The sequence below is a fragment of the Aspergillus fumigatus genome, chromosome 4 (assembly GCF_000002655.1).
Source record: "Aspergillus fumigatus Af293 chromosome 4, whole genome shotgun sequence".
NCBI classification, from domain to species: domain Eukaryota; kingdom Fungi; phylum Ascomycota; class Eurotiomycetes; order Eurotiales; family Aspergillaceae; genus Aspergillus; species Aspergillus fumigatus.
This window is the reverse complement of record NC_007197.1, coordinates 3,010,052-3,923,705: the sequence shown is the minus strand read 5'-3', so window position 1 is coordinate 3,923,705 and position 913,654 is coordinate 3,010,052. Positions and strand designations below refer to the sequence as shown.

The following is a 913,654-nucleotide window of genomic DNA, read 5'->3' as shown; positions in this document are numbered from 1 at the left end:
GAACCTAACCCTAACCCTAACCCTAACCCTAACCCTAACCCTAACCCTAACCCTAACCCTAACCCTAACCCTAACCCTAACCCTAACCCTAACCCTAACCCTAACCCTAACCCTATTCCTAGATAAAGATAACCACCACCACCACCACCAGTAGAGGTTAATAGCCTAGAAGAATGGATTATTAAGGATATCCTAGATTCCTACTGGGAATACTAGGGCTGATAGGGCCCCTATCTGAAGTATACTATTAAATAGCTAGGTTATAACAACCCCACTAAGGAACCTACCTATTACCTAAGGAATGTATAAGAGATTATGGCTAACTTCCACTGCTACTACCTAAGTAAATCTAAACTAGTAGATAGTCTTAACAGAGCTTGACCTTAAGGAGGGGAGTACTGTTATAGTACTGCTATAGATAGGAGTTAGTATTACTAAGAAGAAATTATATAACTCTAGGAATATCTTTACTACATAATCCTATAACCTATTTAGAAGTCTTTAAGCTATATCTATGCTTTCCATCAGATCGCTGTACTTTTATGCACGTCAGATCTGGTCCATGCCTGGATAGCGCTGAGTAATATACATATAATATGTACATGGGGGTATTTCTGGATTGAGTGCGCAAGTCTCCTTTGCGTAAAGTGATAAACGCCTCTATAAAGAGCTTCAAGATTTGAACAGGAGGATCAGGTTCGTCCTTTGCAAAATATCAATCACCAGGTTCATTCAGAGAAAGCATCCATCTATATATATGACATGTCATCAGCAACTAGACACAAAGGTGTGGCATTTATTAGAGTGGTCGTGGGTTGGGTTTGGGTCAACCCACACAGGTTCAAACTTAAGAGTTGCATAACCGAACCACTAAAATCAAATCTCACTGAACCCGCAGCAGTTTGATTTCAGTCACTAGCCTAGGGAATTATAGTTTTCCGGATTTATTAGATTTAATTAACCAACCCACACTATTTAAGATGAAAATCACTTAATTTTAGGATTTGCCTAATAATTTTGATATTGTGATATCGACCGGATGCCTATATGGTCGACGAGGCTTATAGGAACGTGCAGAGATATTTTGTAGTCGTCATCGTTATGTCTGTGTTATTTAGGGCCTTGCGTTCTTTATAAGATTAAGGCTAATTATAAAAGGGGGCTGGAATCCCTCGCACAATTCGGGGGGGACTCCACATCACTGCGATGCACGAATATCCCAATATTACTACATAGCCCTAAATCTAGGCTATCTAAATATATTGATATTAATTTAGAATACCTAGTAATTGCTAAGATATGATGGAATAATTATTTCTATTATAGGTTAGTATAAAAGTAGTAGTAGTGTAATATATATAATTTCTGTCAAGGTATGGGGTCACAGGTAAACAGAAACAGGTTGATAAGGTAGTTAATACTTAGGCTGGCTATAGGAATCTATATCTATCTATTCTAGTTACAGGGTAAACTAGTATAGGCAGGCTCTATAGACAGGATATAGCTTAGAGACTTCTAAATAGGTTATAGGATTATATAGTAAAGATATTTCTAGAGTTATATAATTCCTTCTTAGTAATACTAACTCCTATCTATAGCAGCACTATAATAGTACTCCCCTTCTTAAGGTTAAGCTCTATTAAGACTATCTACTAGTTTAGGTTTACTTAGGTAGTGGTAGTAGAAATTAGCTATAATTATCACGGTGCTGCCGCAGATAGGAGTTAGCATTGCTAAGAAGGAATCATGTGACCTTAGGAATATCTTCACCGCATAATCCCATAACTTACTTAGAAGCCTCTGAGCTACGAGAGCTACGTGACGGACGCACAGCCTTCTCACCCAGGAAGGCCATACTCTATTGAATTCTCAGATCAGGCTCTCAATCCAGGCGCCCTGCCTAGGATAAGGGACAGCTCCCCCTCCGCTCACTGCCTGACACCCGCCCAGCAACCACCACGCGTCTCGACGCGTCAATAACATGGCACGACATAACAACCAACCTGGTGGCCCTCTACAGGCTGCACTACAGGAAACAACCACCTCAGCCACTGCTAGAGCTCTCGAGGGACAGAAAATCTTTAGTCCCATAGCAGCCTTCCTTGATGATCACCGACGCCAGAATGCTGGCCTCACGCCCCGCCAGCTAGGAGCGCTCACGGCCCTTAGCAATGACCTGGCTAATATAGCCCAACAACACTTCAATGCCTACATCAGCGGCGTGCCCTTGACCAATGCCCCCCTCCCCCTCACCCCTGCCCCTGCCCCTGCCCATGGCCCTGCTTCCTTCCCCCCCTCACCTCCCCCTTCTCGTCCCCCCTCCGGTCTTGCCCAGTCCACATACGCGACTGTCACCAGAAGTCCCCCAGCTAGGAACAATGCTGCCACAAAGAAAACATACAGTAATACTAAGACTGATAGGTTAGCTACAAAGCTGCCACCTCCTGACAACCGACTCTTTGTGCGCCTTCCGGAGAACCATCTTGCCAAGAGCATGGATGCATTTGCTATACATACTAGCCTGCGATCCCATCTGGGCACTAATGGAAAGCTTCTCAAGGGCGTCCAATCTATCAAAACTGGACTCGCTCTTCTGCCAGTCTCTACTGAAGCCCTCCCAGCCCTAGAGGCCCAAAAGGAAGCCATAGCCGCCTTCTTTAAAGACTGCCAGATCGAACGGAGTTCCCGCTGGATCTCTTATCGAGTGACCAATGTACCCAGGAAGGTTGGCCGACTTACTGGCAGCCAATACTCCATGATCCCCGTTAACCCTGAAATCTTGTCTTCAGAGATCACTGAAGCTATAGGCCTTAACCCAGTCTCTATTACTGAGACTGCTACAAGTGCCGCTAACCCCAACACTATCTCGTCCAGCTGGTTTATCAACTTCCCGGAGGACAGCAAGGCCAACCTTCCAGTACGACTCTCCTTGTTTGGCATGATCACCAATGCTCAGCTGCTAGTAAGAAAGACAAAGATTGTACAGTGCAACCGCTGCTGGAAGTGGCATAACGCTAGATCCTGCGCTCGCCAGCCCCGGTGTCGACTTTGCGGCTCTACCCAGCATACTGAGGAGGGCCATAGCAATAGATGCAGTACCCAACCTCCCCACACCTGCCCTCCAAGGTGCCTACACTGCCATGGCCCCCACCCGGCTGACTATGAGCAATGCCTCCTGCGACCTAGCAAGGCAGGCACTCGATGCACAAAGGCCCAGCAAGCCGAGATTCGCAAGACTAGCTCCCTAGAGCTTGCCAAGGCACGCCTAGAGAGACAGTGCTGCATGCAAGTCCCAGAGCCTTCCCAGGACCAAATCATGGCTATGAACAGCCGCCCTTCACCCTTCCCCTTCCGCACGGCTACCCCCCCGCCACAGGAGCCTTTAGACTCTCCCCCGGTCACAGCCAGAGCAGTCCGCTTCGTATCTCCTAAGCCACAAAACAGCTTTGAAGTTCTGATGAACGAACAAATATGAAGTACCAAAATCACCCAAGGAAGGAGTCTATCGCTATACTCCAGCTGAACGTTGGCCGTATACCAGAAGCCCATGAAATTGCCCTCTCCCAGGCATACTCCAACCACATCGACATTATCCTTATACAGGAGCCCTACATTTACAGAGACCTGACTCGAAAGATCACAAAAAGGCACCCATCTTACGAGTGCTTCTCCCCAACTGATTCTTGGGAGATAAGTGGCATCCCTCGAGTTCTTACCTACATTCGTCGGAAAAATGGCATCCGAGCCTCCCAACTCCGCCCTGACTCAATAAGCCAAGAGACCCTCTCAGACCTTCTTCTACTCCAGATCTCCTCGTGCTCAGGACAATCTGCCTTGATATTTAATATATATAATGCTCCTGCTGGCGCAAAACGGGCGGGTGAAGCAGCGAGAACTCTTACTTCCTTGCTGGAGTCCTACTTCTCTCTGCCTACCCTGCTTGCTGGTGACTTCAACCTACACCACCACAGATGGCAGCCCTCACTCCAGCACGCACCCACTACCTTCGCAGAATCATTCACAGAATGGCTTGACAGGCTTGGACTACTGCTTACCTCTGAGATTGATATCCCTACACATGACAAAGGCAACGTCCTGGACCTTGCCTTTGTCTCTAGCTCCCCAACCCTCATAGGAGCCAGTACCAGGGTTGCACATCATCTAGACGCCACCTCGGATCATCGCCCACTTCTTACGAACCTGCCGTGGGAACAGGGACCTGTGGAAACTCCGCAAAGACTAAGATTTGACACACTAGACCACACCCGCTTCCTCACACTTCTCGCCTCTAATATAGCCAACGTCAGGAGCTCAGCAGAGAATGAAGATGAACTAGACTATCTTGCAAATGGAATTACTGCAGCCATCCACAGCTCATACACAGCCTCTGCAAACAAGTCAATACCCCAAGGGGGAGGCCAACGATGGTGGAATACCACGTGCAAGGAGGCATTACAAGACTACCGGGCAGGACTCTGCACACAGAAAGACTTCCGGCGGGTAACGCGGCGAGCCCGAGAACAGTATTGGAGAGACAAGATCAGCGCGGTAACCGAGAGCAAGGAGGTGTTTGATATATCAAGATGGCATAAGTCAACAGGCTCCTACCGCAGCCCCCCACTTAAGGACCCTTTGAGACCGGACAGCCCCCCAGCGGTAGCCTTACAAGAGAAGCGGGATATCATATCCCGGAACCTTCTTCAAAATACCGCTGAAGCAGGAGACATCCCGCTGGATACGCCAGCAGTCCCATCTAGCTCACTGCCATTCCCTGATGTAACCATGGCCCAAGTCGAGAAGTCAGTCCTACAAGCAGGGAATACAACCCCTGGGGCTGACGAGCTACCCACTGGTATAATCAAGGTGGCATGGCCCCTGATCAAAGACAGAGTCCTTGCACTCTATCAGGGTTGCCTTCGAACTGGCTATCATCCAAAGTGCTTTCGACACGCAGTTCTAGCAATAATCCAAAAACCAAATAAGTCTAACTGGTCTAGCCCTAGGTCATATAGGCCTATTGCCCTCCTGTCAGTACTGGGCAAAGGCCTCGAGAGACTAATTGCCCGGAACATGGCATGGATTGCTATCCAGTACAGAGTCCTGGCTAGTCAACAGTTTGGGGCCCTGCCTCTCCGCTCAGCAACTGATCTGACTACATCCTTGCTCCATGATGCAGAACAGGCCCTTAACCAAAGGCTAACAGCCTCACTCCTCACCTTTGATGTAAAGGGAGCCTTTGATGGAGTCCTTCCTGGGAGACTTATCCATCGACTGCGCTCACAGGGCTGGCCTGATAACCTAGCTCGCTGGGTAGCCTCCTTTGTCACAGGGCGAGTGGTACAAATCCGCATTGACGGTGAAATAGGACCAGCAACAGAAATACTCTGCGGCCTGCCACAAGGTTCACCAGTATCCCCTATTCTATTTATGCTCTATCTAGCCCCCTTATTCTGGCTTGGAGTTCCAAAGTCCAGGTTTGGATACGCGGACGATGGAGCTATCCTGGCAATCTCACCGTCTATTGAGGCGAACTGCCAAAGCCTATCCAACTCCCTACAAGAAGCCCTTGACTGGGCCGCTACGGAGGGGATCACCTTCGCGCCAGATAAATATGAACTGATCCATTTCTCACGCCGCAAGGCTGACCAGGATCCAAGCCACACACCAAGCATCGTAGCAGGCCCGGTCACAGTCTCCGAGAATACAACTCGCCCTTACCTGCGTTGGCTGGGGGTCCTCTTTGACAAGAAGCTCAGCTTCAAGTACCATGTCAGGGAGACAACCTCAAAGGCTCTGACAGTTGCAAATGCCCTCCGTGGCCTCGGGAACACAGTCCGGGGAATCAAGCCCTATCTCATGCGACAGGCGGTGATAGCCTGTGTGCTCCGGAAAGCCTACTTTGGCGCAGAAACCTGGTGGCCAGGTCGCTCGCGCCCCTGCCCCCGTGCAGGCTCTATCTCAAACCAGGTCCAGGGGCAACTTGATAAGATAGCTAAGGTTATACAGACAGGTGCTAGAGCAATTCTCCCTATCTACCGCACAACTCCCTTGCCTGCTTTATACCGGGAATCAGGGCTCCTACCAGCAGAAATTGAGCTTGATCATATAGCTACATCGGCCGCGATCCGTGTTCGTCGCCTAGACCCTTACCATCCCCTGCGCAGGAGGGCAGCAAAAATTGCACAGACTGGCTGGGCAACTAGCCGTTTTGCACGCCGAGTACTAGCCCTACCAGAATCAGAGCAGATAAACCCGCTGCAATATCCCCCTTGGCTCCCAAGGGAGGCACGGGCGGATGCTCAACTGCGAATAAAGGCACCTAACGGACTATCCAAGGAGCAGGCAGCTACCAACTTCCAAGACTTTTACTCCTCTCTCCCAAACACTGATATGAAAGTCTTTACAGACGGGTCTAAATTGCCTAACGGAATGGCAGGTGCTGGCTTTGCTCTATACCAGACAGGAAGACTATGTCTCCAATCATCGTTTTCTCTCGGGCTAAATAAAGAGCTTTTTGATGCCGAAGCAGAAGCAGCTCTCGCTGGTATAAAAGCAGCCATGCAGTATCATACTGCACGCTTTGCTACTAACCTCTGGGTCTGCCTAGATAACCTGGAAGTGGCCACTCGCCTGCTCTCGCCCTTTGCAGGCTCATCCCAAGAAATTTTCGAGACCGTCCGAACCCTGGCCTCGACCTGGCTTGAGCGGGAGAGGTTCCCCTACACTGACGGGGGCTCCGTACGTATCTGCTGGGTCCCTGGGCATGCGAAAGTCCCTGGGAATGAAGCAGCTGATCAAGCCGCGAAAGAGGGAGCTGCCTTAGAACCCCCTATCTCCCAAAAACATTCTTTTGCCTCGCTTAAGCGTCAAACAAAGGCTGCCATGATCTCTGGCCTACAGAAGCACTGGCAAGCCGTGGCCCCGCAGCCCTACCAAGATCTTTGCATCACCTCCTCCCCCAGGTGCCCTGATGAGCTACGCCTCCCGCGCCACCTTCTCGGGCGGATCCTAGCAGCTCGTACAGGGCATGGTGATTTTGCAGACTATCATGAGCGGTTCAACCATGAAGACGCCCATCTTCATTGCCGGTGCGGAGCCAGGAAGTCTCCAGTGCACTTCTTCTTCTGCCGAATAGTTAAGAGACGCCTACCCCAACCCCTAGGGCCCCCCTCCGAGATGATTCCCTTCCTTCTGGGAACTGCAAAAGGTGCAGCAAAGCTGGCTGCCTGGCTATCACAGACTCGGTTCTTTGATGATATCTGTCCAAGACGGCCCCTGCCTGAGCACGCCTGAGACAATACAATCCTTCTTTAAAAAAAAAAAAAAAAAAAAAAAAAAGAGGAGGGGGGAAAGCAGAGACGCGGAGAATTGGCGGATCATAGTGCGGAGATGGATCCATGCAGCTGGCATCGCAATTTAACCTACTATAGCAGACCTTCCCCATGACTGAGGCAGCTATGCGAACGCGCCAAAGTCTCTTGTTTGTACATAGAACTAGCAATAGTTAGAGACACCCAGGGCTCACCCCCTGGCGGCCTTTGCCCCGATTGGGGATAGTGGAAAACGTGCAAGTCACGAGCCACGGCCGTAAAATACATACACACACACACACACACACACACGCCTCTGAGCTACGTCCTGTCTATAGAGCCTACCTGTACCAGTTTGCCCTGCAACCAGAACAGATAGATATAGATTCCTGTAGCCAGCCTGAGTGTCAACTACCTCATCAACCTGTTTCTGTTTACCTGTGACCCCGTACCTGTCAAGGCCTCCAAGTAAGTTGCGGGATTGTGCGGTGAAGATATTCCCAAGGTCACATGATTCCTTCCTAGTGATGCTAACTCCTATCTGCAGCAGCACTGTGACAGTACTCCCCTCCTCAAGGTCAAGCTCTATCAAGACCATCCACTGGTTTAGGTTTGCTTGGGTAGCAGCGGTGGAAGTTAGCCATAATCTCTTATACATTCCTCAGGTAATAGGCGGGTTCCTTAGTGGGGTTGTCATAGCCCAACTATTTAAAAGTATACTTCAGATAAGGGCCCTATCGGCCTTAGTATTCCCAGCAGGAATCTAAGATATCCTTAATAATCCATTCTTCTAGACCATCAACCTCTACTAGTGGTAGTGGCGGCTATCTTTATCTAGGAACAGGGTCTTTAGTAATAGGACATAGCAAGCTAATATTAAACACAGGGTAAATCTTCATAGAAGCTGGTAGATCTAGCTTATAGGTGTATAGGCTAATAATCTTCTTAATATAGAACAGCCCTAAGTTTTTCTAGTTAAGTTTCTTCTAGGGGCGCAGGGTCCTGATATTCTAGGCATCTAACTAAACTAGTTATCCTACATAGTAACAGCAGGCAGGTCTCTAGTAATAATTTATCTATTCCTTATAACAGTCCTAGGCAACATAGATCTAGGCGTGGATATAGTTAATAATATCTTATATTTTCTTTATAAAGGCCTTAGTATCTCTAGCAGCAGGGTGATTTACAGGCTAGATAGGTTTTAACCCCATGCATAGGTGAAATCTATAATTTATAAAGAAGGGTGAGATTCTAGTGGCCTTAGATCAGACAGAGTTTGAGGTAAACTCAGCTAATAGTAACTAGTCAGCCTAATTATCTTATAGATAGGTAATATAAGCATGCAGGTATTATTCTAAAACAGTATTTATTCTTTTAGTCTAGCTATTAGTCTTAGGGTAATAAGCAGTAGATAATAGGTTCTTAATATCTAGGTATTAGGTTAGGTGCTTCCAGAACACGGCAATAAACTAAGGGCTATGGTCTAATACTATTATTCTTAGTAGGCTATGTAGCTTCTATATATAATAGATATATAATTAGGCTATACCCTCAGCATTACAGGTAGTCTGATAGGGGATAAAGTACCTCATCTTTATAAGTTAATTAATAACAACTAATATAGCATCATAGCCTCAACTAGGTACTAGACTGGTGATAAAGTCTATTAAGATATCTTACCATAATTATTCAGGTACTAGGAGTGGGTGTAACACTCCTTAGTAGGCTTTATAAGATAGGGTAGATTAGTAGCAGGTATAGTAGTTTTAGGTCTAGCAGTTAATATATCAGTACATACCCAGCTAGTAATATTCTCATGCTATTAATTTATATAACTTATACTTTCTAGGGTGTCTAGCAGCAGGCTTGTTATAGTATTCTTATAATAACTAGGCTCTTAGCTTATTGTGGTCAGGGATGTATAAGTATCTATAGTAGTATAGATAGCTTCCTTATTGTCTATAATCAGCTAGGGTGATCTTCAGATATTAACTGGCATTCCTATCCAGTGCCTATAGGATGGACTATATAGTATTATCTAACTAGTAGGCAGTGTCTAGTAGTTCCTTAATACTAGGAGGGGGCTCTGGTTGGTCTAGTCAGTCTGGTTAGTCTAGTTAGTCTGTCCACACTAGTCAAGCAGGCACTCTAGTAGGTTCCTTAGGTATTCTAGTAACTCAGGCTACTAGGTCTGCAAAGCAAACTCTTCTTATAGCTAACTAGCTTCTTGTAATAGCTCCTAGTTTTATTAAGTTCTAAATTTCAGGGTTAAGGTTCTCTTTCTTTAGAATTATCTAGCTCTGGTGTTGTAGCTATTTATCCCTCTCTTTAGGGAGATCTTCTAACCTCCTAGTCAGAGCATCAGGCTTAACTCCTTGCTTCCTAGGTTAATATATAATTCTAAAGTTAAAGTAGGATAGAAATTTAGACTAGTAGGCTTGTTATCTGTTGAGTAGCTTAGTAGATATAAAATATTCTAGGTTATAGTGATTAGTTATAACTTTGATTAGTGATAGTGTACCCTTTAGTTTAGGGCACCATTCCTTAAAGTAGCAAATGATGGTAAGTAACTCTTTATTATAGATCTTATAGTTACACTTAGTGACTGAGAGCTTCTTAGAGAAGAATGTAACAGGGTGCAGGACTTTTTTATTATTATACTAGGACATTACACTAGCAGACATGTAATTAGAAGAGTCAGTCTTAACTATAATATCTTTTGTCTAGTTAAATAGTTTTAAGATTAGGGTGTTTATAAACGCCTTCTTCAGGGCTTTAAAGCTTAATTTATAGGCTGTAGTCTACATAAATAGGATATCCTTTTTAGTTAGGTTTACCAAGGGAGTAATAATTCTTAAGAAATCCTTGATAAATCACTAGTAAAAGTTACTAAAGCTAATAAAGGCCTAAACATCAGTAATGCAGGTTAGAACTTACTAGTTAATAATTATTTTCACCTTATCAGGGTCCATGCGGATGCTATCCTAGCTAATGATAATGCTAAGGAACTTAGTTTTAGGGATAATGAATTCATACTTTTAGATTTTTGTGTATAGGCTAGCTTCTTATAGTTTCTATAGGACAGAGCAGACATAGGTTATATGCTTAATGCAGGTCTTACTATAAATAAGGATATTATTAAGGTAGGCAGTGCAGAAGACATTAAGGTAATCTTATAAAGTATTATTAATAAATTACTAAAAGGTTACAGGTGCTCCTGTCAGCCTAAAGGGTATTACTAGGAATTTAAATAGGCCTAATCAGGTACAGAAAGCTGTCAGGTATTCTTATCCTTTCTTAATACAGATATTATTAAATACTAAAATAATATTAATCTTTGTGAAATATTTTATCCCTTTTAGGTTATTCAGGGTTTCCTTTATTAGAGGCAGTAGGTATTAATCTTTAATAGTTATAGTATTTAGGGCTCGGTAATTAATGCAGATTTATATACCTCTACCTGGCTTTTTAATAAATAGGATAGGCAACACAGCGGGTGATAAACTAGGGTAAATAAAGCCCTTCCTTAGGTTCTCTTTAATCTATTCCTTTAGAACTCTTAATTCCTCTTGGGACATGGCGTATAGAGGGCTAAATAGGGGGGTCTTTCCTTCTAACAGCTTAATATTATAGTTATAAGGGCAGTGTGGCAGCAGGCGCTCAGCCTCCTTAGGGGAGAAAATATTAGCATAGTCTTTGAATTCATTAGGTAACAGGTTAGTGAAGTCTTCTTTTTAAGCTTTCTTAATCTTTAGGGCGGCTTTAAGATCTTCTAGGGTAATTATAAACATCTGGGTGTTTCTCTAGGCGTAAGCTAAGCAGGCAGCTAAGGAGATGAAAGCTATATCTCTGTTCTCTAGTCCCTTTAGTCTCAGGGGCAGGTATCTAGGCTGGGTCTTTAGGGGGACATTATATAAGGCTTATATCTTAGTTAGCCTCTGGGGTGTATTGTAATATTTCTAGCAGTAGTTACTATCAAATATAATACTATAGGCTGCGAATTATATCAGGGGGTTATATACCTTCATCTAAGGTATTCCTAGTATAATAGGGTAATGTGCTAACTAGATAATGTAAAACCTCATATCTTTCTTAAAGTAGTCCTTAATTCTTATATCTATCTGAACATAATAAGTTATCTTCCTATTCTCTGGTTCTCTCCCATTAAATGTGTGCAGGGTTATTGGGTCTGCTAGGGGGATGGGCTCTAGCATCTAGTCTTCAGCCCATCCTTTATTAATAAATCCTCATCCTTCAGCTCTGGTATCTAACAGGGTGTAAATAGGTAGCTTTATTCCCTTCTCTTCCCTCTCTAGGGTCACGGGTAGTATTATAGCTTTTAATTATTATATTTATTCCTTAAGGTTAAGTCTATAAACAGTGGCAGCAGAGATTCAAATAATATATAGTTCCTGAGCCTAGTCGCGGCTTACTCCAGGCTCACTCCTTTTACTGAGGAGGTCTGGCTAGGTGATGGGCTTCTAGGTGCTGGGATCCATCCCCTCTGGGGGCTCTCTGGGCGTGGTTTATAAGATATTATAATTTAAACTCTCTAATAGGTATCAGGGTGGGGGCAGTCCCTGATCTAGTATTCTAAGGAGCCACATCAGAAGCAGGCGCCTGTCTCGTGGTGGGAGGGGCTATACCCCTTTCTCATTAGGCGTTGGGTAGTACCTAGGTCCATGGGGTCATATTGTTGCGCTGGCGTATACTTATTCCTCTAAATAATAGGGCGCCAGGGTTGTTTGGTAGACTTAGTAGTAATAGGGCTAGAGCTTTAGGGTGACTGGGAATGCTTAATAGGTTTAGTAGTGGTAGTATAGGTCTTAATAACAGGGGGTTAGTTTATAGTGTATTGCTAGTAGTAGTTCTCAAGCTCCTGTAGGAATCTAGCAAACTAGTAGTACTCCTAGCTTAGAGGCTGGTTATGCATAAGCATGCTCTGGAGTTCGTAACTAATAGCTTATTTAAGCAGGGTGGGTAGGGTTTCTTCAGGCATCTCGCCTTCTAGGGCTAGGCATTAGAATTCTGCAAAGAAGGTGCTAAACTCCTTATTAGTCTAGCGCAGGCTGAATAGCTTATTTCAGGTGTTATTTATGTAGTTAGGATCACTAAAGGCGCGTTCCAGGATATCTAGGATGTCTTAGTAGTCGTTAAGGGTGCAAATCCCCTTCTTAATATAGGGGAGAATCTGGGTGTATGGCGCACCCTTCAGGCAGTTATTCATATAAGCCATCTAGCTCTGCGGCGTCGGGAAGCGGTTAAGGTTAATATTTATTTTCTCTTAAATCTGCGCTATGAAATGCTGAAGGTTCTTTTAGTCACCCTTAAACTTATTAGGGTCAGGGAGTCGTTCTGATAATCCAGTGGCTTTGAAAGATAGGGTAGTAGTTAATATAGGTGTTCCTACTAAAGTAACTACAGGCTTCTTAGTAATGGGTTTATATATAGGTGCAGGCATAGGTGTATTTATAGTAGGGGTAGCTAAGTAATAGGCTTAGTCCCTTTCCACAGCAGCTTTTACATACTACTACTCTTTCTCTTATAGCTATTCCTTCTAGTACTATAAGACAGCCCTTAGCTTAGTAGTCTCTTATTTATGCCTCTGCTCTAAGGCAGTAAATTTATGCTGGAGTTCTAGGAGTCAGGCCTTGGATTACTTAGCTTGTTAGTTTACTTTATTAATAGTTAATTTAGCCTTCTGGATGTACTTATATACTAGGTGGCAGTATTCATACTATTTAGTATCATATTTAGCAATGTGCTCAGAGAACTCTTCAGGGTTGCTAGGCAGGAAAGAGGGCAGAGGGGCAGGTATTCTGATAGTGTTAACTCCAAGGGAGGAGCTATATAATATTAAGGTACGGGGTCACAGGTAAACAGAAACAGGTTGATAAGGTAGTTAACACTTAGGCTAGCTATAGGAATCTATATCTATCTGTTCTAGTTGCAGGGCAAACTAGTATAGGTAGGCTCTATAGACAGGATATAGCTCAGAGGCTTCTAAGTAAGTTATGGGATTATGCGGTGAAGATATTCCTAAGGTCACATGATTCCTTCTTAGCAATGCTAACTCCTATCTGCGGCAGCACCGTGATAATTATAGCTAATTTCTACTACCACTACCTAAGTAAATCTAAACTAGTAGATAGTCTTAACAGAGCTTGACCTTAAGGAGGGGAGTACTGTTATAGTACTGCTATAGATAGGAGTTAGTATTACTAAGAAGAAATTATATAACTCTAGGAATATCTTTACTACATAATCCTATAACCTATTTAGAAGTCTTTAAGCTATATCCTGTCTATAGAGCCTGCCTGTACCAGTTTGCCCTGTAACTAGAATAGATAGATATAGATTCCTATAGCCAGCCTGAGTGTCAACTACCTCATCAACCTGTTTCTGTTTACCTGTGACCCCGTACCTTGACAGTTAGTATGCTTTATGATGCTAACTACTTTTAAATTTCTATTATATATCTTTATCTATAAATATCTCCACCACTCCTGGATATTTTTTAATAATAATACTATTATTAGATTCCTCTCTTTAAGCTCTATTAAATAGTGTATGTTTTCTTAAGATTAGTTATAGTTATGTTATTGACCTAAACCCAGAACTCCCTATATAGACTATGTTTTTTGCGCAACACTGGGAATTGTGGTGGACAAGCTGGATTCCATATGAGGAAAGACTGGATGGTGCATCCATGACAACTCGAAATCCAGAACTATCAAGTATTTGATATTGGTGGGTATTTTATGCAGCACATGATCAAATGGTCTGATAAGGAGAGCAGGATAGCAAACTGCAGAAAACATGTGGAAGAGAAGAGATACTTCTGTGAGAAGTACGTCATCCAGTGGATCGATGTAACAAATAACCAAATACCGAGGGCCAGATGTTCCTAGAACCTGAATATGGATATATATTGGCCATTAGTTTTGACGTCCACGATATGCTGCGCTTTGTGAGTGAGAATGAGGATAGTCCTCTGGATCTTCTTTTGTTTAATAAGCTTTTTGATGAGTTTATGGATCAGTATGCCAAAGTAAGGTTGGAGGATCCATAATATAATTACATTTACAAACGCATGCAAGTCGAGGAGATACATTGTTCTGGCAGGATTGAAGCCCCTTGCAGGAGTATAATAATGCCGACGTCTCACTCATAATTGGCTCCAAAGAGAATGGTCAGACCTATAAACTTGACTTGGATACTGATGGTCCCCTTTTTAGAAAGGTTTGTACTGCTTGTTAAGATGACCTTTTCATACTGGTTATTTCTGGGGCTCTACTAAATTATCGCAAGACTTCACACTATGGTCAGTATCCTGTGCCTTTGAGGATAGCATGGCAAGAGCTGGCCGCTGCCTATCGACCCCGAACACAACATCTTGAGCGAAATGGAGGTGTCGTATACAAAATATATGTATGATTCCAGTGGCCTTTGTCACATTGCCTCGATATCGCCAACTACAAAGAAGATTATATAATATCATCGTGAAATAATCTGGGCTGATCTATGATGCTACCTTGCTACTAGGGATTTACCTTATGGATTTATATACTCCATAGCCTTCAACATTTTACCAATAACTGCTGTCACAGTAAGGCAGCCATCAGCCCATGCGAAAATGTCTCACGATCTTCCTGGTCGAACTCTAGGAGTTGGAAGTCTTCCAAGCCCTGTCAGATAACACTTCATCTGTTCATATAATCTGTTTTACACAAGGAGACATCCAGTGTTACGAGTAGCCTGTTACACATCAATCGAAGCGCCTAGGATAAGCGCCTTTATTCATGTTGTCACCGCAACGCCTCAAAACAGAAGCGGGGGGTATTATTCAGTGGATTGAATTTCATATCCATACAAGTAGGTATGCAAGCCACTGTAATTTTCATTCATACGCTGGACGCATGAGTATTTCTCAACTGCCGAGAAAGGTGATCAAAACATAGATCGAAGATGCGATATTAATTATAAGTAAATGGCCTGATATGAGTCTTGGGAATGATAATTAGATATTTTATTGGCATGATACTGCAGCATAATGGCCGCAAGACAGCTCCGCAGACTTAGCCTACCAACCCACCTCCCCCTTCCCATCCGGCCTCACGTTCGCCATCTAGGTACAGCACAGACAAACTGCCATCGATTTGACCATGAAACCGACATCCTAATCGTCGGCAGCGGGGCGGCTGGCCTCACCGCCGCTCTACGCTCCCACTTCCACGGGCTCTCCTCCCTAGTCATCGAGAAAGATGCCCAAATAGGTGGCACCTCTGCCTACTCCGGAGGCGGCCTCTGGATCCCTAATAACCCGCTCGCTGTGGAGGCTGGTATCATCGACACCCCAGAGCAGGCAATGACGTACCTGATATCTGTCATCGACGCCGACACCGCCGAAGACACCGACGTACGCCGCGCCTCATCCCCCCCGCGCAAGCGCGCTTTTCTCACCCACGGCCCTCACATGGTCTCCTTCCTCCGGGACCGCGGATTCGCCTTTCGCCTCAGCCCAGGCTGTCCAGATTATTATCCGCAGGCGCACGGTGCGCTGCCGACCGGCGGGCGCTCCATCGAGCCGGACGTGTTCGACGCGCGGCTACTCGGGCTCGGCGAGAAATGGACGGAGGCTATCCGGCAGCGGCCTGGTCGGTCGCTCCCTCTATTTACGTACGAAGCTAGCAGCGTGACACGCATGGGAGCATCGTGGCGTGATGTCGGGACCGTGTTGCGCGTGCTCCTCCGGGGCATATATCTTTCCCGTGTACGGGGACAGATTCCTGTCACAATGGGCAAGTCGCTGGTTGCGCAGCTGTTGTGGTTGCATATGCAGCTTGACCAAGGTCCGGTACTCACGGATACGGCGCTGCGCCAGCTTATCGCTACCCCTGAAGGGGTGATTCTGGGCGCGCGCGTTGCGACGCCAGATGGGGAAAGGAGCATTCGCGCTCGTTGCGGGGTGCTGCTCTGCGCTGGGGGGTTCGCGCATAACCAGGGGCTCCGTGAGCGGTATGGCCCGGTGCCTGCAAACGCCGAGTGGACCAGTGCTGCGCGGGGCGACAACGGGGATGCCATTGTCGCGGGTGTTCGGGTCGGGGCAGCGACAGCCCTGATGGACGAGGCATGGTGGGGACCGACTCTGCGCGACCCCGTCCGGGGAATGTATTACTTTGCGCTTCAGGAGCGAGCGCGGCCGTTTGGCGTTATTGTTGACTCATCTGGCAAGAGATTCATGAACGAGGCTGAGCCGTACACGGATGCCGGCCACCACCAGTATGCGCAGAAGGCTGTCCCGGCGTGGTTCGTCTTTGACTGGAACCATCGTAAGCGGTACGCGGTGGGCTCGCTGATGCCACGGCAGCAGCCCCCGGCGCAGGCGCTGGACGCAGGGTATATCCACCGAGCCGATACGATCGCGGAGTTGGCGCGGCAAATCGGGGTCAATGAGAAGGGGTTGGAGGGTACCCTGGCGAGGTTCAACGAGATGGCCGACTGCGGTGTTGATAGCGACTTTGCGCGCGGAGAGAGTGCCTTTGACAATTACTTTGGGGATCCGACTGTGCGGCCAAACCCGAATCTTGGGGCTGTACGGACGCCGCCTTTTTACGCGATCCCGCTTGTGCCGGGCGATCTGGGCACCAAGGGAGGTCTGCTCACGGATGAACATGCCCGGGTGATCCGAGAGGATGGAACGCCTGTGCAGGGATTGTATGCCGCCGGCAACACAACTGCCAGCGTGATGGGACGGACATACCCAGGGGCAGGGGCTACATTAGGACCGGCGATGACGTTTGCTTTTATAGCAATAGACCATATTGCTTCTGAGCATGTATAGGAATGCAATATCTTAGCATAGTGATAATCTAATATATCATATCTGTGAATTCGTCCAAAAACCCCTTCGCCAACAACATTCGCATCACTTCTGGCCTCAACGTCAAAAACACCCTGACACCAACACCATCACCTCCAGGCCCAGGCGCAGGACAAATCACCGCCACCGTATTCGAATATGCCATTGGGGCAACCATCACCGGCCCCCCAGCTCCAAAATCCACCTCGTAAAACCCCAGTCTCGACTGATTCGAAAACGCCTGTGACACCATCGTCGCATACAGCACGTTTACCTTGTCACCCACAAAAGCGATAGCCCGCAGCGCTCGTCGGATGAAGGTCTGAATCGTGACTTTATCGGCTGTATCCACGACTGCGCGCGACAGGAGGGCTGCTCGCGCGACAGATTCCGCGGTGAGCGGGGTTTGGAGGAGGGAACCTGGGATGGAGACGTACAGGCCGATTGCGCAACTGCCTGTGAAGTTGCTCGGTACACCAATGCGGTGGCGAAAGTCGCAGGGGACGATGGCGGTGACGGTCTGCGTCCGGCAAGTGAGCAGGTGCTTGGTGTGTGCGAAGGCGAGAGTGAAGAGCGCGGTGATGATATCATGATCTGACACGCGAGAGGACGGGTCGATGCAGGTAGCTGTATAGCGCAGACGGTCCAAAGTGTGTGGGGGGACGGAGAAGAGATGGCTCTCGATCTCGTCCGGGGGAGTTTTGTCGCCGAGGAGGCGTTTATAGAGTCCAAGGAAGAGGACAACTAGCGTTGATAACAGCCCTAGAAGCCATGATGCAGGATGCCACATCGAGCGAGGAGCAGCTGGCTGTACATCCGGAGGAAGGTACTCGTACATCACCCGACGGTCCGCCAGCAGACGAGGCCAACTGTCGCCCTCGGGGTGACTGTGGTTCCTGGCAAACCATCCCCAAGACTGCATAAAGTCTACAAACCCCTTGGCGTCCACCGCGCAATGGGCTATACGCACCACCATCACCACGCCGCTCTCCTCAGCCAGCCGATGGACATGCACTTGGAGCAATTCTCCATTGGGAGACGCTCGCGGATCAATTATATTGGCGTCTTTGGGCCACACATCACGATGGAACTGGTGGTCCTTCAGATGCCGGAAGTGAAGCTGCGGGTGTGTCTGCTCTTCGTAGAGCGGGAGGTTTAGATTATCGCAGTCAACAACAATCTGCATTGCATTGCGGCGGTGACGGCGCACATGGCCAAGAAGAATTGGGAAGTTCTGCAAGGCACGATACAACGATTCCTTGAGGAGAGAGGATTGCATGAATGGCCTGGGGCCAGGGGTCTTGTTCTCGTAGAAAAAGGCATTGGTGATGTAGAGGTGACTAGGGATAATGTCAAGAGGAGAGAGATCAAAGACCTGGTTTGATATGTTGAGGCCTTCCATCTTGTTTTCTGCTGCACTTTTGCTATTGCTCTGGGTGGGAGAATGATATAATACAGCTGAAATTCCAAATACAAAACCAATCCTTTCACTATTGTATTCATCTGTATTCTTAGCGGCTATCTTGTATTCATTAGGGTATGCTTCGTATTCCCCCTCATCTAGACTGACGCGCAGATTAGTCTCCTTGCTTCTTAGCCTGCTTGATCTACACAAGCTGCTGCTGCGTAATGGCTTGTGTAAATTACTGTTTGAAGATCTTCAGAAAGACAATCGTTAATGGATCCATTAGGTCTTGGCCCTGGGGCCAAGGTTACATCGCATCGCACGTTGCATACTTGGCTTCAACTTATACGAGGAATGATAAGGAACAACTAACCAAGACTCAGCACGTCTGGCGTCAATTACTGCCTGCGAGACACGACCAACCGACAATCCCGCTCTGGATACTTGGGCGTTGTGAACAACGCACTGCGCGTGGGCATGATCCTTGGCCTGCCCAGGGCATCCACATTCCACGGCCCATGCACGCTATCCTCAGGTAGTGCAATGTCATACTCCTTGAGGATATTCGCAATGATGATCATAATCTCCATCATTGCAAGATTACGCCCAATGCAGTTGCGGTGACCGTAGGAAAAAGCAAATACATTCCGCTTGGCTTGGTCATCGCCTAGAAACCGCGTGGGGTCATAGAGATGCGGATTCGTCCATACGTCTTTGTTGATGTGCGCCCCATGGAGGTTGATAGCAATCTCCACCCCGGGGGGGATGTAGTGTCCCTGGATGGTGAGGCCCTTTGTGTAGGAGATGCGAGGCAAAAAGCCTGAGGTGATCGGGGAGTATCGCAAGGTTTCATAGACGCATGCCTCCAGGTAGGGGAGTTTGTCGCGGCACTCGGCGAATGTGATCAGGTGAGAGGGAGAGAACTGGCTGCGAATCTCCTCGGTGACTTTGGCCAGGTGCTGAGGATACAGCGTGAGGAGATGGATTACCCATGAGGTCACAAAGGAGGTAGACTCGCTGCCAGCGAGCTGCATCGCAATGCTCTCTGTCATCACCTCATCTGCCGTCATCTTCACGTGGGGATTCTCTGGATCTTCCGCATCAATGAATGCCTGCAGGAGATCCATCGGTCTTTCCCCCACAGTGGATAACAGGTTCTTTCGCCTCGTCACTGATTCCTTGCTATAAGCAATAAATCGCTCGTACCGCTCGCGATACTGGCGCAACACCCTGGAAAATGGCCACAGCTTGAGGAGAGGAAAATTCTTCCGAATCCCCAGGTACAACCCGGTAGCCTCAATCCACCGGATAACCGTTCGATCATCATTCGTCAGCGCATTGAACTCCCTTCCGAATGCCAGGGCCCCGATCGTATCAAACGTTGCATACTGCTTATGATCGCGGTAGTTGACCGTAACCTGCTGTCCGCCACTCTCCTCCAATAGTCGATCCCACTTTCTCTTAATGGCAAGCACGCTGTACTTCATAATCAACCCCTCCATGCGCCCTAGATACCCATGGTTCAGATATGGGCCGATCTGGCGCCGTCGACGACTCGCCTGCGCGGGGTCCCGCGTTGTGAAGATGCTTGCGTGCCCTTCAATGTCGAGCATCTCGTAGACCTTTGTCTTGCGGAATTCCGGCGACAGCAGCACGGTGCGGATGTCATCGGGGTGGCTAATGCTGACGCCATTCGGGCGATGGACGTAGATGTTCCCGTAGTACTGGTAGTCTGCCTGTACGGATTGGGGCCCGTCGGAGAGGACTCGTTTGAGGATGGAGTATTTACTGGAGAGGCGTGCTAGGAGAGAGCCGGGGATATGGCGAAGAGGGGAGAAGAAGAGTTCGTAGGTAATTCTCCAAGTGAGGGTAAGGAGTAAAACGAGGGGGATGAAACGGAGGATTTCTACCATTTTGTAGTGTGATAGGTCGGATGCGGTCTGTGGGAGAAATAAGAAGGTGAGGGGAGGAGAAAGATATTAATAAGGAGACGGATTTAGGGCAAGTTGGTTAAAATGTTTTGTCATTGCATCGTTGACCCATACTAGATTATATATAGCTTCCAAATGAATATTCGAGTCAAACTGCCTGCTATTGCAGCACTACCAAATTATCTCTACCAGCCCATTCCAGTATTGATTCTTCTTGATCCCCTGCATAGCCTCTACATTACTCGTCAGAAGTACATACACCCCTCCCTCCCTCCCCTCTGGCGTCGGCAAAATCGCCGCCATGGTATAGCTCCCCGCAAACACCGGCGTCAAACACACAAAGCACGGCTTCCCACTGCCAAAATCCGCCTCGTACATTGGGAACCGCACCTGGCTTGTCGTCACAAGCGAGGTTGTTGTGCGCGTCGCTGTGAACGCCAGCGGTCGCATATGGCTCGTGGGATTCGCCTGAATCAGGTCATGGTACGCGGCCACCAGACCCGGCTGCACGCGTTCGATCGACTGCCGGACATTCAATGCCGCCGCCGCAAGAGTCTCTGAAGAGGTCGGACGAGCGAGCTCAGCGAGCGGTGTCCGTACCATCATCCCCAGGAGGAGATTCCCGGTGTATCTCTCCCGCACTTTCAGATGGCGACGGACATCGCAGGGGATGCGCACTGTGCAGTGGCTTTCGGGCTGTCCCTGGCCAGGGCGGAGCCAGCTTAGAAAGCCTGTGGGAGGTTTCGGCTGGGGCTGGCTTTGGATGTAGGTTTTGCTGATGAGCGCAACGAGCAGATCGTTATCGGAGAGACGGGCGCTGGCGGGGATATATGGCTGCACGTCTTTGTGAACCTGGTCGAGAGAGGCTCGAGGAATCCGAAATAGATGAGCCTCACCCCGTGCCATGGCGGCGGTCTTGGAGAGTAGACCTCCCAGCGTCGTCGGGGAGAGCCATGCAAGCCAATCGACGAGCAGGTTCCGCTGACCGTAGATCGACGCCGTGAGGGGATCCAACGGAGCTCGCTCCGTAGGTAAGTACCTCTGGATGATGCCACGATCAAAGCTGAATCTACTTCTAGCCTCATTCTCCTGCTCCTGCTGCTGCTGCTGCATCCGCATGGTCTCCGCCCAGTGATTGATAAAAGCAAAATACCCCACCCCGTCCACCACGTAATGGGGGATGTTGATAAAAAGAATGACCCCACTGTTCTGTGCCAGTCGCATTACATGGATATTCAGCAGTTTGATCTCCCCATCCGCCGCAGCAGTGGCTACAGGTCCCACGGTCGCGACACCCGCCGGCCACGCATCCCAGGCAAAACTAGACTCCTTGAGCTGCGACCAGTGGACAGAGTCGCAGAGCGTCTCCCGGATATCGGGCTGGTTAGGATTACCTGCGTCGACCTCGACGACAATGTGCCCGGTGCTCCTGGCTCGCAGGCGGCCTGTCAGAATGGGGAATCGCTGAAGACTAGCCCACAACGAGCCCTTGAGGAAGTCAAAGGGCATAAAGTCATTTTCAGACTGCGTGTTCTCGTAGAAGAAGGCGTAGGGGATGTTGGAGAAGGAACCTTGTAGGTCGAACGGGGAGAGGGGGATTGACTCCATGGTGACAGGGCACTCTACATTCACTAAGAGAGACAAGCTGACATAGGCAACAATGTTCGCAACATCCCGCAGTCAGGTCTCTGGACCTAACCTTGGTAAATTGATGAAAGCAACCAAGATGGCCCACCTTTGTGAAGCATTGTCTGGCTGCTGCATGAATACGAATATCATCAAGACCGTTCTTTTACCCGATATGTACTTGTGTATTTATTACTCTTCAATTGCTAGCTCCGAACCCGTATATGCAGCCAAGCCAGGCTAGAGCTCGATTAGGGCCTGTGCTCGTATCCGCCAGTATTTTACAGGTTATACTCCACAGACAAGATTTGCAGATTGAGGTTAAGGTAGTATTCCATTGAGATAGCCACATTTCTTGTTTGTCGATCCCTAACCTAAAACTGCAGGTTGCAAATACATGTATCACTCACTCTGTAATTCTCACCGACAATACCATTCGACAATCTCTCTCAGGATCTGCAGGCATGGTGGCCACCCCCATCTTCGTGGGCATTATCTTCGGCCTCCCCGCTGCATCGACGATGGTGGGCCCAAAGCGACTATCCTCAGGCAACTCCACCTCGTAATCCTTGAAAAGATTGGCTAGCGTCACCATCATTACCGCCCAAGCCAGGTTGCGGCCAATGCAGAACCGCGTCCCGTAGGCAAACGAGAGCATATTCCGCCGGGTTTCGTGGTATGTCTCCTGGTTGAGAAAACGCGGAGGGTAAAACCGGTCTGGATCCTGCCAGGAGGGCTGGTGTAGATGGGCCGCGCACTTGTTAGTGGCGATTTCTGTACCGGCAGGTATGTAGTAGCCCTTCAGGATGATGGCCTGGTCTGAGACACGGGGAAAGGAGGTGCTCGCCGTCGGGATACAACGCAGAGTCTCGTAGATGCAGGCCTCGAGATAGGGGAGGTTGGCCTTGCTCTCGTTGAATGTGATGGTGTGATCGGCGGGGAAGTTGGCGCGAGTCTCGGCCACAACCGCCTGAAGATGCTCTGGGTAGAGCAAAAGAAAGTGAATCACCCAGGAGATGACAGAGGAGGTCGACTCGCTGCCTCCAACCAGCATGGCAATGCTCTCCGCCTGCACCTCGCGCGCGGTCATAGGGGCCTTGGAATCTGGATCTTCCGCGTCGAGGAGCGCCTGCAGCAGGTCTGCAGGCTTCGGACGCCCCGCCTGCAGGTCTGCCTGGCGGATGGCAATCGACTCCTGGCTAAAGGCCACTAGGTCATCGTAGGACTGTTTGAGGCCCCTCACCAACCAGGATAATGGGACCCGCTTTACCCATGGGAAGTAGTGGCTCACTAGCATGTACGACAGCGTATTGTTGACCCATTTTGTATACACGAGATTGCTCGTCTCCAGGGCGTGGAACTCGCGACCGAACACTAGCGCGCCAGTGATGTCAAACATGGCCAGTTGGGTATCGAACCGGTAATTCACCTCCACCTTCTTGTGTCTGGCCAGCTGGGCATCCCAGCGCGCTTTGAGAGCCTGGATCCCGTATTTCAGCATGACTGGCTCCATTTGTGTTAGATACGCATTGTTGAAGAATGGGTGCAGTTGTCGCCGACGGCGCTGTGCCTGTGCGGGATCAGTAAAGGTGGAGACGTTCGGGATGCCCTCGTATTCAAACACCCGGTACATATCCGTTTTACGGAATGCGTGCGAGCTGAGCACCGTACAGGCATCGTGGGGGTCACAGAGGTACACTGTGTTGGGTTTGCAGAGGTAGATGTCCCCGAAGGTGGAATAGTCCTGGCGCGCTGCGATTTCCGCCTTGCCAGTGAGAAGATGCCAGAGCGGGCGTTTCGATGTCACACGGGCCATGAACGGGGCGGGGATATGGCGAAGGGGGGAGAGGAACAGAGCATGGATGAGCAGGTAGCAAAGCCGGAGGGCCAAAACAGCGAAGAGAATAGAGATCAGGGTGGCGACGGCCATTGTGTCATGAAGTGACTGAGTCTCTGGACCGACTAGCGATGAGCAGAGCGTTGTAAAAGGGAACAGAGAAATCAAAATGCGAAAGATGCTAGGTAAAGAAGTAGGTAGGAACAATCTGATAGCAGACGACTCTTAAGACGCCGTACGGTGTCCTCGGCAAGCTTTTTGCATGAGGCAGTGTGAAACAAAGCCGTACTGTCTGTAATTATTCCAGTTCGTTCTTTCAACTCTCTTCCATCACATCCCACTTCCTGTTCAAAGCAACCTCCGCAGACAGACCATGAACACGGCCATCATCACTGGCGCCGCCCAAGGCGTGGGCCTCTGCATTGCTGAAGCCCTTGCCCAACGCAACTATCGCATCGTGCTCAGCGACATCGACACTGAAAAGGGCCCCGCCGCTGCCTCCAAGCTCAACCTCACTCACGGCGAGGGCACTGCCGCCTTCTTCCATTGCGATCTCTCCAATCTACGAGAAATTGATGCCCTCCTCTCCTTCACCATCGAGACCATGGGCGGATTTTCGGTGCTGATAAACAACGCGGGGTACCTTCGCGCGCCGTTCCTCGCGCTCTCCGCGCAGGACATCCAGGATATGATCACCGTCAATCTGACGGCGCCCATTTACGCCACCCAACAGGCTATCAAGTACTGGGATGGGCTTCACCAGGGCCAAGCCGGATGCGTGGTCAGCGTGACCTCCTCCTCGTCGTTCAAGACGTATGCGAGCATCGCACCGTACGGGGCGGCCAAGGCAGGCGCCGCCATGTTTACCTTTGCGGCTGGGGCGTTTCATCCACGCGTGAGGGTGAATGCGGTGGCGCCGACCGCAATTGCAACGGGCTTTGACAAGAATCGCATGCGGGTAGAGACGGACCGCACGGGCCCAGGGTATACACCCGAGGAAGAGATGCGGGCAATGGGGTTGAAGAGGTTGCAGCCGCAAGAAGTGGCGGAAGCGGTGGTGCGATGTGTGGAAGACAAGGGGCTGTATGGGAAGGTCCTGTACTTGGATGCGGTGGAGGGGATCAAAATACATGATGGATATACGTAGAGTAACTTAGTGATCTTTGTTATATTCAGGCTACTCTAGGTCTTTGGCCGGCTTATCACCAATTGACAGTCTCTGTCCGGATGCGTCGGCGCAAACACAATATGGCACTTGGACGGCATGCGAATGGGAATCCCCTTCTCATCTACATGATGTGGTCCATACAGACTGTCTTCTGGTAAACTCCAATCGTAGTCCTTTAGCAGATTCGCCAGAATGGTCATCATCTCCATCCATGCCAGATGGCGCCCTATACAGCTGCGCGTCCCATACGAAAAGGCAAAGACACTTCGCTTCAAATCGGGATCCTTCAGGAACCGGTCCGGCAGAAACCTCTCTGGTTCCTCCCAGACGTCCTCGCGGTTATTCATGGCGATGAGGTTGAATGCTATCTCGGTGCCCGGCGGGATATAGTGCCCTTGCAAGGTGGTCCCCTTGGTGAAGGAAACCCGAGGCATGAAACTTGATGTGATGGGCGTGTACCGCAGCATCTCGTAGACAAAAGCCTCGAGAAAGACTAGCCGACTACAGTCTGCATAGGTGATCAAATGATTAGGACCAAACTGCCCACGCACCTCATCCACAGCTATGCGATAATATTCAGGATACAAGGTAAACAAATGCACCGCCCAGGTCAGCGAGGCAGCCGTCGTCTCACTCCCAGCCAGTTGCATGCCCACACTCTCGGCCTGCACCTCCACGGTCGTCATCTTGACCTTGGAGTCGGGATCTTCTGCATCAATAAAGGCCTGGAGCAGATCAACGGGCTTCTGGCATCCTTGTGCCAACAGCTCCTTTCGACTGGCCACTGCGTGCTTGCTAAATTGAACAAACTCCGCATATGCCCTGGTCCAGCGCCGCACCAGCCGCGAGAAGGGAAACACCATGAGCAACCGGAAATTGATCCGCACGCCGATATAGACGGCTGTCGCCATGATCCACTCCACGATCGCCACACTCTCCCCTTCTTCCTTCAGTGAGTCCAGCCACCGACCAAATGCCAGCGCACTCATAATATCAAAGGTGGCCAGCTGCAGGTCGTGGCGGTAGTTGACCTTGACTGACTTCTGTGGGCCATGGCCCTGTTGAGCAATCAGTCGACCCCACTTGTCCGCCACAGCCCGGCAGCCGCACCGCAGAATCAGCTCCTCCATTTTTGCCAGATAGCTGGGATTGAAGTACGGACCAATCTGCCGGCGCCGTCGACTAGCCAGCTTGGGGTCACTGAAGGTGACGATATTCGCCATGACTGGGTCATTAAGGCCATGATAGACGTCAATTTTTTGAAACTCGGAAGATGCGAGGATGGCTCGCACATCCCGAGGATGGCTGATTGTTATGGTCCGCGGCTTGGAGAGGTAAATGTCCCCATAGCTATGGAAGTCGGCCAGAGCTGCGGGAATGACCCGGCTGGGGAGGCGGGCATAGATTGCTCGGAGAGGGGTGAGGCGTGCAAGAACCGGTCCCGGAACCCGGTGAAGGGGAGATAGGAACAAGGCGTCCAGCAGGCGCCAGGAAGTCCACAAGATGACAGCGAGGCAGAGAATAATGGGGAGGGCCATGGTGTCTCAGCGCGTGTCAGGGAAGAGGCAAGGGTGATTCACCCTCAAAAGAGATAAGAGTGCTAGTGCTGTGCAAAGGTCCTCGTCGCTTCATTTACCCTTTTTTGGTATATCCTGGATTACCCCTCTTGTCTATCAGTGGGATTGGGATGGTTCACCTCCCTTGCATAACTGCGCGGCTTCGTGCGCCTATCACGTATGATTCTGCCTCTCTGTCCTCGTATTTCCTGATACAGAGGCTTGCATCTGCATGTTCCACCAAAGGTGACATCGCTTCTGATAAGGAACTGAAGAAAAAATGGAGGTGATTTGCCTCTATCTAGAAAATAGAACATGGAATAACCACGGGTTCTCCTCTCCAGCTGAAATACGATGTCGATCCTGCAATTGACCAATAGCCTTTCTATTTAAGATGATGACCCTGAATGATCTCCGCCATGGCCCAGGGGTCAGAAATACTAGGTCGAAATACGTGATTGAAATTTTCAATATGTCTGTCGTATGTGTTTGTGCACAATCTAGATGCCTGCCACCAATCCCAACTCGACACGGGATTGTTGACCCGAGCATGTATCTGTATGCGAACATACGCTATCAGGCCAGTTTCTAACCGCTTGCCCGGTCCCATTGAACCGAAGAAGCACAGGCGAGATAGAGACAATTCTACGACAGGTTCCCTCTACAATGCTTTGATTCATCCTGTTCAGGGGGAGAAGACTATTACTTCCACGATGATTAGAGTCGCTGAGTTTCAGCCCTTTCTGAACACAATCAGTGTACTCCAAGTGCTCGCGGCAATCTTCATTGGAGCCCTCACCTATCGACTGATTGACGCCTTTTTTCTCTCTCCCCTCCGTTCCATTCCTGGGCCCCTTCTGGCCCGACTGACAACCAAACGCGCCAATGTCGACACCTTCTCCGGGAAGGTGACCCAGACTGTCGACAAAGACGTAGCCAGGTACGGCGATGTATATGTCTACAAACCCCGTGCGGTCTGCATCAATCATCCAGACGACATCCGCGCTGTGCTAGGCTCCCAGGAGTTTCGCAAGGCTGCCTTCTTTGACATCTTTAATGACGGCAACACACCCAATATCGTCTCGCTCAGGGAGCCAGAGCTGGCCAACCGTCGCCGGAGGCAGCTAGGCCCCTTCTTCAACTACGCTTATCTGGGACGCGCAGAGCCTCTGATCCTCCAGCATGGATACCAGGCCATCCGAACGAAATGGGATGCGTTAATACAAGCGAACAGCGGGCGCCCAACTGAGGTTAACTACCGTACCGACACCCAGCTCGTGACGTTTGACATCATGAGTGCGCTGGCGTTCGGGCGCAACTTCAACGCCATCTCCCGCGGTAGCTCGTCAATCATGAAATGGGCCGGGCTGATCATGGAGATGTTGGAGTCGCCCGCCGTCCTGGCCCTACTGTCGCTCCTGCCATTCTCGCTTATCATGCGGCCGTGGAAAATTATGTATCGCGAGCTGGCGGCGTTCAGCAGCGACGCTGTCGACATGCGCAAGCAGTTGCTGGCTGAGGACTCCACAGAGAAGCCCTTGGACATGCTGCAGGCGTTTATCGATGCGGAGGACCCGGAGTCCAAAATCAAGATGAGCCCACATGAGGTGCAGGCTGAGAGTATTATGATGATGCTGGCAGGGAGTGAGACCACCTCATCTGCCATCATGTGGACATTCCACCTGCTGCTGCTCTACCCAGAGACTCTCAGGCGCGCTGTCCATGAGGTGCGCAGCGCCTTTTCCTTAAACCATTTGGTGACGTACAAGGACGTGCGCAGCAGCTTGCCGTATGTCGAAGCCTGCGTGTACGAAGCTCTTCGGCACTCGCCCACCACGGCTGGACTGACTCCGCGAATCTCCCATTCTACGGGCATCACCCTGCAGGGATATTACATTCCGCCAGGGACAGAAATCTACGTCAATCTACGCTCGCCAAGCATGCATCCTAGTCTTTGGGATGATCCAGCGCGGTTCAACCCGGATCGGTTTCTCGATAGCGACAACAACAAGCGGTTGCTCTTCACCTTCTCCTATGGTCCGCGGAACTGCCTTGGGCGTAATCTCGCCTGGGTGGAAATGCTCACCATTGTCGCCAATGTCCTCAAGGACTACGACATTGCGCTAACCGAAGATAGCCTATTTGGGCCGCATTGTACAGATGAGAATGGGCTGCCGGTTCTCATGCCCGCCAAGTGCTTCATTGCGTCCTTCCCGGCCAAGCCGGAAAGGGACTGTCGAATGGTGATTACCAGAAGGATGGCGGGCGTAAAAGCATGCGCAAGAGAGTATTCACCTTGCTAGTGTTGTTTAATGTAACGAGGTTAGAGAAGTGGAGCGATGGCTGGTCAAATGGCCTGGTTGACAAGTTAGAAACCTGAAGTGGGAAAGGCGCAAACCAAGCCTTGCCTCTAAAGTCCGTAAGCATCTGGACGACTTAGAGGTTACAATCAGTTGACTGCGAAGCAGGCAGTGATGTTCCTCATGCATTAGGGCGAGCATACAGAAGGCTCGGCTTTTAGGCAACGGTCAACCCCCTCATTCTTGACGTACTGCCTGTTTCGGAGATTTCTATTTTTATTTTTGAAAACGATGTAAGAAATAAAATTAAAGTAAACTAAAAAGACGAGTTTGGTAATACAGAGTATTTGCAGTCTTGCCATGGTACAGATTGTTCAGTGTATAAAGTCCTGCTCATAAGGCCCACATTGGTAGTCACAGAGCTCTTGCCTTTAACTATGGCGACAGACAGCAGCATGCCTGGGACAGTCATTGGCAAGGCCGAATTCTCTGACACCAAAGCCGCCAGCGAATTTGGTACCGATCTATCGCGATGGCGGCTCAACGTCGACAACGGCCGGCACATGTGGGAATATCTAGAGTCCGAGGACGAAGCCAGAAAACGACCGCAAAGTTTCCTGGAAAAGTACTGGCTCGGTCTACCGTATGAGCTCCCCGCGCGGCCTCGCGCTACCTGCGCCCTAGAGGCTGTGGAAAACGGATGGGAATTCTTCAAACGCCTGCAGACAGCCGATGGACACTGGGGATGCAACGATGACGGCCCCCTGTTCGTCACCAGCGGGATGGTCATTGCGAGGTACATCGTGGGAATCCCGATAGACTCCCACATGAAACAGGAGATGTGCCGGTACTTACTCAATGTGGTCAACGAGGACGGCGGATGGGGTCTCTTCATCCAGTCCCCGTCGACCGTCTTTGGGACGGTGATGAACTATTGCATGTTGAGGATCCTGGGCTTGGGGCCGGAGCATCCAGCGATGGCAAAGGCGCGCAATACCCTGCACCGACTGGGAAGCGCGAGGGCCACCCCGACCTGGGGCAAATTCTGGCTGTGCGTTCTCGGCGTGTACGAGTGGGAAGGGATGGTTCCCCTGCCACCGGAGCCGTTGCTCGTGCCTGCAAGCTTACCCTTTAATCCGGGGAAATGGTGGGTACACACTCGGAATGTCTACATCAGCATGAGCTATCTATATGGCCATCGATTCTCGATGCCGCCCAACAAACTCGTGCAGGCTCTGCGCGACGAGCTCTACGACATCCCCTATCAGCAGATCAACTGGCCAGCGCAGCGCACCAACGTTAGCGCTGCGGACCGTCTCACAGATCCAACCTGGATCCAACGCAGTTTTACCTCTGCTCTGACGATGTACGAGACCTTCAAGATTCCCTTCCTGCGGCGTCGCGCGCTCAACGAAGCTCTGTTCCAGATCGAAACGGAAACTCGCAACACCCACTACCTGTGCATCGCGCCCGTGAGCTTCGCCTCAAACATGCTGGCGCTGTATCACGCCCACGGCCGAGATAGCCACTGGATCCGGGGCATGCGCGACCGGTTCATCGACCCTATGTGGCTGTGCCGCGAGGGTCTGGCCGCCTCCGGCACCAATGGGACCTCGCTATGGGATACGGCGTTGACAGTGCAGGCCACCATCGACGCCGGACTGGCCGCGCGGCCCGAAAACCAGGCTATCCTACGCAAAGCCCTCGAATTCATTGACAACTCTCAAATCCGCGAAGATCCCCTCGGTGTGCACCACGTTTACCGGCAGCCGACTCGCGGCGCTTGGCCTTTCAGCACCCGCGACCAATCCTACGCCGTGTCGGACACCACCGCGGAGGCCGTCAAGGTCATCGTGCTCCTGCAGCGGATTGAGGGCTTCCCTTCTCGCATCTCCGATGAGCGGCTCCAGCAGGCCATCGATCTAATACTGGGAATGGAGAATGCCGGTGGTGGGTTCTCGGCGTATGAGCCCGTGCGGGGGCCAAAGTTCCTGGAACTGCTCAACATCACCGAACTGTACGAGAACGTCATGACGGATAACCTGTATCCGGAATGTACCAGCTCCGTGATCATGTGTCTGACGACGTTCGCTCGGGAGTATCCTACCTACCGACCACGGGATATCCAGGCCTGCCTTTCCCGGAGTATCGACTACCTGCTGCGGTCTCAGTACCCGAATGGCGGCTGGTTCGCCAGTTGGGGAGTCTGTTTCACGTATGCGACCATGTTTGCGCTTCAGGGACTGGCCTGCATGGGTTGGAACGAGTCCAACTGCGCCGCATGCCAGCGGGCTTGCAGTTTCTTGCTGCAGCACCAGAATCCAGATGGCGGGTGGGGTGAAAGCTTGGATACCGTTCGGTTCAAGCAGTACCTCCCCCATCCAGACGGGAGCCAGGTGACTAATACCGCCTATGCGGTGATAGGATTGCTAGCGGCACGATGTGGGAACCATGAGGCCATTCGTCGTGGTGTGGCATATCTTGTGAAGGAGCAGCAAGATACCGGGGAGTGGTTGCCGGGGCCGCTGGAAGGAGTGTTTGCTCCTCCTGGGGGGATGCGGTATCCAAATTACAAGTTTCACTTCACATTAATGGCGCTGGGAAGGTATGTTGCGATCCATGGAAATGAATGTCTAGCTATATAAATAGTCTGGTACTGAGTGACACCAATTATTGCCTTTTTGAATATATACCACGCATGCTTCAAGTCACCACAGCTGTGATAAACAGCTTGAGCAATTAGATACTAGTATGGCTATTCTCATCAGTTCATAGTTTTAGACAGAGATATAAAGGCCCTCCTGGCAGTCCATGTGACGATGATTAGCTCATTTGTGTTCCTGGTCTATACTTAGCAAATGCATCTGGTATACTCTATTCCATGACTAAATGCGTCGCGTTTTGGATGTAGAATCCAACAGTTGAAAAGTATGATAAGGGGTAGTTAGTCTTCTAGCAGCACAATAGCAGTAGAGCATTAGTATCAATAAATATCAACCGAACTGTTAGATGTGATTGTGAGTAAATATAGCATATCTTTTGTGGTAAGTGACTATACCTAAAATTATTGCCTTATAATATAAGCTCTAGCATGTCTAGAGATGTAGTGGTTTTAAAAAAGATCAACATCTATAATTTTTAAATAAGGATGGGGATACACCTGCTTTGTCTTATTGGTAAATCAAAGTGAATGGAGAAATGACTACTGTCGACAAATTATTTTTTAAAATTCATTTATATCTAAAAAGAGAAAAAAAAAACAAGGCTACAAACAAAATCACAGGTCAAGATCGCCTCATCATATAATACAAGATAAGTACACATTAAAACCTGAACCATCTTCAGATATTACGTACTGGAGCCCACAGTAGGGACCCAACCCATGGTGCTCTTGTCGAGGCTCTGAGCGTCGCACATCTGCTTGTACCATGCTAATCTGCTTAACAAACTCGTCATACATTCCACCCTCGACGATTCTACCCTCGCAGAAGACGCAGATTATGTCAGCATCTCTAATGGTGGAAAGTCGATGGGCAACGGCTATAGTGATGCGATCTTCCACCGGCGGCAGCGTTCATCAAGGCTTTCCGCACGACTCACTGAGACTCGGTACCAAGGGCAGAAGTCGCTTTATTGAACAAGATGATACTAGGCTTACGGATGAGCGCACGCGCGATGGTGATCCTCTGTCTTTGTCCTCCAGAAAGCTGGCTACCTCTCTGGCCACAATGAGGCTGAGACCTTCAGGAGGAGAGCTCACAAAATCCCAAACATTGGCTGCACAGCAAGCTGCTTTTAGCGCATCATCCCTGACAAGGGCTTGTTCCTCAGGACCGACATCAAGTGCTGCAGCAATGTTCTCACAGAAACTACTAGGGAAGAGAGTGGCCTCTTGCTGAACGAGAGCGATTCTGTTATGATAAAGACGGTGACTGATCTTAGTGAGAGGAGCTGAGCCGTTGATGTTGATGGTGCTACTTGTGGGATCAGAGAAGCGATCAAAGAGGAACACCATGGTACTCCTTCGACTACCAGAAATGCTGATAAAGGCAACAAATTATCCACAGTCGGTCTGCTCGAAGTTAGCTTGGTCTTCTTCATGGATAGACGTACACTGACCGTGATATCAAGGCCCTTGATGACTCTTTTCAGGAGTAAGGGCGTAAATGAGCGGAACCATCTTGGAATTTAATATAACTTCCATCATCTACAGAACCCTTTGCTTTGTTGGCATCTGTTTCCTGAAACATTGGCTGCAGACTGTTGAGCCAGAAATAGCAGATAGCAGCAGAATTTGCCTTGGTTGAAACTTAGAATTATCATGTTAAAGGTGCTGGTTGAAACAGAGATGATGTACTAATTGCTTGCAAAGTTGAAGATGACTGCAATGTCCTAACCAGAGAAAAAGACACCTAAGGAAGATATGATAGACTGTGGAAATGTGATTTCTTGTGAAATAAGTTTCGATCTGAACCTATAACACTGAGTCAGTAGTCTACAGTAGGAATCTAACTATATACTCACCAGAATCCTACAGCAAAAACAAAAAGTTCAATTAATTAGGTCAGAGGTGAATTGTTTCTATATCAGCCTTCCAATTATGGTCTGGCTGCATTTGTCATCTTGCTCACTTTTAACACCCCTAAAGCTGCTGAAGGAGAAGCTTCTACACATTGACCTAATAGCGACGGTGCTTACAATGGGTGCACTGATCTGCTTACTTCTAGCTTTTTAATATAGTGGTATAACCTATGTGTGGGATTCTAGCATCATTAGCAGTTTACTCGTCAGCTCTGTTGCTGTAGCTACTGTACTTATAATTGCAGAAACTTTGCAAGGTGAATGCGCCATGCTCACACCACGCATTATGTGCGAAAGAACAATTCTGTTAGCAGTGTATGGGGTTTCTTCTTCGCTGGCGCGTATTTCGTCACATTCTATTACCTGCCTAGAGTATGAGCTATTAGCACCCCATCACTTCACATTGGGAAGGCGGTGCTTTAGGCAGTGATTTGAATATACTTTGTATTGAATCAGGCTTGCATAAATTCAACAGGTACCCTGCTGTCTTACTGATTCTGCAGCTTAATGAAATCACCTAGTCTGAAAGTGTTGCGGGAGAGCAGCCGCCTGCACGTGGAGCAAGTCTGACCAATTCCCTACTCAACGATGGAAACTTGAAGGAAAATCATTAGCGCCTGACGTCCGGAGACAAAAATAAGCTGCTTATGAGCCCTGGGGGGTCAAAATACTCCAAAGGCACACTGTAGTACCTATAACCAAGGGAAAGTGTACAGCAATGGAACATTGCTATCCGATCATCTCGTGAGAACAACCCTGGCAATGCGCTTATTTTATGATATCGTCCAAAGGACAGGCCGCTAGCATGCCCATATTATTCTCCAAAATATCCAAATGCGCTACATTGGAGAGTGCTAAACCTCGATAACCACCATCACCACCAACTTTGCCAAGAATGACGTTGAATTTTGAATAGCGGCCACCATATGAAAAATCTCCCCAAGCAAGAATCTCAAGGTTGGGAAGGCCGTCAACGCTAAATGCCCACTCTGCAAATCTGAGAATATCGCCGGATCCATACGGCGGGTCTGGCTAGTTAGATTCTTTGGCGCTGTAACAATCAGTCTTCCACGAGATGAACTGAGCTTACCATCACCATATTTAAAATTATAAACGGGTGCGGACGACCAGTTGGACTGATTTGCCAGTCTTTCCAAAACCACCCCGCTCGCCCGGATATGTAAGAGTCTGCATGATGGTCTGCGCTGCGCTTTGCGCAACTGGGTGGCCTTGTCCCTCTGGTTAGCTGCTGCAGTACAAGATGCACTAGCACGTACTAATTCATCAGGTGGTGTGGATGATCCAAAGCAAGTCAGTTCCTTTGCTTGCAGTACATCTCCTAAGTAGCTAGGCCAAGGTATGCCTCCGTCGATCAGATTTTGGCCGCCTCTGTCGATGAGATGATGCATGACCAATGACTTCAAGCAAGTGCAAGTGGAGATCGTGAATGCAAGAGAATCCCAGTCGAAGGGCTCTGGGAGCATGAGGTGGAGCACCTCTAAGTGGTTTACATGCTGAATGAATTCGCAAATGATCTGCGTTGAGCGCACATGTGCAGGCCTTTGGAGACTGTTGATGTCTAGGGAAAGTTCAAGCTCCCTTAACTTCAATGTTTTCCTGGGGGTGAGTGCCTGTTGTAATAAGTCAAGCGACCCCGGACAGTTCCTCAGTTCTAAAGACTTGATGCTTTCTATATTGAAGGAATGCAGCATTTGGGCTTCTACATGGCAAAGTGAGACGCCCGACAAATGAAGGTATTTAAGTGACTGGAAATGAACGCCATTATCTCTGGGTGAGATGTTCAGCACATTCTGGGCGAAGAAATTGTCAGGTATGTCCTGGGTGCTCTGTCGGCGGAACCCATCAGCCCAGATCTTCATCGCACGGTCCCAGTTCACAAGGTCAAGCGTGAGTGAAGATAGCTGATGGCCAAGGGTACTGAAACAGTCCTTGATAGACTCAAAATCGCTATACCGGTTCAGCCCTCTCCACGCTAGCGCTTTCAGATCTTTGAACTGAACAAGGTCAACACGATACTGCGTGTTCATGCTTGAACCGCACTCGCCATCAGTGATGAGGGAATTGATTCCAGTTTTTTCTGGTTTCTGAGGAAAGAAAGCTCATCGCCAGAAAGTAGGTCTTTGGGGATACACGTGCCAAGTTCCCACCTAAGGTCGGGTAAGCGGTTGGTCAAAGAAAAGAAACACAGCTCTAACCTGAAACTTCGTAGCTGGTCGTCATGTAATAGCAGTGAATCAAGAGACTCCACCAATCTGAGAAAAGGGTCCGCATCGCCGCTCTGTGCAGGTTGCTTGATAAGAGTACAGGTTGGACATGGGAAAGCATTAACCCTTTACTCACCTCGGGCGACTCCTCACCAGGATGCTCGTCGTTTGTATCTTCATGGTCCGTCCACTCGTAGAATATATCATCCTCCTCTGTAGGAACCTCACTAATGTCTCGGTCATCGCCGTTGAGATGTACACAGAGCGAAACTACTCGCTTGTGGATTGGAATGCTTAAGCCCAGCTCTTGCGTATAGATGCTGTATTTCCTTGGTATTGCCTCCACTGTAGTAGCTAGCTCCCCTAGCGATATCTCCGTCGTAGATAGAACAACCGACTGATAGAGACGAGGGATTGCGCAACTGTGGAGACGAGAGCAAACTTCAGTCAGATGTTTCAAGTCCCTATGGTTTTTAACCTTCAGTGGTAAGCATGTGAGGCACAGTCTCGAGGTATCATGGCTTACTTGGCCGAATATCATATCCAAGATTTCGACCGGAAGCTTGTCCAGCATTTCAATGGTGATGTTTCGCGCTGACCCTCTTGAAAATCAGACTGCGGGGTTTAGGAACAACAATAAATGCACAAATACTAGGTAATTTTTTGAAGAATAGGGATGGGGTTTCGTAGTAGAACTTGGAGAAGATGGTGTCGGCAGATTAAGCTGTTGCATCAACGGATTGTAGGAGTTGTTGGCTGGCTGTTAGTTGGACCTGGTCGGGGTGAAACACTTCGGGGGGGGGGGAAGTTTCAGCGCGAAAAAAGCCGCTGTCGGTGAACCTAACTACAGTCTGTTTGCTAAGGTGAAGAACACGACAATGCCACCGCATAGATACTTCTCTTTCATTGTCGTTTAAGTGCCTGCCTGGTAATTAGTCATTCCTCACTCAGTTATCAGGGGTTGTGCCGGCCTTTTAGTTCGAAGTCTGGCTTTAGTTGATGCTTGTCACAACTTGATTATATATGATCATGTTAGAGGATTACCCTCATCAAAAGCATCACTACCTCGAGCTAAGGGACACAAGGTCTCCATAGGCTTCATCCTTCTCTGCGTTGCAGTTGAGAAGATGTATTATAGTACTATCTATTACACTGAAAATTATTCCTTACACAGAATCAGAATATGCCGATAACTTCCTGCGTCACCATCACACCCGCTCATCGTTTGTCTTGCCTATCCCTTCTTTGGAGCAGTGCTTGACAATCTAGGGGTGATGCATGACTTCCTGCAAGGAAATTCTCTGGTCTGGATCGGTGACAAGAAGCCCAAATATTCTTAGCAGTCGTTTTGGTTATTAAAGAGAAGTCGGTGACTTACCTTTTTGATAAGATCCTTTGCCTCAGGGCTGACAAATGAAGGAACCGTCATGTCACCCTTTGCTATCCTCCTTTGCGTCATGACGGGCGTATCCTCGAATGGTGCTCTCCCGACCAGGAACTCATACAGCAGGACACCTAGGGACCATATGTCCACCTTCTGATCATAAGGTTTGTCACACTTCCGCGGGTCAACCATCTCCGGGGGCAGGTAGTCCAATGTCCCGCATTGTGTATGCCTGCGACCACTGGGCGCGTGGACACTCCAGCCAAAGTCTGACATCTTTAGCTCCCCGTGGATCCCAACGAGGATATTTTCAGGCTTAATATCCCGGTGAATGACATGCTTGCGATGCAGATATAACAGAGCATTCGCCATTTGTGCAATGTACTGCGCAGATTTCCACTCTGGGAAACGGTCCTCTCTCTGCAAATGTTTATATAATTCCCCTTTGCCGGCATACTCCAGTATTAAGATTATTCGTTTGCTGTCGTCAAAGTGACTGAAAAGCCGAAGGACATTCGGATGCCGTAAGTTGCTCTGAATTTCGATCTTGTGAGCTACCTGCTTTTCAACCCTGCCTTGCTGAATTTTACTTTTGTGGAGAACCTTCAATGCGCACACAAAGCCAGTGCTTTGCTTATGAGCAAGATATACTCGTCCAAACTTTCCCTTACCCAACGCCTTCCTGACTTCAAACATGCCCAAGTGGAATATCCTTGGCGCGGGTTGTTTGATAAGCTTCCCGGTGTGCTGTTCCCCTTTAACCGCAGCGTTCGACGCTTGTGATAGAACGGTGAGAGGTTGCCGCGGTTGTAATGCGCATTGTCTGTTCTTTAGTTGGGCCGGCTGTGAGCTAACTAGGCTTTGGATTGCATGCTGTGCTTTAACAACAGGAGCAGAAAGCTGCTTCTGTTCGTTAGCGGTCGAATCCGGTTCTTGCAACACTGTAATAGAGAGAGGGTGGTGGGTTCGTAAGGGAGACCGTGTGTCTCTAGCTGGAGTCGTTGGCAAAGGCTTTGGGGTGTACTCACGATGAGCAGACTCGGACATCTTGGGTGGCTGGGTTTCGTTCGATAGACGTTGACGGGAGGTTGCACCCTGGTTTTTCTCGGTTACTATGGCGCTAATGCTGGCCGTAGGGGCATTTGACATGTACACACTTTCGCACTTTGGTGTGCCTTATCACTATGTCGCACATCGCTCAAATCAGTAATGGCCAAATGCCTGAAGCGAGCCTCGAGCGCCATAGGGGCCATAGTGAAATCTTCGTCGTGTACTGATATTAGGACTGAGGATGATAGATGGTAGCCGATGATAACAAGGCTCGAGGTGTTGTGGGCGCTTCTTCGGGAAATGTAGAAAAGCTAGAAGAGACCAGCTGGAAATGTAAGGCGAAGGGAGAGTTGAGTGAGATGAATCTTTCTGATGCACCACCCAGGAGAGTGTTGATGTTACTATGGTAACCGACCGGGTGCAGTAATGGTTGGCATATCTGTAGATTGGTATGCTGCCCATATGTTTTACAAGGCGGTTCGAGCACTAAACAGTTGAAGAGACTTGGACGCAGCAGAAAATCGACTGATGCGCAAGCATCCAGTGTGACCATGACTTTTTTTCATAGACCACCATCAGCTGGTGGCTGGTGTCCTTCAGCTCGTCCTGGCGATGACGCCCTATCAACGACCTCAACTGTTGATTGGTTACAATGGAATTTTGTTAGCCAACCAACTCCATTTTGATATGAGTCAACGCATGAATGTCATACATTCGGACCCGGCCAGCAATTGCCAATTTTTTTTCTTTCCACATCGTGGCCTGTTGTATGATAACCTTATGCCTAGAGGCCGGCGGCAAGTGGTTTCTTATGTGGTCTGTTCTTTTTTAAACGTTCATTGATATGTTTTTGAGTCTCTTCATCACCGAACGTCTTCTGTTATGTTTATTATACTTGCTGTCTGAGAGTACGCCGGCCATCGCGCCTTGGTCCAAGAATGAGAACTTGTCAGTCATATCTGGCCACTATCGAACCCGGCGATTATTCGGAAATCCTCACCTAGGTAAATTCTGGCTGGGCTAATCAGGCACTTACTTCTCATAGGGATTTAACTTACCTAATTAGAAAGATTTTACAGAGTTTTTATCTAGGAATTATAAATAGTTAGTAGCCTGGTTGTGGGTTGGGTTATGGGTACCCACTTTATCTATATTAAAAACCCATTAGGTTGGGTTGGAACCTGTGTGGGTTGACCCAAACCCAATCCACAACTAGCGTAGATACAGTTGAGCTCCCCACACATCTCAGTTGGGGGCTCGGGACGCTTCGGCCCGAGACCTCCCACTACGGGGCTCGACCCGCTCTGGGGCAAGGCTAAGATCTGGCATTGTTTGATTAACATCCGATCTATTGGTATAGCAGCTATCCTTGAACTAAGGCGATATACTGAGGGATGTGACTCTACAAAGGTACGGTAGCTGAACACTGCACCACGGAGTCTTGGGCTGACAATTCCAAAGACATGCCGCTGTCATCCGTTGCTGGCGATGTCTCTGAGCTTCCCATGGAGGCTATCAAGAAAATAGTTGCAATGCCGGGTCAGATCACCGGCATCATACAGTTGACCGACCCCTACAACAGATACCAATCATTCTTCGTCACCAACCCGTTATCGAATGAGCTGACGGACTCTTTGATAATGAATCGCGAGAAAATTGTCGGATGATATCCTATGTTCGCTCTTTGCGCAGAACATATCCGACCTCAATCGACCCAGAGCCTCTCAAACGCCAGTCATATCTCCACGGCACGACAACAAAATAACCAGCAAACTCGGTCCCAACCATGTCGATGTACGTTCCGTCGTCGTTCGTAATATGGATAGCACCTTGTTTATTTGTGACATCGACAATAACAGCAACAACTGTTGATGGTGGCTTCATTCAAGAGGCTTTTGGTGGTGTAATCCACTCTATACTCTCGCACCTATCGTCATTTATCTATCAATGATCAAAGAAATTTAGTATATCTGAATTCCATTGTTAGTCAAAAGAGATGATGCGCAAACCTTCTCAGAAACAACTTCTAAGAGTGATTCCCGCGGGACGGACCCAAGTTTGTATTTTTCTATCTCATCTGACATGGTTGGAGGGATCACTAAAACACTGTTCTGAACCTCGTTAGAGCTAAGAAGAATACAGATCATATGTTTGACGGACAAATCCCAGTATGTGGATATTAGGGGACGCGGCTCGTTCCAGTGTCGATTAATATTGTTAATGTTCAGTTGTTAATGTTCAGTTCACCACGTATCCTGTCGCTCCCAATCCCCTTCCGTCTTGTTCCAACAACAGGTGGGCGCGATGGAGATTTTTTCTGAAGAATGGACGATTCTGGTAACCATGAGAACAAAGGAAGACGACCGTGCCATTCGAGGCTGACGTAATTATGGAATATAGGGAGAAACAAGACCAAACCTGATCGGGCGCCCACGCATGCGACCCTTGGGAGAATGACCGGTGGGGCCCCAGCCTTTTTTATCATATGACTGGTGACAGGATGGTGTCCCGGAAATGGACTTACTACCCTTCCATGCAGAAGCCTGAATGTGAAATTTCAGCGCCGGATTTGCTCTGAAGGACTACTTTTCAGCCGCGAGAACATTTAAAAAGGACATCTTATAGACGAGAGACCATGCAGTGACTGCCATGCATACAAGAATATATATTAAGGAGTAATTGTCAGACAAGATAGAGGTATCCTCTATCCCTTGGAGTATGTTGTTCGGTGAAATATCTACCTTTCTTTTAGCATGAACATTTGCGCCTTGTGCTATATACTTGCCAGTATGAATAACATTATTCTCATATAGGAAGGCCAATGCTATCAAAGTGAGCTGAGTACTCCTTTGAATGAGGTCCTTCGGAAACATGTTGTCAGGGAGAAAATCTTGGAACTCAGAAAAGCTCATGCCAAGTGGCTGGTAAACCAGGCAGACATGTTTCCCATACGGACCAACAATCTCAAAGGATTCAAGGATGAGGCGGACTAATCTTTTCCTCTGAATGTCGCTGGATTGCTTCAAATGTTCCGAGATCGCAACTTCCTGGTCAGGTCTTTGCCCCCTAACACATATTTTGAGCGTCTTGTAGCATTTTTCTCTGTAAAATATCATTTATCTGCATCCAAGGTCCTTTGAACACATACTTGAGATCTCTCCAAAGCCAGACCGTGGAAGAAGTGCCATATCCGAGCTTCGAAACTACCTGGTATCTGGAGACAAACACTTCGCCTATATCAACAGGATAGTAATTCTCTGGCTTATATAGAGGAAGTTCCTCTTCTTCAATGCTTTGCAAGGGATCCATTTTCATGTTTCACGAAGGAGACTGTTGTGGAGGAGCCCCTTGAGAGAAAACCATTGTTCTTGCTTGAGGATAACGCAAGCAAGATATAAAGCATCCTTCAGCCGAATGCTTGAACCATGACTTGGATCTTCGAAGATTCAAACGGAACATCGCTATAGCTAGGAGGCGGAAGCTGTAAATTGAGATTCCCCTGTTTTAAAGAACAAGGGCAATGATGTTACCAGGAACCTAGCAACTCAGCTTGAAGATAATTGGCAGAGAATCCTCTAAGAGCTGGATTAATATTAATCCAACTCAAAGATTATTGAGGGTTTCTAATCTAAAATCCCTCTATTGGAACTTATTGGATAACTTTGGACCCAACTGCACTTAAAAGGTTGAATATAGTGCTAACTAGAAAGTTGTGAACCACGCCTTGCACATAGCCCAGAAGAGTCCTACTTATCAGTTCTCGCTGTATTGTGATTTTCTTGGAATGTTGCGTACAGTAGATTGAGAACTGTATATATAACCCACCTTCCCATTCACCTTTTTTCGAATGTGGTATCAAGGCTCTTGATTCGGATCCTATTAGTTCCCGGTTAAGATTATATTTTCTCGATACTCTGCAATTGATCCTCCCCTGCGCCATGTCAATGCTACTAGAGCTTTGGGAGTTACATACAAGGGGATTTCCCTGGAGACATTGGCTAAGCAAGCCGGGACCGGACATAGCAACATAGTCGAGGTAGCGGGTAAGGCTATTGAAAAAAAAAAGTAAGAATCAATGAGCATATCTATCTTTCCTTTCTTCCACCTCGCTTTGTGAGCGCATTGTATTTACATTATTATTTGTAGTATCCGGCGGTCGTGTGAAGCAAAAATCCAGTACGTGTTCATTCCATTGGCTGCCCCTCCTCATACCCAAACCCCCTTCCCACTCGCCGAACTCTGAAAAGTACGCTTTTTCAACTGGAGTGTTGAAACTGAATTGCGAAGGGGTATAAGCCTCATCCCTTGAGCAGAGATAAAAGCGATACAAAAGACATTGTGGCTGTTGGATATCATAACCAAAAGGGAACAAGGTACTTGTCAATTCACGCGCATGAAGATGGCACTTGGAAGGAGTTTTTATTGTGAGTGAGTAGATATAGTTCTGACTCGCAGCAGATGGGGAATCAAGATGATTCTACATTGAATGAGAGAGTGTGATTTGACTGTGGTATCCTTAACAAGATGTTGAAGTAGCAAACTACATCCATGGGACTGTGGTCTAGAGGAGGAAATAGCATAGGCTAGCTGTGGTATTATACACCCTGTATCTCACATCCTGCAGAAACCATGAGAATGAATATCAATTATTGTCATAGTATAACCAGTACTGGTGTAGGGTTATTTTCAACCATGCTTAGTGCTTTGTAATCCCTTCTATTCTGTGGCCGCGCTTTCTTAGACAAGAGTTAAAACCTTCCTTAATGTTGCAGACAGCACCATTATTGCCCAAATACCTCACAGAACCATGCACACAACAGGAGGCATTGTGTATGCCGATAAGGGCAGCGAATTCATAGGTACTTAAGCAGCCGGGATATCTAATTTTGATAGACATATTCACTAGTTAGTCATAGTAGAAGTCTGGTAACAAGCACTTCTACTGCCTTGGCTGGTGAAGCCTCTCTAAGTAGACACTAACTAGTCAATAGACAGAGAATTGGTTTTATTCTACTAGAGTGGTTATTCTTAGACTAGTCATGGGTTGGCTTTGAGTCAACCTATAATATAGAAAACCCGCCTCAAAACCCAGGCAGGTTGGGTCAGGGGTGGCTAACTGTATTAGTTGCGCTGAGGGTGTACCAAGTTCTTATGCAGTGCACATCAGTGGATATATGAAGTTTGTGAGATTGGTGAGTGTGATCTAGTTCTAGGTCACTGAGATACTATTCTCTCTAAACATAGCTAGTAAGTGCAGGAGCATCTTTATAACTTAGAACTGGCTCCTATTGGACTAGATCTCACTCTCTCAGGCCATGACATTGTTCTAAGTACTATCTAGGTTGATGGTGGATGGACTGTTGTTCACTGCGATTTTACAGTTCTAATTAGCCACCTAAGCTTATTTAGGGAGCCATGGGCAAGTTAGACCCAGCGTCAGTGAATGTATAGACAGTGCGCAAACAGCTGTGGACGACCTTGATAAAGAGGGAGAGGACAGAAGTTGAGACAGGGATACAGAGCGTGGTGCGCGTCTCATTTGCGTGGCAAATGAAGGTATTTGTGTTGACATGGCTGACGATCTTGACGAACAGATAAATGCGTCGCACTCGATGCCCCAAGAGTAGCCGTAGCCGGGCGTGTCAACGATGAGCAGCATATTTCCTCGAAGAACGAGATAGGGGTCGGATGCGGAAGCAGGTAACACTCTGTGTCGCTGAACTGGCCTGGTTGGCTCTGCGGTTGTTGATTGTTAGGGTGCGCGCAGGGTCGTCAACCTCGCCACCGAGTAAATACGAGATGAAGATGTTAATTTCAGTGATCTTGCCGTGGCCGCTGATGCCTACAACCACGATTACGACGCTCCTCCCTTGATCTTCAGGGCTGCAGCCTTGATTCCTGGATGAACTCGACTGCGATGTTCACCATGGAACGGCATCTTCCCCTCGGAACTGTTGATCTGGTCGTCTAGCACGATCCGTTTGTATTATATGACTGTTATGATCGTGGATTACGCAAAAATTCTGTCAAGGCTCTCACCATCTCATCTATCAGATATCTCCAATATCCGATTCAGCAAACAGCATATCAAGAGCCAGCAGCCTTCTTCGCCTCCCACTCATGCGCCAAAATGCCCATAAATAGTAAATCCCACCACCTTCCAGCTTTCCAGAGACACTGCCTCTTCCGTCCCTCGGATGCAAACCCAAGCCTTCGGTACACCTTTTGTGCCCTCTCGTTCCACTCAGCGACCACCAGCTCAACGCGGTGTAGACCCGCCGTCAGAAAAGCCCAGTCTAACATCCATGAGATTGCCTCAGACCCATATCCCTTGTCTTGGTTCTGGCGCGCAATACTGATCCCTAACTCGTACGTGCGATTATGAGCGAAGTCAGAGGCTTCCTTTTTTAATGAGACCACACCAATTGTCTCAGGCTCCTTATCAGAGCCCTCGTCCGGGATAATACATATCATGACTGACATGAATACATCAGAAAGCTTTGCTCGCAATTCCTTCCGCTCCTTTGTGCTGAGCGGGCGTAAGAGGGCAGTAGTTGCCATAGACCCGACCACGGGGTCGGCGTAGAGAGCGTGGAAGAATGCATCATCTGCTGGGTTATCCTCTGGCGCACGATAAAGGAGACGTGCGGATCGGTAGGGTTCCGGTGGGAAGGGATCCATGGTAACCGTCTGGAGGAGCCGGTTGAACGCTGTTGGGCAAGGAGTGGAGGCGCGATATCTCAAACGACATTCAACAGAGCAAGCGGAGATATATATATGGAGACATTTCTCATCGGTGAGCTCTCGCGCTCAGCTCTCTGGGGGCCTAAATAATAATGAGTCATCAATCAATAAGAATACGGCCGCTAAGCCTGTGCGGAGTCTGAATTGAGACGACATCTGCGGGCGTGATTCCGCCTCTCATGCAATACTGACCCAATTCGTTGCCCGCTGGTTGAGACAAGTGCGGAATGCCGAATTATGAGACAAATATACAGGCACTAGGGAACTAGTCAGCCATATTGATTGAGAGCTAAAATCTTACTGCTCACTCGCTAGCTGTTTTCTATTCCTTATTTTAGGCCAGTAAGAAGGCCACCTCAACTTGTGAGAGCGTGGTTCGACTTAGTCATTTAGCAGCTGATAGAAATGATCATTTCTATTAGAGGTTGGTATGAATGGTGATTTTGACATATTCTAACCTTTATCAATGATTATATGTCCAAGCGGACACCAAATCAGACTATATCTGATTGGTTCTGATCTCTGATTTCCGATCGCAGTGTGCTGATGCCAGCTCTTCTAACTCGCCTAAACTCAGACTGGATGTAACACTAGCATGATGAACGACAGCAAATTCTTCCTGAGCCTGCCTGGCAAGTTCATCAATCGAAAGGAGTACTTACAGCCGTAGGCTTGAGCTTCATCTAAGCTACAGAGCTCTACGGTGCCAAGTATCTGGTTATTGTAGACGATGGTGCGAACCCAGTAGAAGCTAGTGATAAATTAGAGGTTGTTTAAATGCTGACTAGTTCTGATCCTAGAGTTATCTGAATTTCCTTAATTTAGACGAGTGAGTACTCATCAGAAGGTTGCTAGTGGTCTAGCATGTATCTCTAATTCCCTAGAGCTACACCTGATTTTCCCAGTGCGCTTCAATCTAGAGACTACACCTCACCACTATGGATTAGCGAGGATTCGGTTCGACATTAGCTGTTCGATCATGCAACCCCACCAAAAAGGTAAGAAGTTATTAGGTATTTAGAGAACTGGGATCTCAAGGGAGTGAGGAAATACCAGAATGTAAAGATCTAGTCTTGCCCATACGATGCATGATTAGTAGGAGAATAGTTATATTCCTATAGGAACAGCTAGGCCGTTGAAACCCTGGCCTTAAACTAGTCCACAGCGCCATTTGAACCTTGGGGTCAATTGCAATCATTCCCCCAGCTGATGGCACCTTTCACCCACCACCTGCCGCCAACAAACACTACTTCTGAGTATACTCAACTCAATATCCCGAGCAGCGTAGACACTCCCTAGAATAAAATCAGCCGCACCCACACCTCAGATGTGTCCAACGATCAGAGTAGTCGAGTTGTGGCCCGCACCACTTAGGGCGGAGGACGCTTCGAAGACCAGGATACTCCTTAGGAGGGTCCATTTGACCGAGAAGAGTGTATATATCTTTCCATTAATCAACTGCAGCGCACAGCAGGTCAACATATATGCGCTCCCGTATCAGCCAACGCTTCTGATCGAATGGAATTCGTCTGTAATTCGGGGGATGGTTTCGAAGTAGTTAGCAGACGGCTGTAACGATGGTCTGATCCTTGTGCAAGTTCATACCGTGGCAAGGATGGTTCTGTCCAAAGCGACGCGAAACATACTCAGGAGCACCGAGATGATCATGACGACTATTGTCGTCGTTGTTGGTGTCGTAGCCAGTGTTGCAGATTTTTCGGGTTCGGGACTTTACGCTGAGTCGGTACATCTGGTGAGGTTTCGGCAACTTGAGCCGAGTTTTGAGTTTCTGGAGGCATACTGATTGACTTTTGCTGGACTAACCCTCCGGTGCAGTGCATGAGAGGCAAATGGAGGCTGAGGCAATATAAGTAATATATTATCGGACGTCGAACAACAAGTGCGGGAGGTGGCAAGCGACCCCTTTTCCGGTCATTCGTGGACCTAAGGAGACACATAGTCTGGAAGTCTGGAATGTTCGTTCAGCATAATAACATATGATCATATCAAATGTGTTATTTAATATTCACTGACTCCGTCCATGCAAGATGCCATGGAGGATAGTTCGGGAGATAGAATACTCCAAATACTCAGCCGCGGTCCATTCAAAAGGCCGAAGTAACCTCCAGTCTCCAGAACCCCCCCCTGGGTTCCATCTCCGTTCATCATCCTCGCTCCATCGCATCGCAACGCATTCAAAATGTCGACAGATCATTCGGCAAGGTCGCCCCGCCCCCGGGCTTGTGTGAGATGCCAGCAGCGAAAAGTCAGGTGCGATCACAAATCCCCTGTGGGAATTGTGTCGCATCTGAAACGCAGTGTGTTACTGCAACGCTCACTCCGCGACGTCGTCGATTTCAAGAGAAAGTTTTATTAGACCGTCTGCGCCATTACGAAGGCCTTCTTCGCCAACATAACATTGATTTCGAACCTCTGCATCCCCAGGCCAAGCCGGACCCTGTCGGCGCGGCTGTCTCTCGGGCGTGTGGACGGTCAGAACCGGCGAGGGCACAGACCCCTGTCCAGTCGCAGGCAGTGTTTGACACCTGATTAGCCCAACTTTACTACAGGAGGTAACTAACGAGTTCTTTTGTAGCGACCTCTGGCAGGCCATTAGCCGAGTAGTATGTTTGCTTCCTAGCCATTGTCGTTACGGCAGCCGTTAACCATAGGGAAGACACTTGAACCCGAAGAAGACGACGGTGATAGTCCAGATGCGCAGGCCGACAAAAAAAAAACACCTGGGACCATCACGTCGAACAGCCGGAAGCAAACGACCAGACCGATGATAATTTTCTGTTTGGTCAGCCACAGGTTAATGTGAATGTCCTCGTCTTGCATCCCGAACAAGTCCAGATCTTTAGGCTCTGGCAGATATATCTGGAGAATGTCAATCCCCTGCTAAAAGTCACCCATACGCCGACGCTCCAGCCACGGATTGTCGATGCGGTCTGTGACCTTGGAAATATTCATCCTACCTTGGAGGCACTCATGTTTAGCATATACTGCATCGCGGTCATGAGTCTGACTGATAACGAATGTCATCGGCTGCTCAGATCGTCCAAGGAAGACCTGCTTGCGCGCTACCGGTTGGGGTGTCGACAATTGCTGATCAAGTGTCGGCCCTGGCAGTTTACCAATGTCGATGGCTTGACCGCAGTGTACCTCTATTTGGTATGCAGTCCGTCCGTGTCCTGATGAGCTGAGTAATAGGCAATAGCACCTGTAGTAATGGTTTTAGGTCTCCGTTTCGCCGCAGACAGACCCTCGCTCGCTCTCCTCTATGCTGGCCGCGGCCCTCCGAATTGCACAACGGATGGGGCTTCACAATGAGTCGACGTACACTCCATACACTGCCGTAGAGGCTGAGATGCGCCGAAGACTCTGGTGGTCATTGGTGATTTTTGATCATCGCATGTGCGAGATGTCCGACTACAAGGTCACCACGTTGACACCCACTTGGGACTGCCAGATTCCGTTAAACGTCAACGACGTTGAGATTCGACCCGACACCAATTCCTGGGCCCCCAACAACGAGAAGCCGACTGAGGCGCTGTTCGCAGTTGTTTGTAGCGAGCTCGCCGACCGGATTCGCCATACCACCTTCCACATTAACTTTGTCAACCCGGTACTGGCGGCGGTGGCTAAGGCAAAGAATCCTGGCCGCATGTTCATTCCTGCAGACGATGAGATGTTGACTATCCAGAAGACAATCGAGGAAAAATACCTCGCTTTTTGCGACCCCACCGACCCGCTCCGTTATATGGCAATCTGGACGACGCGCGGCTACCTGGCCAGAAACCGCCTGCTGGAGCACTATGCGCGGCACCTGACGTCGCCAGCAATGCAGCAGACAGACGCTCAGCGCAACGCTGCCCTGTTCTACGCTCTACAGATGTTGGAGTGCGATACGAACTGAGAGTCTTTCCTCTGACCAGTCGGTACCGATGGCTCGTAGATTTCCATGTCCCCGCCCTGGCATACATCCACGTCCTGAACGACCTAAAGAAGAGACCCACAGAAAGCCACGTGGAGAAGGCCTGGCAGGCCATGAGCAAGAATTACGAAGCGCGAGTCATGCATCCAAAGCCCAGCGGGCAGGGTATCTTCACCGTCTTTGCAAGGGCGGTTCTCCAAACTTGGGGAGCGAGGGAGGTATTCCTCCGACAACAGGGCATGCCGGTGGAGACACCCCAGATTGTGTTGGATATTCGCAACAAGGTAGGGCAGAGGAGTTCGGATTCTTCGATGGTACCGAGCTGCGGCACTGGAGAACCGCCTCACAGCAGCATCGCGATCGGTACCAGTTCAGAGACCGTTCCCACGCAGATGAGCTTCTCTGGGCACAGTGCCGATGGACAAGGCTTCCCAGATCCGGACCTAGGACCCAGCAGCTTCCCCGAGGTTGCTGGATCGCCCGGAATGGATATTAATTTAGATTAATTCTGGACTGCAATGGATTGGAGGTTGATGCATATACAGGCATGGTAATATACGCATTTCTAAGGCGGACGCTAGGTACTCCCAGCCCTAGGACTCTCCTCTCGGAGCGCTTGCTCAATGATATCCCAATTCTGCATTGTCCTTGTTCCACTAAGCCAGTGATCGCCCTTCTGATCTCCCCCGAAAATAGAGAACATCTCACTGAACTGTAAGGTGTCTGGACATTCTGGATGTACTTCTGCCTCACCGGACCAACACCCTTCAAGGCTGCGGCCAAGAAGTCCAACCCGAAGAAGTCAATCTTGGCCCAGTTTGGGAAGCTCAGCGCGTGCACTGCCACGCATTAGCACACATTCTCATGAAGCACCATGAAATGATTGCATACTGGAAATATCACCAAAGAATGGAGGAGGCTTACTTTGATCTGACGAACGAAGCAGCGCGCAGTATGCTTCTGTCTGCTCGGCCGTTATTGCTTCTCAATTGGGCGTCGGGTCTGCCATGCTGTATAACTCAGCGGTTACCCGAGCACGACTTTGACCGAGAGCAGGATGCTGAAAAAGAAAAAAGAAGGCACACTTCTATGTACGGCTGGTCAGCGGGAAGATACTGCCGTGGGACCTCTCCAACGGAGAAGGCGTTATAATGGCGACCTAGATGCGTCAACACTGCTTGGAAATGGATAGTATCAGTTTGGCGTCTCACTGTTCGGTCTGAATATTGGAGAAGATGGGACACTGTCAAACGTGCCACCCACATGGTCAGACACAAATAGCCTCTCCTCACCAGGTCCAGACGGGGAAGCAAGCAGCACCTTCATTGCTACCGCGTGCAGTTTCTCCACGAATTCAGCAGGCAAACAAATGAGGCATGTTTCCAGGCTGCGAAAGAACAAGTCTGTGACATTGCTCAGCGCCCAGCGGATCATCCCCAGCGTTGGAGTCTTTCGGTCCGCCAGCGCCTGTGGCCATAGGGAGTTTGTTCCAAGGTCCTTGAGCACGTCCTCCCTGTAACTTACCGGGGTAGGGATCTGATTATTCTCTTCCCTTCATAACCAGATTCCACGCATCAAGGACGGATTTCTGGTGTAGGTTCCAGTGTTTCGCTCGGAGCTATATCGCTCTGAAATGGAGAGTCTGTGAGTGGGGAATGTGACAACAGCGTTGAATTCGATGCCCTGAATGATGCCGATGACCATAGATCCATACGCGCCCCCGACAGTGGTAGAAAGCTGATACGGCGAGACTCAGGAGCTGAGGACATAATTTCCGAGCATTCTCTATGCGCCTTATAAGATGGTGATATAGAAACTGCCCCAGCTTCGTCTCATCTCAATGACCCGTTGCCCAACCTCAACTTGTACATATTTTTTTCTTGCCTTAATGATAGCAGATACTCAATACAGCCGATTTTGTGTGGAAATACAGACCATGAAAGTACCAATTCAACGGTTCCTGTCCATATGCACTTCTGCTTTGAACTCACAGAATGCCCTCAGATCTTTGGTGCTAATGATAGAGAGATCTACAACCTTACGCAAATGGCGAGCAGCATCTCCGTTAGAGCCTTCTTGAAAATTCCGTATCATTGAGCATAGGTTAAACTTGGGTCTGAATTTCAGGGATGCATCACCAGAAAGCCCCTGCTAGTTGCCAAAGGGTACCGGTGCAGCGGACTTGTCATAGTTCTCTACCAGAACATTGCACTGTCACGGTTGCTGCACACTGTTATCTTGTCCGGATCAATTCCACCCTGCCTTTCCCAATCCGCAAGACACGACCGACCGACAGAGAGAGTGGAATGCTAAACAAGATCAACTTGGAGAGGAGCTCTTTCGGCTGTAATGATGCCGAGGGTTAAATTGACAATGAGGGGTACATGCAGCAATTCCAGAATGACCCCGCAACTCAGTTGAGTGGCTAGAATGCATGATCAACAGCCATATGGACCTGAAGTTTAGCATAGCCTTTATATTACGTGCGGGCTAATACTCCACCAACCATGAACCCCTTGTGCTTGGATGTTTACAGTATGGCTGCGACTGGGGCGGCTTCTAATTCCTCCAACCACACTGGACGGTCCTAGTTGTTGGCCTATATATGGTCGTCCTAGACCACATGAGAAGTCTGGGATTGTGATCCTACCCAATTCAATAAACAGCGACAATGAAGTTGGCTTTTGCCCTGCTTGAGCTCGCTTTAACGCTCGGTGTGGCATTCAGCGCGCCACTTCCGCAGCCCTCCCGAGCATTACTGAAGAAGTTCACTTCCCTCGTGGTATTCGGTGATAGCTATACCGATAATGGAGTCCGATCATACAAACCGCCAGTTCCAGCTGAGGTATAGTCACTGACAGCTTTATTGAATCGGGGTGCTCACAATCTCTCAACAGTCAACGAAGAGAAGCACCGGCGGTCGTGTATGGCCCAGTTATATACGCCAATACACCGGCGCGAACATATACGACTACGCTTGGTCAGGTGCGGTCTGCGATGCTGTTGTCGCAAACACTGTCCGCAACGGCATCAAGCAGAATCAAATCCCTACGTTTCTGGAGGATAACATCTATGTCAGTGACATAACCGGACAGCCCACCCTAATCAATCCACCAGATGAAACAGTCTACGCCATCTGGATCGGCACCAACGACATCGGCTACGGAGGCTTTCTCACCGAAGTACAACCAGCAGGAATGTCTCTGACGTACATGACCGATTGTGTCTACGCACAACTTGATCGACTGTACGCGATAGGCGCGCGAGCCTTTGTGCTTATGAACATGGCGCCATTAGACTTGACTCCCTTGTATGCTCTTCCGCAGAATGGCGGCTCCTTGGACGCGCAGTATTGGACCGATAAAGCGGCTTATGACTCCAATATCACTCGGTCCAGCGAGAAAATGCGCCAGTATGTGACAATGGTCAATGCCATATATGACTACCAAACGCCATATGATGTCGTCGTCGCGAATCGATACCCGCATAGCAGATTTGCTGTTTACGATGTGCATGCCTTGGTGGGATTGCGATTTTCCAGTACCCCACCCCTAGGCTGTGGCACCTTCGACTGATCTTTTCTTAGATGACTGATATTTGGGAAAACCCCTCGCAGTATTTGAATGGCACTGTACCGTACAACGTCACGAGTTCAGTCTACCGCTGTGGAAGCCCGTGTACATCTAATGCAGTCCGAGACAGTTACCTGTGGTATGATGATTTGCATCCATCTGAGCAGACTGACCGCATCATTGCGCGTGAGTTTGTCAACATCGTCAGGGGCAAGAGTAAGTGGGCAAGATACTGGAGAAGTTAGACCTGTCATTAGAGTTATGAGGTATTCTCTATGGCAGTAAGTCGGTCCTTTTCAACCTGGGTCGCCTGACTATGTTGACTGTCCTTCTACTAAGTAAATGTAGATTTGGTCGCATTTAAGATTCTAAGGCTGAATTCGCCGCAGGCCTCGTAGTAGGCTTTTCCTCTTTATCAAGCATAGAGCAACGCTTTCATCCCTCGGCGATTCGATCAGGTTTAGTGATATACCGGCATATGAGGCACACCCAGACTGACCTTGCATTAAGCCATAAGCAAATCTTTCCTTTTTCTGGGGTATCTCTTTGCCATCGTCCTAGCCAGGTTCGTACTGCTGGCAGGGAAAGATGAACCAAGTCCTTGTCCAGTATTTGTCATTTCTGTTCAGCTGGCATCAATTCATCAGACAGGTCACAAAGCCTAAATAACCCGGCATCCTCTGCCTGAACAGAAGAAGCCACCCTCGCGTATAAACACTCATGCAGACAGTCACCTGACCTCCAGTGCAAGGGGTTGACGGAGTCCATCTAATTGGTCACGCGCTATATTCAGCTGTTAAACGACTATTGTGTTATTCCAGAGTCTTTTAGCAGTAATTCAGTTCGAAAATTCGCGTCTCAAATAGGGTGCATCCCCGGTTTTCGGAAGGAAGTTTCGGTTTCTACAGTATGGTTGGCATATTGATTTCAAAATAGACCCGTCTCTACTTATTTATTGTTTCTTCTCACTATATCGATGATTCACTCGTTTGAAAAAGGGCTCTCCTCTCTTCTAGTAGCATGGATATTGATCCATGCCATCCTCAGCAGATCGGCACCCTCACCATCGCTTCCCTGGCTGCGATATGACTTGCACAAGGTCACGAGCCTTGGAGATAATGTGACAGTACTTCCCACGGAAACCGCTATCCTGCCTCAGGAAGATGTTTTCAGAGCATCATATAACAGAATCGAATTCCTAAAAGCGTACTTCAGTCACATACAAAGTCCACACATTCAACAGCGGTTCAAGGCGGAGCTCCTGCACCCGATCGAAGAGTTCCAGGCTCTTGTAACAACTGAATACACCTTGTTATTCAAAGACGCGTTTCCTCATCGGGTCAACGAGGCTGCTGGGCTTCCGGAGCCACAGCGCGCACAAGCACGCGAAGGTGTAAACCGGCTCCTTCGGAAGCTGGACATGTTGAATGGGAATATCACCGCGTGGGCCTACCAAAATGCCAAGGTTGACCTCCGGCAGGTAGATGCTCGCGAGAACATATTGACGCAAGGCGAGGCGATCTGGGCGCGTCGGTTCAGGAGCATTAAGGAGGATATCGACGCTCTGCTGGAGCAATTCTCATACTATGGACAACCTCTCCAGTACGTGGGGAGCCTGTGTCACGGCACTCGAGGACGTCATAAGGGCAAATCTGCCATCAACATGGACGATTTCGATGTCGACCTCTTTGTGGTACATGCTGAGGAGTGGCGCAGGCACCTGCCAGTGATACGAGACCGATTCCCGGAGAATTTCAGCAATGGAAAAATATACCCATTAGGAACGCATATGCATGAGTTGCAGAACCTCAGCCACGCGGTAGGCCATGCATTGGCTGCGAATCTTACAGGTAGGGTAGGAAAGTCTTGGAGATTCATTGAGAATACCGAAATCGTGTTACGCGAAATAGACGCGTACTAGTCACGTGGAATGTGGCTTGTAAGTTACCATAACAAGTATAGCACGCCTAGCCACAAATTGGACGCCACAAATATTCATTCTTCGCCTATCTCAAATTTGTGACGACAACTTAGATTTCCTCCCAATAGCCCTCTCCTATTCCCACGAAGAGGAAAGTTTGGTACTCTAAGTCAACCTTGATCAAAGAACTAAGAGACAGAAACAACTTATGTCTGGGTGTTGCAAGGTTCTCGGTTATGAAATGGAATTTACCTGAAGCCAGGCCTATGCAAATCGTGCACGGTCGGCTGCCTAGAGAGATACTGACCTCCGCACGAATGGATATTCATCAGCTACTTTCTACAAGGAAGAATGAGTAACCTTGTTGGTCCGGGCAGAAGGCCGGCAGAAACTGCAACTCCCCATCTCGAGGAAGAAACGATCCTCTCGCCAGGGACGATCTCCAGCTCAGATGAGTACGCAGCAAACCCGCGATTCCTGCAGCTCCAGGAAGAACTGCGCGATGTACTTTTCACAGCGGTGGCCAGTCATGTTCCCACGAGGCATGAATCACTGAGACCATCGGATCCGATCGAGGACTCTGCGTCAGGGCTGTTGAGGAACAGTCTGGACTTCGCACAAGTCTCGATCCCCAAGGTCAGACTGATCCATTATCTGAAAAACTGGATCATCGAGTGCGCTCCTCATCTGGACAAGTTCGATGAACAAAGCCATTTCGGTGTGCATATTCCCGTCCTCGCTCAGAGCTCCCCTGCTTTGTTTTACGCCATCTTGGCATTTTCGGCTCGGCAGATGGAGCGCAAGGCTTGCCTGGACAAGTCGTATGATAGTCTGGAGCTCTACCAACAGTCTATTCGGCTGCTGACACCGTATCTTCAAGCAAAAGACCCTAATGTCCTCGTAACTGTCTGTATCCTGGGATGTCTGGAGTTGATGTCAGTCAGCCCTAGAGACTGGAGGCGACATGTCGAGGGCTGCGCGGCTCTCTTCGACGCATATAATGTCAACGGTTTCTCCGGTGGGCATCTGCAGGCCGTCTTCTGGTGCTACGCGCGGATGGAATTGTGCGGGGCGATTATTTCAGAAGGGACCGAAGGCACTATTCTTCCACTCCACAAATGGGTCCCTCCACAGGCGGCCGATTCCGAAGAAGAGCGAGATATCATGATCAAGAATCTGTTTTGCCAAGACAGCTGTTCGAATCCTGACCGGCATGCGAACTGGGCAGTGTATCTCTGCGCCAAGACGTGCAATCTGGCATGCCGGCGATCACGGTTTCTGGAGCTGGGCGAGTTGGATCAGAATGACACGAGGCCGTTCTCCGAACAATGGACACGGCTCTGGGAAGAGCTGCAGTTCTGGAACGACCACCGGTGTCCGGCCATGCTTCCGATCAGGACCACGACGACTGGCGGCGATCAGATCTTCCCCGAGATCCTCTTTGCGCACTGGGCGGCAATATCTGGCAACCAGCTCTATCACACAGCTTGCATCATGATGCTGCAGATGAAACCGGCAAACATCCCGCTTGCTGCTCCAACCCCGCACTCTTCCCCTGTATGGCATGCTCGGAGGGTTTGTGGAATCTCATTGACGAACCCGCACAGTGGCAATCTCATCAACGCGATCCAGCCACTCTATATCGCAGGGAAGCTCTTGAGCCATCGAAGCGAGCATCTCGAGGTCGCCAGATTATTCAAGAAGATTGAAACCAGCACCGGATGGGGTGCCCTGTGGAGACTGAGGGATCTTGAGCGAGCATGGGGATACGAGACGGGTGAAATTCTATCAGCTATATGAGTCTGTTCTTCTATGCAATAGATGCTGCGGATAGACACTAAATTGTAGTCAATGAATCAGCGTAAAACTACACCATTCTCAGGCCAGGTATGATGTGAGGAACATGTGTCATGTAGTTATATAGTCTACAATATTGAGTGTGATTATTGCCTCTTCCGAGTCCCAGGCATTCCATCAATAGAGGTGCTTCGCTACGAGTCCTCTTATACAGGACTCACTTCCCCGGATTCTCCTAACTCTCGGATCAAAAAATACCTGTCAATAGAACGGGGAGAACCGCGTCGGTAATCCTGTATCCAAATGGCGCGGGAAACTGCATGATGCCTCTCATCCTGCAAGTTACTGACAAATAGTGTGGGGCCAATGGGTCTTCAAAGTCACCAGATGACTTGACGCAAGAATGGGTGGAGCTGTCTGCTAAGCTTTTACATTGAGGATAGGCTCCCATATCCGTTTATGGATAGGGCTTACTGTCGGCGGTCTCCAATAAACCCGAATAGGAATTCATAGCCTACGTGTCTAACCCATGGCACCACGTTTGTGCGGGATCCCCACATTTCCCGTCCCCCAACTGGGCCAAAGCAAGAGATTTCTCTGGGGAATTCCTGGAGTGAGCCGATCTTCAAGTGGCCAGGCCGTTTCGAAACTGTTCCTTGTGTTTATTCTGCAGAAATCCTCGCAAAATTTAATATCAATTGGAGAAGGAAAAATGGTTATAAAGCCATGTTCCCCTCAGCCGGTCGATCATCACCTGTGTTCAAGGCAACTTCAACTCTTTGCACGCAATAATCCCCTCTGAATTTTGGGCTTATTGACCAGACCTCAACATGAGTCGTCGTTCATCTTCTGATCTGGAGGCCCCTGTCTCCCAGCAAGCAGGCTATGCGGAACATCGCCAAATGGAGAAGAAATCCATGTGGCAGTCGCTGCGGGAGAACCCCAAGGTTCTGTTCATCGCCTTCTTTGCCTCGTAAGTGTCGAGCGGCCATATCGCGGAATTTTCATTCACTGACAATGGGTAGGTTTGGTGGATTCGAGTATGGATACCAACAAGGAGTGCTCGGGCAATCGTTGGTGATGACGCGGTTTACCGAAAACTTCCCATCGGTCGTTCACTCCTCTGCGGCTACCGGATGGCTTACCTCCGTTCTTCAGCTGGGTGGTATTGTGGGATCGCTATCTGCGGGCATCTTCGGCGAGATCTTTTCGAGAAAGTACACCATGTTTGCGGCATGCTGCTGGGTCATCCTTGGAAGTTATCTGTACGTCGGTGCTTCGGCAGGAATGGCCTCGCTCCTGTACGCTGGACGATTCTTTACCGGTCTGGGAGTCGGTCTTTTCAGCGGTGTTGGCCCCTTGTACAATGCCGAACTGGCTGCTCCGGAGATGCGCGGTCTCCTGGTATCCTTCTATCAATTCGCAACCATCCTGGGGATCATGATTTCCTTCTGGGTGGGCTATGGCAGTAATTACATTGGTGGCACTGGTGAAACGCAATCCGATCTGGCATGGCGTCTGCCCTCCATCATTCAGGGAATCCCGGCTTTTGCACTGGCCTGCGGGATCTGGTTTATGCCCTTCTCGCCTCGGTGGCTGGTCAAAGTCGGACGAGACCAGGAGGCTCAGTCCACGCTCGCCTGGATGAGGAAATTGCCGATCGAACATGATCTTGTCCAGATGGAATATCTCGAGATCAAAGCCGAAGCCTTGTTTGAGAAGAGAGCCTTCCCCAACACGGCGGAAAAGGGAATCCTGAAGAACCAATGGGCGCAGTATGCCAACTGCTTCTCCACCATGGACAACTTCAAGCGGGTTTGCACCGCCTGGCTGGTGATGTTCTTCCAGCAGTGGAGTGGAATTGATGCCAGTATGTCGGTCAACTCTGTGTTCCTTGCTCTGAGCTGACATCCCGTAGTCATCTATTATGCGTCCAACGTCTTTGTCAGTCTCGGTCTGACTGGCGGCACAATTGCTCTCCTGGCGACTGGTGTCACTGGAGTTGTGTTCCTCGTGAGCACCGTACCAGCTATGGTAAGTCATCATTCTTTGTACCGACCTCCCAAACCTTTGACTAATCGTCAATAGTTGATCATTGACCGGGTTGGTCGGAAGCCCATGTTGCTGGTCGGCTCAGTGGTAATGTTCCTAAGTATGGTGATTGTCGGCGTGATTGTTGCCAAGTTCCAACACGACTGGCCGTCCCATGTAGCAGCCGGATGGACCGCAGTTGGTAAGAGTTCCTCCCTTTGCCCTTGATCCTTGCAACACAAGCTAACATGCTCCAGCACTGATCTGGCTCTACATCGCCGGCTTTGGCGCTACCTGGGGCCCAGTGTCCTGGACGCTCATTTCTGAAATCTTCCCTCTCTCGATTCGAGCAAAGGGAGCTTCCATCGGAGCCTCCAGCAACTGGATCAACAACTTTGCCATTGCCTTTTTCGTCCCCCCGATGCTGAAGTCATGGCAATGGGGTACCTACATCTTCTTTGCCGTCTTCCTTCTGGTTGGCATTTTCTGGGTCCAATTCTACCTCCCGGAGACCAAGAACGCGTCCTTGGAGGAAATGGACCGGGTGTTCAACAGTCATACTGGCGAGCGCGACGCTCAGCTCCTTCGTGAAGCCCAACGCGATGTGGGGTTGACGGCACTGCTGGCCAGGGTAGAGGGAGGCAACGATATGTCCAAAGAGCCGATTCCGGAAGAGAAATTTGTGGAGACTGTCTAGATGATGCTCTTTATTGTATGAGGAATGAGATTAATGCTTGTTTGTAATTAGTTATTGCTGGCCGCATGGAAGTTGCGGAGATATATATCCAGATGGTCTCGACACAAGATTTAATCAAAAGATACCAAATTCATCTTTAGTTATCCTGTATACTCTGTACATCTGTAGCATTTATTGTATACCTACATATAGACAACCACATTACTCTCTTTGATATCCTGAATACTTAACCTATCACCATACTACGATTTTACCCATGGGCATCAGCAAAGTTAGGACGTAGACGCATGGCGACCAGAGCAGTTAACGGAGTATATGTGAACTATAGAGTCATTCATATGTTATCAAAGCCGACTACTTAGTTTCTTTCCTTGTAAGCAAAAGAGAGTGAGCCGTTGACCTGTACAAAGTATGCATCTATAATATAAATCCGTGGTCAGGAAACAAAGCAAAAAAAGTGAACAGAAGTATTACGTAAAAGAAGCACAGAATTCGGAGTGAAACGGCATTCTGATTGGCCAATATCCAGCTGCCCTTTATGCCCTAGTAAAATTCCGCTTTCTCTCCAGTCCCACAATCCGTCCGAGATGGAAGGGAACCGAACGAGAACCGGTCATCCCTCCAGCCGCTTTTCATCGGTCAGCCGAGGAGGTCCAAGCCTGCTAGTTCCGGGGTGCGGAGGCTCGAAGCCCCCTTTTCGACCGGTCACTGCAACTGCTCGGAAGCATCTGGGGAAGAACCGACGACCACAATGCCGACGAAGAGAACTACCCCAGCGGGCAAACAGCGTGTGCGCACTGGCTGCTGGACGTGTCGCAGACGCAGAAGGAAATGTAAGCCTCCTGCAACTTACTAAGTGTGGTCTCAATCTGATTTATGCCGGCTCAGGCGATGAGGCCAAGCCTCAGTGTCAAAATTGCACTGCAAAGGGCTTTGCCTGTAAATATCCCAGCAAAGTCACGTTTGTCTCGATTGTGCATGCATCCAATCAGCAATCAGATGGGACAGGAGCAACCTACAGCACGATTAGAGTGAGACGAAATCGCCAAAGAAGTGCCTGTTGCGTCCGGCAACTGACAGTCGATAGTTTGTGGATGAGACCCCCGCAACTCCTTCATTGCAGGAGAGTGGGACGGTAGCGCACGAGCAAACTCCAGCCGAAAATCATGTAGAGTCGCTAGAACTCCTTCCAGGCCTTAGTCGCCCTACGGCGCATCTTCCCTCGAACAGCGCTCTTCCTGCTGTTCGGGCTCGGCGCCAGGTTGCTTTTACCGCTCTGTCGGATTCCGGCCATGATCCGGAGACAGGGTTACTTCGACATTACTGCTATGCACTAGCCCCTTGGATTGATGTTGGCGATCCAGGCCGTGCTTTCGGCCTCGAGTTCTTGATCCTTGGTAGGCGAGTTCGACCACTTCTCGCGGCAATCCTCGCGCTTGCTGCTGGCCAAAGGTCGCTTGTGGTGCCGACATATGCAGCCGACGACCTCGCCAGGAGCCTTAGGTTCCGTGAAGAAGCCGAGAACGGCCTTCCTTTGCAAAGTACTGCTGTCCAGCGAGTAGGAAACGTGTTTTTTATGCTACATGACTTCTTTTCTTCGCGTCCATCGCAGTGGAAGGCCTTGGTGACTGGTTATACCAATGCGCCAGGAGGCCTCGGATGCCTGTCGGCTGCTGATGGAGAGCTCAATGAACCGTCTTTGTGGGTGACACTTAGAATCGGTGTGTGGATATAACTCACGGAGCTTGATTGTCGGAAGCTAACACTGGCTAGATCTGGCTGCGTCTATTATAAGCTCCGAGCCTCCACAGATGCTGATTCCCGCGCTAGTATCCGCCCTAGACCCAAGTTCGACCAAACAGGTCTATCAGCATATCCTCCTCCTTCTCGCGCATACCTTGAGCTTCATCTTCGGAAGTTCAACGGCATATCTCGAGGGTCTGGGCCAAGTAGGCACCGTCCCCGCTTTGAATCCCGTGTCGCAGTGGAACTATCTGTGGACGGAATGTCGGAGATGGTATCTAAATCGTCCTCTGCAAGTGCAGCCCGTCTTGGATGTTCGAGCTGCGCACGCAGATGAAATCGACCCACAGAATGCATCCTCCTTCCCAATCCTGGTCTACACCACACCCCTTGCACTAGTCGCCAATGCTGTCTACCATGTCGCCTCTTTTCTCCTCCTGGCTCGCAAGCCACGCTTTGTGAAGACGCTGACTGGCCCGAAATGTCTGTCCTCCTCTATCTGGCATGCTCAATCCATTGCTGGTATTGCAACTAGCAACGACACAGTCGAACAGTGGGACCCGATTCTCATCGCGGGACTGCTTCTCATAGCCAAAGACATGACTCACCATTTACAGCAGTCAGCGGTGTTGAACCAGCTACAGCGGATTACAGAGTTGACAGGGATCCACCTGGACGACGAGATCGAGTCTCTCCAATCCCAGTGGCGCGTGTCACGATACGAAGAATCAATTGCTTGATGGCAGATTACATCAGAAGTTTTGTTCTATTTACCGACTGTCTAGACCATCGACTTCTGACGCCGTGGGAATACTCTGCATCGCACCCGGCCGCTGCACACATAACGCCGCAGCACAATTTGCCCGTCGGACAGCCTGCTCAATCGTCTTGTCGAATTCTTCCAGGGGTGCCGATGTTGCGATAAATTCGGCAAATGCCGCCGCGAAATACCCAACAAAGGTGTCGCCAGCAGCCGTCGTGTCAACCACTTTCTGTACGCGGACTCCAGCGACGAAGCCCTTTCTGCCGGTGCGAGTCGAGAAGAACACGCCCTTCGCCCCAAGAGTAATGAGGACAATCCTGACGTTGGCGAGAGCATGGAACTGACTCGCCAAGTCTTCCGGCTTCAATTCGTCTGTCGTCTGCGTGCTGATTGCTGACTCGGGTGAGATGGATGCCTGCATCTGGACCGCTTCGGTCTCGTTCATGACCAGAACAGAGGTGTTGGAGAGCGCGTCAACCGGGACGCCATCTGCGAAGACCGGGGCGGGATTAAACAGCATATGTGTCTGGTTCCCTGGCTGGTTGAAATGCCTCATCAAGTCCAGAGTCGTGTGTCTGGGGATCTCCCCTTGTAGAACAATCAAAGCCGGGGCCTGAGGGTAGGATTGGATCGTGGCGAGGATCTTGGACACATCATCCATCCCGGCATGATTGGCCCCCGGCACCACCAGGATCCTGTTTTCGCCGTGCGCTGAATCCTCGACGATGATTGTCGCTGATCCAGTGCGGCTGTCTGTCTTCTCTTCAACATACTTTGTATCTACACCGGAATCCTCTAGCGTCGGTCGGATCAGCGTTGCGTAGTAAACGTCGTCGGCGCCCACCGCGCCAATCATGCTCACAGTGACTTTTGAGGCGTCACTGGAGGTGTGTGACGCTCGACCGCATGCAACGGCCTGGTTCGCACCCTTCCCGCCGGCCGTCACGGAGAGGGAATTGGCCGTCAAGGTCTCCCCTGGCCCGGGACACCGGGATGTTGATACCGCAAAGTCGATATTCAGCGAACCGACAACGCAAATGTGGGCCGTGTTGGAAGACATGTTGTGAGATTCGATTGTGTTTAGAATACGCAGAAATCAATACTTGAGGCAGGTGGATGAGCACTCGCAACTTGGATATTTATGTTGTGTCTTCACTCAGCCCGGTGGAGCCGTCCAAATGCGGGAACCGTAGGCTATGTCCCTGGAATCGTCCCACTGCATGTAAGCAAGCAACTGTTCAAATTCTTGTTACCTTCTAGGAAGCTTTATTCCCTTGTACTATTTTGATTGGCTCTAGCAAATGTGGCCATAATAAGATTTACGCTCACCTAATTACACAAGTATGGGGAAGCTGAGTTGTAAGAGCAAGACTAAATGTCCTCAATGTTGTCATGATTTACAACACTCTCCTTTGTATACACATCATCTATTACCAACCAATGGAGTGTCCAGACATAAAGCCATGATTTTGTTTCACGATATTTCATTCATCCTTTAATCCGGAAGAGCTAGGTATCATGCGCATCAATAACATCGGAAGTCAAGTTCTATGTCCATGGATAAAGTCTCCTATGTCATATGCGCGAACTAGTAAGAAGGACTACTGTAAACCAAGTCTCTATACTGATTAGTGGCAGGACTATGAAGCTCAAGGCTTGCTGCCAAGGAGAATGCCATAGTGGTGACGGATTAAGGTAGCCAATTATGATCTCAAATAATCGGCATTTAATCGGGCATGTCATGGATCTTTTAGACATATTTAGACACATGAAAGATCATTTTAAGGTCAGTAGGGTGTTACACAAGCCACAAGATTTCTAGAGGGGATGCCCTGCTTTGCTCTGCCCATGTAGGACTCATCAAGGAAATAAGATTGAAAGTAGATATATGAACTATCCCCTGAATTCAAACCTTGCCTTGTAAAGTATATCCATTCTGATAACTATCAATGCATCAAATAGGACTAGAAGAGTTCTGCCAGTGCAACACCAACACCAGCCCCAGTACCATCGCCGACTTGCCTTTACTGCTAGCCTCAACCACTTGGGCACTTGATTAGTTAGAAGAGGTTCCCAGTTGGAAAAGAGACGCCTCTATTGTGGCGTTGGGAGTTGAATAAGGTACAGCATCTCTCTCCCCGACCCTTCTTCCTACTTTGTTGGTTAATCCTGACGATGACTTCCCTCTACATTGCACGTTAACAGCATAGACAATATCCAGATAGACCGTGAGTAATCGGAGTATAGCTATTTTATAGCAGGCAACTAGGCTACTCTAGAGAAAAAATTTTCTGCAGGCCCATTTTAGGCATCTATGTTTCGTGAGACATGAGAGGCATTTTTGGGAGCCAATGGATATGCAAACTCTAATTAGAGGAAGCCACTCTGTCAAGCATCTAGCGGCCCTGAATGACAGCAGAAGGTGATGGAAATCAAAATAAGGCTACTGTGATGTTATCAAAAGTTCAGAAGGAAACAAGACGAACAGAAAATTGTAGGTACTGATACTGGTCCTGATGGCCATCAAAATGAACGAAATCATTTGCCTGCCGCAAACCATAAGAGAGCAGTATGTATTATGTTCATTGTTGGTAGAGGAGTGACACATCATAGTAGCCTAGCAAGCCTGTGAGGGAATAAATGATCAAACCAAGCTTTCTCTTGGGCGACTACGAGGGACTGTCAACAATTTCGACGAACCTGAATGGCTGAATCCACGGGAATTGTTGTCCAGAAGTCTCCATTTCCGAAGCTAAGATAAGAAATATTTGTATAGAACATTTTGTCCGGCGCATATAAGTCTTTTCTGCTGTCCTTCCACTTCTCTCTGCTCGCCTACTCGCTGGTCATATCTTCATATCAATTACTGATACCTCAACTTCATCATACGGCCAATTTGATATTTAGGTTGAGTCATACATCGATGAATAACACATGTGCTACAATCTTGTGTCGCTGTATCACTGCAGTGGAATGCCATAGCCCCAGACCGAACGGTGTCTGCTCGGAGCTCCTAGAAGAACGTCACCCACCATAGAATAAAGGTTATTGAGGACTATTGCTTCGTGGAGTGCCATATAGCGCTCAGAAGATGGAAAAGATTGCGTTCTGTTTGTATATCCTCATTCTCGCGAATGCCTTGGGACCAGGCGCTGATGTGTAACAGTGTAGCCCAGTGTCTTTAGATCCATCCATTCGCTATCTACATTCTGTTTCACAATATACAACCAAAAAAAAAGAAGGAAAAAAAAATATTACCCATGCACAAAATGAATCGGCTCATGAAGGTCCTGAGCAAGCCCGGAACCAAGGCCGATATCCACGGCGTGGCTCCTACTCAGTTCATTGAGAAAGACGGCCTTGCAATCGACAAGCCGAACGCCACTGGCTACACACCGAAAAGCAAACCCAGATTGCTCGATCGGTGGCTGGATTTCGTCGTTCGGGTGTCGGGATCGGAGCCCGTTTTCTTCTTCATCCTTGCCGGCCTCCTCACCTGGGCCTTGCTTGGGATCAAGTACGGGACCTCTGACCTCTGGCAAGTCCTGATCTCCGATATTCAAGCAATTGTCAGCTATGTGTTTGACTCCTTCTTGGTCAGGCAGCAGCTCAACGCATATGATGAGGAAATGACGGTGGCCGCCGAGCTGCAGTCGCGCATTCTCAGCCACCGCAGGATGCTGGCGAAATTGGGCCTGGAAACAGACCAGAAAGATCCAGAGAAGCAAGCTCGTCTGCAGTCGATCGTGGCTCGGCACCAGGACGCTCCTGGATTCAGTGCAGAGCTACCCACAGAGAAGCGATTCGGACGCACCATCACTTGGTTCTCTCATCTGTTGGGTCATCTTGGCACCGTCGCTCTATACTGGGTTGGCGTCTTCGTCTGGATTGGCCTCGGACATCGGGAAGGATACAGCAACGAGTGGCAGCTGTACATGAACTCGGCTTCTTCTGCATTGATGGTGTTTGTTTTTGCATTCTTGGCTAACGTCCGCGAGCGACACTCGGCCTACGCCCGCAGCTGCCTGAATGCAATCTTCCAGGTTGATGCAACGCTCGAATTTCGCCTTCGGCTCCTCACTGGCGATAACATTGACAACGACGTGGTCATCATCCCCGCGCCCAAGGTTAGCGGAGTCCAACGTGCCATCTTCTACTACGCGGATCTCGTCGGGACTCTCGTCGGGATTACCATTCTGCTGATCATGATGACCATATGGGTGGCGATAGGACCTCTACTGCACTTTGACGCAAACTGGTGGCTGATCATTGGCACTTACGCCGGTCTCGTTGGCATGAATGATGGCTTTGTCCTCCGAAACTTGCAAGCTCGGCTGCGAGGCTTTGCCGACCTCGAGTTTGAAAAGGTTGCAGTGGAAGACGACAAACTCTTCGAGAGTGTCGGTCAGGCCATGCCGATCAAAGAGGCCGCTGAAAAGCCAGGTCTGACGCAGCGTGTATCCGATGCGATGAACCGGGTTTGCGCACATGAGATCACTGTCGTGGCTGGCTTTCTCACCATTGTGGGCCTCATTGCAGGAGCCAGCGCAATGAAATGGACAATGACAGGCCAATTGCTGTGCAATGTCCCACCGAGTTTGATTGAGTCATTCTTCATGATCATCTTGATCACAGGTCATAACTCGGCTGACGATCGCAAGAGAATGGATCTGCGGAATCTCTACGAGAGGCGTCTGCATCTTCTGGCTCTCGTGAACAGTGTACAGACACTCCGAGAGGAGAACCGCTCACAGAGGGACTAATCGTTAAAGTATTCTGTCTCCGGAGACCATATCGTTGTTCAAAATTGTGGGTTGAGAGTAGTATCTGATTCGCTTTTACTCCTTTTCTGTATCTCTTTATCGGCATTGTTGAACTTCCTGTGGTGTGGGAATTGGTGGTAGACGAAAAAGTCCATGTATCTCAGCTTGATTTCACCTTGATTTGAAGTTTTGCTAACTCAGTTACTGTTAAAATGTCACTGAACAGTCTCATCTTGAGCATATGTACATGCACTAGAGAATCATGGGTTATAGATTACCAATAAAATACTGCCCTGCCAGTCTTAATCACCTTTACACGGGTCGATTGCAAGCTGTAGACGAGGACCTCATGTAGTTATCACTCTTGCTTGGTGACACAGACACCAACTATGAGTACTCATTGTGCAGGGCCCGGTAAGAGTACCACCAAGTCTCAAAGGGAGGGAAATTGTTCTAAATATACTGCCCAATTCAACCATATTCATGGTTGCCTCTCTGTATGAGAGACGAGATCATGCCACTTGGAGAAGACATTATGTGGATCATATTTCTTCTTCAGAGCCTGCAATCGGGGAAGATTATCCCTGAAGAGGTAAGTTGCTCCAATTTCATGACCTACATGATTGTCAGCATGTAACCAGGATAGAACAAGTTCAAGTGCTCCCACCTGCAAAATTAGCATTGGCCTGCACGACAGGCTCCTTCTTGCCAGCATAACAATCTGATCGCTTGATCTGCGTGAGCAGGGCTCGCATATACGTATGCATCGCCGCGTCGTGCTCAGGGTCATACCAGCAGAGCAGCAATGCGACGTTGTAGTATCGTCCTCGATCTGCACAGGCTGTGGCGTCGATGGGGACACTTATGGTCTTCTCGTAAGGTATGAGCTCAAACATTAGCACGCTGTTATTCGATCGCGGGTATTTATCCATGATCGCGTCGAAATGCTCCCATAAATCACAGAGCAGATGCTGGTCAAGTGGCATGGATACTTTAGTCCCACTGAAACATTTTCGACCCTCCGGGACTGGATCGACATTTGCAATTCCATTGAGTTCTTTGTAGGACATCATAGAGGTCTTGTTTATTGAAGGGCCCAGAGACATCAACGGCGCGAAGAATTCCTCAGCTTTCTCTTGACTGCCGTTATAGAATGGCAACACCAAGATACCGGTACGATCAGCCGCTGATGGCGCTGCAAGCCCAAAGAAAAAGCCACTGTTTTCGTCTTGCAGTTTGTCGAAGCGACTGGCGAATTCAAGAATTCCCGGTAGTCGATCTACGGTGAAAACGAGCGTCCCACCATACACCGGCCCAGCAAGCTCGTGAGCCCGGAAAACCAGTTCTGTCACAATCCCAAAGGCCTGTCCTGCGCCACGAACTGCCCAGAATAGATCCTGGTGATCCTCGTCAGATGCCTCCACAATGGTACCGTCTGCTAAGACCATTCTGACACTGAGGAGATTGTCGCTGATCAGACCGTACCGCCCAGTTAACCACCCGAAGCCGCCTCCGAGTGTCGTTCCGGCAACTCCTGTGTGACTTGCAGTTGATCCGACAACGGCCAGGCCATAAGCAGCAGTAGACTCGTTAACGTCGTCCCAGATAGCGCCACCCTGGACACACACAGTTTTAGAGGCAGGGTCGGTTAGAACCCGACGCATTTTCGCCAGGCTGATGACGAGTCCACCGTGGGTAGCAGACGAGCCAGTGGTGGAATGTCCACCGGCCTCCGTGACGAAGTTGATGTGGTGCTTTCGAGCAAATTGCACTGTCTCGGATACTTCTGATGTAGAAGTCACTTCGACGATAGCGCCCTGGCAAAAGTCAGTCATTTCCCGTTGTATGTACAATGAGAACGCGGGGGAACGCACTGCGTCGCGTTCGCAAGTATCGCTCCATCTTTTGATCTTTTCCGCATAGTCCTCGGATCCGTAACAGATGACATTCGCTCGAGTCCCTTCCAACCACCGTCTCAGCTCGAGTACATGCGAATATGACATGAACGGCATAGTGTATTTTGTCCAGAAATGCAAGAATGGGATGAGGCACTAAGTGAACTGCAAATCCACGTTAGGACAAAGACCTGCCACAGGGAGATGCCCTGCTTTAAACCAGGAGTAGTAAGGATTTCCAGTCATGTTATTGGATATGATTGATGAGCTTCGTCATGATTATTCTACTCAAAAGTATCACTCAGTTAGACTGCTGAAAGAGGCGGGGTCAGCCCCCAAGTACCCTGGATAAAGAAAGTAAGATCTTAAACCTAGACCAACCGTGTTTATAAGACCTGATGCTGACAGAACTGAGCTACGACCAGTTTCTCTACGAATGCTGAAGAAGGATAGTCGGAGGGCTCTAATTTAGGGCTAGGATTGTAAAAATGCCAGATGAGAACCTGAGCTATTTAACTTGAAACGTTGCAGCACCTTGGAAATATTCACACCGTCCAGTGCTGGCATATGTCACAGACCTCTACTAAAGCCTTCTGGGACAGTGGGCAGCTATTATGACCCCGTAAAAACCATCTTTCAAGGCAAAGATCATGGAACACATGACGACACCGCAGAGTATGAACTGGATGATGATTGAGGACCGGATCTAAACAGATGGAGCTGTCACTCAAGTTAGCAACCTATGCCCGTACTTTTGGATGCTCGACACTGAGGATCAGGACCCTACCATGTGATGCTGTTGTACTGGACATACGGCACTTCAGCAGACTGCGTCGACATCAGCCAGGCACCCAGGAGCTCTATAGGGGCTGCCTCTTGAAGCTCGTTTATTTTGTCTGCGATAGTCTCGCGAATTGATCGTTCATAAGAATGATCTAGGTCTTCATTCTCATTCTGTGGGGTGCAATACGATGTGTAGAATATCCTTTTCAGTGAGTCAGTGTTCAGATGTGGACATAGGGACAGGCAGTATAGTCCAGGGAACTTTTACCAGAGTGCCAGGATTAGATGAAAACTGCCACATGCGAAAATGGCCAAGTACAATTCTGTTGGATCATTTACATCTTTTTCCAGGTCATTGTCAGAAGTCAAGGCTGGCGTAGGTGTTTGCCTCTGTGACCTGCGGTGCAGATCCATCATCACGCATCATGTCTTAATCATATTTGTGGAGTAGACAGCAGCCTTTGATGTATTATCAGCAAGTCTGAAGCATCCAGGTAGTGAGCTAGCTGGGTGGCATGATATCATTATTCTAAAGCTAGCTAGAAAGTTTCCATATTAGCTTAATGTTTGTTCACCCACATGAGACGTTAGAAATAGCTATGATCCAGATCCACAGATCACATTAAAGACATTCGAGGGTGGCGAAATACCTCATATGACATTTCAACTCAAAATTACCTCCTATTCAACTTGTCTGAATTGACAAGACTGTTCCTAGTTTGCCACCCGCCCCTCTGCAGTGGCATGATATTAAACTTTGGAGTGGACAAGTTCAGTGTCCCACTTTAAAGAGTATTGGACGGCTATCAACGATGACAAAATATGGTAGATCCGTCCGTAGGTAATCTAGTCATGTTGTAATTGACTAGTTGTGGGGCAACCCTTATCATATTGTACCTGTCTGTATACATTTTTTCTGTCAGCTACATGAGAGTTCTTGATATGTTTCATTGTGATGAAGTTTAATTCTTCACAGTGACAGTTTAAGCAGAGGAAATTCTCTATAATCGGATATAGTTGTTTATAGATCATTTATCTGAAGCAGATGTATCTAAAGTAATCCAAGAATATGAGGTGAGTCTTGTCAGTCAAGATGGCCTATATGAGAGACGATAGTAGAAGAGATTCATGAACCAGGTAGACGGCGACATCGTCACCCTTTGCTTCAATAAATAGGACAGAGATGATAAACCTAAATCCGCTTCCATGTGCGAGTGCGGCAGCAGCCTCTATGACATTCTCGGGTCAAAGTGCCAGGACATCTCTCTGCAGTGAGACCCTACCTCCTTTGCGTTTCAATTAACATTGATATACTAGCCAGCTTCAGGCACAGAAAAGTCTATTGAACTACGACCATAGGAATGGCAGTCACATACTCCTGAAGCTCGAGGAGTCACTGTCTTCATAGCAGCCAGCACAGCCGTAATAGCCACCGCCGCTGTGCATTGCGAGAGTCCTGCTAGAAGCAGTACACTAGGTGGCTGCACAGCCTATACCTAAGGCCCATCTCAGTCCGTGTATTTATCTACTAACGATGGAAAAGAACACTGTTAATGATAACAGGGCTCTATCTCTAAGACTGGTAGTCTCGAACTTTCCATATGAAGACTAAAGCATGCGGAAACGGGAAACGGAGTACTAAGATGGAGATACAATATTCATAATAGCTCATCGATGCGCGTATAATGCCTACCAATAATGTGCAGCAGGGATGTAGGTTTCTGCTCTACACGCAAGCCCAGTGCTTCGACAATTGACATCTCGGTACCCTACGTTACTAACTAATGTTGGCTAACAAGCCATTTCAATGTAGATATGATCAGAGCACTCCCTATTACAGATTAGGAGTTGACCAGTAGCTGCCGGTCTATTCGGATCAGAACATATAAGATTGACTTGAGAGTAGGTAGAATACAGAGAGCGCTATATTGTGACTATATAGCTCATACATCATACACCTACGGTGGTTGCACCGTGGAATTCCTCGTGGGCTGATTCGTGACCATCGGCTTTTGTCGCATCCTCGTCAGTGAGCTTCCGCGCTGCTCTCTCCGCGAGCACATCACTATGAAGCTTGTATGCTCGCTCCATGTCCCAGTAGAACGGGCTGGGCGTGGAGAACAAGGCGTCGATCGACTCCAGGGACCGATTGCACGTTTCCGGGTATAGCAGGTAGACAATGGGGATCCAGAGAAGGTTGAGCCCGGAGAGGAGGAAGTAACTGCGGCTCTTCAAACTGCCAAACATGATGGGATTGACTAAGGTAGTCATGCCGACTCCGATAGCCCAACCCGTGATACCGAACCCGTTGCCTTGGGCTCTCAGATCCGATGGGAAAATTTCGGTGGGCACCAAGAAGGCCACCGTTCCCCAGGTTGCAGCATACCCCAGGTTAAAGAGGAAGAGCATTGCCACGGCGGCTGGTGCATACTGTGCAGCTTTGCTCGGATTCTGAAGGGAGCCTTCATACACGCCACCGGCCTGCAACGATGATTTGATTAATCCTGCTCTCAAAAGGTTGGACGGCCATGGCGGAGACTTACCACAAGCTCGACAGCAAACAGGACCATGGACCCTAGCATCAGACACTTTCTCCGGCCGAGTCGATCGACAATCTGCGCACTGATGATCGTGCCGACAATACCGATTGTATTCAGTCCTCCGGCGAGACCGTTTTGAGTCACCTCGCTGTACCCGGCTTGGCTGAGAAGCACGGGAGAATACGCGGTAACAGCCTGTGATCATTGTAAGCTTTTACCCCAAGACTTCTTGCGGAACGCATAGACTTACGGTAATACCCGTCCACGAAGCCATGATCTGAAGCCACACACAAAGCCAGGCCCGTCGACCCAGATTCGAGCCGGGTCGGCCGCCCTTGCCGATCAGGATCTTGACAAACTCAATGGGAGAACTGGGCTTGCTCTCCTGAGAGGATGCAACGATCTCCATGTATTCGTGGTCAATGTCCGCGGGGGTGGCTTTATGGGCGCGGATCCTGGTCAACAGGTCTCGAGCTTCCTCGTTACGACCGACTGATGCGAGATAACGGGGGCTATCCGGTAGCATTTTGATGAACAGGACCAGTATCAGGCCTGGAACACATTGGAAGGCGAGCAGGAACCGCCAGCGGACATCAGAGTAACCGTTATTGATAAAGGCGAGCCCAAACGACAGCCAGTATGCAACCGAAATTCCCAGGTCTAGAAGGTGGATCAGTCAATATTCCTACAAAAGGGCATCCCGCAGATGGGACTTACAGTTTGCAATGAAGACATAGCCCAAGAAGCCTCCACGGTGCTCTGCTGCAGACGTCTCGGACACCAGAACGGGCGTGATCCCGGTCAGAGCTAGGAGGCATGAAGTTAGGCAGTTGCAAAATCTATGCGTCAGATGCACTCGGACATACCTCCGGTACCGATACCTGTGATGACTCTGGCGACCAACATGAAGTCAGAGCTCTGGATTGCAGCTTGGAGAGCACCTCCAACCAATGCGAATATAGAGCCGATCAGTAGACCGTTGATACGGCCAATACGATCAGCCAGCCAGCCCCCGGCAAAGCAGCCGAAGATACATCCCAGGTAGTAGATACTGACAATACCTCCCTGATGGGTAGTATCGGTCACTGTGCCATCTGGCTCACCAATGCCGACCTCAGTCACATAAGTAGGCGCGCTGTTGACGCCTCCCATGACCCCTTGGTCATAGCCCTCGAAGAAGATGCAAACAAGGGAGAAGACTTGAATTGCCAGATTGAGCTGCGACGACGAAAGCCGCTTCCATAAAGTGGTATACCCCATGATGGATGGACCTGTGCACGAGATATCAAACCGGTGAAAGATTCAGACGCCCGAGTCCATTCAAAGGCCGTTGGAGCTTGCAGTAGACACGAGACTAATGCGGAGGAAAATCCGGGGGGAAGAGATCGATTTAAATAATAGTCTCAGCCCTAATCCTGCACTCCATCCCAAACCGATCCAGAAAACCAAATTGGGCGTTTTGGAGCAGTTTCGGGCGACACCGTGTCCCAACGTACTCCATCTGTCCGCGCAATGGCGAAAACTCGGGGAGAGCCACAGTGCGGAGAGCATCCCCAGAGATTTTTTTGGACCGTTTAAGCGTTTAACCGTTCACCCGTCAAGCATTTAACAGCTCTTCCGTTTACCAATTTACGCGTCTAGCCAATGGAAAGCCAGAGCCTCTTGAAGTCCAGACCAATGATGTCCGTGGCTTGCCTTTCAGGGCTGGTAGGTAACTAACATGAAGGCAATTAAGACGGACGCTGGCCCAGATCACAAGGGCGACCTGACATGTAGTGACAAGCCGAGCTGCCTAATCTATTTAATCCCTCGTCCGTCCACTGCCGAAGAAACGCAGGGTTGAGTCGTTATCGGTGCATATTCTCCAGCAACGAAGGTACAACGATGACTGTCACCGGCGCTACCAACGGTGCTTCCAGCCACCCAGCCCTGGACTTGACCGTCCTGGGCTTGAACAGCGGCACATCAATGGTGAGTTCGGAGGGAGTGATTGCAAGAAACGGGAGACTCACAAACCTTGCAGGATGGAATCGACTGCGCTCTGTGCCACTTCCGCCAGGAGACTCCCGAGTCTCCCATGCATTTCGAGCTTCTCAAGGTATGTCGGACAATATTCTGAGCTACGACAGTGGGTGTGAGTGACGAGTCGGAGACACTGACGGATCATGGCTTGTAGTATGGCGAAATTCCTCTCGAGCAGACCATCAAGAAGCGGGTCATGAACATGATCCTTCACAATAAGACCTCCCCCTCGGAGCTATCGGAAGTCAACGTCATTCTGGGAGAGACATTTGCGGCTGCCGTCAAGGAGTTTTGCCAGGAGCACCACGTCGACATTGAGACCATCGATGTGATCGGATCGCATGGGCAGACCATCTGGCTCCTCTCCATGCCAGAGCCAGGCGAAGTGCGCAGCGCGCTCACCATGGCCGAGGGCACGTTCTTGGCTTCTCGCACCGGAATCACCACCGTCACCGACTTCCGAGTCAGCGACCAGGCTGCCGGTCGTCAGGGCGCGCCGCTGATCGCCTTCTTCGATGCCTTGCTGCTCCACCACCCCACCAAGCTGCGCGCCTGTCAGAACATTGGCGGAATTGCCAACGTCTGTTTCATCCCCCCCGACTCGCACGGCGGAATCGATGCCTGCTACGATTTCGATACCGGCCCGGGCAACGTTTTCATCGATGCCGTGGTGCGCCACTACACCAATGGCGCGCAGGAGTATGACAAGGACGGCGAGATGGGGGCGCGCGGCACCGTCGACCAGGAACTCGTCGACGAATTCCTCCAGAACCATCCCTACTTCCGCCTCGACCCGCCCAAGACCACCGGCCGCGAAGTCTTCCGGGACACCCTTGCCTTCGAGCTCATCCGCAAGGCGGAAAGCAAGGGACTCAGCCCCGACGACGTGGTCGCCACCATCACACGCATCACCGCCCAGGCCATTGTGGACCACTACCGTCGGTATGCGCCCAAAGACCTCCCGATCGACGAGATCTTCATGTGCGGCGGCGGAGCCCACCAAACCCCAACATCGTCCAGTATATCCAGAAACACTACCCGAATACACGCATCCTGATGCTGGACGCTGCCGGGATCCCCGGCGGCGCCAAGGAGGCCATCACCTTCGCCTGGCAGGGCATGGAGGCGATTGTGGGCCGTTCGATCCCCGTGCCGACTCGTGTCGAGACCCGGCAGGAGTATGTTCTGGGCAAGGTATCGCCTGGCAAGAACTATCGCAAGGTGATGCGACACGGGATGCTGTTTGGCCAAGGGCGGGACCACCTCTCGCCCGTGAGTGAGATGGTCAATTATGTCAATGGGAAAGTGTTTGACAACAAATGGTGATCCTGCGGATGGGTATGAATCGATGTATTATAGAGTTACAATGATTTACGAATATTTATTGATTTGGCTTGACTGGGAAAGGATTTGGATAACCATCACAAGATACGATTAACTTTCCGTATTATACTCCCTTTGTTGCGATAGAGCAGATTGAGTAGAGAAGGTCTTCTATGACCTTTCACGCTATCCACCATAGTATATATACATACTATACATAGGAAGAAAACTATACAGATATATATAAGATACACCGACATACATAAACGGGATCACACACGAGGCGGTTTTCTATTATTCCAAGCAAGAAGGAAACTCTACCATCCCGTATCACTTGATATAATATTACACCATCAGTGCCTGTTTATGCTTATTGCTAGAGTTAGGGCTTACAGTAGAGTACATGAGCACGCCCAGTGGCGCAGACCAACTGTCTCAGCACCGAGTTTTGACCGAGTCAGGCCGAGCCCTGGATCCTTAGGCCCTAGGGACTTCTGACTCGCTTGTATGTAATTTATTGGTCAGCAACCGCCACGGCAACGGATGCAACGGATCATCGAGTCGACGCGTTTAACCGTTGAACAGAACAGCTTCCTTCGATGCTATACTAGCGTGCTTCCTAGTCAGATCATCGTGGGAATGTCGCAACGTCCGCGGAAATTTCAACGTGCTTCGAAGGCTTGTTCGTGTCCTATGAATAACGTGTCCTATGAAGAATTTTTATTCCCCCCTAACAATCCATAGGTGACTTCTGCCACAGACGTAGCATAAAATGCAGTAAGATCAACGGCCCTCTGGCGCCCTGCCAGAACTGTGCGGATTTTGATATTCAATGTACCTATGATCGCCCGGCCAGGCGGCGAGGAGTTCCAAGAAATGCCAGTTTGGCAGAGAGCAAGTCGGCTCCGCCACTCAGCGCGGATGCTGCAGGATCATCCTCGTCGCATTCAGCCCGTCTAGATGCCATCAGACACCCTGGCGCTGCTGACTCCCCGTGGGACATTCTGAATGGCACCTGGACGACTGCGCCAACGTCCAATGATGGGGCGCTGGTGAACTCATGGAAGGCATTTGCTATTGGCTGCGAGAGCACTATCCACAATCTCGCTCACGTCTATTTCGAGATTGTATATCCCATGTGCGTATCGCCTTGTCCACGAACGCTGGGACGACTGGCTGATGTCTGAGTTTAATAGATTTCCCTTGTTTCACCGGTCATCATTCCTGACGCAGCTGGAAAAGAGAGAATACTTGAAGCATCGGGGATTGTTCGCGTCGACAATGGCCATGTGTGCCTTGGCCTCCGCGCGGGCTCGTGACGGAGCCCTGTATTCAAAGCGCTGGTCCCCCTCGCAACTGGCAAATCCTCCCTCCGAGGTCTTTTGCGCTGCGGCAAAGGAATCCATCCCGCGCGACCTGGCCGCCGCAAAGGGCACGGAATACCTGAGGACATGTGCCATTTTGAGCATTGCCGGCATCCAGAATGGACAAATTCAGGACATGCAACAGTATGCGGGGATCTACCATACACTGAGCGCAATGGAAGGGCTACATGACGAGAAGCTCTGGCCCAAAGACCTGAGTCCTGTTGAGGTTGAGGTCCGGCGAAGGATGGTACGCAGGCGCTTCCCGTCGCATGATTTTGCATTCCACTGCCCAATGTCTAACAGTCGTGCTAGTTCTGGTCCATATACACCTTAGACGTCTATTCCTCCATTGTCTGGGGCGGAGTCATCCGCTACCGAGAAGCGCAGTCTAATGTCCAGTATCCGAGCGGGGAGGACGATGATTTCATCCCCAGCATGCTGTCCGTTCAGAGGGATCTTAACGATGGTTACGGCGGAAAAGGACAGCCAAGTCAGTGGATACGTGGCTGGAACTTCACCACCGACCTTTATCGAATTCTGGAGCATGCCGTCGATTGCCAACGGTGGCGGTCGTCTTCCAACACTGATGGGAGGACGGGAGTCTGGTCATTATTCCGTCCAGCCCCAATGGCCGCTGCCTCTGTTATGGACCACGTCCTTTCCATGTACTCTTCGCTGCCTGCGCAGTTTCGCGAGACTCCGCCAGTCACTGGTGACCCCGCTCAGGATATCGTAGGCTTCCAGTCCGCTAACATCCAAGCCACTCTGCAACTGCTGCGTATGGTCCTATTCGCAAACGAAGACCCAGGGGCGGATGGCAAATGTGACGTCGCAGGGCAAGTCTTAAGCGTTTTCTCTAAAGTGCCTGTCGAATATCTGAAAGCTATCAGTTCTCCCTTGGTATGCTATTCCTGCCACTGTTCGTGGACGGTATGTACTGATGTTTAAAGCTGTATCATCTGGGCGGGATTGGCTATATCCTTGGATCCGCCATGGAAGGAAGTCTGTCCGAGAGATCTTATAGGCGAGTCCGTACGCTGCTGTAGGTCACATCCCCTGCAACTTCCACGGACAAACTGAGACTCACCGTGATAGATTGGAAATGGCCCAGCTTTTGCATCGGTTGGAGTCAGGCCTGCGACGGTCCACTGGTGCCAGTGAACGCCTCAAAGCGCAGGTAGGTCGCATAGACGAGTACATGCGCATGCAAGCATCGTCGACTATGTCTACCCGAAGGTCATCCTTCAATCCCGACCATATGCCGTCGGAAGATCATCAAGACAGCATCGCGTCCATGCATGCGCCTCTAACCGGGTTTGAGGACCCGCTCACTCAGTTCCAGCTGCCGCCAGAATTACTGGATGACTGGCCGTGGTCATTCGATACAAGTCCGCCTGAGGGAGTATTTCCAATGCCGTTCATTAAGTGATGCTCTCTGGGCAGGATCGGACCTTGTCCCGAATTGCTCTGTTTAGTGATAAGAAACGGACGATTGATCGCCATTAAAGATGCAAAGACTTTATTCATTCCTTGCAGACCAATCCCAAAAGGTGGCTGGTTTACAAGATGGCTACGCGTCTACCTCCCTCATTCGGGTCAAGGTTACTATGCTTTTCCTCAATCGAAGGGCTATTAATGTTCCACAAATTCCACAGACGGATAGAAAAATACTATCTGAACCCGTTCATCTCCGGCAAGACTGCTTCAATCAACGACACCTGGCTCCTGCAGTCCCAAATCTTCTTCAGCTTCAACCCGGCGGCCTGGAGAAGACCCTTGAACTCCGCTGGCGTCCGTTCAATCCCGTTAATACACGACATCATGGTGATATCCCGGCTATGGCTGAACCGCGTGTGGTAGCCGTAGTTGGCCGGCAACGGGCTCGGGGCTGAGTCCAAGTCAGGATCTCCGATGGTCGTATTCATGACCTGATCGCAGATCAACAAGCGAGAGTGTGCCGCCATACTCGAGCGAATGGCGGCCAGAATGCGCACGCAATAGTCGTCCGACCAGTCATGACTGTGTAGGGTGCCAAGGTCAGCAACCGTCGACAATGGGAAAGGACAGCCTTACAGGACATATCGCAGAAAGTAAATGTCGGCGCCCTCAGTGGGGTTTGTATCGAAGAAGCTATGCTCGACGAACTGCACTCGTCCCTGATGCAAGGCCTCAGGGTTCTCCCGGGGCCAGACCTTCTCCAGCCCCTGCTTGACGACCGGACCACGGTCCTGCACAATGAACCGCAGCTGGGGGTATACCTTGCTCAGTTGCAGGGGGAATCCGCCAACGCCTCCCCCGACATCAACTACCAGGGCATCCCCCAGGGACGCCCATGGGAAATCTGCGTGACGTTAGCGAGAACAGCCGATCCGATGATGTCAAGGGCGAGAGCTACCGTAAACATGGGCGGTCCCAAATACTCGTCCGCCGCCAACCATGGACAAACCCATGATCTCCAGCTCCGGTCTCGCGACCAGTCCATCATCCTCCCTTGGCGGGAGTCCCATAACCAGACTTGGAATCCCCGGATAATGGCCTCCAGACTCCAACAACTGCTCTGGAGCCACGCGTTCCTCGAGCCACTCCCATCGGGTCTTTTTGGTGCAGACGGCATTTTGCCAAGCTGTCTTTGCAACGTCGTACGAGGGCCCAGTGTCTGGATGCAGGAGGGTGTGTGGCAGACGATCGGAGGCCGTGAAGCCCTCACTATTCACCAGCTGAACGTAGGCGCGCAAGGGCTCATTCGACACCAGTGCCGCCGAAATCCTATTGTTTGCAAAGGTATCCGGCCCGGTTTGCTTGAAAATACCGATCGAACACAGGTATCTCAAAATGCGAGCTGCAGATCACCGTCAGTTGCCTGTTATCGCCAGGAGAGAGAGACCTTGCTCGTAACCCTCATCTCAGGTGCAGACTCACCCAGCTTTCGGGGTTCGATTTTGGCCTTCTGGCTGATCTGGTCGATGTGCACGCCGCCCTCATCCCCGGCGGCAAGGAGGTCCGGAATGCGCCGCTCAGCAGCGATATACAACGATCGGGATTCCTGAAACTGCGTTGCTACTTCCAGGATCCGTGCGCTCGGATCCGACACCAACTCGGTCAGCTTGCCAACCGCGGCTAGGATGGTCCGCTGAGCATCAAACAGTTCCCGACTAGGAAGCATTGGAGCATTTTGCTTGCCAGAGCCTTGTGGTGCCTTCGCCTCCGCCGACCATTCCGCAATGATGGTCTGGACGGTGTCAGAGATAATGTTGGCAGTCTCAAGAAGTTGCGTCGCGTCGCAGAGAGACTTTGGTTGCCGTTCCATCTTGTGGTGTTTTATTCGTGTCCGCTACGAGGGTTGGTCAAGGGACACTTGCTCAAATACAGCAGTGTCGAGATACTTATCCAGATGGGAGCACAGGCATTGTAACACAAGCATTCCACTGATGCCGCATTCGGGGTGACATCTGGTGGATATGGAGCACGCCCGAGAAAACGACCCGAGGAAAACCACCGAGCTTAAAGCACCAAAAGTCTGGTCAAACAGGGCTGGGCATTCGCCAGGAGCCGGAGTTGTAAATACGCTGATGTTCATTGCAATTGAAGGCCCGTGTCTACAAGGAGAAGCAATGGTTACGGAGTGGAATGCTTTCCTCGTTGTCTTTAGCTGGGATTACAGAGCCCCATAGAAGTCAGAAATAGTGCAGTACCACAGATATATGGACTTAGGTGTATTCGATTGCAAACCACTTTTTCTGGCCTCCTCTAACCTCAAACGCCACCCGGTCATCCTGCGCCAGCTTCCGCAGAACCTCGTCCACAAACGGCTCCAAGGCCATTGTCCGCACCTGCTCATCCAAATCATGTCCATGCATGGCCGTCACCAGTTGCTGGACGGTGACGCTGCCTTTCCCCCGTGCTCCGTTCCGTTGGGTCTCTGTCTTCATCTGCTTCAACGTCTCGACGACCCTGTCCTCCCGACGGGCCTTCTGCGTGAGCTCTAGGTCCAGCTTGCTTGGCAGGTCGCGTATCACTGCGCCGTGGGCCGGATACCCCACCGCACAGCGAAGCGACTGCATCATCCGTAATGAAGACATCCAGGTACTAAGCACCTCGACCGCGCTGCTCCCATGGCCCAGGACGTTGTCCCCGGTGAACATGGCATTTTCCTCCTCGAGGATGAAACACATATGGTCATGCGAGTGGCCGGGGGTGTGTACGGCACGGACAGTAGCGCCTTCCACACGGAAGGTCTGTCCGTCTGAGATAGGCTTCTGGCCCTTGCCAGGGGTATGCTTGTAGATCGAATCGGACAAGTCGGGATACATCCGGAGAAGGTCCGGAACGCCCCCAGTATGATCACCATGCCAGTGAGTGAGCAGAACATGAGACAGCTCGATCGAGGAGCCTGCCAAGGTAGACGAGATCAGGCTGGCCCACTCGGGAATCCCCTGTCCCGTGTCGATGAGCAGACGGTGACGGCCGGTGCCCACGATATAAGTGTTTGTTCCTTGGAGCGTGAACTGAGGTCCTTCGATCAGCCGGGAACTACATGTATAGTAGCCGTCGGCTCTGCGTACCTTGCCTTCATTCTGACCCAGGACACGCAGCACGCGGGGGCTGATTTGTTCGACATCCTCAAGAGTGGGCAGCCGTGCGTGCTGCTCATTCAAATAGCCCTCCCAGGCACATATATTCAGCGCTTGGTTGATTTGTCGATATCCTCCTCGTTTCTCATTGGCCATGATTACTGTTCTCTGGACTGGGAGGACATATGCGCAAAGAAATACCGAGGGAAATTCTAATAGGAAGCGAATGTCAGAGTAAATGATCACTGTTACAGTGGGCATCGGCCTCGGCCTAATTGGATCTGAGAGAATTGACCGACCAGTCGGACGTCCAAAGTATATCGACCGAGCTCCCTGTAGCCCGAGAGCATCATGGACTTCCGAACACGGCACGTCCCGTTGGGTTTGATGGAGGGCCAGCATATAGACATGTCCGTACGCAAAAACCTACACTGACTACACAACAGCCTCTTTGCTCTACGAAATTAGTATCTGGGGTTAGCAAAGATCCCTCTCCGACTTCCCGTATCTGTTGAGAGACTGAGGTCTATAGCAGCGACGATGAGGCCAGTAGACTTTACCCCCTCGTCTGAATCTCCCACAGCAGAGAAAGGAATGAAGGTCGTCTACTTTGGTAACGAGCTTCCTCAAGATGGCATCCAAGGCATCTGTCGACGACTACACACCTACACCAAAGACCGGCGATACCCGCTCCTCGCCCGATTCATCGAGGAGAGCACCTGGGCAGTGCACGATGAAGTTCGACAACTACATGCCGCGCAAAAAGCCTTGGTGAGTCCGTTCGAGAGCGTTCTACATCTTGCCGAGCAGCCCGAGCTGTGCAGAGGACCTCTCTGCGGGTCGATCGAGGGCGTTCTTCTTTGTGTTATCCAGTTGGGAACGTTTATCGGGTACGTGGAACCGGCTCAGAACAGTAGCTAGTACTCACGGCATCAGTTACTACGAAGACTCACCGAATGAGTACACCTTCGACTCCGCAAACACCTATCTCACAGGCCTGGGACTTGGCCTGTTGGCGTCGACGGCTGTCTCTCTCTCCCCGACGCTGGCGGACCTTCCCTTGGCCGGGGCAGAGGTCGTGCGCGTGGCTTTCCGTCTTGGAGTGCTGGTTGCCGATGTCTCTCAGAATCTTCAACCCGCTGATGCGACAGGCGAACGAGACTCATGGGCCTATGTGATTCCCAATGTCGCTCCTAAGGAAGCCGAAGAGGAGCTGGCTGTTATCCACACGCGCGAAGTGAGTTCCACTGGAGTGTTACCGTATACCAGCTAATAGCCGTAGAATACTCCCGAGGCGAGCCGGATCTTCATCAGCGCAATTAGTCGGACGTCAGTGACCATCAGTGGGCCACCGGCTCGACTCCGGCGCCTCTTCCGAATGTCTGATTTCTTCCGTGACCGCACCTTCGTTGCGCTTCCCGTGTATGGGGGGCTGTGTCATGCAAAACACATCTACAATTCGCAGCATGCCCGGTCAGTGGTTCAAGGCCCGTCAATAGCGGCGTTGGATACGCGCTTTATCGCCCGATACCCGATCCTCTCGACTGGCAGCGGCGAGCCCTTCCCGACAGCCACGACGGCGACGGAGCTGTTCGAACATGTCATGACTGAAATCCTCACCCAAGCCATTGAGTGGGAAAATGTCATCCAGGGAGTAGTAGAACGGGCCAAGCTGCTCTCCGTGTCCGAGGTCCAGGTCCAGGTCTTCCGCAACTCACATCCGGTTCACGACCTCCTGTCCGCCTTGGAAACCTCCCTAAGGGAAGGAGTCGAGGTGGCTATCAAGGACCTCGGCCCATGGATCACAAGGACGCGAGACGAGGAGCGGCCTCCACCGCGCGGTACGGCTCAATCTAAAATCGCCATCGTCGGCATGTCCTGTCGCATGCCCAGTGGAGCGACCGATACGGAGAAATTCTGGGACATTCTGGAACAGGGGCTGGATGTCCATCGCAAGATCCCTCCGGACCGATTCGACGTGGACAGTCACTATGATCCCGCGGGGAAACGGGTCAACGCGAGCCACACACCGTATGGTTGCTTCATTGACGAACCAGGCCTGTTCGATGCCCCCTTCTTCAACATGTCCCCCCGGGAAGCTCAACAGACCGATCCAATGCAGCGTCTCGCCATTGTGACGGCCTACGAAGCCCTGGAGCGGGCAGGATACGTGGCGAACCGCACCCGATCGTCCAACAAACACCGCATGGGCACGTTCTACGGCCAAGCCAGTGACGATTACCGCGAGGTCAACTCGGCACAGGAGATTAGCACCTACTTCATCCCCGGCGGCTGTCGTGCATTCGGGCCGGGACGGATCAACTACTTTTTCAAACTCTGGGGGCCGAGCTTCAGTATCGATACAGCCTGCTCCTCCAGTCTGGCCACCATCCAGGTATGTCGGACGTCTTGATCATCGCCCCCTGACTAACCTTTCCTAGGCAGCCTGTACGGCTCTCTGGAACGGCGACACGGACACGGTGGTGGCCGGAGGAATGAATGTTCTGACAAACTCGGATGCCTTCGCCGGCCTCAGCCACGGGCATTTCCTGACCAAGACTCCCAATGCGTGCAAAACCTGGGACTGTGAGGCAGATGGCTATTGCCGTGCGGACGGAGTGGCCTCCATTGTAATGAAGCGTCTGGAAGACGCGGAAGCAGACAATGACAACATCTTGGGAGTGATTCTTGGGGCCGCGACAAACCACTCTGCGGAGGCCATCTCCATCACTCATCCACATGCCGGCGCCCAGTCCTGTCTCAGCCGACAGGTCCTCCGCAGCGCCGGCATCGATCCAATGGACGTCAGTTACGTCGAGATGCATGGAACTGGGACCCAGGCCGGGGACGCGGAAGAAATCAAGTCAGTCAGTGATGTCTTTGCCCCTGCTGTTAAGCGGCGCAGTTCCCAGCAGCCCGTGTTCATTGGTGCGGTCAAGGCAAACGTCGGCCACGGGGAAGCTGTCGCGGGTGTCACTGCGCTGGTGAAGGTGCTTCTCATGTTCCAGAAGGAGGCCATCCCCCCGCATGTCGGCATCAAGAATAGCATCAATCCGGGGTTCCCGAAAGACCTGGATCAGCGAAATTTGCGTATTCCCTATGAAAAGAAGCCCTGGCCCCGACGCCCCGGCAGGAAGCGCATCGCGATGGTCAACAACTTCAGTGCCGCCGGGGGCAATTCGACCTTGGCTATAGAAGAAGGGCCGCTTCGACCAAAGCCGGCTGGCGCGATCGACCCCCGTTCTTCTCACCTGGTCACCGTCTCGGCAAAGAGCAAGATCTCCCTCAAAGGGAACCTCGAACGGCTGCTGAGCTTCCTGGACGCCCATCCGGACGTCGCGTTGTCTGACCTGGCGTACACGACCACGGCACGGCGTCATCACCATAATCATCGAGTCGCCGTGGCCACTTCGGATATTGCGGATCTCAAGGCTCAGCTGTGCAAAACCCTCGAATCCGACTCGGTCAATACCCTTCAACCGATTTCTGCCACGGGCCCGCCCCCCATTGCCTTTGCCTTTACCGGTCAGGGATCCTCATATAAATCATGGGACCTCCAGCTCTTCCAGCACTCGCCGTACTTTCGCTCGCAGATCCTGCATTTAGACACCCTGGCGCAGGGGCAAGGGTTCCCTTCCTTTGTCCCTGCCATTGACGGCTCCTATCCCCGGGACCATGCCCATTGTCCCGTCATCACACAGCTAGCACTGGTCTGCACCGAGATAGCTCTTGCAAAGTACTGGGTCTCGCTAGGCGTGACGCCGGATGTGGTGGTGGGCCATAGTCTGGGTGAGTATGCGGCCCTGCACATCGCTGGCGTTCTGTCTGCTAGCGATGCCATCTTTCTTGTCGGACAGCGTGCGTGCCTGCTTCAAGAGCGGTGCCAGCCCAGTAGCCATCAGATGATGGCGGTCCGGGCGTCTCTCGAGCAAATTGAGCAGTTCGCAGGGAGCCTGCCCTATGAAATTGCTTGTGTCAATGGACCCAGGGAAATGGTCCTCAGCGGCACCCGCGAGGAGATGGCGGCGGTGGCCAGGCTCCTGGAAGCCGAGGGATTCAAGTGTATTGTGTTAGAGGTAGCCTTTGCCTTTCACTCGGCGCAGATGGATCCCATCCTGGACGAGTTTGAGGCGCTGGCGGCATCGGGCGTCGTCTTCCAGGCGCCGAACTTGCCGGTGATCTCACCATTACTGAGTAAAGTGGTCTTCGATGAGCATACGATAGATTCGGTATACATGCGGCGGGCGACGCGCGAGACCGTCCACTTCCTCTCTGCGATGAAGATGGCGCACAAGATTTCCACCATTGACGATGCCACCGTGTGGGTTGAAATCGGCCCACACCCTGTCTGTGTCAACTTCGTCCGATCCTCCCTCCCCTCGACCAGCGTGACCGTGCCGTCGTTCCGCCGCGGGGAGGATAACTGGGTAACGCTCACGAGCAGTTTAGGGATCCTCCACTGCGCCGGGGTGCCTGTGGACTGGAATGAGTTCCATCAGCCGTTCGAACGGGCCCTCCGGCTATTGGATCTGCCGACATACAGCTGGAATGAAAAGACATACTGGATCCAGTACCAGGGAAATTGGGCCCTCACCAAGGGAAACACGTTCTACGATGACGAGGCCCCGCAAACCAAGGCCCTTGCGGGGCTGGCATCGGAGCTGAGGACGTCCACCGTCCAGCAGATCATCCACGAGCAGTACGACGGTGCAGCTGGGTCGGTCGTCATGCAGTCGGATCTCATGCAGCCGGATTTCCTAGCGGCAGCGTATGGCCACAAGATGAATGGACGGGGAGTTGTCACCTCGGTAAGCGCCCTCTCCCTTTGTATCCCGCATGACTAACCTCAGTAGTCGATCCATGCCGATATTGCGTTCACGCTGGGTGAATATCTCTATAAGAAGCTCAATCCCAATCAGGAACCACACATGAATATCGCCAACCTGGAAGTCGTCAAGGCTCTGGTGGCGCAGGAGAACACCAAGTCACCACAGCTCATCCAAGTGTCTGCGAGCACTGACAATATCCGATCCAGACAGGCACATCTGAAATGGCACAACGTGATCAACGGATCTATTGAGGAACCTTTTGCCAGTGCGACTGTCTACTACGAGGAAGCGAGCGACTGGCTGGCGTCCTGGCGTCCTGCGACCCATCTCGTGCAGGGCCGGATCCATGCGCTTGAGCAGCTCGCAGAAGACGGCGTGGCCAACCGCTTCACCCGGCGCATGGCCTACGGACTGTTTGCCAGCAGCCTGGTCGACTATGCTGATAAGTACCGCGGCATGCAGTCAGTGGTGCTGCACGAGCTCGAGGCATTTGCAGATGTCGTCCTCACCACCGAGAAAGGCGGCACCTGGACCGTTCCCCCGTACTTCATTGACAGTGTGGCCCATCTGGCCGGCTTCATAATGAATGTCTCCGATGCGAACGATACGAATGCCAATTTCTGCGTCACTCCCGGCTGGAGCTCGATGCGGTTTGCGGCGCCCCTCCTTCCGGGGAGCAAATACCGCTCTTATGTCAAGATGATCCCGACGGTTGAAGACAACAATATCTATCTGGGTGACGTCTACATCCTCCAGGACGAGACGATTGTCGGCATGGTCGGGGGAATCAAATTCCGCAGGTATCCTCGTATCCTGCTCAATCGATTCTTCTCCGCCCCGGATGCGGATGCCAGAAAGTCTACGCCTGCTACCTCCGCGCCTGCACCTGCACCTCCTGCTGGATCAGAGGCCCTGCAGCCCAAAGCGGCACCGGCCAGTACTCCGGCCGCTCCAGCATCAGCCGATGCGCCGACCACCAACGGAGTGAAGGCAGCCGCTGAGCCCGACGCCAACAGTACCGCCGCCAAAGCGATCGCTCTGGTGGCTACGGAGGCCGGACTCGGGCTGAGTGACCTCAAGGACAGTGCCAGTTTCTCTAGCCTAGGGATCGACAGTCTGATGAGTCTGGTGATTTCCGAGAAGTTCCGGGAGACGCTGGGGGTGACAGTGACGGGCAGCCTGTTCTTGGAGTATCCGACTGTAGGGGATTTGAAGAGCTGGCTACTGGAGTATTACAGCTGATTACAGGCTGCTGTCTTCGATTTTGTCGGCTTCTCTTACTTTTCTGTTTTTCTTCTTAATTTTATCCATAGATCGCGCTCATCACGAACGATAAGCGGCATTCGCCGGATATAGCTTTCACGCCAGCGATTACACGTAGGGCGATCCATGGTTGTATTCCCAGCGTGTGAGATCAGACACTCACGGAGTAAATATGGTTGGCACGGTGAAACTCTGCGTACGCCGCTGTGGTGGACTTTATAAGAAAGGTCCATCGTACGAATTCCACTGAGCGTCTTGCGAAGAGAGACGGTCTGGACAACCAGATGGATAGTATCACCCAGCTGGAAGCCCGGGCCAACGAGGTCGCCGCTGCGGCCAGAAGGCTAGCCGAATACTGCCGCAATGCCAGAGTGGATGGGGCATGTCTACCAGCCGTCGTCCCGTCAGAGGCGCCTCGGGCCATCCGCGAGATCCAACGGTTGCTGCTGAGCAATGTCGATCACCTGCAGATACTTCTTACGGAGCCGGCAGACCTGGTGCAGCGACTGGCGGTGCAGTCGCAACTTCTCTCGTGTCTTCAATGGCTAGGGGAGTTTCAGGTGCTGGCCTGTCTGCCTCTCACCGACACCGTCAGCATCGCAGACCTCGCACGCCTCTCCGGCGTCCCCGAGGCGCAGCTAGCCCGGATCATCCGCTTCACAATCACCATCGGGTTCCTTCAGGAGCCCCAGCGAGGGCATGTTGCGCACAGCCCGCTGTCAAGCTTGTTCGTCAGCCGACCATCCCTACGAGACGCGGTGATGTTTCTGGCAGATTCGGCTGCCCCCACGGCGCTGCAGATGGCCTCTGCGACCGGTCGATTTGGCGATACGGTGGCCAGCGAGACTGACACCGCCTACAACATTGCCTTTGACCATCGAGACCCCTTTTACTTTGCATGCGAGCAGCGGCCGAAGTTGCAACGGCGCTGGTCGGCGTACCTGCAACATACAGGAGGCGATGCCCGCGACCTCACCCAGCAGGTGCTCAGCCGCGTGGACTGGTTCAATCTGAACAATGCTTGCGTCGTTGAGGTGAATACAGCCGGGATGTGGTCGCAGTGGGTATAAACTGACCGACTCGCAGGTACTTGGACCGCAATCCCAGAGTGTCACCATGATGCTCGACCAGCTGCACCCGATGCTTCACTTTATCGTCCAGGAAGCGAGAATCCCGAACGGGAGTACCCATGCTGCGCTGCACCAGGACGTCCGCAGCGTGCAAATCCGAGAGCTGGGCGGCCCACAGCGCGTCCGTGACGCGGCCATTTACATCCTGAACCTGGGCCCTCTACCGCATGCTATCCTTTCTACGTCCGTCCTGACGGAGCTGCGAGCGCACTTTAGTGTTCTGGCTGCCAACAGTTGTGCGATGCTGATCCTTACTGCGGGGCTCCTGCTCCCCAAACCGGGAGCTGTAGATGCCCGGGTGGAGACCAGCGTGCGGCTGCATGATCTCTCGTTATTGCAATTGGCCAATGACCGATTAATGGAGGAGGACGAGCTGGTAGAGATGGTCCATGGGGTCAAAGACAGTGTCGGGCGACTGGCTGTGGTGAATCGACTCCACCTGCCCTGTACCACCACCGTGGCTTTGGGTGTGAGGTATCAAGCTTTCGGTCATGGCGATAGTTCGGCTAAGAGTCTATAGCTATCAAGAGAAGAATGTATAACCCTATACGGAGATCACTACGCTCTTCTGTTGAAGATCCCCCTTGTAGCGGTCAGTGTCCATGGGTGGTGTTTCACAGACATTCCTACCCGCAGGAACCTGTAGACCTGTGTGCGGCTTCGTTGGCCGGAAACAGTGTGAGCCTGCCCAAGTCCGTCGCCCACGGGAATGGCTGATTGCCTTAATGTCTTGCTTACATTGTCTGAGGTGGATGTAACCGCCCAAGTGATGGAACTGTGTAGGGCTGGCAGCGAGGAAGATCCGGTCCTGCCTGCTCGGTATCAGGCTCATAGACTCGGTGAGACTCCCTTGCATGAGAAGCACCTTGGACTACGTTTGCCACATGCTGACTGAGTTGTCAACATTGACCTGATGTGGAAGCAGTACGGCTACCAACTAAGCTTGATACTCAACGGTCACCACAGTCCTTCAAACCTAAGATAGTGAACTCAGGTCTGGATAGGCTGAACTAGCGTAGGTCCACTCGACCTTGGTAGTGGACGTCTTCGAGACTCCTTGACTGTGGTGTCTAGTTTGATCCACCCTATCCTCCCCCAATGCAGCTCTAGTGAAAAGCTCGAGTTATCTTTATGTCTTTGTACCCGCATGTAACGTTGTCTCTGCATTTAGACGGCTGGACCGGACGTATGACCAGCACTGTTCAACAGGAAAATGAATCCGGAATCATGATAATTGGTGAAAAGACTCTAGGGCTGTTTCCATTATCATGACAAACAGGTGTGGTTCATGGCAATTGGCCAGGGTAATTGCGCCTTGGGTCAAGAAGTGGTGCCGTGGTTCAGAAATGCTTCGCTGGACGAGAAAAATGTGTGCGGTCCACAAGGGATACCCTCGACAGCCATTAGCAATCCGGAGACTGGGTAGCCAGTCCCTTGATATGTGTCATCCCTTGCAGGACGTACGCTCAGATATCCGCCGAGTCCCGTCAATGCCCTTAGTCTGGATATGTTAAGCCACTGAAGCCGACATTCTAGACGCGTTAGGCCCGGCCCGTCCTGGTTCCCGTAGGTTCTGAGATGTAGCAATTGTGGTGATTCACCACTAGATTATTGAGTTTGCATGACTCGTAAATGAAGGAAGCAATTCCTTCTACCAGTGACTGGCGTCAATCTGGCCTCATCCTGTGTAACATCGCACCAGACACGGTAGATTGCGTCAGCCTCAGCTCTCCAATCGTCAGTCCTCAGGAGTATATCCAACGCACAATCGCAGGGGTTATCACAGTCGAATATGGTACTCCACCATACGAACTTGCCTGCAATGATCAACTACTCTGTCGTCTAGATCCTCTCTGATGCGGCCAGCCATCTTGTTCTCGAACGGAATTGGATGCGGTCCCCAGCGTCTTCCCGTCGGGCAAGTGCTCTCCACAGACTGTGTGACAGCTGTCGTGCCTGCGGGCTGTCCAAGGTCAGATGCTCCAAAGAGAAACCGACCTGCTCCCGATGCCGCCGACGGGGCACGGTCTGTGAGTATGTTGTGACCAAACGTCCCGGCCGCAAACCAGACAGTCGATCCGAGGTGGAGCCAGAGCCCGGCCACTTGTCGCACCCCTTGCCCTCGCCGGAGTCCTCGACCGCGATCTCGCAAGGCAATCTTCCGGATCCGGACGCCTTCGATCCCCTCTTCGCCTTGCCGGAGCCGTTCGACAGCACGCCCGAACTGCATTCGGGCCCCTTGTCCACGGTTGACTCGAGCTTGTCCTCTGCACTGACCACCTGGTGCCCCGACTTTGACGACTTTTTCTCCTTTCCAGTCTCCACCGAGGACACCTTGTCTGGAGACCGTGGTGCGGTCTATGACGGGACGATCAAACACCCGCCAAACCTGCGTCGCCACAGCGAGAGCCCTCCGGCTGTTCCAGACGACACGATCTATCTGTTTGGCAAGCCGGTGGATCCCGCCCCTCCAGACCAGTCGCTGCCTGCGACAACGACAATTGGCAGGAGAGCTTCTCCCCCTTCGGGTAGAGAATCGGAGGCCGGTTCCCGTCGTTTGTCCTGCCGGTGCCTAATCCGCGCCCTTGACCTCCTCAAGCATTTTGAGGTCATTCGAAGGGAGGCGGAGATCGAATCCTCGTTACCCTCGATCGACGCCGTCGTGGAAGTGAACAAGCAGACCACGGAGGCTATTACGGGAATGTTACAATGTCCATGCTCGCAAAAAGACGGCTACCTCCTCGTCCTGCTGGCCTTGATTGTCTGCAAGATCTTGGACCGGTACGCCGCTGCCGCGATACCCGGGACCGAGCAGGGCCACGATCCCACCCGCCGGCTCGACGAGGGCCCGATGGCGGGGCAGCGGGTGCTCGGCGAGCTGCACTGTATCCAGCGGGTGATGAATCAGCTTGGACCGCGCCTCCGAATGCATGGAGCCCAGGGTGCCTCGCCGGGGCAGGCATTTCACGGCACGCCCGCGCCCCTGTCGGTTGGTCTGGGGGATCAGTTGGAGCCGGAATTGCATCAGCGGTTGAGTCGACTGTCGTCGGAGATTATCAGACTTTTACGCGAAGCCCAATAGAACAGAACAATCTTCTATTACATCCTGCAAAATCGACGCCCATATAATCCTGTAGCTAGTTCCTAAACATTAGGCTATAACATGACATATCAGGTCGAGGGGAAGATGTCCGCCATCCCCTTCTGAACTCCCGGCCGTGCCATCATACGGTCCAACCAGTTCTTCACATGCGGATAGTCCTCCACGGTGTATCCATCCTCCGGCTGAATAATCGCCGTGACGATGACCTGCCAGGGAATCCAGGCCAGATCGGCAAAGGAGCACTTGCCGCCGACGAGCCACGGACCGTCCCCGTCTGCGGCCACCTTTTGGCGGGACAGATGGCCTTCCAGCACGCCGGTCACGCGATTGATCTCTTTGACGTAGCGCTCGATCGCGCTGGGGACCTTTTCATGGTGGAATTTCTTGAACCAGGACGCCTGGCCGTAGTACGGGCCCTGGCCGCTGGCCTGGAAAAACAGCCACTGCGTCGCGAGGGCGGCGAGGTTGGAGCCCGCCGGGAAGCTGATCCGGTGGTCGGGATCGTAGTGGCTCACGAGGTACTCGACGATGGCGCCGGATTCCCACAGCGTGAGGTCGGTGTTGGGATCGTAGATGGCGGGGATGCGCCCGTTGGGATTGATGGCGACATAGTCGGGCTCCTTGACCTTGGAGAGAGGCACCTCGATGACCTTGTGCGGAAGATCCAGTTCGGCGAGGATGATGGCCACGCGCGGGGGATTGGGGCCACCCTTGCCGTAGACTGTGATGGGTTGGATGTCCGGCATGTCTGTCTCGGTGTCTGTCTCGGTCTGGTGGGGACAAAGATGAGAAATGTGTCACGTACAGGATGACACCAAGAACTGGGTGGGGTGACAGTAGTATATATATATATATATAGATAGATAGATATATAGTTCGACAGTGCGGATGTAACCCTCCTGCGGATTAGTTAACCATTAATAATATCATTTGGGGCGTCTTTGGCGTCACCATCGACGACGCTGACCAAGCAAGGGGAGTAAGCAAGGGGTGCCCAACGCGTTCCGGCATGGGAGACATGCTCAGACTGGTTTACCACCCGAGAGCGAGTACATAGATAGTTTACGACGACCGGGAGATGTTGTTGGCATGCTACATACATTGGATTTGTCTACTCTAGTCAACCTCACCAATGATTCTCCCAAGTCCCTTGCGGCACACGGTCAGCACAGAAATCCCTGGTTCGGTCCGGTGGCCGGGAGGTAGGGATGAAGAAAAGGCAAGAAGTGTCGCACCAGTCCCATGAAGATGCACATCGGCGCTCCCCGGGGAAACCTGGCTGGCCCATCTGTGTATGCGACGCCCACGTTTCGCAGGTCATAGCGTCCATCCGGGTCATCCGCCGCTTCGATCATGGCGGCTGCCAGGTCCAGATAGGACAGCGGACTCTTCTCTTCGGTCAAACTCAGCCTGTGGCCCCGCTGCACGTCCACCGAGAGCCCGCCGGGCTTGATGAAGATGGTTGAGATCCAGTCTTGCTGCTGGCGCAGAAACGCCTCGGCTTGGCTCAGATCCTGGTAGACTTGCGAGGCAGATTTGAGGAGGATCCATCTGACCCAGGGAGCAGTATTCTGGGAGAGCTGGTCGTCCAGGGTCGCTGAGGAGAGAAGGACCAGTTTGGGCATGGAGGCCCCTTCGCCGTGGAGGATCCGCAGGGCCTGGATGACTGCAGTGGCTGTATCCAAGGCCATGCGACACTGGGGCACGTTGTCGTTGGTCGAGATCACCAGGAAGACGGCATGGCAGTTGCGGACGCACTCCGTAATGAGTGGCAGGTCGTGGATGCTGCCGTCAAAGATGTCGACTTGCTTGTTGTCGGCGAGATGGGGCAGCAAGTACAGCAGCTTGCGCCTGTCGCGGCAGTACGCGTGGACCTTGCTGGTGCTGGACTGGAGGAGGTTCTGGATCAAGGCAGTGCCGCAGTTTCCTGTCGCCCCCAGAACCGCATAGGGCATGTCTGATGAATGGAGAAAGATATGAACTAGGATCTTGGGTTCAATTGATATCCTGCCACAAGTAGGTAGGCCGTAAGTAGTAAATTTAAGCCAGCCACCTCTAGGAAACCATCTGCTGTTGTCTATGATGTGAGACTTGCTACGTCGCAATGGGTACGGCTTGAGGTTTTGCATAGCTTGGATCCAGCGAGGACTATGCGCCCGCCGCTTAATGGCACACGTCCCTGCAAGATGTTCTTAGGCTCGATCTAGTGGCATTCCAAATTCAAGGAGGCTAGTCTCCCTCTTGCCAACTCCGGAGCAGCCGGGTCTGTCGGGGCTCGGTCTCGGGGCTCTGCCTGTGCCGCATTCAGTGCATGAATATCGCCCGAGCAATTCGCCCGACCTGGGATCGGCGGACTCAATTTTCTCGCAGAGTAGCGATTCGGGGTATCCTTGTAGCCTAGGAGAAGAATGACGGACATGTCCGTAAAACCTTTGACGTATGAAGGAGAATTACTACCGTCCTTGCTGCCCAGCATACACGAATTTCGGTGATCTCCAAACTGTCTTGCAAACTGCAGAAGTAGTCAGACTCACCGACACCATGCTTGAGAAGGTATTCCACGAAAAGAGCTTCGCCGATCAGTACACATATGGCGCCAAAATCAGTGAGCTCTATGCGGAGACACTAATAACTGAGTCTGGCATCGCCAAATCCCATCAGAGACCGTTGATTATCTTGGACAATGCCTGTGGGACGGGTTCCATCTCCAGTACCCTTCAGCGTACCCTGGACGAGAGAAATAAAAGGAGCTTGAAGTTGACCTGTGGTGATCTATCGGAGGGTATGGTGGACTACACCAAGCAGCGGATGCAGGCCGAAGGGTGGAACAATGCGGAAGCAAAGATCGTGAATGCGCAGGATACTGGTCTGCCCAGTGATCATTACACCCATGTGTATACAGCATTTGGTGAGCACAGAAGCAAGGAGAGTCCATCCAGTACTTCGCATTCTGACTCCACTGCTTCCGATAGCTTTCAACATGTTCCCTGACTACAAAGCAGCATTGAGAGGTGATTGCCCTTTCTATGTGCATCACGCGGAAGACTCTAACGACCATTTGCACCAGAATGCCTCAGAATACTTCAACCAGGCGGGACATTAGCGACCTCAACCTGGAAGACTGGTACTTCCCTCCTACAGGCCCTAGGTACATGCACACATACTGATCTTTTTCATAGCCAACTGGTGCACTATCATGAAGCCTGTCATTGCAACTATGCCGGGACAGCTGTCATATCCCACAATGGATGAAATCAATACGATGCTCAATAAAGGCTGGGACCGCGAGTCCGACGTACGCGCCGAATTTGAGCAGGCAGGGTTCGATCATGTCAACATCACCACCGTGGAGAAACAATGCTTACTCCCGGTGCAAGAGTTTGGCGAGGCGTGCAAGATTCTCCTGCCCTACATCCTCAGCAAGTTCTGGACCCAGGAGCAGCGGGACCAGTATGAGGCCGACGTGCCAAGCTATCTCATGCGGTATCTGGAGAGAGAATATGGCAAGGATGGGCTGGCTCCGATGAAAGGCGTTGCGATCATTGCAAGCGGGCGTAAGCCTTGAATGTTGGTTCAGAAACTGTGCAACCAGGTGGACAGCAAGTTATACTGGGAATGTATGTAGGAGTGTTCTTCAATATGCTTATTAGGAAGTCACAATTGTACCGAATGATTGATTCTATTGAAAACCGTACTTGTCAAACCCTACCCGACGTCAATCAGTTTCACACTGCTGGCACTGTGGCCCAGTTCGGCTCAAATCCCGCTCCCCAGATCCATTTTTCTTCGATTGGACGACCAGCACTCGAATCATATGCCATTTGTGCGATTCGGAGCCACATAGAGCCCTTGATCGGGAATGCCTCGGCCCTTTTCCCCTGCTCAAACGGCCTTGAGATCTGCTCTCCGGCCTTCAAAGCCCGGATAAACTTGGCCAAGTGTCCATCGTCATGCACACGCCGGACTGCCTGGTAAAGGCTGTCCCAGGTCAACCCGTGACGAGGCCTGTAATCCACGATGTCCTTGCGACGAAGCTCCACAGCACCACTGGCCGCATACCACACCAGATCGACGCGGGCCTTCCACTCGATCAGACGCGCTTTCTGCTCGGGTGTGACCCAGGGCTGCTGGAGCAACACAATCAGTCCCAGCGAGGCAGTAACGGCGTGCAGGTGGAAGAAGTCAATCTTGCGCGCCTTGCCCGGCCGCTGCGCCGACCCAGCTAGGTAGGCCGCACAGCTGATCATCTCGGCCGCTCGGTGATCCAATTCATCAACATCGACTCGAAATCTCGCGGCAATTAAGCTGATCTCCTCTCGGGCCCTGCCCAAGATGCCATCTCGCACTCGGGCCACACCGTCACCGTGGTCCCTGTGGGCTGCGGCCCGGAGGACCTCGTTATCTCGCACAGCATGAAACAGACTTAGCAACGGTGTATTCAAGTCGATTGGGGCATCCTGGGTCTTGGCCAGCTTGTCGGTGCCAAATAAGAATGGTTCAATGTTCATGGAGTCATGGCAGGCAGCCTGAGCGAGGCCTTCTGCCACGATACTGGGCTGATCGAATTCGATTCCCAGCGCCAGGTGGATCAGCGGATGATATAGACCTTCGAAGAGGTTCGCGAACATGCTCTCCGCGATGGATGTACCGCTGAAACAGTACTCGATCACGACAGCTGGATACCCTCTGGTTTCTATCTCTTTGGTGAAGAAGACCAGGAAGTTCGGATACTGTTCCAAGGAGCCCATCCGCGCCCGAAACTGATCCGGGGTGCTCAAGCTGGCCGCTGCGTCACGATCCATTGGCGGAATAGGCACCTGAATCTCGGCCCCATCGTCGAATGCGCGCTGGAGATCTCCGGGCCCGCCACCAAGGGCCAGAGTGTTTAGCACCGAGTGGGCGACGTGATTGTGGCCGGCAACACTCCGCCAAAACATGTGATGTTCATTGTGGTTCTTTTGGAGCAGTCGATTCGCGGCCTCCAGCGCACCGTCCGGATTGGTGTCGGTGGCGCGGGCGACGCCCAAGCGAGGACGAAGCCGGATTTGTGAAGCTGTTGCCATTTAGAAAACGTTACTGCAGCGGTCTAGGGAAAGTTCAGTAGTAAGAGAACCATTTAAGGGGTCTTTGTTGGAGTTCATGCGGGCCCCGATCTGCCCGACGTCACCTTGAATTGTCCCGAGAATCACCATGGAGGATGGCACAGAGGCACTTGTAGCCACAATACCACGACAGAGTATAGAATCGAGTATAAAATCGACAGAGTGAACAGGCATCTTTGAGTTCTTAACTACATTGCAACTGAGGGCATGCATACGCAGCAATATTCCAGACTGGCAAATGGATAGATTGGGCCACAGACTAGAACCTGTCTGAATTCTTATGGCATGGAACTATACAGCTGACTACTCTCTTCCAAGTCCAACTCACTCAGTCACCTAGATATAATCAGTAAGCTAAACATATCTTCACCCAAGCTCATTAGGACGTTGCGGTAAAGTTATGGTGAGCTTCCAGCTCACTCAATCCCTCTAGATAGGCCCTGGACTTTCCTAGATGCCCGAGTCGTCGATGGTATGGTTATCAGGGATGTTCACGCTGTCGTAATATTCTGTCCATTTCGCGCATCGATCGTGAAACTCCCCCAACACACCGGCCGCCTCCATGAGCGGCTTGACCTTCTTGGGCTGCTCGATGAACTGCAAGGAGAGCCCACTACTGACATGGAAGGCGATGTGGCAATGCAGCAGCCATGCCCCCGGGTTGTTGACCTGGAAGGCAATCCAGACATAGCTGCCAGTATCGACGTTCACCACGTCGCGGCGGGGAGGATTATCCAGCTTCGGGACTATGCTCGGGTCAAACTCGCCTCTGCCCTGAGCGAGAATGGCAAAGTCATGCCCGTGCAAGTGCATCGGATGCATGACCGGGGTCAGATTGCGCGGGAAATGCACCTTTTCGAAGGTATAGTTGTTGGTAATGACGAAGTGAACCCAGTCGCCTGTATCGAAGTCCAGCAGGATGGGAACGGTCTCCGGTGGAAAGTCCGGATGCTCATCTACGGCCAATTTCTTGAGGCTGGGATTCTTCCAATCCACAAACATCGGGACATCCCCCAGGACCCATTTGTGGAGGTCACCGTCGAAGTTCATCGGGTCGGGGTAGCCCTCTTGGCCCATTCTCAGGTAGTCCTTCATCTCCATGCGGTTCACTCGCCTGCCGACCGACTGCTGGACGACAGGAACGAGGTTGTCTAGATCGGGGTCCTCGCAGCCAAAGTCTCGATGCTGGTCGCTGAGAGGTGGCGTCCGGGGGTCCTGACGGTCCTGTTCGTCGTAGCGCACAATTCCCACTGCCTTGTGGGGCAGCAGATCGACCTCGTCACAGTATTGGGCGTAAATCCAGAAGTTAGAACCGTGCGTGAAGTCGGCGTTTGCCTCGACGATGATTTCATACCGCTGGCCCATCGCCACATTGACCACGTCGGTGACATAGGGTTCGATGGGGACGAAGTCGGCCGCAATGACGGTCAGGTTATGCCCATCAATCCAGAACATATATTCTAGCAGGGTCCCCGTATTGGCGATGGTGAACTTGTACCTGACGCCCTTTCGGAAGTTGACCTCAAAATACTCTCCACCCGTTCCGGTGCAGCGCGTGTCGTTGTGGTGATTACAGTCGAACTTCCCCTTGCCATTGAGGATGGTGGACTCGGGAATAGCTCCTCGATTTTTCGTCTCGCCTACCCAAAGCAAGGAAAACACATCGTCGTGGTACCAGTCGTGCAGGAGCCAGGGCCCCAGGTCCTCATCCCAGTCCATGCTTGACGGGCCATGAATGACGATCGGTCCTGGCGACGTCTTCAGTATAGCCACATTGTCGTAGGATGATTACGTACCAAAGAGTCCATTGCTGTCTGAGATCCATTACTAGCCATACTTTGAACTGAACAGAGGACACTCACACTGCAAGCTGAAATGCGAATGATACCAGGACGTTCCATATTGCGTCGCCCGAAACTCGTATACCTGCGTTTCTCCAGGCTATAATGACAGGTCAGTCGCTTCTCCGATACTCCGCTGGGCTAATTGTTACCTTGCTCGGACACTGTGTGACTCCGGGGACTCCGTCCTGGACATTGTTCTCGAACTGACGAAGCCCATGCCAGTGGATAGCGCTACCGTTGTTGTTGTCGGTGAAATTGTTGTATACGCTAATGCCTGTACCTGTCAGTAGTTTACATGTGTATGCAAGTAGAGTCGTACGGATTGTGTCCCCCCAATCTGCTTCGATCGTAGGACCGGGAAACTGCCCTGTAGAGTCTCATTATTCCCACGTCCTCCCACGTATGCGACCATACGAACCATTGGCCACCATTCCTAGTTTCTCGTATCCATCGGGAGCGATGACTTGTTGACTGACGGTAAGATTGTACTATTATCACGTTGGTATCTGATCCATTCAACCAGGACGAGCACAACACGGAAGACCACTGACCTCGACCAGCTTTCCAGGCGGGGCGCGTTTGGGATCGGTGTAGTCTGTCAGAATATCAAACCCGTCTTTCCAGCAGCCTCGACTGTTTGGAGTATTCCGGCAATCTTTTGGCAAAGGGGCTCTGGTTGTCACGGCTGCGAGAGCACAGCAGCCAGAGACGAGCCACTTGATGACAGTGATCATTGTGTGACTGCAAGATCTGAAGATAATTACGCCTGACAGTCTATTAGCCAGTGCATGATCATTAGGGCACTTATGAACAGGACTCTTATTAATCGAGCCCGACCTATTCTAGTTACATCGGTAGAAAGAAATGCCAGCAGGACACTCGGACCAAAGGCTCGGAGGGTTTGACAAGACAACAGAGCGGTTGAACATGGATCTACCATTCTACCCTATTTATGAACAGAACAGAACAAGAGCGGTTAGTTATCCATCCCATCCACAGCGACTCCCTGCCGAACAAACTCCTCGATCCACCCAATCGTCATCCTGAGGGCAACCAGCGTGAGTCTTCCCTCTACACATGAACGAGTGACTTACATGCTTTTCTTGGTATCCGCGAAATTCTCATGATCGTGGAACAAATGCTCCTTGTACCAAGGATCCTGCTTCATGCGCTTGTAGTCCTCCAGGCTCTCGAAGACGACCTGACTGAAACAGTCAAAGTCCACGACGTTGGTCATTTGCGAGTCGCACAACTCGGCCATGAGCGCGCGGGTGGCGGTCGTGTTATGCACCTGTTCTGTTAGTAACCGAGTATACAATGGGAGTAGTGCAAATCCACCATCGTCCATCGCTTGACGCCATATTTTACCATCAGGTCCTTGGTCATCGGGGCGGAAACCTCGGTCATATAGCGGCGGTAGTCTTCTTCACTCATGCCCGGCTTGCGGTAGCCGCAGATGGTGAGGCAGAGATATCTGCTCGGCTTCCTGGAGGATTCGCCCATCTTTTCATGCAGATTAGAGGAGTCGAGATATGAAAGGGGTCTGGATAGTAATCTGCATGCTGGCGGTTTCCACGACGCAGAGATCCTTAAATCGGCCAGCGGGATGATTTGTTCTGACCAGATCCACCAGACCGAGCTCTTTGATGTAACCGAACTGACTATCGGGGCAATTCTCGTCTTTGCACCTGGGCTCCTCTATAACTGCGATCGTTTCGCTACAGCTATTGGCATTTGTCTCTATTCTCTAGCACCTTCGAACTGCACTTCTATCAATATGCCGCAGAATGCTTCCGTGATTATTACGCAGGCGACTGCAGTCATTACAGGCTCCTTTCTCTCGGGTATGTCATCCTATGTCGAATCCACGTAGAGAGACTTAACGCCGACGCAGGCCTCATGATGGGACTTTCGGTCGTTGACATCCCTGTGGTGCTCGACACTGCTACTCAAGCCTCGCAACTATTGCAACATTTCACACGCCTTTATGATATTGGACATAAGATGATGCCCAGTCTGGCTGTCACAACCTGTCTGCTCTACGGCTATACTGCGAGCAGCACGCGCACTACGGGCGGGTCGGGACTCCCCCATATCATTGCGGCGGTGACAACGATCTCGATGGTGCCTTTTACGTGGCTGGTCATGGCCCCGACCAACAATGCTCTCTTTCGAATGCATGCCAATCCCGCTGCAGCGAACCTCGGTGAGGTGCGGCGACTACTTGTCCGATGGGCACAGCTGCATGCGGTGCGCTCGCTATTCCCGCTGATGGGGTCAGTCCTGGGTTTGAGGCAGATTCTCAGGGAGTAGGCATTAGACAAGAGGATTAAGCGAGGGTCTGAGAGCATAGCTGTTATGGGACACGAGGCCGGATAATCAAGATAATTGACAGAATGATCGGTGGAGAGGAGTACAGGACCAAGTGACAGTGTCCGGTAGTATTCAGTGGAGGTGACTTCATAGACTCTCGGACCATTTCCTCATAACCCAAGATCCCCGAGCCCGATTCTGACGGTCAGTGAGGGCACCGCTGGGCTTAGGTAAGGTGATGAGACTATGCAGATTACATACTGCGGTGTTGTATGTATTCTTGTCCACCGTACTAACAGAGTAGATATAATACTATTGACAGCAGCCAACAACACAGTAGATCAAACGTCAGCATGGCTGTCCCCCAGAGCATTCCCCCTCCAACGGCAGCCCCTATCGAGTCCAAAGACCAGGTTTTCGCCCGCAGCAAGGCGTTCTGGGACAACTATCTCCGAGGCCGCCCTCAGGTGCCACCGAGCTTCTTCCAACGCATCTATCGCTACCATCGAGAGCACGGCGGGCGGTTTGGGACAGTCCACGATGTGGGCGCAGGAATCGGGCCCTACGCAGGGGAGCTACGGTCCCAGTTCCCCCACGTCATTGTCTCCGACATCGTGCCGAAAAACGTCCAGCTGGCCGAGGCGCACCTCGGACGAGACGGCTTCCGCTATCGCGCCGCGCCAGTCGAAGTCGCCGACGACCTGCCGCCCGGGAGCGTGGATCTGGCCTTTGCAACCAACGTGATGCACTTTGCGGACCAGCACGCGGCCATGCAGGCGATTGCGACGCAGCTCCGGCCGGGAGGCACCTTTGCGTGCGCGGGGTTTGGCCCCGCGCGCTTTGATGACCCTGATATCCAAGATGTCTGGGAGCGGATCAGCCAGCAGGGCGGCCGGATCCTCCTGGGCATGGCGGAGCATCCGCCGGACACCATTAACGTCATGAGTCGCAGTTCGAAGGAGTACAACGTGGCTCCGCTGGAGCCGCAGTGGTTTCGACCAGGGGCATTGCGCATCCGGCTGAACATGGCCCAGGGCGGCATCACGGGCCTTCTGCCGCCGGAGCGACAGCAGGAAGTGACGGATCCTGACTTCGCGGGACCGAGGGATGTGGTCGTGTACGAGACGAATGAGGAATGGCGCTTTGAAACCGACTGGGAGGGTTTCCTGCAGCATTTCCGCTCGTTTCCTCACGCAGGGGCTGATCCCGCGGCCTTTACGGGATTGTTGCAGGAGCTCAAGGACCTCTTGGACGAGGGGCGATGTTTGCGTGGCTGTTGGCCGGCGACTTTGATCCTCGCGACGCGGCGTTAGGAATCTACCTAGGTACCCTCCTGCAGTGTATTGCAGTCAATTATACAGTGTCAAGGACCAACACCCAAGTTTGATCACCATCTGTAAGATAGAGGCCGTGTGTAGGATGATTGTGATCAATATTATGTGTAAACTCCTATGTACTGCAACCGTGTATAAATGCCCAGAGCCAAATCCAAATCCGTCCCAATCCATCCAAATCCATCACAAGCATATTCGGCCCAGTTCTCCCGCAGGTCTGAATGACGGATGCGCAAAAAGCGAGAATTAGGGGACGTAGTCTATCATCTCTATTCTCTATGGGGTGCTTTTGTCCAAATCACTCATGAAATATGCAAAATTTAAAAATCTCGCTCGCAAACGCAGGGGTGTACCATCCAACAAGTCTCGCCGGGCGATTAGTTAATGTACTTGGGGAGCGTCTTCATGATGCCGTCCCGGGCAATGTCATTCATAGCGGTGGTGATCTCCCTGAGGAACCGCTCGTCGTTGCGCAGGTCATCCCCGAACAGGCTCTTGATGCTGAGCAGCTCGGACGGGTCGTTGCCTCCGGCGCGAGCCTTGGCCTGGAGCTCCTCGCGCATGGGGTCGACCACCTCGAACGGCTTGCCACGGTCGTCGACCCCCTTGATGTAGTGGAACCAGGCGGCGGCGACGAAGCACAGGCGGCGGAACGGACCCGTCTCCCAGATCGCCTCGGCAATCGAGGGCATGATGAACTGAGGAATCTTGCCGGACGCGTTGAGACAGATACGGGGCAGCTGGTCCATAATGGTGGGGTTGGTAAAGCGCTCGATGAGGGTGTTGCAATACTCGTCGATGTCGACGCCCGGGATCTCCGGCAGGAGCGGCTTGACCTCCTCCTGCATCATCTGCCACACGAACTTGCGGAACAGCGGGTTCGCCATGACCTCGTGCACGTACTGGAAGCCCGCCAGCTGACCGGGGTAGCCCAGGGCCGAGTGGCTGCCGTTGAGCAAGCGCAGCTTGTGCTTCTCGAACTGCTCGACAGCGTGCACATCCTTGACCACCTGGACCCCAACCTTCTCGAAGGGCGGACGGCCGTCGGAGAACTGATCCTCGATGACCCACTGCGTGAAGGGCTCCGTGACGACGGGCCACGAGTCCACAATGCCAAACTTCTCTGCCAGTGCCGTTTTGTCGGTCTCCGACGTCTGAGGGGTGATGCGATCGACCATGGCGTTCGGGAAGGCGCCTTCCTCGGCAATCCACTCCGCGACCTCCGGGTTGCGCAGGCGGGCAAACGACTCGAGCATGTGGCGGGTGATGGATCCGTTCTTCTGCATGTTGTCGCAGGACATGACGGTGAAGGGCTTGAGGCCCTGCTGGTAGCGGCGGGTCAGGCCCGCGTAGAGGAAACCGAAGGTCGTGCGCGGGGCCTTCTCGTTGGCCGGGTCCAGGTCGAACTGGATGTCCGGGTGCTCACTCTGCAGCTCGTGGGTGTTCTCATTGTAGTAGTAACCGCTCTCGGTGATGGTGAGGGACACAATCTTCGTGTCCGGGTGAGCCATCTTGGCGATGACCGCCTCGCGGTTATCGGGGGCAAAGAGGTAGGAGTTGATGCTGCCGATGACGTGGGCAAAGCTGCCCTTGGCCGAACGCTCAATGAGGGTGTAGAGGTGGTCCTGCGAGGCCAACGCGTCGCGCATGGCCGAGTCGAAGGGCTGCAAGCCCACTCCGCAAATGGCGTAGTCGTTTACCCCATGCTTCTGCATCAACTGGTCGATGTAGACAGCCAGGTGCGCCCGGTGGAAACCGCCGACACCAATGTGGACGATTCCCTCCTTGACGGCGCGACCGCGCTGGTAGGTAGGGATCTTCACCAGCGCGCCACCTGCCGCTGCGATTTGCGACAGGTTCCTGCTATTGAGCTTGAGAGGTGCCATTGTGTGCAAATTGGGGGGGGAGGGAAATGAACGACAAGGGTGAGATCGAGAAGGGGGAAGAGAAAGCAGCAGGGCCACTGCTGCTTTGGACTGCTGGATCGCAGGAAGGAATGCAGGAATGCAGGAATGCAGGAACACAGGAACACAGGAACACAGAAAGCTGAGGGAGGATTTGATTCTCTCTTATCTGTACGTACATCATGGGCTGGCCTTCAAATAGGGGCCAGTGGCGGGGGAGAACTTACTCATCCTCGCCATTGCTGCCCGGACAAGGTGAGCGGTGTACCACCAGTACTTGATAGGGAAACTGGAGAAGACCAGAGAGATTTTAAAGTACCTTGCATCAGGAACCAAGGAGTGGCGTCACTGTAAGAGTTTTCTGCCGCTTCCAGAATCCATTAGCTAAGCTTTTGCTATCAGCTGCGATTGGGCGTCGCCTTCGTGTCGGCAGCGCTAAGAGCACCGGGATTGACCAAGCGGGTCTGCAAATTCTGAATATACTCTGGACGTACGGAGTCCGGGTCAGCACTAACTCCCAGCTATTTTCCACGGAATGAACCATCCCCCCGGGTCTTTAACGCGTCTGGAGTTGCTCTGGAGTGTTTGGGCCAGGATGACCACCACTCAGTCCCCCTCCACGGGCAGTCCAGTGTCCGAGAGGACTGGTATCGCCCCTGCGAGCATGCTCCAGACTGTGTCCTCTGTATGGATGAACCCATCTACGAAGTACGAAGTAGTTTGACCAGTCTCTCGCAACTCGACGGGTCCAGAAAAAGAAAACATGTCCGCTTCCAGACCTCGCCGCAGGCCCACCCCACGCGGCCATGTCCATCCCCCCCATCCCGACGTTGAGATTGGTCCATGGCAGAGCTTGGGGTAGCTAATCCTGCAACTAATTGGAGCTAGCAAAACCAATTATATCATGTGAGCACTCCACGGCCCCTTAATCTACGCGGCATCCTCCCGACTGTGCCGGGGTGACTAGGACCCCAAGGGACCTCACATGACCCTTTGGTTTTTTCGACCCGGTCTCAGCCATGCACTATTCCTGGATCGCCGGGTTCTGTGGATGACAGATGACAAGTACTCGGCTTTTCTCCTGAGTCGGAGTCTGAGTGAGTCTGAGTCCTACTTGGCGACCTAGTAGTGTCAGACTTTCTCCAGTTCCGTTCAAATAGCAAAATCCGTAGATGAGCGGACCAAGAAGCAGTCGATTTGTCGTCGATGGTAATAAATCACCAGTTCTCCACCAGTTATTGTGCACTAAGCCTGAAGCTAGTAGTTGAAATAGCTTCAATCTACGGTCGGGAACTCGTGACCCGCCTGGGGTGGAATCCTGAAGGAAGTGGAACAAACACTACAAGGGGTACGCCGTACGGAGTAATCGAGACTGCTCTGGGCCACGGTGCCTGAGAGGCTGGGATCGGGCAGAATGGGGCTGGAAGGACCGAGGCCTCATGCCGATGCGGAGGATGGAATGTCGACGGAGTCAGCAAGGGATTGAGGTCCCGTGATACTTTCGAACTGGATCCAAGCTGGATTGTCTACGGCGTACTTCGTAAAGTCAGGGGAAACGGACAGAAAATTGACAGAGACGTGAAGATTAGAAATGAGCCAGAGCTGGTGGAGCTGCGGCTCTGGATCCAGAACGCTGCATGGGGCTGACTGAACTGCCGGATATTATCAGGTCATGCGCCGGACTATCCTTATTTCTAAAAATGGAAAAAGAAGCGAATCCAAGGTGGGAGAAGCAAGGGACTCGGAGCAGGTATGTTGCAACTCATGCGTCCGACTAGCTGTTATGATCTACAGAGTACGTGGCATGCGCCTCTAAACCAGCTTGAATGTGCCCTCAGTCCGGTTTGTATTCCTATGACATGAAGCAACATACGGAGTAGTATGCCTTGTGCAAAGAGTGACCCATCGTATATTCCTGATCCTGTCCACCATCTTTCAAATAGAGATTGCTTGGTGTTAGGCCAACATTGTTTGCAGGTACCACAATTAGCTGCACATGAATACACACTATAACTTCTATCATGGCGCCCCTGTTGACCCCGTATACGGGATGGTGGGTGGACTTCGGCTGATGTCCCTGGAGTCAAGGACCAGAATGCATCAGTTACCCTACGGGAGCCGGTGCATCTCTCGCTCTCTTATCCTCCAGAGAAGCTTCGCAATGCCTTTATCGCGGAATATCAGTCCTGTCTCGGCAATCAACCGAGCATCGTAACGCTCCTCAATGCCAGTTGGCTGGTCTCCGTACGCTGTTTCTGCCCGGTCCAGGACATCCACCTGGTTCGGCATTCACCCGACCTCTACGTCACCAGGTTGGCACACGGGGTAGCCTGCGATGTCGCTATCGAGCTGAACTGCGAGGCCCCAGTCAGAACTCGTGTTGGAAATGTCTCGCGTGTGGAGTCGGAGGCGACGTCACCCATGTCACTGGGCGACCATCCTTCTAACGAAGCGTCGGAGAGATTTCTGCCGACTACGATTTGCTATGCAGAAGAAATATCTGCCATGGCAAGGGGATCAAGCAATGGAAATCTGAATACAGAAGTATACATGTCCGTTCCTCAACCATTGCTACGCACTGTGACATCTGCGTCCGCTAACAGGTCCAAACTCTGACAGCACATCCACCCCAAGCTCTTCCTGGACATCTCGCAAGCGAATGGAGAGCTCCACGCCAAAAACACTTTCTCCGTCAATGAGATTTCTAAAGAACTTGCACTTGGTATGTTGCATACATTCAACAAGGCCATCGCGGCTGTGGTTTCTTCTCCGTTTCAATCCCTAGGAATGTTAGACTTGTGTTCCGAACATGACCGCCAGTTGCTGCAAAAGTATACCGAGAGCGTATCTGAATCATATGAAGTGCTGCTGCACGCTTTAGCGTTGCAGCATGCACACCTAACTCCAGATGCGCCGGCCATCCATTCCTGGGATGATAACCTGACCTATGCACAGGGGGATGATGCGACATCCCGACTTGGACAGTCCTGGCCAGGATGGGCGTAGGCCTGGGCACCTTTGTCATCAGCTGTTTTGAGAAGTCTACATGGGCCATTGTCGCCCCGACTGGCCATCTGGAGAGCTGGCGCTGCATATATCTCTGTCGACGCGACTGATCCGCCGATGTACCTGGAGAATGTGATTCGCCGCGTGAATGCAAGAATCATCCTCACCTCCGAGGCCTATCGTTCCAGATACGCTTCTTTTGTCCCGTCCGTCATTGCCGTGACACCAGACATGGTACGTGCTCTTCCGGTCAGCACGGGGATCATTTGCCCCTGGGTCAAACCCAGTGATGTCTGTCTCGTCCTGTTCACTTCGGGGAGCACTGGAGAGCCAAAAGGGATTATTCAAGAGCATCGAGCGTATGCTACAGCCGTCCGAGATTACAACAAATTGCTCGGCTTAGGCCGCCACAGCCGCGTGCTGCAATTTGATGACTACGCGTTCGATATTAGCAATAATGACTATTTGACCACCGTCGCTGCGGGTGGATGCTGCTGTGTTCACACCCCGACCAAGTCGGTCCCGACTCTTGTGGAGAACATCAACACCCTTCAAGTCGACACGACCTTTCTGACCCCGACTATCGCCGCTCAAATATCCCCGCAGGATGTGCCGACGTTGGAGTTGCTCTGCCTTGGTGGGGAGCCGGTGCCAAACGAGCTCCTGATCAGATTGGTCGCCGCATGTGAGACTGGTGAATCAGTATGGGATGGGGGAGGCGGCCACCTTGTGCGCGTACAACGACCAACTCCAACCGGGCCAGAATGCGATCGTCGGACGGGCTGGGAGCGGAGCCATTTGGATCACAAGTCCGGAATCCCCAGAGTTCCTGATGCCGGTCGGAGCTGTCGGTGAGATTCTCATTGAAGGCCCGCACCTGGCCCGGGGATATCTGGACAGTGTCTGCCAGAAGCCGGGCGTTGGATTCCTACCGAATGCGCCCACCTGGCTCAAAGATCTCCACCCGTCTCGGACCGGCCCATCAAGGTTCTATCAGCTCCGGAGACCTGGGGAGATACACACATGCCGGGACTGTGGAACATCTGGGCCGCAAAGACACCCTCCTCAAGATAAACGGATATCGAGTCGAAGCCACCGAGGTCGAGCACATCCTCCGACAAGTCGTTAACCCCCAGGGACGTAGTCATCGTGGACCTGCTTGGCGAGATCGGTGATCCGCGTGAGCCGTTTCTAGTTGCTTTCCTATGGTTGGCCAACAGCGAGGACCATTTCCACGCCGCTGCCTCTGACAACTCTGTGGCAGTTTCTCCCCGTCACCAGCCAGCATTCGGCCCATCAAGTGGTGCAAAGAATGAAGGCGGAAGTCATGGCTACGCTCCCTGTTCACAAGATACCGGAATACTTTATTCTCCTCAGTCAGATCCCCAGGACCAGGTCAAATGAGGCTGATCGCCGCAAATTGCACCATCTTGCGCAGGAATCGTACGTGTCGGGGGCTTTAAGTAAGATTTGCAACAAATAGGGATCTCCTTCCTTGTCGACAGTATGAATTGTTGGTTATCAGTGTATTTGGAGCCATGAGTTATGTATGATGCCTAGTTCCAGTCCGACTCATAGTCCCGCCGGTGTAAGCTGGGGTGTATGCTCAAGTGCTGAAATATATACAGGCCGAATCGCTATGTTGGCTGTCTCTATGTCTGCTATTGCTCCGTCCTTTCATCTCGGTGCCGTATGTGGCCCAGAGACTTCAGAGTCCGCATTTGCGCTCTGGAACAGCACACTTTTCACATAAATCATAAGATTGACTCCGGTCTCTCCAAAGTGCAGCTTCTGCTCTTTTTGATGGATGCATCGTGCCAAGAACTGCCGTCTGCTAAATCTAAATTAGTCCACTAGCCCGCTGCTAGCATTTTTTTTAGTGCACGTCTCCACTTTGTACTCCGTAAATCGCAACTCAATCAGGACATTGAAATCCCAAAAGGGGTCGTCCGCCTCTGATCATCACTTCGTGCTGTGATCCAAGTGTGGACGTTACACAAATTCTCCGACAATCATGCAATTCTGTATACCGTGGGGGGTGCTCCTCGGCCTCTTGTCTCTCGCTTCTGCGGCTGCGACCCAGAATGGAACCGAAGGAATCGATCTGTTTGAGGTCCATCTGCCGGTCAACTGGAAGGGCGCAGTGGCCAATGGGGTAAAGTTTGCCTTCGTCAAGGTGGGTGAGAACTGATCGCAATGATCGACGTGTGCATTCCCTGTTTCTCTCCAGTGTATTCGTATGGTCTGACCCCGGACTTATATGTTGACCGACGCTCGCGACAGGCCACGGAAGGCATCAACTACCGAAACCTACGCTTCCCTTTCCAGAATGCCGGCGCACGCGCAGCCGGGATCACCCATGGCGCAGTGCACTTCGCCGCTGCGGCAGAGAGCAGCGGAGCCGACCAAGCAGACTTCTTCATCGAACACGGGGGGAACTGGACCGCGGATGGACAGACGCTGCCTGGGGTGCTGGAGATGGAGGGCAATCTTGCGGGGAAGCTGTGCCATGGGATGACGCCGACCGAAATCACCGACTGGATGCTTGATTTCTCTCACCGGTACAAGTTCCGGACGGGTCGCACGCCGATCCTGTTCCTATCGGCCGGTTGGTGGGCAAAGTGCGCTGGGAACAATGCCACGTTTGGCGCGGAACATGCATTATGGTTGGCCAACTGGGCGGAGGAAATGGGTCCGCTGCCGGTAGGCTGGCAGGCTGCGAAGTTCTGGCAATATGCCGGTTGGAGTGAGAATGGAGGAGAGGCGAATGTGTTTTTGGGTAGTTCCAAGGACTTGGTGAAGTTGGCAATGGGAGCTGATGAATGAGGTGTATGTCACTCCTACTTGAAACTCTGTATATATACTTGAAAATATGAAAGCAGGTGTTGATGACTATACACCCGACTGAATGCCTCGTGCAGGGATATCTTGGTGTAAACTTCCGAGTACTGAAGCTCAAACCTTTATGCTCTCAGTTAATAAGATCCATTCCCGTACGTTGCTCCATGTTCAGCTCTGGCGGGCTAGCGTCGCGCAATCACCTCCACGGATGCATTCTCAAAGCAGCGAGGAGAATCCGATCTTTGACCGAGTCCTATTTTAATGTCGAACTGCTAGATCACCCAGGAATCGAGCGCCGGCAAAGCATGCAAGGTTTACTTGAAGCTGTCTATAATCCCAGCCAAGTTGGATGACGCCACCAAAGATTCCCTCAAGGAGAAGTTAGCCTCTCGCTGAACGTAAGTGCTCTGCCCCATCACTCACAGATGTTGCTTTATACTGACTGCCGTACATAGAAATTGGGTTTGACATCAGTCGACGTCAACAAACTGACGAGCTCCTACAATCACAGGAATTTCCAAGCTCTTGCTGGCGAGAACCCCACGTAAGATCTGTTCCTCACGAACAGGACTCTACCAAACTGATGCAAACTATAACCAGCTATCCAGCGCATGGGTGTGAGAGAGTGGTACATCGTCCTTTCAAAACAACACACTTCTCTAAAGCAACTATGTGAGGGAGTTACCGAACAGCCAGAGAAAGGTCAAACAAGCGATGCACCCTGGCATGCAAATTCATAACCATACAAGGTTGATAGACTTGTGACTAAGGGAAGTAGCTTTGCATTGAAGCCACGAAAGTTTCATGCTTTTCAAATTGTCTTTAACAGTGGTGGCAAGAATAGTGCTACCCCTTCACCTGGCGACATGAACCTGTGGTATGTGTCCCCTGCATTGGGTCGCCCTTTGCTACTTTCAATCCATCACCAGGTACATCACCTGAGGATCCTAGATTTCTTGTGCAAGATGACTCTTACATCAATGTCTCTAAGAATCAGGCATCAGTGGCAGACAATTTCCAACAGCTCGCTTTCTGAACGTTCAGCCGAGGTCTTTGTGGAAGTTTCCTAAGAAAACAGAGATCTAATACATTGAGCTCTTGCTGATAAGTGTAGAGGGGGAGGACACTTGCAGCATTTGTGGAACCAACCTAATTCAGTCGACGATATGGAAGATGCTCGTCGCAAGTATCTCCATAATAAGATATTCAAAGCCATTGTACCTCATTTCGTTGACAGCAAGTATGACCATGGTCCGTTCAAGTTAATTGCGACGATTTCCGGCTTGGAAATATACTTGTGAACAACGCTCAGGATCTGAAGATGGTCGCGGTCCTTGACTGAGAACGGGCTTACACAGCGCCGTTTCAGATGCTTTACTTCCCCCCCCTCCCACCCGGGGGCCTACTTCTGAAGAAGCCGTTTGATTGGACGATGCGGATATATCCAAGTACAATTCGCTCCTTCAGAGATTCCTTAACGTCCTGGAGGAGGAAGAGCAGAAAAGAGCAGGAGGTCTCCCAATGCCCAGTATGGCGACTCTCATGCACGAATCCATGAAGGACGGGAAATTCTGGTTTCATGAGTTGATATACTCTTGCTTCGAATCGCCCGACAGCCGGGCTTGGACCGCTATTCGACAGCTTCTACCGTCCACTGACGAGCTCGCGACAGTTCCCAGCCCTGAAGTTGACCTGTTCGCGTGAACAGAAAGATGGAGCAGCTAAACCAGTATAATGTGGAATGGGCGTCAATGAAGAAGAGATCGATCGAAAGGAGGCGGAATTCCTAGCGCTGAAGAAGAGGGTAGAAGAGGACATGTTTAAAAGCCCAAATCAATAGTACACCTCTACAAGAGGCATCAACAACATTTTCCCTCGGTCTCTCATTCCAAAACACTCTTTCCTATGGGTAGAGTTCATAAAGTTCATATTACGGAAGAAAGAAGGCCGAGATGTGAAGCTGGTTTGTTTGTATTACCGTGTGCGGGTGCAAGTGTTAGCATGGCTGGTTCATGAAGGGGTAGCAGTTGTTGCAAGCCCAAAGGTCCAGCATACTAACAATCCAGGAGTCTGCCAGTCTGCCAGCTCATGGAAGGAGTAGAGGGATAGGCATGGCAGGACCATACTGTTATCAGGATAATTCAGCTTAAGCAAGATGCAATGAAAGACAGCATTGACTAGGCTTTGAAGTCTCTTGAAGAGAAGCTCTAGTTTATCAAAGGTTAGCATTCCTTGTCGACACCTTGAAATACCACTATCTGCCAATATCAGCCTATAGTATTTGTGTTTAACATCATACAGCATGCCTTCTGTTAATGTCGGTTTTCATTGTGCTGGAAACAAAGATTAAGGAATGGCAGGATATTCAATGTGAAAGAAATAATAAATAGGATTCTTTATACCGACCTAGCTGCTGAATTTCACTCTTCATTAGGAATTATAAATCTTCACTCCTTTAAATGAGAACATTGTTCAGAAGGAATCTCAAACTTCTAGCCTTTCGCGATGTAGTACAGTAGTAGTAGACAATGGGACTTGGGATTTCGGGAATATTATATTCCAGAGGTCTCACAACATCTACCCCAGAAGCCTGAAGACTGACTGCGCTTGTTGGCTTATAGAAATCATCTTTATAATATATTAATCCCCTGTCATTCCAGTTAAAAAGGGGTCGAAAATCTAAGAACAGAAGAATCTCTCTATAAAATGCAGGTCCAAAACTTCTTCTGCTCTCTCTGTTCTTGCCTTTTACCCTTATATAGATACTAAACAAGGCAGACCAGGAAGATGTCCGAAACTACTCACCTATTGCTTATAAATTCTAAAGATAAACTTTGCAGATATACCTCTAACAGATGGATGTATGTCTTTATTTAACTAAATACTGCACTTTCAGCTAATATACTATAGCTATAATGAATATCTATGTCTAGCTGAATGGTACCTCTAGTTTGATATACCCACTCTTATGAAGGTTATTACTGCTGTGTCTGGCCATATAACCTCTAATATTATTTCCTTTTCTAAGTTAGCTGAAGGTGGATTTAACTATTTATTTTAAGTGACCTTTAGAGGTGGGAAGCATGTCATTACTAGACTACTATATCCTTCTATAGTGCCTGAGCACTACACAGTCGCTAGCAAGGTTACAACTTTAGACTATCTCTGGCTCATGGATTTCCCACCCCTAAGGTGTATGCTTGGTACTTAATAAAAGTAAATCTAGTTAGTGCTAAGTATATAATTATAGAGATATTAGACAGCACCCCTCTAGGCAATCTATGGTACTTAATAACACTAAAAGAACAACACAAGACCATAAAACAGATTGTTGAGTGGGAGACATGATTAATGTTAATTAAATTTCCTGCATTTGGGAGTATATATTATAAGAGGGATCTCCTAATAGGAAGAATAGTTCTACTATCTAGGCATCCTGCAGGTGAGTTCCGTATAGGACTAATAGCATATTATAGTTAGTGGCATAGAGAAAGAAGCAGGCTTGATATTGACAGAGGCCCCTGTAAGTTAATTATATAAGGAAGGCACTTAGTACAACCTATTAACTATAAATAGGGACTTTATTAAGCAATATATTTCATGCAGCTGGCGAATGGGAGATGACTTAGGTTAAAGCCTTTGTGAAACCTTATCTTCCTTATAAGCACTTATATAGGGAGATATATAGGTTTCACCAAGTTTCTCCTGAGCGTCACATTGAGAATCTATCTAAGTTTCTAATGTTGGCGCCTTGTCTTGGGTGCCGGACAGGTCTACTACTAGATTAGCCCATCCTCCAACATCCTAATCTTCAACTAAATAATATTCTTATATTAGTAAAGTTGACTCCACGCCTGGCCGCGGATCAAGAAATCCTCCGGCAACTGCCTGGACGATCCAGTCTCGTCGCTCGGGAACTGCTCGTCCTCAACCTTGGACATGTCCATATCAGGCTGCACCAATGTATTAAGAAACGAAGCAATCTGCACCCAGGGAACATCCGCTTCAATGTAGGTCATGCTTGTCGGGACCAACGCCATACTCCAAAGAAAAGCAAATGACAGATGCACACTTGGGAGAACATTCTCATCACCAATGCGTCCAAGGATGATTCGTAATGTAGAGAATGCCAGATGTGAGGCAAAGGAGAGCACCTGGATAGAGCTGCTGAACCGGTCATCTTCTGACCTTGGCCCATCCTGCTGAGAGTGCACATCCTGCTCGAGAGACAAATGGCTTTCCCAAAATCTCCGGGAAGACTCAAATCGCGCTTGGGATGGAGTCTCTTGAAGAACCTCTGGTTCAAACATGCGTGGGATAATGGCGTCAGACTGGCCAAAGTCGAAGATTGCCGCATAATTTGACGAGGCGATGTAAACTCCTGTTCGCGGAAGACAGCGCCTATCCGGCCCATGTATTTATCTATCTAAAATAGACAGAAACTGATCCGCGGAGAGCAGAAACGAGTTGATTTCGCCTCTTGTGAAAAGAAAACCATGGGCGCAGACAAATGCGGTCAGAAGAGGGGGGTAGCGACCGCTCACCGGCCTCGCAGGATCCAAAAGCGGGTTGAAAAGGAGAAGAATGCTCTCCCGAACAAGATTCGCAGTGCCAACAAGCAGCATCAAGCCGAAGAAGATAAAGATGTCGTTCCATTTGACCTTATCGTACCAAGTATTCAATCTCATAGGCCGACGCTGGCCCCAGAGATCCAACATGTGTTGAAGGGTAGAGGATGGGTTCAATAGCCGCTAATGCACCGCTATACTCTAGTAGCAGGTTGAAAGTCCTCAGGTCTGGTCATAGATCACTTCTATTATGATTATATCGTTGTCTTGACAGCTTACTTCGATCTATGAATCAGCGCTCAGTTGCTCATTCGATTTGAAAGTCTGCTGATATCAAAACAGATCAGCAGAATCTAATAAAATATAACAAATAATTTGATACCGATCAATTATAACTGTGGTGATGAATGAGGATTGACAACCCTCTACTATTTTGAGGGATATGACAACATGGACTTCGCCTTCATAATTTTCCGATCCGAGTAATCAAGCGCCATAATGGGTGGGGGCGTTAAGGCTGCAACAATGAGGCTGCACGCAACTAATCAGAGGCAAATACTTACCTATTTGAGGAGCAGGCAACAACTGCCAATGGGGAACTATGGTGTGGAGAATGTGAGACTAGTGCTTTAGCTGAAGCACGGAAAGGTGAGCCGATGCAGCACTAATCACCCTAATCGCGCGAACTCAAGGCGGCGTTGCTCACCTACTAAAACAGGAAGGGCAGTCGACCGGGTGCTCGTAGATTTTTGCTCGGTAGGTCTAGTGAAGTCATGGCAAATTTGCAAATAAATACGAATGATGAACTGCAGAAAAATGTCGAATACGAATAAGCAAAATCCTTATTCGTGTGCAGCCCTAACAACCTATAAGCGGTCTAGAGTGTTTAAAACTACACAGTGTTCAAAGCTACAACCAGTCTAGAGTGTTCAACCTATAACTGGTCTAGTGTATTCAAAACCACAACCGGTCTAGTGTGTTTAAACGGTCTTTGGCGAATCGAATCAGTTGCCAAGGACGTGGGACTCTACCGTAGCCCTCTTGTAAATGTTGCGTGCACCGTTCCGTAGCTATACTACAGTAAATGTCCCCTGGCTAACTGGAGAAGGACTCTGTGGCGCATCTCCCCCTTCCTATCCTTCTATTTTCCTTCCAGCGTCGAATTAATGTAGCTGATCGCGCTACGCTATTGAGACTGTTATGAACCTTTCTGTACGACACTAATGCAAGCGGTCAAAACAGGCAAAACAGTGACAAGAGAATCATGCCTGATGACATGATGGACGTTCAGCCCTGCTTAGTCATCACATTTAGATGTCACGTGGCCATAGTGACCATTGGAGTGACCATAGCGATGGACACTCAGATGGTCGAGGAAGTAAGGGGATATAAGGACACTATTTTCCCGCGTGTATTTAGTTTACCTTTTAGTTCTTCGCGATCAATCCCAATATCGTTACTGGAGATACCTTTCACGGTTCAATCTACAAGACAATCTTCATAGATATTCGGATTACCTTTTGGTATTGCTTCTATCTAGCCTTACTTCTGATTCTAGTATGCTGTACGGATAACTCTGGGTACAACTTGGGTGGTATATCATTTTGCTGTGTCTCGCGTCCGGAGATAGGTTTGTATCGTGGGTTGGATTACCCATTTCTGTTGAGCTCTATCCGCTACCCTTACCAGGAGCAGATCCTAGGGTGTGACAGAGACCTTCTCCTCTGTAATGCAAAATTGATCCCAGTCGATTGCTCCTCCAGGCGATCATGTGATGCAGGTCATATAAATTGAAGATTTTGAGGCTAGATCAGAGCAGAACCGGAAAAACCAGTAGACAAACTATCAGATATCGTGATCCATACTAAAGTGATCTCTTCCTCAAATAGAACATAAGACATCTTCTCCCATATAATGATGGTAATTATTAGAAAGTCTCCGATTGAATGACATCTAAGGGCTTCGCGATCTGCTTGATGCAAGAGAGTATGGGTCGTTTACGCTTGGGAGCCCCTTGATAGAAAGACACTCATAAAACAATGCCAAGAGATCAGGGTTTCACTTTTCTGTAGGCCATAGAACAACACTCGGGGAACCCTTCTAGGGGTGTCTCTTTTCCCTTAATGGAACATGTGCCTTGGGCATATCTGAAAGTCAGTAACGAGAAACCATGGCGTAGGTTCCACCGGGGCTGAGCGTTTGTGATACATTGGCTCAAACTTAGAATTGAGACACGAGTTGGGGGCCAAAAGACTGCTCCGTTGTGACTGCAAGCTTGGCAGCCCACATTTTATTCGGGTTAACGAGCACCTCGGGTGCTCAGTGAGTCCTCAGTGAGCAGCTCTGAGAGCTCCGAGGTTGCTCAGGGCATGCTCAGAGCGTGCTCAGAGCGTGCTCAGATCTGCTCAGTGAGCAAAAAGCGACGCTCCCTGAGCACTAAAACGGAAAGGGAAAGCCCCGAATGGTTCGCAGAAAAATACTGAGAAAGCGTCTATATCAGAAAAATAAAAATACAGAAATTGTAGAATTTTAAGACCATCTACTGCTTGTCAAAAGGTACCTAGGAAATCGGGTATTTTTGTTCACTGAATCAACTATCTGGAATCTCAATAGATCTGCTTGACTCAGTTGTTGTTATACAACCCGCTTTGTATGTATATTATTGATTGACTTTATCCTTCCCTGCAGCCATACAGCCCTCTCTGCGCCAGACTTGAAGACCAACCCTGGCCTGACACGACTGACGCTCCTGCTGTTGCTGTTAGTATAGGATATCACCGAACACACGATGGAGAGAAGACGACATCCGAGCAAAGACTTTCGGAGCATTTGATGACGCCCTATCAGCCTTCAAATAGATATCAGTCAGAGCCACCACACCGCAGACCGTTGACACATCTCTCTGTGCGGAAAATATGCAGCAGCAGATGGCGGATTCCTAGCAGATATCAAATTCTCTGTCAATGCTTCCATCTCTGCAGACTGTTGACACGTCTGTCTGCTCCGAAAATATGTAGCAATCCTCTTTTGTTCCGTCTCAGACCTCCAATGTGACCCAGCCGGGTGCCACTCTATTTACGGACAATGATACGTTGCTGTGCTCTGAAACATGCCGGGGCCGAATCCAAGTATACATTCGTCGATGCTGCCATGGATGCAAACTGTTGACACAACTCTGTGCTCCGAAAACATGTAGCATTTGATGCAGGTATTGCAACCGGAACTCCAAAATATGCAATCCATAGCCCACACTGTGAATACACCTGCCCGCTCCCATCGTATGCAATATTCAATGTCGTCCTATGCGCCCACGACCGGGATGCAAGTCCTTGACTGATTCATCACTGTGCAGGCTTGATTTTCCTCCTTGCGTTCAAAATGTACACAACTCATTGGTGGGCTCACATAGTCATCATTGGTGATCATGTTGATTGATCCAGGATGAACTGCAGGTCCTGACCCAATCATTGGAGTTCCCGAGAGAACAATAAGCTTCCAATAACCGGCCTTACTGCTAACTTCTCCCACCAAGCGATCGGTGGTGGACTGTTGACGACTATCTTGATTGACTTCCCACGTGTCTTTTTCCTGTCAGAGCTGACACTTTCTTCGACCCAGATATCAGCAAAGAGCTGCGGACTGCGCTCGTTGAAGAATATTCCAACGAAAGCCGAGCGATGGCGAGGTGTACCGTAAGATCCGTCAATATCAACATGAAGACAATATCCGCTTTCAAAAACGGTGGTGGTCTCGACTCTCGGATAACAAAGCCAAGCGTCTCCGGCAGCTCTTTCGCCATATCGATCTCAGCGCCGCATTCGATGCGCTGCTGCCCATCCCGGCCTCTGGGGAGGGATGAGAATCGGGCTGATTGCCAAGGTGATGGCACTGAATTGCGATGAGGTTGTGTCTTCCTGTCGTGTTGCGGTCCGTTACTGACACACGTAGGAAATTACGAACTACCTGGCATAAACTCCTACACCCATTACCATAGAGCACTGGACCTACAACCTCATCAGACCTCGGACAACAAACCCGGGTTCAACAAATACCCAAGACTGATAACCTTTCTCTACTAGTCTCTTCTGGGAACGCTCTAGCTTTGATCTGCTGGTCGTAGTCATGTTGTGTTGCATAATTCAAAAATCCAGCAAATGGCAGGTCACGACAGGTCAAGTAGACGTTCATGAGATGATGACGGAGAATCCTTTGTTTTGGTGGAAACTTGTAAGGCGGAGGGCTGGAGAATGATGGCCACTGGAAGTACCGTAGCAGCAGCAAGCGTAAGAGCTTAGAGCAGGCTGGCATTACGGCAATGCAGGGGCAAGCATTCAGAAACAGCATAGATGCTGCAAAAGGTAATATCTATTGTTCGAAATCTAAGAATGTATGCAGAGTATGATACGACAAAGGTGCCGAATGTATTCACCAAAGACAAGCGATGCAATTACTACAGACAAAACAAAATAGGGTTACAAGAACATGCAATCAAGTACGAAGGTGGTGGACTGCCGCTGCATGGTTCTGCAGGTGCATCTGATGCAGAAGCTCCATATCGCAGAAGTTGCACTTGCAATCGCCGAGATGCGCGGTCCGGAAGTGCCTCTGGACGCCCTGATGTTGAGAGGACGTTTTGTAACATTGAAAGCATGCCAACGGCTTCTGCGCCGTCTGGATGTGCTCCTTGGTTTCCTGGAACTTTGCCTCCCATGCAGATATACTTGGGTGTTCCTCTTGTTCGATCTCACGTTCTGGTTGGATGCTCTCGTTATTTCTCCATCGCGCGGCACCGATCGCTTCGGCCGTCCCCGGAGCGGCCCGCCTTCCAGGAAATCACAATACTCCTTTATGGCCTCCACAGCCTCGTGACGTCGTTGCCACTCAGCTTCCAGTGACCATGAGGTTGGCACAACCAGGAGCTTCTCTACGAGACGGATCTGCGCCGGAGGCATCTCATACTCTGCCTGTGAGAACTCACGGTCATCCTCATCATGGACGGCGGACCCGGACAGCTGCCGCTCGATGTCGATGACCGCTTGCTTTCGACTGAACTCCTGACGCACTTCTTTCCGCCGTTTGTACTGTAACCGCCGGCGGGTGTTGGTAACGTCCTGCTGCCGCTCTCGTAACAGTGGAATCAGCGTAGGGTCTTGACTGTGTTCGTACTCATCGGCCAAGTCCTCCCGCCGTTGGATCGCCGCTTGCAACTCAGGATCACGCTCCACAGACGCTTTTTCCATATCGTTCAGATACCGCGGACGCCACTTATCAATCCACCGACTGATGCTCGTCACTGCCCGCTCAAATTCCTTGTCCGGCGGAAGCCCAAGCATGTGTTCTTGCATGAAAACATGGCGCCTTGGGCGGTAATGGTTAAGAAAGGTAGTGCTACTCGCATGCTTCATGATCAGATTCCGCTGAGCATCGCTCACCCATCCTAGTCAACTCTATGGGTCAGATACTCCCGGAGGTGCCACTATGCTCCAAAAAAAAAAAAAAAAAAAAAGAACAGCCACTAACAACTTTCATCGAGCATCTTCCCGCTGCCATAACGGAATTGATGCGAGAGCAGGGCATTGAGAGATCCGTGGATCTCAGAAAAAGACCGGAGTTGTGCATTGAGGGTGCCAGCACTCATGGGTTGATCTCGCAGAATTCGAACCTGACCCTTTACCACCTCTACTTTACAGAACACATAATAATCATCCATTTCTCTTTTTAATGGCAACGGCATCTCCTGCCGATTACCCGCAACAAAGAGTTTCCGCAGTTATTCCATCGATGTCAGACTGGGGGCCTCAAACGCGTTGGCATGGAACAGCATGGCGAAGAGGAAGACGCGCGGACTGAAGACGAGAGACACTCCATAGATAATTTCCGGGAGAGAGAACGTGTTGCTGTTCCACTGTCAGGACCATCGCAAAGGACTAACAAGGGGAAAATGTGGAAGACGGCTTCCCTGGTTAAGGTCCATGTATAGTCACATACAGCTCTTTCATTCCCAGAAAACCCTTGATGAACTCGGCCCGGAAATCAACCATGGGTACTGGGGGTCCTCCGTGCGGGTTCTTCTGCAGAGTTACCACCAAATGCTTGTACTGAAGGTGCAGCATAGCACCTTTCCGACTGACTGTGAATAAGCCCATCATGACATAGAAGCACAGCAGGATGCGTTGGAAACCAAGATGGAATCGCTTTTCCCGTGTCTGGAGGATGGTCTCATTAAAAGGGACCATGTCCTCAATGTAGACAGGAGTGTTATCCCGAACTTGCGTATCGAGGCCATACTTGTCGATCAGGCGTCGAATGCCCTACCAGCAAATGTCAGACCACGCCTCAATTTAGAAGAGACCAGGAGAGAAAGCATGAGCATACCTTGCGAACGGCCGCGCCCATTTCTTTGCTCATCGGGTTCTTGGTCACTTTTGTATAGTAACCTCGAAAATACTTCCAGTCTTCTTTCAGAGCACTGGCTTTGTTGTATCCTTTCAGCCTTCGGCCGTCTTTCCCGCGCTCGAGCTTGAAACACCAGTTCAAGAACCGATGCATGTCCTTTGGAGAAGCCTGGCGAAGGGCTTCCTCAGCATCGCTCCATTTAAGGTCTGCAAATGGCTCGGCCGCTTTTGTCCGGCAGAAACTGTCTGGTGTTAGGTGGGGGTTCCATGTTGTTCTGAATAACATAGAGATAGGCTTCTGGAGACTCACCGACCCCAACGATCCACCAGTCGGAAGCGTAGTTTCTTGGTATTATCGGACTGGCCGTAATCTTCGGGAACGTCCGACAAGTCCTCATCAGTATCATCTGCAGGGTCCTTGTAAAGACCCCTACGGGTACCCTGATTAACACACTCTTCGCGACTCGGACGGTGCCTTTGGATACTGCGTATGTGAGGCTGAAAGTCGCTCTCGCCTTTCCTTGGAAGATGATCAGGTTCCATCAAATCCGTCTCGGAACCACTGCCACCCCTATCATGAAGATCGGTGAGGTGAGATGAACAGGAGGCTTCACTCTGCGTGGCATCGGTATGGATCAAGAAGTCGGCGACAGGGCATTGATCCCAAGCCTACTTGGCAGGTAACAAGGTCACAGGGAAGAGCTGAGCGTTGCCAATGAGGGGCGCCGCAGTCGCAGGCTTCTTCAAGGAAGAGATGGACACGGAGTAGTGGAGAGGAAATGACAGCCAGCTATCCTGGTGCTGTCTTTGGGTAGGATGGGGGTTGACTGATCGTGGGAGGGAAGGAGACTGGGACCGGCTTTATAGCCATGACTGCCGGTCGCTGGCTGGACAGGTGGGTGATTGCAAAAGGAGGCCATTTTTGGATCCCTCACGAAACGGACGGATTGCACGGTCGTGGTGGGCGAGGTGAGCAAGGTAAAGCTTGCTGCTGGCGGGTTCAAGGACTAAACGCAGCATGGAGCCGCCGCGCTAGCCCACGTGATGACGACCTGGGGGTGCGTGGCCGAAACGCCGAGGGACGTGGGACGAAGGCCGTGCATGAAGGACGCCTGTTTCGGCGTCATGTGCGGCCGAAAGAGGCAGCGGGTTTGCAAATCGAAATTCTTAATCGGCACAAATCTCTACCCTCTCCTGACTCTACTAAAAGCTATTGCCTTGGGCTTTCACCTCCATTGTATGTATTGCCTCACGTTATTGTAATATTTTTCAGGACGATGACTAACAACACTGTTGGGCTTCCTGTTAAACTCAGGGAGATGACATCAGTATTATTATGTAACGTAATTCCCGGCCGCTCCGATCACCCGGTCGCTCCGATCACCCACCCGCACCTTCAAATACTATACAACTCTACCAATTTCAACGCGCCACTATGCCACCAAAAGCGCGTCAAAATTCAAAAAATTTGGCCCATCAAGAAGGTCGAATCCTATTGGCTATTTCCGCCATAAAAAATCGCGAGAATCCGTTGACTATTCGCAAAGCAGCGCGTCTTTATGATGTCCCTTTTACTACCCTTCAAAACCGACTTCGTGGTACAATTGCACAGATCGAGAGACGTCCAAGCGGACATAAATTGACAATTACTGAGGAGGAGACGCTTTTACAATGGATATTATCTCGGGATAGGCGTGGAATGCCTCCTCGGCCAGCTGCTGTACAAGATATGGCCAATATTTTGCTTTCTGAGCGCAGTCCGGCAGGTACTCAACTCCATGTGGGCAAGAACTGGGTTTCTACCTTTATCAACCGCCATGAGGAGCTTAAAACACGGTATTCGCGGAGATATAACTATCAGCGTGCTAAATGCGAGGATCAAAAGGTTATCAGCGAATGGTTCAACCGCGTACAAAGCACTATTCAACAATACGGCATTCTTGAAGACGATATCTACAATTTTGATGAAACAGGCTTTGCAATGGGCCTGATTGCTACTGCAAAAGTAGTTACTGGAGCAGAAACATCTGGTCGTCCACCTCTTCTACAGCCTGGGAATAAGGAATGGGTCACAGTCATTGAATCAGTCAATTCAGCAGGATGGGTACTACCACCATGTATTATTTTCAAAGGGAAGACTCATATCCAGGCTTGGTATGAGGATTCAGCCTTACCATGCAACTGGAGAATCGAGAAAAGTCCTAATGGGTGGACTACAGACGAGATTGGCATATCATGGCTTCAAAATCACTTCATCCCACATACAAATGCTCGGACAAAGGGCAAGCATCGACTATTGGTCCTTGATGGGCATGGCAGCCATCTGACACCTCAATTTGATCGTATCTGCGCCCAGAATAATATTATACCAATCTGCATGCCTCCTCATTCATCTTATCTCCTACAGCCTCTCGATGTTAGCTGTTTTGCAGTTCTAAAGCGTGCATATGGTCGCCTTATGGAAAGCAATATGCAGCTTGGAATCAATCACATCGATAAGCTGGATTTCCTTGAAGCATACCCAAAAGCTCATACAGAAGCCTTTAAATCAGAGAATATTAAAAATGGCTTTGCAGCAACTGGATTAGTGCCATTTCAACCAGATCGGGTCCTTCTACAACTCAATATACAGCTTAAGACCCCTACACCACCTGGGAGCCGTGCCGGTACTATACCAACCAATTGGGTGCCAGAGACGCCTTATAATATTGTCGAATTACAGCATCAGGCAGCTATGATCAAGGCCTTACTAAAACGGCGTACACAGAGCCCTCCAAGCCCTACAAATGCAGCTTTGAATCAGCTTATCAAGGGCTGTCAATTAGCCATGAATAGTGCTGTCATTCTTGCAAAGGAAAATCACGATCTACGGGCTGCAAATGAGAAGCAGAAGCAAAAGCGTAAGCGATCGACTAATTAAATATCTCATGAAGGAGGTCTTTCAATTCAGGAAGCGCAGGCTCTTATTCAAAGTCAGATTTCAGATGAAAATCAGGTGCCGCAGGTTATGGCTACTACGGCCGCGGAGGCGGCTTCTGCACCTCGTACGCGCGCGCCGCCAAAGTGTACTAACTGTGGAACTATTAGGCATATACGGACTCGATGCCCTAATCGCTCTAATTCATAATTTTTGTAAATAACTGCTGTTTTGGGTAGTAATAAAACTTCAAATTCTGTATAGTATTTGAAGGTGCGGGTGGGTGATCGGAGCGACCGGGTGATCGGAGCGGCCGGGAATTACGTTACCTAACCAACCAACCAAGTACGTAAACCCATGGTCGGCGTTCCCTCGCACATCGGCGTTCCAAAAGCGCGAGGCTTACTCCGCCGCAATCCTTATCGCCGACGCTAGAGCGAGCTTGCATAGAACGTCGGTATTAAGTTCACGTACTAACGGGGCTTACGACAAGCCGACAGACGCGAGGGTGGAACCAACAAACCAACAAACACCGCATTGGAGCTGGCCAGAACGAAAACAAAAAAAAAACGAAATGGTGGAATTGACTGTATATATAGTGCAGTACTGTACGGTTGGAAGAGAGGGAGGGATTGAGAGTTGTCGTCGTTAATTAATTTATTAATCAGTTAATCTTATAAATAATTTCTGGATCATCCAGTATACGACGGAGTATACAGCTGCAAAATGCCTTCTCCATCTCCATCATCCAAAATAACCCTCTACCGCGGCTTCCCCGACCAAGGCCAATTCATCTGGTCGCCCTTTGTCACCAAACTCGAAGCCCGGCTACGCTTTGCTGGCTTATCGTACGAGAACCGAGCAGGCTCTATCCGTGAGGCGCCGAGGGGGAAGATTCCCTATTTGGCGATACGGAAGAAACCATCACCATCACCCCTGGGGGTTTCGTCAGATGATAATGACAATGACGATGATGTGCACGTCCTGGCCGATTCGACACTCATCATCAAACGCCTGATCGAGTGGGGTGTTCTGCCGGATCTGAATGCGAGGTTGGCGCCGACAGAGCGAGCGCAAGACCTAGGTCTCAGGGCTTTGCTGGAGGAGAAGTTTTATTTTTATTCTGTTCGTCTAACAACAAATAACCCAGAATTAGATTTGGAATAGTTAAGTTATTAACTGATACGTTCATGGCGAAGAGCCGCGAACGCTGGACGCAAAACTACTACACCATGCGCGACCACGTCCTGGCGTCCGTCCCCTATCCACTCCGCGTCGTCGTCGGACTGCTCGTCTACCGGAACATAGCGCACACGCTTCACGGCCAGGGGACCGGGCGGTACACGGATGATGAGATCGCGTCGTTTCAGCGCGAGATCTGGGATTGTATCAGTCAGGTTTTGAGTGCAGCAAAAGCAAAAGCAGCAAAAAATACAACCAGTGACAAAAATGATGAACTATTCTGGCTCCTTGCAGGAGACGAACCCACAGAGGCAGACGCTACGCTGTTTGGCTTCATCATCTCCACGCTCGTTTGCACTGCGTACGTCAGACTGTCCTATCCCCCTACTTGCCTAAAAATTGCAAGATTCTTTGTGTGATGGCGTTACTGATTTTGCTTGGTGTATACATACAGAGGCCCCCAATCCCAACGCCTCTTAAAAGAATACCCCGTCATCCTCGAGTATGCGTCGAGGATTCAGGAGCGGTATTTTCCAGATTATGTGAAGTTGGGGTGAACATAGACCAATGAAAAAAAAAAGATGAAGGAGTACGTGGTCAGGTTATGTATGTGTGTAATATTAGGTGGACGACTTTCCTTAAGATGAACTGAAGTGTGGATTTACTTTACTCGTTTGATTTCTTGTCATTTTTCTTATTTTCTTTTCATTTCTTTTCTGCATATCGTACTCATTTCTGAATTCCACTCCATTCCATCTCATTTCATTCCATGTATATCACTCGTACATTACCCTCGTATTCCCTCCGTTGTCATTGCCACTGTTGCGCAGATTCGAATAACAAACTGTTCTCTTCTCGTCCATCCGTCATAACTGATAAATTAGAGACTGGCCACCCCTGATCAGTTGACCTGCTGGTCATTTAACTCTCTCCAGTCCTCAGCCACATTATTATTACCACAGTAAACTACAAGACGGCAAGCGGGCCGCCGAAAATGGCTCCCATTGCACCGCCCGGCTGCCGCGCTCCACTGCCTGCCATCGACGGTCATGTCATTGCCCGTCACGGTAAAGGGACCACCCCATTGAGATTAGCGCCTGGCCCCACCCATCTCATGCGGCTTTTGCCCGTCCACATGGCCGCCTTAACTCCTCTATACTTCTATATAAGCCGGACGTCCTCCCTCCATGTGCGACACACTTTCTCTTCTCTATTTCTCCTTCCCGTCCTGCTGACCGCCATGCACTGCCCCCTCCCAGCGATGCCATGTTATCCGAGCATTACCTTATTACAGCAAAGCGCCATCACCTGTTGGCCCCCTCTCGCTGACAGAGTCGCTGATTATGGGTCATTCGCTGTCATGCGAGCTCATTTTGGTTTGCTTTACGTGTCTCAGCTTATGTGCCCTCGTGCGCCCTCTGCACTTTTTTTGGGGCTCTCTTAATTACAGTAGCCTCTGCCATTTCCACTTGCTCCTTCTACCTTTTTCTTTGGAGTTTTTAAGGAAGATTCAACTACATGCTCCACCACGCTTGGGACTGTTCATGCAGTCATTCTGAATAGATTTTGAGGCCCTACCATCCGTATTCTCGTGCGCTTGGTTGAGTACCTGAGCATCCTGTGTGGTGCAAATGCCTCACATCTGATTCTCGACTGACTTGGCCCCGGAGATGCCGTCCATTCGCCATGTAGGACTAGGCCACTCTGTCTATCGCCCGGGTTGTCTGCTTGGCCATCCTGTGACCTTTTCGGCCCCTTTATTCTGACTTGTTGTCATCTTTATCAGCTAATAGCAAAAATACTGCATTGCAATCAATTCTGCTTCAGCGCTGTCATATTAGCTTCTATGTGGGTCCCAGAGCGCCCTCGCATGCTACATTATTGGTTTTGTGGAGGTTTGTAGATGTTCGTGGAAGCTGCGCACAGGGGTTTGGCTCAGACCATCCATGGTCCGTAGCAGCCTTGGAGACAGCTATTGGTCCGTCTCTTTTCTCTTTGAGGAGGACACGTCAGCGTGCGGCTGGGAGAATGGGACGGAAACCTTCTTGTGGATCAGTTTCTTGCCTCGTGTTGAGAGCTGAAATCAGGAAGCTACGGTGGAGTGAGCAGATCTCGAAGAATAAAAGGAGGCCCGCGGACGTGCGAATGGAAACCATTATCGTCGTGGTTTTCGCAAACCCACGAATTACTATCCCTTCTCCACTCCTTCCTTCCCTTTCACCACAAACAAACCCATTGCATACCTATATGACCAAAATGTCCAATGCTTCTTTCCATGTCGATACCTTTAGACCATGGATGCCCCCTTGCCCCAAGCCCCTCCCACCTCGCCCTTTCCTGAGTTTGCCTCATCCCGCTACTGCCATTTTTGGGACTAACCGTCCCTGTCCCATGGAGAACCCTTGGGATGCTGCCTTATCAAAATCCCCTCTTTTACCCCTACTGCAAGCCCAGCTGCAGCATCCCTTACTAGTGAGGCCACTCCCTGAGATGTGTTTAACAAAAAAAGACCAACCTTGTACTCCAGCAAGCTCAGGCTGCCAGACAAGGGAAGGATCAGTACTATCGGCCTGCCTAGCCAATGTGAATCATCCCAGCGACATTATAGGGCATCCTCAGAAGTCCTGTGCCCCTTTGTCTCCAAATATTGTTCCAGATTTCTTGATCGACTTAGGTACAGCAGCCGTCACAGTTTCTTACAAGTTCTTTTTAGCGTCAGGCTAACATGCCAACTTTAGGAACGGCGGGTACCTTGGAAGAAGATTCTTACAGAGCTACCGTCGAAGAGAGCACTATCCCCATTAATCCTCTTATTTTGGATGATGAAGGACCTTTCGAAGCTACTGAGCAACAACCGACTGTTGACTAGACTAGTAACTACAGCCTTGATAGCCACGGCATGACTTATCTATTTCCTGAACCCCTGGTTGTCATACAAAACTGTCCTGATTGTCATTTGGAATCTGTTGAATGTCCTGCCTTCTGGGAAGCAAAAGTCTATTCCTATGATCATGCCCATAGCTGTGAACGCAGCCAGGAAGTGCGTCCCACCTGCCAGTCTTGCCAGCCCGATGTGCCGTCCTGTGACGGTCGCGCACAGAGTCCCCACAATGGACGGCCAAGCTACTCTAAAGCACGCAAGCGAAAATATGGCAGGACATTGCGTCCAAATTGCCGCCTATCTAAACACCTTCGAGCTACCGCTGTTGTTTATGAAAAGGAAGGCTCCTTTAGCACCCTCTCCTCTTACTTCTCTGTCTTACTAGTCGCGGAACATTTATAATTCCTTTCTTGGTTATTTGAGGGTGCACTGCTACGGTGTATGTCCGATCTCAAGAGAACTACTGATATTGCGCCACCTACGGTTGAGAAGGAAGGCAGCGGCTTGCGGTCATCTCGTCGTTTGACAAGGTCTTGTGAGTGCGTACTGGCACTAGATAACAGCAACATACCCCGGCTGAGCTCTAGGAAAGGCATGCCATGGTTACCTGAGGAGGAGGACCTCCTGGTTAAGCTAAGAAGGGAACAGGGGCTGCCTTGGTCAGATGTAGTGAGACTATTCTCGGAGCAATATTCGGGGAGGACTTGGGGTTCTATCCAAGTGTACTGGAGCACTCATCTCAAGCATAATTAGAATTGATATTCCTGTTTACTATGAGAACTTGAATGTATATTGGAATAGTCATTATATTATTATATATTACTGCTGTAATGATTTAAGTATATATTTACAACAGACCTCTAGTGACATCTTTGTTTCCTGTCTGAAAGTCACAATCTGGCACTGTGCCTTTTCATTGTACTTTCTAACCCTCAATTTCTCTTCTTTACTTCCATTTGGCCCCTTGAACAAGGGTGAGGGTTAGAGCTAAAGCATCTGAAGCATCCAATTCATTGCCCGTTCCCCGCAGTGCTCGACCTTACTCAGCGGCCCAAGCCAAAGCCCTACGGAAATTAGTGGTTAGAGGACTGGCGTGGGAGGAGATCGAGGAGTTCGACCTGCTCTTTGCTAAGAGGACTTTGCGGTCGCTGCTTCGGTGCCGGGCTTATAATATCCCGTATTATCCAATCACAATCCACAAATGGACTGGTATTGTGCTGCCGTGATAGCAGTCAAGACACTTGCTGCCTAACATGTTATGGCCCCATGTTGACTAACCCCACATGAATCTCCCTACTGGGAAAGAGGAGAATAAAGAATCATTCCTCTCCTTAAAACAACTTATATTATCCTATAATATCTTCCAAGGAAACAAAGTTCTACTCAACTCTTACTGTAGTGATAAAACCTTTAGAGTAATTTAAGTAATATGCAGAAGCTGTGTTGAATAATATTAATAAGAAAAGTAGTATCAAGGTCTTAACTCTGTCTAGATCCAGGCTGAGGTTTCTAAATAGCTGGAAAAGAGTTTATAGCTACTATAAGACTAAGTATCTTCTAAAGGTATAGCTCCTAGTCAGGCTTAAGATATCTCTAGGAAGATCAACTAACTGTGAGTAGATATTTAGTAATTCTTTTTAATCACTATTTAACAAGGATGAAATTACAAAGGCTACTAAACCATAATTCTATAGTTGCTGAAATGGATACTTCACTTTTTATAAAGTAACTATTTTAAGTATCTTTATTATATTTAGAGTATAGTCGCGTATAAGTATCTAAGTTAAAAAGAGGGATGATGTAATAGAGAGTATACTAATAGATAAATACAACTCTAGGGTAGTCCTTATAATATAAGGTAGATATAATCTGAGATTTAGTAGTAGAGGTGAAATACTACTAGCAAGTATGACTTATTAGAAGGAATTATGTAATAATGCTGAATAGGGTAATTTTATATCTAGTTATAAGAGGGAAAGCATATTATTAGGTTAGTCCTCATATACATCTGCTCTTCGGTGAATCACTGGCTAAGTAGGATGTCTATATAATTTACTTCTCACTCGTGTATTCAGATATGTGATATAGAGCCTAAGTGTTACGACACCAACACAGCCGCGCTAGCGCAAGGTGGATATGACAGGCAGAAACCTAAGGATTAATGATCACCATTCAATCCCAGAGTGAATAGGGCATAATCTAGAGAAATACTTAATCTAGATGGGGTTTTGCAGAAAAATAGTTCAATAATTACTTACTAAATATATTTTTCTATAAACTATTATCATATAACATAGTAGGTGGGTATACAGGATCTATAATAGGAGGGTGTTGTAATTATCTACCATTCTACTAGTATACTAACTATCACCATGTTACGGCACTGACACAGCCGCGCTAGTACAAGGCGGATGTGACAGGCAGAAACCCAAAGATTAATGATTACTAGTCAATCCCGGAGTGATCAGGGCATAATCCAGAGAAATGCTTAATCTGGACAGGTTCCCACAGAAATGTAGTTTAGTAGTTGCTTACTGAATATTAATGCTTACATAATAAAGCACACTAACAAGGAGCACCTCACGTGATAAATGATATATGGATGGTATGCCAAGACAACATTATTGAGGTATGTGATATACCACCACCATACCCAGGATATACCACTGGATATACTAACTGGAGGAACTATGGGATATAAGGACATTTATTCACGCTGTATCTAGAACTCTTAGTTTTAGTTCCTTGTGTTTAATATCAATTATTTACTTAAGTATAAGATTACTAGTCTGATTTGTCAGCTACTCTATACTATTAAGTATATATACTTAATAGGCCTTGCTTCTATCTCTACTGTTATTGTTCTTGTGTTACCTTTAGTTATCTTTGACCCTTAGTTAGGTCATTGTATCACTGTGTTATCAGGCTATCTGGTCGATAGGCCTTAGGTAAGTATTAGATATAGTCCAGGGACTATATCGCCCCGTTCCCAAAGTAGTAGACTAGCAGAGAACAGCAGAGACGGATCCCAGGGTGTGACACACCACTACCACCCGGAGGAACTATAGGATATAAGGGTGCTTATTCACAATGTGTCTAGCACTCTTAGTTTTAGTTCCTTATATTTAATATAAATTATTTACTTAAGTATAAGTTCACTAGTCTAATTCATTAGTTACTCTCTACTATTAAGTATATATACTTAATAGGCCTTGCTTCTATCTCTTGTCATGGTGCTGCCGTGGATAGGAGTTAGCATCGCCAGGAAGGAATCACGTGACTCTGGGAATATCTTCACCGCATAACTTAGTAACCTATTTAAAGGTCCTTGAGCTACATCCTGTCTATAGAGCCTGCCTGTACTAGTCTACCCTATAACTAGAATAGATAAGATATAGATTGCTATAGCTAGTCTGAGTGTTAACTTCCTTATTAACTGACTTCTGTTTACCTGTGATCCAGCACCTTAATATTATATAGCTCCTCCCTTGGAGTTAATACTGTCAGAATGCCTATCCCTCTGCCCTTATTTCTACCTAGTAACCCTAAAGAGTTCTCTGAGCATGTTACTAGCTATAGTACTAAATAATATAAATACTACCACCTGGTATATAAGTATATCTAGAAGGCTAAATTAACTATTAATAAAGCAAACTAATAAGCTAAATAATCTAAGGCCTAACTTCTAGAACTCTAGCATAAACTTACTATCTTAGAGCAGAGATATAAATAAGAGATTACTAAACTAAGGGCTATCCTATAATACTAGAAGGAATAGCTATAAGAGAAGGAATAGCAGTATATACAGGCTGCTATAGAAAGGGATTAAGCCTATTACTTAGCTACCCCTACTGTAAATATACCTATACCAACACCTATACATAACCCTATTACTAAGAAGCCTATAGTTGCTCTAGTAGGAATACCTATATTAACTACTACCCTATCTTCCAAAGCTACTAAATTATCAGAATGACTCCCTGACCCTAATAAGTTTAAAGGTAACTAAAAGGATCTTTAGTATTTCATAGCGCAGATTCAAGAGAAAATAAATATTAACCTTAACCGCTTCCTGATGCCGCAGAGCTAGATAGCTTATATAAATAACTGCCTGAAGGGTGCGCTGTATACCTAGATTCTCCCCTATATTAAGAAGGGAATTTATACCCTTAATAACTACTAAGACATCCTAGACATCCTAGAGCGCGCCTTTAGTGACCCTAACTATATAAATAATACCTAAAATGAGCTATTCAGCCTGCGCTAGACTAATAAGGAGTTTAGCACCTTCTTTACAGAATTTCAACGCCTAGCCCTGGAGGGTAAGATGCCTAAAGAAACCCTATCTATCCTACTTAAATAAGCTATTAGTTATAAACTCTAGGGCATGCTTATGCATAACTAGCCTCTAAGCCAGGAGTACTATTAGTTTGCTAGATTCCTATAGGAGCTTAAGAACCACTACTAGTAATACACCACTAACTAGCCCCCTATTATTAAGACCTATGCTATTACTACTAAACCTACCCTATATTCTAGTTACCCTAAAGCTCTAGCCCTATTGCTACTAAGTCTACTAAGCAACCCTAGCACCCTATTATTCAAAGGAATAAGCATACGCCAGCGTAATAATATAACCCTATAGACCTAGGTACTACCTAATGCCTAATGAGAAAGGGGTATAGCCCCTCCTGCCGCGAGATAGGTGCCTACTTCTGATATAGCTCCCTGAAACACTAGATCAGGGACTGCCCCCACCCTGATACCTATTAGAGAGTATAAATTATAGTGTCTTATAAACCACGCCTAGAGAGCCCCCAGAGGGGATAGATTCCAGAATCTAGAAGCCTATCGCCTAGCTAGACCTCCTTAGTAAAAGGAGTGAGCCTAGAGTAAGCCATAACTAGGCTTAGAAACTATATATTATTTAAATTTCTGCTGCTGCTGTTTACGGACTTAACCTTAAGGAATAAATATAATAATTAAAAGCTATAATATTACCTGTGACCCTAGAGAGGGAAGAGAAGGGAATAAAATTACCTATTTATGCCCTGTTAGATACCAGAGCCAAAGGATGAGGATTTATTAATAAAGGATGGGCTAAAGACTAGAAGCTAGAGCCTATCCCCCTAGCAGACCCAATAACCTTGCATATATTTAATAGGAGAGAACCAGAGAATAAGAAGATAACCTATTATATTTAGATGGATATGAGAATTGAGGACTACTTTGAGAAAGATATGAGGTTTTATATTGTCTAGTTAGCATACTACCCTATTATACTAGGAATACCTTAGATGAAGGTATATAACCCCCTAATATAATTTATAGCCTATAGCATTATATTTAATAGTAACTACTGCTAGAAATACTGTAATGCTCTCTAGAGGCTAACTAAAATACAAGCCCTGCATAACATCCCCCTAAAGACCTAATCTAGATACCTACCCCTGAGACTAAAGGGACTAGAGAATAGAGATATAGCTTTTATTTTCTTAGCTGCCTGCTTAGCTTACGCCTAGAGAAACACCTAGATATTTATAATCACCCTGGAAGATCTTAAAGCCGCCCTAAGGATTAGGAAAGCTTAGAAGGAAGATCCCACTAACCTGTTACCTAATAAATTTAAAGACTATACTAATATTTTCTCCCCTAAGGAGGCTAAGCGCCTGCCACTACACTGCCTCTATAACCATAATATTAAGCTGTTAGAGGGAAAGACCCCCCTATTTAGCCCTCTATATGCTATATCCTAAGAAGAATTAAAAGTCCTGAAGGAATGGATTAAAGAGAACCTGAGGAAAGGCTTCATCCACCCTAGTTCATCACCCGCCGCGTTGCCTATCCTATTTGTTAAAAAGCTAGGTAGAGGCATATAAATCTATATTAATTACCAAGCCCTAAATGCTATAGTTATTAAAGACTAATACCTACTACCCCTAACAAAGGAAACCCTGAATAACCTAAAAGGGATGAAATATTTTATAAAGATTAATATTATTTTAGTATTTAATAATATATATATTAAGAAAGGATAAGAATACCTAACAGCTTTCCATACCTGACTAGGCCTATTTAAGTTCCTAGTAATACCCTTTAGGCTGACAGGAGCACCTATAACCTTTTAGTAATTTATTAATAATACCTTATAAGATTACTTTAATATCTTCTATACTACCTACCTTAATAATATCCTTATTTACAGCAAGACCTATACTAAATATATAACATATGTCTACTCCATCCTATAGAAACTAAGGGAAGCTAGCCTGTATGCAAAAATCTAAAAGTATAAGTTTATTATCCCTAAAACTAAGTTCCTAGGTATTATTATTAGCTAGGATAGTATTTGCATAGATCCTGATAAGATAAAAATAATTATTAACTAGCAAGTTCTAACCTACATTACTGATATTCAGGTCTTTATTAGCTTTAGTAACTTTTACTAGTGATTTATCAAGGATTTCTCTAAAATTATTGCTCCCTTAGTGAACCTGACTAGGAAGAATATCCTATTTATATAGACTACAGCCTGTAAATTAGGCTTTAAAGCCCTAAAGAAGGCATTTGTAAATACCCTAATCTTAAAACTATTTAACTAGACAAAAGATATTATAGTTAAGACTAACTCTTCTAATTATATATCTGCTAGTATAATGTCCTAGTATAATAATAAAAGAGTCCTACACCCTATTACATTCTTCTCTAAGAAGCTCTTAGTTACTGAGTGTAACTATAAGATCTATAATAAAGAGTTACTTGCTATTATTTACTGTTTTAAAGAATAACACCCTAAACTAGAGGGTACACTATCACTAATTAAAGTTATAACTAATCATTATAACCTAGAATATTTTATATCTACTAAGCTGCTTAATAAATAACAAGCTTACTAGTTTAAATTCCTGTCCTGCTTTAACTTTAAAATTATATATTAACCCAGGAAGCAGGGAGTTAAGCCTAATACTCTAACCAGGAGGTTAGAAGATCTCCCTAAAGAGGGGGATGAATAGCTACAATACCAGAGCTAGATAATTCTAAAGAAAGAGAACCTTAACCCTGAGATTCAGAACTCAGTGAAACTAGAAGCTATTATAAGGAGCTAGTTAGCTATAAGAAGAGTTTACTTTACAGACCCAGTGGCCCAAGTTGCTAGAATATCTAAGGAACCTACTAGGGTGCCTGCTTGACTAGCGTGGATAGACCAGCCAGACTAACCAGACTAGCCAGACCAACCAGACTAACCAGACCAACTAGACCAACTAGACCAACTAGACCAACTAGACCAACTAGACCAACTAGACCAACTAGACCAACTAGACCAACTAGACCAACTAGACCAACTAGACCAACCAGACTAACTAGACAAATCAGACCAACTGGACTAACTAGACTAACTAGACTAACTAGACTAACTAGACTAACTAGACCAACCAGACTAATTAGACTAACCAGACCAACCAGACTAACCAGACCAACCAGACCAACCAGAGCCCCCTCCTAGTATTAAAGAACTACTAGATACTGCCTACTAGTTAGACAATACTGTATAGTCTATCCTACAAGCACTGGATAGGAATGCTAGTTAATACCTAAAGATCACCCTAGCTAATTACAGATGATAAGTGTCACGGTGCTGCCGCAGATAGGAGTTAGCATCACTAGGAAGGAATCATGTGACCTTGGGAATATCTTCACCGCATAATCCCGCAACTTACTTGGAGGCCTCTGAGCTATGGTGGCCACTCGCCTGCTCTCGCCCTTTGCAGGCTCATCCCAAGAAATTTTCGAGACCGTCCGAACCCTGGCCTCGACCTGGCTTGAGCGGGAGAGGTTCCCCTACACTGACGGGGGCTCCGTACGTATCTGCTGGGTCCCTGGGCATGCGAAAGTCCCTGGGAATGAAGCAGCTGATCAAGCCGCGAAAGAGGGAGCTGCCTTAGAACCCCCTATCTCCCAAAAACATTCTTTTGCCTCGCTTAAGCGTCAAACAAAGGCTGCCATGATCTCTGGCCTACAGAAGCACTGGCAAGCCGTGGCCCCGCAGCCCTACCAAGATCTTTGCATCACCTCCTCCCCCAGGTGCCCTGATGAGCTACGCCTCCCGCGCCACCTTCTCGGGCGGATCCTAGCAGCTCGTACAGGGCATGGTGATTTTGCAGACTATCATGAGCGGTTCAACCATGAAGACGCCCATCTTCATTGCCGGTGCGGAGCCAGGAAGTCTCCAGTGCACTTCTTCTTCTGCCGAATAGTTAAGAGACGCCTACCCCAACCCCTAGGGCCCCCCTCCGAGATGATTCCCTTCCTTCTGGGAACTGCAAAAGGTGCAGCAAAGCTGGCTGCCTGGCTATCACAGACTCGGTTCTTTGATGATATCTGTCCAAGACGGCCCCTGCCTGAGCACGCCTGAGACAATACAATCCTTCTTTAAAAAAAAAAAAAAAAAAAAAAAAAAAGAGGAGGGGGGAAAGCAGAGACGCGGAGAATTGGCGGATCATAGTGCGGAGATGGATCCATGCAGCTGGCATCGCAATTTAACCTACTATAGCAGACCTTCCCCATGACTGAGGCAGCTATGCGAACGCGCCAAAGTCTCTTGTTTGTACATAGAACTAGCAATAGTTAGAGACACCCAGGGCTCACCCCCTGGCGGCCTTTGCCCCGATTGGGGATAGTGGAAAACGTGCAAGTCACGAGCCACGGCCGTAAAATACATACACACACACACACGCCTCTGAGCTATGTCAAGCTACACAGCCTTCTCACCCAGGAAGGCCATACTCTATTGAATTCTCAGATCAGGCTCTCAATCCAGGCGCCCTGCCTAGGATAAGGGACAGCTCCCCCTCTGCTCACTGCCTGACACCCACCCAGTAACTACCACGCGTTTTAATATGTCAATAACATGATATAATATAATAACTAACCTAGTGGCCCTCTACAGGCTACACTACAGGAGATAACTACCTTAGCTACTACTAGAGCTCTCAAGGGATAGAAAATCTTTAGTCCCATAGCAGCCTTCCTTGATGATCACTAATACCAGAATGCTAGCCTTACACCCCACTAGCTAGGAGCACTCACAGCCCTTAGCAATAACCTGGCTAATATAGCCCAATAACACTTCAATACCTACATTAGCGGCGTGCCCTTGACTAATGCCCCCCTCCCCCTTACCCCTGCCCCTGCCCCTGCTCATAGCCCTGCTTCCTTCCCCCCCTTACCTCCCCCTTCTTATCCCCCCTCCAGTCTTGCCCAGTCCATATATATAACTATCACTAGAAGTCCCCTAGCTAGGAATAATACTACTATAAAGAAAATATATAGTAATACTAAGACTAATAGGTTAGCTACAAAGCTACCACCTCCTAAAATAACTAACTCTTTATGCGCCTTCTAGAGAACTATCTTGCTAAGAGCATAGATGCATTTACTATATATACTAGCCTATAATCCTATCTAGACACTAATAGAAAGCTTCTTAAGGGCATCTAATCTATTAAAACTAGACTTTCTCTTCTACCAGGCTCTACTAAAGCCCTCCCAGCCCTAAAGACCAGAAGAAAGCTATAGCTGCCTTCTTTAAAGACTGCCAGATTAAACAGAGTTCCTACTAGATCTCTTATTAAGTAATTAATATACCTAGGAAGGTTAGCTGACTTACTAGCAGCTAATACTCTATAATCCCTATTAACCCTAAAATCTTATCTTCAGAGATTACTAAAGCTATAGGCCTTAACCTAGTCTTTATTACTAAGACTACTATAAGTGCTGCTAACCCTAATACTATCTTATCTAGCTAGTTTATTAACTTTCTAGAGGACAGCAAGGCCAACCTTCTAGTATGACTCTCCTTATTTAGTATGATCACCAATGCTTAGCTGCTAGTAAGAAAGATAAAGATTATATAGTATAACTACTGCTGGAAGTGGCATAACACTAGATCCTATACTTACTAGCCCTAGTGTTAACTTTGCGGCTCTACCTAGCATACTAAGAAGGGCTATAGTAATAGATATAATACCTAACCTCTCTATACCTACCCTCTAAGGTGCCTACACTGCCATGGCCCCTACCTAGCTAACTATAAGTAATACCTCCTGTGACCTAGTAAGGCAGGCACTTAATACACAAAGACCCAGCAAGCTAAGATTCACAAGACTAGCTCCCTAGAGCTTACTAAGGTATGTCTAAAGAGACAGTGCTGCATACAAGTCCCAGAGCCTTCCTAGGACTAAAATATAGCTATAAATAACTGCCTATTACCCTTCCCCTTCTATACAGCTACCCCCCCACCTTAGAAGCCTTTAGACTCTCCCCTAGTCATGGCTAGAGCAGTCTACTTTGTATCTCCTAAGCCATAGAATAGTTTTAACACTCTAATAAATGAATAAATATAAAGTATAAAAATCACTTAAGGAAGGAGTCCATCTCTATACTCCAGCTAAATATTAGCTATATACCAGAAGCCTATAAAATTGCCCTCTCCTAGGCATACTCTAACTATCTTAATATTATCCTTATACAGGAGCCCTATATTTACAGAGACCTGACTTAAAAGATTATAAAAAGGCACCTATCTTATAAGTGCTTCTCCCTAACTAATTCCTAGGAGATAAGTAGCATCCCTTAAGTTCTTACCTATATTTATTAGAAAAATGGCATCTAAGCCTCCCAACTCTGCCCTGACTTAATAAGCTAAGAGATCCTCTCAGACCTTCTTCTACTCTAGGTCTCCTTATACTCAGGATAATCTACCTTGATATTTAATATATATAATACTCTAGTTGGCATAAAATAGGCAGGTAAAGTAGTAAGAACTCTTACTTCCTTACTAGAGTCCTACTTCTTACTGCCCACCCTACTTACTGGTAATTTTAACCTATACTACTATAGATAGCAGCCCTTACTCTAGTATACACCTACTACCTTTATAGAAATATTTATAGAATAGCTTAACAGGCTTAGACTACTGCTTACCTCTGAGATTAATATCCCTATATATAATAAAGGCAATATCCTAAACCTTGCCTTTGTCTTAAGCTCCCTAACCCTCTTAGGAGCCAGTACTAGGGTTGCATATTATCTAGACACTACCTTAGATTATTACCTACTTCTTACCAACCTACTGTGGGAACAGGGACCTATAGAAACTCTATAAAGACTAAGATTTAATATACTAGACCACACCTACTTTCTCACACTTCTTATCTCTAATATAGCTAACATCAGGAGCTTAGCAGGGAATGAAGATAAACTAGACTATTTTATAAATAGAATTACTATAGCTATCTATAGCTTATACACAGCCTCTGCAAACAAGTCAATACCCTAAGGAGGAGGCTAATAATAGTAGAATACTATATATAAGAAGGTATTACAAGACTACCAGATAGGACTCTGCATATAGAAAGACTTCTAGTAGGTAATATAGTAAGCCTAAGCACAGTACTGGAGAGTTAAGATTAGCATAGTAACTAAGAGCAAGGAGGTGTTTAATATATTAAGATAGCATAAGTCAACAGGCTCCTACCACAGCCCCCTACTTAAGGACCCCTTAAGGCCAGACAGCCCCCTAGTAGTAGCCTTATAAGAGAAGCAGGATATCCTATCCTAGAACCTTCTTTAAAATACTACTAAAGCAGGAGACATCCTACTAGATATATCAGCAGTCCTATCTTACTTACTGCTATTCCCTAATATAACTATGGCCTAAGTTAAGAAATTAATCCTACAAGCAGGGAATATAACCCCTAGGGCTGATGAGCTACCTACTTATATAATTAAGGTAGTATAGCCCCTAATTAAAGACAGAGTTCTTATACTCTATTAGGGTTGCCTTTAAACTAGCTATTATCCAAAGTGCTTTTAATATATAGTTCTAGCAATAATCCAAAAACCAAATAAGTCTGACTAGTCTAGCCCTAGGTTATATAGGCTAATTACCCTTCTGTTAGTACTAGGCAAGGGCCTTAAGAGACTAATTACCTAGAATATAGCATGGATTGCTATCTAGTATAAAGTCCTGGCTAGTTAATAGTTTAGGGCCCTGCCTCTTTGCTCAGCAACTAATCTAACTATATACTTACTCTATAATATAGAACAGGCCCTTAACTAAAGGCTAACAGCCTCACTCCTCACCCTTAATATAAAGGGAGCCTTTAATAGAGTCCTCCCTGGGAGACTTGTCCATAGACTGTGCTTATAGGGCTAGCCTAATAACCTAGCTTACTAGGTAGCCTTCTTTATCATAGGGCGCATAGTATAAATCTAGATTAATAGTGAAATAGGACTAGTAATAGAAATACTCTGTGGCCTACTATAAGATTCACTAGTATCCCTCATTCTATTTATGCTCTATCTAGCCCCCTTATTCTAGCTTAGAGGTCTAAAGACCAGGTTTAGATACACAGATAATGCAGCTATCCTAGTAATCTTGCTATCCCTTAAACTATTAAAGCCTATCAAACTCCCTACAAGAAGCCCTTAACTAGGGTGCTACAGAGGGGATTATCTTCACGCCTGATAAATATAAACTAATCTATTTCTCACGCTGCAAGGCTGACCAGGATCTAAGCTATATACTAAGTATTATAGCAGGCCCAGTCACAGTCTCTGAGAATATAACTTGCCCTTACCTGTGTTAGCTAGGGGTCCTCTTTAATAAGAAGCTCAGCTTTAAGTACTATATTAGAGAGGCAACCTCAAAGGCCCTAATAGTTATAAATACTCTCTATGGCCTTAGGAACATAGTCTAGGGAATTAAGTCCTATCTTATATGGCAGGCTGTAATAGCCTATGTGCTCTAGAAAGCCTACTTTAGTATAGAAACCTAGTGGCTAGGTTACTTGCACCCCTGCCCCTGTGTAGGCTCTATCTCAAACTAGGTCCAGGGGCAACTTGATAAGATAGCTAAGGTTATATAGACAGGTGCTAGGGTAATTCTCCCTATCTACTACATAACTCCCTTGCCTGCTTTATATTAGGAATTAGGGCTCCTACTAGCTAAAGTTAAGCTTGACCACATAGCTATATCAGCCACTATCTATGTTTATTACCTAGACCTTTACCACCCCCTGCGCAGGAGGGCAGTAAAAATTATATAGACTAGCTGGGTAACTAGCTGTTTTGCATGCTGAGTACTAGCCCTGCTAAAATCAGAGTAGATAAACCTACTGTAATATCCCCCGTGGCTCCTAAGGGAGTTATAGGTGGATGCTTAACTATGAATAAAGGCACCTAATAGACTATCTAAGGAGCAGGCGGCTACTAACTTCTAAGACTTTTACTCCTCTCTCCTAAGCACTAATATAAAAGTCTTTACAGACAGGTCTAAACTGCCTAATAGAATAGCAGGTGCTAGTTTTGCTCTATACTAGATAGGAAGACTATATCTCTAATCATCCTTCTCTCTTAGGCTAAATAAAGAGGTTTTTGATGCTAAAGCAGAAGCAGCTCTTACTAGTATTAAAGCAGCCATGCAGTACTATAGTGCATGCTTTACTACTAACCTCTAGGTCTGCCTAGATAACCTAGAAGTAGCTACTTACCTACTCTCACCCTTTGCAGGCTTATCCTAGGAAGTTTTTAAGACCTTCTAAACCCTAGCTTCGACCTAACTCAAGTAGGAGAGGTTCCCCTATACTAATAGGGGCTCTGTATGTATCTGCTGGGTCCCTAGATATATAAAAGTCCCTAGGAATGAAGCAGCTAATTAAGCCGCGAAAGAGGGAGCTGCCTTAGAACCCCCTATCTCCCAGAAACATTCTTTTGCCTCGCTTAAGCGTTAAATAAAGGCTGCTATGATCTCTAGCCTACAGAAGCACTGGCAAGTCGTGGCCCTGCAGCCCTACTAAGATCTTTGTATTACCTCCTCCCCCAGGTGCCCTGATGAGCTACGCCTCCCGCGCCACCTTCTCGGGCGGATCCTAGCAGCTTGTACAGGGCATGGTGATTTTGCAGACTATTATAAGTAGTTTAACTATAAAGACACCCATCTTTATTACTAGTGTAGAGCCAGGAAGTCTCCAGTACACTTCTTCTTCTGCTAAATAGTTAAGAGACGCCTACCTTAACCCCTAGGGCCCCCCTCAGAGATGATTCCCTTCCTTCTAGGAACTCTAAAAGGTGTAGTAAAGCTGGCTGCCTGGCTATTACAGACTTAATTCTTTAATAATATCTATCCAAGGCAGCCCTTGCCTAAGCACGCCTAAGATAATACATCCTTCTTTAAAAAAAAAAAAAAAAAAAAAAAAAAGGGAAAGCAGAGATGCAGAGAATTAGTGGATTATGGTGTAGAGATAAATCTATGTAGCTGGCATTGTAATTTAACCTGCTATAACAGACCTCCCCAATGACTAAGGCAGCTATGTGAACGCGCCAGAGTCTCTTATTTGTATATAGAACTAGCAATAGTTAGAGACACCCAGGGCTCACCCCCTGGCGGCCTTTGCCCTGACTGGGGATAGTGGAAAACATGTAAGTCACGAGCCACGGCCGTAAAATACACACACACACACACACACAGCAGTCCTTCTGACTGGGGGTATAGGCAAAATATTAATCTAAGTAGCATGCTTCCTCTAAAATAGTAATATTCCCTATATACTAGCTTCCTATTATGGCTAGTCTGCTGCTTCTCTAGATATGCTAGTAGTTAAGTTTAATTAGCTAGATAAGGATATCTAGCGCATTCCATTCAACTATAAGTTTGTTATTAGATAGGTAATCTCTGCTATATATCTAATAGAACTATAGGCACTAGAGCTATAGAAGCCCTTAAATAAGTTTATTAACTATATACTAGAGAAGCATAATGTCTATTACTTTATCCTTATGGCTAGTAGCTCTGCTAAATATAGGAAGCTAGGTATAAGAATAGTTTAGTAATATTTTCTCAATAGGCAGGTAGATTATTGTGTGCTCCGGCCGAGTTGGTTTATAGGTTAGTAGCCAAAGACTCTTATTAGAAATTCTCTCTCATGGAAGGCATAGTGCTAATATTTGCTGGCTGGTTAGAAAATCTAACTAAGAATAGTCTGTGCTAACTCATCTGTGATTAAGGTAAGATCTATACTACCTGTAGGCGGGGTAAAATCCTATTTATTAGTGCTATGGATATTATAGCTATTGCCTATCACACTCTGATAGATCCTGTCTTATATAACTATAACTACTAGGTGCTGGGACCTGAGCTCTTAATATATAATAATATTACTAATAAGCTAAGCCATATCCTAGGATAAACTATTAAGCATGTTAAGCTTTCAGAGGAGGAGTAGTACTAGGGGCTAGTAAATACAGGTGTCTCTAAGTACTATATAGGCTTCCTAACAAAGCTAGAGGTTGCGGCCTTGACTAGGTTTAAGACATGGGAAAATAATAAAGTTAAGAAGGTCACTAGGTAATCTCTAAGATATTTTAATCTCTTTATGCAGGAGAATTAGTTAGTATAGGTTCTAGAGGATAAATAATCACCTTTACTTATAGTCTGTAATTATATAGTATAAATACTTTTAGTAAAGCTAGCCCTGCTAAAACCTGAGAATCTACATCTTTTCACTTAATAGATAAAAGAACTCTCTATTATAAAGTCGAACCTTAAGCATATAGAGTATGTGATGCCTGGCTGATATCTGTCTCTGTCTTTCTCAATCATTAAGAAGAGACATAAGAGAGGTGACCTTGAGACTCTCTCTAATTTGTGTTAATTCTGACTCTGATTGTAACTCTGCCCCTGACTCTGTTGACAGGTCATCAAGTTTGCTGAGTATCTACTTCACAGGACAGATTAGGTCTTTTTCGATGTGGCTACTGTTTGTGAGAGTCTGGGAAGTTAAATAAAGGATAATGCTGCTGTACGATGTCTAAACAGCTTGCTTCTTAACCCTGTTAGTACTCCTAAGGAGAATATAGAAGTGTCCTAATCAGAAAGCGCGTGCCTCATTAGCACGGAGTGTTCCCTTATCCATATGCGCAGGGCGCAATTATAACTACACTTAACTCTTCTCAGCTCCCTATCTATTATTTCAAGGAGAGTAGACTCTGCGACAGCCTTGACCAAATCTACCTTAGATTTCGCGCCCCCTTGCTCTAGTCCTTTTATGCTCTAGAGAGGTGGGTTAAGGATACCTTCCTGTTCTCCTCCTCCTCTTTCTGCGTACGGCGTCTTCGACTGTAAGCTGGGGAGCCGGGGCTCCTTTTCCTCTCGTTAGGCTCGGGTATTCCCTCCTCTATACCGCGTTTGTCAACTGTCTTGGGCTTGTTGACTAGAGCTCTTTTAGCCGGCCAGGTACAGGCTACCTCGGTCCACTGGTAATAAATAATGGCCCCCTGTCCTTGATCAGGGCTATTCCCTCTGATCCAAGCTTCTGATTTTTGTGAATAGTAGTGGCGCGCTCCCGAGTCTGTAAAGAGGTGAGCTTGACGTAGGCCCCAATCCATACACAACTCCCTGACGCTAGGGAGATTGCGCTGGCTGCAACTGTCATTAAAGTCTCTATTAATCTAGCCGTACCCCCTGTCATTATGGAAAACGCCTCTGGTGTCGAAGTGTATGCCGATCAGCTCAAGCCAGGAAGCTCTGGTTGCCTGGATCGAGTCGCAGTCTATGTGGGGCTGTGAACTCCGGGTATTTCTTTTGTGGTTAGAAGTAAGTGGTGCCCTATATCTTGATTCTAGTATGAATCCTTGGGGGCTCATGGGGATATATTGCTTGCAATTGGATGTTGGGGCGCGAGCAACTAGTTTATCTATTAATTGCTTGATATCTAAGTTTTAGATGGGGCCTCGGCCGCAGGCAAAGAATTTGTCTAGACGGGTATGAACAATCCGGCTTGCCATTGACCTAAAGGCAAATAAACATGTCGTGGAATAGGTCTTCCAACGTGATTTTCATCTGCTTGAGCTTTGCGACTAGACGTTGATAGTTATACAGCATGCTGACATAATCCCCTTGTGGGTGGAGGTCTAGCAATGCTTTCACGGTCATCAGGCGCTCTTCGGCCGTAGAAATGCCATTTATATTACTAAGTTCACGCCAAAAATGTGCTGCACTCATGCTTTCATGCCAATTAACAGTGGATTAAATTCTCTTATTAAGAGAGAGGAGAGTGCGTGAGTGCAATATTTCATTTTGCTTCTGCCATCGGGCAACTTCTATGGGCTTATATAAAGGAGGTGATATTTCGACATTGACTAATATAGATTTAGCTTCGATCCACTGGGCTTTAAGAAGAAGGTTATCTCGCCAGGTAGCGTAATTCTCACGACCTTTGAGACGAACTGGTTGGCGATCAGCGAATCACCCTTTGGCAGGTTTCTGAATACGCTCTTGTTCCTGTTACACATGGTCTGATTGGGATGTCAGTGCAGGTAGATGCTGGGGTGCAGTTAAACACCCTTGAAGTCTGTTGATCTGGTCCTGTAGTTGCTGTATTAAATTATTCGTTGTCTGTAGATCTAAGACGTGCTCTTTATTATCATCTTGAGGATTAGAGGTAGTTTCTGGTTTGAATGACTCTGAGCGTTCGGTGAGATCTAACTGCTCGTCTGCGGATTGTGGTGTTTGTAGATTATAATATAACTAGTTTTGAGTTGACATCTTAAAAGGCACTGCGGATTGTCTGCTTTTAGTTTGTTTGTTTGGCATACTGTTTGCCTGTTGTTCAGGCCAAAATTCAGGGGCTTGATATATATTCTTTCCCCCCCTTAAATCCGGGACAGGGGACATTGGTGCACATTAGCAAAGGAATGACAGGTCGCCGTCCATCTAGCCATACGGAATGGAAGGCTTCCCTCTTCGAGTCTAGGGGTCATAACCTGTGAAGCGATGGATGCTTGTCGATTGGATGGGGGACTAGAAATCTATCTAACTTTGACTAAGCGAGGGAGCTAAGCCACAAGGGGACGTAGTCACGTTCCAACATCACAGTACTTGATGTCTTATTATGATAAGAGTCCCACCGGTCAGCTGTCAAGTCAGGATCGTTCTAGAGCTGAGCGATTTCTATCTTCGGCTCCTATGTCACGTGGAAGCTGCTCTACTGTATGATTAGGTAACGCAGCTAGCTACTCCGCCCAATTTCTGATCTCTTGCTGAAGTCGAAAGCTATCTCATCAAGGCACTATACTCCTCTATTTCTTCAAAAGGATATTTCTCTTCGGTACATTCCGCCCTATCGTCATCATATCTATTCTCGATGTGACTATGTTTCGACATTATGTCTAGTAGCATGATGGACACCAAGGAGACCCCAAAGCAGTTCCATATGCTTTGGAGGTCTCGGGGGGCTCGACGAATGTTTACCACTAAGCCGTGTTCTTGAAGACATCTGGCTAGCATGACGATGAATAGTGCAAACCTAACTGGGACGGATGGCAAGGCAGAGGACTTGAGGTGGCCTTAGTCGCTCAAGAAGCAGAGCGCTACAAGTATGCACTTTTCGGATTACTAGTGGATATCTAGTCTGGAAGCGAAGACTAACTCTATAATATCCTAGCTACTGTCTAGAAGGAACAAACCCTCTCAGAAGCTATTCACAGTGTATTAGACAGGTATTGCCTCTGATTATATTATAAGTTATAATGACAAGCAATACTCCAGAGCAGACCAAAGTTTCCGAGACAGGTGAGGCTAAGTCTACTCCCTCTCATCAACCTTATTAGCTGAACGCACGCCCTAGCCCAGAATGCTCTGTTATCCCGGCCACACCGAGTGTCAATAGACCGGAATCATACCTATTAATTACTGTGGTTGTACCGGCTCCTCTATGGATATAAGAAGGAGTTACAAGGTTAACTATAAGTGCCGCGGCGGCGAGGTGCAAGAAGCGGCTCCGATCCAGTTGTGATGCCGATGACCCCTAGGATCCTAAACTATTAATTCCTGGCGCAACTCGACAGCGCCCGAGGAAGAATCAAAACCAATAGCTAAGCCTCTTTATCATTCACTGGGCGGCTCAGACCCAGTCCTATGTAATTATTCCCTTGCTATCTAAGAGGTCCGTGGGAGAGCCATCCTCACTGTTAAATCCAGCGGACTGAAACCAGCATATTATCTCACATATGTTCCTGACGCTATCCTGATGCTGCCTTAAACACCTCCTACCGATACTTCAGGGAAACAAAGGCCATATACCTCGGATGAAAACGCACTGTTGGTGCGACTGAAGGAAAGAGAGGGCATGCTGTGGGCGGAGATTACTGCCTACATCCCCAAAACAAAGTGCATCATCCCTCTAAGTCCACTACTCAACCAAGTTACGCCACAAGGCAACCACTCGGGCCGAAAAGCTACGGATACGCCGGTGAGAGGCACTTAAATTAAGAGCACCAGGCCAAAGCCAGTCCAGCTAAAAGAGGCCAACAAGTGTATCCGGCTAATTTGCCTTCCAACCATCGACCCTCCCTCCCTCGTCTAGCATTGGACACTAATTGGAATCTAGTTCATGCTATTGTTTGATGCCTGCTGCAGGTTATCCCCGGTTCTGGCTGTTTTGACTGGCTGGCTCTTGTCACGTTCTCCTGACATAGTATCTATGTCTTATCTACTACACGGAATGACCAAGTTTGAACCAGGCAAGGCACGAGTTATCCCGCTCTCGTCGTTATATGATGCTCTCGTTTTCTCAAAATCGCCAGGTCTCTCGGGAAACCGATTTCGTATCATCGAGGGAGGTGTGGTAGAGTTCTCTGCTGTCGTCAAACATTGGCGGCTCTGGGGCGGAGTTGTTTCCGTCGCAATCGAGACATTTTGGAGAGCTTGGGGTATTATATCGGTTTCCGTCAGATCTATCTTATAAGGACCGAGCATCCGCTGCTTGACTGAAGATTCGTCATTTGTCAATGAATAACTGAGGTTTTCATCAACATTCTTAACCGTGCTACGATCGTTCGACCTGATTTCCGGGTTCGTCTCGCCAATGGTCTGCTTAGTTACCCATCGCTACTTAAAGTGACAAGATGATCATGATAATGGCAGCAGCATACTCTTAAGATGGCAAGAAGTGTGTTCGTATTAAGGGATACCGATAGACGTGCCTAGAATATCAGCAACGTCACTGGCCAGAGTCTCAAGTTGAACAGATAGAAAGCTTTGCGCATCTTGGATGCCTTGGGAGAACATTCAACACAAGGTTCTATAGTTGAAAACGTTATATACATTATATACAAGAGGTGGTCATAAGCCTAACATTAGAAAGGTATATACCTTCGGACGGTCTACCCACGTCTGACCCATAACATATCCTCGGTATAACCCAAATTATCACGTCTATCATCACAGATCCTTGCGTATTCAAGCAACAATCGATACATATAGATCTGCATATCTTCCGGGCGAAGCACCTTCTCCGCCCACTTTTTGCCATTCAGGGCAATCTTTCGCGCGGCGTGGTCATGCCCCGACCCGCGGTATCCAATAAAATACTCCATTATGCCGTAGATATCTAGAAACGTCGAGTCCATAGGGACGAAATGGGCCCAGGGAATGAGCCGCGAGTCATGCCATTCATCGTAGATGGTAGCTTTGATGGGAAGCGAGGTTGATAGTAAGAATCCGCGGTACCGTCCGCTAAAGGAATTGCCATCCACGTCAGGCAGGTATTTGTAATCGTACTGCTTATTCATTGGCATTTCGGGAACGAGGGAAAAATAAGGTTCCGTGTAGGCGCAGTGCGGATCCGTCAAATCGTACTCGCAGGGTTGTCCTGGCGCACAGGGGAAGCACACGAGATGGACGAAGCCCGCATCGACATGGTCCTCCACGAACTCGGGGAGGTGGCCAGCATGACCCGAGGCCAGATTGTAGTAGTCGTAGCTGGGAAGAATGAAATTCACAAAGCGAGAACCGTCCTTTTCGGCGGCGGCGACGGATGTCCCGTTCAACATGGCTATTAGACGATGGCGATGGAATCCAGTCCAGTTGTTGACTCGGTTCCGACCTCCCGATGCGATGCCGCGCCAGATCAAGGAATCTTTCTTGGTTTCCCATGGACCACCATGGTGATTGCCGCCAGAGTATCGCGTGTTCTTGGCCCAGTACATAGCGGGAGGTATCAGGATCTCATTATTGACCGACAGCTTGGAACCTCCGAAAAAAGGGTATAGTTCGTGCGCGGTGGATATGGACACGGGCTCGATAAAGGTTCCATGGAGAGCTTGCATCTCCGGACGCCAGCAAATATCCTTGGACTGGGTCCAGTTGCGCACATAGCCATTCTGCGAGTGTGGCAGAAAGTTCTCCATTGCCACATGCAGGACTGTAGCTGGGTTGAGGGAGAGACTTTTGCGCGACGGACTGTCTGGCGGGCAGCCGACACGAGCCATATCCCAGAACTGACCATCGTCGGGACCCAGGAAGCGAGGTTCGAATTTCCCAGATTCGGATTCATTCTTAACAGCTGTGTATTCTGTGATAAAGTCCGCAGGACTTTTATCTCGCATCCACTGTCGGCTTACACGTTCCTTGACCATGTATTCGGCAATGGTTTCCGAAGGCACAACGATTCGAGATTCATCCATGGGGTTAAACGGCATGTCGAGGTCAGGAAGGTACTGCTCGATGCTTCCCACAAGACTGAGCCATGAGTCTAACCAGAGTGCTCCGTGGTCCGTGATAGCGGTCGCTTTGTGGTTGCGAACAGCGATGCGGGGTTTGAGGCTTTGCGCTTGCCGTCGGATCTCCTTCGGTTGGAGGCCCCAAAATGGATTTAGGTCATCATAGATTTGGTCAAAAAAGTCCTCAATAATGAGCGCGTCCTTGGATCGAGCGAATTCGAACCACTCTTTGAAGCCTGGGGGCGGATGTCGATCCCGACGGCGACGATATTGCTCTGTTGCGGCATCGAAAGTTTTTACCTCCTTTCCAAGTAGCGATCGCCATTCTGCATCCGCATTTATGATGAGTTGATGGATAGGATGGTCTCCTGACAGTGATGGTGAATCTGCGTGGTTGTACGGTATATTAAATCCCACCGGTTCGTTGCCCCGTCTGCCAAATAACCAAAACCCCAAAGTAAACGACACCGCCGAAAATATAAGAGCGGCAGATCGAGCCTTGAACGGCGACAATTTCACCATGTTGAAGGGGGAAATGCGATGATAATAATCACACACAGAAAGAGAGAGTTTTGGGGAAAATGATCGCAACCGGAGTGACCCGTCAGCGCCTTATCAAACACGGAGCTGCTCGTGACAGTCGGCGAACGCCATGTCCTGGACTACCAGGGCCTGAAACTCTGCCAGTGTCGAAGATTTTTGGAGCAAACCGATTTAAGCGGCGGAGACGGAAGCAGTTTGGCCACTTTAATTTAAGTACGGTACTAACCTTTGATAGTTAACGTCCGTAGTCCCGGGCAAGACAAGACAGACGCATGTTGACTGCGCCGCAAAATGCCCAAACTCCATGCCGCCTTGGCCCTGGTATGGAGTCCCACGGAATTCAAATTGGTTTGAATTCAATTGCACGAGCAAGCTTGCCTGAGTGGAGGATGTCGATTACTAAAAGACTTGATTTTCAGGATCAGATTAGGTTAAGGTTCTTCCAGTCGTCTACTCTGGCATGTGCCGTGAGACACATGAGGGATAGAATTTCTCCCCCTTCTTTGGCCCAAAAACAGTCACATCCCGCTTACGAGGATATCCTGCATTCATGTGAAGCAAGCCAACGCGCTCCAAATTTGATTAATTAATTGACTGGAAGTGTACGGATCGGCCCCGCGCTAAACAAGGATTAAGGTACTACCTGTACGCTGTCGGATTTGGCCGCCAACCTTGGAAAGGGGGCACCGACATATTTTCCAAATCATCGCTTGCCATATATTCTGCCTTGCAATGGAAATGTTGAACTTGTAAAAACTACGAAGTGACCCCAGCTACGGAAAGGAAAAAGAAGAATGATGTCTCACCCGATCCCTGTTTTCCCTGTTTGCCGCAGAGACCGGATGGGGAAATGGCAGCGATAATGACGCTAAAAGCCCTTCCGCGAACATTAGCGACGACTCCATGAGCAGTTCCGCACTTGCACAGCAACTCACGACTCGAGTGGATTAAACTTTCGAGAATGAGCCAGTAAGATCATCTATCCACGAGCTATCTGCCTTGTGTATCCGCCGCCTTAGGGGTCTTTGTGGAGTCCAGGAGCTCCAATCTGGCCCAATCATAGCACGGCAGTATTTAGGACATGCTTACAGATAGTAGTTCATCCTACGTGTCAGCACCTAGGAAGCCTTAATATACACTTAATATAGCAAATTGAGATTGTGCTCACAGTTGGTACCTTTCGTGTCAGGCTGAATAAGAGGGGAACAGTCTCCCCATTCTCCGTCGAACTCGTCATAGAGTGTAGAGAGCACGATCGGCAACATGTCCTGTAGTGATTTGAACTCAGTACTCACATCATCGCTGATGTTGATGCTGCTGATCCTTGACCATGATCAACCATAAGTCACGGAGATTGTGCATTTGGGCTTCATGTAGTCTAAGCGCCGCGTTCGGTCCAAACACTGAATATAATATAACATCTATGCCTGATAAGCTAAAGGGCCTTGTCTGTCACGTATCTGGTTCTTACTAGCCCCCTAATATCCCAGGCAACTGATATCTGTCGGTCTTGCTCTCTCTCGTTTCAGGTTGGAATCGACGTTCCATTGTTTTCCTATCCTTGGGGATCTACTTTCCTGCCATTTAGCACATGGTCAAATTCCAATATGACACGATACGCTTCAATCTTCATTTTCCTACATGTGCTCTTCCAGCTTAGCCTTGCTCAATCCAATTGCACTCGACTCTTTCATTCAGGTGCGAGTCAAAATTCTACGGATATCGACTATTATTGACTCTGTCAGCCGTTGTCAACAACCAAACACTATTCATTGATGGCGGGGAAATGCACACCCTCTTGCCAAATGGCACCATAATCACCTTTGCAAGTCCGTTTCACTCCTTTGGTCTGTCGTCCTCCGCTAATTTTGCAGTCACCGATCTTGAGACAATCGACCTGTCAAAGTCGTGGCAGAATTCCGACCCCGGTCTCTTCAACTACATCGCAAAGCCGTGGAACGCATCCGACCCGGCTGATTATCCCCCGTACCTGAACGAAGGCGCTTCTTTCTCTAATGGCGAAAGCCTCTTTTTCTACGGAGGCTATTCCAGCGGGTGGGGAGGGCCTCCAATCCCTCCTCTCGCGACATGGAAGTACGACATCGCAAATAACAACTGGACTAGAGATGGCTTCTGGGGCGTTCCCCTCGTGAGACTCACTCAGGGAGGCGCGGTCCAGTCGTCCGTCGATAAAAAGGCCTACTATCTAAGCGGCACTTTGAACCCTGCTGGAAACCCGGTCTTCTATGGCACCCCCGGGGCTGATACGTACATGACTCCGGGACTGATCACCCTAGATATGAACACCCTTGAGTGGACCAACGCATCCACTACCGATATGGACACTTTTGGTACCATTGGCGATGGCTACATGAGTCTTATCAAATCCGTGGGTGACCAGGGCCTTATCGTGGCATTCGGAGGATATACGTATCCAGTCGGGGAGAAGATTTCCTTTTTGGCTGCGAGACAGAATGAAACTACTCATCGGGTATAGGTCTTTTCTCTTTTCTATTCTCAGTCCCTGGCTGACGGCTCAGAATTCAATGGAGTTTGTTCGTGTCTATGATATTGCGAACAGGAAATGGTACACGCAACAAACAACGGGCGACATTCCCCGCTGGCGAATGGCCGGCTGCACCGTGGTAGTTGCATCAGACGATCTGTCATCCTATTCAATGTAAGTTGTCCGGATCCTATTATCAATTACATGCTCAAGAACTAGCTATGTTTTCGGAGGTATGGGACAAACGACCGCGGAATCCGACGGGGACGTCTACGTCCTCTCCCTACCCTCTTTCCAATGGATCCGAGTCTACCGAGACAACACTATCCGGTACAAGCACAAATGCCAGCTGGTGCAAAAGCATACCATGCTGGTTATTGGCGGAATTATTCCCATCGACGGGATGGAGTACTATCCCCAGTCACGAAACTGCGACACTGCGACCTTCGCCAACGGCATAGGCATATTCGACCTGCAAACTCTGTCCTGGAGAACAAACTATAATGCAACTGACGTTGTTGGATATGCGGTTCCATCCCAGATTTCAGACGTGATTGGCGGCGGGTAGGTTCTCCGTCGTCCAGCCCTACACTTATAGGATACACAAGTGTCTAACCACTAGTAGTCCAACCGGCGACGCAACCCTTACCGAACCGAAAAACGGCTTCAACAGCACACAGCTCGCTAGCCTATTCACAAAGCGCAGTGTACGGGCCACTTCTACTGCGGTCTCCCCCAGCACTTCAGCAACTTCCACGTCAACGGCAACGTCAACGCGACCCCGCGCAGCAGCACCCTTATTATCAGGCGGCACCATAGCTGGAGTAATTATTGGCTCTGTTGCTGGTGCAGCCGCCATTGGCGCACTAGCCTTCTATCTGCTTGTCCTTCGACGACGCCATAAAGCCAAGCTCATGAAGCAGAGTATTCCCTCGTGGGCGGATCTCCCGGCAGGGAAACCTAAGAAGCCTCCTCAAGTTGACCCGACAGAGTTGCAGGGGGAGCACCATCCCGCGGCATTTGAGTTAATGGGCGATGGGGAGTTTCCAAGGGCTGAGTTGCCGGCTGAGGCAAATTGTTTATGACTGGGGACTTCCTCTGTTGCGCCTGATAGTGATTGTTTAAAGTAGAGGTCCCTGGGCCACTTTCTTGCACTATAGTTGCCTCCTTCACAGCATCTGTAAGATTCGTTGTTAAGTGTATTTTTCAAATCTGGGCACCAAGGCGTTTGGTGATAATTTTGTTAAGCTGATCTTCAATGACTGCGGCTAGGTCAGGCCGTGTATCCACAATAGTGAGGCTTTCCGGAGAATGAAGGTGGGCTAGATGAAGAGCTGCCAGGGATATTCCTATAGTACCAGCACTAATCAGGGTGACGCTGTGTTTTGGAGAAGAAGACATGATTCTTATGGACCATGCAAACAAGAAGAACTTTGGGGAACTGGTTTTATCTTCATGGAAACTCCTTATGTATCATCTGATGAAATATTCTTGGCAGGTAACAATCTAATGGATAATAATGGTAACTCTAGGCCGCAGCAGACTGCAGCATCTTAGAATGGAAGGGAGTTGCGAACATAATCATGAATAACTTAGTACCAGAGTGGTATATTTTTCACAGTAGATTTGCAGGAGAGTGTCTAACTTTTGCAGTCCCTACCACGCCAGCGGCGGCCATTATCTGGAGCACAGTAGCAGCATGTGGTAAAAAGCCAGGAGACGCAGGCAGCGATAGCGAAAACAGAGCTAATTGGGAGTGCCAGAAACCACCTGCTAGGGATAACCCCGAAATCTATAGAGAACGTAGAAACAACAAGGATGAGTGTCGTAGCGAATGCTGTAATGCAGACAGCAACAGTGGTGATGCATGCCACAAGGAATATGGCACAGGAGACAACAAGGCTGCGAGTTGCAAAGATGCCAAAAAATAATGCGGCACTAAGTGCCATAACAGAAATAACTGAGAAAACCTCGGCCAAGAGGGTCCAGAGGCTGAATGTTTGAATCATGTCCATAAAGCGCTCCGGTAGGGCTATGTGACGGTCCTTTGCGTTGATCTAATCTTTAACGTTGCGTTTGGCCACATTCAGTGACGCCTCTGCCCAGTTGAGTCTAGGTTCTAAGCACACCCAGGGACCATTTTGAGGAGTTTGACAATAGCCCCATAGGCTCACATTGTACACGGCACGGATATTAATATCAGCCGCATTAAATCTGATTGTTCTCTTATTGCGACGAGGGCAGATATTGTTAATTTCGTTGAACAAGCTGTGTGTTTTGAGGCCGGTTAGTTTTAGTTTGCAAAAGCCAGCTGGATTTATATAGCTAGAGGAAGAAAAGAAGTAGTTGCCAGTTGCCTGGACCTGGAATAAGTACGTGTCTTAACGTGCCACACCAGCTACAGTGGCACTAAATATAGCGATAAGGGCGCCTAGAGTTAGGACCAATGATATAGCCACGCAAACGACGCGTCTAGAATCTGCCATAGGGGAAATAGGCTCTCCGGCTATTCGAGAAAGTTTCTGATATAAGGAACGAGATCGGTCGCACCCACGAAGGGATTGCCTATTGGAAAGGTGCCCCTCTGGTAGTGGGCCGATGGCAGGCAATGGTATGGTGGTAGTAACCAGCAAAATAGCATACAAACGGCTTTGTCGCGGCAATTATGCCTCTTCTGGTACCGGCCCATACCGGTTCTCCCCCGGAAAAAAGGCTGACCTACGTTCCTCTTTGAAAAATCCTGATTGGCCAGCTGAATACAAAAGCAGCTTCCTCATTGGCAGCGAGAGTGATGCGGGGCAAGTCAAAAAGAGCCAATAAGGGCGGTGGCGGGAACGGTCCAAAATGATGTGACCAGGTACCGGTACGATTCGCCCAGTCCAATGCAGGAAGGGTTGCGATGCAATCAATGAGCTTGCTCAGCGCTGAACAAACCCAAAAATGTAACTAGCCCAACTAACCGACCCCTTCGACGTAGCAGCTTAGTAAGACTAAGCCTTAGTCTACGGGGTCGCGCTACGCGCGACCCTGCCATCTCAATGAAAAATATCATCTCAACGATAAAAGCTTCAAATGTCATATCCTTTCTAGAATTTCTATTATTTCTCAACCACAACCATGCCGAATGACTATTATGAGATAGAAGATCAAATTGAGAGGGCTCTGCGCGTATTACGGCGTCAAGAAAAGCCAAATATCTCAAAAACTGTGTGAGAGTTTAAAGTCCCAATGCAGAGGCTTCGACGCCACTTCCTTGGGACTCCTTCACGGTGTGACAGGGCCCTAATAAATACAAAGCTTTCCACAGAGCAAGAGGCGGCTCTCATAAAGTATATTAATATACTTATCAAGCTAGATATTCCCCTGTGGCCGAAGGCAATCAGCAATGCAGCAAATTCAATACTCTTTCATGGACATACTGATCCGATAACCCCCCCCCCCCTTCAATTGGCGTGCATTGGATGAAATACTTCCTTGAACGCTATCCAGAATATCGAGTACGAAGGCAGAGAGCTATTGAATTAGAGTGGAAGCGGGCACACAACCCTATGGTGATTGAGATGTGGTTCCATAACCTGAAGGTGTTGATGGAATAGAATTATATCCATCTACGAGACCTCTACTACTTTGATGAGACAGGCTTCCAGATTGGAATCAGTAAAGATTAATGGATAGTTACTAGAGAGTTCAAGAAGCCTTCTTTCTCTCCTAGTAACACTAATTAAGAGTATACAACTGTTGTGGAAGCAATCAGCGCAGATGGCCACTTTATTCCACCCTTTATTATCTTCCCAGGGAAGTGCATCTTAGCGGGATGGTTTGATGTCTGTGATGAGCCAGATTATATAATTGGACTGTCAGATTCTAGCTATATAAATGATATCCTTGCCTTCCAATAGATTCAGCATTTTGAGCATCATACACGGCGTCGAATGCTAGGGGTAAAACGCCTACTTCTCTGCGATGGATATGGATCCTATATGACCTACGAATTCATTGATTTCTGTGAGAAAAACAACATTCTCTTATACTTCCTCCCTCCTTATATAAGCCATATTCTTCAGCCGCTGGATGTTGGTGTATTCCATGCCTATAAGCACTGGCATAGTGAAGCTATTGAGGATGCTACCCAGACAGGCTGTGGGAAGTTTACAAAGGTGGAATTTCTATCCACCCTCTTTGAGATACGACGCAGGACTTTCAAACAGCGTACTTTAAAGCATGCTTTTAGGCTGACTAGCCTAAATCCATGGAACCTATCAGTTGCTCTTGAAAGATTATAGGATTCCAAGCTCTTTACCGATGAGTCGTCAAGCAATTCCTCCTTCTCAATCACTAATACCCCCTAAACAGCGCGTCAAATTGATTGATTTAATCGTTATCTTCTTGATCTATCCCCCACTGAAGAAGATTTATTCCATACCACTCTTTCTAAGCTGGTAAAGGCTGCCAAAACACAGGCGATTCTAGTCGAACATCTTATGGAGTGGGTGAGGGAATCAGACGCTGCAAAACTAGCCTGTCAACGCTGTGTGCAGGCTTCTAGAGCTCATCTACAGATAGGTGGAATCATGCGGAAGGAAGAGGTCACATGTATAAAGTGAATTAGGCAAGATTATGATGAGCTGGTAGAGAAGAATCGCTTACGGCCTCAGTGGAGGAAGGTAATGGCGGAACTTCAAGAGTACTGTCTTGCCAAAGGAATAATTATTTAAAAGTGGAGAAAAGTGCGAAAGGTAGTTTAAACCTAGTAGTCATTATTTCTATGTATTTTACTAGTAAATTCAGACAGGAAGGTTGCCTATTTCTTCATGATATTTGAATGTTGATAAACTTTATTGTTGAGATGATATTTTTCATTGAGATGGCAGGGTCGCGCTACGCGCGACCCCGTAGACTAAGGCTTAGTCTTACTAAGCCGCTACGTCGAAGGGGTCGGTTACATTCATGCTGGTGCACATTTCCTATCATTGTGAGGCGCTGGGGTCACAATAAATAGAAGGAAGCTTCTTGAATTACATTTCGCATAGCCGCGCGCCAGGCAGGTCGACGGCTGATTTGCCGGTGTGATGAAACCTTCTGATACGTCATGCACTTTATGGTGGGCTTGCATGGACAGATATGCGGCTACGAGTCGTTATTTGTCTTTTTGACATCATCTAACACATCAAGAGGGACACAGCTTTCGGACTGGTAACGGGCATTTGATCCCGGCTTCGAACCCACAAATTTTCCCGTCCCTTCTGATAGATCAGATGGACGACACCTACAAGACAGTTCTTCACACCGCGATCTTTTGGCAACCATCTCGTCAAACTTAACAGTAACTTTGTGAAACGAGTGAAAATTGTGATCGGACTCGTGAAAGTTGCAATAGCCCTTGAATTAGTCACTTTTGTTATCAGCAGTTAGCATCGCCACGCTGATTAGAGGCAAGACTGCGCACCTATCGCAGTGTGACCAATTGAGGGACTCGCCTAAGGATCACTAGATAAATTAGACTTACGTCTGAGTTCTCCCTCAGACTTAGAGTGAAAGTGGTTCCTTGATGCTTGGAGGCGACTTAGGTGCGAACCCTTGCGCTGCGTCGTGTGCAGTCGCTCAGTCTAAGAATGACTCGGCGGTTCTCTTTGACGCGCCAGATATCACAGAGCTGTGAGCTTGTCCAATGACTAACCGCCGTAGTATCCGATGTCCAGAACTGGCATGATGGCATGTTTGAAGTTACTTACACATGGTTTCATGTGGGGGCCGGACGGTCTGGCGCTTCGCTCCCAGCTTTGGCAAATCTCCATGCCCAATATGTATATTAACCTTATACTCGTCCAGAGTTACAATTGTATAACAGCCAGCATTGTCAGCAGTCGCTAGATTGAAGCGAATTACGCAGCGCAATACACTACCTGATTCGCCCTATCATCATGTCTGCCACCTCTCCAACGCCATCTACCAACCAGCCCATTAAGACTGGCACTGCTCCTCCACCTCTGCCACCTCCACCGAGTGCTGATAGGGCTTCCACTCTCGCGACAGTACCCCATCCGCCGACCGTCGCCTCTCGCGGTCCCCCCGGAGCTTTCCTGGTTGAGCTGTTGATCTATAATGGTCACCCATAAAGACCACTGGGCATATTGGGTGCGTTCGCGCGTGAGTCCTGACCTCGGAGTCATGATTCACGCTACTGGAGACGTGAGGAACGGATTCAAATTTGAAATTAAGCGCAGCCATGACTTCCGCACTACGCAAAATCCTCCCACGAAAAGAATCCCGCTGCAATGGGTGGATGGCTAGTACTTTGATGAAAAGGCGATGTTCAATAATGGACAGTACAAAGTGGATGATGTCCCCATATGCCGATTCGAGAGCAGTGTGCACAAGATTAAGGCCCCTGGGAAGAGCCTGAATGCAACTAGTAATACTGCAAGTTTCCCCACATTTCTACTAAGTGTCTTGCCTTGGAATCCGTGGCTCCTGTTGGTTTGCTTCAGGAACCATATTTTCCCCGTCCTCTGATACCGCTCCGTGGCACATTGTTGGAATAAAGCTGACCCAGAGATCATCTCCAGGTCGCATCGGCCGGAAACGTCGGCAGGAAAATCACACAAAGAAACTGCCAGACATGGATTGTAGAGTCTGCGGAGCAACTTGTTAGGGACTGTATCTTTAGTAGGGAAATTGCCAGTTTCCTTTCCGCAATTCAGCAGTGACCAGGTGCACGACTAGGAGAAAGGGTATCTAGGCTTGTACTGGAATTTAGACGTTTCGGTCTTTTATCAGAATACTGGCTTACAGCCACGGACAAATGATGTAATATGCTGGTTCATTTTTAGCAGATCTACTTTCTTATATGATCGCTTGTTCTTGCGCCTCTACTATCAGCTTTGACAGGTTACGGAATCATGTAGATATCAATTTTGAATGTGAGGATACGATCTGATTAAATACCTTTCGACAAGACGAAATAAAGCCAAGGATGATAGTATGTCTCGTCATCCATCGGATCTAAAATCATTGGCAGATATTTCACGCGCCAATCTTCTTGGAAGGCATCATTAAAGTGAGTCGGATTCACTCTTACCCACCAGGCCTTGCAATATTCCCAGTATGCAGGATACCACCCAGCCTGGGCCCAGTCGACGATCGCGGCCACTTTCGGGCTCTGCCCTGGGGATATGATGATATTGGGCGGAAGAAGATCGTTATGCGTAAAAACAACGTGTGTCTTGCAGCTTATTTCAATACCGCAGGAACTGTGAAACTGTTTGACAGCGTTCTTGCCTAGGAAGGGACCAACAAGGTCTGGATGGTTTTTGAGAAATATGTCGTTTAGCGGCCGATTACCTAAACTGCCTATAGATGTCGGCGGTCAGATTTTCTTAAAGCCCCAAGGATTACAACTCACCTATATAGAGGTCTTGTTCCAAAGACCTTATCATTTTCAAGTAACCACGAAGTTCCTCGCAAATGGCTCGTCTCTCATCCTCATCCAAGCTGCCCCACCTCGCTATTAGTGTTTCACCCTCAATGAACTGCATGTAGAGAAAAATCTGATTCGCATCCTCTGCCCAGCCAAAGACTTCGGGAACAGGCACTCGATTTTGTAACTACTCACGTACCATCATTTGAGTCTGAGCTTTGATAATTGTCACATCCGCGCTGTACTTCACGACCAAGCCAAGCCATGGTATCATGACCAGTGGTGGACAGTTAAAGCTCGTGACAGAGGCATTACCGGACCCTTCGTTGATAGCGCGAATATCTGCTGGCGATGGAAGTGCATGCGCTCGTCTTTCCTTGAAGAAGCTGGATTCCGGGAAGATCTTCATTTGGATAGAGCAGAAAATGGTTAAACTAGCGCATAGGCTTCAAAAAGACAATATGGATTAGGGTGTGCGCGACTTGAGGGAGGATACTCTAAATCGATGTTCGGAGGTGAGACGCGGACACGTTGCGTGGAATTATTTGTCTTTGATCATGAAGTATACTCCACGTGACACTCGCTGGGCACCATTATGGCCAATCTCTCGTACTCATCGTCTCAGCTGTTAAGGGCGTCCAATGTTTATCCTGCACATTCGCACTTGAAGCAGATAAGCAGAAAGATATTTTCCTAATGCTTATTGGCGTCTTGTAGCTCTAAATCAAATAAGTGATGGGTGGTACTAATACAGTGGAGGCACATACCATCGTAACTGCCTCCAGACCCACATGACAGTTATTGAGACCGTTGAGAGTAGAAGTGAGCATATTGGCCTTGAGTACACTACCCTACCACAAGCGGATAAATACCTCAGTGTTCACGGTGATCTCTAGGATATAGTGAGAGCATTCGTTGTGTGCCTTGTGCTATAGCTGCCGCTCTTTTACTAAAAAGGCCTCTGGTAACCTCAATAATCTTGGTTTTTCTGCCACGTGATATATAAGGCTTGGCTCCTCGCTCCACACCTTGCTTCATAAAAAGGGATAATGATATCCTAAGGGATGGGTCCCCGTTTCATTTACTCAAATTATGCTTGGTGCTCTTTTGTACATCATACTTAATGCTATCAACCACTGGGTCAAGCAGTCTTAGAAGACGTTGTCTATTAAGAGGGGAGATCACATATTCTGCTGCAAAGGAATGTGAATTTAATGTTGTACTCGCTAGGTTACTATCCGGGATTAATTACTAGAAGCTCAGCTAGTACCCGTTGTCTTAAATGGAATGATTCTGGGAGGCTCGGCGTGCTAAATGGGTGACACGCGAATTGTGGGATATGATCTTCTAACGCAACCACGCAGTGTGAATAACCATCGTGCGTCCTTTTCTGTCGGTTTAAATTAGCAGCAAACGGGTTCTAAATTTCCTGTTATCTAGCTTCACAGGCTGGAGGCAGTTGTACAGGGCAGTATTTCCTGGTAGGAGGGGAGTTCTTGCCTATCATGGAGCGATCAGGCGCTTCAGCTCATAATGGCCTCCAAAGGAGGTTGTGATAATGTTAGATAAACTCTCCAAAAGTCATCAGTCACTTGTGCTCCCTCTTCTATCGCACTCTTTCCTCTGCCTGCTTCCTTCCCTTCTCCGCCTTGAGAAAAAGGGCGTTAGTCTGGGGAGCTGCCTCCACTTAGCGGTTACCATGAGAAAGGGGTAGCAAACCCATGGCGACTTTGTTCGTCAAACTGCGCCTGTTATTAAAATTATTATCCAGAGCAGCATCTCAGTGAAAGTATTATCCGCCCAATTCTATTTGCTGGTGCTCCCTTCCCCTAAATACTGGGGACAGAGCATCCCATGGCTGGAGACATCCTGTTGTGTTTAATGACTTCTGTGTATGCTTATCTGTCTTCTTGTTAATTATACATCTCTACTAAAATCAGTACAGTAAGCAGAAGCACATTTAATCTACAAATACAACATTACTAATTCATAGGATATGTAGATCCATTAATATTTGCTTGCTGATTTATAACACCTCCTTATTCAGATTCCGGCTTCTGCCGCCCTTGGGACCGTTCTTGAAATCCTTCCGCTCTCGAAACTAAAGTTTGCATACTAACAGAGTGGTGGCATTACACCCGTTCAAAAGATCTGTCGCTCCCTGAAGCTGCAAAGGTTGTGATAAAATAAAGGGTCCACGATGTCAAGTCACCATTAATTCTTCACTGGCACATAAATCTTCTGGAAGTTGAGTGAGTGACTCACAACGACAGCTGCGCCACGTACTAACCTCTTAAAATTAATGCAATCTCGCGATCTCTCTTTCCTTAGAAAGCTGGTTCTCCGCTCTGGTGCTCTTGGGGCATGAAATGGGGCCACTTTAAGAGTCAGTGGCTTATCTCTGCGCTGTGGCCCTTGTTATTTAATAATTTATATAAACTCCATCATTATCCACAGTACAACACCTAGTTTTCCTAAGAGCTTTCTCCCTAGGTGTAGTAGTCACGGCAGGGGAAGCTTCTAAGTTAGCACTAATAGATGATATGGTTATATCTGTGTTTAGTATGGCTTCTCTGTGGCATGGTCTTGCATCCTTTAACTTAGGAGAAGTAGGAGATATATTAGGATTTAGGCTGTATAGGGCATATAAAGAGTTACTCTGCTCTCTGCCCTTAGAAGTCACTAGCTTATACACACTAAAAGTTAATAAGTTAAAATCTTATATTAACTACAGGTCAACTAGTAGAATTTTAGGGCTTGTATTAGTAGTAAAGGACTTAAGTTTATTACTTATATAGGGCATAGGGATATTAGAAGTATCTAATATGTCTACAAAAGAGTTAGGCTATAGGGATAGTAAGTGGGTTAAGCATTCAATACCATCTGTATTATATCTCAGCCCATCTTTATATAATTAGTCTAGTCTTTTATCTACTAATAAGAACAGCATCTCACTAACCTAAGGGAAAGGCATTGCTAAGTAGTTTAAAGGTGAAGAAATAGGATAGTGATATTTAGCTACCTAAATAGGGGTTAGTCCTCTCTAGTTACCTTTAAGCAGTGTAAAGATATTAGGCTTTCTCTTAACCTCAGAGGAATAGTAACTAGCAGATATAGTAGTAACATTTACTACTAGAGGAGCCCACTAGATAACACTAAACATCCTAGCTCCGCTGGGATTAAGCCTTTACTATTTATTATCCCCTTTCTGTCATGGTGCTGCCGCAGATAGGAGTTAGCATTGCTAAGAAGGAATCATGTGACCTTGGGAATATCTTCACCACATAATCCTGTAATCTACTTGGAAGCCTCTGAGCTATATCCTGTCTATAGAGCCTGCCTATACTAGTTTACCCTATAATTAGAATAGATAGATATAGATTCCTGTAGTCAGCCTGAGTGTTAATTACCTTATTAACCTATTTCTACTTACCTGTGACCCTATACCTTAATATTATATAGCTCCTCTCTTAGAGTTGATACTATTAGAATACCCACCCCTCTGCCCCCTTTCCTGTCTAGTAACCCTAAAGAGTTCTCTAAGCATATTACTAAATATAGTACTAAATAATATAAATACTACTATCTAGTATATAAGTATATCTAGAAGGCTAAATTAACTATTAATAAAGCAAACTAATAAGCTAAGTAATCTAAGACCTAACTCCTAGAACTCTAGTATAAATTTACTGCCTTAGAGCAGAGGTATAAATAAGAGACTACTAAGCTAAGGGCTGTCCTATAGTACTAGAAGAAATAGCTATAAGAGAAAGAGTAGTAGTATATAAAAGCTGCTATAGAAAGGGACTAAGTCTATTACTTAGCTACCCCTACTATAAATACACCTATGCCTACACCTATATATAAACTTATTACTAAGAAGCCTGTAGTTACTCTAGTAGGAATACCTATATTAACTACTATCTTATCTTCTAAAGCTACTAGATTATTAGAATAACTTCCTAACCCTAATAAGTTTAAGAGTAACTAAAAGGACCTTTAGTGTTTTATAGCATAGATTTAAGAGAAAATAAATATTAATCTTAACTACTTCCTGACGCCGCAGAGCTAGATAGCTTATATAAATAACTACCTAAAGGGTGCGCTGTATACCTAGATTCTCCTCTATATTAAGAAGGGGATTTGCACCCTTAATAACTACTAAGATATCCTAGATATCCTAGAATGCGCCTTTAGTGACCCTAACTATGTGAATAATACCTAAAATAAGCTATTTAGCCTGTGCTAGACTAATAAGGAGTTTAGTACCTTCTTTATAGAATTCTAACACCTAGCCCTAGAAGGTAAGATGCCTAAAGAAACCCTATCTATCCTACTTAAATAAGCTATTAGTTATAAACTTTAGAGCATGCTTATGTATAACTAGCCTCTAAGCTAGGAGTACTACTAGTTTACTAGATTCCTGTAGGAGCTTAAGAACTACTGCTAGTAATATACTATAAACTAACCCCCTATTATTAAGATCTATACTATTACTACTAAATCTGCCTAGTATTCCTAGTCACTCTAAAGCTCTAGCCCTATTACTACTAAGTCTACTAAGTAATCTTAGTGCCTTATTATTTAGAGGAATAAGTATATACTAGCATAATAATATAACCCTATAGACCTAGGTACTACCTGATGCCTAATAAGAAAGGGGTATAGCCCCTTCTACTATAAGACAGGCGCCTGCTTTTAATATAGCTCCCTAGAATACTAGATTAGGGACTGCCCCTACCCTAATACCTATTAGAGAGTTTAAATTATAATATCTTATAAACTATACCTAGAGAGCCCCTAGAGGGGACAGATCCTAGCACCTAGAAGCCTATCACCTAGCTAGACCTCCTTAGTAAAAGGAGTAAGCCTAAAGTAAGCTGTGACTAGGCTTAGGAACTATATATTATTTAAATCTCTGCTGCTGCTGTTTACGGACTTAACCTTAAGGAATAAATATAATAATTAAAAGCTATAATACTACCTGTGACCCTAGAGAGGGAAGAGAAGGGAATAAAGCTACCTACTTATACCCTATTAGATACTAGAGCTAAAGGATAAGGATTTATTAATAAAGGATAGGCTGAAGACTAGATACTAAAGCCTATCCCTCTAGTAGATCTAATAACCCTGCATATATTTAATAGGAGAGAACTAGAGAATAGGAAGATAACTTATTATATTTAGATGGATATAAGAATTAAGGACTACTTTAAGAAAGATGTAAGGTTTTACATTATCTAGTTAGCATATTATCCTATTATACTAGGAATACCTTAGATAAAGGTATATAACCCCCTAATATAATTTATAGCCTATAGTATTATATTTAATAGTAACTACTGCTAGAAATATTATAATATACCCTAGAGGCTAACTAAGATATAAGCCTTGCATAATATGTCCCTAAAGACCTAGCCTAGATACCTATTCCTAAGACCAAAGGGACTAGAGAATAGAGATATAACTTTTATCTCCTTAGCTGCCTGCTTAGCTTACACCTAGAGAAATACCTAGATGTTTATAATCACCCTAGAAGATCTTAAAGCTACCCTAAGGATTAAGAAAGCTTAGAAAGAAGACTTTACTAACCTATTACCTAATAAATTCAAAGACTATACTAATATTTTCTCCCCTAAGAAGGCTAAGCGCCTGCTGCTATACTACCTCTATAACTATAATATTAAGCTATTAGAAGGAAAGACCCCTCTATTTAGCCCTCTATACACCATGTCCTAAGAGGAATTAAAAGTTCTAAAGGAATAGATTAAAGAGAACCTAAGGAAGGGCTCTATCTGCACTAGTTCATCACTTACTATATTACCTATCCTATTTATTAAAAAGCTAGATAGAGATATATAAATCTACATTGATTACTAAGCCCTAAATACTATAATTATTAAAGATTAATACCTACTACCTCTAATAAAGGAAACCCTGAATAATCTGAAAGGGATGAAATATTTTATAAAGATTAATATTATTTTAGTATTTAATAATATCTATATTAAGAAAGGACAAGAATACCTGATAGCTTTCTATACCTAATTAGGCCTGTTTAAATCCCTAGTAATGCCCTTTTAGTCTAAATTCCTATCCTGCTTTAACTTTAAAATTATATATTAACCTAGGAAGCAAGGAGTCAAGCCTAATACTCTAACTAGGAGGTTAGAAGATCTCCCTAAAGAGGGGGATGAATAGCTACAACACCAGAGCTAGATAATTTTAAAAAAAGAGAATCTTGACCCTGAAATTCAGAACTTAATAAAACTAGGAGCTATTCCAAGGAGCTAGTCAGCTATAAGAAGAGTTTGCTTTATAAACCTAGTAGCCTATGTTACTAGAATACCTAAGGAACCTACTAGAGTGCCTGCTTAACTAGCATAGACAGACTAACCAGACTAACCAGACTAACCAGACTAACCAGACTAACCAGACTAACCAGACTAACCAGACTAACCAGACTAACCAGACTAACCAGACTAACCAGACTAACCAGACTAACCAGACTAACCAGACTAACCAGACTAACCAGACTAACCAGACTAACCAGACTAACCAGACTAACCAGACTAACCAGACTAACCAGACTAACCAGACTAACCAGACTAACCAGACTAACCAGACTAACCAGACTAACCAGACTAACCAGACTAACTAGACTAACTAGACCAACTAGAGCCCCCTCCTAGTATTAAGGAACTACTAGACACTGCCTACTAGTTAGATAATACTATACAGTCCATCCTACAGGCGCTAGATAGGAATACTAGTTAATACCTAAAGATCACCCTAGCTAATTACAGATGATAAGGAAGCTATCTATACTACTGTGAATACTTATATATCCCTAACTATAATAAGCTAAGAGCCTAGTTATTATAAGAATGCTATGACAAGCCTGCTGCTAGACACCCTAGAAAGTATAAGTTATATAAGTTAATAGCACAAGAATATTACTAGCCAGGCATGTACTAATATATTAATTACTAGACCTAAAACTGCCATACCTGCTGCTGATCTACCCTATCTTATAAAACTTACTAAGGAGTATTATACCTACTCCTAGTACCTGAATATTTATAGTAAGATATCTTAATAGACTTTATCACCAGTCTAGTACCTAGTTAAGGCTATAATGCCATATTAGTTGTTATTAATTAACTTATAAAGATAAGGCACTTTATCCCTTATTAGACTATCTATAATGCTAAGGGTGTAGCCTAATTATACATCTGTTTTATATAGAAGCTATATAGCCTACTAAGAATAATAGTATCAGACTGTGGTCCTTAGTTTATCACTATATTCTAGAAGCACCTGACCTAATACCTAGATATTAAGAACCTATTATCTACTACTTATTACCCTAAGACTAATAGCTAGACTAAAAGAATAAATACTATTTTAGAATAATACCTATGTACTTATATTACCTATCTATAAGATAATTAGGCTGACTGGTTACTATTAGCTGAGTTTATCTTAAACTCTATCTAATTTAAGGCTACTAGAATCTCACTCTTCTTTATAAATTATAGATTTTACCTATATATAGGGTTTGAACCTATTTAGCCCATGAATTACCCTGCTGCTAGAGATACTAAGGCCTTTATAAAGAAAATATAAGATATTATTAACTATATCCGCGCCCAGATCTATATTGCCTAGGCCTATTATAAGGAATAGATAAATTATCACTAGAGACCTGCCTGCCATTATTATATAGGATAACTAGTTTAGTTAGATACCTGGAATATCAGGACCCTGCGCCCCTAGAAGAAACTTAACTAGAAATACTTAGGGCTATTCTGTATTAAGAAGATTATTAGCCTACATGCCTATAAGCTAGATCTACTAGCTTCTATAAAGATTCACCCTGTATTTAATATTAGCTTGCTACATCCTGTTACTAAAGACCCTGTTCCTAAACAAAGATAGCCACCACTACCACTAGTAGAGGTTGATGGTCTAGAAGAATGGATTATTAAGGATATCTTAGATTCCCACTGGGAACACTAAGGCCAATGGGGCCCCCATCTAAAGTATACTATTAAATAGTTAGGCTATAATAACCCTACTAAGGAACCTGCCTATTACCTAAGGAATATATAAGAGATTATAGCTAACTTCCACTGCTACTACCTAAGCAAACCTAAACTAGCAGATAGTCTTGATAGAGCTTAACCTTAAGGAGGGGAGTACTATTATAGTATTACCACAGATAGGAGTTAGCATTACTAAGAAGGAATTATATAATCTTAGGAATATCTTCACTACATAATCCTACAACCTATTTAGAAGCCTCTAAGCTACATCCTGTCTATAGAGCCTCCCTGTACTAGTTTACCCTGCAACTAGAATAGATAGATATAGATTCCTATAGCCAGCCTGAGTGTCAACTACCTCATCAACCTGTTTCTGTTTACCTGTGACCCCGTACCTTGACACTTTCCTATCCCCTTTCTACTCCTAGGATCTCTTCTTACCTCTAGAGACAGCATCAGCTCCAGTGCCTAATTTAACCTTACTATCTAACTCATTACTAGATACAACCCAGATCGCTTTCTGCACTCCATATATATTACTTAAGTAATAATATAGCTGAGTATCAGAATCAAATTCTACTTAGCACATTAGGTAAGAACATATATATTTCCTGTATATTATCTTTATATTATTAATAATATAGCTTCTTAATTCATTACTCCTCTTCTAGGATCTTATATAATTAGATAGGGAGAGACTTTTATTACCAAGATAAAAAGGACAGTACCCTAGCCAGATAAGAGTATAGTAATAAGTGATTATTTCACACCACCGCGACATGCTGTTCTTGATATGCATATAGTAATAATCTTCCCACTCTTTCACAGTATAGAAAGTTGTTGGTGAAAACCATGCTATAGTTGATCGTTGATCATACCCATGGGTTGATCCGCTACGGTTCTAACCTTATGGTTATAGATCATCATCAATCATCATCGATTTCAACCATTAGCAAATGGTGATCTAATTGATGAGATCACCCAGCTATGAGATCATTTAATATTCGAATGGCCTATGCTAGAAGGAATTATCTATAAATACACCCTTGAAATCACCCTATAGCTAGAACATAAAAAAAAATTAATAAAGGAATTAAGACATCCTTATATTTTTCTCCTACTATTATTCTTCCTATTCTTCCTCTATACCTAGGCAAGCCATCTATTCCCCTCTATATTCGTGAAATTTCCTTTGTCATTCATATACTATTTAGTATATACTATTTATTTTCTTTCACAACTGAGTTTCTTTATAGCTTGTATTTGTTTTATTCCTTACTGCTTACCCTTTCCTGGGTTCTTTCTATAGTCTTTAGATATATGCCCCAGCTTCCTACACTAGAAATATAGTTTCTCTTTCTATCACTATTCTCTCTCCTTATTAGAGAGTACTGTTTGCTAAGTTGTGTCTAGCTCTATTAGTTATAGCCTATAAGGATCTATATATCCTTAGCTCCATGGCTAAGCTAGCCTCTAATTATTTAGTTAATAATTTATAGTATGCCTATTACTAAAGCTATTCTAGTTACTTTACTCTTATCTATATATATAGAAGTCTTATAGTTTATTATTAATTTCAACTGCTTATGTAATTATTTTATTAAGTTTATCTAGTTATTCTATCTAGATTAACTTTTCCTAGATTTCTGGCTTTAAGCCCTCTTTAAACTATACAATGTTTATATCTTTATCCTAATTCAGGTAGGATATAATCTGTTGGAATTTTAATATATTCCCCTATAGATCCTATTTACTTAAGTTACTATAACTATTATTTAGTATTTCTTTCCTTATTAATATCACCAAAGGTGCTTTCTAATTATTTCTTAAAAGCATCATAGCTGGTGAATATTTCATTAGTCTTATTTACTTAGTTATCCTCTTTATATTCTTAGTAGTCCCTGATAAATAGTTTAAACTAATTAAACACTAGTCTAGTTAGGTAGGTTGCTGTGAGTAAGACCCTTTCTGCCTTAGTAGTAAGTTGTCACACCCTGGGATCCGTCTCTGCTGTTCTCTGCTAGTCTACTACTTTGGGAACGGGGCGATATAGTTCCTAGACTATATCCAATACTTGCCTGAGGCCTATTGACCAGATAGCCTGATAACATAGTGATATAATGACCTAACTAAGGGTTAAAGACAACTAAAGGTAATATAAGAATAATAATAGTAGAGATAGAAGCAAGGCCTATCAAGTATGTATACTCAATAGTATAGAGTAGCTGATGAATCGGACTAGTGATCTTGTACTTAAGTAAATAATTAATATTAAATGCGAGGAACTAAACCAAGAGTTCTAGATACAGCGTGAACAAATGTCCTTATATCCCATAGTTCCTCCAGTTGGTATATCCGGTGGTATATCCTAGGTATGGTGGTGGTATATTGTATACCTCAATAATGTTGTCTTGGCATACTATCCATATATCATTTATCACGTGAGGTGCTCCTTGTTAGTGCGCTTTGTCATGTAACTAAGCATTAATATTTAGTAAGCAACTACTAAACTGCATTTCTGCGGGAGCCTATCTAGATTAAGCATTTCTCTGGATTGTGCCCTGATCACTCCGGGATTGACTGGTAATTATTAATCTTTGGGTTTTTGCCTGTCACACCCGCCTTGTGCTAGTGTGGCTGTGTTAGTGCTGTAACATCACCTCCCCCTCTCTTAGTGTTTTGTCCTTAAAACTTGATTTAAAAGGACAGTGCTTCCCAGGTAAGTGTGCTCCTGAGTTTTTCTCTTTTCCTTATATTCGCCCATCATGCCTAAGCATCGCGCTGATATATTGTCAGATATTCCCTAGAAATCTTCCTGTAACTATCCTGCTGTCTGTGCTAAGTAAGAAGGGTATATTTATTATAATAGTTTTATTTTGTCTTTCTTGTGTGAGCACTGTTTATTTACTGGTTAAGAGTGTGTGATGGATTAAACTCATTATTATTCTAAATATGCTACTTACACTCATTAAGGTTGCTTATGCAAGAAGGAGTTCTATACTGTAAAAGAGTAGAGTATTTTAAAATAAGCAGAAGACAAGGTCGCTAATGATATTATTAAGGCTAATAATAAACTTAAGTTATTATAACCTAAACTAGAGCAGCTTCAAGCTCGCCTAGCTAAGGTCTAGTTAAAGATTATCACTACCTTGGCTCGTCATTCTCGTCTTCACAAATAATAATAGTTTCTTAAAGAATGTGGTTTTAAAATGTCAGAACATGATGCTAAGTTGTTGCAGATCTTAGATAAGAAGAAGTTGTCTAATCAGCCTAATCCTACTGCTGAGGCCTAATAGTTAGCTGTAACTTTTGATAATCCTAATTTTAATCAGATAATGGCGGAGATTGATTAGATGCCCCCCTCCTTCTGGGAGAACTTTGATTTCCCTTTAAACAGTACTGTTAAATAAGTTGGTGGCAGCCTGTCAGATTCTTGATAGGCTCTCATGTGTTTTCTGAGGTATCATAACCTTTCTATTTTATAAGGTAGTATGGTTTTCTACTGACTTGCTTGTGATCTAGAATTTATTTAACTTTATATTCCTGTTCTGTGTTGTCCTTAATTTCTATATTTTTAGTAATCTTTGTGTTTTCTGGTGCTAGTTTTAATAATGAGATATGAAATACTGGATGAATCTTTGACATGCTTTTTAGTAGTTATAGTTTGTAGTTAACTAGTCCTAATTTTTCTGTAATAATAAATAGTCTAATTTTCTAATAGTCTAGTTTCTGACTTAGTCTTTCTATTTTAATATGTCTGCAGAGTAGGTAAACTTTCTCTCTCTTTTTTAAGTCTAGAGCACTCCTGTGCTTTTAATTATAGTAAATTACTATGCAGAGATTCATGAATTTAATGTCCCTTAAAAGTTGAGTCCTTAAATAGTTAATAGTATCTACTATTTCTGCGGCTTCTTCTGCTGTGGGTACTTTGTTTTATAGTTCTCTAATTAATGTAGGGTTATATCTATAATTAGCAAAGAAAGGTGTTTCCCCTGTAGTTGAATGAATAGTATTATTGTATGTGAATTATGCTATTAGTAAGTAAACTACCTAATTATCTTACTGGTAATTCACATAGTGTCATAAATATTATTTAATTATTTAGTTTGTTTGTTTAGTTTGTCTATTAGCTTGTGGATGATATATAGTTATAAGTCTTTGCTTAATTCCTATTAAATCTATTAATAATTACTAAAACTTTAACATAAATAACTTATCTCTATCTGATGTAATGTATTGTGGTATTCTATAATTCATAATCACATGCCCTATAAGTAGGCTTGTGAGTTGTGATGCCGTCATCCTTGTTATTATTAGAATTAAATAGATAAATTTTGTAAGTCTGTTGGTGACTGTTATTAGGTAATTATACCCTTTTAACTCTAGTAGTGGTCTGATAAAGTTAATAGTGATCTATTCCTATAATTATTTTAGTGCTTCTGGTGATTGTATTTTACTATAAGGCTAGTATCTAGTAGGTTTGTCTCTAATGCAAGTTTTATACTAGTAAATGTATCCTTGTACCTTCCTTCTCATATTTAGGAAATAATAATTTCTTAAGATGGCTTTGGCTGTTTTTTTAGTTCCTATATATCTATGCATTGGGTTGTTATGGTGCTTTATGATAATCTTAGTTCTCATACACTCAGGTATATAGATAAGTCCTTAGAAATATATTATTCCTCTGTTGTCTGTAGTGAGGTGTTTATTATCTACTAAGTTTTTAAGTATTTCTTAAATAATTTTGTCCTTTTTAGTTACTTTAATAATTCTTTAGATAAGTGGGTCTTCCTGCAACTTAATTGTGGCTGTAAGAGTTTAGTGATTATATATTAGTAACCTATCCTCCTGTTATTTTAATATGGCTAGTTTAATTATTTTCTCTTAAAGCTTATAATCTAGTTATTAACTAAGTACATTAGCTTGCCTATTTTCTATTCCTTTATAGTAAATAATCCTAAAATTATACTGTGAGAGTATCTCAGCCTATCTAGCTTGTCTCCTTGTTAGTTCTTTTATAGTTATAAAGAATGTAAGGTTCTTATGATCTGTTTTTATAATAACTATTTACTATGCTCCTTCTAGGTAGACTCTCTAGACTTTAAATACTACCACTATAGCTAGTAGTTCTTTGTTGTGGATGTTGTAGTTAAGTTCTACTTAAATTAGCTTTCTTAAATAGAATATAACTAGTTGTGGTCTTCTATCAGATCCTAGTTAAGTTATTCTTATTCTAATTATATAGTCAGATGTGTTGGTTTTGATAGTTATTTCTTTATCTAGGTTGTGTTGTACTAGGATTAGTGCTATTATAATTTTCTCTTTAATCCTAGTAAATACTATTTTATATTCTTTAGTCTACTTAAACTCTTTCCTCTTCTTAAGTAGTTTAAAAAGTAGTGTCATAATTTTTACGTATCCTTTAATGAATTATTAATAATAGTTTATAAGCCTAATGAACTGTTAGGTTTCTTTAACTGTCTTTAGTTAAGGCCATTCTCTTATAGTTATAACTTTGTTCTAGTCTATATAGATGCCTTTAGTAGATATCTAGTATCCTAAGAACTTAGTCTCTTAGACATAGAATTCACACTTCTTGAGTTTTAGTCTGATATTTACTTTCTGGAGTTCTTGTAAAACCTCCTTGACATATTCTATATATTTATTTTTATTTTCTAAAAAGATTAAGATGTTATCTAAGTAGACTACTATAAAGTAGTGCAGAACCTTATATAGTACTTCCTTAATAAACCTTTTAAATGATGCTGGTGTGTTAGTTAATCTAAATAGTATAACTAGGTATTTAAAATACCTAAACTTTATTCTAAAAGCTGTCTTCTATTCTTCGCCTTCTATAATTCAAATATGATTATATACATTCATAATGTCTAACTTTATAAATTATTTTACTCCTCGAATTTAATCTTAGATGTTGTGGATTAATGGAAGTAGATAATAATCCTTAATTATAATTATATTTAATAGTCTGTAGTCTATACAGAGTTATAGACTTCTATCCTTTTTTAGTATAAATAGTATACTATGTCCTGCTAGTGAGTTCAATAGTTATATCTTCCTAAGTTATAGTTGTTTATTAATATATTCCTTAAGTGCTTGTAGCTCTTTTCCAAATATTTAGTATATCTTCTTGTATACTAGTGACTTTCCTTCCTATAAAGGAATCTAGTAGTTATGTTTACTATGTTCTGGTAGAACATATTATTTAGGTTATTTAAATAATTTCTTGAAATTACTATATTCCTAAGGAAGAATTAGTTCTGACCCTGATTTATTCCTAGATTTAGTGTTCCTAGGACTGATTACTCTAGGATCATCCTAGTCCTAATTTATTGTTGCTTAGAATAAGTAGGGTTCTAGGTCAAGGATATTCCTGGGACTGCCTGTCCTGGGATTAATTATTTCTCTATATTTTATTTCCCAGATACCTTTATCGTCACTTTCTGGTGTTATGATATTAGTGTAATTGCTATCTTACTCTAGTGCCTATCCTAGTAGCTTTATTATTATGATCCTTTATAATAGTTTTGTTGCTACTAATACTACTATTATCCTCTAGCTAGTTATTGCTTCTTTCTTCAGTCCACCCTTTGACTACTTAGTGTTATTATTGCTATCCTTTAATTATATATACTGTAAGGTCCTGATTTCCCCTTTATTTTAGTCCTGTTGTGGGCATTTGCAGTTAAACTGGATTTAATTTATATTCTAGTTAATTACTAGGTTATGATTCCTGAGCTATAGAATCCCTAATACTATATTATACTATCCTGTTAGCACAATATTAAAGTTTAGATATTTAATATATCTTAATATAACTATTAGGACTGGTCCTGATTCAGTCATAATTAAGAGAGTTCCTAAATTCTCTCTATTTAGACCTGTGATTAGTTTAGGTACTGCCTTTATTTTTCCTAGAATCCCTAGCTTCCTTATAAATACTGGGTTTATAAAGTTGCCTATTACTCCTGAGTTAATTATTACTTTAGTTAATTAATTAAGAATGTTTATAACTATCTTTAAGTGCTTTTTATGTTGCACTATTGCTATGAGGTACTCTGTTTCCTATTTTAGTGCCCTAGTTATCAGTGGTGGCACGGGGAAATATCCTCTAACTAATTTACCTTGGTAATGTACTATATATTAGTCCTTAAAGCATGCTGTCTAATGCATTGTATTATATTCTGAGTATTACCTATATCCTCTATAAGAGTATTTAAGCTTCTAGCATAGATAAGTGTTATTCTCCTTCATAATTACCAGTACCTCTGGCCAAAATTTTGCTATATATTTATTATTATAGTAGATGCTGCAATTGTTACTGTAATAAGTAATCTATAGTACTTGTTTATATTGCGGGTGTCCTTAGAAATATTTGCATAGATACTAGTTATAATTATATTTCCTATAAAATAGTCCTGGTAGTCTCTTTTCTAATACCTTATTAAGTTTATAGTAATACTCTTTATTCTATTACCTATAGTATTAGTAATATACTACATACTTTCTATAGTGTGTTATATACTGTTCCTAAGATTTAACTTAGGTCTAATATTCTAAGTTCTGATATATGCATCCTTTCACCCCTTATTTAACCTTTTTAAGGGTTTACTTATTTAGTTAGTGCGCTTCTAGTTCTGCTAACTATTTTTTATCTAGCTGTCATAGCCATGCAGCATATTAGTCTACTTTATTATTATCTTATAGGGATTTATTTCTGGGTGTCTTAGGAACCTTATAGGACTGCTCCTTATTAGGATCAAGGCCTACCTACTGAGTTCTATACTCTTTATTAAGTAGATTAATAGGTTAGTTAATAGTGGTCTAATCTATTGCAGGAAAGTCCTCTTAAGCTAGCTTATTATAGTTAGTATTTTCTAAGTCAGGGCTAATAACCTGATGTATCTTATAGATTAATATTATCTATTAGTAAATAAGCCCTCTAGGTATAATATTCTCCTAATTAATAAGGCTGTCTGCATTACTATTAGGTAACTTCTAATTAGTAGCTGCAAGGATATTTAAGTCTTTAGTAGACTAGTTATCCTTTATGCTTTCATAGTTAGTAGAGTCTTCTTTCTTAAGCTCTATTTTAATTTCTTTATTACTTAAGTTTGTACATTCCTTATACAACTTTCTAAGTTATTCATTACTCTTCTTTGTCTTAATAATGCTAGTGATATTATATCTATTTCTTCTAATTATAGCACTGAGCTCCTTTATAGCTTATATCTATTTCTTCTCTTACTGCTTACCCTTCCCTAGGTTTTTCTTGCAGTCCTTAGACATATGTCCTAGCTTCCCACACTAAAAATATAGTTTCTCTTTATATCACCATTCTCTTTCCTTATTAGAAAGTGCTGTGTATATTACATCTAACTCTATTAGTTATAGTCTATAAGGATCTAAGTATCCTTAGTTCCACAGTTGAGTGGGTCTCCTATTATTTACTTAATAGTTTATGGTTTATTAATTACTAAAGCTATTCCAGCTGCTTTATTCACATCTTTATATATAGAAGTCTTATAACTTATTATTAATCTTAACTACTTATTTAATTATCTTGCTAAGTTTATCCAGTTATTCTATCTAGATTAACTTCTTCTAGATCTCTAGCTTTAAACCTTCCTTAAATCTTACAATGTTCATGTCTTTGTCCTAATTCAGATAGGATATAATCTGTTAGAATTTTAATATGTATTCCCCTACAGATCCTATTTGCTTGAGTCGCCATAGTTATTACTTAGCATTCCTTTCTTTATTAATATTACTAAAAGTGCTTTCTAATTATTTTTTAAAAGTATTATAGCTAGTGAATATATTGTTAGTTTTATTAGCTTAGTTATCCTCTTCATGCTCTTAATAGTCTCTAATAAAGGGTTTAAACTAATTAAATACTAGTCTAGTTAGATAGGTTGCTATAAGCAAGACCCTTTCTGCCTTAGTGATAAGTTTTTCCCTATTTATATGGATATACATGTCTAATTATATAAGAAATGCTTGTAACTTAGACCTGTTTCTATTAAATAGTTTAGATAGTCTAACTTTAATAGACTTAGCTGCAAGTTAACCTTCTAGTTATTAGATGTATTCCTAAAGCTGCTTAACTATGCCTCTTAGCTCTTCTATTAAAGACTATAGCTGTTATTACTGCGCAGTAGGTACCTAACTAATATTAGAGCTGGTAGGGATCTGTGGCGCATTTCCTGCTATAATATTTGATATTAAGAGTTAATCAAACTTCCTAAAGCAATTCATACTGTATAGTATTTAATTTATTACACCCTAGGATCTATCTCTACTATTCTCTGCTAGTCTACTACTTTAGGAACAGGGTAATATAGTTCCTGGACTATATCTAATACTTACCTAAGGCCTATTAACTAGATAGCCTGATAACATAGTGATATAATGACCTAACTAAGGGTTAAAGACAACTAAAGGTAATATAAGAATAATAATAGTAGAGATAAAAGCAAGGCCTATTAAGTATATATACTTAATAGTATAGAGTAGCTGATGAATTAGACTAGTGATCTTGTACTTAAGTGAATAATTAATATTAAATATAAGGAACTAAACCAAGAGTTCTAGATACAGCATGAATGAATGTCCTTATATCCCATAGTTCCTCCAGTTGGTATATCCGGTGGTATATCCTGGGTATGGTGGTGGTATATTGTATACCTTAATAATATTGTCTTGGCATACCATCCATATATTATTTGTCATATGAGGTGCTCCTTATTAGTATGCTTTGTTATGTAAGCATTAATATTCAGTAAGTAATTACTGAACTACATTTCTGCGGGAGCCCATCTAGATTAAGTATTTCTCCAGATCATGCCCTGATCACTCTGGGATTGACTGGTAATCATTGATCTTTGGGTTTTTGCCTGTCACACCCGCCTTGTGCTAGCGCGGCTGTGTCAGTGCCGTAACATCAGTCTTTCCCTGTTTATATAGATACATATATCTAGCTATATAAGAAATGCTTGTAGCTTAGACTAATTTCTATTAAATAGTTTAGATAGTCTAACTTTAACAGACTTAGCTGCAAGTCAACCTTCTAGTTATTAGATATATGTTACGACACCAACACAGCCGCGCTAGTGTTAGGCGGATATGGCAGGCAGAAACCTAAGGATCAATGATCACCAGTCAATCCTGGAGTGATTAGGGTATGATCTGGAGAAATGCTTAATCCAGACAGGTTTCTATAGAAATATAGTTCAGTAGTTGCTTACTGAATATATTTTCTATAAACTATTATTATATAATGTAGTAGAAAGGTATACAAGGTCAACAATAGGAGGGTATTGTAATTATCTACTATTCTACTAGTATACCATCTATCACTACTACTTCCTGGAGGAACTATGGGTATATAAGGACGCTCATTTGCTTTGTATCTAAGGCTCTTAGTTTAGTTCCTTATATTTAATATTAATTATTTACTTAAGTACAAGATCACTAGTCTGATTTGTTAGTTACTCTCTACTATTAAGTATATATACTTAATAGGCCTTACTTCTGTCTCTACTGTTATTATTCTTATATTATCTTAAACTATCCTTAATCCTGTTTGGATAATTATATTAATCTATTATTAGGCTACCTAGTTAGTAGGCCTTAGGTAAGTATTAGGTATAGTCCAGGGACTATACCACCCTATTCCTAAAGTAGTGATTAGCAGGAATAGTAGAGACAGATCTCAGGGTGTGATAAATTAAATGCTATATAGTATAAATTACTTTAGGAGGTTTAATTAACTCTTAATATCAAATATTATAGCAGGGAATGTGCTATAGATCTCTACTAGCTCTAATATTAGCTAGGCATCTATTATGCAGTAGTAATAGCTACAGTCTTTAATAGAGGAGCTAAGAGGCATGGTTGAGTAGCTTTAGGAATATATCTAATAACTAGAAGGTTGACTTACAGCTAAGTCTATTAAGGTTAGACTACCTAAACTATTTAATAGAAATAGGTCCAAGCTATGAGCGTTCCTTATATAATTAGATATGTATATCTATATAAATAGGGAAAGACTTATTACTAAGGTAGAGAGAGTCTTACTCACAGTAACCTATCTAACTAGACTAGTATTTAATTAGTTTAAACCCTTTATCAGAGACTATTAAGAGTATAAAGAGGATAACTAAGCTAATAAAACTAACAAGATATTCGCTAGCTATAATGCTTTTAAGAAATAATTAGAAAGTACTTTTGGTGATATTAATAAAGAAAGAAATACTAAGTAATAACTATGGTGACTTAAGCAAACAGGATCTGTAGGGGAATATATATTAAAATTCTAATAGATCATATCCTATCTAAATTAGGATGAAGACATAAATATTATAAGATTTAAGGAAGGTTTAAAGCTGGAGATCTAGGAGAAGTTAATCTAGATAGAATGACTAGATAAACTTAGTAAGATAATTAAATAAGTAGTTAAGATTAATAACAAGTTATAAGACTTCTATATATAAAGATGTAAATAAAGTAGCTGGAATAGCTTTAGTAACTAATATACTATAAACTATTAAGTAAATAATAGGAGACCTGCTTAACTGTATAACTAAGGATACTTAGATCCTTATGGGCTATAACTAATAGAGTTAGATGCAATATACATAGCACTTTCTAATAAGGAAAGAGAATAGTAATGTAAAGAGAAACTATATTTCTGGTGTAGGAAACTGGGATATATATCTAAGGACTATAAGAAAAATCTAGGGAAGGGTAAGCAGCAAGAGAAAAAATAGATATAAGCTATAAAGGAGCTTAGTGCTATGATTAGAAGAAATAGATATAATACTACTAGCACTATTAAAACAAAGAAGAGTAATAAACAACTTAGGAAGTTGTATAAGGAATATATAAACTTAAGTAATAAAGAAATTAAAATAGAGCTTAAGAAGGAAGACTCTTCTAATTATAAAAATATAAGGGATGATTAGTCTGCTAAAGACTTAAATATCCTTATAGCTACTAATTAGAAGCCACCTAATAGTAATACAGATAGTCTTATTAATTAGGAGAATATTATGCCTGGAGGGCTTATTTACTAATAAATAACATTTATCTATAAGATACATTAGGTTATTAGCCCTGACTTGGAAAATACTAACTATAATAAGCTAGCTTAAGAGGATTTTCCTGTAATAGATTAGACCACTATTAACTAACCTATTAATCCACTTAATAAAGAGTATAGAACTTAGTAGGTAGGCCTTGATCCTAATAAGGAGCAGCCCTATAAGATTCCTGAGACACCCAGAAACAAATCCCTATAAGATGATAATAAAGTAGACTAGTATACTATATAGCTATAATAGCTAGATAGGAAATAGTTAGCAGAACTAGAAGTACACTAACTAAATAAGTAAACCCTTGAAAAGGTTAAATAAGGGGTAAAAGGATATATATATTAGAACTTGGAATATTAGACCTAAGTTAAATCTTAGGAATAGCATATAATATACTATAAAAAGTATATAGTATATTACTAATACTGCAGGTAATAAATTAAGAAATATTACTATAAACTTAAGAGGGTATTAGAAAGGAGACTACCAGGACTATTTTAAAGAAAATATAACTATGACTAGTATCTATACAAACATTTCTAAGGACACCCATGATATAAATAAATACTATGGATTACTTATTATAGTAATAATTACAGCATCTACTATAATAATAAGTATATAGTAAAATTTTAGCCAGAGGTACTGGTAATTATAAAGGAGAATAATACTTATCCCTGCTAGAAGCTTAAATACTCTTACAGAGAATATAGGTAATACTTAGAATATAATATAATATATTAGACAGTATGCTTTAAAGACTAATGCATAGTATATTACTAAGGTAAATTAGCTAGAGGATATTTCCCTATGCTACTATTAATAACTAGGGTACTAAAATAGGAAATAGAGTACCTCATAGTAACAGTGCAGCATGGGAAGTACTTAAAGATAATTATAAATATTCTTAATTAATTAGCTAAAGTAATGATTAACTTAGGAGTAATAGGTAACTTTATAAACCCAGCCTTTATAAGAAAGCTAGGGATTCTAGGAAAAATAAAGGCAGTACCTGAACTAATTATAGGTCTAAATAAAGAGAATTTAGGAACTCTCTTAATTATAACTAAATTAGGACCAGTCTTAATAGTTATATTAGGACATATTAAATATCTAAACTTTAATATTATGCTGATGGGATGGTATGATATAGTATTAGGGATTCTATAGCTCAGGAATCATAACCTAGTGATTAACTAGAATATAAATTAAATCTAGTTTAACTGCTAATGCCTATGACAGGACTAGGTTTAAAGGGAAACTAGGGCCTTATAGTGTATCTAATTAGAGAATAGTAATAACAACACTAAGTAGTCAAAGGGTGGACTGAAGAAAGAAGTAATAACTAGCTAAAGGATAAAGGTAGTATTAGCAGCAACTAAACTATTATAAAGGATTATAATAATAGAGCTGCTGGGATAGGCACTGGAGTAAGATAGTAATTATACTAATATTATAATGCTAGAAAGTAATAATAAAGATATCTAGGAAACAGAATATGGAGAAATAATTAATCCTAGGATAGATAGTTCTAGGAATATTCTTAACCTAGAACCCTACTTATTCTTAGTAATAATAAATTAGGACTAGGGTGATCCTAGAGTAATCAGTCCTAGGAATACTAAATCTAGGAATAAATTAGGGTTAGGATTAATTCTTCCTCAGGAATACAGTGATTTTAAGAAATTGTTTAAACAACCTAAATAATATATTCTACTAGAATATAGTAAATATAACTACTAGATTCTTTTACAGGAAGAAAAGTCACTAGTATATAGGAAAATATATTAAATATTAGAAAAAAAGCTATAAATACTTAAGGAGTATATTAATGAATAACTATAACTTAGGAAGATATGACTATTAAACTCACTAGCAGGGCATAGTGTACTATTTATACTAAAAAAGGATAGGAGTCTATAACTTTATATAGACTACAGACTATTAAATATAATTATAATTAAAGATTATTACTTACTTCTGTTAATCTATAATATCTAAGATTAAATTTAAGGAGTAAAATAGTTCATAAAGTTAGACATTACAGATGTGTATAATTATATTTAAATTATAGAAAGCAAAGAATAGAAGACAGCTTTTAGAATAAAGTTTAGATATTTTAAATACCTAGTTATACTATTTAGATTAACTAATGCACCAGCATTGTTTGAAAGGTTTATTAAAGAAGTACTATATAAAGTTCTACACTGCTTTGTGGTAGTCTACCTAGATAATATCTTAATCTTTTTAGAAGATAGAAATAAATATGTAGAATATATTAAGGAGGTTCTATAAGAACTTTAGAAAGCAAATATTAGACTAAAACTTAAGAAGTGTGAATTCTATGTCTAAGAGACTAAGTTCTTAGGACACTAGATATCTACTAAAGGCATCTATATAGACTAAAATAAAGTTATAGTAATAAAGGAATAGCCTTAACTAAAGATAGTAAAAGAAACCCAACAGTTTATTAGGCTTGTGAATTATTATTAATAATTTATTAAAGGATATATAAAAGTCATGACACCACTTTTCAAACTACTTAAGAAAGGGAAGGAGTTTAAGTAGACTAAAGAATATAAGATAGTATTTACTAGGATTAAAGAAAAAATTATAACTGCACTAATCCTAGTGTAATATAACCTAAATAAAAAATAATCATTAAGACTAACACGTCTGACTATGTAATTAGGTTAAGAATAACTTAACCAGGACCTAATAGAAGACTGTGATTAGTTATATTCTATTTAAGAAAGTTAATTTAAGCAGAACTTAACTATAATATCTATAATAAAGAACTGCTAGCTATAGTAGTAGTATTTAAAGTCTAGAGGGTCTACCTAGAAGGAGCATAATAAATAGTTATTATAAAGATAGATTATAAGAATCTCATGTTCTTTATAACTATAAAAGAACTAATAAGGAGACAAGCTAGATAGGCTGAAATACTCTTGTAGTTTAATTTTAAAATTATTTACTATAAGGGAATAGAAAATAGGTAAGCTAATATGCTTAGTTAATAACTAGATTATAAGCTTTAAGGGAAAATAATTAAACTAGCTATATTAAAGTAACAGGAGGATGGGTTACTAATATATAACTACTAGACTCTTACAGCTATAATTAAGTTACAGAAGGACCCACTTATCTAAAAAATTATTAAAGTAACTAAAAAGAATAAAATTATTTAAGAAATACTTAAAAACTTAGTAGATAATAAACACCTCACTACAGACAACAGAGGAGTAATATATTTCTAAGGACTTATCTATATACCTAAGTATATAAGAACTAAGATTATTACAAAACACTATAATAACCTAATATATAGATATATAGGAACTGAAAAAACAGCCAAAGCTATCTTAAGAAATTATTATTTCCTAAATATAAGAAGGAAGGTACAAGGATATATTTACTAGTGTGAAACTTATATTAAAGATAAACCTACTAGGCACTAGCCTTATAGTAAAATATAATCACTAGAAGTACTAAAATAACTATAGGAATAGATTATCATTAACTTTGTTAGACCACTACTAGAGTTAAAAGGGTATAATTACCTAATAATAGTTACTAACAGACTCACGAAATTTATCTATTTAATTCTAATAATAATAAAGATAAGAGCATCATAACTTATAAGCCTACTTATAGGGCATATGATTATAAATCACAGAATGCTATAATACATTATATTAGACAGAGATAAATTATTTATATTAAAGTTTTAGTAATTATTAATAGACTTAATAGGAATTAAGTAAAGACTTATAACTATATACTATCTATAAGCTAATAGACAAACTAAATAAATAAACTAAATAATTAAATAATATTTATAATACTATATAAATTACTAGCAAGATAATTAGGTAGTTTACTTACTAATAGTATAGTTTATATATAATAATACTATTTATTTAACTACAAGGGAAATACCTTTCTTTACTAATTATAGATATAACCCTATATTAATTAGAGAACTATAAAATAAAGTACCTATAGCAGAAGAAGCCGCGGAAATAGTGGATACTATTAATTATTTAAGGACTTAACTTTTAAAAGATATTAAATTTATGAATCTCTGTATAGTAATTTACTATAATTAAAAGTATAGAAGTACTCTAAACTTAAAAAAGGGAGAGAAAGTTTACCTGCTCTGTAGAAATATTAAAATAAAAAGACTAAGTCAGAAACTAGACTATCAGAAAATTAGACTATTTATTATTAATAAAAAATTAGGACTAGTTAACTATTAACTATAACTACTAAAGAGCATGACAAAAATTTATCTAGTATTTCACATCTTATTATTAGAATCAGCACCAAAAAATGCAAAAATTGCTAAAAATATAGAAATTAATAATAATACTAAATAAGAGTATAAAGTTAAGGAAATTCTAAATCATAAGTAAGTTAGCAGAAAACTATATTACCTTATAAAGTAGAAAGGCTATAATACCTCAGAAAATATATAAGAGCCTATTAAGAACCTAATGGGCTGCTACCAACTTATTTAATAATACTATTTAAAGAGAAATTAAAGTTCTCCCAGAAGGAGGGGGGTATCTAATTAATCTCTGCTATTATCTAATTAAAATTAGGATTATTAAAAGTTACAGCTAACTGCTGGGCCTTAGTAGTAGGATTAGGCTAATTAGATAACTTCTTCTTATCTAAGATCCGCAGCAACTCAGCATCATATTTAGATATTTTAAAACTATGTTCTTTAAGAAATTTCTATTATTTATAAAGATAGGAATATTAGGCTAGTGACTTAGTAACTTTCTATTATTTTTCTATTAACTCTTTCTAAATCTTCTCTAAATACTCTTGCAGCTGTCGAAGCTCAGGGTATAAAAGTTCTAATTTATTATTAGTTATAGAAAGTTTAGAAGCAATCTTCTTTTCAGCTCTTTTAAGTAAATCCCACTCCTTTTTATATAAATAACCCTGATAGGTACATAACATATATTTTAAATATTAATAAGTTTAATCTATTATATAGGTCTCGCCAGAAGAAGCACAATAATTATAAGGAAATAAGGTGGTAAAGCTATTCTTAATAATATACTCTGACTAACAGACATAACCAGCCACTTAGTTATAATTATAAGGAAGCTTTAGAACACCTTTAAGGACAGTATCAGCATGATGCTTAGGTATGATAGATAAATATAGTTAGAAGAAAAGATATCACTCACCTAGGGGAGCACTGCCTTTTGAATTAAGTTTTAAGGATAAAATACTAGGAGAGGGGGAGGTAATGTTATGACACCAACATAGCCATGCTAGTATTAGGCAGATATAGCAGGCAGAAACCCAAGGATCAATAATCACCAGTCAATCCTAGAGTGATTAGGGCATGATCTAGAGAAATGCTTAATCTAGACAGGTTTCTACAGAAATATAGTTTAGTAGTTACTTACTAAATATATTTTCTATAAACTATTATCACATAACGTAGTAGAAAGGTATATAAGGTTAATGATAGGAGGGTATCATAATTATCTACCATTCTATCAGTATACCATCTATCGCCACTACTACCTGGAGGAACTATGGGTATATAAGGATGCTCATTTACTTTATATCTAAGGCTCTTAGTTTAGTTCCTCACGTTTAATATTAATTATTTACTTAAGATATAAATGAGGTTATTATTTGAATTAACTAGCAGCATTACACTATCCTTCCCCTTAGGCTGGCAGCTAGTATACCACTACATTTCCAATTATTATAATCCTGACTTAGAAAAGCTGATAGAGCCCTAAATCAATCTCCTATTAAACTTTAAGTCTTTACCTAAGTCTGACTAGTTCACAATACAGAAGGCTATCTGAAAGAAGCTGGTCTATTTCTTTTATACCACTCTCACAAAGCAGCTGAATAAACAACATTACAATGTAATATTTAATAAGTCAGCTATCTTGCATCAGCGTTTTTCAAAAGTGTGGGTAGTCCTTAGGAAGGTGACTCCATAACTCTAAAAGCAGACATGATCCGCGCTATGCAAATCTAGACAAGTCTAATCTTAAAAGACTCTGTCAGGTATGAATAGTAAACATGTAGTACACTAATAGTTATATACCTAGACAGGGTTGTCTATGATATTCTGGCTCTGGATGCGCGATAGAGAGAAGCTGACATCGCAATGGATTAAATACGGGATGTCTTGGGTATTGACATTCTGGGCTGGGTACCAAATGACTAATATGAAGCTGCGAAAGAAAAAAGCGCTTAAGATAAAAGCCAGGATGCTTGACGCCGCCGAGACCGACGAAGAGAGAATAGGGATTTAATATCACTTTCCCTTTGACGATTTTGATGAGGACTCCTGAAGCTTGCTTCATTGAGTGACAAGTGGTCAGACTCAGAATGCCCCCACTGACGCTGTGCAGCTCCAGGGCAGCTGGCTGCATTCTTCGCTTTGTGCGCAAGGTACATTATTGAGAAATGTCGACGTCATGAGATCCGACTGGTCGCACAATATTTGGGATGCAATGCACACGCCAGGGCTAGCCCGTCGGATCTATCAGATCGAGGAGTGAAACTCTACCTATACCCGAACTTTCTGGAAACAGGTCTCCCGCCAGAATTCAAGCGGTCGTTGAAGAATTAGGATTCTTAGAGTGATAGATACCATCGATAAGCCGATTAGGACCTGTCTCGCAAGTCTTCCTCTTGGACCTGGGAACATATCTGCGCTCTTCTCTTTGAATGTTCCTCCAGACTAGGATATAAGCCCAAGCCTGTATTTGTGGTCAAAACCAATCATCTTCCAGAGAGCAGAGATTCCTGAGAGCCATCTGAAAGATCCGTGGCTTTTCAGCTGACTGGTTCTCATCCTTTCTCGACTTTGTAGCACTCTCTGATAACGGCATATTCACGAATGGTGTTGACAGCCTATTCAAGCATAACCTGCAGCCGTGCAAACGCCATCAGAGTAGATATCACCAGCCTTTGCGTAGGTATCCAAGTCCATTCTATGTGTCTATGCTGACTGAAACAGACTCGGTACAGTGGATTTCATGAAATTCATGGGTGCTACAGCTTCAACTGCATTGACACTGCAAGAGCATCAGCCATATCCACATTGATAAGCCGATGAAGCTGTCAATGACATTTGCTTGTACAGTGCGTCTTTAGTTAATTGGCGCAAAATCAGTGTCTGAAGGGAAAATGGACTGGTGTTTTCATTTGCTTGTTCATTTGTTGATTGCTAGGTTCTACCATTAGTCTCTTGGCACACTTTTTGGTCGTTCAACACTTCAGACCGTCAATGTATGGGTTATTGAGTTTTCACTAACCGATGTTCTTGTTCCTACATGACTGAACCCAGCCAGACGCAAGTGAAACTGAGAGTGGAACTTGAGAACCATTTTAATGAGACGATTGATCATATTCGTGGCTCTGTGGATACATGGCATCAGGGGTTGAAGTCCACAATCATTGATCGTTGTGGCTCAGGCCGGACGCCACGAGCTTGACAACAAATAGAGGGTTCTCATGCATACAGGGATCCAAGTTTAGTGACTTTTAGTGCACCTACTAATGCATCGTGATTGCGACGACGATGGAGCTGAGAATAGCGGCGGCAGACAAAGCTCCGAATAGCCGCGTACGGCATGGACTTAAATTCAAGGGGTTCCCCTTGGCCGAGAGCCGAGACAAGGGAACAAGGGCAGAGGCATAATCCGTAACAGCGCTGCAATCGTGCGGATCCTATCGAAGCCGTCACCATGGGAAAACGAGTGCGCCACTTTGTCGGAGTCGAAAGCTCAGAGCAGCTGGCTTTCATTGATGAGCTCCAAGAGCTGGGGCTAAGCAGCACAATTGATCTGCCCGAGGTACGCTACGTAGCCGCAGCTCAATTGTGACATAGCCGTAGCAAACGATAGCAGCTGGTGGTTGTGGGAGACCAGAGCACCGGCAAGAGCTCGGTGCTCCAGGCCATAACCGAGGTATCCTTTCCGGTCAAGGACACCATGTGCACTCGTTTTCCAATCCAGATCTCCTTCAGACAGACGTCCGTTTCAAATCAATACCCAGTCAAGGCCACTATTGTTCCGGGGCGACTGTCCGAGAATGACGAGGCGCTTGTGCTTCGCGCACAAGACTTTATCATCGAAAGGGAAGAGCTGACTTCGGAAGTGATGGAAGAGATCATCGAGCAGGTATGTGAGATTGAAGAAATATAAGCTGATTAGCGTCATCGCTGATGCCAGTTAGGCCACGGAATGCATTATCGGCGCGCGGCAGCCGGGGAAGCAGCTGAGTCTGAGCGACGCCACTCTCCGAATTGAGCGGTCCGGCCCGGACGAGATGCACTGGACGATTGTCGATCTCCCCGGCCTTATCCGGAAAGGGCAGAAAAGCAAGAAGCGAAATGGTGTATCAGAGGAAGAAGCACTTGCGCAGCCTAATGCGGCAGTTGCCTGGGAACTAGCTCGGAGCTACCTGGCGAACGAGCGGAATATCGTTTTGTACTGAGCCAGACGAGATCCGGGGTCAATTACCAAGCTAACAACTGAGGTCCAGGGTGGTCATCGACAATGTGGACGTGGAGCGGCACAAGACTTTCGAATTGATTGAAGACATACCGGGCCTGGAAAGCCGGTGCATTGGCGTGCTCACAAAATGCGATCGCAAGCAGGAAGGCTCCGACGATTGGGTATGCATAACCGCTCGGGCATTTCTAGGTCCGTTATGGTGCTAACTACTCCCTTATCCTAGATGGTCAAGCTCCTGCAGAATGATTTGCCTACTGTCCCTCATCTCGACCACGGCTGGTTCGGATTGCGGAATAGAATCCCCGCCGAAGCCCACATCACAGACGCCGAACGCGACGAACGAGAGATAAAGGAGTTCGCCCAGCCGGCTTGGGAGGGAGTGGGGAAAGACAGGACAGGCATACACTCGTTGATCAAGTACGTCGACAAGGAGCGGCGGGCCCAAATTCAGTCAGGCCTGCCCCAGATCATCGCGGAAATTCGTCGGAAACTTCACGATTGCGAGTCCGACCTGGGCAGAATGGGAGAGGCCCGTGATAGCCCCAAAGCCCAGCGATACTTCATCTTCCAATTCTGCAATGAAATGCAGAAGATGGCCAATGCGAGTTTGATAGGCCAATACCATGACATACCCTCCGAGGATCCGCGGATCATGCTCCGATACCGAGTGCAACGTCGTCTTGATCGGTTCTATGAAGAGATGGTGGATTTAGATAACATGCCCATTCTCTTTTCGAGCTACCAGCACGACCTGGAAATACTCAGCTCGATGAATCCGGAAGAGTGGGAAGACAAGGTCATGAACGCCCCCGGTATATATTCCGAGATATACAAGGAAGCCAAGATCAGCGAGGGGCGCAGCCTCCCCGGGAGCATTCACCCCGATGTGGAGGAGAGGATGTTCCGCAAGCTGACCACCCATTGGGAGAGGATCGCTCGAAGCTTTGTGGAAGACGTGAAGGACCTCGTAAAGGACTGCCACGATGTCCTTGCGAGGATAGCCATACCCAATAGCAAAGTGCGGCTTGAAGTGAGTCGCGTTGTTGCGAAGACGCTGGAAGAGTGGAACCGAGATGCAGATGCGGCTCTCTTGGAACTCATCAAGGATAACCAAGCCCGGCCGCTCGTCACTCGCCATCCCCTGCTGATCTCGGAGACGATAGCGGCAGATAAACAACGCGGCGAAATCTTGCTCGGGAAGAAGTCGACAATGGCACCGAATGGGGAGAGTGAGGGGACCCCCAACACCATCCGCGGGGGCCATCAACAACGGTTTATCTCGACTTTGCTGAGCCAGGTGCTTTTTGTCCGTGCAAGGCTGGAGTCGTACTACAAAATTGCGCTGTACCGATTCATTGACAATGTCGCGATGCAAGTTGTCGAGCGGCATGTGCTGGGACCGAAATGCCCCATGCTCACTGTCTCTGTCAAGACCTTTGCAAACTTGAATGACGAGGAACTGAATAGCGTGGCCGGGGAAGACGAAACAGATATTCGTATTCGCGCCAGGCTGGAAAGGCAGCGGTCTCGCTATGTGCAGGCGTTGGAAAAGTGGGAGAGATTGAGAGCACTTTAGCATGGATCAAGCAGCAACAGTCTGGTTAACGAGCAGCAGAACGACTATGTGTAACATCGAGTATGTAGTGAGCAAACGCATGATTGGGATATTGAAACTTCTGTTCAGATAGTCATCCCTAACACTGACCCCGGAACTACAGACCACGTCTCGGTCACAAACACCAGCGCGCCTCTCGCCTGCATTTGCCCTGGATTAACATATACCTTCATCCCGACTGCATCCCGGCCCAGGTTATACACCCTAAATATCACATACACAGATGCCTGATTATTAGGGTGAGCGCCAACATCCTGCATGGTTTGCATCTACTCCGACCCGAGTCAGCTGGCAAGCTTTATTAGACAGTTCAGACTAACACACCCTTTCATATTGATACTTGCTCATGTAGAACGGGGTCTCCCAAGAGGACGTCGTAGTCTTGACTTCTAGAAAATAATCCGGTCTCGCTCCGGCCCATGTGGCATCTAAATACCCCTTATTGATGAGTAAGGCAGTGAGAATCCCTTGCCTGTCGGAGTAGGTGATGTCAGCCGTCTCTCGACCATTCCAAGGCTCAAGGTCGGTGTAATCGTCGTGGAGTTTGACATGGTTCCGAATGGTGCTTTGCCAGTTATCACGGCCGAAATGAGGAAGGGACGGGTTGAGACAACACAGTGTTTCGAAGACCTATATCGACTTGTTATGCCGTTTTGTTGGTGATATGAGGTGAACTCAGCTACTTACGAATAGTTCTCCAGCTGCGCCGATGAGCTTATCTCGGGAAAGCTTATCGATGGCGCGCAGCTGGAAGGGTTCGTTGCCAGGGCCTAGAGAGTCGCTTAGGGCTGTCATGTTAAAAGCCCCTTTACTTGGGAATGTAGTTGTTCTAGCGGCAGTAACAACACGGCGAAGAATGGCAGCATAGGCCACGTCAATTGGTTGAGCAGATCCCCGGGATAAGTAGCTTGCGTCACTAGGCACACCACGTGGAGTAAGTGGTGTCCAGCTCAATCCTCGTGAAGGACTGGAGGGTCTGGCATAGGGGGCAGAGGCGAATTCGTCAGTTAGGGTGACAGATGATTCGCTGCGAGCCGATCTAATAAAGACCCCGGTCGAGGGAGCATCGTCGATCCAGTCATGTCCTTCGGTATGCCGTTCAGTAAGCTCATCCTCGGTATTTTCGGCGACCTGGCCAGCTGCCATTTCTTCTGGCGTCTCGACCGACATAATACCAGCTCGGTCAAGGGTCATGCTCGTGTACTTTGGCTCTGCCTGTAGCACCTTTGATAGAACGTCTAGAGCCTTATCGGTGGATGGCTCGCAGATACCGGTCGATGGCTCAGTCATAATCCATTCCATCAGAGCTTGGGGAATCCTGTCCAAAAAGCACAGATACTGCGCTTGTTCGTCACGCGGTACGTAGATTGTAAGCCCTGATTCACATTCGTGGAAATGGAGCTCACTCTGGCTGATTTCCACCATGATATCCTTTCCGTCTTGGTTGAGATGCAACTCGGAACTAAGTCCATCTGTTTCGCAGATGCGGATGTTCCTCAACATCGCATAGAGAGGTTGCTCGCCAGCTTTGAGCCGCGGACTCCTAAAATGAACGGCAATCCTTCGGATTGATTAGCTTCTTTGTGCAGTTACTATCTCTTACGAGCGACGTACCGGAGCAACCCGTAAGCCTTTCGAGCAATGTTGCGGCACGATGAAGTCAAAAACGTGTGGGAATCGCCCCACACCGTGGAGATCTCCTTTATCGAAGTCGATAGATACCGCCTGTCGAGCCCGGTCCACTGGAGAAATGGCTCTAGGCGTGCTATATCATTGACGTTGAAGTCAAGCAGTTTGGCTTTTTGGGAAAACGAATCGAACAGGTGCCGGCGGTCTGCTACAGAGAAGTCGACGGCGGAGCTGCACAATTCAACACTTCCAGTTGGATATCTGACTGGGAATACCTTGGCCGTTAGAACCTCCCTCGGGGCTGGAAGATCGCTCTCCTTCTGCATATACGAATTGAATAGCCAAATTGTTTGTTTGACTTCTGCCGCCGGCAATCCTCCGCTTCCTTGTTCCACGAGTTTATCGTGAACCATCTGGAGAGTTAACGTCCGGACACCGATGAGCTCAGTGAAGAAATCAACAAGGTCTTCATATGCGTCATTCAGTGCGATCATTCCCTTGATGTCTGTCACAGGTGACCATAGACACTCGGATGGTCTGTACCACATCCTCTCATCATCCGACTTGTAATATATGAGTTGGTCCTTTTCGAATCGTTTCCTTGGTGTCACGCATTAGACAGATCAATACGATTCAGGCATGCAATTAGCTTACCGGATCTTTTTCACGGTCTTGTCATCCATCCCCGGCCGTCTCGCATTAAGCTCCTGATATAAGTCATAAACCAGGTCATATTCCACATCAGTGGAATCCTTCCTCCACTCCAGCTCAAGTAGGAAGTCGTCAACTCCAGCATCTGGTATTCCTAGAATATCGTGAAATAGGCCCCCCAAATCTTTTCCCTGCGCGATATCGTGATACCGCGACCTTAAAGGGTAGGAGGATAGCATATATCCAGGGGCCTCCCACAAGCATTCATGAGGGGACGCCCAGCTAGCATACTCACGCGCGGGTTCGGGAACATAAATCAGGGGCTTCGCCTGAAATGCTGATCTGTGGCGCATCTTAGAAAGTGGCATGGGTTAACAACGTGCAGTAGACATACACAATCATTTCACGGGAGATTTCCAGAGTCACAGACTCATGGTACCTGGTCTCGATTCGTCTGTAGAGATCAAAAATGCGGGAAGCGCCCAGCACTTCCTTCCCTCCCCTGTTCGCATCGGAAATAAACTGCAAAATAGTAAGATAGAACTCAAGCTCGGACTTGGGGCTCCCGAATCCTAGTGCTGATGTCAGGACTCGTATGTTGGAGAATCCTGCCACCTCGGCGGAAGGGTCAAGCTTCAGCCATGGGAAGAATTCGCCCTCCCGTAAGAACTGATCAACTGAGTCGACCTGAGGAGCACGCACGTACGTTATACCGAGTGGATAGGCCCTGCCGCTCTCGCACAGAACCTCAATCCTCAGCAACGCCTTGACAAGGTCTGGATTGTTCGCAATGGTTGCCCCGTCAAACTGCCAGTACTTCAAGAGAAACGGTAGGAATTTCTCTTGACAAGATCTGGCTACGTAGAGGCATTCCTCACTCAACTGTCCGTTGCAAGTCAGCGGGACCACGTTACGGATACCAAACATTTCGCTGAGCCACGCCCTCCATGACCGGGTTTCCTCTTCCGGCTTCTCTGGACAATCACGCATATAGTGCGGATGAAGGATTGATGGTGTTGGATCGAATCGAGCAAGCAGCTTTTGGGGGCTATATGGTTCCTTGTCAGGAAAGTACCATACCCCCTGTTTGCACGACTTGATCCTATAGGCGTTGTCCATGAGCTTTAATAGAGAATAGGTACTTGGCTGGTCGTGCTCTCGATCCAGATGAGCAGTAAGATAAAGAAACTGCAAATAAGACTGGGAGGTTTCAAGTCCATGAGCCCATGACGCGCCTCGATGTATGATTTCCCGGCGAATGTCGCGCACCGAAGCCTCCTGAACGCCCAGCAGAACAAACAGCTGTTTTCGATCTGGATTGATTTCTGCACTGGGCGCAATCAAGTCGAATATCCCATCAGTCGGAATAGCATGCCCTTGCGCCCGGGTAAAATATACCGGAAATCTATCAAGGGCCGAAGAGCTTCTCCAATGCCCTCCCATTAACGGGATGAGCTTAATCTTCTTTATCTTCTCGGCCGTTTTGGGGTTCTTAGGCCCCAACACCCCCATAAGATATTTCGCCACAGCGGAATGCCAGTCTTCGTTGGTGTTGGGATTTCGCATCAATGAAGAGTCACTCTTGATATCTTGCTGCAGCCTGTCAACAAATTCGTGCCTGTTCATCAGCTGGAGGCCGTAGTCTCTTAAAGAGTTCAAGTCTTTGAGTGCATAGTGAGGCGACAGATACTGTTCCGTGTCTAGGTCTGGAAGCAATGGCTTTCCATACTTATCGCACATGCTACTGGGCAGCAATCGCACGTCTGCAATGCAACGCATGTTGAGGTGGCTCCTTGTCCACATCGTGTCAGTTAGTTGGAGCTGGCGGCGAATCTCGCCAGGCAATGCTTTCCAATATCGGTCTTGAGAGCCCCATTCAAAATCCGGCAGATATCTCATCCACTGGTAAGCCAGGCTGGTGTGGGTGCAAAACTGTTTGACCGCCTGAATAAATGCCTGGGCAATGGCTGTAAGAAGTTTTAGATTGCGAGCGGACGACCTGACAATATCTTGCCTGCTTGCATCGGTCACAAAGTCGGCTTGAATTAGGAACTAGGAACGAGGTTAGAAAACATGCCGGTGCAAGACGGGCTACTCACTGGCAGGCCCATGTTTCGTATTGGCAGAAACGCAAAGACTTCGTGTTTTTCGATGATAGGCACGGAATCGCGTGTCAAGGGAAATGCCAGAATGATGTTCGTTTCCGAATAGGCTTTCGTCGCCAGCTCTACATCCGTATATTCTCGGTTCTCGCTCCTCGGTATGTTCGACGCCGTGAGTTTTGTCGTGTGGTAGTATTGGGTGCATTCCTGCAGGTCCCCATCCTGCACGATCTCCTGCTTCAGTGCGACTCGACCTTCGTCCTCGCACCGCATTGAGAAGGTTGTCCGTGAGATCTCCTTATCAAGGCTGCCACAGAGTTTGACCTCAATTCTTCGTAGGTTCTTCATGAACAGCAAGAACGCAGCCTTCAGCTCCCGAAACTGTTGAAGGGTGGTTTCCCGCTGGGTAGCCAGGTCTGCGGCCGACCCAGTCTCATGAAGATACAAAGTAATCCGTGTCAGAGGACGGGGTAACACTTCTTCACTTTCCTCCCAGATGGGAGAGATCATACCCATCCCGGAGTCTCCCACGTTATGTCGAAACGAGAAGGATAGATCGCGCGACTGGATATGAACTTTCCAAGCCACCATGAATACAGACTTGAACCCGATCCCCTTCTCCCCGATATACCCCTGAGCACCCGTCTTGGAGCTTTTTCCAACGTTGCAAATAGCCACCAAGTTCTCGTGGGTAAACCCGTCTTCATTGCACTCAACAATTATCCGTCGGTTGTCGACGCAAAAAGAAACAAATGGGTCGGCGGACCTAGACCTCGCCACGTTGTATGAGTTGTCGTCAACATTCTGAAGGAGTTCGAAGACGAAGCGAGCGGTGCTGTTGTATAAGTTCTTCGCAAGACTGTGGGATCGACAAACCCGTTAGAAAGCTGCTGGCATTCATGAGGAGCGGATCATACGTTATCACCGAAGACCCTATCATCGCATCCTTTTTCAGCAATGCTTCTTCGACTTCCCGCCGAATATCTGGGTCCATCCGGCTAAGAACGTCTTCCCCCAGGTAGCCATGTTGTTTCGAAATTTGTCTGACGAGATCACGGGCGGCTGAAGACTCCAACTGGTTTTTTTGCCCTGACATTGCACAAGAGGGATGGAAGTTAATTTGTCGATTCAGATCTTATGGGAGTAGAGTACGCCGTGGCCAAGGTAAAGTCTGGTGGTAGGACTGGGCGCCCCCTGATGATAAGGCAGACTCCCAAGATGCTCACATGTCTTTCTTGTTTTTAGTACCAAGCGCCATTGCCCTTCGTTTGCTTTAGTAGGTCAACAGTGCCCCCCTGAGGTCGGGGAGCGGGTGCGTGATTGGACTGAGCGAGGTGAGCTTGCACGGGATACGTACCTACTCGCCCGTTATTGGCGAGCATCCAAAACGACATGCATCCTTCGCGCTGGAACTAATCTTAGATTCCCAGCAAGCTGCCAACGGGGATTCCAGCCGTGCAAGTCCCAATAATAGCATAATCAAAAGTCATTGATTGAAGATGGTGAGAGCTGTTAGCTGGTGGTCCGAAAGACGGAGCCAACTAGCCTAGAGGAGGCATAAGGCATGCATGAAACGAGAATGACAAAGGCGCTAACGTTGCCTTCATGAATGCGGTAGCCCTGCGGTTCTATCTATGAGTCGAGGGCATCCCTTAGGGCACCCATGACTCCCTTCTGCTAACAGCGCCGCGACGCCGAATATAAATTGAAGATAACTATTGCTACACAGGTTGGGACGCTAAGGAGCGTTGAGATCCTTGTCTTCGATCTAGACTCGGCACCTCGATCCCGCAGCATCTGGATCACCCTTTTGTTGCCGTGCAGTAAGTACACCCTGCTCCGGCCTCCCTGGCATGCATGCAGCCAAAGAGGAGCCGAATCGGGGAGCAAGGGATATGTTCCTTTCCTTGATATCCATATATTTAGTCTTAAATTTTATCTGGACTGTGGGCCTGTGGCTATCATGACGGCCAAGTGGAATGAAAGAATTTTCTATCACATGAAGATAAATATTTGACCAGAAGTGACCAAGCATAAATCTAGAATATTATATATAACGATCATACTGTCCATCATTGCTTACCCTGATAAAAGCTGGCCTATGAACGCCGCTACCTGGCGTGCATATTTCCCCTCTTGCTATGCCAGTGTTAGTAAAAGATGTCATCAGTTACATGGTCAACCGCAAATCAAAGTACTGATGCCCTCACCATCATGGAGAAATGATTTGCCCCGTCGGCCTTATCCACAACCACCTCAGCTCCAGGGAACAAGGACCCCCAAATCCCCGCCGAGAAATCAGTCCGTGCCTCAGTGAGGAACTTCATATCCTCCGTGTCCTCAGGGCGCGGCGCCGGTCGAGCACATCCTTTACTATCAAAGACGCTCTGACTTGCCCAGATGATTCCTGTCCTGTCGGGGCCCTGGCCAGCCACAAAGGGCGTCGCATAGTATCCACTGAGAATGGCATTGGTCTTCTTGAAATGTGGTATAAGCCATTCCGGAGCCTTGCCCTCCTGGCCGAAGATGCCCATTGCGTCGCAATGATCGAAGAAATGCTGTGGAAGCGTCCCCAGTCCCATCGGTGGAGGCGCATCGAGCAAGACTAAGCAGGGAACCTGTTCCCCACGGGCAAGAAGAATCTGAGCGGCTCGGTACGCCAGAATCCCGCCCGCAGACCAGCCGGCGAGGTGGTAGGGCCCGGTGGGCTGGCGGGTGCGGATCTCTTTCAGATAGCTTCCGACAAGCTCGTCGACGGTGCAGTGCACGTCGACATCGTTCTTAAGGAACGGCGAGTTGAGAGCAATGACGGCGACTTTGGCCGCAATACGCGGCAGTGATGCATATGAGGTGGCTGACCCTGAGCCGTCGGGCAGGAGGAACAGGATCTTCTCCGCACTCCGAGAGGAGCCTTGCAGGACAATAGATGAGGCGTCTGGAATGCCAGCTTATGCCCGCGATCGATGGGTCAGTATCAACTGGATTGGAGGCTCGACGTTCAAAACCCTGCAGCCCACGATCGACGAGCACGAGATGTGGATCTATGAGGTTGATGGCCATTATATCGAACCACGCCGGGCAGAGACGTTCCTCATTTGGGCCGGGGAGCGATACTCAGCCCTAGTCCAGCTCGATCCCATGGACTATTCCATCCGCGTGCCTGACGGTGGCTATTTGTAAATGATATCAGCTTTTGGGATCTTACAATACAAAAACAGCAACCTAGACGCTCATCGGCCTCCTGATTGGTTTAGCGTCACCACAATCTCACAGCCTTTTTTCGACTACAATGCCTGGCCGACCTGGGACGGGATCGTCTTTCTGGACAAACTTGATCTTCCTCCCTGGCCTCCCAAGGCTCCCTTCACTGGCGACGGCGACACAATGCATGTCCTCTACCTAGGCAAAGCCAACTCGACCTGGGAATTTACTTTGAGTGGGAAGAAAAAATACCCTTCGGACCGCTCGGCGTACCACCCTCTATTGTATAACGTAAATTCTCCCGAGGCCTCGCGATGACGACCTGATCATCCGCACCCAGAACGGCACCTGGCAGGATATCGTCCTCCAGGTGGGTCACTCGCCTCTTTGGCCAGTTGACTTCCCGCACGCCGTGCACAAGCATGGCAATGAGTTCTGGCGACTAGGTTCTGGTCAGGGATTGTGGAAGTACTCCTCGGTGTCCGAGGCCTTCGCCGATCATCCCGAGAATTTCAATATGGTCAACCCACCCTACCGTGATACCTTTCTGACAGAGTTCACAGGAACGATGTGGGTGGTGCTACGGTACCAGGTGACATCTCCGGGGGCGTGGTTGCTGCACTGTCACTTTGAGATGCATCTCGACAACGGCATGGCCATGGCCATTCTAGATGGAGTTGATAAGTGGCCCAAAGTGCCGGATGAGTATGCCCTGGGTTCCCATGGATTTCGTGTGGATGGCAAGAATGGACTGCAGCATTATTTCTTCCAGCAGGTCATGGACCAGCTAGTCAGCCTAGTGTCTGCATTGCTGTTGGGAGCTGCAGTCATAGCATCCTCTGTTGTGATATGGGCTGTGGTCTGACTCTTGAGATAGAGAAAGGAGAAGCAACCGATCACGATCTACTATAGTTCATTAGCATCTGGACCCATGGGGAGTCAAGACGATAAGGGAGGCCTGTTGCCGTCTATCAGCTATCCTTGGTCTTGAAGTTGCATAAACATGGGAATAGTGTTACGGCTGCCATCTTGTTGGGATCAATGACAGTTCATACACTAAATCATGCTTGTGTCTGGATTGTGACCACATAACAGATGGTGAGAACCAACCCACTATTATCAGTATATACTCATGGTCGTGCCATGCTTATCCGTAGCGCTCTGGATACTTACCAGATCGGCTCTCCCAAAGGCAGCTACCAGTGAGAAACTGGCGTAGTGGTCTTTTCATTGGTATTCATTCTGCTCTATCCAATAGTAGAATATATTAACACCGCTCGAGGGAAGGACGAATATGCTGTGTGGAACAGGTGCGCCCAGGTACTAATGGTAGGTAGCCAAAGACCACCGGCTACACGGGGTATTTATGCACCAAGACTACATATGGTAGCGAGAGGCAGAGCCCACGTGAAGTTACTCAGATGTGGCCTTCACGAGATTGAAATTTATTGCGTCTGAGGATCTCCTTTGCGTTATTAATGACGAATAATATATCCGTTACGCTTGCAGCGAGAGGAAATGATAAAGGGGCCACATTCGTCGAAAACCATATCGTAGGCATCGTTAATCTTGTCAGGTTGACTTCTCTATGGCCACTACCGGAGGTGGAGGCCGGGAGTCCAATGCGCTACTCAAGCAGAATCTAATTCATCTTCAAACTCATATCAATCCTGGAACGAGTGGAAACCCCCGAAACCAACATCGCATCCTGCAGTCAAACACACAGCCTGCTCTAGCGACTCACACAGCGCACGCTGGAGCTGATATAACCCCACATCGAGCTCCAAGCTCCCAACGCTGCCGTGATACCAGTGAAGAGAATCAGAGTCCCATATTGAGTGCTAAAGCCAGTCCCAGCGTTGCTGGTTTGCGAGCCACCCAGCGATCCCTGCTTGATCAGTGCCGTGCTCAGCGGACCACTGATGACATTGCCAATTCCCCGCCCTCCGGCCAGCAAACCAAAGACTAACCCTGTCTCCAAAGAGGTGGAAGAATCACGCTTGATTTGTTTGATGACACCCGACCAAGTGGAACTGAAACCACCGGCGAAGAATCCGTAAAAGATGGAGAACAGGGTGAGCAAAGCAATGCCCGTCCGAGGTGAGTCGGACCCCGGAGATGATGCCATGCCCCACAAAAGAAACACAGATAGCGCTGAGCCCATCGAGGAGAGAAGCAGGATATTCGATACTGCGAAACGATCACAGAGCATTCCCATGCAGATACCGCCGACGATAGAAGTCGCGTTGAAGAGCGAGACTAGCATTGTGCCCATTGTTCTTGAGAGACCAACTGTTGCGGTCGAATAAGATGGCAGATATGTGGACGGCAAGAAGTATCCAAAGCTTTGGATGATATTGCCTGCCTGGAGCGTCCAGAAGGCGGCGAGGCGGAGGAACCCCAGGTCCAGACGCCGGGCTGATGCGGACGGCGAGACAGGGATTCGAGGCTTCATGAACGGCAGAGATCCTAGAGTAGTAAGCAACTGTGATTCAGTGTTAGTACTGGATGCATTCGGACAGCGACAAACGCCACCCAAGTTGGTTCCCCTCCATAGATTCGCAACAAATCGCAGCAATGAACCCGGGCTCCATACCGTAGTGACAGTCCAAAATCTGAAGGTCGTACTAGAACCGAAGTGGTGCAAACAAAAATTTGCCGCAAAGGGCAATACAACACCGGTTACGCTCTTGGCTGCCCACATGATCCCGAGGGCAAGGCCCTTTTTGTGGATGAACCACTGGTCCATATACAGAGATGACGGGCTGAACATGAGCGCATTGCCGATGGCGCACATAATACCCTGAGTTGCAATGAGATGCCATACGTGCGTCGAGAAAGACGATAGAAGCGAGTCGATCACGGTGATACAGAGCCCTGTCGGAATGCACCAGCCTTGGAGGCGTGGGTACCGCGTCAAAAGTGTGAATGTCACAGGTGATAAGAGGTACAGGAGACCCTATCCGATTGCGTTAGACTATATTGATCTAATGACATGTGTGTGGTGCCTTTATGATACAGTTGATGTAGTTCCCACGGTAGCAAGGTCGCCTTTATTGCCCTGTAAGGCATCATGCGTGCTGTAGTATTCTTGGAAAATCCCGAAAACAGTGGAGAACCCTGGCGTGCCAAATTAGTCGCCAATAAACTCCGATCATTCGCGCTTAGTGCAAACCCCAGACTGGTAGCTGAATGAGACAGCATGACGCGAGTAGTTGCCAGGCAGCTTTGCCTCCGTCGGCGGGAGGCAGCGAGGGTTGTTCTATCTCTGACGAAGTCACGTCATGGGCAGAATGACGGGTCGGTATCTCGCTCAAAGAGATGATCTCGTGGTCGGTAGAGCTCATGATTGCCAGACATCCGCATGGCTGATCAAATAGGTCGAATCGAGAGAATGTCTGAATCGGAAAGATGAAGATTGAAGCATGATGTAAGATGATGCCACGTGGGCAGTTGCCCCTCTCGGGTTGATCCTGGACGCCCAGCAGCAGATCTGTCGAGGTATGTAATATGTTCAGCAACTTCTTGCTTCTACCATGTCTCCAAAATCGGACTTGAAAAATATCTTGTTCAATCGCTTGCCAGCTTCACAGGTACCTAAACCCCAGTCAGCGCTCTAGCAGACCTCACAGGTGAACGTCGCAGGCCACATTTCCGTACGGAGAACAACAGTTCGGACACTCTGGCCCTCTCACACAGTTTACTGTCACCTGGAGCTAGCAGAGCAGAATGCACTATAGTTTTAACTTATCATTGTGCTAGAGGATGTTGGTTATTAGAGTAGTCATTGCCTGTTAAGCAGTGAGCAAGTTCAGAGAGTCATGAAGTCTTGCCATTGAAGACTGAGTCAATCATATGAATGCTGTCCAAGCAGGACGCCTTAAGCTCGGCAGAGGATTTGATTAGACGGCGGACTCAGTTCTGTTATTTATCGAAATACGCCAGATGAAGCGGAAGCTGGTCCATCAGACGATCATGTTCCAGAGTGGACCCAATATCCGGACTGTCTGGGGGTATTGCCTGTGATGATCAATTTTCGACGATCTTATGCATCAACCTTCAATCCAAACCAGTAAAGTGATTGCATATCAACCAGTGCAATATAGCTATACTTCTACCTATGCTAGTTGTCTACCTAGTATTCTGGAAATCCCTAAGAGATCTAGCCATTCTAGGAAGCTGGAGTAATGTGATGAGGAGTATATGCAGGTTGGAGCCATAGTATCATGAATAAGGCCGAGGAACAACCCAAAGTGGGATAATGCACTTCAGCTTTTGAGAGTACTGACTGGCCCATGTGCATACAATATATGTGGGTAAACCTCGTCTTTCTAGGAACGGTCATTTAGCTTTGCGCACGACGAGGCGGGGCAGATCTGAAACAATGTAGATCTGCAAGCCTGTTTGAACCCACAGATGACGTGTTGCATGGCTGTATCTACAGTAGGTAGGACAATTTTGTTGTGACGGAGATTTTGCAGCATCTTTCTCTGCATGCGCGTATCGGAAGGACATGGGATGATTTATCATTTGCGCGAGTATAGTGGGATTATAAGACAAGGTGCAGAACTGATATGATTGACTGGGTCTCATGCCGCAGAATGAACCATTCCCAAGCCAGCTATGCTTAAAAAAAATATGTAGATCTAGACTCCTAACTGTCTGTTCCATCGTTCTGCTACATGAAGATGACTTCTTGGAAACTTCGCGTGGATTATTGTTTTTTTCAGTCAGCTTTGATCCTTGACATAGTATCCAAGGACCAACTGAGAAGCTTTGAGCTGGGCTACTCCCCGGTCACTAGACTATTGAACCAGGTACGACTCCTGGAGCTTGGTGCCGCAAAATGTGCGTCTGCGAAGGGAACAGATTTATGAGGAGGATGAAAATAGTCCAGAGGGTCGTACAGTGTATCGGCAAAGGCTTCCAACCACTCGTCTCCCATAGGAAAGAGCAGTAATAAAGAATCATTCACCCTCTGCTGATAGGGTGAATGCCTGGAGCAAACTGATAATCATACGACAAGTCTCTCTGTCGAAGCTTCATCCGAAGACACTCGGACGACAATATCCGTTCGAACAGTCACTTTATTAGAGCCATCCTGCACGTCACTGTTGCGACGTCCATGGTGGGTTCTACTGCCGGCTCTTTGCCACTCCTCACCCGTATACTGGACGATCTTCTCGTCCGCGAAGACGGCCATGAGGACCGCTCTCCTTTCTTGCGTATGTGGTTGAGAATTCAGTTCCAGGCCGGGGTGGCTATTCTTGGACCGACTGTTGGACCAGTATGGGCCACATTGTCCTTTGTCTGTTGACACCATTGACACGAAGAGACGGATCATCGGTGCCAGTGATGCGAGGAGGATGCTGTAGTTCTCTATCCTGTGGATTATTAGACCATGCTGCACTAGGAAATTTCGGGAGTATACCTACTTGACCCACAGGATAAAGGGGACAGTGTTATCTGTGGATTGTTAGTATCGCCTTCAATAATATGTCAGCAACAACTCACGTGTAATATCATTCCTCTCACCAAGAGTCTTGAGCAACTACTCCATCCGTCAGCAAGGGAATAATTCCTGTCAACGGCTACTTACATATGTCTTCACAATAGAGGCAATTCCCGATATCAACAACGGCCCACTGAGGCTAATAGTCTGCCAGATCCGACGAAAGAGGGCCTGTCGTGGCATTCGCCGAATCCGACTGAATGGCAGCTTGTGCTTTGCTGGCGCCGCGTCTGTGGCCCTTAATGTATAACGCCAGAGTTGGACAGCTGAGAGTGCCGTCAAAAAGAAATCGATAGTCGTGTTGAAGCCTAGCTATCCATCAGTCGATGTATGCTGGAGAAGGCAAGTAGCGTCATACCACCCTGGACGAATCCTATCGTCGTTTGTACTGTCGGTGACTGACAGACCACGGAGCCATCTGCTGGTGGGTTATCCCACATATAGTGGAAGTAGCTTACTCGATTGGCCTATTCATGCCAACCAGGGAGTTGCACCGGTCAGCAATTGCCAGGAACGAGGAGAGGGCGTCACGTACGGCATGGTAGGGATGGGGGCCGCACTGCACAACAATCTGAATGATAGTCACCGAGTTCACCACGACCTGTATTGCCATGCATACGATAATGGATAGGCGGATCTGCTTATCAATGCTACTAAAGCACGTGTAGAGGAAACACATCATGCCGGAGCGGCTCAGCATGGAGGCAGTAACAGCTAGAAGACAGCCGTGAGTTGCTACATCACCTGATGTGAAAGTCCACTCACCTAGAGGCTGGGAAATAAACTCGTTCTTCAACGCCAGAGTTCTTTCGGCATCTGACAAAAACCACATGTGCCTCCCGAGACCGTTTTCAAAGCTTGTCAATGCGTCAGAAGGATCCGGTGACGTTTCTAGTTTGAACACCAACCTGCGCTGAATCAGGACCATATGCGCGATATCAAACGCATACCCAGCGGCGTACAGAATATCCTCCAAGCCCCATATTCTTCTGGGGGAACTAACCCGAGGCAGCATCCATCGAATCCATGCCTTGGTCGTATACTGAACGGCCAAGGCTAGTCCTGCCACGCCTGTCAAAGCCTGAGCAGGATTCTGTCAGTTGTCTCTCCCGAGCACAGGGAAGGAGAGTAGCAACTAACCCACGCTGCATAGATATACGGACCCCCTGTTTGAAGAATTGGCTCAAGTATCAGTAGCACATCTACACATCGCTCTGTGCTTCCGCAACCACACGTCCGAGAACAGACACTCACCGCAGTTGGTATCGTTCCCTAATGCAGGAGACATTTTACGGTCACGGCTGAGCAGTGCTTTGTGCGGTGATACTCACAGGGCAACGGAGGAAATGCATGTTTGCAGGAATAGATAAGTTTTTTTCGTGGGTAGCCAAATTGTCAGCGAACTCCGGAACTAGGAGATTCGAGCAGATTTTGAACAGGGACGAAGGCTAATAGAGATCTAGCATAGTGAACCCAGATCTTGGCTTCAACAATTATCACGCAATGGAGACATCTGAGAGATGACTTTGAGACATTGTCTGCAGGTACTGTAGCCATCATTCCTCTCGTCAAGTTTTACCTGAATAGCATTGGTGATTATCCTCAGTCCCCACCATGACCGGATGCAACAGCTGTTCAGAAACGTGTTAGAAACAACATCGTGACTATAAAGCAGGTATCATTGAAGCAAAAATAGCAAGAACCGGGTAAAGTAGGCAGATCATGGACGAGAAAATGGTTCGGTGGAGTAGCCCGTCGAGGCGACTCGGGATGGTCCGATAGAATCGACTGATGCCCGGAAGCTAGCTAGTGCCTCGGATGGAAAATTTCAATAGAGTAAGCTTCTAGGAAGATATGTGAAAGCCTCCTTAGCAGGGAGCACTTGTCGAATCAGTATACTCCGTACACCCGACACCCTCATTGGCGCATGGCATCCACTGTGTGCCTGGGTCAACGAACCTATGCAAGCGGTGGAATTAAACTACAGGGATGATGACCCACTAAGTAGTAGCACGGTATTCTTAGTGGTCCTAGCGGTGTTCCGACCTATCTGTTCTAGAGACACGAAGGACAAGGACAGGATCATGCCACAAGCAAAGCCCGATAGTGGGCCCGCTTTAGTTACATAAGAGTTTAGTAGCCCTAAAATTATGCTCCCACAAATACGGACAGATGGAACCAATCGCAGAAATATACACAATTCGTTCCCTAATTTCAAAAGGTCCACTCGTTATGGTATTTTGCGGGAGTTGGTTATAGCTGACAACATGCTATGACAAATGAGAATTATCTGCATCAGACTTGACCCAGGGAGATATCCACCAAGTAGACCGGGAGGAGACGAGAATCACAGACACAAGTGGTTCCATCGATTTTCCGTTTGCCGCAGTTGGCAAGGAATATCTCTCTAAGCAGAGCTTTCCACTTTCCTCATTTCAATCAAGCCCTCTCCGAAATCCGGATACGCCTCGAATGTCACCCGAAGCCCAGCCAGGCCCGCCATTTGATGCCATTCGGTCGAACTTCTCTCTCGACCGCCGAACAAAGCAATCATGGCGGCGTGCATCTTGGCGTAAGTGGTATTCTTCGCAAACCCATGAATCAGCAATCGCGAGTGAGGAGCCATAGCCTCCGATATCTTCTTCAGCAAGCGCAAAGCTTCCAAGTCTGGGAGATTGTGAAGGATGTGCGCCAGATGGTAGATTAGCGCGCCCTTGATCGGTTGGGGACTTTCGTCCTTGTAGTTCCACACAGCTAGGGTGATGCCGGGGATATCAGTGATGTCATGATTGAACTCTTGGACGATCAGGTCCGAAGTCTGGAGTTGGGGAAATGCAGCCTTGAAATCGAGAATCATCTCCCCGCGACCTCCGCCGATGTCCACCATGGTCGGAGGTGTAGAAGCTTGTGCGTCGTTGAGGACCGATTCCAGATCGTACCCTAGGGCCCGGAGACGGTCAGGAGCAGCGTTTGTTTTCATAAACTTGCCAACCATGAAGTGATTGAAACTGTCCATGCGGCCTTCTGTGGCCATGATGGAATACGTATGTTCCTTCGCGAGCTCCTCTTGGCCCATTGATTTGTAGGCAAATTGAAATGGCGTCTCCCGCTCTTTGAAGGGATACTGAAAGTTTTCGGCCTCGAGCTTTCGCATCAGGAATGCACCGGCAAGAAGATTTTCCGTCGTACTACCAACTGTTAGCAACGGTACACCCAGTTGTTAGAAACCGAAATGGGGATCAAGCTTACAAGTGCACAGCTCCATGTTGGGCGGACGGAGTGGCCGCCAAATGCTTGGTTATGGCATTGGCACGGTACAAATTCTCTGCGACAAAATCAACAAAGTCTAACCCGGACATGGCATACAGTGTGTCCTCTAGAGGAAGAAGTTAACGTTGATCCGACTCGTCTTGCCTATGTGCGGCCGTCTCACGAATTAGAAGTAAACCTGGTTGCCGATGTAGTCGGTCAGAGGGACGCCGTTCATCAGGACAAGGCATGGTACATACATGGTACATCCTGTCTTGTTCTCTCGATGGACCGTTCTTGGAGGGCTGACAAGACATCTTGGCCGCTCACCGGCTTGTCGAGATCTGCCAAGACATCAAACAGCTGAAAGCGAACCGCAATAGGAACAAAGCCGATGGCCGCAGCCTACATAGTCAAGCATGAGTATCGCATACCGGCTTCCAGGGATCTTGGACCGACCGAGGTCACTGTGCTCGCAAGAGCAGCGGCGGCAGCAGGCGAAGACATGATGCCTGACGGAGGAGAACCAGTGGGTGCTGCTGCAGATGGCTGCGGCGGGGAATAGATATCTTTATGACGTTCTCGCAGCTTCTGTGGAATTATCCCATTGGTTTTGGCCCTTCGTGATCCGAATTATGGCTGCACTAGAGGCACAATAAAAGTGCTAGCTGCGCACTAGCTTAGACCAGTTTCAACATAATTAAACCAGTGAGGTTGGGTCTACCCGATCCCTGCTGTCACTTTCACGCTATCTAGCACTAGCATTCACTATCGATTTAGTGGGCTGTGCCGTAGATTGCCTGCCCCTCCTCGCCATGACCATTTGCCATGATTGCCCCTCTGGTGATAATTACGTCTGCGGTCAGTTCTAGATCCCACGGAAGGCAATCCGGCCGGGACTATTCCTTGCCAAGACGATTTATATGTTTGAGTCGTGTAGGTGGTTGCTTGCCCGAGGCTTTTATCCTCACGGTGGATGTTATTGGGCAATTCGAACAGCACATTCCTCCGGCCGCGTGGTGTCTCTTGTTAACTGCCTCTTCGGAATTTTCTCGCCTTCTCGTCATGTAAGTCCTTGTCAGACTTATATCCTATCCTTGTTCTGATTCTAGAGTACAGTTGAGTCCCTTGAACATTTGATCTTGCGGAGCGTCTCGTCTGCTGTGTCGGTCATCATGAGTGGGTCTGGACTCGAGGACTCGGTCGATGCAGGCGAAAAACCCCATATGAGTAAGGATATCACTCAGGCAAAGTTAGACACCCACGTCACCGAGATTGACGACGAGGATGGCCGAGATCCTCGGAATTGGAGCTCAAGAAAGAAGCTTTTTGTGTTTGTCGCACTCATGTCAAGCTCCATCTTGGCTGATGGGTACGTTGCATCCTGGCCACACGTTTATCATGTGCTGATCGATCCCATAACAGAGGAATGACTTGGGGTGCGACATTAATCGTGCCGCAAGCGTTGGAGTGGGGAGTCAGCGTTGATCATTCCGCGACCAGTATGAACTACGGCATACTGTTACAGGGTGTTGGCGGTCTGACTGCCATACCTTTGATCGAGGCATATGGACGGTATGTCCTCACTTCAGTCCATCGGCAGCGGTAATGACGTGTAACAACCCGACGAATAGTCTCCCTGTATGGTTGTGGTCGCAATTCATCACCACGTTTATGGTCCTCCGAGCGACGTTATCCAACAACTATAGCACCTTCACTGCCTTTCGCTCTCTCCAGGGTCTCTTTGGCACGATCCCACAAGTGGTCGGTTTGCCAATTATTCATGATATGTACGAGCCGAAAGGTATGCGAAATTCGACGTCATCCAACCCATTTCAACATGGCCGTCGCTAACAATTGCTTCAAGACTGGCCGCAAATGATCAACATCTGGTATGATCAAACATTAGCGAAATTACATTCGAAATCTGCTAACTGACTTCAGGGGCACTACCTTCCTGATCGGGCCCTTTCTAGGCCCTGCACTGGCCGGATATATCGGTGCTGGCAGCAATTGGAAGGCCTCGTTTGGCGTTCTGACGGCCTTCTACGCGCTGTCGACAATACTGATCTTTCTCTTCGGATACGAGACTTACTATGCTAGAGGACATCAATGTCAGCGTAATTCGCGCCTGCAGTCAATGTTTGGAATCAAAAATCACAGCCTACCTGTCGGGCGCACTCTGGCCCACTGGACCAAGATCCTTGCCATATACATCTTCAAGTTCCCGCTCCTCCTGACTGGAATTGCAACAATGGTCAACTTTTGCTGGCCGATCGGTGGGTGGTCTGATCCTGCAACATGAAGGTGTATCTGACAGCTGCAAGGTATAACTGTGACCGTTTCCACGTTTGTTGCGCAGCCTCCCTACCTTTTCGACACAGTCCAGTCGGCATCACTGCGGTGGGCCCCCATTATCGGAGGCTTACTTGGTAAGCAGCATCCCCGGATCCCTGATAGAGGTCCTGACTCTGTAAGGTTATGCATTTGGCTACTGGTTTAATGGTTGGATTGAGAAATCCCGCCAGCAGGGGTGGCGGCCCGAGTATCGACTGCACGGTGTCTGGGTCGCCATTGGAGTCATGGCTTGTGGACTGCTCACATACGGCATGACCCTGAACTACCATAAGCATTGGATTGGTCTCGCATTTGGCTGGCTAATGGTCGTATTTGGCATGATCTCCAGTACAGTGTGAGTTTGCATTTACCCACGGGATGACTTGATGAGCTAATTACTGTATTCCATAGCTCGATCACGGCATACAACCTGGAGAAATATCCCGACCAGTCAACAGTAGTCTCAGCCATCATCAATGCCTGGCGTACAGCCAGTGGCTTCTCTGTCGGATACTTCCAGCCCTCCTGGATCGCGAAAGACGGGACTGCGGCAGTTTTTGGAACACAGGTGGCGGTAGTCGTTGCGGTTCTGATCCTCACAATAACCCCTGTCATAGTCATCGAAGGACGGAAAGTTAAACCCACCATTGGTGAGGCATGACTGAGGGTAGAGATTCTTCTTCTGTTCCGACCGTGTTGAGTTGACTGGTTGGCTGATCCGAAGTTTAAAATGGGACATCGTTATCCTTCGTTTTTATGTGGAGTCGTAGCGCCCAGTAGTCGTGGAGGTCTACTTCTCACAATATATTGAACGTATTCCACGTGGAAAGTGAATTATTAGATGTATTATACCACAAAGCGGCCTGTCCCATACTGTCGCCCATGAAAGCATCATTGAACAGGCTCTGATGGGTATCTTCGATAGACCAGGAGAAGTCGTTCCATCCCCATCCATTTTGGACAACAGTCGCGCCGTCCATTACGGTGGGCAGTTGACAGCCGACCGGGCCCTGTAGGAAAGAAGCAGATACATTGCCTTGACTCAGAGCATGAGAAGAGGGAGCTAATGTGGATGATGCTTTCGCGTTGATCGCAGTCGACTGTGGAGGCTTCACGTTGCGACGGATGTGCAGCCTCCCGAGCAGAGGGACTTGCAAGGTCATTGTCTGCTCAGAGGCAGTGTTTTCCTCCTGTCGTAGAAGCTGATTAAGGGCACATAGCGTATTAAAGGCTTGCTCGACAGATTCAAAGCCCGTGGGGTCCTTGGATCTTTGCCCCATGATCTCGATTACTTCGGCAATCACGCCCTGAATTTGACTGGTGTCGACATGGAAGCTACGCCGTTCCGTCGGGAAGGTGTTGCGGGACAAGAGCAGAAGAACCGCTGCAGCTGTAAAAGCCTGCAAGTCCATTACTCGTCCGACAAACACACCTGGAGGCAGTTTGCGTCTGAGGAAGATATAGCGCCTTGCCACGGCAACGCAAGCGTCCATGCATGGTAGCCGACTGTATAAATACTCCTCCCGCGAATCTTGACGCAATGCCATGGGAAGATATACTCGCATCAAGACGGTATAGTGAAAGAACTGTACTATGTGGTTGGCGGTGATCGGTTCTGTCTCGTTGACAAGCCACCACGTGCTGGGCGTCTGAGCAGCAAGGCTGCCTAGATCCCGCACTATCTCCAGAGCAGTCATGTGGAGTTCGGGGGCGGGTCCCTGACTGGCACTAGATTCATCTATTTCGTGTATTCGGACGGCGATATGCAGCAACTTCGTGGCATATACATCAGGCTGAACAACGCCGTCGACGATAAGTTGTAGACTGGGTGAGGGTTGGTAGCGCCGAGTGTCAGGTGGGAGGTTCAAGATCATTCCCGACATTCTTTCGATGTTGCAAAGCAATTCCCAAAGTTGGGCCATGCGGTAAGAATGCTGGTCATCGGTTCCGCTGATCTTGTCGAGCCGAACTGCCTGATGTATTCGAGGCAACCCCATCAGTTCTGCAATCGCGACGAGCCGCCGTATTGTCAGCCACGCCTTCTGTAAGTTTCCTAGTCCGATATGACTACAGAATCAGCATGTGTTCATCCCGCTTGATCAAATCAGAGATGCGAATCTCACAGTCGCGCAAAATGTACGGCCATTGCAAGACCTTCTCCCGTTGCAAGCAATCGATCATGGCACAAGACAGTACTCTCCATGGTATTTATGATTTGGCGACAAAGGTCAGCCCGCTTCTGGCATTTTCTGAGCTGATCTTCACTGTTTTCGCTCTGTTGCGGAAGCTGTTGGGCCATGATCGCTAGTGCTAAGAGCCACAACGCCAGAGTAAGAATGTTCACATCAGGACTACACATCTCCTCGTACCTGACGACGAGATCTTGCTGTGAGACAACTGTGCATGGTTGCGGTAAAAGGGTATGTAGCAAGGTCAGCCAATCAAATGAGGATCCTGCAATCTCGATCACCTCATCTTTTGGGGGGATTAGGCTCTGCAGACGAGGCCTGACGACCCGTGAGAACTGTGTAGAGATTTTTCCCTGCGCTTTATTCGCATTTTGCGAGCTGTCAAAACTGAGCCAGTCATTTTGGAAGAGTGAGCGTAGATGGGATGGACGATCTGTCATGGGAAAATCCGACCCGCTACTTTCGGCATCGGACTCTTGCGCATCAGGAGCTTGAACAGTGTCAGAGCAAACTACTCGGGACGGTTTGCTACCAAGCTTGACTTCAAGATTGTTGACAATCTTTGTGAGCTGGGTGACTTGGAATTCCAGCTGTTTAATCCTTTGTCGAGACGAGAACCGTGCTCGAGAGGACTTCAGTCTGGTCGGAAGCTGGGCAACACAGGTTGAACCTCGTTCTTCACATTGCCGACACGACTTAGCATCTTCGGAGATTCGGACGCATCGAACTTTACGCCGTCTGCCTGCCTTGTTTATTAAAACAGATGAAACCGGGATGATGTTTCATGCTCGCTTACACTCTGTGCAGCTTTTCGTTCCTTTCCGCAGCGCGGTGAGATCGCTTTGGGGACTCGACATTGCCGACATGACTGACTTCTATTCCTGTCTGTGATAAATCATCGGGAAATACTGAGACAGAACTTCCTCGGAGCGTTATTTCCGAAATGATGGGGTGGGATCAAGGGAGATAGGGAGCTGAAGAGGCAACTCTTATTCGGTTACGGACGAAGTTTTGAGCCGCGGACGAAAAGTGCCAGCCGATGGCGCCGTCCCTGTCACCTGATTGGCACCTCTTTCGTCATCCCCAAAGAAACTCTCCACGCAGAGTCCAACTAGAATGTTTGGCAATCGGGTTTAATACGGGTTGCCTTAAAATGTAAACAATAGATAATGAGCATCGTCCCGTTGTCGGCGCCGAGCTCACCGACTACCGAGCCCGGTCCTCGATAGGCTTCTCGAGCCATGGATATATTATGGGTGGATAGGGACACTGCCTGAGCATAAGGACTCAACATCAAATCTTACTCAAGTCAAGGCACCACATAGACGAGACAGTATCCACGATGCTTGACAAACGAGGAGGGCCATATCCGCCTCATAACGCTGCACTGGGGGGTTTACCCAGTGTCATCCCCGACATCCCCATCTGTGCCGTCTTCCTCGCCCTCTACATCGGATTTGCTGCTACAAACATGGCCACCCTGCAAATAAATCGTCGCAGAAGCCACAAGTTCCTTATGTCGGGAATGCTATTTGGCTTTTGTATGGCACGGATCACTACACTAGTCTTGCGCATCGCCTGGGCCAATCGACAGCACAACGTCCGACTCGCCGTTGCCGCCAATATCTTTGTCAATGCCGGTGTGCTCCTGGTATACATCATCAACTTGCTTCTTGCACAGCGCATCCTCCGAGCGAAGCAGCCCCGAATCGGTTGGAATCCCGTGTTGCGAGTTGCATATAAGGTCCTTTACGCCCTCGTCGCTGCAGCCTTGATCATGGTCATCACGGCTACTGTTGTCAGCGTTTATACCCTCGACAGGCATACGCAGGCGCAATGCCGCGATGTCCAGCTGGCAGCCATAACCCTTCTGCTCGTCATCACCTGTCTTCCTATCCTGCATCTCCTCGTTGCATTCCTGTTCCCACGATCCGAGCAGGAGGAAACATTCGGGGAAGGAAGCATGGCCAGCAAAGCTATCACCGTGATCCTATCGTCTGCGCTGTGCATTCTCATCGGGGGTTTCAAGGCTGGCGCAAACTGGAGTACTCCTCGACCAGTCACCAACCCCGCCTGGTTCCATTCCAAGACCGCCTTTTACGTGTTCAACTTTGTCCTCGAGATCCTTATCCTTTGTGTCCTGGCCCTCGGTCGGATCGACAAGCGATTCCATATCCCCAATGGATCTACAAAGCCTGGTGACTACACTCGTCTCGGACTGCAGTTGGATAAAGGAGAGGGAATGGAAGGGGCTCCCGCTTCTGTTGAGATGAAGAATAGCGCATAGCTGCTGCGGAACAGATGTCGGCAATGGTTACATGAATAGAGGGAAGAGTACTAAAAGCTGGAATATTAGAGCCTTAACAACATCTCATATTAATAGTGATGAAACCAAGCATGTAATGGCAATTCAATTTACCACATATTAGACTTTCTTCAAACAAATTTAATGGATCAAAGACTCTGCTTGAACTGCATAACACTAAGCAATAAGGACCGTCCGATTTAATGTCTCCATGAATGGAAAAGGGCCAGCCTGCGGGATCTAGTCAGCACCACGTCTCACATCGATCAAAAAACTGAGGCACTTACACCAACCAAGGAAACATGGGCGATATTGAGTTGCGCCGTCCCTGTTGCAAAAGCCTCAGGAACATTGACGCTGAAGTTCTGATAAGGCGGCAAACCGGATTCATGATGCTCTGGCCTGAAGGGACCGTTATATACAATAGTACCCATGACGTCTTCTGGGGAATGACAAGTGGAGTCCGCGCAAGAAGATAGGCCGATCGCGACGGCTATTTCCTGAGACCCGGTGAGGGAACCCTAGAAACCATCTACTCAGCTCTATCTCTTTATTTGCGGCTGTCAGAAGCATACCGGTCTCTGAATCTGTACCACAGTCGAACTCCCAGGAGCTAATTTCTCTCCTTCGGCGGGCAAACCGACGGCAACACGTTGGGCAGACACAGTCGCCGCAAGGAATAGAAGGAAGCAAGGGACCTTCATGGCGAAAGATAGCAATTCCACGAAATCTCGGGTGTTGACTTCAAAGCGACAATGATCTGTTGTTCCTGCTAGATCAGTCTGAAGAGGCTGGATTGTTGCTGTTCTTATAGTCCGTACAGCATCATGTCGCCAAACTTGCGTATACATCCAAGCATCGAAGATGCAAAAATAAAAGTGCGATCATTCGATGAGTCTCAGCAGGTCTCACAAATTGAGGCCTCCTGCAAAGTTACCTTGCACAGCAGGTGTGCCAATTGGGCAACCGACGCTGGCGATCCGACAACATGGGATCACTCCCATTCATCGACAGGGTCACGTGGTCTATGATGTTTTGATCACCAAATGGTGTCGCTGTCTTTCATTGATCAGCTCAGCTATAATAATCATAGGTTCAGGTGGCCTATTGTCAGCGGGAAGATGGCCGCTATAAATAGAGCCCAATTTAGAGATTCGCTCAGAGACTTGCACAGGCAGATGACAGAAAGCGTATCGCAGATCTGATCCGATCAGCTGCCGAATAATCAAGCGTTCGAATCCCGCCAGGCTACGGTTTCTTTCGCATTTTCGCCTGCTACATGCAGCTGACCAACTCGCTTCTATTATGAACTGACCAAGACACTTCACTAAAATGACCCTTTTTACCCGCAGGGCTAAAGGTTTCCTCGTCTGTTGGCACATGCTGATGCGAACAAATATATTTATCCAGTGTCTCATCTACTGTTTCATCTGCAGAAGAGAGCAGTTGAGAATTCTTGACATGTTGAAAATCACCAAGAAGTCCACTGATTCCGAATTCAAGCCATGCAGAACAGGATGAGCATTGAGATAGAAGGTAGTTCGTATGCTGGGGCATCGTCGCGTCATCATATTGATATGACCTCCACACAAGACTTAGAGGTGTCAAGCACGAGATATGCAGATGAGCTCTTTTCTTACAACTGTATACTGCTCGCTGCTCGCACAGTCTGGCTTTTATTTGTTTCTTCTACAAGCATTTTACGGCATCTAGGCTCGGTTAGTAAGTATGTCAGCTTGTAGAGACAACTCTGAGCCTATGAAGGGCGCCGCTGTACAGGTATGAATGCTATGTATGAATGCTACTCCTGCTCCTACAATTACCATACATTCAATATTGGAATGTTCATCTAAGCACAAAAGACATGCCATGCTGCCTCGGCAATCACATTATCTCCTAAGTCCTTCTCACCTTATGCTAGAATGAAACACAAGAGACCTGGTTTGGACTTCGAAGTGCAGAGTGATGAACCTTGTTAAGGTATGGTACCAAGTCGCACGCATGATTAAGTGGACTTGATTTGATTTTTGATTTTGGTGACTATATGTAGCAACTACGCCAAGAATGAATAGCCATAAGCTTACCAGTCTCTCATACGAGACTCCATGTAGCATCCTGAACTGACTCTGCCGTAGCATGGCTGAATGAGACGGTACACCAATTCTCCCTATGTCCAGAAGGCGGAAAAGGAACGATCGATTGATTTTCTCATCAAAGCTCGCTCGGAAAATGCTTCATCTGGGGCCAGTGCTTCGCCGACCATCGCTTGGAAGGTTGGGTAGCACACAGTCTTGGATCCTGGAAGAACTTGCCAACACGTTCGCTCATTGTAGATAGAAAAGCCAAGTTGCTGCAGAACAGTGTCTAGTAGTCGTACTTATTATCTGCGATGTGGATAGGATTTCCTGACTGGTGAAGCTGCCGTCTCACTCGCATCTGAATTTCATGGTGGGATGCTCATCAAGGAAGATGTTGAGGGCGACATCAGCCTCAATATTCTAGATGAAGCTGCACAATTGTGTTGACAATAAGGGGAAACTTTTCAAGGGCCTAATATTGAAAAGCGTGTTTGTCGACCTGCTGTTGTCGTTATTCATAGAGCCATAATGACTGCATGACCATTTTCTGTATTCATTTGTTAAATTGCTTACAATTAGTGAGGTATATGTCCGTAGCACAGAAGGAAATAATTCTGTAGCGCACTGACTGTGCTCTTACTTCCAATTGTGCAATTCTGTGTACTGGGTTAGAGCAAACCCAAGCAACGTCGAGGCAGAGTTGCCAAACAGAGGAGAGAGATCTATGTACGACTATTTCCATGTCGATCTTCATGTCTGCCTTGTCGATCCTGCGTTTCAAAGTTGTTGGTTTCATCAACTGTAGCCGCGGTCACCAACAGGTCAAAATGGACCCTGATATTTTGGCCCCATGGGATGTTTATTGAGGCTGAGTCGCATCCATGCAATCCCCCAACTGTCGAAAAACCAACATGTTGGTTAATCTTATCAGGATAATGTATGTTGTTGCGAATCGTTAGACTGGTTTGTGTCAGCCTTGGGAATCGTGGATGATTGAGGCACCTACATAATGCTTCGGCAATGGTCTCCATATGTTGTCTATTTATTACTTCTACGAAGCAGGGGGACTGGTAAATAGTTGTTTACACACTGAAGGCTCCATTACATTACGCGAATCAAATCATGACTGGCCTCCCTTTATTCTCGCGTCTCTCCTTGCGGCGCTCAGATTCGCTCAGTGACACAACCCTAACAGAACGACGGCTTTCTGATCTTTCCAACAAGTCTCTACACACTTACCATGAGCCAAACCAGAAACCTCCTCGCCGGTGGGTTACAAGCTTCAAATGCAGACTCGACCCTTTAGCCGTGGGGAAGAAGAAAGCCAGGAGAAATCGTATCCTTGTTATCGTTGCGATTATCCTCGTACTGGGTGGTATAGCTGTACTGTAAGCATTATCCTCGAGTGAAGCTTTTCCTGCTGACATTTCCAGCGTGTGGTTCTCGCTTGTGCTTACTCTGATCGATCGACTTACACACACTGTCCCATCGAACGGCCTCCAGAGGATCGTCAAAACATGGAAAGGCCCGGCAGACTCACTTGCGGCACTATCTCCCTGGCCGAAAGACTTCAGCCAAGGCATAGTACCGGTCCAATGCCACTCTCACAACGACTATTGGCGCTCAGTGCCACTATACGAGGCCCTCGCGGCAGGCTGCACAGGCGTCGAGGCAGACGTCTGGCTTGAGGGCAGCGATCTGCTCGTTGGTCACGGCAAGCGCTCGCTGACTCCGGATCGTACGTTAAGGAGCCTCTATATCGAGCCACTGACAACTATCCTCTCGAACCTAAACGCAGATTCCTCCGCCAACAGCTCAGCAGGCGTATTCGAGACCGATCCCACAACCAGCCTTACCCTCCTGATCGATATCAAATCGGACGGAAATGCAACTTGGCCGGTCCTCCTCGACCAACTGGCTCCTCTACGCTCTGGTGGATGGCTATCCCACTGGAACGGGACGAGCAAAACCCTTGTCAATGGGCCTGTCACGGTCGTGGGAACCGGGAATACGCTGTTTGATTTGGTACTGGCAGAGGAAGATCGCTACGTCTTCTTCGACGCCCCGCTGGATGAGCTTGCGCAGAACTCCACCTACACCGCAGAAAACAGTTACTACGCCAGCGTCTCTCTGCAAAAATCCGTCGGCGTTGTATGGCCCTGGGGCCCAACGGACAACCAGAAACAGGCCATGCAGAAGATGATCAGCGCTGCCTCGGAAAGGGGGCTACTCGCTCGGTTCTGGAGTATCCCCTCCTGGCCTGTCAGCCTGCGCATGAGATTATGGCGGTTTTTGGTGGATAGTGGGGTCGGCATGTTGAATGTAGATGATGTAGTTGAGGCGACGAGGTGGAACTGGGACTGGTGTATCGTGGCGGGGTTAGTGTTGTGTTGATCTTTGGGGCCGTTTTATCTTGTCCTGATGCAATACCCTAGTACTTTGATGCCAAGATGTTGGTTTTTTAGTCATGTTAGTTACTTAGCCGAAGAGGCTCTAAGCCACGTTTGTCTATGACGGATAGGGAAGATACCCATGACCATAAACAACTGGATTAGATTTTGGACGTTGAATGCAATCCTATGAATGACTTTCGAGCGTGGTAGGCAGGAGAAGCTATGTTCCTAAGGGCCAAGAGACACCGAGGGCTAGCTCATGAAAACGGGGGTCGCCCAGGATGAAGTAAGCGCGTTTGTGCATGCAACGTTCTACTGAGATGCGCTGCTTGGGACTCGTCCTCGACTCAAAGACGCACTTCCATACAGCCTACTTTCGAATGGCAGGACAGCTCAAGCCTGGAAGGCAAACTGAATGTAAAAATATCACATACGTAGGTAACTACCGCAGGGGTTGTAGGTGCCCGGCTTTGCTGGTATACTTGTATGCATATAACTTTCACAGGTACTCATATCCCATCTGTCAAGGATGCATTACGAAGGCCTGTCGCGGAAGAACATATGTAAGACAAACCTAATTGAAAGTATCAACACGGACAAACTCCCCCTCATAACTGAAAACCTCCACCGCGTTAACGTCAAATGTCAGACTGATGTCCCCTTGTTCACGTGCTGTAAGGGCGCCTGTCGAGTCCGACTGCAACGCCAAAGTAATAAAGCCCAGAACATCATCTTTCACCGAAACTTCCAATCGACTGTCTGTTGTAGAGCAGTTCGGGTTGATCTGCGACGTCTCCTCAGAGCTATAGAAGACTCTGGGAACTGGCGTAAGCTGGAAAATGAGGTTTGACTTGGCAACCCCGCTGAGTGAGGAGCCCTTGGGAAAGTATGCGCCAAAGATAACAGATTCCGATGCTCCGTTGCCTGACACAAGCATAACTTTTGCTGTGCTGACCAGGGACACGCAAGTGTGTATCTGCTGAATATCTATATCCCCAGAAGAATAGAGTCTCTTTTGCGCTTCGACGGGAAAGTCTTGGGGCAAGGCGATCGAGAGCAGACTTAGGAGGGGGAGATTCGTGATCAACCCCTCTGGAGGAGGCTGTGTCTTGGTTGAAGGAGCAAACAGTTTCCTCAGTAGCATTTGCGCGTCGCCAACTGATGATGGGAGCTTCTCAGACGGCAAGGGTTTGACCGAGTATAACGGCCCGAACACTCGGGGCAGTCCCAAGAAAAGGTTTTGCTAATCCGGGTTAGCATATACTCCTTTTGTCAAAAGGAGCATCTTGATACCCACCAGTGACCTGCCAAGTACATGGTTGAAAGTCGCGAATGATATACCAGTAGAATCTGCGGCGTTTTGCTCTTGAAATGCGGCCAGCAGGCAGTCGGTCACCGTTTCAACCTGCGCTAGGCAGGAGGTGAACTCATCCGGGTCAATACCGGCCACATGCAGCTGCGTTAGAAGCATCAGCCGTAGCAAGGGTCTAAAGTCCTTCACGGGGATATATCCGTTTGTCAACGTTGAGTTGGACGACGGAAAATGTTCAGCGGGAGGATACTCAGGCCCTTTGGTCACAGCGGTCGGAAACAATGGATTGCGGCTGAAATTACCGTAAGTAATCAGATCAAGCGCTCGCTGAAGATGAAAGTCATCTTCCGCATTGCGAGGTGTATTGGTGTTAGCTGCTTGCATGTCTGCCATGCTCTGAAACAATAAGGTGCGTTGTGCAGCATTGAGACGATCGGGGTAGATGAGTGACGCTTTGCCGTCGTCTTGTTCAAGAAGCTTCCCTCCATTCAATCTTAGCAGGATAATCATTCCTGTACGCAGGACGTCCTGCAACAGAGTACGTTGTGGATCGTTGTGGTAAGGAAACGATCCAAGTCGCACGAGACAACGATGTAAGATCGGAGCAGCTTCACGGACACACGATGCCAACTCTGGAGGAAAGGTGCTAATCATGAATTCCTGCAGGTCGGACACCGTCCAGACTATACAAGGTTACTCCCATGAAGTCAACAATGCTCTCAGACGTACATTTCTCTGATTCTGACTCGGTACAGAAAATCTGGAAAATGGCTCGAAACCATTCATGCTTAACATCACCCAGACAATCCTTCCAGAGACGCCATTTAAGTCTCTCATAAAGTTCCTCTGGGGACGGTCAGTATTCGCTGCCGCAATGGATAGAGATCTCCCTACCCCGGGTTTGAACAGGCGGGAGAAACTCGTCAGGAGATTCTTTGGTCGCAGTCTGACCCATGGCTCAGATTCGACAGGAATCAAAGAAGAGTTTTTGAGATTTCTAATTTGGAGTTTGATGGAAACGAAATGGAAGTCAATGGAGAAGTCGGGGATATCGAGAGAAGAGAGGGGAATGATGGTTGATGGCATTAGCAAGGATGACCACCAGATCAGGTGACCGGACAATGATGAAGCGAAGTTAGTCGAGTCTGCCTTGTCTTAACACCTGCACCCACACTCTGGAAGGCTTTTCTTTGCTCTTGGTGGGGGGGAAACCAACATCTGAAGATCCCTGATGCCGAGCAATTCTGGCCCCGTCGACCAACAGAGGCGGTGTTGCCCGTCAGTATCCCTGCGCATCCAACATCTGCAACCTGGGTCAATCTGCCCGTGGAAAACGATCGCCAGAAGATAACCAACATGTTGAAATCTCCGATGCCTGGGTGATGCGGCTGTGGTGTTTCATGTATTGGGGCCGTGTTTTCACGAAGGTGAATATGCCAGGACATCAATCCGTACGACATCCAATTTAAGCCTCTCTCTTCGCCTCTGTCACTGAGCATTATCCATCACCATTGTGGGAATTCACAAGATTCTCCTTCATCACTGCTATACAGGATGCGTCTCCCCTTGTTCTCATTCATCTACGTGGCCATCTTTGCCTCTATCGTCAGTGCAACCGGTTGCAGCAAATGCCTCAATCAGAACGCGGACAATATCCGTCTCGGCTGCTTCAATAAATGTGGAGAAGCCTTCAATCCCAGCAGCAGCGAGTACCACGCCTGTCGCGACCAGTGCACCGAATTTGTCTTTCAGGATCACTGCTGCACCTCTTCCTGCAGCAGCAAATCCAAGGTCTGTCTGAATGACTACTTCCACCGCGTGGGCCTGACCAAGCGTGACTCGGTCGACGAGGAAGCACATTATCTAGCCCAGCTGGATGCGATTCGAGCAAATCCCGATCTACTGGACAAACGAGCGCTGCTGGTCGGTGACGCTCCGTACCATCTCATCCGAAGTACCGAGGACTTGCGCTCGCTGAATCATCCGGACTTCACGAATACGATTGTGTACGATGTGTTCGGGCATACTGGCGCCGGGGCTTTGGATCGTCGGATTGACTACGGTAAAACCTGCTGTTTGGCCGCGGGGGCGGTGCTGCAAAAGGGGATGGCTGAGATAGGGCTGGGGTGGACAAGCAATGAATGGACCGACGACCAGCGCCAGGGACTGGTGCTTGTCAGTTTTGGTGTTGCGGCAGCTTATGCTTGCAATCTTGTTTACAATGTGCAATGTCTCATGTTCAATGCCCGGCCTGCGTAAGTTTGAAGGGAAGGCAGTTCAGGTGATCTGGGGATCTTGTTGGTTTTGTACTGCAGTTTTGTTTGACAGGGTGTATTCTCTTAGTTTATTATTGTGGCTGTACTTGTGTCATGATCATCATGACTGATGTGTGGGAAATTCACACCTGGCCTTGCTAAGCATCTATATATTAAGCCCCCCCCCCAACCCCATCCGAGCGCTTTTGCTTCATTCTTTTTTTTATCCTTATTTCTTCCCCAGTCCAGAGGAGTCGAGCTAATTTCATCCACCGCTTTACTGTCAAAGCATTTGGCCTTCACCATGGAGCAAGAATCGTCGACACCACTCTATCTTCGACGGGCTCTAGCAATCGGCCTTGCGCTCACTGCACTCCGTCAACTCAAATCTCTCCGTCTGTCCTATCTGTTTCCATTCTCGAATCCCGTCACCGATGAAGTCGATAAAATGTTCGCTTTCGCGGTGAATACAAGCACCCTGTTCTTTACGTGGTGTATCGCCGAGCCTTCTATCGCCCAGCCTCTTCCGATAACGAATCTGAACGCATTGCGCTCTGCCCTGGCCGGTATAATTCTTACTCTCACCGTATGCGGCGATAGCCCCCTCAAGCGCCTTCTTGCCGGACTCGCGATCGGAGCCTGTTGGATGCTCGGATGGGCGATCACGTCTGCCGACCAGCGGGCGGCCTATTGGCGGTTTATGAGAGACGGACTAGGTTTCACGCTAATTAATTTGTGGCGGAGGGCCGCTTTTTAGAGGCTCATTCTGTTTGACCGTCTTCTTGGCGACTGCATGTCAAGGCGGCTGTGTCACGTCTGTTGGCTGTCTGTGAGTGGGCAGAGGGTTAGTTATTTTTGGCCAAAATGGTGATAGTCCCAGGTATTTGTTTGTAGGCGGTTGCGCCAATCAGATGGCCCAATCCCTATTCCAGTCAGGATAGTTCCAATGTTACTCTTTCTCTCTGTCTCTATCTCTGAGAGGGAGATCGTGTCTCCAGATAGTATACTGTATCACCGTAGCTGTTCTTGAACTTTTGATTCTCCTTAGGTGCAACTGACCGCGGAAACCAGACCAATCCACCCATTTTGCGCTGGGTGGATTGGATATAGTTTGGCGGATTGGGTCGGTCTGAATATATATTCCCATCATAGGGTCCATGTTAACATGTCATCGTAATCATACTTCTAATCCACCCCAGATTCCATGACATGTACTATATATTTTGTCAAACATCCTTGTCGGTGCTCCCTCCAATCGTCCCAAACTATAATGTAACTTTAATGCAGGGCTTGTCAATAGACTGACTGAAACAAGGTGCTAGCTATATATCATCGCAAGAAAGAATGGAGAGTTTACTAGCCATTTCTGATTCCATGATTCCAGACGAAACTCGTACGGCTCTACTCATGCGGCTGGATCAATAGCCCCGGGTTCCTCGGGGGAAGCTTCTCCATCGGAACGTAGTCGATACATCCCCCCGGGAAGTCATCAGCCTTGGTTTTCTAATGAAGCCAGAACATGGGTGTTTTGCAATGAATAAGGTATATACTGCATGCAAATGTCAACAACAGCTTCTTGACTTGAGACAGGACCCTATCCACTTATCCTCATCGAACCAAGTGATTTCTGAGCGAGTGTTGCCCATCAAGAGATGGATATTATAGAGACGATAGACCTGATATGCTCAACTCCTAAAACCATGATTTACGACTTCTGTGGTTTTGCACGCATCAATTACAAAAGCGGCTTAGAATGTTTTGCCTGGGGCTTAGGAATCCAAGTATAACTATGTCGAATAGATGAAATCAACTAGTATGTTTAGAGAAGGTAGGTAGAGGTAAGGAGCAAAGCGAGCAGCATATCAGATTCTTAATTGGTACGCATGATGAAGATTCAGTAGCAAAAGAGACAGCAAGACGTAACATTCCACATGTACTCGATTCTATAATCACGAACCCAACACTATCCGTCAATCAACTGGCCCTTCCGTGCTCCTTACGAGGACTGCAAGTCTCAGTGAATTTCCTTCCACACCTCGTTGGTGTAAACCATGCAGTTGTTCCAGGCGAGATTGTAAGTAGGGTGTTCGCGAGCGTACTTCAGGCCTGCAAAGGTCAGATACTTCCAGAAAGCCATGCCAGGATTCAGTCAAACCACATACCTTGGTTCTCGATATACGCATCCGTCGCCGTCGTTTCTCCGAGAAACTCGTACTTGCTGTCCTTGCTGACGCGCACCCACTCTTTCTTCTTGTAGTTGTAATAGTGGTTCGCCCACCAATTCTCGGTCACCTGAGACTCAACCTTCCCACCGACGGGTGTCTGCCCGAGCTTTGTCTCGGCCTCGTCGCTGATCATTTCAAAGGCTTTGGCGGAGAAAGCCTGCCGTCCAGAGCGCGTGTTAGAGTTGAAGAACTGGCCGACGATGAGCCGCACGTGCGAGTAGTCAGGCAGACACATGTATTCGCCGTAGGCGGGGGCCCATTTCTCGCGGAAGGCGTAGCGTTTGCCGTGCTCGAGCTGGACACCCTTTTGCGCTGCGGCTAGGGTCACGGCCTCGTAGTTGTCTTTGTCGACCTGTTTCTGGTCGGGGAACCGGTCTGGGTGGTCTTCTGCGAGGCAGAGGTGGAAGATCGCAAACAGGAGAACAAGGATGGAGCTGAAGACTTTCATTGTAAGGTTTGCTACTGTGGTCTTGAATGAGATGTGGCTTGTGAGAGTTCGAGGAGTATGGGGCTTGATGTTGTTGGGTTCGTGGTGTCTCAATTACAACTGAATTCGATCCCTTTATATAACGTTCGAGACTGCAAATCTTCTACTACTCTACCCATCTACATTATTCTCGCCCCCATGATGTTGGATCGAAGGAATAGAGGCCTTTGCAAGGCGCTCTTTTGCTCCCAACAGCAGCTGATTCAAGGGTTGCAGAACTGCCACCAGCGGGTCATTGACTGCAGAGTAAACCAACCTTAGCTCTCGAAAGCCTTAGGGTTAAGGGGCCGCCAAGAGCAAACGATGCAGTTCTAAAGGTGAACAGAGTCTATCTCCATGCCAAGACCAACCAACATGTTGGGGTCTTCTAGAGGGTCCTGGTCAAAAAGCCGGTGAGGCTTAGGGCTTGGCTGTTGGATGGGGCCGCAACGACCCGCGTCTCATCCCGACGGTTGTTTCATATTAACGCTGCATGTGCTTGGCATCTTCGGAGAGGCCATGCTACCGAAGGTCATACAGAACACTTGCACTTGACATTCTGACATCCCGCAGGGTCAATAACATGAAACCCGCCGCCCCCAACAAAGGATTCCTTGTTGGTTCCTGCGTCTGGTGATGGTGCTGACCAGCTCTTCTCAGAGAGCCTTGCTGTCTCTAATCCGCTGTGAGTTGACGTAATGTCTGTTAATCTCACGATTAGATCATCTATAGGAGATGTGAGTATGCCTCGCTGTAGCCCCCAACACCAACAACAGGAGACTGAAGATCGACTTCGCCCTCAGTTGAGGCATTTTTTCCATTGCATTGAAGGAATCTCCTGAGGAAATAGATGGCGCCGCGATGAAGACGTGGAGACGAAACGACCAAGTTGGTTGGAAAATGGCTGTGCTCCATAGAGACAGTTCAAGGCATCATCTCAAGCCTTCATAAAGGAGATCAATGAAATCGAAAGATATAAAGCCATGGCATCTCCCAGCCCTCTGGCATCATCATCAACAACAGCAACAGTCACAGATCCAGAACAGCAAGTCAAAAACTCATCTTTGATCTTTTCCAAGATACTCATCACTACAATGCATTTCTCCAAGATTGCCATCTCCATTGGCCTCCTGGCCACCGCCGCGACTGCCGCTCCCAGATCCTTCGAGGAGCGCTCTCCCCTCCTTGTCGGAGAGATCGTCGATCTCGGCGTGACTCCTCTGAGCGCCGGAGACCTCGAAAAGCGTGATATTATTGACCTCGGTGTGACCAACGACTCGGATGACCTCGAAAAGCGCGGAAAGAGCAACTACATTTCCAGCTGTGGCGACAACTGGATGCCCATCGCGGACGACAAGCGCAAGAGCCACTCCGGCTACAAGTCTGCTGTCGAGCAGTACTGCTACCATGTCACCCACAGCCAGGACGGGCTGCCAACTGTCATCGGAGCGGGACAGAAGCACGCGGCGATTGTCAAGAACGGATACTATCTCAAGGGGGATGTTCCTGCCGCTGTGGACTGTGAGACTCCTTGATCCAAGTCCTAGTGATACTGGCTGACTGAGTATACAGTTGAAATTCACAACAAGATGAAGGATGGAGATCACACTCCCAACCAGGCTGACTGCGAGACATACCTTATGAAGATGGCTGATCCCTCTTCCAAATGCTACGGCAGCAAGAACAAGGACACCAAGGGCGGAACCTGGCAGATTGGTGACAACGATGTCAGCTACCACGCTCTTCCCAAGCCCAACGCTACTTAGATGAATCCATCGTGAGACGGAAAGGACTTGAACCAATGTCTGTTAGATTGCTTGGTTGTTGTTTCTGCTTTATTGCTTTTCTGTTACATCGCTTGACTGCCTTGTTTTAGATTCTGTTTGATTTTAGTTTGCAAATCAAAATTCTTCTAAGCATTCGGTGTTAACATCAGTACACTCACCCTGTAGCTGTAGGTCATTTCAGGAGGCAACAATGAGCTGCTTCATTGAGGTGGTTGTACAAGCTGGGTTTTGTGCAATGGTAGACAGTTTCCTTCTAAAGATGCTAGCCGGTAGTGATTATATTGCAAAGCCACGGCTGATACTACCTCTCAATATACCCATAGAAGCTGCAAAGGCATCAAATGAATCATTCAACAACCTCAAACCTTACAGACCGGTCTACACCAAATGTATCCCTCCAATCATCCCACAACTTCTCCAGTGCCTTGATATACTGCCCATGCAACTGGTCAATATACGCCTGATCGGGATCCCACCGCTGCTGCGTCACAGGAATCGGCTCCCCAACAACAACATTCACCGGCCGCCGATACGGACAGAAGATGTTGAACCGACCAGTCGAAAACGCCACCTTGTGGCCAACAGCCCACTCCCATACCCTGGCCACAACCCCCAGCACAGTCGACGAGGACACATTCACACAATCAAAGAGCTCATTCTCCCCGAAGGCAATAACAGGAACGAGATCCGCCCCCGTCTCAACCGCCACCCGCACAAAGCCCTTGCGGATGCGGACGACCACACACATCGTCCCCGGCCGCGCAATGTTATACTCGCGACTTCCGCCAACGGTGATGGTAATCGCCCGGCCCATACCCTGCCCATCATGTCCTGCGCGGGTCAGGTGTCGGATACACGACGAGTGGGACACGCCGCTCACCCCCGTAGAGAGAAGGTACTCCCTATATATAGGCTGGTAGAACGCCTCGTCTTTCATCAGGAGCGTGTTCGTAACGCCGGGGAAGAGATCGGAGAATGCGGCAGCGTCGGCGGCTAGGGTCCCGAGTGCTCCTCGGAGGGCGATGCCGTGGGGATGGTAGCCGAAGATGTACTTTTTGCGGGGGGAGAGGGGCACCGAGCGGTAGAGGCGGAGGGGGAAGTAGGAGGCGTAGGCTTTCCAGATCCAGGACGTGCGGAGGCGATCGTTGCGGAGAGATAAAGTGCCGGTTTTGTGTGCTTTGGCGAGATATTTGACGTAGAGGATGTAGAGGAGGACAAAGAGACGCAGTCGGGGGACGAGTAGAAGGGAGTATCCGAGTAGTGGGAAGAGAAACCAGGCATTGCATAGTGTAGTCACGACGAGGGTTTCTTTGATGTCTCGAAGAATTGGCACACGGGCAGATTTGCTCTTTGTTTCAGAAGGTTGCGCGGTTTCGAGGACCATCCCAGCACGATTTCTGATCTTGTAGAAGGGGCGCTTGGTGTCTTCGAGCTTCACCTCTGGCATGTGCATGGCCATTCTGTCTGGGTTGAGCGCCAGCTCGACGATCTTCTCAGCCGCCGCTACACGGCCTTCCTTCTTGCGGCAGAGCTTGGCCAGCTCGAGTGCCTTGGTTTTGTACGACCTGTGACCCATGACCTTGAGCAACGCCTTGCTCAGCTCTTTGGCGTCGATGTTAGGCGCGCGGCTCTTGTTGCCATAGACACCAATTCCGAGCCATTCTGCTCGAGCTGCATTCTCGTAACAGTCTTGCCACGCAGGCAGTACCACATGAGGCACACCATTTCTATCCCGTTAGCCCCGAGCAATGCAATGTGACAGAAGAGGGGACTTACAGGATTGCTTCATACCACGAGTTGGCTCCGCCATGGTGCACAGAGCAGATGATCTGCCCCGTCTGCAGCATAGCCATCGGCTCAACCTCGAACCACGGTTGGATGCGCGCGCTGTCCGCCTCGACCTCGGCCTGGAGGGGCTTGATCGACTGAGCATAGACATTCTCCTCGTCATGTGGATGTTTAGGCAACTTCCACAGAATCTGCACCTTCTCTCCCTTCCAGGAGGTGAGGAACATTTTCAATCCACTTGCAATATGCTCTGCCACCTTTGGGTCTGGCGCGTACAGCGTTCCCAGATTAACCAGGACAGTCGGCGCCTTGTGCAGCCAGCTTGCGAGTTCCGGGTCCTGCTTTGCTACCGATGCGGTGGGAAGGAGAATTGGTCCGCACGGGAGGATATTATCCGGCACATCCATGGGCCAGTCCAGCTCTTTCAGCGCTGGTGACAGGTGGAATCGGTCCGGTCGCCAGGCGTCCGCAAAGGGGAACCGACCATGGATTTTGTGCCGGATGCGCCATTCGCGGATTTCGCGACGGCGACCGCTGCCGTGGTACATTTTGGCCGTTTTGAGCACGGCCAGAGTGTTGAGCGGGATGAGGTACGGAGGAAGCGGGTAGGGGAATCCCGTTCCAGGCCTATGGCCGTCAGAACAGATCCAGCTATGCTGGGCGAGGGACTTACAATGGATACTTCCATAGAGCAGCGGAATGTGGCTGCAGGCCCAGCACGATATGAGTGAGCGATGTGGTATTGATCAAGATGGCCGTGTAGCCAGCGTTGAAAGCGGCATCGCGGCCCTGCAGGAAGAAAAAGTCGGCTGCAATCACCGAAGGCTGCACCGACTTGATGATTTCCATACAGCACTGATAGATATCAACGTATTCGTCTTCGGTCCAGCCCCAGATGTCTTCGCAGAGTGACTGGAAGCCGAGCACGGCGCCGCTGTAGCCAGGAGGATGGAACGCTCCTCGCTTGCCCGTGCGAATGAACACGTCTGTATTGGAGGGTCCGCGAATGGGGTGGAAATGGATGCGGGATCGAAACGAGTCATCGTAGGAAGGGGCATTGTCATTCAAGAGTTTGTTCACCCGTCTTTCCAATGCAGGGAACGAGGCAATATGTACGTCGACGTCTCCTCGGACAAGCAGCTCATGGGTGATGGCCAGGATGATATTCGTCTGGCCGTGCTCGCTATTAGCGAGGAACAATACCCGGGTCGGAGTAGCCATTGAAGTGCTTGAGGCAAGATGTTGGGATGGAGACAAGGTGGTACGTAGTGGGACAGGTTTTTATATGCCAATCAATCGACGAAATCAACCCGTGTGATTCAGGTAAGTGACCGCAAATGTAACACCAGTGTTCAGCAGAACCTCCTGACCTTAACTCGGTGACCAAAATTGGGGATCTGATTTTCGCGACTTTGCATCCAAGGTTCGTTTCATATGTCCATCGTCGACGGATCCACCACTGCCAGACGAAGCGCAGATCGGCATCGAGTCTTTACCAACCATCACACCATAGAGAGTGATAGATGAGAGAATACGACAAGAGCCGAGGCAGTGTATCACATTCTGACCAATTTCATCTGAAACTCAAGTGAGCAAGTCTTCGCACTGCTTAACTCAATCTAGCCCTCGCTGATTTGGTACGGAGGCATGGGATTGTAGAAAAGATAAATAGTAGAGGATGTTCTGGACGCTGGATAGGATCACCATTCCCAACCCTCGTCCACTGCATTCTCAGTATGGTCCTCGTTGCCATGTCGCTGCCCTCGGGGCCATTCCCCGAACTCGCCTATCCGGTCATTCCCTTTCCAGTTCTTGCGGTCTTTCTAGTGCCGTGCCTTGTACTACTGGCAATCCGCCTGGCGCCAAAGGGACCGGTCATCAAAGGCGTACCTGGATCGTTCGTTGACCTATATCTCTGCGGTGTAAGTCCGTCCTCCGACAGGTAGAACCGCATCTCATATCCGCAGATTGGCACCAAGCTTGCCTTCCTCTCCGGCCGAAGTACATACCGCTTTCATTCCCTTCATCAGTCCTACGGTATGTACTACATCACTTGTCCGTCACTGAGGGACTGAGTCTAACAGACCAGGCAACATCGTCCGATTTGCCCCCGGTCAAGCCACCACCAACACCGTCAAAGCCCTGCGTCAGATCTACAGCACCGGCACGGGCAAAGGCGCTGCATTCCTGAAAACTAGCTTCTACCGAAACATCTCCCGGCGCAATATCTTCACGGCTGCAGATCCCGTCTACCATGCCTCGGTTCGCAAGCTGTTCGGGCCCTCGTTCACCCCTGGCTCTATGCATGCCCACGCCGGGGTCATCCGCGAGTGCATCCTGCGCTTGCACGAAGTCATCCGAGACAAACTTGAGACGCACAACACTATTTCGCTGAACGAGCTCCTCTACTGCCACTCGGTAGACACCGTCTCCGAGGTCCTACTGGGCAAGCCACTGGGCTGCCTGAAACGCGGCAAGCCATACTTCTGGACCGAGCAGCTGCCGCGCATCTTCTACTGGGCAACCATCCGAGACCAATTCGAGGGCTCCGGCATCCCAACCGCAATCAAGTGGCTGCTGCGGCGGTTTCTGCGCAAGGGGATCCGACTTCGCGCGGAGCAAGCCCGCATGCGACTCATCAACGAGTAGGTTCGGTTGCCGGCAATTGGTGCGAAACAAGCTAACGTATCAGACAACTGCATGCACCACACACCCGCCGCGACATCATGGTCGAGGTGATGGAGCGATCGGGGGGCAGCGAGCTCCCTGAAGACGAGATCGCCGAAAACTTCTCAGCGATCATGCTGGCGGGGTTCCACACGACGCAGAACGCCCTCTGCGCGGTCATTTACTTGGTGCTGACCCACCCGGAGGCGCATGTGAAGCTGGTGCAGGAGTTACAGACGGCGTTTGCGTCCGCGGACGATATCTCGGGGGATGTTGCGGCGCAGCTGCCCTATCTCAATGCCGTGATTACGGAGGCGCTGCGCTTGTATCCGCCGGTGCCGTTGGGGGGCCCGCGTGTTTCGCCTGGGGCGTATGTGGATGGGGTGTATATCCCTGCTGGGGTGAGTACAATGCTTCAGTTTCAGACTCTAGTCCCTCTGCTAACGTGATGTAGACGGAGATCTGCACGTCCTTGTTTGCGCTGCATCACAATCCGGAGTACTTCAGCTCTCCCTACGAGTTTCTCCCGGAGCGATGGACGGAGCCAGGATCGACAGACCGGAAAGAGGCGGTCCAGCCATTCCTGATCGGAAGTCGGGCCTGTATTGCCAAGTACTTTGCCAAACAGATGCTCCAATTGACTCTAGCCGGCTTCTTCTTAGAGTTTGAGGCCGAGCATGTGGGCAAAGTCAGGGACTGGCAGCGGCAATCTCGGTGTTACGCCTTTTGGGACGTGCCGGACCTCCAGGTGAAACTGCGCAAGAGATTGATTGACTGATACATTGTCCTGTTTTGTGGGTTGTGTTGTGTTTTGTCTTGATTCATGTGATGCATCTCATACCCATCGGTAGTTCGTCCGGGTAGTTCTCTGTCCTTCTCAAAGCCAAGACCCCTTCGTATCTACTGAGGATGCACAGATCCCGGAACTACTGTAAGTCTAACGGCGTGATCCCCAGGCCCACTGTCCAGTTGTTTCGCACGAACCTTGCGAGCAACCCTATTGATGGGCTCATTTAAGTCTAGAGCGGCCGACTTTAGGCTGGTTATTGAGTGTTCGCGTTGGACCCAAATTTCAGACCAGTTTCATCGCTCGCTGCTATAAACACCGGATGTTTGAACCATGGACCGTCGACACCCCGGAATCGAGGTATCAGCGTGCCCTATCAGTTCATCTATTCCAAACACGCGTCTGTCAGATGTACATACGTTCTGGTACCCGGAAGGCTGGAACTCGAGTAGTCTCCAATCATAACATAAGATTGAGACCAGCGGACGAGAAGGTCCCGGGGTTTTAGCCAAGTGAGACGCTAGTTGCTTCAACTGTCGATCTCCGAGACTAGCAAGTCAAGCAACCGTTTGACTTGATGATGCGACTCAGCACGGTCTCATAAGTTGGTCATTGCAATCACCGAGGCCACGGCACCTGGGCTTCGGCAGTTGGAGTCCGAGGGCTGTCAGTGTCAGTTCGTGGGTCGTCTGATTTTTGAAACTGGTCGACACCCCCAGCTGGTGAAACGTTCCACATTGATGCTTTGAGTAACGACTGCGAGAGAGTATCACATGGTCTCAGCCATGCCCCGTCTCAGAATCCTGTGGACCGCCACATTGCTACAGGCCAGATATCTCGTAGCGAAGATGTCCCGTCCAGAACGAAGAGAACATACACGATGAAGTCGAAGGACATAGAGCTAGAGGGCATTCCTGAAGTAAGTACACTGCATCCGTTGACAGCTTCAGCTAATGGAGTAGTCTCCCGGGGGAAGTTCAGCAACCCTTGGTCTGTCTGCAGCAGAGAAAGCCGTCCTGCAGAGACAGATCGATGCACCAGAGTCGCAGGTAGGCTTCTTTGGGATCTATCGATATGGCTCGCGATGGGACATTGCGATCCTGGTCGTCAGCTCGGCCTGCGCCATCATAGGCGGCGCTGTACTGCCTCTATTTACTGTAAGTATCCTATTATGCCGTCGTCTATGATTATAACTGACGAGATAGGTCCTCTTTGGCAACTTGACCTCCACCTTTCAAGACATCGTCAGCGGACAAATCGCCTACGCGCACTTCCACCATGAGCTCACCAAGTACGTCGTCTACTTTGTCTACCTGGCTATCGGAGAGTTCGCAACCATCTACCTGGCCACGGTCGGTTTCATCTACACCGGCGACCATATCGTGCAGCAGATCCGCGTCGAGTACCTGCGTGCCATTCTACGACAGAACATCGCCTTCTTCGATACGCTGGGCGCGGGAGAGATAACGACCAGGATCACGGCCGACACGAACCTCATCCAAGACGGCATCTCCGAAAAGGTCGGTCTAGCCTTGACCGGACTATCAACGTTCGTCACGGCGTTCATCATCGCATACATCAAGAGCTGGAAGCTGGCACTGATCTGTAGCGCCACCCTGGTCGCCTTGCTGCTAATCATGGGTGGCTGCTCCACAGCCATGCTCGGCTTCAACAAGCGCGGGCTGGCTTGCCAAGGCCAAGGCGCAAGTCTAGCAGAGGATATTCTCGACTCGATCCGAACAGTGGTCGCATTCGACGCACAGGAGACGCTAGCCACTAAGTATGAGAAACACCTCAAGGATGCAGAGAGACCAGGGATGCGGGCGCAGATGATCTTCGCGCTGATGGTTGGAGCTCTGCTGTGTGTCATGTATCTCAACTACGGGCTGGGATTCTGGATGGGATCGCGGTTCCTGGTCGACGACGGGAGCCATGTCAAGGCCGGTGATGTGCTGACGATCCTGATGGCGATCATTCTCGGATCGTACAACCTGGGCAATATTGCGCCCAACACTCAGGCGCTGTCCACTGCGGTTGCGGCCGCGACCAAGCTGTATAGCACGATCGATCGGCAATCTCCCCTAGACGCGTCATTCGACACGGGCATCACCCTGGACCATGTCCGTGGAAACATCGTTTTGCAAAATATCCGCCACGTCTACCCGTCTCGGCCCGAGGTCATCGTCGCGCACGACCTGAGCGTCTATATCCCAGCCGGCAAAACCACAGCCTTTGTCGGACCATCGGGATCCGGCAAAAGCACCATCATCGGACTCCTCGAACGCTTCTACAGCCCGGTCGCGGGGAATATCCTGCTCGACGGACATGATATCCAGCAGTTGAATCTTCGCTGGCTGCGCCAGCAAATGGCACTTGTTTCGCAAGAACCACGGCTCTTCGCCGCCACGATCGCGGAGAACATCCGGGTCGGACTCATCGGCTCGAAGCATGAACACGAACCCCCTCAGCAGATACAGAAACGGATCGAGGATGCAGCCCGCATGGCAAATGCGCACGACTTCATCATGGCCCTGCCGGATGGCTACGAAACCAACATCGGGGGTTTCTCGCTCTCCGGGGGCCAGAAGCAGCGCATCGCGATTGCCAGGGCCATCGTCAAAGACCCGAAAATCCTGTTGCTGGACGAGGCGACTTCCGCTCTTGACACAAAATCCGAGGGGCTGGTGCAGGCGGCGCTGGAGAAGGCGTCGCAGGGCCGGACGACCGTGGTGATTGCGCACCGGCTGTCCACCATCAAAGAAGCGCATGATATCGTCGTCCTAAACAATGGATGCATTGTCGAGCAGGGCTCGCATGACCGTCTCATGGACAGAAGGGGCGTCTACTACGGCATGGTCAAGGCGCAGCAGATCAAGAAACGGCTCACGCGGATGAGCCAGATGGCTCGGAGCCCGATGCGGACGTTTTTCTTTGACCTGGACTATCCGACAGACGATGACGTCTCGGAGTATGATGCTCAGGACGACGCGTCTGACATTGGGCTGAAGACGGGAGAGCGGCTGAAGCAGCGGATGTCTCGCCTGTCGATATCGGCGCTACCGGTGCACCTGCACAAAGCCAAAGAGATGTCCTACTCACTCTGGACGCTGTTCAAATTCCTCGCCTCGTTCAACCGCCCCGAATGGCCGCTTCTGGCGCTGGGGCTGGCTGCATCCGTCCTCGCCGGAGGCATCCAGCCCTCGCAGGCCGTCCTTTTCGCCAAAGCCGTCAGCACGCTGAGTCTCCCGCCCTGGGAATACCCCAAGCTCCGGCACGACGCGAGCTTCTGGTCGCTCATGTTCCTCATGCTCGGGCTTGTCACGTTTCTTCTGTATGCCTTCCAAGGGAGCTTATTCGCCTACTGCGCCGAGAAAATGGTCTACCGGGCCCGCAGCCAGGCCTTCCGCGTAATGCTCCACCAGGACATATCCTTTTTCGACGAGCCGGAGAACACCACGGGCGCGTTGACCGCGACGCTGAGCGCAGAGACAAAGCAACTGGCCGGCATCAGCGGCGTCACGCTCGGCACCCTGCTCATCGTCTCGGTGAACCTGGTCGCCTCGCTGGGTATCGCAATCGTCATGGGCTGGAAGCTCGCGCTGGTGTGCATCTCCGCCGTGCCTGTCCTCCTGCTCTGCGGCTTTATCCGCGTCTGGATGCTGGACAAGTTCCAGCGGCGCGCCAAGGCAGCGTACCAGCAGTCGGCCAGCTCCGCCTGCGAAGCGGCCTCGGCGATTCGCACGGTCGCTTCGTTGACGATGGAGGGGGAGGTTTTAGAGTCGTATCAAACGCAGCTGCAGGACCAGCTCAAGCGGGATCTCCTCCCCATCGTCAAATCGTCGCTCCTGTATGCCAGCTCGCAGGCCCTGCCGTTCTTGTGCATGGCTCTGGGATTCTGGTACGGTGGGACGCTTCTCGGGCATGGAGAGTACTCCCTCTTCCAGTTTTACGTCTGCTTCAGCGAGGTGATCTTCGGCGCGCAGGCGGCGGGAACCGTCTTCTCGCACGCACCAGATTTGGGAAAGGCGAAGCACGCCGCCGGGGAATTCAAGCGGCTCTTCAGCGGCGAGACCATGCAGTCGAAGTGCAGGGCTGCGGCACGCCACAAATCCCAGCCAGAGATGCGCGGGCTGATTGAATTCCGCGACGTCTCCTTCCGGTACCCGAGCCGGATGGACCAACCGGTGCTACGCAGACTGAATCTAACCGTCAAACCCGGCCAGTTCGTCGCCCTGGTCGGCGCCAGCGGCAGCGGGAAGAGCACGATCATCTCCCTGCTGGAAAGATTCTACAACCCTCTGACGGGGGGAATCTACGTCGACGGCAGTAATATTGCTGCCTGGGACCTCACCTCGTACCGAAGCCACCTGGCGCTGGTCAGCCAGGAACCGGCGTTATTCCAGGGGACGATCCGCGAGAATATTCTCCTGGGGAGTACCCGGCCGTACACGTCGGAAGACGAGCTGATCAAGGCGTGCAAGGACGCAAATATCTACGATTTTATCATTTCTCTCCCGTAGGCCACCCTCTCCCCGCACAAAAAATCCTTTTGTAGTTCTGGGTCGCTAATGAGGAACAGACAAGGCTTCGAAACGATTGTCGGCACAAAAGGGGGCATGCTCTCCGGCGGCCAGAAACAGCGCATCGCCATTGCGCGCGCCCTCATCCGTGATCCGCGGATCTTACTGCTAGATGAGGCAACCTCTGCGCTAGACTCGGAGTCGGAGAAGGTGGTGCAGGCTGCGCTAGACGCGGCGGCCCAGGGCCGGACGACGATTGCCGTGGCGCATCGGTTAAGTACCATCCAGCGGGCAGATGTGATCTACGTGCTGGATCAGGGGGCGGTGGTGGAGTCAGGGACGCATGAGGCCCTGCTTCGCAAGCGAGGGCGGTATTTTGAGTTGGTCAATCTGCAGGATCTGGCCTGAATGATTCGTTGGGCGCGTTCGATGATCAGCGTTTGACTTTCTCCAGCGGATCCTCCCCTGAGTCATGTAGTGTATCGGAGTAGGGCTGGATGATCGATTATTGTTTCAGGTCTGTGAAAATCAAGTAGTCTCGAGTCCAAAGTTTAGGACTTTGGGAGAGTTCAAACCGCATTGGGCAATTCGTCCGGGATTCCCCATATTTCGGGCGAACCACGGAGTATCATTAACACTATTCTGAGGAGACATGGCCCACATCTCACAGGTTATCGGGCACCTTCAGGGACGGTACTCAGGCCTTGGCAGGGGACTCAGGGTCTCAATCGGTACGGAGTATCAGATCTAAAACGAACTATTCAAGACATTCTGAAACTGAGGGAATCGACTCCAACGGGACCCGGCATTAGACCCTGACTGTTCTGCCTGGCAGTGCCATCAAATTCTCATTCCGGGTCAAGTGCCGAGGATGAGTCTCTATCAATCCAAGAACCGTAGATATAAATAAGACCCCTGCCAGGGCAAGGATTGTGTGATTAGCAACTCTCCCCAGACAGACGCCCCAGACAAACGCCCAAACAAAGATGAACCTGCGCCTATTGACCCTTGCCCTCGCCGGCCTCGCTGCCGCCAGCCCCGTGGCCATCGAGGAGAGACAATGTACGTACATACGCTCCGTGTCTGCATCGTGGTCGTGGTCGTGGTCGTGTCTAACAGACTTTAGTGTCCTCCGGGAACGAACTCCGCAATGGAGCCTGCAAACCCATCACCTTCATCTTCGCGCGCGCATCCACGGAGCCAGGGCTCATGGTAAGGAACTCCCCGCAGGCTCTCCCAATAACAACAGAACTAAACGTCAACAGGGGTTATCCACCGGCCCCGCAGTCTGCAACAGCCTCAAAGCCGCCAAACCCGGCCAGGTAGCCTGCCAAGGCGTCGGACCCGCCTACACAGCCGATCTGGCGTCCAATGCTCTCCCCGAGAACACCTCCCAGGCGGCGATCAACGAGGCAATGGAGCTCTTCAAGCAAGCTGCGTCCAAATGCCCCGACACGCAGATTGTCGCGGGGGGGTACAGCCAAGGCACGGCGGTGATGGACGGGTCGATCAAGCGGCTTCCGGAGGAGGTCAAGGAGAGGATCAAGGGGGTTGTGCTGTTTGGGTATACGCGCAATGCGCAGGAGCGGGGTCAGATTGCCAATTTCCCCAAGGACAAGGTCAAGATCTACTGTGCCATGGGGGATTTGGTGTGTGATGGCACGTTGATTGTGACGGCGGCGCATTTCACGTACGGGGCGAATACGGGGGATGCGGCGCGGTTCTTGCTGGGGAAGTTGACTGCTTGAGGTTAGGTCCTCTGACGGTGTCTGTCACTATTTGGAGTTCCAGTCCTTGGATCAGGTGAGATGTGACTAGACTTGGAGGTTGGGTGTCCTCCATAGTTTTACCTGGTTTGAGTCTAGAACTGTCGTCTTATATCGGTAGATGTAATGCTTGGTCAAAGACCTATAACACTATGAACCTAGTCTACGCGTATATACAGACTACTATTCAACAGGCTGAATGACATCGACTGACTCAAAGAAATCTGATTCAAGATTGCGGAACGGTGAAGAGTCACCGAGTCACCCACCGTAAGGCGATGTTTGAGCAGTCCAGAAGGGAACGACATTTCCATACTGAGCCACAGCATGGCGGTAACTCTCCTGGTTAGATCGATGTCTGAGCATCCTTGAGTATCCCAAATGGTCATTTCTGTGCATGCATCCATGGGCTCAGGCGCTGTCAGGCAATGCAGAAGTCGAGACTACGGACGATCAGCTCTTGGCGCCGCATGGGGATGCACGTTAATTACCCTTTTGGGACTAGCCTCGAATCGACCATTGCCAAAAAGGGCATCCCATCAGATCATAGCCACGGCAGCATCAGGAGCATGGTCTGGAGAAATCCGCCTCCATGATGTATAAGTAGAGGTTCCAGCACTTCAGCGGCCATCCCAACCGACTGAAGATTTGATTCAGCCAACAGCTCCAATATCATAACCAAACCAGTCATGGACAGACTATTCTCCAAAAGCACTTCCCCCCAGCCCGTCTACACCTTTGCCCTCGACAGCTCGGGGGAAACAATCACCTGCGCAGGCCGACCAGCCTTCCAGCTCGCGACGCAGAAATCCAAACCGCATCTCACCGTCTCGCGTCTCCCGCCGCCAGGACCATGGTCCCCCGCGCCTGTCCCCGTCGGAACCTGCACCGTCCACAAATTCCCCTCTAGCAAGGTGGACATCACACTTCACGGGCAGGAATTCATGCTCAAGCGCGATCTCCTCAAAAGCGATAACCACCACTTCGATTACCCGCCGCTAGGGCACTTCAAGTGGAAGCCCGATGCATGGGGCGGGAGTAAGCTGGAGTTGTTTGACAGTGGCCGGCGGTTGTTAGCACGCTACGACAAGAAGCTCTCGTTGACCGGGAAGGGGCAGCAGATCGAAGTGTTTGTGCCGGGGGACGAGCGGTTCGTGGAGATGGTGATTGTGACGGCGTTGGCGATGAGGCATTATATCGAGGTGGAGAATAAGGATATCCAGAAAGTGACGGACATTCTTGAGGCTGTGGCGGGGGGGTAAATTGGCTTTACAACCATTATGTACAAATTCACACATGTATCGCATCTACGCCATGATTCCACCAGACTACGCCTCCAAATATACATCCTTCATGCCCTTGGCCACATGAGGATTGCGGACCAGTCGATCATGCCAGGTCGTCAACTCGGGGAAGCGCTCGAGATCCAAGTTGGCCTGGCTCGCACTGGCTACATATGGGAAAACAACCAAATCCGCCAGTGTACTGCATGTGTTAGCACGCCTCCCAGTTGCCGGCCGGCCGCAGACATACCACTTCTTGCCAACCAGATACGGACTCTGCGCCTTCTGCAGATGCTCCTCAAGATGCAGATACAGCCGCAGGGCCTTCCGCGTAAAGGTTTCCCCCGGATTATCGCCGTGGATGGTCTTGTCCAGAAACGCAATCCAGTTAGTCACCTCCTCGGCTTCCTTGGACCCGTCCTTGTACGAAAAGTGGTGCTCGGCGTCATATGTGGTGAGAAGGTAGCGGGTGATGTCCGACAAGCCGGATGCACTGGTCTTTTTCCCTTCGCTGGTTACATCGAAGAGGACCGGGAGGCTGGTGTGTGCGCTTGCATCGTCGTGTTTGATCTCGTTGATGCTGTGGACGAGGTGCACGCAATGGAGTTGTCTATGCCATCAGTACTCGCACCGCTGCAGGAAGCGCTGGAGAGCATACCCGACGAGCTCGATCAGCATGGCGATGGTGGCACCGTCCTTGGTCCGTGGAGCGGTGTAGAGCGCGATGCGCCCTCGCTGTTCCTTGAAGACGTTCATCTCGATAGCTTGGGGGATTGGGGGATCGGTGACTGAAATGCAGTTGACGACGGACAAGAACGGGGCCGACCGCAACAGATCGATCAGCTTCAGCCTCAGGGGACACGTGCGCATGCAACAAGTCAGCGCGACATTCTTCCCCTGTCAATGGCGGCCCAATCAGGCAACCCCCTCAGGCCATGTGCAGTCCAACCAATCAGAGTGGAGATGTGAAAACGTGCTCAGCCCAACCCCGGATCCGTGGCGATTCATTGAATCATTGGCCAATCAACTGCGGCAATCAGGCCATGTTGAGACTGGATCTACTCCGTCCTGGTCCATTCTCTGTACAGAGTCTCCGTACTAGAAGACAGGAAATGCTGTGGAGAGGCACTCACGTGCATGACGTCGTCATAGCCATGACCTCGGTTGATGTCCAGACAAACAGTAGTCATTCGTCAAGTTCGGATAGATATATCTACAATATCTTCTATAGGTGCTGGGTATGGTAGATCATCACGCGGTACTGTCACATGATTGGCAGTAATATATATGAGAGAACACTGGCCTACCAGGGTTAGAGATAGATGCACACTATATGTATATGTCTACCTACCACTGAGAACGCAAATCACAAATCCACGTTAGCTGTGAGATTGGTGATTGATGTAGATTATACGCCTGTTACTCCTGCAGATAGCCCCACAAATCCTCACAGGCATTGGTCAACGACTTCGCCGTCGTCCACCCCAACTCTGCCGCCGCCCGCTCCGCACTGGCCACACACGACCCAATATCCCCCGCTCGCCTCCCCACCACCCGTCTCGGAATCGTGCGCCCGGACACCGTTTCCAGCGTCTGCACCAGCTCCAGCACCGAATGCCCCCGCCCCGTCCCGAGATTGAAGGTGCGAAACCCATCCCGCACGCGGCCGTCCCGCGCCGCAGCCAACGCCGCCGTATGGCCCCGCGCGACATCCGTGACGTGGATGAAATCCCGGACCGGGGTGCCGTCCGGCGTCTCCCAGTCACTGCCGTAGATGAGGAGCTCGGTTCGTCGACCAGTGAGGATCTCCACGAGGGCGGGGACGAGGTTCGAGGGGTGGACCTTGGGGTCTTCGCCGAGGAGGCCCGACGCGTCGCAGCCGATGGGGTTGAAGTAGCGTAGGGCGACAATGGTCCAGGCGGGGTTCGCGCGCGCCAGGTCCGCGAGGATGGCTTCGCCGAAGAGTTTGGTGCGGCCGTAGGGGTTGGTGATCTGGGAGTTGTGGATCTCCGCGGGGTGAAACGCACCGAATCGCTGGCCGGGGTCTGGCTGGTGGGTGCATGCGTCTTCGTGGAGGAGGGGCCGGTGCTCGGCGAGTGTGCCGTAGACGTTGGCGGACGAGGAGAAGATGAAGGTGGTGATGCGGTACTGGTCGAGCAGGACGAGGAGGTCGACGAGCCCGTTGATGTTGTTGCGGTAGTACTTCAGAGGGGTGTGGATGCTCTCTTCGACCTGCTTGAAGGCGGCGAAGTGGATGACTCCGATGATCCTCGATTGCCGTGTCGATGGGTCCCGCTGATAGGCGTCGAGGAGCTTCCGCATGGCGGACGTGTCGCGGTAGTCGACGTCGTACAGCGTCGCCTTGGGACAGTGGCCGTCCGTCCGGTCACAGTGCAGTTTTGCGGCCAGCAGGATCCGGGAGAAGACATGACGGTAGCTGTTGCTCAGGTCGTCGACGATGAGCACATTGTATCCCGCTTTCAGCAGCTCCAGACAGGTGTGGCTGCCGATGAATCCGAGGCCGCCAGTGACCAGGACATACTCCTCGCCGTCCCGGACGGGCGTCAATGTATCCAAGCCATCCGCCTCGCTGTCGGGCGTCGGGACCTCAGAAAAGATGCGAGGCGAAGCAGATGGGCTTCTTGCAGAACGTGAACTGGAAGTCATGCTGGGATAGAGACTAGATCACAGGCAGCGACGAGCGACTGAGTACAGTCTCCAGAGTACCGCCCGACGCTCATCGCAGACAATAAGTCAAGGGTTCGCAGTCATCCTCGTCATGACCATGGCATCCACGTTTCCGTGACTTCAAGTCGATGATACTATTTTCATCGCCCGCCATCCAGCGGGATATGATAGCCGAGCCACCGCTGGATCTGACTCCTGATATGTCCGGCCCATGACCCCAAACGCCATAAAATACGTCCCGGCAGTACGGACTCGGTACTGTACATCGTGAAAGACTGACTCCGTTGATACGAGGATTATACTTTCCTTATCGCATCGCCATGATTTGCCTCATGGTCGACTCGCCGTCATGGACTTTGCAGCCGCAGTCAGCTCAAGCCAGTGTGCTGGCGTGCGGATGCCAAGTAGGCAACCACTGATACACAATGTCAGATTGACGAGGCGTCTGTGCGTCTGTGCTTTTGTCTCACCGTTATCGGCCAATTGCACCATCTGGTTCTCATCACCGAGCCCAAAGTGAGACCCGGCGACTCATGGTGGCGCCCAGCTCACGGTGGCTTCCCACTAGTGAGCACTAACTTTGGCACCAGTGGCAGCTAAACAAACACACCAGAATGACAGATCGACCCGGTCCATCCGCAGCCTTACACAGTTGGCTCTCGACCAGCATCGACAGAGAACTGTACTGTACTGGATAGCTTCTAGCCTCTAGTCTACACGGTCTCCGAATCTGAATCCCGTTTCAGCGCATGCATCAACTGCTTCCAGCTGGTTGGTCCAAATCGCTCGTAGAAATCCCCCTCCACCTCCGTGGCAAAGACATACGTCGCGCGATCGCGCAATTCGCGCACCAGGCCCGTCAGCTCGCCCACAGGCACCGCATTGATCATGTACCCGCATCGGACCCGATCATAGGGCAGTTCGGCCAGGCGATGCTGCACCTCGTCGGATCTGTACCTCTCGTACGGCTCTTCGCAGGTCAGAATCAGATCCGGACAGGTGTTGGCCAACCCTGCGTCGGGGGGGGTGCCTGGGTTATGGACGACCTAACCAGCATCAGCATCAGCATCAGCATCAGCATCAGCATCAGCATCAGCCGCGGTTCGCAGCCATCCCATGGAAAGAAAAACCCAAATAAAAAGAAAGAAAGAATGATAATTGTAAAAAGAGAAAATTAGAAAACTAGAAAAATAAAAAAAAAAACAGAAGACTACTTACCATCCGATCGCGTAAAATTCCTTGATTCCCCTTGATAAACCCTGTACAAGCACGCAGGTACTCCTCCCTCGCCTCCGAATAATGGTTTGGCGTTTCATCCAGCAGAATCCCCCCTAACCCTAACCCATCGCAGGCGGACCAACTCGCATACCGGTCGATCTCCTGGTAGACCTTCTCCAAAGGCTTATCGCAGTAGTGGATACGAATGTAGCCGACGGTGTAGACATTGGGGAACGCATTGAGCTTAGGGACCTCGCGGGCGTAATCCTTGTTCGGGGAAGGGAGGTCGCCCGGCCCGCTGTTGGGATTGACGACCACCAGGAAGTCTAGATCGGGGTGGGCAGTGATCCTAACCAAAAGTCAATACCAATGCAAGTGGAACTTTGGTAAGATCGATTACAGAGAAATCAAGATTGGTGGACTCACGCGTCGTAGAGTGGAGCCCATGTCGTCGTGGACAGAGGGTAGATGTACAACGGGACGAGAACTCCTGATTTTGGGGCCATCGTGCCGATGGGGATGAAGTCGTAAGATTCAGTCCGATGGCGAAACAATTACAGATGGTAAAAGCAATACTCGATAACGCGAGGAAAGAAAGCTAAATAGAGGTCCTGATGGACAGGGGCGACCTGCGACCACCCATGTCTATCTATGTATCTATCTATCGACTCGTTCCTCAGGCTCGGACGAGGAGATAGCCTAGCCTAGTGCTGACGATATGCAGAGATCAAGCCATGTGGTGCCGTTGATGGCCAGTCGTGATATCACATTTTCCGTCTATCGAGCCTGGCACTGCCTATCAAAGCTTGGCCAATCCGATGGCCTAGCCTACGAGTCGTTTGATAGATCCAGTATTTCTGGATTCTCGGCAAAGCTAATGGATTAGTTACCGAAGCTAATGCAAAATTCATTACCTGTGATTACCTGGATGTGCTATCAACAGTCCAAAATCAAATCATGTCTCCTGTCTCTCCGCCTCCAAGACCCATGGGTTCACCCACGTCAGCGGGGCATGACAGCACAGAAAGTGGGCAACTGTGGGTCGAAACTCTCGTAGAAATTCTGGCTCAGCGTGGTGAGAAACAGATATTCCGCGCGCTCGCTCAGATCCTGCACCAAGCTGCGGAGGGTCCCATTATTCATCGACGGCACCGAGTGCACCATGTAGCTGTAAGCCGTCCGGTTCGCAGGAAGCGCCATCAGGCTCGCATGCTTGATCTGGTACTCCTGATACGATTGTTCAAAGACAACTGTCACATCCGTCCCGTCAATGTTCCTATATCGGGAGTCCGGGATCGCGCCAGGGTTATGGATCACCTAATGATGAATCATTCGTTGAGCCTCCAAAGCATGTATGCATGTATGTCTCAGACACCAGAACACTTTCGAGGCTCTGGACAGCGTACTGAAACACAAGTACGAAAAAACAGAGACAGGTTGCTCACCGTTCGGTCTGTCCTCAGCCCAGAGGCGTTCTTGGCCGCTGCATTGATCGTAGCCAGGTATTCAGCCGCGGATGTCGTGTACTCGCTGGGCACCTCGTCGAAAAAGATCCCGTGCATGGCAAGACTGGGCGATACCGCGGCCCAGCCGGAGTAGATGCCCACCTCTTGCAGCACGGTGGTCAGATTCCGGCTGGCATACCCTGTGCGCACGTATCCGACCGTCCGCACATTTGGGTACGCATTCAGCCGCTGGATCTGGTGTGCATACTGCGGGCTCGGCTGCGAGCCGTTTCCTGGACCACTGCTGGGATTGATGATGATGGTAAAGTTGAGATTGGGGTAGTTGGTCACTCTGACGACATCAATCCACCCAGCTCGTTCTGGCTCGGACAAGAGCAAACTTACTCCTCATACAGCGGGTCCCACGTACTGTCGGTCTCTGGCCAGATATAGAGGGGGAACAGAATCGTAGCCTTCTTGCCATGATGCTTTCGAGGCAGGAGAACTGCCAATGGCACCACAATGACAATAATAACCACAATGGCAATGGCGACACCAATCCCAATCCACAAATTGCGTCGTCCCTGAAGTTTGGAAGATGCCATTGTAGGTATGGGCGTGGGGGAATGATTGGAGTGCACCGCACGTAAGCCTCTCTCTCGACAAGTGATGGAGATTAACACGCGAACGCGGAGCTCCAGTAACACTTGCAAGCGATATCGATTCTCTACAAATACCTGAGAACGAACCCTCCTCGTCTCCCCAGCCTGACCTCACCAGAACGGCCAAGAGTGATGGCAACTGTTGGCGAGAATTAGCGGCTAAAGACCAAGACACATGCAGACCCTTGACTCGCTAGACGTATGCCACTCAAACCCAGACACTAGTCACAGAGTCATAGACTTGTGCCTGATAAAGGACTATTTTTGGATCGAGCCACTGCAGCACTAGCGCCGGTGCAATTTGGCCTGTTTCCTATCGTAAATTTGGGCGCCAGAGCCCGAGCTGAAATAAAAACTGAACTCTCTCTCGCTTCTGAAGCCCAGGTAGTCACGCTGTAGCTCAGCCACCACCCAGCGGGAGTGTATCTATCATAGAGATGTATCATTGAGTTCCATCAGGCTCTACCTAGGATAGTCAGCTGGCAGGGTGGTGGCTTCTGCCTTATATCATCGTCATATAGACCCGCACGCCCATGCACCTGTAGTCTTCTGCATATCACTCGTTATCGCGGCGCTGATCCCCCAGTTCATTTGCCATGGGGACAGAATATCTGGGTCTCCATGCCATTGGATGGCATGGAATGCTCAAGACCTGGTGGGACAAAGTACTCGCCGTGCTGTTGTTGACCACCATCGTCCTGGGCTGTCTATACATCCTGTTCATTATTGGCAAAAAGCTTCATGCTCGCTGGAAGGTATGTTCCCCATTTCTCTCCCTCATCCTAAATACTGACCATCCGCATAGGGGAGACGCCAATTATCAACCGCCCCCGCGGCCGTCACTCGTTATCTTGACCGCTTGAAGAGGGAAACGAAACCTCTCCGCTCGCGGAGCTCTGCAAAGTTAGAACTGAAGACATTCGGCGTCTACCTTGGGTCGATACCCAGCCCTCCCAGCTCCGAGCAACTGTCCATCCTGTCGCAATGGGACGTTGTCGTGGTCGACCCTCTTCAACATGGCGTGCTGAGCGGCATATACAATTATTGTTCCGCCGCCCACGTCCTTGGTCGGCTGCATGTTCCAAGTTTGGTAAACATCGAGACAAGCATCACAATTGATGAAGTGATTCAAGGCTTGTGTGTCGTTGCCCAAACAGTCATCTCGAACTTCACCCATCCGCAAGCAAGGGAGTCGCCATTTCACGGAGTCCTCCTCGCAGACTGGCGGAAGCATTTCCAACCAGTTGTCCTCAACCAATTGGTCCAATACCTCAATGGCATTGGCCTGGACGTATGGCTGGAGATGTCCCCGCCTGACTATCTCAGCGAACGTGAATGCCGCGACATCGATGGAAGCCGCATTCTCGGCATTGTCTACCGCAACGGCACAATATTCCCCAACGGCAACCAGCGCGACTACTTTCAGATGGAAAAGATGCGGACGGTCATGCGAGTTGTCGCTGCCCAAAAGACCATGGGAGGCTGCACTCACGCCATGTGGGAGACAGTCGAGGATGACGTGGACGTCTCTCACCATGTCCTCGGACGGACCTTCAAGTGGTGCGCTTACAACAGCGCCATGACCTGGATCGGTCCCTGGTCCGCTCTGACAGACGCCAACGTTGCCGCTCGTCGGACAGTAAAGAATGAGCCCCTAGGGGCGTTGATGTGGTTGAAGGAGGATGTTGTACTCAAGACTCACGACAACTGGCGCTTCAATGACAGGGTCAGTATCCACTCCACTGTAGCAGATACGAAGGCTGACCGACGTGCAGGTTACCGCAGTCTCAGCTGAACATGCTGCCCGCTTCGAAGGCCTAAGGACCTTCGTACCGGACATCCTTGAGAAAATGGCAGTCGTGCCTCCCGCACATCGATCACTGGTTGACACGCGCGCGATTCACATCGATGCCGTTGACTGGCCATCGAAAATGGACTACGCGCACATGAATCCCTTCTCCGTCTCCCCCGACGGTGTCGACTACACTGGTCTAGGCTGTTTTCAAATGGGTCATGACTGCTCTGAGAAAGACATCAGTGACCTCCTCGAGGCGCAACGCAGCATTCGAGACCTAGATCTTCTCGACCGGATCCAGGTAGAGGAGCTGCGCCGTATGGCGGCGGACCTGCGTGCTCTCCTGAGACCGCAGAAGGCTTCCATCCGTGCAGGTGCCATGTCGGCCACGATCCAAGAATTGATTGATCTGCTTTCTTCTGGCAACGGTGCGGAAAATGACAGACTTCGGATCTGGGTCGGTTTACACTCTGGATTCCGCACGCGCAGGGAGACCCAGGTCTGGGGCATGTACGAGGCTGATGCCCTCACGGGCTCGTTGGATATCTTCATATCCGGAAAGACGGTCGATCGGACAGGCACCATCTTGCACACGTTCCTATCGCGTCGCAATTTCAGCCGGTATGAGTGCTTCAAGGCGGAAATTGCCCTCGCTGATGCCAGGAACACTCTGTCTCCCAAATGGGACCTCCCTCCGCGGCTGGTGAACGACATCGAAGACCTCAGTCCCGCAGAGGCCTTGCTTTGGATGCAGCGGCTGACATTGTCGACCTGCAAAGAATCGTCCGCTTTAGTAGCCAAAGTCCGCACCTGCTGTGAATATCAGCTGCTGGAGGTCCCAACTCTAAGCCAGTTGCGATCTATGGCATCGACGGGTTATCTCAGCGGGGAAGTGTCGGCCAAGCAGCTTGTTGAAGGACGTCTGGCCTGGTATCAGAGCCAGGGTTGCGCATCCCTCGAACCCCGAAGTGCTCTGGCGCTGTTTCAAGAGATTGACGCTCGTCTTCCTGGGGTCCTCATCAAGGCAGACAGCACGAGTCTGGCAAAGATAACCGAGGTTATGGAGGCCATTCTGCGACCCGGCCAGATTGATATCAGGGCAGACTTTCTGGCCCTGTCCGTCTTCTGCGCTTTTCGTAAGCTGGCCATGAATGAGATATACCTCGAGGTTCTTGATCGTAACCCTCGTCCGAACCTTCACCACGTGCAAACATCTTGCTTTGCTGAAAATTACGCAGTCGGGGCCAGATGCGATGCTTACATTGACATGACGCCCAAGGCCATTGGCAGAATCCTGTCCGATCGTATCCGCGCATACTATCACCAGCACCAACCACCTAGACGAGAGGAAGCCTTCACCGAGCTTCCCACTGCTTATGCGTCTATGGACATCGATCTTGATCCCAATGGAGGACAGGAGGACCTTCCATTATCTTACCGCTTTACGTTCCTTGGTATCTTTGCGGTTCCCGCGCTGATCGATATCACTCTCCTCACCACCATCGGACGAGGCCTGTATCTCACAACGTTCATGAGCAACGATGAAAAAACCTTGGCGACCACTGCACTGATGGTTGCGTTGCTACTCTGTGGTGGCTTCGGCGGCTGGATCAGCTCGGGAGGCAGCTACTACCTATATGCGATGGCCTTTCCCGCGATGAGCATGTTCGTCTTAACCCGGTTCATTGCTGGTGTAGCAGTTGTCTCTGTCGGCGGTCTCTTTGCATTTATTGGGATAGGAATTGCCAAAGGCTTTGTGTCTGGTGTTGTCTTTTCCGCATACCTGGTGATGCTGACGATATATTTGATGACGCTGTCTGCATTGTCAATCTATCAGCTCCCGGGATTCCAGTTCCAGTCGGTAGGTTTTTGCATGCACAGAATAACAGTGATAGATGCTGATGTGATCAGGGCCGCACGGTGATTATGAGCTGCATTCCGATCCTTTTCGTCTCCCCCGTCCTGACGATTTGGCTTCAACATGACATAATCATCTATCCCTGCGTACTCGCCGTCTTTTTGACAGTACTATTGCTCGGTGCGAGACGTGTAATTGCCAAGTGGAACAATTGGTATCTCCATATTCCCTGCATCACTGATGGGGAGGTAGTCGACTGGTACCAGAGGACGTATCTCGCCAGTGCGTCTACTGATGATGCCGATAAGGAACTGGCATCCACTGCCCTGGCCCGACAGACATTGTTGGCCTGCGTGCAGAAGGAACGAAAGCGTTGGTTCTGGACCAGATCCACAGCCGACCCGTTCGTCAAGCGTCTTGCTGAGGGATATTCCGCGACTATGTTCCTGCTCGTCTGGTACTGCAAATTCTCAAGGACCAAGCTTCCTCTTGCGTACAGTCCGACGTGGAACCTGCAACTTAAAGCCGCCCTTGATACCATGGGAGACATGCAAAAGGGACTCAAGTTGCATAATGCTTTCCTTCACTGGCGGCACACAGGGAAAGACGTCTGGGGAGGAATTCTTTACTTCATCATCGCCCTCATGGACAAGTGGACCGCCTTGTTCACCGGCGAAGGACTAGTCGGACTATCCTCCGCGTCAAGTGAGACCTATCGCTTAGCCGTCGGCTTCGGTCTCTGTTACTATCTGATAGGTGCTGTTATCCTCGATGGCGTCTCACAGCCGCTGTGGACGCTGGCACACCAGAGGACCCCTCAGCCAATTCCTTCTCTCGAGTTTCTGCGAGAGGCCACACGTAACGACGCACGCGCTCGACGGGCGCTGTACTGGCGGAATCTGCTCAAGTTCTCTTTCCTCCATATCTGGGCTGTTGCCGTCACTTGCGCTTTGGTCTGGTCATTTGAAGGCTCCCGCAGTGCCACCATCATGTACCTCGCGTATGTCGGTGCATATACAGGTCTGCTATGGTATCAGTATAACCGAATTTACACTGGATCCCGATCGGATCGGGCGCTCACGGCTGGTGCGATTGGTGGTTTCGTGGCCTGCATCCTGCTGCGAGTCCTCCCGCGGGAGTTTGCTTACAGCGGCGTGATCGGACTGGCAGTTGGCACCTGGACGACGGCGATTGTGTCTTTCTTCAGGGCTGACGTTGCATGGACCCGTGGACAGAAATTGACCAGTCTTGATAAGGACACGCATGCGGTAACGTACACCTGCAGCACCTTGGAACCAGACCCTGATTTCTCACAATCCACACTATCAAATACTTTTGAAGCGATCCGTGCTCTTCCGTCCGAGCTGCGATACAAGTTGGATCCTTCTCAACACCCTGGCGCGGAGGTGATGCAGATCCTCCTCCGTTCGAAGAGCGAGGCCACGACACCCCCCAGCTTGCAACAAGCCTTTCCCCAATCCGAGACAATATTGCACCGTACAGCCGAGCTATGGCAGTCAGGAGAAACAGTCGTCGAGCTTGTGTCAGCACGTCATCTCATGCTGCCGCCACAGGACCCTACCATGCGCGCGATCACACAAAGAGCAGGGGATCGGCTCCACATTTTCATTCTGATCAGCCTCGACCTTGTGGGGGACGAGTGGGTTGTGAACATCCGGCGCAATTGCCAAGCTATCGCTGAGACTCTCGTTTACGTCACGGCTGAAAGTCGACTAGGGCTTTCGCGTGATCATGCAATGCTAGCACAACTTCTGGCAGCCCAGCATCACGACAGCGGGACGCTTGCCGTTCCCGAGGGCATCAAGCGCCAGCTCAAAAGCTCTCCTCCTGAAAGAAAACGGGTGATCGCCCACGCTCAGAAGACAATGTTGCGCCATCTGCTCCTTGGAATGGACCCTGACAGGGAATGGGATCTTATGCCTCGGCATGTCCACGCCTTCTTGATAGAGAGAGCATGCGGCCAACCAACTCGTCTTTCTGCCCCCGATGTGGAGTGGATCCGTTGTCACCCTGGCACAGCCGACGCAGTTGAGCTGCATTGTCTCCTTGCAAGATCTAGCTTGAGTACTTCCCTGGCGGTACTTGTAGGCCAGTACGCCGGAGCGATCGCTGCCCATGACGAGGATTTTGGACCCAGGTCCGATTTCCGCGACTCAAGCTACGATCAACTAATTATCACGGTGTCATCCGAGATCGAGCTCAAGAACAAGGGGTTTGCGGAGTTTATGCGAGTCGCAGTCATCAGGTTCCTTCAGAAGATTCGAACCTGTATCAAGTTCACTGTGCTCTCGTTGGTCGCAGATCCCGAGTATCAGCGAGAATTGAACTATATCCTTCGTGGGCAGTCGCTGGTGATCTCTTGGCCTATCACTTGGATTCTGACTGCGGTTTGGGCTTTCTGCAAGGCCTTGCAGGATCTTATCCTCCCCCTTGTTTTGGTAGGTCATCCTTTCTCCATTCAGGATTTGAGCTAATATTCTGCAGTTACATGGTCGAGACAAGGTTTCCACCCTGTACAAGAACATGAAAGGACAGAAGACGGTGCTGGAAAAGAACCGTATCGTCCTTGAGAGTTTGAACGGTCTCACGACTTGTTTCATGCATGTCGAGCCAGACGGCTGTTCTCGACTCTACCAGTACTCTGGTCGCCATGAGCAAGAACCGAGTCAACGGCAGAACCTGGTGGCCATCAACACCTACACGGACAAGCTCACCCTTCGCAGTCGGGAAGAGTATGACGGCAAGGGAGCGCTGCGGAACGAGTTTGTATATGACTATCCTGAGGCGTCCAAGACCAAGCTCCCCATGCAACGGCAATGCCTGGCTGGCGAGCTAGAGGGACAAGTCGTCCAGTACGACCAGCGTGGATACATCACCACCGGGTCCGCCATGAGAGGCGTCAATCCCGTTCAGTTCCAGTACTGGTACCGCAAGAACGCCAAGTTCGACGACGAGTTGCTCCGTGCCGAGTATGTGTTTCCGCATATCAAAATCAAGGTCGCATGGAGTATGCCTCCCCGGACGCGTCCGGAGCGCCTGGACAAATGGATCCCCTATCCACGGGTCACCGAGGCTGTCTTCATCCAAGACGGCGATGTCTATAATGCTCAGTGGACGTATGATCACAAGTTCCATCCCATCATTGCGACTACCCTGAACGGCGAACACATTCCCACGCCGCCCATGATCTGTGACGACTGGTTCCATGTCCTCGACAAGCCGACAGGATGCACCTTATTGCACGACAATCCGCTGGTCTCGTTCTCTTCCACCAAAACAAACATTATTGCCCGCCTGATGCGACTGAATGTCAAGCAATATCCGATTCCCACGTCACGTGCGCGGACGCATCTCTGGAAATCCTGGAAGGCCTCCAAGGAGTTTGATGCGGTTACTACCCGGTGGCTAGACGAGATCTTACTTCGATCTGACCGTATTCTGCGTCCGTACTGGAGGCGGCGTGACTGGGGCCGTCTCGAGTCCGCCGCAGACTATCTCGACGCCCAGGTCGACACCATTCTCGCTCGGGTGGATATCGATCCCGAAATCAGTTCGTGGACCCAACTGGCCTTTAAAATCAGCGACCTCTACAGTTTCGGCCAAGGAGGTGACGCAAGGATCAATACGCGCACACTGTCAACGCAGCTGCAGGATACCGATAGCGAACTGCACGTTTTGGCGATGGACACGGGCACCTGGCCCAATGAGCCAGGAGGGGTCTCTGCATGCCGAAGGGACATGGTCAACGATCTGAAGCATATCCGGTGGCATATCCTCGCGGAGGCGGCCAACGACTTTGGCGTCCCTCGATTCCAGATCGAACGGAATGTGCAGTCGCTGACGGTCTTGCCGCAATGGGGGCTGGACTTCCTCAATCCAACACACGGTGTGTTCCAAAATTGTTTAGATTCCGCGGTGGTCGAGAAGTCGTACGACACCACGGTAGCAGATATCCGACGCAATTTCCTCCCCATTCTGTCTAGCATAGTTCGGTGCTCACGAACCGACCAGCTCACCCGCTCGCATATCGAGGAAGCGACGCGGGCCCTGGTGGACTTGAACACGTACTTTGAGTCATCTCGCAGTTGGAACGACGTCTGGATGAGTGATACTGTCAAGCAGGCGTGGAGAGAAATGTGGCTCAGCGAAGACACGCCTGGCGCGGTTCCCGTTTCACAATGGTTGGAATCCGAGAAGCCCACGCTACTACAGCTTGACACGGCCTTGGACATGTGGCATCGCTGTAAGTTGTTGTTGATTCCCTTGCCGGTTTGTATTCATGATCGCTGACTGCCACAGATCTCTTCATCTTCTCGATCCCCGTTCCTGAAAAAATCCCGGATGTGTTCCAGGTTTCCCACCATTTCACGGGCGCTACATACGGCGTCCTTTGCAAAGTCAAGCGTCAATGCGCCTTGCATGTCTGGGACCATTGTGTCTCGTTCCGGGAGATGACCACATTCCTGTCATCGGCGGTGTCCTTCGATTCCACCTTTGTCAATACCACTCTGATTGGTCTGGGACATCTGTCGTGCGTTCTGATCCAGCATCACGCAGATGTTGTCCTTCCATGTGCCGAATACTTTAATCCGGGATGGGAAATCGAACTAGGAACCTGCGAAGGTGCCCTCCAGCATCGCCGGACCTTCCGTCGAAAGATCGACCCCGTTGTGAACGGGATCACGAACATGGACAAATATAAGCCAATCGAGACGATCAAGACGGCTACCCCGACGGTGGTCATGTTGTCACATATCCGGTATGTTCTTCGAGATTTGAATCGCAGAATTAAGTTGGCTGACGTCCAGCAGATATGTCAAAGACATCAAGACGGCGATCATGGCAACTGACCTCATTGTCAATATCTGGGGCTTCAGGGACTATCGGCTGCACATCTACGGAGACATGGAACGTGCGCCTGCCTACGCCTCAGAGTGTCAGGAGATCATCGCATCGAAGGGCCTGCGGGAGCATGTTGTCCTGAAAGGATTGGGCAATCCATCTGTGGTCCTCCAAGACGCTGTAAGTTGTAATCCGCCTTTCCTCTCTGTGACTATGTGGCTGATCCAGTACAGTGGTTGTTCATGAACTCGTCCATTTCCGAAGGTCTTCCATTAGCCATGGGCGAGGCCGCCTTGACTGGTGTCCCCGTGGTGTGCACCGACGTCGGCGCATCGTTCTGTGTGGTCACCGACCGTGCGACTGGGAAGAAGTTCAGCGAAGTGGTTGCGCCCAATGACGCCATATCCCTTGCCAGCGCTCAGATCAGGGTTCTGGCATTACTGGGCCAATGGAGCGCGTTTGCCGAGGACGAGGAGGGCTATGTGCCCCCGACTTTATCACTGCACCCTTCGCGCGAGGAGGTAGAACAGATCAAGCGGCGGATGTACGACAAGGCCGAGCAGCGTCGCAAACTCGGCATGCTGGGTCGCTCGAACGTGTACAACAATTTCTCGAGTGATCGGTACCTCCGGGAACATGAACAGATGCTCTGGCTGGGCAAGTACCAGAGCCGCAGCTACGTTGCTCGAGGGCCGGGATCGTCGAGCAACTCCAGCAGGTTTTTCAAGGAGAAATGGAAGTCCTCGATTCTGATTGAGCAAGACGAAATGCTTCTAACTCCAAACTCGGACACGTGGTGGGCTCCTTTCCGCCCGAAGTTGATGCGAGGAAGTCGTTTGGGGGGCACTTTGGAAGGAAGTTCAGGAACCCAGACACCTGTTTGATCTGATATAATTCTAATGTATAATTGTCTGTTGGCGTCTCACCAATGTACCGATGTACATATGCATCTAACGCATTCATTTTGTTCGTGGAAATTGAGCATGCACCAGAGCTTCCACGTCGTCAAAGCGACGTATATAATTCCAGCAATCCTACCTTCACGTGCAACTGTTCCAATGGATTCCTGTCACTACTCACCTGCAACATGAACATTTTATTACTTGGATACTGTAGATTGCTTGGAAACATCAGAGGCACATATCCATGCTGCCTTCGAAATCGTCAAGATATCAAGGCATATGCGGGGCTAATAACCACATATGACTACGCTGCTGCACTCGTATATAGCTGCGATGACATCCATATCATTCATTCCAGAAGACCAGAATCTGTCTCACTGGGTACTCGAATAGTGCCCGTACGCAAAGGCCACATAGCCAGCTATGCTAGGCCTCGATATTAGTTGAACGTGTTGACGGGTCGCTATGTCAGAAGGAACACACGTAGTTGAGCTACTCATCCCAGATGCCAGGTTGGTCGCAACTATGCGACCAGACTGGGATAAACACTGTAGGACTCCGGCGAGAAAATTAATCTCTCCTCTTGCCGTAGCCTTTCCGGATCAACATAAACCTTCAGCCCCATGTTCTCCTTACCCAAGTAGTAGACTCTGAAAACGACGTAGATTTCTGGCTCTTCCAGTTCGACGTTACGATCGGTCCACATTGCCTGCATCTGTGGGTGATTGTCTTAGTCAAATGCCTACTGCAATAGGGCACGATGGAGGGTCGGGGTCCTGAGTCTTACTCGTCTGTACTGGCTCTTGCTCATGAAAAATGCACTGCCGCACTCCCCTGTCGTCGTCTTCACTTCGATATAGTACGTTGGATTGGAACCATGCCACCGTGCGTGAGACAGACATCCAGCGTCAATCAAAGTGGTGGTTAACGCTGAGCTGATGTCGCGATAGACTACGTCTGCAGTCTCGACACCAGACCAGGGGGTAAGATCGTAGTAGTCGGGATGGACGGAGATATGTCTGCGAATGGTGCTGCGCCAGTTGTCACGGCTGAACCCGGGAAGGTCTGATGATAGGAGCTCAAATACCTGGATTATTACGAATTCATTAGTTCAAGGACAGCAGAAGGGATGTAGAGGGCTGAGTCTACAAATAACTCTCCTGCAGCGCCGATCTTGATATCATGGGCAAGTTGATTCTCAGACCGAATTCCGAAGGCCCCGTCATGTGAAGTGTCTATACTACTTCTCACAGTGGTCATTGGGCGTTGTAGAGCTTCAGCAAGTGTAAGTGGACGGGCAAGTCTGATGATTTTGTCGAGCAGTTGAATGTACGAATGACGCTCAGAGAAAGGCCTGGGTGCTTCGTCCGGGGATGGCCAGTCAGGAGATGGCACAGTGAGAAGCCTTGGTGGTGGAGCTGAAATCCTGTTATGGGCAACAATTGTCCTCGGTACGTCTATGGAGTCTCCAGGGCTTGAGCGGGATGAGTCTCGTGGTGTGTACAGAAAATCATCCCCACTCTCCCGGCCCTCGTCCGACGCAGAGACAACGTCTTGTTCTTCAATACGACTGGGTGAGATTGTCATATCTGTAGCTTCAGATTCTGGTAGGATAGCGATGTCGGGAGGAACACGAACGATTCCATGGCGGTCTAGACATTCATCGATGAAGTCCTCCGGAGTGAGGAAAACCACTGCGAAACTCATTGGAACTGCGGGGTCCCTTTGAAGTCCATAATAATGTCCCAGAGCCTGGGGAAGGTCGTAGCTGTAGCAGCATTGACGGGCATTCTGATCTCTAGGTATGTAAATGTGCAGCACATCATTAACATCCGTGATATGCACCGACCCCGTATCACTCTGTACTCTCGCCGTTGCTTCGTTTAATTGAAGTACAAGTGTTTTTCTGAAACCAGCGCTTTCATAAACAAACGCGTTTTGCAGTTGTCGCAGCGTCTGACCAACAGTTTCTCGGCCGTCCTCCCTGTAATGTAAGATGCAACTATAGTCTCCTTAGCAACGTCTCAGGTAACTACGGCTACTAACCATACCGGTAAAAGTGTTTCGCCTTTCTGCGGAACAGCCGTGTCTCCCTGGACAAGTGCTCGTGGGATGGCTGATCGACATCAGTCTGCTCCATGATTGCCATTGACATATATCTATTCTGAAGACTGATCCGTCCCAGGAGGGGGCTCAAGTGCCGGGCTTCATCAAGAGAGAAGTCCAGAATGGGAACTCTGCCCCGGAAAGCGGAAAGATATTCAACTCGGTCTGCAATGAAAAATGTATCGGTAGGCTTTAACATCTCCACAGTGCCATCGGGCATTTCTACTGGCAGGAATCGAAGACGTGAAAGAGCTCTAAGCTCATCAGACCCTGGTCGCAACGCATTGAGGTTATGGATGGCAGTTTTGACCGCACCAATATCCACAACCTCATTAGATGCTAACCCCCTGAGTTGCTCCACGTAAGTGGCTGCTGTCTGAGCTTGCACATTCAGAGCACCGCGGAAGAAGCTCTCCAGCTCCCGGTACATAGCGCTGATGCCATATCGTACTCCAATTCTCGGAGTGTCTGTCCATACACAGGATTCAGGCGCAACCCAGGATCGTTCTGCTGGAAGATAGACCAGTTTCTGTTCCGTGAATTTGCTTCTAGGATTTGATTAGCCTCGCATCAACCTTCATGCCACATGCATAACTCGTACAGTATCATAGCGCCATCTTCGGGATTCTGTATATTCTGCAAGATACAGTTATAAATCGCCTTCAGGTCGTCCAAACCAACATCCGCGTTGTCTTTGCGCCACTGAAGCTCCTCGACGTACGTGCTAACGTCGGCATCACGAACAGAGAGTATATCTCTGAACAAACATGCCACATGTGGATCGTTCGAGTATTCCGGGTGAGTAGCAAGAGGGTGCTTCGTCCGAAGAGAGGGGTGTCCATTCCAGACACACTTTCGGAGAGATACTAAATCTAGTATTCCTCCTGAACATTCGGGGATGCAGACACTTTCCCAAACCGTGAAAATGCTGCATGAAGCTGGTTAGTATTCGTAATCTAAGCGTTCGAGCAAAGTTCATACTCCTTCAATTCGATGGGATCATGGGAAAACAGAATGAAGAGCTCCTTATACATCCTGAAGAAGGCAGCCTGTGTCAGGATGGTGCGGTTGGCTTTTGTCTCTAGGGCGTCGAAGATTTCCCAAAAAAAGGTGATTTCTGTCTCCAGTTTGACCCCAAATGTGGCTAAGAACTCCCATCCATCAGTACCATCAGTTGCTATATCAGCAGGAATGTCTATGAATTTATCGAAAATCTCCTGCAGAGTTGCGTCTGCGCATAACCGCTGCATTTCCTTAGATGGATAATAGGTGCATTGTAGATAGGTTTGGGACTGATTCCGACAAGGGACTTTCATATCTTTCAGGGTGCCAATCACGCGCGGTGTCAGATCTGATTGGAGGCTGCTCCAATATGTTTTCAATAGTCCTATCAGAGTCATGGGTTGATATATCGATAAGTGCGCACACAGCGTGGATAATCCGTCTGTCCGGGGACTTTTCAGCCTTGGGATGCGGCGAACCGATGCCACTTCTTCCAGCCACTGCTCCCAGGTGCGCCCGTGACTGACCGTCCCAGGTGGTACAGCCTCAATATATGCGTGGTGGATAATGTGCATTTCAAAAGGAGGACAATTCTGCTTGTTGACACCACACTGCAATTCCTGGGCGAGGTGTTTTGTGCCATATTCTCCCAGGGTCTCGAAGTATAAGTCGTCCGTGATGATTTCGGCACCGAAGTGACAAACGCGCGGTAGACCTGTTTTTCAGACTTGTCCATGATGAAGATGCGATTGTCTAGCGGTTGGTCTTTTTCCAGGGTCCTGAAGAGATACCTCAAATGGCTGACTGATTTCTCTAGCGTGACCCCATGAAGTACATTGTACTGCTTCAGAATAGCCTTCACTACTTTGCGTGTCTCGCAACGGGCTACCCCCAATGTTTCAAGGAGTTCCAGTCTCGCTTTATCTTCTAGCACGCTCCGTTGAACGATTCGTATGTCTTTTAGGCCCTCTGGGATAGGAATCCCTCGCTCATCATCTGGGAAATAGACTGCAGAAGAACAAGCCGGTAGCAGGGACCCGTCTGAAGTGGGTATCAGGGCCATTTCTTTTATTCGTTTGGTCAGAGACGAGCCTGGCGGCTGCCGTTTTAGAGCGCGCAAAAGCAGTTTTGCAATTCTGGCATGCCAATCATCATCTAAACTCGAATCGAGAAACCTTGGCGCTGAGCCCTCAAGATAAGGTTCCAAACGATCCAAGATGGATTGGTACGACAGGTTCTTCACACCAAGTTCCATCAAATTCTCAGCATGTCTGTTCCAGTCGTAGGACTGCGCCAGGTAAACCTCGGGCTCGATATCGTCCATTAGAGGGTGGCCATGGCGATCGCAGTGCTGTGATGACAGGTGTTCAAGCTGGGTTGGGGATTTCAAGATTCCTCTGCGGGAATATAGAATCTTGGATCCCTTTAGGCAGTCGAAGATCATCTCTCGAAGATCGGCCCAGAAGGGATCGCGAATGTGCGTCCCCGGAAGATACTGTAGCCATTCGTATCTAAGCGACGTATGCTTACAGAAATAGGCGACAGCTTGGAGAAACAAATGGCTAATACCCTCGCGAATAGCATAGTTTCTATCGCAACGATGGACTCCTTGTCGACTGGCTTGTGTGATAAAGTCCGATTGGATGAGAAACTACACAGATATTAGCGGAGTGTATTCGATCAAAGTCCTCAACAAGAGAAAATTACTCACATTGAACCCCTCATCACGCATCGGGAGGAAGGAATACACATACTGGGCCTGGATGAGAGGACTGTAGTCTTCCTGCACTGGGAACGCCAGGATTAGGTCAACCTCGGGTTGCCCAGGGCGACTGAGATGTTGTGGGAGATTGGACAGGGTGGTCTTTTCGAGATGGTAGAATTTTGTCACCTGTTCTCCATTCGTCTCTTTGGTGAGTGTGATTAAGTGCTTTGATTTGTCCTCAAAGCGTGTGAAAGATATCTGCGACTGCAGGGAGGGGATATTCACAGTGAGCCTCTGCAGCTTACGGAGAAAGAGCAGCATGGTGTCCGGGATCTCCCTCAGCTCTGAAGCACGAGCCTCGAAGTCGCTTATGCTTATAAAAAAGAGGGTTATTCGAGTGTTCACACTAGGGGGTAGCTCCTGAGGCTCCTCGTTGAACGGAGTGATCATGCCTAACCCACTATCCCCCTGGTGGTGCTCAAAGTAGAAGGAAAAGGGTCCTGACTGGATAGATACTTTGTATGCAACCTTGAATACAGATTTGAACCCAATCCCTTTGTGGCCGATATAGCCGCCAGTCTGTTTCTTTGAACTCTGGTGAATGCTGCATATAGCCCGCACATCATTCTCAGTAAATCCGTCCTCGTTTGAGTCCACAGTTAGATGATCTTCATGTAGAGTGAGATCGAGAAATGGCTCCTCCGCTTGGCTAACAGCATGGCCATAGCAATTATCTTCCGCGTTCTGAATGAGCTCGAAGAGGAACCGCGTGTCCGTGTCGTACAGGTCTTCGGCCACATGTACAATCGATCTGCCAGCAATAGTCTGCAGATTCTTGTAGGCTCGCAATGACCTCTGCGACAGCGCTTGCTTTTCCTCGGGAGGCAAGCCGCCGTTTGTCGCCTGGATATCGTCCACAATCGCCTGCGCCTGCTCAAGAGATAGTGGTGCCATTGGGGAGTCGAGGATGCAAGATGAAAACAATAACAGCCTATCAAGTACCGATTGCCCCCTTTTGTAAGATTATTGCGAGGATGCAGGCTTGTGATCGGAACGCAGGGCGAGAGCGAGCTAGAACATTGGGATACAAAGGGGCCATCCAGTGACCGTGTGAGCCTCTGGGTCTCGTCCACCCGCCCTGGTAAGTAGTGTTGCTCCTCTCCCACAGAATCTGCCTTGGCGGCTAGGAAGTTGGTATGCGGCGCAGGCAACTTGCATTTCCTCCACAGCTACATCTTACATACCAGACTAAATCGACCGGGGCCATCTCCGAGAGGTATTCTTAGAATACAGGATTGGATGAGAAAGCCGGTATATTCCGTTGCTGACGGAACCGCTAAAAAGTAGCCCAATCATATTACTTGAGCGGCGTCGCTCCAAGCTAATAATGCATACCAAGGCATACGACCAGTGAGGGACGCGTCAAAAGTTCGAATTCTGTGATCCCAGTGTGTTTACCGCTAGGCCCGATTGGCAACTATGATACTTTATAGGCAGATTTGATCTAAGGACTCCATCTAATACTTCTCTGTATGGCGATCATGGGCACGTGAACGTATCTGTGGAGATAATTCTTTGTGAGGTGCTATAATACTGATTATATTTGAGAGAGGCATCGAGATTCGAATCTGCGGATAGAATATTAGGTTGCGTAATCAGGATTCAGGCCTAGTAGTGAATTCGCTGGATCCAGACTTCTGACATGCCACTGTAAGGAGTCGAACTACTTCTCACGCACCACCACAACTGCTGGAGACCATATCTTGTGCTGGTTGTAGTGCTCCGCATTCTCAGAACCAAAGGCTAGGACGGCTGGCTGAACACAAAGGAGTATCCGTTTCCCGTCTAGCCTCGTATCATCTTCGTCGAGATGATGGAGCCGATGGGCACGCATCACTGGGTTTGAAACTGTAAACGGTGGTAGCTCTTCCAGACTTCGACAGGTCATGAAAGCCCGTTGAGTCCACAGGGAGAGTGCCAGCTGCGCGGCCCCATCATACAGTGACTGTAGCTCCTGAGCTCGTCGGTCGCCGGCCTCGGGATTTTCAACCTTGCGAAGAAGGGTGCGAGCGGAACTGGTCAAGAATCTGGTCACAAGCCCTCTCACTAGCTGTTTGGTCATGTTCTGTAGAAAGGTCTCTGTGTTGGGATGCCTCGTGACGGAAAGGCTTTGCAATGTTAGCGAACGCCAAGTATGCGCTTTTTGCTCATCGGCTGCTTAGCCAGTTCCCATTAGCACCCATCAGCGTCCAGGAATGGATATATCCTCCGTACCTTGGATCATGATGCGGTATATTCTTTGAAAGCACCCTTCTGTAGAGGTTGTATGATCACCATCAATCTTTGGGAACGCAAAAAAGGGATCTGTAAAGATTTGTTCAAACAAATCTTTCGCCAACAAGGCGTGTAACAGAACCATTGGGACTTTATTCTGCGGGATGGAGATCTCTCTCATCGTTGAGTTCCAATCTGGTTGGGAGCAGTATCCGGTTAATTGATGGATGACCATATCCTTCTCGGGTTTAGGGACTTCCTCCAAGTCTGCAAAGGAAATGAAACAGTTTTTTTTGGCCCACGACCGTATACTCTCTGTCAAATTGGACAGCTCATCCCTAATTGACTGGTCCTCCTTTGGAATGTATCCATTGTTTGCTACCATCGACTGGAGAGCATATTTTTGCCGTGCAACAAATATGGCCTCCAACTTTTGGTGCTTATCTTGTATCTGAGCTAGATTGCTTTGGAGTTCCCGAATAACTGCATCCCGGTCGCTCAATTGAATCTCTTGCTGCTTAATATGTGTCTTATATTTGGTTAACTCATCCTCTAGGCGTCGGACCGCAGCCTTGCTTTCCTGAGACGATTGGCTTTGTTCCGCATCCATCCGGTCAATTTGAGCACTCGGCTGGCGTGTTTCAGGGTAATATTTGGCATCTCTTCGACGGATGTCATCTTCCAAGTCGTCACCATCCTCATTGATTGTGGCTGGAGGCAACGGAGCCTCGTGAGCAGGCTGTGGCAAGGCGTTGTGTTCTGGACTCAGTTGCTCCGTAGAAGTTGGTAATGGTTCTTTCGGTGAACCTGATCCCCATGGTGACAAAACCTGCCCTATAGTCAGCAACATTCCTGTACCGAGTGCCTAGTTGCTAGCACACCTTTCTGATAACACGTGTCGGTGTCCAGTGACTTTCCGTTTTTCGATCAGTAGACCTTGAATGGTGATCCTTGCCAACGTCGCGTTCTTTCGGAGTGCGGGCTTTATCATGTACTCGTCGCGGGCTTTGTGCCTGTACCATGAGCGAGTGAGACTGTGAAAGTTGAGCAAGTGACAAGTATTGTATCTCACACTTCGGTGGGTCCGTCTATCTGCGGCAACCCTCTTGCTCTCCGTCGTGTTATCGGCCACATCCATACTCTCACATGTGTCCCTTTAAAGAATGGCTTGGTCGTGGAGTCTGGCTGTGATTCGTCTCTAGACCTTTGCAGAATGTATCTTGTGCGGGATCTGGGGGGGCTATGGCTATAACTAGGGGATACAGTGAGTTGTCTAGAAGATTGGTCTCATAGTGGGCTAAGAATGTACGGACTACGGAGTACGGCCATCCGCTCAGCCACTGGGCTCGTTCTAGGCAATTGGCGCGCATTGTCTAATCCCTGTCTCCCACCCAAAATAGTAAAGGCTTACCTGCAGCTATATGTGGACCGCGAAACTAGATTTCAGTAATACGCGAGGGATTGTAAGAGACCTAGTAAGAGGGATTCCCCCATTTCCCACTTTGCTTAAGAAGCAGCTTCTTTTCATCGCCTATTCTAATCTTCACTCCGAGCTAAAACATTAAGATGTCCTATGATAGAGCAATCGTTAGCCAACTTAGCTCGCTTGCCCTTCACTCCAAGAACAAGATAATCGTGGGGGTCGACTATGGCACCACGTTCACAGGTACTGTTATCATCACAATCTGCCTCTACTGAAGAATAACTAACAGAGGGGCACAAAGGAGCGAGCTACGTGAGCTCCAAGGGAAGTGGCTTAAGCGATATCATACTTATCAGCACCTGGCCCGGACCCTCGAGGGATACTGAGACCGTCTTCAAGGCGCCGTCCCGGATTGCATATGCCAGTGAAAATAATTCACGGGTTACAACAAATCGCTGGGGTTACCAGGTCGAACCGGGGATGCTATCGTACTCATGGACAAAACTGCTGTTAGACCAGGGCACCCCGCTTACTCAATATGATGATAGGACTCTTGAAACTGCTTCCCAGACTGGCATTCTGAAACTGCCCGAAGGGAAAACAGCGGTTGATGTCGTTGCTGACTATTTATCCGAAGTCTATCAGCATATACTTAAAACTATCTCCAAGAATATCACAGAGGATGACCTGCGTATTACTCCACTCGAGTTTTGGCTCACTGTCCCTGCCATTTGGTCTGATCGAGCACTGGATGCTACAAGGACTGCGGCTCAACGGGCTGGATTTGGGAAAAGTCCCTCACGGCCAATGGACCAGATATTTCTGATCAGCGAGCCAGAAGCAGCGGCGGTCACAGCGCTGAAGAAGTACACCACCAGCAGTATAGGAGGATCGGTCAAGGTCAGCGCCTGTCCTGTTACTTGTTCACGATCCATGTCTCATTACCGTTTTCAGGCAGGAGATGGAGTTCTTGTCTGCGACTGTGGCGGTGGCACCGTGGTAAGAGCTGTGGATGATGGCGCTGAACTACTCAGATGCTCACTTGTCAGGACATTACCACCTATTTGATCCTGGAGGTCTATCCAAGACTAAAGTTTGAGGAACTGTGTACAGGAACTGGTATACTTCCCTCAGTAGTATTTTCTTGGTCACTGTAGGCCTATCTCTAAATGAACTTCAGGAGGCAAGTGCGGATCGACTGCGGTCGACCGCAATTTCTACAAGCTGATGTCAGACCGTTTCGGCGATGCGTTCGACCGTTTACCTCGAAAACGGAAAAGTCCTGGCAGTGAATTTATGAGGAAGTTTGAGATCATCAAGAGAGACTTTGGAAATTCTGACGAAGATACCACTTTCGAGTTGCCTCTGAATATGACCGTGGATAATCCAGATCCAGAGTTCTTCGATGAAGAGGAGCGATTAGTCCTTATTTCCAGGTTAGGAACCCTTACTGACGTCGATCAATGTGCTGCTGACTCGTGTTAGTGCCGACCTGCGCTCCATCTTTGATCCTGTCATAGAGCGAATTGTTAGTCTGGTGCGACAGCAAATCGCCGATGCTAGACAAGAGACTGGCAAAGATGTCATTAATGTATGCTTGAGTGAGCGATCGCTTCACTCTGCCCTTCCGCAACTACGCAGCCACTCCTCGGCTTTTATCCATTAATATCCCCCGTTCATCTTTCGATTGATCCGATAATACAGGTACTAACGTAGAACAGAGAATCGTTTTGGTTGGCGGATTTGGCGACTCCGAGTATCTTCGCAAAGCTTTCAGATCCTCGTTTGAGTCTACAGGCAAGATCACTATCACCGTCCCTGATAGTCCGTAAGCATTGTCCTCTTGCGACAAAGATATACTTTCGTGATATCTAAGGTGTTAAATAATCTAGACAAGCTGCCATTGTCCAAGGAGCAGCACTGCGTGGTTTGGAGGGTCTCCAATCAACAACGAAGCGATGCCGTCGACACTACGGCTTCAGTTGGAATATCCCCTTCCGTGATGGAATCGACAGTGAACTTGATGCCATTTATGATGAATATGATGACATGAAAAGGGTGTCTGGCATCATGGAGTGGATGATTGCTAAGGTGGGCGCTCCTGAACCGGACCTGTTGGATCTCAGTCTGTGGAACATGCTGATATAGCTAGTGAATAGGGAACAACGTACACGGATAATTACAGTCTCACTGTGTCGGTTTGTCGGGCACACTATGAAAATTCCAGCCTGAGGAAAGTCACAACATTATACGCATGCGATCAGTCGGAAGCCCCGGAGCGCCAAGAACACAAAGGTTGGTCTCATATACTTCCAAAACGTATCCTCGAATCTAACAAAGGCACAGCTGTGTATGAGGTTGGCAACATTGCTGTGGACTTTTCCAATGTTGATTTGGAATTGTTTCCCTCCAAAGTGATCAAGAACAAGCGAGTATATAAACTCAACTATAAGCTCAGAGTCACCTTTGGCGCGCGTGAGGGTGTGCTCAAGTTCGAAGCCGTTAGCCAGGGCCAGACTGTTGGTCAGACAAGCATCAATTTTAGTGCAGCCAAGTACTATTGATTGCACATCCGTCATTTATGGTGTTTGTTTTTCAGGAGTCAGGAAATGATCAACTAGCCTCTCATGCTCGTTTCAGTCAGCTATCCTGGAATACAGCTTGATATTCTTCTCAGAACTCGACACTTTGCTGAAAACAGTTCTAGTGCATTTGATTTGCCGTTTATCTGACATGGTGGCATTGAGTCTACATGCTTAGGTTGGTGTCGGTAAAGGTGTCTCTAATCAACTAGGTGATGCAATGCAGTGCTGATTCAGGATCTGGTTTAGAATATCTAGCTTACCTCAGAGTCCAGGTGGATGAGCTGATGAACTATCTGTAGGCCTTCATGGGTGATTGCAGGTTGGCTGTAGACTCTCCATTAACTAACGAACAGGCTGTCTATTCTCACAGCACTTCTTATCCCTGACCTGATACAGGTCGAGGCGGCAGCGCCGTACACGCGACCATTACGGCTCATGGAGTTGGCAGAGTAAGATAGTGGAGAGAGCGAACTAAAGTCAGAGTGGTTGCTGTAATGCTGGTCTTCAATCAGAAATACATGACATAAAGCATGCAAGATAGGTTGGCTAGCGCGGTCGATTAAATACAAATACATATTATATTTAGTTGGGTAACCTCCATCACGCGCTCCTTGGCGAGTGAAACAGGACTGGCTGCGAGTTTTCAACTTTTGAACTTCACATCTGATGCTTTCCATCCTGGGAATTTGTCCTTGACAATGGCCCGCCAACGATGATTTGAGCGCATCTATGATGATGTAGAACCAGTGGAGGAATATAGACCTGGAGGTTACCACCCCGTGCTTCTTAGAGATATTCTCGATAGCTGGTATAATATCATCTGAAAGCTTGCCTACAGTTAATTTTCTACTATCTAGCTCGCAAGGGATCTTGAGTAAGACCCCTGGAAATGTCCCAAAGGGCCCGCACATTGATACACTTCCTAGAAATTCTTCTTATGTTGCTGTGAAGATTCTAAAGGCTGAAGCTTCTATTTCAGAGGGCCCTATAGAACTGAGTATCTTGAATGCCATCTGAGCAAATGCCCTCTATCATCTAGGTGCCCAACATGTGGTGCAAATTCTTGACTTATTTACTTACGAAGGTCTAAATGGGACTCACCTTTGCCTTATGTTTCTGGTTATGGGGGGGGATGCACAAGCCCATATATAGCTATTTCTAGAGAGGCGTTACCTATTATAGGTGTCTAAAATTCTGTTAAAATAAGTCACTGAAGGTCTACAACTTCTCTATAGCTGTAATATTATTTATAGTGGTAAGTGCTGGATTAGCTACATAGTAAATGTACTTTTAGAAAATCCCTTCTTTAACTGGCTTAGATCTCTAACTAGGAAATATTATTTTTGCAGTGTCAGCTGCTGATATTGATAATGCATTAAGCCAGCCTGGCACTACTCTTTGTGATGTGAAGTAGATGAATAGAGTTAAACATAACCAGAGTGCCCTAAGACATCTCTACGTTCCTGAGCCGATAATTGATTGTTCATTGATCGATGGCCAACCTGGGCATGAAGTTATGGTAGTAATCACTGATCTTGGAGGAGGTTTGTGGAGCCCTAGATGTTATACTAGAAATAACTAACTGACCTTTACTCAAAGCAGTATGGCATGACAAGGCAACCTTACAACTCCCTAGAGTCCCTTGAGCACTGCGTGCGCTGGAACTTATCTCTGGGAGATCTAACATTTCAGATGTAAGAACAGATTTTTAGAATCTAGCTTATCTAGTAGGTGTCTATTTGTATTCTTGGAACTTAGTAACATGCTGATGATGTTTAGATTTTTAAGCTTATCTGTGGGGAGCTACTCTTCTACTTAAGCATATTCGGACTATTATCTAAGCAAATCAACAAGGAGCACTGGCAAATGGTAGAAGATATTGTTAAACCTACACTTGACTAAGAGACTACAATATCTGAATTTGCAGTATACTTAGACATGCGCACACAGGGTCGACTCAGTGACGACGTTCTGCCATTAGCTAGGCTACTCCGCCAGTCTATGCTGGTCGAGCCAGAGCATTGGAAAAATGCGTTCCAGTTGCTCACTGACCCGTGGTTTAAAGCTATTTAAACCAGATGGGGCTCATTTGTGACTCACAGCAGCCTGTAAATAATTAGTATTAAGAGGACAGTAAATAAAATATGATGTGAGATGCCTGAGGGACTGAGGCGCTGATGAGACGTACTAAAAGGACCCTTGGAGCACCATGGGAGCCAACCGTGCAATGCTGATGTGAAACCTTTGAAATCTATTGAGTGATTGCATTGGAGGGAATGAAGAGAATTCTTTCCACAAGTTATGTGCGTTGCTGAATACACCTTTCATCTAATATTGTTCAATCATCAGCCCAAGCGCCCAAGCCAGAGACCCTCAGTACTGGGAAGATCCTCTCTCCATGGCCAGGGACTGTTACCAAACTCTATGTCAAATTCACATTTCTCTCTAACCAGCACCTTATGCATCACAGCTCCAACTGCCCAATATCTGTAATGTATAGAAACCCAATCAGCCGTCTCTATATATCTTCACAGACTCCGTAGAATCACATATTTTATTTACAAATTGGCATCGAGAAGGAAGTTCCAGGTGGCAAAGTCTCCACAATAATTCGCTGGTCACTAATTGATATTTTCATATAAAATATACAATATAAATCTATATCTAAATATTAATTGAAAATCTATAAGGCTAAGTGGGTAGTTGTTAAAAATTATTTCTAAACCATAATAGGTTATGTCAGATTAAGCTCTGAGTGATTAGCTTAGTAGAATATATATAATATTAGAGGTACGGAGTATGGTCTCACAAGATTTCAGGGTAGTCAGGTAGGCTGTGTACATGTTTCGTGGTGCATTTTCCAAGCCTCTATGATCACTAATAAACAGGCAACAACCAGTTTAGTCAGGTAATATAGGCAGCAGCGCCTTACTATCCCTATATTACTTCTAATTCGTCCACCCAATACTTCCATCCTCTTCCAATTCCGGTGATAATAGACATCACAAGCTGCAAATCACTCACCATGAGCCTTATTCCCATCATTTGCACCCACGAGGTGTCGCCTACTGTACGGAATCCCTCCCAGATCCTAGGTCCTAGGACCTGGGTCGGATTCAGAAGCACATCTTAAATGACAGTGATAGGTTATCACGTCCATCCTTTCAACTGCATACAAGGCTTCAAGTATGATTGATTCACCTCCAAACCTTATTGTCATTATGACAGCCGATGCAGCCGAACTCCAGGATTACACAGACGACTCGGTCACCAAGCTACCAGTGGAGTCTCTCCAGTATCCTTTCCTAGGCTGGGACATAGGCAAGATTGCCCAGTTTCTACAGGAGAATACATCAGACACGATAGTGGATTATACTACATTCCTTGTTGCGGATGAGAAGACGGCCTTAGATGAGGATACCCTGCTCCTTGTTTATGATGTTGAGGGTTTGCAGGAGAGTATACGGCTCTCGGCCTGCTTTGCCAACAGTGAGGCGGTGTCTGTCTCAGTCGCGACCAAGGATGTGGGTGAGCTGTGGACCCTCGCGGATGAGGATGGGGTGTACAGAGGGGGTCCGCAGCACCCGCCGCCAAAAAAGGGCGGGAAGGCGCCCAGGAAGCGGCTGTAATATGAGAAGACAATTATGCCATCAATGTACACTATGGCTGTTCCCTGGGGATGTGCGATAAAAGGAGGGTTTCGTCCGATATATGAGGTTCTGACCTAGACACCTTTGATAACGAAGCTATAAACTCAAGGTAGAGATGCAGAATCTTGTGTTGGATTGTTGAAGAGCTTGCAGACAAACCCTTCAATCTCCGCAAATCGCAATGAGTAGTCACAAACGTGGTCTTGAGTCAGTCTGCTCGAAGATATCAAAACTGTGCTGCCACGTAGAACCCTAGCATACCATTCTGTCATGGAATCATCGGTTGTCTCTGCATCTGCCTCAGATGTACTTCCTTTCTCAACCAATACCAAGCCCATACCAAGCCCCTTCAAAGATTGAAGGGGGATATTATACCCCAGCCAGCTAACTTAAACGTCGCATCCTCTAGCAGCTGAAAGCGGGTTAGGGTTAAGAGAAGGTATGGCTGCTGCTCGCGCAAGAGAAAAACTGACAGGGTTCCTGATCGCTCCCATTGCACTGAATTTTGCCCATGTTGTCTCGCTACAAATGGGACCTCACCGTCAGACCACGTCCCGGATATGACCTAGAGGTCCAAGAGGATGCAGTCAAATTTGATGTCCTCCACGGGCAGGATCTATACAGCCGTCGAGTATACCGCGCGCATATCTGAGGGGTAGATACCATCAACGATATCGATGATTGACGGTGGAACGTGAACTCATTGCTCTTGAGGTCTTGCGAATTGATTTGACCTGTGCTTGCTAGGTGATTTAGAACGAAATGATGTTTTGTAATACTTAGTCTGACAGTTACTACAATCAATCGGTATACTATTGCGCTTCATGAATTGTTTCCGTTCTTCACTATGCAGTCGTATCCTTGTGAGTCAACTAGGCACATGTATAGTGCACAAATACTCAACAAGTTTAAGGAAGGATCATCATCTAAGAGACACTGCCATGCAGCTTTGTTATTACAGCTGGCAGCTTCAAGCAGAGGGGAACCGGAAGATGCTTGGCAGATTGACTGCAATGTCACATTAGAGCATCTGCTTAAATAAAACATAAGTTACCCAGTGCAAGATCTCACTTTCATTATTTCCACAGGTTAGAAAAGCTCATCGATATCCTCCCAAAGGCACCTACTCCATCCCCCAAGTATGAATAGGGCCGTCCTCCCACCCGAAATTCTCCACAATATCCTCGGCCTCACCACCCCCAGTTGGCAATGGAGCTGGCACTGGAAAAAGTGGAGGAAGACAATGGTCGCTCGTGCCGATCTCCTTTGGTTTCTGAACTTACGACTCGTCAACAGTACGTTCCTACATCCTATAAAATTACTCAGAATGCAGCTTCTAACCGTACAGAACAATTCGACGACATCGTGATTGACCACTTCTACACAGCAATTAGAGCTGGGCTCGTCGATCGCAAACTTCCCATTTGCGATGGGGCGCCGACCCCCTCAACGATGGCAATGGTAAGACGTTTACTATGCTCGCCTGTGGAGCGTAGTCGCCGTCAAGGGGGAGCAGCGAGGAGTGGTTATTCCGCTTGTCGACACGATCAATGCAGGGGTGGACGGGGTTGTTGAGTTTTTCTCGCAGAGGAGCGAAGTAGACATCGAGGAGCTCCGAACGACGTATCTAAGCGGCATGATGTCCATGTTTGTCGGCCTATCAGGAACTCATTCTATCGATCGTGTTCTGGGATCGGCAGGGGCTGGAAAGACTATGGATGACGGCCTCGACTGGGGCAGAGAGGGATGGAGTGGTACCGCATTGATGGCAGCTGCGTATTTGGGCAGAATTGACGAGCTGGAGGCGCTCCTTGCGTGGCGTATAGAAAACACTGCTGATCTGGATAAGTCGCTCTATCTGCCTCTGATGGCGGCGGCGTTCGGAGGACAAGGAGACAGCGTACGGTTCCTGGTCGACAGGGGTGTCAATATAAATACACGTATCGTCCGACACGGGGATACTGCGGTGCATTTTGCTGCCTTGGGAGGGCATGCATCTCTTGTGGAGTATCTTGTGGAGGCTGGAGCGGACCCTGATGTGGTAAATGCCGCTGGTGATACGCCGCTTCTTTGGGCCGCTAGGGGAGGACACGCAGATGTCGTGAGAGAGCTCTTGAGGACTGGAAAGGTGGACGTGAATTTTCGGGACCGTTCGAAGAGAGCACCGCTGATCTGGGCCGCGGCAAGAGGGTTTGACAATGTGGTGAAGGAGCTATTACTGAGAGAAGAAATCGACGTCAATATCATGGACGGGGTCGTGGATCTTTTGGCTGGACCAATATACCAAGCAGGGTGAGCAGGCGTTCCTGGGGGGAGTCCATTAGAAGTGGCTGCGATGATGGGCAGGGAAGACATCTTTCACCGACTTTATCGTCACCCGAAGGTTTACAGGGAGTTGTCCACTGTCTTTCCACGCGCGCTGACTGGCGGCAATGCCAGTATTGTGAGGACAATAATCGAGACATTTCCCAACACGCTGGAAGACTACGAGTCGCACTATGAGGAGACGGGTTTCCTCCGTGCCGCCGAGGATTCAAGTGAAGAAGTGGTTCGATATCTGCTTGCTCTCAATAAGACCCCCATCAATTACCAGGATCGGGACGGTAAGACTGCTTTATACTTTGCTGTCGAGTCCAGGGGATCTCGGCAAAGTTACAGCTCTTCTAGAGCATCCTGATGTAGACGTCAATCTGCGAACGGACGAACTTGGTGACGGCCAATCACTGCTCCACTGCGCAGTTAATCAACAGTGCGTGGATCCAGAGATTATGAAGGCTTTACTAGCTCGCCCAGACATCAATGTCAACGCTAGAGATTATAGTGGCCGGACTCCCCTCGCTTTCGCGGCTTTCAATGGGGAAGCTGAACTAGTGAAGCTCCTCCTGCAGCGCCATGATGTGGATGTATTCCCGCAGGATAGATTTGGAGACACACCGTTGCTTCTCGCCGCCAAAGAAGGAGAAATTCACATTGTGAATATGCTATCGAAGGTACCAGGTACGGACACTTGGCACAGAAATAACTGGGACAAAACAGCGCTGGGGTTGGCGGGGGAGTCGGGTCACACAGAGGTTATGAGACGATTGCTCGATCCAGACCTCAAGGCAACACGGGAAATCATATGCGATGCCATGGAAAACACAAAAGAGGCTTTGGATGCTATTCGAAGGACACCGAGAAGTGTTCTTGGTTCCGAAAATGAAAGTCTTGCGCAGGAAAGAAGGATAGAGGAGGCATACAAGCTGCTTTCGGCCGGTCTAGATAGAACAGGTTCATGATGCTTTAAACAGATAATATCAACGCAAATGCACACAAAATGAGTATTCTGATGTTGTGCGCTCAGTTAACTCCTAGCTCTGTAAAATGTCGGAGTCTTGTCTAGCTAGGTGCCTATCCTTCTATAGCGCACACATTTCCATTCTCTCCATTCTTTCCTCACGTTACTAAGAATTAGTCTCTCCACGTTAGGCGATATCGAATTGCAGTCAACGATGACAAAACCGGCTTGTCCGGTTGTCTTGGGTACCCGTTCTCCCCGAGGTATCCTGGCCATAGCATTGCATAGATGAGAGGGGCCAAATCTACCCCGCATCAGTCTCAGTCTCAGCATTTGGCTGTCATCGACTGTCGCCTCACTTCAACCATCGGCCACCTCTGATTGCAACCCAACAACAATGCCATATAGCCTCAAAGGGAAAAAGGTGCTCGTCACGGCAGGCTCAAGGTAGCATCTCATGTGCCTTTTTCCCTCCAATGTTAACATCGATCCAGGGGCTTGGGCGCCGCCATATGCCAGAAATTCGCAGCTGAGGGGTGCAATGTAGCCATTAACTACCACTCCAGCCGTGAGGTTGCGGAGGACCTCGCCAGTCAATTGGCGAAAGAGTACTCTATCAAGTCCATTGTTCTCCAGGGCGTCAGTTGAATTCGAAAAGGCACCTTAGAAGAGAATTAACGGTATACAGGACTCTGAACTCCCTGAGGACAATCAGCGAATTGTTCGGGAGGCAAATGAGCAGTTATCTGGCCTGGATATTGTCATTGCAAATGCTGGGTGGACTCGGTTCGCTGATAGACGAGATATTTATGACTTGTCTTTTGAGGAATGGGACAAGGCAAGACGTGCACGGCCCGGCTGTCCGTAGTCGACACGCTAACGTACACAGTGTTGGAAAGTGAACGTCATGTCGCATTTGCAACTCATGCAAGCGGCTAAGCCGATACTCGAGAAGAATGCGGACGGGGGTGTCTATATAATGACCTCGTCTATCGCGGTACGTCGCCTTTCTCGAAGGCCCTATAAGCCCACTCTCATATGAACAATTAGGGAATCACGCCGGACGGAAGCAGTATGGGCTACTCGGTGACCAAAGCCGCCGCTTTGCACCTGATGAAGCATCTTGCGTTATCCGTCGGACCAAAAATTCGTGTCAATGCTGTTCTACCGGGGCTGTTGTTGACGGATTGGGTGAGCTTGGCCCCCCGCTGCTGGTCAGCAGTTTCATATTAAGTATAATTTCAGGGCAAAAAGTACGGCGACGCGGCGATTGAGTGGCTCAACCAAAAGGCCATCTTAAAGCATGAGGTGATGCTCTTGTTCTCAGTATCTTGGTCCGTTTGCTGACTTCTACTAGACCGACCTGGAGGATTGCGCGAATATGTTTGTCACTTTGGCGAAGAATACATCCATGACTGGCCAACAGATTGTCGTTGGTAGGTTCTCTGACGTCCTGTCCTACGCTGACTAATTGTACTTATCGATGCAGATTCGGGACTCTCCATGGGAACTCCTCCCAGAAAATAGCGGCACGAAGTATGTAAATCGACAAGCCTGACGATGAGAACGACACGACAGGGTGACGAAATGAACGTAGTTCATGCAGCACAGCAGGCTCGTACTTAGGTATTACATAAGCGTTAGGAGAGTGCCAGTCAACATGATCAGTGTGCTCAGATTTGGTGGCTGGACAGGAAATACATTGCTAGTCATGTAGATTGAAATCATTTACCATCGTCATTATTTGTAAAGTACTCCGTACAGTGACTCTGCATCCAACAAGGCAAGAACAGGAAGGCAATTGGAAGGCAGTTAGAGAAAGAAAAAAGGAGATACACTCAGTGCTATGGCCAATTTGTTGATTAAGGAAAAAGATATGCATCAACAATGAATGCATCATCCGTGAATCGAACACGGGCCTCGTCGATGGCAACGACGAATTCTACCACTAGACCAATGATGCCATTGCTTGACAAGCAAGCCAAGTTATTGCTATACAAACAAGCATGAAACTAACACTGACAAAATGAATACCACTTGTTCAATTGTTTGGTTCGCCAATGTCGATCTTAACGGCCTAATTGAGATAGCAAAGCTCGTAATCCTAGCATTTTTTTACCGATTGAAACCCCAACAAAACAACATGGTCATCCTTGTTCGTGATATCAATTAATCACGCAGGCAGTCGCCTTCCTAAACGGCTTAGTGAGAGATTCCACGAGTCGTCCTAAAGTGGATCATTGAAAACATGGCCTACGTCAAGCATCAACAAGGACAACAACGTAGAGGTGTCCCTAATATAAAGAAGACAAAGGCCCTGGCTGTAGACATGTCTTCATTATGCTCCTTGCCGGGGAGATTGCTCATTTAATCAATAATCACTGGATACTCTATGCACTTTGGACGCGTTTCTTGGGCTTTCCACCCAAATACCCTTGGCTGATCAGTTTTTCGATCATGCAAATGGTTAGAACTCTGCTAGCAGATGTAACCTTTCCAGTCCCAGACTCCAATAACAACCAATCCTCGGCTCAGTCGGCTGTGCCTGGGGAGAGGTCCTGAAAAGGCTTGGAATGATTGGCAGCGGTGGAGCCAAAATGCTTGTGTTGGCTTGACCAAGATAAGCACTCTCGCCCCCTCGAATAGGCAACTAGAAAGCTGCCTTTAGTCTGTGGAGTAATTCAAAGACAAGTCTCGCGCCACTCCTGCGGTCTTCCGGTGGACTTTAATTAATCAGTTTGCACTAACTTCTTTATGGTATCTGCAGGGAAAATCGCGCAAAGCCATGCTGGACTCCGCGCGTGTCCTGGCTCTGTCCTCGCTCCCTAGCATCATGCCGGTTGCCGTCACATGGAATGATAATCATGCCTTGTCGAGCCAGCTGACATGCGGATATAAATATCGATCGGCGGGCCAATTCAGATTGATGTCTTTGTCTTTTATCTCTTTATCCGACCCTCTGCATTCGCAGTCCGTCCCGTAATGCTGTCCTCGACTCTCTACGCAGGGTGGCTCCTCTCCCTCGCAGCCCCAGCCCTTTGTGTGGTGCAGGAGAAGCTCTCAGCTGTTCCTAGTGGCTGGACACTCATCGAGGATGCATCGGAGAGCGACACGATCACTCTCTCAATTGCCCTTGCTCGGCAGAACCTCGACCAGCTTGAGTCCAAGCTGACCACGCTGGCGACCCCAGGGAACCCGGAGTACGGCAAGTGGCTGGACCAGTCCGACATTGAGTCCCTATTTCCTACTGCAAGCGATGATGCTGTTCTCCAATGGCTCAAGGCGGCCGGGATTACCCAAGTGTCTCGTCAGGGCAGCTTGGTGAACTTCGCCACCACTGTGGGAACAGCGAACAAGCTCTTTGACACCAAGTTCTCTTACTACCGCAATGGTGCTTCCCAGAAACTGCGTACCACGCAGTACTCCATCCCCGATCACCTGACAGAGTCGATCGATCTGATTGCCCCCACTGTCTTCTTTGGCAAGGAGCAGAACAGCGCACTGTCATCTCACGCAGTGAAGCTTCCAGCTCTTCCTAGGAGGGCAGCCACCAACAGTTCTTGCGCCAACCTGATCACCCCCGACTGCCTAGTGGAGATGTACAACCTCGGCGACTACAAACCTGATGCATCTTCGGGAAGTCGAGTCGGCTTCGGTAGCTTCTTGAATGAGTCGGCCAACTATGCAGATTTGGCTGCGTATGAGCAACTCTTCAACATCCCACCCCAGAATTTCTCAGTCGAATTGATCAACAGAGGCGTCAATGATCAGAATTGGGCCACTGCTTCCCTCGGCGAGGCCAATCTGGACGTGGAGTTGATTGTAGCCGTCAGCCACCCCCTGCCAGTAGTGGAGTTTATCACTGGCGGTTCACCGTAAGCCGGACCCTCTGAGTGACGAAAAGCAGCTAAATTGAATTAGTCCGTTTGTTCCCAATGCCGACGAGCCAACCGCTGCGGACAACCAGAATGAGCCCTACCTCCAGTACTACGAGTACTTGCTCTCCAAACCCAACTCCCATCTTCCTCAGGTGATTTCCAACTCGTATGGTGACGATGAACAGGTGAGCATCCTCATGATTCTGTTGTATAATAGACACTAAACCATTAGACTGTTCCCGAGTACTACGCCAGGAGAGTTTGCAACTTGATCGGCTTGATGGGTCTTCGTGGCATCACGGTGCTCGAGTCCTCTGGTGATACCGGTAGGTACAGATTCCCTGGTAGTCTTTTTCCGGTCTAACATGATCAGGAATCGGCTCGGCATGCATGTCCAATGACGGCACCAACAAGCCCCAATTCACTCCTACATTCCCTGGCACCTGCCCCTTCATCACCGCAGTTGGTGGTACTCAGTCCTATGCTCCTGAAGTTGCTTGGGACGGCAGTTCCGGCGGATTCAGCAACTACTTCAGCCGTCCCTGGTACCAGTCTTTCGCGGTGGACAACTACCTCAACAACCACATTACCAAGGATACCAAGAAGTACTATTCGCAGTACACCAACTTCAAGGGCCGTGGATTCCCTGATGTTTCCGCCCATAGTTTGACCCCTTAGTACGTGACCTTGCTGTTATTGGCGTCCGATTCTAACCGCATGTAGCTACGAGGTCGTCTTGACTGGCAAACACTACAAGTCTGGCGGCACATCCGCCGCCAGCCCCGTCTTTGCCGGTATTGTCGGTCTGCTGAACGACGCCCGTCTGCGCGCCGGCAAGTCCACTCTTGGCTTCCTGAACCCATTGCTGTATAGCATCCTGGCCGAAGGATTCACCGATATCACTGCCGGAAGTTCAATCGGTTGTAATGGTATCAACCCACAGACCGGAAAGCCAGTTCCTGGTGGTGGTATTATCCCCTACGCTCACTGGAACGCTACTGCCGGCTGGGATCCTGTTACTGGCCTTGGGGTTCCTGATTTCATGAAATTGAAGGAGTTGGTTCTGTCGTTGTAAAGCGAGACCTGTGAAACCCCTCTTATGGTTCTTCTGCCGCTTGGATATGATCTCCTGATACGCCGGCTTGTAAATACTGCCTGTATTATAGCCTCCAGTATATAAGAATCGTGCCTTTGCTGATCTAATATCCTCTCTGCTAACATCCTTTTCCCCTGGATCCCCTGTAAATATTCTACATTCCTTCTTGTCGCAAGTCGTCATTTCATCTGCGCCCATGCGACTACCAGTCCCCCTCTAATTTTTCCCCATCAAAATTATGGCTGTGCCTCCTTCCTTTATCCTTGTCTTCACTTCTCAGCTGTTAGCCTTGAATCTGTCATTACGCTAGCTGAGATGATAGTATCTCCTCTATATTTCCCTTCTGGGGATACCATCCGGTCTATAGAGGGAGTATGGTAAAACCTGTTAACTTAGGAGCTGTATTCCACAGACAGTCCTCTACACTATCTTGCTATACATTCAAAGGAGGGAAACATAGATACTATGACTTCCAAAATATGTAAAAGATAATCTAGGTAGGTACCTGCTTAGCCAGGTATGTTAGGATAGCGGCGCTCTGAAAGATAGTGACGTTGTTGTTTCATGGTCGATCAGGTTGGGGACCTGGCTGTTAGGTTGACCTTTGTGCACTAGGGTTTATGGGTGGTGCCTTTACTCTTGTTGATTCTGTGAGGGATATAGTAGTTGTCTACTCTGAGGTGCTTTAGAGCCATAGACACCTTGACTGGATTAGGGCCAGGCCTACAGACATGGACTGTGAGCTCCAGCTCAATTAGGAACGCATATTACTGGTGAGAGTAGAGAAGGTGACTAGCGATTGCAAAGATAGACAAAGAGAAAATGTGCTATTAGACTTGTTTAAAAGGAATAAGACTATGATCGGTATGATCGGTGTACATGTCCGAGAGAGGAGTTCTATCTATAGATGATTGCTGCTGTGAAGCAACATATCCATGCTAGCTGGTTTCGCTATGAGTAGGCCTTCCAATCTTACGGCAATATTGAAAAGCTTGTCCAAGGTGAACTGAGGATTTCTGCTTTTAATAGTATACCTTCGACGTAGAGGACGTCGCTTTACTGCATCTTGCTGCTATCCTAGATCCGGACATCAACAACGGTCTCCAGGCCTGGTCAGAAACTGCAACAGGAACGATATTCTCGCCATCATGCGCAAGATTTACCAACAGCGTCAGGTTGTAGATGATCTCCCAGGCATGGCAAGCTTAGCATCACGGCAGACTTCACGTTGCCGTTGGCTTTGTTAAAGAAGTGGGAGAAAGCTTGGAACAGACTGTTAAAAACATGTAAAGTCAATCCAGGAACTAGAGTCGACAATCTAGATTTGCATCGCCCTTCTGTTTTGCGTTACGGATGTCTAAAATCTTTAGCTCATGTCAACATTGATAATTGGATCACTGACATGGACTTTAAATGCAGAATTAAGAGGCTGTCTCTTCTGTCCTGCAAGGACAGTGGCATTGATCCTGTCAGCCCACATGGAACTTTAACAGAATGACTTTCCTTCATGCCACAATGTGATATAGATGCATAAGTGGTCCAAGCATTCTGCAGCTCTGGCTAAAATAAGCATCATAAGCTCCACCTGTAAGATTTAAGTGCGTTTGCCCAGATTCCAATGAGAAAGATCGGAAGCCTAAGGACTAAGTAAGAAGATCTCCATAATAGAAATCGGCATGTCTTGTACCAATAGTTCCAGTCAATTTGAGACATGTCTTAAGTAGTGTCTAGAATATCTACCGCTGATTGGTAATTCAAGCCCCCGTGGCCCCAGAGCTGCAGATGCGACGAAGAAGCGACGAAGAAGCGAGTCAGGTTCATCGTGAAGCCCGATCCAGGGTCAAAATCAGGTCATTGCCGACTCAGATCGTCTGCTATGTCCCAGGCTTTATTTCCCAGCTTCCACTGTATATAAAGATCAACCCTCCTCCCGCCTCTTCCCCTCAATCCGGAACATATGTAACCATACCTTCAAAATGACCATACTCAACCTCGTCACCGGCCTTCTGGCCTTTACCTCCACCGCCTTTACGCAGTCCATCACACCCCCCGATGGCTGCCCCATCCCCACCTGGACGGTAAACAACTTCCATTGGTACAACGGCTCCCACAGCCTCGACTGCGTGCACAACCAAGCCGACATCGACGCCTACGGCTGCCTCTGCCCCGGCACCGGCGGCTGGTGCGAGCCCAACCAGGCCACCTGCAACGGCTCCTGGGTGCACCTCTGCTGGACCGGCATGCCCAACTACCACCCCTGGGGCTACGGCCCGCCCGAGACTCTCGATATCGACTTCACGGATGGCCTGCAGTGCCACGACGAGTACATCGGGTACCGGGTGCACGATATCGGCAACGGGGCGAGTAACTGCGGGTATGCGGACCGCGGGCTCGGGCGCATTGTCTCGTTCTACGGGAGCTCGAACTATGAGACGTCTGTGGGAAAGATGGACTACGTCCTCGGGGCGGGGCATGCGCTGACCTGCAACAATGGGAGCAAGATTACGTATTCTGGGAGCACGGAGTTTGAGCTGCACTGTGTGCATGATGCGTTTTTCAATGCGACGTGTACGGCGGACGAGTTTACCATTCCTGTGTTGGCTTATGAGTGGGTTTCCTGATGACCAGTAGTGGTGGATTGATGTATCTATGAATCAGACAGTAGACAGCAAACATCTATGGAGAGTCACATTCCATGCGGGCAATTCTACCCGCACGCTCGAAAATACAGTGATCATATAGGCCAGTCTTGGGCTGTAGTGAGCTGTATGTCATGAGAATTCGAGAAGTGAGACTTGCAAGTCTAGAGATTATATGGAAAGGAGGATATGTGTGACTTGAATGAGACTCTTCTCTACTGCTTTGTACTTGGGGGTTTGCGTCCAAAGAATCACTGATATACAAGATAGAATGGCGACTAGCATGTTTTTGACAATGAATGCACTAATAATGGTATCCACGTCTTACACAGAATAGCTCAGAATAACCTACATGAGTCCACTGTATGTGTCTCCTCCCTGCAGTAGCTTTCGCTCTTCGTCCACGTAGTCCTCGACGCTTTTCCCTTCGCGTTCCTGGACCGGTGGAATAGGTTGGGTGCCCTGCTGAGGCTGAACCTCGGGCGGCTGGTCATGTTGCTCATTTTGCTCTTGTTTGTTGTCATCTTGTCTGTCATGGAACATCCGGTCCATGAATCCGGTGTGGTGAGAGGTATGTGTGTCTTCAACATCAGCGGGGCATACTATGAGCCGTGCGGAGATGCTTACTTTCAGACATTGTCACTAAATCCAGAACAATCTGCTAGATGATGCTTCTACGGTGAGAATATCGATTATGGGTGTTTCCAAGGCGGCTGGAGGAGGGAGGCGTTGGTAAGAGTATAGACGTACGTCATCGACAGACACATGATAAACTTGAGTTCAATCACCCGCAAAAATGGATATCCACAGGACAGTCAATTATTAATTCCACTGGCTCGGCTTGGATAGTCATCAATCCATTATCTCACTCTCCGCACAATGACAATACCCAACAAAGTCAGGAAGATAATGGCCACAATAAACACCAGCGCAACCATCCGACAGCACTCCCGCTCTGTGTCCCTTTTCTGTCGGCGCTCAAGCTGGCGGTCGCATGTCTCGCAGTGGAAATGTGGCTTTGTAGGGTCTAACTGCGAAAGCTGATTTGAGGAGTTTTGAGGGTGCGACTCCACATCGTGGTGGTCTGCGGTGTATGAATTTCCGTCCAGGTCATTGTCCGGGACAGCAGCGTACTGATGCTGAGACAGTCAGTTCGGCGCTCTTAACTCTATCAAGTGCAGAGTAAACATACTGTCCTTGATGATGTGGCTGTTGGCTGATTCATAAGTTCTGTGTCGAATAGTTCATGGTAGGCAGGTGCTGCCTCTTCGGAAGCTTTTGGTCGATCCATATTAATTAGTTGTCTGGAACAAGATTGACTGGATGGCAGATCACGATGTATATATCCGAGAGTCGGTCGATTATTGATATGATGGTGTCGATGCAGGAATGTCGTAGCCTGGATGGCCCAGGTTTATAGCACAGCCACCACGAGGCTGAGCATCAATGCTGTCTCCAGAGTCCACCTATGGGATGAGATTGTGAGAAGTCATCAAAGGCTTAAATACGAGGGGGGGATTGGAGGGAAAGCAATGGAATTCATCATTCGCGAGCACTCAGGCCTGCATCAGCCGTTGATGAGCCACCGACCAGATACTGACCCATTCAGTCTGTGTGACATGAGTAGTAGTAAGCTGCTGCCAACTAAGAGTGACTCTCTAGACAAAAATCTTGGCGAACTATTATCCTAAGAAGATACAGCATCAATCAATTCTGAGACGTTCTGAGCCAACCTCCAGGATATGTATGCGTCGTGAAGAATTAATGGTGACTGGGAATCTTGAACCTGTTGTTTTATCACAACTTTGCCAGCGCGAGAATCAACAGATACTTGAATGGGCCTACTAATGTCACCACTTTGTTCAGTATGTGACCTCGGTCGGTAACGCTTCAAGGGTCTCGAGGGCGACAGTGCGTAAACTTTTGAATGAGGAGAAGGCCTCAAATCAAGTAGCCAGGTATCAAGCCTTATGAGAGCAATTTCACACCGATCAGCTCATGTCGAACGATATTGTTGTTGCAAGGAAAAGGTGAAGTACAGATCATGCGTAACAGAGTTGAAAACTTGAAAAGCTGCTCCGACTCGGTCAAGTACAAACTGAAACAGATGAAATTCGAACGAACCGCTCGCACCAGTCAAGAAGCCACCATATGTATCGTTCGATCGAATTCGCCTGCTGGTCTTTCGAGCGCCCACTGCCGAATGGCCTCAAAGTCCCGACAAGTGTGCATATTATCCGCCCTCACAGTGACCATTTGTTTTTGTTCATTCCACGCCCACACATCGACGGTGATATCGGCCGAACACGTCAGGCTTTGACGAATCATCTCGATACAGTGGTCAAGGTGATGCATGGCTTCCTCTTCATTGGGGTCATGCATATCAACTCCCCAGAGTACTTTGCGGAGCATATCCTGCGCACGTCGGATCCAATTCACCAGCGGACCAAGGAAGAATACCAAACAGTGTAACTGATGAAAAACATCGAGACCAATCAAATAGTATCCCGAGTTGTACCCAGACGCATTGGGAATTGGGATGGTCTTATTAACCAATTTTGCTGCATCGCTCGCAGGAATCTTGACCATCGCCGGCGCTGAAGATTCAGCCTAAGCTCGCAGTGCATCAGGGGGGATGACATACCAACATGAAGATCATCCCACGCCTGATTGTTCTCTTCCGATGGCGGACCCATGTAGATAGACTTCTGGTCTCCCCAGCCGGAGTTGAAGACGACGTTCTTGTATCTAATGGCGTCTTGAGCAGGAGCTAGGCCCATTAGCAGTGAACTTGAAAGAGATAAGCTCCCTACAGTAAACCATATCAGGTATTTCTAATCCTGGATCCGACCAGCCTGCGATACCAGCTCCTATGGCGAAGACAAAAAGCGAGACTATAAGGACATACTGGATGGCGATGATTTTCCGCAGCCGGTGGAAGTCTCTGGCGCTGAATGGGACTGTTTCATGTAGGTATTCGGGTTGCTTTTCATTTATGAGTGCCTCCCTACCACTAGCATCGCTATTGATGGAGTCTCGATACTTCTTTAGAAACATTTGACGGATCGAATAATCACGATGAAGCACTTAGGTTGAAACGATGGAGTGGTAGTGCGACAGCCGTAGCGTCCAGCAAATATAGACATATCCCAGCAGTCTAGTCACAACACCAGATGAGGAGCGTCAGAGGAGCGTCAGGGAAATATAGAAATCGCAAGACCTCAAACTAGCCATGAACGGTCATCAATAGGGATCTGATATGATTGGCCTTGTGGTGTGTCTTGGCAAAGAGCTGTTGAGGGCATTTCTTTGTTCTCGGTGGCGGAGTGTCTCTTATACTTGGTATGCCGTGAGGCGGACATACCTTTCTAGTGATGAGTTACAATATACCGAGGTAAACTGCTGATATTGAAGTATTTGATGCAGACGGAATTTGCCAAGTAAATGAGGCCCATTGGCAGAGAAGTCTCCGGTATTGATTACATAGGAACACCTACTCCAGGATCTATGTGGCGAGTTACCACGCATTGTCTTGATGACATTTCCCCCTGTCCTGGCGCAGTCTTCTGAATTAACAGAGGTCTTTTATCTGTTCCACAGTGCCAATTTACATCCTCAAGCAAGATGGTCTAAGCATTCTCAAATGAATGGACCTTTGACGTTTAAGAACACTAAAGAGATATTAATCAGACCATCCATGCGCCAAATATCTTCCCACATACTCCGCAGCATGAATGAATGCAAACGCAGTTTACACTCGGGTCAGTACTGATGCAATGCTTAAAGCAGGCAAGGAGGGGACTATTCGTCATGCAGATGATGAAGATTTTCCAGGGCAGGTAATCTTTGGATCAACACCGCGACCTTTTTCCAGCATTCAAAGTTACTGTGTTCGTCGCGATAGCATACGTCCCATCCCGTGCCGTTGGGCCCCTTTTTCAAACTCGTACGCATCTCACAGATCGCGACTCAACGGTGACAATTGCGAGACTTCTGCTGGAAACCACTCGTCATCGTGCTCCTCTTCAGGGGGTTCTCCTGAGAGAAGGCACTCGATGGTCAACCCGTCTGACACAAGGAAGGCTTTAGCCTTTTGCAACTTGTGGCAGACCGTTGCTACCTAATTGTCAATGCGTCCACAGTGACAAAATTCCAAGCGGACCATATAAGAGACAAGTGACTTGGCTACCGACGACTAAGACGAAGCATGTTTGCTGACTCGGAGCAAGTGAACGACACTGGGCGGATAGGCGTCAGCAAGAAAAGGAACAACTAAGGAAATAATCTCTGGCGGAAGGGCCTGAAAAGACATCGAGACATCGTGTCATTTTAGAGAGAAAGGAGAACGAGAAAGAAGCTCGTAAGCCCGTTCGTGTTGAGCCGAGAGGGCCCGAGATAAATAATCAACCCCACCAAGAACGGGAATGATATTGACTCACCAACTTTGCAACTTCACCCGCTGATCGTCATCCGAGAATAACGGCGCCCAATTTCTCATCGCCACCTTGGCCATGGCATCAAAACCTCATATTTTGCTGTTTGGGGTCGGTAGTGTTGGCGCCATTCATTTACTCCAACTGCAACGCGCTGGATGCACCGTCACAGCCGTGTGTCGGTCCAACTACGACGTCGTCAAGGAAAAGGGATTTGCTCTGAGAAGCGTCCGATTCGGCAATGTCACGTATCGGCCAGATCACATCGTTCGGAGTATTGCTGAATGTCCCAAAGACACAGTATATGATTATGTCCTGGTGACCACAAAGTGCTTCCCCGGCAGTAAGCCGTCAGTAGCAGATCTGATCAGACCGGCCATTATTGGCCGTCCAGAGACGGCCATCGTCCTAGCACAGAATGGCATAGAAATTGAGAAGGAGGTTGCAGACGAATTCCCCGAGAACCCCATCCTCAGCGGTGTCGTCTACCTCCCAACCACCCAGACCAGTCCCGGCGTCATCGACTACCCAGAAATGCTGAACCTGATTGAACTGGGAACTTATCCCGCCAATGCACCTCCTACGCACAAAGCAGCGGCCAGCAAGCTTGTCGACCTTATGAATCAAGGCGGTGGTGAGGCCAAACTTCACGACGATATCCAAATCGCGCGGTGGACCAAGCTGCTCATAAACGCGTCATGGAATCCTATCTGCGCGCTGAGCATGTGCTCGGACGGTGACTTTCTCCTGTCATCCGAGCCCTTTGCATTGGAGCTTGTCTGGGGCATCATGATGGAAATCGTGGCATTGGCGAAGAAGCTGGGGATCCCCCAGGTGGACGAGGAAGCGGCCAGGGTGCGGTTTCAGATAGCAACACGTCGCGCTAAAGAAGGGACTGGCCGCGATCCCAGTATGCTACAGGACGTCAAACAGGGTCGGTTATTTGAAGTCGAAGCAATTGTTGGAAACACAGTGAGACTGGCTCGGGAACATGGCGTGAGCATGCCCCGGTTGGAAACTGTGTACGCATTGGCAAAGGGAAGATATGAAGCCCTTTCTCGGAAGTAACCTAGCGAGATTAGAGTCCAGTCAGTGATACATTCCTTGGACAGACACAAGGTACTGCGCAGATTGATTCCAACGGATGAGAAGTTAGCTTTCCGGCTGTTTGTATAGACATTCACGCCTACATGCTGCAGACAGAAGAGAAGTGAAATAGAAAAGTATGCATTATCCCAGGCCCTCCATAATATCTAACCTATTATACTTGCGCTATGCTCAGCCTACACAATCAGCTTACAGGCTGTTAACCAGACTATGCCTACACTAGAAATGGTCGTCTAGACACCTTTTGGCACAGTCGTGTGATGGCTAATAAATATCTACCTTCTCCCTTCACTGTCACTCTTTACAAGTAAACTTTTCTTTTGCTCTCTGTGCCTAGCTTGGTTACCTTCTGGTAGTATCTTCTACCTTGCTTTGCGGCCTCCCAAACTGGTTCCACTTTACAGAAATGTGAGCACTTGCTATTGATCTTGCATTATGGCTGGCTTACATAAATTGATGACACTTCTGGTGATTCCCATCCGCTCTTTCGTACACGACTGGACCAGTCTGTTCAAGTCCAAACTTGTGCTCAGAATGCCATTTATCCAAACCGTGATGCAGTGTTCGTCATTCCATCTGCTAATCCTCTTATTTTGGTTGCTACATATCTTGATTTCTACACCATAGCCAATCCATAGGCTACACTACACTCTCTTCCGCATCACACACCTCCTATCCCTCGCATGTCCACCCCTTGCCTGCTCCTCCAACTCCCGTGCATGTCCCTCCCCAGCGACATCCACGTCCACCTCCTCAAACCCCATCCTCGCATAGAACCGTCCGTTAAATTCCAGATCCCGATACGTCGTAAGAGAAACATACTCATACCCCCTATCTCTCGCCTGCCCTTCCACCTCCTCAAGCATCATCCGCGCTATCCCCCTCCTCTGCCAGTCGGCGTGGACGTCCATCTCGGCAATGTACAGCATCCCGTCTAGATCTTGCACGGCGATGAAGCCTACGGCTGTGTTGTTTGAGGTCACGGCGGCCCATACGTTCTTCTGCGCGATCATGGAGCGCAGGGTGGCCGGATCGAGGGGCGGGGAGTCGGCGATCCAGGCGAGATGGACTCTGCGGAAGAGCTGGGCTGCGGAGGTTTCGATAATGTTGAGCTGTGGGATGTCGTCTTGATGGGCGAGGCGGATTGAGATCTCGTCTGTTATTGGGGGAGTGGACATTGTGATTCGTGGTGGTTCCGTGAGTATAGGTCCTCAGAGATGTTGTTGCGGGTTGTATTGTTTAGGGAGTGATTGTTTTGGTATTGTCAGTCGCATTGCAGGGTTGTAACGGCCGTTATATATGTTGAAGTACCCACTGTTAGCTGGTACTAGGCAACGCTACAATAATCGCCAATCAAATACGAGTACGAGGGTGGCCCAGTTCTAGAGAGTTTTGAGTCATAGTAGATCCTTGGACTATAAAAGCGAGCATAGCTAGGAATCCTGATCAGTACGGTCGTCGAGTACAACAATGGATTTTTGTGTGTCCACATTATTCAATAGCTCATTATCCCATAAATCGTAAACAAATTAAGCCCACGAAAGCCGCTGGATATCCTCCGGGATCTGCCAGCCATGCGCCAGGCATGCTCTTTTGTACGCTTCAACCGCCTCGACAACAGAATAGTCCGAGCGAGACCGGTTCAGCGCCAGACGCGCAGGACGAGGTTCAGGGTTGGTGATTGCCATTCGGACCTGCAGCAGCACGCTCTCGATGGATGCCGTCGGAAGCCAACCTGAATTGGTCAAGAGTTCCATACACAGGGCCCCGCCGGCGGTGACGTGCCCACCACCGCCATTGGCAAACTCCAGAAATCGCGGCCGGATCACGCGCACAAATGGAGGGGACATGGGGAAGCCCAGGGGGAAGCGCAGTTCCAGCACGACGCTTTTCATATTCGCTTGCTTGAGATCTTTGGCGAGCGGGAGCTTGGGGTCGAAGCTGTGTAGTTCCACGATCCACTGGTATACTGTGGTTATGAAGTCTGGGTCAATGTACCAACCGAGGTCATGAAGGGACTCTCGAGCTTGGACTTTGAGGGTCGCTTGCAGATGTTGCTGTAGAACTTTGGTCGCTGGTGCGGTTGCGTATTGGGGAGGGGCGAGCAAGGGAAGGGAGTCCTTTTTGAGAGTTCCGGGCTCAAAGTCACTTGCTTCACCGTTCTTGAGCGGCTTGGTTGTCGGGGCCTCCTCTACCTCGCATTCGTCCTCTGACAGGAGGACCTGAAGGTCGTCAAATGCTGTGGCCACACTAGCAACGTCATCTTCCTCTAAGATCATGCTGTTTGTCGAGACGTCGGGAGTAGGCAGCTTATCAGCTTCCCGCTTTCGCTTCTTTCTTTCAGGAGATGCGGATATGGCGAGGTCAGAATCAGTTCGGTTGGCAACGCCCAAGCTATGTCTCCGCTGACTGTTCAGAGCAGAGATTGGAATGCAGATGGGAGTTCCACTTGGCCCCTGGGCCGGATACTTCGGATCCTGATTATAAATTGCTGATGGTTTTGCATTTGCTGTTCCATCGCCGAGCCCTGCACCTTGGCATTTGACGAAGAGATATCTTGGCTGTATCCAGTCCAGTTGGGTGACTACATAATGTGGATTGGTATGTTTAAACTGAGCTGGCGCATTGACGAGTTCGTTTAGAGAAACCAGCATCCTGATCTTCAAATTGCTCTGCGGCCAGGAGTAGTCGAGTCCTTCGCGGGTGTAACCTACGGATGTGTGGAAGTCATTTGATAGATAAACACCGTCCCCATAAGCGCGTCCGTTTGTAACCTCTTTGAAGTGCAGACCTTCTCTGAGAATACTGTGCCAGTTCCACACTGGACTTCCGTGCCAGGCAAAGATGGTCGGGTAATCTGTCTTGGTCATGGCGACGTTAGCGGCGACGGCGGCTCTGAAGCGCTGCTCTTTGTCTGGGGCTCCTTGAACAAGCCTAAACTGCTTGTATGACCCCATTCCACTCACTCGATGATCGGAATGCGTGGTATCGTCCTCCAGGATGAACGAGCGGTTTGACGCAACGACCCAGCGCAACACATCAAGTGCTGCCGGGGAAATGACGTCCCTCCAACCAGCCAGCTTTTTGTTATCAGAATCCGCAAAATAGGTTTTCATCTTATCAACATTTGGGAGGGTGTCGAGGAGCAGTCTGACCGCAGCTCTTTTCTCATTGACGTCAAGGTCATCGAAATTCCTCTCATAAACCATGATTTTGACCTGTGATGGGCCAGGCAGAAGTTCAGTTGCTGAGAGCTGCTGTCCCTTCACAGTGGGAGAGGAGAGTTGCACCTCGCGAGTACCTACATCAATCGCCTCTACTCGACAATGCCAGGGCCCGTCCTTCAGATCTGTTCCAGTCTGAAAAATGACCACCCAGTCTCCGGGTTTCAGATGTGCACGCTTATCCAGACGACAGACCATTGTTGCAGCGACCAAGTTGCCACTGTAACAGGTCGGAACCGGAGAAGAATTTCCGTCATTTGGCTTTGCCAGATGATATTCGATCTCGTCAAGCCTATTCATGTTTAGGACCCCAGGGACCTTGAGACCCAGGCCCATGGGAAAATCCATGAGTTTACCGGATACTGCCCGAGCATATGTCAAACTGATGAGTAAATCAACAACACTAGGTTGGAATTGAATCTCATGTTCCAAGCTCGGGCCCATGCCGAGCGCCATGTACTGGAACAAGCACAAACTGCTGGAGCAAACGTACGGCTTGATTGCTTCAAAACGGTCGAGGATTTTGCAATGGCAGACTAAGCAGAATTCTGTGCACTTCACGAAGTGGCGGAGAGTGAACTGCATTGCTATCAACGGTAGGGACAATTTGTCCACCCCAAGGCCTTGACCTATATGGTCATTTTGAAATAGGGCCGGTGCGGAGGCACTCCAGGTGTCTGGCTCAAAATAGTTGTCGGTTATAGCGCCATAGTCCGGCCTCCTGCCTTGATTTTGTTGAATGTAAAGCTCAGCACCTGTCCATGACAGGCCTAGATGATATCGCAATTCCATAATCCGGAGGAATCGTTCGTTCAGGAGTGAATCCAGTGGTTGCTCGATAAACAGTGATCTCAATCGGGCGGTCCCTGTGAGGCCTTCTTCGGACAGTGAAAGATTCCCTTGAAAGGCTCGGATGGCGTCTTCGGTAGTAGGCTTGTAAGAGTCACATAACCCGACGTGGAACTGAATTGCAGGATACTTTGCTTTTCCGAGCGCCAGCAGTTCCTGAAAATCCACATAGGTCCCTGGATAACGCATGAGTAGAACCAGGTATTCCGAAGCGCGAACATTCCAGGCTTCCATGGCCTCCTCAGATATCCCTAGTCTACCGATGCGACAGGAGACTGACACGATTACAGCGCCTGTCAGTGTTCCCAGACAACCTACTTTAAGACCCGCGTTTTTCACGGCGCGAAGATCGCGGCGCAGAGTTTTCAATAGATGCTTTTCGTCTGCCCGCGAAATGCCAAATACCGGTTCATTTTCCATATCCCAGTCAACGTCGTCGTCGTTATCGTCGTCGTCGTCGACAAAGTCAGTGTCGTCAACCCCATAGCCAACCTTCTCGTCGTCATCGGCTTCGGACGCCGGTAGCCTTAGCGCGTTTTGGACGATCTCATCGATATATGTCAGGAAATCCTCCAGTGCAACACCTAAAAACCTGGACTGAGCATTTTCCATAACTGTAACGACCCTTGAGGGAGGATCTTCGGACGTGGTGAAGACAAAGTACGTGTGGTTTTCGGGGTAGTCTTGTGCATCTACCGAGATGTCAGTTGGTTGCGGTCATAAGGTCGTGAAGAAGCCTTACCTGACACTATGGCTTGGAAATCAATCCTGGTGCTGGTTGAGGTATCAGCGAACGTAAAAGTGATAGAGCCATCATGATCCCCTGCTCCGACACTGTGCAGATGAGGGAATCTGCCTGATACTTTTGCACCAATCAGGTCTCTCTGAAAGTCTTTGCGAGGCATGATGCCTCATCAGAAGGGGAGCCCGCAATTTGCAAAATATGAGCTTCTGTATCTCTGGATATGTCAATGATATAATAAAGGTGATGGTAATATGGGGTTGACGTTAGATGTTTGATGATGTGCAGTGAGAGAAATGTCAGTCAAAGAACTAGGGGCGAGGTTGGCATCCCTCAGATGCCTGGCCAGGCTGCAGCGGTCATGGATACCTAGTTTTCTCTTCGTGCACAACCATGGTATTGCTATTCTATCCCTGAGCGTGTTTAACGCCTGCGCAGTAAAAGACCCTGGTAACATCTCTGGGAATTGCGTCATTCTTTTTAGTTCTGTATCTCAATCTACTTCATTGAGTTGGGTCCTCTCTGTTTGTTCAACAGCTTATAACCTATTTTCATATCATTCTGAATCTTTCATAGGAACAGTCCTGCTGCATACTTGGACACAAAGAGTTTTGGAATATGTCTCTTGATGGTATACAAAGAAATTGTCGCGATATCGCCAGCTCCAACAATCCATCCTCATCTGGGGTAGTGCTGCCTCAGGCAAGCCTGCCCCTGAGTCAGCTATTCTGATTGGCCAGCCCCTGACCAATTGCTTCTGTTGTCACATGACTGGCTCACTGAAAGCTGCCCAAATAGGAAATAGGGCACAATGTCAGGGCTCTGAGGATCATGCACATTTGCAAAGTTGCCGTAGTAGACTACGGCTTCTAAATCCAAAGATTCTGTCATTCATTTACTAAGTCGTCTATTCTCTATGGCTTATCATCTGTTCAGTATAAGACCTCTTTCTTGGGCTCTTTATTTGCCATGCATTATGTCTAGATATCCTGCTGCTGTAAGTACCAAGGATGACCCCGCCATCAAAACACGGGAGTGCCTTCTTACATTAAGGTAGCCGGGGTTGGCCCATGTGCTAATGCAGCAGTTACGTCGACATCGATCCCGCGACCGTGATAGTTTTTCCTCTGCGTTGATCTGATCGAATAATGGGAGTAGTCACTTCCAACAAAATGTTATACGCCTGACGGAAAAAGACGTACGAGGATACGTTGATACTTGGATTATTTGGATCAATTAGAGAACACTTCCTCTTTTGATATGGCGCGTGCAGTGTGGATGGTCGGTCTGCCTCTATACAAGATATTCGATACAGTGAATCTCGTCGAGCGTCGATCGATGCCACCCTTTCTCAAAGCGGGAGAGATACATTCCACGGTCTGAGGGCAATGTTGAAGAATTTGTGCCATGAGACGGCTATTTGGAGGCGAGAACGGTCGCTTGCTTCAATGGACTGGTTCCAACGTGTCAGGTTACTGCGCCATTTTGCACGACATGGAAAGCTCCCATGTGGATTCCGTCACACTTCTTGTCGACTTCAATTATATAAGTGTTCCATCTTCAGGTTTGAAGAATGCCATTTTATTTATAGCTTAAGAGGTAAAGAATCCTCGAGAGACTTAGCCGTATCTCACAACTAACTATCATGAAAAGCGAGCAGCCAGGCAACTAATATGATGCAAAGGAACCTGGTGTGTGCCTATAAGAGACAAAGGGTCATGTTCTAAAGCAAAGTACACTGCAGACATAATTCGTTCAGAGAGAACCGAATCAGACATTAACAACCTGCACCTGAGTCTGTTCCACGTGCTCAACCTCCACGACCTTGGCCACCTCAACATCCGACTGGGGTTGGCTCTTTGGGTAGAAGTCGATCTTGCCCCCAACCTTGATCACCCCCGTTCGGTCCAGATAGTTCCGACTACGCACGTACGGATCTAGTTGCCAGTAATTCAACCGCAACTGCTCAATCAATGCATCCCGATGAGCCTTGGCAGCTGCTGCCTCCTCCTCATCCTTGTTCTTGATGGCTGTAATCCACTTGGACGTGGTGTTGAGTAACTCGTCGCCGATGCTGGCGCGTTGGGCCAGCAGCGCATCACGCGCCGTTGTGTCTTCCATGCGGTCGTTCTCGTTCTCGTCAGGCTCCACGTACTCGTACGTCCAGTCCTCGGTCCCGCCGAGTTCCTTGATGATCTGTTCACGGGGGATGAACTTCTCCAAATCAGCGATGGTCTTGGTGAATTGAATCTTAGAGACAATGACGGGATCCATCCAGCCTTTGATGAGGCGCCAGATACCTGGTCTCGTCAGTTGATACTCCACCTGCAATAGGAACAAACGGACCTGAGAACACCCATGGGGCGTTGTGAATGAGTAGCACACCCAGTGACTCGGGGTAATTTGCTTCAAAGCATTTAATGATGAACTTGACGGGAGGATATTCCATGTTTGAGAGACCGAAGCCGGTCATATCGAAGACAACAGCCTGCAATCGTCAGTTCTGTCCATCCACCAGAAAGCGATTGCTTACAGCAGTTTCCACAGGCGGCACTAGTAACAGCCGCACAGACTCGATAACATGGATGATAAATTGATTTAGTGTCTCTTCGCTCTGCGCACCGGGCTTATGCAGCTGCACCCGGATCACGACGATGGGCCGGCCCAGCCGATCGACACCGTGCACGTACGCCTTTCCCATCCGCATCTGCGCCAGAAAATCCTTTCCGTTCTTTGCGGCAACAGCGTTGGATGTATCTCGCGACGCCTTGAGCGCATGCAGCTCACCCTTGGCGATGACCTCCTCGTCGACGTGGAAGTCCTTCATTCGCCACAGGATTGCATCTAGCATCATGACAAATGCCTTGGTGACATCCCATTTGCGCGCGCGCAGGAAGCGCAGGAGCAGTGCATCTGGGTGATCGTGTTTTGCGGTGCTTAGGAGACCGTCTCGAATTTCCTCCGGTGTAATCTGGGTGAGGATGTGTTGGACTTGTTTGATCTCGGGCGCGTGCAGCCCGAGTCTCTGGAGGTGCTGAGAGACCTGAGCAGCGCAAGTAGGGGTAGTGGCGGTGCTACCCTTTGAGGCCGTCGTGTTGGTCCGAGCGAGGGAGGAGTTGCGTCTGTGCTGAGGCTCATTTGTGTCTATCGTGGTGGTAGATGTCAGAGCGTCTGACAGAGTCAGAATGATTGTCCATAATTGCTCCAGTTTCTTCTGTTGATCTGCGGTGAGGTTTCCGAGGAATCCTTCGGGGACGTTCGAGTGCGCCATTGTCAGAGTCAAGTTCTCAGTCGAAGAATGTCTGGAGGGAGGTCCGGCCGGTCAAGCTGGGTCGGCCCTATATATTAATCCAGACCAGCCTTATTGCGCACAGGGCATATGAAAGTCCCCCGCATGATCGGCATACCTCGGTTTCGACACGCCCATTATTGTGGGAGACATAATGTCATGATAAGCGCTACGAGGGATCAGGGGCCGTTGATCCATCCCTGCGATTGTGGATCAACGCCATGGCTTATCAAGTTTATCTCACCAAGTCCCAACGCATGTACCGAACCTAGGCTTAGTACATTCCTAGTCTCTTTGGAGCCTACATCTGCTAACGGGGATCTTCGTTATGACGCCCGCATGTTCCGGCAATTCTACGCGCCTATCTTGGAACCCTTGGCTCCAGCATATGCATGATATTTCTGCTCCGTGTACACTGAATGGCGCTTGCCTACAAACAACAGCTGTCCTTGAAAATGAGATCTGATTTCAACTTCAAATTTGAATGGATACCCCATTAATATTGTTTCTTAGTCTACCCCGGAGTCGACGGCCCCCGCGTTCGCGATGGTTCCCCAATTGTCGATCGCCCGACATCAACGAACCATGTTGTGGATTAGACAGGGGCGACCAATTACGTTCTGATATGAATAACCAGGCCCATCGGCAATCAGATACAAATGACCACAAATTGGAGCGATCCAGATGATCCACGTTTGGAGGACTCCGCAGATACTTGCTAGATTATTGGAAAGTGGACGCAGCTAGGCTGCTTCCGGAATGCACCGCGAGGCTGCCAGAGCAACTGATTGGCCCTCAGATAGACAGTTTGAGATTCATCATTTCTCGGTTTTGTAAACGCATCCAGGATTCGGAAGAAAACCCGTTTAGGAAAGGAGTGCGATGGAGTTCCGAGCATGACTACGATGCATGTACTCCGTATGTTCTTGCCACCACAGTTCTCGGGGTAATTCAGTCTCAGGGGTGCATCATTTGCTTCCAACTTCGGAGGAGAAGTGGGCTCGCCCTACTCCGTACCCCGTGATGGATGGTTGTATCAATTCCTCGGCTTCATTTGTTTGGATCACTGGCTAAAAATATCATTTCCATCTGTGGTTACCCCGTACCTACAGCGATATGTCCAAGTTCGAGACTTTCTCAAAAGCTTAGCTACCAAGTTTTTCAGCAATGAATGCGTCAGGCTTCCCTTTCAAGCCAAGAGATGCATGATATTGCACAGAATTTTGGATATTAGGTTATCTCAATGTTGCATCAACAGGGTAGTGCTGCTCCCATCCGATAAGGCTCCTAGCAAGAAGCACCTGAGGGAACATTCTCGCACTTGGAGCTCTTCTCCCCGCCAGTGATATCCACGCCCTCCCAGGTCCAGTCACTGCAGCTACCGTCTCCGCAAAGAATGTACACCTCGACGGCGTCGGACTCGACGGTACCAGTCACACCGTCGATAGTCAGGTCGGTGATCGGAACGCCAGTGGTAGGGGTACCGGTCGGGCTGCCGTTCTCGTAGTCCTGCTCGATGACGATACCATAGTCCGTGATACCTGACAGCTTGATGTTGGAGTAGGTGACTTGGCTAACAGAGCCGGTGGCGTCGTAGACCGTCTTGATACGCACGCCGTTGGCCGAATCGGTCACGGTGGAGTCGGTGATGGTGACGTTCTTGACGGTGTTGTCGTCGCGACCGCCAACCGAGCCAATGGAGAGACCGTGGCCGCCAGAGCAGGTACCACCGGAGAATTCGATGTTCTGGAGTCAATTAACTTCAATGCCAACCTGCGGGAAAAAAAAAAAAAAGACAGGGGAGCATACCTCGCCGGAGTTGATGGCAATGCAGTCATCCTGGTTCTTGACGGTAGCGCCGCGGATATACACCCCGGTACTCTCGCTGATGTCAAACCCGTCAGTGTTGTGCCCGCCGTTGTCATCCCCGTCGGAGTTATCGATGGTGATGTCGATCAGGTAGAGGTTGGTCGCCTGAACACTAATGGCCTGCACAGGTGTGTTCTTGATGGATAGCCCGGTGATGGTCGAGTCCTCGAGGCTGTGCGCGTACATGAACTTGGGCTTGGTCTTGCCGCCATTGGTGCCCTCGCCGTCCCACCAGCGGGAGCCTTCTCCGTCAATCACAGCGCCGGAGTTCTGCTTGATGGTGATGTCCTTGCCGCCGAAGCGGATCAAGGGGCCGCTCCACTCTTTATAGCCAAAGGTGGTGGTGCCTTCGAAGACGATCTTCGGGGATTAGCTCGGGAGCAATGGCAGAGAGATAGACAGGGAGATAATCAATGGTATTAACGTACGGTGGTTCCATCATCAACATCCGAGAGATCCAGTGTCTCACCGGCAGGAACCTCGATGTTGTCCAGGACAATCTCGGAGCAACCAGAAGCGCTCTCGGTAGCCTGGGAGGCTGCGGTGAAGGTACAAGTTGAAGACCTCTTGGTCAGATCCGACACGCGAGACGGAGCAGGGGCAGCAGCGCCGAGGGAGCCCAGCGCAGCCAGGCCAAAAAGCTTAACAGAACGCATGATGAATGAGGGAATGAAGGAATGAAAGTTCCGATCAACAGAACAGTTTTGGTCAGTGAGGATAAATCTCTCAACAGGTAAGAAAGAAAGGAAGGACAGGTTGGATATTACAGCTTGCTAAGTGATTCCATGATTCCATGGCACCACTCCTTATATACCATTGACTTTCACCACTGCTCAGTGAAACAAAGCTTCCATCAACTTGGCTCCAACTTGGCTCCGGCAAAGCTGGTGCATGAATCTCTGCACTGAATAGTTATTGGTGGAAATTACAAAGCTCATCAACCTGGAACGGCTATCGGAGGTTAGCCGGGCCAGGAGGATGCTTGTTCTGGAGATTGTCGTCATCTAGGAGCTAGGGCGCAGTGCGGGATATCGGAATGCTCCAGTGCGAGTCATGATTAGCGCGCTGGATGGGGCGTAGGAACTTCGACAGGAGGTTCGGTGTCGCACTAGTTTGTTGGAATTTTTCCTTCCGTATTCTCCTTCAGCGTACAATTAAATCATTGCAGTGATGCTCGGGCATCTTTGCCTTGTTCTCGGTCTGTATAGCACACATGCCTCAGCAGTTCTACAGGGAGCTTGAAAGTAACAACATCTTTTCAGGGATCTAGTAGACAGTTTCACACCAAATTCAATATGAAATCTATTTCTGTCTCCAGTATCGATGGAAACAAAACTGTCTACTCAGTCCCTTCCTGAATGGTGGAACAATGCCCATTCAAAAGATTATGCGACGATCGGCAGTCATAATAAGCATTCGCCAGGTATATAGCCCGGAGCCACTGCAATATAATAGATTGATTGCTGCGCAATACCCTAAAGCAGAGTATTCATCCATCACTCAGCAATCCCGAGTCGGCTATTTTTCGGTATGATCCAGAGGGCTGAAGAATCAATGTTGATCTCCGCATAAATTACATGCACCAATAAGATGAGGAAACTTGCGCAAGGGATATAAGGCAAAAACTGTCTAGACCTTCTGTGCTCATCTGGACGAGAGGCTAGACTCGCGCCATGACAGGAGTGCCCACGTTGCCGATGACGCGGCCATCTATAATGTCCCAGGAAGAGTAATTTAGGGGCCGGAGTGTCCGCCGTCAGTGCTATTACTGGCATCGGGCTTGACTGAATGTGCCATCGTCTCCAGTCCGATTTAAAGTCGCCCCAATGACGTCTGATGTTGTTGAATCTTTGACTTGATCAGCTACTACTTTGTTGCTGGCTGTGCTCTGAACACTATGTTAAGCCTTCTTATAAGCATACGACTCCCTGCGCAACTATCATAGGAAATCCAGGAATGTATCACTACATAGGAACATGACAGGGAGAGTATTCCGCTTCGTATAAACACACAAGCAGACCCTTTGTGTTGATTTGGCTAGCGACTACTGCATCATGAATCCTAAGGAAAAGGATCAAGGGAGTAGAATCAGATTTGTAGCCACGGTTATTGTCCCACTACCACAAAAGAACAACCACCGGGACCTAAGACATTTGGCCCAAAAGGACCCATCCAGGTGGGCCTTAAACTTCCCCCTTCGATCTTACTATGGATAAAGTTTACCATGTCCTTAACACGCTTGAAGAACAGCATGCCATCTGTGTCGGTGGTATTATACCCACCAACTTTCTGAAATCCGAAGACTACGTGGCTTTGGTATCAAAGCATATCAAGCCAGTCACTGCTGTGTGGGAAAGAAACATACGATACAGCTGATCGCCATTGACGTTTACCCGCCACATACATTTTTCGTCTTTGACATCAATCACTGGGATATGACTATAACACGGCGCACAAGCAACTTCTCGCAGTCCCCGTGATCATCCTCCGTCCATCCAACGGCGGCAAGAAATGGAAGTTCTTCAGGTGCGCGGCAGATGACATGCAGAGTGTCTGGTCGCTGGTTCACGGTGGTGCAATGATCGACACCGCTCTGTTCTCCAAGGACTGTATCAAAGGACCTGTGCATCAATCACATCGAATAGTCTATGTGACTACGAGGGAGCAAGAATCACCGGGTTCCCGATGTTGAAATGACGAGCTATCTGTCAATCATCTGAGATTGAAAAACCTAATCGCTAGTTATCGATCTGTGTTGCAGATCAGGATTCAGAGCTTGCAACTTGACTGGTGTCGGAGGTCGTCAGAACCAATGGAAGATAGGTCGGCAGGTGTCCAACCATCAATAGTCTATGACAGAATACGATCTACGTCTGCTAAGGTTGAGCAGGTGTTGACGTTGAGCCAGGTCGAACCGAGCCCAGCACCCTTTCTGGCAAACACTGAGCCGTACGTGCGGGGATATATATCACGTAGCTTACTTGGTAAAGACTGAAAGGATGACTTGCAGCTATTAATAGAAGCATGGGGAAGAGCGACAAAAAACTGATATATCGGTCCTTTTAGAGTCTCCAAGTCAGACATTGGCCAGCACAGTCGTCTGCTTTCAAGTCTTAAAGGGGTTTAATGTTGTTAGGCCCAAAGCACCACCTGATTGGACACTGTGCGGCGCAGTGGCACCACTTATGCACCTCGGGTCACCTGATTCATTACTGGACTGGGGAATTCCTTCACAAATGAAAAAAAGGGCAGCTCCACGGGCTATTCACAGCTCAACAAAGGAACCCATTCACTCCTTTGTTTATCAGGCTGAGCAGATAAATCACACTCAGTCATCAACAAAAGTCTAAGAATTTTGTCCTTTCAGCCCTCAGATATCGGTTCTAGATACAATAACATCGCCATGGGTAGTCGTTTTGACCTGGCGTCGATGGACGATCTAAGCAATCGTTTTAATCATTTTCTTAAGCAGGACGCGGAAAGGGCCGAGCTTATCGAGGTGAGACGCCTCACCGCCCCTGCCTCACGCGTCGAAAATGCTGATTCGGGTCAGGCCGTGTTAAGAAAAATCAATGAAGATAAAGGACGACTGGATACGCTTACTATCGAGCTGGAGCATGAGCGAGAGTCCCGCCATAGGTACCAGCTAGAGCTCCGCGATCTGCGAGAACAGCGGCAAAGATGGGAACAGCTCTATGTCAGTTGAACTCGTACACAGTATGAAATGCCTTCCCGCCTAACGCCGTCTAGAACAAAGACCCATATGTGGCAGTCCTGGTTGATGGTGACGGCGCCATCTTCAATAAGGAGTTGTTGCTGGACCCTCGTCAGGGGGCCTCTGAAGCTGCCCTGCGACTCACCCAGGCCGTGAGAAACTACCTTAAAGATACACCTCTTGGGTCCGAGGATGTTCCTATTGTCGTCCGGATCTTTGCCAATCTGACCGGGCTGGCCAAATCGCTTGTCACTTACAATGACATCGACCATGAGGATAAGATGCGAGAATTCGCCGAGAATTTTACTAATAGTCGTGCCGAGTTCGATTTTGTCAATGTCGGTCGCGGCAAGGAGAACGCGGACTCTAAAATGAGAAGTAAGTTTCCGACGGGTGGACAGTTTCAACTCGCTGACTTGATTTCTCGCAGAGATGTTCAATCATTTCTATAAAAACTTCCAGTGCAAGAAAATCTTCTTTGCTGGTTGCCATGATAACGGCTATCTTCATGATCTTCGCGAATACGCTGGCGAGTCGGGCCGACAGCGCATCGTTCTATTAGAGACTACTCCCGCTCAGTCAGGCTTCACTCAGATGGGCTTTCAGATGGCCCGATTTGAAACTGTTTTTCGCAATGACTTTCTCGGATCACCGCCCGTCCCCCCGGCGTCTTTGAGTGCTCCCAGAATCCCATCAGGGACTACAGCCGCTGCCGACAATGGAGTTGCTACACGGCCACCGATCGCTCCTCCGTCTACTGTTACAAAGGAAAGTCCTGACACACGACCAGCAATAACCAATACTGTCCCTGTCCGCACCAACTCTCCCGCGGTAGCTCCGCCCGAGCGCCAAGCATCCCCCGCAGTTGGAACTGTGGTTAGCTCCGGCAACGGTGGGGTCTCGATCAAATATCCAACATACGCCAGCGCCGGCGGTGCAAACTGTCACCATAACGTCATCATCGCAACCAGCGCCAAACCCAAAGAGCCACGAGTCAGATACTACAACAGCAACGGGCATCGTGTCGATCCTCCCAACAACCGGCCCCCGAACCCGAACGATCATCGAACCTACAATGAAAAGTGCCTGAGAATCCGACCAAAAGCCTTTTGTAACGAACTGTACCTGGCGGATGGCTGCTCCAAGGGACCGAACTGTCCGCAGGAACACGAACTTAAATTAACGCCGGGCGAGCGCGCGGTCCACCGATGGAAAGCCCGCGGCAGTCTATGTACTAACGGTCCTTACTGCGAAAACTATCGCTGCTATTTGAGTCATCACTGTCCATTTGGAGACGGCTGTAATCGCGGCGCGACCTGCAAATTCAAGACTGTGCGCTGGGGAGATTTGCATTATGCCAAAGCTGATTTGAAACCCGAGTAGGTCATTCCCACCTGGTCGATTCACCTACTGACACGTTCCTAGGACCAAATGGGTTGAAGGCAACGATTTTCCAGAGAGAGTTGGATAGCCGCATGCAGACGACATACTAGGATGCGAATATCTCTACTTCCTAGATCAGTTCCCAGGAGCTCACAACCTCTCTTTGTCTCTAAACACGCTCACTCTTCTGCTGATCGGCATGGCAGAATTTTTTGTCTCGAGTCATCTTCATCTTGGCCTACTCGCAGAGTCTTATATCAAGCATCATCTAACTATTATCCCATAGTGCTATGGTCATTGTTGGACCCAAATACAAGTGATTTCTCCGTAGCTGTGTATCTGACTAGAAGTCTGAGTACCTTAGTTTAGCCACCGAATGTAAATCAACTCGTACAGATTTCCAGAGAGCCTTCTAGGCCCTAATTTAAGAATGACCGCATGACGACACCCAGCATCATGCCATCAAGACAAAGAAACCAGACTATAGCCAGCTATACAAGTCCCAAACAAACTAATACGACCACCGAAAATCAGGACTATCCGGTCCCTCATGTAACCTCTCCGTCGAGACATCCTGCGCGCGGATCTTTCGCCCCTGCGCTCTATCCCTCCGCGTATTATCCACCATCATCCACCCACCCAGCAACAAGGTCAACAGAATCCCCGTGCCCCCGAACGACGCCGTGGTGATCAGCGCAGGCATATACCGCGGCGCGTCCTGACTCCGGAAGATGTTCGAGCTGACGACGCCCATGAGGTTCGCGACGGGGACCGCAATGCTGGTTAGCACGACGCGGCGGCCCTCGTTTGCGATGTTGTTGTTGTACCAGACGTCCAGGAGGACCGATGGCGCGGAGGTGCCCCTGCGCACAACTTAGCGCTAGCTTTATGACATGTGGGTTTGAGAGAGAGAGAGAGATGAGGACATACCAGGTCATCATGAAGGAAGCAAAATACGCGACATTGATATCCGCCTCGACGTCAATTGCGGCGTAGATGACGAACCCGATGAACGTGAACAAGAACCCCAGCGCCACGAACGGGAACCGCCAGCGGGTCCAGTCGCTGCAGAAGGCAAGGATGAGGAGCATAGCGGCGCCGGAGACATTGGGGGCGACGGTGTACAGGTTCGTCTTGACGGTGTCGTAGCCGAGGCGTTTGATGATGGAGGGGAGGAAGAGCTGGACCGATTGCAGAGGCACACCGAGGCAGATCTGGATAGCGAGGATCAGCCATGAGGTGCCGTGGCGGAAGATCTTGAATGCGTCGCGGAGGTTGAGTTTCTCGTTGACGATGGCGGAGCTGTCGCGTTGGAGGCGGAGGTATGCGAGTTGTTTTTCATCGGGGGTGAGGAAGGATGCGTGCGCGGCCGAGCGAGGGAGATACCATAGTGTGAAGAGTGCCACGAGGATGGTGCCTCCCCCTTCGATGAGGAAAAGGTAGCGCCAGGATGCTAGGGGGCCGGATTGGATCCGGAAGACGCCGAATGCGAGCAGGCCGGAGAAGGCGGAGGCGATGCTCTGCGCTGCGTAGAAGATGGCGAGACGGCGGGCTAGTTCGCCCCGGCGGTAGAATCTGCTTCGGTCAGTTTACTTGCCTGGAGGCTGGGCAGACGGACATACGTGGTGAGATAGTAGATAACCAGCGGAAAGAATGCACTCTCCGCCATTCCCAGGAACCAACGAATCGCCAGCAAACCACTGAAATTAAACACCGCGACGACGAGGATGGTACACAGCCCAAAGGCAAACATCATGCACGGCAGCGCGGTTAGGGCCGTACTTCTTGCCCAGGATACCGAGAAACGGCGCCGTCAGGACATACGGAATGAAAAAGATGCTGAGGATCAAGTTGTACTCGTTGCCTTTGAGGTTGAGCGTCTTCTCCAGTCCGGCAGTCTTGGCATTCCCCACGTTGGACTTGTCGAGACTATTGAAAAGGTACATGACGGCCAATACGGGAAGAACACGCAAATCGAACTTCCAAACTAGGGCACGCTCTGCGCGAGGATCGATGTCTGCGCCGGCAGGGGAGTCATCTTTGGCGAGGGCCGGCTCGGTGGTCTCCACAGGGTATTTGGTGTCAAGGGAAGCCATTGTGTGTTTGCGGATGCTGCCATGTTGGTATGGGCTGTCGCTTCGTTCACGTCTATATACTGGGCCATCCTTCTTATCTCTCAATGTCTCAATTGATCCGGAGATGTACCGATATCGGGAACACGTCCCCCACATTTTCCCCCATATCTTTAAGCCTAGATAAGCATCGACCAATCAAGACATTCGGTGGCGCAAACCTTAGATATGATCAATGCGATTTTTCATCCAAGCTGATAAACACAGATAAACACAGATAGAAGATGATTCAAAGATTCAAATGCGGGAAATGATTCCGATAGAAAGATCGAGGATAAATATCCGATTGTCTACCACCCGGTTGTTCTCGTCCAGACATCCACAATCCTCGACCCTTGACCATCGTCGCTCGAGTCAACAACTAAATACCACCCATACAACGCGCCAGTCACACACGCATGGTTCGGATACAGTCTCAGAGCCTGGCCAACTCGCAGGGGGATTGCGGGCCCACCACCGCCCTCCCATGCGATAATCCCATGCTCCTGACTGATCCGCTCAACAATCATGCGACCCGCCATGTTGACTTTGGCGCCTCCAGTTCCCAACGACTGCCCAGCCGGGATATGACTTGCACGGCTCCCTGCCGAGAGCCAGAGTCCCCGCCGCCACCAACGCCTCGGGCTTTTCCCGCTCCCCTTCGTTATAAACGCTGCATACTTCAGCAATCACAGAGATGGCGATTTCCTCCTCGAAACTTCCCCCGCGCTGCGCATTCGTTGCTAGCTGCTGCATATCGAGGAGAGTGTAAACTCCGGCGTGCAACTCTACCTTAACCGACCCCCGATCAGCGCACTAGGATCGCGCAGAAGGCCCTTCAACACTTTTGCATCAGGAGCTAGGGACCCATCTTCGTGCAAACATCTCTGTGCGGAGACAACCTGCGGCGTTGCGCCCACGCTGATAGCCAACTCCCTATCTAGCGGGAGGGACGCATGCTGGCGCAGCGCCCGTCCGCACCCTTCAATTTCGGTTTTCAGGTATGAGATAGCTTCTTCGGCGCTTGTGCCTGCGTAGCTCAGACTGCTGTGCGAGTATACCCCGATCAGGCGCGCGTGGCCTAGTCTCTCTTCTTCTAGGACTTTCTCAAGTAATCCGCTTTTGTTGAGCATGTCTGGCGGGAGACCGGCGCGGTGGTATCCCGTGTCGATCTTGAGGAAGACTCCGGCTGGGAGACCGGCGACCTCGTGGAATGGGCCTAAATAGGCGAGTTGATCTGGATGGTCGACCAGGACGGAGACGGGAAGATCATGATCAAGATCGGTGGTGTGTAGTTGACGAGCTACTGCCGCTAGCCGGGGGACGTGAGACGGCACGAGCGGGATCCCGTAGAGGACGCTGACACGGCGGTGTTGCCCTTGCAGTTCCTGGAATAGTGGAAGTAGAGTCTCCAGCTCGGCGACCGTCGAGACGACGAAGTTTGCTTCGCTGGATTCTGTGCCGACTTGGAGACGGGCAATTTGCGGTGTCTAGGTGTCGTCAGTTGGATGTAGGGAGTTGCCTTAGAGCACGTACCTTGTGCGTTTTGACATGGGCTCGGAAACCTACGCCCAGCTGCTCTACTGTCTGCAGCATGGTTTGACAGTGGCGTTTGATGATTGCGACATCGAGGACAACTGCGGGTTTGGGAATGTCGCCGATGTCTTTTCCAACGTAGAATTGCTTCAATTCATCATTGCAGGGAGGAACCCTGGAAAGGGGTCTTGATGCAGTTGTTGACATGATACAGTTTGTCTGCTCAATGTACCGCCTCGGTGCTGATGGGATGAATTCTCAAACAGTTGCGCCAGCTGGGTCAACAAAGAGGGACAGATCACAGCGGGGATATTCTCCACTCTGCTCGCAATATTCCGAACGTGGGCATATTTCAGACCGGTAAAACCATCAGGCTGAACTGCTTATCACTACAAACCGAGATTGAATGAGTCAATCAGACTCAGATTTCTGTGGAAACGACGCTTCACTGCAAGAGTTAAATCTCTCGCGGTGGCCAGCCAAAATCCAGCATTATATCGCCCAATATCAATGACTCAGACCAGCTGAAGTGGCCGCTCGCTACACGTTCCAGCTTCAGGACTCAGATGACACTTGATTACCTAGTAATTTGCGATTTGCCTCAATCGTACGACCAACGCGCAACCAAGTCCTAACTTCCCTGTGGCGTACTCTTCCGTGGCGCCGATCCTATGAGCCTAATACCACGCTAATCAAATAACTCGATTCCACAAGAAGCACAGGGCAGCACAGCAGCCGCCATCGTGTTCTAATACTTGCAAGCCCGACACTGCCAACAGAGATCCGATGAACCGATTCCCATGGATTTACGCATGTGCGATAGGAGGATCTCAACAGTACCACGATGTTGCCTCCGCACTGCCCATTCCAGGCTGCACATCTCCGCTGCATCCTGGATGATAGGGTCTGCCCCTGCTTCTAACAATCGCTGCACGGTAGCTTCCTGTCCCCTGAAACAGGCGACGATGAGGGGCGTTGCGTCGTTACGCCCGCCGGCTGCGTTGACGTTCGCTCCGGACTGGATGAGACGGTCAACAAGGGGTATGATGCCGTACGAGGCAGCGTAGTATAGTGGCTCCGTGCGACGGGCTTGTTCGGCGGGCGCCTCGGACAGCAGCATCTGGGTCCAGGATGTATAGTTTCCCCCGCCAGGGAGATGCCGGGTATCGAAGAAGGATAAAATCCCGTCGATTTCGGCATCAACGAGAGGATAGCCAGGTGGCCAGGACGGACTGCAGTGGCTCGCCCAGTTCTCGGCGGCGTACTTGAGCAGCGGGTACGTTTTCCGACGCTTTGTAAGAGAGCGCAAGTCCGAGCAAGGCTGTTTGAAGTCGTCAAACATCAGGTACGTCAGGCACTTTTGCCAGATGCGCCGTGAACCCCTCGGTCTCGTCCAAGCTGTAGTACGCTGCTGGCCCGTGTTTGATTGCGTCCGATGTGAGGAACGCTTTGACTGACGAATGCGCTAGAGCAACGAATGTAGTCCGCTCATCGTAGACAATCAGCCCTTGGCAGATGGAGAGAATGACCTGTGGATCAAAAAGTCTGCAGTCGTCATCAATGCTCTTGTCACCTTTCGTCAGAATAACTGCCTCGCTGAGCTCGGCCAATGTAATCTCCTGGTAGCCTGAACTCAGCCAGAGGAGTGTTTCTCTTGCAATTTCGCGGTCGTACGAAGGGATTCGACAGAGGATAGTTTCGTACGTGCCGTGCAGGCTTTCCGGCATCCTGTCTAAAGCGAGAATGACGTCCCGGCCTGTTTTCTGGGCGGCTAAAGGCTCTATTTGACATTGCACGTATCGAAACCTGCCGCAATGTGTTAGTTTGATCTTTCAAGCTTGCGATGAAGCATACGTACATTCCACCTGCTTTCTCAAGCAAGACAAGTCTTAATGCGACACTTGATGTGTTCCGGTAGCCGTTGAAGAGCTGGGACTGACGTTAGCTGGGTATCGAGAATTGCCTCGATGTCAGTTCTATTAGTTGAAGGTTTCATTTGCACCCTGAGGATATTAATGGTGGGATTCGACACTGGTGGTAAGGTCGTGCTCGTAACCATAATCCGAATGTTGTGTGATGATTCCAGAAGGGTGAGCAGTGCGTCCAGAATCTGTGCACTTTTACGGCTCTCGTTGATCGCATCCACGACGATGAACAGCTCCGACAGTGGTTTCGTGAATTTCAGAAGCAGGCTAACCAGTTCATCTGGCTGAGGGATAGCACGTCTCTTGAAGCTCTCTTGCAATTCGTCGAGGATTTCTGGGTAGCTTTCTGATAGTTGCACCAGCAATGCTCCCAGCAGGTAGACCAGCTCCTGCGAGGTAGTCAAGTGGAATGAGCAGTAGTAGTATATCACCTGGCTGGAGGTGCGCGTGGCGATAGCATCTTTGACAGCCTCAATTGCCGTCGAGCTGATGAAGATTAGTCACTGGGATGGTGAAGGTTCCCATTATATGCCTACCATAGGACAGTCTTTCCTGATCCCGCTGATCCTGGTCAGCATATCTCTACACTCGACATCAGAGGACTCACATTTCCCCTCTAGGGACAGCATTCGGCACTTGCCCTCCGGTGCAATCCACGACCGGAGAGGTCCTTGAATAAACCAAGCTCCAGTCCCCGGCTGACAGAGCGATCGAGCCTTGCGATGCATCGATCCAAAGTCAACGGCACATATCCAAGTCTTGGTCTTCTCGTTCGTTTTCTCTTCAATCATGAGACATGGGCAATATATCAGAGATGTTAGGACCTATCTTTCCGTAATTGTTTCATTTCCCTGCTCCAGTCAACCACAGCATCAATAGAATGCGCCGTCTCCTTCTCGGCAACCCTAGAAACCGTCAGTTCGTCCATGATCCTCAGCTGGAAAAGCGCACGCACGATCGATCATTCAAAATCACCAAGATAAAATACGTCTTCAACCTCTCCAACTGGGCAATACTCCCCTCCAGATCCCCCTTCTTACTCGGCCACCCTAACTTCGCCAACCGCGACTGCCTCGTCGTCCTTCTCTGCAGATCATCCAGAATCTCCTCCAGGACGGTATTCGCCTTGAGCAATGCATCTTGAAACGACGATGACGACGCCCCCGCTTGAACTCCCTTTTCATCGCTATGGTCTGCTTGCATCTGCTCGAGAATAGCCTTCAGCGCGAACAGCTCCCCCGAATAACTGGCGGATCTCGCTGTCGGCATCCTTGACTTGTCTTGCAAACTCATAGACTCTTTTCGTCGTATGTACTACCTGTAGTATCAGGCCGAGAATGGAGATCGGGTCTGCCATAGCCGTCGTTGTTGTTACAGATACTCAGTGCAGTGGTGAGGCTGAACCCGTTTGCATCCTAATATTATATTAGCTTGCAGCAAGCGACGAATCACTTGGCGTTAATGGATGATCGCGTGGGGTATCGATTTCTGCCCCTCGTTTTGTTTATTCAGAATATTTGTTCTCTTGGTACTTGGGCAGGCTGCCATCCTGTCTACTATGGCAGTCTTCGGAGAGTTGCAATATGCCAAAGTAAATGCAGATGAACCAGAAAATGCCATGGACGCTACAATGCTTGTCGGGAATAGTATGGTTACGGACTAGATTATATAATATTATTCATTCCGTACTCGTACCGGATTAAATCGAATAGTATTAGTTAAGTAGAGAATACAATGAGTCGAGAGTCGTGCCATCGATACCAGGAGTGTGCAATCGTCCTTGCAGCGACAGAGAACAGAGAACGGAGAAAAGAGCTCTCTTTCAGTACGAGGAAACTGGCATTTGGCCTCGATCCCAAAGCGAAGAATCCAATCAATGCCTGGATGCATCCATCTCGGCAATCACTTGGTCCACATGCTCGGCAACATTATATGAAAAGACCTGCTGCGCGAAACTGTTCATCACGCTCGGAAAGAAGCCTGTAACTCCATGTTAGCGAGACCCCCAAATCCCACGGCATACATACCCATAATCCACATGATTGAATACATCAAGTACTCCTCGATCACCCCCATATCCCGCTTTTTGCTTTGTCTCTTTCTCGCGTCGTCGAGGATGGCCTGAACCCGCGGTCGGCGTAGATCCATGTACTGCTTGGCAGCTAACTTGACTGCCTCCTTGCACTCGCGGACACTACTGTCACTGTCGTCCGCCTTGCCAAGGAAGTAACTCAAAAGCTTCGCAAACGACTCTACATCTTCCAGTGCCTGGGACGATCCCTGCCCCGAGCTTGACGGCAGCGCATGTGCCGCGTCCCCCACCAAGACTACGCCGTCCCGCTCCCACGTCGGTAGCTGTGGCGATGTCCAGGTCGGATAGATACTCTTCACGCGTGCTGACTTGAGAACCTTTTGCACGACGGGATCTCCCCAGTGTTCATGTCGCTTTTGCAGCTGCTGAAGGACATCATCCATGTCCAGGTTGGGGTCGGGGCACTCATCGACAGAATACGTCGACCACCAGGCAAGAAGATCACCCGGCTCAGAGACATGGTGCGGCGAGTCCCGGTGCGCAGCGATCGACGAACTGGTGCTGAAGAAGTAGCCAAAGAAGCCATTTCCGCCGAAGATGAAGTTCATGGATCCTTTCTCAACAAGATCTTTGACCTCGCTGGACGGCAGGAAGCCACCAATTCCGCAGACACCCCTACGCTGGTCAGTTTCTGAAACTCAAGAGGAGAAAGTATCGCTTACTCATAATGAGGAGGAAACGGGTCCTCCTCCGCCTCTGGGAACAGAGCCCGTTTAGCTACGCTTTTGATTCCATCGGCTCCAATCACCAGATCCGCTTCGACAGACGGGCTTTCGTCTTTGAAGTAGATGGTATTCCGGTGATCAGGACTGGCGACGACCCGTTCCACACGCTTCGTCACTATATCCCCGTCCGGGATCCGCGCGCGCAGACACCGCCATAGCCATTCGCGACTACAACCGACCATGTGCATCGGCGGCTCATCTCCCACGCCTGGAGCAGAATTGTCCATACGTATAAGGAGACGGCCGTGCTTGCTTTTGAGATTTCCGTGCGGAACTACATAGCCACCCCGGACAATGTCGCGGAGGAGATCCTCGTCGAGACGCTTGAGAACATGCAAACCATTCGGCCCAATACCTAGACCGCCGCCGACAATCAGAGTAGATGAATGCGTAGCATCCTCTTCTTGGCTACCCTTGGACGCGTCGAATTTGCGATCCTTGCTGGTATCGTGAGATTCGTAGATGGTGATTGTGTGGGATCCGGGGAGGTGTTTCTGGAGCTGCAGATAGGCGGCGCATCCGGAGATGCCTGCTCCAATGATAGCAATCTTCATTTTGATGGATCATGGATTATGCGAGATATTATTGCCTCTGACGAGAGGAGGTCTGAAGTGTTGAAATGTCAAACTGTCTGCCTGGTGGCGATGCTGACTCACCGCTCGGATTCCTTAGGCGAAACTTTATACAATTGCAAACGCGAGACATCTTGATGCCTCTTCCTGCTCCAACGGTTGATGGGCCTCAACAGAGCCCGGCATCGTCCCAAGACTGTTGAATTATCCCCTCCTGCTGACTACTACATGCATGCGAGGCTGGTCCAGTCTTTTCCATGCCTCCACGACTGCTTTGGAGTCGGGAGCTGGTACATGCGTCGAAGAGCTTCTGCACAGCAGGTTTCATTTCAATTTGTGTACCCTGAACATGCTTGGAATCCCCCCAAATAGCCTGAAATAGTCTGATTGTCATTATCAATCATCTGCACAGGCGTATCTCCCAACAGCCCCAACTGGCCAGACCTCAGAGTGATTTCCTGGTGCTACGCAGAGACAGCGATGCTATGGCTATATCTAGCCTGCTTTGACGCTCCACATAGTACGCATGTTGACCACGTCGTTATTTCTTGTGCCATAATAAACAACCCATGGGCTGTCTGACGCATCTTCCGCCATCTAACCGCGCCTTCATGCTCATAGGTTGAATAATCTCCACCAAGACAGAGGGCTGCATCCCCAGCTCCTCACATGCCACAGGAACATAGCATTTAGACGTGGGGTTGTCTGCACTCCCCTAGACACATAGCGCCGTCGCGTCCAGTTAAGATGCAGCATCTTGACGCGGCTGCAACCTGTCAAGTCTAGGCTAGTCTCTTCCAGATCCGATTCATATCCCTGTTCCAGGCGATTCGCTGAGCCTCGCAATTGACAGATGCGATGGCCGACGGTTGAGCGTTTGCTGGTTACGCGGTCAGCTCAGCTCAGCAGGCTGAACGGCATTCGTTGCCGTTGAGAAGGAAGTTGGAGTGTCTTAGTCTGCCATACGATGGACTAGGCAGTGCTTCCACATGAGGCGGCGAAGTCTACAGGCAGTTGGAGAAGGTAGCGGAAGACGCTCATTTGCTTGGCTACTGTCATAATTCATAGGAAGGAATAGAGAACACAAGATCGTGTCGATTTGTCGTACATTTGTTGCCCTAAACCCCTCAATAGTCGGACCGGGGCTAGCCCGACCCCCGGAGTTTCTGCCCTCCAGAGGTGATATATGAGTCCAGTTATTTTCTGATGGCATGGCGGGGATTTGACAGGATGCCTTGATTAGAGAGGGGCCATACTAATGGATGGAAGTCTAGTGTAGTACATGTGATGGTGCAATACTTCGCTATACAGGCATCCGATGATGTGATGCCTGCGGGGACTTATATACCATGCCAGTTACCACCCACCTTGCAGTGGGCTGCCAAAAATATTCATAGAATCAAGATAGCAAGATGGGGGAAATTCAGACACTTCGTCAGCCTGATATCCAGTATCATCCAGACTACGAAAAGTATCTCGCGCGCGTGCAGCGTCGCAAGGCAACCGAGGATCTGCCCACGTCTCTTCCTCCGGGCTTCCCCGAGAAGCTTTCTTCTCCTCTTGTCTGGGAGGGCAAGGAGATAGAAAAACAGAATGACTGGATCTATAAGCTTGATGACGCGCAGCGAGAGGAGATCCACGCTGCGTTGTCTCACTTCAAGGGTAAGTTGCCGAACCGGTGACAGGGCATGACTAACGTCCACAGCCCTGAACCTCGAACCCGGCTACATCAGTCAAGAGACATTCCCCCTCCCAACTCTCCATCCTATACTGCGGGAACTATCGCACGAGATTCACAACGGGCGAGGCTTCTTCGTCCTCCGCGGCCTCGACGTCGATCGGTACTCCCGCGCAGACAACATCCTCATCTACGCCGGCGTATCCTCGCATATTGGAAGCCTCCGCGGCCGGCAGCAGGACCAACGACAAGCAGACGGGACGTCAGTCGTGCTCGCACATATCAAGGACCTGACTCGCACCGATCAAGCAGGCAACATCGGCGGGCCCGGCAGCACAGCCGACAAGCAAGTCTTCCACACCGACGCCGGCGACATCGTCTCGCTGTTCTGTCTCGAGACAGCGGCCGAGGGCGGCGAAAGCCAGATCTCCAGTAGCTGGCTGGTGTACAACATCCTCGCCAAGGAACGACCGGATTTGATCTGGACGTTGGCAACGGACTGGCCGGTGGATGGGTGAGTGTGCGTCTTCTCCCCCAGTTACTCTCCTGCTTACCGCGTAGCTTCAATAACCCCGAGCGCCCGTATACATTGCGTCCCTTGCTCTACCACCAGGACGCAACGGCATCAACACCCGAGCGCGTCCTCATCCAATACGCCCGCCGTTACTTCACTGGCTTCCTCGCCCAGCCTCGCTCGGCGAATATCCCGCCCATCACCGAGGCGCAGGCCGAAGCGCTCGACGCGCTGCACTTCCTGGCGGAGGAGCACAGCGCCGCGCTGGATTTCCAGAAGGGAGACGTGCAGTATATCAATAACCTGAGTATTTTCCATGCTCGCAAGGGGTTCCGGGATGGGCCGGGAAAAGAGTAAGCTTTTCCCTGTCAATTTTCTATCCGATAAAATTATGGTAGACTAACGGTTGCAGGCGGCATTTGCTACGGCTCTGGCTGCGGGACCCGGAGAATGCTTGGGAGACGCCTGAACCTCTGCGGGAGCGGTGGGATATTGTGTATGGAAATGTGACGCCGGAAGAGCAGGTGTTTCCTTTGGAGCCACAGGTGCAGAAGAAGAATATAAGTGCTTGATTCAGGACGAGCCGGCAGTCGAGTGTCTGAGCAGACGATCTATTGTTAGTCAGTGGTATGCGCCAAATCTCAACCGACAAGCTCTGTGGCGGCCAGGAACCGACTTTGATTGACTTGGCGAACTCTATAGACCTCGAATCATACGTTGTCATTTTAGTGATTTTAGGCCCTGCTAAGCTTCCGGGTCCTTGGCTGTAACTTTGTGATATCAAAGTTAGAATAGCAATCATACTTTTGGGCTTGATAATAGATGCCACCATGCTGACCAGACATCCACCTGTACTATGGATCCATCGGAATCCAGGTCGGCAATTGACCCGGCCTCGGCAAGGAGTGACAGCTGTCTTCCGAGATCAGAGAATCCCTGGCTCCGTGGGGGGATCAGCGTGTCAGCCAGTGGAGAGTCCTCCCCGGACTCCCCCACGGCAAGCGAGCAGCAACAACTACCGGGCACTAGACTGAATAGCTTCATTAGGAACCAATAGTCATCTCGACAGTGTCCATCACGACAGTCCCTGCTTCTCAATTCGCGATAAGGGGGCGTCTCCCTGGTTCAGTCCCAGGACCTTTATATAACGGTGTTTCGAACATTCTGAGCATCATCCTGCCATCTATCGACCTGCCGGAAAACACCTTGACCATGGACGACACATCCAGAAAGACAAAATTGCAGTCTGACTTTCTCGAAAAAGCAGAAGCAGAAGCAGACGTCGACATCGTACCAGACCCAGCTAGCGAACTATCCGAGCCTCATCGTGCATATCTCCTCCAGCGACATGGCACCCTGGACCTCGAGCCCCTCCCAAGCATGGACCCGGCTGATCCGTACAACTGGCCTCTATGGAAGGTACTTTGCCCCTACTGTGTGGAGTGGCCGTGACAGCAGCTAAAGAAAACAGAGAATAGCCAACCTCGTCCTGGTGGCATTCCACGCCTTCATGGGCACCTTCATTGCAGCCGGCATCATCGCCGCGTACGAAGACATCGCGGTCGACCTGGATGTGTCCATCCAAAAAGTCAGCTACCTCACCTCCTTGCAGATCGCTATACTGGGCGGCGGCCCGCTGGTCTGGAAACCGCTCTCGCAGCGCTTCGGACGGCGGCCGATCTTCCTTGTCTCGCTGGTGCTCAGCTGCGTGTGTAATATCGGGTGCGCCACGAGTCCGGGTTATGCGTCGATGGCGGCGTGTCGGGCGCTCGCTGCGTTCTTCATCTGCCCTGCGATGGCGATTGGGAGTGCGGTCGTTGCGGAAACGTTCTTCAAGCGCGAGAGAGCAAGGTATATGGGTGTCTGGACGGTCATGGTCACGCTGGGGGTGCCGACTGGGCCGTTCATTTTTGGGTTTGTTGCGCAGCGCGTGGGATATCGGTGGATATACTGGATTTTGGCAATTGTACATACATTCTCTACTAACCCTACGTATGAGCCACCACTGACAGAAGCGTATAGACCAACGCCGTCCAGTTCATCCTCTACCTCTTCCTCGGCCCTGAGACCCGCTACATCGGCACCGACATGACCTCCCAAACCACCTCGGCCTTCCAACGGGAATACCTGTCTCTCCGGCGCATCGATCCCACCCCCTTTACGCTCCACGAATTCTACCACCCGCTCACGCTCTTCACCAACATCCCCGTCCTCACCGCCGCGTGCGCCTACGCCATGGTCTTCCTCTTCGGCAGCGTCCTCAACTCCGTCGAAGTGCCCCAGCTGCTCCAATCCAAGTTCTCCCTCAACGCGCAGCAGCTCGGCCTGCAGTTCCTCGGGCTCATCGTCGGCTCCCTCCTGGGCGAGCAGCTCGGCGGCCACGCCTCCGACTCCTGGATGGCCTTCCGCGCGCGCCGCATCTCCCGCCGCCCGCCGCCGGAATTCCGCCTCTGGCTGAGCTATCTCGGGTTCCTGCTGACCATTGCCGGGATGGTCGTCTTCCTGGTGTGCACGGCGCACGCGACGCAAGGGGTGTGGACCGTGGCGCCGGTGGTGGGGACGGGGGTCGCGGCGTTTGGGAACCAGGTGGTCACGACGGTGCTGACGACGTATGCGGTTGATGCGGACCCGGCTGATGCGGGGAGTATCGGGGTGTTTATCAATTTCGTGAGGTCTGAATGGGGGTTTATCGGGCCCTTTTGGTTCCCGGCGATGTTTGAGAGGGTGGGTGTTGCGCCGAGTGCGGGCGTGGTGACGGCGTTGATTCTGGGGGTGAGTTTTGTGCCGACGGCGCTGCTGCAGTGGAGGGGGGAGAGGCTTCGTCTTTGTCAGAGAAAGAGGGAGTAGATTGCATTGTTTTTTTTTTTTTTTTAAGTAATAAAGTGTACCTGCTATAGATTACTCTCTAAAGCCCTCCTCTCGTCAACGGTCAGGTCGCTCTTCGCCCGACTAATCCGCACAAATATCGCGTTCACCACTAGCCCCAGCCCGGACAGCGCAACTTGGAACCAGAAAACCGCTTGGTAGCTCTTCCGCAGCCCTTGATCGTCGGTGTTGACCTGTACGATGTCGGCAAACCCCAGATGCAGCGCAATCCCCAGGTGCAACGTGCAGTTGATCAGCGCCCCCGCCAGCCCTTGCTTCTCCAGCGGCATGTTGCTTGTGATGAAGATGTTGGTAACGTTGAAACTGATGTCGATTCCGATGGTCCCGCAGATCATGGCCGGGAAGACAAAGGCCCAGTACCCTCCGTTCTCCGGGATGAGGGCAAAGAAGAGGCCGGACCCGAGGTACCCCAGGCAGGAGATGAGCATGAGGATGGTGCCGGGAATGCGGTGCATGATGAAGCCGCCTACTGTCGAGATAAGCAAGCCTCCAAACGCCATGGGGACGGTCCACGCGACGATTTGCAGCGGACTGGCGTTCATGATGCCTTGCATGCTGCCTTTGCATTAGCGTGTGGCCACCAAGCGCAGGTGAAACAGGATACGCACTATAAGGCTCCATAGAGCAAGAAGATCCCCAAGCTTCCATACAAGCAAACAAGCGAGAAAAGCAATGGCTTCAGATACTTGACCGCAAACACATCCGCCGTCACCAGCGGATCCCCCACCACCCAACCCTCCACATACACAAACGCCGCGAGAAGCACCACCCCCAGCGCAAGACACACATCGATATACGCCGTCGCCCACTGCCTCGGCGCATGCGCACTCCCCGCAATGGCAAACACCAGCAACACCAGCCCCGGCACCAGCAGCCCACCCCCCAGCCAGTCCATCCCGACTTTCCTCGTTTTCCTGCGCTCCGCAAAATCACTCGGGATCGAGAAAAACGAGGTCACGGCCGTCACCGCGGCCAGAATCCCCCCGATGAAGAAATACCAGCGCCAGGTGAGAAACCTCCCGCTCAACCCCGAGAAGAAAATCCCCACGAAGAACCCCAGCGCCGCGCAGGCGCCGTACACGCTGAAGACGAGGTTCTTCCGCGGCCCGGGGCGGTACACACTACCTAGAATCATCATGCCTGAAGGCAGAAACGCAGCGAGCGCGAGGCCTTGCAGTGCGCGGCAGATGACGAGCATTAGCCAGGTTTGCGAGAAGCCCGCGAGAATGGAGGAGATGGCGAGCCAGGTGGCGCCGAAGAGGTAGCATGCGAAGCCGCCGTACATGTCCGCCACGCGGCCATAGATGAGGAGGGTGGAGGTTACTGCGAGAGACAGCGCTGTGGAGGGCCAGATGGAGGAGGCGAGGGGGATGTCCAGGGCGGAGATGAGCGTTGGGAGGAGGATGTTGGAGCCGGAGATGAAGTATTCCTAGGCTTGTCAGCCTACTGCATGCGGTCGAGCTGAGAGCAAAGCAGGAAGGGGCATACCGCGAGGATCTGGGACATGACGATGGAGAAGCAAAAGGTGAGTTCCGACCACAAGCTGGAGAAGCAGGGTGGTCGCTCGCGGCCGAGTCTTTCGATGCGTGCTTCGCAGTCTTCTTCTATCTCATGGGTTGCCATCTTGGCTGGCATCTTTCCAGCTGAGTTATCCTCCAGAGTCATTTCATCGTGGTGAAATCAACTGGCGACGATGTCAGTTTATATCTACAGGCCCATTCTGATTTCTAAGCATGGAGGAATCGGCTCGCCTGTCAGCCAAGACCCTTGGTGAGGCCAACCTTCCAGAACAAGTTTCTACTCGGAGAATTCAATCCACGTTCGTCCAGGCATCTTACCATATAGGATAGTGTCCGGGTATATAGAAGCTTGGCCTCTTGGCGTTGAGTCTGGGCTTCCGTTCTAGGAAGTTGTGAGGAGTGGGCCTCTGTCCGAGATCCGCCCAAGTCCCGCAATGGTTTGCTTCAACACATCGAATCGTCAATATCTGCTGAGATCTGGTCGTAGAACGGGAGTTGCGTTCGGAGCGAAAGGTTCTCAATGTAATCGAGCTCGAGCTTTGAATTGTTGTGTCTTGCCGGAATTTGTTGACGCTGCATGAAACTCGGGCTCATGGGCCTGCAAATGGCGCTGGCAGACTATAAGACTGACTGTGTTCAAGAGTAGCTAGAAGCACCTGTCAAAGTCATTCAAATAGGACCTGCCCTGGTTCCAAAGTGCTGCGTCATGTAGCCTATCGTCTATAGAGACGATGGTCTACTCATTCACTGTTCATGTCAGAGGACGGGTTCTTGATCCATAAGTGACCATCAATGCGAAGTATAGTGTTTACAATCTGTCTGTCTTCCCTCTCTCTGTTTTCTCATCTCCAGCTTGCCAGTTCTCATCCTCCAGACGCTAAGGTGTAGGTTACTTCTCTATCACTTCTTCCATTCTGTAATCCAATCTGAGTCCAAAGCCAGACCATCATGGCATGCACAACTACCTTTCTCGATCTCCCGGCAGAGATTCACCTCCTGATCTGCGAGTACCTTGACCCTGCCTCGGCAGTGGCTTTGAAAAGCGCAAGTAAGTACCTCCGGTCCATCATCACCGTTGACATGGACGAGCTTGAGCTTGAATACTGGGAAGTGTTCTACATCACCCTCGAAATGTGGCCAGAGCGAGTGCCCCTAAACCACAATGAATGTTTGAGTGACATAGATGGTATGATCCTTACACTTACATACCTGCAGATACGGCAATCACTTCTTCTGCACTGGATGCTGTAAACTTGTGACTGTGGACTGACTGTGGACAAGCTCCCCGACGATCAAATGACTGGAAAGTATCGCAAGAATTGCCATCGAGCTCCTTGGAGATACTGCATCTCCTGTGGGATAAAGAACGGGGTCCTTGCCCTATTGTCGACCCATCATGATCAGTCAGATGGCCCACTATTACTGTGAAGAGTGTGGAAGGCTGCAAGGAAGAGGTATACACTGTAAAAGCTGTGAACGATGCAATGATGCATAGAGGTCGACTCATGATAGTCGGGTGCCTGAGGGGTCTCGTCCCACTTTCACCGTGTTCCAGATGCGGCGACGGGGACGATCTTATGTACAGTATTGGTATGTGTCAGGCTCTCAGGCTCTCTGGTTCTGAAACCTGAATTCACCACTTGCAGATACTGATGGAAAACATCAGGGGACGGCGTACGGGGGAGATTGCAGGGTCCGGCAATAGGTGGCCTGCCACTTCGCCTCTCATGCCAGACTCACGCTGCTTTGAGAATTGGAGGCTGTTTTCTTCGAGACATCACCTCGAAATTGTGATTAGAGCTTGTAATGGCAGTAAGACAATAGTCAGGAAGGTCCGAAGCTTAAGTCTCCTGAAGACATGGGAACCGTCACCTTACTGCACGGTGGCAGCATAATTCTATCAATCCGATTCCTTCTTCAGCTATCTTACAACCTGAAACTACTATGCAGGCTCTGTTATCACTGAGCTTGTCTCCCTTTTCAAGAATGACAGTCTTTCCACATTTCTCCTAGAGCTTCTGTAGTCACTTGGTCTGGCCAGAGAGACAACTACAAGGTCCAATGCATATACATATCACATCGATAGCAATACCAGTCGCCGGCGAGTCCATTGAAAAGGTTGACAAGTCAATTCGTCAATCGTTTTGCCGTTGAGTCGATGCATCCCTGTAATTGTCCAACAAAATGATTTTCACCCATGCCAGCTTAAAACCTGGATGAAGAGCTCTTCATCCAGTCCTTTACACTTCGAAAAGGTCACCCTCGAGCCACACAAGCTGACATATTACCTGCTTGTTTTACTTTCAGGTTTGAGTCCATAGTGCAAGGGAAGCTCCGTGACTCCGACAATATTCCACTCTAATAGAATGCAGATATCTTACAACTCCCTCAAAAGAAAAGCCAGCGCACATGCTCCTGGAGCTAAGCTAGTGAGCAGACTGGCTATAGCAGCCTCAGGCGCTTTGCTAGCTTCTGTGTCCCAGATGTACTGTTGCTCAGTGCACTCCGAGCCTGAGGCTCTGCCATAGCCATGTGGAATTCTCTCGCCTCTCATGCAATTGTAGAACCTAATAATGGATCATTTAATGTAGTTAAAGGCTGATTCTGTAATCGAGGAAACCTGTGGCCTGATGTATACATTTCCACTCACCGTCGGTGAACACTGAATGACAACTGGGGGTATCTGATGTAAAATAAAATGAGAAGAGCTCTGAACTTCTATAAATTTCATCACTGCGCTCTCCATATCTCCATATGGTGTAAAACCCTATGTCCGATTTGGTACTTTGAAGCGTCTTTATGGTTCATCTGGTTACATGTCATTGGAGTAGAATCGCAAAGCTTCTGAGTGGCTCAATGAGTTGATCTTCCTGAAATCACTTTACACTTGAACGTTGGTCAGTACAAGAAGGTTACAGGTAATGACAGTGTCCTGGCTTACCCAGTACACTTTGTCTGCTATTGACTGGAGAGACTCTGCTTTCCGATCATACATGGACAAATCAGTGCATAAGGTCACTCCAAGGATATGACAACCAAAGCGAGAAGGCATGCAGGTAGTAAGACTGCCTTCTGGCGAGGAATCTTGTGCTTCATGTCATGCCTAGCTCAAGAAGTCCCCCAGAACTGCCCTTTCCCTCTACTTCTCGTCTGAGTCTCTACGTACACTCAAGAGTTTGAGTCCTGATTTGCTGGTACAACTGGAAATCAATGCTACGGGAACACTTGGGATGATTGGCACTCGTGCCTAGACAGAGATTAGCCAAGGGGAACCTGACCACGCAATATGTCGTGACGATGTCCCTGGTTGCTCGACTCGCATTTTGTGGCCAATCTTGGAAGACTTATGTGCTTGGCAAGGGATTCTCGGAATGCTCAGGTGAATGACTTCAGGGGGTTTCTTCATCAGTCATCACCAGCAATGCTGTAAGTCGAGGCACTGGGCTATCCTGACCAAGAGCAGATGTGCTTGAACCACCGACAACGGGAGTGCTTCAAGTCGGGGCTGTATAGCAGACGACAGTTGCAGTGTTCGTGACCTTCGTGACCTTCGTGACTGATTCAATGTATATCCTTGGCAGACTCGCAGCACCCGTCCGGCTCCACCTGTAAGTGACCTTCCTGCAGTATTGTCTCCTGCAGTAGACATGTCGGACATCCTTACTACCCCTGGCTGCAAGGAGCTACCATAAGCCCGTTCGTGCATTTTGAAGGCAAGGATTATGCACACGAGCGGGATGGGTAGTCAGCGATGCATACTTCATTATCGTACTGCCAGAAGGCAGGCTGATCAGCTTACAAGACGGTCGGTCTAATTTCCGAGTCGTATTCGCTAGTCTGTGCTTGTCTTCGGTAAATACTGGCGTGCATGTTGATCGTATACGAGGTCTGTCGGATCAACACGAGGTTATATTAAGTAGCTGCAACACAAGCCCACGTGCGTCCATATTCAACAATGTCTGGATAACTCAATCAGGATGTGATTTCACACGATGGCTATAAATCTCCTCGACCGTCTCCCACCATAATGCTGTCCAGCAACGAGCAAGATGCAGTCGATGCGCTTCATGATCCTGGCACTGCTGGTGCAGTTCCTCCCGGCATGGGCCATCAACGACCCGGCCAAGTCGGCCGCCCCCTACCACGATGAATTCCCTCTCTTCCGCAGCGCCAACATGGCCTCGCCAGACAAACTGTCCACCGGAATCGGCTTCCACTCGTTCCGCATCCCCGCTGTGGTCCGCACCACCACCGGACGCATCCTCGCCTTCGCCGAGGGCCGCCGACACACCAACCAAGACTTTGGCGACATCAACCTTGTCTACAAGCGCACCAAGACAACCGCCAACAACGGCGCCAGTCCGTCCGACTGGGAGCCTCTCCGGGAAGTCGTCGGCTCCGGCGCCGGCACCTGGGGCAATCCGACCCCGGTCGTCGACGACGACAACACCATCTACCTGTTTCTCTCGTGGAACGGCGCCACCTACAGCCAGAACGGCAAGGACGTCCTCCCCGACGGCACGGTCACCAAGAAAATCGACTCCACCTGGGAAGGCCGCCGACACCTGTACCTCACCGAGTCCCGAGACGACGGCAACACCTGGTCCAAGCCCGTCGATCTCACCAAGGAACTGACCCCGGACGGCTGGGCCTGGGACGCGGTCGGCCCCGGCAACGGCATCCGCCTCACGACCGGCGAGCTGGTCATCCCCGCCATGGGCCGCAACATCATCGGGCGCGGCGCGCCGGGCAACCGCACGTGGAGCGTGCAGCGGCTGTCCGGGGCCGGGGCGGAGGGGACGATCGTGCAGACGCCCGACGGGAAGCTGTACCGCAATGACCGGCCCAGCCAGAAGGGGTACCGGATGGTGGCGCGCGGGACGCTCGAGGGCTTCGGGGCGTTTGCCCCGGACGCTGGGCTGCCGGACCCGGCGTGCCAGGGATCGGTGCTGCGGTATAACAGCGATGCGCCGGCGCGGACGATCTTTCTGAATTCCGCGTCGGGGACGAGTCGGCGGGCGATGCGCGTGCGGATCAGCTACGATGCGGACGCGAAGAAGTTCAACTACGGGCGCAAGCTGGAGGATGCCAAGGTCAGCGGGGCGGGTCATGAAGGGGGTTATTCGAGTATGACCAAGACGGGGGATTACAAGATTGGGGCGTTGGTGGAGAGCGATTTCTTCAATGATGGCACTGGCAAGAATTCGTATCGGGCGATCATCTGGAGGAGATTCAATCTGTCGTGGATCCTGAATGGTCCTAACAATTAGGTTGTCGTCATTTGCATCGCGATAGTGGGAATGTTTACATGGATACAGTAGATAGATCCGCCAGGGAGGGTCTCATCCCTTGCCATCCCTAGTTTTGGACGCAAATAAATACTTCTTCCCGATTCCGTATCGCGTTCTCGCCATCCTCCCACTCGTAGAATCCGCAATCACGACAAAATGCATCTCTCCTGGGCCATGCTCTTGGCCGTCGCGGCCGCAGCCAAAAACACCACAGTCAGTAATGCACTCTCACTCCAAATGCAGCATTAACCGGGATGATGCAGATCGGGCTGGAGACGATCGAAGAGGGCAGCAAAACAGTCAGCGTGCCCATGGGCGATTGTCATACCATCGATTCCTAGTATGTTGGACAGTTGGACATGCAGGTAGCGCATGCAAGTGTAGTTTGCTGACCGAATGCTACAGTGAGGTGACCACAGTCTCGGTCAAAAAGCCATGTCGGTTCTTCACGTCCGTGTGCCAATTCGATTGAGTCCCTTCAACTGATTCAGCACGCTGACCAAAGCAGAGGCCCCATGTGTATCGGACGACAGACGCTGCTGAGGCCCGGCGTGCACGAGAGCGACGAACCGGTACCGATCTGGAGTGTGTTCTGCGAGGACGAACCGGAGCATAAACTGGAGCTGTAGCAGTGACTGCCAGCATGACTGCTAGCATGTACGTACAGGGGAAACAAGAAAGCAATAATAGCATGCATTCATCGTATGATTTGCGGATTCGCCTCGACGGGTCAGGGATTAGCCCAGTGATCTTCGTGCAAACAGAGCCTCGCTACACAGCAGGTCGGTCTAGCTGTCGGGCAGGCTTAAATACTGGATATGTCTCTATCGTTGGTCTTCAGCAATCATGTAGGCGTGGTTGCGTCTCCGGCCCTGCCCTGTACGCTTCGCAATCTGCGAGTTCGGCGAGAATGGTATGTGATGCTGTCAACAGAGGAGCAGGACTGACTGGATAGGAGCGCTTTGACACAAGTCGAACGACGGGAACTACATCGACGCGCTGTTCTGTCTACGGTCCCTCCCTGCAGTCCTCCCGAAGGAGCAATACCCCGGAGTGCAGGATCGCTTCGATGACTTCGTCGCGTACGTCCCATCCTCTCGCCTCCAATGGGCCCGCTGAACGTCCACGACCTGGACGAGCTGTACCGCCCGCTCGATCCGTCGGCCTTTCGATACAACCCGCGCTGTCTCGAGCGCAGCTTTAACGCTCGTCCGCTGCACCGGTTCGCCGGCGCCGCCGCCGTGCAGCGGATCCTGGCGGCGCAGACGATCCAGGAGTTTCTCGCGGTGCTGGACCCGACGATGGGCGATGTGTTTTCGTCGGTGCAGGATCCAGCGTTCTTCCTGCACCATGCGATGGTGGATCGGCTGTGGGGGATGTGGCAGGAGGCAGGTCCGGGGCGACGGGATGCGCTGAATGGGACGGCGTGGATGTTTGATCCGCCGTGGGCGACGAATGTGAGTGTCGATACGGTCGTGGAGTTTGGCGTGCTCGGGGGCCCGCGGAAGATTGCAGACTTGATGGATCCATTGGCAGGGCAGCATTGCTACATCTACTCGTGATCTTGATCTAGTTCCGATCTATGTCTATACATGTAACGTCCGTCTCAATGCCATGATTCGCGCCGTCGCGGCCGCAAACTCCTCCGTATCCAGCTCGCCGTGCTCCAGCGCCGCGGTCAGTGCATCCACGATCGCCTCGCCCTGCGTGACATTCCTCGCCGACGCAAGAAGCAGATCCATCCCCGCCTGCGCCGCGCGCACGCCTCTCGCCGCATCGTCGCCGTACGCGCGCAACGCCCCGGCCTCAATCGCATCCGTGATGGTCACCCCCTGGAACCCATGCCGTTGTCGCAGCTCGCCGCGAATCCATTTCTCACTCAGCCCCGCCGGCTTCGCATCCAACGCAGGATACACCGCCCACGACGCCATCACCATCTCCACCCCGGCGGCAATCGCCGCGCGATACGGCGCTTCATCCACCCGCCGCAACTCCTCCAGCCCCAGGTCGATCTGCACGGGGACCAGATCCGTATTCGCATCGGCCCCCGCAGCCCCCAGCCCGGGGAAATGCTTCGCCGTCGCAATCACTTTCCGGGCCTGCTGGTTGCGAATGAAGGCTTCCGCGCACGAAGCGACCAGCTCGGAGCTATTCCCGTACGACCGGCCGTACTCGTCTAGAAAGTCCCCCGCCGAGCGATAGACGCCCAGCACGGGCGCCAGATTCGCATTCACGCCGTACTGGGCCAGGGTCGTCGCTGCTTCGGTCCCGGTCTCGCCGGCAGTCGCCGCCGGGTCAGAGGACAGACCGACCTGCTTTGCCGAGAGGGTCGGACCGCCGGGCAGACGCCGTACCTTGCCGCCTTCCTGGTCGGTCATGATCAGCAGCGGGGTGCCATTGTAGTCCGGGGACGAGGCGTAGGTTTTCTGGATGGTGGCGATGGTGGCGGGCAAGTTGTCATCGATGTTTTCGCCGAAGAGGATGAGGCCGCCTACTTTGCCTGCGGCGATGAGGGAGAGGAGGCTGGCTGGGGGGGAGACGCCGGGGTAGGAGTAGATTACGTGGGTTGCGGCTGTAGCAGTTGTAGTTGTAGCGGCAGTACCTGTTGCAGTGTAGACTGCGCTGAGGAGGAGTAGGAGTGAGAGTTTCATCTTGATGTGTGCGTGGTTCTTGGTGACGCTGACGGGGAGGAGGCGCTGGACGGTGGAAGATGATATATATGGTGAGATTCGCTAAATGAAGCCATTCGGGGTTAGATTAGCGTACCCGACGTTGCATGATCGGCGGTTTAGATGCTTTAGTCTGGCCATTGGGGGTACTAATTGGCTGATATACAATGACACGAGCTCTGCGATGCTTGTGTAGCAATGCTACTCGGATGACTGAGTACTGACAGCGCCGTCGATATCAGATGTGACTTTGTTCCAGCTGATGCAACCCTAGCTACACCGGCAACAAGAACAACAACAACAAGAAGAAGAAGAAGAAGAAGAAGACTAATACCTCATCAGACACTCGGGTCCGGCCAGTTCAACCCAGCAAACCTCTTCACCACATCATGAATCGCCTCATAACACGCCCCAACCCTCACCACCCGCATCGCCTCGAAATCCACCATGGTCGAACTCGCCCGCGGCCAACCATCTCTCACCCGCCCATAATCCACCACGATATCCGCCGCCTCGCGAATCTCCTCCTCAATCGCCTCCACCACGGTCTTTGTCCCTTGCCCGGTGAGATTGGCGCTCGACCCCAGCACCGCCCGCCCAGCCGCAGCAGCCACCCGGACCAACTCCTCCTGGAACGGACCCCCGTTGACAAGCATGGCCATCGTGCCGTCCATTGAACTCGCCGCTCGGGTTTCTTCGTCTAGTCTGGCGAGGAGCGGGTGATCCCGTCGGTACCGGGCGATCACCCCCAGCGGGAGGTTGAGATCGACCGTCAGCCAGCGCACGAGAGCCATCTTGTCCGGCGGGAGGACGTGGATCTCGCGGTGCAGCGCGTAGCTGCCTATGATGGCGTGGCGCTTGTGCGGCTGGCGACGCTTGACGGTATAGATGCGCTGCAGAGCGGGAGGCTCAGTCGCTATGATTCCGTAGCCGACGCTCGAGGGGACGATGCCTATTCCGCCTTGAGCGAGGATGGAGAACACGCGCGCTGCGTCAGTCGGGATATCAATCGTTGTCTGCATTGTTGCCTTACCGCACGATGATGGACTGATGGACTGATTGACTTGAGATAGAAGGCATAAGTTACTACAGGCTACAGCGCCGTGGAGAGGTTATATACCGGGAGCAGTCATACATGTACCACACATCACATCAACACATCCAATTGACTTCTGTACTCCAAACAAGCACAAGCACAGATGCTGGGCTACTGCGTAACCTTGAACAGCGCACGCTCCGACTCAAACTCCCCCCTCTGGTCGAGCTCCTGCAGCTGCGCATCCGTCACCTGGTTGCGCGCACACTCCCAGATTCCATGCCAGATGCCCTTGGCCTGCACGGCGTACTCGTGGCCTTCTTCCAGCGGCACATGTGGGATGGTAATGGTCCGCTCCATGGAGCTCTCGGCGGGGATCTCGACGAGATCCTCCCGCGACGGAGGCAGCCGGCGCTGGAACTTGATGGTGTCGAGGGTGATTGGATGATCGGTGGCGGTGTCGTTGATCTGGAAGACGCCCAGGAGGTTGGCTTTTGGGTCGAACGGGGTGCCCCAGTTGACGAAGGTGACTGGGGTGGCTGCTGGGTTGTGGATGGCGACGTTGATGGGGAGGCTGATGGGGGGAGTGGCGGAGGGAGGGACGGGCGAGAGGATAACCTGGAGGTTGGTCATGTCGTGTCTGTCGTCGGTCGTGCAGTATGTTCAGTTGTCACTTTGTCAGTTGAGATGTGAATGAACGACGTCTGTCTGAGGTGGAAGTTCAGTTCAGTGCTCGAAGACGTTGTGGAGGAGCACTATGGGCAGGAGAGACGAAACATGAAACACCAAGCTTTATATGGAGGCCACAATCCACCAATTAGAGACCCAGTGGAAACTGCCAAGCTTTAAAGCAGGAAGATAACTGGAAATGAAAGAGGGGGAGGTGAAACAGGAAGTCTTGGGTTGCATTCTGTCAGTATCAGCCGGATATTAAGGATTAATAAAGTGGCCATGATCGGCACTTTAGTCTATGGCTTTGGTCGGGTTCCGTCGAGGGTTACGAGTCAGTCCCCAGCTTTCTCTGACAATCTGGAGTCGATCAAACCACTCGTTTTCCCCTAATCTCAGGGACTGCTCAGGGTCTGCGTCGGATCCAGCAGGTCATGTCTCAACACGTCGTCCCTGGCAATCGGTGTCAATCCGTACACTGTCACCAGGATGCGGATATCACCATACCCAACGAGCCATGGGAGAAGCATACTGAGATATCACACAGGACGCTTGCCGAAAGACAAGACGGAATAAATGAAGACACCCTCTGCAGATAGGCTATCTCGACACGCACATTCCTCTTCAGGCATGCGGACCGCCGGTTAGACGTCGTCATCATTTAAGTGCCAGACCGACCCTCTTGGCGCTCCAATCCAAAGTCCCGACGATGTTATACCTCAAGCAGAAGCCGTCTGAAGAAACGGTCCTCCGGCGGGCCAAGCTTCTTCCTTGGCCTTTGCGCCTGGCCGCGATGGTGATGCTTCAAGACGCCTCGCGCAGTGGCTATGTCGGATGCAGAACGCCATGGCAGTTTTCAGTCAATCGGATCTTATCATCCTGTCCAGTCGAGACTCAAGACTGTCAGACGGGATAGATGTAACCTCCTGTTCTGGTCATATCTCCGTTCGTTCCAGGACTCGTTCGTGATATCTATACTGCAATCATTAGCATTGGGGGGGTGGTCTATAAATATGGGGTTGATCCCAGGTCTGCCAGACGCATCAGCAAGAGCACAGCATCAGTAAAGCAGCTCAGTCCAATTCAATTCATTATGAAGGTCACTATTCTCGCTTCTGCCATTCTGGCCCTCATCAATGGTGCTCTGGCTCTTCCTGCCAACACCCCGACCCTGGATGTCACCCTGACCCAGGTCGACAACACTCGCATCAAGGCTACCGTCAAGAACACTGGCAACGAGAAGGTCACCTTTGTGCATCTTAACTTCTTCCAGGATGCTGCTCCTGTCAAGAAGGTGTCGCTCTTCCGCAATGGTATCTCCTCCGAAGTCCCCCCAACCCCAACCCCCAGACCAAACATACTGACGAGTCAGCCACCGAGGTCGAGTTCACCGGAATCAAGCGTCGTCTCCTCACTGAAGGCCTCTCTGACGATGCCTTGACCACGCTCGCCCCCGGCGCCACCTTTGAGGACGAGTTCGACGTCGCCAGCACGGCTGACCTCACCGAGGGTGGCACGGTGACCATTCGCACCGATGGGTTTGTCCCCATAACCACAGACCGCAAAGTCTCCGGCTACATCCCCTACCAGTCAAACGAGCTCGAGATCGAGGTCGACGCCGCAAAGGCCGCCGCCGTGCCCCAGGCCATCAAGCTCCTCGACCGCCGCACAAAGGTCGCCTCCTGCTCCGGCAGCCGTGCCTCGGCCCTCTCCACGGCTCTGCGCAACGCGGCTTCCCTCGCCAACGCCGCTGCCAGCGCTGCCTCCTCCGGCTCGTCTACTCGCTTCCAGGAGTACTTCAAGACCACCTCCAGCAGCACCCGCAACACCGTCGCCGCACGCTTCCGCGCCGTCGCCAGCGAGGCCTCCTCCCAGTCTTCCGGCAAGACGACCTACTACTGCACCGACCCCTACGGCTACTGCGACTCCAACACCCTCGCCTACACTCTCCCCTCCAGCAACCTCATCGCCAACTGCGACATCTACTACTCGTATCTCCCGGCGTTGACCAGCTCCTGCCACGCCCAGGACCAGGCCACCACCACCCTGCACGAGTTCACCCACGCCCCGGCTGTCTACTCGCCCGGTACTGACGACTATGCCTACGGATATCGGGCCTCCACTGCCTTGAGTGCTAGCCAGGCGCTGCTCAACGCGGATACCTATGCCCTGTTCGCTAACGGTACCCCCCCCCCCCCTCCTTCCCCTCTCCACATCCACTTCCAAATGCTCGACACTAACAATGGTTATAGCCGTGAACCTTAACTGCTAGCCAGTACGAGATCTACGAGAAACGAGAGAACGAAATAGTAACAAGCTTAGTTTTGCACAACCCAATCAATTCATTATACTTCCTTGCATACTATAGCCATCCTTTCAACCAGAGTCATAACCGTAACTATAAGCATACCCGTACGCTGAGGCGAGGCACTGCTGTTAACCCCTCCGGCAAATCCCTTCGAGACATTTATTTCCACTATAGCAACAGTCCGCGTCACTCTCACACAGCTGGAAATCCTCGGCGCAGCCCGGCCACTTCGGACTCGTGGGCCGGCATTTCGTCGCGGCGCAGTAGCCCGAGCAGCAGGTGAGGCCGGTACCGAAGGAGCAAGATTCTGCACCCATCAGTCTTTTGCGTATGCTATAGAAGTTTTTTCTAAAGGAAGAAATTACAAAAAAAAAAAAAAAAAAAAAGAAAGAAAGAAAGAAAGAAAAAGAAAAAGGGGGAAAGAAAGGACTTACGGTATACTCCGAGACAGGTTGGGGCGGGGATACAAGTGGTTAGGGTTGAGGAGGGTGAGGTGCGGGTGTAGGTTGTGCAGACGCTCGGGGAGGGACAGGGTTTGTCGCCGCAAAGGTCGTTGGGGCAGCCGGGGGATGCTACTTTCGTTAGTCCAGAGTACCTTTTGCTAGGTTGATAGTGTAGAGAGTTACCTGCTGCGAGGGTGAGGAAGAGGATGGGTGCCAGGTTGGTGAGATGCATCGTGCCGTGTTTACTTGGTTGTACCTGTAGATGTGGTGGCGAGGAGAGATGTGCGGATAGATGTGAACATATATATGTATTTACATAGGCACATAGGCACATATCATATTACACATCTATATGGGTATGTTCATGCCTGACATCACGATGTTGACATGAACAGCTGACCGACATCTCGGCCACGGACGGTCCGAATCAATGCTGTTGGTCGCGTTTCAGAGTCTTTGAGACCTGTCGAATTGGAAGTTGTCCACCTCGTATACAGAGGTTTCTTCCAAGTCATGACGCCAATCTTTCCGAGCAATACGGAGTAGTCTGAGCTGATCTTTATTTGCAGATCCTTGGAGAAACACCGTTGGGGAGAGTACGTATTTATTTACTCAGTAGAATAGGAGATTGGAGGTCCAGTTGTAGCACAGCGTTGGTTGGGCTGTTCGAGATGCAAGTCGAAGTGTTTGAATAGACATAGAACATAACCTGTAGGATGCAAGGTGCACCATGCAACATGCTAACTCAGTCCAAGTTGAGTATTCTATCAAGATGTTGAGAAGCCTGTTACATCCGACAAGTCTCGTGGCCATCAACTATATACTTCGAGTGGTATGAATACCTTCTGAGCACAATCCGATAGCTCCATTCAGCGCTCAGCATTCAGAATAATAGTACAATGTCAACAGCTATAGTATACATACATATATCATACACCACCCAACTTTTGATCACGTAAATCTAAACAACCCCCGAAGTCTCTTCCCCATCCTCCCCCAGAAATCCCGCCCCGGCGCCTCTTCGAACTCCTTCACGACATTGTCGTAGTGGTCCGGATTCGACGCCGGCCGCCGCAGCTTCGGCGGTAACGGGTATCGTCTCGCGTAGCGATCTTCCAGTAACGATGAAAGCGCATTGAGCGACGCCTCTGAGATTTCTACCTTGGATGGCTGTGCTTGTTGGGGCTGCGCTTGTTGCGATTGTGTGGGTTGGAGGCGGGATTGGAGGTAGGTTTGGACGGAGACAGAGGCCGGACGGACGGGGTCGGTAGGCCAGTGTTTAAGGAGGTGAGAGATGCGGTTTTGTATTGACTGGGGGTTCAGAGTCTGTAGCTGTGAGTATGGTCGTTACATCGTGGTGTAGTGTGGACTATCAACTCACTGGTTTGCTCATGGTGAGAAACTGATGTTGTCTTTAGTAATACAAGAACAGACTGTATATCTCGCCCGAAAGACCCGGAGAATCAGATTAAGGACCAAGGCCAAAGAGGATAGAGATGTGGTTCAGCGAGCTCTGATAAAGCAGTCTAGCAGATGATGAATTGATGATATCGGAAAATCGGCGATGCCCCAGATTCCAGGCCACAACGTCAGCCACAATGAACCACACCAGCCACAGTGATGTGTCCAGTCACCGCCACCGCTTGTCTGCCTGATTAGTGAGGGAGGTTACGGAGATGGGCGGTCGATCCCCTTCCATCCAACATCCTGAAGTCAACGCCTCCCCGGTCTTATATCGATTGTTTCCTGCATCTCCTGCACATTCTTTCATCTGCTTCTTTCTGTCTTCTTTCTCTCGTCTCCACAGTTGTCGTTTCTTTTGTCGCAGGCCCGAGTGTCTCTTCGTGCCGCCCGCTCAGCTCGTCATGAGCTCGCAGCGTTATCAAAGGGTAGGCAGCACTCATCTATATAAGACGTATTTATATCGATCCCTTATGGATACTGACTACCTTCAGGTGAATGCCCATGATGAAGACGACGAGGTTAACTCCCATTCGTCGATTCCGTTGCAAACCGCCCCTACGCCCTCGTCGCCGCCGCCCTCGTTCCACTCTCGTTCCTCTTCCTTCTCATCGAGAAGACTTCTCCAGAACGACCCCCATCGAAGCGATGCAGACCAGACCCTTGCCGACGCCTTTGGTGATGCCAGTGATTTCGAGGGTGATGACGAACCTGATGACCGGCAGCGACTGATGCGGGCCCATCCGGAGCCGTCAGCGGGCAGTAGCAGAGAGGGTGCCCCTTCATCTGCTGGCAGCAACGAACAAACGTCACAGAGCCACCAGTCGAGCTCAACATTGCAGAGACGACCAACAATACTGCCCAGTTTCAGCACACCCTCGTCAGGCGCAGGTCGCGTGATCAGTTCGTCAAATGACGGAGTCTTTGCCAACCTGGCGGCCAAGCCAGAACGGGGAGAGAAGAATGAGGATCTACCTCCGGTAAGCAATCCTGTCTGGCATCAGCGAACGCAAAAGCTGACCGTCTATAGTCCTATGAAGAAGCAGCTGCAGACGCCACCCCCCCGTACTGGGAGACCACCATCTTGGCGCCCGGCATCTCGTCCGATGAGGTTTATGTGGATGGATTGCCGGTCGGCTCGATCTTCTCCTTCGTTTGGAACGCCATGATCTCGATGTCCTTCCAGCTAGTCGGCTTCCTCCTGACCTACCTTCTTCACACCACGCACGCCGCGAAAAATGGCAGCAGAGCGGGTCTCGGCCTTACGTTAGTGCAGTATGGTTTCTACATGAAAGGGGGGAGTGATGGAGGCTCTGACGGCGGTGCGGACTATGTTCCTCCACCCGATCCCAACAGCCACAACTTTGATCCAACTTCGGTTTCTGAGAATTCCGGTGGCAACAGCGGAAGCGGCGCGATATCCGACATCACAACGAGCGAGTGGATTTCCTATGTCTTGATGATTGTCGGTTGGTTCATTCTCATCCGCGCCATCAGCGACTTTTTACGGGCCCGGCGGCATGAGCAATTAGTACTACAGAGCCCCGAGCGCGGTCTCAGCGTTCCGGTCATCGCGGAAGGCGAACGGTCCGAAACGGTTGTATAGGACAGCATCCAATCGAGACAGGTCATTCCCTCTCGAATAGGTACAGAAACAGCAGATCATTCAGCGGACGGATGGAGTTCATATCTGATATCCTTGGTTTATCTGGTCGGACAATGGGACTCGGACTTTCTCTCCTTCATTATTATTTCACGTCTCATTTAGTAATTACGGATTCAGCAACGGGCATAGTTTCTTTGTAGCTATTTTCGTTTCGAGATACCAATTCGATGGAACTTGGCGTGTGCCATTGGGTCCATAGACCTGCCGTCGTACTCTAGGCAGCGATTTTAGTACATTCGCCGCACTTACGTGTCTCGTCCTCGTAGACCAAAGTTGGTCTTTACGACACTTGTTATTTCTAGACCCATTCTACTGGGCAGGTCATCATCTCTCGCGGTTTACTGCAGTCCATGCAGATCGTCGCTGATATATAGTCTCTTGGCGGCTCCTCCGCAACGGCCCAATCCTCCCGGCTTCTCCGCGATTGTTTGTTTTTTTTACCCAGGAACAGCCCTCCCAAAACCCTTTCAGGCGTCCAGTACAGCTCATTCCGTGCGCCCCATCACCTGCCTGCCACCGCGACTGTCGATAGTCAATCAAATGGCCATGGTCGACGGTGCGGCGGACGCAACTTCTACACCCTCCCCCGCCTCCGTCCATCCCAGTATCCCCCAGCCTCCAGTCGAGGCTCGCTCGCTCTCGTCCATCACTACCATTGCCTCAAACCCTCCTGCCTACCCTCGGAATCCGGCACAAAAGAAGCTAGATCCTCTCGTGCTCTATATTGTGCGCGTACCCGGAAGCAAAGGTATTTCCTAGGAACTGGCCCCCCGCCAGTCATTCAAGCCTACTGCGTCGGAGGATGACGGAACCGTTCTGACTCGTACAGATGTATTCCTCTCGCCATTGAAGCCTCCGACCAAATCAAGCATCTCCGCAGAAGCCATCAACGCCTCCCTTTACTACCTTCATGTTGCGACCCCGGAGGACGAACTCCTGTTGCAGGAGGCTGAGGAGGAGCGTGAACAACAGGCGAAACTACGCAAGGAACAATGGGGCGATGGAGCACCGCCAGAGTTTGCGCGATTGAACAATGTCCGGCGGAAGCCTGTCCCTGGCAGCCCTCTTCCAGAGACACCGTTGCAGCAGGAGAATTACTCGCCGTGCTCTACTGCAGTCGACCCTCTGCCTCCGCCGACCCCGCCTCGTCCGACGCTTCGTCAAGACTTTCCCAGTTCGGAGTCAGCTACCGCTGTTTCGGATATCTCAGACCACCTGGGCGACTCGCGTGGAAATACAGGAGAGACTAGAGCACCGCCGTTACCGCCCAGGCCTCTGCCGTTTGTGCCAACAGAGGGAGCTCCTTCAGATCCGATCAACAACAGTTCGGCGAAGAAGAGTAATCGATGGAGCGCCCTGTCGGGGTATCTCAACAGTAAAGGACTCGATAGCTGGAAGGAAAAGTACGAAGCCTTGTCTGCAGGACGTCTTAGCCTGGACAGCAGGGGGTCCGAACTACGGCCGCATACGTCCGACGGGGCAGGGTCGAACGCTCGCCGAGCATCGCCGTCACGGAGCCCAGGGCAGTCTCCTCACAGAAGGCCGCGCGACCACGGCCAGGCCTCAGATCGACAGGGATTCCATATCACTCTCATCCGCCGCGATCCCACTCATGGCATTCAATGGAATGTCGCGACGATCTCCGCATCCAAGGCGGACAGCACCGCCGTCGACATCGAGGTGTCGACACCGGGGTATAACCGGTTCCTAGCCCAGGACGAGCCATTTTCCCTGCAGAGCCTGGGCATCAATCTCCCGTCAGATGCACAGGCTCTGCCCTCCTCCACACTCAAATTTCCTACACAGTCGCATCCTGAAACACGGACCCCGGATTCGTCACTGCCACGCAAATTCCGCCGCCAACTCTGCGTATCGCGGCCATATAATCACTGGGACGACTCGCGAGGCTCCCTAGATTTACCTACCAGCAGATCCTCACTGGACACCTTTACTGGCAGTCCGACCCGGCCACATACACAAGCCCACTCCAAGCTCAAAAGCGGCTACTACACATTCACCTCCCCCTGGAACGGCATCTGCACTTTCTCCACTAGCGTCAACGGCCGCAGTCTCAAATGCAAGCACATGATCCCCACGCCCTCATACCCAGGCCATGGAACGAACGCTTCCACCCCTGCAGCGCCAGCCGTGACTGTCGCAGAAATCCGCTTCAACACCCCTTTCCAAGCGGGCCATCACCACCATCCGTCCAACTCCGCCCACATCTCCCCCTTCACCCTCAGCCAGACCTCCTCCGACACCCCAGGCCACTCTTCCTCCCCGAGCCAAACATCCCACCCACACGGACACGGTCAGGGTCACCCCGCCCCCAAACGCAACTCTTTCGCCCACCTCCTCAACCCAACCACCTACACCAGACCTCGCTCCCACTCCGGCACCAGCGGGAGCACCTCGTCCGTCTCAGGCATACCCGGCCACACCCCCCGGCAAAAACAAATCCACACCCGCAAACCCTCCTCAAGCAGCACCAGCAGCGGCGCTGCAGATGACCCCGACCGTCTCGACTTTTCGCTCGCGCGCGAACCAGCAGGCGGAGGCATGCGTGGTAAAAGCGCTAAACTAGGCAAACTGATCGTCGAAGACGAGGGGATCAAGATGTTGGATTTGGTGGTTGCGGCCTGCATGGCTGTTTGGTGGAGGGGGTATTATCATTAGATTTCTTAAAGTTCTGCTTACGGGGTACGTTTGGGAATATAGTTTTGGTCTATAAGCTGTCGCCCTATATTGAAGATATCATGAGGTAGGGTAGGATGAGAATGGATGGTTATTATGAAGAAGGTACATGGTTGGTTACGATTGGATGATAACGATTGATGCATGTTTTCTTTTAAAGAGTCTCGGTTGAATTGGATGGATCATGTATGTACTTTATTGTGTGCTGAGCTTGAGATTTTGACTTTGAGGTAATGTCTGGTCATGTATCTGCATTACATTGGGCACAGGGTATGGACATAATTCAGCTTCATCGACATCAGGGATGGCTACTATTTTGCTAGATACATGTTCTGCTAGGTGATGTCAACCGGTAGTGCCTAAACATGAGGTATAGATGAAGTGGTGATGATATACTACGTTTATGAACAGTGGGCAATGGACATGATACCGAGACATCCTCCAAGCTTCATACGAAAGTCAACGTCTATTGGACATCCATCCCCCGCTGCAATGACGATTCCAGATCGTTCACATGGCCGCCCGCGGCGTGCACCTCCTGAGGCTTGGGCTCCTCCTGCTTCCAGCCTCCCTGCTGGTGGTCAGGGATGGGAACGTTGGTCTGCTGAGCAATCTGCTGTTGCTGTTGCTGCGCGGCAGCGGCGGCCTGCGCCTGGGACTGCTGCCGGACGAGGTTGCGGAAGCGCACCACTTCGTCGTAAATCATCTTGCGCATCTCCTGCACGTCGTCGACGACCTCGAAGTGGAAGTCGAATGTCGTCGGGCAGGTGGGCTCGTCGGAGGCGTCGTGCCAGATGTGCAGGTACGGGTGCTCCAGCGCTTCCTCGACCGATATACGCGACGCCGGGTCGAAGGCCAGCATGCGGTCGAGCAGATCGAGTGCGTCGGGGTTGGCGTTGGGGAACAAACGCTGGAAGGGGATCTTGGGCATGAACGGCAGGTTGCGGACATATTCCTGCGCACGAGGAGATCCAATGCGGCTCAGGGTCTCCTCATTGGGGGTACCCAGGTAGTGCAGGATCTGGTTGAGCTGGTCGACGTAGTCCCGGCCTTTGAAGAAAGGACGGCCGCCGAGCAGCTCGGCCAGGATGCATCCTACAGACCACACGTCGACTATAGTCGTCAGCATATCGGCGCTCTAATTGCAACCAAAATCAGGTATGACATACTAGCTTTGGTGTAGCTCTGGAAGCTCAGCATTATCTCGGGAGCACGATACCACCGGGTCGCAACATATTCGGTCATGTAGCCGGCGTTCTCCTCGGGGTCGATCGAAAAACCACGGGCCAAACCGAAATCGCAGATCTTGAGCTCGCAGTCCGCGTTGACCAGCAAGTTACCAGGCTTCAGATCTCGGTGCAGGACATTGGCGGAATGGATATACTTGAGTCCACACAAAATCTGGTAGATGAAAGATTGAAAATGTGCGTCGGTCAGGGGCTGTCCCGAGCGGATGATAGCGGCCAGATCGCATTCCATCAACTCTGCATAAAATCAATCAGCAGTTCCTATGCACCATAGCAATTGTGGCACACACCTTCGTAGAGATAGGTTTCGTTGAAATTGTCTGGTCGTGGAATATCCATATCGTACAGACAGGTGATCTGCAGTTCCGATCAGCCCTACCGATTTTTAATAGCAAACAAGCATTGGACGTACATTGCGGTGGCCGCGGAAGTGCTGAAGAAGCTTAATCTCTCTCAATGCCCGCTTAGCGAGAATTTTCTTGCTGAAGACATTGGTAACCTTCTTGATGGCCACTCCCTCGCCAGTATGAACATTCGTGGCAGCACTACAGTCAAATGATCGTGATCAGTACTCAGTTCAATGGTCGATCCACGACGCTTCACCACTCCTTCTGAGGTGGTTCTGCCATACAGCCCTCTCCACGGATACAGACGAAAACAGACACCCCATCGCAGCCTTGAGAATGCAGATAACCTACCAAACGATACCGTATGCACCCTGGCCCAGCTCCTTGGTCACATTGTACCGTTCATCCACGATAAAGTCTTGGTTGAAGACCTTGAAGACCTTCCGACCCTGTAGATCAGACATGATCAAAACCGACAGCTTTGTCTTGTAATGGAGCGACCGGCTTATGATCGACGATAAAGGCCGAGGCGAGGAATCGACAGACGAGTGTCGTGTGTAGCCGGGGTGGAAATTCGAATCGCAATGCTTCAGTGCCAACGAGAGTGAAGACGAAGCGGGTATCTCAATGGAGCAAAAGGCGCAGCTGAAAATGCCGAACAAATCTCAGGAGGAAAGAGATCTGGTGCAACTGAGACAACTGAGACAGGCTCGGTGGAAAGGGAGCTGTCAGTAGTTCGAGCCCCGCAGTACAATGTGCAGCCGCAGTAACAGATCGAAACCTCGGGGGAGTGACAGAAAGAGGGCAAAACAGCAAATGGAAAGTGCTCAAAAGGAGACTGAGGGGGAGGAAAGGACAAAAAGGAAGAGAGCAGGGAGGGGTTAAAAGGAGAAATAGAATGTGTTTCTGATGTGAAGCTGCACAGTTGGGGATGTGACGGGGGGAGTTAATTAAGGAATGATTGGGGCCTGCAGCTGCTGGAGCGCCGGGGCATGCATCAATAGTAATCACAGTGCTCCGCCGCGGTTTAGTGAAAGAAAAGGACACTCCATCGATGATCCTAAATCAGGATAAAAATATATACAAAGGCAAATGAAGAGAACCTGCATATACTTGCGAGTCCATGCTACAAAACGGACTCGATGTCAAAGAGAAGAGGTGGCATCGAGAACAAAGGAAGATAGATGCCTGAGGCCCTCCTGACGCCTGTCTGAGACAGGAGAGGGGCTGGAGTGGGGATTCCCAAGGCTCCATATCCCATCTTCCACAATGGATGGCTCTTTTGTCGCGAAGCTTAGCCAGCCAGAAATCACAGTGCTGAATAGATTGATCATACGGCTTGAAGTCTAGAACAAACAAAAGGCCAAACTCGATTCGACAGTTCATTATTCGCTACATGGCTAGAGACATAAAGTATTCAACCACTCCGCAATTGCTAAGTCGCATCAGAACAAGGAATGAGTATGCTTCGACTTGATGGCCAGAAGTCCCTGAGAGTATTCTGTACCGGCAGAAGATTCAACGATTTTCGTAAAAAGAACTCGGACAGAAGGCGGCATCACCCAGATGTAGGTTTCCAGACTACTTCCAGTACTTCAGGAGGCTCGTCTGGCCCCGAGTCATGAATGTAGACCTGTCGAACAGACCCTGCCTGTTGAGTTGCGTTCCGCAAGCGAAAGGACACCTTGCCTTCATCCTTTGGGCGAAATGGACCCAGACTGAACGCGAAGCCATCCCCGCCTCTGTATTTACTATCCTCCCAGGTCTTCTCCATCAGATCAACATTTCTGGCTGAAGTATACTTGATCATGGAGAACCCGTTCACGAGGAACCAGTTGTCCTTCAAGCGCCAACGATGCAGTTGACAATCGTCACCGCAGACGGCCGCAACCTGACCGAGCCCAACCATATCTGCCTGGAACCATGATTTCCAATGATGGACCGACAGCGGTAGCGGGCGACCGGACTCGTAGAAGCCAGACGCATCCCCTCGGAGATCCAACTGATATAGGTCGCGGTCCCAGGTGAGTTTCGTGTGTGTGTGGGAGTAGATGCACCTGGCGACTCTTCGGTCGCCAGTGGTTTTGAAGCTGTTGCAATCATCATACACCTTGTCGAGTTGCTCAAGGAGTGGTATTGAGAGGAAGATCCCAGCACCTCCAAAGGCCATATAACTCCAACTGAACACCTGTGCGAGATCCTCCGTCACAGCCCCAACATATTGTGGCTTCGTCGCGTCGTAGGTTGCGAGTCTGTCGACCAGATTCCGCATAGAAGGGAAGAAAGTGTCGTCGTCGATCAAAACAGCCCACTGCGTCGATGCATCACGGTGCTTGAGCAGAACCCGGAGTAGAGAGAAGTACTGATCCAGTCGCTCCTCATCAGATTGAATTATAGTCAAACGGACATCCAATTCCTTGGCTCGTTGCTCCACCCTCCTTATTGGCGAGCCTGTGTCGGAGTCCACCGAAGCATATATGCGAGCGTTCGTTCCCGCCGCCCAATGTGCAAATGCAGGCAGGGAATCATCTAGTCTTCTCAGTGTTGTCGCGACGCCGAACAGAATGTGGGACGCGTTGGGTGGTGCGACAGGTAACGGAGCTTGAATAGTCACTGCGGGAGAGCATGTCTCTGGTGACAACGGTGCTTCGTGGTCAGCTGTGTCCAAACGAATCTTCTGATAAGCGGGGAATCGAGTGGGCAAGGTGTCAGAGAATCCCGTGAAGTTCGCTGTTCGCCTGACGGCTATCTCGAGCCGTGCGTATTTCGCAGTTTCATTGTATCCCTGAGATCTCAAGAAATCGAGGTCGACATAGCAAGTGCCTTTGTTTTCTATTTCGTTGCCGGTAGAAGGTTGTGAGGGGAGGAGGTCAACATCAGAGGGACTAGCAGGTCTGGAGTAAAACACGAGGGAGGCGGACACCAAGATGAAGGCGGCAGCGAGGGCAAAAAGTTTGAGTGGGGATGCATGTCGCAATTGGCTAAACGAATGAAGGCGCTGCATGATGATTCAAGCATGACTGTTGATGTTAGATGTCGCCTGCTTGCAGTGAAGTCAGGGCTCGCTGGAAAGGGAGCGCAAAATTGTGACCTACATCTCCCCCACAACCTTGCCAATGCCGACCCCAGAGATGACCTTGGCAAATAGGACCTGTTGTCACTGACGGGGAAAACATGGCCAGGAACTGACCAGTCACTATCACCACTTGGATTTAAGGGGCGATCGAAATCTCATAGGCCCACAATTACTCATGGTGGGACCGCCAGTTGCTATGTAGCGAGTCATGCAGATTCCTTCGATGTACTCCATATCTATTATCCATAATACAGACTCCAAGAACCCCATGATTTCTAGATCAAACTCTCTTCATGACTTCATCGCTAAATACTCCAGGTCTAATTTTCTGTGAGAGAGGCAAATCAATGCCTACCATCAGTCATACACTTCTACGCGAGATCGCTAGTCGAAAAATAGCGGCCCTCGAAGTACACCGCCCAATAAACGCTGGATACCAGTGTCGAATCTTCTACAGAGCATTCACCAGTCTGCGCTCCTTTCTTAGAGCCCGGAGCTTCTGGCGAGCCTCTTCAAGAGGAACCATGACGCCCTTGTGCTGTGTAGCAGGGTCGTCACGGTTACGGATGTTGACAGAGCGAGACTCCTTTTCTTGAGCGCCGACGACTACGCAAAGTCAATACCATCCAGAAAAAAGATGAGAATTCGCGATCAGACTTACCAAAAATGAAGTTGTACTGCGCTAGCTGACCAGTGCGGATCTTCTTCTGCATGGTGTTACCACTGATATCAATGTCCACATTCAATTTATCACCACGCAGGATTTGCTGCAGCTCCTCAACATAGTCGTTCACAGCAGGCATGACGGGGACAATCAGAATCTGACGAGGGCTGATCCAGAATGGCCACTTGCCACCAAAGTGCTCAATCAGGATACCCAAGAAACGCTCAAAGCTACCAATGATAGCTCTGTGAATGACGACGGGGCGCGCCCGACCTGGACCAGGCTCGTTGGACTTGGTCTCGCCTTCGTTCTTGGAGTCTTCCATAACGGCCTGGCCCTTCTCGTTGGTCATGTACTCGAGCTTGAAGTTGATTGGTGCCTGGTAGTCCAGCTGGATAGTAGCACATTGGAACTCTCTCTTAAGAGCATCAGCAATGGTGATGTCAATCTTCGGGCCATAGAATGCACCATCGCCCTCGTCAATCGTCCAGTCTTTACCCTTGAACTTGGTCATCGCAGACTTGAGTTGCTCCTCAGCATAGTTCCAGGTCTCGAGGTCGCCGAGATACTTCTCTGGGCGAGTGGAAAGCTTCAGCTTGAAAGTAAAGCCGAACAATCCGTAGATGGACTGGAGGAAATCAAAGAGACCCTCGATCTCGGAGGCGATCTGCGAGGAGTTAGTTGACAATAAGATGTAAAAGATAGTGTAAGATCCCCTCTCACCTGATCCTGGGTGCAGAAGATGTGGGTATCGTCTTGCTGGAACTTCCGCACACGGGTCAATCCGCTCAATGCGCCGGACGCTTCATTACGGTGCAGAACACCAAAGTCCGCAATTCTCAGCGGGAGCTCTCTGTAGCTCCTCTCGCGGTGGCCGAAGAGCACGAAATGGCCCGGGCAGTTCATGGGCTTGAGAGCCCATTCTCTCTTCTCCACGTCGAGTTTGAACATATCATCCTTGTAATGCGCCCAGTGACCAGATCTTTTCCAGATGCCGACGTCGTACATGTTGGGAGTCTGAACTTCTTGGTAGCCGCGCTTGCGGTACTCAGCCCGTAGAAGAGCTTGGAGCGCGTTGAAAATCTTAGTTCCGTTGGGAAGGAGGAACGGACAGCCTGGAGAAACTTCATCGAAGAAGAAGAGCTCCTGGTCCTTGCCAATTCTCAAGTGATTGCGCTTTTCCGCCTCCTCCAAGAACTTCAGATGTTCCTGCATCTGCTTCTTATCGGGGAAAGCAACACCACGAATACGTTGTAGAGAGTCGTTATTCTGGTCACCAAGGAAATATGCGGAAGAGTTCTAGATATAGCAATCAGCAATAGACTCGGCAAAACAGCTCCCGCAGGATCGTGTTCATACCTGCATGATCTTGAAGGTCTTGATCTTTCCAGTGTTCTGGATATGGGGGCCTCTGCAAAGGTCGACCAGGGTACCGCATCTATAAACCGTACTCTTTTCTCCTGTGACAAGCTTATCAATGTAGTGCAATTTGTATTTGCTGTAGGCAAACATTTTCTTGAGGTTTTCCTTCGTGACCTCCAATCGATCGAAGCTTTGCTTTTCCTTGAAGATCCGCGACGCCCTGCTATCCAGGGCCGGCCAGTCACTCTCTCGTACAACACGACTATTCTCTAGAGTCAGACTCTTATTCCATCACAAGGCACACGTAGGGAAAAAGTAGGAGTGGCAAACTGACTTGTCCGGCATGGCCATATCGTAGAAGAAACCTTGAGGAGTGGGAGGCCCGTGGGAGAGAAGGCATCCATATTCGCATTCGCATGCCTCACCGAGGCAGTGCGCACTCGAATGCCAGAAAACCTCCCGACCTTCGGGGCTGTCGAACGGAACATAAGAGACAGTGCAGTCGCGCTCTAGAGGACGGTTCAAATCCCAGAGTTCCTTGCCATCGATTTTCGCGAGTACGACATTGGCGCTGATATCCTTGGGGACGTCTCTCAAAAACGATCCTGGGGTGGTCTCCCAGGCTTTAGCGGGGACAGGAGAGGGGTTCCCGTCGCCGAGATCAAGAAGGACATTGATTTCCGGGTGAGGCTTATTCTTGAGCTCTTCAAGATACTGTTGCCACAACTCTTCAAAGAGCTTGTTCCGTTCAATTATGAAATCGGGGAGAGAGTCATTATTCGAGGCTGCAGTTGCTTTTGCAGCCTTTGGCGGGGCGGTGGCATTGGCGTCCTGGCCCTCTGCAGGCCGCACTGGCAATTCTTTCGATTCTTCAGAAGCCATGGCTGTATCCGCAAGTTCAGACCAGCGGTTCGGGAGACGCGCACAATAAGTAGGGGGCAGGCTCAGAACGATGACTCTTCTTCGGCCAATGCGAAAGAGTCGTAATAATTCAGAACGGTGAGGGGAAGGAAGGCGGTGAAGCACGTGACATTAAACTGCCCTGGCGGCTAGCGACACTTTACCGTTTCGAGGCTCCCACCATTTGAAAACTTCTCCGGACTCCGAACTCCAGACATCTCCATCAATTCCAACACCACAATCAAGATGTCGTTTCGTGGAGGTGGCCGTGGCGGTTTCGCCTCAGGCGCCAACCGTGGTGGAAACTTTGGTGGACGTGGTGGTGAGTTCGAGTAGTTGCCAAAGTTGGAAATCGATGGTTGCTAACGAAATTTTCGTTGGGCAGGCCGCGGAGGATTCCAAGCACAAACTGGGCCTCCAGCACAGGTTCTGGGTAATTATACGTTTGACACTGCATCGGGGGAGATGACGGATGACTAATTTCTGGTCAGAGATGGGAACTTTCATGCACGCTTGCGAGGGCGAGATGGTTTGCGAATCAGTGAATCCCAAGATTCCTTACTTCAACGCCCCTATCTACCTCGAGAACAAAGTACGGCATAGACTTACCCTTCACCTCTTGTCGCAAACCGAGTGACTGACCCTCTTCATCAGACCCCTATTGGCAAGGTCGACGAAGTTCTCGGGCCCATCAACCAGGTCTACTTCACCATCAAGCCTCAAGAGGGCATTGTCGCGACATCCTTCAAGCCTGGCGACAAGGTCTACATCGGAGGAGATAAGCTTCTTCCGCTTGAGAAGTACGTTCTGCAACACCTTTGATTTGCATGTTTACATGACTAACTGTACGACAATAGGTTCCTTCCCAAGCCTAAGCCCCCTCCGGGTATGCCTTTAGTTCCGCCCAATAATCGTACACTTATTCTAACTTTGTCTAGGCCCGAAACCGAAGAAGGCCGCCGGTGGCCGAGGTGGTCGCGGAGGCGCCAGAGGTGGACGTGGTGCACCTCGTGGTGGCCGAGGCGGCGCCCCCCGAGGACGTGGAGGACCTAGGGGAGGTGGTTTTGGTGGAGGCGGCTTCCGTGGTGGGAGCAGAGGTGGTGGCAGAGGAGGACCCCGTGGTGGTAGTGGAGGTTTCCGACGATAGACAGTTTGTCTTGACCAGTACTGTCTTATTATGGCGTTATGGGAAAACGGGAGCTCTTGCAGGAACTTTTTTTTTCGAGATATTTTATTATGCATATCAAAGTTTGCTGCTTCAATTGCTACGATGTTGTAAAAATATACAGCGCGCGTCCAAGTTCGTCTGCTTGCAACAATACTATGCCATTATCCTTGAAAGTAGAGCTTAACCATGCTGTCTCCATCGAAAATTAAAAGGCTGGAAATTTTCCTTAGCATCATGTGGCTTGATCCTGTGGCGCAGCTCTGCACCGCCTTTCCAATGACGTCTGGACCACCCTGGAACTGGAGAATCTGTGCGTTTGTCAACACTGGAATCCTCAACCTCATTCAACCTGGCACTAACCTATAAGAGCCGTCAGATCTCTTTGAACCTACATTTTAGTAGATTTTCCTGTCATATATCGTCTACTCTTGTTCATACAGATTGAGCATGTCTCGTCGGACAGCAGCCATGTCGTCAAGTGAGTCTTCGAATAGCGGTGTCGCTGCTTCGGGCGATGGAGGTAAGTTTGGATCACCAGCGGGTGCAATTGTCCTGCAACATGCTCACCCATTGTTTGCAGGTCAGGAAAAGCAGAAGATGCTCCTTTCGTCGGAGACGGGTCACTTTAGCTTGGTCAGGTTAGTATTTGAGTGCCCTGTGCGAATCAAGATACGTTGCTCATTCAAATTTCGTGCAGGGCGTTGCATCTTGCTGATTTGGTGACCGAGCTTAATGGTAAGATCTGTAAGAACAACATTATCCGTCCTTTAATGCTGACAGCGTTTGATAGGATTCTGTGGAGGCAAGACCGCAATGTCATTATAAGCAAAATTTGATCCGACGCTGACTAGATCTCAAACAGTCATGTCCGTATTCTCATCAATGCGTTACTGTCTAGGAGACCCACATGATCATGGTGCTCTTTGGGCCGCTCTTGGTTTCATGCCCTTTGGGTTATTCTTTGATTTTATGGATGGCAAGATCGCGAGATGGAGGAAGAAGTCGTCCCTCATGGGACAGGAGCTGGACTCTCTGGCGGACTTGGTATGGCAACTTCGCACTCCTGAGGGCAGCAGACGCAGCTGACCCCTGTCTTTCCGTTCTAGATCTCCTTCGGTCTCGCACCGGCCGCATGCGCATTCGCTCTAGGAGCCCGCACCCTCGTCGACCATCTTCTGTTAGCGTTCTTCGTCCTTTGCGGTCTGACGCGGTTGGCCCGATTCAACGTTACCGTCGCTGTCCTTCCCAAGGATAAGACCGGCAAGTCCAAGTACTTTGAAGGCACACCGATTCCAACGACATTGGGCATCGCTTCGCTCATGGCCTACTGGGTATCTCAGGGCTGGATTCTCAAGGATCTTCCTCTTGGACTAGCCGCCCAGGGCACGCCATTTGAATTTCACCCCGTTGTCCTGCTGTTTGTCCTGCACGGCTGCATGATGGTCAGCAAGTCGATAAAGATTCCCAAGCCATAGAGGAATTGATTATCTGTACAGACGAGTCCAGGCTTGACTGCTCAAGATTTTATTACCGTGATAGAGAGATTTTTCTACGAACATATATACCGGAGAGGACGTGGAGAATTGTTGAATACAATTTTGAAAAGTTTGCATTTGATTTGTATGCCTCCAGCTGCATTCCTTTGTACCAGTTAAGCTGTTGTGGAGCTTCGCCGAAACATCTGGTAGAACCCCGACTTCTGTGCATCAAGTGAATCTTGACCGAGCAGTTCCTTAGCCTAGCCATATACATCCATTGACAATCCATATTGAGCGTTTGTCAAATACTGGTATACATAACGGGGGGTTAAAGCAGATACCATATCCATGCACTTCTTGAGAAACTGAGATGGATGACAGATGAGGCTGTAGTTTCAATACGCACTTCCGTACTGCGACACATATATATACTGCCGGCTGCACTACGGCTCAGATCTTCCAGCAGCATGATGAATGTCTGCAGCTTATTGCAGAGCGTGCAGCTAGATCCTCCAAATCTACTTCTCGGTGCATCAGACTATTAATCCAGGAGACCTAGCCAACCCTCAAGCCTCAAGGCTATTGATAGACGATAAAATGCATCACTGCAATAATCCCCGTCAGTTGTCGCAAACTTCCAGCCAAACCTACAGATAAAAGACAAGGTTGACGACTTGTACGCAGGGAACACCACAAACCTGACCCAGAGGTCCAGATGGGCGCGAGGTTGCATGGACGTCAGGTATGGGATGCCGAAGCCGGTTCTCTGGTTGTCAAGCAGTACAGTGAGGCAACAGCAGCTTACTTTTTCCCAATCTTAGCTACAGTGTAACTCGAAGAGTTCTAGACAGTCACAGTGGGCTCGATAGGTCGACAGATCATCGGCTTAAGACCAAATTGGACTGGATGCAAGCCGGACTGTTGTGTTGTGGGTCATTGACAGGTCTAGGCCTGACTGATGGCTTCACACAACAACTCCGTCGGGACAAATCTACATATTTGCACTCCATACAGCTTCCGGTTGTTCCGTCTAGGTATTCTATCGTACAATAGTTTTCACGAGTTGAGGTGAGCGTGGATTGCTGGTGTATTCGGATGTTTGTGGTTTTGAAACTTGTTTTGAAAGGATGATAGCGGTCTCAGAATTTCGTGGTTGGTCATAAGAAGAACATCACACAACTAGGGTCTAACTGGATTTGATTCTCGAGAAGTGCGCATTGATCTATTAATATTCCGAATTAGTGCCACTGTGCGAGCCGGAGTTCTGGAGAACCATACTTTTAGGATCTGGTGATCTGAGGCTCCGACAGAAGTACAGTTGAATCCATTGCTGTCCCTTGACCATGAACGCTGACGGAACTGTCCAGTTGCTCTCATCATGTCAAGTTCTTGGGCCAGTCTGATTGAACGAGGAAACTCTGCGATCGGAAGGGGTGTGAGCCTTTCTCCTTTGCTAAGGCACTTCGTCTCAACGTATTAAGGGAACAATTCCTCTTGTTTCTTAGAATGGCTGGTTCTTCCATGAGGTCCATACAAAGGTGTCCCTCGGCATATACCTCATTTGCCACGTTATTGCATTGCAAAAATGGTCATTGTCATTTAAGTCATTTGGCCGACTTCTAGGGCTCATAGGAATATCGGCTGTCCGCAATAAGGATGATGGGCTTGAAGAAATCGCAAATGGAGCGGCACAATCACGACCACACATATTTTCAAGCGCCATATCTCAGATGAATATAAGCTGACGGACTTCGTACTGGGCTACGGATAGTCAGGAGTCAGGGGCATCCTGCTCTCATCACAATATTAATATCGAGGAGTTCGCACTGGTGATATACGCGGGCTACTTTTCTCGGCCTACGTCGTTCTCCCCCTTTCAGCAATAATGTATGGAAAACTTTGTTCGATCGTCATCGACATGTGTGTCCGTCGGACAATGTAAGTGGCGAAGCCAAGAACTATTATCTTCGATCTACGGAGTAAAAGACAATGAAACGAGTTCATCATCATCGCCCACATGAGAATCAGTTTTGTCATTGGCCGAGCCTCGTCGATCTGAGGATGAGCGATCGAGGCACGGAGTATTATCGTTGTGTGTTCGCTGTGCATTACATCAGTAAGGTACCCCAAAGACGGTGAACCTTAACGGAGTACAGTTTCTTTACAGGTTCCAACGATCCGCGTTAACCTGCAGAAGTCACGAAGGGGTTCAGACCCACACAGTCCGGGAGTGGCCGCTTGGAGCCCTGGAACTCATGGAAGCGTGGTGAGTTTGGTGACTACCAGGAGGGAGTCTTGCACGAGTTTCAAGGTCCGAGAGTAACCTACTCTTTGTTGGAACCATATTGTTGTGATCGTTATATTCCTTGAAATGTGACACATGTTGATCTGTGTTATCGGAGGGTAGGGTAGTCAACGGAATCGGGCTCGCATCACGGGTCTGTGTGTGTGTGATCCATCGGGGCGCTTGGGCGAAACAGGGATCGACGACGCCACGTCCTTGTCTTTGAGAAGAAGGCTGACAATGGCTTGTCCTAAATAATAGAGTGAGATACGGAGCATCTATCTATGGCAATAAATAACCTGAGAGACCAGACGACGGTGCGCACATAGATAGTTTGTTAATAAATGGTGGGGTTGACCTCGAATTCCGACTCAGGGACAAGTTGGTCACAAGGGCAGTAGGATACTCTCGAGGCAGGCAGTGAATCAACAAGTTATCTGTTTGCTTTGTTTCATAAGGATAGTCTAAGCATGCAACGATGAAAGCCTATCCTGTTTTGAGGCCAATAAAGAGAAAGTATATGACTTGTGTCTAATAGTTGATGGCTGATCATCTCACAAGATGGACATACATAAACTTTGCCAGTGTACCCCATACTTCGTTATCTGAAGACTTTTGTATCCTCACCTCAACTGTATCTATTCCCTCTCGGCCCTGAACCTTGATTCCTTTCTGGTAAGACTAGCACTTCCAGGTACCTCCATAAGTACCACATTGTCCCTTTGCCATGCCTGTGTACCTTACAGTTTGCATCCCGTACCTTACTCAGCATTTCAGGCAATTCATAACTCTACTCCGATAAGTGTTCTGTACCTTACCTGTCTACCTTACTCCGTACGGCAGCAGCCCCTCTTTCAATTGATGAAACAGAAAAGCAGAGCACCATAATTCAACAAGTTAATGCACACCTTTACCATCTCAGGCCTAGTCTGTACCACAATGGCTCCCTTTTTCCAGCTGGGTAGCCAAATACGGAAACGACTTACTGTACCCCTGGTCATGGGCACGGCAGATGCGCTTATATAAACATAGATAGTTCATTTCATTGGGCAGAGTTTTGAGTGGAGTTTTTACGCGGGATGTAAAATTACCGTCGGAGGCGAACCAAGGTCAGGGCCCGTTTGGACACTGTTCTTCCTTGGACAGAGAAAATGGCGTACCGTGTATGCTTTCAAATCCCTAAGGCACCTACCTACCTTTCCTGTCAGGTGCGGGAGATGTCGCATTGTTTACTTACCCTGTACGGAGCACAGAGTGTATTCCGTACCTTCGGCTAGTGCCCCCTTAAGAATACCTAATAATCTGAACCTGGAGATTACCGCTTAAACCAATAATCCCTCAACTGTCTCCATTCAATAATCAGTCCCTCTCACACGAGGTACGATCAGTCACAGTCAGTCAGTCTCTCTGTCTGACTGCCTTCCGTCTTTCTCCAGATCCTTCTTCCTAATGCTTTCTCCTTGTCACCCCTTTCATTATAATACTTTCCCTCCACTAAAAATTCACTCGTTTCTACTGTATGTTCGAAGGTTTCGACTCCAGTAACCACCCTTATTGCATTCTTTGTCAACGTCCTTGTCGTTTCTAGATTTCATCTTCAACAGCTCACTTTCTCTGTTCTACCTCCGGCACAATTTTCTCTTATTGATGTGAAGGAGGTGGTTGCCTGACTGATCACCCAGTGGTGCGAGCAATTAGCTCCGTTCAGATTGCTCATCTCAGCTTCCCGACAAAAGGGGTTTGTGAAACAGCCGGTCTTCAACTTCTTCCCCGCCAAGGGACCGTCTTCTCCAGAACGATCAACGCCGGCTTTTCATCGGTATAACCCTCTTCGCTTCAACTTTGCTTCGCTTCAACTTTGCCTCAACTAAACCTCTTTCGTCGCTCTCCTCTGGCATCTAACGACAGTCGACTCTCCATATCAATCGTCTAAGCTGGGTCCGACCGTCGATAAATCGCAACGACTACTTCTCGTTACTGTTCCTGCCGCTCGCTACCCAGGAAGGATAAACGGGGAATAGATTGAAGAAAACAATTGCAGAATAATATCCAAGGGCTACGCTGGTCGTCCCTTATCTCTCGTTTCTCACCAAACCTCACCAACCGCTTCACACCTCGACTCTCACTTTTCGATATTACAGTCACAATACACCAACCACAGAATGAAGCCTTTCACAGCCCGATCCGCTTTTACAGCCTCAGTGCTGCTCCTCACCACCAACCTTCCAGCAGTCTTCGCCGCCGAAATGGTAAGCCAGGGCTGTTTCAGTGACTCAACACCCTTGGTAGACCAAGGCCCCTATACGTATCAGAGTAACGGTTACTGTCAACAACTCTGCATGAAGACCAGCAACAATCTTGTCTTTGCCTTGACGAAGGGATCGAACTGTCTCTGTGGAAATCAGCTGCCCGCAAAGTCGGCAAAGACGGCTGATTCCGATTGTAATGTCAAATGCGCTGGTTGGCCTGATGTCATGTGTATGGTCTTCTCTATAACTTTTCGCGGTTCTGTTGCCGTGCTGACTTGATGGTTTAACAGGCGGTGGTCAAAATACATTCTCCGTCTACCTGACTGGCCTAAGTTCCAACGTTGCGTACTACCACGATGATGATGCGTCTACCAGCGCCAACGCCAACTCCAGCTCAACATCAACGACCAACGGCGGGTCGACTGTGACTACTGGCAGTCAGGGTCAAGTCGTCACGCAAGGGGAGCAGACAGTCGTCGTCACAGCACCAGCAGGCAATGGGGTGGGCGCAACAAACGGACTCAACGAGGAAAAGAATAAGGATGGCCCGAACACTGCTGCCATTGCTGCTGGTGTTGTTGTCGGTGTGGTCGGATTCTGTTCCCTTGTCGGAGCTGGATTCTTCCTCTGGCGTTTCAGGAAGCGCACAAACGTGCGACCGCAATACTCGAATAACGCTGGCGCCACCGAGCACTTTGGCAAGCCCATGTCGCAAGATTCTATGTCCGATTCGAGATTCGATGGCGACTTCATGGCACAAAGGCGACAAAGCAATGGTAGCATTGATGATGATCAAGACTTTTCCCGTCGTATATTACAGGTGAGGCTCTTCAGTTCCGCGCTTGGTATATCCTGACCAGGTGCACTGACTCGAAATCCTAGGTAACAAACCCTGACAACCGACGTTAATTCGACATGTATCGAAGCAAACCCTAGCCGCATTACTTCAAGCGCAGTGTCCAAGTTTACCAAAGCAATCTGAGTCGTCGCATTTGCTATGAATTCAACATACTGTTACGAATTCCTCACCGTTTTCCTCTCCGATTACTGGAAGATATTACTCCCAGCAATTTATCGGGTTTGTTGTCCGCTCTTTAGAGAAGCTTATCCTTGGAGTCACCGACTTTCCGATGTGTTCGCTATTGGCATGACTCGGAAATCCTCAAATCACAACGGCCTCTTTTGCATGAAAGATGCAAACCCAAGAAGCTCCCCGAGCAGGACACGCCATTTTGACAGGATATTCGGACAATATCACATCATCCCAAATCAATCATATAAACCTTGGATGTTACTTCCGGCAGGGTCATTGGTAGGATCATGGGCCCAATACTGTACTCGGACGTGTGTCAAGGAACTTGTATCTTTCCAAAGGCGTTCCACAGTTGGCGTGTCAATTCACATTTTCTTCTGTAATCAGTTCATATTTTTTCTGTTTGCCCTTTACCTGAGCTGGACTATCTCTTCCATTTTGATTTCTTTCTGTGATGTCAAAGTCCGCTTTTCCGACTCATCACTCAACTTCGTCGTCTCGCATTCCATCCCTAGGGTGGACTGAAAGACCGGCTGAGTCATGGACAGGTCTTGCAGTTAATGTTTGAAATGAATATGGATACCGCCTCTAAGCACTCACCTGCAATTAATAATCAACCTGTTCATGTTATAATATGGTAGCATTTCAACCCAGTGGCTGCATTTCTAAGGACTGTCAGGAATCCATTCAGAGCGAATCCGCGTTGCAGCTGTGTGTCTGTTGTAGAGATTGTAGACTAATTTACACGCCCATTAATAAGTACATCACTCGAGCCCCGCGACTTTCGAAGTCTCTGGAGGCAACCTAGCTTAGCTTTCGGTTGAAGTATTGACTCCACCAAATGAGCCAACTCCGTATTCCCTAGATTCTCTCGACCCTGCTGCCCTTCGCGAATTTGAAGCTATCGCTGGCTGCTGCACGGTCTACACCACTCCTCCATATGCTGTCCAGTAACCAAGGAGTCTATTGTGGTGGTAGAACCAGAGATCAAAAGCGTTGCGCGGTTGACATACTGTTCTCAGGAACGACAAGTAAGGTTTGTTATTTGTTGTTGTTATAATTGTACTTTGTGTTCGGGGGCTTACGGTGACCTACGTATACTCGGAAAATACGCCATCCATAATGACTGACAACGTTGATACTTCTTCTATCCATAGGAAATCCCCACGACGCAAGGTCTGATCATCGGTTGGTTCGCCATCGAGAGCTACCTAAGTTCCTTTTGCAGATTTATGAGGCGCCAGTATAACCAAGATAGTGGGCCAATTCTTTTCGCAGAATCTTGGTTCGTGCTCCATGGTGTTTCATATATGCACAGGTTCATACACAAAGCAAGGACTTCCTTGGTCATTTCGTAAGTCGCCGACGGCAAAGCATCCGATTGTCTCGCATACGGATCGCCTTTGAAGGATTTATATCATGCTGGCTGACACTTATTTCTGCAAGTCTTTACTTGCCTGCAGCGGCTTCCGCTGTTCACTGATAAGGCATCGACTCATCTCCCTGGGATGACCCCTAAGAGGCTGTTTCCGCACGTTATGATCTTAAACTAAACTGAATGATGTGTTTCTTATTATCAGAAGAGCTCCGTGGTGGAGGATCTTATCGCTCAGGGTTCAGATGGATAGCAGTTTCCTGCGTTGAGAAGCTCGACTGCCCTCTCGCAGCCGAGGAAATTGGTGACCCATGGACGAAGACAAACTAGGGTCGCTGGTCAGGCCATATTGCTTCGAGTGATATTTAATGTCGCTGTATTAAGAAGCTTAGGCCGACGCTTATTGAGCCTTAACCAGGCCACAAGTATCCTTGCTTTGTTGCATACCTGACTCGCATACCAGGACAGGACTCTCGGCTAGACTACATACTCCGTAAGGCTTGACCTCGGGTAACTGGGGGTGGGAGAGCCAAGGGCGGGAACCCCCGCCATCGCCAAATGCGCCACGCTCTCCGACTGGTCACTACGGATCGAACGGCACACTATCTCGGTTCTTTGATTCATCCTTTTGATTGATGTGGAGACTGAGAAGTCTTCGAATCAGTTGGACGGTAGATGTTGAAGTCACTATGAACGGTATCTGGCAGATTCATGAGAATAATGGGTACCGCATGCGGAAAAGACTGAGAAGAGACTGCTCACCCACTAAGAGCAGTATCCAAGACAAAAAGCGCGTAGAAGAAATCCGACTCACTAACAGAAGATGTATCCCAGCTACCATATTGAAAGCTCGATTCAACATTGAAGAGGAGATTGTTGTCCGGCAGCCAGTGGGGAATCAGTCCTCGAGTAGAGCTACACCTGCCTCAAACAGCGCCAACAGGGAACGCCCACTTCTTTCTGTTTTCACCTAATCGGGATTTCCTTTTCACTTCCTTCCTTCTATGATAATTCATTACGCTCGAAAGGACGCCTTTGATATATCTAGGTATCCTCTTAAAGTGGATTTCCCTCCTCCTTTCTGAAGAACATGGGGAAGAATCGCTGCTCTCTTATATATCCACCAGTCAGTCTTATTAACCGACATTGCTACAGTTGCAGGACTTGCACACTATCTTCATTGACTGCTCTATAATTCTCTAATCTTTTCTCTCCGCTTTTCTCTCTTCATCTTCGGACGAACTACCTGTTGGATTTCTCGGACACCCCAAGGTCTCAAGGTTGATGCTACCTTAGATGTGGTTGCATCGTGCGTCATCCATCTTATACTCCCATCAGTTTCCAGAGGAACAAACAATAGAAATTTTATTTTCACGACGAACAAATCTCCCATATAGAAAAAATGACTTCCGGGGATTTGGATGAAGGTGTTCATGAAATTACGTCGGCGGAAACTGCATATACCGATGCTCCAACAGTCAAAAGGCCCGGAGATGAAGACTTATATGCCGAAAAAGATGCCCATTCATCGCTCGCGGGATCACCCGCACAGTCGGCCATGGATGTGAAGGGCACAGCGATCGACATTCCGTATGCAGAGCATGAAAGCTTGCCGATAGCGGTGCCGAGGCTGAAGCACCGAGGGCTTTTCGGACAACTTACACTGCTGGCAGAGGTTGAGAATCCGAAGACGTATCTTCGAAAAACGAAGTGGTTTATCACATTCATTGTCGCGCTGGCAGGATCTACAGCTCCCATGGGTAGCTCCATACTGTTTCGTAAGTCGCTCCCAGCTCAAATGGCCAACCCACTTGTTGATGCGCTCTCCTTGTCGGCGAACTGAACAACTCTCGTTGGTGGCGTCGCTACCTTCACACTTCGAGAATTCCTCACTGACCAAAACGGTCGATATACCCATTCATGAGCACGTGCTAACAAGTTCACACAATAGCCTCTCTTTCTCAAATATCCAAGGAAATGGACGCACCAACCACTGTCGTCAACCTGAATATCTCGCTGTACATGCTGAGTATGTCTATCTTTCCACTTTGGTGGTCGTCTTTCAGTGAGAGGCTTGGTCGGCGAACGATATACCTCGTATCCTTCAGTCTTTTTGTGTTGTTCAACGTTCTGAGTGCCGTAGCCCATTCCATATCAATGCTAATTGTCATGCGCATGTTGAGCGGTGGGGCATCGGCATCAGTTCAAGCAGTTGGGGCAGGGACGATAGCAGATCTGTGGGATCCGCATGAAAGAGGACGCGCAATGAGCATTTTCTACCTGGGTCCGCTGTGTGGTCCTTTGCTAGCTCCCATCGTGGGGGGCGCTCTGGCAGAGCGTTGGCGATGGAGAAGTACGATGTGGTTCTTGGCCGTTTATGGTGGAATCCTCGTGATATTCATCTTTTTTGCACTTCCTGAAACATTGGCCAATCGAAAGCAGCCTCATGGCGATGAACAAGCACCCGTTGAACAACAACTCAGTCGGATGTCTTCACGCCAGGTCGTTCACTTCACTGCCAAATGGTTGAAGGCCCTTAAGATGGTTTTCCTTGACCCTCTTAAGATTGTTCTTTACTTGCGCTATCCCGCAGTGCTTTTGACTGTATACTACGCGAGTATCACCTTCGGCTCTTTGTATGTGTTGAACGTTAGTGTTGAGCATACGTTTTCAACAAACCCCTACAACTTTAGCACCATTATTGTTGGATGCCTCTATATCCCGAACTCGCTGGGTTACATAGCTGCGAGTGTTTTCGGCGGGCGCTGGATGGACCAAATCATGCAACGTGAGGCGAGGAAGGCCGGCAGATATGACGAGCACGGCGAGCTGATCTATCGCCCAGAGGATCGCATGCGTGAGAATGCCTGGCTGGGTGCATTTCTGTATCCTGCGGCATTGATCTGGTACGGCTGGACTGCTGACAAGGGGGTCTTCTGGTTTGCTCCGGTAAGTGGTCTAGGGTTTTGTTCTACCGGATGGGGGAAAACTAACCTTGTCTTCCAGATGGCCGCCAACTTCTTTTTTGGTATCGGATCTATGCTCATATTCAGCATGTCAACGACGATGTTGACCGAATTCATGCCTAACAAATCATCAACTGGTGTCGCGTTGAACAACTTTATGAGAAATATCTTCTCATGCATCGGATCGCTCGTGACAGCCCCCATTATTGATGCTATCGGTAATGGATGGCTCTTTACGATCCTCGGACTGGTCGCTTTCGCCAGCAGCTCGGTGATCCTCGCTATGAAAGTATTTGGACCTCGTTGGAGGAAGTCGATGGATGCCGTGAGTCACTAGCCTGGTCTTCTTTTGGACAGCAGTGCCGAAAAAAAAAAAAAAAAAAGATACCCCAATAATGTTATTTTTACGAGTCATCTTAGCATAGCATAAAGCGATGATCGACTTGTCTGCTCTTTTGGTGCCTGCTGTAGGTGATCTGTAAGCGCGCAATTACATTTTGATACAGAGATAATAGGTCCAGCACAGCGGATTGACCGTAAGGTAGGGAGTGACAGATCCTCCGTCTTACTCTATTCTATCCTTCGCTCTCTTGACCATGGAGGATGGATGGTGATTCTGAGCGTAGGGAAAATGAAGGCATGATGAGAGGAGGCTATTTTGGATGGCCTGGTGGATTTTAGTAGCAATTGCTGGATGGTCAAAAGCATCGGCACATAATTTTTCCTTGCATTGCCATGTCGGGAATCAATCGTCCAAGAAGCAGAGAATATTCTGGGGAAAGCAGTCGTCGGTGATGGATCAGGGATCATCTGCGATCATGCAGGTAACCACCACAGACAACTCTCTGGATAACCTACCTACGATCTATCTTGTACATATCCAGTCGCATCTGGCTCTATGATTCGTCGCCCTACTTAGGGCTAGGCTTCTCAGTGTTTATCCATTTCTTTCAGATCAAATCTGTTTTTCTGCTCGCATTGAATGGGCGGAGATACTCGTTCAGGCTGCTGCTCAGCGTGGCATGCCTAGGATAACTCACTATATCATTATCATTGTTCTGCTCTTCTTTGCTTTCGGAGAGGTGTGATGGAAGAGCCTTTTCAGTTTCAAATGGGCCCAAACCACTCTGGCTAGTTAGTGCTCCATAGTTAGGTGTCAATTGACCACTCATCGACCGCCAAAGCAGCAATCTTCGCCTCATTTTTTTAGGTGCAGCAATAGTAAACAAACTGCCTGATTACTGAGACATCTTGTGGCGTTTCACAATCAGGACTTCTGGGTTATTCTGTGGCTTCTAGATTTGTCAGACTTCCTTGTTGGCAGGATCATGATCATATTCATGCGTCTGATAATATCTGGCATTAGATGTCGTTTCTACCGAGTACAAAGGACACTAGTAGATGGAAATTGTTGGGCTTGGGGTTGATTTGGGCATTGCCTAAAGCAGTCTAGACTAATCCTCAAGTGCTGAAGTGTCTCGGTGGAGCTGGAACGCCTGCTCTTTCTCCCCTCAAAGACCTTGGTTTCATCAAGAGTTGTTTAATCTATGTCCCAACCATCATCGTTGATGTTGTAGTCGCAGAAATGAAACAAGCTGGCGATCCTGGTTGACATTCAGCTGCAGAGAACAGGCCAGAAGTCGATCATGCACTCCAGCCTGATCCCAGTCGCTCTGGCCGGTGCTTCGACGCACCACACATGATGCACCTTCTTCCGGCCGCCGCCCGCAATCTACGTTGGGCAGGAATTGGTGATTGAGGAGTGTTCCTGAGAGGTTGGACATGCTTGTCATTCTCGTTGTCTGGCCTCTGAAGGCTTGCTGTCTATCTTCCTTCTAAGTATAGGAAACGACCCGAGTCCTGCATTCTGCATGACTGTTCGATCTCTTTGGCATCTATGATGCCATTATGAGGATGTTTATTGTCTAGCATAGGAGCTACCCGACGAAAGCCCTCTGGTTGCGGGTCGTTTCAACTCCTACTAATTTACTCTTTTCGGCCACGCGCGTTGGCTTAACCGCGCGAGGCTATTGCGGGTTATGCCCGAAAACAGAGAAAGCAACACAGACAATCATGACTTATCTATCAGTGGCACCACCCCCACCAACACTGCGGTACCCAGTTATCTACCACCCACGCAACTCCATAACTGGACGGCTTCCTTTCTCGCCCCGCTGCCTCTAGCTGGCTACTGCATGATCGTCCTGCTTTTTCCCGGCCCTAACGATGCTTTCGGGAGGGGCCTCCCAAACTCTTTTCCTAAATTCGTCAAGGGCTATTGGATCTGTGAGACGTGGCCCAATCAAAAATCATGTCGTTGGGTAGTTCGCCAGTGACGTCCATCCGGCCTCAAGACTCAAACTGTAGTTTGACAGTATTCCATCGCAATGGGTACAAGCAGACGGCGATACGTCGCCTCGCCTTGGGACTTGGGCGGAACCACCATGCTGTTGGCGGAGGGACAAGACGTGTGCTGCTTGTTCGATCCAGATCTGACTCCCTAACACATGAGCGCCTGCCTCTATTCACCCTGCCTATGCCTGTTCATGTCTGACTCTTTCATTCCGTTCTCTTGCATCATCCTTGTCTTTTTTTTTATCCGATTGATCCCTTCCTACCCCTGAAGAGCGTGTGACAGGAAAGACGTACCTTGTCTATATAAATCGATACATCAACTGGGCCGATCCGAAGGGCTCATAGCTAGACGTACTGTGACTGATCCGATGCCATGGGCAAAAAAGGAGCAAAGAACAAAAAGAAGAACAACAACAACAATAATAAGCAACGCCTACCGGTGAACGATAATAAGTTTTCCCTCTCTGAAGACAACCCTACAGCCGAGCCTGGCCTTGCAGTGGCCGCCGAGGCTGGGGACCATGGCCAACCTACAGTATGCACAGCTTCCCAAGTTTGAATATCAGACATTCGAGCGTCAATATCAGACCTTCGACCGTCAAACTTTGCAATTTTCGTTTTATCCCGTCACTGCTGCTGCTTCTTCGGATGGTCTGACATCGGATAAGGATCAGGATACCACCAATAACGCGACCCATTCAGAGGAAGGCCCATCCCTAGAGAGTGCTCCCGTAGAAGAATCAGGTTCTCCCGTTGACGCTGCGCCTGCACCCGAATCTGAAGGTACGCATGATTGTCAATCGCCACTTTCTCGCTTTGATCGGGGTTCACCTTCCTCACATTCATTTAGAGTCACCTGAAGCGGCAGCTGCTCCGCCTGAGCCTGACCCGTCAGATGAGCCGGCACCTGAAGCCAAGGAAGAAGCAGAATCTGCGCCAGAGGCAGACGGTACCAAGCAGAAAGCCGAAGACGCCGCCAACCCCGCTGAGCCCGAGACGCCAGCGGCTACTGAAGATGCCGCGCAAGACTCACCGCCCGAGGACGGTGATGGTGCCACAGCGGCGGTAGATGAAAGTCCTGCACCGGAAAGCAAAGAAGGAGACAGCAACGGTATGCTTTGGGATACCGAAATGCATAAAAAGCCAGCTAACCTCATTCCCAGAGGATGATTTCCCAGAATGTGACCCATCCGCGGAGCTCGATAAGGTCGAGGCCGAAAAAGCGGAAGCGGCACGGCAAGCGGAGGAAGATGCAAAAGCAGAAGAGGAGGCAGAAGCAGCAGCTGCAGCAGCTGCTGCAGCAGGGGTTCCTGATGACGTTGATATTGACATTGGAAATGAGAACTCACCTACAGATACTCCAGACAACGAGGAAGCTGCCCCCGCACAGGGTGACCCACCAACGAACGAGTCAGCAGAAGAAGATGTGACGAAGCCCGACACTGAAAATAGTCCAGCCCCGGACGGACCCGCTGAAGAGCAGAGCGACTCACCACCCGAAGCAGAGCAGCCCGTCGCTGAAGTACAAGTTCCTACCGAGGAGCAGCCCGCTCCTAAAAAGCCCGCACCTGAACCTTCTTCTGAGGAACCTGCCGCGCCGACTGAGACGGCGGAGAACAACACTTCAGAAGAAGCAGTAGCTCCCGAAGGCGCAACAGCCGATATCGCTGCAGACGAAACGACGAAGGAAGAATCCACTGACGAGAAAGCCCCGGAAGAGCCTGCTGCAGCAGAAAGCCCAGTCGAGGACAAGCAAGATGAGGCAACAAAAGCTCTTGCAGCGGAAGAAGGAGGAACCAAGACACCGGCCGCGGACGAAGCCGTAGCTGAAGATGCTGCCGCCGAACCGGCTCCAGAAGCCTCGTCAACTGATGAGGTGGCTCAACCGGAGGCAACTCCTGCGGAAGCTCCAACTGAAGAGAAGAAAGAGGACGCTCCTCAAGAACCACCGGAGCAACCTCTGACTGAAGAAGTCGTCGAAGAATCTGCTTCCCCCGAGTCTGTGGCCGAAGAGCCAGCATCTGCCGAGCAGCCCCCTCCTGCAGATGAGCCTGCGCCTGAAGAACCTCCTGCTGCTGAGGAGTCGGCCCCTGCTGTGCCTGAAGTGGAGGAGCCTGCGCCGCAGGACGAGACCCCTGTTCAAAAAGCTCCTGCTGCAGAACAGTCTACTGCTGAGGATGTGACCCCTGAGGAACCTGCCCCCGTTGAAGAGGCATCGGCAAAAGAACCCGTTGCTGAAGAACCTACTCCAGGTGATAAATCCTCTCCAGTTGAAGAGGCTGCTGTCGAGGAAGCGCCTCCAGCCGAGGAATCTGCTGCGTCTGAAGAATCCACTCCTGTTGAGGAGGCTGCCCCAACAGAAGAATCCGCGGCTGAGGAGTCAGCTCCAGCCGAGGAGGCTACCGAGTCTATTTCAGTGGGAGAGCCTGCTGCTGCTGATGCCGAGGAGGGCCTTCGTGAAGAGTCGGCTCATGAGGAACCTGCTCCTGTGGAAGATGCTCCTGCTGAGGAACCTGCTCCCGTTGAAGAGCCTGCTGCTGAGGAATCTCCATCAGTTGAAGATCCTGCCCCCGTTGAAGAACCGGCTCCGGCTGAAGACCCTGCCGCTGCTGCCGAGGAGATTCCTACTGAGGAACCTGCCCCCGCTGAGGAGGTTCCTGCTGAGGAACCAGCACCTGTGCAGGAACCTGCAGAGGAACCCACGCCAGTTGAAAAGTCCGTCCCTGAAGAGTCTGCTCCAGCGGAGGAACGTATTCCCGTGGAAGAGGCTCCTGCTGAGGAATCTACTCCCGCTGAACCTGCTCCCGTGGAAGAGGTTCCTGCTGAGATATCTGCTCCTGTTGAACCTGCTCCCGTTGAAGAGCCTGCTGCTGAGGAAGCCTCTCCTACAGAGTCGGCTCGTGAGGAACCTGCTCCCATGGAAGAGGCTCCTACTGAGGAATCTGCTTCCGTTGAACCTGCTTCCGTTGAACCTGCTCCCGTTGAACCTGGCCCCGTTGAAGAGCCTGCTGCTGCCGCCGAGGAGATACCTGCCGAGGAACCTGCCGTTGTCGAGGAAGGCGCTCCTGTTGAAGAGTCTGTCCCAGTCAAAGAAGCTGCTCCTGTGGACGCGGAATTCTCCGAAGAGACTCCAGACCCAACACCTGTTGAGGAAATCTCAAGAGATATTGATGCCTTGGAGCCATTGGAAGCAGCCTTGCCAGCTGTTGTTCCAGTCGCCATAGCAGCCGAACATGCACGCAGGAGAAAGAGGCGATCCCCGGATGAGGGACAGAGACGACATTCGAAGAGTTCCTCTGAGGAAGTACGAAGATCATTGCCACGCAAGAAACCTGAGCGAAGTGGTAGTCTCCTTGATCGGTGGAACAAAGCCCTTGAGGAAGCCAAGCGACAGCATGAAGAAAAGCTTAGGCAGGAGGAGTTACGGAGTAAGGACAAATTCCGGACCCCAGAGAAGGCAGAGAGGGACAGGCATTCCTCAGAGCGAGAGCGCCATAAACGAAGCGAGCGTTCGTCAAAAGAAGAAGCTGCCGTGGATGTCAAACACAGTCGACGAAGACCCGAGCGCTCAGCCACCTATGAAGTTGAGCGTTCTTCGGGGGAAAAGGCTGCCGTGCCTATCGAACCCAGCCGACGGACCAGAGAGCATTCGAGTAGTCAGGGAGGAGAACGTAGAAGTACCTCCTCAAGGGATGGCCATTCATCAGTCTCGAAGCCGCGAGCCTTCCTGAAATACATGACAGCCGAATCAGAAACGAATGGTCCCCTTCTTAAGATCAATGGGGACAAAGCTGCTGCAAATGTGCTTGGGCGTCGGTCTTCCCCAAGCCATTCCCATAGCCACCGTCACTCGCACGAAGGAAGAGGGTCCGACCGTTCCACGAGCTCCCATCATGCGGCGGAGGAGGAGCAGGCTCGACGCGAGAGACGGGCGCGGCGAAGGGCTGCAGAAGAAGTGGAGCAGGCAAAGGAAAGAGAAGCGACCGACCATCATCGCCACCGTCATAGCGGAGAAACCCGCCATCACCATCACCGACGCCGGAGAGATGAGCCTCCAAAGGAAGAGTCGAAGCTCAAAAATATCCTCAAAGCAGTTGTTGCTCATTAACTCAGATGTCATTTCACATGTTATCACGCCCTACCCACCTTGACTTCTGCTCCCATATTACTGTTCGGGTTATTGCCAACTGATGTTTCGCAACCATCTCGCATCGCATTGAATGTACTCTCGGCATATTATCATAAGCATATGTGGTGTTTTCCGCTTCTACTTCGTCTTTTCTGACATGTATTTCATATATGTTTTCATGAATGCATCTAGAGGAGTTTTGTACAGCAATCTTGTCGAGCGAGCTTTTTGACATTGGTTCTGTAGATAAAACGTGGACTCCTCCAGCGGGATACTGTTTCGGAATTCAACGTGAACATTTGCAATGCAAATACTTTTCTTTTCTTCCTTTGATTTGAGCCAGAGCATACAGAGATGCATCCCACACGTCAGTTTGATCTTCCGTTGCCATCAATAACGTTCAGTACAGTTGTCAGAGATCACGAGACCGAGTTTCAACGTCTCTGCGTCATTCGTTCTCTCGCCTATGCACCTGCTAAGAGGAGCCACGCAGACCAGCATAAGAACTATACTTCTGCACACTCCGCTACCGCGCCCGCCTCTACTGGAGCCTACTCATTGCTGTGCTGGCGTATACCCCCGTTGTACCGAAGCGAGTCCGAGCCAGGAGGGGGAAAAATACCGTGCCTAGGTCCTCAAGGTATCCAGCTCAGCTGAATCAATACATGCCCTACTACCTCTCAGTCGAACACACGTTCAAGTCAGGTCTGTCTCGTCCCCATGACCGTGAGGAACATCGGTGCTCGTATGAGGCCGTGCGTAATCAGCAAAAAGAATGCCACTCATATCATCTTAATCCTTCTCGTGTCTTTGGTACGAACAACTCCCGGGAAAGCTGTGACCGAGACAGAATACGTGGCGAGGAGATACGGTCATTCTCGACCGGCGCTGGTAAGGGGCAGATAGGGGACCAGTGGAGAAGAAGAAAACGGGGCGTTGGGGGGGGGGAGAGACTATCTGTCCGTCCACGCCGAGTAATCCGACGTCCTGTGGCGACGGGGGGGTAATCCAGTCTCAGCTCTCAGAGTCCAGCCAAAGGGTTGACCATGCAGTCAGTCGCAGAAAGTAGGAAGAAGACGACGACGATCGTAGCTGGAATTGTCAGCTAACCTACCAGAAACGCATTCGCAGCTACTCCGTGGACGTCTGACCATATCCTCATGGCCAAGTGCATGATATCATGATAGCTCACACCTAGCAAGGCAAACACTCATCATCATAACGAGTAACTAGGTAGATATCACTGTCTCACTACCACCACCCCGTGTATGAAACAAAACGGTAAAAAGCAAGGATGATAGAGAAGATGATGTCAGCTCAGCTCCCTTGTCGAGTGTCATGTAGCCACAGGGGTTTGTCTACCCGGTGCATGACGACCCGGGGACACGAGCAAATCACCGTTGTCCGTTCTGCAGGAGGTGTTGGTTCGCAAGGGTTGGCCGGATACGATTGGTGGTGGACAATCGTCAATGTTGGCGATCGACTTTCCTTGCGGATATCCTATAAAAATCCGGACTTTGTGTGGCATGTGGCGTCCGCACAGGGAATATGCGAGGTGAAGATTGAGACGAAACCAATGGTGTGAAGAATGTACTTTCGGAGTTAGGTGGTAAGCACTATCGAGTGCGGGTGCCTTCATGAGAGCATGATTGACCAATTTGTCAGTTGTTTTTCTGAAAGGTAATAATAAACTCAGATATGATCAAGAAAACCTCAGGCTGGCCATTAATCGCACTAAGGCCCATGTATGTTCGTTAGTGGTTACCCATTACTAGTTACCAGTTTCTCATGCCGGGAAATGAACGTAGATACGGAGTTACTACGGAGAGAATCCTGGTCGATAGCTGGCCATGGCTTCGGTTGAGCAATGGATCTTAATTTGTCGTTCATATATTGTCAAGCTACGCTGTACTATATGTAAACAAATACAGCAGCCAATTATTAAATTAATCTCTGTTGGTTTGTACTTGATACTGCCTGGGTATTGGCCAGGTTGTGTTATAGACGGTGTTTGCATCCAGCGAGGAATTGAATTCGATCCAATCGTGAAGAAGTAGTTACTTGGGGGTCTTCTTGCCTCTTCTTCATAGTCTGTTTAGGTTAACCACCTCCTTTTTTTCGTCCAGTGAGAGGAGAACCATCTTTATCAAAATACAGGCCGTTGAAGCGGGGCCATGCCGGATCGGGTTCCGGCTAGTATATTTTAGTACAGGCGACGCAGTTCAGGATGTTACCAAAGCTTCAAGATCTACCAGGGTGACACCAGTGGTTGTGAATATCAGGGTAGGCTAGACACCAGATGCCGTTCCCGAAAAGCGCCTCTGAACGGGAGTTAGGCCATCTCCTTGAGGAAATGCTTCCACATCTGATGGCAGGAACGTAACTCGCTTTTGGCTGGCTGAAAGGGGCATTTGCATCCAGGGAGTTTTCGGAGCACCCAAGCTCCAGGTAGGTAATGTCATTGTTTTTCGACCCGTAGAGATCTATCGAAAAAGCAATGCAATATGGAGATTGCCAAGGCTGTAGGAGGTCTTTGCATGTGCTTGGGTATAGAGCTGATTAGTATGGCGCCGATTGCCTAGTCAAGCGAGACGGAACGGTGCTAGGCAGGATCAAGTAGTCACGACGACGACGGGAGACTGCCGAGCCAGTAAGCCACTTTCCAGGGACAGCAAGCTAAGAGTGTTAGGTAGGTAAAAAGTGCAATAGTACGGAGTATTACTGAATCATGTAGACGGCGTTTGATGGGCTAGATTGACTTGGAAGCTCTGACAGTTCGAGGTTCCTCGCAGACTCCTACTCGATCAGGTATATACCCTGAGATTAAAGGAGCCGACCTCGAACGCTTTCTCCAATACTCCCTCCAATTCATTGCTAAATTCGGTCGCCGCACTTGGCGATGACGGGCCGCTATTCCACTACTGGTAGGAGCATAGACGGTTCGTGCCGTCTGGTCTCCGAGGAGAGTCCAAATTCTCGAGATCGATACTTTTGCAGACAGGAGACATCGATGGGAAACTATCCCCAGCAAACACACACGAGATGGCGTTTGGTCTACCAGTAGGTTCAGTAACCACAGTCCGGTTCAGTAGAATCCGCGCAGATTCAGAAGATTGTCTCAGCCTTGGGATCGACTACGGAGTAATCTAACTGTTGGTGAAGCATTGGCTGCAAGCCGTAAGCCACATGAGTTAGTGGTTATTAAACCTCAGATGATGATATCTCGATGATTGATTTTTACTTGGTGGCAGAGTTCTTGTTGATCATGACCCTTGTGATTGGTGAGATTCTGCCCATTTCAGGGGTCGTCACCTCCTCAGGGTCCATGATTCTAGAGATACCTGACGACCAGGAAGTCAAAATAGGCAATTGGTATGAGCCCGTTAACTTGGTCGAGCCGGAGAGTCGACACCTGCACCAATTGGAAACCCGACAAGGTACGCCGGAGTCCTCTCCGCCATCCGACAGGAAAGGTTTTCGCTGGCTTTTCTCCACTGAGGCTTGTACCTTCCAGCTTCGGGTTCAGGATCAACAGTCAATTCAGGCTTGTAATTTTCTCTGCACCCTTAGCCTCAGTGTAACAAATACAGTACCACGTCTTGGTGATTTGCATGGCCCGACCGACAGCCTGAGGCAATCAGGCAAGGCTAAATCTCCTTGGATCGGATAACCCTTTGAACAAGGCGCAGTACCAGCACCAACCTTTCTCATCCTTCCCGTTTCAGATTCCGATGCTTTCGTCGAGGTCTCCATGAGGACGGGAGATTTGCCTATATTATGTTTGAGATAGATGAATGACAGGAGTCGGTCGCATGGCAGTGCAAGATCCCTACAAAACAGTGCACCCATGCAGGGCTTGGCTGTGAACTGCACTAAGAGTCGAAATTGGATAATAATCATACCGCCATGATGCCATCAATATCTCGTTCGACACTAACAAAAGCCTCATCGAGAATAGACCGTGTCAGGCCCGAGCCCGGAAGATTGGCGAATTAGGTGACCTTGGTAAATTATCTATCTACTATCAACTATCTATTATCTAACCTTCAGACTAGGAAGCATAATCGAATGACCTGACCCTTTTTACCGGGGCGAGATTGGGCTCCACCTGTGGGATCCCTGTCACGGATTTCTTTGTCTACCGATTCTCCGACAACTAATGAAGCTAACCAATCAGGTACAAAGTCGAGGCTGCGACTTGATCAAAATGGGAGGCTATACGACGGAATCAGGTGAAGGGCAATGCTTATACAGGCCAAGATCCTCACCTCAGTCCTCAGTTGCCCTCTGCTTCACTGACCAACGTCTATGAAGCTCTACCTTTTTAACCCCAACTGTTTTACAGCAATCATGGTAACCGGTCTGGGTACATTGTCAGTATTGAATTCTTCAAATCACAATTGAACTGTTGTACCTTACCGATTACTCGACCAGGCAAGGTGCGGTTGGTAGTGAAACCCACTCCACCAACTTTGGCTATACCATAGAAAGGCTAGTGGTTTCTAGGTTCCATACAGCTTCTATGATGGTTGCACAGCGGTGACACCAGTAACATAATATTCGATTTTATTTTATTTTTTTTTTTTTATTTTTCATTTATTATTTATTTATTTATTTCATCTTACACCCTAACAGAGGCCTTTCCCCACAAACCACGTTGCTAGTCTCACTCTCATATAAGACACACGTGCTACTCCATACTAGCATCGTACTTCAGTTCTGAAATCTCAAGGGTCGCACATCTCGCAACTATATGCTTGCCTTGTGTAACACTGGATCTGGACTCGAGTCGCCTGCATCCTCGTAACTGTCTAACCTTTTAGGGAACAGCCTGATTCTCAAGGCAAGAAGCATATTGGCCGATCGCTCTCCAGTTGCCCCCTCCATCAACACAGTAGACAACAATTCATGGCGACTACCGAAATACAAATCTACAGAGAAGTAGTCCGTTTATCAGTCAACAGTCCCAACGCACACTCCTCTCGCCTGTTTCTTGATCCACCGGCCCGTCTCGAAGGATGAGGAACCTTGCATGCCGACCCCGCCACGTAATGGCTCCGCCAAAACCCACACGACAGACTGCAGCCTGGGCTGCCGTGTGTCAGCGTCGAAGGTTTCTACCCATGCATGCGCTTGCACACCTTGCTTGCACACGCCCATGACGGCATGGCTTCTGGGAGTACAAGTGGAATGTAGGTAGTGCAAACGAAAACCGTATGGAATGCGGATTGTTGCTTGGTACCTCCGTACAGAGTACGGAGTAAAGTGAACGAGTGCAAGGGATAAAAGGTAAGGTAAGGTTTCTTAGACCTGAGGGACTTAAGCAGCCAATAAGCTTCGGGAGCATCTCCAAGGTCAATTCACGGCGATACTAAAAGGTACCACTGAATAGCTACGGAGTACGGAGTAGCAACATACTGCTTCAAATGTTTGACGGCCACGCTTCCGTATGTAGTAAACAAGAACAATTATGCAGAAATCCATGCTCGAATGATGTCCGTGTCTGCGTCCGTGTCCATGTCCGACGCTCGAGGCCACATGGCCAACTGGCAAGAATGCGTTATGGATGGTGGGCCACGTCTTACCCTACCCTCCATCAACCCATGTTGCCATGCTCACTGCGGCATTTCCACTAATGCACTCTAACGCGGATCATGTGACGATGTCCATGTGGAAGTGACGATCATTCCCGAGTAGGAGGGTTAAATACAGAGTATTGAGTACGAGATGGACTGCATACAGGTCGTGAGCTCGCTCTCGTACGCTGACCTGAACAGAAAAATTACGGAGACTGGTTTCCGGAGTGGTCGGCTAGACTTTGCAGGAGTGGGTGGCTTGCAGAATGAGCTGATAGGACTGTTTGTCTGCAAGTCAGGATGATGATGAGTGAGATGCACTTTTTTTTTGTCTGATGCATACAGATGCAAGCATCAGGATTCCCTGACATTGGATTGACCAAGGCTGTAGATAACAAGTAAACAAATGTCTTGGCGGTTGAGTCCGAAGCCAATCAATGCCCTGATAAGACAGTCGCTGATTGTGCCGACGATCAAGCGTGGTTGTTGATTTTTCAAGTTATGCAGAAACCCTGGGAGATATTTCCAGAAGCCAGAGTAGGGTGCCTTACAGAATGGGACAAGCTTCAGGAACAACAGTAAAACCCAAGGTACCTTTTTTTTCCCACTTTTGCATGTCATAGACTAGAGACAGTCATCCATGTGTATTCAAGATCACCCAGATGAAACAAGCCAAGCCTATGCTTGGATTCTCATGACAAGAAAAGAATGGCCCACATGCCCTTAGTCATTGTCACTTTCTCCAACAGTCCAGGGATACTGAGAATGCATTATTACAGGATCCAGGATCTGGAGGCCTTGACAGGGAAGCGAAGTCTGGAAACGTACGGAGGTGAGGTGGTACAAAATCGACCGGACATTTGGGCAGATTGCCGGATCTTCCCCCGGAAGGCTGCATCCTTATCAGTCGATGGTCAAGTGTTCATATCGACCAGTCCGGAGGTCGGAGGATAGTGCAAGCGAAGGATGCAAGGTGCTTATAGCATTATCCACACGTGGATGTGCATGTCCATGTTTACGGGGGCACCTTACTGCACCTTACTCCTTACGTCAAGCGATGATCCATGCCTCTGACGCAGGAATGTTACTCAGGATATCTACAGAGAGGAGTAGATCTTGAATAAAAGCTAAGTAAGCGGACAAATTGTAAATACGAGACGGGTCCCGAGTCCTCCATACATTGACCGTATACGGAGCTATATTTAACTACAGATACGGATGCCACAGCCTTGGGAGGCAGACTTGACACGGGACGAACCTTTTCCAGTACCTAAAAAAAGGAAGGTTGCGACTAATGTTGGACGTTATGGCTATACGACAGAATTGATCTATCAGCGAGATGACATCAGGAGTTTCCTGAGACGGTGTATGTTGGTGTTGGTTGCGGGGCAGTGTCATGACCACGAGGGCGAGGGAGATGAACTGATGGTTGGCTCATTGTAACTTCCAACAAAAGTGACAATAACAAGGGTTGCAATTTGAAACGATCATTTGGAATAACTTCTGAAACGACATAGGTAGATATTTGGGGACAACCAATGGCAGAACTTTTTTGTTTTTGGCTGGTTGTCAGAAGCCAAATGAGCTGCCTGAGCTGATCCAACCTTGGAGGATGTTTACGAGCCCATAAGAGTTCAATCAGCACACTAATTGTGTCAATAATAGCTAAATTTTGTTCAGCTGTGATAGACTGGAGTCTAGCGCTGACCTGAGCGAAGCCTGAATGCTTGGTATCAATGGTGCCAGACCAGTCTGAGCGAACAGCAAATATCCCTGCGCAGAAGCGAAGTAAACTCAAAATGGACCGATGAAAAGTGGTATAATTAGCACACATTCCGTCGGAAAAATGCAGCTAAGATGGGAGTATTTACGAACCAGCCAATCAGTGGTGCTGTTGAACGAACACTTCGACCTCGTCCTATGGACTGCTATTATTATATTACCCTCTCGTGATTATTTGTTTTCTGTTGGTTTTCATCATGCTGCTGTGGTCCAGGATAGCCTCTTCGCCCTTGACCGTTAGAAAATCATCTCGTCATTGTAACTTTGAACTACCTATACCGTACTCCGTAGTTCGTCCAGAATCCTCCATAGTGAAGGCCCCATTTCAAATGGAAAGATAACGCTTGGGGTGAAATGTGAAAGTGCAACTCTTATCTACTACTGTTGCCATACCTTAGTATTTAGACATGCTACAATCCTTTTGTTCCCTCAGGCATTCTGCCCTCTAAAAGTTGTGGCTTGGAATCTAAGATCCGGTCTAGCTTTCTTCCCTGTGCATAAGAATCAGCCTAACCAAAAACCGTTGTTGAAGTATATTTGGGACTTGGGTAATCCTGGCTGTACACGTTGTTTGCTCAAGGGTAAAAATAAAAATAATAAGAATAAGATTAATTTATAAGATTCCAAATGTTTACAGGTCCATGTTTCTCAAATGCGCCTCAGCCGCATGAGCTAATCCGAGCCCGTTTTGGTCCAGAGTGGATGTTGGTAGTCGGCTTATGGCTGGAAATGGGGGGACGCATTATTTTCTGTTCTATCCAATACTTTTTCCTCCTCCAAGTTTCAGGGGAAATTTTGACTTTCCGGTAAGGTATTGTGTGTGTAATAATGTAACCTCCGCAATCTGCCCTCGTTCTACTGGGGACCCACCATGGTTTATGCTAATCTATTAGACTTTGAACTTTTGATGCTTCACTCACTTCCACTTTCGAGGTCCAGAGTCGACGTGGATTTTCAGCGTAACTAAGTCCAACAGACTTAGTTAGTGTCGCCCTGTAGTATTTTTACTCTAGTTTCACACTAATTCTGCAGCCAGGAAAACACATCGCTAACAAACAGTATGTACACCGATTTTACCGAGTCATCCAATGTATACCTTGCGTGTAGGCACATAGCCTTGCTTGTATGATCACCCTGCAGATTGATCATCAAACCTGCACCTCTCGCTTACTTACATGATTTGTTTCTATGTTTGACCAAAAATAATCATCATCAATAATTTCATTGTTTCAGGTTTTCCCCCCTAAATTCTTAACTGACATCTTCATATCAAACCATCCAATATTGTGGGCCTGGGGGTGAGGAAGATCTTCTGGAGCAGGCTGACTTGGTACCTCGCATATCCACTCTGACGGTTCAACAATCTATATCAACTTCCTCATTCTCACCTCCATTCTCCCCCAGTCTCTCGAAGTCGTTTGCCACCATATCGTGAGTTTCATCTTGACTCGTTCCTTTTTCTTTCTTTCATTGCATATCGGTCACTTTGCATGCGAGGCTTCTTCTCTCCAACGTCTCATCTAACCCTCCTCGCTATCAACCAATCTTATCGCTGATAGCTGTGAGGACTCCAACAATAACATTGTCACAGCCTACCTCCCCCATACATTGTCCCAGCGTACCTGCGATATGCTTAGAAGTGCTTATTCAAACTCTGAAGCTATATCTTGCTCTCAGTCGCCAGTCCATCTATCCACGTTCACCCACACCTCACGCACATCTTCCGCAGCAACTGCTTATCAACCACGAGGTTCTGCCTCTAAAAAATCATTGTCCTCCGCAGCCAAGAAAAAAACCACTGTGACCATGCGTCGGAGCAATGCAGCATCAGAGATTCCTCTTCCTATCACTTACACACCTACCACTCATCGTATCAGCAAAGCCAAGAAGGGCAAGCGTGTACATGCTTGCGAATTCCCCGGATGCAACAAGGTTGGTCCTGGACACCATCTGTGTCAGGGACATCTACTAACATGGCTTAGGTGTTTACAAGAGCGGAACATAGAAGGTAGCATAGCTTCTCAATTGTATCACGGAAGACTTACTTACCATCTTATAGACGGCATGAATTAAACCACAAACCTGAAGCTTTATACCGCTGCCCTCATCAGAACTGCAAAAAGGAGTTTCACCGGTCAGACTTATTAACCCGGCACATGGCAAGACAGTAAGTCTCATCCCGGAATGGGGCTCTTCTGGAGGCACAACTAACACTCGATCTCACAGTGAGCTTGAGGCACAGATGGAGAGCTCATCACAATGGGAACGAGACACACAAATTCCCACTATTTCAGAACCCCCTCAAGTGTCCAAGTCCATGCCGATAGATCCAGCCATAAATACATACCTCGCTGCCACACAGTCACCAAGCACAATGTCCGTCGGAGCCCTGGTGAGCTCGTCCATGCACCCGAGCCTCACGAGCAACTGCAGTCTCATGTGGAACTCGATGGACATTCATCCCGCTCCCCAGGTACCCATGTATGGCAGTCACCAGATTTTCGAGTCCGTTGAGGACACACGTTTCTACGCAACCCCGGAAACATGCCCGTCGCCCGCCTCGGATGGCACTTCGCTCTCTCTCCCACCTCATAGCCGTTCCTCGCTCTCATCTACTCCAGCTACAATAGTTGATTCGTATCCAAGTAGCATCATCGATTCTGATCTGACGTCCTCGCCGGTTCCTATGCACTCCACGTTACGTGGTTGGGATCCTGCCGAGGCCAACCTCTCCTCAATGGTTCCCATGTCGTTGAATGGAAGCCTGCTCTCTCCAGTACGTCGCCATGATTCTCTGTATTACTGAGTCTTTCAACTAACGGTTTGTGTAGCCTATTACCTGCCAGTATCCTTCTCCTTCATGGCCATCCTCACACCACATCGCCTATGATGACCTCCACCATCCCCAAACAGTGCCCTTTCAAACTGTACCCTGGAAGTCCTGGACGCTATAACCGGTCTACCCCTCCTAATCAATCCCGCCATCCCTCACGATCTATATCACCAAATGGCTGGTTGCAAGGACTACCAGCCCTATCATTCTCCACGAACCCACTCCTTGTCATCAGAAACGCCTCCATCCTATCCTCACCAATATACTTCGATAAAAGCCTCATGGCCAGGCACATTCTTGTATAGCTCACCACAATCACATATCCAACTTCAGGTGCTCATCCAGTTGGTTTATGCGATGTTTTTTTTAACTTTTTACTCCATTTATGTCCTTCTTTATGTTGCTTAACGAGCATATACCCACGATTCGCTTTACAGAACCCGCAACAATACGATCGTTTCCAAGTATTGTACAATTACATTACAGCTTCCCTTCGTTTTCACCTGTCTCTGGACAGAACGCCCTTATGATAGAACTTGTTCGGATTCATCCATCTGCAACATTGGATTTGGTTTCATGCTTCATTGACCGATAGAGCTTTCTCTTCGTTTGACATTTTATCAGTCGATACTGGCGTTGATAATCACTTAGACTCGTACGTCCTACTTGTTAGTTGACTAAGTCATCCTCGACCTCAATAATATTTCCAGACCTCGTTACAACTGCAACATATGCCTACCAGCGTAATTTGCCAATCATTGTCTTTCCACTCTCTTCGCTTTCAACCTGCTACTCCATCCAGGTCCTCGTTCGGAGCGCATTCCTGCCGTGATAAACAAACTACGACTCCAACTGGGCAGAAATTCAAGACCGGAAGGATGCTAAATCGGGAGAGCGTGATGCAATACAGTGTACGGGGGCTGTTACTGTACTGGTCCAAATAGGCTTTCTCGGAGATAGCAGGATGCCATCGAGTACTGCGCGGATTCGTCGTGCATGATGAGCAAATCTGTTGGTCAATGGGTACACTAGTATTTGCGTGCATTTAGGGTTTGGTATTATCTGTGCGGCTGAGGCTCGATCATGGGATCCTGACATGTTTTCTTTTTCTCGGTAATGTCTACCGAGTTTTCTTGTGCCATTGTTGATCCTCATTAGTTCTATATCATCATATCGGCGTGCGACGAAACCTTCACCCTTCCATTTTGAAAGTATAAACTATGTTTCAATGCCGTTCCCTATATACCCAGGCTGGTATGCCTTAAGGACCAGCTATGTTTCAATGCATAGACAATGGATAAGCCAGGTCATCCTTGGACGGGATAACCCTGCAGCACCAGCCGCACCAGCTCCGATTCAATCCCTGCTCTTCTCGAGTCAAATATTGACCAGTATCACGCTCATCCTCGTATTCTACAACACAAGCTCCGACAGTGACGCGCTTCTTCGCTTTTTGCTTGACTCGTCCGCCGATCCCGATGATTTCCTGTCTGAAGTACCCCGGCTTTTCTTCATCACGACTGTTAGTTCTTTCTAAGGACTGATCCCCGAGAAGTTCATCCTGGAAACTAAGGTGACCGTCTATGCGCGCATCGTCGTGATGATGGTTGTGCGAACTTCGTGAGGGTGACCACTCGTCGGCCTCACACTCCACTTCCAGCTCAATCTCCTGAGCAGCTAAACAATCCTCTTCTCTCCCACATTTCACCCCTTGACATCCCTCGCCAATCCCAGTGCCTAGCCCTCCAAGATATGTGCTATACCGAGTGCGCCAGGTCCACCCCCGGCGGTAAGTAGTGTCGCTACTGCGTAGAGTCTTTCCGCATGGGTAACAAAGCCATACCATATCTTCGCACGAACATGGTGAATGGATAAAAGCTGATGCCGTGAAACTGGAAAGGTCTGGCGGAACCTGGGTTTCAGACGAAGTTGTACTAGACCGGCTCCGGGTAAGATGGGCGGCCAAGGGTGCTGTACGGCAGGTAGTACATAGGCGACGAACGCGATCTTTGAGGATATTTCTTGGAGGGGTTTTGATGGTGCAATTCTGTGGACGACATTAGTCCAGCGTATCAATTGGCACGTGCTTCACTCGGTCATACCCTGCATATGATCCTGGAGCATCTCCGACACTCCGCTACCATGTCCCGAGCACATCTACCAACCTTGCCCCTGACCAGTCTACCGGCAGTCAGGGTTCCCTGACTCACAAGTCGGAGCACAGATCTCACGCTGTCAGGAATGGCCGCCCTGCCATCCAAGAGATCCGACAAAGTCTCAACATACTCGTTCTCGCAACGAAGGGTCTGCTTCACCAGCTGATGGCGATATGGTGCTAGATTTGCATGAAACTGACGGCAAGTTCGGGAGAGGGCATAGAGTGTATTGAGATCGACTTGTCGGGCGATTTCCTTGACAATCCTAGAGTTTCAGTCAGCGCCACCGAGAGATTGTCAGAAACTGTCAATCAGCAAGGCATACGGATAGCAATTCAAAGCAGCTGAAAATCCATTACGATTCACTATCTTATGAGAGCCGTCATTCTTTGCATGATCGTGCATCGAATGATCATTTTCATGATGAGTTGGCAGATCAGAGTCAACAGCCTTCAACTTCGACAACGCAGGCTTATCCGGCTGAAGATACGCCTGATAGGTGCCCTCATGGGCTCTGGGGAACGCATCATGGTCATAATCGACAAACACCACCATTATGTCATCAAAGAGAAGGGAGGAGGACGCGCTCGGCTCGAGGGAGCCCTATCGATGATAAATTCAGTCTGGAGGAGAACCATTGAAATCAAATCCAATATATACAGCTATCACACCATCAACAGGGAAGGGCTGTCACTCTTGTATAGCAGCCATCCGTGCAGAGTATACAGTGGAATGACGCGGATGAGGACGATCGCTCCGTTGTCGGCGCGGGGCAACGGGGCACCAAATTCGTGGTTCGTTTCAGGAATGGAGAAGCCGACGGCGTACGGAAACCTTTTAAGCGTGACACAGGTCCCTTTGAGGGTTTGTATACACAGTCTCTATGACAATACTGCTTGTTAACCTGAGCATCAGCGTCCCAACGCGAGAGGTGATATATGACGCCAGTGGTCCTCCGTCTTATCAGAAAGTCACACGTATCGCTCCCGCACTAAACCCAAAGCAGTACAGCTGCCCCTCAATCCCTAAGAGGAAGGTGACTCCAATTTCTCCATCTTCTCTGTTTTCCTCGGCAAGATGTCCAGCGCTCCGTCGAAAACAAACAAAATCGAGGAGTTTGATGCAGGCAATGGCGGATATTGATGATGGCAGGAAGATACTTCAAGCATGGCATAACTTAACAAACGTTGCGTATGTCGGGTTTCTACTGCCAGGGTCGAAAAGCTGTCCCAGAATTCAACCTACCCCAATAAAGGATAAGGTTACTGCTGTATTGGAATGCACGGCATAAAGGAGCGGAGCATCCCGATAGTAGTTCTTAGTACGTAGGAGGTGTCTTCATGTGTTGTCCATTTAAGAATCACCTTCCCCTCATCGTTTAGTCACGTCTCCTTGCTCAATCTTACTGTCTACTGCTCGTCGTTTGCCCTTGTCATTTCTCTTCAAAATGCCTCTCAACTCTCACGCTGTTTATTCCAGACTAAACCCGGACTTTGTTCCATTCGCCAGTAGAAGAAGTACTGTCCACAGTACCAAAGGCATTGTAACATGTACTCAGCCACTGGCAGCCGCTGCGGGCCATAGAATCTTGAAGGAAGGAGGAAATGCTGCGGTATGTGTGCATGGGACATTTCTCCGGCCATCAGTTTCACTGACTATTACGTTTCACCAGGACGCTGCTGTAGCAGTGGGTAAGTACTGATTGCAACAAGCGATAATAAGCAGGTTTGACCCGCTTCAATAATAGCCGCCGCATTGAATGTCACCGAGCCTTCATCGACCGGGATTGGTGGTGACATGTTCTGTCTCTTCTACGATGCAAAATCAAAGAAGGTCCACTCACTCAACGGTTCTGGTCGATATCCCGCCAACGCGACGCTTGAGAAGATTAGGAAGGATCTGAACCTCGGTGCCAATGAGAAGGGGAGCATTCCAATGACCAGTGTCCTATCGGTAACTACCCCCGGCGCAGCTGCTGGATGGGTAGACACAGTGGAGAGATTCGGCAGTGGCAAGCTGTCTTTGGAACAGATTCTTACGCCAGCAATTGAACTGGGAGAGCAAGGGTTCGCGGTGTCAGAATTATCTTCCTACTTTGTAAGTTTATCCTTTTTCGTTCGTCCAGCATTTGCAGCATATTGTGCCATTCTAACAGCTTTTCAAGTGGCGTGAAAGTGAAGACCTGCTACGGAATGCATCTCCAAATTTCCGGGAGATGCTCAAGCTTGATCCGAAAGCCAGAGACGGTGTTAGAAGCCCACGTCCTGGTGAAATCATGAAGAATCCGACATTGGCGAAGACCTTCCGAAGACTTGCTGCAGAGGGTAAGAAGGGGTTTTATGAAGGGGAAGTTGCACAGGAGCTAGTCAAGGTCATCCAGGACCTGGGTGGCTACATGACCCTGGACGATCTCAAGTATCATGCTGAGACCGGAACACAGAACACTGAAGCTATCTCACTCAAATTCACTGGCCAAGATATTGTTAAAAAACAGACCGCTGGAACAGACGGTGAAGAAAACCAAGGCGTGGAAATATGGGAGCATCCGCCCAACGGCCAGGGCATTGTTGCTCTCATGGCCCTGGGGATTCTTGAGGAACTCGAGCGGACAGGAAAGATTCCTGTCTTTACTGAGGATCAGCACAACTCGACAGAGTACCTTCACGCTGTTATCGAAAGTCTTCGGATTGCTTTCGCCGATGCCTCATGGTGGGTCACGGATCCAGATGTGGAAAAGGTACCGTCGAAAGAGCTGATCTCCAGGGAGTATCTGGCCGAACGGGCGAAGCTGTTCAACCCGGAGAAAGCGGCAGACATCATCGATCATGGTAGTCCAGCTCACAATCACTGCGATACAGTCTACTTCGCTGTGACTGATGAGGAGGGCAACGGTATTTCCTTTATTAACAGTAACTATGCTGGATTCGGTAGTGGGATCATTCCGAAAGGGTGTGGCTTTACGCTCCAGAACCGCGGTGCCAATTTCTCTCTGGACCCAGGTCATCCTAATGCGTTGGCTTCACGAAAGCGGCCGTACCACACCATCATTCCTGCGCTGATTACCAACTGCTCCGATGGCTCTCTTCACTCTGTTTACGGAGTCATGGGTGGTTTCATGCAGCCGCAGGGCCATGTCCAGGTTCTTCTCAACATGCTTGCGTTCAACTATCATCCTCAAGCAGCGCTGGATGCTCCACGAATCTGTATCGCGGCTGACTCTGAGCCTGGCAATCAGACAGTCTATATCGAGGAGGGAATCAGTGATGATGTCATTGAGGGCCTCAAGCGGCTTGGACATCAAGTTAAGGTTCTGTCCGGGTGGCAGAGGGGAATGTTTGGTCGAGGGCAGATCATTCGTTGTCATTACGACGATGACCAATTGGTCTACAGTGCTGGAAGTGACCCCAGAGGCGATGGAATGGCGATTCCTGCAGTATAAACTGATTTGCTCACATTTCTGATACAGAATGGTCAATGAATCTGAAGTTATCGCAGATCTCTTCTGTGAAGAAAAGACTTGCAAAGTGATTATATCTCAAGCTTGGAAATATTGCTAGCTTCCGCATGTTCCGGGGCATAATTCCTGTGATGTACCCTATGCATGTTACATGACCTGCTTTTTAACGTCGATCGGCTTCTTGCATATGCTGATATAGCGAAGTATTTAGCATTGCCCGAGACTATTTCCCGATCACCCTCTGGCCTTCATTTGCTGGCGAAGGTAACATGCCACGTCCAAAATATACAGCCAATTTCATAATACAATTGTGCATACATGAGGATGTCCTTCGATAGAAGCAATATGATTGATTCGTCGCCTAGCTTATAAATCATTAGTCATTAACTTACGAGAGAATTTGAGACATCGCCGATTGAAACCCTGGAGGAGGAGTGGTCGGCTTTCACGGAACCATAACTTACCCCGGCCCCCCCTATGAAAAGGTTCTATATAAGGCTTCGTATTTGATCCGCAGACGAGGTGCATCTGAGCAACGTGGAGGACAAACCACAATAGGTTCCATCTTATCTCACTAAATCAATAATGTCGAACGATCCCAGACTGGTTTCGAGTATCCCGGAGTTCATAGCGCGATACAAGGAAAATTACGTTGAAGGATGGGCTGAGCTCTGGGATAAGAGCGAGGGTAAACCTCTCCCCTTTGACAGAGGATTCCCCAACCCAGCATTGGAGGATACGCTGATTGAGAAGCGCGATATCATCGGGGACCCCATTGGCCGAGATGCGCAGGGCAACACGTACCGAAAGAAGGCATTAGTCCCGGGGTGCGGCAGAGGCGTCGATGTACTTCTCCTGGCCAGTTTCGGGTATGATGCCTATGGCCTGGAATATAGCGCCACTGCCGTTAAGGTGTGTAAGGAGGAACAGGCAAAGAATGGGGATAAGTATCCCGTACGAGATGCGGAGATTGGTCAAGGCAAAATCACCTACGTGCAGGGTGACTTCTTCAAGGATACTTGGTGGGAGAAACTACAATTGCCTCGAAATTCTTTTGATTTGATCTATGACTACACGGTATGTGGATCTCAGAAGTCCTTTGTACAAAGCACTCGGCCTGGTTTCTGTCTTCTTTCTCAGGAGAAGAGTCCAGTTAGCCCCCATCGCAGTACTGTGCGTCTCTCGCTAAACAGCTGTGGTTGATAGTTCTTTTGCGCCTTGGACCCGTCAATGCGTCCGCAATGGGCGCTCAGGCACACCCAACTTCTGGCGGATTCGCCGCGTGGGCATCTCATTTGCCTTGAATTTCCAAGGCACAAGGATACGTCACTACAGGGCCCTCCGTGGGCCTCTACGTCCGAGGCTTATATGGCACATCTGAACCACCCTGGCGAAGAGATCCCATATGATGCAAACCGTCAATGTAGCATTGACCCATCAAAAGCGCCAAGCCCACAAGGGCTTGAGCGAGTGGCATATTGGCAACCAGCTCGGACGCATGAAGTTGGGATCGTCGAGGGAGAGGTCCAAGACCGAGTGTCTATTTGGCGCCGCCCGAACTAGGTCATCACTTCTTTCTTTTGTTCTTTTGTGCCGCAATCCGGGACCTTTGACAACGACCCTGAGGCGCTTAGAAGCAATTAGCAGATTCGAGAACAGATATCAAATCGCATGTTTCTCCCTTGTTGATTGGCTGCTCTATGATTGCTTCGTAAGTGCATTGTAATGCTCTCCCAGCCCGTACGTATGCCGGTAGTATGCCAACCAAATGACCCGCCTGTTTCTTTCCTCCTCATCAATCCCATCCATATCGCCGGCTTCGATCTTCTCTATCCTGCCATCGCCTTGGATGACATTAATATTAACTCCATACGCCCGAGCGATCGCCTGCAGCTCCAGCTGTCCTCCCCACTCGGCGGTAAGCTTGATCTTCCGGGTATACGAATCAAACGGCTCCTCCATAAAGGGCTCGAAGTCATCCTTGTGCTCGACGATGAAATCCGCTGCCACTGCTCGAACCGCTCTGTAGCCATCATGTTTGGGCGAAGCAACCGTATCAAGCCGAGACTGCGTCTGGGGCTGAATGACTACCCTTTGTGGATCAGGCCTAAGCCCAAGCCCTGATTCTTCCAGCTGATGGGCAATAGCTGAATATAAACAGTGCCCATCTGGGTTGATTTCCACCTCCTTCAAGCCCAGGCGTTTGAAAACAGCCTCCATCACCCCCTTTTCGTTACCACGATGGTCAACCTGTTTCGCGGCCTCTTCTGCAGCAAACGCAGACTGCGCCGCCTGTTCCGCTGCCCGACGTGCTAGACGAGCCTTTTGTCGATTCGGTTTCTTCGTACGCGGGGCGGAGGCAGGTGGAGAGGTTGGTGTCGAGTCGGTCTTTGAAGGCTCCGGGAGGCTGTCTGTGCCTTGCATATCATCTGATGTGGATTTCTCTCCTGTATCTGCATCTCCAACATCGGGATCACGAAGACTGAGTTCTTCGAAGCCATCAACTGGCTGAATAGGTTCGCCGCTGAGCGCTGCAATTTCGGCTTGGTGACGATCGGAGAGCTCTCGCTGCAGCCTCTCGCATTCCTCGTTGACTCCTCGACGTGTCTTCTTTGTAGCTGCTTTCTTCTTCTGCGTGATGCGGGCCTGAAGATCTTTCTGCTCCTTGCGATGTTTCGCTAATAGTTCTTCCATTTTTAGATAAACGCAAGCAAAATGCAAGGTAAAGCAAAAAAAAAAAAAAAATCTATGATCTTTGGGTATGAAGCAAGTCTAAACTGAGTAAATATGCGACAAATAAATGTTATCAATTAAGAGATGCTGAGATCGGTAATGCCATCTATGGGACCAACGCCATACAACTGTAGAACAATTGCAGCGCTCGAAGAATAATCATCAAACAGCATTCGCCCCTCCCCGCACAAACGCTCAGACGGCCCTGGATTGTGCTAAATTAGGCATAGTGTCTATGTGTCGGTGCTTCTGTTGTTCCCGCTCCGAACAGCCTCGGTATTCTTCGCCAAGCCGTGCAAGAGTCTCTCGGTCGTCGGATAAGCATCATAGCTAGACTATATGAGGAGGGCTTCCCTCGCCTCGATCATGGTGAAGACAGGTCTTCCTTGAAACATTTTTTCGAAATTCATTATCCTCGTTCTTTTTCTATTTTCCCACCAGCATCTCGTTTTGCACTATTGTAATGGATACCCAGAGTCTCTTCAATGTGGAGGTTAGTAGTGGTTCTCTTCGCCTACGCACCAACATTCTGCATATTGCTAACATTTATGTAGGGCAAAGTGGTGCTGGTCACCGGCGGAGCCAAAGGCATTGGGCGTATGATCTCCGAAGGTTACGTCACCAACGGCGCAACAGTTTACATCTCGTCTCGGGATGCCAAGGCTTGCGAGAAGGCTGTGCAGGAGCTGAATGCTATTGGCCGGGGAAAGGCGTATGCTATTCCCGCGAACTTCTACAAGGAGGAGGAATGCCAGAAGCTAGCTGAGGAGATTGCGAAGCGCGAAAGCAGTAAGTTGGTTTTGGGGGGCCCCTGCTCAGGCGGAAGGCTAATCTCATGCTCTATCAGAGCTTCATGTCCTCGTGAACAACTCCGGGTCAAACTGGGGTGCTCCTTACGATGAGTATCCCTCGTCTGCATGGACCAGAGTTCTCACTCTGAACCTGCACCGAGTCTTTGATCTCACCAAGCTCCTTACGCCACTTCTCGAGAAGGCCGGTGCGCCGAATGATCCAGCCCGTATCATTAACATTGGTAGCATTGATGGATTGAGGGTTCCGGCTCTGGAGACGTTCGCATACAGCGCGAGCAAGGCTGGCTTACATCATCTGAGCCGTGTCCTCGCGCATCACCTTGGCAAGAGGAATATCACGTCCGTACACCTTATGCTAGTTACTTGCGTCGAAAAAGGAAACTAACATGGCTTTTTGACAGATCCAACACCCTTGCTTGCGGTCCCTTCGAGAGCAAGATGATGGCCGCCACCTTGGAGAAATTTCGGGATGCTATTGAAGGCGCTAACCCACTGGGCCGTATTGGCACGCCTCAGGATGTCGCCGGTGCTTGCCTTTTCCTCAGCAGTCGGGCTGGTGCATACATCAATGGCGCGACAATCACGGTGGACGGTGGTAGCGCGATTGCTGCGAAGATGTAGACAAGATACGCAACCAGCTTAGCGCAGGCTAAAAAAGCAAAAACGTTCGAATGGACATGCTTATCATAACCTATTCAAGAAGGTCTTGCCGAGTTTATATCAGACCATTCCCTTGGTTGTGGCTGCCGTCCACTGTTATGAGAAGTTGAGCGGGAATTGCATACAGTAACCTTGATCCGCTGGGAATAATAATAGCTGAACATGGTCAACAATATCCACGTGTCTAAGCCAACTTTTGCGCTTCAACCGATCTCTAGGAGCTTGCACGGCACTTCCGCGAGATAAGACATCCATCGTAGCCCCGTTCCCAGAGAGCGTAATATTGCCTTGGCGTGAATAGACCAACCCAACTCCCCAGTATCAAGGAGTCAACTAAGCACATTTTCTGCACCGTGCCGTAAAAGTTATGGTAGGTACATGCAAGTCTCGCCATGATCAAATTGAAGGTTTTGGGCTGACAGATCGTCCTCCGCGACTCTCAGGTCTCATCATTTCCGGTCTGATGCAGTAAAAATAATCTTGAGAGCTCGTATTCCCACATCTTTTAACCAGTGGATAAGATAAATGCCTCTTATATCTGAAGCTTTATAGACGCAGGGGAGCTTCATAGTTGCGTGGGGTTGCTGTTTGGTGAGCTTCGGATTGGTCTCACAAATCCCTCAGCTAATGCGCCCTATACTATAAAGCTGTAGATGGGCAAATTCGGCGTGAGTCGAACATATTAACATTCTACCTCAAGGGCACTTATTAAACGAAGAAAAAAGTTTCAAGAGTATTGAGCTTATCATTGGTTCCTGGACCCTTAAAATATCGGGGTTCTGACTGCGAGGGTAATATCCCAGTTGCAGTCGAGATCCATCATATTGAGAGCTAGGAATGTGGAAGCCACCACTTAATTTCATAACCTTGCATTGTGCGTTAACCTTATCTTATTTACGTCAATTTATTTAAGCTCATCAGAAATAAGATGCATACATCATTACCTTGGGCATCTTAGGGATTGTTATCCTTTACCCATATGGGAACCTCAGTGCAGTCGATGCCTACCTTTTCGGAGTAAGCTCCTCGACAGAATCAGGACTGAATCCGTTTGTTGACCTTACTCCGGGGGTCAAGGAGACACTTACTGATAGAAAATTTATCAAAAATAGTGTTGACGTGAAGGAGCTGAAGACCTATCAGCAGCTATTTCTGTACTTTGTCCCGATTGTGGCCAACGCTGGGTTCATCAATCTTATAGTGGTCGTTGTGCGACTGCACTGGTTCGAGAAGCATCTGAAAAAACTGGGTATGTGTTACGGCTTTTCAGTTACAATCAAATCTAGGTTTTCTTGTTGCTAACTTCGTGAAGCACCTACTCTTCTGCAATCAGAATCATTGCGCTCGAAAGATGCAGAAGCGCAGACATCCAAGATCAATGCCGATCGTCCCCCAGAAGCCAAAACAGCGCATATGCACTCAAGTGCTCTATATGATAATCTCTCGAAGCTCAATAAGTGAGTACCTCCACTAAATTGCTTACTCCGGCTTGGTTGTCTAAGCATCAAGGGAGGATTTTCAGGGAAGATGATCGCAGCGTCTCGGGCAATGACAATAATGGTGGTGAGAACCCGACCAAACACAAGCAGATTCCCTTTACAGACAACTCAAAAGCTCTACACATACCCTCGCCGCGCGAACGCGACAGAGGTAATTCCTGGTTCTAGGCTGAGTAACTCAGTTCTGAGCTGACAGGGTCAAGGTCATGCTATCACGGAGATAAACGACCATGGTATGATCTCTATATCTTCATAGAGACGTAAACACTAATACTCTGTCAACATCAGACCATTTTGCACACGTCGATGATGATCATCAGACCGATATAGCTCGCCACCGAACTTTGGTCAGTGGCATCCCGCTGGAGCGTGTTGCTTCGTCGATGTTTGTGCTTGGATCTTATCCCTCTAGATCTCAAGAGCGACAGACTAGAAGGATCACCTCGCTTGCTAGAGACCCGGAGCTACCGCAACTGTCCTCACAGGCCAGTCTCGGCAGAAACTCAAAGTTCTATAACCTAACCCCTGAAGATAGGGAGGCTCTGGGAGGAATAGAGTACCGCAGCCTTCGGCTACTTCTCAAAATAACGCTGGGTGAGAGTAAACTTGAGATAAATTCCGTACAGAGAACCTGACATATGTGCATAGGCTATTTTGTTGGCCTCCATGTATTTGGTGTCATTTGCCTCGTGCCTTGGATTCAATATGCGGATCCCAAATACAGGGACTATTTGAAGGAATGCGGACAAGGAAACGTCTGGTGGTAGGCTTGCTGCTGCATGAGCATCTGACAGTCCAAAATCAGCAAGGCTTACTATGTTCGCCGCCGGCAGGGCCCTGTACACATCCCAGACGATGGTTGACAACCTAGGATTCACGCTCACTCCTGACTCGATGATATCGTTTCGAGATGCAGCATTTCCGATGTTCATCATGAGCTTTCTCGCCTACGCAGGACATACTATGTACCCCTGCTTTCTACGCCTCGTCATCTGGATCATGTTCAAATGCTCCCCGAAACACTCGTCCAACAGGGAGCCGCTAAGCTTCTTATTAAATTATCCACGCCGTTGCTACACGCTGCTCTTCCGTAGTCGACCGACATGGGTGCTCTTTGGGATCCTTTTTGTGTTAAACTTTGTGGATGTCTTGCTCATTGTGCTGCTTGATCTCCATAATCCGGCTGTCAACACTCTATCCGGTAAGCATCGCATCCTCGCGGCCATTTTTCAGGCTGCTTCGGCACGCCATACGGGAACTTCGTCCTTCAACCTCGCAGAAGTGAACCCTGCAGTCCAATTCAGCTTACTAGTCATGATGTACATTTCAATCTTTCCGATTGCTATCAGCATCCGTGCTTCGAATACATATGAGGAACGTGCTCTTGGGCTATATCCCTCTAATGAGGATGAGCTGGATGAGAATAATGGAATTAACTACGTGACGACGCATATGCGCAATCAACTCAGCTTTGATCTTTGGTATATATTTATTGGGATTTTCTGTATCTGTGCCACCGAGGCACGGAGGATCATGGACCCTTCGGAACCTGTCGGTTTCCAGCCTTGTTTCGGTTTTAGGGCTCGCACCACTGACTTCTTGCAGGGCTTCAGCGTGTTTGCAATATTCTTTGAGGTTGTCTCTGCATAGTGAGTACAGTATCTAGTCCTTTCCTTCCGAGGATGTCTGACGCGTTGCAGTGGAAATGTTGGTCTCAGTCTAGGATACCCCAATGTGACCACCTCATTTTGTGGACAATTTAGCGTCTTTAGCAAAATCGTCATCTGTGCCATGATGATACGAGGACGCCATCGTGGACTGCCTGTTCAACTCGACCGCGCGATACTGCTTCCTGGTGAACGCATTGCGGGAGATGACGGACTTGATGAGTCTTTTGCTGCACGTCAATCTCAAACACTGAACAGTTTTAGACGCTACCATACAAAATAGTGAGCGTTATGGAAGTATAATCGAGGAATGGCATCTCCAAGCGAGTAGTCTGAATTAATATTGGATTGATGTTGGTGATATCTCTGGTATAGGCCTTCGATCTATCATATGCACCGGCGGTCGACACTGGTAGAGTTATATACAAGCGTTCGTGTTCGAAACCAACCGATTTCGACGCATTTCCCTCCTATTCTTCGCTCCGATCTGTAGTTTATGATTTGTTGACTCGATAATATTTATTTCATTCAGCCCCTCCCTCTCCATTTGCACGTTCTCGATTCGAGCATATCCTTGTCAAGACTACTATTGATAACATTCTTTGACACTGCGGCCACCCTACAGGCTACGAAACACAGAAGTGATGAGCGGCAATGATGTAGATGATGGAGCCCTGTGGAGTGGGCGACATCATCCGTTCACTTATGCCGTCATACCAGCACAATGAACTTCTTTATCATTACCAAAGTTGGATTGCTCAGGTAATACTCAAGAAAGGCCAGCTTCGGAAGTCATTTGGATAGGGAAGGGAAAGAAAGCCAAATCTAGCGGAATCCGAAGAAAAATAAAAAAAGAAAATAACAGTGCTTCCCCCCACGGAGCACATTGTCATTCCTCCGTCCGTCGTCTGTGGTAACTAATAATCAATCGGTGTGGCCAATTCGTGTGGGAACACCCCTTTGTCTATCTTTCTCCCTTTGTCACTTATCACTGAGAACTTTCACTCTGTGCTGCAAGCTGGAATTCAGACACTAAGCATCATAGCAATTTTTTCAGGGACACAGCAAGAACGCCACGGACGACTTTCGGCGCGGGTTATTGATCTCGTTGCACCTCGTTCAGCCAACAATCCTTGCTCTGATCATTATTTTAGCCTTTTTGACTCCGAGATCGCTTCCATTTATTTTTCCACGACCAACAGACGATGAGCTCGTCCAATACACAGCATCAACGAACGAATTCCCTCGATCCGTTTTCTGATCCTGACATCTATTATGGGGACGAGGACTCACTTGCGCGGATTCGAGACCGCAGGCGTGCATTTTCTTCGGTGAGTTACAATATGCTTACGACATATTGGAGACCGGGGCGTTTTGCTAATTATTTCGGTATCATACATATAGACTTTGAAAGCATTCAACCGCGAAGATATTCAGGATCTTCTGGGCAGAATACCTGCCAGGAGAGGTAGCCATGGTATGTATCTGAAGCCCCTGCGAAGAACAAACTGAGAGCAAAGTTGCGGTGACTGACCTGCACGTGCCTAACAGATGAACCCTCCGCACAACCACGAAAGTTCCTTATCGACGTCGACGCAACCCTGCAGAGCTTGTTAGAAAGGGAGGATACGGACAGGAACATGCAGATAACGATTGAGGATGCTGGACCGAAGGTATGTGGCTTGGTCTGGCTATTGGCCCGGAACGGTGCAAGTCATATTTCGAGCGACGGCTGATTGGTGCTATCCAGGTGTTATCAGTAGGAACCGCTGCGTCATCCGGGTACAACCGATTCGATGTGCGAGGAACGTACATGCTCTCCAATCTTCTCCAGGAGCTCACCATCGCCAAAGACTATGGGAGGAAGCACATCATTCTCGACGAAGCTCGTTTGAGCGAGAACCCTGTTGCACGTCTATCTCGCCTTATCAAGAATTCATTTTGGGACGCTCTCACTCGTCGCATTGATGGTTCGAATATTGAAGTCGCCGGTAGGGATCCCAAAGATTGGACTGAGGACCCGCGGCCTCGAATCTATGTCCCCCACGGTGCCCCCGAGCAGTTCGAGTACTACAAGGGGATTGCCAAGGAGCACCCCGAGTTGCGACTTGATGTGCAGATGCTCGAGGAGAACATTACACCGGACTATGTGAGGGATCTTAACTCCAAACCTGGATTGCTCGCGTTGGCAATGCAGAAGAAATACAATGAATCCACCCAAAAGACTGAATGCGTCGGCGTGCCGTTTGTTGTCCCAGGAGGAAGATTCAACGAACTGTATGGGTGGGACAGTTATATGGAGTCTCTCGGCTTGTTGGTCAGCAACCGAGTGGACTTGGCCAAGGCCATGGTCATCAACTTTTGCTTCTGCATCAAGCACTACGGCAAGATATTGAATGCCAACCGCTCATACTACCTCACCCGTTCGCAGCCACCGTTCTTGACCGACATGGCCCTGCGTGTCTATGAGCGTATCAAGAATGAGCCGGACGCAATGGATTTCCTTCGCAACGCAACACTTGCTGCGATTAAGGAATATTACAGCGTCTGGACAGCTGCACCGCGGTATGACGAGCTGTCGGGTCTGTCGAGGTACCGTCCAGAAGGAAGAGGTGTCCCTCCCGAAACTGAACCGACTCATTTCACGCATATCCTCACTCCATATGCTGAAAAGCATGGTATGACTTTCAAGGAGTTTGTCCAGGCTTACAACGAGGGCAGAGTGCAGGAACCTGAGCTCGACGAATATTTCTTGCACGATAGGGCCGTCCGTGAATCGGGCCATGATACCAGCTACCGTCTCGAGAGAGTCTGCGCCAATTTGGCCACGGTAGACTTGAACTCTCTTTTGTACAAGTACGAGGTCGATATCGCCAGGATTATTCGGACCTATTTCAAAGACAGGCTAGAGATCCCTCCGGAATTCCGCACTGAGTCGACCAAGGATATCGAAAGTGAGTCATCCTCTGTGTGGGATCGTCGTGCAAGACGACGCAAGGTGCGGATGGATACCTACCTCTGGGATGAAGAGAAGGGCATGTATTTCGACTATGACACGGTTCTGCAGAAGCGGACGACCTATGAGAGCGCCACAACATTCTGGGCCATGTGGGCCGGACTTGCGACACCGCACCAGGCGGCAGAATTGGTGAGGAAGGCTTTGCCCAGATTTGAGGTTTACGGTGGCTTGGTATCCGGAACCGAGGAGTCCCGCGGTGCTGTAGGCCTGGACAGACCCAACCGGCAATGGGACTACCCGTACGGTTGGGCTCCGCAGCAGATGTTGGCATGGACGGGCCTACTGAGATACGGCTACCAGGAGGAAGCTGAGCGTCTGGCCTACAAGTGGTTGTTCATGATCACCAAGGCCTTTGTCGACTTCAACGGTGTTGTCGTCGAGAAATACGACGTCACCCGGCCCATCGATCCACACCGGGTCGATGCCGAATATGGCAACCAGGGTGTAGATTTCAAGGGTGCGCCTCGCGAAGGGTAAGTTTGCATGTCGTCCGCCACCCGCATCAGATGGCTGACGATTGAATACAGGTTTGGCTGGGTCAATGCCAGTTATGTGTACGGCCTGGAGTTCCTAAACGCTCATCAACGGCGCGCGCTGGGAGCCATTACCCCTTGGGAGACGTACAGCAAAGCTATAGCCGTGCAGGACGCTTATTAGAATCGGTGACTCGACGCTTACTATTTCCAGTTTTCAGGCTTCCCCTTTCTTCGGAGAATGCTTTACTACTGGTTAGAGAAGCATTCGCCATGATTTGCGGCAGGTTGATTTCTCGTTTCGTCGGTATTATCATTTTAATCGTCATATTGCGGCTCATTTCTCAATATTCAATCGAGTGAATTGGATGCAGAAGACCCTTTGAGGCACCATGGAGTTTGGTGTGTTCCTGGATTTTGCAGATGCTATCCTCTTGTCATCCCAGTCGGCATGCTTCTCCCAGCCATGTCAGCGTAAACAGAAAGGAACGGAAAACTGATTTCCATTTGAACGTCTCTCTTTCCAAGTCCAGTCATTTACTCAAATTGCCATCTGTTTTCGGAGTCAAGATAGTTTGTCTCTGGCGGGAACATCCACATAGAGTACTTCTATAGGTATAATCGACTCGTTCTCAATAGCATCGTCATCTCATTCATAAACTCTTTGAATTTTGATGAATCTAGTCCCGCATAAAGACACCATCACGTTGCAAGAATCTACGTTGGAGATAAACAAGCTATTCCCGCAGTCAGCAGGATGCATCTGCGCATACCCCAAGAGTGGCATCTTGCATCTGCCAGATTGCCACGCAGCATGGCCCTACGTATATAAACAAACCACATGGTCTCGAGATGTACAGCCACAAGCTCAATGAAGAAATCCTTCGCACCTACACCCATGTCGCCCATTGACAAGGGCATGCCCACTTACTAGTCCAGAACTATGCCGGCGACATCAAAGGCAAAGTCATTTTCACCACCGGCGTCTCCCCGGGCTCACTAGGCAGCCACTTCGCACAGTCCATCGCAGCCGCCGGACCGAGATGCCTCAACCTCGCCGGTCGCAACAGGAGCAAAATCCAGCAGGCAGCTGACGAGATCAAGGCTTCTCACCCAAGCGTCGAGACCCACCTCGAGATCGATCTAGCCGCCTTGGATAGCTTCCGGCGAGCAGCGTCGCAAATCCACTCGTAAGATGATATCCCTGCAATCGATGTAGTGGTTAACAACGCCACGGTCTATGGCGACGGAGCATGCGCTTTCTGCGGAGGGCATTGAGCCGCAGTCCGCGACGAACCATCTCAGGCCATTCCTTCTGGCGTACTTGATTATGGGGAAGGTGCTAAGTGCTGGCGGCGAAGAGTCCGAGGATTGTTATCATTGCTAGTGATGAGCATCGGCTGAGTGGGATTAGGTTTCTGGATTGTAACTTTGATGTGGATGGCGCTTGGATCTTTTGTTCTGCTGTGATGTGGTCAGAATGGTTAGGTATACAATAGATACCTTTCACAGGGGCAAACCAATACGGTGAATATGCCCAAGACCGTCTCTCTGGCTGAGAAGGCTTGCGGCCCGGAACCTTCTTGAGTTCAGTCTGCACCATGGGGTGACCTTCACGAATCTTGCCAACCACCTTACCTTCTCGAAGATCTGGACGGGAGCTTCGAGGAGCTCGGAATGTGCCTTTCACTTTCTGGGGTTTCTCGATCTTTATGTCTGACTGACAGGACAGCTGCTCACGACCGCGCGAGGGGTGACCCAGAAGGCTGGAAGGGGCTGGACCCGAAACCATTGGAGACAGGCGTCTCGGCCCATGTCTATGCAGCTCTTGATCTTGATCTTGCTGGTAAGAGTCTTGTCCGGCACGATTGAGTGCTCCGCTCAACGGCAAGTACCTGACTGACTGCCATGTTACAGGCCCGTGGGTCGACCCTGTCAAGCCATGGGCTACGAGTGCGCTTGAAGCAGAGCGATTATGGAAGCTGAGCGAGGAATTAGTTGGCGAGAAGTTCACATACTAGTAGTCTAGTCCAGTGCCTGTTGCAGCAATATGCCTCGTGACTGTTTTTTAGATTAGATGTAAATGTAAATGCGACCTGATATACGACTTGCATGTGAAGATTCCACACAGCAGTCTACTCAGAGCATCCCCGTCTCCAGGCGGAAATATGCCCAAAATAGCTACTATATCAAGTATCTATCCAGTCGTCGATCAGAAAGACGATGATGGCATTTTCGTCGACAATTAAACGGGAACAGATCGCATTCCACCTCCTTGTTTTCCCGAGGCTGATTTTCGTGATCCTTTGGACAGATGCGAGTCATTCCTGGACGAAGCATTCCGGGCCTGTGATTGGTGCTCGCTGGGCCGAGGTTGATGCCTACAGCCTACCTAGGTACCTTAGGTACTTTTCGAATATGTTGCTGTTTTATTTCACTGTAGATACGGAGAACATATCCAAGTATTCGAACTTCTTGTACATTTGTAGTGTTCTTGTATCTACTTGTTCTGATTAAAGCTGTGACGTTGTACACTGCCTGAGGCATACACACTTGAGGTTGTGTAAGATTTAAGCTCCATGATGGTAACCGTATGTATGTGGGGTCCAATTACCGGGGTCTGACATCGATACTTGAGATGACTCAGGTTCTGATATCGGCACCGAGTTCACCGGATTGTACGGAGCAGAAGGACAGGAACATTCGGGGGATATTCCTCTTAAGCATAGTATGATTTGATAATGCCTGACAATGTTGCTAAAGCTCCGAGAATCGGTATTAGGGAATGTGCTCCTGGACTGTCTGGTGTTTGAGAACCGATCTACATGAGGTACATTGTTTGATACTGTCATGTACTGTCATACATCTGGCACATGTTTTTACGTCATCCTGTCGCAGTTGATATTCTGGCTTTCCAGCTCCATAGCATTTCATTGAAATTCGAATTGAACTTGATATTGCCTCGAGAGATGCTCGACTAGTAAAAGCGTTCAGATATGAATACCGATTCGGCATTATATCAGTCAGTCGCATGCAAAATGGTTGTGTGGCAAATGAGTGTTGAAACAGACACTCCTGTTTTACTGCGTCCATTAGACCGAGGATCACCAGCAAGTCTCGATCCTCTCTCCCGAGCCACCACCAGTGAGCTTGGCCGATTCTCGGGGCTAGCTTGTGAATTTGGAACATGATTAACTCAAATTTCCTGATGAGCAAGTCAACGAATGAATCCCCGTGGTTTGCGAAACTTTTCTGGTACTCAATTCACTAATAGTGCAATGGCTCATATGGCTGGCCCGCATTGGATTCCTCGTTGTCCCGCTGAGCCGAGCGATTACCGACCATAGACCTTCTGACGCATTCGCGATGGCGCATGCTTCAAAATGTAATAAGTACCCTGGTTTCTGGCTTGTGATTCTGGATTGAGACTGCAATTCTCTTCTCTACCTGTTTCTCCTCCAGCCTGACCTACTCTCCTCTCTCCTCTCTGGGGTTCGGTTCTTCTTTAATACCTTGTCTTGCATGTTCCTCCTAGTGTAGGGTTAGCTACTGTTTATATTACTGCTATCAATCAACCTTTCTGTGGTGAATTTGTTCCAACTCCCACTCCTTGAAACCTCTTCATACCTGTCACAATGGGTTTCCTTGAAGACGAAGACCAGAAATACTGGGACGACGTCCAAGCCGTCAAGGCCTGGTGGAAAGACTCGAGATGGAGGTACACAAAACGCCCGTACACTGCAGAGCAGATCGTGGCGAAGCGTGGAAACCTGAAGATCCATTACCCCTCCAATGACCAGAGCAAGAAGCTTTGGAAGATCCTGGAAAGCAACTTTGAGGTACGCAGGTTTGAACGCAGTGACAGAGCAACATCACTGACCTTTATCCTCTCCAGAAAAAAGTTGCCAGTTTCACCTATGGCTGTCTGGAACCAACAATGCTCACCCAGATGGCCAAGTACCTCGACACCGTCTACGTTTCCGGCTGGCAGAGCTCTTCCACCGCCTCGTCTACCGATGAACCCTCCCCCGATCTCGCTGATTACCCCATGGTAAGCTCGTATTTAGCCTCGATCCTATGCTCTGTTGGGCTCGTGCTAATTCCGTATTGCGCAGAACACTGTCCCCAACAAGGTAAACCAGCTGTTCATGGCACAGCTGTTCCATGACCGGAAACAACGCGAGGAACGCATCACAACCCCCAAGGACCAGCGGAGCAAGCTGCCTAACATCGACTACCTGCGTCCCATCATCGCCGATGCTGATACCGGCCATGGTGGTCTCACTGCTGTTATGAAACTGACCAAGCTGTTCATCGAGAGAGGCGCTGCCGGAATCCACATTGAAGATCAGGCCCCTGGTACGAAGAAGTGTGGTCACATGGCCGGAAAGGTTCTCGTCCCTATTAGCGAGCACATCAACCGTCTGGTTGCCATCCGCGCGCAGGCAGATATCATGGGTGAGTAGACACATGCAGATTGCCCATTCCACCAGAATCTCAGCTGACAAGACCGCAGGAACCGACCTGCTTGCCATCGCCCGTACCGACTCTGAAGCCGCAACACTCATCACCTCTACCATCGACCACCGCGATCACGCCTTCATCGTTGGCTCTACCAATCCCAACCTGCAGCCACTGAACGACCTCATGCTGGCTGGTGAGCAGGCTGGCAAGACTGGCGAAGAGCTCCAGGCCATCGAGGATCAATGGATTGCCCAAGCTGGTCTGAAACTGTTCGACGATGCTGTCGTTGACACAATCAAGGCGGGCGTGCACGTCAACAAGGATGCCCTCATCAAGGAGTACCTGACTGCCGCTAAGGGCAAGAGCAACAGTGAGGCGCGTGCGATCGCCAAGGGCATCACGGGCGTTGACATCTACTGGGACTGGGATGCTCCCCGCACTCGGGAGGGCTACTACCGGTACCAGGGAGGAACGCAGTGCGCTATCAACCGTGCTGTTGCCTATGCTCCGTTCGCGGACCTGATCTGGATGGAGAGTAAGCTCCCTGATTACGCTCAGGCGAAGGAGTTTGCCGACGGTGTCCACGCCGTCTGGCCCGAACAGAAGCTGGCGTACAACTTGTCGCCATCCTTCAACTGGAAGAAGGCTATGCCGCGTGAGGAGCAGGAGACTTACATCAAGAGACTCGGCGCTCTGGGCTATGCCTGGCAGTTCATCACCCTGGCTGGTCTACACACTACCGCGCTCATCTCCGACCAGTTCGCCAGGGCCTACGCGAAACAGGGAATGCGCGCGTACGGTGAACTGGTGCAGGAACCCGAGATGGAGCAGGGTGTGGACGTGGTGACCCACCAGAAATGGAGTGGTGCCAACTATGTGGATAACATGTTGAAGATGCTCACCGGCGGTGTCAGCAGCACCGCCGCCATGGGTAAGGGTGTGACAGAGGATCAGTTCAAGCACTGAGATGGTGGATAGTCAAGAGCCGCCTGAAAATTTCTCATGACACTGACGTTTAATATTTTTTTTTGTTCTATCTGACACCTTGCTCTTGACGCTGTCAAGTCTTGTCAGTGTACAGTAGACTGTACGCATTGGGATCTTGGGAGTTTTTGTTTGGAAGATGTCTTCTCATACAGAGAAAGCCAATACCTGGATAGTCGCATCAAAATCGTTTCATTCTTAAAAGTCCGTTGAGTATTCCATAACACATTCTCTCGAGATTTCTGGTTCATTGTAAACAAAACAGCAAAGATCCGGGATTATGGCACTCCTGAGATTCCGAATTTGCATGGGAGACTACTTTGTACTCCAAACGGACTACTGCGGTCTTAGCAGGATTTGCTTCTGGCTAGTTATTGGCCACACAAGGTGAGAGGATCCATGTGTCTGATGATAAACGGCGACTTTTGGACAAAACCCACAGCGCCTCGGCCGAACTATTGCTCCGGTCAAGTTGACAGATTGAGAGACCGTTGCGAGGGCGCTGCAGATCATGTGGAGTCACTCCGAATCCAAGGAAGCATAACAATGAAGATCCCATGGTTGGGGATGATGCTGCAGAATGAAGCCAGCACCTCTTCTATGAAAATCTTCTAGGAGCTGAGATTATTGGAACTCGAGTGATCAACTGTATGAAGGGTATTGCCCTTTTAGTGGATAGATCGATGTCATTATAGTGATGGTGACGGTGCAACCCATGGATGAAGGGAAGAGAGAATGGAGTTGCCGCGGTTCAAAGATGGACAAAGCGAGGGGAAGAGCGTTGAGCTTCTAGCGGCTTGATGCATGTGGTGACGACGGACATGATCAGTCTAGCCCTCCTGAAGAACAGATGAAGGAACATTTGGATAGATAGATAGATGGATGGATGAATTAAGTTAGGTAGTATCCAGTCATATAATCTTAAACGTTTTGACCCTCTTCTCCTTAAAACAATCATCCGCTTGTACTAAGCTCCCATCTATATAGCTCAGCTCCTGTCCCGCCCATCCCCGCCCTGAAATTCCTCTTCTCAGTTGTAACTTGTCACCCTTCAACTTTTACCCCTTTTCCATCATGGTTGCGTCGGACATTCCCCCTCTTCAATTTACTCCTATTGAAGATATCCAGGAGCGCACCTCAAGACTGCGCAAGTCGTTTCTAGAGCACAAGACGCGCGATGTCGAATTTCGTTTGAAGCAGCTTCGCAAGCTCTACTGGGCGTGAGTGAACCATCCACCCACTCATTTGTTTTTGGGGCTTCTTTCTAATAAATCATGCCTTTCTTTTCAGTATCAAGGACCATGAGGAGCAGATCGTCGAGGCCTTGGCCCAGGATCTGGGCAGGCCACGTTTCGAGTCCGAAGTCGCCGAGAGTTTATGGATGGAGAATGACATCGTGTTTGTGAGCCGGAATCTTCACAAATGGGTTAAGGATGAGAAGGCCGAGGACATCGACTTCAACTACAAATTTATGAACCCTAAGATCCGTAAAGACCCGCTGGGTTGTGTTCTGGTCATTGGGTATGAGCTAGCGATTTGCGACTTGCCAGACTATATACTAACGCTCGGCGGTTCTAATAAAGTGCATTCAACTTCCCCTTTCAATTGACTCTTGGACCGGTCATTGGCGCTATTGCTGCTGGTAATACTGTGGTAATCAAGCCTAGCGAGAATTCCCCCAAGTGCGCCGCCGTCATGCAGCAGATTGTGGAGGCTTCTCTCGACCCGTCATGCTACACGCTGGTTCAAGGTGGACCCACGGAGGTCCAGGCCTTGCTTGCTGAACGATGGGACAAGATCTTCTTTACCGGAGGCGCCAACGTCGGCCGTATCATCGCCAAAGCAGCCGCTCCTCATCTGACTCCCGTTGTGCTGGAACTGGGCGGCATCAACCCCGCCATCATCACCAAGAATGCCAACCCTAGACTGGTTGCGCGCCGTATGCTGTGGGGTAAAACGTTGAATGCCGGCCAGATTTGCACATCGCAGAACTACCTCTTGGTGGACAGAGCCATCTTGCCCGCTGTGGTTGAGGAGTTCAAGAAGGCCTACAAGGAATTCTACCCCCAGGGCGCTAAAGCATCGCCGGATTACTCTCGCATCATCAACGAGGGTGCCTTCCGTAAGCTGAAGTCCATGATCGATAACTCTAAGGGAAAGATCCTCATGGGAGGAACCATGGACGAGAACGAAAGGTTCATCGAACCGACCCTTGTCCAGGTCGATTCGCCCGACGACTCGCTCATCGTCCAGGAGAGCTTTGGCCCATTGATTCCCATCCTTCCCGTCGACAACCTCGAGGAGGCCGTCAATATCGCCAACAGCATCCAGAGCACTCCTCTGGGTGTATACCCCTTCGGTAACAAGGCCGATACCGACAAGAGTAGGTCCACCACACTTTCCCCTAGGCAAAACCCTGCAACCATACTTGACACAGGACCAACCCATCTGACGTGATCTACAGTCCTTTCCATGACTCGCTCCGGCGGCGCTGCCGTCAACGATGCCGCCCTGCACATCCCCACGCTTCCCTTCGGTGGTGTCGGGGAGAGTGGCCACGGCGCCTACAGAGGAAAGGCCAGTTTCGACGTCTTCGTGCACCGTCGCCCCATCACCACCAGCCCCGGCTGGCTCGAGGCGATCCTCTCGATCCGGTACCCTCCGTATGCCGGAAAACTTAGCAAGTTCAAAGTCGCCAGTACCTTGGTGCCCGATTTCGATCGCGACGGCAATAAGCTTCGGTTCGGCTGGCTGCGCACAATCCTTACTCTCGGCGGGGGAACCGCGAAGGCTGGTGCCGGCAGGGCAGCAGTTGTTGCAGCTGGTGAGTAAATCTATCTTTATTTCTGTCTACCCACAACCCTCTCTGCCGCCTGTGATGTATATCGTTGTTCCCGACTTCTCACTTCTCCGCGTTACTCGGCAGACCGAGAGTGAACTCTTCCCCGCTCCGCCCTTCACACCTGCAAACGCTCTCGAGGAGTCTTACTCTCTCGGTCACTCGCTCTACTACATTTCCTCGCTCTCTCTTTCAATTTTGCTTTTTGTTCAGTTCTTGGCCTCTTGAATGATGTTCTGGATACCCGGCGGCTTGGAGATACCCTTACATTCGACATCTACCGATAATGATCTAATCATCTAATTCTTATAATAAATCTTGATTTAATGCATCTACTTACGTTTTTATGAATATCTAGTGGCCTATATTGTGTTACAAATCCTCGAACGTCGAGCATCGAAACTCTAAAGGTAGTGTGTGATGGATGTATCTTTCTTTTCTGAGTTGGCAGATCGCTACTTGATACGGCATTTTTATCACTTTCCGTTATGTGTACTGTTATACAAAATTGGTCCATGATATAGCCTGAATCTGACACCGGCATCTTGAATTTGCGCATGTCATAATGTCAGTACCATTGTCATCGCGGGTCGCAAACCCCGATTTTATCTTCGTAGCTAGATCCTGCGAACACTGTATATTGCAAAGTAATGATGTATCATGACTCATCTCATGCATGTCTAGATGGCGATAGCTTCTGTCCAGGTAGCACGATGAAGCTGTGCTTAGCACCTAGCTTCCACGCCCTTCCTGCTGACGCACAGATACTTCACCCCCTTGTATGGCTTCACGCCTTCTCCGAGGCCTCGACTGCGCCGTGGGTCGATGTTCAGACTGTCGACTCGGAGCCCCGACGGTAGCCAACCTTTAACAGAAAATGAGACAGAGGCGGAGTTCGGCATAAGGCTGGCGTTTATTTGTGCCTTGGTTTTACGAGGTGGTGTATAGAATAAGGACGACGATTGAGAGGAGGATTGTGCAGGGGCGGGTGCGGCTGGCGATGACGACGATTCAGGTGCAGGGCTTTGAGGTTTAGAAGGATTGGGGGAGGTTTGCGGTACACTGTCTTGATCGGAGGCGACGAGCGCGCTGGCAGCGGCGGATTTGGATGACTTCTTGGTCTTTGTTGTCTTTGTTGTCTTTGTTGTCTTCTTCTTTTTCTTTGTTTTCCGTTTCGTGGTACCTGTTGCAGCTTCCTCGGCGACCTGGTAAGACGCTGCTGTTGAGGCGTCGTAGTATCCTTGCAAAAAATTTGCGTCTGCGTCTGCCCCGTCATTGTCTTCTTCAATCTCATCTTCTACATTCTGGTGTCCGACGACCGTGCAGCGAAGAGTCGCTGTGCCCGAAACAGTTCCGGAGTCTTTGGTAGGTATCCGCCACTCCAAAGTGTCGTTGCCGGGCGCGAATATCGCTTCTCCGCGACTCGCCTGCATATCGGTGATGTTCCGAACCGTCTTCGGTATTGGCACTGTGACCACGACCTCTTCAAGGACAGGTGCTGAGGAGTTCCCGCCTCCTCCGAGGAACGATGGAGTGGAAGTACCCAATCCGCCCCGCCCTGCTCCGGGGCGGTTGAAAGACGAGTATCCTGGAAAGCTTGTATTTAATATCAATCGGACCTCAAATTCCGATCCCGTCGGTCCTAGTGATTTGCGTACTTCGACAACGGCAGGTAAGAACACCTTCTCCATATGCGTAGGAGGTTGGTCAATATTAGGATCAATAGGAAGCAGATCCACCTCATAACCTGCAAGAATAAATCGGCCATCAGGAGGCACAAAGCTGAGTTCGCCAGGTCGCTCTCTCCATCGAGCTAGTCGAACACAGGGATGGAATACCGGCAGGTCTATCTTTTTCCCCACAGCCTGGGGACCGCTGGGAGTGGTTAATGTGAGGAGCAAGTCGGGTACCCCCGATAATTTAGCTGTGAACGCAATGGTCCCTGATACCAGCGCTGACAGTAGTCGTCCAGATGGAGCAATCGTGACTGAGAGTGATTCAATAATGTCGACGTATAACTCATTCGACGTGTGCCGCACACCGGCCTTTCTCCACGGGATCGCAGGGCCCTGTGGGATATTTGAGGATGATAATGGGGTTTTCAGAGGGTTGGAAGGCCCTAGTATAGGTGTAGACGACCTGTACGCAGTATAAGCCGGTCAGTAAGAGACATCGTATTTTTAGAGAGCCGTATCAATAGACTGGCTGGCAAGAGCAACAACCCCAAACTCACCCCGGTAGTCCAACGCCTCCCAACAACTTCCCCATCCATCCCGGCATCTCCACAACTTCCTGCAGCGCATTTGGTTCCGTATTGCATACGATGCCGGCGTCACACATTTCGTGGAGCAATTGTGCGACCACATCGTAGTTCGCCTGAAGCTTGGAAGAGAGTAATGGAGCCCCAACAAAGTCCTCAAGCACATCAACTACTCGGTGCAAGAACTCCAGTGCAAGAAGTGGCTCGGTATCAACTTCGGAAAGGGCCAAAAACAGCAGGTTTGACTGTACGATAGAAAAGACCGTCACCGGGGGCGTGATATTTGGAATGTAGAGGAGTGACGGACGAGGGGGTGAGTGGGCGAGATAGAGGGGAAGGATAGCTGATGCGGAGGGTGGACGGGAGCGATAAACATGCTCCACGAGCGGGTTGCTTGAAAGCTCAGGCAGTCAGCACTCATGAAATTCAACCTCGGGGAAGTCATTAAAGGCAGCGCATACTTATGCTCATCATAGATGTAGAGCGCATCGACCTCGCTCATCATGCCGGTCTGTCGTGTGTCTCAATCGGTGGGGAAGCATTGGTGGAGATCAGATACCATCCGCTGGTTGATGACATCCGAAAAGTCACACTGTTTCTGCCGCCGAATCCCGCCTCCAGTTATTTTTACAATGCGTTAGGAGGAAGCGCCTCGAGGCATGCAAAGTTTATGTCCTCCCAGGTTGCTGATTAACTTCAGGGGTGCTTTTTGAAGAAATCCCGTATCAGAATTTGATCCTGTTCTGAAACTGTTTCACTACTTCGCACACCAATAAGGACTAAGTTACAAATGGCGCCGTCAGAAAGCCAGAGCGCTTGGGATGCTCAATCAAAAGACGCAAAGCGTATTTTAGCAGAAGACAAGTATGATGATTGCCTCTCTTGCCGAATAACAGGTACATCCCTCTCGTCCTTTCGTTACTCCCGTGCATAAAGGGCAGCTTGCTCATTTGAAAACACATAGGTTCGGCCGCGTTCATTGGCCTTGGAGTATACAGCTACTACACGGGAATGAATAATCTACGGAAGCAGGAACAAACAATCATGTGGAGCGCGACAAAATACAAGATGGGATCTCGGAGATTGGGCATTGCAACTATATCTGCAACATTAGTAGGCATGGGAATATGGAGGGCTTTGAATTAATCACTGGCAGCAAAGCATTGGGTATTGTGCGAGCTCAAAATGTACATTATTGAACATCGATGGTATACTCTATATCCTGGGAAGGAGAACAAAGGATTCCTTGGTGCGCATGCAGACCAAAATTCAAAATATATACGATTGAAGGTCCACAACAACTGCCTTCACTGGGTATCGCCATATCTGATATCCTCTATAGGTTGAAATGCATGAAACAAACAAAAGCACGAAAAAGTTTTTGGAAAGTGTGATGATGTGAAAGAATGTAAGAATAAAAAGACGGCAATGAAATGCACAGAAGAAAAGTGCTCCAGAAATCACAGGTATTACTCCCACAAATGCTCCGAAAATCCAAAGTATCAATCAACCGCTGCGTGACTATAAGAATAAAATTCGTCCCATCGTCGACAATTATATTCTCTAGGCGAAGCGGCCACGTTTGCCACCTCCAAACATGTCTTTGTTGTTTCCCATACCGGACAGGTCAAAAAAGTCGGGAAAAGTGAGTTTCCGCTTCGATCCTATTCCAAGAGATGAGTCGCGGGGAGAGTTTCGAGGACTCGGTCGCGATAGGTTTGTTTGGCGGTTTTGCTGTCGCGAGTTTCGGGGCAAGACGGAGACGCTGACAGGGGAACCATCCTGAGAAGATGCTGTAGAGCTATCTGAGGCTTGCATGTCGACGTCGAGTTCCTGGTATTGAGGGAAAGATGGTCCTGCCGTAAAGGTGAAGATAGCATGCCTATCAAAACCGTTGGTATCGTTGGCTGAGGGGGTAGAAAGCGCTGGTGGCTGCTGCTCCCGGGCGGCGGGCTCGTCCCGCTGAGACATTCCCGGTTTCTGTGGCGAGTCCAACTTCGTTGACTGCCGGACAGCTTCTGTCTCAGGCTGCTCCTTACGGACTGTGGCCTGTGGAGTATTTCTGCTCTTCTCAAGATCTCCACGTTCGTCATCATCGCTAGGTGCACCAAGTCCGTCACTTCGCTCCGTCGCCCACTGTCTTACTCTCCACCCTTCCCCATCACCGAGGCCAAGGTTTTCCTTGTCTAGAAACTGGAGAAGATCTTCAATCGCCTCTTGGTAACCTGCTTGTCTCGCATGGGCTTGTTCCAGTACAGCATTCTTGTAAAGGTTGGTAACGGACAGTGCAGCGGCTTTGAACGATTGTAGGAGTTGTTCGGGAGGCTGTTGGCGAGGCGTCGAGCTCGGTAAAGATGTGTTCAAAGATCTCATGGAGTCCATGATTGTTATAACTGCGACAGAAGCTGCTCTGATAGAAGATTGAAGAGGGTAGTCGCTTCGGTGCCACAAGGAGGGGTGGGGTGAGACCGTGCTCCGTGAACAAAGGCCAATCGAGTCACGATGAGGTAGCCAGTAAAAAGAGTAAAAAGGATTTTGCCAGGCACTACAACCGATGACTGACAAGGAGATAGACAGGAAAAAGAAAAGGGAAAGGAGAAAGAAAGGCGACGTAGAAGCGCGGATGCCAGCAGGTGCTTGAGGACAGTAACGATGCTCTTGTGCAGGTGATCTTTTCTTTGCTTTGTCCCGGTAACGTGATCCACCGCGGGGAAACTGCTATTCCGCTCGAAACAGCTCAGTGCTGAGTCATCAACCGCTGCTGCACTTCATCCAATCAGCGCGTCTCGTCGCCGCGCTGCTCCGATGAAATGCAAGTCCATTTGCCATCCCAGCGCGACTGGCGACGTTCTATCGTTCTCCAGTATTCAACTTCCTCTCCTGTCCTGAGGCGTAACGATTCGGCCGCCATAACCATCGTACAAAGTTGCAGGACAGATCGGCTATCATCGGCTCTATCTTTTCAAGTTCTTCTCTGGTCTTTTGTCGTTCTCTTGAAGCACTCTCGAGTCGTGTTTCGCGTCGTAAGAGACAGTTGCGCTCAGTGCGCGGAGAACCAAAATGGCTCCTTCGCAAGTCCTCCACTCCGATACACCCTCGCAGGCGGACACTCCAATGACGGATGCAAACGAAGACGCTGTAACGTCAGTTGCCGTTGATCATGTAGACGCGCAAATGACCGTAAGTTGGATTCCGAGTTTCCTGTGCCTTTGACACTTAATGCTAAATTCCTCTACAGGGCTATCAAGATATGCCAGACTACACGGTAACTGCGCCTAAACCCATTGATACCGGTAATACGGACTCTCTAACGACTGGAAATCAGGACTCCGACACGAACCCTAACACAACGGCAAGCAGCGTTGCTGGCGATACCGCTCCCATTGATGGCCGGAGAAGGAGATCTGAAGCTTTCCAAATGAGGAAGAGCATATTTGGCAAGAAGCATGGGCGATTGGACGAGTCAAAGGTCGGTTTTGTTTGTTCAGCCTCATTGTGTCGGTACAGGAACTTACGTTTGGCTTTGCGCATTATAGGAAGACGACTCTATCCGAAGATTTCGTTATCTCCTTGGCCTCACCGATTTGTTCCGCCACTTCATCGAAACCAACCCCAACCCCCGAATCAAGGAGATCATGGCGGAGATTGACCGACAGAACGCTGAAGAAGACGCTAAGGCTAAGAAGAAAGGGTCTTCACGAACAGGAGGCGCAGGAAATGATAGACGTCGCCGAACCGAACAAGAGGAAGATGCCGAGCTGCTGAAAGACGAGAAAACTGGTGCCGGTACTGCTACGGTCTTCCGGGAATCCCCTCCCTTCATCCAGGGCGAAATGCGCGATTACCAGATTGCAGGATTGAATTGGCTGGTCTCTCTACACGAGAACGGCATTTCTGGTATACTTGCTGATGAAATGGGTCTGGGTAAGACACTACAGACCATCTCCTTCCTTGGGTATTTGCGACATGTCTGTGGTATCACTGGACCTCATCTTGTCGCGGTTCCCAAGTCCACCCTCGATAACTGGAAGCGTGAATTTCACAAATGGACACCAGATGTCAATGTCCTTGTGCTCCAGGGTGACAAGGAGGAACGCCATAAACTCATCAATGAGCGACTCCTTGACGAAGATTTCGATGTTTGCGTCACCAGCTACGAGATGGTTCTCAGAGAGAAGGCGCACCTTAAGAAATTCGCATGGGAGTATATTATCATCGACGAGGCGCATCGCATCAAGAATGAAGAATCCTCACTAGCCCAGATTATTCGTGTATTCAATTCGCGCAATCGGCTGTTGATCACCGGTACACCGCTTCAGAACAATCTCCATGAGCTTTGGGCTCTTCTGAACTTCCTATTACCGGATGTGTTCGGCGACTCGGAAGCTTTCGATCAATGGTTCTCCAGTCAAGACGCCGACCAAGATACCGTTGTACAGCAGTTGCACCGCGTTCTGCGGCCCTTCCTTCTCCGTCGTGTGAAAAGTGACGTTGAAAAAAGCTTGCTGCCAAAGAAAGAAGTCAACCTCTATGTGCCTATGTCGGAAATGCAGGTCAAGTGGTACCAAAAAATCCTTGAGAAAGATATTGATGCGGTCAATGGCGCTGCCGGGAAACGCGAATCAAAAACGCGCTTGTTGAATATCGTCATGCAACTGCGCAAATGTTGCAATCATCCGTATCTTTTTGAAGGCGCCGAACCCGGTCCTCCTTATACGACTGACGAGCATCTCGTGTATAATTCCGGCAAAATGGTCATTTTGGACAAGCTCCTTGCACGCATGCAGAAGCAAGGAAGTCGAGTTCTCATCTTCTCGCAGATGAGTCGCGTGCTCGATATTCTGGAAGATTACTGTGTTTTTAGAGACTACAAATACTGCCGGATAGACGGTACAACGGCGCATGAAGACCGAATCGCCGCCATCGACGAGTACAATAAACCGGGTTCAGATAAATTCATCTTCCTGCTTACAACAAGAGCAGGAGGGCTGGGTATCAACCTGACAACTGCAGATATTGTCGTTCTTTACGATAGTGATTGGAATCCTCAGGCTGATCTGCAAGCGATGGACCGTGCCCATCGTATCGGTCAGACTAAGCAAGTCGTGGTGTTTAGATTTGTTACAGAAAATGCTATTGAGGAAAAGGTCCTGGAGCGAGCCGCGCAGAAACTGCGCTTGGATCAACTTGTCATTCAACAAGGCCGTGCTCAGCAACAAGTCAAGAACGCAGCTTCCAAGGATGAGCTGCTTGGCATGATCCAGCACGGAGCCGCAAACGTTTTCAACACAAAAGGTGCAACTGGTGCATTGTCTAATGACAAGCAGTTGTCTGATGATGATATCGATGCTATCTTGCGCAAGGGTGAAGAGCGGACTGCTGAACTCAACAAGAAGTACGAGAAGTTGGGTATCGATGATCTGCAGAAATTCAGCTCTGAGAGCGCATATGAATGGAACGGCCAGGATTTCACAGAAAAGAAGAAAGATATTGGTATTAACTGGATCAACCCAGCAAAGCGGGAGCGAAAGGAGCAGTTTTACTCCATCGACAAGTACTACCGTCAGGCGCTAGCCACCGGCGGAAGGACGGCGGAAACAAAGCCTAAGGTTCCACGCGCGCCGAAGCAGATATCCATCCATGATTGGCAATTCTTCCCACCGGGGCTTCAAGAACTTCAAGAGAAGGAAACAGCTTACTTCCATAAAGAAATTGGGTACAAAGCACAGCTTCCTGAGGGCCCTGAAGAAGAGCTCAGTGAGCGAGAAGCGGAACGTGACCTGGAGCAGCAAGAAATTGACAATGCTGTGCCCTTGACAGAGGAAGAACAGGCGGAAAAGGCCCGGATGTCCGAAGAAGGTTTCGCGACATGGAATCGCCGGGACTTCCAGCAGTTCATCAACGGGTCTGCCAAGTTCGGCCGTACTGATTATGAAGGGATTGCTACTGAAGTGGACAGCAAAGATGCAGCTGAAGTGGAAGAATACGCTAAAGTCTTCTGGAAGCGCTACACCGAAATCCAAGACTACCCCAAGTATATCCGTATTATCGAGCAGGGTGAAGAGAAGCTCCGAAAAATGAGCCATCAACGCAAGATGCTTCGCAAAAAAATGGAAATGTACCGCGTTCCTCTGCAGCAGCTCAAGATCAACTACACAGTGTCTACCACCAACAAGAAGGTTTACACAGAAGAAGAAGACAGATTTCTGCTTGTGATGCTGGACAAATATGGAGTCGATGGCGAGGGCCTTTACGAGAAGATTCGCGATGAGATTCGCGAGTCGCCCCTTTTCCGTTTCGATTGGTTCTTTCTCAGCCGCACACCAGTGGAGATTGGCCGTCGCTGCACTACGCTATTGAACACTGTCGCTAAAGAGTTTGAGGTTGGAGCGAATGGCGAAGCCGGCAAGGGACGGGGGCGTGATCGTGAGGAAGAGGATGAAGAGAACGAGGAAGTCGGCGCACCAGCCAAGAAGAAGAGCAAAAATGGCGCAGTGGTAAGTTAACCTGCTGTCCTACAAGTGGGCATGACCATCAACTAACACCGTGAGTAGAACAAACAGGTCAAAGCCGTCAAAAGTGGCAAAGTTAATTCCGCGTCGACCTCACGAGCAGCCAGTGTTTCATCGACCACTGCACCCAAGTCCAAGAGCAAGAAAAAGTAAATCATTTCTTTTCCTCCATTCTCGCTCCGATTGACAAAATCTTTATGACTATCCTGTACCTTATATTGAAGATTATTTGACCATGGGATGGGTTGGTATTTTTGAGTGTTTCGTATGGCGTTTGCAATAGAAGTCACCGATGAGTCGTGGTTCATGAGATTTCCTTTCACTCGCAAATGAACTGTACAACTAGTACCTTTTCGGATCAGTACTACTAGTTATTCAAAATGCATCTAGTATTTTATTGGCAAGACCCTCATTCAAGCCATTAGGAGTCAGTCTACATTCTACGGCATCATATCCGAGTTGTCCCACATGATAGAAGTGCACTTGGAGAATGAAGATGTTCATACTCTAGGGGTATTGTACAAGCTATGTACTTAATGTGATCATTTATTCACAGCCTTCCTTGGCGGCGCCTCTGTGATCAAGATCGGGATTCGCAGAAATTGTTCCATCAGAATCGCCGCAGCAACACTTACGTTGAGGCTGTCAACTCTGGCGGGGTCCTTCTCATATCCCCACTCAGTCGCGTTTCTCGCCCCGGGAATGCTGACAATCGAATCTGCGTGGGACTTGATATGGCCACTCAACCCTGACCCTTCACTGCCCAGCATGATGACACTAGGTGCCTGCGTGACCGCGTTCCTAGTGAGGTCGATATCGCCGGTTGTGTCAGGGTACCTAGTACCTGGTAACGGTGCATCGGCTGCGAAAAAGCGCCATCCGTTGGCTTTGGATTGCTGGATGAAATCCACTTCGTTGCTGACTTTAATAAGAGGCATATTTTCCGCGGCTCCGGCGGATGCTTTGATCGTTATCGGGGAGAGGGGCGCACAGTTTCGGCCAGCGAAGACGATGGCGTCAATTCCCAGATAATAGGCAGAGCGGATGATGCCGCCAAGATTGCCAGTATCGGTGATCCCGTCGAGGAGAAGGACCACTGGATATCTGCTTTGGCCTGGAAGGTGGCGGACGGGGACGCGATTGTTCGTGCTGTTCACCATCGCTTCCTCCTTTGACTGAGGCGCTAGTACCACGCGGAACTCATCCGCGCCCAAGGTCGGAGTGGCGCAGAGACTCTTCACAGGCAGTTGTGGCAGAGGGGATGCATCAAGTATACAGCCATTGTGGGGACGGCCAGAACTCATCTGATCAAACAGTCGGTCCCATCCTGCATATGCCATTTTCACCTTGATGTTTTTGGAGAGGGCGAGCTTGCGTAGCATAGATCGTGTGGGGCCAAGTTCCTCGTTGTCTCCCTGATATATGTACAACTTGTACAGCTGGCGTCTGCCGCTGCGTAGCGCCGCCTCCACAGCGCTGGTTCCGTAGATGAATTCAGACGCAGGAGTTGTGTACGGAACAGAGTCAGGAACCAACACATGTTTCTTCTGCTGCTCGGGTTCCCCTTCTGTGAAACGTATCTCGCCCCTCTTCAACCTGGATCGATCTTGAAGATCCCTCTCCTTCCTGTGTTCTTTGATGGTCTTGGCCCTTTCGTGGGTTTGTATCCTAGGTCGCTTTGGCTCCGGTAAGTCTGCACCTTGTTCCGATCTGAGCTCACGTAATCGACCTGTCTTAATGAACTCTTCCTCGTCGAAAGCTTTTATGCCGACATCTCTGCGACTATCCGATCGACCAAAATGCCTCCCGCCACGGCTTTGGTCTGAGTCACCTGTGGAGCTCTTCTGCGGTTCGTTCCTTCCTTCCACCGATCTAGTCTTGCGGATGCCGCGACCAATGGCCGAAGTCAAGGAGGCATTGCGAATAGAACGCAGTGGGTTCGAAGGAGCTCTCGACAAGCAGGTCCCGAGGGTTCTCAGGGGTACATTCAACAACATTTCAAGTGCAAGGTAGATCTAGGCAACAGACTGCCTTTCAAGACTAAGAAGTTTTAGTAACACATATTCAGCAACGAAGAAGATGAGGAATATTTATTCACAGAAATTGAGTACTTCTCAATCTTCCTGTCTTGAATTCTTTTTTCCCCAGCAATCAGAAACTGATAAGATAAGCGCATCATCAATGTTCCGGAACTATTTCGCGTTGTCATCCATCGCGTTAATGGAGACCAACGGGCGTCCTGATAATACGCTTTTAAGGATGTAAGAGAGATTATCTACAGTCAATATGTCACTGACCTTTGCATAGCCCTGTTCATTTGTATATGTGGTTGCCCACTTCTTTTGGGGTCTGATCATCTCTTTTCCCTACTCTTTACTTGACTCGTCGCTGAGGACTGGACTCTGTGCTTCGCGTGTTGTGGAGCATCCCCCATTGAGTGAGTATAATGGAGCTATATCGCGGAACAGTGTTTCCCTCTAATGGAGACGATGACAACGAGAATCTTGTCTCGGGTCTGCTAGCTAAATTCAATGGCTCGCATACGGCGCACACTCAACGGGAAAGACCTCAATCTACGCTTCAACGAACACCCCAGCCAGGGCCTCAGCAAGCATCTCAACAAGAGCAACCCCTCTCGCCGGATGCGATGCCTCGTGAAATGCGACTTGCTGCAGTTGAAGTACCTCCGATCGCCAACCCAGAAGAGTATGAATTTCTTCCTGGCCATTTCGGGGTCCGCTATGTGATCAGCAAAATCTCACATCCTTTGAATGAGCCCTCGTACCGCGTGCGGTTACGAAGTGGTGAATCGGATATAGTGAGACTCACTCGACATATTTCCCACTCTGCTTAAGCTAATCATTGAATCTACATCTATATAGGTCACCTTCTCTCACCTTCAGACACTTGAGAACGGTCCGGAGGCCCTACTCCACTTCCAGAGCACTGATTACCGATCGTCATCTCCCACAACTTCTCACATAACGCTTCACTCGTCAGACAAGGAAGATGTTGAATCTGAAACCCGAGGTCGACGATCTCGACGCACAAAGAATGCTACCTTCACGGATTTCTTTGGGCCCCTCAGCAGCGACGACGAGCCTATGGGGGATGCTTCGAGTGATGATATTATTTCCTCCTCTGCTATCACCGCAAGGACTCGCCGCCTCAAGAGAGATGTCCGCAACCAGGTGCCGCGCCGATCAAGACAGCAGTCAAGTTCAGAGAGCGAGTACGCTGAACCTAGAGGCAAGCGCTTCTCAACTCGGCAGCGGAAGACCTTGCGGCGGAATCTGCGTGAAAGGATGGAAGATGATATCTCTGAGAAGGAAGACTCTTCAAGTGAAAAGAGATTTGTCGGTGCCAAGGAGACTTTTCAAAAGATTCCTTCAGACGATGCGTTCCGCCTTCGCCATAATGGCATCTGCGAGGTTTGTGGAATCGAAGGTGATGATGGCCTTAGAGGTCCTCTTGTTTTCTGTCAGGGCTGTACTAGTGCCTATCACCAAGCTTGCTTAGGCCCCAGATCGAATCGTGATCATCTAGTCACCAAAGTCGCTGATGAACAGTTTGTCCTCCAATGCCGGCGCTGCATAGGAGTCTCCCATGCGAAGGACCCCATATCACCCCATCAAGGCTGTTGTATGAAATGTAACAATCAAGGCAAGATGTCGAAGCCTCTCCGCGAGCGCTTGACACCGAAGCAAGAACAGCAAATTCGCCAGGACAATGGTGGGAAAGACCCGATTACCCCTGTGGGCATGACTACTGTCAACAATGTGGACAATGTGCTATTCCGATGTACGGCCTGCCACAGAGCCTTTCACTTCGAACACTTACCTCCAATTTCCGATATGACTGATGATCCTGCAACGGCTCGCTTTGAAGAATACTCCTATACTTGGAAGTGCCACGATTGCTCATCAGTCCCCGCCGAGATCGGTGCGGTAGTTGCGTGGCGACCGGCAGACCCCCAAAATCATGTTGCTGGGTACACTGCGGACGGGGTGAATGAAGCGGATAAGGAATATCTCATCAAATGGAAGGGGCATTCCTACCACCATACGTCATGGATGCCTGGCAGCTGGGTCTGGGGTATAGTTAGTCCTTCTATGCGAAGAGCTTTCTTCCGGTCAGAGAAAAATTTCCAGCCCCATATGACTATAGAGGAAGCGATCCCTGAAGATTTCCTACGTGTTGACATTGTCTTCCAAGTGTGCTATTCAGAAGAAGTGGAAGAGCGAAGCCTCGAGTCAGATCTTCAGAGGATTCACAAGGTGACCAGGGCGTACATGAAATTCAAAGGCCTGCCGTATGAGGAAGCGGAGTGGGACTCTCCTCCTGATCCTAGCCAAACTGAACGATGGAATGATTTCAAGGCTGCCTATGATGACTGGGTTAAACGTGATTACATTTATATGCCAGAGCCAAAGGCACTTCAGAAGCATCTTGCTCACATTCGGGAGCAAAATTTCGAGTCTCAGATTGTCCGAGACACTCAGCCTGAGACAATGACCGGGGGCCAGCTAATGGACTACCAGAAAGATGGGGTGAATTGGCTATACTACATGTGGTTTAAGCAACAAAATGCCATCCTTGCAGACGAAATGGGACTAGGAAAGACTATTCAAGTTATTGGCTTTTTCGCGACTCTCATTCAGTACCACAAGTGCTGGCCCTTCCTTGTTGTTGTGCCGAACTCAACCTGTCCAAATTGGCGCAAGGAAATCAAGTCATGGGTTCCCTCCATCCGCGTCGTCACATATTACGGTTCAGCACTCGCCCGCAAGTTGGCCCAGGAGCACGAGCTGTTCTCACAGGGCGAACCAGATCTTCGATGTCATGTTGTAGTTACATCCTATGAGACTATTATTGATGACGCGTCTCGACGAGTTCTCATGAAGATACCGTGGGCAGGTCTGGTAGTCGACGAAGGGCAGCGCTTGAAGAACGACAAGAGCCAGTTATATGAATCTCTGTCGCGATTCAAGTTCCCTTTCAAGCTACTCCTCACAGGTACACCACTCCAGAACAACACGCGGGAGCTCTTCAATTTACTTCAGTTCTGTGATCCAACCAAGGACGCTGCAAGATTAGATGAAAAGTACGGCACACTCTCAAAAGAGAACATTCCTGAACTACACAACATGATTCGACCATTCTTCCTACGACGTACAAAAGCACAAGTGCTCACCTTTCTTCCTCCCATAGCTCAAATTATCGTGCCTGTGTCCATGTCTGTTGTTCAGAAGAAGCTGTACAAGTCTATTTTGGCGAAGAATCCGCAGCTGATAAAGGCGATTTTTCAGAGGAACAATAACTCTGAAGGCGTTAAGCAGGCAGATCGCCATAATCTGAATAATATCCTTATGCAGCTTCGAAAATGTCTATGCCATCCCTTTGTCTACAGTGAAGCAATCGAGGAGCGCACTGCTAATTCTGCTGCATCGCATAAGCACCTGGTTGAGGCATCAGGAAAGCTCAAGCTGCTTGAGATTATGCTTCCTAAGCTTAAGCAGCGAGGCCACAGAGTTTTGATCTTCAGCCAGTTCCTCGATAATCTAGATATTGTTGAAGATTTTCTGGACGGCCTCGGCCTGTTGCATCGCCGTCTGGACGGACGAATGACTTCATTGGAGAAGCAGAAACGTATTGATGAATACAATGCTGACAACTCACCATATTTTGCATTCCTTCTTTCCACCAGGTCCGGTGGTGTGGGAATTAATCTCGCCACGGCAGATACTGTTATCATCATGGATCCAGACTTCAATCCTCATCAAGATATGCAGGCACTTTCTCGCGCTCACCGCATCGGTCAGAAGAATAAAGTACTTGTTTTCCAGCTTATGACTCGCGGAAGTGTCGAAGAGAAAATTATGCAGATTGGAAAGAAGAAGATGGTCCTTGATCATGTTCTCATCGACAGAATGGTTGCGGAGGAGGGTGATGGGCGGGATTTGGAATCTATATTGCGTCACGGAGCTCAAACACTGTTTAACGATGACGACTCAGGAGACATTCAGTACGATTCGGAGTCTGTTGACAAGCTCCTTGATCGGAGTCAGGAAGAGCAAGCGAAGATGCCTGACGAAAGTGCGCCTGAGTCTCAATTCAGCTTTGCCAGGGTCTGGGCGAATGACAACCAAAATCTGGAAGGCCAACTGCAGGACACTGAAGATAAAGATGAAGATCCCGCAATCAGTAATACGCTATGGGAGAAGATTTTACAGGAGCGTGAGCAAGCGGCGGCAGAAGAAGCAAGGAGAAAGGCAGAGACGCTTGGCCGCGGCAAACGAAAGCGAGCAGCAGTAGACTACGGAATAGATACGATGGACGTCTCGCCTGTGAATGTTCGCCACAAGGCCGACAATCACGACGAATACAAGGCGGACGAGGTCATTGACTCTGAATCAGACAATGACCCTGGGATGGATTCTGACGGGGTGGACCGGTCCTCCAAGAAATCCAAAGGTAACGCAGCTCCCTGCCTAAGCACTGGTTTCTCGGTACTAACCACGCGTACAGTCCGTCCCTTCAAACGTATCGCTGCCGAAGAGGACGGAGTCCCTGCATACGGTGCAACAGGTATGGACGGCAATGCGGAGGCGCGTCACGCACCCTGCTTTGTCTGTACCAAGCATCATCCGGTGGGTTCTTGCCCCTTGAAGCATGCCGGCGTTGAACATTGCGGTCTATGCGGGCTTGCTCATTACGGGATTGCACGTACTTGTCCCCACCTTCGGTCTGAGACACAAGTGGCAAGGATGTTAGATGCCCTGAGGCACAGCACTGAGGATGGCGAGCTTATTGAGAAAGCCAAGAAATACCTGCAAGGAATACGCGGCTCCCTTGCACAGCGTCGAAGAATTTTGGCCAGTAGGGCTGCAGCAAGCCAGATCAGTAATGGAGTTCCTGGTACAACCAACACCGGTTCTACTGGTTCACCCGTTATCGATCTGACCAGTTACCCGGCTCGCAATGGGACAACGTCATTCGGCCCGAGTCAGCCGGGACAAAAGTTCCCAACATCGGGATGATAGTCTGCGCTGTTTCCCTATTTTTCTATTGTTTCGGTGCGCTTTGACTTTCTATGGCGGAGGAATGAACAGGAGTATGGTTCTTACATATGCATCAATGGCGTACATGGCGATTGGAATGTAATATTTTCTATGACATTGATATCATTATGTACTTTAGTTTATACACGTAGATCATCGTGAGAACGTCTAGTCGAACACTATCGTGCAAGTCTTGAGCCTGGTATAGCTGGCCAGCTCCACAGTTCCAACAGAAGACGTCCTCAGTAGTCAAAGCTGCAAACAGCCTCATGATCTCGCCCATAGGGTGCGCCATTCAGGACAATCAAGATGCTGAAATAAGGCAATGGAAAATACTTAGGCCTTCTTTACTCTTCCAGTACTCTTCCAGAAAACCGTTGGCCTGTTTAAAGGAGGCTCAGAGAAGGGAAAGAAAAAAAAGAAGAAGACGAATGGAAAGCAAACTGCAGCCATCCGTTGAGCTGTTGTACCGATGCCAAAACCATATGGGTTTATGGAGGCAAACAGGCCTTGCTTTTTAAATGGACCAAGCTTGAAGTCTTTTCCTTCTGTTCTTTTGAATCTTTGAAGATGGTTCCCTTTCTTCCTCTCGTTCTTTTATTGTTTCTTCGTTGTCTTTGCTAGAAGCTTGGTCGATATAGTCTTTCCGGTCTTGTATCCAGACTTTGGGATAGCTTCATTTCATCTGTCTATATACTCTATTTTTTTCTTTCTCCCTGGCGGCGGATTATTCCTTCTCTTAGATGCTGTTCTTGAAGCCGCTAAGTACACTGCCTGTCATTGATTTAGTAGATTCCTCCATAGTGTGATCACAACACATAGAAGGTAGTGTGCTCTTCAGCCTCTGTGCTATTCAGCAGTGAATGTCCAGCTCGCTTCACCTCGCACACAAAACATCAAAATACCTCGCGACTGTTCACTCATCGATAGACGCGAGACCCTGTTTGACCTCTTCTTGCCTCCCTCTTTCTCTCTCTTAACACCCACCAGCTACAAAGCTTTTTCATCATTCAACTCAAAAGCATCACTTACCCTGTTATATCCTCTTAAGCGATCTTAAGACCACCTCTTTGATAATCTCTCAGCTCTTCTGAGTTACAGGATTTCTGAGTGTCAAAGTCAAACTCAGGAGAGCGAATGTCAACGTCATGTCCTCCCCTCTGCGTCCTCAGTTTTTCTGTGCCAGACCTAATGGAACCCTTGTTCCTCTCATTGCTGTTGACGAGCTTCCTATCCACGTCAATATTCGATCGGCCCCACGCGCTCTTGCTCCAGGCGATACCCAGGGCATGACCAGCCTTGGTACCGTGGGCCCTCGTTGCTCGTTCTATGTCGTGGAGAGTACTCTTCCTTTCTCTCGTTTCCAGTTTCCAGTTGATATCCCCAACGTCCCCAGTCCGCGTGCTAGGGAGTATGGCAGCCAAGGTCAAGGTCCTGCGCCCAGATACGTGCCGGATGAAAACGGTGTTGCTCCCCAGCAGCGTCTGGCTGTTCAGCCTATGTATCCGCAGGCCAATGGTCAGAACTGGTTGATGCCTACTCCACCTCCTAATCATGGCTGGATTGTGCCTGCTAATGTGGGTACTGCTCATAATGCTGGTGGTATTGCGGGTCACACTGCAGCAAACGGCGGTGGAACCCCCAGACAGGTGAGTCGTCCTCAGTTTTAGACATAGAGCAAGACGGGACTGACCATGGCATAGGGCAGCCATCAGAAAAAGGAATACTGCTCTTACTGGATCCGTCATGGCGAGTGCGACTATCAGCAGCAAGGTATGGTCCAATCCATGACCACAGGCAATCGACAAATGAGGCCTAATAATCATGCAGGCTGCCTGTTTAAGCATGAGATGCCCACCGATCGCTCCATGCTCGAGAAGCTTGGTCTGCGCGATATTCCCCGTTGGTACCGTGACAAGTACAACGTCCCGAGCCTTTTGTCAGGCGGAGCTAACCAGACCCGTGAGTCGCGTGCTCTGGCCGGCTTGCTCGAGGATGCTGCTTCTAACCGCGGTGCTGCGAGGCGATCTCGTCTGGCAATCGATGCAACTGCTGAGCATTCCGATACTGAAAGAAGCACTAAGGGCAGGTGCGCTGTCTCCATGCATCAGCCGACTCCTCTTGCGCTTCCAGGACGCCCCAACTTCAGCAATGTCAGCTCGCCAAGAGGTTCTGCTCACCATCACGGTTCCAAGCAGGCACAGGGTGCGCAACTTCAGACTTCGAGCTCACATGTGCGCGACAAGGGTGGCCCAGTTCATGCTTCCACCCCCCAGAATCGTGGTACCAGTGTGTACAATAAGAAGATCGACCTGCTCTCCTTCGATCCCCTTCTTGACTACACGTCCAGCGATCTGAGCCGTTCTGGTCAACAGATTATCTCCGATCCCAAAGAGCGTGCCAAGCGTGACGAGTTCTTGCGTGGTCTACATGACATGTTTGCAGCTACTACTGCGCCGGGAAAGACCAACACGGTGCCCGCCGATACGGACGTCTTCGCCAGTCAGCCTCGCACCAAACGCGTGCAACCCAAGTCTCGTCGCCTGTTCCAGGACCGTCCTGCCGCTCTTAAATCTGCTCCTGATGGTGGTACGGAGACCAACGCTTTGGATGCCGATCAGATTCGCCAGCAGAGTGTCCGTATCTACAACCTTGCTGCTGACGCCGTCAAGGACTTCGACGATGACGATGACAATGACTTTTTTGTGGCCCCCAAGACTAGCGTCGGCATCGTGCAGGGAACTCCCAGGTCCTCCGAGTCACCGCGCCACCACCGCTCATCCTCGACCGAGTCTTGCCTCTCGTGCTCTGAGCCCAGCCCTACTGCCTACCTCAACAGCCGCGCCAGAAACGACGACGACGATGGTCGTTTAAAGCCGCTTCTTCCACCTATTGGCGTGTTCACTCATAAGAACGATACAGTCCTCGAAGGTCCCTCCGTCTCCTCTACGGACGACATTTTCGGCAGGAGCGGAGGACGTGCCAATTAACCCCTTATAAGAGAGAATCCTTGCCCGGTTTGTGTCAGTCACGAATATCTCTTGCAGTCGGTTGTCAGACTCGCGTGATAGCAAGCGGACTTTGGCCATCTTCTTCTCTTTTTAGTCAGTTTCCTTTCACGATGACACGACGCCAAGCTGGTCTGGGTGGCTCGTACAGTATTCATTCACTTGCCCATGGTTAAATATACCCACCACTCAATGGCGGAGGGCAACATGGAGATGGAGGTCATTCAGGTTGATATTGTCTGCATGGATACTGATTGTGGACATTCATTCGTCGACGGTTTGACATCTTTTCCAACTCAAATTTCCGATTCCTGATCTTTTGCTTGTTGTCACTCTCTCTTGAGTTCGTTGGGTGGCTTTGAGTCTTCGGCCGAATATTGTAATTACGAATAGAGGAAGGATATGAGATTGAACTGCTAGTTTGGAGGTTGTGAACAAAACCAATGGCGAGGTTGATGAGTTGAATTTGGCTTCGACTTTGACCTCGCCAGGTTTTTGTTCTCGTGACTTTTGAACTTGGGCGGATCTCTCGTCGTCCTTCTGCGTCTGTCGTCTGTTATAACGACGGTTGATGGGTATGGATTTATATCTTTAAATAAAAATCCCAAAAAAAAAAAAAAAAAAAAAAAAAAAAAAAAAAAAAGAGGATGGCCTTAATGACATTTAATGGATGATTGCATTTGACTTGCTGGAAGCTTTCCTCCGATTCCTTTTTCGTGGTACAGGCATGAAGCAGAAACATAGTATACTTACATCCCAGTGATAAAAGATGGGGAAAGCTCATGAAGTAGAATATTGTACAATAGTGTAAGTGATAGTCTATACGACCGTTTGACATGTGCGCCCGCCCTTGATATTTTCGAACTCAAAATCACGCAAAAGAAGACATCCATCGAATACATGAACTAATGAAGTTCAATACACCACCGCGATGAGGCTCTAACGTACTCTCTTCTTCAGACCCTTGGCTCCAACCTTGACAGCAACCTTCTCCCGCTCCTCGGTGGCTCTGGCGCTCAAGGCAGGGTTCAACGAAGGCAGTGACAGAGTGGCCTGTGCAACGATGGCGTTCCCATCCACGACTGCCCGCCGTGTTTGCTCGTTGAGCTGTCTCTCTCTCCGTGTGGCCTCTAGTTGCTTCCGCCGCTGTTCTGTCATCGCCCACTCCTCTGGGAAGCGCAGCTGAGTCTTGGGCTTGTGGTGGCGGAGGTCGAGAGGGATGTCTTCGAAGGAGTCGCCTTCCTTCGCCTCTTTGATCAGGGTGTTGACAATATCACCCAGGTATCGCTTGTTCTGGGCGCGAGTTGTGAATTTCTCGCAGGACATGCGTACAATGTCCGTATCGGGGTTGTAGCGGGTTCCCACGAGTTTCAGGAAGGTCTGGCGCTGTTTCTCGGAGAGATATTTGGGGACAAGATCCTTGCTGGCCAATTCGACGACCACCTTGCTCTCGGCTGGATGCTGTTCACCCATATATGTGGTGTAGCGGAAGCGCAGGATGTGAGTTTCGGGAGGAAGAGTAAAAGGTTTGGCGAGTTCTAGGGATTGGGGACCAGATTAGCATTGAACCATAGTCGCCTAAAAATGTTGTAACTTACTGCTCAGTAAAGGCATATCCCAAGCCGCGATGCGAGCATATTCACGAATCTCGCGGTGCAATTCGACCTCCGCGTGCGCCATGGAGGTGATTTCGTCGTCATGGAAATCGTCATCTGCGTCCTCGACAAGACCGAATTCATCGTCTTCTTCCTCAGCCCAGAAGCCCCGGGATCTGTCCGGCACATCCTCAAATCGCAGCCCTACTTCCTTCTCTATGTCTCTCACACTCTTCTCGATCTCCGCAAATTTGGCCGCTCGCACTTGCGGGTCATTGAATTCTTCGATCATGCGACGTTGCTCCGCATCAAAGGCCTCCCGTTCCTCCGGGGATAGCATTTCATACATTGACCGCTCCTCCTTGCTAAGGAGATCTGGCGAGTATTCCGGCACGTCAGGCAATTCATCCTCCGGCGAAGGTCCTTTGGCAATTGGCGGATCTTCCGGCACGAATTTAAAGGGTGTGACAGAGAACGGGCGAGATTGAAGAGCAGTCGGACCTCTCCGAGCGACTGAGAAGGCCGTACGGCCCAGATATCTTGCGACAAAGGCCATTGCAGGCGAAGATTGGCCGTGGGGGGTTGTCGAATTCCTCCTTGGATTTGCATGTCGGAGATGTTTTCTGCGGATGAACTTCGCATGGCAACGCTAAACCCAAACAGGATAAGCGGATCAATACATCACTCCCAAGTACTGCAACAACCATTCATCATCTCCTTTGTCTGACCTTGATGTTGGTTGATAAGGGACTTGCGTATCTATTCAAAGGGCCCTAACTAGCTTAGGAGCTGAAATGATTCTGCGGCCCTGTCAAGGCATCGATCAAAATCCCTGTCAAACGGAGTTCCTGGGGACTTAGTTTGCGGTCATGCTCGCGACTAAAGTATGCTTTGTGACAGTCGGCGCAACTGCCTCTTTTGAAGAGCTTGTACGCGCTGCGCTAGATCCCTCATTTGTGACGGCCCTGGAGGAAAATGGCTACTCTCATTTACTGGTACAATACGGCAAGAATGCAGTGATTTATGAGAATTTCCTCAAGCAGTACCCACCGGAACGCAGGCCATGGCGCAGAATAAATATCAGTGGTTTCTCCTTCCATGAGCATGGGCTGGGAGGAGATTTTGCATTGGCTCAAGCAGACATAAGTAAAGGACGAAGTGGTGGGTTGGTTATCAGTCACGCAGGTATGGAACATCTTTCTTGGCCGCTAAATAGCACTGGCGTCTTCCTGATATCTGACATGGAATGCTTGTTAGGTTCTGGCACTATTCTCGAGGTGTTACGGATGGGCATTCCCCTCATCGTTGTGCCCAATCCTTCTCTTCAGGACAACCATCAAGAGGAACTAGCGCGCCAGTTACAGAAACAAGGATACGTGGTTGCTAGTCACTATCAGTAGGTTTTAGGTTCTGCGATATGTGCTTCGGACTTTTGCTAATTACCCTGCAGAAATCTTTGCCAAGCACTGCATCAGGCTGAACAACTGCGAGCTCGCATGTTGAGGTGGCCGCCTGTTCGTGGCCCTGACCAGAAAAATCAGCCGACACTGGAGCAAGTAATGTCTGATGAGATGGGATTTGTGGATTGAAAAACACCGCCAGCTCCCTTATGAATGATGATTCATGCTACCTCTTGGCTACTTTCACATGAACTGCGATCGATAACGCCGCCACTACTTCTTCATCCTCGGTGCTTCCAACTTTTGGAATTGCTCTAAGCTTGGCCTCCGAATATCTGGTCCAAGGTTTTGCGCCTCCTGCACGGGCCCTTGAGGAAGAGTTGTTGGTTGATCGAACCTTGTGGTTAAATAGAAGAAAGGCCGATGCCTTGTTTGTTTACTGAACGGCCGTTCATGAACATTGGAATTTGCCTGCTTAGGTATTTATATTGTTTTCAAGCCTTCAAGGTCCGCCATTGTGGTATTTTATGATAAATTTTGGTGTTGCGACAAATAGATGTAGAAGTACACTTGTAGCAGCGATAGTTGGCTGGCCCAAGCTCCTTGTTGATAGGAAACTTGAGCGGACGCGAAGTGTTGGGGAATACAACATCAACATCCCCTCTGAAAACGACAAATTTGCATACAATTGCCAGTGTCCCCGCGAATGAACTAAAGTTCACTTCACAGTCTACCAGTTAGAATCTTTCTCAGCCACCGGTCTTACGAGTCACAACCAGCAAGAATCGGCCGGAGGGCCATTGTCACCACAATTCGTGCCGCGTTTCCCCTACCGACTTCCTCCCCAAACACAACCCTTCTCCTCACAGAATGGCCGAGGCAACGCTTCACAACGCCCCCATTGTCATCGACAATGGCAGCGGCACAATCCGCGCCGGTTTCGCCGGAGAAGAGATCCCCTCATGTTTCTTCCCCTCGTTCGTCGGGCGACCAAAACACCCCCGGGTGATGGCCGGCGGTCTAGAGGGCGACGTGTTTATCGGGCAACGAGCACAGGAATTGCGCGGGCTGCTCAAGATCCGATACCCCCTGGAACACGGAATTGTGACGGACTGGGATGACATGGAGAAAATCTGGCACTACGTGTACGAGAACGAGCTGAAGACGCTACCGGAGGAACATCCCGTGCTCCTGACGGAGCCCCCGCTCAACCCGCGCAAGAACCGCGATATCGCTGCCCAGATCATGTTCGAGACGTTTAATGTGCCGGCGCTGTATACGTCTATCCAGGCGGTGCTGTCGCTGTACGCGTCCGGGCGCACGACGGGCGTGGTGCTGGACTCAGGGGACGGGGTGTCCCACGCGGTACCTGTGTTTGAGGGTTTCGCGATTCCCAATAGTATACGGCGGATTGATGTTGCGGGGCGAGATGTTACGGAGCAATTGCAGCTGCTACTACGGAAGAACGGGCATGTGCTGCATACGAGCGCGGAGAAGGAGGTGGTGCGGATGATCAAGGAGAAGGTCTGCTACGTGTCTTTGGATCCGAAGCGGGAAGAGAAGGACTGGATGAACAGTTATCACAAGTCGGAGACCAAAGCTGTCGACTACGTATTGCCTGATGGGCACAAGATCAAGGTCAGCCCTTCTACTTTCATGGGGAGACCAAGCTAATCGACCAGGATAGATCGGACAAGAGCGCTACAGAGCCCCCGAGATCCTATTCGAGCCCGAGCTCATCGGCTTGGAATACCCTGGTGTTCATCAGATTGTCCAAGACGCGATTACCCGCACAGATCTCGATCTTCGCAAGTCTCTATATCTCAACATCGTCCTCTCAGGGGGCTCAACGCTGTGCAAGAACTTCCCAGATAGACTAATGCGCGAGATCAAGAGATTGGCCGTGGAGGACATGAAGATTCGCATCTCTGCTCCGGCAGAACGGAAATACACCACCTGGATCGGCGGTGGTATCCTCGCTGGGCTCAGCACATTCCGAAAAGTACGTCTTTAAGTCACTCCCCAGCCCCTACCCCAAAGCGAACCAGCTAACACCTCCCTCAGATGTGGGTAAGCGCAGACGAATGGCACGAAGACCCGGAGATCATCCACAGGAAATTCGCCTAAACATTCATCTTACATCAACAAACGCAGTGATCATGAAGGGATGAGTCTTGCTCGTCCGTTTCTATATCCTGCCTTCTGGCCCATAGACACCAGACCAGCTGCCACAAGTCCGGCGTGCTCAATTGAGTCAAACCACTACCCGTAGCGGCTAGGCTTGGGCTTTTGATACCCTTCTTCTTCCCTCTTCGTGAGCCATTGATGTATCGTTCATCGCATCACGCACTATACCTTTCTTTTCTCTTGCAGGACGCAATGCAACATACCACATGATAGCGCCTCAATCATTGCATGAAATCCATGTCCCGCTGCCGAACTGTATTAAACAGCAAGTAATTTACCTCATGCTTTAGTGGGGCTGGTTGCGTTCAGGTAGTGTTTGGCCTGTATGTATCAGCGGGAGCCGTCTGTAAGGCAGATGTTGTACATAATAGACATTGGAATATAGACGGAATGAGTGACATGTCGTACGATGATCAAATGTAAACCATATTGTCAGTGCGAGTACATAAATCTGGTCTACGGATGAATGACTACGGACAGGTCACTATAAAGGTAGAGCAGAGATCCAATAGCAGAAATCTGTTTCGTGTTTCCAATTGGTGGCTAACGCCAGTGGTACGCTAAGATACATGAGGGATGCAGATGCAAATGCATGCAGATGGCCTCCCCGATGCCACTCCAAAGATCTGGCATGCCACAAATGTTCACGCTGAAGAAACAGAATGGTATGAATGATGGGAGATAGGCGCAATGGACGTTGAAGAATCCTTGGGGAATCACAAACAATGAAAGCAAATTTCAGATGTATTGTAGCAGGGGTATCAGATCGATACAATCATGTTGAAGCAGAAATGGATTTAGTCGCGGATAGTCGGCCAGGACGCTCCACAGTAATCACATCGCACGAAGGATGTTGGAAGTTGGATTAGGAAAAGCGTAAGTGATGGTTGACTTCCCCAAGGAGATGATAATCGAAAGAAAAAGAAAACTTTTTTTGTTGTTGGTCGTAAATCGTCATGTCGTTAAGGCGCAGAGAAGCGCATTATGCAGAAGGGAATGGCAACCCCTTAAGCCATACCTCTGATCTTCCCCCAGCCCTTCTCCAGGCCACGAAGGGCCTTTTCACGAGTAGAGCCGGTGCTGCTCGCTGATGCCGTGCTGCTGGAAGAAAACTTGCGAGTGAGGATGCTGCTGCCGCTACTGCAGCTATCATCGTAGATCATGTTTCCAGCACCTCCTCGGCCGACATGGTAGACAGGGGCGGCGCGGCGCAATTCCCGTTCCAGTTCCTCGTCAAAGCTGAAGATTGCTCGTTCGCTGCTGCTGTGGACATTCCCTGCGCCGCCGCGGCCGGACTTGAAGGTACTTGGGACATTGGAATCCAGGCGTGTCAGAGAGGCGGGGCCGGTAGCTGTTTGCGAATCGGTAGTCTTGGTGTTCTTCAGGCTGATAACGTTGCCAGCGCCTCCGCGAGCTGTATGTAGGGCTGGACGGCTGTTGTGAGGAACGGACGGGTGAGGTTCAATTACGCGATAGTTCATCTTCGCGGGCATTATGGTAGTGGTGATAGATGTCCTTTGACCGGATAATACTCGAATCAAGCTTGTGGTATGCGGATTGTGCGATTGACTCAAGAGCCAACTCTCAGCAAAGAACCATCTAACGGATGAAGCTCAACGTCTAGTCTATAGCTGACGTGACCACGCTGAATTGTAGGCGACTTCAAGTACGTAGAAGCAGAATGCTCGAATGTCAAGTAAATGAGTTTGTAAAGATCGAAGACGTGTGAGAGAGTAGTTTAGCGATGAGTATGAGGACGCGAAGTAACAAGGAGAAGAGATTTCTTTGTGTGCTGGATGGAGACTGTATAGTATGGGACCCAAACATTCTGGCGGGGAAGGTTTTATATAGTTATGCTCCCTTGTGCCGTCATGGTCTACCATCATTGCACCAAATCGCACCATTAGTGCCTCAGCTGGGGCGCTCCTTGCCAGGCACAAGGGTCACGGACAGAACCAGAGGGTCACACGCGGTGCTGTTTGTGGACACTGGGTAACCAAGTGGAGTTGGCGGTTAGTCTTGTCGTAGAAACCAAAAAAAAAATTTCCCCAGCGAAAATTCTCTCACAGTCGACGTATCATGTAAGCCTCCGAGTGTATGCGCGCGGTTCTTCGGTAAGCTGTAAGGCGGCAACAACAATAATTCGCTGATTCAGCGGCACAACAGCCAATCAGAATTGGATATGTCAAAATTGTGTCAGCAGGTCAGTCTGCTATTGGGCAAAAACTCCAGTGGGCAGCCAACAGTCCTTGCTGCTTTAAGAAAATTTTAGGGATCATCTGACGAGCACACCGTCCCTGCGCGGCGTGGCAAACGTAACAGAAACGGCCTTTGAAGCCAATCATATGATCCCTAGAATTTTCTGGGGGTAATGGAAATTGCTGGATGGTCAGTCACGAGTCGCTTTGAGCAATCGCCTCTTTCCCAAATGCCACCAAAGCAATCCAGGTGGTGGTCACGATGAGGAGAGCAGATGGTTCTAGACATGGTATGTATCCATAGAACGATGTATCCAATTCCCATTCCTCACCGTCTCCGTCCGTCAATGCTTCAGATCTTTCTCCGTTAGCGATTTGCTTCGCAGTTCCTGGGGGCTGGATCATGCGGCGAAATCCTAATTAAGGTAGTCTCGTGGCATCTTTATTTGGTGAATACTGCATGGCTGGAGCCTCAGACTATCGTTCCTCACCATCTACAACAATCTCTACGTAGTATAGTCAGTGTAACATGGCCTATTGTTATTGGACTATTGGATGGTTGCTCGTCGAGGCGTAAAGAAAGCGGACAAAGCAAAAAAAAAAGGAAACAAAATTAAAAAAAACCCCGCATGTACTCCGTACCGAAATACATGTACAATTGCATCATTCCTGTCGTAGAAACTGCCATCTCTTAGGACATTCCATGCCATTGACCCTGTACCTACCCCTTTCTGAGGCTCGGCGTTCGGTGATCGATCTACCTTTAGAGCACTATTTTCCTGGTAGACAATAATGCATCCCATGACTGAGTCTCAGGAGAAGTGTCTTCAATGGTGGTCCATGTCTTGGAGAAGGATGCAAAGTGAATGGCTTGGCACTCGTAGATCCGACTAGCCTTGCTGGAGTCTAGCGCCATGTCAAGTCAGGGGCGATCAGTCAAGGATGAAGGATCTTAGAATCTTCTCAATTTTGGATTCTACCCAGTGTCTAGTTCATTCTGGGTAATCCTCATTGCTAATTCGTAATTGAATTTATTATAATTGCTACCTCGATCATCTCAAACTTCATACTGTGTACTGTGGCAGAGACTTTTGACTGGCCTGACTGCAAATTGACAGGAGAACAGACACTAGGCTCAAAGAGGACAGCTTTCCCCAGACCGGAAGAGCCTGGATTGATTGCAGACTAATCCGTACAGAGAAAGACGGATCTCGGAAATGACGCACAGAAAGAGGGAAAAAAAAAAAAAATAAATTTTTTCTCTCACCTTCTATTCTTCTCCTGTGTACGGAGTATCCCACTTGCTCTCGACTAGTCAATGTCCACTGAGGGTACCAAGTTTCTCTGTGACTCCAACCAGCGAAACTGACTGGCCTTACGACTCTGCCTTTGCTAGTCATCATTCCAACTTGTCAAAATGGATAGTCACTGGTGGTTCTCGCCGAGTGCCACTGACCAGTACCAGCAACCGGATCACCTTACCGGCAAATCGCCGGCCCATTCAATCCAAATGTTCTCCGAGGCTTCTCCAGCCTGACTGTGCCAGGATGAAACAGGAAGATTGCCTTCCCCGGATTTTCCTGCCCCAGCACAACGCGGCTTACCACCATCTCCGTACTCTGTACCTAACTGTCATTTCTGGCACCGCCAGCAGTCAGCATCCCATGATATCCCCCCGTGATCTCACCGGCAGAATAGGGGTTATTATGTATTGCGTTCTAAAGGGTTCTATACCCCTCGTGGCAGATCCCTTCCCCCCGAAATTTGAATTCTCCTGCTTTGTTGAGGTAGTCTACTCCGTACTGCTCAACTGTTTGGGAACTTGGGTGCGGTGAGCCCCTCTTCCCAAACTCCAACGGACTCCCGTAGAACGACTATACTTTCTCAGGTAGTGTCTGCAGTCGGAAATCACCTTCCAAATGAAACTGTCCCATTACTCTCCACTGCGCCATTTGCGACGAGTGTAGCAGCAGCATGCACATCAGCATCCAGTGTCACAGTTGTACAAAACTGCATACTCGGTGCACATCCCCAATATGCGGCATTTCTTTCCCCCTGCATCATATTGCGGAGTTGGATTCGTCAAGCCATTATTAATATTAGCTAAAGCCTGAAGATCAGAGAAACTAGAACCGTCCGGCCGGCATAATCTTAAGTAACAGAATGCCGCTGGTCTGGGGCCGGCTGGGGTTTTGACCGCTCCGGTTCGAGGCGACTACTGGTTAATCTCCCGCTGGATCCTGGACAGGTCTAAGACCTCAGCGTCAGTTTGTCACTGGTCTCAATAGGAGGCCTCAGTACTCCGTATCTCATCCTACATCACGTCATGGCGAGTTGCCGTCAGGTTGCGTGATTTATGGAAGGTCTCTTGTCGTGAGGGTTCAGGTAGCCTGCAATTTTCTTATTCTGTGCTAGGCTTTCTCACTAGCACTTGCACTAGTAGTACTACACTCACCTCAATCAAGCAGAGGAAAGATCAATATGGGGTATCAATTGCGTTAGACATGAGCCAGGAAGAGCGGCAATCAGCAATATGAACCCGCAAGTCCATGTATAAAGCAAGATCCCGCGAGCCAGTCGCAGGTCTTCCAATAAAAACAAAAATCAACCTCCCACGGAAGAATAGCGAGTCAAATTAGAACCCCCCTTCACATCGTCTGATAGATCCGAAAACTGCGAAACTCCCAATAAGCCTGCGATAAATTTTGCGCGTTACGAGCGACAAACTCCTGACATGTTGCCGGACAACCGTACAAATCATTGTACTCCTCCCGTTGGGCGCCCATCTCGCCGCACAGATCAATGTTGACAATGATGCTCTGGTTGCTAAAGTGAGACGGGATGTCGCAGTGTGTGCTGGGGAAGTCAGCCAGAGCTGGACCCCAAGAGGACGGGTCAGGTCTGCGCTCCATACTCGAGATGTCATCTGGGATGGAGCCGCGCGGGAAACCCCAGACTCGGATTCCTGCTTCTCGCAGTTCGACCGCGTATATCTGGAACGGGTCAGTATTTTTGACCTAAAAAGGCAGAGGACGGAAGCCATACAGCACCGCCATCTTCATTGAGCTCCTGCCCGTATGTGGCCGGGCGAGCTTGAACAGCACAGCCCGCGTTCCCGTGCTTATCATCGCACGTCGAGTACTGCGCGCTGCCCAGCTGCTTCCGTCTTCCCTTGACGCTGCAGCCCTTATCGGTGTGCAGGGTGACCACGTTGCCTTCTGTAGCTCTGTTTGTGGTTTCGAGGACGTCGATTTCCCCGTTGAGCGGCCAGTTGTATGTGTCAGCGAGCCACAGGGCGGGCCAGGTTCCGCAGCCGTAGGGTGTGTGGATAATGTCGAAGATGAATAGGCCCATGTCGTAGCCTTTCTTGGACTCGAGTCGGACGGACTTTCTGCCTCGGGGCGCGTAGCCTACGCGGGTTTTGTTGTCGACTCTGATGCTTACAGATGAGCCTGTAGAATGTATCAAATTGAGGGACTCTGCTTGTTTACGGTCGACATACCTGTACATCATAAGCGCGAGCTCAATGCAGGCCGAAAATCGTTTACTCACTCGACGAATCCATTGGTAGGGTGCCAGAAGTGATCAAAGAAGGAGGATGGGTGGTACTCATCCACCAGGAAATAGTCGAGTGGTAAATAATCGGGATATTGAGTACCCCTCGTTCCTAGAACAGTGGCTGCTATGACACCAGCTAGAACCGCAGCAGCCACTGCAACAGGAACGAGGATCTTGACTGCACGGGGCCATCCCCTGGGGTTGCAGCAAGAACACTGAGCTGAGCTATCGTCCTTGCAGGGCTTATTTGACTGGATCTCATGGGCCGTGGGGTTTCTCTCAACCTTGTACAATGCCTCTCCATGGTAAAAATTGCTCGTGTCGGCCATTTCTGCTAATTTCTGACATTGATGTTTCGAGACTTGCAAGTGTGAAGCAGTTGCAGCACATTACAGTCCGTCGATGAAGAACATCATGACACATCAACGCCATCATGAATCACAGCTGAGATGCTTCAGAATAAGTTCCTCGGATCTCTCACGTTGTTCAACCACAGGTCGACTTAGCTATGAAGAATGGTCCAGGCAGGTATCCATTCTGAGAACCATCAGATAACGCTACTGATCTACTAAACATGACCAAAAAGCTTCAACAACTCTTGTCATTTCGTACGACCAGATTGGGATATCCCCCTATAGTGAGAAAGCAATGCGAATGTAGGAGGACGCCTCTTCGCTCGGCTCGTGTATTCCGTCCCATTTGAGCTCTATCAAGACGTGCAGTGCATGGTAATAGTTAACAATGATAAAATTTAGCTCGCAATTCCTCTAATTTGCCATGGTCTTGGCGCACTGCTGTGAATAGCATTTGCTATGACTGAGATAGTCGACTGAATATCGTCATCATTGCAACCTCACAGAACGGAGTTGCTTCCAGGCAGCGTTGCTAGCCTTGACACCTTCGAGCCTGAGGACATCATTGGATTTTGCCACTTTTCACCGCTCTGATAGCCTCCATTGGATGGAATCTCTCCGCTCCGTAGCTAAATTTACTTGCGCGCAATGCTTTAATTAACCAAGTTGACTCCATGCAACCGAACTATTGACAGACAAGACAAGTTTTGTACTGCAATCTGAGAGTTGCTTATTTGATCAGCGCAGATCCGTTCTGACTCAGAGCGCAATCTTTCCCCGACACGCAACGCGCTCTTTGAGCGCCACCCATTCAAACTTCTCCCATACGATTGCAGGAAGCGATCGCTTCTACATTTGAAAATGCCAAAATATAAGTATCTCTTCCCTATAATATGAGCATCCAAGCTGACATCCGCTGTACTCTTCTGTAGGTCCTTCCCTGTCGAAAACATATCAGTGGTTCGGCTGCGATTGCCCATCCGAAATCAATCATCTTATCAATACAACCTCAGTCTCAGCTGCAGTGATTCTAACTGTGGATTCTGTGCACAGGTGACTACTGTGATGTATATCTCACGCACGACTCGATGAGCGTGCGTAAGGCACACAATGCGGGTCGGAATCACTTGAGGAACGTGGTGGAATACTATCAACGTACGCAGCCCCTACCCTTCCGCAGCCACAGTCTGTCGCTGACGGTGCTGACAATTGGTACAGAGATTGGGCAGGAAAAGGCACAATCCGTCATTGACTCGATAACGTCTTCATATGCCGCCGAGGGCCAAGCTGTTCCCAATCCTGCAATGGCTCCCCCGGGTGCCTTTCCCCCACCGTTCGGATTCCCTGGTATGTAACATCACCTTTACATGTGAACAATTTTCTTCTCTTTGTGTCAGGAAAAGCACTTACCAATATCCCTGGCTCAGGTCGCCCCGGTCAGCTCCCACCTCCTCCATTCGGCATTCCTCCCCCCGGAGGGCCCAATGGAGCTCCCCCCGGCATGCCCATTCGTACGTCCTCACCCTCTATCATCCTATTTCTATTTTTCCGCTCTAACACTGACACTCCAACAGCACCACCTGGCGGTAGAGGCCTCCCCTTTCCACCTCCTTTCCCCCCAGCACCAGGCGGCGCCCCTGGAGGCCTTCCCCCTCCGCCCCTCGGCAACATGCCCCCTGGTCAAGGATTTCCTCCTGTCCCGCCACCTGGCGGATTCCCGCCTAATTTTCAGATTCCTCCTCCCGGCGCTGGGGGATTCCCTCCTGTCCCTCCTCCCGGCCAGCCTGGTTTCAGCCCGAGCCCTGGGCCCGGTATGTCGGGTCCCCCGGCGCCACCGGGGACGGGCTCCTCGAGTTTGCCGGGGCCTCCTCCGGGACTAAGTGAAAAGCGATGATTGAGTTCGGGCTGGTCATTGTGTCGTATTACTTGTGATGTTATTCGGGCTTTCATATCGGTAGATCTCTACGAACTTTTATTATTTGTTCTACTTCAGCGTGGTTTAACAGGACGTTCTACGAATGCATTTAGTGACAATGATTAATTTGACTGCAATATAACCATTGCCATAGGCATCTGTCCAAACCTCGGATGGGGGATCATTCGGTTTTTATAAAATTCCATCACGAGTCCACACTAACATCCAGTTGTGGCAACCACAGGCGTTTTCTAGAATGATGAGCATGATGGGATACCAAGCGTGACTCACGCAGGCTCTAGCAATATAGTTCCTGTCAATACATGGAACCGCGATATGATACACCACCGGACAATGTAGAGCACAAATGACTCTAGGTCCCTAAAACACTTGAGAAAAGTCCGTAAACCCAGGTCCCGATATCCAAATCCAATGCTTCAGAACGCCAGCTTTAATCGCAAGGGAAAAAGAGAACATCCAGTAAGGATATAGTAAGATCAATAGCGAAGTTGGGAGAAAAAGAGAAAAAGGATTTTGGAGTATATCACAAAGAAGAAAAAGGAAAGGAAGTAGAAAGGGTGGGTGAACAACAAAAGGGTAAAAGGAAAATATCAGTGTTCAGAGGACAAGACGATTGGTCAGTCCACTCCCGCGCTTACGCCATAACTTCATTTCCAGAAAGGCTCCGAAAAAACATAGTCAGTGGGATCCTCTAATGATCGTATCCGGCCCCTCTCTGCCATGGACTGGCATTGTGCTGGGCGCGGTAGGGAATTGGCGATGGTGAACGTCCATAATGAGGCGGCCCCCGTCCGTCGCTGGGAAATAGAGGTACCGAAGGATCAACTGGAGAGACTGGGGCTTGGCGGTGCGGAGTCGTATCATGAGACGCTTGCAGGTTCTGACGTCCAATGCTGGCTCCATTGCCGCTTGAGAAAGAGCCATTGTCGTCGTCGAAGGGACTCGACTTGTACGACGTGTCCTTGACATCGCCGCGTGCAGTGGCACCCAGGGCGTCCAATTCCGTAGTCAATTGGCTCTGCGATTTGATAAACGAGCCACGGTCGTCTCTCATGGGCTGGTAACGGGTATCGGGGTTTTTCGATACAATGGCGTAGATGGATGCGATAAGCACCAGAATCAATAGAACCAGCGAGAAAACCGCGTTATAAACGAAGAATACAACGCCCATGACGCCGGTAACAATTCCTGGTTGGTTGAAGACCTCTGAGAAAAACAGCAAGAAGACGGCATTGACGAAGTTGATGGCGGCAATAGTAATGTTGTAGATGTTCGTCTTTTTGTCCATCCAAGGCCGCAGAACGCTGACGGCAACGAGCATGGCGGCCTCGATGATGACCAGGGCGACGGTCTGCACAACAGGAGAGGGTTGCCCAAGGCCAATGAACATGGCCTTGATAAGAAGGTACAAAAGGACCGGCACCACAAAGTAGTAGGCAGTCGCACGGTATTGCACGTACAAAAATCCCCACTTGTTCAGGCATGTGGGATCAGAATAGAGGATGTATGCTGGGTTCTTGTGCATGACAACCGAGCGCTTGGCTAGGAGGATTACTTTGAAAGCAGCCCAACCCAGAGCGCCGAGCACTGACAAAAACATGATAACCGCCAGTACCATCTCAGCGGCCGAGTTATGCTGGGTAAACTCCCAGAGACACAGCACGCACATCTGGGGGAAACCAATCAGGGTCAGTCGGAACAAAATGCCTCGTGCCACGACTTTCCAGCCATTCCGGAAATCAGAAAACTTGTCACTCTTCATCCTTCCATTCTTGGCGAGGATCTCACACCCGGCTTTGAAGAGAGCGACAATGACCATGACCATGAAGACGAAGAATACAAAGAAAATGAGACCCGTAAGGAATATATTGGTCTCTTCAATACCTGCCGTGAAACCGACACGATCAATGCCACGTACAACGACGGTTGCGTGAGTTGCCGCGTCATTGGCCGCACTACTTCTTTTCATGATATTGCTGACGCCTCTCTTCATCAGGTTCGTTGCAGTTTCAATGGAACGTTTTCGGCGTTTCAGGACTTCGACGGACGTGGTAGACAACTCGGACAGAAGGGTTGAAGGCGTTCCACCGGTCGATCGTAGATACCACGTACAAAGGGTCTCCAGGAACCCAATGTGGATGATACCCATACTCCACTGGAAATTCTGCGTCCATGCTTCGACGATCGGCGGCATTGCAACGGATATCATGCCGAACATCGCCTGCGACTGCATGAAGCCGAAAAGAGAGAGCGCATTGGCTGCAACATGAGCAGCGGTATTTGAGTGACCGAGACCAGAAGTGATTGCGGAAGCAGCAAGACCCAAACCCGAGATGATAGCTGTTGTCCAACCAACGCCTTTCTGGTAAACCGTCTTGCCATTTGACAGACTAGCTTCAATGCAAGTAATACTCTTGCGGGTTTCTGTCGAGTTGATATAAATCCGGACCTTGGCATCAAGATCTGGAACCGTATATGCGATCCCTAATGGTATGGTTAGCAACATTATACCCTTTCCAAACAGCAGTCAGTATAGGCATCCTCACCAGGAATCTGTTTGGCCACATCCTCTGACACAATGATATTGGCGCTGGGGACATCGATGGGACCGGCGTTCATTGGGCAAAGCCCCGCCAGATTCATTTGGCAAGGATCCAGCTCTTTCCTCAGTGCTTCATAACCATAAGCAGTGAGAACAAGCTCGGCGGTAACCTTACCGGAGATCGCAGCGACTCCATCAAAAGCAAAGGCTAATGATCGATTGTTGGGCGTGAAAGTGACACTGAAGAAGGTTGCTGTGAAGTTCGAACTGTCTTGGCACAGGTTCAGGGCATTGGACTCGATGAGCCTAATCGCAGACACAAGCGGTGTTGCGAGAAAAGCGACGAACAAGTTGATGATCAGCGACATTAACCGCATGGTGGCAGGGCTCTGTCGAGCTGTGTTCTTGCACTTGACAGCGGGGAAGAAGTTTGTGGATGGAGGCGAGAATAGAGCTCAGTCAAAAGGCTGAAATGATCACTGTCGAATGGGAGGTGGTACTCCAGAGTACCAAGTGTGGGCCGGCCGGATGCGGAAATGTGGTATCGACCAAAAGGTTGTATTGTAATGATATGGAAGCGAGGGTAACGAGCGATTCAGATAGAGTGCCGATTCAAGATTGTTCGAGTAAAATCGGGTTGTATTGCCGCTCAAGAAGTCATTGAAGGGCCATAGACGGATATCCAGCGCGAGTCTTCTAGGCAAGGTAAACGAGGGGAAGGGGCGCACGGATCGATACGGCGACAAAGCGATTGACAACAAAATTTGGGAAAGAGTGACAAGTGTCGCAGTGTATATAAAAGAGTGTCGAGAACGATCGAAGTCGTTGGAGGATGTGTGAAGTGAGCGGGACGGCGAACACCCAGTGTATAGCCTAAGAGGGTAAGACAACCAAGGGGACGGGGGTTTCCCTGAGATATGATGGCCGTCGTTCTCTATTTGTCTCTTTTAGTTTCCCTCAAGACGCTTCGATTTGGACCAGTAGTCAAGAAGCGGCAAAGAGAGATATCGAAAGAAAGGAAATAAAAGAACGAGGGTAGGCAGGAGAGGTAGAAATGGCACCCTTTCGCTCTTGATCTCTCCAGAAACACAAGAAAACGGGGGGGAGGCGTTGGATGGGACAGAAGGTCTGGTCGCAGGAGAGACCACAGGAATGCCGATGAAACACTCTACAGCTGAGTCAGCACGGGGGGTTGTGTTGCGAGGTGGGCCAATGACAGGTGATCAATGTGTTCATTAATTAATGTCCCAGAGGGTCGTAGAGTGAGTTCAGGCAGCTGTCCTTGGGTCGAGTGGATTTACTGCAGTTTCAATTCAAGACGGATTTTAGGGGTAGGGTAGGTAACCAGGTCAAAGGAAATACTGGAGGATTAGGTCTACATAGTACAGTGTTACTTATACAAGGAAGGAACTAGTTTTACCTTATGCCGAAAATTCTTCAGCATGACCAAGTATGGATGACCGTATCAGCCATCAAATTTCCTTGATGAAATTGTCGTAATGCTCGGATCATGCTCTGTAGGTACTCCGTACCGCATCCACTATCTCAAAGGTAAGGTGTCTCGCAAAAGTTCCCTTGGCGGACAACCACCCACAGCATCCACTACCAGAGCAGATCAACCCAGCCCGTGCTGAGCCTGTGTGTGTCCCAATAGTGCACGCGCGTCTCTCAGGGGCGGCATATTTGCTGGACCAGAGAACCAGATCATTGGTTATAATTTCAATCCAACTCACATTTGCCTTTGCGCCGGCGGCAACAGGAACACAATATTCTCTGTGTTACGGAGTACTTAAAACTTTTCATCATGGTGAGGTTTTCGATTCGTTCCTTTCCAGGAATACTTTTCAACCACCGAAAAGGACAAAGGGACCAGTATTGTCATTCATGAAGATTGAAGGCTGGGTTATCCTAGATGGTACCAAGGACCCCACGGATTGCGAGATTACATCCTTCGAGCTTTCCAAAGGCACCAGTGGATCAAGTCCCATTGTTCCGTTGAAAGTGATATATGCTCATCATTACTCGCCTTGGCGATCTCGCGTCGGTCTATTAGGTACCTTAACTCTATGTTCTTAGCAATCACCCAACCACGTCCAGAGTCTATCATTAGAGACTGGTTTAGAACTTCAGGCCAAGTGTCACCATGACGGAGATTGTGAACTTCCTCAATTTGGATGGGGATACTGGTCTTTCTGCTGGTCATCTTTCGACCTTGGATCATGATCTAAACCGGATGGATGCTATTAATAACTCCGCCACCCACTCAAACTTAAATACGATTATGCAAACTTGATCTAAGCTCAAGGCTGAGGTTATATCAGTGATCGATCAACATCATGATGAAATCCATATTTCTTTGGATGTTAATATTACAGTTGAATGCCCTCTCAAACAAGAACACTACTAGGCCATTGAAGTAAAGTCTAGGCAGTACTGTGTATCCTCCATATGAACCTGTATTAGCGCCAAAGTCGGCGATCTGCACAGCCTCCAAAAGATTCCTTGGCGTATTGGACAATGATTTCGGTGGCAGACGTTTGGATGTCCGCTTTAGTCTACAATAGACATAGATGATTCCCAATTTCATTTGACGGCATGATCTGGAGGACAATGCACATGATACTACTTGAACTCAAGCATTATGGCCCGATGACAGTCGCACATTGCCGTCCCTGATCTACATCAGAGGCTGGAGGTTTGAGCCGATCCTCGCACTGGAATGTGCGCCGTGACGTTCAACCTCACCGATCTTCGCGGATCGCACTTGTACTTGTCATGCGCTGACGACATCCACAATGAATCAATAATATTAGAAGGAAATCAAGGATTAGTACTTAGTACTTCGTACTTTGTACTTCGACCCTTGGGGGCTCAAGTGTCAGGACAAAGAATCTCAGATGTTTCAGTTCATTTGAAACTCCAAGCTTGGACACACATCAGGTCATAGGCAGCAGGAATTGCTATTTTTAGCATTCATGCTCAATCCAGCAGAAACTTCGTAATAGAAATCGCATAGACTTCTTCCTTTATTATGGCCCTGGAACACCATGCACAGTTCATCATTCTTCTTGCATCTAGTCGAGACTGAGATCAATACATAATGCGCCGCCAAGTAGTCGACTCCAAGTGAAAGCCCAGCACTCCTGACCTTGGCTTCAAGGCAGCAAAATTAATCAGTTGATTGTATCTTGGCTCTGAAGGTCTCATCGCTCCTATATTGCACAGCCCCGCTGAATGACAAAGTTAGCAGGAGTTGGCATGCGCTCTTATGCCTTCATTGGGAAGTGTTGATGGGGTCTCGGCCATAAAAGGAGACACTGCAGCTTGAGACATACAGCTCTTCCTGTGATCCTTAGAGAACCTCTTGGTAACAGAATAGTCCTCCCTCAGACCGCATGCGATCTCAAGGACAGACCGCCATATTTCGGCTTCGGAATCAGCGCCAGATCTACTGAGGCCAATGGAGAACTTCTACCCGAGAGAAACGAGCCAGTTCGGAAGATAGATAGGAGTGTTATGGCCTCAGCCAAATTATTACTCATCGCTCTGGATGGTTCTTCATGTTGCGGGGACAGTGACAGCACGACGAACTAAAATCCATCCATTGGGCTTGACTCTGACTCGCGTGGGACTCACGAAAGAGATTAACTCTCCTCTCAGCCTGGCCCCAGATCAGAAATTACCTATAATAGCAAGGTCAGATGCGTCTGGATCTGTGGAAACAACCTTGACGCTAAAGGAGGATGGGAGCATGGCAAAGCGGGCAAGGTGCTCCCTATGAGGTCTTTGGCTCATTTGCTTAGTCCAAGCATGGGCAAGCTCAGGTCTTTATCCTGATCAGATCATGTTCTGCCAATATCAGTTTGCTTCGCTGGGACAAGCGTAATACTCTATAAGCATCAATTGATATGTCATTATTTGAGGCCTTAATATTAGTAGGTGAACTTTGAAAATGAGAAACGTGCAATATCAAATACAGTGTTATCTCAGCAGGTAGGACCGATCTCATCGAAGATACGAGTATTGCCTCAGAATAAAGTACATAGGACTATCTGAACCGAGGTCCGACATACCTTGAGAAGTGAAAATTGATGCCTTACAAAAGTGGTTTTGAGGCTGCGGACTTATTTAAGTTTTACTATCAGCTCCTATCAGCACGTGACGTGGAGTTTTGTAGTGGGTCGACCCCAAGAAAAAAAAAAGACAGACGAAAAATAGAGGCTTTTCTCAACCAGACCACTTTCGGACTCCAGACACCACTCGTCTCTTTTACGATACAAAGCAGTCGAGATGTCGGGCCCTGTGGATACAGCAAAATCGATCACGAAAAAGCGCAAGAGAAAGCACGGGGGAGGTGCTCGTGCAGCAACTGAGACAGATGATGCGATCACTCGGCCTGCCATTGAAAATGGAGCTGTGAACGATTCCCCTGAGAAGGAGGAGGATACTAAGAAGAGTGAGAAGAATGGAAAGGATAAATCCGCTAAGAAGCGCAAGGTCAGCCACGCATCTAGCGACGAAGGGGATGAGAGCCAGGAAGAACAGGGCGCTCCTGCTCAAGCCGACGGAGACAGCGACGACAACAAAGACGATGGCAACGACCAGTCAGAAGCAGAGAATGGAGACAACGGGGATAAGAAGGATACTGAGTCCACAGACCTCCCCTCGGCGGGTACTCTCAGTCTCCCAACGGTAGAGGGCGAGCCTCAAAAGTTCACGGAGCTGGGTTTATCGGAGAAGACATTGAAGGCCATCAATGATATGGGCTTTGAGACTATGACTGAGATTCAAAGGCGAACTATTCCTCCGCTTCTCGCCGGTCGGGATGTCCTGGGTGCCGCAAAGACCGGTTCAGGGAAAACTTTGTCTTTTTTGATTCCGGCTGTCGAGATGCTGAGCGCATTACGGTTCAAGCCTAGAAACGGTAAGGATATTCTTCCTCTTTGCGTGAGAGCGGCTTGCTGATATATGTTGATGTCGTTCCGTACAGGTACTGGTGTCATCGTCGTCTCCCCAACACGTGAGCTTGCCCTTCAGATTTTTGGTGTGGCTAGAGAATTATGTCAATACCAGTAAGTGATCTACAGCAACCGGCTTCGGTATCCGGCAGTTGCTGACTTGTACTCATAGCTCTCAAACATACGGTATAGTCATCGGAGGTGCGAATCGGAGAGCCGAGGCGGAGAAGCTCATGAAGGGTGTCAACCTTCTCATCGCAACCCCCGGACGTCTGCTGGATCACCTGCAGAACACTCAAGGTTTCGTCTTCAAGAATCTGAAGACACTCGTCATTGATGAGGCGGACCGGATTCTAGAAGTGGGTTTCGAAGATGAAATGCGCCAGATTGTCAAGATCCTGCCCTCCGAAGAGAGACAGACGATGCTGTTCTCTGCCACGCAGACTACAAAGGTCGAGGACCTGGCACGTATCTCCCTTCGGCCCGGTCCTCTCTATATCAACGTCGACCATCGAAAGGAACACAGTACGGTCGAAGGTTTGGAACAAGGCTACGTCATTTGTGAGGCGGATAAGCGTTTCCTGCTTCTCTTTTCTTTCCTGAAGCGCAACCTCAAGAAAAAGATTATTGTCTTCTTCTCAAGTTGCAACTGCGTCAAGTATCACGCCGAGCTTCTGAACTACATTGATCTGCCGGTGCTCGAGCTGCACGGCAAGCAGAAACAGCAGAAGCGCACCAACACCTTCTTCGAATTTTGCAACGCCAAGCAGGGTACCCTGATTTGCACTGACGTGGCTGCTAGAGGCTTGGATGTGAGCCACTCCTCCACAACGCATCGTCTGTCTGCTTTATGCTAACCATCGTTTCAGATCCCCGCTGTGGACTGGATTATTCAGTTTGACCCTCCCGATGACCCGAGGGACTACATTCACCGTGTCGGTCGTACCGCTCGTGGTACCAATGCCAAGGGCCGCAGTTTGATGTTCCTGCAGCCGTCCGAAGTCGGATTCTTGAAGCATCTGAAGGAAGCACGCGTGCCCGTGGTTGAGTTCGAGTTCCCAGCGAACAAGATCGTCAACGTTCAATCTCAACTCGAGAAGCTCATCGGCCAAAACTACTATCTGAACAAGGTGAGTTGCGCTTTTGGCCTTCAACTCCAGTTAAGTAGACGAACGACATGCTGACATGACTCCAATTTAGTCCGCCAAAGAAGGTTACCGCTCCTACCTTCAGGCGTATGCCTCTCATTCCCTTCGCTCTGTCTTCGACGTCCACAAGCTCGATCTCGTCAAGGTTGCCAAGGGCTTCGGCTTCTCCACCCCACCACGCATCGACATCCAGCTGGGGGCTAGTCTCAGTCGCGACAAAAAGCAGCAGCAGCAGGGGCGGCGCAGCTACGGCAGCCAGCCTCACAGCAAAGGATTGAAATTCAAGCGAAAGCATGATGACTAGTAGACTATGATCTGTTCATAGAGCGTGTCTGGACAGCCTAAAAGCAACCATGTTTGATCTTTGTGGATATTGGCGTCATGTCTCTTAGGAGTGCAGGAGTTTATACATAATTTGTGGATATATAATCCGTCTACATTCTAGTCGTTTTACGTTCTTCCCCTGAAGATGTTCCCAACCAGATGTATCCGAGGTATCGAGTGGACTACTGGCTCGTAATCGTCCGACTTGACTAGCTGTAACCCTTCGAGGATTACAGACATTAGATCATGGTCTTCATGCCCAAGGTGCCCATGTCAAACACTCACGACGCTTCTAGGTCCTAAGCATACACCAAGGACATGACATGCAATCCGACAGATGAAGCATATGTCCGAAGGTCGGGCGAATATTTCGGGACGATGCCGATACTAGATAACTATATCTCTATAAGTGGCATCGGCTGTTCCCTTAATGCAAGGTAATTCATGCAAGGTACAATCTTGCACCAGGGATTTGCCCCTATGCAAGTAACCCATTCGGCCTTCACTTTTCCTGTTCCTCCCATTGGAAGTGTAGAGAGAGTACAGGACACAGGGTACACAAGATCGCTGTATAGAGTACCACATTAGTTCCATGCACAAGAGGTAAACATCCTTGCAAACGACTCCGAAGCAATCGGATATGACTGGTAAGTTCCCCTGGTCATCCGATTAAATTTGCTTATTCCCTAAACTTTCCTTTCGGTTTGAAAAATGAAAAGAAAATATGGTAATCTCCGAAGCCGCAAACAAGGATCCGGTGGCTGGTGATGTCAGCCGCGGTGGCTGGGGAAACCGCATTGAATGAACCAACCAAATTACGGGCGTTAAAGGTGGGATGTGATGAGTTGGCGGACATTATGGAGCCATCACGCCCAACGATGCAGAGGACACGAGGGTTGTCCTGGAGATGGCTGATCGGCCTTTGGTAGGCGTCAGATTTTCCATCGAATTGGGGATTGATTCAGCATGAAGGAGGAAATGAGTTTCTGAGGGTCAAACTAACCTTCGAAAGCACTTCCTGTTTGAGTGTTGTTGCCATGAGCCAGTGCTGGCGGTTCCTGGGAGAGCGGGTCCTGATCCCGCGCCGACGGTGGATACTTAGAGTTTGTGTTCTTGTTTTGGACGTAGGTAAACCTCAACATCTAATCTGATGTTGAACGGCTCCGAAAGAGTTTGAATCATCCGTGGTAAGATGGACATTATTGCAGATTTCTCGTCAAACTGACGACTCGAGAAACTCTGGTCGCAGTTCCGATTAGGGGTTCTGCACCACCAGCACAGTATCTTCAGAGCACAGGCCTGAGAGGCAATGAATGATACTGATCGGCCCCTATCTGCCTCTTTCGAGAATTGCCCGAGTCGTTTTCTCCTTTCGGAAAGTAATTATTGATAGCAGTTTCAAAATTTCTTAGGAACGATAGGGTGATGTGCGCCGCAGACCGGGACACAGCTCTATATAATAATGCAATTTTGTGGAAGGATAGCAACTACAGTACAACGTACATGTGATCTTAAACGACATCAGGACACACAGACTGAGATGAGTTTTTACAAGAAACGCTGTACAATGTCCATGGAGCGTTCAATGAGACAGTAACAATTCCCTCACGCTAAGTCTGTGTCCTGTACAATTGTCCCAGCCACCTTGCAGGGTGACGAGATTGGGCGTCACCTATAGTCTTGCCAATCAGAACTGTAACGATAGCTCCGCCTATTACAGCGAGAGCTACGAATCAGACAAGGTACGGAGGATATACCTTGCATTATTACACCAAGGGACATGGACTCATTCGAGAAAGGGCCTCATATATACAATTGTGGGATGGGAAAGGGGCAGAAACATTTGAAAAGGAAAGCAGAAGTTTAAGGGTAGGGGAAAAAAAGGACAAGATTCGCTTTCGAGGGATTCCTTCCCATTCAAATTAATTGCCGTTCAAAATTCAACACGATTCAAGAACAACCATCGCTGCTTGTGTGTTGCCGCTAGATAAATAATCTGGGTTGCTGGTCCTCCGCCAGCTGGCCAGCTATCATCATCCCATCAACACTAGGTTAACTAGCTAGCTAGTTAGATAGATCTGCCTTTTGTCTGCTCCAGCCTTCTTTTTTTCCCTTGTCTTTCTTGTTTTCTCTCATCTTCCTCGTTTGCTTGCTTTCTGTCTGGTTGACCGCTGTTACTTTTTTGCCTTCTGAAAGACCGTGATCGCAGCTTCAATCTTAGAAACAGTGAGCCTGTGACTTTTTCGTCTCCACCAACTGCCAGATCTCCCTGTTAGATACAGTCTGGGGATTGGGCTCTCTTATCGGTCAAGCTCTATCTATTTCCTCCTACTGTACTCCGTACACTCCGCCCATACCTACAAGCTGCAACTGCTGCTTCTGTCAAGTGAGGGATCGCCGTAGTCTAGCGGCGACATTCAAAAGTCCGAGTTAACGTCTGTCGTCTCGTTCGCTTGTCCGTTAGACTTTCTGGTCCTATTGCTGTCTGCTTGAATTCATTTTCAATTTGCTCTGCATTGGTACGTTTTGACTCCATATTCATTTTCTCTCTGCTTCTTGTGGTACTAGACCACTCATCTTCCCTGCAACAATTCACTTGCCTGCCTCACTCTTTCCCGACCCCACCACCACATCACCGTCCATACTGCATGTCTACAATCTGTAGTGACAGACCATTGTTCAGCTCTCTGGATCTCGGTGTCAGCCCCTCGTCATCCTTCCCGATTGCCTCCATTGCCTCATCCATCCTCTTCAATCTTCCCTTACCCTCAGAAGTATCACGACAACACAGACACAGGCTACTATGATCTTGTTTGGCTGAGGACCTCACACACTGGTTCCTACCGAGATGGGTGTCGACACCCGCAGGCCGATCTTGCCCGCCCCCACTGAATCTATCGTCGATACCACTGGCGGCAGTGCTACAGGGACCGATTTAGCCACTGACATCTCTCGACGTACAGACAAGACGTCGTACTCAATCCCTGACGACGGAAGCCCCGTAATCATCTCCACCCGGCGGAGACACCGTGACCGGGGCGACGATTCCAAACTGCCTCGCTCATCGCATCACTCCCAGACCTCCCTTCTTATCGAGTACTTCGAAGGAGGGAAGGGTTCTGGTTCTTTGACTTCGCGGCCCAGCGTCCGTGTTCGAGTGACTCCGTCGTCAGCTCGGAAGGGGAAAGAGCACAAAGATCATATCCAGATCAGCGAGTCGAGCGGGAACCGAAAGCCGGTTTACTCGCGCCGCATTTCATTCAGCTCCCCTTCGAAGCACAAGTCCCTGATAGAACCAGATGATAACAGTATCACTTCCTCCAACTCTGCTATTGACGAGAACCACCACTCGTCTCGGCATCCCCCAGTGGAAATCGAATTCGTGAATCGGGACCAGGGCAGTGAACTGTCCAGTCTCTCGCGGGACAGGTATATCCAACCGACTTCGGATATCTCGTCGATGCCCGCGGATAGCATGCTCGAAGCCTCCTCTGTTGGCCCACGACGCAAACGAAGCTCGAGTCTCGATAGGAAACACGATCACGAAACCAAGGACTATCTCAAAACGCCGACCCGCCAGAGAAGCCGCAGTCTGAGTACGGAGAGGATCGCTCATCGAGTAGCTGAGAAATTGAGCAACGATCCACGCGACCGCGCCACCAGCAAGAAAAGCGGAGCCTACCGAGAAGACGACATGGCAAGTCCTGAGTCCAGTCTGTTGAGCGCTTCAGCTGTTTCTCACCGCAAGTCTGGCGACCAATACTCTTTCCGGTCGGGAACTTCCAAGTCATCCCTCAACAATCCAAAACTGCTGGAGACGGTTGAGGATGCGATCAGAAGATTGATTTTGCCCGAGTTGAAGGAACTCAAAAAGGATCAAAAGGTCATCTCAAACACCTCCAAATTTGAACGTGATCTCAATGCTTCCCATACCTCCTCTGCCAGCTCTCGGTCTCGGGATGAGCTGGGTCGGCGTCTGTCCAAGCATGCCAGTGCGCCAGATGTCATGAAACCAAAAGTTGTCCTGAACAAGAATAGCAAGGACGAAGGAGTCATACTCTCAGGAGAGCCGGTGCCGGCAACGAAGGAGCGCCGCACAAGCAAGGATAGCGAGAAGAAACTCGAACCGACCTATGCAATCTGGGGCAATCGCCCCGAGCTGACCGAACAAGAAAAGTTGCGGAGACAGAGAAGCAAAGGATTGCGCCATGCGGAAAAGGCCGCAATTGTAGGCACTGCATTGACCGCGGCCGCTCTGAGACGTCATGAATCGCAGACCAGCATCGATAAGGATGAAAGCAGAAGAGGTGACGACAGAGACCGCGCCGAGGGGATCAATGAGACGGAGCTCGTTTTCCAGAGACATAACGTGGCGCCCATGCCGTTGCGCAGTGCCGTCGAGACGGAATTGACCCGCGACTCCCTGTTGTCACATCGAAGCGCAGAGACTGAAACTCCACGCAAAGAAAGCAAAGTCCAGGGAGTATCTCGCAGCTCACCCTTGAAAGTTAATTCTCCTGTCTCTCGCACTCCCAATCGGACACCCTTGGGCTCACAGCACGAATTGGCGCTGAAACACAGCAATCTCTCACACCACGACCTCTCATTGCACAGCACTTCTAATCCTTCCCTTCATGATCGGGATCACTCGCCCGTCAGCGAGGCCGCTGCTGGGGCTATTGCTGCTGCGGCAGCGGCTAACCTCTTAGACGTCCATTCCGAGCGTCGAGACTCTGGCTTCAACAACGACTCGCGCCGACGCACGCTCAGTCCTATCCAGAGCGTAGCCAGCTATCGAAGCGACTCTCAATCCCAGCAGTATGAGCATGAGCAGCATGAATATTCCGAGGGCGAGAGGGAGCTGGAGCCGCGACTGTCGATTGAATCACTCTCCTCAGCGCCAAGTACGAGTCTCGCGAGGTCAACACGACCAGACGGCTTGACAAGTCATAGTGAGATTCTAAAACATCGGGACGTCATCGATCATGAGCTGGGATATGAGGAAACGCCAAGGCCAACACCCCAGAACGAGAGCTGGCATGAAGGCTCGGAATTAGACGGACCCAATAACCGACACTCTACGGCAGACACCATTGACAGCGAGGGCAAACGGTTGACCAACTACACTGATGAAAGCGAAGTCAGCTATATGAAGAAAATTGGCCAGGGCCAGCGTGTTGCTCAGGGGATCGGTGCAAATCCTCAATACGTCCAACCTATTGCCGTTGAATCAGCGGTTGCTTCGCTCCTTGATCCTTCAATCCTGGATACCAAGTCTAATCAGTCAGGCGGGAACCTTTCACAGCAGAACCTGCCTCGCATACAAGACGACCGCAGTCCTGAGTCGCACCAGCAGACAGCCAATACGTCTCGCCAGGGTAGCCCTCTCAAGCAACGCCAAGATGCATCCAGTCCGGATGAGACGTCTTTCCCGAGAAGAATGGGCGCCACATCGCCTCCCCAAAGTGTGGCTCAGTCCCTCGAGGATCCCACCCAATCGCCTCAAATATATGCTGATGAACATCGCAATACAGGAAGTCCCATAGGCGATGATCGGGACGTGAGCCCCGACTCTGAATCGGAAATCAATACAAATCCTTCCATCATCCAAGGCCCGATAGGGGGTGTTGCTCAGGATAGCAACTGGACGTATCACCAGACACCACCAAAGGGTGATCAGTCGCCGCATTACCACGAGCATGCTGACGCGGGTGCCGGTAGAGCGGGCCTAGGAGTAGAGTCTATGGATCACCATGGTTACAACAAGGATTACTACGCTGCGGACGACTATGGACCTGACAGCTACTTTGATCAACCGTATGCTGGTGGTCACATGTTCGGTTCGCCTTTGGGTGCCAAAGACGAGGGCTATGTGTCGGCCGCCAATCCTCTGTCACCAGGTGCCGATACTCCCGAGCCGCTCAGTAAAGGATTTGGTGGAATCGATGCCAATGGCATGAGTCTTTTCGACACTCCCCTAGAGGCCGACGACCCAACCGGGCCTTCTCACCAGAGGAACCTAAGTGGCTATTCACACGGCATTGGTTCTCCTCTATACGATAGCGCTACAGGGAGAGGGATCGACAGGATCCAGTCAAAAGATATCATTGCCCTTATGGATCATGTAAGTATTCCTTTTCCCTGTCTTTTCAATCTCAGAACACTCACTAACCTCTCCACTAACTAGCTCACTGTTCGTGACGCTCAGCGTAATGCCAGGGATACTGAAATCCTGGTAACTCTGGTCAGAAGTGCAGCGGAGATGCGCAATTCATTCGAGGAAATGAAGAAGTTCATCGCTCAACAGGACGGCATGATCATGGAAGCAAGCGACAAGCAGCATGAACGTGTATACAAAGCTATCGGTGGACCGCGCCCACTACCTGCTAGCGGTTCAAGAAACTTTCGCCAGGCTGCGGAAGATATGGAGGACATGCGTTCGAAGAGAAAGAGCATATTCAAACGGGCACTCAAGGGGCTGAGTCTCAAGTCTTCGAATGATTTGACCAAGATCGAGGAGATGCTGGAACAGCTTCTCGAGGAGGTTGAAGCCCTGCGCGCAGGTCAGGACGACAGATTCGCCCGCAGTGTAAATCGAACAGCGAGTGTTGATCCGGAAGGGTATGAGCCTGAGGGTCTCGCTGGTTCTGGCTCTCCAGGAACAGGGTACCTCTCAACATCTTCTCGACCTCTCCAGGAATCTCGTAACAATGAACAAAAAAGAGAGCTCGAAAATCGCGTTAGCACCGTCCCGGAAGGTGATGAGGATGACGATTACGATGATCGCGGACAGTTTTTGAGCCCGAACGTGCCGTCCCAGGAGAACGCGGATGGACATCGTGAGAGGGCTGAGTCTGCGCCTCTTTCAACTCCACCTCGAGTGCCGGTGGCTTCGGGCGCTCTCAGCAACGAGACTAGCCCGAAGACGGAAAAGGCACGCAAACACAAGTCGAGCAGCTCTTCCTTCTTTCCCAAGATCTCCCGGTGGTCGAAAACTACCGCATCTTCCATGGGAGATAATATCCGCAACAGTCTCCAACCCGGACGCAAGGAACGCCCTTACCTCGATGCGTCACGTTCTGGATCCGATATCAACGGACCATACAAGTCGGCAGACTGGTACGATCCGGAAGGCGATGACCGGCTGCGTTCCAACTACACCCTGAACGACCAGCAGCAGGAGAATCGACCTCCGTCGCCTCTCGTCCCATCACAGGTTTCTGAGGCTCCGAAGTACCGCGCTCATCGCGACAGTCTCGATCTGCAGCATCCCCAACCGCGCCAAGGCCCTACTGGGCGCTACCAATCTCAGCTAGAGACGCAGGCGCAGATTTACGGAATGCCAATGACAGGGGCGACTTCGGATCAATGGGGTTCCAATCCCAGCGTGTCTGCTACTAATCCGAATCAGAATCGGTACAGTGGCGGCGCCAGTCGACTTTCACCAATCTCGGATGCTGGCTACTCACAAACAAGTTCGAGAGCTGGGCGACAGGGGCCCCCGAGACCTCCCAAGATCATGGACGAGGGTCCACTCGTCCCTGAGAGGCCTCCCAAAATTAAGGAGGAGCGATCATACGCGGAGCGTGTTGCCTCCCAGGTGAGCCCCCTTTGTTCCTTACATTAGGAATGAGAATAATATTGATTATCCTACCTGCAGAGTTCTGCTATGCGTTCTCCACGTGGCACGCCTCCTCCGCGCAAACCTACCGGGCCTCGCCCTCTCAACTCCGGCTCCCAATACAGCCCGAACCGCAGGAAGAGGAGTCAGTATCGAGCAAGTCCCGACCAGGTTGACGTTGAACACGACCATTGATCGGTTGTCACGCAACATCACTCAGACAGAGGCTTCGAGTGACGCTTCAAAGACGCTCCCCAATCTCAGCTAGAGATTGTGATCCTTGTGCTGATCAATGTTTAATGACCTTAATGACCTTTGCAGTTGACCATTCACCTGATAATTTGACGATCCCAGCGTTCCTGCATATCACATTTGCAGCCTGATGACTTACTTTTGGTGGAACAGATGGAGGTTGTAAACGTTGATATTCATGGCATTACTTGTACTTTTGTGTCCTATTTGCGCACGAATGATTCCCTACTCTCTTCGCGTTCCTGCATATGTTGTTTTTTCTTTAGCAGACTAGTCTTGTCAGTCGCTTGGGACCATGCTGGTGATGAATGTACTTCGTGTCACATGCATAGCCTGGACATAAAAGCATGGTTGAACCCCGACTCTTCACACCAGACACTCTTCCACTTCACTTTAAGAGAGATCCAGCACTCGAATACATGGTTTTGACATGATTAACGAAGACTATGGCCATCATAGATGCAGTGCGCAATGGAAATGCGGGGTACGGGGTAAGTCATCAAGAACGACATCATCCCCTCACCTGATCTCCCTTATGTCTAGAACCTCTGAACTTTCTCTCAACCACAGCGACAACAACATCACATCTTCAGGATAAGCGACAACCTTTTGGACCGCAAACATGCCTGCCTCTCTGGACCTCATTATGTGTTCCACCTGCGGAATACAGTATGATACCACCTCCGAGTCCTCCTGTAAGATCTGCGACGATCCACGCCAATATCTCCCTCCAACAGGGTAGGCATCGCACCCAGCCTCACTTACAAGTAAGGTATCTACTAACATTGCCAGTGAAGCCAATCCTGGACAACCCTCCGCACTCTACAATCAGCAAACCAATACCACAACGACTTCGCCCCCGATCCGGATTACCCAGACTCGCTGATCACCATCCACACCAGCCCCAAAGTCGGCATCGGCCAGCGCGCCTTTCTCTGCCGCACAGCCTACGGCAACGTCCTCTGGGACTGCCTTTCCTACATCGACGAGGACACAATTCGCCAGATCAACGAGCTAGGCGGCCTCGCCGCGATCGTCATCTCGCATCCGCACTTCTTCGGCGCGAATGTGCACTGGGCGGAGGTGTTCGGATGTCCTGTTTACATCGCTGCGGAGGATGAGGAGTGGGTGATGCGCAAGTCCGAGAGGCAGGTGTTCTGGGAGGGGAGGGAGTTACGGATCCCCTTGCCGGGTAAAGGTGATGGCGATGCGGACCTAGTTGCTGTGAAGACGGGGGGTCATTTCCCCGGTAGCTCGGTGCTGTGGTTCAAACCATTGAGGAAGTTGCTGGTTGCGGATTCGATCGCGGTCGTGCCAAGTGGCGTTTATCATAAGGATCGACTGCCGGGTACGGCGTCGTATACGTTCATGTGGTCGTATCCCAATATGGTTTGTGGTTCTTGCTTGGCTACTGGCATAGGCTGAACTGAATGGACAGATTCCCCTGCCGCCGGATGCGGTGCTCAATATCTGGAAGGCTATCAAACACACAGAGTTCGATGATGCTCACGGTGCCTTTGTCGGTTGGGACACGCATGGCGACAGCAAGAAGCGGGTTCTGGAGAGTGCGAAGATCTACGTTCGGGCAATGGGTTATCTGGACCACGCCATACACCAAGAACAGTAGCCTTGCTACTCTGTTGTTTTTGGATGAATTCTTGCTGATCTGAATTATGGAATCGGGTATTAACCTGGATGCTAACCCTGGTTCTGACACATGAGACTCTTAAGTAATGATGAAAAAACGCCTAATCCACCCTTAATCCCAGCCTGGAAAAGATAAACGAAGAGCAGGACAAACAATCCAAGGTCCCATCAAACATCCGAAAACGGCCTGACAGATGTTGTTCCTCGGCCTCTTATATGATGTGGTGCTGTTGCAAGCGAACTAAACTCCAGTCCATCACTGATGGGGAATTTTCCAGGAAAACTTTCCACCGAGTGAGTTGCTCGCAAATTCTCCATTTCAAGCAGAGTCTGGTCGTCCACAGAGTCACCGGTCACTCGAGGCTGCTGTCCACCCGTGGACTCCATTGACATTGGCCGACTGGTAGTGCTGAACTGTGACCTGCCAGACACAAGCTTGGCATACTGTACCGCCGAACCTGCCATATGCTGCTGCATACTCGAGGAACGAGAGTACATTCTGCACACAGAAGTGCTTCTTTTTACCGTCGTGTTGGAGTAAAGCGAATCGCTTCCGGCCGCTGGAATCATTGAGTCCATACCGCTTTCCGAATTGTTTTTGGCGAAATCTGCCTCGCGATCCACGAGTCCCTGAGACATGCGGACTGCAGGCTCAATACTAGAGGACACTTGCATCAGCAGGCTATTCTGGTTGGACGATGTCCTCTCGGTAGACTGTGCTTCCACCGCATTTGTCGGTCTGTGGGACTGCTGAATCGAGATCGAATTCGTTGCGATGGAGGTTAAGGGAAGGTCGTTGGAGAAGAAATCCCCGATAACAGGCACGTAGTAGCTTTCCGGTATCGAAGATAGAAAGATCCGTACGATTTGTTGCTCTCTGCGATTAATGGCGCCCCGAACCGGGTGCCGTGCTGCTGCTTGCTCTATGCGAAAGACCAGCGCCACAGCATGCAGCATCTTCAGCGTCAGCAATGCTCCGATTAGCTTGAGAGCCTGCGCCAGACTGATAGCTATAGGTTCATGTTTCTGAGACAGGTCCTTAGGTGCTGAGGTCGCCATGAATGCGGTCGGCGGTCCTTGGGATGAAGCGGCGTGCTGCGACAGGATATGTCACAAAAATGAATATTGAGCAGAGAAGCCGTAAAAGAACCGAGAAACGATTCATAATGCAAAGAAGTAAGAGTTCATGTTTCAGGGAATTCGAGAAAAGTAGCAAGCTGTATTCGGAGGAAGGAGCAACCAGCAATGACATTCATATTCAGCATTATCGGGATAGTGTCCCAAGGAGATCAGTAACGTAGGTCAACTTGTGAGATATCACCTGGCCTCAATAGTATCATCTGCACCTTAAGCGTCATGGACATCGATCTATCACTCCAGAATGCTCCTCTTCTTGGGAAGTGCCGCTAGTCCTGTGTGCTGCCACTGCCCATTTCCTCACATCTCCCCTATCACGTCACTTGATTCGATCCTCACCACTATACTCCGTACCTTAGAATCTCCCCGCACCCAAACAACAACTTTTCCAATCTATGCTTGCATCTCGTACTTTCTACCGATCGTCATCTTCAGTCGTCTCAATGACGCTCTTACTTGAGAATTATGCCGTCCGACAACGACGCTTCGCTCCCCTCAATCCAGCCCTCGCAGAATCTTCTGATGCGCCTCGGTTGAAAGGAATCGTGTTCGATGTTGACGGGACACTATGGTGAGACTTCAACTATATAGATAGAGATCAATCTGGCGTATTCTTCTATATTGTGATCCGAGAGATTCACTTCGCTTTCGTTCGGGTTCCAATAGAATAACATAGACTTAACTAACCGCAACAGCCTACCACAGAATTACATGTTTTCCGAGATGCGGTAAGGACTCATCAGGCAACACCCAATTCATAAGATATGCCGCCCTAACAGCTCCTAGTAAAGCTCTAGGTATCGACAAGAAAGTCGACATCCTGCATCATATTCGGGCGCTTGCCACCGCTGCCGAGCGCACCGCGGCAGCTGAAAAGATCAAAGCCATCGAGCGAGAGGCGATGAGGCATCAGCAGCCTCAGCCAGGTCTGGTGGACCTGATGGACTACCTCCAGTCTCGGGGTTTGCATAGGGCCCTCTGCACACGCAACTTCGAGTGCGTCGAAGCCTTGCCTCTGCCTTGTAGTCACCCCTGAAGAGTAGCTGATCGCGCTATGTATGACAGGGCGCCAGTGATGCATCTCTTACAGAATCATCTTCCTTCTCACGTCTTTCTACCCATCATTACGCGAGAAACACCTGGTCTACTTCCCAAGCCTGATCCTGCTGGGATCCTACATATTGCCCGAGAATGGGGGCTTGAAAATCGGGCTGAGAATTTGATCATGGTAAGTTCTTGATTCGCGTGTATCCATTGAATCCAGAACCTAACTCTGTTTTCCTTGGTAACGACATAGGTTGGCGACAGCATTGATGATATGACTGCCGGTCATACGGCAGGCGCAGCGACTGTGCTGCTTGTCAACGAGCACAATACTCATCTCAAGGACCACGCTCATACGGACCTCTGTATCGAGCGTTTAGACGAGCTGATTGACATACTAGAAAACGGTTTCGTTGGTCACCGGCGAGATAAGCCACCCACAAGTGACAGGGATGAATAGAGCATACAGCAGAGCCCTCGAGCCCACGATCATCACATAGTCTGATTTTGTTTAAAGAGTAAACTGGTGTACTATACATATGCGGGGAGTATATACAGTCCGCGAATGGGATAGGCAAAGGCGTGTTCTCAATGCCTTCATGGATATAGACTCACGATAACATGGTCACGGTCATGGTGCCCGAATTGGGACATGATGGAGATAAATACTATCTAACAAAGGCCCCCAAGTTAAGACTCGGATGAAAAGTAGTAAACTCATATAACGCCATTGTCCTTAATACACCAACAGTAGCCGCATACAATATACAACGTCATCTGACAAGGTTGGGTCACTCACAGACATTGGTAAGGTAACCAGGCCCCTGCAGTTTCATGGGTATCACTTCACTGTCCATTTCATCATAGTCTGTACCTGTCCCAGTTCTTTTTCGCAGCACTCGGCATCGGGCGATAGCCATCTCCGTTGGAAGTTCCGCTGGCACCACCTCTTTTGTTCCCACCACCCCGTCCGCCACGACCGTCTCGACTCCCACCATTTCCTCCGCCTCTTGTCCGACGGGACGGCTCCAGTCGATTCCGAGGAGGCGAGCGAGGCGGCGGCTGCCGGCGATCATTAGCTCTACCCTGGCTCGAGCGCGCGTTGGGAGACAGGGAGCGCTGGCGGGAATTGTGGACCCCATAGTCCTGACGGTCTCGATACGTCTGGCGGGTCTCCCGGTCCGAGGCGCGAGGGCCAGCGGGAGCAAGGTTCTTGCCTCTCCCTATCCCGCTGCCGATTCGGATGTTGGGCCGGCTGGCGTTCGCGTTCACGTTCCGACCGCCGGTTTGGCGGCCTGCCCTGGGCATCATGTCCTCGCTGTCTGAGGATGCCGAGGGCCGGTCAGCGCGGCCCCGGATTTGCATGCCGCTCTGGCCTCTTCGGGGGGCTGGTCCGCCTTGCCTGCCGCTGATTACGGAGTTAATGTTTGTCACCATGTGGGGGTCAATGCCTCGGAGGGTGAATGATGATGAGACCATCGGCCGTGAGAGGGACGGGCAGTCGCCGACAAGGTGACGGTTGCTGGTGCAGTGGGAGCATGAAATTGAGACTAGTACGGGCCCCGAGGGCAGCTCCTGCCGTGGGATCTTCCACATCATATCGCACTGGAGTTCCAGGTGGCTAGATGATCCACAGAGATCACAAGGTATCTCGGATGCGGAGCCTTGGAGAAGCGAGGTGCATTGTTCTTCATCATGACCGCGTTCTCGACATCGTTGACATCTCCGCCAGGACGGGCAGAATATGCTTTGGTGCTGGTTCCAGGCGCCACAATGTACGCACTATAGGTAGTCAGTAATCGCATTTTATAGATTCCAGAAGACCGTGTGTGTCATGGGGGGTATATATCTGACACTCAGTCGAATGTTTCGAGAACATACCTCTTTGGAAGGACACACTGCTGCAAGATGTCCCTCTTTTAAGCACTCGGTGCACGATACCGGCAATTGAAGGTTGATATCATTGATATCGCGGTCATAAAACAAGCACCTAGCCTGTATCTCCATATCATTTCGATCAAGATCCGCAAGTATTGTCGGAGTGACGGAGTACTTCTGGGAAAAGAGACGATGTGATTCTTCCTTCGAAATTGTGGATCGGTCGCTTGCGGCAAGACCATTCACCGACACAGGTTTTACTTCAGCAGACAAGCCATCTGTTTGGTCATTCTGATCGCCAATATTCAGCAGTATTGAGTCATCAGCCTCGGAATCCAGAGATACGGAGTCATCCGAATCTCCAGATTGATCCATGTCACTCGACTCTGCTGATGTCTCCTCGTCAAGCTCCCCTTCCTCCATGTCACCCTCGTTTTCAACCAACGTAACATCCTGATCGCCACCGTCACTAGACACAGAAGCACTGCGACTGCGCCAGAATTTGTCGTTGACGGCCTTGAACTGAAAAGAAGCCTGTTTGTTCTCGCCCGTGCTGTCCGCTCGCCTGGATAGCGACGTTCTGATGCCACTCTTGCTCGTCTTGTTCCAGTTAATGGCAGGTGCCTGAGGATTCGTCCGTGCAGTATTCTGTTTCTCTGCATCGGACGTGGTGGATTTGCTGTCGCTATCGTCGTCGTCGGACGAATCAGAACCAGAGCTGGACGCGCTGTCCGGATCTACCTCTAGGGATGCCGCTGTGAAAGTAGCGCCTTGAGGGACAAAGTCTCGCACATCTGGCACCGCAGATTTGCCATTTCTCCGTTGTCTTTTTCGAGGATTCGGGTTTGGATCCGACGAGTTGGGGCGCGACGAGTCAGCCAAGTCGTTCAAGCGGCTGCGCTGAACACCAACAGAGGCGGTTCGCGAGTCATTTTCATTATCGGAAGATCCCGTCATAATGCCTCATCGAGGGTTGGGGCGCCTGCGAGGGTTCAGGAAGTCGCCCTGGTAGTAAAGGTAATTACAAGGTGGGTGGACTTTGTTGCATTCTGAGGGTGTTTCCGATCGAGAAATTTTACGGTTGCCGATAGAGACCAGGAATGTCATTTGTCACATCTTGATGGTCTACGGTGAACATGAGGATGACAGTCAGGGACTGGAATCTATGTTGGAAACCATTGTCGACCTGTTGTTGTGATGTTGTTCACTGTGCATGACTTGTTTATTGATATGGAGCTGTACTTGAATATAGCAAACAGTTTGGAGATAACGGCTTCGAATACCATACAGAGGACTACCTAGGATATAGCGTGGCCTCAATTCCCATGTGTATAGCCAAGGGGGAGCCAAAAATAACAATCCAAATCGACGGACATTTTCTATTTTGTAGTAAATCTACAGAGCAGTCTAGAACACATCCAATATAGACGCAATTGATGAGTTCATGAGGTCTAGCCTCAGCACTAGTTGATTGATTTTGTTCTATCTCTTCTCACCATCTTCTGCTTCTTGTGAATCTCCAATCTTTCTTCCTTCCGCCGACCTTCGCTTCCTTTTGCCCCTCGACTTCCAGCTACACGTCGACCCTCTACTAAGGTTTTCTTGTCACTCACTGCTCGAATATCCTTTCACTTCTTTAGTCTATCATAGTATCGCCATTCATTGTATCCTTTTCTTTGCTTTTGACCAGTCTCCAAGTCTTGTATTTGCCAACGGTGCAGTTGTTGTCTGCTGACTCCTGTGACCCATCATACTGCCGGTTCTCTAAGATCCGGTCGGAAGTTCTGTGAGAGTCTACATTCTCATTGCAAAAGAGTGGGATTCTTTAGGGGAAATAGAGAAGGCCTGCGTTCATTGGTGGCTCCTGGTCTTGCTTTTTCTGCACCTCCCGGGTTAACTCTGGCAACCTCTTCGACCTCGCTCCGTGCGTCCTGACGAAACACCGCCAAAGTGTCTTCCCTACTCGTTCCCCGTGCCATCTCCTTCCCTCCGGAAGTTGACACTGGTTCGCGCCGGTTGTCTCCGGACTCCAACATGTCTCAATCCAAGGCTGGTCGGAGGAGGAGATCGAGCAGCATCATCTACCAGGAGCCGCCGGAATCCATCGAGCATACCAGTGATCAGGCTGCCCTGCCGAACCTCAATGCTAACTGGGTCAATGCCAAGGGTATGTGAGCTACGTGTTGTGACACAAGCGAGCCTCTCTGACTTGGAGGGACGCGGCGTGGTACAGGGAAACGGCTGACTCGAGCTTGTCAATTGCAGGTGCCTGGACAATCCATTTCGTTCTCATTATCGCCTTGAAGATCTTCTACGACATCATTCCTGGCGTCTCGCAGGAGACATCATGGACTCTCACAAATATCAGCTATATGTTCGGCTCCTTCATCATGTTTCACTGGGTGCGGGGTATTCCATTCGAGTTCAACGCTGGAGCGTACGACAATCTCAACATGTGGGAGCAGATTGACAACGGGGACCAGTACACGCCAACAAAGAAGTTCCTCCTTTGTGTCCCGATTTGTCTCTTCCTACTTAGCACACACTACACACACTACGACTTGACATATTTCACTATCAATTTCCTGGCCACTCTGGGTGTTGTCATTCCAAAATTACCATTTGTATGTCCCCTTCGACTTGATCGCGTGGTCATTGCTAATCTGGTCCATAGTCGCACCGCCTGCGGATAGGTCTCTTTTCCGACTTACCGGATGAGTCGACGTAGTATCTCCTTTCTTACACTACCACTTGGCGTCTCAGTGTTTCCTTTTCCTTGTCTTTTACGAGCACCCATTGCTTGCTATATTAGTCTATTGGACAGCACCGTCTACGGGATTGACTTTTCTCTCCAGCTTCCCAACTGCGCTTACAACAGTCTCCTTATCTGCTGCATGTTCGTGGTGTGTCTGGGGTTTGGGGGTAATACAATAAAGAATACTTGATATATGAATCGGTGTGAGCAGAATTAGAGTGTGGCAAGGAGCAGTTGTTCCTTGTCCTGCAATTAAGCCGTGTTTTACATACCTATGAGTCCATTATTAGCCTCCTCTCGTGCTTAGCCAACACTTGACTGGTGAACCACCATTGCTTGTTGAGTTCCATCAGTCCAGGCCTCCTCCGGTATATCTACGGGTGTTAGAATGCGTCGGTTTGACTACCTGGGCTTATCGCAGCACTGCTTGCACATCCAGGCGTCTTCGACCCTGTACCATAGTCGTCCTTCTATCTGGCTGCGCGTGTTGCTGCAAGTGATGGCCGGCGCCATTAAGCTCGATGCTGGTTTCTAGGCATGGAAAACGACAAACCAGCCAAGCCTCGATCAGCTGGACGTTGTTGGTGATCCGATCCCGGAGATGCCTCATCCGGGACAGCAATTCAGATGTCTAAAACGCCGGCGACGTATGGTCTCTGTACGCGGCTTATTGTGATGTGATACCTGTCCCATGACATAGTACTCTGGGTGATATATTGTTATGCAATTCACAATGTATCGCGTTGGTATGTGTGGAGCACCACATCTAAGAGCTTTCGTATCGAGTAAATATATATTTCCCGGTACGGACAGAAAATCAAAGGTTCGGCCACCCATGCCACTATGTTAGTGAGGTAATTTATACCCGTCAGCCATAGAGAATGAACCAAGGAACAGAAAAGAGTAGAAAACAAAAAATAAATAGGACGAGGAAGGTGATGCAAAAGAAGAGGGCAAAAAATTGAACAAATCAAGCCAGACGCCAGTGGTTGGCGCTGCTGGGAATCGAACCCAGGTCGAGACGGAGCTGTGGGGAGCCACAACGTCGCATGATAACCACTACACTACAGCACCTTGATTTGATGACGGGCCGGAGGATTCTTTGTTTGATATCGCACCAAAAACTTCCAGTACAAAAGAACTTGACGATTCGCATTCTCTTACTTCAAGGTAATCGCTGGTATATGGTCGCATTGGCAAATCACGATGTTGACGTACATCAAGATATAGAAAATCGGCCGCCACCTTCATATTAGACCGTATATGGAACGCCTCCGATCAGCGTCCCCGGTTCGCGTTCACGCGCCTAATCGATAACCAAGTTATGCGTTCACTGCCACCACGTAGAAACTCACCTGGTCAGCAAAGATCAACACACCGATGACGATTGCTATGGCTACAGAAGAAGGGGCGTCTCTGCCCCTGTATCGTCCGACCAAGGCGATCCCTTACGAACTGGTCCAACATTGTGGCATATTCCTTGAAGAAAAGCTATGTTGGTTTGCCCGCTCACATACCTTCTATGCCACCCACTGACAACGAGCCGTACCAGACACACAGGCGCTCAACCTGCTACTGAACATACTGTCGCCTGGTGCTATCGCCTCAGGGCCGGTCTACATTCCCTCCCCACAGTACCTTGCAGTCGCAGCCACGTTTCTCGTCCACCCATCCACCACAAGCCGAGCCAAGACAGCAGAGGAGGAAGAGGCACCGAGCGCAGCGCTGCGGCTGCTCCGGCTCACCAACACGCTTGTCGGACCAATTTCTGCTAGGTTTGCGGCGGCGTTTGCGTTCAATCACTTCGAGTCCTCGCGGCAGGGAAGGCGGCGGCGCGTACAGGACGACGAGAACGCGAATGGCGATATCTCGAACGACGACGCGAGGACACTGCACATCGATTTGTGCCACTCGGCATCTCTCTGGTCTCGCGCTGAAGACTTCTGGCATGCCGTGGGGTGGGCATTCAACTGCTCTGTTCTACATCCGGAACGGTGGGCACGATGGCAGATCTGGCTACAGTTCATGTGCGAGGTGCTCGAGGACGACTGGAACGAGCGAAAGAGGCAGTCCACGGGTGTTGCGGATGACGAAGCCCGTCGCGAAGTGCTCGAGAAAAGCTTGATTTTCCGGTACATCGCCGGCGGGAGCACGCCGTATGGGCGGAATCGAAGAATCCTACGAGCCATCTTCGCAGATGGCGGCTCGGCCTCCGTCAGTGAATTCCGCCAGGTGTTCCACGACGAACTGAAAACGCTCAAGCGCGAGGACAACAATATCAAGAAGCGCGAAGGCGAAGTCAACATCGACAAGGACCAGTTCGGCGACTACCTATCCGAGGACGAGGACGGGTCCGAAGCAACAGACTCCGCAGCGCCACCCCCGGCCAGACGTCCAACCCGTCAATCCAAACGCATCAGACGAGGCGCCCCCCCCAAAGACACCCCAACCGCCGACGCAGTCTCCGCCGACTCACCCAGCACCGCCCAGGTGCACGGCGGTGTCTCCCTCCTCGGCGGCTTTCCATCCCTCGCCCTCCGCCAACGCCTCCTGCACCTCCTCTCCTCCGTCGCCGAGGACCTCCCCGCCTCCTTCACTACTCTTGAGGAACTCTACCACCTCTTCGTCGAAAATATCCGCCACCTGCCCCTCCCCATCTACCAAGCGTTCGTGAGCCCCTTCGTCCTCCCGCATTTCTCCGCCGCCGCGCAGACCACCCTCTGCGAGTTCCTGCTGTTTCGGATGCGCGAGAACGCAGCCCCGGACACAGACGAGGAGTATCTGAACCAGGCGAAGCTGGAGGAATGTTTCCTGCCCTATGCGGCTAACACGCCCAGCATCGTCGATAATGCCAAGATGTCCATCGCGCTGGAGTCGCTTCTGGTGCTCCTGGCGGATAGTGATATGCTGACTGTCACGCCGGAGCTGAAGGCTGCGGTGCAGGATGGGATCATGGCCCGGGCGGAGAAGGTCCAGGTGGAAACAAGGAAGAGCCAGAGTAGTCGCACGACGGAGGATATCGAGTGGTGTTGGCTGTTGGAGAGTGGTGACCGGTTGATGTTTCTGGTAGATGAGGTTCTTTCGCGGAAGGGTGCTTCCACAAAGTAGTTCCCATGATCGGCACGCTGTTTCTAGATCTTTTTATGTCTCTATTTTCATGATACCCCCTGCGTCGCATCGGCAGTGTTCTAGTTTTGATGTCAATTGGTCCACCTAAACATGGTATCTAATGTGAAATTGCCTATGTACAAAATGATCGGAGCAAAAGTAAGGTTGAAAATAACAGCAACGTCAAGTAGCGCAGTATAACAAAACAAGGTAAAGCCATCTATGGCGGCGGGCGAGGCCCAATGATCTGTCGCCTTGCTCCCCCTACACCCAGACCGGGTCCGCCTCGGTTCTGGTTATCGCCGCCCATGAAACCGTACTGGTGCACATCCCAAGCGCCCTGGCCCGGCCCGATGCCAATGGTAGGATCTTTCAGACCCTTTGCGGCTGCCTCACGTGTCTGCTTCTGACTCTCTTCCCACTCGCGCTGGCGCTCACGCTCGCGCTCCATTTCCCTCTCCAGTAGGGACTTGGATGCCCACCCGCCTGCTTTTGTCTTCTGCTGCGCAGCTACTCGGCGGTTATTCTCTTCGTCTACCTCTGCGGTGGTGGTGTAGTCCTGTGGGCGATGAGTCGCGGGCTTAGGGGCGACAGGTGGCCGGTTAGACGCGAGGAAGCGGTCGACGCGGCTCTCCTGGCCCTGGGACTTGTTGGCATAAGCGGCTGGGTCGGGGAGCGGCCGAGGCGATGCGGCCACTGATTGCGGTGTAGCCGGTTCCGGAAGGGGTCGGGGCGGCATCGGAGGCGGCGCATCGCTGGGCTCGGACTCGGCAGTGCCATCGTGAGCCTGATGCTTCTGCCATTCCGTACGCAGCAGCCGTCGTTCTTGCTCGAGAGACGAGAGGCTGTAGCTGGGCTTCGGAGGAACAGGCACAGGGCGCGGACTCTGCGATTGCGGCTGGCCCGTTTCTTTCTCCTTCAACTCCTGACGCTCACGCTGATACTGGCGCTCCCGTTCCTGGGCGAGTTCCAGCTCCCGCTCCAATTCCTTGATGCGCTGACTTTCCCTAGACTCGCCAGTAAGGCCGGCTTGATATTGACTGAGAAATTGTCCTCTCAGGCGGACATCACCTGCCTCCCGCTGACGCTGTCTTGCTTTGTTTAGTCTCTCCTCTGCCTCCTGCTCCTCCTGTTGGCGCTTCCGTTCCTCTTCTTCCCACTTCCGCTGTTCCTCATCCCACTGTCGACGCTCCTCCTCCAGCCGACGCCGCTCCACCTCCTTCAGACGAGCGGTCTCTTCTGCCCACCTGCGTTCCTCTTCCGCCTTGGCGCGCTCTTCCTCCGCCTCCCGCTCTTGACGGCGGATGCGTTCAGCCTCTTCTCTCTCGATACGCTGGCGCTCCTCTTCTTCCCGCCTGCGCTTCTCCTTCTCTTCCAAGCTTGGAACAAACGGTGAAGGGGTCGTGATCTGTCGACGAGCGCCAAAGGCCACTCCTTGGTTGCCTTGACTGGCACCGCCCATATACCCATATTGATGGATATTCCAGGCCGGTATTGTCACCTGTTCGTCTGACTTCTTGCTCCAGCTACTCACAGCCGGCGACTTGGCGGGGCTAGATGCCCCAGAATTGTTGCTGACGTTGCTATGTCCCCGAGATCGTAAAGGAGTATTGGCTGATTGGCTCGAGCCGGTCAAATGAGGACTCACGGCACCCCCTTTGCTCTGAACACCGATTGCCCGAGGAAATTTGCTGGGTTGAAGAGCATTGGCCCTTCTACTGAAAGCCATCAGACACTGCAAGACCTGCGCCGGGTCCTTTGATTCGTAGAGATCGACGGTCAAAAAGACATCGTGTGGTGGTAGGCTCAGAGGAGGTATTTGACATGCGCGTAGGAAATGCGAGATGTTCTCCATCTGTACGAAGGGCATAGATGACTGCTTATACTTGACGCCGGGCGAAACGGCGAGGTTGATGAGTCTGAAATGTCCATCCAATCAGTACTCATTTGCAGTGTTCCTGCTTGGAGGTACTTACTTGCAAAGCGCGACGCCATCTTTAAGCGCATCCAGGAGATCCCCCGCTGGGAGTTTCTCTTGAAGTGTCTCCTCAATCCATGTGCGGACCTCTGCGGCAGCCTGCGGGGTATAGCGGGACAAGCGCAAATTGCGCAGGTCCTTATCTAATGATGTAACTGATGCCATACCAGGCCGAATAGAAACCGATGGGACTTTGCGTTCATGCAGAATTTCCACTGAAAGACTCCCGAGGAATCAATCGGACAGATCGAGGGATGTCAACCCCTGTTTATACTGGCCGACCGGAAGCGTTGGGAAGAACGGCGGATCTATGTGGGCTTCAAGGGGTAGCGTAATAGGGGGAGAGAGGTTCTAGAAGATGCTTGAGTAAGGGGGGTTATTGGGAAACGATGAACGGAGAACTTGTGTATAAGGAGTTAGAGACGGAAAGAGACTCTATAAGGACAGAGACGATGGTGAAAGAAGAACCGGCGAGAAGACGAAGATAGTTGACGCTGATCTATGGAATGGAATGTGGTTGTCGGCCAAACAAATTACGCCTGTCGTAAGAGTAATAGGTACCTTAGTATTAATCCCGATACGATTACGAGCACTGCCCGATGACGTTTCTTTGCGCCCTCAATAATATTATTATCGATAGCCTCTACATCCACGTCGCAACACAGCAAGCCACGTTTTCATCGCGCCTAATCGGTCTTTGTTCTAGGCTGCCATCAATAGTTCCCTCTCACCTGGGTCCGAATGAGTCCAGTGAACAGCTTGTGGTTCAAGTGGAAAAGCCTTCGATTGCCGTGGCGAAGATCCTTCCTTGTCGGTAGGCATCCCCAGCACTAACTGTCTATTACTACGTTGCCTCCAGGTCCTCTGACATCTGGTTGTAGGCACCGACTTGTCTGGGAACACATACTGGGAATTCAAAGACTCACTGAATGCCGGGCGATACCGGCGGATCGTCAAGTACAACTCCAAAACCCACTATGCGGACGTGCAAGTGACTCGTGAGTGTCCTGAAACATCTAAAACAATGGCAGTGAAGTTTGTGAACTTGTCTAGGTAAGCTAACGGAAAGACTTTACAGCCCAGTGGCACCAATGGCTTCGATACGTCCGTGCCGACCCTCCCTCGCTTGAAGAACAGCAGCAGGATGTCATCCGGCAAATCCAGATCAAGAAACTCGCCCAATTTGCCGATATGCGGTGGGCAAGCAAGCCCTCCTACCTCGACAAGCCGCAGACACAGCAGCCGGGGCCCGCGACCAGAACGAGCGATGCGACTTTGCATCCACCGATGGGAGCGGTCGGCGAGGGTCCCAAGTCGCATAACGCGATTTCTGGCGCTGAGGCTACAAAAACAACAGGAACGACGACGTCAGCACCAACACCAACCCCTGATGTGACATCGAGGGCGAAAGAGGATCCGTGGGCTAAAGCACGAACGAGTGATGGCGAGAACTGGCAGCCCGAGTCCTGGACACCGTCTTCTTCGCGGAGGTGACTAGGCAAATACTAGTCGATTTCATTATACACTTTCAGATCCCTTCCCCCTGAAAAGCTGTTCGAAGCAAATTCTCTGCTTCTGTTTATATTCAGTTGGCAATCTGGCGTTCTACTGCACATTGTTTAGGACATTTGTGGGATCTTTGCATACCTGTTATCCCGTCACAAATCTTTGTAGAGTACACCTGCGCTGTACAATATACAACTTCTCTTCAACATCATCTTCTTCTATATACACTATATGATTGTATCGAAGGCAACATCCTCTTGAAGAGAGCCAGGGACAAGGCCAGTCGCACATCTGACAGGCAGAACCCTGACGGGAATCTTCACACCGGTAGCATGTGTGAATGGAAGCTGTTCATAAGCTGAGCAAGTGATCCTTAGGTAAACCGGACAGCTAGTCATAATCTTCAAGATCAAAGTAGGAGAATCTTGAGGAACATTAGTATACTGTATTCGATGATTAGGTATGTGTGTATCCAAAAGCCCGTGGTGATCTAAGCACCTTTTTGTAAGCTACCGCCTGAAACCCAATGAGTAATCAAACGCCCAAACGACCATTGCAATAAAATCAAACAGGTATAGAGCGGAAAAAAAAAATAAATAAAAATAAATAAATAAATAAAGACACACACAATGTGAAACAGGTATTAGTTATACATGAGCAGGATTTAGCAGAGGACAGCCTCCAGTGCTTCCACATCTCCACCAGCTTTCCGTACTGCATTGATGGCAGCCTCGCTGAGCTTGCGGCGTCGATCGCGGGCCTCTTGCTCGCGTCTTGCTTTAGTCTTGGAACTCCCACTCGGAGCGACTCCAGTGAGAATTTTCTTGCTGTCGTTTGGAGTGAAATTGACAAACGACACTGTCAGCGACTTGTTGGATCCCGATCCGGGACTCGACGAGTTTGGCCCTTTGACGGGCTTAGGTGTGTTCATTGACTGAGAAGACAACTTCCTGCCGTGGTAGCCGCGGCGGTGAGGGCTAGTCTTTGTGCTGGCTTCGTTGCGCAAGGGTGATCCTTGTGTTGGCGAGCCGCGGCCTCTTGGAGACAAAGATGGTGATCGTGATGTATGTTGAACGGGAGGAGTCGCATAGGCGGACAAGTTCATATACTTTTGAGGAGTGACGGGAATGTGGCTGTACATATTTTGATTCTCCTGGGGCATAGGGGCTGAAGTCACGACAGATGAAAATGATGGGTCCGCCGAGGTAGACCCATCGAACGAGGAATCAAATTGGATCATCAATCCCCCCTGCATTAGATCATGCTGGTTGTTACTTTGAATTGACCTTTGTGGGGCCGGAGAGGACACCACGTGCTGGTATGAAGGTTGTCGCGGTACTCGAGAGGGCATGGATGGCCACCACGCTTGACCATCGTGGGCTTGCAGCTCAGGTGTGAAAGGGAGTGCAGAACCCCCAAGGGAGTCGGAATGCCAAGAGGACAGGGACTGAGGATCGGAGGAATGTGGAGAGGAAAATATGTCGTCGCCTGAAGGGGGGCTCGATGTGGCCATTGTGGAATTGTTCGATTGACTCAAATAGTTGTGCTGCTGCTGCTGCGCTAGCAACTTGGCTGACGGTGATGGCATAGAGATTGCTGGTGACTGGTTAAAGATGCCAGTCTCGTAATGCGAAGGCATCTCTGCAGGATTTCTCGACAAGCCCTCAGTCGAATGGTTCATATGGGTGACAACATTGTCCGCAGGGGTGTTCTCATGCTGCACAAGGATATCAGATGGAGGGGGTGACAGCGGCAAGTGCTCGCCCGAGCTATGAAGACTGAAGTTCTGAAACCGCTGAGCCCATGCTTCGGGATACATCATTCTGCCTGCCTGCAGCTGGGAAGGGCGCATCAAGCTCGGGGAGAAGCTCTGTTTGCGCAGCAGTTTACGCTCATGGGAATCTCGGTGACGACGGATAGATTTCGGAGTGACCAGAGCACTTTTGGTGGATTTGTGGTGGGGAGTTGCGGGAGGAGTGGACGGTGATCGGGAGGATGCTTTGCAGGTAACTGCAGGGACAGGATGTGAAGTAGGAGGAGCTTCAAGGTGGAAGCTTAGGTCCGAGACAGCTGAGGGATGCACAGTGTCCTGAAAAGTAAAACTGCATTGGCTGGCAGATGAGGCTGCATCTTGCGGCAGAGACCATAAGTCTGTGGCCCACGGTTGCGGTGACTGATGGGTGGGTTTGGTGGGGACTGGGGGTGAATGATCGCCACAATCACTTGACAGCGAGTCAAGAGAGAAGATTTGGTCAAAGTCGCTTGGAATTGAAACGTCTTTGTTGCCATCAACCATCGATGAGTCCATGTCGACGTACTGGCTGAACAAATCATTGAAGGCATGATCGAATGGTTGAGCGAACATCCTGGGCTGCTCTGTCTTTCCGTTTGCGGCAAAAGAGCTGAGAAAGTGTCAGAGACCGGCTAACGGGTGCCAGGCGGATCAGATATGATTGGCAAGGAGACTGCGGAACAAAGTATGGCTCGAAGAGAGTTCGGGTGTCGATCCGGTGTTCCGTTGATACAATGCAGAGCAGTTAGGCTATGGTGGAATGCAATGTAGGAATAGTTTGATCGATTGACAATCAAAGAAAACACTGCAGAAGATGCAAAGAAGACAAAGCAAACAAACAACAGGCAGACGGCCCTATTTGAATTGTCGCGATGGCTGCCAGCCTCGAGGATTCTGCGTACATTCCTTCTGCTCTAAAGATGGGAAAGGAATGTACATGGAGGAGTCGGAGAGGGCCTCGATATGGCCCACCTGATCCCCGGTGGGTTGATGCGAATGATTCAAGAGAGTGCCCCAGATGCCCGTACCAATCAGAAGGTGTGGGAAAAGCAAGTGGCTAATGCGCATATCCTACCCTAATCCACTCTCTGGGCAAAAAGTGGATTGGGTTGTCGTTGGCCACCCACTGGAATGCAACCCTCCCTATACCAAAACCAGAAAAAGGAAGAATCAGCAGAAGAGGAATGTGTGGTCCTCAGCAGCCAGGTAAAGCTCAACACTTTGGGAAGAGCTTATGACAGCTGCTCGATAGCGGTCCATGGGACGGGAGACGATCATGGGAAATCCGTTAGCTTGAGCGGTATGATCCGTAGGGAACCAGAGAAGAGTATTCAGGAAGGGGAAAGGCGATTATCGGCGTCAACTTGGTCAATCCCCAGCGTTCAAAGTGTAAGCGTCATACGGACTTCCTACACCGTCAGCACGCATCACAAACACCACACTAGCCAGCACAGGGCCACAATGCCCTGGTCTTCTCCTTTGACTCCTCTGGATCCTGCTTGATGGCTGACGTTTCAGTGGAGCTGTTGGTTGGCAATGATTTGCTCCCATCAACGGCACAGCCGTCAATAAGCTTGTTGTGAATGTGCGTCTGGAATGCGAGGGCTGGGAAGAATGCCCCCGCCCACAACAACAATGTGAGAAACACCCTGGCTCTTGAGTTTTCAGGCACACACAGTTCTAGCTGAAGTCAGTATGAAGGAATGACCTAAGAGAAAGGTCTGGGCGATTGCCCTCACGCCAAGTTTTCTAGAATTATCCTGCTCAATACACGTAAGGGATCTCCACCAGGAGAGGAAAGAGATAATTCTCGCTTTAGGTCGTCATGGCTTGCAGACTTTGCCCTGTACGAAGCGATTTGGAATTATTTAGAAAGGTACTCAATGAGAACCAACCTTTAGGAGTCACGAACCAACTGTGCCATGGTGTGATCCGTTCTTTGTTCTCTGCGCAAAAAGCAACTCATGTGGTTGGCAAGCCCAGTAAATATGATCCGTAAAAGGAATCTCGTACCCAGATTTAGGGCGTTCATCCCAGCCAGATTCTTTGTTCTCCAAGGTCATCTTTGTGTCCCATAGCCATGTGGTAACTGGAAGCTCCCTGCTACAGGGACGCACATGATGTTCAGGCCTCGGGGAGTCAGTCTTGCGCCCAGGGATTCTCCAGTCCATCAAGCTCAAAGGAGTGAGGGCTAAAGATAGAACAAAGGTTCAGAAACCAAGAATAGCAAGTGTGGGCTGTGATTTCGCCTTGTCAAGATTAGACAACATCTGTCTGAACGCATCGCTGAATGTCATGCCAGTGCTTAGAAAAATTAGGTTCTGACAAAGGGGGGTTATCTTCGTGGGTTAAGAGGGAGTAACAAACAGCAAGCCACAAGAAAGAATGCCATGGCTGGTGGTAGTAATAGGTGTTAAGAAGATGTAAACCACTATTTGGATTGTGTTAGAGCCTAAGCGCTCAAGCTCTTACACAGAGTGTAATAGAGCACAGATCTATAATCACAAAGAAACACATTTTGATAAATGGGCTGGCTTAGTAGAGGGAAATAGTTTGAACGCATTATGACAATCTGCTGTGGGAAGCGGTGTAGATGGGCCAGTCACAGATATTACAGTAGAAATTTTGGGTCGTTGGTTGTAGTATCATTCAGTCACTATAAGCATTTCAAGTCTCGTCAGCGGCAGAAATTAGTATGTGTTCAATGATGAGTCTCGAGTCTGTCACAATTTCAGAAAGGCGCCATCATCATCCCCAAGTAACAATACCAGACGAGCTGAGTGGCTTCGAAGAGAATCAGAGAACTCATCCCTTAACACCGGAGGAAATTTACTCCGGTTCTGGTCCGTACAGGCAGCCGCTAAGCCAATTCTGGCAAGCCTCCGGCTGATTGCATTGGGAGGCAACAGAGGTCAGGTGCCGATGACGGAAATCTGACTCCTCGCACCCGCCTCGCAGTTGACCTCTTTCTTCCCCTTCACCAAAGCACTGTCTATTGTGCTCAACTTCCTTGGGTTACCCATCGTTTTCTATGACTCGACGTGAAACGTCGATGTCAGTCTGTGTCTGAGATTTATTCGTACTAAAGCCGTCACCAATCTTTGACTGTTACCCCTCGAACCCCCGCTGTTGCCACAACATCCCACGCAAAGTGGGTATGACTCTACAAAGACGACTTGATATCATTTAGGACTCGAACTGATCGCAAGTGCTGGCCGATCCAAGTCGTTATTATCGCGATTGAGATACACGGATCCCAAGTTCTAGCAGTACGCAACGCGTTGTGCTCCCAAACATCACATAACTGCAATTTCGCGCCTTACAAATAATCTCTCTTCATCAGTCGACAGCCTATATGTCTAACACCAACGAGACTATCAGAACCAGATTTCTTTTGCAAGACAGACAAGGGAACAAAGTGAAGCTTTTGATTAAACCGAAATCAGTCGATCACAATTGCATGCTTTGATACCCATATTGCTCGACTGGTCAAACAAAACTATATCAATATCATCAAGTGCTTCTGCAATGAATCTCAAGTTTATTCCAGCTGAGGGGGTCCTCGTCTGCCTCCCTTAGGTGAATAACTACATTCACACCCAAGCTTCACCATGGACTCCCACCGATTTCTCGGAGGCCCTCGAAGCCACACCTTGAGATCACTATACTTTGAAGTCCTCTCCTTGCACCCATATTCAATCTGCCAAATCCTGTCTCATTGAGACAAAGGAACGCAATATTTCAGTCATACTGTGATTTTATCTCCGAGAGATCAAAGGCTATTAAGCTCATCAAGATGAGCGCGCACACTTTGAAAAAGAAGTCCTGGGAGTCCCTCTCGTCGACTTTCTCCAACCTCGAAATATCTGTCTCCCAGGACAGTTGCTACGCCTCGGACGAGCTCTCCATCAGTCCAACCAATCCTGTCACTGCTGGCACGTCGCTAGCCTCCTTTACGCCAGCCCGCCAGAATTCATTACACTCGCTATTGAAGCCTATTTTGAAGAGGCCGTACTCTGATATTGAGGAAGATGAGGAACCTGAGTCTGGCTACGGAACAGACGATTCTGAATACGATTACGCTTCTGTGTCTGATGAGCATGACGACGAAATGTATGCGGTTTCCACCTGGGACGAGGCCTCGGATGCCTCTGATGCCATCTTGGAAAACTGCAATGATGATGTTGAATCAGTGGACGGTTCATTCATTTCGTTCGAATCAATGGTGCGTTTCGACACCAATGTGCGTTATATCGAGGCGCCAGAGCCTCAGGAAGAAGAGACCGAGACGCCGAGAACCGAATTAACCTGCCATGAATTAATGGAAATGGCGAGGGCGTCTGGCACTCTTCGCCTGCAGGGCGAACAAGTCGCTGAGTCTGATTCGAGTGACAAAATGCCCGAACATGATGAACTCGATGATTCAATCAAACAATGGCCAGAGGAGCACCCGAGTGACATTGTGGACTTGGATAAGAGACTATTCATTGCCTACATCAACGGCATCAACGGAATTGCCGATCCTGGATACAAAGTGCGTCTCCGCGAAAGAATTGATGATATTAGAAAGGGACATGCGCAATCTCCATACCTGGAGTCTGATAATGCGCAAGGAGTGTACCTCGATCATGTACTGAACCACGTCCTGGGTACATTCCGCAACATTATTGTTCAGGAGGAGCTTGATGAACTGGCCACTCTCACTGAGCGAAGGGAAGCTCGGCAACAGACCGAGGCGCCTGAAGGACTTGATAAAAAGCTACTGGATAAGATTGAACACCTTCTTTCCGAGAGACTGGCAGGAAATGATGTCAAAATCGGCCAGGATGAGCTAAGCTTTTTTGCTGGCGGCGTTGCTTATGCTCTTCAGAATTGGGCCTCCTATACATCACACTGAACAGGAGTTCGTGGACCAGAAGCTTTCTACGATGTTTGATGAATAAAAGACAATGGCTACATGCATTCAAAAACGTTATGAAGTTATGTACATAAAAGTTCACATCATTTCGGGTACTCGAATATGATTGGCCCTGCTTTCTTTCATTTCTGACTCCCTGTAGCTTGATTGTCGTGTATGCTTAGGGTTGATTTCAAATTCTGGAGAGGCCTGCTTCTGACACCGTGCAATGCAGCCTCGAAGACCGTCTCTCTTGTCAGACAGGCCGTTAACTAGGGATCATACACCTAGTCTCATAGCTCTACTGTCTACCATCTTTAAAGCCGGGATGTTCCATGGCACAACTTACATGGATCATCCCAGGCACATTGATAGTGGCTGCTGACCGCATGTGACCAAACACAGTGAAACACTCCGAGTTTTGTGACTCAAACCTGATTTTAATTCAGTCCAAGGAGGATTGAGGGGCGCTTGCGTGGTTCAGTCTCCAGTAACGTTGAAATGAGAAGTGTGTTGCGTCTCAAGCATTCGCTCATATATGAGTAGTGATATCTAGGAAGTTAACTCGCTGGTCGTACACCTATAATCAACAGCGGGCACATTGATATCCATACTTTCAGTTACCCTGCGGCGAGCCCCAGATGATGCTGACTAGTATCATTGTAAGTTAGCAGGATGCCATGTTCCTGGTAGGAATGAAAGACTTAGGCCACTCAATATGCAAATTGAAATCAAAGGAAAAAAAAAAAAAAATAAAAATAAAAAATAAAGAATGACAAAAATACAATATGGTAAGACTGGGAGTCGAACCCAGGCCTCTTGCGAGAGTGCATGACAAATCTAGTTTTCTAGAGAAAGCTAACCAGCTTGAGTGCACCACCTTAACCACTCGGTCATCTTACCATTACTGTGTTCAAAAATATTACATCTTGTTATGTATCTTAACATCCAACCTACAGTGAAAAAGTTTTCCGTACCCGAGAGCATTCAGCAAACTTAGTGCTACGTCCAGACAATCATTGTCTCAACATACCTAAACATCAATTACCAGCAACGATAGAGTACCTTTTTATCAAAACTTCTAAGGGTTCTCTCGATTTTCCATCAAAATCGTACTTACCTTTCTCTTCTTTTCCTGATGAGTTTGGAAATTGCGCAAACCTCCACCCAAAATGGTAAGATGACCGAGTGGTTAAGGTGGTGCACTCAAGCTGGTTAGCTTTCTCTAGAAAACTAGATTTGTCATGCACTCTCGCAAGAGGCCTGGGTTCGACTCCCAGTCTTACCATGCTTTCTTTTTTGGGCGTCTTTTAGTCAGACTCTCAAGTGCCTACTTCCAGTCTATGCCTTCCCAAGACCTATTTCATGGGACATAAAGTGTAACCTTAGTAAGTTGCATGGATGGCTGCTATAGCAGTAATCAGTCCACAAATACACGTAAGGTCAAATGTGATCCAAGTCACTGTGCATGCTAGATCTCGTAGGCTGTCGGTCCAGTTATCTACGCTGGTACCAAAGGTTTAACAGAGCGAGGACCGAACTCTAATGGCTTGGTTTGCTGAATCCATAAGCAGTTGCTCAGCCGGTCAGCCCTAACACATACTTGGCAGTTGGAGACCCCCAAATGATTACGTATCCCTCCTTGGTTGATAAAGTCAAGAGTCTCTAATAAGCGAGTAGATTTATGATTAGCAGTTATACAGTCCCACTACCAAATGCCACCTCGCCCAGGATAACAACTGTATCGGAGGAAAGCGTGCCAATAAATGGGCCGAATCCAGCTCTATGATCTCGATGAGCCATTTACAAGGAGTGTATGAGCTGAACTATCTTTTAACACTCGGCTGCAACCATGGTTCATAAGCTTTCTGGCTCAGTCGCAAGTCGAGTACAATTCCATCTGGGCAAACCGATAGGCCATTATTCACACTGTGTCTGACTCGTGGATAGATCCATTGGTTAAGAGGTGACATCGCTGACCCACAGTGTGTATTTCTCCAGAGTAAGGCTCGGAGGCAATCTGAGAACCACGTGTGGCTTACGCTGAATGATTTTTTGCTGTACTCTGTACTGTGACAAAAGTGAAGCATGCTTACGGCTGTTCTGTCATCCCAGATGTGAGTTGGTGATACAATGATGCAAAGATAAGAGAATGGCAAGTTACTGGCCCATCGCTGTGTAACTGCTTGCCTTGTTGGAGTCAGGACTCAAGTGTAGAAGTTGATCTTTAGAGGGCAAGAGACTAAGAGGATCTTCGACTTGACATGCGATCTATGGAAAATGCACAGAGTCAGGAACTTGATGGATTGCTATTTGCTGCAACTGGTGGACCATCCCCATCGCCGTTGTCTAATAGTCTGAAAAAAGAGTTTTCAGCGGAAGATATTACGGAGTGTCTATGGAGCCGACTACCTACCATTCAGACTAGACTGTTACTTTGATTTGATTTTATTTTTGCCCTGGTGGAAATGCCGTCACAGCGAGTCTGGAAGGAAAAAGCAAATAAGATCCGTTTGAGCCTGATCCGGTGGAGTGCTTCTTTCTGATCGTAGCAAATGATATGGAGTTCAGAAATAAATTGCAGGGGTGTCGGTATATCTGCTTCTTGTTCTTCTTCTTTTTCTCCTTTACCAGCCAAATTCGGCTTCTTCCCCTGACCCTGGAATCGGGACGCTTAGATGGTGGGGCTGTTTCTGATCCACTGCGCTTTCGTCTTTTGAATTTTGCCCCCATTTTAGCCTTCCTCTCCAGGGGACTGACAGTAGGACTGACTGCTGTTACCTTAGAGCCATCCACCCGGATATTTCATATCAAACCTGGTTGCTTCTCAATTTCCAGTACTGCTCCGGAGTATAGTGCTACCATGACTGCGAATTTATAATTTGCTATGTATCTCTGGAGGTCCTACTCTAGAATGGACTGATAGACAATGTACAAAGTGGCAACAGCCAGTGCCGATCTCATGATCAGTCCCTCGTGTTGAGTAAAACTGGATGCAACTAGTGGGCATGTTGGTCGTGCTGCAGATGTAGGAGGACTACAGAGTAATCTACACTGACTAGTTCATAGAAATGTAACCTCACAAAAACTACTTTACAAGCGATTGCCATATTGTGAGACTTCTGACGTTAAAGAGCCACGAACTTTGTTGTAGTCTAGGCATTTGCGGCCCAGCATGCATCGCTAATATTGTCCCTGAATGCCTATTATTATTATTATTATTATAAGGATAAACATTGTTATTTCCTTCCCGCCGCCTTTCTACTACTGCTGTTCTCCACTCCCACTCTTGATGCAAATGCTCAAACCTCAATGGTAGAAGACCAGTCTCCACCTCTCCTGATTTGCATCTTTACCTCCGTGTCCTGAATACATGCGAAAGTATCGGGCAATTAGCACATCTCAGAACCATGTACCTCACGATAGTCCGGGCCAGCCGTACCCGTTTGAACTAGTATCCTGTAGTGCCCAAGCTCGGTAAAGGCCTCCTGAATTCAAAGTTTCGCCAGTCCCTGGTGCAACTCCGGATTCTTATTCCCTCTTCCTTCTAGCTCTCATTTCCGTTCCCTCTTCTGAACTAAGCCAGTCCATTCCTTCGCATACTCTCTTTATCAGGTCTCCCACGGTTTCCTTCCTTTCGTTTCTAAATATCCGACCACTGTCAACTCGCTGGAATGAATTAATGAAGAGCTACTCATTGGAACAGCTGACGGGTAGGTTTTCTGGTCCATTGTCCCATCTCCACCACTTCTGTTCGCAGTACTATTTGCGTACCCATCATGTGTTCGCAACCACAAGAATACGAAGCCCCCTAACAAGCAGGCAGTGCACAAAGCAACATTTTCTGTCTACAAGGCTGGCGAGATACTAATACTATCTGGCTCTTCCAGAATGATCTAGCGACTCGTTCTGTATAATTTCCTATATCTCTTCAAAGAGAACACCCCTGCCTACACCTCGAATCGCGGAAGGCCGCCATTAACTGCATGCGATCAATATAAAGCATCATGCAGCACAGCAAAGGGCCCGAATTCCCCGAGCTGGCAAGGACACTGTCGCGCTCGCGCAGCACCAGCATGTCCAGCGACTCCCAGCTCTCACGCATCCACCTTCTCTCTCCACCACCAGTGAACCCTCCGCCCTCATTCATCGCATCATCTGCAGCGGCTCAAATAATCACCACAGACCAGGAGTTTAACACTGCAGACTTTGTGACTAGCGAAGAAGACAACGGTGCGAATGCCAGCGCTCTTGTCACCCCAGAGGCTCTTTCGGCTCTGAACGGGTTTCTCGACCACCTTCTCTACAACATCTTGGCAACCGCCAAGTCGACCCAGTTGGCATGCATTCGACCGGCAATAGCTGACGTCCTCAAACCTCGACTCGCGAAAGAAGTCGTCTCTGCTGCGGATGATGAACTGCATGAGTACATGGGCGGGGAGGAAGATGAACAGTCTGAATTTCGCGGCGGGCAGACTTCGGCCAATGATTTTGACCTGGTCCGGTCCTGGAAGTTGACTCGGCTTCGATGCATGGTATACACGAGGTTGGGCGACATGGAGGAAGACGATGAAGATGAGTACATCGCGCAAGACCGGCTGATCGATTCCGACGATGGGGTTCCGCCGAGATTCGACAGCCACGTGGGCAACATCACTCCGGCCGCCGCGATCTTTCTAACGTCTATCATCGAGCACATTGGGGAACAGGCCCTTATCATTGCAGGTGAAACTGCACGGTCCCGGTTATCTTTGAAACTTAGCGACAATCATGACGAGGTGACCGAATCTGGCGCAGAGCGGGGCAGGATGGATAGGCTGGTCGTGGAGGAACTCGACATGGAGAAACTAGCTTTGAATCCGACCCTAGGAAGGCTGTGGCGGACCTGGCGAAGACGTGTTCGAACAGGTAGTTTATCTCGGACGGTTTCAAGGGAGTCATTCCAGCGTCGCAGGTTGACTGCACCCTCTGCAGGCAGCAGAAAAAGCAGCATCGTTACTGTCGATGAATGTCCACCCTGTCTGCGAGTGTCACCGGATGTGGAGCACAGCAAGGAGCTTGATCCAGCATCTGTCGCTCTGCCAATGAGCGAGCACGATGTCGAAGAGATTGAGATCCCGGGATATGTGGCTGAGGATGGCAGCGAAGTGCATGAAATACATGAGATTCGGACCATGCAAGCTGTCGTAGCTCACAAAGTGCGACCTCATAGCCTCATGGTACTCACCCTGGCATCTCCAAAATCTCCTTCCACAGGGAACTCCCCCGTTACTCCTCTCAGCGCCCAGGGTCCCAGAGTTGTCCGTCACGCTCGGTCGCGGTCACTACCCAGCAGCCCGTACCCCGAAGATGATACTCCAAATGATGCTCCGGCTCCGCAGGCAAACCCCCCTACCACCGCTGAAGAACAGAAGCGCTTAGAGACGATGTATGAGCACGACGAGGATGACGAACCAGCGGCGCCAAACGGATCGGTTTCACAGAAGATTACGGTGACCTCACAAGTCAAGCAGGTAGAAACAGGCCGTTCACCCGGTGAACAGACCTGCTCTGCTGTTGTGCAGGATGCGGCCACGGCGTCCTCACCGTCGGCGGCATCAGTCGATGCCGGCACAAGTCAAATCAGTAGTACTGACACCTCCACGGCATCCTTGAGCGATGAGCAAGAGTTGGCTTCCGAGGTTATCGAAGGACATGGGTTATGCGAAAAGCCAGAGCTGGCCGCATTGCAGCGACCCAGACGTAATACCGATAAGGGAGCTTCCGAGGATACCCCTGCACCACCAGTGGAAGGAAAAGCGCCTCTGGCTGTGACTCTTGGCCATGAACCGCAGACGCAAGGAGGAAGCCCCAAGTTAACCCGCCCCGCCGGCACTTCTGACGTCTCTAAGACCCCTGATGATGACTTATCAGCCGCGACACCTCCTTCCGCCAGGGCGTCTGATTCTACCGCGGACGGCAAACCCTCAAGATCGGCACCGGTGACAGCCCAATCCTCTAGAAAAGTGGCCACCGGACTGGTTTCCCCAGCCAGAGAACCAAGTCTTCCTGAACGTGCGCGGACTCGACCCGTGCCCGTTCCCTTGTCCTTGAACACCGCAGGCCAGCAGTCTTTCGGGGCAACGAGTCCGGGATCAGCTACGCCTGGCAGTTCTGGGACTGAGCGTGCAGCCGTTCAACGGATATCACGCCCATCAACCTCGGTCGCCTCGTCTACTTACACCAAATCACGCCGGTCCGACAGTTTCGGCAGCCATCGGGAGAAGCGTCCAGTCACTGCCGGATCAACTACGTCGCAGGTTTCGAGCAAGCTCAAGGGCCTTATTAGTCGCCAAACCGACTCCGCTACGTTCCTTGTTCGCAGCTCTTCAGAAACCAGTAGAGCATCCGCTGTCACCCATGACTCAGTATATGATGATAAATCGGGGTTGGATGAATTGATCCAGAGCGAGGAGACAATCCATTATACCCTGACACCCAAGACCGTGAGAGATATGGAGGTTTGTTCAGCCTGAGAATCCTCTTTTGCAGAACCCTATAGCTGACACTTGAAAAGAACTTGGACTCCCCCAGATGGCAGCCTCGGCGATCACCAACCGCGGATTTGGCCGATTTTCTTAAAAATACCGGCCCTCCTGGAAGCGAAACACCTAGGCCAAGGACATCCAAATCATCCTCTAGGGAAGCGACCGACTTTCCAAAAGTATCGAAGTCTATATCGTCCGAGAGGGCGAAACATATACCCATTCAGCTACCTAGCGTGGCTCCCGAGCAGAGAGACAGGAAGTCTCCTCGCAGCGGCGCTCCACGTTTGGAAGCCCGTTCAGCTGTGGCGCCACGGGGACATGAGACAGCCGAGTTGATTGAATTTCTTCGGGAAGGACCGTCGAATATCGGAGCTCACCAGGTCCTGCGCACAGTTGCCTCGCCCAAGGACATGGACGAACTGAGACAAGGCGCTCCTTCTGTTGCTAGCACAATAGGAGGCTCAATGGCTACTCGATCTCTTACTTCCGTCGGTTCTCGCACGGCCCTACTCGAATCCGCCAACCGTTCAACTGCACAAGGGGGCTCAGTCAATGCGGCCAATCCGGCCAGCAGTAGGGACCCGACCGATCCTCAACCAGCACGGAAGCAACGTCGGGTGCGGGATCCTTATGCCATTGACGATTCGGACGACGACGAGTATCTTGAAGAGCTTCTAGAACCCTCGAAGCCTAAACGGGAGGAAGAAAGCCTGATAGATTTCCTGCGTAATGTTCCTCCGCCAGAGGCTGAAACGCAGCCTCCGGCCTTGACTATGTCTACATCCAAAAGTACTTCCACAGGACTTGGAAGTGCTTCAGCCATGAAGGCACGGCTTCTCCGAAATACTTCCTTTGACAAATCCCTTTCCGGGAAGTCTTCAAAATCTTCGCTACGTCAACAACAGGAAGGTTACTTGAAAGGACAGTCGAATTATACTGTCAAGGTCGGCATGGAGCGCAACGGAGGGGCAACCCATGCTGGGTACGGGCTGTCTACTGTGCCTGAGAAGCAAACCGAAACCAGTGCATTAGCCAGCTTTCTGAGAAGCACCGGTCCGCCGGAGCCTCCTGCTGGTCGCCGACCCTCCTTGTCTGGCAGCAGAGGCAAAGATCCGAGTGGCTTCTCCCGTCTCTTTGTTCGTCGCAAGAAAGTTGAGGTTTGAAGCATGAGATTATATATACCCTTTCTTCTTGTCTCTTTTGTTTCTCGCCCGTCTTGGTCTTGACAATCTTCCGATTCCTTGCGACTATGAAATTGTTATATGGTTGGCAGATGACATGGGTCTTTGAGCGTTCTGAGCCAGTGATGAAACGTTCCTTGCTTCTTATCTTTTCTTTGTGATACTCCTTGCGGTGACATGCCTTCGATTTTTTTGTGCATGCAAACTTATGTCGGATTTTCTCGTGTCGCACTCCCTTGGCTACCTCACGTGTTCCCTTTCTTGTCTCATTGTCCGCATCTAGACTCTCTAGACTTCTAGTGGGAAAGTCCTGCACTGGAGTACGATTGTATATATTAAGCTTTGGGTGGCCAGTATTCTGGCGGCTGCCTGAGCCAGTACATTCTTTCTATCTCGGCAAAATATTTCATATCATCCGTGATTATATCTACCGTCAGCCATCAACAGTAGAGACTCGTAGAGCGTTGAGTGCGTCGTCAACGTTCCAGTCGGGCTTTCGACCTCAAACAAGGTCATAAGAGATGGCCTGATAAAATTAACTTTAATGTCTTCGAATCCAACATATTAATACATAGTTTCTCAGCGTCAATTTAATATAGAGCGGAAGACGGGAAATCTTTAACCCGACCACTCTCAGTAGACGCGGCGTGGCATCAATAATGTTGTAGAGCCCCCATCGCTGATCAAATATACCGACAGAACAAGCCACAACCTCCTTTGTCGGCCAATTTACTCATCGACAATGGGCAGCTCCCCACAATCAAGCACGAGGACACTCCTCGGTCTTTTGTTCCTGCTCCTTGTCCAGCTCTCCTCCGCCTTGAAATTTGACCTGCACGCCAGCAGCGGGCACAACGAGCGATGTATACGGAATTTTGTCTTTAAGGACCAATTGGTCGTTGTGACAGCTATTGTGAGCGGGCAGAGAGGTGATGGGCAGGTTGTGAATATGCACGTATGTTGATTCTTACCACTGCCCTGCGAGATTTTTGAGGGTCGGGTCATGGGAGGCTACTTTCCGGCTTCATATATTCCTTTTTATCGGGGTTTACTGCAGCGATGCTTACTATTTCACTTGATATAGATTAAGGATGCGCTTGGGAATGACCATGGTCGGCCTAAGGATATCGCGGGCGAGACTCGCCAGGCATTCACCTCTGTTGCGGATACGGCGTTTGATGTTTGCTTTGAAAATAAGCTGGTTTCTCATCGTGAGTTTTCCTCTTACATCTCAAATTAACTAGCTGCGCATGATATTCGGTTAGACTTTTTGTGACTCGGAACTGATCTGAACGTATCCAGATGGAGTTGCGAACCCCTACAAGTCTGTCGAGCTCGATGTCGAGATCGGCGCCGATGCCCGTGACTGGTCCAGCGTTCAGGCTGCGGAGAAGCTCAAGCCGGTGGAAACTGATCTCCGTCGTATTGAGGAGATGGTGGCGGAGATCGTCAACGAGATGGAATACCTGCGGGCCCGCGAACAGAAGCTACGGGATACCAACGAGAGCACCAACGAGCGCGTGAAGTGGTTTGCCTTCGGCACTATGGGAATGCTGGTTGGTCTCGGTGTTTGGCAGGTCGTATACCTCAGGGCTTACTTTAGGTATGTTGACTTCCCCGTGTCGTGGAGGGTTGATGGTGTTGTGGCTAACTGCTGCTCTTGTTGCGAACAGGTCGAAGCATCTTATCTAAGATCTAGTCGTGTTGTGTTTTGGTCCCCACTTGTCATGTGGACAAGGCTCTCATGGTTGATTCTCCGTTGAATTGCGTGACAGGCGCGGAGTTGTCAGTCGCATTTGAGGGATTCCGCCTCGTGTACTTTCAAGCATATTTATGGTGCATTGCTTCGATTTCCGTACTTATGAAATGACACCTGTAATGATTAGAAGAGCTCCTGGTATGTCCTCCTGCTTCGTAGTACTGTATTACCTAGAAATGAGCGTCTCACACCTTCACCTTGACTGTTCCTGGCCTTAATAACATGAGATGCCGCTGCTCGTACGGAGTAGTTGTGAAAGGCTTTCTGGCAATGGGGCAAAGCTACTGCGCCGGACAGTCACCTCTGCTTTTTTTTCCCGATTCCATTCAGTTGACATATTGTATTCTTGCTGTCCGTATCAAACTCAATCAATATCGACTTATACTCTGGACTATACCATGTCTCATCGGCATGTTTAATTGATGCAAACGCTGCAAACAGCACGCAGCATTGCCGCGGATGATGTCAATTCCGTGTCATTATTTAATGTGCCTACCTTGGACATTGGGCTTCATTCAGGTCCTTTAGTTAGAGACAATCCCTGTTGAGCTTCTATATTCAAATTCACCCTGATCAGGAGCTTAACAATGTCTGCCCAACGGCTGTTCCAACGCCTTTCGCGGCCGTCAAGGTCGTCTTTCTCTTTCACAACAGCAATTTCCCGCCGCTCTTTCGGGAGCTCGGCTGTTCGCCTGAATGATGGCGATGGGAAGGATCGCGCGCCCTCTACAGCTCCGGAGCACCGCAAATACCAGACTTCGAGGCCTCCAAACCCAGCTGTGCCTCACTCGACTTCAACTATGACCAATGACTTCCCCAGCGTTGGCGAGCGGACCCCGCCTCCGGAGGTCTTGAGCTCGGTCGATCCGAACTATAAGCCGGTAGATCCTTATCCAGGCCGTGTCGAGCATTACACTGGTGGTAGGCAGCAGCCCGGTGCGCAGAAACCGGAGCTTGGTGTTGGGGAGATGGAAGGAATTACGTTCAAGGTTGAGCCGCTGAGACGAACTGGAGAGGACCCGGCGACCATGAGGGCTCGTTTGTTGTGTATGTTTGGTTCTTGCCGTTCGCTCCCCATAGTCCTTGGTCCTGAAACTAATAGAGTGACCAAATGCAGATCAGAGTAGAAAGCGAGGTATTCTCGAGTCGGATCTGCTGCTATCCACCTTCGCCGATGTCTATCTGAAAGATATGACGCCAGAACAGCTCCAGGAGTACGACCGTTTCCTGGACGAGAATGACTGGGACATCTACTACTGGGCTACGCAGGACCCTCCGTCTGCTACGGACAGCCCAGCCGAGGATACCGTCACCGAGACGTGGAAACGCACCGGAGCCAAGAGTGGTGAGTGGAAGCAGACCGTTGGTGCTTACAAGGCTGCGTATAGGCCAGTCCCCTCGCGGTGGGCCGATTCCGAGGTCCTCAGGCTTCTGAGACAACATGTACGCGATAAGAGCGCTGTTGGATTCCATGCTGCGAAGAACAAGAAGACTGGCGGCTGTGGGCTGGGAAGAATGCCCGACATCCAAGTCTTTGATAAATAGACCTTGACTGTTACTACTGATGGGCGAATCAAGGTATGACGCAGAGGAACGGATATCTGTTTACTGTAAATTTCAACTTGTACTATAGTATGCCTTGAATTTTGATGCACTCTGCTTCAGATAATAATGCTTTCACAGCATTGCCTCTACTGGTATATCATGGTACATAGATATATGTCCTTGGGGTTGCCGGTCGCTGTATGCTCAGATCGGTCAACTCAGGGAATGTCATACGACCATCAAGAAAATCTGGGGGAATGAGCTCGCCTCATGTTTTCTTTTTCTTTTTTTTGATTGCAGTTATGTATCACGATGTTTACCATTGCTCCATACTTCCGGTCACGTGACTCGCTTAGGCTTAGGGCTTGTGGGCCACACAACCAGCGGCAGAACGGGCTAGTTTAGGGCTTAGGCGGGCAACGTTGGTTCTGCTCCTCCATCCTCGAGTGCTGCGATTTTATCTCAGGCCCAGAGTCAACGACAATTGCTCCGCCCGCGTTCATCCTCCTCCCTCCTCTCGCGGCCCCTTCATCGTCAATATGGCTGAGCAGATGGTTCTTCGTGGTACCCTTGAGGGCCACAATGGCTGGGTTACTTCCCTGGCTACCTCTCTGGAGAAGTAAGGGAATACCGAAGATTCGAAAAAGTTGCGAGAAAATCATATGCCGAAAGGATGAAGAAACGTTTGTTTTGGAAGACTTTGGGCATTGATTGAGCACGTGGACAAATTGATTCTGACTTGGATGTTTCTTTCGAATAGCCCCAACATGCTGCTCTCTGGCAGTCGCGACAAGACCCTGATCATCTGGAACCTTACCCGCGACGAGCAGGCCTACGGTTACCCCAAGCGCAGCCTCGAGGGTCACTCCCACATCGTCTCTGACTGTGTATGCTACCCGAAATCCCACTGAGTTTAGAGAGAGTGCAAGGACTGGGAATCTCCCGTGGAGAAAAACCGCAAAAGAGTATGACGAGATTGGCTGACCGCGTGTGTGTTTTGTTCCGTGCAGGTCATCTCCTCCGACGGTGCCTACGCTCTGTCTGCCTCTTGGGACAAGTCCCTCCGCCTGTGGGAGCTCGCTACCGGCGAGACCACTCGTACCTTCGTTGGCCACACCAGCGACGTCCTCTCCGTCTCCTTCTCCGCCGACAACCGCCAGATCGTCTCCGGTTCTCGTGACCGCACCATCAAGCTGTGGAACACCCTCGGCGACTGCAAGTTTACCATCACCGACAAGGGCCACACCGACTGGGTTTCCTGCGTTCGCTTCAGCCCCAACCCCCAGAACCCCGTCATCGTTTCCGCTGGCTGGGACAAGCTCGTCAAGGTACGTTTATCCCGATCTTTCCCTGACGCGATGTATACCCAATTCGAAACCGTCTGCCCAAATGATGTTTTGCATAATACGTATTTGCTACTTCAGAGCCTTCTATGGCCATGAGACAAACAATCACCAATGCCCTGATGGACACTTCGCAATCTTGGTTTTGCACCTTTATGCATGGGACCAACTCATCTATTCCCCTGGGGGATTGAAGCTAACCCAAGGATACCCTTTAGGTTTGGGAGCTCGCTTCCTGCCGCCTCCAGACCGACCACATCGGTCACACCGGTTACATCAACACCGTCACCATCTCCCCCGATGGATCCCTCTGCGCCTCCGGTGGCAAGGACGGCACCACCATGCTCTGGGATCTCAACGAGTCCAAGCACCTCTACTCCCTCCACGCTGGCGACGAGATCCACGCCCTCGTCTTCTCCCCCAACCGCTACTGGCTCTGCGCCGCCACCGCCAGCTCCATCACCATCTTCGATCTCGAGAAGAAGAGCAAGGTTGATGAGCTCAAGCCCGAGTTCATCGAGAAGAGCTCCAAGGCCCGTGAGCCCGAGTGTATCTCTCTCGCCTGGAGCGCTGATGGCCAGACTCTGTTCGCTGGTTACACTGACAACAAGATCCGTGCCTGGGGTGTCATGTCGAGGGCATAGAGGGTTGACGAGCGTTTAGGTGGAGGAGAGGAAATCCATGTTTTTTCTTTGTTATAAAAAAGAAAGCGCTGGCATTGGTTGGGATGTATGAGCCATGAGCAATGAAGCACTCCGGGCCTGGGCCCAGGGTTTTTCTCCGACATGTCTAGCTTGATTCGTCATAAACTTCGTACGTCTGGAATCTTGTCAAGGTCGGCATGCCGAATGTTCTAATACCAATTTAAAAAAACATACTATAAAAATCTATTTATATTCCTACTTCTTCAATCGTATCACTGCCTTGGGGGCAACGCACACGGTGGGACTCTGCCTATATGTTGCACTGCCCTCAAGTCATCTCAATGTGAAGCACATGGTAATCACGCCTCTTGACAGTCGAGAGGTAGCAATCTCCAACTGTTCTCATTTTTTCATACTAATGTACAGTCATAACACGACCTCGTATACACGGACTGTCACTCATTTCGTCAATTGCGCCAGAGCTTCCTCCACATGGGCGGCATTCTCTTCGAGTCCCAGCCCGCGAGCCAAAGACTTGGCCTCCTTCCAATACTGTTCGGCTTCCTTCCGCTTGCCCTGAAGATGGGCAATTTCTCCCAGGTTATACATTGCCGCGATACAGGACACATCGCATTCCTCGTCGCGGATAGGAGGCTGCAGATTAGCAGCAACGTCTAGGGCCTTTTGCGCCCACTGGTTGCCTGAGTCGATGAGTTGTTGAGGTGCGGCAGTAGACCCACGAGAAGGAGTCTTCTTATGCAGTTCACCCGTGATGGCGGTGGACACATTCGCGAGGAGCGTCACCTGCTTGCAGGAGGGTGTGCTGCCTTCGTCTGTGCGTAGGAGGTCCAGCGCGCGCAGCAAGAGTGGCATGGCGAGCTCGTTCTTCTCCTGCTTTAGATATGTCTGTCCCAGATCTGTGAGTGCAGTGGCAATCTCGGATAGGTTCAGCCAGGCTGTGGAGTCTTGTGAGGCGCTCCCGACAGGGAGTCCGAGCTCCTGGCGGCGGCGAAGCTCTTTCAGACACAGTTCCACCGCGGCTTCCTGGTAGCCTTCGGCCTTCTTCTCATCCTGGATGTAGTCGCTTGCGTACAGCTCTGCGAGCTTCATGTGGATGCCGACAACTTTCTTTAGGACCTTGTCCCGCTGGCGGTCTTCGTACTCGTCCAGCTCCTTCATCTTCTGATGCATTACTAGCGCGTCAGGGTCGTCGATCTGAATGGACTCCGTCACCGCTTCGGCTTCCGGCCTCTGTGCATCCTTCTTCTTTCTACCTTCTTCCACCCACTTTAGGCACTCGGTCTTTGTGCGTTCGAGAACCTGGATGGCGGGTTTCGCCAGCCCGGCCTTCTCTAGCATCATCGATACCTGGAGATGGATTCCTACCACCTCATCTGAGAAGGGATGCATGCCAAGCTCGACTGCCTTCCTCAGAGCCTCCTTGTATGCCTTCAGCGCCTTGGCCGGGTTGAGATCAACTTCAGTGTAGTATACAGCCGTCCGGAGCGACTCGGCGACTGGAGGTGGGAACTTGTGATACTGTGGGCCGACACGTGTCAACTCGATGTAGGATATATATGCGAATATAGCCGTGGCTCCGGCGACTGAGATGATGGCGAGTGGGAGGAGGATAGGATTCTTGCGCCAGATTCCTTTTGAAGCTTCCTGCAAGCCGCGTTTCATCCGCTGTCCATAGCTAAGATGTCGGAATTGAGGACGGATATTTTGTAATAAGGAGGATGGTGGTTGCGATTGTCTCTGAAGTGATGATCTGGTACTTTTTCCAGGTTGACATCTGGGTGACACTGTGTGTGTAGAGAGAGCTTTGTTGCATTGTAGGGTTCTTGGCCTCGAAATGAAGGCGCAGGCGCGCCGTGATGCTGCATTGAACATTGTGTGATTTTCTGTGTGTCGTCAATTCATGAACGGGCACCGATTAAGACTTAATTGTGGAAAGCGATCCAGAAACTGCGGCGAGATGGACTGAAAATCAAATCATCTATCAGATTCAAGGGTTCTAGTGGTCCGAGCTTCTCCGCCTGCTGATATGATATGACGTCGAAGTCATTGCTCAGCCCCAGCACTACAGCTCTTTCAATATCTATTTCATCTTCAGAAATAGAGGGGTACTATTTCTATGAACGCGCACAATAATTTCCCGGTGTAGGGGCATTGCGTATCCAAGATGTGTGGACGGTATGCCCTTGGAGTGGTGCGTAGCCCGACCATCCCCATGCTTCTATGTCTAGTGCTGATCTCATCGTTAGCGGATGGCATTTGTCCGACGCCGTCTGCAGGAGCAAGGGATGCAGATTGACGAGGTCCCCGAGGATGACGAAGTGAGAGAAACATACAATTTCGCACCAGGGTATAATGGTGCTGTCTACCGGGCGGATGTCTCTGACCGCGGGTTCGTTGACGACGCGCAAGAGCAAGGTACAACAGACGACCCACAGGAGCCATCTCCAGAAGCTGTCAACAGTGTAGAAAAATACCATGATAGGAAATGGAGGTACAAGATTCAGAGCATGAGGTGGGGGCTCATACCATTTTGGACGAAGCGGAATCCCGATTACGGATCTCTGATGCGAACGATCAATTGTCGCGATGACTCTTTGATCGAGGATCGCGGAATGTGGACGTCCATGAAGCGGAAGAAGCGATGCATTGTGATATGCCAAGGCTTTTACGAATGGTTGAAGAAAGGACCTGGAGGCAAAGAGAAGATCCCGCACTTCATCAAGCGCAAGGACGGGGATTTGCTGTGCTTTGCCGGACTGTGGGATTGCGTATCGTATGAAGGTATTCAATTCTAACTGCTGTCTTTGCGATGTTCATCGTTCGCTGATGTTCAGGTACAGGCTCGGACGAGAAGCTTTACACATATACCATCATCACGACTTCTTCAAACTCGTACTTGAAATTCCTCCACGATCGAATGCCAGTGATACTCGAGCCCAACAGCGAAGCAATGAAGATGTGGTTGGATCCTGAGCGGACAACTTGGTCCAGTGAATTGCAGTCCATTTTGAAACCGTATGAAGGAGAATTGGAATGCTATCCAGTCACCAAGGAGGTCGGCAAGGTGGGAAACAACTCGCCTGACTTCATCATTCCGATCAACAGCAAGGATAATAAGAGTAATATCGCCAATTTCTTCGCCAATGCGAAGAAGCAGAAAGGTGGAGCAGACTCCTTCGCTAGGGACGAAGACGCCAAGGAAGCCTTGCCCTCTGCCGAACAAAAGGTGGTGAAAGATTCGGATGAGCCGCGCAAGACTCAAGACAGTCAATGGAGTGAAAGTAATGCTCCGTTGCCAGAACCAGGCGTCAAAAGAGAGTACCCTCTGGACGGCAATGACATTAGCAATGAAACCCCGAAGAGACAGAAAACCGAGCCAGCACCATCACTATCACCAAGAGGAAAAGCACATGAGCCGAAGGCTAAGTCTGACCGGAAGACAACGACATCGACTAGGAAAACACGAAGTGCGACGCACAACGACAAGTCCTTAAAGAAGCCAAATAGGAAGACGACTGATGGTTCTCAGCGAATCACAAATTTTTTTCAGAAGTAACAGCCACAAATGCACGGCCATCATGATAGTATACCTAGTGTTTCAGCACCGTCGAAACCAGGGAGGGCATCATGGTTAGCAATATGATCAATCTCAAGACGCGCAGACACTGCCACTCAAGGGCGGCATAGCGGTTGAATCACCAGATGAGAAATGAATGTAACGAGCCAACTGTCCAGCAGTGTCCATATTTAATGTGTCCATACATGTGGTATTATAGTACAAGTATCATGGTGTTACATAGCTCGGTATAAACCCCGACTTGAACCTGAGGTCGCCTATTGTAGCTCACGTAGTCTTTGAACCAGCTTCTCTCTTAAAAAAGGACTCAGTCCAAGTCTGCAGTGCAACATGTCAGCTTCCAAACTAGTCAAACGGCGAGGGGACTTACATTCCGTCCCTAGTGACGATTCTGTAGGTGCCTGCTTCTAGGTTAGCTTGAAATAGGGCCATTTTCGTCTGATAAGTATATAACCGTACCGCTTGGCTGATAATTCCCATTGACTCCGACAAAATTCCCGTTCGCGTCAACTTCTAGACTGCCAAAAATATCCTCGGGCCTGCCAGTTTGTTAGCGGTTCAATTGGGCAAGTAGACGAAAAGGGTTGCTACCATGCAATACGACCATACTCCGGGGGTCTCCTGCTGTCGGAAAGGTGTATCCAGCCGCCTCTACCAGCAGAGCCGACACCACCCTGGCCACTGGCTCCTCCACTAGAGTCCTTGCTTTCTCGCCGTCTTCGGCTACTCTGTCCTGTCATTAGGACACCTCCCGAGCTTATATTAGCCCCAGATGTGGAAACCATAACCTGAGCTTGAGAGATAGCGTCCGGATCTTTGTGGCCGTACTCAGAAATGACCTCTTGTAGGATCTTCAGGAAGTTCGGATTCTCCCTGAAAGAGTCCGTCGAAGGAGGTAGCTTGGATGTGACACCAATGGCTGTTTTGGGGTTGACAGGCTCCGAAGACAAGAGCGACAAAGTATGACTTCCGCCTTGGGGTTTATTCGAGAAAACATACTGTGATTGTGAGCTCGAGAAATGGCTGACACTCCGATTGCCGAACTTACAATATGAGGATTGCCTTCTAGGGTAGACACTGTGCGAATCTGAGACCATCTCGCTAGCCTGAGCGGCCGTCGCGTAAATGACATAGACAAGATCATACTGTAAATATACCGCTAGGATCGAGAACCAATCGATCGGTCTGCGCAGGATTATTTGGAGCTTCAATCGCTGCTTTGCCTATGACACTGATGAGACAAACAAGACAAAATCATGTGATCTCGCGGAGTCGATATCGGCAGCAATTTATTGTACCTCTTGCGATGTTGTTCCATGTGTTTCCTCCCATTGACGATCTTGCTGATGGCTTCCTTTCATTCTTTATTTAAATAATTGAAAATGCTTCTTTCAGGAATTTCCCCGTAGGATGCCGCTACTTTAGTGATACGTGACGTTTGGACCGTTTCGTGCATCCCTTTGGAGCGTGGGAAGTAAGCATCGCAACCTTAGTTGGTTGTTGATGGTGTCTCATACTTTGCATGATACCCCAATTGATTATAAAGCAGTCATCTCGAGTGGCTGCTAGTTGTTCCTTCTAATGTGATTTATTTAACTATCAAATAACGGACAAATATGGCGACCCCCTCTACCAAACAAAATCCGGGAGCAACCCCAACCCACCTGACCTCTTCTCCTCGACCTACTGGCGCACATATGGCAAGACCCATAGCGCATAAGTCACCCTCAACAAGGACACCATCAGCATCGGGTCATGGTCATGGTCATCAGCCAAGTGTATCCTCTCACCAATATGCTACTCCTCTTGCTGCAACAACAGGCATTGAGGACACTGTCACCTTTAGTTCACCATCTGCTTTGCTAGCGCTGGGTGGTTACGGTGGGATCAGCCCATCTCCTGCCGGTCATGACGCCTTAGTTGTCCCAAGTATGAATGAGCATGATATCCAGGCACTGGGAATGCAAGGTATCAAGCTAGGGTCCGCTCGAGATAATGACGAAGAGCGGAAGAGACACATTGAGGATGTTGTCCAACTTCTACAGACTCGCATATCCGGCAGATCAGTCTGCAGAGAAGGAATTGAGCGTCTAGTTCAGCTCGAAGGATTTGAATCTATCTGGCAGGAGGACAATATCAACATTGCCGGAAACTTTGTTGACCTTGAGATTGAATTTCACCGCGGCCAGAACGTTGTGAAAGACGTCAGCCTTAGCTATGCAACACCGGACGCCACAGATGGCGAACGACGGGAAGAAGCTACTGCTGTGCTGAAGCGGGATCTTGTGCAGAACCCAGGCGATGGAGAACGGGGCTCATGGAAATCTCTGGCCGGATTTCATGGAAATCTGCAGTGGCTGTCTAAGCATGACAGACTAAGTCAAGAGGTCAATTGCTTTGAAGCCATTGAAGGCCTCTACCAAAGTCTGAAGCGGGTATGGGATGAAGAGCAGAAGCTTCCTCAATTTTCAGGTGTTTACGAACATCTATGCGCTGGGTCCATTGGCCGACCAAGCCTTCACAAGGGAAGTCGACTTGGGCTAAGCTTAGACTATTGGATCCACCAAGCGAAGGTCTTGGACGCGAAGCATGCGAATTCACCTCCTGACGCCATGGACATTGATACACCAGCTAATCGAACGCTTGATGAAGTTGCAGAGCCACAAAATGGAAAATGGTTTTTAATGATTGAATGTGAAGAAGGCTATCCGTCACTTCGTGTGTCGAAGGAATGGGTGGACTCTGATGTCCTTACAGTGGTTAACAATGCTGCAAATGACTCCTCCTCGAATGAGGCCGCCGCTTCAGATCTTGCAGTCGTCAACTGGGCTGACCCGCCTCCTACCCTAAACTCCGGTGGCTCAGACGCAATGGCACTTGATTCGAATATGCTTGGCTCCTCTGCACTGAACCGCCGTTTCGTCGCAAGAATGGAGCCCCCCCTTGATGTTCCAATCCTGGCAGCGTCAGACATTTACAGGCATCTAGGCATTCAGCTTCCACACGAATTCCGAATGGTCACATATGACGGTCTGCTAGTTCCTGGATCTTCACCTCTATCAGCAACAGGTGCAGTGGGACTTGGCGCTGAGGACATAACTCAGCCCGGCCGCAAAAGGCGCAGGATGTCTGTTCAAGGCTTCGACCAAGAAGGAAATCCCTGCACGAAGCATCATAGTTACACATTTCAGGCGTTTGAGTCGGTTGCAGGGCGGACGATGCGTGACATCCCCTTTTCACATCCGCGGCAACTTGCAGACGTTTTCCCAGTAAGTACAAGCTGTGTTTGCGCCGCACTAATATGCTAACACTTGTGCGTTTTCTAGATTTTGCGTCAGTATGCATTGCTTGCGAATCTGATTTACAAGATATTTAATTCGCCGCAGAATGACGATGGGTCAAAAAAGGACGCTGAGTCAGTCACAGAGGGGACTTTTAGGCAAGCGAATATTTCAAAAGCGATAATGCCAACAAAGAAAAACAAAGTTATCGTTCTGAGCAATAAAAATCCGAATGAGGAAAAGCTCGACTTCTTGTTGAACGGAACCAACACATCAAATGCTACTGCTACAGGCTTAGGGAAAGACATTACAATGTCACCATCGATAAGTTTGCGTGATCCTGCTACCCATCAGGAAGACGTCAAGGTAGATGTGACCTTACGGACCCAACTTGGACAATCACCAGTCATAATGTTACTTTTCACCGTGGAAGATCCTCGTTTGGCGAGTTCTCCTGCAGAAAATGTCCTGAGCAAAGTCTCTATCAGTTTGGAAATTGGGCTTAATGGCCGCATTTCAGTCGTGGACATGACTGGACTGCTGGATGATGAAACGACAGCGGACAGTGAAAAGGGTGCACAGAGTAGTGAGTCATTCAAGCTGCAACAGAGAATAGCCAAGGTGCTGGAAATCTCCCAAGATATCGGGGTTTTGGTAGAATGGGTCGCGCGGTGGGTACGGCAGCAGAAGGGAAGCGGGTGAGACCTGAGACGGGATGGCGGAGGCTTTTAAGTGGAGAGCAGTGTCTAACCAACCTGTCGGTCGGCTTGCCGTTAAATGCAGGACCTTTGACTTCCACGTTGCAATATACTACTGCGTGTCGGGTGATGGGGCTGCATGCATAACACTAGCCTTAGTGGTGTCATAGGGAATCTTGACAACAGGTGCTGCTTGACTGCTCCAAGGCTACCAAAGATCAACTCCGGGTCTACTCAGCAACCACAGCTTATCTGTTTGAGCAGGAGGTACATGAGCCACACTTGAAGGTGAGATCACAGGGGTTGGGCCAACAACCAGTCTCCATGAAGCTCACAAAAGAAGAACAGAGGCACGCAGTGGAAAGTGCCCTATTTGAATAGCCTCGCAACTATAGCGGGGCAGATCTCATTGCATAAGTGGTAATTGAATGGACTCATAACCATAATCATCCTTTCCTTGGAGAAAGCCTTCATTAAGAGCATCAAATGGCAACCTAAAGATATGCTCATCTACAAGCCAACCCTGCCATGCCACACGTGGTATCCCCTGGACTTGTACGTACAGTTGCTTACCAGTAAAAGCAATATATACCACTGTGAGGTAAGACGATATAGCAGCTCGAGGGAATCAAGTGCACTACGTGCCTGAACGACCAATATGCGCGATTTGTTAACAATATTTGATATGTCAGTATTATGCAAGGGGCTCTACACAAGCATCATTTCCATTACGTATCAATAGAATGTCCTGAAGATATCTTCATGAGCTGCCACGCGAAATGTTTGACTCTTTTCTTGATACGTGGCAAGGGGGTATGACATTGTTGATCAACTGCGCGAATTACTGTACCTGACCATCTACTCCGTACTGACTGCCTGCAGTGCTACATTGATACACTGAAAATTGAGGTTTATGTGGGATGCATCTGAAGCTGATCTTTCAAATGGTCACCTGGATGGTAGGACAGATGTAAAAATGTATCTAGATTCATGATGCTAGTGACCTCAAGTCGAATATTCTACCTTACTTGCAAATTTGGATGTGGAAATGGTGCCTGAGATGTGATACTATCACACAGAGTAGCCGGATCCAGTCAGCACGGTTTGTCATGGCTCGACAGAATTATCCAATCAGCGCCTTGCGATAAGCAATCTCTCTGAGCGCGGAAATGGCTGGCCAAGCTGCAGACGCGTTTGGCGATGGCAAGAACGATAATAATTGCGGTTTTTTCTATTTCAAAATTTCAATGGAGATGCTGGTTGGAAATTATCCTTATTGGATAATGCAATAAGCGATTATCCATCGCAGGTGTGTGCAGGCTCTAGGGGTAGCCGGTGAGGGATATATTTCCTATTACCCGCATCTTGTCTTTGGACTCAGATCATTTTATGGAGATTGAAATTCCGTTTCGACTCTCGAAAAATACGCCCGTTTTGATGGTTTGCGAATTGCAATGAAGAGAAGGTACCGAGGCGACGGTCATGGTCTTCTCTTGGTCCTCGGTCCTAAGTGCCTTCAACGGGATATATTCCTGTTTGGACACTTGAATTCGAATAGATCGTCAACAGTCGGCATCAGAAGTCAAAGGTGACTTCATATTATTGCATATGATCAAGGGCGAAACCGGACAGGCGGACAGATGATGTATTGGACTTGTGGAGGATGAGTGACGCTAAGCTGCACCCGGCTAGAAGGGTGTTTGCGAATCGCCACACATTTTCTATTATTACTGCACTAGCCGCATCGCTTCATTGCTATTGATAGAGAACGATGGCTGTGTTTCATGATCTGGAGAATGCCTCTGATTTTCGTACAGAACCGAAGCTTCCAGGCTCATGATAATAATAGTGATTGTGCTTTGAGTATGGAGTACAGTGACTGCGCAAGTTTGTCAGTTCTCCAGACAAAATCTAAAACCGGCCACAGGGCTGAAACTACAGCCACTCGTCGGCAGCTGATTCCTGATTCTCCCGATTCTACTCCGTTGTCGTTGGCCGTCCTGTCAAAGAAGACAGGTCAGGAAGACTAAGGATTCACATCACCCAGATCGGACACTAGCAAGGAACCGCCACCCAAAAGTCTGGAGAAGATGGCTTCTCCAGGTTGGAGAAGATGGCTTCTCCAGGATCATCTTGACGCAGTGACTTTTCTCATAACTTATCTATTCAGTTTCCGGTAAACCCTCGCACCGTTCCCATTGTTCGCCAATTTCGAGGCGGTGCAAAATACACAATTATCCAATCACTGGTCCTCCCAATCCCAATATATACTTAGTAACAGCAGTCCGGTTTCGGCGGCCTTTGGCTGTTCAAGGACCGTTGCCACGCCCCACATCCGGCACTCATGTCTGGGTCGTGTATGTAATAGTTTTACCGGGTAAAGTGTAAGGTACCCAAATCAAAATTTCCCGCCTGAAGGGATAGGTTGGGCTGCAGATATGGTCCGGCATCGGGTATTGATTCCTACAACGTTGGCTCTGTAGAGGGAAGTCGAGCAGAGATGATATGACCGAGTCATAGCTTCTGAATTGGCCGCTAGCTTGGATTCTGTCTGACTGTCTAACATGGATTAATGTGGCAGGCGCGCTATGATCCACCCACGCGACATGGCGGGGTTTTGGAGGGGCAGTCATAGATAAGGAATTGACTGAGGAGTACTCCGTACCCAAGCGAAACCATGCCAGGCGTTTGATAAGTCGCAGGTACGCGATTTTACGCTGTGGCATTACTCCGTACACTGCAATTATCTACTGGAAGCTTTTGAAAATCACACGGTCTCCGTATCTTCGATCAACTGTGTCCCCAATTCTTCGGAATCATCTCCATGGTCCCATTTTCTGGAGAGATAAGCCCTCTGGAAGCACCTAGGGTACTTCGTTAGCTAACTGGTCAGATACACTGTGAATGTCTCCTTAAGGTCTGATGCATCCCGTAGGCTATTATTGCACACCTACCAATAGGATTAGTGTCTATTGCATTAGGCGCATGCATGATTCGTACTGATTGGGCCTTGCAATTGATATGCATCCGTCCCTGTCGCGGTTTGATAATACCTTTTAGCAACATAATCAAGCTGCTATCTATACAACTGCAGCATCATACACATGTATCAGGCAATGTCATTGACATTGCTTTTGAGACAGAGTCAGCCGACGCGCCATGCACACCAGTACGAATGTATTGACGAGAATCGCGGCAGATCTTTTATCAGAATGCATTATTCGGGAGCTCGTCGTTCTGGCGTGGGGTGGAGAGTCCGGGGAAGATCCATCGCTTCGGCGGCTTCAATCAATATTTATCGGTTTGACAGAAAAATTATTCACTGATTTTATCAAAAGGACTCTAGCCCATATTCAGAGCACCTGCCTATCAGGAATGAGGCATTTCACATTACATTGCACATGCCGTTTGGCCTGCGCAACGGGAGAAAGGGGGAGCCATTTTTAGTGTTATCTGATTTCCTATGCGAGTATTATTGTTTAGATTGATGGATTGCAGTATGCGTCCTGACATAGAGGACATTACTGAATTTTCGAGATCACTCATTGAAGGGAAGATCTATTCCTCAGTTACAATATCCTTTCCATAGTGGTAGAGATGATTTTGATCTGTTACATGGTTGGCTCTGATGCTGATGAGTATGAGGGATATAATGTGTATGGTTGGTATGGTACTGATGCGGTGATAAACTCTCGCACTAAATTCCGCCCACATTTTCACATCTGCCTCGTTCCAGTTGAGCACAGCACCAGAATAATGAATGTTAATATTCAGTGAGAACAGTAAAAAGTAAAAAGACCTCAAAATCTGTTCTCAACCAACAACTCTACAGGATACTTCATAGGGCCAGATGGTTCGATCATGCATGGCAGGGATAGTCAGAAGTGGATATGATGCTGACTGGTGGGAATTTGTATTACGGAAAGGCGCCAAGCGGCCAAGGGCAAGGTAATTTTCAAACTGTTTTCCTATCTAATTTTCAGTTTGGACGGATCTTCCAGTGGGATTATTCTGGGTTCCTTCCTGTTTCCCGTAAAATAAGTGAATTTTTGCCCCCCGGCGCCCCAAAGAAATCGATCGCCCTCATGTCGTCCTTCTTGCCTTAAATTTGAAGGATATCCTCCCCCCCACCCACATTTCTACTGTGACTCCCATACATCCATTTTGCCTCATCTCCATCCTTTCATCCTCTCTCCTCTTTAACACTTAACCCGCTTTCTCTCTCTTATCTGCTGTTTAGTATATCGTCGCCTTCGTCCATCTCTGGATTACTGTCGTCGCCAATCTCTCTGTCTACTGCAATCGACTTCATTTTAATTAATTTGAAGTCTTCGCGTGCTCTGCTTTTGCGGGCCTGAAATAATCGTCAAGAAAAGAAATCTCTCTTATCTTCATATCACACATTCTGCCAATCATGGTGAGTCCTTCAATACATTCGAATACGATGCTTCGGTGTTTTCGTGGAAGACTGGTGTTCTGACTCATACCCTCTTGCTATTAGGCCGAAACATCAACCGTCGTCTCCAACACGGAGAATGTGCGTTTCCTCTTTATTGATTTTACAATTCTTCCTTCGGCCGCCTTTGCGGTTTAGAGGAAACGGTCATACTGACTTTTGTGTGCTGGCAACAGCTCATGAAGTACATGAGCCTCGACCAACGGGGTCATGTCCAGGCTGAGTATGTCTGGATCGACGCTGTCGGTAACTGCCGCTGCAAGACCAAGGTATGCAACTTTTCCCCCTCACTTTGAATCAAATCCGATCCTACGCGTTACGTGGAAGTGCGATTGTGGACATGGATTCCATTCCATTGGAATGGGTGTGCAATCTGGCGACAAAATGATATATGGATATCACCTGTTATGGTTGCTGGGATGCAGGGCTAGTGACATGGGGCGTGCTGTTATCTTAAACGTGCGCCCTCTTTCGATAAGCCCTGCGCACGGTGACTGAAAACTGCAAGCCATGATTTCAATCTGCACCTTCCCGCGACACGTGACTGGCGATACAATGCGGGCCGATGTTGAGAATTCATCTTTGCTAATTCGAATATCCGTCCTCTTAGACTCTCTCCAAGCCCGTTAAATCCGTCGATGAGCTCCCTGAATGGAACTTTGACGGTTCTTCCACCGGCCAGGCTCCCGGTGACAACTCCGATGTCTACCTCCGCCCTGTTGCTATCTTCGCTGATCCGTTCCGCCGTGGCGATAACATCCTCGTTCTCTGCGAGACCTGGGATTCGGATGGAACACCCAACAAGTTCAACTTCCGTCATGAGGCCAACCGTCTGATGGAGATCCACGCCAAGGAAGAATTCTGGTTTGGTCTGGAACAGGAATACACTCTCCTCGGAACTGACGGCTGGCCTTATGGATGGCCCAAGGGCGGGTTCCCCGGTGCCCAGGGTCCTTACTACTGCGGTGTTGGAACTGGCAAGGTCTACTGCCGTGACATTGTTGAGGCTCACTACCGCGCCTGCTTGTACGCCGGTATCAAGATCTCTGGTATCAACGCTGAGGTCATGCCCTCCCAGTGGGAGTACCAGGTTGGTCCCTGCCAGGGTATTGAGAGTACGTCATAATCATTCTACTCGCATTGAATTAGCCAGTACTGACCAACGGAACAGTGGGTGACCAGCTTTGGATGTCCCGCTTCCTGCTCCACCGCGTCGCTGAAGAATTCGGTGTCAAGATTTCTTTCGAGCCTAAGCCCATCAAGGGTGACTGGAACGGAGCCGGTCTCCACACCAACGTCTCTACCGCCGCCACTCGTGCTGAAGGCGGTCTGAAGGTCATTGAGGCTTACATGCAGAAGCTGGAAGCTCGCCACAACGAGCACATTGCCGTTTACGGTGAGGGCAACGAAGAGCGTCTCACTGGCCGTCACGAGACCGGCAGCATCGACAAGTTCAGCTATGGTGTCGCCGACCGTGGTGGCAGCATTCGTATTCCCCGCCAGGTTGCCAAGGACGGCAAGGGTTACTTCGAGGACCGCCGTCCCGCCAGTAACGCTGATCCCTACCAGATCACCGGTATCATCGTCGAGACTGTGAGTTTGCACCTTTTAATACCAAAGTGAATTTTTGCTAACCATTCCATAGCTCTGCGGTGGCAACTAGATGTCTTCGATATCAAAACAAAATGTGCAGACATTTTTATTTAGCGCTAGTATACCCGCCGGCGTCAACTGGGTGTAGAACTACAAGAGCAGCCTGGCAACGTGTGGAGCAAACATAGATTTCTTTCTCTTATTCCCATCTCTTAATGTCGGTATTTCAGGTTGTCACTCTCACTCTCGAGATGCCAGAGCTTGCGCCTTTGCGTTCGTTACCCAACTGCTGCTGTTGCATTTTTAATCAGATTTCTTTGTCTTCCCATGTGGGTTATGTGTCACGTACAGCATAGAGGACTTCGTTTCGAGGTGAATTGGAGAACAATCATTTGATCATGACAAACTAAGCTTCTTATAAGTGGCAAACCCTTCCTGGGTAGTAGCTTAGCGTAATTGTCACTGGTTGCTACTGTCTTGCTAGATATCATGAAGTAGATCAATCAGCGTCGCTATACATGTGCTGTTAAAACCGGCCATACTTAGTATGGTGGGCCATCTAATTATGTGCTTAGCCCGAACTGGCCATATGTGAGGCTGTTCTAAGCAGTCAATCTGCCAGACTTCCCACCGCTACCTCGACGATCCCATATGACTCTGGCCTGTATACCTTTGGAAAGGTATTAGTGTCTGCTGAGCACTTGCAATGGCTTTATTCTACAGACCCATGGGTGAGCCATTGCCTCTTTAACACGTTTGGCTAGGCCGCCATCCTCACCAGTGTCATAACAATCAATGGCATCCGGGGTGCCGTCGAGATTGTCCATTGCCTTCGCCTGGCAGTAGGGCATTCCGTCTTTGACCTTGCTCGCTGCCCCATCGCAAGGTGATCTGCCCCGTAAGGGAATCCCACAGCGTAAAGTTCCTATCCCCACAGGCGCTCTGGTTGCTACTTGTGTTGCTACTTGGCAAATCCGTATCACCGGCAGTACATGTGTCTGGGTCCTTGGATCCGGTTGAACTGCCGCTGGATGATTGGGCCCCTCTGCAGGCACTCGTCCGGCATGGAGAGCAGTCCTTGTGTAGCACAGAGGATCGGTGTTGGGCAGCGGAGCCGGCGGGATGATGAGTTGTAGCTCAGCCTGTAGGCTGTAGCTTAGCTAGTACTTAGTCTAGGCTCTCCTCCCAGAGCCCCAGTGACAGTCTCCCAATTTGCTTCTGAAGTATACGCAGGGGGTGATGGATGTTGACTTCCGGCACTCGGGCACTGCGCCGTTCACGCCTGCATCGTCGACTGGGGTTAAGGAGGAGGAACTGGAGGCACTTGATGAGGGACAGAGACGCGAGAAATTGGCAGGCCCAGAATTACTGAAGCGCAAGCAGGAGGGCTTGCAGCGGGAGTTGGAAGATGAATTATCGAATATCGAATAACTTGCTGGAGGCGTATGTGGAGGAGGACGGGCGGGCTTTGTCACCGGGTGTTGGGTATAAGCAGCTATAGGTGTGTTCGGCGTGGTATAGTGCATATGTGTACTGCTGGGCTGTGCATGGTTGATTCTGTTGGTGCTGATGCTGCTGATGCTGCCAACATCCGGGACTGGAGGTGGCGGGTGGTTGGTTTCAGGGCGGCGGTGGTCAATCCAAGCGTTGTGTACAGCCGTAAGGCGCGCTTTTATTCGATTCCGGAATTCCTGGATTGAAACGCCAGCTGGCTGGCTCGACTCGATGAATGGGGGTTGCGTTCTCGGCGACGCCATGCTGTACGCTGCGAGACGAGTCGCAGGTCGGACTGTGAGGATCATACAACGGGGGGTCAATGCAGAGAAGTTTCTAGCCTACAGCGTATCCCTTTTATTTCTTTACTTGCTGTGAGCTTAATGGCATCACGTTCCTAACTCGGGGCCCCTTTTCCCTCCTGGACGTACGACTGAGGAACGTTCATCACCACCTATCATCCTACTGGGATATCAGCTGCTGAGCACGAGGTGCCTGAAACAACTTCCTCATCTATCGATCTTGAGCTCTCGGGCTTCAGACTGTATGATGTCTGGATAGCCAAGTATATCTACTCCAAAGTCTCAGCATTTGATACCTTGTTAGTCTTCTGATTATGCTGCAAGCACACCCGCGCTATCACAGAGCAAAGAAGCCGGTATCGATCTTCATTTTTCCAAAGCCAATCATCAGCAATCTATCGATGCACACATGTCTAAACTACGCGCCCTTTCTGAAGACGCGGAAAAGACCCGAAGACCCCAAACCCTGCAAACCACGCTGTTGAGCCTCGCGCCTAGCCGCACCATCGACAATCTTCCCCGGCTCATCCACCCCGCGAGCGCGCCTCCTCCGCTCCGCTACCCAGAGACCCGTCTGCATGACCACTGACGATAGAATGCTAGCGCACAGAATGCCAACCATCACAAGATTAGACTTGCGGAACTTGGCGCGGCCGGGGGCTGCGCTGTCGCTGGGCCAGCCGGTGTAGAGGGCGTAAGTGGTGAGGATGCTGCCGAGGTTTCCCCAGCCAGAGACGACGGCCGAGGCGGCGGCGACGCCGACTTCACCGTGGCGGGGCTGGAAGACCTCGGCTGTCCAGGACATGGTGATGGGGACTGTGGGGCCGAGACCGAAGCCGACGATGAGAAGGCCGCCGTAGCGGGGCCAGGAGTTGGAGGCGGAGCCGGCGAAGGTGGTTAGGAGGAGGCCGAGGATCTGGAGGCAGACGGGGAAGGAGAAGAAGAGGGCGCGGTGTTTGTGGAAGCGGTCCGAGAAGGGGGTGACCAGGAGGATGCCGAGGAGGTCCATCTGCTTTTTGTCAGTTTTGCAGCCCAAGGCGGACAAACAGCCAAGGAGGGGGGAATACTTACAAGCCAGATTGGGGCTGTGAGAAGACTGAGGTCAATCCCATTCAGGGATGGGTTGATACCCCTGATGATGACGGTGGCGTAGTTCTGGACGCCAATGCCCACGCCGACCACGCCAAAGTACATGACCAGCAGCGGCCACAGGCGCCAGTCCAGGAACACGCGGAGGAGGTCACGGACGGACCACTGCGGACGGTGGTAGACGCGCCGCAGGTCGTGGTAGTGGATCTCTGCGTCCCGGCCTGTGAGGGCGGGCGGGCTGCGCTGCAGCCACTTGAAATACTTGCGCTGGGGAGGTTCGACACCGGGAGCCAGAGGCCGGTCGGGAAGCCACCAGAGGAGGACGATGCCGACGGCGATGGTGATGATGCCGTAGACGAGGAACATCCATTGGAAGCCAACGAGGCCGCGCTCGCCGTCCATCTTCTGGAAGCCAGCCGAGACCAGGCCCACAACAGCGGCAGAGATCTGAGCGGCAGTGAAGTATTGGCCGATGCGTTTACCCGTGCGGGAAGGAGGGTAGAAGAGGGTGAGATAATAAGTCATTCCCGGCCACATGCCGGCAATGAAGATGCCGAGCAGAAGACGGAGGAGACTGAACGTGATCAGAAATTGCAAACCCTATAAGGATCAGGAACGAAAACATACTATAAGCTCCACGCTGCTTTCATGGCCGCCATGCAACTGCCAATGATCCCCACGCTGATCACGATCCGGCTCATCCAGACATGCGGGCTGAGCCTGGTCATCACCAGATTCGACGGCAAGTCAAAGACCACATAGCAGACGTAGAACAAGGCGAGACCGGTCGAGATCTGATGAGGAGTCAAGTGCAGCACAGACCCTAGGTCGTGGCCTACGTCCATGTTCATCGTCTGCGCCAGACCGACATTGGATCGGATGGCAGAGCAGAGAAAGTACAGGACCCAGAAGGCAGGGATGATTCGATAGTCTAGTTTTCTGGATGATTGTGAGCTTCTTACCTAGCATCAAGTGTGCTAGGCGGAGAACTCACCGATAGATGCGCTCAATCTCAGCGACGCTCGGCTCATCGCCAGATTCAACATCGTTCTGAGTATCCGTTGATGGTTCCCGGACATTCTCGGTGTCTTGATGCTTTCCCACGTCTTGGGGACGGATGTCGGGTTGGAACAACGACATGTTGAGAAGCTGGTGGGATGAGTGTCGGAATATTGATTATGATTAGATTAGAGCTGCCTTGATATTGCAGGAATATCTGGAGCAAGTAAGAACTCTACAATGATTGAATCAAATAGAAGAACAAGTAGAACCTTCCACGCACGGAAGAGATTTGCAAGCCCCGTACGGGACGGCCAGAGAGATCGACGCGTCAAATATCAGGACTGCAGTGACCAATTGCACTGCTACAGAGTACAGACGAGAGTAGATAGACTTTTTCCACAGATTTGTGAGAGATGTCCTGATGATTGGCAATTAGCGTGTGTTGCTGTTCAGATAAACATGTGAGTGGGCTTCAATGTTCCGGAATAGGAAATGGAAGAAAAATTCCTCAGGAAAATCTCCCCGAGCGTATACTGAAGATAGACCTGCAGGAGACATCACTTGTAAAACATACCTGATTGATAGCCGGAGACCAAGACAGAAATTTAATACTGTATACGCCGTAGAAGTACTTTAGGACCTCGAGCAAACAAGTCCAGACACTCGTCAAATCAACAGAATCACAACTAGAAAGATATACCGGGACGAAGCCAGAATATCTGGACATCCCAGGCCTCAAAACTCAACTCTCGAGTCTCAAAATGAATTGGAACCGCGGAGTTTGCTATCCGACGATCGGACCAACTTTTCTTTTCCTTTTTTTTCTTTTTTGTTTTTTCTTTTTTCTTCCCCTCTTGAAGCTTCGACGCTTAAAGCCGGAGCGGAAATTCCTCCCCGCCCAAATCCAACTTTGTTTGAACGACAGGTGCTGTGGATAGCTTCATCTTTCGTGACTTTCCTTCGGGCTACTTTGTATCCTGAGAGGAATCACTTTATTCAACGGATCTACTCCACACTCAACAACCAGCCGACCACAACGCCAATTTCCCAACGCTCACTCACTGTAGTAGAACCCCAAAGCTTGAATGAGTCACAGGATCGTTGAACTTTGAGCTGCCGATGTCGGGCAAAGCCACTTCTGCCGACTACCGATTCTGTCGCTGGTGAGGAATGTCGCCAGTTCTATATGCTCTTCTGGTTGAATTGTGCAAGTCATGGATATAGTCCTTGAACCAGAGTAATGCAGCTCATGTTGTCATTTGTACGGTGGAAATGATGGACGGCCATGATCTAATGATAGGTTGTAACCGCCAACATAGACTCCGAGGAGACCAAATGTGGTGCAATGGTACCTAACCCGAGAAGAACTATTTCTGATGCACTTTTATGATGGACGGAAAGCCTCGAACCTGATGGTTAATTGACATAAATCTAAAATCTCAGTACACTTAATTCAAGCGGGGTATATAGCCATGCAGTAGACAGTATCAACCGTCCCACTCATACAACATGCCTCATCTAGAGGCGTTCATGATGGAACCCTCTTCTTTCCATGCGTCAAGCATCTAGGCCTTTTCCGTGTGCTCCACTCGTTCGGAGCTCGTGTTCTCGTCGCTGTTGCTTCCGGTTCCCTTGTGAGCGTGGCTCAACACGCTTGCACGGCGCACGGCATCGTCCTCCACATCATCCAGAGTGAGCAAAAGTTCGCCCTTTTTGCCATACATGTGTGGCTCATCCCTAGCAACCTGAACCACAGAGAAGATGCTCTTGGTCTTTCGGAAAATTCGGTCCATCTCCTCCAGAGACCGTCTGGTAGTCTCGGGGTAGAAGAAGTAGACCACGGGGAAGATGGCCGCGTTGCTGTCATGGGTTAGCGTCTGTACCGGAACCAGAGAGTAAGGGTAGCTTACATGACGGCAAAAATAATGTAGGTCCGCCATTTGATGTTCTCGAATGCCACGGGAGTAATCATGACGACCATGAAGTTGAAAATCCAGTTCGAGGACGTAGCCAAGGCATTGGCCGGGGCACGGATCTTCAGAGGCACAATTTCGGCAGGGTACAGCCAGGTCATACCCAACCAACCAATGGCGAAGAAGGTGTTGAACACAAAGAGGAAGACGGCACAGGCGACTTTGGATGCATCGGTGCCGAGACTGGCAGTGACGGCCAGGATCACCATGGAGATCGACATCCCAGCGGCCCCAAACAACATCAGGGACCGACGACCAAACTGCTCAATGGTGAACACGGCAATCCAGGAAGCAATGAAGTATTCCGTTCCGTTGCAAGCAGCCACCAGCCGGGACTTGATCATGTCCATACCCAGCTGCTGCTCCAGCACAACGGGAATGTAATATGTGATCAGGTTGATTCCGGAAATCTGCTGGAACATCTGGTTGACGTAGGCGAGCACGGTGCGGTGGAAGTGGCGATCTTCAGTCATGGTGAACATGTCGCGGAACGAACCCTTGCTCATCTCCAGGACGGTAGCCTTGATGGCGGTAAACTCGGTGTCGACAAAAGTCTCATCGGCGTCGTGACCCAGCAAAGCGGTCAGAGTCTGCCTCGCCTCATCCTCGCGGCCCTTGAGAACAAGCCAGCGGGGTGATTCGGGAAGCCACATGACGAAAGCCAGGATAATCGCTGCAAAGAAGATCTGGAAGGCCAAGGGGAAACGCCAGGCCACTTCGTTGGGGTCCGCAAACAGAAGACCAAAATCGATCCAGTAACTGATGGTAATGCCGCAAGTGATCATGGCACCCTCGATCATGACCATCTGACCACGGCGGTTGGATCTGCAGCATTCCGATTGCCATGTAGGCACTGTCGAGGTGTTCATACCATTACCTGTGTCATCTGAATCAGCACATGGATCTGCTTGAGTCGGGGATATCCCTGTTTAAGCGGATAAACTCACCAAACCCGGTAACCAAACGACCAATGATCAACTGCGGGAGATGGTAGGATGTACACTGCAAGATCGCTCCGACCACCATGATCGCAGAACCGAGGAAGATTGTCTTGCGGCGACCCAGCCAATTACCCACCCAGATTGTGGGAATCGAACCGGCGAAACATCCCAGATTATAGGCAGCAACAACGATACCTGAACCAGTTGTAAGCGCCAGACCGAGGAAAACAGGGCAATCAAGGCCTGGAAATAGTACCCACCTTGGCGCGTAGACTGTGCACTTCTTTCAGACGGGCTCAGGCTTTCAAAATAAGGTCCGTTAAGGGCGATCGTTGGGAAGTATTTGATGAATGACTCCAAGGTTAAAAGACCACCAGTGACACCTTGATCGTAACTAGTCGAGAAAACAGTCAGATATCGCTCGCGGAAAGCGCCAATGCCAGAGAAGATAGATCCATCCCAAACTCACCCGAACAGTAGAAAGTCCATACCGGCAATGATACCGATAGCCAGCTGGAGCTTGTGGCCTTGAAGGCCCAGATACCGTTGGGTTCCCATCCTGCGGAAAGCACTGTGTGCCTCGATGCTTCAGTGAATACTCTACAAGATCCGGACGACGAAAAGAGACTGTTGGTAGGGAAGCCTAGTATCCCAGAGCAGACAGACTCATGTGATGAAAAGGAAGTCCGGAATTGACTTTAAAAAAAAAGTGAACAAGAAAGATGTGTTCGGAGAAAAATAAAATGACAGTGTCGCACGAGGGAAACGGATGGGGTTTTTAAAAGAGAAGGATTATTTAATATGTGTTCGAGAAAGAGCCAATGACTATCATTTTTACCAGGATTCTGATGAAAGCAAGAGCTCAAGGATGAAGCAGTCAAAGAGAACCTAAGGCAGGTACTTTGCCCAAAGCAGCAATGAACAGGCATGATTTAGTATCACAAACGATCTCTCGGGCAAATCAGCGAATACCGTCCTCGACGAGATTGGATAGGGACGGTTGGAGATGAACTCCACCATCTCCGGATCGAGCGAGACAACGGATTTCCCCGTGATTTCGTGAGTCGGGTACGGAGTAGTGGCTCGGCCATTGCATTGGGGTATGGGAGAATGGAGGGAGGTATGGGGGGGGCCCGGTGTATACAGGGACCCCACTTGACCCCGACTTTGATGGAGGAGAAAGTCAAAATGACAATGGGTTGGTGTGGCTTGATTGATCGGCGGGGGGGAATGGCCGGCGTGAAATTTAGATTTAGCAATGTAGAACCTGTTGCTTGAAAACATTCTGATTTGGTGTCTTCCCAACCCTAAGATTTATTATGCCGTCATAACGTGGGATTACGGAGTAGTCTCTCTCGGGTGAACCGCGGACGTCCATGCGCTAACCTGTTTTGGGCAACCCGAGGAATACTGCTCCAGAAGTAACAGACATACTTCAGGTTCAGAGTACAGAGTACAGAGTACTGTCTGGAGACACGAGAGTGAGATGATTCCGCGCTCGGAAAATTGCTGTTCTTGAATTCTTGTGGTGTTCAGCTTCGGTTTTACATAAAAGGTTACGTTGGAGAATTGGAGCAACGGTCACTTACCATGTAATCATCCCTCGCGTCCTTGAGCTCGTGATTGCGCATGTGGCCTTTCGCGTGGTTGTCACCAGAGTTCTACACAGTAGATTTACTTAGTATCCACGGGCCATTGCCGACTACGATGCAATCCGACGTAGTCCATGCTGCATACACAGTAGACTGTCCATGTCCCCGTAGGACGCGTAAGACGAAGGTAGTAGTATTCTTATTTGCCAATATCACGGCAGCAGAGAGAAACTACCTACATGGTGTTTCTCAGATGATGTAAATTCATCGCTAGTTTAGTGATTTGACTCAGTTGAGAGAAGTTCAGGCTGGTCTCCAAAGTCCAACGCCGAAACACGGACCGGGGAAACCCAGTCCGGGATACTGACACAGTACTGCACACAATACACAGCGTCTTGGCCGGGAACAGATCTGTCTCCCACATGCAAGACCGGAAACCCCAGAAGCAAAGAACCACTCGTTCAGGGAGACTAGGAAAGCGCAAGAAAACCAAAGTATTGTCAATATATACATATCTTAGTAGAGACGCACGAGTCCTTATTTGTGAAATGTAGATCTAGGATACCAATAGCAAAGTACCTTGCTTGGGTAGTTGGCAAGGTACCCCGTACCTTTAGTGCCTTTTGTTCATGGCCCACTTTCCCCAGGTCGCTTCCCCGTACACAGTAGACTCTTTCTCATCCTCTGCGACTTTGGGCCATTGCAACTCGGACCAAGTGCCACCCCAACGTGGAGAACGCGATAGTACTCCGTAGGACTACCCTCGATCGGAGTCGTCACCATGAATCCTCGACTCGGCCGGCACGAGGCTCAAGCAGTGACTAAATTGACTCCACTATTTGAATCGCATTGACTCGGTAGCCGTTATCGATGGCCTGTTGATGGCTGATGTCGCACCACTGCTGTGCCTGCCTGCGCTGGAGACCCCCCGGAACTGCCTATTCGGGTGATTCCGGGCCAGATCATATCATACCATTTCGCTTCATTTCGCTTCGTCGTTGATGGTTCAGAGTCTTTGACGAGCCCCATAACCCATGAATTATGTCTTATCGGAAATTTGGATTGCCATTGCTCGTATGTGAGTCCGTATTCGTGCTATTATTGAGCATCTGACGCTCGCTGGGGCTCAACCAGGACGTAGTATTATTCATAGTACCATGTGCCTTTCTACCTAGTACTTATAGTACTTATAATCTTGACTTTCACCCCATCCATCAAGTCATCCGACCTAAATACCAACGGCTTACCCCCATTATAATATGCAAATATGCAGGCGGTGATTTTCACTGCTGAGATGGCCCTAATCATGTGTTCTGACGATGTTCCAGAAAACGCGGCGGTGCTTGGCGGTTGGTTTCAAGGCGCTGATGACGGCAGTGGCTAAACTTCAAGTGTCTACAGAGTACCTAACGGTCTGAACCTCTTCATTTATTTCCAACCCTACACCATTGGTGCTAGACTAAGCTCCCGTAATGCGGTCCATGTTATGGCAACGCCACGTGCCAGCCGGAAATCCTCCATGGCCCTGATCTCGGTCAATTTGGGCCATCACATATATATATGTTATTAAGGGCTTTCCTGCCTATCTAGTTATTTAGTAGAAGTGTATATACAGTTCTTTCATCCTCATAGCCTTCCTCCTGGTTTAAGTGCCATCGCATCACATCTAGTCCCCTCCTTTAGAGCATTATGTTGCAGGCTGCTTTCCCTCTTGATTGGCGCACTACCTTCCATCTATACCTAGAGTCGCCCTACACTTCTCTGTCCGTGCGACCCCGCCATTCATTAACCCGATTTATCCAGTCACGAACAAGGGCTTCAAAAACACTAGTCTCGTCGATAGGAAGGCCATGCGTCCCACGGTCTAGAACAACATAGGTTGATCGTGGATAAAGCTCCAGCAAGCGAAGGCTGTCTCGATAGCCAACGCTCTCATCTTGCCGACCACATATAATAAGCGTGGGTGCAAAAAACTTGGCACCTTCATTGTCCACCGAAAAAGATAACTGATATCGATGTGGATCTGCTCGGATCGGATCTAACACCTGGCTGTCTGCTTTCTTCTCCGCTGGCAGGTAAACCTCGTCGTATTTCGCCTTCAGAGTCTTAACGTAAGCAGGCGTTTGAACAAGAACGTCGCCAAGAAGTGTCTTGTCTTCGGCCGACATGTCCGACATAAGTTGCTCATTTGCAACCAAAGGCTTGAAAGCATCGAGATCGCGCATGCTGTCCTTTGGCTCTATAAGCGGCACGCGTAACAGGAGACCATCGACTTGGTTACTATATTTTTGAGCTATCGCACGTGCAAGGTAGCCGCCACACGATGAGCCGACAAGTAAGAATCTTGACTTGCCAAGTCGAGAATCAATGAACTGCACCAGGCGAAGGTATATATCGTCCAGATCCTTGACGTTCTTTGCAGGTGTTGTGCCCATGCCTGGAAGGTCCACGTAAATCCGGCGAAGTCCCGGTATTGTGCTGAATATCGGCTCAAAGTCCAACTCCTCGACTCTGGCCTCCATCTTCCATCCATGAATGATCAAAACGGGAAGTCCTTCACCGATTTCATGGGCAGATAGGATAGATTCCATTTAGTTACTGCAGCATGGTCTGTGGATATATGAGGGGCAGAAACCAGAGTAGTTGATCACAGGGTAGAAAAATTTCTGAATCATAAATACACCATTACTAGGTGCTGACAAAGTAGTGCTGCTTACTCTGAAATGTAACATAAAAAAACAGATGGAATAGAGAAGTTGCCAGATTGTCAACAGTTGTTTAGTTTGTTCAATTTGCATGAGCCAGGACTAGAACCTTATATCTTTCATACCATGTTCTATCAGGTAGGTAGGTTATAATTGGATAATATTACCAACTCTCAAAAACCTCGAATTCACACCAACCCATATTGGCTCTATCGATTCAGCAGAGTGTCTCAATGTTTCCTGGCATGGAAGGCGATGTCAGGCACCCCAGTATCCATGATCATCTGATAAGATCGGTTTTCCGATGCATCTACGCTACTGGAGCAGGCCAAGGCCGAAATGCAGGTCTGAGCTGTACGTAGAACTACAGATCCGGCTGCAGAGAGTCGGGCCGATCATCTACAGGCTACATCGGAGGTTGTCTTGTATCAAGTCGTAAATTCATCAAAGCCGAGATCACAGACAGGAAAGGCTGCCTCCCGTCAGCCATAGCACAAATAGTCAACAGTCAATGCGGGCCCTCCATCCTTTTGTGCCCCAGAGTCTTCCTTCACATCTGGGTTAGAAGAGTTCCGGGCCTGCCCGGTAGAGCCTGGATAGCAAGTGATAGCAACAAAGGCAGAAGACTAGCGAATATGGAGTACACTCGCAGTAGCGTCAAGGAAGACCGGGAAAAGGACGATCACAACTCTTGCGCATGACGTCAAATCTAGACATCGTCAATCTTCAACCGAACGGTAGACACTACCAAGCATAGCATTCTCCACCATGCGCCCTGGTTTACCATCCACCACCGCCGGCGGACCAACCGCCCTTTTCAGCATCTCCGTCAGTGTTTTCATTGCTGAGGGGGGCAGCGGTATTGGTATTCCAATCATCACCCGCGCCATTAGTTTGGATGTCGTTGTTGCCCTGACCGAAACCCTCACTGGCAGCCTGAAGGCAGCGCTTGATGGTGTGGCCCACTGTTACATTGGTCAACATTTGACCCTTATGTCGGGCATCCTTGGCAGATTGCTCACTTTCACCACAATTGTTGCACTTGACCTTAGACCAGTCCTTCTTTTGAGGGCAGTCACGGCTAAAGTGTCCGACTAGAACATCATCCATTAATCTTGGGTACAAAGAATGGCCGGCCATTCCTGCAAATGGTATCTTACCTTCTTCACAATTACGGCAAGTCACGATTGACGCATCGCGAGGTTTGTCACAATCTCTTGCCATGTGGTCCTCAGATCTGCTGCAGTTAGAATGTCGACGGTGGCAACTGCTCCTTTCTGGGAGACTTACCCGCAGTTGCGGCAGGTTCTAGGGGCAGGTGCCTGATGACAATCCTTTGCAAAGTGGCCCACTGCAGTTCATCAGTATATACATGTGTGGTAGTCCGTCGCATCCAAACATAGCACATACTCTCATTGCAGCGCTTGCATTCGACACCCTCGGCAGAGCGGGGATTGGGACAATCGGCGGCCTTATGCTCGGGGGATCTGTTCAAGTCAACGCAAGACTCGGAAGATGAAGAGAGGAAAAACAATATACCCGCAGTTACGACAGGCAAACCTGTCGACGCGAGGTTCAGTGCAGTCACGGGCACGATGTCCACTGGCGTTACAGTTGACACATTTGACCTCGACCCGGTCCACCAAAGCCCGCTCCTCCTTGCAACCACGAGCAGTGTGACCCATTTCTATGATACTTTAGCATTCTTTTTGAGAGTAGCGATATCCACTCAGAGAAAGTTTTTGCTTACCACCGCAATTACCGCACTTGGGGATTTGTTTATCGTAAGGGAAGCCAGCGACCTCAAGGCGCTCAAGGTTCTCTTCAGGGTCGGCAGGCCAGCGTTCCTTGAGGTTCGCGCGCTGCGGCTTAGGGCTGAAGTAGAATGCAACGACATACTTGCAGTTCAACTTGCCCTGGAGATTGATCAAGCTGATGCTGTCTTCGACTGGTTTCTCCTGCAGTGAGAGTCACCATCAGTATATCTCGAAGAACGCAGGACCGTCATGAGCTTTGAAACAAACCATGGCAATAAGGTAAATGTTGAAATTCTCCTCGCGCATTTTCTTCTCAATATCAACAAAGGTGGCCTGAGGAACCGCCTTGGAATAGACCTTGAGGCCCTAGAGGGCTGTCAGCCATCAACTGTTGTCTTTCAAATGCGTATAGGTCAATTCCATTGCCTACCTCACGGAAGTCTTCCAGATCTCTCTCGTTGCTAGCCTTCTTGAGGGCAGCCCAAGCTTCCTCGGGAAGCTTGTCAGGGATATCGTTCAGATCGAATTTGCGATTCTCGGTGCACTCGATAGTCTTGTGACCTGGTACACCTCTTGTCAGCTACCTTTATATATCTGCGCACGGCCACAGACATACCTTCGGACTGGCAGTTCTTGCACACATCAGGGGGTCTATCAGGACACTCCGCAGCCGGGTGTCCTTCCTTGCTGCAGATACGGCAAGGACCCTTGAACACGCGCGGCTTGGTGCACTCTGCCTTGGAACGACTATACAGCATTAGCATTGACAGAATGACTTGTAGTGTAGAGTACTTACCCCTCCTCGCCACAATTGAAGCAAGCCATACCCTTACGAGGTGCAGGACATTCACGCGCAAAATGACCATCACCTCCACAACTGGGTCTCGTCAGCAACAGGACCTTCGTAGACCTTCCCAGGGGAGGAAGACACTTACTTGCGACATTTATTGTCATTGCCCTCTTCGCCAGCGCTGAAGGTGGGCTCGAACTGACCACCAATTTGATCACCGCCCCATTTGCCCTCTCTGAAGTCTCCAGCAGGGGCGGAGCTGATTGGGTTGACATTCTCGTCAGCAAAATCTGCCAAGCTAAAATGAGTATACAGTCTCTTTATATGTTATCCTTGCCGGTACCGGCCCAAGATGATGAGACTTCCCGCAACCGAGCAGGCCTGACAACACGAGGGCCACTGCTGGAAAGGAAGTATGGAGACCTACGTACCGGTGCCATTGTTGTTATTCCAGCCGCTTGATTCATTGGTATTCCAGGCATCTGCCTCACCGGAGTTCCAGCCAGACATATTGACTGTCGGTTCACGCTCGAGACTAAAAGAGAAGCAAGTCAGAGGACGGCGATGCCAAAGGTTTCGCTTCGTAACATGTGCTTTTATGAGAACATCCAACGGATGTTTCTCCTGAGAGAGAAATGGGAAAGGCAACTGTCTTGATGAAAATTTTCATCACACAGAATGTGTTCGATATGCGACGATGGAAAGTATCCCCGGCAGACTTGAATTGATCAAAGCATAGTGGAAAGACTTACCCCTACAAGATCCGTCTAAGAGGAATCAAGAAACAAGAAAGGGAACGGATCCAAGAGGATGCAAATATGTAGGAAGGAATTTAATGGGAGATGGGTGAAGAATAGAGAAAGTGAGTTCAAGGAGCAACAAACAAACGGCAACAACACCTCAACCTTTGTTTGTCTCCTGAGAAAATCTTGCACAGACGATTAATATTCACAAGAAAAGCATCAAGTTGTTGCATGCCTGTGTTCTCAGGCCAACAACTAAGCTATATGGATTCCGTGCAATCGCCGATGAATTTGGATGAATTGGCAATCTGGTCTATATGGTTCGAATACCCGATACCATAGTTTCCATTAAATCAAATAGGCATATGGGAGTATCTCTATACTGTATGGCTTCATTTCCTCTGTCTGCCCATTTTTGTCTGATAGCGATTATATGGCACCAGCTACTGATAGGCTTAAGGTACTTTTCATAATCATACCATACTAGCCAGTATCGTGAGTTAAACACTTCTACAGTTCTACCTCGAAAGATCCAGAAGTCATAAAGTCGGTATTAGAACCCTAGTTACAGAGATAACTGGGCAAGTCCTCTCGAGTAACGGTAAGACCAACATCAAGATGGCGATGAGTAAATGTACACAAGGGCCATCAGCTCCTGCTGCAGATTAATCACGCCATCACCCGAATCCCTTCCTCACAGCCATGTGCTATGACCAAGCTGATAATTCAGGACGAATTATGAGTAGTGCACCAGGCATCACTCAGGCTTGATCATTGCCAGCCGCAAATGCTTCAGCCAAAACCTTGCATCTCTGCTTCATCTTCTTATTTTCTTCGGTCAGAGCGTTGATGCGAGTGAGATGCTCAAGGCAGTGCTCGCATTTGGCATTGGTGGCTCCATTGGCAGAATCGAGAGCACCCTGGTTCTTCTTCTCGCTCAACTCCTTCAGTCCAGCCTCGAGCTTCTTGTTCTGATCAATCTGCTTCTTAAGGTCGCCTTCGAGGTTCTTGTTATGGAGCTGGAGCTCTTCAATCTCCTGTCTCCATTCGGCTTCCTTCTCCTTCAGCTTCAGTACCTCCATCACGAGATTCTCATTTCTCTCGTCCAACTGGGCGTTGCGGGCGCGCTCTCTCGGCAAGTCTCTCATGGCGAAACCGGCCTGCACAAACAGGAGTGCGCCGTGCTGCATGAGTGGGTATCCGTTGTTTCCAGATTCGGTAAAACCAGTGGTAGCGGGAAAAGGGGGAGTGGGAGGACGAGGAGCCATTTTGTCTTCAGGCTTTGATGGCAAATGTTCGTCGGTAGTAGATTCTTGATTCGGCAGAGAACGATGAGTGTTTGCAGGAGACGAGTTTGGAGGAGCTCTCTGCACCGTGGACACGATTTCAGAGGTTGCGTCAGATTTGTTCGTGTCTGCAGCGTTGTCAGGAGTGCGAGAATTTGAAAGTGTTGGCTGAGATGAGTTGGGTGCAAGTTCAGTAGTTTTGATAGATTTTTTTGCGTTCTGCAGTGTGCGAGGGTCAGGGCTAGCAGGCGTTGTGCTAAACGAATTGCGTGCACCAGGTTGACCAGTGAATTGAAGCTTTGTACTCTTGGAAGGACGCTTCAGGCCAGAAGCTGAACCCACGACAGTATCATTCAGCTGCTTGCGAGGCGCATTACGAAGCTGCCGAGCAGTGGGAGAGCGGCCAATGTTACCTGCAGGGCTAATGTCACCCCCGTCAGAATCACTATCCTCGCTAGGATCGAAGTCTGGGTCATTGTCACTGTTTGCTGCAACATCGCCAGTCTTAGTTTGCTTGCTGGGACGTGTCTCGTTGTCTCCGAGGTGCAGCAGGCGTTTGTTCCCTTTACTGAGCTGAGTAGTGTTGGTCACGTTATTCTGATTGTTCGTCTGATCAACATGAGGTATATTAGCATGAACTCTGATTATTGCACGCGATGTTGCAATTAAGATGACATACCATTTCCTCAGTCTCTTCATTACCGTTGTTCGCCTGAACAGCATGAGGTATGTTAGCATCAAGCCCTGACTATTCCATATATACTCCACCAGATAACAAACTTTTTTCTGAGCTCCCTTCTCACGATCAATTTTCAGGTCCTATAAGTATTAGCAATGCATATATTGCTTTGTATCGTCCCAACGCACAGAGTATTGCTTGCAGAGAGCAGTACCACTGCGGCCTGGAAAAGCCTACAGAAGAGATCAGCTATGATTCTCAGATATATGAAGTATGGTCATGTTACCAGTTTGATTTGTTCCCAAGGCAAGTCAGGATGTGCATCCCGGTAATTGAGAAGCCGGCGTTTCTCTGAATGAGACCAGCGAGTTTTGGGAATCTTCGTACCTCTCGGCATCGAGAAAGACGGGAGACTCGAGGAAACAAACAGAAAAGAGAGCAAATAGACACAGTCTGAGAAAAGGCTGTTCAACCAAGCCTTTATAACTCGGTTTGTTATGGCTATGAAAGATACTTTCAGCACTGGCTGTGTTTACCTGGGGCTCAGACTCTCAGACTGTCCGAGCGAGACAAAAAAGACCAGGGTGATCCGCTAGTGAGTGGATGTATCTTCTCTGAAAAGGTGCTGATAATCAACAGAAACCAATTAGGATGATGAAGGACTGGCAAGGCTGAGACCAGATGAAAGGGTCAATGTGTGAACACGTTGAGATCGTGTGAAAAAGCCCTGGTACGCCGAGCCTCTGTGAATAGATCTGTCTACGCCGAGACTCTGAGTGCATCTAACAGACGGTGAAGTATCACCTTAGGAGAGCAGAATGGGCAGATTGGTTCTCTTCTATGCTTAACAAGGTATATTGAATCATCGACTTGAAGTTGCTGACTATAGACAATCCTATACAACAACAGCGGAGTGCCTATCTGGTCTGGTATTGCTTCTCTGGACAGTGTGCATTGATGAGAACTAATAGGGAGAGCTTTATGGCTTTACATCACTGAGAAAGGACGTATGTGAAATTTAAACGCAAAAATCCTATTCACAGACTGCCTGTACTGATCAAACGAAACCCTGATAGTTAGCTATATCAAGACAGAACCAACAGCTATTGAAACGAGAAAAAGCAAAACGCAGCCGTTCACGCATCCCATCATCTTATTTGAACTAGCTGCATAGGCCAGTGGGTCTGTTTATGTAGCACGAGGATGGTGAAAGACCTCCTATCGAAATTACGGCACAGTCAACTTGCATTAGGGGTTAGAAATCGTCTGAGACTCTTTCGATTCTGGACTGCCATTGATATGGGGTCTTACCAGGCAGACCTTAAGTGTCATTGGCGCTTGGTCAGGATATGGTAGAATGCTATTTTCCAGAGATTTTTGGATTACTATTGGGACAATGATGGAGAATCTAGCATGGTCCGAAAGAGTCCTGTCTCGGATTTGATGCGACACTGTGTGACATACTCCTAGTATATCAAATCTGTGTAACGCAACAACTGGGCCTGAGATATGTGAAACTATTTCATATTTTAAGAGGCCAAGTTCCTAGACTAAAATCTAGTAGCATTATCATTATCTTTGTCTTGAGTTTTAAATAACTCTGCCCTAAACCGACAGACATGTGTAACCTCTTATGTCCGGAGGCGATGTGGTCTGGAATTATCACCTAACATCAGATGTAGGCAGTAATATTTCTAGTCATAAAGTACCTTAGCGGATGAGATCAACTAGTGTCTGCGTAAAGACAATCGATCCACATATTTGGTCATCAACCGTATTATGACCAGTTATCTCATAATCATTTGACCTGCTATCACATATATTCTAGTATGAGATTGTGAATATTCATACAACGCTCCAGCTATTCTCATCCCTCGGAATGGCATAAAAGTAAGGAGACCTTCAGACTACTGTCCCTAAAAGAGGATGACGCAAATCATACATGGCATAGATTCGATTGCAGTTTACTTGAAAAGTCTGCCCAGCAGACCACCAGCAAGGTTATTCACAATATTGCCCCCAAAAGCCCGGTTAGCATACGTAGAAGCCTGGCTAAAGCGATCGCAACGGGAGAACGCAACCGTATTGGTGATGGTCAGGACCAACGCAATGGCTGGGATTGAATTAGCTTTCAACTTTGGCAGTACAACAATCGATGTCAATATCCGCATAGGACGACTCACCCACTAGACTCAACCAAATAACACTGCTCAACCTCACAATCGCCAAAACGGCGAGCCCGATCCACAGCGCAGGTGTCACGTACAGACTCAGCCAGAAGAACCTCTTATCTGTGGCCGAGATGGTTCGCGTGGCAGGGTCGGAAGATTCAAAGACCCAGTGAGAATCCCCAGTAGCAGTGTTGACTTCGTTCCACCACCGTAGGCCGACTAATCGACGTCCAGCGATGTTCTTCAGGTAGTAAAAGTCCGCGGAGAGGAGGAGGAGAGTCAGGATGAAGACAAGGACGCTGTGAACTGTGTTAGCGGAAGAGAAGCTATGAGACGGGGTGACTGACAGCCTCTCAAGTAGCTGGGAAACTTACAAATTCTTAATAAATAAAACACCGAATAGATACATCAACAGCGCACTGGTGCGGAAGCCCAGGAAGAATAGCAGAGTGATCGGATGTGCGCTGAGACGCCAGTTCAGCTCACCCTGCTGCGCCTGGAGTGGTTGATCCATGATGCTGTACAAAGAGTCCTCAGTCTCTTGCTAAACAGAAAGATGGCAATGGCTATGAGCTCCCTCCCTTGTTGAACGGAGATCAGCAATTCGCGTGATGTGTCTACATGATGCTGCGTGTCTCCTGCATACGTACGCAAGGCGGCATATGATGGCAGAATATGCTCCACAGCGGAAAAGCAAAACAAACTGTCTGTCTGCATGGAGAAAACGAAGCATGGAATTACGGAGAAGAGACCGTTTTGCCATCAAAGCTTGGCTTACTTGGACAGATGATATAACTGGACATTGTATGCCCAACAGATAAAGCAAATATATCAGTGCCGGCAGAACTAATAGCAAGTAACGTCGATTAACGGCCCGGTTAAGCTCTCAAATCCCGGTCCAAGAAACCAATGCTTAAGACCGGAATATATTTTATCTCAGACCGAGGATAGATCGTAACTATGGCCCGTAACTATGGCCCAGCAACATCCTTCTCATCCTGCATGCTCTTCAGTAGGCAATAGGTGCTTCAAAATCTTTTAAACTGCTCCGCGCATATCATCGTAAGCCATTCATATATATATATGACAGCAATGGCGTCGAGGAATACCCTCCGTCGCGCTCTTCTATACAGTACGTTAATCCACAGAACAAGCTCTCCCCGCAGTTGACCATCCCCCCTCTTGGCACATACGAAACGACCACGATGCTGAGTAACACTCCTGGCTGACGTCTAATTGCCAGTTCCCGGCTCTTCTCAGCGCTTCATAGACAAATCTCGCTCATTGACGGCGGATTGCGTCGCCTATGACCTGGAAGACAGCGTGACTCCACACAAGAAAGCGGAAGCCCGCTCGCTGGTGCGGAGAGCGCTTGACCTGCCTGCTCCATCTGGCATCCGCGAACGCGCCGTTCGCATCAACTCGGTAGATAGCGGTCTCGCATTGGCAGATCTGACCGAAGTAGTAAGTGAAACCTCACCTTCTCCGAAAGTCAATAATCCAGCTAACGAAACGAAACAGCTCCAATCCCCCAACCTCAGCACCATCGTCATCCCCAAAGTCAATTCCGCTTCGGATCTCACCTTTGTCACTGATGTCGTCTCCCACACGCTCTCGCAACAAGCACGCTCGCAAGACGCAGCCTCACGCCCCCCTCTCTCACTTCTGGCCCTGGTTGAGTCGGCGAAATCCCTGACGAATCTGACCCAGATCTGTGCAGCGACCCCACTTCTCCAAGGTCTGATTTTCGCGGCGGAGGATTTCGCTCTCGACCTCAGTCTTACCCGCACTCCATCTCTAACAGAATTCTTGTTTGCACGGTCCGCCATCGTGACTGCAGCTCGCGCTGCGAATCTGCCGTCTACAATTGATCTGGTCTGTACAGCCTACAAGTCTACCAAGAGCGATGGGTCGCCACCGGCGGCTCTGGAGGAAGAATGCCGCGGAGGAAAGCAGCTGGGATTCAATGGGAAGCAGTGTATTCATCCGTCGCAGGTAGAGACGGCGCAGCGTATTTTTGGTCCGGAGCCGGCTGAGGTCGAATGGGCTGTACGCGTGACGATTGCGGATGAGAAAGCAGCAAAGGCAGGCCGCGGCGCCTGGACTCTGGATGGTAAGATGATTGACATCCCTGTTGCGGAGAAAGCACGCGCGATCGTGAAGAAGGCGGGGGCTTGCGGATTTAATGTGAAGGAATTGCAAGATAAGTGGCAGCATCAAGAGCCCGAATGAATATGCGCTATATCCTTGCCGTTACTTGCATGATCTCAGCGGATCTACTAGGAAGGTTCACCTGATCTCCAATAACCGATGACAGGATAACGCTAGGAGTGTTTGATAAATGTATCTAACTCGTATATACGTCGTAATTGAAGAAGTACCACCGCGATCGAGGCGCGATCAGGCGTGTCCATAGAGCAAGCAACAGTAAACTAGTTAGCACTATGCGCTCTGCATGAAGGTGTGCGGGAGAGGAATCAATCCCATCATCGCGGCCTGTGTACGATGAGAAGTTGAGAATATGATGGGCACACTTTGCTCTCCCGACGATGGTGAGAAGACACGTTCGGTCTAGTTGTTTGGATTGAGAGGTCATTCCGAGTCATCTCCTGAGTGCAATAATGGACAACAGCGCATGGTATCCTTCAAAGACAATGACACGCGATTATGAACTCTTCGACTCCAGATCCTCGCGCTTCAACAGTTGAATCTTGCCCATTGTCATTACGGGTTGACTACCATTGCTGTCACCACCCTTCCCATCCTCACCCTCTTCTAGACTTTTGGCAAGAGTCTTGTCATAGCTGGTCGGGTCGATTCCCAGGATGCCACCTACATATCCTCCCCTCTCTCCGGGCACACTAAACTCGCGGTAGAGGTACTTCCACTCGTTGAGCCAAGCTTTGACGGCCTTTCCGATCTTGTCTTTGCCATTCTTCGAGTGATGGCCCGTGCCTGTAATGGCGTAGATCACGCGTCGTCCCTCGCGAGCATGCTTCAGAAGGATCTTCTCTAAATATTCGATTGCCTCTTCAGGGTGCAGGCCATGAAGGTCGACGTAAAGTTCTTCGGACGACTCATCCAAACCGGCGCTAAGAAGGTGCTTGTTCCGCTCTTCGTACAATTGCCGTGCCGCTTCGCGGTGGCACCTACGCATCGCTTCGTTTTCTGCCTGGCCTCGAAGAGACAAAGCTTTGGCGGCTCTAGCGTCGTTCCGGTTCCAGGCTTGAGCAGCGCTGAGAGATATGTTAGTCTGCGCATTTCATCACGGCTACCTGAGTCCCCTTACCTTTGAAGAAATTTGTTTCTCACTGTACCGTGGCGGATAGCCTCTGTACGGTATTTGATATACTGCTGATTGGCTCGGGAACCAGTCTCAAGCCAAGGAATATTCTGCGGAGCTGGGATAGACTGCGCAGCAGCACTGTTTTCGCGGCTTTTGGCCCCTTCTTTGCTATTCTTGGACGTGGGTTTGCCTTTGCCCGGGGCAGGGGACGGAGACATACGGACCACATCCGCCAAAGATGTAGGCAAAGTCTCTTTAACGGGCCCGGTTTCTCGGTTATTGCGTTTCCCGTGCTTCTTACTAGCATTCTTTGCGCTCACAGCAGCAAGCGAGGGGAATGCATCTGGATCATCTACGGAAAGCGCTGTGGAGTTTAAGTCACGATGTTGGTGACGGCTCGCTGGGCGGGAATGTGGACGAGACCCATGGCCGTTACGTTTTCCTGGGGTGAGCTGCATTGCTTGCGGAGATTTGTTTCCCGCAGAACCTGATAGATGAGGATACTTGCCCAGATATTGATTCGTCCATTGTTCCCCAGCTCCTCCTGCAGACTGTAACGGAGGGAAAGCTTCTGAGGTGTTTTCTACGTTGAATGTTGGACCGCCTTGTTGGTTGCTCTCCCCCACACTGAGATTCGCAATTAGTGCTGAAGGGTCGTGAGAGAAAGGGCATCCATCGCCCGCAAGGCAATTGCCCATGATCCAGTACCTTTTGGAGCTCGTATCAGCGTGAAGCCCATCCACCATATACGTTTCATTTACTTACTTGCAGACATGGTTGGTAAGATCGTGGCTGAATCGACAATCTGCACGGAGACATTGTCCAGTAGACAGCCAATATTTACAAACAACAGGGCTTCGGTTGTGATTCGGTGACGTGCTTAATCTCGGTTGCTCTATGGTCATAGATTTGCCGACGACGACACGACCATCATCCGACTGACTGAAGCTGCCTCCACTCTGATCCTGCGAGAAAGATGCAATAGTCGCGCCGAGATCATAGCCATTTGCTTCCAATGCAGCCTCGATCTCTTCATTGGATCTATTGTCTCCAAGCACAGTGCGCAAAATATCGTGGGGGCTCATATCGGGAACGAATTCCGGGGCAGTGGCGCTGAGGGCACCGGAGGCGCTCATTGTCCCCACAGAGGAGGTGGTGCTCTGCGCATCGTCTGCAACAAGCCAATCCACATTACTATCGTTGCCAAAGTCACTGTAAAAGTCCGATACTTGACTCTGGTCCGAGAATTCGTAAGCGTTAAGGTTCGGCGAATGGGGGATAGGTTGCGCAAGAGCTAATCTTGGGGATGGTCGCGGGGAGGTGAATGGTGATACGGTCGATGAAAGAGGTGCGCGAGGGAAGCCTCGTGAGCTTTGGAACCAAGATGAGCCGCCAGGGCTTGTGCCGAGGTTGGAGGGAGGGGATAAAGGTGTAGAGGAGCGTGCCATCTGCCATGGTGCTGGCGAGGTCCGGCGAATCACCGTATGACGAGGAGGGGGAGGAGAAGAGTCGGGTAATGTGCGATTCCGATGTCGCCAAAGGACGTCGAGCACCGCATTCTCCAGCGATGCTCCAGACAAAGATGTGTTCTCCCGTAGGAAACTCTCGACTTTCTCTGCCTGTTCTTCTTCATCGAGAGCTTTGTCCTGAAGAATCTGGAGACAACTGTCAAGGAGGTCGTCTGATATCATCCTGAGTAGAGGCTTCGATGAAGCTATGAATTACTAAGTGTGAGCGAAAGAAACGGAGCGAGGTAGGGCGACGCAGTCTGATGAAGATGAGGGGTGAAGGTCGTCAAATTCTCGGAAGGCGATAAGAGCGTGTTCAAAACTTCAGATTGAGCAGGCCCTCAGAGATGAAAATCCATTGCTCTCCAAAGACGGAAAAGGCGTTGCGAATCACAATCGGTTGGTTGTGGTGTCAGCTAAAGGAGGGGCGTAGACATGCGAAAGGGGAACAGATTGCGGAACACTGAATATGAAGATCACATCGCATCTGTCAAAGGAAGGAACTCAGCAAAGACGATGAACGAGAGGGACAAGAGAATCCAACTGAACAGTATAAAATGAGAGATCAACGCTTGCACAACAAAAGAAGAATATAAACGAGGATGAGACCAAAGGAGGAGGGTGGACGAGAGAGATCGGGAATCGTGGTCAGCGGAGCTTAAGCTACTGGATGGATGGATGGACGGGGGACTCCGCTCAGGCAGGGATTTGGCGGCCATAACACTGAGGCGCTGAAGGCCTCAAGCTACTGGCTCCCAACAAGGAATCTAGGCATTTCTACTATGCTATGTACATAAATCCTGCTGTGACGAGGGAGTTGCCTTTTCTTTCTTACGAAAAAAAAAAAAAAAAAATCTGTGATTTATTTCTCTCATTCTTTCCTAATCTTTACAAGATCACCCCCCAAAGGGTCGAGACACTACGGAGTAAATTCACGGTTATTTAATGTTGTCCTTAACCACGAAATGAGGTTCGCGGATGTGGGGGAGGATCTGGAACCTCAGGCCCAAAGGCACCAAATTCCTTGGCTCAAGATAACAAAAGGATCGTCAATCAGTGGAGGAGCTGGAATACTTACGATATCTTGATATCTACCCATCATATTTCTGCCCAGGCCGCATACACCTGATGTACATCATTGACGATCTGCTTGACAGGTATCCAGACACAGAGACATAGTCATCACCTAAAAGACAAAGTTCGGCTGCACCTGAATCGGATGAAAGTAAACGATAAATGCCTTAGTCATTCACCCGAGACCGTGTTACTAACTACAGTAGTCACAAACAAGCGGTTAGATAGGCTCTGTGTACAGTCAGCAGCTAAACCCTCCAACTTCAAACGGCCAACAACATCACGGCGTCAGCCCAGAAATCATCTCACTATGACGAATAATTTGAAGGGTTAATCAACTTGGGTAACAAGATTACCCTAATAATCATTCGATTTCGACATCTGATGGGGGTTTCCTAACTCCAGCTCGATTCCTCTGGCACCCCCCCCTGCTTCGCTGTTCATCGAGTACTCCGTTGCCTACATACCTATTTTCTGCCCGCCTTCAACGCACCGTTCCTTGACAGAGCTCCCCGAGGTCTCCCATCTTTATGCGCAGTTGATCGTGATCTTGCGATTGGCATATTCTCGAGCGTTGACTGGCTCGTGTCCATGATCCTACACCTGTAAGCGCTGATCACTGTCATTGCCGATTCACAATCATCAAAAGACAATCCGGATAAAGACTCCACGCTTTTAAAAGATGCCCGCAGACTATACGTCCACTGCGCGGGCTCTTTCGCTTCCAATGTCGCCTGCAGAATCCCTGTCGCCCGCAGAAGAAGATACACGACCATTATGGAGCCATCTGGCCTCCAGCAGGCGCAATACTGCCAGTCCTTCTGTCCGGGAATCAACTGGTCTCCGTGATCAAGTTGTCAATCAAGCCACGAAGATGCTGCGACGAACCAAAAAGACATGGCGGAGACTAACATTTTGGCAGAGAATTGGGGCTATTGGAGCAGCGTTGCTTGCCATCTTGCTGGGATTGTCTTTCATGATCTTCACGGGACAAGTGTTCTTCTGGCTGGGGCCTGTAGCTGAAAAATGGGAACAGTCATGGTTGGCATTTTTCGTCCTGTGGCTGTGTGTTTTCTTTGTTTCTTTCCCACCATTGGTAGGTTGGTCCACGTTTGGAACGATATCTGGTTTCATTTATGGCATATGGAAAGGGTAGGGTTGATTTATTTTTCTATTTTATTTGATCGATTGCTCTGAACCTAGATCTAACACATATCTTAGCTGGATCCTCTATGCCACTGCAACCGTGCTCGGATCCACGTGTTCATTCATCGTGTCGCGGACAATCCTGTCGAAATTTGTGAACCGCATGATGGAACGGGACAAACGATTTGCTGCTCTCGCGTTGACACTCAAGTACGACGGACTTAAACTCTTGTGCATGATTCGCCTATGTCCCCTACCTTACTCTGTTTGCAATGGTGCCGTCTCGACGTTTCCGACAGTGCACCCTTTGATGTATGGGCTGGCAACTGCTCTCATCACACCCAAGTTGCTTGTCCCAGCTTTCATTGGAAGTAGAATTCGGATTCTTTCCGAGAAAAATGAGGAGATGAGCGCGGCGTCCAAGGCTGTGAATATCTGTAGTATTATCCTTACAATTGGAATTGGTGTCTTTACAGGCTGGTATATATACAGGAGGTAAGTCTCCCTGGGAATTGACGCTGCCTTGACTCCCCAAGAGGCTAACAACTATGGTTATAGGACGTTGGCTCGCGCCAAAGAGTTGGAAGCTAAAGAGAGAGCTGATATACGGAGGTCGTTAGAAGCCGATCATGCTGCTCACCGTCCCCATGGTTCTTTCTCCGAAGACCCAGATGTCAACACCGCTGCCACTACGCTCGCTCGCGACGAGGAGGAAAGGATCGGGTTCAACGACTTTGATGATGATAACGTTGATCTTGTTATTGACGACGACAGCGGCAGCGAGATTTCGCCCAACCTCACGAAAAAGCAGTTCCCGGGACCCTATAGGGACGAATTCACAGACAATGATTCAGATGTTTTCGGGGATGGCGATGGACCTGACAGTCAGATGTTCCGTCTCCATACACACGTGCGATCGGGTTGAGACCCGTCACGCTGTCCAGGAGTCCTATCCTCACCGTGATATACCTAGCTTATGATGTACAAACTGTTATTAGTATAGACCTGCCAATTAGAGTCATATCACGACGCCCTCTCACGCACGTAGTGTCATTGCTGCGTAAAGAGAGGACATCAGACATAGTTCAAGAGCTCAAGACACTCAATTTTCGCTTGGATCAGACGTAGCAGGTGAACCTTTTCTCAGCCCTAGTTGTGCTCTAAACGGTACAGAAGGCGAGGAGCGCGTATCAAAGTGATACTGGCCTGGGCTTTGCAATGCTCTTTTATGTAAGGAAATGACAAAAAGAATGCTTGCATAAGTGACATTGTTAGTTCGAGACATGCCGCTAATAAATAAACCCAGAGGAGACTGAAATGGCCATTCTGAGCCGATTGATGATGTGAAGAAGAGAGAGACACTGTAGAATGCGGCTTTCCTCCTTCAGACTGAGAAATACGCTGGGTTCGCCCGAAGCTCCCGTCCAGCACCATCGAATCTCCCTGCTGAAATCACATTTGCTGTGAGAACACAAAAGCATCATGCACAGCCTTTGATTCATTATTAATTCCCCGTTAAAGCACGTCCTTCGATGAACTTGTTTGTCTCCATTGAATATCTTTGTAAACTAGATCGAAGGGCGTGCGTTCTGTGATGACCTAAGATCATACTTTCCTGTCGACCCGCAGTGTTGTACGCTATCTCGCCTCAAGGTAAGATGAAACCGAGTACATATGTTCCTACGATACGAAACATCTTTGTCTTTGTTTAGAAGCCTTATGTGCATGACCAGTCCGCTCTGACTATCTCATAGGAAGTATCACACTTTGCACTATTCCAAGAGCCCTTTCCCTCTGTTCGGCGCCCTCTAAGTGGACCCACCATGGATGGAAATCCTGGCATCTAATATCTCCATATTCGTCTTAGAAAGGGAAGGGGTGCTGGTTTTCAGCACCTAACAACAATCGGCTTTCATCTGAATCAGTGGAAGCCTATCTGGTTATTATCAAGTTTCAAGTGGTCCCGTCCAATGTCCATCAAACCCCTTATTAGCGAAGATGGAGGCTACCGCATCTATGGGACTGCAGGGTCTCAATGGCGTATCCTACGATTTATCACAGCTTGACAATTACTTATCTCACGCAACTACATACGTCAACGGTAACCAACACTTGCAGCATCCATCATTGCCAAATGAAAGGATATCTGGAACTGTCGACCTGTCAGAGCCCCCGGCTAAGCGGCTTCGCCGCTCTCCCTCGTGTAATGAATCAAATGAATCGAACGGCGAGACATCCAGTCCCGCCGCGATTATCGACCCATCAACAAGGCTTCAAGATGTCAATGGAGGCCTCGATAGAGTCGCTGGCGGATCTGAGAGCGCGGATTCTATGACACATGACTCAAATGAGGATACGAGTAATATACTTAGTGGCTCAGCTACATCCGTGTCATTGATGTATGAACCCAGTCAGAAAAACTCAACTCCACCGTCAACTGTCAATAATGTGCCGTCCTCGTCGTCTATTACGTCTGACTCAAAAGGGCTCAGTGGCAATACAGACTATGCCAGATATCGGCCAAGGTCGTCCATACCTTCTAAGCTCACAGCTGCCGTTTACGCTCAGCAGTGCGTTACTGCCGCGTATGCATGCAGACTCAATCCCTACTCTCTGCACAAGAAGGAACAAGAAGCACTCCAGGATCATTTGTGTCATCTGCATGTTACAGCTTATCTGAACATAAGAAACGGAATCCTGCGCCTCTGGACGCGAAACCCAATGGTCAGTGTCACAAAAGATGAGGCTCTAGGCTGCGCGAAAGATTATAGGTGGATGGGATTGGCTTCGTTTGCCTACGAATGGCTTGTACGGAATGGATACATCAACTTTGGTTGCGTTGAAATACCACCGGCTCTAGTTGCCCCTAAAAAAGGAAGACGCAAGGACGGCCCAGTCATTGTTGTAATTGGAGCTGGGATGGCAGGCCTGGGTTGCGCAAGACAATTGGAAGGTCTCTTCAAGCAATATCACGATCCATTGACATCGCCGCGGGTTGTCGTATTGGAGGGAAGGCGAAGAATCGGAGGCCGTATATATTCTCATCCTCTACGGAGCCTTCAGTCATCGAAGTTAGCCCCAGGAGTTGTACCCAAGGCCGAGATGGGTGCGCAAATAATCGTCGGTTTCGAGCATGGAAACCCATTAGACCAGATAATTCGGGGCCAGTTGGCGCTACCCTATCACTTGTTACGTGATATATCGACTATCTACGATATTGACGGCTCGGCAGTTGATGAAGTTCAGGACGCCATGGATGAACGACTGTACATTGATGTTCTTGACCGTTCCGGACTCTACCGTCACAACGCTGTTATTGTACCTACCGCTGAAGGAGACAGGAGATTGATAGACTCCGGCCGCGATCTAACAATGAGCGACGGTCTCACCGTAAGACAATACGAAGAGGCTCGCGCCGCTGGTACCGTTGAGCTTTTGTTCCCCAATAAAAAGGTGCGGCGAGGCGTGGGCCACAAAACAGCGGACATCAAAGCAACTATTCCCCCTGTGCCGACCGATCTTGGTCCTGCAGAAGAACAGCCCGCTGCTCTTGCTTGTCAAGCCATGGGATGGAAGCTGAAGGATGGGGTCCCTCCAACAGCATCTCTGAACCTAGATCCTGTTGCCAAAGCTTCAATGTGGCCAACTCTGGGCGCCGTAATGGACGAGGGGGTCAAACAATATCAACGCATGCTCCCTCTTACACCCAAAGATATGCGCTTGATCAACTGGCATTTCGCAAACCTGGAATACGCGAATGCTACAAATATTGGCAAACTCAGTCTCTCTGGCTGGGACCAAGACCTGGGAAACGAATTCGAAGGCGAGCATTCGCAAGTCATAGGCGGCTATCAACAGGTACCCTATGGCTTGTGGTCGTTGCCCACAAAACTTGACGTTCGAACGAACAAGATCGTGAGCAAGATCGCCTACGACTCGACGGGCTCGGGGAAGCGGAAAACTGTGGTTCATTGTGAAGACGGCGAATCGTTCGTTGCAGATAAAGTGGTTTTCACTGCGTCACTTGGTGTCTTGAAGCATCACTCGATAGAATTCTCGCCACCTCTCCCTGATTGGAAGCGTGGAGCTATAGAAAGGCTCGGGTTCGGGGTCATGAACAAAGTGATACTCGTATTCGAGGAGCCCTTCTGGGATACTGAGAGAGACATGTTTGGGCTGCTGCGGGAACCCAAGAATCGAGACAGCATGGTGCAGGAGGACTATGCTGCCAATCGAGGTCGATTCTATCTCTTCTGGAACTGCATGAAAACAACAGGCCTCCCAGTTCTGATCGCCCTGATGGCTGGCGACGCAGCCCATCAGGCGGAGTACACACCTGACGGGGAAATCATTGCAGAGGTGACGAGTCAGCTTCGGAATATCTTCAAGCACGTCGCTGTACCTGATCCGTTAGAGACCATCATCACGCGGTGGGCATCTGACAGGTTCACTCGAGGAAGCTACTCCTACGTAGCTGCGCAGGCGCTACCAGGCGACTATGACCTGATGGCGAAGCCCGTTGGCAACCTACACTTCGCAGGAGAGGCCACATGCGGCACCCACCCAGCCACCGTCCATGGTGCCTATCTCTCCGGTTTGCGAGCTGCATCAGAGATCATCGAGTCCGTCCTTGGACCTATAGAGATCCCGAACCCCTTGGTTCCCGAAAAGGGCAAGGCAATCGAACTGGGCACATCAGTAGCCACGGCACAAAAGAAAAAGGAACCGCCTTGCTCAAACGGGTTCTCCGCCCCCGTTTCTACTTCCGCACATCCCACCGACGCATCAGCACCCGCACGATCAAACAACTCCTTCTCCGGCGATACGGCGCTCCGACAAGCCTACGAACAAGCCATGTGGGCAGCCATCCACGCCGAGCTAGGTCCGCCCGAACCCCGACCGGCGCGAACTGGCCTCAACCCCTTTCTCCTCTACCAGAAGGACTACTGGGGTAAAGCCCGCGCGCAATGCGATGAAACCAAACAAGCCACAACCAAGGACCCGAATGCCAAAGCGGCGCGTGACGAAATCCGCCAGGCGTTGGGTCTCATGTGGCGGCAAGCCAGCGAAGAGGAAAAACGACCGTATATCGAACAGACGGAGGTCAACCGGCAGACCAACACGGAGATCTGGGATCGATGGAAGCAGAATACGAAGGAGTGGGAAAGGAAGTCGCTCGAGATCAAGAAGCGGTGGTGCGCGGCCAATCCGTTCGAGACGTGGCAGCCGCCGGCGAAGAGGTAATGCTTAGACTCCCGTATGAATTCAATTTATCTTTTTTTTTATGTCAGGGGCACACCGGTATGAAGGGCCCGGCGCTGGAAATGTGCCGAATATGGCCGTTGTTCTTTCTACTAATACTGAGACATCGTGTTCGCTATGTAACGACAGTCTACTCCTAGACCACTGCAGACAGAATTGATACTAGTCAGTTTTTTTCCAGCAGTATTACTTTGAAAACAACTGGGGTTTCCCATGCACAAGATGTACCGAAATCTAAGTCTGAATTCCAGCTCGGGATTAACTCTATGTCTATTCTATTTGTAGAAGTAGCTTCCCACAAACGATCTCGTCTCAGTCGGGAGTGGGTTCCCGTCGATACGGGACAGAAAAACAAAACAAAAAAAAGTCATTAGGAAAATTGCAATAAACGCCAAAGTCTAATGGAAAGAACCAACGCGTCCATGAGGGTCATTGAAAAGAGGATATATCAAGATGATATGTCGAGACAGGATGGACAGGGAGAGTTGAACAAGGAGAGGTGAAGCGGCGTGGAGAAAGGCGAGGAGGATGCAATGCCGGGATAGCTAAGATACGATGATGTATTTAGAGAAGAGGGTTCGACTTGTATTCTGGAACGGCGCCCTTAGGGTCCTTCTTGACATCACCGTTGACCTCCTGAGCGGCGGGCTGGATGGTGGAGTTATCGGCGGACTTCTGAGCGGATACGGCGACAGGCTCTTCCTCGGGGCTTTCGGCTTCGGCAATAAACTTTTCGGCCTCGAGAGCAGCAATGCAACCGGATCCTAATTATGGCAGTTAGTATTACAATGAAACAGAAACTCGAAATCGGTGGTCACAAACCTGCACTGGTGATAGCCTGGCGGTAACGCTTGTCCTGGACGTCGCCACAAGCAAACACACCCTCGCGGCTGGTATAGCTGGTGCCTGGCTTGGTGATGATGTATCCATCCTCATCGAGGTCGATCTGGCCCTTAACGAGGGCAGTGGCGGGGTCATGACCAACAGCATAGAAGAGACCGTTGGCGTCGACAATCTCCTCCTCGCCGGTAACGGTGTTCTTGATCCTCAAGTGAGTCATCAGGCCGTTGGGCTTCTTCTCTCCCAGCACCTCAGTGGCAACGGTGTTGAAGCGAACGGTCACCTTGGGGTGAGCCAGCAGACGCTTGGCCATCGCCTTGCTGGCGCGGAGTTTGTCACGCCGGACAAGCACGGTGACGCTGCTGCCGTACTTGGCCAGGAACATGGCCTCTTCGGCAGCAGAGTCACCCCCACCGATCACGTACAGGGGCTTGTTGCGGAAAATAGGCACCGCACCATCACAGACGGCGCAGGCGCTAATTCCATTCTGCCAGTAGGTCTCTTCGCCGGGCAAGTTGAGACGACGAGCATTGGCGCCGGTAGCAATGATGACGGCATCCGCGGTACAAGCGGGCTCCTTATCAGGGCCATCGTTCCATTCTGTCCATAGCTTGAACGGTTTCGAGGACAGATCGACTCTGGAGATAGTCTCAGTGATCACCTCTGTGCCGAACCGGATGGACTGCTTGCGCATGTTCTCCATGAGCTCCGCGCCACCAATGCCATCGGGGAACCCGGGGAAGTTCTCGATGTCGGTCGTAGTGGTGAGCTGGCCGCCAGCGGCCGTTCCATTGGCCAGCATACCCTCATAGAGAACAGGTTTGAGTTCCGCTCTCGACAGATAGATAGCTGCGGTGTGGGCAGCGGGGCCGGAGCCGATAACTATTTTGAAAGGATACCACGTCAGTAACACGTACAACCAACAAAGCAGACAATCAATGGTCTTTGGTGTTGCAGGAGGGGTAGATACTTACTGACAACTTTTGTGTGCACCATTCTGGAAGCAGAGGTTGAATTGACGCGCGACGGCGTCGATAGCGGATGTGATAGAACCGAGGTAGGGGGGGAGGACTTTTGATGTAGTGAGGACGCAGCAGCGGCAGTCAGGCCAAGAGAGGATCGCAGAGAAGAGGAAATCCGACGAAAGGCGAAGGAGAACAGTTTGACGGTTGATTGTGAGGACACGGGGGAAAAAAAAGAGTCTATCGAAGAAAAGGGGGCGAAAGGGGAGGTCTTCAGCCAACTCAAAATCAGGAATTGATCGGGGGGGTGGAAGAAAGAGAACGAAGAAATAAATGGCGAAAGGAAGAAGAGGGGCTCAAGTGTCGAAATCTGGACTGGTTCGGTATTAGTGATGATGGATGATTCTTATGCGGTTGGTTATGCAAGTTCTTTCATGGTGGGGATGAGACCAAAAAAGTGGATCGACGGATTCGATTGATGATAAATGATGTGATCCAAGCACGAGCGACGAAGGGTGGGATAGATCAGTGAAGAAACAGACGGATGGAGCTTTCGGTAATTCCTCGCAAGACACTCACTTACTGTAACTACTTGTTGATAATCAAACTCTCGGCGACCGAAATTCTGTGCTGCATGAGATCATCCAGAGCGTCGATTCTTAGGAATCAAATCCCCGGCGAGGCCAGTCACGTGCCCATGCTTAGCAAGCGAAAGTGGCCGAGACCTATCATCCTCGCCATCCCGGGGTGTTGCAGGAAGAACGCTGCTACGCTGATCCATTCATCGATTATCTGATAACCGGTTCCATTTTTTATTTGTGTCTCATCTTCTGTCTCACAAGGTCATTCGTACACATACAGAGTTGCGATCTCGGCTTCTCGAAACATCTGGATATCTGATCCGATCCACCGCATTACCTAAGCATGTCTTCATAGTGAACTCACTCCATGGGGATAACATGGAGATCAAGACCTTGCGTGGGACAGTCAATTATGTACAAAATAGCAAGTTTATGGAGCACATATCAAGCGTGAAAAGTTCATCAGGCATTCAATCGTCAAGAATCATGAAAGGTCATCGTAGGTTCATACCAATCGTCCAAACCACTTCTTCTTCCGCTTCATCGTCTCCTCCGGCCAATCGCTAACGGGCCCCCGTACTGGTGCATGTGCTGGTGAAGCACCCATGTGGCCCGTGTTCTGCGGCAGCCTCTCACCAGGCTCATCAAGATCACTTCCCGTATAGTCTTCTTCATAGTCAGGGTCATCGTCGTAATCAGTATCCTCCACATCACCAGGGCCCTCCTTGGCGAAGCCACGCTCTTTCTTACGCCCTACAGCCAACCATTTCTTCCAACCTTTGGCAACCGGGTTTGCTGGGGGATCGTAATCGGTGCCGTCATAACGCAGCATGGGCACAAGAAGCTTGTACGGTGTCGTGATACCTGATGGATCTTGTGGGTTGAGCTCCAGGTTGAGTGTGATAGCTAGACCCTTTTCGAGATTGACATACGCGCCTACCCCGTCGTCGCCACTTTTCGCAGCTTTCTTGGCTGCCTTCTGGCTCAAACTCGTAGGGCGGCGGTGGAAGGGGCCCGGGCGAAATTCTGGTGCAGGAGCAGGGAAATAGCCGCCATCGGCCTCTGCTGGAGGAAATGGTCCGTCCATACTCGTACTGCGACCAGGTGCATTTCCAAGGTTGAACTCTCTTGTCGGTGGAGGTCCACGCAGCGAGAGCCGCCGCAGCAAACCACCCTGAGGTCGGTCACCTCGCCCTAGGGACAAAGTTCTCTGCAATTTACCCGGACGCGGCTCCTCGGCTGGTGGAGGTCCACGCAGCGAGCGCTGTCGCAGCAAACCACCCTGAGGTCGGTCACCTCGTCCTAGGGACAGAGTTCTCTGCAGTATACCCGGACGCGACTCCTCAGCCGGTGGAGGGACCTCTTCGGATTCTGGCGAACCCGGAGGTGTGGAGCCTATCTTCAGTCAGAGAGATTGATATCTCGTAAGGACGAAACATCGACTCACCGGGTTGATACTCTCGGATCGCGCACCAATTTCGGCGCGGTAGCAAGCGCTTGTTGTTACGCGACTTGTTGTTCACGTCGTGCGTGAAGATGGGGATCATGTCTTCATCTGTGTTCGTGTCCAAGTGGTGAACGTGGTTGCGCTTGTTCAGCATGTCCGATACCATTTCGGTTTCTGGCATGTCTGCAATCGCAGACGATATGACATTCGGCATGTATCGGTAATCCTTGTCTTTGGGCAGGTTCAGTTTGGGATTGGAGTAGAATTGTCCGATGGCTGCCAGATGGACATCGCCGCTGGAGCGTCATGTTAGATTTCTGCCAACATTTACTGCCCAGGAGCGGATGCTCACCTCAAGATAGTCACCCGAACGGACTTTGCTGCTGCAAGGTCTTGGAGGTCCTCAAGCAGATAGGTGCGTTCGACTTTGTGATGTTTAGCCGTCCAGTGATCGTCGAATATCTCTACCTTGCTGCCGTTCTTGTTTACGAAGCCTCCGAAAAACCCGGCCTTCCCCAGCGATTTGCGACTATTGAGTATGTTTTTGAGCATTGCCTATTCAAAATGTCAGAAAACCCCATGTCACGGTGGGTTCCGGGGGAACAAACCATTCTTGGATATGCTACGGGAACGCTCGAGAGCACTAGCAGATGCTTGGTTTCTCCACGTACAATCTCCCGGTGGCATCGATCCCAGATCAAATCACACGTCTGCTCACTGAGTATCTCGTCGCTCTGAGGGATTGGTCAGCATCTACCCTTCTCCTGTCCGCCAGGAAAGCACATTATCCTTACCAGTCGCTCCGTCCTGCAATCCAACCCCAGAAAAGCTACTTCCTTGCCCAGAGACATGAACACATTTCGACTTCTCTGGTTGATATAGGGTCCAAGCTGCGCACCAAGAAGCCAGCTAGGCTCATCTGCTTCCGTCTCTTCAGTCAAGCTGTGATGCTGGAAGAGCAGATAGTACTTGAACGCTATTCTACCCAGTCCCGAAATCACTGGTGTGGCCATGAACTCGTCCGGATACGACCCGAAACCTTCAATGATGTCGTGATCGTTCCAGATGTTAACCATTGGGATTTGGGAATTGGCCAGAGAGAAAAGGCCCTGTGAGAACCAAGCCGAGTAGTTCTCGAGATAGAAGCTCTCTATCTCAGCTCGGAATTCTGGGTCAAATGGCATGTCATACTTGTCAGTCAGGTTCTTTACCTTGATCCATTCTTGGAATCGGGGCGAATCCAGCATGACTCTGTCGTTAGAGATCTGGTCACCGCCCCCAATCATGACGTGGAAAGGGCGAGTCTGATGCTCGTTCAAGACGTCGCGCCAGAGAGGGTCAGGACCGCAAAATTTGTTGGAATCAACTCCTAGGCTGAAACCATTGCAGCTATAGAACATAATGTTCATAGACTGCCCTCTGGCCGGTACCCAGAATCCCAGGGCCGGTCCGTGGTTCAAGCGGTATGCAATTCGTTGTTGCGTCTCGCCCAGTTCTATTTCAATGTTGAACCTCCAGAATGTCACATCCCGAGCCGAGTCGGCGTACAAGCGCGCCCCGGGAATCTCTTTGTATGCTCCTACGGTTTCTCCGTCCACTGAGTGAAGCCTGTTGGCGGGGATCGACTGCTTGACGCCGTCACTGCTATAGTCTAGGTTACTGGGGGACATCTCGTAGACTCCATCATCATTCTCCACAAATGACAAGTCCACTCCTTCCTCGGTATGGTCGATCGGCTTGACATAAAGCGGCCTCCCGTCCCTACCCAGCTTCATGAGACCTGCTGTGGGATCGACGTATTCCGGTGCAAGCTGAGCGTCACTGACTTCGACTGGCGGAGGCGGCAGAAGATCCATCGGCTGCGAAAACAATCTCAGGGTGGGCGGAGACTCATAGGAAGAGCGTGAATCTTTCGTAACAATCATAACACTACCTCTCCAAGTCTCCTTGTCGAAAGGGCCATTTGGTCCATCAATCCTGACTCGTTTCAGTCCTGTGTAGCGGAGCAGAGGGCCACATTTCAAAAAGATAGGTGGCTGGAAGCTCTTATTCTCTGCATGAATCCCATGGTTAGCGGACCGAAAAAGGGGCAAAAAAAGAGATTATGGGACCGATGAACTAAGGACATCCCCAGTGCTGTTTAACCACTTACCCGTCAGTTTCTGAGCAGGTTTCTGATAAGCGCTCGGGAGAGCTCTGCTCTTCCTGCGATTACTGCCGCCACCTTCCCACCAAGCTTTGCCTCGATCAACATCGAGAAGTTGGAAGTCGAAGTCCGAGGCACCCAGTCGAGCAACCGGTGCGTTCTTCCATTCCGAAAGTGGAGGAGGCGTTGGCGGGGGCACATTGAACGAAACAGTGTTTCTCTTGGGCTTTGTGCGGAGACCTGATTCGTCCTGGGAAACATCGTTCAGTGCAGCTTTATGTGTATTGGCGATTAGGTGTTCGGGTTGCTGGGAAGCTATGCCTTGTGCATAAGGTTGATTTCCTCCAAGCCCCTGCTGGGGCGGTCGACTCTGTTGGGCCCGAGCACCAGCATTGGGTTGCAGGTGTGCCATCTGTGTCACACTTGGCATTGCATGGTCTTTCTGTGATGGCTCAGGTACCGCAGAGAAATCTCTCCCATCTCGAGTCGAGTTAGGATATCTCGCGGTGTTCTGGGCATGACCCCCTGGTCCGTTTGTCCCCGACACAGATCGCCTGGGAACGCTACCGTGACTCAAAATTGGCACCGCTAAGGGCTTTGAATTGCTAGTATTCGAGGCTTGCATCTCAGGAGCGACCGACTGGGGAGGTGGCCCTGGCTTTTGGGCGCTAGACTTCGCCTGCCCTGGAACTCCCTGCTCACGGGGAATCGTCGCTTCGTGCCCCCGGTGAACAGAACTCTGGTCAATGCTGTGTTTGGTCTTCTGGCTTCGTTTCTCCTGCTCTCCCTGGCTGGCATCTCGTTGTGAGCCCAATTGCTGAGGCATCCTCCTTCCAATTGTGCCAGCGGCTGAGTTGCTGTCTGCAGGCTGCGTGAGAGAGGCATTTCGATTCTCTGCCTCCATCTGTTGACGTGCCAGCCTTTCTTTGAGCTTCATCTCGGCCTCCAAGGCGCGCGCCCTTTTTTCCTCTTTGCTAATCCCACTTAATGTAACTTCGAGCTTCTGGAGAGGGGACCTATCTGGGGCGAACTCATGCTGCTTATTCGGTGACGACCGTAACGTGCTAGATCGACTCAGCGGCGATATTTGGTTGACAGAGTCTACCGGTGACGTCGCTTTGCCGTCCTCCATCTGCCTCGCTGATCCCGAGGCAGCACTTTCCGGGTTGGTCGGACGCCTCGTGGGGGCTCCGTTTCCTTTAATGGAAGGAGAGGTGGATGTGAGATAATCTTCCGGTGGGATTATGTTTCTCTCTCGGCCGTTCTGAGCTCGTGCAGAAAATGAACTGGGTACCTGTCGTCTCTGTGTTGCAGTAGAATTGCTGCGATAAGGATGTGACGGGCCATGGGAGATCTCTGGATTTTGATTTCTCAACATGGGCTTGTCATCGTGCAAATAGTCCCTATGGACAGTTCCAATATTATCATCATGATGCTGAGTTTCGTTGGGAGACATCTGAGGCGACATTGAGTCCCTGCCGATAGGTCTTCGATAGGCTGTTGTAGCCATTTTGCGACTTGGTTATAGGCAGGAGCAAGTCTTAAGAGTCCGTACTCGAGAGCATGATAATCAAGTGCCTGATTATGAGTGACGAATGTCAGATTTTGTCCGAAGGGTTTAGTATCAGGGGGGTTAGGGTGCCAGTGCTACGAGAACTAAAGACATACCTCGAAGTCAATTGCCTGAGGTTGACCTCCCACTTTACGATTGCAATCAGGACCGAGAAAATGAATGTGTTGGCAATGATACTGTAGATTGGCGGATCAGTCAAGAATGGCCAAGTCTGTCCTCGACCTGTACGCCTACTGAAATCAAGTCTGAGCCCCGAGGCTGTGGAATGGCAGGACAAGTTGGGTGCGGGTTGAGATAATGAAGTATACAGATGTGGAGTATACAATGAAAACAACGGGAAAATCTTAATGCACTTTACGGAAGGAAAGGAATGAAAGGAAAAGAAGATGACGGAATGATCAAAGTAAAACGAGATATGGAGTAATGCACAGTAATGTCATTATGTCTCTTGCAAGATCTTGATCGTGCAGGCCCAGGCAGGTTATGGATTTAGATTAAACCTGGTGGCTGGCAACCTGATTTAATCGCCCAGCCAGCCCTCTTTCTTTTCTTCTCCTTCGCCGCGGGGCTGTTAAACAGTTGGACTATGATCTGGACTTGGACCTGCAGCAGAATCAATCCTGCCAGGCACCACCGATCTTCTATTAAGGGATCCTTAATCCTTCCACTGTGTCTCCAATAATATTGTTTGATCATTGTTCGTCCGCAGCACTGCCTTATTTAGATACGTGCTCAATATACACCCGATGGGATTGGATAATTCATATGCCACGCTGCTCTGACAGCTGCCCAATTTTATCACACGAATAACGATTTTGAGGCAGCCGGAGTATGTACGTCAGTCAGCTCAATGATCCTAATTGAACCTGAATGTGCCACAGAGAAAGATAGTGCTCCGGTACAGAAACTAAGGTGACTGCGACTAGGTTAGATTGGGGGTTGAGTGTTCAGTGTTCTGGTGCCACAATTCTTATCGAAGCATCCACAGCGTTCGAGTGTCTAGATGGCATCCCAATATCCAGGAATTTGATGCACCAGGGCGACAGTGGAGTTACGGTTGTCGGACACTTTACTATGTAGTTGGTCTTCGGCCACAGCAAGCAATTGGACCGTGGTCTTTCGGACTGTATGATAGATGATGGCCTACCTTCAATACATTTAGAAAGGTATTTTTCTGCAGAATCAATGATATGCGGGTACCTTTCTTTCATCAAACATCAATATGACTCAATACAATCTGTATTTTAGCCTTCTGGAAATCACTTTGGTGGTTGCATAACTGTCTCTTTGTCCACTCTGCCTTAGCGGTGAAAGCCCCTTACCTGTCTAGGCTACAGAGTGCTTTGGCCCACAACAGAGAGGTCGATCAGCTTGAATTAGGTGGCACTTGTTACTTCGTAGTTAAAATACTCGAACTCCGCAACCACTATGTTGTCTCAGTCATCGACATTGACAAAGCAGGAGTTTTTCGTGAAGCAAGAACTGATATTCAAATTCTTCTTCTTCTTCCTATTATCATTGTTACTTGTTAATAACTGACTTGAACTTGGGAGATCCTCTCTCTAATACCTGATCCTTCAGTGGATTTTGTTGGCTTTCCGTTCATGGCAGCCAAGTCGTCGTCCTTTATTCCGCCTGACTGAGAGGACGTTTTCCTTTTGTCTAATAAAGGCGTCCTACACATCCAAGATGCGATTTCTGGGGAGTATAGCTCTAGTCTTGAGCTCCATCTCTGTAGCCTCTGCAAACGTCCGGTCTCGATCCTACGATACCCACGAGTTCTTCGCTCTCCACCTCGACGACTCCGCTTCGCCATCCCATGTCGCTCAGCTCCTGGGCGCTCGCCATGAGGGTCAAATCGGAGAACTCGCAAACCATCACACATTCTCGATACCTCGGGAGCGCAGCTCAGACTTAGATGCGTTGTTGGAACGTGCACGTGCCGCGAGGAAGATTCGGCGCCGTGCGAGAGATGATGCCACGTCGCAAGAGCAGCACAATGATGCACTGGGTGGGATCCTCTGGTCACAAAAGCTGGCGCCCAAGAAGCGTTTAGTGAAGCGAGTACCACCGCCCGAGAGGCTCGCGAGAACGTTCGCGACCGGCAAAGAGGACCCAGTAGCGGCCCAGTCTCAGAAGCGAATCGCCTCCACGCTCGGGATTACGGATCCCATCTTTAATGGACAGTGGCACTTATTTAATACTGTACAGCTCGGTCATGATCTTAATGTTACTGGGGTATGGATGGAAGGTATAACTGGAAAGGGTGTCACTACGGCGGTGGTCGATGACGGATTGGATATGTACAGCAATGACCTTAAGCCAAACTACTTCCCCGAAGGCTCTTACGATTTCAACGACCACACTCCAGAACCTCGGCCACGACTTAGCGATGACAAGCATGGTACAAGATGCGCTGGAGAGATTGCAGCGGCGCGAAACGACGTTTGTGGAGTTGGCGTTGCATACGACAGCAGGGTTGCTGGGGTCCGGATTCTCTCCAAGGCTATCGACGACGCTGATGAGGCGACGGCCATCAACTTCGCCTACCAGGAAAACGATATTTTCTCGTGCTCTTGGGGTCCTCCCGATGATGGTGCGACCATGGAAGGTCCCGGCATATTGATCAAGCGGGCCTTTGTCAATGGCGTCCAGAACGGTCGCGGCGGGAAGGGCTCGATATTCGTGTTTGCGGCTGGGAACGGTGCAAGCTTCGAGGATAATTGCAATTTCGACGGCTATACGAATAGCATTTACAGTATCACTGTAGGTGCTATTGACCGGGAAGGAAATCACCCCAGCTATTCCGAGTCTTGCTCCGCACAGTTAGTGGTCGCTTACAGTAGTGGCTCGGGCGACGCAATCCACACCACTGACGTTGGAACTGACAAATGTTACTCTTTTCATGGTGGGACATCGGCGGCAGGACCTTTGGCCGCGGGGACGGTAGCACTGGCTCTCAGCGCTCGCCCGGAACTGACATGGCGCGATGCGCAATATCTCATGGTGGAAACAGCCGTCCCGATTCATGAAGACGACGGTAGTTGGCAGGTCACCAAGGCTGGAAGGAAGTTCAGTCATGACTGGGGCTATGGCAAAGTCGATGCGTACGCCCTGGTTCAGAAAGCCAAGACCTGGGAGTTGGTGAAGCCGCAAGCCTGGTTCCACTCCCCTTGGCTCCGGGTACAGCACAAAGTCCCTCAAGGCGACCAGGGTCTAGCCAGTTCGTACGAGGTGACTGAGCAGATGATGAAGAACGCGAACATTGCCAGGTTGGAGCATGTTACGGTGACCATGAATGTCAATCATACACGCCGTGGTGATCTTAGCGTCGAGCTACGCAGTCCTGAAGGCATTGTCAGCCATCTAAGCACCACAAGAAAGTCGGATAATGAAAAAGCGGGCTATGTCGACTGGACTTTCATGACTGTTGCTCATTGGTAGGAAGCCTTTCCACTACAGTTCCCAATTCCAGATTTTTTTTAACCACTTTTCCTTCCCTGCAGGGGCGAGTCGGGCGTGGGAAGATGGACTGTAATTGTCAAAGACACCAATGTGAATGAGTTCACCGGAGAGTTCATTGATTGGCGACTGAATCTCTGGGGAGAGGCTATCGACGGCGCCAACCAAAAGCCTCATCCCTTTCCCGATGAACATGACGATGATCACAGCATCGAGGATGCTATTGTGGCTACCACCAGTGTGGAAACAGGACCTACCAAGACCGGTGTCCCCGGCTCCACGGACGACACCATAAATCGCCCTGTGAACGCAAAGCCCGTTGAAACTCAGACACCATCACCCGCTGAAACGACCGCAACCAAACTAGCTCCACCCGCCGAGACCAGGCCGGCTGCTACGGCGACATCTTCTCCCACACCTCCTGCGGCGTCCGACAGCTTCCTGCCAAGCTTCATGCCCACATTCGGGGCTTCCAAGAGGACGCAGATCTGGATCTATGCCGCCATCGGATCCATTATTGTGTTCTGTATTGGTCTGGGGATCTACTTCCAGGTGCAGCGACGCAAGCGCATTCTCAACAACCCCCGTGACGACTATGATTTCGAAATGATCGAGGACGAGAACGCGCTCCACGGCGGCAACGGGCGTTCGGGTCGCACTCAGCGCCGAGGTGGCGAGCTGTATAATGCCTTTGCAGGAGAAAGCGATGAGGAGGAGCCTTTGTTCAGTGACGAGGATGATGAGCCTTACAGAGACAGAGCTCCAAGTGAGGATCGTCTCCGCGACACCTCAAGCGATGACCGTAGTCTGAGACACGGTGACCACTGATGCATTTACCCTTTTGTTTACTGTGGAAACCCCTTTTTTGATTTTCCTGCTTCTGTACTTAGTAGGCGTTTCGATTCATCTCCAATGCGATTCAGCCTGGTGCCGAATGAAAGATCTGTACATAATCATCATCTGAAGAACAACAAGTCAGTCTTGAACATAATTTGGAGATAATACATGGCTGCCAGTAATTATAAGCTTGACGGTAGTTCTGGTAGATGGAGAGTAATTATGGATAAACTCGGCGGCTGGATGGCTGGATGCTCCTCTAGCCTTGGCCGATGACGCCGTGGTTCTCCAGCTCCCCCCGGCTTCTCCACCAAGCTTGGTTGATGGCTCCTCTGCAACTCTCCATCATCAGCTACCACCCACCAGCACCCGATAGGATATATTCCATATTTCTCGTTTGTCATCAGATTCTCGATACCGAAAGTTTCGCAGCTCTCTGATCATCGGGATCCATCAAACAGTGTCAGTGCCCGAACGCCGTGAGCCAAGACACCGCCGGACGGCAGCCCCTCGATGGATCAGCACGACGACTTTGATAGCGTCTCATGGAGACAGGACCCGGAGAGCGACATCTCTCGGCCCACCACGTCAGGAACAGACGCGGATGAGTCGCTAGAATACAACCGTGATACCAATGGCAAGCGGAGGATGAGTTCAGTTCACGAAGACCCGCCTCAGGCCGGGCCGCTGGCGGACGCCGTGGACCTGGCGGGTATCGGGGATGGGGTGCTGGAATGTCGAGTTGATTCACCCTTGAAAGAGAATGATGGAACTAAGGATGCGTACATTTCGTATCTCGTCACTACACATGTGAGTTACTTTTTCCTGATCAGTGGCCTTGTGTCCGTTTGCTGGCTGCCTGGCTGGAGATGCATGCAAATGAAGTATTGACAAGATGGTAAATGCAGACAGATTTCAAGTCTTTTCAGAAGCCAGACTTTGCTGTACGAAGGCGATTTACCGATTTCTATTTTCTGTACAAGACGCTTTACCGGGAATATCCTGCCTGCGCGGTCCCGCCGTTGCCAGAGAAGCATAAGATGGAGTACGTGACGGGGGATCGGTTCGGGCCGGAGTTCACTTCTCGTCGCGCTTGGTCGTTACATCGGTTCTTGAAGCGCTTGACATTGCACCCTGTCCTTCGTCGAGCTCCGTTGCTCGCCATTTTCCTCGAATCGCCAGACTGGAATGCGCACATGCGACTACACTCTACCCGTACCTCGACGGGTAACTCGGATGGAAGCGGCACGGGGATATTCGACAACTTTACGGACACATTTGTCAATGCATTCACAAAGGTTCACAAGCCAGACCGTCGTTTCATCGAAGTCAAGGAGAAGGCCGACAAGCTGGATGAGGATCTCAACCATGTTGAGAAGATCGTTGCCCGAGTAGCGCGTCGGGAGAGCGATCTTGAGGCAGACTACAACGATCTTGCGACGCAATTCCGGAAACTTGTGCCTCTCGAGCCGGATGTCGAGGTCCCGCTACAAATCTTCGCTGCATCGGTGGAGGAGACTGCGAGGGGTTTCAAAATGCTCAAAGACCACACGGATCAGAACTATCTGGGCTCTCTACGGGATATGGAAGCATACATTGTCTCCGTCAAAGCCCTTCTCAAGACCCGCGAGCAAAAACAACTCGACTTTGAAGCGCTGGTCGATTATCGGAATAAAGCAGTGGCTGAGCGGGACTCGCTTGCCGCCAACCCATCTTCCTACTACGCCTCTAACCCTTTAACTTCATCGCCTGCCTCATTCATCCGCTCCAAGATGGAAGACATGCGCGGAGTAGACCACGAACAATCGCGTCGGGAGCGTGTCCGGAAGCTGGAGCTGCGCATCGACGAGCTCACCCGGGAGGTGGAATCGGCCAAGACCACATCAGAGATGTTCGACGAAGAGGTTGTCCGCGAAGTAGCCGACTTTGAACGGATAAAGGCGGTCGAGTTCCGAGATACGCTAGGGGCTCTTGCCGAGAAGCACATCGACTTTTTCCAGGGTGCGATAAATACCTGGGAGAGATTCGTTGCTGAAATGGAAGGGGACCTCGATAACGATCCAGAGATGTCGGAACATGGTCGCGGAGGGGGTGTGGCAGCATAGAGAACAAGGGAACCGTGAGGTTACTGGATAGGTTGTTTATTACTTCGTTTACTTCCTTTCTTTACAAGGCAGCGATTCTGGTTACTTGATAATCCCCGGAGGGCGTCTTTTCTTGTCTGTTCACTGGCAGCTCTTGCGGCGGTATAGTTCGGTAGTTATCAGTCAGTCCCATGCCGTACCCCCAATCGATACATACACATCCAGGCCAAGTCTGCATGCTGGGTAGGGTAGAAGAACTTTGATGTCTTGAGGCTTAATACACCTTCATCTACCAGTCCCGCTTCGACTGAACCTCGGCGCATTCAAAGTCAATCGGGCTCGGATCGCCCTGAGGTTCTAGGATAGCTGGATCCAATGCCCTCGTCGTGCGTCTCCGAGCTCGCTCCTGCAATAACGTCAGTCGCATTGCGTCTTTTCTGGTAGGGATCACTCACCTCTCGGTATACCTGGTTCGGCGTCTTCTCTTTCGCTTTCTCGCCGGCCGTTAACTGAAGGTAGGTCTCATGGTCGTATCCCACGGCATTGGAGTTTCCCGCATGGGACTTAGTATGCGCGCCTGCAAAGTTGGCGCTGAGCTGGAGGGTTGACGGTGTAGAGGCTGTGACCGTAGTGCTGAATTTGGAGGTAGAAGTCGATGTTGACCTTGACCTTGACGCTGGCGTTGAAGTTGATGCCATTTGTTAACGGCGGGAGGCGTAGTGGATGGTGTCACTCCCTCTCTACTGGTGACTTTGATCTTAAAAGGCCAACTAATTGTATAAAATATCAAGGGAAATGCTACGAGCAAAGAAGCAAACCAACAAGCATAATTGAGTTAGTCAGTTGAGGCCTCTAGTTTAACGAAGATCATCCGCCAGTTATAGCAGTCGTTCACGAGATATCGGCATAATATACCTCTAACAATGGACCTCATCTCAGCCACCTCCTACAAAGTACTTTTCTCTCTCGACTGGGGGGCCACGGTATTACAGTGCATTCGCAATGCATCTCGGGCATCTCAGTGGCAAATGGGACAGGGTTTCAGTGTTCATTGGCTCCAGATTCTGTAATGATCATTCAGCTACAATGGGATTCGTATGATGGAAGTTGTACGGGTTAGTCCGAGAGCAGACTCGTCGTGGTGGCGGAGTTGCAGTCTGCCGCAGCACCACGTCGTGCATGGGGTGTGGCAGTGAATTGATGAAGAATTGATAAGTGATAGGACAGTTAGGGATCACGTCCGCTTATAGTGATGCTTATTCGTTGGGGTACTAATCCATCAGTGTCGAACTAAGGTGATCTCCATGGACGGTTGTACTCTCGGATATCCCGATTGAGCATCTGGCATTGGACAGGATACGGCTGCGAGTCGCTTGTTTGCTGTGGCTGCAGCTGTGTGACAAAGCTATACCTCTCTATCAGTTACTGTTTCGGTCCTGAAGAATTCGCTCGATGGCATGATGCTCATCATCGTCTTATGCTAATAATACCACATAGGGGAAGGTGTTTGTTGCGTTTGCATCTCCGTCGACCGGCTCGGCGTATCGCCAAAACGAGGTGATCTGATGATCGACTTTCAGACTGTACTCCGTACGCTTTAGGCTCACCATGCGCCCTCTTTCTCGGTCGGCGCTCCGGCCCTATATCTGTCCCTCCTGTCGATCGGGGGCTGTGTTACGCAGGAGATTCGCGACTCAACCCTCCTCTGTACCCGAGATCTATGATGTAGTTTGTGTCGGAGGAGGCCCTGCGGGCCTGGGGCTATTGGCCGCTCTCAGTATGGCTCCTATTCGCACTCAATTCGCGCAATTGAGTTGATACACAGTGATTTAGCCGTACTAACCTCGTACAGGAGCTTCTCCAGCCACTTCAAAACTCAAGGTCGCTCTTATTGAGACACAGGATCTAAGCAAGGCCCGCTCGTGGAAGCTCGAACCGCACCAGTTCTCCAACCGAGTCAGCAGTTTGACACCGTCATCTGTGTCGTTCCTCCAGAGAATCGGTGCGTGGGATCATGTCGATGCGAGTCGTGCTCAGGTGTACCAGGAGATGCAGGTTTGGGACGGAGAGACAGGATCGCGCATATCATTCGACTGGTCCATGGAAACATCTCCCTTCGAGGATCTCCCCACTGTAGCGACGATGACGGAGAATGCGAATCTTGTCCGTGGCCTGCTATCACGTATCGAGGTATCAGGTGAAGAGAATCTTTCCATCTTCTCAAATACAACGGTTTCGTCGATAGAGAATGGCATTGATTACTCGAGTGGGCCGGATCTGTCGGCTTGGCCGGTTCTGTCACTCTCTCCTTCTGGCCCCGCGGGACAATCCCAGGCACCTTCGCGCATTGCTGCCAGGCTCTTGGTCGGTGCCGACGGTATCAACAGTCCCGTTCGTCGCTGGGCGGGCATCACGACGGATGGCTGGGACTACGATAGGCATGGTGTAGTAGCCACCCTATCTCTGTCGGAACCCGTTTCGCCTGCATTTCCCACCGGCACCAGAACTGCCTACCAGCGTTTCCTGCCATCCTTAGGCGGTCCTGTTGCTCTGCTTCCTCTTCCCAACAACACCGCAACTCTAGTCTGGTCCACCACTGTCGAAAATGCAGCCTACCTGAAGTCTCTGTCGCCGAGAGCCTTCATCGCCATGGTAAACGCTGCGTTCCGTCTTTCCATGGCCGATCTCAAGTATATGATAAACATGGAACGCCCAGCAAACCCGATCGCCGATGCTGAGAATCCCCACGAAGACGAACTTACATGGCGCCTGCAACATACCCCTCAGCCATCCCACATCCCTCCTATGGTCAACGGAGTTCAAGAAGGCAGCGTGGCCTCCTTCCCGCTACGCTTTCGCCACGCATCGAGCTACATTTCGCCCCGAGTAGCTCTGGTCGGTGACGCGGCCCACGTCATCCACCCACTGGCCGGGCAAGGTCTCAACCTCGGTCTCGGGGACGTGGCTTCCCTCTCCAAGACGATCGAGTACGCCGTCAACCACGGGATGGATGTCGGTGATATCCTGACTCTGGAGCGGTATGCCGCAGAGCGATACGCCACAAACGCCAAGATCGGCGCTGCCTGCGATGTCCTGCACAAGCTGTATAATGTGCCCGGACAGGGGCCGGTTACTTGGGCTCGGAGCTTTGGTCTCGATGTCATTGACCGCTTACCGTTTGTCAAGAGTTTCTTAATGAAAAATGCGCAGGGCTGAGACTGCTTCTGCCTCAGCCGTCATGTCACCTCTCACTTCTATTATCCATTGTCATTCGTGTGTATGTTAGTTTTCGACAGAGGCAGAATCCTGTAGCTTACAGTACTCCACATGTACACTATCAGGGTGGGAACCCAAGTAACCGGAATAAAAAGAAATGGAATGTTAAATAAACTTTTGCATGTCATGCTCCGAATTCAACTGCAATCTAAACTGGGTATTTTGGAATCTTGCAGGAACTCATCGGCCCTGCTTCTCGTTTTCTACATGTCTTTTGTATGTGAATAGCCTGCTATATGTGACGTATCCCCGCTTAATTAAACCCCCGCATCCTCGGTCTTGGGAGCTTCAACCTTGATGGCTTCAAGCTGTTGCGTTACGCCGGAAATATCTGCCTTCGCTGACGTCTGGCTCTGTTTCTTGGCCAGTCTGGCTTTGACCTCGTCGGTGAGGGCAGCCAGGTCGACCAGCACACCTTCCTTCTCCGGATGGCCTTCCTCGAGTCCCAATTCCTTAATACGAACCTGGCCAGCGGCGAGTTCGTCCTCGCCGAGGATGACGGCGAAGGGGACGCCTCCTTGTTCGGCTGCCTTGAATTGTTGGGGGAGTTTGGGCTTGATCTTGTAGGAGAATTCAGCCTACATGGGAACAATCAGCTGGACTCTCTGCTTATACTGTGTAGAGACAATCGCGAAAGAGGCTTACCTTGATTCCAGCGTTCCAGAGTCTCTGGCATACATCCATACGCTCCTTGAGCATACCGGTGAAGCCCTTTCCACCAAAGGCCATGACAAAGACATCGACTTCGCTGCTGCGCAGTGCCTCGGTGCTCTTTTCCCGTTCGAGTCTGGCCTTGGTGATGGAGAAGATACGGTCGACTCCGAATGAGACACCAACACAAGGAATCTGAGCCTTGGGCAAGAACATGCCTACGAGGTTGTCGTAGCGGCCACCCGCGGCAACACTGCCAACACCTAGTGTAGGGTCGTTTGATCTGTCCTCATCGTCGAGGTTTCCGCTCTTGGACTTGTCCTTCTTTCCGGACTTCTGGAGCTTCTGTGCTTCGGGGGCGGAGGACGAGATGGCAGGCGCAGAACCTTCCGTAACAACCTCGTAGATGACACCTGTGTAGTAGTCCAGTCCTCGCGCCAGAGACATGTCAAAGGAAATTTTGTCGAGACATCCGAAGGCTTCAAGGTAGTCCATGAGCAATCCCATCTCCTCCAGACCAGCCTTGGCCGACGCGTTCGCAGTTAAAGACTCGTCCTTCCATAGGGACTCGAGTAGATCCCGAGCGCCCTTGCCAGCCACGTACTTCTCGATCTTGTCAGCCACCTCGCCATGCAGTCCCTTCTCCTCGACCATTTCCTTCCGCACATCGGCCCAGGACATTTTATCCAGCTTATCAACGGCGCTAGAGATAGGACGGATCTTCTCGGGCGGCACCCCGCAGACCTCGAAGACACCGTCCAGGATCTTTCGGTGGTTGGCCTTGATAGTATAACGCCCCTGCCATCCAAGCTCCTCAAAGACTTCTGTCACGATCCGTAGAACCTCTGCATCGGAAACCATAGGATCAAAAGCACCGGCAATATCAAAATCACATTGGTAGAACTCGCGCATGCGGCCCTTGCTCACAGCAGGCTGATCACGGCGATACACCTTGGCAATGTGGTAGCGTTTGATGCTGCGCACGTCGGGGTTCATGGCGAGCCAGCGAGCAAAGGGGACGGTCAGATCGTAGCGAAGAGAGCAGAGCTCGCCACCTTGATCCTGGAGGTCGTAGATAAGCTTGGAGTCCTCGCCATATTTTCCGGCCAGGATCTCACGCAGCTCGAAAACGGGTGTGTCGAGCGCCGTGCCGCCGTGACGCTTGAAGACATCGGCAATGGTCGAGAAGATCCGGTCGCGGAGGAGTACGTCGGACCCGGACCAGTCCTTTGTGCCCTTGGGCGTCTTGAGGTTGAAGGAATTCTTGTTATCCTTTGGCATCGTGTCTACCGGGCGCGAATATCTGAGGGTGAGGGAAGAAGAGTGGCGGTAGTGGGGGATGGTGGGGTCGCTGGAAGAGAGAGTGAGGGTTGTTGGGCGGACGGCTGCTGCGCTGGGAAGGGTCCGACGGACAGGTACGACGACAATAGGATCAACAATTGCTTGTCGTGCAGAGCGCAAAAAGCCGGATTGAAAGTTGAACTTCATCCAAGGGATTGGAACCGTGAAGCAGAGCCGGCTGGTAGACAATAAATCGAAGACTCTCTATATTTCTCTGGTCAGTCTGATGATCTGCTGTTGTTTCTGACTCTATTTCGCCCTTTTTCCGAAGAGTTGCTTGAAATAGCAAATTTCTCCGAGCCCGGCTCTCAAACAGGGATTCAGGGCTTTCGCTTAGGGCAAGTCACGTGTTAATCTTTCCCTCCAAACCCTCTCTGTACGGAGTAGACTAACTAGTGGTGTTTACGACACCACGCTCCGCCATGGTTCTATGAAAGAGCTTATTCAGTACAAGATTGAGGGAGAAGCTTTAGACACTCAGCAGGCCGGAAAGAGACTGGGTTTCATGAAGCCGAGCCAATGACGGAGTAATTGTAGTGTACACAGCGCAGTGACGAACCAACACAAGGTGAATTTAGGCTATCAGCAGTTTCTACTCAATCTAAACTGAGGGCCTTACTATTCGTCCAAGAAATTTCGTTACTTCGCTCTAGGACTTCATTGATCGCCCGTATTCACTCATGGTGTACCTTCTTGAAGGCATAGTGAGCTTTGAAGCCCTCTCCGGCCGGAGAACGGGGCAAATCCTGGCTATCATGGAACAGGAAGATCCAGACAGAAGCATCACACAGAGTCGAATTACACAACCTAGGCACATGTTTCCGAAGGTTTGAGACTACCCCATAGTTTCCGTAAATCGAGCTTCAGTGAAGTGGGGTAAATGTCCTCCGTACGATCGTCGATCTCCATATCAGAGTCCTTGACAGCTGACATATTAACGCCGTTGAGAGCTCTACCTATTTATCAGTACTTGCATTGTCCATATTGCCTGACAGTACACATGATCACCATATTTTGCGACGAGGTCATCCAACCGCACAGCTAAAGCGGATCCTGAGCAATTCAAAACGAGCGTCATCCTGACGGCCCAGCCTACTCGTACCTGCTGTTGGATTCAGCATTATTATCCCTGGAGCGAAAGTACCGGCCGAACATACCTATTTGACCAAGTTCAAGACCAGTGTTGAAATGCATACCGAGATCTTCCCTGAGCAAGTAAATCCGAGTACAATGAGGTATTTATGCCCCACATTATTGTACTATGATTGGCTCCAAGTTTAACCCCACGCGAGGGGGTGGCACATGGCCCAGAAAACCAAATAAAAGCTGGCACTTTCATTCGTCGTCTACGATGACCCTTCCCCAGGTCCCATTGGATGTCACTGCGGGTGTTGGTTGTTGGGTCCAGTGCGTAGGACTCGGTCCCTGGTTGGAATTCTTAACTATTTCTAGATTTTAACCAGCCGCTGCCGATCTGTCACTCAAGAAGCGGGTTATGGCTGGCCTGCACCCACTGAACTGTGGTCGGTAGCTCTTATTCTTTGAAGAATGCCCAGGTTAATGATCTCTGGTTATTATGCCAGGATGTTTTCCTGAACTAGTTACCGTTAAAACTACCTGACGACTTCGCAGCGTACCTAATATACTCTGTAGGTACCTAGACTAGATTCAGCCTATTCAGGTACCTTTTGAGTTCCGTACGGCAGCAAAACATACCGCATTGTGCATTCCATGTATTGTCTAGTATCACAGAACGGGTTCATGGAACAATGTGGGGTTGATAAAATTTGACGATTGGCTACATACATAACCGGAATTGTCTTATCATCCTTGTGTTTCCACGTGGTTCGGTGGCTGGATTGCCTTGACATATACGTTACAGTACCTTACATCTTCTCCCTCATTTTTCAAGATAAGGTACTACTGATAGCAATTCAAACATCAGTCCATATGCCGCGGGGGGGAAAGGGGGGAAGGAGGAAGTTCCAAAGAGACTATTTTTGGTGGTAATTCAACTCCAACAATAGGATTCAATTTTGTCGAATTTATGGCCTTAGGACTCAGGCTGTCAGAACCTTATTAATAAGACAAGGAGTGCCAAGATGGCCGCTGAGCTCAGACCGGTCAGAATCTATGCTGTATTTCACCACAGGATTAGAAATCCAAGACTCAAAGTCAGCGATGTCCGCCTTGATCGCCGATATGGAGTAGGATATTGCGAGTGCTCAGATTCCTGAAGTCGTAGCGAAACTAATCAAGCCCTGAGAATTGACTTACGTACCTGTATCAGCGGAAAATCAGTTGGCCTACGCCTCCAGGAACTCGATCCACTGTGTGCAACTGTAACACCAGGTAAGCCCAGCTAAGCCATTAACACAAGCCTGAGCCATTGCCAATGGGCTGGTACCAAATCAGAATACCCGTCTTAACGAAGACCAGGCTTGAAGGTGGCTTTTCAAAGTACAGTGACCTACCTACGCCATGGCAATAGGAGTCTCGCTCTACTATTCTTAGTGATCTGTTTAACGTCAGACTGGTTTTCAAGAATGATATTGTCGCTTCACCCCCATAGTGTGGTAGACTTGGCCTAGATTTATCCGATTCCCCTGTATCAATTAGTTCGGAATGTAATCTGCACTTGGACATCCAACGCAGCAATTCGGACACAGTCGGGTCGACTGACTTAGGAGATTTCGTAGCAATAGTGAGTCCCTTGTTCCTTTGTGATGGATTACTATATCCAGTTTTCCACATATTATTACTGGAGTGGAAAGACTGGTCTGATGTCAAGTTGCAAAGATGTCAAGTTGCAAAGTATCTACCTTACAGTTTCGGGTAACCCGCTTAGTTACACAAGCCTACCTGTACTTTCAGTGGTATTATGATAACATACTCCGTTCAAGAGGTATTGACAAGAGTTTTCTCCATAGTGACAGGTTCTTTGAGGCATATTCTGACCTGACCATACCTTACAAAAAAGGAACATTCAAAATCACTAAAAATGAATTTGCGCACGTAAAAATCACAGCTCTATAATTTTGCAGTCTCTAAAGAATCATACCTTCCATGTAGATAGACGCTCAAAGAATCGTCTGACTCCAGTCCACCAATGACCCCAAACGGTTCATTCGCCCCCCAAACTCGCTCGGACCCGCCCTTTACTCTCTCCGTCATAATTAAATGACTAGCAGTGGACTAACTAGCAGTCTACGGAGTAGTGTGTCTAGTAGTCCGGAGATTAATTATGGTTTGGTCTTATTAACTCCCGTTTGCATGGAGAGACTAAGGTCAAGTCAGTGCTTCGTCAACGTCCTCGTGCTGCTCGCCTCTGTTCCCAGATAACCACCTGCCCGCTCGCTCTCTCTACTTCTCTCATCTTTTTATCCGCTCTCTGATCTCTGTACTCATATCCGTTCTAACGAGTTCTTGCTGTCAATCTGTCGCGTCAATTCGTTTTTCTCACTCTTCACAACCTTTGTGGAAGCCTCTTTCAACCGCTGTATTCCTCTCAACATATGGGGTAGTCCCGCCTGTCTCTCTTGCGCTACCGTTCAACAACGCTCCACCGCGATATCTCTCTTCCTCTGATCAAAATTCTACGCCTTTTTCTCTTCTCAGATTCCGTTGGTTGTACTGTTGATTGAGATACTCTTGAATTCCCCATATCTCCGCCTTCCTTGATCGCCAACTGTTTCTTGTTCGGTCACTACCCGTATATTCTACCGCATCGTCATCCCTCGCGCGTTCCCTGCGACGAACTCCGCACACGCCCAGCGTCGCTGGCATCGGCTTCCTTTCCCGCGGAGGTCACCAGATGAAGCCGGATTCTACGAATAGAGATACTTTGTGACAAGCATGGGGTCGTTCCTGAGGAGTTTTCGCCATAATGGGGTATGTCCTTTAACCCGTCCCTGTGCCTACCGGTCAGGCTTTCTAGGCCGGAGGGCTTTCCCTTTGCCTGGCGCCATGTTTTGTCTTCTACTTGTGAGCTTTATGGAAGCTAGATAAAGACGCTCTCTATCCCCATCTTCATTATTTTTTCATTTCCTCGCCGCTTTGGTCAATTGCTGATTTGTCACCTTGTTTACCTAGGGATCTACTGCGCCTTCGGTCGGAGCGGTCCCCGCCAAAAAAGAACCACAGCCTCCCCCGATGACGCCTCTAGAAAAGAGGCTACTGGACATGGGCCCGATTAGGGAGGATGGAAGCGACAAGTTTTATGGCATGGAGAATGTAAGATGGTTATCGTACTACCGGATTGCTGTTCTATAATGCGCCCAGTTCAACTTGCTGACATTCCGTCCTGCTTTAGTATGGAAATACATGGTAAGTCATCTCGCCCATAACATCGAGTCACCCTAGAAGGACAAGAAGGACTATGGAGAGAAACATTGCTGAAACTTATATCTCGCCAGCTACTGTAATTCGATATTGCAATGTCTCTATTACTCGGTTCCTTTTCGCGAAGCGGTGATCAATTATCCTACGAGGACGCCGATAGAGAGTTTGGAAGCCGCACTGGCGAAGAGTCTCCGTTATCCGAACCCGAACGCGCAGCTGGAAGCGGAAGCTCAAGCTGAGAAGCAGAAAGCTGCCAATGCTCAGCGACCTGGCATGCCGCCAAATCCGCAGCAGAAGCCCGAGGACAAGGACTCGCCAGAATATAAGAAGAAGATGGCACTGCAGACCCTCCCTCTCCTGGAAACACAGAACAACGCCTCAAGCTACGGCATGTCTGAGTCACTCTTTACATCTTTGAAGGACATTTTCGAGTCCGTCGTTGGGAGTCAGTCCCGCATCGGCATTATACGTCCGCAACAGTTCTTGGAGGTCCTCAGGCGAGACCACGAAATGTTCAGGACGGCCATGCATCAAGATGCACATGAATTTCTGAATCTATTACTCAACGAAGTTGTCGCTAACGTCGAAGCCGAGGCTTCCAAACAGCCTCCTATAGAAAAAAGCCTTCCTGCGCCAGAGACTGCTGACTCCGTAGATCAATCGTCGAGTACCGGCTCGAAGACTCCCAATACTACTCGCTGGGTTCACGAACTATTTGAAGGTCTCTTGACCTCAGAAACGCAGTGCCTTACATGCGAAAAGGTATCTCAGCGTGACGAAGTGTTTTTGGACCTTTCCGTGGATCTGGAGCAACATTCATCAGTCACATCTTGCTTAAGGAAATTTTCCGCCGAGGAGATGCTCTGTGAACGAAATAAATTCCACTGTGACAACTGTGGTGGTCTTCAAGAGGCTGAAAAGAGGATGAAAATCAAGCGCTTGCCGCGCATCCTAGCATTACACCTCAAACGGTTCAAATACACAGAGGACCTTCAGAGACTGCAGAAATTGTTCCATCGAGTGGTTTATCCATATCATCTCCGTCTGTTCAATACCACCGATGACGCCGAAGACCCCGATCGCCTCTACGAGCTGTATGCGGTCGTGGTGCATATTGGTGGTGGGCCATATCACGGACACTATGTTGCGATCATCAAAACTGAAGATCGAGGATGGCTGCTTTTCGATGACGAGATGGTCGAGCCGGTGGACAAGAACTATGTCAAAAACTTTTTTGGCGATAAGCCGGGTCTAGCATGTGCTTATGTTCTCTTCTACCAGGAAACTACCCTTGAGGCTGTCTTGAAGGAACAGGAACAGGAGAATATGGACTCGAATCTGGCGGCTACCGACGCAAATGACACTATCTTGAAGCAGAACGGGTTCCCTCAGTCGCCTTTGGCCCACGTGCACAGCGCTTCTCAGATCCCTTCCCACGAAGATAACCTCCGGCCGAATGGCCTTAGGCGAGCCCCTACCGCGCCTCAGCTTTCTACTCACCACGAGCATGGAGACCCCGAGAGCGCTCCTTTCAGTCCGCTTTCTCCGCTCTCTCCGCTTTCTCCGCTCTCTCCGCTTTCTCAGACCCCTCCTGTCCCTCCCGTTCCGGAGAGAGTCACCACAGTTGCAACCCCACCAAAGAATGATGCGCTGGCCAAGAAGGAACGGGCCCGGGAAGAAAAGGAACGAAAAGCGGCTGAGAAGGAAAGAGAAAAGGCTGAAAAGCTGCGCCGCAAGGAACAGGAAGCAAGAATGAAGGAGAACCAACGCCGTGAGGAAGCTGAGCTAAAAGCCGCGCTAGAAATGAGCAAAGCGTCCAAGGCCGAGGAAGACCGTCGCCTTAGCCATGAAAACGGCAAGGAGAAACAAGGTGGTAGTCTGAGCCGATTGAAACGGGGCAGCAAAAGCTTGAGTCACAGGCTCGGCAAGGACAAAGAGACGCGGAGTGTGTCGTCGGATCTACCGCCTGTACCTATCCCGGAGCATTCAACCCTTTCGCAGACTGGCCCAACATCAGAGCAACAACAGCAACAACAACAACAACAATCACCTCCAAATCACGACCAGCCACCAAATTCACCCCAGCTCGGCAAGCCTACGATAAGAGAGGACGAGCAAGTGAACCACAAAGACTCCAAACATGAACGTACCGGACATGGAAAATGGAGAAGTTTCAGTCTCAGAAAGAAGTCGTTCAGCATTCTGTCATAGCGACCATTATCTTGAAGGTCGACATGATGCATTTCAACGAACTTGCATACCTAGTTTTGCACATAATACCCGGATCTTTACCGTACATATGTATTCGCTTGGTGTATCATCATATCTTCCCCTTCGGTCCCGGTATCTACGATCTGCGGCGAGATGACACCTACGGCACGGTTTGCTGTCAAAGTAGCTGCGATTTAATGGACCGATCTTGTCTTATTTTCTCTTTCCTTCGATGTTCGTCACATTTCACGCATCTATGTGTCTATCTTCTTTTCCGTACGGTCGATGTTGTGATACCCATGCCCGGGTCTCACAGTGGCGTACATGAGGTGTTCAGCGGATGATTTTTTTTCTGTTTTTCTTGACTTCAAGTGAAACGGGAACGGTGTACAGGTAACATTCAACTTCATGGTCATGAGAATATTCGTATGGCTTTCGAAAAGTCAAAAGTGTTCTCTTGGGACATGTGGCAGTGGATCTACAAGGTGGATATTGTCCTCTGAGTCCGGCAGGTACTCTGTTGCAGCACCTTCCTGGTCTTTTCATTGCCATAGAACAGTCGGGATTTATCTGTTTCTTTGGTTTAAGAGGTCCATGTGTCAATCGGGGTGCGCATATGCACATACGACTGAGAACACCAACGATGTTCGTGAAATATAAAATTGTCGCATGAATCTGGGACATGATAATCAAAGGACAACTTGCTGGGAATCAATCATATCATCTGTCAATCATGCAATTTGCAACACGAGCTCTCGTAGTCGGACAATCACTGATGGCGTATCCTATTCCTCATGGCTCACTCGTCCTATACGGTAAGCTGCAGCTTGTTGTGCCCATTCCATTGTGTAGAGACAGGCCGATCGTGCGATTGAAGGGCCCCCGAGAAATTACGATGACCCAAATCCTTCCATAAGGCGAAAACAAGGTTATGCAAGGGCACCGCTCACCCAAGAATGAGCTCGTAGATGATTATCGTCGTATTAATCACGATTAGAGGTACTGCAACCAGGTCGACAACGGTTAGCTCAGCCCCATGTAGCCCAACTTCCGATCCAACGAAGCAACAGAACAGGCAAAAATGGACGGCAAAATTGAGAGTAGCTTACTTCGCATCACGGTCCGGACACTAGCGATCAGATTCACGGATTTGGCCTTGATACTTGTGCTGTCGTATGTCGCGCCGAAGGCAGGGTCTGTCTGTGTGCGGCCCCATCCAACTAGAGCAGTCCGTCAGTCTCAGCATCGGTATTGCGTTGGTGGAGCTTGAGCAGCGCGGTAGAAGGAGACATAGAGCAAAGGGGATAGGATAGCGTACTTCGTGCCAGGAATCGATCTTCAGAGAGGACAGCCACGGCGTTGATTAATAGACAACATACTGCGATGGGGTTAGTTGACTGGGGCCATATGGGACGGGAGACGGTGCGCACCGTAAACGAGTTTTCCGAGACCAAAGAGAAACATCTTTGCGACTGCTCGCTGTGCTTGCACGTAATGAAAGGGATCGTGGAGAGTTGGAGTCGGACTGTGGTGATACAGGACGAGGCGGAGATGACTTAGTTGGCTGTGGGGAAAATGGGAGCTCTGCTGAGCCTAGAATAAATGACTTATTTCACTTGGCCTGCGGACCGGGCTTTATGATTAACCTTCTTGCCACAGCACAATGGGAAGTAATGTTGGTAGGAATGACTCCAATTGCTATGTTGAAAATACAACTCGGTAATTGCTGATGTCTTGTTTAGTGTTCCTGTTGTTGATCGTGTTGCTTCCGGTCCTCGTTTGTCTCCACCTGCTCGTTGCTCCCTACACCAAGGTCGAGGAGTCGTTCCATATACAGGCTATACACGATATCCTGAAATATGGTATTCCTACGGGTGATGTCTCTGGCATCCTAGCCCGTTATGATCATTCGACGTTTCCAGGAGCGGTGCCTCGGACCTTTGTTGGGGCTGTTGTTTTGTCTGGGCTGTCGCAGCCGTTCATCTGGTTGAACGAGAGTATTGATAAGCAAGCTCTCGGTATGCTCTTCCTAGCTTGCGCTTTGATTCGCGAATCTATTAGCTGATGTTATTCTTCATGTAGCTCGAGGTATCCTAGGCCTGTTCAATTCCGTGTCGCTGATCTCGTTCGCGCTTGGTGTACGGCGAGCGTTCGGAAAGACTACGGCCATTTGGTATCTACTGTTCCAAGCGAGCCAATTCCATATCATCTACTATGCCTCGAGGACTCTCTCCAACATGTTTGCCTTTGGCATTACTACATTGGCAATGCGAGCTCTGCTCCCGGAACCTGTAGCTCCCGCTGTCTATAGGAAGAGATGCCGAGTGGGATTGTTCTTGTTGACGATAGCCGGTATCATTTTCCGGTCTGAGTTGGCCCTATTGCTGGCTGCGCATACGCTGTGTCTGTTTTCTACGGGTCGAATCCGAATCGTACAGGAGATCATCCCAGCCGGAGCTCTAGGACTTGTGGTTGGACTGGCCATCACCGTGTCAGTGGATTCGTTCTTCTGGCAGCAGTTCCCGTTGTGGCCAGAGCTCGCTGCATTCAAGTTCAATGTTCTCGCAGGGCAAGCCTCCGCATGGGGAACGCACCCGTGGCACTTTTATTTCAGCAGCGCCATCCCGCGCCTGTTGCTGAACCCCTTGACCTATCTCCTCGCACTCCCATTCGCCCTCACGCATCCATCCACCCGATCTTCCACAGCATACATCATTATCCCATCGCTTGTCTTTGTCGTCATCTACAGCGCTCAGCCGCACAAGGAATGGCGTTTTATCGCATACATAATCCCACCCTTAACAGCCGCCGCTGCCCAAGGCGCTGCCTACATCTGGACGCACCGCGCAAAATCTATCATCTACCGTCTTCTCTCCCTCGCGCTAATTGCCTCAACAGCTGCTTCATTCTTCCTTTCGAATTTCGTCCTCCTGCCGGTCTCATCGGCAAACTATCCCGGCGCTCGCGCGCTCACCACCCTCCACACCCACGCCAACAACACCAAACCCGTCATCAACGTCTACCTCGGCAACCTCGCCTGCCAGACAGGCGTCACCAGGTTTCTGGAGATGCCTCCCCCCCAGATGCCCGCAAAAACGGCCCAAAACAGCGAGCTCGCCACCGTCGAGAGCGCGGGCTCAGCTCCGGGTTCAGGTTCAGTCTGGCGATACGACAAGACGGAAGATGAGACCACCAAGGCCTTTCCTCCCTTCTGGAAACGGTTCGACTACGTGCTCATTGAGCCGAGCGAGGAGAAGAAAGTTCGGAGGGCATCGGGCCGGCCGCATAGCTGGGAGGAGGTCGAGGTGATCCATGGATTCGCGGGGCTGAGGGTCCTGCGTCCGGACGATGAGGCTACTGGGCAGTTGGAGGAGCGGGTGTTTAGCATCGTGCTTGGTCCCGAGGGTGCTCGGTACTGGACGATGGTTAGGGATTATGCTCGGAAACATGTCACGCGCGGATGGTGGGCGGAGTTGAAGATGGAGCCTAAGATCAAGATCCTGCGGCGTATTAGGTGATAATTTTATGTTTGTTGTTCTCTAATAGATCTTGTTGGATAAGTCATGAACCGAAGAACCAGAAAAGTTACACCAGAATCAAATTATTTGGATATCACTGTATGTCTATGTCACCACAAGGATAAATCGCCGTCTTACGACCATTACTACAAGCGTTCGAGGCAGGTCCGGGTATAGAGCGAAAAATCAATCCTCACGGCTTCCCAGCCGGGCCAGTCTCTTTTCCAAGTCGCGGACCCATGGCTCGACTAACTCGATGTTACTCTTCATTGCTGCCTCGCTCTGTCCCATCTTCTCCTCGACCACCTTCAGCCCTTCACGCCATTGCTCAATCTCTCGCGTCATCCCCGCATGTCTCTTCTCGAGCTCATTGAGTGAATCCGCTGCCTGCGCGGCCCCCGCGTGGATGGCACGGAGGGAACGTAACCGCTCGAGCACGCTGGGTAGGATAGGATGAAGGGACTGGATAGTAGGGAGGGTAGCGTAGAGGGCTTGGATCTTCGTGGCTTGCTCGTCGCGCTGAGCAGCCGCTTGGTCGATTTCTGTGGCCGACCCGGATGACACCGACATGTCGGAGGCCTGCTCGATCGTGGAGGTCGCGATACGGGCGTTCTGGGCGGCTTTGGCGGCGTCAACCGCACGTTTCCGCGCTGAAGCGAGTGCCTCGGCATCCGCGGTCAGTCTTCGTACCCGGCTTGATAGGGCCTCGAGGTGGGTGGTTGTGAATGTTGTCGATGGTGGAGCTGATCCAGTAGTCGGTACGGCTGATGCCGGAGTGGGGCCGGCAAGCATATTCGTAAGTGTGGATAGTCGGGACGTGAGGTGGTCGAGGGCTGGAAGGACGGGCTGAAGGGCCGGCTCGGAGATGCCGTCAGAAACAAAAGGATTGGAAGAGCTGGAGATGCCCATGGCGGCTTCAATTAATGCTAGCCGGCCGTCAAAGGCTGCAGCATGTGCCAGAACGCCAGCGGAGGACAGAGTCACTGCATCTTCTGTCGCAATCGGCTGGTCAGCTCCCTTGGATTCGCCTGGAATGCCTTGGGAAGATGTGGACACAAGCTTCCGGGACAGTACTGCGGCAGCGGAGTGCGATCCTGACGCATTTTGAGAAGACCCATGAAGGTTATCCAGCGCCCGGCTCAGTTCCAGCACACCGTCGTCTACCGCTTGGGCAGGCTCCTCGGTGGATTCCGACTTTGCTTTTCGTGAGGCCATCTCATCCTTCAATTCCTCGACTTCCCTGCGCAGGCGGGCCAGTTTCCGTTCGAAGCTTTCCTCCTCCGTGTCGCTGGCATCGCCCACGTCTTCTACCCCATCAGGACCTCTTCGTCGTCGTCGGCTTTTGCTTCTGTATGATTTTCGTTTCAGGGCAATGCTATCGGAGAAATTGACATCGCGAGCGTCTACAGTAGCCCCCAGGAAATGAGCACGCGCGTCGTCGACATCGACTCCGTGTCGGTCAATATCGGAATTTGAGCCAGCGTCATCATCCGCGTCGGAGGCCGTGCGAATCGTTGCAGTCTTCAAGTTGTTGTATGTTAGATGGTTGGTACATGCAGTGTATGACTTTGTTTTCAACTGGTAAACTAACGGGAAGGGTGGATGCCTCATCGGTCAGATCTGGGGTTTCATAGATATCGGGGGCTGGATCCTAAACGAAACGCATTGTTAATGAGGCCAAGGACGTTGACGCAAGTGTAGTGAGACGGGGCAACTCACTAGGTCAGGAAGACCGGCATATTTCTTGTTGAATGACATGCCGCAAGCTTGCAATGACAACCTGTGTATTGTACTAATCTGAATAGATTATGATGTTATTGTTGTTTAACCCTGAGATTACTTTGTTTGCGTGAACAGAGTATATTTACTCCGGCTGTCGATACTCCCGCCTTGGCACGTGAAAGGGGTATCCACCTCTCTGCGGCCTGAACTTTCAGGTACTCTCAGGTACGATCCATAACGACACCAACACCCCACCCCACCTTTTACGGAGTACGGAGTATTGATGCCACACTTTCATATGATAGTGGGTTCTGCGTCTCACCAAAATTAGAGAGGTAGACCGAATAGGATATTCGCATCAGGCATGGGATCCGACATGGACTATTATTATTGACGATCGAATCCAGAGGCGAAACTTGCTGCACTCTACACATGGCATTCAATGTCAACAAAGAGTAATCCAAGCCAACGCCGCCCTTGTCACTAGATCAATGAGGCGATAGTTTCATACTAACAGTCTGTGCAGTCTGCGCCAGTAATAATCATGAGCAAGGAAGAATCGTCGCAGTAGTACGGAGTAGTAAGGATCTCAGACTTGCACGTGTCAGCCTCGGTGATGAGCGGGGGGAGGAGCGAGGCGGGAAGGGTTCCTGAACGGGGAGTTGTGGAGAGGTTGCCCAGACAGACACATGAAAGTCATGGTGACCACTGTCCCCCCGGACAGCCTTATTTTAATACGCATTCCTCTCCCTCTTCCAAGTGTCAAAAAGATAATCAATCATTCTTCCCTTCCCTCGATAACTGCAAGCGCTTCGAATCCATCCCTATCCTATCATCTACCATCTACTACCCCTCAAAGTCCATCATGGCCGCCCCCGCAGACGTCACTATCAAGAACCTCAGTGGAGAGTGGACAATGGTATGGGTTGTACTCAAGTTCTAATTCGCAGCTTAGCTGACCGTAGTCGCTCAATCTAGGAGAAAAACATCTCTGACCCCTCCGACCCCATTCTCACGCTTGTATGTCCTGAAGCCATATCCCCTGGTCTCTCGAGCTTCATTGCATAACCTATCTCGGATCATTTCATTGCCATTCCATGTTTACTGATAACCTCGTTCAGCAAGGTATTAGCTGGGTCACTCGCAAAGCTATCTCATACGCCACTGTCACCCTAATTATCAAGGAGTACGCCGACTCGGAAGATGCGAAGGTCATGCACATCGATATCGATCAGGTCTTGACAGGAGGCATCAAGGGCACTAGCGAGAAGCGCCACACCGATTGGGCGGAGCGCGACCACAAGGACCACATTTTTGGCAACCTCAAGGGACGGTCGCGGCTGATCCGTGGCTCCAAGGGCGATGATGGCAAAGTTCGGCCTGCCGTCGAGATCAACACCAAGATCGATGACCCCAAGGTGAAGCAGTTCCTGCGGGGCGAAATTCTTATAGATGGTAGCCCGTGCGAGGGTTTCCTCGTGGACAGTGAGGGTGAGGAGTATGGTGAGGGCGAAGGGCTCTTCCTGCAGAGCTTCGTCGTTAACCAGGACGATGGAGCTGGCTGGACCGCAGAACAGGTTCGTATATTCGACAGTTTGCCGGGGGGGTCGGCGACAGATGCTAACCTTTGTATAGATCTGGGGCTTTGAGACAATCAACGGACAGCGTTACCACACTCGCCGCGTGGTCGTCGCCAAGAATGGCGAGTACAAGATGGCTCGTCTTGCTTATAGCTACGTCAAGAGGCTAGACGCGTAAAGCTTGTTCTCTTCAGTAAGTCATGTATGATAGCATCATCGGATAGGCATAGACCATACACCCTATCTCAGGGTCAGAGGGACTTGTGTGTTGGTCACCCTTTGACCCATGGAATGTCACGTTAGGTGCAACAGCCTTTGATCACCCCCAATCCTATTGACCTATTGTTAGTTATAGAATTGACTCATTGTCCATGGTCCTCTGCTTTGCATTCATGTAGTTTTTGGCTGCTGGGGTTCCGTCAAATCGATTTCATAACGTGCGCAAGTCTCGGCACCTGGCGTGCACATCAAAGGCAGGTGATGAAAGAAAGGACAGGCGCAGCTATCTACTACGCATGGATAGGTAGTGTTTAAAATGATCTTGGCCTCTTGCAACCGACACATTTCCTCTTACGGTGTGCAGCGACTCGGTGGATAGGGAGATAGGGTTATCTTACCTTCCTTACCTACAATAGAAAGGTATACAGAGTACCAAAATACTACGCAGCGACAATCGTGCAGCTGACTTCGTTGACGCATGATCTCATAGCCAAATCTCAGTACAATTTCCCATTTGTCCAGCAACAAGTGACACATAAGACTCGGAAGCTAATCGAGAACAACGGCCTATGCTTGCGAGACTATGCAGAAGAAGATTGTCATTTTATTCCCGAAAGACGAGGAAAAAGGCAGAAGCGTGCATGTCATCAAATGGTATATCGAATATCATTTTCTGCAAGTTGGGTCATTCCCTGCTATATATTTTCTTTGATCTTTTTTTTTTTTTTTTTTGTTTCTTCAAATCAATCTGACGTGCTTTCAAGAATGCGTGGGCATCACAACGTGGGCCTTGGTGCTAATGGCATCTTCACTACGCCACAGGCTGGTCACGGTCTTCTGCTGGGTGTAGAATTGCAGGCCGGGCTTGCCGTAAAAGGTGTTGGCACCGCCACCGGCAATACTCTTCTTGTTGCCGGTGAAGGAGAACATGGGTAGGGGGACGGGGATGGGGACATTGATGCCGACCTGGCCGGCCTCAATGTCCTTCTGGAAGCGCGAGGCGGTCGAGCCGGAGCAAGTGAAGACGGCGGCTCCGTTACCATACTCGTTCTTGTTGATGAGTTCAATGGCGTCGTCCAGCGTGGGGACGTTGAGGCAGATGAGGACAGGGCCGAAGATTTCCTCCTTGTAGCATTTCATGTCAGGCGTCACGTTGGTGATGATAGTTGGGCCGACCTACGCGGGCGATGGGTTAGTGAAGGCGAGGCGGAAAGGGTTAGGAGGGTAAGCTTACAAAGTTGCCGTTGGGATACTTCTCAGGCTTATAGCCCCTGCCATCCAGAAGGATGGTGGCACCCTCCTGTTCAGCACTGGCGATCAAGTCTTCGATGCGCTTCTTGCTCTCGGGGCTGATGACAGGGCCGAGATCGGCACCCTTTTCGAAACCGCCGTTGACGTTGAGAGCCTTGGCTCGCTCCGCCATCTCGGGAAGCCATTCTTTGGTTTCTCCAACCATGACAACTGTGCTCAGGGCCATGCACCGTTGTCCAGCGGCGCCGAAGGCAGCACCGACGATGGCGTTCAGGGTCTGGTTCTTGTTGCAGTCGGGCAGCACCGCAGCATGGTTCTTCGCACCCAGGTTGGCCTGGACACGCTTACCATTGGCAGAGCCCCGGGTGTAGATGTATTCACCTGCACGGTTGCTACCAACAAAGCTGATAGCTTTAATGGCTGGCTCGTCGAGGATGAAGTCAACGGTCTTGGCAGAGCCGTGGACGATGTTGATCACACCCGGAGGAAAGCCGGCCTCCCGGGCCAGCTCCGCTAGTATCATGGCAGCTCCGGGGTCCCGCTCCGAAGGCTTCAGGATGATGCAGTTACCGGTAATCGTAGCGATAGGAATGCACCAAAGAGGGATCATTGCGGGGAAGTCTACGGGTGGAGCGGTTAGTCACGGAGAAAGAACGGGAGGGATCCACCGGACAAGCGATGGAAGGCAAGGACTTACTGAAAGGGCAAATAGCCGCAACGACTCCCAGGGGCTCCCTGTAGCTTCTAGTCTCCATATCCTTGGCCACTTCGAGGACCTCACCGGTCAATTGGGTGGTGATGCCACAAGCGGTCTCTGCAACTTGCAAACCGCGAAGGACGTCACCCTTGGCATCAGCAAAGGTCTTGCCCTGCTCGAGGGTGATGGACGCTGCGAGACGGTCCCAGTTGGCACGGATGAGGTTGACAAACTTGAACATGATCTGCTGCCTGGCGATAATGCTGGTTGCCCGCCAGCCAGGGAACGCCTTTTCCGCGGAGGCAACGGCGGCACGTAGCTCCTCATCGGTGCTTTGAGGCACGCGGGTGACGAGATTATTGGTAGCGGGATCATGGAGGTCAATCCATGTGGTTGCCTTTGAAGACACAAACTCGTTGTCAATGAAATTGGTGGTATCAATGGGGTTGGCGATCGGCGTGTGGTCCGTCGGGTATTCGGTGGCGGTTGTAGCCGCGGAAGTGGTTGCGGGGGCGAGCTGTTGCGCCGTGGCGTGTAGTCTGCGGGTAGCAACAAAGGACGACGATGTTGTTGACATTGCTGCAGAAGTCCGCTGAGAAGACAGTACTGAAGAAGAGGAACCTGAGGAAGTCGACAGCGACCGCGCTGCGGATGAAGCTGCTATCCTGGCGGATGAGACGGTGGCTACGGCCGTGCGGGGAGAAGCAGCGCGGAGAGCGGGGAGAGAGCGAGCAAAGGACCGACTGGCGGCCATGACGATTAAACAAGGGTGAGAGTAAGGGAAGGTTGAAAATGGAAAGCGTGCAAAACTCGAACTTGGGGTCGATGACAATCAAAAGGTCATAAGAGAGCCGGAGGGGGGGGATAGAGCAGGATATAAGTCGAAAGTCAAAGGAAGGGGCCCAAGGGGGCAGCTGTTATGTTGGACGGATTCCGGGGTTATCTGCGATCCTGAGGCACGTCCAGCTGCGCCGAGGTCAACCGAAACCCGCTTCGGCGAGCAAAACCAATCATAACGACAGGAATGGCTTTCCTCCTTCACCTTCTCTACTAGTTCTGTACTGTGTAAAGGCTAGGTTTGATTCATCTCCATGGATATGACTTGGAACACATAAAGTGGCGCGAGTGCTACCTCCACTGCTAATCTCCAACAAGCTGATAAGGTCCCGTCATCTATTTCCTACTAACGATACCCTTCTGGCTGCCTATCTGTTTTCAGGACATCCATACCGGTCCAGCTTTCTGCACTTAAAACCGAGGGTCGGTTGGTATTCCTTTGTAGCACGGATAATGTGGCATCTTGACGGCCCACAATGGTTAAGATCTGAAATCTGATGAAATTCGCTATCTCAAATTGAATACTAGTTTACAGAATCCATCGCATCTACCACCCCCTTCGGAAGTTGGCAATGGTCTTCTTTTTTTTCATGTCTCGTCACAGGTGGCCTTCTTCCCTCGGGAAGTCTTGCCTTACCTACCATGAACAACCAAGGATATCAGAGTACAACGAGAATTTGAACGCTGCAATAACTATAAAGATGGGATCTTCGATGGCTCCTCTTCCATTTCCAAGTTTGTCTTGATGTCGTATTATTCGCCCGTATCCTCCCCCAAGCATTGGCGCATCTGCTTTACTGGGCAGACGACCGGGTGTTACGCTTGGTAGCTGCGCCCTTGGCAGTGTCGGCCGCAGAGCTGACGGCTTCACTGGCCTTCTCCTTGGCGGCAGAGGCGGCCTCCTTGCCCTTCTTAGCGGCGGCGGCAGGGGCAGGGCTGCTGGCTCCAACAGCGCCCACAATGACGAGGATCATGGTCAGAAGGAGAGCTCCCAGACCACCGGCGACCTCAGGAACTTGCTTGACAGCGTTGATGGGATCTTGCTTGGCCAAACCCACGAAGTAGTCAACCTTTTCACGAACGTATGTCACTGGGGCCTCCTTGAAGCTGACGCTGGGAGTGGCGGCCTTCTCCTCAAGCTTGGGCTTGGAGGCTTCCTCCAGAGCAACTTCCACGGGGTGCTTGAGATCAAAGGTCTCCTTGCGGAGCTTCTCAGCATCTTCAATGGAGTGACCAATGTAGATGTTGTCGAAAAGAATGTCGTTCTGCATGGTCCAGATCTCGAAACCAACCTGCTCGCTTGTCAGAACGGAGCACACAACTGCAAACGCAGAATCAAGAAACTTACAGCGCCCATAGGCTCGAAGTTAGAAGGAGTCTTGTCCTCGAAGTAGGCGGGGTTGGGGATCTTGCGAGGCTTCCAAATGCCCTTGTAGGCGGGGTTGTCAATCAAAGGAGCGGTCCACTTGCCCTTGTAGGCGGGGTTCTTCTTCATGGGAGGAGTCCAGGGGCCACATCCGGAGACTTCGTTGCACTTGGGGTTAGGAACAGTAGGAGGAATCCAGTCACCATCCTCCTCGTCATCCCAGTCCTCGGGCTTCTCGGCCTCGGGATCAGGAATACTGGTGGGCTCGTCCTCAAGCCAGTCCTCGGGCATAGTAGCCTCCTCATCCACGATCTCATAAGGAGCGTCTTCATCCCAGTCATCAGGCTTCTTGGCCTCCGGGTCGGGAATCTTGGCTTCGTCAACCCAATCGGCGGGCTTCTTGTCCTTGGGGTCGTCGATCTCCTTCTCCGGGTTGACAGGGGGGGCGAAGTCCTCAAGCAGGGTACCGTTCTTGACAGCCTCACCGTCAATCAGAATCTGGAAGGACTGATCGGGCTTGACAATCAAAGTGTACAACGTGGTGAGCTTGGTGGTACGAGCGGCAGGAGGCGCTGTCATGTGCTTCTCCTCGTATTCGCCGGTCTTGGGATTCTTGTGACGGAAAATGAAGTGAACCTGAAGTATTGTAAGTGAGAATTCGTAGAGGACCTTGACTCAATAAAAAGTCAGTTATTTCATACCTTGTTGGTAGCACCGCACTTGTCGGGACCGAACATGATCACGTAGGGAGTCGCGTTGGAAAACTCCTCGGCGTGAAGCTTCTTGTTCTCCTGCAAAAGCTTCATGTAGGCACCGCCGCAAACAAGGGAGTCTTTTTGAAGACAGGTGTCAGTACACTCCATGCCATAGCCAGGAGCTGATATGACCTACTCTGTGGCTTAACCTCATACTGAACAACCAAGGTCTTGCCCTTGTTGTCGATCTTCTTGGGGAACTTCGCAGAGATGGCATGGTGAGCCGCGACGTTCTTGACAACCAGACCCTTGTCGCCAACCATGCCGTTGAGCACGGTAGGCTCCTCGACAGCCCATTCACCGACGTAGGCCCAATCCTCCTCCGACTTGGAGTCCTCCTTCTTGGCGTGAGAGGGGGTCCATCTCGAGTCCCAATCGGCGGTAAATTGCTCGAGGAAGGGAGCTTCGATGGTAGTAGGCTAATAGAGAGTTGATCGTCAGCGACGAGGAGCGACGGTGGGGAGTACTGGATTGACAGGATGTTACTTACGGTGAAGGTAGGCTTCTCAACGAGCGAAGTAGCGTCAGCCTTCTTCTCAGTCTCCTCAGCATGAGCTTGGCCCATCAAAGTGGCCGAAGAGACGAGAGCGCCAGTGATAGCTGCGTTGAAACGCATGATGGACAATGTCGGGGTGGAGACTGCTAATACCCGAGATCTCTGAATGTAAACGATGGACAAGTAAGCAATCAGACAAACAAACAGCAATTGAACCTCCGTAGAGGCAAACAATCAAGGTGTTTAGTTGGGGGGGGGGGGGGGGAAGATGTACCACAGTTGATCCACGCAGAAGTAAGGAAGGGGTAGAAGGAAAGAAGAGGACAACTGGGCAAGATTATTTGTTATATACCTAGGTAGTAAGAAGGGATAGAGGTGAGGCCAGGTAAGAAGGTCCACTGACTGACTGATTACACCGAGCAATTAGACTACGGGCATTAAATATGCAACTGACAAAGCACCAGTGCTTCTATTGAATGCCGGGAAGTCCAAGGTGGCCTCTTCTTTGCTTGAGCTTGGATTGCTTCTTGGGGTAAGGTCCCGCCTGCCTATTACGGTTTAGCGGTGCTTCTCCAATGTTCTGTCGAAAGCCAAAACGGATCTAGCTTTCTTACATGGAAGGAGTTGGTGGATATCAACTATGAGATAGTGTCTAATGCAAATTTTTGGGAAGATAATGGACCTTGACTTACTTCTATATCATAAGTCTAAGCTTGTAACAGATATACTGCTCCTGTTATGTCCAGAACCGATCATGGATCATCCACGAGGAGTTTACCGCCTGGTCAATTAGACAACCTACTACGGATAAAGCAGCGGAGATTGCGCGATAGAGTCCCCCCGCCAAAAAGATTTCCCTTCCCCGCGCCAGCGCAACCACTTCACCACCTTTCTGATTCCAATTACCCTTGTCTGGGTATCTCGTGAGATATATTGACACTTCTCGAGTGTAATTATTGGCAATTTATGCCATTATCCTAGCAATCGACTGCGTAAACCTCCAATTGTCATCAGCGTCAAGCTTGCAGCATGGCTCAAGAAATTGAAAAAACCAACAATGACCATCTGGTCCAGTCCTCTGACCCAGAGCACCCCGCAAACCTGATTCCTGAGCTCTGCCGCAAATTCTACAATTGGGGTTGGGTCACTGGTACTGGTGGTGGAGTGAGTAGTCACGTTTCTGGCCGCGAAAGGATACTGACAAGAGCATCAATTGATGTATTAGACTTCGATCCGTCGCGGCGACCATATTTTCATTGCACCTTCAGGAGTCCAAAAGGAATTGATTCAACCGCACAATATCTTTGTCCTGGAGTTCCCTACTCCCAAATACCCTCCTTCCGACCGCAAGTACATCCGCAAGCCCCTTGAGCTGAAGCCGTCCGCATGCACTCCACTGTTCCTTACTGCTTTCGAGCGTGGTGCTGGCTGCTGCATTCACACGCACTCCCAGTGGGCCGTGTTGGTGACACTCCTGGTCGAGCGCGAGAAGGGTCCAGACGCTTGCTTCGAAATCAGCAACATTGAGCAGATCAAGGGTATCCCTCGAGGCAAGGGGAAGGGCATGCTGGGCTTCTTCGACACACTTAGGATTCCTATCATTGAGAACACTGCATTCGAGGAGGATCTCACCGAAAGCTTGGAGAAGGCCATGGACCAGTACCCGGACACCTACGCTGTCCTGGTGAGGAGACACGGAATGTGAGTCGTACACCTTCATGTTATACTGAGCCCTTCAAGCTGATGAATGTTTATAGTTATGTCTGGGGTGATGACGTTGCCAAAGCCAAGACACAGTGCGAGAGCTTGGATTATCTCTTCCAGCTGGCTGTTGAAATGCACAAGCTTGGCCTTCCATGGGTCAAATGAACCCCCAAGCCAGCGAATGACTATCGGGGACGAGGATATAGCTTAGGAATGAGAGTGTATCGGCAGAATAACGACGAAGCATGCGATATGATAACTAGTGATGCACTGTGTATATGACGAGACATGAATTCTGTCTATAGAAATTTGAGGACGTCTTGGCAAGTCAAAAGACTACGTAAATAGTACTGTTAAGCCGCGAAAATGTAAAATACATCTGAGATATTCAAGCCAGGATCCGATCAATTATTGTAATGCGAGCTCCATAAGTACCAATCATCTCTCGTCGACAAATAATGGCATCAAGGCTCAACAGTAGCTTCCAATGCAACCAAACGGGAGAAGCCTTGGCGGAGGACCTGGCTGGGACTTGGTCGCAGGACGACCGCGCGGATCATCCGTTCCACTACTACATACAATCCCCAGCTGTCAACTGCAATCGATAACCCCTCATCGGCTCTGGGCCTTGTCTTCATTTCGAATTTTTCCACACAGACTGTTACTCTTATCGTCTCTGAAATATTAGCACCCATTGCTTTTAGATCCATCCTGCTGTCATGGATCTGGACACTGGAGACTCCCCGTGGGGCGGTAAGCAGGCAGCACAGTGCCACCACTCAACTCCAAATTGCCCTCTCTGATTGTAAGCATAGATGTGCCCTCGCAGTCAAGTCATGGTACACAAAGAGCGGAAGCTGAAGAAGTCGGTATGTTCGCCCGCGGTATTGCGTACCGCGCACTCCTCTTGACGTCTTGAGACCTGAGCTCATCGCTTCTGTAGCACCAGACCGATCAACGCAACCAATCAGCCCAAGCGCTACCCGTTCACCTGTTCGGCGAAACCCACGAGGTGCTCGCAAAATCAGTGCACAGGCCACTAAGCTGGAGGCCGTGGATGACACCGTAGATCCGCTGGGTCCGCTCGGAGACAAGCCCACCGACAGTCTCGCTCCCGTCAACGAGCAAGCACCAATACCGCCCCAGAAGGAGCCTTTTGCAGGTCGCGGTGCTCGTCCGACATCATCTACATCGCGAACATCTAGTGCTGGTGGGTTGGGAGACTCGGTACATCTGGAAGAGGATGGTGCAGGATTTAGGGGACCGCCCCCTGTACAGCCTCCGGTAGATGCGGACGGGACGAAGAGGCAATCTCAACCCAGTATCAGCATTGAAGAGGCTGCGAAGCCGACATTCGAAATCACCGTGGGTGATCCGCACAAGGTGGGGGATTTGACAAGTAGCCACATCGTCTACCAGGTTCGAACGAAGGTAACCTCCCCACTCCACATTTCCATTCATGCATGGGACGCAAGGCTCTGATACGCAGCACAGACAACATCAAAGGCGTACCGACAACCAGAGTTTACCGTCAGTCGCAGATACCGCGATTTCTTATGGCTCTACAATTCCATGCACAACAACAATCCCGGGGTTGTTGTGCCTCCTCCGCCTGAAAAGCAAGCTGTTGGCCGTTTCGACACGAACTTTGTCGAGTCTAGAAGGGCTGCACTTGAGCGCATGCTCAACAAGATTGCGGCACATCCTATCCTCCAGCATGATGCTGATCTGAAGATATTCCTGGAAAGTGAATCATTTAATATGGATGTCAAGAACAAGGAGAATAGGGAACCGGATCTAGGCCAAAACAAGGGAATGTTCAGCTCCTTTGGAATTAGCGTAGGTGGAGGTGGAAAGTTCGTAGAACACGATGATGTGAGTTTCTTGTGGTTTGCATACAGTCAAGTCATTAAGCTAACTCGAGTCGAATAGTGGTTCCACGATAGGAAGATATATATGGACGCGCTAGAGAATCAGCTCAAAGCTTTGCTGAAGGCGATTGATGTCGTGGTCGCGCAGCGCAAGGGATTGGCAGAAGCGGCTGGCGATTTTTCGTCTTCACTTCATGCTTTGGCATCTGTCGAGTTGTCTCCCGCCCTTTCCAGTCCATTGGACGGACTTTCAGAATTGCAGTTGCGCATCAAGGAACTTTATGAGCGCCAAGCACAGCAGGATGTTCTGACACTAGGAATCACCATCGATGAATACCTACGCATTATTGGGAGCGTCAAGACAGCTTTCTCTCAGCGACAAAAAGCCTTCCATAGCTGGCACGCGGCCGAGTCAGAGCTGCAGAAACGGAAGCATACCCAGGAGAAGCTGCTTAGACAAGGAAAGACGCAGCAGGATCGCCTCAATCAAGCCAACGCCGATGTGGCCGACGCGGAAAGAAAAGTGCACCAGGCCAGGCTGCTATTCGACGACATGGGCCGTTTGATGCGTAATGAATTGCAGAGATTTGAGAAAGAAAAAGTGGAGGATTTCAAGTCTGGCGTCGAGACATTCCTGGAAAGTGCAGTGGAAGCGCAGAAGGAGGTGAGTTCTACCTAGCCAGTCAAGCTTCCAATCAGATTCACTGATGAGCCTCGCAGTTGATCGAGCTGTGGGAGACGTTCCTTTTGCAGTTGGATGCTGGTGAAGAGGGTATCCCCTTCTTTGTGCCTCCTCCTGTTGCAGCCAATGCTCCTGCGCAACAGGCTACAGACGAAGCCAGCGGTACAGCCCCAGTAGCTGCGGAGGAGACGGCGTAGCTCATCCTGCCTGGGCTAGCTCCTGACCAGTTTCTCGCCATGTCTAAACGAATTGCGATTCCTTGGCCTAGCTTGACCCAGATCTACGTATCGCTTCACTGGCGAGCCGTCATGGCCTTTACCGTACTCACTTGTTCTACTCCCGCTGAGCACGCAACCCAGATACCATTCGAAGCGTAGTGTGATCGATGCTTTCTCTGTACCCGATCCTTTCTAATGTTTCTGTCGGGTCTTCGTCTGTTTCCTGCTGTGTACACTATATCTGACTCCTTCGGACCTTGTAGAAATGACATGTTCAAGGTCCAATTCATATAGTATGCTGAAATCCCTTCAGATGGTATGATGTACATGTACATAGGCCATAAAACCGGCAATACGAGTAAAAAAAAAAAGTCCGGGGAGCCAGAAAGAACATAAAGAAATCTCTCCGTATAATATCAAGGTGGCCATCCTCCGTCCACGGATCAATAAATCCCAGATGAAGATTGCGTTGAAGCCATCCGCCCTTCCCTGCGTATCATACACTCATATCTCCACTAGCCTCCGCCCAAAAAAATCAACCTATTTCTTCTTCTTCGGAGGTTCCTGCTCCATCTCCTGTCCAAACGAACTTATCAGGTCAAGCAAATTGTCGTCTTCCTCCTCGGCCAGCGCGGCCTCAGCAGCTGCTGCTGCATGAGCATCAGCCGCCTCCTTGCCCTTAGCGGCGACCTCGGTATCTGTGTCCCCTTCAGCAGGCGTATTCGCATCCCAGCTCCGACCAAACTTGGCTCTAAATGCAGCGAGACGACCGGCTTCGTCCTCCTCGACGTTCATCAGCTTGCTGGACGAGGGGTTCCAGAGCAGCGAATTGCGCGTGTCTCGAGTCGAGCGGTAGACGGGTGTCGGCGACGTCGTGCGGTGTGTGAAAGTGCTGCCGTCAGAGAGGGTGATGAGCTGCGTGAAGGTGTAGGGGCGCTTGGGGCGCCGGAGGAGTGTGGCATGTCGACATTGGGAGCAGATATAGGTGGTGGATGTCTGGACTCGGGCGGTAGTGACCGCGCTGCGGCGGAGGGGGATGTGGATTGACATCGGTGGTTGACAGGGAGCCCAGAGATGTATCGTGAGAATAGTTAGATTCCTGGTTTTTAAGTTGAATAGGGTAGCACAAGCGCTGTTGCGATTATTATCAGTCGATGGGTTTTGGCCGAAGAATTTCACGGATTGTTCACGGATCTGGGGTTATGTAAGCAGTAAACCTCCGCTCTTTTTCTCGTCGACCACGGCGGCGGAGGCTTTTGGGTGGATATGACCTGCTGCCGAAGAGATGATGGCTATCAATTGAAGGTTATCGAAGGATTTGCTGAGCTTTCAGGATGAGTCTTAAGAGACTTTATGGTCTTTTCTCTGATCGTTCCTTCGTGCATTCGCCCTGAGTTCCACTCGTCGAGAGCTCCGTCCGCTCACCCATCGGCGGGATGAAGCTGTCATATTCACTATCCGTACTGTTGGCCAGAAATATCAAAGTCGGTATGGAATATTCACCCTAATTCCTTGCAGTTTATTGTCTAATTAAGTATAACCAGAGCAACAATCTATAATAGCTCTACCTAACCGACTGTCCAATTTCCCTGTCCGGATCGGAGCACCTCAGCAACCATGGCCTCGCAGACAATACGGGACTTCGGCTCCAGCTTCGCAAGCTGGCAGTGATTCCAAGAAGCAGGCATCAGCCTGCCCCGCGCTTTCGTTGACCGACCAAGTCCGCCTGCTCATGCGCCGTGTTCCCTACCCCGTCGCCATCATCACAGCCACAGATCCGCAGGGCCCCATCGAGAAAGCTTTCCGCGGCATGACCGTCTCCTCCTTCAACACGGTTACCCTCCATCCCTTGCCCGTCATCTCGTTCAACGTACGCCGCCCATCAGAGACCTTAACTGCCCTCCAGTCGTCAGGCCGGTTCCTCGTCCATCTCCTAGCCCCCACCCTAGCAACCGCAGCCCTGGCCCGGGATTTCTCCAGGGGAAACCACAATCTGGCACTCCTAAGCGGAAAGGGAGACTTTGAATTCGCGCAGCATGTTTCTGCTGACGCGTCCGTTACAAGACCGCTCCCCATCCTGCGACGGAGAGCCATCAGCCAGACAAACACCGAGGAGGAGAGCGTCGAGGACTTCCCGTTTGTGTTTGAGTGCCAACTCAATCCACAGTGTGTGGAAGTCTACGACCACACCATCGTTGTTGGGACCGTCGTGCAGGCGCTCTTGAGGCATCTCCCTCAATCAGAGGCGGAGACATCAGTATCGTCCGGTTCTACAAAGGATTTATGCCTGACATATGCCAATACCAAATTCTGGGGAATGGGTCATGAAATATAACTATTGAAACTTAGAGTATGGATCTCAAGAGGGACCCATGATTCTGCCCACCCTCATATAATTTGCTTCCTGCCGTCGGCAAGACAGTCTATCAAGAGGGCGGTGTGTTATTCAAGATTTGCACTGCATACACAGATCTTTGGCTATTTTGTACATAGAATTCCCCTTACAGATTAGAGGGGAAAAGAGCCACGTATCGAAAAGACGCAGAAAGAATTGTACAGATTATCTAACTTTCACACCTTTGCAGGCTGACGGATCTGTAGCGTTGGATTCGCAACCCACACCATTCTTGCATATTACTCACTGTCGACTTTCAACAGGCAGATCCTGTAACGACAGTCTGATATTGGGCATTTTAGAACGATCAAGTGAGGGCAAATGGTAGGCTTTTAATTCATTTTATCCAAGAAATCTACACAGGATGAAGGACGCAGGATCGACTGTTCTCAGGCGACGGAGATTGACGGAGCACTAGAAGTCGGAGAGAACCAAGAATCCCTCTCAACACCAAGCACCACGTCGCACCGAGAGAATAACACAAGCAGAAATTGGAGACCGAACACATGCAACCACGAGTATTCCGAAGATCCGCACAGAAGACTCCGCGAGTCTCTTGAACCAGCCCATGTCCCTAGTTGGTTTTACCGTACACAGAACTAGGACTGCCGCTTCCGCTACCACTTCCACCACTTCCATTGCTTCCACTACCGCTTCCACGGCTACCCGCCCGTTGGAAAGGGCTGGAAACAGGTCTCAAGCCCGAATTCAGAGCGGTATTGCTATCGGATCCCGGGCTTCTCTTGTCAGCAAGCAGCTCAGACAAGTCGAGCTGGAATGGCTGACGACGACTCGAGTCCATGAAGTCGGAGCCATAGAGGCTGCTTCGAGCAGACCGGTTCGAGAAAGATCGATGACGATACACAAAATCCGAATCAAGGTGAGAGCTTGCATTGACAAGGGGGGAAGTCGGGAAGTTAAGATACGATGGCTGCTGCACTGGGCTGGTGGGGTGAGAAGATGACGCACCAACCGGAGAGGACGCGGTCTGAAGGGGACTGGACTTCAAAGGCGGGAAGCTGAGCCCTAGCAGTGATCTGCTGCTCGGAGCAGTCGACGTCAATGCGCCCAGTGGCAAGGCAGACTCGGAGAACGGATTCGTCCCGGGCAAATTACCCTCGGGGGTCAACGGACCAGGATCCAAGAGCATCTGCTGGTGTTGCTGCTGGATGGCTTGCTCGATTGCGTCACATTGTTGCCAGATTTGTTGCGCGCGTAACTGGTACTCTTGCACAGACTGGCCAATAGTGGCAAACTGTTCGTTGAAAGTCGCTTCGAGTTTTGCTTGGTCCTGCTCTCGGGCAAACTGTTCTGCTGCGCGACGTTCGCGCTCATTGAGCCCTTGCGCATTGGCAGAGACAATCCTCTCATATTGTTCGTTGATCCTAGTACGGCGGCTTTGGAGACGCTCCCGCCTCTGAATCGCGGAGCTCAACTCAGTTTCCAAGGACGAGACTTCACGGGCAATAGCGGACCGAGCAGAGGCCAGTTCCTCCTTTGCCGAATTAAGCAGACCCAGCTCATGTTCGTATTTGGCTTTCTGGTCTGACCACTTTCGAAGTTCTTCCTCGGGGACATTCTCCAAGTTGTCAAGCTGATCCTCAAGCAAGGCAGTGGCCTCTTCCGTTTGCCGAATGTTCCTTTCTAGTTGCAGCGAGCGCTGTTTCTGCCTGTTTTCATCTGTTCCGCTATGTAGACGATGGTTGTAATTGTCAAGCTCCTTCCTGATTTTGGAAATGATAAGCTTGTGATCGTTCTTGGCCTTTCTGAGCCGAGACCGCTTCTCATTTAATTTGGCTTCGGCGTTGACAATAGAGTTCTTCAGCGTGGTCGTTGGGGATGAAGGACGATACGACGGGTGCGGTGGGGTGGATACCGAAGAGACTGCTGCTTTGGGGAGTTAATAAGATTTTTCCAATGCGTGAAAGATCCACAAGACATCGTTCTTACCTTGTTCTGCATCATTGTTCGCAGGAGTTTTGACACTAATGACACATATCTCCTCATCGGTATCGCTCCGCACAAACGAGCAAGTGTAAGCACAATTGGGGGCCAGACCAGAAATCTCTCCTCGCCAATGTACCATACTTGATCCTTTCGGTGCATCGTGCACTTTGCATATTGTAGCGGTGGCCCATAGAGCTCCATTCACGCACACATAGAACGGCTCCATATCCTCGCTCCCCAGACATCCAGCTTCGCAGGCTCCCGAACCGCTCGAATCATCCGCCGAAGAAAAATCACCAGCCGCGAATTTTATCGTTGAACTATCGATTTCCGTAATCCATACGAGTCCATCGTCCAGGGAGAGTCCTTGGAGATCATCCTCGGTCATGGGAAGACTGCGAGCCGTCTTCGACAAAGCCCTAGAGTGTTCATACTCTCTCATGACGGTTATCTTTGTGCTTGCCAGAGCCGCCCAAAATGGTTGACGACTCCGCACCTGATTTGCCTGTCTCCTGCGTTTCTTCGCCGAGAGTAATCGATCCCTACCATCCTTGTGCGCTGCCGAAGTGACAATTTGCCCATCAGCACCGATATATGACGAAACACTGGCCCCTGACTCGAAGGCAGAATCGATTTGTGTCTGCGAGCCGGCGGACGCTTCCGTGTCGATGCGCTTGCCTGTACGAGGAGGATTAGGCGTTCTGTTCTTCGCCATTGACCGTCTCGCCATGGCGGTGCCGGCTTGAGCCAGTATATGAACTGCGAGTAGACTCCGAAGCCAGCTTGGCGACGTCTGTGGTTCAGTACGTCGAAACTCGGTAGGCAAAAGATGCGAATATTGCGACAACATATCGGGGCTGATGATGTTCGAGGAAAGAAGATGACCTATGACAAAATCCTGTATACCCTTGCTCCGTACAAGGTGCATTATCAAAACTATACCAACACAGAGGGTGTTCACCCCCCCGTTTTTTCCAAATCCTCCTCCACCTAGGGTGATGGCAACTTGAACGTGAGCCAAGTCCAGCGCGAAATTCTGCGCCCAGGTCCACATGAACAAGCCCCAAATGAGTAGACAGAATCCATCCATCGCAATCATTGTACCGAGAGAAGGAGTTCCGGCGGGGCCTTGAAAGATGTCGAAATTGGATGTCAAGGAACCGGCCGACGCACCGCTAGGGGGCAAAAAGGTCAAAGAGGCGAACAAAAACTGAACCAGAGTGAGAACCATGGGGGGAAGTTGGAGCAGAAAGATCAAGATCGCGATCGTGTCATACATGGGGCACGATTTGAGAATGGTCGACGCGAGTTGGAGAGGGTTGACTGAGGCATTCGAAGGCGACCTCTTGCTACCGGTCGCCGACTTCTCAGTACGACGCGAAGCCGGTCCTGCAACATCGCCACCGGTCTGCGAGGCGACGCCATCGTTCTGCACATACGACATGTCGGCATTGCCCTTGGCGTATCCGTTCAAGTGATCAGGCGCATTGCAATCCCCCTTGGAGCTATCCGGCGTTCCGTTGAGCTTGGTCGATGCTGCGGTGGTTGTGGGAACGACCGGATCGCTGGAAGAGCGAGACGACGGCAAATCGACTTGAGAGGAGGAAAGAGAACTGGACGCGGAGCCGCCGTTGAGATTAACGTTTAGATGTCCATTGGATTTCTGTTTGGCCACTTTTTTCCCTGTATTTGCGCTGCCATTCTCATGCCGATTGCTATGACTCTTTCTAGCCGTAGCCGATGAACGTGGCATCGACAGAGGAGCCTAACACCCAGGTCCGAGTCAGCTTGGCAGATTAAAGCCAAGGACTTGGACCAGGCAGGTGAGTGAAGATGTAGACAATTTTGAAGGAAAAAAAGGGAAAAAGAAGGAAGGACGAGTTGAAAGGGCGAGCAGGAAGGGAGAATGGTGATATATCAGGTTGGCAAGATGTGCGGGAGCGGGATGGAAAGGAACGACAAGGAGGGGTCTCGCAAAGGCGGTAGAGGAGACTAATGGTAAATGAAAAGAAAAAAAAGGGAAAAGGCAAGACAAGACAAGACCGTAGAGAAGGAGGATGAGAAACTGAGGGCTGAGATAGCGTGGCGGGAGGGGCGGTTTTGGAGAGAATGGTAAAGGAAAGAAGAAGGGAAAAGAACGGTTGTTTTTTTTGGTTTTGGTTCCCGGAATCTGGATAGAAGAAACAGGCGGGAAGAGAGAGAGGCCTCGTAGGAAATCCAGTCTACCTTTTCACCGTAGCAGTCTAGTTTACGGAAGGTTGGAACTGATCGTCAGAACCGGACCAGAAAAAGAAAGAAAAGAGAAGACGATTGAGCCAATGTAAGCCACTCGGCCATTTGCGACTGGAACTTTGGGAGAAAAAAAGACCCTCAACCCAAGGCAGTAAGGCTTCCGCGTCCACTAAGCACCCAGAATGGTAAATTTTTCGGCCTGAGGCATCAGTCACCAACTTTTAGATGACACTTGCTTCACCAGTTGGCGGGTTAATGTTTGAAATTCGCAATACAGTACCGCAGATCCCAGGTGGCCGGATTATAGATTACAGGATCACCTGACCAGATGGGCTGATGGAAAGGCAAACCAAGGCAGCGTTTCATTCCGGTTGGCTGCCGAGGTTTGTTATTTTTGGGATCTTCAACCAGAGATGGAGTCAATTACTGGTATGTCTTGTCGTACTCGTGCAGAAGGAATGAATTTGGGGCAAAATGGCACTATTCAGATTGACATACTCCGTATTTCGATTGCTCTCATTTGTTCATAGTGTAGCTGTGTGATGACAAGTCAATCTGACATGAAACAGATCTGCCTACCTAACTCTGTGCTGCATAAACACTCGTATAAAAAAACGATTACGACAGTAACGGGGTAAGCTTCTTCTAGCTTGGCAGTTATCTGTTAAACTCCTGCAATTCTCAACACTCTTGTGATGTTTCTATTATCAACCTCAAAAAACAGACAGATATTCGGAGTCTAGAATCTGTCCAAGACGAGCTTCGTCTGGTCGATACCAGATCGTTTCAGCATGACTTGAGATTGATTCACCAAGTCCTCTGGCACTACGGTACTTGCTTGGCCAAGATACCGACCGGCTGATTTACATGCGTCCACTATGCCTGAGATCAATGTGAATGATTCGGCCCTATTGCACTCATCTTTCACTGCTCTTAGCACGACTACGTGTCCGGCATTCTACCACTGAGATTATTCCCTTGATAGGTCGACAATGTCATGGCCCATGGTACATGGCCTTCTGCTTACTTTCCAGTTACCCCTCACTGACGCAAAAACTGGCCATACAAATATTCGCTTCTCTGTCAAGCTATCTCCTGCCGCCATGCACAAGAGTATGCTGTTGCTCAAAATCATTCAGACCAGGTCGATCATCCGACGATCAAATCCTCCGTTTTCTGAGCGGGGTTGACCTACCCAGTTCGACAGCTACAAAGGGCATAACGTCTGATCTGGTAATCAACAATTGGAATAGCGGAGATTCGATCACCAGACTTGAGCAATAGCTCGACACCCCTGTGGTTGAGTTTGCCGTTTGTAATAATTATCTTTAAGGTCTTAGTACGGCTCGGTGTATGATGGCCTAACAAGTAGAGAGGTAAATGAAGACCTTTTGCACTCAGCGTATTGCCTACTCCGTACTCCGTACATGATTGTTGATTCTTGATTGTCAATCAATCTTCCTTAAGCTGGTCTTTGATTGGATTAGCTGGAAGAAACTGGGAATAACGATGGATGATCGACAGGTTTTACCCTAAAAAGGATAACCTGGCGAAACTTATTCTGGGTATCTTGTCGGATATGCCCCGGCGCCGGTCGTCAAGTGTCATATGACACTAAGGTTTTGTTTGTGACTTAAATCAACCTAGGTAAGGTATCAAATCCACGGACCTGGATGTACAATGATAATGATTCCGCAGAGACGACAGTTGTGTATAGCGCCATACCCTTCCCTGGTAACATTGTATGACTCGGCGTTCATTGTACCTAAGTATATATACGGAGACTGTAAACATGATTGCAACTCCCTTGGTTGTTTACTCGTCGAAATGGAGCCTTATCAACGAAGGGCAAAAGCCTGGACCGTAGAGCTCTATGCATAAGTCAATGCAGTATCACAGTCTGTTAGGATTGTGCTGATGCATGTACATCATTTAGTAACAGTGCTCGCTCGCACGCTGTATTGGTTTGGTTTGGCTTATATGGCAAGAATAACAAGCATGATTGCACACTCCTACCAGTTGAAAGCTTAGGACAGTAGAAACTCCTATGCGTGATTTCGAGAAACAACAATAAACAGCAACACACAGGGGCGAAAGGACCGGTGGAAGACGACATTTCATGCTTTCTGTCACTCTTCATTGCCTGCCTATGGCTGTCCTGCTTCAGGACTGAATTCTACACCCTCAAAAACATAGAACTGCAGAAAAGTCAGATGGCAGGAAATGCAAGAGGGATGAGCTGGTTCACGGAAAGGTGGTCCAGGAGGGCGCAGGAGAATAAAGACCTTAAGCGAGCTACCTCACCTTGCAGCTAAAGCTTTCATTTCCTCGCAGAACCCATATCCTCGACAGCATCCTCCCGGTCCCAGCTTTCCACCTCCAATTTGCGGACTTGCGTCTCAATGTCAAGGATCTGCTGCTGCCAGTGTTTCCTGGCTCGCTCTTGGAGATCCCAGATGATCTGAAATTGCGCCTCGACAAATGGAGGCAGGGTAGTCTTTTTGTTCTGTTTGTAATCGTACACGACAATATCCTCGTGCACGCGGGCAGCAGGTCGCTGACGCGCTTCGGATAGAATTATAGCCTGGAGGTCGAACGCGTATTGGGATTGCTGAGCTGACGGGTCGTGGACTAGTTTATGGTAGACAGTGACTTTATCGGGGTACGTCATGGGCTGCAGCAGCACGTGCACTAGTCAGCAAAGAATCAGGAGGGGGGAAAGATATGAGCCATACAAATTTGTAGTCTATTTTGAGACTCCGGAGAATGACCCCAACTCCTTTCGGGCTAACCAGATCCATCCATTCCTTCCTGTGTGCTGGGTCTATATGTACGGCGATGTTGCGAATAAAGTATACCCGTGCGGTCTCGGCGTATCGGATGTATGTGACGTTATTGACGTGTCCTGGATGGCATTGTCACGAGGCTCAGCTACATCTGGAGCTATTTTAACCGTAGATGGGAAGAACCGACATACCCTGGACAATGGTCAGTTTTTCTCGGTATAAAAAAGGTGAATCGGACACTCACCATGCTATCCTATTACCAGCGCAGAACGTCCTCCGTCAGCATGGTTCCATCACAAAGGGTCTTGCTTCCATTGGGCCTACCATTTCTCCCCAAGCCACCCTCTGCCGATATAAACCCCTCCTCTGTTCATCTGTCAGATAGCCCTCACTGCCGGCGATCAGCTCGCGCCAATCCCGCGCAATGCGCTGAAGTATGTTCCCTGCTTCCACGACTTGTGGCGGCTTCAGACCGAACATCATACATTTTCCAATTCGTCTTTTGACCATGGTGAGCCATCGCGAGTCAATGGAGTGGGGCTTGGATGGGGGTTTCTTCGAAGCCGAGGCGTGAGCATCCTGGGAGATGGGCGATGTGGAGAAGAACCGGGGATAGCAGCTTGAGACTTGAGACACGATCGCAGTGAGGCGCTGTCGTTTGAGGGTTTGGATTGCGATCATCGTTCAACTGGAATATGTACAACAGGGATAGGAGAGGGTCCAGGATTGTTGCTGGTCTAGTTCCCACTGACACTAAAGGGGACCAAAAGAAGCATGGGGCAGACGGCTAACCCCGGGCTCTCTCCCCACTCTCCACCTTCGCAAATGCCGCAATCCACGATATTAACCTGATGTGATTGCCGATTCAATGGGCTAATTGACTATCATCCAGGAAGTAGATGAGTACTATTCCTGGGTATAATTTGTGATGAGATCATAGAGGTGGCTAAGGAAGTTCATATTGAAGAGCAGCACTGTTACTTCTTTCCATAATAAGCTTCTCCGCACCGCATCAGCTATATATATTCCACAACATCTCTACGACAATCCCCCAGCAATGGGGTATAAGTAAGAAATATATATACTCGAGGTGCAAGCCCCCCACGAATAATCATTACCCATAAAGCTAGACAGATTTGACTTCAAAAGAAATCAGCCGAGGCTGTATGTTGGGTAGACCCTAATCCACACCTAGTCCAGCAGGCCACCTGCCAAACGACGTCACCGACATCTCCCGGCCGCCGAAACAACAGCATCCCAACAATCGACTTGCAGCCATCCCACCCCAACGCTGACCCTCCTTGTCTTTGAGTCGACACAATAACAATGACGAATACAGAGCTCCGTCGGCAAGTGATCAATATTTACAAAGGTTTTTGCTCCGCGCCCCGTGTCTCATCTATCTGCTACTTCAACACGGAACTGGAATGCCCTTCATCGAATGACTATATGCGTCTATCTCGTTCGAAACTAATTCAGATACTGCAGAACTTCTCTACCTCGGGCGAGAATACCCTCTTGGATATGGTTATTTCAGACAAAGGCTACATAAAGCGTTCTCCGGCCAAGCGCATCTGACCGACGAAGAAAAGATTCGGACAGGGATAGCAAGGGCACAGTTTGTCAAAAAAGGTATGATCGAAGTCATCGCCTCCAGAGATTTGGAGTTCCCTGGTGTTGGAGGCCCAACCGCTAATTATATGCCTATTAGAGATCGAAGCTATGTAAGAACGCAGATTCTACGTCCCCCCCCCCGATAAACCCACCCTCTGAGAGCCTACCTTTCCACAAACCACTTTACACAGACTTTGAGCAGGAGGGATTCAAAAGAACGTAATTATCACACATATTCTAGAATAGCAGCTGCAAAAGCACCGTTTATCATGAGGAGATCGCTCACATCATGCATCCGCACAGCCAACCTCAAGACATGATGCTGATGAACAAACCAGGTATTATCTGAAACGGTACCGCACGCTGAAACAGCGGTATGAAAATAAATAAATTCAGTGGCGCTGCCTGAAACTTTGGGTGAAGGTTTGAAAATATACAAAATGAAAATACAAAATAAACTTGGGGGTATCACCAATTAGGATCGTGAGCAATTGTCGATGGACATTTTTGGCATCGAAAAACACCGAAGGCTCTTTATCTTTATGACTCCACCGGAAGTTTTGATCAAGCAGGGTCTACCTTTTTCGACCCCACCAAGCACTCACTTCTAGACACTCTCCACTCGCGAGACCTCCTTTCTGAAACAAGTCGTTTATCATGGCGGTCCACCACCTGTCCCACTCGTCCCTACTTTTCCCGCTGGCTTCCATGAGTATTGGCTCCATGCCTTCGATCATCTGAATAACAGTCAGAAGTGCAGTTCGTCGAATTGACATCTGTTCCGCGGTCAATTGCTTGCGTGGGCGACCTCCTTCACGTTCCCATCTTAATTCACCCAATGGAATGGCGATGCGACGACTGTCCACCTTTTCAAGGATGTCGACTTCAGCATTGAAAGACAACCCAATGGTGGCGCACGGTATAGCAGTGAGTTTTCGGCGATCAAAGGCTTTCTCAACCCACGAATTATAATCCTGGAGAAACTTGTTCTGAGCTCCGGTGAAGGGTGTGGCTGGTGAAAAGGTATACGTCGCGGTGGTGTCCGCGACTTCCTGCTCTCTTGAAGCTAACTTGCGAGCTGGGGCCGGATTCGGAAGTAGTGACCGAAATACCCAGTCAGAATCCCATACTTCCAGAATTCCTCCAGACTTGAGAACACGCAGTGGTTCACTGAGACCAGACGCCTGCTGTGCTGGACTAGACGGACACATTCCCGCGTCTTTGATGAACACGAAGTCAAAGTAATCGTCCGGGTAAGGCAGGCGAGGCTTGCGTAGGTCATGCCGCCTGAAATGCCAGTTCACACCTTTCTTGCGCAAATCGGGGGCCACTGAGACGAGATCGATGCCATGAAAGGCGATGTTGCGATGGCCGCGACGGCTGAAATAATCATGACACATACTGGACCATAACCCCGACCCGCATGCGATCTCGAGAACCCTTTTGGGAGGCTGCTCGTTTAGCGATGGCGTACAAAAGGGGCCTCCAAAGACACGAATGAGCATAAGGGAGCGCAGCGTCTGGCGGTGAATTTCCGGCAGGTCGCATGGTAAAGGGTATAGATTTTCGGGGTCCCTAAGATAGGTGCGGTCACCTTGGCGGATGAGGGGGAAGGAGGTGTAGTCGTTAATGGACGAGAGGGAGGATGTCGAAGTGCCTGCCCATGTAGGAGCAGTCGAACTCAGGGCGGAATGAAGGTCGGACCCGGAGGCCAGGGGGGTGAAGTCCATATTTCCGATCTGGAAGCTCTATTTCTTCACCAGTCGAAAAATGAGGAAATTCTGCAATGAGCCATATGCTTTCCGTCCCCCTTCGAAATATACTGTAGGAGGGAGAGTTGAACGAAGTGATTATACCATTGTAACAAGAGGTGGTCCGGGACAGTAGAAACGAACAAAGTATCAAGCGTCGCAGAAGGGGACGAGGCAGGAGGGGCAACGCAAGATACGAGAGTTCAGATAAGTTAACTGAAGCAGGTCTGGACTGCGGAGAAAGAAAGATTGATCCATGGGACCAGAAGACCTGAAGAGAAGGAGGGGGGGCAAAGACCATCGCAAAATTGCGCCTCAAGTCTCAGTCCGGTCCACGACCCTAAAAATCGGCAGTCGAACTCCACTGGGATGACTCCGACAAAAGTGCCTAAGATTTTCTTACCTAGGTCTGGGAGACTGGGTCTCTTTTCGGTTGTCGGGGGTCTAAAAACTAAAAGGAGAAACTAAGATGTCGTTATCAATTACTCTTCCGGAGCTTACCATTCAACAGAAAACTACAGAGAGCAGTCCCAGACATGAGCATGATTTCGAGACAATCCAATGGCACAATCAAGAACCTTCGTCCCGACCATTATTGTTGATGATAACCTAGGATGCCACCGTCATCACTCTCATTTTACCCGGTTCTTGTCTTGAACGGAGAAACAAGCGATACTCTGTGTGTGGCGGAATTCCAAACCTGACCCGCTAGGTACTATACGGAGTACACAGTACTCTGTTGGCTAGAATCAGATATTCCCGTCGGCCCACATTCATCAATTTATCAGGGGCTCTTGTTTCTCATTCCCTTCGTTTTTGAGCTTCTGTTTAGATTACATAGCCAGACTCCAGACGATAGAGGCTGTAGATGAAATAGATACGTAGATATTCTGCACAGATACTCTGCAGGGACTGCTAGTAAAAGTACATCCTTCACACTAGTACAAACTACTACACAAATACTGTGTTGATTGCAGATGCAGGTGCACCGACCATGTTACACAAAATGAAACAATGGAACGGCAATAGTGATCATCCCATGATTGATACTACATTATGTTACCCAGTCTGGTGCACAACGTTCTCAAACGGGTAATACTACCTCTCCAAACTATCTCATAAAGAGAAATGGTCCGAACCGGACCTCGATGATGAATGGCTGTTGAACTAAGAAATAGAGATTTCCAGCAAAAAAGTTTTTTCCCCTTGTATAATAACAATGTTCTATTCAAAGCATATAGCCAACTTCTCACCCAAGACGGAAATTCGTAATGCAGATTGCCAACTGTAACGGACACCCAGCCCAACCAGAACACTCCTTGGTCTGTGTTCCCGGCCAGGCTAACGTAGGTACGGTACAGGCTACATGAGTCTAGTCACACTAGTGGGCTCTAGCTCAGGTTATTAGTTCTCATTGGAAATCTCGATGGTCCCCGTCTTGTGCCTGAGGAAAGTCCAGGAGAGACAAATACGAAAGAAGTACAATAGTCCAATGTCTTATAACTTTCATGTGATAAGATGGGTTTTTGTAGCTTACTTGCATCTTGGTGCAGAAGGAAGTATCATCTGGTGACAGATGGGTGCAAAATCTGACACCTCTATCTGATGTATCTATCCAACAGTGCTGAAAACGGCGAACAGGCTCCGAATGAGCTGTTGCAGATGGAACCTTCGGGTGGCGGTCCGTTGCAATAAGGACACGTGCCTGCACAGGTCAGGGTGTGTACTGAGTACTCCGTGCACTAGTCGCCAACACCAGCACCTAGGTGTTCAGACATATTGGTAGCTCCTACGGGCATCTGCTCCGTAGCCTTGAAGGGCTTAGAACAAAAGGTTGAAATAGAAAGCTTTTCGAAGGATCCATGGACTGTATGCCGGGGTTACGATTCCCCCTATCTCGAGGCAGACATTGTGATGAAGAATGCTTCTCCAATTCTTGACTTGTCTTGGCATACTATTGGCGATCAACATAGCTGACTGACGACTGACGACTCGGATTGTCCTCGTCTCCTTAATCATGATAGTTTCTGCTATCCCTTGATTTCAATGCTAACAATGGACCTGTCGTCAAATATGTGCGATAGTTATCTGTCTTTTTTGTCATTGATACAATGATCCAACCGCTGACTACGCCATCTGCACGGTGTCTTTATCCATTATATCTACCATCCAGTCAGATTATGGCGTCCCATTTCCGGACTTGATATCAGCTGCAGCCTTCGAGTGCAGTTGTCTCGTACATCCTTCCACGCGCAGCTGTAGATTCACAACTGGCAAAAGTCCGACCGTATCTCCATTTCTGCAAAGCAAGTTCGCATAATAGTAAACTTATGACCTGTGCAGCTTGCAAGTAGTACAGATGCTCTTTTGTTCATGTGACACTGAAGACGAGGCAAGTATATCCGTGGTCAGAGAGTACTACGGTGAAGCCGTGCCTGTGGCGGCGTCTGAGCATAGTAGATCCGCCTCTGTTCTTGATGGCTGATGTTGGTGCACTGGGGCCCTTGTCCCAAGCAAAAGGTAAAACCAAGCAACGTCGACCGAGTATAAAGCGCTTTAAGGAGCTCACGACGGTGTACTGGAACACAGAAGAGGCTAAGATATAGTAGGATGTTTACAACATCGTACAACATGTATGCTTGGATAATGAGGCTGAATTATCAGATTATTCCTCGTATTGATAAGCATGTCTTCTAGGATGACAGTCACATTTCCGCCCTCCAGAAGGTGTTTCGCCAGCATAGTGAACAAAAATCGAGGGCGTATGGAGTGTAACACAAGTCCGGAGTCTTCGATGCGGAACCGGCCTCGGTCCATCACTTTCATCTCAGTAAGCCATATGTGCGACTCAACTGCTTTTACGACCTGGAAAAACCCAGGAACAAATGAATATAGGCGCTGATGCGATCTTATTTCAAAGATCTGAAACCAAGTGTCGAGGGGAAAGCTGGAGATTTGGCGTATTGGGTTGGTCTTGGCTCTGTCATTGTTGGCGAATCATGTTTTTGAGCATAACATCACGTGACCGTACGACTCCCGCCTTCGATGCAAACCACTTCGCAGCATCAAGGCGACGAGACTGCCATCTCGACCAGACCCTTCATGCTTCTACTTCATCAATCGATAAGAATACTTGTTCGCATTTTTTGACCTCCTTGGTCCATTTCACACTTTAGAGCTTTCATAGCCATCGGGTACAGGCTCATTGCCCGGGACCTCCTCCCTAAGCGCTTGTGACTCGCTCGCCCGCCCGCTCTCCCGCCCCTATCGTTTGACAATCGCTTGCTCGGTCGGCTGATTAGCGAATACTAGAGACAGGAAGGAGACTGTTCGTGGTGAATTCCGCTGCAGTCAATACTTCGGAAGGACTATCTAGGGGGTGGTTCCGCTTCAGGACCCCATGTTGAAGAGAAGGAGAGACCGCATTATTCGATCCTCGACTCCTCCCTTCTCTCTCTCTGTTACTCTCAGCCCTGCGTCGTCGACTCGGAGCATCTTCACAATCTCGCTTCAAGCAACCCGCTCACGGTTTCATCTGCCACGTTAAATGGCAGATGGTACCTACAGGTTCCAGCAGCCTGGGGCCGGGCAGTTCTTCTTTCAAACGCAACCACAGCAGCACTCTCACCAACGACATATCGCACGAACCGGGACGAATTCACCCACTGGAAGACTGAAGTTCAACCACGATACTCCCTCACCTTCCCGATCTCCTCCTCTCGGTCAAGTCACGGCGCTCAATCCATTCAACATGTACAGCCAGACTCATCAAGGGCAGCATGTCATGATGAATGGTGGCCAAGCCCATCAGCGGTTTGGCATGCAGATTCCCAAGTTTCAGTCGCAGAGCCATCACCCGCACCATACACAGCAACCTCATCACCACACACACCACAATCAAGCTTCACACAACATCAACCACCAACACAACTTCTCGAGCGGGGCATTGGCTTCCGCGACTCCCCACTTTACCCCAAGCCACATCCAAAATGGGGCTCACACTAATGTTGACGAGGATATTGACGAATCGATGAATGAGCACTGGCAGCAACAACTTCAGTTGGCCGCGGAGTCACGGCAGGCCAGCTCACCCCACTATCATGCCCGATCTGTCGCGCAACAAGCCAAGGGCATCCAGATTGCCCCTAGCCAACCGGAGACACAAGAACAAGTTCCTGATGGGCAGAACGGAGTGGTCAAGGCCAAGGCATCTTCACGGCAAGGTTGGCACGCCTTGGATTTCGGCGGACAGGGACTGCGCGCGCTGTCCACGTCTCTGTTCAACTATATCTTCTTGGAGAAATTGTACCTGAATCATAACAAGCTGAAGGCCCTCCCACCGGCCATCGGGCAGCTTCGGAAATTAAATCACTTGGACCTGTCAGGCAACGACCTCACCGAGCTTCCAGAGGAGATCGGCATGCTCACGAATCTGAAGAAGCTCTACCTGTTCGACAACAATATCCGCACTCTTCCTTACGAGATGGGTTACCTCTACAGGCTGGAAACACTGGGCGTTGAGGGCAACCCACTGAATGATGTCTTGAAGTCTCACATCATGAAAGAGGGTACCAAGGCTTTAATCAAATATCTCAAGGAAGAGATGCCAGGTTAGTAGGATTGCAGATGTTTTTTAAGCATTTTTTTTTTCTTGCACAACACCACTGACGCTGATGGCAGTTCACCTCCCACCCCCGGACCGGGACTGGATTGTCCTCGACGAAACCGCCAGCTCCTCGAACCATCGTACTGACAAAGTTACTGTCCTGTCATACAACACACTCTGTGATTCCTCCGCAACTCAGTCACACTACGGCTACGCTCCAGCTCGCGTACTTTCCTGGGAGTTTAGAAGGGAGCTCATCTTGAACGAGCTCAGGTCTCACGATTCGGATATCATTTGTCTTCAGGAAATCGACCAAGGAAGCTATAATGAGTATTTCCGGGAACAACTGGCTTACAATGATTACAAGGGTGTTTACTGGCCACGGGGAAGGGCTATGGGCATGCAGGAGGAGGACGCCAAATGCGTGGATGGATGTGCCACCTTCTTCAAGGGCAGCAAGTTCATCCTTCTCGACAAACAGCTGATCAATTTTGGCCAGACAGCCGTGCGGCGCCCAGATGCAAAAGGTCAAGACGACATCTATAACCGACTCTGGCAGAAGGATCATATTGCGGTTGTCGTGTTCCTTGAAAACAGGCAGACCGGTGCGCGGTTCATTGTCGTGAATGCTCATCTCTACTGGGACCCAGCATTCAAGGATGTGAAACTGATTCAGACGGCTATTCTGATGGAAGAACTCACCAAATTATCGGAGACATATGCCAAATGGCCGCCGTGCACCGACAAGGCGGCTTTCCGATTCTCCAAAGAGGAGGGCCAATCAGAAACACCACCTCTGGAGGAACCGGCGCCATCCATGCAGTATGCTAGTGGCGATCAGATCCCTCTCCTGATGTGTGGAGATTTGAACTCGTCTCCGGGATCCGCAGCATACAATCTGATTGCGCACGGCCGGCTCGACGAGGAGCACCCAGATTTGGAGAAGCGTCTTTACGGCAATCTCAGCAAAGTCGGTATGACGCACCCCTTCAAACTAAAGTCCGCATATGGAGCTATTGGCGAACTTCCCTTCACGAACTACACGCCAGACTTTAAAGATATCCTTGATTATATCTGGTATTCTTCAAACTCACTTCATGTTTCGGCGTTACTCGGAGAGGTGGACAAAGACTATCTACAGAGGGTGCCCGGATTCCCCAATTATCATTTTCCAAGTGATCATATCGCATTGCTGGCGGAGTTTACAGTTAAAGGGAAAAAGGGTAAGGTTGTGGAGGCGGACTTTGGGCCGCAACGGAATTGAGGGAACGGAGCATGTTGAACGTCATGAGACTGGTGTTTGTGTAGCCGGTTTGTCTTGTTCTTACGGAAACTTTGGGGTCCTCTCGTGTATCTCTGGTGTTGTTATTTGCTTTGCTCTGTCGTTTTCTACATTTCCTGTGGCTACATTCCTTGCTTTTGCTGTCAACGGAGGGCACTTGATCAATTGAACTCGCCTGTCATGTTCTTGGAAATTAGTCCATTGCGCGGTATCCTTTCTACTCCTGGATCTTCTGCGCCTTTGTTGTCTTCATGAGTGCTTTCACGGTCAACTCAGCCGTGCCTAGTCACGATCGACGCCATAGGCAGCGAATGGCTTGAGGTAGCAGGAGAACATCGCCCTGTCATTTTCTTTTCAGTCTAGGCGAATGGGGTTCATCGTTGCCGTGTACGTCTTTGATTTCGCTACTTCGTGAATAAATGCCGTGGCCTCTCGAAGCCAGAGGACTGGCTTGCCACTGTTTGGATTATCAGTCGGTGGTATGATTGTAGCGATATGTGAGAGATTCCCTAAATGGGTTGATGGTGTTTTGCCGCCTACAACCTATAAACAAGTAAGGAATGACGATAGGATACGTTTCTAGCTGTATATTGTACAACGCAGGAGGATGATAGGGATGGAATGCAATATCCGTCACAAATGGGTATCTTGACATGTTCCTCACCCAGAAACAGGAAAAACAGGCTACTCCCTCGATGAATCTTCTATCCTTCTCCACACGCCGACGAAACCTCCGCCCACGATCCGGGTCCCGACTTTAGGCCGGCAGACCAGCACGCTATCATCTTGCCTTGCAGCTCCTTCAGGAGCGGCAGGTACATTTTCTATGGCAGCGTCAGAAGAGTCTTCCTCGGTCTCTGCCGAGTCCGCGGCCTCAGTCCACGAAGACGGGTCAGCACGCGACTTCTTCACGGCAAACCGCACATCCCAGAACCGACCGCTGCTAATGCCGGAGCCGAGCTCCACAACCTTCTCAAGGATGAAGGGGAGCTTTTCCCGCCGGATGAGGTCCACGCAGTCACCGACCTGGGTCACGCTTGGCATGAACACGACTAGGATGCCGTCTCGTTTCAGGATGGGGGCGACGTGGGGGATGCGCAGGTGCGCGGAGGGCATGTCGAGGATAGCGTAGGAGAGGAACGGCTCGACTGTGGGGCTGCTCGAGAGAAGGGATCTCGACGCGCGGACTTTCTTCTGCTCTGCGATCCAGTTCTCCACGTGGCCGACGTAGAAGTCGACATTACCGGCGTAGATTCCGCGGCGGAACCCGCGGACGATCTTTTCGGCGTGGGCGGAGAATTTGGGGGACACGTCTACGGTGTGGATGATGGCTCGTCGGTGGGCGCGCCAGGCGTCCCATTGCTGCTGTTGCTGCTGTTGTTGTTGCTCAGTTTGCTGCTCGACGAATCCGTCTGGTGATTCTTGGATGGTGTTGCTGGTTGATTTGGGGTCTGCCTTTTCCGCGTCGGTTCCGGGGCGGATCGGTCGTCCCTGCAGGTATTGGATCTGAGACTTCGGTGGGAGAGGAGGTGGAACTGAGTTGGCTGCTTGGATCGCGCGCGCGAGGTGCAGAGTTAGGGAGCCATGACCCGTGCCGGACTCGAGGATTTCCAATGGCGGCTGTTCCTGAGATCCTTCTGCTGGGGGGGTGACGTGGATATCAAGGAGGGAGACAATCAAGTTGGCATCTGCGGAATAGATCTACTGGGACGTTCGTGAGTAGGGGTTTGTACTAAAGAGCAATGGCAATTGATCTCATACTGGTGTAACCAGTCGCGGTGTCATGGAGACATATTCGTCGAGGGTCGGAAGGCTGAGTCGGTAGTCAGGGCCTGCATTGCGACGGGGAATCAGTTTTATATTCCTTGTGGTCAAGAATAGAAGGATCTACCCTTGTGCGCCTTTACAAGATCTCGCACTCGCTGACCAATGATGCTATCGTGTTCCAGAACTCCTCGTCGCACATCGGTCTTCTGCCCTCTTCGAAGGGGCTTCGTTAATGATGGAGTTTTGCCATGAACAACGACCCTGTCGCCCTCTAACATGACATTGGTCAGCATACACAGGCACAAGAGACACTGACTTTCTGGAATGATCTGTACCTCTAAAATAAGAAAAGTTCGTGTCGATTGACCCCGAAAATTTTGGAACGGGCTTAGAGGGAGTCAGCCCCAAGGCTCGGCGCAGAGATTGAAAAAGACGAGCCATCCAACAATGCTTGCTGATAGTAGAGGGGATCAAGAAGAATAGGTCAAATATCGAGAAAAATCGTTGTTCAATGGCGATGAAGGTTTTGGCAATGGCCAAAAATCAAAACTTTCGACGGTTATCGGACTTGTTGCTATCGGCATTTCTCTATCTGTCCACTTATCAAAAACAGGGGCGCGTGGGGACGGGGGGTTCCATCGCCCCAATACGGTACCTCCGCATTGATCGGCCCAGAAAAGCATCGAAAAACCACCCAGTGACCATGCCAAATTCTTTTACCAGTACCTTATGGTACTTAAGTTCGAACATTGAAGCAGGTAAAGTAAAGAGGTCGGATCAAATCGAGTTTAGTTGCATCTGACCGATGCGCGGGGCAGTACTCAGTACGGAGTAGATAACTGTTGATCACCCCCACGGTATGATTCATGGGACAACTCTCTTTCAGTTCTTTTGAATCCTGTTCTCAGTCCATCGGGCCATCTATTATCCTAAGAAACCTAGCATTCTTTAGCCCTGCACTCAATCACCAGCCAATACGTGCCTTTAACTTCCCTATCCAGTGAGTCTCCATTGACATCATTTGCATCACTGAGCTAGCATCTTACCATTGATTCTGATTGTATTCAGCCATTCGTCGTACTCAAGGGCTACCTATTGTCACCATGGGTTCCATCGAACTCCCTTATATGCAGACCAATCCCAAAATCATTTTCTTTACTGATTTTGATGGGACCATTACACTGGCAGATAGTAAGCACACCCGGCTCTGAACTATGCTATTTAGGGGCTAATTGTTCGCCATTAATCTTAGGCAATGACTTTCTGGTAAACTTCTGGCGTGAAATCTGATCTGGCGTCTCAGGCTAATATATTCAGACCGACAATCTCGGATACGGACGAGAAAAACGTCGCCAAGGGAATTACGATGTGCTTCACGGCAAAGCTAGCTTCCGGTATGTGCAGTTGCAAGGCATTGTTCCCAGCGAAGGCGTCCCCTGACTTCTTCAATTGTTTACAGTGATGCCTTCCGCGATATGTTGGACAGCGTCAAGACGCCTTTCGACAAGTGCATCGAGATCCTCCAGGAGAACATGAAACTTGACCCCCACTTTATCGAGTTCTACTACTGGGCCGAGGAAAACAACGTCCCAATTGTGGTTTTGTCATCGGGGATGAAGCCCATCATTAGTGCCTTGTTCGAGTCATTGCTGGGACACAAGCCTCGAAGCCATCTGCACATTGTTTCCAACGACGTGGAGAGCCGCGACGGCAAGGACATCAACACTGTAGGCGGTTGGAAAATCAAGTACCACGATGACAGGTAAGAATATCGAAGAGTCCTATTGTATTGCTTTTGGAGCCTAACTTGCACCTTCAATAGTCATTTCGGACATGACAAATCCTTAGAGATCAAGCCATACGCCGCATTGCCAGAAGACAAGCGGCCTACCTTGCTCTATGCTGGCGATGGTGTCTCCGATCTGTCTGCTGCCGCAGAGACTGACCTTCTCTTTGCTAAAAAGGGCCATGGTAAGCCGGAATTCCCATGGACCTTCGATCTACGAGTACGCTGCTGATCACAGTTTAGATCTGGTGACCTACTGCGAGCGGGAAGGAATGCCATTCACCACGTTCGAAAGCTGGGAGACGATCCTGGACACTACAAAAGACATTCTGAGCGGGAAAGTATCACTGAAGAAAGTGGCTGAAGAAGGATTGAAAAAGGTGCATGAGCAGGGCAATTGAGATGATTCCACCGACGCTGTATAGATTTGGGAGACGTTGGGTTTCTTCGGCTGGTTTGGGATCTTCATTATACAAGGGGAAATATCCTCCGATATTATCTATACATATATAGACAAAGATAAGCTATATAGAAGGTTACTGCCTAAGATTTATCGAACAAGTGCTGGGACGACTATGACTCGCCATCCAGGAAGGCTTTATCGAGGCAGTCTCAAATAGGCTTAGATCAAGGAGGGCCCGCGGATCAGGGACTTCGAAGCCGAAAATCCAAGAGGTAACACTAAACTTTAGTTCACATGTGACCGCCTTCCGGTCTCGAGTTTCCTAGTGCTACAAATACGGGGGGCTTGGACAATCGACTCTTCCATCCCCAGATTTGGCCCCCTTGAGATGGACTGACGATGTCCATGGTGTGGCCTACTTTCATCTTATAGTCTTGTGTGCCCCATCATGCTTGAGCGTCCAGCGACTTACCATCCGCTCGAAGATCTCCAGGGGCTTCTTTCATCAACATGACTCGCCGACTTGTATGGAATATCTGCTCGTTGAAAGTCGGTTATTTTCATGTTGCCGCTGCTAACATTCTCAATGTTGATAGGTTCGGACGGGCGTGCAACTCGCTATCATCGCCGCAGTTGCATTGCTCCTTGTGGTGATTCTAGATAACAAATTCCGTGTGCTACCGGCGTCCATCCATGGCCACCTTCCCACGCATTATGCTGGCTACGTCGTTACCGATGTGACCGTGGTTACATGCTCTTCCATCAGCATTTTTTCCAGTTGCAAAGTTGACCCGAAGGCATGGTCTAGAATTGAAAAGGACCTATATCTGCGCTCTGGGTGGACATCCAGTGCTTACGTACAATTCCAACGGAAGAAGGAAGAGGAACTCCTCGCATCTGACAAGGTGGTGATCGACTTGAAGATAAGCCGGCTGATACCGCAATCCTCGAATGACCCACATGGAGAGAAAATTGAATGGGAGCAGAGGCCAGGTGGCATCTGGCTGAAGCGGACGGCCAAGCGCCATGCGAGTGACTCGCAGAAAGCGATCACCTCGATCGATGTCTTGTTCGGCGCGGACGCGGTTGATCCACGTGTGGGCTGGGAGGTGAAAGACACTCCGCTGCTGCTGGATAGCAAGACGGAGGAGTTGGAGGCCCGCATCAGCATTCGAAGGGGAGACCCACCAAAGACCAAGAAGCCCACTCCACGCATTAATGAGAATGGGAAATTTAAAATCATGCAACTAGCAGACCTTCATCTGAGCACTGGACTTGGAGTGTGTCGAGACCCAATTCCGGTCGAGCCTGTGCCCGGTCGCAAATGTGAAGCGGATCCTCGGACCCTGGAGTTTGTGGAAAGACTTCTCGATGAGGAGAAGCCTGATTTTGTTGTCCTGAGCGGTGACCAAGTCAACGGTGAAACTTCGAGAGATGCTCAGAGTGCGCTCTTCAAGTCTGTCAAGTTACTTGTCGACCGCAAGATACCGTACGCAGCCATATTTGGCAATCACGACGACGAAGGCAACCTTAGTCGAGAACAGCTTATGACCATTCTTGAAGACCTTCCTTACTCCTTGTCGACCGCCGGCCCTGAAGATGTGGACGGGGTTGGAAATTATATTGTCGAAGTTCTCGGTCGTGGGACGACCGCGCACTCGGCTTTGACTCTGTACCTGCTCGACTCCCACTCCTACTCTCCTGATGAACGTCAGTTCCGAGGCTACGATTGGATCAAGCCAAGCCAGATTCGGTGGTTCAAAAACACAGCGCAAAGCCTCAAAACAAAACACCATGAATACAGTCACATGCACATGAACATGGCTTTTATTCATATTCCGCTTCCAGAATACCGTGACTCCTCGAATTACTATAGAGGAAATTGGTCGGAGGCTCCCACCGCACCGGGGTTCAACTCTGGTTTCAAAGACGCTCTAGAAGAGGAAGGAATTTTGTTCGTGAGCTGCGGACAGTAAGTACCGTTTTTGATGGTCGGGAGCGACCTGTGTGCTGGTTGCTAACTTATTACTAGCGATCATGTTAATGATTACTGCATGCTTAACAAAGACCGAGACCAGAAGCCGTCTCTCTGGATGTGCTACGGAGGCGGTGCTGGTTTTGGAGGCTACGGAGGTTATGGTGGCTATGTCCGTCGCGTCCGATTCTATGATTTTGACATGAACCCCGGCCGTGTTGTGACGTACAAGCGACTTGAATACGGCGAAGTAGAGGCCAAAATTGACGAAATGATGATCATTGACGGAGGCGCAGTGAAGGGACCTGACGAACACCATTGAGCGTTCTGAGTCCTTGTACATGTGTCAATCTCTCTTTATTAACTCGCCGCTTCTGTCACGGAGTGTTCTTTAATGTGGCTTCGAAACCACTTCGCAACCACGCGAATCGACGCTCTCATCCCTTGATATCCCGGGAGAGATACGCTGTCTATGGTTTGCATCTTGCTACCTCGGCGTTTTTTCCCCCTGCAGTCTTTGTACCTTATTATATAATGAGTTGAGAAGGCAGGTTAGCATGGATCTGAATTATCTCATCATTGAGCAGAGGACCAAGGATGTCAGTCTGCAGCAATATTTATTTAGAGCATTTGCGATTGTTGCAGCGCTAGCATGCCTTGCCTCAATACACCTCTCCCACATCTTACGAATGGAAAAAATAACTTGATCACCACCATTTTTCGAACAATACCCGCTCCTTGCCATCTCGAAGCAAATCTCGAAGAGTACTTGCAACTTCATCTGTCATCTTGGGAGGCGCACATATATAGCAGACGGTCTCCTCAGGCCTAATGATACCATCAGATCCTTGGAGCGCCTTCCGCAGATCATCGGGTTGCAGTCTTCGTGCATAAATAGTCAGATCCTGCTGCGGTTCGGACAGAAGTGGCGCGAAGTCATCGTGGAGATTAGTGAGGAAGAGCCGTAAAGAGATCCGCAGGCGGCCCGACTCTGACTGGCAGCGAATGATCTCGCGAAGCCGCGAGAGGAAGAGGATTTGGTCCAGATACGCCTGGGGGCTTTTCTCAGGGAGGGACGGGACTGCAGACCGGGGGATCTTGGTGGAGTAGAAGAAGTGGATGTCGGAGTGCTGATGGTGTAGAGCTGTTCCGTCGTCGTTGTTGTTCAGATGTGATAGTATGGACATCAGGGGGCTGGGCGATGATTAGCAAACGCTTCCAGATGTGTGATTCGTGACTTGTAGAGGGGCAATACTTGATACCAACTCCGCCTGCAATGAAGAGCACCCTCTTGGTTTCATCGAGGTTGATTCCTGATGGGGGCCAGACGAAACTGCCCCCAATGCGGATGCTCAGTTCCTGTCCCTGGATCTCGTCCTTGGGTCTCCAGAGCCATGCACTGGCTGGATTGGACGGGGCGTGCTGCACGGCTAGTTCTACGTACGGTGCTCTGCCTCGCGGGTCCATCGGCGGCAGGCCCGTTTCTTCGTCTGTGGGTGACTCCACGGGAGCTCCTGGCGAGGGAAGCACCTGAGCATCTGCCGGTGTGGAGGTGATGCTGTAACCCCCCGCGTCGGCGAGGCCAGGTATATGCACGTCTACCCACTGGCCCGGTAGGAACGTAAGTGGTTGTGGTCGATCAGACTGATATCGTTAGATATATATAAACAAAACATAGTTGCGAGACAGGATACCTCTCCATCAGCTCGCTCGTCCTGCCCCTCCAAACTCTGCACATGAGGGGGAATTGTCAGCTGTATCAGTCGTACAGTCGGGTTGACCTCGTCGATATGTGAGAGCCGGACGGTATACATGCGGTTCTGTCGGGGCTCTGCCGCTGTGCGCACCAGATGCGGCACAGAGGCCTTCCTAGTTGATGCGTAATCCATCTGGCGTCGGATCGCACCCGGAACAGACCAGTGAGGTGACAGCGGTTGAAGCCGCGCAATAAAAGGCACGCGCTGAGACTGAGCGACGAGGATGCTTGATGCGTTTGGTGAACGGTGGAGTCGGTGGCACCACAATAGTCGGGGGGTTTGCATTCGGATGTTTGACCTACTGGGTTTGACGGCAAGTATCTATTCTCTTTTAGATTATCCGCGGAGACTATCTCAGGCTTTGACCTCGGAGACTTTGTCAGAACAACAATGTACGATGTCGAGTATACCTCTGATGATGGATGAGTGGTATGACGTGTGCTATGCGGGTCACACAAGAATCATCCTCCATCACTATTCCTCCTTATCCCTCATATGGTTCAAGTGACAGTCTCAGATCCGTTTACTTTGCAATGCGATACTGTAGGTAACTATGAGTATGAATGCTTGTTTGCATTAGTCATGCTAATAAGCATGATGAAAATGGATAATGAGAATTAGACTATGCTGCATGCATCATCACAGACACCCCCGTGATCTTCTATTAGCGCTTTGCTGGTCGACAGACAACTAGCTGTTTCGCAACCAATTGACTTGGTCAACTAGCTCTGAGCACATCCCGTCAGGTCTACTCCGTAGACTACTGCTAAGGCCACCCGCTTAGCGCATGCAGACTGATCTCCTCGTCACACCGACTAGCATGTGATGGCGGGCAGCCAATGTGCGGGTTCTGCAGCCTCATTGGCGATAGATCCCAGGCGTTGTGCCTGTGCTGGCGCTTTCAAACCCGCCAGCATTGGCCAGATGCATCAGCAAGAACCTTTTGCATGTCTTGATCCTCGACTTTCCTGGTTCTTATCGTTGATGCGGTTGGTGCCCCTCTTCAGGTCTGCGATCTGCTTACAGGGCACCATGGACAACAGGAGTGCGCTGTAGGCCATATTTGACCCCTCAGGTACGCTGTAGCTAGTCTGACAGTGCTTCCGGCTTTGTTCATATCTAAACCGTGTGTCCAGCTGGTCTAGGAGTCGTTTTCTGTGACTGTTGGTTGCTTGTCTGACTTCTGCCTCTGGTTGAGTGGTTCGGTTGCTTCAATGCGAGTGAACTGAACGCCCAGCCAGCCGGTCTGGCCGCCAGTGGACTGTTATTTTTGACGACACATTTGATAAAGACGACGTCTAGCTCTTTCCTACTTGACTTTTTCAGGTTGACCGTTTCCTGAGTTACCCGAGGTGTTCGGTTCCGGTCGCCATGTATTTTCCACGGAATCATCGCTATCACAAAGTACTTCTGTACTTGATGGCTCTAGAGCTGCCGTTTACCATTGTTATCCTTACACTCACTGGGATCGCTTCTCACAATCTATACCGGACGAAGCTGTGGCAGGATGGCGCAGACAACGGCTTCAACAGTTCCCCCGATGAGCAGTTGTATGCGGCTGCGAATTATCGGCCTTATAAGGTGCCTACGGTCTGGAGCGAATTGTACGTTTTTCTTGTCGCTTGCCTTTCGTTCTGCTTCTTTCTCTTCTCCAGCTTTCTTGTTCATTTAGTCCCAAAACCAGAGAGGATTGTCGCTGACGCTGGCTGGGGCTGCAGCATCACCGATTACAATCTAGTAATTGGTGTTTTAAGCACATTTTTCCTGATCACTAAAGTCCCTATACACTTCCTTCGCCTGTTCTACCCGCCCTTGTCGGTTATTGTCCACGGGGGTCTTGTTGCAGTCTACATCGTCTCTGCTCGGTACCAGGCCGGCCCTGATATGTCGGATCCCGCGCACCCGCAGCCCGGTGCGCCGTGGTACATCACAAAGAAGTGCACCGTCGCTGCGAATAAAAACAATATCAACTACTGTCGCCAGTCCAAGGCCCTGTTTGCGTTCACAATAATTATCATGTGAGTACCATGTCCCTGCGAGTCAACCCTCAAGGCTGCGGTTAACGGAAGAAACAGCGTCCTCTACTTTGTTGAGTTCGTCCTGAGTATCCATTCCTGCGTTCTGACTCCGGAGGAGCGCGCGGAACGATTAGAGAAGGCGGAAGAGAAGAGAACCTGGAAGGAATATGAAGAAGCCGTTCTCAAGTCTCCCGCGATGATTCCGATGAGCCCAGCTTATCCACCGCAGGGCATGCCTGCTATGACACCCCGCAGCCTTGCCTTCAACCGATTAGGAGGAGACAATTCATCAGACCTACCTCTTCGGGAATATTTCGGTGGTGCAAATCCCCGCCACTCAGTGCAGCAGGAGTCGTCGGCGGAGACTCTCGCATCAGGGCAATACGCCCAGACTGGGGCAGCGGCCCAGTCTCAACCTCAGATGTATTTCCCTCCGCCTCCCAAGAAGGCCGCCAAAACGTGACATCGCATTTTGATCGTGTTGAAGTGTGTATAGGATGTTTGAACGGTTATTGAGTGTGAATTTTCACCAAAATTGTTGATTGCTGCTGTATCCCCCTGTGTACGTTCATGCTTCCGATCAAAATTCTGTTGATTGATCTGGTTGCGAGTCATCGATGTGCTATCTAGGGGACGCCGTCCTCATTTCTTAGATGATAAAAATCGCGACGGGTATCGATGCTGCAGTTTAGTTGATCGTAGTCATTCAGCGTAAACAGAGATATGATCCATATCCTGATACTTATACTATCTCCTGTCACACGGATGGGAGTAAGGCTGATATATGTCTCAAAGCCAACGAGATGGCGGTCAGGTTCGCCGCATATGTTAACCAGTGAAAGAAACGCAAGGGTTTCTCTTCGCAGAAAGGGAGCATGGAAACTCGATGATACTCGCCGTTATATTCCAGGGTTGATGCTCAGTTTGATTCCTGACGTTTCCTCTCTTTCTTGGCCCACCGCACTATTGAGGAAAACAGTCAGTTTCAGTCGAGCAACAACAGGGGTAGCGTCGGGGCGACTTACAACCGCAGGCATTACACAGGGTCTTTGGACCGTCCGGTCCCTTTCTCCATTCTGGGGAATCAGAGGTCCCACAGTCTGTACACAGATACTCCCCCTTCAATCTTTTCCTTCGGTCAATCTCCTGTGCGCTCTGAACTTGCTGCTCAATGGTGGCCGTATCAATATCGCAATTGACGAGACAGCCTTGGCGCATGCCCGTGCTAAGACCATGAGACCGCTCGCCCTCGCGGTAACGCAGCCCTGTCATCATCTCAATTCCGTCGATGTGGGTCATGTCTTGTGCCTGTCGCATAGTGCTTTCAAGAAGCGACCCTGGTTCTCCATCATCGGTGTTGACCGTATCGGACGACTCGTTCTCCTCGCCTGAGCCGGTGGCATCGTAGGACCCGAATGGAGGCAAGTTCTGGCGCTGGGCAGAGGGCCCCGAAATTTGCTTGAGGTATGTCTGTCGACTTGCATTTGTATCTTCCTCCTCTTCCGCCCTGAGCTGTGAGATGCGCTGATTTAGCCGGATGTTTTCGATCTTGTGTTCGAGAAAGGAATCGAGTAGCGCCGAGCTCTTGGTGGGATACGGCCGGCAGACTAGGAAGACACCGTTGCAGGTGTTATTCTCGTTTTTGATATGTGGATGACCGTGCGCGTCTATGACGCAAAACGTATTATTCGGCTTGTAGAAGCGGAATTGGCACCGGAGCGGACGGGCCGTGGCGATGCACTCTTCGAGTTGACGGGTGAAGACGGATTTGTCGTCATCGTGAATGAAGCGGGATAGGGCGTCACGTTCGATCTGCTTTGATTCGTATCCGGTAATCCACTTGCAGGATGGCGAAGCGTAGAGAACGGTGCCATCGCGACGTAGGAGGAGGAGCATGTCCGTCATTTCGGCGAGGGCACGCTGTACCCAAACCTGTTCTGTAGTGGCATCAAGAGATGGCTGCGGTTCGGCATCTTGGAGAATGGCATTCGAATAATTGTTGCTGCTTTCAGTGCTAGGAATTGACCGCGGAGCCGTTTGCACATCCATTGTATCTTGAGTGTCTCTCTCGTGCTGCAATGCGTATGTCTTGTTTAATCTCACAGTGTCCGACTCCGGAGGAGCGATTTCCATGGTCGCGCGGAACCAGGAAGGGCGGAGTGATTATCACTATAAACGACTTAATACATTGAGCGAGGGTTCTGATAATACAGGTGCCGATAATGTAAAGTGACTCGCAAAATCTGATTGTTCAAAGACGGAAAAGATATACACAGAAAAAGGACGACGGAATCCCATATGGAATTTGAGGACCTGAGAGATCAACGCCCGAAAATGACCACGGTTGACGCTGTATACGGCCGCATTTTAGCGGTAACGCCCTGCAGCGCTGCAGTCGCTGGCATAGACACTTTTACCATCTGAGGGGAGGAGTTCTCGAACCTTTTGAGAAAGGACAGCTGGTTGATACTGTGGGGAATGTACACCCAGGTGTCCTCTGATTGTACAGAAATTTGTGGGAAGAGAAGCAAAACAGAAGATGGTTGGCAAAAAACTCAATGGGAATAAAAGAAGTTGGGCTTGGCCGGCTATATTAGAAAACCAGAAAAACAGATAAGATAAAAAATAGCGAAGTTATAGGCGCCATGACTTCTTGGAACTAAAACTTTTTCTGATATTAGTTAACCTAAGTGGGCGACAGCAGGATTACCTGGACAAAATTTCTGTAGCAGTTTATTGGGACGTCGAGAACAATATATGTTCATCTTCTCTTCTTTGATCATGATTGGATATTATCCATTCCACTAAGACCTCTCCCTGCGTTTTGAAAGCCGATGACGATCTCTTCGAAGTCGAATTTCATTTCTTCTGGGCGACAAGGTCGTTCGACCCTGAAAACGAAGACTGCGAAGGGTACTGGAAGTCGTCTTACATCGCGATGCAGCTAATCAACGACTCCGAGACGCCTACAAGTTTGGAAGGGAGTGCCTGGACAAAAGGTTCTCAAAGGGCTCATCGACAAACTCCACGCCTTGATGCAGCTTGAGCACCAGGTGCCAGTTTCAGATGAATGCCAGACTTTCGAAATTCGTTGATATCCGCTGCTCTGGTCGGAGACCGTAATGCTTTGGCATTTGACAATGGAATTCTCTGTCATATCGCGATGACATCTGACCATCTATTTAATCACTCGAAAAATAAGAGGTGTGTCGTCAAGCAGGTCCGAAACGAGAGCATACACCGCAGCAGCAAGGCCTTTGTTGATACAGGACTTCTATTGGGAATCACGTTGACCCGCGGCCTCAGGTATGTCAAGGGGAATTAGAGAACCGGTCCTGCGGAGGATTCGACAATTTGTAGTTGGAAACCGTGGTCATGGTCAGGCGAACACCGCCGTCTAGGGATTCGGCTGTGCAAAGCTGTGAGTTATAGAGCTCTCCACTGAGGTGTTTTTTGTCGACATCAAAAACACGACGTACCACTGCAGAATCACCGGTAAGTCATAAGCATTTCCGAGTATGCCCCCGCCGTCTAGACGGCTGGCATACCATTAACACGGAGGAAAACAAAGCTTACGCAACTCCAAGTTGCACGGCGGCGGGCACGCTGCTTGCAGAGGACCGGTTTATCTAGTGCAACCCACAGTTGATACTGAAGGGTTCAAGTTTCCGAGTCGTATTAGTTGGTTTACCATCCGCTGCGGGTCGATGAACATGACATCCATAAAACGATTGAGTCCAAGCTGTGTGAGGGATTATCGAAAGCCGGCTTTGGAAAGGGTTGCCATTATGGCGGCAACGCGAGGGGCCGCAGTTGCTGATGGGTTCCAACCAGCTGAATTGCTCGCGGTTCAAACCAGGCAAGCATGGGCTAGGGTTGAAGTCTAGCTAAACTTGCTGCCTCACACACAGCAATCTCGTTGAAGGAAGTACTGCCCTTCGCCGTCCCCTGACTTGCTTTGCGTTATCAAAAAGAAGCGGCGCGTCCCCAGCTACCCTCATGGTATGGGACACTGAGGAGCTCCTTATTCTCCTATATCGAGTATGCATTGCCTATGGCTGTGTAATATAGCTGATGACTGGATCGAAAACTTGGATTAAAATGCAGTTCTAGACTATATTCACAGGCCTCTCAACACTGTGCGGGTTCAGGGACGAGTCTTGACAGCTCTGCCGGATCCACGTCCTAGCATTGATTCGGTCAAAAGGATAAACGTCTCTATCAAAGTAAGTACGTACACTGCTTTCAGTCATAGCAGGATTTGATCGATAACAGCCATGTCCTCGTTCAGTTTGTTTTGTTGTGGATGTCAGCCAGGCAAAATAGGAGACCGAGGAAAGGAAGTCGAAAGAGACAATAATTGTTCTTATGGTTTTCGCCTAGATATATATGTCCAAGAGACCCTAGCGGGAGTGAATTAAAAATGCAGCGTGCCAGTAAGAGTCAATTAACCATGAGAGAAAATTGTAAAGCTCCATACTTTACCCATAGATCATGAATTGGTCACTACTATGGCCGTTCACAGCTACAATTCCACCCATCCTGCCACCCATATAATCACACCACTATTTCACTCCCAAGCATTCTCTAGTAGACGTTGCCCTAGATGATTTTGTCACTTAAGCTCAACAAGTAACTCTCAATTATTGCAAAAGTAGTTTGTCTCTTCTCAACCAGGACATGCCAGGCGCTGTGCAAAATGCTAGTCATTTATACCCCAAAGAAGACAAATGCCATCCATCTCAAGCACGAAATCTTGCAGGGAACAATGAAGATAAAGTCGCGACATACCTCTCGAGAGGTAGTAATCTTTGTTTCATGCTCGTACAGCCATTGTCGCATATCACGTGATTTCGCGCTTCCTTTCCGCGTGTCTAACGCGCAGGCAGAAGCGGCGATACTGATAACGAGCTTCGATTAGACTTGGGATGCACCGACAGTGTTGGGGCGGATAGTGGCTTGACGTCCTGTGAAGACCTTCAGAGCCTGAAAGGTAGCACTCTAGTGCTCGAAATTAAAATGTGAGTCTGCGCGCTTCAGGCAGAAATAACATTGAAAGCTGATAAGCTTGGCAGGTGTAAGTGTTGCGGAGTTCGATGACCAAGCACAAAGACTGACGACCTGCTTCAACTATAGCGAAGATAGACAAGCTTTCTATCCTTGGGTGCGTCCATTCAAACTAAAGGTTATCTCAAAAGTTTTATTTATATACTGATTGGTGATTCTCTCTCAGTGTTCGTTCCTTCGACAACACCCGCAGCGAGACCATCCAATTTCACACGCCTCTTACATTGATCGTTGGCTATAATGGCTCAGGGAAGACTGTACGCTTCATCAAACAGACAGCTCATGAGTGTCGTTTATGCTAAGTGGGAATACAGACAATCATTGAGTGCCTCAAATATGCTACGACCGGCGATCTCCCACCCAACAGTAAGGGCGGTGCTTTCATCCATGACCCCAAGGTACCCTCATTCTCTTTCCTGTTACAGAAATGTTACTAAATTATTGCGCAGCTCTGTGGAGAGAAAGAAGTCCTTGCCCAAGTAAAATTATCCTTCAAGAGTACATCTGGAGCGAAGATGGTTGCTACACGGAGCCTACAACTTACAGTGAAGAAAACCACTAGACAACAGAAAACCCTCGAGGGACAGCTTCTGATGGTCAAGGATGGTGAAAGGACAGCTATCTCATCCCGAGTAGCAGAGCTGGACCAAATCATGCCTCAGTATCTTGGCGTTTCGAGAGCTGTCCTAGATTCCGTCATTTTCTGCCACCAGGATGAGAGTCTTTGGCCCATGAGCGAGCCCTCGGTGCTCAAGAAAAAATTTGATGAGATCTTTGAGGCTATGAAATATACGAAAGCCATCGACAATATCAAAGCCCTCCGGAAAAAGCAGAATGAGGAGCTGGCAAAATACAAAATCATGGAACAGCATGCCAAAGAAGACAAAGAAAAAGCTGATCGTGCGGAGAAAAGATCCATCAAGCTACAGGACGAGATTGAGTCCCTCCGCGCTGAAACTCATCAGCTCTCCCAAGAGATGCGCCGTGTTGCGGAACTCGCCGACAAAGCTTGGAAGGAGTCTGAAAGTTATGCTCAGATCCTAGGGACTCTGGAAGGAAAGCGTATCGAGGCAAAGAGTTTACAGTCAACAATTGACAATCTCAAAAGGCACCTTGTTGAACTTGATGATCCGGATGAGTGGCTACAATCGAATTTAGAACAGTTTGAGTCCAAACAGCTCCAATACCAACAACAAGAGGAAGCTCAAAAGGAGAACTACATGGAGATCAAGGACCGGATTGAGCAAGCCCGTCAGAAGTTGGGAGTCAAACAAGCCGAATACGGAAAATACGAAAATGACAAAGCCAACTTCGAGCGCCAGGTAGAAAGAAGACAGAGGATGACAAGGGAAATTGCTCGCAGTCATAACATCCGAGGCTTTGACAATATCCAGGATCAATCTGATATTGACGACTTCATGCGAAAGATTCGGAAGCTGTTGAAGGAACAAAATCAAGCGCTGGAGCGCGTTAAGCGTGAGGCGCAAACGGAGCTACGCGAAGTACAGTCTACTCTAAATGAGATTGGGCAGCGAAAATCTGCATTGCAGGAAAGTAAGAATGCGGCCAAGCGTCAAATTGGTGCAAATGACAAGGAAGCCTCCAATTATCAAGCAAAGCTCAACGAAATTGACGTCGACGAGGGCGTCCAAGCTGCGGTTGAAGCAAACATTGAGGACATTTCATCTCGTCTAAACCACGCCAAAGATCGTGCTCGGTCGGCTTCTCTGGACAAAGAGATTCAGGACATGAACTCAGAACTCCATGCCCTCGAGGATGAAGGCGCCCGCCTCAATGCTGAATTGATTGAGGCCACAAAGCGAGCTGGGGATTTTGCCCGGTTAGATCATCTCAAGAAGGAACTCAAAGAGCGAGAACGCAGCTTGGAAACTATGAAAGCCGCACATGGCGAACGTCTTGCAAAGTACATCGGTGCGAACTGGAACCCTGCCACTCTAGAGCAAGAGTTCCAGCGCGTCCTGGAAGAGGAGACCAGAAACGTCTCAAATGCCGAAAGTCAACGTGACGGCGTCAACAGGGAGCTGGAGCAGGTCGAATTCAACCTCAAGACCTCCAAGAAGACTCTGGCTCAGCGACAGAAAGAGCTCAATAGCTGCGCCACAGAAATTCGCGAAGCCATCAATGAGGAACCCGAAGAGTATCCCGATGCACTCAAACAACGACAAGCGCAGCTGGATGTCGCTAGAAGGGACGCCGAGCAAAGTGCCGGACTCGGCGACTACTTTATGCGTTGTCTTGAGACTGCCAAGCAGGTAAAAGCCTGTAGACTGTGCCAACGAGCGTTCAGGGCCGACGCAGAATTCACTGTCTTCCAGAAACGACTAGAGGGCTTGGTGAAGAAAGCACAGATTGGTGTGGAGGAGGAAGATGTTGAAAGATTTGAAGCCGAACTCGACGCAGCCCGTGCAGTAAGTACAGCTTACGATACGTGGACTCGCCTTTCCAAAACCGAGATTCCGGATCTGGAGAAAGAAGAAGACCAGTATGCTCTCCAGCGGGATGAGCTCCTGAACCAACTGGAGAATCATGACAAGATCGTCAGCGAGAAGATTGAAAAGAAGAGAGACGTTGAGGCTTTGTCAAAAACCGTCAATACTATCGTGCGATACGAGAGCGAAATTAAAACTATCCGGTCCCAGATCCAGGATCTGTCCTCCAATCAGCAGGATAATACTGCTACACGTACTCTGGAAGACATCCAAGAGGAGATTGCCGGCATTGGCGACAAGACTAGAGCTCTGAAAAAAACCTTGTCCAAGCTCATAAATGATAGAGAGCAGGCACGAACTGAAATGAATAACTTAGAATTGCAGCTCCGAGATGCTAGAAGCAAGCTTGACAATGTGAAGTTCCAACTAGAGAGAAAGTCAGACTTGCTTGCTCGAATTGAGGAATATAAAAACCTCAACAACCAACAACGGGAAGCCATCACAAAGGCTGACAGAGATATCGAGGAGCTGACACCGGAGTTGCTGAAATACCAAGCTCAATACGACGATATCAGCCAGCGGGTCGAGGCCCGAGAAAGGGAGATGCAGCAAGGCATATCTCAACTGTCGGAACGCATACGCCAATTGGATCTGGCGACGGAGGAGATTGATTCTTACAACGAACGGGGTGGGCCGAGTCAGTTGGAGCGTAGTAGACGCGAGCTCCAAACGATCGAGGCTGAAATTAGCCAGCTTGAAGCGGAACAGGCTAATATTACAAAAGAAATCAATAAGATCTCGGCACAACTCAAAGACAGTGAGAACACAAAACGCCAATACTCCGACAACCTGACATATCGCCAGGCGACCCGAGCACTAGCAGAGGTGTCCGCAGAAATTGAAAACTTAGCTGCTCAGAACGCAGAGGTGGACCGAAGCCGCTTCAAGGAGGAATCAGAGCGCCGAACCCGCGAATACAACGCGCTTGCTGCCAAGCAAGCGAGCAAGATGGGAGAGATGAAGTCCAAGGATGATCAGTTGATGCAGCTTTTGGCGGATTGGAACACAGACTACAAAGACGCCGCTTCGAAGTACAAGGAAGCGCACATTAAGGTAGAGACTACCAAGGCTGCTGTTGATGATTTGGCTCGGTACGGAGGTGCTTTGGACAAAGCCATCATGAAGTACCACTCGTTGAAGATGGAGGAGATCAATGCGATCATCGGAGAGCTCTGGCAAAAGACTTACAGAGGTACGGATGTTGACACGATCCTCATCCGCTCCGATAACGAAAATGCAAAAGGAAACCGATCCTACAACTATCGCGTCTGCATGGTCAAATCGGGCGCAGAGATGGATATGCGTGGACGCTGCAGTGCAGGACAAAAAGTACTCGCGAGTATAATCATTCGCTTGGCCCTGGCAGAGTGTTTCGGCGTCAATTGCGGCCTGATCGCACTCGATGAACCGACAACCAATCTTGACCGGGACAATATCCGCTCTCTCGCTGAGTCCCTGCACGACATCATTCGGGCGCGTCAACAGCAGGCAAATTTTCAACTTATTGTGATTACCCACGATGAGGAGTTCCTTCGGCATATGCAATGCGGCGACTTCAGTGATTACTATTACCGGGTCTCCCGCAATGAGAAACAGAAGTCGATCATTGAGAGACAGTCCATTGCAGAGGTGAGTTATGATTACCTGCGTTGCTTTCATATCGCCCTCACATACTGACAGGCTCTAGGTCATGTAATCTACTGTCAAAACACGTACAATGCTTCCTTATGCTATTAACAGATTCCGGCTTCATGGTTCAACAAGGGTGGTGCCAACACACGGTCGAGTGCCCTGCGTTGATGGTTGCCTGCTTTCATTGTATCGTATATTATTAACTGAACTAAGTGATCTTGGGTTACATATCGCATTTGTACGGCGTTGGAGAAGGGCAAATAGTCTTAAGCAAATCGGGTTTTTATATTGATGTCCTTATTTTTAACGTTGTCTTCCAGCTTCGACCAAGTATACCGCCAACTTCTACCTAATCCATTTCTAGATCAACATCATCGTCGTCAAGTAATGGTACAAAACGGAAGTCCACGAAAGTCACAGTGCCCCCGGTACTTGCTCCCGAAGACCGCATGCCACCAGGTGCGCCACCATGTCCATTGTTGTCGAACTCAATCATGAACTGAAGACTAAGAACGCCTTGTCTATCCCCCCTAATGCTCACTTTATTGGCTACTGCCATAGCACGAGCCGCCTTTTGTATCATGGAGAAACGATAATTCTGGTTGATGCGAGTGCCCATAGAAGATGGAGGGCTGACGAGAAAGGTTTCAGTGACGGTAGGTGCGAGTTTAGCCCTCTTCGCCCGCGCTCGCGAGCCATCATCGGTGAGTACCTTATGGGTTTGGGACGGGCCATTGTTTTGGTTCTGCCGTTCAATAGAGAATTCAACCGTCGATTCGCTGAGGGGGCCACCGGAGCCTGACAAAGCGAAAAATGGCTCTCGTGTCGCCGAGGCCGAGAGCTTGAGGACAGTGGGATTGGTTGCGCCGAGCTCCGTGATGGCGTTGTGTAGCCATGCCGAACGCATGATGATTTTCATTACTATGCCATCGCGCTGGAAAGGGATGTCGGTGTCGGTGTCTTCGGGTTCGTAAGTTGTCAGATCGCAGGTCGTTTTGACCCCTGTTTCGGAGAGGGTGATGCTCAGCGGAGCGCCTTCGTGAGTGTACTGTATTGTGCAGGAACGGGCGAGGAGGAGTGCAGGGGATGTAAATGCGCTTGAGGCTGCAGGGTTGGGCGGTTGGACGCTGGCTGCTCTGCTGAAGCTTCCAGACGGTGCCTCATTAATGCCAAAGATTTTCAGTGTCTCCAAGAGGGCAGACAGAGAGACCACGAAACATGGGTAGTATGCGGTGTCTGTGGTGTTGTCATGATTGTCTGCGTCATTGGCCTCATTGTTTGGGGTCTTTGGAGGGTTGAAGGTATAACTGGTGAAGAGCGCCTTGTCGAGAAAGGCAAGTCCCTGTATCACCCTGGTCTCCTCTGCCGAAAACCGGATTCCGTCTGGAGTAATTTGCACCGTGGCCTTTGGAACAAATCCGATGCATTGCAGCAGGGTATAGAGCTGGTGAGCGTTGCTGGAGACAGCTGAAAAAATGGGCTCGGTAGTTTCCATGGCCCTAGGACTCTTGTCTGTACAGATAGCCGGAGAAACGCATAAAACAATGAGCACGGAAAGATTGATTAGGAAGAGGCTGGTGGCTTTGTAAAGGCGTGTCTAATAGAACAGCTCTCGCCCTGATATACGTCTTTTGGCTTTCAACTTTCCGATTTACAGTACATAGAAAGACGGGATGCGAGTCACTTAAACGTAGACACCAACAGCGCAGATCATGTATACGGCACCGAATCTGCAGAAATGTAATATGAGCGACGGCCATAGCTCCGATGGAGTCTGTCGCAGCTTACCCAAATGCTAGTGACGCCGGAACCCCGAATGTTGCGATGCTCAAGAAGGATCGATCTATTTAGCGAGCAATGGTGAGCTATAACCCAGTTTGACTTGGATGCACAGAGCAAGACATACTCAGACCGAAAAGACCAGTGAAAACCAAGGCTAAAGTGCCTATTAGCTCTGTCAAACCATGATGAAGTTGTGATCTTCTTACCACTCAGCAGCAGACTGAACCCAACGAAGAACTGGTGATCTTTCGATATCAGGGGAGAGTAAGGGCTTGCGGAGGCTGCCTCCCAGACTTCGTTCAGAGACATGAGGATAAGTTAATTAGAGCTCAAATCGAGCAAATATCGATTATCAGACAGCTTATACAGCAATTGATGTCTGTAATGGAAAAGAACAACTAGCCTACACTACTCCGCCATCGTAGAGCTTCTAGATAGAGGCAACGCGTCAAGCCAAGTAACTTCTGGTCGATCTGGCCCAATCAATCTCGGATTAACATAGTGCCGATCAATGGCCCCCTGCTCTCCGCCTATAATGCGGAGACCGCAATTCGGCGTCGCTTGGGAGCAGGATGTTGAAGAAGCCAGAGTTATAACAGAAATCTCAAGCACAATATGCCGGCACTTACATCAGAGAGTGAGTCTGCGAGCTAGGCGTGTTTATATCCGTGGTTTTCAGACTTGATTGACCATCATACAGGTTCCAAGCGGAAAGCTTCGGAAGATGCGGCTTGCCCGGATTCCCAGAAACAGATTAAAAAGGCGCGCACTGACTCTCCTGAAAGAGAGCCAAAGGTTTGTCTCTACTTCGAACTCATTTCTGTTGCCCTTCTGACAGTGTTTGTTGTAGACCGAAGATGAACCTCTGGGGAAGCCACCGCTGAGGATCGTTCCCTTCCCAGAAAAGGTGAGCCTCACTAGTGAATGTTAATCCGACGCGGCGGCTGATGTTCATTCCCCGCAATAGCCCGCTGTCTTAGAAGAGCGACGAGGTGAAATCGAGTTTCGAGTGGTCAATAATGATGGCTCGCGGGATAGTTTCGTCGTTCTCACCGGGTTGAAGTGCATCTTTCAGAAGCAGCTTCCAAAGATGCCCAAGGATTATATCGCACGCCTGGTCTACGATCGTTCGCATTTGTCTATCGCCATTGTGAAGCACCCATTAGAGGTTGTAGGGTACGTGTGGGATCAATGGCCTATTGGTTCTTGACGAGCTCACCAATTATTTCACAGAGGCATCACCTACCGGCCGTTCAATAGCCGCAAATTTGCGGAAATCGTCTTTTGCGCCATATCTTCAGACCAGCAAGTCAAGGGTTACGGTGCGCATTTGATGTCTCACCTGAAGGTATGGCTAAGAACTAAACCGCAGCAGGAGTGATAGCTAACTATAAGAGCAGGACTATGTGAAAGCGACCTCGCCCATCATGCATTTCCTGACTTATGCGGACAACTATGCGATTGGCTATTTCAAGAAGCAGGGATTCACCAAGGAAATCACGCTCGACAAGTCTATATGGATGGGTTATATCAAGGATTACGAGGGCGGAACCATCATGCAATGTACCATGCTTCCCAAGATCCGATACTTGGAAGCAGGTCGCATGCTTCTGAAGCAGAAGGAAGCGGTGCAAGCCAAAATCAGGGCATTCAGCCGTTCGCATATCATCCATCCTCCGCCAAGGGAATGGAAGAACGGACCTTGCAAGATCGATCCCCTGAGTATCCCAGCCATCAAGGAATCCGGATGGTCACCGGATATGGACGAATTGGCGCGGCAACCGCGCCATGGGCCGAACTACAATCAGCTCCTGCACTTGCTCAACGACATGCAAAACCACAGTGCTGCGTGGCCATTCACTCAGCCTGTCAACCGCGATGAAGTTCCTGATTACTACGAAGTTATCAAAGAGCCGATGGACTTATCGACGATGGAAGAGAAGCACGAGAAGGACATGTACCCGACCCCGCAAGATTTCATCAAAGATGCCATGTTGATCTTTGACAATTGCCGGAAATACAACAATGAGAACACACCGTATGCGAAGAGCGCGAATAAACTGGAAAAATTTATGTGGCAGCAGATTCGCAACATCCCGGAGTGGTCGGTAAGTGTCTCTCTTGGATAGACCTCCTAGCGGGGACTCGTGCTGACTTTGTCATAGCATCTGGCCGATGGGCACTGAGTTATTTGATGGGTGATAATACATCCTTTCTTCATTTTGAAGCGACGGAGTTTTGGTTTGGGTGGCGTTTTTTTTTTCCTTGCTATTCAACGAACAAATACCCAATGGATGCATGGGGGAGCATTCTAGCCAATTCTATCTAGCATTCGGTGACTGAACAAATGTTATGGCAATATCAACAGACATCACTTCGTACATTCCTTGATTCTCTACCAAGGAAACCGCTTCTGTAAGCTTTACTGCCCCAGGCACGAAGACTAAAAAGAAAGGCTGGAAAGCAGTCAAACCCGGCAAGGGAGCATAGGATGCAAGTGCAACGAACAGCTGCATGACAAGAGATATGATCTATCACAACATGTGAGTTTGTCGCTGCCCTTTGCTTCTAGCCACCAGATGATTCTAACATCATACATAGTTCATGCCTCCCTTGCATGTAATCTCGGCCAGCAGTGGAGAACGTGGTGAGCTGCTGATGATCATTAGCCGGTGGGTCCTTCATTTCGGAATAACTTTGCGGCGGGCCGTTTGTTGGCTGCGGATCATGAAGATGGCAGGTCAATAGACAACAAGAGACGGACATGACTATTCTAGTATGAGAAAGTTCCTCTGCAGGTGGTCGGGGCAATCGACTGTCCTTCTTTTGCGGTTAGAATCACTATAATTATAATATCGCAACGCGTGCCCTGTTCCTCCTTTGTCCTTATCCGGCTTGTCGTTCCCAGTGGGCGGCTGGAGGATTGTTACTTTAAGCCGTCTTTTCCCACTTCAGGCGGCGCTCTCCAGGGGCTCCTGAGCCTGAAAGTCCTAGACCCTTCAAATCTCTGTCGTTCATTGCACTGATGTCTTAATTTGGACTAAATTACCTCCGGTCATTCGCTATTATTCTACTTCTTTGCGATCGTTCAATCGTGAGCTGGCCATCTTGATTATTATTGAGACGTTGGTGGAACAGTAACACGGGCCACTCCTATTCTTGGACTGACTCGATACCTTTCATTATTTCCGACTTTTTCACTCTTGACCTCACGCCAATTCTCACTCGTTTGAATCATCTATTGGGATCTGTCTTGTTGGTTGTCTATCGCTCTCGCTCACAATGGCGTCGCCGTCACTTTTGGACTTGGAGCCGAGGAATCGGCTCCCCACTCTGTTTGAGGTCCTCAGTCGTCGCACTTTGGCTCCTGTCGATCTATTCTCTTTCTACATATACATGCGAGACCAACAGCGCTCAGTCGATTACTTGGATTTCTGGTATGCGCAAGATCTCTCCCTGAATAGTGCGGCGCATGAATCACGGGAATTTTCTGACCTCGAAGTGAAATAGGCTCGATGTATCACAACATATGTCGCTATGTCGCCATTATGTCCGCGAACTGCGTCGGTCTGTCTTAGTTGCGACGCCTGATCTTGAAAAAGCAGATAGTAAAGGCTCATCCGCCGCTTTGGATAACTTGGAACATCTTGGCGATATCCCGCTTACAGAAGCTGGTCCCTCGAGCTTGCGCCGGGGCTTTCGCGACTACGACGACAAGGACGCCGATCAAAGGCTGTCGGCCTTCCTTCGCTCTGATGGCCACACATCCCAGCATTCGCCGCAGAGTAGCCTCGGGTCGCAGAATGCTGCTCGCCTTCCTTCCAATGAGCAACCGCCTCGTCCAAGCTCCGGAACACAGAACGAATCGAATTCCCCTGGCCATACAGTCACACGACACGATATTCGCGCGTCTGCAGAGAAGATTCTCTACACATATCTACTGCCTGGTGCTGAAAGAGAGATTGTGCTTCCGGAGGAAATGGTATCAACGATAATCAATTTGATTGAGGATGACGGGAGAGACGATCCAGAAGTGTTTGACCCTGCCAAAGACTATGTTTTCCAAGCAATGGAACGCGACGCATACCCTGGGTTTTTGCAGGCAAAAGCCTTGGGTAACCTTGTGCCATTGACCATCATGATACGCTTAGCTTTGGCTTTGATTAGCTTTGGCGGTGGTTTCTGGGGTGCCTTCTACGTCGTCCTTCGTGACAAGCCACGGCATATTCGTTGCTGGGTAAGCCCTACTTTGACGATCCTTGCGCGCTTCTGCTAATGACGGACCAGGTGATTTTGCCTTTTATTGTGGCTGCATATTTCATCGCTTCGTACCAGTATAAGATCGACCCGGTAATGGCGTATCTGGGGTACAGCGAATACACGTTCATGAACTGGGCTCCAATCCGCGAGCCTTATGTTCGTAAGCTCCTAAATAAACGAGCCACTGCAACGTTATTCATCGCTCTACTGGTCGCTGCCGCTCTGAGCATTCTGTTCATTTTCGTTCCCGGTACTATGCTTTGATTTGGTTATTTTCAGTCTGTTAGGCAGCCGTTCGCTCTACCGGGCGTCGCCTTTCGGATGCCCCTCTGATCCACTGAATATTTCTGGCAACTATGATACTGTCATGCGAGCTCAGATGTCGCACCCGGGACCATACTGCAGCGCATGTCTTCTTCTTCTGCCTGGCAAAGCAGCTGTCTAGGAGCCGACAGTTTAGGATATCCTCATCCAAGCTGCGCTATGTTGAGTCCTTCCTCAGGCTTGGAAAGATTTGAGCAAAACGCGATACATCCTTCTGGTCGATCCCACGTTTGGTTCACGGCCACGCCGTACCTGTCCCTGCAGCCACAACAGACTCTCCCTGCCGCTTTGTCTTGTGAATGTTTCCTTCTTGATTGCTTCTTAACATCTTCCTTTTCTTACAATACCCATTTCTGCCTATTCTGCATGATGTTCAATTTCAATGACTGCCGGTGGAACTTTTTTTGGTGTTCAGGCATTGGTCCGCTAATCTGCTATAATAATGCAAATCGCAATGGCAAAATATCCTCGATAAGATGCTGGTTTTGCATTTCCTAAGTAGCCTTAGCATGATGGGTCTATGCAGGAGAGTAAACCACCCAGAAAAGATACTTCATCAGTTCGTAAAGACCATTACAGGTCCACTGTCAGCAGCTCCTACATTAAGATTTTTTGCCCAAGATACGCTTCGCATGTCTCGCGCCAGCCCCGCCCAACCCGAATCTAGAAGATCCCGTGCTCTCATCAATGTCCATACGCGAACCAGCCGCGTGTAAGTCGATACCGCCATCGTTGCCATTATCCCAGTACCCATCATCCTCATCATCGTAGTCATCAGCGTTGAACTCGCGCTTATTGCCACCTCCCTGGCCAAACCGCTGCGATCCGCCGTGCCTCCTGGACCCGGACCCGCCTCCCGTCACGTCCTTTGCACTCCCATCCGCGGAGGCAAGCGCTTTTTCAAGCAGAGCAGCCCGCGCCTGTTCTTTCGCCCTACGCTTCGCGGCATTGGTCTTGACCTTGGCGATCTCTGCTTCGATGTCGCTGATGACGTCGCCGCAGCGGCTCTCCCACTGTGTCAGGAGTGAGATCATCATCGGCAGGGATTGGAGTTTGATGTCGCGGAGGGGCGCGACGGACGTCACGTTTACGAAGGGGGGGTTGGAGGCGGGGGAGAGGCGGGCGGTGATGAGGGACGAGTAGATGGCTTTTGTGACAAGGGATTCGAGCTCAGCGGGAGCTGAGATGGAGAGGGCGTCCATGAGGGTCTTGTAGGTGAGGGGCTTGAGTGTTGCGGAGAGGGTGAGGAGCGAGAGGAGGCGGAGCTTGAGAGCCTGTTCGGCGCTGAGGCTGGGGAGGTTGGGTGTTGCTGAGGGGATTGTTAGTTGCTATAAGCCTAAAGGCTCAGTTCGAAGGGCTGGCGTGCTCACTCTGGTAGTCCTGCCATGTTCCCCAAGTGAAGATTTCCAAAAGGGTCAGGTAGCCTTGGAACTCTTCTGGGGTGTTTGGGAAGCGGAGGGCTTGGATCGTAGGCGTTTCGAGCAGCTCGGCGAAGACGTAGGTGTGCGGATTTGAGGTCGCATTTGTAATTAGGTTGGCAATGAATCGCGGGGAGGTAGCACTGTTTGAGTTGGCCAAGTGGATGAAGGGTTGCAGAGCCTCGATGGCCCGAGTATGTATTTGATCCATTTGAGCTTGGTTGTCTGGCGCTTAATGGAGGTCAGCTGCTGTAGGACATTGGGCGAGACAGTCGAGCGTAAACCGACATGCAAGGGGAAACTTAGACGTAAGAGACTAAAGAAGCGTATGCGAGACTCGGCACCGAAAATGTCTCTGATAGAATAGTTGACCGATAACAGTTGGGATGTCGATGGTGATGATGCTACGGAGTATCCGATACCTATCCAGTTGTCATTCGAATTGTTTGTTTGTGATGCAAACAGAACCTGTCACCTACCTTGAGATTCAAGCATAGCTCGGGTTATAACCTCCAGATTGATACGAATACTCAGCACTATTCCAGAATGGTTGATCGCTGATGTTACGTTCGATCTCACATTATTGTGAATTGAGATGTTTTGGCACTCTAGGTCCCTTCTCCTCACCATTATGCAGTCTTTTGCTTATCATTGACGCCTGGGAGCGTGAATGAGCAAGACCATATTTCGCACAAAGCTTGTGAAAGTTGGACGAAATAGGATCTAGACTTTGTAGTCAGGGCTTGTCAAGTCCTGATTCATTTAAGGTGACTATCTGAGGTGTTAGACTGTATCATGACTAGTAGAAGCGTTTATTATTTGAAACTGGACATTATCCTAATGAGGATGGGGAGTCTGGGTTTGTTTCATGACGGCCAATCGTCAACTGTACTGCAATTTGCACATGGCACCTGCGAACAATCATCCTCATTATTGGGACTTCTGCAGACTCATCACATAGAATAATAATCAATGGAGTCAGGCACGAGAATCCCGGTTAGCCTCTTTTTTGGCCTGGAGAACTGAATTACTGAGTCAGACGGACGCCATTCCACCAAGCGCTGATCAAGGGAAGAGATCCCCTTGCATATCGAGTCAAGCATTGCAGATGGGTGACACTGCAGCTTCAGCGCTGTCAGCGCACAAGACTTGCGTCCAGACTTGGGAGTTTCTGATTCAGATTGGATCGCAAGTATGTGGCATTATTGGCAAAGCACTGAGAAGCATTCTTCATAAATATCATCTTAAGGCCGGTTGAGAAAAACTAGGGGACTGGATGGAGTAGACGAGTTGACTGGGCCGACGGATGATTAGAATTAGATGAGCATTAATAATAGCGCCAAACGGCCCAACCCACAGCCAGTGCCGCTGATTGATTGCATTTCAATTCTTTGTGCATTATGGGCCTGTAGCCAAGACTTTCCGGCTGTTTCTTCCAGTTGCCCTTAAGAAATTGATAACCAAGGAGGAAGGGATGAAATGATATGCCCTTGTCGGACTTCCGACCACATCCGTCCCTGTGCTCCCTTCATTGGTCTTTTGTCCGCTATTTATCTTTGACGTCAACCCAGCTTGCTGGAGGCGCTGGCTCCTGGTCTTTCTTTTCATACAGTCTTGGTCTCCCTTCCATAACAGACCCTCATGCGGTAACACACTGCAGTACAGCTTCCGTTGCGTAGCTTTAGTGAAGTCAAAGCCCGCGCGATGGCGGCCTCCGACCTTGTACGCGCCCACGATAGTGGTCCCTCCGCTGGCCGATCCCCAGCGCATATGGCGACCACAACAGTCAAAGTGGATGGAATGACATGCGGGGCATGTACTTCCGCTGTTGAAGGCGCCTTCAAGGGTCTGGAAGGCGTAGGAGAGGTGTCAGTTAGCTTGATGATGGGCCGAGCCGTCGTGCATCATGATCCGACCATAATATCTGCGGAAACAATAGCTGAAAAAATCGAAGACTCGGGTTTTGATGCTGAGATCATCTCCACTGACGGCCCATCGATACAAGCCGATATTCCCAGAGATGCACAGGATGCAAAGCCGCGATTTTCGACCACGACGTTGGCGGTGGAAGGGATGACGTGTGGTGCCTGTACGTCTGCTGTGGAAGGAGGACTCAAAGAAGTCAGAGGCGTCAAATCGATCAACGTCTCATTGCTATCAGAACGAGCAGTGGTGGAGCATGATGCTTCCGTGATCACGCCGGAACAGCTCGCGGATATTATCGAGGATCGTGGGTTTGGCGCGACGGTTCTGGAAACCTCAACGCCGCAGGACGTTCCCCGAGGCTCGCTGGAAGACGCAGATGCTACATCGCGCCTCATGAACACAACCGTTTCTATAGATGGTATGACATGTGGCGCTTGTACATCCAGTGTGCAGAGTGCATTCGATGGTGTTGATGGTGTGGTTCAGTTCAACATCAGCTTACTTGCTGAACGCGCTATCATCGTCCATGACCCTACTGTTCTCTCGGCCCAACAAATCACCACAATCATTGAAGATGCGGGTTTTGATGCAACTATCATTGCTTCAGAGCCGAAACTGTCTACGTCTAGCTCCATGAACAGCGTAACCCTGAGTTTACACGGCTTGCGCGATGTAGTCGCGGCAAATGATTTAGAGGACTCCCTTCTCCGGAGACCTGGGATTTACTCGGCGTCCATCAATATGGGCACATATAAGCTTGCAATCTCGTTCGATTCTGCGAAGATTGGCATTCGTACCATTGTGGAGGCGATCGAGGCTGCGGGCTACAATGCCTTGTTGTCTGAATCGGACGACACTAACGCCCAATTGGAATCTCTTTCCAAAACCAAGGAGGTCCAAGAGTGGCGACATGCGTTCTTGTTCTCTCTCTCATTTGCGGTACCCGTCTTTGTCCTCAACATGTTGCTTCCCATGTATCTACCGAAGCTCGACTTCGGCAAGCTCCCATTATGCGCAGGCGTGTATCTCGGGGACGTGCTATGTTTGTTGCTCACTATCCCTGTACAGTTCGGTATCGGAAAACGATTCTACGTGAGCAGCTACAAATCACTCAAGCATCGCTCGCCGACTATGGATGTTCTTGTCATGTTGGGCACATCTGCGGCTTTCTTCTACAGTGTCTTTATCATGCTTGTGGCCATGTGCACAATGGCCGAGAAACGGCCCCGCACCGTCTTTGATACAAGCACCATGCTTATTACCTTCATTACACTCGGAAGATGGCTAGAGAATCGGGCTAAAGGTCAAACGTCAGCCGCTCTCTCGCGACTCATGTCCCTGGCTCCGTCTATGACGACAATATATGATGATCCTATTGCCGCTGAGAAGCTCGCCGAGGAATGGGAAATGACCAAAGTTTGCCCCGACGAGAAGAAGCCGACATCATCAAGCGCGGCAAAATCTGGTCCAGGTCACAAAGTGATCCCAACTGAGCTCATTGAAATTGGCGACATAGTTGTGCTTCACCCTGGTGATAAAGTTTCTGCTGACGGGGTCGTCATTCGAGGCGAGAGTTACGTGGACGAAAGCATGATCACTGGTGAAGCGCTACCCATTTATAAGAAGAAGGGTAGTACCGTCATTGCTGGAACTGTGAATGGCACTAGTTCGATTGACTTCAAGGTCACTCGAACCGGCAAGGACACTCAGCTTAGCCAGATTGTGAAATTGGTTCAGGACGCGCAAACTAGCCGGGCTTCTATCCAGCGGGTGGCGGATATTGTTGCCGGCTACTTCGTTCCGGCGATCATCAGTCTCGGTCTCATCACGTTTTTTGGTTGGATGTTCATTAGCCACGTTTTGTCCCATCCTCCTCAGATCTTCGTCGCTGAAGGCAGTGGCGGAAAAGTCATGGTTTGCCTGAAGCTTTGCATCTCTGTCATCGTCTTTGCTTGTCCATGTGCATTGGGCCTCAGCACTCCAACAGCCGTCATGGTTGGTACTGGCGTTGGTGCGCAGCAAGGTATTCTAGTCAAGGGTGGTGCTGTGCTTGAAGGCGCGACTAAAATCAACCACGTCGTCTTTGACAAGACTGGCACCCTGACTACGGGGAAGATGACTGTTGCTGAGGCCAGAATTGAACGCCAGTGGCTTGAAGGGCGTCGCCGACTTTGGTGGTTGATCGTGGGTCTCGCGGAGATGAACAGTGAACACCCTATCGGCAAGGCCATCGTCTCAGCAGCCAAGGCGGAATCAGGCCACTCCGAAAGCGATGGACTACCAGGCAGCTTGGGTGACTTCAATGCCCATGTTGGTAAGGGAATATCTGCATTGATTGAGCCCGCGTTCAATGGAGAGCGGACAAGGTATCGTGCTGTAATCGGCAACGCCGCTTTCTTGCGGTCTCAAGGTGTATCGGTTCCTGAATCTGTTGAAGCTGAAGATCAACTCACCGGCAGCCCGAAGCCTACTGCTGGCATCACGCAGATTCATGTGGCCATTGATCACCAGTTTGCCGGAACTATCTTCCTCCGCGACACTGTAAAATCGACTGCCGTGGCTACGATCGCTGCTTTGCATCGCATGGGACTCAAGACTTCGCTCATCACTGGAGATACCAGGTCTACTGCCTTGTCCATCGCTTCGGTCGTTGGGATACCCTCTGAATTCGTTCACGCCTCTGCCTCCCCGTCCGACAAACAATCCATAATCGCATCGATGCAAGAATCCGGTGATCGTGTCGCCATGGTGGGTGATGGAATCAACGACTCCCCGGCTCTGGCAACTGCATCGATCGGGATTGCTCTGGCTTCGGGGACGGACGTCGCCATGGAAGCCGCCGACATCGTGCTTATGCGGCCGGATGATCTCCTGTCCGTCCCCGCCAGTCTATCACTCTCTCGCGCAGTCTTCAGACGCATCAAGCTCAATCTCATGTGGGCCTGCCTCTACAACGTCATCGGCCTTCCATTCGCCATGGGTCTCTTCCTGCCCTTTGGCGGCTTTATGCTTCCCCCCATGGCCGCCGGCGCGGCAATGGCAGCATCAAGCGTCTCCGTCGTCGTCAGCAGCCTGCTCCTGAAGTTCTGGAAACGTCCAAGATGGATGGACGCCGAGAAGCTGGAGAAGGCAGCCCAGCTCGGCAGCGCCGGCCCCTACGGCTCCCGGAAGAAGTGGTGGGCGGCTGCGCTCGTCTCCGGTCCTGGCAGTCGTCCCAGCTGGTTGGATTGGGCCAGGCGGACGGGCGCGAGAGTCTGGTCGACTGTCACCGGACGAAATCCGAGAACGATAGACACCAACGATGGCTATGTCCCTCTACAGGCAGTGGAGCCTGTCGTTTGATTACCTCTGTTTCACTCTTTGCATGTTTTTGGGGTGCTTTGTCTCACGTGCATTGTTCATAGCTAGGATTCGGCTCATGAAGTACCTGTATGATGGATGGCTTTCTACAGCTATTATTACAATGAATGACATAAACATATATGGTCTTCGAGGGCCTTACAGATGTTCATTAATACGATTATCTCTACAGCTCCATCGCTGGTATCATGCAAAAATCCAAGGATAGGAGGCAGCTCAGTTTGCATCCATGGAAAAGTCCTGCACTTACACATAGTAAAGTCACTTCATATCATTCATCATGGAAGGCCAATAGTCAATATATGACCTATAGACTGCCGCTCATAGATTAGGTCCTGATCATCATTATATGAAACAATGCGAGCCCAAGAAACATGATCAACGCAAACAGCGTCTAAAAATCTTTGTTCTCAGTCGTCTGAAGAGTTTCATTAGCTTCTGCCTCTGCAGCCGCTCCTGTTGCTGTTGCAGCAGGAGCCGATTCCCCTGCCTCTTTCACATCGTCAAGCTGGATATCCCCGTCGCTGTCTGCATTTGCCCGAGACGCCGGTTTCTGGTTCTCGGTTTGTTCGTCAGCCGTAGACCTAGGTTGGTCGGTCGGTGCCGACGACTGATCCGCAGGCGCATTTGCGTCTTGCGCCAAAGTCATCTCGACTCCCTTGCCGTCCTGTAGGCCCATATCCTCTACTCCTACGATCGGCGGGCCCCGAGCGTGAGGGATCTCCTCGGACGAATCGACTGGCGGGGGGCTAGCACCAACCATTGTCTCGTTCTGTGCTGTCATTTCGGAGGATTGGGTCTGTGCTATCGGATCCTGAGCCTGCTGTTGGACCTGCTCTGGTTGTGATGTTTGCGTGGCCAATGATAATGAATCACCTGGGACGAGACCTACGAAGAACGAGTGTTAACAGCAATGTATGGAGACAAGGAACTGAAAGCGTTACCTTCACTGAGAGTAGCTCCACCGTCGTTGTCAGGGGAAGATGCCCCGGTCAACCAAGGGATGGGAGTAAGCAAGGCCCCACCCAGGGACTCATCACTTCCTGGGGCATGATCTGGAAACATGAAACCATGCCCTCCTCCGTTCAAGACGCCGTTGACCTGACCGGCGCTGGGTTCTGTTTGAAGTGGGAATATATCAGCGGTACTTGTAACGGAGACGACGCGGTCGACGGCGCGCAGGTATGCAGGGAGAGTTCGATAGTGTGCATTAGGTCGGAGAACTAGTTCTGCCAGTCTCTGTATGGTGTGCGGGGGCTTTGATGCAAAAAATGTCTTTAATGTCGACTTGATGGAATCCAGGAGTAACACAAGCGGTGGAGGGAGGGTATCGGCCGGGGAATCAACTACCGACTGTGGTTTAGAGTCTGGCACACGCTCGTCTGATGGAGACGGCGTGGCAGCTGATGCGGGTATTGTCGAGTGTGAAGGGTTCTCTGTCTCTGTTGGAGGAGTATTTTCTTGGTTGCTACTCGGTGGTACTGAGTTGGGTTCTTGCGAGAAGGAAGATGGCTGTTGCTGCGCGGCTGGTGATTGGGTTTCGACGTGAAATTTGGGCATAGGAAACGCGTTGTATACATTCTACTTATCTGTCAGGCATCATGAGGAGTGGATAGAAGGATGAGTAGAGCCTGCGCACATGTTCCAGTCGTTCGAGGAGAGGCTCGACCATACCGGGCCATTTGTCGCTGGACGAGGTATTAGCACTCGATCACGATATAGATAGACTGACAGATCGTTGCCCGTACTAATCCATTGAGCCGGTATTGGCGACCGTCTCTAAGATTTCTTCATCTATAATTGCAGAATGTCAGCGCAAGATAGCTCTAGCAGCTCATGGTGGCATTCCCAAGCGGTGTTGCCAGGGATAAAAAGACTTCCAACACAAAGCGCGCCCATAGACAGGTGATCATCTTACCCAGTGGCATTTTGACCCCACGCTTCCTTCTCGTCACTTCGTTGTTGAGATAGTCCCCAGACGCAAGTTGCTTGGTCTAGGTTAATTCATGAATGCAGGACGCGTGGGGAGTGGCTCTCCCGGCAATCGACGCTTGCAATTGGCTGCAGTAATCGCTTATCGGAGAATCACGTGATGATTATCGGCCAATTTTTCGATGGAGTCACGAATGTCCCCACGGCGGGCAGACGGAGGGGCCATGTTTCACTCTCCCCAGACGTTGCAAGCACTGTGGTCTGGTGACTGACCTTTGGAGCAGACCAATTCCAATCTCTTATCCTTCATTGCCAGTCTTGTTAAAATGTGGAACTCTCCAAAGGTGGGGGTCCTCGGTGGAGGTCAGTTGGGACGAATGCTTGTTGAGTCGGCGAACCGACTTAATATCCAGGTCAATGTTCTGGACGCCGGTAACGCCCCTGCGAAACAAATTAGCGCCCACGACGGCCATGTGACTGGCTCATTCAAGGATCGTGAAGCTGTGCGGACGTTGGCGAGGACCTGCGACGTTGTGACGGCCGAGATCGAGCATGTTGATACATACGCTCTTGAGGAGATCTCCGCGGAGGTCAAGGTTGAGCCCAGCTGGCAAGCGATCCGAACAATCCAGAACAAGTTCAATCAGAAGGAACACCTTCGGAAATATGGCATACCAATGGCGGAGCACCGGGAGCTGCTTGAGAACACGCCGGCTGAACTCGCCCAGATCGGCGAACAGCTTGGGTATCCCTTGATGCTCAAGTCGAAGACGATGGCCTACGACGGACGGGGTTAGTGAAGAATATAGAACCAGAAGAGGCTATGTGAAATGTTCTTGTGGCTGACAATTGGCGCCAGGAAACTTCCGTGTCAATTCCAAGGACGATATCCCCGAAGCGCTTGAAGCGCTCAAGGACCGGCCATTGTACGCTGAGAAATGGGCCTACTTCAAGATGGTTGGTCTTTTATTCAAGTCATAAGTGACTTCGACCTAATACCGACGCTCATAGGAATTGGCCGTAATGGTTGTGAAAACCAAGGACGCGGTCCTCTCATACCCCACAGTCGAGACAGTACAAGAAGATTCGATATGCAAGCTCGTCTACGCACCTGCCCGCAATGTCTCCGACGCCATCAACCAGAAAGCCCAGGAGCTAGCCCGCAAGGCTGTCGCAGCCTTTGACGGCAAGGGTGCTTTCGGTGTGGAGATGTTCCTTCTCGAGGACGACAGCATCATGCTGTGCGAAATTGCCAGCCGCATCCACAACTCGGGCCACTACACAATTGAAGGTTGTACCCTGTCCCAATTTGACGCCCACCTACGTGCCATTCTCGACCTCCCCATTCCCCCTCAGAGCCTCGAAATCCGCCAACCGTCCATCATGCTCAACATCATTGGCGGCGCCGCCCCAGACACCCACCTGAAAGCCGCCGAGGCCGCTCTCTCCATCCCCAACGCCAGCATTCACCTCTACAGCAAGGGCGCCGCCAAGCCCGGCCGCAAGATGGGCCACGTCACCGTTGCCGCGTCCACGATGCACGAAGCCGAGAAATACATCCAGCCCCTGATCGACGTTGTTGACGAGATCCGCTCGAAGCGCAGCGACATCAAGACACAGCCCGTCAAGTCCGGCCCGTCGAAGCCCGCCCCCACCGTTGCTGTGATGATGGGCTCCGATAGCGACCTCAAGACACTCGTTCCGGGCCTGAAACTCCTCCGTGACTACTTCGGCATCGAGCCCGCCGTCGACATCACCTCCGCCCATCGCACCCCAACGTTCATGGCCGAGTACTCAGCCAGCGCAGCCGCGCGCGGCATTAAGGTCATTATCGCCGCTGCGGGCGGCGCCGCCCATCTCCCTGGGATGGCTGCCGCACACACCGTCCTGCCCGTCATCGGCGTACCGGTCAAGGGCAGCTCGCTAGACGGCGTGGACAGCCTGTACAGCATCGTCCAGATGCCTAGAGGTATGTTATCTTCTTTTCTTTTATCATATTTTCCATTCTGTGGACAGCCCACTAATCCGTCATCCGTACAGGTGTTCCCGTCGCGACGGTAGGAATCAACAACAGCATCAACGCTGCCCTCCTGGCAGCTCGTATCCTTGGCACATTCGACCCGGCTATCCAGCGTAAGGTGGAGGCGTATGCCGAGCAGGCTAGACACGAGAACATGGAGTTGAAGGGGACCAAGATGCAGGAACTCGGATGGGAAAAGTACTTTGAACAGATGTAACAGAATTTAATAGTTAGATTGGATTATCGACGAGAATGGCTGAATGACTCTACCAACTTACGCAATATCAAGGAATGACAGAAGAACGAGACAAGAATTATAGATTACGTACTCGAAACTAGTCATACAGATCATAGCGTGAGAGCCACAAGACATCATACGCAGATACTGCAAGCACAAAACTCAGAAAGCGAAAACATGATATCTCAAAGCCAGTACATGCGTCATCAGGAACAAAGGAAAATATTGAACAGAACGGGTAGACATTTGTCCTCATAGCTATTTTTACCTTTAAGCGGTTTGTGGGTTGAAGGCTTCGGGGGTGCCTCGGACGGTAAGCCCCTCGGCGGTGACCTTTGTAGCAGCCCCATTTTGATGGCCGTTCGTGTGGCCATTGGTGGCGCCGTTAGTGAAGGCATTGTCCATTTCATCGGCGAATCCACGCGAGGGATACCCAGTCTTTGGATACCCGTCAGCACCGACCTGACCACCCTGGGTCGCTCGACCATCGGTTCCCTCCATTGGTCGGCCATCAGGCTTCTCTCTAAGTCGGCCCTCGGCAGTCCGGTGAGGCTTGCGTTGGATAGAAGCGAGCTTGGGGATGTCCTTGGACTCGGAGGCACTGCCGATAGAGAAGACTGGGGATTCCCAGCGCTCTCCCTTTTGCGCGAGTTCAGTGTATTCAGTAGCCTTGTTGGAGACTGCTCCAGGGAACTTGATGTTTGGGAACATCGAGTCGTGAAGAGTTGTGACGGTCTGGATCTTGGTATCGCGCTGGGCAACTGCTTGAGCCTTTTGCTTCTTCTCGGTCAGCTTCGCTCGTGCAGCGTCCACGTAGCGCGAGTAGATATTGGGAGCATTTGCAGGATCCTGCTTGGTAGCTTCCTTTGCACGCTGAACCTCTTGATTGACTTCAAAGGCAAACGCATCGCCCTTGACGAAAGCGTCATGGATCTGCTTTTCGAGCACCTTCTCCAGGGTAGGTCGAACAATGTTAAAGAGCATAGGCTTGAAGATGGCAAAGAGAATCTTGTGCTTGGACTTCCTCAACTTGATGTCGAGATCGTGAATCTTCACCGTCACCTTGTCCAGTTTGACAAAGTGCTGACGGTCCTCCTTATGAGCTGTGGAGGCTGCGATCTTGAACCCAAAGCCCTCGTTACCGAGGAAGATGTCCATGACCCCCTTGTCTGTGATTGAAGGGAATCCCTGCTTCTTCTTGATATAGTAGCTGACATCTAACGAGGAGTTAGTAAAGCATAACCTCACAATATCGTCATGTTTCGATATTGAACCTACCTCTGAGATCGGCTTGAATACCGGATACCGAGATCATGATCTGAGCAAGGAATCAGTTTGCGCAACGGACATAGCTGGACAAGGCGTGACGAACCTTGTTGTCTCTCTTGTTACTGATATTCTTGCGACCCCAGCGGATATAGTTATCACTACCAAATTCCACGACATTCGGCATGAGATTGTCACTCTCAATGACGAGATTCTCCACAACCTGTGAACATTCAACGTTAGTTACCGAAAATCCTCAAGACAGTATCTTGAAGCAGACTCACCACGTCGGCCATCGGATCGGACACCTCGATGCGAGGCACAGGGACATAGCGAACGTTCTCAAAGACCGAAGGCAAAATAACGTCTCTGATATCTTTGAGCAGGTGCTTCTTGAAATCGACATTGCCACTAGCGTCTCGACCCAGGTCATTGAAGAGCTTCTCCAAAGCTGAGCGGAATGCTCGATTCTGAGGGTCTTGATTAAACTGATCGCCTATGAATCTAATCTCATCAAGGATCCGATCGGTATGGTCCTTATAGCGATCGCGCAAAAGGTAACGACCGTGATCGTACAATCGGTCCCATTCACGGTTGCAGTCCTCCTGCATGATGTAGCCTTGTTCCTGCAAGGCTTTCCTGCTCGAGTCAGGATGATCCGTATAGTCTACCTTGGCGGTCAGACTTACCTGATGAAGGTGTCCATGTTCTTGAACCAGCCTCTGAGTTCCGGGTCCCTGTCTGCATCGCGGTAGATTTTGTCAAGGGAGTCAAAGAAATCGTCCAAGGACGTGCTGTTTGCGAATCGTTCAATAAGAGTCTGGCAGTAATATAAGCTTCACCGTCAGCGCTATTCTTCTGGGCACCCACCTTCAGGTTGGCCTCCATCGATCTGATTCTCTCGTTGCCACGGAGTTCCTTTGTGGTTCCAGCACCTTGTTTGGAGATGTCTCTGGTGTGACGACCGTACTTCTCAGCGAGAGAAAGGAGAGTGCCGACAGCTTGCTGGTCTATTATAGGCCGCAAAAAGTTAGCGGCTATCCAGAGCTTCTGACCTACAAATTGAACTTACAGTCAGGATGACCCTGGATCTCAATAACCATCTTCTTCAATCGCCAAATAACTTGCTCGCGTCTCTCCTTCGGCATTTTTTGCTCCATGTAGCTACGAGTCCGCTCCTTAAGCTCCTGGGCCCGGCTCTTCGCTTCCTGGGAGGCATCCTCTGGGACCTTCTCTTTGGCCTTCTGGGCTGCCGAACCGACACCAGCCTGGACATCAACATCCTTCGCAGTAGCAGGGTCCTGGCCACCGGTTGCAGATTGTGTTGCAGTGTTTGCTACATCACCAGCTTCTTCCTATGAGAGAAGTGAGCATGTGAGCATATAAGCTGTCAGGAGAAGATCTTACCTTGCTTTTTTGAAAGCGAGACTTGAGCTGTTCCTTGGGGATATTGGGCTTCTCGTGCCAGACATTCTCCTCAGCAGGTTGGTCCACTTGAGACAGCTGCTCCTGTGAAGGTCGAAGCCTGTCGGCAGCTTGCTGCGAGACATCACCAGCCATGTCACGAACGATGATCATAGCATCGTTCACTGTGAAGCGTCAGTACGGAACTTGACTCGGCACTCAGTTCCAACGGAATACACTTACAGAGCTTTCTGAACTCTCCGTTTGTGATCAGGAGAGTACCCAGGGTTTTTAAACCTTCGACGGCCCTGTCGGCGTCCTGTTGGGCTGATTCTTTGCTCACTGGAACATCTGGCTGTACAGGTGCTTCCCCAGTGCCAATCTTTTGAGCTTCCCATATAAAGTCTTGCAATAACTGACCCTCATTCTTGCTAAGAATGAGTTTCTTAGCTTCGTCAATGACCACCCGGAGATCCTTAACCAGGGCCTGGCCCTCGCTGGACAGTTCTTTAGGGGGAGAAGACAGAGCTTTGGAGGTAATGGCACTGTTTAAGGCGACATCACATTGCTTGTTCTATAGACACACTATCAGTATTAGGCATGACGCACGCGCCTTGACAACGCATTTGCGATAATGATCCGTGGACTCACCGAGGGAAGCTTGCCGTTTTTGAAAGCTGCATGGTCCGTTAGCTTGAAACAATTGCTGAAGTATAAGTGCTCCTATTTCATCTTACCTTGATATATCCCGAACAACTGCAACTTCTGGTTGATGTCCTGGAGCAAAATCACTGTCAGAGCCCTTCGTCGGAAGTATAGGGTTGTATTGATATGCGTACCTTTTCCTTTTGCTTAGTGTCCATAGGACGATTGACAGTTCTAGACGGCATGTTGTGGTCTGTTGGCACCGCTAATGGATGACTTGCGACCGACAATGACAATCAGACAATTCGAGATAGATTATTGACCGCCACAAGAGACCTCGATGGTCACTTGAGAAAGGGATAGATAAGCTCCGCTAAGCTTTTATTCTTCGGGAAAGAGGGAAGACGAGTAGTATCCAGACAGACAGAATGAAGTGCACGAGAAACGAAACGGATAACGAAGATCGCGTCACAGGGGTATCACCGGAATGGAGGACGCGAAAGGGGAGAGGAATGTGTGTTCAGTTGAGGTATGAATGATCAGTGGGAAGGTAGACAGAACAGCTATGGATCAAAGGCGACGAGGCCAAAAGTGCCTAGAAATCGATGGATTGTGGTGACCTTATTTAAATAGTTTGTAGAAAACTAATCTCAGATCAAGGGAGACAAAAAAGAGGAGAGAAAGTTGCTCGTGGGTGACATTGATTATGACCGTTACTGATAGCGGGCTGCAACCCTTCCGTGGATGCTTGACGTCACCGTGTCGTGGGTTGTCTGTATGCACTGGGGGAGAGCTACGAAGTGTAGGGAGGGAGTACCTGAGGTGCCCGGGCGGAGGTACCTTACTTTTGCATTTTGGTCGGGTTCCTGAGCAAGATACGTAAGAGAAGCCTCTCTGTAAGCATTATTGTTCTTTTCTTGAAAGTTGGTTCAGCATGTGCATATGAGTTCCGGCGAATATGAGCTCATACATGGTCTTGGCTGAAGACAATCAGTTCGATCAATGGGCAGGGGCGACTAATCCAAGGACGCAAACCCTCATCTGTACTAGGTTATGAGGTTATGATCAAGGAACCATCTGTTATTACCGGCTCAATAAAGTTCACAGCATGACGACAAGCTTGGGTTCTACTTCGCTAGCCATCGAGTCTTGACAATTCATCTTATATTCCCATAAGAAAGTTGTCCATTGTAGAGCCAAAGTCAGCTATCCAATGCTAATTTCCCATCTGCATCGGTCCCCAGTTTACAGCCCACAAGACAGGAAGAAAAGTGAAGCAAGCCTCTGCGCTCTTGTTGGAGGGACTTGGCGTTGGGCGTACCCACTTTGCGGCTTGACCCAGTAACCTTGAGTCCAGAAGGCTTGGCACTGAACATCGTCTTCGTGGCTGATTAGCACAAAGCGCAAAATTATCGACCTAGTGTAGAGTTTTGAGGTTTACAAGGAGACACAATATGAAATCATAGCTCCATTGAATGTGCTACGTGGTGTGTTCGCCATCCCGAGCAGGTTTCGACGCGCTGGGAATCCTTCCGCGATGGCTTGGTCAAGGTCCGGACAAAGTTGTACTAGAGCTTTGTGTGGATCATCAGTCTGACGTCAAGAGTCAATCTGCCCACAGTCCACACTGTGCAAACGCTGCGTACTACTCCATAATACCTCTGGTACCTCTTATTCAGCCCAATGTTATGGCCAATTGCAGGTATCCCTTCCGTCGAGTTTCCAAATGTATAAAGTGGGATCAGAAAAGCAGGTGTAAGTACTCTGTACAATGTAGAAAACGTGATTTCCCATGCACACCAAAATATAAATGATAGCGGTCAATCTTTCCACTCCTGTCCCCTATCAGGCAATGCGCAAAAATGGTGAAACGGACGAACCATCGTCTCGATGCCATGCAGTTCGATGCCGAAGTATCTACAGGCTCCAAACTAGGCGCATATCTGCAGCCTAGAGTGCATGAATACAGATTAACTCGCACTCAGCTGCTAACATGTCTGTCCTCGGCATCCTTCTCTGAAGGACGACAAGGACTTCAATGGGTAGAATCATTTGTTTAGTGGACTAATATTCAGCTCTATGATTCGTTCAGAGACCATAATGGCCATGATGATAGCCAGGATATCCACCATCCGCAGATGGGTGCAAGGGTGGTCCGGTCACATAAGGCCCTGCACCTGGAATGTAAATCGCGGGTGAGTGCATGAGCCCTTTTCGAGCAGACGCTGAAATTGTCTGGAATGTGTCAAGAAGCGTTGCGATTCCCCATTTTCTAAGGCAGTATTGGAGGAGATCCTGGGTATAATCCAGGCATACGCTCGCTCGTGCGTGACAGTTCACGCGGTCCTTATTGTCGATCCCGGGTGGTTCTGGTGTCTCACAAGGGACGTTGGGAAGCGGTGGCACCGAGCGGTTCAGGACGAGATCTGAATGTCGGTCCAAGAGGTCGAGAATCCAGCTACTGACCTGGTATGCTCGTTGAATGTCAAGATATGTCATCAGTGGCACCAAGCTCGGTGCTTCCAAAATCTGGTGGAGTTTGCGGATGTAATCCATGCAACGCTCAAATAATAGAACTTTCGAATAGTCAGATGTCCCAACATATCGATGCATGGGCGCCAAAATGATGACAGTCGTGTAAAGGTTCTCCAGTGCATAAATAATGTTGAAAGGCCCTGAAGTGTTCCGAGGAGCATTCTCCAGCCATTCCTGGGCTTTGTAGCACAGGGTCCATGGCGAGGTCGCTTTTGGGAGGGTTGCCTCATTTTCGTATTCATACTTATTATGATATGCAATGGACAGTATTTGCCGAATTTGGATTATATGCCAAGCAGGTTGCGCACTGTGCAAAAAGATCTCGCTTGCATCTGCAAGAGCAAAGCCAGGTGCTGTGGTAACTGAGGGTAAAGCAACATTGACAGACGCATCGGAGAAGGAAATTGTTCTCTCCAAAGCGGTGCTTACACCCCTTTTCTCAACCAAATCAGTAAAATTGAGCTCGTATCAGAATGAAGTGGAGACACAAACCTATCCAAGCAGTAGACGCAATGATAAACAATCCGACGAATATCTAAACGATCAGGAGTAGACAGCTCTTCCAAAGGAGGGTCTTGATGCAAGCCAAGGTCGACCATTGCTCGGACGGCCGTTCCTACAAGATACCAACTACGAAAGTGGTTAGGGTCGAAAAAGGAATACTGGGCAAGCAACAGTATCCCCTGAATGCCAACCACGGATCCTGGGCGAAGAACTTCTTCGGCGTATTTCAGCGCCCCGGAAATCAAAGATAATGCCCTTTGATGATCTCTGTCGCCAGGCTGATACGACGTCGAAGCAGACGAGATGGCTAAGACAAGACGTAAAATCCAATGATCAAATGGCTTGGCGAAACGACCACCGGACTGATATACAGCATCTACAGACGTCCAAAAACTTGTCTCGACGAAGAAAGGCAGCTGTGTGTATAGGTTGTCGAAATAATGGCGCAAGAGAGGTGTTATTTCATGGCGTGAGGGTAATGACTGCGATGATAATTTTGGCAGCGGCTCGGCAATTGCCAATGATAGTAGAAGATTTGCGAAAGACGTGCTCGAAGTAATACCGTGGAAATCTCGTGAGGTGGCATTGACCGACCTAGAACAGCTGGTCAGCAACGAAACAACGACGGCAGATCGAACATGAACGGACAAAAAGCCAAAATCCCCAACTAAGTCGTCAATGTCGGAAACCTCTTTGCGATGTGATTGAGCGACACAATCCGAAGATGAAGCCGAAGTGATAGAGCTTTCCCGGACAGTCCCTCTTTCATCCGTTGATGAAGATTCCTTGCGATACCGCAGGCTTGCAATCTGTTTTTCAAGTCGCTCACAGTACCCCTCCAAGGATGCTACATAACTTCTCTCTTTTCCTCTGGCAAACTCGTCACTGGCGCCAGAGCAGGTGCTCGCCTTCCCTACTCGTTCACACGCGGAGCAGGCAGGAAGTTTCCCATCGCATTTAATTTTCGCGGTTCGGCATCTTGAGCAAGCGGCAACCGGCCGACTAACTTTGAGAAGCGGTTTGTCTAAAATTGAGCTTGCCGACATTCTAGCATAGTATTACCTGGGCAGCATGTCAGAGGATTGGGAAGAAGATTGCAACAGAGTATGACACGTCTGAAACCACCAGGTGCATACCGAATGGGAACAGAAAGTGGCTGAGATTCATGTGAAATGTGTGCAACATGTAAGATTAAGAAACGATGGTTCTGAAATGTGGTCTGTCGAAGCAATCAGAAATCTTGCAAGCGAGGAGCGCGATCGAAAGAAGATCAAAATAAAGGCTGATTCATCTACTATAATAATGACTTTGGGAAAAAGGAATTCAAAAGAGATGACAGAAGTACCACGGATCGATCATTATTTGCTGTGACAGACTGTTCTCAGCAAAACATTCGGTCCCAGTGGATCTCGTTTGCTTTTCGTGACGATGTACTTGACGAAGAACCTTTGTAATAATAGCAAGAGATTCAGAAGAGTAGATTATCGATGCCAATGTCAAGAAAAGCCGACTACCATATCCTGTAAAATATTAGTTATATTTACCGACAATTCACGAGGTTATCAATGGGGGAAGTAAAGTAGCGGATATGCTCCGCGTTGCAAGTCACTAATTGGGGTATTCTGAGGAGATAAGAAAGGGATAGGTTTAGGCAATAGCAAAGCGGTAAATGAACCTGGTTACCTCGACCAAAGGGGTACCCAATTGAAAAGTTCATGCCACCAACTGGGTCAGCCTGCAGTGGTGTACATCCAACAAAGCACCATGACCGTTATGCCGCGGGTAAAGGAGGTAGTGTGAGCAGTTGATACGCCGTTGTAGATATGATAGATGGTGGAAGTGGAAGAAATCCATATTCTGCTGATCTTCTTTCTAGGCTGATTTGGCTCTTCCTCTTCCGCTGGGTTTCGTTTTTTCCCCACCTCTTTAAGGACACCCCACCTTCCGTGCTCCGTACCCTCTCCACCATGCTCAGCAGCTTATCTCTTCAGTAATGGAGAGCTCTGCCGCTTTGGGGACAATCGAATACAAGAGTAATTGTCCTAATTCTCCTTCCGCGAATACTACAGGCGCCTCGAGGAAGATGATACAGCAGGATTCGGGGGCTTCGTACTGAGCTTTAGATGCATGCCACAGACCAACGCATATGCATATCCTTCCCCAGGCATCCCTTTTAGACAACGAGTCCTGTTCCCAGTTAAGAAGCTTCAACATAGACGGCTGGTACCATCCTGGTTCTCTTGACTACGGTATTTTCGGATGTCCGGAAACAAGAGATCAATGCCAACAGCTGCAATTGCACCCCTTGTCTATAGTGCATATGCATATCCAACACGCCTCTGCTATACACACCTTACGCCTGTCAACTTACACAGGTTTCAACCTTGGTCTTGGTTGGTTGTCGTTTGCGATCCAATTCCGATAATTATCTGCAGAAAATTTACTTGGCCCTGCAGACTCGGGTTTCTGATGCTTGAGGGCCTCAATAAGAGTTTTCGAATCCCTCGTTGACGTCAAAGAGATATGAGTTAGGCACTAGTTTGGCCAGCTAAAACACCTCGGTCAGAACGTGAATATAGCGGGCCACAGACTTATCGGTCCCCCTAGCGCCATCCTTCCCTATATTTCCAAAATGGATCAGGATCCAATAAGTATGTCTGCCCTGAAAGTCTGTTTCCACATCTAGCGAAGTTTATCAGTATTTTTGATGCCTTCAATTCAGTAGTACCCGACCAGTCACTTGTTGTAGTGAAGGCTGGAACATGGTAGCTTGCTCAAGAAAGAATGCGAGCAAATCCATCCCCATCACAGCGGCATCAAGGAACATAGTTGAAAAGTTGTTTGCTCCCGCTCAAGGCTTTGAGAACCTCCGCAATTTGCTTAGTCACGGAACCGGAGCGCAATGACAGAATAATCTGTTCTTATGTTAAGTAGTTGGTTAACCAAGTTAAGCAATTGAAGACAAGTAGAATCCTCATATCAACCATCATGTGATCTCCCGAGAGACGGGAGCAGGACAGGCAAAAAAGTATAAGCTAATCACTGAAAGAGCATTACAGTGTGGATCGCAGTATATATGACTTCACCAGGATCAGATTTCTGCCCGATTCAGCAAGCCCCAAGTTGTAAAAACTTGAGCAACGCTTGCCGTTGTTTAGTAACAATGCCTTTCGTGATAAACCGTCAGAGACAAGCAATCAGAGAAGTGTATAGTCGCAGTCGCAGTCGATGTTTCAATCAGAAGACTTGCTGCATCAACAGCAACATGCTTGGCATATAGCATAGTCTCCTCAGAGCAACCCCTTTGCTGTGTAGAGCACGCCATTTGTGCAGTGGCTGGAGCTAAGTAATACCTTCCAGCAGCCCTTCGCCCACAGTTTTGAATGATCCAAACTTCCTTATCGGCGACCACGGTTGCTGGGTAAGGATCAGAACCTCGTCGTCTCTAGGTATTGAATGACCTCCCCGCAACCTACAGCTATGGGGAATTAAATACGGTATATTTGGTTGATTCAGAAGCCCTTAGCAAAAGCAGAAATGATTCTGGTAATGTGCTATTGGATATCGAAATAATGATGCAACAAGTGCACGTAGATACACCTTGGAGTGTAGTGATCTTGAGCGTCGGGGTGGGTGGAATAAAAGAAATGGTTAATGTTACCTCCCGCAGGTGCGTAGCTCCCTGCTGAGTCCCTAGTCGTTGGCTCATCACTTGACTTAGCGCCTCTGTGGGATCTGGACCGAGGAGGTACCACTACGCCCCTCTTCCTTGCATCGGAGGATCAAAATATATACTGTGTCCGCTGAGCGTACCAAATAATAGAATTAATCCTTTGCGAGCGTTTGAGACCAGTTACGAGTGCTCCGATTTAACGCTACAGACTGATGGTTTCCTCCGGGTGCTGCCGCCTACGCCTCCTTGCAGATGAACCCTGAATATGTCGACCGTGCTCTGTCGTCAACATTATCCTGCTGGTGCTCGAAACATCAATTGTTACTGTGGGTCTAACTTAAACTCTAGAACCCCTCACAAGGGCAGCTTCATGTGAAGGCATGGAAGCTGTATTGCGTAGCGCTTTGTGACTCGGAATCCCTTTGAACGTGCGCAACGGCTCGTGGGCTGTTTACCCGACGCATGATCATGGCCACACATTCGAGTCCGCTGGAATCACATCCACGATTTAAAAATCCGTGGAAGGAGCCATCCATCAAATCTTCACAGCAGACAGGAGACGCCCCCGACGGACGGATTGCGCATACATTGACAGCGTGTACCAGGTGCCGACAGGTACGTTCCTTTTCGAGAATTCATCAATCATCATCTTTCATCTACCCCGCCTGTCGAATTTCTCGTTCCTAAGCTAAGGGTTACGAAGCGAAAATCTAGGTGCGATCCAGGTATTCCGAGATGTTCCCCATGCGAACGCAGTAACGCCAAGTGCGTATACTACGATTCCGCCCGCAAGTGCACCATACCGAGAACATACATTATCTCCCTGCGCGAAAAAGCTCGCATGTTAGAGAAAGAATTGGCCGATCTGGAGAAAGATATTCAGCATGCTGCAGATGCCGAGCTCATGGTCCGAGGGGCAGGACGCATTCGATTCAAAGAGAATGACGAGTCGAGGTACCTTGGGCCGTCCAGCGGTATCGCAATTACTCGTTTGGTCATGGAGATGGCCAAGCAGAACACAGACTCAAAAAGCATCAAAGATGTTGTTCCTGAGTTCACAGCCCAGGAGATCAAAGCAGCATTTGCGCTAGAAAGCTCTAAACCGACATCGAAAGTCTACCCCATGATCAGCTCAATTCCTCAACCTAATCTACCCCCGCGTAATCTAACTTATCGATTGATTGATGTATTTGTAGTCAAGGGTGAGTTCTGCCTCTCTAAACCGACGATTCCTGGTGCATCTCGTTTGACCATATCTGCAGCGCAAGCCATGCTACCGACACTGCACGAGCCTTCTTTTCGCCAGGAGGTTGAACAGGTCTTCAATGGCTCTGATGACCCTTGCCTCAATTTCCAACTCCGTATGGTCATTGCCATCAGCATGCAAAAAATGAGCACCGAGTATGCAGGGCTGGCTGACAGTTACTACTTGGCGGCACTACCATACTTAGAGGCCTCCCTTAGACGAATGGATCTCAGGGCTTTGCAATGCCTCGTCCTCATAGCCCAATATTCTCTACTGACACCCACAAGAACGGCTGCGTACTGGGTTGTGGGGATGGCGGTCAAACTCTGTCAAGACCTCGGTCTGACTGAAGAAGCTACAGTTACCAAGTCGCCGGATGGGCGGCCATTGAACCCGTTGGAGGTTGACATGCGAAGACGGTTATTCTGGATTGTCACCTCGATGGAACTTGGCCTCGCGCATAGCCTTGGTCGGCCAAGTTGCTATTCGATCCCCCATGATTACATCAACGTCAAATTCTTCGAACTTGTGGACGATCGATACATCACAGCCGATGGAGTTCTTCCCGGAGGCACACCAATCTTAGCCAAGTGCATAGCCATCCATTTTTTCAAAATGAGATTGCTACAGTTAGAGATACGGCGAACTCTGTATTTGAACAAGCGTGACACCCCTGCGAATGATCAAGACCCGTGGTTTTCGCAAATGCTAGCTAAACTCGACCACTGGGTGGCTTCTTGTCCTAAACACGATGGCGGTAGCGGATTAAGCGAAAAATGGTAAGAAATCAAATCCCGTGTTGTTGACTTTGTTGATAACCGACCTTTCCTCGATAGGTTTCAAGGCAGACGGAATACGATGATCGTCTTCATGTTTCGACCATCCCCTCAAGTCCCAGAACCCTCCGTTGATGCTGCACGAAAATGCTATGAAGCGTCGGTGTTCAATGTTGCAATGCAACGAGAGCAAATCGCAACTGGGTCGGTTGATCTGACCTGGATTTTCACACAATCACTCTTCATGGCGCTCAATACCATTCTCTGGTCCCTATCGTACCCCGATATCCGAAGGGAGCATCCCATAGAGGAGGTCAGGGCTCATCTCAACGTCGCTTTGGAAGCGATGATGCTTGCTGCAGAGAGGTGGCCTGGGGTTGAGTCCGCTTTGCTGCTGTACAAAAATCTTGTGACTGCATGCCTCAAGGCTTATAATACTGAGGAATCGTTTGTCGTTCATTCGCCGTCCAACCATGCAACACCGTCATCCACACAGGACGTGGTGACTCCGCCTTCCATTTCCAGTCCTTCTAGTACAACAACTTCATTGAGAGCTGGGAATCATTCTGTTCATGATACTGTTTCAGTCGGTACCGTCTCAAGAGGACACTCCGCGGACCCGACTTTCCCATACTCACAAGCATCTCCAGCGGCAGCCGTGAGAGCCGAGTCACAAAAGCCTTCATCCTACTCACATTGGGAGACCGAACTCCCTCCGTTGCAAACGTCAGACTCGAATTCTACGCAGGCCTCATACACACCTCAGGGGTATACCGAATCATCCACCGTATTCTCTGACGTCACTTTCAATCCTACAACACCATTCAATCCTTTTCCTTCAGTAGTTCCGGGGTTGCCGGGTTGGGATCCTAATTACACTGTTGCCTCAACAACAGCGAGCCATTTAACCTACGTTGATGCTGCTGTTGACCCAATGCGCTGGATGGACACGATCGATGATCAATATTCTCAGTATTTCAATGGGGCTTTTCCCATTCCACCCTGGCGAGGACGAACGCTCAGTCAGCAAGAGCAGATTGAGCTTATGGCATCCTTGGAGGAAAATATCCCCGACGTCTCTGCACAACTTGTGAGAGAGTCGGCCACATTCTATCAGTCGTGAACTTTGCGATGCTTCCGGTCAAAGATCACGGAGCTCGAATTTATTCGCGATATACATGCCTTCATTGTCTGTGAATCCAGCTATACCCATCCTGCTCTGTTCGATAGTCTGGATAGATTCGGAATAATGTGCTCGGTCTGGTGTTTGTGCAACTTCTTACTTCAGATCAATGTCTTTAGTATCCTATATTTACCTACAAATGTTTGAAGGGAGAGGATGTTATACTATATTTGAAACGGTTGGCCAGGGAGTTGACGGTGATGGACTCTGCTGAGTGATAGTGAATTGTTTCAAATTCAATTCATCATCAACGTGGGCAATCCAGCGCTAGATACAATCTACCCATTTGGACAGATTCCACTTGCAGCAAGATACCACGTCCAAAGGTCAATTTATGAGGCTTGCGGACGCCTGTTTATGAGGGCAGACAATAATGATGAAAGTGCAGGGCCGCCACACGATGTTTTGAGATGCATTATTCCATGACGCAAATACTTACAATCTCTGAGGCTTCATCACCTCATTTGGCGTTCAGAACTCCGTAGTCTAAGACTCGAGGTCCAGTAGATTGAACAATCCACCTGCAAGCATTGACTGAGAATCAAGCGTAAAGATCCAGATGTAATCTATAAATAAGCGCTCACTTGCCATTCGTGTGTCTAGGGGATACCGCAGCAAAAGGGCACCGATATTCTTGACAAAGGACGTTATTATTCCGATTTATGGAGTCTTTCAGTCAACAATCTTTGGCAACGTATATAGATTTAATATAAATCCTCTTTGGGAACAAAGAGGCGCTATTCTCAAAACACCAGATCAAAACTTGACAGGTTCATCATGTTCTGTCGTTTTCCGGAAGCGAAAGCGTCTCTACTCTCTGTACAGTGCACTACCCGAATAGGAAAGTAATTAATCCCGGCGCCGAGTGCAAGCGCGAAAAGACACCCGATCACGTGCGCGCCTGGCCTCTTTGCCGTCATCCAACATCTCCAGTCGTTTCTCCTCCATTATTGAGTATCAAAGGGCATCACTATTCACCACCAACACCAAACATCGTCTTCCACTTCTTCCTTTAACGTCAACAAAATATTGAACCCTCGACCTTTCAGTTAGAGATCGTGTGATTTGATTGGAATGCGCGGCATTTAGACGGTCGTGGAACGTCCTACTTGAGCGAACCTCGACCGGCGTGATCACATTCCGCTCCCCCCTCTCAAAGCCTTGATCTGCCCTGGCTTGCTACCCCCGTATCAAAAATTTTCACGGTCGGTCGCAGGGATCAGGCTGCTTGGGCTTCTTGCCTTCTCTTGTCCTGGATTCCTCATCTAGGATCCCCATGTCTGATTGCGCCTCATCGGCGTCATTCCGAGCAGGGCCTCCTTCACCATCATCTCCCGCTTCCGGGTCATTGAAAGAGAACCATCCACCATATATATCCTCTGAACACTTTCCACAGACTCCGACATCTCCTCCGTTGATGTCGGTAAGCGCTTCTAACTATGCCACCAATATCGCATCCTCCCAACCTCCCAGCCAGGCGACGTCACAACCTGCGAACCTTTCATCCCCTCCGTCCTCAGCTCCAATGTCTACACAGACCTCACAGCAGCCGACGCTAGGGCCCACGAATTCTTTTCCTACACCGGCCAGCAGTGTGAGCGGCCACTTCATGGGACCAACTTCCGTCGAAGATTCAGAGCACGTGGGAACATCATTGGGGCATGTGCAAGCAGACTCAGACGCAGCTACTGCCACAGATCTGCATACATCATCTACACAACAGTCGGAGCACAGACGGACCGATCACGATCGGGAGTTGGAAGGGCCAACTCCTGGGATAGATGTACGCGATTTTGCGGGCATGGACGTTTTACATACACGCGACGATACAGATGCCATGGATGTTGACAAAGACGTCAACGCTTCTGCTAAATCCGATGGACTAAGCCTAGAGTCCCTGCAGCAGGATTTCTCTTCCGCATTCCATCTTTGCAAAAGCTGTAAGGATACCCCTGATGACTTCTCTTCGCGGCACATGCCGTTTTACAATGCACTATGTTCCATATCTTATTGAACTGAGATTTGTTAACATTGTGCTCTATGCAATCTACAGCCCTTAGTGCGACCGGCCCAGACCCAGCGCTAGATCTCATCTCGCTTTATGGCCTAGGTCCGGTTGCGAAATCGGTTGCAAGGATGGATCCTGTTACTGGGGAGAAGATCAACAGGCTCAGGAAGTCTTATGAGGGCAAGCTGAAGGGTTTGGGACTCGCAGGAAGAAACAAACCCGTGAAGCACGACCCCTCTGCTCCTGGTGGGCTCCGACATCTAACCATGTGGCCCGAGGAGGAGTGGCAGAACCAGAAAGTTCATGGGAAGGAAATCAAGGTCGCCGATGTTGATTCGGCATCGCATAACCTTCAAATGAAGGCGATGCAGATGGAGCCGGGCACAGTTCCAAACAACGAATACTGGGAGGACGTCTTGGGTCACGAGAAGCCATCGAAACATGCGGGCCATGGGGACGGAAAGAAAGCAGCTACGCTTCCTAATACCGCCCGATCGCCTAGTCAAGCGAATGAAACACCACTTCCTACGGAGCCGGAACGCGCTCGCCCTAGTCGCGGGCGCAAGAGGCATTATGACGACAACAGCTTCGTCGGGTATGGCGAAGGCTTTGCCGATGACGATGATGACGCCGCATTCTATTCCAACAGTGAAGGAATGGGAAAGAAGAAACGAAAGAAGGTAAGATCACATGCCATTTGGGATGGGTCGTGGACACGACTGATCGTACTTGTTTTCCTAAAGGAGCATGTTTCAAAGGTTCCCACACCGCTGCCCGATAGAGGCGGTAGCTACGGCGTCGGTATGTTTGGAATTGGAGCGAGGTAGCCGAACGACCTTAAAGATCTACGGCATGAAAAGCAAATTTCTGTTCAATGTTCCTCTCCGTGAATAAGGCTTCGAGATGTTCTAGACCAGGGGGCGAGGCATTAACTATCCGTGGCATATACATGAACATGCATGCGACGAGAGATATCGCTGAGGTCGGATATCAGGCCGATGACCTTGTCCTGGTCCCACTTATTACTTCTCCGTACATTTTGTTTCTTTTTGCATTACGGTGCTGGATATACCCGGCTTTCACAATGGGACGGCGTTCGGTGGGGAGTAATAATCAGCTGCGGAAACGGATGCTCTTGTCGCTTTTTTAATGTTGTCATTTCATTACCTTTCCTTTTGCGTTTCACCTCTTCTGCTGGATCTTCGACGGGTCACTTGTCGTCGTTGCATTGCCCTTTTCCGTCACCCCCGGTGGATGACTGTTTGGTCAAGGCTCATCAATCATGCTGGTGATATGGCGGTACGCTTCTCTTTTGTCTCTTGAAGGACCCGGGGGAGGTTGTGTATTCTTTTTCGTCTTGTCCTGTCTACGGACAATAACTAGGGAGATCTCGCTGGCACAAGGATGCCGCCAATGTGATACATTATCTAGATGAATGCATATGAATGGTTTTGCCTAAAGTCTCTGCTGCTGCTTGGCTATAATCATGGTCATCTAGATTCTCACCCTCAGGCTCTCACACTGAGCCTTTCACCCCTCGGCGGGGCAAAGATCGATCAATTGCTATCAAGCGGGGCGGAGAGGGAGGACCAATCCTACGGCTCCGATTATCTCCAACACATTACAATGTACGTACTTGGGGATTCTCCTCCTACCTCAATCTTTGTCAACCACATACCATTACAGACAAAAGACCATCCTCGTGTGCAACAGTCGCAGGCCTCCAACCATGGCAACCACCGACCCAAGCGACAAACTCACCAAAGCCCTTGCGCTCATCGACGAAGCCCACGCGCAAGATCCCCGCCGCATCAGCGTCGCCAACAGCGGCAACGGCAATGACACAATCCCCTACGAGCTGCACTACACCAACAAAATGACCGCCTACCTCCACAAACGCACCGCCAACCCCTCGGAGCTCCTCCAACTCGCCATCCGCGCCCAGCACCTCAAACGCTGGGAGGTGCCGCGCGACTCGTGCCCCGCCACAAAGGCAGGCTACTATGCGTGGCGGACGTACCTCGCGAAACGACAGGCCGAGCTGGCGGAGCGGATGTGTTTGGAGGCGGGGTATTCGGAGGCCGAGGCGGGGAGAGTGGCGGCATTGGTGCGCAAGGAGGATCTGCGGAAGGATGAGGAGACGCAAGTGCTGGAGGATGTGGCTTGTCTTGTGTTTCTGGATGATCAGTTTGAGGAGTTTGAGAGGGGCCATGATGAGGAGAAGATCTTGGGGATTCTGAGGAAGACGTGGGGGAAGATGTCGGAGCGGGGACATGAGTTGGCGCTAGGGATTGAGATGTCGGAGAGGGCCAGGGGGTTGGTTCAGAGAGCTTTGAGTGGCTGATAGGGTTGCATATGATATAAATAATGTCCAGATACCCAGGCCTAGGTATGTTTGTGATTGGTGTTTTGAAGAGAGTTGTATAGAGTCAAGTATCGTACATGTCATCATAAATTGAGTGTCATTCCCAGTCCCCATTCCCAAAACGCCACGCTCGGTCTATATGTCCCTGGACTTTTGATGCAAACAGAATCACAGGCTGTGGTATCATGAAATCAAGCAGAACCATGGTCGATCAAGCGCACAAGCGCAATAGCAGCCCCAGCCGCTACGCCTCCGACAAAGCACATCTGCACACCACCCTTGATACCCGCGATGATGTTGTCCCTGCCGCTCCAACCCCGAACGACGGAGGTTTTGATATACCCAAACGCAAAAAGCGTGACTGCCATAACGCCAATACTCCAGTATAGCGCCACGATGACCTGGTCGACCATGAAGTAAGGTATGAGCGGGATGAACCCTCCCACGAAATACCCCAGGGCGAGTGTGATGGCTGAGATCCAAGCCTGGTTACAATCAGGCTGGGTCTCCTTGTGATGGAACGAGATGAGGAAGTCAAGGAGACGATCGTGCGATGCATGCAGTGAGGCGTTGATCTGCGAGATGGCGGCTTCTGGTAAATCATAAGCGGAGAATGTATCACGAACGATGGTGCTGGTCTCGGCGGGTGAGGTCTCAATGAGTTCTTTTGTTTCGCGAACAGTCGTTTGATATGATTCTCTATAGGCTGTTAGTCCTTACCCTTCGTATAACAAGGAAGTGAGCGGGAAAACGTACGCCTCACTCTTGGCTCCGACGTATCCACCCAAACCCATGGAGATGGCTCCAGCTGCCAGCTCGGCGAGTCCACCTAGCACGACGACTTTGGTGTTTCCCAGCGCAGAGAGACCAGCGCTCAACGCAAAGGGGACAGTGAGGCCATCGGACAGACCCAGGATGGCATCCGAGATGATTCGAGGGTTGATACGTGATCGGGGGGTAGAGGAACCCGATGAAACGGAGTCGGAGTCGGCTCGAGGCGTGTGAAAAGTACGATATGATCGTTGAGCTTCGATATCTTGATCCATATCGCTGTCTAGGGTGTCGGAATCGCTTGCTGATAAAAGAGGCTTGCCTGGGGCCTGGTTAGCGTCGTATATACTTGGGTACATAGCCGCGTTCAAACGAACCATATGTATCTGGTCGGGGTTGTTTTCCTTTGGTCGGAAAAAGCTTCTGTTTAAGAAATAAAAGCGCCATTTCAGGGGATAAATTATGAGCTCGACCGGGATATGGGGTCGAGGGTCTGAAGCCCCAGAAGGACCGAAATAGGAAGAAGAGAAATATACAGTAGGTAGGTAGTGCAGGCAATTAGTGGCACTGACGTCAGAATCAGAAGGCGATTCTAGGCCTTTGCAGGACACGAACGCGAGTTGGCTTCGAGACACAGTGAAAATCACAAGTCAACAGCAAGAGAACTAATATGTGTAATGCCCTTTGAGTAGCGATGCTTACACCGTTCATTTATCGTCCAGTCTCCAATTATCCTCTAGACACTTATAAGGATTTCACATTGTGTAGCTCCTCTTGCTGAGACATCAACGGGGTTCTAGGTTCGATGAAATCCACCAATCAACGCCTCCGTGATTGTCAGCAATCGAAGATTTGGATCGCCAACTTCGTATCTCCCGCAGCTGGTGGTCTGTGTTATGATAATCCGGGATGTCTAATTGGTGAATGACCAAAGAAGATGACTTTTGCATCGTCTAGGACTGGTTGACTGTGTCACAATGATCGCAGGTTGCATACAGATGTGTACTCCACTCATCTCTAGTGACAGCGTTCTCAATCAACCTTGGAGGTTAGAATATCACAGCCTCTATGATTGGAGAGAATACGGACCAATGCCAGGGCTAGCCTCCGGTCTACTTAAGCTGTGGAGGTCCTCACCAGAGGAGGTAGCATTACAATTGCGATGGAATCAGGACTGTCAGGAACGATGGCAGAATGCCGATGGTTTTGTTGGTAGTCCGTCACAACAGTTAATCTGACAATAAGGTATTATTTCCAAAATTAAACGTCCCTAAACATTTGAAGCAGTTCAATATCATCGATAACGAAGCATAATCATTGTCCAACCAGTCGACCTTCTATGTCGGTCAACCTACAGAGCCAGGGCAATACCAAGGACACCGGCAGCACCCACAATGCTAGCCGCAATGGCACCAGTGGCAGCAGGAGCAGCAGCAGCTCCTTGTGAGCTGGAGCTCGACGCAGGGCCCTGAGAATCAGATCCCTTGGATCCGGACCCAGAGCCCGAGTTGCCGGTGGCCGTTGCTGCGGCGCCAGTCATAGAAGCATAGTTGGTCGAGATCCACTGTTTGACACTGTTAGGCAGGTCGTTGTACCAGGAAGGGTAGTGGCCATGTTGGATGTCGTTGATCAGAGATGAGCGAGCGCTGGGGTTGGCCAGCTGAGACATATATGAGGAAGGGACAGCAGTGATGAGCACAGACGCAATGGACGGAGGAGGCATGCCGTCGTAGGTGAAGGCAGCGGTTGGCATGGAGAAGGAAGGGAGACCTTCCAGGTCAGTCGGGACGCCGCCTAGCTTGGTGTTTGTAGGAACGTTGTCAGCGGCGGTATTAGTTGGGATACCGCCAAAATCGGTGTTGGTCAGGTATTGCTTGTAGTCGGTGTTGGTCAAGTATTGGTTGTAGTCAATGTTGGTCAAGAATTTGTCCCAGTTGCTGGTGTCAGCCCTGTAGCCACAAGATCGGTTAGTATCGTTCAGCTTGCTTGCCTTCTGGGGATATACTGACAAGCTGTTCAGCTCGTTCATGAGGCTCGAGTAGTAGTCATACTGTCTCTTGCCAACATCTTATGGAGAAGCTGCGGGAGCAGCTTCGGGAGCGGCTTCAGGAGCAGCCTCGGCGGCAGCCTCGGGCCTGGCCTCTGGTGCAGCCAGGGCAGTGGCAGCCAGAAGGAGCAAGGGAAGGGTCTTGTACTGCATGGTTAAAGCCAAAAGGAGTGTCGTGCTGAAGGTAAGTATAGTATGTGATGGATATGTTTTCAACGGATTACAGGATAATGCCCTCTGGAATGACAGTAAGCTTAAATGAAAGAAGTTTGAAGGGAACGTGAAGAGTATTCAAGCTTGCACACGTCGATTCAGCCTCATCTCCTGGGGAGAGGAGACTTTATACCTGCCCATGTCCATTAAAGTGATATTATTATTAGAATTAAACGCGGCTGAAAACGGATTCTCGAGCCCCAGACACCCGAACTGCTGCTTCAGGCCTCTCAGACGAAGGGCTCCCAACGAGGAGCCTATCATCGCGCACTAGGGACGGTCATTGTAGACCTTCGCCTGCCTATCAAGGGGGAAAAAGAGTCCAAGATGGCTCCTACGGAGTCGAACCGATGCCCTGATTGGGAATCGTGGTTGTCAAGCCCTGAATCTATTTGAGAATGAAGCCCTGAAAGTGGGAACGGCAGCAAATGAACGGATAGGGGTCCAGAAAGAACGACTTTCGTGTGGATGATCAGATCCCTAAATGGATCTTGAGGCTCGTATAAACGGGAACTTCAGGACGAGTTGATCGGCATCTCAGATACGATGTTTGCTTGGCAGGACCCTCCCGCGCTAATCACATCTCGAGCAAGAGTAGAATACGAGGCTCCATTTAAGCAAAGTTCAACTTCAATCAAACTCAATCAAACTAGATTCTCAACTTCGGTACACCTGAAAACCCTTCAGCTCCTTCACAGGGTCCTGAATCATATTCGCGAGTTGTCACCAGGCATCAGTCACATCTGGAGAGAAAACTGAAAGGGTCTCGTGGATCAATAGTGAACATCTGCCTGCATTTCTCCTTTCGCTACCTTTGGCTTTTTCTTTTTGTGGCTTGGATGATCCCGCTCATAGTGCTCTCCAACATCCAATGGCTCTCCAAGTCATGGCGGCCTGAGATCAACTGCGTAATATCTCCATTTTTGGAGGACCACATAGCCTTATAACACTTACCAGGGTTCACCTTGAAATGTTTCATCCCTCGATCTGAGTCGTTTCGAATTCTGTCACGTTCCTGCACAGAGGTAAGATTTGATGTTCCTCTCACTACCGCTTACCGACCAATCATATCGTCCAATAGCCATTCACTGAAATGCATATAAACCATTCTAATGTCTACTCAAGTGCCTTCGGGCATTTGGTCAATTTGAAACGATACAGAGAAGATTAGCATGGCCCCTGCACTAAGGATGACACGCTCAATCAAAGAGAAGCTACCAGTTTTTTTTTTACACACCTACAGACCTCATTTGGAGGTTCGAGTGTCAGCCAGGTTGATGAGCATCGTAAGTGCGGTCGTTCGAAACGGACTGCCATCGCACTTTCTTTTTGCACTGTATCAACTTCACAAGTCTACCTACAAGGCTGTAACACAACGCCACACTTGTGCAGAAACCATGAGAATCATTTTACAACACAGGAATAACTCGTCTATAATATGCATCCTGATTCAGAAACTATAAATACACGAATATGAGATTTCTGATTTACTCTGCAGTTTCAACTTTGAGCATATGCCCTAAGCACCACCCTCCCTCTTCGCATATTCCTCTTCCATACGCTGCTCATACATCCTATCGGCCTCCTCCTTGCTCATTGCCCGATCACTCTCCGCGTTCTGCATGACATCCGAATTCAGGGCGGTCGAATACTCTGGCGATGTGACGGTGCCGCCGGTGCCTGTACCAAAAACTCGTCCACTGGCGTTGCCTTCTCTTGTGGATAGGGCGTCTAATGATGCATACCCGGCGGAGCCAGTAGGTCGAGTTCCAGTCGATGGCTCCTTGCCTTCATTAGACGGGGGGTTTAGGTGAGGCATCTTTGATTTGCGGAGATTGCTTCTAGGTAGTCCGTATGGATAGACACAATCAAGAGGAAGGGTAGTGGTTCAGACGATTGAACCAGGCGAGTGATGTAAACCCAAATAGCCTTTAGTGGCAGCCTGCGATCTGTTTATGTAGTCTGAGGTGGATAGAGTGAGTGACAGCTGTGGCGACAACGTCACTCCTGTACGCTGCTGTGGGTGTGTTCTATTACTCGCCACCGCCGTGGCGCAGAATTGTTCTAACACGAAAAGCTGCGAGGCCAGATATTCACCCACACAAAATAGAATCCTACATAAAAGACTACTTCGAAGCGAAATGAGCACTTCAAAATAGCGCTTTTAGTTATTCTATTATATCCAGTATGGATATGTACACGCAACTGAGAATAAGCTCGTGCTGGGCAAACCACTTCCTCCTTAAGACTCGTGCATAGCCTAAAACTACCTACATTACGCGACTGCGTGCCCGCTGAACAACGCATACCAGACCTCTTCTCCACCCTCGAGCCACTGGCCCAAGACCTGATGAAAAGGAAAGTATGATATCCACAAGGTGGAAAGTGCCAAAGAATACGCCTGTCAATGACCCGAAGGCCGTTGAACGGATTGTTCCGCCGCGCTGTGCAATGCAGGGACCAATCCGTGGTGGACCGCCTTCTTGATCGCAGCCACCCAAACAAGGTAAGTATGAAGAAAAGAAAGAAGAAAAAGAAATAAAAGGGATGGGGGGTCGAGGAGATTTATATATGTTCTGATGGGGAATCCAAATGCCGCTAGCAGCAAGCGAGGCCCTTTGGGAGCTCTCTGATTCGCCACTAATTTGATGGGGCTGAGCCGTGGTCAATCGACCGACATGGAACAATCACGTGTTATGCTCGACAACATTCTTACATTTACTATTGCCGTATCAGGACTCCATTTGGGCAAGTATTGGGAAAGGTTCACTGCGACATAGCACATAGATGACCCGGAAATATTAAGCGGTCCATGCATTAGAGACGGCACTTGGGCGCTCATAGCTGCCCTGTATAATATATGCACAGGCATGAGTAGAAAAGCCGAATAACTACAGGATAGGCGACATGCTTCGACGTACGGCTATCAAAGCCATAGTATGGCTGCCTCAATATTCATGCAGGCATTCCGTTATTTTAGTAGTACCAGTATTCTCCTACTCCGCACTCAAAGCGAGGCATGCGTCGACGGCTAGACCAACCCTGCAGTAACAGCGTCAGCAATGCTTCTCTGCATTATATCATAGAAAAACTGACCTTCCTTCTTTCATCTTGACCACATCGTCAATGACGTCGCGATCAAGATTTGGGAACATGTTCGACAGTGTCTCTACCACGTTATTGTGTTCAGCCCGCTGAATCGTTCGTGCCTCCGCATCCTCGGCGCTAGCTTGACGTGCAGCAGCATCTTGCGCATCCAATACCCTGGCCAACTGCGGCTGTGCCGCATTACGGGGCTCCTCACTATTGCTACGGGGCGGCTGATATAAATTAGGGGACAGTCGCGATGGTGCCCCCGGCTGTGGGGTGCCGGCAGGCTGTATGGGCCGCTCCTGTGGCGAATCTGGCTCGTCCAAAAAGATCCTTCCGATTGTTGATAATGGTTTCTGGATAGTCCGCAATAGTCCTGCTACTGGCGCGCTGTCCTCGTCACTCGTCTGCGGTGCCTCTCTCCGCACCGCAGGTCTTTGTGTATCGGTTGAAACCCGCGATGGAGCTTGAGAGCTTTCCGCCGTAGGACGCTCTTCCCTCTTTGGCTCGAAGGACTCGAACTCGCGATTCTGCTCGGCAATAGCAGACACGGCGGCCTCGACGTTACGCTCAAACTCTTCGTCACTCACTGTCAGGCTGGTCCGATCCAGGGTCTCGATAAATTGGATAGCACCGGACTGTTTATGGAATCAGTCACGTTGCATGCATTATCAGCAAATAATGTTGATTGACATACCAATGAAGATAGGTAGTACCCCGCCTCTCCTCCTAACTTATCTTGATTTCGGAAGCGAAGAATGTACTGGATATTGGAAACCAGATGATCAGGGCGAGCTTGTAGCACGACGTAGATTAAAAGAGGTACAAATGAATCCGCTGATGTATCAGCTTGTTTTGAGTTTTTGAGCAACCCTGCAGGAGACATCAGCGTCAGTGGTGCACCTTACATGCTCAGGGATTACTCATTCTACTGCTCACCGAAGATAACTTTGCAACAATTCAATATGCAAATCACCTTATCGCGTGGTGCACGGTAGCCATTGATCTTCAGAAGCTCTTCGTTCAGTGTCAGAAAAAGTCCCAGCATAAACGGACATCGAGACCTACCCTGCTGCGCCAGGTTCAGAAACCGACGTCCGTGAGCGCCCACAGGCGGTATGTCAAGATGCTGCTCTTTCACCCAACCGTAAATCCGCATCTTTTGCGCCAATACATCATCACGTTCGACGTCTTCCTGGTGCTGGCCACGCCTCCATGGCCCATGAAGTCGTTCCATTTCTCTTCGTCTGCTTCTGCTTGCACTTCTTGGGATTGAGGGAGGAGCCGGTATAGCAGGGGAGAAGGTCTGTGAATACAGTCGATTCATGACTAGCTTCTCCATACCCTCTTTCGCGTTATCAAATTCGCTGTCGGAAACATCCCTCCAAACCTCGCACATGGCCATCTTATGGGTAATAAAGGTCAAGAAGTCACTAATGATCTTCACTTGCTCATGTACCATCCACTGTCTTTTGCCAAACTCATGAAGGAATGAGCGGAGAAACTTGGCCACAGGATCTGCAGTGCGGTGCCTGAGCTGCTCCAGAAAACGATGGAAATCGAACGGCTGATCGGGCTCAGGTTCTGGCGGAGGCGGAGGAACAGTTGACGTAGAAGATCGTCGAGTTAGTGCTGGATAATCTTCGTAAGCTCTTTGAGCGCTCTTCGAAATAGGAACCGGTGGCTTATCGTCAGCCGAAGATTGTGCACTTGCATTCGCCTGTGCTGCCTGAGTGCCACCCTCTGCTGACTTTGAAAGACTTGAATGACGCGGCGGGAAGTGACCCTGGCCTCCAAGGAATTGCTCAGCCAGCTCCAAACGAGGAGACATCAACTGCTCCTGGCTGCCCCTGCGTTCAGGGTCCTGAAACTGACCCATGATGCTCTGAATCTCGGATTCAGAGTCATCCTCTCGAGTACCATCCATGCTAGCATCCCGTTTATCTTCCGCCTGTCCGGGACTTGGTACATCCGGTAGCTCTTTCTCGCTCAATTCAGAAGTCGCATTCACTGATGTCTGCAGCGGCGGTGCAAGCTGGGATTTCGTACTAAGATAAGATTCATCTTTTTCTGGGGGAGGCGGCGGCACATCGCTGTCTTCTAACGAGCCGGTTTCTGTTATTTTCGTCGAGACCGACAATCCTTTCACACGCGCTGACAACGTCCCCTGGGGTTCGGATGTAGATTTTGAGCAAGCTGGAGCGACTTTCTCCGATGTTATGTTTGGCGACTCAAACGTAGAAGTTGGAGCTTCATCTTGAGGAATCTCCTTCCTCTTACCTAACTCATCGCCCTGACGTGGAGCCTCATGTGTTGCTGAGGGGTCATTATGCGCCGACACCGATGATACGGTCCCTGACGATGTCGCTTGCTGTTGAATCGATTTTAACTGATCGTCATGAATATCCCACTGAGAATCCGGTCGTCCATCCGGAGCCGGGGTCGCGGAAATCGCTTGTTCAGACATAAGCAATCTGCATGCACGCCAACGATCAATGGAGAAGCTCGGTCACTTGGTGGGGAAAGAGGGAGATTTAGACAAGGTAACGGATCATTATGAGGAATATCCAGCACACAGCGGTCGAGATTAAACGCAGCAGAAAAAAACCATTTAAACAACAATAGGATATTTCAAAGAAGCCAATGTCTATTTAACTTAGGACTAGGCCTCGAGCAACGTTGATCGGACCCATGTTAGGCAGCGTGGAGTATTTGGTTATTCCGTCACGAAGGTATGTGGATCATCGTTGTCCCGAGATCCGGCCACCGACCAAACCATAACACCGAGGTTGATTGACTTGCTTCAATCTATCTTCTTTTGCCTCCAAGTCGCCGGAACCAGGATTTTTGCCCTAGCGTATTTGCAGCCACTGTGCTGCAATGTGCGGCATTTATTTCTCTTTGAGCACCAATGGGTCAGTGCTCCCAAATGAGGAGACTTGCAGTCTACTGCGCAACCGGGGACCCGACAGCTACCAAGTTCATACAAGAAAACAGGAATTGTATGTGAGTCGTACGGACCAGTCAAGGGTCACTGCTACTCTCACATTCATCTCCACGGTGCTTTCATTGAGAGGAGATCATGTCCATGCTCAACCACTCGTGGATTCGTCTACGCAATCCGTGCTGTGCTGGAATGGCGAGGCCTGGAAGATAGCTGGCGAACCGATCCAAGACAATGATACTGAGTCCATTTTTCAGTCGTTACTGCGTGCTAGCCATTCATCGTTGGACGCTGTTGATCGTGGATATCCCCTACAGAAAGTATTGAGTGTCATAAGTAACATTTCAGGTCCCTTTTCCTTTGTTTTCTATGATGCAGTGAACTCAAGGCTATATTTCAGTAGGGACTGCCTTGGACGACGGTCCTTGTTGCGGGGTCTAGATGACTCTGGAAATCTGAGAATTTGCAGTGTCTGCGATAGTTCATCCTCGTCACATTTTGAGGAAGTTGACACAAATGGAGTGCATTGTATCGACTTTGAACAAGTCGTACTGCAGAATGCTCTTGCATCAGGTGCCGTCAAATTCAATCCTGACGCCATCCAAACTCTTCGCTGGGAGCCCAAAGATGCAAATGCCTGCTGCCTGGTATACACGCTTTCTCCTCCTCGATTAACGCAATCGCTGACAGGACGGACAGAAAAGTCCAATACCACACATGAACAAATCTCTCCCGAATGGAACGCCCCCGTCATTGACAGTCGACTCTTGCGCCGTCCAAGAGCTTGAGCGGAGGCTTCGTCAATCGTTACACTTGAGAATTCAGAAGGTGCCCGAACCACCATCCATTACCACAAGTGATGTGAAAGTCGCCGTTCTGTTCTCTGGTGGCCTTGATTGTACTCTACTTGCCAGAGTGTCCCATGACATACTTCCCAAAAATGAGTCAATTGATCTTCTCAACGTTGCTTTCGAGAACCCGCGAGTCGCTGCCGCAGCTGCCGGCAAGGAAGGCGCCACATTGTCAGTCTACGAAAGCTGTCCGGATCGCATTACGGGTCGCGCGGCATTCGCAGAACTTCAGAGAGTCTGTCCAGAGCGCAACTGGCGCTTCGTCGCGATAGATATACCTTACACTGAGACTGTCGCACACCGTGATATGGTGAAACGCTTGATGAGGCCTCACAATACAGAGATGGACCTCTCTATCGCGTGCGCGTTGTACTTTGCTTCTCGCGCGCGAGGAATGGCCGTAAATAGTCAAGATTCCTCGTCCGAACCGACTCAGTACACCAGCCCAGCGAGAGTACTTCTCTCCGGCTTGGGAGCAGATGAACTGTTCGCAGGCTATGCTCGACACGGAGTAGCGTTCGCCCGCGATGGTTTCAGAGGTCTCATTGACGAGATTCATCTGGACGTCAGTCGTCTCGGCAAGCGGAATCTCGGTCGCGATGATCGGATCCTTTCAAACTGGGGCCGCGAGGCGCGATACCCGTTCTTAGATGAAGACTTCGTCTCTTACGTGCTCGAAGCTCCGGTATGGGAGAAATGTGGCTTCGGCGTCCCAGACCCCCCAGAAACCACCGGTGTGGATTATACCGGCATCGACCCAGAGAAGAGAGCGCTGCGCCTCCTGGCCATCAAGCTGGGCATGACTACTGTCGCTCGGGAGAAGAAACGAGCAATCCAGTTCGGCTCGAGGACAGCGAAGATGGAAAAGGGTAGAACCAAAGGAACCGATGCACTGAGCTGAATACAACAGTCCTCCCCCCGACCGCAGCATTTCCCAACCACCTGTAATCCCTGCGCATGACATGGCCAGCTGTGATGACAAAACTCTGATCAGATACTTCCGAGACCGGCCTCTCCTTTCCTTTCTCTCACCCTCTCATTGCCCATCATCCCCTTGTCGTGCAATCTACCATATAGAGCAGACACTCCCTCTCTACCGCTCGTTTCATCGCAAGCCACTCATTCCGAGATAAGTCCTGCCACTGTGGGCTGGAGCGTATATCGGTTGGGCGTGTTTATGAGAAACGAGATTGGAAGACCAGGCATTGGTGTCATTGTGTTCCTTGTGGTATGTCAGGGTATGGATAATGCGGCGATGGCAGGTTTCTGAGAATCAAGAGGCTGAGTCGATGACGGTTAAAAAGGCAAGTCTGAGCTGAGTCGAGAAGGATTAATCATGATGATCCACCTTACCGTAATTCAAGAAGATCTCTGTAATTCGCGGGCATTAAGTTGAGCCACTTCGGCATTGATACGCTTCACGACGTACTGTTGGCGAAAATGCTCGCATTCTAAAGATAGTCACCTGCTACGAGCGGGATAGAGCTACGCTGAAAAAAGTAGAGAGCGACAGAGTTGAATTCAACCTGATATAAAGACAGTCTCTGGTTAAAACGCAGGACATGTCGAAACAGAAAGCCGCGTCGGCAAAACTCGCATCCATGGCATTGAGCGACTGACAGGGCAATAGCAAGGCAAAGTATTAACTGGCCACGAGTCAATCCTGGTTGACAGGAGACATCAGAACCGACCATGAAGTAAAAGAAACATAAAATGAATAGAAACAGCACCCTAGAGGACTAGGATGTCCATAAGAAACAAACCAGGCGAAGAGTACCCGAAATGATAGAAATAAGATGGCGTTTCAATTCGCCCACCATTGAAGGCATCAAGTAAAGAAAACTTTTATCCTGCCAGAAGCGTCATTGTCAGGTACCCATCCTGCGGAGACTGACTGGTACTTCTGGCATTCGGTTGACGAGGGGCTCGAGCCCCCGCCACCACAGATCCCATTTTGCATGTCCCATTTTTAGAAGCCAACGAAATGAAAAACAGCAAACAAATAAACAAACAAGACATCACAAGCGCAGCATGTCATCAAGATAACCAATCGATCATCGTTCAACCCCTGTTCTGGGCAAGGGCCTTCCAGTACTGTTCACGCTGCTGAGCTTCTTCCAGAGACTTCTCGAGCTCACGGATGCGTCGCTCCATCTCATCCTGGCGTTCAAGCTTGCGAGCACGAGATTTACGAGCAGCCTCAGTATTGCGAGCACGCTTCAACGCGACAGGGTCGTTGGGGTCAACCTTGATAGGGGGCAATGGCTTGCGTTGACGAGCATTGACACCGGCGACGGTGGAGTGCTTAACACCGGACTTGCTTGGCGCAGGGGAAGGAGCGGGCGAAGCGGACTTGCCAACAGCAGGAGACGGAGGAACAGAGATCTCCTTTGCGGGTATAGTCTCGGGCTGGGACAGAGCGATTGCAGCATCCAAGGCGGCCGAGTCGAAGGCGGTGGAAAAGTCATCTTGAGCAGGGAAGAGTGGACCCCACTCCTCGGAGCCAGGGCCCAGCTCCAGATCGGTGGGGAACATTGGCGAAGTGTCTTGGCTGAAGTAGCCAGGAGACTCAAAGGAAGGAGTGCTGAGGTCAGTGAACGAGGTCGACGGGGGCGCCGACGCATCCATGAACAAGTCCTTGGGCGAGATGGTGCCCGAAGGGGCACCTGCCACAGAGTCCTTGACGGCCATGAGGCCAGTGGGGATCTGATTGGGAGAAAGCATGGTGGGTTCAGTGCTCAATTCGAAATCATCCCCAAAGTCATTCGAGGGGAGACCGAAGAAGTCAGGCATATCTGCTGCGGAATTAGACCAAGTTGAAGCGGACATAATTTCTATCAGCTCACCTTGAGCGATGTTGGGGGTCGACATGATGCGGCGGTGATACAACTGTTGTAATTGCTGTAGCTGTTTTTGAGTGAATTGAGTTCCGTTGGCTGCTGAAAACAATGGAACAGGGGGACGATTGGGATTTGGTGAATTCGAAGGCGCAGACGCGGCGTGGACACGGTGAAAATGCGTCCGGCTGGAGGGACTAGACCGAAGAGATGAGGACAGAGGATACCCGGTAGACTGTGAGTGAAGCCTGGTCGCACGAGGAACCTGGCCAGGTGAACCCGAAAGTTTCTGTTGCTGAAGTTGCTGATACAGACTGAGCGAGTGCCGTCTGGGCTGCTGGTACTGAGGCCGGACCAGGAAAGGATGGTATGAAACAGATCTAGGGGCTGTACTCGGAAGTACTGGCGCACGCGAGTCTCTCAAACGAGGCTGCGGACACGGGGCGGGATAGAGCACGAAGTCCTCCTGCGGGGAACTGTTGTTGTCGTTGTTGGAATTCGAATTCAGATTCTGAGCCGAAGGCTGCTGGGGCGGGGGCGTGGGGAGCCATGTTTGCTGATGGTTATCCGTGGTGAACGACGTGACGTCGAACGGGAGAATGTTGTTCAAAGAAGAACTTGAGCTACGCGAAGCGATGCTTAAGTTCAGAGGTCCTGGGACAGGAGACTCTGAAGAAGGTTGAGAGGAGATGGTGGAAAGTGACGAAGACCGTAAAGGATCTATGGTGTCTGTCTCACGAGAGAAAGACGAGCTCGTTCGGGGGGAGGAGCTTAGAAGGCAGCCATTTTGCAATGGATACTGAGACTGATATTCCTGATAATTGTGTGGGTGTATGGTGAAGATGTTAAAAAAATATAGGTGAGGATGGTTTCAGAGGAAGAAAAGTTGGAGTAGAAAAGGAAAAGGGAAAAGAAAAGCGCCAGGCAGCGACGGGAAATCAGGCACTTCTTAAAACCCCTCGAGTGTGCTAGTTTAACCTGTCTGTGTGCGCCGTGCGTTTGCGCCGGCAGCCAATGGCGGCGCACCAGTGTCCCACTTCGTGCACTAACCGTGTCGGGATAGCACTCCTGAACGCAGTCAGCAGGTGTGAGTCATAGGACCATGTGCCGCGATGATTGGTCCGTCTCGCCCGCGGAACCGCGCCCCCAGAGAGGCATTCCTGTGCAGATAGGGACAGTACTTTTCTGGTAGGTACCTGTCGAGCACGGTGCAGCATCAAGACGCATTCAATCGACAATAACTATTCGACTATTCGGATCCTCGAACAGATATCTACCTTAGCGTACGTACGAAGAGAATCAGTGTCATTGAAATCCATCATTGATAATTGGCGGTCCCGGAATGATGCCTCAAAGATCTGGATTCCCTTATAGTTTCGGAGCGCCATTCCCTACTCCGCCGCGTACTCGGTACCAGGAAAGGAGGAACTCTTCACGACCCATTGACCAATAACACGGCGCAACATCGCATCCAGAATCCAGGCATCAATTCCACAACAGCACTAAGAAAGCCGGTTTCATCACAGCCTCCTTGGACTGTCTCATTGATATTACATTGCGTGAATCCACGCAAGCCAGCAGCTTCGTGTCCGTCATGTAAAGCCAATTTCATCTTAGCCACGGACCCAGACCTATCTACTCCACACTCCAGACGGCATATGCAGTCCAAGTCACAAGGGACGGGGGCTGAGTGCTCATGCCTGGCAGCCTGGTGGCCTGGGAGCCTCATGTCTCAGCACGCCATCGCCAGATAAACCAATGAGAGCATTCCATAATAAAAAGGATTAATAAGGGAGCTGAGGGGGAAAGGACCAGAGAAGCAAAGAGAGGGGGAAAAAAAAAAAGAAAAAAAAAAAAGAAGGAACCGGAAAACCAGGGATCGGGCGGGTTATTCCACTCTTATCACTTTCCTTTTTCTCTCCCCGCCCATTGCCTATTCGGGTGTTGGTGTCATCGAAGGGCGTGAACTTCGTTTTACTATCTCCGAAGTCCAAACTCTATCAGCTCGCACAATCTTTGTTGAAAGTAATAATCTTCCAGGCATTCGCAAAGGACAAGTGGCTTCACAGACAGTCTGAACAAGGGCAGTTGCCGGCACCTTTATGTATACTCCTAACAACTTATTACCTTTGACAAAGTACAATATGTATCCCTGATCTGTACTTCGTAACGGCCAACAAGCTCATACTATGTTTGGCCCTTTCATCAAGGAGGGTCGGATTCTCACTAAGCGAAGGCTGCGATGCCAAACAGTCTTGAATAACCCTCGGGTTAATCGCGTCCAATGTCCACATTTTGCGCCTGGCGGAAATCCACTTCTGCAGACCACAGCCCATGCGCGAACAGACCTCCGGATCCTCCCTACCGGGAATCGCCGTAGATGTCGGCAACACTCGCCAACATTTTGTTCCGCTTGACTGTTTTCGATGTCACCTGGCTTTGTAGACAGCAGGGTGTATGAATCCGCTATAGGTTAATTGTCAATAGAAGGCGCTGTTCCAGTGATGTCATTTCCATGGCACATGGTCAGAAGACTTAATCGAAACTACTCCGTACCTCCGTACAATTGAGTTTGAACCCTCACGCCTCGACTCCTTGAAAAAGGATGGAATATTCTCTACGCCATCTATGGCGCCTTGGCCCATAATTGACCCATAGATAGAAAAAACTTAGGTCTGCCTGCCATGACGTTTGGGAGCAAGGTTCGGGGCATCTTGGATCCATATGCTGCTTGTCACATACAGATTCGGAATGGATTCATAAGGCCTAAAGTCTACAAAACCTGCCAAGCTCAGACAAACGCATTAACGATTCTATTAAATATTACTATGATGCGGTGCGCAAGTATACATGGCGTACACGCTCCAAGCAAACAGTCAACAATCAGGCTCGATTTGAGTTGAAGCCACCAAATCCAGTCCTCCCCTTCGGGTATCAACACAGAATATCCAACTAATGATCGTAGATCAACCAACAACATCAAAGCAAGACAGCAAGTGGTATCAATCTAGTTGCACGGCGCAAAACATGAACACACGCAAGCCTCGGCTAGAGAAAACCTGCGCGAATGGATATCATTAAGGGACGAAATGCACCAGTGGCGTCGATGGAGTGAGAAATGACCGCCAAAGCAGCATGTGGGTATCATTGACATTCCTTGCACCAAAATCCTCGTTAGACTTGGTGAAGAAGTGCCTGCGGAAACGATATAGAGCGATTCGAAGACAGCAAAAAATTAATGGCAGACCGGATCCAGATCGACATATACGGGGATTTTTTTTTGAATATTTTCTCATAGTTTTTTCTCTCAACACTTTTTGGTTTTCGTTTTCCGTCATGGTAATGATTCAACAGCATGCAGAGGCGTTGGGAGACGTATAACGTTGATCCCACCATTTCTCAAACTCGACGGCACGCCTCTGAGGATGAGCACTTCATGCTGCAGCCTGGACGGGAGTCGTGGTAGCAGCGACAGTCGCAGGCTTGGCCTCCTCGGTGGCGGGAGCTTCAGCGGGCTTGCTGGCATCCTCAGCGGGAGCAGCCTCGGCGGAAGTCTCCTGAGCGGTGGGCTCGGCCTTGTCCTCCTCCTTGGCAGCGGCTTCCTTGTTGTCGAGCTTCACGGCCTTGCTGGGCTTGCGGAAAAGACCGCCGAGCTTGTTGCCCTTGGCCTTGGCATCGCCGTCGGTGCCCTCATTGTCAGAGTCGCCCTTCTTCTTACCGAAGTTACCGAAGAAAGAGGTGCGGCGCTTGTCCTTGCCGGCAGGAGTCTCGGCAGCGGGGGACTGAGCGGCAGCCTCCTTGGGGGCCTCGGCCTCAGTGGCAGAGGCGGCGGTCACGTTCTCAGGCTCAATGGGCTTCACGGCAGCCTCCTCGACGGGGTTCTCGAGCTGGGGAGCAGTGCTGGAGACAGCGGAAGTCTCAGCATGAGCCGCAGCCTCCTTCTCAGACTTCTCGTGGGAGGGGCCGGTAACTTTCTGGAAGAAGTTACCGAACAGAGAGGTACGCTTGGACTTAGGAGCAGGGCTCTCGGCCTTCTTCTCCTCCTTCTTTGCCTCGGTCTCCTCCTTCTTCTCCTCGGCAGAGGCAGGAGCGGCAGCTTAATGACAATCAGCTTTTTGGCTCCGAGCCAGATTCTGAATATTGATGAAACTCACCCTCAGTAGCTTCAGCAGTAGCGGAGGTCGCGGCGACAGGTTCAGCGGCGGCTTCGACGGGCTTGGCGTCCTCGGTCTTCTCTTCCTTCTTCTCCTCAGTCTCCTCCTTCTTACCGAGGAAGGAGCCGAAGATGCTGGCCCTCTTGCGAGACTGAGATCGGCTCTTGGCCTTATCCTTAACCTCGGTGGTTTCCTTAGAATCCTTGGTTTCCTCAACAGGAGCAGCCTCTTCCTTCTTGGCCTCCTCCTTGGCCTCAACGGGCTTCTTGACGGGCTCAGCAACAGCAGGCTTGGCTGCAAGAAAATTAGAATTGATCCGTCTTTGGCATCTGATTGGAAGATCACTTACTCAGCTTCTCGAGCTCAGCCTTGTAGCCCTCGCTGGCAACGATGGTCTCCTTTTCAGCCTTGGCCTCAGCGGCCTTGGCTTCCAGAGCAACAAACCAGCTGTCACGCTCAGCAGCGTTAGCAGCCTGGAAAGTATGCTTCTGGCCGTTAACCTTGAAGATGAATTCGTTGGCGCCCTCCTTGGCAAGGTCGGAGATATCGGCCTAAGGCATATTAGTGTGAATAACAACCTTAAGTCTCAACAAATGCGGAAAAAAGAACAAAAAAAATGCTTACCAAGTTGAAGATACCAGCAGGGGTAGTCTTGTCCTCGGCGCGCTTGGTCAGGAACAGGAGACCCTTGCCGGTCTGGGTAGCCCAAGCGACAATGGGGTTGGCGACAGCAGGCTTCTCGTTCTGCTGGAAGACGGACAGCTGCTTGGCCTCGACGGGATCGTTGCTGAAGTAGAAAAATCGCTTGGAGAAACGCAGACCCCTAATCACCAAAAAAAAAAAAAAGAACTAGTCAGCATTGCTCTATGCCGTGTCAAGGTTCGCAAGTAACGCTTACTTCACCAGACCGGGACCCTTGTGTCCAAGCACACCTTCAGTCGCAGGAGTGATTTCCTCCTTGGCCTCCTCCTTGGGCTGCTCGGCAGTTGCTTCGGTCGTCTCAGCCGCAGCAGGAGTGGCCTCACCGTTCTCAACGGGAGTTTCCTTGGGAGCCTCAGCAGCGGGAGCCTCAGTTGCAGCGGCCTCCGTGGCAGCAGGAGCTTCAACAGGCTCGGCGGTTGGGACGGCCACGGGGGTCTCCTCAACAGGCTTCTGGACTTCGGACATGGCGATGATGGTTGATTAAGAAGTTATTATGGTAGAGAATTTGATTAAGTAGCCGTTAGAGAAGCTGAAAGCGCTTCGGGTATCAAGGGCGAGTATGGGTATCTCAAGGGGGGTATCTCAACAGAAAGGAAACAGGAGCTCTCTCAGCACAAGGCAAAGAATAGCTCGGGTATCACAAGGGAAGAATGGGTAGAAAGGTTCGTGGGAAACGAACAAAAGCGTGATAGCTTAGTTATCAGGAATGGAATGGAGAGGAGAAGAAGAGAAGAAACAAAAGAGAGGGAGAGGAAAGGAGAAAAAAAAAGGAAGAGAGAAAGAAAAAGAAGGAGAAGGGGGTAAAGGAGGGGGGTGAGTGGATGCAGCCTTGGTTGATGGGTGCATCAGCCCAGAAGGGCAATGAGCTGCAGGGCAGTCCTCCTCACTATGGCCTGACTAGGTCTAGCCAGAGAAGAAAGCCGATAATGATAGACATGGTGTATTGGTTAATTTTTGGTTACGATGGTACAAAGGAGTCCCTTTTGGTGAAATTTTTCATATTTGCCTTGGGATTGGGAGCAGTTGATACCTGAATACTTTGGTACACCTCGGGGGTGGCTCCATCTGCTCGTATACCATTCTCTAGTTGGGCCCATCAGAGCTCCAGATGCGATGCTCAGGAGTGAAAATCTCTTGATAGTTATCAAAGATGGATGGTCTTAATCCTTAACAAGGGACCCGTGACTGGGTTGTTTAACCTTTCTGGAAGCTTTATTGTTATGTTTTGGATGCGCTGCAGGTGCACAAGACTTTTGAGCAACCCAAGGGCAATCCATCATTAAACATCATTTGGCTAGAGTACCCCGTCCTTGTGAAAATTCTTCTTGGTTATCTTTTCAACTATCTTCCTCCTTTTTGGCTCCATAATCCTCTGTTAGTAAAGTAGTAAAGCCAAAAAAGGAGGATTAATGAAACAGTGGTGTACTGAGATGCCAAGGACCACACTATGACAGCTAGTCCTTCAGACTAATTACTAAGGTCGCTTTCCGACTACGTATGTGGATAGATAGCTTCGTGATCAACTCAAGGAAAACTCAAGGAGCTCCCCTACCTGTCGTGCAGATAGATAGGTCGAAATTAAACGGCTCGACGGAGTCACTAGGCCTTGCTTGGGCGGACCCATTCCGAACTAACCCACTAATTGTCCCTAAATTTTTGGGCCGATTCCAACTTAATTTTGGTCGGTTTTAGTGTCATTTAGCGGTGTTCTGCGAATTATGGTGATGGTGATGATGATGATGCAAAAATCCTTCGGCCTGCGACCGGGGGGGGGGGTGTGAGTACATGGCTCATAGGTACCGTACCAATGGTGTTGGAGCCCCAAGAAGCAATGTCGATGACATCGAGAACAAGTCTTTTGAGTGGCAGATTGATGTGATCAACAATCATGTCACCTGGCCCGTCATCCGTCGCTCATCTGTTTGTGGGACGCCAGCCACCGCTGGATCCTTTTGATCCATGGGTCTTCAGATCGTCCTTAGTATTGAGAGACGCTAACTACATGATCATATGGTCTGGTAGCACGAAGTGATGGCTCTGGCAACATCTATGACCATGAAGACATCGTCACAAAGGTATAGATAGAGAGGTAAACAGACATGAATAACAGTCTCCTACTTCGTACTCCGTGCTCTATATGGAACACTTCATTTGATCCAAATCCTTACGGCAAAGAGCAAGCCAACTACCAAAAGTAGCACCCCCCTGACAGGCTGACACACCACACCCACCGACTTTCACCTTGCCCTTGCGGGATCCACCTCAAAACGCTCTACATTTTCGCCAGGGAACCTGCAACTTTGCATTATTTCCGACTCAAGGAGGCGATTGGAATTGAAACCCGTCGCCACCTTGGATTCTGACTCTACAAATCAGAAGTAGCGTCCTTGGTGTGCCGTCGCACCGCGCATTTTGGAACATTCTAGTTATCTGCGCCGCTTCAACTTTCCAATCATTATCTATCTAGCCTACCTGGAGAGGTGCGAGAGGTGAAAATACTCTGTAGGTTGTTGAGTTGAGTTGAGGGAGAGTCCACGCGACTGCAGCCCCGTGACTCCGGCTGCGACCAACCACAACGCGTTGACACCCTCCATGATCTGTCCCATGTCGCGTATGGATGCACATGCTTTTCCATTTATTGTCTAGGTACCTACCTTCAGCAATTGAAAACGTGCCTGTCATAAATACCAATGAGAGTCCAACGTGCTGAAGGACATAACCTCCGTCGCTTTTGTATGGAAAATAAAGGGGGAGTGGATCAGGAACCTGTAAAGCGAAAACGAAAAATTTCAATTGCCCTAGCTCCAGGTCAACCGAGTATACAGAGTACACAGAGAACACAGTGCACAGTAAAGCAACTGCCCGAAGCAGGAAATTTAGTTGACTTCCAATACCGACCTTAGTCTTAGGTACTGTTGGATAGTCTGTGTAAGGCAAAAAAAGAGCCCCACTGCGTAACCCGCTCTCGCTCAAGTCGTAAGTAGGCAACCTATCACATTCCAGGTCGCATCCCGTCGCTTGAAGGTAGGCACCAAAGGTACCTTCTTACTCTACGCTACAAAAGGCCAGCCCTATATTCGCATGATCCTGCATTTTCCGATGGTGTACCCGCCCTTGGCTGTGACGTCGAGACTTGAGTCACTGGACACACAAATAGATAGTTAATATCTGCTCTTAGGTGTTACAGGCTGAGACTGAGACTAGAGCTGGCAAGACAATCAAGATCTACGCGCCCTTGGCCGTTTCGAACCGTTTACTCTTGTCGCTGGATAGTCACCAGCTACCAGCTAACTACGGGAATATGTTACCAGTCACAATCTCCCACCAGGCGGCGGGCCAATCATGCCACTACTGTCCAAGTGTCGATCCTGCACATCTGACGATCGCGGCTTGTCCTGTTAGCACTTTAGCCGACTTCCGGATCTATGGGTGCAGGCTGTCGGTCTATCCTGAATTGCAGATTTAGGGACTAGAGGAGTAGGAGCTCTGTACTCCGTTGGTCTAAGTATATGTACTCTGAGTAGACGCCAGTGCTAGATGCGGCAATCAAAATGCGTAGGAGAGGACGGCCTACATACACAGAACCTTCCCTACCCCTCAGTCATGCGATCTTGCCATGCATCGCATCATCTTGCATCAGAATACGGGATATGACGGCAACGATGGCATCAAAAGGCGTCAAGCATGAATCCGTCTAGTCTATTCCTTCACGACAATGCATGTCTCTGGTCTTTATATTAGAGTTCAGTCTTCAAGCAGAATCACATTTCCTACAGAGCCAGGAAACCCATTATACATGAAATAAGCTAATGCGTGTATTCACAAGACTCAGATGGTCGCCAATGCGTGAGATGCAACGCTCAATCGCTTCCTCCAATAACACCTTAGATGTCCAAAAACATGGTGATCAAGCAGCCATCGTCAAAACATACCTTAAACATATTTGATTAGTGATTGTTGGCAGACATATCATGCGAGAAGGCGGGTACGGTACTTACGATGTGATGCTGTCCATTCTCTCACTCGTCAATTTCAAGCTCACTGTCAACAATTCCTGAGCGATCTCGGGCTCTTCTTCCCTCAACTGCTTCCATTTATCGGCATTCAGACACCAGGTCACGCAGTCCTGTTCCGCCTTGACCGTCGCAGTCCGTCGGGTTTCGCTGAAAAACGGCAGCTCGCCACACGGCCGTCCCCCGACGATCAGTTCGAAATAACGGCCTTGAGGTAGCTCATATTCAGCGCGGAGCATGCCCGACTCGAGGAGGTAAAACCCGTCAGGTAAGTCGCCCTCTTGGAACAGCACGGTACCTGCAGCATAGCAGACTCGGCCAAAATATGGACATGCCCTGAACCAAAAATCCTCGTTCTTGGTGGTGAGCCCCTGAAAGGTCTGCAGGAGCAGAGGGAGCGGCTGTCGCATCGCTGACCAGGCAACCGAAGCCATTGCCGCCGTCTCCTCCTCGCGCAGAGTGGTCGTTGCAGCTTGTTGGAGGTACAGCCGGCGGGGAGAACCAACAATTCCTTCCGCGGCCTGCAATTGGTTCTGGGACACAGGAACTTCAAGATGAGGCGGCGATCCGCTCTTCTTCCGTATCAATGCCTCACGATGGCTGTAGAAGACCTTGAGGTAATCGTTCTCGCAAAATTCAAGAGCCGAATTGAGGTCCTTGAAAATCTCAACCCCAGTCTCGCTAGCAAGAAGCCCAACGTTCTGAAGACTCTTGCCCACCTCACTCGTCATATCAAGCCCGGATATAGTCATCTGCACATTGCGCCGTCGGAGAATCCGGTTTATACGCGTGAACGCTTCTGCCGCGGAAAAGTCCAGCCCGTACACTCGCGAGAAATCCAGGATGAGGAACCGGATGGGCCGTCTCTCAAAAGCTTCCTCTTCAATGAGTCCCCGCATCGTGCTTTCAACGCTGACTATCGTCCCAAAAAATAGATAGCCAGCAAGCTTGATGATGAGTGTCTGCTGCCCGGCCTCTTTTAAGAATCGCTGCTGGATGGGAGGTCTCCTGACAGTCGAGCCCGTAATCTTGCCAGAAAATGTAGCCCTGATGGCCGACTTGCGTGAGGTTTGCACCACAAAACTCACACATGCCAAGATGATTCCGACGAAGATGCCAACCACAAAGTCCCAAGCACCCATGGTGACGACGATACTGACGACCTGTACGGATCAGAAGGCGGCTCCTTGACGAGATGGGACTTACTCACTGTCAAGTATTCTAGCCGGTGCAATTTCCCCCACGTGTCGACCAAAGCTTCTTCCATCAGCTCAATGCCCAGCATGAAGATGAGAGCTCCAACAACCATGACTGGAATAAATCCAATAATCGCCGGGCCCACGACAAGAATACCCATCGTAGCAAAGGCGAGCATGATACCTGCCAGTCGAGAATTGCCACCGCTGGCGATGAAAAGAAGGCTATTAGTGTATACAAGGTAGTTCTAGAGCTGCATGAGTATATGAAACGAATGATGCCCCTTAAATTGCTCAGCCGTACCTGTATGCTTCCCGCGAAACCTGACAGTGCATTAGTGACGCCATGAGCGATGAGCTCACGATCGACACTGAGATTGTCCTCCCCAGTCGATATACCCAGTGCCGGAACATTGATTGGGACGTGAAGGACTCCGAAGAACGTCAATGCGAACATCGCTGGAATCGTATCAACGAATGCGGACCAGTCGACGGCCGAAAAATCTACAATTAGTCAGTTCATGCTTGCTTGGAATAGCGTGAAGGTTACCCACCGTAGAGCGTATAAAAGTGATACCAAGGGTTGGAAGACGACGGAGCGTCAAAGACCCATCCTCTGCTACGCAAGGTATCCATAGATACTCTTGCGCCGAATTTGACGATATAAAAAACCACACCTACCGTAACGAAATAACCACCGACAAGGAAATTGGACCGCACAAAGCGCTTCAGAACAAGAAAAGCAATAGCAAGAAACAAGGGTATCATCCAAAGCAGGAATGTATCCATATGAAAAAGCTTCTGCAAGGTTGGTCCGTTAAGCTCCAGGGACCCGGATAGTCGAGCAGATACCTCAACACCGGTCTGCATCAGAAAGAATCCTACACCGCCAATGCATCCGATCAAAATATGACGCGGGAAGAACCCGATGAGAGAACCAAGCTTGCACGTTCCCATCAGGAAAAAGACAAGTCCCGTAAGGACAGAACTGGCGGAGAATGCGAGAATAGTTGTGGCGAGGACAGATTTCGGATTGTCCTCGCCAACCCGAAGTAGAATTGTCATGGCCATCTTGTGAAAGAATGGAACAACCTCAATCATTTCACTCCCGATACCGCCACGGAAGATTGACCCTCCGCATGAAAAGACCAGCTGAGCAATGACTGTGCTGACATAAAACATCGAGATTCCGTCTGACCCCAGATCAGAGAAGATAGGCTCTCCAAGTGGAAACAGTATCATTCCGTAGGAGAGCGCATCGAGGATATTCAGCAGTAGTCCGAGGAACACAGAAGGTAGCAGGCTGGCGGGGTAAACCACCCCCTGCTGCCATACTGCTCTCCCATTCCAAGACTTTGGGCTTGCTATCAGACGAAGACAGCTTCTGATCGTTGCTAGAGCGCGAGGCTGTCCGCCCTGCTCGCGCTCTCCCAGTAAGTACTGTCTTTCAATGTCGTCTGCAACCCCATACCCATGGAATGGTTTAGATGGCGCCGTCTTATTCAGCAACGATGTCCGTTCGGTAATTGTGTTCTCTCCTTCGCCATCATTAAACACGGGCCGTGGGTTCTCCACACCAGCCGCGTCTTTTGGGCACCGCTTACCTCCGTAGTGGTAGGTGTCATCCCCGACCGATTCCGAGGGAGGACTGCGAATCATCTGAGTCAATACCGAGGAGCCGGTAGCAGGAGCGTGGATCGGTTCCGGTTCAACAATAGACAGATCTCCTGCAGTGCTGGTGTAGCTTGACGAGGGTGCAGCGACATCAGTCTGTCGTTTCGATTGAAAGATATCCAGGCTTCGCGGAAAAGAGCCCCGTTCGTGAGGAAGCGACAGCGCAAATGAAGCCAATTCAGCTGTTTGTTCTCTCAGACCCTGCGATGAATAGTGCGCCGGATCTAGACAGCCAGTTAGGACATTGAAACCCTCACGAAATTTCCTATTATCGTACCCTGGGAACCTTTGAAGGACCGATGGTAGAATGACCGAGTCGGAGTTCTGAAGCTCGACCCGCCATGAATCGAAGGCTCGAGTCCTGAAATGTCGGGAGTACTGCCATGATTGGCTCGCTCGATCGGTATTTCTGTCACATTTGGAACAGGAGCGTCGACCAAAGATGGGCGACGGGGCAAAAATCCTGACGCACGAGAATCACTGCGGTCTCGACGTCCGATGACGCCCATCGCGAACCCGAAGCGTTACTACCTGAGCCACTGACAATTCGTCTATAAGAATGGAAAATGACGAGATAAATTGGCGGCGAGGAGCCTAGGCTCCTTTCTCGGTTTGCGTGCTGCACCCCAACAGCCGCAGACGAGCAAATGGGGGGAAACCCGAATGACGCAAGAATCAAGGCGCAAGGAGCAATAGTGGTCTGATTACCACACAAGTGTCAGGAGGAGGTCTGCAGAAACCCGATGCATGAGGAAGTAAGTGTATGACGGATGGCGGTCTCAAAAGTAGCTAGTGTCATTGGGAGGAGGTAACCCATGTTAGACCTCCACGGCCGGAAGCTGCCCGCGTTATCAATCCTGGTCCGTGAGTTGACTAAAAAAGTCTTATCACCGGCTGTTATCGTTGTGCTCCGCTAGAGGCGCTTTACCGCATTCTAGCAATTGTGGATCAGGAACTACTCATAGTTCCTAGAAATGATTATCGTACGGATAAAAGTCGTTATTACTATTGAGTAATCGCCTCCCGAGTTGGAACTTGAAGTTTGACAGAAACAATCTGAAATTGATTGATGATGTGCTTTGTATGATCGCCGTGGCTGATCAATGCACGAGGACGGGAATCTGCATACAAGCTTAGTCTTGCCTTGGCTTCATTTGGACATACTAGCGCATCAATTGCAGTACTAATTTACGTAGTAAGAAGCTACCATCAGCTACTGAGACGACAGCGACCACTTTTTCCGACGTCGACTGGTTGAAATGGTTTACTGCATGACCCATTTCGATCACGCAATTAAATTGGAAGCCCCGTACTCCGCATAGGGGAATGCCTCTACAGACTATACGGTAATTTTGAAAAGTTCAATGCACTGTATACAGGTATACTATGGGTATCATCAAATCGTCAAAACCGTTAGTCCTTCACCATCGTCTGGTTCCAATCAACCCAGTCGCTCCAGGAACCCTTGTGCTATCAGCCGTTCCACATCGCCCTGTCGAACGTAGAGTTGACTGTTCTTCGTCAAATTGATAACCCTGTAAAACATCACACTTATCAGCTCCGCTTTCGATGGATGCAGTAGGATTGCTCAGCCGACAGGCAAAAGCAAAGACAACAACAACAACATACCCATACTCCGTCTGAATCTCCCCCGCATCCTTCAAGACCCTCACATCGATAAACAGATCCCTCGGTGGCTCCAAGCTCCCCGTGAGATCAATGTCCGTCCACTGCCCCTTATAGGCCGCCAACATATCACTATACTGCCGGAAATACTCCTCCTCCTCGGGACTCAACGAGCTATGAGTCCCCGCCTGCGAACTCACAACCCCATGCGCCGCCGCCCCTTCGTCGGCATTCGGCTGCTCCTGCTCCAGCACATCCACCCCCTTCCAGCAGAGCTCCTCCAGCTTCTCCGTGCGCACGCGGTGATACGCAAGGAGACAGCGCTTGTTGCGGCGCGTGCAGATGTGGTCGACTAGTAGGGCGCAGGCCGTCGCCGGGTCCGCAGAAGGATTGAAGCTGCCGCCGAAGGGCTCGAGGAGGCGGGCGACGTCGCGGTCGAGATCGCGGACTTCGCGGGCGACGGTACGTACCAGTTCGGTTTGGTAGGGGGGGAGGTGGACGAGGGATTGCGTGCGCTTGGCGTGTTGGACCTGTCACTGGTATTAGCAATAGTGTGGGATGGAATTTGGGTGTTGTAAGACGCGGCGGACCAGTTTGTTTCCGAGTTCGCCGTACATGATCGTTTGCTGAGCACAACGATGGCTGATGAATGGATGGATGGATGGAAGAATGATGAGGATTTTAGGTGCAATTGCTGCTGTATTTTGATGCGTCTGATGATGGGCCGGACGCGTGTGTCGATAGTCGCCCGATGAGTTTATTCTGTCGGGTTGGTACAATTGCATGTGCCAAGCCTCGCGAAGGCGGTCATTGCAAAAGAACCTACAGAGTAAGCACTTGCAATCTACAACTCTTCTTTCAATATGTTATTCTCGCTTATGGATGTGCATCATCTTGCGTAGGTTTGTCCAGTAACGACGAATATTGGATGCCTTGATTGCCATCAGGCTCAATATGAAGAATTATACTCACCCATAAGACACCAGTAAGACTGCACGACTCATTCGAGCAGATCCTGAGTCACCAGTTCATAAGGGAATCAGGGTAATCTTCACACCCAATGTGTCCTATTAACAACCTATACTCCGTACCCTGAATTCAATGCTCCTGCAGTATTCGCTTCTAGCCCGTCACAAATGATGGGAGGTCGCATATCCACTACACTACAATGAGTTGACAACATACCCAAAGTTATCCAAAATCTACATAACATCCTGACTCAACTTATCATCACCAGCCTTGAAGACATTAGAACCCAACTTCCTTAGGTCCGTAAGCCCCTCAAAATCCACTCTCTGCAACCGAGGCATGCTAGCGTATATCGCCGACTGGACCTTCGGAATCTCTAGATTGTTATTCTGTATGCCCTCGAACAGGACAGTACAGTCAACAGGCGCCGTCTTGCCTTTTTGATCCGTCTTGCATGCAAAGGAGATCGTCTTGGCCTCAGAAGTATCCGCCGCTGGGGCCTTAAGAACGTCCCGAGAACGCTTTGGAGGCAGATCCAACATGTTGGGGTTCTCTTTGGGCCTGTAGAAGATTGGGGCTACTTTGCCGCGACGGGCGACTGTGAACTGGTGACGGGTCGCCGTATGAGAGGCCCTAAAAGGGAGCGAAGGTGACCTCAGAACTATTTATGTCCAGGAAAATGTAAGTATCACTATGTGCCCAGGCCCCTTTCTCCAGCTGACGATGTGTCCTGTGACTGGTCTGACTGAATTGTCATTACGTGGATCATCCACATAGGTTTTACCCTTGGTGCATGTTGAAGATCCCCTATTAAGAAATCAGCGACCTGCAGACTGACCAAGGATGATTAGTTGGTCACTCGGGTGATCTGTGGACATATATGGCTAATCACACTCGAGAAGAGACAACAAAATAGGGGAGCTCAGTATTCGTGACTAGCTCACCCACAGCGGAAGCATAATACAGGAGAATCAATCACGGAATGCATTGACTCACAGTCTCGACAAAAGGAATATCCTACCCCGTGTATCAGCCACATTGTTCACCCGCAGTCGATTCCTCGTTCAAATAGCCTCGTTAACGGCTTGTACATGTCCAGTGTTGCGGGGAGAAAATACTGAATGTGCTGATAATGTAACTTGTATAGTGCAGAGTTGGCTATGACCAAGTGGATCGGTGGATCTGAGTAGAGAAGATGCTTCCTGCTAATTGACTCTTGAAGCACTATGGATTCAGTGTGTAAAAGTGGTCTCGATTTAATAGCCCTTTAGCTACAATCGACGGGAGAAGATCCTGGTTACCGGAAAATTGTCCATCATTGGATAAAATTGTAGCGCTGCAGTGCGAAGGAGATGTTACAACGGAGAGTAAAGCCAGGAAATAACGACTTGCGCCTTTCAATCTAATATTGTGTCAAAGCCAAGAGATCAATAGCATAAATTGCAGGGATATTCCATGAAATATCAAAAGAAATTTACCACCCAGAAAGAGATCAACTCCAACAGGCAAAAAGAGATATCACACAGACCGCCAAAGAGACAGGAGCACCAGGAGACCAGAAGAAAGCAGGGTATCATCAGTCCCATCATACTAGACTCTGCGCCTGTATAACTCCGACTTTGAGGGTTTTTTCTTCTTCTAGAGTACAAAAGGTTGGCACAATGACAGAAAGAAATTAAGAAACACAAATCAGCAAGCATGGCATGAGGCTCGTCTTCTCGTCGCAACAAGACAGGAACTCAAAAGGAACCTGCCTTGATTAATGTCACATTGCCGATCAGGCATATCCAGATGCTTGAGAGTTGATCCAGTGTTCAAATTCGCCATTGGAAGCATCAAAACTGGTCTCATTGTTGATAGAATCCCAAGTATCGCGGCTATCCCCTAGAGTCTGCAAGCCTTGATGATAGGTGGCGCCGACATGGTATGTGGATTGCAGCGGAGAGGGAACAGGGACATAGCAGTTACTCGTCGGGACTTCTTGCCAGATCGCATAGTGTGAGTGGTTGTACATAGCACGCTGACCAGAGTGGTCGCTTAATGACAGCAACTGAGGATCCAGCTGTCCATCGGGTCCAGCTCCAGAATTGTTCTGGGGCTGAAGAAGGTCGTGGTGGGCGGCTCCAGGCAGCCCGGCCAGCGCAGTCGACGAGGTGAACTGAATGTTCTGGAGTCCAACGTGCTTGAACCGAGAATCTTCAGTAGGAGGGCCGATGAGGTTTGGATGTATTGGCTGCTGGAGGTATGAAGAAGGCTTGGGAGCTGACATGCTGGGATGACTGGTCTGCCACGAGGAATCGTAATATGTCGTTGTGGGCAGCCCATGCTCTGGAAAGTCGAAGGGTGTCGAGTCGCGGCTGGCCCAGCCATTGCTGTCGACCTCAGACGAACCCACAGCACGAACTTGGAGGAACGCCGGGCTAGATCCAGAGGTCATCTCGCCACCATCCACAGTCAGCTGGTCGTCATCCGTTTCTGATCTCTTCTTCTTTTCCTTCGACGGAGAGAACTTGTACCCTGGGTGTGCTTTGAGATGATTGGCCTTTTCGACGTTCGCGAGAACCTCGTACTTCTCGCGAATCTCTGGCGTTTCAATGCGCCAGCTGTCGCCGGCGACCTCTGAAACGACCTGGTGGTTATTCTGTGCAAACCACTCCTTGGTCCGCTCGGCGTATGCGGACCGGTAAAGCATGAACGAGTTCATGGGTCTGGCGACTTTGCCATTCTTTTTGGCAACCTCCGCGTGGCGCACCTCTTTGGGCCGATGTACCCAGCTGTCCATGTCTCTAAGGGGAACATTTGTCAAATGCTTGGTAACTTCACTTAGAGGACCAGGTAGCTTAGGTTTCGATTCCCGGTTGCTCGCCTTCTTGGCTCGGCGCCTAATTCTGGGAGGTTTAGCCACTCTTACTTTCCCAGGGGAAAGCTTCAAGGCTGATGAAGATGGCCAGCGTGGAGGAGTCGCTTCTAATTTGCTCGGAACAACTCCCTCGTCTGCAGTAGGAGGCGGCGTATTGATCTGACTATCTGAGGGTGGCATCTGCAGTCCATCAGCACATGCTTGGCTAGCCAAGTGTGTCATTGAACACGGGGGCGGGAATCCTACCGTATGTTGTAGTGGTAGAGGTGTTGAATACTCGTGGGAGACATATCGCGGTGACGACGAAGGACCGTAGGTCTGATCAACAGTTAGTAGGTAATCAATGAGCTGGAAAAAGCTTCCAACTCACCATTGCTTGGGGATTGAGCTCACTGTTGGCAGCTTCAGCGCTGCACGGCAAGCTAGATGTGACAAAGGGGTTCTGGGAGCAATATAGCGAGTTGAGCATGCCACACTGTTGAGAAGCGAGATCTCCGTCTGTTGACTGAGGGGGAGAAGGAGGTTGGACGAATCTTGCAGTTGCAGCTGCAGTGGCCATTGTGGTAGCAAATCGGAGGTGACGATGCTACAGGATAGTGGAAATATGCGTCTTCTTTAGGACGCAGTTGGAGTGGTTGTAGGACCTTCTGTCAACAACTCAGATGCGTGAAAGGAGATCTAGAAATTTCCCCTTTTCTGACTCTTGTGCGAAGGCTGAGACAGTCCGATTGCCAAAATGATACCCCTTGGCTTAGACAAGCGGGGGAGATAATCTGGTGAGCCGGAGAGAGAGAGAGAACAGTCAAGAAGGTGAATGACAGGAAGTCTATGATTAAGTAGAGGATGCTTAAGAGGCAAGTTGAGCATTTGAGTCTCCAGTGAATTGATGCCCCACAGCAACAGAGACCCCAAGTGAAGACGGAACGCTGTATCAGACAGTAATAGTCACCGTCGTTTGGAGACGGGTACTACCAGGAGACGGAGCGGTAGAAGAGTACCACTGGAAATCAGCGATCAAGAGTAGAAGCAGGCAGGATAGATGGGACCAAGGCAAAGAGAAAAGTGAGATAGAGGAGGGGTCTGAAGGATTCTTTATGAAAGATATCCAGCAGACAAGATGGAAAGAGGGATCAATTGGAGGAGATGACTGTTGATTGATTGACCGGGGTATGGGGATGTGAACAAGATGGTGAATCTCAAGAGCCCCATCGATCTCTTATTTAATATTTTAATGTCTGATCAGTGGGTAATAGTGGAGATGTATTATGGTTCTTCCATGCAGCATTATTGCAGACCTGGGAGGCAGACAGACACAGACAGACATCAGTCAGTCCGTCAGGAACTCCTCTCTGGCTGGTGCAGTCCAGTAGGCTGAGGCCCTGAGTCAATGGCGGTGTTGCACCTGCTGGGAAAATCAAGCCAAAAATGCTCTGGGCGCTGTCTTTGTTCCACTGTGCTGGGACAGGAGGAAACCGGGGGTTGCCATTAATATTATCAGGTCCTTTTTCCTATTCTTTTCTGGCGTGCCCTTTGAAGGCTTGAAGTAAAACACACCAGCAGATCTTCCAAAGGATCAAAAAAAGAAAAAGGAAAAGGAAAAAAAAAAAAAATGAAAGAAAATAACAATAATTATAATAATAAAGAGCCAGAACGAGAGGAACTGCGCCCCTCCTTTGTGCCAATTCTAGATGCAGATGCTTTGAACTCCTTCTAGATCTCTTGTTGGTGAATTAGTATGGGACTGAGTGGCTAGAGTGGATGTAGGTACCGCATTGTGGATGAAACTATCCATGGGTCATGATTTAGATAGAAGTTGAATCATTCTGATAATATTCAAGAAAAAGGCAGAGGAAGTTTCAATGAAGAATCTAATTTCAGGCTCAAAGAGACAATTCTGTTATGAGAACTTTTTCTGTCTCTCTATATTGGACTGTTCTATGTTCAAGCATTATCAGGTATAACGGAGAAGACCCTCGTATGGCTTTGATTCCTGGGATACCTGTCTACAGTAACTTTTATGGTAAAAAATGCGACATTATTCTAATTAGCTTCAGGAAAGTGACAGCAGTTTAGTATTGGGTCTATTAGTCTCGAGACAGGATCAGAGGTAGAAACGACCAACGGGGAAAGGGGAAATCGAAAAAGTAAACAGGAGACCCCGAAAAAAAGAAAAAATGAAAAACCGAATTCAAGTTGACTGGTATACACTTACATAAACTTACAGGAGATGTCGTCAATACTTCGCTATCCTGAAGTGTCAAATTGTGGTCAGTCGTAGAGTTGAGCCTAGTACATACCAACCTCACCAACAATTAAAACTTATAACGTGAGAGGCTACGGAGTACATACATGACAAATCTAAAGGGTCTCATGATTTGCTCAAAAGTATAGAAGACGAACTCAATCTCCACGGTGACATGCAAGAGTTCCCATGTACTGATCATGATATAGGAAGCGACGTTCCATGGGTCGGAGGATATAAGACTAGATGTCATTGGAGTCTGTGAGTAGATATTTCAAATATAATTCGTAGCTACTTATCTAGATCTACGCCGTTTAGTGAGATGACTTGAGGACTGGCCCCTGGAACCGCACTCTTTCCACATGGCCTTTTGGGGCCTACCATAACTTCCAGCAAATTATCGAATCCGAACCATATGTAATATGTAATAATATACGTAGTTTCAAGAGGACCATGGACATTTTACCATTAGTTAATCTAAATCGCGGCGGAACATGGGAACTTGAGATCATCGATCGCTCTTGGGACCAACATTCTAGGGGACATGCTACCTGTATGTAGACTAGACGTCTTGAGTGTTAAACGGAGTTGCCGCTAATGTTGTCATTGATAGGTAGGTAGTGGGGTTGGGGTGCAAGCAGTTCCGTGTTTAGAGAGGCCCCATAGTCGGACCAAACGGTGAGCATGGGACCAATGGAGACGGTGTTTAATTCAACCAGATTTGCGGGGAGCTTGATGATCAGGAGTGAGAGAGGGCCTCGCTCAGAGCCAGATTTGACAACATGTAGAATCCCTCAGTATCAACCGTCTCTTCCCCTCTCTCTAACCTTTCCCTTTTTCTCTCAGTTGATTCTCACCTGAAGTCTGCCGATGTTGCCATTCATAAATGCCGTGGCAGTAGTAGCGTTATACTAGTGTAGCGCGGCTATTACTAGGCCTTATGATTCGATTCGTGGTGGCTGTTATGACAGTTAGGTAAGTTACCTTCCTGCCACGAGGATCCCATTGGTGCTTATCATTGGGTGGGCCAAATGTGGGCCGCACTAGTAAGGTACCATAGTAGGCACAGATGTTTTGTAAAAAACAAAAAGAGTTAGAAAGGGTCTTGTACCTTACGGAGTTCGTCCAAAAATACCAGTAGGCTTGACGAACGGCTCCCTATCTTCGCCTCCCCTTTGGCCTATAATGATAGGAATTATGCATGTTGTTACCCTTGATCAAGCTTGATCGACGTGCTTACCTGGCCTTACTATCCTTGCCGTCAGGTTCCTTACACTTGGACTTTTTCCAGTCACGTGTCAACTAGACAATGTTGTAGCAGGATTGCATGAACGAACAAGTCCACAGCCTACTTTGACTTGAGGAAGAACTTGGCGGGCTTCTGTACGCTGGTCGCACACAATGGATCGCATAAGCTAATTTGCTTGCCGGCCAATATTCTCATTCCTTGATCTTGCGGTGATATCAACTAGCTGATGGTACATATCCTTGCAGCTTATTGGACTGTGTAGCAAGCCGTAAGCATGTGGTGGCTGTCATGTGTCAACCTGAGAGCGGTTACGGTACCGGATGGACTCGTGGGGAAGCCGTACAAATTCTTCTGCCTCATCCATTTTCATTGGCCTTTTTGTTGATTATCCACCACATCAGAGTAAGCAGGCATATTGTCGAGTGGAGGCTTGCTTGGACCCATGATCTGCGGCTGTCAACTGTGCTGCTGATGTTGCTGATAGGCTTGGAAAGGCCCCATATGGCTTGCGCAGGAACTGAAGTGGCCCTGCATCAGTTCTTTGTTCAAGCTTAATCTAGGGACACGGGAACCTCTGGCCTTTGCGAGTAGGTATCAGCGCTCGATTCGAAATTTCCCGGCCACCTCTAGTACTAGGTTCCCAGTTCGATCTCATGTGGATGCAGTCCGTGTCGTCTATTTTTGCACAAGGCTTTCAAGCACTACTGTGGCAGGGCTGGTTTCATCAAGAATCTCTGCCTCAAGATGAAAGCACTCATATCATGCAAGTTTCAGAGTGGTTCATGACTCCTGCAGAGACGCTTTGACCGCTTGAGTCGATGTCAGCCCCGTAGGTGTCACCATGCAGGTCCTTGGGCAAAGCCTCGAAAAGGAAGAGGATTGGCAGCAAGGACGATCTGGTAGGACAATCTCGACAACCGGGGGTGTCTGACAAGCTTCTGGAATATCACTAGATCTGCGCCAAGAAGCGAGCTTTTCCCATTCCGTTGAGTGTAGTATTTCGAGGACAGCAGAAAGAGCAAAGCCTTCAATTGTCTGGTGACAGGAGCCGGTCATATCGCGGGTCTCAACCATGGCGTTGATCACCACGTCTTGGTTTGTTGCGCCCTGAATGGATTAATGGCTTCTTTCCTCGCCAAATCCGGCGAACCTAATAATAATCGCGTTTCAGATTCGAGGGCTGCGCCTCTTCTCCCCAAACAATCAACGTTGGATATATTTTTGAAACAAAGTTGTGAAGAATAGGAATTCCACTTACGGGGCAAATGGGGGGGGGAAGGGAAAACGAAGAAGTATGGGTCCGAGCCAAGGAGAGCTCCTTCCAAGAGTCGCCGATCAAATGTTTCCGAGCACATGGCAGGATCAACTTTGGGGAAGAGGCTATTGAGTTTTCGGCGAGTCAGACAATTGGCTAGGGACTCAGGATTCTATGATAGGCTAGATGACTCTATCAGGAATACAGAGCAAGCGGGCATCAGAGATACCGCCAGCCTTCCTTCGTTTCTTCTATATTGCTTGAGTTGAGAGATTAAGACCGGTCAAAAAGGCAACTAATGGACACAAGCCTACGGCCGCGAGAATCATGCACTCAGGATTGCCAACTGGATGCTGCTATTAACCAGATGCCATCCTCCATCAGGCAGAGCAAAACTGAGGACCGGTAGAGGAGTCGGTATTTAATGGAAAACACCCACATGATCAACAGCATTATCTGTTTCTGGACTAGCTATCGCGGTTTTTGCTTCTGTATGCCTTCTGGTCAAATCTTTCACCTGAGCGACATGTATCAAAGTAGGGAAAGTGAGAGACGTAAAAAAGTCTGTTTGGCATACTACTTCCATGGTTTACTCAAGCTCAACCACATGGCAGGCGTATATCGCGGAGCAAGACCCTCACGACCTGCGCTATTCATGGCTCGATGGGAAATAAGGTGCAGGGTGGCTGGGATCAACAAAAACGTGGCCTCCCGAAACACGTAGGTGTCAAAGGGAAGCCACCACAACCATTGTCAAAGTGCCAGAGTAGGCTCAATCCTAAGATTCAAACCTAATGCCACAAGGTATTTTTGGTAATCAGAAGATGGAAAGACAAGAAGGCAATTCGCCAGGAGAGGGAAGGCACGCAGTTGAGAAACAAACAAGGTGTTAGGCCATTGTGATTGGCGACATAGGCAACACAATCCGTGCCTCGAGGCGAACTTTCCTGCTAGATTGCGGCGTGATAGCGCATTAGTTGGCTCACTGAGTGGCAGCGAGGTCAACAAATCTCGCGATAAAACCTTGAGTGGTGGTGATGGTGGTGTTACACAGGCCCGGATAGCTCGAGGATGCTTTCCCTGCTCTCACATCTGCCGTCCGTACCGGCTGAGAGACTCCGCGGTGCAGAGTTGGTTCTACAGTTCAGCTCCGTGTGGACTAAGAAAGCAACAACATGGCGATCTCCGTGTGGGTCTGATGTGGTTTGACAAAACAGTACGGAGTACAAAGTTTCTTACCCAACCTTAAATGGCTGAGAACGCTCTATCACCCGTGGGACAGTGTCGAAGTCAAACACGAGGATAGATAAGACTGGACTCATGGATCCGGGGTAAAGTTAGGAGAAACACATGAGGAATCGAGCAGAGGTACGGACCAAATCGCCTCGAGCGAGTCGAGCCTTAAGAGTTATCTGTCCAACCCAGCCAAGGTGCAATTCTCTCAAATGGGCAATAAATGAATGTGCAGCAGGTGCCTGGTTCACGTCAACCCTCGATGGTTCGCATCCGCGCGTCTACTACATAGCGGAATCCTAAGTCTTGAGACATAAGGTTAGTGATAAGGAGATGCATTGAGTTCGTCCTCACGGCTTCTTGCAGTCTTGCTAATAAATTTTCTCGCAATGGATTCAACAGATCTTCGAATATATGAAACGCTCAGCTTCGCAGTCGGAGTACTCGATCGTAGCATATTGCTTGTAAAGTAAGGTATCTACTAATGAGCTTGAATGGGAATAATACATCGGCCTATTCGACACTCGGATCAATAACTCCACCAAGCAGAATGCTGGAAAGAGTGACAAATTGTGAAGCTTGAGTCTAAACCCTCCCCTTCCAAACAGTATCACCACTGACTACTTAATGGTAACCTTTCATGGTTGTTCGAGTCTTGTGCTTTGTGGCCGGACCGGTCAGTCTACAGCGCTGGTAATGGTAGGGATGTGATACACGGTCTCGACGTTTGGAATCATGTATAAACCCTATCTTATAGTACAAGGATGTCCGAGGCCTGTGCGTTCTGTTTGGTGCCATCATCGTCATGATATACTTTGCATATGCACAGATGTCTTGACTCCTGACTGCCACAAGTCTCAATAGATAAACATCCCAAGTCTCGTACGAGCTCTGAGCTCGTACGAGCTTAATCTGCAGCTGACTCGGTCCAATCGAGCGGCTGTTCGGATCCGACAAAAAGGCAAATTGCTTATTAATAGACGACGAAGCCGCTGATCGCTGGCCACCGACCACCGACAAGCCAGTATCTGAAGGGGATGATGCTTCGAAGTCAGCAGTCAGTTATCTGTCACTGGATGTCCAAGTGCTGTGTCACTGCACCATCATGGTACCACTAAACAACCTTATACTAAGGTACTATTCCATATGGAGTAGATAAAGGAAAAATAATCGGCTACTCTGTTCTGGAGCATCTGCACTTCGTCACATATGTCTCATGCCCGAAAGAAAGTTCAGACGCCGAAGTCATGCTGCTTATGGAGTTTAAGAGCGAATATCACTCGGTTTGACATCTGAACGTCACTAGTACGAACTACCTTACGGAGTATCTGCCTGTTAACCAGAAGAATATGCACTATCATTTTCTACTATACTGGAAATGGAAGTCTAGACACTTTTGTAGCTCAGTGGTTTTGATGGTTTAGTCCGTATACTGCCATAGTCTGGTGACTCTAGGCTGTTCGGAGTACTCCGTACACTAGATCAATCCGCATACCTTATAGTTTGACCCCTATGGAGAAAAATTAGGCTTGCGTGCCGTGTAGGTTTTGATCATTCGATTAGGCTTTGGATCAGCTGCAGCACTTTGTATCGAATATTGAGCAATCCCGCGGTTAATGCGTCTTGGAGATATATCCTCTACAATCAGTGCCCTCTCCCTTCTAGTCCTTCTAGTACTCAGTAGGGTCGCGGAATTGGAACTCCATCCGGGCCCCGCTTGGAGACTGTTGGCCTAGACCGTGTTGCTTCTAGCCCAAAGCACTTACTCCAATCTGTACGACCAACCAATCCCTAAATGTATCCATAATGCAATTGGATACTGTCCATATCAGTCTTCCGTTCTGTTTATCTGGCACTGCATATTACAGTTAGACCCATGTGCATGAGGATCTACCTACCCTGTACGGAGTACAGGCTAACGGCTTGAGCAAGACACAGGCATCACGGCGGTAGAGTGTGGGACTTGATCACAGCAGCCAGTCTACACTATGTTCCGTGTAGTTGAAGCAGTGGAGGCTACGGAGTACTAGTTTAGTTCGGAATCTCGGGGATCCGTTTTTCCCGTTTATCTACTCCAATCGAGTACTAACTAAACAACGAGCCTATCCACGATGTGTATGCTTGGCTAGTCTCCACGGGGTTACGGGAACCATTCCATAGTGCCCGTCCCCTGAGTCGCGAATATGATCTGAGAACGAGGGCTGTCACTGTCAGATTTTGAGTTCAGACGATCTTTTGGATGGTGAGCTACATCACGGCCACACCATCGCACGACCATCACTCGTCATCATCAATCTACGGAGTACTATGTAGGCGTTTCGTCTTGCTCCACTAGTCCCTCCTGGGATGATATAACCGAATACCCTGAACCGGCCATGCCCATAATACGAGATACCACTCATAAGTCATGACCAGAGCCGATAGCCGACGTTACATTCGATAAGATATTCTGTCCAGCATACATGATTTGGAGTGGTTTCTCTCGAGTAGCCGTCTTACCTACGGCCAGTGAGAAGGGACCTGCTACATACTTCATCCATACTTCGTTAGTTGTCATACAGAGTACTCCATACTAGATACTCGTTGATCATGAAGTGCTTGCATCCATATCCTGCAGTGTATCCTCGCCTATCTCCGGCAAACGAATGCAGAGAGAAGAATAAGCAAAGACGGGACAAAAGTACCAGCAGCTGCCAGGCTGTTAATCAGTTCCCCCCCCCCCCCCCCCCCGGCAACCAAGCTAATGATGATCCCGTGTGCACGGTGCGTTACACAGAGTGAACCAACAGCTTGATTGATTTCAAGAATTGATCGAATCAGATCGTCTATACCATCGACTTTGAATGGCGAAGTGCTGACCATCTTATTAAAACAGGAGTCTTATCCCTGACGATTGATTCAGGGGGATCTCGGGCGGAATGAGACCCTCATACCCCGGTATGAATGGAGCGCAGAGCACCTACGTGCTATGGGGGTGCTTCCCCTAACCAGCAACGTTACACAAGCAAATAAAGTCCCTTAGTCATCGACAGTGAGACATGCCACAGGCCTACGGAGTATCCGTCCATCGCACCCTCAATCACCACAGGCCAAGCTCAGGAGCTTCCTTATCCTACCACCTAAACAATGCATAATACATGGTACCATGTGAGGGAGCAAGCACAATAAAGCGATTATCCTGTCCTCCATCCCCCATCCCTATCCCCACCAGCAGCACATTCCCGTCAACAACAAGACCGAAAACCATCCAGTCCGATTTGCAATGCGCCATCCGGCTCACGAATCGATCCAGTCGGACTCTACCCCTTTGCTCTCAGCGCAGCGGGTGTGCCAGGGTCTCGCTGTTTGCTACCTGCGCAGAAAACTCATTGTCGTGTCTTTGCTATTGTCTAGCTGCAGCCATCTCATCTTGTCCCAAGGATGGGGTTGCCCCTGCGCTATAGGTGACCGGTATATAGATTGTAGGCTGCCCTGGTTTGCTGGGATCTTTTGATTGTACCTGAGACAGATATGCAGCTGGCCCGATAGGGGTTCGTATTCGTTCGGACTTTACAGTTGGGGTCTGCCCCTGAGGCAACGGGCACCCACGCAATACTGTTCGATGTAGTATTGAAACAAATTTGAAGGAATGGTCAGGAATGCGTGTTCATTTTCTGCCTTGAGACTGAAACCATTACCGCATCTATTGAAACATACAGAACGAACCACCGGATCCGTCAACCTCTATAAACTCAATGAACCCAGTGCAACGTCTGATTACATTGCAAAACTCCGTTATTGTAATTCAGAAATCCATCCGCCCCAGACCAGAAAAAGATGATGTAACCAGGTACGACAGAAGCGAAGATCAAGTGATACAGTGACATGTTGTCAAAAAAGCATAAAGGCATTGCTGCTCATCGGCCGACCGACCGATGCCGAATTTCAAAAGTCGTCCGAAAGAAGTGCTTCGATCCTCTGGTATTTCAGACGTCAAATTAAGCTTGCAACTGATATTGACGACCCGCAGATAGTTGGACAAATGAAGTTTATGACGTTCCGTTTGCACGTGTTGGATACCGTCCATTTGCTGGAGATGTTTCCGGTGTCTCAGTATCCGCCCCATCAGCAGAATAACAGCGCCAACATTTAGTAATCTCCACCGTCGCGGACCCTAAATGTTTCAGGTAAAGAAGGGTATTGCTCGTCAGATAATGCAGCAATGCAGCACACTTCAGCCATGATGCAGTGGCAAAAGCGGTCCGAAATCCGATATCAAATGCAATGTGGAACCTGAACCCGGTAAACAACAAACGTCTCGTCCAATTCCAATGCACCCTCTAGTTTATGTTCTGCCGAACCGCCTATGACTGTGGTTCGTTGTTCCGACTAAGAGCTGATGGGCCTAAAGGAGGTATCCGATTGAGCGAAGGGGATGACATGGCGGAATACTGGCCATTAGATAGAGAGTGAGGCTGAGACTGGAACATCAGAGCATTTTCCCTTTGCCGACGCTCTTCCTGTTCAGGAGTCATAGATTTCACTGGAGGTGGAATGGGAGCGTCAGGGGAACTTCTGCCCATCAACTTAGGGCTCGGCTCCAGTTTCTGAATTGGAGGAAGAATTGGTGCCCCAGAAAGGCTGCCCGAGGTCATGGGTCGCGGAGACTGTTTGGTTGGGCTGATTCCAGAAAATGGCACGCCATGCGAGCTCTGCGGGGGCGAGGACCTGCTGCCACTGGGAGTTTCTGCCGAGAAGGATGGCCGACCGCTGTGGATCGAAGAAAGGGAGGAATTGTTACCAACGTCGGGCCACAGAGCCGCTCGATGTGGTCCAAAGGGCGTCCAGGGAGCTGACCCGTCCGAGGGACCTGTAGGTGGAAACCCCGCAAGCGGACCAACATCATGATTGCCCTGGGTGGGAGACATTGAGGGACGGTTCTGAATAGGAGAGGGAAGACTCGGGCTCTGAGCCGAGTGGGCAGACGACGGCCGGCCAGAATGCAAGGAACTGCCACCAAAGGTGGCCCGACCGATAGGAGGGAGATTGGTAGCTTGTGAGATGGATGACAGCTTAGAAGGCAGTCCCTGAGACGAAGGTGAAACCCCGTTCATGCCCTTCATTAGCGATGGTAAAGGCCGAGAGTTGCTAACAGGAGCTGACTGTCCGTGGGTGACGTGCTGGGGAGGACGTTCAGGCGATGATGGCATTCCAGCTACTGCCTGAGCGGAACTTGAGGATGGAGCGTGTGGTTCTACCTTTGGTGGCTTTGAAGGAGAACTCATTTGTGCTGTTGCGGCGGCATTGGTGACTCCCGATTCTTGATGATGGTGCGTAGCCAGAGCAGCGGACGGTGGTGAAGAACCGATTTTGAACTTCAAAGGTGGGAGTTTTGGCAACTTCGCCTCTTCCTCCCGTCGCTTGCAATCCTGACAGATGAAGTGGAAATCTTCACTCTCGGCATCATGCTGTGCAATACCTAGACACTTGCTATGCTGCCATACATTGCACTTTTCACACGCTACGCTGTGTGAGCCATCATCCTGTTTCCTTGTTAGCAAGGTGCGGCTGATTCAATCGAGGATGGCCATTCCATACCCAATTTTCCCCATGGATTCCACAACCTGAACAGTCGAAAATCCAATGATCATCTGACTGAAGCTCCTCCAGGCTCTTCCTCTGCTTCTCCATCTCAGCCTTGAGCTGCCTTTCTGACAGCCTGCTCTCACCCCTTTCAAGTCTCTCCTGTTCTTCTGCAATTCTCTGAAGCTCGGCTTCATGCAGAAGACGCTTTCGTTCCCGTTCTTTGATGCGCTGCTCACGCGTCATCATCCGAGTGCGTCGTTCTTCCTCCATCTTCCTCAGCCTTTCCTCTTCCTTGCGCGCCGCGGCCAACTCCGCCTCGTACTTTCGAGCTGCTTCGGCTGCCTCTCGCTCTTGCCGTTCCCTCTCTGCCTTCTGGGCGAGTCGACCTGACCGTTTGGCACCTGCGAGCAGCTGCATGTTCAAGAGCTCCTTCTCACGCTTGGCTCGCTTCCGCTGTAGAGCTTCTTCCTCCCTCTCGATGACCGGTAGCACATGCTCCACTATCCTATCCCGCAATATCTTCTCATCGGGGTCTTTGGTCTTGCGAATCGTGTCCAAAAAGCGGTTATAGTCCTCTAATGTAATGGCGATGCATTCCCACTTCATGTTTTCGAAGGGATCTTTAGCGACGCCGTCATCGACATTGTCGGTGTCTTCACCGAGCTCTTCAGTCGGCACCGCGCCTGATAATTTTCGCCTTTTGGAGGCTCGTGAAGCTCTTGCGCTTCGGCTCTTCGGCTTCGACTTGGCAGGCTTCGGGGGAGGTATATCGGGATCGGTGCGACGGTACAAACGATTGTCGTCCAGAACGTAATAGTAGCGGCCTTCGCGGTCATAGCCTAATTCTTCAATGCGCTACAGCTCATCAGCATCTCTGTGGAAGACCAAGATCGACTGCTGATGGCGGGATTTTACCCACCCATTGTGTTTGGTCAATCTCTTTCTGCTCTGGCATCTTCTCGCGAATGCGATCGGGGTTCCAAAACGTCCAAACGGACAGTTGATGGAGAACACGAAGCTTTTGGAATACATCAAACTCCGAGAACTTGTTCGGGACCTCGTCGTAACCGAAGGGGTTGGGCAGATGGGGAGCTTTGGCATTGTATTGGCGTCGCGTATATTCGTCAAAGTTCTCGAATCTAGATTCAAGGCCTCCTGTCAGCTGAGGAGACATAGGGACAGGGAGAGACCATCCACATACGTAAGACCGCGATGCGACGACACCCATTTAAGAAGACAAAGTCCAATCTCCATGAGTTTTTCCGATGGTTCAGGCTTGAGGCATTCAGTTTCCAAATCCTACCAAGGGAGGGAGGACCAACAATCAGCTTTTGTAAGAAAGACGGGGGACAAATAGTGCAAATCCGTCGCTGGCGGTACACGGAGCTGTGCAGGAGCATAGGAAAGATAACACTCACATCAATTCCAAAGTCCTCGTCAATCTTCATGACTTTACCAAAGATCGTAATATACTGCATAAGGTTCGCAAACTCCCAGCAATTTCGAAGACGGTTCAGCAAGCCATTTTCTTCAGGACGCTGGTCCGGAGCACCGTCCACCTCGGAGCGGGTGCGCTTTCGCGATACCATGGCGGCGATTCAGGACCGTTCAAGGCGCCGCAGCGCAGATGGGAGTCCAAGAAGGGGCGAGGTTCAATGCGTGGGACAACCTGATCTTCTTCCCAGATTTAGAAAATTGGATTGGTGAGGTAAATGCCGGTTGCCGTTGGGTGAGTATTATTGACTTCGGTTCGTCACCAGGAAAGTGTTGTAATTGTCCTGGCTGGAAGGGCGGCGGGCAGACACGGCGGAAGTTTTTCCAGGGCGCGAGGACGGTGATGAGCTCAGAGGAGGCGCGTCGAACCTGGGGACGCAGTCAGGTGATTATGGTCCAGACTAATTACACCCGATAAGGTATGCTCAAACTCCAGTTCTCAGGATATGGGAAGTTTTGAATCAAGATGAAAATAAAAAGCATTTAGAAGAGAAAACATGTACTGAATGGAACTGTCCTCTGAGTTCCAAGGCAAACATTGGAGTTCTCAACGCTTTAATTGCTTATCTCGCGCGAGGCAGTTCGCGAGAAACAGTTCAACCAGTATCCTTCATGAACAAAAACTTATAATATATATTGGTATCTCTTGCTCAAAAGAGGGTCTATCTCAATGGTATACGGATTGGTAAAGAATCACGAAGGAAGAGAAGGAAAATGCGCAAAAGAGAAGATAGCGCCCAACCATATCCACGCCACCAAGCCTTTACCATTGCAATGAAAGATCAGCAGAACCCGTACAAGAAGGCAAGAACAATGAAGAGGACGAAATGAAACCACAGAATTGATACACTCGAACACAAAAGATCACTCAAGCACCAAGTCACCGAAATGAAACCAACTCAGATCATCACCATCACCATAAAAAAAAAGGGGGGGAAGAAAAGAAAGAGAACAAATAGAGCTTTTCTTGAATCAAAACCATAGCCTCATCGATCATGCCCCCTCCCTTTGCTTTCTTGTTTCAACGTGTAGAGATTGCCATTTTGAACACTATTTGCGCCGTGTGATCCGTCTTCGCCTAGAAACCGTCCCATGCATGTCGTAAGGTGGCAAATATACCAAGCATATTAGATGAGAAGGATACTTTTCGTCGCCTACATGGTAACTCCTGAAGCGCCGTCGGAAACATTATCAGAGAGATTGATGAGAAGCTGTGCAAGGCAGCGTTTCGTGGCCGCATCGTCGCGGAGTACAGAGGAGAAAGTGGCGTCGCGGAGCGGTTCGGGGAGGCACTGGCGTAAAGCTTCACGAGCCCTGCTATTGTCGCTGAGTCTGATACGATATTAGCACATGAGCAGGCCATTGCGAGAATTTCAGGGCTCAGAGGTCTAGACTTACCGAAGGAAGCAGCGGACAACATGTTTCAGCAATCTCACAGTCTGCTGCTCCACAAGCTGGGTAACCATATTGCTCAACACTGTTCCCACAGCATAAAACCGTTCGTATGTGGCACAAATATATGCAAGACCGATATCGTCAAGAAGTATTTTCTGTACAATGAAAATGGCGACGGTTTTACTAAGCTCCGATCCTGTCTCCATGATGCGAAGGCACAGAGGGATGATCTCGGTCGTTAGAAGGAAATTGATCACATCGGACGAATCATTCTTTACCAACGCCCCGATGACCCCCAGTGAAGTAAGTCGAAGGTATTCAAAGGGTCGAGACTTCGAGGTTGTGTTGAGAAATGGGTAAAGAAAAAGAGGGATGTGAGCTAGAGAAAGCAACGTACTCATCAGCAATGCTGTCTCTCAGTGTACGCAAAATAATCACAGTGGGAAAATACCATTCAGAAAAAGGGTGCGAGTCTCGTTGTGAGACGCAACACATTGTAACAACGCTAGCGCATTGCAAACTCGGTTCGACGCCGCAGCGGTCAACTGGGAAGGGTTCAGCAGGGGGTAAACGGAGATAATTTCCTGGAGCAGAGCAGTCATGACTCCTTGGAGAGAATGTTAGTACTGAGAACGTCCGAGTTATGCACTCCGCAGAAACACGGGGGGCATGTCTAAGATCATACCGAATGAATGCCAGATGACCAGTGCCAACTCGGGAACCTGCTCCCTCTTCTTGCTGAGTTCCATCAGGGCCGCCTCTCGACGATTCGGATCAAGAAGCTCTGCAATCCAAATGAAGACCTTTCTATTCTCATCGCTGATGCCACCATCCATGACCGACACCGCACCGGACAAAGCGTTTTCTCCATTCAAGGCTCCGGCACCGGCACCTTGCGCGGCGTTCCCAGCACCGCCGTTTCCAGCCATAGCGATGCGGTTATAATGTTGCTGTTGAGCGGCAGCCGCTGCGGCGGCAGCAGCCTGAACTTGAGCATGTTGAGCCACTAGCGACGAATGCTGCTGTTGGGCTTGGTGTGGATGGGGCTGGGCCGGATGGTGCTGTTGCTGTGCCTGTTGCTGATGCTGCAACCAAGAAGGATCAGCCTGCGGATACTGATGCTGGTGGGAAAAGACGTGCTGAGATTGTGTCTGAAGCATGGCGGGCCGACGAAGGATCGTAGTACCCTAGGCGACTAATAAAGATGGTGAAGCGTCGCGAGGATAGGATAGTTCAGATTGTCAAGCAGGAAATTCGGAAGTGTAATTCATGGATAAATCTCTGCTGACAGGAGTCAGATGTAGCGTGGACTGGTAGAGGTGTGGATATAATAGGAAGCAGAAGTCGGAAGTGATAGAGGAGGGTTATTGAAGAGGGAAGTTCGGACTTCGGGAGGCGGGCGGGGAGCGCGCGCAAGTTGAGCTTAGGCGGTTTAGTTGGGTTTGTGACTTCGGCGATGAAGAAGGGTCGGGTCCTGTGTGTTGTGGAGCCTCCCACTACTAGTTACGACTAACACCATAGTCTTGGCTTTCAGCCTTTCATCTGCAAAATAACATCAAGAACCCTTCATTTCTCATCTCTCTTTTTATTCTGCTGGCTCTATGTCTACCATCAAGTACTGTTCTTAAGTTGCTCGTAAGTTGTTCTGAGAGCTTACATTCCTCGAATACCTAAACTACCTAAATAAAGTACCGACCTGCAGGTTAGACTGAAGGCGCACGAGTTACTCTGGCAGGTGCATGACTATGAAGACCCTTGCTCTCATCGTCGCCAAGTTGGGGAATTAGAGATCCAAACTGCCCCTTGGCGATACATGATAGGAATGCATGAAATCACAATCGGCGTCTGTATAAGGCTACAAGGATGCCTGCGTCCACATGCCCTCCTCAGCTTCGAGCTTATGATCCTTTGCGCTCTGAATATAACCATCCCAAGACGAACTTATAGCATCTTATCTGCCCGTCAGGTCAAATAACCCTGCTCTGGTTAGGATCTGATGGATTGCTGGGCTTTGGGATCGCCTCTTAACTCGGATCATTCGCATTCATTCCTCATATTTACATCATTTTTCTCGTCCGATCCATCAAGTCACAAAGGTAAAACATAATCACATGAAGATAATCGTCACACATGTCCGTCCCAGAACTCACATATCACAATGGAAAAAGAGCAAGCATACTTATAACATACAAGGCCAACGCCGATCTATGCATCATCAGTTGTTGGGGAAGCTCCTTAAGAATGCTCAGTCATTCAAAGGAGACGGGGATCATTGGAAGCAAGTCATTAGATCATGATCGTCGTGAGCGCGGCGTACGAGATCTTCTGGATCGTCTTGTGTCTCTCGTTCGCCTATCCGAGCTTTCGCTACCTACAACGGAGACAGTTAGCTACTGACTGCTAATCTGAGGAGCAAGGGAGACATACTTGCGCTTGTGTAGTAGTCGGAGTAATAATAATAAGAACTGGGGTAAGTGTAATCACTCTTCTCGTCTTCGTCCTTCCGCCGCCTCAAGCCTAGACACAATGCAAGAGCGCCGAGTATAATGCCAATAGTCGCCAGACTTCCCCACTTGGACTTCTTTTCGCCTCCTTCTGAGGCGGATGGCCGAGTGCCAAACCAGGTACGCCCTTCGGGTTTGCTTCCGTGCGCATGGTGATGGTATCGCTCTTCGACATACGTGGTATCCTTTCTCTTCCTTCTACCAGGACAAAGGCAGGCGAACAGGGCGTCCAGAGCTCCCTTGCAACACATACAGGCGCATAGCAGGAGCAGGATAAAGACGCCGGCAATTACACCGATAACTATACCCGCAATCGCGCCACCGCTCAGTCCTCCTCCACCAGCATGGACTCCGATCAAAGTTGCGCCGTCAGTTCCCACAGGTGGAATGAAACCTTGTGTTGTCGTCGCAGTTGCAATCTGGGTCATAGTCGACTGTGTCGTTCCCCGGACTGGAGGCGTCGCAGTGGCTGTTACCCATATCGATGAACTTCCCACGATACATTGATCATTGGCGCAGACAAAAGCAGCACCACAGCATGTGTTGCCGCAAGCTGTTTCGCCAAGGTCGGTCCTGCAACTGGTCGAGCCTGTTGCGGTAGGTATCAGGCTACTCCATGTAGAAGTAATCGTTTTAGTATCCGTCTCGGTAAGAACGTAGGTAGTGGTATAGTATTCCCAAGTTCCGCCGCCGCCGCTGCCGCCCGACGAGTCCAAACATACTGCTTGTCCCTGACTGTTGGTACCGCAGGTCTGGCTGGAGGTGCAGCATAGCTGACTGTAATAGCCACAAGGGTTCGCGCAGCGCTTCTCGAGACCGGCTTCTTTGAGACTGACCTCTTCGACTTCCAGCGGTGTCGCATCCGATAGTTGCAACTGACTCAGAACAGCCAGTATCGAAATCGTTGACCGTACTATACGTAATGTCTTCATGGCGAAGGAGCAGTTTCGAGGATCCTTGAACGGCTGACGCAAAGTAACGACCCGTCACCCACCCTGGACTGTTTGCTACGATTCCTGACCAAATCAACTTGAGCCTGTCACTCGTTGAGCAGTCGACCAGCTCAGAGACACTGACACTGTTGACAGGGTATATAGTTCGGATAGTTCCGACAGCAGGAATGCGATAAAGCAGATTCCACGAGGTTTTCGAAAACGAACGGAATGTTAAAAAATTTTGTGTAATGATTGAAGTAAACAAAGTCTCTATGAGAGAAAAGAATGGAAGAATGAGAAGCGATCCAGCAGCTCGTGGAGATCTGACTGTCGAGACTCAGCACAACTCCCAGCCTCCTCTCATCCAAAACCCAACCACCGGATTTTCTGATTCTAACTACCAATCGCTACAACACACCTGACGCACGATACTCCGTATATTGCAATAACTCAGACTCGGAGACCACCTCAAAATCTAGGAGGCTGGCAATCATATTGTATTTTTCTGTTCTGTCCTATCAGCTTTTTTTAATGAATACTGAGCATCATCCGTCGGTGTGATTGGCATCACAGCACCGCCCCCTCACATGGAATCCTCCCCGCTCTTTTGGGCGCCGTCCCTGACAGCTCACAGCGTTCGGCTCTTCTGATCGCCTGACTTTAACGGTTGGTGAGACTTACTCAGACCGTCAGACGGGCCATTGACCGTCTAGAAGCTCCACCAACAGAAGATCCCAGAAATTACCAGGCCTTAGTATCAGCCAGCAACTAATAGCATCAGTAGGACTGTCCACATCATGCGCTCTAATGTGTCAACTCTTTCTCATTGATATGCAACTTTTTGTCTCCTGTCTTGCGCTGGCTAAGTATCAAGGCTTACTGACGTGTCGGCTATTCGGATTTGAATCGTCACCAGAGCGGTGTATGCACTGATATGCTCCGTACTCATGTAGGAACAACACATCTTCAGGCAATCCGGAGACGCTAATGCTGTGGAAATGCGAAAGCTCAACAATCTTGGGCATGAGATTGGGTATTTCCTGCTCATAGGCAAGGCATTGAGTTTCACGGTATCCACCAGTCCAGGCCGCTTTTGATCGAGTCCATTTTGAGGGAGGAGGGGTCTTCACAAGGTGCCTAATGAATAAGTCGATCAACCTTGAACAGCATATCAACAGAGTACCTATGAATATGACGGTCGTCAAAGATAAGGGAGTGAAGTGAAGTGAAGTGAAGTGGAGTTATCAGGACAATCTGATTCTTCTCGGCATTTTGTGATCGATGAAAGTATCTCGTCTTCTATATACAAGCATTTCCGGAAACCGTAGCGCTATTCAAATACATGCGTACCTATCATCAGTCAATCGTTTCATGGGTCATCCAAAGCGTAAAATAGATAGAGTCGTCAAGACAGTGCCAATGTCTGCGATGCCCAGTTGTAACTCATCGTAGACAAACTTAATAGGGCGTCTCATGTCGTCAACCTCATGGTTCAGAGCCTCGAAGACTCAGATAAACATTCCCGCCACACCAACAACCATACCAAAAATCAAGTCCTGCAAACCAGAGGGTCGGCCAGATACAGCAATGTTCGGGCTACTTTCCCCCGTGGCATACGTGCCGCAGTACGCCAGGTTGAGCCCATGGCAAGCAGCTTGACTCAAACTCGAACAAACAGACGCGGCGGCTGTTGGGCCGTCGCCCACAACCGTGACTCCTGCACCGCCTCCGGCGACGGTGACTCCATAGCGGCCTCCAAGTGCCGCAGTGCACTGCGAATACTCGCTTTGGCAAACGGACCAGTATGACGAGCATATGCCTGCGTTGGGAAATGTGGTGGGGACATAGATGAACGGATAAGCCCCGGTCAACGTAGAGCCCGTTATTGTAGCGTCGTTGGTAGTCGTAGTCGGTGCCGCGGTTGCGGTTCCAGGAAATCTAAAGCTGGTGTCTGTGCCAGTGGACGTCCCCGTGAGACTTCCTGTGCATTTTGCCCCTCTAGGGCAGCAAGCGATATTATCGGCGGCGTCTCGAGAGCAGATCGAGCCGCTTCTGCAGCAAACGTCGGAATGGCCTAGGTTGGTGCAAGGATCGTAACCCCCGGGGCAATTATCATCGGCGCGCTTCAGGATTTGCAGGACGTCGTGCGCCCTTTTGCTGACTTCTGCAAATTGTGGCGGAGAGAATGGCAATGTCTCTATAGAGAGGACCGTGGAGGCGAGGAATGTGGCCGTGATCCACAATGAAGCCTTCATTCTGGCTGCCAGGAGCTGCGTTCCGCCCACTGGACCCTATCACAGCCCAGCTGTTCCAAAATTTGTAGGATCAATGATTATGACGGTGTTCCAAATATGGTTGGAAATTCGGTGCCAATTAGAGCAAGGACTCTGGTGACTAGCAACAATAAATACTGGTTGTAGTAAACCAAACAGTTAGTATTGTTTTGACGGTTGATGGTAACTGCACAAGGAATCGACGACCCAAAAATGAATGATCATAGGGACTTTGGCAAACTTACAATTTCTTCTTTCTAGAAATCTGATCTTCGAATCACTCGGATCGGCAACGAAATGGAGAGCGAGGCGTGGATGATGTATGCCTCCATGGTCCATAGTGGGCTGCGCTCCCTGAACAGTCTCCACCAGCATCCCTGCCACAGCAACGGTGTGATGGGCCATCGTGTCCGACGGCCAACCGCAGAATCCCTGTGCACAAGTACCTTTCTTCCTGCTGGTTCCTTTTTTGGGTGAATAACTTACTTTGGGCTCTCAGAGTCTTCCAGGAATATATTGCTTGGTTGGACTTCTTTTGAGATGTCGTTGTTGGTCCCGGTCACACTTACCACCTAGATAATTGCTAGTAACCTTCTAGCTTTATTGACCGTAGGATTGCTTTTCTGTCATATCGTCATATCGTGACAGCTTTGGAGTACAAGATGATCACAGACTGGATGTTCTCAAGCCTATATCTACATAGCCTCTATCATGTAGTAGTCTCTTTACAACCTTGGTACTCTTCCTGCCACGTAGATATGTAGCTACTCGGAGTACTAACCATCAGAGATCCTCCTCGAAACATAACACTCGTCTACAGGGTTGCACATAAACAGCCAAAGGGCATAAAATACATCTTCGTGATGTTGGTGTTTGCTATATTTCGTACTTCTTATCCTATTATTATGTCACTAAACTTGGATTGATCTCTGTTAAACAAACAGTCTGTGCTCCTTTTGGTACAGAGATTTCCTGGGCAGTGGAATTCTACTACAATCAGTGGTAACAAAATCTGTCTAGCACACTTACATTCATTTAGATCATCAAGGATACCCTCTATATAAACCCCCGCACCGCTAAGCTTTATAATAAGCGTAATAACATGGTAAGCAGTAAGAAGTTGTGGAATAATGGATGTTTAGGGCCAAGTGTTGCAAACTACGGAGTACGAACAGCAGGGAACAACGGGTCTCTTAATCAACTAAGGTGATGCTGGCCTTACAGGTGAAATTGCTTGGTTCCCCAGTAGAGTTATGGTTCTCGACTACTCGGCCGTTCGCGTTGACTTCTCTTTGATGGATTCTATTCACTCTTTGATGGATTCTATTCACAGTTAGTGACCAACATCAATGATGCTGTGATATGCTCTCTGTCTAGAGATTGGTTAGCACCGCCCTGAGTACGGTTGAAATAGGATGAGGATGAGCTGCTATTGCGGAAGTAATGGTGCATGCAGGCCTGCTTTGCAGATAGCCTCTGAGCTGGATCATATTGAAGCAGGGCATCCAGAAGCTCGCACAGCACTGTCTAAATCCTGGGATCAGTGGAGCTGGGGAGCGCCTCCACTTTGGGAAAGTGGGCTTGTAGTCTGAAAATGTAATAAAACCAGGCCAGATCTCTCCATCTGGGGTGCCATGGGGGTTATAGAACAAAGTGTCAAACTCTATTTGGCCAACTCGAACTAGCAAAAAGCTACGCACCAGAAGATCTTAGAAATGTGAGCAATTTCTGAGGGCTGCGCATACACATCTCCGTGAAGATAACTCCAACAGCCCACATATCAACCATGTTGGAGTACTGAAGCTACGCGAACTATTGCCGTTCCTAGACTTACCAATTCATCTCGGTCCTAGGGCTTCAAAAATGATGGAAGAGTATAACCATTTGCACCATTTTTGCAACCAGCTGTAAAGCGTACCTATTCGACACTTTTTTGTCTCGCCGTTGTCCTTAGGCACTAACCCCTGGCTGTTCGGGGTATCTATATCTCGTCTACGGAGTACGGAGTACTCCATACAACACGAGATAATCCCAACTTGGAACCAATCTATAAAATAACAAGCACATAGTGAGCATTTACAATATCTGCATATCTTCATATGTTACTTAAACTAACTAACCCCGTATTGCTAAATAAAATACCTAACTTTCTCGAGAGATATTATTTGTACCACCCGGAGCCCAAACCCTATGCCCTATGTAGCCGTATTTGGTAGCCTGTCCTACCGCCCAGCAATCAGAGGGTCCAGGCTAAGTATGGGATCATGGGGACAGGCAACTCTGCATATTTCCATTGGCATCGGTCACAACTCCAACTACACCGCATGGAGGATCCGCGGATAATTCGAACAAACACACATATGCTTGAAAGCCCTTCATAGTTCCAAATTCAGTAGTACTCACCGCAACCATACCGAACACGTGCCAGGTAATCGATCCAAAGGACGCGAACCTTTCCCCTCATTAACTACCCCTCCACGTCCTACATCTGCCCTCGACATGTCTATCCCCAACGAAGCTCTCCAGAAGGTACGAGTTGGCTGCAGGCGTATTTCTCCACAATTTTGCCTCCCTAACACTGGTTTTACAGTTGCTTCAAGAGATTGAAGCTCGAGCGATCAGCTCGCAGCAGCAGATCGGCGTCACCAAGGCGCAAATCACCGCAAAGCAGAAGAATGTCCGCCTGCTCGAATTGACATCAAAAGAAATTGGATCGTTATCTAAAGACACAAAGGTCTACGAGGGAGTTGGGAAAATGTGAGTACAGGTTCTGCGTGACTACTTAGTCGTCCCAGAGAGTGAGGATGCCGAGACGAGGCTAACTGTTCCTCCTTTGCTCTAGGTTCGTGGCAGTTCCGATGGACACCGTTGATAAGCGGTTAACGTCCGAGAGAACTGAGCTGAAAACAGATATCGAGGGTCTGGAGAAGAAATTGAATTATCTCGAAATGACATACAAGAACAGTCGCGAAAATCTCGAACAGATTCTGAAGTCTGGTGGACGAGCATGATTGATGAAGCCGAACACAATATCACAGGTGTACAGCAAGCCAGCAGACAACAATTGCCTCATTCATATACTAGGGAAAACTGGGGATGAGTTGAGACATCCCAGGGTATAGCAGAGAGCAAAACGCTCGACACGATTTGCAAAGTGCTTCGATCTGTCAGGTCACCAGGGCTGTTGAGCAGACGCAAGAATGATGAGACCCACAGATACCATGAACGAGCCAGCTCCGATCGCACGTTAGGAGAGTGTACAACTACTTGTGAGGAATACCCAAGAGTACAAGTATGTCCGGCGGGTCCGATTGGGTTGGGTTAGACAAAGGCAGATACCTCTCATCTCGAGACCGATACAACTAGGGATAGTGTGGATCGGAACCATATCTAATGAAGGCTAGTTCCAGTACCAAAACCATATATGAGGTATTCTACACATAGTCATACTTCTGCCCTTTGCAGGGTACAACTGTGGCAAAGTGAATCCGGATCATCAACTCTAAAACTGACAAACTAGCCATCGGCCATGAAGCTGTCAGGCAAACAGGCAGCCCCAAAAGTGGAGGTTAATCATATCTACGCGTAGTTTCACATCCCCTGGTACCTTAAAAGTAAGAAGAAGGGAGATAGAACCATCATCCGCCACAGGCCCACCTGAATCTAGTATCACAGCCCGTAAGTATTGCGTGGGTGGCGTCATGTGCAATCGGGCAGCAACAGTAAGGAATTCCAGTGTTCTCATCCCCATCACGAGGGATGTCACGCCCTAGTGTCAGATGTGTGGATACACAGATGACATCTGAAGAAAAATCCTAAAAACAGTAGAATTCGCTTCAAGGAGCAACTCTTGGGTCACAGCGGGATCAACCGATTAGTTTCCTTGGATAAGGCACAAGAAGGGTGGGACTATTGGATATGGATCTGGGGATTGTATCTAGTAGAAGTGATTAGGCGCCTAAAGCAGCGAAAATGTAAGATTGGCATCCAGTCGATGCTCATCCCATCTAGATCGTTCTGGTCGATTGTTTCTATAGCCGCCAGTTGGCGTTTCGACTACAATGACAATGCACTCGGCATAGTGCATATGCACACTAAATCTCGAGAGCAGTCAATATCTGGAGCTATCTTTCTATCGTTACCAAACCTCCAGTGGTAAGCGAAAGGGAAATGAATAGGAAAAATCAGCAGTACTCCATAGTTAGGCTGCGACCGTTGGGGACGGGATGATCTCTCAGTCTGAGGTCTCCTGTGATACTTAACCTGCTTCCTCCCCCACTTCAGCTGAATGTCATCATCCATTTATCCTCGTCTAATCTTCGTAGCGCTGGCCGTTCCCGCTTTTATGAAGGCTGTGGCTGGTTCGCCTTGTCGATTTTTTAGAGCCAGTCCTATTTCTGTCATTGCCTTTCATCTCTTCTTTTCTTCTCTTATCGTCCTATCCTTCCCCTCAAGTCCTTGCAACTCTATTCAACTGCCGCCCGCCTCATATATAGATTCCTAACACCACCCCGCTTTGATACCTGACGCGGTTCAGCCTTGTCAGCCTCGGCCACGCAACACGATCACATATATAATTTAAATTCCTAGGCAAGCACTAATCAAGATGCCTCGTCGTGCACGTTTAGTCACCGAGTCAGAGTCAGACTACTCAGAGTCGGACGTCTCCATGGACATTCCCCGCCACAGACACTTCGTCAGAAGACGTTCTATTTCCCGTCATCGCTATGATCCTGATTTCAGCAGCACGACCTATCTGAGTCCTGTCGTGCATGAAGATGTCCGTATTCATCGCTCCGCTTCAACGGGCGCTCGGCGCCGCCGTGAATTGCAGCCGCCCCCCCCTCCTCCTGCAGTCATTGTTGATATTAACAATGTTTCCCGCAACAAAAGCACAAACAGGAGTGCCAACAAGAACCGCAAGCATCGCCAGGAGGATACAACCATAGTCGACATCGAGTCGGAGGATGAAACTGTTCTCCGAAAGCACCGTCGACCCCGTGCCAGCACCAGCGTGTCTCGCGAGGCTTCTCCTCGCCATGAGGCGTCTCCTCGTCACCAACGTGATTTTGAATTGGTGATTGATCAACGGATGCTCGAGAAGAACGATGTACGCCAAGACCTCGAGCTCATGAAGCAGCAGATGGAGATCGAACGTCTTGAGCGGGAGCTTGCTCGCCGGCGCGGTGAACATGAGAACAACCAGACTCAACTTATTAGAGAAGAAGAGACCTGGTACGAAGATGAGATCAGTGATCGTCTAAGACGACTTGAGCGGTTTGAGAAGAAGCAGCGCATGGAGGAGGAACAGCGGCAGGCCGAGTTCCGCTTCAAGCTACGAAAATTCGAGGAGGCAGAGCGTCTGGCTGCGGAGCAGGAAGAAGTCCGGGCCAAGCTGCGAGAGGAAAAACTTAAGGAGCTCCAGCGCAAGATTGAGGAAGAGGAAGAGCGCGAGCGTATCAAGAAGGAGCTCCGCGATGAGCAAGCAAGGCAGCTACTCGAGCAGATGGAACGCGAGAAGAAAGAGGCGGCCATGAAGCAGGCTGCTATCGAGGAATGGAAGATCGCCGAAGAGCGGAGGCGCATGGCTGAGCGGGAGGAGAAGGAGAGGAAAGACCGCGAGTTCAGGACTCGACTAAAGATGGAGTTTGGTTACACGGAGGCAGAAATTGAGGACATCATCAACAAGAAGAAGAATCCGCCCAAGGAAGAGGAGAAGAAGAAAGACAAGGAAGAGAAAAAGGAGAAGGAGAAAGAAAAGGAAAAGGAAAAGGAAAAGGAAAAAGAGGAGAAAAAGGAGATCGATCACCATAAGACTACGTGGATCAAGGTAAGTGATCTGGATTCAGAGGACCGAAGCCATTGCATGAGGTGTCTAACATAATCGATTGCAGGTCCACCGCAAGTATATCCTCCCAGAAACACTGATTGCTTATCGCCTGCCTTGGGATTTCGATGAGGTAAGTCATCTGTCTGATTGCAAGTCAAAGACGGCACTATACTGACCTCTTTACCCCCATAGCTCGACGGCAACTACATTATCATCAAGCAATGGATCTCTGAAGATTTGCAGGAAGAGCTCTTCGCCCACACTCGGCGACTACGCGAAGGGAAGCTCGTCACCGAGACCTCAAGCACCCTGACCGAACTGAAAGTCAATGATCGCAAGAAAGACAGGATGTACCTTGTGCGCAAGAAGAGCCCTAACCGGAGGGCATGGATTTTCACATAATGATTTTTCTTGCATGGTATATTGGAGGGTATACCATATTGTTTTTGCATAGGGCTTTTCCGCGCTGAAGGCCCAACCCCAGCTCCCATTACTCTTCGCTAAAGACGGTGTCCTTTTTGTGATGTCTGATGATATAATGATACGTTATTAGCCGTCAGTTGTACTCATTTTTTGGGCTTGTGTCTTTTTGTCTGGTGGAGATGGGATATTCATCGCTATATATGATACAAGAAGCTCAATATCAGAATGACGCCATGTTCTGTTTCCCGTAATTGCCTGTAAACTGCTGCACGAGCAGCGAGAAGTCTCAAAGAAGGAAAATAATAGTATGGCAAGGTCATAATTTTATCATCATAAGTCGATCTTGTCCTTTTCAGCCCAGCGAGCTTCAGCCCGCAGAATCAACTCCTCATAGACGGTCCAGGCAAGTGCTGAGCTGAGTGCCTTTCTGGTAATGCGAAGTCCCAAGCCGCCAAACAGACTTCGAACGCCATCCTCGCGAATCATCAAGCGGACGGCACGTATCATGTTCCCGTACTTGCCAGGCATAAGCTGCAGACGGGTCTTGACGGCATCAAAAGGGTTAGTGATTGCCGTGGCCAGCCCGGCAGCCAATCCACCAGACACAAAGTTGATGGACGAAGACGAAGTCGATTTGAGTGGCTGCTCTGACTGCTCTGAGCTCGCAACTAAAGCTAGACGCCGCTTCAATTGCTCATAGAAAAGAACATAAAGTCCAGCATACGGGGCATCTCGCGCTGCAGTCGCCCCAAATCCTGAAAACAGGCCCCGTACACCTTCTGTACGGACGATATCGCGCCCTGCACTGTAGAGACTGCGATACGCATAATAATCCGATTCATAGCGTACCTTGAGCACGGTGACTGGCATCATCACGAAACCCGCAGCTGTCCGTGCAACGGCACCGGTGGCTAGATTTCCCCAGTTGGATAATTTGGGTAGCGCAGAGGACGAGGTACGGGATTTTCCATCACTGCTGGATGCGGCGATGGCCATGGCAGCCTCTGTCTGCGCTAAGCCTTGACGTAATGCATTCAGACTGGTGAAATATAGAGCTGAGCCAAAGCCCGTTCGAAGGGCTGAAGGAAGTGTGCCACGCCATAGACCGCGGATGGGGTGAGGAGAGGAAAGAATCGTTTTGATAGTAGGTAGGAGAGAAGCGGTTTTCTGAGACTGTTGTACGCGGGTCTTGAGGAGGTCTGCGGGTTGTAGAAGGATAGAGGAGGTCAGGCCAGAGCAGAGACCGGCGGCAAAATGGAAGGTGGTTTTAGATGCTAAACAGGAATAGAGCATTAGCAAATCCGCCTCGGCGCTGAGACCTTGCGATTGGTTTGTTCAAAGACAGATAGTCACAACGTTCGTACATGTGGAGGTGGTTTTCACCGGCGTCACGGCGTATGCAGCATTGTTCGACATTTCCCCTGCAGGAGTCCACAGGCTCGCCCCGGAGATTCGATCTTCTATCAATTTTCGCAATTTAAGCACAAACTGCTTCAGCTCATTCGTAATAACGACAGTGCTCCAGCATCCGTATATGAACCAGAACTTGGAGACCGCTCTGCGGTCGATTTACAACGGCATATGCGACGTCTGCATTTCAAAGAAAAATCTAGTGCTAACGATGTGTGATGAAAGGTCTGTTAGGACAAAAGCCGAGTGAGTCACTTTCTAGGTAGTCATGCAGTGAGTTTTGACTGTGCCTTTCCTCGGCGCAGAGGGTCTCCAACATTTTCTCAGATGCACGACTATCGGTGAAGTCATCAAGTTTCCCGCCGATTGCTTGTGATTGGCTGCAGCTGACCAAGCACCAGCCACATCTGGATATATCTTACCGCCGATATGTAATCATACAGCGTATCATACGGTGATGCATCACTGCCTAAGGTACCTGGGTAGGCACACCCTCTGGAGCACTAGATTATGTCCACTCATGTCTTTGAAGGAGTATACGTCCATAGACGAGGCGACATATTGGAATTATTGCATATTATTCGAGACCACAACTTTTTCTGCAAGCATTCCATGCAGATGAAGAATGCATAGGTGATCTGAAAACAGCAACCATAGGTTAAAATATCCTATAGATGTTGATTACTAGGTCCAGTGAGGCAGGTACCTCTGTCAGTTGGATGAAATTGACTGATCACTGGTAATTTCATGACAATACGGGCTCCGCCGGGGCTTCGGCAGCCAACGGAGGATCTGTCTGGCCAATGGGCACGCTGGTTTTCTGTAATTATCGACGTCACGAGCTTGCGTGGGAGCGTAGGTAACCGGTAGGTTCCTTGCATACCTAGGTAGCAAGTGCGCCCTTTGCCAGGGAATAGCATCTGTCTACCTAGCCAGGTACATGACTAAGGTGCCTCTTGTCTTCTTCTTACATCTTTCTCTTTCCCCTCTTCGCTGCAATGCCATCCATATGCTGACCGGTTTACTCGGCGCAATTCAAAGAGGCTGTCCTATACTCGCCGCGGAGAGCCACCATGCCTCAGTGGTCTTTCCCAACATCCATTCCGTATTCGCCTTCCAAGGACGGATATTGGAGCCCTGTCACATCAACACTGAATTGGTGTGAAGAGGTGTGTATATCTTCGGCTGGGCTCCTGTATTGTGCTCACATGTTATGGATTATAGGATTACTATGCGACCATCTACTCTGCCGAAATCGTCAATAGTATGACAAATCTCTTGTTCATGTGGCTCGGATTCAAGGGCATCCAGAGCTGTCGGCGATATGGACACGACACGATCTTCCAGGTAGCTTTCTACGGATATCTCGTAGTTGGGGCTGGAAGTTTCCTATTCCACTCGACTCTCAAATGCAAGTCCAGTCACTAAGAAGGAAACATGCGAGATTGCTGACTACCTACTAGATCCGATGCAATTAGTTGATGAGCTCTCGATGATCTACACGACATGCTTGATGTGCTATGCCTCATTTTCTTACTCACGACCCCTCGGCTTCCGTATTGTTCTCGCCGTTGCATTGACAAGTTTGGCCGTCTTCATCACTCTTTACTACCATTACCTCCAGGACCCCGTATTCCATCAAAATGCGTATGCGCTTTTGACGATCGTCGTCGTTTTGAGAAGCATGTACACCATGGAAGTGACACTTCGACCCTCTTTGCGGCACTCGACCGAGGAGGACCGGCTGGCTCGTCAGAAGAAAGATCTGCCCGTGCTTTCCAAGGAACGACAGCATTACGAAAATGTCAGGGACGTGAGGACTCTCAAAACAATGTGGTTCATGGTTGCCTACGGACTAGCGATGTTTCTGGGAGGATTCTTCATCTGGACTTTGGATAACCGATTTTGCCCTACGCTCCGCAGATGGCGTCGGGCGGTCGGGCTTCCTTGGGGTCTTTTCCTCGAGGGCCATGGTTGGTGGTACGTTTAGTGTATGAATCTAGTCCTCGGCTTTTTGCTAACTTCTCTTGCAGGCATGTCATGACCGGTATTGGAGCTTACCTATATATCATTTGGGGTATCTGGCTGCGCCATTGCCTGAACGGACGGCAAGAGGAATACGAGCTGTGGTGGCCTCATTTCTGGAACTTCCCGGAAATTGTCCCTGTCAGTACTGACTCCGGAAGTCGACCGGCCAAGAAGTCAATCTGACTCGATTAGCCTATATGTCCTTTTTGACTGGAGCCTGCCCTGTTATCTGCGACACGTGGAGCCAGGCGCTCCAGACTTGCTTAAGTTGCTTTGACAGTCTATGTAGGTCATTAGAATTAACTAGCTTATAGAGGTCTGCCCTGCAATTCCTCAGGGTTATCTTATAGACAAGAAATAAAGTTTATATTTATATATATACATATATATAAATGAAGCTGCTCGACAGGTTTCGAAGCGAGTTTGTCTATGTAGCACTGATGTGGCATAGTTGATCCTTTGTGTATTTGTCTGTTGTAACGGTGCTCTTCTCATTGCATGGCTATATATGAGCTTCTTATAACTTGGCCTCGGAATCCTTCTTGGGTCTCACAGGTGCAGGAACATGTTCCTTCCACCGTGAATCAATAGTCGCTTTCTCGATCTTCGACTTCTTGCTCCACTGCTCTCGGAAGGCTTGCTCCTCCGCCCTCCACCGCTCCAATTCTTTGCCGAGCCATCGGCTCGCCGCCTCGCCACACTCACTGGGCGCTTCCTGCGCGAGCAAGTGGCCATATTTTTTGAGATATACGTCGCGCACACGTCCCTCGGCCGCACCGCCACTGCCGCCGAGCCCCGTGCCTGTATTCTTCATCTTGTCGGCCATCATCTCCGGGAGACACATGTCCGACTTGCCGGCGAAGATATACAACACGCTCGGGCGGAGGTGCTCAAGCTGAGCAAAGATACGGGATGGTTCCGGCCGATAGAAAGGAAATGAGCCAACGTGCTTGGGGTTCAGATCGGGATGCGTTACCCGGTTAATCGGGACGTTCTTGCCAGGGGGCCCGTCGTAGTTGGGCCGGGAAAAGGTGAAGACCTCCTGGTGGAGAGTCGTTGTGAGCGTGACTGGTCGGTCATTGCCTTGAGAAGCTGCACCGTCGTCTAGCGGGTGGACGGCGGTTGGGAGGTCTCGGAGACCGTATTTGATCCAGCGGTCGAGGACGCGGGGGTCCCAGGTTTGGTAGAAGGGGTTCTTCTTGAAGGCTTCTGCAGCGGCTTTGCGGGACGGCCATTTGTCTCGGCGGTAGGTGGAGAGTTGGGTCGTTTTGGCAATGATGAACTGGTCCTTGGACAGGGGTCGTGGCTCGAGCTGGGTGGTTTGGCGTTGGATGACTGGGTCTAGTAGGACCAGGGTGTGAATGAGTCGGGGGTGCATTAGAGATAGCTGCGTTCTGTGATAGCGTTAGATTCGCTTGCCATGACCTTTGAAAGGTCGAGTCAGGTAGACTCAGGTAGACTCACAGGTGAGCACCGCCCATACTGTGGCCGATTCCGACGATTGGACGGGGCATTTCCTTGCGCTTGACATTGACGAGATGAAGTAGATCTCTGGGGTGATCGAACCAGCTAGCTATTGATGTGAACTAGTCAGTTTACCACGTTCGAGAGGTCTGCCCGATAACAATCAACGCACGATCATTTCCTAGAAGATCCTCATTGAGCACGCTGCTTTGTCCTTGGTGCGCCACATCTGCCATCCAGATACTTCGAATGCGGAACCCATTCGCTTTGGAACGCGCATATATCTCCTCCCAGAGTGGTTCATACAGCTCCTGTTCATTAATTCAGTATGCGCTCGCATGTGTCTAGAGTAACTAGATATACCTTTGGAAAGCCATTGGCGTGAGCGGCGAGTATGGTTACATCGCCAGGCTGGGGGTCAGGGTTATCGAGTGGAATGTATTGCTTCACAGCCAGATGCAGTACATCTTCTTGTTCGTTCGCAGTGGCTGCTGGATATTCTCTAATATGTTGGCATTCGACCACATGTTCCACGATGCGGAAGGGTCCTGATATTGATGACGATGACGAAGACATTTTGAATTGATCATCCTACAAAAAATGAAATATACAAAGGAAGAAAGAGCAGAGAGAAGGATTGCTGGACATCAATACTAGTAGCAATCCTACCATATCGATAAACCAGGGACCCCACTGTCATGATCAATCTTGAAAACTACTTGCCGGGGTTGGGGAAATGAGCCGAGGAAGCTGAAGACCGATGGAGGCGGAACAGGTACAGAGCGGATCTCCCAATTGCCGGGGCGAATGGGTTTGTCTACTGTAGTTGGTGATCAATTACCGGGCCAGATCAGCGGTAATGAAGCACTTGTTACTATATTTTGCGACTATTTCACGTTCACCAAATACTTCTCAAACCATTCAGACAGCCGGTAAACGTGTGATCAAAACCCGCGGTCTCCATGAATTTACCTAGGTGTTGAAGTACGTCGCAGGATACATAGTACATACTCGAATAATAGGCTCGAACTTCAAAGACCGAATCAATGAGTCGTGGCATTACAATGCAACCAATAATAAGAATACAACACTTAAACTATCCTTGTTAGCGCCATTACTCGTGTTGCTTTCTACAAAAGGATGTATCGTTTTCATGCATGAATCACGTGAGAAGGCGTCGCGATGCCTCGCGTCGGCGCGTCGCATCCTTCAAGCATCATTCGCAGCTCAGTCGCTAGGACCATCTAGGTGTTGCACTTCTTACACTTTAGCTACTTCATCGCCGTGATACTTGTACTGATTGTTTATCAGGAGGATCAATAAATAAGCAAGAGACGCAGACAGTCCCAACCTTTTCCACAAGTTGCGGTCTCCATTTCCGCCATGGCGGGCCGTGACGAGGAGTTCCAGCTCTTCGACCAATGCAAAGTCTGTATAATTTGTTCCAAAGATCTCAGTCCTGATACAGCTCATCAGGTACACATATTCATTCTTAGTATTGTTGACTGTACGATCTTAATTCCACTGACTTCCCAATCTAGCTTGCATCAACGTTCGAGGCACATGGCGGGGAGACCGTGATCTACGAGCCGCCAGCAGACTTTCCGCCCCTTACAGAAGGATTCACACATCTGATATCAAATACCGTGGATTTTCCTGCATTTGATGCTGCTAATGATGCGCTCATACCCGTCGTCAAACCGCAATGGGTGCAGGCGTCTCTCGCGAAGAAAAAGTTGGCCAACCCGCGACAGTACAACCCGGATCCTAGGCTATTCTTGAACGATGTCGTCGTCATGTGCGGTGATATTCCAGAAGGGGATAAGGATGCGATTATTGGCGGCGTTTTGGCCAAAGGCGGCCTCTACAGTCCCAGGGTGTCTGGTATGGTCACTCACTTGGTCGACCTGACGATGGATTCCGACAAGGCGCGAATCGTCACTTCTCGAAAGCTGAACATCAAGATTGTGCTTCCTCACTGGTATGACTGCGATTACCCTACAATCTTTGATTGAACTCTGATTGACCGCATTTGAAGGTTCGATGACTGCCTTAAACTCGGAAGGAGAATCGACGAGCGCCCATATACTCTTCCAGATCCGGAAATCCTCCGCGCAGGTACAGACGCGCCAATTCGACCGTCGGAAAATCGCGATATCATTGGTGCCTCGACGCTAGAACCGACCAACCTACCAGCGTCTATCGTCACTGCTCATCCACGGCCAAACCTCGATGTTTTCCAAGGGAAAAAGATCATGCTTTCGGCAGATCTTGGGATCGGCATACATCTAACTAACACGATTGTCGAGGTGATCAGGGACGCGGGCGGCCGGGTGACATCGGACGTCTCGGAGGCAGATATCTACATCTGCCGGTACAGATCTGGATTCGGTTATCGCTTGGCATCAAGGTTGAATAAGGACGTTGGAAACCTCTCATGGCTCTACCATATGATCACCTACAATGCGTGGACCTCGCCGCTACGACGGATGTTACACTACCCCATCTCGCGCGTAGGAATACCCGGGTTCGAGGGGCTCAAAATCAGTCTGTCCAATTATGTTGGTGAAGCGAGAATCTACCTAGAGAATTTGATCACAGCCGCGGGTGCAGAGTGTACCAAGACGCTAAAGCAGGAAAACACACATCTAGTGACCGCCCATGGCCACAGTGAGAAATGCGCTGCTGCAAAAGAATGGGGGTTGCACGTCGTAAATCACCTCTGGTTGGAGGAAAGCTATGCTAAGTGGAAGATGCAACCGGTATCTGATCCCCGTTATACTCACTTCCCTAAGCGGACGAATCTAGGAGAGGTGGTCGGTCAGACACGCCTGGACAGATCTGTGTTAGAGAGCCACTTCTTTTCTTCTTTGGAGAGCACAACTCAATCATCAGATAGCCCTCGACAAGCAATGCAGACCAAAGACCAGAATGCCGATGCCGGAAAGACATCAATTGCCATGCAGCCACCTACAGTCAAGACCGTCGATGCTGAGACTGCGACACCGCGAGCAGCTGACAAGTCACGTAAAATTTCAGAAAACAAGAAGCCGCAGACGCCCGCACGTGCTCGCTTGGAGTCGGAGGGCAAAGAGAACGACACACCGTCTTCAACGAGCAGTCGTAAGTCAAAGGAAGCGGCTTTCAATCGACTCCAGGAACTCGCGCCAGATATCGCCTTGTACGAGAAGGAAAAGAAGCGGGTCGGAGGTGTGATATATGGCGGGCGAAGAAAGAGCGACGAAGACAGAGTTGTGCTAAACAATGCCAAGAAACGCAGATCAGTCGAACCGCAGGAAGAAAGTGACGAAGACAATGCGACAGGGGCGAAGAGACAGAAGAAGGCGAAACCTCCTATTTCCATGCACCTCCTTATTACTGGATATCAGAACTGGGTGGGTAATTTGAAGAAAGAGGATGCAGACAAGGTATGTCGCGAATTCATATTCAACTATATGCACCAGACCATGTTTGGCAAAGAGCTAACCATTATCAGCGCCAACTTCGCGATCTTGGAATCATGGTTGTGCAAGATGCACGAAGATGCACACATCTCGCCGCCCCATCTATACTGCGGACCCCCAAATTCGTCAACGCACTGGCATACGGTCCTGCGATAGTGAACATTGAGTTCATCACGGAGTGCCTCAAGAAGAATGAGCTTCTGAACCCTGACGACTTCCCCTTGGTGGACAAAGCCGCCGAAAAGAGGTTCGGCTTCTCTCTAGATAAAGCGAGGGCCAGGGCGAAGAAAAACAAAAACAAGCTCCTGCAGGGCTATCAAATCTACTGTGTTGAGTCCATCCGTGGAGGATTTGAAGCGTTCAAGTCCATTGTGGATGTCAATGGAGGGACCTGCACCCTTTTCCGCGGAAGGGTCTCTTACCACTCGCAGCGGGAAGAGAGCGAAGACGATAGCTCAGGGGAGGAAGAACTGAGTCGTAAAGAGGTCTACCTTCTTAGCAGTGTATCGCCCGAACATCAGAAGCTCTGGCCACGATTCTCACAATTGGCACAGAGCATGAGCAAGACACCACGAATCGTGCGGGTGGACTGGCTTCTGGACATTGCCATGTCCCAGGAGCTGCGCACGGCTGAGGGATATGAGCTGAAGGAAGACATGGTTGACCAGGGCGATCACTAGACAGGGCATCCTCCTAATTTGGGTGTTAGGTTTGCTGCATAGCCAAGCCGGTGTTTATTGGGAACTTACCTTGTATATGGTTATGATGGATCAAAGTCTGGATCTTTAGATATATGGGGTTTCTTTGCGGACAGATTTGATGCTGCGCTTAGCAGCTCTGTGCAAATAGTCATGCAGCTCCAGGATTTGACTTTAGCGTTTCATGACGAGCTCGGGTCAGAAAAATTTGACACCTTCCTGGCCTTCACTGCCGAAAACTTGGGCTTTGCCGCGTTTTACAAGAATGTTCAGAGACTTGAGCATCACGTCTGCATCCATACCATGCCATTCTAGAAAACATCAGCGACGCCTTCCTGAAGGACAGAAGCATAACCATACCTTGTGACATCGTAGCCTCTCCTTCCAGCAGCTCGTACACCGTCAGGACAACATTCTTCTGCCCTGTCGCTTCCACCTAGAATCAAAACTATCAGCAAGCTAGCCAACAAGCAGAGGAAAAGGAAGTACACACCCAATCTGCCACAATCCCCGCCCACTCCTCCGGTCTCCTCCACCAAATCCAGGCTACCGACTTACTTCCCCCATCGATCCATTCCGCGCGCCTCCCGCCACCCCCTTCCTCTTCGGGTTTGGCCATCCAGTCCAATACAGCCCTAGCCTCGCTCAGACTTAACCGTTTCCGCAGCGTAGCATTATGGAAGAGCGGGCTCTCGATCGCTTCAATCAGCGAGAGGCGGTAGATGCGATGATGGCGACACCAGGATTGGATGAGCGAGGACCATTTCTGGAGTTGGGAGAGGCGGGTTGTGCTGTTGGGTTGGCGGGTAAAGAACGGGGGGAAGGAGTAGGTTGGTGGGAATTGGAAGGTTGTTGTGGAGTGAGACTGAGACTGAGACTGAGACTGAGACATCTTCTCGTTTCCGGCGCTGGGAACTGGAGATATGGTTAGTATGGTTGTGGTTATGCTGTGAGAGGAGGTGTTGACTATACTGAGACCGATATTGATCCTGCGGATGCGGTACGGAATGGAGGATTGGCGGTGAGCCGATGGTGAGGGTTATTCTATGAAGGACTGTGAATTACTTTGCAGGAAGTTTAAATAAACAATATGATTTGACAAAAGGAGATATCTGACAAAGCGAAGAGAGCGATCGAGCTGTGTGGGGTTGCTCCGCCAAGCTCACCTCCAACATTCTGACGGATGTCAGTCACGCTTCCACTCAGGAAAAAAAGGTCCAATCCTCCGCCAGCACACCTCCGGCCATTGCAGGCATATTTGTCTATCAGATTTGCAATTGCTCATCACACTTCTAGGGCATTCTTCACTCGAAAATCATAAATCAATCCCAGAACAGAATTACAACCATGACACCACCCCCGCCCAAACGCCAAAAGCGGGACGAATACCGCAAAGCAACAGCAGAGGCCACCTCACAATCCGGCGCCAGCGACGTCGCGGAGATCAAGCTGCCCAAGAAGAAGTACTATCGCCAGCGGGCGCACGCAAACCCCTTCTCGGACCACCATCTGAAATAGTACGTCCCCACGCACATCTCTACTGACACTATCCATCGCTAATGTGTGATTACAGCCCCCTCAGCCCGGCGCACATGGACTGGTCATCGCATTATCCTGCTTTTGTGAATCCGGACCCGTCGCATATCAATCTCGCCGGGGCCCGGAGGCTCCTGAAGGATGTGGAGGTCGTGGATATCGGGTGTGGTTTTGGCGGGTTACTCATTGGGCTTGCGCCTCTGCTGCCGGAGTCGCTGATAGTCGGTAGGATACGGACATAGACACACGCAGAGAAAGGGCAGTGCTAACAGAGCATGAAAATCAGGCATGGAGATCCGCGTCTCGGTCCTCGAATACGTGACGACGCGCATCCAAGCCCTCCGGGCCCAGCAGCAGAAGCTCAGGGCTGCCACTGCAACCGCGACAGCAGCGTCGGAAACTCCGTCTCAGCAGCAAGCTCAGATAGACGGGAAACAAGCAAACGCAAACGCAGCTGCAGATGCAGCGTCACCCGCCCCCTCCACCGACACCGAGCACATGCCTACCACTCTCGTCCCGGGCTCCTATGAAAACATCTCCGCAATCCGCAGCAATACCATGAAATTCTTCCCTAATTTCTTCGCCCGACACCAGCTTTCCAAGATTTTCATTTGCTTCCCGGACCCGCACTTCAAGGCCCGCAAGCACAAGGCCCGGATTATCTCCGAGACGCTCAATGCTGAGTACGCCTACGCTCTGCGGCCCGGTGGGCTCTTGTATACCATTACCGATGTGGAAGAGTATCATCATTGGATTCTGAGGCATTTTGGGGTGGAGTTGGGAGCCGAGGAGGAGAGTGAGGAGAAGAGCACCAGTCCGAATGCGAATGCGAATGCTGGGGTGAGGGAACTCTTTGAGCGGGTTTCGGAGGAGGAGCTGGAGAAGGACGAGTGTGTGCGGGTTATGAAGGAGGCCACCGAGGAAGGGAAGAAGGTGGCTCGGAATAAGGGGAACAAGTACGTGGCTGTCTTTCGGCGAAAGACGGATCCTGAATGGCCTGCATGACTCTTTGTCATTGAGCAGAAACCAAGCGATCGCGGAATGCAGAATGAGTGCGGATGGTAATGGCATTGATAGATCTGAAATCATGCTATCCTTGTAAAGGATGCTGCCTGTCGAACTCCATAGTATGATTCAAACCAAAGAAAAAAAAAAAAAAAAAAAAAAAAATCCGTCTTACAGCACCCGCTGCATGCATAACATACCATATCGCTGTAAATCCCGCTTGTTTGCATATGCAGTCATCTCAAAACACGATAGTCAGAATTCGAGAAGATCAATCAAAAATGCAGACTCTAGATCGTAACCATCAATGGCAGCGTGACAGCACCTCATTTGCTCACCCTGCGGATGGACGAAGCGAGGCTGTGGTACAGCCTAGATTGAGTATCATCACTTGGGTGATGCCTTCAGTCGGATGCTCTCGCATCGCTCACATACAGCCAATTGGACCGGACCCCCAATGATCCGACCTTTAGACGTTCGCTTGGGCTCGCCCTCTCGCACAAAATACCGGCCATCCGGACCGAAACCGTTGCCACACTCGTGACAGACGAAGCATTCATTGTGCCATTGGCCCCCGACGGCGCTGACCACAATGTCCTCAAGGACAGGCTTCTTGCAGCCCAGGCATCGAGGCGCGGTGCGCCGAGAATGACATTGAAGGCACCACGCAAACCCGTCCTTTTCCACAAAAGGAGTGTTCGAATCGAAGGGCTATACATGATTAGTTCCCGTTCACTTACAACGTTGAACAAGGTCAGGACGTACATCACCGCATTCGGCACAGAAAAAATGACCAACATGCCACTCGGCCCCGCACGCAACGACAATTTCGCCTTCAATAGGGGTCTTACAGCTCTTGCACCTGGGGCTGAACTTCTCATGGAAATCCAGATGACAATAGAAGCGCAACAGACGCGCCTCCTCGTCGTCACTTGGCGCCTCCGCCAATCGCTCATTGCGCTTGGCCTCGGGCTCTTGATAAAAGGCGACACATTCTAAGGGCGTGTGGCAATGATGGCACACAAAGCACTCTGGGTGGAAGCGAGCCCCTGCGGCTGTGACAATCTTCCCTGCAATGGGAAGTGAACAGGACTCGCATTTCGCTGTTGGTACTCCGGAGCGTGTATAAGTTGACAACCAGGGCTTCTGTGAGGACTGCGCAGGTTTCGGAGGGGATGATTGAGTGTTGCGCTTTGTGATCACTGGATCTGGCAGAGACCTAGTACCTCCCTTTTCCTTCTGGGATGATGCTGCCATCTCCGAAATGGTGGGCTCCTTCTGGGCCGAAACATCTAAAACAGGTATCGATGGCGGCTCAGATACTTTAATAGCAGGGGCTGCAGGCTGCGGTGGTGGTGTGGGGGAGGCTGACTCCTGCCTCAGGCTGTCACGCTTTCGCGGTGACTGAGCCTCAGTGGGCTTCCAAGACGGGTCGAAACTCACGATTGGCCGGCCAACGCGATTACTGACGGCTGTGGGCATAGGCAACCTTGTGCTTCGGTCTTTGAGCTTCTTACTTGTAGCTGCCCTGATCTCTTCGCTGCGAATTTCAAGGCCATTCTTCGTACGAACGCCTTGATCGGCCTGCTCTTTGTCCGCATTCCCATCCGGGGCTGCTTGCGGGTGCGGGTCGTTCGTCCTATAGTCCGGATTTCTCGATTGGGTTGGATGTTGCTTATGTAGCTCGAACCGCGCCAACTTGTCAACGAACGGAAGACTGCTTAGTCTTCCCGGAAGGGGTCGAGAGCCCCGTGGTAGGGCATTGCGCGGCTTTGCTCTGAGAGCCGACGAATCGGATCTGGAAAATGCCGGTCGCTCATCCTCCTCGGGGCCACGAGTGTCTTTCGGTTCCTCGTAAATCGAGTCACGAGGATTTCGAAAAATCCCCCTCGATGACTCGTTACCAAATCTCGAAAGACATGAGTTCCCACCGCCTCTCGATTTCGAGGGCGATTCCTCGGCGGGCAACGCAAAGTCGACTCTGACATTCTTCCGCGGCGACGGGGACTTTGTAGGGCTGCTTCCAGAGTCCTCCAGCCCATGCTGGGGTTGTCTGTCATGCTTTACACCTAAACCTGTCCCACCAGAATCAGCAAAATGGCTGTCAGAAGAGCTTTCTGAGGTCGATCGATGATTATCCATGGGCCCACCAATTTTATCACTTTGGTTTTGAGAGCGGCCGGCGCTCTTTGGCGTCTGGGACGATCTGTCCAGGTCGGGGTTATGATACGGCGCATATGGGTTTTTGTAGGGCACACCGGGGTTCTGATGCATCCAGACTAGCTCCGTGGCTTCGTCTTGTGCAGCCTGATGGAGGCGGATCTCGTCATGCAAGTCCAATTCCTGCAACGCGTCCCGCAAGGAGCGTGCTTCTTCCTTCTCTACCCGCCGCTGACCACTCTCACGATAAACCGCATTGGGAGATGGAGGCGACGGGCGTGAGAAAACGTGCGATGGTGAGACATTCTTGCGTATCGGCACCATTCTTGGTTCCTGTACCAATGGTCGCCCGGCTGAGCTCCCCAGCGAAACGTGGGGTTCAAAGGGGCGATGGGTTGACAGAGAGCTGCTGGCTCGAGGTCGCTCTCTTTCGGGCGAAGTAGGCTGGGGGCCGGGCTGTCCATACATTGACATTGACGACGACGCGCGAGGAGGGAGAGCCTCACGAGGGGTTGCAACTGATCCGGTTGCTCTTGATGGAATGGGTCGTGATCCGCTCGGGCGGACAGGTCGGTTCGTTCGCAAGTCTTTCAGATAGTTTGCTGGAGATAAGTCGCCTATTAGCTCACGGTAATCACGGTGCCAATTCCAAAGGTGTCAATCTGTCAGAAAACTGTGACAATTTCCAAGAATGTCATGAGTCAGCGAGCAATGCAGACTCACCGAACTGATCGCTGGACATATAAGTCGGGCCCGGAGGGGTAACCTTCCGCTGGCCGTCTTTGGCCTTAGTATGGCCGGGAAGATGAGGTATATGCATCATTTTGGACTAGCTTCTTGAGATGTGAAGAAGTCTAAGATCACAGTAAGGAATCGTAAGGATTCAATGGAGTTGAAGATCGCTCTGATGAGTTGTTACCCTCAGCTCGGAGCTAAGTAGATAAGGTACCAATGGAGTCATGTCAGAGCCAATAGGCTCACAGACGGTGGCTGGAATAACAGGGATGGAATGAACTAGAGCGATCTTTTAGGCTGACTAGAGTTATGAAGAGTTAGTTAGATTAGATATGCTTAGATTGGATTGTTCAAGTAGAGTAAGGGTAAGTATTTGTAACTAATGCAGGGAATCTACGGAGTAGCGATAGTCTACTTGAGTTTCTCTTCTTATTGTTACCTTATCATATCCTCATCTTGGGCGATGGAAGAAGCTATGACCACCACAACAACAAAGCTGCAAACACGTCAAACTTCCCGTCGCGAGGCAACGCGGGGTTGTGCTTATGTCAGCATGAACACCTCATACTCTAACCCTAAACAGGACTAGCGCATTTCGGACATTTGCCCTCGTGGGAATAACTCCGTACTATGATGAACATGATGATATGGTGCCTAAGGTATGACTGGAGAAGGCAGACGTCAAAGGAAATGACAGCATGTAGTACAATATCATCATGTGAAATCATGTTTTAACCAGGTTTCCACTGAGCTTTGCATTCTGATCCATCGTCTCCAGAATCTCACCCCAGTTGGAGAGATACCCCAAATGGGCTTAATCTCCAACTTCAACTGCCAATCTCCAAAAAGAACAGACAATCTACCGAATTATCTACAGACTCGAGAGAATCCTCGTCTCCGCACCGGTTAATCGGCACGGTAGTTGCTGGTTGATCCTGATGCTGTCTTCCAATGACTGCGCTTGGACAGTCGGATAGATCGCCGAAACCGTATGGCCAAGGAGCCAAGCTGTTCCTAGAAGGCGTCACATTGATGACAGAGCAACCAATTTTCTCCCCTTCTCACCACAGCAGCTAGACTAGCCTAGGCTAAAAAATATTGTATCTGCTTATATCTCTCTTGCTAAAATTGGTCATGCTGTTCCTGATCACCTCTGTTTCTCTCTTCCCCAGATTACTCATGGGGTCCAGGTTCGGATTCTACTTACTGTGCTCCTAATATGTACAATTGAGTCGTGGGGATAAAACAAACACATGAACCGAGTTGGACTGCCTTCGCGTAGAATTCACCATCCAAGTTGCAATGGCAGATAATCCACCGATCGATATTACTCGTTCAAGAGAGCATGACCGAGATGCAGCCGCTGAGGACCCTCTATACAAACGGGACCATGGACAGGTCCTGGGTGGTTCTACATCAGTCGCAGAACGGGACCACAGAAATTCCCACGATGTACCTGATGGGGGTTACGGATGGGTCTGTGTTGCTTGTGTATTCTGGATCAATGCGCACACTTGGGGCATCAACAGTGTAAGTACGATGTCTCGCTGCCATGTATGCCTGGCGGAATGAGAACTAATCTTTCTATATAGAGTTACGGGGTCTTCCTTTCTTATTATCTCTCCCACGATGTCTTCCCCAACACCAGTGCATTGTCGTACGCCTTCACTGGTGGTCTGAGCATCTCCTGCGCGCTCCTCGTTGCACCGCTGGCCACACATCTAATCCATCTCTTCGGAACTCGGTTCGTCCTCAACCTAGGCGTCTTCTTCGAAACCCTGTCCCTGATCGGATCCTCCTTTGCCACGCAGAAATGGCATATCTTTCTCAGCCAGGGAGTCTGTTTCGGCTGGGGAATGGGTTTCCTGTTCGTTGGCAGCGTGGGGATCACTCCGCAGTGGTTCCAACGGCGAAGAAGTCTTGCAATGGGCATCAACGCCGCCGGCTCCGGACTGGGGGGTCTCATCTGGTCTCTTGCAGTCGGCGCTATGATCCCCCGGATTGGTCTAGGTTGGACATTCCGGGTCCTCGGTATCGTCGCCTGCGTAGTCAACCTGGTCAGCGCAAACCTCCTCCGAGACCGCAACAAAGCCGTCGGCAGCCGCTTCAAGGCCTTCCACCTGCCTCTGCTGAAACGGGCTGAATTCCTCCTCTTCCTCGGTTGGGGAATCCTAGCCATGCTCGGCTACGTCGCGCTCCTCTTCAGCGTCGCCAATTTCGCCCTCTCCGTCGGCCTCTCTCCGCACCAAGGCAGCATCGTCAGCGCTTTGCTCAACCTCGGCCAAGGCTTCGGGCGGCCCTTCGTAGGCATGTTCAGCGACAGGTTCGGCCGCATCAACATCGCCACGTTTCTCTCCTTCCTCTGCGGCCTCTTCTGCCTCGTCATCTGGATCTTCGCCCGCAGCATGGGTCTCGTCTCTTTCTTCGCCGTCCTCGTGGGCACCGTTTCCGGTACCTACTGGGCTACCTGTACCCCTGTAGCTGCCGAGATTCTCGGTCTCCGTGACCTCCCCAGCGGCCTTAGCATCACCTGGCTGATGCTCGTGCCTCCGACGACGGTCTCGGAGGCGATCGCCCTATTGCTGCGCGATAACAAGTCCGCAGATTCCAAGTATCTGAAGGTGCAGATCTTCACAGGCTTCATGTATATCGGCAGTGCGCTGTGTCTTTGGCTTGTCCGGGGCTGGAAAGTAGGCGACCTGGCTCGTGCCAAGGAAGAAGCTGTCGCTGCGGTGGACACCCGACAAGCGGGTGACTGTGCAGCTGGGAGTGCGCCGTCTGCTGGTGTAGCCGAGGACGCTGAAACCGAGAAACAGGGTCAAACGGTCGACCCTGCGTTCTCCATGCACACGGCGTCGAATCGGAACCCCTGGACGCCTGCGACACTGTTACGCGGCATGGTGGCTTTGAAGCGGGTATGAGAGATGTGCAACATCCTTGTTGTTGCTGGGTTTTCGCTTGACTACATTATGATACCCTACATACAGATTTCAATCTGCTCTTATTACATCACTCTAAGCTTGGAAGTATTATAGATTGAGTGCTCAAGCAGCCGTCGCAAATGTATGTTCGTACCGCTGAACGCCAGTAACCCTATGTCTATGTTTTACATCCGATATCGTAGTATGGCGAGTTCAAAACTTTTACTTCCCGGCCCCCAGAATCAATATCCGCACCCGTCTCTTTCCAGCTCCACGACCTCCTTCTTCCTTCACGGAGCTAACATTCACCTTGACTCGCTGGAAGAGCTCGACGGTGACGCCACGTTCCTTCTCAGGATGTCCCTTCTCGGAAACACGCAGCGTGTACTCCTCACCGTCGAAATCACTTTCACGTCGCACCAGCAGCTCCCGCCTTTCCTCAGCGGACCGGACCGCCGACTCCCCAGGGAGCACAAAATCCTCCAGGCGGACAACACCCTCAATTCCGAATCGGGGAACAAAGACAACCACGCCGTTCTCAAAGACGCGCATGACGTATCCTTCTTCCTCAATACCCGCATCAACGCCGTCGGCCGCCATCTTCTCCCCACGAGCCTTGAGCGCCTGTCCAACGTAATACTCGATGCTAGCACGGCCAGCGAATTGAGCATTTCGATGCCGGTAGTTGATATTCCGGCAGATGTCTTCGAGCCTGTTGCGTGTCATGACACCTTCAACCTGCGCCCGACCGTCTTCGCCTTCGTATCCAATCGCGGCTGCGAGCTGTCGGTGGACGAGCAAATCCGCATATCGTCTGATAGGAGAGGTAAAATGCGTGTAAATGGGGGAGGCCAGACCGTAATGGCGAAATTCTGACTCGGCATGTGCACCCGCACAAAAGTATTCTGCAGATGTCATACACCTGGTGGCAAGGATACGGACAAGAGTGTTGAAGAATGGGTTCTCTGGATCGACGCATCGGTCAAGCGAGTCAGCGAGGGCCCGCGAGCTCGAAACGTCGAGTTCCAGATTGCGTTTCTTCGAGAGCTGATTGATGAGCTCCTCAAAATTCTGTGGCGGGGGAGTGGCGTGTCGACGTAGCAAAGCGGTCTGGGAAAAGCTATCGTAGATTTTCGCCGCGACAGTGATGTTGGCGTGAAGCATGAACTCTTCAACGAGACTGTTGGTTGCAAGCATCGCCTTCGTCTTGACATCCGTAAGCGGGTCGCCAACTTCGTCGCTGTCCGTCTCGATTCGAACTTCCGGGGAGGCAAGATTCAGCGCTCCTGCATCCATTCGCTTCTGACGGAGGATTTTCGACAGACGGAGTAGGGTGCGCATGCTCTGAGTCAGCTCATCATTTTGCGAAGGGTCGTCGATGCGCTTTTGTGCCTGTTCGTAGCTGAAAGCCTCTCGCGAGCGAATAACGGACTTGGTGAATTCGGCAGAGACGACTTCAGCGTTCGGAGTCATCTCCCAGAGGACCGAAAAAGCGTAGCGCTCCACATATGGTTTGAGAGAGCAGAGATCCGTTCCGAGAAGATGCGGAAGCATGTCAATACGCTTGTCGACTAGGTAGACTGTCGTTCCACGGGCGCTAGCCTCTAGATCCATGGCATTGTTCGGTTTAACGAAATGTGACACGTCTGCAATATGGACGCCAACTTCAAAATTACCGTTAGGTAAGGGCCGCGCGTGCAGGGCGTCATCAATATCTTGACATCCAGGAGGATCGATACTGCAGACCAGAATATCCCGCAAATCTCTTCGCCCTTTCCACCCCACATGTTCCTTGTCGGCAGGAACTTTCCAGTCATGACCTTCTGGCGGAAGACAATCCAGAACGGCTTTGGGGAATGGTTTGTACTGTACGTCATACTCAAGAAGTAGTGCTTCCGTCTCTGCTCCTTTGGTCTCTAGTTCTCCTAGAGAGCGAATAAAATGCCCAGTAGGATACCGAGAATCGCGATCCCAGGCGTCAATCGTGACCAGAATCCGCTGGCCCAACAGGTCGCTAGCCTGCCGAGTGCGGACCCGGATCTTTGGAATGCGTTTATCCATGGGCAAGACGAAAACGTTCTGTTGCCGCCGTCCAGAGCTGGCTGACGCACCCGTCGAACTTTGATCAACATGTCCGACGTACTGGCGCCAATTCCGCTTAATGACACCCACAACCTTAGCTGTGGGCTGCGGCCTTCCTTCAGAGTGCTTGCCATGCGCCTTTTTTACCTCTTCCTGCAGAGCCTTCCGCTCCTTTTCTGTCACTACCTCTTCATTATCTTCCGCCTCTGGATTGTCGTTCCGCGTGACTGCTTCTTCGTCAACAAGCTTCGTCGATGGTGACTTCCACTGATCCTTCGGTAAGACCTCAATAACAACGACGTCGCCTGCAATAGCACGATTGCTATTATCACGACCCAGGATGAGGAGTGGCTTATCAAAAGCTGCGACATTCACAGACCCTTCCAAGTAGTTGTACGGCGAGACATTGAAGACGCCCTGATGTAGAGTGCCAGCCCTCAGTCCAGTCATAATTTTCGACATTGAGTAATACTCTGGATAGAACAGCTCGCCGCGAGCGCCCTTTGCGTCCCTAGCTTCCCTCGCCTCGCTGATCATGTCAAGTAACCGGTCGGCATCCTCTAATCCGGAGACGTAGTCGGACAGCGACAGCGCTGTCACACCTTCTTCCTTTGCTTTGCGAAGATTTTCCTTATCATCCGTAATGACGACAATTGCTGGTACCGACTTCTCCTTCTTGCCCCTCTTTAGCGTGCTGCGAAGGTGCTCAGAGTACCATTTTGCCACTGCCCGTACTGCTCGGTCATTTCGGTCATTGATGGACTCATTCTGACCTCGTCTCACGTGCGTTTCCAATCTGAACTCATTGAAGAATAGGTAAAACCGTTTTTCGTCCGTCTTGATTAAAGAAAGTAGGCGGTTGTAGAGTGGCAGCGACTGGTTCTTGAGTTCCTCGAGGACCGTCTGAAGAATGATAACGTCGTAGAAAGCTCCAGTATGTTCAAAGAGATCCATACCATTCAGCAGTGCGTTTGTATCAGGGATGAGGTAGTGACCGCGAGGGAAAGCGCTCGTGCCAGCGGGTTGATCGGAGAGGACGAAAGGCGCAACTATCCCACATTAGCGATCTGCCTCAGCATACTCCAGGAACTCCAACTTACTGTTGCCATTCGCATCTGCTGGCGCGATTGTAGGACATAGCGAACATAACTTGGACGAGCAAGGAATATCCTGTCTCAAATAAAGCTCACGTACGATCTTCTGCACCTTTCCACTTTTCGTGGACCTGATGAAGACTTTGCTGGTGACATTGGCGACCTGCGGATCAGAGGAGAGTTCCCTCCGAAGGCTCCTCATATTTATTTAAAAAGTGATCTAACTCCTGTCAGATCTGGTTTTGAATAAACACTGTGTACTTCCAGCCGCAGCGCAGTGATTAACGTTTTGTGCATGATCTGCTCCGGCGTTGGATCTCAGTCGGGGAGAGCTTGGCGGTTTTAGGTAAGCCCCTCTCTATCACTATCAGACTGTTATCGGTACTCTATCAGCAGTCACCATCCTACAACCCATTATTCGTTGTTCCCGGATTGTATATAGACACTTTTCTATTAAAACGCACTCATAGACTAGCCTCTAATAACAATGGCCATTGCAGTAAGAGCCTAGGACACCCCGATCTCAGCTCAGATCCACCTTACTAATCGAACCGTAATAGGCAGTCGGGCAACTATGCTCAACAGCGAGTATGACTTCGAATTTGGCTCAGTGTCAGACACTGGTGCGCAAAGCTGTGGCATCTGGTGCTAAAGTATAGTGCATTCTACCTCTTCTTCCACTGACGCTTAGACGCTTCTGAGACTTTGATCGCCTAATGCGGAACAGGCATTATTCCTACCAGAGGCAGCAGACTACATTGCCTCTTCGCCAGCAGAAAGCATATCACTTGTACGATCCGTGCAAGACAGTGTGTTTGTGCAGGGACTCCAGCGCGAAGCCAGGCAGGCAAACCTACATATCAACGTTGGCATCCATGAACCGGCGCCCAACGGCAAAGTCAAGAATACTCTGATCTGGATTGATGATAATGGTATTATTACTCAACGCTACCAGAAGATACATCTGTTTGATGTAGACATCAAAGATGGGCCGGTCCTCAAGGAGAGCGCGTAAGTTGATCCTAAGTAGAAAGCATGCATGCATGACTCACCTTTGCGGTATAAGGAGCGTTGAAAAGGGCAGGGAAATTCTGCCGCCGTTCGACACCCCTCTAGGACGTGTTGGTCTCTCCATTTGCTTCGACGTGAGTCTAGTGTCCAAGTTCCAAACTCTGATGAGCTGAGCTCATAATCTTACATACTATTTACAGCTGCGCTTCCCTGAAATCAGTCTAGCCCTGAAGCGTCAGAATGCCCAAATCATCACATATCCGTCAGCTTTCACTGTTCCAACGGGACAGGCGCATTGGGAAGCGTTGCTCCGAGCAAGAGCTATCGAGACACAGGCGTATGTAATTGCTGCAGCTCAATCTGGTCCGCACAATGAAAAGCGAAGAAGCTATGGCCATTCGATGATCGTTAATCCATGGGGAGAGATCGTGGCGAAACTCGGAGACGAATATCGAGAGCCCGGAATCGCTACCGCGGAGATTGACCTGAACCTCTTGGAGAAGGTTAGGAGGGAGATGCCCTTATTAAGGAGAACTGACATATATCCAGAGGTATAATACCTGATCTGATTGCTAAGACATTCAATCCAAGCCTAGTAGATCTTGGTCATGTTAGAGGCTACTTCTTAATACCTGCTACGTAATGCTCGTCTCAAGCGCCCTCCAAGGCAATCAACAAACATTGTCTATCAAACTCGAAATTCCCCCCCCCTTGAAAAGATTCCTTGAATGACTTCATTTGACTGTGGAAAATACAATGACGACAAAATCCCCCTGCGTGGAACAAGAGTTGAAGGAACGAACAATGATTTTGAAAAAGCAAGTCGTCTAGATTGGGCTCATACGCCATATGGATCACAGACCAGGCTTGTGGGAAGGCGCTTTTCATAGCCGATCGCTCTATGTACAGTGTACAAGGGAAAATCGGGAATAATGCGATCACTTGTGCTGAACCTTGTCAGGGTCCTCCAGGATGCCCTCGGCCTCCAGCCTTCGTCGGGCCTCCTCCAAAGCCCACGTTTGTATCCTAGAAGACAATCAGTATCTATGTCCTCAGATAATCAAGTAGATATGGTACAGCCGCTCTGAAGGAAAAGGCCGCCCATGAATGGCTGAAAGTGGGGATGAAGCGTACGAGGTATCAGGCTTGAAAATGTATGCAACACCAGCAGCGAGCAAACTGCCAATAAATCCGTAGTACCAAATGTTCTCCCATCCCTCCTTCACATATTTCTGACCTGGCTTGACGCCGAAGAGCCACCCGGTGGGAGGGTCATAGTGATTACCGTGGTCAGCGGCGCGGAGAGTGTTCCGGGTCGAGAAGCCCTTAGTGTTCTGAGGCCCACGGAAAAGACAACGAGCACGCAGGGCTTGCGACAAAGGGCGAGCAGACATTGTGATTATTGTGACGGACTCTGGCAGTGTTCCTTCGAAGAGCCGGTCGATAATCGTGAGGGCGACGCTAAATAGAGGACCCCTGCCAAATATGCTAAAGAGGTACTTCGGGGATCTGTAAAAAACGGTATAGACTGGCGACAACCGCTCTGGGTTCAATTGGACAATAGATCGATTCGCAGCTGTTGATGAGGCTGCGGTATGTAGAGGGGCGCTGAGTGTCCAGTGGTTGATGTTCGTGAAGCCGCAAAAGGCCGATGGAGGCGGGATCTTAGAGTCACCACCCTAGTCCCTATTGAGGTAATCTAGACGCCGCCTTTCTGCCTGGTATTACAGGCACCCATTATACACCTCAGGCAGGAGCCATCAACGCGCGACGCGTCTCCATTTACCCCATTTCTTAAGGTAATTGTACTACATCAGGACAATCACCAGCCATGCTCTGGACGGATGTTATACTTGGACTTCTGCTTGATCAGGAAACAACACTCCTCTCTCCAACGTCCTACATCGATGGTAGATACTACATTCTACTCATCGCTACAGCTCGTGTCAATCTGTGTAGTCCTTGAATTTCCAGGCAGAATGAACCGATGTGCTACAGAAGGCTGAAATCACCAACATTTCTTGAGCTATGGCTGGAAACTCGGACTCCTACCCGATATCCTCGAATTCACGTTCCAAGTTGAATGCCTTCCGGTTCAACAATCAACAAGCGAACAATGGAGGAAAGTCGCCTACGAAGTCACCATTAAGAGCAGGTCATGAAGACAAAGAAAACCAAACTTCATGGTTGAACGGAGTGGTCAAACCACTGCAATCAGAACCAGGAAAAGAAGAGCCTTCTAGCGAAGTGAACGAGCCGAAACCAGTCAAAGAGTGTCCTCAGACGCCAGGGAACAGGATACCCCTGGCAGACCTCATTAGCAATGCAGAAGACGCATTCAACCGAGCACCAGGACAAGAATGCACGCCGGAAGATCATGTTATCTGGCAGCATGTACCTGCGAGCTCGAACCCGGACACACTCTCTCAACCTTCTGCAACAAGAAAGAAACGGCGCCACAGCTCATCCCCGACCAGCTCTCCATTAGGTGGAAGCAAGGGTGAACGGAAACGGTCCTTTGATATGCAATCCTTCCAAGCGCTCCTCAAAACACCTCAGAGCGATCTCGCAACAGACCTGTGGAACAATTACCTGGGCAAGGCTTCGATCAATCCAGAGGACAGCTTTCCTCCTCACCTAGCTAATCTTCTCTCGTCTTCACCCCAGACTCCTGCCACAGCCGGCACCAGTAGGGATTCTTCGGGACTGAGGAGGTCCGCTAGTTGCAATGCGGAATGGCCCACATCTAAAGCAAAACGGAGAAGATTGAATGGACAAGAGTTTGGTAGTGGTCGCAACATCTTCTCTCGATCTAAGAGTAATGTACTGGAGTCCGCAAATACGAAATCTTCCAGACTCAACTTTCTATTGGAAAAGATTGAGAGAAGCTTGCAGAATCCCTCTGTCGCTCCAGCAGAAATGTCTAATTCTTCGCCCGTGCCGAAATGCAAGCAAGTGCGATGGAGCCGATCGAAATTTCCTATCGAGAAAAAGGTCGCTGCGCAAATTCCAGAGCAAGGCATTGAGGACGACGACGAGGTTGCTCACCCACTTGTACAACCAAACGAAGCCGAAGGCGTAGGAGCCTCTTCATCTGATTTCGGTGATGATGACTTGGATGAGGGTTTTCTCACCTTGGCCGAAGCGTCTGAGGACCCATTCCTTGAACTAACCCGGCCCAACAACTATACGAATCCAATGAATGCCCAAGCCCCTGTCGAATCTACTATGGAGCAGCGTCGAAGACAACTCGGTACTTTGGGAGACTCGAACCATAACGCAAGAGTTTCTGATTCGGGCAACCGGGAGCTCAGTTTCGACAAAGCTTTGAACAGTGACGAATTCGACGATGACTTTGACGATATAGAGGACCTTCTTGCCGAATGCGATGGAACAGCAGGCTTGATTCCTCCAGGACCGACAGCGTCAGAGAAGCTGTTGGCTAATGAACAACCTTGTATAAAACAGAATACGAAACGACCATCTGAAACAGAAGGATTTAACGGCACTTCCAAGGAGAATTTGGAAACATCCTCTGGTGACGAGTTTGATGATGACGACTTTGATGTGGAGGCTATCGAGCAGTCTATGCAGCCAGGTAGAAATGGATCAGTCAACGTTCGTCGCTCTTAGTTGGTATTTTCTATAGGATTTTGCTAAGTACAAAAGAGCTAGATCTCCACAGACCGACAAGCTATCAAACGATATTTGATTGTTGATATTGCAATGAATACGTATATCACTGAAAGAGGTCGCACTCAGCCAGAGCAGGTTTGTCGTGCCGAAATCATCAGATATGCCATTGATGGCTAACAAATCTGACAGGTGCTGTTGGTTCAGGATGAGAGAACTAAAAACAAAAAGGCAGTAATCTTGCGAGAATCTTGGTTTGACAGCCCATGCAGTAAGGGCGCATATATTCACCTGACCGGCGATTTCGATGCAGCAGGGCAGTGCATTGTCGATGATGCCCATAATATGATTATACTTCACCCAGATCACCTAATATCTGCGACCGTTGTTGCAGACTCGATCAGTTGCCAACGAAGAGCAGTTCTTCAGGACCGTATCAAGAATTCGAGCGACATTAGCAAGCCTCAAGTGTTCGGAAATATCTTTCATGAGTTCTTTCAGGAAGCTATGAAAGTCAACAAATGGGACCTGAAGTCTTTGAGGGCTTTAGTGGAGGCTATTCTTGTCAGACACGTTGAAGACTTATACTTGATCCAGATGACCGTTCCGGAAGCCGTCGAGTACATGATGAGCAGAGTCCCAGCTCTGAAAGGCTGGGCAGAGGTCTTCCTTCGGCCCACTCCGAGTGTAAGTGCATCCTGCAGGAGTTGGGACGCTTTGGTAATTAATCGCCCTTCCAGGCCGAATCCATCGTTGAAGACCGGCATAGCTCCAAGGTCAATTTGAGCATCAATAAGCTGCTTGAGGTGGAAGAGCACATATGGTCTCCGATGTATGGACTCAAAGGCAATATTGATGCTACAGTCCAAGTTGCATGCAATGATGGGGAGGGCAACAGAAATCTTGTTGTCCCTCTGGAGCTCAAGACAGGCAACAGAGACACAAATCAGGCACACAGGGCTCAGACTGCGCTTTATACCTTGTTGCTTTCTGATCGCTACGGTAAGCTTTCCAGCCGCAATTACTCTCCGGACTTTGTCTCACTGATTCTACGTTTTCAAGACGTCGACGTAACCTTCGGGCTACTTTATTATCTTGAAATATCGAAGATATTTCGCATCCGTGGTGTCAGACATGAGCTCTTGCAAATGATCCAGGAACGTAACCGGCTGGCGGGTTTTGTCCGTGAAAGACTCCAACTTCCACCGATGGTGAAGAAGCCAGGCATGTGCAACAGGTGTTACTCAAAGACGCCTTGCTTGATCTATCATAAGCTTGCGGACGACGGAGATGGCGAAACTAGCGGACTTGGCGATGAATTCGTCAAGGCTATGGACTATTTGACGCCCCAACATCGAGACTTTTTTAAGAAATGGGACGATCTGCTGACGAAGGAGGAACAGAGCATGATGCGATTCAAGCGAGAACTCTGGACTTTGTTGAGTAGTGAGCGAGAGGCTCTCGGGCGTTGCTTCGGGAATGTCGTGATTCAACCAGGGTCCGCATACGAGGACAAAGAGAGCACAAAGATTAATCGCTTCAGATACACCTTTGTCAAGAAACATCCTTTGCCTTCCTTCTCTTTCACTGAATCGCAACTGACCGTGGGAGAGCCGATTGTTGTATCCGATGAGAAAGGTCACTTTGCGCTCGCCAACGGATACGTTGTGCAGGTCAGCCCAAAGCACATAATAGTCGCAGTCGATCGGAGATTGCACAATACAAGAACAAAGACAAAGGGATTTGATGCGAGCAAAAACCAATCATTCCGAGGCATCGCGGAACTTCTGGGAGATGGGCCCTTACCTTCAGCTACTTCTCACGAGCCGGAGGAGGAGATTCTTTATCGACTGGATAAGGACGAATTCAGCAACGGCATGGCGATCGTTCGAAACAATCTCATTTGCATGATGGAAAAGGACCTATTTCAAGCGAATCGACTCAGAAAACTCATTGTTGAGGGAGAAACACCCATTTTCAAGCCGTCACCATCAGCTTTTCCATTGTCTGACTCCGCCAAAGCAAGCCTAAATGTCGATCAGAAAAGAGCCATAGAAAAAGTCATGAGTGCGCGAGATTATGCGCTAGTTCTTGGTATGCCCGGCACAGGAAAGACAACAACCATTGCCCATATCATTCGAGCATTGGTGGCGCAAGGAAAGAGTGTTCTCTTGACGTCGTACACGCACACCGCAGTCGATAATATCCTACTAAAGATCCGAGATGACAATTTCCGCATTCTGCGGATAGGAGCTACTGCAAAGGTGCATACTGAAGTACAGCAGTTTGTCGATCTTGCGGCAGTCCCTAAGTCCACCGTCGAAGAGCTGAAAGCATCCTATGAAGAGTCACAAGTAGTCGCGACGACTTGTCTTGGGGTCAACCACAATATCTTCAATAGACGCGTATTCGACTATTGCATTGTTGACGAGGCCTCGCAAATCACTCTTCCAGTATGCTTAGGGCCGATCCGAATGGCGCGCACATTCATTCTTGTTGGGGACCATTACCAACTGCCACCTTTGGTGCAAAACAAGCAAGCTCAAGAGGGAGGACTCGATGTCAGTCTGTTCAAGCTCCTTTCCGATGCACATCCTGAGTCGGTGGTCAATCTTGAACACCAATATCGGATGTGTGAGGATATTATGGTCCTTTCCAACAATCTTATCTACTCGGGACGTCTGAAATGTGGAACTCCTGCGGTTGCATCGCGCTCCTTGGATCTGCCCAACATTGGCGGTCTCAAGCTGCACCATATCAACCAACTACCGCAGTCATCAAATCAACGGCAATTCTGTTTGGGCACGAACCAAGGCCGCTGCTGGCTACGGGACGTGCTTGATCCGTCTGCAAAGAACCGTTTTATCAACACAGACACGCTTGGGATCCCAGCCCGAGATGTGGCAAACGGCACTATGATTGTAAATCCAACTGAGTCTTCTATTTGCGCACAGCTCGTGGAGTCATTGGTTTCGTGCGGCATACCAGCACGTAACATTGGTGTTATCACTTTCTACCGCAGCCAGCTCTCCCTGTTGAAGCAGAATCTTCGTCGATACCTACCAGAGCTTGAAATGCATACAGCAGACAAATTTCAAGGCCGAGATAAGGAAGTCGTGTTACTAAGCTGTGTTCGGAGCAACGTCGACAATAACGTTGGCGATCTTCTCCGAGATTGGAGACGGATCAACGTCGCCTTTACGCGTGCGCGGACTAAGTTGCTCGTTATTGGAAGCAAGAGTACTCTGCGGGACGGTAATGACCTGCTTCGCAAATACATAAGCATGGTGGAAGAACGAAGATGGGTATATGATTTGCCCAAAGGTGCTTTGGAAAGCCACATCTTCAACTGCGACGTGAGCTTTCCTCCATCACTCGATGCAGACAAGTCACCATCCAAGGGAAGCAGAAGTCTCCCAAAGACTTCTCCTTCGCCGAAAGCACCTCGTAATCCCCTCAGCCCAATAGAGGGCCAACCATCGCGTCGAGGTCTCAAGAAACCCGCTAAGACAGGAGCCAAACTTCTAAGCGGGAGTAATGTCATTGGAAATAGACCTGTGTTACAGGACGTGGTAAATGAACTCATTGGTTAATGACTCGCGAAGTTGGTGCGCCTATGGATAAATTTGTCTCGTTTTTGCTTCATTGGTCTTGAGTTTTGTATAACTGTTTTACCTTGGTTGATTGTCTTCTTCCACTGGGTTGGGGCGATAACAGGATCTCATGGAGGTTTCTGTTTTCTTGCTGGTTTTCATTTGGATAATACCAGAACCTTGGTTTGAACGATAGCTTAACTCGAACGATAATGGATAGAAATTGTCCTTAAGTCTGGCGCATTCGTTACGAAGGGTTGAGAACTTTATCTGTAATCGATAGTCATTGTACCATTATAAGACTGAGGCTCCCACATACTCCCAGCAAATACAAAACCGACTGGTCTTGGTCGGCGCGTTCGCTCTACTTTCTTGTATGTCTCGGGTACTGTCAGTCTGTTCGGATCGCGGCAACAACATGATAGCATATCCATCCTTCGCTTCCACTGCTTCCCTTCCCAGTGCACTCGAAGACAGCGCAAACCATGTTGATGCTGGCGAGGATTTTGACGCGGTCTCACGCCTAGTAGGCAACCGAGTCAGCAGAGCCGTTGTATTCAGGTGTAGATGGCAGAAGAGGGCTTACAGCATAGTGATGAACAGATCTAAGATCCAGCTGGCGGGGAGGAACCCGTGCCATGTCAAGGAGACGAGGTCTACGGTTCTGACCGGTCCGTCATCTGGGACGCGGTAGCGGCTTAGGTATGGATCAATTTCGTCGTCTTTTGATACACGCGGAGACCCCAGGGCTACCATTGCCAGCCATTCAGAGAGATTCTGTGAATCCTCTTTCAGAATACTTTCTGAGGATGCTTCTGTGAGGGTAGTCTCGCTGAAAGAAGGAGTGATGATGTCGCGGTAGTGGGTACGGGAAACAACACAGTCGATGATTTGTGGATGATTGCCTTTGAGGGTGGGATCTCCTTGTTTTCCTTTGTTACTTTTGGCATGAGATTTAGAGATTTGAGTACTTCGTACCTTCAGAGATTCCGGTGAAACCTGGTGCCAGGTCGTGAAAAAGCCAGGCTACGGAATGGTCAAGGACGTTTTTAAATGCCCAGACAATTCTGTCGAACCCCTTCTTGCCGTGCAGCATCGAAGGCAGTCGCAGATTTATTTCCACAACTAGTGATTTGATTCGTCAGTTTCTCAGAGGCGCAATTATGACGGGGATTGACACACGATATCGCTCTTTGGCATGTTTCCTTCCTCCGCTGCGAATCGGTTTCCCTGTCAGTCCTGTTCGTTCGTAGACCTCCTTGCCGAGCTCTAATCTCAAGATCCCTGAAGCTTTGTTAGTTTGAATCCAGCTGCGCATCTTCCTGAGCAAGCGTACCGTCCTTGAGAGTGTAAATGTTATCTGAGCCTGACCGTCCCTCGGATATCATGAGGATATTGCCTGGGTGAGAGGTTAGAACCAATGGAGATCGCTTCGCGACGAGGTCATGAAAGACAAAAGGGAACGATGTACCCGCTTTGATATACGTATTGAAGAAGTCTCCCTCAAGCAGTGCAGAAGGAGACATGAACACCCTCGCATATCGAAGCTTTTGGACTTTCGCATCCAACGAGTCCTTGATGCTTGAATAGACCTCTTCTGGTAGGAGGATCTCTACCTGTGCTCGACGATTAGTTTACCATCGCTTGGAGGTCCACAGAAGATTTTTATTTCTTGAGCTAACCGTGTGCACAAATGGATGATTCGCGATAGCTGAAAAGGGTGACTTTTTAATTGGTGGCTGTTTAGGGTCGACAAATGCAGGCAATTGCGCTATGGTGGTGAAGCATTTTTCACGCCTGGACGCGTCATCGTCGAAGTGCAACATGATAGGAAAATACCCTGCCAAAAAAGTTCAAAATGTACGTTGGAAATTCTATCAGAGTATAGTCTCATTGATAGATACTCGAAAAGGCGCTTTATGCTTGGATGCTTTGAGAATGTGTTGTCGTGGTGCCGTTTGGGTCGGAAAAGTGTGATTTGTAGATAGACAGAGCTCGCGGACCGGAAACTCCTTCAGCCCTATAAAGGCTACCTTTCGCAAGTATCCAGATGGAACAAAGTCTTTTGATTTAACTCCTTGGGTATAATCGTCTAAGTCTGGGTAGCAATTCTCCATTGTCTGTATCATATGGGCTGAATCGCGCGTTTAGTATTCAGATGTTGCTATGCACAGTGAGGTTCCTTCACCAAATATATCGACAGAACATCCAGCGATATCCATGAAGGATTTGTCGATCTCCTGAAGCAGTCAAAGTATTGTTCTCCAGGTGTAATAACCATAAGCACTTGACAAAAGGAGGAGACCGTCACCTATTGAAGGCCATCCAAGTACAATTGACTTTGTGAAGACAGAGTACGTAGACTAAATAGCGATCTGATGACAACGAACAGGAACCATCTTTAAACGCCAATCATCGAGGAGACCTCGTATAGATCTTATGCAGTAGATGTGACTTGAACCTCGACTAATCGATTATTGCATGAATTGCCCTCAACTTCATAACAAGGAAATCGCTTGCTCTAGATTTTTCTGCCTGAGGCACGAATCCTATCTTAGCCTGATAAGTGCAACAGACGATTATCGATTGCTCCCAACGTTCTCATGCGCCCTTTGCTGAGCAATCCTCTGCAGTTGACCCGCTATCAATATTAGTCTGGTCTTGTATATATTTTGGGCTTTCTCTTGCCACTCGCGAGGGTCAACTCCCAGTAGCTCGAACCACAGCCCTTCGGGGCATGCATGTGGGTGTCCACTTGCTCTAGGGTGTCGCACACAGTTCTGCCCGCAGCTCCCTCACAGCAGGAGCAAGCGATGGCTCCTCCTCCACGACGAAATCTCCTACCAAAGGAGCGATTCGCTTTCGCGTTCGGTAGCCTCAAGACTCAAAGCTATCATGACCCCATTGCAAGGGGCCCTGGGTCCCATACGTGCGTCTTATTTTCGCTCACTTGGTGACCTCACATTCAGAACCCCCGAGCTGACCGCGGTTGTCGCTTCTCTGCCACAGTATCCGCACGATAGCGTGGAACCCTACCGGACAGCTCATTGCTACAGGCTCGGCCGATCGAACCCTTCGCATCTGGAACCCCGAGCGTCCAGCAGTCAAATACTCGACGGAACTGCGCGGCCATTCCGCGGGCATCGAGAAAGTGTTATTCAACCCAGTTAAAGACTCGGAGCTGGCGAGTTGCTCGACGGATGGTACCGTCAGGTTTTGGGATGTGCGATCGAAGACTTGTGTAAGCCGTCTCGATGTCGGCGGAGAGGCATTCACGATGTCCTGGTCGGCGGATGGCAGGATCCTCATGGCGGGAAGAAAGGTGTGTTGAAAGAACCCATGCTTTACACTTGGGTCTTCGGAATTCATCAACACGAACTCGGAGCATGAGCCATGGGAAAGCGACGTGTCGAAAGCGGACTGACTTTTTCGGATCCCAGGATGACACCTTGGTCCCCATTTCGATAGAATCGCCCTCTTCATCACATATTCTGACAGACGGCATCACCAATTTCCCCCCTACATCATCTCCGACTTCAAAAGAAGGAACAACAACCTACACCGCACTAGAATCCCATCCACAGCCCGTCCAGACCAACGCAACGACCTTCTCTCACCATATCCCCACTCCCACCTCTCCCGACCTGCATCTCTTCGCCACAACAGGCGAAGGCACAGTCAAAATCATGTCGTACCCGTCCTTCGATGTCCTGCACACCCTTCACGCACACACATCCGCATGTCTCTCTATAGCCCTCGCGCCGACAGGCCGGTACCTCGCCGTCGGCGGCAGCGACGCTCTGATCTCGCTCTGGGATACAACGGATTGGATCTGCCGGCGCACAGTCTCGAGTAGCAACGGGGGGGCAGTTCGTGGCGTAAGCTGGAGCTTCGATGGGCGTTTTGTTTGCGGCGCCTGCGACGAGGTAGGCTGCGGCGGGAACGGCCTGGAGATCTTCCATGCTGAAACAGGAGAGAGCGTCTACACGGTTCCTACGGGTGGCAGCAGTGCATCTGGTATTCCCACTGTTGCATGGCATCCCTCGCGTTACTGGCTTGCATATTCGACCACGGCTGACGGGCCTGGAAGTGCGGGTGCCGGAGGACTGAAGATTGTCGGTGCCGCTGGTGGAAGCTTATGAGGCCTAGTATTCCATGTTATGGAGCTTCCCCAGCCTTGCTCGTCGTACTGTAGGATGTAATAGGTCTGGAAGACTGATTTGTTGGCGAAAACTGAGCCGGATTATGGAATGTGGTATCTTTGCTCCTGGATGTGTTGCATTGGGGCTATTTCTAAGTGATGAATCCGGTATGTACTGATAGAACATTATACAAAAACACGATATTTCCTCCATACCTTAGATGTTATCATGTACATCATGAAAAGACTCCAAGTAGTCATATACACCGAAACTCCAAATTTCAAGACCACAAATCGTGACTTAGCCGTTACCAGACACCTGCCCAGCGTAAGGGTATCACGAATATCCAGCAGATGAGCTTAAACACTCAGTCAAATTCCAGACCTGCGTTTTTGAGAAGGTTGCAGGTTGCCTCGACAATGGTGACCGTCGAAGGTCGCCTTCTCGGTTTAGCCTTGGTTTCGCCAGGCGTCCCAGTTATTGGAATTGAGGAGTTCTGCCCACTGGGTCTCGCTGAGAGACCCCGTTGTCCCGGGAGTTATATTGGTATTTTCTCCGTTGGATGTCTGCATAGCAGCAATATCCCATGATGGAGGAATGGGAAATGGTGGGTCTGGAACAGAAGTATCGAGAGATGATATCGCGTCGGTTGAAAAGATAGTATCATTGTACGCAAAACCGTCAAATTGCCCAGTATTCGCGGTGCCCGATGGCGCGTGCACCGACTCACTGCTACCGAGCGTATGGCTGGGTGTTCGATTCGAGAAATTGAGGGGCGAATGTTGTCGTACCTTTGGCGATGATGTGCTACTAGCGCCGACGTAAGATGTATTTGAGGAGGATTTCACAGCCGACGATGTTGAGCCTTCTGATATCGGATTTCCATTGTCGTCGAAACCTGGCGAAAGATCCATATCTGTCCCCGAGCCTACCGTCTCAGGCCCGGAGCTGAGATTATATGACGGGTCAACGAAAGATTGCGAAGGTCCAGCCAGTGGTGCACCCCCCGAGTTCTGGCCCTGCGCTGGTGTTCGCCTTTGGCGATTTGGAAGTGAGGCGGAGGGCTGGAACTCGTTGTGAACAGGCAGTATGGAGGCGCAGTCTTTCACAAAACTAGGAACCTAATACAAGGTGAGATTTGCAATTCCAGTTTGACATTGTCCATTGAAACTGTGGTGTGTGGCCTTACCCTTTCCAGCGGCGTCTCACCCGTTGGACGCCGAATATCGCGGAACGCTGTTCCCTCGATGTCAACGTCCAGCTGTACAAGAAATGACTCCGTCATGGGGTTCTTGTTCTTCAAAGCATCAAGAGCTGAGAAGAAAAACTGCAAAGATGAACGAGCAGCCGAGTCATCGGGCCGCGACTGCAGATACTGCACGAAGACCCGGGCGGCGACGTACACACAGAAGGACATGAAGGGATTCATCTATGGCAAATTAGCGCGGTGGACGCTCAACGAAAGGTGGAAGGACGAACAAGAGTCAGATCTGTATGACTGATCATTTTCATGATGCTCGAAATTTGGTCCGCTGCAACAATGCACCTCCGCTTGCTTTCGGTGATGATCTGATCGGGCATCTTGTTCTTCTCCGCTTTAAAAATGGCAGCTTGGTGTAGACAAATAGTCGACGTCTGGATAGCCATGTTGCAGAAGACCACATTCGGGTCGGCTATTCCAGCTGGAAGCCGCAGATGGCTGGGCATTGTCAACGCGAAATGGAGTAAAATATTGTCAAGACATCTGTGCCTTTTCCAATACTCGCCATTTAGATCGTGGTCGTTATCTTGCGGATCAGGGCGATGGAGGTGGGCAAGGTTGCGACCGAACATGCTTGACAGCAGTACAACACTTGCGAGAGATGACAGAGTCGCGATTCCTTCCCCTCGCATAACGCTGCTGAGACGTAGAGTACGCTCGGGTTTACTCTTAACAAACGATGTTTCACTGGCGGGTAAATTCGTCATGATCTATCGCGCTGGTCAGTAATTGCTGTCAATCAGGCTGTAGCCTGTAAGGGAGCCCTGGGGAAATAAGGTACGAAACTGACATCTCTTTCATCAATAATGACGGGCCATCCGGTTCCGGCACTAGCGTAGCGATCAATGCAGAATGCCATCCAGAAGGTTCTTCGTCGCTCTTCCTTTTCTGTCCAGTCTCTAGGTGGTGGTAGCGATTGCTTCACTTCGGGACCCAAACCGTCTAGCCGATTCAGGCCCATCATGAGCGCCAGTCGTGTAGCTTTGCCGCTACTGAGCCACGCTCGTGGGAAATACATCATCTTGAACTCGTATGTGCTGATCAGGAGCCATGTTTGGCAGTGTGCCAGAGTAACAATGCTCTCCCCGAAGCCTTTCATTTCATCCAGTTCAGCGTATTTCCTCGCCCGCTGATAGAAAAGAGCATGCAGGTTTGAGTATTTGTCGCTCACAGAGGCTGCATGACACCAGGTCATATACTGTAGACACACAGCAGGTCGTATGTTGTAGGCTAAGTTCATGGCTGCTAGATGTCTCGGACGATGCAAGAAGGGTAACGAAGGATGCACTTTGTCGAAATAGATTTGGTTCCTGTCAAGTCATGAGATAATGATATAGAGATGCGAGAAATGATATAGGCGTACAATTCATCGATAACATCCTGAGTTGGCAACGGTTCCTCGAGTCCCAGACCCAACATATCCCAACCAAAGTTACCCCCGGTATGGAGTCCTGACGGTAGGTATGCCTGAGATAAAGGCTGATGCTCAACTATTGGCTGCGGAGGTGAAAGAGAGGTGTTGAGATCGGTTGGGAGTAAGGGAACGTCCGGTAAGTTCGTCATCTCATTTTCATTCGACGCTGGATTATGGTTATGATTTTCTTGAGTCTGGGCGGCACTCGGCTCTTGGGTTCTTAACAGGTTCTCGACCTGGGCTTCACAGGGACTAACATTAGCGATATGCAATGTGCAGAACCTCCTGTTTGGAGACAACACCAAAAGGAAAGGATATCACGTACCAAGCCGAGCTTCCAGCTGCTTCACATAACCCCGCTTTGGACCACTCTTTTTGCGAACCTCATCGTAAGCACATTCATGACCTAATCGGGAGCAAGTCCCGCAGCTCGGCCTCTTTCCATCGCATCTCAGCTTCCGTCGCCGACATACAACACATGCGATGCGCTTGGTACGAGGAAGATGGAGATTATCCGCGTCGCCATGGCCAGTGGATGCTGGTGGTGCGTCATGGTCTGTCGTTGTAGGCCGTAACTGGGAGGAAGAAGAGGTTATGCTTAGGAAGTTCTCGCCGAAGAGATCTGCCATGGCTTGGTAGTAGAGCAGAGGTTGGTAAAAACGTATCGCTAAAGATAAGCCACTGGCTCTCGGGACTATGCGACTCGACAAACGCGCAAGAACGGAGGTTTCACGACCTCAATGACGAAGAACGAAAAGACATACCAATACAGCATTGGAAGGCGTGAAAGTGAGTTGAAGAAGAAGAAAATTTAGGAGAGAAGTGTCATGCTCAGGTCGAGAATAGGCAGTCAGGAAGATTCGTTGGCGTTGATCATTTTAGGTTGGTGACGGGCTGACAGCGCCACGAATCCCCATTCTAGAACTGATCACCCCGCGTCCTCGAAAAAGCCAGCCTCGAGGCACTCGTAATGGTCTGTGTTATCAGCCTAAATGAATTATGAGCCATATCGCATCGAGTTTCTTCTGGGAGCCTAGATACGACAAGCTGTTCCTGAGAGTGGTGGCCTCGTTATCAACAGAAGCCACCGTCAGCCATATGAATGGCGTAATGTACGTCGGTCTTGGCTTAAAGTTCCCTGAACATGCTTCACAGTAAGACAAATAGGGTCTCAAGAGGAGATCTTTTTCTCCAGTGAATTCTGTGTATTTCGACCGCATAAACGTGATAGCCATGGCAAATGTATGGAAATACAATCTATCATCCATAACAGCGAGGTAATAATCACAAGAAGTTTGGAAGATATCGAAGACAGCATGCCTGGCGCCCGAATCGAGACAAAATATGATACAGTGTGAGCGGAGGACCCATCCTCCGCATTTAAACATGAGAATACTCGAATACAATGAGGAACTGAAAAGAAGAAGAACATGTCACGATGCTGAATCAGCGACACAGCCTTTGCGCTTGTCTACCCATTGGAATTATGGATAAATAGTCCCCCGATGCAGTAAAGGCGGGGAGAATGACGACGAACACAGAGAGAGAAGCTCAGTTGTAGCCTCTGCGACGCTTGCCTTGGTTGCGGACTCTCGGGACCACCACTGCCTTGTTGATCTTCCACTTGGGCCGAGTTTTGTAGCCGGATTTGGCCTGCTCAAGGCGTCAGTGAATGAATATCATAACGCATTCAGTCCCGCGATTACGCATGTACATACCGGTAGACCCCAAGGACTCTTTGGATCAACGTTACCCTTCGACTTACCACGTCCACCACCGTGAGGGTGATCGGCAGCGTTCATGGCCACACCACGGACTGTGGGACGGATATTCAACCAGCGTGCCCGACCCGCCTTACCGAGTTGCCGATACTGATGGTTAGGATTGCTGGCCACTCCAACCGTCGCGCAGCAGTCTTTGTGAATAAGTCGAACTTCACCGCTTTGGAGACGAATGGTGACATGTTGAGCGATACGTTCTTGCTTCTGCTTCTCCCGTTGCGAGAGGGGTTTCTGAACTTCCGTTCCATCTTCCTGGGTTTCTACTTCGTTGTCCCTGGTTTTAGTATCGCTGCCCTTTGAGATGACAGTTGCGTAGGTGCCCGCGCTCCGGCACAGCTGACCCCCCTTGCCGGGACGAAGTCCAACGTTGAATATCAAAGTACCTACGGGAATCATGTGCAAGGGCAAGCAATTTCCTCTCCAAGCGGTCCTGGCAGCGAGAACACCAGGATCAACGGTACCTCCCATGCTCTTCCAAAGATCCTCCGGAATACCAGACATATAACTCTGAACAACGTCGCCCGCTCTCATACCTTCCGCAGCCAGGATATAGCTCAGCTTCTGGGTTTCTTGGCTGCGCACAAGTGCGATATGGGCACTTCGCCCAGGGTCATGTTCAATGCGTTCTACCAGATGCGGCCCGGGAGCAGTTCGTGCAAAGTCGACAATTCGAATGCGACGTTTGTGACCACCACCACGGTGCCGAACAGTGACCCTACCCGTGTTGTTCCGACCACCCTTGCCCTGGCCCCGTTTGGGGAATGTCAACTTGTGCACCGGTCGTCCCTTCCACAAATGGTCATTGATTGGCCTTCGCAAATGTCTGATACCGGGAGTCCGTGGCTTGTACTTTCGCAGGAGAACGCCAGCATCATCACGGGTTGGTGGAGGGGCAAAGGCGATGCTTGGATCGAAGGTGGAGGTGGATGAGTCTTCGACTGAGGGCTTCTCTTGCCCGTGGATGACTGTTGCATATGCTCGTGATGAGACTGAAGAAAGGCATCTAAAGGGTAGGCGAAGACCCGTTAAAGCGAATCGAGGTTGAAGCATGATGTTCAGTTGTATCTCGATAGATTGGAAATATTCTAAGCGCTGCCGGAACTGCGAGATTCGGACTGCGTAATTTGAGAAGCAAGTAAGCAATCAATGGTGAAGCATAACCACTCAATGCTAACGATACAATTAGAGACAAGACCGAGACACCAAAACCGATGACAACACTCCTTCGCCAATGGGAGTGTCGTCGTGATCTGCTTGCCCTCCGGAAAATTGCTTTCGACTCTTCGGTGCGGATGTGGCTCGCAAAAGATCACCTGACTTACTGCACGGCCACCTCACGCAAATTGTGGCACAGCACTGAGATCACGGGACTGCGCGACACGAAAACACGTCCAACAGAAAGTTCAAAGGTTCAGCCGGTTGCTGGGCAACAACGTAATGTTTTGGTGGTTGGGCGCGCCCTGGATTACAACTGCGATGGCGTCTGTCCTGCCTTCCTGCCTGGGGACAAACTTTTCAGGCATCGATACTCGTTTGACTGGGAGCCTCCACAACTGTACATAATCGTTCATTTGATGACGATATCTATACGGAGGTTTTCGTATTCATACATTACCTACCTACTTTCCTTGTTTCCTTCTGGTTACCTTCATTGCATCCTAACGTGTAGAGAGCTGTCACTTTATGAATATAATGGAAACAATCCAGTATTTGAGTAGGTATATTTAATATGCCTCATCAGTTGGAGCACCGTCGAAAATAATAATTTGGCAGTCGAACTGGCAGCCCTGTAGCAGGTACCTGAGGTTTCAATACTTTTTCTTGTCCGTCCAGTGAATATCCATACAATACCTAGGTATTCTAAGATAGGTATTACCTTACCATCTGTGAGACTTCCTTCTATTACCGTCACACCCCTTTCCGTCCGTCTTTACTTTGGCTCTTTGCGGTGTCTCATAAAGTGCCTTGTATATCTCTTTTATCAAACGCCATTCTTCGCTCATCAATGATATTAATTGAGCCAAGTAGTTCATACTTCATACTTTATACGAGGTCTGTCAAGACTGGCGCTTCTATCTTCTACGCGGTATCTTCATCATACAACCGGGTGGTTGTGCTGTGGGGCAGCTTTGCCAGCTTAGTTTGTTTCCACGCTAAGCGTAGGGCCAAACATCGCCTTTGCCCTGTCAACTTTACCAACCTTCTTTACACCACCCAGCAGTACTGCTTCTTCAAGACAGCGAAAAGCACCTCGAAAACACGCAATCACCAGTTCTTCGCGTGTCATCTCTAGCCATCGAGGCATTTCATGAGAATCTGCTCGCCGACACGAAGTTCTACTTGTTTTGCACGCCCGAATAGGACGTGATTTGAGACCTCAACAGGTTCTGTCAACAACATCATTGGACCCATATATGCGACTATTTTTGACGACTCTGCAACAAAATTCCCTTCCACTAACTAGGAATTCTCCTTCAAGTTGAATTGCTGGTCATTGAACGCAATTCCACGCGTGGTACGTGCAACCTGCGCCTTGGCTCTCAGGTATTCTATCCCCACCGGGGTGATCTCCTGGAATGCTGACTGGAGAGCTTCTGCAGGTCGACAATAGCTACAGTATATCTCCTTTCTTTTTCCTCCGCTCTCCTACGTACTTCTTCCTCTTCTTTTCAGCATCATGCCTCCGGTAAGTTCTCCCCATGAGAGACACGCGTAATACTTCTACGTACCATCTTTCGAAAGCCATTGTGCTCTCCGGTTTGATGATCTGCAATTGTATTCTGATTGAACTTGTAACAGGCCCGAGGTCTTCGTACGCGAGGTACAATGAACGAAAATGACGAGAACGGGCCGTCGACGCGTCTGACACGGGCAAAGGCCGCTGCTCTGTCTGCAGGAGATGTTCCAACAACCACTGCGGCTGCCAAAAAGCCCCTTCAGAGCAAGAAGGCCGCCACCAATTCGACGACAACGGGAACACAAAGAAGACGTGCTGCGCTTGGAGATGTCAGCAATGTTACAAAAACGGAAAACGGCGAGGCCAAGGAAACGAAGAAAGCCGCGTCTGGCAAGGTCGGCTTAACGTCGAAAGCTACCATGCAGACTGGCGGTATTCAAAAGCTGAGCCGGACCAACTCATCGCGTACCGCCTTGGGTGCCAAAGATAACGCGAAGAAGGAGAAGCCTGCGGTTGAGGGAAAGCGTCCCGGAAGTGGCTCTGGTATCGGCAGCACACAAATGAAACGGACGTCCAGCCAGAAATCGGTACAGGAGAAGTCCCTGCAGGTTGAGGAACCGCCGCGCAAGAAAGTCGAAGTCGAGAAGAAGACCACCGAGAAGAAGACAACAGTGGAGGTCTCTACAGCGAAGGAAGATGCTGTGATTGCCACTGAGCCCGAAGTCGCCAAGAAGCCTGAGGACGTAGTCGACGACCTGGACACTGAAGATTTGGACGATCCTCTGATGGCCGCTGAATATGTAGTGGAGATCTTTGACTACCTCAGGGACCTGGAGTTGGAGACATTGCCCAACCCTCACTACATTGATCACCAACCCGACCTCGAGTGGAAGATGCGTGGCATTCTTGTCGACTGGCTGATTGAAGTTCACACACGCTTCCGTCTCCTCCCCGAGACACTTTTTCTCGCTGTGAACATCATCGACCGTTTCCTTTCCGCTGAAGTCGTCGCCCTTGATCGCCTTCAATTGGTCGGAGTTGCAGCCATGTTCATTGCTTCCAAATATGAGGAAGTTCTTTCACCCCATGTGGCCAACTTCAGTCACGTTGCAGACGAAACATTTACAGACAAGGAGATTCTTGATGCCGAACGCCACATCCTAGCCACTCTCGAGTACAACATGAGCTATCCCAACCCCATGAACTTCCTCCGTCGTATTTCGAAGGCAGACAATTATGACATTCAGACTCGTACCCTCGGCAAGTACCTCATGGAGATTAGCCTTTTGGATCACCGCTTCATGTGCTATCCTCAAAGCCACGTCGCCGCAGCCGCGATGTACCTTGCTCGGCTGATCCTGGAACGTGGGGCTTGGGTAAGGACCCTCGCACTTGTGAGGCAGAGTGACTTGTAAAAGCTAACTCAAACTAGGACGCCACCCTAGCGCACTATGCTGGCTATACCGAGGAAGAGATCGACCCTGTCTTCCGATTGATGATCGACTACCTTCACCGTCCTGTATGTCACGAAGCGTTCTTCAAGAAATACGCAAGCAAAAAATTCCTCAAGGGTAAGCTCTTCAAGGTCATGCCGTCGGAATCCAACATGAGCTGATCGGTCTGCCTAGCCTCCATCCTTACCCGGCAGTGGGCCAAGAAATACCATCACTTGTACATTGATAGCGCACTCACAGAACCGTACAACTTCATCAAAGAAAGTGAATAAACGCGCATTGATGTTGTGCTAGCATGCTGATCATGGCCTCGATATGCCACATATCTCCGTGTTAGAGCAACGGGTTCAATTCAAGTTATATGTCGGCATTTGTTTGTTTGTGATGGTAAAAGGGCACCTCTTGCATACGGTTATGACGGCATTTCTGTTTTCCAGTTTGCGTACGTTGGCATTATCCGCTTCTCTCGGGGTGTCTGGCGCATCGTCTGTTTAAGTTATTTCAGCTCGTTTTGGTTTCGGCACTGTCTTCGGGGTTGTTTCGCACAAGCTTTGATTGATACCTTCTACACATTTCTCTTCTTGCCCGCCTACGGGTATCACAACTGTTGAAAGCTTTAGGGTTGGAAATGTACTTCCACTTGACTTATTTTTGGTTCGATCACCTTACTAGCCTTCCGTATGCGCCGAGTGTCCGTTGTACGCAGCTAATTCGGAGTGTCAAAGTTCTGTTGAGATGCATGGATCAGCAAGAAGCGTAGCTATAAATAGAAATCAGAGTATAATATATATTCAAACAATTCTGCATTTGCCTTTAAGTTTTCATTTAGATTGTTGAGTAGCTCTCACTACCAGAAGTCCAACATGGGGTAGAGCAACACCACAGATCAGTATAGGATGGTTAGGTAGCTGAGAAGATCTATAGCCGAGGTCCCTAGTGAGGAGTATCACACCGAATCACTGATGCCGGCCACTCTGAATTTATCAGGTCAGAGGCACAACCATTCCAAATCGGTTGAAGTGTTGGAGTCACGATCTTCCTGGTACATTGACTGAGAGTCCATAGCTTTTCTACTTGTAGAGATACCCTGCTTTGAGGCCAATCGTCCCCTCAATGCACCCCGGCAGTTGAATCTCTGCTCCAGACTACCAAGCGCTCGCTACCATACCTATTGATGTTCTCATAAACAAAGACCCAGTCTAAGCTCTATTGAGACAGAGAAACAAGATGACTGTACCGTCGTCATCCGCGTCATGCCCCTTCTGCCGCATCGCAGCAGCATATCCTCCCATCCCTCCATCGATATTCCGTCCTCAGCACAAACAGGATAGCGCACAAGAATTAGCTATCATCCCCACAGATACGACGCAAGAAACGCATGCGCACCTTGTACTCTCGACCCCATATGTCCTGGCCTTTTTGGACATCATGCCATTGACAAGGGGCCATGTTCTCGTCGTCACGAGAGATCACCACGAGAAGCTGAAAGACATGGACGTGGAAGTCAGCAGAGAGGTCAGTATATCTTCTAACCTTTGCCTCCGGGTTACATGAGCAAAACCCTAAAAGATACGGTCACGCAGATCGGTCAGTGGCTCCCTATCATCTCGCGGGTCGTGATGAGAACTATCTTTGGCACAGAGACAGAATCAGATTGGAGTTGGAATGTGGTGCAGAATAACGGTAGGCTATCTATCCACTTTGTCTGGTTAGAGCACTGGCTCATGCATCGAACAGGCATCAGGGCCGCGCAGCAGGTTCCCCATGTGCATTTCCATGTCATTCCCCGGCCGCCGTTGGACCCTGCGGCTACTGCAGCCAAAATGAGTTTCGTAATGTTTGGTCGGGGGCAGAGGGATGAGCTGGATGATGATGAGGGAGAGACGTTGGCCAAGGCGTTGAGAGAAGAGCTGGCAAAGGAGGTTCGCCGAGTGGAAGAGAGGGAAGGCGTTGATTTAAATGCGGCGGCTACGGAGGTGCGTTATCAGAGGATAAAAGGGAAGCTGTGAGATTGCAGCCTTATGCTGCTCTTCATTATATCTGTGTTTATATATGCTACCTACGTCGCGTTCTATCCTGTGAGGCTCTCAAACAGGGCTTCCAGTTGGCCCTATGTGAGGTGTGTCTTTTAATGCATTAAGTGACAAGGATTGTGGGATGCCTTTGTATTTTTAAGCAAACTTTCGTCTTATTAAGATACATCGCTTTCTGTACCGGATTTAGCCTTGGAATTGGGGTTCTTCATGAAATACTGAGCGTCTGTTAGTCATATATTCGCTGCAGAAGTAGGACTGAAGGAAATGTCCCCACCTTTCTCCTGAAGGCATTAAGCTCATCAGCATATATTCCCTCTGAATCGGCTTTCCTTCGTCCCACAGAAACGTCTGAGGTCTCTCCCTCTGGGAGTCTGCGGTAAGTGATAAGGCGTCGGGACCCTAAGATGCCAAATAAGACATGATGCTCTACAGAGCGCTCTTCCCAGAAACTTACAGTTGTTGAACGGCTGAACAGAGACACACACAACCTCTAAGTTTGGATGCATCGGGATGGCCAATTCCCCTTCCTCGTCGCTGGATGCTGGCATCCACATAGCCAACCGTCCATTTGTAACTAAGGTCCGCGAGGCGAAGTTGAGGATGTCATTCTGCATGGCCTCGAATCCGTAAGGTTTCTTCGGCGCAATGTAGTCCGGCCGCCTTAAGATGCATCAGTAAATCATGTCTCGATATGTCCTTACGAACTTACAAATGAGCTGGAACCCCATCGATCAAGACCTCTTCCTTCCCACGCCCGTCGCGAGTTCCCAAGACTCGAAGTCCTTCACGGACACCGTAAGGAGGATCACAAGTGATGCCATCTAGGAACTGACTGGAGCGAAGAGGCGTATTTGTCAGATCGGAAGTAAAGACGTCCACGAATTTGCTTTGAGTGCCATATTGCTGAAAATTCGACAGTACTCCCATCGGCTTACCCTTCCCCATCTCTTTGCCGCGAAAGCTGCGTCCGTCAATGTCTGAGCCGAGAGTCAGGGCGCCAAAGTGTGCAGCAGCAACGCAGAAGCTTCCTGTTCCGACAAACGGATCAAAGAACAGCTTCCCTGGCGCTGCATGGGCCATATTAGCCGTCACTAGGCTCAATTCAGCGTCCATCGATGTGGTGCTGATATACCGGCGCTTCTTAAGGTCGTACTTGTTGATGGCCTCCCGGCTACTGTTAGCAACCCAGCGTCCGAAATAGATCTTCTGCGGAGTTTGTAATTCAGCCGGCCGTGTTTTACTTGGTGAGGTCGTCCTCTTTGAAATTGCAACGTCTGGGATATACTCCTCTAGCACCCAGAAATCCTCGTCTGGGTTTTTCATCCGAATGGGACCCTGGAAGTCAAGATAGGCGAACGACTGGATAATTTCTCGTTTCTCTTCATTACTTCGCTTTCCGGCAAAGCTCTCGATGGTGAAACGGAATGAGACCTCCTTGTAGTTGTTCCAGCGATGCTGAGTCCGCCTGCGAACGTCGCTATGAACTTCTTCATAGTTAGTGCCTTGAGCCCAGAGCTCGAAGATATCCTTCGCTAGGATGCTACGAGCAATGAGTCCTCGTGCCGCTTCCTCATTTGCCAATTTGACAATGCAATATGGTGACTGCTCTTTTCGGTCAGCTATGCATATAATGTGATATCTCTGCCGAATGATGTAGGCGCGGGGAACAAAAATTCCAATCTGAATACCCTCCAAGATCGTTACACTCCGAACATGGAAGGGAACCGCAGCCTGGGGAAAACCTGAAAAGAACACCTACAAATTCATTATAAGAAATAATCTCAAGGTCGATTCCAGCCAGAGCTGCCAGTGCTTGGATCTCCGGCCGTCGAAAACTTTCGTGCACTTGAGCGAAGCGGATCAAATATTCCATTGCGATGCCACCACGCCAAGATGCGGCCTTTGATTCTGGATAGGCGATATAAGAGCAATCTATCACTCCTAAGTTTGCTTGAATAGGTAAGAAAGAATGTATCCAGCCTAGCCTTGGCTGTATGGGACGTCAAATGGTGGTTGTGTCGACTGTGGTGACTTTTTTTGATCGATTCTTCTACTTTTGCCGCGAAACGGAGTCTGCTGCTCTCGGACCAACCCACACTGTAGGGAATGGGTAGAGAGGACAATACACTACAACACCTCGTCTCGATACCAAAATCTACTGATCACCTGGAAAGCAACTTCAGTGACCTCAAGGGCTTAAATCTTGATGAGGATTTCGCATCTTGCTAGCTCTAGCTCTTGTGTACTTCGTAAAAGAGGGAATATATGACAGACATCTACTGAAGTTGGCCTTCAGTTTAACCTAGTATGATCTCTGACAGATGATACTGCAAGAATATTAAAATAAACCCACAGACCTGCGCCATCCCTAACCGATAGACAGTAACAAAATAACCATGACATGACTCCGTCGCTATGCGCCCGCAACCTTAAATACATATCGTGAATCATATCCTTCGACCCGAGTAATCTCAACCTTCTCATCGGGGGGTATCATGTCATGATTCAGCTCCCAACCGGCCCGACGAGACAGCTCGGAGACTACCACATCGCAATCACCCAAGAGGTCAATATCGAAGCACGTATGCGTCACAGGCTAAGAAATGGGTCAGCTCCAAGGCCAGAATTGCCCAAGGGATTGAAGCGTAACGTACAGTACGAGAAATATAGATCTGAGGGACATTGCGTGGGAGAACACCCGGAACTTCAGCCACAGGTGCTACTTTCAACGATGTACCAATTACGATGACCAAGTCCACTTTATCACGGTCGTGATGAAGCAGACGACGGCCGAACTCGTCGGGCAAGTCCTCGCCAAAGAATGTAATGTCAGGCTATATAACAATTAGCTGTCAGTTGCTTTTAGCACCTTCATGATACTTCCTACTCACCTTCATAACGCCAGGAGTGGGAATCTCGTAATCTTCCTCCTCCGAACTGTCCTCACCGTCCTTCTTCCTGCTCTTCTGCGTTCCGTTGGACATCCGTTTCCGTTTGAGCCCTTGCGGCTTCAAAGAATCGTCTTCGAGACTCTCTTTGCAAGCCACGCATTCGGGAACAATGCCTTTTTTGATGTCGTCAAAAATCTCTTCGCCTTTCACTTTGTGATGACACTTGACGCATGTAGCCGTCGCAAAAGAGCCGTGACATTGCAGGATTTTCTCCGGCAGAATACCTGCGTTGGCCTCAATGTTGTCGATGTTTTGAGTATAATTAGTCAACAGCTTCCCTTGATCCTGCAGGAGCTTGATGAAGGCATGAGTGGGTGAGAATTTCTTCTCCGTAGGCAATATATCCTTCGCGATTGAGAAGAAGATATTTGGATCCTCACGGAACACGTGAATATCAAATACCTCCTGAGGGTCGCTTAGCCCCAGGTGTTCTAACTGAGAATAGAGTCCGGTATCTTTCGAGCGAAAATCGGGGATTCCAAGACTCGTGGAGATCTTGCCAAACTCGTCAGTACAAGATTAGCCGACCAAGCACCTTCCATCAGGAAACTTACACCTGCGCCAGTCAACACAATGATATTCTTAGACTCCTTGAGCAACCGGACGGCATCGTCAATTGTATTGTATTGAGGAAGTTTAGGCCGCCTCGAGAATTCGCGCGAAATCCCAATCGCAAGAAGAGGATGATACGCTTCGTCAGGGGCCCCTTCTAGGAAAGCTGGCGGCATGATTCCAAACGCAGTACATAACTTCTTCGCGGTGACAGTATCGCGAGCGATCGTTTCCTCAACAAATGCAGCCTTTCCGATTTCATGTAGTCGTTCGCGATAAGCAATGGCTTCTTCCAGAGTGCACGCACCCGGCACTGATCAGGATCATGGTTAGTGGAAAGACACTACTGAAGGGAGTGGCACGTATAAGTCAGGCGCATAAAGATGGAGCTTACCACCATCGCGAAGTTGCTCGTCCTTCAGTACTTGAATCGCATCTTCGTACAGGGACTGAGTTTCCCATTCCTCTCCAGAGTCACCGCTGTCAGACTCATACTCAGAATGGGACGCCTCGCCCACCACAGCTGCCGTATCTTCGGCTTTGATCTTCCTTTCCGTCTCCACGGCTGCCATATCAACGGCTTCCACTTCGACCACCGGATCCTTCAACGACTCGCTCTCCCCGCCGGACACTGATATTACGTCCATCCTGTATAAAGATTGGACACTTCCGGCTGCCTCTATGAGGGACCTCCACTCACATTGAGCTTTTTGCCGCTCAAGTCGATGGCCGGTGTAAATTTGGTTCTGGGTATCTCTGGGTAGAGCGGTCGGAGATGACTTAATCCGATTCCGACTCCGATATTGGGTGACAAAAGAAGCCAGGGATCAATGATAATAGCCACTAGTTAAGACGGGACCAGTAAACGCCGCTGCTACGTCGAAGGGGTCGGTTACAGAATAAAGGCTGGTACATAACAGTCTTGGGTGGTCGTCGAATAAACACTGCCATATCCATGAAAAACCCCTCTGTTAATGGAGACAAATCCAGCCTAGCTTTCTATGCATTAATAAGATCATCTCTATTGGTATCATAACAGATATTCATCAAACATATATGACTTGTAACTTTTTATCAATCCGCCATCTCATGGTCTTCATCTGACTCGTCCTCAATCTCATCTTCCCAATCCCCTTCCCCTTCCTCCCCTTCGGCATCTTCGGCGTTGCTGTCATCCTCCATATCCTCGCCTAGTTCTTTGTTCATTTCATCAACCAGCTCAAGAGCATGCTCCTTGAGTCTTTCATCTTCATACTGGACCAGGTCGTAGAGGGTCAAACTTTGTTTCAACCATTCGCGACTGGCAACAAGGGAAGCTTGTCGTTGTGACTCGGGCGATGCGTCTGCTTCTGCGTCCTTGGGGGCCTGTCGTTTCTCCGCGAGAAGATAAAGACACCAACCGCCGAGGTACCATGCTTCTACGCTCTGGTCATCTTCGAGAATCAAACGTTCCAAGACTTCGAGGGCTTCCAATTCCATTGCAACCTCCATGAGTAGACGCGCAAGACTGACTCGAGTTGCAAACTCCGGAACCTTTGGATCTTCAGGAGGCAAGTCTTTCCATAGCTCAAGACTTCGGGAGAGTGCGGCTCGCGCATCATCTTGTCGTAATTGGGATATCCTGATGGATGCTAGTGTCTGGAGGACTTCGGGCGCTTGAGGATCGACCAAGAGAGCTTCCGTTATGAGAGATTCGCACTGGTTTTCGGCATCTTCCTCCCAACTGGAGACTGTCAGATTACTCCACCATGAATATGTTTCGGTGAAATGCTACTCACGAGAGATCTGTCATGTAGATTTCCGCTACTCCGCAAAGTGCATTCGCCATCTTCTTCTTCTTTTCCGCCAACTCAGCAGCGGTTTGAGGGTCCTGCTTTTCCTCCAACTGCTGGATGATTGTCCTTAAAGCTGAGACACCTTTCTCAAACCACTGGACACTATCCTTCCCTCCCACTTCGCTCAATTGAGCCAGCCATAAAAACTTCTCCGCACCACCCCCTTCGGACTCTGGTATTGTGCCATTCGGGTCGAGCTCCACCGCACGTAAAAAGCATTCTCTCGCAGCATTGATATCCCCCAGTTCGACGTAGATCTCGCCGATAGTGTTCAGGGCAGATAGTTGAGCGGGGGAATTGGTGGGCGCAGAGTTGAAAGCCTGCTGAGCTGCTGCAAGCGCTGCATCTGCTTGCCCTGTTTGAAGTAAGACGACCGCTTGCTCAAGGAGTATCGCAGGATCGGCCATTTTCTGTTTGGACACTGAACCACCGGCTCGGAGAACGGACTTTTCACGCGACTTCGAAGCCTTCTTCTTGTGAGGTCTAGATTTGCCCATGGTATATTAATGGGCTGGTGTGCCTTGAACGTACTGTGGAATTATTCGCGTATAGAAGAGGTCAGTTTCGAATTATATAGATTGTCATAATAAGCATCCAACAACATGGGCTCTGTCGAGCTTGTATTTCGATAGGCGGAGAGGCATTGAAATTATTCCCTTTTCTGGATGAAACAATTTTGATCTTTTCTTATCTGTTTGCCTGGTTTGCATGCGGGACCAGAAGCAGATCGTCTATGGGCATTCCTGTGCACTCCAAGTTTGATAATAGCTGTCAGATGAGTCTACATTAAATCTTCTGGGGTCAAGACTCCCAAACTAATTCGAACGTCCGAGTGCTAGATAATATTTGCACAACTGTCTTTACTGTGTGTCTTCTGCGAAACCTACTCGCAGTACCCCACCAGCCACTAGCACATTTGAAGCAAAATGGGCCGCGAAGAGCAGGTCGAGGAGCGCGAGGTGCTCGACTCCATTTTTCCTGAAGAGATCACAGGTACAGCTGTCTTGATTTGCAGTTGGGATCATGAATATATCAGCCGCTGATTGTGAATTGACGCTCAGATATATCCGACACCGCATACCGGATATCGATTAATTTAGAGACGCCCGAAAATGACGCCCGAGGTGAAGAAGAAACCGAACAGCCAGCCCTGATTCTTCAGGTATCATACCCACCAGAATATCCCGACGTTGCCCCGGACCTTGAGATCTCGTCCCCTCCAAATGCGCCCAAGCACCCTCTGCTAGACATTCAGGAAGATCGTGAACGGCTCCTTGAAGCTTTACAGCCAACCATAGAAGAAAACCTAGGAATGGCTATGGTCTTCACCCTGGTCAGCACTTTGAAAGAAAGTGCCGAACTACTCATGGCTGAACGGGCGAACGCTGTCCAGGCCGCGAAAGAGATGGAAGCCGCGAAGGCGGAAGAGGAGGAGAATCGGAAATTCCAGGGCACAGCGGTGACTCCTGAAACATTTTTAGAGTGGAGAGAGAGGTTTAGAAAAGAAATGGAGGAAAAGGAGCAGAGGGAGCGCGAGGAGAAAGAGGCGGACGAAAAGAGGGCAAAAAAGGCACCGGTCAAAGAAGAAAAGAAGCTTACTGGCAAGCAATTATGGGAGAGAGGTTTGGCAGGGAAAGCAGACTATGATGAGGATGATGAGGATGCTATTCCGGCCGCTGTTGAGAAGATCAAAATTACTGCATAAAGAAGTAGTGGTGGTACATCTGGGTTGATTTTGCTCCAGCATTCACCTATACATATCTCATTGCATACGTTTGCTGCGAGTAGCGCTGGACACTCTTGAAGAATCACACGTGTGATTGCCCCCTGGTGACTTTGTAGACGGTTGAAGCATTTCACCTACAGGCACCCAGTGGTATCCATGCGATTCGTACCATATCAAAGATTGGGCTAATCTAGCTGTCCCCAGGACGAAAGGTACAATTGGACCCGGGTTAGACTGGTTGGTAAAACCATCCCATTAGATGCTTGCTCATACCGCAAGCTGCAACAAAAGTAGTAGAGCTGGTTGTCACTAGTTCTCTAAGAATGACCACCCAATTTCATGCTCAAAGAACTTAGAGCGACGCACTAAATGTCCGCATCAAGTATTATTGAGGTGAAATTGTTGGCCCACATTCACCATTCAGCATAGACGTTTTGATGCTGTTTGGAACTCCAGCACACGCGAGCTGCTCCGGTGAAAAGCTGTCGGTTGAGCTCACCACAGCCGAACGAGAGCGCAATCTCTCGTGTAGTGGATAAGGATATGAAGCATCGCAGATCGCAAGATCCACAACAGGAAGGGTGGTTTGCGTCCAAGGGAATATTGTTTCTCTGGTTCGACCCTTCATCTTTGGATTGACGCCTGTGTTGCTTCTTCCGCAGCCAATTTGCGCTCCGCAAGGACGACTTGCCACATCGCCTCGGCAAGCTCCTTATTCTTTAAATCTGACTCCTTTAGCTGCGTGTTCACCTCAGCCAAAGCCTTCTTGATTTCTCCAGCCCATGTTACTGCCTCTGGCTGACCAAGAGTCAATTGATCCCACTCATCCTCGTCCTTGGCGAATAGTATTTCAACACCAAGCTTGTCCCGGCGCTCTATCCGACGCCACCGCTTATCGAGTTTCGTCCGAATAACACCGCTCAGATTCTTGGGCTGCGGTTTCTTGATGCGCAGAAAAGGAATCCCCCGCGCGCTGACGAGCACAGGGACCCGACGTCTTCCATTCACGACTGGCCGGGGCCGGGAAAGAATGGGAGTGGCGTCAGGATGCCTCCGCGCAGTCGATTCTTGAAAGCGCCTCGATTCTTCTTTCTTGAGTTCTCTTTTGGATAAAGGCTTTGGTTGAACTGAGCTCGCTAATGCTTTCTGGAACTCACTGATCTTTTTTTTGATCGACTGGCTTTCCAGAACTAGTTTCGCAATACGATGGCGGTCATGTTCATTGCCCTGGGAGGCTGAATGTAGTAAGTCGAGGGCCTGGCAGATTGAACGGAGAGTGTATTAGTGATAATGCTAAAGAAGATGGCACTTCGCGACTGAGTTCGTACCTCATATCCAGCTTTCAAGGCATTGGCAGTCTGTGACGGACTTTGTAGGTTCTTATATTTACGGAACTTTTGCTGGATTAGCAACTTGGATGTTTGGAGCTCAGGTACTGCACCTGGCAATCTGCTGCACTGGCGGAGGAGTGCTCGATACAGAGCCAGGCCTAGGAGACCACTAGTTAGCTCATGTGCCAAATATGCCTCGTAATCATAAACGATCTTCTACATGATACTCACAAGCATATCGATGCGTCCCTAAGGATTTCGGGACGATGAGTCGATGCATAGCTTGATCAACTTGACACTCAGTACTTCGTAATAATTAGTTACCTTGGAACTCCATCCAGGACATGTGATCACAGACAAAAAATATATATCACGTGATGATTATTGAGCTCTATAGCTATGCTTGATGTTCGGATATCGTTCAGCCAAATATACTCGGAAGTTCTTGTCATCTATCAGTGTGAGGTAGCTTTTCATCTGCCGTCAAGCCATCTTGTCTGGGAGCAGTCGTTACGGTCTCCAGCGCATTTTTGTCCTGATGCCGGACCTTCGGAAGCATGTCTGGTTCCGTCGCCTAGGTCTATACAGTTGCACGGAGATAACCGCTAACCGAAATATTGTACATGAAGCCACCAGCGCTTCCATGGTTGCTGCTACAAAGTTAGAGTCAGATAGAATATCTGGCACGTTTCGTATTTTGTTTGCTTGAAAAATGGGCTTCTACCGAAACCACGCCAAAACCTGCTGATATGCATAGACTGTACACGCTCTAGAATTCAATGTAGTAAGGACAGAGACCTAACGTAAAAACCGACCTGTTACTCCAATGATCATTGTCTGATCCATGTACAAGGCGATAGACTCAGAAATTGGTGCCTTCTGGGGGCTGGGGAAGCTTCTTGTGTTGTGGTAGGGCCATGTATCTGAGCGATTAGTTAGCTTACTCTTACAAGGTAAATAAGAGGTCTATAACTCGCCTTCTGATCTCAAGTAGGATCGTCTCCATGGTATACTCCCGTTTCCACTGGGCCAGACAGGGGAGTTTGGCGGGATCCACCTAAGTGACGATTAGGAGATATCCTTCTCGATTGGGAGAGTAGTGGACCAAGATTCATACTTTTCCGGTCTTCTGGTCGACGCATGGTATGTTGACACGAGAAATGAATTGGATAGTTGGGGGGTTATCAGGATAGTCAGGCCCGCAATGGATCTGGACACTGTATATCCGGTTCTCATGGACGCTCTGGTTTCAGTAGGTCAGCTGGCTTGTAGGTCTGACAATCGAAAAGAGACAGAGAACGAACATGGGGTGGGCCAAGAATGGTGCCGTTCCAATTGCTCATCATCATATCCTCGCCATCCGCAAGACCGTAAGAGCACGCCTCTAAAATGAAAAGCAACATGATATCAGCGGGGTGATGCGTCATGAGAGATTGGTCGCATGCTTACCTGCTCCTAAGCCCTTCTCTCCTTTTTCAAGCTCCTCAAGAAGCCTGAAGTTTCTTGGAATCTTTGCGGCCATTGCAATGACTGTTGTTGAAGACGGGACAATACGGGTTCTGTACTAGAACAGAAAAGTTGTTGGAGAGAGCGAGATTATCCTACCTTATCAAGGCGGGAGGAAGAGGGGCACTCTCCAACGCAACTGTTAATTTTAGTTAGCCTGGGTGCCTGAGGTACTTGTCACCGCTGCCATGTTTTCGAGGAGTCATATCACGTGATGATAAACACAGCCACTTGTGTCACGTGAAACCAGTGTATCCACTGATATCTTGGCATTTCCTGGAGAAGCCACCTAGTCCAGATAGAGCTAACGTATCTGTCACAGGAACTGTGTATGTGGATCAACTCTATTGCATTGTCTTTGCTAAGTGGCTGCACACAATTGTCTTCTCTCTTCTACTCCTTGAAAGATACATGGCTGTTATACTTGAAGTAAAGTGCTGAGTTCTGTTTCCGGATCAAAATCTCTAAATGTTCCATGAACGAACGTCGGATTCAGTGAACACCTGACCGCTAGTAGGGAGAAAGTCAGGGAGATATTCCTCAGGCTGGCAGCGTTGGGCATGGTGCGACTGTACACATTGATCAGAAATGTCCTCGCAGTTTTTGCAAACGGAACTATTGAATTTGATTCAGGAGTCCAAACGGAAGAACTCTGAATTGCGAAATGTTTGCTACCCATCTAGTAGAGGAGGTTTCATGAAACCCAAACTTACTGACGGCTTAGGCTGCTGAGGAGTCACTGAATGATTTGAAGGCATTGCCTTCAACTTCCGAGGCTCAGATATCTGCTGGTGGGTGTCAAGCCATGCCATATGTCGCCCTTGTTGCTGCTTGGGAAGATTACTGAGTACCCAAGAGATCTCGTGCGCAAACCCAAGTTTGTCGATCCATTTATTTTAGCCTGCCATAGTCGACATGCAAAGCTTGCTGGAATCGGAGTTGTCTGCTTGCAGAGACTTGTGGCTTCACGGTCACTACCTTCTGAGAGGCTGAAGGATGTCCTTGGGGGATTGAAAGAGACCACTAGCCTGAGTAAGCAGTCTTAGCTGATAATCCGTCAAATCGCTAACTTGATCAGGCCTGGATATCCAACTCAAAATTTTGCAGTCCTTGCCCTCACTTTTGCAGCATTATTCAAATGACCTAGGCGGAGAGCTTCTTGCAAGTACATTAGAAATATGTGCTACGCTGCAAGCAAGCAAAACTCTTGCTGTATCCAGCACAGCAGCGGCCACTCTTCAGCAGTTAGTAGTCTCGACATTCGAGCGAGTTGCTGAAGAAGACAGTTAGTTTTTCCTTTGTTCGGCCTGGCTTCTTATCTCTGCTGATGTACCTTCAGAAACTCTCGATAAAGGCAAGCCGCGAGTGACAATAAAGCTTGAATCTGACTCCGTGAACATTGGGTACTCTGCATACGATGCATTGCGGGTAAGCACCACACTCCTACGCATATTCGTACTTCATTGACATAGCGCGTAAAGGTCTTGGATGACCTGTGCCGGCTTGTAGATGGCGAGCAATTGCATTTTTTGCGTATCAAGTCACTTTCTCAAACGTTCACACTGGAGCTCATCGAGAGCATTCTCACTAACAGCGGACGCTTATTTGTTGGTCATGCGGAGCTAACGCATGTTCTGCGGACTCGGCTCATGCCGATGACAGTCCGGTATCTCTCTGAGAGGCACGGCTTTGCCCTTACCAGCCGCGTCGCTCGGATTCTTCTGATACTTCTCAAGCGTTACATGTCTCTTCTGACAGCCGAATGCGAGATGGCTCTTGGGTTGCTGACTCACCTTCTCGAACCGGATGGAACATCGCCTTGGAAAAGAGTACTCTGTATGGAAATTTTTAGAGGCCTTTATGCCGAGCCGGGGCTAGTCCGGCTCATTTATTCTCTATATGACGGAGAAAACAACAGGAAGAATATTCTCAGAGATCACATGGCCGCTCTCGTTCGTCTAGCGTCTGAGAAGCCTTCATTGATTGGAGTCAGCAGTCGTTCAACGGTACCCATGCGAGCTGAACATGCACGATCCATAACAGAAGAGCAGATAACACTTGAAGCCGGCGGAGTTGCCGGGGTTATTGGGGCCACTGGCCCTTCTACTGAGACTAATTTCCAGGGAATTAGCAGTCAGTGGAGCACAGTCCGCACGCCGTATATCGAGCTGCTTGACAAGACCGATCCGCCACCTCCCCCTGAAACGTACATCTACAGCCTAGTACTCAATTGTATCACCTCATTTGCAGAAGGGCTGGCGAAATTCATACTTCCATTAACTGTCCCAGACTCAAAGCAGAAGCGGAGAAGTCGGATGACGAGCCCTGACAAAAGCAATTCTCCTAAGCCTGCACATATTTATCAGAGAATGGATGCCAGCACAACTATACACCGATCGAATTCCAAGAAACTCGCGATACCTCTTAATCCCTTGGACCTAGATTCTCACCCTCAATTGACAGCAATCAAGGCCTGCGCCGGCATCATGGAGAATTGCTGGCCTGCTATACTTGCAGCCTGTTCGACATTTCTCTACGCTTCGTTGGACGAAGATTACTATCACAACCTTGTTCGATCTTTTCAGAAGCTGGCTCATGTTGCCGGTCTTCTCAGACTCTCCGTTCCGCGGGACGCTTTTCTGACTACTCTAGCGAAGGCTACAATGCCAGCTGAGATGGCTGGTGCTTCGACTGCAGCTGCCTCAGATTCCCACAGCATTCCCGCTATGGATGAAAAACGCAAGGACGGTCCGAGAGCATCTGCGGAAATTGCTTCATTGTCACTAAGCACCAGAAATCTGCTGTGCCTCCGTGCTCTTCTGAACCTGGGGATTGCCCTTGGTCCTACTTTAGACCAGCCGGCATGGTCGATCATTCTCGGAACGCTGCAGGATGTAGACTTACTCATCAGTATGGCCTCCAGCAAAACACATAACCTTGTTCATAATGCGGGAGATGTGTCAGGCGATATGTCTAAAGCCAACCTCGGGTCAGAAATTACAGCTGTTGAGGCAGCCTCTGCAAAATTGTTCGAGAGCACTGGTGACTATCCGAGCGATTCGTTCGGCGGTCTGCTGATTGCTCTCCTTGACCTCTCCGGCATAACTGAAGGACCAGCAAAAGATGGGCCGTCTGAAAAGATACCCGGGACTCCTAACTCCTCGCCGTCGCAAAAGCATATCGGTCGGCCACGGGGGAACAACCGGGGTGTGTCCTTTGTGATCGAAAAGTCCAGAATGCGGGATGAAGAACTGAAATTTGTCTTGGACAAAGCAAAAGAGCTCGCCCAAGCAAATCTTGAACGCTTGTCGTCGTTGGCCAACCCAGACCGCGGCGTCTGGAAGCTGCTCATCGAGCGGTTGATTGCCACCGCCGCAAACCCAGAGATAAGCCAGAGACTTCGTCTAAAAGCGAATGGTGTACTCAGCTATGTCGTATTTGAGACTATGAAACAGGGAGACGATGCTGATGATTCAGTCCGAAACGCGCGTCATATCAGAAACCTGGAAACTCTGAACATGCAAGTCTCGACGCTCTATTCGGTTAACGCTTGCATGCCAGGGTTACCACTCTCTACCTCCATCATAGAGATTCATGAGCAAAGCCTGGAGACGTTAAAGAGTATTCTGGAGCAGTACGCAGAGTCTTTCACTGATGGATGGACGCTTGTCTTCAGTCTGATATCCAGTGTGTTCGGGGACATTTCAAACGGCGAGAGTGCGACAGCGGCAGGAGATACGTCTAGCAGGGTGCGTGATACACGCTCGATTGCCGATTCGCCTCGGCTCGTTCGTGCTGCATACAAATCTCTACAGTTAGTCGCTTCTGATTTTATCGCTCTCTTGCCACGCCAATGTCGGTTGGACCTCGTGAATTCATTATCCCGTTTCGCTTTACAGCAAGAGGACTTCAACATCTCATTGACAACGACATCATCTTTCTGGAATATATCTGATTTTCTACAAGGGCAAATTGAGGAATTCTGCATTGAGTCTCATGTCGAACTCTCAGTCAGCGAGGAGACACTTTCGGCTCTTGCAAGAGGTGATGAACCCTCGGTCTCACGAAATGCGCTGTGGCTGCTGCTTCTGCTTAGGATTGTAAGCCTTGCGAGGGATAGCAGGCTGGAGATCCGAAACTGCGCGATTCAGACCCTTCTAAGAATTTTCGATGCGTACGGACAACAACTTTCACCCAAGGCATGGCGTCTGTGTCTGAACCGTGTTTTGTTCCTAATGGTTGAAACCATCGAACTTGAACTCGCAAATTCTCGGGCAGCGGAGAAGGCCAGAGGCTCTGAGGTGGTCCATTCCTGGATAGAAACGGCAGTTGTCATGATCAAGGGGATTGCCAATCTGATAACTACTTTTTTTGGGCCTATTGTTGGAGACAGTGCCTTTGACGCTTCCTGGGAACATCTCTTGGGATATTTGTACAAGCTTATCAGCTCAAACTTCCTGGAGCTAAATGAAGCGGTATTCTCCAGTCTGGCAAACATCCTTCTCCGGGCACAGGTGACAAATAATCTGAGCAAGAAGGCTCTCGAGCTCGCTTGGTCGCTGTGGGTTGCTGGCCATCCTGCTCCCAGGGAGGACTTAATTGACCTAGGACACCCAAATCAGGATGCATCATCTGCATACTTGCAGGCATTTCAGCAGTTGTATGCCCTCTATAAGGACGATCTAGGGAATGACCATATTGAGCATATTCTCCATCATTTGCGCCTCCTCGCTTGGAACTCCGTCTCCTCTCCTTATTCGCCGGACGTGGATCGGGTTTCGGATGTACAAGCAATTATCATTGACTGTTTGAAACTGCTATGTTCAGACAAGCAGGTGGCCCAGCCAAAGATCGTTTTCTGTCTTGCTGACTTCGTTGATTCCGCATTGACAAAGTGGTCCCTAGATTCGGATTCGAGAAGGCCAACTTTTATTGCGTTCTCGAAAAGTGCTGTAGAGCTCCTGGGCTGGTATATTGCTACCTTTGGTATCAAGGAAGATATCTTCTCCAATGGCTCTCTATCTTGTGCCTTGGAACATCTTGGGAACCCAATTGTTCAAAGATACGAGTGGCCGGGAAAAGACCGAGATCCCAGTTTATGGCAGAAATCAACCACTGCAGTGCTGGATATCCTCCATGTGGCAGTTCCATACATCGAAAAGCAATACGAGTATGCAAATCTGGAAGAGATCTCGCGGTTCTGGAAGTGCGTGGTAGACATTGCGAACGGTATTGCCTCTGCGAAAGGTTATCGAACCCGTTCAATCCCCACAACAAAAGTCCACGCAGACGAAACCTTCGACATCAATGCTATGAACAAGCTCAAAACCATCATCATCCCATCTCTAGGCGCGTCCATCATTTCAGACAATATTCGACGCCAATTCTCTCGTACGTTATTCGACTCCTCTTTCATCTACCAGCAACAGCGTTTTGGCGCTCCTATCAAGTATTCGGATAAGGAGCCTCTGCAGGATCTATATAATATCCGGCCTGGCCGAACGTTTGACCCACCGCCAACCCCACGTGCTCGAATGGCATACATTCTGATCGACATGCTATTTGAGCTCGCATCAGCCTCCCAGCCCAACGATGATGATACATCCAGAAAAGAGACAAGTGATACGGAGCAAACGACAGCCCGTGTTCTGCTCTCGCGCGCTGTCTCCCCGTATCTCATACTCCGATGCGCCATGTCCCTGAAGGCATACATCGCGGATCAGCCACTCCGCGGACTCATGCCGCAGCCCACGCCGGCGCGCAAGGCACTGCTACATCTTCTCCGCGGCATGATCGATTTGCGAAGCGAACCAACTGCCATTCCTCCTCCGCCTATAATCAGGACAGTAATCATGTCGTCCGGCGACTCAAGCCAAGCCGGAAATAAACATCACAAGAAACATCTGGAATGGTTATACCCTCTCGTTATAAAAGCGGTGCAGGTCGCGGGAAGGGAAAATGATGACGGAGAGGTTCTCCAGGTTCTTGGAGCAGTCTTAGAACGGGTCGGCAATGACGTTTAATTTGTATAGTTTATATTTTTCGCTAGAGATCATCTCAAATAGACCTCGATCGTGCATATTTGTATAGATGAGTATTTGTGGAAAGCGAGAGTCGCATTCTCAATCATCGGTGGGCACAGCGAACTACTTCACTTAAAAATTCAACCGTTGACCGTCGAACTACAGGGCCAGTTTATCCGATGGCAACGAATCAAAATAAGCACAAGGTACAGATACAGAGTCAAATAGGGTATATGTACGGAGTAGAAGATGCCGCCAAATCTCAACAACTTCCTTGAAATAGAAACGTTAAGCGAGACGCCATGCGACATACTCAGCCTACAGGCTAAGCGGCAGGAGCAGAGACTCTCTGAGTGTGATATGATTCACGTCCAGGTCCGGCCGTGGCTGACCCTTCTGGTAGGGGCTGTTGCTGCTTCTGTTGCTGAAGGAGCTGCTGCTGCTGGATCTGTTGCTGTTGAGCGATTTGAGGGGTCGCTGCGATCTCTGGAGCTTGTCTGTAGAGAGTAATCTCGGACTGCTTGAAGTACCGACGGGCATCTAGGTACAAGGAGTTCGAGTCAGTACGTTTCAAACTGCAGTTGTGGGATGCAAAAAACTGAAGAATACAGCCGGGTTCCGAAACAAAACCATATGAAATTACGAAAACCCGGGGCCTAGTGGGGCCGCCACGCGAGTGGGATCATCCAAGTGTGGCTTAGCGTGGGGGATTTTGCCGTTCGGAATGAGATCGCAAGTCAGCCGGTCCGAGTCGACTGACCGCCATGACTGGTCCGAGGTGATTTCAATAGCCGATCGGCTATTGAAATGTCTAGGTGGGATACCGTGGGATAACATTGGGCAAGTTGAACATATGGAAACCTCAGGTACCAATGCAGGCAGCAAACAACGCCGCGACAATGGTGACCGGCTTTCCAAGTCATACAAACGACACTTGGTTCGCCATAGGGAATCGATCGGGCAGTCCAGGCCAATGCAGAAAATATCCGAACAAGCAAGTGCTTTCATTTTTTTGTTCTGCTTACCTTCATCGATCAATACTAGGCTCAGATAGTATCTTGTGGAGTACTTTTTGTTGACATCACGGAAGGTGGGTGTCAGATCGAAACCACCCAAGAACAGACGAATAGGGATTGTCTCTCCTGTTCATGATCAGCAGGAAACTCTTCCCATTTGTTCAAATGACATATTGCTTTTCGTGGGGTGCCAGCAGTATTGGCATGAAGCAACTTCAACCGGATGCAACTCACCTCGCGAAGGCGACCCGTCCATGATCTATCAGAACAACAACGTTAGCAGGCATCCCCTGTTTTGGGCCAATCAACGGGCTGGCCTACCTCGAACCGTACCAGTGTCTCGCTCTCATTGTACTGATTTGGAGGAGACCCTGTCGTCTCACGTCGAATAATGGATAGTTCCATGTGTTTGATCTTCAGCCGCACGAGGAGAAAATAGATACGTCCCACGATGACATCTTTCAGGTGATACTTGGATTTGGAGTATTCAAACTCAATATGCAGGCAGTCTTCGATACCGACATCCATCTTGATTGGGTTGTTCGTTTCCGGGGGCATGCGATAAGAGTAGACCCAGAGATCCTTCTCGCGAATCACATCTGCCATCCGCCTCGAGACCGTCACCCGCACAAAGTACCGCAGCTTCACATTGATACCATTGTATGATTCGTATTGTTTCTCGACGTTCTTGAAGTTGAAAGGGAATGTCTGTGGGTGTTGCAGCTCTCCGGGAGCGGCAAGTTCCTGCACCAGCGAAAGGAATTCGTAATGGTTGCCTCGATCGTAGAACATCTCTGCTTAGCAAGATACTTGGTCAGTTCATGTCTCGACCACCAGTGGTGATAAGTGCTGCGGTCTTTGAATGGGCAGGGTCCCATACCGATTGTGCCAATGAATTGCACCTTGATGCCTGTGTGCTCTAATCGCTTCCCATCCTTTGGTCGAACCGTAACAGCACCCTTGACAGACTCCCCATCCATGTAAAGAGGAACTCGCTCGCGGCGGCCCTTATCGAGCTTCACGTCCACTGTCTGGCGCTCATCGCTGTCTTCGAGCACGATGTCAATGTCGACGGGAGTGGAGAAAAAGAGAGAAGTCATTTCGGAGGCCGGTTGGGCAGGGTAAGGAGAGTTAGACTAGATTGGAACTCGTGCACACGTGAAGTCCTTGCAATCAAATCAGATAGGATCCCACAATTGCCATGCCGCTTAGCTTCGCTGAAGCTTACACCAGGTTGTTGATCGTGGCCGCAGAAGGCGATCCACGACTGCCTGACAGTTAGCCTGTCATATGGATGATTACGTAATATTGCGGTATCATAGTAGCCGTTATCCCATATCCCATCAACAGTTACATCCTGTAATTGAGGATTTCGTAGATTAACAGTCAAAGAACATACGAGTCACTCTCCCCCCCGAGTCAGAAAATATGAAGCAACTCGACATCTACAGTGCCGGGAGCCCTTGTAACATACCACTAAATTGTTGCGCACTCCAGATGCTGACCAATGAAATGCATACTTGCTCATGTCATGTCCGTGCCAAAATGGCTAGAGAACAATGCTCCGGATGACCAACTATCGTGAATCAAGATCCAAGGTAAAAAGACAATTGGTGCAGTGTTCCATGTCTTTAGCGTTCAAAATACAGAAGTACAAGTACCTACCTGGGTATCAGCATTTGCTACCGCATCCCTGCCATCCGCCGAGAAATATACTTTTGCGAAATGGAGGGTAATGATACTACGACTGCTATTCAAAACCAATTTCAGTACGACCTGGAACTTTCCAAGATAGAGGACGCGGAAAATAATCCAGTTCCCGACAAGTTCGATACTTCTCTTTGTCCCGAGCTGCACTGGAACGAACGGATTGGGCAGAAATCCGCCAGCCTGCCAAGTAAGGCAACTGGAAACACATTTCCGGAGCCCTTGTTTCACGGAACATGTTGCCTGCTTGAGGCTGAGACCCAGTCTCGTGATAATTGCCAAGTTCCGATTTCCAACAAGGTTTGGATAAATACAGAGTACTCAATGCTAGGAACTTGAAGGTGTTAGCCAGCGAATTGTTTGCATTCAAACTGGCGGGTTTCCCCGGATTGAGCCACGTCCCCCTGCAAGCCACAAGGACCCAAGATCATTCAGATTAGGCGGTGGGGCACATGGCCAGCACTCCTGTCGAAGTTGATACACGACTTTGACTGTTGAGTGGAGGAGGGTCGACGCTTGACAGTTTGAAGAAAAGGCGGTATCGGGTTGCAGCTTCACTCTTTTGAACCATAACCCTTGTTTGAACGAAGATTGTCTGCTGAGCGCCTCTCAGAGCTGAGACGCCAAAAGTACCTCGAGAAGTGCGGAGTACTATCCCGCCCATAATGCACTCATTATTGTTTGTCCGCCTGTCCACGGGATCAAACATTGACAGATTGAAGTGTTGTACAGCCATGCTCTATCATCAGGGATGCGTTAGAAGTGAATGAGCAGCGTTTTACAGAGTGTACTCCGTAGCTAGGGATAGATCCTTTGCGCTTTGATTAAAATCTCCCACTTTCTATTGTTGATAGGTAGTATTGAAGATCTCGAAGATTGCGTAAGGGATTAATCCGATTACAGTGTAAATACTAGGTATGTGTACGCCATTCGGCCTTACCTACCATCAATTGCATTCCAAATTACAATCAATATCGAAGAATTTCTTGCCAGTAGACAGTCAACGGATAGATATTAGAAGGTTCTCAGGTCAGGCCACTACCTTATTTCCATCAAACCATGCTAGCCACAGCATCCTGGTCTCTGGTCCCTGGAGATCATCTCTGAGTAAATCTTGAAGAGTTTCGTCTGCATTCCTTGTCCTTTGAATATTGAACTGTATGGTCTTCCATTGAGTTCAGAGAGGCGCCTGAAAATAACATGGTAAAACTGCTTTTGCAGTACACAGCCTGCCTATTGTGGTATAGTGTGGGGGTTTTGAGATGAGTGTCAATAAGTCTTGTATCTGTATTCTTGGCTGTATCAGTCCCGGATCCCCGGTGCAGGGCAACCTTCTTTTCTACCCGTGACATCATGAAACGATGGGATGACACTGGGACGTAATTTCGCAGATAGCTGATGCTCAACCAAAAGATACAGTTCTACAATTTGTCTATGGAGATATACAACCTACTCAGCTGCTTCAGCTTTTTAGAATTATTATAGAAATTATTCTTCCCTTTTCCTCCCATTCTCCGATGGTGAGGGGTCTTCAAAGCTAGAATAAGAATCCGATCTCCCACTAATACCCAAGCCAGCGGAACCCCCTTTCTTCTCGAATGTCCCCCACCTTGTGATATGTTTCACTGATTCCCCCACTCGGCTGGCTGTAATCTATATTCCGTACTCTGTAAGGCACCTTGAGGTTAGGCTATGGAGAAACAACCCAACATTGCAGTAGAAGTTGTTCGGACTTTGCAGTCTGAAAAGTTGTTGGAAAATTCCCGTTACGTCTGTATGATTCGATGTTTTTGTAAGTCCGACTCGAAAAGAAAACAATAGGTCATGTTTCCCTACATGATCGGCTTTCGACATGAAAGTCCCCACAGACCCAGGTTTGATACTTAATATCCGTCTGCTTGGATTTCTTCCTTTCTATTTAGCCATTACTCCCTTGTCTCTTTCTCTTCTTCCCCTTATAATCTGCATGAAAGATACTGCAATTGCCTTTGACCTGCAATCGCCTGTTCAACGACCTGGTTTGCTGCATTTCACCTAGTTCAAAGCATTCGAGACACAAGAGCGCTGCCTTTATATACATTCACCAACCCCAACACCTCTCACAAAAGCCGGTTGAACCATCCGGACCAGCCACCGAGCTCCGTGTATCACTAGAGCGTCATAGTCTTTGTTCCCTCTGCGGCTCTCTTTGCGACCGTTGTTTTCTTTTCTGTCTGAGCTGCTATTCTTCCTTTGTTCTACACACTATGCTCTCTGCTGGGGAAAGGCATCAGCCGCCTATAAATACCAATGCGGTTGTGGATGCCTCTCGGACTCCAGTCACCAAAGTTTCTCTGAATCACAACTCGACCACCTCAATGCGGTCAGAGACATCCAAAGCCGAGAACATCCAACATATCTGGGTCGTCACCGGGCCCGCGGGATGCGGGAAAAGTACTGTTGGACGGATGTTGCAGCAGGAGCTGGGTTTGCCCTTCCTCGAAGGAGATGATGTAAGTACTTGCATCCACGCGATATTTCTTCCTACGGCTTCCCGGCAAAATGCGCAAGTTGACCTAACACGCACCCATACAGTTCCACTCACAGACCAACCGGGAGAAAATGGGCAATGGCATTCCTCTAACCGACGAAGACCGCTGGGACTGGCTCATCTCCTTGCGCAAAGCCGCCATCGAGGCCCTCTCCCCTTCGCAAGCCAACAACTTCCACCCTCCGTCCGGCGTTGTAGTCGCCTGTTCCGCCCTCAAACAGAAATATCGAGACGTCATGCGCGTCGCCGCCTACGGGTCCCCCTCGGTTCAGATCCACTTCATTTATCTCAAGCTGGACAAGGACATCCTGATCGAGCGCGTCAAGCACCGTGATCCCTCCCACTATATGAAGAGCGGCATGGTCCACTCGCAATTGCAGGCTCTCGAGGAACCCCAGGGCGAATGGGATGCGCTGACCGTCAACGCTGATGGTCCCCGCGAGGAGGTTCAGAAGACCGTTCTTCAGTTGGTGTCGGAGAAGCTGGCGGAATACCAGTGACTGGGTTATTCTGTGTCTGCTTGCTTTATGATTATTTTTTTTTTTTTTTTTTTCGGGGGAACTGGGTTCAGTTGCACGGATTGCATGGATCTCTTGCGCCGTCCGGTGTCTTTGGAGTTTTAGAGCTGCCCACTCATGCTTTTGGGAGCATCATGATCTGTCCTTGTCTACGGAGTCCGCATCATATCCTGGAGTTCCCATCGGTTGTGAATCTTTATGTCTTGTCATGGTGATCTGTCTGCTATTTTGATTTCTTGTACACAAGAGGGTTTCCCTGCGTTAGGCATAGCTGATACCTCCACTAGAAAGATGATTGCCTTGTTTTCCACATCCTGACTTGATTTCAGAGTGTTCTATGTAAACGCCGGTATTCGCGGTTGGTGGCAAGTGACGTCATCATCAACGGTTCCCTTGACGCCGCCTTCCTTTAGCCAACACTGGCGGATTCGTATCGTTCTGGACAACTTGCACAACCGACTCTAGCCTTGCAGGATATCATTATGATTCGAGATGGCTGAGTTAAAACACATATAAGCAGAGGGGGTGGTCAACGGGGCTTCAGGCCCGCCCAGCCGTATAATGTATTTAATCCTGTTTAGGAACCTCGAGGTGTGTAGCATGTGATACAAACTAGTGTCCACTTTGTCTATTGTTTACGGAGCACCTCCCTAGCCTAGATCGGCTAGATAGGGGCCCAATTTCGTCGTCGCAAACAGCTGGCCTATGCCTGTTGGTTTCTCTGTCTGTCGATGAGTATACCTGGCATGCTGGTACTTGCAACCCTCCGCCATGAACCGACTAGCCAAGACAGACTACTCCCGCTGGCGGATGCTGGACGAAGATGGAAAGCACACATGGCATTATCTCGACGATGATGAAGCGGCTCGGACATGGCCCCAAACACTGGCTGATAAGTATTATTTAGGGCTTCCTCTGGTATCTCCACCATAGGCGATTAACCCTGCCGCCATGGCGCGTGCTCCAGGCAACCAATTCTGATTTTGATGATGGAATAGGATCTCCCGGATCTTCCTACTGCTACTTCACCGTTGGACAGTGCGATTAATGGCCTGAAATTCTTCTCGAAACTACAGCTTCCACCGGGGAATTGGGGCTGCGAATATGGCGGGCCAATGTTCTTGCTCCCCGGGGTGGTGATTGCGTGGGTGGTGACGGAGACGCCCATTCCGCAGGCCTATGCGATAGAGATCAAAAATTATCTGATGGCGCGCGCGAACCCGGTCGATGGAGGATGGGGTCTCCATTCCGAAGGCGACAGCTCTGTGTTTGGCACGTCCCTGAACTACACCGTGTTGCGCCTTCTTGGGGTGGACAGTGAGCACCCGGTCATGGTGCAGGCGCGAGGTCTTCTCCACCGGCTCGGAGGCGCTCTGAATGCGCCGCACTGGTCGAAGTTCTGGCTGGCAGTTCTAGGGGTGTGTGACTGGGAGGTTGTCAATCCGGTTCCTCCAGAGGCATGGCTGCTGCCAGACTGGGTACCTGTGGCCCCATGGAGATGGTGGGTGCATATCCGGCAGGTCTTTCTCCCGATGTCGTGGATCTGGTCTAAAAGGTGGACGGCCGCGGAAACGGACGTTGTGAGGGCCCTGCGACGGGAGCTGTTTGTCCAGCCGTGGGAGAGCATCGAGTGGGCGGCACACCGCAATGACATTGCTCCGACTGATAATTATCATCCAAAGTCGTGGTTGTTGAACTCAGTCAATTGGATCCTGTCGAATATCTGGATACCTTACCTTCGACCGAGAAGCCTGGCTACACGGGCGGAAGACTGGGTCAGTAAACTAATTGACATGGAGGATGCGAATTCAGATTATGCCGATCTAGCATCCGTGAATGGACCCTTGAACATGATTGTTTGCTATATCCGCGATGGGCCCGATTCCTACTCTGTGCGTCGTCACCGGGAACGCATGGAAGAATTCCTCTGGGTGAATAAAGAGGGGATGCTCGCCAACGGGACGAACGGTGTACAATGCTGGGATACAGCGTTTCTGATACAGGCTGTGTGGTCGGCTGGTCTAGCTGAAGACGCGCAGTTCAAGCCCATGCTGGTACAGGCGCTGGAGTTCCTAGATCGACAGCAGATCCGCGAGAATTGTCAGGATCAGGGCGTTTGCTATCGTCATGTCCGTAAGGGGGCCTGGGCTTTCAGCAATCGCGACCAGGGTTATGGGGTGAGCGACTGCATTTCAGAGGCGCTGAAGGCTGTTATTGTGCTTCAGAAAGAGGCCGATGGATATCCACAGCTGCTTGAAGACCAAAGGATCTTTGATGCCGTGGACACCTTGCTCACTTATCAGAACCCATCGGGCGGTTGTGCATCCTACGAGCCGACCCGGGGAAGTGAATACCTCGAAATGTTGAACACAGCAGAGGTCTTTGGACGTATTATGGTTGAATATGATTATCCTGAGTGCACAAGCGCTGTGCTGACAGCTTTGGTCTTGTTCTCCAAACACTGGCCTGACTACCGGCGAGAAGAGATACAGACATTTATCCAAAGGGGAGTGGATTTTATCAAAAGGGCGCAACGCCCTGATGGCAGTTGGTATGGAAGCTGGGCAGTATGCTTTACATACGGCACGATGTTTGCTCTGGAATGCCTGAGATCAGCTGGAGAAACTTATGAGAATAGTGAACATGTCCGCAGGGGTTGCGAGTTTCTACTGTCGAAACAACGCGAGGATGGTGGATGGTCAGAAAGCTTTCAGGTGAGTACTGAAATCAACAAGCCACTACACTACCCCTATGCTTCGATAAGATACTTGAAAACTAACCCATTCAGAGCTGCGAACAAATGACGTATATCGAGCATCCTACGGGATCTCAAGTTGTTCAGACCGCATTCGCAATAATCGCAGTCCTGAGCGTTGACTATCCCGATGTTGAACCTATCCACCGTGGAGTTCGCATGATTATGTCTAGACAGCAGCGAAACGGGGAATGGCTACAGGAGGGTATCGAAGGCATCTTTAACAAGAGCTGTGCTATCACATACCCGAATTACAAATTCATCTTCCCGATTCTTGCATTAGGCAAATTTGGGAGAAAATACCCCCACCTCGTGTAGGAGGTGGGCCACAATGGATGTATCAATAAAGCAGTAATTCTCGGGTTCCCTTCTTCAACCAAGGACTCCGTAAATTCAGAAACTGAAGCTTGAGTTTTCCCTTCTCTTGGAGCAGACCTCGTATATATCACAGACGGGCCGGATAATAAGGAAGCATGTCATATACTTTTGTCATCTGCTGCGTGCACCTAGAGGCAGGGCCCCAATCGCCCCTAACCCTATTATTATAGCTTGCCAACGGGCCTACAGAGGCCTTATCTGAAGGTAATGTAGTCTGCATCATGGTCTCAAGTTCTTTGTGCTGCTACTGAGCGAGGCAGAAGAGATTGCTTAAAGGGGTCAACGACCTTCTAAAGTTCCTCCAGCGCTAATGCTCGTCCTGGCTGTTGTACGTTTTTCAATTTTTCTTCCTTTTATCTTGCTTCCTTAGCTATGTATAGTCAATTGACACATTCGCTCAGAATGCTTTACAACCTGCTGGTCATTCATACATCTAGTAACTATTATCCATTCCTCTCTGTGATTTATCGACTCCCACAAAGAATGGTTTACGGAAGAAGAGACCGATATAATGATACCAAACAGAATAGACCGCAAGCAGCTGAACAGATAGGCGAGCATCAAGATCCTAAAGACGCAGCATGGCTGACTCAATCTGACTCCCACCTGTCGTCAATCTTCATGCCCTTCATCGTCTTCTCCTCTGTCCTCTCCATTGTCGTCTTCATCATCCACCTCAGCCTCCTGCTCAAACTGTTCGGTGTATGGATTGTACTGCAGTGAGCTGTTTTTACAGAGAGATATGATTCAGCTTTCAAACCTCATCCTGCCATCATCGTCTTTCAGATCAATTGGATCTTCTCCGGCAATGAGCTGGACAAGCCGTCTGCCAGAATTGGGGTCAGTGCACTTGTCAGCGATTTCAACGGTGTATGATTTCGGATTCGAGCAAATCGGAGGCTTGACCTCACGATGAAAGACATAATAGAACAGCTTGACTCTTGCCGAAAAGGCCACAATAACGGGATGACCCCATCTCCGGAATCTCTCTCTGGGGCGGACTTCAAGCTTGGAAAGCTGACGAGCGACATACTGAAGGGTCTGTTCCCACTCTTCTGGAGTTTTGTCACGCTCGTGGCGGAAGAATGCGTGGAAACCGCTGCAAAGGAAGGGCTCCATCCCTAATTCACGGTATCCAGGAGGCAGAAGACAGCGGTACAGTCTGTTGCGGAGCATAGTACTGAAGAACTCTGAGTCGGGCTCACCAGCGTCTCTTGCTAGCTTGGACAGGTATCGTCCCCAAGCGGTCTCGACAGCGCCGAGATACGCATCATTCGGTAAATTGAAAATCAAGTCACCATCTTCCTCATTTGGAGGGAAAGACCAGCCATGCTGTTCTCTACGATATATCAGCTTTTACTGATATCCTGACAAATTACATATGAGATGTACCACTTACTGCGAAGAACCTTCTTCTGCCTCAGACCACACTGGATCTTTTGGCGTCACGTCCGATAACTGAATGGTCACGTCATCCATGATACTGAGTCTTTTTGTATTCGTGACGCCTATAACAGGACTCAATTTGAGTCCATCTGCGATTGGATGGCCAAGCCAATTCTTTTGGTACATGCTGAGCTTAGAATGAATCTTCTTCCCCGAATGCAAGTCTTCTAGGACAAAGGTCTCAGAATCTTCGCCACTCCCAATCACAGCGTATTCATCGTTCAGCCGGAGCTTGTGATGGCTTAGCTCGTGGCAGAACGCAGATGATTGTGCAAGCGCCAAATATGTACGCATATCTGAAAAGTCCATGATCAAGGACAAGATCTCATTGGGAAACAGAAGAGACCTCGTACCAGCAAGCCTCTCAGCGGCAGCCGCATTGAAGAAGTGGTACATCAGCATGAAGGTGAAATAACCCGCGGCCGCTGGGTCCGCTGATATATCGGAAGCAGCACCGTCCTCTTCTGCAGCATCGCTTTCTCCTGGGGATGTGTCTTTCTGTTTGGCGCCGTGACTGTCTTGTTTGTTGAGACCCTGCTGGGACTGAGACAGACGAGTACGGGGGCCATGAGCATATCCAGAGTTCTCTTCAGTAAACTCAAACAGAGCCATGAGCGGAGACCTTCTGATGTATGGCTTTCCATCCCGTCCCTTCTGAACGCGGATCAGAACAACGTCTAGAATCGAGAGTACCATGGCGTAGAACTCTTCGTATCCTTGATCGAGTCCATCATTTACCACCGCTACCACTGATGCTTCTTCGACATCATCTAAATCAAGTCTAGAATTAAGATGAACGAGAACGTCGTGAAACCAGAAGCTAGTGCTCTTCGGTGCTGATCCAGGCTCGATGCCAGGAAGGTGACTCTCATGTATGAACCGCGGGAGCATCCTCGTATGGTATTTTGGAGTCCTGGAATCTGGAAGCAAGTAATAGCCATTTTCCCTATACTTCGCATCTAGGACTTCAGAGAATTCGAAAAACACTTCTCCAGCAGCGAGCGACAGCACTGCGAACGCCATTTCCCTGAACATAAAACAGCTGGGCTCCCAAGCAAGGACAAAGCGATCAAGAATCTTCCGATACACCCTACACATCTGCAAAAACGTGGTCATCAGAAAGTTGATGCGGACAGGCATCATTTGCTTGTCAACAGTGGTATCCAAGTCCAAGCGGAGCATAGTTTCGGCAGCAAAATCGGTAAGCGAGAGAGGCTCAATGTTGAGAGCTTCACCCAAAACCCTCAAGTTGGGATTAATGTTTGGTTTCCATGAGATATCAGCAATAATATCCTTGGGTGTATTATCACTCAGCTTTCTGCGCCGCTGGGCGTCCTCAGCGAGATATCGGATCCACCGTCCCCCGCGGGGTATATTGAACAGCTTGAAGCATGCGGCATCATCAACGGCGAACATCTCCCGGTCAAGGTCTATGGTGTAAGTCCATTCAATGATGAGATCATTGGAGAATCTGTCCATGATCGTCTGAATTGGAGCATATATAAGGCGGTCATCGATAGCCAGATAACTCATTGCATGACGCTCACTGATGGTAAGATCGTCTTGCTCGATTTTGACATCCACCGTGAGGATCTGATCTTCGAACTTCTGTGCAGAACGGGAATACATCTCCCTCATCGAATTCAGCCAATCTAGCGAAAACAAATGTGTCAGTGAGTGTGCACAGCATCCAGAATCATGGTGTTTCTCCTACTGCGGTAGCCCTCAGGATCAGTTGGTATTTCATGAACAATAGCATCTCCGAGTCCCTCAGGATAGCTGTCAAGCTGATTCCAGATGACGAAGTATCTGCCGCGGCAGCGGATGAAGAGAAGTCCTTTTGTACCCATCTTGACTGTTTGCTGTCACTATTCAGGACAGAAACAAAGGCTACAAGATAGACTGAGGGTTACACTTCTCATAAAGTAACAGCAATAGGGCAAGCAAAGTATGAATCAAAAGAATGAGAGTGCAAAGGAGAAAATTGAGGTTGGAGGTTGTGAGTGGGGAGTGGTGAGAGGCTGAGAGCTATGAGGAGGGGTTGTTGATACCAGTACGCACAGCCTTGAGCAAACAGATGAAAGAAGATATGAACACAGAATTTAAAAGAAAATGAGAATTCACTGCCAACGGTCTTGGGATAAACATCTATTCATCAAAACACAATAGTAGGACTTGGTGTTCATGACTCCATCACAACAGACTCAGAAGCAGATTACCTGTTGACTTTCAATCGCTTTGTCAGGTTAACTCTATAACTGCTATATTAGAACCTGCTATCACTGTGACGGAAGAACCACTCTTGCTCTATTTCAAATTCAAGAGCATCAACTCTGGCGACTCGATAAACTCGCGAACCTTGTTGGCCATTCTTGCCATAGTGGCCCCATCCACAACTCTATGGTCTGCACTCCAACTAAAATTCACTAGCTCGCCCTTGGTGACCTGCCCAGCATCATCAAAGACTGGTACTGTTCTTGATTTTCCAACCCCCAGAATAGCCACTTCAGTTGGTACAATCACTGGTCCAACGTAGGTGCCGCCGATGTTGCCGATGTTTGAGACAGTTATCGTGCCACCACTCAAGTCAGCGGGCGTGAGTTTACCCTCTTTGCCCAGTGCACTTAGCCGCTTAATTTCTGCTGCAATTTCCATAATTGTCCGGTTTGCGACATCTTTGATGTTCGGAACGATCAACCCCTGTGGGGTATCCAATGCAACTCCGATGTTATGTTTCGGCCGCATGATTAGTTTCGGCTTTTCAGGAATGCTCAAGTCCACCTTAGCGTTAAGAAGCGGATACTCATTCAAAGCAAGGGACACAGCCTTGATAACGAAAGGGAGAAAGGTGACCTTTTTGGGATCTTTGGGGTCAGATGCCAGCTTCTTCCTTAGAGCTGTAATGTCGTTGATCTTGAGCTCATCCGCATAGAGGAAGTGCGGGATAGTGAGAGAGCGGGTCATGGTCTTGAACATTTGTGATTGGATCGGTGTCAGGTTAACCGTGGTTTCTGTTTGCTGACTGGCAGGTGCCACAGAACGCGCTTGTGCTGATGCGTCGCGCATGGCAATAAATCTATTCACGTCTTCTTTAAGGACACGACCATCCTTCCCCGTCCCTTTAACGTCAAGAATATCAACATTGTAAGTCTTCAGCAGCCCACGGACTGCTGGGGTAGCGAGAGAGGCATACTTTGACCTTGGGGCTTCAACAGTGGTCTCATTGGCCTGTGAAGGGGGCAACGGAGTCGATGCTGTTGACTGTACAGAAAGAGTATCTGCAGCAACGGGGTCTGGCTGTAATTGCTCGGGTTTGGGTTCAGTAGGCGTGTGATCATCTGGATATTTGCCATCTTCGACTTCTATATCACAGAGCGCCTGAGAAGAACATAATGTTAGACGCGGATTGTCCTCGCCTTTCAACTGTACATGAACATGCATACCATTCCTGTGGGTACAGTGTCATCTGCTTGAAAGTGGAGTTTCTTGACTACTCCTTCGTATCTCGAAGTTATCTAGATTGGTAGATGGTCAGATAGGTAGATAGCGGGATAGAGAAGAACTTGCTCACATCATCCACTGCTTTATCAGACTGATACTGGCACAGTGGCTTCCACTCTTCTATGTGAGCGCCTTCTTCGACGTACCACTGAATTATTTGGACTTCGGTGATCCCTGCGTAGAGAATTTGAATGAGCAATTGAGTGACAGACATGCAAGTTGCGTAGGAAAGAAACACCTTCGCCCACATCCTTCAATATTTGAGATTTTATGGCCCAAAAGGGTAATGCAGGATGAAAACTCCGTCGAGGTATTGATATTTTTGACGATGGGATGGTTGGGATGACCCTCTGAGGCCGAGAGGACCTGAGGGCCCCCAGAACACCTCTGTTGCAGCGCAAAAAGCTCATAGTCAATTATGAAGCAATCGAGAATGGGAATATAGAGATAGGGTAGTTTTCCAAAGAAGAAAAACTGTGAGACATCATGGAATTGTCCCTATTAGTAGGAGGAGGACTACACAGGGTCTCTCCGCATTATTGCTCCCCATCGCCGATAGTAACCGAGCACAGCGTCACCCCACGTGATTTACTCCGCATTATCAATCGAGAAAGTATTCTTGTGGCTCGGTCCGTCTTCTCATCCGAACTCAAATACTGAAAGCTTCAGGAATGGTGCCTTGTTGAACAGCTCGATTCCATTGTTTCCTCCTTGTTGAGCAAAAGATCGTAGCTGAATCGAATCCGATTCGATTTTGCGAGTCACTCAAGCTGAGTCAAACCCTGCTTCAACTCAAGCCGGCGGTACCCAATATTCACTGAGTGCTCGTTTGATTAGAGCAGGGATATCTACTTGTTCAGCAAGAAAATTTGCTGCAATCCATGCAAATACTTTTTTTCATTACCAAGCAGAGCTATGGAGTATTCGAAAATCGCGACAATGATGTGCATGGTCGAGATTTTTATCTCCACGACTCGCCTACCTTCCCCTCTGTTAGTCATTATTTTGTGAAACCCCACGATTATCTCATCACGGTGGAGCTGAGCAATGACAACCCACCACCACTATTTCATCTATTGCCTTGTGCTGTGATTGAGTCTCTGAGTCTGACTTTAGTGCCAGCCAAGTTGCTATCTGTTCAATAATGCTCAGTCTCCAGCTCAGAACGGGTAAAAGTACCCGTTCTCCAAGTACAATTTGGTGTGTCTTGTGTGTTGTCTTAAGATGATGCTTAGGGTTCCAGCTACTGGCACGATGAACGTGGGACTGCGAGATCCCATTGCGGAGGATCGAACCATCATTGGTGCAACCTAATCTTCTAGTCTTGTCAGGGCTAAGCACCCTCTGAGGGCCGAGAAGAGCAGGCGGCAGTATTCTCTTCTCACTCCCTACTCGTTCTCCTATCCATCTGGTTCATATTTTGCATTTCGGGACTGGCTTCTGCTGTACGTGATAGACTGTTCAATTGAGCACTGGCTTGTCGCACAATGGTGGCCGAACACTTGACGATTCGCAACCTTACCACAACCCCAATAATCCTCAAGCTCATTGAGCGTTTTCACCCCCATAAGGATCCTCGAGATGACATACATTCCTTGGCCAGGAATTTTACTCGAATTCTAAGCAATGTCACTCGCACCAATGAGACTGTCGCCGCGATTACTGATGACAATGAACCATTTGCTCATGAAGAGTATGATATTCACGTGGAGCCTTTCCAGACAGTCCAGACCGAAGTTCGTGCATTCATCGATTCGGACAAAGAGCGCCTGCGCTGGACCTTTGAAGCCGAGGGAGAGCGACATCAGATTCAGACACCGGTTCCTACGACGGAGTCTGCCGGAATGAAGGCGTTGTGTGATAATCCTCGATTTCGCTTCACTGGCGTCTACGTGACGCCTGAATCCCACCTTGCGATCTACTCCTCGGCCAATCTGCAAGCATGGATGGGAGAGCTCAAAGATAGCACATTGCTCTCCTCGCTATCCATACCAGGAACACACAATTCTCCTACGTGCCATGTCGCGGCCCCGTCTGTCCGCTGCCAAGCTGTCAGTCCGCGCGAACAGCTTCGAAATGGTGTCCGTTTCTTCGACATCCGTGTGCAGCCCCAGTTCCCAGAGGACCCATCCAAAGATGAGCTTATCCTAGTGCACAGCGTGTTCCCCATCTCCTTGACGGGCAACAAGTACTTTCGCGATCTGATGCGAGACGTTAATGAGTTCCTCAATGAGAATCCATCCGAGACGCTCATCATCTCTCTGAAGCGAGAAGGCCCAGGAAACCATACCGATGAACAATTGAGTCGGATTGTGCGCGACCATTATGCTCGTCCAGATAGCCGGTGGTACACAGAACCCAAAATCCCTACTCTGGGCGAGGTGCGCGGGAAAGTCGTCCTGCTTCGCCGGTTCAACATCATTGAAGAGCTAAAGCATGAACACGACGGCCGCGGCTGGGGCATAGACGGAAGCGATTGGGCAGATAATACTCCAAACGCTACCTGCAGCAGTGGTCAACTCTGCATCCAGGACTTCTACGAGGTCCTCGAGACGAAGAACATCGATGTCAAAATCAAATATGTAACGGAGCACTGTGAGCGCTCCAGCGGGCACTGTTACCCGTTCGGTGCCCTCCCGGATCCCGAAGCTAGCAAAGCGCATCCATTCTATATAAATTTCCTCAGTGCAAGCAACTTCTGGAAGGTGGGGACGTGGCCCGAGAAGATTGCAGCAAAGCTGAACCCGGCAACTGTTGACTATCTCTGCCGGAGACACAGTCACCCGGACGGTGACTGGTCGACTGGTATTCTTGTTACGGACTGGGTTGGCCACGAAGGCGACTGGGACCTTGTGCGTTGCATTGTTGGCATGAATGCTAAGCTGAAGATGAGACAGATGAGAGAGGAGCAGGAACACTAACGACGCTTGATTTGTGCTTTCACGCGCCCCCTGGCCGACCTGGGAAGCCTGATCATGTAGCTATCATTTCCCATCGATGATTCTATAGGTCATTATGATATTTCAATAAATGTAATTCGTACATGCGCCCATGTTCAAGAAGGAAAATAAATTACACAGTAAGAGGACAGCAGGAGGATCAAAAACAGATCTCACGGAATGGATCCTAGTTGATCAAAGATATGCTGTTCAAGATTGAGTAATGTAACCGAGAGGTTTTTCTGAGGAAATCTAATTGAGAGAAGTACAAAAAAAAATATTATACATGGATGACCAGACAAGGTTTGCTATGTTGTTAAGATTCGTTCTTGTCACCCTCAGGGCCCTTCTGCTCATCTTCCAGAACACTCCTCCTGCTCTCGAGAGTGAAATAGAGGCTCTTACCAGCGCCTGCCAGGGCATTCGTAATGCTAGATCCCATGCTCTGCAGAGCCATAATGAGTTGAGACCGTAAGCCATCCATACCACCTTCGATGCTGCCGACCCATTTCGTCTGGTCGACATCGAAGACCTGACCATCTACTCGAGCAGCCAGCAAGCTCAATTTCTGCAATCCATTTTGGACAGGAGGTTCATGCCATGCCGGGTTAGCCCTCCTAGTGGGAGCAGGGAAGCCAGTCTCCTTGGGGGCAAGAACCGACATAGCGGCTTTCAGGTGCTCGGGAGACACCTGTGGGATAGAAAGGACTGCAACGGGACCCACGAGAAGCGCTGAGAGTTCATGCTTGCCTTTCATGTACATCACAGCGTCATGGGCCGCACGGGAGAGGTCATGGGTCAAAGTCGGGTCGTCCTTGGATCCCGACGGTGGGATCTCAGCGGAGGTCTGTGTAACGGGATCGACGGCTCTGGGAGGTTTGGCATTTGCCACTGTGGTCCTATCTGGGCGGAAATATTCGACAATGCGCAAAGCGACCTCGAAGATGCTGGTCTGCACGATTTGCACCTTGATGTGCGGCGCCAGTGGCTGAGCTTGCCGTCCGTCAGCGGCAATCTTCTCATCAACTTTCTGCATGGCCTTGCTCAGTTCCCGTCGAATTGCGGTCCATTCCACCGACCGAAGGTTATCGTGCTGGAAAAGAACCATGAGAGGTGTAGTGCGGATCAGCGATGTGTACTGTCGGAGAAGCTGTGATCGTCGATACTCAGGATTGCGATGAGAGGGAGGCTGAGAAGGGGGATATCTAGCAAGTGGAGGAATAGAAGATGTCATCTGTTCAATAGATGCGGCCGGAGTCGTTGCTCTAGTTGCGGTGCTTGCATAACGAGCAGCGACTGGTAATTCGAATTGACATAGGACTCTCTGGCGGCGGAACGAAATGCGTCCATTAGCGAGTCGTAACCGGGGCGGCATCGTGAATCGGAAGTGTAAGATTTGTCTATCTGCGAGTGTGATGATATCAGTGCAGGCCCTCAGGAAACACAGGGCGTGATAGTCTCGCGCAATGGTTGGCGCCGATAACCTTGGCCGATGAATGATTGAAGGCACGCAAAGAAACCAAAATCTGGGAGAAACAATGGACGATGTCCTCGATCCGGTATAGTCCATTAGGTGGGCGGTGAGATTCTGCCGAGTGCCGATGACTCCTCCGGTGATACAAGCTGAGGGGCTGTTTGCTACTTCCACCTTCCTTTGTCATTGCTGACATTTGGAGTCATTTTCAAGTGTCTTGAAGAGTAGCGCTCTACTCAGGTCACCATGTTGTCTGCGCATGAATTTGACCAGAAGCCTAATCAGGTTTCGATCTCACCCCTCCTTCAGAAACTCGCCTACCCTACTACACAGGTTCCTGTTGATCCCGCCGAAATCGCTTCAGCATTTGCATTGATCTTTGAAGATCGTCTATCGGCCATCCAGACGGCCGCTCTTTTAACTCTTTTGCATTCTACTGGAAAAGATCGAGATGCACAGGTCATTGCATTATGTTCACTTCGCATGAGAGAGGCAGCTAGCCAGATCGAGAAGAGCTCTTTGCAAAAAGCCATCAAAGCTCGTGGGAAGAAGGAAGGAAACTATGGAGGCGGCTTGGTGAGTGAATCGAAACCAGAGCCGATAGCTTGACTGTCTTGCTTATTCGACAAATTTGTTTTGGTCCAGTGCGATATTGTTGGGACCGGTGGTGATTCACATTCTACATTCAACATTTCAACGACTGCCTCTATTATCGCCTCGCCGCTCCTTATGATGGCCAAGCACGGCAACCGCGCACAAACTTCATTCTCTGGCTCTGCCGACGTCCTGAACGCGATCTCCCCAGTTCCTCCGAAGATCTCCGCAGTTACTGCCGAGAACCTGGCCCAAGTCTACGAAGCAACGAGCTACGCGTTCCTGTTCGCCCCCAATTTCCACCCCGGTATGATGTACGCCAACCCAGTGCGTCGGGGCTTGGGCCTGCGAACTATCTTCAATCTAATGGGCCCATTGGCAAACCCGGTCGACTGGGCGCTGGAAGCGAGAGTGGTCGGTGTGGCTTATCAGAGCCTGGGCCCCGTGTTCGCTGAAGCCTTGCGCTCCAGTGGGGTGACGAAGGCCCTTGTTGTCTGTGGTGCGGAGGACCTGGATGAAATCAGTTGCGCGGGTCCAACAAACTGCTGGAAACTTACGGGATACCCCAATCCCGACTACGACGGCCCTGATGAGGACTGCTCCTGTGACGAGGACGAAAATATTCCCCGGACTTTGGTCAAGATAGAAACCTTCCAGCTTCACCCGTCTGATTTTGGTCTGCCCGCACATCCTCTAAGCGCAGTCTATGGTAGAAAGATGCCGAAAGAAAACGCAGCCAAGATCATGAGTATCTTGCGAAACGAGCTGCCTCCGGATGATCCCATCCTTACATTCGTCTTGATTAATGTTGCCGCCCTCCTCGTGATTTCGGGCATTTGTGAAGCCGACACCAGTAACATGGGCCCTGGTGATGATGGCAAGGTGATTACCGAACGTGGTCCGGGCGGTGGTCGCTGGAAGGAGGGTGTTCGACGAGCAAGATGGGCCGTCGAAAGCGGTTCGGCACTTAAATGCTTGGAACAGTTCATCGAAGTCACAAACAGACTTTAACAAAACTGTTCTATTGATGACGCAAGGTTATGTGTGATGCCTCATGCCTTCCATTTCGGGGTTGGTTCTTTCAATTCTCAATTCTCGCTGGGACTGCTTATGTTGGATAGAGGTTAGGTACATACTGGGTTACGAGATTTTGGAATACCGGGGAATTACTCGGAGAGCATATTCCGAGGGACGGAAATTCAACACCGTCAGAACGGGGTATATTTTAGCATTGAATCAGGTTGGACTGGAAAATATTTGTGAACATAGTATAGCGACGTTACCAACCATATCTGCTGGCTGTTGTCCTCAGCGCTTCCCTTTGTAGAACTTTAGGTATGCCTGCAGTTCTGAACTTTAAAATAACCAACTCCAAAGCGCCACAAAATGCACATCATTGTCGTAAAACGAACGAGACGGGTGGAAGCCCTGCAAATCTTTGTTCGGAAACACTCCGTCGTGCGGATTTCTTTTAACGAGCCTCGAACTGCACCATTCTACTCAAAAAGGGCAATTAGCAAGTGCACACGGACAGATTTTCACTTTGCACAGAAGCAAAAAGACTCACCTCTTCGTTCTCTCCTTGTACAGCACACGGTGACCGCAATCCTTGCAGCGGATCTGATCGCCTCTCTTCAGGGAGACGCGCGCATTGCATTCGCCGCACAAATAGGCGACGACAGGCCCATCCATCGAGCCAGCGGCCATACCCTCGGTGCCAAAGGTATTCTGGGCGCCGAGTGAGGGGACCTGATAAGCTTCGCGGGACATGGTGTTCGGAAGTGGTTTGTTCGAGAGTGTCTCCTAGGCACAAATTATGTCGCTGGCGAAGGTATCGCTCGAGTATAAACTGGGGCGTGGGTGATTGAAGGCGAGTTGTTGGAGAGAATTCAGACTTGGGGTAGAGCACTTTTTCTGCCAAATGCTCTAGGCTGCTTTGTCATCCCGATGGAAGATTCGGGGTTTGATGGAGCTAGCCTATTCTGGACTAGCACGTTATGCCTCAGGTACCTGCTCTACCACATGTTTACTCCATACATTGCTTTGATTGTCCGCAATCGAAATATTAAATTCAAGAGTTTGATCATGACCGTACGGAGTAGTGTAAAAGCTAAGGTGGCATGCTCTACCCTGATCTCTATACGTCTATGGGGCTTCCTGTAGCAATCTCATGACTTATAAATCCTCTCAAATGCCCAACAAATGAGAAATCTATAATAAAGGGGTATCTCTCCAAATGCGTACTAGCATGCAACCAACCAGTGATGCAAAGAGCGTTCTCATCCACAACAAATTGAAGGGTATAATGGATATATGCAATGTTTTCCAGACAGCGAGTGCGATATCACCAACCACCTCCGATCTTTCCTGCCAATTCCACAACACGAGCAGTTTCGTTGGGCGCATTCTTCGTCTTACCCACGTCGCTCTCCACTTCGCGATAGGACGTGTACGCGAGCCGGGAAAGGGGTATATCAACCTTCTCTGACCAATAGTTCAAAAACTCATGAATCTGGTTATCCCTTGACAGGACAGAAACCGGCTCCGTCGTGACAGATCCCTCGCTATCCGAGTCCGCAGAGTAGTACGCTTCATCTACCCGGGCTAGCCAGGCACGCTGCTCATGCGGCGTGGGTTTCGGTGCAGCCACAGGAGTTTCAGTCGATGTCTCTTTTAGTGCGTTCGGAACAGCCTCCCGGGCATCTTCAATCCTTATTTGCCCACCACCATTGGTACAGCCGCCAGGACAAGCCATGACTTCAACATATGCATAATCAGCGCCTGTTCCAGCCGGAGCTGCGTTCCTTGACATGGGCTGTCGTCGATTTGCACTTGAAGAGACCGCTTGCGGCTTGGCGCCTGGCAGTCTTGACACGCGTGCGGGTTTAAGTTTTCTGACGAGATTTTGTATATTCCTGAAGCCATAATACCGAGCCGCCCTAAAAAGAGGCTCATCCCCAGACGACATGAGCACATATTCCACAACATCGGCGTTGCGCCCACGCTGGGTGACAATCTTGCTGCCGGGGTTTCTGGCTTGGAAGATTTGGAGGACGTGATGAAGATAGCCTCCAGATGTCCCTGATTCGACTGTTTGGCCCGACGAGCTCTTAGAGAACAAAAATGATTCTAGGGCTTGATCTGGAAATGGAGTTAAACATGACGCGGGCAATGGTTTGAGCGGCAAATTGGGTAGAGAAAGCCCCCTAGCAGTGGCTAAAGTTAGTAGCTCACGGGTGGTTATGACACAGTCAACGTCGCGGACGGGTGTTGTCTGTGACTGGGTGAAGGTTGAAGCCCATGCAATGTCTGTCAGCTCTTCCCGGCTAGCTTCCAGCTTCTTGTCGAAGCATGGCATGATAGCTAAATGCCATATCTGAGAAGGCGGGACCCCAAGTGCCTTGCTTAGCACTGACTTCAGAAATGTGCCGCTCAACGCCTGAGGAGACTTGAGGCGAGATAAATGCGGAAGGATAAAAGGGTGTGTTTTTTCAGCATAACATATCCAGCCGGGGCAAGCGGACGAAAGAATTGGACTCTTGGGAAGGCTGCCCGATCCAGTTGATAATAAAGAGCTCGTGACCTCGTCCGCTGTCAGAGCCAACACTGCTTCACGCATAACGTTCGTGTCCACAACCCATGTAAACCCATTGCCATGTTTTCCACCAGCTCTGAGACCGTGAGGGCCCATAAGAAATTGGTCAATCATATATTTCGCCTCCCGCTCGGTGATTCCGTATGTGGCTGCCAAGCTCGCCCTGACTTGAGGGCTGACGCTAGCAACAAAGATGCGACCATCGCTGTCTGCTGATCCAACTTTTTGTGTGCCTCTTTGGTAGCTTGTAGAACCAAGCGGCAATTCGGGGTACGAATCAAGAGTATTGAGAACCTCCGTATGTGATTGCAAGGATATCAACACTGCTTCCGCAGACGTGACACATCCGGAGCATGCAAGGCAATCAGTCAATGAAATCTGAGCCGGGGGAAGGTTTTCCGGTTGAACTTTGTCTTCCTTTGTCACCTCATAGGGATTCTATTGAATTGGAAATGAGCGTTAGCCTATTGGCTGATATCAACAGATGACTGGTAAGACAGGAAAGATACCTCCGACTGGGATTCTTTTTGTGGTAGACTCTCAACGGGCTTGATGCAAGCAACCCCGGGAGAAATGAAATCGTTCAAATCGTCTGCAGAAAGGATTGCACTCATCGTGGCAGGGACTTCTGGTCGAGCACCCCGCTATGCGATAAGGACTAAGAAGACCGCCACCCCAGGAAGTATGGATCTCGCAGGGTTCGTCGAGCCCGTTTTCTTTGTTGTAGATGCAATGCGACGAAAATAACGACAAAGGGAACAGTAGTGATGGGGATTTGGTGAACAGCTTGACCAGAGAAGCGCTCTTTCAGAAGATAAAGAAAAGCTGACAAACCCAAGTCTCTTTGATAAAAAAAAAGTAGGCGGTTTAGTAAAGCCAATCTTGCGCTTTGTCATGGTCGCCGAAAGTGGCGACTGACTTGATTTGCTGCACCACCCCGCAATCGGCGCTGATAAGCTCACCGCCCGCGTGTTGAAAGACGATCCCGCCTTGTTTATGCTCCTCGTTCATGCGGTTCTGCCGTTCCTTTGTCTAGTGACCTTAGGCTTCAGCAGGAGATGCCAGTTTGCTTTGCTCTGTTCTGCCAGGCTACAGGCTTGGGATTCGATCAAGGACAGTGAGAGTGATAGACATATATAGCTTAGAAGAAAGTGTCAAAATCCATAATTTCTTAATCTCCAACTTTCCGACTACTCCTCCGTGTATACTTCAAATTTCCTAACAATCATGACCGGTGCACCAGCGGATGGCTCTAAGCAGCCAGTAACTGTCAAAGTACAGAAACGACGCGCAGAAGTCAAGAATGTACCTGACGCTTCCTGCGCAAATGAGTCGAATGTCCGGCAAAAAGCCCAACGGCCCGCAAAAGTACAGAAAACCGATGAAGGCGAGGAAGACAGCAGAACGAGGAGAGCGCGCCTGGTAAGAGTCGCTCAAGAAACAAAGAGTATCATCCCGACGATATTGACGGTGACTCCTAATGCTCCGCCCGATGGGTATAAATATTCGCTCGATAAATTGCCCCCGCTGGATCAGAAGAAGTGCCCCAATGTCCGCACATTGGTCAAAGTTGTGGAAGGAGACACCTTCAACACCGCGATCAACCTTGCCAATGCCGCCCAGTTCCTCGATCATAAGGACACCGAACCTGTCTGTGTCCTGAACATGGCGAACGCGGATCATATCGGAGGCGGTTGGGAGCATGGAGCTATGGCCCAAGAAGAGGAGCTTTGTTTCAGAAGTAGCCTCAGCTTCACACTCAAAAAGCAGTTCTATCCCATCGGTAGCCTTAGTGCTATCTATTCACCGACCATTGTTGTCTTTCGGGAAGACACGCGAAAACGACATCGCTGGATGGACTTGGGCAAACCTGAGTGGCTCCCCATTGTCGGTGTTGTCAGCATAGCAGCAGAGGTGGCACCGGCTGTCGTAATCGATGGTTCCAAGAAATATCGGTATGCGAATGCGGAGGATCGAGATTTGATCAAGGATAAGATGCGCCTTGTCCTGCGCATTGCTGCGACCCATGGTCATCGGAGGCTCGTTTTGGGCGCCTTGGGTTGCGGCGCGTTCATGAATCCCAAGCATGACGTCGCAGATTGCTGGTTGGAAGTCATGAAGGAGAAGGAATTCAAAGGATGGTTTGAAGCAATTGTATTCGGCATTGTGGATCCCGGTCTTAGAACAGGGAACTTGAGTATCTTTCGAGAATGTTTCGATGGACTGAAGTTGTGATGCTATCCTAGGGATATCTTCGTTTTGTGTTTCTCGTGGTCATATTTGAAGTTTAGTATGTTTCAAGATATGTATATGAAGACGGATGATACTGCGTCGCTATTAATTCATGCCTCCGCGTGTAAAAGAAAACTCTTCAATTTCTAAGGCGCGTGGATCGTCGTCTTCCCTCCTGCTTCGGTTCCTCCTTGATCTCCACTGTATCCTCGGATTGTCCGGACCGTGATCCATGTTTCTTCGATTTGGGCTCCTTCTCATCGTCATTCACATCCTCCTCCTTTGTAACAGCCGTTACCCTCTTCCGTTTGGTCTCGGTCTTAGGACCATTGGTATCCTCGTCGTCAATATCCCTAGCAACGGGCCCCGTTTTTCTCTGAACACTCGGCACAACTGCGCTCGTTCTGCCTCCGACAGTCAGAAAAACAATCTTTTCGCCATTTGGCAGGACTGATGGCTTGTTCTTCTTTCCCTTTCCCCATCGATGCTTGAACAGCCAATGCTCGGGAAATTTCTCGGAGTCAGCGAGTACATCTACCGATGTGGTACAAATATAATGGATGGAGGAGTGAAGCTGTTTGATCTGCTCATCGTTGAGAGTATTGCTATATTGCTCCGGGTGTATCTTGGCATGATATAAGATCTCGTCACTGAACGGCTGTCAGCTCTTTAAGCTCATCAAAGCGGCAGCACACATCATCGTGTAGTCCTACCCCATCCAATTACCAATCCCACTGATATTAGCCTGATCTAGGAGAAGGGCTTTGATGGGAACCTTTCTGCTCTTGAGCTTGTCTGCCAGCCACTCTTCTGTGACGATGTCTTTATCGGCCACCGGGTCCGGACCATTCTCTTTGAGTGGGCTATGTTTGCGGATCTCTTCTCCAGGGCAATCCACAAGTCGAATACGACTTAATCTGCGAAAGTCAACGAAAGCTGCCTCGGTTTTCGGGTCCCCGTCTGTTTCCAGCAGGAACTTCCAGTATTTTGGTGGCCATGTTTTGTCTTCGGGTTTCTCGACGCGGTAGTAGTATGTATCGGCGTCTCGGATCTTGAGCCAGCCTGCCATTCCGAAATGCATCACCGCATGAGGAGGCTCGTTCATGATGAGCCAGAAATACTTTCCTTGTTGACCTGCGCTGACGACCTTTTTCCCTTCCATGGCCTTTTGAAATTCAGAGGCGCTGGTGCCAACTTTCCCGTAGACAATATCATCGTTCTGAGCAGAAACCTTTGTGAGAGTCTTCCCGACAAGATGTTGATTGATAAAGTGAACGATGCGCGAGACTTCAGCTAGTTCAGGCATGGCAGTTGAAGTACCTCTAAGAGACGAACCTATTGATGTATATGCAGAATTATTAGTTTAAATGGAAAATAATGTACGTAGTACTCAATATTTAATAATAGTCACAATGACAAACGTCAGCTTATCTGAACACGAAGTTGTTAAAAGAGACGCGTCGATGTCACGAAGTCCCGTGATCCATAGCTCCCTACTCAATTCGGATTAGCCACTATCGATAAGACCATCAACTGTTGGATTGCCGCAGCCACCTTCAATATCCAGTCTCATCCTTACGTCTTTCGGATTGACGAATGTTCAGTCTGCCACATTACTAGATTGGAAGATCTTCCTGTATTCATGTGCTTCAGAGCTTTCTGAATCAGGAGGCTGAACGTATTTCCCATAATCCCCATTGTACCGCTGCACAAGTCACCCTACAGCTTACCTCCCTAGCTCTTGTCTAGCTCTACAAACTGGAGTGGTTTTGGGCTCTTTCGACTTCTCAAGAAGACGGTGGACCTGCACCGTCTAGGGCTGGCGAAATGCCTGGGGCATCGTCGACATCAACCCCACAATTGAGTCCTCAGTTCTGCTTCAATGAGAGGGTCCTCTTAGGTACTTGATGCACAGCCCACGACCGCGCACAATTACAGCAGAGTAACATGACTGACTTCGCCGTCTCTTGACTAAGCAGATTTTCTGCGGCTTTCTAGGGCGACAATCGATGACTCCATTTCGCAGAATCTCAATGCCCTGGTCACCCCAGCTCGAGAGGGGTTTGATCCCTCGTCAACTGCAATTCGTCAAACGGACTCCAGAGCTGGAAAACCGATAGATGCCGATGCATGCCAGAACTTCAAAGACAACGTCCTCTTCCAGTCATGGCAAACGCGGTCTGATGTACTGAACTTCTGCGCTGGGGTGGCGACCAGTCCCGATCCCGACGATCCGGATCTTATTCTTCGACAGGAAGAGTCGGCAAAGGAACGGGAAAAGATTGTTGATGAAAGATTGGATCCATACTCTGCTCGATATTTCCCGAAAGAGCTGAGGACAGAGTCGCTTGCGAACTTGGTTCGGAACCAAAGAACAGTGGAAGACATCATAAGAGCGCGAACCTGGAGCGTAGTTACTGAGAGGTGCAGTGATTCGGCCTACACCTGGGAGGAGGCTTTGAATAACTGGCGCCAGAGGAAGCAACGGTGAAGGTTGTGAACGGCACCAACAAGACCAGTATCCTTACGCCGAAAACATGAGGAAAACTCCCCCATTTATTATTCTGCTGGCGCAGCAGATGTTGATATGATTCGAGACGTTATATCTCTTGATGTATATTTCTGTATATTATGCTTGCATATCTCGGGCGTTTGGTATCAAGACAGAAGCTATCTCAGCGCCATTATGACTATCTCAACTTGTCGAATAACAATATAGCCAGGCATATACCCAAAGAGAACAAAGGTACGGTAGCACGACAACGGACCTTAATTTGTAGAGGATTTCCTGGCCACATATGCACGCAAGCGTCGTCTCAAATACTTATGCTGACTGACGTTGGTCAGCCCTCGTTGATTGAGCGCGAATCCAGGTGGAGAGGGAGGATTGTACAGGCAAGCCACCCATTGTGTTACAAAATATTCAAGCAGAGGAGAGTTAATCAATCATTGTCTTCGATCAAGTAAATTACGGCAGGATCAACGTTGATATTGTTTATGAGGCTAAGAAGAATACTATAAGTGCTCGTCATTGTTGCCGGAGCGAAGAGCCCACTCCCCGCACAACTTCAACCAGCTTAATCTACGCACAAGTAACTTGGCACCTTCAACTCCGCCAACCCTGCACAACAGCCACCATGCCGCAGCCTTTGAGTTCCAAGGATGCGTCCTCCTTCCGACAGGTGGTTCGCCACTATGAGAACAAGCAATATAAAAAGGGTGGGTTGGGGACCGAATTGAGTCACTCAAAGTTTCTAGAGAGGTGGACTGGAGAAGACTGACTCCATTCCGTCTTGTATAGGCATTAAGCTCGCCGACCAGATTCTTCGAAAAACCCCTAACCATGGCGATACGCAGGCGATGAAGGCTTTGATCATGAGCAATCTTGGACAACAAGAGGAGGCATTCGTGTTGGCCAAGGAAGCCCTGCGGAATGACATGAAGTCGCACATTTGCTGGCACGTCTATGGGCTGCTGTACCGAGCAGAGAAAAACTATGAGGAGGCAATTAAGGCATACAAATTCGCGTTGAGGATTGAGCCGGAGTCCCAGCCCATCCAGCGTGACCTCGCTTTGCTCCAGATGCAGATGCGGGATTACCAGGGTTACGTCCAAAGCAGGAGTGCGATGCTGCAAGCTCGTCCGGGCTTCCGCCAGAACTGGACGGCGTTGGCGATTGCGCACCATCTTGCGGGTGATCTCGAGGAGGCGGAGAAGGTTTTGACCACGTACGAGGAGACGCTGAAACAACAGCCGCCGATATCCGACATGGAGCACTCAGAGGCTGTTTTGTACAAGAACATGATCATGGCGGAAGCAGGCAAGGTCCAACAGGCCTTGGACCACCTTGAGACTATTGGATACAGAATTACGGATGTGCTCGCGGTCATGGAAATGAAAGCAGACTACCTTTTGCGATTGGACCGAAAGGCAGAAGCCGAGGCCGCCTACACTGCCCTTCTTGAGCGGAACCCGGAGAACTCGATCTACTATGACGGTCTAATAAGGGCGAAGGGGATCTCAGAAAGCGATCATGCAGCGCTAAAGGCATTCTATGACGCTTGGGCGGACAAGCACCCCAGAGGAGATGCTCCTCGCAGAATTCCACTGGACTTCTTGGAAGGCGAGGAGTTTAAACAAGCGGCGGATGCATACCTGCAGCGTATGCTCAAGAAGGGTGTGCCATCACTCTTTGCAAACATCAAATCTCTGTACACCAATCCTAGCAAACGCGACACGGTACAGGAGCTTGTGGAAAGCTATGTGTCAGGCAATGGGACGGCAGAATCAAACGGGTCCGCGGAAGGAGCGGCAACTAAGGATAACACTGAGTTCCTCGCTTCGACTTACTACTTCCTTGCTCAGCACTATAACTACCACCTGAGTCGCAATCTATCGAAGGCTATGGAGTGCGTCGACAAGGCCATCGAACTAGCCCCAAAGGCTGTCGAGTACCAGATGACCAAAGCCAGGATATGGAAGCACTACGGCAACCTTCAAAAGGCTGCCGAAGAGATGGAGAAGGCTCGACTTCTGGATGAGAAGGACCGCTATATCAACTCTAAGGCGGCGAAGTACCAACTGCGGAATAACGACAACGAAAAGGCACTTGACAACATGAGCAAATTCACCAGGAATGAGACCGTCGGAGGGGCATTGGGCGATCTTCACGAAATGCAGTGTGTTTGGTATCTTACCGAGGATGGAGAGTCATATCTACGACAGAAGAAACTTGGTCTCGCTTTGAAGCGCTTCCATGGAGTGAACAACATTTTTGATGTTTGGCAGGAAGATCAATTTGACTTCCATAGCTTTTCCCTTCGCAAGGGCATGATCAGGGCGTACGTTGATATGGTACGGTGGGAGGATCGTTTGCGCGAACATCCCTTCTACACCAGAATGGCTCTCTCTGCCATCAAAGCATATATTCTACTCCATGACGAACCGGATCTGGCTCACGGTCCACTGCCTAGCGGACTCAATGGCTCAGGCGACCAAGACGACGCCGAGAGGAAGAAGGCCCTCAAAAAGGCCAAGAAGGAACAGCAACGTCTGGAGAAGATCGAAGCCGAAAAGCGTGAGGCAAGAAAAGCGGCCGCCGCCACTGCGAAGGGCGCCGATGGAGAGACGAAGAAAGAGGATCCTGACCCTCTGGGCAACAAGCTTGTCCAGACGCAGGACCCGCTCAAGGATGCGACCAAGTTCTTGACGCCCTTGTTAGAGCATAGCCCAAAGAATATCGAGGCGCAGTGTCTTGGATTTGAGGTATATCTCAGACAGAGTAAGTACAATTCACTTGGGATGCCTTTGGAAATTGGCTAAAGCCTTTAATAGAAAAATACGCACTTGCGCTCAAATGTCTTGCCGCCGCTCACCAAATTGACGCAAGCAACCCGACTCTCCATGTTCAGCTCCTGCGCTTCCGCAAAGCCCTTGACAGTCTTTCTGAGCCTCTTGCCCCTGAGGTCGCTGAGGTCGTCAATACTGAATTCGAAAAGCTGCTGCCCAAATCGCAGAATCTCGAAGAGTGGAACAACTCTTTCTTGTCCGCCCACAAGGAGAGTCCTCTGTGCACACAAGCCAGTCTGAGATGCCGCTACATCCTGCAGCCTGACTCCAAGGCGCAGTGCGAAAAGGATTTGGTCGCCACGCTTGACTTGAACAATGCCTCCATCGAGACTGCGCTGGCGGGTCTCGAGATTCTGCACGAGTGGGGAAGTGATCAGGCCGCAAAGACCGCGTACACCGAGAAGGCCACAAGCAAATGGCCTGAATCGACAGTTTTCCAGCTCAGCTGAGCCATTGAGCGAATGTTAAGAGGAATCACCCCGTCATCCACATATCACGGCAGTGATAACTGGGGGGCTAAGGGTTAGTCAATTCCTTGCTTCGGATTCACGCCCATCTCATCGCGTTGGAAATTGATGGACCTGTGGCTGAGGGCTCAAGGGGCCAAGGAATATAGTTCAGTGTAGTGGAAGAGATACAAAGTGATTAATGTATGAGTAGGATACTATACTTCTTATCTTTTCCAGGGGCTTGAATATAAAAGAGACATACGACTGGCTTTGGTGCTTGCTTCGTTAGTTTCCCTGACAAGCTTTGCCTTCGTCTTTGTCCAGAAGAGATCGATAATCCTGTAAATTTTGCGCCACTGTCCGTTAGCGGAACAGGACGCCGCCTAAGATATTGAATGGACTACCTGTAGCGGGCTGATTTCTACTCTGATGTCGTCCCCTTCTAGAAGTTAGCGAGATGGTCACGTACCTTCGTCAGAATAACCTGCAATATATGACCTTCAAGGTCGCACTAATATACAGTCTAAGTGGGAGAGTATGGTACATCAAGAAGTTGACAAGACTCGTCTTCATTCGCCATCCGCTCCATCAAGATTGCCAATGATGGGCTTCATCCTGATGGTTTCTTCATCCTCCCCGTAGCCATACTTGATCCACATCCGCTGCCAGAAGGAGACAGGGGCGGGCCTTTCTTCACCGAGAATGTATTCCTTGCCCTCAGTAATGCGTTGTGAGCGCGCCTCTTCGTCAGCGGAGAGAAGGGAGCGCTGCATCCGAGATGCAATGCGTGGGTCCAGGACGATATCATCTATCCACTCGCGCTCCTTGTCAGGGTTTTCCTCGTCCCTCTTGTGCACTGATTTGTGCCATTCGGACTCTTCCTTTTCGAGGACGGTTTGCTGCTCGTACTTTGCAGAAGATGAAGGCATCATGTCATCGGGTGAAGACAAAGTTGAAGCACCGGCGTCAACCATTGCGCCGCTCAGTTCGGAGTCGGAGCTGAAGGAACCATCATGATATGGTCTGCTGGACGAGGCGAGGACAAGACCAGCGACTTCCCTTCCGATCTCATCGGCTAGATGGCGTCGGCTCAGGTAACGGTAGAGTCTGATTGGTGTATTCAAGAAACCCAGCAAATGTGGGAAAGGGATGGGGACGGAGCTGTCCAAGGACTGTGGGAGGGTGGGCGGAAGACTCCGCGATGAATATTCGGCCGGAGAGACATAGGCTGGTGTCGGCCCACTAGGCTTGGCAGGTTTGTCGTCCTTTTTCTCCGCTTCCTCCTTCTTTTCAGTGTTTTCTTCAGCGGGGGTGCCATCTGCAGGCGTCTCTGAGCCTTCAACAGGTACCGACGGCCCTTTCACAGGTGCATCTGGGGGACTCGGAGGATCAAGGGGCCCAAGCCAACCTTCGTGAAGACCCCGGATGTATTCTTTCCAGGTATGCCGTCCAATCACCAGGTCACCCTTTGGACCCGGTTCTTCAACGACTCCGATCTTCTGTCTCGCGTCGGCGATGATGTCTTCGTTGCTCATTTCCTCCACAACCGAGCTAGGCTCACCAGCCTTCCTTCGGTGCTTGCGGATTCGTTCCGCAAGCGCTGCACGCACATCGCCCTCCCTTCTGCCTTCGATGACTGTGTAGTCTAGAGCTGCCGCGACTAATATCGGCTTCACATATTCCTTGAAATGTTCACGAGCAATGCGAAGTCCGTCGCCCGGCGGCGCGGACAAAAATATCGTTAATTTCCGCCGTGTCTGTTCAATAGGAAGGGTCTCCTTGGAGAGGTGTGCGACCAAGTCACACCACTTCTGTTGTACACGACGTCTTTCGCGACGATCATAGACGATGGCAGCCGTAAGTGAGCCGGTGATGGTGAAAAAGATCATCCAATTCCGAGATGGAAGCTTGAAACGGAAGTTGGGCAATCCTGTAGAGCGACTGATGTCAGCTAAGACTAGTGAAAGAAATTGATCAGCAATTACCTAGCATCCTGAATGCTGGATTGGCTGGCTTCGGCGTAGATTTCGACGCATTTTGAGCCTGGCCCGAGGCAGCGGCGGAGTTGGAGGATTCCGCCATGGCTCAGGCTGTTGATGGAGGCGATGGGGCGCAAGTGTGAGGGTCAGTAACTTCAATTTACAGGGATTGGGCCAAGCCCGAGGAAGAAATCTCTTTATAAAGTGAGAAGATCCTCTGTGTAGCTTCTGGCCATGACTCGAGATAAGTCCAAAAAACTTGCGGGATTCTCCAAGCTGCACGGGACGAGGTTTATCCGGGCGGTATAGAACGCATATTGCAGCCATTGTTCACGAGTCAGTGACTGTCCAGACAAATAACCAAGACTGTACCAAACAACAGACTACATTACAATGAAATATCTATGCTAAAGTTGATCTATTAAATTTGACGAATTCAGCAATCCTTGTTGGATCATGCTCTCGTTCGTGCTCCTAGGTCATGTCCCACTGTTTGGGTCAAAGCGACGCCGTTTCATTGTCGGTGGTTCAGGGCCTTGAAGACCTAGTAGTTCAAGGTACATATTGATTTGCGAAGGTGAGCTTTAACGTGCATCGGAGTCTGGTTGAATTGTGCAAAATCCGAGGTTGCAGATGTGGACTATGTACGGAGTATTGTATAAGAGCCTCAGGAACCCTTTCAGTCAGTACTTGGATTTGTGCCTGACTGCGCCAGGCCAACACCCGCCCCTGTCTTGCACAGTTGGTCTCCGTCGGCTGCTGTATCCCGACAGTCGAGACTCCGCAACAGTAGCAAAACGAACCAAACATCGCGCAGACTTGCACTGTCCCAGGTAAACTAAGTAGATAGACACAGTAAGGTAGCCCTCTTGGTCGTTTGGCTCTGACACTCATTGTTTCTTCAGAGTCTGTCTTCTGCTCCTTTACTAGGCACATAATTGTTTCAGGAGTTCTTTGAGTTTACTCAGAGAATACCATCGTCTCGTGTCCTTTTTCTCCTGAACGTGGAGAAAGGAGCAACGTGCGACTTCTCCCCCGTCCGGTCCCCCTCTCTTCCTTCCCCCCCAAAAAGGGCTCCTCGTACTACTCCTGAGCCACCGCTCCTTTGAATATTGACCCGTGCCCTTCCCCTCCCCCTTTGGATCGTCAACTTTTTTGTCTTCACATTGGCAACCCTCCGATCCCACTCCCCCAACATCTGTCACGTCGAGGTAGTTGAGTCGAGGACAAAGGGTGTCACAAAATGGATCCTAACAGTAATCGTCTCCACCTGAATTTCGGGTTCAACGATCGCAATGGATACAACGCAGCAGCGGCAAACAACCGCGCATATCCAACAACCCCCTCTGCTTTCCCTCAGCCGATATACCAGAATCAGGGTCCTCAGGATTATGTCGACGCTCAAAATGGGGCTTACAACCAAGGAGGATACTTTATGGCCAACCCGTATCCTCCCCAGTATTCTCAGGCGCCTTACAGCCAGCAGCAGCAGCAACAACCGCAGCAACCGCAACAGCACAATCTGGCGTCCCCTCAGCCGACCTATCAGACACGGATGGCCTACAATGCCAACGATGGGACAAATGGACTTATCCAGCAGTTTTCCAACCAGGATCTGAACTCGACGCGCACGGGGTTTTTTGGCCGTGCTGCCTCTCCTGCTCAGAGACCTCGCACGGCTGGTTCTTCTGCCCCCGGACAACAGCAACCGGGCCATCTCGCCCCTCCTATGCCTCGGAGTCCCCGAACTCCGGCTGAGAACGAAGAACTTCAACGGTATCCCGAACGCTACTCTGAGAACGTTCATAAGCGTGGTAAGGCGGCGAAAGAGTTGGTGAATGTATTTTTCCATGAGAACATTGAGCGGGCACGCGATCGTAACATGCGGTAAGTGATGAAGGCATTTAACGTCGTCAAGGGAGAAATTGCTAATGCCTTTCGTTGCCTTCGAACAGTTCTGCCGAGCTCGACAAGATGATCCGTGACCCTAGTATTTCCAAGGAAAAGAAGCGCCAGGAGGCCGAGATTGCTGCAAGAAAGGAGTCAACCTTCCTACGATTCCTCCGAACCAAGGAGACACCTGCCAACTTCCAGACCATCAAGATTATCGGAAAGGGTGCCTTTGGTGAAGTCAAACTCGTGCAACGGAAGACCGACGGCAAAATCTATGCCCTCAAATCTTTGATCAAGACGGAAATGTTCAAGAAGGATCAGCTGGCTCACGTTCGTGCTGAGCGTGACATTCTGGCGGACTCCAAGGACAACCCGTGGCTCGTGAAGCTGCATGCCTCTTTTCAAGACAGCGCCTATCTCTATCTGCTCATGGAGTTCTTACCTGGAGGTGATCTGATGACCATGCTCATTAAGTACGAAATCTTCTCCGAGGATATTACGCGATTTTATATGGCAGAAATCGTAATGGCCATCGAAGCCGTCCACAAGCTTGGTTTCCTCCATCGGTGAGTTATTCCCCACAATTAACGCAAACTATGGTTTCTAGTCATCTTCTATGCCGTGGACATTCTCCCGCTATGATCTTATACAGATACTAACTCGGCCGCGTTCAGTGACATCAAACCTGACAACATTCTGCTTGACCGAGGTGGTCACGTCAAGCTTACGGATTTCGGTCTCTCAACTGGAGGCAAGAAAACTCACGACAATTCATATTACCAGAATCTTTTGAAGAACTCGACTTCGAAGGATAAGAATCGCAACTCCGGATACTTCAACGATGCAATAAACCTGACGGTCTCGAATCGGGGGCAGATCAACACCTGGAGAAAATCCCGCCGGGCCATGGCTTATTCGACAGTCGGCACACCTGATTACATTGCACCCGAAATTTTCAATGGTCAGGGATATACCTATCTTTGTGATTGGTGGTCTGTTGGTGCTATCATGTTCGAATGCCTTGTGGGTTGGCCCCCGTTCTGTGCCGAGGATACCACGGATACCTACCGTAAGATCGTCAACTGGAGAGAATGCTTGTATTTCCCCGAGGAACTTACGCTGTCCCGCGATTCGGAATCGTTGATACGGAGGTATGTTCCAGTACCCGTTTGCAGCTTTGTGACTTGAAAGCTGACCATACTTTGCAGCTTCCTATGCGACGCGGAACACCGTATCGGCAATGAAGGCGGCCAATTCGGTGGTGCTACACAAATCAAGAACCACCCATTCTTCCGTGGAGTGGTATGGGAGCAACTTCGTAATATCCGCGCTCCCTTCGAGCCGAAGCTCAGCTCGAACATCGATGTTTCGTACTTCCCCATCGACGAGATTCCGCAGGAAGATACCAGCGCTATCCACCGTGCTCAGGCCCGTGCCATGCCTGAGGAGCAGGAGGCTGAGATGAGCCTGCCATTCATTGGATACACGTACAAAGCGTTCAATGCCTTCCAGGGGAACTGAACCTAAAGCTGGCCTTCAAGTGGGTGGATTGTGCACGAACCGAACCGGGGGTTCTCAAAGCGGGCTGGCTTGCGCGGAAAACCCCGGCAGCGGTGGATGTTCACATTTAGACGGTTTACTCCTTCCATTGGTCTTCACCATGAGCATATAGCGCATCTGATTTACCCTTGTGATAATGACCTGAGCATATTCGGTTTCATATGCATTTTCTGTCGCAAGACGACAGCTGCTGGGTAGAGAGTGTATCAAGCAGCAGAGAACTACATACGAGTGCATTGTTTGTTGGTCGTCAACTTCTTTCATACTCCGAAGCGTGCAGACCATGGCTTGACTGGCTGTTTTGTCTTTTAGCTAGGTCGTACATATGGCGCTCACCGGGCCTCAATGTATCCACGATGAAAGTGGAACCTTGAAGAGCCATGCATCTATGAAATAGCACATTCTTGTAAACAGAAAGTAGATAAGCTATGCCACGTAGAAAGTAGCCCAATGAAAGAGAATGGGTTTTTAAAGTGTATTCGCGGGAAAAGTCCCCATTCCGAAAACTAATCGATCCACAATGCGAGGGAAATCCAACAATAACGCCCAAAAGAAAGCCCCAGTTGAATAGTACATGCCGTTAGTTTTGCTCAGAAAAGCACCCGCCCTCCTTCAGCGCCCCCTTCATTAAGTTTTGGGTCCCATTGGTGCCAGACCCGGAACACCACTAAATCGCTCTTCTCGCTCGGTTTTGAACATGATCTGAATCCAAAACTCCTTGCTGTCCTCATCAAACCAGGTCCAATAGCGACCCTCTCTGCGGTCGATCTCTCTGGCCTGCAATTTGAAACCACACGTCTGATATGGCTCGGCAGCGACAACGAGATACTGGAAGTTCTTGTCGGGCGGCTCCTCTACCTTCTGCTCGAAGGCAGACATAAACCGTACTCGGGGCTTGACCCCAGGCGTAATCTCCTGATACTGTAACTGGAACAGCAGGCCGAGCTGCCTCGTCAAGGGATCCCTAATCTTGGTAATCTTGTAACCGGGCCGTCCGATCTTGATAGCCTGTTTCTTAACCTGCACACCCATCGCGCCGGGCAACATCGCCGGATCTTGATTTTTGCCCTCGCGCTGCTCCCGCGCGGCACGTCTGGCCAGGTTTGTCTGGTGCTTGCGGCCCTGGGTATGGGCCAGATATGAGCCATCGTTCTGGTGGACTGTCAAGCAGAGACGGCATTCGAAGCTTCCGACATGGTTCTTGAAGAAGTAGGGGTCTTTGTCGAGGTCGATTGTCTCGAGGGCGAGCTTGCGAAGACGCTCGCGACGGTCTGCGTTCGTTGCGGAGTGCGATGCAACACCACCGCCACCGAACTTGGACCCTGCGCGGTTCTAAAAGAGGTCAGATCATGTCAAAGAAAGTGGATATATATGCTGCTTGTTCTCACCTGGTAATCCATCTTGAATCACGTCCACTAAGAATCAGAAAAACTGAGCGAGTGGACAAAAACGGGTGATACGCATCGATAAGCTTCGACTGGAAATTCGGAGATCGCCATATATTTGAGTTATGTAAGCACCGCCGCAGGCGTCTCATTGGGCTGGGGAAGCTATCAACAACCACCCAGAGCTTCTTGAACTTAACTCCGGGGGTGCATGACTAATAGTTTCAATAATGGACGTCGGATGCTTTGTAAATCAACGGCGGTCCTACAATGGGGATCTATGCACAGTTCGTTACATAGGTAAAGTTGAGGGCACCACCGGCGAGTGGCTCGGAGTGGAATGGGATGACCCCACGCGGGGGAAGCATTCTGGAGAACACAACGGAGTGAGATATTTTACATGTATGAAAGTATTTTCAAGACTGGATAGAGCGGATTGACTGACTTGAACGGAAGGTAGAAGGAAACACCCCACGGCTGGTTCGTTCGTGCGCCCTTCGCGACGGACCGACAGACCTCGAGGCTTCCTTGAGGCAGTGCGTCACAAGTATGCTTCTGAGTTCCAAGAAGAACTCGCAAGACAGCAGTCAGGCGAAGTCTCTGCTGCGCGGGAAATCATCAAATTTAGTAGCAAAGTAGTGGAAGAGGTCGGCTTCGACAAGATCCGGAAGAAACTTGCAGAGCTCCAGGAATTGAAAATCGTGCTCCTGGATCGCCTATGCATCGCAGGAGTTCTCCCTCATAGAGCGAGTCTACATGAGCTTGCAGAGGCTTGCAAGGAGATAGAACAGACATGTCCTAAGATCGTTGACCTCGATCTGAGTTACAACTTACTGGAAAGCTGGGTTGACATTGCAAACATATGTCAACAGCTGAAGCGCTTGAAGACATTGAAGCTGATGTTGGTCATTCAGTACATCTGTGAGAAGCATGCTGACAGTTGGCAGCGGAAATCGTCTAGGTCCTCGACAGGAGGGTCTGATATTCGACGGTATCACAACACTACACTTGGACGAGACTCTACTCGAATGGGACGAGGTATGCTGCACAAAGCTACTGCTTGGTTACCAGTGAGCTGACTGACTCTTGGTCCCCTTTAGATTTCAGCTTTGACATATCAATTCCCGTCACTCTCTGCTCTGTCTGCCTCCGCAAATCAGATTACCCAGATCTTGACACCTATCACGGATACCATCACGACCTTGACACTGGAAAACAATGACATCTCTTCGCTATCCTCATTAGCATGTCTGACCTCTTTGAGCAAGCTCGAGCACCTCTCGCTGAGAGAGAATCGTATCGGGAAAGTCTATGCGTCTGGCATGGAAGGAAACTCTCTTCAGTTTTCCGAAAATCTCAGATCGGTGGACCTATCCAGAAACAATATCGATTCTTGGCTGTTTGTGAATGAACTTCAACGCGTATTTCCTGGGCTGCAATCTTTGCGCATATCAGGAAATCCCCTGTACGACAAGCCTGTTGCCCCCTCGAACGTCACAAATTTACCGGAGAAGCCAATGACGGTGGACGAGGCCTATATGCTAACACTCTCTCGACTCGCTTCCATCCAAACGCTCAACTACAGCAAGATAACTTCCCAAGACCGAAGTAATGGCGAACTCTATTACCTTTCCCTCATTGGCAAGGAGTTATCCGCGTATCCGGAAAGCGCAGAACGCGAGATTCTTGCTACACATCCCCGCTATCAGGAGCTTTGTGAGAAATACGGAGCGCCCACAATCAGGAGAGCCGAGCTGGCAGGCGCTGCCGTGAATCCGCGCTCTGTTGCCGCCCGAGTAGTGAAGTTGGCTTTTTGCTTGCACTCATCAGTTAGTTCCGGTGCAAACCAAGAACAATTTCGAGTTCAGAAGATCCCGAGATCCTTTAATACATATCAAGTCAAGGCAATCGCCTCCCGCCTGTTCAATTTGCCGCCTTACCAGTGCCGACTAGTCTGGGAGACCAACGAGTTAGACCCTATTCATCAGGAGAAAAAGGACGATGGAGACGATTGGGATAGTGATGAGGATGAAGCCACAGCTATTGGATTGGGGGAGAGTAACAAGCTCACACCGGCGACGGAGGATGGAAAGTTCATCAGAAGAGAGGTTGAGCTCCTGGATTCAACGCGAGACATAGGCTTTTGGTTCCAACCCGATACTGTTGAGGCAAGGATCAGAGTAGAAGTTGCAACATCGAATTGACAACTATTTCGACATAGGAGTTGTGAAGGAGTTCCTTAACCTACATTGTCGCGGGTGGGGTAATATATATAGTTGAGCACGACTCGTGCGTTAGGATACAACGAGGTCAACGACAGAAAAGTAGAACCTCTTACGCAAGCGCCTGTGGCCTCTGTTACCCGAATGGATTTAGAGGCCTTCTTGGTTATTCTTAAACAATATGATATGTGTAGTGTATATTCAAGCTGGAGGGCAACACTGACTGCTGTTTTAGGACTAGGTCGGTTTTGGGTGGCAGATTATCACCGCAACTGTTTTGTGATAACAGTGATATCATTTCCCTTTCATATAACAATTTAATACTCAGACATCGTCATGGCAGAATACTGGAAATCAGCTGTAAGTGCCCTTCATTCAGTTCCGCAGACTTCTTCGTGATAATCTTTACGTGGGGAAGTCCGGCATCAACTGACAGCAATATTCTAGCCCCGGTTCTGGTGCAAACAATGCAAGATATTCATTCGGGATACACCCTTCGAGAAAACCCAGCATGAAGCGAGTGCCAAACACCAGGGAAACCTTAAGCGTTTCCTACGAGATATCCACCGGGAAAATGAACGGAAGCAAAGAGAAACTCAGAAGGCGAAGGATGAAGTCGAGCGATTAAGGCAAACTGTCGCAGGAAAACCAGGTGCAAAAGACAGCGGCGCAACAGCTTGGAAACACGCCTCGGCTGCCCCTCCACCGGCAGAACGACCTGTGTCCCTGGAAGAGAGAAAGAAGCAGATAGCGCAGCTGGCAGAGATGGGAATTGCTATCCCGGACGAATACCGTGGTGAACTCGCGCTCGCTGGCGAATGGCAGACGGTATCCGAACGAGTTATTCGACCAGATGACGATACAGAGGAAGGAAAGCCTGGTAGCTCTATCGGCGTTCGGAAACGCAAGATGGAAGGCGATGAGGAGGAGCAGGAGGCGCGACAGGAGGCCGAGAGATTCGTGAGTCAGGGTTGGGGCTCGAGGACTCGGCAGTATCCTGGGGAGCAGAGCGATGCAGACCTGGATGCACTTCTAAATTCTACCAAGGATGTAAAGAAGGTCAAGTTGTCGGCGCCGGATGAAGGGTCGAAAGAGAAGGCTAGCAAAGAGGGTGCTACACCAAGCAACGATACGGACCAGGCTGCGGCTCAGGAGTCAGAACTACCATCAGTCAAGTCTGAGGGTAAAGAAGCGGCGCAGCTTGCTACAACAGATACCCCAGCGGTGAAGCAGGAAGAGGAGGCGGCACCTACAGGAGTTGTTTTTAAGAAGCGCAAGCCGAAGGTCCTGAGGAAATAGTCGAATTTGCAGCTGCTGGATATCTATTATCTACCATGCGCATAAATGTACAGATGATGCGTTATGGTTGCGCACGGTCCAATATGCCTCGCCTGCCGGTGCTCACATGAAGCGATCATGGGTTCTTGTCTCACTGCGCTCCAGTGTTCGAAAACCGGGATGATGCCTCTGGCCTCCAGTCGTCCGTCGCCGAAGCAACCCAGCTCATAGAAGATCTGGATTCTCGATTCGCTTGCGCGGAAAGCCTAGTCTGGTCTTGCGTTAGCCTATATCCAGATTGAGTGTATCGATTCGAGCTTATGCGGGTTGTCTGATAATATTCTGCCTTACATTGGCAGAGAGACGTTGGAGCACATAGGGTGGATGGAGAATGATCAGTTCTTACGTATGTAAGCATGATGTCTAGCTCAGAAAAGAGTCCCATATACCATGCGACTCGTTGGCAGCATCCACCTCTTCCTTTGGAGTGCAATCTACAATAGCATGCATACGAAACAAATTTCGTTGACAAGGAGACCCAGGGCGAGAAGAGTAATATAGCAAGCCAGCTCAAGCTTCAATTGTCGGAAGATAGTCTATGGTCCTAATAGATGGATAATTTCAGCTGAGATTGTATTGACGTGAACGACCAAGCCATAGTAAGTGTACAAGTATGTCCATTTATCATGAGAGGAATAAAGACATGTTGCTGCAATTGAAGAAAAGATAAAGTGATCTGAAATTTGAAGGAGATATTTCTGGATAAAAAATGTTGTTCACAGAGGAAGTGAATGGCAGGTGTGAAGCTATTTTATCAATGAAGATTAGATACTTCTGCCATATCTGCGGTGTTGAGTGATTCTCGCCACTGCCCTTTTTTTTTCCCTCCCTTTTTCTTTTTCCCTTTTCCTCTCGCAGTCAAAGTCCGGGGCTTCTTCTAGTGTTGTTCCGGAGCTCACACCAGAAGAACTTCTTGACGCGCAACGACCTCATTGCAAACTATTCTCCCCACACTTAATGCGGAGGTTTTCATGATCAAATCGAGAGATCTGGTGGAATATTATTGACTCGGCTGGCTACTCTCGCTTCTTTTCGCTTATCTGGACCAGTAGTAGTGCTTGGTAAGTAACCCAGACGGGACCTCTCTGTTCCTTTTCCGGGCGCAATCTGCTAGCTTGCCATATGTCTTTTATTTCTGAAGCCCCATGAGCTATTGAACCTTGTACTCGTTATGTCAAGAAGCAAGATTTGCCTGTTGAAACTCGTTGCGATGTTGCTACGGTATTCTGGGACTTGGTTTTGCGGCCGCTTTACGCTTTGTCCGAGCGGAGAAGATCATGACAGCCTCGCCCGGCAACATTCCAAACCCATGCCTTGTCACCCTCGAGGTCCCGTCCTCGGTGAGTCTCGAGTTCTGCACAAGTGTCCAGATCTATTGTGGGAAATATTTTCTATCATTCAGCCGCAAATGCTCTTTTGCATTGCACGAGCGGGCCTCTTAAGATAACAACAGCCCATGGCAATCAGAGAATGCGCCAACAAGATTGACAGCCAAAGCCCTCATTTTCTGTTCCAAGCATCCCCTTCCAGAAGAGCACTACTGTGTTTAACGCGCAATCCTTTGTATTCTAGCCTATTTGCGGATTCTCAATACTAACATCGCATTTGGCCGATAGACCGCAGGAATAGATGCAAGCTGGCACCAAACATTCAGGCCACTGTACGAAGTCACAGAACCGCGAATAGGCGTGTCTGCTAGGTTGCGACGTCGTATATCATCCAGTGCATCGATTTCGCACGCTTTTTGCCTTCCGAAAGCTCCGTTTCACGCAGAACCCTATTCTCGCCAGCACCCATGGAGGAATCAGCAGAATCGGCGAATGGGCCTGGGGAATCGCCCAAACAAGCAACTTCGTCGACCGAACAACCCGCTCCTGAGACAATTCCGGATCAGACACCCAGGCCTCCTGCAGAGAATGCCCCTGAGACCGCACCTCAGCCAATGCCCGAACAAGCTCCTCAAGTGGCGGCTGAACAGCCTACCGAAACCAGCAGCTCTGCTCCGGTACAAGCAATACCCGCCCTCGATACGTCGCTTCCTCCAATTGACAAGTCAATGCCGGCTGTCGACACGACTCTGCCCCCGATAGATACGTCTTTACCTAGTCTGGATTCTACATTGCCACCACTGGACTCGAACGTGCCATCTTTGCCTCCAATCGATACATCTCTTCCGCCACTTGACACGACGTTGCCTGCTGCAGAGGCCAATTTCTTGCTTTCAGGTACACGAGCATCCAACCCAGAACCTGCTGCTTCAGAGTCGACTGGCACAGTATCCGGGGCATCTGAGCATCTCACATCCCACCAGTCAGGCCACGCTTCTGCTGAAACGGCACCCTATCAATATTCGAATGGGACGTATCAATCGCAGCCTGCTCAACAGCCGCATCAGGCGTCGCCACCGCAAAAACAGCAAGATGTCCATTACCAGCAGCAGCATCAGTCGGCGCAACAGTATGCGCAGCCGCAGCCGCAGCCGCAGCATTCTCAGCAAACACATCAGCAATACCAACAACATAATCATGATGTGTACCAGAACCATCAACCCGCATCATCGCAGATGAACGCTCCGCCACAGCCATCCCATATTCCTCAGGCTCCCATTGGGTCACCCATGCCCTCAAACATGCCCCCAATGGCTTCTGTAGGCCAGTATATGACAGGATATCCCTCCAATGTATCACAAATGGGTATGAACACGAACGCGCAGATGCGCTACCAGCTCCCTGGCGACTCGAACAAAATGCTATCTGGCGGAAGGCATAAGAAAGAAGTTAAGCGGAGAACGAAGACCGGATGTCTAACGTGCCGAAAGCGCAGAATCAAGGTATGTAATTTGTGAACATGAAAAATCTCAATGGCATGGATCTCCAGCCCATGTTGTTCTGGGTACATTCTGAAGCGAGGGCGATCATCGTGTGCGGGGATTGCGGGCGGGCAAGCAAAAGTTATCGCTTCGCTTGTCCTGCCCACCTGCAAAGAACCCCGCTCTCCCTCTCGCCCACTGTTTTCCTTCCGCCTCAACAGCCACATTTTTTTCCCCGGGTTTTCAATCGCTTCTTTGGTTAGTTGGTATTGGTTAGAAGTAGCTGACGGAGCATTGGTCTTACTCTTTAGTGTGACGAAGGACATCCTGTTTGCAGAAATTGCGTCAAGAGCAAGCGTGAATGTTTAGGTTACGACCCTGTCTTTAGACCGCAGGCGTCAACACCCTCTGCAATTCAACCTGCTCCCAATCCTGCTCCCTCACTCGTCGTCAATCCACAGGATCCAACGCCTTCCTATCCCTCGGCGCCCCCTGGTTACGTCCCTGCGGCATCCCAGCCTTTTGCTCCCTCTCTTCATTCAGAATCGCCATCCACATCCACCGACCAACAGTACGACTACGGCGCTTCTTCCGCTGACCCTTCGTTGGGGGGCAACAACTCGACCAACATGGCCAGCGCCCAGAATGTCACTCAGGGAGGACTGCAGCCGACTCTCAATGCGACCAATACCACGGTCACTCCGTCGGAAACTTCCAGCTACAAAGGTACGTCCTTCTCGTGCGGTATTCATCCCTTGATATTACATTCTAGTACATTCTCACCCAGAAGCAGTGAAACGAGTTCAGATTAGCGATCTACTGGCGCTGAGAGGCATTCCTCCGCCGCCCCCTCATCCTATCACGTCTCTCCCCCCGAACCGTCTCGAAGAAATCAAGGCCGTCTTCCTCGCTACATACGCTCCCGCCATCGATAGATTTTTCGAGACTCGCTGGTTTTCGGAGAAGGCTCTCGGTCACTTGTTGGCGAATGCGCAGCTGATGGCCGAGTACTCTGCTCTTATTGATGCATTTAACGATCGGAACCTCAGCGATCCCAACGTCGTTGCACAGCTGGAGAGCTTTGAGGCATCCGTCGTTTGGAGTACCATGACATTGTGCCGTCATGTGATGAATGTGTCGAACGGCAGCCATGGAAAGGATTTCGAGCTGTTGGCTACCGCGTCCAGGCTAGATGTGATCGAGGCTCTGATAACTGGCGAGCATATGGAGAGAAATCCACTGGCCCAATGGCCCGTTCCAGAACCGGCAGCTGATCCACCCACTCTTCCTGATCAACTGATGCGGAGAGCATTGGACTTTTGGAGTTCGATCGGCCACTTCTTGACTCTCCATGACAACGAAGCTAGCTCTGCAAAAGAAATTGATGATACTCTGGCTCGTTGCAGAACGCTATTGGACACCTATGAGAATCGCGATGTGATTTATTCCATTGCTATTGCCCGCCACATTGGACAGCGCTGGGCAGACTTCCCGCACAGCCTCCCTCAGCATGTCACCACCAACGAAAAGGATGCGGGAGCCAAGCTATATGTGGCGCAGAAATTCCTTGAGCAAGAAGCCAGCGGCAAGGGCACCACACAGGTTGTTAAGCGCATTTGCGGCATGGTTGTGCGGTCCTGGTACATTTCCCGGGAGTAGTCGACTCTGCATTAACTTTGATGGCATTGCGGCATTGGTGACAACTCCTTCCGGTTGGTGATATCTGGCCATTGACTTCTTTTTTTCTTTTCTTTCTTCTTTCCCTACATGTACGGGCTTACATTCCTCTTCGGTTTTTCACGCACCTTGCCCAATCAGCTCAGCGAAAACTTTCATGGCATTGGAGTTTTTCTCGGTTCTCAATTCTGTCAGAAGCTAGGGAATGGCAGCATCACGGCGTTCTGGCTGCTTATCAGTTCGAATCAAGACTTGGTTGAGGGTTTGGCTCTGGCATGCTTCGCTTCGAGGTGTCCTACATATGGATGGCTGGAATCTCGAGGGATACACGTCCGTTGATCGAAAAATTGCAGCGATCGATTTGATGCGTGCATTTTTTGAACACACAGTAACAAGTGTATCCAATCATCTACTCTATCATCAAAAATCATGTACATATCAACAACGAGAAATAAGTACATTTAGCCAAATTAGGGTTGGCATAATGCAAAAATGCTCGTGATGTTCTCATTCAAAGGTCGGCTTGCTCGGGAACAGGACTCTTCAGCTTCCCTGTTTCGACTGCAAGCCGCACATTTTCGATAGCCCACTCTTCCATAGCCGTCTGAGTCTATTCAACAAAAATCAATCGGATTAGTATATGTCTGCCATGGTGACTTCGCTGCTGTAGAGTGAGTCTCACCTCGACGGTCCATGTGCCCATGTGCGGCACGAGCAGAACATTGGGGTTCCGGATAAGGCCCGGGTGAACCTTGGGCTCCTCCTCGAAGACATCCAAGCCGGCAGAGTAGACCTTGCCGCTATCGAGGGCCTGGACAAGAGCCTCTTCGTCCATGACTGCGCCTCGCGCTGTGTTGACGATGACGACGCCATCCTTCATCTTCTCGAACTCGGCTTTGCTGATGATGTGCCGTGTGTGTTTCTTCTCTGGATGGTTAGAATCACGCATACATAACCCGCAGAAACTCCCAGCCAAAGCCAGAATAGACAACCTACATTCAGGGGCAAGTTCAGACTGATCACGTCGCTCTTGGCCAGCAGCTCATCAAACGTCACATACTCCGCTCCGGCGGCCAGCTCCTCGCTTAACTGGCGGCGATTGTGGTAGATGACTCGCATGCCGAACGCCTCGGCCTTCTTCTTGAGGTTGCGCCCAATTCCCCCCATGCCCAGAATCCCGAGGACCTTGCCCTCGGGGTCGTGGCCGAGTGCGGGGAGGGGTTGGCCCCGCCATTTCCCTTCGCGGAGGGCCTGCATGCCTGCGTTGAAGTTGCGCAGCGCACCGATGATCAGGAACATGTTCACGTCGGCGGTTGCGTCGTCCACAGCTGTGGGGACGTTGGAGACGCGCAGGGGCGGATTGCGAGCGCTGCAGGCGTGGACATCGATTTGGTCGTATCCGGCGCCTGGAAGGGGGGTCAGATCACTGAGATACGTTTTGTAGAGGAGCGCCAGGCGACCTTACCGCAGTGCGCGAGGAAGCTGACTGAGCGAGGAAGTGCGTTGACGAGCTCCTCATCGATGAAGCCGGTGATGGTGATGGAGTCGAAGGTTCTGTAGGCGGCGACGACGCCGTCCAGCTTGCCGGAGCGGCATTCCTGCAGGAACTCTGCGCGGTTCGTGGCAGTGGGAGTGATCAGTTCCGCAATCTCGGATAGCGATTGCCATGTCTTGTGTGCGCTGGATGCGAAGAAGAGACTGGGTCAGAAGAGTAATTAAGAGAGACAGGGAGAGAGGCTAGTGCGTACTGGACGATGGATCCAAGTAGGAGGACCTTAGGTTTGGTACCGGTGGAACCCATTGTGAGGTGTCTGCGTGTGACTTCAAGTTAAACTAGGGATCTTTTCAAAGAAGAGAATAGAAGATAGATAAAGACGAGTTTGACTCACTTATTCGCAAGCGTCGCACCTGGAATTATGCCGAGCACGACTGTCGGCGGACAAAGTATGCCCGAGAGTATATCAGCCTGCCAGCTGCGTCGAAAGCTATAAACACAATTGACAGCAACAGAGAGTTTAAGAGAAGAATCTCCACACAATCGTCAGAGGCCGTCAGAAATGAGAAGAAATAAAGGAAAAAAGCCCAAGGAGGAGAGAGTATATGTTGCCTACCTTCGGCCGTTAAGGATTGTAGTGCCCCACCTGTTATCATAAGAAGGCGCTGCAAATAGGGAATTATTTTATCCCCCGCACTATGTATTCACGTACGGAGCTACCAGTCCCAACCGACCAGTCAAGGTCTTCGACGATTGACAATGAGGCAGAAACTGGCTAGATGAGGTGATATTTACGATGTCGGTGGGATTCGTTCTGGTTTGTGCTGGTCTTTCCCGAGTGAGGAAAGTCACTAAAGGCTTGACTGCGATATGTGAGCGTGGCGTGGGGGTTATGCGGGGAGAATCAGTACGAGCATCGGCGTCAATTGCGAGGCAGGACACATCAATCGGGACATGGGATGGCCTCGGGCCGGTGAGACCAGCTGCTATTTGGCAGTCAAAACTCTTCCCAGGAACGTTAATGCTCTGCCTGTCGCATTATCACAAACCTGGTCCAGGGATAGAGGTTACCACTATCCTGCCCATTGATTGATCTGGGTTTGGGGTAGAGAGTTGACAGTCGTATAGTTTTTTATTCATAATACCAGCTGCTTGGTTTGGATAACATCTAACTGAAGCCCCTCCCGACGTAGCCTTCCACAAGCACTCGGGTCCAATCGAACTTCCGCCATCGCTTCTTAAACCCTTCCACCCTGCGATCGCCTCCTCGGTTCCAGCGGCCTTGTCGTTTAATAACCTCTGGGCCGAGATCGAGCATGCCTCCAATAACCTCGCGGGCAAACAGATCGCCGCGTGGCCAGCGGTGCTCATCCTCCACCACGTGGCCCAGTCCTCCGTCCAATTCAAACCAAACATGGAAGTAGGGCATCTCTTTGGCCAGAGTGCGACGGAACGCATTCCGACCCAATCCCTGCTTCGCCTTCGCAAGGGTGTCGATCAGCTTTCGGTGCTGCGTCCATTCGGAGTCTGCTGCGAGGATCGCTTCCCTGAAGAAAGCGGGTGAGGTTTCTCCGAGACTGTACGGCAGTGGAACAGCTTCCATCGCTGCATGTCTCTTCCGATGCGGCTGAGCTGCGTTCTCGTAGAAAATGACATCGCGGCCCTGATCGTGGTACATGCGAGTTAGACTCTTCATGAAATTCCGGATCTCTTCCCACTCGTCGTCATCACATTCCATCAGGTTAGTGCGATGCTGGATAGGAACGATGGTAGCGCATCCTTCGCTGAGCTCGGGTTCGGTGGGAAGGGTGAGATAGGTTCGGGTCGCCAAGGATATCACGGGAGCGATTGGGGGCGTGTTGGTATCTTCATGATGACAGAGGGGGCAGTTGTCTAAGATCCGGTTCATTTTCTGAAATTCGCTGATGGTAGCATTCTTGAGGTTGATGTCAGACCGATGCACCCTTTTGGCGAGTTTGGCGGCATTATCGTCCATGTATTCCAAATCATTCTAACTCAGTCAAATAGAATCAGTAATAATTCATAGATGGATGAGTTGGGTGACGAACTGACCTCGAATTTCGAGTCTCTGGCGATTCTCTCCGCCAGCCGTCTCCCATCTCCACCAGCTTGATCCCGCGTCCGCCGCTCTTCTCGGACCATGTCTTCAATAGTCATATCCTCATTTTCCTCCAGCTGTCCTCGTTCCCGGCCTCTCCTAGTCTCAACGGGTTTGGCTTCATTTCTTTGTCCTGCAAGCATTCGGTTCTCCATAACTCCAAGCACTACAACATCGGACTCCTTGCGATTGGCCATCGCCGCGGCCGCAGCATTGTAGCGCTCCTCAAGCTCTGCTGCTTCAGCCGATCCTTTAAGCTTTGCCTTCATCATCTGCGCTTTGAGTCGGTTGAGCGCCGTCAGATCAAGATGCTGAGTAGCGCCGGAGGGAGGAGCTGTGTCGATCTTCTGGCCTTGACCACGAGCTGCAAGCTTCTGTTCAGGATCTCGATGGTGTTCAAGAGGTTCCCTATGAACCCCTTGTTCAAGCTTCCTCTCCTGGAAGAGGTCTCCTGTTGGCTTTTCTTTGCCCACGTAACCCTCGCCATATCGTGTGCGACGGTCCAACTCCGCCTCTTCCTCACGCGCATCATCAAACGAGCGCAGATCCCCAAAGCGTTCGATTGCAACTTCTTCCACAGGTTTTCCACTCTCCTCTGCCTCCCGGTATACGCCTCGGAGCTTTGTCATTCTCCACTGCGAGCCAGCATCGCCGAAAGTGTAATCCACCTCATGCTGTACTGGCTTTTCCTCTACTTCAGCCAGCCCTTTCTCTTCCTTCAAATCACGGAGATGCTGGTTCAGCTCTCGGTCGTGTATCTTCAACTCGAAGTCCGCTTGGAGCATCTTGGCTTTCGGTTCTTCCTCCAACCGTGTAGTGTCACGCCGGTGAATATAATCAACGTCAAGGGCGGATGGTGCTTCCATCCAGGCATCCCGCCTCAACTGCTTCGGCTCCTCCTGGACGATCTCCTTCACGGGAGCTGTAGACTCCGATTCATTGTCTTTACTCTCCCTCCTGTGTCGCCGCTTGTGGGAATGATCCCGATCATCGCTGTGGTCGGTGGAATGGCGAGATCGCTTGTGTCGATGACTGTTTTCCTCATCAGCATGCGACTCACGAGGGCGACCCGGCTCTCGTTCTCTAGACCTCGACGAATGGCGCCGATGATGGTGATGATGACGATGATGCCTTGACCGTTCTTTGCTGCGATCTCGGTCCCGATCTCTGTGTTGATGTTTCTCCCTGCCGCTTCGTTCGCGTCGCCGCTCTTGATCTTCCACCAGAGACTTTTCAAAATCGTCTAGAGTCATGTTGAGTTCTGTCAAGACGAGTCCATAGAGCTTTCGTGTGGAAAAGGGAGCGACCGCAGCTCCGAAAATACTAGGATGACGTCTGGGCGGTCCAGACTACGGGCTCCACCCGCAAGCAGATCTCCTCGAATCCCCCGCGACAAAAAGAATTTCTGTTTCGAACCACATTATTGACTTACATGTTCACGTCTCCATCAAGCTAGCTATTTTTTTCTTAATCTCAAGAGAAACATTCTTTATTGTTGAAATCTAAAGACTGTACTCAGGACTCGATATCCTTGTCCTTCCCTCATCATGGCGACGACTCCCGTGTCGGTGGTCTGCGTCGGCATGGCAGGTAAATTATTCAACAAGGCCTTCTAGCTTGAAGGTTGCGAGGAATGAGCATAGTTGCTGATGCCACTTTACTTTAGGCTCCGGGAAGACGACCTTCATGCAGAGAATAAACGCGTACCTCCATTCGAAGAAGAAGATGCCCTACGTGCTCAACCTCGACCCCGCTGTATACTCGGTCCCCTTTGAGAGCAATATCGACATCCGTGACTCGATCAACTACAAAGAAGTTATGAAGCAGTACAATCTCGGACCCAACGGCGGTATCTTGACATCATTGAATCTGTTCGCGACAAAGGTCGATCAGATTATATCATTACTGGAAAAGCGCACCGCACCCAATCCCGAAAACCCATCAGCCAAGCCCATCGAGCACATTTTGGTCGATACGCCCGGGCAAATTGAAGTCTTCGTTTGGAGTGCATCTGGGAGCATCTTACTTGAGACGCTAGCCTCTTCGTTTCCTACTGTCATCGCTTATGTTATTGATACCCCGCGTACGACTTCCACAAGTACCTTCATGAGCAACATGCTTTACGCTTGCAGTATTCTGTACAAAACAAAACTGCCAATGATCCTTGTATTCAACAAGACAGACGTTCAGGATGCGGAGTTCGCGAAAGAATGGATGACCGACTTCGATGCATTCCAGCAAGCATTGCGAGACGAGGAGGAGTCTGGTGCTTTTGGAGGGGAGGGCAGCACCGCGGGCTTCGGGGCAGGCAGCGGATACATGGGCTCGCTTCTCAATAGTATGAGTCTAATGCTGGAAGAGTTCTATCGTCACCTGAGTGTCGTGGGTGTAAGCTCAATGACAGGCGACGGCATCGACGAATTCTTCCAAGCAGTGGAAGAGAAGCGTCAGGAGTTTGAACGGGACTACAAGCCAGAATTGGAACGCAAGAAGAAGGAGCGCGAGGAAACCAAGGCAGCCCAGCGCGAGTTGGAACTGGGCAAGCTGATGAAGGATATGAGTGTGTCTGGATCTTCGCGGAAGCCGCGTCCCGCGAACGAAGCGGAGACCGTCAGCGAAGCAGAGGAGGAGGAAGAAGAGGCCGCTGCTGCAGCAAGCAAAGGGGATCTGGAGTTTTCGGAGAACGATGATGATACCGACGATGACGAGGGAGGTGTTCCTCCAGCTGGCGACGAGGCGGGGCTGTCCCAGCGATACAAAGAAGCTCTTTCAGAGTCTCAGGGCGGTCCGAACGACGCAGATTTGAGTTTTGCACGGTACCTACGTTCTAGTAATATCAACCGATAGTTATCTTGCTCAAAAATCCATGATTAATGTCTTTTATTTCTCTTTCGAACTTCCCTGCTGATCTCGTCCTCCTCGAGCTTGGTACGGTGTTATCGTACGGAGTAGTTATCGTTCTTATCCAGCGGTGCCGGCTTCCGTAGGCACGAAGGAACAATAAGCTTGCATAACATATGGATCTACCACCTTATTACTTTACGGATATTCAGAATCCTGAATCCCGATAGAAAAAGAAATCAGGATAATGTCTCCAATGCATACAGGTCAAAAAGCGTGCATTCCAAGCATGCCGTGATGCCATGCGGATGATGTCACAAGGCTTCTATGCAGTATCAAACTGACGTACTACCGAATTGCTTCAGATCGCATCTCTCCAGGTACTTATACGGCGCATGGGAATAATATTCTTATGCTAAGACTTTGTATCTGGCTACAATTGACTCTTTTATTGAACTTTGAATACTGAACCTCAGGGACTACAACAACATAACAGGATCTGTACACAAAACAAGTAGCCCCTTTCTCATGATCATGGACGTATGTGTTAAGGGATGCGCTACTATACTGCTCAAGCAATTCTGGTGGCTGATATCTTGTCCTGTACTCCAGGTATTCTACTCTTACACATACTCGACCGCGGCATGGCTCTCGCTACAAGCCATACCCTTGATTGGGATGCCACAGATGATCGCCCGAATCATGCTAGAGGAAGCCAGGCAGCCGTCGCGTAAGCACTATCGTCAGAAAAAAGATATTCAGCAAAAAAGCCGGTGCTAACAGTCGCAGCAATTGAGGTCTACTTTGCTCGTTGCCTTGGCTTCAGTCTGCTCACGATCGCCACCTTGACCATCATGCTGACGGGTTCCATCCCTCTCAGCTCAGCGGTTTCAGAAACGGTCTCAACCGAGGATTCCGACCCTAAGGCTCCGTATGCCGTTCCGACATTGGTAGTGACGTCCATCTACCATGCCATTTCGGCCTTTTATGCGTACACCTGGTATACCACCACCGACCAAGGGGTCTTCGCGGTGGCCATGGTGGGATACTTTGCCGTCGGGTCCCTTGGGTTGTGGTGTACACTTTTTGCAAGCAGCCAAGGGAAGATCAGTCGCAAGACGGGAGCTGACAAGAGAACTACGGGTTACCCATTTGGCAACAGAGTGGCGGAGAGGAAGCATGTCGAGAAGAGTGACTAAGGATCTGACATAGTAGTTACTGAGATGACGAGATATTTGTCGACAGTCGTGATATGGTCAGCCTCGGGGGGGATGGTTCCGACTGGATATTACTCATTGTAACTGTGTATTTGACCAAGGGCAATGGCGTTGTCTCTCTGTGGGGGTTCTCTTCGCACTATCTTTGTCCTTGATTTTAGCCACATCCAGCCGTATACATTAGAAAGAGGTCTTGGCCCGTAGGGTTGCCGGCGATTTTGTTGCCAACGCTATCACCTAGTGTTTCTTCATCATTCACGGAAATAACAAATGCAAGGGTTCAGCTGCAGTAAAAGGCCTTATCTTTGAGACATATTTCAAGTATACATGCATGTCGTCATCTTCACAAGCATATATGCATATTGCAACATATGAATGGGATAATAATAAGCAGCCCCAACGGATTCCCGGTGGAACAAGAACGTGCCAAGTCGGCATGCCTCACTGGGGAGTCTTGGCCTTTCGCCCACGAGTCACAATCACCCCATGATCCCACTCTGCAATCGGACGTGGCCGACTGGACAGCGCTCTTATCGCGATCACGAGGTCAAATGCAACTTGACTAAATCATCAGACATGCTAAGCTATCGGCCAAGCCGGAGAAGGCGCCTGCGAATCCTGCTCGCCCAGACAGGAACTCCCTGGGCGCACGACGTCTCACAGGGTGCTTACCCTCTATTTCTAGGGTTCGGGGCCCTGAATCTACAATCGGGGATCTTTTTCGTCGCATCGCTCTTAATTTATCACACGGTCTGGTCCCTTAATGCCAAGGCTCAGTGCTTCTCGGACGCCCGCCGGCGAATAATGACACCGGGATCTCTAGGTTAACCACACAGGTCAAAGAGACTGCTTACATCCACCAATTCCCAGTCGGCCGTTATCACTAGCCGAGACCATGTGAAGAGGGGAAGTTGGCCATCCCCTCGTTTGACAGTTACCCCGAGCCCTGGTTGGCGTGCTCGAATCAGTGCAAGAATCGCCTCGAGCGGTTCGAGTGTGTTGCTCTCGAACCATGACTGGATCAGGAGGTCAGTAAGACCACATGTGTGCGCATATGATATATGTGTCCTACCATCGTCCATATAGCGAGCGGGCGACATTTCCAGAGAAAGAAACAGTATTTACGCGTTGTACAGGGCATCAATACCAAGGTTATCTGCCACAAGCCAGCATGGCTGCCTGTCCGATTGGCGTCTACCGGGCCTCCAGTCTAATGCAAACGTTATTACGATCTGCAGGCCCGTTAAACATGGCATCATGTGTTTTTTCCCCTCTTGCCAATCTCATGCGACTAAGTCCCGTCTAGGGGGACCCTGGCTGGCCGCCATCAGGCTAGTCAATATCCTTGTCTCGAATGCGTGCAGAAATGCCAAGAAGAAATCGCATGAGGTTGCCAAGTACCCTGTTTAGGGTCACATCCGTCTCTGCAGACGAATCGCTTGACCCTTCCTCCCCGGAGCTTTGCCCGTAGGACGGACCTCAGTCGGCACAATAGCATGAGGAGTCACTGTGGAAGCCAAGAACAAGACATATTACCTTCCGTAAGCGAAATGCAGACGCAAGAGCATTCGTGGCCGCCATTTGCGCAGCTATTGAGAGAATTCTCCTTGGCACGAATCAGCGGCCTCAATCACTAGTCCCCTTGATTAACGTCTTCTCTCTGATGACCCATCGATTTCCTGTCCCGGACTCGGTCATGTCGAATTGATGAAGATCATATCCGTCATCTGCATAGTTCATCTCATCTCACGCTCTTCGCATGCACTATCTGGCTCTCCGACGGTGTGCGATGCAGAGTTGCAATGTTACCCTGTTAGTTCCCACTGCATTCTCCGGATCACTTTCCGGATTGTCCCCATCCTTGTCTCGCGGTGGTGACTAGGAGATTCTGAGGCATGAAAATGGCACAAGTGCTGAAGAACATGAATGGAACACGAAGAGACAAAAAGTTATAAATACCTGCCTGTCCTCCAGAGATCTGTGTCCACCAGACCATTCAGTCCAACATCTCCCAGCCTGATCCGGCATCTAAAGTCTTGTCAGAGTCTGCGCCATGCTTTCTATCAAACGCACTTTGCTGCTCCTTGGAGCTGTCCTGCCAGCCGTCTTTGGCGCGCCTGTCCAGGAAACTCGTCGTGCTGCTCAGAAGATTCCTGGCAAGTACATCGTGACCTTCAAGCCGGGCACCGATACAGCTACCATTGAGTCTCACACTCTTTGGGCCACTGATCTTCACAAACGCAATCTGGAGCGTCGTGATACCACTAGCGGCGAACCTCCCGTCGGTATCGAGAAGAGCTACAAGATCAAGGATTTCGCCGCCTACGCTGGCTCCTTCGATGACGCCACCATCGAGGAAATCCGCAAGAGCGCAGACGTCAGTACTCTTCAGAACCCCAGCACATAATAGGACAAGTGGCTTACAAGTGCACAGGTTGCCCATGTTGAGGAGGACCAAATCTGGTACCTTGACGCCTTGACCACTCAAAAGGGCGCCCCATGGGGCCTGGGCAGCATTTCCCACAAGGGACAAGCAAGCACCGACTACATCTACGACACCAGCGCTGGCGCAGGCACCTATGCCTACGTTGTCGACAGTGGCATCAATGTCAACCACGTCGAGTTCGAGAGCCGCGCATCGCTGGCATACAACGCCGCTGGTGGCAGCCATGTTGACAGCATCGGCCACGGAACGCACGTTGCTGGTACCATTGGCGGCAAGACCTACGGAGTGGCCAAGAAGACCAACCTTCTGTCCGTCAAGGTCTTCCAGGGCGAGTCCTCTAGCACCTCCATCATCCTTGACGGCTTCAACTGGGCTGTCAATGACATTGTGAGCAAGGGTCGTACTAAGAAGGCTGCGATCAACATGAGCCTTGGTAAGATAGACCCCTCTTGCTCGTTCAACTGGACTGAAAGTAACGGCGGCTGATGGATAATGACAGGTGGTGGTTACTCTTATGCCTTCAACAACGCTGTTGAGAACGCTTTCGATGAAGGTGTCCTTTCTGTCGTCGCTGCTGGAAACGAGAACGTATGTATCCCCCGTTTTAGAAAAGTTACAAATGAACATTGCAGGTTTGGTCGGACTAACATGTTGTGCCAGAGTGATGCCTCAAATACCAGCCCTGCTTCCGCTCCTAACGCTTTGACGGTTGCTGCGATCAACAAGAGCAACGCCCGCGCCTCCTTCTCCAACTATGGTTCCGTTGTCGACATCTTCGCTCCCGGTCAGGATATCCTTTCGGCCTGGATTGGCTCCACCACTGCCACCAACACCATCTCCGGTACTTCCATGGCCACCCCTCACATTGTTGGCCTATCCGTCTACTTGATGGGTCTTGAGAACCTCTCTGGCCCTGCTGCAGTGACCGCTCGCATCAAGGAGCTGGCCACCAATGGTGTTGTTACCAACGTTAAGGGCAGCCCCAACAAGCTTGCCTACAATGGCAATGCTTAAGCTTATGTCGAAGAACAGATAGTTTACAGAAAACTGCGCAGGGCGAGTCTTACCAGATGGATGGTGGGGGGAGTAGGCGAGCACGGAGGTCTATGAGCCTGAATCTATGAGCCCTACATTATATAACAAAGCAATGGAATGATTTGTGTTATTTAATGCTTGACCCTGTAAACAAATAACCTTTTATTCGGCTTGCATGTAGGTCGGAACAAAGCTAATCATGCGAGATGGGACGGATGGAAATCACACTTCAACCATGTCGGCTAAAGTATGTGAACCTCCACTGTCTTTCGCTACGGCTGACGCTACGGCTCACATCCTCGTACATTAAGTCTCAAGGACACGACGCAAGATTGGCGATGAAGAACAGTGCGAAGTGCCTGCCAAGGAAATGGGAAGAGCATATTCATCCGTGAGGAATGTTGATCGTGCTGAACCTTCTGACCTTCCAAATGAAGCATGCTGACGGCCCACACTCACACGACGAGAGCCGGGTATCCTTACCCAAGGCCCAATGAACAGCTCGATATCAATAGGCGCAGGAATGCGCATCGAGGGAGCGCTTACCTCATGACAAAGGTGTCGCATACCTCCCTAGAAGCCTGCTCTGAAGATAGCAACATCCTGCCCGTACATCGTATCCCTGGCTCCGGTGCTCTGATCTGAAGCCCTTCAAATGCGTCTCGCCCTCGTGGATGTATCTCGTCCACGAGATCTTCTAACGATTGGATATTCCTATGACTTGAGCTCTTCCTGATGCAGACCAAAATCGCAACCGCCGACGAGAAGCTGAGTCCGTTGAGCAGGCCGGACTCGCTACAGTTCCACCTTTCCCAATATGGACTCAAAATGACCACCGATGAGCTATATGTGCAATGGGAAATAGGCAACCGTCGACATCCTCGGAATTGGGATGTCTCTCGGAAGGTCTATGATATCAGCCTTATCTTCTTCCTCGAGTTTTTCACGTAGGTGCCTGTTTGTCCGGGACAGGGTTATCCGTGCTAATTTGAAGAGCCTCTCAGAACAGCTGTGAGCACTTGTGGTGTATGTTTCCTTCATGTCGTATGAATTCATGTACCAGACCGTCGACTTACATCCATCGTCTACCTAGTCAACCGCCGCCGGAACCGCCGCTGCTGAATATAGCTTGGAGAAGACAAAATCCATCTTCATATTCGTATCAGTGTTCGTTACCTGCCTCGCCTTCTCAGCCATTTCTAAAGCTATCTGTGAGAGTAGATGTGCTCGAGAGTGTGCTTATTGACGCGCAGTAGGTATCTTCTCGGGCAAGCACTGGGTGGTATCCTGTTCCCGCCCTACTCTGAGGCTTTCGGACGGAAGAAGCTCTACATCATCAGCACTGCTCTGTACAGCATCAGCTGCCTCGTCGTAGCCGCCGTTCCATCACTTTCTGGTGCGACTGTGGGCCGTTTCGTCAGTGGGTTTTTATCGGCGATTCCCACCACTGTGGTAATAGGCAGTATAGAGGATATGTTCAACGCTCGCGACCGGGTTTGGATGGTATGTATCTGGGCCATAACAAGCAATTTGGGTCTTATCGTGGGGCCAATTTTGAGCATCTACGTAGTTGCAGATCTGGACTGGTAAGCGGTGCTTGATGATTGATGGCCGAGAGACTGCTGCTAACGGGTTTGGCTTTAAAGGCGTTGGCTATTTTACATTGCGGCCATCGTAACAGGTCTCCTTACCTTCCTCCTTCTTACTATCCGAGAATCTCGCCCCTCACTGTTGCTGGCAAGAGAAGTTGCACAGCTCCGCAAGGCGTCAAAGGTTGAGTCGCTGGAAGGAGTGAACCCAGATCATACCCCGGATCTGCATAGCTTTGTGCGGCTTGCACTATCTCGGCCTGTACTTCTTTTCTTCACCGAACCTATCGTGTTCATAGTGTCTATGATAAGCGCAATCTCAATTGCACTGGTTTATCTTTTCACGGAAGCATTGCCTCCCATCTATGAATCCTTTGGTTTCAGCCCCCGACAAGCGAGTTTGCCCTTCGTCGCTATCGGTGTTGGGCTTAGTCTTGGCTTGCTGACTCGCTTCTTTGACCTGTACATCATCGACCAGCACCGGCAGCAGGGCCGCGTCCTGCTCCCCGAGCACAAGCTGCTTGGTCTCTGGCTGGGTACACCGATCCTCGCGGGCGGGCTATGGGTCTTCGCTTGGACCATTCCCCCAGGTGTGAAGGATCTACATTGGAGCGTCTCTGTGATCGCGCTGTTGTTGGTCGGATACTCGCTGACCGAGTTAGACTACGTCCTTGGGGGCTATCTCACTGACAGCTATCTAAGCTACGCATCGAGTGGGTTCTCAGCCCTCAGCTTCCTCCGATCGATCCTATCGGCTGTCTTTCCGTTAGTCTCGCCCCATCTATTCTCGGCTCTAGGTGCAAATCTTGCTGTGACCGTGCTGGCGGCCATGGCAACTATCTTCTGCATTGTTCCGCCCCTGTTCACGCGATACGGCGAGAAGCTTCGGGCCCGGAGCGCGTTCGCCAAGCAGAGTTTGACCACGTATCGTCAGTATAGTGTTGACGAGAATGGTTATTGACATATCGAGTCTTGAGGAACATGGTTATTGGACGCCGTTCAGCAAAATCGAGCGCTGGACCTGAAGGCGGCAGGAGGAGACTGATATAGGTCAAACAAAGATCGACTGGGAATTTGTTTTTTTTCTTATGACATGATACAAATAACGTGGAATTGTTCTGTTAATATGAACTGTCAATTGTACAGCTGACTAGTTTGCTGGTCGGTTTCCCTGTCACAATATGCGATAGTTGCTTACTTGCTTTTTTTTTTTTTTCTTTCTTTGGGCTGTTTAATTTCACCGAGACAACAGATCCCGTAGCATCCCGCAAATGGGAAGTGAAAACAAAGCTATTGCGCCGCCTCTGAGAGAGGGCCTTATAAGTGTAGATTCATCCTCTGGGGGATGTTTTGGGCAACGCAACTTTGTAACAGGATAATTCTCCGGCATATCATCACTAGTAGCAGCTCTCCACATCCACACGCCGCTTCAACTTTCCCCACCAATTCCCCTTCCGCTCCTCCAAAAGCAGCACTCGACATGATCCAGACTCGCTGATCCCGCCTTCGTGCTTTGATGTTCCGCTCGAGACATGGACGGTGCGGATCTTCAGCGATTCCGCGTCGACTCCCACCCTTCTGATGAACAGCCCCGATCGCTGTCCTCCCTGGCAGACGACGCGGCCGCTTTAGCTGCAACCCAACATCAGCATCACCAGTCACATACACAAGAGCTTGCAGATCCCCAGGACGCGCAGTCGCTGCAGCCTCTACAAACTGCGCTCGAACACTCGGAGCTCCATCTCCACCACCCGCAGAAACAGCAGCACCATCAAAATGCGGGTCATCCGCTCAATATACCGGCGTCGATGCAGCCGCCGTCACGGCCTGGCGAGCCGGTCAACACCGAGCTAATATCTCCTCGGCAGTTCAACGAGAAGCTGCACAACTACCACCAAGCATCCCGAGAGCACACATTCCCGGGTAGCCTTTCGGATGGCCAGCAGACGCAATCCTGTTTATCTCACAGCGGCAATCAAGATGGACACCACGAGCAGGTCCTGTCGCAAGTACGTTCGGATCTTGCACATACCGCTGTCGAGTGCAATGGGAATGGGGCCGACGATGTTACGCACATGCGCAACACCAGCCTGCAAGTATCGCCGTCCTATCCGCATCATTTGCAGCTACAGCCGCAAAGTAACGGCTACTCCGTGGCCCCGGAACTCTCGAGACAAGATGGCTGTCTGAAAGACATGAAACTGGTTCCTAATCCTCCGGACCTTGAATACTGGAGGGAAAAACTATTCAACGTGGACGAGACAATCACCTTGACGGAAGACCAGTACGTCCACGCAGTTTTGATTTAATTGAAACTCAGTGAAATTGGGTTATCTAACCACTTGGCCTGCAACCAGATTCCGAACCTACTTCCCGCACGTCGACAACGTCTACTCCCACCGCTCCACACAGCGCTACAAGCGCAAACCCTTCGTCTCCCACTACTGGGACTGCAGACTCAAAGGCCGCCCGCCCGGAACCCCCAAATCCGACGACCCGAACAAAAAGAAGCGCAAACGCACCGCCCGCCAACGAGACCTCTGCGATGTCAAGATCAAAATCACCGAGTACTTCCCCGGGTACGGCGTGGCTGCTGTATCGGACTTTGCTGCCACCGGGCCCGAGACCTCCTTTCCTTCCTCGGAGTTTCTGCCGAGCGTGAACTCGTTGTTCCATGAGTCGTCGGCCTTGGGGCAGAGGAGGGGCAGCCAGCCGTTCGGCGTGCTCACGCCGAATCCGACCTTACCTGAGGATCATCCCGGGGCGAATGGGGAGAGATTCTTTACGATCCAGCGGGTCAATGGCAATGGTGCGAATGGGAAGAATGATGGGGTGGGCGGAGGCCATCGGCATACGTTGGAAGAGAGCGACCGGGTCAAGAAAAACAGTGTTCAGCGCTATTTGCTGAAAGAGGCCAAGGAGAAGAAGAAGACAGGCTCAGTAAGTGTGCGATCTGTTCTTTTGTTTACTAGTTGTCAGATTTGAGATGGTGTGACTGTTATACACTGGCGTATGTGAACTCTCCGCTATTTACGTCACTCTCGTTCCCCCCCGCTTGCTCCCAGGAGCTACAACCGAGACTCATCCACCAGACTGTTTGCCCGATTGAAAAGGCTCGTTCCGATACATAATATTTTGAAACTAATCAGATTTCTAAGACTAGAACGATGCCCTCCCAAAGTGAAGCCCAGCAAAAAACATACCACACCAAAGCTACTGGCTTAGCGGCCTTGACCGCTATAAATCATTCCAATGAAGCAGAACTCAAACTGTTCGGAAGTTGCTTCTGGTATGTCTGAGCATCAAGTCTTTCAGCCCAGTCCCAGCTAAACAAAGCATATTCTAGCCCTTTTGTACAACGCGTTTGGATTGCCTTGGAAATCAAGGGTATCCCATACCAATATATCGAAGTAGATCCATACCAAAAACCTCAATCTCTGTTGGAGGTGAACCCAAGAGGCCTGGTGCCAGCGTTGCGGCACGGTGACTGGGGGTCGTATGAAAGTTCGGTCCTGCTCGAATATGTAGGTTTCAACCCACACTTTCCTTTCTTGGAGGAGGCCATTATCTCCTAACCAGGGTCTACAGCTCGAAGATTTGGGCGTTGGTCCGCACCTTTTGCCACCGGGCGATGCGAAGTTGCGAGCTCACTGTCGGCTCTGGACCGACCATGTAAGTATCGCGTAATCCGACATTAGTTTCCAGACCATGTGCTAAACAGCTGCAGATCAATCGTCACATCGTGCCCAGCTTCTATAGGGTTCTCCAGGAACAGGAGGAACAAAAGCAGACGGCGAATGTGCAGGAGCTCCAAGACGGTCTCAAGGCGCTAATCACGGCTGCCAATCCCGAAGGTCCATTTTTCCTGGGACCGACCATCTCCTTTGTGGACGTCCAAATCGCCCCTTGGATCCTCCGGTTGAGCCGAGTGCTCAAACCCTACCGTGGCTGGCCAGACCCCGAGCCTGGAAGCCGGTGGGCAGCATGGGTTAATGCGATTGAGGCCAATGAGCATGTCAAGGCGACAACTAGCTCTGACGAGTTGTATCTTGACAGCTATGAGCGATATGCCCGTGGGTATACCTTCACGGCGTGACTGCCCTAAGTCTGACATCCCGTAGAAAATCGACCCAATACGTCGCAGGTTGCAAACGCAATCAACTCCGGGCGGGGCCTGCCATAATCCTTCAGCGAACACGGATTGATTCTGTCACTAAAAGACACATGCCGGCGTGAAAGACGTAATACTCCGCCCCGGTCGTCGCACACGTGTTGTGATCAAGTGGCCTTTGCGCCTCTGTGGCCTGCTCTGAAACCACCTCGTCCAATGGCATCTGGGCCTCTCGGACTGCGAATGGGTTGCCGCGGAGATTGTGGCGGGTCATTCACTACTCGCTCGCCAGCTTGCTGTCTCTCCTTCTTCTGTATGTAGGTTGAATTGGGTTTGGAGGAATATCCGGGGTCAAAGAGCTGTTTTGACCTCGTCGAAGATGCAGAAGAGTCTCTCTTGTCTCTATTGTTGTCTCTACCATTGCCGCGGCCTTTCCCCTTCCCTCTGCCCTCAAACTGTCTGGGAGGAGTCGCGCTTCGTGGTGACGATGCACCCGAGGTGGTTGCAGACGGACTTCCAAACAGTCTCTCTCTCACTTCCTCATATTTCCGTTGTTTTTCTTCTAGGTTTTTTAGGGCAATGGCATGCCGCTCTTCTGGAGTCGGTTCTGGCCGTTTCTGGTCGTCATCCGAATCCTCCAGGCTATCATTGGTCGCCAAACCGAGTCGACTGATGCCCGCCGTCACTGAAGAAACTCCGCTGGACGATGATTGGCGAGTCATCAATTGAGGTGTGCGGCTGAGTACAGTCACCGCTGGTTTGAAATCTTGCTTCAAAGGGATATCGGAACGAGCCTCTAGGTAGTGGAAAGTTTGTGGAGATTCACTATCACATAATCAACACATAAATATTCAATTGTGATTGATCGTAGAGGGAGTATTCACGCACGCTTCGGCCCATAGCTGCCGATTGAATTCGGCCTGTTGCGCCCTGCGTTGCGCCTTGGTGACTTTCGAGGATACCTTCTTCTCTGGAGGAGGAGTTGGATCATCCGCTAATTTCTGCCGAGGAGAAGTTTTCCAGTTAGATACTTGTGAAGGTGACGAGCGGACCCATACGTATAATGGTTCCGCAGGTAGATAACACTGCTATTGGAGACAGGAGACGTACATCTGCCTGCTTTTCCCAGTCATCTTCCCAGGCATCAGGGGGGCCAGCAGTAGGCTTTGCGCTCATATTCACAGGGCGGGAATGGAATTAGACCTAAATTGACTACCACACTGGGGACGTAGGCGACTAGTCAAGGTCTAGTGGTGCAGATGGGAGCAAAAAAATAGGACGAGAGACACCAATTCAAATCCAGCCCAATATGTCCATTGATAGCTGTTTTGTTTCGTCAGTTGTTGCGTGAGAAAAAGAAAGTGACCAGCAGCGGGGAAGGCCACCGAAGACAGGAAAATCATTGTTGCTTGATTAGTTAAACCGCGGCGGAGCCTAGGCGTCTCTACTCCGCCGACAGCTGCATCTACACAGTATACCAAGCATCACCGACTGTTTGCCAGCCTCATCTTCGCTTGTGTGCTTCTGGAATAAATTACCATGCCGACTGGTAAGTTCTGCGCTCTGATGTTCTCCCACCAACCCGTTCCTGCGGCTCCGCACTCCAGCACATCTGAACAGCCGCACGACTCGCTTGCTAAGAAACACAGATTTGGACGGTGACTCGCAAATGGCCTCATCCCCCGAATCTTCCGTTGGATCGCCGGCCGGCTCCCGCACGCCTACGAACAACATTAGTCTCGATGACTCCGCGTCGGTATTCGTTGGGGCTTCCGAACTATCCCCGCCGGGCTCGCAGACACAGAACTTCTCTGACGTTACAGAGACGGCCGCACTCGAGAAGAACGGACCCTCAGATTTCTCATCACAGGTCGCTGGACAGCAGCAACAAGAGCAGCAGCAGCAAAGGCAACCCGGGGCACGGTGGATGAATAAGCGGGCAGAGGAGGAATATCAGCGAGCGATGGAGTATATCATTGATAAGGACTTTAATCTGGGTAGGTTGAGTAACCAAGAGTTGATTGCTCACTGTCCTGATTCCTTTGGTACTTGTTATTGAACAATTGCTAATGGTACTGCCTAGATGAGTTCGGTGACCCTTTCGATGACCGAGATATGGAGGAGCCGGTATTCTAGGTTCGCGGTGAACCTGGTCAACCACGGGGCCAATTTATCGATCTCTTGCTTGATAGATTTTCAAAGACAGTAGTTTACGACCTTATGAGTTATGCTTACGAGGGGTATGATCGTGCCTTTTCTTGCTCCTCAACCATAACGGCTAACCATTAAGCCAGAATTAAATGATTTCGCGATGCCTCATCATAGAGCTTTTCGTTGCCATGTTAGACCGAGTCCATAATTTCATCTTGGTATCTTAAGTAGCTCTTCGCTCCGGTGGTAATCATCGTCTGCTAGCGGCTCAAGGGGACGTGCCTAAGCTCAGGCTTGACGCTGTCGGGAAAGGCGTGTTTGAGGCTGGATACGATCCGGTAGATAAAGGGCAGTGTGTCCTTGTCTATAGCCCCATTTATGTATTGCAAACGCCATCTCCCTTGACTTGGTTGCTTTTCAGGATCGATACCTCTACCGTCATACTATGCAAGTTGAAAGCCGAGCAGCTTGGACAATGACCAGCCTGTTCCTGTCATACATACGACGAGTGTAGAGTGTCGCAGCACAGAGTTACTAGATCAGATGACACCCGAGTTTCTTGGAAAATAACAGTCTTGCTGATTACCAGTTCTCTCAACGAGATTAGGCCCCGGAAGACATCCATGGCTGTGTTGTCCGACCTCTCGATTGTCTTCTTGGGTGCATCAAAGCATATGAGGATCCATCTTTTCTTCTTCGTCTATACATGAAGTACAGGATGATCGAGTCACCCATGGGAAGGAGTAGGAGGAGTGATCCAATCCATATCCAGTGAACCTCAGCGTCTTCAGATGAGTTGGCTGTATGTACTCCGTACTCCGTAAGTTTATCTGATAAAGCGTTGGCACAGCAACGGCCCGCCCACCGCCAATCAACACGCCGGTCCGGCGTAATTGGCTCTGGCAGTATTGTTACTTTGTTATGATGATATCTTCATCTCGGCCTTGACGCGTATTTGTATTGCTAAGGATATTCGGTCTTCTTCTCTATCAGCGTCGCATTCGTGCTTCAATTATTAAGCTTGTATCGTATTATTGCAGTATTCTAGAAGCTTGAACCTCTACACTGCATTCCTCATGGACTTACAGTTGAGCTCCGTCACGGCGTCACATTCCTCGGGGCCCCAAACAGCCATGGCTATCAGTCATGACCCATCCCTTCAATCTGGCCCTCTGTCGCGAGCATGGTGAGTTGCTTCTTTTGTTCCGATTGACATTCTCAGAATTACGATGCGTCCTAGTTCGGAGAAGTGTTGAAGAATTCCCCCTGCCCCTTTTCCCTCCCGTGTCATTACTCGCAGAGACCAACGTACGGTCGCTGACACGATCGCGACTGTGTGCGCCAATCGCGCACGCTCTTTCGCTAGATTGAGTTTTATAGGCAGCTTCAGAATCAGGAAGCAAAGTTCAGTTTCACGCCCGTCAAAACCGCTGCCGCTCCTCGTCTATGGGATCGAAAACCGTCGAACGCGTTCCTTGGGCGTTCGAAGTCGCGGAAAGTCTGGAAGCGCTTTCGTTCCTCCTTTAACAGCATGAAAGTTTTACAACGTCTCGTCGCTGCATCGCACGAGGACGTCGATGACGACCTCTTCGCAGAAATCAACTTGTCCAGGAATCTGGGGTTTGTCCGCGGTGTCAAGCGACGGTGCTTCGGGCTGCAGGATGAGAGTCAACCGGACAGTACGGTTCTACGAGGACGGTCGTTCCTTGAGACGAAATGGGAGTCTGAAGCGACGGGGAGAAGACGTATGCATGCTTGCTTGATGTTTGGTTTAGCCAGGCGACTAGGGGACACACGCTGATGGACTACAGGGAAACTACCTACGAACCATGGTGACTTTAATGATTCTCAAGCGGAGCCGATGGATACGGATGAAGAGGAGGAGGAGGCAAGTCACGCTGTGGCTGACGAGGATGAGCCACGGGACGCGGCCACGTCAATCACCGAACAGGACACGGACGCATCGTTTGACTCGGCCCCAGACACACAAACAGACTCGGTCCTTTTCTCAGCGAATGTCCGCGCGCTACATGGCAAGTCCGTCAGTGCAGATGATTCCGCAGGAAACAGCTACGATTTCGAGATAAATGCCACCGGCGATGTCGCTCAACCTGACCCCGCACTTGACATCAGTATACCGAGTCTTCATACTGTAATCAATGTTGCCCCAGATGCAGCCGTGGATACATTTATGACGGATGATCGACAAGATCTGTCAGTCCAGACTACAGACTCCACAATCGCAGCAGAAGTCACATCTGAACAGGGTCTCAGTGTTCAGCAAGAGTCTACTTTGGTACGTTCGGCACTACGCAGCTCACTGGGCGGGGAGGATGCGGAGTTGCTCAATAACTTCTTATCCAAGGCCAAGGCAGCTCGCGCCGCCAAAGCTGCAGCTATGACTGTGCAGGATGTGGCCCCAGAACAAGTCTGCCAGGAAGTGAGTGAGATACCAACTCCACAGGCTCGACGGGCTCTGGAAGAGCTGGACGCAAATTCACCCTCACCATCGAAAGTCCAGCTGTCTCCAGTCAAAGCGTCTGATCCTGCAGATAGTCCTGGTCGGGATGAGCCAGCACGGAAAAAGGTGAATGACCAAGAGGACGAAACTCAAGCAGCCAGCCCTGTTCGTCGAAGTTCGAGGCACCGTGCGGCCAAAGTTCCATCCCAGACGACTACGCCCACTCTTCGTACCCTGACTCTTCGTCGCGCAAAGGGGACGGAGTTTGTCTTCCTGCAGCGCACAGAAGCCCAGGAGCTTGCGCTGGCGACCCGTCGAAACACTCGTCACAACAAAGGGGATGCGGTCATGCCGAAATACGTGCTTCAGGCCTTGGCGGAACAATCCCAGAAGACAAATCTCGATGCCGATGATGGCAAAGCTGCAGACCCTGGTCGGAAGCGCACAGGGCCAAAGAAATATGTGACATGGAACGAGGAGCGCCTTGTGCAGTACCAAGGTGAAAACAACAATGAGGGAGGGCAGCGGAAGCGCAATAACGTCGCTTTGAGTCCGACAGTCAAGGGCACCGTTGCGAAGAAGGCAACCAGTAATCGCGGCACCCGGACCCAGACAACTAAGACCGGTGGTGATGAAGAAATGGCCGCACCAAGTACTGCACCTGCTACTGCAGCTCCCAAGGCGCGGCGTGTGCGGCGGTTAGGAGGGTCAAAGAGTAATCCCAGTCCGGTCGCGGCCACAGACACGAAGAAGGCGTCACTTCTCCCGACTCTCAGCACTAGCAGCAATGCTGAGAAGCGCAAAAAATTGATCCCCAAGCGGCCCAGCGCTGTTGCAACGGGTACTCCCGTTTCGAACAAGATACTACCTTGCGGTAGCAGCGACGACAGGAGCTCGTCCGACTTTACAAGCGGTAACGCTCCGCGAATAAGATCCAAGAACATTCTCAAGGCACATGCTGGTTCGACACCGATGCCGAGACGTATCCGTCCCCGCCCTTGATTTGAGCGCTTCAACTCTATCATTAATTTTCAATGCAGATCCTCCTTTAGGGGTTGTACATAATCTGACCCGCCAATCAGTTAATTGCGGGATTTGCGAGGCAACTACCGGACGAATTGGCGTTTTGGTATTTCTGTTGCCTTGTCAGTGGGTAAGGCGTTATGCGTAAAGAGACACATCTTGTATGAGTTCATCTGCAGTGGCTGTTGATCTGTTGATCTCCATTCCGGCTTTCATGTGAATATTACCGCCATCACTTCGGTTCAGTTTCTGTGAAGGTGGTAAAAGCTCAGTTCCCACCAACCATATTCATTGGTTATTGGTCATGACTCGACGATCATCTTACGGTATTGTATACCATGGGGGAATTGGTCAACTGCGTAGCTACCAACTGGGGAAACTGGGGGGTTGTGTTCATGAAGATCTCGCTTAGCCTCCGATAGTCCAGCGTGGTTTGTTTAAGTGCGGGGGGGAAGAGATGCGTCGCAACGTCATTTGTTGGATCATGGTTATCACCATTATCGTATATGCCGAGCACTACCGACCATTGTCTCCATAGATACGAGTCCTAGGAAGAGAAGATGAACTGTGAGGTCAGGTAGCTGTAAATGGTGTGTGAATAGAGAAGGCAAGTTGGCAGACGGCCATGCTCTTGGCTGAATCTTGTCAGCAATATCCGTATCAACAACGCAATTGACTTTCGGTAATTAGATAATAGGCTACTTATAAGGAAGGTTGCCCGTAGCAGACTGCAGATTGCAATCTTCTGATGCCTGCCCTACAAGACTTGGCTATGTCGAGCGGGAGTATCGGTATCGGTATCGACATCAACATCATCGTCAACATCAGCGGTGAACTAGCAGTAAACATACTGCATTGACACAGCCTGGAAGGAGGGTGGTCTCCCATCGCCCATTTGCTATAACAGACGTACCAACATTGAGTCTCACTCTACAGAAAATCACTCAAGGGATGGATTCAACCAGTTACAGCAATGTAAGTAAGTAGTACCCTTTTGTCTCGAGTCTGGTTCATTATCAGCAATTCAAGGATGGACGAATCATTGTTGGGACAATGTGGATCCATATGTTCCTGTTCATTTAGGGGAAAATGATACCCCTATCTACTCCGTATATCCATATCTCCGTTGTTAACCTTCAGCATGTGTACGGAGTACTTATTCAGTGTTTACCATTCAAGGAGGTGTAAGTTAGACGACAACGCCAATACTCCATAGGAACAGGAAGGACCTCAGTGATCCACTTGGCCAATATCCCTAGCCCAATGAACCTCATATCGACGTCATGGTCTACTTCAGTCATTCACTCATTCCTCAACAGATATCCTATTCTAGTATACTTACTCCTAACGGGTAGTAGTAGTGTACTCCGCGTAGTGTAGGGCTACAGCATTGCTGCTGATGTCTCAAAAGTCAAGGTCCACGGGCTAAACTCGGTCTTTCCTGTTCGGGAAGCTCAGTGCTTAGGGCTTTTCCGTTTTTGCCCACCGGGCGTGGCTGAGTCCCGGGATTTCCCGACTCTCATTCCTCGAGGCGGTGCATTCCAGAGACAACCTACAGGGAATAATGCGTCGGTCCAATAAGCTGTCACAGTATTAAATCTTAGGTAAATAAGGCTGTAAACCCCTGACGCGAGCTCTCTTAAGAATATCCAGATTGGGCGAGGTGCGAAGAGTTATAATGGAGACATGCGTCATACTGCGTGGCTAGTGCTGGATTGGAGGACTGTCCTCCGACTCAGAGTCACTGTATTACATTTACAACGGCCCGGCCTGTTAACACTGCGTGCAGTTACATCGGCGCTGCAGCCTGTAGGAAGCTCGGCATCTCATTGGATTTCCGGCTGCGGTTTGAGTTGAAGAGTTTTCAAGCAATTTCGGGATGGATTTGACAGGAGGTGCTATTGGTGGTTGGTGCCATCTTGGCGCATTTGATGTTTCAATTATCTACCTGCAAAAAGGTAGAAGCATCGATACTCCGTAGTAGTCCGACCAAACGAACGAACCAGCTAATCCAGCTAGCTTATTGGATTGTTTCAGATGTAGCTATGTACCGTGTCAACAATCATGATCTTCGTCCCAGCATTACATGAATCTCTTTTTCTTTTCATGGCCCGCATCAAGCGAACCAATTAAGCAGACATCTGCTTGGCCGTCTCCTCAGGCCACACGTCGTAGCCAAAAGTATCCTTCATGTTGACGAATCGGAAGTGACGGCCCTTAGCGACGTTGTTGACGGCCTCATAGTCGGCATCCGACAGCTGAATGCTCTTGAAGTTGGACTCGATACGAGCTGGGTTCGAGCTCTTGGGCAGTACAACATAGCCGCGGCGCAGACCCCAGGCTATCAGCACCTGAGCCAGAGTGTTGCCGCCCTTTTTGGCGATCTCGTTCAGGGTCGGGTTCTCGCTGACGCGCTCGCCGGTGGTGGGGACCTGATTCTGGGAGCCCAATGGCGAGTAGGCCTCGGGCAGGATATCGTGCTTGAAGCAGTACTGAATGAGTTCCTCGTTGGGCAGGAAGGGATGAATCTCGATCTGATTGACGTGGGGCTTGACCTTGGCGAACTTGAGCAGCTGCTCGAGCCCTTCAATGGTCCAGTTCGAGACACCAATGGCCTTGGCCTTGCCTTCCTCGTAGAGCTTCTCCATTGCCCTCCATGTGGGCTCGGGGTTCTTGGTGAGGTCTTCCAGGATGACGTACTATTTGTGTACTGGTTAGTAGCGGTTCAAACAGAAGACTCTGGGTCGCAGAATTACCTTTCCATTAGGGCCGATCTTGGGCTTCTCTTGCGTCTCCTTCTCTGCGGCAATAGGCCAGTGGACCAAGTAGAGGTCGACGTAGTCGACCCTGAGCTTCTTCAGGGAGTTCTCAAGCGACCAGATGACATCCTCGTAGCGGTGCAGGTGGTTCCAGACCTTGGTGCAGATGAAAATATCCTCGCGCTTGACCGAGGGGTTCTCCTTGAGGAAATCTTGGATGGCATCGCCGACCTCGTCCTCGTTCTGGTAGAACCAGGCGCAATCCAAGTGTCTGTATCCGGTCTTGAGAGCACAAGTGACAGCGTTGTAGGTCTCGCCTTTAGCACCCTCGCTGGCGAAGGTTCCGAACCCAACAGCGGGGATCTTAACGCCGTTGCTGAGAGTGAAAGTGACACCGGCCGACATTTTGCACAGAGGTAGAGGCGCAATTGAGGTGGTTGAGGTAGAAGAAGATCGATGAAATTGAACAATGGGAAACTGATCAAAAGAAACAAGATGTTCAGGGGTATTGGAATGTGATGACGGATAAGTGGGAGAAGGGGGGGCATTATTGGGCGGTTTTTGAGACGGAGGGGTAACAGTGCAGCAAGAAGAAGCTTAGGTGGGGTCGCAGAAGACGAGCGAAGGCGGCAAGCTGGGATGACGCTGATGGTGATGATTTTCTCCCCTATTTAATTCTTATAATTCTTCTTTTATTCGACAGAATCTTCTATCCTGAGTATCAATTCCTGTTTGCTGCAGCTTAATGGCGATAAGCAACAAACATCCTTGACTACTCCATACATATCGTCTTCACTACAACTGCTCTCTTTTTTCTGCACTCAATTGCTGATAATAATCAATAATAACTGCAGCTACTGTGAATCTCCCCCAAAATTTTGGGGATTATTTCCTTTTTTCCCAAAGTTAATTCACTATTATATTTCTGTAACGCTGCGTCTCTTCTTTTTCTTCCCAGTGATGTGATGCCCCACCACTACACACAGTCCCTCAGCAATGACATCATCTCTGCCTAACTGCAACCAGCAAATCAAAAAGAACGAAACGGCGCGAGCGTTTGACCCGCCGCCGCCCGCCAGATCGTCATCGGCCCCATCGATCTCTGCATATTCCATGGGTGGAAAGCCTTGACCACCCAATCAGTGGCAGGTATGGGTGGGTTCCTGTCCACTCAGCGTGCAGATTGGCCTCATACTGGCTGAGAGGATCATTTCTTAGGTGGTTCGTTCTGGTAAAGAAATTTCCTCCTTAAGCCTTTACCAGCCAATTGGTGGGTGGAAACGTCAGTGATGCCACCTTCGGCCTCTCAGTCCCCGCCCCGCCCTATTTCCGTGCTCTAATAAATAATTTCTTGATGGATGTTACAGACTGTATCAAAAAGGGTTCTAAGATAAGAGGTGCCTAGGTACCGTATAAACTCCCTCACCGAATATGCCGTACATGGCAAATACCAGGACAATACCAGGACCCACGGCAATCCTGCCTGTCGGGCCTGAAAAGGGTTTAGACGCCGGCTCCGCTGTACCTGGGCGTATCACTATGTCCTTGGTACTGCCCATTATTGGAAACAATTACAGTGTAAGATAGTCCATCCCGCAATCATTATTGCTGCTACCATGATACCATCCCATTTCCCAGATACCTAAAACGACGATGACGATAATTACTAGGAATGATGATACGCCCTGGGTGGAGCCTGATTTTTTCATTATGCTGCTCTGTTGGATAGAGGGAACGACTGTGATAGTGGGATGGTTGACCGCCACTGGTTCTGGGAAACCATGTTGTAGTTAATAAATACCTTGATCTCCTTCATTATCATCTTGATCTTTGCCTTCATTCACCTGTTCTCTTCATCCCCATCTTTCCTTATCTTCTCGGGAAGCCGTTTAGTGAATTCTTCCAGTAACACTGATCCGGCCCACCCTCCCCCATATAAGAGTGATATCATCTACTTCTCTTCTCTTATCACCCACTCATCTCCCTCCTACGTTAGTCTTACCTTACTCTACGTCTACATACTCTCTCGACTCTCATCTATAGCTACCATGCCTCGCTTTGATGATGCCGACTTTGGTGTCGAGCCCGCTCCTGCCGGTGCTCGTTCGCCCAGAGATGCTCGTGGCAGTGCTTCTGGCTCTCTCCCCATCCCCAACGAGGCCGGCAACACTGTCGAAATCCCTGCCACCAGAAGCTCCATCAGTGATGCCGCTCAGTTCATGCACAACCTGAGCTTGTCTCCTTCGATGCGGGATCGTCGGGGTTCTCGCAACTCTTTCGGCACTTCCCTCCCTATCCCCAGATCCCCTCGTGTGTCTCGCCTATCGTCTGTTCGTAAGGCCGACGCCGCCTCTGTCTCTCGTGATATCCTGGCCTCTCAGGTCCAGGACATGTCCAAGGAGAAGGTGGCTGCCGCCAAGAACATGGCGTTCGCTTTCGACATCGACGGTGTCTTGGCTCACGGCAACCACGCCATCCCCGAAGCCAAGGAGGCCCTCAAGATGCTGAATGGCGACAACGAGTTGGGTATCAAGATCCCTTATATCCTCCTCACCAACGGTGGTGGCAAGACTGAAGCCTCCCGTTGCGAGCAGCTTTCCGAGATCCTGGAGGTGCCTATCTCGACCGACCAGTTCATCCAGTCTCATACTCCAATGCAGGCATTGTCCGAGTACTACGAGACTGTCCTCGTCCTAGGTGGTGAGGGTCAGAAGATCCGTGAGGTCGCTGAGAACTACGGCTTCAAGAACGTCGTTCACCCCAAGGATATCCTTGCCTGGGACCCTACCATCTCTCCCTGGCGCACATTCACAGCCGAGGACCGCGCCGAGGCCAAGCCCCGCGACTTCTCCAAGATCAAGTTCGACGCCATTCTCGTCTTTGCCGACTCTCGCGACTACGCTACCGACATGCAGCTGATCATCGATCTGCTGCTAGCTGAGGACGGCAAGCTGCTGACCCGCGCCAAGGACCCTGTGTCCTCCCGCATCCCCATCTACTTCTCCCAGGGTGACTTGCTCATGCCGACCGACCACAAGGGCCCCCCTCGGTTGACTCAGGGTTGCTTCCGTATCGCCGTCGAGGCGCAGTACAAGGCTCTGACCGGTGTCGACCTGGAGCGTGTTGTCTACGGCAAGCCCGAGCGCGCCACCTACACCTACGCCGACGAGGTGCTCAAGGCCTGGATGGAGCAGATCCACAACGAGAACCGCCTGCCCAAGAACATCTACATGATTGGTGACAACCCGCAGTCGGACATCGTCGGTGGTAACATGTACGGCTGGAACACCTGCCTGGTGCGCACGGGGGTCTTCCAGGGCGGCGAGAACGACGAGCACAACCCCGCCAACTTTGGTGTCTTCCCCAACGTGCTGGAGGCTGTCAAGGCTGCCGTCCGCAAGGAACTTGGCCAGGAGTTCAAGTTCAAGTGGAACCCCAAGGTCAACCCTGTCACCCACGGCGATGGCTCTTCCGCTGTCGAATAAAGTCACTTCACACTTTCGCACTTGCACTACAAACTTCGCTACATGACAAATGCTTGAAATAAAAAAAGCCGGGGAAAAGTGGCTGAAGAACGGGTTGAAAATTTTATTACTATTATTCTGCGGCGTCGGGTCTACTGTCTGTTTCTCAATTGATCTACGGTCCTCATTATCATCATGTCGATCTAGACGATTTTGCATCTTCGGGTTTTTATGGGCTAGGACTACTGATATCCATCGGCGCTTGTTTGGATGGCCCCCGTCCAGCAAGTCGACCACTGCTTACAACTGGTTACAATTGATTTTCTTTTGCTTGCAAATAGACATTCTTCAATTTGCGTCATGAAATAGAGTTTATTCTTCCCCAGTTCTTTTGCATTATTGAAGTCATGCGAAGTCATGCTGTCATCGTTGACGCCATACTGACGCGGGTATCTGTTCAAAGAACTTTGTTCAATTTAGGATTTAGGTTCCCTGGCAGAAAGGTAAACAAGCCAATTTTCCCCCGAAACATTCCTAATACGGAGGATTGTTGTGTTATCCATCAACGAGTGGCAAAAATAACTCGGCAGCAGGCCGAGTCAACCGGTCAGGGACAGACAAATATAGCGACAAATAAGAAGTTTCTAGACCCGGTACATCGATCGACATGTACACCAAGTACAGCAGGGTTTTTGTCTTTTGACACAATCATGAACCGGATATTGCCTCCAGCGTGGCGTGGTGATGGCAACGGCAAGACAATGCAATGCAATGCAATGCAAACTAAACTAGACCAAAGTCACGACGCAAGCCCAGCCGGGTTCTATCCGGTCGCAACGGTGGCTTACGCTTGCAGGGAATCTAACTATCGTTTGTGATTCCGATCCGATGTATAATTTTTGCATACTCCGTACATGGCGCTCTGTTACAAAGTACTTATCTTGTACGTGTCCGACATGATATGGTATGAACGGAGTGAGATTGATATGTCTCCGATAAATTGCCGATCGAGGCGTAGCATGCCATATATACAACAGGAGGTGTATACGGAATAGGTTCGGTGTATTCCTGGCTCCCGCTAACAGTGGGTGGCATTGCTCGCTCAGATGCCGAAGGATTGTCCATCAGGTTCATATGTGATGGCTCCGATTTGCCAGAACTCGACCAGCTGAAGGCCAGTTTTCAACTTCAATCCACGGAACTTCTGTGCCGCTTGTTGATACCAGGATGCGCAGGTGTCCGTCCGCATGGAACCATTCGTGTCAGTGCTCGACTGGTCGACGGAATGGGATTTCCCTGGGTGGTAACCACGTCGTTGGTGCGACTGATGACCGTGGTCCGTCAGGTTGAATAGTATCACAGGGCTGTAAAGATCATGAGTCTCGGTCCTCTATACTGAGCGAGCTATGATCCGGCTTCCGGCACAGCCATGGTGTGAAAGCCCCTGAATAAGTGAATGAGTGGCATCGTCCCGTCCGCTTGTGCTTCGAGACAACCTTGCAGGCGCTTTATCTCTTGAATAGCACAGAATCAATGACCTCCGTCCATTTCGGACCTTGACCTTGCTAGTCCAACAAGAGTTGCCCAGCCTGGTGATGGAAGAGATGCAGTGATGAGCCAGCCTTGTCTGGCCAGCAGTTGCGCGAGCAGAGTCCATCAGGACTCCACTAGCTGGACCTGTGGCTAGAGTATATGTCTGATTCTGTGCCACTCATGGACTACGTAGCATACAGGATACTTGTTACGCTCATTGATCATCTTATCATAGACTCATGGGGGGAGCCCCAGGTTGTGTTGCAACCATAATGAGAGAATCCATATTAATTTCACCAAGAGCTGCGTATGCATGTCAAGTCGACGTGCAAAGATCGTGTGCAAGTTTCTCCGCAAGTAAGAAGTGACAATTAGTGCCTGGCGCCAGAGCGCTCTGCATCATGTAGTGGCGTGAACCAACCTTCACAGGAGTTTGCTGGTAGCGTCTTTGGAAGGCTTGTTTAGTCTCATAGCGGAGATACGTATACATCCGTCTACCAGGATCACCAAGCGCGATGGATTGTTGGACAATGAAGCCATCAAGGGAGCGGCAGGTACGCCGGGCCTATTAGTCAGTCTCAGAGTTTTGAAACCACCAACTGTTCACCATACGCAATGAGCTCATGCTGACAACCTCCCCCTGTCAAGTTGCAGTCATCGGCTACGAGAGCAACATCGCCTGAAATGATGGTCGTCCTGCAGAAGGTAAGGGACCGACCTGCCCCATGCTCGAGATTCCGAGCTCCTAGACTTCAGGCTTGAGATTCATCCCCTCAGGAAGACACTGATCTCGTATCTGTTACAATTGTCGTTCCTTTTATTCACTCTCCCTCATTTCACAGAATGCACCCAACGAATACCGCCGCATGGCAGATTGCCGAAAAAGCCAAGCCTCTGGAGGTCAGGCCCGCCGCCTACACTCCTCCTAAGGAGAATGAGATCGTTGTCAAGAATAGCGCTATCGGCCTGAACCCCGTCGACTATCTCCGCCAGGAGCAGGGCGCCGCACTGTTCTCCTGGACCACCTACCCCACGATCATGGGCAGCGACGTGGCAGGTGAGGTCGTTGAGGTGGGCCCTGGCGCAGCGGCACGCTTCAAACCTGGCGATCGCGTGCTGGGACTGGGTAGCGAGCTCAAGGACAACAACCCCGCCGAGGGCGCTTTCCAACACTACACGGCCATCCCGGCCCACGTAGCGTCCCCGATCCCCACAGGACTGTCATACGAAAACGCCTCCGTCATTCCGCTGGGCATATCGACGGCGAGTTGTGGGCTGTTTCAGAAGGATCACCTGGCGCTGCGGTTACCCACGAGTCCGCGGGCTGCGTCGAGCGGCCAGCTCGTACTAATCTGGAGCGGCTCGTCAAGCGTCGGCAGCAACGCTATCCAGCTGGAGGCTGCGGCGGGCTACGAGGTCGTCACCACCGCGTCGACGAAGAACTTTGAGTACGTCAAATCGCTCGGTGCAGGTCACGTCTTTGACTACCACAGCCCGACCCTTGTCGATGATATTAGTAAGGTCTACGACAGCAAAACTGGAGTTGGTGCGCTGGCCATCGGCACGGAGGCGGCAGGCCCTTGCTGTGAGGTCCTGTCCAAGGTCAACTCGCGCAAGTTTGTCTCCTTGACCAATCCTCCCACTGGTGCATTGCCGGAAGGCATCGAATCCAAATTCGTGTTTGGAGCTGCTGTCAAGGATAACGAGATTGGGCCAGCCATCTTCGAGGCATTCCTCCCCAAGGCGTTGGCAGCGGGTGAGTTCAAATCTGCCCCAACAGCTGAGGTGGTAGGTAAGGGATTGGGATCGATTCAGGCGGGGCTCGAACAGGTGAAGAAGGGTGCGTCAGCCAAGAAGTATGTCATCAGTCTGCAGTAGAGCTCTTAGATTGTCAGACGTCCTTATTTGTGTCGTTCGACTCTTGTTCCGGAGTGCCTGCTTAGTGATGTACAACCAGTAACTCTTTTTGTCAGGTATTGGGACTAGACCGCACAGAAGACCTCAAGTGTTTGTAGGCCAGTATAGATTCGACAGTTGCTATTTTGCGCAGTTCTAGGTTGTTGCTCGTGAATGGTTCGGCGGGACCGCCTGTTTTTCCTACGGAAGCTTGAGACCATTCAAGGTCGCAGCTCAACCAGATGCGCGTAGGCTGTTTTGCGTAAGTCCGCTTAAGGTAAAGTCCAATCCATCATTATGACAGTATCGATGTTTCAGAGATCGAATGAGGGTCTCTAATATAGCTTAACTCGGCATATGGGACGGTGTTTCTCCTTCGTCTAGAAGTGAGACTTCCGGGGCGTCCTTGCGATTTCGAGTGTGCACATTTGTTGCAGGTTAGTCAGACATAATCGGAGACTGAGGTCACATGTCCCAGGGATTCTGGATCTCTCCGTGATTATGCGCCAGTCGCAATGAACCTCTTTCTATTAGCAAGATGCGCAAGAGGCAAGGCAATATCATGCCATCCCTGCTAGAAATAGTGACTACTAACTCAGGCGATTGCACTAGGTGTACTCCGTACATCATTGAATGAGCACCCCTGGGTAACTCCGTAGATGCGGTGTACATCAAACAGTGGACTGATCCAAGGAATCAGGGGGTTTCCGGCCAAGAATGAAGGGGTCTAGGCAAGTGAACTCCGTGCTCCTTAGGAATATGGCGATAGACAAGGAATAGCGGACGGAGTAGATAGTTCAAGTCTTGGCTGGATGATCCTCCTTGGCATTTTCCTCCTGAGCGGACAGAGAACGGAGTACTGTTGACCGCGAAGGGATGGTTATGCAGTCTCGAGGTGCATGGTAAATGCTATCTTGACGATCAACATACCATAGTCAGGAGCTGGGAGGAAGAGGATCATCATCCAAAAGCCGGAAATTGGATACGTTGCAGCTGCAGAGCCACGACGAACTGCAAAGGAAAATGCCAACTGCGATCAGAATCAGGTCATGTGGCCTGTTCTTGAGGTGAGAAGAGACGATGGACGGACTATGAACGGAGTCCGCAGGCAGGAACTATCTAGACTACCAGACTAGTGCGCATCCGGTCCAGCCATTGTGCAATAATAGTGCACGTATTTGAGCCAAGCATTATTATTGCCTGCTGGAGCGGGTTGACCTAATTTCTGGTCGGAAATCCACTATTGCCAGTTGGTTGGAGTTGGAACAGTACTCCGAGTACACAGTAGTTCGCAGGGAGCACGGAGTAATAATCCTTGGAGATGGTCAGGTGATGACTGTTGCAGAGCCAGGGGGATTTGCATTGCTAATAGAAAGCTCAAGTGACAAATCAGAGACCCAGCCCATCATGATCCGATGATGCCCTGGTAAATGTAAGTGTCAAACCTCCGCATGATCAACCATTCACCCTGAGAATGCTTGACCAAGGGACGAATGACAGATCAAGCTGGGAGAGCTAGTGTGCACGCTAGCATAACTGTTAGGTAAGGCAAAACAGGGGGCGCAGCGTTACTTTAGTTTTGGAGAACGTGGCTGGATCTGGGGTATTCTAGACTAATCAGTGCTCCCCCAGGATGGGGTATGGGAGTACTGCGTACAAAAGGACGGCAGAATTGCCTCTCAATCGTGTGTTGGTGTATCCATGTCAATGAACAGCTGATGACTGATTTGATTGAACTCATAAACATTTAAGACGTCCATCTATCTACAGCATAGCAGGAGTGTTTCGAGCCAAGTTGCATAAATTGATTATGTTGATTATGTAATTATGCTTCACCAACACTAATAACAATGAGCTTGCAGGAGGTTCGCATTACGTCATAAAATGCTTGCGGCGATCCCAAAGAAGATTAGGCCAAGAGATGGGCCATGGTAGATTTTAATAATAACATCCATCTGTCGGCAAATCATGATCCTGTAATAATGGACAGACAGACAGACAGACAAGCATTTATCATCCCCTGTTATACTTGTAGTTAACCTTGCTTATACGCTATCAAAATATACCGACATTCAGCGATGCTTCTTTTCCTCATCCATGTTGAAGCTGTCGTGATTTATGACGCAATGTTTCCATCGCAGAAGGAATTCCCTATTCCCAAGTGATACTAGCGCATACCGCAGGACCGATTGATAAAATTTTAATTCCAGATTTAGAGCATTTAGAGGCAAGAGAAAAAAAAGAAAAGAAATGGAAGAATGACGATCATTACAACGTCCGATGCTTCTTCACTAAAAAGTTACTCAAAGTACAATGTACTATCAATATTACCGTCAATTTCGGATATTACCGTCTCCAAAAGAAAGATGTCTATTCTGTAGATACCCCGTACTTTGTTTGCCGCATTCATCATGGCCAATTCGCCCCATGTGGCCGCATCTTGCCCATCCCATGGTGCCCAGCCCTGTGGTTCTCATTCTTTCTGTGTCTCTTGATCTCTGTCTGCTCTTTTTTTGCCGCCTCCGCTTTGCTGGCACTTTTTTCGAGAAGGTTTTTATTTAGAAGCTGTACCATACAACGGAGGGTAGGATCAATAGCAATCAGCCGGAATTTTGCCTCTGCTCCTGTGGTCTCCTGACATGCTCTGACTCCTCTCTTCCACCTCATCTCTCACCACTCCTACTCTTCCATCAATCTGCAAACTCTCCAGACTATCGATCCGCTAATAGCTTTCTACGCAAGTGACAGTCCGTCCGTTTGCTCCTACTGGTCGCATTGCAACCTTGGACCGTGCATCCGTTCGGGAAACGCGGTGGTGTGCCCATCCGCTGCCATCGAACATCCATAGTTCAATAGCGAATTTCTGTGACTAACAGCTTTCTCATTCTCCTCACCTTAACAAACTCCGGCGCCCCTCTTTTTCCTCTTCTTCGGTAAGGACTTTAAGAATCTGCTGGTAAATCTGGGGGAAAAAATGAGAACTAATTAGCTAAGAGAAAAAAAGGACAGAGAAAAAAAAAGTCCGTCTGTTCGGGCCCCCTGTGTTCCCCTTTCCTTCCTACACATCCGTATCTGGTCCGACCTTCTTTCTCCTCACCTACCCCGGGCGGATTATATAGTTCGGTGGCCTCTTGCAGGCCCCTTCCAGTCCATCATGTCCTCCGTCGCCGCCTCTGCCGTTCCCCTACAGAAGCCTACCTATTCTCGGTTTACTACGGCTCCGGCTATAGACACTAGTCATCCTCAACCATCGCGCACTTCCTCGCCACACTCGTCCGCTTGCTCCTCACCCAACGGATCCAGATCTAGCAGTCGTCGTCGTCCGTCGTTTGGTTCGATCAAGGAGGACGTCGACGGTAAGCATCCGTGCACATGTATTGGCAAGGTCGCACATGCTGATTGATCTTTCCCTGTGCAGGCATTGCTCAATCGTTCGTTGATACACACATCACCCAGTCTCCCACAGACCAGACCAAACAGACATCGCCCTTAGCGATTGATATGCAACACACACCGGATTTCTGTTGTCCTTGCGGTGGTTTTCTTGGTTGGAAACAGATTCGAATCGGAGGAAAGAGTCTCAGCCGGAGCTATGGCGATCTTCGCGCGTTGGGGGCTATGCACACTCGGGGTTGGGCGTGGGAGAACAATGCGGTGGTGAATAATCCTCCCACGAAGACGGTCCAATCCAAGTCTCAGAAACCCCCTCCAGGCTCCTCGCGGCTAGAGAAACTGCCACCGGAAGTTCTCGGTGAGTTTCCCGTATGCATGCCGGGACATCAGCTCGTCCACTGACAATGTCACTACAGACCAGATCATTTCCAACCTGGCTTTGGATATCCCTCCTAATGGCTATACACCACGGAATGTCGACCTGGTGTCGTGTCTCCTGACCTCGCGTACGTTGCACGCTGCCACACTTGGTGTGTTGTACCGAAACATGACCTTCCCGCATTCCATCATCTTCTCCAAGGCTCTCAACCACATGTCGCAGTATCCCGCGCTCGGAACGCTCGTGCGTCGTCTGGACTTTTCCCATTTCACCTCCGTAGGACTCGGGCGCACCAAGCAGATGAATGCAGAAATCCAGAATCTCACCTCCACCACGCTGTTGAAATGTTTGGATCTTCTGCCAAACCTTAAGGAATGTCTGCTGCAGGAGCATGTGGAAGGTGATATCAGCGTGGACATCGTGCGGAAGATATTCACCGGCCTGCCCAACCTACATGGCGTTGACTTTTGCGGCTGCGCTACCCAGTCATTCTCGGCGGTTTTCCACCAAGCTTTGACCACAGAACCGGGCCTGCCTCTGACTCTACCGAATCTCAAACGGGTGTCCCTACACGAGTGTAGCAGTCTGCCTCCGTCTACTTTTGAGGTTCTTCTTCCTCGTCTGATCAATTTGACGCATCTCGATGTCACGCACACGCAGATCAGCGAGGCGGCGCTCTTCTCCATTCCCGAGACCGCCCAGATTACACATCTCAGCCTTTCGCGGTGCACTCGGCTGAAGGGTCCGAGGGTGGTCGAGTTTCTGACCACGCATCCAGCTGTGTGCAATACACTGGTGTACCTTAACCTCCTGGCCGACCCCACTCGCTATCGGATTCTCGAGGAGGACGATGTCTCTGCTCTTCTTCCTCGGTTGCCCAAAACCCTCCGCTCGCTGAACCTGGGGGGCGCCAAGATCACCTCTGCTCATGCGCCTGCCCTAGTACCTTTGACCAAGCATCTCGAGGAGCTCGGCTTGAGCTCGGCGGATTTGTCCTGCAAAGATCTCAATATGTTCTTCGCGCCGCCTCTCGTGTCGGACCATACGGGCTCAGCCGAGGGGCCGGAACCGTGGGTGCCGTCCTCGTTGTGCTACTTGGATCTCAACAAGGTCCCGCAGTTGTCGATTGGCACTATCTTCAATACCAATACTTGCTTGCTCCTTTCGCAGCAGAGTTATCCTCTGCAAGTCATTGAATTCAGTGACAAGATCATTGCTCCGCTGAGGGAGAGAGTCAAGAATAACCGTGCCTCCAGCGGCTGGACCGTCCGGGAGCTCGGCAGACGCGGCTGGTACGTGCGTGACCCTGCATCTATGCCAAACCAAGTCCCCGACGACGGCTCTCGTCCCTGGAAAATGGGCGCCCGTTGGTGGGGGATGAGGAAGATCCCCGTTGCAGTTGGAGACGTTGGAGGCATCTATGGCCATTACATGTTCAAGAAATAAGTCCTGGAGACTAAAGAGTGTTCCTCCCTGGCTGTTGCTTACGAACTTTTGATTGTTTAATACCCTTGCTATGCTTCACAATTCCTCTCTTGCTGTCCTTGACGAAAAATGGGCGGACTCATTCATGATACCAAATTGCAAGCGTGAGCGACAAAAGTGCGAATGGATCACTGGTTCCTCGGTTTGGTAATTGGCTTTGCTTTCATTTGCTATGAATTGTCCAGCATCTTTTGTACTGCATAGCGGGAGTGATCTCATAGCGTTACGGTTGTGCTTCTCTGGGATGGTTGCTCGTCTCGTAAGGTTGTTGATCCATCCTCGCTCCATGACATGTTTGCATTATAACCTTGAGGTCAACCCTAGCTGCGTGCGTGGTATAGCGAGGGCAATTCTGGCTGTAAAGTGTCCTTCCTGTTCTCCTTTGACGACGGGCGTTTCATGAGAATGGCGTCATTGCTCTGTGGTCTGTCTGTATATTTTTCGGTTTGATCCTATAGCTAAATCTCATCTCAAGTTGAAGCTCCACAAGATTTAAATGATGCCAGTTACTCAGCTTCGTAGTCTCCTCCATCCTGTTTCAACCTGGGGCCGTGAAATTGTTCGGGATCGCGTCACACTGTGACGTGCAGACTACTACCTGGCACGTGACCGTTTGCATCCTTCTGCGAGAGCTGGGGAGTACCATTTTTTACAGACCTCGCAATCATCCCACTTCCCTCCCACAAAACCTTCACAGAGGGCCGCTGACCTTCCTCTTTGCCGGCCTCGCCTCTTGGAAGGACTTTTTTCTTCTCTCCCGATGGGCACATCCCGATACGCCGCTCAGGACAGTGGAAGCTGTCGAGTTCCAGGACGATGGCACCTCCGAGCGGATCGGCGGCATACAAGAAGAAAGATGGCACCCTGACCATGTCTCAGGACAGCCAGTCCATTTCATGGATTCCTGCGGCTGGCGGCGCTACCGGAACAATTACGATTCCAGTTTCCCAGATCACTAGTATGTGAGATGTCCCCTCGGTTGTTTCTGTGGGGTGATTGACCAAGGCAGATCTACAGCAAACCCCAGCTAGTAACCCCAAAGTGATGCTCAAGATCTTCGCTCTCCCTCCCAACGCACCGAATGATTCCCCGGACCAATACGTCTTCTCCTTTACGGCCGGGGCCAACGCCCGTGCGGAAGCGAACGCCATCAAAGATGCACTCAGCGCCGCCATCCAGGCCGCCAAAACCGCCGCGAGTGCGACTCCGACCCCGACACCCGGTCGGACAGGAACACCCGCCGGCGGGGAAGGGGTGTCAGCCGCCATGGCGATCGCGAGTGCGGTATCCTCGGCCGGGCGGGCCCCGAAGCCCTGGGATGACGACCAGCGGCTCAAGGCGGACGTGGAGCTGCAGCAGTCGCTGCTCAAAACCGATGCGAACCTACAGCGCATGTTTATGGAATCGCTGCACACCAAACCAGATACCCTGTCTGCCTCGCAGTTCATGTCGCAGTTCTGGTCGACGCGGCTGCACCTGCTGCGGGCCCACGCGATCGAGCGGTCGCAGACGCGCGGCTCGTACAATGTGCTGTCCTCGCTGAAGCCGCGGGTCGAGGACAACGTGACCAAGCTCAATATCAGCAAGGAGCAGATCCAGCTCATTTTCAGCCAGCATCCGCTTGTGAAGAGGGTATACGATGAGAATGTGCCGAAGCTGAGCGAGCAGCAGTTCTGGTCGCGATTCTTTCAGAGTCGGCTGTTCAAAAAACTGCGTGGCGAGCGCATCTCCGAGAACGATGCGACAGATGCCATTCTCGACAAATATCTGCGCGAGGACGAGCAGGCGAATCTCGAGCGGGAGGCGCATGTGCCGCACTTTTTGGATCTGGCGGGGAACGAGGTCAATAACAGCCAACGGCGCGGGAATCGGCCGGATCTGGATATGCGGCCGTCCGGTGTGGACAAGGTACCCATCATTCGGACGTTGAATATGCTGAGCGAGAAGATTATGGCGAATGTGGCGCCGGTGGATCGCGACCCGTCGGCGCCTGTCGGCATTGATGACGAGACGTACAAAGAGCTGCAGTTGCGGGACTTGCGTGGGGACGATGAACAGAACAGGATTCTACTGAATATCCGGGATCAGAGTCGGTTTTTCTCGCAGGCCAAAGTAACCGAAGATGAGCAGAGTCGGTTGTTTGCCAAGCAGGACCCTGACCAGATCCTCCGTGATCTACGTGGCCAGATCGACCGGGACCTGCCGACCGATGGGACAGCGCCATTGGGGAAGCTGGTGGAACCAGAGGAACTCGAAGATGAAGACGAGCAGAAACATGATCAGCGGGTCGGATCGCAGGCCAACTTGCAGCGCGCATCGAAGCAGATCCTTGACGCCATCCGGGACCGGCGCAACCAGACGGAGGCGACATCTACTGGGGGAACGTACGGATTGTCGGCCAATCTCTATGATAGGTTGACCCTAACACATGCGACAACCACGGAGTTCCTTCACCAATTCTGGCAGGCTTTTCTGTCCGGAAATCCCGACCGTGCGGCTGAGGTCGCGTCGCTTGTGGAATCGCTGAACCGGGCCATGGAACGCATCCAGTCTGTCGCAAACGACGCCGAGGCGGAGCGCCAGGTGGAAGTAAACCGACTTAAGCAGCATGCACGAGAGGTGCTAGAGGCTACGGGCAAGAAGATCCGCCTCAATCTTGCGGGAGTTACAGGAGGAGAGAAGGCCGTCAAGCAGTTGCTGGGGCCCACCATCCGGGCATTGGAGACTGCTTTGGCCAAGTATAATATGGCATACACTGAAGAAATCCAGCGACTGCAGTCGCTGGAAAATAGATAATGTAAACGATTTTTATCTGCATCCGGTATAGCATAACTGTAGACGCTACGGCACTCCAGAGATGTAATTTCAATCATGGATCGGCATGCCGACTGACTCGGCTTCGGCGCACAGATGGCGCGACGTGTCCATCATCATCTCCCGTCATCTCTCCCCTCACCACCATCAACACAAGAACACCAGCACCAGCCGAGCACACTCCGCACACTCAGACCACGCGGTCTGCTCCCTTGCACCACTGGCAAAAAGCAAAAAAATAAAATAAAATAAAATAAAATAGGCGAAACAATGCTAACCTCCGGCCTAACCAACGCCCCAATCACCAAACTCCTCCTCATCTACACCATCGCCTCCTCCATCGCCCTCTCCATCCTCGACATCAAACACCTCGCCAGCATCCACGTCTCCCCACACCTCTGGCCCTACGCACAATTCTGGCGCCTCGCAACATGGCAACTCGCCGGCTTCACCAATTCAACCGAGGCCCTCTTCGCCGCTATGCTCGCCTACCATCTCCGCGTTGTTGAGCGCGCATGGGGGAAGCGCAAGTTCGCAGTACGTCCCTCCCCTTCCACCTTCTCCCTATTGAGCTCAATGTCACGCTTTGCTCGCAATACTGACGAGAAGGGAAAAGACATTTATCATCTCCACGCTACCATATACCTCCCTCCTCCCGCCGCTCCTCCTCGTCCTCCTCCGTCCATTGACCCTTTACAAACTGAACTATCTCCCTTGCGGACCGACCGCCACGCTGTTTGCATTGCTGGCGCAGTATCATGCGGGGATCCCGCATACGTTTCGGTATAGGATCAGCACCAGCACCAGCACGTCGACATCTTCAGCCAATAGAGATACAGATGCGAGCGGAAGAGGAGAAGGGGCTCAAGGGAAACACCTCACGCTCCTCCTCTCCGACAAGTCAACTACGTACTTGGTTGCGGCGCAGCTGGCTCTGTCGCAGTTTCCTGGGATGATGCTTCCAGCGGCGGTGGGGTGGGTTGTTGGGGTTGCGTGGCGGGCAGAGGTGTTGCCGGTGCCTTCGGCTCGGTGGAGGGTGCCGGCTTGGGCGGTTGGGGAGAAGGAGATGGGGAGACGGGGAACCCAGGGGGGTGAAGGCGGGGAGCGATATGAGGATCTAAGGAGGAGGTTGGAAGGTGAGGCTGTTGCTGCTGCGGCGGCGGCGAGTGGGAATGCCGGGTCGGCGAGTGAGGCGTCTGGGCAGAGACAGCGTAGGAGAGAAGGAGGGATTATGGATAGGTTGAGGGCGTTGTAGCTCCTACAGTGCGGTGGTTGATCAATAATACAAGGGCAATGGCCTACAAATGATATGCCACAGAAATCAAGTCTATTATGCTATGTCCATAACCAGCCTACTCCTACGCCAAATCAAAGAGACCATCCCAACCAACAAAACTGTGCCTGAGCATACGAAACCCCGAGCTCTGACTGGTTACCGCGCGTTCCGATTTCTTCGCATATTCTCCTTGCATTCATTGCAGTACCATTTGACTGTGCCCTATCAGCATGGTCCGACTCATTCGACCAATGAAACTTACCATTCTTCCCTGGCGGTTTGGTCAACCCAACACAAGACAGATGGAACCATTCCCGCGGGCATGCATCGTTGTCACAAGCAACCATCTCGCCGAAGCTAATCTCGTTGCAGTAACAATACCGCGGCTCGCCATCTTCGTCCTCGTCGTCCCCTTCATGCAGAGAGTCCTCCTCCTCAGACACTGCTCGCTGCTGGGATACCGCTACACTGCCACTCTTCTTATGTGATCGTTTCGCAGGCGCGGAGTCTGTGTTGCGGGTAGGTCGGGTGCGCTGCGAGTTGGGTTCTGACAAGGTGGAGAGCACAGGCGTGGACGTCTTCGACGACCGGCCCTTCGGGGCTGCGTTCGAAGCTTGAGGTACTGGTGTTTCGCGAGACTCGACCGACTCCGCAGGGCGGGTTTCTGTATCTTCGCGTTTCATGCTGACGGGTCCGACAGCCTTGGCTGTGGCTGTGCCGGAGTTCTCTTCCTCGGCTTGGCGTTGCAGTTCTGAGTTAAGTGCAGCTGCAACCATATCCGCTTTCGGAGTTTCTTTAGGTAGAGTCTTGGTATCAACGACTTTGCCTGAATCAAGATTAAGGTTAGCAAAAGAAAGACAAAAAGAAAATGGAGAGGTGACATACTGTTGCTTGTCAGGCGATTGGACGCCGAGGAGGATGGCCGCTGGCGACCATTGGTCGGCTGTCCAGAGCTCTGTTGAGCACGAGAAGACTGGGGCCGAGCGGCTGCTCCAGGTCCGGGACTGGCTGCGCTACGCACGGCGCCCGACGCCCCAGCCAGAGGAGTAGGTGCCAGCACTGGCGAATTCGCCGCGGAGGTTCCCGTATTATTTCTGCCAGTTGGTTAGCAAAGGCACAAGTTAGAATTGCATAACCCAAGAAAAAGCTCACCTCTTGCGAGCGGCTGCATTCGTGTTAGGAGCGCGAGATCTCTTCTTGGTGGCATCTGAAGCTGTCGTGTCCTTCGATGCACCACGTCCCGAAGCATTTCCAGCGCCGCTGGCGGATCTTTCCATCGCTGCGCCCGCATCGGCCGCTGGAGGTCTTTCGACCTTGCGGCGTTTCGTCGCACCCGATGCCCCCGATGCCCCCGAAGTTTGTGCACCATGCCCAACTGCAGATAGATCCCCAGTAGCCGCACCTGCACCACTGCGGGGTTTGCTAGCCTGCCCCTTTCGCGAACCAGATGCACGAGCATCGTCAAAGTCCGAATCGGCATGCGTGCGCCGCTGTTTGCGAGCGGCGTCCCGTCTCGCATCACTACGGGATCCAGCTTCGTTTTCCAGAGCATGGTTCAGGTCTTGTTTGTTGGATGCGACTTCGCGGCGGGGGCGCTCATTTGTAGCAGTTTTCGTGGCGTTCCGGTTTGAATAGGCCCAGTGTGTAAGACTGCCCAGTCGCGCCTCCTCACTGATCTCCCCTGCAATGAAAGGAAATATGCCATCGATGCGCAGAAGCTGCCGGTCTAGTTCGTCATTGGCGTTAGAAATGACATGGTTCTTTTCGTCGGCGGTCATCATCAGATCCACTAGGGTGCGCCGCACGCGATCGAAGAGGAGACGACGGTTTTTGCTTTCTTGCGATTCAGGAGGTTGCGAGGGATTCTATTGTAAAGCACACAGATTTAGACAAGCGTGATGATTGTTATGGATATCTACCACCTACCACTGACACAATATCATCCCGAACCACCCCGTCAACAATAGGCGCTGGATTCGGCGGACAAGGAAGAGGTTGCGACTCTGAGGAGACCTTCAACAATTGGAGGAGGTTATCCTCAAGCGCCCAAGCCTTTGCATCCACTTCCTTCAGCAACGAATTGTGACGGCGAAATTCTCGCGGCAGAGCGGTTATAGCGTCAGTGAAATGAGTGAGCGCAGGATAGAATCCGTGGGGGGCAGGAGGTGTAGGAGGCGCTTCGATCATTGAACTGTGACCGTAGGCAAACGATGACCTCCCCAGCGTCTTGGACGTTCTGGATGGATTGGTACGTGTCTGGCGCGCTGACTGGCGAGCATTTTGACCCTGAGCGTTGGCGGCCGACGACGAAACAACGGATGCCATTGTTGAAGAGGAAGTTCAAACGCAACAGGTCAGAGACCGCTCAATCAGATGAGAAGAAAGGATACAAACAAAAGTCTGGGATACTTCTTGAGCTCAACAACATGGGGAAAGGTGTTGATGGGATAGTATGTCAAATAATGAGGCAAGAGGAGACGGAAGTTCTGCAGTGCGGAGAAGCAAGACTTTCCCCTTTGGGCCCGCATCAGGTGATTGATGCCTTGCATTTCAGGTGTTCTAAATCGCTTACTCATATTACCCAATTGGTTGCCCTTGACGTCATCAGTGCTGGATAACTATGTATCTCTCTAGGACAGCATATGATCACGGAAAAAGGAATAATGCAGATCTAGTAAATCAGGCCTTCTTAGTTTACACACACATGCTCCGGCACGTTATAGGAGTAGACAAGTCAATCCCAACCCCTAACAGGATGCCAGGGAACATTAAAAAAAAAAAAAAAATAAAAAAAAATAAAAAAAAGATATCAAAAAACCAGGACAGTATGATTGTAGGAAGGAAGCCGCAGTAGATGCTGACAACAGAGTGAGTTCATACAAAGGAGACAGAAATGGATAGACGCTAGCTCCTACAAATCAAAGCACCTAAGACGATAATCCAACAGTGGCTACAACGTCCCCACTTACTCGCCCTTCAGACGATGCTGGTGGACAGTGAATGCTTCCTGAAGGAAGTCCTGTTCCTCCTTGGCGTGGACGGACTTGAGACCAGTCGCGACGGAGGCGCTTGGGGGCCGACCAGCGTAGAGGACGTGGCGACGGTTGTGGTGCTCAGTCTCGTTCAGCAGGGTCTCAATACGGGGCTGGGTGTAACTCCAAGCACCGGCGTTCAGAGGCTCTTCCTGAGCCCAGACAATGTCCTTGGCGTTAGGGTAGCTGTCCAGGTTCTCCTTCAGCTGAGCCCAAGGGAAGGGGTGCAGCTGCTCAACACGGGTGATGGCAGTGTTGCGGATACCATTGGCTTCGCGGTGCTTGACCAAGGTAGCATAGACCTGGCCACTGCACAAAATGACGCGCTCGATCTTCTCGGGCTCGTCAATGGTGCTACCGTGGGCCGGGTCAGGGATGATCCACCTGAAGTGCGAGTCACCGGTGAATTCCTCGATATCGGAGCGAGCAATAGGATGACGGAGGAGGGACTTGGAGAAGAAGATCACGAGGGCTATGGCAATTGAGTTAATGAAGAGTCATTCAAGGAGGCAGGGAACCAAGACTTACGCTTGCGGAACTGGCGGTGGATTTGGCGACGCAAGATGTGGAAAAGATTGGCAGGAGAGGTCATGTAGGCAATCTGCATATTGCAGTCCTGGTGCTGACGGTCCAACTTGTCCTGAGTGGGGAACTGGCGAGGTTCCTCGTTGCAAAGCTGCAACCAACGCTCCATTCTACCCGACGAGTGCTCAGGACCCTGGCCATCATAACCGTGAGGCAGGGAGACAACGAGACCGGAGCGCTGCAGCCACTTGGACTCCCCAGAGGCGATGAACTGGTCAATAATGCACTGAGCATTATTGGCGAAGTCACCGAACTGGGCCTCCCACATGACCAGGGCATTAGGGGAGGTCAGAGAGTAACCGTATTCAAAACCAAGGCTTGAAAATAAGTTAGCTTGAGAGAGCAAAGGTAAGCTGGTCAATGTGGAAGTCAACTTACGCTCCGAATTCGCTAAGGGAAGAGTTGGAGATGACGAAGCTGCCCTGATCCTCAGCGATGTGCTTCAAGGGGGTATACGTAGCCTCGTTCTCCTGGTCGTGCAGAACGGCGTGACGCTGGGAGAAGGTACCACGTTCAACGTCCTGACCGGAAACACGGACATGGTAGCCCTCTTTCACCAGAGAACCAAAGGCGAGGGCCTCCGCGGTGGCCCAGTCGATGTTCTTACCCTCATCAACGGCCTTCTTGCGGTTGGCCAAAATACGCTTGAGGTTGCGGTGGACGGTGAAGCCCTCGGGGGCGCCGCTAATCTTGTCGGCAATGTGGCTCAACAAAGAAGCATCAACAGCGGTAGGCAGATGAGGCAGAACCTCGGTGGCCAGCTCCTTCGGAGTCTTGAAGCCGTTCCAAGCAGAGGTCAGCCATTCCTTGCCGGTGGGCTGGTAATCCTTGCTGCGGTCGAAGCTGTCGTTGAGCATACCCCAAACCCACTTTTTGTGCTCGTCAATGTCCTCTTTGGTGAAGGTGCCCTCAGCAATCAGCTTCTCGACATACTTGTCAAGCTGAGCCTTCTGCTCGGCGATGCGCTTGTACATCAAGGGCTGAGTGAAAGAGGGCTGGTCGGTTTCGTTGTGACCCTGCTTACGGTAGCAGACGATGTCAATGACGACGTCGCGCTTGAACTCGGCACGCCAGTCGGCAGCAACCTGACAAACGTAGTTCACGGCCTCGACATCATCAGCGTTCACGTGGAACACAGGGGCGTCGATGGACTTGGCGATATCCGAGCAGTACGGGGTGGAACGCGAGTAACGGGGGTCGGTAGTGAAACCAATCTGGTTGTTCACGATGATGTGGATAGTACCACCGGTCGAGTAGGCGGGGAGAGAGTGGAAGCCCATGGTCTCGTAGACGACACCCTGGCCGGCGAAGGCAGCATCACCGTGCAGCAGAACACCCATGGCGCTGTTGAAGTCCTTCTCATCATTGTTGTAGTGCAGAATAGAGCGCGTCTTGCCAAGAACAACGGGGTCCTCGGCTTCCAGATGGGAGGGGTTGGCGACCAGCGAGAGCTGCACACGCTTACCAGAGGGCGTGGGACGTTCGAAGTTCATACCCAGGTGGTACTTGACATCACCCGAACCTTCATCCGAAGGCTCGGCGGATCCAGAGAATTCACTGAAGATGGACTCGTTGGGCTTACGAACAACGTTGGACAGTACATTGAGACGACCACGGTGAGGCATACCAATGACAATGTCCTTGATGCCGTGCTCGACGCTGCGGTCAATCAACGCCTTCATACCAGGCACAAGGGTCTCGCAACCCTCCAGACCGAAACGCTTGTCATTGGGGAACTTGGTGGCCAGGAAGGCCTCGAAGCTGTGACTCCAGATCAGACGGTCAAGGATACGGCGCTTGTCGTCAACCGAGTACTTGTAGGGCTCAGGAATTTCGAAGCGATCACGGATCCAGTCGCAGGGCTTACGATCAGGAATGTGAATGTACTCCACACCATAGGAGCCACAATAAATCCTCTCGCAGGTGGCGATGATCTCGCGCAGAGTCATCTTCTTGCGGCTCTCAGTGGCGAAGCGAGGCAAAATACCAGGGCCGAGGGTGAACTCCTGGTCAAGATCGCGCTCAGTAAACCCATAGTGGTCAAGTTCAAGCTCCTTGGGCTTGTTGTAACCGAATGCCTCAGCTTCGCCGCGGATGCCAAGGGGATCGATCTTGGCCTTGTGATGACCACGAGCCTGGTATGCGCGAACCAAAAGCTGAACCTTGAGATGATTTGTCAGGTCAGTGCCAGCCGACAGGCCCAATCCCTCACCAGGCATGGTCTGAGGAACGCCACCGGTCGGAGTAGGCACAAGAGTCGGAGGAGGTTGAAAAGCTTGGGCGATGGGCATGTTGCCTTCTTCCATGTTCTTAAAATATGTCTGCCACGAGATGTGCACGCTGGAGGGGTCCTTCTTCCAAGCCAGGTACATCTCGTCAATGTAGTTGGCTGTGTTTCCGGAAAGGAAGTTGTCATTGGGATCCTAAATTCGCGCGTTCAAGTCAACCATGTCTTCAGTGGTAGCTAAAATAGGGGACTAAGGCGCGCTAGGGCTTACCACTCCCACATCAGTAGCAGCAGCATAGTGTCTCCTGCCGTTGGACAAACGGTCAACAATGGCGAGAGGTCTCCTCGTGGTCAAGCCAAGTTTCGAGCTACGGCTGGCAGTAGCTCTGGCAGTGGAAGTAAGGGAGATGGACCGCCTGCAGGCCGAGCAGGCCGGACCACGCAGCAAACCGCTGCTGGTGGCCTTGACGGCTGTGGTACGAAGCATTGCGGGAATTTTTCCGTCGCCGATGGAAACAGATGCGATGAAGCTGATGCGACAAGTAGGCTGGAGCTCTATCTAGTAATGCTCAACACCAAGAGCAAGAACTAATCAGATATAGTATAGAGACCTGCTCCCAAATTGTCAATATAAGTGGCAACACTCCCAGGAGCTGAGATAGATTGAACGGATGAAAGGAAGACACACGGTAGTCACTAAAAAATCAGAAAACAGGTGTCGACTAAGACTGCCGTAGCACCTGCACAGAAACAGAACTCATCAGAGAGCAAGCACTCTCTTTAGACAATCAAAGCTATTCGTTTTATTTTTTTTCTTCGCGAAAAAAAGAGGAGAGGAGAGAAATCCGGAGTAGAGAGGGCAAATAGCTCTAGTGACGAAGGACTGGGGAGAAGAGGTTTGCCGAATGCTACGGTTATGACGGACAGCGCGGATGTGGCTAATACAGGTTCCTGCTGTCCTCCTGACAACAGCCACAGCTTACTCAGCTCACGCCGGGCCGCCCGACCAGCCAAGTGCAGCCGGTTGCGAATCAGAATAGAGCACCGCGCACCGCCACTGGCCGGGTATGAACATTTCCCGCTCCGGGTTTTTGCGGATGGGCTTGCAGACCAATCATCGCCTTGGATTAATTTACTCATAGTAATCCTCAAGACAGGACAGAAAATCCCATGCTATGACTTCATCTGTGTGCACCAGCTGTCATCGAGAAGATTCGATCACTCATGGGATGAACTTTTCACATTTAAGCCAATATCAGAAATTAACTACATGAGAGTATACTATGATGTTCCACCAAATTATGGCACTAGCTACGCAGTAGATAGTCAATTACCCCGTTGAAAAGGAAGAAACTAAGTGAATATAGTCGTCAGGACAAGGTAGAGACCTGGAAAGAGGAAACGCATAACGCAAGTATAGACACTCAGTCATCATGAATTAAATCTACACCAGGAAAGATGTAAATCGTGGGTATAATCATGGTTATGTACTCGCCACACTCCTCCTCCATGTCGTGATGTGGCTCGGCAGGGTCGTTGAGGTGGACTGACTGCATCATTTGGGAACAGTTTCTTCAGGATATATTTGCGATTCCGCCTCTCCAGATAACGACTGGTGGGTGGCATCTCCATTTGTCGGTATCATGGTTGGCGATTCAGCCGCGCTTGGTCCTCCAAAGAGGTAATCCGGAGGAACCGTATATACAGTCGGGCTCACGTCAGAAAAGGCCGTGAAGCTCGCGCGATTCGATGATGAGTGATGATGAGGCGGTGGGCTTCCGCTGCTGCTACGTAGACTTCCGTTACTGCCACCCCAGGCACCGCGTCGCAGTTTCAACAACGCGCTCAGGGACATTTCGTCGTCCATGGTACCCATATCAACAAGTTGCGCCAGCCCTGGGCCAGAGATGGCAGAATTGGAGTGAGCCGCCCCGTGCGCTGTCAATGAAATGACCGAGTTCCGCGTGCTCCATTCACTTCGTTCAGTAATAGGTGTCAAACTGGGTTCTCTGAATTTGCCTCGGCTGCTGTGGTTACGCGAAATGCCTTCGACACCGCGAGGGCCAAAATATCCCCCATTTGTAAGTTCTGAGCTGCAGCCTCCATGAGCGTGGGCGTAGAATCCGAACTCTTGCCCATAGAAACCTTCATCGTCGTTTTCCAGTGCCTCCGCATTGGCAGCGGCGATGATAGGATCATCGTAAAAGGCATCATCGTCGTCGTAGTTGAAATCGTCAAAAACCTCTTCAAAGCCCATTGCATCCATAGCCTGGCTCAGATGGCTGTCGTCTGAGACGAGCCCTGAGTAAGAGTCCATAGTCTGGTTCGTTCTGGCAGTGCTGTCCTGGCCTAGGGACCTCTCGCTCGCGCTTGTGGTCCGCTTAAATCTGTCCATGTGAGCCGTCTCATTAGCGGCCTTCTCCAGCGCGTTGTGCAAGACCTCCAGATTATGCTCGGATAAGACCCCACCATGAGACTTTGTTGTTGTCAGGTTATGGGTCATTTCAGGGTCAAGTCCACCATATCTGGTAACTGCTCGGTCTCGGAAATCACTAGCAGCGCTCGGTGCGTGCTTAAGACCATCCGTCTGATCCAGTTTGGGACTTAGGCTGGGGGGTTCAGGTGCTTCACCTGATCTAGACTTGTCTTCCATCTGGTCCGTCGTGCCTGGTTCAACCGGCGGAGCGGGTACTACTGCCGTCTTGCGAGCATACAAATGACTGGATTCGTCATCGAATATCGATTCGTCAAACGTCTCGCCGCCTGCATCAACAGCCAGGTCGCCAAATTCCCCGTCGTCAAAGTACAAGTCGTCGTCTTCGTCGATTAGTTGCGATGTAGAAGAACGAGCTCCCGCCTGCATTGCGCATCCTACCGCTGCTGTTTCTGAAAGGTTTGTCGTCGGGGGAAATGCAGCGACTGCATCTTCAGTGACAGAGATATCGGATACGTGAGGAGCGCCGCCTTGGTCCAATTGCAGGTTTATGTCAACTGCCGGACCAAGACCCGGGGCGCTCATGGGGCTCGCGACGACCGGTGAGAGGCCAGGTGCATGCCATGAGGTAGTCAACGCGGCCCCCGGGCCGGAGAATCCACTGAATTCATCTTCTTCAGCGTCGGTGTTGACCCCAGGGATTCTTTCTTCCAAGCCGTCAAAGTCATCCAAAAGGTCGTTGTCATAATCGTCTTCGACGTCACTGTATTCTCTATCTTCGAGCTGAGCTTTGGCCCTGCGTGCCGCTTCTTTCTCCTTGTGCTTCTCTTCCAGTAGCTTCTCCTGCGCTGATGATTCGACTCCGTTCATGTCAAAGCTGAATCGGGACGCGTTGCTTTTGAAATGTTTCGGTAGGCCAGGTTGCTGCTGGGGTATTATTTCAATTGTATCTGAATCTTGTTGAGCCGCTGGCTGTTCTTTGGGCTGCGGTCTTTCCTGGGGCTCGGACTGATGAGAGATTGATTCCTCAGGATTTTCTTCATGATCTGGTAGTCGCGAGGGGAGTCGCCTTGCAAATACGGGAACCGATTGATCATTGCTACGAACAGACGGGTTTGTGAGAAGCGATGACTGTAAATAGGCTTTGCTGTCAACCTGCAGCACATTCTGATCGTCCTCGAAGTGCTCCTTGAAAACTGGAGAGTATTCACTGTGTTTCTTCCTGTGCTCGCTTGATTGAACCACTGCATCCCTCCCATGCGGATGAGACCCATTCTCAGTCTGCGGCGTATTGTATGGACTATACTGATTTGCAGCATCTTGTAAGAGCACTGGGGCTGTGGACAGATTCCGGCGCGGACGAGGGGCAGAGAAGTCGTGTATGATGTTTCCGCGTATCCTAGGATCATAATCGTCGGGTATGGCGGGGACCACGTTTCGAGCTCCGATGCTAATGTCTTCCGCTCGGTGGCCGGCAAATTGTGAAGAGCGCCGTCGGGCCAGCAGAGACATCGGATTGAGGAGGTGAAGCATTGCCTTCCCAGATTTATGCGATGTATGTTCCGTGGACACGTCCCGATCGGGTTGACGACGGTAACTCGAGCCTTCCGGCCTGTATTCCTTGTGCATTGTATTCGATTTGTCAGCGGTACATGTCAACACGGGTGTCGAAGATCGTTTAATATTGACGTCGAAGGATTGATTCTGAGAGTTCAGCAGTCCTTTACCGAAAGACAGCCGAAAAGGCGAGTTCGGCTTCGAGGAATCACTATCGCCATACTCGGGACGAGAAGCCGTAATGGACACTTGTGACGAGTTCGGCTGAGCAGTCAGATCCAAGTTCTTTTCGCGGTCTTCCGGACTGGAATGAGGACGCGCTTGCTTGTCCGAAGTGGAGGACGGTACTGCCAGGTTGGTCGCAGCAGATGACGGCGCATCTGTCGAGACTGTAGAGCCCACACCAAGTCCCTTATCGGTATCGCCATCTGCAGGAGAGTATTCGCTCGAAGTAAGGGGAGTCAGCGTATCGGGGCATGGAGACGATTCCTCAATCGTAGTCGCAAGGATCGGCGTGTGCTGAATAACCGGGAGCTGAGGACGGTTGCCGTTGCTTTTGCCTCTTGAGGAGACCTGTCCGGACGATGAGACGGGGGGTGCACTCGCGCGACGATGTTCACGTCGCCAGTAGGAGAAGACTGTGGATGGTGGCATGGTTATCAGCGCCCCAGCACCTACAGTGCTTCCTTATGAGTGATCGCTCCGTTAGGACTCATAGAAATCATCCATTCTGCCTTCGAATTTGTCGTTCGCGTCCTGTTGAGCTTGCAATGGTGATAAAATCAATATAATGAGCTGTGGGGCTCCTCTCAGCCGTGCACGGCTCGCTGTTCTAACAATAGTTAAACAAGCAGATGAGATAATTTGGAGGGGGAATAAATTATTAGATTAGGGAGGGGAACTGGTCAAAATCCGGTTTTTTTTATTTAATCATTCAAAGTCATGATAAAGAGATCATTCATGAGAAAACTACTGCCTATAATGAAAACCCACTAACGGGGGTCAGCCATGAGAAGATCTAAGTGTTGTTCCATTATTTATTGTTGCTGTTGACAGAAACGGTGAAAGCAGGAATGTACTTACATAGCTCACCCATCATCCGAAAGCGGATAATCATCATCAACGGGTCAACCCAAACTTTCAGTACAAAAAGTCTTAACGATTGCACTAAGTCGTTCGATTCAATCGAGTTCTAGCTACGCAACACTTATTTTTAACTCTTAAGATCTATCAACCTCACGGCCCGGATTGAAACAGTTGTGGGTTTTATGATCAATTATGCTTTGAAGTCGTTAAAACATCTGTAAAGGTAAATGGAGACAGGGTATATATACATACGGAGTACTGTGGGGCTGCACTGTCAAGCAAGGACGAGAAAATGGGTAATTGATCATGAAAAATCTTTGAGATTGAGATTACACAGGACAAAGCAAAATCGCTATTTCTACATGGATATCACCAATACAATGAAGGTTTATGCTTTCAATGCACCACAACCATGGAATACCGCTTAGAATCAGATGCAAGAGTGTAAAAGAATAGAAGAAACAACAACATCAAAGGCAAAGCCTGAGTTCGCTAGAGGAGAACTATCGAATGCTTTGCCTCCAACGATCAATGATCTCCCGTTGGCCATTATCAATCACTGGCTGTAGAACCTTGGAATGGTAGTTATGAGGCGTAGCATAGCTCAGATGATTCATCCCCAAGATAGCATCGCTGTAGAATGTATTGGGGTGCACCATCCCAAAAGTCTGAGGATTTGCCGCCGCTAGCCTCTGGTTCTGCGCGAATCCAGCCGGAGCTAGATTCCCAAAATTTAATGGCAGTTGCTGTGTTGATAGACGGTTGTCGTATGAACGCTGATGGGTCGGTCCACGATGAGCAGCAGGCTCGTTCGTTGGCGGTTGCCCGACGCTGATCGGACGGGCACGAAGGATGTCCGCCATACTTCTCCGGTATCTTGGAGCTTGGGTCGCCTTCTTCTGAGCGGCGGCCTCCCTTCGAAGCCGCTCTCGTCGTTGAGCCAGAGTCTCGTCGTCGGGCGCGGCTTCGGTTTCCTTGTCCTTTGGTTCATCCTCCTGGAGATGGCTCAGTTCGGCAAGAATTTCACTCGCAAACTCACTCTCTGCGACAGTGCTGGTGCGGTTCTTGGCTTTCAGCCGCTTAAGTCGCTGCGCGAGGGTCTCTCCCTCGTCTTCACTGTCGGGCTGCGCGGGCTCCGGCATATTTTGAGTACACATGGTGGTTGGGCGCTTATCAAGGCTAGCCGAGGGCAAGGGCTCTCCTCGGAGCCTCGCGCGACGTCTGCTCAGTGGCTCACTCTCCTCCAGTTCCCTTTTCTCCATGAGACCCAATGGTCTGGCCTGGTCGGGAACATTGGCTTTCTCAGGGAAGAGCACGGCCAAGGGAACGTCTTCATCCTCATCCTCCTCGTGCTTGTGAACATCGGGATCTTCCCAAGCTAATGTCACCGGTCTCTGTCGTCTGTGCTCACTTTGCTTCTGGGCGACAGCCTCAAGCTGAAGAAGGGTAGAGTGCATTCCATTGGAGGCAGCGGCTGTCCGCCGCCGTTGTTTAAGTTCCTGCTTTCGCATTTCTAGCTCAGCTAGCAGAGTATTTGGGGGTCCTGTGTATTCGAACTCTGGTTCGTCCTCCTCCTCTGATTCTTCATCGCCTGTTTCGGAATCATCGCTCTCTGACTGTTCATCGTAAACATCATCATGCATATGTGGAGCGGCATTCTCATGTCTAACTGCAGCGTCTGCTTCAGTTTGCTTATGTAATGGATGGGACGCGATGGAGGCCGCTCTGAGGTCTGGATTGGAAGCGTGATACTCAGAGGCGAGATTGGTTCTAGATGCACGTTTCTTCCTATGTTCGGATAGATTCGGATGGGACGACTTGGTCTTAGCGCTCCGATATACATCTGACCCTACGTTTCCAGCGAAGGGATGTTCCGTAAAGGCAGTAACAGGGGCATGCGCAGAGGCATCCAGTATACTTTCAAGCGTTTCAACGGCCGAAGCCTGTTTCACTTCGATTTCCAGCGGTGTGGCCGGGGTGTCGAAGAAGACGCTCGCTCGAAGTTGCGGAGGCAAATCTTTATAGTTTTTCTGGCCGTTCGCTTCCTCTTGAATTCGACCAGACAGCCACGGCGCGGATTTCCTGTTCTCCGGAGCAACTGTGCTGAGGAGCTGGGTGCGACGTTTCTCTCGTTCCCGTTCCGCATCACGTCTTTGCGATAGCCGAGGCGGTAAATTCAGCATCATCGGAACAGGCGCAGGGTAGTATACCATATCATTTCCCACCTGTGGTTCCTTGTACGGCTCGGAGCTACTTGCGAGCGGCGGTCTGGTCAGCGACACATGGCGCATGAGGTCAGGGCCTTTGTCAACAAAATGGACGCCGTCAAAATCAGTGAACAGGACCCTTGCTTGTTGAAAGGTGTCACCGGAAGCTGCAGACGAAGGCCTCTCCATCTCGTAGGCTGCCCCATGACCGTGTCGATCAGGAAAATCGGCGGGGGACTGAGGCGAGAAGGCCTCTTGAGGCGCAGAAATGTGCTCAGGAGCAGTCCCAGACGCAGGCTGGGCGAAAATACCCTCATTTCCGCTTTCCGACAGTTGCGCCAAGCGAGATGCCGAATGAGTGGAGCCCTGAGGGCTGGAAATGTTGTTCCTCAAGGGAGAGCCTTCCGTGTTGTATTGGAGAGCAGAGTTGGAGACGGAGCTGCACGAGCGCCTCTTCTGCTCGAGATTCATTTTTCGAATCTCACTCGCAATATCCGTCGAGCTCGAGCTCAAGCGCTCCGCACTCCTCTCCAACCTCTCCACATTAGTGACATACGCTCCTTGTAAGGATTGGAGATCTGGCGTCGGATGACTGAGAGGTACCGGCGTATCGGTGATGGGAGTCCGCAGGGGTGGTTCATTGGATTCTGTTTGCACTTGTGGCTTGGACGTAGTGTCGAGCGGAGGAATCACGCGACGAAGATCGCCGGGCTGTCGATCTGCGCCAGGGCTCGTTTCCTCGTAGTCGTCTTCCTCTACCATGTCGTAGCTGGTCGATGTCATGGACCGTAACATGGAGCTCAAGCTGCCAAATCCGGTGTCCTCTGCGGTCTTCGCTGGTTGTAAATAACTCCCTCCTCCGATATGCTCTGTACCCAGGGGCAGTTGCTGAAAGGTGGGGCGCTGTTGCGACTGCGGCGATGGACTGCGGGAGGCATCAGAATCGGTCGCGTCGGAGGCCACTTCGACGTCGGCCTGGGAAACGGCGTTGTAAGCCATTCTCTTTGGTGGTGGAGAAGTAGTGGACGTCCCCAAGGGCCATAAAGAGCACAAGGCAGCCGGTACGGTTTAGTGGAAGTGAGGGGGATTTATGGATAATTGCTTGAGAGTGTTTGAAAGAGGTAAGGCAGCCCTCATGCAAGTAGCGCACAGAAGTGTATCAATTGCATTACTTCACAAAGGAGATGGCTGATGATAGTAGAGGAGGGGTGGAGATATAGGGGCAAGGGTGCAAAAAAAACTACAAGAAAAAAAAGAAAAAGAAAGAAAGAAACAATAATCAGGACCTTCAAAAGGAGCAGATAAACAAAAGGAGAGAGAGATAAAGAGGAAGAGGTAGAGTAGATGGATCGTTGGAGAAATAATGAATTGACTGACTGACCGTTCCCATCCATCCTTCGATAAATTAAATTGGATTTCCGGCGACGTACATAGTATGTATGGAATTGTAAGACCTTGACTCCGGCTATCAGGATACATTGCTATATTTGGATGAGAAGCAACTAGGAACACACCTTACTTTAGGTCCACTACTTAATGTTGTACCTGTTTAATCCCCATACCGTTTGCATGATTACCTATTACACAGCCGTTACACTTACAACCCAAGTACGTGCCCAGTACCAAAGGTACCTTACAAGGTTTTAACTGATACCTTAGGTACTGTCACGGAACAGGGTGCAAACACTGTAAACACAATACAGTGTTTCGGGCGTTTCCATCAAATCCATCAGTATAAGCATCAGTACCTAGGTAGGTAGTATGTAAGGTGGTACGGAGTATCTAAGGTGCTGCTTACCTTTGGTACTTACCCATCTCTGGATCCGGATGTGACTGATTCAGCATAACAATGGAGCAGAAAACAATTCTTGCAGGGTATGATGTAGTCAGAGTCACATTTGTACTTCAAGTCCTCTCAAAAACAAGGAACTGGAGAAGCCTGACGGTTTTCAAACATCTTAGAACCCAGAGATGGGTCTAGCATCTCCTAGTCTGGAAATAACAGATGCCTCCTAACCAGTCAAAATTAACGGACAAGAACTAAATATCTAGGCTAGACCCAATTACTTTAGAACCCAGCGCCAAGCCATGTGATAATGGTAGATATGACTTGGAGACACGAACAAACAAACAGGGTAGCTGTCCTATCTGAGCACAGAGAACGCTGTGATTTGTGGATGATCGAGTTCAGACTAAATGGCTGAGAATTATTTCGGAGACAAGACGGATGGCAACAGGTTTTGATTCTCTGACAGATCACTGTCCGAAAACAGAAAGGAATGGTGGTACCGTACGTATTCAAAGCTCCCCTCACCAATTGTCCTATCTTACACTATCATGTTGGCCTTCAAGAAGCAGGTATGATTCGACCGATAAGCTCAGAAGCCAATTTCAAATCCCAATGCGCTGTGTTATTGAATCGGTGCCATGATAGACTTCTGAGTTGCAACAGTACACCATTGACGATGTTATCTGCCTATAGCTACCTCTCTACCTACAGAAGGCATAATCAGGATGTAGAGTCGCTGCTCCGTACCTATCTACATAGATATCATCCGCTCAAGACCTACGACCTCGAAATGGTTCGAAGTCGAACTTATGAATAATAAAAAGACATTTCCGAGTATCTAAGACATGTTCGCAGTGTAACTGCCCAGTGGAGTCGCACTATTTTGATAACAAACTCCCTATGGTTGGCCCTGAAAATCCCCAGTTCTAGATCCTCCAGGTTTGTCCCGTCCTGAGATAGTAACAAAACCGTTTCATCTTCGAACCGAGATGTCATGCTTCCTTTGTCTGTCTATATCTACACCGATCCCACCTATTCAATTCAACCTAAATTGTTTGACTTTACAACTCTTCAGGAGGATCCACTTGAGTTTGTGATGAAGGTAGTGGAACAAAAGATCAATGTCCACGTAGGTGCAGTGTGACCTCGGGTCGGATCTCTGTACGGTGTACGTTCAGTAGTAGTGAGACATCTTCGAAATCTTTGAAATCGCTTGTCAGATCCTCCCAAGTAAGGCAAGACGTCGTTCTTCATCCGCCGTCGACTTCGGAATCTGCATCCAATAAACATCCTCATTCACGGTCCTCCTTGTTGGCGTATTGTCTGGGATGCATATAGTTCTGGGGTGATTCAAGCCACTTGGCGCTATGCTTCGAGATGGTTCCGGCGTCAAAAGACATCTTCGTAACTTCCAACATATGCTTCTTGCCATCGGCTAGGCAAGATTTTCTAAAGTTAACTTGAGGAGTGTCGTAAAAACGCCATGAATTTCTGGCTGTGATTGTCAACTTAGTAGTACTACATCACACATTTGAGAGTAGCCAAGTGAAGCGCACGATGGCCAGATAACTACGTTGGAGAAGTGCCAAGAAGTGCCAAGAAGTACCGAGTACATACCAATGGACAATTTTGATATATTATCACGTGACAACGCGACGACGGTACGCGCCATCGAGCAAGATAGATCACAGCTAAATAGCATTGCTTGTATTATCCGGCATCTTGACAATCGTACTACTCGGAGAAGACTTCGAAATGTCGTACTATGACGTTGACTCTATCTTGACAGACTCTCAAGTATGTGAGTCGGTACCTTGACAACGTATTTTTTCCTGACCTAACGATTGCATACCAGAAACTGCCCTGCACATTTGAACTTGAGGTCCCAGGGCTTGGCATCTTGGAGGGCAATCCTGGAGAAGATGTGGGTAAGGATACCCCAGGAGAAGAACACAGAATTTGACGATCGTATAGATCAAGGCAGGGACTCGAATTGATCTTCCATTATGGCTGGGTGTGATGTTATCAATTGGGTCAGGATCTTGCGCAGCATGTGCTCTCGACGAAGTAGACTCCCGCTAACTCCAAAGAAAGAGCACGTCTTGGGACTTCACGATTAGTTACGCTTGACCTTCCCTCAGCATTATCAGACCGGGTAGTGAATGCGCTGAAAGCCGATCCCCGAACCGTCGATCTGCGCTCACTGGCACCGCACTTTTACAGTCTGAGCGAGCGGGTGCTCGACCTCTTTGAGGAGGAAGAGATGGTGGATGTTCTGATTAACGTATGTATAAACCCACACCAGACTGCGAGGAGCTACCGAATTCCTCTACGTTTTTCTGCTAATCTTGGCCTTGACAGACATTCAAAAAGCGCGCAGCAGAAATTGCTGACCACGCACATAACCCCAAGGGTGCTCTAGGGGAGGGTGCGGATTTTCTTCGAGGGCTGGATGAGACGGAGAGGCAATGTATGTGTATTTATCCCATGACATGCAATTCCCGGCTATTGACTACCGTCAACTAGTGTTCCGCGTGGCCCACGATAGCGCAAGGGAGACTCGAATCTGGGCAGGGGAGGCCAAAAAGAGATGATCGGGCCAATCTCAAAATGATTGTTAGAAGCTGAGCTGTGCTCGCTCTTGGTGTTTTAGGGAGAATTTTTTGATTAGTTCCTGATAGAGATCCATGACACCGGTTCCACACTTTCCTTTCGTTGGTACACGGGGTAGGACGCTTAGAGCATGAGCCTCAAGATATCGGTCACTAGTCCTATTTTCGAGCAAATGACTCGCAGTTGGCCCAATAATGCTAGCCTACGTGCAGGGCATAGTTGTCAGTGTTCTTGGCATCTAATATTTACCAGATCAGTTGAGTAGCACATCGTTGGAGTAGCTTACTTTGGGCGACCATCGATTATCTTCAGTAAATCCAGGGAAGAGGAGCTGAATATTATTGTGATCACCTACTATGGGTAACTGTAGTAGCAAGTGACCTGGTTCATTGTGACTATATATCTACAGGAAACCAGTTACTATAAGCATGCTGGAATTATTTGAGCGCAGCCATGGCTGAGTATATTTCAAAGCAAATACTAGTATCAGCGATGGGGAAAGATGCTACAGTGTTAGCGGCCAGCAGGTCCTCTTGTCTATTAATCGATAAGATATCTTCATGATATCCATCTTGTGCTGTGGTAGATACTGGTGGACGACCTACCTAGATCTGGCGTACCGCACATGCGCAACTTGTGGCTCACGGCTCACCCCGCCTTGTGGGGTTGAAGCATATTTCTTTTGTTGCTCTACTCTGTACTACAAACAATTAAGACGGAAGGAATCATGGTACAGAGTACTTTCTATTATTGAGTGTATCAGTATCTTTGAGTCAACTTAATGGTGAAAGGGTAGGTGTGACAATGGCAGATTGCTCCTATATGCCTGAGCTCAATGATGGTCCAGCCCCTGAGTTCTGACAGGATGACAAGCTAGTCTACATAGAACTTTAGCCGTACCTTAGTCTCATTGCTTACTCTTTAGTGGACACTAACTAGCACAAAAACGCCAATGATGATTGGCAAGAGATGAATCCATTGGTGGTTTCTTTGATCCTTCAGGAAGGGAACTCCGAGCTACCCTTTCTCCAAAGACTGATATCCTGACAGCGGAAGTGAAGGACGACGGGCTCAATTGCCTATATCTTATCTGAGGTATGACGATGATTATCGACAATTCGGAGAAGAGTGACAACAATCGCAATTCAAGGGATAAAATTCACTAGATCGATCGCCGCTTGAATGCATGACAATCGGTCGCATGGCAACACCTGGCATTCCCCGACCAGTCCCCATATCGTGGGAATCTCCGTTTCTTGCTTAGCCTAAAGACTTACAGACTCACAGTTGACTCGTCACAGGCGCTTGTCATCATCTTCTTCATCCCCTCACTTGATATAGTGCCAAAAGGCTACATACGTTGTGCGTCTCCAATATTATCACTGCCCTCCCTTCTCCTGCAATAGGTGAACTTTCCGTTTCTTCTCCTCGTTGATCATTGTGCCTCCAGCCTCAAAATTTGGGCCCCTCGCATCGTCCATCCGCCAGTACTCCGTATCGCGAGGGCTCTTTAAGTCAACCCTTGCTCAGTGGATGAAGTAATTTCCCAATTTGATGAAGACTTCTCCCATCCCTACAGGACGCACGGCTGGCCGTTCTGTTGCAAATTTGTCAGATCCTGCAATGTGCTAGCTAGCTAGCTGAGTGGCTCCTGTCTACACTTAATCAGCATGGATTTGAAACCCAAGCGACGTAGCACAGTTTCGGTGCAATCAACTGCCCCTTCTACCTTGCGACAGCCCTTCGAGCCCTCTTCCTCCGCGCCTGTCCCTGCTCGCCGTACAGCATTCCTGAGACACTGCTCAAACAGTAAGCCCACCCTTGATTCGCAAGTCCCGTTTGTAATACACAAAAGAACTGACTTTGCCGCTGCGTTCCACAGACAAATCCGATCCCCCAATTCCTGCGGCGCTTGCTCGTGTTAAAGGCATGTCCACTATGAATAGTCCGTCGCGATTGGATTCTGGTAAAGTGTGCCTGAGTTCTGCAAGATTATCTCGGTACTGATTGATATACACAGAAACGTCCTGGTTCAACGGCCAGTCTTCATTGCCTGGAACGCCTCGTGCCACACGAAGGAAACATGGATCCAGATCAGGTACGAGTTACAGTTGAGCTGTCCTTGCCCTCCGCGACGCTGTGGCACCATAGAGAAAAGGATGCTGACAACTGCTGTGTGCGACAGGGACCCCAGAACCTGCTTCTACCCCTTTAGTGAACCCTTCGTCTACGCTTTTACAAGACCTCCTAAGAGAACAACGTGCGACTCGAGTTTCGCGGGGCCCTCCTCCTACAGATGACTGTGCAGAATGCATGCCTCGTACCCCCGAACGCTCGCAAACTCAGTCTCAGACCCAGACTCAGTCCCAGTCCCAGGAAGATGCAGGTTCTGAGAGACAACGCAAGATTAATAGCGCCTTATCGGCGGGTCTCAAGCAGCCACGAGAGATGGGTTTCAGGGAGATGGACCAAGTAGGTTTACCCGCGAGAAGAGTCATCAGTCAAGCCATAAGTTGACGCCCAGCCAGTACATTTCGAAAATCAACAAAGAGAATTTCGACCTGAAACTTGACATCTTCCATCGCGCACAACAGATGGCCGTCTTGGAGAAAAGACTGGAACGTATGCAGCAGCTGGAGGAAGACGTTCAGCACATGCGCGATTTAGAAGAGGAACTGCAAGAGCTTCGTGATGTGGAAGAGGACAACCAGAGACTTCGCGAGTCCAACGAGCAGCTCCGTCAAGAGATTGATAAGCGAGACCAGGCGGTCACCGAAGCCGTGGAATTGATCTGTCAACTTGAAGCGAGATTGGAGGAGCTGGAGGCAGGTGCGCTTTCGTCCAGAGCCGCTACAGCTCGTCCTTCGTCCAGCAATGGGCCAGACGCAGCCACACCTAAGAATTGTGTCACTCCAGATATACCAGAGAGGTCTTCGTCCAAGAAGGGCACCTTGCTAGGGGATAATAACCGAGTCTCTTCGGGAAGTCGTTCTGTCACAAGGGCCCCTTCGTTCCTCCATGAAGAGCAGCCGAGTACCGCAGCTCTACGCAGTCTCTACGTTACCTCTGAACATCCTTCGCGCTCTGTAAGAAGCGCTATGACGAAGACGGAGAGTATGAACTCAATGACTGAGATTACCGAACCAGAGTCACCCAGATTGAGTGCTCTCAGTGAATGTAGCGAGCTCATGCCCTATGACACTATAAACGAGGCGCCTCTTTTCAACCAAGCCGACACTCCAGTCCACCGGGAAAAATCAGTGGGGACAAGTGAGACTACCCCAAGGCCCAAAGGCGAAATACAGGCAAGCGGTCACCTTCGCAGCTCTAGCTGGAACCAGCCTCAAGTGGAATTATTTCCGACAAGTACCACTCCAAAAGAAAGGCACCAAACTCACACCAATTGTTCGAAGGAAGAGGGCGACTACGTTATCAAAAACGGCATGTTCTCAAGCGCGCCTCGCCAGAAGCTACGGTTGGAAGATGTCTTTGGAGGGTCAAAATTACCCCCTACTCCAGACACAATGAGTACGGCCTGTGCGTCTGGGACAAATAGATCGAATGGCAGTAGCGCCAGGGAGAAGGTTCAGCCTTACCAGCAGTGCTCTGGCCCCCCAAAACTGGGCCGGCCACGGTCCGCAGGTGAGCTGACAACAAAAAGCTCCGATCACAGAGACTTGGAAAGAATTGACCCTGCTCGGAGTGATGTGACTCTCCCTCGTCTTAGTACTGAAGAGCGCGAACCGACCCCGGCTATCTTTCCCCTGAACGGCATCCCATACAAGACGGATTACGTGTTTGACCCAGCTTCTCCAGAGCAAAGTATGCGTTATTTCAGCGACGCTGATGACGTGATCTTCAACCCTGTGGGAATTCAGAAAGTCATCTCAAAGATGGAGAAGAACTACTACTCTCCGCCAGCCCCTATAACTCACAAGCAAATAGCAGACATGCCATCCATATCGCCCCCCTTGACTCCTCAAGACTGGGTCGAGGCGGCAAAGCCAGTTCCGCGGCCCACGAAAAATAGACCTCTAAACACACAGACCTATACCGACCTTCCGCCGTCTAAAGCGACTGGGACACGGGCTCCCAGTCAATCCACGTTCCTAACACGTAGGCATAGTGTGGACTCCACTCTCCGAGACCCCGGAGTCCCAGAAATAACCACGCTTCCTTTGCCTCCAGCAGACACAAATCCACAGTCTGTACATCAAGAACGGGAACACCGACGACGGATCAATCTTCGGCCACCATTCCTAGGCCGTCTGGGGCAGCCTCGGCGTCTTGAGCCATCCCTAATAACCGATCCAGAGGATAGTGGAGATGGTGCGCCCTCCCCTGTCATTCGCAAAGCCAGGATCATGGAACCGCCAAAGACAGCCAAGACCATTGAAACTCTGGATGCTTCACAACGGATTCACGGGGAGCTCTGCGGATCGGCACCGACCTACGCTGCTGCGGATACTGCAATCAGCCCCAGCAGGACTCTTCCCCATTCTTTCACAGAGTCGAACTTCTGGTCACACTCATCAACGACCAGACCATCAACGTCCGCTAGCAAGGGGCATAAGAGACGCAGCTCCCTTGGCATTTTTGGCTTTGGTTGGATGAAAACCTCGAGCGGAAGCGGTTCTCATCATAAGAAAGCTGCAGCCGACGCGACGGCAACCACGCAGACTACCAGCAAGGAACGGCCAATACCTCGGTGGGCCCCTGACAGCTCCAATACTTTACCCGAGGCAACAAAGAGCGTCGGTGCATATGGAGCTTTCCAGGACATGTCAGTTTCTGTCAGACATATGGCTCAAAAGCAAGACAACGACGATGCGACACGTCGGCCACGATATATTGAGCGAAGAACCCGTCGACCTTGAAGGATACGGCGGAGCAATGCCAAAAATACCCGGATTTGGGAATATATGACCCGTCCTGTGCCACTTTAGATTCTCTTATCACGTCGCGTGTATCTCATGCATGACTTTTATGACCTGCTTTGATACCCCGAGCAAATAATTTCATGTGGGACTGTACGACTACCGATTGTATAGGCGGTTTTCATGGAATGCAAGCATTTATTTGCTATCGAATTATGAGAACATCTTTGATGATATATGAAGCATTTGGGCGTCTTTCTACTTTTTGTCCTGGTTGTGGTTCAGCAGGTCTGCCAACTCACCACCAGTGCCACCTCTCTTTTAACCTTATGTTCCTTTGTACGTTTTTGCACGGCGATCCTCCTTTGATTATGACTTGCTTCCTCCTGTTACTACTCGCATATGATGACAATTTCATTTGACTCCACGGGCGAACTTGTCCAAGACAATCATTTCTATTTCAGAACTCATTTGTGTAGACTATTGAGATAGCTAGATTAATCAAAACGAATCCAACGATTGTAAGATTTTGTCCCAAATACCAACCTAGAAATATCAAACCCGGTCTATATCATTCCCAAAATGCAGCCAGTGCTATCCGGATACTCCTTTTCTTTTTCCTTCATACGCCACGACAAACGGCCAAAACTCCCAGAAACTCAGTCTATAGTAGGGGATGAAAAAAAAGCAGCCACTCAATACCAGCTATTCCCTGCCTCCCCGAGCCTCTTCCCCTTCGGATTCATCGAGACAATCCTCTGCCCCGGTATATGATCATTCGTAAACGCCGACTCAAACACCCCGGAGATGGACCGCTTCCCTAGCACCTCAAACGAGTCATACCCGGCCAGCTCGCCATTGCACGCGGCCCACTCGCGCGATCCATGTGGAGAGCTCCCATCACCCAGATCACACCACCTCGTCGCCACGATCGCATGCCGGAAGCGCAGACTCCGCGGGTCGGACCGGTCTTCGGTCAATTTGATCTCGACCATGTACTCGGACGGACAGTCCGGGCAGCGGCGCATGGGGCGGCACTTGGCGCACAGGGTCGCGAACTCGTTGGGGTTGTACGTGCGGCCATGGTAGATATCCTTGGCGCGGTGCTCGAGGCCCTGCAGGCCGCCGGTGGCGCGGGGTTTTGGGACATGGCCCAGCGCGCACTTGCACACGTCCATGAGTTCCCCGTCGCGCCAGTGCGCGCAGACAGAAAAATACGGCCAGTAGTCGTCGCGCGAGTAGAGGAGCAGGCGCATCGAGCTGGGAGCTAGGTCTGGGTCTGCGAAGGTCGAGCTCACCACCCGCATCAGCAGCCTGCCCTTGTGGATGTGGTACCGGGTGTGGTGGGACCAGCCGTCCCGTCGCCAGCGACGGGAGAGGGAGTCGACGGGGATGCCGTAGGCGGGGCCGAAGCGGTGGGCGCGCAGCGCGAGCTGCACGAAGGTGAAGTGCAGCATGCGGGCGTGGGTGATCCGGTGGCGCGGTGCTGGGAGGAGGGGGTTGCGGGCGTTTGGGCAGTTGTAGAGAGGGTTGACGACCGTTGCGGGCTCGAGTCGTTCGTGGCCCTCCTGCGTGCGTCGGTGGTATCGGCCACAGGGCATGCAGAGGAGATGATGGGGGAGGTATCGGTCATGTGGGACTAGGAAGTCGATTCTGTATTCGCGGTTCTCGGGGAGGTTCAAGGCCATCCAGGGCCCCCGGCCCAGGAGGAGGAGAAGTGTCTTGCTGGCAAATGCTAAGCTGGCTCGCTCTGCCGGATTGAGGTATTCTGCAACAAGCGCCCACAGGTCTTGTGATAGGCTTGCAATCATCGGCTCCCCCGGGGGTCGATTGTCTTTTTGTAAGTCTGATGCGAAGCCATCCGAATCTTCCGTATCAAGAATGCCTATCGAATGTAGCATAGCTGTAGGGTCGCGAGTCTCGCCTAGCTGGGTATCCACCAGTGCATTCTTCTCCCGATACTTGAGGCGATGAGCCTGCAATGGTGCAAGCGAAGGAACTTCAGGAACTTCATCACTGGCAACGCTCGGTCGCGCAGCCGCTCGCAGGTTGGGTGTAGATGCGGTGTTCTTGCGGAGGACTTGGCGGGATTTCTTCGGTCGCAGAGCGTTTGTCAATAAGGCTCGAAAGCCAGTTTTCTGTCCTGGACTCTCTGCAGACATCCTGCTGGAAAGGCGGCAGACAAACTGAGTGGGAGACAGTTGAAGAGTTGGTCCTCCTCATACTGCGGAACGGATCTGGAGGATTGAATTTCCGCTTTTGGAGATTGCATGATGCCGTCAAGAGCTCAGTACGGTAATAACGATACCGGCTGTTACGGGAGATTGTGTCCGCGACTATCCGGAGAGCTGCAGGATTTCTACTGTGGCTACAAATATGAGGTGAAATTGCGAGAGTGACTGGCAATTGTTGGTGCATTTGTTGATTAGGACTATATCAGATACAGGAAATCATTATACAATCATATGCGACAAACCAACAGAAGAATGCTCCAACCAAAAGCCGTGTCAATATACGACGTTCTTGGACAATCTATGCGGAGAAGCGCTTCTCCACAGCCTTCCAGTTGATAACCTCCCAGATGGCCTTGAAGTACTCGGCCTTGCGGTTCTGGTATTGCAAACTGCGGAGTGTGTTTGCATCAGCTACTGTTCACCGGCATTGGACGGCAGAGCTAGCAAGGGCTACTTACTAATAAGCATGCTCCCAGGCGTCAATGCCAAGAAGAGGCTGGAACTGACCAACAACAGGGTCTTGGTTCTAATTCGAAGTTAGTAGTCTGGAATGGACTCCTTCAGAATGCTCGTACTTACGGCATAGGTCTTGATGCCAATGTGTCCGGTCTGCTTGTCCCTGACAAGCCAAGCCCATCCGCTTCCCTGGATGCCGGCCAAAGCGGTGTTCATCTTACCTTGGAAGTTTTCCAAGCTGCCATATGTCTCATCGATGGCCTTGGCCAGCGCACCACTCGGGGGCTCACCACCACCAGAGCTCTTAGGGGCCAGATTCTCCCAAAAAAGAGTGTGATTGAGGTGACCACCGCCGTGGAAGTTGATCAGGGGCTTCAGGGCGATCTGAGACGCAATGTCATTCTTGGCCTGAGCCTCCTGCAGCTGCTCGATGGCCTGGTTGTAGCTGTTGACATAGGTCTGGTGGTGGTTCTTGTGGTGAAGCTCCATGATCTTGCCAGAGATCGAAGGCTCCAGAGCACCATAATCGTCTGTTATGCATGATTAGTCTCATTCAGAGCCTGCAATTATAATGCTATGCTAGTAGATATATGTGAACGTGAGATCGTGTAGTTCGGATACAGCATCGGTAATCCACTTTAAACGGTGGAAGGAGGCTCTTATCTTGAGACGAGGAGTGCATTGATGAGGGGGGGCCAACATACAAGATAGATCAGGCAGAGTGGCCTTGCCGCGAGCAAAAGTCAAGCTCGTAGCAGCTCTTGGAGCAGCCGAAGCTCCCGAGCGGAGGGCGGTACGCGCAGAGGTACGGATGAGAGAGGCGGCCATTGTGTAATTGAGAAATGACGTCCACTGAAGATATGGAAGAGACAAACAGGATGCTATTCTGATGCTCCTCAAAGGCAGAAGACAAGAAACGAAGGGTAGAATGGCAGAAGAATCGGCTCGAAGGAGGAACGGGGAACAAACGTCATTGTTTCTCTACCTCGGAGCTCGCGTTTCCCCGTCCCGTCACCGCCCGAGTGATTACGAAAGAAATCAGATATGGCTGATGATTATCTTCAAGTTTCAAGTTCTGGAAGCCGATCACACGGCGTCGTTGCCAGCTCATTTTTCATGGATTTTTCATAGATCTGATCAACCCCACTTTGCACGCCCTCAGTTATACTGAAAAGGCTGTGAATTTTTAGACATACTTCGTTGCATTTGCCTCCGTTAGACTGGTCATGGAGTCACCCACCTCGTCGTCCTTCGCTGGTCAGAAGCGTAAAATCGTCGAGATGAGCTCAGATGAGGAAGATGCTCGCCCTCCTACAGGATTCCGCCGCTTTGCGAGAGCTTCCTCGCGCTCCGAATCGCCTCCTTCTTTCGGCCTGGGAAGTGCTCGTCGTAATCCCTGGAATGTCAACATGCAGTCAGCCACCGCAGCCCCCCGAGGCGGAAACGCCAATAGCAGCAAACCCATCACTGGTAGAGGGAATTCTTTTGCTGCGCGTATGATGGCTAAGATGGGTTACAAAGAAGGGCAAGGTTTGGGTGCAAGTGGACAGGGTATTGTCGCCCCGATCGAGGCGCAAGCGCGGCCGACGGGCGCTGGGTTGGGTGCCGTTCGCGAGAAAACGAAACAAGCTCGAGAGGAGGAGAAGCGACAAGCAGCTGCCCGAGGTGAAGTTGTCGAAGACAGTTCAGATGAAGAACGGATGAGAAGAAGGAAAAAGAAGGAAGAACGTCAACGGGAGAGCAGGAGTGGGACGGGGACACCTGTCTCTCGAGCGAAACCTCGTTTCAGAACCGCCCGCGAAATTGAGGCGGATATGGATGGTCTGGAGGTGCCAAATGTGCTAAAGTCGCTGATTGACGCCACTGGCAAGGAACAGCGAGTTCTGACCTCCACAGCCGGCCTGATGACTCCTTTGGAGTTTGTCAATCAAGGTGAAGGGGAGGCGTTGAAAATCGCACGAAGAGCGCGTCACGACCTTGAAGCGTTTGCGGATGAATGGAAAGGATTGACGGAACGAAAGAAGTTTGCTGAGTTGGAGGAAGCTCAGATCGTGGAACAACTGGACACCAATCAGCTCAAGACGGATCAACTCACGAATCTTATCACGGCCATTGGGCAGCTGGAGATTTTCGAAGAAGACAGTACGCTTGCAAGGTTTGATGAATTAACCAGCAAGCTCGAGTCGATAGAGATGAAGTACCGAAGCGAGATCGATGAGTATCGACTATCAGAGACGGCGGTCGCTGCTATTCACCCGCTCTTCCGCCAAGCGATGGAGGATTGGGATCCTCTTCAAGAGCCGACATTCCTTGTATCCAATCTTCGTCGTCTTCAGCCCCTTCTGAGCAGGAAGAAAAATGACGAAGCCGTGTCAAGACAAGCGACGTCGCCATATGAAACTATGATCTACACTCTTTGGCTCCCCCGAGTCCGCTCTGCGCTCATTAACGACTGGGACGTGTACGACCCGTCCCCTGCCACATCACTCATCGTATCCTGGAAAGAGATTCTACCCAACTTTGTATTCGCAAACGTGCTCGACCAGCTCGTCGTCCCCAAGCTCAGCAGCGGCCTGAAAGAGTGGAAGCCCAGGAGCAGCAGCAGGCGTCATCCCTCTTCCCATCAGGGCTCGCGCTCTCCTTGGTGGCTCTTCACTTGGCTCCAATACTTGGACGAGCGTCACACTAATCCGAGACAACCCACGGGTCTCCTTTCAGACGCGAAAAAGAAGTTCCGTGAGATTCTGAAATCGTGGGATCTCCGTAAGGGTCTGATAAGTGGTATTGAACTCTGGCGAGACGCGCTAGGATCCGAGTTCGATGTTACCCTACGTAACAGCCTGCTACCCCGACTTGCGAGTCACCTGCGTGACGACTTCGAGGTAAACCCTCAAGATCAGGACTTGACTGCTTTGGAGGATATCCTTAAGTGGAAAGGATTCTTCAGACCCAACGTCCTTGGCCTTCTTTTGGTGGCAGAATTCTTCCCTAAATGGCATAAGATCCTATACATCTGGCTTACCAATGATCCAAACTTCGAAGAGGTCGGCGAATGGTTCACCTGGTGGCGCACCCAGATCCCGGCAGAGATCAGCGAGCTCGCCGTCGTCGACGACGAATGGAACAAAGGTCTCCAGCAAATGGACCTTGCGTCCCGCCTGGACGACCCCGCCACCGAGCTGCCAGTCCCCAACGCCGCAGCGCAACCGGCGCCCCCAGAAGACGTGCCCCACGCCGCTCCAGAGGCGCCTGCCCCGTCTCGCAAACCCAAGGTCGTCGAGGAAATCGCCTTCAAGGATATTCTTGAATCTTGGTGCATGGAACAGGGTCTTATCATACTTCCCCTGCGGGAAGCGCACCCGCAGAACGGCCAGCCCCTGTTCCGCATCACAGCAAGCGCCACCGGGAAGGGCGGAGTTGTCGCTTTCGTCCAGGGAGATGTCGTCTGGGTTCAAAACAAGAAAGCGAAGGATATATGGGAGCCTATGGGTCTGGAAGACAGGCTTGTGGAGCGTGCCGAGGGCAAGTGACATATCCGCCTTTGTCTCAACTACTTCGAGTTTCCTGAGAGCCTCTGTTTCTCGCGTTCGTCTGGGAAATTGATGATACCCATGTTTGCATTATTTTCTCTTAGGTAAATTTATCTTCACGTATGTGATGAAATGGACACTTCGTCTAAGCACGACTTTATGAATCTGAGCATGCCTTTCGACTACATTCACTAGAAGACACCTCAAATTAGCCTTGAGACGGATGTATAGTTACAGATGGTGGTGTAATAAACTCTGTAGTCTACTTTGACACTATAAGAAAGATCAAGTGGTCTAGTTTTCATTAAAAAAAGTGTGAACTATGTACATTGACAATATCATGCTCATCAATAAAAGGGCTGTAGTAGAAGTATATACTTTGAAGAACGGAATGCGAGTGTGCAATCTGACCAAGTAAGTTAATGCATCACACATCCTCGTGTTCGTCCCCTTCATGACATTGTCTTGAGAAAGAGACGTGGCCTGATCATTTAAAATGGAAGTAGATCTCAACTCAAACTCTCGTATTGTACCTTTCATTGAATGCGTTGACAGCTTTTGTTTCAGATGGTTAGCAACCATTCACTCTGCAGGTTATCGGGGGAGACCTACCAATGGCGATCTGACGGTACAGCCAATTCCTCGAGCTTTCGTCTTGCACGGGAATGAAAGGTCCGTTTGCGCCACCTTTCAGCGTAATGCTCATACCAGTCCGTTCCTTGGAAATGGTTTGGATGTCTGTTAATCGGATATCCCATTCTGTTCGAAGCCTCTTGCTGCGCACAAGCATTATTCGGTCGTACGTCAACATGACCAGCATGTCCTTGCCTGGCAGCTCCAAGTGCGCAATGTAATCTTCGTTGAAATACTTGCCGTCGTCGGCTGTCTTGAGCCAAAATTGACCCAAAGCCTCGCGCTGTGAGTATGGCCGCACTATACCGTCCGTGGCAATGAAACGGGTTAGGCGAACACGGTCAAGACCTTCCGCGTCAAACACTGTCGTGGTGTTTCGGACGCCCTCGGCGAGATCTAGACAACAGTCAGCATGAACATCTTCATTTTCTTGAGGAATGGACGTACTAGAGGCAAGGTCGAAGGCGCCTATTGCCGGCTTGGTGGCCAGTCCAAGTACACCCTTGCCGACACCCTTGATGAAACCTTGGAGACCTTCTTTCTCCGCACCCTGTAGCGGGTGGCGAGCAAGTCCTCCAATGCCGCTTGCTAAGCTGTTTGCGAATGCATTTCCACCGGCGGTGAGACCATACAATGCATGCTTTGGCCGATTTCGAGACTTCGACATTCGTCGCTGATCTTGAAATTCTTTGTCTAGCGTAGCGACCGCAAGTCCCTTGGACATGCTTCCGGTGAATTTGGCCATACTGTCTGAGAAACCAAAGACGGACTTCTTGACAAAACTTGTAGCGCCTTTTGCAATACCCATGCCCAGTTCCTGAGGCCGATCGGTCATGACCAGTCCCTGATACGGCTCGTAGAAGATCGCAGCAACACCAGAGCTGACGTTATTGAACAGACCAACTGGATTTCCCAGGAAATCCGCCGACCCAAGAATGACGTGGACTTGGCGAAGGAACTCCTGAGTGTAATGACTCTGAATATTGTTCAGAAGGATTCCAAAAGAGACACGAGCGTTCTCTAACATAAGAGCATTGAGACGAACGGGGGCGTCGTTGATGTTGCCCATTGACATGGATATAACATTGACAAAGAACATGAGGGGGTTGGAGGGCTGCATGTTATTCTCCGCATTAACCCTCTCCGTCCGCATGAAGGAGATATCCAACTGCATAGGCTGCAAATGAAGGAGCTCAAAGTAAACATCTTGGCTAGCACTTTCATTTTGCGGTTCTGGGATTTTTAGATCTTCATCGCAGAGTTTTCCTTCCTGCTCTTCGGACCATGAGGCACCAGGGACCTTTGCAAAATCAAGCATGGCGAAAATGAAGTCCTCATCGAGCTCAAGTGTCATCTGTTGAAGTAGTACCGTGGCATACTTAATGTAAAGTACACCGTAAGAGTCGTCTTTTACGCGTGTAACCATGGCGTGAAAGATCGGATGTGCCTCCATCTCCTTTCCGGTCTTTGGCACAACACTTGGATACAACAATATGGGGAAAATGCCCCCATAAAGTTGATTATCGATCTGTATCCATTTGATCGTTGTGTTCAAAGTCTGGTAAACCCTTGATTCTCTAAATTTGATCTCGATTTCGCGGAAAGTGAGATATAGCAGCTCCTTCAGGTTCTTGTTGATCAACGAGACCCCAATACCCGCCAGACGTAGCTGAGCTTTGAAATTGACGTCCGAGTCCAGTTCCTTTACCTCAAAGCCTGTTGACACACTAGTCTGGGATGTCTGTGCCTTCTGTTGCTTATAAAGACTTCGGGATTGCTTAAAATTTGACAAGACGAGGGTTTGGGTCGGCCCGTCAGCCACGATGTTAATATCAACAATCTTTTGCGGCTCCCCAGGTCGTGAAGGCGGTATTCTCATCGGTATCAGGTTGCCAATCTCGGTGAGCCTGATATGCCTTTCCTTTCCATTACATGTCAAGACGAGAGACTTGTTCTTCGTAGCGGGATAATCCCATGCATATGGCATGATGCTGCGAGGCGGGAGCCGGTAGCGAATTGGCCGCCAGCCACTTGTTCTATCGTCCTCGTCATCCTCCACGTATGGATTCTATAAAGACAGTCTGTGTGTTAGCATGTATACGAGTCATATATCGCGCAGAGATGCTCACAGCTTGGTAGAAGATAAATTCGGAATCACTCTCATTCCGCATGGAGAAGGGCCAATTTCGAGTTTCCAAACTCAAGTGGATAAAAAGTGTAGCGCCTTCCATGATGATATCAACCTTGATAAGCCTCTGACGTTGATTTGCCTTGGCAAGTTTCACATGTACTGTTCCAACGTCTGCAATGTTGAAAGGAGATGACCACTGATTGTTAACGCCGGGGAAGCACAGGCAAAGTTGTTTCTCTGCAATCTGGCGCAGGAAATGCAGGGGCACCAAATTGCCACTCTTGATGGTAAGCACGCTTGATGAGCCGGGTTCGCGGACCAGAATTTCTTCACTCAGCTTGTTTTTCAGGATGAAGCGAGGAGAAATAGTGACAACTTTAGTCATCTTATATTTACCTTCACCTTCCGTAACAGACACCCCTGCATGGAACTCGGACTTCCCTTGCCTATCGGACAAGACAACTTCAAAGTTGCTCCCAAGAGCCTCAAAACTCTGTGGCTTGCTCCAGGCGGAATCTCCTATCTTCAAGATAGATCGGTTCTTCGGATCATCCGATTGATAAGCATACATGTATGGGAGAGCCCGCCCGCCATGTCTTGGGTCGGGGTTCAGGCCCTCACCAGCTGCGGAGCGTGCTGACTGCAAGAAGGCCTTGCTCTGGATCTCCATCGGCATTCCTGTCTTGTTCAAGATAAGATACGGACTGTAGATCGACACCTTGAAAGCGCCTCCACTATCTGGAACGTTGAAGTAATGGAGCTTTAGTCTTAATGGAATCCCTTGTTCATCCTTGAGTGAGAGCATGTGTTCCCTTCGATAATCTTGTGCATTTCCGTTAATTATGGCGAATTCGCTTTGCCTGAAGACGGTGTCCTCTAGGTCGATACTGAGGAGGAGTAGATGAGATAGCTCAACAACATGGACCGGGCTGACGCCACCCTTCCTTAGGAAATTTGTCCAATCCTTTCTTGTGTTCTTGTCGTAAATGCGGTATTTGAAATCATATGGTAGTAGATTCTCAATCTCCACCGGAGCGAAAATACGTATACGCATGTAAGGATAGACGTTCGTCAAGGAATCTTTTGAGTTGTAGGTGGCATTCATTTGGAAGTAGAAGGGCGGAGCCTGCTGTCCGCTTTCGCTGATGCACTTGATTGTGCGAGTAGGTCGCCGCAGAAGATCCTTCCAGTGCAGCGGTTCTGTTGACCATTCATATCCAAAGCCCTGGTCAGGACGGATGAGGACTGAATGCAAGTAGGCGGCGCCTACAGGTGCAGGTCGAGCATCCCCAGGAAGAATCTTCTCAATCTTGAGGAGATGTCCTTCCTTGTGATTTAAGATACCCAGCTCTACTGGTATTTGAGTGTTGTTTTCGATAACCAGAGGCGAGCGGAAGGTAATATACTTGACGTTGTCGGTACCCAGTTTAACTTCGACTAGAAGCCTATGGAGAACACCATCTGCCTTGGGTTTGAGGCTATACAAGAATTCACCCTCCCTAGCCACAGGAATGCGGTTGATGCTCTCGAAGCCGCTCCCTTCGAGTTTCACCCCGACAACGCCGCCTTGGCCTTCAGGTGCAAGAGTCTCACGTACCGCAGTCGAGTCTTCAAATCTCCAAGGGTATTCTTCGCCGTCAGAGAGCTTAGCAGCCGGACCTTCCTCTCTGGTGCTGACATCCGCCCAGACACGAAGATCGAAGCCGGTATGATTGCGAATCCGATAGGGAGCGTCGGCTCCGCGGGGCTTGGAAAGAACATCTTGATCAGTTGAAAGAAATTGGAAGGACTTGGATGCCAATGCAATTGTAGCCGAGGTCACAGTGAGCTCCATGTTCTTATGTGAGTAGGCATCGATTGAAAAGACTTCTGGGTCGACCTCCTTGGCGACGTGAAAGCCGAGTTGCCAGGGTTCAATGAGCGGTTCCCAGGCCGACTTGGAGAAATTGTAAACGTTGATGAAGGTATCGAAGCTAGTGTCAGCATTCAGTGCAGACGACCAATCGCGAACATCGACGGTGAATTTTTTGACGCTCCAGTCGAGTAATGGAAGATCATGCAAGTCCCCTATGAGAATCACTCTGACGCCGTCGATCTGCGCGCTCAGTTCTTCGCGCTTCAGTATAGCTGAGCGTTCTGAAGCAGCTCTTTGGCTAGCCGGTTTGCCGCTTGCCCCCGATGCTCGCCTTGATTTCAAGGCAGGAGCATGTGACGACCGCGCAGCGCTTGATCTCCTTCGAGTGGACTTTGCGCTGGGTTGTCTACCATCTGATACTCTCTTCACGTCGCCGCTTTCTATTTCCTGTGACCTGTTTGCTCTCATTTCGGAGGCCTTATTGACAATCTGTAGTGCCATCAAGATGTCTCTGAGGGAAAGGCGCAGCACCAACGGTTCAATGTGCACGTCTATGGAAGTTAACGATGGGCCTTTCTCCTGTGGCCGACTATCCATGGACAGCTCCAGTGTAAAATCGTCCAAAATCCGCAGCCTACTGGTCTCGAACTTGTCCATGCGACACAAGAACATGCCGACTTTGTTGATCTGCAGTGTAGAGACGTTTTGCTGGGAGAAGAGTACTTGCTTTGTACCAAGCACTATAGCCTCGGTATGTGCGATGGCAGGGTTGGCAATCATGATAATCTGGGCGTCAACAAGGTTCACTCTGAATGAAATCGTCGTCTTGGCGGCCGAGCTTGTCGAGTCCTCGCCTGGGGTGGCGGTGGCAGTTTGGTCTGGACTTTCTGTGGAACTGGATCTTGGCTCAGATGTTTCATCAGCCTCCTCAATCTCTTCTACGGCAATCGGCTCCTCTGCAGTGAAAACCGAGTTCATAAATGACTGCAAAGCGGACAAATAGTCCAGCGCCAGTATGATACGTGGGCTGTCGATCGTCAACATCGCAATAAGATGTTTCTCTGGCCCAGGCGACATAGAGAGACTAGCCATGAATTGCTGTTGCACATCGTTATTGATCAGTGACATGATCTTCCTGAATTTGTTCGTGTCCTGATTGCGGCTGTCGCGAACAGACAGGGAGTGAATCAAGAGCTCGGATTCCAGAGACCCATCGGTAAGCATGCGCAACTTGACTTGGGTGTCATTCAGCGAAAACTTCGACAGGCTCGAGCCCTCCAGATCACCCACTGGCTCGTCGTCCTTTGCAAGAATAAGTTCCAGGCCGACACTATCTACCTTGAAAAGCATATCCAGCTTAGCCCATGTCTCGTCGTCCGAACCCGATCCTTCAGCGATCCTTTCATGTTCCTGGGGGGTCTGCGCGAGTTTCCAATCTGCTCCTTTGCTTGTGTCTGTTACAGACGTAGGAAGATCTTCAAAGGCCTCGAGTTCTTGCTGCTCGTAGTCGGTTGAGAAAGCGCCGGGCACAGTTTTCGAGAGCTCTAGCAAAAATTTGAGCTGCTTTTGCGACACTCTAAGGTTTATGGGAGACATAGACCCTTCGATTTCCATATCTGGACGTGGATTATCATTCTGATGCTCAAGATAACAGATGCTGAACTCCAAGTTGACTTTCTGAATCATCTCCAGCTCTTCGACTACATCTTCCTCGAAGTGGAACTTGGATGTTAGACGGATATTGCGTATACCTGAAGAAATCAGGTTAACGGCGGGACTTTCCGCATCTTCATCCAGAGGAACGAAAGTGTTCTTAGCATAAATCTCTCCAAGATGAGCAGTGACTGTGTCGCGGGGTCGATCAGGTCTCACGGCACCGGGAAATACCAAGATTGGAGTTTTGACAACGACGTCAAATCGCATCTTAGATGCATTCTCTTGCAGCTGGTTGGCTTGACTAGCCGCCGCCTGGCGAGCAGCATTGAAGATAGCCTGCATCTTGCCGAATTTGACAAGGAAATTGATGATCTTGCGATATGGTTCTTCGAGGAAATTGATTTTGATAGAACCCGATCTCAGATAGACCTCAGAGTCATAACCGGGATAATTTGTGCTCTCGGGATCAAAGGTCTCGTATTTGAAATCAGCGAAGTTATCACCCTCAATGGTTAGAAGCCTCCGCAGGTCGGAGGTGGCTGAGGCGCCGGTATTGACATCGTCAATGAGGGTTAAGCTACCGATTCGAGACTGGATAAGCATTGAGCGGCCAACAATATTAAGTCCCACGTCCGCAGTGTTAAGACTCAGTGTAGCAAGTCTGACGCCGTCATTGTTTAGAATAAGGGCGATGCTCTTCAAGTCAGCTTTGATCCGAATTTTTCCCGGCTGTTCTGTGTCCTGGGTGAGAACAGTGGTGTCCTGGACAGTCTCGTCGGAGGACGGCTTCTGGGTTCTGGGCTGCTCTGGGCTTGTGAAGGTGAGGAGAACAAAATCCAGCAGGGTGAGAAGTGTCTTCCTAGTGACCACAAGGTTTATGGTAGATATGGACATATCAAGGTTCATTGCTATACCTTCGTAGGTAGACGAAAACTCGGGTGAATCGGGCTTGACTCGTACAAATTTGAGGTGAAAGAGGTCCTTATCTTCGTCTGCGTCGAATCCCTTGGAAGAAATGATCCTCTTGAAGTCAGGAATGGGGTTTTCCTCGATATAGTCGTCCACGCTCAGAGACTGCAAAACGATCTCTGCGACCATATCGAACGGTCGCGTGTAATAGTCTAATTCGAAACCTTCAGCAACAAGCTCTACCAACAATTGGTCTCGAAACTGGTCATCTGGATCCGACCGGAACAGTGAGCCACGAAGACAGCCAACCGTGAACTTAAACTCAAATTCTTTGCGGTGAATGTTGAGTAGTCTATCGACACTTTTCTTTGTCTGCTCGTGATCTGTCTCGGAATCGGAATCTTCGTCGACGACCGGCAGTTCCCTGGGTACTGAGGGCTGGAAGGAAGCCGATCTTGCTCTATTACTTGTTGTTGTCGATTCACTCGAGCTCTTCGCGGGCGGACAATCGGAAACACCTCCCTCGTCAAATCGTGGAATCGCGATGTCAATCAATTTCATCAGACCCTTGTACTTTGTGTCAGACATCGAAGCGTGTAACTCCGGCAGATGGCCTGATATTCGAGTCCTGGTGAGCTCGGTGCTTTTCGGTATTATACACAGTTCCAAGACAAAGTCCACGTTTATACGATCGATAATATGAAAGTTTCGGTTCATGACCTCGGACGTGAGTTGCGATTTGGTACTCTCAACTCCGGGGCCGATCAAGACCTGGGTGGAGTCAAGCTTAAGAAGGAATCTATCGTATAGCAAGTGCTCCAGTTCCTTGTAGTCGTTTTCAACGTATTGCCGCTTCTGCTTGGCCTGGAGGTCTCGCATGGTCTGCCTATCGACCAGTTCACTATTGACACTGATGTGACCTGCGTCCAAGATGAGACAGAGGGAGCTTTCTTGTGTAATGCTTTCTGGCACTATAATGAGGGGTGCGTGTATGTCGAAGTGAGCGTCGACCTTCTTGTGCTCCTCCAGGGCAAACTCCAAGCCTGCTCGGGTTTGCTGGCGGATTTCCTCGACAGTCGCTCCAGCCGAGTCCAAGAGGGCTCCAATGGACTCCATGTGTCGCTCAGGGGGCTCGAAGAATTTAACAATCTCCACAAGGAACCTCGGATTATAGATGACCTCGATACTCTTCATCTTGACTCTCACCACCGAGTCGGCGTCACCCTCCAGTGGGTTCTTCTCAAGCTGGAATTGAAACAGGTTATCCTCAGCCTCCTCGTACTCCTCGTTGGCTTCCGGATGCAACTCGCCGCCGTCAGGGGGCTGCGTTTGACTGTCCTCGGACTGTGGGAGAGAATCCTTGACCTTGACTATCTGTGGAAAGAGACTACCCTCGGTTGTTCCGTCATACACTCTGAGTCCACCCAGGTCAACTTCAATGAAGAAGGAATCCGGGCGCTGCAAAGCCTTCGCTCGTAGATTGTCAAACACCAATTTCATGACTTCACTGCACTTTCCGTGGGGATCACGCCTCAATGTGAAGCTTCCGGCTCTGAGACCGGAGTTGACCTGAAGCTTTACCCACTCTCTCGGCACTTCGACACTCTCGGCGATCGCTTTCTTCTCATCCCAGTCAATGGCATTATAGAGTTCTTGCCGTTGCTCTTCGGTCATCGTGGTCTCTTCAGATTCCTCCTTCTTGGTGCCCCATATCCATTCCGACCAAGTTTGCTGGCGCGCGGGCTTCTTGAGGCCAATATTTTCCTTTCGCAGTTGATTTCTCGCCAATGACCTCCAGAATCGAATATCCTCGTAACTCAGCTTTCGTTCTAGACGTTCAAAATCCTCTGCCTCCTGTGGAGACAAGGGTTCCTCCCGCTTTTTCTTCTTGAACAGATGGATGTAGGCTATACGGTCGTCCCGTCGTTCTTTGATATAGTCCCACGACCAGCGCCTGTTTCGATCGTGAATTTTGCTGAGAACCGCTTCTCCGGCGAATCTGAACCACGCCCGGGGGTCCTCTTTCGGTCTGCATTTCGGCTGGAGCTTCTTGTATTCCTGATGACGAAGAAAGTAATGGAAAAGATCGACTAGCATTAGAGCATCGCGGTATTGATCATCGTCCAGAACGAAACTAAGCTCATCAAACAGTAATCGTGTCTTGATGGCTGGCCGGTCATGCTTTCCTGACTTATCCAACTCCAAGCCAGCACGGCCACTGACGGGGCGAAGCATAAACTGCTGGCTCTCTTCGCTCTCGATGAAAGTTCTTAGTTTCTCAATCAGCTCCGCGTGACTAATGCCTTGTGCTTCTGCCCCTAGGTCAGAGCCTCGCCCTGTGCCCAGAAGCTCGGCATCAGTGTTCCAATATACTGATAGCGCACCCAGTGTAGCTAGTTTGTGGGTGGTAGTGGAGGTCGATTGGATGAAAGTAGGGTTCCACTCGGAGTCAGTGCTCACAGCGCTAAGTTCCTTCAGTGTAAGACCGACGGCGAAAGGGTGACCTGGTGAAGCAATCGAGTCCTCGTATCGAAAGTGCACGTTCTTGATGGATATTTGGAGGTTGTCAACAACGGCGGTGACGAGGCTCTGGGTGAAGCTCTGGTTCCGTCGCTGCTCCTCCTGGCTCATACCTTCTGTATTCCGCTCTCTCAAGATTTCCGCACTCTCAATCTTTTCCATCTTGAGGTTATAAGCTCTGCGTTCCTCTTCCTCCGGGTCATAGTCCGCATCTTCCTTCGGGGCTGCTAGGAGAAACACATCTTCGATTTCAACTTTGACCGGTTTCCCTCTCAGATTAGACCAGGGTATAGACAGGGTGAGCTCGCCGAGGTGGCCTTCGACGACATTTAACGGAAGATGTAGTTGATCAAGAGCCTCCCGTCGCAGCTCCAGGTTGCGAAGCTTGACATCGCCGGACCAGATACCGATGTTCAATTGTTTTGCATCGAAATTCTTGACATAATAGCCCAAAAAGCGATTGAGCAGGTTTGCGACCAAGCCTTCCAACATGGCTGCGGGGTGCGACCGTGACCCAGGTCGGCCCAGGGAAGGTCAGAGGTTGCTGACGGATGATAACAATGACTCGTACCTAGTGATGATGAGATTAGAAAGATGAGTTAGATATTGATCTAGACGCGTTAATAGATGGCAAAAAATATAGAATGCTTGAGGAATAGATTCGCAGGAAATGGCATACCTGCGCGAGCACTAGATTCACTCGCAAGTAACGATAGATTTAGCCATCCAGGTGGTTGGCAAAAAGCGCATTCACGACTGATGCGGGCCAACCAGTTCAAGACGGAAGTCTATTAGTTTTTACAACCCGGTACGATGTCGTGGATAATGGGGCAAATATAAGAGCAAGCTGTCAGAACGGTAGGTCGTGTGTCCACTTGACAGGAAACCTGGATGAGATATTGCGTGGTCAGGGCGGTAGAAAGTTTGGGTATCAAGGCAAGCTCATTACCCAATTGCGTCGTAAAGAAAATGTATGGCTCAGTACCTGGGGAAACATGTGCTGGCCAACTGATTAGGGGGGTTTGCGTACCAGCAGTAATGGTAGCCGTTGACCAGCCGTGACGCGGCGGATCTCAAGCGGGCAACCATGCGAGGAGTGACGTCGGTCCTTTTCCTGGAGACTTCGTTCTGACTGCATCGAGTTAGATGCCTAGGGCTGCAACCCTGTAGATACACTTGCTCTGCCACGTGACATCGGGTCATCCCGTTATGGCGTCGATATTGATCCGGAGGTCACTGAACGATTTAATGCCTAAGGCAATAGTTTGCCAATGACAGTTACGGGATTGGTCTGTATGGTGTGCCGAAGCAAGTCATTACCACACATCATTGTATCACTTCATTCCCGGTCCTCAGGTTTGACTGCTTCTACGACCACAAAATCTCCACTCTTACGAGTTCAGCTCGGTAAAGCATCAGGTAAACAGCCTTGCCTCCATCCTTAGAGCCATTTTGTAGCACTTTCCAGCCTCAATTGGCTCCTCTGCCGGCTATATTCCGGCTATCCGAGCTTTCCAGACCTCATCACTAACCAACCATCGGGAAAAAATTAGCTACCCCAGTCCACCATGCTCTACAGAAACTCGGTTGCCCGCTCTGTGCTCAGGGCTATCTCTAGCTCCAATGCTTCGGTCGCCCGCTCGACTTTGTCCAACAATGTGTTCAACGCTCATCTGACATCTTCCGCTCGTTTTCCCGCTCGCGCATCCAGCTTGGCACTGACTACCCGTAAGCCCGTCACCACTGCGCTTGTCCGCTATGCCTCCAGCGTCCCGGGTTCTACCAACGTACCCAAGGTCAGTATCACTCATGTTGTGAGTTCTGGTCGATCGCTGATCTTTGTTTGCAGGAAGCCAAGGTTGCCGAGGAGGACCATGACATGATGGCGGGTATCAAGACCGAAGCGGTAAGTTCAATACGCCCGGCCGGCAATAATAACTGGAGCCTGCCGTACCTATGTTATATGTGGGATATATCACTAAACCTTGGCGTTTGGCGACCTTCAGAAAGTTATCAAAGACACTTTTAGCCTTGAGGGCACCCCCAAGGAGGCTCTCTACCTCGGAATGGCTGGTGTCATCCCCTACCTGGCTACTTCCCTCGAGACCGTCTACCTTTCCTACGAGATCAACCGTGCTACCGCCACCGGTGATGGTCTCATCTTCTCCGGCCAGACTGCCGAGCTGATGCTTCACATGCTCGAGCCTATCCAGGTTGGCTATGGTGCTGTGGTGAGTTTGAATTTATCGTGCTGTCAAGCTCCCTATCTGACGCGAAGCGACCCTCCAGATCCTCTCCTTCCTTGGAGCTATTCACTGGGGTCTTGAATGGGCCGGATACGGTGGCAAGCACGGTTACAAGCGCTATGCTGCGGGTGTCATCGCCCCCGCTGTTGCCTGGCCCACCCTGCTGCTCCCCGTCGAATATGCCTTGATAAGCCAGTTCCTCGCGTTCACCTTCCTGTACTACAATGACGCCCGCGCTGCTGCCCACGGCCGTGCTCCCCACTGGTACGGCATGTACCGCTTCGTCCTGACCTTCGTTGTCGGAGCCAGCATCGTGGCCAGCTTGATCGGCCGTGAGCAGATCGCCAACACCATCAGCACTGAGCACACGATCACCGACAAGATCAACGCGCTGCTCTTCCTGCAGAAGAAGGAGAAGGAAGAGGCCGATGCTCGCCGCCGCGCCGAGCTCGGCGAGGAGGAGTCTGAGTAAATGACAAACATGCGGGATACATGTGGTACTCTGAGCATTTTAAGATGCACATAGCACATGATATGGCCTATTGAGGGGTTGGGTGATATCCTGGGCTGCCATAGGCAGCCCAATGTGACAGTAGGAAAGACGTCGCATCGTTTTGATCGAGTTTCTGTAGATTACATGCGAATTCAATGACCTGGCAGACGCTGGTACTTTCTTTTGTTTGAATTCTCTTGGGACTGTATATGAACAGGTTAGACCTATTCGGTGGGATCTCGAAAATTGCTGGAGGAGGCTGAAGAGGGTAGGGGTACGGAGTAGTATCAAGACGGTTACCCAGTCTGGAAAAGTTCCAAACTTCTCTTTGGTGCAATTAATCTAAAGCTTACAGAGCCTACCTAGGTAATTACCTTTACCAGAAGAAAGCAGAGACTACCTAGGTACCTGATGTAGAGTGATTCGAGAAATTCAAGACATATTGCATGATCAGGCGAGAGAGCTCCATGACGAGTTGCTGTTGTAACTGCAGGAAATGGTCAGCAGGAGGGGCAATTTTTTTTACTCGAGTGCTGCGTACGGAGTACTATGAAAAGCCTCGGAATAAGATCATAGTCCAGTTCGTACTTTCTGTGAGGGGGCGTAAGGGTTGGCATACAGACACCCAGCCCAACCCCCAAAGTCCAAAGCTCAGTGCGGAAGGTATGTCGGACTCGGCCCGCTTAAGAGAGGACCACGATTCCGTCCCGTGAGTGCCTGACTGCCTGTAGGCCCCATTCTACCGCCCGTTTTGGCCAACTGGGCCGAACTGTACATCTGATGCTCCTGGCAGTACAGTGCCAGTGTAGTGCGAGTGCCGCATTCTTTTCTTCTTTTCTTCTTTTCTTTTGTTTATTTCTTGTATTAAAGTTGGTCTAGCACCGTCTTCACTCAAGTATCACGAGGGCTATTTATTCATGATGGACTGGATGATCTACCCTTGCAGTGTCAATAAGTCGATATGTTTGCGCAATCATCCAGAGGTGGAACAGGTTTTTCTTGGCACTGGACGTACGGAGTAGATTAATGATCCAAAGAGGCAAAAGGGAAATGAGAAGACAAGTTCGAATTTACAGGGTAAGTCTGGTCGAAGACGTCACAATCCGCCCACTATCGAGCCATAACTACATCTACTGGTGGTACCGTAGTCTTTCTGATCAACGTAGTGGTGTAGATGATGGGCATCAATCAACGATATCATTATTCGCCCATATTTTTAGCTAAATAGATATCTAGATATCTTGAAACCTGAGCATCGTACAGTTGCTCTGTTCAACCCAAATCCTCTGGCTCTTTAGAGGAGTACGGAGTAAATCAAGACTAAAGTAGCCGAACCGAGTATCCGGATTTGACAAAAAAATTTCTCCATCAATCACAGCGCTGGACGAGCTGCCTGCCTGCCACCACGTCCCTGGACCGTTCGCCGCACGGGATATCTCGCAAGCTTATTCGGGTCTTCTCTGTCCGGAAGCAATCTAGATTCTACAACAGGGGATAAATGCCGATGTATGGACTAAAGAGCATGTCCAATAGGGGGGGACCGGGGGGGGGCTATAATGGGTGCGTAAATATACAGACCAAGTAGGCAAGGAATTATTAATTGAATCAGGGTCTAGATCATATCATACTAGTACTAGATATTCAGACGAGAAGAAAATTGACTGTTGTCATGTGGCACATGTGCTTGATCGACAATCTATCCAGAGGATGATAGCGGAGTACGCGAACGGGAGGGTCCCCTTCTGTTCTCTGTGCAGTTTTTAATGGTCTTTTTCGGAGTGAGGTGAACTAGTAGTACAGGGATGAGTTTCCAGAACTCCGTATCTGGATCTGCATGTGCCATGCAAAGTCGCATATATCGACTGGAAAAGATCCATGGGCTTTCGGCTTAAAGATGTACCTACCTCTCCGATTTTGACCGAATTGAGTTTTCAAAGGAGCTTATTTAAAAGGCGAAAAAAAAAAAAAAAAAAACCTAGAATATTTGGCCTGACCGCTTGAGCCGTCGCTCAATGATATATAAATTTTTAGGGTAGGTAGGACAATACTAGTGATGATCTTAGGAAAGAAATCCATGGAATTTTACTACGTATATGCAAGGCCGATGGGTCTGGATCAGGTGTCATGTGCAAAGTCCGAAACTATTCTTAGCGGCTCTGATGGGGTATCTCGCTGGTTCAGAAATGCATCCAGAAGGTCTAGAGTTCCATTGTCGGATTTCGGGTACCTTGCCGATTCTGACCTGGAGGATCTGAAGGTCTGTGACCACACCCAGGAAAATCACATTCAGTAGGAGCAGAAAAACTAGGGACTAAGCAGAGAGGGTTGCAGATGATAAAAAAAATAAGATAAACGCCGACAAGATAAGGATTAGGAACGAAGTAAAGGGATAATAGCAACCAGTAGGTACAAGTATTGAACTACACAGTAGATCCCCAAGAAAGGGGAACTGTCAAGGCTGACGAAGTCAAATGGTCGTCTGATCAGAAAAAAAAAACTAGCTTAAACAGATTCAAGTTAACAAGAGGCAGAGAAGAGGACTTTTTCCCCACGGCACCCACTTCTCCGCCATGGATGAATGGAAGGACTTTTCTCCTGCCTTTTATCCTGAAGCCAGGGCGGACCCTAACAGAGAAGACTCATAGATTGTTCTACTTACTGTATGGTACCTGATCTAGCTAGTCCTCCTCCTGTAAGCCTAAAGGTGAAGCACGGGCTTGTAGAAAAATAAATCTAATTCTGCCTTTCTCCTCCCCAAACAAGATCCACCCTCTTGGATAAAGAGTCTCCTACGTCCTGATGTGTGTTTATGAAGCAATTGATTGTCTCTTCTTCTTCTTCTTCTTGTTCTTATCCCTCCTCTGTCTCTTCCTTCTGCGTTCTAATAACTACTACTAATCGTCACCCCTCTAATCTGAACTCCCCCACCCCACATCTCCGCCAGATAAACCGAACTCCATTATCCAACCAGTGACCTCATCGTCTTGTCCTGGTCCTGCCTTTTCACCAGTCAAGCCGGATCCTTTGACTGACTCTCCATAATATCATCATAATATCCTGAGAGCATCATCATCATCATCATAATTCAGAGCGCCTACCGAGGCGTAAAGGGGTACACAACGGAAAAGGCATCCTCTCAAAATCATCTTCTGCTATTTTCCAACGCTCCACCCGAATAACCTCCGATCTTCTACCACCGTTCACCCCTCCTCCCCGCCCCGAGAGTCACCTATACGTCACTAACCCAGTCTTGACTCCTCTCTCATTCAAAGTTGGCCAAGAAGTGTGTCTTTCGCCCCCGCGTACCACGTACCGCCATCTCTCCTCATTTGTAGATTGAGATCGACCCTTTTTTGCGTCTTCCGGCTTGACTCTTGTCTCTCTCTTCCCATCTCCCTTCCTCTTCGCTGTCTTATAGATTGGAGTTTAGACCAGATTAGGGACTGTAAATTTTCCCACCAGTCCTGTTCCTACAAGCACCCATCCTATTACCTTACTATTGCACCAATCCCCAATCCCACTCACTTGCCGTCTACTTTCCCCCTGGCCACTTTAGGAAAGGTAGAAGACGACAGATTCTATATACATCTGCCTCACCACACTTACTATTTATAACATCAACCCACTGCAATCGGCACAATGCGAAACCCTTTCGATCTGACCGAGCTTGATAATGCTGTCAAAGAGCAACATGCGCACATTGATATTTCCGCATATCAATCGCATGACGGCAACCGCTCGCTACTGCAAAATGAAAATCGCCGAGGCGACAACCTGAAAGACCGCTTCATTGGTGCCATCGATCAGGGCACCACGAGTTCACGATTTATTATCTTCGATTGCACAGGTGTTCCTGTGGCCAAGTATCAGACTGAATTTCGCCAGATCCACGAGCATTCAGGGTAAGTTCAATTCCGTCCCTGTGGCTAGGTATATTGCTAGTCAGCCGCTCCAGGGCGGTTTTCGCTGCTTCGTGGATTGTAATTGATCATTCTCTTGTCCCCTCCTTCAGATGGCACGAACATGATCCCCTCGAGCTCGTGGATTCCGTTTACACATGCATTGAAGAAGCGATGAAGACTTTCCTGGCTCTAGGCCATAGCAAATCAGATATTGAAGCCATTGGGATTACCAGTCAACGAGAGACAACACTTTGCTGGGATTGGGAAACCGGCGAGCCGTTACACAACGCGATCGCATGGCCTGATACCAGAACCAAGAATCTGGTTCGTGAGCTCAAAGAGCAAGAGGGGTCGGATGAACTACCGGCTATCTGCGGTCTACCTCTCTCCACATACCCTTCTTCTGTCTCACTAGTGTGGCTTCTTCGCCATAGCCCCAAAGTTAAGCAGGCTTATGACGAAGGACGACTTGCTTTTGGAACTGTTGACTCGTGGCTTCTGTACAACCTCAACGGCGGGCCGCAAGCTGGGCGTCATGTCACCGACGTTACCAATGCATCCAGAACGATGTTCATGAATCTCGAAACCCTGCAATATGATGATAGACTGCTCAACTTCTTTGGTATCGACAAGACAAAGATCAGGCTCCCCAAGATTCTTCCCTCGTCAGATCCTGACGGCTATGGATACGTCCGGTTTGGACCTCTTGACGGAATACCGATCACGAGTTGCTTGGGCGATCAGTCCGCAGCTTTAGTCGGTCACTGCGCCTTTACACCAGGCACAGCGAAGAACACATATGGCACCGGTTGCTTCCTGCTCTACAACGTCGGTGAGAAACCCGTAATTTCGAAGCACGGCTTGCTTGCCACTGTTGGCTTCCAACTGGGTAAAAATCGAAAGCCGGTGTACGCCCTTGAAGGAAGTGTTGCCGTCGCCGGAAGTGGTATTTCCTTCCTCATGAACAACCTCGGGTTCTTCCGTGATTCGCGCAAAGTTAGTGATCTTGCCGCTACTGTTCCCGACAGCGGAGGTTGCGTTTTTGTCACTGCCTTCAGTGGTCTGTTTGCTCCCTACTGGATTGATGATGCCAAGGGAACTATCTGTAAGGCTCTGAATGCATTCTACCCTTGAATGGAGTCGGGTTGCTAACCGTGTGCGAAGTTGGTATCACGCAACACACGCAGCGCGGACATATTGCTCGCGCGACCATGGAAGCAGCCTGCTTCCAGACGAAGGCTATTCTCGATGCCATGGCAAAGGACAGTGGACACAAATTGTCGGAATTGGCCGTGGACGGCGGAATGAGTAATTCCGACATTTGCATGCAGGTACGTCTCCGAAAGAAAGCAAGCTCTCCGCTTCACGGATATCAGTGAAACCTGACATTTCTTTTACTCCTATAGACACAAGCCGATATCATCCAAATCCCCGTCGAGCGTCCCGCCATGCACGAGACCACCGCGCTGGGCGCCGCCATCGCTGCCGGGTTCGCCATTGACGTCTGGAAGGAGTTCAGTGAGCTCAAGAACATGAACCGCGCCAACCGCACCACCTTCACACCCCGCATCTCGCCCGCCCAGAGCGCACGGATGTACAAGCAGTGGTCCAAGGCCGTCGAGATGTCCCGAGGCTGGCTGGACACGAGCGAGATCGAGTCCGAGGACCAACAGTAACGACATCTCTTCCTATATATATATTGTGATGATTGTGTGCATTGTGCTTGCGTTTGAGCGTTTCCGTTTTCATCTTCTTGGGATAATGGCATTTTGGCATCTTTCTCTTGGTCTCGGTGGTCAGTAGGTCCATTTCTAGGGTGGGAGGTCTAGGTCTCTTCTTGGATACCCGCTATCATCGGTATATACTCCTACACTACACTTATATAAACCGTGTTTCGACGGATAACTCTGTATACATATCAATCAAAAAGGAATTTCCGCAGCATCGTTGTTGTGCCTTGGTTGTGGTGTAGGTTTTAAATGAAAGCTGCATCAATAGCAACCTGATTTCAATATGGCCTTCTTACAAGCACAGGTGCAAAATCCCAACTTTACAACTTCATTGATAACGGATGAACATGTTATAAGCATGTATATGCAATACAGTACATTGATCGCTCATTCTTACACCGATATGCCAAACCTCATATGCAACAATTGCTGTTTTGAGACTTCATATCGAAGGAGGAGAAGCACCAAGAACTCATAAAACGCGACCGAGGAACGAACAAAACATATAGAAAAAGTAGAAATCGAAATACGGAGAACAAAGAGTCCGTCAAAAACACGCCGCCTGATTTCGGCAGAGAGGAGGTGAGTGATGGAAGAAATATGGAGAGTACAAAGTCGTGAGGGAGAAACCTATCATTCGGCTGCGGCCGACGGTTCCTCGGCCTGGGCGGATGGATGATTCAATTTTGCGGTCTGCAAAGCCTCAGGCAGCTTGAGCGGAGCCGATGGTACCGACTCCATCTTGTCTAGTTTCTCGCCTCTCAGGACCTTCTCCATCTCCTCCTTCGTCAGCGTCTCATACTCGATCAGTGCCTTGGTCAGAAGTTCCAGTTCGTGTCTCCGTTCAGTCAGAATCTTGGTGGCACGCATCCGCGCTTCCTCGACCAGTCGTCGCACTTCGGATTCGATTTCTTGTTTGGTTTCAGATGATAGACTATCATAGTTGGTCGAGAGGTCGACGTTACCAAGTTTCTTGGAGTATCCGAATCTGGTGATCAGTGTAAACGCGGTTTCAGTGGCTTGTTGAATATCCTGCAGAATATTAGTGATCGTGAACAGACTTTTGAAGTCTGAGAATAGAACTTACCGCCGAAATACCACTTGTGACCTTGTCAGGACCGAAAACCAGCTCCTCCGCTGCTTTTCCGCCCATGGAGACGTCGATATCGGACAGATACTCCGTGTAATTCCGGGAAACCATGTCCATCTCAGGCAAAAAGTGCGTCACTCCCAGCGCCATTCCGCGGGGAACGATGGTGATTTTGTACAATGGCGTAGACGAAGGAGAGAAATAAGCAACGAGCGCATGACCTGCCTCATGGTAGGCAGTCAAAAGCTTGTCCTTATCTTGAATAATCCTGCTGCGAGCCTCTGCGCCCATCATGATCTTGTCTTTGGCCCAGTCGAGGTCCTTGGGTCCAACCTTAGGCTTCTTGTTTCTGCTAGCGTAAATGGCGGCCTGGTTGACCAGATTCTCCAGATCGGCACCAGAAAAGCCAGGAGTGCCGCGTGCAAGCACTGCAACGTCGACATCTGTACTGATCTTAATGTTCTTCAGGTGATGCTTCAATATGTCCATCCGACCCCGGACATCCGGAAGGTCGACGACCACCTTGCGATCGAATCTGCCAGGTCGTGTCAAAGCCTTGTCAAGCAGCTGAGGGAAATTGGTTGCGGCGATGATGATGACTCCACTGGTCTGCGAGAATCCGTCAAGCTCCGTAAGCAGCTGGTTCAGAGTCTGCTTCACATAAGCTGCATCTCTCTCATTCCGCTTGGCACCAATGGCGTCTAATTCGTCAATGAAGATGATGGCGGGCGACTTGCTCCGGGCTTGTGCAAAAAGTTCACGAACACGCTTGGCGCCGACACCCACATACACCTCATCGAATTCGGAACCAGACATGTAGAAGAATGGAACACCAGCTTCTCCAGCGACAGCACGGGCAAGCAAGGTCTTTCCTGTACCAGGAGGTCCCACAAGAAGCACACCCTTTGGTAATTTGCCACCGAGGGAAGAGAATCGCTCCGGATTCAGCAGGAATTCGACAAGTTCCTGGAGCTCTTCCTTGGCCTCGTCGCAACCATGTACATCGGAGAACCGAACCGTTTGCTGTTGGGGTTGAGCCTCATTGCTCTGTGGACCCTTGATATTCTTCAAGACACCGGTTGTTTCGACAAGAATGGTGATCACGACAAGAGAGATGTAAGTGAAGAAGCCGAAAACGAGCAGAAATTTGACCCATCGAAAGACAGAGCTGCCCAGCGACTCTTCGACAACCACATGCAGAGGATTATCCTTAGCACCAGTACCGGATTGCTTCGTCGCCAGTCCGATCTGACTACCGTGATTCCGAGCGGCGACGGCTTGACCAACGGCCTGCAGCTGGTCGGGGGTGAGATGCTGGTTCTGACCTTGGACGGGTGCTGCCGTTGCGGAATCGGCGCCACCGACACGCTGCAACGCTTTCAGATAAATAGCTTCAGACAGCGCATTACTCGCAAATTGACCGCTGCGATATCGTTCGACAATAATAGCTGGCATGTTCGCACGGAGCAGAGTCTGATAGAATGCATTCTGTGCGTGGGCACTGCGTGGGTTGTTGTTCGCGAACTTTTCCTGGTGCGCTAACAGGCCGTGAGATGGGCCTCCGAACATAAACCGCTGCTGTTGTAGCTTCGAAAGGCCGTTGGCTCTCGGAGCCTGTCGAGACCGGCTCAGGGTGGCGGATAGCGTCGAATACGATCGAGCGGAATGAGACACAATGGGACGGTGGGATACAGTCGCGAAACTCCAGAGCGAATCTTTAATGACAAAAGTAAGTATCTCAATATGCATGGAGGTCAATAAAATGAGCCTACCTCCTAGAAAAGTCCGCGACAACCCAAGTTTTACAGGTCGCTGCATCACGTTCGAGTTCAAAGCCTCAAGGGGGACTGTGTCCAGGCACTCAGGTAGCGGAATCCGGCCAGTTCCCTAGCTTATTGTCAATATACCACTGAAGAAAGTCTCATGAGCGCAATAGAAGCATACACTTGATTCGTTTCCCCCAAGCGTCCGCTGGTGCAGCTGGCGGGTTGAAGGAGATGCGGAGGTGGCCGTGTGTTGGATACTAGCCCAGGGCGCATTTAATAGCTTTGACATCGATGGCCAGAGATCGGAAGTGACGGCCGCAAGATTCTGTGGAGAAGGGAAAGTCAGAATAGATGGCATAGGAGGCGCAAGAACTATGAGGACCCTTACCGGTCTTGAGACCGGGACTTGGAAAGCCATAGTTGTCTCGAGTCAGAGCGGCACTAGGCCGCAGCAATCAATGTCGACCACGCGAAGAATGGCAGTTATGAAGACAATATAGATGGTAGCTCAATCTTTGATCGGGATGACTGCCATCGCCAACGAGATTCAGACGATGGCGAATGTGAGGAAAGATGAGGAATGAGGAGTAGTTCGTTCTCCGGCAGACAATCGGCCAAGGATGCGGCGGCGAAATTCGTGTGGATATTGCCACTGTGGCCTGAACGGACGACCGTATATGATTTGACTATCACGTGATTTTGTGCCTCAGGCAGGACTAATTGTACTTCCATCGTGGTTCTCTTCCAAAGGCAATAATAGCAGTAACCCAGGTAATATGTAGGTAGGTTGTTTGCTGGCCCGCATCATACATATGACGCTTTGTCGGAGTAGTCTACGAGGTTGATTTAGTCGGCAAACAAACCATACGTAGAGCCTTGTACAACCCAAGTACGGAGTAGGTCCATCTACGACCCGTGGTTCTGGTCTGTCAGACCTCCAACAAACTGTTATTAAAGCAGTGATGGATTATCGTTCCTGGGCATATCATACTATTTCGTTTTTGGGAACTAGGCTTGAGGCCATATCAGCAGTTCCCTACAAGCCACTTCACAAATTTTATAAAATATATAGCGTGCGAGCCATGGTCGTTGACTATCCGTTCGTAGCGCTTCTCTCACATGAGCCTTCCAGCAATGTCGACAAAGCTCATTTTCCTCATGGGTGCTCCCACGCCGCAGAGCCTCTGTTGGGACGAGGATGGGTTGCTCGATAACCCTATATTTCCATTTTCTGGGCCGAATGGTGAAGACCAATTGAATCAGCCTGTTTCAGAAACCCATGCTGTCAAATGGAGATTGTTACAGGATTTGAAAGTTCAAGAGCAAGAACGAGCGAGCGTTTGCTCCGAACCAGGCAGGCATGCTATATTTTTGAACACCCAAGATCTCACGCCCCTAGATGGTGTATCATCAATTTCACCAGATGACTCGTCCATCCCTGAGTTCTACGACCATTCCTTTGCAGTACACGAGACGTCCGAGATCTCTTTACCTGGAGCGCATCTGGGAGACTCTATGCAGGAGAGTGGTTTAGCGACGGATAGTACAGGAACATCCGTCGTGTCGTCCAGTGACAGAGAAGCGCCAGAAGTTGGTTCCCTAGCAATTCAAGGGGGTCTCAATGACCTGAGGGATATCCCCAGCGCCACATATCTACAATCGATTGGGCCTCAGACAATGACAGTAAACCTGATTGTGGGAATCATTGCAATTCATCCTCCACGCCGCATAGTTACTCGGCAGTGGAAAAGGGAGCTGGACCTCGTGGAAATGGTGGTGGGCGACGAGACCAGAACGGGATTCGGCGTTACCTTCTGGCTGCCTCTGGGAGACGAAACAAATGCTACTGGCCGATGTGACCTGGAGACTGAGAAGCTTCGAACGTCATTGTCTAGTCTCCGACCTCGAGACATTGTTCTCCTGCGCATGGTAGGATTGAGCTCGTTCCGAGAACGGGTATATGGGCAGAGTGTGGGCAGGGGGGCGACAAAAGTCGACTTGTTGCACCGCCAGCGGATCGACGCAACAGACGCAGGAGGTATCTACAGCACAAGGCGTCTGCAAACCTTCAGAGATGATGAAACCAAGCCTGGCGATCTGCCATTACTGATGAAGGTGTGCAAAGTGCGGGAGTGGATCCGTCTGTTTGTGGACCGTGCACCGGATCTAGTAGGCGGTGGGCCACGTACGTCAACGAAACATGGCCAGCCTTTGCCTCCAGACACACAGGAGTAATTGTCCAGCTATTGGAAAGAAGCCGAAGGGCTGCAAGAGTTAAAGTCGCAAGGACGAGGAAAGAGTCTCTAACACCAAGGTTGACAACGGGTAGTCAACTCAACGCTCGATAACGATATATAATACCTTAGCTATCCCTAACCGGGGTATATCTGATACGAAGCATGGCAAACGATCAATTGAATGTGGTGTCGAGTTAGGAAAAGATCCCCAAGGAACCTGGAAAAAATACGGAAATGAAGGAAGGATTGGCATGTAACCCAAGCACATCAATGTAGATTGTTCAGGGGTGTCATATACCCCAGCTGTCTTGCCCGATGCGGCCTACCCCAATCATCGTAGTTCCAATTATCCACACTGTATACCCAGACACGCAGATGCGATAAAATGAAACTCTTATCTACAGAATAGATTGGGTCCAGGATCACACAGGAGCTACTCAGCAAAGTTAGTTATTGACATTCGTCGTTATTTCGAGTATATGGAACAGTCACCTGAGTCCTGGATATGCAGGAAATAATCCTATTAATATAAGCAAATAATATCAAGGGGTGTCGGGGTTGCTCCACCTAGCGCCTGATCCAGTGGTTCTGGGCCTTTCCTAAGATTATGTCCCCCCTTTTAAACTTGCCGAGTATGAAGACGGGATATACCTACAGAGTCTGGATAGAAGTACGGAGTACTCCGTACATGATCTGCGACAGGCTGCCAGCGGCGTTCTGACTGAAAACGTGCAACTGACCGCCATGTTCGTTCGTTCAGGCTGTTCAAGGTAAGTGGCATCGAGCCATCGACTGATTCAGGTGGAATCGCCAATTAGCGGGTCAAAGTACGTATGGAGCAAGTGTACCTTACGGATACTGTTCCATAATCCATCCATTTCCTAGGGTGGTCCCATAGGTACTCCGTCCCTAGACCTGGCCGCCCATTGGAACCTGTCGTCGTACGCAATTCTGCTTTAGTGGTGCTTAGTGCCCCTGTTCATAATTTGGGAACACCATGTTATGCTATCCTCATTTGCTGTTTAGGTTATTAAGGAAGAAACAACGCCAGGTGTTCGTTCCTGTGACCTGAGCTTCTGTTTCTCGACCCTGTTCCATAATAATAGTAATATTTTCTTTCGCTATCTACTGATCTTCTATCTTCTTGATTCGCCTTGCAATCTCAAGCATCCGCTTTGAACCGGTTCTTTAATTGTCGTCGACTTTACTTCTTGACATTCGTTGTCCGCGGGGCCTCCTTTTTCCCTTTTCCTCTTTTCCCTCCACAGCCCCTCGTCGTCCTCTCCTGACACTCGTCGCAAAGCCAAAACATATACCTCTACCCAGCTTCTAATAACTCTTTTGTGACCGATCTTCCTTACGTTATCTAATCAATTATCATCATGAAGGGTAGGATTTCTCCATTTACAACCAAGTGTCAATGCGTTCATTGAGATTAACCTTTCGATTGTAGCTCTCATTCTGGTCGGAGGGTTCGGTACCCGACTGCGCCCTTTGGTGAGTGCCTCTTTCCCGCAGTTGAAGCTTGTGTTTGTTTAGACCTTCGAATTGATGCTAACATTATTGTGTTTCACTGCTAGACCCTGACCCTTCCCAAACCCCTGGTGGAGTTTGGAAACCGCCCGATGATCCTGCACCAGGTCGAGAGCTTGGCTGCTGCCGGTGTCACAGATATTGTTCTGGCCGTCAACTACCGTCCGGATGTCATGGTCGCGGCCCTCAAGAAGGTACACCGATCCCTTCTCTTGCACGGGCTGATACGTTCATGTGGCTAATCTGCAACTGTCGCCCGCAGTACGAGGAACAATACAACGTCAGAATCGAGTTCTCCGTCGAGTCCGAACCCCTCGGTACCGCTGGTCCCCTGAAGCTGGCAGAGAAGATTTTGGGCAAGGACGATTCTCCCTTCTTCGTTCTCAACTCCGATATCATCTGTGATTATCCCTTTAAGCAGCTCGCAGAGTTCCACAAGAAACATGGCGACGAGGGCACCATCGTTGTTACCAAGGTCGACGAGCCCTCGAAGTACGGTGTCGTTGTCCACAAGCCCAACCATCCCTCTCGCATTGATCGTTTCGTCGAGAAGCCAGTTGAGTTCGTTGGTAACCGCATTAACGCCGGTATCTACATCCTCAACCCTAGTGTTCTCAAGCGCATTGAGCTGCGTCCTACCTCCATCGAACAGGAGACATTCCCCGCCATCTGCAGCGACGGTCAGCTCCACTCCTTTGATCTCGAGGGTTTCTGGATGGATGTTGGTCAACCCAAAGATTTCCTGACGGGCACCTGCCTCTACCTCACCTCGCTCGCGAAGCGTAACTCCAAGCTGCTGGCCCCCAACAGCGAGCCGTACGTCTACGGCGGCAACGTCATGGTTGATCCCTCGGCCAAGATCGGCAAGAACTGTCGCATTGGCCCTAATGTAGTCATTGGTCCCAACGTTGTGGTCGGCGATGGCGTGCGTCTGCAACGCTGTGTGCTCTTGGAGAACAGCAAGGTCAAGGACCATGCTTGGATCAAGTCGACTATTGTCGGTTGGAACAGCTCCGTTGGCAAGTGGGCTCGCTTGGAGAATGTCACGGTCTTGGGTGACGATGTCACCATTGCTGACGAGGTGTATGTCAATGGCGGCTCTATTCTGCCCCACAAGAGCATCAAGCAGAACATCGATGGTATGTTACCACTCGCGCTATACGAACGTCATGAATTGCGAGAACTAACGCATTGTATAGTTCCTGCCATTATCATGTGATTCCTCCTAATGCCGACATGTCCTACTTTACCTCGATCTTCATTGATCCTACCTACCTCGCGATAACCCAAATGCATATAATCGGAGTCGTTGTGGTTGTGATTTTCTTCGATTCTATTCCAGCGTCGCTGAAGCTTGGTCCATCGGCCGGCTGAGTCTGGTGCAAGTCTTCGGACACAATACTTTACGCCTCTGCTCCCACACCGATTTTTTTCGCGCCAGGCACAGACACTGCAGTAACCTTGCACGCATTCTTTTGCTTCCTATCCCATTGCTCAGCACTCCCATAGCCTTGACGGTGAAGGCGTGTCTCTGCGTCGGGCGTCTGTTTGTCTCTGTTAGAACCTTTTAGTCATCTTCATCTTTCCCCTCGCCTGACTTTCATCCTCGTCGGTTTCCGCCATCCTATCTTCCTTGGAAAACAACCGCATTCGAATGATACAATCTTCTCAATTCGTCCAGCTCGAAGCTGTCTCTTGTTGTGTTTCTCTTCTTGTGGGTTATGTGTTTCTCTGTTCTCTTGCGTGCTCCGTTTGTGCTTCCTCGGGGGTGGTGGGCAAAAAGGAATAATACTACACCTGATTTAATGATAAACGTGGACATGGGGTTTTTTTGGAATGTAAATAGTGAAGGCAAATATGAAGGTGATAATTGTTCCGAGGCATGTTTAGGTCTGCTTTATTATCGATACAGAGTAAGCCCTAGTCGAACGACGGCTGGCAAATGCAGAATAACCATGTTGAGATACTGGTGATGTACAATTACACATTAAGCAAGTTAATAGACCCGAAAAAGTACAGGAGGGCTCCCCCTATAGAATAGAAGTTAGAGCGCTGGTCATGCCTCGGATTTTGCCTGGGCCTCAGCCTCGTCAAGCAGCTCGTCCCACTGAATCCGCAATTCCTCCATGCGCTGCCAGCATTTCCTACCCAGATCTTCATACTGCAGTTTCTCTTCCGCAGTGAGATCCACCGCACCCCTCTTCCGGCGACGGCGCCGGTCTCCTTCCAGGATGGCCGGCCCGACCACACCACCATACCCCCACCCATCGACTTCGGTGCAGACCGGCTGATCCTGACCAAGACGGTTACACGAGGAGCCCCATTTCACTCTCCCGCCGCCATTACGCCGGTACGGTGCTTCAGCGTCGTCGAGGACGGCCTGAGCCGAGAGGGCGAGCCAGACGGGGGCACAGGCGCCTGCGTAGGTGGAGATGGTGTGCCAGGGGGATCCGAGGAGGCGGGCTAGCCAGAATGCCGCGAGCATGGAGTAAAAGAGGGGCCAGGAGAGCGGGAGGATGCCTGTGCCGCAAATGCCGGGATGTGTGAGGAACATGTTTGGGTGCGGGGGTTCTAGTTCTGTTTCTTTGCGGGGTTCTGGTTGCTCGTCGACCGAGTAGAAGCTTTTAACCCATGGTGCTGTGCTGGGGAGATCGGCTGTCAGAGCCAGGATGTCGGTTAAAGCCTTTGAGGACTCGTAGGGGGCCAGGGTGCGGAGGCCCTGGATGTCGTCGATGTCGAGGTGCTTCACAGTCGCCTCGAGACTAGAAACCCAGATGATGCGGCCGGGGCCGTGAAGCATGTCAGAGTGTCGCAGCAGCGGCATGGCATTGTGTGCTAGCATATAGTGGCCGAAGACGTTCGCGCAGAAGACCGCCCCGAGACGCGGTTCCTTGTCGTCGCCCAGTGCGGTCTGGGCATCCGTCACCATTCCCGCGGGCGCGATCTTGAAGGATGGCCAGGAGACTTCGTGCACGAGGTCTGTCATAACGCCCCAGATTGCCTTGGGCCAGTTTATGCCCGTCCATCCGCCCAGGCCGGCATTCAGCACGATCGCATCGAGTTTAGGGAAGGTCTTGTTCAGTCGGCGGGAGAGGGCCCGGACGGAGACGAGGTTCGACAGGTCGACGTTCTCAGCCACAAAGGTGACTCGTGCGGATGCTGCGGCGGGAGCAGAGGCAGAGGCAGAGGCGCGCCGAAGGTGATCCTGTAGGCGAAGGAGAGTGTCATTTCCCTTCCTGGTGCTCCGCGTGGTGAAAATAACGGTCAGAGACTCGCGGGGATGTCGGTGAGATTTCAAGAATTCATCCACCAGTCGACAGCAGATTGAGAAACCAAGGCCACTGTAATGAGAGAATTGCAACCAAGGGGAGAAACATCACGTTAGGAAACGATGAATTATGGGCATGCGACTGCAAATTTACCCCCTGAGGAGGGGATGCGGAGAAATGTACAATACCTGTTGGCACCGGTTACCAAGACAAAGACCTTGGCTCCCAGGTCATTTTGAGAATCCCTGTCAGACATGTAGTCAGACCTCGAGGCGCAAATATCTCTGCGATCGTGACTTGTCAATTGAGCCGTAGTAGTAGTTATTGGTGGTGCAGCCGATGTGATTGTCAACACTGCCCCTTCAAGATACAAAGCCGCTAACTAGAAAATTGTTTATCGCCCGACCTGCCCGCTCCAGGTGATCATGTGATTGAGATCCATTCGGGAAACTACTTGGTCTTCACCTCTAACCTTCACCTTCTGTTTCATAGCTATAGCAAAATAATTGATCCTTCATACCCCAGTTCGCAAGTATCTTTCGTTACGCTGCCATACGAGCATAGTTGATGACTCTACGCGGAGATGCATGTCTAAAAGCGCATAGTGCATCGCAGATATGAGCTCGACAAAAGCACGAACCTAGCACACCTCTGCGTTGGCACCTGGCTATGCCTAATTTTGAGGGACGAGCTGCGGTAGATGTAAGTCAGGTGGACAACTGGAGAGGCTTTCTATCCCGTTGGACATCCTATCCCCAGTGTGTCACGAGCGACTCGAAGCAAGGTAGTGCAGCCACGGCGTTCTATGCCAACCACCATGAATTGCCCCAATTGGTTGTAAGACGGGTCTGTCGCTTGAGCAAACCTCAACTCGATCCATCGAGGTAAGCATAAGTGAACAAACGTGACAGTGTCTGGACTCAGTCGGGCGACGCTTGATCTTGAGAGAATCTCAGAGACTCGTATTTGGCAGCCAGCCTCAATATACGCAAGAACCAACCAGAGCTTGCTACGCATCCTTATGGCAACGCGGTGCTCACGACATGATAACATCAATTGCCCTAATATGTGTGGTTAACACCTCAACCCATGGACTCTGACTCTCGAGATGCTGTGTCGTCTCAATTGATACGCAGGGATGACAATCCCTGTTCTGCGCCCGGTGAGTGCAGTTGAAATGCGACATTTTGCAAGTCAATCAGGACTCGCCGTCATGTTTCCTGGGATTTCTCAACATAAGGCATGGGATCATGTCTCATTAAACGAGGCAATTTGCGGCCATTGGCTCATACGCAGAGTTGCATTGAAGCAATAACAATATAGCGTATCAAGCAGCCATTCAACGGAAAGCTGATCGGACGGCTCTCCCGAGGTCCCCATGAGGAAAAAAATGCTTGTGAAACCAGGTTAGTTCAATCCGACCGTTCTGGTCCTTGAACATGGGGGCATTGATAGTTCCCCTGTCAAGTGGCAAAGCGGCGATGGTGATGCGATGGATGATATTAGACTCCGTAGTTAAGGTGACATCGCCTAGAACCTACATGCATAAATTTAGAAATCTCCATCAATTGGTTCAACGGGTAAATTGGATGATCTTCGGAGGCAAGGGAACAAAAACTCTGTCGAAATTCGCAGCAATGCGGCCGTTTTACCAGGGTAGGAAATAGTGCGACTTTGACCAGGGAAGACCAGGTAGGGTATGATATCATGTTCTGCATTTGTTTCGCACCAGAAAGTTCAAGCAATTGATAGCGAAGAGATCATCAGGTCTGACCCAAATCGAGAATTATCTTCTCGTCAAGCCGTGACGGTACATCTACAATCAATGCCAAACCTTAGGATAAATGCGAACCTTGTTTTGCGTTCTTCAGATTGATTCAGGACGGCGGTATACAAGGTTCTAACCGAACAGTCCAGCACAATTAAGGATTGTGTCATCAACCGCTGTTTCAGCTCAGTGTTGACGAAACGACCTTTGAAGTAATGTCCCGTTGCGGTTCAACAAAGCGATTGGATCGAGCAAGGCAAGGCTTGGATGAGGATAGACACGACGATGTTAATGAAGAGAATCGGTGCGGAAGACGACAAAGAGGGTACTTAAAAGTAGGAGTGCGTGAGGTGGAACGCCTAACCTGCTGGCGTAGTCTTCTGAACCATGATCGAGTTGAACCAGATGCTAACCATCTACAGTCCGCTCGATATCCTTCATCTGTCATATAGAACCCTCGTGTTCGAGAAGTTTAAAGCTAGAGAAGATCAGGTGGCCCCCCCCAAGAATCCGACAGATTGGAAGCGAGGCGTAATTGTAAAACACAGCACAGCTGTATTTCCCCGTCAGCATCAGGAGAAGTATGATGGTGCCTATTGGAGAAGAGACGCCTATACAGCAAAAGAGTGGACAACAGGCACATTAACAACATGTGGCGCTGCTGATGTGACCATCATGCTGAACATGCTAAAATATATTTTTCAGCCTCAATCTGTGTCTGGCACAGGCGAACCCGTAAGGCCCTTCCATCATTCCAGACTGGTCCGATCGTCAAAGTTGGAGGATTACCACCGCCGTTTTCATCGGTATCCAAAGAACCGTGGAAGGATAGATACTACCTACAGTACTTGGAGAACTTGAAAGTTGGACCAACAATACCTGCAAGGGGGGGGCAACACTCTTTCGAATCGGTGAGATTCGCTGACTGGATAAATTGTATGCTCGCTTATCCAGGCGCCTCACCGACACTTGGGGAAATGCTCCGAACAGAGATCATCAAAGCAGCGCCTGAAGTAGTACGTTATTAGTACTAGGAATTAATAGAACGCCCGGTGCAACTGTAACCCTGTACCTATTCGGACAACGAAGGTTGGAAGAACTTCAAGTCTCGTTCGTTTCGGCTCAGTTTCCAAAGAACATCTCTATTGGCTGCTGTGAGCCTGTGACAGAGAACAAGAGAAATTGCCCATTAGGAAAGGCCGAGCCGAGCCGGTGGTCTTTGTGAGATAAATATAACATACTCCACTAGAGACAGTGCATAAGTCTAAAAGATCCCTGCAAGTCGGAGATTTTTGTACGCTGGCCAAGGATGTCGGGTAGTGCGATGCACGACTGGTGTAGCAATGCATGTTTCGCATCCTTGAGAGGGAGAGGGGGAAACTGCTTCTTGAGTATCATACTACTAGCGGGTAATCCATGCATCCCAGCATCAGATGGCCTAGGAAACGCACAGGAGCTGCTGTGTCCAAGGAACTTTATGTGGCCATTCAGGACATTCAGTATCGAGCCAGATCCTTCTTGCAGGGCAGGGGAAGAGCAAGTCGCCAAGTGTAGTATTTGCTCCCTACCAACGGCCTGGTTTCTGTCAATTGGCTTTCGACGCAAGGGGTCTGCAAGCCATTAATGTCTCAATGCACGCTTGTGAAACAGCAGTAGTAATATCACTAGTTTGCGCCCAGAACCGAAACCATTTAGTGTATTTCCACAGTAGGAAGTTGATGATTGACTGAATCATTGAGTCTCGGTTGCCGGATCGATCTTTCCAGGACAGTCCAACGGGAAGGAAGCACTTTGCTGAATGTGGCTGCAGCGACAAATCCTCCTGCACAGTAACTTGATAGCGTGTTGCAAAATGCGGGGTATCGTGATACTTTCCTGATTATTGACTGCTTCGACCTTCAGCCCGTTTTCATATGAATATAGCGACTGCTTGATGAGACGAGTGGCATAAGCGGACGAGCACGAATCGCAAGCGAGAATCTTTGATCATGGCAAGGAGTCTAAGATGGCTAACAAGAAGCAGCAAAATACGGTGAAATGAAGGGCACGAACGCGGGATGGACTTTTCATGGCGTGCAACATAAATCCCACTAGAATGATCTTTGTTAGTTGGTCATATAAGCAAACCAGCAGATGATGGGAGGAGGTGAAGGCAAAGCTGGCTCATCATAAAGTACGGCCGTTCTGAGAGAAACCCTACCTATCTTGCAACTGAAAATTCCTGCTGTGACGCTGTCCATTGCTAATTCCGCACGATGGTCCAGTCTAGTGAGGTAATTGTAAAATGACATCTCTCTCTCTAAATCAGCCATGACATCTTCCTCGGCATTTATTTAGCAAGCAGTGACTCTACCAATATCCTTAGGTAGTTATCAAGCCACCTGATTGTGAACCTATTTGCATCGGACCCAATCAGAGGCAATCATGCTTCCAGTGTCTTTAGCTCTCTCTCAGCCCCTTGAAATCTGTATGTAGAGATCAGCGCGATACGTAAGTCCTGCAGCGCAAGCACGATGCATCTATCTCGATCCTGTCACCTCATTGACGGGATCCCGCGCCAGAGTTGGCAAAGGGATTATAAGCGCAGCGATTTGTAATTACAGTAAGCTGTGGCACAGCACTATATTGCGCCACTTAGGAGAATTATTGGGGTCTTGGTAGGGCCTTTAGGATAGCTGGTGTTGCGTTTGGGTGAGGGACGGGACCGTTCAAGTTGTCTTTTGAGGATAATAGAGAAGGGCACACATACACTGTCTACCAAAGTCTAGAGGCAGTAAGCCTTCGTCACCAAGGATAAGGCATACTTGCATTTGTTGTCAGACTGTTCCCTGCTGAAGTCGCACACATAGTGTCAGGAAGCTTGAGGGACGCATACCTTAGTCTGATGCTGGGACTACAAACGATCACCTCTGACTAGTCGCGCTGCTTGGAAATGACTTCCATTAGTCTAAGTTTTGAAACAAGGCAGGAGCTTTAAGAAAAAGAAAAGACACTTATCACAATAGCATGATCAGGGAGGGATCTACAGAGCAATTAGCAAATGACATTCGTAGCTAGTACTCCATAGTAAGGGATCACTTTCAATTCCCGTAATCCAGACACCGAGCAAATTGATTACAACTTCACAAAAGACAATCCAAGAGAGATCTTCATGGTTTACAATTCATGAGTGCGCAGTATGCAGTACGCGTGGAATAAAGCAGTCGAATTTTATTTTGACTGGAGGCGGTGATCTGTCACTTTTCATCCTTCATGGTTGCCTCATCATCCTTTGTACACTGATACCTACAGAGGGCCTCGTATGTTTGAATCTAGATAAAGTTGGGATCAACACTGGAGAGCTGCTAGGAGAGCACAGGAAGGGAGAACTTTCCACTGATGAAGCTGAGATGTATCACCCCCTCTGGCATAAGTGAGGTTTTCGAACATATGATGCCTGTATCCAGTCTCCCGACCAGTCCAACTCTAACAAGCTTCTTTCTTTCTTTTTTTTTTCTTTTCTGTTTTTTCTTCTTTTTTTGGGGTTTCATTTTTAACTGGATGGGCAGCATGCCCTCAACGGTCCCAAGATTTGGCCCTAAACCAGCTGGATCCTTTGTTCAGAAGTCGAAAACATATGATTTGCGAGATAATATGGCGTCGGCACAGTACCTTTGGGCCATGTTAACAGTCGGCCATTCGGTAAGGCGAAGAGGACTTTTTCCATCTGACCGACATCAACGAAGACATCGGTAAACTCTGTACAATACCTGAATACACCAATACTCAATATCTCAGTAAACCACGTGTGAACTGTTATGCAGTATGAAGCTCCCACTTCACTATCCAAGCCAGGCAATAGAAAACGCGGTTGATTCGTGGGAACTATGGCGATACTGATATCCAAAAATACCTTAGTCGAGTAAGCAGGCAGATAAGTTATTCCTATTACTCGCAATTTCCCGGAAATGATGCCGATCTCCTCCTCATAGTCATGTCAGAAAGGTTATCCTTTTATCCCTTGCTGGCACTTTCAATGTCTGCTCTTTCTCTATCGCGACATTTCCTTTGCGACTGCTTCAAAGGTAGTAGTTGCGATTACAGTCGCAACGGCTTGGCCTCTGTATTGCATGTTACATGCCTACTGACGAGTAGGAACAATGAACCCTAGGTAGCTTGTCTGTAAGGACGCACTGGATGGAGCAGGGCAACCAGCTGACAAGCTAGCTTCCTTTATCCTCTAGTGAGAGATTGGCTCCAAGCATTCCTAAGCTGGTGCAAAGTATGGATTATAGAAAGACTCTCAAGGTACTAAGTGCTTAGGTGGGTGACTGGGTGGTACAGATTTGAAGAAGAGATACCTGACGTACTCGTCCCTAGAGAGACCCTGCTACTGCTACTTCTACATATTTACGTGCCTCTGAAGTGGTTGAACAAGCTAATTAGTCCCCTCTTCTGTTTGATTGAACCTTATTACAACATCTTATGATCATTAAGGCCATACATGACTTAGTCTTGTCATCCTGGGGTATGGAAATAGTAGTAGCCTCAACAGTAGAGCCAGAAGTTCACCCAGCATCCGTCTTATCAGGCAGGAAATAACTCCATACATACCTTGGGTAAGATTCGTATTATCGCCGAAACCTGCTATTCATGGATGGGTTGGAAATCTTACCGGGCATACAATACAAGTCAATTGGATAATCAAGTAGTTTGTATTGCGCCATGCAGCAAGACTAGGCCTTAGTTGCACTAGCTCAAGTATCTTCCAAGGCCAGCTGCCATTTGACGCGAATTCATTGCTCCTAACAAGCCACCATTCTCCATTGACTAATACTGTACTCTCTCACTTAGTCTGTAAAGGATCTAGGTCAGTATTGGGAAGCCGGGTGGATACCTCCGATCCCCGCCAAATCACATTGACCGGAACACACTTCAGTATCTAGTCTAGTTTAGCACGCCTAGGAGAAGTAGCACTTAAGAGCCTTTTAATGTTCACCGCGCTAGTGCTCCGTCGAGACTGGAGTAGTAAACATATCTGGGTCTAGGTCAGGCCCACGAAGCAGGTTGAATAAGTTACTGGACTGATAAAGTTACTAATATAGCGTTCCCTACTTAACCTCCCACAGCAGTTTCCAGTCCCTTTGAAACTGTGAGTATTACTATCATGAGTTCCCTAATATGGTATTTAGGTTGTGTGTATTTATCAGTAGGTACAAGGATACAGTGTAGTGCCTCAAAGTGAGCTACATAGAGACATAGCCTGTAGGCAATCAACCTCTGTAAGACCGTCAGCATTAAGTATCTAAAAGGATGCAAGCACCTGAGATTCGTGTATAAATGTTCTGTTTCATTTCTCTTTCTTTTACTTCCTTTCTAGAGCCTGTACAACAACAATGCAAGGTCAATATTCAAGACCCTGACAATGGACGGACTGGACTACCTCAGCCTTGTCATTCCCGTCGGCCTACTTCGTAGAAAATGGTAACGTTCCTGTAAAAGCGTACGAACTAACTGCTCCCCAGAGATTTTTCCGCCTTCATCACCCTCTGTGTTCTGGTACCCATTGACCCATATTACCTTAATTAATATCCAACTTACTATCACAGTACCTACAAGGGTATCTATCGACTAGGTACTCCGTGGCCCGTACCTTAGAATGGCTGACTCGAGACTTGCTGAAGTCCCTTCCCTACTAGCGGCCACCAGCCTTCCGGGGGAAATTGCCAAGTCTAATTGTCCACTTATGGAGTAAGTAGCCTTGGTTAATGGAAGTTGGTTATTGGTGTGAGGTGCCTATGGGTTCTAAGGCAACTTGTATCCTAATATTAATAATATTATTTTAATGTAGATTTATTACCTATTGATAAAAATACATGCTGTACGTCTTGCTCACAAGAAAACAAAACCGATCGGAAATAAAAATAAAAATAAAAATAAAAATAAAAATAAAAAATAAAAATAAAAAATAAAAATAAAAAATAAAATGAAAATGAAATAAAATAAAACAAAATAAAATAGAAACGAAATTTAAGAATTCAGACACTGAAAATCGTTCTCACTCCCTCTTATTCTCACCCCATTTTCCTTATTACCTCCCCCTTTCCATCCGATATCTGGCTGTCCTCTTTATCCTTTGAGTATTCCTGTGCTGTTAAATCGATCGTTTAGGAGCGCCTGTTTATCTTCTAGTCTGCTTGACTTAACAGCTATTCCTCAATGATATTGAAGCATAGAAGGCACACCCGCCCGTATCACCAGTGCGTTACAACTCCACCCGACCAGACACCTTAATGTCTTCTACTTGTTATTGTTCGACTATATAATATCAATTATTACCACCACTATCACAGCGCTTTTCTCTATTATGCTTCAACCTGGAGTCGCAAGCATCGTCCCATCCAATCTCGCCATCAGCCCATCATCTTCTGCTTGTATCGTCAGCGCATCGGGCAATCGTTTCTTGGAACTTTCTCTTGGTTCAATCTTGATTGCCTAACTTTCAAGTCATCAAACCTGAGTATCTGCGGCTTTGGTTGATACTGCTTCTTCTAGCTTTTGTCCCCTTGTCTTTTTGATTGGTTTCTGCGTCTCCCAAGCAGATTTCTGTTCAACTGCCTCATTCTCTGCCCACTACTTGGAATACTTTCTCCATGCTTGTCTCCACCTCAGGATCCGTGACATTTATCTCCCTCGCATAAGCCCCCCCTCAGACATCTTCCCACTTCCGAGTTTGCCCTTGACAAACTTCAAGTTATAACCATCGCCCCGCCTATATCATATCCGGCCCTCAGCATTTTGTATATCTACCCCAGTCATATTACTCCGCAACAACCATGGCCCCAGGTGTTGGACGTGACTTCAATTGTTCCTGGGAGCACTGTGGAAAGGTGGGCCTTCTCTCTTTCTCATTGGGCTTGTTTGCCGCCCTGATTCGTTCCCGTTCTTGGTGCCAGCAGCTACGAAGTCATTTGCGCTGACCAACGAGTTGACACTATCTTCAGTCGTTCAATCGTAAATCCGATCTCTGCAGACACTACCGGATACATACCAATGAGCGACCTTATCATTGTACCGTCAAGGACTGCAACAAAAGTTTTATTCAGCGCAGCGCGTTGACTGTACACTCGAGAACACACACTGGCGAAAAGCCTCACGTCTGTGATCATGAAGGCTGCCACAAGGCCTTCTCTGATGTAAGTTTATTGACACCGGGCATCGCTTTCAAAAAGTATTGCTAATTGACAAATACGCAGTCATCAAGTTTAGCCCGTCATCGGCGGATTCATACTGGCAAGAGACCTTACATCTGCCAGGAACCAACATGCGAGAGAAGGTATAAAATTTGATTGTGTACCGATCACTGCGAAGAATCTAACATTCTGGACCAGCTTCTGCCGTAAGACTACTTTAACTAAGCATCAACACCGTTCCCACCCGTCAGGAACAATGACCAGACCGCCGTCTGAGGATGCGATGTCGGAGCAATCTTACCAGGCGCCAGTCGCTGCTCCAATCCCAAACGATCAGTATCTCCTTGCTCAGCAACAGTATTACCACCAGCCATCAACGCCGAGTCAGGAATTCTATCCACCGCAAAGCCTGCCTGTGACTCATATCCCAGTGCACGATACGCCGCCAATAATGACCCAGAGTGTCCCTGTCACGTCACCACTTGATGTACAGCACGCGCAACAGCAGTACATGCAGCAGCTCATGCAACAGCGGTACGATACAACCAACCAGAGCTATATACCGCCCGGGTTCCAGCAGCAGCAGCAAACATTTGTGCCGCAGCCTATGGCTGAAGGGCACCCTCTCATGATTTCATACAATCAGAATTTTCACTATAAACAACCGACACGAATCCTAAACCAACCCGAAGGAACAGATTGGGGTTTTCTCGGAGTAGGTTGATGTGATCTCGAGCTTGGCCCTGGAATTGCAAATGGACTCTCACCATTACATTTTTGATATATTGCAACACGGATACCCCAGGCATCTGCTCTTCCCAATGCCTTGCGCCTATATTGATCAGCAATCTCAAACCTTCCTCCTGTGCACGTCCTGTGATGCCGAACACGATGCTATCATGGATTTCTCTTCGCTGCGACATGTTTTCAAGATATTGAGTAATTGTCTTACACGTGCACCCGGACATCCTTTGATGTACACTTGATTTTAGCCCTGGCGACTTTGTCTTACATTTGACTATTCGATTTAAAAGGCTGGAGAGGCGTTCTGTCCTTATTGATACCATACTTGCCATGATGCCGCAAATTAAGTTTTGCGCTAGCCCTGTCATTTCTCTACTGTGGCTCTCCAAATTCAAGTCCACCGTCCAATCCTACTACCATCTAATACATAGCACCCTACTCCTAAATACCTATTACCAGGTCCAAGGTTACCGGAGCCAAGTCAGTAAATGACATGGAGCCAGCAAAATAAGACGTTTGATAGATGGTCGCCTGAAAGCGCTACTTTGGACGTGAGGGAGGTTGATCTTTTCCCCCTCTCTCTTTCTACATTTTTGCCTTTCTGGTACCTTGTCCTAAGCCACAAGTTGTTTGCTTCTCTTCCAGGGGCTTACTACACTATTACTAGGTGAATCGCAAAGACTCCGACTCATGTGGGGCTTCATCAAAAAGGCCGCAAGTTGCGAGGATTTCTTTCCAGTTTCCACCTGCCATACTCTGTAGACGGGCAACGTCAGCCAAGGATCGACACATCCGGAACGGTTTGTGGCTCCCACTTAGTGTCATGTAAGTAGACAGACTAATTCTGCACTTTTTTTCTAGCCAGAGAGGCATTTGTTTCAGAATGCACAATGACGACTCATGTCAATGTTTGATTGTTACCCTGTGGCTCGCCTTTACAGAAGGGCAAGTCTTTTCCTGCTTGATACTTATCCGTTGCGAATTCCGTTCCATAGTGGAGGGGGGAGGGCGGCCAATTAAAATCCAGAGTCCGATATCCAGGACTCCAGCCAGTATCAAAGAAACTAAGGTACGTTAGATACCAGGCCGCCACCACTGTGGCTTGCACGATCGACGGCACATACCATCTGGCAGTGGTTGGCCAAGTATATACTTCGGCACCGTATTGTCTGATATGTGGATGATTCGAGGGTTCTCACAGATTACTTGAAACGAAAAGAGGGAAACAAAAAAGTACATGCTACTGTTGATCGTCAGTCTCCTGACATTTCCGAATGAGAGATCCAGGGAGATGAAATTCGCTGGTATGCGACGGGAGGGGGGAAATCAATGGCATTCCGTTCTTTCCAGGCCGGAGGGGAACCTAACCTGAAAATGAGGGAGCCAAAGAGGTACCAATTTCGAACGACGGACACTAGTAGATTCGAGGGTTAGTCTAGGACAAGGATATGCCGATGGCCGATGGGGAGTGAGGCATTAATGCTGCTGGGAGTTAGCTATCATGACACAACCACACGGCATACCCAGTGCAGACTTTGCAGTAGTTGGATTCAGATAGAAATACCATTTGGCTAGGGGGGGCTGTAAAGGGTTGATGGCTTATCCGCCGTTGCTTGGTTGCTTATTCTATTATTGACAATTTGTGTCACTTGTGGCGGGCAAATAATGGGATTCACGCAGTGCCTTTTTGCGTACAGCCCAGGTATCAATATTTTGACTCGAAAAAATACCAGATACCATTCGTAATCATACCTAATTAGTTAACTTTTTGTCTAAGGTAGCTCCTACCAGATGTTTCACTTCGACTGGGATCTAGAGCCAAGAGATTCGTCCCACAACAATCAAACAGACAGGTCATCGAGCTTGCTGAAGACAGGAGACATTGGGGTTATCCGACTATCCGTACGGGGTACTAAGACTCTAAAATCGGACTTTGTACGACGTGAAGGCCTAGAATCTATGTGGAGATAACTAGCGGTCTCTAGTGTGGACTGGGTATCTCACGCCTTTACGAAGGAGCGCACGGCATAAGTCCAGTTTGTTACGTGTGTCTACATGTGACTACCAGAGTCAGTGACTTTAGAGAACGGAGGATTGAGCTCAGCTATCTCTGTCAGCAAGGATCATGCTGTCATGGGGTTCCAGGAGATTGGAAGTCGAGTCTCATTCGCTCCGGAGTCCCGACTCATCGTCGACACGAGAAAGGATGCTACTAGACAGACGGAACTGACAGCTAGCTGCAGCTGTGGTTGCCTTGGGGCGCAACAGGAATCGCGGGGTTATCAGCTAATCAGCGGTCTTTTTCTTAGCCAATAACAACTAGACTAACTGCTACTTGCTGTAAGCTGTCAGTGTTTTGTGATATCTTACTGTGATTACCTTGCGTCAAGAAGACCTGGACACCATTCCGACGCGTGAACCTTGCTCATTATGACAAGTTGAATAAACTTTGCTAGGTACTCCATGTCAGCCGGAAGGCGCCTAATGCACTGTTGTCCTTTATCACGTGTGTTGACAGTAGGAAGTTTAGTTGAAGCTTCCACTCTCAGTCTCGCGCTCACTTTGCAAGAGTTACCATCCTGATCGCGAGGCTCTAAACAGTAGAACTGACACGGTGGTCTAATGCCGTCGTTGCACTGATTATATGAAACTGCAACAGATCTCACATTCATGACTATCGTTGGATACCATCCGCAATACCCGGTGCCCCGGCCACCTGGCCAGGACAGTAAGTGGTCCCCATATCCTGGCTCTTGATCATTTCCCCCCTGGCTCTCCTCGAACCAAACCTTCCAGGCCGGATCGACATATCAACATTGTACATCTGAGGCGGGGATACAGTTGAATACTCGACCAGCGAGCATTCTAGCTTAGCTTGAGCAAAATCAGGGAGCGCTTTATTAAGGTACGGGACGACAGGGGCCACCTTGACTAAACAATCCATAATGGAACACTCCAGTTGTAGGAGCCTAGCCTTGAATTGAATTGTTTCGGTGAGATTAACGAGGCGACTAGCCCACCCCAAAGGATCGGGGATACTGTTTCACCTCATAATGATTATTGTACTCCGTACTTCGTACCGCATAGCTGATCGCTCCCTAGCTCCTAGCCACCAAACGTTATGTTGAGCATTCACCTGTCTCCTGTGTGCCATGTTAACAGTGTCTATTTCGTACTTTCTCACCGGCTTAATCCCAACCTCATGCAGGGACTTCAGACTGGGACAATTCCGGCGCGTGGGAATATCTGCCAAGACGAAAAACCAGACATGAAAATGGACAGGTAACGCGCTGACACACGGGCAATTCGCACAAAGTGAAGTAAAGTTTGCTTTCCTGGAGGCGTTACGAACTTTGGGTTTTGAGGGGGACTCGTAATCATCGAATCAACAATGAGTACAGAAATTACCTGTTGCTATCTACCTTCCGCTTCTGATGATCGAGGACACTGAAGCAATTATTGCCGGTTACCACCACTTCTCTGAACTCTGATCTTGATAGAGTGCAAGAGCTTGGGCCATACACTGGCCAGGACTGAGTTGTAAGTTTGATGATCTCCAATTCTCTGATCCTGGGAGCCCACATATCAAGGTTCAGGCCAGCTTGGCTCTAAGCTTTGTATGGAGACGGGTCCTACCACTTAAACTCCCAAGCCAGTTCCATGGGTTTGCCTGTTGTGACCCCACAATGTTATTTGACGGCTGACTCGTGTAACGTGTGTTTTTTAGGTATTACAGGACGTACGGGGGCCGTTTTATACTGTGGTACAGAGTACGGTACATCGATACAGACTTCCATACATGCCTCGCATACCTCGTACCGACTCCATACAGTGGCCAACATTCATCTCATACACTTTCGATAACCAAAACTCAAAATGTGCGGATTCTTCCCTCTACAGATCCAAGAGACAAGATACTCCCTGGCGGCGAAGGCCCACGATTCTTCTCCGAACATCTCCGTCAAGGATAAGCTAACTCAGGTCTAGATAGACGAAAAATCGTAATGCGAAATGTTATGGCCTGCTTGCAGTTGCGCTTGAACTGAATTGTCTTGCCACCTTGCGGTGAAGGTTGAATCACCGGTGTATCTCCGGGGTCCCTCTGGGGTACTTGCTGTAGAGATGCGCATATAGCTTCTCTAGCCTGTATCTTGTAGGTACATAGCTCGGAGTACTTAGCCAAATCGCAGCGAAATCGGGGGAATTGACTTTTTCAAGGTGGCAACTGAGATTGAGTTGACGGTTATGCACGGCCATTCTGTCCCTACAGCTTCAGATTCCTGAAGGACACCACAAGGTGAAACCAGTTGGCAGACGAGGCAGAAGAACGGCCTTGCATTGCGAATATATTTCGTCTTTCGTTGCCGTAATGGCCTGCGTCGTCTACGAGATGGTTTAGTGGTCTTACTCGAATCCCATCTGCCGGTTAAAATGCCCATCTTTGCTTTTGCAATCTATGGCTGCGCTCGCTATCGTCGTCGGCGTACTCTCGGTAACCACAAGGTGATTCCCTCGTATTTGGTGGGCTCTTTCCTAGGGGCTCATCATTCCGCCCTATAGGAGTGATGTCTTTAGACCTTCCCTTTATGCTAGGGTGGAGAATTCAAAGACGCTCCAGTGCGATACAGTTGAAGACGTTTACCCACTTCCATATCTTGAGACAGGGTCCAGGAGGGAGGCAAATCTGGACTGAGCACAATATAATATGGATTGGTCTTTGGTGGGTTCCACCAAGTAACAGCTGCCTACACAGTATCACTCCATTCAGGGCAAATAAATGGTGCGGGGATTCGCTATTGAGTTAACCACATGCAGCCATGTGGACGATGGTACAGAGTATTGATGGGCGGCTCACTTCTCCATCTGCACCTCTCCTTATTTTTGACTTTGATTGATTGGAACATGGACCAGAATTGGATTCCTGGGGATTGAAAAGTTAGCGATTAAGCTTACTCAATCGGACACCTTAAGCTTCTTGTATGGTTGAGTCTTAACCCTTGCTGCCTGACTCTATATCATTGATACCTTGCGTACCTTCCAGACCATCCCATCCGTGGGTATCAACGTTGTACGACCCTCCAAAGCCCAAACAAGGCGAGAGGTTACACAATGCAATGAATTGACAGTGGACAGTCACACAAGTCGAGTATTGTAACACAAACCCGTCTAGCCGTCCGCTCCACTTTTGATGTCTTGTGTGCAACGGGCCGTTTAAACTTTGGTAGTAAAATGAGCTTTTGGTCCTGGCTTCTGATATTACCAGTGTGCCAGAGTCTCCTTACTCTCCAGCAAGTATTGAGAGGGGTTACTCTGCGTTGCAAATGAAATTTGCTTGGAGACCATGCCCAACTGACCACTTTTGAACGACCACATTGTCCAGAAAGTAAGGTGACTTGGGTATGTACCTGTGTTCCTTGTAAAGGTTGAAATAATGTGACACACACTGTCCAATCAGAGCGCAGCAGTGTCATACTCATTGAATGCCTAAGGTTAAGGTAAGGTAAGGTAGACATTTTAGCTTCCCCTTGCCGCCTCAGGCTCCATCTTCCACGCCAGCTAGTAAGAGTACGGAGTACTGTCTGTACTACGATATTATGGAAAGTTTGCTTGCTATCTAGTACAACCTCAAGTTAGACTATTATTTACAGCAAATTGGTAATTTGCATCTTATCTCGCAAATCCATCCGTCGTGTAAATGCACCAATAACGGTATGCAATGTCTTTCTCGAATCATTATCCATACGGAGTAATGTGGACTAAATCTTGTGGCCGTAATCATAGCACCCAACCCCAACACTCTTTACGGAATATGGATACTCAGCGCCTTTTAAGGTAGCCACGCAACCAAGAGAGTCAACTCCATGTGGATGATCAAAAATTCATGATTCAAGAACCTAGGCACAGTACTCACGAACCCACGGCCCCAGGGTTCATGGGCCGACGATAGGATAACGAATCACCACTCTGCAAATAGTAATCTCACAAAACTGAAGGGGACAACACTAGGAGAGGGAACTTTCTGGGCTAACCTCTTTCAAGTAAAATTTAACGAGAGATCCGCGTGATGGGGCTTGGGTTGACTAATCTGCCTTGTTGGACTCCTTTTGCAATGGGGGCGTGGGGCCCGTGACTGACTGACCGTCAGCATTAGGGAGCTCGTATTTGGGAAGGGGTGGTGGGACTGTTCAATTTGGCTTCCGGCATCTGGCTTTTCGTGTGTACTCTGTAGGGTGAGTGAGGACCGAGGTTCATCGTCCTCGATCTAGTCGGTCTTGGCCTGGATGATAATTGGGTAGCTTATGATTATGGTCTATGATTGAGACCTGGTGTGTGT

At 49.7% G+C, this 913,654-nt stretch overlaps 322 protein-coding genes and 7 non-coding genes across 329 annotated transcripts; 170 read left to right on the top strand and 159 right to left on the bottom strand.

The window, feature by feature from the left end:
* Positions 1-3,471: 3,471 nt before the first annotated feature.
* Positions 3,472-7,293, top strand: AFUA_4G14870 (uncharacterized protein; the record flags this gene model as incomplete). Its single annotated transcript, XM_077804695.1, has 1 exon — positions 3,472-7,293. One exon carries the CDS (start codon positions 3,472-3,474, stop codon positions 7,291-7,293), a length of 3,822 nt encoding a protein of 1,273 aa, XP_077660834.1.
* An 8,070-nt stretch (positions 7,294-15,363) lies between these two features.
* Positions 15,364-17,154, top strand: helE (3-ketosteroid 1-dehydrogenase helE; the record flags this gene model as incomplete). Its single annotated transcript, XM_746255.1, has 1 exon — positions 15,364-17,154. One exon carries the CDS (start codon positions 15,364-15,366, stop codon positions 17,152-17,154), a length of 1,791 nt encoding a protein of 596 aa, XP_751348.1.
* Positions 17,155-17,182: 28 nt separating this feature from the next.
* helD2 (acyltransferase helD2) lies at positions 17,183-18,574 on the bottom strand (the record flags this gene model as incomplete). The annotated part of the gene is made up of 1 exon (XM_746256.1): positions 17,183-18,574. The coding sequence occupies one exon, from the start codon at positions 18,572-18,574 to the stop codon at positions 17,183-17,185; it is 1,392 nt and encodes a 463-aa protein (XP_751349.1).
* Positions 18,575-18,741: 167 nt separating this feature from the next.
* On the bottom strand, positions 18,742-20,522 carry cyp5081C1 (cytochrome P450 monooxygenase helB4). Its single transcript, XM_746257.2, has one exon. It carries the CDS (start codon positions 20,488-20,490, stop codon positions 18,976-18,978), a length of 1,515 nt encoding a protein of 504 aa, XP_751350.1. The 5' UTR covers positions 20,491-20,522; the 3' UTR covers positions 18,742-18,975.
* Positions 20,523-20,576: 54 nt separating this feature from the next.
* On the bottom strand, positions 20,577-22,286 carry helD1 (acyltransferase helD1). The gene has a single exon (XM_746258.2). It carries the CDS (start codon positions 22,114-22,116, stop codon positions 20,680-20,682), a length of 1,437 nt encoding a protein of 478 aa, XP_751351.1. The 5' UTR covers positions 22,117-22,286; the 3' UTR covers positions 20,577-20,679.
* Positions 22,287-22,430: 144 nt separating this feature from the next.
* cyp5081D1 (cytochrome P450 monooxygenase helB3) lies at positions 22,431-24,071 on the bottom strand. The gene has a single exon (XM_746259.3). It carries the CDS (start codon positions 24,062-24,064, stop codon positions 22,541-22,543), a length of 1,524 nt encoding a protein of 507 aa, XP_751352.2. The 5' UTR covers positions 24,065-24,071; the 3' UTR covers positions 22,431-22,540.
* Positions 24,072-24,344: 273 nt separating this feature from the next.
* sdr1 (short-chain dehydrogenase helC) lies at positions 24,345-25,118 on the top strand (the record flags this gene model as incomplete). Its single annotated transcript, XM_746260.1, has 1 exon — positions 24,345-25,118. The coding sequence occupies one exon, from the start codon at positions 24,345-24,347 to the stop codon at positions 25,116-25,118; it is 774 nt and encodes a 257-aa protein (XP_751353.1).
* Positions 25,119-25,153: 35 nt separating this feature from the next.
* Positions 25,154-26,677, bottom strand: cyp5081B1 (cytochrome P450 monooxygenase helB2; the record flags this gene model as incomplete). The annotated part of the gene is made up of 1 exon (XM_746261.1): positions 25,154-26,677. The coding sequence occupies one exon, from the start codon at positions 26,675-26,677 to the stop codon at positions 25,154-25,156; it is 1,524 nt and encodes a 507-aa protein (XP_751354.1).
* Positions 26,678-27,219: 542 nt separating this feature from the next.
* On the top strand, positions 27,220-29,328 carry cyp5081A1 (cytochrome P450 monooxygenase helB1). Its single transcript, XM_746262.2, has one exon. It carries the CDS (start codon positions 27,256-27,258, stop codon positions 28,996-28,998), a length of 1,743 nt encoding a protein of 580 aa, XP_751355.1. The 5' UTR covers positions 27,220-27,255; the 3' UTR covers positions 28,999-29,328.
* An 80-nt stretch (positions 29,329-29,408) lies between these two features.
* On the top strand, positions 29,409-31,829 carry osc3 (oxidosqualene cyclase helA). The gene has a single exon (XM_746263.2). The coding sequence runs from the start codon at positions 29,433-29,435 to the stop codon at positions 31,638-31,640; it is 2,208 nt and encodes a 735-aa protein (XP_751356.1). The 5' UTR covers positions 29,409-29,432; the 3' UTR covers positions 31,641-31,829.
* Positions 31,830-32,133: 304 nt separating this feature from the next.
* AFUA_4G14760 (uncharacterized protein) lies at positions 32,134-33,010 on the bottom strand (the record flags this gene model as incomplete). Its single annotated transcript, XM_077804694.1, has 3 exons — positions 32,134-32,200; positions 32,352-32,426; positions 32,592-33,010. The coding sequence occupies 3 exons, from the start codon at positions 33,008-33,010 to the stop codon at positions 32,134-32,136; spliced, it is 561 nt and encodes a 186-aa protein (XP_077660833.1).
* A 1,334-nt stretch (positions 33,011-34,344) lies between these two features.
* AFUA_4G14751 (uncharacterized protein) lies at positions 34,345-36,547 on the bottom strand (the record flags this gene model as incomplete). The annotated part of the gene is made up of 5 exons (XM_746265.3): positions 36,328-36,547; positions 35,938-36,265; positions 35,793-35,875; positions 34,667-35,744; positions 34,345-34,604 (listed from the first exon to the last, which is right to left on the bottom strand). The coding sequence occupies exons 4-5, from the start codon at positions 35,622-35,624 to the stop codon at positions 34,345-34,347; spliced, it is 1,218 nt and encodes a 405-aa protein (XP_751358.2). The 5' UTR covers positions 35,625-35,744; positions 35,793-35,875; positions 35,938-36,265; positions 36,328-36,547.
* Positions 36,548-36,914: 367 nt separating this feature from the next.
* On the bottom strand, positions 36,915-39,341 carry AFUA_4G14740 (aurora family serine/threonine-protein kinase). Its single transcript, XM_077804693.1, has 5 exons — positions 38,948-39,341; positions 38,343-38,871; positions 38,214-38,280; positions 37,180-38,085; positions 36,915-37,107 (listed from the first exon to the last, which is right to left on the bottom strand). Exons 2-5 carry the CDS (start codon positions 38,378-38,380, stop codon positions 37,036-37,038), a joined length of 1,083 nt encoding a protein of 360 aa, XP_077660832.1. The 5' UTR covers positions 38,381-38,871; positions 38,948-39,341; the 3' UTR covers positions 36,915-37,035.
* Positions 39,342-40,817: 1,476 nt separating this feature from the next.
* Positions 40,818-41,544, bottom strand: AFUA_4G14735 (putative serine/threonine protein kinase; the record flags this gene model as incomplete). The annotated part of the gene is made up of 2 exons (XM_001481530.1): positions 40,818-41,337; positions 41,384-41,544. The coding sequence occupies 2 exons, from the start codon at positions 41,542-41,544 to the stop codon at positions 40,818-40,820; spliced, it is 681 nt and encodes a 226-aa protein (XP_001481580.1).
* A 2,473-nt stretch (positions 41,545-44,017) lies between these two features.
* On the bottom strand, positions 44,018-45,037 carry AFUA_4G14730 (GNAT family N-acetyltransferase). Its single transcript, XM_746267.2, has one exon. It carries the CDS (start codon positions 44,914-44,916, stop codon positions 44,323-44,325), a length of 594 nt encoding a protein of 197 aa, XP_751360.1. The 5' UTR covers positions 44,917-45,037; the 3' UTR covers positions 44,018-44,322.
* Positions 45,038-46,987: 1,950 nt separating this feature from the next.
* AFUA_4G14712 (transcription factor domain-containing protein) lies at positions 46,988-49,422 on the top strand (the record flags this gene model as incomplete). Its single annotated transcript, XM_746269.2, is given in 5 exon segments — positions 46,988-47,516; positions 47,534-47,603; positions 47,689-48,153; positions 48,221-48,882; positions 48,918-49,422. The coding sequence occupies 5 exon segments, from the start codon at positions 47,230-47,232 to the stop codon at positions 49,420-49,422; spliced, it is 1,989 nt and encodes a 662-aa protein (XP_751362.1). The 5' UTR covers positions 46,988-47,229.
* A 513-nt stretch (positions 49,423-49,935) lies between these two features.
* On the bottom strand, positions 49,936-50,620 carry AFUA_4G14705 (uncharacterized protein; the record flags this gene model as incomplete). The annotated part of the gene is made up of 3 exons (XM_001481529.1): positions 49,936-50,075; positions 50,128-50,429; positions 50,478-50,620. The coding sequence occupies 3 exons, from the start codon at positions 50,618-50,620 to the stop codon at positions 49,936-49,938; spliced, it is 585 nt and encodes a 194-aa protein (XP_001481579.1).
* Positions 50,621-51,548: 928 nt separating this feature from the next.
* AFUA_4G14700 (SGNH/GDSL hydrolase family protein) lies at positions 51,549-52,763 on the top strand. The gene is made up of 3 exons (XM_746270.2): positions 51,549-51,761; positions 51,814-52,437; positions 52,503-52,763. Exons 1-3 carry the CDS (start codon positions 51,588-51,590, stop codon positions 52,731-52,733), a joined length of 1,029 nt encoding a protein of 342 aa, XP_751363.1. The 5' UTR covers positions 51,549-51,587; the 3' UTR covers positions 52,734-52,763.
* Positions 52,764-53,464: 701 nt separating this feature from the next.
* Positions 53,465-54,409, top strand: AFUA_4G14690 (uncharacterized protein; the record flags this gene model as incomplete). The annotated part of the gene is made up of 1 exon (XM_746271.1): positions 53,465-54,409. One exon carries the CDS (start codon positions 53,465-53,467, stop codon positions 54,407-54,409), a length of 945 nt encoding a protein of 314 aa, XP_751364.1.
* Positions 54,410-54,760: 351 nt separating this feature from the next.
* Positions 54,761-56,209, top strand: AFUA_4G14680 (putative C6 transcription factor; the record flags this gene model as incomplete). The annotated part of the gene is made up of 1 exon (XM_746272.1): positions 54,761-56,209. One exon carries the CDS (start codon positions 54,761-54,763, stop codon positions 56,207-56,209), a length of 1,449 nt encoding a protein of 482 aa, XP_751365.1.
* Positions 56,210-56,776: 567 nt separating this feature from the next.
* AFUA_4G14670 (sugar porter family MFS transporter) lies at positions 56,777-59,084 on the top strand. Its single transcript, XM_746273.2, has 5 exons — positions 56,777-57,179; positions 57,232-58,076; positions 58,125-58,240; positions 58,295-58,439; positions 58,495-59,084. The coding sequence occupies exons 1-5, from the start codon at positions 57,037-57,039 to the stop codon at positions 58,932-58,934; spliced, it is 1,689 nt and encodes a 562-aa protein (XP_751366.1). The 5' UTR covers positions 56,777-57,036; the 3' UTR covers positions 58,935-59,084.
* A 432-nt stretch (positions 59,085-59,516) lies between these two features.
* Positions 59,517-61,417, top strand: AFUA_4G14660 (uncharacterized protein; the record flags this gene model as incomplete). The annotated part of the gene is made up of 3 exons (XM_746274.2): positions 59,517-59,965; positions 60,022-60,655; positions 60,708-61,417. Exons 1-3 carry the CDS (start codon positions 59,522-59,524, stop codon positions 61,415-61,417), a joined length of 1,788 nt encoding a protein of 595 aa, XP_751367.1. The 5' UTR covers positions 59,517-59,521.
* Positions 61,418-61,447: 30 nt separating this feature from the next.
* Positions 61,448-62,500, bottom strand: AFUA_4G14650 (ribokinase; the record flags this gene model as incomplete). Its single annotated transcript, XM_746275.1, has 1 exon — positions 61,448-62,500. One exon carries the CDS (start codon positions 62,498-62,500, stop codon positions 61,448-61,450), a length of 1,053 nt encoding a protein of 350 aa, XP_751368.1.
* Positions 62,501-64,721: 2,221 nt separating this feature from the next.
* fetD (low affinity iron permease family protein) lies at positions 64,722-66,791 on the top strand (the record flags this gene model as incomplete). The annotated part of the gene is made up of 3 exons (XM_746276.1): positions 64,722-66,159; positions 66,345-66,352; positions 66,612-66,791. The coding sequence occupies 3 exons, from the start codon at positions 64,722-64,724 to the stop codon at positions 66,789-66,791; spliced, it is 1,626 nt and encodes a 541-aa protein (XP_751369.1).
* A 65-nt stretch (positions 66,792-66,856) lies between these two features.
* On the bottom strand, positions 66,857-68,215 carry AFUA_4G14630 (FAD-binding oxidoreductase; the record flags this gene model as incomplete). The annotated part of the gene is made up of 1 exon (XM_746277.1): positions 66,857-68,215. The coding sequence occupies one exon, from the start codon at positions 68,213-68,215 to the stop codon at positions 66,857-66,859; it is 1,359 nt and encodes a 452-aa protein (XP_751370.1).
* Positions 68,216-68,546: 331 nt separating this feature from the next.
* AFUA_4G14620 (RING finger protein) lies at positions 68,547-69,483 on the bottom strand. The gene is made up of 3 exons (XM_077804692.1): positions 69,150-69,483; positions 68,886-69,083; positions 68,547-68,818 (listed from the first exon to the last, which is right to left on the bottom strand). The coding sequence occupies exons 1-3, from the start codon at positions 69,296-69,298 to the stop codon at positions 68,644-68,646; spliced, it is 522 nt and encodes a 173-aa protein (XP_077660831.1). The 5' UTR covers positions 69,299-69,483; the 3' UTR covers positions 68,547-68,643.
* Positions 69,484-70,470: 987 nt separating this feature from the next.
* AFUA_4G14610 (putative MFS sugar transporter) lies at positions 70,471-72,681 on the bottom strand (the record flags this gene model as incomplete). Its single annotated transcript, XM_746279.2, has 5 exons — positions 70,471-71,362; positions 71,425-71,616; positions 71,672-72,081; positions 72,139-72,228; positions 72,288-72,681. 5 exons carry the CDS (start codon positions 72,679-72,681, stop codon positions 70,832-70,834), a joined length of 1,617 nt encoding a protein of 538 aa, XP_751372.1. The 3' UTR covers positions 70,471-70,831.
* A 624-nt stretch (positions 72,682-73,305) lies between these two features.
* Positions 73,306-75,219, top strand: AFUA_4G14600 (UPF0075 domain protein; the record flags this gene model as incomplete). Its single annotated transcript, XM_746280.2, has 4 exons — positions 73,306-73,392; positions 73,445-73,519; positions 73,598-74,385; positions 74,439-75,219. The coding sequence occupies 4 exons, from the start codon at positions 73,306-73,308 to the stop codon at positions 74,767-74,769; spliced, it is 1,281 nt and encodes a 426-aa protein (XP_751373.1). The 3' UTR covers positions 74,770-75,219.
* A 90-nt stretch (positions 75,220-75,309) lies between these two features.
* On the top strand, positions 75,310-77,562 carry AFUA_4G14590 (putative C6 transcription factor; the record flags this gene model as incomplete). Its single annotated transcript, XM_746281.1, has 6 exons — positions 75,310-75,448; positions 75,511-75,904; positions 75,963-76,380; positions 76,446-77,033; positions 77,084-77,175; positions 77,229-77,562. 6 exons carry the CDS (start codon positions 75,310-75,312, stop codon positions 77,560-77,562), a joined length of 1,965 nt encoding a protein of 654 aa, XP_751374.1.
* Positions 77,563-77,803: 241 nt separating this feature from the next.
* tpcA (O-methyltransferase tpcA) lies at positions 77,804-79,440 on the bottom strand (the record flags this gene model as incomplete). The annotated part of the gene is made up of 4 exons (XM_746282.1): positions 77,804-78,152; positions 78,207-78,474; positions 78,529-78,972; positions 79,053-79,440. 4 exons carry the CDS (start codon positions 79,438-79,440, stop codon positions 77,804-77,806), a joined length of 1,449 nt encoding a protein of 482 aa, XP_751375.1.
* A 400-nt stretch (positions 79,441-79,840) lies between these two features.
* On the bottom strand, positions 79,841-81,106 carry tpcB (metallo-beta-lactamase type thioesterase tpcB; the record flags this gene model as incomplete). The annotated part of the gene is made up of 1 exon (XM_746283.1): positions 79,841-81,106. One exon carries the CDS (start codon positions 81,104-81,106, stop codon positions 79,841-79,843), a length of 1,266 nt encoding a protein of 421 aa, XP_751376.1.
* Positions 81,107-81,244: 138 nt separating this feature from the next.
* tpcC (non-reducing polyketide synthase tpcC) lies at positions 81,245-86,924 on the top strand (the record flags this gene model as incomplete). The annotated part of the gene is made up of 5 exons (XM_746284.2): positions 81,245-81,594; positions 81,641-81,941; positions 81,987-83,099; positions 83,146-85,512; positions 85,558-86,924. The coding sequence occupies 5 exons, from the start codon at positions 81,245-81,247 to the stop codon at positions 86,773-86,775; spliced, it is 5,349 nt and encodes a 1,782-aa protein (XP_751377.1). The 3' UTR covers positions 86,776-86,924.
* A 92-nt stretch (positions 86,925-87,016) lies between these two features.
* On the top strand, positions 87,017-88,689 carry tpcD (trypacidin cluster transcriptional coactivator tpcD). Its single transcript, XM_746285.2, has 2 exons — positions 87,017-87,830; positions 87,883-88,689. Exons 1-2 carry the CDS (start codon positions 87,081-87,083, stop codon positions 88,444-88,446), a joined length of 1,314 nt encoding a protein of 437 aa, XP_751378.1. The 5' UTR covers positions 87,017-87,080; the 3' UTR covers positions 88,447-88,689.
* A 1,128-nt stretch (positions 88,690-89,817) lies between these two features.
* tpcE (Zn(II)2Cys6 domain-containing transcription factor tpcE) lies at positions 89,818-91,008 on the top strand (the record flags this gene model as incomplete). Its single annotated transcript, XM_746286.2, has 1 exon — positions 89,818-91,008. One exon carries the CDS (start codon positions 89,818-89,820, stop codon positions 91,006-91,008), a length of 1,191 nt encoding a protein of 396 aa, XP_751379.2.
* Positions 91,009-91,097: 89 nt separating this feature from the next.
* tpcF (glutathione S-transferase tpcF) lies at positions 91,098-91,775 on the bottom strand (the record flags this gene model as incomplete). Its single annotated transcript, XM_746287.1, has 1 exon — positions 91,098-91,775. The coding sequence occupies one exon, from the start codon at positions 91,773-91,775 to the stop codon at positions 91,098-91,100; it is 678 nt and encodes a 225-aa protein (XP_751380.1).
* A 312-nt stretch (positions 91,776-92,087) lies between these two features.
* On the bottom strand, positions 92,088-92,984 carry tpcG (oxidoreductase tpcG; the record flags this gene model as incomplete). Its single annotated transcript, XM_746288.2, has 1 exon — positions 92,088-92,984. One exon carries the CDS (start codon positions 92,982-92,984, stop codon positions 92,193-92,195), a length of 792 nt encoding a protein of 263 aa, XP_751381.1. The 3' UTR covers positions 92,088-92,192.
* Positions 92,985-93,570: 586 nt separating this feature from the next.
* tpcH (methyltransferase tpcH) lies at positions 93,571-94,594 on the top strand (the record flags this gene model as incomplete). The annotated part of the gene is made up of 4 exons (XM_746289.2): positions 93,571-93,937; positions 94,002-94,040; positions 94,097-94,153; positions 94,209-94,594. The coding sequence occupies 4 exons, from the start codon at positions 93,571-93,573 to the stop codon at positions 94,592-94,594; spliced, it is 849 nt and encodes a 282-aa protein (XP_751382.2).
* Positions 94,595-94,754: 160 nt separating this feature from the next.
* On the bottom strand, positions 94,755-96,092 carry tpcI (questin oxygenase tpcI; the record flags this gene model as incomplete). Its single annotated transcript, XM_746290.1, has 1 exon — positions 94,755-96,092. The coding sequence occupies one exon, from the start codon at positions 96,090-96,092 to the stop codon at positions 94,755-94,757; it is 1,338 nt and encodes a 445-aa protein (XP_751383.1).
* A 234-nt stretch (positions 96,093-96,326) lies between these two features.
* tpcJ (oxidoreductase tpcJ) lies at positions 96,327-98,709 on the bottom strand (the record flags this gene model as incomplete). Its single annotated transcript, XM_746291.2, has 7 exons — positions 96,327-97,879; positions 97,928-97,941; positions 97,981-98,072; positions 98,125-98,249; positions 98,295-98,342; positions 98,394-98,463; positions 98,527-98,709. The coding sequence occupies 7 exons, from the start codon at positions 98,707-98,709 to the stop codon at positions 96,582-96,584; spliced, it is 1,830 nt and encodes a 609-aa protein (XP_751384.1). The 3' UTR covers positions 96,327-96,581.
* A 242-nt stretch (positions 98,710-98,951) lies between these two features.
* On the bottom strand, positions 98,952-99,654 carry tpcK (decarboxylase tpcK; the record flags this gene model as incomplete). Its single annotated transcript, XM_746292.2, has 3 exons — positions 99,314-99,654; positions 99,070-99,266; positions 98,952-99,018 (listed from the first exon to the last, which is right to left on the bottom strand). Exons 1-3 carry the CDS (start codon positions 99,476-99,478, stop codon positions 98,952-98,954), a joined length of 429 nt encoding a protein of 142 aa, XP_751385.1. The 5' UTR covers positions 99,479-99,654.
* A 98-nt stretch (positions 99,655-99,752) lies between these two features.
* On the top strand, positions 99,753-100,288 carry tpcL (anthrone oxygenase tpcL; the record flags this gene model as incomplete). The annotated part of the gene is made up of 2 exons (XM_746293.2): positions 99,753-99,819; positions 99,870-100,288. The coding sequence occupies 2 exons, from the start codon at positions 99,753-99,755 to the stop codon at positions 100,286-100,288; spliced, it is 486 nt and encodes a 161-aa protein (XP_751386.2).
* Positions 100,289-100,641: 353 nt separating this feature from the next.
* On the top strand, positions 100,642-101,601 carry tpcM (methyltransferase tpcM; the record flags this gene model as incomplete). The annotated part of the gene is made up of 1 exon (XM_746294.1): positions 100,642-101,601. The coding sequence occupies one exon, from the start codon at positions 100,642-100,644 to the stop codon at positions 101,599-101,601; it is 960 nt and encodes a 319-aa protein (XP_751387.1).
* A 398-nt stretch (positions 101,602-101,999) lies between these two features.
* Positions 102,000-103,508, bottom strand: M2DH (mannitol dehydrogenase family protein; the record flags this gene model as incomplete). The annotated part of the gene is made up of 1 exon (XM_746295.1): positions 102,000-103,508. The coding sequence occupies one exon, from the start codon at positions 103,506-103,508 to the stop codon at positions 102,000-102,002; it is 1,509 nt and encodes a 502-aa protein (XP_751388.1).
* Positions 103,509-105,947: 2,439 nt separating this feature from the next.
* On the top strand, positions 105,948-108,369 carry AFUA_4G14440 (putative NRPS-like enzyme; the record flags this gene model as incomplete). Its single annotated transcript, XM_746296.2, has 6 exons — positions 105,948-106,082; positions 106,146-106,528; positions 106,607-107,261; positions 107,296-107,498; positions 107,530-107,681; positions 107,753-108,369. The coding sequence occupies 6 exons, from the start codon at positions 105,948-105,950 to the stop codon at positions 108,013-108,015; spliced, it is 1,791 nt and encodes a 596-aa protein (XP_751389.1). The 3' UTR covers positions 108,016-108,369.
* Positions 108,370-108,434: 65 nt separating this feature from the next.
* On the top strand, positions 108,435-109,440 carry AFUA_4G14420 (putative secreted glycosyl hydrolase). The gene is made up of 2 exons (XM_746297.2): positions 108,435-108,708; positions 108,816-109,440. Exons 1-2 carry the CDS (start codon positions 108,547-108,549, stop codon positions 109,356-109,358), a joined length of 705 nt encoding a protein of 234 aa, XP_751390.1. The 5' UTR covers positions 108,435-108,546; the 3' UTR covers positions 109,359-109,440.
* A 3,766-nt stretch (positions 109,441-113,206) lies between these two features.
* AFUA_4G14410 (uncharacterized protein) lies at positions 113,207-114,091 on the bottom strand (the record flags this gene model as incomplete). The annotated part of the gene is made up of 2 exons (XM_746298.1): positions 113,207-113,754; positions 113,869-114,091. The coding sequence occupies 2 exons, from the start codon at positions 114,089-114,091 to the stop codon at positions 113,207-113,209; spliced, it is 771 nt and encodes a 256-aa protein (XP_751391.1).
* Positions 114,092-118,429: 4,338 nt separating this feature from the next.
* Positions 118,430-120,879, bottom strand: AFUA_4G14400 (DUF3435 domain-containing protein; the record flags this gene model as incomplete). The annotated part of the gene is made up of 7 exons (XM_746299.1): positions 118,430-118,763; positions 118,784-119,378; positions 119,465-119,653; positions 119,732-119,846; positions 119,926-120,252; positions 120,317-120,578; positions 120,647-120,879. The coding sequence occupies 7 exons, from the start codon at positions 120,877-120,879 to the stop codon at positions 118,430-118,432; spliced, it is 2,055 nt and encodes a 684-aa protein (XP_751392.1).
* Positions 120,880-121,771: 892 nt separating this feature from the next.
* On the top strand, positions 121,772-123,463 carry AFUA_4G14390 (uncharacterized protein; the record flags this gene model as incomplete). Its single annotated transcript, XM_077804691.1, has 2 exons — positions 121,772-123,236; positions 123,270-123,463. 2 exons carry the CDS (start codon positions 121,772-121,774, stop codon positions 123,461-123,463), a joined length of 1,659 nt encoding a protein of 552 aa, XP_077660830.1.
* A 516-nt stretch (positions 123,464-123,979) lies between these two features.
* On the top strand, positions 123,980-124,854 carry AFUA_4G14380 (glutathione S-transferase family protein; the record flags this gene model as incomplete). The annotated part of the gene is made up of 2 exons (XM_746301.1): positions 123,980-124,378; positions 124,453-124,854. The coding sequence occupies 2 exons, from the start codon at positions 123,980-123,982 to the stop codon at positions 124,852-124,854; spliced, it is 801 nt and encodes a 266-aa protein (XP_751394.1).
* A 10,197-nt stretch (positions 124,855-135,051) lies between these two features.
* Positions 135,052-135,729, top strand: AFUA_4G14370 (uncharacterized protein; the record flags this gene model as incomplete). Its single annotated transcript, XM_077804690.1, has 1 exon — positions 135,052-135,729. One exon carries the CDS (start codon positions 135,052-135,054, stop codon positions 135,727-135,729), a length of 678 nt encoding a protein of 225 aa, XP_077660829.1.
* An 11,810-nt stretch (positions 135,730-147,539) lies between these two features.
* AFUA_4G14360 (putative capsule associated protein) lies at positions 147,540-149,399 on the bottom strand (the record flags this gene model as incomplete). The annotated part of the gene is made up of 1 exon (XM_746303.1): positions 147,540-149,399. The coding sequence occupies one exon, from the start codon at positions 149,397-149,399 to the stop codon at positions 147,540-147,542; it is 1,860 nt and encodes a 619-aa protein (XP_751396.1).
* Positions 149,400-151,027: 1,628 nt separating this feature from the next.
* Positions 151,028-153,011, top strand: AFUA_4G14350 (Kelch repeat-containing protein; the record flags this gene model as incomplete). Its single annotated transcript, XM_746304.2, has 6 exons — positions 151,028-151,118; positions 151,166-151,249; positions 151,295-151,911; positions 151,961-152,100; positions 152,146-152,490; positions 152,552-153,011. 6 exons carry the CDS (start codon positions 151,028-151,030, stop codon positions 153,009-153,011), a joined length of 1,737 nt encoding a protein of 578 aa, XP_751397.2.
* Positions 153,012-158,863: 5,852 nt separating this feature from the next.
* AFUA_4G14310 (aminoglycoside phosphotransferase family protein) lies at positions 158,864-159,752 on the bottom strand (the record flags this gene model as incomplete). The annotated part of the gene is given in 3 exon segments (XM_746308.1): positions 158,864-159,276; positions 159,329-159,530; positions 159,543-159,752. 3 exon segments carry the CDS (start codon positions 159,750-159,752, stop codon positions 158,864-158,866), a joined length of 825 nt encoding a protein of 274 aa, XP_751401.1.
* A 27,420-nt stretch (positions 159,753-187,172) lies between these two features.
* AFUA_4G14300 (putative dynamin family GTPase) lies at positions 187,173-189,656 on the top strand. Its single transcript, XM_746309.2, has 5 exons — positions 187,173-187,357; positions 187,412-187,684; positions 187,740-187,993; positions 188,049-188,181; positions 188,244-189,656. Exons 1-5 carry the CDS (start codon positions 187,250-187,252, stop codon positions 189,594-189,596), a joined length of 2,121 nt encoding a protein of 706 aa, XP_751402.1. The 5' UTR covers positions 187,173-187,249; the 3' UTR covers positions 189,597-189,656.
* A 44-nt stretch (positions 189,657-189,700) lies between these two features.
* On the bottom strand, positions 189,701-195,113 carry AFUA_4G14290 (uncharacterized protein; the record flags this gene model as incomplete). The annotated part of the gene is made up of 8 exons (XM_077804689.1): positions 189,701-189,904; positions 189,960-190,265; positions 190,323-191,196; positions 191,250-191,864; positions 191,919-192,257; positions 192,310-193,967; positions 194,015-194,876; positions 194,935-195,113. The coding sequence occupies 8 exons, from the start codon at positions 195,111-195,113 to the stop codon at positions 189,701-189,703; spliced, it is 5,037 nt and encodes a 1,678-aa protein (XP_077660828.1).
* Positions 195,114-196,096: 983 nt separating this feature from the next.
* On the bottom strand, positions 196,097-196,964 carry AFUA_4G14270 (thioesterase domain-containing protein; the record flags this gene model as incomplete). The annotated part of the gene is made up of 2 exons (XM_746311.3): positions 196,097-196,156; positions 196,228-196,964. Coding segments are annotated over 2 exons (795 nt in total), but the record flags the coding sequence as incomplete, so codon positions are not given.
* AFUA_4G14280 (uncharacterized protein) lies at positions 196,823-198,083 on the top strand (the record flags this gene model as incomplete). The annotated part of the gene is made up of 3 exons (XM_077804688.1): positions 196,823-197,193; positions 197,272-197,509; positions 197,559-198,083. The coding sequence occupies 3 exons, from the start codon at positions 196,823-196,825 to the stop codon at positions 198,081-198,083; spliced, it is 1,134 nt and encodes a 377-aa protein (XP_077660827.1).
* Positions 198,084-198,559: 476 nt separating this feature from the next.
* Positions 198,560-201,346, bottom strand: AFUA_4G14260 (putative MFS monocarboxylate transporter). Its single transcript, XM_746313.3, has 5 exons — positions 200,869-201,346; positions 200,394-200,815; positions 200,238-200,338; positions 199,815-200,177; positions 198,560-199,703 (listed from the first exon to the last, which is right to left on the bottom strand). The coding sequence occupies exons 2-5, from the start codon at positions 200,563-200,565 to the stop codon at positions 198,951-198,953; spliced, it is 1,389 nt and encodes a 462-aa protein (XP_751406.2). The 5' UTR covers positions 200,566-200,815; positions 200,869-201,346; the 3' UTR covers positions 198,560-198,950.
* Positions 201,347-201,720: 374 nt separating this feature from the next.
* AFUA_4G14250 (uncharacterized protein) lies at positions 201,721-204,579 on the bottom strand. The gene is made up of 10 exons (XM_077804687.1): positions 203,985-204,579; positions 203,871-203,896; positions 203,639-203,811; positions 203,496-203,587; positions 203,266-203,444; positions 203,089-203,197; positions 202,818-203,038; positions 202,733-202,769; positions 202,654-202,684; positions 201,721-202,602 (listed from the first exon to the last, which is right to left on the bottom strand). The coding sequence occupies exons 1-10, from the start codon at positions 204,016-204,018 to the stop codon at positions 202,233-202,235; spliced, it is 1,272 nt and encodes a 423-aa protein (XP_077660826.1). The 5' UTR covers positions 204,019-204,579; the 3' UTR covers positions 201,721-202,232.
* A 558-nt stretch (positions 204,580-205,137) lies between these two features.
* Positions 205,138-206,486, bottom strand: AFUA_4G14240 (putative O-methyltransferase; the record flags this gene model as incomplete). Its single annotated transcript, XM_746315.1, has 5 exons — positions 205,138-205,918; positions 205,980-206,106; positions 206,164-206,178; positions 206,240-206,384; positions 206,439-206,486. 5 exons carry the CDS (start codon positions 206,484-206,486, stop codon positions 205,138-205,140), a joined length of 1,116 nt encoding a protein of 371 aa, XP_751408.1.
* A 668-nt stretch (positions 206,487-207,154) lies between these two features.
* On the top strand, positions 207,155-208,977 carry AFUA_4G14230 (putative MFS transporter; the record flags this gene model as incomplete). Its single annotated transcript, XM_746316.1, has 8 exons — positions 207,155-207,351; positions 207,405-207,554; positions 207,614-207,783; positions 207,847-207,871; positions 207,924-208,258; positions 208,307-208,411; positions 208,458-208,671; positions 208,728-208,977. The coding sequence occupies 8 exons, from the start codon at positions 207,155-207,157 to the stop codon at positions 208,975-208,977; spliced, it is 1,446 nt and encodes a 481-aa protein (XP_751409.1).
* A 136-nt stretch (positions 208,978-209,113) lies between these two features.
* AFUA_4G14220 (transcription factor domain-containing protein) lies at positions 209,114-211,498 on the bottom strand (the record flags this gene model as incomplete). The annotated part of the gene is made up of 3 exons (XM_746317.2): positions 211,302-211,498; positions 210,440-211,247; positions 209,114-210,383 (listed from the first exon to the last, which is right to left on the bottom strand). Exons 1-3 carry the CDS (start codon positions 211,369-211,371, stop codon positions 209,114-209,116), a joined length of 2,148 nt encoding a protein of 715 aa, XP_751410.1. The 5' UTR covers positions 211,372-211,498.
* Positions 211,499-211,847: 349 nt separating this feature from the next.
* On the top strand, positions 211,848-212,960 carry AFUA_4G14210 (uncharacterized protein; the record flags this gene model as incomplete). Its single annotated transcript, XM_746318.2, has 1 exon — positions 211,848-212,960. The coding sequence occupies one exon, from the start codon at positions 211,848-211,850 to the stop codon at positions 212,790-212,792; it is 945 nt and encodes a 314-aa protein (XP_751411.1). The 3' UTR covers positions 212,793-212,960.
* A 27-nt stretch (positions 212,961-212,987) lies between these two features.
* AFUA_4G14205 (uncharacterized protein) lies at positions 212,988-213,728 on the bottom strand (the record flags this gene model as incomplete). Its single annotated transcript, XM_001481528.2, has 3 exons — positions 213,386-213,728; positions 213,098-213,331; positions 212,988-213,041 (listed from the first exon to the last, which is right to left on the bottom strand). The coding sequence occupies exons 1-3, from the start codon at positions 213,659-213,661 to the stop codon at positions 212,988-212,990; spliced, it is 564 nt and encodes a 187-aa protein (XP_001481578.2). The 5' UTR covers positions 213,662-213,728.
* Positions 213,729-216,010: 2,282 nt separating this feature from the next.
* AFUA_4G14200 (phosphatidylinositol-specific phospholipase C/glycerophosphodiester phosphodiesterase family protein) lies at positions 216,011-217,282 on the top strand (the record flags this gene model as incomplete). The annotated part of the gene is made up of 2 exons (XM_746319.1): positions 216,011-216,276; positions 216,322-217,282. 2 exons carry the CDS (start codon positions 216,011-216,013, stop codon positions 217,280-217,282), a joined length of 1,227 nt encoding a protein of 408 aa, XP_751412.1.
* Positions 217,283-217,698: 416 nt separating this feature from the next.
* AFUA_4G14190 (uncharacterized protein) lies at positions 217,699-219,700 on the bottom strand. The gene is made up of 4 exons (XM_746320.3): positions 219,488-219,700; positions 219,323-219,439; positions 218,579-219,276; positions 217,699-218,524 (listed from the first exon to the last, which is right to left on the bottom strand). The coding sequence occupies exons 1-4, from the start codon at positions 219,546-219,548 to the stop codon at positions 217,856-217,858; spliced, it is 1,545 nt and encodes a 514-aa protein (XP_751413.2). The 5' UTR covers positions 219,549-219,700; the 3' UTR covers positions 217,699-217,855.
* Positions 219,701-220,147: 447 nt separating this feature from the next.
* On the top strand, positions 220,148-220,852 carry AFUA_4G14180 (uncharacterized protein; the record flags this gene model as incomplete). Its single annotated transcript, XM_001481527.1, has 1 exon — positions 220,148-220,852. One exon carries the CDS (start codon positions 220,148-220,150, stop codon positions 220,850-220,852), a length of 705 nt encoding a protein of 234 aa, XP_001481577.1.
* A 300-nt stretch (positions 220,853-221,152) lies between these two features.
* On the top strand, positions 221,153-221,605 carry AFUA_4G14175 (uncharacterized protein; the record flags this gene model as incomplete). The annotated part of the gene is made up of 1 exon (XM_001481526.1): positions 221,153-221,605. One exon carries the CDS (start codon positions 221,153-221,155, stop codon positions 221,603-221,605), a length of 453 nt encoding a protein of 150 aa, XP_001481576.1.
* Positions 221,606-222,862: 1,257 nt separating this feature from the next.
* AFUA_4G14170 (uncharacterized protein) lies at positions 222,863-223,521 on the bottom strand (the record flags this gene model as incomplete). The annotated part of the gene is made up of 2 exons (XM_746322.1): positions 222,863-222,954; positions 223,011-223,521. 2 exons carry the CDS (start codon positions 223,519-223,521, stop codon positions 222,863-222,865), a joined length of 603 nt encoding a protein of 200 aa, XP_751415.1.
* A 519-nt stretch (positions 223,522-224,040) lies between these two features.
* AFUA_4G14160 (uncharacterized protein) lies at positions 224,041-225,519 on the top strand. The gene is made up of 3 exons (XM_746323.2): positions 224,041-224,276; positions 224,343-225,060; positions 225,112-225,519. Exons 2-3 carry the CDS (start codon positions 224,523-224,525, stop codon positions 225,303-225,305), a joined length of 732 nt encoding a protein of 243 aa, XP_751416.1. The 5' UTR covers positions 224,041-224,276; positions 224,343-224,522; the 3' UTR covers positions 225,306-225,519.
* A 153-nt stretch (positions 225,520-225,672) lies between these two features.
* Positions 225,673-228,335, bottom strand: AFUA_4G14150 (Diacylglycerol acyltransferase family; the record flags this gene model as incomplete). Its single annotated transcript, XM_746324.1, has 3 exons — positions 225,673-227,053; positions 227,103-227,741; positions 227,788-228,335. The coding sequence occupies 3 exons, from the start codon at positions 228,333-228,335 to the stop codon at positions 225,673-225,675; spliced, it is 2,568 nt and encodes an 855-aa protein (XP_751417.1).
* A 515-nt stretch (positions 228,336-228,850) lies between these two features.
* Positions 228,851-230,559, top strand: AFUA_4G14140 (cytochrome P450; the record flags this gene model as incomplete). Its single annotated transcript, XM_746325.1, has 5 exons — positions 228,851-228,931; positions 229,082-229,151; positions 229,204-229,759; positions 229,807-230,182; positions 230,236-230,559. The coding sequence occupies 5 exons, from the start codon at positions 228,851-228,853 to the stop codon at positions 230,557-230,559; spliced, it is 1,407 nt and encodes a 468-aa protein (XP_751418.1).
* An 889-nt stretch (positions 230,560-231,448) lies between these two features.
* Positions 231,449-235,588, top strand: AFUA_4G14130 (putative ABC multidrug transporter; the record flags this gene model as incomplete). Its single annotated transcript, XM_746326.2, has 4 exons — positions 231,449-231,487; positions 231,531-231,725; positions 231,774-235,084; positions 235,148-235,588. 4 exons carry the CDS (start codon positions 231,449-231,451, stop codon positions 235,494-235,496), a joined length of 3,894 nt encoding a protein of 1,297 aa, XP_751419.1. The 3' UTR covers positions 235,497-235,588.
* A 486-nt stretch (positions 235,589-236,074) lies between these two features.
* On the top strand, positions 236,075-236,836 carry AFUA_4G14120 (cutinase family protein; the record flags this gene model as incomplete). Its single annotated transcript, XM_746327.1, has 3 exons — positions 236,075-236,150; positions 236,215-236,300; positions 236,354-236,836. 3 exons carry the CDS (start codon positions 236,075-236,077, stop codon positions 236,834-236,836), a joined length of 645 nt encoding a protein of 214 aa, XP_751420.1.
* A 707-nt stretch (positions 236,837-237,543) lies between these two features.
* Positions 237,544-238,116, top strand: AFUA_4G14110 (uncharacterized protein; the record flags this gene model as incomplete). The annotated part of the gene is made up of 1 exon (XM_746328.2): positions 237,544-238,116. The coding sequence occupies one exon, from the start codon at positions 237,544-237,546 to the stop codon at positions 238,114-238,116; it is 573 nt and encodes a 190-aa protein (XP_751421.2).
* A 66-nt stretch (positions 238,117-238,182) lies between these two features.
* Positions 238,183-239,309, bottom strand: AFUA_4G14100 (glutathione S-transferase family protein; the record flags this gene model as incomplete). Its single annotated transcript, XM_077804686.1, has 3 exons — positions 238,796-239,309; positions 238,388-238,747; positions 238,183-238,339 (listed from the first exon to the last, which is right to left on the bottom strand). The coding sequence occupies exons 1-3, from the start codon at positions 239,005-239,007 to the stop codon at positions 238,183-238,185; spliced, it is 729 nt and encodes a 242-aa protein (XP_077660825.1). The 5' UTR covers positions 239,008-239,309.
* Positions 239,310-239,556: 247 nt separating this feature from the next.
* Positions 239,557-240,804, bottom strand: uge4 (NAD-dependent epimerase/dehydratase family protein; the record flags this gene model as incomplete). The annotated part of the gene is made up of 1 exon (XM_746330.1): positions 239,557-240,804. One exon carries the CDS (start codon positions 240,802-240,804, stop codon positions 239,557-239,559), a length of 1,248 nt encoding a protein of 415 aa, XP_751423.1.
* A 734-nt stretch (positions 240,805-241,538) lies between these two features.
* Positions 241,539-242,701, bottom strand: AFUA_4G14085 (spherulation-specific family 4 protein; the record flags this gene model as incomplete). Its single annotated transcript, XM_001481525.2, has 3 exons — positions 242,470-242,701; positions 242,044-242,392; positions 241,539-241,871 (listed from the first exon to the last, which is right to left on the bottom strand). Exons 1-3 carry the CDS (start codon positions 242,547-242,549, stop codon positions 241,539-241,541), a joined length of 762 nt encoding a protein of 253 aa, XP_001481575.1. The 5' UTR covers positions 242,550-242,701.
* Positions 242,702-243,043: 342 nt separating this feature from the next.
* On the bottom strand, positions 243,044-244,328 carry AFUA_4G14080 (spherulation-specific family 4 protein). Its single transcript, XM_001481524.2, has 3 exons — positions 243,894-244,328; positions 243,489-243,840; positions 243,044-243,360 (listed from the first exon to the last, which is right to left on the bottom strand). The coding sequence occupies exons 1-3, from the start codon at positions 244,091-244,093 to the stop codon at positions 243,046-243,048; spliced, it is 867 nt and encodes a 288-aa protein (XP_001481574.1). The 5' UTR covers positions 244,094-244,328; the 3' UTR covers positions 243,044-243,045.
* Positions 244,329-244,746: 418 nt separating this feature from the next.
* AFUA_4G14070 (glycosyltransferase family 4 protein) lies at positions 244,747-253,550 on the top strand (the record flags this gene model as incomplete). Its single annotated transcript, XM_746332.1, has 8 exons — positions 244,747-244,905; positions 244,956-245,876; positions 245,926-247,806; positions 247,857-250,262; positions 250,309-252,067; positions 252,124-252,583; positions 252,636-252,846; positions 252,900-253,550. 8 exons carry the CDS (start codon positions 244,747-244,749, stop codon positions 253,548-253,550), a joined length of 8,448 nt encoding a protein of 2,815 aa, XP_751425.1.
* Positions 253,551-254,310: 760 nt separating this feature from the next.
* Positions 254,311-259,335, bottom strand: AFUA_4G14060 (uncharacterized protein; the record flags this gene model as incomplete). The annotated part of the gene is made up of 7 exons (XM_746333.1): positions 254,311-254,599; positions 254,725-255,552; positions 255,620-256,222; positions 256,276-256,602; positions 256,656-257,039; positions 257,156-258,327; positions 258,388-259,335. 7 exons carry the CDS (start codon positions 259,333-259,335, stop codon positions 254,311-254,313), a joined length of 4,551 nt encoding a protein of 1,516 aa, XP_751426.1.
* A 257-nt stretch (positions 259,336-259,592) lies between these two features.
* On the bottom strand, positions 259,593-261,939 carry AFUA_4G14050 (uncharacterized protein). Its single transcript, XM_746334.2, has 4 exons — positions 261,728-261,939; positions 261,537-261,668; positions 260,656-261,484; positions 259,593-260,595 (listed from the first exon to the last, which is right to left on the bottom strand). The coding sequence occupies exons 1-4, from the start codon at positions 261,791-261,793 to the stop codon at positions 260,105-260,107; spliced, it is 1,518 nt and encodes a 505-aa protein (XP_751427.2). The 5' UTR covers positions 261,794-261,939; the 3' UTR covers positions 259,593-260,104.
* Positions 261,940-262,115: 176 nt separating this feature from the next.
* On the top strand, positions 262,116-265,023 carry AFUA_4G14040 (Hsp70 family protein). The gene is made up of 10 exons (XM_077804685.1): positions 262,116-262,321; positions 262,380-262,978; positions 263,033-263,077; positions 263,128-263,197; positions 263,259-263,514; positions 263,564-263,669; positions 263,800-263,906; positions 263,971-264,169; positions 264,238-264,373; positions 264,425-265,023. The coding sequence occupies exons 1-10, from the start codon at positions 262,222-262,224 to the stop codon at positions 264,640-264,642; spliced, it is 1,836 nt and encodes a 611-aa protein (XP_077660824.1). The 5' UTR covers positions 262,116-262,221; the 3' UTR covers positions 264,643-265,023.
* Positions 265,024-267,496: 2,473 nt separating this feature from the next.
* On the top strand, positions 267,497-269,094 carry AFUA_4G14030 (uncharacterized protein). The gene is made up of 2 exons (XM_077804684.1): positions 267,497-267,733; positions 267,810-269,094. Exons 1-2 carry the CDS (start codon positions 267,689-267,691, stop codon positions 268,290-268,292), a joined length of 528 nt encoding a protein of 175 aa, XP_077660823.1. The 5' UTR covers positions 267,497-267,688; the 3' UTR covers positions 268,293-269,094.
* A 360-nt stretch (positions 269,095-269,454) lies between these two features.
* Positions 269,455-271,591, top strand: AFUA_4G14020 (ankyrin repeat domain-containing protein; the record flags this gene model as incomplete). The annotated part of the gene is made up of 5 exons (XM_746337.1): positions 269,455-269,608; positions 269,662-269,774; positions 269,821-270,605; positions 270,705-270,916; positions 270,951-271,591. 5 exons carry the CDS (start codon positions 269,455-269,457, stop codon positions 271,589-271,591), a joined length of 1,905 nt encoding a protein of 634 aa, XP_751430.1.
* A 396-nt stretch (positions 271,592-271,987) lies between these two features.
* Positions 271,988-273,309, top strand: AFUA_4G14010 (SDR family NAD(P)-dependent oxidoreductase; the record flags this gene model as incomplete). The annotated part of the gene is made up of 8 exons (XM_077804683.1): positions 271,988-272,037; positions 272,085-272,229; positions 272,279-272,435; positions 272,490-272,587; positions 272,641-272,781; positions 272,836-272,898; positions 272,948-273,026; positions 273,080-273,309. The coding sequence occupies 8 exons, from the start codon at positions 271,988-271,990 to the stop codon at positions 273,115-273,117; spliced, it is 771 nt and encodes a 256-aa protein (XP_077660822.1). The 3' UTR covers positions 273,118-273,309.
* A 173-nt stretch (positions 273,310-273,482) lies between these two features.
* tG(GCC)5 lies at positions 273,483-273,553 on the bottom strand. The gene has a single exon. It is a non-coding gene (tRNA).
* A 182-nt stretch (positions 273,554-273,735) lies between these two features.
* sedD (S53 family peptidase) lies at positions 273,736-276,732 on the top strand. The gene is made up of 5 exons (XM_746339.2): positions 273,736-275,465; positions 275,512-275,653; positions 275,701-275,794; positions 275,842-276,145; positions 276,192-276,732. Exons 1-5 carry the CDS (start codon positions 274,573-274,575, stop codon positions 276,541-276,543), a joined length of 1,785 nt encoding a protein of 594 aa, XP_751432.1. The 5' UTR covers positions 273,736-274,572; the 3' UTR covers positions 276,544-276,732.
* Positions 276,733-278,540: 1,808 nt separating this feature from the next.
* Positions 278,541-279,310, top strand: AFUA_4G13990 (uncharacterized protein; the record flags this gene model as incomplete). The annotated part of the gene is made up of 1 exon (XM_746340.3): positions 278,541-279,310. One exon carries the CDS (start codon positions 278,541-278,543, stop codon positions 279,183-279,185), a length of 645 nt encoding a protein of 214 aa, XP_751433.2. The 3' UTR covers positions 279,186-279,310.
* Positions 279,311-279,374: 64 nt separating this feature from the next.
* On the bottom strand, positions 279,375-279,840 carry AFUA_4G13980 (uncharacterized protein; the record flags this gene model as incomplete). Its single annotated transcript, XM_746341.1, has 3 exons — positions 279,375-279,507; positions 279,556-279,712; positions 279,831-279,840. 3 exons carry the CDS (start codon positions 279,838-279,840, stop codon positions 279,375-279,377), a joined length of 300 nt encoding a protein of 99 aa, XP_751434.1.
* A 1,499-nt stretch (positions 279,841-281,339) lies between these two features.
* AFUA_4G13970 (oxidase ustYa family protein) lies at positions 281,340-281,983 on the bottom strand (the record flags this gene model as incomplete). Its single annotated transcript, XM_746342.1, has 2 exons — positions 281,340-281,800; positions 281,848-281,983. 2 exons carry the CDS (start codon positions 281,981-281,983, stop codon positions 281,340-281,342), a joined length of 597 nt encoding a protein of 198 aa, XP_751435.1.
* A 352-nt stretch (positions 281,984-282,335) lies between these two features.
* AFUA_4G13960 (ketopantoate reductase family protein) lies at positions 282,336-284,892 on the top strand. Its single transcript, XM_746343.2, has one exon. The coding sequence runs from the start codon at positions 283,715-283,717 to the stop codon at positions 284,702-284,704; it is 990 nt and encodes a 329-aa protein (XP_751436.1). The 5' UTR covers positions 282,336-283,714; the 3' UTR covers positions 284,705-284,892.
* Positions 284,893-285,235: 343 nt separating this feature from the next.
* Positions 285,236-286,026, bottom strand: AFUA_4G13950 (GNAT family N-acetyltransferase). Its single transcript, XM_746344.2, has one exon. It carries the CDS (start codon positions 285,919-285,921, stop codon positions 285,388-285,390), a length of 534 nt encoding a protein of 177 aa, XP_751437.1. The 5' UTR covers positions 285,922-286,026; the 3' UTR covers positions 285,236-285,387.
* A 44-nt stretch (positions 286,027-286,070) lies between these two features.
* AFUA_4G13940 (putative ubiquitin conjugating enzyme) lies at positions 286,071-289,721 on the bottom strand (the record flags this gene model as incomplete). Its single annotated transcript, XM_746345.1, has 3 exons — positions 286,071-286,158; positions 286,283-289,508; positions 289,559-289,721. 3 exons carry the CDS (start codon positions 289,719-289,721, stop codon positions 286,071-286,073), a joined length of 3,477 nt encoding a protein of 1,158 aa, XP_751438.1.
* Positions 289,722-291,328: 1,607 nt separating this feature from the next.
* AFUA_4G13930 (CRAL-TRIO domain-containing protein) lies at positions 291,329-292,829 on the bottom strand (the record flags this gene model as incomplete). Its single annotated transcript, XM_746346.1, has 3 exons — positions 291,329-291,858; positions 291,905-292,046; positions 292,092-292,829. The coding sequence occupies 3 exons, from the start codon at positions 292,827-292,829 to the stop codon at positions 291,329-291,331; spliced, it is 1,410 nt and encodes a 469-aa protein (XP_751439.1).
* Positions 292,830-294,134: 1,305 nt separating this feature from the next.
* On the bottom strand, positions 294,135-295,372 carry pgaA (glycoside hydrolase family 28 protein; the record flags this gene model as incomplete). The annotated part of the gene is made up of 3 exons (XM_746347.1): positions 294,135-294,593; positions 294,657-295,076; positions 295,145-295,372. The coding sequence occupies 3 exons, from the start codon at positions 295,370-295,372 to the stop codon at positions 294,135-294,137; spliced, it is 1,107 nt and encodes a 368-aa protein (XP_751440.1).
* A 1,642-nt stretch (positions 295,373-297,014) lies between these two features.
* Positions 297,015-300,143, top strand: AFUA_4G13910 (uncharacterized protein). The gene is made up of 5 exons (XM_746348.3): positions 297,015-298,215; positions 298,270-298,413; positions 298,467-298,809; positions 298,862-299,810; positions 299,857-300,143. The coding sequence occupies exons 1-5, from the start codon at positions 298,120-298,122 to the stop codon at positions 299,900-299,902; spliced, it is 1,578 nt and encodes a 525-aa protein (XP_751441.2). The 5' UTR covers positions 297,015-298,119; the 3' UTR covers positions 299,903-300,143.
* A 4-nt stretch (positions 300,144-300,147) lies between these two features.
* Positions 300,148-302,045, bottom strand: AFUA_4G13900 (putative MFS transporter; the record flags this gene model as incomplete). Its single annotated transcript, XM_746349.2, has 4 exons — positions 300,148-300,677; positions 300,745-301,389; positions 301,437-301,514; positions 301,549-302,045. 4 exons carry the CDS (start codon positions 302,043-302,045, stop codon positions 300,326-300,328), a joined length of 1,572 nt encoding a protein of 523 aa, XP_751442.1. The 3' UTR covers positions 300,148-300,325.
* A 399-nt stretch (positions 302,046-302,444) lies between these two features.
* AFUA_4G13890 (uncharacterized protein) lies at positions 302,445-303,668 on the bottom strand (the record flags this gene model as incomplete). The annotated part of the gene is made up of 3 exons (XM_077804682.1): positions 302,445-302,741; positions 302,771-303,415; positions 303,462-303,668. The coding sequence occupies 3 exons, from the start codon at positions 303,666-303,668 to the stop codon at positions 302,445-302,447; spliced, it is 1,149 nt and encodes a 382-aa protein (XP_077660821.1).
* Positions 303,669-304,209: 541 nt separating this feature from the next.
* On the bottom strand, positions 304,210-306,655 carry AFUA_4G13872 (uncharacterized protein; the record flags this gene model as incomplete). Its single annotated transcript, XM_001481523.1, is given in 7 exon segments — positions 304,210-304,782; positions 304,802-305,267; positions 305,320-305,390; positions 305,464-305,872; positions 305,923-305,947; positions 305,994-306,210; positions 306,338-306,655. 7 exon segments carry the CDS (start codon positions 306,653-306,655, stop codon positions 304,210-304,212), a joined length of 2,079 nt encoding a protein of 692 aa, XP_001481573.1.
* Positions 306,656-306,974: 319 nt separating this feature from the next.
* On the bottom strand, positions 306,975-308,839 carry AFUA_4G13860 (FAD-dependent oxidoreductase). The gene is made up of 3 exons (XM_746353.3): positions 308,141-308,839; positions 307,414-308,093; positions 306,975-307,366 (listed from the first exon to the last, which is right to left on the bottom strand). Exons 1-3 carry the CDS (start codon positions 308,755-308,757, stop codon positions 307,260-307,262), a joined length of 1,404 nt encoding a protein of 467 aa, XP_751446.2. The 5' UTR covers positions 308,758-308,839; the 3' UTR covers positions 306,975-307,259.
* A 75-nt stretch (positions 308,840-308,914) lies between these two features.
* Positions 308,915-311,789, top strand: AFUA_4G13850 (TauD/TfdA family dioxygenase). The gene is made up of 4 exons (XM_746354.2): positions 308,915-310,437; positions 310,481-310,967; positions 311,015-311,320; positions 311,380-311,789. The coding sequence occupies exons 1-4, from the start codon at positions 310,188-310,190 to the stop codon at positions 311,537-311,539; spliced, it is 1,203 nt and encodes a 400-aa protein (XP_751447.1). The 5' UTR covers positions 308,915-310,187; the 3' UTR covers positions 311,540-311,789.
* Positions 311,790-311,805: 16 nt separating this feature from the next.
* Positions 311,806-313,814, top strand: AFUA_4G13830 (putative MFS multidrug transporter; the record flags this gene model as incomplete). The annotated part of the gene is made up of 3 exons (XM_746355.2): positions 311,806-312,386; positions 312,439-312,933; positions 312,990-313,814. Exons 1-3 carry the CDS (start codon positions 312,180-312,182, stop codon positions 313,812-313,814), a joined length of 1,527 nt encoding a protein of 508 aa, XP_751448.1. The 5' UTR covers positions 311,806-312,179.
* Positions 313,815-313,858: 44 nt separating this feature from the next.
* On the bottom strand, positions 313,859-315,620 carry AFUA_4G13820 (putative MFS multidrug transporter; the record flags this gene model as incomplete). The annotated part of the gene is made up of 3 exons (XM_746356.2): positions 315,342-315,620; positions 314,462-315,282; positions 313,859-314,408 (listed from the first exon to the last, which is right to left on the bottom strand). Exons 1-3 carry the CDS (start codon positions 315,516-315,518, stop codon positions 313,859-313,861), a joined length of 1,548 nt encoding a protein of 515 aa, XP_751449.1. The 5' UTR covers positions 315,519-315,620.
* A 701-nt stretch (positions 315,621-316,321) lies between these two features.
* Positions 316,322-317,004, top strand: AFUA_4G13810 (F-box protein; the record flags this gene model as incomplete). Its single annotated transcript, XM_746357.1, has 2 exons — positions 316,322-316,559; positions 316,778-317,004. 2 exons carry the CDS (start codon positions 316,322-316,324, stop codon positions 317,002-317,004), a joined length of 465 nt encoding a protein of 154 aa, XP_751450.1.
* Positions 317,005-319,193: 2,189 nt separating this feature from the next.
* Positions 319,194-321,123, top strand: AFUA_4G13800 (putative extracellular sialidase/neuraminidase). Its single transcript, XM_746359.3, has 2 exons — positions 319,194-321,004; positions 321,070-321,123. The coding sequence occupies exon 1, from the start codon at positions 319,423-319,425 to the stop codon at positions 320,641-320,643; it is 1,221 nt and encodes a 406-aa protein (XP_751452.2). The 5' UTR covers positions 319,194-319,422; the 3' UTR covers positions 320,644-321,004; positions 321,070-321,123.
* Positions 321,124-321,770: 647 nt separating this feature from the next.
* AFUA_4G13780 (putative polyphenol monooxygenase) lies at positions 321,771-322,226 on the top strand (the record flags this gene model as incomplete). Its single annotated transcript, XM_746360.1, has 1 exon — positions 321,771-322,226. One exon carries the CDS (start codon positions 321,771-321,773, stop codon positions 322,224-322,226), a length of 456 nt encoding a protein of 151 aa, XP_751453.1.
* Positions 322,227-322,250: 24 nt separating this feature from the next.
* On the bottom strand, positions 322,251-323,416 carry AFUA_4G13770 (putative glycosyl hydrolase; the record flags this gene model as incomplete). The annotated part of the gene is made up of 1 exon (XM_746361.2): positions 322,251-323,416. The coding sequence occupies exon 1, from the start codon at positions 323,313-323,315 to the stop codon at positions 322,251-322,253; it is 1,065 nt and encodes a 354-aa protein (XP_751454.1). The 5' UTR covers positions 323,316-323,416.
* Positions 323,417-323,671: 255 nt separating this feature from the next.
* On the bottom strand, positions 323,672-324,355 carry AFUA_4G13765 (uncharacterized protein; the record flags this gene model as incomplete). The annotated part of the gene is made up of 1 exon (XM_001481522.1): positions 323,672-324,355. One exon carries the CDS (start codon positions 324,353-324,355, stop codon positions 323,672-323,674), a length of 684 nt encoding a protein of 227 aa, XP_001481572.1.
* A 185-nt stretch (positions 324,356-324,540) lies between these two features.
* AFUA_4G13760 (uncharacterized protein) lies at positions 324,541-325,965 on the bottom strand (the record flags this gene model as incomplete). Its single annotated transcript, XM_001481521.2, has 1 exon — positions 324,541-325,965. The coding sequence occupies exon 1, from the start codon at positions 325,000-325,002 to the stop codon at positions 324,541-324,543; it is 462 nt and encodes a 153-aa protein (XP_001481571.1). The 5' UTR covers positions 325,003-325,965.
* Positions 325,966-326,131: 166 nt separating this feature from the next.
* mep20 (uncharacterized protein) lies at positions 326,132-327,732 on the top strand (the record flags this gene model as incomplete). Its single annotated transcript, XM_077804681.1, has 3 exons — positions 326,132-326,351; positions 326,411-327,220; positions 327,291-327,732. 3 exons carry the CDS (start codon positions 326,132-326,134, stop codon positions 327,308-327,310), a joined length of 1,050 nt encoding a protein of 349 aa, XP_077660820.1. The 3' UTR covers positions 327,311-327,732.
* Positions 327,733-329,397: 1,665 nt separating this feature from the next.
* AFUA_4G13740 (metal homeostatis BSD2 family protein) lies at positions 329,398-331,103 on the top strand. Its single transcript, XM_077804680.1, has 3 exons — positions 329,398-329,678; positions 329,745-330,230; positions 330,281-331,103. The coding sequence occupies exons 1-3, from the start codon at positions 329,466-329,468 to the stop codon at positions 330,854-330,856; spliced, it is 1,275 nt and encodes a 424-aa protein (XP_077660819.1). The 5' UTR covers positions 329,398-329,465; the 3' UTR covers positions 330,857-331,103.
* A 66-nt stretch (positions 331,104-331,169) lies between these two features.
* AFUA_4G13730 (uncharacterized protein) lies at positions 331,170-333,592 on the top strand (the record flags this gene model as incomplete). The annotated part of the gene is made up of 2 exons (XM_077804679.1): positions 331,170-331,664; positions 331,746-333,592. The coding sequence occupies exons 1-2, from the start codon at positions 331,457-331,459 to the stop codon at positions 333,590-333,592; spliced, it is 2,055 nt and encodes a 684-aa protein (XP_077660818.1). The 5' UTR covers positions 331,170-331,456.
* Positions 333,593-334,076: 484 nt separating this feature from the next.
* Positions 334,077-336,463, bottom strand: mpkA (mitogen-activated serine/threonine-protein kinase SLT2; the record flags this gene model as incomplete). Its single annotated transcript, XM_746366.2, has 5 exons — positions 335,556-336,463; positions 335,270-335,402; positions 335,148-335,214; positions 334,780-335,094; positions 334,077-334,723 (listed from the first exon to the last, which is right to left on the bottom strand). Exons 1-5 carry the CDS (start codon positions 335,666-335,668, stop codon positions 334,077-334,079), a joined length of 1,275 nt encoding a protein of 424 aa, XP_751459.1. The 5' UTR covers positions 335,669-336,463.
* Positions 336,464-336,566: 103 nt separating this feature from the next.
* On the bottom strand, positions 336,567-338,379 carry AFUA_4G13710 (glycosyltransferase family 31 protein). The gene has a single exon (XM_746367.2). It carries the CDS (start codon positions 338,206-338,208, stop codon positions 336,763-336,765), a length of 1,446 nt encoding a protein of 481 aa, XP_751460.1. The 5' UTR covers positions 338,209-338,379; the 3' UTR covers positions 336,567-336,762.
* A 1-nt stretch (position 338,380) lies between these two features.
* AFUA_4G13700 (threonine--tRNA ligase THS1) lies at positions 338,381-341,275 on the bottom strand. Its single transcript, XM_746368.2, has 5 exons — positions 340,641-341,275; positions 340,304-340,568; positions 339,668-340,243; positions 338,942-339,611; positions 338,381-338,886 (listed from the first exon to the last, which is right to left on the bottom strand). Exons 1-5 carry the CDS (start codon positions 341,186-341,188, stop codon positions 338,732-338,734), a joined length of 2,214 nt encoding a protein of 737 aa, XP_751461.1. The 5' UTR covers positions 341,189-341,275; the 3' UTR covers positions 338,381-338,731.
* Positions 341,276-341,313: 38 nt separating this feature from the next.
* On the top strand, positions 341,314-342,553 carry AFUA_4G13690 (H/ACA ribonucleoprotein complex subunit GAR1/NAF1). The gene is made up of 6 exons (XM_077804678.1): positions 341,314-341,528; positions 341,592-341,639; positions 341,698-341,798; positions 341,861-342,006; positions 342,064-342,092; positions 342,145-342,553. The coding sequence occupies exons 1-6, from the start codon at positions 341,453-341,455 to the stop codon at positions 342,351-342,353; spliced, it is 609 nt and encodes a 202-aa protein (XP_077660817.1). The 5' UTR covers positions 341,314-341,452; the 3' UTR covers positions 342,354-342,553.
* Positions 342,554-342,821: 268 nt separating this feature from the next.
* AFUA_4G13680 (CDP-diacylglycerol-serine O-phosphatidyltransferase) lies at positions 342,822-343,849 on the top strand (the record flags this gene model as incomplete). The annotated part of the gene is made up of 4 exons (XM_746370.1): positions 342,822-343,012; positions 343,072-343,170; positions 343,226-343,418; positions 343,481-343,849. 4 exons carry the CDS (start codon positions 342,822-342,824, stop codon positions 343,847-343,849), a joined length of 852 nt encoding a protein of 283 aa, XP_751463.1.
* A 3,490-nt stretch (positions 343,850-347,339) lies between these two features.
* Positions 347,340-350,136, top strand: wsc1 (WSC domain-containing protein). Its single transcript, XM_746371.2, has 3 exons — positions 347,340-348,614; positions 348,676-349,205; positions 349,268-350,136. Exons 1-3 carry the CDS (start codon positions 348,299-348,301, stop codon positions 349,292-349,294), a joined length of 873 nt encoding a protein of 290 aa, XP_751464.2. The 5' UTR covers positions 347,340-348,298; the 3' UTR covers positions 349,295-350,136.
* Positions 350,137-351,528: 1,392 nt separating this feature from the next.
* On the top strand, positions 351,529-354,122 carry AFUA_4G13660 (MFS transporter). The gene is made up of 3 exons (XM_746372.2): positions 351,529-352,571; positions 352,745-353,742; positions 353,800-354,122. Exons 1-3 carry the CDS (start codon positions 352,196-352,198, stop codon positions 354,094-354,096), a joined length of 1,671 nt encoding a protein of 556 aa, XP_751465.1. The 5' UTR covers positions 351,529-352,195; the 3' UTR covers positions 354,097-354,122.
* A 207-nt stretch (positions 354,123-354,329) lies between these two features.
* Positions 354,330-354,569, bottom strand: AFUA_4G13640 (uncharacterized protein; the record flags this gene model as incomplete). The annotated part of the gene is made up of 1 exon (XM_746374.1): positions 354,330-354,569. One exon carries the CDS (start codon positions 354,567-354,569, stop codon positions 354,330-354,332), a length of 240 nt encoding a protein of 79 aa, XP_751467.1.
* A 610-nt stretch (positions 354,570-355,179) lies between these two features.
* Positions 355,180-361,147, top strand: AFUA_4G13630 (PE repeat family protein). Its single transcript, XM_746375.2, has 4 exons — positions 355,180-356,649; positions 356,702-356,897; positions 356,965-357,225; positions 357,278-361,147. Exons 1-4 carry the CDS (start codon positions 356,488-356,490, stop codon positions 360,220-360,222), a joined length of 3,564 nt encoding a protein of 1,187 aa, XP_751468.1. The 5' UTR covers positions 355,180-356,487; the 3' UTR covers positions 360,223-361,147.
* Positions 361,148-363,374: 2,227 nt separating this feature from the next.
* AFUA_4G13625 (uncharacterized protein) lies at positions 363,375-364,318 on the top strand. The gene is made up of 2 exons (XM_077804677.1): positions 363,375-364,248; positions 364,299-364,318. The coding sequence occupies exon 1, from the start codon at positions 363,470-363,472 to the stop codon at positions 363,911-363,913; it is 444 nt and encodes a 147-aa protein (XP_077660816.1). The 5' UTR covers positions 363,375-363,469; the 3' UTR covers positions 363,914-364,248; positions 364,299-364,318.
* Positions 364,319-364,941: 623 nt separating this feature from the next.
* Positions 364,942-365,403, bottom strand: AFUA_4G13620 (uncharacterized protein; the record flags this gene model as incomplete). The annotated part of the gene is made up of 1 exon (XM_746376.2): positions 364,942-365,403. The coding sequence occupies one exon, from the start codon at positions 365,401-365,403 to the stop codon at positions 365,197-365,199; it is 207 nt and encodes a 68-aa protein (XP_751469.1). The 3' UTR covers positions 364,942-365,196.
* Positions 365,404-365,970: 567 nt separating this feature from the next.
* Positions 365,971-366,773, top strand: AFUA_4G13610 (uncharacterized protein; the record flags this gene model as incomplete). The annotated part of the gene is made up of 2 exons (XM_746377.1): positions 365,971-366,101; positions 366,599-366,773. The coding sequence occupies 2 exons, from the start codon at positions 365,971-365,973 to the stop codon at positions 366,771-366,773; spliced, it is 306 nt and encodes a 101-aa protein (XP_751470.1).
* Positions 366,774-368,528: 1,755 nt separating this feature from the next.
* AFUA_4G13600 (C2H2-type zinc finger protein) lies at positions 368,529-370,555 on the top strand (the record flags this gene model as incomplete). The annotated part of the gene is made up of 6 exons (XM_077804676.1): positions 368,529-369,032; positions 369,193-369,533; positions 369,584-369,609; positions 369,661-369,768; positions 369,828-370,377; positions 370,433-370,555. The coding sequence occupies exons 2-6, from the start codon at positions 369,231-369,233 to the stop codon at positions 370,553-370,555; spliced, it is 1,110 nt and encodes a 369-aa protein (XP_077660815.1). The 5' UTR covers positions 368,529-369,032; positions 369,193-369,230.
* A 1,158-nt stretch (positions 370,556-371,713) lies between these two features.
* Positions 371,714-373,676, bottom strand: AFUA_4G13590 (uncharacterized protein; the record flags this gene model as incomplete). The annotated part of the gene is made up of 3 exons (XM_746379.2): positions 372,916-373,676; positions 372,537-372,855; positions 371,714-372,481 (listed from the first exon to the last, which is right to left on the bottom strand). The coding sequence occupies exons 1-3, from the start codon at positions 373,143-373,145 to the stop codon at positions 371,714-371,716; spliced, it is 1,317 nt and encodes a 438-aa protein (XP_751472.1). The 5' UTR covers positions 373,146-373,676.
* Positions 373,677-374,037: 361 nt separating this feature from the next.
* On the top strand, positions 374,038-376,437 carry AFUA_4G13580 (gamma-glutamyltransferase family protein; the record flags this gene model as incomplete). The annotated part of the gene is made up of 3 exons (XM_077804675.1): positions 374,038-374,206; positions 374,338-374,687; positions 374,755-376,437. The coding sequence occupies 3 exons, from the start codon at positions 374,038-374,040 to the stop codon at positions 376,027-376,029; spliced, it is 1,794 nt and encodes a 597-aa protein (XP_077660814.1). The 3' UTR covers positions 376,030-376,437.
* Positions 376,438-376,475: 38 nt separating this feature from the next.
* Positions 376,476-377,610, top strand: AFUA_4G13570 (putative thiol methyltransferase; the record flags this gene model as incomplete). Its single annotated transcript, XM_746381.2, has 2 exons — positions 376,476-377,124; positions 377,254-377,610. The coding sequence occupies exons 1-2, from the start codon at positions 376,633-376,635 to the stop codon at positions 377,608-377,610; spliced, it is 849 nt and encodes a 282-aa protein (XP_751474.1). The 5' UTR covers positions 376,476-376,632.
* Positions 377,611-377,745: 135 nt separating this feature from the next.
* AFUA_4G13560 (deubiquitinase OTU2) lies at positions 377,746-378,741 on the bottom strand (the record flags this gene model as incomplete). The annotated part of the gene is made up of 1 exon (XM_746382.1): positions 377,746-378,741. The coding sequence occupies one exon, from the start codon at positions 378,739-378,741 to the stop codon at positions 377,746-377,748; it is 996 nt and encodes a 331-aa protein (XP_751475.1).
* Positions 378,742-379,108: 367 nt separating this feature from the next.
* AFUA_4G13550 (short chain dehydrogenase/reductase family) lies at positions 379,109-380,462 on the top strand. Its single transcript, XM_746383.2, has 4 exons — positions 379,109-379,273; positions 379,335-379,569; positions 379,628-379,931; positions 379,994-380,462. The coding sequence occupies exons 1-4, from the start codon at positions 379,244-379,246 to the stop codon at positions 380,211-380,213; spliced, it is 789 nt and encodes a 262-aa protein (XP_751476.1). The 5' UTR covers positions 379,109-379,243; the 3' UTR covers positions 380,214-380,462.
* A 1,141-nt stretch (positions 380,463-381,603) lies between these two features.
* AFUA_4G13540 (putative potassium uptake transporter) lies at positions 381,604-383,701 on the top strand (the record flags this gene model as incomplete). The annotated part of the gene is made up of 6 exons (XM_746384.1): positions 381,604-381,709; positions 382,010-382,345; positions 382,400-382,514; positions 382,585-383,302; positions 383,357-383,400; positions 383,452-383,701. 6 exons carry the CDS (start codon positions 381,604-381,606, stop codon positions 383,699-383,701), a joined length of 1,569 nt encoding a protein of 522 aa, XP_751477.1.
* A 108-nt stretch (positions 383,702-383,809) lies between these two features.
* Positions 383,810-387,094, top strand: nth1 (alpha,alpha-trehalase; the record flags this gene model as incomplete). Its single annotated transcript, XM_746385.1, has 8 exons — positions 383,810-383,907; positions 384,168-384,180; positions 384,284-384,364; positions 384,645-384,749; positions 384,833-384,895; positions 384,996-385,091; positions 385,169-386,910; positions 386,965-387,094. The coding sequence occupies 8 exons, from the start codon at positions 383,810-383,812 to the stop codon at positions 387,092-387,094; spliced, it is 2,328 nt and encodes a 775-aa protein (XP_751478.1).
* A 490-nt stretch (positions 387,095-387,584) lies between these two features.
* Positions 387,585-389,105, top strand: AFUA_4G13520 (oxidoreductase, short-chain dehydrogenase/reductase family; the record flags this gene model as incomplete). The annotated part of the gene is given in 7 exon segments (XM_746386.2): positions 387,585-387,734; positions 387,788-387,827; positions 387,845-388,100; positions 388,216-388,283; positions 388,499-388,589; positions 388,638-388,756; positions 388,828-389,105. The coding sequence occupies 7 exon segments, from the start codon at positions 387,585-387,587 to the stop codon at positions 388,929-388,931; spliced, it is 828 nt and encodes a 275-aa protein (XP_751479.1). The 3' UTR covers positions 388,932-389,105.
* An 838-nt stretch (positions 389,106-389,943) lies between these two features.
* AFUA_4G13510 (isocitrate lyase 1) lies at positions 389,944-393,294 on the top strand. Its single transcript, XM_746387.2, has 4 exons — positions 389,944-390,749; positions 390,806-390,961; positions 391,026-391,368; positions 391,427-393,294. The coding sequence occupies exons 1-4, from the start codon at positions 390,546-390,548 to the stop codon at positions 392,338-392,340; spliced, it is 1,617 nt and encodes a 538-aa protein (XP_751480.1). The 5' UTR covers positions 389,944-390,545; the 3' UTR covers positions 392,341-393,294.
* A 20-nt stretch (positions 393,295-393,314) lies between these two features.
* Positions 393,315-395,605, top strand: AFUA_4G13500 (hexadecenal dehydrogenase; the record flags this gene model as incomplete). Its single annotated transcript, XM_746388.2, has 5 exons — positions 393,315-393,578; positions 393,649-393,879; positions 393,942-394,741; positions 394,823-395,182; positions 395,556-395,605. Exons 1-5 carry the CDS (start codon positions 393,433-393,435, stop codon positions 395,603-395,605), a joined length of 1,587 nt encoding a protein of 528 aa, XP_751481.2. The 5' UTR covers positions 393,315-393,432.
* Positions 395,606-395,922: 317 nt separating this feature from the next.
* On the bottom strand, positions 395,923-397,959 carry AFUA_4G13490 (putative AP-3 adaptor complex subunit mu; the record flags this gene model as incomplete). Its single annotated transcript, XM_746389.1, has 3 exons — positions 395,923-397,336; positions 397,431-397,850; positions 397,919-397,959. The coding sequence occupies 3 exons, from the start codon at positions 397,957-397,959 to the stop codon at positions 395,923-395,925; spliced, it is 1,875 nt and encodes a 624-aa protein (XP_751482.1).
* Positions 397,960-398,247: 288 nt separating this feature from the next.
* Positions 398,248-398,859, top strand: AFUA_4G13480 (uncharacterized protein; the record flags this gene model as incomplete). Its single annotated transcript, XM_746390.1, has 4 exons — positions 398,248-398,353; positions 398,490-398,644; positions 398,688-398,771; positions 398,800-398,859. 4 exons carry the CDS (start codon positions 398,248-398,250, stop codon positions 398,857-398,859), a joined length of 405 nt encoding a protein of 134 aa, XP_751483.1.
* A 161-nt stretch (positions 398,860-399,020) lies between these two features.
* AFUA_4G13470 (uncharacterized protein) lies at positions 399,021-399,839 on the bottom strand (the record flags this gene model as incomplete). Its single annotated transcript, XM_746391.1, has 1 exon — positions 399,021-399,839. The coding sequence occupies one exon, from the start codon at positions 399,837-399,839 to the stop codon at positions 399,021-399,023; it is 819 nt and encodes a 272-aa protein (XP_751484.1).
* Positions 399,840-400,283: 444 nt separating this feature from the next.
* AFUA_4G13460 (uncharacterized protein) lies at positions 400,284-404,371 on the top strand. The gene is made up of 5 exons (XM_077804674.1): positions 400,284-400,637; positions 400,696-400,722; positions 400,783-400,926; positions 400,994-403,954; positions 404,012-404,371. Exons 1-5 carry the CDS (start codon positions 400,518-400,520, stop codon positions 404,120-404,122), a joined length of 3,363 nt encoding a protein of 1,120 aa, XP_077660813.1. The 5' UTR covers positions 400,284-400,517; the 3' UTR covers positions 404,123-404,371.
* A 140-nt stretch (positions 404,372-404,511) lies between these two features.
* AFUA_4G13450 (RNA methyltransferase, TrmH family) lies at positions 404,512-406,088 on the bottom strand (the record flags this gene model as incomplete). Its single annotated transcript, XM_746393.2, has 1 exon — positions 404,512-406,088. The coding sequence occupies exon 1, from the start codon at positions 405,964-405,966 to the stop codon at positions 404,512-404,514; it is 1,455 nt and encodes a 484-aa protein (XP_751486.1). The 5' UTR covers positions 405,967-406,088.
* A 121-nt stretch (positions 406,089-406,209) lies between these two features.
* On the top strand, positions 406,210-411,317 carry AFUA_4G13440 (uncharacterized protein). Its single transcript, XM_077804673.1, has 3 exons — positions 406,210-406,787; positions 406,852-410,443; positions 410,498-411,317. The coding sequence occupies exons 1-3, from the start codon at positions 406,416-406,418 to the stop codon at positions 411,007-411,009; spliced, it is 4,476 nt and encodes a 1,491-aa protein (XP_077660812.1). The 5' UTR covers positions 406,210-406,415; the 3' UTR covers positions 411,010-411,317.
* An 861-nt stretch (positions 411,318-412,178) lies between these two features.
* Positions 412,179-414,020, top strand: AFUA_4G13430 (uncharacterized protein; the record flags this gene model as incomplete). The annotated part of the gene is made up of 3 exons (XM_746395.2): positions 412,179-412,679; positions 412,734-412,803; positions 412,861-414,020. The coding sequence occupies 3 exons, from the start codon at positions 412,179-412,181 to the stop codon at positions 414,018-414,020; spliced, it is 1,731 nt and encodes a 576-aa protein (XP_751488.2).
* Positions 414,021-414,655: 635 nt separating this feature from the next.
* AFUA_4G13410 (mitochondrial 37S ribosomal protein mS35) lies at positions 414,656-416,255 on the bottom strand. Its single transcript, XM_746397.2, has 2 exons — positions 415,637-416,255; positions 414,656-415,576 (listed from the first exon to the last, which is right to left on the bottom strand). Exons 1-2 carry the CDS (start codon positions 416,187-416,189, stop codon positions 414,978-414,980), a joined length of 1,152 nt encoding a protein of 383 aa, XP_751490.1. The 5' UTR covers positions 416,190-416,255; the 3' UTR covers positions 414,656-414,977.
* A 95-nt stretch (positions 416,256-416,350) lies between these two features.
* On the top strand, positions 416,351-417,565 carry alg13 (N-acetylglucosaminyldiphosphodolichol N-acetylglucosaminyltransferase catalytic subunit ALG13). The gene is made up of 3 exons (XM_746398.3): positions 416,351-416,818; positions 416,891-417,029; positions 417,084-417,565. The coding sequence occupies exons 1-3, from the start codon at positions 416,503-416,505 to the stop codon at positions 417,220-417,222; spliced, it is 594 nt and encodes a 197-aa protein (XP_751491.2). The 5' UTR covers positions 416,351-416,502; the 3' UTR covers positions 417,223-417,565.
* Positions 417,566-417,631: 66 nt separating this feature from the next.
* On the top strand, positions 417,632-419,629 carry AFUA_4G13390 (actin-related protein ArpA). Its single transcript, XM_746399.2, has 3 exons — positions 417,632-418,671; positions 418,721-419,035; positions 419,098-419,629. The coding sequence occupies exons 1-3, from the start codon at positions 417,904-417,906 to the stop codon at positions 419,158-419,160; spliced, it is 1,146 nt and encodes a 381-aa protein (XP_751492.1). The 5' UTR covers positions 417,632-417,903; the 3' UTR covers positions 419,161-419,629.
* Positions 419,630-419,697: 68 nt separating this feature from the next.
* On the bottom strand, positions 419,698-421,244 carry AFUA_4G13380 (DUF3602 domain-containing protein). Its single transcript, XM_077804672.1, has one exon. The coding sequence runs from the start codon at positions 420,711-420,713 to the stop codon at positions 420,228-420,230; it is 486 nt and encodes a 161-aa protein (XP_077659905.1). The 5' UTR covers positions 420,714-421,244; the 3' UTR covers positions 419,698-420,227.
* A 2,610-nt stretch (positions 421,245-423,854) lies between these two features.
* On the bottom strand, positions 423,855-425,312 carry eng5 (glycoside hydrolase family 16 protein). Its single transcript, XM_746402.2, has 3 exons — positions 424,971-425,312; positions 424,464-424,920; positions 423,855-424,411 (listed from the first exon to the last, which is right to left on the bottom strand). The coding sequence occupies exons 1-3, from the start codon at positions 425,303-425,305 to the stop codon at positions 424,067-424,069; spliced, it is 1,137 nt and encodes a 378-aa protein (XP_751495.1). The 5' UTR covers positions 425,306-425,312; the 3' UTR covers positions 423,855-424,066.
* Positions 425,313-426,417: 1,105 nt separating this feature from the next.
* AFUA_4G13350 (putative U1 snRNP complex component Yhc1) lies at positions 426,418-427,223 on the top strand (the record flags this gene model as incomplete). The annotated part of the gene is made up of 4 exons (XM_746403.2): positions 426,418-426,484; positions 426,548-426,676; positions 426,757-426,840; positions 426,904-427,223. 4 exons carry the CDS (start codon positions 426,418-426,420, stop codon positions 427,221-427,223), a joined length of 600 nt encoding a protein of 199 aa, XP_751496.2.
* Positions 427,224-427,377: 154 nt separating this feature from the next.
* On the bottom strand, positions 427,378-431,860 carry flcA (transient receptor potential ion channel family protein). The gene is made up of 2 exons (XM_746404.2): positions 429,812-431,860; positions 427,378-429,749 (listed from the first exon to the last, which is right to left on the bottom strand). Exons 1-2 carry the CDS (start codon positions 430,182-430,184, stop codon positions 427,957-427,959), a joined length of 2,166 nt encoding a protein of 721 aa, XP_751497.1. The 5' UTR covers positions 430,185-431,860; the 3' UTR covers positions 427,378-427,956.
* Positions 431,861-434,013: 2,153 nt separating this feature from the next.
* Positions 434,014-436,391, top strand: has1 (ATP-dependent RNA helicase HAS1). The gene is made up of 5 exons (XM_746405.3): positions 434,014-434,731; positions 434,798-434,879; positions 434,938-435,577; positions 435,635-435,895; positions 435,966-436,391. Exons 1-5 carry the CDS (start codon positions 434,098-434,100, stop codon positions 436,215-436,217), a joined length of 1,869 nt encoding a protein of 622 aa, XP_751498.2. The 5' UTR covers positions 434,014-434,097; the 3' UTR covers positions 436,218-436,391.
* A 2,694-nt stretch (positions 436,392-439,085) lies between these two features.
* On the top strand, positions 439,086-444,053 carry AFUA_4G13320 (uncharacterized protein; the record flags this gene model as incomplete). The annotated part of the gene is made up of 3 exons (XM_746406.1): positions 439,086-442,361; positions 442,425-443,837; positions 443,898-444,053. The coding sequence occupies 3 exons, from the start codon at positions 439,086-439,088 to the stop codon at positions 444,051-444,053; spliced, it is 4,845 nt and encodes a 1,614-aa protein (XP_751499.1).
* Positions 444,054-444,556: 503 nt separating this feature from the next.
* Positions 444,557-445,737, top strand: AFUA_4G13310 (putative metallo-beta-lactamase domain protein; the record flags this gene model as incomplete). The annotated part of the gene is made up of 4 exons (XM_746407.1): positions 444,557-444,601; positions 444,704-444,848; positions 444,943-445,499; positions 445,549-445,737. The coding sequence occupies 4 exons, from the start codon at positions 444,557-444,559 to the stop codon at positions 445,735-445,737; spliced, it is 936 nt and encodes a 311-aa protein (XP_751500.1).
* Positions 445,738-445,925: 188 nt separating this feature from the next.
* AFUA_4G13300 (uncharacterized protein) lies at positions 445,926-446,816 on the bottom strand (the record flags this gene model as incomplete). The annotated part of the gene is made up of 1 exon (XM_746408.1): positions 445,926-446,816. The coding sequence occupies one exon, from the start codon at positions 446,814-446,816 to the stop codon at positions 445,926-445,928; it is 891 nt and encodes a 296-aa protein (XP_751501.1).
* A 473-nt stretch (positions 446,817-447,289) lies between these two features.
* Positions 447,290-448,398, top strand: AFUA_4G13290 (putative haloacid dehalogenase-like hydrolase; the record flags this gene model as incomplete). The annotated part of the gene is made up of 5 exons (XM_746409.1): positions 447,290-447,465; positions 447,590-447,622; positions 447,681-447,890; positions 447,960-448,122; positions 448,192-448,398. The coding sequence occupies 5 exons, from the start codon at positions 447,290-447,292 to the stop codon at positions 448,396-448,398; spliced, it is 789 nt and encodes a 262-aa protein (XP_751502.1).
* Positions 448,399-448,799: 401 nt separating this feature from the next.
* On the bottom strand, positions 448,800-450,859 carry AFUA_4G13280 (zinc knuckle domain protein; the record flags this gene model as incomplete). The annotated part of the gene is made up of 2 exons (XM_746410.2): positions 449,820-450,859; positions 448,800-449,720 (listed from the first exon to the last, which is right to left on the bottom strand). Exons 1-2 carry the CDS (start codon positions 450,771-450,773, stop codon positions 448,800-448,802), a joined length of 1,875 nt encoding a protein of 624 aa, XP_751503.1. The 5' UTR covers positions 450,774-450,859.
* A 338-nt stretch (positions 450,860-451,197) lies between these two features.
* AFUA_4G13270 (ORMDL family protein) lies at positions 451,198-453,139 on the top strand. The gene is made up of 3 exons (XM_077804671.1): positions 451,198-451,983; positions 452,082-452,440; positions 452,491-453,139. The coding sequence occupies exons 1-3, from the start codon at positions 451,851-451,853 to the stop codon at positions 452,542-452,544; spliced, it is 546 nt and encodes a 181-aa protein (XP_077660811.1). The 5' UTR covers positions 451,198-451,850; the 3' UTR covers positions 452,545-453,139.
* A 422-nt stretch (positions 453,140-453,561) lies between these two features.
* On the bottom strand, positions 453,562-453,645 carry tH(GUG)1. Its single transcript is given in 2 exon segments — positions 453,562-453,596; positions 453,609-453,645. It is a non-coding gene (tRNA).
* Positions 453,646-453,951: 306 nt separating this feature from the next.
* Positions 453,952-455,679, top strand: AFUA_4G13260 (uncharacterized protein; the record flags this gene model as incomplete). Its single annotated transcript, XM_746412.1, has 2 exons — positions 453,952-454,066; positions 454,124-455,679. The coding sequence occupies 2 exons, from the start codon at positions 453,952-453,954 to the stop codon at positions 455,677-455,679; spliced, it is 1,671 nt and encodes a 556-aa protein (XP_751505.1).
* Positions 455,680-455,899: 220 nt separating this feature from the next.
* On the bottom strand, positions 455,900-457,822 carry AFUA_4G13250 (calponin homology domain protein; the record flags this gene model as incomplete). Its single annotated transcript, XM_746413.1, has 2 exons — positions 455,900-457,598; positions 457,656-457,822. The coding sequence occupies 2 exons, from the start codon at positions 457,820-457,822 to the stop codon at positions 455,900-455,902; spliced, it is 1,866 nt and encodes a 621-aa protein (XP_751506.1).
* A 401-nt stretch (positions 457,823-458,223) lies between these two features.
* AFUA_4G13240 (uncharacterized protein) lies at positions 458,224-459,597 on the top strand. The gene is made up of 3 exons (XM_077804670.1): positions 458,224-458,471; positions 458,539-458,655; positions 458,736-459,597. The coding sequence occupies exons 1-3, from the start codon at positions 458,399-458,401 to the stop codon at positions 459,149-459,151; spliced, it is 606 nt and encodes a 201-aa protein (XP_077660810.1). The 5' UTR covers positions 458,224-458,398; the 3' UTR covers positions 459,152-459,597.
* Positions 459,598-459,827: 230 nt separating this feature from the next.
* On the bottom strand, positions 459,828-461,528 carry wetA (developmental regulatory protein WetA; the record flags this gene model as incomplete). The annotated part of the gene is made up of 1 exon (XM_746415.1): positions 459,828-461,528. The coding sequence occupies one exon, from the start codon at positions 461,526-461,528 to the stop codon at positions 459,828-459,830; it is 1,701 nt and encodes a 566-aa protein (XP_751508.1).
* Positions 461,529-461,587: 59 nt separating this feature from the next.
* AFUA_4G13220 (uncharacterized protein) lies at positions 461,588-462,023 on the bottom strand (the record flags this gene model as incomplete). The annotated part of the gene is made up of 2 exons (XM_746416.1): positions 461,588-461,810; positions 461,893-462,023. 2 exons carry the CDS (start codon positions 462,021-462,023, stop codon positions 461,588-461,590), a joined length of 354 nt encoding a protein of 117 aa, XP_751509.1.
* Positions 462,024-463,901: 1,878 nt separating this feature from the next.
* On the top strand, positions 463,902-466,263 carry AFUA_4G13210 (uncharacterized protein). The gene has a single exon (XM_746417.2). It carries the CDS (start codon positions 464,752-464,754, stop codon positions 465,850-465,852), a length of 1,101 nt encoding a protein of 366 aa, XP_751510.1. The 5' UTR covers positions 463,902-464,751; the 3' UTR covers positions 465,853-466,263.
* Positions 466,264-466,641: 378 nt separating this feature from the next.
* On the bottom strand, positions 466,642-466,755 carry tL(CAA)1. Its single transcript has 2 exons — positions 466,719-466,755; positions 466,642-466,685 (listed from the first exon to the last, which is right to left on the bottom strand). It is a non-coding gene (tRNA).
* A 271-nt stretch (positions 466,756-467,026) lies between these two features.
* On the top strand, positions 467,027-467,140 carry tL(CAA)2. The gene is made up of 2 exons: positions 467,027-467,063; positions 467,097-467,140. It is a non-coding gene (tRNA).
* A 2,150-nt stretch (positions 467,141-469,290) lies between these two features.
* Positions 469,291-473,997, top strand: AFUA_4G13200 (uncharacterized protein). The gene is made up of 3 exons (XM_746418.2): positions 469,291-469,565; positions 469,679-472,352; positions 472,409-473,997. Exons 2-3 carry the CDS (start codon positions 469,860-469,862, stop codon positions 473,540-473,542), a joined length of 3,627 nt encoding a protein of 1,208 aa, XP_751511.1. The 5' UTR covers positions 469,291-469,565; positions 469,679-469,859; the 3' UTR covers positions 473,543-473,997.
* A 192-nt stretch (positions 473,998-474,189) lies between these two features.
* erv25 (emp24/gp25L/p24 family protein) lies at positions 474,190-475,665 on the top strand. The gene is made up of 3 exons (XM_746419.2): positions 474,190-474,515; positions 474,645-474,771; positions 474,863-475,665. The coding sequence occupies exons 1-3, from the start codon at positions 474,303-474,305 to the stop codon at positions 475,321-475,323; spliced, it is 801 nt and encodes a 266-aa protein (XP_751512.1). The 5' UTR covers positions 474,190-474,302; the 3' UTR covers positions 475,324-475,665.
* Positions 475,666-475,714: 49 nt separating this feature from the next.
* Positions 475,715-477,021, top strand: AFUA_4G13180 (succinate dehydrogenase assembly factor 2). The gene is made up of 2 exons (XM_746420.2): positions 475,715-476,366; positions 476,437-477,021. Exons 1-2 carry the CDS (start codon positions 475,907-475,909, stop codon positions 476,862-476,864), a joined length of 888 nt encoding a protein of 295 aa, XP_751513.1. The 5' UTR covers positions 475,715-475,906; the 3' UTR covers positions 476,865-477,021.
* Positions 477,022-477,179: 158 nt separating this feature from the next.
* On the top strand, positions 477,180-478,851 carry cpcB (40S ribosomal protein RACK1; the record flags this gene model as incomplete). Its single annotated transcript, XM_746421.2, has 4 exons — positions 477,180-477,483; positions 477,625-477,751; positions 477,875-478,192; positions 478,426-478,851. Exons 1-4 carry the CDS (start codon positions 477,404-477,406, stop codon positions 478,849-478,851), a joined length of 951 nt encoding a protein of 316 aa, XP_751514.1. The 5' UTR covers positions 477,180-477,403.
* Positions 478,852-479,082: 231 nt separating this feature from the next.
* AFUA_4G13160 (TPR domain protein) lies at positions 479,083-480,831 on the bottom strand. The gene has a single exon (XM_746422.2). It carries the CDS (start codon positions 480,742-480,744, stop codon positions 479,311-479,313), a length of 1,434 nt encoding a protein of 477 aa, XP_751515.1. The 5' UTR covers positions 480,745-480,831; the 3' UTR covers positions 479,083-479,310.
* Positions 480,832-481,121: 290 nt separating this feature from the next.
* On the top strand, positions 481,122-482,428 carry AFUA_4G13150 (SOS response-associated peptidase; the record flags this gene model as incomplete). The annotated part of the gene is made up of 2 exons (XM_746423.1): positions 481,122-481,653; positions 481,713-482,428. 2 exons carry the CDS (start codon positions 481,122-481,124, stop codon positions 482,426-482,428), a joined length of 1,248 nt encoding a protein of 415 aa, XP_751516.1.
* Positions 482,429-482,756: 328 nt separating this feature from the next.
* AFUA_4G13140 (uncharacterized protein) lies at positions 482,757-483,593 on the bottom strand (the record flags this gene model as incomplete). Its single annotated transcript, XM_746424.1, has 5 exons — positions 482,757-482,767; positions 482,820-482,850; positions 482,904-482,988; positions 483,041-483,447; positions 483,498-483,593. The coding sequence occupies 5 exons, from the start codon at positions 483,591-483,593 to the stop codon at positions 482,757-482,759; spliced, it is 630 nt and encodes a 209-aa protein (XP_751517.1).
* Positions 483,594-483,778: 185 nt separating this feature from the next.
* On the top strand, positions 483,779-489,126 carry AFUA_4G13130 (RNA polymerase II mediator complex middle subunit MED1). Its single transcript, XM_746425.2, has 2 exons — positions 483,779-485,718; positions 485,776-489,126. The coding sequence occupies exons 1-2, from the start codon at positions 484,066-484,068 to the stop codon at positions 486,430-486,432; spliced, it is 2,310 nt and encodes a 769-aa protein (XP_751518.1). The 5' UTR covers positions 483,779-484,065; the 3' UTR covers positions 486,433-489,126.
* A 1,235-nt stretch (positions 489,127-490,361) lies between these two features.
* glnA (glutamate--ammonia ligase) lies at positions 490,362-492,883 on the top strand. The gene is made up of 6 exons (XM_746426.3): positions 490,362-490,845; positions 490,930-490,965; positions 491,061-491,153; positions 491,495-491,999; positions 492,056-492,477; positions 492,530-492,883. The coding sequence occupies exons 1-6, from the start codon at positions 490,843-490,845 to the stop codon at positions 492,545-492,547; spliced, it is 1,077 nt and encodes a 358-aa protein (XP_751519.2). The 5' UTR covers positions 490,362-490,842; the 3' UTR covers positions 492,548-492,883.
* A 766-nt stretch (positions 492,884-493,649) lies between these two features.
* On the bottom strand, positions 493,650-494,234 carry AFUA_4G13113 (serine/proline-rich protein; the record flags this gene model as incomplete). The annotated part of the gene is made up of 1 exon (XM_746427.2): positions 493,650-494,234. One exon carries the CDS (start codon positions 494,232-494,234, stop codon positions 493,650-493,652), a length of 585 nt encoding a protein of 194 aa, XP_751520.2.
* Positions 494,004-494,585, top strand: AFUA_4G13110 (uncharacterized protein; the record flags this gene model as incomplete). Its single annotated transcript, XM_077804669.1, has 2 exons — positions 494,004-494,136; positions 494,410-494,585. The coding sequence occupies 2 exons, from the start codon at positions 494,004-494,006 to the stop codon at positions 494,583-494,585; spliced, it is 309 nt and encodes a 102-aa protein (XP_077660809.1).
* Positions 494,586-494,691: 106 nt separating this feature from the next.
* On the bottom strand, positions 494,692-496,502 carry AFUA_4G13090 (putative MFS transporter; the record flags this gene model as incomplete). The annotated part of the gene is made up of 4 exons (XM_746429.1): positions 494,692-495,282; positions 495,345-495,936; positions 495,990-496,301; positions 496,357-496,502. The coding sequence occupies 4 exons, from the start codon at positions 496,500-496,502 to the stop codon at positions 494,692-494,694; spliced, it is 1,641 nt and encodes a 546-aa protein (XP_751522.1).
* Positions 496,503-497,500: 998 nt separating this feature from the next.
* Positions 497,501-500,435, bottom strand: AFUA_4G13080 (sugar porter family MFS transporter). Its single transcript, XM_746430.2, has 5 exons — positions 499,748-500,435; positions 499,539-499,672; positions 499,285-499,473; positions 498,275-499,214; positions 497,501-498,224 (listed from the first exon to the last, which is right to left on the bottom strand). Exons 1-5 carry the CDS (start codon positions 499,834-499,836, stop codon positions 497,930-497,932), a joined length of 1,647 nt encoding a protein of 548 aa, XP_751523.1. The 5' UTR covers positions 499,837-500,435; the 3' UTR covers positions 497,501-497,929.
* Positions 500,436-500,733: 298 nt separating this feature from the next.
* On the bottom strand, positions 500,734-503,664 carry AFUA_4G13070 (alpha/beta fold hydrolase). The gene is made up of 2 exons (XM_077804668.1): positions 500,868-503,664; positions 500,734-500,800 (listed from the first exon to the last, which is right to left on the bottom strand). Exon 1 carries the CDS (start codon positions 503,459-503,461, stop codon positions 502,622-502,624), a length of 840 nt encoding a protein of 279 aa, XP_077659906.1. The 5' UTR covers positions 503,462-503,664; the 3' UTR covers positions 500,734-500,800; positions 500,868-502,621.
* A 28-nt stretch (positions 503,665-503,692) lies between these two features.
* AFUA_4G13060 (uncharacterized protein) lies at positions 503,693-507,307 on the bottom strand. The gene is made up of 14 exons (XM_077804667.1): positions 506,875-507,307; positions 506,554-506,657; positions 506,268-506,412; positions 506,129-506,209; positions 505,949-506,079; positions 505,763-505,893; positions 505,600-505,698; positions 505,326-505,533; positions 505,115-505,262; positions 504,986-505,062; positions 504,866-504,926; positions 504,736-504,812; positions 504,598-504,669; positions 503,693-504,540 (listed from the first exon to the last, which is right to left on the bottom strand). Exons 2-14 carry the CDS (start codon positions 506,630-506,632, stop codon positions 504,356-504,358), a joined length of 1,494 nt encoding a protein of 497 aa, XP_077660808.1. The 5' UTR covers positions 506,633-506,657; positions 506,875-507,307; the 3' UTR covers positions 503,693-504,355.
* A 319-nt stretch (positions 507,308-507,626) lies between these two features.
* On the bottom strand, positions 507,627-509,227 carry AFUA_4G13050 (uncharacterized protein; the record flags this gene model as incomplete). Its single annotated transcript, XM_746433.1, has 2 exons — positions 507,627-508,970; positions 509,117-509,227. 2 exons carry the CDS (start codon positions 509,225-509,227, stop codon positions 507,627-507,629), a joined length of 1,455 nt encoding a protein of 484 aa, XP_751526.1.
* A 1,355-nt stretch (positions 509,228-510,582) lies between these two features.
* Positions 510,583-511,878, bottom strand: tvp23 (DUF846 domain-containing protein). Its single transcript, XM_746434.2, has 3 exons — positions 511,376-511,878; positions 511,014-511,300; positions 510,583-510,943 (listed from the first exon to the last, which is right to left on the bottom strand). The coding sequence occupies exons 1-3, from the start codon at positions 511,513-511,515 to the stop codon at positions 510,795-510,797; spliced, it is 576 nt and encodes a 191-aa protein (XP_751527.1). The 5' UTR covers positions 511,516-511,878; the 3' UTR covers positions 510,583-510,794.
* A 105-nt stretch (positions 511,879-511,983) lies between these two features.
* Positions 511,984-513,233, top strand: AFUA_4G13030 (HpcH/HpaI aldolase/citrate lyase family protein; the record flags this gene model as incomplete). The annotated part of the gene is made up of 4 exons (XM_746435.2): positions 511,984-512,013; positions 512,092-512,133; positions 512,245-512,465; positions 512,523-513,233. Exons 1-4 carry the CDS (start codon positions 512,004-512,006, stop codon positions 513,231-513,233), a joined length of 984 nt encoding a protein of 327 aa, XP_751528.1. The 5' UTR covers positions 511,984-512,003.
* A 433-nt stretch (positions 513,234-513,666) lies between these two features.
* AFUA_4G13020 (CCCH zinc finger and SMR domain protein) lies at positions 513,667-516,528 on the bottom strand (the record flags this gene model as incomplete). Its single annotated transcript, XM_746436.2, has 3 exons — positions 515,053-516,528; positions 514,291-514,995; positions 513,667-514,237 (listed from the first exon to the last, which is right to left on the bottom strand). Exons 1-3 carry the CDS (start codon positions 515,976-515,978, stop codon positions 513,667-513,669), a joined length of 2,202 nt encoding a protein of 733 aa, XP_751529.1. The 5' UTR covers positions 515,979-516,528.
* A 1,023-nt stretch (positions 516,529-517,551) lies between these two features.
* Positions 517,552-518,940, top strand: tvp38 (TVP38/TMEM64 family protein; the record flags this gene model as incomplete). The annotated part of the gene is made up of 3 exons (XM_746437.1): positions 517,552-518,021; positions 518,091-518,510; positions 518,574-518,940. The coding sequence occupies 3 exons, from the start codon at positions 517,552-517,554 to the stop codon at positions 518,938-518,940; spliced, it is 1,257 nt and encodes a 418-aa protein (XP_751530.1).
* A 1,073-nt stretch (positions 518,941-520,013) lies between these two features.
* On the top strand, positions 520,014-523,259 carry aof2 (putative lysine-specific histone demethylase Aof2; the record flags this gene model as incomplete). Its single annotated transcript, XM_746438.1, has 1 exon — positions 520,014-523,259. The coding sequence occupies one exon, from the start codon at positions 520,014-520,016 to the stop codon at positions 523,257-523,259; it is 3,246 nt and encodes a 1,081-aa protein (XP_751531.1).
* Positions 523,260-523,841: 582 nt separating this feature from the next.
* trr1 (thioredoxin-disulfide reductase TRR1) lies at positions 523,842-525,113 on the bottom strand (the record flags this gene model as incomplete). The annotated part of the gene is made up of 3 exons (XM_746439.1): positions 523,842-524,041; positions 524,100-525,060; positions 525,096-525,113. 3 exons carry the CDS (start codon positions 525,111-525,113, stop codon positions 523,842-523,844), a joined length of 1,179 nt encoding a protein of 392 aa, XP_751532.1.
* A 653-nt stretch (positions 525,114-525,766) lies between these two features.
* AFUA_4G12980 (uncharacterized protein) lies at positions 525,767-530,763 on the bottom strand (the record flags this gene model as incomplete). Its single annotated transcript, XM_746440.1, has 7 exons — positions 525,767-525,871; positions 526,172-527,055; positions 527,108-527,403; positions 527,460-527,662; positions 527,716-527,841; positions 527,902-529,100; positions 529,260-530,763. 7 exons carry the CDS (start codon positions 530,761-530,763, stop codon positions 525,767-525,769), a joined length of 4,317 nt encoding a protein of 1,438 aa, XP_751533.1.
* Positions 530,764-532,515: 1,752 nt separating this feature from the next.
* kexB (kexin kexB) lies at positions 532,516-535,116 on the top strand (the record flags this gene model as incomplete). The annotated part of the gene is made up of 2 exons (XM_746441.1): positions 532,516-534,266; positions 534,333-535,116. 2 exons carry the CDS (start codon positions 532,516-532,518, stop codon positions 535,114-535,116), a joined length of 2,535 nt encoding a protein of 844 aa, XP_751534.1.
* Positions 535,117-535,200: 84 nt separating this feature from the next.
* On the top strand, positions 535,201-535,501 carry AFUA_4G12960 (uncharacterized protein; the record flags this gene model as incomplete). The annotated part of the gene is made up of 3 exons (XM_746442.1): positions 535,201-535,262; positions 535,326-535,330; positions 535,389-535,501. The coding sequence occupies 3 exons, from the start codon at positions 535,201-535,203 to the stop codon at positions 535,499-535,501; spliced, it is 180 nt and encodes a 59-aa protein (XP_751535.1).
* A 137-nt stretch (positions 535,502-535,638) lies between these two features.
* On the top strand, positions 535,639-537,230 carry atg24 (sorting nexin-4; the record flags this gene model as incomplete). The annotated part of the gene is made up of 2 exons (XM_746443.1): positions 535,639-535,935; positions 536,034-537,230. The coding sequence occupies 2 exons, from the start codon at positions 535,639-535,641 to the stop codon at positions 537,228-537,230; spliced, it is 1,494 nt and encodes a 497-aa protein (XP_751536.1).
* Positions 537,231-537,498: 268 nt separating this feature from the next.
* AFUA_4G12940 (uncharacterized protein) lies at positions 537,499-538,093 on the bottom strand (the record flags this gene model as incomplete). The annotated part of the gene is made up of 2 exons (XM_746444.2): positions 537,665-538,093; positions 537,499-537,615 (listed from the first exon to the last, which is right to left on the bottom strand). Exons 1-2 carry the CDS (start codon positions 537,905-537,907, stop codon positions 537,499-537,501), a joined length of 360 nt encoding a protein of 119 aa, XP_751537.1. The 5' UTR covers positions 537,908-538,093.
* Positions 538,094-538,754: 661 nt separating this feature from the next.
* AFUA_4G12930 (putative ubiquinone biosynthesis monooxgenase (Coq6)) lies at positions 538,755-540,425 on the top strand (the record flags this gene model as incomplete). Its single annotated transcript, XM_746445.2, has 2 exons — positions 538,755-538,986; positions 539,062-540,425. Exons 1-2 carry the CDS (start codon positions 538,818-538,820, stop codon positions 540,423-540,425), a joined length of 1,533 nt encoding a protein of 510 aa, XP_751538.1. The 5' UTR covers positions 538,755-538,817.
* A 317-nt stretch (positions 540,426-540,742) lies between these two features.
* Positions 540,743-542,743, bottom strand: AFUA_4G12920 (histidine--tRNA ligase; the record flags this gene model as incomplete). The annotated part of the gene is made up of 2 exons (XM_746446.2): positions 541,131-542,743; positions 540,743-541,063 (listed from the first exon to the last, which is right to left on the bottom strand). Exons 1-2 carry the CDS (start codon positions 542,622-542,624, stop codon positions 540,743-540,745), a joined length of 1,815 nt encoding a protein of 604 aa, XP_751539.1. The 5' UTR covers positions 542,625-542,743.
* A 2,788-nt stretch (positions 542,744-545,531) lies between these two features.
* Positions 545,532-549,029, top strand: creB (uncharacterized protein; the record flags this gene model as incomplete). The annotated part of the gene is made up of 4 exons (XM_077804666.1): positions 545,532-546,368; positions 546,570-546,710; positions 546,790-546,803; positions 546,893-549,029. The coding sequence occupies exons 1-4, from the start codon at positions 546,333-546,335 to the stop codon at positions 549,027-549,029; spliced, it is 2,328 nt and encodes a 775-aa protein (XP_077660807.1). The 5' UTR covers positions 545,532-546,332.
* A 1,663-nt stretch (positions 549,030-550,692) lies between these two features.
* On the top strand, positions 550,693-552,547 carry AFUA_4G12900 (dolichyl-P-Man:Man(7)GlcNAc(2)-PP-dolichol alpha-1,6-mannosyltransferase; the record flags this gene model as incomplete). The annotated part of the gene is made up of 3 exons (XM_746449.1): positions 550,693-550,708; positions 550,772-551,047; positions 551,112-552,547. 3 exons carry the CDS (start codon positions 550,693-550,695, stop codon positions 552,545-552,547), a joined length of 1,728 nt encoding a protein of 575 aa, XP_751542.1.
* A 186-nt stretch (positions 552,548-552,733) lies between these two features.
* Positions 552,734-554,602, bottom strand: AFUA_4G12890 (dynactin subunit 2; the record flags this gene model as incomplete). Its single annotated transcript, XM_746450.3, has 3 exons — positions 554,267-554,602; positions 554,139-554,198; positions 552,734-554,068 (listed from the first exon to the last, which is right to left on the bottom strand). The coding sequence occupies exons 1-3, from the start codon at positions 554,303-554,305 to the stop codon at positions 552,734-552,736; spliced, it is 1,434 nt and encodes a 477-aa protein (XP_751543.2). The 5' UTR covers positions 554,306-554,602.
* Positions 554,603-554,944: 342 nt separating this feature from the next.
* On the top strand, positions 554,945-556,292 carry AFUA_4G12880 (uncharacterized protein). The gene is made up of 4 exons (XM_746451.3): positions 554,945-555,188; positions 555,248-555,289; positions 555,391-555,846; positions 555,905-556,292. The coding sequence occupies exons 1-4, from the start codon at positions 555,135-555,137 to the stop codon at positions 556,025-556,027; spliced, it is 675 nt and encodes a 224-aa protein (XP_751544.2). The 5' UTR covers positions 554,945-555,134; the 3' UTR covers positions 556,028-556,292.
* A 535-nt stretch (positions 556,293-556,827) lies between these two features.
* AFUA_4G12870 (CoA-acylating methylmalonate-semialdehyde dehydrogenase) lies at positions 556,828-558,770 on the bottom strand (the record flags this gene model as incomplete). Its single annotated transcript, XM_746452.1, has 3 exons — positions 556,828-557,244; positions 557,303-557,940; positions 558,017-558,770. 3 exons carry the CDS (start codon positions 558,768-558,770, stop codon positions 556,828-556,830), a joined length of 1,809 nt encoding a protein of 602 aa, XP_751545.1.
* An 877-nt stretch (positions 558,771-559,647) lies between these two features.
* On the bottom strand, positions 559,648-561,590 carry clxA (calnexin; the record flags this gene model as incomplete). Its single annotated transcript, XM_746454.1, has 5 exons — positions 559,648-560,145; positions 560,202-560,855; positions 560,921-561,051; positions 561,111-561,393; positions 561,465-561,590. 5 exons carry the CDS (start codon positions 561,588-561,590, stop codon positions 559,648-559,650), a joined length of 1,692 nt encoding a protein of 563 aa, XP_751547.1.
* Positions 561,591-562,098: 508 nt separating this feature from the next.
* Positions 562,099-563,577, top strand: mde1 (methylthioribulose 1-phosphate dehydratase MDE1). The gene is made up of 3 exons (XM_746455.2): positions 562,099-562,634; positions 562,696-563,171; positions 563,228-563,577. The coding sequence occupies exons 1-3, from the start codon at positions 562,500-562,502 to the stop codon at positions 563,337-563,339; spliced, it is 723 nt and encodes a 240-aa protein (XP_751548.1). The 5' UTR covers positions 562,099-562,499; the 3' UTR covers positions 563,340-563,577.
* Positions 563,578-563,989: 412 nt separating this feature from the next.
* On the top strand, positions 563,990-565,924 carry AFUA_4G12830 (sorting nexin 1; the record flags this gene model as incomplete). The annotated part of the gene is made up of 5 exons (XM_746456.1): positions 563,990-564,043; positions 564,210-564,605; positions 564,669-565,049; positions 565,107-565,709; positions 565,766-565,924. 5 exons carry the CDS (start codon positions 563,990-563,992, stop codon positions 565,922-565,924), a joined length of 1,593 nt encoding a protein of 530 aa, XP_751549.1.
* Positions 565,925-566,485: 561 nt separating this feature from the next.
* AFUA_4G12810 (mitochondrial 54S ribosomal protein bL31m) lies at positions 566,486-566,995 on the bottom strand (the record flags this gene model as incomplete). The annotated part of the gene is made up of 1 exon (XM_746458.1): positions 566,486-566,995. One exon carries the CDS (start codon positions 566,993-566,995, stop codon positions 566,486-566,488), a length of 510 nt encoding a protein of 169 aa, XP_751551.1.
* Positions 566,996-567,381: 386 nt separating this feature from the next.
* Positions 567,382-568,280, top strand: AFUA_4G12800 (flavin reductase family protein; the record flags this gene model as incomplete). Its single annotated transcript, XM_746459.1, has 2 exons — positions 567,382-567,433; positions 567,490-568,280. 2 exons carry the CDS (start codon positions 567,382-567,384, stop codon positions 568,278-568,280), a joined length of 843 nt encoding a protein of 280 aa, XP_751552.1.
* Positions 568,281-568,653: 373 nt separating this feature from the next.
* AFUA_4G12790 (uncharacterized protein) lies at positions 568,654-572,853 on the bottom strand. The gene is made up of 3 exons (XM_077804665.1): positions 572,514-572,853; positions 570,291-572,096; positions 568,654-570,227 (listed from the first exon to the last, which is right to left on the bottom strand). The coding sequence occupies exons 2-3, from the start codon at positions 572,038-572,040 to the stop codon at positions 568,915-568,917; spliced, it is 3,063 nt and encodes a 1,020-aa protein (XP_077660806.1). The 5' UTR covers positions 572,041-572,096; positions 572,514-572,853; the 3' UTR covers positions 568,654-568,914.
* A 1,986-nt stretch (positions 572,854-574,839) lies between these two features.
* AFUA_4G12780 (thioesterase family protein) lies at positions 574,840-575,986 on the bottom strand (the record flags this gene model as incomplete). The annotated part of the gene is made up of 4 exons (XM_746461.1): positions 574,840-575,193; positions 575,255-575,424; positions 575,546-575,558; positions 575,630-575,986. The coding sequence occupies 4 exons, from the start codon at positions 575,984-575,986 to the stop codon at positions 574,840-574,842; spliced, it is 894 nt and encodes a 297-aa protein (XP_751554.1).
* Positions 575,987-576,426: 440 nt separating this feature from the next.
* Positions 576,427-577,309, top strand: AFUA_4G12770 (electron transfer flavoprotein regulatory factor 1; the record flags this gene model as incomplete). The annotated part of the gene is made up of 4 exons (XM_077804664.1): positions 576,427-576,677; positions 576,794-576,937; positions 577,017-577,029; positions 577,258-577,309. The coding sequence occupies exons 1-4, from the start codon at positions 576,632-576,634 to the stop codon at positions 577,307-577,309; spliced, it is 255 nt and encodes an 84-aa protein (XP_077660805.1). The 5' UTR covers positions 576,427-576,631.
* A 185-nt stretch (positions 577,310-577,494) lies between these two features.
* On the bottom strand, positions 577,495-578,649 carry AFUA_4G12760 (class I SAM-dependent methyltransferase; the record flags this gene model as incomplete). Its single annotated transcript, XM_746463.1, has 1 exon — positions 577,495-578,649. The coding sequence occupies one exon, from the start codon at positions 578,647-578,649 to the stop codon at positions 577,495-577,497; it is 1,155 nt and encodes a 384-aa protein (XP_751556.1).
* Positions 578,650-581,747: 3,098 nt separating this feature from the next.
* AFUA_4G12750 (CCR4-Not complex 3'-5'-exoribonuclease subunit Ccr4) lies at positions 581,748-585,035 on the top strand. Its single transcript, XM_077804663.1, has 2 exons — positions 581,748-583,280; positions 583,351-585,035. Exons 1-2 carry the CDS (start codon positions 582,218-582,220, stop codon positions 584,538-584,540), a joined length of 2,253 nt encoding a protein of 750 aa, XP_077660804.1. The 5' UTR covers positions 581,748-582,217; the 3' UTR covers positions 584,541-585,035.
* Positions 585,036-585,117: 82 nt separating this feature from the next.
* Positions 585,118-586,957, bottom strand: AFUA_4G12740 (tRNA (adenine-N(1)-)-methyltransferase). The gene is made up of 4 exons (XM_746465.2): positions 586,661-586,957; positions 586,450-586,596; positions 586,320-586,390; positions 585,118-586,259 (listed from the first exon to the last, which is right to left on the bottom strand). The coding sequence occupies exons 1-4, from the start codon at positions 586,764-586,766 to the stop codon at positions 585,243-585,245; spliced, it is 1,341 nt and encodes a 446-aa protein (XP_751558.2). The 5' UTR covers positions 586,767-586,957; the 3' UTR covers positions 585,118-585,242.
* Positions 586,958-587,130: 173 nt separating this feature from the next.
* On the top strand, positions 587,131-588,512 carry AFUA_4G12730 (putative Phosphoserine phosphatase; the record flags this gene model as incomplete). Its single annotated transcript, XM_746466.1, has 8 exons — positions 587,131-587,149; positions 587,278-587,325; positions 587,394-587,516; positions 587,578-587,591; positions 587,643-587,719; positions 587,785-588,087; positions 588,148-588,296; positions 588,355-588,512. The coding sequence occupies 8 exons, from the start codon at positions 587,131-587,133 to the stop codon at positions 588,510-588,512; spliced, it is 891 nt and encodes a 296-aa protein (XP_751559.1).
* Positions 588,513-588,810: 298 nt separating this feature from the next.
* On the top strand, positions 588,811-590,811 carry AFUA_4G12720 (metallophosphoesterase family protein; the record flags this gene model as incomplete). Its single annotated transcript, XM_746467.2, has 3 exons — positions 588,811-589,039; positions 589,111-590,486; positions 590,547-590,811. The coding sequence occupies exons 1-3, from the start codon at positions 589,025-589,027 to the stop codon at positions 590,809-590,811; spliced, it is 1,656 nt and encodes a 551-aa protein (XP_751560.1). The 5' UTR covers positions 588,811-589,024.
* Positions 590,812-591,196: 385 nt separating this feature from the next.
* AFUA_4G12710 (FAD-dependent oxidoreductase) lies at positions 591,197-592,531 on the bottom strand (the record flags this gene model as incomplete). Its single annotated transcript, XM_746468.1, has 3 exons — positions 591,197-591,683; positions 591,745-592,133; positions 592,184-592,531. 3 exons carry the CDS (start codon positions 592,529-592,531, stop codon positions 591,197-591,199), a joined length of 1,224 nt encoding a protein of 407 aa, XP_751561.1.
* Positions 592,532-593,324: 793 nt separating this feature from the next.
* AFUA_4G12700 (uncharacterized protein) lies at positions 593,325-594,950 on the top strand. The gene is made up of 3 exons (XM_077804662.1): positions 593,325-593,850; positions 593,965-594,264; positions 594,322-594,950. The coding sequence occupies exons 1-3, from the start codon at positions 593,618-593,620 to the stop codon at positions 594,725-594,727; spliced, it is 939 nt and encodes a 312-aa protein (XP_077660803.1). The 5' UTR covers positions 593,325-593,617; the 3' UTR covers positions 594,728-594,950.
* A 213-nt stretch (positions 594,951-595,163) lies between these two features.
* AFUA_4G12690 (GATA transcription factor LreB) lies at positions 595,164-596,397 on the bottom strand (the record flags this gene model as incomplete). Its single annotated transcript, XM_746470.1, has 2 exons — positions 595,164-595,227; positions 595,286-596,397. 2 exons carry the CDS (start codon positions 596,395-596,397, stop codon positions 595,164-595,166), a joined length of 1,176 nt encoding a protein of 391 aa, XP_751563.1.
* A 2,473-nt stretch (positions 596,398-598,870) lies between these two features.
* AFUA_4G12680 (MRX complex DNA-binding subunit) lies at positions 598,871-603,537 on the top strand (the record flags this gene model as incomplete). Its single annotated transcript, XM_746471.2, has 5 exons — positions 598,871-598,896; positions 599,498-599,588; positions 599,646-599,729; positions 599,781-603,470; positions 603,529-603,537. The coding sequence occupies 5 exons, from the start codon at positions 598,871-598,873 to the stop codon at positions 603,535-603,537; spliced, it is 3,900 nt and encodes a 1,299-aa protein (XP_751564.2).
* Positions 603,538-603,822: 285 nt separating this feature from the next.
* Positions 603,823-605,564, bottom strand: AFUA_4G12670 (putative DNA repair protein Rad1; the record flags this gene model as incomplete). The annotated part of the gene is made up of 5 exons (XM_746472.1): positions 603,823-605,070; positions 605,164-605,203; positions 605,262-605,316; positions 605,380-605,409; positions 605,462-605,564. 5 exons carry the CDS (start codon positions 605,562-605,564, stop codon positions 603,823-603,825), a joined length of 1,476 nt encoding a protein of 491 aa, XP_751565.1.
* Positions 605,565-605,803: 239 nt separating this feature from the next.
* On the top strand, positions 605,804-607,861 carry gcnE (histone acetyltransferase GCN5). The gene is made up of 7 exons (XM_077804661.1): positions 605,804-605,892; positions 605,956-606,050; positions 606,106-606,162; positions 606,223-606,431; positions 606,489-606,603; positions 606,656-607,363; positions 607,421-607,861. The coding sequence occupies exons 1-7, from the start codon at positions 605,871-605,873 to the stop codon at positions 607,439-607,441; spliced, it is 1,227 nt and encodes a 408-aa protein (XP_077660802.1). The 5' UTR covers positions 605,804-605,870; the 3' UTR covers positions 607,442-607,861.
* A 157-nt stretch (positions 607,862-608,018) lies between these two features.
* Positions 608,019-609,779, top strand: rgsB (uncharacterized protein; the record flags this gene model as incomplete). The annotated part of the gene is made up of 3 exons (XM_077804660.1): positions 608,019-608,692; positions 608,766-609,492; positions 609,543-609,779. Exons 1-3 carry the CDS (start codon positions 608,538-608,540, stop codon positions 609,777-609,779), a joined length of 1,119 nt encoding a protein of 372 aa, XP_077660801.1. The 5' UTR covers positions 608,019-608,537.
* Positions 609,780-610,441: 662 nt separating this feature from the next.
* acoB (PCI domain-containing protein) lies at positions 610,442-611,679 on the bottom strand (the record flags this gene model as incomplete). The annotated part of the gene is made up of 3 exons (XM_746475.2): positions 611,546-611,679; positions 611,210-611,488; positions 610,442-611,148 (listed from the first exon to the last, which is right to left on the bottom strand). The coding sequence occupies exons 2-3, from the start codon at positions 611,466-611,468 to the stop codon at positions 610,442-610,444; spliced, it is 966 nt and encodes a 321-aa protein (XP_751568.1). The 5' UTR covers positions 611,469-611,488; positions 611,546-611,679.
* A 1,282-nt stretch (positions 611,680-612,961) lies between these two features.
* ctpA (Cu(2+)-transporting P-type ATPase CCC2) lies at positions 612,962-616,525 on the top strand (the record flags this gene model as incomplete). The annotated part of the gene is made up of 1 exon (XM_746476.1): positions 612,962-616,525. The coding sequence occupies one exon, from the start codon at positions 612,962-612,964 to the stop codon at positions 616,523-616,525; it is 3,564 nt and encodes a 1,187-aa protein (XP_751569.1).
* A 412-nt stretch (positions 616,526-616,937) lies between these two features.
* On the bottom strand, positions 616,938-618,538 carry AFUA_4G12610 (uncharacterized protein; the record flags this gene model as incomplete). Its single annotated transcript, XM_746477.2, has 5 exons — positions 618,462-618,538; positions 618,292-618,337; positions 618,183-618,231; positions 617,488-618,124; positions 616,938-617,431 (listed from the first exon to the last, which is right to left on the bottom strand). Exons 1-5 carry the CDS (start codon positions 618,469-618,471, stop codon positions 616,938-616,940), a joined length of 1,236 nt encoding a protein of 411 aa, XP_751570.2. The 5' UTR covers positions 618,472-618,538.
* A 263-nt stretch (positions 618,539-618,801) lies between these two features.
* On the top strand, positions 618,802-620,712 carry AFUA_4G12600 (phosphoribosylaminoimidazole carboxylase ADE2; the record flags this gene model as incomplete). Its single annotated transcript, XM_746478.1, has 4 exons — positions 618,802-619,267; positions 619,335-619,432; positions 619,487-620,444; positions 620,516-620,712. 4 exons carry the CDS (start codon positions 618,802-618,804, stop codon positions 620,710-620,712), a joined length of 1,719 nt encoding a protein of 572 aa, XP_751571.1.
* Positions 620,713-621,003: 291 nt separating this feature from the next.
* AFUA_4G12590 (uncharacterized protein) lies at positions 621,004-624,293 on the bottom strand (the record flags this gene model as incomplete). Its single annotated transcript, XM_746479.1, has 12 exons — positions 621,004-621,950; positions 622,012-622,051; positions 622,106-622,222; positions 622,284-622,638; positions 622,689-622,819; positions 622,870-623,009; positions 623,072-623,354; positions 623,407-623,588; positions 623,647-623,977; positions 624,013-624,109; positions 624,141-624,205; positions 624,243-624,293. The coding sequence occupies 12 exons, from the start codon at positions 624,291-624,293 to the stop codon at positions 621,004-621,006; spliced, it is 2,739 nt and encodes a 912-aa protein (XP_751572.1).
* Positions 624,294-625,348: 1,055 nt separating this feature from the next.
* On the bottom strand, positions 625,349-630,721 carry AFUA_4G12570 (Zn(II)2Cys6 transcription factor). The gene is made up of 4 exons (XM_077804659.1): positions 628,224-630,721; positions 627,736-628,149; positions 627,076-627,681; positions 625,349-627,016 (listed from the first exon to the last, which is right to left on the bottom strand). Exons 2-4 carry the CDS (start codon positions 628,131-628,133, stop codon positions 626,137-626,139), a joined length of 1,884 nt encoding a protein of 627 aa, XP_077660800.1. The 5' UTR covers positions 628,134-628,149; positions 628,224-630,721; the 3' UTR covers positions 625,349-626,136.
* A 98-nt stretch (positions 630,722-630,819) lies between these two features.
* AFUA_4G12560 (uncharacterized protein) lies at positions 630,820-634,580 on the top strand. Its single transcript, XM_077804658.1, has 4 exons — positions 630,820-631,375; positions 631,464-631,962; positions 632,023-632,785; positions 632,843-634,580. Exons 1-4 carry the CDS (start codon positions 631,223-631,225, stop codon positions 633,903-633,905), a joined length of 2,478 nt encoding a protein of 825 aa, XP_077660799.1. The 5' UTR covers positions 630,820-631,222; the 3' UTR covers positions 633,906-634,580.
* A 340-nt stretch (positions 634,581-634,920) lies between these two features.
* Positions 634,921-637,551, top strand: AFUA_4G12550 (uncharacterized protein). The gene is made up of 3 exons (XM_746483.3): positions 634,921-635,905; positions 636,019-636,653; positions 636,717-637,551. The coding sequence occupies exons 1-3, from the start codon at positions 635,242-635,244 to the stop codon at positions 636,798-636,800; spliced, it is 1,383 nt and encodes a 460-aa protein (XP_751576.2). The 5' UTR covers positions 634,921-635,241; the 3' UTR covers positions 636,801-637,551.
* Positions 637,552-637,702: 151 nt separating this feature from the next.
* On the top strand, positions 637,703-638,317 carry AFUA_4G12540 (DUF4202 domain-containing protein; the record flags this gene model as incomplete). Its single annotated transcript, XM_746484.2, has 1 exon — positions 637,703-638,317. The coding sequence occupies one exon, from the start codon at positions 637,703-637,705 to the stop codon at positions 638,315-638,317; it is 615 nt and encodes a 204-aa protein (XP_751577.2).
* A 212-nt stretch (positions 638,318-638,529) lies between these two features.
* Positions 638,530-639,865, bottom strand: cccA (VIT1/CCC1 transporter family protein; the record flags this gene model as incomplete). Its single annotated transcript, XM_746485.2, has 3 exons — positions 639,487-639,865; positions 639,095-639,431; positions 638,530-639,037 (listed from the first exon to the last, which is right to left on the bottom strand). Exons 1-3 carry the CDS (start codon positions 639,554-639,556, stop codon positions 638,530-638,532), a joined length of 915 nt encoding a protein of 304 aa, XP_751578.1. The 5' UTR covers positions 639,557-639,865.
* A 23-nt stretch (positions 639,866-639,888) lies between these two features.
* AFUA_4G12510 (uncharacterized protein) lies at positions 639,889-642,376 on the bottom strand. The gene is made up of 3 exons (XM_746486.3): positions 641,193-642,376; positions 641,119-641,159; positions 639,889-641,058 (listed from the first exon to the last, which is right to left on the bottom strand). Exons 1-3 carry the CDS (start codon positions 641,307-641,309, stop codon positions 640,461-640,463), a joined length of 756 nt encoding a protein of 251 aa, XP_751579.2. The 5' UTR covers positions 641,310-642,376; the 3' UTR covers positions 639,889-640,460.
* A 119-nt stretch (positions 642,377-642,495) lies between these two features.
* On the top strand, positions 642,496-642,595 carry AFUA_4G12505. Its single transcript, XR_013344514.1, has one exon. It is a non-coding gene; the product is annotated as an uncharacterized ncRNA (small nuclear RNA).
* AFUA_4G12500 (uncharacterized protein) lies at positions 642,587-643,494 on the bottom strand. Its single transcript, XM_077804657.1, has one exon. The coding sequence runs from the start codon at positions 643,186-643,188 to the stop codon at positions 642,889-642,891; it is 300 nt and encodes a 99-aa protein (XP_077659907.1). The 5' UTR covers positions 643,189-643,494; the 3' UTR covers positions 642,587-642,888.
* A 243-nt stretch (positions 643,495-643,737) lies between these two features.
* U1-2 lies at positions 643,738-643,883 on the bottom strand. Its single transcript, XR_013344541.1, has one exon. It is a non-coding gene; the product is annotated as an uncharacterized ncRNA (small nuclear RNA).
* Positions 643,884-643,891: 8 nt separating this feature from the next.
* On the bottom strand, positions 643,892-647,259 carry AFUA_4G12490 (guanine nucleotide exchange factor VPS9). Its single transcript, XM_746489.2, has 5 exons — positions 645,528-647,259; positions 645,399-645,476; positions 645,157-645,332; positions 644,466-645,097; positions 643,892-644,411 (listed from the first exon to the last, which is right to left on the bottom strand). The coding sequence occupies exons 1-5, from the start codon at positions 646,924-646,926 to the stop codon at positions 644,366-644,368; spliced, it is 2,331 nt and encodes a 776-aa protein (XP_751582.1). The 5' UTR covers positions 646,927-647,259; the 3' UTR covers positions 643,892-644,365.
* Positions 647,260-647,263: 4 nt separating this feature from the next.
* On the top strand, positions 647,264-649,155 carry AFUA_4G12480 (asparagine synthetase domain-containing protein; the record flags this gene model as incomplete). The annotated part of the gene is made up of 2 exons (XM_746490.2): positions 647,264-648,050; positions 648,103-649,155. Exons 1-2 carry the CDS (start codon positions 647,340-647,342, stop codon positions 649,153-649,155), a joined length of 1,764 nt encoding a protein of 587 aa, XP_751583.1. The 5' UTR covers positions 647,264-647,339.
* A 1,160-nt stretch (positions 649,156-650,315) lies between these two features.
* On the bottom strand, positions 650,316-651,125 carry cpcA (amino acid starvation-responsive transcription factor GCN4; the record flags this gene model as incomplete). The annotated part of the gene is made up of 2 exons (XM_746491.1): positions 650,316-651,049; positions 651,101-651,125. 2 exons carry the CDS (start codon positions 651,123-651,125, stop codon positions 650,316-650,318), a joined length of 759 nt encoding a protein of 252 aa, XP_751584.1.
* A 1,799-nt stretch (positions 651,126-652,924) lies between these two features.
* On the bottom strand, positions 652,925-657,313 carry AFUA_4G12450 (uncharacterized protein). The gene is made up of 5 exons (XM_746493.2): positions 656,144-657,313; positions 655,870-656,068; positions 655,595-655,796; positions 655,246-655,539; positions 652,925-655,187 (listed from the first exon to the last, which is right to left on the bottom strand). Exons 1-5 carry the CDS (start codon positions 656,410-656,412, stop codon positions 654,526-654,528), a joined length of 1,626 nt encoding a protein of 541 aa, XP_751586.1. The 5' UTR covers positions 656,413-657,313; the 3' UTR covers positions 652,925-654,525.
* Positions 657,314-659,941: 2,628 nt separating this feature from the next.
* Positions 659,942-663,215, bottom strand: AFUA_4G12440 (sulfate transporter family protein; the record flags this gene model as incomplete). Its single annotated transcript, XM_746494.1, has 5 exons — positions 659,942-661,123; positions 661,171-661,404; positions 661,461-661,660; positions 661,711-663,031; positions 663,108-663,215. The coding sequence occupies 5 exons, from the start codon at positions 663,213-663,215 to the stop codon at positions 659,942-659,944; spliced, it is 3,045 nt and encodes a 1,014-aa protein (XP_751587.1).
* A 919-nt stretch (positions 663,216-664,134) lies between these two features.
* AFUA_4G12430 (DNA replication protein PSF1) lies at positions 664,135-665,312 on the bottom strand. The gene is made up of 3 exons (XM_077804656.1): positions 665,047-665,312; positions 664,460-664,986; positions 664,135-664,365 (listed from the first exon to the last, which is right to left on the bottom strand). The coding sequence occupies exons 1-3, from the start codon at positions 665,239-665,241 to the stop codon at positions 664,272-664,274; spliced, it is 816 nt and encodes a 271-aa protein (XP_077660798.1). The 5' UTR covers positions 665,242-665,312; the 3' UTR covers positions 664,135-664,271.
* Positions 665,313-665,534: 222 nt separating this feature from the next.
* On the bottom strand, positions 665,535-665,967 carry AFUA_4G12420 (uncharacterized protein; the record flags this gene model as incomplete). Its single annotated transcript, XM_746496.2, has 1 exon — positions 665,535-665,967. The coding sequence occupies one exon, from the start codon at positions 665,965-665,967 to the stop codon at positions 665,659-665,661; it is 309 nt and encodes a 102-aa protein (XP_751589.1). The 3' UTR covers positions 665,535-665,658.
* Positions 665,968-666,588: 621 nt separating this feature from the next.
* Positions 666,589-669,412, bottom strand: AFUA_4G12410 (HMG-box domain-containing protein). The gene is made up of 3 exons (XM_746497.3): positions 668,656-669,412; positions 668,532-668,603; positions 666,589-668,465 (listed from the first exon to the last, which is right to left on the bottom strand). The coding sequence occupies exons 1-3, from the start codon at positions 668,842-668,844 to the stop codon at positions 667,203-667,205; spliced, it is 1,524 nt and encodes a 507-aa protein (XP_751590.2). The 5' UTR covers positions 668,845-669,412; the 3' UTR covers positions 666,589-667,202.
* A 1,308-nt stretch (positions 669,413-670,720) lies between these two features.
* AFUA_4G12405 lies at positions 670,721-670,742 on the top strand. The gene has a single exon (XR_013344513.1). It is a non-coding gene; the product is annotated as an uncharacterized ncRNA (non-coding RNA).
* A 4,155-nt stretch (positions 670,743-674,897) lies between these two features.
* On the bottom strand, positions 674,898-681,723 carry AFUA_4G12400 (putative PHD finger domain protein). The gene is made up of 5 exons (XM_746498.2): positions 681,248-681,723; positions 681,031-681,128; positions 680,749-680,968; positions 679,842-680,684; positions 674,898-679,786 (listed from the first exon to the last, which is right to left on the bottom strand). Exons 1-5 carry the CDS (start codon positions 681,416-681,418, stop codon positions 678,608-678,610), a joined length of 2,511 nt encoding a protein of 836 aa, XP_751591.1. The 5' UTR covers positions 681,419-681,723; the 3' UTR covers positions 674,898-678,607.
* Positions 681,724-681,750: 27 nt separating this feature from the next.
* On the bottom strand, positions 681,751-684,120 carry AFUA_4G12390 (Rcd1-like cell differentiation family protein). Its single transcript, XM_746499.2, has 4 exons — positions 683,404-684,120; positions 683,170-683,325; positions 682,722-683,097; positions 681,751-682,655 (listed from the first exon to the last, which is right to left on the bottom strand). Exons 1-4 carry the CDS (start codon positions 683,876-683,878, stop codon positions 682,478-682,480), a joined length of 1,185 nt encoding a protein of 394 aa, XP_751592.1. The 5' UTR covers positions 683,879-684,120; the 3' UTR covers positions 681,751-682,477.
* Positions 684,121-685,009: 889 nt separating this feature from the next.
* On the bottom strand, positions 685,010-686,154 carry AFUA_4G12380 (uncharacterized protein; the record flags this gene model as incomplete). Its single annotated transcript, XM_746500.1, has 2 exons — positions 685,010-685,089; positions 685,146-686,154. The coding sequence occupies 2 exons, from the start codon at positions 686,152-686,154 to the stop codon at positions 685,010-685,012; spliced, it is 1,089 nt and encodes a 362-aa protein (XP_751593.1).
* A 1,511-nt stretch (positions 686,155-687,665) lies between these two features.
* On the bottom strand, positions 687,666-688,835 carry AFUA_4G12370 (uncharacterized protein; the record flags this gene model as incomplete). The annotated part of the gene is made up of 2 exons (XM_746501.1): positions 687,666-688,441; positions 688,676-688,835. 2 exons carry the CDS (start codon positions 688,833-688,835, stop codon positions 687,666-687,668), a joined length of 936 nt encoding a protein of 311 aa, XP_751594.1.
* A 1,840-nt stretch (positions 688,836-690,675) lies between these two features.
* Positions 690,676-692,433, top strand: AFUA_4G12360 (putative prefoldin subunit 1). Its single transcript, XM_746502.2, has 3 exons — positions 690,676-690,959; positions 691,021-691,187; positions 691,273-692,433. Exons 1-3 carry the CDS (start codon positions 690,930-690,932, stop codon positions 691,439-691,441), a joined length of 366 nt encoding a protein of 121 aa, XP_751595.1. The 5' UTR covers positions 690,676-690,929; the 3' UTR covers positions 691,442-692,433.
* A 345-nt stretch (positions 692,434-692,778) lies between these two features.
* AFUA_4G12350 (uncharacterized protein) lies at positions 692,779-694,662 on the top strand (the record flags this gene model as incomplete). The annotated part of the gene is made up of 3 exons (XM_746503.2): positions 692,779-694,260; positions 694,325-694,390; positions 694,453-694,662. Exons 1-3 carry the CDS (start codon positions 693,037-693,039, stop codon positions 694,660-694,662), a joined length of 1,500 nt encoding a protein of 499 aa, XP_751596.1. The 5' UTR covers positions 692,779-693,036.
* Positions 694,663-695,013: 351 nt separating this feature from the next.
* AFUA_4G12340 (putative mitochondrial carrier protein) lies at positions 695,014-695,976 on the bottom strand (the record flags this gene model as incomplete). The annotated part of the gene is made up of 1 exon (XM_746504.1): positions 695,014-695,976. The coding sequence occupies one exon, from the start codon at positions 695,974-695,976 to the stop codon at positions 695,014-695,016; it is 963 nt and encodes a 320-aa protein (XP_751597.1).
* A 972-nt stretch (positions 695,977-696,948) lies between these two features.
* On the top strand, positions 696,949-698,508 carry ydc1 (ceramidase). The gene is made up of 4 exons (XM_077804655.1): positions 696,949-697,262; positions 697,318-697,504; positions 697,557-698,073; positions 698,127-698,508. Exons 1-4 carry the CDS (start codon positions 697,167-697,169, stop codon positions 698,302-698,304), a joined length of 978 nt encoding a protein of 325 aa, XP_077660797.1. The 5' UTR covers positions 696,949-697,166; the 3' UTR covers positions 698,305-698,508.
* Positions 698,509-698,515: 7 nt separating this feature from the next.
* AFUA_4G12320 (putative toxin biosynthesis protein) lies at positions 698,516-700,516 on the bottom strand. Its single transcript, XM_746506.2, has 4 exons — positions 699,949-700,516; positions 699,758-699,896; positions 699,586-699,694; positions 698,516-699,515 (listed from the first exon to the last, which is right to left on the bottom strand). Exons 1-4 carry the CDS (start codon positions 700,159-700,161, stop codon positions 698,639-698,641), a joined length of 1,338 nt encoding a protein of 445 aa, XP_751599.1. The 5' UTR covers positions 700,162-700,516; the 3' UTR covers positions 698,516-698,638.
* Positions 700,517-700,811: 295 nt separating this feature from the next.
* On the top strand, positions 700,812-703,729 carry AFUA_4G12310 (BRCT domain-containing protein; the record flags this gene model as incomplete). The annotated part of the gene is made up of 4 exons (XM_746507.2): positions 700,812-701,061; positions 701,127-701,566; positions 701,624-703,013; positions 703,082-703,729. Exons 1-4 carry the CDS (start codon positions 700,969-700,971, stop codon positions 703,727-703,729), a joined length of 2,571 nt encoding a protein of 856 aa, XP_751600.1. The 5' UTR covers positions 700,812-700,968.
* A 216-nt stretch (positions 703,730-703,945) lies between these two features.
* Positions 703,946-704,639, bottom strand: AFUA_4G12290 (ESCRT-II subunit protein VPS25; the record flags this gene model as incomplete). The annotated part of the gene is made up of 3 exons (XM_746509.1): positions 703,946-704,058; positions 704,108-704,183; positions 704,241-704,639. The coding sequence occupies 3 exons, from the start codon at positions 704,637-704,639 to the stop codon at positions 703,946-703,948; spliced, it is 588 nt and encodes a 195-aa protein (XP_751602.1).
* Positions 704,640-705,094: 455 nt separating this feature from the next.
* Positions 705,095-706,436, top strand: trm8 (tRNA (guanine46-N7)-methyltransferase; the record flags this gene model as incomplete). The annotated part of the gene is made up of 3 exons (XM_746510.2): positions 705,095-705,264; positions 705,321-705,508; positions 705,570-706,436. The coding sequence occupies 3 exons, from the start codon at positions 705,095-705,097 to the stop codon at positions 706,286-706,288; spliced, it is 1,077 nt and encodes a 358-aa protein (XP_751603.1). The 3' UTR covers positions 706,289-706,436.
* Positions 706,437-706,675: 239 nt separating this feature from the next.
* AFUA_4G12270 (LIM domain protein) lies at positions 706,676-709,271 on the bottom strand (the record flags this gene model as incomplete). The annotated part of the gene is made up of 3 exons (XM_746511.2): positions 706,676-706,999; positions 707,054-709,050; positions 709,172-709,271. The coding sequence occupies 3 exons, from the start codon at positions 709,269-709,271 to the stop codon at positions 706,676-706,678; spliced, it is 2,421 nt and encodes an 806-aa protein (XP_751604.2).
* Positions 709,272-709,830: 559 nt separating this feature from the next.
* On the top strand, positions 709,831-712,145 carry AFUA_4G12260 (MCT family MFS transporter). Its single transcript, XM_746512.2, has 2 exons — positions 709,831-710,713; positions 710,776-712,145. Exons 1-2 carry the CDS (start codon positions 710,486-710,488, stop codon positions 712,102-712,104), a joined length of 1,557 nt encoding a protein of 518 aa, XP_751605.1. The 5' UTR covers positions 709,831-710,485; the 3' UTR covers positions 712,105-712,145.
* A 21-nt stretch (positions 712,146-712,166) lies between these two features.
* Positions 712,167-715,560, bottom strand: AFUA_4G12250 (exosome catalytic subunit DIS3). The gene is made up of 2 exons (XM_746513.2): positions 715,287-715,560; positions 712,167-715,235 (listed from the first exon to the last, which is right to left on the bottom strand). Exons 1-2 carry the CDS (start codon positions 715,480-715,482, stop codon positions 712,327-712,329), a joined length of 3,105 nt encoding a protein of 1,034 aa, XP_751606.1. The 5' UTR covers positions 715,483-715,560; the 3' UTR covers positions 712,167-712,326.
* A 55-nt stretch (positions 715,561-715,615) lies between these two features.
* On the top strand, positions 715,616-716,848 carry AFUA_4G12240 (carbon-nitrogen hydrolase family protein; the record flags this gene model as incomplete). Its single annotated transcript, XM_746514.2, has 5 exons — positions 715,616-715,779; positions 715,841-715,933; positions 716,008-716,291; positions 716,347-716,425; positions 716,492-716,848. The coding sequence occupies exons 1-5, from the start codon at positions 715,768-715,770 to the stop codon at positions 716,846-716,848; spliced, it is 825 nt and encodes a 274-aa protein (XP_751607.1). The 5' UTR covers positions 715,616-715,767.
* A 381-nt stretch (positions 716,849-717,229) lies between these two features.
* AFUA_4G12220 (uncharacterized protein) lies at positions 717,230-717,685 on the bottom strand (the record flags this gene model as incomplete). The annotated part of the gene is made up of 2 exons (XM_746516.1): positions 717,230-717,317; positions 717,426-717,685. 2 exons carry the CDS (start codon positions 717,683-717,685, stop codon positions 717,230-717,232), a joined length of 348 nt encoding a protein of 115 aa, XP_751609.1.
* Positions 717,686-718,094: 409 nt separating this feature from the next.
* Positions 718,095-723,674, top strand: AFUA_4G12210 (bifunctional ATP-dependent DNA helicase/ssDNA endodeoxyribonuclease DNA2). The gene is made up of 5 exons (XM_746517.3): positions 718,095-719,909; positions 719,967-720,062; positions 720,117-720,611; positions 720,665-720,926; positions 720,987-723,674. The coding sequence occupies exons 1-5, from the start codon at positions 718,320-718,322 to the stop codon at positions 723,515-723,517; spliced, it is 4,974 nt and encodes a 1,657-aa protein (XP_751610.2). The 5' UTR covers positions 718,095-718,319; the 3' UTR covers positions 723,518-723,674.
* A 97-nt stretch (positions 723,675-723,771) lies between these two features.
* Positions 723,772-725,492, bottom strand: AFUA_4G12200 (ribonuclease P protein subunit p40). The gene is made up of 7 exons (XM_077804654.1): positions 725,200-725,492; positions 724,989-725,133; positions 724,854-724,916; positions 724,700-724,801; positions 724,496-724,642; positions 724,104-724,440; positions 723,772-724,040 (listed from the first exon to the last, which is right to left on the bottom strand). The coding sequence occupies exons 1-7, from the start codon at positions 725,341-725,343 to the stop codon at positions 723,812-723,814; spliced, it is 1,167 nt and encodes a 388-aa protein (XP_077660796.1). The 5' UTR covers positions 725,344-725,492; the 3' UTR covers positions 723,772-723,811.
* Positions 725,493-726,121: 629 nt separating this feature from the next.
* Positions 726,122-727,659, top strand: AFUA_4G12190 (uncharacterized protein; the record flags this gene model as incomplete). The annotated part of the gene is made up of 3 exons (XM_077804653.1): positions 726,122-726,446; positions 726,527-726,839; positions 726,958-727,659. The coding sequence occupies exons 1-3, from the start codon at positions 726,259-726,261 to the stop codon at positions 727,657-727,659; spliced, it is 1,203 nt and encodes a 400-aa protein (XP_077660795.1). The 5' UTR covers positions 726,122-726,258.
* Positions 727,660-728,108: 449 nt separating this feature from the next.
* On the bottom strand, positions 728,109-731,420 carry AFUA_4G12180 (putative C6 transcription factor Prf; the record flags this gene model as incomplete). The annotated part of the gene is made up of 8 exons (XM_746520.2): positions 731,242-731,420; positions 731,038-731,070; positions 730,660-730,956; positions 730,284-730,575; positions 729,711-730,230; positions 729,139-729,630; positions 728,849-729,088; positions 728,109-728,780 (listed from the first exon to the last, which is right to left on the bottom strand). The coding sequence occupies exons 1-8, from the start codon at positions 731,249-731,251 to the stop codon at positions 728,109-728,111; spliced, it is 2,556 nt and encodes an 851-aa protein (XP_751613.1). The 5' UTR covers positions 731,252-731,420.
* A 79-nt stretch (positions 731,421-731,499) lies between these two features.
* On the bottom strand, positions 731,500-733,423 carry AFUA_4G12170 (mitochondrial 54S ribosomal protein uL2m). Its single transcript, XM_746521.2, has 2 exons — positions 732,053-733,423; positions 731,500-731,987 (listed from the first exon to the last, which is right to left on the bottom strand). Exons 1-2 carry the CDS (start codon positions 733,163-733,165, stop codon positions 731,886-731,888), a joined length of 1,215 nt encoding a protein of 404 aa, XP_751614.1. The 5' UTR covers positions 733,166-733,423; the 3' UTR covers positions 731,500-731,885.
* A 341-nt stretch (positions 733,424-733,764) lies between these two features.
* On the top strand, positions 733,765-737,063 carry AFUA_4G12160 (B-type cyclin nimE). Its single transcript, XM_746522.3, has 5 exons — positions 733,765-734,659; positions 734,716-734,801; positions 734,915-736,168; positions 736,225-736,363; positions 736,421-737,063. Exons 2-5 carry the CDS (start codon positions 734,793-734,795, stop codon positions 736,516-736,518), a joined length of 1,500 nt encoding a protein of 499 aa, XP_751615.2. The 5' UTR covers positions 733,765-734,659; positions 734,716-734,792; the 3' UTR covers positions 736,519-737,063.
* Positions 737,064-737,086: 23 nt separating this feature from the next.
* Positions 737,087-738,255, top strand: AFUA_4G12150 (HIT family protein; the record flags this gene model as incomplete). Its single annotated transcript, XM_746523.3, has 3 exons — positions 737,087-737,761; positions 737,830-737,929; positions 737,984-738,255. Exons 1-3 carry the CDS (start codon positions 737,474-737,476, stop codon positions 738,253-738,255), a joined length of 660 nt encoding a protein of 219 aa, XP_751616.2. The 5' UTR covers positions 737,087-737,473.
* Positions 738,256-738,382: 127 nt separating this feature from the next.
* AFUA_4G12140 (tRNA (guanine-N2-)-methyltransferase) lies at positions 738,383-740,321 on the bottom strand (the record flags this gene model as incomplete). Its single annotated transcript, XM_746524.2, has 5 exons — positions 740,036-740,321; positions 738,992-740,013; positions 738,737-738,942; positions 738,557-738,653; positions 738,383-738,407 (listed from the first exon to the last, which is right to left on the bottom strand). The coding sequence occupies exons 1-5, from the start codon at positions 740,153-740,155 to the stop codon at positions 738,383-738,385; spliced, it is 1,470 nt and encodes a 489-aa protein (XP_751617.1). The 5' UTR covers positions 740,156-740,321.
* Positions 740,322-740,462: 141 nt separating this feature from the next.
* On the bottom strand, positions 740,463-742,546 carry AFUA_4G12120 (putative histone deacetylase SIR2). Its single transcript, XM_746525.2, has 5 exons — positions 742,180-742,546; positions 741,788-742,098; positions 741,174-741,728; positions 740,937-741,116; positions 740,463-740,878 (listed from the first exon to the last, which is right to left on the bottom strand). The coding sequence occupies exons 1-5, from the start codon at positions 742,430-742,432 to the stop codon at positions 740,696-740,698; spliced, it is 1,482 nt and encodes a 493-aa protein (XP_751618.1). The 5' UTR covers positions 742,433-742,546; the 3' UTR covers positions 740,463-740,695.
* A 152-nt stretch (positions 742,547-742,698) lies between these two features.
* On the bottom strand, positions 742,699-744,117 carry AFUA_4G12110 (ACL4 family protein; the record flags this gene model as incomplete). Its single annotated transcript, XM_746527.2, has 2 exons — positions 742,699-743,508; positions 743,564-744,117. The coding sequence occupies 2 exons, from the start codon at positions 744,115-744,117 to the stop codon at positions 742,860-742,862; spliced, it is 1,203 nt and encodes a 400-aa protein (XP_751620.1). The 3' UTR covers positions 742,699-742,859.
* A 429-nt stretch (positions 744,118-744,546) lies between these two features.
* AFUA_4G12100 (RWD domain-containing protein) lies at positions 744,547-745,325 on the top strand (the record flags this gene model as incomplete). Its single annotated transcript, XM_746528.1, has 2 exons — positions 744,547-744,613; positions 744,682-745,325. 2 exons carry the CDS (start codon positions 744,547-744,549, stop codon positions 745,323-745,325), a joined length of 711 nt encoding a protein of 236 aa, XP_751621.1.
* Positions 745,326-745,970: 645 nt separating this feature from the next.
* On the bottom strand, positions 745,971-747,515 carry AFUA_4G12090 (LYR motif-containing protein; the record flags this gene model as incomplete). Its single annotated transcript, XM_746529.3, has 4 exons — positions 747,493-747,515; positions 746,909-747,327; positions 746,675-746,835; positions 745,971-746,603 (listed from the first exon to the last, which is right to left on the bottom strand). Exons 2-4 carry the CDS (start codon positions 746,955-746,957, stop codon positions 745,971-745,973), a joined length of 843 nt encoding a protein of 280 aa, XP_751622.2. The 5' UTR covers positions 746,958-747,327; positions 747,493-747,515.
* AFUA_4G12080 (E2 ubiquitin-conjugating protein MMS2) lies at positions 747,356-748,440 on the bottom strand. The gene is made up of 5 exons (XM_746530.2): positions 748,127-748,440; positions 747,982-748,061; positions 747,795-747,920; positions 747,655-747,734; positions 747,356-747,600 (listed from the first exon to the last, which is right to left on the bottom strand). Exons 1-5 carry the CDS (start codon positions 748,197-748,199, stop codon positions 747,540-747,542), a joined length of 420 nt encoding a protein of 139 aa, XP_751623.1. The 5' UTR covers positions 748,200-748,440; the 3' UTR covers positions 747,356-747,539.
* Positions 748,441-748,502: 62 nt separating this feature from the next.
* Positions 748,503-754,206, top strand: AFUA_4G12070 (uncharacterized protein; the record flags this gene model as incomplete). The annotated part of the gene is made up of 6 exons (XM_077804652.1): positions 748,503-748,849; positions 748,908-748,974; positions 749,042-749,215; positions 749,262-749,468; positions 749,523-749,611; positions 749,665-754,206. The coding sequence occupies exons 1-6, from the start codon at positions 748,772-748,774 to the stop codon at positions 754,204-754,206; spliced, it is 5,157 nt and encodes a 1,718-aa protein (XP_077660794.1). The 5' UTR covers positions 748,503-748,771.
* Positions 754,207-754,531: 325 nt separating this feature from the next.
* AFUA_4G12060 (vacuolar protein sorting-associated protein 26) lies at positions 754,532-756,466 on the bottom strand (the record flags this gene model as incomplete). Its single annotated transcript, XM_746532.2, has 5 exons — positions 756,103-756,466; positions 755,544-756,016; positions 755,457-755,481; positions 755,232-755,348; positions 754,532-754,746 (listed from the first exon to the last, which is right to left on the bottom strand). The coding sequence occupies exons 1-5, from the start codon at positions 756,320-756,322 to the stop codon at positions 754,532-754,534; spliced, it is 1,050 nt and encodes a 349-aa protein (XP_751625.1). The 5' UTR covers positions 756,323-756,466.
* A 1,932-nt stretch (positions 756,467-758,398) lies between these two features.
* On the top strand, positions 758,399-760,012 carry AFUA_4G12050 (gluconokinase). Its single transcript, XM_746533.2, has 2 exons — positions 758,399-759,421; positions 759,504-760,012. The coding sequence occupies exons 1-2, from the start codon at positions 759,176-759,178 to the stop codon at positions 759,957-759,959; spliced, it is 702 nt and encodes a 233-aa protein (XP_751626.1). The 5' UTR covers positions 758,399-759,175; the 3' UTR covers positions 759,960-760,012.
* Position 760,013: 1 nt separating this feature from the next.
* erg7B (terpene cyclase/mutase family protein) lies at positions 760,014-763,106 on the top strand. The gene is made up of 3 exons (XM_746534.2): positions 760,014-760,895; positions 760,976-762,691; positions 762,766-763,106. The coding sequence occupies exons 1-3, from the start codon at positions 760,749-760,751 to the stop codon at positions 763,048-763,050; spliced, it is 2,148 nt and encodes a 715-aa protein (XP_751627.1). The 5' UTR covers positions 760,014-760,748; the 3' UTR covers positions 763,051-763,106.
* Positions 763,107-763,420: 314 nt separating this feature from the next.
* Positions 763,421-763,833, top strand: AFUA_4G12030 (uncharacterized protein; the record flags this gene model as incomplete). The annotated part of the gene is made up of 2 exons (XM_746535.1): positions 763,421-763,438; positions 763,636-763,833. 2 exons carry the CDS (start codon positions 763,421-763,423, stop codon positions 763,831-763,833), a joined length of 216 nt encoding a protein of 71 aa, XP_751628.1.
* A 24-nt stretch (positions 763,834-763,857) lies between these two features.
* On the bottom strand, positions 763,858-766,671 carry AFUA_4G12020 (uncharacterized protein; the record flags this gene model as incomplete). The annotated part of the gene is made up of 3 exons (XM_746536.2): positions 766,271-766,671; positions 764,510-766,208; positions 763,858-764,449 (listed from the first exon to the last, which is right to left on the bottom strand). The coding sequence occupies exons 1-3, from the start codon at positions 766,404-766,406 to the stop codon at positions 763,858-763,860; spliced, it is 2,427 nt and encodes an 808-aa protein (XP_751629.2). The 5' UTR covers positions 766,407-766,671.
* Positions 766,672-768,552, bottom strand: AFUA_4G12010 (uncharacterized protein). Its single transcript, XM_077804651.1, has 4 exons — positions 768,296-768,552; positions 768,128-768,231; positions 768,000-768,071; positions 766,672-767,934 (listed from the first exon to the last, which is right to left on the bottom strand). The coding sequence occupies exons 1-4, from the start codon at positions 768,465-768,467 to the stop codon at positions 766,864-766,866; spliced, it is 1,419 nt and encodes a 472-aa protein (XP_077660793.1). The 5' UTR covers positions 768,468-768,552; the 3' UTR covers positions 766,672-766,863.
* Positions 768,553-768,688: 136 nt separating this feature from the next.
* AFUA_4G12000 (phosphatidylinositol-specific phospholipase C) lies at positions 768,689-771,152 on the top strand. The gene has a single exon (XM_746538.2). It carries the CDS (start codon positions 769,545-769,547, stop codon positions 770,976-770,978), a length of 1,434 nt encoding a protein of 477 aa, XP_751631.1. The 5' UTR covers positions 768,689-769,544; the 3' UTR covers positions 770,979-771,152.
* A 9-nt stretch (positions 771,153-771,161) lies between these two features.
* On the bottom strand, positions 771,162-772,566 carry AFUA_4G11990 (mitochondrial 54S ribosomal protein uL10m; the record flags this gene model as incomplete). The annotated part of the gene is made up of 1 exon (XM_746539.2): positions 771,162-772,566. The coding sequence occupies one exon, from the start codon at positions 772,564-772,566 to the stop codon at positions 771,313-771,315; it is 1,254 nt and encodes a 417-aa protein (XP_751632.1). The 3' UTR covers positions 771,162-771,312.
* Positions 772,567-772,716: 150 nt separating this feature from the next.
* On the top strand, positions 772,717-774,075 carry AFUA_4G11980 (anthranilate phosphoribosyltransferase; the record flags this gene model as incomplete). Its single annotated transcript, XM_746540.1, has 2 exons — positions 772,717-773,046; positions 773,116-774,075. The coding sequence occupies 2 exons, from the start codon at positions 772,717-772,719 to the stop codon at positions 774,073-774,075; spliced, it is 1,290 nt and encodes a 429-aa protein (XP_751633.1).
* Positions 774,076-774,577: 502 nt separating this feature from the next.
* On the bottom strand, positions 774,578-774,834 carry AFUA_4G11970 (Rpo12/RPC10 RNA polymerase subunit family protein; the record flags this gene model as incomplete). The annotated part of the gene is made up of 2 exons (XM_746541.1): positions 774,578-774,605; positions 774,632-774,834. The coding sequence occupies 2 exons, from the start codon at positions 774,832-774,834 to the stop codon at positions 774,578-774,580; spliced, it is 231 nt and encodes a 76-aa protein (XP_751634.1).
* A 329-nt stretch (positions 774,835-775,163) lies between these two features.
* On the bottom strand, positions 775,164-777,520 carry nar1 (iron-sulfur cluster assembly protein NAR1). The gene is made up of 2 exons (XM_746542.2): positions 777,169-777,520; positions 775,164-777,097 (listed from the first exon to the last, which is right to left on the bottom strand). The coding sequence occupies exons 1-2, from the start codon at positions 777,271-777,273 to the stop codon at positions 775,409-775,411; spliced, it is 1,794 nt and encodes a 597-aa protein (XP_751635.1). The 5' UTR covers positions 777,274-777,520; the 3' UTR covers positions 775,164-775,408.
* Positions 777,521-777,886: 366 nt separating this feature from the next.
* AFUA_4G11940 (uncharacterized protein) lies at positions 777,887-778,894 on the top strand (the record flags this gene model as incomplete). Its single annotated transcript, XM_746543.1, has 1 exon — positions 777,887-778,894. The coding sequence occupies one exon, from the start codon at positions 777,887-777,889 to the stop codon at positions 778,892-778,894; it is 1,008 nt and encodes a 335-aa protein (XP_751636.1).
* A 136-nt stretch (positions 778,895-779,030) lies between these two features.
* Positions 779,031-780,329, bottom strand: AFUA_4G11930 (putative formamidopyrimidine-DNA glycosylase; the record flags this gene model as incomplete). Its single annotated transcript, XM_746544.2, has 2 exons — positions 779,605-780,329; positions 779,031-779,541 (listed from the first exon to the last, which is right to left on the bottom strand). The coding sequence occupies exons 1-2, from the start codon at positions 780,195-780,197 to the stop codon at positions 779,031-779,033; spliced, it is 1,104 nt and encodes a 367-aa protein (XP_751637.1). The 5' UTR covers positions 780,198-780,329.
* A 92-nt stretch (positions 780,330-780,421) lies between these two features.
* On the top strand, positions 780,422-781,652 carry AFUA_4G11920 (MIX23 family protein). The gene is made up of 2 exons (XM_746545.2): positions 780,422-780,791; positions 780,871-781,652. The coding sequence occupies exons 1-2, from the start codon at positions 780,719-780,721 to the stop codon at positions 781,380-781,382; spliced, it is 585 nt and encodes a 194-aa protein (XP_751638.1). The 5' UTR covers positions 780,422-780,718; the 3' UTR covers positions 781,383-781,652.
* A 280-nt stretch (positions 781,653-781,932) lies between these two features.
* Positions 781,933-785,055, top strand: AFUA_4G11910 (peptide alpha-N-acetyltransferase complex A subunit NAT1). The gene is made up of 3 exons (XM_746546.2): positions 781,933-782,110; positions 782,193-784,172; positions 784,226-785,055. The coding sequence occupies exons 1-3, from the start codon at positions 782,029-782,031 to the stop codon at positions 784,687-784,689; spliced, it is 2,526 nt and encodes an 841-aa protein (XP_751639.1). The 5' UTR covers positions 781,933-782,028; the 3' UTR covers positions 784,690-785,055.
* Positions 785,056-785,087: 32 nt separating this feature from the next.
* On the bottom strand, positions 785,088-787,396 carry AFUA_4G11900 (Tim22-complex subunit TIM54). Its single transcript, XM_746547.2, has 2 exons — positions 786,675-787,396; positions 785,088-786,619 (listed from the first exon to the last, which is right to left on the bottom strand). Exons 1-2 carry the CDS (start codon positions 786,769-786,771, stop codon positions 785,259-785,261), a joined length of 1,458 nt encoding a protein of 485 aa, XP_751640.2. The 5' UTR covers positions 786,772-787,396; the 3' UTR covers positions 785,088-785,258.
* A 125-nt stretch (positions 787,397-787,521) lies between these two features.
* AFUA_4G11890 (serine/threonine protein kinase CBK1) lies at positions 787,522-790,082 on the top strand (the record flags this gene model as incomplete). Its single annotated transcript, XM_746548.2, has 4 exons — positions 787,522-788,555; positions 788,624-789,127; positions 789,236-789,712; positions 789,770-790,082. The coding sequence occupies exons 1-4, from the start codon at positions 787,912-787,914 to the stop codon at positions 790,080-790,082; spliced, it is 1,938 nt and encodes a 645-aa protein (XP_751641.1). The 5' UTR covers positions 787,522-787,911.
* A 666-nt stretch (positions 790,083-790,748) lies between these two features.
* AFUA_4G11880 (spliceosome assembly protein PRP11) lies at positions 790,749-791,584 on the bottom strand (the record flags this gene model as incomplete). Its single annotated transcript, XM_746549.2, has 2 exons — positions 791,510-791,584; positions 790,749-791,453 (listed from the first exon to the last, which is right to left on the bottom strand). The coding sequence occupies exons 1-2, from the start codon at positions 791,519-791,521 to the stop codon at positions 790,749-790,751; spliced, it is 717 nt and encodes a 238-aa protein (XP_751642.1). The 5' UTR covers positions 791,522-791,584.
* A 17-nt stretch (positions 791,585-791,601) lies between these two features.
* AFUA_4G11870 (uncharacterized protein) lies at positions 791,602-793,871 on the top strand. The gene is made up of 4 exons (XM_077804650.1): positions 791,602-791,908; positions 791,963-792,407; positions 792,454-792,544; positions 792,607-793,871. The coding sequence occupies exons 1-4, from the start codon at positions 791,737-791,739 to the stop codon at positions 793,708-793,710; spliced, it is 1,812 nt and encodes a 603-aa protein (XP_077660792.1). The 5' UTR covers positions 791,602-791,736; the 3' UTR covers positions 793,711-793,871.
* Positions 793,872-794,024: 153 nt separating this feature from the next.
* On the top strand, positions 794,025-795,889 carry AFUA_4G11860 (putative formin binding protein). Its single transcript, XM_746551.2, has 2 exons — positions 794,025-794,088; positions 794,176-795,889. Exons 1-2 carry the CDS (start codon positions 794,065-794,067, stop codon positions 795,025-795,027), a joined length of 876 nt encoding a protein of 291 aa, XP_751644.1. The 5' UTR covers positions 794,025-794,064; the 3' UTR covers positions 795,028-795,889.
* Positions 795,890-795,913: 24 nt separating this feature from the next.
* AFUA_4G11850 (putative C6 finger domain protein) lies at positions 795,914-799,534 on the top strand (the record flags this gene model as incomplete). The annotated part of the gene is made up of 4 exons (XM_746552.2): positions 795,914-796,127; positions 796,683-797,896; positions 798,187-798,601; positions 798,663-799,534. Exons 2-4 carry the CDS (start codon positions 796,862-796,864, stop codon positions 799,532-799,534), a joined length of 2,322 nt encoding a protein of 773 aa, XP_751645.1. The 5' UTR covers positions 795,914-796,127; positions 796,683-796,861.
* Positions 799,535-800,063: 529 nt separating this feature from the next.
* On the bottom strand, positions 800,064-801,353 carry AFUA_4G11840 (D-mandelate dehydrogenase-like dehydrogenase; the record flags this gene model as incomplete). Its single annotated transcript, XM_746553.1, has 5 exons — positions 800,064-800,162; positions 800,235-800,474; positions 800,549-800,958; positions 801,018-801,250; positions 801,301-801,353. The coding sequence occupies 5 exons, from the start codon at positions 801,351-801,353 to the stop codon at positions 800,064-800,066; spliced, it is 1,035 nt and encodes a 344-aa protein (XP_751646.1).
* Positions 801,354-801,919: 566 nt separating this feature from the next.
* Positions 801,920-804,516, bottom strand: AFUA_4G11830 (putative cell cycle control protein (Cwf19)). The gene is made up of 2 exons (XM_746554.2): positions 803,121-804,516; positions 801,920-803,058 (listed from the first exon to the last, which is right to left on the bottom strand). The coding sequence occupies exons 1-2, from the start codon at positions 804,417-804,419 to the stop codon at positions 802,216-802,218; spliced, it is 2,142 nt and encodes a 713-aa protein (XP_751647.1). The 5' UTR covers positions 804,420-804,516; the 3' UTR covers positions 801,920-802,215.
* Positions 804,517-804,538: 22 nt separating this feature from the next.
* Positions 804,539-806,070, top strand: AFUA_4G11820 (putative ATP binding protein). The gene is made up of 2 exons (XM_746555.2): positions 804,539-804,756; positions 804,833-806,070. Exons 1-2 carry the CDS (start codon positions 804,714-804,716, stop codon positions 806,011-806,013), a joined length of 1,224 nt encoding a protein of 407 aa, XP_751648.1. The 5' UTR covers positions 804,539-804,713; the 3' UTR covers positions 806,014-806,070.
* A 465-nt stretch (positions 806,071-806,535) lies between these two features.
* AFUA_4G11810 (uncharacterized protein) lies at positions 806,536-807,206 on the top strand (the record flags this gene model as incomplete). The annotated part of the gene is made up of 2 exons (XM_746556.1): positions 806,536-806,737; positions 806,797-807,206. 2 exons carry the CDS (start codon positions 806,536-806,538, stop codon positions 807,204-807,206), a joined length of 612 nt encoding a protein of 203 aa, XP_751649.1.
* Positions 807,207-809,277: 2,071 nt separating this feature from the next.
* On the top strand, positions 809,278-810,684 carry alp1 (S8 family peptidase; the record flags this gene model as incomplete). The annotated part of the gene is made up of 4 exons (XM_746558.1): positions 809,278-809,601; positions 809,659-810,103; positions 810,170-810,258; positions 810,331-810,684. 4 exons carry the CDS (start codon positions 809,278-809,280, stop codon positions 810,682-810,684), a joined length of 1,212 nt encoding a protein of 403 aa, XP_751651.1.
* Positions 810,685-810,975: 291 nt separating this feature from the next.
* Positions 810,976-813,465, top strand: AFUA_4G11780 (uncharacterized protein). The gene is made up of 5 exons (XM_077804649.1): positions 810,976-811,652; positions 811,710-811,731; positions 811,799-811,872; positions 811,962-812,291; positions 812,352-813,465. Exons 1-5 carry the CDS (start codon positions 811,441-811,443, stop codon positions 813,253-813,255), a joined length of 1,542 nt encoding a protein of 513 aa, XP_077660791.1. The 5' UTR covers positions 810,976-811,440; the 3' UTR covers positions 813,256-813,465.
* A 361-nt stretch (positions 813,466-813,826) lies between these two features.
* AFUA_4G11770 (glutathione S-transferase family protein) lies at positions 813,827-816,390 on the top strand (the record flags this gene model as incomplete). Its single annotated transcript, XM_746560.2, has 6 exons — positions 813,827-814,578; positions 814,652-815,249; positions 815,444-815,583; positions 815,641-815,818; positions 815,883-815,966; positions 816,022-816,390. 6 exons carry the CDS (start codon positions 813,827-813,829, stop codon positions 816,388-816,390), a joined length of 2,121 nt encoding a protein of 706 aa, XP_751653.2.
* Positions 816,391-816,572: 182 nt separating this feature from the next.
* Positions 816,573-817,771, bottom strand: AFUA_4G11760 (uncharacterized protein; the record flags this gene model as incomplete). Its single annotated transcript, XM_746561.2, has 3 exons — positions 817,516-817,771; positions 817,294-817,406; positions 816,573-817,230 (listed from the first exon to the last, which is right to left on the bottom strand). The coding sequence occupies exons 1-3, from the start codon at positions 817,579-817,581 to the stop codon at positions 816,573-816,575; spliced, it is 837 nt and encodes a 278-aa protein (XP_751654.1). The 5' UTR covers positions 817,582-817,771.
* Positions 817,772-817,837: 66 nt separating this feature from the next.
* On the top strand, positions 817,838-819,419 carry AFUA_4G11750 (uncharacterized protein). The gene is made up of 4 exons (XM_746562.3): positions 817,838-817,954; positions 818,055-818,402; positions 818,489-818,645; positions 818,700-819,419. The coding sequence occupies exons 1-3, from the start codon at positions 817,945-817,947 to the stop codon at positions 818,539-818,541; spliced, it is 411 nt and encodes a 136-aa protein (XP_751655.2). The 5' UTR covers positions 817,838-817,944; the 3' UTR covers positions 818,542-818,645; positions 818,700-819,419.
* A 29-nt stretch (positions 819,420-819,448) lies between these two features.
* Positions 819,449-823,403, top strand: AFUA_4G11740 (uncharacterized protein). Its single transcript, XM_746563.2, has 3 exons — positions 819,449-819,742; positions 819,937-820,301; positions 820,368-823,403. Exons 1-3 carry the CDS (start codon positions 819,633-819,635, stop codon positions 822,017-822,019), a joined length of 2,127 nt encoding a protein of 708 aa, XP_751656.2. The 5' UTR covers positions 819,449-819,632; the 3' UTR covers positions 822,020-823,403.
* A 293-nt stretch (positions 823,404-823,696) lies between these two features.
* gldB (putative glycerol dehydrogenase (GldB)) lies at positions 823,697-825,532 on the bottom strand. The gene is made up of 2 exons (XM_746564.2): positions 824,797-825,532; positions 823,697-824,739 (listed from the first exon to the last, which is right to left on the bottom strand). The coding sequence occupies exons 1-2, from the start codon at positions 825,202-825,204 to the stop codon at positions 824,170-824,172; spliced, it is 978 nt and encodes a 325-aa protein (XP_751657.1). The 5' UTR covers positions 825,205-825,532; the 3' UTR covers positions 823,697-824,169.
* Positions 825,533-826,230: 698 nt separating this feature from the next.
* On the top strand, positions 826,231-828,284 carry AFUA_4G11720 (phosphatidyl synthase; the record flags this gene model as incomplete). Its single annotated transcript, XM_746565.1, has 2 exons — positions 826,231-826,377; positions 826,590-828,284. The coding sequence occupies 2 exons, from the start codon at positions 826,231-826,233 to the stop codon at positions 828,282-828,284; spliced, it is 1,842 nt and encodes a 613-aa protein (XP_751658.1).
* A 786-nt stretch (positions 828,285-829,070) lies between these two features.
* Positions 829,071-833,337, top strand: AFUA_4G11710 (zinc-binding alcohol dehydrogenase family protein). The gene has a single exon (XM_077804648.1). It carries the CDS (start codon positions 830,640-830,642, stop codon positions 831,672-831,674), a length of 1,035 nt encoding a protein of 344 aa, XP_077659908.1. The 5' UTR covers positions 829,071-830,639; the 3' UTR covers positions 831,675-833,337.
* Positions 833,338-834,846: 1,509 nt separating this feature from the next.
* Positions 834,847-836,910, top strand: AFUA_4G11700 (Leucine Rich Repeat domain protein; the record flags this gene model as incomplete). Its single annotated transcript, XM_746567.1, has 3 exons — positions 834,847-835,048; positions 835,111-835,443; positions 835,502-836,910. 3 exons carry the CDS (start codon positions 834,847-834,849, stop codon positions 836,908-836,910), a joined length of 1,944 nt encoding a protein of 647 aa, XP_751660.1.
* An 855-nt stretch (positions 836,911-837,765) lies between these two features.
* On the top strand, positions 837,766-839,745 carry AFUA_4G11690 (TFIIH subunit TFB1 family protein; the record flags this gene model as incomplete). The annotated part of the gene is made up of 2 exons (XM_746568.1): positions 837,766-837,907; positions 837,959-839,745. The coding sequence occupies 2 exons, from the start codon at positions 837,766-837,768 to the stop codon at positions 839,743-839,745; spliced, it is 1,929 nt and encodes a 642-aa protein (XP_751661.1).
* A 288-nt stretch (positions 839,746-840,033) lies between these two features.
* dscB lies at positions 840,034-841,018 on the top strand (the record flags this gene model as incomplete). The annotated part of the gene is made up of 2 exons (XM_746569.2): positions 840,034-840,300; positions 840,380-841,018. 2 exons carry the CDS (start codon positions 840,034-840,036, stop codon positions 841,016-841,018), a joined length of 906 nt encoding a protein of 301 aa, XP_751662.2.
* Positions 841,019-841,195: 177 nt separating this feature from the next.
* Positions 841,196-843,364, bottom strand: AFUA_4G11660 (putative PHD finger domain protein (Ing1); the record flags this gene model as incomplete). The annotated part of the gene is made up of 5 exons (XM_746570.2): positions 841,196-841,254; positions 841,302-841,865; positions 841,925-842,133; positions 842,192-842,904; positions 842,966-843,364. The coding sequence occupies 5 exons, from the start codon at positions 843,362-843,364 to the stop codon at positions 841,196-841,198; spliced, it is 1,944 nt and encodes a 647-aa protein (XP_751663.2).
* A 640-nt stretch (positions 843,365-844,004) lies between these two features.
* On the bottom strand, positions 844,005-847,370 carry kgd1 (alpha-ketoglutarate dehydrogenase KGD1; the record flags this gene model as incomplete). The annotated part of the gene is made up of 4 exons (XM_746572.1): positions 844,005-844,543; positions 844,600-844,973; positions 845,035-847,079; positions 847,155-847,370. The coding sequence occupies 4 exons, from the start codon at positions 847,368-847,370 to the stop codon at positions 844,005-844,007; spliced, it is 3,174 nt and encodes a 1,057-aa protein (XP_751665.1).
* Positions 847,371-848,054: 684 nt separating this feature from the next.
* AFUA_4G11640 (uncharacterized protein) lies at positions 848,055-851,971 on the bottom strand. The gene has a single exon (XM_746573.2). The coding sequence runs from the start codon at positions 851,526-851,528 to the stop codon at positions 848,439-848,441; it is 3,090 nt and encodes a 1,029-aa protein (XP_751666.1). The 5' UTR covers positions 851,529-851,971; the 3' UTR covers positions 848,055-848,438.
* A 21-nt stretch (positions 851,972-851,992) lies between these two features.
* On the bottom strand, positions 851,993-855,746 carry AFUA_4G11630 (uncharacterized protein). Its single transcript, XM_746574.2, has 2 exons — positions 855,682-855,746; positions 851,993-855,621 (listed from the first exon to the last, which is right to left on the bottom strand). Exon 2 carries the CDS (start codon positions 855,164-855,166, stop codon positions 852,464-852,466), a length of 2,703 nt encoding a protein of 900 aa, XP_751667.1. The 5' UTR covers positions 855,167-855,621; positions 855,682-855,746; the 3' UTR covers positions 851,993-852,463.
* Positions 855,747-857,510: 1,764 nt separating this feature from the next.
* psf3 (DNA replication protein PSF3) lies at positions 857,511-858,994 on the top strand. Its single transcript, XM_746575.3, has 6 exons — positions 857,511-857,753; positions 857,812-857,880; positions 857,931-857,989; positions 858,051-858,240; positions 858,318-858,426; positions 858,483-858,994. Exons 1-6 carry the CDS (start codon positions 857,712-857,714, stop codon positions 858,548-858,550), a joined length of 537 nt encoding a protein of 178 aa, XP_751668.2. The 5' UTR covers positions 857,511-857,711; the 3' UTR covers positions 858,551-858,994.
* A 1,245-nt stretch (positions 858,995-860,239) lies between these two features.
* AFUA_4G11602 (uncharacterized protein) lies at positions 860,240-863,697 on the top strand (the record flags this gene model as incomplete). The annotated part of the gene is made up of 5 exons (XM_001481520.2): positions 860,240-860,378; positions 860,452-860,535; positions 860,590-860,667; positions 860,755-861,041; positions 861,071-863,697. 5 exons carry the CDS (start codon positions 860,240-860,242, stop codon positions 863,444-863,446), a joined length of 2,964 nt encoding a protein of 987 aa, XP_001481570.1. The 3' UTR covers positions 863,447-863,697.
* Positions 863,698-863,886: 189 nt separating this feature from the next.
* Positions 863,887-865,736, bottom strand: AFUA_4G11590 (uncharacterized protein). The gene has a single exon (XM_746578.2). It carries the CDS (start codon positions 865,606-865,608, stop codon positions 864,142-864,144), a length of 1,467 nt encoding a protein of 488 aa, XP_751671.1. The 5' UTR covers positions 865,609-865,736; the 3' UTR covers positions 863,887-864,141.
* Positions 865,737-865,833: 97 nt separating this feature from the next.
* sod2 (superoxide dismutase sodB) lies at positions 865,834-867,173 on the bottom strand. The gene is made up of 4 exons (XM_746579.2): positions 866,841-867,173; positions 866,260-866,666; positions 866,139-866,206; positions 865,834-866,069 (listed from the first exon to the last, which is right to left on the bottom strand). Exons 1-4 carry the CDS (start codon positions 866,962-866,964, stop codon positions 865,979-865,981), a joined length of 690 nt encoding a protein of 229 aa, XP_751672.1. The 5' UTR covers positions 866,965-867,173; the 3' UTR covers positions 865,834-865,978.
* An 8-nt stretch (positions 867,174-867,181) lies between these two features.
* On the top strand, positions 867,182-869,828 carry AFUA_4G11570 (putative G-patch domain protein (TFIP11)). Its single transcript, XM_746580.2, has one exon. The coding sequence runs from the start codon at positions 867,363-867,365 to the stop codon at positions 869,664-869,666; it is 2,304 nt and encodes a 767-aa protein (XP_751673.1). The 5' UTR covers positions 867,182-867,362; the 3' UTR covers positions 869,667-869,828.
* A 114-nt stretch (positions 869,829-869,942) lies between these two features.
* AFUA_4G11560 (membrane morphogenesis protein VPS13) lies at positions 869,943-880,522 on the bottom strand. Its single transcript, XM_077804647.1, has 5 exons — positions 880,050-880,522; positions 872,429-879,941; positions 870,747-872,367; positions 870,279-870,695; positions 869,943-870,221 (listed from the first exon to the last, which is right to left on the bottom strand). Exons 2-5 carry the CDS (start codon positions 879,860-879,862, stop codon positions 870,181-870,183), a joined length of 9,513 nt encoding a protein of 3,170 aa, XP_077660790.1. The 5' UTR covers positions 879,863-879,941; positions 880,050-880,522; the 3' UTR covers positions 869,943-870,180.
* Positions 880,523-880,601: 79 nt separating this feature from the next.
* AFUA_4G11550 (DUF3429 domain-containing protein) lies at positions 880,602-883,651 on the top strand. The gene is made up of 5 exons (XM_746582.2): positions 880,602-880,789; positions 880,924-881,166; positions 881,220-881,276; positions 881,377-881,601; positions 881,660-883,651. Exons 2-5 carry the CDS (start codon positions 880,939-880,941, stop codon positions 882,086-882,088), a joined length of 939 nt encoding a protein of 312 aa, XP_751675.1. The 5' UTR covers positions 880,602-880,789; positions 880,924-880,938; the 3' UTR covers positions 882,089-883,651.
* A 1,023-nt stretch (positions 883,652-884,674) lies between these two features.
* On the top strand, positions 884,675-888,002 carry AFUA_4G11540 (glycerol kinase). The gene is made up of 4 exons (XM_746583.2): positions 884,675-886,011; positions 886,122-887,116; positions 887,176-887,342; positions 887,418-888,002. Exons 1-4 carry the CDS (start codon positions 885,749-885,751, stop codon positions 887,685-887,687), a joined length of 1,695 nt encoding a protein of 564 aa, XP_751676.1. The 5' UTR covers positions 884,675-885,748; the 3' UTR covers positions 887,688-888,002.
* A 51-nt stretch (positions 888,003-888,053) lies between these two features.
* On the bottom strand, positions 888,054-891,231 carry AFUA_4G11530 (i-AAA protease YME1). Its single transcript, XM_077804646.1, has 5 exons — positions 890,986-891,231; positions 890,776-890,922; positions 890,604-890,718; positions 888,829-890,546; positions 888,054-888,773 (listed from the first exon to the last, which is right to left on the bottom strand). The coding sequence occupies exons 1-5, from the start codon at positions 891,013-891,015 to the stop codon at positions 888,375-888,377; spliced, it is 2,409 nt and encodes an 802-aa protein (XP_077660789.1). The 5' UTR covers positions 891,016-891,231; the 3' UTR covers positions 888,054-888,374.
* A 251-nt stretch (positions 891,232-891,482) lies between these two features.
* AFUA_4G11520 (uncharacterized protein) lies at positions 891,483-893,311 on the top strand. The gene has a single exon (XM_746585.2). The coding sequence runs from the start codon at positions 891,717-891,719 to the stop codon at positions 892,830-892,832; it is 1,116 nt and encodes a 371-aa protein (XP_751678.2). The 5' UTR covers positions 891,483-891,716; the 3' UTR covers positions 892,833-893,311.
* Positions 893,312-893,689: 378 nt separating this feature from the next.
* srb1 (mannose-1-phosphate guanyltransferase) lies at positions 893,690-895,741 on the top strand. Its single transcript, XM_077804645.1, has 5 exons — positions 893,690-894,223; positions 894,288-894,331; positions 894,415-894,561; positions 894,630-895,506; positions 895,567-895,741. The coding sequence occupies exons 1-5, from the start codon at positions 894,217-894,219 to the stop codon at positions 895,584-895,586; spliced, it is 1,095 nt and encodes a 364-aa protein (XP_077660788.1). The 5' UTR covers positions 893,690-894,216; the 3' UTR covers positions 895,587-895,741.
* A 682-nt stretch (positions 895,742-896,423) lies between these two features.
* AFUA_4G11500 (3-keto-steroid reductase) lies at positions 896,424-897,892 on the bottom strand (the record flags this gene model as incomplete). Its single annotated transcript, XM_746587.1, has 2 exons — positions 896,424-897,708; positions 897,825-897,892. The coding sequence occupies 2 exons, from the start codon at positions 897,890-897,892 to the stop codon at positions 896,424-896,426; spliced, it is 1,353 nt and encodes a 450-aa protein (XP_751680.1).
* Positions 897,893-899,700: 1,808 nt separating this feature from the next.
* On the top strand, positions 899,701-900,597 carry AFUA_4G11490 (uncharacterized protein; the record flags this gene model as incomplete). Its single annotated transcript, XM_746588.2, has 3 exons — positions 899,701-900,139; positions 900,250-900,420; positions 900,574-900,597. Exons 1-3 carry the CDS (start codon positions 899,792-899,794, stop codon positions 900,595-900,597), a joined length of 543 nt encoding a protein of 180 aa, XP_751681.1. The 5' UTR covers positions 899,701-899,791.
* Positions 900,598-905,380: 4,783 nt separating this feature from the next.
* On the top strand, positions 905,381-907,798 carry AFUA_4G11480 (putative C2H2 finger domain protein). Its single transcript, XM_746589.2, has 4 exons — positions 905,381-906,273; positions 906,388-906,579; positions 906,640-906,719; positions 906,775-907,798. The coding sequence occupies exons 1-4, from the start codon at positions 906,220-906,222 to the stop codon at positions 907,298-907,300; spliced, it is 852 nt and encodes a 283-aa protein (XP_751682.1). The 5' UTR covers positions 905,381-906,219; the 3' UTR covers positions 907,301-907,798.
* Positions 907,799-913,654: the final 5,856 nt, after the last annotated feature.

Excerpts from the sequence above, each read along its gene's own strand:
- cyp5081C1 (XM_746257.2), bottom strand. The coding sequence starts at position 20,490 with ATGGTAGAAATCCTCCGTTTCATCCCCCTCGTTTTACTCCTTACCCTC.
- helD1 (XM_746258.2), bottom strand. The coding sequence starts at position 22,116 with ATGGAGTCAATCCCCCTCTCCCCGTTCGACCTACAAGGTTCCTTCTCC.
- cyp5081D1 (XM_746259.3), bottom strand. The coding sequence starts at position 24,064 with ATGGCCGTCGCCACCCTGATCTCTATTCTCTTCGCTGTTTTGGCCCTC.
- cyp5081A1 (XM_746262.2), top strand. The coding sequence starts at position 27,256 with ATGCGAACATACGCTATCAGGCCAGTTTCTAACCGCTTGCCCGGTCCC.
- osc3 (XM_746263.2), top strand. The coding sequence starts at position 29,433 with ATGGCGACAGACAGCAGCATGCCTGGGACAGTCATTGGCAAGGCCGAA.
- AFUA_4G14740 (XM_077804693.1), bottom strand. The coding sequence starts at position 38,380 with ATGTGCGACATAGTGATAAGGCACACCAAAGTGCGAAA. Across the intron at positions 38,281-38,342 it reads AGGCACACCAAAGTGCGAAA|GGTGCAACCTCCCGTCAACG; the intron begins GTGTGTACATGT and ends GAGAAAAACCAG. Across the intron at positions 38,086-38,213 it reads GATGTCCGAGTCTGCTCATC|CTTTCTGCTCCTGTTGTTAA; the intron begins GTGAGTACACCC and ends GAACAGAAGCAG.
- AFUA_4G14730 (XM_746267.2), bottom strand. The coding sequence starts at position 44,916 with ATGGATCCCTTCCCACCGGAACCCTACCGATCCGCACGTCTCCTTTAT.
- AFUA_4G14700 (XM_746270.2), top strand. The coding sequence starts at position 51,588 with ATGAAGTTGGCTTTTGCCCTGCTTGAGCTCGCTTTAACGCTCGGTGTG. Across the intron at positions 51,762-51,813 it reads AACCGCCAGTTCCAGCTGAG|TCAACGAAGAGAAGCACCGG; the intron begins GTATAGTCACTG and ends ATCTCTCAACAG. Across the intron at positions 52,438-52,502 it reads TTTACGATGTGCATGCCTTG|ATGACTGATATTTGGGAAAA; the intron begins GTGGGATTGCGA and ends ATCTTTTCTTAG.
- AFUA_4G14670 (XM_746273.2), top strand. The coding sequence starts at position 57,037 with ATGAGTCGTCGTTCATCTTCTGATCTGGAGGCCCCTGTCTCCCAGCAA. Across the intron at positions 58,077-58,124 it reads GTGGAGTGGAATTGATGCCA|TCATCTATTATGCGTCCAAC; the intron begins GTATGTCGGTCA and ends GACATCCCGTAG. Across the intron at positions 58,440-58,494 it reads AGCCGGATGGACCGCAGTTG|CACTGATCTGGCTCTACATC; the intron begins GTAAGAGTTCCT and ends AACATGCTCCAG.
- AFUA_4G14620 (XM_077804692.1), bottom strand. The coding sequence starts at position 69,298 with ATGATGGATCTGCACCGCAGGTCACAGAGGCAAACACCTACGCCAGCC. Across the intron at positions 69,084-69,149 it reads CATCTAATCCTGGCACTCTG|GATATTCTACACATCGTATT; the intron begins GTAAAAGTTCCC and ends CTCACTGAAAAG. Across the intron at positions 68,819-68,885 it reads CAGTACAACAGCATCACATG|CTCCATCTGTTTAGATCCGG; the intron begins GTAGGGTCCTGA and ends CTTGAGTGACAG.
- tpcD (XM_746285.2), top strand. The coding sequence starts at position 87,081 with ATGGATAGTATCACCCAGCTGGAAGCCCGGGCCAACGAGGTCGCCGCT. Across the intron at positions 87,831-87,882 it reads ACAATGCTTGCGTCGTTGAG|GTACTTGGACCGCAATCCCA; the intron begins GTGAATACAGCC and ends ACCGACTCGCAG.
- AFUA_4G14420 (XM_746297.2), top strand. The coding sequence starts at position 108,547 with ATGCAATTCTGTATACCGTGGGGGGTGCTCCTCGGCCTCTTGTCTCTC. Across the intron at positions 108,709-108,815 it reads TAAAGTTTGCCTTCGTCAAG|GCCACGGAAGGCATCAACTA; the intron begins GTGGGTGAGAAC and ends CGCTCGCGACAG.
- AFUA_4G14300 (XM_746309.2), top strand. The coding sequence starts at position 187,250 with ATGGGAAAACGAGTGCGCCACTTTGTCGGAGTCGAAAGCTCAGAGCAG. Across the intron at positions 187,358-187,411 it reads GCACAATTGATCTGCCCGAG|CTGGTGGTTGTGGGAGACCA; the intron begins GTACGCTACGTA and ends AAACGATAGCAG. Across the intron at positions 188,182-188,243 it reads AGGAAGGCTCCGACGATTGG|ATGGTCAAGCTCCTGCAGAA; the intron begins GTATGCATAACC and ends CCCTTATCCTAG.
- AFUA_4G14260 (XM_746313.3), bottom strand. The coding sequence starts at position 200,565 with ATGAGCTCTACCGACCACGAGATCATCTCTTTGAGCGAGATACCGACC. Across the intron at positions 200,178-200,237 it reads CCGTGGGAACTACATCAACT|GGTCTCCTGTACCTCTTATC; the intron begins GTATCATAAAGG and ends GCAATCGGATAG. Across the intron at positions 199,704-199,814 it reads GATTTTGGACTGTCACTACG|TTGCTTACTACTCTAGGATC; the intron begins GTATGGAGCCCG and ends ACTGAATCACAG.
- AFUA_4G14250 (XM_077804687.1), bottom strand. The coding sequence starts at position 204,018 with ATGTCTCCTGCATTAGGGAACGATACCAACTGCG. Across the intron at positions 203,897-203,984 it reads AGGGAACGATACCAACTGCG|GGGGTCCGTATATCTATGCA; the intron begins GTGAGTGTCTGT and ends TTCTTCAAACAG. Across the intron at positions 202,685-202,732 it reads TGAGAGGAATGATATTACAC|ATAACACTGTCCCCTTTATC; the intron begins GTGAGTTGTTGC and ends AACAATCCACAG.
- AFUA_4G14190 (XM_746320.3), bottom strand. The coding sequence starts at position 219,548 with ATGGGTCAGACTGCGACCAAAGAATCTCCTGACGAGTTTCTCCCGCCT. Across the intron at positions 219,440-219,487 it reads CCCGCCTGTTCAAACCCGGG|AGGAACTTTATGAGAGACTT; the intron begins GTAGGGAGATCT and ends GACCGTCCCCAG. Across the intron at positions 218,525-218,578 it reads ATGTACTTGGCAGGTCACTG|CAAAACCTTTTCTTGGGACT; the intron begins GTGGGTATCAAG and ends AACCCGGATTAG.
- AFUA_4G14160 (XM_746323.2), top strand. The coding sequence starts at position 224,523 with ATGGCATCTCCCAGCCCTCTGGCATCATCATCAACAACAGCAACAGTC. Across the intron at positions 225,061-225,111 it reads TGTTCCTGCCGCTGTGGACT|TTGAAATTCACAACAAGATG; the intron begins GTGAGACTCCTT and ends CTGAGTATACAG.
- AFUA_4G14080 (XM_001481524.2), bottom strand. The coding sequence starts at position 244,093 with ATGGCATCTTCCAAACTTCAGGGACGACGCAATTTGTGGATTGGGATT. Across the intron at positions 243,841-243,893 it reads TGGGACCCGCTGTATGAGGA|AGTGACCAACTACCCCAATC; the intron begins GTAAGTTTGCTC and ends TGATGTCGTCAG. Across the intron at positions 243,361-243,488 it reads GGCTGAGGACAGACCGAACG|GTGATCCATAACCCTGGCGC; the intron begins GTGAGCAACCTG and ends ATTCATCATTAG.
- AFUA_4G14050 (XM_746334.2), bottom strand. The coding sequence starts at position 261,793 with ATGGATGTGGCCGATAACACGACGGAGAGCAAGAGGGTTGCCGCAGAT. Across the intron at positions 261,669-261,727 it reads ATAGACGGACCCACCGAAGT|GCACAAAGCCCGCGACGAGT; the intron begins GTGAGATACAAT and ends CTCATGGTACAG. Across the intron at positions 260,596-260,655 it reads ATACCGCATCATGATCCAAG|CCGATGAGCAAAAAGCGCAT; the intron begins GTACGGAGGATA and ends CTGGCTAAGCAG.
- AFUA_4G14040 (XM_077804685.1), top strand. The coding sequence starts at position 262,222 with ATGTCCTATGATAGAGCAATCGTTAGCCAACTTAGCTCGCTTGCCCTT. Across the intron at positions 263,078-263,127 it reads ACTGTGGCGGTGGCACCGTG|GACATTACCACCTATTTGAT; the intron begins GTAAGAGCTGTG and ends CTCACTTGTCAG. Across the intron at positions 263,670-263,799 it reads CTGGCAAAGATGTCATTAAT|AGAATCGTTTTGGTTGGCGG; the intron begins GTATGCTTGAGT and ends AACGTAGAACAG.
- AFUA_4G14030 (XM_077804684.1), top strand. The coding sequence starts at position 267,689 with ATGAGCCTTATTCCCATCATTTGCACCCACGAGGTGTCGCCTACT. Across the intron at positions 267,734-267,809 it reads CCCACGAGGTGTCGCCTACT|GTTATCACGTCCATCCTTTC; the intron begins GTACGGAATCCC and ends TGACAGTGATAG.
- sedD (XM_746339.2), top strand. The coding sequence starts at position 274,573 with ATGCTGTCCTCGACTCTCTACGCAGGGTGGCTCCTCTCCCTCGCAGCC. Across the intron at positions 275,654-275,700 it reads CGTATGGTGACGATGAACAG|ACTGTTCCCGAGTACTACGC; the intron begins GTGAGCATCCTC and ends CTAAACCATTAG. Across the intron at positions 276,146-276,191 it reads GCCCATAGTTTGACCCCTTA|CTACGAGGTCGTCTTGACTG; the intron begins GTACGTGACCTT and ends AACCGCATGTAG.
- AFUA_4G13960 (XM_746343.2), top strand. The coding sequence starts at position 283,715 with ATGGCATCAAAACCTCATATTTTGCTGTTTGGGGTCGGTAGTGTTGGC.
- AFUA_4G13950 (XM_746344.2), bottom strand. The coding sequence starts at position 285,921 with ATGTCCACTCCCCCAATAACAGACGAGATCTCAATCCGCCTCGCCCAT.
- AFUA_4G13910 (XM_746348.3), top strand. The coding sequence starts at position 298,120 with ATGGGTAGTCGTTTTGACCTGGCGTCGATGGACGATCTAAGCAATCGT. Across the intron at positions 298,414-298,466 it reads AAAGATGGGAACAGCTCTAT|AACAAAGACCCATATGTGGC; the intron begins GTCAGTTGAACT and ends AACGCCGTCTAG. Across the intron at positions 299,811-299,856 it reads AAAGCTGATTTGAAACCCGA|GACCAAATGGGTTGAAGGCA; the intron begins GTAGGTCATTCC and ends ACACGTTCCTAG.
- AFUA_4G13860 (XM_746353.3), bottom strand. The coding sequence starts at position 308,757 with ATGAAGATTGCTATCATTGGAGCAGGCATCTCCGGATGCGCCGCCTAT. Across the intron at positions 308,094-308,140 it reads CCGTTTCCTCCTCATTATGA|GGGTGTCTGCGGAATTGGTG; the intron begins GTAAGCGATACT and ends TGACCAGCGTAG. Across the intron at positions 307,367-307,413 it reads TTCAATCATGTGGATTATGG|GCTTCTTTCCGAGCGTGATG; the intron begins GTATGTATGCCG and ends ATGGAGTTACAG.
- AFUA_4G13850 (XM_746354.2), top strand. The coding sequence starts at position 310,188 with ATGGGGGAAATTCAGACACTTCGTCAGCCTGATATCCAGTATCATCCA. Across the intron at positions 310,438-310,480 it reads TGCGTTGTCTCACTTCAAGG|CCCTGAACCTCGAACCCGGC; the intron begins GTAAGTTGCCGA and ends TAACGTCCACAG. Across the intron at positions 310,968-311,014 it reads ACGGACTGGCCGGTGGATGG|CTTCAATAACCCCGAGCGCC; the intron begins GTGAGTGTGCGT and ends CTTACCGCGTAG.
- AFUA_4G13800 (XM_746359.3), top strand. The coding sequence starts at position 319,423 with ATGCAGTCGATGCGCTTCATGATCCTGGCACTGCTGGTGCAGTTCCTC.
- AFUA_4G13740 (XM_077804680.1), top strand. The coding sequence starts at position 329,466 with ATGGGCGGTCGATCCCCTTCCATCCAACATCCTGAAGTCAACGCCTCC. Across the intron at positions 329,679-329,744 it reads GCTCGCAGCGTTATCAAAGG|GTGAATGCCCATGATGAAGA; the intron begins GTAGGCAGCACT and ends GACTACCTTCAG. Across the intron at positions 330,231-330,280 it reads AGAATGAGGATCTACCTCCG|TCCTATGAAGAAGCAGCTGC; the intron begins GTAAGCAATCCT and ends GACCGTCTATAG.
- AFUA_4G13710 (XM_746367.2), bottom strand. The coding sequence starts at position 338,208 with ATGCAGCGCCTTCATTCGTTTAGCCAATTGCGACATGCATCCCCACTC.
- AFUA_4G13700 (XM_746368.2), bottom strand. The coding sequence starts at position 341,188 with ATGGCTTCTGAAGAATCGAAAGAATTGCCAGTGCGGCCTGCAGAGGGC. Across the intron at positions 340,569-340,640 it reads GATATGGCCATGCCGGACAA|TCGTGTTGTACGAGAGAGTG; the intron begins GTCAGTTTGCCA and ends TCTAGAGAATAG. Across the intron at positions 339,612-339,667 it reads TCTTCTGCACCCAGGATCAG|ATCGCCTCCGAGATCGAGGG; the intron begins GTGAGAGGGGAT and ends AACTCCTCGCAG.
- AFUA_4G13690 (XM_077804678.1), top strand. The coding sequence starts at position 341,453 with ATGTCGTTTCGTGGAGGTGGCCGTGGCGGTTTCGCCTCAGGCGCCAAC. Across the intron at positions 341,529-341,591 it reads AAACTTTGGTGGACGTGGTG|GCCGCGGAGGATTCCAAGCA; the intron begins GTGAGTTCGAGT and ends TTCGTTGGGCAG. Across the intron at positions 342,007-342,063 it reads AAGCTTCTTCCGCTTGAGAA|GTTCCTTCCCAAGCCTAAGC; the intron begins GTACGTTCTGCA and ends GTACGACAATAG.
- wsc1 (XM_746371.2), top strand. The coding sequence starts at position 348,299 with ATGAAGCCTTTCACAGCCCGATCCGCTTTTACAGCCTCAGTGCTGCTC. Across the intron at positions 348,615-348,675 it reads TGGTTGGCCTGATGTCATGT|GCGGTGGTCAAAATACATTC; the intron begins GTATGGTCTTCT and ends ATGGTTTAACAG. Across the intron at positions 349,206-349,267 it reads TTTCCCGTCGTATATTACAG|GTAACAAACCCTGACAACCG; the intron begins GTGAGGCTCTTC and ends TCGAAATCCTAG.
- AFUA_4G13660 (XM_746372.2), top strand. The coding sequence starts at position 352,196 with ATGACTTCCGGGGATTTGGATGAAGGTGTTCATGAAATTACGTCGGCG. Across the intron at positions 352,572-352,744 it reads GGGTAGCTCCATACTGTTTC|CCTCTCTTTCTCAAATATCC; the intron begins GTAAGTCGCTCC and ends TTCACACAATAG. Across the intron at positions 353,743-353,799 it reads GGGTCTTCTGGTTTGCTCCG|ATGGCCGCCAACTTCTTTTT; the intron begins GTAAGTGGTCTA and ends CTTGTCTTCCAG.
- AFUA_4G13630 (XM_746375.2), top strand. The coding sequence starts at position 356,488 with ATGGGCAAAAAAGGAGCAAAGAACAAAAAGAAGAACAACAACAACAAT. Across the intron at positions 356,898-356,964 it reads GCCTGCACCCGAATCTGAAG|AGTCACCTGAAGCGGCAGCT; the intron begins GTACGCATGATT and ends ACATTCATTTAG. Across the intron at positions 357,226-357,277 it reads CAAAGAAGGAGACAGCAACG|AGGATGATTTCCCAGAATGT; the intron begins GTATGCTTTGGG and ends CCTCATTCCCAG.
- AFUA_4G13625 (XM_077804677.1), top strand. The coding sequence starts at position 363,470 with ATGATTGATTTTTACTTGGTGGCAGAGTTCTTGTTGATCATGACCCTT.
- AFUA_4G13550 (XM_746383.2), top strand. The coding sequence starts at position 379,244 with ATGGATACCCAGAGTCTCTTCAATGTGGAG. Across the intron at positions 379,274-379,334 it reads AGAGTCTCTTCAATGTGGAG|GGCAAAGTGGTGCTGGTCAC; the intron begins GTTAGTAGTGGT and ends ACATTTATGTAG. Across the intron at positions 379,932-379,993 it reads CTTGGCAAGAGGAATATCAC|ATCCAACACCCTTGCTTGCG; the intron begins GTCCGTACACCT and ends GCTTTTTGACAG.
- AFUA_4G13510 (XM_746387.2), top strand. The coding sequence starts at position 390,546 with ATGGGTTTCCTTGAAGACGAAGACCAGAAATACTGGGACGACGTCCAA. Across the intron at positions 390,750-390,805 it reads TCCTGGAAAGCAACTTTGAG|AAAAAAGTTGCCAGTTTCAC; the intron begins GTACGCAGGTTT and ends TATCCTCTCCAG. Across the intron at positions 391,369-391,426 it reads CGCGCAGGCAGATATCATGG|GAACCGACCTGCTTGCCATC; the intron begins GTGAGTAGACAC and ends ACAAGACCGCAG.
- AFUA_4G13460 (XM_077804674.1), top strand. The coding sequence starts at position 400,518 with ATGGCTCCTTCGCAAGTCCTCCACTCCGATACACCCTCGCAGGCGGAC. Across the intron at positions 400,638-400,695 it reads ATGTAGACGCGCAAATGACC|GGCTATCAAGATATGCCAGA; the intron begins GTAAGTTGGATT and ends ATTCCTCTACAG. Across the intron at positions 400,927-400,993 it reads GGCGATTGGACGAGTCAAAG|GAAGACGACTCTATCCGAAG; the intron begins GTCGGTTTTGTT and ends TGCGCATTATAG.
- AFUA_4G13440 (XM_077804673.1), top strand. The coding sequence starts at position 406,416 with ATGGAGCTATATCGCGGAACAGTGTTTCCCTCTAATGGAGACGATGAC. Across the intron at positions 406,788-406,851 it reads GAAGTGGTGAATCGGATATA|GTCACCTTCTCTCACCTTCA; the intron begins GTGAGACTCACT and ends ACATCTATATAG. Across the intron at positions 410,444-410,497 it reads GTCCTCCAAGAAATCCAAAG|TCCGTCCCTTCAAACGTATC; the intron begins GTAACGCAGCTC and ends CCACGCGTACAG.
- AFUA_4G13410 (XM_746397.2), bottom strand. The coding sequence starts at position 416,189 with ATGGCCTTTGTCGCAAGATATCTGGGCCGTACGGCCTTCTCAGTCGCT. Across the intron at positions 415,577-415,636 it reads GGATATGCCTTTACTGAGCA|AACTCGCCAAACCTTTTACT; the intron begins GTAAGTTACAAC and ends CCCAATCCCTAG.
- alg13 (XM_746398.3), top strand. The coding sequence starts at position 416,503 with ATGCTCGCGACTAAAGTATGCTTTGTGACAGTCGGCGCAACTGCCTCT. Across the intron at positions 416,819-416,890 it reads GTTGGTTATCAGTCACGCAG|GTTCTGGCACTATTCTCGAG; the intron begins GTATGGAACATC and ends AATGCTTGTTAG. Across the intron at positions 417,030-417,083 it reads GTGGTTGCTAGTCACTATCA|AAATCTTTGCCAAGCACTGC; the intron begins GTAGGTTTTAGG and ends ATTACCCTGCAG.
- AFUA_4G13390 (XM_746399.2), top strand. The coding sequence starts at position 417,904 with ATGGCCGAGGCAACGCTTCACAACGCCCCCATTGTCATCGACAATGGC. Across the intron at positions 418,672-418,720 it reads CTGATGGGCACAAGATCAAG|ATCGGACAAGAGCGCTACAG; the intron begins GTCAGCCCTTCT and ends CGACCAGGATAG. Across the intron at positions 419,036-419,097 it reads GGCTCAGCACATTCCGAAAA|ATGTGGGTAAGCGCAGACGA; the intron begins GTACGTCTTTAA and ends CACCTCCCTCAG.
- AFUA_4G13380 (XM_077804672.1), bottom strand. The coding sequence starts at position 420,713 with ATGCCCGCGAAGATGAACTATCGCGTAATTGAACCTCACCCGTCCGTT.
- eng5 (XM_746402.2), bottom strand. The coding sequence starts at position 425,305 with ATGGCCGACACGAGCAATTTTTACCATGGAGAGGCATTGTACAAGGTT. Across the intron at positions 424,921-424,970 it reads CCTACCAATGGATTCGTCGA|GTATGTCGACCGTAAACAAG; the intron begins GTGAGTAAACGA and ends TATGATGTACAG. Across the intron at positions 424,412-424,463 it reads TCAATGAAGATGGCGGTGCT|ATATACGCGGTCGAACTGCG; the intron begins GTATGGCTTCCG and ends GACCCGTTCCAG.
- flcA (XM_746404.2), bottom strand. The coding sequence starts at position 430,184 with ATGCGGTTAATGTCGCTGATCATCAACTTGTTCGTCGCTTTTCTCGCA. Across the intron at positions 429,750-429,811 it reads TGTGGCCAAACAGATTCCTG|GGATCGCATATACGGTTCCA; the intron begins GTGAGGATGCCT and ends CCATACCATTAG.
- has1 (XM_746405.3), top strand. The coding sequence starts at position 434,098 with ATGTCGGGCCCTGTGGATACAGCAAAATCGATCACGAAAAAGCGCAAG. Across the intron at positions 434,732-434,797 it reads ACGGTTCAAGCCTAGAAACG|GTACTGGTGTCATCGTCGTC; the intron begins GTAAGGATATTC and ends CGTTCCGTACAG. Across the intron at positions 435,578-435,634 it reads TGGCTGCTAGAGGCTTGGAT|ATCCCCGCTGTGGACTGGAT; the intron begins GTGAGCCACTCC and ends CCATCGTTTCAG.
- AFUA_4G13270 (XM_077804671.1), top strand. The coding sequence starts at position 451,851 with ATGTCTCAATCCAAGGCTGGTCGGAGGAGGAGATCGAGCAGCATCATC. Across the intron at positions 451,984-452,081 it reads TAACTGGGTCAATGCCAAGG|GTGCCTGGACAATCCATTTC; the intron begins GTATGTGAGCTA and ends TGTCAATTGCAG. Across the intron at positions 452,441-452,490 it reads TCATTCCAAAATTACCATTT|TCGCACCGCCTGCGGATAGG; the intron begins GTATGTCCCCTT and ends TCTGGTCCATAG.
- AFUA_4G13240 (XM_077804670.1), top strand. The coding sequence starts at position 458,399 with ATGAGTCCAGTGAACAGCTTGTGGTTCAAGTGGAAAAGCCTTCGATTG. Across the intron at positions 458,472-458,538 it reads GCGAAGATCCTTCCTTGTCG|GCACCGACTTGTCTGGGAAC; the intron begins GTAGGCATCCCC and ends ATCTGGTTGTAG. Across the intron at positions 458,656-458,735 it reads TGCGGACGTGCAAGTGACTC|CCCAGTGGCACCAATGGCTT; the intron begins GTGAGTGTCCTG and ends AAGACTTTACAG.
- AFUA_4G13210 (XM_746417.2), top strand. The coding sequence starts at position 464,752 with ATGAGCGCGCACACTTTGAAAAAGAAGTCCTGGGAGTCCCTCTCGTCG.
- AFUA_4G13200 (XM_746418.2), top strand. The coding sequence starts at position 469,860 with ATGCAGCACAGCAAAGGGCCCGAATTCCCCGAGCTGGCAAGGACACTG. Across the intron at positions 472,353-472,408 it reads AGACCGTGAGAGATATGGAG|AACTTGGACTCCCCCAGATG; the intron begins GTTTGTTCAGCC and ends ACACTTGAAAAG.
- erv25 (XM_746419.2), top strand. The coding sequence starts at position 474,303 with ATGGGCAGCTCCCCACAATCAAGCACGAGGACACTCCTCGGTCTTTTG. Across the intron at positions 474,516-474,644 it reads GGCAGGTTGTGAATATGCAC|ATTAAGGATGCGCTTGGGAA; the intron begins GTATGTTGATTC and ends CACTTGATATAG. Across the intron at positions 474,772-474,862 it reads AAATAAGCTGGTTTCTCATC|ATGGAGTTGCGAACCCCTAC; the intron begins GTGAGTTTTCCT and ends GAACGTATCCAG.
- AFUA_4G13180 (XM_746420.2), top strand. The coding sequence starts at position 475,907 with ATGTCTGCCCAACGGCTGTTCCAACGCCTTTCGCGGCCGTCAAGGTCG. Across the intron at positions 476,367-476,436 it reads CATGAGGGCTCGTTTGTTGT|ATCAGAGTAGAAAGCGAGGT; the intron begins GTATGTTTGGTT and ends GACCAAATGCAG.
- AFUA_4G13160 (XM_746422.2), bottom strand. The coding sequence starts at position 480,744 with ATGTTCAATGCAGCATCACGGCGCGCCTGCGCCTTCATTTCGAGGCCA.
- AFUA_4G13130 (XM_746425.2), top strand. The coding sequence starts at position 484,066 with ATGGCGACCCCCTCTACCAAACAAAATCCGGGAGCAACCCCAACCCAC. Across the intron at positions 485,719-485,775 it reads AACTTGCAGACGTTTTCCCA|ATTTTGCGTCAGTATGCATT; the intron begins GTAAGTACAAGC and ends TGCGTTTTCTAG.
- glnA (XM_746426.3), top strand. Across the intron at positions 490,966-491,060 it reads TCGTCTCCAACACGGAGAAT|CTCATGAAGTACATGAGCCT; the intron begins GTGCGTTTCCTC and ends TGCTGGCAACAG. Across the intron at positions 492,000-492,055 it reads TCCCTGCCAGGGTATTGAGA|TGGGTGACCAGCTTTGGATG; the intron begins GTACGTCATAAT and ends CCAACGGAACAG.
- AFUA_4G13080 (XM_746430.2), bottom strand. The coding sequence starts at position 499,836 with ATGGGAACCCAACGGTATCTGGGCCTTCAAGGCCACAAGCTCCAGCTG. Across the intron at positions 499,474-499,538 it reads TGCACAGTCTACGCGCCAAG|GTATCGTTGTTGCTGCCTAT; the intron begins GTGGGTACTATT and ends CAACTGGTTCAG. Across the intron at positions 498,225-498,274 it reads TACATTATTTTTGCCGTCAT|CAACGCGGCCATCTTCCCCG; the intron begins GTAAGCTACCCT and ends AACCCATGACAG.
- AFUA_4G13070 (XM_077804668.1), bottom strand. The coding sequence starts at position 503,461 with ATGGAATCTATCCTATCTGCCCATGAAATCGGTGAAGGACTTCCCGTT.
- AFUA_4G13060 (XM_077804667.1), bottom strand. The coding sequence starts at position 506,632 with ATGTCTGGCTGGAACTCCGGTGAGGCAGATGCCTGGAATACCAATGAA. Across the intron at positions 505,063-505,114 it reads TTTGCCTGTCGTAACTGCGG|ATCCCCCGAGCATAAGGCCG; the intron begins GTATATTGTTTT and ends TGACTTGAACAG. Across the intron at positions 504,813-504,865 it reads AGAACCTGCCGCAACTGCGG|ATCTGAGGACCACATGGCAA; the intron begins GTAAGTCTCCCA and ends TAACTGCAGCAG.
- tvp23 (XM_746434.2), bottom strand. The coding sequence starts at position 511,515 with ATGGATCAACCACTCCAGGCGCAGCAGGGTGAGCTGAACTGGCGTCTC. Across the intron at positions 511,301-511,375 it reads GTTTTATTTATTAAGAATTT|CGTCCTTGTCTTCATCCTGA; the intron begins GTAAGTTTCCCA and ends CACAGTTCACAG. Across the intron at positions 510,944-511,013 it reads TATTTGGTTGAGTCTAGTGG|CCATTGCGTTGGTCCTGACC; the intron begins GTGAGTCGTCCT and ends ATTCAATCCCAG.
- AFUA_4G12880 (XM_746451.3), top strand. The coding sequence starts at position 555,135 with ATGGCCGCCCCCGCAGACGTCACTATCAAGAACCTCAGTGGAGAGTGG. Across the intron at positions 555,189-555,247 it reads TCAGTGGAGAGTGGACAATG|GAGAAAAACATCTCTGACCC; the intron begins GTATGGGTTGTA and ends CGCTCAATCTAG. Across the intron at positions 555,847-555,904 it reads CTGGCTGGACCGCAGAACAG|ATCTGGGGCTTTGAGACAAT; the intron begins GTTCGTATATTC and ends ACCTTTGTATAG.
- mde1 (XM_746455.2), top strand. The coding sequence starts at position 562,500 with ATGGCTCAAGAAATTGAAAAAACCAACAATGACCATCTGGTCCAGTCC. Across the intron at positions 562,635-562,695 it reads TCACTGGTACTGGTGGTGGA|ACTTCGATCCGTCGCGGCGA; the intron begins GTGAGTAGTCAC and ends TTGATGTATTAG. Across the intron at positions 563,172-563,227 it reads CTGGTGAGGAGACACGGAAT|TTATGTCTGGGGTGATGACG; the intron begins GTGAGTCGTACA and ends GAATGTTTATAG.
- AFUA_4G12790 (XM_077804665.1), bottom strand. The coding sequence starts at position 572,040 with ATGCCACGTTCATCGGCTACGGCTAGAAAGAGTCATAGCAATCGGCAT. Across the intron at positions 570,228-570,290 it reads GAACAATGATGCAGAACAAG|CAGTCTCTTCGGTATCCACC; the intron begins GTAAGAACGATG and ends TCCCCAAAGCAG.
- AFUA_4G12750 (XM_077804663.1), top strand. The coding sequence starts at position 582,218 with ATGGCAGATGGTACCTACAGGTTCCAGCAGCCTGGGGCCGGGCAGTTC. Across the intron at positions 583,281-583,350 it reads TCTCAAGGAAGAGATGCCAG|TTCACCTCCCACCCCCGGAC; the intron begins GTTAGTAGGATT and ends CGCTGATGGCAG.
- AFUA_4G12740 (XM_746465.2), bottom strand. The coding sequence starts at position 586,766 with ATGGCTCGTCTTTTTCAATCTCTGCGCCGAGCCTTGGGGCTGACTCCC. Across the intron at positions 586,597-586,660 it reads GAACTTTTCTTATTTTAGAG|AGGGCGACAGGGTCGTTGTT; the intron begins GTACAGATCATT and ends ATGTCATGTTAG. Across the intron at positions 586,260-586,319 it reads CACCGCGACTGGTTACACCA|ATCTATTCCGCAGATGCCAA; the intron begins GTATGAGATCAA and ends ACGTCCCAGTAG.
- AFUA_4G12700 (XM_077804662.1), top strand. The coding sequence starts at position 593,618 with ATGTATTTTCCACGGAATCATCGCTATCACAAAGTACTTCTGTACTTG. Across the intron at positions 593,851-593,964 it reads CCTACGGTCTGGAGCGAATT|CATCACCGATTACAATCTAG; the intron begins GTACGTTTTTCT and ends CTGGGGCTGCAG. Across the intron at positions 594,265-594,321 it reads GCGTTCACAATAATTATCAT|CGTCCTCTACTTTGTTGAGT; the intron begins GTGAGTACCATG and ends CGGAAGAAACAG.
- gcnE (XM_077804661.1), top strand. The coding sequence starts at position 605,871 with ATGCCGGCACTTACATCAGAGA. Across the intron at positions 605,893-605,955 it reads GCCGGCACTTACATCAGAGA|GTTCCAAGCGGAAAGCTTCG; the intron begins GTGAGTCTGCGA and ends ACCATCATACAG. Across the intron at positions 606,432-606,488 it reads CACCCATTAGAGGTTGTAGG|AGGCATCACCTACCGGCCGT; the intron begins GTACGTGTGGGA and ends ATTATTTCACAG.
- AFUA_4G12570 (XM_077804659.1), bottom strand. The coding sequence starts at position 628,133 with ATGTCGGCAAGCTCAATTTTAGACAAACCGCTTCTCAAAGTTAGTCGG. Across the intron at positions 627,682-627,735 it reads GTTGGGGATTTTGGCTTTTT|GTCGGTCAATGCCACCTCAC; the intron begins GTCCGTTCATGT and ends CAGCTGTTCTAG. Across the intron at positions 627,017-627,075 it reads TGCGTCTACTGCTTGGATAG|GGGTGTAAGCACCGCTTTGG; the intron begins GTTTGTGTCTCC and ends GGTTGAGAAAAG.
- AFUA_4G12560 (XM_077804658.1), top strand. The coding sequence starts at position 631,223 with ATGATCATGGCCACACATTCGAGTCCGCTGGAATCACATCCACGATTT. Across the intron at positions 631,376-631,463 it reads CGTGTACCAGGTGCCGACAG|CGAAAATCTAGGTGCGATCC; the intron begins GTACGTTCCTTT and ends AGGGTTACGAAG. Across the intron at positions 632,786-632,842 it reads AGCGGATTAAGCGAAAAATG|GTTTCAAGGCAGACGGAATA; the intron begins GTAAGAAATCAA and ends TTTCCTCGATAG.
- AFUA_4G12550 (XM_746483.3), top strand. The coding sequence starts at position 635,242 with ATGTCTGATTGCGCCTCATCGGCGTCATTCCGAGCAGGGCCTCCTTCA. Across the intron at positions 635,906-636,018 it reads ATTCCATCTTTGCAAAAGCT|CCCTTAGTGCGACCGGCCCA; the intron begins GTAAGGATACCC and ends TGCAATCTACAG. Across the intron at positions 636,654-636,716 it reads GAAAGAAGAAACGAAAGAAG|GAGCATGTTTCAAAGGTTCC; the intron begins GTAAGATCACAT and ends GTTTTCCTAAAG.
- AFUA_4G12510 (XM_746486.3), bottom strand. The coding sequence starts at position 641,309 with ATGCAGTACAAGACCCTTCCCTTGCTCCTTCTGGCTGCCACTGCCCTG. Across the intron at positions 641,160-641,192 it reads CCGCTCCCGAAGCTGCTCCC|TATGACTACTACTCGAGCCT; the intron begins GCAGCTTCTCCA and ends GGCAAGAGACAG. Across the intron at positions 641,059-641,118 it reads ATGAACGAGCTGAACAGCTT|GGCTGACACCAGCAACTGGG; the intron begins GTCAGTATATCC and ends TTGTGGCTACAG.
- AFUA_4G12500 (XM_077804657.1), bottom strand. The coding sequence starts at position 643,188 with ATGCCTCACCTAAACCCCCCGTCTAATGAAGGCAAGGAGCCATCGACT.
- AFUA_4G12490 (XM_746489.2), bottom strand. The coding sequence starts at position 646,926 with ATGTCTGAACAAGCGATTTCCGCGACCCCGGCTCCGGATGGACGACCG. Across the intron at positions 645,098-645,156 it reads GGTACTACCTATCTTCATTG|TCCGGTGCTATCCAATTTAT; the intron begins GTATGTCAATCA and ends TTCCATAAACAG. Across the intron at positions 644,412-644,465 it reads GTCAAGATGAAAGAAGGAAG|GGTTGGTCTAGCCGTCGACG; the intron begins GTCAGTTTTTCT and ends CTGTTACTGCAG.
- AFUA_4G12450 (XM_746493.2), bottom strand. The coding sequence starts at position 656,412 with ATGTCCGAAGTCCAGAAGCCTGTTGAGGAGACCCCCGTGGCCGTCCCA. Across the intron at positions 655,797-655,869 it reads CTGCTGGTATCTTCAACTTG|GCCGATATCTCCGACCTTGC; the intron begins GTAAGCATTTTT and ends AATATGCCTTAG. Across the intron at positions 655,188-655,245 it reads TACTGCTGAAGCTACTGAGG|CTGCCGCTCCTGCCTCTGCC; the intron begins GTGAGTTTCATC and ends ATTGTCATTAAG.
- AFUA_4G12430 (XM_077804656.1), bottom strand. The coding sequence starts at position 665,241 with ATGCAATTGTACCAACCCGACAGAATAAACTCATCGGGCGACTATCGA. Across the intron at positions 664,987-665,046 it reads GCGAACTCGGAAACAAACTG|GTCCAACACGCCAAGCGCAC; the intron begins GTCCGCCGCGTC and ends TACCAGTGACAG. Across the intron at positions 664,366-664,459 it reads GAGATTCAGACGGAGTATGG|GGTTATCAATTTGACGAAGA; the intron begins GTATGTTGTTGT and ends GATGTTTTACAG.
- AFUA_4G12410 (XM_746497.3), bottom strand. The coding sequence starts at position 668,844 with ATGGCCACTGCAGCTGCAACTGCAAGATTCGTCCAACCTCCTTCTCCC. Across the intron at positions 668,604-668,655 it reads AGCTCAATCCCCAAGCAATG|ACCTACGGTCCTTCGTCGTC; the intron begins GTGAGTTGGAAG and ends ACTGTTGATCAG. Across the intron at positions 668,466-668,531 it reads CTCTACCACTACAACATACG|ATGCCACCCTCAGATAGTCA; the intron begins GTAGGATTCCCG and ends GATGGACTGCAG.
- AFUA_4G12400 (XM_746498.2), bottom strand. The coding sequence starts at position 681,418 with ATGGTATCGCGAAAGCGCACCCGCTCCGAGGTGGACGGTGCTCCGGAC. Across the intron at positions 681,129-681,247 it reads ACGAGGACTTTGGAATTGAT|GATTTGGAAACTGAATGCCT; the intron begins GTGAGTGTTATC and ends CTCCCTTGGTAG. Across the intron at positions 680,969-681,030 it reads TCGTCGCATCGCGGTCTTAC|ATTCGAGAACTTTGACGAAT; the intron begins GTATGTGGATGG and ends CCTTGAATCTAG.
- AFUA_4G12390 (XM_746499.2), bottom strand. The coding sequence starts at position 683,878 with ATGCTTCAGACACAATCTCAGCACGTCTTTTCCCACCAGCATCAGTAT. Across the intron at positions 683,326-683,403 it reads GGTCATCTGGCATTCATTCG|GAGTCATGACTGCTCTGCTC; the intron begins GTATGATCTTAG and ends ATTCTCTCCAAG. Across the intron at positions 683,098-683,169 it reads TCGCACCCTTTTTCTGAATG|CTCACATCCCTCTTTTTCTT; the intron begins GTATTTTCCCAC and ends TGCTTTCTCTAG.
- AFUA_4G12360 (XM_746502.2), top strand. The coding sequence starts at position 690,930 with ATGTCTATCCCCAACGAAGCTCTCCAGAAG. Across the intron at positions 690,960-691,020 it reads CCAACGAAGCTCTCCAGAAG|TTGCTTCAAGAGATTGAAGC; the intron begins GTACGAGTTGGC and ends CTGGTTTTACAG. Across the intron at positions 691,188-691,272 it reads TACGAGGGAGTTGGGAAAAT|GTTCGTGGCAGTTCCGATGG; the intron begins GTGAGTACAGGT and ends CCTTTGCTCTAG.
- ydc1 (XM_077804655.1), top strand. The coding sequence starts at position 697,167 with ATGCCTCAGTGGTCTTTCCCAACATCCATTCCGTATTCGCCTTCCAAG. Across the intron at positions 697,505-697,556 it reads ATTCCACTCGACTCTCAAAT|ATCCGATGCAATTAGTTGAT; the intron begins GCAAGTCCAGTC and ends ACTACCTACTAG. Across the intron at positions 698,074-698,126 it reads CTCGAGGGCCATGGTTGGTG|GCATGTCATGACCGGTATTG; the intron begins GTACGTTTAGTG and ends CTTCTCTTGCAG.
- AFUA_4G12320 (XM_746506.2), bottom strand. The coding sequence starts at position 700,161 with ATGTCTTCGTCATCGTCATCAATATCAGGACCCTTCCGCATCGTGGAA. Across the intron at positions 699,897-699,948 it reads ACGCCAATGGCTTTCCAAAG|GAGCTGTATGAACCACTCTG; the intron begins GTATATCTAGTT and ends ATTAATGAACAG. Across the intron at positions 699,695-699,757 it reads GGATCTTCTAGGAAATGATC|CTAGCTGGTTCGATCACCCC; the intron begins GTGCGTTGATTG and ends TCACATCAATAG.
- AFUA_4G12260 (XM_746512.2), top strand. The coding sequence starts at position 710,486 with ATGGCAGATAATCCACCGATCGATATTACTCGTTCAAGAGAGCATGAC. Across the intron at positions 710,714-710,775 it reads ACACTTGGGGCATCAACAGT|AGTTACGGGGTCTTCCTTTC; the intron begins GTAAGTACGATG and ends CTTTCTATATAG.
- AFUA_4G12250 (XM_746513.2), bottom strand. The coding sequence starts at position 715,482 with ATGAGGAGCCTTCGGAGGGAACTCTCCTCTGATCCGCAGGTCGCCAAT. Across the intron at positions 715,236-715,286 it reads AGCAGATGCGAATGGCAACA|TTGCGCCTTTCGTCCTCTCC; the intron begins GTAAGTTGGAGT and ends AATGTGGGATAG.
- AFUA_4G12210 (XM_746517.3), top strand. The coding sequence starts at position 718,320 with ATGGCTGGAAACTCGGACTCCTACCCGATATCCTCGAATTCACGTTCC. Across the intron at positions 719,910-719,966 it reads GTAGAAATGGATCAGTCAAC|ATCTCCACAGACCGACAAGC; the intron begins GTTCGTCGCTCT and ends CAAAAGAGCTAG. Across the intron at positions 720,927-720,986 it reads GTTGCTTTCTGATCGCTACG|ACGTCGACGTAACCTTCGGG; the intron begins GTAAGCTTTCCA and ends TACGTTTTCAAG.
- AFUA_4G12200 (XM_077804654.1), bottom strand. The coding sequence starts at position 725,343 with ATGTTGCACTTCGACGATGACGCGTCCAGGCGTGAAAAATGCTTCACC. Across the intron at positions 724,802-724,853 it reads CATTTACACTCTCAAGGACG|GGATCTTGAGATTAGAGCTC; the intron begins GTACGCTTGCTC and ends ACAAAGCTTCAG. Across the intron at positions 724,041-724,103 it reads GATCTGTTCATCACTATGCT|GCGTGAGACCGCGTCAAAAT; the intron begins GTAAGCCCTCTT and ends GTTGCCTACTAG.
- AFUA_4G12170 (XM_746521.2), bottom strand. The coding sequence starts at position 733,165 with ATGCTTCAACCTCGATTCGCTTTAACGGGTCTTCGCCTACCCTTTAGA. Across the intron at positions 731,988-732,052 it reads AGAGTCCTTGGGGTCTACCG|GCCAAATCCGGCTACAAAAC; the intron begins GTATGTACATGC and ends CGCCTTGAGCAG.
- AFUA_4G12160 (XM_746522.3), top strand. Across the intron at positions 736,169-736,224 it reads TCCTGGAACGTGGGGCTTGG|GACGCCACCCTAGCGCACTA; the intron begins GTAAGGACCCTC and ends AACTCAAACTAG. Across the intron at positions 736,364-736,420 it reads AAGCAAAAAATTCCTCAAGG|CCTCCATCCTTACCCGGCAG; the intron begins GTAAGCTCTTCA and ends CGGTCTGCCTAG.
- AFUA_4G12120 (XM_746525.2), bottom strand. The coding sequence starts at position 742,432 with ATGGACGTAATATCAGTGTCCGGCGGGGAGAGCGAGTCGTTGAAGGAT. Across the intron at positions 741,729-741,787 it reads TTGTGTTGACTGGCGCAGGT|ATCTCCACGAGTCTTGGAAT; the intron begins GTAAGTTTCCTG and ends GAGTTTGGCAAG. Across the intron at positions 741,117-741,173 it reads CCACTCCTGGCGTTATGAAG|CCTGACATTACATTCTTTGG; the intron begins GTGAGTAGGAAG and ends ATTGTTATATAG.
- AFUA_4G12080 (XM_746530.2), bottom strand. The coding sequence starts at position 748,199 with ATGGCCGCAAAGATTCCAAGAAACTTCAGGCTTCTTGAGGAGCTTGAA. Across the intron at positions 747,921-747,981 it reads CCATTCTTGGCCCACCCCAT|AGCGTCCATGAGAACCGGAT; the intron begins GTTCGTTCTCTG and ends TACTGAAACCAG. Across the intron at positions 747,601-747,654 it reads ATCCTACTTGAGATCAGAAG|ATACATGGCCCTACCACAAC; the intron begins GCGAGTTATAGA and ends CTAATCGCTCAG.
- AFUA_4G12050 (XM_746533.2), top strand. The coding sequence starts at position 759,176 with ATGCTCTCTGCTGGGGAAAGGCATCAGCCGCCTATAAATACCAATGCG. Across the intron at positions 759,422-759,503 it reads CCTTCCTCGAAGGAGATGAT|TTCCACTCACAGACCAACCG; the intron begins GTAAGTACTTGC and ends GCACCCATACAG.
- erg7B (XM_746534.2), top strand. The coding sequence starts at position 760,749 with ATGAACCGACTAGCCAAGACAGACTACTCCCGCTGGCGGATGCTGGAC. Across the intron at positions 760,896-760,975 it reads ATTATTTAGGGCTTCCTCTG|GATCTCCCGGATCTTCCTAC; the intron begins GTATCTCCACCA and ends ATGATGGAATAG. Across the intron at positions 762,692-762,765 it reads GATGGTCAGAAAGCTTTCAG|AGCTGCGAACAAATGACGTA; the intron begins GTGAGTACTGAA and ends TAACCCATTCAG.
- AFUA_4G12010 (XM_077804651.1), bottom strand. The coding sequence starts at position 768,467 with ATGAGCTTTTTGCGCTGCAACAGAGGTGTTCTGGGGGCCCTCAGGTCC. Across the intron at positions 768,232-768,295 it reads ATTGAAGGATGTGGGCGAAG|GGATCACCGAAGTCCAAATA; the intron begins GTGTTTCTTTCC and ends TTCTCTACGCAG. Across the intron at positions 768,072-768,127 it reads CTGATAAAGCAGTGGATGAT|ATAACTTCGAGATACGAAGG; the intron begins GTGAGCAAGTTC and ends CTACCAATCTAG.
- AFUA_4G12000 (XM_746538.2), top strand. The coding sequence starts at position 769,545 with ATGGTGGCCGAACACTTGACGATTCGCAACCTTACCACAACCCCAATA.
- nar1 (XM_746542.2), bottom strand. The coding sequence starts at position 777,273 with ATGAGTGCAATCCTTTCTGCAGACGATTTGAACGATTTCATTTCTCCC. Across the intron at positions 777,098-777,168 it reads AAAAAGAATCCCAGTCGGAG|AATCCCTATGAGGTGACAAA; the intron begins GTATCTTTCCTG and ends CCAATTCAATAG.
- AFUA_4G11920 (XM_746545.2), top strand. The coding sequence starts at position 780,719 with ATGCCTGGGGCATCGTCGACATCAACCCCACAATTGAGTCCTCAGTTC. Across the intron at positions 780,792-780,870 it reads CAATGAGAGGGTCCTCTTAG|ATTTTCTGCGGCTTTCTAGG; the intron begins GTACTTGATGCA and ends TTGACTAAGCAG.
- AFUA_4G11910 (XM_746546.2), top strand. The coding sequence starts at position 782,029 with ATGCCGCAGCCTTTGAGTTCCAAGGATGCGTCCTCCTTCCGACAGGTG. Across the intron at positions 782,111-782,192 it reads GAACAAGCAATATAAAAAGG|GCATTAAGCTCGCCGACCAG; the intron begins GTGGGTTGGGGA and ends CGTCTTGTATAG. Across the intron at positions 784,173-784,225 it reads TGAGGTATATCTCAGACAGA|AAAAATACGCACTTGCGCTC; the intron begins GTAAGTACAATT and ends AGCCTTTAATAG.
- AFUA_4G11900 (XM_746547.2), bottom strand. The coding sequence starts at position 786,771 with ATGGCGGAATCCTCCAACTCCGCCGCTGCCTCGGGCCAGGCTCAAAAT. Across the intron at positions 786,620-786,674 it reads TCCAGCATTCAGGATGCTAG|GATTGCCCAACTTCCGTTTC; the intron begins GTAATTGCTGAT and ends GTCGCTCTACAG.
- AFUA_4G11870 (XM_077804650.1), top strand. The coding sequence starts at position 791,737 with ATGGACGTCGGATGCTTTGTAAATCAACGGCGGTCCTACAATGGGGAT. Across the intron at positions 791,909-791,962 it reads CGGAGTGAGATATTTTACAT|GTAGAAGGAAACACCCCACG; the intron begins GTATGAAAGTAT and ends CTTGAACGGAAG. Across the intron at positions 792,408-792,453 it reads TTGAAGACATTGAAGCTGAT|CGGAAATCGTCTAGGTCCTC; the intron begins GTTGGTCATTCA and ends GACAGTTGGCAG.
- AFUA_4G11860 (XM_746551.2), top strand. The coding sequence starts at position 794,065 with ATGGCAGAATACTGGAAATCAGCT. Across the intron at positions 794,089-794,175 it reads CAGAATACTGGAAATCAGCT|CCCCGGTTCTGGTGCAAACA; the intron begins GTAAGTGCCCTT and ends GCAATATTCTAG.
- AFUA_4G11830 (XM_746554.2), bottom strand. The coding sequence starts at position 804,419 with ATGACTCTAGACGATTTTGAAAAGTCTCTGGTGGAAGATCAAGAGCGG. Across the intron at positions 803,059-803,120 it reads CCAGAGACTCGAAATTCGAG|AATGATTTGGAATACATGGA; the intron begins GTCAGTTCGTCA and ends TGACTGAGTTAG.
- AFUA_4G11820 (XM_746555.2), top strand. The coding sequence starts at position 804,714 with ATGGCGACGACTCCCGTGTCGGTGGTCTGCGTCGGCATGGCAG. Across the intron at positions 804,757-804,832 it reads GGTCTGCGTCGGCATGGCAG|GCTCCGGGAAGACGACCTTC; the intron begins GTAAATTATTCA and ends ACTTTACTTTAG.
- AFUA_4G11780 (XM_077804649.1), top strand. The coding sequence starts at position 811,441 with ATGCAGACCAAAATCGCAACCGCCGACGAGAAGCTGAGTCCGTTGAGC. Across the intron at positions 811,653-811,709 it reads TTCTTCCTCGAGTTTTTCAC|AACAGCTGTGAGCACTTGTG; the intron begins GTAGGTGCCTGT and ends AGAGCCTCTCAG. Across the intron at positions 811,873-811,961 it reads ATCTTCATATTCGTATCAGT|GTATCTTCTCGGGCAAGCAC; the intron begins GTTCGTTACCTG and ends GACGCGCAGTAG.
- AFUA_4G11750 (XM_746562.3), top strand. Across the intron at positions 818,403-818,488 it reads TGATAAGGACTTTAATCTGG|ATGAGTTCGGTGACCCTTTC; the intron begins GTAGGTTGAGTA and ends GGTACTGCCTAG.
- AFUA_4G11740 (XM_746563.2), top strand. The coding sequence starts at position 819,633 with ATGGACTTACAGTTGAGCTCCGTCACGGCGTCACATTCCTCGGGGCCC. Across the intron at positions 819,743-819,936 it reads GGCCCTCTGTCGCGAGCATG|GCAGCTTCAGAATCAGGAAG; the intron begins GTGAGTTGCTTC and ends TGAGTTTTATAG. Across the intron at positions 820,302-820,367 it reads TGAAGCGACGGGGAGAAGAC|GGAAACTACCTACGAACCAT; the intron begins GTATGCATGCTT and ends GATGGACTACAG.
- gldB (XM_746564.2), bottom strand. The coding sequence starts at position 825,204 with ATGTCGGCCGGTGTCACTTTCACTCTCAGCAACGGCGTTAAGATCCCC. Across the intron at positions 824,740-824,796 it reads AGATCGGCCCTAATGGAAAG|TACGTCATCCTGGAAGACCT; the intron begins GTAATTCTGCGA and ends GTACACAAATAG.
- AFUA_4G11710 (XM_077804648.1), top strand. The coding sequence starts at position 830,640 with ATGCACCCAACGAATACCGCCGCATGGCAGATTGCCGAAAAAGCCAAG.
- AFUA_4G11640 (XM_746573.2), bottom strand. The coding sequence starts at position 851,528 with ATGCCACCATCCACAGTCTTCTCCTACTGGCGACGTGAACATCGTCGC.
- AFUA_4G11630 (XM_746574.2), bottom strand. The coding sequence starts at position 855,166 with ATGGCTTACAACGCCGTTTCCCAGGCCGACGTCGAAGTGGCCTCCGAC.
- psf3 (XM_746575.3), top strand. The coding sequence starts at position 857,712 with ATGTCGTACTATGACGTTGACTCTATCTTGACAGACTCTCAA. Across the intron at positions 857,754-857,811 it reads CTATCTTGACAGACTCTCAA|AAACTGCCCTGCACATTTGA; the intron begins GTATGTGAGTCG and ends ATTGCATACCAG. Across the intron at positions 858,241-858,317 it reads TGGTGGATGTTCTGATTAAC|ACATTCAAAAAGCGCGCAGC; the intron begins GTATGTATAAAC and ends TGGCCTTGACAG.
- AFUA_4G11590 (XM_746578.2), bottom strand. The coding sequence starts at position 865,608 with ATGTCTGCAGAGAGTCCAGGACAGAAAACTGGCTTTCGAGCCTTATTG.
- sod2 (XM_746579.2), bottom strand. The coding sequence starts at position 866,964 with ATGGCCGCCTCTCTCATCCGTACCTCTGCGCGTACCGCCCTCCGCTCG. Across the intron at positions 866,667-866,840 it reads CACTCTGCCTGATCTATCTT|ACGATTATGGTGCTCTGGAG; the intron begins GTATGTTGGCCC and ends CATGCATAACAG. Across the intron at positions 866,070-866,138 it reads GCCTGGGAGCATGCTTATTA|TTTGCAATACCAGAACCGCA; the intron begins GTAAGTAGCCCT and ends CACACTCCGCAG.
- AFUA_4G11570 (XM_746580.2), top strand. The coding sequence starts at position 867,363 with ATGGAGTCACCCACCTCGTCGTCCTTCGCTGGTCAGAAGCGTAAAATC.
- AFUA_4G11560 (XM_077804647.1), bottom strand. The coding sequence starts at position 879,862 with ATGTTGGAAGGCTTGGTCGCAAACCTGCTCAATCGCTTTTTGGGCTAT. Across the intron at positions 872,368-872,428 it reads AATTTATCTTCTACCAAGCT|AATCCATACGTGGAGGATGA; the intron begins GTGAGCATCTCT and ends CTGTCTTTATAG. Across the intron at positions 870,222-870,278 it reads GTACCGTCAGATCGCCATTG|CTGTCAACGCATTCAATGAA; the intron begins GTAGGTCTCCCC and ends CTGAAACAAAAG.
- AFUA_4G11550 (XM_746582.2), top strand. The coding sequence starts at position 880,939 with ATGCTCTACAGAAACTCGGTTGCCCGCTCTGTGCTCAGGGCTATCTCT. Across the intron at positions 881,277-881,376 it reads CGGGTATCAAGACCGAAGCG|AAAGTTATCAAAGACACTTT; the intron begins GTAAGTTCAATA and ends GGCGACCTTCAG. Across the intron at positions 881,602-881,659 it reads AGGTTGGCTATGGTGCTGTG|ATCCTCTCCTTCCTTGGAGC; the intron begins GTGAGTTTGAAT and ends GCGACCCTCCAG.
- AFUA_4G11540 (XM_746583.2), top strand. The coding sequence starts at position 885,749 with ATGCGAAACCCTTTCGATCTGACCGAGCTTGATAATGCTGTCAAAGAG. Across the intron at positions 887,117-887,175 it reads TGATGCCAAGGGAACTATCT|TTGGTATCACGCAACACACG; the intron begins GTAAGGCTCTGA and ends CCGTGTGCGAAG. Across the intron at positions 887,343-887,417 it reads ATTCCGACATTTGCATGCAG|ACACAAGCCGATATCATCCA; the intron begins GTACGTCTCCGA and ends TTACTCCTATAG.
- AFUA_4G11530 (XM_077804646.1), bottom strand. The coding sequence starts at position 891,015 with ATGGCTTTCCAAGTCCCGGTCTCAAGACCG. Across the intron at positions 890,547-890,603 it reads GTCGCGGACTTTTCTAGGAG|ATTCGCTCTGGAGTTTCGCG; the intron begins GTAGGCTCATTT and ends TTGTCATTAAAG. Across the intron at positions 888,774-888,828 it reads TCACAAGTGGTATTTCGGCG|GATATTCAACAAGCCACTGA; the intron begins GTAAGTTCTATT and ends AATATTCTGCAG.
- AFUA_4G11520 (XM_746585.2), top strand. The coding sequence starts at position 891,717 with ATGAGCCTTCCAGCAATGTCGACAAAGCTCATTTTCCTCATGGGTGCT.
- srb1 (XM_077804645.1), top strand. Across the intron at positions 894,562-894,629 it reads TGGTCGCGGCCCTCAAGAAG|TACGAGGAACAATACAACGT; the intron begins GTACACCGATCC and ends TGTCGCCCGCAG. Across the intron at positions 895,507-895,566 it reads CATCAAGCAGAACATCGATG|TTCCTGCCATTATCATGTGA; the intron begins GTATGTTACCAC and ends CGCATTGTATAG.
- AFUA_4G11480 (XM_746589.2), top strand. The coding sequence starts at position 906,220 with ATGGCCCCAGGTGTTGGACGTGACTTCAATTGTTCCTGGGAGCACTGT. Across the intron at positions 906,274-906,387 it reads CCTGGGAGCACTGTGGAAAG|TCGTTCAATCGTAAATCCGA; the intron begins GTGGGCCTTCTC and ends CACTATCTTCAG. Across the intron at positions 906,720-906,774 it reads GAACCAACATGCGAGAGAAG|CTTCTGCCGTAAGACTACTT; the intron begins GTATAAAATTTG and ends ATTCTGGACCAG.